We start from the raw sequence: 1,153,433 nt of genomic DNA on the forward strand, positions 1-1,153,433 counted from the left end.
AATCTTGCTCAGAGCCACCGGCACGAGACAAAATCAGGCAAGTGAATTAAACCCGTCCTTTTAAGTAGTATTTAAAAAGTTAAATCCGGAATGACTTGGGTTTAAATTAGTATGAAATTAGGGAAATAAATATTTAGGACAAAGTTTGACTTTCGTGACTACAAATAACCCCGGTTTTACCTGTACGGAGGTTCACGTTTCTCTTACAAAACCTAAAGGCCAATATATTTACAACAGTGGTTGATAAGAACGACAAAGTGTTTATCAAAAGCCAAGAGGAGAAAATTACAAGTAATAATTTGACCATTTGTGCATTCTTAAAATCCCACCGCTGCCACCAAAATAATACTGGTGGCAGCGGTGGGATTTAAATAATAATAACCCTACGGGATATAGATATATAAAATCACCGGCGTGCCGTGCAGGCTAACTGACATCTGGGGGCGGGGCTTAGCTTGGAGTTATTGACGACTTCTGTCCAGGCCGAATCATCCAATCGCACGGCAGGTATAGTTCTATGTTTACTACGCTTCACATGTGGAGGCCCGCCTGCCACTATACAAGTGGAAATGGGCAGTTTTTGTGCATTCATTGGAAATTCTTTTAACCCGTCTTATACAGGTGCTCGCGTTTACAAGGCATTCGATATATAATACACATACATTTACATCTTACCGATTTATACACAGTGTAATTGAAACAGTGGATAAATATATTATATATACACATTCTGAATATTCTGATGGATTTTTACGTGAATGAAATGCAGTAATTAGCATCTGCTAACCGTGAGGTTACGCTTATAAATAAAACATCAACTGCCAGGAAAACTCAACATCGCTATTTGGGATTTATTTCAACACGTGCTGCCGTATTATTTCAGAAGCAACCACAGAACATGTGTCGGGGAGATGAAAACTTTCACTCTGGTGATTTTTCATTACCCTCAAGATGACGAATCTGAAATCCATTTTCATATCTGAAATATTACGGTGAAACCATTTGAAACGTAAAGTGGTAGGTGCTGCTTAAGAAATTATTAATTTTTGTACGGGTAAAAGTAAAAATATTTCGCGAACTTGGCTGGATTAATGAGCTGAAAGTCATGTTTCGTACAATCAGGTTGACTGTGTGGCTAGCCGTTCTCGCGTGTGTTGTGCTATCCAGAGAGGCTTCGGTGGGACCTCAGAACGTCCTTTTGAATGAATCCATCAAAACATTACTTGGGTTCAAAGATGAGCTCCCTAGGGGTCATCATTCATCCCCTTATGGAGTAGGCCAGGAGGCCCCAAAGTACATGTTGGACCTTTATGAAAGGTTTAGGAACTCCCAGATATCTAAAGGTCATCTCTCAGGAAATACCGTCCGGAGCATCCACGCCGAAATAGGTAACGTATATAAAACATATTTTGGATTTTGCTTGATAAGTTAAAAGGCCAACAACCATCTTTCAGAAAAAGTTTGTAATTCTTGAAAATGGAATGTAAAACGAGATTGGTAATTCCGTGGGGTCGCAAAAGTTTACTGAAACGCACGTGCATGAGATAGCAATCAAAACAAACGCACACAAATATGTTATTACATATTCTATCAAATCCAGTCGAATTAGTGGGTTTTTGATGAGCACAGTGTTAGTGCAGAATTTATATACATTAAAACATTTTACACGTTCCAGTAGTGGGTGCACTCCGTTACATCGAAGTGTCTTGGATGATGCACGCGCGATTTCCCGTGGCGATAAACAGTGTAAGGCCAACCTTCTAATGTCATTAACTTAGTTTTAATGACTAACACCGCTTTGATAAGTCCCGTCAATAATCGATGATTTTACTATCTAGATGATTGATAGCACAAGTTGTATCCTTGGGAAAGGGACCTACGTTTATAAACGTTAGTCAGCAAATAACAGGGGATAATTAAAAACCCTTCATGCTTATAAAATCTCGAAAATGAATTATTTAGCTGAGATGGGGTTTAGAATTTTAAGTCCATAAAAACCTTAAAAGATATTTATTGTTTTCGTGTAAGTGTATTTTTGATAACCATAGACTTGTTTATTGTATATCAAATGTGTTAATCTGTCTAAGGTATCACAAGGTAGATTAAAAGAAAGAAGATGAGGAAAATTAATGATGAAATTAAGAAGAATGAACGTTAAATGATTCTGTTTAACGAGTGTGTTCAAACTCGTTTAAATTTCTTCATAATAAGTGAAATACTATATCAGCAGGGAATGTACAATTATATAAAAAAGACCTAGGTAATTGTATATGAACGTGGCTCGTAATTAAAACGAGTGTCAGGTGTTTAACGAAGTGGTATAAAAATATTTTATAGATTTTATAAAGTTATAAATATCATGTTTTCTATTGCTTTGATTTAGCACAAATCCAGATGTGTTCAGGTTACATACCAGAGTAAATCTTAATCCATATAAAATGCTTTCAAAAATAGGATATCGTTTCACATGTTGAGATCTTTAACGACATCTTTATTCTATAAGCACATTCAGAAACAGGTATGCATGTTATTCAAATCAACAGCTGCATAAAAGTGAAATAAATCTGCCAAAATTTGTCTAAGTAGACGCGGGAGATGATCTATAGTAGAAAGGGTATTGGGGTCTGGGAGTGACACCAGCTTGTTTACGTCCAAATTCCGGCCACAGATAATGATGACCCGCCAGACTGACCACTCCTGACCAAGGGTGGCCAGCCTGACTACTGGTCAAAGAGTTAATTAAGGGCACGTTCTGTTTAATGAATAAACAAAAGAGATATTGTATATATTATTAATTTCCATATCAGCAGCGTTTTGTGCTCTAATGAGCTCTCACACACAGCGAAGAAACTAGCTATTGCATACGTACTCATTCATAAAAACTGTTGTAATTATACATAGAATGATATGGCACGTTTTTATAGCAGATAAGTCCATTTTGAGAAATCGGCTCCCTCAGACAAGGTTCACTATAATTCTCCAAGATATGAGGGGTGTGGGATGACAGCATATCTTTGATTTTCACGCAAACATGCTTGTGTTAAATACGTGTTCAGCCCGATGGCCAACTTCATTATGAAGTTGTCACTTGTCAACGAGAACGGGAAATTAGCTGCTCACGAGTTTATTTAAATATTATTTTCTGAATTACTGAATACAACACAAAAGACTATTGTCGCATACAAAAAATCTTGTCGATGACAGATTTTAAAAGATAGATTGGCCCCAATTATTTGGAAACGGATGAAAAATTCGGAATGTCTCATGCGCAGTGAAAGTTTCTACTAGTTTTTCACCTAAGTGACAACGCTCGAAATACAAAACAATAATGTGTGAAGAATTTGTATAAGGATAATTTTTCAAAATTGATTTAAGCGAAGCAACTCTTAAATGAACATTTAAAAGCCCTCTATTATTTCTGCTATTGTGTGACATCTAAATTATATTTTATTGATCTTAATGCATATGATATCTCACTAAAGAGTAAAATCATTAAATTATTTACACTGGTATGATAAAGTGTTATATTTCAATATCATATTTACTCGAGAAGTTTTGTCAAATGTCAAAATATTTTAAGGTATTACTTCAGATTGATGAGCTGTGCAATTAAGCAAATTAACAAATAAAACATGACCCTATTGAATAGCTGTTATGCACTGAGCTTTTATTAATATCGAGATATTTACTTTAAATCACTGACAAGACAACTGGGCTAGTTTTACACGTGTCAGCTAATCCACACAAATCTTAAACGTTAGAAGACACCGGTCTGTCATAAAATGGCGCTGTTTGCTGTTGACGTCCGTACTTTATAGGCTATGTTGACACTATTATAATTGTAATGGCTCCATTGATATCAAAACACAATAGCTATTATTTTAAAGGTTACAATCATTTGTGTCTTTTCAGAGTTAAACCTGGAACAAATCCGTATAAGAACTCTTGAGTTTTTGTGTGCCTTACTGTATATATAATATATACCCGGCGACGGGCTGGAGACCTTACCGGTCCGTTAAGCTAAAGGTTGTGTTGTTCGTACGATGGGGGAGGCTCCTCGCATTGCTTGTGTTGTAGTCGCGACACTACTTAGAACTAACACGTTATCTTATCTTACAAATCGTAAAAACATTTAAACTGGAATTAGTTAGAGCTGATCCTATATACTCGCCAGTACAGCTAAGATCATGCCAGTTTGATGGATAAGCACATTTTGATATAGAACGAATAAAGCGTACCCGGCTTAATGTATATTTCGGTCGCAACATATCCGTCGAAAAGTCTTCAGAGCTACAAAATTGCAAATTATTTTGATATAGAACGAATGAAATGTCCCAATCTACTTTATCTTTCTACCGACAACAATATCCGTCGAAAAGTCTATAAAGTTACAAAATTACAGCTGATTTTGATATTTTTGTTCGAATCTTATTACATGCTAAGTACGAATGACCCCCATTGAAATTGAAAGTGAACGCGATATGCAAAATCTGTAAAACGATCATCAAATCGAAATAAACAACAAGCAAGTCAACAAACAAATAAATAGGACTAAAATTTGAATATCGTTTCAAATGGAGTAAAACGAACGTGAGATCTATTGGTTGAATTTGGTATAACAGTGCTCCCGACATTTTCTCTATTCGATAAACACGATTTGTTTCACCTTTTAAATAAATCTTTTAAATCGACTGAATGCCATGACATGATGCTATTTAATACTCCCATCCACTATGATAAAATTACTATATTTGTGACACATGGCTTCAAGAAGTAAATGAGAAGCGCCGAAGATGTAATCCTTGGGCGGCGCCTTGTCAAAAGTAGCCTCTTACCGAAATTCCATTTTGCCAAACTATCTGGCGCCGAATCCTCACTACGCTTGTTTTCTATGTAAAGTTTATACGTTTTATTAGACGATACAAGACAGAGAAGGGAAGCTTTGAGTGTCAGCAACCGTAGGGTGAGGATTTGGGAAAGAGTAGTTCTAAATTACATGACGATTTATTGCTTTTTTTCTAACACACAGAACCTTTAGAGAATGTACGATTTAGTATTTTCGCATTGATGTTGGTTTGTTTAATAGCTATGGTAGTCGTTCCTTTAGCAGAGACCATTGGCATGGTTCGTTCGGGGTCGCTCGGTGCAATTTGAATTGTTTTGTTGTTAAAAGGCAAATGCGTTTAAAATGAAAACCAACTGAAGCGTTATAAAGAAACCCCGTAGATTTTTTGAGGACTCATTTTAAAGTATTTCACAGATATGAGTTTTTTCCTACTCACTGAGTTTGAGGACGAAATGGAGGTGATAAATATTAGATTTCTACTTTGTTTAAAAACTGTGAAGTTCATATGGCCGATGGTACAGTATGCCAGGCTTTGCAATATAGATTAGCTGTACAACAAAACCGAATGTTCCGTATAACAAAAACTCACATAATATTGATGGCGACAAATTGGCATTGATCGAGCCATGCTGTGCCCTTTCAACACATTTGTCCAGCTGAGTGCTAGAAAGGGATCTTGACAATAGTCTATTCCGCCAACAAAAGACTCCGCCATATTGTGTCACATCGTTTGACAAGCTGGCAATAGCAAGGTGAGAATTGCTTAAACAATTACTGGCCAGTTAGTACATTATTAACGACTGCTGTCCAACGTCATGTAATCAATAATTAACTAACATACTGACCATTACCTCCAGGTATGATGTCACAGCTGCTACAGTTCAAAATACCTATATATATATTAATTGAATTAGGGTTGTCATCGACTCGGCCCTAAATCATAAGACGTTAGATACCCCTCGGCGTTGTAGTACCAACACTAGACCTTCTGACTGCATTTCGGAGAACCTCGGGACGTTAAATAATAAACGCCTGAATCCCTACAGAGTTTGACTAGACACTCTGTCCAAAATCTGTCCCCTTTGGCGAGGAATCAGAAACACCGTCCATTAAGTTCCGTTTCTTCAGGCTGTTTATTTTGCTTAAATAATTTTATTATGCTACATGTATAACGAAAAAATATGAAACTCCAATGGCATTTATCGTCTGCTAATGGGGAAATTGCTAACGGCAGCGGCGGTCATTTCCTGGTCGGAACCACAAGTGGGGGAAAATTGTAAACAGAATCTCGTCATTTCTGGTCAATTAGGGCTAATCTAATTTAATCCATATCTTTATAAAGATCTCTATAATGAGAGAAACAGCGTACCACCCATTGTGATTCGACATTTACGGACCCCCGTGTCGGTAACATTCAATTAAGGATACCTTATTCAATTTTTTATTTATATAAATTAATAATATGCTAGGACATATTAAAGTATATAAATTGTCAAAAGTTAGTTATCTAAGAGCTGTTAGCCTGATGTAATTAGAGATATACATGTAAGTACAGAAAATGGTTTAAGTTATAGGGTAAAAATAGATGTTTTGCTTGTCGTATATGTGTCCTAATCTATACATCTAAGTTGTAACGAACATTTTCATTACAAGAATTTTTGTTATTATCTCATACATTATGACATCGCATCTCATTAATCGATACAACGACTTGGTGATATCTAGAGCAAATGGTCCATCAAGAAGTTACAAAAATCCCGGATTATATTGAATTATAGGTATATTGATATTTTGGAGATACAGCACACTTTTGAGTAAACTCTGAATTTGTTTTTTTCATATTTATCTTAATAACATTAAAACCTGTTCAAGTTAACCCTCAAATTATATACTATGCTTCCACCCGACTAATGCAGCCGTCCCTTTTAAATTGCGCACCATAATATTCCCGATTTCATATCGGGTCAATTTGAGCTGATCTAGCAATTTTAACATTGAAGGAACTTTATCAATCAAAGTTCACTCGGTAACACCGTTATACATCAACACGTGGTTTCTGTAGTCAATAATGACATTGTCACGTGACTGCGATGATATATAACTCTTTCAGTTGTTATCAAACGTGTCAGATTCGAGCTTTTAAGACGAGTTATTAGAAGACAATATTATATATTTTCTATTGTACAGCAAATAACCTTTGTTTCCGAATGCTATATGCAACAGTTATTTTACAGGAAGCATATAGCTTGTCTTCCGGAAATGTAAATTAGATTGGGCCTCCGGAAACTGCACATTACACAGTAATAGCTCTGTGAAATTTCTTTATTGAACTGAGTACTCGAGACTGAACAAAATGTCTGCCCTGTTGAAAAAGTTGTGAAGATCACAGTAAAGGAAAGAGGAAATATTGAAGAAGAGTTTCTTTAAATTCAACATCAATGCATTGTAAATTCAACAGGAATTTTATAAATACAACATTAATGTTTTAAAAGGACAATAATGGCGATGTGTGGGTCCAAGATTCGAGTCGACAAAGCTGTAGTTTGATCCCAATACAAGTCATCAGTGAAACATATGGCGTCACGTCCTTATCTAGCCGTGAAAGTGATAGCGGCACTCTGAGCAGACGACACATCTCCGTAACTCATTCCCCCCATCAATGACAATCATCAACATTGAATATCCGCCACGGTATGAAGGCGACCCTATATAAATACACTGTATATATTAAGCTCTGACTAGATATCGAAGTACTGTTAACTGGTAATACGATAATACTGATTTTAAAAATTGGAGAAAATTCAATAAATAAGATAACGATTTGAAGATTCTATACCCTTAACAATAAATGGAATAACTATGCTTTAATTGTCACTCAAATGGATAAGTATTTAAGGGATCATATTATGTGTACGATTGATGAAAGCTGACAAAGCAGAATTTCGCGGGCTCCGAGCAGACGACATGATTACACTCAAGTCTGGTCCATATATTAAGCATAGTTTGTCTTCCTTTGTATCTAACTTCTTCAGGAGAATTATGCTAGTTTGGTAGGAGACAGTCAGTCTTCGCTAACCACACTACGAACGGCACACTGATTTTTGATGTACAATACTACAAGCTAAATCGGCAATTGAAAAATCAAAGACTACTTGCGTTTCCTAAACATTGCATTCGGTACTCATCAGTACACTTCTCAATTCTTAGCTATCGGGGATCTGCCCCATTCTTCCCGGGGATATATCATCAGGAATATAATTACTGCAGATGGATAATTTCACAATCTGTAATAACTTATATAATTAAGACAAACGGACTTTAAAAGAAGGGGATTTGCGTATGTTAATGGTCTGAAAATATATTTATTGGCATATGAAAAGAGAAGTATTAAGTATCCTCAAATAAAGGTTCTCGCTAGCCTAGCCCCCGAGATCTTTAACCAGGGTGAACCAAAACCCTGTTTTCAGTTGTTCGAGATATTTATTTCAGCTGATATTTGCATGTGAATTTACCAATGAAAGAGAAGAAGACACCTTCATAGCTATTGGGGTTATCTGTAACATTTATCACATACATTCTATGCGCATTATTGACAATGCACTAGTCTCTAATACTTGGAATAACCCCCACATACAACTATCGAGAGTTCATAAATCTTCCATTCAACAAAATTAAACGTCAGCACTCATCGTAAAAAACTTTTCGTAAGAAAGAAAACAAAGAAGTTGGACACATATTTCACAGATCTTTCTTATTATAAACTCACCGGTTTAAAGTTTTATAAAATTTAGCAAAATTTGAATAATTCAACCAAATTATGCTATTGTGTTTTGCTTAACTGAAAATTATATACTAGAAACTTTCGAAGGATTTTCATTGAGACCTATGTCATTTAAGTGTCCTTGAATGAAGAGAAATGTTAGATGATCAGTGACAAGTCTTGGCGGTTTCCCGTTCTTCTCTGTACTGCATTCCAAGCGCCGCTTTGCTCTGTCGAGGAAGGCAGGAGAAACTCCGCCATGTGATAAGATGGCGTTGCTGTAATCCTTGGCAATAGGAGTATGGAGTAACGATCTCGCGTGACGTATGTGGCGCCCCCTCACGGCAGTTTAACCCGCCGCTATCTATCTTAATTTGTATCACTATTTTAGTCCATCGGGAATGCTTTCAGATTTTAAAGTAGATTCGGTTTGATGTTACAAGTTTCACACCAATTTGGCCATTTATACGGGTTTGCTGATGGACCGTACAATCAAAGTACATTTCGAAATGCTTCTACACTCGCAGAAAACATTCATTAACTACGGCCCTAAATGTATCGTCAGATAGATTAATTACTTTTCATTTTGCCTTATGTTTAAGTAACGTGTAAATAAAAGCTGCTGAATATGATAACACAAACGTTTTGTTTCAATCAATGTTATATTATCGATAATAGTTTTGCATTAAATATCATTATAAAAGCAAAATATTGATAAAAAAATAATGTTTGAAAAAAAAATTACTAAGCAAGAGGAAAAAGGTCGCTTGCATATGGTTTCATTTAATTTTTATTCATCTTAAACTCTTTCTCTTGTGCCATGGTAAAGAGTGCATAATAGTCTTGGAATGAAGGCGATGTGAGTGACCTAATTTGATAATTAAAGCCGAGCTTTAGATAGATGTTTGTACGTATAGACCTTGCTATCAACTCAAATGACTAATATTTCGATTCATTACCGAACATCAGTAGCGCTATTTCTAGAGCAGCCAATGTTCGACATGACTACGAAATAACTTTTACCATGATTAGCTAAATCAGCAACATTAACCACACTGTTGGGGTTAGTCTACTCAGTTTTTTCGTCACTGGGCAATATATTTGGTTCTGATTTAAACAATTAAAGAGCAAAATGCTTGATATTTTTGATAGTACTTGCAGCTACAACTTTTTCTTTTCCACCAAATCCTTGTATTTGATGAAAAACACATGAATTTTATTGCGAAAAAGCATAAAGTTGGTACTGAGTTAAATAATTAAAGAGCAAAATGGTTGATATTTTAGATAGTACACGTACTTGCAGCTACATCTCTTTTGCCCCAAAAGCATTGTCTTTGATGAACAAGTGAATTCCATAAAGATATATTTCCGTCGATGTTTTAATGATTTAAAGGACCTCGGCGGACGCGATGTTGGAATGCCTGACTTACGTAGTTGCTGGGTTATCGCATATATGACTCCATCTATTGATGTTCTATTGCACTAGACCCACATGGGACAATATCCATTGACTTGCTGTGGGTACGTGTTCTAACTGTGAATTTCGTTTCCTCATTTACTTTAAACACAAAGATCTTTAAAAGAAAAACGAGATTTAGTGCAAGGATGTAGAATCAAATATATCAAGCCTTGAAAATCAGCATCTCACCACTGTTTACAATCAGTTTTAGAAGTAGACTGGAAAGATGTAATTATTTGACAAAAGATTACTTATACCCAAATAGAAGTAATACTGATAAATTACTACCAGTCTTTAAATGAAAATACACAAAAAAACCTTGAAAATTCATATGAAACGCACACTCGGGAACAAAAACCATATCTTGCTTCCAAGGGCGAGTCTTTTATTAGAAAATGATTGCTGAAATAGACCATGGATGTTGATAGCATGTGTTTATGTAATGATATAGACTAGTTATCGAATGGTTTATGTAACACGGTAGAGCTCGATGTCAGGGTACATCTAGCAGGTGCTACCTTCTCACGCTCAAGACTAGTTAGCTTAACGCAATATTTTGCTTCACATTATTTCATCATTATTTCGTTATTCATGAAATAGACCATTTCCATTCATAAGCTTTTATATCTCCTGCATTTCGAAAAAAAAACCTCGTAGATATTATCTTTAATTTATTTATATACTTTACAGAATACACTTTGTTGTGAGTATCAACTTAAATATTAAGTTGATGAAGCTCTGTTGATTATGGGCACGTGTTATACTGCAAGGGGGAGATAACCTGACTTGGGCGTGGTGTAATGTCCAAGATTGTCTGTCTGCTTACACTCAATAATTGTAATCTTAATCAAAGAGCCTGCCGAGGATTTATGGAGCACACATCAATTTATCTCTACCTTAATGTGAATCGTGAGTTCGAAGTCGATACTCGAAAAGTATTTGAATATACACTTGAATGAAAAGGCACTCGACCTGTTTTGTCATAGACCAAGCTCTAAGTGGGTAGGTCGCCATTCTATCAGTTTAAATATGTTGACAATGATGCTATAGAGCCTCAGTAACAGACTTATTTTATATAACAAGTACATTCTTAAAGATTCGTTCCTTCAGTAAGCTGGAAACAGTCGCCCTCGCAGTACGAAAAGCGAATCTGTCTGTTTCCATTCAAATGGAAAGCCCTTTTTCCGTTTAAGTCCTGATGTTATCGTCTGACATGGTCAGAAAGATTGGTTTACCAGATTTAAAGTAATCATACGTTAACATGTAATAGGCGGTCGTTCATTTGTTTACTGGCGATTTAGCTAATCTCGGCTCCTGATCCGTATCTGGGTAATACATTCTGATATAGCGACCAAGTTACTACACAACCCCAGGACGGACAGCTATCTTCGTCCACATAATCACCCATAGATATCCCTTTTAGAAAGTATCCTAACAGTTTTATACTTAAGTACTTAATCACTGAGAACGGTGGTCAAGCCATGTCACTCTCGGCGCCAGTGACGTTCGGCCACTGACCACTCTGCTCTGTTGTCAATATCGTCAAGTGGGACTAAAGGACATTTGAAAACCGATTTATGTTTATAAATCATTGCCTATGTGTGGTTAACTTAAAATCCAATAATACTGACCGATTTAGATGTAAACACTATGTTTTTAAATCAAGACAAAATAAAAAAAAGAATAAATAAAAATGAAATAATAATAAAGAAATGAATAAAAATTAGAAAATAAAAGCACAAGGAAAATCACCAAGATATTTTTATCTTTAAAGTTGTAGATGTCAATAGCACTTTTTGTGAATGGAACTCATAAGAGTTCCTGAATGGCGTTATATATTGAAAATTAAAAAAAAATGGGCACGAACTCATTGTAGTAAATTCTAAAACTATTTAAAGTGTACCAAATTTTATTCAAAACAAAAACAACAATGGACTTCTTCTAGATAAGAAACCTTTTGGATTTTAGCTACTTCATTATACCCATATAATGACATGACTGGCTAAAACCCATTTACAACATTGGCGAATTATATTAGGTAAACATTTGGGCTCGTAAATTTATTGTAAAGGAAGTGGTCGAGGAGTGTAGATAAAGACGGCCTAGGCTCCATATCAATGGCAACACTGGTGCCCTGATGTCCGGGCCTTGGTGGCAGTGGTGTGAGCTCCATTGAGCCTTCACCGTGCAACATAGAGGCGTTATTACCGTACAGGCCATGTTCGTTTACCTACCAATAAACTGGCGGTAATTACTAACTCTCCTGTACTACAAAGTCGAAACCAGGTACACACAGGGATAATTGTCCACGGGTTTTGTCGGGGATTAGAGATCGATTTCCGGGAGAGCAGGTTAAGACTGGAGGGCTATCAACACTAGAATAAATTTATTTAAAATTGACATTTATGTTCTAGCCATTTTTATTGAAAGACTGTTTCGAATTTTCAAATCCAAAGTTTTTAACTTTTGTATTTTCATTTTTGTTCTAGTTATTATTATTGTAAACTAGCTCTTACTTTCCAAATCAAAAGCTTTCAGCTTTTTTATTTCCATTTTTGTTCTTTGCGTTATTAATGAAAACTGGTCCGAACTTTCAAATTTAAAGCTTTCAGTTTGTGTATTTTCATTTTTGTTCTAGCCATTATTAACGAAAAAACTGTGCCTTACTTTCCAAATCCAAAGCTTTCAAATTTTATGCTTTATAAGTATTTCATCTTTTGTATTTTCAAACTTCAAGGTCAGCACAGAATCAACCAATTTCTTACTATACTACTGTATATACTAACGCCGTGTTTATATGTTGAAAATACACAAGTAGCTGTCTTCCAAGGTTGTTTTCAGCCCTGATACCACCTCTACTCTCTCAAAGGCAGACGACAGATCCTTAATACTATTATACAGGTATATCGCTTTTATCCTGATGACATGCATATCTTAATTTAGGGTCTTGATGTCTTTCTCGTGTTAAATCGAAGTTAAAGGTCAAATTGAGGTACCCGTAAAATGACGTGTAACACGCCCAGCGCTTACCTCTGGCGGCTAGCCTGGAGCACTGGAAAGTAATAGGAAGTTTGCGTGCGGGAAGTAACATTGAGGCTAGGATGAACACAAGCGAGTTCTGAGGTGCACCTATGGGTCTCTCTTTACAGGGGCAGTGAACCCATAACGGGTAGCTACCAATATGGTACCCGAACACTGTTATTATAGGGTACTTAAATGACTTTCAACATGACATCGGCACCCTGATAGGGTAACCAGGGCGGGATGAAATGAGAATAGAGCTAGTACAGTAATTTTTTTGTGAAACAGAAACCTTTAAGGCATGGTGGTCCTGATCGAAGACACTATTGTTTTCAGTGAGTATGGAATGAATTTTATCATGACGTCATTTTCCCGACACTTAATTGCACTTCTCATCAAAATGAAATCTGATATCTGTACTATTGACAAATGGGGGGTACTATTGAAGATATAGGCCAGAGTTTTTTGGCGAGTATATGACAAGGCGTTTCTCTAAAGTGCAGTGGAGAGATCTTTTCCTGACGGAAAAATCACTCTACATTTTGTGCCTCTAGGGCCAAAAAAATAATATGTCTGTTTAGGGTTACCCGACAGACCCTTATTTCTTACCCCCGACCCTATATTTTTTCTACTTGTCTAGGAAATTAAAAAAAGAGTCGGGATTTCCATTTCAGACTCCGGTTCCGCCCATTATTTTTAGAGTGAAAGACACTTAAACAAAACAAATCATCCCGACCTACCGACCCTATTTGTTTTGCCAATGAAACCCTAAATAGACATATTTTTTATTTGATCTAATACAATAAATGTTCGGTAGAAAAACAAAGAAAAAAAATGTGGACACTCACTCGTGTCGTCTGACCATACAGACAGAGATAATGATATCAGTATGAATAATTATTATCAATTGCTTAATTATTAAGAAATTAAACGATAAGGCTAATGAATAACCACTAGTTGTCTTTTGCAAATTAATCGTTTTCTGTCTTGCTCCTTTAAATAGTCAGAGTATAACAAATGATAAACTATAAACGGATATATTATCATATGAATATAACAACATGTAATATGTCTGCGGTTTTGATTGAGACATCATCTTCCGAAGGATAAAGATGACTTAGTGGAAAGTTTAAAGAATCTTAATCGTTGTTGATGAGAAACAAGCCAGGTGTTCTAAGGGTGTATACGTAAATGAACTAGGTATATTCACGTTGACAATACACAAATGTAAAATGCCGCTTAGTTTATTACCGAAACACCTGCTAACTGGAAAGAGGATATAATCAAATAGCGCGACTGTGGGTCACACTACACTGGGTTTCTATCAAAAGTATCCGATATTATAATAAATGGAAGTTTTTCAGTCCCCTTTACACACAACACATTATCATTATTTAGGGCAGTTTAGCCATACCGGGATTCGGTGATGCTTTACTGACTCAAGTCATTGTAACCGTACGTAAATATATAATAAATGCGTGCGACCTAAAACGTGTTTTAATATATGAATTCGCTTTTGATTGTAAGTGTATATGGGCGCTTTGTGAGTGAATTGTTACACTATACTACCGTCAATTAAGATTGGGATATTTTTTTAACCCTTAGTCGATATCCCCGTACCATAAATTGACCTCAGTTATAAATGTTTATCTGTCAACGACGATGTTGGCTTATATATACATTACACTAAATAATGCAGTTATCAGATAGACAATGGGATGCTACCCTTTTGCATCTAAAAGAAAAGTGCATAACAAAAGACATGAGGGCCGCCCGCCCAACGCAAGATAGGATCTATATTTATGAACCCCTATGTATTTATTTCAATATTTTATAGTTTTATGATACTTCAAATAAAAGATATCTTCCCTCTTTGTCATCCACATAATGAATTGTTGCACATCAATTCCATCCTGTGCCGTAACATAGATAACAGAGATATTCAGGTACATGGTACATCTCTCATCGTAAAAATCACAGTCATACTTATTTACGAAATACGTATTTTAAAGCATATATATGTAATAATTCATTTGCGATTTTAGACTTTATTCGGACATAAACTACACACAAATACGTCCATTTACATCAGAAAAATCAAATATCAATAAAAAAGAAAACCATTTATATAGATCTGTAAATTTAAATGTTACACATTATCTGATATTGGAAAAACAAACTTTCTTCGTTTCAACTGAGTGATCAAAAGTATACTGATCAAGTGAACTTGATACCATTGCCACGGAGCTAAAAATAGATTATTCATTCTATATAAATCTCATGTTATCTGTGTGTATGTAACTATATATAATCTAGGTTGATTTAAAGAATTATATATTATGTACATGAATGTAATTACTTTTATTTCTTGTCTTTGACAGCCGAGGTAAATGGTGAAGAGATGTTTGTGTTTAATCTGACATCCATAATACCATCGGAGAGATTACTCAGTGCAGAAATTCACCTTTACAAGAAGAAGATGAAGAAGTCCAGAAGACGTCGGCGAGATTTGGAATTACTTATGTATGAAATTGCACCACATTACATGACGGAAAACGGAAAAATTACAATGAGAGCAGAAAGTTTTGGTTGGCAATGGTATGACGTCACGGACGCTGCACTCAGTTGCCTAGCAGCGCGTAGGGATATACCGCATCTGTTTGCATTGAAATTTCAATTTGAAAAGCATAACGGTAAAGTCAAAGATGTGGCCCTCAAAAAATTTATTCGTCATCATTCCCTGCCATTTCTTATTATTTATTCAAATGATACTCAAAATAACGAATTGGATTCACTGGAAACATTAACGGAAAAAGTGCATAAAGAAAAGGATGAAGAAGAAGATAGTGACTTTGTTAGTAGTGATCCTGACAAATTTGTAGAATATTCACTCAGTTTTGCAAATGGCAAATTTAAAAGTGAACCTGATTCTAACGATCATTCACAAGATCAAACAGCAAACAGTGCACAGAGACGTCAAAAACGCTCAATATACGATAATGAAATTCCAGAGAACCCTCAAGAATATGAAAACTTTCACAGGAAGTTCAATATTCCACAAACACATCCGAACATTTTACAATCAAGACGAGAAAGTCGGCACAAAATTTCAGACTCTCGTTTGATTCCTTATCCCGACGACCAAAAGCGAAAAAATAGAAAGAATAGTAGGAAAAACAGGAAAAATAGACGGAAAAACAGGCGACGGAAGAATAAGAATGCAAATCTTTTATTTCCAAAAGAGTGGGATAGATTCCGTGGAACCGGAACCGAAACTGAAGAGCAGCAAAATAGTAACCAATGTAGCAAGAAAAAACTTATTCTAGACTTCGCAGATATTGGCTGGGAGGACAAGATTATAGCACCAAAGTCATTTGAAGCTCACTACTGCTCAGGACAATGTTCATTCCCACTTACAAAGGTAAATATATTTTAATATTTTACTCTTTGCCATTTTTGTGGTGTGACACTACAATGAAAGTATTAATATGAAAAAAAATTATGTTTCAAATTCGCGAATTATTTCTCTTTCACAGTAAGTCTACTTGATCATGCGAATAACTCTCTTTGTCTTTTCGTCTGGTAGCTTATTGAATCCCCGTCAGATTTCATAACATTCTCTTGAAAGAATATTCGCAAATTGACGAAGAGTGAATCTATTTTGAAGTTAAGGGTTGGTCGTGTTGAGTGAAGAAGGTTAGATAGGCAAATGTCAGGCTTGATGGGGTCGTACAGATGGCTAACGGAATTGATATCATCACCCCTTCCCCTCTCTCTGTTCTATCGGGCCCACTTTCTCGTCCGTAACACCGCAATAACTACTGTCCAACATTCCTCAGCATGTGTTGTCTTGACAAACAAGCACCAGGCACGTGTCGGAAAAGTTCACTAACGAAGGTATGCGTTGATTAACTCGTTCACCCTCGACACCACATTTGGACTCTTCCAGTTCAAGGACTGGAGCAGTCCAAGATAAAATGTAAGGGGTGAATGGATTAACTTTCCGCCCTCGTGTGACATGTAATCTCCTTAGACTCCGTGTCAGATGTACATGCATTTGATGCCCCCAATCGCTCCCCTATTGTTCCACGAGTGACTTCCACACTTGTTGTCAGGTCACTATGTAGCATGCCCTTGTAACATTGCAGATGTGGTTGAACATGCTATAGAGTTGTTACAGATATCGTTGCACATTTACTTTATAATAAATCTCTGCTAGATAAGAACGTCGATACATTTTGTACATGTTTCGGATAACAGAGACGTGCAACGCACGCGTATCAGAGAGCACGTATGGTCTAGGCGATATATCTGACATATTGTAACGTCAAACTTTTGATTGAAATCCAGAGTTCCCACTCCACTTTGCCAATCACCTTCATTTTTGTATGCAAAATCTATATAATCTAATACAACAACACATTAATAAACTAAACCATACTTTCTTTTACGAATCGCAGTGCGTTAGAACGACTACTTGTGTAGTCATCATTAAATAGATGTCATGCATGCAGATCCACGAGTATTTAGTCCAGTTTACGCATAAACAAGTGTATAAAGAATTAAGTGATGTGCGATTTGAATGAAAGTTCATAATATTAAACTATATATAGAAATTTTAATGAGCTAAGGTGATATATGCAAAAGATTAAACATTGGTTGTATTTTGGATGACTCATTTTTAAAGAAATGAACTTTCCAAATCTTCCAAACTTTCGCTTTCATTAAAACCCCGCGAATATATTAAAGCGCGAACACGAACATATTAACTACTGCAAATTTTGACTATAGATTCAAAGCGTTAAAAATATGACATTGCTAGCAATTTCAAAGTCTGATTTAGCTAAACGAAATCCGTACGCGAAAACAACCCCCAAATCAAGTTACGGTTACTCGAATCACCTGTGCATGATATATGCTTAAGCCTGAGTACTGTTTGATTATCTCTTCGTTATCGAGTAGGGTATCAGAGATCTATGACATATATGCTCAGATCTTATCTACAGAAAATGGATATGTATATGATAGTTATATATCTGTAATTAGAAATACATACACGGTAGTTATTTCTTACGGCGTCACGTTGGACGATTAATTTTTTGCTTAATATCCATTCAAGAAGATTCATGCTATGTTCCAACTTCGTTCGGCGTTAGGTTTATACAAAGCAAATGTCATTGATAATTGGCTAGTCCTATCTCACAAGTGATTGTTTGACCAATTCGATAATCTGACAGGTTGGAAATGTCGCCATATCATTGCTGCTTCGATGGAAAATTAATCGGTGGCTCTTGTGTGTGTTTGTACTATCCAGTTTCGCGCCCTTTAGAACCGCTGACAGCACGTTCTAGACAAGATGACGTATGACACACACTGCCTATTACCGTCAGAATTGGAACAGTGATCGGAATCAGGATTTCAGAAGCTCTGAAATAACTATACAATTATTACAGACAATTTTAGCCATGTACTGACACACTATATCATAATTGATGAAATAGAAACGCGTCCTGTCTTTCATAAATGTCTACTTTGTTATGTAAGTGTCGTCTGCCATTGCACGCTCAAATCGCAAGAAAATTAATACTTATGTGTACCCTCACATATCTGTTAAACGAACGTATCAAAAGTCGAATTCATCAATATTTTAAAAGGGATTTTATATTTTATTCAATAGAAGTAAAAAAATAAAATGTTCCATCATTTTATTTAATTACCATGTTCGTGAATTTGAATGGGCTACTGAGGGGTGATTTTCTTTATGATCTGGGCATAATTGAAATACGGGCCTATTACATTAATCATTTACATCTCCATGAATTAATTTTCATTTGATATGTCACGCCTACATGCTGCCGTTATTGGACTTGAAATAGAAAAATCCGTTCCGAATGATTTTTTTTTCAGTTGCAATTTTATAGTGGCGATAGATTTACAAAACTCCGTTCCAAAATCGACAGCTATAAAATGCAATTCGTCACACACAAGACTGAGGTATACACGAGAAAAGTTTGTAGTTGAATAATGAAGTTCCTAGACGTCTGAGAAGGCTGTTTAAGTTCGACGGTGTCTATCTCACAGCTTAATGACTTTGTAGATAAGTTAGGAGATGTCTATTTCATTGTGCATTTGCTTATAATTTTGGTGATGCCTATTTCACAACACAATGACTATATCGATGAGATTGGTGATGTATGTTTCATTATGCAATGTGTAGTAAATGATTTTGGCGATCTTTGTTTCATGGTGTATTGTCTATGTAGATAAGTTTGGCAATATCTATTTCATAGTGCAATGCCTATGAAGATAAGTTTGGCAATATCTATTTCATAGTGCAATGCCTATGCAGATAAGTTTGGCAATATCTATTTCATAGTGTAATGCCTATGAAGATAAGTTTGCAATGCCTATGTAGATAAGTTTGGCAATATCTATTTCATAGTGCAATGCCTATGAAGATAAGTTTGGCAATATCTATTTCATAGTGCAATGCCTATGAAGATAAGTTTGGCAATATCTATTTCATAGAGCAATGCCTATGCAGATAAGTTTGGCAATATCTATTTCATAGTGCAATGTCTATGTAAATGGGTAAGACGCTGTCTATTTCATAGTGCCATGCCTTTGTAGAAGAGTTCGGTGATGTCAATTTCACTGTGCAATGACTCCATCGTTGAATTTGGATATATGAATTTCATAATGCAATGTCTATGTAAATGAGTTTGATGGTGTCAATTTCATAGTGTAATATCTATATAGATGAGTTATGCAATGTCTGTTGCATTGAAAATGACTATGTAGGTGAATTTTGAGATGTTTATTTCCCGGTGTAATGTCTAAAGATATATATCAGATGAGACTTATTTCGTAGTGCAATGTTTTAGGTAGAATTGTGCTAAATTTGTTGTGTCTATGTTATTGGTAGAGCCTGCGATTCTCATCAATTTATATCGCTTTCAATTATCTGTGTTATTGATGTTCCAAGACGGATATTTCCAATCTACATCTTGTCAGTCGGATGATAACAACAATATATCTACCAGACCATTATGAGATTTTTCTCATTCGCCGAATGCCACTATATATCGTGAATGACCTACAAAGCATTCTTGCAAATCAACTCCGAACTCATTTGGTCAGTGTAGTTTATGGTCAGTGGTCAGTGGTAACGTTTCCAGCCTGGCTATATTGATAAGATGTATTTGTTTAACACGATATTGCATTAAAGCCTTTAATCAAGCAACGGAATGAAAGCTTGTTTCCTTTTGTATGGTAATAGTTTAATTTGGCCCATAAACACAACACCAGTCTGACAATAAGTCCATACCTCGGGTCACCTGATCACATTCGTTTTACTTAGTAAGAAATTTATCTTATAAACATATTAAATCTTCTGTATGATGCATCTATGGAATGAAATATCCTTTGACAATGTTCTTTTTGAAGTAAGTGTTTCTTTAAATCGCATTCAATCTTAACATTTCTTGAGCGGTACAAAGGTACTAATCGATGCTATTTTAAAACGAAGACAAATGTTTAATCTATAAAGTAAAAGTTTCTGAAATATCCATTTGTTTATTTGACAATGTTCTTTTTAAACTAAATGATTCTTTAAATCGCATTCAATCTTACAATTTCTTGAGCATGAAAAAAGTATATTTCTTTAAAGCGAAGACAAAATTTTTATCAATAAGATTAAAGTTTATGAAATATTCATTTGTTTTGTTTATTTGACAATATTCCTTTCAATCAGTTCTTTCTGTAAATCACTAAATCATCAGAAATCATAAGAGGTGCATGCTTTGCATCAAAGCGAAGACAACATTTAAGTTTATTAAAGTTAAGTTAAGTTAAACTTGTCTAGACAAGAAGACAATATAAACACATGTGTAAAGACATTCGGAGATGCATACGTTAAAGAAGAGTTAGCGTCACTGCTAAATGAACAATGTATTATAATCATTGGAAAAAAAAGTCTAAGGACGAAGTGCCGCCTCCCATCGTCGGAGACCTACGGTTGATTGCACTCTTATGTCCAGCGATTAACTGACCTCAGTTTCATCAATATATTTCTTATCTTTAGAAAATTCCTTGTCTTTAATCACTTCTTTAATAAAACATAAAAGAAGTTAAAGAACACATTTTAATACTTAGCAATGGAGAACTGCAGAGAAAAGCAGGAATCCCATCTACTTATGGGATATTAATGAAGCTGGACATCTGTCCTTCAATATCTTAATGTATGCCCTCTTGACCGTTGTTGACTACTATGTCCATAACGGGCTGACCGGTGGAACCTTGACGGACTTGACCAGCCGAACCATGACTGGCTGCTGTCATACTACAATAAACACCTGCCCAAAGGTGTAGGCGCGGGTCTGTATGATTGCAAATCTGACAGGTATTGTTTATATGGTAGATATAAATAATAGACTACTTAAATTTGACGTTTTGACTCCCTCGCATTAATTAAGCTAATTTCTTATTGTTTAAGGCACATTTACTATAGAAGTTTTGGTCAAAATGACCTTAACGTGAGATATGAAATAAATATTAAAATCGGCCTTAATGACACTTTTTTAATATGGTAAATGCTTTTCTTTTACACAGGTGCAAAATTATTATAATACATTCCTCTACTAGTAATGTAAGCAATTTATTTTTCTATGAACTTATACAGCGTTGTTGACGTCTACATTATATAAAAGACTAAATCTGTTCCAGACAATGACGTATTTTAATTTCAAGGAATACTTAAAGAACTACATTTGAATTGCTTTCATTGGTATACTTCTATCAAGGTGAATGGTTCATCTATTTTTTTTTTCATTTTCATATACGACTATGCGTCAAAAAATACAATCTTGAATATCTTCCCATGACAACTATAGACTTGAATGAAAATATATATTCCTAGCACATTTTACATCTTACATGTATTCCTCAACACACAGTTTGAATTTTTGAATCAGACGCTACCTAAATACAAACAGGTTCCAAAGCATAGCCTCTCTATGCAATTTTCTGCCCCTAAAAGGGGTTTCCACTTATCTATTTTTGGCTTAGCATTGCGATCCCGACCACTGTGGCATCTTGGGAGGGAGGGTTGGATCTCAAAGACTTATGAATCACGGATATGGATGTATTTAATAACACTGGATTTAAGTTTGTTAATCTATCTAAAGTATTCGCTTCCTCGCGGATATTCTAATACGCCAAGGGTATTTTTTTCACTTCTTGACGCGGTGATATCTACGTATGGATTTTGACTTTAATCCACAATATACTGAATTTTAACTAATTGATTAAGTCGTTACTTACATACTAGTTTCATTATACGAATTGGGATTTTATTTATTGAAATTCATACAAATTCGTTTAATCCTACCCTGAAGAGTCAGGCGTTTTGGTATTAAGTGGAGTCAGGATATTTAATCCTACAGCCGTTCGTCCGGTGAATAAACAAATCACAGTGTGCTATCCTTGTTGTGTATCCGAGACGCAAAACTTGTGTCTAGTTCATTGAAGTCCATATTCCTATAGTCGTCATATTTCTAGTTCTAGATCTTTGATCAGCTATCAATGATGACCGATTTGTGTTTTAACGATACAACGAAACATAAGTACATTTCTAAACCGCAAATTAATTTGTACAAACTCTAATCATCTCCTCATATGTCTAATTAAGCTGTGATAAGGATTGGTTAATGACTTCACATACTTATAACAATCACTAACTAATTTCCTTTCTGACACAACATTGGCACGTTACAATGACCTGCGTACCAAAAACACACCTTCAACCTTCAAGGCCCACGCCCAAACGATTAACGATCATCCGTATTAATCATATATACAATTAACATCTATCAGATATTAATTAATCAAACGGAATCGAGGTTGGGTAGATATGAATGTTAGGACAAATGACGATTGGAATGACAGGTTATTTTGTTACGCTAGAGTCTAAATGTCTGTGGTACTGTACTAATACCGTGAACGTAACATTACTCCGTGATATCAGGTTCACGGCATTGTTGTGGGGAGTCCGTGTTCTAGACATACATACACGTCTCTCTACTGTCTATAAGGGTAGATACCTTAAGCACTGAGCGGAAAATGACTGAACTCATTCAACATAACTTACAGAAATTATTTTACTACAGATACCGTAAGTACTGAACGGAAAATGACTGAACTCATTTCACATAACATACAGAAATTATCTTCAATACATTGAAAAAGTGAGATTTTTTTATTTGAAAATTAAACAAATTCTAAAAACACGTTTTTTTTCTTTTACGAATGCAGATCAAAATGTACAGTTATGTTGTACTTGGATCATTTAATGTTCACTATTGCAACGATGCTCTAGTTGTTAAATCTTTTGAATTTCAAAATAACAAAATATTAAAAAAAATGACGAATATGGGTCAAGATACATCGGGAATTCTATGTACCAAGGTATTATTAAAAAGTCAAGACAAATCAGTATGGTATAGCAATCTGGTGCAGTAGCGTAACGCCATCTTGGATTGGTGTCAGTTGTCAGAAAGGAAGAAATTACTGAATGAATCAAGTGATTTATGTAAGCCCTGTAACTTTACGACTACCAGAGCCGTAACCGTTAAACGCGAGCAAGATCAGAGGTCGGATAAATATTCTAAATCAACGCAAATTTGTTTGCTATCAGAAAACTACAAAAACACTCGAATTCTCTGTGATAGTAATCTAAAATGTGTACAAAGGCTTTCATTAACTAACATGAGTAAACATCGGGGTGGGTTGACGTGGGGGAAGCCGCTTGAGCTATCACCTGGCATCGGCCTGTCGCCAGTAAATTAGCAAGGTCAACCTGCTTTGTTTGATGTCGTGGGCCTAGCACACGGACACAGAAATCCATATCAGAAATGGACCAGATCGAACATTATTACAAACCTTAAGTTCATGTACCCTAAATTGCTTCAGGTTTAGAGAATAGGTAAACATTCCGCAATCATCACTTTCTTTAGTGCATGAAAAGGTTTGGTTACTGTAATATTGTGTATATAAATTGGATATTCGCTTGCCCACCTTTATACATAAAGTGTAAGGTTTCCGGACGGGTATTTTCAGAACAGGTTATTAGAAAGCATTGTATGTTTCCTTTATCATATTGACCACGGAAAGATATGTTTTAAGTGCCTTTCATCAAGGAAATATCAACGTTATGCTTGGTTGATCTTCCACTTCACGGTGGTGAATTCGAATAGCATAAACTTTACACTAGAGTGGAAGCACCATACAAACCAATAGGTCATAACAATGCGAGAGGGTCAGTGTTGACGAAGAACTTGTAGGACTCTCACTGGTGTAGTCGCCTTCATACTTCAGTTCAATGGAAGCCTGGGGTTCGGACCCTATGACACTCGTTCTAACATAAATACATCTTGAAAATTCGACAAGGAAGTGAGCTAGATATATCATCTGGGTTTCACCACGCTGTCCTTTGCGTAAAAAGTCAAACATTTATGAATAATGATATGAATATTTCTTAATATTTATGATATTCAAGAACGTAACTAATATGCATTATAATGTTCCCCTAGATAAAACCAAAGGTATTTTAATTAGGATGCATGCAATGACCTACGGAATGCTTATAGTAGTACATGGAGCCACTGAAGATTGAGTTATATTTCACATTTTATTCTCAAGGCTTCTCTTACTTAAAAATTACCCATTAGGATTTGGAGATTGTAATCTGTTTTCACTGTGTAATATCATATCAAAATTACAATACATTTACTGTTTTGCGTTCTATCTTAACCTCTTTATATTATTTACACAGACTGAAAAACACTAGGGGGAATGGTTTCCATTCTGAAAGATCTTTAAAAGATAAATATAAATTGATAATAATTACTATTGACTTTTTGAAATCAGATATCATTATACGGGGTAAAGTAGCATAGCTATTTATATATTTGAAAAGCGACATGATCGAAAGCTCTGCTGTATGTTTGAAGCGGAGACAAAGCCCTATCGTGATGGTAAATAAATACTTAGGTATTAATGTTCTATATTCAAACTTATACTGTATTTCACAATAAGCTCACTCATTTCATTCCCTTCTACAATAAGATATCATATACACAGGTTATAATTACCCCCATCGCATGTTTTTGTGTGCTTTACTTTCTTCAGATAAAAACTTTAATAATATATAGAGATTACATTCAAAAGGTCCCATTTCCCAGACTATTTTTCAAATTTTAAGTCCATTTGTCTGCCTGCCTTAGACTATTCAACGCATGGATTTTTTGAAAACGTCTTTACGAAAATTGTCGCACATTTAGTTATTATAATCGACGAATCGACAGCTTTGCTAACTATGCATTTAACCAAAGTTGTATTTTCACTAGTCTGTATTCTCACTGGAAGTACAATTATAGTATTAAAGGGTTTTCAGGGTGGTATTGGGTTTGGCGTCTCAGCCCTCCTATAGTGACCGGTTTGGGTGATTGTTCTTTCTGTCGCCAGCTCGTAAGAATAGGAGTGGATGGGCCACACGTTCTCAAATAATAAGCAAGTACATAAGGAATGGGGATGTACAACACAGAACGGCACTTAAGTAAAGAATTAGAAATGTTAGTCTAAATCTCATACGGAGCTTTTGTGTTGACATGTTGGTCTATCAATGACATGAATTTTAAAGCACCGAACCTGACTTTACATTGTACTGAATCGTATTGTGTATTGAAAGCACAAATGTCGTTTAGGATTTAAACGGTACATAATATTGTTGAGAAGTTTGCTCTACTCAAAACCAGTATTTCACTTAAATACCCCGTACGTGTGAAACAATTGGCATTTCGTTGGCTGGTCAACATTTGATAAAGTGATGGTCTCCAGGGTTCAATCGAGTTCAGAGGGAGATAATTCCTCTCCATGTGCCATTCTAACACGATACCTAATCACTCGAACTTCCTGCCGACCCTGTCTCTCTTGCCTTCCCTCTAACTCTGTATCACACTCAAACGCATGCATGCACCTGATTAAACTATAAACAAACTTGTTATAATGTATTTAGAAGTAAAAATCTGATTTTATGAATATGAAAAGTTTATTGTGAGTCAGATGGATTACGGGAATCCCTTTAATGTTCACGCAGTAATTGGTATCACCAAAACGCCTTTCTGATGCGCGCACTGCAATTATTTCTAACTCAAAACATATTGCTCGGGGTTGACCTAGTCTCTAGGTTTAACGAGGTTTTGATGGTCTGAAACAGTGCACGTGTCGAGTATATTGGATGAAAAGACAAAGAAATCATGCATGAGTTTTCTTAATGTGTATTGCGTGACACATACATAATATAATTTGTTTTATTTGTTTTATTCTCGAAAGAAATATGTCTGTTTTCGGTCTTCTTGTGATAAGTAAAGATATGATAACTTTTATGTAATCTAGTTTAAGAGATATTACTGCAAATATTGTAATTAAGTTCTCTTCACGTAAATATTAACATACCTTTGAGTATACTGCATACCATCTGGTTTTCGTTTGCGATTTTATTTCGCGGTTTTTCGCAAATGATCAAAAACCGCGAAAATTTATCTCCGCAAAATACTTTGAGCATATATATATATATAATAGACGCTTATGATTCAAAATCTTGAAATCGTATAGCTATGAAAAGGTCATTTTAAGCATTTGATCGAAGCGCGAAATTAAGTAACGTCGGAAATAAATTAGTCTGCAGTATGTTGAAGGCGAACACGCATAAAAAGTGTATTGTCTTCTTTGTCGATTTACTACGGATTGAGATTCTCATTGTTTTATTGTTTCTATTGTTACAGAAATTAAGGCCATCCAATCACGCAACTATCCAAAGCATGGTGCATGCGATTGGGATACACACAGACGTGCCAGCGCCATGTTGTGTCCCCGAGTCGCTCTCCTCCATCACTCTCCTTTTCTTCGACAGTAACAGGAACGTCGTGCTCAAGAATTACCCAAGCATGTCAGTCAAGTCATGTGGCTGCAGATAAACAAAAAAAGTAGGATGCAGTACTTGTTTTGTACCGCAGTACTCAGGACTAGCGGCTGATAGAACGAACGTTTTGACTTGTGTGACGAATCCTTCATCAATTTAGGTATAATGCAAACAAGTTCTGAGGACTCGGGGAAATAGAACTAGAGTGACGAATCGTTCAAAAATCAAAGACTATAGCGGACATACGGCACTGTATTCCAAGAAGTTGCACTCCCAGGGACGTTCCAGGGAAGCATGGATGGAGAGTTTGTACTTATGAATAAGTTACAAGTGCTCCTTCGAAAGGAATGAAACGTATCCATTGCCAAATGTGATAACGTCTCGAATTCAAGTTTGCGTTGTTTTAAGTAGATTCAACGCAAAGTATTGCCGTTTCTGCTTAAGATGTTGACACGCAATTATATTGAACACGAAATCAGGACAAACCATATGCAAAAGCAGTGTTGTTTTGGAACTGATTGAAAGTAATGGCACTTAGCAAACTAAGGAAGTGTGTGCCAAGATCGACGACTGGGAAAAATGACAGTAAAACGACGTAGTATGATTTGCTTCAGGCAGTTTGGAAAAGATTGCCATTTCTAAATGTCGTCAATATTGTGAACTTGTAAGATAATAACTAAAACGACAGCGGCCAATATTTGCGCCTTGACTCCAACACTTCACATTTCCTTTAACAACTAAAATATTGTGACATCTACCTCATTAAAGCGTCGCTGTGTTGTGTTAGTGATGACGTCATTGACACATGATGACGTCATTGTTGCCATGTCAACTGTACGAGGACAGCTGTAGTTTATTCAATTAAAGAGACATTGATTGTAAATAGAAGAAAATATTTACAAGAAAAAATGATCAGTGTCAATCGCAAATGCATGAAACTCATCGTCAATCATTGAATATTTAAGAATGACATACATATAAGATAACATTCAAATTGTATTTATATTCCCCCTTCCCTTGAAAACTAATGTTTACATGAATACTAAATCATACAGTTGACCTCCATAATCCGGACGCCAATAGTCCTGAAAATTCATAGTCCGGACGAAAATGTCAGGCAACGGATAACGTTAATCTTAAATATTGACAGTTACATCAGACCACATAATTCGGCAGTCCGGAAAATTCGTGATCCGGATGGTTTAAGCTTGGATCGTACGAAGGTGTCCGGATTACCGAGGCTTCACTGTACATCAATGTAACGGCACTGACAGTCATAGTCTTATCCAATTTATAATTACTTATATTATTGGTGAAATTTCTTCATTCTTTTATCTTATGTTTTTGATGGTGAACAGAAATTATGCATTAATTAAACATTTAAAAATGGTCATTGTAAACGCAATCAACATTAAGTGTAATGTTGTCATTGTGAAATACTTCTAAAATAATATTTAAAAACCACATTTCGCTTAGTTGATCTTATCATTTAAAACACTAAAACACGGAATTCTGAATAGCCGTAATCCAATGAAACATCCAACAGCTCAATGTAATATGTAACTGTTAACTTCAAATTGTTAGGTAAGTTTTTATTGTAACCCTTTGTGTAGCAAAACATTTTCTCCCATTATTTCAAAATGCTTGTGTACGGGCGTTGTTATTAATACATTCATTCTGTCTAGTACTTGATATTTCATTCATGAAGATCTCCATTTCTCGGGTATTTATCTATATGTTCTTATGTGTGCATGATCGAGTGTGTATGGCTATGCATGCGCGTGTGCATATGTGTGAGTTTGATGTTAGATCCTATTGAGCTGTGGTCGACAGTGCTATTATTTAATTGTGTGAGACCTCCAATCCTTATTACGAGATCTTTGTGTCCAAATCATTGTCTTTATTCTATTGTAAAAATCCATGTCATAAAACTATTTGATCAGACCAGTGTTATGCTGCACTATGTGTAGAAACACTGTTGTAAATTCCTTGTACAAAACATTATCGTGAAGTTTTTGTGTACAAATCCTTGTGGTCAGTTCCTTGTACAAATTATTGTTGTACAAGTTCATCCTACTTTATTTATTGTACATAGACCTACTCATTATAATGTAGAGATCGATATCTTAATTAGCGTTGTCATTAAACTCCCCTTCGTCTCATTGTTCATTTGAGATTCGTTGTCATTTAAATATCGGAATAATTTTGTAAAATAAATTGCTAAAAAACTTATTACTTGCTTTTTTGTTGTTGTTTTTTTTATTTAAAAAACTAATATTGAAAATTGTCTTTATTCAAAACAGGAATCGATGGAAGTCTGGAAAAAATGGTTTAAACATTATAATAAAGTGCCGAATCAAGAACAGGTTGTCCTACGTTATTCACCAATAATTACAGAATTGCAGGATTTGATTTTATACAGACAAATAAATCACAAAATGAAGTTTGGAAGTACTGCTATAGAGAGCAGTTTACGTCTACAGTACATTGAAATGAGTACATACGGTCAGACCATGAATCCAAGTTGTGGTCCACCATTTCATTTGACATTTTAACAGTGATATCAGTAATTATAAAGTGACTTTTGCAAATATGTTTTTATCTAAACATGCATAAAGCATTAAACGAAACATTTACAGTGTAAAGTGTTGTAACTAATGTTAATAAGGCATCATACAATTTAATCTGTGCCTTGGAATGATTTTCACAACTTTATTCGTCAAACCCTATGGTTTTCAATAGAGTATTGAAGAAAAAATAGCATGATAAATTGTTTGCCAAGTTATGTCACTAATAATGTTTATTATTTAGTCAACAAACTTCATAATTAAATCTCATATACTAATGTTGACTACACATGAAACCGGAAGTTCTTTCTCTGACATTGTAAACATTTTAATTACTTTTGTAATCAATAGTTAGTCGTCGAGCACAACAACTGCTTCCTAAAATACCCATGTTAATGGCCTCGGTTGGATTTCAATGTAAACATCGACATATTGTACTGTTTAGAGATAAAGCAGAAAGCTGTCACCGTCAGCTCGATATGTTTTCAGTTGATTACAAGTTAGCCGAAGGTATATAATTGGTTGTCTCATGTTGATTACGATTTCACCGAATATATTTGATTGGTTGTCTCCTGTTGATTACGATTTCACCGAATATATTTGATTGGTTGTCTCCTGTTGATTTACGATTTCACCGAATGTATTTGATTGGTTGTCTCCTGTTGATTACGATTTCGCCGAATGTATTTGATTGGTTGTCTCTGTTGATTACGATTTCACCGAATGATTATTGGCTGTCTCCTGTTGATTACGATTTCACGTTGTATTGATGTTCTCCGATTACGATTTCACTGTATTGATTTGATTGGTGTCTCCTGTTGATTACGATTTCACCGATTGTATTTGACTGGCTGTCTCCTGTTGATTACGATTTCACCGAATGTATTTGATTGGCTGTCTCCTGTTGATTACGATTTCACCGAATGTATTTGATTGGTTGTCTCCTGTTGATTACGATTTCACCGTTTGTATTTGATTGGTTGTCTCCTGTTGATTACGATTTCGCCGAATGTATTTGATTGGCTGTCTCCTGTTGATTACGATTTCACCGAATGTATTTGATTGGTTGTCTCCTGTTGATTACGATTTCACCGAATGTATTTGATTGGCTGTCTCCTGTTGATTACGATTTCACCGTTTGTATTTGATTGGTTGTCTCCTGTTGATTACGATTTCACCGATTGTATTTGATTGGCTGTCTCCTGTTGATTACGATTTCACCGATTGTATTTGATTGGTTGTCTCTTGTTGATTACGATTTCATCAACTGTAATAATTGATTGTCTTCTGTTGATGCAATGTTAGACGATTAAAAGATTATTCTTTAATGCATTTAATAGGTTGGCTCCTGTTCTATGTAGGTTGGCCGATCGTAATTACTTGCTTGCTGGTTGTTTCCTGTTGATTTCAAACTGACCAATTGTATTTTTAGGTTGGCTCCTATCAAATACAGTTTGGTAAATTGTGTTTAAATGGTTGTCTCCTATTACAGATTACCTTATTGTAAAACTGGTTGTGTTCTATTAATTACAACTTGGTCGATAACATTCATGTGGTTGTCCTCTGTTGATTACAGGTTTGCCGATCAACAACTTCACATGGATGGCTCTTCTTATTTGTTCATACTCTAATAATCTGGACTACCCACTTTAATCGCTTGCAAGATTCAAATTAAACATACTCAACATATTTATCAAATGAAATCCACATCTTTGTTATCACGAGAATGATATAAAATAATATTACAAATATGAATTTGTGTCTTTGGTAGTTTGCTTTAGTGAGATTGCACTTTAGAATCGGAAAAGTGAGGTCCGATGGACTCATCTTAAGCAACTCATTGTATACAGGGGTTTAGTTTTGTCTAAATTAGTTTAACATACTATTATCAGCCAGGATAATTTAAGGCCGTGCCAGGTTTGTTGTTGGAGGAAGTTAGAAGTAACTTTAGAAAAAAATGATCTGGCAACTGCATATAGGGACTGTTATTTTCCTCAACGACAAACTAACCAAACATTGTGCCGCGAAGTGACGAACATATCATCACCGTCAAAACTACCGGCTATACAGTAATATTGCTAAACTGCTTGGCAATTCAATTAAAACGAACAGATGGTTCTGATGATATTACAGAGAATAATTATCACAGAATGAAGAAAGGATGTTAAGTAATGTATTAGTTGTTTCATGCAATTAAGTTTTATATAAGAATAAATAGAAAGAGGTAAGTTATGAAAAGTATTTTACTCAAAAAACTTTTGGAACATTTAAAGATTTTCTCTATAAGAAACAAGAGCATATGATTTAGCATTTTTAGTCAGTTACAAAAGCTACTTACTTTACACCATTATCATCATAGAAAAAAATGAGCTTCTAACTTCAAGATAAAAATATTATAAATATTTAATTGCATCCCGAAAAAAATCCGTGGCACTACGTCCTATATGGAATGCAGTACTGATTGCGCATGCACCGAAAGCAAAATTTTAGCAGAAACGCAAAAAAAGTTAATTTTGATTTACTAGCGCGGATATTAATTACAATTACATTGTTTGATACCGGAAATACTCTTTGACAAATTTAAGCGCTGTACTTAAATAAACAATTCATTGACATTGTAAAAATTGCAAAAATTAACTACCGCTAAAATAAGCACATTTACAGTAGTTCAATACATAAAAAAACAATAAAAACATATTCCGAATATCGTGATATACAATTCAACATGATGTTATATTGAAGAATGCCTCGTGATAGGTTTGATGTAGGATTTCTTAATTCATCGAATAATTGATGTGACCGAAAGTGAACCCGTCATCTCAAGTTCTGATTAATCTAACTATACCAACCAGCCAGTAAAATAGTCAATAAAATGGCGAGGAAATATAATACTCAGTATCATATTATCGTGTTGTTTATTGCACTTTTCGACCTTGCCAGATGTTGGTGTTTATTCAACCTCCTCCTGGACTCCCTGGGTTATAGGAAACACACTAGTACAAATATTAGATTACCAATAGCAAGCGACGTCAACAGAATCCAGAGACATCCGTAATGTCTTGCATTGTAATAATTGATTACAAACTAACGAGCTTATATTACATGCGACCAATCGTTAACAAGGAGAGAGGTCATGTATCTGCTTGTTGAAATGACAATCACCTTTCAGAAGATGACAGTAAGCAAAAGAAGATTGATACATATTCTTTCGTTTAATGTTTATTCTTTGATATTAAAATGCAATCATAAATGGAAAATGTTTTTTTACGAGAATGATATAAGCGGCGCACAGCTATTACGTAAATAATAATATTTTGATCGCAATCCGGAAAAGTGACATGTCACTCTGTTCCGATGATTGATGAGTTTTCATTATTAAAACATTATTGTCTATGTTAATTGGAAGTGTCCAGATGGCCGTTATCTGACAGTTACGACTGTTTTATATCGTTAGACTGAATAATGTCACCAGGAAGTGAAACACTGGTAAATGTTTAAGATGAATTCTGAATAACTCACACTAACACGGCAAATTGGTAACATTTCTGCTATAAATACCTGAACAACATACTGTATATCCAGCGCTTCTCGCGAGAAGAAAATATCCGCGATTCTGAGGGACATTGTTCTAGTCATATTTAGTCCATGAAAAAAAAGTTTTATAAAGTTTTAACATTTTATATGGAAAATGCAGCACGCGAAATAATACTTTTCATGGGAAAATCGCGAATTTTTTCATCCACGAAAATAGATTATTAAACTCGCAATGACCTAATAAGCGCCCAGGGCGTTCAAAAACACGAAGAAAATAAAAAGGTGCTTAATAAGACGAAATTTTCGCCAACCTGTATAGTTTTGATAATTTTGGTCTTATGCTTGGGCAATTGAAATGAGGCCTCATATAGGGGAGGGGCGCTTATAGGGACATGAGCGCTTATTGGGTCGAATACTTTTTTTGTTTGTTTGATTAATTAACGTCCTATTAACAGCTATGGTCATGTAAGGACGGCCTCCCATGTATGCGTTGTGTTGCGTGTATGTTGTGTGAGGTGCGTTTTTAGGAGACTGCGGTATATTCATGTAGTGTCTTCTTGTATAGTGGAACTATTGCCCTTTTTATAGTGCTATATCACTGAAGCATGCCACCGAAGACACCAAACAACACACCCCACCCGGTCACATTATACTGACAACGGGCGAACCAGTCGTCCCACTCCCTGCATGCTGAGCGCCAAGCAGGAGCAGAAACTACCACTTTTATAGACTTCGGTGTGTCTCGGCCAGGGGACAGAACCCAGAGCCTTCCTCACAGGGGCGAACGCTCAACTCAAGGCCAAAAGTGAGGCGGTGCCAAGGGAGGCATTAGGAAAGATAAAGTGAGTTAGGAAGAAGAGAAAAGATAAGATCCTAAATTTAGTCGCCTTTTACGATCATGCAATAGGGGCAGCAGGTACAATTCTAACGCCCTACCTGCGGGTCGAATACGGTATTAAGTTATGTGATATAGGGTCTGTATCAACTGTTGTAGAATTTATATTAGAACTTATTCAATATTGAAATGCTGCACTATATCTGTATTTTTTCTTTGCACAAATCTTAGATATTATGTCCTGCTTTGTTTAAGATAATGATAACTTCGGTAGATAAACAAGGTCACACAAAAATTGTCCATAAATTTGACTCAAATATAAAAAAGAATTAGGACCGTCTGTATTGTGAATAAGGTAGTAACGTTTTGGCTTCACGTTTAAATTATCTACACTTAATCAATATCTTAAAAAGATGGATGGCATACGATTAAGTGTTTAATGTTTAAGATAGCAGGTGGATAAGATGGCGATCAGTGACGTGCTATTTTTAATTAAATACGAAGAACTTAACCCCACATAATCATAGGTCCATGTCAGTGTTGCTTACGACCACAAAGTTCCAATTTATTTTCAAAATAAATTTAATCTACATTTTAAATCTTAACTAACCGAAATTGCCAAAAGGTGAGTAACAGATATAATGTTTTCACTTAAGAAGACTTACGGATATATGTTCAAGGTTTAGTTTTGTGTGGAGTGAATTATAGACATATTTACGAAGAATTATGTTTCAAGGTTTGACATATAGTAGCGAGGGATTACCCTTGCCCGGGAGGTGGAACAAGTACTTGCTGCTGTAACAGTTCACGGAGTTAATTATATACATAAACGACTTACAGAAGAATTCAAAGAATGATGGATAAAAAAGAATCTAAAATTAAACAAACTTGAGACTCTAGCTCTCTTAATTCTCTTTTGACATATTAACAAATGTTTAAAACTCAACAATGCTTATAGGATAATGCAAAAGTTAAAACAAAAACCAGAATGATACATAGATGTGTATTACTGGTTCTAAAAAGATCCAAAAGTATTCAAGGAATTGTCGAAAAAGTACTTTGTTTTGTTGGAAACTAACAAAACAAACAATTGATGCTTTGTAGCCTTAGTGATGACAATCTGAACGTCCGTGACAGAAAGCCATAAATTGACGAGAAATTGTGCAACGAACAATAACTTAGATAAGTGAGGAAAAAGACTGGAATTTAATGAGAGTGTGAAATTGTATGCCTAATAGCCTAAATGGTTCCTAATAGCTTACGTCTTTGCTAAACATTCCACACATATATAAGAAAGAAAAAAGAAGAAAAGAAAACGAAAAAAAACCCAACCAAACAACAAAACATCTCTCCTTTATTTAGAAAAGACAAGCATTTCTAAAGTATTTGAAAAATGGTTATTAAAAAACGAAAGATTGAAAACAAAAACAAAAACAAACATCATCTCTGTTTTATGTAGAAAAAACAAGTATGTCTAAACCATGTGAAAAATGGATATTTTACGATGTGTACTTTGAAACTAAGTGCAATATGTTTTATAGATTTTGAAACAATGGAGTCTTAAGAATGCACTCTGATGATATGATAACTGGAATTATAGTACACAGCGCACTAATAACGAGATGACAAAGCATTCCCGGAGGGGAATCTTTGACTTTTGAGTTATAATATCGCCGGACGGTGAAGCTATTTTTTACCATGTCGATATTGTAATCATGATGTCACACTATCTAAAATGGCTACCATTTCCTTGAATACAGTAGACCCATTGGATCTCTTGGATCAGCAAAGTATGAAATCAGTGACCCAAATACTCTTTTATACCAAAAATATCGTTACAATTGGTCATTTTAACCACATATATGCATTTTAATGGCAGCCATAATGTAATTCAAAATTGCGGCCGACTCATTTGTCAAATCGCTTGGATAAGGCAATTTTTTATCAGTGACTTTTACCAAGTTTTGTTTAATACAGATATTTCTACCACACTGATATTACAAACATTTTTTGGTTAAAAGATGCTCCGCCGCCGACAAGAATTGAAGAATGGTTGGTGTTTAATCGTGTTTATATGTTTAATTAACACAAATAATAATACAAATATGATTTATTTTGCTTATGGTGCATGCGCTATAAGTACTTCATTCTATATAGGACATAGTGCTTTGGGGTTTTTTTCGGGACGATTATTTTTGATAGTTTTATCTTGAAGTAAAATTATAAGCGCAAACTTTTCAATGGTGGTAATGGTGTAAAGTAAGTAACTATTTTAACTGAAGAAAAAGACGAATTCGTCTGCTTCTGTTTTGTGAAAAATACCACCGTGTCAGCGGTGTCGCATCTTTAATGAAGGACGCGCTCACGATATAAACTTCACCATAAAGCAAGAATGTAAGCCCATTGTACGTTACAGTTGCTTTGTCACCATCGATTAATCAAGCGAGGTAGCGATTGAAGATGCCGAAAATGACAGAGAGCACAAAATGATAAAATAGTGATTCGAACGTGTCAATGAGTGTAATTCGAGAGAAGTGATGGTGCCCCCCTCAAAAGTATATTGTCTTATTTTGAATTTAAATGAACATAAGATCATCCTCGACATTTCAACAGTAACTATCACAGTCGTATTTATCCAAAAACTGAAGGTTCTGTATGCGACAACAAATAAACAGAAATATAAGGTCCATTGATGTATAAGAAAAGACCCGAATAACGGTATATTGTATTGCTTTGAAGTCCACTCTCTTTAAATCTTCAAAAGTAGTCTCTGCAGGCCTGTGATTGGTCTTATTTCTCCTGAATTGTCTGCAGTTTTACTATGTCATAATCCAGGGTTGGATATAGACAGTGATAGTAACCCATGGAGTATCGAGAATGATATGTGTTTTGTCGTACGTGATGGTAGCTCGTGCCTTTTGTGCGTGCAGTGTAGAAAATATGTAACCCATTCTTGTGTTTGACACGAGTTTGAACTTAAATCTATTCTAAAGGGGAAGTAAAGAAGAGCCTGTAATTTTTATCACTCCAATCTCTAAACAATTTGTTTTATATATCTTCAACATCGACACTAAAGGTTTTTTCTATATTGGCACACGTCGCCATATATTTAAATGCAAAGACCCCACGCTGCGAACGAGAAACACGACAATGTTGATAAGATGGAAAGATAAACAGTCAAGAAACGTCAACAACTTTTGTCTTCGAATGAAGGTCGTGTCGATCGAGGTGCAGATAACAATAGTAAAACGTTATCATCTTTTGTGTTGAAGGCGATTTAGTGATCAAAAGATACGTTAGGATATTTTTTCCTCTTTAAAAGAATTTACGTATAATTGTTATCTTTTCTTTGACGAAATAGCAAAGGTAAGTTGTTTATTTATCGCGGTGTTAAATATAATTGGTCATACTGATATTTTGCAGAGTCATGAATGACGAGACAAAACTGTGTCTTTCGTTGCTACTGTTTAATCTCGATTAAGTCAATGGTTATTCAATATTATCAAGTTCTCAAAGTTAAAATAACATACTGTTATTTCTTTGGCAGTCCCGCCCTTTTCAATCTTATCTCATTATTACTTTTTATAAAGCATATTTTCGAATATTTACATTTCTGCTTGTTTACCTGGAATATTTAAAAACATTTTTAGGTTAGCAAATTCTGTATATCGGTCATTTTTATAGAATACCTTAAAGGGACAATTCGGTCTAAGAGTACATTAAAACTTGCACATAATTTGGAAAAAAACCCAGTTCGTATGGAAATTAGATTATTTGGTTAAACTGTGATATGTTGGAAAAGCCCACTGTAGTCAAATGTATGTGAAATGTTCAATCGCCATTACACATAGCCTTGTATGCCGAACCCCGACCCTTGCCTGTGTAGTAAAGAATTTTTTGTCTAGAACTACGCAAAACGCTCTTACAGTTGTGTTAACATAATTAGATGCATGTTCTTGTCTAAAAATGATTTCATCAACTCCTCAGTGGTTATATATTGCATTTGTTTAACGTTCATGACTTTGACTCGAGTAAGGGTACAGCGTACATGTTGTACCTGCTTAATCGTATTGATCAACTATTTGGAATTTCAATGGTATTAATAAAAATACTTAACAATGTTGTGAAATTTGTCAATATTTCTTGTCATATGTTTCATAAGGAATGTAGAACAATACATTTATGTCATATTTTGTTTTGCTGTTATGTAACGAATTAGCCTCAATGAATTGTCCCTTTAACTACTGTTTAACGATTCAAAAAGCCTTTTGAAGCAAATATCAAAAAAGAAAAAGAAAAAAAATAATGGAGGTTAAAATAAAGATTATACACTTATGTTTTTTTATTTTTATAAAAGTGAAGTACACAATATTATTAAGGAATCCAATAAATTCTAAAGTTAATATTGGAACCGGACATTCTGGATAAATAACATGCTAATTCAATGACTATTTTATATCGGTCAAAGATAAGGATATTCAATCCCGAAAGTAATATTTCTGTAGAATATTCGATTACTTTTGACAAGATCACGGGAACAGAATCTACTAAAGATTGACTCAAATTGTTTTAAACTGATTATCAGGAAATCGATTATATTGGTTTCATTAAGTAAATGCAAATTAAGAGTTATTCATAAGGGCAAAATAAGCAGTGATGGCAATTATTTCAAAGATGAATATTCTGAAAAATATGTTTTATTGGTATAAAGGGGTTCAATTCATTTGTAAAGGACTGAATGGTATGTTGTGAATCTAATATGATGTAAGGGGTCTAGATTTACTATCGATTTGAATTTGGCTTACTTTTTTATGATGTCAGTATAGGTAATTTTACGATATACTGGAATGTACATACAACATGCAACACCAAATAAAACGATTTACGACCAAAGAAGACAGCAATTTGTGTGGGACATAGTTATTTGAAGTGCCATAAACCTTCTATTGGTAGAGACGTGTTACTCAAAACAATATTCAATTCAACGGTTGTAGAACTTACGGAACCTTGATTGATTTCTGTGCGCAGCAAGACCAAGCATGGTTAGATTTACTTTGTCATGAAAACGCCAATGTCACAATCACATTTTCCTCGATTTTGATAAAACGCATTTTTAAATTGGTTTTATGAAATAATTTTCTGTGGAGCATCATGGTATGATTGTAGATTTCATGTGAAATAAATTGAAATATTTAAGTTTCAGGGTTATATTGAGCCCAGATCAGATGAGATGTCGCCCGGTGTCTTCCTCCCCAAGGGATTGTTTGATATGTCGAGGACGGCGACCAAAGTCACATGCAATGAAATCACAAGCTGTTGTGTTGATGGACGGCAATCGAATTATCAGTCGTATTTAATTCTACGGTAATAGCTTTTAACGCCTTACCCGTCTCGGCCTGTCCGAGTACACCCAGATGGCTACTGACAGGCGACAAATTCCACAGCGGTACCATATCAATGTAAAATAAAAAAGTTACCATCAACTTCCACGGCAGCGGAACGATCATATCTCAAGTCAGCCATATGGCGGAGTTTTGTCTCATGAGTAGACGGACCAGTGTCAATCCCGGTGTCTCAGTACATGTCACTCTTGTCACAAGACCATGAAAGAGATACAATTTTAGAAGAACAAGCGAACTCTTTCCTGTCGAGTGCCGCAACCAGTAATCAAACCTAAGTCTTTCGTTTGAAAAAACTACGGCTCTACCGACTGAGTCAAAGAAACATGCTCCGCCAGCTGAGTGACAAAGACCCTATTTAACATTATATACAAGCCACACCGACCCGTTTCTTTTTCAAGTTATGGAAAGCCGATATCTACACATTTTAGTTTTAAAAACAATATATACTGATTTCATCTGTGCTGATTCTAAACGTTTTTACTCAAAAGAACAAAACGTTATTCAATACTTTTTCTAGCTTGGTAATAATAAGCATTGGACACTCTGGATCATCTTATGTTACCTATTTAATGACACATTATCAATGTTGTCATCAACTATTTCATGTCTGGATTTTAGCTAATGGTAAGCTACTGTATGCGAAAGACTGATTCTCATCTGAAATATTTTCTTTAAAATATCATTTGCTTCTCTTGCTAAACGCTCCATATTTATTGGTAATAGTTATTGTGGGGTTGTTCATTTCCATCACACGTATGATGATTAAGGTTATATAATTAAGATAGCGTTTTGCTTAAAAATGGGATAACAGATTAATCATATCTCATGTAAATAAAACACAATAGCCTGCCATAGATTTGAAACGAATAAAAAAAATAGCCAAAAGATTTTGGGCGACTAATTGTTAATTTCCCTCAATCACTTATTGGAACTAAAAATACAAAAGCCAAGGATCGACTCAATACTCGAACAAAATCTAATAGTATATTTAAGACTGCTAATTCAACATTTCATAACCAATAGAATAAGCATATATGTTTGGTATAAAGTCATAAAAAGCTCTAAAAATACTTCTAAATGTTTCAATGACACAGGAACGATAATTTTAGAGATGACGAAATTCGTGATAGGTCATCATAGTTTTTTACATCGATACATTAATGAAAGGGTTTTTATTTAACTTTCTTATCTTCAACCTGTTTCTACTAAGCGTTGCTCTCGAAGCAAACCAAAAAAATCGTAAACCATAGTAACATATAGTTATTTAATGTATTCCGGTTTTATAGCTTTGGACTCAATTTTCCGCCTGAACATAATTTTCGGATATGCTATTATTTGTTATGTTATTTACATTATCATGAAATATCGTACTCGTAAGAGAAACACGTATATCTGACAGGCTACTTTGTTTTATTAGCATTGTTTTTAATGTTGTTTTTCTTATTCGACGGAGGCCGAGGGCAGTAGACCTTGATGATCCTTCTGGGTGCCCTTCACAGGCAATGAAATAAAACACAGGGATAAAAACACCACTAATATTGCGTGCAATCAACATAAAATCTTAAGATATTGCTCGCCGGCATTCTTACGGGATGTTTTGGGGAATGAAACCGATGTACATTTGAGTGTTACCCTGGACATAAATGAACGGAGAGCGTGCGGCATGAGTGTTTGTTTATTAGCTGAGGTGAAAGCCTGTATAAGTCATATAGAACATGTTGTCTTAACATTTTTGTCTTTTCAGTGGAAACAGAGTTTGAACTTGTTTGTCATATAACTTCACTATCGTAATACTTCTTGTAACACACCATCGTCGGTTACTCAAATAATCAGCCTGCACTACACATTGCGCGTTGTAGAGTTAAGTCACTGGGGTTCGAAGGTGGCGATACACTGTCAAAACTCAATTTGTTGTACTCAAATTTTCGAAATTAAACTTAGTACGCTATAAAGCACTTGTTGAAAGGAAAATTTTATTTAGTTTAATTGAGTTAGAAGATCTACATTTAGGATGCTTTCTAAGTTATATATTATTCAATGATGAATTCTTGGCTCGTTCCAATCCAACTTTTGGGCATGGTTTCGTATTTGTTTCGTGAACTATGTCATAGTAAAACTGAAGGCAGCTCTGAAACCAGAAAAAAACCTGACCAATCACAGGTTTGCATATACTTCCTATGCAGATTTAGAGAGATCGACCATCAACTTCAAAGCAATGTAATGTACTATTATTCGATTGTTTTGATCAAATGACCAAACTATCTGCTCATCCGTTATCGCACGTACACAGAACATGTAGTTTTGCTATAACATATTTCAGTGGTGGATATACGACCATGATAGTAACCCCTGGAATATCGAGGATGTCCCTTTACGTATAGGTATTATGCTGACTTAAAGACATACGTTATCGGAAAGTGAGCATTTATTAATAAGTAGTGAATTAATCAACGACAAATATTAACAATAAAAAACCCATTAAAGACTGAGTAAATCTTTTTGAAAAAAACGCCATAAACTATAGTGGCCACCAACCAATGTCATACGATATCGCTGAAGATCGAAGTCATTTACATTTAAACCAATATTTGTGATATATTTCTCAATATCTTTATTTTAGTTTTGTAAAACGTTTTTTTTTAAATCCCTGTTATTTTTTTTATAAAACTTAGCAAAAACTCTACACAAAATATCCTTAACATGAATCCCACAACATTTACCCATATTGCGTCTGTCGCGGTCAAGGTCGAATGTAGTTGTTTTCTATGTTCTTGTAATCAGCATTTCAGGATCGAAAGTCAACCAATGAGGTGCTTTGTTGCTTGAAAACATTCCATTTCGTCGTCTAATAGAAATTCGACTGTTAAAGGGCCCTAGTTAGTACACGTGGAAAATTTATATTTTTGTGGCGATGAAAACGACGATGATATATGCGATAACGTCACTTTGACAGCCATTATAATTAGATTTTACGATATTGGTGTGACAGGGCGATCATTCAACCGCTCTGTTGCGTTATTTTATCATCGTTCTCGTCGTCTGTGGAATGACTTTTATAACGTGTTAAGATGTTTTGGTAGAGTTGACCGACCAATTATGAGGAATTTATCAAGCGACATAGTATCTTTAATCATAAAACATCCAATGTCCCGAAAGAATCCCATTAACTTAACTAGTACCGTGATACTCAAAGGTTTACTACCACTCTCGCTATGTCAGTGAACTTTCTGGCAGTGGTAGTAACCTCTGGAAACTATGGATACATCTTAGGTATATATTTTCAATTAAATTGTCAACATTGCAAAAAAGGCATGCTGATTTGGCATTAGACAAAGCTTACTCCATCTATCTCCAAACAAATTCGGTATGGTACCGTTTATCAACTCATTCACCCCTAAGGACACATTTAGGCTGATCTGAAACACAGATTGGACTAGTCCATTATGACATTTGAGGGGTGGATGTGTAAACTGATATTCCTTAAAACATCTAAGAACAGTGACCAATTTATCTTATATTGTACCCAGTGATAAGTCATTCGCCACCGAAAGTTCATTATGGACTGGTCTAGTCATTGATTTAGAAGAGTCTAAATGTGTCATCAGGGATGAATGAGGTAACAAAACTTATAAAGATCAGTTTTTTTTTAAATGAATTACAGTAGACTCTAATGAATATCGTATTTTCTGTCATCGGTCAGGGGAGTTAGTTAGATTAATGCTCCATTTGAAACACATAAAAATAAAGTAAAAAATGGAGAGATAAATGCAAAATATTCATAGGTTTGCAGTAAAGTAATATTTTTATATAATTGTACATTTTTTTTAATAGGATTCAGGCAATGAAGGCTTCAGGAAAGTTGACGACTTGCCTACTTCGAACTATTTTATCTCGTTGTTTGAAAAATGTTGGAAGTGTACTAAATGACATCTATCAACGAAGCATGTATGAATCGAATATAACCTGTTTGTAGGCCAAACACACAACGATGCCATATTTAAATAAATATATCCTAATATATACTTAAACTTGCCGGCTTTCAGCGTAGAGAACTTTTAATCGAAATCGCCATTAGCTTAACCAAATGTAAATATTGAGTTATTTAATTCACACTTCGTTGTAATGAAGTTAATGTATGGGGTTTCTTATATTAGCTACATGCATTTGGCTGACAATAAAATGTAAAACTTTGTGGTTGAATTAGCTATTTATTCGCCGTCATATGTTGCATGCTCGATACAATTATACAGAACGTGAATAAAAGGTCTTCTCAGAAATATATTTCGCCTCTGTTGGATCCTTGCAAATAAAGTGAGCCGTTCTGTGATCATGGACGTTATGTAAATTAATGATGTGGTAGCTAACGCAACACTTTATTCCATGTTTATTTTTCGTTTACACGAAAGTGCTGATACCTTCTAATAAGTACATTTTTTGTAGGTTAAGTTTAAACCTATACACCCATCTAAACATCAAAGCTTCCCGCATTCTACCCGCTGGGTCTCTTACCACAATGACAAAATCACATATGTCGCCTAGCACAATGAAAAAATCTGATGATATTTCGCGAGTACAGTTCATACATTAGCACTTGATGTCTAGGTATGTTAGCAATTGTTGACAGCAAGGAGCCTCCTTAGACCAACACTGTCCAACATAAGTCACTGAATCCTCTATCATTCACACCTCGTATTTATGTTCATAATTTTAAATATAAAAGTCAATTTATTCAAAGAGTGGCTTTACACGTTAGTTTCGTTTTGGTCTACAAAGATATTCCGGCTTGGATTTCTTCATGTGTCGAGTTATTGTTAATGTTTCGTCGGATTTCAGGACTAGCAAACTTAACCACTCTTAGTTATGTTGTCAGGATGAAATTTGATTTCTGCAAAAGCGTTTTTAGAGAGATCAAACACAAGATATATAAACCCCCCTGCAAAAAAAAAAAAAAAAACAACAACAACAAAAAAAACAACAAAAAAACAAAAAAAATATAACAACAACAACTAAACAGGAAATAAAATAAAATTAAAAGAAAAACGTTATTATGGATGTAAGTAAAGAAAAAAAAAGAGTTGTTATTATCTATTATTTAAAGATGCTCCACCGCTGACAAATGGTGTTTTTCACTTTCAAAAACAGGAACAGACGATTTGATACAAAAGTTACTTACTTTACACCAATACCACCATTGAAAAGTTTGAAGTTCTAATTATACTTCAAGTTAAAAATATAAAAAATAATCATTTGCATCCCGAAAAAATTCCGTGGCACTATATCCTATATGGAATGAAGTATTGATTGCGCATGCACCAAAGGCAAAAGAAATTATTTTATATTATTTTTTGTGTTAATTAGACATATATATACATGATTAAACACCAATTATTGTTCAAATAAAGAATACCATTTATGCTCCGTCGGCAGTGGAGCATCTTTAATCAATGTCTACGAGAATACATCTACAACCTTAAGAGCACTATTAAAGTAAAAATATCGACATAATATATAACATCTCAATATACAAAAATGTACATTGTATCACAGAATGTGAATTTACCTGTGTTTCCTTCATTTCAAGTTTAGTTTCTTCGAAGTTGTCTATTTGTGTTAACAACTGTAATAATGTCAGGGTCATGGGGTAAACACTTTTTAATAACGTTGTAAAGGCGTTGCCATGTTCTCGTAGACAGTAATTAAATGTTAGCTAATTTACTTAATTACAAATATTTTTCATTTCGTACAAATATTATTATGTTTGTCTACAATCTTTTGTTATTTTATTATTGTAAGCTGTCTCTAACAGCGATTTCACAGATATCTAATTTCAATATGACAATATGGCTACTTGTGAGTTGTCTTAATAACTTATTTACAACTATTTGTTTTATTTTTATTATCATGCTTTTCTTCCTGGTACCATGTGGTTACTATACATATGTATAATCTGTCTCAAACAGGGATTTCACTATCGCAGTTATCCAATTTCAATATGAAACATGACTACGTGCGAAGTCTTTAGTACTTAATTACTTTTTATTTCGTACACACGTCATGATTTTCGTATGTTTGTTTAAGCTGTCCCAAACAGCGTTTTTGCAGATATTCAATTTCAATATGACAATATGATTACGTGCGATTTTTCTGATCTGTAATTAGAACTTTTTTCCAATTTGTAAACACATTTTTATGTTTTTTTCACCTATTTTATTATTTAAGTGCTTATTATCAGCTGCCGAAAACAAAGCCTTCGTTAAAGCAATTATTCAATATCACTATGAAAACATGACCACGTGCGAGACACATGAAGAAAATCATGGCGAAAATTTTCTCTGTGGTGAAATATCCGATTATATTTCCATTGACCTCGGATTGACACTATATAAACTTACCAAAAAATACATTTAAACAAACATGAGGTATAATATCAATAATATTGTAACGATTCATAAAAAACTTTTGTAAACATATATATTGCTTAATTAGGGGGGAAATGTATATATACCCCCTCCCTCACCCCCCAAAAAAGTAGAAAACCCCCAAAGTAAACTGATGTGACAAATTTTATGACTATACATGCCATGTTCTAGTCCTCATGATGTGCAATGCCAGCAGTCGTAAGTTGCGTCGAAACATGCAACCAACACCTGCAACTAATATCCGTAAAAATAAAAAATATAATACAAATTGACATATATTTTAATTTGAAATTGGTGCTTGCGGGTAAATGAGGCACATTTCATACATCATGTAGGTGGCAGTTCCATATTTGTCTTCAGATATGGGTGAGAACACGATTTGAAAATTCTTATTGGAACTAAATGGTGTGCCAATTCATGATTAATGTAATTAAATCGTTAATTCTATATTAATCCAATCGGAACCATTTGACTATAACGTAAGATTATGTTATGTGTGTGGGCTTGACATAAATACTGTTAAATAGTTTTGAAATGTAATTTTGTGTGATAATTTGTTTTAGTCTCCGTGATATTCTTCAAAATCAATTAATTGTACATAGTGTTAAGCACGGATGCTTTCTTCTTTTTAGTTTTCTAATAAACAATCTATTAATATCTCTTATAAGACGACCTCCTCGCTTCTAAAAAAAATCGTTACTTACACATCTCCTATATATCTTCTTTAAATATCATATTTAGTACAAATAGGAAGATGCACGATCAAACTTTCCTGACCGAATGAACCGTATTTTACTTCAAATTTCCTCTCACTTCAATGTCAACACTAAAAGAAAGAAGACAAGAAGACGTTTACGTATTCGTCAAAAAATTATTTTGAAATAATGCGTCACAAAGTAGACAAAAAATGCACAGAATGTGCTTTTTCTTCATTTCCCCATTTACAAATTTCCATACTAAATTGCGTTGCTTTATCCTGCCAACACGATGCCACCCAATTGTATAATGGGTCCATATAAGGTATATATTAGGGGCCGTAATACAATTGCACACACAAATATAAAGTTAACACATTCGTCAGTTAGATAGAATTACGTGTTTATTGCTTTGACACCGTGTTGCCAGTAGCTGGTTGTAATAAAATATTTGTCATTGTCATTTTATTGTGAAATTGGAATAACAGTTCAACAAAGGGCACAAAGGATGGTTACGCCTCGAACAAATTAAACATAGACAGGCCTTCATAACCTGATTCATTTGTCTAGGCCTCCTCTCAAGTGAGGCTAATAACTTTAGACTGGTTCTCTTTCCTTAGTTCTCTACTCTCCACCAGGCTGCGCCCCGCTCACTAAGTACCTTTCGCAAGGGAGGTAATTGTGGCAAGAACTTCTAAAAGCTTAATATTCTAAAACTTCAATGGTACGATCAAGGACTTTGAAAAATAGCTACGTTGGTGAAGTGGCTGAATATCAAACAGTCTACAACTAACCTTTTTCTTGTCTGTAAGGTGTTTTAAGTGTATTGCATTCTACCACCAATCCTCCACCTCTAGGTATAGAAGCAATTTGGTAGTTAAGAATTCCAATATTCTACCACCAACCTCTACCTCTAGGTTAAGCAAGCGATTTGGTAGTTAAAAATTCAAATTTTCTACCACAAACCCTCTATCTCTAGGCATAACTGTGAGACAGGGTAGTTAAGAATTTCAATATTCTACCACAAACCCTCTATCTCTAGGCATAACTGTGAGACAGGGTAGTTAAGAATTTCAATATTCTACCACAAACCCTCTATCTCTAGGCATAACTGTGAGACAGGGTAGTTAAGAATTTCAATATTCTACCACAAACCCTCTATCTCTAGGCATAACTGTGAGACAGGGTAGTTAAGGATTATGTTATTCTACCACAAACCCTCTATCTCTAGGCATAACTGTGAGACAGGGTAGTTAAGAATTTCAATATTCTACCACAAACCCTCTATCTCTAGGCATAACTGTGAGACAGGGTAGTTAAGAATTATGTTATTCTACCACAAACCCTCTATCTCTAGGCATAACTGTGAGACAGGGTAGTTAAGAATTATGTTATTCTACCACAAACCCTCTACCTCTAGGCATAACTGTGAGACAGGGTAGTTAAGAATTTCAATATTCTACCACAAACCCTCTATCTCTAGGCATAACTGTGAGACAGGGTAGTTAAGAATTTCAATATTCTACCACAAACCCTCTATCTCTAGGCATAACTGTGAGACAGGGTAGTTAAGAATTTCAATTACCACAAACCCTCTATCTCTAGGCATAACTGTGAGACAGGGTAGTTAAGAATTTCAATATTCTACCACAAACCCTCTACCTCTAGCAGGCATAACTGTGAGACAGGGTAGTTAAGATTTTATTCTACCACAAACCCTCTATCTCTAGGCATAACTGTGAGACAGGGTAGTTAAGATTTATATTCTACCACAAACTCCCTCTATTTCATATTCTACCACAAACCCTCTACTCTAGGCATAACTGTGAGACAGGGTAGTTAAGAATTTCAATATTCTACCACAAACCCTCTATCTCTAGGCATAACTGTGAGACAGGGTAGTTAAGAATTTCAATATTCTACCACAAACCCTCTATCTCTAGGCATAACTGTGAGACAGGGTAGTTAAGAATTTCAATATTCTACCACAAACCCTCTATCTCTAGGCATAACTGTGAGACAGGGTAGTTAAGAATTTCAATATTCTACCACAAAACTCTAGGCATAACTGTGAGACTCTACACAAACCTCACTCTAGGCATAACTGTGAGACAGGGTAGTTAAGAATTTTGTTATTCTACCACAAACCCTCTACCTCTAGGCATAACTGTGAGACAGGGTAGTTAAGAATTTCAATATTCTACCACAAACCCTCTATCTCTAGGCATAACTGTGAGACAGGGTAGTTAAGAATTTCAATATTCTACCACAAACCCTCTACCTCTAGGCATAACTGTGAGACAGGGTAGTTAAGAATTTCAATATTCTACCACAAACCCTCTATCTCTAGGCATAACTGTGAGACAGGGTAGTTAAGAATTTCAATATTCTACCACAAACCCTCTATCTCTAGGCATAACTGTGAGACAGGGTAGTTAAGAATTTCAATATTCTACCACAAACCCTCTATCTCTAGGCATAACAGTGAGACAGGGTAGTTAAGAATTATGTTATTCTACCACAAACCCTCTATCTCTAGGCATAACTGTGAGACAGGGTAGTTAAGAATTATGTTATTCTACCACAAACCCTCTACCTCTAGGCATAACTGTGAGACAGGGTAGTTAAGAATTTCAATATTCTACCACAAACCCTCTATCTCTAGGCATAACTGTGAGACAGGGTAGTTAAGAATTTCAATATTCTACCACAAACCCTCTATCTCTAGGCATAACTGTGAGACAGGGTAGTTAAGAATTATGTTATTCTACCACAAACCCTCTATCTCTAGGCATAACTGTGAGACAGGGTAGTTAAGAATTTCAATATTCTACCACAAACCCTCTACCTCTAGGCATAACTGTGAGACAGGGTAGTTAAGAATTTCAATATTCTACCACAAACCCTCTATCTCTAGGCATAACTGTGAGACAGGGTAGTTAAGAATTATGTTATTCTACCACAAACCCTCTATCTCTAGGCATAACTGTGAGACAGGGTAGTTAAGAATTTCAATATTCTACCACAAACCCTCTATCTCTAGGCATAACTGTGAGACAGGGTAGTTAAGAATTTCATTATTCTACCACAAACCCTCTATCTCTAGGCATAACTGTGAGACAGGGTAGTTAAGAATTTCAATATTCTACCACAAACCCTCTACCTCTAGGCATAACTGTGAGACAGGGTAGTTAAGAATTTCAATATTCTACCACAAACCCTCTATCTCTAGGCATAACTGTGAGACAGGGTAGTTAAGATTATATTCTACACAAACCCTCTACTCTAGGCATACTGTGAGACAGGGTAGTTAAGAATTTCAATATTCTACCACAAACCCTCTATCTCTAGGCATAACTGTGAGACAGGGTAGTTAAGAATTTCAATATTCTACCACAAACCCTCTATCTCTAGGCATAACTGTGAGACGGTAGTTAAGAATTCATATTCTACCACAAACCTCTACTCTAGGCATAACAGTGAGACAGGGTAGTTAAGAATTATGTTATTCTACCACAAACCCTCTATCTCTAGGCATAACTGTGAGACAGGGTAGTTAAGAATTTCAATATTCTACCACAAACCCTCTATCTCTAGGCATAACTGTGAGACAGGGTAGTTAAGAATTTCAATATTCTACCACAAACCCTCTATCTCTAGGCATAACTGTGAGACAGGGTAGTTAAGAATTTCAATATTCTACCACAAACCCTCTATCTCTAGGCATAACTGTGAGACAGGGTAGTTAAGAATTTCAATATTCTACCACAAACCCTCTATCTCTAGGCATAACTGTGAGACAGGGTAGTTAAGAATTTCAATATTCTACCACAAACCCTCTATCTCTAGGCATAACTGTGAGACAGGGTAGTTAAGAATTTCAATATTCTACCACAAACCCTCTACCTCTGGGCATAACAGTGAGATATCGGTGACAAGACAGCCCAGCTTCTTAAATATAGATAACTGATAATATATTACTCTACTGCAAACATCTCACATTTGAGAAATATTTGAGAGAAATGTTCACTGCCCAATAATGGCGGTTTAACTGTGATATTTATCCTTGTTTCTTTGACCTCCATATTACGCCGTAAGATCCATTGAAAGAAAGACTCTTTCTTCTTAAGTTGTATTCAAATGATTTTGATGTTTTCTGTCAATTACTATCCTTTTCTATACATTTGTTTCTTTAATATCATTATTTTATTGCGTATGAATTTGGTTTTATAAAACGTTAAATGATAGTAATTTGGCCGTATAATGCTTACATAGAGTTTAGTCTTAAACTTTTAACTAAATATCGCACTTCCTTTCAGACTAAAAATTAACAACACTTTTTAACACTACGCTAAGTATTGCTGTGAAAATATGTATTTTAGCGTGTAATTTTGTAAGTTTAACCTTTGACCTTGTTATCTGACCAATCATACACCGGCTGTAATGTACACCAAAATCTACGCCCCAATCTGAAGTCGGGGACAAAGACGCAAATTAGCTTGTTTAGACATCAGGCCAGCGGTTTTTGGTGTTCAATTTCGGTTATGAAGTCGTAACGTCAGAAAGTCTAAACGAACAAAACGAAGGAATGCAGTATACGTATTTGTGGAGGAATGACAAAAAATGTCAGTTTTTTTTCTCCAAAATATGTTTTTTGTGGTTTACAATACACTTAAATACCCTTTACAAGTATATACATCTAATAACATGATCACAATCGATACGGTTTTTAATGATTTGACACACTTTAATTGTCAACAGTTATCTCATGATCTGGTTTTTCACTTTGTCATCAATACTCTTTTATTTTGTTTGAGTTAAGCAAGACCACAAAATTTTAAATAAGTTATTGAGCATTTAACCTGGGGATTAGATATATTGAGTAACTGTCTCGAGACGGATAAATATCATGTATGAGCCTATTCAATGACATGATTAGTATAATGTTAGTATTTAACCACAGAACTGTGTAACATGACCTAAACCAGAACATTTAAGTATCAGGTAGCTTCTTCGTGAAACAAACATCAATTTTCGTAGCGAAAGGCGTAGTCTGAAAATTGTTGATTCAAATTGAAGCCTTTTTTATAGTCTTTCCGTTCAACTGCAAAACCACAAATATGTTAAGATTTTCTAAGGTTTGAAAGATATCTTCGGTTGCCAGAAAAATATAAATAAAAATATATCTAGATTCTTAACTAGACCGATTCACTCTGATGTTACATAGGTCTGGTGATAGCCAAATAAGTATGCTTTAAATTATGCGGTTTTACGAATTTCGAACGACGCCATATCTGGAAGAAAAAAAATACAATAAAATAAAATACGACAAACCACATAATAAGAATTTGAAGAAATTTCATAAGGTTACGTACACATACAAAAATAACTAAATTCTTAGCATATTATACAATAAAGAAATGTCTGGACATACTACAAATGTCCTTACGTTAGAGTACATGTACTAATATACTTTTCCGTAAAACTGCCGTAAAATTTCTAAGCAAATTTGAAAATAGAAATGAAATAATCAGTATACCAAAGATTAGAGATACATATGTATTTATTTATTTTGATATCATCAATTAACATTTTAAAACTTTTTTTTCTTAAATTATAGACTAGAGTTTGTAATGTCCGTATATATTACCAAATGCCCTCCTCGTCTAAGTTCAGATCCGAGCTGGAGCAGTTGCCAGACACTGAACGCTATTTTTACTCATGGTACTACGGTTTTTTCAACAAACCTGGTACGTACATAAATGGCCCTGACTGTTAATAGGACAATAAACTAATAAACCATATCCATTAATTATAATTGCTCTGAAATATTACTTTTTTACTTTACGATCTTGCCCCGATTTCTCGAAACAAAAGTGCAAACTTAAGTCAAAACTCAAGTTTTTTCTCCTTATGTAACTTACATGAAAACTTAAGACTTAAGTCAGTTTGGGACTTAAGTTTGTTTCGAGAAATCGGGGCCTTTTCATATATCAAGACTTTTTTTAGATATATCTTTTGTTATTTTACTTGGTTTATCCTCAATCCTATTTACAAAACGCTTGCGATTCATATATCATACACAAAATACAAATTTAAACAGAGGCAAAGCGTTACATCCAATAACATGCTTATATCCGTATCACCCAGCTGCTTACAACAAGAAAAGCATATTTCAATACCCTGCACCTGATCGAGGACAAAAAATTGTCGTTGGCCAGTAAAGCGGAAAGATGTGTACAATTTCTGGTGAAAACACTTACTATCCGAGAAAACATGTGTCAAACTTATCATTAAACAAATATAAAAGATCCAATATGGGCATGTTGGTAGCTTCATTACAACGTGACCTCCACTAAAATACAACTTAAAATATTTCATTCAAATTATAAACAGGGCAAGTCGAACATGCACAATGGTTTTTGGTAATGCTTTCTAGACATGTTATAACGGGTGTGTAGCCACACATCTAGTAACAGGTAGTCTCCACTCTGGGGATGTGAGCTATCACCGTTGTGTCTGTACTTATGTTAGGGATCGTGAGGAAGTAAAGGTGCACTACCTTTCCGAAACGTTTGAGACGTTTTTTTAAAGGAGGCAATATAAAACGAATTTCAAATTAATAATTTTGTAGAGTCGCAAAAATGATTAGTTTACGTTAATTTTATACTTACATGAACATGTATCATCATCTTCTGAACATTTTTAATTGAAATAAATTAAATGTTAATTTTCATAACACGGGTCGTCTTTTGTTTCATGCTTTCTTCCTCATTTTCTCGAGTTAGTAGACTATACGTGCGGCAAAAAAGCGAAGTGAATCTTCATTGTTAACATATATTACCCAGAAGAATTTACATCTGTTTGGTGCTGTAACCGCAGAGTAAGCCATCATTTTTTATGTTATCTTTTTTTAAACTTTGTTAAACAAGAACCTATTCATTGGTTACATTAACTAACAAAAAAACACCATAAGTATCCCCGTTAAAATACAATAACAAAATGATGGCTTCGTGGAACATAGAAGCACGTGGGGGCTACCTGGAAACAAGTTATGTCTTTAAGCTATATAAATAATAGCATGCATACTAACAAATTATGCATTATGGCTTCAAGAAAAAATCCTATGATAATTACTATCAGAAAAACGTATTATAGTAAATGTTGATATTTTCGTGAGTGCTTACTTTCGCGATTTGCATGCAGAAAATTTTGTGGTATTGTTAATTTCGCCATAAAAACCCTTTCAGATTTTAACAACAATTTTTATACATGGACTATTTATTACGCGCGGAGGAAATTTTCGCGATCAAACGGTTTTCGTGTAATTAGCGGAAATTCCCACTCGCGTAAATTTCTACGTTTCAATCTATCGCTGAAGTCCTTATATTTCTTAAATTAAGTTGGGATGTAGTGGAAACCAAGTTGTATGATATGATTTAATATATAATATCTTTTGTATCTTTAGTACAATCCCCCGTTGGTTACATTGTAACTGAACATAGATGATGGTGTTTGTTAGTCATATGCATAGTGCAGTAATCCATCTTTTTGACAAATACCATACCGACAATCCCGTGAAAACTATATAGATAGGCATAGCCTAATCCAGGACTTATTTCGTACCACATCTTGCATCACTCATATCCTGGTTATAAATACCATCATGTGTTACGGAATATAACCCTGACTTAGCCTATTTCAGAATTAACGAAAGGTTAAGCTGAAAGATGGTCGGTTTGATGTTACGTTATGACATGCATCAAAAACGTTTAATTCACACCTAAGATGTAGAAGATTGAGCTGACTTATTGCACGTGCCATATGTTAGTCCCGAGGTTATGGGTGTTACGGATAATATAGACATAAAAATAAATCTAGATCAGAATCAACGTCAAGGTTTTAGTAGAAATGATGCAAAGGAATTAGCCAATTTCTGTACAGGACGTTCGCAAAATCCGCCAGATTAACATCTGTTTATATATTTAACTGAAAAACCCCGTCTAGCCGTATTTATGGGCTTCAGAATGGCGTGATAGTGAACATCCAGTGGAGGTTTTATCTTTAGGAAATTTGTCTTCGAATCGGCGGATGGATATTTATGAGTCGTGGATACGTTTGGAAGATCTATATGAACAATTATCCGCGATAGCAAGTAGTTACACTGCCCAGCGGTAGAATCGATAAATTTTCCTATACTTTATTTGGATCCTTTTTAGAGGGGTAATGGGTACAGGTTAAAGAATACGGTGATTTTCGGCAAGGTGAATCTAGTATGGCCTGCTGTTATTTATTTCCTTAAAACGCCAACCCGTACCTATTTTCACTGTTTTGAAATTCTGTATTTTTAGGAATTCGTTTTATCGATGTTCGAATCATAGATGTTTGACTGTAATTTGCAAAGAGATAATATAATAAATTATGGAAAACAGCAACATTGAAGTTTTCTGATGAAGCAAGGAGGGAAAAATAATTCGGATATCCTAAATGCTGCAAAATTGTACACTGAAAAGAGCCCGATGGGAAATATCATATATCTGTAGAACTAGATCTAAAACTGAAACTTCTCTCATTTTAAATTTGCATCACAAAAGTTAAAAATATTTCAAAATAATTTTAAACCGAAATGTATATTTAATCTTTAAGCTTGAGTTCCAATCCTTTTTGATATAGAAAACATGTAATATTGATTAACGAGACAATGATGCTGGGATGCAATTAATAACCCAGTAATTAATTACATGTAAATGGGTCATGGGAAGACTAGAAGCATCAAAATGAGGAGTATCACTATGGACTGTTTAACGGACAATCAGTGTTAAACAAAACATTTTGCATGAAGATACATTAGGGTCAGCTACATATCGTCTGCTATTCAGAATATCATTATCAAAGGGTTAAAAGTTTAAGTGTTAACTTATTACATATGTGAGTAGAAATGATTTTTTTTGCAGTTTTGCTTGTAAATCATGAATTTGTGAACTTCAGATAAGAAAACATATATAAACTTGAAGAATTAGGTCACAGTGATCTAGATAATCATTGGTTTTCTGATTTTGCTGAAAACTTTCATTTAACAACATTTTGTCAGCTTGAGATTGATGTTTAGTGTAACATGTGAATATTGACACGATCAACTTACGATGATTACAGCGATTTAGACATAGAAAAACCAGATGATGCGTAGTTGACAGACGATATCATTAATTAAATATGACCTAATAGCCCGTCACCCAGCACATGTTCCCCAAGAATGCAATCATCATAAGAAGCACGTGCAAAGGTCAAGGTCCAAATGAAGGTCTAAACATCAATCTCAAATCTTAAGTAAAAATATATGTGTTCTTTTCTCTATATTTTTCTTTACTGGGTCTATAAAATTATTTCAGTGATATATATTCTCGACATGAAATAATTTGTAAATCATCAAAGTCATACGTTGAAGATGATATTAGCATTTTTTTATTATTTCGACACGCATGTTGTACTTGGCTGTCCGAGGTCGACTGTTTTAAGAACTTCCAAGTATTGGCACAGCCGTATTTAACACTGATGGTCTCTTCGATAAAGAATTGCAAATCATGCCTGTGTTGGAAGAGAACCATATTGGATGAAATATCTGACGGGAACATAGTGCATATTTCAAACGACCGTCGTCAAAAGGGCAGACTAAATGTTCTGTGGACCTCTACCAATATACCTAATACATTAGATTGTCTTATTACAGAGATCAAGAGCCTGATAAGCGTATCTTGTTTCTCTTTCATGTCCAAATCTCTTTATTATATTTTTTGCGATAAATAAATCATTAAATTGTCAGTATATTAGGGATATCAAACTCTTTAGCACCGTCAACGACTGATATTTTTCTTTCAAGAGATGAGAAATAAATCTATTTTACAAAAAAAAATGTATTATGATATTTCTATATTTGACAGTGAACAAACGTAGTTGACAGATCTTTGTCAGTCATAAAGATGTTTCTAATTACATTTTTTCAGAACAAGTGAAAATAAGATGATATTCTGTTTTGCTTTGAAAAAACGTGCATAACTATAAGGACTCTTTCATAACTTAAACATTTGGCTGATTTATGTTACTTTTACGTCTTAGCCTTAGATAAGGTAATTAAAGGACGTCGTCTTTAGTATTTAGCAATGTTAGATCCAGGCCTATAATACCTTTACCTTTAACAGTAAAGTATTTTGAAAAGTTTAATTACAGAACGATTTGAAGAAAGTTTGTAAAACGTCGTCGTCGTCGTCATCATCATCATCATCACCATCATCATCATCATCATTATCATCATCATCATCACCATCATCATCATCATCAATCAATCATCATCATCATCATCATCATCATCACCATCATCACCATCATCATCATCATCAATCAATCATCATCATCATCATCATCATCATCATCATCATCATCATCATCATCATCATCATCATCATCATCATCATCATCATCATCATCATCATCATCATCATCATCATCATCATCATCATCATCATCATCATCATCATCATCATCATCATCATCATCATCATCATCATCATCATCATCATCATCATCACCATCATCACCATCATCATCATCATCATCATCATCATCATCATCATCATCATCACCATCATCACCATCATCATCATCATCAATCAACCATCATCATCATCATCATCATCACCTTCATTAGCATCTTCATCATCATCAACAACAACTCACGAACATATGATATTGATTTATTGTGTACATTTGTATTTGTCAAAACGGCAACATTCCAAGAAATACCATTCTTTTGTGAAAATATCTTTTAGTGAAGCACATGGACAGATTGTTTTTTCTTTCATTTTCGTCTTCGGTATGAAGTATCATTTGCAAAAATATTGAGAAAAGGGATTCCATACAATCAAATTTTGATTTCTCAGAAGTGTACATTCTCTGAGAAAAAATAATTATTATTAAATTCGGAGCCTCTAGACTTCATATCGGAATCTTTCACAGTGTATGTAATTAATTTTATGATATGTGTACATTATATGTTCTTGTGCATTATCATCATAAATTATTTTGTTGTTTTTTTCTCACTTTTTCCTCTATTTAATGTCCTGCTTACTGTTTTAAGCTTGTAATAGATACCTTCCATCACCTAAATCTGAGCCCGGTTGTTCAAAGCATGATTAGCTTAATCACATGATCAGTGAAATTTTCATTTCCCATTTACTGTAACATTTGTGATCATATCTTCACTAAATTCAGCAAGTAAGAAAAGAATGAAGTGCTTAAGATTCTTATAAAATTTTGTAAAATTATTAATCACCAGAAATCATTTTATCTAAATTTGAAAATTGTCATTAAACTGTGATTAGCTGAATCACCTGAACAACTTGGCTATGGTGTTCTATTTCAACGACAATTGATGTAAGTAAGACGTATTACAATGAATCCAAACCTATGTCTTCTTGGATACTCTATATAGGGATTACTTTCACTGCCGTTTTATCCTGTGGATAGTGAAAGTAATCCCTGGAGTATCGAAGGTGAACCTATCTACTTATATTTTGGCAAGAGATATAACCCATAATGTTCATTTCCGCGGCACCCTGCTATTGTTTTCAACAATAACAATGAATGAATCGGATCGGATATATATGCTAACTGCAATAATTACCTTTAAACTGTTTGTATGCGATCTACTTATATGGTCCGAACAAATAGGTGCGGTACATGTTTAAATAAATCTCAAGTGTAATTTCAATTGCCTGAAATCGACACACTTTGGGTATACTTCAACATTTACAAAAATGTTGACCTTTTATAAGTTAAGTTTAAGTTGACAGTGTCAATAGACTTTATTCAAAGACTTTTATTGTAGAAGCACGGTTACGGGTACTTGTGCCCAAGATCCCAGATTTTCTCAATGAATAGTACTACTCACATGACATCGGATTTTGACCGTTTTGTCAATTAGACAGACATTTGTCTGTTTTAAAGTATAGGAATCCATTGTCAGAAGTACTGGTGCACAGGTTCACATGTGTTTGCTTCAAATCGTCTTGGAATTAGCCTATTTGCAGTTTGGTTCCATGTCATAAATTTACATCGGGGTTATATTTCTCAAGTACGATATCAGAATTTACTCAGATGAATAAGAACGTGTCTTGATATTAATCTTATATGAACAAATTGTCGAGTCTGTAAACAGTTCTAGATCTGACAATACGAAATGGTTACAAATAGGCACTGTCCCCCCTGATAAATATTGAATTTAAGTCTGTGTGTTTTGTCATTATGGTTGTTTGCAGAGAAGGGTACCTAATTTAAACTTAACACAGGGAAGTGTCTGTTTGTTTTCTGCAACATATCGTTTATGTAAATATTTAGAGATTATTTACACCGTATCGCCGGATGGCACTGTCTGCGTGACATCAGATAGCACAAATTACAGAGGTGTGCTTTTGTTATTACGGATTCCAATCCTGTTCATACCATTTTATTGTCACTCGACCACATGTCTTCCTTTCTGCATGAGAGGAAACTCTACTTATCTTTGTCAAGGGATGGGTGAATCCAATCAGTATCTCCACACGAAATACCGTTTAAACGTTAGTAATACACAACAAATGACATTTTTCAGAAACCGCAAGCGACGCCATTGTTGGTTAGGTAATGACGACAGTATTTCGTTACATAAACCAACATTACTTTGTATAACTATCATGCTCGTTAGCCACCATTCAAACGGCTATGTGGAAAACATGGTTAAGATACGTAATTTAATTTCAATTAAAAACAAATGCAATTCTAGTGAAGTATACGGGGACGCATCTTCAATGCTGTTTAACTGTTAATACTCACTGGGGTTTTAATTTCGCAAATTTCGCGGATTCACCCTCAAAAGCTTACTTTCACTGTCGTTATATCCACCATTGGACTATCTCATAAAACATGTAAAACTCAGAAGGCAGCTTACAAGAAAAAAATATTGAGCAAACACAGGGCTGCAGAGACTTTCTTCCAAGATTACAGGGTGAGTGACACTAAAATTAAAAAGCCACAGTCAACCACAGTGTATCGTGATTCGATTCCTTTGATGTATATCAATGGACCAAACTACTTGACCATTTGTTGTAAAAAAGAGCTCTCAGTTTTGCTATGACATAGCCCAGGTGGTGTATAAAACAACAGTGATAGTAACCCATGGAGTGTCGAGGATGACGGGGCCGGGGTATGGGCCAAGTTTTACATTATGCCGTTTATAGTCAATCAAACAACTATCATAGGTGTATGCAATATGTTTAACCATTACAACTACATTTCATCGCGGTTTTAAATTTCATTTTTTTTGTCTGGACCTCCCCTAAGGTTCGGATAGAGTGTTACTTTATATTTTAAAATTACATTACTCATGAGTAATCTCCAATCTCAATAGAGTTTCACGACCTTTTTGTAAAACTACATTTGCTGTATAAGATAACAGTTGATGACGTTTGATGAATGAGTATCAAATGAAAGGAAAAGCGGGAACGGAAAATTTATCAGTTGCAAATTGCAGGGGAATTCAGGTCAGGTATGCACAGGTATTATCTGCTCAGAGGAAATAAGTGCATTTCAAAACACTAACTTTAGGTCTACTATCAATATCTATCAATGTTCAATGTTTTTTCCCCTTTGCCTCAGTTCTCTGGTCTAGATATAATTTTCTACCTCATCGGACAGAGATAACTGCACTTCCACTGAGGGTAAGATTTTTCTGTCATACTCAGGGCAAGACAGCCTGCACGCATAGAACATACTCGCATGATAAACCGGAAGTTTTAAATGTAAACAAGCATTAACATGTGGATTCCAATTGGACCTTCTATATCACCTTTGACCTCGAACACGTGCTCCACACGCGTGCTGAACTTTTTCCTAATGATATTCGCAGTCGGACGTCAACCTGCAATCAGAAAATTCGTTCAATGTTTACCCGATGAAAATACCGTGTCGAAATGGTTTTTATACATTATTTGTACTAATTTGATAAACAATGTCGTTAATTATGTCTCGCATTTTAATTCACGCGCGCATTTCTAGTTTTTGACGTTACATTGGGAAATTATAGAGGAAGATAAAGAATCATTGTCTAACTACCTGGAACAGCCGTAAGCCATGTCATACACATCTATAGAGAAGTCGGTATTTTTTGTCGTTAGATGGACACCAAAATAATCGAATAACGGTACAGTGTATTGCTTTGAAGTTGAGCGTCGTTCTCTGAAATCTTCAAAGGAAATCTCTGCAGGCTTGTGATTGGTCAGCTTGTTTCTCCTGAAGTGGTTTCAGTTTTGCTATGACAAAGTTCAGGGATGGATATACGACAGTGATAGTAACTCCTTTAATATTGAAATGACAGTACGACATGACATATTTACTTAGCCCTTGGATGGTTTTTCTAACTCTCTTAAGATGGATAGAATATGCTTTCCCCTCCGGATTGCTTGATTCTCATCTCTGTATGTCTCAAGTCAATGTATAATCCTTCTCGATACGCAAGGGGTTACTATCACTTCACTGTCGTAATATCCAGAACGTTAGTGGTAGTAACCCTAAAATATCAAGGATGTGTACAATATGTCATCCTCGATACTCCAGGGGTTCGATCACTTACGATTTCTACACCTCAGGACTATCTCATAGTAAAACTGAAGGCACTTCAAACGAAAAAATCTGAACCAATCACAGGCCAGCAAAAATTTTCTTTGAAGACTACAGAGAGAGAGAGAGAGAGAGAGAGAGAGAGAGAGAGAGAGAGAGAGAGAGAGAGAGAGAGAGAGAGAGAGAGAGAGAGAGAGAGAGAGAGAGAGAGAGAGAGAGAGAGAGAGAGAGAGAGATACCCTACTTTAAAGCCACACAGTCAACCACAGTGTACCGTTACACAACTCTTTTGATGTACATCAAACGACTACATTACCTGTTCTGTTCTGCTGCCTCCAGTTTTACCTTGAAATATTCAAGAGGTGTAGTGATCGTAAGTGATCGGAACCCCTGGGGTATCGAGAATGACAATATGTACAATACGACTGTGTCGTGTTTATCACTTTCGATTTTTATCAAGATTTTAAATAATGTATGTATTCGTTCCGCTCTAAAGTTAAACGTTGTAAGTTCAGGCAATGTAGGATTATTTTGGGGAAGGTTATTATTATCCAAAATTTGGTGGTGTAAATTTAAATGGAAAAAATATTGATTTAGAATAACTTTTCAATGCATAAAACATATCTTACGTATGCATGCGTGTGTAAGTCACGTGTACTTATACACTATGCACAAAATAAATAATTTTATAAAAGTCGTTAACCAAGATAGTGTACATTAAGCTATGGTATTCGTACACCTACAATATAATAAACATCTTTAAAAATAGCCCTCTATAACAATAGCCAAATAATTAAAATTGTAATAATAAAGTAGTTTGTGAATACACTTTGTTTTATCACTTTACGATACTGATTGCGGGGTAGGATAAGTCACGTGACGTTTTGTACCTACACAATGTGTATTTACGACACCTGTATTTGATGAGATATTTAACAAAGGTGTGTTAGATTCGCTACGTCATGGTTTTAGGTGTGACGTCATATCAGCGATATTAATCCGAAGCTTTACTAATGTAAATGCGTGGGAACGAATGATAAAGGTGATAACGCTATTGAAGTTGGCATTTATAAATTTTAATGACTTTTAAAAAACAATGATTCAGATATCATTAAAACTTATCTTTATTAGTAAGGTGTTTTAAAATATCTTAGCATTTAACTTTGAGTCTACACTACTTACAATGTCTGCTATCATGACGTCACGACTATATAATTAATAGACAAAATTAGTTACTCTAAACATTTTCATTGAAAAAAACCACCTTTTTATTTCTGAAGATTTCAAAAGTTTTAACATATATATCGTATTGTAATCAAATGAGAAAGACGAAGACCCCTGAGCTGCTCAGTGCTTGGCACCTGCTCCTCGTATAAACTCACAATCAAGATATTGACGGCTAAACAGGTTAATGGATGGTTCTTGAAACTTTAACATATTTGTTCTTATTCAGCCTAATTAATAGATCACGTAAAGTTTTAGCAAACTATGGAAAACTAACTATTTTAAAATAAGTTCATAAAACATTTTACAGATATACTTTTGATCATTTTTTTGCGACGAAAACTAGTTTAAAGAAGACAACACAAGGAGCTCTGGGACAGTGAGCGTTATATATGTTTGTCGTATAATCTTTGTCGAACATATGCAATATTGCACTTTCAAAGGAGAACCCAGCGGCTCAAAAGAACAAGAAAATGCAACACAAATTAAAAGCATTTGAAAAATCCATACAATATCTGTTGAGATCAGAGAACTTTCTTACAATCTTCATCAATCTGTGTGTGTGGATATGTGTGATGTTTCTACTCTGTATACAATTAGTTATCTTTTAAGATATGGGCCGCCTTTGCTGCAAGTGTCGTCATTACGTGACCCTGGCTGTTAATAGGACGTTAAATAATCAAACAAACAAACTGTTGCTAGAATAAGAGCTTTCTTTTCAAAAGGGCGAAAAGTTCAGCCTGCTTATTGCATTTAGGAACCACATTATATGTATTTCGAAAAAGCGTGTGACTAGACCTACATTATATATATAATGTCATTATAATCTTATATTATCTTGATCTTTGTCTTAATGTCATACCAACGGGAACAAACTGCTCTCCTCCGTTCTTGTCGACATTCTTGTATCCCTTGACATTGTCTCACGTTTGGCCGGGAGATGAGCCCTCGTCCCTAAGAGGAAGGTTTTGGCGTCCTTTCGCTGACCGAGATACACATTCGTTTATGCAAGTAGAAAAGTTTTTGCTCCTGCTGAGCGTTCAACATAAGGGGAGTCCATTGTACGGATAAGGTGATTGGGAAGGGTATGCGCTTAGTGTTTTGGTAGTAAGCTTCAAATACCATGTTTATAAAATAAAAAAAAAACACCGCTATCACGGGGAGACACAACAGGAATGTATCGCAGCCTACCAATACATACCATACAATATTACAAATTGCACACAGGGATGCAGTGTAACGCGCCAATTTGTAACAAAGTCCAATCTGTCCCAACATTATTTTATGTCACAAAATGGGTTATCTGAAAGTCCCGAGTCTGTTTATTGGTAATACGACGATTTTATTACATTTTCATTCAATATTCAACAGAAAAAATCAAATTCAGTTTTGGACTTTGTTACAAATAGGCCCAGGTAAACAACAAGTAAACAACACTTTCGTCAAATGTGTGTTGGGAACACCATAGATATAATTCTATGTTTAATGAATAATCCTGTGATGAGTATTTAGCAAAGACTACTACATATACAGACCCTGACAACACGTTAGATTGATGTGTATACAGTGGATTATCCGTTGTTATTTTCATTTGTGAAACAGTAATTTCCTGTGTCCTTACTATATATGGTGTAGTTATCAGTAATTTATTACAAAGCAATTATTTATAAGGGTGACGAGTGATATTTGTATAAACGTCATATCAAATGAATAGTCACACAAGGACGTCACAGTGTATGTAATTCTGTTGTTTTTCATTTTATTGCGTATGCACTGAAACATACGACAATGCGCACATCCCTTCACAGTCACTATTATACCTCTCTTTCTAATCCCTCACATTATATCTTTCCTTTTTAGTCACATGTATACCTCTCCTTGTCTCCATCAGTCACAATACACCTTTCTTGTCCATCCAGTCAAAATACACCATACCTTTGTCCATCCAGTACAATTCCACCTTTCCTTTCTCCATCCAGTCACATTACACATTTCCTTTGTCCATCCCGGTCACAATACACCTTTCCTTTGTATCAAGTAACATAATGACCGTTCCTTCTCATCCACTCACATGTATACCTTTCCTTTGTCCATCCAGTCAAAAGTAACTTTCCTTGGGCCATACCAGTCACATTAGACCTTTCCTTTCTCCTCAGTCACATTATAACCTGACCTTTTTTATCCAGTCACATTTACATTTCCTTTGATCCAACAGTCACATTACATCTTTCCTTTGGTCCATCCAGTCACATTATACCTTTCCTTTTCTCCATCCAGTCACATTATACCTTTCCTTTCTCCATCCAGTCACATTACACCTTTCCTTTCTCCAATCAGGTCACATTACACCTTTCCTTTCTCCATCCAGTCACTTATACCTTTCCTTTCTCCATCCATGTCACATTACACCTTTCCTTCTCCATCCAGTCACATTATACCTTTCCTTTCTCCATCCAGTCACATTACACCTTTCCTTTCTCCATCCAGTCACATTACACCTTTCCTTTCTCCATCCAGTCACATTATACTCTTTCCTTTCTCCATCCAGTCACATTATACCTTTCCTTTCTCCATCCAGTCACATTATACCTTTCCTTTCTCCATCCAGTCACATTTACACCTTTCCTTTCTCCATCCAGTCACATTATACCTTTCCTTTGTCCATCCAGTCACATTACACCTTTCCTTTGTCCATCCAGTCACATTACACCTTTCCTTTGTCCATCCAGTCACATTATACCTTTCCTTTCTCCATCCAGTCACATTACACCTTTCCTTTGTCCATCCAGTCACATTACACCTTTCCTTTGTCCATCCAGTCACATTATACCTTTCCTTTCTCCATCCAGTCACATTATACCTTTCCTTTCTCCATCCAGTCACATTATACCTTTCCCCTTTCCTCCATCCAGTCACATTACATCTTTCCTTTGTCCATCCGTCACATTATACCTTTCCTTTTCCCTCACATTACCCTTTACTTTTCCATCCAGTCACATTACACCTTTCCTTTCTCCATCCAGTCACATTATACCTTTCCTTTCTCCATCCAGTCACATTACACCTTTCCTTTCTCCATCCAGTCACATTATACCTTTCCTTTCTCCATCCAGTCACATTACACCTTTCCTTTCTCCATCCAGTCACATTATACCTTTCCTTTCTCCATCCAGTCACATTATACCTTTCCTTTCTCCATCCAGTCACATTACACCTTTCCTTTCTCCATCCAGTCACATTATACCTTTTCCTTTCTCCCATTGTCCATTCACATTTCCTTTCTACATTCACCTTTTACCCTTTCTCCATCCAGTCACATTATACCTTTCCTTTCTCCATTCCAGTCACATTACACCTTTCCTTTCTCCATCCAGTCACATTATACCCTTTCCTTTTCCATCCAGTCACATTATACCTTTCCTTTCTCCATCCAGTCACATTACAACCTTTCCTTTTCATCCAGTCACATTTATACCTTTCTTTCTTCCATTCAGTCACATTTTACCTTTCTTTCTCCATCCAGTCACATTATCCCTTTCCTTTCTCCATCCAGTCACATTATACCTTTCCTTTCTCCATCCAGTCACATTATACCTTTCCTTTCTCCATCCAGTCACATTATACCTTTCCTTTCTCCATCCAGTCACATTACACCTTTCCTTTCTCCATCCAGTCACATTATACCTTTCCTTTCTCCATCCAGTCCACATTTACATTTCACATTTTTTCCTTTCCTTTCTCCATCCAGTTCACATTATACCTTTCCTTTCTCCATCCAGTCACATTACCACCTTTCCTTTTCTCCATCCAGTCACATTACACCTTTCCTTTTCTCCATCCAGTCACATTACATACCTTTCCTTTCTCCCATCCAGTCACATTACAACCTTTCCTTTCTCTCCATCCAGTCACATTAATAGGACCTTTCCTTTCTCCATCCAGTCACACATTACACCTTTGCCTTTGTCCATCCCAGTTCCTTTTATACCTTTCCTTTCTCTCATCCAGTCACAATTAATCTTTCCTTTCCTTTCTCCATCCAGTCACATTACTTTCCTTTCCTTTCTCCATCCAGTCACATTACCACCTTTCCTTTCAAGTCTCCATCCAGTCACATTATATCTTTCCCCTTTTCTCCATCCAGTCACAATTTACCTTTCCTTTCTCCATGCCAGTCACATTATACCTTTCCATTTCTCCATCCAGTCACATTACACCTTTCCTTTCTCCATCCAGTCACATTACACCTTTCCTTTCTCCATCCAGTCACATTACACCTTTCCTTTCTCCATCCAGTCACATTACACCTTTCCTTTCTCCATCCAGTCACATTATACCTTTCCTTTCTCCATCCAGTCACATTATACCTTTCCTTTCTCCATCCAGTCACATTATACCTTTCCTTTCTCCATCCAGTCACATTACACCTTTCCTTTCTCCATCCAGTCACATTACACCTTTCCTTTGTCCATCCAGTCACATTATACCTTTCCTTTCTCCATCCAGTCACATTATACCTTTCCTTTCTCCATCCAGTCACATTATACCTTTCCTTTCTCCATCCAGTCACATTATACCTTTCCTTTCTCCATCCAGTCACATTACACCTTTCCTTTCTCCATCCAGTCACATTATACCTTTCCTTTCTCCATCCAGTCACATTATACCTTTCCTTTCTCCATCCAGTCACATTATACCTTTCCTTTCTCCATCCAGTCACATTACACCTTTCCTTTCTCCATCCAGTCACATTATACCTTTCCTTTCTCCATCCAGTCACATTATACCTTTCCTTTGTCCATCCAGTCACATTATACCTTTCCTTTCTCCATCCAGTCACATTATACCTCACAAAACCTTTCCTTTCTCCATCCAGTCACATTACACCTTTCCTTTCTCCATCCAGTCACATTACACCTTCCTTTCTCCATCCAGTCACATTACACCTTTCCTTTCTCCATCCAGTCACATTATACCTTTCCTTTCTCCATCCAGTCACATTATACACCTTTCCTTTCTCCATCCAGTCACATTATATCCTTTCCTTTCTCCATCCAGTCACATTATCTTTTCCTTTCTCCATCCAGTCACATTACATCTTTCCTTTCTCCATCCAGTCACAAAAATACCTTTCCTTTCTCCATCCAGTCACATCATTATACCTTTCCTTTCTCCATCCAGTCCACATTATATCTTTCCATTTCTTTCTCCATCCAGTCACATTACACCTTTCCTTTCTCCATCCAGTCACATACACCTTTCCCTTTCTCCATCCCAGTCACATTATACCTTTCCTTTGTCCATCCAGTCACATTACACCTTTCCTTTCTCCATCCCACAGTCACATTATACCTTTCCTTTCATCCATCCATCACATTACACCTTTCCTTTCTCCATCCAGTCACATTACACCTTTCCTTTGTCCATCCAGTCACATTACACCTTTCCTTTCTCCATCCATCACATTATACCTTTCCTTTCTCCATCCAGTCACATTACAACCTTTCTTTCTCCATCCAGTCACATTATACCTTTCCTTTCTCCATCCAGTCACATTACACCTTCCTTTCATTTAACCTTTCCTCTCCATCCAGTCACATTATACCTTTCCTTTCTCCATCCAGTCACAATACCATATTCCTTTCTCCATCCAGTCACATTATACCTTTCCTTTCTCCATCCAGTCACATTATATCTTCCTTTCCTTTCTCCATCCAGTCACATTATACCTTTCCCTTTCTCCATCCAGTCACATTATACCTTTCCTTTCTCCATCCAGTCACATTATTCTTACCTTTCCATTTTGTCCATCCAGTTCACATTAAACCTTTCCTTTTCTCCATCCAGTCACATTATACCTTTCTCCTTTCTTCTCCATCCACTCACATATATACCTTTCCTTTCTCCATCCAGTCACATTACACCTTTCCTTTTCTCCATCCAGTCACATTACACCTTTCCTTTCTCCATCCAGTCACATTATACCTTTCCCTTTCTATCCAGTCACATTACACCCTTTCCTTTCTCCATCCAGTCACATTATACCTTTCCTTTCTCCATCCAGTGACATTACACCTTTCCTTTCTCCATCCAGTCACATCACATTTACCTTTCCTTTCTCCATCCAGTCACATTATATCTTTCCTTTCCTTTCTCCATCCAGTCACATTATACCTTTCCTTTGTCCATCCAGTCACATTATACCTTTCCTTTCTCCATCCAGTCACATTACATCCTTTCCTTTCTCCATCCAGTCACATTATACCTTTCCTTTCTTTTGGGTGGTAAGCAGGATTAGAATCCATTTGTATATATCGCCCAGGGGATAGAACCCAGAGCCTTCATCTCAGGGTCAAAAACCTAATTGAGGTCAAAAATTGAGGCAGGGAACAAATTATGAGATAACTTTATTTTCTCTTTTTGAAAATACACACAAATATACGAAAATACACAGGAATCCATCTTGAAGAATAAAATACAGCCCTATTGAAATCGTAACCGCGTAGCGATCAAGACGATTATTCAAGAATCATCGTCGATTTTTCCCCGATGCAATTCAAAGAACCAAAATATTTGCTCCAATATTTTCGCACAATAATTCCTTGGTGGGTTATACGACAGTGATAGTAACGCCTGAAATATTGACTTCATTGTACGAAGGGAGGGAACTCGTTCTAAATGCGGATCTAGCGGGTATTAGACATTTCCACCAACTGAGCGAATGTGAGAATGAGCTGTGAATATGAACTCTGACGGGGTTTCGTCTCAAAAGTTAATCGTGTGATATAAAGTTTGATATTTGTCTGTATGTGTCCTATCCCAACCTCATTTCAATTGTTAAAACTAATACGTTTTACATGTATTTACAAATCATCAAATGTAAATTTATACGTTATAGTGTAATAATATAATAGGGCCACGTTAGTTTATTTGTTCGTTTACTTACACAATTTATGAATCAATCTACGGCAGTCAGTAGATGAAATACAAATTAAATTTAAGAAAAAACATTATACACCCACATTTACACGGATACGTAACTAACGTAACAAACCAAAAATCAATCATACTTCAACTTTTATTTTACTTCTGTGTCAATAAATTAAGAGAGGTTGTCGCCGTACAGTAGGAGCGGCGCATATCTCAACAATGGAGGATATCTCAATTAGGCATAAATTCCGTGAATTTACTTACTTTTACTGTAAAACAAATTGAGATGTGGCGCAGTAATATCTTATCCAGTAATTCAATTTGGCTAATGACTGCCGCTTTTAAAATTCCCCGCGAAACCATTTTGTATACTTCACGTCATAATTGGCATACAGTTCTCTCGGTTTAAGGAAAAATAACCTCAAAAATCTAAGCAATAGAAATGAGCGTAACAAATGAAATTAAATTATTCAAGGATATTCTATGGTTGCTAAAGGAAAGATTAATAAAACCTTAGCCCTCGAAAGAAGCTACACCGCTTACAGAGCATAATTGGTGTTTAAACTGTGTACATATATATCTAATTAAACACAAAAAATAATACAAACTTGTATATACGACAGCAGGGGCGTAGGAACGGGGGGGCAAGAGAGGGGGGCAACTGCCCCCCGTTCCCCAGGACGAGGGGGCAAAACATGTCTTTTTGCCCCCCCCCCCCCCCATTTTCGCCGACTGAAATTTTCTAAAAAAGCTTATTTGAAAGAAAAAAGGGTCCTGCCCTGCACATTTTTGGTACTTCATTCTAGAAAATTTTCCGCTGCGCGGCGCATTTCCTAAAAGGTTCAAGCACATAATTGTCAAACCTTAAATTGTAAAAATTCAATACACACAAACTAGACTAAAAATGTCCATCAAGGGATTCCCACTATGTACTATTTAAAAAAATGTGACCTCTTAAAAGAATCAATTTGTTTATATGTCTTAGCGAGACAATTAATTCATTTTTTTTTCTGTTACACAACAATGTGCCGATGGTGTGAAGCCGGTATATTCAGATCGAATAGGGTTCCATAATGTTATGACGACACAATTATCATTTCTAAATGCAGGTAGCTTTAAATCGAAAAATTACCATGTTAAGAACGATTTATAATCATTAAACTTTATCGTAAAACTCATCTCAGCCATCTAAATCGTAAATTTTTTCCCGGGGGAGACCCCCGGATCCCTCTAACACCAAATTCTCGCGCCTTTGGGCGCTCGCAAATTCATCAAAATGCATCGTAAAACTCATCTAAGCCATTCTAAATTGTAATTTTTTTTCCCGGGGGAGACCCCCGGACCCCCCAAACACCAAATTCTCGCGCCTTTGGGCGCTCGACAGCTTTTAATAACGCTTAATACAAGGATTAAATTTAGTGATATATGAAAAATGTACCTAAAGCTAATATATTATATGGTTTGGGAGTTGAATTAATCTCCTCCTGTAGGTGTGGCGGGGGGTTTAACAAAATATTGAGGAGGCTTTGCCCCCCATGACGTTTCATCTTCCTACGCCAATGGACAGCTTTTAATAACGCTTAATGCAGGGGGGGGGGGCAAGAGCGGAGCACGAGTTCGTTCAAAATCAAATGCGTGAGTTGCCCCCCTTCTCACGATAAAATATTGTTGTTTGCTTCTCAGTTTCCAGATGGTACCCCAGGGGTTACTCTCTCTATCGTACATTCACCACTGGAGATACTAAACCGTAAGCACTGTGTGCGACAACAGATGGTCTGTTGATGTACATTGAACGTATAGCTTTATTTGAAGTTGAGCGTCGCTCGAGATCTATATAAATCTTCAAAGGAATTTCTGCGTGCCTGTTAATGGTCACATATTTCCACCTGAAATGCCTTCAGTTTCATTATAACATTTTCTAAGGGGGGGGGGGGTGGTGGGGGGTATACAACCGTGATGGCAACCCAAGAAATATCGAAATATCGAGGATGATACCTCATTTCCTTCAAATTAATTAGGTGAAACGACCCATCCAACAATGATGCTACAATGAAGCAGTTTTGAAATATCATCTTGAACGCTACACGGTTACGACGTCAATGATTATTGGTGGCATTGGTGGTATACTTCGGTGAGATAGCACTATAAAATGACAATAGTTTCACAAGGAGATGCAACATGAACACAGATCACATACATTGTAGATCGTCCTGGAGCGAACTTTGGATGTGATAGGACGTTATACACAATCAGTCGTCTAACCCTGATAAATCCTGTATGTGAGAAGTTCTGATAACTTCACAATATACATGAAAGTAATACGGATATTACTGTCCAGAAATGGAAAAACCACTGATTATATACATGTACACTGTAACATCATCAAACTTGTTGCAGGGTCTGCAGTGTTTCTGCTTAAATTCTGTCTTCAAGATTTATTCCATCAAAAGAGTAATTTTTCTGTGTTGCCATACACACCTATGACAAAAATATTTAAAAAAAAATTACGAGGCGTTGCTGTCATTACTGATGTTGTTGTCGTAAGTGCAGCAACGAGAGGCTAACTTGTTGGTTTAGGACGGCCTCACTGTATGCAATGCATTGTATGTTTGGAAGGCTGCGGTATATATATATATATATTCGTATTGTGTTTTCCTGTAATACCGGGTTTTTCATGTAAGCATGTTATTTGATACAAATTGCCAAAACCCCTATAACATACCCTTCATTTTTGTCACATTATCTTTATAGGCCGTGGGCTAGGAGGGTCCATAATGCACCACCCCCCAAACCTAAGAACCAATATTTTTCTGAACCCTTATGACTCACTGATCACAAATCAAAATGTTAACATTGCATAAGGTGGGATGAATTTCCGGTTATAACGTCATCAAGATGGCCGCAATCTCGAATTTCACTGAAAAATGAAAAATAGTCAAAACATTGACATTTTTCTACCGAAGTAGACAAATGAGGTATCAAAATGACCAAAATAGAACAGTAAATACATATCAGGACTTAATAATCAAATATATGTAGTGATTTCTACGCAGGAAATGAAAATGAAAAAAAAATGGATTTTTAGCTCAATAATGGTGATTTTTTAGCAAACTTTTCATTTTGGCTTTTCGCAGAAAAAAATGTTTCTAAACATCAAACTATTATTTCTTATCAATAATTTGACCTCTTGTTAATCAGTAAAAACAACAACAACAAAAAACCAATGTTAACATTGTATAAGTTCCGGTTATGACGTCATCAAAATGGCCGTCATCTCGAATTTCACTGAAAAGTGAAAATAGTCATAACATTGACATTTTTCAACCGAAGTAGACAAATGAAGTATCAAAATGACCACAATAGAACAGTAAATACATATCAGGAATAAATAATCTCATATGCAGTGATTTATACGCAGGAAATGAAAAAATAAGATTTTATTTTACAAATATTTCATATTTGTCTCGACGAAGCAAAAATGTTTCCTAACAACAAACTATTATTCGTAATCAGTTATTTGACCTCTTATCAATCGGTAAAAACAACAACAACAACAACAACAAAAACATATAAAAATGCTAAAGATAATTATTGTTATACCATCATTTGGTTTACAAAACATCACCGGGTGCATATACAGGGCATATGATTGCTATGTTTTCCTAACCGCTGACACTACAGTTTCCTGGTGTATTATGATTTCCTTATATAGAACATTGACAATTAACAATTTATAAGGAGAAAACATGACAGAATATCTAGGTGGGACAAGTCATAGTTTCTTAATTTCAAAATTTCCTAATATAACCCATTTTCATGTTTATTTCCTATGCATCGCATTATCAAAATGTCAGATGGTTACTACAGTGTCACATATATTTTCCCTGGTTCTCAATGATAACCATTATCATTGTTCGTGCCTCACTGTTCTATCCGCTGAAGTGACTTGGCTATTCAGGTATATGGTACATGCAGTCCAAATCAGAGTAATCGAGATATCAGTATCCAATTCATTACTAGTGCTGTTATAGGCTGTCATCTTTCATGACCCATCCATGGCCATATCAGGAACAACAGGTTCAGGGATGTGGGATCTCCCTCAGATTATAACATATCGTATATGCTGTTTCAGACCTCTCCGTCATAATGGAAATTACACCAGATCCACATTATTCGAATGGTGAAATTGGTTCTCCTTAGCATATAGCTCCATAATTCGTATGAAGCACCATTCATCAACCTTGTGGACCCTTGTGCGGCTATAGATTGCCACAGGTGATATCCTCGAGGTCATTAATGAGGTCATAAATGTTTTTTTTTCATTGGTCTGAATTTTCCCACTCCCTTGAAGGTGCTGGCTTTGTCACAGCTAGTGTATGAGTGGATACACCATTGAAGTCTCTCCAGAAAAAAAGTTCTCTACAGTGTTTTCCAGACTTGGCAAAGAGTGGAATTTCACTGCATACCTCATTTATGAATTCACCTGTGCCTTCTAAGGTCACCGAGGGTTCACAAGAATGAGAAATTGTGCTTCACACAAATTAAGGGGAACCAACTCAACCCTTCGCAGAATGTGGATCTGGTGTTTTTTCCATCATGCCGGGAAAGTCTGGAACATCATATACGGATTCACTAGGTTAGAAACAGGAAGAGCTCCCACATTCCTGAACCCGATGTTCCTGATGTTAATACTGGCCATGGACAGTTGACAAGTTAGAACCACGATGGTAAACCGGTAATGTAATGTCACATCAGCTCATCGACATCGAAGACGACACTCTGGCGGGAAAGCACGAATAATGGTAATGATTATCATTAAGAACTAGTGAAAGAAATATGTGACAATGTAGTAACAATATGACAATTCCTTACGTTATTCACAGGGAACAAACAGTGGATATGCTCATTCTTAAAGACGCTAAACGTTTCGAAAAGTGCCATGGTACAAGTGTATTAACGGGAACAAAGGCTTACCTCAGTTTTAATTTGATACCCTATTAGTTGGCGTTGTGCTGAAATAATTCATTTTGAGACGCTACTAGTCTACAAAATTTCGAACATGAAAATGGATTTTGTTAAGAATTTTTTAAGTTCCACTAAGATATCCAACCAACTTTAAATTAAAATTTGCTAAGATACAAATCGTCAATAGCCAATGTTTATTCAGGAAATTCTAAGACACCAGGAAACTGTAGTGTCAGCGGTTTGGAAAACATAGCAATCATCCCTGTATACGCACCCGGTGATGTTTGTAAACCATATGATGGTATAACAAGAATTCTCTTTTGCATTTCTATATATTTTTGCTGATTTTTGTTAAGAAGTCAAATAACTGATTACGAATAATTGTTTGTTGTTAGGAAACATTTAACTTCGTCAAGCCAAATAATATATAATTGCTCAAAAATGGTAATTTTTGAGCTTAAAATCTTATTTTTTCATTTCCTGCGTACAAATCACTACATATATTGGATTATTTGGTTCTGATACGTATTTGTTGCCCTTTTGTGGTCATTTTGATATTGACTTTGTCTATATTGACATTTTTCTTTGTCTATATTGACATTTTTCACTTTTCAGTGAAATTCGAGATGGCGGTCATTTTAATGACGTCATAACTTATACAATTTTAACATTATTTTTGTTGTTGTTTTTTTTACTGATTAAACTGAGGTCAAATTACTGATTAGAAATAAAAGTTTGATGTTTAGAAACATTTTTGCTACGTAAAGCCAAAAATTAAAAATTTGCTAAAAAATCACCATTTTTTGAGCTAAAAATCCTATTTTTTCATTTCCTGCGTAGAAATCACTACATATATTGGATTATTTGGTCCTGATATGGATTTTCTGTTCTATTGTGGTTATTTTGATAGCAGGAGTAGAAATTTTTCCAATTGTTTAATTAAACTATTGTTAATCTCAATCAGCGAGCGGACCCTGGAGCCTTTCTCACAGGTGCGAGTGCTTAATGTGAGGCCGAAACGTAAGGCATGAAGGGATACTTAAAAAAATCCGCAAATGATGGTGACATCAGTTTGTTCCAGTCGGTATGACATATAGACAAAGTTCAGGAAAAAGGTAAGATTTTAAAATGATATTAATAGGGTATGTCAACATAGTTCCTATATCAATTTTTGAGCAGGCTCCACTGCTAGCTTTTTTGACACGAAACTCTTGCAAACTAAGGTGGTTCATATTTTTAAAATAAAACTGAATGTTTGAAGAGTAGAAAAATCACACATATCTTCTTGTTTCTTTGAAAGTGGAATTTGGCTCATGAATTTGTACAATAGATAGAGTTGAAGCAGCAGAGAACGCTCACTGTTCCAGAGTTCATGGTTCTATCGTCTTTAAATTTGTTTTCGTGCTACGTACGCCCTCTGTCATCATTTATTCAATCCGTTTTATATAACAATCGATTTACCTTAACTAATGTCCATAACTGATAAGTAGACTCAAATTAAATATAGAAGACTTGGCATTTAAAAAAATAAGATAAAGTTTAACACTAAAATATATATGGAATAGCTTAGAAAACGATCTGATTAAAATACAGATCCTTATAACCACTCCGTTTAATAAAGGATCTGACAACAGTCTATAAAAGGTCATGTTCAGATGACCTTTTTACCACGTGTACTTCAGATCACATACATTTTCTACACATTGCTACGTCAATTGATAACGCCATGTCGTCCGAGTATATGTATACATTTAGCTTATTTTTGCTCTTTGGGCGAGATGACTACGTACACGAGAATAATTCAGACAGCTTTTTCAAACTATTTCGTCCCCAGTCAAGATTTTGGCAGTGCAAATTTGATTGGCCATTTCCAAAGGTCATCTGGACGTGACCCCTAATGGGATGTTGTCAGATCCTCTTATCAAACGTAGTGATAAAAAGGATCTGTATTTTAATCGGATTGCTTAGAAAATCGAATATTTTTATATTCTCTGAAGAAATGACAATAAAAGTCATCTATCAGAAAAGAAGAAATTCAAATTTACAAAAGATTTATTGCTATATGTACTGATGACACAATATTAATCCTTTACATTAGTAAGAAAATGTAAGCTGCATGTCCGATAAATGAAATTTATATATCGCGAAAAATCCATCTGCGTAGTGAAGTTTGTTTAAACATGGTTTTTTTTTTGTTTACATGTAAATACAATATGTCTATTTGAATTGATAAAGACCCATATCTTCTCGACAGATAGGAGGAACGCATCATAAAGTGGATTCGCAATTTAAAGATAAGATGAAGTTTTAGAAATAAGTTTTATTTCAATCACTAGATTTTGAGACAAATATCGACAGCAGATAGAAAATAATAAGTTGTCATGATTGACAATTTGGTGACATCACGATCTCATTTGGAAAGGCTTTATCCACATTTGCAATATATATGTTAGCTTATCTGGCTATGTGCTTTTCGACATATCACATTATTGTTATATATATGTGTGTGCTTTGTTTCATCACCAGGTTCGTACTAGCTTTTTATTTGATTTTCTTCTCTTATAGCGAGCTTTGTTATCATGTTTATGTAAATTCTCTGTCGTCATAAATATTCCATTGTCATTAAATTATCTTTCTTTGTAGTTTTTACATTGCCATTAAAGACCAATTACCTTTCTGAAACGGCTTTTAATTTTAAAAATGGGAATACAAACCGAGACCTGTACTTTTGTAGAGTCGCAAAAGTTATTAACTTACCGTTAATACTACACTTATCATCATCTTCTGAACAATTTAAAAAAAAATGTTTATTTTCATAACGCGAGTCGTCTTATGTTTCCCGCCCGATAGTTGATTATCACTAGCCAGACGGCAAAACATCGAAATGAATCTCCACAGTAATCATATATTACGCAGGAAATCTTGCATATAATTGGTGTAGTTACTTCATTCTGGCCATCGATATGTATTTTCTTATGAAATTAATGTTTTTAAGAAACCTTTAAATTTTGCTCCGGAAAGATAGTGCGCCTTTGAAATATCTTTTGTAGGTTTTACACTGTCATTTAATTTCCTATTTGGGTTAGGATAACGTTGTCATACGAACAGGCTTACAACAAATTCATGGTTATAACTTGGTGGTTTTCATTCCTCTTCGAGTACCTATAATATGTCTGTAATGTGTGTATATGCTATGCTCTACTTGCTAATAACGAATTGATTTCGTTGGTGCCAAAAAGATTCGTGATAATCGCGTTGTATAGTAAATTTTCAAGTGGACACATCTGTGGCTGAAAACTTATTTGCTTAAGTGCAACGTTGCCTTTAAAATAGTTTTTTTTTCGAACACTTTGATTTAACAGGTACATGCATGGGACGCATGTTTCTCGGCTCATAGCCTATATAAAGAGATTATAAAACGATTGAATAATTCAGACTAGGGACTCATAAAGTTCATCGGCTCATAGCCTATATAAAGAGATTATAAAACGATAGAATAATTCAGACTAGGGACTCATCAAGTTCATCGGCTCATAGCCTATATAAAGAGATTATAAAACGATAGAATAATTCAGACTACGGACTTATCAAGTTCATCGGCTCATAGCCTATATAAAGAGATTATAAAACGATAGAATAATTCAGACTAGGGACTCATCAAGTTCCTCGGGTCATAGCCTATATAAAGAGATTATAAAACGATAGAATAATTCAGACTAAGGACTCATCAAGTTCCTCGGGTCATAGCCTATATAAAGAGATTATAAAACGATAGAATAATTCAGACTAGGGACTCATCAAGTTCATCGGCTCATAGCCTATATAAAGAGATTATAAAACGATAGAATAATTCAGACTAGGGACTCATCAAGTTCATCGGCTCATAGCCTATATAAAGAGATTATAAAACGATAGAATAATTCAGACTAGGGACTCATCAAGTTCATCGGCTCATAGCCTATATAAAGATATTGTAAAACGATAGAATAATTCAGACAAGGGACTCATCAAGTTCCTCGGGTCATAGCCTATATAAAGAGATTATAAAACGATAGAATAATTCAGAACAGGGACTCATCAAGTTCATCGGCTCATAGCATATAAAGAGATTATAAAACGAAGAATAATTCAGACTACGGACTCATCAAGTTCCTCTGGTCATAGCCTATATAAAGAGATTATAAAACGATAGAATAATTCAGACTAGGGACTCATCAAGTTCCTCGGTTCATAGCCTATATAAAGAGATTATAAAACGATAGAATAATTCAGACAAGGGACTCATCAAGTTCATCGGGTCATAGCCTATATAAAGAGATTATAAAACGATAGAATAATTCAGACTAGGGACTCATCAAGTTCATCGGGTCATAGCCTATATAAAGAGATTATAAAACGATAGAATAATTCAGACTAGGGACTCATCAAGTTCATCGGGTCATAGCCTATATATAGAGAGATTATAAAACGATAGAATAATTCAGACTACGGACTCATCAAGTTCCTCGGGTCATAGCCTATATAAAGAGATTATAAAACGATAGAATAATTCAGACAAGGGACTCATCAAGTTCCTCGGTCATAGCCTATATAAAGAGATTATAAAACGATAGAATAATTCAGACAAGGGACTCATCAAGTTCATCGGTTCATAAGCCTATATAAAGAGATTATAAAACGATAGAATAATTCAGACTAGGGACTCATCAAGTTCATCGGTCATATGCCTATATAAAGAGATTATAAAACGATAGAATAATTCAGACTACGGACTCATCAAGTTCCCCGGGTCATATGCTATATAAAGAGATTATAAAACGATAGAATAATTCAGACAAGGGACTCATCAAGTTCATCGGTTCATAGCCTATATAAAGAGATTATAAAACGATAGAATAATTCAGACAAGGGACTCATCAAGTTCCTCGGGTCATAGCCTATATATTAAGAGATTATAAAACGATAGAATAATTCAGACTACGGACTCATCAAGTTCCTCGGGTCATAGCCTATATAAAGAGATTATAAAACGATTTTAAAAAGTTAATCAGCGTTAAAAAACAACACAAACAAAATGTGTCTGCGAGTTACACATTTTAATTAAGTACATGACTTCAGCACAATGTACATATAAGTATTGTTATAACACATATATATATATAATTATATATCATACACAATCAACATTGAATCATCTTAGCTCATTAAATGATCACCAATATTAAATTATAACAACAAATTTAAGGCCACCGCACTCCCAACATTTTCTCTTGTACGTTCGAGTTAAGACGGCCATACACTCTAAACACATATTCCTACAGGAATCCTCGGAATAATGATATCGAAATAATAAAGTTGATGCTGTTGACTATTTTTTACCAGATCAGATGGACATACGAATAAATAGTTGAACCTCGATAACTCGCACTGAAATACCTCAAAGAATGATACTTAAAACCCAGCTAGTAAAGTTTCCTTTGTTGTATATGACCATTATATTACATAATGGACACCTAGGAGTCCATTATGTAACTCACTGTCCATTATTATAGGGCCCCTGTCCATTATTCCCCAAAATAATGGACAGTCTATTTTGAACAAAGGAAAAAAAAAACGCTGCTGTATGGAAAACTAAACATGTTTATTTGACTATCCAAAATTTTACATTTAAGTTCACTCCTCCATCGAAATTATTACTTCCCCTTCCTAGCTGTTACTGTTCTGAAAATAAAAAAAAAAACATAATTAGATTCTTGTATTATTATTTGTTACATCTTTTTAAAACTTGTAATTGACGAGGAATAGGAACTCTAGATTCTTGACTGAGGTGGGATAATATGCAGTCTTTTAGATCAGATATCTCACAACCCTTATAACATATAATCTGATGATTATGGTTAAACATAATATACTTAAGAGCGAAACCTGTCTAATCTGACACCTGCTTTCCCTATCCTATCTGTAAACTGTTCCGTATTCAACAATAGCAACAATAGTATACAACAGTATCTGACTTTCCTACACCCTGAATAATCTGACCAAACACCCACGTGGTGTCGGATTAGACAGGTTTCATTGTATTCCAGTGCAATGCTATCATAGCAATCAGATATGGGTTTTTTTTTATCATATCTATAACATGCGTATGGTAGATTTTTTTAGGAAAAACAGTTATGTTTAAATTGTAGCGAAAACTCACCTTGCTTGTATGTATTTGATGTAAAGTTAGACAATGCACCTGTCCTTGTGCGAATAAATAGGTCACTTCAAACAGGCAAACAATCTGAATCACAGCTGCGTACATCCCTACATGTAAATGATGGCCGAGTAAGGAAAATATCACTATCCGACATGTTCAAAAACACTGTTGTACCTCCAAAGGTGTAAAACTAAATGACTGTGCATGCATCTCAACATTGTTAGTCCATTATTTGTCACAGGTGAGTGAACACCTGTGCAATTCCTGAAATGGGATGTCCCATTTCTCAAACAGGGTACGCAAGGTAGTGAGTAGTGGTATGATGGGTTTTAAGTAGGATAAATTCCTCAAACTGTCCATTATTAGAGAGAATGGATTGTACCTCGCCCTGCGGGCTCGGTACTATCCATTCTCTCTAATAATGGACAGGTTTTCGGAAATTATCCATTACTTATCATTCATTTTCATCAGATCATATCACCGTACGAATAAATAGTCGAAACTCGTTGACCCGCACTGGGATATCTCGAAGACTGATAATTCGAGGTGTTTAGTTTGTTTTGACCATTTCACTATTTATTCATGTAAACGGAACTACAATACTCGGAAAACTCGAAATGTCACCGGTTTCCCGTCGAGTTAACGAGGCTATTTTGTATTTATGATTTATAGTTGTTGATGTTGACAAGAGTAATAAATTATAATTATAATATTTAAAAACTATACCGGTTGAACAACCTACGTACCACATGCAGGTATATATTTACATAATAACTTGTCCCTTTAAGTGCTTTACAAACAACCATATTTGCATATTAAATGATAAAAAGATAAATTTCAGAAAGTAGTCAACATTTTGATATAATTTTCGTGTTTTCACTTCACCATACAAGTAAACCTACATTCATTCGCGCGCGATTTACTTTCGCAAATTTCGCAAATGTTTATCTTCGCGGATTATCATCTATAACGTATTTATTGATTGGATTTTTCCATTCAATTTTTCGATTTGCGAATTTTAATCTTCGCGAACTTCTTTTAAAATGAAAATCGTGAAATGTACAGTCTCGCGACAGAAGATGTGAATATATATTTTATCAACCTTCATATAAACATAAATGATCAATATTTTTTTCTATTATGTGTCACATTTATTGGATTGAATCAAATCATATTAAATGAAAGTTTCTCCAAAACCAACATAGAAATAAACAAATCTACGTGACAAATGTAACAGGTATTATGCTTTCTTTTACCATGTATCATTGTTAACTTATGTACTAATACATATATAGGATATTGTCAAAATGGCCAGAAATGGTTTCTAAGAACATTTGAGAATATATCTGTTACTGCAATAATCTAACTTAGAGCATCAATTCGATCTATCAGAGTTACTTCCCTTCGTTTATAATCGAGGCTGAGTTTAAACGAAGGGAAATAACCATGATAGATCAAAATGTAAGAGCATATCAATGTTCCTTTCACTGGTGCGTTAGTATTATTCCTATTCAAAAATAGCTTTATGTATAATGGATAATTAGTTGTTAGTTTTACATTATTATACCCCTATGAAATAGTTTTTATATAAACTCTATTGACAAAAATGCCAATAAATGAACTGTTCCGTCGAGCGGTCCAAAATGTTAAAATAGACTGTTAAAATGTGCTGTTGGACCGGAGTTACGTCATAATGGGGTAAAACAAAACAGATATCGACTGATGGGTTTTCGATCAACAGATGATTTGTTGGACCCTCACACAAACTGTTGCCCTCCGACTTCAGCCCCGGGCAACAGTTTGTCTTCGGGTCCGCCAAATCATCTGTTGCCCTCAACCCCAGTCAACAACTGTATAGCAATAAACGTATACCTCGGACATGCAATATATTAAATGATTCACTCCAACGTGAAAACATTATAATAACGACAAGTTAATGGGATTATTAAATAAAATCTGAAGGAACACATCTGATTTTGACAGTTACATTTCCAAGGCAATTATTGTCAATTCGGACAAAACATAACATACACGTGAAGTTTTTACGTTCACTGTATTTACACGTTAAAACACATAATCGTCCAATTTACTAATTTTGGCATCCTATCACCCTTCCTCCTAACCCAATAACTCGGAATAAAAATCCGAAGTACTTTTGGGCGATACTAAATATGACAGTCGTTTGATGATGGCTTTGTTTTGCAACAGAAATCAATTTACATAAAAAAATTACACCTCTAGATTACAAAAATGACAAAAAATGTCATCATGGAATTTTGATTTCAACATTAATGAAAATTATAAAAATTGCACATGGGCTATTTTTTGTTTTGGCATATCTATATATGGAACCGTACAAACACATTTATGTTCCAACGAACAGACCAAGATGTTGATAAAAACTTGTTTTTTTTTTTAAACAATGTACACTATCAATAATCTAATAAGCATATCAAAATAACAAAAAGTAATTTCCGCCGATAAAACTTGCGTGTTTTTTGTTTTTTGTTTTTATTAAATCTTAAGTTTCAATTCGGCGATTGCTTTCCAGAGTACAAAGGATTAATCTATAGCTTATTGTTATTCTGTGGATGTTTTCGTGAACAAATTCATTGTCTTGAAAAATCGCGAAATAACGTCCTCCCGAAAAATGTCTCATTAGTTATGGTGATGAAATATATACAGATATTAAAACATAATAAATGTACAATAACATCTATGACATGCCAAGTTTAAAATATGGTTTTGTTCCTAAATGACCTTTTTGTTGTCTAAGGTAGCTTGTAACATTAAGCAAAGCAAAAATACTTTAAAAATAGTGACAAACGAAAAATTTCTTTCTCTCTTTCACCAATAGGTGATACCACTAAATCTAACTGCAATGCCGATAAAATAAAGCATTAAAAGAACAGATGATAAGTGTCCATGTGGAAGGTAAAGTTCTTGATGATATAGCTGGGTCAGATCAACAAATTTCAATAACAAAGGTGTCGGAAGTTTGCATTGAAATGATTTTGAGTTTTTCCTAACGCATAGATAGTTCATGTTAAGGCATAACACAATAAAGTACAAACCATATCCGACCTAATCATACTTGGTCAGGAGAATTTCTGTTGTTAGTACTGGTAGACTTAATAGAATAAATGTAGTAGAATAATAAATTAATTGTTAATATCGTATTCGCCCTAATAAGCGTTCTTTCTCCTATAAAACGGTTGAAGTTAAATAAACGCCCCATCCCACTAAACAATGTTTTACAGCTGTCTGATACTTCAAACATCGGAATTGTATCTCACATTACATGAAATTCATATGATGACAATTGTCTATAAACTTACGAGTCTTTCACGTGTGAATCACGACGCAATTTTACGTCTCGTCGTAAAGAAAACATTCAATGTTTACTTCGACAGATTTAAGTGTCATGAGTGCAGAAAGAGTTAAAATATAGCTGACTTTTTTTTATCCACAGCCTTTACATTTTGCCTCCTTAATAAGCGCCGTTTTGTCACATTTTTAAACGCCATGGATGTGAATGCGGTATGGAGAATTAAAACAGAATGCAGATTATTACATTAGGTATATCACGGAGGTAATCAACACAATTATGTTCTATTACAAAACGTACGCATAGGAGATTCTATTTCTCACATATCTAATTGTTGCATCCATGATTTCAGTCCTGTTAGAACACTGTCAATTTAAATCTTTGGTCCCACTAAATGTTAAACACATAATGACATCATTAGAGTCTACAACGACGTCGAATATTCCACACATGCAGGAACCCGACGTTTTTTTCTTCAAAATGTTTGCTGAGCGGCTTTTCATACCAGCGCATGCCACTGTGATATTTGGTCCTTTTGATTGGCTACCATCTCATTCCAATGATCGAGTTCCTTACCCCTTGCAAACATAAAGGATCCCAGAATCACACGACCCAAAACTTTGTCTGAAAAATAAGAAATTTATATAGTAAAATCTTCTATAAAGAGCATGCCTCTATATAGAGACAACCTGTCTATAAAAGACATTTATAAAAATATGAAAATATATACAGTAATAATTCAAATTTGCTTGTTACGAGCATTTTCATTGGCTTAAAAATTTACTTTATCAGCCCATAAAGGAAAAAATGGCGTCGCCGTTTTTAACGTTGCTTCTGATTGGCTGTGATGACGGCGTAATGATTACATAGACAAAAGAGTCCCAAAATGAATTTTGAATATTGAAGAGATTTTCTTTAGTAAATTGAATTATAAGGATTAATTTGAATAGATTTTTTTATGTTATGGAGCAACATTATTTCGCGATCACGTCGATAACTCGCGAAATCACGAAAATATCTTTATCGTGAAAATAACCGACGAGTACTGCATAATTCACCTTTGCATAAAGGGCACCTTCTATAAGGAACACCTGTCTATAAAAAACATTTTTCTGTCCTTTTGGTGTCCTTTAAAGACAGGTTTGATTGTAAATGATTGAGAGTTTGGTATTCAACAACAACAGAAAGAAAATCACATGACCTTTAACCTTGTATAGACAAAAAGAAATTCTAACTTTGGTGTTAAAACATCAACGATCCTAGAATTGTAAGAACAGTCAGAACATTGTAATATGTATGTGTTTGTGTGGTGAGTATGACCACAAGTATATGGTTAGTACATTTGTACGCGTGTTAAGTGTGTGTGTGTATGTGTGTTCGGTGATACCGTAATGTATTTGTGCTGAGTGTCACTGTTATGATGTGGATTCATTTTTTATAGTGTGATCCCACCGAAATTTCTTTCGCAAAAAGTCGATAAATATTACATTCAGACAAGGAAGGGATGGAAACGTAAGCAATGGTAGATAATATCATTTCACAAGTCTGTCATAAGAGAATAATGGCAACCTTTACATAACTGTGATATTGGTACATGGGATTCGAACTCGCAACCCAGATTTGGAGGGCTTGTGGTAATATGTTAGAATATCTAACTACTCGGTTATCGCGGTCTTTGCTGAAATTAACTATTGATATTTGATATATACATCAAAGAAAACTCGAGAAAGATGTTTTTAAAAAAGAAAAAAAACTAAACGAAAATCTGATACGGTAGGATGTTTTCTGCTTTTTCTGCCTCATGACCATTTTAATGTAAAATAAAATCTAACAAAACTATGGACATGGTTCATATTGGATTCAGCGTTATTACATTTGTATTGCGACGAACCACTTTACAGTAAGATCATTTGTTTGAGTTATGTCAAATCAGAGGAGATTTCCATCAGCTATTTAAATTTCATGCCATGATAAACGGTATAGTCAGATACATATGTATGTAACAGGCTTGCTATCGGTGAACGTTTGACTTTTATTAGATTTGTTGTATCACGATGTTTTTACTCTGACGAATTATCAATACATGACAATATCAGGACTATAGCAATATTGAATTCAATACTTGTTTACTTCATATGAAATCAAGGTCAGCATTATGATTTGTTTTGATATCATCGAATGCTTTCTCATCATTATCCATGATAAATTATATTTTATTAGATATTGAGTAAAGAATAGGTGTTCCATATCTTCGGATACTATTAAGTAATACACCCGATTTTCGCAGAAATGTTTGAAAACATTAAAATTATAAGCGCAGTTGCTCTTTTATCTAGGATACTGTTAATCATGTTTCACAAATATTTAAGGATTGGTCGTCATTTCGATTGCGTATACGATTATGCGAATGCAACTAATATATTCTATATATCTCGATAACGCTCCATAAATGAATATGTTCGTTGCCAACTGCACTCATATTACCATATTTACATCGCTGATTTGGTTTTAGATAGAAAGAATAAATCTTGTAGCTACGATCGCCATGGTTACTAGGCTATATACTTTTTATACACACTATTGTATACGTAATAAGTTTGTATAAAAATGTTAATATATATATATATACTGAAACTATTTATCAAACACCGCATTTGAAATGAAAGATGCAACTGACCAAAACAACTAATTGTAAATTGTCTGACTAAATATCATTATTGTAAATACACTATCACTATCACTATCACTAATCGGCAGAGATAATATATATATACAAAAGATTATAAATGCCTATAACATAAATGAAATATTCTAAAATGTCTTTAATCTCAATGTATTAGCGCATCTAGCTTAGCAGTTTTAACATTTGCCCTTTTGCAGTTTAATAGAGGTTTGTAAGAAATATCAAAGGTGAACAAATAGCTCTCATTATCAACGAAGCTTTAGTCACAACGTCGACTTTACGGAAAGATGTACCTTTTGGGAATCGGCTGGAGTCACTTGTTCGCCTAATACCTACTTTTCGATAGCAATAAAAGAATGCCGACGACATCTGAGCGAAGACTGAATTTAAAACGAAATCGATAAATGGACAAAAAAGAACAAAAGAAATTCCCACCATGACGTTTGCTTCATCATCGACAAATGACATATACGGTATATCTATTTTATTTCGGTGAATACAAATTCTAACCTAAAAAGTGATTTTGAACTGTTATCGCAATACTAATCGGCAGCCAAGCCCCGTGCTAGCAAACACACGTGTGCCTTTTCAATGTTGTAGCAAATATTGCAGCGTACAATTACAAAATGCAGTCAAGCGCGATACTCGGACGGTTCGATTGACAGTTATCAATCTCCCGGTGTATTGATATTTTGTGTTTTTGTTTCTCTGTAAAGATCAAGAAATATTAACACAACGGATAGTATTGAATATTGCATGTTATTGTTTCGCCTTACAATATATCTGATGTATGATAGCAAAACCATGAGGACAAGTCACGCGAGCGTTTCCTGTTACATAACTTTTATCACATAATCCGACTGAAATCCAGTGACGTCCCTGGTGTAATATCTTTGCATACATCACTTAAATAATATGACCTGGAGTTCTTAACACTAGTTTGGAATTCATTGTGACGGCGAGGATGCCGAGACAAAATAGCAGCCTCCACTGGAACTTTGGAATTTTGCAATATGACGTTGAGATTCTTAGAAATGTTAGTTGCTGTAGTTACATGTATGTGAATAACCTAACTTCAAAAACCTACATTTCGAAGAATCTCGATTATTACTCAAATATGCTACACCGCTGCCGAATAGTATTTTTCGCTATTAAAAGGGAGCAGACGAATAAGTATTTTTCTTCAGTTCCTAAAAGTAACTTATTTACAACATTACCACAATTGAAAAGTTTGAGCTTCTCATTTTACTTTCAGTTAAAAATATCAAAAAAATAATGAATTACGTCCCGAAAAAATGAATGGCACAATGACCTATCAAGTATTAATTGCGCATGCACCAAGAGCAAAATAAATTATTTTATATGTACATTTGTGTTGATTGGACACATACAACACTTTATAAAACTAACAACAAATGTCAGTGAGTCAGTTGAGTGTCACATTATGGTGTTTTTTCATTTCATTCTGTACATTTTACTCTTTTTTAATATCATAATTTAACACTTTACAAATCGAACTGAAAATTTTACACTAATATGATATTTTTGCTCACCTGACGCGAAGGCATTCTTGGGGGAAGATAACCAATTAAGCATAAACCATGGCTATATAGTTACTTATTACAATCCCATTACTTATATGACGTACCAACTAGTTAGGAAATACCGATTAAAATTGGTAGTTAAAATACGGATGCAAAACTGGTAGATACAATACGGCCTTGAGATACCTATTACAATGAGACAGTTAGTTATTCATACAACGATGAGGCTAACAGTGATTTAAGCCACATGTACAGTCCCTTCTCATTACAGCCGATTCTTGATTTTTTCAGACTCTACAATCAATGAAACACTATTCGTAATTCCCCTAAAATCATATCCTCCGCTTTGTTCTTTATACGGATCATTTAGCAATTCCATTGCAAATGGCTACGACAACATTGTTCCGAAAGGCAAACAACTTCCAGACAATCATTTTCTCTGTACAACTTAAATATTGTCCTCTGGCTTTTAGAGAAAATAACATATAATTATACCGAGCTAAACATTAAATAATGATAATTATCTGTAATGCATGCCTGGTTAAGATTGTAAATCTATTACCTTGGTGATTGTAGACTGGAAGTTATTGATCACGGTCAAATGCGATGGTGGGTAGACTACAGGATCACCATTGTAGGGTTGCTATTGATCAAAATTAATTGCTTTATTTAGTAAAAGGGACAGAAATGGAGCTGGACTGTATACGATGCCGTTATAATATTAGTTACACTGTTTGCTAGTGACCTAATACGGGGAAGTGTTGGGTCTAAAAGAATCTAGTATCAGGTGAGGCGATGCCGATATTAGTTACATAGTTTGTTGGTGACCTAATACGGGGAAATATTGGGTGTAAAAGAAACTTGTATCTGAGACGATGCCGATATAGAATTGACTGTACACATTGCCATTATAATATTAGTTACATAGATTGTGAGTGTCAACCTAAAACGGGGAAATATTGGGCCTAAAGAAACTTGTATCAGGTTAGACGATGACTGTATACAACTAACTATATACATTGCCGTTATTATATTAGTTACACAACTTATTAGTGACCTAATACGGGAAAATATTAGGTCAAAAAGAAACTTCTATAGTCGAGACGATACCGATGTAAATCTGACTGTATACATTGCCGTTATATAAACCTAACAAATAAAACTTACAAAAAAATTGTATACTGTGCATCGCTATATTTTGACGAGATAGTTGTTTTCGTGTAATTTCAGGAGAGAATTCAAATGTGAATTTGAATGATTTGCAAATAACGGTAGAAAACATAATTACAAATTGTAAAATAGACACTATATCTGAGTTGCGAATTATTGTTAATTTTTCGCGGGCGGTTAATTTCGCGATTTCCTTAGGTAAATTATACGCTTGGAGGTTATTTTCGCGATCTAATGTCCTCCGCGTAAATTTTATAAAACAATTAGAGTTGCCTCCCTTGATCCCTTCTTAACCGAGATCATCTGAATACATATAATTTTCTTTCACAAAATATCGCATTTGTTCATTATACATATGAAGTTGCTAGAGTGCAAATGTCGTCCTATAAAAGATGTTTGGTTTGGCTTGATGCGATTTGTCATCTACATATTCTAGGGTCTACATTTACAGTCCTGCACTTTGCACTGATTGAAGATATTTATCTGTCTCCCCGCCATGATGATGAATTAGTCTACTATTACTATTCCTCCAGCAGAACAATCCACAAAAAAGTGCTGGCTATTTCACAGATCGCGAATTTCTTCTGTGCTGAAGGGTATAGACAGGAAGCAATTGCTTCAAAGGTAATATATACACCCCAACACGTTGTTGACAAGTAGATTGTACTCGTCTGTCTAGGGAAGACAATACTCAGACTTTCAGACTGAAGAAGTACTCTCTCTACCACAATACGTCATGTTATACCACGACCGAGTCATTAAATAAATATGCTGTTGAATAAATATATTGCTGACATTCTGAATTTTTGAATGGTCGAGTTTTTTTTAGTGTTTCGCGTCACAGATTGTTAAAACAGTTTATTAGGCTAATCATTTAAAGATGCTCCACCGCGGACAGGGCATATATGATATTCATCATTCGAACAATAACTGGTGTTTAATCTTGTATATATATGCCTAATTAACACAAAAAATAACATAAAATAATTTATTTCGCCTTGGGTGCAATCATTACTTCATTCCATATAAGATATAGTACCACGGATTTTTTTCGGGATGCAATTAATTCTTTTTCATATTTTTAACTTGAAGTAAAATTAGAAGCTCAAACTTTTCAATGGTGGTAATGGTGTAAAGTAAGTAACTTTTGTAACTGTAGAAAAATACTAAATCGTCTGCTCTTATTTTTGATAGTGAAAAATTACCATTTGTCAGCGGTGGAGCATCTTTAACGCTAAAGTTCGTGATTTAAAACTTCAAAAAATAACTGACGAGTGTGAAACAAAATCACATTTAATAGCTACTCCTTTAACCTATATTTTATTAGTGACTTATTTAGCACTTTTGTGATAAACAACATACTAGTTATTTTTCATCAAACGTACTGTAGATCGTGATAAGTAGGTTTAATAATGAAGAAAATGAAGAAAAAACTAATTTACACTAGGCACCATAAACATTTATCACCGTCGAGACGCCCACATGACCTACAGATCTTGGATAAATCAATTTAAGATTAAAACTATTTATTAGATAAATTTATTACAAACAAAACATTAAAACTTTTGCAGTCAAAGTGCCCGATGAGAAAGGCAATATTGTTTAGAACAAAATAATGTATCATATTATATCAAATTTTTTCTGATGAAATAGATCCAAATGGATGAAATCAACACCGGCGGAGGCCATATTGACCACTGTCGTCAATTGCTTTACGATATATATTTGATCTTTATTTATATAAAACGTTTTAATTAATAGACGAACAGTAAAACTATAAGACCGTCTTGAGATTAAAAAGTCAGAATGGGAGAGAGACACAAAGGAAATGTTAGAGATGATCGCAATATGATAAACCAACAACTAAAGGTTCTAACCATGGATAAAAGGCCTATCCTATCTTATAACGTTCGGAATGTCATTGGCCCGGATCTACTCTAAGGATACTTGATCGTCCTAAGTCAATTTTGGAGCTCGGAATAGCGATCGTATGCAAATAGCAATACAACGAGGTAAATTGCTTTCCCATTGGAAAAAATGGCGTGGCGTATGTATTGAGGAATAGTCTCCGAAAGCTCCAATACAAGCTATAAACTTTCCTGCTCGATTCATTTAGAATATTTCCAAATGATATAATTTCTATGTTGTGTACCACTCCACCATGTACTCAAACGATCATCATACTAGCAATCATTATCCTACTCACTTAGCCGCGGTGTATTGGTCCCCAGGAATATTACTTTGTCATTTGTGATATTGAAAATACAATGTAATTATTGTGTTTCATTCGTTTGATTTACTCTGCTCAACTTTAATGTGTAATTTTGCAAATTTGTTTTCGCATCAAAAAGTTAAAGTTTAATGAAAAGCAATAGCTAACGGCAGAATATGTTACAGCACCAAACAATTGCAAGATTCTCTCGTGTAGATTTTAAACAACGAATATTCATTTTATCAAAACGACACTGAAAAATATGAATGTATGTATGTCGACCCAAGTTATCAATTTTACAATTTGATTAGTCTATCTAAAGTTAAGTCCTCTGTTGCACGTCAATAGCATCGTATAGCTTTGAAGTTGGACGTCGGTCTCTCTATGGTCTTCAAGGTCTCTGAACTGCCTTCAGCTTTACTATGAGATAGTCCAGGGGGTGATATAACGTCAGTGATAGAAACCCATGGAGTACCGAGGATGACAAAATGATCTTTATAACTCATGAAAATATGTCTTATTACAATTTATGACAAATCAAACATCATATATTTTGATACCAACCTTTATGACCACTTATATGTTGCACGGCCGTGATATTGAGACTGGCTGCATCCAAATTGGCCACGGGCAATTTGAAAGTAAACGATTCACTAAAATTCGGAGAGTCTGACTTTTTGATAACTTCCGTTTTCTTCGATTTCACCACACGGTTCTGCACATGTAAGCACACTTTGACGAAGAAATCTGAAATAAATTATGGATTTTATTAAAAAGCAGGCCTTCGTTATTTGTGTTAATTACTGTAGTAGTGGGATACCATTATTATATGTACAATCAATATGTATAGTTTGCTTAGTTTTATCAAGGTTTCTCCATTTAAAATTCTCCATCGGCAGAGTTCTCAACTTACAGATCTTTCCCTGAGTTACTGTTATACTTTTCCTATGAATAATTTCAACTGAGGAAGAAGATAGGACATTGTCTTCTGCCGAATTAGCTTACTATCGTGCAGAAAAGAGTGACAACACCAACAATCAGCCAACTCGCTGTCGCGCCGGATTACCATGGCTAGTGACCGTTGTATTATGTTCTAAATCAAGATATATAGGGTCTGTTTGGGATATACGAACCCATTTAATCTAAACTTTCTTAATAGACTGATCTACTCTTTGATTTAAAAGAGTGTAAATGTCTATTTAGAGGTAAATGAGTCAAATGAGGTAGGCTAATATCAATTATGTCTTACAATGCGACAAAGTCAACTTTCATATTAACACGGATATATTTGTTGTAAGTATGCATGCACATTTGTTTTTCGTGAATTTCAAATATCATTATACTTTTTCAGCGTATCTGTGTTATAATATGGGGGTTTCGAGATACCAAAACGACGTGGGTAAAGCATTATTCACCGTCGATTAGTCCCACCTTTCGGCTATTGTTACATAACAAAAATGACGTCAGAATATGACATCACAATCACCGAAGGTGGGATTAATCGATAATAAATTGTACTTCACTCCCTTTGGTATCTCAAAACGAACGTATTCCGCAAAGAACACACTGTTTTGATTAATTCGTCGAAGCTATACCTCAACATTTGTAAAACCCTCTTTTTGGGTAGTGCGGAAAAAACTTATGAGTTTTATTGATGTTTTATTATATTGTTGTAATTGTATTACATTGTATTGGCGGGATTACCTTCTTGGAAATAATTTACCAGTTACGTTTCAACACTAATATTCTCAAATTTACGTGATAAGAATTATTGTTGTGATGCGTTGGCGTTTGGGAAAGCCGCAATGATTTGTAGATCTAGCGAAGTCATAATTGAATTGTCTGTTAATGATAAACTGCTTTTAAGAAATGTGCAGAAGAATCTTATTTGTATTGTCTACGATAGAACATTAACAATAGCAGTTTTCAATGATATAATTTCTTCGGGTTTTGTTGTATTTTTACGAATGTCTGGTTAAAATCGATTTTAAAAAAGTCTGGCCGAACTTGATTGTAATCATTCTCACTTTGTATTAAGATATTTTTTCACTATAAAAACAATCAGCAATACTAAAGAATTTGGGATAGGTTAACGGTCGATATCATGATTTTACTGGGGAAAAGCTTAATTTTCATTCAAATTTACAGACTATTCTCCTTTGCACTATTATGTCTGTAAACTTTGAAGCTACGCTATATGGTTGCTCCGTTGCACAATTCAATTCCTCTTTTAATCTTTTAATTCGTATTTTAACCAAGAATTTGTCCCTTATTTAAAGATTGACGTGAAAGAATACGCTTACTTTTCTGTAACACATGGTTCAAATATCATTTTTCCCTAAAAACTGATATTTTGTTTCTATCTTAATTTTTGCTTTGATAGTGCTTTCTTTCCAATATTATCAATTTGAATTATTAATTTATGCTTTAGATATTCATTCAAACCTTTATTCTATCTTTTGAAAATTCGCTATGCATTGTGGGTTTTTATGTTTCAATTCGCTGTAATTAACGTAATTTTTTTTAATCATGATTAATGCGTCAACATTAAAAAAAAACCAGCACCGGATTTTCGGTAATGTCGCATTTTCAGTAATCTTTTATGAATTATTAGCCAAAAGTGCAACGTAATGCTGAATTAATAGTTTATTTCAGCAAACATTGGGTCACATATTTTCAGAGTCTGACGTTCATTCCTCATTGACAACCAGTTGTTATATGATTACACTAGCAGTAACTCTGTGAGGATTTTTTCTTGTGCATAAAATTTCACTAGAATGGGGTCATAAAATCAATCTCGGGTTTCGTTAAAATGCAAAGTTATGTAAACACGATGAAATCACGAGAACATCACGCGAGATCTGATTTAATGGACTAGAAGCAATGGTATATTGCTGCTGAATTTTACGGTCACTGCATTAGGATTTTCTTTATTTGATGGGATGTAGTTCGGCTAGTAGTTTCGAGAATCTGTCAACAGTTATAGAGTTTCAATTTTGTTTACGTTATCGACACTTTTACACAATTACTTCCTCTGAAAATATCATACATGTACAGTTATAGCCTTTTGATGTGGTCGATGCATGTTTTATTGACCAAACAAAAAATATCGACCGAGAATGTTTTATTTGAACTTTGTTATATAGATGATCACAGAAAACCCAAGAAAATACTAATAGTATATGTTCTGAAAGACATTTTAAAGACACGTCAATTCAAAATGAAATATTTCACAAAATCCGGAAAAAAACAGAAAAAGACAATATGAGAACATTGCAAATTGGGTTATATCTACTTTTACTTTCTCTATCATAACGTAAATACGAGTCTGGACATGCAGATTAAAAATGAAATTGTTTTGAAAAGTCTGGTTAGTTGCATCACAATATGATAATCCAACAAGACATGTATAAAGTAGAAATTAAGCGAGAGGGAAAATTTCCGCTAATGAAAGGAAGGGGATTTGATCGCGAAAAATTCCTCCCGCCCGTAATATTGTGTATGCCGAAACTGTGTAGTATATCTGCATTTGTATAGCGGGAAAAATCACCCATCCTAACAGATTTTATTTGCAAATCACGAAATCAAGCACTCACGAAAAGACCTTTTTCAACAGTATATGATAAATGAAGAGAGTAATAAAGATTAAAACATTTGATATCAAAATCTGTTTGATGAAATATTTGTTAAGCAACTGAACAGTAACACGCTACTTTATAGCTCACGATTAAAACCTAACTATGCTCCGATTAACCAAGCCACCAGCCTAACCCTACCTGGACCAATTGCGTGGTCAATGGGTCTCATTGCGTGGGCAACCGGAGCCAGCCAGCGAGATAACCGCCAACAATGCCAATGGAAAGACGGATTTATAATCACCGGCGCCACTTCCTGCGTATAGGATATCCCCACCGGCTAATCATACATATACATTAGAAGAATCTTCAGATTTTTCAGTCTGCGGTCTTCGATGGCATATAGTATAGTTGGGTAAATCTAATTGTCGTTCTACTGTGCTATTTATCAAATGTATTGACTTGTATGTTGCAATTTGTATTTAATACGTATCTCGATAATCGTTTCCTGATCGTATATCAAATTACTACTTATTCTGAATCATATTCGTATTGACGTATACTCCAATCCCCAAGTGTTGTGACATATATACCGCGGCCATTTTCACGGGAATGATGTTTTCGAGACATTGCTATGATCGCGATTTTTTCGCAAAATATTATGAAATGGTTTGAATGATACCATGCATATATTCTTAAATCAATATCGTGAAATTTTAAACCGTTACAAATTGTTTTAAGATTAAACCGCGATTGACCAACGAAAATTACCGCCTAAACCTTATTATCTCAAAGTCAAGGGTATTGAAATAAGAATTCGAGTTAACAGAAGTAAACGTGTTCTACAGGTCTTCGAAACATACAAGCTCGAGATAACGAAGTTTGACTTAAGTTATGGTATTACCATGAGCTCCTTCCGATTTCAGAGCACGCCCCTCGAACACGCCCACCGTTAGCCTCTCCAGATGATTGTTATATGACAGCGACACGAGAAGTTCGCCCTTGTTTGTCACCGTCTGAAACAAAACCAAATCATTTTATGATAAAAAGACAAGATATAAAGCTGAAATGACATGATGCTTGTGGCGATTGAGTTTTCTTATTATAACGCATCTTGTATTTATCAATACGTCCTTTGCTTTGGATGACACTATTCTTTTATAACAAAAAACTTGAGAGAACTTTAAAAAGCTTAACCCCCCTCTCCCCCCCTCCCCCGCAAAGAAAAAAAGAGCGATTTTAATGGAAAAAGTGCAAATGTCGAAAATCGCAAAATAATGGCACTGCGAAAATAAAGTTGGGCACAGGATCAAAGTTATTGAGCTCCGTATCATTATACCTCCGTCACTTCTCGTTCTAAGTCTCGCCATATCACAAGCCTCTCGTTACTTTCACCGTCGTGTTCCTTCAGGGCGTATAGCGCATGCCCAATGACATTATGTCGTTTATGACGATCTACGTCGTAAACTGTAAATTTTAATACTCTGTCCTGTAGCGACCTTGTGGAAACCTGTAAAACAAAAGTTATATTTGACAAGAAAACAATATAACATGTGGATGAGGTTGATTTAGTGACAATTATTCCAGATGCCTCAATTATTACAATTGAGCTATTATCGGAAACCATAACCGCAATGATATTTAAAAATTAGGAGAACTTGCAGGAATTGGTATGGCATTGTAACATTAATTATGCATCTTAGTCCTGTCACGAAAAACTATAAGAAGGAATTGAATGAACATGGTCACCATGTTTAAATATATGGTGACTTTTTATGAAATATTATACAACAAATCTATAAATTTCAACATATATATTGCATTGTTATTGCATAACGAACCCTGTATAACCTATAAAGAAATCAAAGCCTATATCCGAAAATGATGATTATACAAAACAAAACCAAAAGTATGTGTGGCATTAAATAACATTATTTATATACGATAGTGAGTGTTATGCAAAATATTATAATTGTTGATTTATCATTATATGAACTTCCATGTTTATTTCTGCTCAATGTTAATGAATTGAACCATGTTAAAGTCCGGTCACACTTATAAGTATACTCTAGCGTATTAAAATTGAGAAGGCAGAAGAACACTATGATAGGTTGTGTCTTTTGTGTGGCAGAACGTACCACAGCCTACCTTTTTGTATTATGACCGAGCCTTCTGCACTACGCTAATATACATTAATGTATTATAAGATACGTTGACACGCACTAGCCAGAGGTAGGTAGTGGTGCGATGCCATTCCGCCTAAAAATACATCCAATGGCAGGGAATTTGTATTCTCTCATTTACAATATAGGGAACAGCCAACTAAATACAAAAAGACCTTTGAAATGGCCCCAGTGCATACAAGATTGAGCCCAGGATACCGGCCGCTGATTGGCTGGCTAATTATGAATTTCAAAGGAAAAAAAATTCGACAGGTAATAATTTCTAGATAACCATGATATGAATTTGGAAACTCATATAGAGATTTAGTTTCAAAATATCAATTTTGATAACGAAAAGGAAGATAATTCGAATTTCAGGATTTTTGAGTTCAAAATGCGCATGATTTCAAAATGGCTACCCTGGTTGGAGTTTGAGGTGATGACCTAAACTTCTTTTTCTATCCAGTGTTATATGAGAACCTATACTTGAATTATAGAACACAACAGCTAACTTATATTCAGCTGCTTTAATAATACATTACAAAACTTAAACAAACTTTAACAGTGTGATCTATGTAAAATTATTTAGTTAGTTGCTCTCTATAGTAGGCTATTAGTGCATGTGTTTGTTCAGGCCTTGACAATTTTATGACATATATTTCTAGTCGTATTGACTTACTTGAAACACATAACTCTCCTCAAACTTCGGATTACAAGTCTTCTTTTTGAATTTCGACTGGAGGTAGCGTCTCTCGTCTGGCATCAGATAAATTCTGAAAAAAAAGAAAATCTGATTAGCAAAGCACAACAAATATATCAGATTTCAGATGAATTTTACGTTCAAACCGGATTAATCAAGTATCCATATTATAAAGGCTGTTTTAGCACGCGCACGCAAGCAACTATGAAACTTAATTGGCTTTGCTGTCCATATTTTACCGTTAATTCACACCAAGGAGATGAAATATCTTTTTTTTCCGTAGAAATTTATTACCTTCTGAGTTATATCCCTTTGATGACAGTTAATTTCCTTTAAGAGTGCATTCATTATACAATTTTGCCTAATACAGAAAATTTTGATTAGAACCTAAGGCAGATTATAACACATATTTCCTGAAGAAACCATCCAATGTTTCGATTTTAGCCTAAAGGACACATTTTCCAATCAGCCAATCTGTTAAGAATTGACATAAAACTCTGGTATGAAAAGTATACAGATGAATATTTCATTGTCTATGTATTTCCCTTAGAACTGCAGAAAACTAATATAGAGTTGAACCTTATGACTTCATGTCAAAGGTTCCATTGGCAAGATGATATTTCGAATTAACCAAACCTTGTCGAATGATTCATGCCGGGTTTTGGTGCAGCCATTATGCTAACTCGAATTAAATATGATTCTTGAGTTAAACAAACTCGAATGACTGAGGTTTAGCTTTATAGTTTAGTGAAATATTCTATCCTCTTTGTTTTTATTTATCTGATCATTTTTGTGACAAACGATACCATTGATACTTTGTAATTTAAATAAATGATTCTATTTTGCGTTATTTATTTTACGAGTTGGTCTGACGATAGACCTAATTTTGTGCTTAGCCCATCAAAAATGACGTAACATTTTGCAACTTTATCTGTAGTAGAGTAATTCTGTTTTAATTTTGTAAACCGACTAATTGTCGCGGCGACCAAATGTCGCATTTTCATGCTTTAAAATTTTCACGACGAGAAAATTTTTGTGATTTACAATTTCGATGCTCTATTTTTTTGTTTTCGCGTTATCATGCCTAATATGTTTTTTCAAGACGATTTTTTTTTCGTGATCTACAGTTTAAATGCTCTATTAAACTTGTAGTTGGAATGTTTTTGCGGATATTTGTTTTCGCATTTTAAAACCTTACGATTTTTCACGATATATTTTCATGATTTACAGTTTAAAGGCCCACTACCTTTCCTTAACGGCCCATTATTTTTTTTTGATTTTTAAAATGGGAATGTAAAACGAGATTAATAATTTTGTAGAGTGAGAAAAGTTATCAATTTAACGTAAATAATACACTTATTATCACCTCCTAAACAATTTAATTAAAATAAATAAAATATTAATTTTCATAACGCGGGTCGTCTTTTGTTTTCCCCCGTCGCCCTAAATACCGCGCGGTAGTTGGCTATCACTGCGGCAGACGGTAAAACAGCGAAATGACTCTCCATTGTTATCATATATTACGCAGGAAATCTTGCATATGTTTGGTGTTGTAACCTCATCTTAGGCCATCGGTACAATGTATATATTTTCTGAGGTAATTAATGTTTTCAAGAAATCTTTATATTTTGTTCCGGAAAGGTAGTGGGCCTTTAAATGCTCTATTATACTTGTAATGGGATCGTTTTCGCAGAGATTTATTTTCGCGTTTTATACTCGTCTGCGAGCTACGCAAAAGTTAATAGCACGCAAAAAACAGTTGGCTTACAGTGTATAACATTTTAACGTAAGTAGAAAAACTGGATGAATATCAATGCGAATCGTTTGAGATTTCTGTTTTTGTAATTGCTGAATAAAGCGGAGGGTTTTTCAACACTGCCGTCATCCGGATTTAGCCGTGGTGGCCGAGAATATGTTTCACAATTGCCAGATAGCAACAATACGATTCTTAAACGCTTAGCCGTGTTGTACGACGAGCACTCACGCTAGGATTGTCCCCTGGGTAATTCTTCTCTTCTTACATGGAAGCTTTAAGCTAGCGACCGCCAGATATCAACTTGACCGATAATAGGGCAAGACTAATTCGTGCCACGAACCACGCATATATCTAAATCTCGTCCGACAAATAGCTCATTACCTACAAATGAAGATGTATCGCCGGAATTTATCGAACAAAAATTGGTCCCCTCTTCAGTACGTTTTGTCCGACATGTCGGCACCAGTGTGTAGAGTCCACTAATCAGACTACCAGACATACTGTAGGTTTCGGGACATAAAAAGGTACCGCTGACACAAATAGGGTAATAGAAATGGATAGTATGACGTTTACCGTTTTAGCTTTAGCCCGTGCGGTAGCCGTGACCGGTCACAGCGAACAATGGCGAAGGCAATTTGTTTCTAGTCTATCGTGACATAGGGAACGCTCCCCAATGTTTAACATTGGTGTCCTAACGTTTAGAACTTTCATACTTGCATCAACTCTATTTGTGTAGTTACTATCAACAAACATTTTAGCGTGCGAATTAATTTGCAAATTTCGCAATCAAAGAATATTCGCATCTATATATGCGTCTATAATCTATATTTATATGGCTTATATTGGTTGAAATTTCAATTCTATTTTAAAATCCGATAAGGTTTATTTTCGCGAACATTTTTTAAAAAGAAAATCGCGATATTAAGTTATTGGTTTTTAACAGAAAAAATGAGTTGTGGAAAAGACACACAAAACGTCAAGCAACTTCAAAACATGAACAAAAAGGTTAAACGGTTTAAGCAAACCTCTGGAGACCAACAAAATCCTTCGTTGTAAGCATAGTTCGTTATACACATATTGTAGATATCTTTTAGGAACCTTGAGGAGGAATGGAACATATAACGTTATAACTATGAGTTTTTTTAAGCGCAACATTATAAACGTGATTTTCTATACTAGGCCTATAAAAGTCTTTGAGTGTTTTAAAAGCTCATCCATAGAACAACAATGGTTGTGTTATAATAGACCTGCGTACAATAGATGTAAACAAACATGTAGACGAACACGTTGTATTAGTGTTATTTCGGACTGAAGAAGGCCCTATAGTGGGTAAATATAATTTTCCATAGAAATTATTTTTGAATTTACTTTGAATTTATTTCGGCCTTTTATTTCGGATTACATAATATACAAGCTTTATATCTTTTTTACCTAACGCTTCTGTACAAGTGTTGATAAAAAAGAGCGAAAAAAAATGAATTTAAATAAATGATCCAAAAAATGATTTTCCTTTCCATTTTTTTTTTAACGAGCATTGCCATTAATACAAAAATTATGTTATCATCTTTTATCGAATAAAATGACGTCATAAGAAAATTTTAAACATCACTAGAATAGATTGAATTATAAGGTTAAATTTTCTTGTGATTTTATTTAAGGATAAACTTAAACAGATTTTTTATATTATAAAGGTAAAACACAAAAAATCTTCGTAAATTCTCACCATAAATAGCTTCGGAGTTTATTTAGAGTAAATTCTGGTTTGTGTCTTATGAAAAAAAACATAAAAAATTCAAGTTAACACTGGAAAAAAATCATAAAAACACAAATTAAAATGTTTAAAAGTTTGGAAAAGGAACAGAATGTTTATGGATATATATATTTAAATTGCCATTTCATTTATGTGATACCCTAACATTTATGGGCAATTATGGAAATACATTTCGACCGCATTATATCGCATATAAATTCAAATAATGATCAAGAACTTCTGAGTCCAGCCCCATGTAGTGTATTCATTTCATTTAACATCCATTTATTGATGTACTTATCTGTTTTATCTGAAGAGTACTACATACATGCTATTGTAATGTATAATTTGATATACAGTGTCTACTTGAAATACTCAATGCGATGCCAGATGTACATGAATCTGCACTTAACTTCGGGAGTAATAGTTTATATCTATCAGACTGTTTGGCCATCGCTCCTTTAATGACGCGGATAAAATCGGTCCCGACAATGTAATAGCGGAATTGTTCCAAAACATTTAGATTTAACATCAATATTTGCATTTTTCTGAAATGATGTGTTAAGATTGTCAAATAAATCACGTGTGTAACTGGTGAAAAACATAAAGTTCCGTGCACGTGCTCTCTCCCAAGGGTGTGTTTTCTTTTCAAAGTGGATAGAAATGTATTTGCACAACTTTCAAAATGTCAGTAGTCCCAAGAGACAGTCCAGACTTCTTACACATAAACCGATAGATAGGACGACATTCCCGCCCGTCAACAGTCGCCACATATATGCATATTAATACATGTATATGTATGTATGCACAGAAGCATTCCCTGGAGTGTTGCATCGGACCAGATCGATTAAGCCATCACACCGATTCGTTAAGAATATCATTAAATAGCGTGTGTAGATCTCTTTTTCCTGTTCTGTATTCCAAATCGCTCACGACATCGAGTTATTTTCTCTGGGAATTTGCTAATTACCTCAAAAGATGCTAGATTTTACACATTGGATCATCATTAGAGTGGTCTTTCCTCGAGTCGACAGCAATATAAATCCATAACTTAGGTGGCGCTTTAGACTTGACTTCCGGTCTCAGAATAGATACAATCTTGATATGCATACTGCGGTCAATATATGGAAACATGGACATTTCCTGGCAAACGTGATGGTCACCGGATATATATTTCCGGGAAATGGGTTTTTGTGTATTGTAAACATTTGCAATTCAATAGAAATGTTGGCCTCGTTTTCTCTCTCTTATTTTGCAGAAGAAAAGGCAATGTCTTAGCTTTTAGATTGTGCCAGACGGTTAACAACGCCGCGCTGGCATATCAAAGGCCAATCATTTCCGCCACAGTAAAAGTCTATTAAACACAAAGCAAGCAAAGATAAATCAGTCGGTATTACATCCACGTGAAATGTTCTTCAGGATACGGAATCGTTTCGTACATTACCAGAATGTATTCACCGATCTGCACTGAAAGAATACAGTTAATAAATAATCCTATTTGATGAAGAATCACTATAGATTTGTTTCTAGATTCTGCATTTCAGTTGATTTTTAAGGCACCGCACAGTTCTAATCCTTATTCAAGTCAAGATTACTTTTCTCCCGCATACCAGAGTCATGTAATGAAAACAAAATCCTATTACACTTCAAGATTATGTATCTAGTCTAAATCAACAAGGTCTTCAGATGCATGTTGTATTTAGAGAATTATTGACGATGTTCAGTTTCATGAAGTTTAAAAGTAGATCAATATTGAAAGCAACATACGTTTCCTTCCCCGTACACCACAGTCTGTCCGCCATTGTCTTGTCGAAGCGCAACTTTATAATGACGTCATGTAACAGTAACGTCCCTATACATTCACGTTAATTAAATCTCTCACCAATTCATTAGTGCCCGCTTCCCCGAGTACTATTGCAAATAGTACCCTTCTGCATAACCAATCAGAATCCAGTATTATGTCATGTGCTTTACTATTACTACATTTTAACTACTAATAAAAATTGGACATCACTATATAAAAACAAATCATATCAAAACTAGTTAGATTGCAAGCTCCAAATATGCATATAATTACAAGGTGTTATACGGTAGAAGCATATCTTTTAGCTGTTACTTGTTTCTAGCAATTTTCTCGCCAGAATAACCTACATCGCAAATATAATGGTATTTAACTTTCAACATTGATGAAAACAAACAGAAAGAAATGTGTCCTTTCAGAATCAACAATATTTGTTTGTTTATCTTTAACGGCCCATCGACAGACAGGGTCATTTAAGGCCAACGAATATCGAGAGCTACCAATAAATCCTAATTATGATGGCTACAATATAGAATTAACCATTAATTGTTAACGACCAATACTCTTCGACGTAAACTGGGAATAAAACAAGACCCATCCTCTACCGTATTTGTAAGTAACCTGATTTATCCCATAACTATGCACGTTTAACAATGGAAAAACCATGTGATAAATTCCATAGCAGTTGGTTATCATTTATGTTTACACACTCCAGTGTGTAAACACCTACAGCGACTCTGATTGGTCAATGCCAAGATCTCTTAATTCCGATTGGCTTTCAACTTCAGGCTACTTTTCATATTTCTTTAAAATAGCATTGTATTTACTGTATAACAGGTAGATGCTTATTCAAAGTATTAAACAATAGAATATTAGTTCACTATTAAGGCACTATATTTTATGGCGGAAAGATATCATTACACATTGTATGGTGGTAAGTTTCCCTGAATGAAGACGAGAAAATGGTCACCACGGTATAAATAGAGTTCAAGTTATGGGATAAATAAATTCCCCAACGCGTGACTGTTTGTTATCATGTTTATCTAAACTCTCGTTAGTTAATTTTTCAAATTTTCAAAAGACACGAGCTTTAGCGAGTGTCTTTCCAAAATTTGAAAATTAACTAACTCGAATTCGATAAGCATGATAAACGACAGTCACTTGTTGGGGAACCTTTCTGTAATGCTGGTTAAACTAGAGATAACCTTATTATATTTTTCATTAAGCAAGACTTATTACAAAATGAAATGTTTCGAAATTGAAATTAACATAGCAATCTTAAAAACCAAATACGCTTTGAACTTAAATTAGATACATTTTTAGTAAAAAAAAATATTAAGATTATAAAAAATATATTTACAAAAAACGTTTTAAAACCAGAAACATAAAGCTAGAAGCAACATTTCTAAATTTAAAGGATAAACAACCTTAACACAACATACCGTCGCAGTATAGACAGATAAAATCGAAGAGACATATTTCCCCGATGAAAAGCAAACTATCGATATATGGAAAATACAAATTAAATGATAAAAAATCACCTTTCAAAAAGTATTCCAACGTTATCGTAAAAAATCAGTTTAATACTTTAGAAATATATCTGATCCTATACAATTCGTTATTTTGTCTGAAATTATCTAGAACAATGTCAGTATATTCTTGAAAAAAGTTTGTAGAGCTATATGGATACTTTAACACCGGGCCGTGTAGAACGCTTATCCTTGGTCAGGGTAGATATGTACATGACATTTAGGGGTATATTGGGAGTTCGTATGTTTATATCGATCCCAGGTGAGCTGTATACTTTGAAAGTAAATCCATATCTCATGGCTTATTGTTATGCCAATGAGAATGTAAGTATGTAGGAACGGACATGAGAAAACGTCTAAGTCATACAACGCTTAAAACCAATGGCGTTTAGAAAGAATTTTACTAGACACATAAAAAAGATCGAAAAAATTATATTATTTGAAAATATATTTAACTCATTATAAGAATCTTTAATATTTAAATAAGGGATTGAAGATATAAGGCCTTCAGATATTTTACTACATCACGTTTTATTTCTCATTACAAATGTACCGAACAACTATTGACAATTTGATGCCATGTCTATCGAATCGATGATATTTTGTAAAATAAAAAAATCAAACTTTGACAGCAAATATCTTTATTGGGAAATGATAATGTAAATTCAAAATATACATAAAAGATAATTCGTATTTTTCAATTTTATGTTTTCAATCTCATTTACATGCGTTTAACATGTTTGCGATAAAGACTCACTAATTTTCTGAAACGGCTTTTGATTTTTTAAATTGGAATGTAAAAGAAGATTGATAATTTTATAGAGTCTTAAAAGTAATTATTTATTCTAAATTTACATGTATCATCACATTTTAATTTTATTCAAAAAAAAAAATAATAATAATAAAAAAAACCATTAAATTTCATAACGTTGGTCGTATTTGTTTGCCATCGTCGTCCTAATTACCGCGCGTTAGTTGACTATCACTGCGCCAGACGGCAAAACAGCGAAATGAACCATCAGTTAACTTAGAAATCGAAAAAACCCTTTATATGTTATATTGTTTTTAAGAAACTTTTTATTTTTGTTTCAGAAGGTTCATGGGCTTTCAAAGATCCCAATACAAAATTGTATTTTACATGTTTTCTTACCTTACAAAAGGATCACAGCTGCTGTTGTTGCCATATTGGCGTGTGGGAAGGTTCTTAGATTTGATCAATGTCACTAACAGTTTTTCTGTCTCCCTCTCATACTCGACAGCAAACCACACCCTTCCTATGTGTTCTGGGGGGATTTCGTAATCGTCGTCTTCATCCACAATTTTATACAGACTTGGGTCTATACTACCAAGAGCGTAGGCACCTGCAAATACAACGAAAAACATTAATTGGTTTGGTTAAAATAAATGTGATAGTGTGTTTTGGGAGGCTTTGGCATATGAGTGTTGTGTCTCCTTGTGATAGTGTTGTTTGGGAGGCTGTGATATGTAAGTGTTGTGTCTTCTTGTAATAGTGTGTTTTGGGAGGCTGTAGTATGTAAGTGTTGTGTCTCCTTGTGATAGCGTGTTCTGGGAGACTGAGGTATGTAAGTGTTGTGTCTCCTTGTGATTGTATGTTTTGGGAGGCTGTGGTATGTTAGTGTTGTGTCTCCTTGTGATAGTGTTTTTTGGGAGGCTGTGATATGTTAGTGTTGTGTCTTCTTGTAATAGTGTGTTTTGTGAGGCTGTAGTATGTTAGTGTTGTGTCTCCTTGTGATAGTGTTTTTTGGGAGGCTGTGATATGTTAGTGTTGTGTCTTCTTGTAATAGTGTGTTTTGGGAGGCTGTGGTATGTTAGTGTTGTGTCTCCTTGTGATAGTGTTTTTGGGAGGCTGTGATATGTTCGTGTTGTGTCTCCTTGTGATAGCGTGTTCTGGGAGACTGAGGTATGTAATTGTTCTGTCTCCTTATTATAGTGTATTTTTGGAAGCTGTTGTACATGTATATTCGTGTTGTGTCTCCTTATGATAGTGTTTTGGGAGGTTGTGCTATGTTAGTGTTGTGTCTTCTTGTGATAGTATGTTTTGGGAGACTGTGGTATGTCAGTGTTGTGTCTTTTTGTGATAGTGTGTTTCGCCCATTTTATAGTACTTTATCATTGGAAGCATCAATTAATGAACAAATACGTCACTAAACACGATGATTTAGTTCGGTTTATTTTTCTCAATATTAACAAACGTGGTCATTAATGACGTTTTAGAGTTTGGAGATGACTGTCTTAAGAAAAAAGTTGTAATTTTCATTCAATTTCGTAAAATAGAAGAAGGAGTTAAAGTCTGGAGCATGGCAATACAATTCTGAATAATTTATGCACTTCTTTGCGAGGTTTTGGATGTAATATGGGCCCGGTCTTGTTGCTGTTTTCGAAATATTAATTATTTAACTGTGTACAGCAAAAAACCGCGATTTTTCTTAACATGAGATCATGCTAGTCACATGACAGCTGAATGTCGGTGAATGTCATGACTAAGTAAAACGAGATCTTCAATATGAGTATCCCGATACAGCGTTCAGAATCCAGATGTTGGTATTTCATGTAGGAGGAAAGATAAGAAATAAATCAGGATTTCAGATAAATTGTTTAGGACACTAACAATGCGTCGCTATGGTTACAGGTGTATAGTTTTATTGCATCCATATTTGATTTGATTTAAGGCTCTGGGATTAACAGTGAAGTCGAACTCGGGTCTTACGGTATACTTAAACTAAAATCTTGCAAAGGATTAATGGAAAATCGATACTAATTTCAAAAAGTGAGTTACATTATTATGTAATTATCGTCGAGTTGACTTGATTATAACCTTCGAGTAGAAGCAACAGGATAAAAACGGAACAAACAAGCGTCTCCTAAATATATAATACACACAATCCATTTAAGTATGGCCGTTGAAAATGGCAAAGGTAGGTAGATAGCAATCATGTCTTTTCAATTGGAAGTCAAATTCTAATTGTAATTTCATTACATAACACTATCAAAGTAGCCTTGAAGAAAAAAAAAACTGCATCACATAAAAAGGTTCTATGTGAAGCCAAGAATTTTATTATCGGCAAACCACGAATAATTCTATCCACGAACATTCTAACAAAGTTCCAAACCCCAAACCCCGCGAATATTTCATATTGAACAATATTTGAATGCAATAAATGGAAAACATATATAACAATGATCATAAAATTAACACCATGACATTGAATGTTTCATTTCTTCCAAACCATTCTCTCATAAAACTCATGCATACAACTTGCTGTCGTGGTATATCTTACATCTATGTAGTTCCTGGCTTTTATTGATCCACAGAATAGATTCATCTTGATAAGTGACTGGCATTGAAGTTTTAATAGCCAAGACTATCATCTCCATGAGTATATGACTCAATACCAACGTGACCGCTTTATTTATACGCCTGTATGTGTTGTAAGGCATGGAAGCACTACGGCACCTACATCATCAAGTAAAGTAGATTCTACTGTTTCCACTAACGACTGTCATACGATAAATCACGGCAACATCATAGTGTTAACCAAAATAAATCAGTAACGATGCTAGCCGTGTAAAATATAGGATTTTTAAGTAAATCAATACAGATTTTTTGTTTTTTTTGTTTGTTTTTAATTAGTTTAACGCTAATATTAAGTCTATTAACAGTCAGAGGGTAATATGATGACGTGCCAGGTTTGCTAGTGGAGAAAAGCCAGAGTACCCGGAGGAAAACCACTGCCGCTCAGTACCTGGAAACTGCAAAACATGGGATTCAAACTCGCAAGCCAGAGGCGGAGGGTTCGTTGTAATATGTCGGGACATATGTGTTTGTACAGTAAATCAGTAACGGTGTTATTCATGTAAAGGTCACATGAGAACTGATGTTAAAACGGAGAAAACGGATATAAATTATCAAATTTTCTGGTTATTATATGGTTATTATTGCGATTTGGACTGTCAAACGTTTAAAATAATCTAGTTTTCATTGAAAATATTGATAAAACACGATGGGGTATTAACTAAGTGAATTTTGATGAATGTGACCTTATCGAAAATTTCAATTTAGGAGAAACAGAGTTATAAAGAGATACCAATGACAGTTAATATAGATGCTACGGTGGTAATGGTGGTAAATTTTCGCTAGCATGACATCTTGGAAGTGAGACAATAGATGTATTATCACGAGAATAGCAAATCACTGTATATGTCGTTTGTCATGCTGATATGCTTGGTTTTCGTGACACGGTGTCAGAATGTAACTAAGCACATCAGAACATGTTATGCGCCTCGTGTTTGGGTGCTAAAAGGTTTTCAGAAGAGAGTATGTAGCTTCCCACACCGGCAGATTTCAGCTCATGGTCGACATAGAGCAGAAACTCTTTATAAAAAAAAATAGAAATGGTCTCAACAGAATAAATGATCTCTTATTTTTCTTTCCTTCTGGTAATTGTCTGTTCAGAGATATACGTAGTCCTCTCTTAAGGATACATTTCCATGAAAATAGCTGAGAAATGAAACTTGACACAATGACACATATCAGCTCATCCTCGACATAGCAGAAACTGTAAAAAGAATTTAGAAATTGTCTCAACGGAATACATTATTTCTTTTCTTTCTTTCCTCCATATCGTTGCCTGTTAATAGAATTTCTTGATACATTTCAACAAAAATATCTGTGAACAGGTGTACGTACACATCCACATGTTCTACAATACGACTTAACTTGTTATATTATGCCCTCTTGCCATTCGTGCAATTTTGATTTGTCGCGATAAAAAATGTCACATTTCCAAGAAGAATATGCAAATATCTAAGGCGTAGATTTTTTAAGATGAAAACAATTTAAAATCGCTTATCGTGATAACGTCACTGGCTCAGTTGCTATACGTCATAGAAAACATGATTGATTACGAGTCAACAGTAACATCTGTGTAGCAGATATTTCGTCTTTGCATATGATAACGTACCGAGGCCGGGGCCAAAACCGGTCGGCCAGACTCGACATTGCATAAATATGATGCAGAAGATACCGACACTTACAACAACATGCGTAAGTTATTATATAAAAGTTACAAAACACATTCGTTTAAGTTCGTGTCTTTTTGAAACTTTAAAACGATAACTCACGAGTGTGAAATAAATTCTATATCGAACAATCACTCGTTGTGTAACCTATATTTAACAACTTTATAAACAAAATCCCGTAACTACGAAATTAACAGCTGGTAATAGGATTGCTTTCTCTAAAGAAATTTATTTTTTGTGGCGATTTAATTTCATGTTTGAGTTCATCGTGTTTTGTTTTCGCTTCTTACATTTATAAATCCACATCGTTGCTACATGGTATATAAAATTGATTATGAATCCGGTTCGATTCATTTTGCGTATTCAATATACAAAATAATGAATATACAAACTACAATCGCATACAAAAATTATTTTACATGGGAGGAACCAATTTCACAAGCATCCTGGAATCCGTTTCCTCCTCAAGAAAGATAAGTTATAAGTAGGTCAAAAATGTGATTATTTTTTGAAATGTTGAAAAAAATTCACAAGTTACAATATGCTCAATAAAAAAAATGACATGCGCTCGTTGTTACTATAATCCAACTTAGTTTAGCGGTGTTTTTGTTTCACGCTTTTATACCTAACGCCTTAAGGCGATAAAATTTCGCTATTTTTTAGTCATATATTCCTATTGAATCTGTGCTGAAAACATTTTCTTGTCGATAGATTCTCGAGGTTTCTGATCATTCGCGAAATTAAATCTCATACAAAAATAAATTGATTTACAATATAACTCACAGTATTTCAATAAGATAATATAATTTAACACTAATTAAGATAATTTACTGGAGCCTTTCCTGTGAACCTGCAGGAAGAGGATAGGCACGATGGTGTGATCACGTTTTGTCTATGTTAAAATCTACTTTAACCCGATAATCAAGTTCTCACTATTCCATATATAGCTATAGGCGTACAGGTCAAACACCACAAGTATAAAAACAACAATTTTGTCTTATAGTTGATTATCACTACTTCTTCGTCTTCTTGTCATGGTCTTTTCAGAAAGGACAAAAACATCTTTAAAGAAAGGACTAGGGTCCACGGTGGCCGAGTGGTTAAGATGTCCCGACATATTAACATAGGCCCTAAACCTCTGATTCGCGAGTTTGGATCCCATGCGGGGCAGTTGCCAAGTACTGATCGCTGATGATTTTCCTCCGGGTAATCGGGTTTAACATTGCCATCAATTCTGGCCTGTACTTACACGACCCTGGCTGTTAATATGACGTAAAATTAAACAAACTTTAGGAAGGACGTACTCGAGAGCACATGTAGACCGGCCACCAAACCCTCAAATGTTGATAAGACTTTCTCAGCAGAGTTCTTTACTAGCTTACCTCCCCTAGTCCACCTAGTTGGAGAATCAGACATGTTGTAGAGACAAAAATAGTCAAGCAACAATCTCAGTGATTTTGTTTTCAATATTCTAGAGACTGGTGGCTAGTCTAGGACACATGGTATGGCTCGTAACCCTTATTTAGATGTAAAGGATTTACACAAATGAAAACGCAGGCATTTGTATCTGTTTAAACTCCCCCTTTAATTACAGTTAAACTGTTCTTATTCTCCCATTAATTACTCTTACAATGTAAACTGTTCTCATGTAATCGCACGGGAGGTCTGAGGTAAACCGCCATGTTGTTATTAAAACCAATCAACTCCACCATGTGGCCAATTTCACAAGGTTAGCACATTTCACAAGGTACAGTTAAGTTCATGAATCAATATTATACATATTATTTCTAATTACTAGCGTGATAATTATTGAGTTTCGATGGATTTAGCAATATTGTCGTCAAAACATATGAGTTATTTTCACTCTTGTTGATGTTGAATATAACAAATTTATAGATTTATTTCATTTTTGCTCGGAATAATAAACTAATTATATTCCAATGTGCCAGAACACTTCTAGAATGTTCTCCTTGGAAAGTTTTATTTTCTCATGGGCTGTTTTCTTTTCGCCATCGAGAAAAATATATCTTTCAAAGGGATAATTTTAATTGTTTATGAGGACAATAACTGTAATCAAATGAGTTACGTAGATACATAATGGATTCACTATATAATAAAGACTGGCCCATTGTACGTTAAACCCTTAATTTGTCTCTGACGCAACATCCACCAAATGTATGTGCAATAAGATCTAGTAACTCATTGTCATTTTATTGTATACGTAGTTTAATCTTCGTATTTAAATCCTGTTCCTCAGTAATTGTATTTCCTTTGTTATTTCGATTTAAAATATTGTCTCCTGTGAATGCCTAATGGAATTACCTAATGCCCCTACCCTGAACTATACTGAAATCATTAACCGATAACAAACCAAAAGTTTGAGGAAATTGAAACTGATTACATTTTGTAACAAATTTGCTTTTCAATTTAACAAGGCAGCGGATGTTGGTACGAAAAGCAACAAAACGAAATGTGATTGTTGGTTTATTAGCAAGTACATTATGATCAAACTACGTATATAGCTGACATGCTCCAAGAACTCTAAGACCATGCAATTCACTTTTTGGTTGGTTGGCAGTTTCATTTACGCTCTATGTACAGCCAAGGTAAATTAATGTACAGCCAAGGTAAATTAATGACGGCCTCTCATGTTTGTATATTTAAGGAGACTGTAGTGTGTTCGTGTTTTGTCTCATTGCAATAGTGGATTTTTAAATTTTCTATCTCACTGAAACACTGAACAGCATTCTCCATCCACCCAGGTGATATTGACAATGGGCAAACCAGTCGTCCCTACTTTAGTCGTCCCTACTTTATGCGAAATGCTAAGCAGAAGCAGAAACTCACTACCATTTGTATAGACTATGATGTGTCACGGCAAGAATACAGAACACTAGTGGTATGCTGTGACGATATTCACAGCTGTTAATGAGAAATTGATTTGGTATGCATTCGTGTTCATGACATTTTCTCTAAGACCTGGTACTTCTTTCTTTTAGAATAAAACATGTAAAAGGGGCCACTAAGTTTTATAATCGGGACCATTTCATCCCAGTGTTGATTTTGTCTGATATGTTTCCCTAAGGGTGTGAAGGAAACAGAGAGGTCGCATTTATCTGGCAAATTTATACCTCTCTTTGGGGCCCCACAACCCTTATGTCTGCCAAGTGACGTCAATCTGACTTGCTCTGTCTGGTTAACTCTATCTGGAATTGGCAGGTTTCTGCGGGTTCCAGTAACATGAAGACAGAAGAACTTGGATGCTCAGCAATAACCAATGTTGATGACAGAATAAGTAATGAAGTAACTTGTATTTCAATTTCCTCGCGCTGAAATGGCGTCCTATATGTATCCATTGAGCAGACACAATTGGTTGGTGTCTCATTCCATTGTTGTTATAAAATATGACCAAATTTCCCGATTGACACGTGTTAAAAAAGCGTCCTTAAGTGTCGTTTCATCAGAAACCACAATTTACAATTGGTTTGATTAAAGACTTGAGTACACCGTATATAACTTACTTCAGTCAACGTGGCAGCTTAGAAATAGCAATGAATTGCTGGCATACAAAAGTACATTAGCAAATAATCAACAGGAGTGACAAATTGCACGGTATGTAAAGATATGCAGCGTAATTTTGCTATTCATCACAAAGCATGTTTCTATAACAAGGAATAGACATCTCCAATTCGGCGGTGTTGAGAGTTGAGAATGGTGATTAATTAACTGTGTACCGGTATCTGATAAAAGCCTGGACGTAAGGAAACAGGTTCAACCGTTCAATGACACATAGCCTGTACTTTAGTATGGCATTTCGTAGTTAGATTAATTGTTTATTTTTTTCTAATTTTAATAAAACATACAATATATCTCAAAGGTGACGTTTTAACATGAAAAGAAAATAATCTTTTTTATCCAAATAACATTGGTATTTTTTTCGGATAAATATTCCATATCACTTTCTATTATTTACAATTGCGATGAAGTACGCCAATTGCATTATAAAATAAGCAATCGTGGTGCGGTGCTCGGTGTCTTTGCGTTTTTGCTTCATAAAGATAGTACTATAATGATTATGTGGGATGCTTCAAAGATCATGTCCAGACTTCAGATTATTATCCTTTCTTTATAAAAAATTATGAAATCAATTAAGTTTATGTATAACAAATTAGACGCAAATGTAAAACTGCACATAAAGATACATAGCAATCAAACTATATGGAAATCCATGTTTGACTGATCAATATATGTTTGTCCCTTTTGGAATTTCGTTTTATCAAAAAACATTATAATGTTATGTTTTCGGAAATTCCTTGCACCCCCCGATATGATAGAAAGACATACAATGTAGTAAGAATATAGGGCAGTATAGCATACACTCGTTATGAACATGCGTATATAGGGGGTTTGGGAGAATGTGGGGTGTCATTTTCTAATGACCTAAGTTTTAGATATAGCATGGAAAAAACCATCAATCATTTATAATCAATATATAATGTACATTTTGAATCCAAAATGCGATCTGGTTCATCAGTAGAATACTTTCAAATAGTATATCATGTATTCATAAAAGATGATCTCCCGTAATAGGAGCAAAGTAATGCATTTTATCGCGTAAAAATGATAAAACGATACGTTGTCATCATTAACAAGGCGCAATGATTAAAGTCTGGTTTAGAGAAAATATATCAAAACAAATGTTTTTTTTCTGTTTTATTATGAACCTGTCTACGTACCGACATTGTTCCGGAGCAGACGAATGAGGGGAAATCGGGTATTCATCTTTCCTTGTCCGCAGTATCACAACTCCCATAAGTATTTAAGCTGTGACTTATAAATATCATCAAAGCTTTTATCTCTGATGTAAAAATTGATAAATTGTCACGCGGAACATATACTGATCCCATATACATGTATATATATACGTATTTTTTGCTGAAGACATACATTGCGAACTTCTGCAAAAGTATATCATTAACGAAAATATCGTTTGCGTTAAAACTTCAATGATATGATTTCACCAACTTTAGCCGTTATGTAAGAGTCCAAATAAACTTTATTACACTTATTTGTATGTTTGCTACATATCTTATTGAAGAATAGGCATGAGAGACAAACCTCATATTCAACTCAAAGGCGAGGATCTTTACACACTCGATTATTATGTAATTCATACCCGATTTCCTTTTAACATTTTCAGAAAAAAAAAAAAAAAAAAAAAAAAACAATCAACACAACACAAACACAAACATATGAAAAGGTAAATTATATAACCATTATTTTGATGGGTTTAGCGGAACAAAATTGATAGTGCATATGACTACGCCTCGAAATGATATAAATTCTTGGTCCGAAGATCATGAATCCGTCTGAAGTCTAAAACAGCCTTAAGTTTAGACTTAACCAATCACAGATGACGTTACAGAAAGTTAAGTCATTGTTGATTGGCTTAGCAAAAACTTAAGTCCTGATCTCTGCATAAGATATTATTTCGTATTAATATGATGGATGAGTGTTTTATTAGGAAGTCGGAGAAAACTGTTATCAAACTGCGAGAGTTATATGACCGTAAAAGATAAAATCATAAGACGTAATTTGGTTTCGTCAATATGACCCATTCACAACAAAATTTGTAATTCAAATTACGAACAGAAGATGTGACAGGATATAGAAGACGTTTATTTCATACCAAAACCATTCGAAGTGGTATTTAAACAATCTTGTGAGCGCGTTATGCAACTCATCGTGGTCTGAAGGCCGAGCGTTTCCACGCCTCATTAGGCAAATCGATATAAAAATTAATCCGAATGAAGATGGTTTAATATAACCTAATATGTTATCTACTTTGGAATTGATAGACCACCGAGGCGGCAAAACGCCTGGGATATCGGGAGGGAAAGAAAGGGGAGGAGGCGTGTAATGACGGAGAGCGCTCATTGATCAGTTTATTGATCGAACCTCGGAGAAGACCTGACAACGCCAGCGTTTAACTTACATCATAAAGATTGCCGATCGGGACCGAACACATGATCAGATTTATGAATAAAAAATGAATACAAGATAAATATCGGCGCTAGTCAGCAGCGGCAGCAACAACTGGCGAGACAGTGCCGGAAATATAACGATGCGCACGCGTAAACACCAATACAAAACAATCATTTAATTGCACATTCTTCGCTGGCTGGGTTTCTGAAGTTAGCAGAGAAAAGTAATGATTACAACTCGTGTGCGCATGTGCATTTAAAATAGATGTCTTTATAAGATAGCGATCAGCGTACATTTAAGGATTTTATTCTGAATGTTTCATTGCAGATATAACGGGGAGAATGAAGTTTAATAAATACTCTTAAAGATTTTTAGGCAATGATGGTTGTTATAAAAATCATAAAAAGTTATTGCAAAACTAACGAACCAGTAAATGATAATGAAACTAAACAACAGCAGCAGTATCAGTATATAAAACTAAACTGACTATCCATAATAAGTTTGACAAAGCAACTTAAATCATTTCATAAACAAACGGGTTACCAATTTAAAGTTGTACAATAAGCTTTCCACAATCTTTCATGGAAGACAAAATGAAACGGTTGTCCTCTGGGATCTAAAAAATCATATCTTGAAGATTTCAGTCACAAACTCATTCCTCCCTGCATAAAAGCATTCTGGTTTAATAACCTTACGCAAACATTAAGTAAACTTTTTAGAAACCTATTTTTAATTCAGACGTTTTGGGAGCAAACTAAAAATACGACTGAATTTGGAGCGAAGAATGGCGAACGAGGTTAATATGACAGCATGATGGTTCACATCGAACCTAAATTGACAATATCGAGCAAATAATTATTAATTGTTTGCATGTTCGCAAATAAGGTAATATATTTTATGTTCGATAGCATCTTCAATAAAATCGACTGCAGTTTATAATTCAATTCAAGGAAGATTTTTTTTGTCTCATTCTTCACAGGGATATCCCGTGGTTACTAGGGAAAAGATAACTCTATCTTACAAACGGGGTGTAAGACAGTTCACACTCGCTAGACAATAACGCGACGTCATCAATACATGCGGCGTCGCCGCGTCGTGCATTGTCGATCACGTCATCAATTTTAACGCATAACGACGTTCCTGTGACAATGGCGGGATGAAACGCCTGGAAAGTATGGGAGAAAAAGATTCAAAAATGGGCCTGCCACGTGGACAGGGATATCTCGACCCTCGTGAAAGATTTTGACGTCAACCCTCGGGAAGCCTCGGGTTGACAGCTAAAATCTTTCACTCAGGTTGAGATATTCCTGTCTATTTTACAGACGCATGTAAGATTCTATTATTCTATCTGATTTCACTCAATCGACCTACTAAACCGGGGCATCATGCCATTATCAAATACAATTTGTATACCTGATCAATGCATAAAATTGGATGATCAAAAAGATGAAGAAAAACTAAAAAAAATAAAAACGAAATAGTATTGCTTATAAAATTGCATTTTCTTAGACATTCTTGAAGGTCTGGTACGGAGATAGTTGTCAATCGATAAAATAAACCATTTAAATGTTTGATCCATATCGCTTTTAATTTTCAATTAAACATTGATGTCACTATTTTTTTTAATTTCATTGAGGTATGGAAGAACTTTCGGTTGCAAACTTTTTGAATCCGCGTAGCTTATTCTCACAAAAGTTCATAATCAAAATTTCTTTCATAACCCGGTAAATTTTGAAAAAATAGTGATGTCAATGCGTATACTTAATTTCCCAGACTATTTGATAAAATAAAATACGTTTACATGTACGATTCTATTAATTTTTCAACGGAGTATTTTTTCAAAATTAAACGCATCGTCAATGTTTCTGTTGTGTCTTTACGATAAAGTCGGGTTTCAGCGGCATTCTCGGATTTTCCTCGATAATGGTACCCAAGAATTGAATAGATCAATCAGAAAGCCAGATTTAGTAAGAAAACAAAGAAGAATTATTTACAATCTGATGAAATTCAGGGACTTGTTTTACTGTTAACATACAAGGTTAACCAATAATGCTTACTTGTTTGGTACCTAGACACAAACCACAACACAAATGACATTGATTGGTACGAACGGAAACCGTATTACGGCGATTTCTGATATAGTAGAATAGTCTGTGCGGTCAAATCATTCGGAACAGGCTCGGGGCAGGCAATCTACACAGCAAGACCAATTTGATGGAATCATTGATACTGTAAAAAGCGCTGCAGACAGGAGGCTAAAGTTTTCTGTAACCCTCTACCCATCTTAGAATAAAGTTCAACCTTAGTTTTTATCAAACGTATAAACATCGATGTACTAAACTCACAAAACGACAATCTCGTAACATATGATGAGGAACACTCGTATCATATAATGTACACTTATAATAATAAATTGCATAACTGACTTTCCATAGTTTCGTTGTCAATAAGTACAAGAATACTTGAATCAGCAATTACTGGATCGCCGGTTATTTCCCGGCGATGATATTTTTGCGATTTCGCGGGTTATTGCTATGATCGCGGAAAAAAAGATCTGCGAAATATTGAGAAATGGTTTAATAATATTTACCATTAAACCCGAAAAATATTATTTTCCAGTTTTAGACAAAATCGCGAGAATTTTGACCCGCAATAATATATGGCTATGCAGCATTATGAGTACGGCACTAGAATGTTACTTGCAAGAGACCTAACGGTCGTTGTCACTTAATGCGTAAACTGTTATCTCCTACATAACAGAATCATATATTCTCAAGCTGTTAAATAACGCTATCACGGCACACTATGAACTCTTACTGAACCCACAAAACAATCTCCAAAATAGGAGAGTTCCCTACAATAATATGTCTGTCCACATATTCTAACGTGAAGTGGCTGGTCATTATATCAATTGCCCACCGGCACTGTTTTCTCTACAGTTAATTCACACCGGTGGGCTAAAACCCTAAATGTTCAACAAAAGCATAAAGATGGTTGGTCAAGATAGGAAAATATATAAATATACATCGATTTGCCCTAAGCAGCACATATGGACGCAAGAATCGATTTCGCCACGACTTTACGGCGATGGTCACTATACAGCTAAAAGAGTGTTACATCAGACGCAATGGCGGACGTATGAGCGGTATTCACTCCACTCCAAATCACAATTTCGATTTATTTTACCATCCCTTTCGGCGGTTTTTGGGGGATTTGTTACCGACGATCGATTTCAATGTTTAACAATCGAAACTTCAATATTTGAGGGAAATCGACCCCGAATTCAAACTAAAATTATTCACATCCTGATTTTTTTCATCAAAATGCACTCGTAATTATTGGGAATCACGTGATGTCAGGGGATCTGTCATTACAAGAAAAAGCAAATCTATATTTATGATGTATACGTTTTGACCGGTCATTTTCTATTTTACTGTTCTAAGCCCAGTGGCATGATTATACAGCGGGACGAACGCGATTTTATGGGTATTCAATTTATGTGTATGAATCTCCATCAAAACCGTTCTACATCAGCCATTTAATGAATAATGTATCTTTATTTAACAATGAAGGAAATAATGAATATACTTCTGATTCTGTTTGTTAAATAGAAGGACATTCAGTGAAGTGAATTAACCAAGATGAGGCCATCTTCCCAAATCATTAATGATTATATCTCTTCTAGAGTCTGGTATTGAGTAGAACTCAATCTCTAGCGTAGAAAACGAACGTTATCAACAAATGGTGGATTGTGTGTATTTGTATACTGTTGTATTGACTCTAAACGAATCATATAATGATCTCTTACAGACAAAGTTCCAGATTTTTTAGGATCGACTATTCCGGCCAATTTTTGATGTGACGAATAGTATTTTATGGACCTCGCGATGACTTCCATTCAAAAATGGAGGAATTTTTTTCTGTGTGACTCTTAATATTAAGTTTTGATCAATTACTATTGAAAATGTAACCGACATTTTTATTCATGTTTTCTATTATATGCTTAAACGTGTATATATTTAGATAATGATTAAAAGCTTATCAGGTTTGAAATAAAAACAAAAAACAAACAAAAAACAAAAAAAAAACATATTTACTCCTTCTTGACTATTTTGTTTTGTTTTTCTGTTTAAGACGATGAATGGGAAATCAATTTCACATTTCATAGCTCTGAAAGTAAGTACTTAGATTTGAGTAATTGTTAAATATGTTTTACTATATATTATTTGCAATTACAATTTTCACAAAAAGGTAGAACGCTTACCTGGAATTTCCACAGAAGGCCGTTTACCCCCGGGGGAAGAAGGTTCTGACATACGTCCCCCTGATGAAAGTGCTTCTTCCGATGACCCTCGGTCCATTCGGCGGGGGGACGTCCCATGCGGAGGCACCGTGAAGGGAATTTGCTTCATACTGCAAGGGAGAAGTATAAGAGAATGGTAACGTCTTAGCATAGTCATGATTATATTCCTGGAACTCCGGAATGAATAAAACTAAATCCACTGCAACTGTGAAGGCAATTTGTGCACATGGACACTATAGATTCATCTCACTCGCGCACAGTGAAAATCCACAAATAACTTATTTTCCTTTTGATACATGGGTTCTGAAAATATGAATTTAACTCCGTGTGGTTTCTTTGTCCACAAATGTCAGGTTTAAGCAAACATAAAATATAAGAGATAAGCTACATGTTTGAATGATGTTAATGTCTCAGTCAAAGGGTTTGTGTTAAGAAGAATGACAGATCACAAGTTTATCGCACCGAAGAAAAAGTCAAACTACTGGAAAGTTTAAATAATCCGATAAGTGTTAAAGACCGTTGACGTCAGAAAAATCTTTCAGGATATCTATACGCAGTCCATCAATGAATAACACAAGCCAGATGTAACTAGGTCTAATTCTAACATTGTAAGTAAACGTTGGATAGTTTACACTACAGTCGCACAGATACTGTCACAGCGCGCCCGGGCCGGGTCCAAAGTATCCACAGAAAATCTAACTAAATTAAACAAATGCAAACAGAATCCGGCAGATAAATAAACATCACGGCCAGGAAGGAAACATATTGATGTCACTACAAGGGACTAAATAGTCAGAGAGTGCCCACAAAACGTGCTGGTCATACTTTAAGTCAATGGAGTTCTGTCATTGATTTCAAGCACAGGCGAGAAACAGATCACGCAGGATTAACGCCAGAGTTATATCCACTTTCAGCAGATGGTATTGTCAGTTCTTTCAAGAACTTTTGAAATCTTTTAAGTCCATTGGTTTCAACACGACAGAGTGCCTTTGATACTTCGCTGGGATTGTATAAGACATGGAATAAAACTGCCTCTTAGGAAGGATCCACATTTGGGAATAAAGCTATTAAGTTGTATTTTGTCAAACATTGGCAAACACCGAATAGGATTAATCCATATGACCCAACCCGCCACTGCTCGCCTATACGGTGCGGAAAATCTGCTTTGTAGAAGTAATTAGGAAGATAACTTGATAAAAGAAAAGCATCATGTCTCGACGAAAAGTCAGATTACAGGGTTCAGTCAATGAATGAAACAGGCGGTATGTATAAGACACTTATGAATAACATACGCTGCTTATATTGAAACAATCGATGGCGGCAAAAAACACTGTTAAAATTCCGGAAATCCTCAGTAATGATCCGACATGATTGCACTTGAGATAGGTCGATGAGATCGATGGTTTTGAGACCAAGGGATGTTGACACTGCACATAGCGACTACATGCCTTACTCAATAATGCAATAATTAAAGTAAAATAAAACTGACCAAGGCGAGTCGTGTTGGCGTGATCGATCGATACTTAACATTGCTTTCTGAGTGTTAATCTAGAATTTACACACAGCCGACCTTTGCGTCAAACAGCATTTATTCGCAGGCGTGATGAACATCATATTTCTTGTGTAATGTTGGGTAGTCACGACTTGGTTTTTCGACATGTTGTATCTCATTGATGGAAAATTAGGGTTGAATATAGACTCCTCTTCAGCTACACAGTTCCTAAGATTGCTTTTAACAAGTTTTTATCAGAATCTATGGGATTTTGCACAAATTACAAATTACACAAACTTACTTTAAGTCTACCCCAAAGAAAATTGCCATTACATGAATGTTGTTATATTATATCAAATTAAGCAGAGACGATATGATTCCATGTATATTGAAAATACAAAAAAAAAATAGGAATTGATTTTAATGGGAACCATTACAGATATCCTTCAAACAACCAACATACGTAAACTTGTGTTCGATATCCTTCATAAACAATATGTGCCAATTATCGCCATTTTTTTCAAGTAAAATCTTAACTTCCAACAATCAGAGGTTTCTATTACATTGCCATGATAATGGATCATAGAAAAAATACCTTTATCTTCGGTATCCCTCATAACATTTACGAAATAGTTTTCAAATTTCCTCGTTTTAAACGATATCTTAATTTTAACCAATCAGAAGCCTCCATATTGTTACCATAACAACCAATTAAGTATGATGTCCGGCAACCCTTTAAACCCCTATAACAATGTACTATATGATAATGTACGATCTTTCATTAAAATCAGAGACCAAAATCTGAAAACAGGAAGCACAACATGGAATTCTCGAAAACAGAACATAACATATACAAATGTACTCAACACATATATGAAGAATGTCTTTAAAATTGTGAAATTCAAGTAGTGTGTGTAAAGGTTTAGCCAATCAAAAGACTATTTCGTGACCATAATGACGAAAGTGGTACTACCTTATTTGCCATATGTTGAAACCCCTATGTACGTAGCTTTCACAGAAAGTGAATAATATCTGATTTTTTTTACGAATCAAAAGTCAATGATCGGCAGTCATGTTGGTTTACAATTCGACAAACTAATGATTTATAATTGTACAAAATGTCATTGTCAGATATTTGCAATAGTTTTCTAGAAATGTTTCGGACAACATTTTGAAGAAGATGAATAGACAATAAGTCCCAAACTTCGTTTGTGTAACTTAATAAGGAACGGAGCAAGACCAATACCATATTAAATTGAAGATTTTTTTTCTTTACTTTCTGTTGATAACATTTGTTTTTCAATGTAAAACATAAGTCTATTTTCAGGACGACAACTTGCTTTCACGAAATGAAATAGCAAGCAAAGATACATGTACGTTCATTTGCAGTACGAACTCATTGGTCAACATTAATGGATCATTTACATGTATAACAGGATTTATAATAAATTCAATACCTGCCTCTGCCAGGGATCGAACTCGGGACCTCTAGATTACTAGCATGAAGCTCAAATCATCGAGATAAAGAGAAGTTCTCTCTAGACGAGCGATATATTGCGGCTAGAATTAACCAGGGTTACACGTGTGATAACATCAAATTCCTTCTGCAACATATTTCATTTCTACTTATAGATTTATTTTCTAAATACATAACCCTTAATAAAACATGTCCTTCCCAGCATTTAAAAGTTCAGATTGAACAAAAACTACTTATTAGATTCTATTATACATTCAATGACTTCTCCGAGTGTTTACATTATATCCATGATGGCAGCTTTTGTTGAGTAAAAACCATTTACAATCTAAAATAAATCGGGAAAAAAGTATTCTTTTTGTTGGAGTAGATTAATCTTGAAACTTTGTAGGCAATCTGAACGCTGCTTGAGTCACATTTGTCTTCGCCTCTCTTTGTGTCAAGAGCTTTAGATACATTGTAGCCTGTAGCGCGACATTTCTTTATTAGATTTACGGCACTATCTTTAGGCACGAGATGAACTTTCATTGTACATGTAATATCCCGGGATTCCATTTTCTAGAAGAGTATTTGTCACGATTTGATCATAGCCTCGCACGTGTTACATCATCCGCCGTCTCGCACGCTACAAACATGCTTACTCCTCCACTTGTTATATCGTTATCATGATGTTTCACGTCTCACATATTTAACTTTGATCTTCAACCATTGAGGGATATTCAAACCCGATATTCAAGTGACCATAGCGCGTACGTTAATATAGTATTTATTGAAAGGTCATTAAATTATCGAGAAAAAATCAGAAGAGAAATATGATTGTACAAATATCTTAAGAAATTTAGCTTCATCGCAGGTGTTTCATTTCAGGATCCATAAATCGGATTAAACGATCCGAAAATCACGTGTTAATTACACATAAGTACACAATAATTATGACGTCATGGTTTTTGTTTAAGATTTTTTGAATAAAGAAAACAAATAATAGATTATTAAATCCTTACAACGTGACAGAAATGAAACACTTTATTCACCACACCCCCGTATTCAATATCACTTTCCCATATATCTGATGTTAAGTTATTTTAAAAACAGCCACTCCTCTATTAGTCTCCCATACGCAACATTTAGCCGACAGAACAGGTCATCCTTAGATTTTCTTATCTATTGGTATCGACATTATTTGATGTGTATTTTCAAAATATTTCATTGAATCTAATTTTAATTGCGTTTCGGTTTAATGTAGCAAGCAAAGTCTACACAAGTCCTTCTTTCATTAATATAGTACTTTCTCACACGGTTCAATGAATTAGAAAGAGAACTCGTAACCTGAGTGAAACAATGAAGCTTGTAAGCACGAGGCTTTTAGGTCGCTTACCAACCAAAATCTCATAAGTGTAATACTTATTTATCTCTTGCAATACACTGATGCCACATGATGCTTATTAAATGGCTACGTATGCAGTGCATCGCCGTGACGCCACTGCGTCAACAAAATTACTATCTTATCGATGAATTTCAACGTTAAATTTTCCCTATGGAGTATGGTTGGATTGGGCAGTAACCTTCTCTTTGTTATTTTGTCTTTGTACATGTATGAACCCCCCCCCCCCCCCCTGTACAATGACCCTAGTGATTTGTCAGGGTAATGAGTAATCATTGTTTCCGATAATTCTACTGCACTTTGCTTCCCGGACTTACTAAAGCACACGTTGTCTATCATTTCTCTTTCAATTACCATACATACTACATCACAGCCCACAGTTCACCGACAATCAGCCCTCCGCCCAGCATATAAGGCATTAACCAACATATAAAACATGAACGATAGGGCCTATTTTGTAAATAACAGTGATGGAATACGTACATGTACGATGTAGACGTTTACCAAACCTAGCGATCGATTCGCTAAACAAGTGATGAACAACGTACCTCGCGTATTGTCTATATCTCTCTAGCAATGGCCTTGCGATTAATTGTTCGATAGCGTTTTACTTCTAATTATTTCCTATGGCTATTAAAGGATGTACTGAGGTTAGAGATTATGCTCAACGTCTCATCAATAGTTGAGGTGTTTTAAGGTCGGACTCCTCTCAGACAACTCTTAGGAATCTACGAAGTAAGTAGGCGATAAATCAGTAACTGACTAACTAACTAACCCTTATGTGTTGCTTTCGTATTTAGGGGAGACTGCGGTATGTAGAAACCATTATGCTCGTCATGTTTCTTTCTGTATCAGTTAAGGTTCTGAAATGATATTCACAGTAATGGTAAAGAAAAACCACAAAGTTCCCCGAGAAAACCCAGCAACCAGTGTCCAGTGCATGAAAGCTGTTTAGAGTCGTTTTAGAACTTGTAATAATTACATAAATGTTTAAATAGTTGTCAATCCCGCTTTATCAACTGGTCATTTTCTTTTTTTTATTTCCTAACCCACATGTGTCGTGACTGGTGTATTATCCGTTGCTGTGTTTTATACCATTTATTTCCAAATAGTTTCTGGGTCGTTTTACTTTATAGTATAAAACAATTGGCTTCTAACGAAAAAGAAACTTTCAAGCAGAGATCATTGACATTAGGGAAATAGGAACTGATACATTGTTCATGAATAAAAACCTGGTTTTTATTTCATATTTCATATGTGGATATGAAGAATAGGAATATCTACCCAAATGTCATAAACATGTAGAAACACCCTAGGCTTGTTAGGGATTTAATGATTCCGAGGGCGCAATATTCTTATCCTTATATATCTACATATGAAGAGTCTTTTCTCTAATGCCATGATAATTTTATTACAGTTTGAGATCACGCCATTTTGAAATAAGCTGACGAAAATCACGATTGCAAATTAATGGGACTTCTTCACGTATCATGTGATACCTGATAACGTTTGTGTGGGACTATTGTTTCTATTGGTGATGGAATAACGTCAAAAGATCCCACGCTAACATCATTTCAGCAGGAAGATTACCAATAGTTACGTACCATCACCACTGGAGATTCTAGTTCCGCACACAAGTTTTCGAGTATCACGTGGTACGCGAATTAGTCTCATTCTCCAGATTTTAAAATCATGTGGTATGTAACGCTAATCCCATTCTTTGCGTTTTTTAGAGTAAGTTTGCATAGTACCTGAAAATTACGTTAATTTTTTTTAACAAAGAGTAATTTTGCTGTCGCAGTGACGTTATGATGTTGTATGACATAGGTAGCAATGGTAAACCAGTACTGCGCCCAAAGGTATTAGAGAAATACATATTTTATGAAGTGTTAAGGCTTTAAAACAAATATTTAAGTATCTTCATACTTTTTTGTTTTAAATGCTTGGAACCAAGATTTCCCAATAGTACGGGAGTTATGTAATAATCAATGATCGTTAAAATTTGTACTAACGATAGTATGCTATTTGGAAATGGATGTGGGCGAATCATTAATCGTTAAGGGTTGTCAAATCGGTCAGAGTTCACTAACCGGTTATTCGAAAAATCTTCCGACGGAGTAATCGGTTAATGGTTGAACTTAACATTACCATGTAAATAATAGCAGCTTAAGAACCTGTTACAGATATATACATAATAATTATTAAAAAACAAAAACTAAAACAGGTCCGCGATCTGTAGCGTTTTCGCAGCTTCGCGCTTTGCTGCTCATCACGAGATCATCTCCCGATGAGCAGCGAAGCTGCAAAAGCGCTAGAGATCGCAGACCTGTTTTAATTTTTGTTTTTAAATATTTGAATCCATTACAAGAATATTCGGTGTTTATTTATTCCTCATATTAATTATATATAAATAAATAAATAAACCATGAAAACATTAAGATCAGTCAGAATATTCGCGTTTTTAAACATTATTGAATTTTGTTTTAAATTGGTATTTCCAGAATGCATAACAACATATTTTTAGGGAAAATCTGGGAATAATTGATTTTCAAAAGAGATATCATGATGTAACATTCGTCATGTTATGTATATATCACTTATTATTATTCTTCTGGATTTTTTGTCTCTTCTCATTAGTCAAAAACACGCCACTTGATCACCGATAAAAAAACTATATTGCAAGATTTTTCCGGACGTAGTTTATATAAAAAGTATATTGCACGTTTATTTATAGATAACGTTATCGTCTATGTTACCGTCTATGTTTCTGGTGCTTTGAAACAAACGCTTTGATGACCTGAGCGTAACCACAAAATGTGACAGACGACGTTGATTGTTTCGGTTTCTATCAAAGATGATGATGACTTCCAGCTGATTACAACAGTTTAAACTTTGAAATTTTCAACATAAACTCGGTAGGAGAGAAGGAAATAATCGAATAACATTCATTAAGCATCTGGAGCCATTGAACAGTGAATACGTTTGAAGTTTATTTTTAAAATTCCACCTAAGCTAGTTACAACATTTGGCCTAGGCTAATCCTACTGTATGTATACGATTTTTATTTTACGGAATGGAGTACTAAGCATAAGAGAACATTTCTTAATGTCAATCTGAATCTGTTAATATATATTTGACGTCGAAGTGGATTAGTTCAACGGAGAACAAACTACACATTTAATTGACTGTGTCCTTAAGACATGGAGCAACAGGTGTAATGAAGTACCTGTACATGTATGCAATTTACAAACACGCATGCACAGGGTGCTTGTAATAAAAGCGTGAAGTGCATCAATTGATACTGTTTTCATATGTTGTTTTTAAATTAAACTTGTTACAAAATCATAAGATTGAAACTGTCATCACGAAGCAGAATTTACAATGCGATGCTTATTTAGTTTCACACGAATTTTAAAATGTTGAAAACCCAGAAAAATAATAAAGCAATTATAGCATTTTGATTTCGGTCAATACATGGTTATATCGATCACAGAAAAAATATCGACCTCGGACTACGTCCTCGGTCAATATATTTCTTTGGTCAATATAACCATGTATCGACCTCATCAAAATGCTAAATTTGTATATGATCAACCAAGTAACTTCATGATAAATATGCAATGCGTATATATATATACGTAGACTTAAGCTTAATATGATGGAAAATCGCCGCCCTTTCAAAAAACGCATATTTTATCAATCTTGATTCCATTGCCTTACACGGTTGCTAATGTTTTCAAATATGTCTGCTACTTGAGTTAAGTTAGAAAGGTTCACTGATCAAGGTGTCTTCACTTATATAAAGTAAAATAATTCGTTGCCTGGGGTAGCTAAACGACCTATATACACATTTGTGTATTGTCGTATTTTATCTATTATGTTGAATATAGGACAAAGATAGAGAGTACATTTACAAACTCTATGCCTTTAGGTTAGTTACCTGCCTTTTGTTTAACACAGACACTCTAGAATTGTGAACACAATGACTTGGAAATAATAGGAATTAAAACCAAACAAAATAAAACACCCCTAGGGCTGATGACGTTTGACAAGTTTGTTGTGACGTCATCAAATTGTGCGAATGAGTAAGCAGTTTTTCAGAAGGTGAAAGTCCGTCAGTTTCTTTCATCGTTTTATATATCAAGCTTTACATTAAAAAAGACAAAATCCAGAGAAAAAGGAGAGGACAAGCGAATTTATTAATGCATGCAGTTCATTTATGTATTTACGTAAGTAACTTAAGAAAGTAAGTTAGTTCTTAATTAGAATATATCTAATTTTGTCTTTTTTTTGGGGGATATACGGATATCATTATTAGCACGGAATTTGTTTCTCACATTGATTTAATGCATGACTTGTAGTTTGGCCCCAAATGACCATAGTTGTCGATGGGCGTTAAAACTCAAACAAACAAACAAACAAACAAACAAAATTGCCACAAAATACAAAAAAAGTCCACACCTGTTACACGTAAGAAGTGAAAGAGACAATCACCTTTAGAACTTTGACCCTACCGAAGAACATTTCAGCTTCTTGAGTTAGTATCACAGCCCTAGGATACCGACGCTTACAATATCAAAATCCACATTAATGAAAGAAAAAAAACCCAGAAACTACTATGAATATGAAATACATTTTGAAAAACCAAGGCTTAGCATCGCATCTCTTTTATACTAAAAATGTACCTTAAGCAATGGACAGTTTTCTAGGGAGGGTGGAATCAAACCAAAAATAGATTATTGAAAAAACGAGGAAGCTAACTCTGTAACATGCAATGACTGAATCTGAGTTCAGTTCGGAAAGTTTAATTACAATAACGATATTGGCATTGGTAACTATGGTGGTAAAAGTCCCCCCAGGGTATAGTACAAAAACGTATTGTGTCTTATCGTATTGAATTATACACAGACTGAAAGTGCGACGATGTCTTCAGGGATGTTTTCATTTCGTTTGACACAAACATTTTAGAATTGTATCATATCGGACACAATCTATTGCCTGTATTCATATGAAAACACGATTACCTGGATGGGCTACGTAGTAGACGTGAAATATAGGCCAACAAAACAACTGAAATTACTTATCATTTTCACTGGACACAACAAATTCGCTCATTTTGCGCTTGTCGAGATTTCAGACTAGCGAATTATTTTTAAAAAAAAATACATGAAGACCCTACCAAAATTTTGTGATTTTATAGTTATACTAGCCATATCAATGCATTTTCAACATTACATTCCGACGGTAAAACAACATTCATTCATATTTTTCATTCTCATTATGGTAGATATATAATTTCGCGGAGATAAGCTTTCGCGAACTTATGTGAACTGCATATTTCGCGCAAGTAATGAAGGCTTACAGTAGTTTCAACCTCTCCCTATACCGATCTGTTGTATTTCCACATACAAACGACTATAATATGTGTGACAATATTTGGCTGCGGTAGCCGCAGGGTCATGTTGTTAAGCATTAATATGACTTGTGAATATCTCAGCAAGTGTAATTGTGTGACACTATACAAAGTTAACTACCTTTTAATACAAAAACTGGAGAAAAACACTATCAGAGATGTAAAGGTAATATCTTGAACAATGATTCTTTGGCAATCCAACATGGATTCCAACAGCGACCGACTTTAAGGGAGTTTGGGATATTAGCGACGTATTTCCTATTGATACAACGTTAACACGAAGGAGAATTTGTGAAAGAAAAAAAATGAAATAAAACTCAAAACCATGTATGGATACAAACGGTCATATTTACAACGGATAATATAGTAGTAATAATCATTATATACTTTATAGTCATAATATTCAATAGTATTAACACCACTTCGCAAACTCTATGACCACATTTAACATATTGTAGTAGGGATCCCACAGTATTACGCATACGTTATCAGTAACGAAAGAATAAGATTTCATAGAATTACACCATATGGCATTCATAGTCAAACCTGCCTTAGCGACCATCTCTGTTTTAAGACCACCAAATTAACATGACCACTTTTTTATGGTCCCCAAAATGGTCAATTTCAACACAATGTGTCACGTGTATTATAGACCACCTGGCTTTAGTGAAACTTTTGTTTAGGTTCCTTGGGTGGTCTTGATTGACAGTTTTAATTTACATCCATATATGAGATCAAAAAATGTCAAAATTGGTGGATTAAGAGTGAGTTTTAAATGTCCAGGATCATTGTTCGTTTCATGTTATACATGTATATCAAAAACCAAAATGGCGCATATGATATTTTCCTTCGCACCTGGCTTGAAATATCCCGAGCAGCTAGTCTGTTTAATCTTGGATGTTAGGACCTCATAAGGGGATATGATTCGCAGCATAAGAATCAGCTATGCATATAGTTGCTGCATATCTAAAACAATTTCAAAGGGTGTTAGGTCTATTGGGACGTTGTATTCATACTAATTTTTTTTCAGACGATGTTTACGTTTCCGGTAGTTTATGTAATAAAGGAGTTTAAATATTGAACAATTAAATTGTTGTGACAATTGTTGTTTGTCATGGAAACATTATGCCTTGCTTCCTTGCAACTGTGATTGCGAACGTGACACGATAGCGTAATGAATGTAATTCAAGTGAATCGCACTCATATCAACAATGGATCTATTCATCATTGATTAACACACCGGAAGTGAGCAGTGTCATTCAAACCAGACATAATTCTCGAGAACCTTCTCATCTAGTGACGTGAACGAAATAGAAAACACCGGAAGTGAGCAGATCGGGAAATACAATTCATGCCAAAACCGGAAGTGGATACAAAACGGTTAATACATAACTACTGTGGCATGCTTTTAAACGTAATTTGAAGTCGGAACTTAGCCATTGAGCTGCTCTAAGCCAACACCACCGAGGAACGAAGAGTAACATAGAGACAGGATTCAATAGTTTCGGTTATAGGGACGTACGATCAATGGAAATCATTTGCTATACACTTCAGCGGATATCGGTACATACAGAACGCTGATTGGTCGGTGGATGATAATTTTATGCTATTAATTCTTCAAGTCATGTAAGGACGGTTTCAACGATATACACTAAAACCTGCCTTAGCGACCAACGCTGTATAAAGACAACCTCTTTAATAAGACCACTTTCTAATGGTACCCAATGACCCTTTGGGTGAATATACAATCAAATCTACCTTATCGACTACTCTTGTATAACGACCATCAGCTTAATAAGATTACTTCCTAAGGGTTCCAAATGTTCATTTATAACACAATTTGACCTGTGTATAAAGACCACTTGGGTATAGAAACCTCTATTTCCTTGGTTATTCTTTTTAGACAAGTTTGACCGTAAATGCAACTTTTGATGGGGACTACAGTATGTTCGTGTTGTGTTTCACCGTTTGTGAAGAACATTGTCGAATTTAGGGCCAAATTTGAAATAAAGTGTCGACAGAGAATCAGTGTATACACATCTTAGACTTTCGAAATAAGGAATCCATTTAAACATGCGACAAACTCATCATTAACAACATGTTTAATTAGAAAACAATTACTTTCTAAAGAATATTTCACAAGGATGTTAGTGTACATGAAATATTGGTATATATATTAACAATATATTGTTATGAACTTCAGCCATTTTATTCTTATCATTTACTAAGAGTCGTTTCTCTAAAAAAAAATAAAAGAAAAAAAAAGAAAAAAAAAATAAAGAAAAAAAATATAACTTTTTCAATGCCATGACAGAATTTTTTTTATTCAAAACTAATTTCTTTCTCAATGGCTTGTCCCATGGGTTTCGGTTTTAATTGCTAGGTTTTATTTCGGCTCGGAATCGAGTTTAAAAAAAGACAAAGCGATAAAATGGGTAATTGCATTCAGCTTGAAAAATGTCTTTATAATAAAACATTTTTTCAGTTCAAAAGGGTTCTTGATATTGTTTTCTATGCAGTGTGTAGTGTGTTAATTTAGTTAAAGCTATACGAAAAATGTATCGATTTGAAAACTAATGAAATCTTCACATAGGAGTTTTTTTACTTAATGTAAAGCTGTATCTCTCGCTGGGAAAATTATCTGGTATTATCACATTTTATCCGAATGTAGTAAACACATACACTTTAAAGGTATATGTGCCGTAACTGGGCGATTTTGTTTTTTTCGTTAATCTATTGAAAACCACAAGGGTTGTTGAATTAAGCCGTGGGATTCATTCAAATGGCTTCAGATGCAATACAAACGTTAGTTACAACACAGAAATTACTACTGTAAAATTGTTGTCTTTTATGCCTTACGTATATTTAGATGAAACCATATCAACAATTACTAATAACACTGTAACAAGAGATCCCAGAGGGATCTTGGCGCCCACCAAAGAATGATCTATATCTGACAAAGGAAAGATGGATCTTTTCTCTACTTTTTAAACTTTTTCAAACATACTACATATAAAATTTGAGACAGATCGCTTCAGTACCTTTTGAGAAATAGCGGTAACAAACTTCAACTATCAAAATCCAAGATGACTCCTTGGCGGCCATCTTGTTGATCAATCTGACCCAAATCACAATATGCACAACTAGGGCCCTGGGGGAACCTACATGTGAAATTTGAGAAAGATCCATTTAACACTTTCTGAGAAATAACGATAACAAACTTTGAATATCAAAATCCAAGATAGCTGCCTGGCAGCAATCTTGTTGACCGATCGGTCCCAAATCACAATATGCACAACTAGGGCCCTAGGGGAACCTACATATGAATTTTAAGACAGATCCCTTCAGTACTTTCTGAGAAATAGCGATAACACACTTTGAATAACAAAATCCAAGATGGCTACCTGGCGCCCATCTTGTTGACCGATCGGTCCGAAAATGCAATATGCACAACTAGGTCCCTAGGGGAACCTACATATGAAATTTGAGACAGATCCCTTCAGTACTATCTGAGAAATAGCGATAACAAACTTTAACTATCAAAATCCAAGATGGCGGCCTGGCGGCCATCTTGTTCACCGATTGGTCCAAAAATGCAATATGCACAACTGGGGCCCTAAAGGAACCTACACTTTAAATTTAGAGAAAGATCCCTTCAGCACTTTTTGAGAAATAGGGATAGCAAACCTTAACTATCAAAATCCAAGATGGCCACCTGGCGGCCATCTTGTTTTTCCTGTCAGCCTCAAAATCTGTATGGCACAACTAGGGACCAAGGGTAACCTCCATGTGAAGTTTGAACAAAATCCCTTCAGGAGTTATCAAGAAATATCGATAACAAACTTCAACTTCCAAAATCAAAGATGGCTGCCTTGCGGCCATCTTGTTTTTTTCGATCAGCCACAAAATCTGTATGGCACAAATATGGACCAAGGGGACCCTCCATGTGAAGTTTGAACAAAATCCCTGCAGTACTTTTTAAGAAATAGTGATAACAAGCATTGTTTACGGACGGACGACGGACGACGGACCACGAACGACGGACCACGGACCATGGACGCAGGGCGATTTGAATAGATGGTGGGCTAAAAATGTGAGATGAATTGCAGACCACAATTTGGCTTCATGGTCTGACCGTAGGTACTCATTTCACTTTACTTTACAGTATATGCAAATACAATGTATAATGATTTTTGGCAGTACTACCAAAAATCATTTCAGCTCTTATTTGTTCATGTAAAATTAAAACATATGCATTGAAAGTACTGTAATTCTAAAAATGTTAGTAACTTTTGGTAATGAATAACATAATAAAAGCTTATCTTATAGATGCGTGAGTATAAAAAATACGGCACATATAACTTTAAATCTACTTTAATTCTGAAAAATTAGAAAATGGATTTAGTACTAAAATGCACATTTTTTACATTCTGATGAACAGTAACATCGATTATTTCTTCTTTACGCCAAAAAAAACCAACCACTTAGTCTATGTTGAATATTAAAACCCTAAAACGAAAATAAGCAATCTAGATTAAATTAATCATTTAAGAATAGTGTAACTTTAGTAGATACTAGCAGCAATATACTACATTGAGAACTTCTCATTAGCTCGATCGGTTGAGCGTAAGACTAGATACCCAAAGGTCCCGAGTTCGATCCCTAGCAGAGGCAGTGCTTACATGTATCATAAAATCATGTGTGCTGTTTTATTTCTGCCCATGTAGGGACTCGGAAAATACTGAGCCATTTCCCACAAGTATCGCTGTTAACCCCTGGGAACTCGAAGACGAGCTCTTCCTTGGAAGGGAAGTATGAAACATTGGCTGATATTTGCAGCAAATTACCGCTCGGCTCGAGAGAACTTCTCTTTAGCTCGATCGGCCATGTATCAGACTAGTAACCCGGAGTTCTCGAGTTCGATCCCTAACAGAGGCAGTGAGTAAATTAGTCATAAAATCTTGTACTCTGCTACAAAAGTTTATTTCATAAAGTATATGTCATTAAAAAGTGACAAAGTCTTCTTTGGCGGATACGGCAGAACGATTCAGTATGACAGCACTATAAAACATGCAAATACAAAAATATCACAAATACCTAAGTACCAGTATATACGTGGGATAAAAGGTGGAATGTGGGGATGAGGGTTTCCTGAAAGTGACTGAGCCAATATTAAGACAAAACCAATAGATATTCCACATTGGTTGGATATTGCTTCCAGGGAGGTAAGTCCAACGACCGTAGTGTTCTCTCAGATCAATCTGAAGGAAGACACGTGGTCAAATGAATCTGTCATCGATCAATATTGTGTTGAGATTACGATGCATACAACAGAATTAGGCATATGTGGTAATACCGCGGTATAGCATGATACTTCTCAGACAACCATCACAAATGATTTTTCCGTCTAGAGCATGTGAAGATGGCCTCAACAAAATAAGAAATGCTTTAGCTTCACGGACAAGGGTGCTTAGAATGTGATGATAAGTGTAGTATTAACGGTAAGCTAAAAGACAAATATGCTTTTTTTTAAATATGCTACATGCATGTAATCATGTACAGAGGGCGTATATACATGTAGGCTTTGCCTGTTGCCTGATCCAAATTGAATGGAAAAAAAAACCAAGCAAACAAACAAACAAACATAATAATAACATTTTACACAATTTCGTTTTACAATCCCATTTTAGAAACAAAGACCCGTTTCCAAAAAGTAGAGGCCTTTAAACACTATTGTCTATGATAAAGAACGTCTAAATGACCGACATTCAAAATATAGAATCCCGAACAACCACTCCTTGCCACGTTTGTTATGACTTATAAACATAACTTTGCCCCCAAGAGGACCACTCTAATGTGTATTCATCTTCAGATAAAACACAACAAGTCCAACACATGAAAGACACCTTGTTTGGTCTGTTTGCTGCCAATATTTACACTATTTCCTATATTACCATTACGGAATTATTTGTTATTGACTGTTCAACATTGTCCTTTTACATTCCCGCTCGGGGAATTGTGTTGTTTAATATCGGAAACGGATGACGGTGAATTGAATTTATGCGATCACGACCCGGATAAGAAAACAAAGCTAGCGTTCAGTAATACAAACCTTGTCTACACTAATAAAACAAAATGTCAATTAAAAGGTCTGATTCCTCAAAGGAATATGTCAATGGCAGACTAAACTAAATATTGAGCTCGAATATCCAATCAGTTAAGATACCTTGAAACCACATTCAATGAAAATTAACATGAATGCTGAATTATAGAACAAAGAACGAGAATATTATATCATACCTACATGTAGATTGCAACTATTTGTTAACAGCAGAAATTACATTTAAATCAACGCGTTTTGTATTTCAACTTTTTTTTCGCGGTTAAATAATTTCACAATTTTTATTTAAAAATAAGTTGGGAAGATTAAAATTCGCGGATTGATAAAATGAGCAATAGATATGATGTAGATATGATAATTTGCGTAGATAAACTTTATACAAGTAAATCACACGGGAAATAGTTTGGTTTAAATGATTTGGTTTTGATGTCTAATGCGGTCTCCCTATATATTAAACAAGAGGCCCAAAGGGCCTTAACGGTCATCTGACTACATGTACCTTGGCAATAGTAAAATTATTTTCATATGGTGTCACTTTGTCAGGATAATGTCAGGGTCATCTCATGCAAAATTTAGTCAAATCACATTGGCAGAACTTGAGAAGAAGTTCAAAATGTGTTTTCAAGATGGCGGCTGTGACGGCCATCTTGGATTTCGGATCGACCCGAAAAAAACCAATACTTTGTCGGGACAATGTCAGGATTATTTCATGCAAGTTTCAGCCAAATCGCTCCGGTAGACCTGGAGAAGAAGTTCAAAATGTGTTTTCAAGATGGCGGCTGTGATGGCCATCTTGGATTTCGGATCGACCCGAAAAATAACAAAACTATGTCGGGACCATGTCAGGATCATTTTATGCAAGTTTCAGCCAAATCGCACCGTTAGAACTTGAGAAGAAGTTCAAAATGTGTTTTCAAGATGGCGGCTGTGGCGACCATCTTGGATTTCGGATCGACCCGAAAAATAACAACTCTTTTGTCGGGACCATGTCAGAATCATTTCATGCAAGTTTCAGACAAATCGCACTGGTAGACCTGGAGACATTATTTGAGAAAAAAAAACTTGGTATTTTGCGCATGCGCTGTTGTCTAAAACGTTTGTCATGAAACAAAACAAACAAAAAACTGAAGGATATTGCCTAAAATAGAATATGGTTGTGATAATATCAAGAGTATTTCTTGTTTTGATTAGAGATATTGGCCTTTAATATCATTACTGACAACAAACCCGAAGTAGTTAGCATCATGCCGTTGAAAAAAAAAGCCATATTGGTACCGAAAGATCGCAAACTATGAAATCAGTCAAGAGCTTAACACAAGTACCAATAACAATAGCAGAATTTGAAACTCACAATTTCTATTAAAAAACCCAAAACTATAACTGATTTGATCATGTTAATTGTCAAAAAGCAATAACAGTTTCATGACGTGCTTTTGTAATTGATTATAATTTTTTGTAAACGTTTTGCACATTTCAACGGATAGAAAGATAGATCAAGCTACAAAAATGAAAACAAAAACAACAAACAAAAAACACACAAAAAAGTCCGTAAATTCTCAAGTAGGACAGCGAAAGTAGAAGTCAGTTGTTCTCTCCTTACACAAACATTATAAGAATTTAAATCTTTTATTATTGGAGGCAATAAAATATTAATATCTAAATATGCAAAAAAGTATTAATGGAAAGAAGCATATACGAAAACATGATTCAATATTTATTCAATGTGCTGACGTGTAGCCTTCATGTGATAATGAAGACGTACAACTATATGGATACGAACTCAAGATAAACTTTTCGTTTGAAATAGCGTAAAAAAATATTCTTACAACAAAATACGCGTGATTGTAGTATATTAAGGTGGAGGGATATGGGACGACGAAGTATTTCTAACAGTGTGGACAAAATATTGTCGAATTTTCGAGGCGATCTATCAGTCACGTGGTCAAGACACACAAAAAGACAAATGAAAGCATACATAAGGATGCCACAAATGTTCACAAAAGCACACACAATAAACACCAAACAAAATTGATGAAAAACAGCCAATACAAGGTTTACATAAGGTGTAGGAATATGTACTTGGTAAATCTGTTGTTTGGGAGCACGTCTACTGTAAACAAGGGGGAAGGGATAGTCCCTATAGTGTGTTGGTAAGGCTGTTATTTAAGCTTTCGGGGGCCATTGTGCGGAGTAATGACTATTTACATGGCTATGGTAACTCATTTCAGTATGAAATCAGACAAAATAATAGGCTGTAATCGTAGCGTCATGGATATACTTCTGTGACGTGATCGGATGGAACCAGACACGCATCTTGCTGATCTTTTCATTTCAACTCTCAAAGGACGATGGCCATGGATTCACGCTATTCCTGCATTGCAATACTCCTGCTGTTAGTTTTACATTGGATCAGACAAAGTATCACTAACAAACAAGACAGTACTGCATTTTATTGATCACGGACTATTGAATTGGCCATAACAACGATGAAGATCCAAAACATATGCGGATCATTCATATTCAGTAGAGTTCATAAAAGTGACCTTTACCTGCAGGTGTACCGGGAGCGGCCCGTTGCCTTGAATGATGACTACACATGTAACATCGCGTAGTTATACTGCCAACTAGTAAATTTCAGCGGCTCTATAACTGAATTAGATATCAAAATTACTGCCTATTATAGGGTGATCGGGTGGTGTATCGGTTAAGTCACTCGCCTTTCACCTAGTCGGCCGGGGTTCGATCACCGGCACGGACGTGAAAAGGTTAGGGGTCACCTACCCGATCACGTTGGTTTCTTCGGGGCACTCCGGTTTCCTATCACACTAAGTACTGTCAACGTGTAAATTTTAGCGGCTCTATTACTCAACCAGATAGTAAAAATACGGGCAACGTGTTAATTTAAGCAGCTATGTCACTGAGCGAAATGGCATAAATACTGGCAAAAAGTAAATGTTAGCGGGTATATTAATGGATGAGATAACAAACATACTGGCAATGTGTACATTTTAGCGGATATATTATTTTTAGCGATTCTAATTAACGTCAACAGAAGCATGCTTTAGCTGATTAATATTTCTTTGAATGTTTCAAAATCGATAACGAGTCTCGATCTCGACAAACACGGTGATATAGCTTGTAACGAGAATTTGTATTGGCTTGAAAAAAATACTTTATAAGTCCATAAAGGAAACCAAATGACGTCGCCTTTTTTAACGTCAGTGTTCATTGGCTGCGATAACAGGGTAACGATTTCGTAGACAAAAGTCCCAAAATTATTCTGGAATGTTGCAGATATCAGCTGTAGTAAACTGGATTATATGGATTAACTTGAATCGATTTCTTTATGTTATAGAGATTAAAAAAAATAAGAGTGTATTCTAAATAAATCGCTAAGTTCATTCTTATATATCAAAATTAGCATATCGACAGTGTAACTTTTTCATTATTTAAGACGTTACTCGACGTCTGACATGGATTGCAAAATAGGAATTCACAACAAAATGCAACTGACAGCATCTGAGGTATGCCGATATATATCAGGTTCAATGCAATTTCCGAGAAAACAGATCCCACGCACACGACGAACTGCCCCACAGACACTAGGTCGGGAATCAGAGCCTTATGCTAAAACAATTGCATTTAGTCGTTCGCAAAGGGAAATGACTATTTTGACCAGTGCGAGTAAGGAAAATGATCGCCCGATAAACCATGATAAATTAGATTGTTCCAATGTCCGACTGTCCCTTGTATGTCGTATTCGATGCTTAAATAGATCGATATGCTAAACTGTCACCACAACACGTGATTGTACAAGGGTTTTTACGATCCGTGTTGGTCGAATGTTCATCCTCATTGCTGCAAATGACAGGTCATATGTGCCGCATAAAAAAAACAAATTTAGCATGCAATATGCAGTGTCATATAATCGAACAAAATTGAATCGTATTCATCTGATATTTTTGACAGGTTTTTGTTCTTTCTAAGCTTTGTTACGAGAATTAAAATTCGCAACGAAACCGACGTATCACTTCTATGGAACTCACATCCAACAAGATAATATAAGTTAAATGTATCTTTCTGTAAAACACATGTCATGTATAATGATAAACCATTCATAAATTGATAAATTGTTTAAATAGAGACAATCGTAGTAAACAAACATTTTTTTCATTAGCAGCACTAATAACGTTGATAGAAAATTTTGGTCATGGTATACAGTGAAAATGGTGGTAGGGTGATTAATGAATTTGAAGTACAAATTAGATAATGTGTCTAAAATAAGAACACACAGTCTTGAATTAAGCAAACCAAACAATTGATTTGATTTGTAGTTGCTTTGCTGAAGATGGTGATACGAACATACTGGGAATTGAGTGTGCCTTGAACATTTGTATAAGCATGTGAAAAGAGCTTATTAATTTGCTAATTTGTTTTAACGTTATTTTTATCAAGTTTGCTTGTGTTTATGACCATGAAAAGCTCTATACGAGCAATGGATCTGTTAATGTTGTACAATGGATCCTGATAATCCGGACGCCGATAATCCAGAAAGCTCGCAGTCCGAACGTAAATATTAGGGAACGGATAACCGTAGCGTTACATTTTGTTACATAAATTCGTAACACGGAAGGTTTAGGCTGGGACCGAATGTGCTTGGATTATCGAGAGCTCAATGGATTGATATGGTTACGCTTTCGTAATAGTGAAATTATCCTCTGCATATCTCTAAAACAATGTATGTATTCGTTATGGAATGAAAAATATGTATTTTACGATTATTATGCTCATATAAATGGTTTACAGCTTTCCTACAAGGAAATACCGGAGTTGTCATACAGAGTATGACATATTACATAAACATATCAAACATGATAATGAATACTAGCTATATAGCAAGGATGATCCTTTATTTTCAGAACACAATGTTTCAACTAAAGATTGGTCAATGCGTATATCTTTCTATTGAAATATTTCTGTTGAAGTGATGTTTCATGATCGATATTATTGAAGAAATTAGAACCAATGTCACAACAGAATCCTCACTAATTAGCTACACATCTTCTAAGAACAGATAAGGAATAACAATAAAGAAATTGCACAAACAAACGTAATGATTTCAATTTCCCGTTAATTTCAATTTCCTGTTAATTTCCCTTTTCTATACATTTCTGTATTCCTAATCCTTTGTGTAACAGAGAATATTCGTGCTTTTCGATTTCATGATTTCGTAACGCGTTTGGTTGTCTGTGACTGAAACATATTATATCTTAATGATACACACAATAGCCTCATTGTCAGATAAACTAGCAATATCATCAGCTTAAAGCAGCAACAAATGCGTAGTAAAGCTCTTGCTCAACAAACTGGTAAGATAGAATTTATGCTGCAAAAAATGTCTGTTTAGTATAGTGGCCATTAATAAACAATTACGGGCCTGTGTGGAGTGACATCTAGAACTTTCTTTCGCCCTCTAAAGATAACTCTTTCCAGGGAGAAAATTCTAGATGTATCCTGACAAATAGGGACATAATCATTTAATTATACCAAACAAAATTAAAAGAAATCCATTTTCTATTCAAAATCAACAAGCTTGCGTTACCGATGTATAAATATCTTTTAATAGTAACCCAGCAGCATATTTTCTAACAACGCTACTAACAAAATCATGCCCCGACTCCATGATAATAGTCATTCAGGATTGTAATTTAAAGATGTTTTTGTTGTTTACAACATCTTTGTCGTAAAAACATTAATTACGTCGTTGCCATTTTTGGTAAAAGTTGCAGACGACATCTACTTCCGGTCACGTACGGAGCATCCAAGGGTTTATTTTCCTGGGATTATTTTCCCCAGGCGTTATTTCCCCACCTTCCAATTCCGGCGACATATCTAACTTATTCAATGCCTTGTGATCAAGTTTAATTCAATCAGAACAGTCTAAATGAATGTGATGTATAATAATAGGGTTGGGTTCCTCTTTGATCATATCATAGCTCCAATATCATGTTATGGAACAAATATACGAGATTATAAACAAGTGGAAGCTATTGACTTGGTTTGTCAACCTCAGCATAAATACGCAAAGTGCGCAATATGGTGAACTAGGTAGATATTTCGCTTTTGTGAAATACTGGCAGTAAATATTGCTAATGACAGCACATAGATATCGAAGAGACTGTTATTATATGGTGTATTACTTAGATTCATCAAGTTACCTGAGCTTCAATGATGAAACGTTTACTCTGCAACTTGGATTTTTTTGTGAATCCTGATTGAACCTGCATGTTTAAGATGTTGGCAGTTTCTTTATCATGTGAAGAGTAGATTTATCAATGTATGTTTATAGTCTTGAAACAATGATCGGTTTCAAAAGAACATATTGCGTAGACATCGAATAATCTTAACCAACTTCCCCTTGGTTACGACACATCTCGAGCCAACTTCCGGTTTTGTTTTTCGTCATAACATTTGATCCTTATCCTTGAGACATTTTTTATCTGAGATATTGCCTCTATCGAATATCATACAAAGCTCAATATATAGTACGTAAAAAGCATGTGTCATGTGTTCGTTGCCTGGTAACCAACCTACACAAAACATATTCTAATCAATATGATTATGGTACTATCTTATCAACAGCGTCTGAACCTAGAACATTCACACTTCTACATTGATAAGCTTTACCATCAGGAACAACATCAAATAAGAAAATATATCCATGTTAACATCAATTTGTTTGCTATTTCTGGGCGACTGTTGGACTCGTTAATTATGGAATATATATCATATAGTAGTATTAGTTGTTGGATTTAGGATATGACAGTGATGGTACTCATTAATAATAATAAGATATCACCCATAGAAAAAAGTGGATATCATTAAATCAAAGGTCAGATTTGTGATATCGTCTATTTGTTAGTGGTTCGGTATTGTCTGTGTTGGTTTAAGGTTCGGTATTCAGGGATAGCGTCTATAATTCCCGAGTCTGCCAAATAAGTTATATTTCGTTAATGGTCAGTATTTGCATCAAATCAAAAACGTTTCGCATCGCGTTTTACGACTTAACAAAAACACGAAAAAGTAATGAATTACAGAAAAAATGAAAGGTTCTTTATTTTCAGAATTAAAATCATTTATAACCTTACTTCAGTAATTTATCAGTGTAATTTCAGTTGTGCAGTGATAAATGAATGCTAGTAATGCTTCTGAAGTAAAGATTTCACAAAATTACTTTGTTGACGGTGAATGGCTTCAGTCACCAAAAGCACCTCCAACCTCCCACTCTCCAACCCCCAATCAACATTAGTTAAACGTACATGTCGTAATAACACGTCTTAACCAATCGGCTTTAACGACCCAGAGATGGAGGTACACGTACCTTTGTAGCTTATGATTATCTTTATGACAGCTTATATGATTTATCTTGACTCAATAGGATTATCCACTGGTACTAGCAATTATATCGGCAAAGGAACACTATATGCACGACTAGTGTGCCTATTATACACACCAATGCTGTGCACTTTAGTACATTGTAATAGCAATAGTACGGAACAATAATTAGTCATATTTAGGGCACGACTGCATGCATTATCAGCAGATGTCACAGAGGCACTATTCAGTTAAGATACCCGGTCAATACTACTGTAGTAAACCACCTGTCTTTCGCGGCTAATAAACCTCGCGATTTTCATTCAAAATAAGTTTGCGAAGAATAACATTTGCGGATAAAAAATGACTATGAATGGAAATTCCTATCAACAAAGTTGATGTAGATGATAAACTACGGAGTCAATCTGTCGCGATTTTTTCCCTTTTTTTCTTGTTTATTTATTTAATCATTTATTTATTTATTTATTTATATTTGTGTCTTTTTAGTTTGATTTTTTGCACTTTTTTCTGTATTCAGAATTAACAATTTAGTCAGATCTCAAAATTCGCGAAAGTAAATCGCACGCGAAAGGGATTTGTATTACAGTATAGTTTCGCCTCCATCATTCTACAGCCCGCATACACTTGACAGTAATGAATAAATCTATAGGGAATCTTCAGATTTGTCTCTAAAGCAAATGAGAAAAAAAACCCTCATAAATTGCATATTGGATAGCAGTGATTGCATTACGCATTAACACCAATTAAATGCAGTCGTCATTTCATGCCATATCATAAGGTATACATATGTATACCAGTAGTGTTTGCCATTTATCATGATTCGGGAAAGACATCAAAATATGTACACTGTGGGTAGTCGCCACACGGCAATTTTGAAAAATGAAAGATTCAAACAGACATCAATTTTAAAACATGTAAAAAAAAACATGATTCAAAAGAAAATAAACATCATTTTCCTTATTCAATTTGAGGATGTGTGGATTTGATGCATAGTACGTACACATGTGACCTATTGTAAAATAGAAAAATAAACAATCCTGATTTCAACGTAATCATTGATTAAAACAAGCCCAATAAAACAAATATTTACCAAATTAAATGACATTTGCAAAATTTCCCAACTCAAATAGCCTTCAAAGTATGGAAAATTAAAAGCTCTATACAAATATACGCAATAAAGTACTTGAGAGAAAGACAGCGTGTTAAGTATCAAAGACCGAATGCATTCGTGAATTATTGACTTTAAAACCTCCATTAATGCTTATCGTATATACATACCCCTCCATGCTTTGTAGTAGTCCTTTTAAGGTGTCCATTGGTGTATCTGATGAGGTATATTTCGGTCCGTGTTTTATCTATTTATGCTCTATATATAATAATGTATTGTTCCTTTCACACGTGTGTTCCTGTCTATGACGGCAGGAATCATGTAAAGCAGATTCTAGACACGAGGAAACGTAACACCGAGAAAGATAGTCAGCACTAGTAATGTTCCCCACACGTTGGCAGGCTTTGCTAACTGAGACACGACAAGGCAATTGTGACGGTTATGAGACTGCCACCCAACACACAACACCGTCAATGAAAAAGTTGTCAGTCAATAATCCTCCAATTGTACAACACTACTACACTACAGTTGCTGCAAGTTTGACAATGAATGATGGACAAACAAGCATGCTCCGTGGGTGATGTCCCCTTTACAGTTTGGTGAATGTCAAACGTGTCGTCACTGGTGTAATGTACACCTTTTTTGTTTGATATCTTGATATCAAGTATTGTTTAAAAAATGATGGATTTCCCACATTAAAACATGTTATTGTGCCTTAATCAATTATTTCAATTAACATCTGTTGCATTTGTGAAGATCTTCGTTATTGATAAAGTTTATATTGTAGTTTTTTATTGAGATTTTGAGTCAACTGAACGTTTATAAATGGAAACGTAGCAGTTTTGTTTCCTCGAAATCTTCATAAAGCTCCTAATGTACGTGTCACGTCAAACCTGAAAGATTTTATAACGATGTTCCCTCGTCGAATGCGTGTTTGTTGACGGCTCTATACCCAGTGATCGCAATGTCATTAGTCTCTAGAAGAGTACATGGGATCCAGTCGATGGTGACATATGTCTGTTTTGACGTGATATGGTTTCACAGACAGCGTACACGTGTAAATATCCCTAGCCTATCACACTAGCCCGCGCCCCCGGCCCGGCCCGGAAACTGCACATTCTTGGAGTGGATATCATAACCATGAGACAGATGGCCACTTCAGTGAAACGGGGAGGTAGCTAATGCAATAATCAAATCGCATTGGAAGGCAATTGATTGGGGTCCTGGCACTTATTCCTCTCCTCCAACTCCCAGCCGATTCCTTCTTATCTACATACACGTAGACGAGTCCGTCTACATTAAGTGTCCACTGAATCATTTGGCGCTGTAACGCGAGCAGGACCCTTATTTATAACCACCGAAGACCATTGCTGAATGGTATTGCATAAAAACATGAGATAAATACTTTGAACTTTCAAGTTCCAGCGGCGGAGACATTGTAACAACATACCCGTGCGCTTCGGCACGTTATAAATGCAGATTACCGTCCGTGTTGGAAGTCCTGGTTAAGCTTTCGGCCGGAAGCACTGGGAATAATGGATTTCTGGTATGGTTTATAGGCTTGAAAACCGTTGTAATTCAATGCCACCGATTCTGGAACAGTTGTAATATAGGACATGAAATGAATGCTGCCAGGCTTTCGAATATGGGTGTTGAATGCCACACAACATTAGGATAAATTACCGTTTGGCTTTTCAATGGGATGGCAGAATAATGCTGACTATTAATACATTTAAAAGCATTGTCGTCTTGAATCCTTAATCACGAAACAAAATTCTGATTCTGTTTAAGATATGTCACCATTTACTACATCTCTGGTGCTAATAGAAAGATGTTGTCACATTGAAAGATCAATGGGCGTAGAGAATGAGATGTCGTCACTAAATGGAAATATGACCTTGAAAATGACGATCAAAGACAAAGACAAATGTTAAACCTAGTATAGATATGACCTTGTCAAAGACAATGCTAAAATATATATATATATATATATATATTATATATTATCAGTCGTTATTGTTTTTATTTCTTATAGATTTCGTCCGTAAGGATTTTTCTTTAAATTTATCATATATATATATGTATATATATATGCCTTGTCAGAGTCAATGCTAAACTCAATATAGATATGACCTTATCAAAGACAATGCTAAACTCAATATGTATATGACCTTGTCAAAGACAATGTTAAACTCAATATATGTATATATAGTAGTTATGGCCTTGTCAAAGACAATGTTAAACTCAATATATGTATATGTAGTAGTTATGAACTTGTCAAAGACAATGTTAAACTCAATATATGTATATATAGTAGTTATGACCTTGTCAAAGACAATGCTAAACTCAATATAGATATGACCTTGTCAAAGACAATGCTAAACTCCATATAGATATGACCTTGTCAAAGATATTGCTAAACTCAATATAGATATGACCTTGTCAAAGACAAAGTTAAACTCAATCTAGACATGACCTTGTCAATGACAATGTTAAACTCTATATAGTTATGACCTTGTCAAAGTCAATGATAAATTCAATATAGCTACAGTATGACCGTGTCCAGGACTATGCTAAACTCAACATAGATATGACTTTGTCAATGACGCCACGTTATTCAATATACGTACATGTAGATAGGACGGTAGACCTTGTCGGAGATCGAGGACATAGGTAGACATAGGTAGACATAGGTAACTCAACATAGATACGATCTTGTTTAAAAGTCAATGTGTCGCAATATAGTCATGGCTTTGTTGATGAGATAATGTCAAAAATCAATATGCTATATAGCAAAGCAAATGTTTTTCTAATGAGAAATTGAATCAAACTGACATACAAAAACTTAATGATGATATGATTACGGAGTTTTATTTAACCAAGAAAAAGAAATAATTAATAATATGATAATCAAATTAAAAATTTTCTTGAATATCAACACCTTATTTTACATTTTTTTTAAAGACAGGAGTCTATCAAAGCGAAGATTGTCGATTTGCATTTGACTTTTAAAGTAAATATGTGTATGGTAAAACATATTTAGTACCATGATAATACAAGTACACCAAGTTGATTCATATATATAATCCGACTACTCTTAGAAAATCATATTGATTGAACTCCACAACACTATATCATAATGTTACCATCAATTTCAATTTATCTCATTATTGTTGAAAGACATGCAGGTGATTGCGATTGAACTTTAACTCCGACTTGAACAGAAACGTAGAGTTGAAACCTCTACTGTAATGTGTTTACGGTGTGTAGATGTCTGTATATTTTGGGAGGCTGCGGTAAATGACCCTGACTGTTAATATGATATTAATAAAATGACCAAAACCATGTCCAACCAAGCCTTTACTTCTAGTCACTACCTGGCTATCAATTTCTTTACTTAATTAACCAGTTGGATTTCTTTTGATTCATAAACTCTCACTTTTTCTTCATTTGTATCTTTGTCTCAATGTTTTAATTATTTCTTGCTACATTGACCCATGGGGTCAGGTTAGTTGTATTATGTGTCCACTAGTGTGCATTATTGACCCCACGATGGTTTTGGTCAGTATCTATTTATTTATATATTTATCTTTTATGTATGTATTTATTTATTTATTTATTTATTTACTTATGTATAACCACATTGAACCTCAATCAATGTAAATTGTTTAGCATTATTTACACAAATAAACGTATGCTCATCAAAGACCAGTCATCATTTAAATTCAACCAAGCACGTAGATATGCCAACAACTTAGAAGCTTCATAGAAATACAGTTAAACCTGTCTACAAAGACCGCGAAAATATGGCCTTTATGGTAAGGTGATATTTATTTGTAGTTTAAATTGTTGAGATTGGTCAATTGGGACTCAGGAAAAGTGGTCTTATTAAAAAGGTGATCTTTATACAGAGGTAGTCGCTAAGACAGGTTTTACTGTATCTGAGACTTGGCGACCAACCTTCTGGTGTGTTCAGTATGAAGTTTGCCAAACCAGTCAAATAAACCTTAGTATGTATATTAAACACATTTAACCACAATAAACAAATTGTTTATAATTAACACAAATAAACTTCGTCAAAGACCAGACAATAAAATCAAACCAAACACGTACATGTAGGTTTGTGAACTTTGACCCTAAGACTTTTTTTATAGAATAAGCTTCTTACACAGCATTGTTGATTGACAAACGACAGATGATAATGTTATAGGTTCATGTGATACAAGGTAGCTGACCAATTAATATTCCGATGAACTATGTTTGTTTACCATTTTTTCAAAGAAATACCTTAATCAATTATATACCATATTCTGATGGACTTTGTTTACCTTTATGTCAAAGTAATATCTTAATTAATTACATGTCTTCAAGATTACCATATCACCTTCAAACAAAACGCCCCCATTTGGTTATATTAGGGTCATCTAGAGTTCTAGAGCTTCAAATTTCAATTTTAATAACAATGCGACGCATTTCAGGGTTCTATCTATGTACATTCGTTTACGAAATCAATGTGAGCGATATATTATCTTGGTACAACCTTGGCTATCTGGCGTTTAGGTATGTTTCCTTCAGTACAAGTAGCTACTAGGGGATAATTAAGGAAGAATCGTCATGATGCTGAAAGACAACCGCATGAACAACTGTAAATGCCATGACCTTTCGCCACCTAGACTGACTCCGCCACTTTAACCAACATTACTGTTTTCACTACGTAGGTGTCCCTATGAAACTCTGTCCTACCAAAATAAAATCAAAATCGATAAATCAAATGTTGACGAAATAATTTGTAAGTCAATAATACTACTGCTTCATATCTTGTATGTTGAAGACAAACCATTCGTTGCTTTCTTCGAAAGCTACAAACGGTTTGACTCATTCAACCTTATATACGCATTTAAACTCTTCTACATCTATAGCTGGAACAGTTCATTGTAATGTTTCAGGGGTCAATGAGCTAAATGTTGTAAATGATCCTAAGGACAACGCTTCATCACAACACATCTACGTTGTCGTTTCAAGCGTCGTCGATGAAGAAAAGATCACAACAGTGATGAGCGATCGCGACTGACCACCGATAACTTAATTCGAATTTTATATACCTTAAGCAATGATGAAACACAGAGATTGGGATTATCAAGTGCTTTCAACAAAAATGCTGTTATTGAAGAGTTGATAGTCCTGATACCTGAGGTGAAGCAAGATTAGTATCTGTTAACTGTTAAGGTAGGTGTAAACAAAAGACAGCAAGCTAGCGCAAGAGCATGACAAAATTTCAAGAACATTCCTTAACTTCAACTTCTCCACAGGAAAACATAACAGATTATCTGGAAGGTTATCTTACTTATGTTACTTTCCTTAATTTTTATTTTCATTTATAAACATATATAATATTTATACCTATTATACCTCAAGTGAGAATGCAGCATTCTGATTGATCGAGAGATATTTGTTATTTCAATCTATCACACGGCAGTTAGCATTAAAACAATAGAAGACAATAGACACATTCAAAGCAAACCCCTTAGCAACCGGTGAAAGTGTATGTTTGACAGTGCAAAATATTAACCGCCGAAAAAGATGCACATTCGTTTCTTTTTACGACGCCATCTTTGTTTATGACACGACGTTTTAAAAAATTATCTGAAGCTATTTAGTAATAGTTTTGCAAAATTAGTGTCTTTTTTTCAAATTAAGTACGAGCTTTCCGTTTACCCCTTTTCGCTTACCGTCCAAGTGCTATTTATGTATTTTTAATCCCGCAGGTAATTAGGTGAACGGAAGTCATGCGATTACAAGCGTCTTCGAGACGTTGCTATTGTAGTAAACAGACGACATGATGAAACCAAAATGCACTGAGATTTACGAAAACGTTAAGATATAAACAAACGCGGGAGACAAGACAACAAGAATATTTCACTGAATGCTTATTGTGAGTAGACTTATTCTTTTTACAATGCAATGACAATAAGCGCTACTGAGTACTTTATCGAAGCTGATAAGTTATTTTACTGCCGACGGTGAGTTTTCGACTTTTGCTAAAATGTTTCAATAGATTGCTAATACTTGAAAACTAGTTTTGTTTCTAGACTTTTAATATAATAAAATAAATACTACCTGCATTAGAGGGTGACACTAGGGTCTAGATAGTGCAAGATAAAATAACAATTTTGAGCTGCATGACAAAATTTAAAATTTAATACTAGACGATCGGAATTCGAACCCATGAACGGGTGGGAAAAGCTCAATGCTTAACTACTTACGACATTTTCCTAAATATTTCTGAAGGCGATGAATTTGACACATATACAGATTAACGTTATAATGAGCAGTAAAATATCAGTTGTGGGTAATAGAATTGATATTTATCTGACAAAAATGCTTCTGCATATTTACGATAAGCTGCGTCAAAAGATATGGATCGGTCGTGAATAGATAATGTCAAAAAAAAATAGTTTCCAGAAAAGTCGAGAACACAGTGAATACACAAACTTAATATGCTTGTATCGGTGTGGAATATAGAGTAATCGGATTTGAACATATTGAATACACAAACTTGAGATACATGTGTCGGTCTTGAATACAATGAATAATCACATTTTAACACATTGAATACACAAACTTGAGATGCATATGTCGGACTTGTATATATTGAATACATAAGCTTGAGAAGCATGTGCTTGATTTAAATACATTGATTACAAAAACTTGAGATACGTGTATCGGATTGAAATAAATTAAATATACACACTTTAGTTGCATATGTTGGATTTGAATATATTCAATACACACATCCGAGATGCATGTGTCGGGTTTGAATGAATTGAATACACACACACACTTCAGTTGCAGGTGTTGAATTTGACTACATTGAATACAAAAACCCAAGATACATGTGTCAGGCTTGAATAAATTGAATAAATATATTTCAGTTGCATATGTTGAATTCGTATATAATGAATACACAAACCCCAGATGCATGTGTCAGGTTTGAATAAAGTGAATACATTTGTACACACACTTCAGTTGCATGTTTTGGATTTGAATAATTATATATACACACCCAAGAAACATGTGTCGGGCCCGAATAAAAAATCTTGAGGTATACGTGTATGTGTCGAATTTGAACACATTGAATACATAAACTTGAGTTCATTTATCGGCAATAAGACATTATTTTTTGACTTGTACAAAATGAGCTAACCTCATGGTAAATATTATAATATTGTAATAAAAGTTTACTAGGTTCAAAAGATGAATAATAATTACACTTTTTACGATGTATATATATACTGTATGTGAACATATGGCAACACATTACAATATAGTTCAACTACATCATCGATAACAATGAACATATGCAAACAAAGAAAATATCTTTATTACCTGAAGTCGTCCTTCTTTGATCTTTTTATCCAAGAAAAGTCCAAGAAATCCATATTTTCTATAAACTGTATCATCCTCACGGGAGCTATGTGATAATGTACTCTGCGCGATAATCAACAGGTTTAATGTATATACAATGTATATATATATATACCTAGGCACCAAGTGAACTGTGACCGCGTAAACAGGTGTGCAATAACAGGTACAGGTTGTGATCTTCTATTAACGACCTTTTCATATACGCTATATATAATTTATAGGTGTTGGATAATTAGCAAAAGTGTTGGGTCATATAGTAGTCCATATTAATCAAATTATAGGTGATTTATAAGAATTGGGAAACCGATGAGTGATTGAATCAGGCGTGTTATCTGTTGAACGAGGTATTGACAAGGTACTCGATGAAGAACAGACCAAAGGTTTTAAACAAGAAAGATATTATATGATTTCGTGACCACTCGATAACTCATAAGTCTGGATATCTTTATGATTAGTGGATGCTGTGAACAATGCACACTATTGTAAGATAATTATGCAATGTTATCTTGAATAAAAGAGGTAGAAATCCTTAAAATCCGTGAAAAATTTCGAAGGATCATTTACATATGGCAATTTCTTAACATTAAACTTCGGTATGAATGTATTCCGCCGTGATATTACTACACTATACGATTTCTATGGGTATTACCCACGGTTGTGAATAGTCACCTTCTCGTGATCTATGAATAATTTAGAAGCTTGTCTTTGAAATCCTCCTAAGATTTCGTCATGATATCACTATTCGTGAACACTATATGCTGCTATTGTATGATTCATGAAGAACACTTCCCAAATTCTTGGTAAATCTTTGTCACTGAACCGATTTATCCAAGCAATGGGCAAGCTAGGTAAAATACGTAAACTTTTCTTGAACACGTTCCAAATTCTTAGTTAATATTTGTCTCAGAACTGATTTATCCGGACAATGAGCAAGGTAGGTTATATACGTAAACTCCGGTTGTCAGTAGTCTAAAACAATACTCATCACCGCCAGGTAACCTGTAGACGTTGATGTGGTGGCGTGGACAGATCTAACGCTGGTGACTAGTGTGTTGTTTGAACAGGTAGTGGGAAGGCTTGAAAGCAAATACGCGAGAATAAATATGAGTTATAGAACAAATATTTCAGATTGTTTCGTGACAAACGCCAGAACACAAACCATCTGATTTAATTATTCGTCTCTGATTGTCTGCATAACTGCATCATCAGGTCCTATAAAACAATATCTGATATAATCATTTTTTGTGTGAAGCGTAAATATGCAATATTTGATTAGTTTTACCAACAATGAATCATCTTCGTCATTTTGACGGATGTAAATTGTTATTGTTTTATTGGAATAGTTTTTTTATCAACAGAAAATATTAAATGGCGTCGATGTAAGGGATAGCACATCCTATTTACTGTAGTAATCAAATCAATATAATATTGGTACAATACCAATTTTCAAAACGCTTTTATACCGTTCAAGGGTTTTCAATGCGTTACCATTTGTAAAAGAAAATGTATTGCACTATGATATGTTCGACTTTGCAAAAGGGTGTCTATTCTTTGATCGCTTATCTGATTTTTCTTTCTTTCGCTAAAACATTTCTACAAAGGCGCAATTATTTCTTAGATGAGGAGCAATGTATTAAAGTACATTCACAAGATACGTCTATGAAGAAAACTTTATTATGTGAATATACATTCCAATAAGATTATTTTTGTATCATTAATTCTGTTTAAAATATAATTGCTTAAAAATGAAGATATGATATATATTGCAAAAAGGATAGAGAACTATAAAAGAAAATTGAAAGAAATCCCTTTAGTTCTTTCTGAGAAACAGCAATAACACACATGAATAGTCAAAAGCAAAGACGGATGACTATCGGTCATCTTGTGATTCGATCAGTCCAAAAAGTGATAAGCATGAATAGGCACCAATGGAAACCTACATTTGAAATTTGAAAGAAATCGTTTCAGTACTGTCGAAGAAATGGTGATAACAATCTTCAATTGTCAAAGTCTAAAATGCCTGTTTGTCGACCATCTGATTTTCGTTCACTTCCAACAATCCATATGAACAACTAGTCCTCACGTAGAGCCTATTTAAGAATTTTAAAGAGATCCCTTCAGTACCTTCTGACGCTTGCGTTCGCGTTTGGAACGCCGTATCTGATTGGCTGAATCCATGGCGCAATGATGTCGTTGAAAAAGAGTCATTAAAGATTTTTTTTTTAATTTCACGTTTTCGATTGAATTGCAAGAATTAACTTGAATATAGATTTTAAAGCTTTGGAACTAATTCATGGTTTCTGTATATCATATTTTGATTTCTGTCTTATGACAATATAATATATCTATTAAAGTAAATCCGTAAGTAAAATGTCCCTTCAATAAGCGATATAGGATATAGCTGGTTCGTTCGAAGGTCTATAAACAGATTTGTTTATCTTAAGGAATGGACACTTTTACATAAAGTGTTTAAATGTTGTAAAATCATGTATCAACAATGCGTTACTGTTCCGAAGATTATAACACAGTCGATATAGGCTCTTCGTATGACAATAGAATTGTAATTATTTATTCCCAAGCGTTGATCGGTTTACGATAATGCAAAGAAGCTTCTCCCATGCATTAAGTCCCAGTTAAATAAACCAGATTTATATAGTGAAACAAACGAGAAAATGATTGGAAAATAATTCCCCTACTTTGAAAAAAATGTTTGATAAACTGCACGGCTATCCCTATTCCAATCATTATATATTATCCTCGTAGATACGTGTATAGACCGCTATAATACATAAACCTTTAGCTGCATAAAGACGCATAAAAAGCTTCATCGATTATCAGTAATGTTTTGTACGAAAACACTAAACACAACATTAATCATGTTGGTGAGACACTTCACATTTAAGCTTGTCTAAAACACCCGTCTTACACACAGTATTATTTGTTATAAACAAATGGCTTCTTATTGATATATCTTGTTTCAAAACTGTTCATAGCATCAACAACAAATTGTTGTATTGCACTTTTATATGTTTATTCACTAGAAATTCCATTTGTGGGACGGACGTGAAAAGGTCAAAGTTCACTTGCTCCATCACGTGGGTTTAATCCGGGCATTTATGTTACCTCTCACTCTAATACCTCTCTCGCCGTCACATCTGGGTCATCGAAAGTGATTTTTTTATAAACTCCAATTGATAAGGTTTTTCTGATGTATAAAATTTAAACCGACCCTGTTGTCAATGGTTTTTTGAAGGCATGCAACATTTATCTCTAACGGCTTTGAACTACTACACAAGCCGATTATTGTAGCAACTGAAGCATGTAAGGAAGCAAACGAAATTGTTAAAGCTAAATGCTAGTAATGCGTTGCTCCCTTCAGTTCGCATGTTTCATCAACTACTTTAGATTTATTTCTAGTCCTGGTGCTACTTTTCTTACACCATTGGGATTGTATGAACACAAGTTATGGATTGTGTCTTGGTCAAGATACCTCAGTAAATTGATCCTTGAATAGTCTTTTCCTTTTTCTTTTTTCTTTTTGCTTCCGAAACAACTAATGTTTATTTCATACCCTTGCGCTCGTTCATCATTGTGAATACAAACAAAATAGATTAAACATAAACAGTTAGTTAGTTTTGAAGTACATTTGGTGCTCCGAGTGTATATAGTTGACATACATTGTACTTGTAACATAAACAACATTGTTTATTTGTTCCGACAAACCTATATCCTCGGGAACCCAGGTGATATATACAGAAACGTTAATAAACATTAGTATAAACATCTCATTGGTTACCAAGGATGCGAAATACCGTGAAAGCATACCTTCCCGCGGATTTGACGTTATAACCTTCAGAATAACCTGAGAATATACAAGAGATTAAGTGCCCAAGAACTTGCTCAAAAAACTGTCGGTGTCTTGTTCATTTCAAGTAAAACATTACATCAAAGCTTGACATGTCTTCTTAACATGAATAATTCATCAGATGGTTTTACAAAAAGGGAGGTTTCAGAAAGGTGAGAAGATTCACAGTATGGTATAGCTTAATCATAATGAAATGAACTTCTAGCTACAAAGATTCCTACATGTAGTACCCACGAGGTGGTAGTTGTAGTCAACAGAAGCCGTCGGTCGTAAGACTTGTAAAAAATAAATGCTTCAATATTCTACATAATTGAGAACAGATAAATATAGTTTTGAGTCAACTTCTTCAATTAATCTTCAGTGCATTTGATGTATGGTTTGACGTCAATCTTTAAAGAACTTTAAAAGTTATCAAGATCGTACTTTTCTTTTAGCGACTTTATAAACCTGATTTAAATTGTATTGTTCTGGAAGTGTCTCATATCGGCGAGGTGCTTAAAATATCGTGACCGATTCAAACGTTTATATGATAAGCCGCTTGAAGATTAGACTCATAATGAGTACGTTTACTAACATTGTTCAATTTGAAAGTTGTTTATACACATGTGTAAAGTAGAATATGCTTCTTAATCTTAGAAGACAGGTTGATTGAAAAAATACACACCTTTCCCTCCCTATACCTCCATTCTCCCATTGTTCTCTGTATTGATTTACCTGTACATATCATGCTTGTAAGCACTTTTCGGTACTAGGGGTTCTTTGCTCAATGTTAATACATCAGTTTATCATTATCCATCGTAAGGAGCACAAGGAGTTTTGCCATGACTGTATAGAGATAAAAAATTGATTCTGCGAAATGCTGCATTATGTTTTTAGGGGATATGTACAGTATGAAACAATTGGATTATTATCAAGCTCTGTTCAGCGATTGCAAGAAAAATAAGTAAATGAAAAAAGAAATGTCGGAAATTTTAAATGTAAGTTAATTTTATTTAAAGTTGTATGGTCTATCACTTTCACTCTTTTTGTCATATTGAAAACCGTTTAGGTGTTATACATATTTTTCTCCGTTTGCTTGAGTTTTAAACTTTCTAATTTTACCACTTTTTGTAAAGTTGCAGCACTTGAAGTATTTTTAATTATAAAAGTAAAACATCTTCTTAACGTGTAGACGTGAAAAATAGGCTCGAAAGGTGCCGAATCATTCCTAAATCTTCCGAACATCGTCGCGACAATCTCAAAGTAACACGAGAGCTGTGAAACAAAGAGAAAATGTCAACAATTTTTAATAAACAAAACATGTGGCCGACCTATGTAGACTTGATCAAAAAAGAAAATAATGCTCGCACATTACAATATTTGATACACACAATATTTTACGACAATGCCTAAATTGAATGTTTCAAATACTCAATCTGTGCGCATATCCCAGCATGGTTTGCTCATATTAGACAGAAGAAAAAAAGGTAATCAAACGCATGTGCGCTTATGCTAGTTACCTGGCTCATCACGTACAGGTTGTGTTGAACGTCAGTCACGTGATACGATTTGGAATCCGATAAAACTCGAAGGTACTTAACATGCCGGTGATTGAAGTCGCTTTATTCAAAACCAGGCATACGTGATCCCTAGATTTCGGCTCTCTTAAAGGGCGACATATGCTTTTGGGGAACTAAATCATCAAGTTACATGTCAATGTTTAAATATCAAATGTCTAAGTGACATATCGTTACAGTGAAACTGGCATGCAATATAACTTTAAAATTAATTCCGTCTGTGCTTTCAATTGATAAAATGCATATATATTAATTCCAAGGCATCATCATCTGTTTACTGTTCCTTACAATACGCAGTTGCTTTCATATAATGAATTAATTAAAATGATAATTAATGAAGCTTTTTTATGTAAATTTTTTATAAACGTGATTTTCTCATTGCATTGTATTTTTAAATATATTGTCAGCATTGGTTAGTTGGTCTAATCACTAAAATACGGTGAGTAATGATTATCTCCCCTCTCTTACAGCATTTGTCACCATGGTTGTCTGCATACATGTCCAGCTCCTTTCATGGTCAAGTAATCAAGATTGGTCATGAAAGGGGATTATTGTGGAGTCGACTATAATAGCAAGACATTTATTGGCCACACTTTTCCTTTGTGAGAGGTTGGAAGTATGCGGAAATACTCTTCATGCATCTTTCATAATTCGTGTTCCAAAGGTTTGTGTCACCTATGACCAAAAAAAGTGCTAGCAATTTTAAAGGGACAAGAGATTAACTTCCGATATCTCATGTGCAGTTAAAATTTTATTATAGCGGAAGTACACATACTGTGGGATTAACACCGAAGACAAAAATAACAGTGCGGGTACTTAGTGCGCTCGCACTAAACTCTGAATATTACTTAATTGATAATCTTGATTCACTTTGTGAGACATGATACATTTAATATGTCTCGAAAAATGCAACAGAAATAAAAATAAACAAAAAATAATAAATGAAAAAATAAATAAATAAAAAACATCCATAAACGACCTTCTACATCCTAACGACGGTCAAGTTCTGCTAACGTTGTCCAGTTTTGACCACTGAAATTATGGAAAAGCCCCGTGTAAATTTAGCTCTAAAAATAAATTCTGAAAGCGAGGCTACGTGGGAATGCCGCCACGGGCATTGCCAGCCAGGAGGACGTTTTAGGATTTCTATAATACAAATTAATTTCTTCGCATGCAGAGCGATTTTGATAGGAAGTTTTTTTTTCTATTTCATAAGACACTATACTGGATATCAACACCATTTTTACCGACTTTAGCCTTCCATTGCCCAACTGTTCACTTCATGTATAGTGACAATTGAACTTAATAATTATTTGAAAAGACATTACAAGATGTACTCCATGTATATGTAAGTTACAAAATACAGAGGTAGATAAAGCAAACGTCTAAATAGATTCTTTAACGACTATGTGTATTGCAATGTTCCAAGATCTTTATTTGTACAGTCAGCATTAGTTTATTATGAATACTAACCAGCTCATGCTTATCGTATTCCGAAACGATACACAATATACAGTTTTGCCTAAACTTCGTACAATAAAACCACTGTTGATATCTTCGTGTCCATGTTAGCTTTTTCTGAACATACATTTAGGCTCTTCTAAATCAAAGACTAGACTAGTCCATTATGACATTCTAGGGGTGTATCAGTTGCATGACGCCTCAGTTCTTTGGTGGTATACTGTCCAGTATGGAAAGTAATCGTAATTTCATGTCCTATCCCCAGTGGCTAATTACCATGTATATTGTCTTTGAACCATTTGGCATTGCGGCTACAGATATGCTAAAATTTTCAATTTAATAACACCAATTGTCATGCTGGACACGTCTGCGCATAGCAGTTGTTACAGTGTTCGTCCTGAAAGGCCTACTACCCTATCGAAACAAAAATCAGAAATTTCTTATAAACAATACCAACATCAGAATATATATAAAGATGGCCTAAGATGAGGTTACAGCACCAAATATTTCAGGCGTAATCTATGTCGACAGTGAATATTCGTTTCTCTGTTTTGGTGTCTGGTGCAGCGATAGTCAGCTAATGCGCGGTAATTAGGAAGACAATGGGAAAGATAATACGATCTGCGTTATAAAATTAAACAGTATAAACATTAAACTAATAATTTTTGCGACTCTGTAAAGTTATCTCATTTTACATTCACATTTCAAAAATTGAAAACCCTGTCGGAATGGAAGTTGACCTTATAAACTACTATTGCCATTAAAATCAATGAAATATGACACAAATAAACTAAACTAGACCGAATACTCTTTAAGGTAAGTAAATGTTACTAAAATGATTTACGAAATAAATACATTTAAACAACCACTAACTTCAAAAAATAACTTTCTTAACATATTTCATACCAAACGAAGTAATGATTTTCTTTGTAAGTCGAAAGCTTAAAGATGCCCAGCCGCTGATGAATGGTATTTTTGTCCGCTATCAAAGACAGCAGCAGACGAGAAAGTATTTTCTTCAGTTATAAAAGTAAGTTACTTTACACTGATACCATCACTGATTAGTTTGAGCTTCTAATTTTACTCAAAAATAAAAACAGTAAAAATTATTAATTTGGTTCCGAAAACAATCCGTGGCACTATAATTGCGTATGCACCAAAAAGCAAAATAAAATGCTTCATATAATTTTTGTGTTAATTACACATATATACACAGACGATTAAACACCAATTATTGTTCAAATGATGAGTATCGTTTATGTCTGTTGGCGGTGGAGCATCTGTGAGTTGTTTTAGTTTTTATATTGGGTAACATTGTAACCACTCTTCCTTGACTAAAATGAAAAGGTGTCGTTGTTTTGTTCAAACTGTTTAAACATAATAACAGTCGGAATCGTCTAGGAACAAGAAATGTTTAGTGGGGTTTAGAAAAGTAGGAGAGTCAGGAGGAAAATCTCCGACATACAGACAACATTTACATATGGCAACTGCCAGAAGTGTGTTACGAGCTCGTAAACTGAAATTGGGCGTTCATGGTAAGATGTCCACGAACCGTAATCCATCGTTCCCTTCCACCTCATTTATTTATATGTTACTACAACGAACAATTCCGTTGGGTGACCTACTGTACATTTAACATATCACACAATATAAATTCTTAAAGGTATAACATAAAGCTTTGGAGGTCAGAAGTTATGCAAACTTGTTTGACCTCTAAATAACCTTCAACACTTTCAAATAGACACCTTTGCGCGTGTTCAGATGGTTAAGCTCTTGTTATGGTAATTACTGAAGTACACAATTTAGTTATATAGTCATGGCTATCTCGCAACACTTACTAAGAGCACGCTAGGGATTACTTAGTAGCCTAAGTGAATAACAGTAATTCATACAGGAAAGTAAGTCAGAAGAGTAACGATGTTTAAACTGAGTTAGAATGTTAATGATGGAACAATGATTGTTCCGCCCTATCTCAATCACTCGTACTAATTGTTAATTTCACAGAAGCCAAATCCATTGACAATACCTGTCTTTTTGTAGAAGGCTTTAAACCTTAAACTTAAAACACAGTTGCAATGTCATCAAATGTTTTGATCGTACAATATTCAACAGAAATCACAGATCCCACCTGTCACTGCCCACTATTTTACATTTGACAGTATATTATTTACCTGCAACTGTCCAAAATAAATTTGAACTTTTTAAAAGATGCTCCATCGCCGACAGACCATAAATAATATTCATCACTTGAACAATAATTGGCGTTTAATCGTGTATATTTTTGTCTAATTATCACAAAAAATAATGTAAAATAAATCATTTTGCCTTTGGTGCATGCGCAATCAGTACTTCATTTCATATAGGATATAGTGCCACGGAAATTTTTCGGGATGCAATTAATAATTTTTTTGTAATTTAAATTTAAAGTAAAATTAGAACCTCTAACTTTTCAATGGAAGTAATGGTGTAAAGTGAGTAACTTTTGTAACTGAAGAAAAATACTAAATCCTGTTTTTGATCGTGAAAAAATAATATTTGTCAGCGGTGGAGCATCTTTAAATTTATATATATAAACGACGAGTAATGAAAACAGCAAATCAACATCTATGTTTTTGTAAAAAAAAATATGCCGATGCGCTTCAGACAGTTTAATGTTTCACTTAAAAACAGTTTTCGGCTCTCTTATTCCTTGCCAGATGTCGTTTACAAGACAATGTAGCACAATGGATTTATTTCTTGAACTCTGCAATTAATCCACAAAGAAAAACACAGATATCGACCAAAACAAGAAATACCCCCTGAACTTAAACAGGAAATGTGTCTCTTTGAGCATGATTTTTTCTAAGCTGGGAAGAATGTCTCTTTTAATGAATAAATGAAGAGAACATGTCGTCTTCCAAAGCCAAAACAATTGTCGTCTTTTTTCACCAGGAGATTGCAGTCTTCCTCAGAATGAAATTTACAACATACCAATACATGTATGTACATGTACACAAAATGTCCAACTACATGTACTGTGATGTGTAAACAATTTATTTCAGCATCCAAAATAGTTCAGGTACAAATTGTGGACTCATAAAACTAAAGGTATAACATAATAAATACCTCAGAACTGTATTAGATATCACATTTGGCATAACGCAGAGAAAAATTTACGGCATACTTCGACTTCGCACAGTTTTCTTCAATTCCGAATGTGATACTTAGATAATGAATGTCATTTAACCATATATGAAAACAGATGTTTTGAAGTTGATTTATAGCTATATGTTATACATAGATTAAGCTATATAGCTCAGGTGATCTTCAGTTGATTCAAACTTGTACAAGAGACACAATGCTTTGATAGAATGTGCTTTTGTTGGGGTGAAACTTTTAAAGGAGAACTAAAATGGTTCGCTTCTACAGCAGCGCCCTCTAGGGGATGACTCTGGCACACTACATAAAACCTGACATCGTTTACACTGCAATAACGTTCAATTACTCGGCTCTATAAGAGTGATAGAACCGGGAGAAACGGATGGAGGCAGCTTCCAAACTCGACACCAATACTGGTGAGGCAAGATCGCACAAAATCTTGGGTGTCGGTAAACAAGATAGCATCTATGAGATCAAACGATGGAAAGGCCGATCCTAATTTTGCTGCTGGCAGCCTTTGCCTGGCATCCATTGTCTTTGAAAAAGGTGCTATCCTTATATCTTTATTCTAATTTCATCATATTTACAGCGCCATGCCAAACTGAGAAATTGGAAGGGTTCTGTAAACTTTTAACATAGAAGGCGATGCACCTAGACGAGTACAAATAGGTTTAAAGAAAAAAGAAACTTTTGAAATTCTAATTTTATCTCTGCCTGGTTCTCTAGTTTAGATTTTTGTTGAAAAGGACAACGTATGAATATTTTCTAGAATTGGTCAATGCATTACAAGTGTAGTGAAGGAGGTGACAAAAAGCATAATCCGTGTACAATATATGTCATTGGAGATAATCAAAAGCCATTTAGCCCATGATCAACATTTCGCAATAATATTTCAGAGAATAGTCTGCTTTAAAGATGCTTCAGCGCTGACAAATGACTTTTTTCGCTATAAAAAGTAGGAGCAAACGATTTTGTATTTTCCTTCTACCTACTTAACACCAGTTAAGAAAAGTTTGAGCTTCTATTTTTAGTTCAAGACAAAGTATAAAAAATAATTAATTGCATCTCGAAAAAAATCCGTGGTACTAAGTCCTATATGGAATGAAGTATTGATTGCGCATACAACAAAAGCAAAATAAATTATTTTATAATATCTTTTTGTTAATTAGACAGATATATATACACAATTAAACAATTAATATCGTTTATGCTCTGTCGGCGATGAAGCACCTTTAAAGATGCTTCACCGACATACAGCATAAACAATAATCGTAGTTTTGACAGCATTTGAATCAGATGTTTAATCATGTATATATGTCTTGTTAACGCAAGAATACATATAAAATAATTTGTTTTACTTTTTTGCGTAATCGGTACCTCATTCTATAATAAGTATAGTGTCGTGGATTTTTCGGGATGAAATTAATCATTTCAAATACTTTTATTCTGAAATAAAATAAGAAGCTAAAATCATTGAACTTTTGTTACTAAGGAAATATTAATTCGTCTCCTCTGCTGTTTTTAATGCATTATAAAAAATTACCATTTTGTCGGCGGTGTTTCACCTTCAAGTTTAATGTAGGTAATATTTTACTATCAATTCCTATAATTTTCGACAAATAGGATATTGCGTGTTGTCATATGATTTGAAACAGTGCTATTACCGTATGTGTTTCGTAGCTATTTGATGACGACATAATGTCATGAAAGAAAGTAATGATAAGATATAAAAAGATATAAATTTGTTTTTATCTAAAGACTTGTTTGCATGATGAATTCGGCATAAAGAGAAGTTACTACATTGGTACCAACAGGGATAATGAATTGTGATGCAAAATGTTTTATCATTTCTGTCAATAAGATTTATCTTCAGAAAAAAAAACAATATTTTGTGGATGAGATCATTCCTCAGTATTACAGAGTATATCCAATACAAACTATATATATATAGTAATATAATTCAGTAAATATATATCAAAATAGAAAGATGTGAAAATTCGGGAGAAAATGTTCAATGTGCCTATATCTACCGAACTGCTCATATAAATGCGTTCAAATTAAGCTGTATCATTTATTATTGTACAAGTGAATGGTATGAATTAATCATCAACAGGAGGTCAAAATGGACTGTATCGCATAGTTTACTAAGTAATACTCGTGTAAACTCTTACAATAGGAAATATCAAACTGACCCCTTTTGACCCCGCCCCACCATTTGTACAATTTTGAATCCCTACCCTATAACGATGCTACCATTGCAATATGAGTGCTATTGAATGCTTAGTTTTAGAGAAGAAGTCGTTTAAATGGAAATAGTCAGATTGGCGTTAGCGTCTATGAATTTACTATGGAATACATAATTTAGCCAGCGGTCTTTTTTTCTCTCCAATAAATGAATAGATTATATGAAAGTATGAAATAGCCATTAATGTGGTATATAAGAAATTAAAAAAAAATAACGACTGACTAGTGAGCTCTTTCGCCCCATTCAAGGGAGCTCTTCAGACTGTTTATAATAATAATTACTCATGGTTTTGTCATGATAATTATCTATTCTGTAAATAGGACAAGATTGTATCAATAATAATGAGAAATCTTGAAATAATAATCAGCTGAAACACTCAAACGTCATTTTAATATACCCTTTGAGGTCAACTACAACCAAATAATCTTCGGAAGGAAGCAACATGCAAATATATAGGCGACATTTAACAACGCTTATCCTTAAAGGGTTTGATTGATTGTTTTAAAAGCTAATGTCATTTCAGGATATGCTAGGATAATGTGGTGGAGAAAACCCGGAGTACTGAGAGAAAAACACCTTTGCAGATCAATAATACGAAAAACGTTCAGTTTAAATAGCATTTGTTGAAAGTGGCAACAGCAAACAAATGTTGGTGAGCAAGCAAGAGTCAGACAACGAACAAACAGACAAACATTTTTTGGACTGAAAAAGTCATACAACCTTCGTATGATAGTCGGCGAATATTTAACGCTTAAAAGAAAAGTCAGATTGATGAACCTTTAGAGGAAACAGTCGAATTTCGGATGATTAGGGATAGTGAAATATAAAAGAAATGCTTCGATACCTCTTTAACAGTACAACTACTGACCTTTCTGCGCTTTGAAGTAAACAAGTTTTATAGATATCCTCCACCGAATGACTGTAGTAATTGAACATAAAAATATCCCTAGACTACGTTCAGAGAAGGAGTGTGTCAGTACTTAAACTACTCCCAGTAAGACATTGTGCACTTTGCCAAGCTTAAAAATTTTTAAAAAGAAAAGAAAATGGCGTCATAACCAGCACGTGAACGAGCTTCTCGGATAAGACTAGACGAATGATTAAATTTGCTACACTATGGCACCACATATTGATCTTAATGACATAAGGGGTGTGATATGACCCGGCGTAGGGGCGTATGGGTATGCGGAGGGACCGGCAGGGGAGGGGCCAAAGATGGTAAGTTAACCTTGTCAACGAAATCTGATTGGACAGGCTCAATTAGCGTTGAGCAAAGATGGCTGAAGAAGGCAGATATACCACTCTCAGGGGAGGTAACCGCAGGACCCAAGACCGAACGGTCTATACATTATTCAATTTCTTTCGACAGCAGGCATAAATCTTCATGGAGTTTCGCTATCCCATGAGCATTATAAAAACGTCGTATGGTTGCTCAGGGTTTTAAGCACAAGTCGTATTACTGGACAGACGGCATTAACAAACGCCGTCCGCACTGACAGTTCAGTTCGTGCGGAAAAGATTGGTAGTGCGATTGTACCGACAAAGTTTGTCTAAACTTATTACTAGATAAACTGGTAACTACAAAGTTGATCAGAACGGATACTGAATTATCGCCGATATCAAAATAGAATTGTTCTGTGTGACCCGATTTACTGACGTCTTTAATGATTAGTTGTTGTTTTGCCCATTCTCCCATTAAATAAGTTTGTTCTTGACTATATGATTAAGCATTGGTATCAATGTTTTCTAAAATAAAGAAAAATGAATGGGAATAATTCACGTACCACGTGATAAACGAAAACTTTTGTGCGGGACTAATGTATCTATTGGTGATGGGATGCCGTTGTACAATGACGTCCCGCGCTAACGTCGCTTCAGCGGAAAGATAACAAAGAGTGACGTTCCGTCACTATTGGAGATACTAGTACCGCAGAAACGTTATTTGGTATCACGTGGAACGTGAATAATTTCCATTATTAAAGAAATAAAATATAAGATAAATTGAACAGTCACTTTAATTAATTACTATCCGACAACAATTTACTTTAAATACGTTTTTTATATAAAAAAAAGACATTCATTTTGCTGTAAACAGCACGTTTTCCTTTAAATAGTTTGTCAGTACAGATAATATTGATTCCGGGCGACATTTATGTTCTTTTTATTCTTCCCTTCATTTATTGCCCGAACCTTCCCTCGATTCTTGGCATCCGTCAAGCATATGCTTGTTGAAATTTGACCTATATGGAAGCTATGCTTGGTCCCATGGGTTGCACAAATGACCCTTTGTGAGCGATAGGAATGGTCACCCAAAATCTGCATTTCTGTCAGACTTAATAACGAGGGTAATGCGGTAAGCAATACTCCCCTGACAGAGATATGGACTGATCAGTGTAACTAATTAGGTAATTTGTAGTCATCATTGCGACAAATAACTTGTTCGGAGACTTGCACCACGTGGTTGATTTGGAATGTAGTAAAACGTTTAGCCGACTCGATGTCTAGTACCACGCGGTGGTCAATAATTGGCCCAGAGACTTGAACCTCGTGGTGCCCTTAGAATGTTAAAGCTGGCTGACATAATGTCTGGTACCAAGTAGTGAAATGGAGAAATGGTCAAACAGGTTAGTGTATTGCGATGTTATACAACGGGTATACTAGACTATCGGTTTTGGTGGAGTACTATTAGATTCTTTCATATGTGGATATGAAGGGTAAGAATATTCTATCCGAAGGTCACAAAATATAGCATACTCGAGGCTTACTGAGGATTTTGGGACATTTTGTAATATTCAAGGTAGAATATTCCCATCCTACATACCTAGATATGAAAAGAGTGATTTTCGCTCTTACCTCGAAGATTTGATAGCAATTTCACAATTATAACACCTGCCATTTTGAGAAATAAGTTCGAGCCATTTTGAGAAATAAGTTCGAAGGAAACTGCGACTTTAAATCTTCTGTCCATACATGAAAATCGCGTAATATTTCAAATGCAAATCCCGTTCTTTTTCTTTTTTATAGTAAAACTAAGCTAGTTTCTGAAAATGGTGTTAAAATTCACTGAGAAAATAAAATTGTTTATGTAGTGAGGTCTCGATGTTGTATTACATGGGTAGCCATGTAATACAACTTCAGGCATCTTTCTGTTCTAATCAAGATTGACTTCATTTTGTCTTCACATTCCATCATTTACAGAGCAGACATAATGAATCAGGACAGATTACAACCAGGTGCATCGGAACAGTAAGCGTTCTCTTCCTAATATCTTGTTAATCTAGTTCAAAAAAAGAGTTTCATTGCCAAATGCACATCAAAAGCCATACAATGTAAATGAAGAATAGATCTGATAAATGGATGTATAGCTATGAAGGATTCATAATATAAATTTTCTAAAACCCGGTACACAGGCAATATTTTCCACATGAATTTCACTGATGTACTCTTGTTTATCTACGTTAAACCTCTTCTAGTGATTGGTGATTTATGCAACACCCAAGTACTCTTCGCTCCGTTAAGTCTTGGACATAATTCGAGCGGTTTGTAACCGGACTCCAAAGTAAGCGATTTGTATTTACACACCAACTTCCGGTGATGGCTCTAGAGTACCCGGATTGACTTAAATTGGAGCACTAGACACATAAAACGATACGTACCTGACAGAAGATCCGGGGACGGCGCTGCCGTTCTCTACGAGGATGTTTGATGACTGGTGCTCAGAGACGATTTGCTCGTACGAGGAGGATTTCCGGCGCTTTCTGTAACAGCGTCTCCACGTAATGTACATGATAAGGGAGAGGACGAAGGCACTGCACACGGCCCCAACAATCACGACTGTCAGCGGCACTGAAAGGATAAAATAAGGATGATAATACAACTGTAATAATAAACTTTCTTTCATACCTACACATGTAATACTGGCTGGTCTAGGGCAATATACTCGTGTCGCCTGAGGCTGTATTGCATGGCTACCCATGCAATAAAGCCTCGTGACGTCACGGCGTCAACAAAATATCTATTTCCTCGGTAAAATTTGATCAATTTTTTCACAAATATGACTGGTTTTACTATAAAAGATGGAACCAACGGAATTTGTGTTGAAAATATCACGTGATTTTTTATGTATGGAAAATTGACTTCCAGTCTTGGATTTCTTCGAATTTATTTCAAAATGTCGGGGTATTATAGCTCTAAAAATGCAATAAAACATCAAGGTATGAAAGAAAAATACTCTTTCATATGTGGATATGAAGGATAGGGATATTCTATCCTCGGGATCACAAAATGTTGAAAAACACTCGGCAAGCCTCGGGTTTTACTGCATTTTGTGACCTTCGGGTAGAATATCCCTATCCTTCATATCCACATATGAAAGAGTCTTTATTATCATTTTATTATTATCCGAGGATATAGATCTGTTCAGCAAAGCTAACCTTCCACAGGGTCCTCTGTAAGTAAAAGATGATTGGTAAAAGTTGGTGTAGCTACTGTTCAGAAATCTATTTACTGTCCATACCTTATTAGCTTGAATCAATATCACCAAAAGTACATGTACATAACATGATAAGCACTGTTTTAGCTATTAAGACAAAATTCTTACAATTATATATAGTTGTTGATATAACACAACAACTGATATTTACAATAACAATACATAGTTGTTCTAATACAACAATTCATATCAAAGATAAGATAATATAATTGGTCGTTCAGTACAATTACAATAAAATTATCACAGGAGCAACAATATATAAACATGTCTAACCCAATTCGTTTTTCAGTAAGAGACTAACAGTCTAACAGTCTAATTTACATAAATGCTAATAAAGCAAAAAAAATGCAATAGGCTGAAACACTTTCACACAAGCAAAGAAAATTTCACATACTGCATAACATGACTTATTGGATGTGTAGAAATGTGCGTTGTTTTGTGGTTGCTATGGAAAGGACGAATATCAAATCACCGAAATGCGCTTTAGACATCAACTGAGAAAAGCTGTTATAGAGTAAAGAGATCTTCCAATTCACTTATAGCATTAACGGGAAAAGATGATATTGCAAATTCAACTTTTTTTTATATTAATACAACAAATTATCAACTAACAATTCATATGAGTAATGTTATACCAGATATGATTTTATAAACAATAAAAGTACTTACTTTGTAGATTCCGGTTGCATAGGTTAAAACACATTGTGTTTATAACATTATTTTGTCTTTTTCCTTTGATTTATAACTGATACCATCAAAATTTAGTGTATTCAAGACCAACGGACATGGGGACAGAAAGAAACGTAATTAAGTAACTGATAATTAGTTTTAACACCGTTAGCCATCCGCCACACCATGTAACTGGGTCATGCTAATTAATAATGTTACACAATACGGTTAGTGCTATAAGGTTGGAGAAGGAATGAGGGTTAATTTTCCAGAGGGAGATTGTTTCAATACACCAGCTTCATTTGTTTCAAATTAATTTAAGAATCACTTAATGTTGAAATGTTTTAACCTAAATGTTACCATAAAATTGATATAAATGAACACATAATTAGCCATGACATCATTTTGAATAAGGTGTAAGCTGTTCATCGTGAAATCATGTGAGACTTTGTGCAAATACAATTTTAAGGTTTTAAAATGAGATACTACGGTGGAAAATATTAGATCTGTAAATATTCATTGTGTGAGTGTAGTGTTAATAGAAAAGAATAAACAAATCCACATAACCAGAGCCGAACTCTAAAATATCAGGAATAACGAAATCAAGGAAATGGCATTAACATGCATATAAGAAATGATTTGAATTAATCAAAGGAGACCAAGAGATAGAGGCGTCTTAATGATAACAGACCGAAACCAGGTCGACAAGGTAGGTAGAGAATGCTTTTAAATTTAAAACGTTTTTAAAAGTTAAAAAAAAACATTAAGAAAACTGATTAAGCACACGATATATGCACTTCAACTCTAAACCTCCTTTAAACATTGTATGATTATGATATAATCCTCAATCTTATTTAGTATCATGGCTGTTTTACCCAAAAATATTAAGTCCATATGAAGAAGTAGTTGGTTGACTGATTGGGTATACAGTACTATTATAAGATAATGTCTTACAAAGACGACATTCACTTGTATGCGTAGTTCAGAGCTATATTGCACGATACAACTTTGGAGCTTGCGATACCATCAAAAAAGCAATTAACCAATCCGAATTTCTCGTATGAAACATTGACTTCGGATGTGACACAAAATCATCCATTTTGAAAATTATTTTCATAACAAGCGGTTTTCACAGAGGACCCCTCAAAAAGAGTCAGTTATTCGATGCTATGTGTTTCCGTCTGGAAGGTGTAAAGGTTTCATTCAATTTCTTGAAATACGAAGTTCAACATATTTTTTCTATTTTTTTATGCGCACTTAAGGCGTAATTAGGTTTTCCGTCGCAGAAAATGTTTTTTTTCTTACATATTTACACCTATTACATTCGAGATCCCGTTATACATCTGAGGAGTTCCGAGCAATTAACAACACGGTATATATAGATATAAACTGATACACGTTCGCATTATAAACATCTTTATTTTTATGATCAAATCGTAACCACGGCATCACGACTTTCATAGTTGTTTGCTATATATTGCGCACATCCTCTTTTGCTGGTGTAACCAATTTGATCAGAATTGAGACCAATGACAAGACAAGCGTGATAGAAAAATTAGCTAGAATATTATTTATCATACTTTTTGCATCCCTACGCCATAACAGGTGTTATTCTATTTTAAACGTGAGAAAGTTTCAAATATAGGCACATGACTGAAGTTGATTCCAATTGTTTTAAATCCGTGCACTCGATTAACATTCTGAGTCTTCTCAGCCGGAGTCAGAAAAATTAAATGTCAGAGAACCAGAGAAGATTTTCCCCCATACCCGACAGGGTTATTCTGCGGCTGCTAGACAAAAGATAACTCTGTCTTTTCACACGCGCTTGACAAAGACGTCATCGACTCATGCGGAGATCAACACTTTAAAAATAATTCCCGACCTGATTTTTTAGATATGGGGGTAAAATAATCTTACATGGGTGGATAGGGATATCTCGAACCTCCTGAAGCAAGCCTTGGGTTGACCAGCCAAAATCTTTTACTCGGGTTGAGATATCCCTGTTCACTTGTCATTAATTGCAAACAATATTTATTGAAACAATAGCAAATCGCATTTATTTAGTCAGAATTAACACAGTATATGACAAAATGCCAAACTTAATTGTCAACTACAAAACGTATATACATTAGCTTGGCATTTTATGAACATAAATTTCACAATAGCACTAATGTTTTGGGGAAAATACAATATGTATATCAATATTTTATTCGGGAGATAAATAGTTTTATAGGTATTTTAGTTTTTAAATATTGTTTCGATCTGGTTTAGTATTTCCTTTCCCTTTAAAAACCAATGCTTCCCTATCATATCAAGACTATTTCGATTTTGTCATTCAACTCTGATTTTTTTCTTTTTGTTTAAATGAAAAGAAACAATCTGTTGACATAGACGTTCAGACGATTCAAATATTTGACATCGTCTCCTCATATTGTCTCACGACGGGCCAATAACAGTAAGTGCCAATTACAATGAACCTGCTATGCAGGTTAAAGAGCTGTTGCACTTACCTAATCAAGAGAAGCCTCAAATTCCATATAAAAATAGATTAGGATAATGTACTTCGTTAAAAAAAACCATTATAGGTTCAGAGAAATGTTCTTCATCCAATGTGCATTTTTGAGTTTATAGACATTTGGTGTGAGATGTCATTCATTTCACCACGGAATGCGTTAATATTGTTGCACGTAGAGCGACAAACCTCACGCCGCCTCGTCATCGCCGTTGTCACGACATTCTAATCACTGCATTCTGTAAACGTTGGAATTTACGAGAGATGGAAAAATAACAGAAAGACTTTTTACCGTAAAAATTGTCCATACGAGTAGAATTGTGTGATTATATGAAGCTACGTTGCAGGTGTATATATTTACATTCTGAGTGTTTCGTCACTATATGAATCAAATAACTGAAGAAAATATACATTTGCCTATGAAAACACTATGAATACAACGAATCTCGTGCATCGATCAGCTGATTTCAAACAATACGCCAGTTTCATATCAATAAAAATAGTTCCCCGCAATATCTTAATGGATAATCTGTAATGTGTTGTTTCTTGATGTAGAATCAACGAAGGTTTACTGTAATAAGTCAATCAAATCTTATCTTCAGTATATTTTTTGTTTATCGTTTGTCATTTGCAAAAATAGGTCGACCGGAAGGCGGAAGCTTGAAAACACGACGTTGTGGAGCGACTTTGTCATCCAGCTGTTTCAATAATCTCGTTTCTGGTCGTAAGAGTGTCATAATTTCAAATATAATTCAATAACCTTTCAATAATTTTTATTTTAATAAATTATTCTAATGTAAATACAGGGATTGAATTATTTTTCTAATTTTCATAGCGGCTATGAATAGCAGAAGCTATCTACATATCCCGTGGAGCGCGTTAAGAACCTGCCTCACAGGGCCTTCAGAAACCTCGGTCAAAGGACAGAAACAAGAGGTAACCTCACAGGGCCTTCAGAAATCTCGAACAATGAGCCTGCCTCACATGCCGTTCATAAATCTCGGACAATGAGCCTGCTTCACATGACGTTCAAAAACCTCGAACAATGGATAGAATCAAGAGTCTGCCTCACATGACCTTCAGAAACCTCGGACAATGAACAGAACAAAAAGCCTGCGTCGCATGACCTTCAGAAACCCCGATCAATGGATAGAATCAAGAGGCTACATCACATGACCTTCAGAAACCTCGGAAAATGGACAGAACCAAGAGCCTGCCTCATATGACCTTCATAAACTCGGACACTGGACAGAACCAAGAGCCTGCCTCACATGACCTTCAGAAACCTCGGACAATGAATAGAATCAAGAAGCTGTCTCAACTGACCTTCAGAAACCTCGGACAATGAATGGAATCAAGAGTCTGTCTCACATGACCTTCAGAAACCTCGAACAATGAATAGAATCAAGAGGCTGTCTCACGTGACCTTCAGAAACCTCGGATAATGAGCCTGCCTCACATGACCTTCAGAAACCTCGGACAATAAGCTTGCCTCACATGACCTTCAGAAACCTCGGACAATGGATAGAATCAACAGCCTGCCTTACATGACCTTCAGAAACATCGGACAATGGACAAAACAAGGATCTGCCTCATAGGGACGAACTTTAAATTCCGGCAGAACAAAAAGGAGATGTTAATTAAAGGAAATGAAAAGAAAATGTAAGATTCCAAATTTAGTCGTTTTTACTTGTGGGGCAGCGAGTACCATTTGACGGCCCTACTTGTACATGAAGTTTTGTCCATGGAAGCAGCCTTTCTTTGGCATGACGCTCAAGAAGCGAAATGGAAATAATTTATCTTAATTTTCATATTCAAGGCCCATTTAAACATGATAATACATTTCTAGTTGTCAGAAGCAGTGTCAGAGGGCTGACATCACCGCACTAACATATCACATTATAACAAGATTTCATCTAACGTTGCCGTTTAACAGCATCAGTTTCCCAAACAACATCTGAAACAGGGACTATCAAATTGACCATTTTTGAATTAAAAGCCATTTTTCATTTTGTCAGAAATAACTAAATTAAACAGTCCACCATAGAAGAGTGCCAGAAAGAATGTATCACAAAACAGCTAAGACAATTAAATAAAGTGATGGAATCGTTTTGTGATTTTCTAGGTGGTGGAAATCGACAAGAGAATGGGACTAGTAATGAACTGCTTCAGATTACATTTCCCATTAGAGATTGTTAGTGCCATCATTGCGAACGGTTGTTTGTTCCTGGGGCAGCAGTGTACACAACACAACAATGCTTGCAGCTATGGACGGACTCTTGTTCTCGTCTTCTCATTACAGCGCGCGTCACCATCAGGGTCAAGTTACATGTCAACGCTGGGAATGTCCGGATCATTTCCGTGGTAAGGGTAAGGTGATTAAAACCGAGGTGAGTCGGTATAGAATGGGAAAGAAGGTTAATGTATAATAGTTCAATTTAATAACAAGAGGCCCAGAGGGCATGTACAGTGTATCGCTCATCTGGATTATTAAATAATTGTCGTAAAATAGATCCATTTTGCCCCGTCGTTCATTGTATAGGAAGGTCAGCCCCACATTTTGTATTATTTAGAATGTCCCACTGAATAAGGATGCTACCAATGCAATATGAGTGCTATTCAATACTTAGTTTCGGAGAAGTCTTTATATGGAAATAGTCAAATTGACCCTGCCCCTCAGGCCTCATTTATACTATATTTACTCCATATTCGATATGGATGCCCTCAACTCAATATGAGTGATATCAAATGCTTAACTGATTATAAGAGATGTGGTTTATCTATCCATTTACGCTTTTTATAGTTTTGTAATTTCTATCCACTACGAGTCTCCTTGTGCGAAATGAGTGAGAATTAGAAATTTACCTCCAGAAGTACAGTTCAACTTCGCTAGCCAAGGGTATTAGGACCGATTCTCTTCCTACTACCCATGGCATATCTCACTTCAGAACGGGTGGTCCCGCACTGCGCCACCTGCCGGATCACCGCGGTTGCGCCTCTTCCATTTACGTAATAAAAAACCAATCAAAAAGCTCGTATCATTGTTGTATGGTTGAAAAAATGGCAGCACCCTATGAAACACGTGTGTTGTTTGCGACAGAATCAAAATACCAAAGATGAACATGTGTGTGAGTCATTTGTTTATTAGTAAGTTCGGACACCAGTTTTTGTGTTTCATGCAGAAGTTCTGCAATGTCCAATTTTGTAATGAGATAACAGTATATCTTTTAATTATTTAATTTGTGAAACATAAACCACACACAGTACTTTCTAATCTGTTTGGAGAGCAACGTCTCCAAGACGTTCATTTAGCTGGTATAAAACATCTAATTGATTAAATATATAGTAATATAACTTCGCTAGGAGTTGATGTTGACAGGCATGACATGCCTGATGCCTCATTATACAAATGTAGGTCACTATACTATCGCTTCAGGTCAGTTTTGTTGACATATCAAAGCTGCGTTTTCATTGGTCGCCTGAACCTAGCCGCATCCAATCAGAATTTGAAAGCAAAAACACCTGCTCTGAAGTGAGATATGCCAAGGGTAGTAGAAAGAGAATCGGTCCTAATACCCGTGGCTAGCGAAGTTGAGTACAGTTATGCTAGAAGTATTCTGATTATAATTAGCAATACACTCAGTCTATAACGTAGACTCGAGCCCACCTTAATTAGAGTGATTTTGGATATATATACCCATATTGATATTTCCTGATAATGGTAAAGCTAATTTGCGTACAGCAACTTAAAGTTTTATTTTTATATTCAATTTACGAAAAAAAGTAATCTTTATGGGCCTATCCAATAACATTCTATATCACCAAAATATTGTGAGATATATCAATTCATTTTTGCAAACTAATCCATCGCGATATTCAAAATTAATAAAACAAATTACAGCACATGTACTTTCGTGCGTTTGCCAAAGTTTCCCAAGGGAGGTAACGCGAATGGAAATTATCACTCATAGATATTATATATATGTGTATCTAATATCTGACGTAATTGGTAGATTATGCGTTTGTCAGTTAATCAACCTATATAGCTAGTATTATGTATTTGCATTTTTTTTATTTGAAATTATTCTTACCAAGGACGTAGTCTTTGCGGGCCTGGGTGTTAGATATAGTGTATAGACCCGCCAGAGGGTCCATAAACCGTTTTTAGAAGAATAAAAAATTGGTTAAAATCATATTCTACATGGTATATGAATAACAAGAAGGAAGAAAAGCTCCTGGAGACAAAAAAAGATCTAACCCACAGAGCTTTAGCGATTAAAACTCGTTTCTACTTGGTGAAAAGAGCGATAATTATTCTTTCAAAATAATTCTGTACAATTATGCAAAGTACCATTAAGACGATGAAGGCCCCGTTGCAACAAAAATGTCCTCAGTCGGATTTTGGAAATCGATGGATTCGCTTGTCTGTTTTCAAGAGTTGTCTCTCTTGTATCGCCTTTCAGACAATCATGTACCTGCAATGTAGCTACTTTCCATCAATTTCAGAGCAAATCATTGAAACGAAGGCGTCTCAAAAGAATGAAAAATAAAAGCACATGCACAAATGTAATATTTAAGTAATGGTCTTACAACAGTTTCTTTTTGCTTGTATGTTTGATTAGTTTGGGTTAATGTTATTTTGAATACACACTTGGGGTTAGAAAAGGCGGAATGGATCTCCCCAGACTGTGTGGGACGACGAAGTAGTCATTTCTACAGTTCACAACCTTGCCTATCATGTTTGTCTGACAATTCAAAGACGTGACATCAAACATCTTATTTTATAAACAAAACAATAACATAATATATCAAAACATTCAGAGGTTTTAATCATTCCGCGTCATTGATTGCTAATTAAGTAAACAATGACTTTATATGGTCTCATATAAACAATGATAATCAAATAAACAATGGCTTTATGACACTCTATGTAAACAATAGCTGATACAATATATAGCATGTACCCATTGTCTCTCGGTGGTATATAAACATGGATATTTTATGACTTTATTGTTATTTATCAAGCAAACTTGAACATGTCACCATTATACAGAGTAAACATTTCCGCTGCTTCATGTAGCCGACGACGTTAGATAATTGACAATAATCGGCCTTGAGAACAACACACCTGTTATATCGATATTAACCGACTTCTGAAATTTCAGTGAGAGAGAGGTCTGGCCTAGCCTTGTCATAAAAAGCAATTATGTCATCCAAATTAATCAAAATAATTAAGTTCGTAAATGTCGACAAAATAGATCTTCTCAAATTAGGATAATTACCTGTTTTTATCTAAAACTTTTAATTTGCTTCAATACAACTAAAAGAGAATTTTAATCGCAAATGAAGGCCACATATCTACGAGAATAGATTTATAAATAGGTCGTATTGATCCTTGGGTGATCATTTCAAGGCTAAAATATAAGTCTATCAGTTGTTTGGCTCCAATGGGTCGGACAACATATGCCTGTAGCCTTTGTGACATTTTTGGTTTTGTCGAAAATTGCTATTTTGTAGGTGAAGAACCATTCAAAACCCGAAGAAAAACAATTTTAATTCGGTCTCACTTTTGTACCCAAGATCTGGTTATATTAATTGCTCTACATTTGTTCATGTTTTATTTTGTAGATCTAAAAATAGACTTCGCGGAAGTGATTGAACGATAACCTGCTGTTGCTCCATGTAATGATTTATTACGTCATGCAAATTTCAGTCAATTAGATTTGAAGATTATATCAACACATTTTCGGAAGAAAATGAATTAAAGGATACCATAAAATGCCAGTTTTTTTTTTTTTTTTTACATTTTTCAAATCCTTACTGTTAGTTTCTGCTCTAGCCTAGCGCTCAGTATTTAAGGAAGTGGAACGACTGGTTTGATAGCTGTTATTATATAATATGAGACAGGGTGTCGTGTGTTGCTTTGTATCTTTGGCGACATGGTTCAGTAATATAACACTATAAATAGGACAAGAGTTCCACTATACAAGAAGACACAACATGGAATATACCACAGTATCCCAAAACACGCACCACGCACTACATACACGCAACACATGGGAGGCCGTCCTTACATGACCCTGGCTGTTGATAGGACGTCAATTTAATCAAACAAACAAACAAATGATCATTGAAGATACTCCAATGCTATCTCCGTCTCTAGTCATATGTCACTACACAGGCCTATAGAGACTTTAAAGTGACATAGTCAACCATAATGTGCCATTTTCTCAATTCTTTTGATGTACATCATACGACCAAACTACCTGATCATTTGTGGTCGCACACAGAGCCTTCAGTTTTGCTATGAAATATTCCAGGGGTGGATATAACGAGAGTGATAGTAACCTCTGGAATACCGAGGATGTTCAGAAACCAAGCTTTTTAATTTCTTGTCCACCCATTTTTACATTTCAACGCTGAGGTATTAGGTCAAACTCACACGGTTGACACATTATTTGTGACTAAAAAGGTTGTTCGGAGACTGAAACGATTTTTTATTTAACATTCTAAACGGCTGGATACAAAGATGACTAAAAGAGACCGCGTCACCTGCCGCAACTCCTCCCCAAACCCTACACGTCTGAATCGGAAACGCCCGTCGTTTATTTTCAACATGTTATCGTTTCTAAGAAGGAAACCAGTCACCGGTCGGTGCCAATCGGATCTCCTCGTCATTTACTACGAAACTTCGCAGTGGGCGAGGTGTTCAATTGCGGTCGGTGTGTAAATGTTATGGAAACGCGCAGTGTATATAAATATCAGTATGTGATGTTACTACATACAATGATATCGCAAGTGAAATAGCAAGTTTAATCCTTCATCTTAAAATGACATTTGTTCAAGCCCCATAATCTCTTATCGAACGTCTGACTTTACAGTAGGCGTTAGCGAAGGCTTAATGGATTAGTGTAAGTAAGAAAAATGTGTCCGTTTTATAGATGTTCTGTTCGTTTGATAGTCAAGGTTTTGTTGTAAATGCTGGTATAAGCATGGGTAGGTACTTTTGGGTTTGAGAATCAGATTCACTTTAATATATACACACAAATTTTAAGCTTTTTATATAAAAAAAAAACCATATCATTGTCATAAAGATATATATTATGTTTTGCGAACATTTACTTTGCGTACGTAAATATACTTGTAATGCTTCGGTAAACATATACTTTGAAGTTTTTTATCACCTTCCTTCTCTCCAACGGCTTCTCACTCCCCCTCAGGTGTCCCCTCACTTCTCCAAACCATCACCATTTTTCTCTCAAATTTCCAATTTTCTCACTCTCCAACACCTCTCCCTCTCCAATCTCCCTCTTCTCTCACTCATCAATCTCCCTCTTCTCTCACTCACCAATCTTCCTCTTCTCTCACTCACTAACCTCCCTCTTCTCTCACTTACCAATCTCCCACTTCTCCCACTCACTAATGTCCCTCTTCTCTCACTCACAAATTTCCCTCTTCTCTCACTCACAAATCTCCCACTCACCAATCTCCCTCTTCTCTCACTCACCAATCTTCCTCTTCTCTCACTCACTAACCTCCCTCTTCTCTCACTTACCAATCTCCCACTTCTCCCACTCACTAATGTCCCTCTTCTCTCACTCACAAATTTCCCTCTTCTCTCACTCACCAATTTCCCTCTTCTCTCACTCACAAATCTCCCTTTTCTCTCACTCACCAATCTCCCTCTTCTTTCACTCACCAATCTCCCTCTTCTCTCACTCACAAATTCTCTCACTCATCAATCTCCCTCTTCTCTCACTCACAAATTTCCCTCTTCTCTCACTCACCAATTTCCCTCTTCTCTCACTCACCAATCTCGCTCTTCTCTCACTCACCAATCTCGCTCTTCTCTCACTCACAAATCTCCCTCTTCTCTCACTCACAAATCTCCCTCTTCTCTCATTCATCAATCTCCCTCTTCTCTCACTCACAAATCTCCCTCTTCTATCACTCACAAATCTACCTCTTCTATCACTCACAAATCTACCTCTTCTCTCACTCACAAATCTCCCTCTTCTATCACTCACCAATTTCCCTCTTCTCTCACTCACCAATCTCATTTTTCTCTCACTCACCAATCTCCCTCTTCTCTCACTCACCAATCTCCCTCTTCTCTCACTCACAAATTCTCTCACTCACAAATTCTCTCACTCATCAATCTCCCTCTTCTCTCACTCACAAATCTCCCTCTTCTCTCACTCACAAATCTCCCTCTTCTCTCACTCACAAACCTCCCTCTTCTCTCACTCACCAATCTCCCTCTTCTCTCACTCACCAATCTCCCTCTTCTCTCACTCACAAATTCTCTCACTCATCAATCTCCCTCTTCTCTCACTCACAAATCTCCCTCTTCTCTCACTCACAAATCTCCCTCTTCTCTCACTAACAGACCTCCCTCTTCTCTCACTCACCAATCTCCCTCTTCTCTCACTCACCAATCTCCCTCTTCTATCACTCACAAATCTCCCACTCACCAATCTCCCTCTTCTCTCACTCACCAAACATCCTCTTCTCTCACTCACTAATCTTCCTCTTCTCTCCCTCACTAACCTCCCTCTTCTCTCACTTACCAATCTCCCTCTTCTCCCACTCACCAATCTCGCTCTTCTCTCACTCACCAAACTCCCTCTTCTCTCACTCACTAATCTCCCTCTTCTCTCACTTACCAATCTCCCTCTTCTCTCACTCACCAATCTCGCTCTTCTCTCACTCACCAAACTCCCTCTTCTCTCACTCACTAACCTCCCTCTTCTCTCACTCACCAATTTCCCTCTTCTCTCACTCACCAATCTCGCTCTTCTCTCACTCACCAATCTCGCTCTTCTCTCACTCACAAATCTCCCTCTTCTATCACTCACCAATCTCCCTCTTCTCTCACTCATCAATCTCCCTCTTCTCTCACTCACAAATCTCCCTCTTCTATCACTCACAAATCTACCTCTTCTATTACTCACAAATCTACCTCTTCTCTCACTCACAAATCTCCCTCTTCTATCACTCACCAATTTCCCTTTCTCTCACTCACCAATCTCATTTTTCTCTCACTCACCAATCTCCCTCTTCTCTCACTCACCAATCTCCCTCTTCTCTCACTCACAAATTCTCTCACTCATCAATCTCCCTCTTCTCTCACTCACAAATCTCCCTCTTCTCTCACTCACAAATCTCCCTCTTCTCTCACTCACAAACCTCCCTCTTCTCTCACTCACCAATCTCCCTCTTCTCTCACTCACCAATCTCCCTCTTCTATCACTCACAAATCTCCCACTCACCAATCTCCCTCTTCTCTCACTCACCAAACATCCTCTTCTCTCACTCACTAATCTTCCTCTTCTCTCCCTCACTAACCTCCCTCTTCTCTCACTTACCAATCTCCCTCTTCTCCCACTCACCAATCTCGCTCTTCTCTCACTCACCAAACTCCCTCTTCTCTCCCTCACTAACCTCCCTCTTCTCTCACTTACCAATCTCCCTCTTCTCTCACTCACCAATCTCGCTCTTCTCTCACTCACCAAACTCCCTCTTCTCTCACTCACTAATCTCGCTCTTCTCTCACTCACCAATCTCGCTCTTCTCTCACTCACCAAACTCCCTCTTCTCTCCCTCACTAACCTCCCTCTTCTCTCACTTACCAATCTCGCTCTTCTCTCACTCACCAATCTCCCTCTTCTCTCACTCACCAATCTCCCTCTTCTCCCACTCACTAATGTCCCTCTTCTCTCACTCACCAAACTCCCTCTTCTCTCACTCACTAATCTCGCTCTTCTCTCACCCACCAATCTCGCTCTTCTCTCACTCACCAAACTCCCTCTTCTCTCCCTCACTAACCTCCCTCTTCTCTCACTTACCAATCTCGCTCTTCTCTCACTCACCAATCTCCTTCTTCTCTCACTCACCAATCTCCCTCTTCTCTCACTCACCAAACTCCCTCTTCTCTTACTCACTAATCTCGCTCTTCTCTCACTCACCAATCTCGCTCTTATATCACTCACTAATCTCATTTTTCTCTCACACACCAATCTCCCTCTTCTCCCTTCTGTGTGCTTGTCATCATATTCTCCTATATAAACCATATTTAACACGGGGAATTGTGGAAACTTGTTCCCTACAACTATTGCACACTGAGAAATCACTGAAATATTTTGATGTGCCTTCGCTACAAGTATAAAGCATACCTGTCACAGGGGATTGTATTTCTACATCATAACGTACAGTTATATGATCCCCAAAGCATACCTGTCACAGGGGATTGTATTTCTACATCATAACGTACAGTTATATGATCCCCAAAGCATACCTGTCACAGGGGATTGTATTTCTACATCATAACGTACAGTTATATGATCCCCAAAGCATACCTGTCACAGGGGATTGTATTTCTACATCATAACGTACAGTTATATGATCCCCAAAGCATACCTGTCACAGGGGATTGTATTTCTACATCATAACGTACAGTTATATGATCCCCAAAGCATACCTGTCACAGGGGATTGTATTTCTACATCATAACGTACAGTTATATGATCCCATGTTAATACCACTTCTGTAAAATCGAGCAGTCACGTAAAAACATTATCGCATTAACATTTAAATCTAAGACAATTACATGAAAGTGATTAATTTAAAAACACTTGCGATTTATACAGCATTTCTCAAGAGGTCCTGGTGGCCGAGTAATTAAAGGCCCACTACCTTTCCGAAACAAAGTTTCTTAAAAACAATTATAACATAAGAAAGTATATATCAATGCCCTAAGATGATGTTGCAACACCAAACAAATACAAGATTCCCAGCGTAAATTATATAAACAGTGAAGATTCATTTCGCTGTTTTCCCATCTGACACACAATGATAGTCAACTAACGTGTGGTAATTCGGACGACGGCGGGAAACATAAAACGACCCTCGTTATAAAAAGTAACGTTTGATTTATTTTAAACAAATAGCTCAGAAGATGATTAGTGTAGTAGTAACGGTAAGTTAATGACTTTTACGTCTCTATAAAATTAACAATCTAGTTTCACATTCCAATGTTAAAAAATAAAAGCGGTTTCAGAAACGAATTGAGCATTTAAATCCAATTATACAATTAGGGTTCAGTTCCATAAATGTTCATATCGCCGCACTAGTATCCTGGTAATTAATATTTCTTACAACCACCAATGTCCTGATCATATTTATTATGATTTAAAACACGAACAGGATACACTCTACGTGTGTATCAATATCGATTTACAACCAGCCTTCTTCAAGACGTTTTAAAGGTCAATCTTATGATTATTTCCATGCTGTCTGATCCAGTCCGCATTAACTTCAAGGCCCTAGCTCTATAAATACTTTTGAAAATGTGTACAGGTGTTTTTGCAAATTGTTACAACAACGACATGTGCGTTATTTAGTAACATAATGCTTGTTTAAATCGGAAAGATGTAGTAGAGAAAGAGTCATTATTGCGTCTTCTACACTGACCATATCCCCATCTCAAAGTGGTAAGGTAAAATAAACCCGGTAATTTTTCGCCGAGTACTCCGGCTTCACTCGACCCGTTAATTGAGTTATTAATCTCATATGTTGTTGGTAATTGTATTCCGGCCAGACAATTCATTACTGGCCAGTATCAAATGATTGTTTGTAATATCAATTTTCTCGACAATTGATGCCGTTCACAAATTAAATATAAGCTCATATATCATTTCTAGACTACCTAATCAAACGCGCCCGGCAGCATAGCTGCCTAAACTGAAATACATTTTCCGCTCCAACAGTAGCTAGAATGAATCTCGTTTATATCAATTGTCAAATCAACACAGTTATAATTAGTTATTTTTAACCATACAGTAATAAATTGAGTCAGAAATGAAGACATTAAAATGGACTTACCTGTCATTTCGTTAACACGGATATAATCCACACGACTATTAGTAAAATGTTTGTACATGTATCGATTTGTTGTGTAAAGACCCGTGTCCCTAAAGACCCGTGTCCCTACAATTAACCTGTCATGTCTCAAGATAACGATTACACGCAACACATAAAGTCATTTACAGGTTTTGTCCATATCAGGAATGGAGACGCTATTTTAATATGTCTCACCACTTCTCACACGACAATTTAATTGAAAAGTTCGATGTGAAGATTATCATTCGAGTTGCCTCCCTTTAACTGGAGATGTAGTAAGAGGTTTTTTCAAGCAAAAGTGTCGGAACACGTTTACCTCTTACTTATATATGTACGTCTGCTTAAAACACAACATACAAAGCTTAATGATGCTTTTCTTGTGGTAGGATGCCTATTATCTAATCTGACTGTATATCATATAGATCTAAGAATATATACACGTACATGTTCTGTTCATGTATCATAATAATAATATCAGACTGATACATATCTAATTATCATTAATTAAGATTTTACATATCTAGTACAGTATATGTCCGTTGCATGCATTTGTCGAGATACAGATTTCTATTCTCATTATAATAAATATAAAGTATTAATTAGATATATATCGATTTTGGCGATCAAGCAGATGTTCCCTAATTATATAAATGTATTTTATTAGATTAATACATTTATATCATCCCTATATATTACACATTTATATTTTCTACACGTGTCTTGTATGAGTGAATATTTGTTTACACATATGTCAGCTTACATGTTTCTGACAATTAAGTCACAACTCAAATTGATATTATTGTACGATTATTTTACACTGTTGTTGTCCCGAAAGAGACATATACGTGTACGTAGAGATAACAATTATTGGTAAGATGTTCAGTGAATATACAAACCTAAAGATACTTTATTATTTCTTATGTATTCAGATTAATTTCCAAGATTTCAATGCTTCTTTCTTCTTTGGGTGTTAGTACAGTTGCAGATGAAACTCATTTCCTTGAATGGTAAAATTCATAACGTGTGTGATTTAATGTTCCCTTTTTAGTTCAAAATAAATGAAAATTGCTTTTTGTTACTGGTAAATACAGTGTTCAAGGATCTCTTTGACAAAGTTTTCACATTGCTGGAATACGGACAGTGCAAAAAATAATCCAACAACTGCCTCGCACTGATAATTGACAAGGCCCATTTTCACTAATATTTAAGGTTAAGGAATTCCTTGTCTTAAAATTCTCCTTTGAAAAGCATTACAGATTTTAAGGAAAGCTCCTGAATTTAAGATTTTTCCTTAACTTTTATAATGCTTTTCTATGGAGAATTTAAGTTATGGTATTCCTCAAAGTTAAGGAAGGATCGTGAAACTGGGCCAAGTTTGGCAAGTAGGTCACGTGACGGACGCCAACCCAGTTGACTTTAATTAGGCGACTAAACATATCTAAATAACATGTTACAAACTATAGACGACCGTATGTCAGAATTTTTTATCTTTCATTAAACGTATCAGAGTAATTGCCAACACTGATATCAACCTGGTCTAATCCGTGTAAACATCGTCAAATTCCGTCAATTTCCCAAACTGCGAGCACCCCGTGTCCAAAATCTCATTGGCATATACATATGTATATGCAATGATATGCGGTTGCGGGGTTAATATTTCACGAGTGCAGTATCTGAAATATTGGTCTCTTCTTTTTTACACTATAAAGGAAAGGTACACCAAACGTTTTAGGTTCTTAGAATTCTGGACTTCGTCTATTATTTTAATGAGACGATAATCACTAACGAGTTCCCATTTGTTCACTGTCTGATGTTTAAACTGTTGTTGGGTATATTAAGCTTGCTAACCTAGTTAACTTAGAACCAGGAAGTTTTTACGGAAATTTTTCAAGCTTGACTTGATAAATGTTGATAATATCTTACTTTTTAAATTTCCAAGCGTGGGTGATCCGGATATAATATACCAAATATACATACATGATTGCCGTAACGAATTTGTTGATTTCCATCGAGAAAGTGTGTTTTTAAAGTGTATGTTATATTTTTTTGTAAACGAGAATATTTTTTGTTTAACTTTGTAATCATTTTCATTAATTTCATTATCAGGTATGTATTGCTAGGTGCGTGTCCTGGGAGACTGCGGTATATTTGTGTTGTGTTTCTTCTTGTATAGTGGAACACTTGCTCTTTTTATAGTGCTATAACACTGAAGCATGCCGTCTAAGATACCAAGCAACGCACCCCACCCGGTCACATTATACTGACAACGGGCGAACCAGTCGTCCCACTCCCTGTATGCTGAGCGCAAAACAGGGGGTATTGAAAAACATCAAGAGGTAAAATATGGTGGCTGCTTTTTGCCATTTTACTAAAAGAGCAAAAAAGGAGGGAGGGGGGAGAAGGGGGGGCTACGTGAAAATGGCAGAAATCAGCTATCATACTACATGTAAACAGATGAATACAGCTGGCCACAAAGCCTTGAAGCGTTCGTTTAAAACGGCGACCCAAATCTCACCCGAGTAGAGCTAATATATTGAATATTGATTTTACATGGTATGTACACAATGCATTCTCTACATGTAATCATAAGTAATATCATTACAAACTTGTTATTTTTCTATAGAACCTGGGACCAATTGCCAATTAGCTCAAGTAATTTCCAATCTTATACAAGCAATATGTAACTATGTTTGTATTATAAATTCCATTTGGGTAATTTTGTATGTAACAAGATTACAAAAGTACATGTACATACAATTATAATTTGTCACTCAAACAGTGGCTAATCAAAATAACCGAGGGATCACCACTGCGTTTGATTACTAGCGACAGGAAGGCGGAATTGCAATATTTCCCATGGTGCTTTGCAGTCTTCGCATGAAATGAATGTTGGGACCGCAATGAACCCCGGGAGAGATTTGTTGAATTGGTCGACTACCGAAAACGCTTCTGGGCTTCTTGCAAATCGAAAGTGCAATAGCTGGAATTATTAAGGTGTTTTCAGTCAAATGAAATGCTGTACGCAGATAATTGCTCCGACTTTTTTCTTCCCCAGTCAAATCTTAAATAAAGTTCACGTGACCTTCCACATTTTTTCAGTTGTAGATAAACAATTAAATAATCTAACACGATACGTGACAGTGTTCGCTTCCAGTATTAATTTAATTGTAACAATCGGTAACCTTCGGTATTTTCCGTACACGAAAAAATATTGCAGGTTCCCGATTGACAAAGGTAACTGGAATTTAACCTTGTATTGTTGTTCATATGTATATTGTTATTTTCCTTCAATTGCCATTTTGTGAACCGATTAAAAAATGTGTCGAAAAGGTACAAATATGCATATTAGTTTGAAATAATGTCATTTCATTTTCTTGCCATCTGCAATGACATGATTAACTAATCCAGGTCTGTAATATGACTCTTTAAGATCAAACTTTCTGAGCGGAAGAAAGTTGTTAAGTCAACTGAATAGCAAACTAATCAATACACATTGACAACAAATTAAATCTACATAAAAATGATCGATATATATATCTGTACAGAATGAATGGTAGGATGGATGTAAAGATAGCCATTTAAATGCTGATATTTGTGATTGTTTTAAAGAAGAATATTCACACGTAACCATAGTAACAGTTACATCATGAAGAAATCGTTACTTTCAGGCTCCGGAAGTTGACAGATGATACATAATACAAGTACCGGAAGTAAACACCTCGATAAATCATTCAGGCAATCGCAGAAGTGCTGGAAGTTCTCATGGTTTCGCCCAAAGCTGTATTGTGTCATAAAAACATTTTGCAGCTATTATATTTAGCTCTTGGCAATGTGACGTACATATTTATTGCAAATAATACCGTTAAGCCGAATATGAATCAAAGTAAATGGTTGGAGCAAACGAACGAAGTCTAAAGTCGGTAAAAAATGGTGTTGATATCTCAGTATAATTTCTTATGAATTATTGGATAAAAATTCTCTTCAAAATCGCCCTGCATGCGAAGAAATTTATTTATATTATAGGAATCATAAAACGTCCTGCAGGCCAGCTATGTCCGTGTTGACATTTCTTCACAGCCTCACTTTTCAAAGAGTTAGGCGAATTTTTCTTTACAAATGTGCTAAAACACGGGTCTTTTCTATAATTCTAATGGTCAAAACTGGGCAACGTAAGCAGACCTTAACCGTCGTTTTGATATGTATGGACTTTTGGAAGACCAATAATCACTTTAATCAAAATGTGAACCATTCGTCTATAAATACCCTGATTATTTAATGTCGTTAGTATTCGAATTGTTATGAAAAGGTGTTTCACACAAAGTGCTTTGAACAAATACTTTTTAACCAAAGAATTAATCCAAGTAGTAGATTTTGTTTGATTTCATCTGTGCTTGTATTACTTCATTATATTTTAGAGAAAACTGAAGACAATACCAAACAACCATTTGTTTCAAGTTTACTTCAAATCCGCATTCAAAATTTCTAGAAATGTTAATTACCGAGTCAGTTATCCGACACAGCAAAAGTCTTTGTATACTGTTTTTACTAGGCCTATTACTTTTTCATCTGTTTTCATTGACGATAATATATCGAAGGAGCACGTAAAAAAGCTAATTTAATTCATCTTCCGAAAAGAGATTTAGAAAAAGTTATCCAATTTCCCGTTCGAGTGAGTGCAGGCAGATCCGATTAACAAATGCAATGGCTTCTCTTTATTGACCGTCGTTTCTGAAGCGAACTGAAAACTAAGTATTGGCTGCCAATCCCTCTGCACAATCCATTCACTTGGTGTATGATGTTGTGAGCACTTTATGGATACAAAAACAAAAAATGCTAAAGCTTTACGTAAAATCTTCTTTCACAACAGGAGTCGATCGCGCCGGAGGTTGTGGAGACAAGATGTCCTTGAAGCCATCCTAAATACATCTAGCAATGATGCACTTGAAAATGATTACCATCGCTCCGATCTTTTTCTTCAGAGTTCGAAGATAAAATTTAAAAAATAAGATCCGCAGCTGTATTGACAAACAGACATATTTTTATGGCCAAAAGACGAAAATCAGGCAAAATGCAATTGAAGTTAACATGGTGTCATAAAGAACTCGATACGAGCAGGTGAATTGGAAATGAATGGTGTCTGTTGCAACGGATTCGATTGTTTATTCCTGAGGGCGATTCGTTTATTAGGACCATTTAAGGGCGGCCTCCAGTGCATGCGCCGTGTGTTGCTTATGTGAAGTGCGTGCTTGCTTTGGGAGCCTGCAGTATGTTTGTGTTATGACTCTTTGAAATGGAGGAATTGTTGCTCTTTTACAGAGCTATATGACTGACACATGCCAAGAGAAGTACAGAACAGCACACCCGCCCGGTCACATTATAGAGACCAACCAGTCGCCCTGCTCACTTTATACATATATACCAAGCGCCCACGGCCGAGACGTCATGCATAGTCTATAAAAGTGTTATATACTCCCTCTGCTTCATCTGATGTTAGTATAATGTGACCCGGTAGAATGTTTTGCTTGGTATCTTTGTCGGCATGCTTCAGTGACATAGCACTATAAAAACGACAAGAGTTCCTCCATAAAAGAAGACATATCATCAATGCACCATCGTCTCTCAAAACACGCACCTTGCACTTCACACATACAAGACACCACATCCACGGGAGGCCGCTTTCAAATTACCCTGGCTCTTAATAGGACATATACATACCAAATCAAATCGGAATATCACTATCGTCTACGCGAAGGTTTTTTTTTTTTTTTTTTTTGTCGGCGTCGTTTAAAAACTAGGTTTTTACTAATGTCGTTAGGGGCTAAAACGGCGGTTAAAGATTTGTTTTGACCTCATTGACCTTAATATAACATGTAACAAACTTGGTAGTCCTTTATCCCAGCATTCTAAATGCATTTTTTCTATTTTTTTGCCTCTTGCTTATTAACAAGCAGCCTTTTAAAGAGTTTAGCCTATCCGACCCCTCTGGCCTTTAATGGCGTCTTGTCAATAATTACAAATAGACACTAATATCTAGGTTTTGGCCTTTAGCATTCTTCTGGAGAGGGCCACATTTTATATGCACCTTTTGTGTGCATGTTTAAGATAGCAAGACTTCTACGCAATACATACTTTCTAGTACATTACCAATACGACGGTGATGCCATTGTCAAACTTTATGCCAGAATTAGCTAGACATCATTTACATATTGATATAAATCAGAAATTGCTAACAATGTGTCAGTATGCTGCATCAACCTTATATACATGCAGTTTTCCCGTTGGCGGAATCATCATTGATTGTGGCCACCAGAAGGAAGGTCTTTTATTGACAACTAAATGACTTTCTCGAAGTCTGGCTTCAAATGGAGCCGTGCAATGGCGTTATAATTGCACAGATATTCTCCGCTTTTATAACCCCCGAGGTCATTTTTCAGTTCATTATAACCTTCGCAGAACTCATAAAAGGGACAAAATTAGGCCTTATATCAATCGAAAATACATGCACACATTTATTAAGGTCGGGCCTATCAATCGTCAAAGAGATGCGTCCGTCGTCGTTTTATTTTCATTCAAACGACTTCTTGGCCATCTTCTCAAAATACTGAATGGCCATTGGTACTGATACATGTAGTGGTTTACCGCGAGAAAACCTTGATATACAATGTCACAAGGTCACAGGCGTAAAAAAGAACTAAACTCTTTAAACGATTTGTTGTCAATAACTATGAGGCCTAGAAATCTGATATTATGTCTGGGACGAAAGTGCTATCAAGATTGTTCAAATGAATGACAGAGGATGGCACACAACGACGAACGAATCACGATGACCGTTGGTCATCCTAACCTGAATTTTGTGCACGCGTACTTCCGATTGGCTTGTGACCTAATTTTGTCCTTCCCACATATTCAACGAAGGTTATACGGTTATGAACTGAAATAGTGACCTCATGGATAATAAAAGCTGAAAACATCCTTGCAATTATTACGCCATTGCTCTGCTGCATATAAAACCAGAGTTCGGGAAAGTAATTTACTCAATAAACGACCTGATTCCTTATGGTGACAATAATCGATGATGGTTCTGCCCATGCGAGAACTACAAGTAGCATGTACATACGGTGGATTGTTACGCTAGACTTAAACGCAAATGCAGAAGATTGACACATTCGTAGCAATTACTGATTCGACGATTTGTATGGATTGGTGCCTGGCAAATTCTGATTTATGTTCTACATATAGCTCCATAATATAAAAATATCCAAGTTAAGTGTTACTCTATAGTTAAATTTAATTTCATGAAATTTAAAAATCCTTGGGGGATTTTTTTTTCTTTGAAATCATAGCGCCGTTGGGTTTCTGCCAATCAGAGACGACGTTGCAAACGGCGACATCATTTTGTTACTTTATGAGATGATGACATAACTTTAAAGCCAGTGAAAATGTCCGTTACAAGGAAGTTTGAATTATTGTACTAGAAAGTATTTTTTAATCCTGTTTACAAACATTGCAATCTTGTTTGGAAAGATGCAAACTTCGTTTGTTAAGCATATAAATGTGTCTTTCTTTACGCATAATGCTATTAGAGCATAAAACCTTACTTTATAAATCACATATAAAATATAAAACAGTAAAGTTAAAGTACGGACTTTTCTTTGTGATATAAAATGCTCTGGTGAGCTGATATTTAAATTGAAAATTAATGTTCATATGTACATCATGCAGTTCAATGCTCTGGAAGTTTTGTCGACTTCCGTTTTCTGTTGCTTTATAAGCAATTTTATCAAACAATGCAGGCTGGATTTGACAATTTAACATCATACTGTATATATTTGCAATAGCATGTATGTAATCGTGTTCGTAATGTATGTCTTGATAAAGGGGCAGATCGCCTCGGAAATTTGAAAATGTTTTTGTCCACACACTTGTCCCATATTTGCAATAGTATATATTCCTGCAACAAGTATTAGATGAATCGATCGCTCGGGAAAATGGTTCTAAAGGATTTTTTTGACACTCTAATGAAATATTGCTGGGAACATTCCCGATACGTCACTCAAAATTAAGTTTTACTTATTGCACTATTGCACGGAACAGTCCCGAAATGTCACTTTTTTATTAATATCTTATTGTTTTTATTTTTTCACCATCGACGTACACCGTTAATACTATATAATCTAGTTTAGCTGACAAAGCTATGGCATTTATGTTGCACTGTTAATGGACGTAATACAACTATATACAAGGCTCTCAGACATATGAAACAGACATGGAACCTAAGTGGAAAATTATGTGAACATAGTCTGCCACATACAAAATTGTATATTATACTCATAACGCAAGCATTTGACTGACTAACGACAACATGAAAGTCGGTAAATTACCATTAGGCTTGGTAAATGTCTGCGTATATTATAAACTACCAAGTAATGATGTACGACAAGAGATCACAGAGGTGGCGCCCATCATTGAATGATCAATGTTTCTTAACGGAAAGGCCTTTTCTCTGCTTCTCGTTAAATAGTTTCTGAGAAATAGTGATACTAAATTTCAATTATCAAAATGTAGGATGGCTAGTAATCGTAAATCCAAAATGCTATATGCATAACTAGTCACAAAGTAAAGCATACAGATGAAATTTGAGAGAAATCGCTTCAGTACTTTCTGAGAAATAGCGATAACAAGAATTGTTTACGTGTGCATGGACTTGTAAAGAACCACGGGCACGATACAACAATGCAATTGAATTATTCTTTTATAAGGTAGCCTTACAAAATATCAAATATAACCATCACCATAAAATACAATAAATCCAGCCTGCATTGTCCGGTTCTCGCATGATCCTATTGAAGTTGGTTTGCAATTTCGCTTTATTTGCTTTATATAAGTTTTCAGATTAATTTTTCCTCTCTTCGATGATACCGTGTCTTTGGTACCATTGACGAAGTCTAGAAGTACAGACGAACTAACTGGCCTCATAGTTTTAAAACCTTTGCTCTAATCTATTTTCATGTTTGTGATTTGTTTTATTCATAAAAAACATGTTTTCGTATTTGAACGATATTGCGGTCTTGCCATTCATAATAATATCTACAACAGCATCTGAGGTGCCAAGGAGCCTATCAAAGCATTCATTAGAATTGCCTAATGTAATGTTACAATATGAATGGTTGTCACTATGGAAGAATCGTTCATTGCGTAACATGTTGTAGATACTGGTACTCGATTTAATAAAGTTACAAAAAAGTTGAAAAACTCACAATAGAGGCTTTATATTCGCCTGGATATTTTGTCTCCCTGTAGAAATGATAACATTATCTTTTCCTCATTAGGGACGTTCTGACAGTAGTATGAATGAAACTGTTGACGTATCACACATTGTTGTAACCACAAACCAGATCTTTTCACCAAAATTAAAATTAAAACATGTAATACAAATGTTAAAAATAAAGCTCTATCGCTAACAAATAGTATTTTTTATCAAAAAAGACGAATGAGTATGGTCCTGCAGTTAAGAAAGTTACCTATTTTGAACCATAACCAACATTGAAAAAATTGAGCTTCTATTATTACTTCAATATTAAACTATTGAAAATAATTAATTGCGGCCCGACTAAATTCATGGCACTATATCCTATAAGGAATGAAGAACTTTTTTGCATGAACCAAAAGAAAATAAATAATTTTATGTTATTTGTTTTTATATATTGACTTTTACGTTTTAACACAAATTATTGTTGAAATGATGAGTATCGTTTATGCTGTGTTGGCGGTGAGTTATCTTTAAAATACATAATTTAAAAAAACTTCATTTTTTACCATTTTTTTTCGTTCGATGTCCGTATGGTTACAATACCTTTTTTATATACAATGTGTTATGTGTTGAATGTACATGGAAGCACTTTCCTCATTGTATAATCCTTGCTAATTAATTTGCGTTACGAACATAGGTGTCCGTTTATCAAAGATAACAAATGATAAAGTGATTATTCTTGTACATGTTATTGATGAGTTTAAAAACCTGCATTGATGGTGAACTAACACAAAGTTCTGACTGCCGTACTTGGCATCAATTTACCTTAATTAAAGGTAAACTGGCACAGCTTCTTACCTGTTGCTGATCTTATGAATCGATGAATAATACTAAACCTAATATTATCAGATTACCTGTCACGAACTTCGCGCGCGCAGATCTAATCACGCGGTAATGAGGAAAAGAAACCTGGTCGGCTAGTTGTAAAGCACGTGTTTCGTTGCATCCTTGTTACAGAACAACCATATACTTTTGAGGATTGGTCAAAAGATCACCTTTAGATATTACCTTGTTTCTATCCTCCCAGGACTTGGCGATGATATTCAACAATCTAAAAACGCCATCGAATTCAAGCTTTATGATACGAAGATATACAAGATTTCAGGAATTTAGGATCAAGCTGATTTGATCATGCATATTGTAAACAATTAGCGTTTTATTTATATATGTTTTCTATGTAATTGTTTTTGTTTTTCATCATCTTTATAATGTACAGTATTGTTCAATATGTTTAACGTATTTTTTCAATATTTTGAGATTTTTTAATTACAGATACAATACACACAGACAATGTCGATATCATTATTAAAGATGGTGTTAGCACTGAAATCAAGAAAAAAAATTCTCATAACTTGGTATTATGTTGAGCATTGCATGTCAAAGGTTTGGTTGTCCATTTATGCCTTTATAGAAACTCCTTTTGTTTCAGTTTCAATGTGGCCGAACACAAAACATCAAAATATCAAAAGGTGTTTGAGCAATAAAAGGATAACATCGTTATCAGATTGTCTAGACGTCGTGACGTAATGATAAAAAGAGTGGATCTGAAGTCAGTAAGCATATACACACAAATGGCTACTTAATTTTAACCCCCTCTCGGCTTGATTGAAAGGCACTTTAATCATGTATTAAAAGACTTCAATCGTGTACTGTTCGCCATAAGTCGTCAAGTTGGCGCTTTTTAGCGTTTCTTTTGCATTTTACTGAAAGCCAAAAAGCGGATATGCGTCTAGCGTTCTAGAATACTTCAAAACGTTATTGTTATTTCATAGTTTTTTTAAAGGTACGTAATGATGTATGGAATTCTCCTCTTTATATTCGTAGCACAGAATATTTTGGTACGCTGAACACAGTCTTCGCGTGGGAGTATTGTCATTAAATGGGTCATATGAAAGATCAATAGTCCTTTTTGTGCCTTGATGGAGGAGAATACTTAGCGAATGATTTTTTTTTATTCTACTGTAACGTCAAACAGCCTGGCTTTTACACTCTGAACCGTTTTATTTTAAATTTCTCGCAGACACTCTTCACAGTATGGCGTCTCAGTTCTCACGACTATGACTCTGAAGAATTCTGGAACAGTCTGTTGGTTTTTCTATTTCCGGTTCCGGTTAAACAGTTATTTGCAGTCTACCACGTTTTGTCTGGTTTAGTACATTTACGTCCTATTAACAGTCAGGGCCATTAGTACTACTGCTATTAACAGTCAGGGTCATTAGTACTACTGCTATTAACAGTCAGGGTCATTAGTACTACTGCTATTAACAGTCAGGGTCATTAGTACTGCTGCTATTAACAGTCAGGGTCATTAGTACTACTGCTATTAACAGTCAGGGTCATTAGTGCTACTGCTATTAACAGTCAGGGTCATTAGTACTACTGCTATTAACAGTCAGGGTCATTAGTGCTACTGCTATTAACAGTCAGGGTCATTAGTACTACTGCTATTAACAGTCAGGGTCATTAGTACTACTGCTATTTCTAATTCTCTTTACAATTCGAATCTCCGTTTTAAGTATTGGAATTTTGTCACCTCGTATAAATCTACATCTTTACATTTTACTTTTGAGTCAAAGAACACTTTAACAATCGCATAGTGCTTTGACATTTTGAAGATATTTTTTTTAATTATTTTCATCTATGTGGCAGGTGCTGCAAACGTTAAAGGGATGTTTAATCGACGTAGATTTTATTTTTTGTTTCAATTTGAGAGCAGGAAACAGCAGTACAGAGAAGTCAAAGGATTTAAATGGAATCTTGAAAATAGTTGATTGATTTATTCTGAGTGAATCAATGGACCCCGGTTTTCGCAGATCAGCCGTCCCTTGAGGTGGCAATTTGTGACGAATCAATCGAATGTTCACCGCGGCTCTTACGATGACTATGACATTGGGTCAAGTTTAATTTGCAATGAATGCGTCTATGAAGGGAATATGCAAGTCTCGAGAATATTTTTGAATTAAACCATTAAAAAATCGATGACCTTTTAGGATTTGTTTTAAATAAAGTCATTAAGGACGGAGAACGTAAAACAACATTCGATCAGCTGTGAAAACAACAACTGGTCATTGTTTTTGTTGAGGTCATTGTCGTATTGACAGTTCGTCTCACAAAAAAAATTAGAATTCATTTCTCATCATGGTAGATAGGCCGAATCTAGGAAATTCGTAGTAAATTTCAAAATAATTTGTGGTATACATATTCATATGTGCTAATATTTATAATTGAATTATGATTCTAATTTCTAATACTGATTGCCATAAAGATATAATGATATTGATTTTATTGATTTTATTCAAAATAATGCATGATATTGTCATTGATATCAATATCAATTCCCGGTTAAAAGTGACATACGAGTGATTAATACAACGATTTCCCTTTCGAACTCAGCATCCTTAGGAGAAATGTAACCAACAAAGAACGCTTAATGCATCACATCCAGGACGTGATGAGAAATATGGAGAAAATTTAACAATTAATCGAAATCTGGCTTTTATCTCCAGTAGTACTAGAAGGTCAGCCCGTCGGAACAGTAAAGATAATTACTGGAAGGCCATTCGTGTATTTGATATTATGTCTGTGGTGAGTGTGCTTGTTTTGGGGAATACTGTGATGATGTTGTCTCTCCTTGTGATAGTGTGAAAACTATCAAAAACTTTATGACCTAAATGTAAGCCAAACATTATTTGTAGAGACAGCACTTAACCACTAAGCCACTACGTCCAATAAAAAGACGACGACAAGAATTTCACCTCGTTTTCTCCTAAAGTATGAGATAACGCTCGCAAACGCATGACGTCATACACAATACCTAACCACAAGGGCAGATAACTCTGTAATATGCAAATACAGAATATGGCGTTAATTAACCTTCCAACAGACTATCTCCACAAATCGGTCACTATGATCAATAATCGAAGAGCTATAGTTGTGGGACTCTATAACAAATCCATTTATCTTGACTACTCTTCATACTTGATGAGCAACAAATAATATTAGTATATTATTGAAGCCGTATATCCTACATATATACTCAAATTTGAGCAACAATTCCTGGCCATTATAACACAAGGTCGAACCAATTATCTATAAGTAGGTCGGTAGTGTCGTCAAACTATCGTTCAAAGATATATAAATTTATGTTATGACTCAGGCGAGACCATCTTGATAGACGCTTTCGCTGATCAAAATTCCATAATTATGTCTGAAAACCTAAATTACGAGCAGGATCTACGTGGGTGTTTATGTGTTTAGTTCTGTGTTATTAAACACAATATTGTACAATGTCTAGTCGAAAAAGCGTGTCATGAAATTGACTTTTTGTCACATTTTAAGAGGCTTCATCGTTATTCTAAGGTTTTTGTTCGATCCTTTTTCCATTAAATATAACGGCGGCATCTTCAGCATATTGTGACAATTTATATTTACGGTCAAATCTGCAGAGGTCAAGAGGGGCAGATGAAAATGGTCTTTATATACAAGTTGACTGGTGTTGAAATTAGTCATTTGGCACTTTAAGAAAATGGTCTTTATAAAGAGTTGGTCGCTAAGGCAGGTTTTACTATAGTATATTTGGCTTAAGAAATTTAAAATGGTTTAGATAAAAGTGAGTCGATGAAAATAAGACGATCGCTATATTATCTTTTTAGAGGTGATTTAAGCGACCTTTTTGCTACGCTTTTGTGTCTTTCGCACGTGTATTGATACATTATCGTGTTCATTCCATATGACATGTTATAAAACTAGTGTTAAAACTATAAATATGATATGTTGAGTCCACAAAAAACGTGAAAGTGTTCCTTTTATGGTTGGTTTGTTTGATTAAATCAATGTCCTTTTAACAGCCAGTGTCATTTAAGGAGCCATGTATGCGATATATTGCGTGTGTGAAGCATGTTTTGGGAGACTGCGGTATATTCGTGTTGGCAACAGGCAAATCAGTCGTCTAACTCCCGTTATGCTGAACGCTAAGTAAGAACAAAAACTGCCACTATTTTAGACTATGGTGTGTCTCAATAAGGGAACAGAACCCAGAGCCTACCTTGCATGGATAACTTCATTCTGAAAGTGTTCCTACCCTAATGAACGTATATATATCTAATGTCTTTGTTCATGCGTTTGAACTAGGGTAGTTAGTTACTTAATTAAGCTTTACTTTTTATTAACAGCTAATGGTCTTGATGGGCGGATTCCCAATGTGCTGCATGCGTGAAACGTCTGTTTGATTTGGAGGATGCGTTATATTCACTTTGTGACTCCATGGAAAATAAAATAAATCTTGACCTTTTTGCTTTTAAGTGCTGTATCACTGAAGCATGCCACCAAAGATATCAAGCAGCATACCCCACTTCCCTTTTATGCAATGCAGTTAAACAGTGTATTTGATAGACCCCGTCCTTCTTTCTTTTTTAGAATAACTACTTTTTTATTGTTAGCTGTACTGTGCACATCAAACAGCTATTTCTTTGGATGTCTATATACCGGCAATGCGAGAGGATGTTGTCTGCATTTAAGAATGTGTTTCACAGAAAAACCTGACATGGATTCTTCAGGCACACTATTAGGTTTATTTTCTCTCTTCAAGACGCGTACAAACATAGACACAATCCTAATCAAGGATATACTAAGAACCGAAACGAATGCAAATTGATATCCGGATGCCATTGGACGGTCCCCCTCAGTACGTAGAAATGTGACTTTGTAACACTTTCTCTATGAGCTGATACACATATCCCTTTGTAATATGTTATATCAATTGGGTTTGCCTGTGACTGACACTCTTGATGTAGCGACCATCGATCAAAAGTGATCAGTCAACTCCTCAGTCATTACCAATGATAGGGCCAACTTCGGACACCGTCTCCGTTTCATTTCCCGTGATATATTCCATTATCAACGCTGAATGCACTGTTCTGGAATATCGACTATGGGGACTTTAGAATGGCATCCCCTACGGGATGGGATCATCGCTCAAAATGGAAGTGTAACCATGCTTGGTAATTGAGCATGCATTTCCCCCCTAGAATAGATTCAATGGTTTAGATTGTAATTCCGTTTGTCTCTGGGAATTAAAAAAAAACTAACAATCGTATTTGGTTTTTAATGACGAAGTTATGTCGATCGCTCTGTAACTGGAAATGCAAGTAATGTGTAATCGACGGATAGACCAAGTTGTTTATCTGTTCAATGGCAAACATACGAAACACAGATAGGTTTAAAGTCCGACCTTGAGCAGAAGTATTTATTTATCCAGACGTTCTCAGTCTTTTCAATGGTGACGTGTTTATCACAATCAACGAGACAGAATAGCCACAAATTTGTACATAGAAGTCCAAGGATAGCATCGATATCAGACGGAAGTTCCCTGCTTTCAGGCGAATGGGAATAGATATCAACAATATATCTATAAAAATGCAACTTTACAACCCTACAATCGTAATGCCTTACCTCCAAGACAGATTCGGGGATGGGGAAGGGATGGTGGATATGGTAGGAAATTGGACCACCTGCCCGATCACGTAGTGGAAGGATGCCGGATTGGCCAGCAAAACCTGGTGACCCCTGACCTTTTCAGGTCCGTACCAAGGATCAAATGAAAGGCGAACCACACGAAATGAACAACTACAACACCCGATCAGAGAAATTATCTGTTATAGAACGTTGAAGGCACACTACCTTTGCGGAGCAAAATATAAAGGAGAAAAGATATATCGAAAGCCTAAGATGAGGTTACAACACAAAATATATGAAAGATTTCCTGCATCATATATATGCTAACAGTAGAGAGTCATTTCGCTGTTTTGCCGTCTGGCGCAATGATAGTCAACTACCGCGCGGTATTTAGAATGACGGCGGGAAACATAAGACGACCCGCGTTATGAAAATTACCATTTTATTTATTTTAATTAAATTGTATAGGAAGTGATAATAACTGTAGTATTAACGTTAAGTTAATAACTTTTGGCACTTTACAAAATTATTAATCTCGTTTTACTTTCCCATTTTAAAAATCAAAAACCGTTTCGGAAAGGTAGTGGGCCTTTAAAATTAACAAGTTTTTTATTTTTATCAAATGGTTCAGAAGGTGATGATAAACGTGTAGTATTAACCGTATGTTAATAACTTTTGCAACTCTACGAAATTACCGTTCTCATTTTATATTCCCATTTTAAAAATTAAAAGTCGTTTCAGAAAGGTAGTGAGCCTTTAACTAATGTGTAGCGACACAAATCATAATCAATATGACCTATCACAAAAGCCTACCCTTAAAAAATGATAAGAGGTGTAAAATAGGAAATTTGAAGTTGACGGAAGCAATTTTATTACATTTTATATACAAATTAATACTTCATTCCCAATTCTTTTACGATAGCTTGGACTAAGTGGCATTTGTGCGGTTCACACATGAATCATAATCGGAGCAAATACTTTATTCATAGCATAAAATCGTAATTTACTATTGTTTACACATAGATGAACAAGTAAGAAATGCCTGGCTTAACGGACAATTTACAAACTGTAAACCTGACCAAATGGTAATGCATGAATCGTATGCCTGATGTCATAGCAGCATTGTCTAGTGACTATAAGTTGGTGCTGGTGTAGCTAAACACTTGTACAATGTTATACAATAAAACTTTCTACTTCTCAGAACCCTTGATTTTTACAAATGTGGCAATTGGAATCTCAAGAGCAATACAAACATATGCAAGCATGATTTTAGGAATGTAAGTTATTCCTATTTCGTGTTAATGGCTTTCGTATCACTGTAACTGCATGTTATGTGGAGTACCATAATTGTTTTTGGACGGAGTAGGCTGGCAAGTTTGTATAAAATTATGGCCACAAGATATTCTGCTTGAATGACACTTCAAATAATGTTAATGCGTGTGATTTACAGTGCAGATAGACACATCCACATGTCTGTTTTTACAGAATGTTGTGTGTTGGAATGTCAATGTGTTAATGAGGCTTCGGTACTTGTCCTTCTATACTGCTATGTCACTGAAACATGCCGCCGCCAAATACATCGAAAACCCACCGGGCCACATTTAAGCATCAAAAGTCAGAAGATTGACAAACATTGAATATGATTGAAAAATGAAAGTTTTTGACCAAAATATTTAAGGAGTTTACGGTGGAAACAGAGGAAATGCTTAACTAGGTCACTGTGACCTACTTCTTCATTTTTGTCAGCTGTTTTTTTTAAATAAAATTACATCCCTGATTTGAGACAAAACCATAAAATGTATCATTTCTACTCTTAAATTTAATTGTTAGGACTTATAACAATGAAATAAAATCAATTTTCACCCTTTGACCTTTGATAACTGAGCCAACAACTGCAATATGCAGCTGACCCTAATGTATCTTCATGTAAAATATTTTTCTGATCACCGAGTGGCCATGAAACGGCAAATTGATATCCCTCCTGTATTGAAACTATCATTTTTCTTGCAAGTTGTTTCAAGTGTGTTTAGAACTGATGGGATTAGGTTGGATAGTTGATTGGGCTTTACGTTCCAGTAATAGCTAAGGTCACTTAAGAACGGCCTTCCATGTATTCATTATGTGCTGATAGGACTTCATTTGGTCACAATGCCAGCATCAAGAGAAGATAGAAGAGACTTGTACCCTATAGGTGTTTTCTTACCAATTTGGTGATGGACAGCGAGGTGAAAACCGGAAAATACGTCTGATTTTACTGTCTAATTATAGAGTGCACTTTCTCGTATTTTGGAATTGTTTTATAGCCCCAGGAATGTCTATCAGAAGTGACCCCAACTCCCACGTGCAATTGGTGGGGCAGACATTGGCCATTTGAATGGATTACTTTGGTGTCAACTCGACGAGTAATGTTCATCGATCCCGAACGTTCTCTTTCTCGGTGGGTAAGGACGGTCGTGTTTGTCATGTATATAACAACAGTATAATACCATTGCTAAAGTAATACAAAACTATCATATATTGAGAATAATCATTTGTGACTACACATTTACACCATTTATCATTCCTTTCTCCCAGATGAATGCATCTCCTTCGTGGATGTTTTCGAAGTACAATATCACTTACACCGCCCTCGCAATGTAATAATGTCGTTGATATGTTTCTGATATAACTACAGAAATAGACGTTAGGCAAATAGTCGTGTATTTCTATTTGCTTATTACAGAGTTATCTGCCCTTGCGGGTAGGTATTGACTGTGACGTCATTTGCTTCCGACTATAACGTCAAACTTTTCGGAGAAAACGACGTAAATTGCGCACACAAAACAATGGCGTAACAATCGATATCTATCGTTTCTAGCATGTTTTTTTTTGTGTTTTAGTTTTATTTTATTTTTTTCAATTTTATTTTTTTAAAGGTTCGTTTGCCTGGCTTTCAGATTAATAACTTGTGCAGTAAATATGTAAACATAGTTTATAAAACGCAAAATGAATCCAATGGAAATGGAATCCACCAAATTCGACGTGTGGACAGAGAAATATTCAAATACAAAACGAAAAAATAATAAGTTCAATACAAAACGTTGAAATCCAGTACTCAAAGATGTAAAGTATGTACATATCATTTTTTATGGCCACGTCCTTCTGATATTTTAATTTTACGATAACTTTAATATTTGGAAAATTATAGATTAAGATAGCTTAATTTTGAAATATTTGTAGTGTTATTTGTCCGCTTATTATTATACAAATTCAATGTGAAACGACTTTGATTGGATTATGTGTTTGTTCTTGAAGTCTATTTTAGGAATGCAAACTTATCAAATTATAATCCAAATCAATTTTCAGTGAGACATAGAGGTACCTCAACGCGTGACTATTGTTTATTTTGAAAAGACACGAGCTTAATGAAAATTAACTAACGAGAGTTTAGATAAACATGATAAACAAAAGTCACGCGTTGAGGAACTTATTTATCCCATCACTTTAACTTCTCGCTATAAAATATAGTGCATAAATAGAGAGCCAATATTCTATTGTTTGATACTTTGAATAAGCAACTACCTGTTAAACAGTAAATACAATGATATTTAAAAGAAAATGTGCTGTGAAAAGTAGCCCGAAGTTGGGAGCCAATCGGAATCAAGGGATTTTGGAGTTGACCAATCGGAAGCGCCGTAGATGTTTACACACTGGAGTGTGTAAACAAAAACGATAACCAACTGCTATGGAATTGTATATGGGTTTTCCTTTGTGAAACATGCATAGTTCTTGGATAAGTTAAAGTTACGTAATGCTACTACTGCTATGTTTTCCTAATGATACGATTTAGGGAACTGCTTAATATCCCTTCATATTAGTCTCCCGAGCCCTTCAAGAACGAACTGAAATACCTTTACAGAACCAACGAGGATTATAAGTATTTGTCTTTATTAATGATTTTAGATTCTACTCGGAGATTTATTGACTTTAATGTACATAGCCACCCACATGAGTCAATTTCTTCTTTAGCGTCAAGAAGTTTATTATTGTAGCTGTTGCTAGGATACGATACTTGAAGAAGTCATTAATGAACTAAATATAATAAGAATCACAAAAAGACCGTATATATCCACATGACTTTCATATATGGTCGCGTATGAGGACAATGATTACGAAATTATGTCTCTAAAGGAAAGTTGAAGACATCTAACAGAAATATACATGCATAATGTTACTATTAACAAACTTTCTTTTGCGTACGATTTGCTTTCGCAAATTTCGCAATTACAGTAAATTCCGATTTATTCTAGCAATTGTATCTAAAATGAATATCGCTTATATATAGATATAGTTTTATTTACTTTATAAAATCGCGAAATTTAATTTTCGCGAACATGTTTTTAAAATGAAATCGCAAAATTAATTAGCAGAGAAAAAAATAGTTTTCAGTATTTGAATGGATAGTTATTTTTATCATTAGCCTGAATAGATAACAAAACTAAGGTTGACTATTTTCATTGCTTGATTCTTGGTTTATGGACAGATTTCATCCCCGCTTACTTACATATACCTAACAGTCAAATGAATCAAAAGTGTTTTCTGATCAAATTAAAGAATATAGGTAATGAGATGTAGCCATTGTGACATTGTTTTCGTGCACTCTATGTATTATGTTTTGTTGACAGTACCCTAGCTTAGACGAAACTGAACACAAAACACCCAAAATATGTTTGCGAAAATGCTTTTGAAAAAATGTTCACGAAACGGAGAATGTATATTAACTGAAAAAATTATTAGGATATTTTATGATGTCAAGCCTCCGAAACGTAGAACAGATATTACCTAAGGTGCATGTATGGGATTTGGTGACATTTGTATATGTTGTTGAAGTGTCAAGTTGACATTCTCTTATGCAAATATCAATTGCGCATAATAAACCTATTACATTGATAATATCAACAAAAAACATTTATTATAATAAACAATAGCGCATTAATGATTAAATAGTAGATAATTAGAATAAACATGTTTACGTTATCAACCAATTTTCTACATTAGAAAAGAAAATTAACAACGATGATGTTGGGTTTTTTTTGGGGGGGGGATTTATCCATTTTTATTTTATTTTCTATCAATAGTAGATTTAATGCATGGTAACAAAATTAGGTGATTCATTAGATGATAATGGTAGTGATTATTCTACACGTAGGTTTTACAACTTTAGTTGTGATGTATACTTGGAACGATGATGTTATTGTTGTATCTGGTTCAGACTTTATTTGACATGATTTTTGATGATAATATATTCCGTCTTTGCATAGTATAGAGTTAGCTCCCTTGCGGGTAGCCATCGATTGTTACATCATTAGTATGTGCTCGCGATTCACGTCGTTTGCTCCAAAAAAGTATGACGTTACGCTCGCAAACACATGATGTCACAATCAATATTTATCCGCAAGGACAGATAACTCTGTTATATGCAAATACAGAATTGTAAATATATTAAAAGAAACCAAACCAATTATGTAGATATATCCCATAATTTTATGTTATGGAGTGCTGAAGCTAAATTTAGGACAAGGGAGCTACCTGACATACACCAAAAACACATTCGCAAACTTTATTTATCATAAGCACGACGTTGAAATTAACGAGTTTAAATTATGTTATTCAATTCAATACATAAATAACAATATTACGTATTTGCATATTACAGCGTTACCCGACCTTTGGCTTATATATTGATTGTGACGTCATGTGTTTGCGAGTGATACGTCATACTATTCTGAGGAAACAATGTTTCACTAACAATATAACAACTTCACAATGGATACCCTTTTTACAAAGGGAGGTAAATCTGTAACATGCAAAGACGGAAGTTTGCTATGCAAGGATTCAGATAAAAGTATTCAATATTTACATGAACCTGTCTCCTTGATACGTACACGCCGGCAACAGCAATAAATAGAGCATTATGAACTAGCCAGGTTTAACAAAACAAATAAGTTGTATGTGTTTGCAATTTGAGGATACGGGGATGGGAGAGGAAGGAATAAAGGAAAGACAAAAGAAGAAGGAGTTTGTGTGTGGAATATAGAAAAAAAATCTTAAGTAAAGGATACCTAATATAACATTTCATGGACATGAATGGTAAACTTAAACTGGATTTAGAATAAAAGAAACATCTGCAAATGAAAATACAATGTTGATCCATAGTACTTTCTGGCAAATACATGTGGCAGTTGCATGCTTAAATGTCTTCCTGTCGCCCATCTCGATTTCTGATTGATCCTGAAATATGATATGCATAACTGAAGCCTTAGTGGAGCCAGCATTTAAAATTTGCGACACATACCTTCAGTACTTTCCGGGAAAATAACATAAACAAAAGACGGACGGAAGAACGACACGCATTGATTTGAATAGCGCATCAAACATTTGCTGATGGTGGGTTAAAAAGTCGTCGCTCAAGATCAGATTAATTCAATAAAAATATATTGGCATCTTATCCACTTGAGTAGATAACGACTGCAACGATGAAACATTCGACGTTTTTAGAGTAACTGCTCATTTCAATAACTTTGGATGTGACAGTAATCCTCACATTTTCCTGCTTTTGTGAATAAAATGTAACCGATAACCGCATTATCTGAGTAATTATGACGATAATTGATAACTTTAGAGAATTTCTAACATGATACTGCGTCTTTGACGGACGCTAAGTAAAGATGTATTGCTTTCATGTTATAAATCCATCCTGAAGGGGACGTTTTTTCACTTCGCAATTGTAAGATTTACAAACAAGGCGATATTTTTCTACTTTTATTTATAGAGTAGTCCCAAGGAGTGGTTTAATGTTTTCTCAAGAAACATATTTATTTCAGATGGAAAGAAATATTTATTTATATTTAAGTAGCATATAAAAACATACTGAAAACTTGACATTTTGTAAGCAAATAAATGCAACAGCGAAAATAAGAAAACCGTGATAAACAATGCCAATAGCCCTCAATGAAGGCGTCTGATTGGGCTAGAATAAAAATGTGTACACTTCGACAAATTGACAGAATGTTGTTGGAAATTCTGGATATCTATGATAATAAAGCTATCTTAGAGATAGGAGTGTTACGATTTATGTCCATGTATAGGTATATATAGAGAGCACGGAATGGGATAAAAAACGGAAAAATCTCATATGACACTTCCTTTTCCGTCCCTCTGTGGCTATTGATCAAACAGTCGTGAAGCAGGAAGTCGGAAAGACACTTCCGTACAAATGTATGAAGTATTGCTAAAAAATCGACCAAATTATTGGTAGGATTGAAAATGAGATGAAAATAAAATTGATTCATCTTAATATAGATGCTAGATACCAAAATGCTGATGAGACCGAATCCAGAATCATATATGATATATCAAACCATCGATAGACATGGATGGACAAAATTGTAATAATTTGAAAAAAAAAATTAAAACAAATTGCTGTAACTTTGGTATCTTATGCATAAATTACAGGTCAAAGGTCATTTAAAGCCGAAATAAAATTTCTGTTAGTCTATGATATTGATTTGATTTTTTAGTGTTCCTTAATTACTAATTCATTGTTTTTGAGATTTTGCTTTATGTTCTAGCAATTTCAAAAGATGGACCCAAAAAATAGGTTGTACAATTTAGCGATAATTGCGTATGTTAGACTGCGGTATATTTGTGTTTATGTAATTTTATTTTTTTTTTCTTCTTATCTTTTATAATTGCGTTTCCTAGTGGTACTACAACATATCATCGAGTACCGAGCTTATAAAAATAAATAACTTCATCCTTTACAATATCAAGTAAGTTATTCGTGTTTAAGTAAGTTGATGCATAAAACTCACAAGAAGCACTACAGTAATTACATACATAATGGCCAAATAATTGTACAGATACATTTGAAAAACGCAAAAGAAAAAGACTTTGGCATTGTGGAAGACACCTAAGCCGTATAAATCAAATTATATCAAGAAATAATTCGTCTCAACTGAGAATTTTTATGCGGTCAATGTATCCACGAGGCAAGTAAGACTGAATTTCGCAAGGAAAACTGCTGAACATTGTAGAATAGAATAACAACTATATTTTTATTGTTTCAGTTTTTCTATACATAATTTTATGACACTCAATAACCCCAAAACACAAATCAATGTATAAAGAGAAATGCGATATTGATTTTAGTTGGTATGCAAGCAGCAGTTACATACACTACTTGTGTAACGCGATGAAATATTCATTGTAATCCAAGCTTGGGTTCTGTATATATAATGACAGAAGTGAATAAAAAGAAGAATTGCAGGGGATTCCCATAAACAGTTTTATCTCAAAGAATTTTTTCTAGTTTTGTTTTACTGTATAAATTTATTTAAAAATGCAATCGGAGTTAGATTTCTGGTTATCGACATCCGAAGTAATTTCTTGTCACTTGTTTTGTTTTCCGTATTGCGCTCTCCCTAATATCTCTCTTGATACATTGTCGTGATATGCAAACGAATTGCATGATAAGCTGAAGATCTGCACATCACAATAAGATAGGTACGAGATTATCCCAAAATGAGCGCATCATTTCACGCACTGTTTTAATTGGTAGAGTGATTAATGAAAACTTCAACACGACACTTTATGTTTAAAATTGTAATTGGTCACGATTTCCTCTACATATCAAATGATGGCATTTAGCGCACGTTGACACAATAAATCTCTAGGTAATTCCTGACGACCATCCTTCAATGGTCGTTAACATATTCACGTGTTGTAGTTTGATGTCGCAACTAGGAGTGGAGTAGTTGAAGAGATTAATTATCAACCTGAAAGAAGCATTAACGGATGAAGCGCGCTGTACTTCTTCCGCGGAAAAGTGCACGCATCATTACAATAGAGTACGTTATTGGGTTTCCCGTTTGACTGGTTAGCAATAGGCTTTATATAAGTAGCGGAGTTTAGACAGACAAGTACTTATTGTTTGCACTGACATGATCGCAATAATGATATTTAGGAAAATATTATTCTCACCATATAATGATACTGTAACACGTGGGGATATTCTATTATTATGGGACAGTCACTTTTGCGGTTGGTACAGTGACGTGACGTAAATACTAGAGAGTAACGAGATGACGTGACGGTCGTAGTGGTGGGGGACAATTGGCGACAATAAACTGTGTCTCACTGCATCGGAACACCTTAACCTCGAACACTCGTAACCTCTCGGATGTATTACACGAATGTGGATGTAGTGAGTGTAGGAATATTTTCTTCGCCGGCAAACCTAGTTAAACCCTAACTGCGCGTTAGAAAATGAATGAATAGAACGAACTACTCTAGCCTTATTTTATGAAATTTATTCTTCAAGACGCACAACACACAGCAGATACTTTGATTTCCGAGGGGTAGTGCCCTCGGTGACAACCATGATATTTATATAATAGTATCTTATTTTCAAAATGGATTTTCTCTTCTCACATCCGATTTCAATGTACGAGAATAATGTCAAAGAAGTTCCGATTGCAACCTCGATTGGACGAACTGTTGACTCGTAGAAAAACTGCATACTGGATGAAGACAACTCTTGATTAATGAATTCATGCTGGATGCTGCAAGTTTGTTTACTTGAATGGCCTTAACAGTTCTAAAGAGTTCATTATATGGGATATAAGAAAGAAGAAAGAAAACTCGACACATGCTTGAGCGCTTTCGCCCTTCGCCGTGTCTAGACGGAACTTCAGAGTGTTTATTTGAAACACGATTTTTTAATTAGTCTTGGATGTATCCGGGTTATTTTTTAAAGGCGGTTTTGTAATAAAGTAAATGAGTAAGACTCTAAATAGTTATTTCTTATATGAATCGCATTTCTGTAGAACAGGTATTTACGATCGGCTCATATGGGTATGACAGCTAAATATAAAAAATACTGTCTCTTTGGTTTATTGAATATGTCTGACGACATAAAAGTAATATGTAACTGGAATCGCTGTCTGGAAATATATAATTACCCAAGAGATATTTCAGACATTTCTCATTATCATCGGATTCTTGTTATTAAAGCTGCGAAGTCCATTTCTAGCTGCGGGTCGTATATGGTTTAATATAGAAGTGAAGAAGAGGTAGAAGAAAATGTCATGTCTTGGTTGAATAAGTTCTATGTTCTCTCAAGAGCTGTATTGATGTAACTGCGCACTACCTTCCCGAAAATGGACCGCGGTGACCGAGTGGTTAAGATGTACCGACATATAACCACATGCCCTCCACCTCTGAGTCGCGAGTTCGAATCCCATGTGGTGCAGTTGCTAGGTACTGACCACTGGTCGGTGGTTTTTCTCCGGGTACTCCTCCACCAACAGACCTGGCACGTCCTTAAATGACCCTGGCTGGTAATAGGACGTTAAACTAATTAAACCAAACCAAACCTTCCCGAAACAAATAACTACAGTTTTTTAAAATAATAAAAACACAAGAAAATGTATATCGATGGCCTAAGATGATTAAACAACACCAAAAATATAAGTTTTCAAGTGTAACCTATGTTAACAGTAAAGATCCATTCGCTGTTTTGCCGTCTGGCGCAGTGATAGGCGACTAACGCGCAGAAATTAGGACAACGGCGGGAAACATTTTTAATCAAACTGAAAGTTGAAATAGAGGAAGATTTACCATAAAGAAATCTACAATATTAGACATTTTATTTTGAGCAGTATTCGTGAGAACAACCGAAGCGAAATCTTGATTAATGAATGAAACCGCCCACATTCTATAATTACCCGTCCTTAATTAATCTAATTTACTCCACAGATGTAATCTGTAACCGTTCAGTGTCCAAATACGGCACATGTAGCTCAAGCCGTTGGTAACGAAGACCAATTAAGGCCGACTGTAGTTAACGTTCTCATTTCAATGAGATCGTAGCTCACCTAGTTCGCTAGCCCTCTTTTTAGTTTTCAACGGTAGGACCCAATCTTGTTCTATTCCTCAACCTGTGTGCCACAAATCTCGTGTAAGGTTGTTGGCAGAGTCTGTTTGTAGACTGACGTTTTTTCCATAAGAACTCAGGTTTCCAGTATCATGAAAAATAATTAAGATCATCAAATGGTCCTAGCTGATTGCGTTTACAACATATCTGAACCCCTTTATAACAATTGCGAACAAAAATGTTAGAATGAATAAGAGATTGCTTTCGTGATGTCATTCGGAGCTGGCGTTACCGTATCGGAGAAAAAACTTGACGTTGCATTGTTTTTATGGCACGTCAGGCCTTTCGTACATTGTATTTTTCGCCTCTACTTTGTCCTTAATCCAATTGTGTGTTGTCAGTTCTTTTTTTGATGTCGTTGAAAACAAATAGTGAGATATCCAAAGATGATAACAGTCTATGATTTGAATGGAGTTTACCACGCACGAGAATTGAAGTTCCTGTTATTTACAGACAGTGGTTAACTTATACCTATAAGTTTGGATATTTCAAAGTGAGAATCACATGGATCTTTATGTCTTAGCTGTTATGTCATTAGCTTAAAAGTTATTATATCAGTCAAATTTGTAACGTAGCTTCTGAATGGCTGATATAACGACATAACGATTTCACAGAAAAAATAGTCCAAAATGATTTTGGGGATTTTGAAGAGATTTTCTCTAATAAATCTAATCATAAACAATATTTGTAGAATTTATAGAAGTAATTGAAACAAATATACGATTTATTTTTCTCATAGCCGGTAATATACAGTGACGTTTAAACCTACAATTTTTGTAAAGAAATGATTGCAATACCCGTGTATTCAAGTTATTTTATTCTTTAACAGATCCCATGTATTCACAAATACATTTGATATCCGTCTTCGCCATAGATTGATCACGTATGTGCAAGGATATTATGCAAACGAGTAAAATCAATCTGATTTGTACTATGAAGTTTTTAACATCATACACTAGATACTAAAGTTTGGAAGGCTGAAGTTGCTTGCGAGTTAAACGGAACACGGAACTCGCAACCAACTTCAGCACTCCTTATTGTTTCATATTTACAAAATGCATGATATTTGCTTCATCAGAAGGAACTGATTTTATTTTATGTTCATTGGTGCATTGGCTGGAATTCCCGCCAAAATTTAGTGGCTGATCCGAAAGCCTGTCGGTGCCAAAGAAAATAAATCAATTTCAATCTTAAAAATATAATAAAAGACTGAAAAGCTGTAAAAAAAAATGGTAATTAAAATTATATTCTTCGATAGAACCACAATTATTATACTTAAATTTGCCATGATTTTTGTAAATACGTCATCTATTATCATTAACTTGGAAAAACCGAATGTAAAATTATAATCGGTGCACATCACAACAAATAACAAATACGCCATAGGATCAATAGCAAATAGCTTAATCACTGCCTTTGTTATAGAAATAAATGTATTTTGCTGCATCATCCGCTGGTAAAATATTTAGTGGTTTAATGTTTCAATTAAATAATCAGTATAAGTTTCAGAAACTAAACCGTTATATTATTTTTTTAAATCCCCCATGTCGTTAAACTTTAATTGTTATATATCTGAATAGTCAATAGAAATCAATTACATTTTAAGAAGAAGAAAGAAATCATCTGGAGTTATCAAACGAAATCGTGACATGTCGTCATAGTGAAAGCATTCAAAAAGATGGAAGCATATTCAAAGAGTAATATAAACAAATAGGAATAATTTGTCAATAAATAATCATAAAAGGCGACTAAATTTGGAATTTAAGTATTTTTCTCTTCTTCCAATGACGGGACACATAGTTTATAAAAGTGATGGTGTCTTCTTCTGCTTATCACTCGGCATAAAGAGAGTGAGACGACTGGTTTTTCCGTTGACTATAAATTGTGGGTGTGTATTATGTTGTGGCTTTATCGACATGCGCCCATCCCCTCCCACAAAAACACCAGACGCACAAAACATGCCTTTAGACATTCACACACACAACTCATTATATACAGGGGCCTAAAATGACCTAAGTTGTCAACAAGATGTTACTCCAATTAGTATATACGTCAAATCATGGTGTCTCGTGTAATGTACATACGAACCAATTAGTATGTACGTCGAATCATGGTGTCTCGTGTAATGTACATACGAACCAATTAGTATATACATCAAGTCATGGTGTCTCGTGTTATGTACATACAAACCAATTAGTATATACGTCAAGTCATGGTGTCTCGTGTCATGTACACACGAACCAATTAGTATATACGTCAAGTCATGGTGTCTCGTGTAATGTACATACGAACCAATTAGTATATACGTCAAGTCATGGTGTCTCGTGTAATGTACATACGAACCAATTAGTATATACGTCAAATCATGGTGTCTCGTGTTATGTACATACGATTAGTATATACGTCAAGTCATGGTGTCTCGTGCAATGTACATACGAACCAATTAGTATATACGTCAAATCATGGTGTCTCGTGTAATGTACATACGATTAGTATATACGTCAAGTCATGGTGTCTCGTGTAATGTACATACAAACAAATAAGTATATACATCAAATCATGGTGTCTCGTGTAATGTACATACAAACCAATTAGTATATACGTCAAGTCATGGTGTCTCGTGTAATGTACATACAAACCAATTAGTATATACGTCAAGTCATGGTGTCTCGTGTAATGTACATACAAACCAATTAGTATATACGTCAAGTCATGGTGTCTCGTGTAATGTACATACGAACCAATTAGTATATACGTCAAGTCATGGTGTCTCGTGTAATGTACATACAAACCAATTAGTATATACGTCAAATCATGGTGTCTCGTGTAATGTACATACGAACCAATTAGTATATACGTCAAATCATGGTGTCTCGTGTAATGTACATACGAACCAATTAGTTTATACGTCAAGTCATGGTGTCTCGTGTAATGTACATACAAACCAATTAGTATATACGTCAAATCATGGTGTCTCGTGTAATGTACATACGAACCAATTAGTATATATTTCAAGTCATGGTGTCTCGTGTAATGTACATACGAACCAATTAGTATATACGTCAAGTCATGGTGTCTCGTGTTATGTACATACAAACCAATTAGTATATACGTCAAATCATGGTGTCTCGTGTAATGTACATACGATTAGTATATACGTCAAGTTATGGTGTCTCGTGTAATGTACATACGAACCAATAAGTATATACGTCAAGTCATGGTGTCTCGTGTAATGTACATACGAACCAATTAGTATATACGTCAAGTCATGGTGTCTCGTGTAATGTACATACGAACCAATTAGTATATACGTCAAATCATGGTGTCTCGTGTAATGTACATACGAACCAATTAGTATATACGTCAAATCATGGTGTCTCGTGTAATGTACATACGAACCAATTAGTATATACGTCAAATCATGGTGTCTCGTGTAATGTACATACGAACCAATTAGTATATACGTCAAGTCATGGTGTCTCGTGCAATGTACATACGAACCAATTAGTATATACGTCAAATCATGGTGTCTCGTGTAATGTACATACGATTAGTATATACGTCAAGTCATGGTGTCTCGTGTAATGTACATACAAACAAATAAGTATATACATCAAATCATGGTGTCTCGTGTAATGTACATACAAACCAATTAGTATATACGTCAAGTCATGGTGTCTCGTGTAATGTACATACAAACCAATTAGTATATACGTCAAGTCATGGTGTCTCGTGTAATGTACATACAAACCAATTAGTATATACGTCAAGTCATGGTGTCTCGTGTAATGTACATACGAACCAATTAGTATATACGTCAAATCATGGTGTCTCGTGTAATGTACATACGAACCAATTAGTATATACGTCAAATCATGGTGTCTCGTGTAATGTACATACGATTAGTATATACGTCAAGTCATGGTGTCTCGTGTAATGTACATACGAACCAATTAGTATATACGTCAAATCATGGTGTCTCGTGTAATGTACATATTGTTTAAATGAAACTTGGTAAAAAATAATGGTTTACACATCTATGTTTGATTGTGAGGCATAAACGATTGCAAGACGTTTGTTCATATGGTAGATTTATATAATATAGGTAAGTCATTCTCGATATTCCAGGGGTTAACATCACTGACGTAAAATCCACCCCTGGACTATGTCATAGAAAACTGAGGGCAGTTCATAAGGAATACACTGACTAATCTCAGACCTGCAAAGACTTTTGAAGGGACAATGACTACCGACTATAAAGCATCGCAGTCAACTACAATGTACCGTTATTCAATTATTTCAATGTACATCAAAAGATCAAACTATCTGTTCATTTGGTGTCATCAAATGCCATCAGCATTATGTAGAACTCGACCATCCACATCTGGATTAGGTCGTTTAAACGACAACTCTGGCGGCCATACCCAGTTAACATTATCGCAGATATAATATGACAAATTCACGTATGGAAAGAAGTAAACAAATGCCTGGACACCATCAGACGAGATAATATAATGGATTTTAATACATTACATGTATATTTACAACCTCGTGAAGTTGCGCATACGTGAAAAACAAAGCAAACGCTCACTAATGGGAATAATATCCTTTCATGAAAGCACTAGTAAGTTAGAAGTTTGCACAGGGAAATTAAGTGCATAGCGTTTATAAATCAAAGCAGCATTAACATCATAAAGTAACGGAACCACCTTTGTCGTAGAGAGCAATTAAAAACTATATAAAACATAAAATCCATAGTCTAGACAGGAAGGTGACTAACATAGTGAGGGGAAGAGATGATACTGATGTGTTCCACATCTAGAGCAATGGCCTACTATATAAAGCTCTTAATATGGATATCAATGTGAGTGAAGGTAATGGGTTCTGTCCCCTGGTAGAGACACACCTTAGTAAATAAAAGTGATAGATTCCTCTCCTCGTTAGTATTCGGCATAAAGGGAGTGGGACGACTGGTTCGCTCGTTGTCAGTTATAGGTGTCTGGGTGAAGTGTGCTTGTTTGGCGTCATCGGCAGCATACTTCAGAAGGATAGCACTATGAAATGGACATGGGTAATTCTATTACAAGAACTTTCTGACATTTACATACCACAACACAGTACAAACACGACAAAAAACTACCATATTATAACTGGCAGCGGGAAAACCAATCGACGCACTCCCTATAGCGCACCTCTCACAATCAGCAAGCTGAAACACTGGCTATTAAAAGAACGCTAATATGATAAACCAACCATCGCGTTCTCATATATGACTTAGTGAAAAGAAAAAAATACATTCTAACAATAGAGATTAATCAAGTAACATTATCAACCTACAGGTAAATGTAGCTTTATTATAGTCTTTAAAGTTCTCAAATTGAGAATTTCCAATCAGGCTTAACTAAAAAAAGATCACCAAGCAATGAAGGTTTCTGACTTGCGATAATGAAATGTAGATTTTTTACTATTACGACGTCGGCTTAAAACACCTACGGTCTGAAATGATGAGATTTTTGTAGCTTTACGTGGGGATATTAAGTAATGTTATACTATGATAGCCATTAATGACCTATCAGCTTCAATTCTACTGATATTTTTCTCAGTGTATACATGATGACATTCTGTCTGTTGTTGGGCTCTCGCGTAATTGTTATCACTGAAGTTTGGCTTGCAAGCTGATACGATATGTAATCAGTCTGTTCACGGCAAGGCTAGCGTTGATGTAGGGATATTTGTTTAACGTAACCTGCACAACAGACTGTGTAATATAACCCGTCTCAGTGGCAAGTCCCCAGACGTTTGACAGACAACCTGGACTGAAAAATGAGTGTAGATATTCCTTAAACGTAATTACGGGTCCGCTGTATATTGCTGACCCACATTGTCTGATGATCAAACTGACAATTGGCTCTCGGTGTAGCTGAGGGTTTATGGCAATATATCGCATAAACAAACGTATTTTGCGAACACTTCTCAGCAAAACATAGAGCAATTAGTGTCAATTAGATAACAATGCAGTCAGTACAAATAAGCTACGTATAAGTATACATCATAATATGTGCATAAAAATAAATGACGTAGCAACATGAATTGCTACGTCATCATTCTACTTTTGTGCTTTGACCGCTATAACAGAAGCTCCAGAAACTTTGAGGGGGATCCAAATAGATGGGATGAAGTTTCAGAAGCCACCCGTGGTTTATCTATGGATAATAAATCTATTAATGATAGACTGCAAAGTTTAGAGAGTATTGGTCAAGGAAAAAGATGTCAGAGTGACACATAATTTTCACGATCCCTCGAGAAGGCCATTCCACCGAAACGTTTGGAGTGTTTCTTGTGATAATAGACCACTACTACTAGACTACACGGGTATAAATGGGTATCAATAATATCACAACGGTAGCGGTTTGCGGTAACATTTTAGCAATAGTGGCGTCTGTCGTCCGTCTGTCCGTCAACATTTCGTTTAACTCGCCATTAGGCATACAGTTTTGCATGAATTGTAAATAAATTTGGCCAAAATTCTTTTGGGGATGGGAAACACAATTATATAAGTCCTACAGGTAGCTCTACAACCAAATACCCCCTCCCAACCATCTCCAATAGGGTTTACACTGGTAAATCCTTTACATCGTTTCTTATACTTATCAAACAGTTACGCATGGATACAGTTATACATGGACTATAAACCAATTTGACCAGAAACATCCTTGGAGGATTGGAAACAGATTTTGTATAAATCTAAGCTATAATATGACACCTCTGGGGCATTAGGAGCAGGGCGCCGAATATAGGTAAACAGTGGTAAATTGCTATAAATGTTAAATTCGTGTTGGACATAGATACATTGCATGATTGGCCATTATGCATGGGTTGTTGCTTAATTTGGCGGGATACATCCCTAGGGAAAGGGGAACAGAGAACAGTATAAAACTTTAAGACGTCGAATAATTGGCCAAATTTATGTGTATATATAAAATATTAAATCACTCTTCTATGAGTCGGTATGCGATTTCTGGAGTGTCCGAAAATCGACTTTTAGAAACCGAGCTCTTGATCCTAACTGCATACAAAATACAACACACGGAATAGAATGCATAACTGGTGCAATGGATGACATCTTTCATGTATAAATCTATTAGTCTATATTCGGACAGGTGAAATAATGAACCCATCTTATTTCTGAGACGTAAGTAACATATAGCTGGAAGGACTTGTTTGTGAATTAACATCAATGAAGTGTTTATTATAAACATAATTATATGAAACGGTTGTTTTTAGATTACGTAATACCACAACACAAAAAATAACGTTACGAAAGTTTTGCAAATGAATTACTGATTGGAATATTAATTTAATGTTCACTAAGTAGCACCATTGTCATATGATAGAAGCCTACAACTGATTCAGTAAGAGGATGGTACGACTTGCCTGACAAACTTTCCTGTTGTGCTCCTATCATAAACATCATAAAATATAGTTTGAACTGTGCCTACAGTTAGATTTTAGGCTCTACTTAACATACCCTATCTGCAAGCATATACTTATAATTAACTAATATTGATGCATGAAATATAGTTTATTTTACAAGCTCAAGTTATTATGACGACATAATATGTCACTTCTTTTCATTTAAAAAAACCCACAAATACACAAGTCAGTGACAAAAATACCTGATATTATTATAATCATATCATTGATAAGTTTGCTATATTAACAGCCATCTCTATTTAGGAGAAAACGCTCACGGAACCCAGACTAATATATGGAGCCTTGTATTTCCGTGTCTAATATACTGCTGTCTGATTTAATAGATGACCTTGTGCACATAACAAAACCGGGGTTATGTTGTTATAAACTCACGTGGTGATATCAGCAGAATGTTACATTTGCTTTGTAATGAAACCTTTTCTTACACATTCAATTATTTCCATTTGTCAATTACGCGACACCGCTATCTCAAACACTTTTTTGGTGCATCAGTTTGTGCATTGTTTCTTCCACAGACCCGAAATCAAATATTGGCGATTCGATTGTTGTGAAAAAGTAATTTACAGCAAGGTTGTAGTTGACTATGGGTTCTTATTGCTAGCTCTGTGGATATAGCTGATTCCATTTCATTTCTTAAGAAAATGCCAGAACGTTGCCGTTTTTTTTCGGAAAAGCATTAGAGAGATGCATTCCTTGAAACCAGAAGGTACATGTTCCCATTTTATCAGACTATTATACTGTGTATATATACATATAGAAACGGATTCGGATGTACAATATGTGGGGTTGTTTTCTATCCAAACTTTGAGCTTAAACGATAATACAGTGTCTGCAATAAGACATTTGCAAACAAAGACCAATCAAAGGTCTGTTATATTAGGACAAATAATATTTCAGGAAATGCCTAAGCATGCGCACGACTCGGGGAATGAATAGAATATTTGTTTGCAAAAAAAACTTAATAATGTGATTTTGACAGTGGCGTATGCACCAACTATCTTAGATTTTTTTTCCAGAACTATATCAGGGCATTTCCAGACGACATGTTTCAGCTAAATTACATTAGTAGAACTTGAGAAGCGCACGGCAGACTGTAAAGAAGCATGATGGTCATTTACTGTTGGGCATCCTGACAATTCAGGTCAGATTACAGACAATGCTGGACCACCACGACACAGAGCTGAGAATAACAGTCCATGTAATTCCTTTGTGTATGTGTCCCTTTTCAGGTCAGAACGATGATAAGGATAGTAAAACGTCAAGGTGAACCATACATTGACTCTAACTTTCAGCTTCATGTCCTGATTCGGAGTGGTATCACACTTTGGACTGTTTTACGGCCGCTCAGTGATAAGCGAGTTATTTTGCATGAAGATACTTTAGGGTCAGTTAAATATTCAGAACAACCTCTTTTTCTGGGTCCATGGTAATTTCAGACGTTAAAGGGAGCAAATTGATGCTTTTACTGTTTAAGTCTTTTTTGCTTCCAAATTATGGGTTCTTAAAGTTCAAGTTAGAAAATAATATGAACAATAAAAAAGGTCACAGTTACCTAGTTAAACATTTGACCTATATTTTAGCATTAAAAACCTAATGATTTTGCTGAGAACTCTTTACAGCGATTGGTATTGCATGTGGTCACATGAGTTGGATGCTAAGCATAAATTTGGTCATATTCAATGAATAGTATCATAAGTAAATTAAGCATTTGCTGATTTTCCTTGTTTAAAACTGGTTTTAAAGTGATTTTAGCTTGTTTTACGAGACTATATCGTGTCAAACCTACAAGAAAATATTAGAATTGTACCTAATGCACCACTGCATTACCTTAAACGGCGACTAAATCAGGGATATTAATATAGTGGCTACTTGGATCAAAATACTTCAACCAGTTGATAGCTTGAAATTGATATTTAGTAATTTACGAAGATCTTGACCTGAAAAGATTATTATTACATTCTAGAGTCACACGGGTTGGGTGACGGAGAAAAGAAGGTCATATTCATTAATGATATCGTATGGAAACTATAAAACATCTAATATCTCAAGGAGAGCAATCTAATACAAAAAGATTTTTATGACCGACTTGATTAAAAGGAAAATGTTCTCCAGGCAAAATATTTCTTTGTCGCGAGTGTATCAGCGTCAAATTTAAGGTTGATTTCGTCGTTAATCAATCGACATTGATTGTATTGAATACTACAATAAGATTGTTAATATGCGACTTGTGTCTTGACGTTAAACACTAAATCATGTATTACAAATAGATTACATAATTGTGCTTAGTTCTCATTTTTCACTTTACAAGAGTTCTAGATATCGTAAAGAGATATAACACGAACATAACACAGCCTACGAAAATATACAGACATTCACCAAAACACATTTCATCCATGGCAGTCCTTACATGATTCTAGATGTTGATTTGACGTTAGTAAAATAACCAATAAATTTGCTACTTGATATTTGGTAATACGATAGTTTAAGGTATACGTTCATGTCATTTCAAATTAATAATGCTTGATTTTATAAAGTGGCATCTGCACTCCCTAATACCAGAAGTTAGTCTGAAGATTCCATTTGTACCGTTAAATGAGCAAAACAAATGCATATATCAATGATTATGATTCACAAATAATTTACAGATATAAATATCTTATTTTTTTCACAATACGAGTATTTGCCTTCTCCTCTATAGAAAATCAAAATGTTTTCTATTTTACTGGAAAAAAACATGTACTTGAACACAACACTATTGATATCTAAAGTTTTTGTCAGCAATATTGATTACGTGAAACCAGAACTACGTTTGCTCCAACCAATATTCGATAAATTAATTAAGCGATAATGGTAGTGGGCATAAAATGTAAACAAACGTGTGTGTTCGAGTTGCGTAAAGCGAGAGGATTGCTTTTTAGATTAAAATATTTGCATCGATCTGAAATACATGAGCATGCATATAGTTCTCATAGTAAACGAGTGGATTTAATCTGTTAATATTATGCTGCTTCGGAATCCGCAGTTTTTCTTTACCTGTAATTAATTTTTAAAGCGTAAAACTGAACGATTTTTTTTTTAATTTCTTAGTGTTCACTTAACATAAACAAATTCTATGATTAAACGAACCTTCCCAAGAAATTGGTCTAAAACCTTTTTTATCTTCGATATTCCTTACACACAAAAAATAAACAAATAAGAAACCAAAACCATGACTTCAAATTATATTTTCCTCGCGCAATAAAATTAGAGTAAATAGACCTTAGACAGAATACCTTCAGAAATGAATCACCAATCAAAGATGACGTTACAATAACGTCAATTTGGTTTAGGGAAGTCTTAACTTAAGTCTAAGGTTCTTTCACGATTCTGCATGTCCATGCCTATATAAACGCTACTTGGAAGGTCGTCCTTACATGACCCTGGATGTTAATAGGACGTAAATTTATGAAATTTAATAAAACTTTAAAGCATTTTAAATGTGTTCCTAGAATTTTAAAATCATATAAAAAAATATTTATAATCTCTTTCTGCGAACAGCTTTGCCATTAATGATAGACGAAAGGCGTTTACATAATCAACAGTTGCTAAGAAATCTAGTCAAACCTTTCCGTCCCATACACAGCTAGGGTTATATAACTACAAGCTATCTTGTATGCGATCATTTTGTGTGTGGCGAGTGCCTATTGTATTTTTATGTGACATTTTAATAATAAACTATGCCATATATTGTTGGAGTTGTAATATTATGCAGCGACATAAAATATGTATGTAAGTGTGTAGACCTTTACAATCAAGCAATGTCCCTAAAAGTATGACGGGAATCGAACACTGTGATTCAATATATTTATTGTACAGTGTCTCTGGCGGCATAGCTAGTGCATTATGAAAAGTCTTAAGAGTTCTACACAAAACATCCAGATATTAACACAGACAACACATTGCATTTGGCAGAGGCCATTAATAATTGTCTTAGACGTTAAGGAAAAAAATATGCATACGTATTTTATACCTAATTAAAAACCTTAATTATACCCGATGTTTATCGTATGACAAACATACACTAGGGCTGTAATGGGTAGCTAAAAAAACTACATGTTAACACTTCAGCTTCATTAGGTCTCAGTGAAATAGCAGTATAAAAAAGCAAAAGTTCCACTATCACAACGAGACACAACACGAATATACCACATCCTCCAAAAACACGCTATCACAAGGAGATACAACAATAAAATACCACAACCTCCCAAAACATACTATCACAAGGACACACATTATGAATATTCCACAACCTTCCAAAACACACTATCACAAGGAGACACAACACTTACGTAACACAACCTCTCAAAAGACATTATCACAAGGAGACACAACACCGACATACCACATCCTCCCAAAACATACAGTCACCCACACACCGCATAACATTGCACACATAAGAGGCTGTCGTTAAATGACGCTGACTGTTAATAGGACGTAAATCTCAAATACCAAACTTAATAAACCGTATTGAGCATACTATGAACGTTTTCTGAAGCTTTGGTATAATTCCTATGTGATTTCCAATTGCTCAAGGCGACTGTATATCATTGTGTATCCCAAAATAACTTTTGACGCATGACTAATATCATTTTGATAGATTACACTTCTGTATATTTCTGTTCTAATCAACCTTAATGTCTTCGTCATATACACAAAACAGACTGTCCTCTAGCGATCCAGAGCCTGTTTCTTGACAAATGCACTTGCGAGAAACACTAAAATGTCAATTATGGAAAACTTTTCCTTTCATTTTATGTTTGTTTTGAATGATGAGTATCAGAGGGGATATTCGAATCGATACATAAATAGATAATATTTCAATCTTACCCGTTGACTACATGCGAGCATAACATCATACTTGTCGGGAAAATGACGTGAATTGCGCTCTCAAAATTATGACGTAACAATTGATACCTACCCACAAGGGAGCTAACTCTGCAATGTGCAAAGACGGAATAACCACTAAAGAGACCTTGTCTAGGTGGTTATGATCATCCAATTAGCTTAAAAGTAGATTTAGGTCAACTCAAAATATTCCGTTTTTTGCATATTACAGATTTACCTCTCTTGCAGGGTAGTATAAATTGTGACGTCATTGATTTTTGAGAGATGTTTACGTCAATATTCTCAGAAAAGTATGACGTTACTCTCACAAACTGATGACGTCAAAATTATTTCCTACCCGCAAGATTAGATAATAACTCTATGATATGAAAATACAGAATATATCGGTAATCAACTCGAATCCAAAAGTTATTGATATACCTATATCTAACCAACTGCTTTGTGTCTCCCTAAATGTAAATAATATGTTTTTTAATATTACCAGTCACACCCTGCTAACAAGTTTAAATTGAAATTGATGTTGACATATTTTTTTCACTGAAAAGGATCAAAATCAAATTATGATAACAGAAACGCATTCAGACATCTCTGTCGTGTTTTGACAGGTTATGATATTTTGTTCGAAGTTTCAAAATTGCATCATATTTACCAGTGACAGATTGGAATTTAAACGATAAACGCTTATCTTTCAGAGACGTAAAACATGTTTATCATGACATTTTGTCAGGAGTTTCAAAGACTTTGACAAAAAGAAGGCGTAGAAAATATATCGAACACTATTTGTGCAAAAAATACTACAGAAATATTAAAATTTTAAACCGCTGTTGATTGTTTTTCCTGAGATACAAATCTTTTTTTAACCGATGATATGGGAAATCATTTTGAGACACCAGTTTAGTAGGAAATAATTGGCAAAAATTGCTGATGTAATGAAATATTATGGAGAGCAATAAAAAGACCCGATTTGGAACAAGCATTGATAAATATGAGCGATAGAACAAACATTTCGAGTTGATATTCTCCTATGATCAGTAATTGTCATATATCTGAGTAAGTTTTTGTGTTCCATTCAAAATGATTGAGATCTGTATCATTAGGGGAAGCCATTTATCAGTATAAATGCATGAAAATAAATATAGCACAGCTAGACACCTCAATCATAACTATCGGAAAATGGACGGCGGAGTTTTCTGAAAATAACCTGTATTATATCATCATGACGAGTAACAAGCATTAAAACCTACTGCCTACTTTTTCTAAGATGATTTACGCATTAGACACATTATAAAAGCTCAAAAACATAAAAGAAAACATAACGTGTTTAATCGTTAGTAAACAGAGCACTGTAATATAAATTCGTGCCGCCATGTTATGTTCTGTTAGTGCGTAGCCTGTTTCTATCTCACTAAAGCAAACCAAGGGCTCTCCTGTCTGTCATATTAAACTGGCAATAGACAACAGTCATACCATTTATGTTGAATACGTGTCTTGGTTCTGCCCCCTGGTCGAGAAACATTGTGGTCTATATAAAATTTAGTTTCTGCTTCTGCTTAGTGATCAACATAAAAAGAGTGGGACGACTGGTTTGCCCGTTGTCATTATAGTGTTGATCGAGTAAGATGTGCTTGTTCGATGTCTTCGGTGGCATGCTTCAGTGAGATAGCGCTATAAAAAGCGCAAAGGTTCTGCTATTGCAACTAATGAAAACACTAATATACCCCAGCCTCACAAAGACACACAGACATTCACACGCCGCAATAGGCCCTCCTTAATTTAAACTGGCAGTTCATAGAACGTTAATATGATAAGCCACACCAGACCAGCCTTATTCGAGATGTTAATGTCATTTTTATAGGAAAAGATATGTCAGACTGAACGAATAGCCAGAACATACTAAAAAGTGGAGACATGATTTAGTATCAAGATGATCTTGAATAAGAGTTGAAAGACCTAGAACTAAGTGATACATTTGCATAAAACGTGTTAATTCAGTACCATACAAGCTGATTCAAACTGTTCTATAACCCCGACAACTCCGTGGTATAGAAGTACTGATGGCTGATGTATCGGGTATAAGAACTATGCTGTGTCTCGAAACTCCAATTCCAAATAAACATGCATGTTACAGCGTGCTCGAATCCAGAAAATTAAAAGCTTTGAATGAAAGTTAGTTTTACATTCCCTGTTGGTATGGTTTGTATAAACTGTGTTATTGCAAGGCGATTGAGTAGCATTGATTGAACCTAGCATAATCAGGTTTACATATCGCATGAAGGATGGTCTCCACACACCAATTTAAAACGTTAAATTTTATTACAGGAAAGACAGATAGCCGATCCCATTGTGAACTATCGGCACTGCGGAGGCTTTACATGGCACACTTTTTTATTTAGCTTCAGTAAAATACTGATGGATTTTAAATCCGACAGGCGTCAATTCGCGTTTTCCTGAAATACAATTCTTGCATGTTTGGTTTCTACGAATGCTTCGCTGTCGAATAAGTGTTTTGATACTGTCCAAATCCAAAATCAAAAGAGGCATGTTCTTAACTTGTAACTTTGAGTGACATACATAATTATTGATCGTGCTGCATCAGCAATTACTGCTTGAAATATATTTATATTTATATCACTTTTCTATTTGTCGTTTTCACCTTACTTTAGATTACTTGATATCATTTTGAAATATGCTATCACCAGATCCCAGCATTTTGTATAAAAAAAAACCATTTAGCTTAATAAACAAAAATGGCGTTAACGCAGTATATCATCTATTAGCGTCCTCCAAATTTTACAATACAAGGAACAAGGAAAAATACCTACGTACAATCATTATCAGGTATCATATAGAGCATAAATTAGGTTCCTTCAATCTGGGTGTGACTACATCGCCACTATTTCCAGCTTGCACCATCCGATTTTAATCAACTTGTCGTTATCTATCGTTCTATGGCGCTCTAATGCATATTCATATCAATCAATCACAGAATAAATTGTCTTAATCATCATTAAAAACTGTTTTAATGGAAATAAAGGAACTAAATATCAATCGAAATGAGGATTAATTAGATTCGAGAATCTGACCGTTAACAGGTATTAATGATCTACGAAAATCAAAGTTTGGTTTTAGTGTTTAAAAAAGTATTAAAAAGCCTGTTTACAATAAGAAACAGAAGGCAAGAGATACTATACAAATACAAAAACCTCTGAGATTGATTGAGCTCGAGGTGCGTATCATGATTTAATTTAATAATAATAATTGATTTAAAAATGTTGAAAAAGGTCTGTTATATATGGAGTATATTGTATGTGATTTGGAAACTAGATAGCACTAGACAATACCCACAGTTTTCACTATCACAACGAGACACAATACGACCAGTACAGCCTTCCAATACACAATCGAACCTACAAAAGACAGCATATCACATAAGAAAAAAAATCATCCTTGATTACCTCAGTTATAATACAATGTACATGTAGGCAAGAGTTTCAATAATCGCAAAGAGACATAACTCGAACATACCGCAGCCTCACAAAATATATAGACATTCACATATACACATCGCATACAACGGAGGTGGTCGTCCCTGGAATTAATATGACGTAAATACTAGTCCACCTCGGTTTGTATAAAACAAAACCGAAAAGGCAACATTTTGTTCTGAAAGGTTTAGCATGCCATCATTTTGCAATGGTTAACTAAATACGGCAGGCGTGATTTTACAAATGTCAGCATTTTACAATAACACAACAGTGTTGTTTAAAAATAAAAGCACTTTTGCAAAGATCTTTTAAAGGTTTATTCAGGAAAAATGATTAAAACATTTTAAACAACAAAACACCTTATTTCATCCAACGTTTAAAATCATCAATACAAATTGTTCTATGACAATGGTTTTTTTATGAACGAATCTCAGTGATGTAGTTCTCGATGCAAATGTATGGTGATTGTTTGCCTTTTGTGAACTATTGAGTCCGTGTCGTACAATGTTCTTTTCACGACGTGTCATACCATACTATCAACTGGAACAAAAATAACAATTATCAAATCGGAAATTACTTTTTACCCCAGTTACTTCTGAGCGGCTGTGATGAGACCGGGGCTTGGCACTTGTCAGTCGCACACTAGCCTACAAAGTTGGAATCAGGTTATCTCTCAACTGTTTAAGTACATGTCCTATACTAAATGAGTTTTGGGTCAGATACAACGCTTTAGTTCCGCCAACCGTTTGTTATCAGTAGAGGGGCCGCAGCGGCCGAGTAGTTAAGATGTCACGACATATTGCCACAAGTCCTTCAACTCTGGGTTGCAAGTTTAAATCCCACACGGGGCAAATCCATGGCCAGGTACATGAATTAAATCCTGGTCAATGGTTTTTCATTTGAGTACTCCGGCTTTCCTCTACGAACAAACCTCTACGCCCTTAAATAACCCTGGCTGTAGTTTGGAATAGCATCACAAGGTCGTTAATGTTGATGGAATAGTGATATTTGCTGTAACTGATCTGTCAATATCTAGTATATGTACTATCTTGCTAAAGAAGAACCTTTTGTAAGAATTAATGTCTACGAGTAAAATATTGGCATAAATTACATGTAGCGAGGTATTCAACTTCAAGACATCATAATCTCACTGATTTGATCTATTTTCTTTTGTTAATAAGCGTTGAAGCTGTAAAATTCCATGTTTTATAGATACATAAATTGTTTTACATTCATCTTCATAACGGTGATAATATGCCACAAACATGACCTTGATCACAACAAGGCTGTTTCTTCAACAAGATTTTTCGCTTCGACGATCGCTATTTCCGGAAATCATACAGCGAGGTTCGATCACTGTGAATATATATATTCCTGTTAAATGTTATGCCTCCCATTTTCGTCTGACTCTTTGTAGCTATTGCGTCTATACTGCAAGTGACGTAGAACTGACATACAGTACCTATTAGTATAGTGATAATGAGCTAAGTATTGCTATCTGTTTGTGTCATTCTTACTAGCGCGGTAATTCTAGCCTCTCTTAGCCTCGGTGTAGGTGTGAAGACGTCATAGTATAATGCCCCTTGTGACCCAGTATGTCAACACGCACACTGGCAGAGATAGGACGATGCGTATCAATCCGGTAGAGATCCGGAGCTGAGAAGGAATTTTCCGCTTCGAAAGTCATGACGTTTTTATTTCACGGGCTACAGATAGGTGGCCACAGTGGTCCTGCTAATGAAGTGATCTTGCTGTTATTGATTACAAACTACCGGGTGTATAGAGCTTACCCAGTGTGATGGACTTATTACCGTAGCCCACAAATGAAATATATAGATAGGGTCTTAAATGAGTGTCCATCTCATATTTTGCAGGCCTGGGCGACAAATATGAGATACTTTTTCTCACATATCTACAAAAATACATTTTGAAGAATGTGCTGCAATCTTATCCCGACGGCCTCGATTTACTAATGTCAACTCAGAAAATGACAGTGAATTTCCAATCAAAAATGAACGTCAGGTTATATTAAACTAGTGACGTATGAAAATGTAGTACCCGGGCGAAGTCACCAGATACCAGGTGAATCTTGTAATGAATACATACATGTGACCAATATCGTAATTTTCGTAATCCAAGAATTTATAAATACATCCGGTGTTGAAGATAGTGTAAGCTAAGCATTATGGATATCAGATGGTCTTTTTATGCAACTGAATCTTTGTAGATAGCAATTTTGTAGCAACGTTATAAGTTTGTAAATGACCAGATACGGAAATAAAATATTGGGTCTAAAAAGAAACTTGCTTCTGAGGAGGTAAACGAACTTTGTAACGAATTTATCCCCAGTAAGGCCATTTTAAACAAACAATGGTAAAACACATATATAATAACTACAAAAATAAAATCAAAATGGTTCAGATCACATTTTACAAACTAACCTCATCGAATGACTCCAATATGTAATTAGGGTCATTTTCTATTAAATATTCTATGAAATGATTTCCCATTGTTTTTGATAGTGTTATGACCTTGACCTTTAACTGTCGTCTGCGCGAAGCGTTTCATGGCCGCCATCTTGTTTGTAATGACATCAGGGGGAAACAACAACTCTGTCGCATAAACATATGACTAAATCTTGGATACCACATGACGTCATTTCAAGGTGATTTTTATGGTTAGCACATCGAGTCTACAGGAACATAGTTTCCTAGCAAGACAATTACATTTAATATTCCATGCAACCTATTGAAGTTACATAATGTAATAATGAATACAAAACTCTAAGTAAACTATTTTATAACCCTTTGGTTAGATAACTTTAATTTTGTTTGTGATTTTGCGTGCCATATATAGGTTTGACTAGATAACAACCACTTCCCGAGACCGGCTATAAATTTGGAAGACCTAACTGCGCTTGGCTGCTCAATAAGGTTACCATCTCGAGAACGCTAATTATGCAATGCGGCCCACTAATTACATAGAATTTCTATTCTTGTATAAATGAAGTTTCCTTCAAGTAATTTATTTTGATTGGACGACATGTGTTCCGCATCAATACTAATCAAATAACGCTTTTAAAACACACATTTTCAACCAAATATAGGAAAATTTACATCTTGTTCTACTCATATAATCGACAATAGCTACTTCAGAAAATGTCCAAACTCAATTATAATATTCAAAACTGTACCCTTTTGTCCGCAATTTTGAAATTCTATAAACTTGCATAATTACGCAATAACTTAAGCTTACATCATGCATTGCGCTTAAAACTGTTATGGTGAAGCCATTTTCCACAGCTCTTACACTACGTAAATAAAAAATTCGAGAAATTTTCAGTTATCTGACATTTGCAGTCATTAAACTCCAGAATGATTCTCACTACTGCTATATAAATATTACATTTGAACAAAACTCACTTTGTCATTCTTGACTTCAACTCTCAATCATTAAACGTTATGTGCCTGCTAGGAAGACAAGGTAGGACCGCAACAAATTGAATATGTAGTTTTCATTGGATGCCAGTCGAAACGTTTAATTTCTCAGTGTGAAAGCCAAAAGCCCAATACCCAAATCATTTTGCATCATCACCTTGGAAACAGCAAAAATGAAAGGGTTGTTCTGTTTGTCTTTCAAATTCAGCAACAAGAAGCCGATCTAATTAGTATTCGACTAATTAAATAGATTTGTTGAGGAAGGTATATGACTAATGATCTCTGATCACAACCGTCTCCAAATAGTCAGCAAATGATAATAGAGTAGAAAATTACAAATTCTTCATTCATATCACCAGCGTATGTTTTCAAGCTTAATATGGAGGGGAAGGTATCTGTGATATTAGGTTTATCGAAGAATAAGCCCTTCCCTCTAAGTCAATCTAGACTCATCTCCAGTTAAGGTACAGCCCTTCCCTCTACGTCAATCTAGACTCATCTCCAGTTAAGGTACAGCCCTTCCCTCTACGTCAATCTAGACTCATCTCCAGTTAAGGTACAGCCCTTCCCTCTACGTCAATCTAGACTCATCTCCAGTTAAGGTACAGCCCTTCCCTCTACGTCAATCTAGACTCATCTCCAGTTAAGGTACAGCCCTTCCCTCTACGTCAATCTAGACTCATCTCCAGTTAAGGTACAGCCCTTCCCTCTACGTCAATCTAGACTCATCTCCAGTTAAGGTACAGCCCTTCCCGCTACGTCAATCTAGACTCATCTCCAGTTAAGTACAGCCCTTCCCTCTACGTCAATCTAGTATCTCCAGTTAAGGTACAGCCCTTCCCTCTACGTCAATCTAGACTCATCTCCAGTTAAGGTACAGCCCTTCCCTCTACGTCAATCTAGACTCATCTCCAGTTAAGGTACAGCCCTTCCCTCTACGTCAATCTAGACTCATCTCCAGTTACAAGCATCTAGAATCTCCAGTTAAGGTACAGCCCTTCCCTCTACGTCAATCTAGACTCATCTCCAGTTAAGGTACAGCCCTTCCCGCTACGTCAATCTAGACTCATCTCCAGTTAAGGTACAGCCCTTCCCTCTACGTCAATCTAGACTCATCTCCAGTTAAGGTACAGCCCTTCCCTCTACGTCAATCTAGACTCATCTCCAGTTAAGGTACAGCCCTTCCCGCTACGTCAATCTAGACTCATCTCCAGTTAAGGTACAGCCCTTCCCGCTACGTCAATCTAGACTCATCTCCAGTTAAGGTACAGCCCTTCCCTCTACGTCAATCTAGACTCATCTCCAGTTAAGGTACAGCCCTTACCTCTACGTCAATCTAGACTCATCTCCAGTTAAGGTACAGCCCTTACCTCTACGTCAATCTAGACTCATCTCCAGTTAAGGTACAGCCCTTCCCGCTACGTCAATCTAGACTCATCTCCGCTTAAGGTACAGCCCTTCCCTCTACGTCAATCTAGACTCATCTCCACTTAAGGTACAGCCTTTCCCTCTACGTCAATCTAGACTCGTCTCCAGTTAAGGTACAGCCTTTCCCTCTACGTCAATCTATACTCATCTCCACTTAAGGTACAGCCCTTCCCTCTACGTCAATCTAGACTCATCTCCAGTTAAGGTACAGCCCTTCCATCTACGTCAATCTAGACTCATCTCCAGTTAAGGTACAGCCCTTCCCGCTACGTCAATCTAGACTCATCTCCAGTTAAGGTACAGCCCTTCCCGCTACGTCAATCTAGACTCATCTCCAGTTAAGGTACAGCCCTTCCCTCTACGTCAATCTAGACTCATCTCCAGTTAAGGTACAGCCCTTCCCTCTACGTCAATCTAGACTCATCTCCAGTTAAGGTACAGCCCTTACCTCTACGTCAATCTAGACTCATCTCCAGTTAAGGTACAGCCCTTCCCTCTACGTCAATCTAGACTCATCTCCAGTTAAGGTACAGCCCTTCCCTCTACGTCAATCTAGACTCATCTCCAGTTAAGGTACAGCCCTTCCCTCTACGTCAATCTAGACTCATCTCCAGTTAAGGTACAGCCCTTCCCTCTACGTCAATCTAGACTCATCTCCAGTTAAGGTACAGTCAACTAGACTCATCTCTCTACGTCAATCTAGACTCATCTCCAGTTAAGGTACAGCCCTCCCCCGTCAATCTAGACTCATCTCCGTTAAGGTACAGCCTTCCTCTACGTCAATCTAGACTCATCTCCAGTTAAGGTACAGCCCTTCTACGTCAATCTAGCCTACGTCAATCTAGACTCAGTTAAGGTACAGCCTTCCAGTCAATCTAGACTCATCTCCAGTTAGGTACAGCCCTTCCCGCTACGTCAATCTAGACTCATCTCCAGTTAAGGTACAGCCCTTCCCTCTACGTCAATCTAGACTCATCTCCAGTTAAGGTACAGCCCTTCCCTCTACGTCAATCTAGACTCATCTCTAGTTAAGGTACAGCCCTTCCTTCTACGTCAATCTAGACTCATCTCTAGTTAAGGTACAGCCCTTCCCTCTACGTCAATCTAGACTCATCTCCAGTTAAGGTACAGCCCTTCCCTCTACGTCAATCTAGACTCATCTCCAGTTAAGGTACACCCCTTCCCGCTACGTCAATCTAGACTCATCTCCATTTAAGGTACAGCCCTTCCCTCTACGTCAATCTAGACTCATCTCCAGTTAAGGTACAGCCCTTCCCTCTACGTCAATCTAGACTCATCTCCAGTTAAGGTTTAGCCCTTCCCTCTACGTCAATCTAGACTCACCTCCATTTAAGGTACAGCCCTTCCCTCTACGTCAATCTAGACTCATCTCCAGTTAAGGTACAGCCTTTCCCTCTACGTCAATCTAGACTCATCTCCAGTTAAGGTACAGCCCTTCCCGCTACGTCAATCTAGACTCATCTCCAGTTAAGGTACAGCCCTTCCCGCTACGTCAATCTAGACTCATCTCCAGTTAAGGTACAGCCCTTCCCTCTACGTCAATCTAGACTCATCTCCAGATAAGGTACAGCCCTTCCCTCTACGTCAATCTAGACTCATCTCCAGTTAAGGTACAGCCCTTCCCTCTACGTCAATCTAGACTCATCTCCAGTTAAGGTACAGCCCTTCCCTCTACGTCAATCTAGACTCATCTCCAGTTTAGGTACAGCCCTTCCCTCTACGTCAATCTAGACTCATCTCCAGTTAAGGTACAGCCCTTCCCTCTACGTCAATCTAGACTCATCTCCAGTTAAGGTACAGCCCTTCCCTCTACGTCAATCTAGACTCATCTCCAGTTAAGGTACAGCCCTTCCCTCTACGTCAATCTAGACTCATCTCCAGTTAAGGTACAGCCCTTCCCCTACGTCAATCTAGACTCATCTCCAGTTAAGGTACAGCCCTTCCCTCTACGTCAATCTAGACTCATCTCCAGTTAAGGTACAGCCCTTCCCTCTACGTCAATCTAGACTCATCTCCAGTTAAGGTACAGCCCTTCCCTCTACGTCAATCTAGACTCATCTCAAGTTAAGGTACAGCCCTTCCCGCTACGTCAATCTAGACTCATCTCCAGTTAAGGTACAGCCCTTCCCGCTACGTCAATCTAGACTCATCTCCAGTTAAGGTACAGTCCTTCCCTCTACGTCAATCTAGACTCATCTCCAGTTAAGGTACAGCCCTTCCCTCTACGTCAATCTAGACTCATCTCCAGTTAAGGTACAGCCCTTCCCTCTACGTCAATCTAGACTCATCTCCAGTTAAGGTACAGCCCTTCCCTCTACGTCAATCTAGACTCATCTCCAGTTAAGGTACAGCCCTTCCCTCTACGTCAATCTAGACTCATCTCCAGTTAAGGTACAGCCCTTCCCTCTACGTCAATCTAGACTCATCTCCAGTTAAGGTACAGCCCTTCCCTCTACGTCAATCTAGACTCATCTCCAGTTAAGGTACAGCCCTTCCCTCTACGTCAATCTAGACTCATCTCCAGTTAAGGTACAGCCCTTCCCTCTACGTCAATCTAGACTCATCTCCAGTTAAGGTACAGCCCTTCCCTCTACGTCAATCTAGACTCATCTCCAGTTAAGGTACAGCCCTTCCCTCTACGTCAATCTAGACTCAGCTCCAGTTAAGGTACAATTTCAAAATCAAATCGGGTTAAGGTCTGAATTATCAGAACACACACCCTGCATTATGTTGAAGGAAAATACGAAATCCATGGTAATGATAATCTACAATATCTAATTGATTTATCCCCGTAAGCAAATTCAAGATTTTTTTCTGAAAATAAAATGGCTCATGAAAGAAACCATATACAACATCAAAAGTTTCGTTTTTGGCCGGATTTTATCGACAACATAATTGATGTCTTACTATTGAAAACCTTTTCTGCTAATATGATTATGTAAACGTTTGGTTGGCGTGATCATAATATATTTTTTTAATATACAAGGTCTTTCTAGTACGGCCTCCAATGTTTTTGGGTATTGCGTGTATGAAGTGTGTGCGTATTTTGGGGGACTGCAGTATGTTCATGTTGTGACTCATTGTAACATTGGAACTCTTGGCATTTTATAGAGTTATCTGTCTGAAGCATGAAGCCAGAGACACAGAACAATCACATTCCACCCGGTCATATCATACTGAAATGGCAGCAAGGTGTTCAATTATTGGGAAGAGAGACAATACTAAAATCACGTGATATATCGTCATGTCATACAAAAATACATCGTATACTGTCACGTGATATATCGTCATGTCATACAAAAATACATCGTATACTGTCACGTGATATATCGTCATGTCATACAAAAATACATCGTATAATGTCACGTGATACCTACAAAAACATACCTCGAGATGAGATCTTAGCTTTCGCAAAGGCTTGTACACAGCCAGTATGCATAGTCACATGATTAAATTGCAAAAGTGGCATGTCTCGACATTGCCGAAAGCAATTAAAATGAAATATAGTAATGAACATGTGATTTCATCCTAAGAGCTGTATAATGAGCACCAGTAGTAAATCAAAGCATGTGAGAGCGAAAAAGAGGTTTTATCGATGTAGTTTTAATGTGATAATCTAGGTTGATTAAACAACAATTTTCTAGGCTGATAAGGTAATTCACACCTTCGTAAAAACCATAGGGATGGAAAGTTTCAGCGATAAGCGTATTTTGTTATTTCATTTCTTGAAATTATTAAAACTTTATTAATGTTGAAAACCTAACGCATACCAATTGCTTTCGACAAATTTCACAGATTTTCAAGTGAATGTTAATGCATGCGAGAAGTCAACTGTATACTGATTATTTATTGATTTAATAATTATTTCACATTCTCTTTCGTTTCGTGTCTTGTGTGCATTTGTAAGATTAAATGCCATTTAGCCAAGATTGATTCAAAACGCTATAAGAGCTATGTACTTCAGGGAATCACACCGCTAATCCTAACAAGGATATTCAGAAAGTGGGATGCACCGACGGTCACATCAGTCATTTGAAGCGCAAATGGTTTCGTATTATCATTTTCATAATAATGTCTTTTTGTTAATTGTTTTAAAAGCATTTTCATATAAATATAGAATAATTAAATGCTAAATTGAATATTAATGAGTTACTCGACAATGTACAAAAATATACTTTAAGCAAATATGAATTCGCATCCAATTAAATTGCGCGGTCGATAAAATTTGCGAAAAATTGTGCGCCAAATAAAGTTTCAACGGCAGGTAAAATTGAACATTATCAATCTAAATCGCGAAATGAAATCGTAGAATTTTGACATAGAAACTTTAAAACCTAAAATCGAATCTCCGCCAAAATAAGATGGTTTACAGCAAAACGTATCAATTATATTGCGGGAAATTTAATTATCCGAAAACACTGAAGATATCTTACATTTTCTAGGCATTTTTTAGCAAATGTTTGACTTCTGGCAGGTCTTCCTTGAAATAATGTCTGTGTACTATATGGTCTTAAGAAAAGATCACGATAGATTTGAGTTCACGATTAGTTGCCTCGATGTCTCTTTAAGGGTTATGCCGAGAGAAATATTTACCGACACACCGGAAGCAAGTCATTGGTAAGTAATTTGAAATTCATTCATACAGTAATCGTTAATTGCGACAAGTGTCGTTATTATCGAAACCGCGTAAGTATACTGTATTGTAACATGGCAGTGCGAGATGACTTTTTAAGACTTTTACATAATTGTGTGGATGTGAAGTGTATGGATATTCTACACGAGGGTCACAAAATGTAGTAAAACCCGTGACTTGCCGTGGGGTTTTACAATATTTTGTTATCCCGATTCCCAGAAAATCCCGACTGTGATTTAATTCCCATTACTGAAAAAATGACATTTCAAAGCAAATCCCGTTTTTTTCCAGATCTTATAGTAAAAACAATTTAAAATCTGAAAAGATCTTACCAAGAAAATAGTAATTTTGTTGACATAGTGACATCAAGGAGCTGTATTGCATTGATAGAATGTAATACAGACTTAGACAACTCTATAGTTTTGTATGTGGTAAACTCGCCACACATGTATAGTTATTGGTATGAGAAAAATGTTGGTATTTTTTCTTTCTATGAGTTCTTACCTTTTGCAGTGGTTGTATTCATCCCATCGCGTTGAGGACTTTGGTATTTTGTCTTCAAATCATGTTCACCAATCCGCTTCCATGCTCTTTTGGGAGTTCTCAAACTTTTAAAATTTCCATTCTCGTCGAGAGATTTGTGATGGAACATGTTCACGTCAAATCCCTTGCTACCGGCCATGGCACTCTGACTTTTATGACGTTAAGTTGTTAAATACGGAAGCATAAACCTGGCATTAACACCATGTAGTTTTTACCACATCAAGATAAGCGTTTTAAATGGTGGAAATACGATCTGCTGTTCTCAGCAGAATGTTTCAAAACCAAAACAACATAGACTGTTGTTCAGTTCAATATTCTGCAGTGATCTATACTATACCAGTAACCCTTGATCAATAGCTAGCTATAGATGTCTCTATGCGCCGTACATCACCAACTGAGTAGTCCCCGCATCTAGATCGCCCTTTCTCCGCTTCATACCAATACATCAATACATCTCATCATTGACACTTAAGTCTTGGCTAATGATTGTGAGCAGCATAATGTAATGAGTAAATACAGGGACATTTTTCTTTAAACGTCATACGCAGCGTCCGAAATTTATTCACTTCTTGTTCACTGTCATTTGTTATTCGATTTTGAAATTGTATATAAATGAGAAACATTATAACATATAGATGTTATTTTCCGATATGGCTGTCAGAAATTCAAAAGGCGCATTCAATTATATCAGACAGCGTGATTTGCCGCAAATGTCCCTGATAACATCTGCTATGCGTCCCTCTACGTGAAAAACTAGCCGCTGAACAGTCTATTGCTAAAATGTCGGAACTTGTTTAAATTCTCAGCAAGTTTCCGATACTCCCATAACAATGTTTTCTTCTTCTTATGCTGACTACTAATTAGGATAAGCTTTCCTTTAAAGACAACTCATTAGTTTCGTTTGGTCTGCTTTATTAGGTTCAGCGCCCTAATAACAGGACCATTCAAGGATGGTCTCCCAAGCGTGCACTGTGTTGCGGTATGTGAATGTATTTTGAAAAGCTGCCGTATATTTGTTTTGTGTCTCCATGTGAGAGTGGACTTATTGCCTTTTTATAGTGTTATCTCACTGAAGTATACCAGCCACAGAGACACCAAACAAGCACGTCCCACCCTATAACAATATGCTGGCAACGGGCGCAAACCAGTCATTTCACTTCCTTTTAGCTGAGCGCTAAGCTATCTATCACTTATATAGACTAATGTGAGTTTCGGCTAAGGGGGAAAACCTCACACAAGCAATCGCTTATAATTAATTGAAGACCAAAATTGAGACGTTGTTAAGGAAACTGTAAGGAATTAAGACAATCGGTGAAGACGAAGATAAAAGATAATATCATAAGTTTAGTCGCCTAGGTACATTGATTTGGTCTTAGTAGCCAGGGTCATTTAAGGACAGTCTTGTGGTGTCGTGCGTGTGTGAAGTGCTAGGTGCGTGTTTTGGGAGACTGTGGTTTATCCGTGCTGTGTCTTCTTATATTAAGCTTTCCTTTTGATAGTGCTACAGTATATTACTGAAGCATGTCGTCGAAGACTTTAAACAACACACACCAACCGGTCACATTATATTGACAAGGGGCGAATAAGCCGCCCAATCCCGTCATGCTAAGCAGGAGCAGAAAATACATGTACCACTATGGTGTGTCTTGGCCAGGGGACAGAGCCTACCTCACAGGAGTAACGCTCAAACGAACGCCAAAAGAGAGGCAGTGTCAAGAGAGACAATTCTAAGGCATTAAAGTTGGAAGGCGTGTCAGAAATTTCTGTTTTGTAATTTACGAACCTTTTCAAATATAAATGAAATTTGACACAACTTTCTAGTAGTACTTTTAAATTATATTTCATCTACTATTTAAAAGGATTTTGACAGCTAATAACTCAATATGAAGCAGCAATTTAGTTGCGCCATTGTCAATTTACTACAACAATGCATCGTTTCAGCTTAAAGATGCTCCACCGTGGACAAATGGTATTTTTTCACTATCAAAAACAGGAGCAGACTATTTAGTATTTTTCTTAAGTTACAAAAGTTACTTACTTTACACCATTACCACCATTGGAAAGTTTGAGCCTCTAATTTTACTTCAAGTTCAAATTACAAAAAAAAAAAAAAAAATTAATTGCATCCCGAAAAAATTCTGTGGCACTATATCCTATATGGAATGAAGTACTGATTGCGCATGCACCAAAGGCAAAATAAACTATTTTATGTGATTTTTTGTGTTAATCAGACATATATATACACGATTTAACACCAATTATTGTTCAAGTGATGAATATCATTTATGCTCTGTCGGCGATGTAGCATCTTTAAGAGGTCACATAGCATCCAATAGAACAAACCCAGCTTCTGTATTACACAAGTGATTCATCCATAAATGTGATAGAGGTTAAGTCAGGGAATGACATTATACGTTTAGTTCTCTTTATCCTCGATAGATCTGCATGACCCCATTTGTCACTTGTGTTCATTGGGTAGGTTTAAAGACGCGCTGACAGCTAGTGATATCCAGACGGCCTCCTCTGCCTCCTCTCCTCTGTCTGTATGGGTTGTTAGGCTGCGGTATATTAGCGTTAAGTCGCCCGCTAAAAGTGGAACTCAATGCCCTTTTTTATAGTGCTATCTCACGGAAGCATTCCGCCGAATACAACAAGCAGTAAACCCGACCACCCGATCACTTTTTACTGACAACGGCTAAAACAGGAGTAAAAACACATGCAATGTAAAATGTAATCTAGACAATAAATATTTCTTTGAAAAGCTTCTTTTTTTCTTATTTTTTCTTTTTCTTTTTTTTTTAAATTATTTTTTTTGTCTTTTTAAAGTTTGTTATTAATATTTTAAAATACAAGATTGGCACACTAAGGCGGTTAATGCTTTAAGGTACGTCTATAACAGTAGCTTAGCCGATAGAAAAGAATACTCTGTTCATTTTTTTTTTAAATCAATTTTTATTTGCATTTTCGAGATATCTCATCGTAAAGAGACAGATTAACAAAGACATCACTTTCTCACTTTCTCACTCACCCCTTTCTCACTTCTGAAAGAAGTTCTAGTCTCTTCCGGTCAATGTAGTGTTTTGAGCTGAGATTTCAATTTTATGTTTTTTCAGTTGCCGTTCATCATTTTTTCTATTTTTCGATTCTATTATAATTTTATTTCATTTTTTTATTCATTTTTTGTAGTTATTTTTCTTTTATTTTTTTTATATTGTTTTTTTTTTTTTTTTTTTCATGAATCATAAAATCTCTTATATTCTGGCGTCCAAAGTTGAATAAAGTCTACTGTATTTCTGTAAAGATGTATATGTTTTAAGTATATAAAGAAGCATGTTACAAAATTACACTTATGGTAGGCGAACCAAGTTACTATTTTGATAAAAAGAGATCAATCATTTGGACAGAGATGTATATTATCTAGCATAACCTTTAGCTGCTGTAAGCAAGCTAACAGCATGGCAACATTTCCGATATCATAAATATTTCACGAAAAACCCTACGTTTTTAAAAGTCAGTTGAATATGCGATCCATATTGTATGTTATATAATAGTTATACTATACCCTTCTTCTATGAAAAATGCATGTCTAACAGTTGCAGACGTTATCACCATGATGCTTGGAATATTAGCACATCGTTTATAACGACAAAGCTGTTACATAGCGAGATCATTCATCATGTCAAAACGTGATACGAAAAAACAAAAGCGATTTGCTATTTTGTCGTAAGGCCTAAATTATACAAATTGTTGAAAATTATACATCGCTAAAAATGGTATTTTTCTTTATCAAGAACATGAGAAGACGAATATGTATTTTTCTTCATTTCCTCACAGTTAATATCAAATAAGTGCATGTATTTTGATATTATTTTCTTCTCGACTATTATAATGTTCTTTTCGCATTTGTTAATATTTTTCATCGTTTTCCATGTCGAATCTAGAGTCTTATATACTATTTATCTAATTTACAACCTTCTATCGAAAAACGTAATAAATCTTTGCCTCATTTTCGATTTTGTTAATCGTTGCTTTTCAAGTACTGTTCGTATATCTACACTTCAGTTTCTTTATCGGGGTTATTGCATATATATCTTCAGGCAATTGATTCAGGAACATCATTTTAGAAGTCCATATAGGAAGATATTTTATATCTATCAAGGAAGTTGTTATTCAATCATTGCCTGACATCATTTTGGAATCGTGATCTTTACGTCATTCCTGCTTCATGGTATTGAATATATAATATACTCGGAATATTCTTTAAACACACACTCTACACTCCACACACTGTACACTCCACACACTCTACACTCCACACACTCTACACTCCACACACTCTACACTCCACATACTCTACACTCCACATACTCTACACTCCACACACTCTACACACTCCACACACTCTACACTCCACACACTCTACACTCCACACACTCTACACTCCACACACTCTACACTCCACACACTCTACACTCCCACACACTCTACACTCCACACATTTTACACACTCACACATACTCTACACTCCACACACTCTACACTCCACACACTCTACACTCCACACACTCTACACTCCACACACTCTACACTCCACACACTCTACACTCCACACACACACTCTACACTCCACACACTCTACTCCACACACTCTACACTCCACACACTCTACACTCCACACACTCTACACCTCACACTCTACACTCCACACACTCTACACTCCACACACTCTACACTCCACACACTCTACATCACACTCCTACACTCCACACACTCTACACTCCACACACTCTACACTCCACACACTCTACACTCCACACACTCTACACTCCACAACTCTACACTCACACACTCCACACACTCCACACACTCTACATCCACACACTCTACATCCACACACTCTACCCACACCTACATCCACACACTCCACACTCCACACACTCACACACACTCACACTCCACACACTCTACACTCCACACACTCTACACTCCACACACTCTACACTCCACACACTCTACACTCCTACACACCACACCCACACACTCTACACTCCACACACTCTACACTCCACACACTCTACACTCCACACACTCTACACTCCACACACTCACACTCCACACACTCTACACTCCACACACTCTACACTCCACACACTCTACACTCCACACACTCTACACTCCACACACTCTACACTCCACACTCTCTACACTCCACACTCTACACTCCACACACTCTACACTCCACACACTCTACACTCCACACACTCTACACTCCACACACTCTACACTCCACACACTCTACACTCCACACACTCTACACTCCACACACTCTACACTCCACACTCTCACACTCCACACACCTACACTCCACACACTCACACTACACCACCACACTCTCTACACTCCACACACTCTACACCACACACTCTAACACACACACTCTACACTCCACACACTCTACACTCCACACACTCTACACTCCACACACTCTACACTCCACACACTCTACACTCCCACACTCTACACTCCACACACTCTACACTCCACACACTCTACACTCCACACACTCTACACTCCACACACTCTACACTCCCCACACACACACCTCCACACACTCACACACTCTACACTCCACACACTCTACACTCCACACACTCTACACACTCCACACACTCTACACTCCACACACTCTACACTCCACACACTCTACACTCCACACACTCTACACTCCACACCTCTACACTCCACACTCTACACTCCACACACTCTACACTCCACACACTCTACACTCCACACACTCTACACTCCACACACACTCTACACTCCACACACTCTACACTCCACACTACACCACACTCTACACACACACTCTACACTCACACACTCTCTCCCACACACTCTACACTCCACACACTCTACACTCCACACACTCTACACCCCACACACTCTACACTCCACACTCTACACTCCACACACTCTACACTCCACACACACACACCTACACACTCCACACTCCACACTCTACACTCCCACACTACACTCACACCCCACACACTCTACACTCCACACACTCTCACCCCACACTCTACACTCCACCACACATCCACAACTACACTCCACACACTCTACACTCCACACTCTACACTCCACACACTCTACACTCCACACACTCTACACTCCACACACTCTACACTCCACACACTCTACCACACCCACACACTCTACACTCCACACACTCTACACTCCACACACTCTACACTCCACACACTCTACACTCCACATCCCTACACTCCCACACTCTACACTCCACACACTCTACACTCCACACACTCTACACTCCACACACTCTACACTCCCACACACTCTACACCCACACTCTACACTCCACACACTCTACACTCCACACACTCTACACTCCACACACTCTACACTCCACACACTCTACACTCCACACACTCTACACTCCACACACCACACACTCCACACACTCTACACTCCACACACTCTACACTCCACACACTCTACACTCCACACACTCTACACTCCACACACTCTACACTCCCACACACTCTACACACCCACACACTCTACACTCCACACACTCTACACTCCACACACATCTACACTCCACACACTCTACACTCCACACACTCTACATCCACACACACTCTACACTCCACACACTCTACACTCCCACACACTCTACACTCCACACACTCTACACTACACTCCACACACTCTACACTCCACACACTCTACACTCCACACACTCTACACTCCACACACTCTACACTCCACACACTCTACACTCCACACACTCTACACTCCACACTCTCTACACTCCACCCTCACACTCCACACACTCTACACTCCACACACTCTACACCCACACACTCTACACTCCACACACTCTACACTCCCACACACTCTACACTCCACACACTCTACACTCACACACTCTACACTCCACACTCTACACTCCACACACTCTACACTCCACACACTCTACACTCCACACCTCTCACTCACACTCCACACACTCTACACTCCACACACTCTACACTCCACACTCTACACTCCAACACTCTACACTCCACACACTCTACACTCCACACACTCTACACCCCACACTCTACACTCCACACACTCTACACCCCACACTCCTACACACCACACACTCTACACTCCACACACTCTACACTCCACACACTCTACACTCCACACACTCACACTCCACACTCACACACACTCTACACTCCACACACTCTACATCCACACACTCTACACTCCACACCTCTACACTCCACACACTCTACACTCCACACACTCCACACACTCTACACTCCACACACTCTACACTCCACACACTCTACACTCCACACACTCTACACCACACACTCTACACTCCACACACTCTACACCCACACTCTACACTCCACACACTCACACACACTCTACACTCCACACACTCTACACTCCACACACTCTACACTCCACACACTCTAACACTCTACACTCCACACACACTCTACACTCCACACACTCTACACCACACTCTCTACACTCCACACACTCCACACACTCTACACTCCACACTCTACACTCCACACACTCTACACTCCACACACTACACTCCACACCCACCACTCCACACACCACACACCACACACACTCCACACACTCTCTACACCACACACTCTACACTCCACACACTCCACACACCTACACTCCACACTCTACACTCCACACACTCTCACCCCACACTCACACCCACACACTCTACACTCCACACACTCTACACTCACACCCACACACTCCACACTCTCCACACACTCACACTCTACCACTCACACACTCTACACTCCACACACTCTACACTCCACACACTCTACACTCCACACACTCTACACTCACACACTCCACACACTCTACACTCACACCACACACTCTACACCCACACTCCACACTCCACACACTCTACACTCCACACACTCTACACTCCACACACACTCACACTCCACACACTCCACATCCACACACTCTACACTCCACACTCTACACTCCACACACTCTACACTCCACACTCTACACTCCACACACTCTACACTCCACACACTCTACACTCCACACACTCTACACTCCACACACTACTACACTCACACCCACTACACTACACACACATACACCACTCCACACACATCTACACTCCACACACTCTACACTCCACACTCACACACCACACACTCTACACTCACACCCACACTCCACACACTCTACACTCCACACACTCTACACTCCACACACTCTACACTCCACACTCTACACTCCACACACCACACACTCACACTCCACACACTCTACACTCCACACACTCTACACTCCACACTACTACTCCACACACTCTACACCCACACACTCTACACTCCACACACTCTCACTACACACCACACACTCTACACTCCACACACTCTACACTCCACACACTCTACACTCACACCACACTCTACATACACACACTCTCTACACTCCACACACTCTACACTCCACACTCTACACACTCCACACACTCTACATCCACACACTCACCACACACCACTACACTCCACACACTCTACACTCCACACACTCTACACACACACTCTACACACACTCTACACTCCACACACTCTACACTCCACACACTCTACACACCACACACTACACTCCACACACTCTACACTCCACACACTCCACACTCCACACACACACTCTACACTCCACACATCTCTACACTCCACACACTCTACACTCCACACACTCTACACTCCACACACTCTACACTCCACACACTCTACACTCCACACACTCTACACTCCACACACTCCACACTCCACACACTACACCACTCACACACTCTACATCCACACCACACTACACTCTACACCCACACACTCTACACTCCACACACTCTACACTCCACACACTCTACACTCCACACACTCTACACTCCACACACTCTACACTCCACACACTCTACACTCCACACACTCTACACTCCACACACTCTACACTCCACACACTCCACACACTCCTACACACCACACACTCTACACTCCACACACTCTACACTCCACACACACTCCACACACCTAACACTCCACACACCACACCACACACTCACACTCCACACACACACTCCACAACCCACACCACACACTCTACACTCCCACACACTACACTCCACACACTCACACTCCACACACTCTACACTCCACACACACTCTACACTCCACACACTCCACTCCACACACTCACACTCCACACTACTCTACACTCCACACACTCTACACTCCACACACTCTACACTCCACACACTTACACTCCACACACTCTACACTCACACACTCTACACTCACACACACTCTACACTCCACACACTCTACACTCACACACTCACTCCACACACTCTACACACACACTCTACACTCCACACACTCTACACTCCACACACTCTACACTCCACACACTCTACACTCCACACACTCTACACTCACACACCTCCACACACTCTACACTCCACACACTCTACACTCCACACACTCCCACACTCCACACACACTCCACACACTCTACACACACACACTCTACACTCCACACACTCTACACACTCCACACACTCTACACCCTACACTCCACACACTCACACTCACTCACACTCCACACACTCTACACTCCACACACTCTACACTCCACACACTCTACACTCCACACACTCTACACTCCACACACTCTACACTCCACACACTCTACACTCCACACACTCTACACTCCACACACTCTACACACTCCACACTCTACACACACTCTACACTCACACACTCACACTCCACACACTCTACACTCACACACACTCACACACTCCACACACTCCACACTCCACACACCTACACTCCACACACTCTACACTCCACACACTCTACACACACTACACTCACACACCACTCTACACTCCACACACTCTACACTCCACACACTCTACACTCCACACACTCTACACTCCACACACTCTACACTCCACACACTCCACACACTCTACACTCCACACACTCTACACTCCACACACTCTACACTCCACACACTCTACACTCCACACACTCTACACTCCACACACTCTACACTCCACACACTCTACACTCCACACACTCTACACTCCACACACTCTACACTCCACACACTCTACACTCCACACACTCTACACTCCACACACTCTACACTCCACACACTCTACACTCCACACACTCTACACTCCACACACTCTACACTCCACACACTCTACACACTCCACACACTCCCACACCCACACTCTCTACACTCCACACACACTCCACACACTCTACACTCCACACACTCCACACACTCTACACTCCACACACTCTACACTCCACACACTCTACACTCCACACACTCTACACTCCACACACTCTACACTCCACACACTCTACACTCCACACACTCTACACTCCCACACACTCTACACTCCACACACTCTACACTCCACACACTCCACGCACTCTACACTCCACACACTCTACACTCCACACACTCTACACTCCACACACTCCACGCACTCTACACTCCACACACTCTACACTCCACACACTTTACACTCCACATACTCTACACTCCACTCACACTACACACCACACTCTCTACACCCCACACTCTCTACACTCCATACACTCTACACTCTACGCGTTTGTAAATGGAGCGTGCTCTGTTTGTGTTCCTGACGCGTTTGTAAATGGAGCGTGCTCAGTTTGTGTTCCTGACGCGTTTGTAAATGGAGCGTGCTCAGTTTGTGTTCCTGACGCGTTTGTAAATGGAGCGTGCTCAGTTTGTGTTCCTGACGCGTTTTTAAATGGAGCGTGCTCAGTTTGTGTTCCTGACGCTTTTGTAAATGGAGCGTGCTCAGTTTGTGTTCCTGATGCGTTTGTAAATGTAGCGTGCTCAGTTTGTGTTTCTGACGCTTTTGTAAATGGAGCGTGCTCAGTTTGTGTTCCTGACGCGTTTGTAAATGGAGCGTGCTCAGTTTGTGTTCCTGACGCTTTTGTAAATGTAGCGTGCTCAGTTTGTGTTCCTGACGCGTTTGTAAATGGAGCGTGCTCAGTTTGTGTTCCTGACGCGTTTGTAAATAGAGCATGCTCAGTTTGTGTTCCTGACGCGTTTGTAAATGGAGCGTGCTCAGTTTGTGTTCCTGACGCGTTTGTAAATAGAGCGTGCTCAGTTTGGCATATCGTTATCTTTTCCGTTTTTAAACATTGGAAAATGTCAACGATTTCCCAAGACCTATAATTAGCAATACACAAGCATCCGGAACTCTGTGCTTAAGTTGCAGTTTAATTACGACTTTGTATTTGAGGCTTCAACTGGCCTTGGCTCTAGGCGTTAGATTTATCTTGTAAAGCTATATTTGGTGTGAACTCCGATGTTCCTGGCTTATTTCATTACTGACATTTCAATTAAGCAAATAACCTGCTTTATTTTAAGTCACGCAATGGATGTGAAATGAAACAAAATTATCATGTCAAACAACCAAGAAATTCTAACATAAAAGTTCTAGGCAAAAAAATGCTATTCTTCTATCTTGCCATCGGGCATATGTCCAAAGATATTACCGCAAGCCTCCACCTCTGTGATGCGAGTTTGAATCCTATGTAGGACAGTTGCCAGGTATTGACCGCTGGTCGGTGGTATTTTTTCCGGTACTTTGGCTTTCCTCCAACAATAGTTATGGCACGTCCTTAAATGACCTTGGCTGTGAATAAGATATTGAAATAACAAGACCGAACATGAACCTCATTATATTATATATCGTTAGGACAGAAACGTATTTGATACCGTAAAACAGGCTTGGTTTTGTACAAAAGAAATCCTGAGATTCTGAATAAAATGTTTTAAACATAATGAAAATGTTTTTGATCGCTATATTTGAAAAGTCGTGGTGATTTAATGCTAGGTTTACACTATGTTCCCGGCGGCCACGGCAGCCCCGTTTCGGGCCACCGTGGACAAAACGTGGTGACCGCGAGACAACTTGAGACAACGCAAAAGGACGTGATAGACAAACGTGAGCGGTCGTGATTACCGTGGATGCCGTGCCAGATTTTTAAACTGTCAAAAAATTTGCCACGGCAGTCACGTTACAGATGGTAAACGCCACAGGACGTCATAAAACGGGATTGACGTAACAAAACGTAACAATGCGTGCGAGGCCGTAACAAAACTTCCAGACGGTCCGTGGTGGAACGGGCAGCAAGCACGTTTCCCGGAATCTAACAGTGATTTCAAGTTTTGTGACGTTCTGTTGCGTTTTTTCCACGTTTTATCACGGTTGATGCAGATTGGCTGCACGTTTTGTGCCGTTTTGTCAAGGTTTGTCAAGGTTTTGACGGCAAGCTAAGGTGGATGATAACCGTTTCGATACGTTCTGTCAAGGCACATCACGGCTTGTAGCGGTTGAAAGCCCGACGTGATACGGCGTGTTACGTCTTATTACGGTCTTACGTTGCAACCAATATCTGATGAAGTATCATTGCCTGGCCTGGTACATATTTGCTACTTCATGGATTATTTGTATTATTAAACAGAAATAGTCATTATCAAACACATTAAAACCATCAAATTATACAAAAGCTATTATTGCAAAAGACAGATTAAGTGATTAACCATTACAGAAAAAAATGGCGTAAAAAACACTTGGCTGTAATATTTATATATTCATACCAAATATAATTTGTAATTAAAACGTGTTTGAAATGACATTTTCGGCAATAGATATTGTTTCATTTGCTTCAAAAAAATCCCGGTGTCAGACTTTCATCCCTACTAAGGCTTGGCGGACCGTGAAAAACGTATCGGAGCTTGATCAAAATGTGTAAAACGTAGCAGACCTCATCAGATCGTAACAGGCCTAGTGAGAACGTAGTGGTATCCTTGATAGACCGTGCTAAAGCCGTAGTGTACCTTTAACCTCCCGGAACAGCACTTTCCCGTATATCTACAGTCCATGACGTAATCCGTAACTTCACAAGACCTAGCTCAACTTGAATACAGAGACAAAAATAGCCAAAATTCCACGGCGCACCACGTTTCGGGCAAACGGGGCTACCGTGATCGCCGGGAACATAGTGTAAACCTAGCATAAGGTCGACTTCCTATGTATGCGGGTCTGAGATTGGCGAAAACAGCATCCTTAAGAACATTGACATTTATGACTTTTCGAAGGTTCGTGTAAAGTGACTAAGAAAGTGAAACAGATATCGGACATACGAGTTTTTTTTTTTTTTTTTTTTATTTGTAGGGCTAAATTGTTTAATATTTTGTGCCCTGACAAAGATTGGGATTTCATAGAGAGGTGAATGTTTCGGAGCCTGTTGATTGGGTATTCAGGGCGCATCAGTTTCAAATGTTTAATGTGTGAGTTGGGCAATACATGTAGATGTAAAATATGTAAAGAAACTTGAAAATTCTGTGAAGTCTGTTTCTCACATGGGGAGGTAATCAATATTTGGAATTTCATGGTGCGGAATTCAACATAAGATGGCACCCCACATAAAAATTTAGTAAGATGGTAGACCTTAAAATCCTTTTATTCACAAGTATGCGAGATGCCATTCTTCAAAAATTAGTGACAGGTGACCAGACTTGAAAACTTAACCTGGACAGTGGCAAACGTTAACATTATATATTGTCTTCTAGGGGAAATCATTTGGTTTTGAGGCCTCTTTAGAATTCTTTAACAAAAATTAAGCTATCACTAGGAATTGAAATACTTCTGATGCAGGTGTTTAAATAACAATATAAAATAGCCCTTGGTTCTCTTTTTATAGCGCTCCAACTTCCAAATATCGTTTAAGTACTAAAACCCCAGACAGTTACACAGTAAACTATATAAGGGTTGATAAAAAATATAACAAACGAATACAATATGTATGCATAGTCGTAACTTTTTTTCCATTTGAGATACTAGTATTTGACAAGACATTATTCTGCAAACAACTGAAAATTATAATGAGGAAAAACGGTATAAAGCTAGTATATTAATAATCCGAAATAAAAGGCCAAAATAAATTCAAAGTAAAATCAAAATCATTTCTATGGAATATATATTCAGCCACTATAGGGCCTTCTTCAGTCCGAAATAACACTAACACAACGTGTTCGTCTACATGTTTGTTTACATCTATTGTGTGCAGGTACGAAATGTCTCGGCCCGTTTGATGTATACGGCGGGTTATTTCGACCCAACATGCTATGTGCACTAAATCAACCCCAGTGTTTAAACAATGGTTATAACCACAAGATACTTTATCAGATAGACTCGTGTAGCCATAAACATAGCACTGACGTATCAAAAGGGGATATTATATGCAATCACATGCACGGTCGAAATGTCAGACATACCAGCTTTTCGAGGTGGCAATCGAAAGAAAAGTTTGACAATCGACTAAGGGTATGTTATTGTTTTGAGACAACTCGTACCTCACACTATTCTGTAGACATAGTGCCTATTACATCAAATCTAATAAAATAAAACACAGAATCCTATTATCATTACGTTTGAAAAAAAAGGATCAGAGAAAATCCCACTAGGGGCCACGTCCACGTGATCCTTGATAAAGACCAGTCAAATTGCTGCCCCCAAAACTTTCACACTTAAGGTCATCTCGCCCCAAGAGCACAACATAGCTTACCGTATATGTATACTGGGACGAAATGTCGTATACACTTGATGCGGCAAGGTGCAGAACCTACACGTGGTCGTGAGTACACGTGGTATAAAGATCCCCTGAACATGACATGACCCCCCATGGGACGCTGTCAGATCCTCTAATCACCGGAGTGGTCATAAGGATCTGTATTTTAATCAGATTTCCTATCACATATTGCTGTTCACAGTCGTGGTTCCCTAGTGACCACCAATCTCTCTACGGCAGGTTGCTCCCATTCTGACTTAGAATTGAGGAGCTTGTCAGCAACTGATCCGTGTATAGCGACCGCCTCTGAAACTTGTCGTTCGAGTGGCTTAGAGAAGGTCTTGAGGACTTCACACTTGAAGTTTCTAATGTCACCTTCGTCTCCTGGGTGTTCTTCGAGCAAGTGCTTAGCCAGAGCATTAGAGAGATTACCACTCTCTACTTGGCGCCTGTGTTCCTGGAACCGGGTATATGCATTACGGCCGGTTTCACCAATGTACTCAGCCACTGTGTTGTGCTTGGCACAGATTTTGCATGTGGCTTTGTACAGCGCACCGGACCGGAAATGCAATGACCCACCACCAGAACCAGGGTTGCTCTGACACAGCACACACTCTCCTCGTTGACACTCATCACCAGATTTAGTGTCGGTACGAACAAGTTGCTGCTTGATCGTCTGCCCACCAGTTTCAACCACCCTGATATTCACGTCAAGTCTGGGCCCCTGTACCGCTGTCACCCCTCGCACACGTCTGGCAAGTTCTGCACCAGGAGTTGATGGTACGAAAATAGATCGGTGTCAGCTGGTCGAAACCACGAAGCCTTTTTCACGTTCTTCCTAGACCTGCGCTCATTCTCCTTCCAAGATCTATGCCGATATAGTGGCGTATCACCACGCTCGCTCGCGCATACCTGATTGGCATAGCCTCTGAGGGCAGCAATGATTACATTGGCCCTAAAAGACTCTGGATATCCTGAGATCAGCATCATCTCTGCAAGATCCTCCATAAGCTCTTGGCGCAGTTCTGGTACCAAAGATGGTCTGGTGTTACGCAATCGGCGTATGCCGTCCTGAATTAGGGATTGGCGTTTCACGGACACACGGAGTGCACTGCGATTTAGGATGAATTGTGAGCTGGAAACCTCTTTCTTGTAGAACTTCCAGTCCACAGACCCATCCGCGTCGCGAATTTGGACCTGAATGTCCAGCAACGGCATCCATCCAGAATCATGGGCCGATGGATAGTCAACCTCCATTCTTGTATAGGGGCATACTGAGTTGGCAACCTCTTTAATTATCTGCGCCGTCCTCTCATCTGCTGGTCTTATTCTATCACTCTCCGCCAATTCATCCACAATCACGATCTTGCTCTCAACAAACCTACTACCTGGTGGTAACGCCTCCACAACAAGGTTCTGGTCATCCACATAAACTTTGTGTACGTATACCTGGTGGTTAAGGAAGGTTGACACCGTGGCTGCTGCCATTTTCTGCCTGAACTGTCGGCACCAGAAAATCATATGGATCTTGGCTAACGCTCCAGATAATTTAAGACCAATGGGACCTCCTTTCTGTTGGTGGTATAAGTCTCCCTGAAAGTAATGGTAAGTATGGTGGTTCATTACTATTTTGATCCCCTCTTCCAAGGCCAACGCGAACATGAGACGTGTCTCATCTGACCTAGGTACACTTTCACGTTCTCTAAATAGACTCTTGTCGGAGCCTGGTGGTCTTTCTCCCCTCCTCCTAGCTGAAGTAACTTCATCCGTTGTGATTTTGATGTCTTTGCCACGACTCCTGCGTTTGGGTATCTTATCATCAAGGCCAAGCACGTCTAGGTCCTTGCGTTTATTCTGATAAATGATCGCAAGATAAAGACCAAGTTCAACAGAATCCACAACTACCTCCAGGTCAGATCGAAGGAACTCCTCTCTCACTTCCTTCGCAACGGCGAAGGCATTGAGGCTCGGATACATGGCGGCAACATCCATTGATAGAGCTACCATGAGCTGTGTTGTTATTGTACGATGTCACCGCTTCAAGTACATCCTCTGTGGATCGACTGATGACTCCGATGTCGTCAGCAACGTCTCCCAACGTTGAGATTATCTCAGAGAGAGTGTCTGAAAGAGGACCATTGATGCTCTCGTTAGCTCCGCATACCGGTCTTAGGCGATGACCACGTTCACTGGCGGTTTTATGGTCTTTCGGTAAACCATACAAGGGCGGTGCAATGCAATTTGTAGTGCGAAGTGCCTGTTTTACCCTGTCCCAATGTCGGTGTTGAATACCATCTGGGTCATCCCACCTTTCCCCCATTGTGAGGAACCTCCCCCATTGCAAAGCGTGAGCTCCAATCTCCTTCTCGAGTTTGTCGTGTTCCTCATGGCTGATAGTAGGATCATCGAGATGGGGCTGCATGAGTTCAATGAAATTGCTCATACTGTTCATGGTCATACGCCCACTTTTGTCTGACGGCATAACTACCACCTCCTTACTTTTGACACGATCCTTCAGTGATTTTGTCCCAGACTGCTCCTCTTGTGTCAGATTCGAGCTCCTAGGTCTACCATTTTTATCACATCTTTTGTTAATGTAATCCTGCGTGGTATTCCTTAGCTCGATCTTCAAGTTGTTGAGTACAACTGCCTTTTGCTGAGGTAAGGGTCTGGGAGGAACAATCCGACGACATGTGGGCATGTCTGTAACACGCCTGTTCGAGAAAGACATGGTGACTGTATCGGAACTGTACACCTCTCTTTTTCTCTGTTGTTCCTGTTCCCATTCTACGGTCCATGCCCCGTCTTTGCCCCCTAAATGATTCGTTCTTCGTTCATCTCGTGACCTGAGCTCCCACTTTATCTTTGTACCCATAAGTTCGGCTGCGGTCTCCATATCATCTACCTTGATAGGTTTATATGTAGCGAACTTAGGAGGAAGTGCAAGTGCAGCTCTCTCCCCCTTAGACGAAGAAAGATGAAAAGATGAAAAAAATGAAAATTAATGCTACTATGACATGCATATGTCAACTGATATTCCTAAGAGTTTTTCACATCTTAGATTTGCAATGCTTACATTATTGATTACACCATATAATATAATTCATCTTTTAGTTTAGATTTTCTTTGTAAGGGGGAACAAGAATTGCTCTGGGTTTTCCACCGTTGATCCATGTACACATTGTTGATATCGCAACATAGAGATACTGCCTCAAAATCCTCCTATCTCACCCAAAAGGGTAATCCAATAACATTACACCTCGATATTGAGAAACTTCCGATGGGCAATATCGAGATCTAATGCCCGACCCCTATATGAGTCTTCGCAAGTTCCGCCCTCGAACTAGGGCGTAAGTTTGACGCTTAATTAAGTGAAAACTTACCAGAACGTCAAAAAATTTATACCGTGAATCTATAGTAATCCATGAACATATCCTGGTATACGAATAGGTATGACAAAATATAAATCTACGGAATAATCACACATTTTGTGGGTGGCCTATAGCAATCATGTCCAGCGATGTACAATCTAGGTAAAATCATATTCCAATTTTCATCATTTCCGGTTTATCAAAATATAACACGGTGTATAGAGTGAAAAGATGATATTAACAGTGGTAACCAAGGTTGTTTAAATGCATGGAAACAACTATTTTTAACAGTGTTGATGAATCCTGGAAACGCTTTAATACAATAATACATTTTAGTGGAAAACTGCAAGAATTTTGTAGACAATGTTATTTTTACTTTCCGTCACCATTCGTAATTTGTAAGTACAGAGTAAAAATGGCGAGTGGTGGGGGTTAAGAAATGTCTAGATTCAGTATAAAAGTGCAAAAGTGACGTTTTGTATTTTGGATTTAACATGATTTTGGATAATTCTTTCAGGATGTGAAAGTTTAGTGTAAACACAACTTGAAATTTTGAATTTATATCGAGTCCATGTCTGCGCCGTGCAAATCCTGCCTCGATTGTTAGAGGTTAGACACGACGCAATGATCAAACGTGTCTCGTCGTGCTATACCTCTAGCATATTCGTCTGTCCGTAGAAAAAAAAACGTCCGGACAACTCTCCCTTACGTTGGCCACTTTCGCACATCACATGCTTCAATATCTGTTACCATGGAAACGTAATAAAGGAAATTTCTCACCCGTGCGTTCCATTTGCGGATTCGTACCAGTTGCACTAAAGTGATACGGCACCACCAAATGGAACGCGTTTGGATTTTCCATGATGGTGGCACCCATATGAAAGATACGCTTCGAATATAAAAGCTAAGTATTTTCGGTGATAACAATAAAATGGATACAAAAATAATACCTTAAAGTTGTATGGTCTATAACTTTCGCTCTTTTGGTCATAGTGAAAACTGTTTAAGTGTTATACATATTTTTCTCCGTCTGCCTGAGGTTTAAACATTCTAATTTTACCACTTTTTATGAAGTTGCAGCACTGGAAGTATCTTTAATTATAAAAGCAAAAGATCTTTTTAACGTGTACACGTGAAAAATAGGCTCGAAAGATGCCGAATCATTCCGAACTCTTCCGAACATCGTCGCGACAATCTCGAAGTAAAACGAGAGTTGTGAAACCAAGAGAAAATATCAACAATTTTTCATAAACAAAATATGTGGTCGACCTCATCAGACTCTATCTACAAAGAAAATAATGCTCGCACATTACAATATTTGATACACACAACATTTTACGGTAATGTGTAAATTGGATGTTTCAAATACTCAATCTGTGGACATATACTAGCATGATTTGCTCATATAGGCCAGAAGGAAAACGTAAACAAACACATGTGTGCTTACGCTAGTTACCTGGCTCACCACGTGCAGGTCGTGTCGAACGTCAGTCACGTGATACGATTATGAATCCGACAAAACCCGAAGTCACTGAACATGGCGGTGATTGAAGGCGCTTTATTCAAAACCAGGAATATATGATTCCTAGATTTCGGCTCTCTTATAGGCCGACATATGCTTTTGGGGAGCTAAATCATCAAGTTACATGTCAATGTTTAAATATCAAATGTTTAAGTTACATATCGATACAGTAAAATTAGCAGCAATACAACTTTAATAGTTTCGGCATACATTCAAATAAACAATCCATATAATTTTATCGGATATAAATACGCTCTGCCTTGTTTTCAACAAAGAAAACATTCAGGTGACAAATGAAAAATCTCGGGTCCGCCATCTTGGATACCAATGGTACGCTTCTAAACACGAACCACTTGTACCGGTAAAGTTCTGTTGGTACGGCGCGTTCCATTTGAGATACAGCGTATTCGTATCGATACAACTGGTACGAATCTGCAAATGGAACGCACGGATAGTCTCACACACAGGTTGCAAGAGTATATGTGATGTTTTAACATTTAGCTATTTCCACTTAATGTTAACAAAACTGTCAAATGAAAGTATTTCATGACGAAACATATCTTTTTATTTGTTTAGATCCACGTGTACATCAAAGACATTAACAAAAGACAGATTGGAACACAGACATTAATATACCAAATGTATTGACAAATTTGATTGGTCGATCGTGTAGCGTGATCGATGTCGTAATCGAAGGGGACACGTCATCGTTTTCGTTCTGATACATGGAAAAGGTCTTAAGCGACGTAATGATGTTTTAGCAAATGAGAAGCGAGCAAAATGGCGGAATACGTTCGCACCAGTCCTACATTGGTTTACAAGAACATTTTCAAGGCATTATAGATATGAAACGAATTTGCCAAAATGTTAAACACGAGGCTGAAATCATTTAACGTTGATAAGAGTCCCGGAAAGCAGAAGATATCTCTATTAATATGTATTGCAGTTTACTGAATGAAAGATGAAGAATTGTTCTTACACAAAAACATCATCATATTTTCCTCGCTTTTGGCCCTCGGGAAATATGATTTGCTGCGGCAAACAAATCCCTATATAATCCATATAAAGTACAAAGGTTTTTGAGATAAAATATATGAAGTATTCCTTGCTAGTGTGTTATCATGGAAGGTCCCTTATGTAATAATTTGCCAAAAATTACATTACATGAGATATATTGTCGTATTTAAAATACGTGGGTGTACCTTTTTTATTGCAATCTTAACGGCATTTGACAGGACGTTTTTTAAACTTCAGTACATCAACGCTGGTTGATTAACGTCAAATTATCAACCAGGGTCATTGGGAGACTGCATTTATGATACTGTAGTGGTTACTATCACTACAAAACTGAAGGAACTGCGTGCAGTAACAGATGAGACATCTTGCATCAAAAGCATCGAATCTTTGTTATACTAACCAATGGAATATCGAGGGTTGAGATCTTTGTTATACTGGAAACGTTATTCGTTTTGGCTATTTTGTGTTTTCAGCGACATGCTTCACAGATAGCACTTTTTTGCAAGACACAACACGAATATACCGCAGCCTCCCAAAATAAACACCACGCACTTCACACTCGCAGCACAGCACATATATGAGATCTAACGCCTTATCCAAAAGGCGGTCAAACGCCAAAGTAAAGTACTCTGTATGATACACACCAAATATGAACATTGCATTAAGAAAAAAAACTACTCGATCCATAATGCCACAGAATTCACTTGTGGTATTGATTCGGTTACAAAGCTGGCGATGTTTGGTGAACATCAATGTCAACATTTGACCAGAGATTTTGAGCTGTCTAAATAATCACTATCTGTGAATGAATCATGTCGGGATAAAACTGCGGCGGAAAAATATTGCATTGTACATCAGAAATGACTGGATGAATCGCCTCGGGTATACGGGGTTAAAAATGAATGTTAGAATTACGAGACGTTAATATGATTATATATCGTACCATAGGCGGCTTGTTCGATATATAAGTCGCATCTTATAAGTTACTTATATACGTTATTGCAGCAGTATCATCCACTATTTCCCTGACCATGGCCACCATAAATCCATTCATGGAAAAGCCAGGAAGCCATTCGCCAAAGGGCAGGTAACTGAAATACCTATTCCGGACCATCTGTCTGAGTTAGACATATTTTGATTTGTTTCAGGTTTTTGACTGACGTCACTGTATATTTTTTTTATTTTGAAAAATTAACCGATATTCATATTAAGTAACGATATATCTAACACAAGATTGCCATCGACCTCATTGTTGTTAGGGAATGAAATTTCCTATTATATTTGAATTTATCCATTTTATAGCATTAATTATTGAATTTAATAAATGCATATATCCCCCCTTCCCCCTCCCATATCATTTATGACAGAAAAAATATCAGATTTATTTTTGGGAGGGTGGGGGTGGGGGTTGACTGTTGAGTTTTGCATGGTTTGAGTTGAGATATTGTCGTAATAGAATGAAGAGATGGTATCACTTCCTTCCATAAGAGGTGTCTAAATGTTCATTTTGCATATAAACATATCTAATAAATCAATATTTACCCATTTGTTGCTTGGGTATGGTTCTCCAGAGTGCTTCATCTGATATTTCTTTATCCAGCTTATTCATATGATGAGCGATATGTGATCTCAAATCGATAACTTACAGTTCATCCATATTTGCATCCCCGTATCATAGCTTTTCGATTTTTAATTTTCTCTCTAGTTTTAGTTTAGTTTAATTTTAGTTTTTCTATCAGGCAGTGAATTATTATATGTGGGAGAGTGTAAATTACAGAGATAAAGTATGTGAGCTTTGGTACAAGCAGTTACTTATAAAAAAAACTTTTTGTATTCTTCCAATAATGAATCATTAACTCGGTAGGAGTTATCTCATAACATTTCAAGGTGTCGTCATAGCCGAGTGACGTTAGTTACCACAAGTCCTTCACCTCTGGGTCACTAGTTCAAATCCCCTGTGGGGCAGTTGCTAAGTACTATTTGTTGCTCGATGGTTTTCCTCTGGGCAGTGGGTACTCTGGTTACCATCCACCTATCAAAACTTGCATGTCCTTAAAGATGCTCCACCGCCGGCAGAGCATAAATGATATTCATCATTTGAACAATAATTGGTGTTTAATCGTGTACACATATGCCTAATTAACACAAAAAATAATATGAAATAATTTATTTCGCCTTTGATGCATGCGCAATCAGTACTTCATTCCATATAGGATATTGTGCCACTGAATTTTTTCGGGATGCAATTAATCATTTTTCATATTTTTAACTTGAAGTAAAATTAGAAGCTCGAACTTTTAAATGGTGGTAATGGTGTAAAGTAAGTAACTTTTGTCACTGGAGAAAAATACTAAATCGTCTGCTCCTGTTTTTGATAGAGAAATTATACCATTTGTCAGCGGTGGAGTATCTTTAAATGACCCTGTCTGTTATAATAGCACGTAAATCTACACAAACAAACCAAGGTTTCCATTCTTTTCAATCATGGTTCACTTCTTTAATTGTGAAACGACTGTAAGAAGAGTTACCTTTCTTCGTATTTATTTAAGTTTTGTAACCTGAGACTAAGGCTTGCAGATTGATAGACTTGGTAGGTACAACCTTTTTCCTTAATGAGTTCCCAAAATTATTTGAAGTCATTTCTACTTCATTGGTGAATTCCTTCTACTACTGATATATTAATAGTCATTTTGTATTTCCGTAACTTGTTCAGATTTTTCACGTTTGAGTTTTACAAATATTACTCTTCTCTCTGAATTGCTTTGAATTCCATTGGGTTTTTCAACGAAATTCCTTACCTCATTTCGGATTTGCTTCAAATGATTACACATCTGCGAATAATCTGTCTCTCGTTTAATTTTGTTTCATCTGAAGCTAGCTGTATGCATTATTACATTATATTATAGTTATTGATGTCGTCACAATCACCTACAGCATAGCTTTAAAAACTTCACATTGAGCAAAAAAAATAATTTGAACCTTTTCTCATTTGTGATGTTTTCACCAGGGTCTGCCTGGTCGGACTTGCGTTGCAGGAGTTGACGGTTGATTACAAAACGTTCTGAATATAAAGTAATCTGTCGTCCTGTCAGACTCTGCCAGATGAGAAAACTTCCCCGCAGCTGTAATTTCCGCTGATCTCACTCGATTGCTATGCCGTGCGGTTTCCCCACCTTGCTAGTTGATGACCCATTTGTATGTTTATTTTGAGTCCATTTTCTGTGTAAATAATTCTGATGGATTTCTGTTCCTCAGAACCGAAACAAATCAAAGCTGCTTCGTTTAAATTCACATTTATTAGGAATTTTCACCTTCGGTTTTTTGAAATAAAAGTATTATATTAAAATGGTTAATTAATGAAATTTCTTTTATTCAATGTTACAGTGCGGTATATTTGCTTTTATTTGCGTGCTTCTCATTTTCGCTTAATTCGTGGATTCATCAAAATTCGCGGAAATTTATTCTCGCAAATCTATCAATATGATGGTTTTATATATCAGAACGTGTAAATGATGATTTCAATTGCTATAAATATGATTGGCGAATAAAATTCTCAGCGAGAGCTCCAAACATTAAATCGCGAATTGTTACACTCGCGAACTATAACTTTATACATGATATGAAGATTTTTCTGTAGCATCGCGCTGATGACCTGCCGGGTCATTTTTGTCGTTGTGATAACTCATTTAGCAAAACATGTTTCAACGACTGAGTTGTTGGCAATTCTGACATATTGAAGCAGACGAACTGGATAATGATATTGGAATAACGCCTCACTGCGCCAAAGCCTTGGTATACGTAGGTATGCGTTGACCAACACACTGAAATAATGAGTTTTCGGCACCAATCGGTGATTTGCTTCCGTCTGTCACAGTTAAGCTTACAAATGGCGGTGTTGAGAATTCTGTTTTTGTGTGACGTTACTCGCCAGGGGGTGAGATGGACTTCAACATTGGTTTGAATGACCGTGGTGACCTAATAGTACGGATTCGTCCCTTCAAATGAATATATGATATTTTGAAATCTGTTTAGGTCACATGAGACGATATATCGGCGTGTAGCTACTGTTGTAGCGGAAAAGATATCACCTTCAGTATATATCACAGAAGGTGATATATTTTCCGCTACAACAGTAGCTACCCACCGTGCATCGTGTATCAGTAAACAATTTACATTTTCGACTCCAAAGTCAGAGAAATCAAATTTCAGTAAAAGCCTTCACAAATCTGCTAATTTAAGGTCCCCACTATAATCCAGGGAGCTGTGAGAGCGGCCAAGAGGATAAGACTGACTAAAACTGTCTCACCTCACAGATGCCTGGGGAGGGGATCAAGTTTACTAAAGTTAATAGGTAAACCACATTTTGAGCGTTATATGATCATTGTTTACAGGAAATGAGTCAAATTTTGTTAGAACTATCAATATGAAACAGCATCTCAAAATTACATTTGTACAGCCAGATTCGGCCTGAATGATCCCCAGGGGCCAAAAGGGTTCAAAATGAGGGAAAAAAATATACGAAAATCTGCTTCTTAACTCACATATGTGATAGAATATAAGTGTTCTTTAGATATTGAAAGGTCTTAACAAAAATGTACACAATATCATAAAATTGGTCTGGTTCTGATTCGATGGTGATGTAGCTTACAGAATGTATTCGGTAAAGCAGTGTTTTGAAGTCTGGGTTCGAGTTCCGATTTGACGTTTACATTTTCTTTTCTCCTGTTTTATAATTTACAGGGAAAACACAATGTTGAGCGATATTTGTTCCAATATCCTTAGGAAATGAGACAAACTCGGTTAGAGCTATTAATATTATACAAATATCTACCTATTTTCAGGTTGATACGGTGATTTATCAACTCGAGGAAGTGATATTACCCGAGGCCGAAGACCGAGGGTTATATCACTTTCGAGAGTTGATAATTCACCGTATCCACTCGAAAACAGGTAGATATCTGTTTCATTATATGACATTTACATAATGTAAACCATTTGACTACATGTATATATATACATGTATTTCCTATTCTTGATATTTAGCAACCCCTCTCCCCGATACTCAATAGTCCTGTTGAATAATTTCGAAGAGGAAAATGAAGATTGATAATATCAATAAAATAGAGAAATCACCACATTATACGTTTTACTTATTATTTGAAAAATCCGACAAAAATGTACAAACAAATATTGGCAGGGTCACATTGATTCCAGTAAACCGCCTGCGGCTCCCCGACACATCTCGCTGAATGATGACGTCATAATATATATTTTTGAATTTGAACCTTATTTCCAGCCAGAAGGTTACGTTTTATCGAAAAAATTTACATTAGAAATTTGCTCCATTTTTTATTCTGCATAACGTATGCAAAACAGAAAGACATTCGTCAAACCATTAACGTGATATTGACATAAGTTTAAAACCGGAAGTGAGGTTATACCGGCCATATTGGATTTTTGACCAACTGCTGTCACCTTCAACTCCTGCCCTACAATATGGTGACATTATTCATTTTCATGTCTCTTACATATCGGAGATATTTTGTATACGACTTTCTGTGTAGAAGAATATTAATAACGAAACAGAACAAAAATAATAGGTCATTTTATTTATAGGTGAAAGCTCTAATAGATTATTTATTCCAAACTATCTCCAAGTTCTTTGATATCTTCTATTTCTCCTAGTAGGCCTAATTGGAAGAAACTTGTCAAGTGTCGCTCCTGTCTTCAAAAGTGGTCATCCTTCCTTTAACCACTACTAACATTTATCATCGGTAACATTATGGGAAATGTCTACAAATCCATTGTTGAAAACCCCCTTCTCAATCAAAATTCAGGGTTGATGACACAACTACCGACCAACTTTTCTCTATCACTCATGAAATATTTTTCAGCACTTGTTAAAGTTTAAGAAATAAGACTTGTCTTTTGGATATCATTATGATTTAGACAGCTAGGGCATGGTTATAAAGCTATTAAGTAATAGAAGGCATAAGAGCTGTTATCAATATTAAGTCTGGAAGTCCTCAGGGATGATGATGATGATGATGATGATGATGATAATGATGATGATGTAATATCACATTATTATATAAACATGTCTTTTTAAACAAGAGGCCCATGGGCCTTAACGGTCATCTGACTATTAACACAATACAACGTAGTCGCTTAAAGATTTTAGCATATTTGACCTCTGTGACCTTGAATGAAGATCAAGGTCATTCATTTGAACAAACTTGGTAGCTCTTCATCCAAGCATGTCACAGGCCCAATATCAGGTCTCTAGGCCTCCTAGTTATTCTCAAGAAGTCGTTTAAAGATTTTAACCTATTTGACCCCTGTTACCATGAATTTAGGTCAAGGTCATTCATTTGAACATACTTGGTAGCCCTTCATCACAGCATGATACATGCCCAAAATGAGTATCCTGGGCCTATTGGTTCTTGAGAAGAAGTCGTTTAAAAATGTAAGCCTTTTTGACCCCTGTGACCTTCAATGAAGATCAAGGCCATTCATTAAAACAAATTTGATAGCCCTTTATCCAAGCATGTCACCGGCCCAATATCAGGCCTCTAGGCCTCTTATTTATTCACAAGAAGTTGTTTAAAGGATTTTTAGCCTATTTGACCCCTGTGACCTGGAATGAAGATCAAGGTCATTTATTTGAACATACTTGGTAGCCCTTCATCCCAACATACTGCATCCCCAACATCAGTACCCTAGGCCTTCTGGTTCTTGGGAAGAAAATGATTAAAGATTTTAGCCTTTTTGACACTTGTGACCTTGAAAGAAGATCAAGGTCATTCATTTGAAAAAACTTGATGGCCCTTCATCCAAGCATGTTACGGGCCCTATATCAGGTCTCTAGGCCTCATAGTTATTCACAAGAAACTGTTTAAAGGATTTTTAGCCTATTTGACCCCTGTGACCTTGAATGTAGGTCAATGTCGTTCATTTGAACAAACTTGGTAGCCCTTCATCCCAGCATGCTACAGGCCAATTATCAGTACCTTGGCCTTCTGGGTCTTGAGAAGAAGTTGTTTGAATGAAAAGTTTACGCACGGCGCACGGCACATGACGACGGACGGTGCATGATGAGAATAGGTCATCCTGATCCTTCAGGTCAAATGACCTAAAAATTAAAAAGTTACAAAAAAAGAATTGCTATAAATATTAAGTCTGTAATTCCTTAGGGATCAATGTTGGGTCCTTCGTTGTTTTGAATTTATATTATCATTATTGACGATAGTATTAACGCTATAATTAAGCTTTTTGCCGATGACATTTCGCTTTATACTATCAATGATATTCCATCTGCATGTGTAGATTTGATAAAAAACCGAAGGAAAGTACTATTGCATAGACAAAGTTTGTCTTGAAAAGAAAATCCTTTGATTAGTACATACTCCAATACTATCCGTCACAGGGACCTGGCATGAGCTTTTTACAGTATCATGTATATATTATAGTATCCATACTGTTGGTAAAAAATCGTGCCAGGTCCCTGTGTTATCCATGAACTACGTTCCTGTCAAGAAGGTCAAAACACAAAAAACATGAAATTTGGCCAGAACAAGTAGATTATGATTGCATGTAAAAGAAACCCATCCTTAATTGTATATTCTTAGAATTTCAAAGTTTTAATTCAATGTTGAAAGAAAATAGCTCCAAACACTTCATTTTATCTTTTATAAGTACTCTATTGGAATATGCAGAAATTGTTAGGAATAATTTTAACCATTCATCAGGATCAATTACTAGAAAGTATCCAACTTAAAGCTGCAAGAATAATTAACGGGAGTACTAGACTTACTAGCATGACAATCTTTACATGAAACCTGGGTGGATAGCTTAAAATATTTAGACGCAACAATATTATACAGTTACACATAATGATCTTTGGTCTTTTCCCTTTTTATCTATCAATTATTTATCGTCCCCACAGGATTGAGTCGCATCAATACAATAAACGTGACCCTGATCACAGAGTTTCATGTAAATCTAATTTCTTAAAAAAATCTTTTCTCTTATTGATCTATGGATCACAGGGGCCTGACCCGAATTACTGACCACTAGACGTTACATATATATTATAGTAAAAATATTTATAACTACTGTTGGTAAGAAATTCGTGTCAGGTCCCTGTTACTGAAACCTCTAACTTCAGATGTCAAAAAATAACCCATCCTTAAGCAGTCTGAAAAACATACCCATGCAGAAACTTGAGAACAGTAATTCATTACGAAAATCGTCTGGATTAACTCTATCATGGTAGCTATAAAGGCTTGAAATAAATTGTACATATGACTTTAAAGTATCATTTATTTAACCGTAATCTCGTAGAAGGTCGCCTCTGCTCCTGTGGTTGGGCAAATGAGACCACTGAACACTTTCAGACACACTAATGTCAAATTGTCTAATCTACCACCTGGTTATGAACGCATGGACACCTACATGTCGATTTTCTTTTTGTCAATTTTCAATTTTCTTGATTTTCCAATAAAATTCAATATGTGTGTCTGTAACATACAAGTGAAAGCCTTTCAGAAACAGGCAGTTTTGGGGGTAATTTGTAACTCAACTTTAGCATTACACATGTAAGCATTGATAACTTCAATTTTAGTTGAACCATATTTTTGCATTTTTTAAAGCATATCTTTTTTTCTTTGACATAAAATTGAAATGAACTGTGGTCTAACGCCATCGTGAAAGTTCCCTGCAGCAAATTCTGAAAAATTGTGGTCATAAATTTTAACTATGAAAACCTAAGAAGGCTGTTTTCAGCCATTTTGTTTAATAATCGGTCCTAAAATGCAATAATCATACACAATTGGGGGCCTAGGGGAACCTATCAAAAATTGAGAAAGATCCCTTCTTGACTTTCTGAGAAATACCGATCAAAATATTGTTAAGGACATACTGCCTGAAGCAGGATCAGGACGAAAGGCTTCTAAGTCACATAATGGGAAAAGGTTTCTTTTAGGTGTTAGGTAATTGACTCCAGCCTAGTTTTACTTGAAATGGATATCAATGTTATTCACAGGAACAAACTCATGACAATAATAAGACTGCAAATGGCACTTCATGGCATAAGAAACTGGATATCATAAAAAAGCATACATTTTAATGTACAATACATTTTATTGCAAACAACAAAAAATAGATAATATGCTCACACAATTATTCAAGAGGCTAATGTGGTAAATCAGTAAAAAACTCATTTTATAAAATTATAAACACTTTGAATTGTCTGGCTAGCAGTTTGACACAAAAGTATCATGTATTTCAACAAGAGATTAACAAGAAACTGTCCATCTAATTAAAGATATCAAAGCAAAAGAAGAACCCCAACTTAACACTCTATATCTATAAATTACCTCTTTTCTGAAATTTATGAATAAATATTGGTCATAGTTTGTAGGAATATCTATCAATAAGGCCCCACAAAAGAGGAGTGTTGGTCAGTTCAATCATTGGTACCATTTGGAATCTCCAATCCATCAAGATGCTACAAAGAAAATACATGTACAAGTATAACCAAATTCCATTCGTAACTTTCAGAGAAGAAGTTGTTCATAGCAATATAATTAAATTGACCCCTTTTGGTCTCACCCCAATGTGCCAAAAGGATGCTAGCAGCTTTGATCAAATTCCAACCAGTGGTGTTATAGAAGAAGTCAATTTTGTGAATTGTTTGAAAGATATGAATGCAGGACAGCATGGTATGGCTTTCTACAAAGTGAGCTAATATTAATTAAGTTAAACAATTTGATATACATCTACTGTAACAGTCTAACTTTACATATACATTATCACAATCAGTATAGATCAGTATAAAAATAGAAAAAAAATAAAATAGGGTTTTACAAACAGATCTGATATAATCACACATGGCAACAATGTATCCATACGCACTGGAATAAATTTTCAAACAAAATTTTGATTTGTAAAACTAGAGACATTTGAATTGTTTGAATTGTACATAATTAGAATGAAGTTTCATGTTACTAAATAGGTCAATGAAAGCTATGTACATGTATAAGTATTTGAAATATTGCATTATCATCTAAAATTAAAGTACCTGCTATGAATTACAGAGTAATCTCCCCTTGGGAGCGCATACTGATAGCTACCAGTTATATGAATTTGTACAGAAAAATTCCGAAGGCCGATTTACCTTCATGGTCACCTAATTATAAGTAAGTCCATAATTTAGTCAAATTTGATTTTTAAAGTCATCAATTTCTCTGTAAATGAATGTCAAAATAGTCTGATTTTCAAACTTATCTGAGATCTTACTGATGTACATGTAAAAGGATACATACAAAGTATATATTAAGCTCAGTTAATATTTATTCAAGTTATCATGTTCATTCAAAGATAATGTTAATGGATGACTGACAAAAGACTATGGACGACTGACAAAAGACTATCGCCATAGGTCATCATGACCTTTATTCAGGTGACCTAACAAAAATTTACAAACAAATGGCATCAATTTTTTCCTTACCAATGGAAGATAACTCTCAATACCTGAATGAAAATACCAACTTCTGTTTTAAATAAAGGGAAGTTACTCTGACAGGCCTATCCTTATACAAGCAGCGAGATTCAAATTCCTTTTATGGCATGTTTCTAAAATAAAATATTATAACAACATTAACAAGTTTTCATCATAAAAATTTCATGAGTTAAAAATTATCACAAGAAGTGTACAAATTGCTCAAAAAATATTCTCCAAAGAATCCATTATGTGATTTCTATATAATTAATTCCACAGTAATAAATAAGGACACTTGTTAAGGAAAGTAAATCTATAAATCAAGCATGTAATATTTCAGGATTTCTTCATTTATGGCATAGGCTTTTGGACGGTATCAATTAATTTTACCAACACAAAGTAAAATTGTGTAAAAAGCATATGCAGAGAAATGGAATGTATACAAAGAATCTGAATTCCCATCAATAATTCTGAATCCTCATCTTATAGGGATGTTATCAATACAATATAAGCATTAAATTCAATGCGTAGTTTCAGAGACACTGTTTTTGGTTTTTGGTTGTCCTCCATATGCATATTACACATAGTAAACTGTATTAGAAATGGAATGTAGCGCGCGACATAAGAAATATACATTTACAGGGGGTCAGTCCAATCATTGGTATAATTTTGAATCCCTGGCCCATCCCATAGGAATGTTATTATTACAAAATGAGCATTGTATCAAATACTTAGTTTCTGAGAAGTTGTATATAACATATAAATAAGACACTCCACATAATATTTGCACCCCTTCATAATCATAAACTTTTATATTCTTTACTTTTAGTGGGTTTTTTTAAAAATGTGCCAGTGAAAATATTATGCTTTACTTTTACATGCATTGCATGAAATAAGAGAAAAATATTTGATTATTTTTGTGCAACATTCATAAACTTGTTGAATAACATAACAATAGATATCTGTATATATAATTTAATTTATATAATATTCATGATGACGAGGGTATATATTGTGCCTTAAAAAGATTATTTTGTATATTATAAAACAAATAAATACAGTCATTCAAATCTACAACAACAGTGATAATCATTGCTGGATGGTGAATACAAACTCCATCTTTAGAGCTCATCTCTAAGTCCGGACTCGCTTGTCGGTCTCATCACCTTGACCTTTTTCCCAAAATGGATATCAAAGTTGTCTGTATCCTCATTGAAGACAATCTTTCCATCCTGTGATAGAATCACAAATGTATCAATAATCAGCACTTTGCATATCTACTGGGTAAACATCCTACGAATAACATTATATAGCTTAAAGCTATCATATGACCAAAACCAATGCCCATATAGTTCAGAATTCCATCTTTGCATATTACAGAGTTAGCTCCCTTGCTGGTAGGTATCAATTGTTAAGTCATTATTTTGTGGGTGAAATTCACTCTTATCGCCTAAATGTATGACGTTATGCTCCTAAACACATGACGCCACAATCAATACCTACCCGCAAGTGCAGATAATTCTGTAATATGCAAATTCGTAAAAGCTTTGAACAGAAAAAGTATCTTGTATATATATTAGATATATCTTGGATATATGATATTTTGGATATATGATATCGTTACTGAATCAGCATTTGTGAACACAAACTTTTCAAGTGTTGGTTATTGTGGAAAGTTAAAAACTTGTGTAGAGATGGAAAAATATGTAGAACCCATTAAATGCTTTTTCTATAACAACAAGAGAGCGAGCCATAGAGCATGAAACTTTAAAGATCATAAAACTTGTATACTAACACCATTGTCCTCCTCGTGCTCATGATCATCCTCACTCCCACAGGCAAAGGTCTCCTTGTTGCAGGCAATGTGAGCGATGTGTAAGTAAGAATGTCCCTTACGACTCTTCTTTGTAAAGTACTCTTCTAACAGAGGGACCAGGTCTTCTTGATGGTTGTCTGCAAAAATCGGTTAAGAAATATCTTAAAAACATTGTAAGCATTTCCAGTTTATTCATTCATTCCTTAATCAAAACAAAAAATCAATCACTAAAAAAAATTCTACACATTTCAAAAGTTTACTCAATAACATTCATTTTGTTAATTAATATAAAAATCAATAAAACACTTTCTATAGCACAAAAATTTACTAATTCATCCTTTTATCAATCCGGTCTTTGCAATTCATATAAGAGTTATATACCCCTTTGCTGGTAAGAATCCATTGTGATATCATTATTTTGTGAGCAAAACTAACATCTTTTTTTGGTAAGTATGATGTTACGCTCACAAACACATGACGGCACAATCTATAACTCCCCACAGGGGAGATAATTCTGCAATATATACAGAATAACAACCCGGTTAGCCTTAATGTGTCAGCATTTGGCGGTCTCTATATTCAAATGTGCAGTTAAATTTTATTCTTATGTTATCAAATTGTTGTGATAGCTAGAATACAGATTTATAACAAAATGTTTTTATCTTAGATAAAACAATACACTAAATATATTTATTAAATCAAATTTTTATCTGTTTCTGACCATATGTTTTCATTATCAGGTCACAATATGATTATGATTTTGATTAGGAATCTTGAAGAAGTTATATCCATAGTTAAAAGAAATGTTTCCATGACCATACAATGTCATATACTTGAATACCATAACCTGATTATTCAAATGGGTCAAAATTTTCGTTATTTTGAAGATGCTCCACCGCCGACAGAGTATAAATGATATTCATCATTTGAACAATAATTGGTATTTAATCATGTATATGTATGCCTAATTTACACAAAAAATAACATAAAATAATTTATTTTGCCTTTGGTGCATGTGCAATCATTACTGCATTCCATAGAGAATATAGTGCAAAGGAATTTTTTCGGGATACAATTAATTATTTTTCATATTCTTAAATTGAAGTAAAATTAGAAGCTCAAACTTTTCAACAGTGGTAATGGTGTAAATTAAGTAACTTTTGTAACCGAAGAAAAAACTAAATCGTCTGCTCCTGTTTTTGATAGTGAAAAAATACCATTTGTCAGCGGTGGAGCATCTTTAAGTAAAAAATAAGAAAATTAAATTTGAGCAGTCTGGAATTTTCGCAATTTGACCTTCGGGGAATATATCATTGAAGTATTTCTAAATATTTCATAGATCAAATTTTTGCAAACACAGCAATGTCCAGCAAAATCACGAAAATTTATTCTTCTTCAAACATTTTGGTACTTACTCATTAGATGTTTACATGCTTTAACGAGCTTTTTTGGATTGTACTCATATTTTTGGAAATAATCCTCATGACAGACTTTTTGCAATCCATCTCTAACTCTCTTTTCCATTTTTTCTGAGGTATGGTACTGTAACACTCTCTGGAGCTCTGAAATTATGCCAAAGTGTCATTTTGTATGTCATGCCTACTTCTGAATAAGTTTTTTTATTTGTTGAATGCATTATTTAAACTCATAAATACCAATAATTGCTAATATATATATATTCAAACAACAATGATGGAAATCTCAGAATGAGACTTCACCCACTTTATATACTTTAAAACTTTCTTCATGAAATATTTTTTTGCTATTATAATTTCAGAAAATTGTTTATATCTTTTCCTGATAAAAGATTATAATTACAAGGTAATCTGATGAGACACTTTTGAATCACTATGCTGTCTTGTCATGCTCTCAGAAGTTTCTCAATGTCATGCATCATTGGAGAAATAGACCAAGTGATAAATATTCCACTTTACCATTCATTGTAGCTTTGCATCCAATGCAGTACATTTCTGAAATATAAAAAAAAAAATATTTACAAAACCAAATTTATTTTGAAATTGACAAATAATAAAGTATACAATATACAGTACTAGTTAATTGTAAAACACCCTCTTCTTTCTTCATCCAAAGTCCTTTTTGACAAAGATTACCTGGAGTGCATGGGAAACACCTGAATACATTAAATGCACTTGGCCACTACCTTTAAAGGCCCACTATCTTTCCAAAACTTTCGGAAACAGCCTTTGACATGTAAAGGGAATGTGTGTAGTAAGATTGATGTATAGTCACTAAAGTTATTAGTTTACCGTTAATACTACACTTATCATCACATTTTAAACAGTTTGATTTAAATCAAAGTACTGAAAGTACTGAACTTAAGCCTAAAAAAAGTTACAAATCAAGAATTCTGATTTGCATTGATTACATAAATCATAAATGTCAATGCACAATAGAATGGCCATCAATTGCTATAATATGTCTATTTAATTTTATATCATTAGTTTCCATTTTATATCTAGAATATATTACGTTTTCAAAAGTAAATATTTTATGGGTAGATTGTGTTAAATATATATATCATTTACATGAAATACAAGCATTTTCACCAGTCAAAAACAACTTTGAATTGCAGTAAATACCAGTCCTATTGTGCTTTTGAGACACTTCTTATTTGATAATAAGCTATCAGTAAATATACAACCATATACTTGGTAATGCATAGATTTAAAAAATTTGATGCATATCAATCAGTTATCTATCGATACTCTTGCAATTTATCTTTCATTAAAATTTATACACTTGTATATATTATTTTTCTCGCTATTTTAAGTTCTAAAAGTAGTGTATGTAAAAATAGCTTAATTACGTATTCTTTATTAAAAACTTAGTGTCTATAAAAGATCATACAGAATTAAATCCACTTCAAACTATGTGACGTCTTCCACTTATTGTAGGCTAGTCTACCTAAGTAAATACAGCTTGTTTTTATTCTTAATTACCAGTAAACACATTATATTTATGATCCCAACCCCACAAGTCATCTTGACTGTATATTGCGTCATGGTACAATAATCATAACTTGTCATACATACATTTTATATACCTCAAGGTGACCATCGATAGATGGCAAGAGGGCAGAATTGTTGCCTTCTGTGTTTGCACGGCTTAATGAGAATGGGGGCGGAATCTTTGTACATGTAATTTTAGAATTTTATAATTTAAAACCCAGAAATGATTACGTGATGGTACGTTAAACTCTTCAATTAGAATTGTTTCATTGGAAATTTGTTGAGACAAACTTTACAGTTTAAAAATCATATAGGTACATGTATATGATTTTGAAACACATAAATACCATTCTTATTAGATACATGTACATGCATGTTGGAGAGTCTGTGTAAACATGTACCATATTCTGGGGGGTAAACTGGAATGAGGTAAAAACTAGCTGGCGAAACATAGTAACTGATGCTGAATACACCTCAATTATTGTCATGACAGGCAGCCATGAAGTGGAGCTGACGGTAGCTGTACAATGCGTAAATCATGCATGTCTGTCACAATTAACCATGCATTTACCAATAATACATATATATATACATATATAAATGATCAAAATTAATTTATAAACGGTACTCATTCAACATTATAATATGGTATTTTATAACCATAGTCAAAATTATATCAGGTTTCTGATATATGTACATGCATAAAGACAGTGTCAAACAAAATATAAGATTAACAAATCCAATAATCTATAAATAAATGTTTTTGTTAATTATACACCTGGTATTTTGATTATTTTGTAATTTTAGTATACAGTGTATAAAGCTTCATTATCAAATTAATTAAAATGCAACAACCAGTTAAAATAATATCCCTATAGACTAGCATTGTTGTATAACTGTATGCATTTGTGTGATAAGTACAATGTATATATGTAGAAAGGATATGCTACCTAAGCACAGCATGCTATAAATGGACCTCCTCGGGATGGGATAAGATACGTATACAGGTGTTGTTAACTGTGATACATCTGACTGAACATACTGAAGGGTGCCCAATGAAGGCCCCATGCAGGCCCCAGTGTGGCCAATGTTAAAACAGTTTTTAAAAGAAGGTGAGAATCGAATTTTTTCAAATTATCAGTTTCTAAAATGAAGATAATTGTGACAAATACAGAATCTAATCAACAAGTATGTATATACAGTTTAAATTGGCAGAAGTTGGATTTATTTTGACTCTGTCTGTTTAATTCATTATCAGGCATGTGATCTACATTTTAGCGATCGGTCCTTTGATCAGTGTTGATGCTCGAGAGCAGCCACATGCCCGATACTAAATTACTAAGCCAGTGCTTTCAGGTTCACAATAAACACAATAAAATTTTAATTTCTAATACCGACTTTCAACGTCTATGGACAATTTCTTATATTTTCAATGCTATGCAACACGTCAGGTTCTATGTAGCAAAAGCATATATAGGTAAACATTTGACAGGGCTAAAAACTTTTCCGTGCACCTTTCCTTGTTGAAAACTATATTCCATACACACATAATTAAACATTTTATGATGGACTTAATCTGTTTATGTTTATATGTTCTTGCAATTATTATGCCAATCAATATATCCCTTTTAATCAAAATATTTTGCTGATCAAAATATCTCTTGGGCGACGTTTTGCCAACACTGAATATCTTACTTCACATAAGTTCATCAATTTATGTGTTTGAACAAGAACTTCATCTACATCCTTGGTTCGAACTATCCAAAGTAAGATCTATTTGATAAAAGGTCAATGTTTAAACTATATATGGACACTTGCTAAGAAAAATAACTTGAACTATCCATTGATGAGGTTTACTGTAACAACCTGTATGCAGTTAATTTGTTTCTATAACTTCTACTAAACATCTTCATTTATAAACTAAATTGTATTATATGTTTTGATACATTTTACTTTATATGTATGATTTCCAGTTATTAACGGCAATTTTATGTTGCAATAAATATTATGTTTCTGATCGTAATAAATATTTCTATATGTCAAAGTCCATATAGATTGCATAATAAAAATATCTTTTCTCGTATCTCTGTAACACATCATCTAGTCTGTCTGTTGTCTGAATGTAGTGGACATATTACCTGGACACGATGTTCACCTATAGTGGACAGCGTGTTCACACGTAGTGCACTCGGTGTCTATCTGTAGTCTAAATCTTGTGACTCTATGTCTACCTGTAGTCTAAACCTCGTGCACTCCGTGTCCACTCGTAGTTCACACTGTGTACACAAAATTTGCTGCATAATCTACAGGTATGTTTTTAGTAGTAAATAATCATTTCAATAATTTGCAGTCTGACACAGTGATAGTCAACTTACGTGTGGTATTAAAGTAGGAACATAAGATGGCCTGCATTATTTATTTTAATTTAATCGTTCAGAAGATGATGAAAGGTGTAGTATTTACGATAATTAAAATATGATAACTTCTAACTTTTGCATCTCAACAAAAATATCCAACTCATACATAGATTTATTCTGACAACATACATGTTAACATGTACAGGATTTTTCATAATCCTATAATAGTCAGCTCTTAGAAATTTACGGATTTATTTTTTCAGTGTATAGATACTTTTGTGGCTGATTTTTCCAATGTGAATCGAGTTCATATTCAAATTGCTTAACTGTCTTAGAGTGAATAACATTTGATGGGAGACTGTTCCAAGTATTCACGACTCTCTGGGTAAACGAGTGTTTTCTCACGCACAGCCTTGAATGTTCTTTGTACACTTTCAAATCATGTCCGCGGGTACTTGATCCCTGGTTGATTGAAAACAAATCTGCGACTTCTTTATCGTATTTTCCAGAGAGTATTTTGTACATTTCAATAATATCCCCACGTGACCGCCTGTATGCTAACGCTGGAATTTCGAGTTTACGCAAACGTTCTGTATATGACAAAGTTGAGAGACCTGGCACTTGCTTTGTTGCTCGACGTTGAACATTTTCTATTGTTGTTACATGCTTTTCCAAATACGGACACCAGGCTTGAACAGTATATTCAATTTGAGGCCTAACTAATGCCGTGTATAAAAGTTTAAAACTGTGGCTGGTCCATATATTCCATTGTCCTCTGCAATACTCCCATGATTGAATTTGCTTTGATGACCTTTTCACATATATGTTTGTCAAAGGTAAGTTTATCATCTATAAAACTCATTTTACACTCCCTTGTTTAAAATTAGTGGTTTTTAATTCTAAGGTTAATTTGTCAGATTTTTTTTTGCTGCCTTCTCTACTGGCAGGCGACCAGTTCTCGCCGAGTACCAGTTCTCGCCATCGCATCTGTATCTATACGATTTCCATGCAAATGTAGTCAATAAAGCCTTCTTCTGATAGAAGACACTTTCAAGCTGATTTCCACAAAAAAATTGTCTCAAATTCGTCTGTGATCATCAGCTGATCATACAAATCACAGGCGTCTTCTTCTGGTTTGATAAAAATATAATATCCTATCTCTACTATATGAACAATTTGTTCATATAGTAGGGATAGGATATTATATTTTTTATCAAACCAGAGGCAGACGCCTTAATCCCTATTGAGATTCCTCCTCTAGACTGAACTGGTCGCTTGCCAGTAGGCCTAATGTTGATGTGTTTGTCCCATCTAAAGTTATTTTGTAATGCAATCTATACTGCATACAAATTTTTTTTGTAGATATACAGTACATGTATTTCGCCTCAACAGAGGGCAGTCAGCTGACAAAATTTGAAAATAGCCTACCTTTCAGTAAATCTTCTGGTAATGGTTCGTGGGCCATCACGGCTAATACGGTTGTGAGTGCAAGGAGCAGATACATCATTTTCTTTCTCGGTTGTGTTGTCAAGACTATATGCGGGCAGTTTCGCTCGAAATTAAGACACTTCTATTATATTTTGTAGCCAGTCTGGAAGAGACACGTAGCGTCAAGTTACCGGAAGTGTTGTTACGCTTGTTTGTTTTGATCGTCCGTGTCAGCAAAACGTTTTATTGTTCGAGGTCATGATCTGTCAGACGTTTCATCAGACTCGGATGGCTACAGTAGATTTGTGAAAATAAGGCCTTAGAAATCTTAGATAACAAACAGGGCATTTTTAAACGAACCTTAAACTCAGGATTTCTAATATGAATTTAAGGCAAAGCCTCAGAAGAGCGCAGCTATGTGTAAAAATGTGAATATATTTAGGATGATAACCTCAGAACGAGAGTAAATCCTTAAAATAGTATATTCATTATCGATCCTTTTGTATATCATACCGAGATTTAATAGCATGATATATGAAAATTTATCGTATAATCCAAAGAGTAACTGTTCAAATGAAAAATGAAATTATTTGTATACAGGCATTATAAATAGAGAAAATATCTTGTACCTTTTCAAAAATATACTTAGTGATATTTAAATAAGTATATTTAGTGTGGTAATGCTGTAACCCTTCTTGTATGACTTAGTCCGCTAAACCTGCCTATATTATTAGGCTTTGCTTAATTTTTTTTTTGCCTAATATATAGTAGGCAAAAAAAAATAAAAATAAAAAAGCCTAATAATATAGGCAGGTTTAGCGGACTAGTATGACTATACATGATTATATTCGAAACGGTGAAAACACATGCTTAGAATTTTTACTAATACCTTAGAAATTACGGGAGATTGCTATATGCCCCGATTCCGTAATTACAGTACTAGACTGGAAAAAATTTTAAGGTTTAATCTTTACAATGATTTATAAGTGATTCATATACGTCCTTAATCTTTAGTTGAAATATTTCTTAGAACCATTTTTGTTTCTGAATAAGTCAACTTCCATTATTGTTTTACCTGTGTACGACATATATGTAATATATATTCCTAGGTATGATCAAGGATATTTTATTTCCATTTGCTTTTACATCTTCATTTTAAAAATGGAGGTGACAATAAAAAAAACCTAGAGCATAGATGCACGGGGTTTCCATAATTCAAATCACAATCCAATTAACGGATGTCCTAACCTGATTGACAGTAAGACAATAGCAAATACCCGATATATTACGTATTAAACGTTCTTGATCGCATCAGTGTTCCGAGAAATAACGAAAATGCCATCCCCGCTAAATAATCGATCGGTTTTAGGTATCTCGGTCTTTCGACGACCTTTCCATGGGACAACAGTTGTGCTCCCTGTTTCACCCACCCTATATACTGTAAACATGTATATTTTTGCGAGCGCTTAATTTCGTGATATGTAGCTATGAAGGATAGGGATATTCTACCCGAGGGTCACAAAATGTTGTAAAACCCAAGGCTTGCCGAGGGTTTTATAGCATTTTGTGTTCCCGTGGATAGAATATCCCTATCCTTCATATCAACGTATGAAAGATTATTTTTCTCTCATACCTCGACGTTTTATTGCAATTTTAATACTAGAATTTTTCGTCATTTTAAAATAAATTCGAAAAAAATGCGATTGCAAGTCAATTCTCCTTGTATAAAACTATACGTGATATTTTTAATGCAAATCCCGTTATTTGTATCTTTTAAAGTAAATCCAACCTACTTTCTGAAAATAATTTTAAAATTGCCCAGAGAAAAATGTAAATCTGTTGACGCTGTAACGTCACGAGGCTTATTGCATGGGTAGCCACGCAATACAGCTTCATGCGACATGAGTGTATTACCCTGGACCAGCCAGAATTACACGTGTAGGTATGAGAGAATAAACAATTCGCTTCGGTATTAATTTCGCGATATATATTTTTGCGAAGAAAAAACCTTTGTGTACTTAGCGAAAATTCCCCCTTCGTGTAAACTACAGTTACAGTACTGTCATGATAATTATATATAAAGAAAGGAAAATAATACCGTAACGACACTCTTTATTGATAAAACATTTTTATAACTCAAATATACAATAATAAGATTTTTTATGTTACATGTATAATTGTTTAACTTCGTCAATTAAACTTCTTGTCAGAAGACGTAACAGTCTCCGTCGTTTGGGGTTTATGGCTTTGTAAATGCAATTGTCGACGGAAGTTCCTAACTGCGTCTGTGTAAAAACATGGAAGTAAGTATCCAGTTGTAATATCCGGACACTTTGGTGTAAACTCCGGGTTGTTTCTTTTCCGAACAGCCTTTGTAGTCTAAGCCTTCCCAGCTAGTGATTCCTGGAAAAAACGAGTCGGAAAACAGAAAATAAATTTTAATCCAGAAACTAAAAATTTGTTTTATAAGAAAATGAATATTTTTAAATCTTGAAATGTTTTGACCTCCATAAACGACCATTATATTTCGGCATCCAAAATATGAATTTACCCCCTCTTTCTAACTTTACATATTCTCAAGATATCCGGTATATATCAAAACACGAAAAGATAAGCGTAACTCAACCCGAATATTGATGGCCAATGCTTAACCGTTCTGTACAAATATGTTTTAAAAGTTCATGAAGAAATATGAGATTACCTAATATGGCCCATCGCCCATCTTGTGTGGCCTTTGATCCAGGTAAATTGATAAATGGCGTTTAAGGAGACAAAGTGATGGACACAGGCTTGTTAATACTTTACAGAAATGGTTCTAAAAAGTTCATGAAGAAATATGAGATTACCTAATATGGCCCATCGCCCATCTTGTGTGGCCTTTGATCCAGGTAAATTGATAAATGGCATTTAAGGAGACATAGTGATGGACACAGGCTTAATGATACTTTAAAAATGGGTTTTAAAAGTTCACGAAGAAATATGAGATTACCTAATATGGCCCATCGCCCATCTTGTGTGGCCTGACATAGTAGAGGTCCTCCGCTATCTCCCTGTCGATAGAAAAGCAAAAACAATGATCTCAAGTACTGTATTGTTGTTAAGTTTCGCGGGTGTAAAATTTCGGGATTTCCTGTTCAGAACTTTTTCGCGGGAGCTTGTTTTCGCTGATTATATCTATATCCTTTGATCGCTCTGATATGTAAAACCATGATTTTGATAAATTCAGCGAAATATTAATTTTCGCGAATTTGGATGAATCTGCGAATTTAGCGAAATTACAAACCCCGCAAATATTACAATATGCAGTATATCGCAAATATGTTGTTCAATAATCTTATGGTTCATCGCAAGAGCTTTGTACTGTACCGTGAACTCGCGATTATATGAACAATGACAGTCCGGAATAACCTGCAATCCGGATATGGAAAAGTTGGTAAACGAATTTAATTATTGAAAACGTATTAATCCAGAAGAAAAATCAATATTCATTTTAGGATTTCCGACAGTGCACTGTATAACGAAAATGGTTTCCATTAACAAAATTGAGCATTCAATATTAATTTTTGTGTGTGTGTATACGATGTCTTTCATAGAAAGTGGTCAGCATCCAAGACAGTCGACGAAGCGGAGAGCCGGTTGCGACACAAAGATGTTGTGGGATCAACCGCAGTAGGAAGGCAGGGCCTAGGAAAATCAAAACACACTCTCTGGAAGAAAGTTGATGTCACAGAGAGGTAATCAGAAGCTACAGAAGGAGAAAAGAAGTAGGGAAGATGAAAGAAGATAGACCAAAGCAGTGGAACTGGGTGTTCAGGGGGCCTGGACAAGGTGGGACACAGAACTACGTGTTCTATCCTGGACAGAAATCTGAAAGTACCTGCAAATCTAACTGCAGCTTCTCCTCCGATCTGTGTATGATGTGCTAACAACCAGCTAATCTCCATAGACGGAACCTTGTAGAAACACCAAAGTGACCTCTGTGTGGACAGAGAGGAACTCTCCAAACATACACCTCCTGTCATGTGGTCTTATCACAGGGGAGATGTACGTGGTGCCACAACAAAGTCCTTAGGGAGCTGACTGATGTTTTGGAGAAAGAGCGTCGGAAGAGCGTCAGGTCCAGTTAACCAAGGTCTATGCTTACGTACACTAGGTTTGTGAGGGAAGGTGAAACAAGGACATCTAGATCTGAGAAATCAATCGGAATTATCAGCAAGGGAGGGGAATGAAGGATTGAGGTACATCTCAACCAGAGATTAACTTTTCCGGATATTGTTCCCACCAATTTCAGACCGGATATGGTTCTATGGTCACCAGGAACAAAGAAAATCATCATTATCGAACCAACTGTCCCACGGGAGGAAAGGTGCAGTGAAGCACAAGAAAGGAAGAGGACGAAGTATGATGCATTGCTGAAGGAATGCAGGAAGCAGGGCTGGCATACATGGAACTACCCTTTTGAGGTTGGATACAGCCTGTGTGGAGAATGCTATCTGCATTAAGTTTATCAGGCAGGATCAGAAGGACAGCAGTGCAGAGGATGCCTAAGGCAGCGATCATCATACTGGGTGTGGATGAAGAAGGACACCAGTAGCTGGACACCCACCAACGAAGCGCAGTGACCCATCATCACTCATATGGGCCCCCATCCTGAGAGTGTACCGAGTTAGGGGTCGAAACACGCAATGAGGGAAGGCCTCGGCTGAGGACGTCGGCGGGGCTGCAGCATACCACCACAGCTGCATTTAGGTATTTTTTTTTCGCTTACTTTAATATACATGTACTTTAGCTGCATTGTCAATTTTAAGCATGTAAATAAATAAATCTTTTAACCCACTTTAAAAAAAAAATCAAAGTGCGTCGAGGTTCAATTATGATTTTTATACATGGCTTAAACCGTTTACGAAACACATATTTCGATAACATGAATGATTCACAAAAATATGGAAAATACATTCTGTGGGAAATCGAGTACGTACTGAAAACATCAGGCAGCTGGCTATACAAATGGATTACGGTTCGAACCAAGTGCTTTTCTAGGAACGGATGCTGACGACGATTTTGTGATGAGTTTAAATGTGCTCCTTTGATTATATGTATTGCAAAAGTGGAAAAAAAGCATTAAACAATAAATTCATTAATACATTTAAGAAAAAAGCTAAGGTAGGGATATAGCAGATTCGGGAAAAAAGATCAACTGTCGAGACCTACCTTACATGCATCCACGCTACCGTCGAGATATCCAGCACAGATCATGTGACTGGTCAGTTTGTCTCTGTAAAGATTACTGCAATCTGTGTGGTTAATGACTGGTAACATGGCCTGTTTTAGGACATTTGGCCAGGCTGACGGATCAAATTTAGGTATACTTTCTGGCTCTGAAATAAATCAGTATAAATGTTTGGTATAACAGCTATGTCAGTAGAACGAATATACGTACCCGGCCTACTATACCCTTGGGAAAGACGACACCATTATCTGTCAAAATGTCTTTTGAGTTACAATATTGCAGCTAAGGATGACCTAGCTCAATATGGACTCAGAGAAGAAAATGGACAAATTTTTATTGCGCGCTACTTTTTCTGCCAACTGGGCTACCGTGGTCGCCGGTAACATAGCGAAAACCTAATATAAGGCCTATATGAACTTGATTCTCTCGAACACGTTTCTTTTTCAGTGTCGAACTGTTTTACATCAGTTGTTTCTCATGGTCTGGCATTGAGTTTTATAACAATACTACGAAAGTAAGCAAGAGAGCAAGTTGACCTTAATCACCCACCTGTTTCATGAAGTAAATGTGAAAAACCAACTTGTATTTCATATATCATATTCTTTCCTGGGTTAAAATCCCACTCAATAATTTTATGGTTTAAAATGATGTTTTCAATTATCAAAAACTGTCTCTCATTAATCTTCATTCATATGAGAGATATCAATTTGTAATTTAAAAGAAACCCTTTTGGCTTCAACACTACAATTTTGAATCTTCAACCCATACGGATGTTACCTGAACATACCAACTTTGAGCGATATCCATTTTATTCACCTCTTTTAGCCCGCCCCTAAGGCTCCCAGTAGTCAGCTTAACTATTTGTAATGTATTTTGAATCCATAAGACATAGGTATGCTACATAAACAATATGAACGATATATATACATAACTTACAGAAAGGTCATTTCATAGGATTGCGACAAAACCAATCCTTGGGGTTAGCCCAACCTTTGTTCATTTTCAATCCCTATCCCATAGTAGTGCTACAAGCTATCCAACGACTAGTGCAAGAAAGGAAATACATAATATGGAATATAGCTGAATTGATATCTTTGGCCACAGACCCTCAGGACCAGAGGTCATCAACAATTTGTACAATTTTGAATCCGATCACATATAGATACTACTAATGATTGCTATCCAATACTTCGTGTTAGAAAATTAAGCGTTACATTGGCAAAAAATAGGGTCGGTAGGTCGGTTTTTTTAGTGTCTTTCACTCTAAAATAATGGCTGGAACCGGAGTCTGAGACCGAAATCCCGACTTTTATTTTTTTTCGTAGAAAAGTGGGGGAAAATTAGGATCGGGGGTAAAAAATTAGGTTCGGTCGTTTAACTCTAAATAGACGATTTGTTTTTGACCTTATATGGAAATATGTCAATTTTTTTATGTCAGCGGTTATGAACAAGTTGATTGAAGACAGACGGACGACGGCAAAAAAGATAGATAACATTAACAAATCGAACTATTCAAAACGAAAATAAAAGACGCATAAAACAGTTCATTATAGTGATGAAAGCGAACAGGTCGTCAAAAAGTATTCAAATTAATTTTTCTTAATAACACTAATTTTAGATACATTTTCGTTATAAAACTTTTGTTTGATTTGTAATATTTACTCCTCTGTTTTGATGTTCGACATTGTGACCTTTGTAGAGAGAGTATTGAGCCCTATACAGTATTTTGACCCGGCAACCGGTTCACTGGATAATTATGCATTTTAAAAGTAAAAATGATTTCTGGCAGGTTATTATTCCTACGTAAAAATGATATGAATTTGGAAATCCAGATTGAAACTTGATAAAGAATAGGTAAAAACATAATAATTTCAGAATTTTACATTGTAAAATGCGCCTTATTTCAAAATGACTACCCTGGTTAGAGTTTAACTGAAGAACTCCATCTTTTTCTCTCTGGTATTATGGGAGAACCTTGACTTTAGTTATAAAAGACAATAACTAAATACTATTCGATAGTTTTAATCATACATGAATAACTTAAACGTTTTGGCTTGTAGTTGGTTGTTCTTTTAAAGATGCTACACAGCCGACGAATGATATTGTTTTCCTCTATCAAACGAATTTGTTTCTTCAGTTACAACAGTTTACACCATTAACACCATTGAAAAAAAATCACTTCAAGATAAAGAAGTCCATGGCACTATGCCCTATATGGAATGAAAAACTGATTATGCATTCACCAAAAGCAAAACAAGTTACTTCATGTTATTGTGTGTGTCGATTAGACAAAGTTTACGTGGGTAATCGCCAGTTATTGTTCGCGTGATGAGTATCGTTTTCAAACTTACGTGTTTGTCTGCCCCATCCAGTGATGACGCAGTTATCAGTTCCTTGAGCGTCACGCCCGATCAGACACACATGCTTTACGTGCTCATTAAACCTCACGGGTTGGTTAAGTCGCACTAGAGCTATGTCATTATCCAGGGTGTCGAGGTCAAACGATGGATGCACGAGAATATGGTCTGCATGCTTGATCTGCAGATATTTGTCCGCAGTATTTGCTGTGTTGTTATGCAATCCCACGCGCACCTCAATATCATCCGTTATGTCAGGAATGTCGTGTAGAATTAACCTATAAAGACAATTATTCGTTATGGTTTGATAAGTTTAGCCTTCTATTAACAACCAATGTCAGTTATGCAAGGTTTACGCTATGTTCCTGGCGACCATGGTAGCCCCGTTTGCCCGAAACGTAGTACGTCGTGGAATTTTGACTATTTTTTCTTTGTATTTAAGTTGAGCTCGGTCTTGCGAAGATTTGCCACGGTCTTTTACGGATTACGTTGTGGACCGTGATATAGGGGAAGAGCTGTTCCCGGAGGTTATATGTACACTACGGCTTTAGTACGGTCTACCAAGGATACCACTACGTTCTCTCTATATTTTACACGTTTTGGTAAAGCAATGATACGTTTTTCACGGTCCGCCAAGGCTAACTATGGATGATAGTCTGATGCCGGGCTCTTTTTGGAGCAAAGGAAAAATATTTATTGCCGAAAATTTCATGTAAAACACATTTTAATTACAAAATGTGTTAAAAGAGAATCTAAACTATATTTGGTGTAATATATAATCATTATGTATTTAATGTATTGTATAGTTTCACAGGAGGTAGATATCCAACTGCTCAACACTTACTATTCCAGAACTCCACAATAGAATTGCCGATGTCTTCCTACTGCTCTAGGCTTCTTCAAAACGATCATTGAAATACATGTAGTTACTTTAGATATCGAGATATCATGAAACATAGAACTATTCGTCCTGCTTTTTGTAATTATAGATTTCAAATCGGTATAATTTGATGGTTAAAATGTGTTTGACAATGACTATTTCTATTTATTACTGCAAATAATTCCAAGAAGTATCAAATATGTACAAGGCCAGACAATGATATTCCATCATATATTGCTTACAACGAAAGGCCGTAATATGACGCAACACGCCGTATCACGTCGGGCTTTCAACTGTTACAAGCCGTGATGTTCCTTGACAGAACGCAGTGGAACGGCTATCATCCACCTTGGCTTGCCGTGAAAACCGTGATAAACCTGGACAAAACGTGCAGCCAATCTGTATCAACCGTGATAAAACGTGGAAAAAACGCAACAGGACGTTAAAAACTCACCGTGAGATTCCGGGGAACTTGCTTACTGCCCGTTCCACCACGGACCATCTGCATGTTCTGTTTCGGCCTCGTACATGATACTATATCTCTGAACGCCGACATTTTGGATTTACCTGAAGGGTAGATTGTTTTGGCAGTGGTTATAGTCTTTTTCCTAACAGGTAAATTTACCTGTAAAAGCTACCTGTTGATACTTATCTACATGTATATTGATTATTATACATTTTTATTCCGATTAATGTTTAGAATTAATACAAGAAACATATACACATAATACATGTTTCTATGAAAAAATATTACATAGAATGTATGAATGAAATCCAATAAGTTGATATATGGAGTTGAAATATCTTGCAAAATTATATTTACATGTATGCCTTTAATGCACAGTAAAATGAATATGGTTAAGACTCCAAGTAACAGTCTACAAATTCAATATCATTTCATTTAGTATTTTTACAGAATTAAATAACTTCCAAAAATATTTGATATCTAAAATTCACATAGAGCATTAAAAAGCAATGATATTTTAAATGTATCATTATCAATTAAAATATATATATATATATAAATGTTTGTTTGTGCCGGTTTCAGTAAATTACTAATTTAAACTATAATCAACGGGTCAAACTTTTACACAAATCAACTTTTTATAAACCTTTCTTTCTCCTCCCACCTTCTTACAAAATATTTAAAGGTGTATGTATGCGAAATCAACTGTGCATGGTCACAAGAAATGAAAATTGGCTAAAAATGTAGCCCTGGAAAACTCCTATGTCAGAACAGATTCCTGTTACATTAAAAGATAAACCGTTAAAAAATTCTGATAAAATTGAAATATGACTTTGGGTTTTTTTTTCATCTGGAACCCAAAATGCATAATCCCCATATAGCTTTTTATTAGTTCTTAGCATTTACAATGTATATAATAATGTATGTGAAAGCACTGATTATCTTTAATTACTAATCTACATTATATTGTAAGCAGTGTCAAAAAAGTTTTCCAAAAACCATCGATGTGACCTATGATACTGATTGAAATACACAACAGGTGAAAATAAAGACAACTTATATGAAACAGTATATCCTGAAACAACGCCTACCTATTATTGTTGATAAATATGTTGGCGTTCAGAGAAGATCTAGGAGACCCACCCGTATGCGCTGTTGCGTTTTGTTGCGTCAAACCCGTTTTATTAATTCCTGTGACGTTCACTATCTGTACCGTAACTGCCGTACGAGCCGGCGAGCTTTTTGACAGTTTAAAAATTTGGCACGGCATCTACGGTAATCACGCACGGCCGCTCACGTTTGTCTATCACGCCCTTCTGTGTTGTCTCACGCTGTCTCGAGGTCACCACGTTTAGTCCACGGTGGTTTAAAACGGGGCTGACGTGGCCGCCGGGAACATAATGTAAATCTTAGCATTAGGATGACCTTCCCTGTGTGAAACGTGTTGCGTGTGTTAATGTCTATATAGCGACTAAACAGTGTTTTGATTGCGTTAAAGGTGCTATGAACGCAATGAGATACATTTTTGTGTGTACAGACATATTCTACATGCAGCGCTAGCCCGCTATACATGTACATGTATGTAGGATATATATGTATCCCATTGCGTTCATACCACCTTTAACGCATTCAAACACTGTTCTATTTATATCTTTACATAAGTATGTCTATTTTTACATGTTCGTGACCATATTTAAAACGACGTTGGTTCCTAAGCTAGGTAACTATGGTAGTCAGGATGGCCGTAGATACAGTATAGTTCTGGTTGTTGAATGTAGCGACATATAACAATGACAGCTTTCAATTATTTTTAAAAGATGTTTTTTTTTCCTTTTCAATTTGATCATATATCAATATTGTCCATTTCAAATAAAAATTGAGATAACCGAAGCGGAACGACTACCGGTTTGTATCGTTGTTAGGTCAATGATGCGGTCCGAAGTGGAGCTAGCCGCCATATTTAAACGAGGAAAGTTACTTTGATATAGCCTTTTGATAGCATGACCGTTGAGCTGCTGAATATATGTGTCGGTCTACGAACGCGATATAATCTAAATTCTTCATAGTCATTACTTTTATTTTATAGTGCGGAGGATAGACAAGTGCTTGCATTGTGGGTAGGCCTATTTTAAATATGAAGACCACAGGGACCTGGCACGAAAATTTTTAACCAATAGTATACTGCAGTACATATATATATATTATAGTATCAAGGGGATGAACTCGGCGGTCGAAAAAAACGGACCTATTTTTTTAAAACCGTGATTATTTTAATAAATTGGTTCTATACAACATTGACGGATATCTTACCTTAAAGAGAAATAATTTATCTTTCCATTGAGTGCTTGATGAACAAAATTGGCCAAGTATTGACGAAGTTATGGCTTGATGAATCAGGAAATTTACGTCAAATATGCTAGGTAGACATTTCCCTGTCCGGTCGAAATGTCGTCTCGGCTCTAATGGGTACCTCAAAAACCAAGCCAAAATCACAAAATCTACGCTTGTGGTTGTAAACAGTACCCATAACTGTGTTCATCCACAATCTCCTTTGGAGGTGTCGTGACCCGTACTTTGTAGAAACTCCATTTAAACATCGTGTAGCTCACTTACTTTAACCGTCACCGCCATGTTCATTTTTCTCTCGGAACGCTCCTCGACTTTACATATCGTGACTACATTATGCAAATTATGTAGTGTTGTGCTTGTGGGTAAACTCGAGAAGCGTTCCGAAAAACAAATGAACATGGCGGTCACGGTTAAAGTAAGTAAGCTACACGATGTTTAAATGGGGTTTCAACGGGTCATGACACCTCCAAAGGAGATTGTGGATGAATACAGTTATGGGTACTGTTTACCACCACAAGCGTAGATTTTGTGATTTTGGCTTGGTTTTTGAGGTACCCATTAGAGCCGAGACGACATTTCGACCGGACAGGGAAATGTCTACCTAGCAATTTTTTCGTAAATTTACCGATTCATCAAGCCATAACTTCGTCAATACTTGGCCAATTTTATTCATCAAGCACTCAATGGAAACATAAATTATTTCTCTTTAAGGTAAGATATCCGTCAATGTTGTATAGAACCCATTTATTAAAATAATCACGGTTTTAAATAAATAGGTCAGTTTTTCTAGACCGCCGAGTTCATACCCTTGATACTATAATATATATATATGTATACTGTTAGTTTAACAAAAAAAATCGTGCCAGGTCCCTGTGGTAAAGACGGGGGTAAAGCTGATTATACTGTTTCGAATAGGTTACCTGTAATGTTGGGTTTTTTTCTGGAAACCTGTTCATGACCTGTATACCTGTTGTTCGCTAAGACGCTCCCAGAATTTGACCGTACACACATACTGATGTAACTATGATGACCCGAACATTCCTATAGGAAAGCCCCCACCCCTCATTCCAAGGCTGTACCCCGACCAGCGATTCGTTTTGTTGTTAATTACCTTTACAATGCTTGAACACATCTTTTGTTTTGATGTTAAATACATATTGAATTGGATCCAATAAAACTCTTTATTGTTATTTTGCAATCCTTCAACTTAAGGTAGGTCCATACTTTTGAAAATCGCGCCAATTCATATGACGCTATACCGGAAGTTGCGGAGGTTGTTTTGAATTCCAGAATGGTTCCGATACGCCACGACACCCCACTTGGATATTTTTTCAACAGGTGAAAATTGTCTACATATAATATTGAGTGTTTAAAATCATTAAATAAATCAAATAAAAGCAGTTGAAAATTATATGCTGTCTCTGAGATTTTTGCGATCCCTGTCGTAAATGGGAATGGATTTTAAAAACCGGAAGTTCCGTTCGTCGCTATAAATCATAAGAGGGGACCCGGCCATACCGAAATTCCGGAATTCTCTAAAAATCGCATACGGATTTCCTTTAAACGCAAAATTTGGAGAAAATCATAAAAACAAACAGACATAAACCTGGTATAACATCACAAAAACGTATGAACTGATGTGGAATGTTTTTTTTGCGGCATGATTTTTAAAAATAGTCAAATATAACCCATCTTAGCACTGGATGAAATGGGGGTAGGGTTGCGAGTTACAAACTTCAAGCTTACAAAATTGTAAAATTTTGATCGAGGACCCAATGTTTTTATATGATATTTGAAAAATATATTACCTTGGGCATATCATATACAAATATTGTGAAATTGACATGGGTTTTCATTTCCTTTTTGGCCTACTCATTGATTTTTTTACGCGCGAAAATATGGCAAAACATGATAATTACGTATAGAAACGGTCCTGGGAAATAACAAAAATTAGTTAGCATTTGTAAAAATACAAGAGTTTTGTATATTGTTCTATCGTTAGAAATTTAGGACAAAAAATCAAGAGGATCGAGACTACATTTACCCTAATATTACAGAAAACATAATTTTATGAATTTTTCTATTTTTGGCCAGCAAATTTGCATGGATGGTATACTTCAAGCTCAAATATCTCAAAAAGTAGTTCGAGAACACCCATTTATCTTTACAGATTTGAAATCTACATGAAAAATGCAAGAAAATAAGACCTGTTAGAAAAAAATGACATGGGTTTTCCCAAAAGTATGGAGCTACCTTAACACGCAAAATCTTATCAAAGCGAGAACCTGCACTGCGTTTGTGTTCATACGTCATTGCGATTACGATAATTTGAGCACAACTCTCCTCCCATTGACTATATAGGGGCATATGCTAATATATACTTTTGGAGGTTGTGGTATATTTGTGTATAGTGGAACTCTTGGCCTTTTTATAGTGGGTTTTTTTTCACTGAACAATGCCGCTGAAGACAGCTTGCTTTAAATGCGCAACAAAGTGATAATGAAAACTACACTATGAAAGTTTTGGGTTAACTAGACAAGAAAAACAAAACCTAGCTCACTTTTTGTCCTGTAGTTAACTATTGCCCCTGTGAGAAAGGATCTTGGTTCTGCCCTGCCGTGACATATTTATTTATAAATTCTATAAAAGTGATAGTCTGCTCCTGTTCAGTATAAGTGAATGGAACGACTGGTTTGCTCGTTCTCAGTATAATCTGTTCAGTAATATGGTGGTGGGAGGGGAGGGGATGTGGAGGTGTGAGATTGCAGGGATGGGCGTGTTTCGTGTCGTTAGGGATATGAGTCTTATTATTTCAAGGAAAATAGATATCTAGTTTTCAAACAATGAATACTGCGATTCTGTGTTTTCATTATTAAATAATTAATTTTCTCTTTGTTACAGGCTTTCTGATTGGTCTATTCATTTTTTTCATTCCACGATGAAAAAAAATCCGAGAATGGCGCGGAATTCCCGACGTTATCATGACGTCACAATAGAAACATTGACGTTGCGTATTGATTTGGAAAAAATAATCCCTTGGAAAAAATCAATGGAATCGTACGTGTAAATGTATTTCATTTTATAAAGTAGCCTGGGAAATTAATTATAAGTATTGAAGTCACTATTTTTTAATTTCATCGGGGTATGAAATAAATTGTGTTTGCAAACTTTTGTGAGAATCCGCTACGCGGCTTCAATGCTTAAATATAATTATATATATATACAGTACTTTTGAAGATGTTACTGTTTTTGTGACAAATCAAAAATTCGATCTTTAATACGCGAAGTTTCAAACACTGAATAATACGTTTCTGCTCTATATACAGTACGTTTGAAGGTGTTTTTTTGACAAATAAAAATTCGGCCTTTAGTTCACGAAGTTTCAAACTCCGAATAATACGTTTCTGCTATGTATACAGTACTTTTGAATGTACTCTAAATTTTGTGACAAATATTCGATGTTTAGTACGCGAAGATGATCATGCTAACTTACTGCCATTCCACAAAACAATGTGCTGCGGACACTATCCAATGGTTATCAATGATACTCCCAGCGCAAAGATGCTGTCTCAATGTTTTGGAGAAGAATGAGACCTGTAACATAAACACATTCAGGCTCAAGTAAGAATTGAATATCCCGTCTTTGCATATCACAGACTTAGCTCCTTTGCGGGTAGGTATCGATTGTTACGTCATTATTTTGTGAGCACAATTCACGTCGTTTTCTCCGAAATGTATGACGATACGATCGCAAACACATGACGTCACAACCCACCCTACCCGCAAGTGCAGATAACTCTTTAATACGCAAATACAGAATTTTTTTTTTCATAATTACATTTTTTTCATTTTTAGTCTTATCAAACTTATCTTATTGCATTGCACTTCATAACCTTTAATTACAGTGACCGAATAACGATGCGCTGAAGTTTAATTTTATGTGATGCCCTGAAACGTACAGGAAGATATGCTTTGATATTTTCTAAAATATAACTACTTCCTATTTCAATATATACACAAAACTTGAAAAACTACATAGTCCTTAAAACATTTTTCCTATGCAGATCTAGTTTAATAAAGGCTTCAGATGTGCACAAAGAAATCCACAAAAGCTGATTCGAGATTAATAGATGGAAATTTTGTAGCAGCAGAAATAGGTTTCATAAACAACCATGACGAGATTTCGCTATCGAGACAGTGATGATTTGTTTTAAACCATATTCATGAAAAATTTTCAACATTTCTATTAGTTACCAAGGTTTTCACACACAAAAATTAAAAAAAAAAATAATCCGACCTATTCAGATTTGAACACCGTATTGTGTTGTGTAGATTAAAAATTATATTATACGTGTAAAACATTTTTCTAGAAAATAATTAATATCAAACCGATGACATTGTGTCAATCTGACCTTAAAGCATGTGCCTTATTTTCTACAAATTTTTACAAATCTACTGTACACTGTTACCATACCATCCATGGCCAGCTTCCATCAACAGCCTGATCTCCTCCAATAATTCTATGGATAGGAAAAAACGGTTTTATGGGCTGATCACCACAAGAAGATAGATGATTCAGTATCCAATGATTTTTCCATCGGTCAAAACGCTGTGTATCAGCAATCCCCAATGCAGTCGCTGATTGGTCAGTTCCAACTTCCGGTGCTTGCGTGTTGGGAGTTTCCGGTTTCGTCGTAGTGGCTGTGATATTAAGATGTGGATGTGTGCCACCCTGTGTTGAGTGACTGCCTGATTGATGAGAACTGTGACCAAAATGGTTGAGAAAATACTGCCACAACTGGCTGGTTAAATGTGTGTTGTAAGTCGAATGTCCATGTAACCCTTGGTGAAAAATATTTCCTGAAAATATATTATTTCTTAAAATTATATTGAAAAATGTACAAATGAATTCTTTCAATATCTCATATCTATTCGTCATTTTAGTTTATTTTAAAGATGTTCCACCGCTGGCAAATGGTATTTTTTCACTATCAAAAACAACAGCAGACGATTTAGTGTTTTTCTTCAGTTACAAAAGTTACTTATTTTACACCATTACCATCATTGAAAATTATAGTGTACTATTTTACTTTAATAAAAAAATATTTAGAATTATTAAGTGCAACCCGAAAAAATCCATGATATCATGCCCTATATGAATTAAGGTACTGATTGCGTAGATAACCAAACATGTTATTTTATATATACACTGCCCTTCAAAAGTTCTATTACACATTCAGTTTTACAAATATACATAAAATACAGAAATGTGTAAACCTTTTTTTAATACAGACATCAGTATATATTATCTATCAACTTATTTATCTTCTCTTACTCATTTATAGTTTTTTTTAGAGAATTTCATATGTTACAAAACTTTAGGAGGGCAAGTGTATGTATTTTTTCTAATTTTCATAACGGCTTTGAATAGCAGAAGCTATCTACATATCCCGTTGAGCACGTTAGCGCTCCTCTGAGAATATGTAGATAGCTACTGCTATTCATAGCCGCTATGAAAATTAGAAAAATACATTCAATTCATACATTTACATTTGAATAATTTATGAATATAAAAATTATTGAAAGGTTTTTATATTATATTTAAAACTATGACACCCATAAATGACGAGAAACGAAATTAATGGAACAGCTGGATGACGAAGTCGTTCTACAACGTCGTGTTTTCAAGCTTCCGCCTTCCGGTCGACCTTTTTTTGCAAATGACAAACGATAAACAAGAAATATTATAGTTAAAATAAGATTTGATTGACTTATTACAGTAAACCTTAAGTTGATTCTATACCAAGAAGCAACACATCAGATATTATACATTAAAATATTGTGGGGGACTATTTTTTATTGATATGAAACTGGCGCATAGTTTGAAATCAGCTGATCGATGCACGAGGATCGTTGTATTCATATTGTATTCATAATGTTTTCATAGGCAAATGTTTGTTTTCTTCAGTTGGTTGATTCATATAGTGACGAAACACTCAGAATATAAATATTAGACATATAAAATAATACATATACGATTTAACACCAAATATCATCCATGTGCTATCTTATTTAAACTCTATCAGCTTTGGAGCATATTTAGATGAGAATCCATACAGTTATACACAGATACATCGATTTAACTGACTGTAGAAAGTCAATGAATTTCCTTTGTTTTGAGTTGCACTATAACTACTTACTTGAATTGATTAAAAATACTAGTACAATGTTAAGTTTCCCGAGTTACGTTTTGAAACTTATTCCCGAGGGATTATCTTCGAGAATCATATATTTAGCCATCAAATGCACCATTCACACGACAGGTTTCGAAAGGTAAAACCATGATTTTGATAAATTTCCGCGAGGTTTCAAAATTTGCTAATATCAATGAATCCGCGATTATTAGTAACCATGCAGTATTTAAAGTCTATTAAGTTAATATACAAGGGGCAAAATCTTCTAATAGCGGTCTAGTCTTTGGACGACATTATATATCAACGGTTCGATAAATGAATCGGTTTGGATATTCTGACACTGTCTTTGTTTATTGTTTTTGTTCCTGTTGGACGCTGTGGATCATATTTCCTTGTCATTATTTTGTAGAGCTTATTCTGCACTTGTGGGTAGGTATTGATTGTGACGTCGTGTAGTTGCGAGCGTAACGTCATACTTTTCGAAGAAAACGACGTGAATTGCTCTCACAAAGCAATGGCCTAACAATCGATACATACCCGCAATGGAGCTAACTCTGTAATATTCAAAGACGGAATGATAGACTTCAACAATCAATACTTCATTCATATTTCTTCATTTTAGAAAGAAATAAACATATTTATGGCAAGGAATATTCCCTACTCTCGTTTTCCTCTTTTGAAGTATACTAAATATTTCATTGTGAAAAGCAATTTGTTAATCTATGTATTAAATTGAATTAAATTCAAACTTTATTGACATCACCATTACATCATATGCTGCCATCTACCAAAATACATGAAGATGATTAAGCATTATATAGTTATCCCTCTCCATTGTGTATAGTAAAAACCTGCACGCATCATACAAACATATATATATGTTAATTTCTTCTAAAGTTCGACACAATTAAACTACTTTAAAAATGTTTTTTATTTGCCTATGAACTTGTCTAGATTAATATCGGTCTTCGCGCAAGAAAATATTCTAGACCTACTTTAGATAAACTGGGGTGAAATTGTTTTTAAGCGCAAATATCACATAAAGATTTCTACAATTTGAACATCGCTAAAAAGAGAGATATTATTTATAGTTGGCATATCATATTAGTAGTACATACGCATTTACCAAATTTTGACGTTTTTGCATAGTATCAAAAAACTTTATTTTTGAAATAATATTTGCCTTGCTGAGCACAATCCCTCCTTATCTTTACACATTACATATGGTAAACTAAGTGATTAATGTTTCTTCATTCATTCATCAAATTCATTCATTCATTCATTCATTTAATTCATTCAATTCATTCATTCATTCATTCATTCATTCATTCATTCTGAACTTTCCGTTTTGATTCTTCGCCTTCTGATTCGTGATTGGTTGATATCATGCAATCACATCATTAATCATGCTATCAGCAGATTATCGTCAGTATGTTCTTTCAATAGCGCTTCTTTCAATATATTAGTTGTCGACAGAATTTCATCCAAGAGGAAAACAAATAAATATAAATACATATAAAATATATTAAATACTTCAACCAGTTAAGCAAAGATATCAAACCTGTATATATATGTGGTATATGGAATGACCGTCCGGACGCAGTTTGTAAGCAAATGAGTAGTGTATATCCAGTAAAAATAATCATCTTCGGGAGACACGGGGATTCGATTCGGCGATTTTTTCAATTATGGCAATTCGGTATCATTGCTATTTAGCTATACCGCATTAGCATTATTTAGGCGTGCTTCCAGTAATGTCACTCTTACTGACAGACTTATCGGGGTACCGCTGAGAGGTAAACACTCCTCGAATACCGTTATGATAAAATGATCAACAGCTTAATCCCGAGCTTGTGTGATCAGGGAAACACTACGATAAAAAGCCATATTTAGACATGTAACCGTTCACAAATCTAGAAGGTTAATACACAAGGAAACATACAGCCTGACAAATTAGTCGGTCCAAGTCCTAATGGGCAGGGCGCTGGTAGCATCGGCAATCATAATGGACAGTAAATACATGTAAATGTCTATCTACATAGATACAAACCCAGTTACGATCTTAATCCCAATGACGTCATGACTACAAATTAGATTAAATTAAGATTAAACTAAGATTAGGCCCACCCGAATATTATTGTAATCTTTCATAACTTAATTGTTTATTCAAATTGAGACAAAAAACTGTGGGGAAAGGAATGTTTTGATTTAAACAAGTCCGTGTTGAGAAAGGAGGAGGGAGTCCTTTTTTAAGTTTATGGCATAAATCTTTACTATAAACAACCACACCGACCACATCAAACAATATCCTAGGATTAATTACATCCTCTCTAAAATATACCATAACTTTACAAAATAAAAGATCTTAAACGAGTTTTCATTTTATTTGAGATTTTATGAAAAAAGATTTACAAATTTATATTTTGGTGCGCCTTGATGAATTTCATAAAAAAGAATCTCTTATGAAATTAACACGAATGAAAGAAACTACATTTGTATTTATCGCATACCTACAACAACCTGACGTCACCTTATTGTTTATGTCATGACGTCACAATTGATTTCCTGTCTCAATGAGGCTACATTACAAATATGTGACATAGGAAAACATATCAATCGGGCGAAATCACTGTATATCTGGCTGATTAAGTGATATAAAAATCTGATAAAATACAGATCGTTATAACCACTCCATTCAATAGAGGATCTGACAACATTCCATTACTGGTAATGTTTGGATGACCTTTATCCAACCTGTACTACAGATCAAATGCATTTTCTTCACCTAGCTACAGTGTGCCATTTCATAATATAATCATAATTTAAGGGACAATTCGGTCTAAGGACTATTTAAAACTTGCACATATTTCGGAAACAAATCAGTTCTAATGGAAATTAGATTAGTTGGTTTAACTGTGAAATGTCAGAAAAGCCCACTGTAATCAAATGTATGTGAAATGTTCAATCGCCATTACACATAGCCTTGTATGCCGAACCCTGACCCTTGCCTGTGTAATAAAAATTTTTTTTGTCTAGAACTACTCAAAACGCTGTTACAGTTGTGTTAACATTATTAGATGCATGTTCTTGTCTAAAAATATTTTCATCAACTCCTCAGTGTTTATGTATTGCATTTGTTTACGTTATTTTGTTTGACTCGGTTAAGGGTACTGCGTACATGTGGTACCTGCTTAATCGTATTGATCAACGAATTGGAATTTCAATAGTATTAATAAAAATAATTAATAATGTTGTGGAATTGTCACTATTTCATGTATAATGTTTCATAAGGAATGTGGAACAATACATTTATTTCATATTTTGCTTCGTGGTTATGTAACGAATTAGCCTCTCTGAATTGTCCCTTTAAGCTTTGTTGCGCTCGTTTGACAAGAAGACTATATACACAAAATATACTTCTGACAGCTTTTTCATACTATGTTATATTTGTCGCCAGAACGTGACCTATTATGGAAATCGTCAGATCGTCTTATCAAAGGTAGTGGTGATAAGGATCTGTCTTTTAATCATATTGGTGGTAAATATATATTACATAAACAGTACTTGTGGTTGTTGGATATGGAATTTATTTCTCACAAGTGATTTTTCTTAAGTTATAAATACAAGAGCTTAGGTGTCTTTTGTAACTACTTGTCTTTTGTAAGTAACTCAAACATAATGCGTGCTATATCCACACGATGGCAGAAGTATGTCAGAACAAGAGAGATAAACCACTGTTCGTGAACTTAGTGGCATGTCAGTCTTCTTATCATATAGGTCGTGATATTATGACGTCATGTTTTTTATCTTTTTTATGGACTGCCACAATCTTGAGTGAATGCAATGTTGTTTAAGAATTCTCGACAAAAAATGATGTCATCTACAATATGGCTGCGCCTAGCTATGGCTGCTAATGGAGCAAAATAATGATTATGTAAACCATAATTAAAAGATGCTTCAACACTGGCATCAACGACACTTATCATTTGAACAATAACTAATGTTTAATCGTGTAAAAATGTGTCTAATTAACACACGATTATATGTTCAATAATTTAGCTTTTTGTACATGAGTAATCAGGACTTTTTTAACTTATTATTTTTATTGCTTTTTTCTTGAAGTAAAATCAGAAGCTAAAGCAATGTGGTAATGGCGTAAAGTAACTTTTTTTTGTAATTGAAAAAAACTATATATTTACCTGCCCTGTTTTTGATAGAGAAAAATACTTTTCGTCAGCAATTAAGCCTCTTCGCTTTTTCTAGTTATACGTGTCGCCAGGTAGACGACTAATTCCCCCGCTGCACATATTTAGTAATAACTCCATAAATAGGGGACATAGCAGAACCCTTTATAGTTTACTCAACTTCCCTTTATGTCAGCTTTCTGTGTACCAAATTAAGTAAAATCTCTCCTGATTTAGGAGGAGTTCCGGCCCTGGACAATGCTGTGTCTACAGACAGACTTACAGACGGACAATCCGATTCTAATAGGACAAGGCTGTGTCTACAGACAGACTGACGGACGGACAACCCGATTCTAGTTTATCTACCTGCTTATCATGTACAAAGTGACGTTCATTAAAAAGGGCCCCGCTGAGGTGATTGTAGTACAGTGTTTTCTTTAAACTATGAATATGAAAGACCGTTCTAAAAAAAATATGCATGCAAAATTAGACCCGGGGTCAAAAGATCGAAATCGAGGCTAAGCGAGGTTGTCTAAGTCAACAAATATGGCGGCGCATGGTGCTCTAATGGCTGAGAAGACGGAGCCCAGGCGAAGCGATTATTGTTGTGTTCCACACTGAAATGGTAATGCGAAGTTGCATAAAGACCTTTCTTTCATTCCACCGTTTTCCATCGGAGAAGAAAGAGGATTTACGGAAACTCTGGATAATAGCTATTCGCCGTTAAAAGAGGCCGGACGGCTTCAAGGTATGAAATGGTCGTCGTACTCACAGACTTACATTACTGTACCTCAGAACAACAGTGAACAATATACTTGGAAGGATATATCTGAAACGCTCGACAAATTCGGAGTATCGAGGTGTACTTACGGTAGCCATGTTTGTTTACCTTGTTAGCCTCGTTTTCGATATCTCATTACTATTCACGAACATCTCATTAATAACCGTCTATATCTGTGTCCCCCAGAACTGCAATTTCAAAATAACATGCCTTTTGGTGTGTGTGAAAATCCATGTAAATCAATTGTGAACAGACAAATAAACAAATGATTACTATAAAGCTTCTATTTATCACATTTTAGGTGAACATAACGTTGTCACTTAAAGTGCCTTTGCATCCGTCCTAATGTTAGATATTGCTGTTTACTTGATTGTTGAGTTGTTTATAAATTTTGGCAAAATATTTCTGTCACCAAATAGTTATAGTACGTAGTAGGAACCTTTATTCAAACACATCGAGTTCTTTCGACCTTGTCAGGGAAACGGCGGCTGTAGATTATTACATGCAAATATGGCATATATTGGACGTCCCAATTGATGCAAATGTGCTTATTCAATGTTACTATGTCGTCTGAACATAATGGGAGTTTAATTCAAGAGTTTAAGTGCATTTCCACAAATCTGCATGCCCAAATACGGCAGTTAAACTTTTTTTTTCTCAAAAGTAGTCTTCGTTGCATGTTCAGTTGTCCGAAAAGTATATAATAGACGTATTTGAGATGATTGAAATGCCTTCCTATACGCTATATTTAAATCATATAATCTACAACTGCCATTTTCCTGCCAAGATCAAAAAGGAATTTGTAAAGTCGAATTCGGTCAAACCAATTCAGTACTACATGCTATAAACACTAGTAAACATAATGACATGGTTATTTGCTGACAGAAACATGTACTGAAGTCACTTATCATCAATCATACTTGAATATTTACATTTCACTTCGCCCCGCCTCATTGAATCTAGTAAACTCCGATCACTTCATTGCCCATGGACGCATGGTCACGCTTGCTGACCTCTGACCTCCATGAGATTACATTTTACATTGTTTACAATGTGTCCTACATTTGTAGTTTTACGCCGCTTCAGTTTTGAATGAACTTTCTGCGATGTGGCTTATAATAATATCGTCGCACCCTCCCCCTAATTCCATGGTATCCCTAATTCCGCGGCATTCCCGGTATCGCTGAAATCTCTTATTTTTATACTATTTTTTTAATTTAGTTTAAAATAACAACAAAACATATTTTTTCCATAAAGAAAACAATATGATTAATGTGATATCAGACGCTAACAAATGAAAAACGAGCCGGAATCATAACTCTATCATAACTTTATTTGAGATCGATTTTATCATGTTTGCCACTTTTCGACCATTCTCGTCTGGCGTAATATTCCAACAAAATACAGATATCCAATAGCATCAACTAAGTTGTCATTTCGTGAGCGAACTTTCTAACGACAAAATGAGTTGAAAAGTGATCCGGAAACCCATTAAAATGGTGCTATTTTTCGCGGACTTTTTTCATGAAGGATCCCGTTTTCAATCTAACAATTTTTCTAGCCACGTTACGATAAAAATAGATTCAAAATTAAATACATAGTAGTATATTCCTTTATTGATTTTAAAATGTAAATAAAACCCGTCCCCAATCCATTGTTGACCTTATAATTTAACCGGATATGACGTATCACGGAATTGGGGGTGTGCATTTCCGGTGTTAATCTGTCAATCAAGAATATAATTGACCGTTTGCTATCACAACAAAAATACTGGAGCTATATATTTGTATTTCTGCAGTTTTAACACATGAAGGATGACAATTATTTGACGTCAGTTAAATACTTAAAACGTGGTTGCTAATTAATATTTTTCTTATAAAATGCTTACTACCACGGAATACGGGGGTGCGACAGGTATAGTTGTTCATTTACAAACACAGACTAAGATGCTTGATAAAGTGATATTACAAACGTATGATATATCTATGTGATCATGTATCAACAAATAAAAAATAAGAAACTTAAATATATACATTTTACATAACATAAATAGTTTTATTTTCTGTGAAATAGTCACTAAGGCATTCCTCTGAAATTAGTGCCAAAAATAATCTCGATATAATGTGCATTTAATGCTACATAATCACGATTTATATGATAAGAATTCATGACCGCGAGCTTATCTACTCTATAAAGTCAGACCGTGTCAGTACGCGGCTATTATTTGGACAGTCGTTTATTCCCAGGAAACATGTTTGCCCCAATATTTTTCGCCTGCATAGCGGCGGTGTTTGGTATGTATGTTTAAGGTGGCATTTTCTATAATCACTAAATTCTGAAATTGATATGATGATTTTATGTGAGCATGTACAGGAAAAATATTCTTCACTCTATCTCAAAAATGGTTTTCGGCTTACGTTAACAAAAATATTTTTATTCTACATAAATATGATATTGTCTTTGTCACCTCTGTGCTGACGTAGGTGCAAAAGCAATCAACCAATTTTCCCGTCTCTGTTTTTCTATAATTTTCCAATGTTTTGCATACATTTTATCTTTTTATTATTCCTTCTCGTTACAATGCATCATTTCGGAGCTGCATAATTTTAATTACAAAGAAAATATTATTTCGTGATCAAAGAAAGATTACATTTCCGAAATAAACACAAAAATAAAGGCCCACTATCTTTTCGAAACGGCTTTTAATTTTTAAAACGGGAATATAAAAGGAGATCGATAATTTTGTAGAGTCGCAAAAGTTATAAATGTAGGCCATAATTGTGGTTTTTGTGTCTGTTTCGCGTCATTTTGATTTTCTTAAACCTACCAGCTAGCAGGACGAAAACACACACACAAAAATATGAACACACACAAGAAAATAAACACAATGTTTTTCGGGGGTTCAAATTGATAATGGTTTTGTACATTTTTCTACAAAAATAAGTTATTTCATTTCAACTGATCAAATTTAGAAAAGATCTTTCTTTTTATATATTTTATATCTTTGGAAATGTAGGAAATATTACATACCCTGTTACACACTTCTATTACCCACTTCGTGTTTGTTTTTTTCACTTAAGAGACTAAAAACCTACTAGCACGCGGACGTAAAACAGAAAAAAAAACACAACTGTAGCCTTACCGTGAATACTACACTCATCATCATCTTCTGAATCTTATGAAAATAAGCAAAATGTTAATTTACATTATGTGGGTGTCTTATGTTTCCCGCGATCGTCCTGAATACCACGCGGTAGTTGAATATTACTGAGCCAGACGGCAAAACAGCGAAACGTATCTCCACAGTCATGCTATTATTTCCTTTATTTCCTCCAATATTGAAGAGTTTACAGAAAATAATACATAAATAAAGAAAGAAACATTCTAACATACACAAGTTACACACACATATACATATCTATCAATACAAGAAAATACCATTAGATATTCGACTACATTTCGCCATTATCTAATAGCGGAGAATGCTTATAATAATTAGCTACAAACATATGTAGACGAGACAAATGATACATACAGTTTGTACCTTATCTTAGGCCATCGATATGTATTTTTTATGTTTTAATGTTTTCAAGAAACCTTGAAATTTCGCTTCGGAAAGGTAGTGGGTCTTATTCTAATAACAATACGACATATGATATCAATACATCTATTTAACGGCCTAAGATAAGTTACAACTTCATAAAATACAAGATTCCTGAGTAAATATAGGTAAAGTAATCTTTTAGCTTGTTTTCCAATCCTAGCTTTGTATTTGTATAAATGTATTTATATCATTCTTGTCAATAAAATATTCTTTAAATGCCCCCTACCTTTACGAAACAAAAAATAAAAGATTCTTTAATCCAATTATAATATACGTAAATGCATATTAATGGTCTTAGAGGATGGTATAACACCAAACAAATGCAGTATTCCCTGCGTAAACTATGTTAACCGTAAAGATTCGTGTCACTGTTTTGCCGTCTGGCGCAGTGACAATCAGCCGACGAGCGGTAATTAGGACGACGGCGAGAAACATAAAAACGACCCGGGTTATGAAAATTAGCATTTAAATTAAATTGTTAAGAAGGTGATGGTAAGTGTAGTATTAACGGAAAGTGACTCTTTAAAATTATCAGTTTCATCTTACATTCCCATTTTAAACATTGAAAGCCATTTCGGAAAGGAAGTGGCCTTTAAACGAAATATATGTTTTGCCACGTGGCGAAGTGACAGTCAACTACTGCGCGGTAATTAGGGCGACTCGCTTTGTGGCAATATTTAATTCGTCTATCTAAAATTGTTTGGGAAGCTATGATAAGTGTAGTATTAACGGTAAGCTGATAACTTATAGAGTATGATTTTTAATGTTTTTTATCTAGAGCTCTAAAACGTCTAAGGATGGTCTTAGGACACTCTGGTGGGTCCATGATTAGAATATCTGTAACTAATTCTCAGATTCCTGTACACACAAAGAGTACAGCGAACAATATAGGTTGTCAGGTATCGAGCTTGACCAGAAATATACTCTTCTAAAATTAGATCAAAACCAGGACAAACCTCGTATCAGATACGGCTTCTGTGTCTTCTTTTGCTGCATGCGACATCTTAATTTTATGTCATAGTGATATCTGACGCTGCTGCCGACGTGCTGCCGATTCCATTCTCATACCATGAGAGGGATTATGTGTGACTACGAACGGTATATTGTGGCTCTCTGGGGTGGACTTGACTTTCCGCAATTTATTAATGGCTATGACGTTAGCCCGGTCAATTCTGTTGTTTATCAATTCCATAGGATAATTTTGTTTTCTCCAGAAATATTTGGAGTTCATTTAATCTTTTTTTTTTCTCGTTTGCTATTGTCGATTACTATTGCTCATATACGTCTGGCGAGAAAGAATGTATGTTACGCTTTGTGTACACATTATATATATAAGTAAATGGTTCTTCTTTTCGGAATTAAATCAATGGTGATAATTTTAATTAAGAGAAGTTTGATTTCTGAAACGCTAGATGACCTTTATCGGTCCTTTGTGTTTTTGAGGCCCATAACCTTTCCGAAATGGACTTTGACTTTTAAAATGATCATGTAAAATGAGGTTGGTAATTTTGTAGAGACGCAAAAGTTATTAACTTACCGTTAATGCAACAATAAACATCAACTTCTTAACAATTTAATCAAAATAAATATTAATTTCATAACGCGAAGAGGCGGTTATTCCCGCCAATTTATTAATGAACCTACAAATAAAATGAGTTCCGTCTGATGAAGCATTGGAGTAGCATTTGGTTGAACTCGAACGAGGGTTGAACGAGGTTTATACTACCATTGACTGTAAATATTGTAGAATATGCATGAGTACCTAATTTTACAAAACGCAATGTTTTCATCTTTTTTAGAAATAGTCATATCAAAAGATAATTCCTCTAAAATAGTGCCAACAATCTCGACATGATGTATATTTAATACTATTTTATCACGATTTATATGATAGTTCAAGACAACGGGCTTATCTGTCCTATAAAGTTTGAACGTGTCACTACGTGGTTATTATTTGGGCAGTCGTTCATTCCCAGGAAACATGTTTGCCCCCATATTCTTCGCCTGCATAGCGGTGGTGTTTGGTATGTATGTTATAAGACAGGGCATAAACGATACTCATTATTTTAACAAATGTTTAATCTTGTATACATTTGTTTAATTAACCCAAAGTGCATGTAGAATATTTTATTTCGCTTTAGATGCATGCGCAATCAATACTTCTTTTCATATAGGGCATAGTGCAATTCACTTTTTCTGAACACAATTAACTATTATTTTATCTTTATTAAAATAAGCAGCTTAGACTTTTCAATGAGGTAATGGTATGAAAATTTATAACTGAAGAAAAATACTAATTCGTCTGTTAGTTTGTGATAGCGAAAAAATACCATTCGTCAGAGGTGTTGCATTTAAATGGCGAAATTTAAAATAATCGCTAATTTCCCATATTGCATCGATGATTTTACTTGAGGACGTAAAAGAACAATAGAATTTTTCGTCTAACATTAATACAAATATGTTTCATCTCGCTTTAATGAAAATATTGTTCACTTTACATAAATAAGATATTTTGTGACCTCTGTGAGGTTTTCGAAAGTAGGAATTACATACGAGTTAACAATACTAGTATTAAGTTCATCGATTCAAAATCTATGAGTTTTTGCAGATGTTTATAATGAAAGAAAGAAAATTATATAGAGGTAAATGCAAAAGTAACGTTTTCCATCATTCATATTTCCCTTCACTATTTTTTGTATAATTATGTAATTTTTGCATACACTTTATTTTGATAAGAAAATATATTCCGCTATTAAAGTAGATCTACATTTCCGAAACAAAAAAATACAATAACACGTAAAATCTCAAAATATCTATATATCGGCCTAAGATGAAATTACTTCAAAAAATGCAAGATTCATATATAAAAATATGTAACATAACCGTTTAGCTTTTTTTCCAACCTTAGCTGTATGTATTTGTATGTGTATATAAATCAGAGCTTACTTGTCAGAGAGTCATTTAAATTGACCTCTTTGGCTTCGTTTATTTTGGTACGGTCCAGGGTTGTAATGTAGGGGCACTGGTGCTGTTGGTTCACGGGGCAATCCATTTGAAGGACACGTGTTCTGGTTGGGCATATAATTTGCTGAATGAGATTGAAAAGTAAATACACATTCTTTATTGTTCAGCTTTAATCTTGAAATTTCTTTGCCGAGGTTGGCGTTCCGTTGGATAAGCCTGCTGTTTTCTAGACTAATAGTGTGAAATTCATCTTTTTGGATAGAAAGTGATGCCTACAAGTCCTCGATGAAGATATCTCTGGAGTGCAATTTCCTTATTGTGTTCTGATGTTCAATCTCAAGGGCAATACACTGTTTTCCCATGCTGATGCTATGTTGTCTTGGGAGTTCTGTAGATCGGAGACACAGTCCCTAAGAGTTATGATTTCAGATTGAAAATTATTACATTCTCGTTGTAGAATCTCGACTGTAGACTCTAGTCTTTTGTTCTTTTTTGTGAGGCATTTTAAATTGTCCTGTTTCAGATCAGTTTTCGAAATGGCTGTCAGCTCAATGTTAGAAAGTTCATAAAAAGGAAATGATTTCTGTACCTTTTTGATCTCTCGGTAATTCTTGAGTCGTTCGGAATCTCTCCGCCGTTTAGATGTGGACTTGGTCTTTTTCCTTGGCGATGTCGGGCGATCAGACTCTCTGTCCGAAGAATTTTTCGGAGCAAAAACGGGACTTGCATAAGAATGGGGATACTGTGTTGTCCAGGCAGACGATCCTGTAGTAATGATATTTTCAGAACGATGCCCGGTCCGACGGAAACACATCCGAGAAAAATGTCCAATATTTCCACACCGGAAACAGTAACATCCATTCGCATGACACCACAATACATGATTGGGGACGAATTTATCACCGCATCTGTAACATCCTGACAGTTACTGTCATACACAAACGTTACTCTTGTTAGATCCAAAGTATGACGAACACAGCCTTGGTAGAGTCCCAGTCCGTGTGATTCCGAATAGAGTTGGTCCTTCTAGATCTTTGTGTCGCTCGTAGGGAATACTTCGCTTAGCAGTTGAGGTAACGGGAAAGTATACCCAGCTTAAAAGTGGGTACTGTCCGGATTAACTCCACCAAATAACATACGGAATCTTCTGCACGTTTTGTCAAGAAGTAAAGATGACGTAAGAGAATGTTGAATTTTAACGTTAGAATTTAATAACGATACGTTGGACTTGACGGAGGGCTATTCCGAAATGTCCAGAATGTACCCAATGTGTTCCGTACAAAGTCCGGGACCTAACTGACATAATATGAAACATAGCTGAGTTGTTATACCTATACGACAAAGAATTGATCAATGTTGACATGTACATTAAAGCTGGACTTCCGGACTCTAATTATATACATCGATAATATCAACAAAAGGAATTCTAGCTATTGTGATGTCTTAGACACATATTTAACAAAGAGTCTGTTGAGTAAACGTATATTCAGTTCAAAGCAATTTTAGCACTACGCGTTTTATCACAAAATGTCCTTGTGACATTTGTATTATTTGAAATCTTCATTCACATGACAGGCTGTAACATGTATCATCACAATTTCGATAAATTTTGAGATATATTGAATTTCTAACATTTAAAAATTTAGAATCCGTCAGTTTAGAGAAATTAAAAAACCCGCGTATATTAGAAAATATACCATACCTTTGTCGCCGTTACAGGTAGGCATCACCCAGGTATTGCCAGCCATGGACATCATCACCAGGCTAATAGCCAGCACACGGATTCTATATCGCCACTGATTGTCGGAGGAAATGACACTTCTGCAACTACTTGGCCATGGCAGGTAGGCGTATATTTATCGCATAAAAAACTTCTAATTATAACGTAATATTTCGATTTTCACTGACGTTGGACTCAATGAAACTACTTAAAAGATCATCTTTCATTTGCTCGTGAACTTATATTCTAGACCTACTTTTGCCTAAGTAGGCGAAGCTTCCTACTATGTTAGGATCAGTTAAGGCATGTTCATGAAACTGGACTCTGAGATATAAATAGTATCAATGGTTGTTTTAAAAAAGCGGAAATATCACGTTGAGATTCCTACCATTCTCGCAATATTTTAATAAACTATCATTTTACAGATTAATTTTGTGCACGTCAGTAACGGCGGAATGTGACATAGTAGTGGTACTGTAGGCTTAATCATCCTACACACTACATTTATAAAGTTTAGTTATGCTTTGATTAGGAATATCGGATCAATTTATGTCCTTTAATCGTTTTACTGACCCGTGTTTATTGTTCAAGTCGAGCAACATTTAGATACCGAAGAAGAATAAAATATGCCATGTCCCTGTGCGACTTTTGTCGCAACTACGTCGAAATGGCTCCTTTACAAGCAAATGATAAGGCCGAAGCCACACTAAGAAATAATATATTTTGCCTTTAATAATTTGGTTAACTTGTATCAAGGCTACGCAAACCACCAGATCAATGCCGGTCCCATTACGTTACGGTGACTCCATATGTTGAATCGAAGCGGGAGACATGTAGACATTATCCTTCCGAAGCAACTATTTTTACAATCAATTCTAAATATATTGAACATGTTTTATGTTTCATGATCTTTCATATGTATAACACTGATAAGTGAATTGCTTCTAACTGAATGTATAAGAAATTGTAATATTTGAAATATTTTGAATAAGTTGTATTCTAATGACGGACTTTTATCTAACGTCTCTCGTTGTAGACTTGCACAATCCCAGGTCAAGATTGACTCGCACAACATTTTAATAAAAAATACAAGAGTTGAATATGACTTTGGTCTATTTCATGAAATGATGCATAAATTGAGTTGCTCTTGAAACAAAATCAATATCGCAGTTCATTCATTATTTTTCAAAAGCAACTGAATTCACCACCCCATGAAAACGACAAAAGCAAGATTCTATCCGTAAATAATTCAATTTTGCTTGTAGCGCATTTATTGGCTTGAAAATTTACTTGGAGGAAAATGACGTCGCCATTTGTAACGTCGTTTGTGATTGGCTAACATAAAGGCGTAAGATTTCATACATTAAAAAATCCCAAAATAAACTTTGAATATAGATATCCTTTGGAGAAATGACACAACAATGTAAGTGTCCTCTAAATAAATGGCTACGAGGGAGCACACTCAAATTTTTGTGTTACATAATATGTATATACATGTATCCCTAACATTAAAACTATGTGTAAGTTACAATGTAATAAACATAGATATCAAGATGATCTCGTATGTTGTTAACATTGCAGGCAAACTTAAATACAGGAACCGGGTTCATGTTCTGTGGCGGTTCCATCATCCAACCTAATGAAAACGGCCCGTACTTTGTGTTGACTGCTGCACATTGTGTGGAGTAAGTACTGATCATTTTAATATACACTGATTTCACAGTTTAACCTGCCCTCGTCCCTAGGAAGACTATACAATTGAGTGTAAGCTATCTTTTACACCTAGTGCACTAGTGCATTACAGGTAAACTAGTAGTGCACTACACCCAGATGGGTGATTGACACCAAAACCTATGACCAGTTCTCGGAAGAGTCCGGACAGACGCCACGTAGTTACGATAGTCACATGGTGTTTTCGGCAACGACTTTACAATGTCGGCAAACTTCAGCTTGTTTGGAAAGTGGGACCAACTTATATAGCAATGTTCAATATTTATTTGAATTTTTACCAAAATTTTCCGAATTCTTCATTCTTCATTCTGCCCATCATAACTTCGAATGAGTCCTATCTCTTTTTTTCTTCAAAATTCTTCTAAATAATGAAAAAAAAACATACTTTAAGGTGGTTCGATACAGTTAGGCTTTTCCCCTCGTTTAATTTTCTTTAAAATTTGCTCACTGAAAGATTGGTTGATAAACTGTTTATTAAGGCTTTTATTTGAAATTTGACCGTGCGGTTTTGAAAATATTGTACTCTCAATAACCCTTCTTTACCGTCTGATTTTCTCAAAATTCAATTTTACACACATATTTTCAAAGTTTGGTAATTGACTGAAATATTACAAACAACAACATTTTTTATCTTTAATATGTAAGTTTTTATGGCTATCAATGACTTCAATGTCGTTTCCACTCTTAAAAATACATTAATTGTGATTGTTTTACGCGAATGATGATATATGAGGCCTAAAAAGGGCATTTTTTGCAGTTCAATTTCAACTTAAAACCTAAAAAAATCATGTCGTTTAATAATCTTTATTTTTATCCACGTAGTTAGACAGTTGTTTGAATTGCGATGAAAGAGAATAAAAAAAATTGACCGCGGACGTTTAGAGTAATTAACCTTTCTATACCCCTACTCCCTAAAAAAGGACTTTTTTCAGAATAATACAATTAGACCGAAATCGAGCGGTAATATTTTTATAAAGTACATCTGATATATTCAACATTATAAAGTGTAATAGTCTGATAATATAACTTGTTATGACCGTTAATTTTATGACACGATGCCACCGATTTGATGCTATACAAAGCTAAGAAATGGCACAAATAAGCCATTATATTCCCTGGATATAACATCTGCAAAATTATTTTGGAAAATTACGTGTTAACATTCCACTTCAATTACCCTTTAAACATTCCATGATTTTATATTGTTTTAGCGGAAAAAATATCTAATCAAAATCTATCTTTCCATCGTCAAGATATCTTAGCTTCAAAAGTCGTTTGAGGCAGATATTCAAGCATAAATTTGAATTTGGCGCCAAAATTGTAGCCATGAAAAGCGTCTTCGTGACAACGATGGAAGTTGATAACTTCAACTTGATCACAAAAATGTCGGTAAAATCGATGTCATCATACACAACTGTATGCCTTGGTGTGTTTTTGGGGAGATATCTACATATCTAATACATGTAGATATTTATTTAATATCCGAAGTAAACTAAAACAGATTTTTTGAATCCTCAAGATTGCCTGTACTGTAAGATTAAGAAAAAAATATCTTATTCTGAATCCTCGATCTACGTTCAGCTGATTACTGTAGATAGGAAAATAGTTAGTCTATGTCTACATGTACATGTTTAGTTTCTATATCACAGATATAATATTGTTGTTGACACTAGCTTACATGTGTTTTTTTCGTAAGATAGTATTTGATCAATTGAATCAGAGTACTTCCATACATTTTCATGTATCATCTAAATACAGTAGTTACATGCATGTCTTGTACATGTACACAATAAATAAAGTCTTGTTTCCCGAACGAGTTAGTGCTTATTGAAGATCAAATTAAAGCCATGAAACATGTAGACATCTACATACGCAATATCCATGAAATATACTGGCTACACAAATTGAACCAAAAGCAGGGGTGGGGTGATGAAGATGAAAATATTTCTATATTTCTAGTTTTATACTAGAGGACTACTCGGCAAAATTGGAATATCTTGATTTAATTATGCATATTCCTTAAAGCACATACATGTATATTAAGTGTTAAATATGTCGGAGATGAATAGAAAATCAGGGGCGTAGGAAGCGGGGGGGCAAGGGGGGGCAACTGCCCCCGTTCCCCAGGAACATGTTTTTTTGCCCCCCCCCCCCCCCCCCCCATTTTCGCCGACTGAAATTTTCTAAAAAAAAGCTTATTTGAAAGAAAAAAGGGTCCACCTGCACATTTTTCGTACTTCATTCTAGAAAATTTTCCGCTGCGCGACGCATTTCCTAAAACGTTCAAGCACATAATGTCAAACCTTAAATAGTAAAAATTCAATACACACAAACTAGACTAAAAATGTCCATCAAGGGATGTACTATTTAAAAAATGTCTCTTAAAAGATCAATTTGTTTATATGTCTTAGCGAGACAATTAATTCATTTTTTTATGTTACACAACAATGTGCCGATGGTATGAAGCCGGTATATTCAGATCGAGTAGGGTTGCATAATGTTATGACGACACAATTATCATTTCTAAATGCAGGTAGCTTTAAATCGAAAACTTACCATGTTAAGAACACTTTATAATCACTTAACTTTATCGTAAAACTCATCTCAGCCATTCTAAATCGTATTTTTTTTTACCGGGGGAGACCCCCGGACCCCCTAACACCAAATTCTCGCGCCTTTGGGCGCTCGCAAATTCATCAAATTGCATCGTAAAACTCATCTAAGCCATTCTAAATCGTTATTTTTTCCCGGGGGAGATTCCCGGACCCCCTTAACACCAAAATCTCGTGCTTTCGGGCGATCGCAAAATCATCAAAACACATAAAACTCATCCCGGGGGTCACCCTCAGACCCCTAATAAAACACCAAAATCTCGCGCCTTCGACGCTCACACGCTAATTTGGCCAATTTGCGTATTCGTTAATTTCCTTTTAGCGACCCCACTGTCTATAAATGTGTACAAGGATTAAATTTAGTGATATATGAAAAATGTACATAGAGCATATATTATATGGTTGGGAGTTGAATTTATCTCCTCCTGTAGGTATGGCGGGGGGGGGGAGAGGGGGGTTTACAAAATATTGAGGACCTTTGCCCCCCCATGACGTTTCATCTTCCTACGCCACTGAAAATGTTTTAGTCACTTGATTGTTATGAAATCTCATTTTATTCAGTACAAGACTCATATATCAGTCCGTTTGTATGAAACCTATCAAAGTACAATATCGACAAATACGCCTTTTTATCGACTATACTATCCTGATTTTAACGTTTAAAGGTAAGATATCGTTAGACGGATAACATATAGATAGCTATTCTTCATAATCTTATGCCGTTTTCGTTAATTCGGAACAACCGGTCCGACCGTTGGTTAAAGCCATTATTTCAAGTAATATGAATTTAAGGCAAAGCCTCAGAAGAGCGCAGCTACATGTAAAAGATTATAACATCATAACTTTATATTGTCTATATTTTTCTATGAGACTAACAATAGAATATTTCACTGACATGCAAATACTATCGATAGTTAGAAAGAATTCAAAACAATCCAAATGGAATAGTTCAATATACACGTACTTCAATCTTGTTTTTATCAGATGCAGAGAAAACTTGGCAACATGCCATGCTATCAAAAATACGCGCGAATCTGTGCCGTCATCTTTGGCGACAGGTTTTGTGACGTCACTGCTGACGGTGCCGTGCGCTTGAGAACATACACAGTACATATTGGACAACTACATTTATTGTGTTGTTCTTGTACATGTGTAAATTAAAACTACTTACAGTAATTTTAAAGCGTATACTGATAACACATTTAGTCTAGTACAGAAATTTCAAATCTCGTCGTGCTGATAACGAGAATTAAAACATGGCTGCCTACATGGAGGCGCGAGACTTTTCCCGCGGGACACAATTTTAAAGTCCAAGGGGTACTGGAGTGTATTGGAATCTATATGCTCACACACGTGTTATGGTTAGTAGAGCTTCGCTCTACGCGGCCTTCGGCCGCGCAGAGAGCTGCGCTCTTATAAATCCTGGCGGACCTGCAGTTTTTTATACAGACCTGTGAGGGCTTTGTCAAGGCTCGTCTGAAAACAATATAAAATCATCAGGTCCGTCTTTAATGAATAAACGAACAACTAGGTCCAACCAGTCAAACCGTATAATCGAAAACGGCCGCAGTCACAGAGTTTTCATGTGCAGTTCCGAAAGCACTCATTGACTCGAGGAGATCCGAGCGTACGGCGCATTCGATCACTTATGACTTTGAACATTGCACTATTTTGTGCGCCATCTCTGTTTTCGTTTTTCTTCTGTTTTGATGTATGTACTGTACATCATTTTAGAAATTAACAGTTAAATCCTAAAACACGTTGAAATGGGATATATAGAATTGTGGATGACTTTTTTAAGCAACTATGATTATTTCAATATTTTCTCTAAATTGTAGGGGAAAAGAAAACCAGTCTAAGTGCGTTCGTTGATCTACCAAAATTCCTTACATAACAAAACGACGGTCAAGTTCTGCTTACGTTGTCCAGTTTTGACCTTTGAAATTATGCAAAATCCCAGTGTATTTATAGCACTGTTCAAAAAATAATTTTGCCTAAGCGAGGCCGCGTGGAAATATCAAGACAAATATAGGCAGCCAGGGGGACGTTTTAAGATTCCTGTAATATTATTGATTCCTTGGCATCTACAGCGACTTTGACGAAAAATGTTATTTTTCGATTTCATAAGAAATTAAACTCATATAATAGCACCATTTTTACCGACTTTAACCTTCTTTGCCCGACTATTCACTTTAAAGAAATGGATACAATTCCCGTCGCCATCTAAGATTTCTGAAGGAACAATTGAACTTTTCAATAATCGGTGGTCATCATGGATATTTCAAAATGTCAAAGAGTGTGAAGTCCACACCTTCCATAACCTCATTATATACATACCAACTGGCAATATTCGGCAGAGCAAAGCACCATATGAGAATTTTTTGGGGCTTGAGCAAAAATCGTTAATTGGGTCTCGGACTACCGGTGGAATTGGCGTTTGACAATAAGTTTGTTAGTATGATAAAAATATTGAATGTAAAGATTTGAGTAAGAACCCGGAATACTCCAATCGTATACTTCGTGACACATTCATCATATAACCTATCTATAATTTAAAACATAATAAAAAATTAAATAATGAGTATGGCTTATGGAAGACATTTAGTAACGTCTATTATGCTTACCTTACAGGAACGACAATCCGTCTCAGGTATTTGTGAATTTCGGACAAAGCTATTATAATGATAAAGAATTCAGGCAAAGAGTTGGTGTGAGCAAAATCATTGTACACTCTCAGTACAACAGTCGAACCTTCGAGAACGATGTCGCGCTACTCGTACTGTCTACCCAGCCAGAAGTAAGCCGTATTGATATCGGCCCAGTGACACTCGCTTCCGCAAATGATCAACTGAATGGTGGCGATATAATGTGGGCAACTGGCTTTGGCACTATCGCAAGTGGTAAGAAGTCTTATCCGAAATACATATATGACATTCTAATGTATAAAGAATGGTTTCTATGTAACCGTTTAGGGAATGATATTGAATTGATTATTTATAATGTTGAGGACGGTTTTGACAACACTGGCTGGCAATATTGTTTAGGCCGTTGTCACATCAGGAAAACTTAGATGCAGATTTTCAATTTAAAAAAAAAACCATTAGATAGCATCCGTGAACAAACTTTATTTTCCTACCAGAGATGTAACTGAAGTATCCACATATTCTGAGCATTCTGAATATTAAGCTTGTTTACGGTTGTGCGCTATTGTTTCCTCGACAAAAACTATAAAAAGATAGGCTCAAAATTATAAAATTTCAAAATTCGCTTAATTCATGCATGTTTACCATGGCAACTAAAACACCAATGTAAAAAAAATCAATTATAATTTATTCAAGGATGTTATAATACTTCAAATACAACAACTTGATTTTCTAACACCTTTAAAAAATCTACAATGTATGTATTTTAATGTTGTATTTCCTGTAATTTTCACACTAACAAATTGTAAAACATACAATGTGTGAATATATGATGCTTCTGATCATTTAAGCACTTACATACCATCTATATAGAGGGAAGGAATGTCATGCATTTTAAAAACGGATACAGATCAACGTCATGTTTAAAAACTTTCGGGTAAATATCGGAAACCGAACTGCACCACGTGACTGACGTCGACGATACCCGTATAGATCGGAACCTCCCGAGTCGTATCATGTGATCAACATCAGCAATATCCATAAATATCGGAGTACATCAGAAAAGCTATTTCAATTGTGTACACGAGGACAATCAATATCTAAATTTGATTACTTTATAACATTGCGAATACTTACTTTACAAATGACGGTAGATATGGAAAGTTTAAAACTGGAGAAAAATATGTACAGCACTTTAAAAAGGGCCCAAACTAACCTACTTGTTTGTTCATTATTGATCTTGGAGTAACAGGTTATACTAATCGTGGTTTGTATTTTCTCAATAGGAGGAAGTACTCCAGATGTATTACAGCAGGTGTTTAAACCTTATGTTACTGATGATGATTGTGCAAGGAGCTATGGAAGAGACTTTGTACGGGACAAAATGATCTGTTCTGGAGCAAATGGAAAAGATGCTTGTCAGGTGAGTATGCCTTCTTATAAATAATTTTTCAACGTTTCAGTAAACCGATTTTGATCAATTTATAGAGACCTAAAAATCATAAAGCTAAACCTTTCTGAACAAGAGATCCCAGAGCGATCTTGATGTCCACCATAAAATAATCTTTGTCAGCCGAATCGATGGAAAGAAGGTCTTTTCTCTGCTCTTCCCATTTCCCCTCTTTATTTCAAAACAACAAAAGTCATCATAAAGTATGCAGACACTTCAATTGTCAAATTCAATATGGCAACTGTCCGCCATGTTATGCATGGATTAGTACCAAAATGGTTATTCCGAACAAAAAACCAAGCTTTAAAACGTTCATTCTTCCTTAATTTAAAGCTGACAATGCAAGTTAATCGTTTATGAGACAACCCCTTATCGAATTCAGTCATTTTTGTTTTTCGCTCTGTCTGTATCCGGTGCTCTCACCGACCCCTATATAAAGCGCGTGAATCGACACACGTGCGCTCAGTCTATACACGTACATGTACACACTTGGCAGTTGTTCACTGTATATCAGCTACTATCACGTTAACAAAAAACTTACCTATAAATGTATAATGGGCTTGTTTGGCAACAAAATACATCAAATCCTCTTAGCTGTCATTTACATGTTTGTCAAAACAAAATTTCCACACAAATGAATAGAAATCCAAATGATTAACCGTCCACATATCCCACCGTATATTATCGTAACCAATCTACTCGGTCGCCATGTGCACGTAACTACCTGTCCCGAAGAAGCGACAACTACGGTACCAAGGACACACACGTATCGGTGTACGTGTAAAACCTAGTGTATAGTGAAGTGTTTCATTAGCTCGTTTTGGATATTACTTGGGATTTAGCTGACAACACATTAATGTATTATTTCAATGAAACCTTGTCAGGTGAGTGCAGTGTTTATTTTCAGTTTGACATTTATTTGCAATATCGGGGCATGTGTATACGAGAAAGTTATGTTTAAAATGACGCACGTTTGTCTAGTCCCGTGCTTTATATAGGGGGTTGGCCAGTGAAGGTAACTAAGCAGAGCAAAAATAAAAATGGCTACCACTTCCTTGGATACGACACTGTCATAACTGGGGAATGTCTTAGAAACAATTTTCCATTTCAAATACATGCTTTTTAACTTGCATTGCCAGCTTAATACTCCTAGTCCCCATACACGGCCTTATTTTTTTATTTGTCCTTTCTTTTTTAATCTGTTTTTCTTTTTTTATTTTGTGACTATGGCTTTTGAATTTTTCATTATTTTGTTTTACGGATAATTTTTTAACTTTCTTTATTCCTATATAGGGTGATTCTGGTGGTCCTCTCGTTCATAAAAAAGAAGGCGAAAACACGTTCAAATTATACGGTATGTGTTAAATTGTAATTGATATTTAATTGTCATTGTAATTGTAATTGTAATTATTCTAAGCATGCTCCTACGGAAGTACTACCACATAAAAACGCCATTTTTCATTTACAGCTTTCTTTAAACACTATCTGGGCCCGGTTGTTCAAAGCATGATGAGCTTAATCACATGATTAGTGAAATTTTCATTTCTCATTTATTGCAAAAGGAGGGGTATCACTTTAGACCGTTTTACGGCCACTCGGTGATAAGCAAACTATTTTGCATAAAGATACCTTAAGGTCAGGCGCATGTTGTATGCTATTCAGAATATCCGATTTTATCTGCGCTCATGGTAAAAGCAGAAGTCAAAGGGTGAAAATCCACATTTTTATTGTTTAAGTCCTAAATAATTAAAAACAAGGACATAGTCATTCAGATCCCCCGCCAATGGAGATATCAAAGCTGAAGTAAGTTTGATTGTGGAGACTTATGTGTATGGGAAAAAAACAGGAAAAAGGAAGTTGAGCTAAAGAAAGATGGAGTATAATTCAAGTAGAGCGGGGCTGCAATTGTTGAATCAGGTATACAGCCTTGACATTTATATGAGACTATATACACAAAGATGGGTGGAGTTTTGCAAAGTAAAATGCAATTTACCATGATATTTTAAGCAATATTTCCATGGTAACAGAAAAAGTGCAAAAGATGAAAACCTAAAAATAGCAAAAGGTACTACTAGACCATAAAAAGAACGTGTCTATGAAGTTTCGTGGAAATATCTCTGCTGGTTTGAGAGTTATGCTCCGGAAATGAACCTGCTACAAAAATATGATATTTTTTCAGCAATGTTTCTATGGTTACAGAAAAAAAGCACAAAAAGTGAAAACCTAAAAATAGCAAAAGGCACTACTAGACCATAAGAACAATGTGTCTATGAAGTTTCATGGACATACCTCTGCTGGTTTTAGAGTTGTGCTCCGGAAACGATTCTTACACAAAAATCCGCCATTTTCAGCAATCTTTCCATGGTTACAAAAAAAAGTACAAAAAGTGAAAACCTTAAAATAGCAAAAGGCACTACTAGACCATAAGACTAATGTGCCCATGGAGTTCCGTGCATATATCTCAACCGGTTTTTCAGTTATGCTGCGGAAACGAACCTGGTACAAAAATATGATATTTTCAGCAATGTTTCCATGGTTACGGAAAAAGTACACAAAATGGAAACCTAAAAATAAGAAAAGGCACTACTAGACCATAAGAACAATGTGTCTATGAAGTTTCGTGGAAATATCTCTACTGGTTTTAGAGTTATGCACCGGAAACCATTCGTACGGACGGAAGGACGGACGGACGGACGGAACCCATTTGTATATCCCCCGCCAACTTCGTTGGGCGGGGGATAATTAGAATAGAGATGACATTTTTTTTGCGAATTCAGCCTGTAAATATTGGGTTTATGAAGTTCAGTACATAAAACTGATGAAAAGTTCAAGAAGTAGGTCACAGTGACCTAGTTAAGTATTTATTCTGTTTAAGCATTAAAATTTTTAATATTTTTGCTGAAAACTAAAATTTTCACTGATTTAATATCTTAAAATTATTGTTTAGTACTTGAGGATCTTGACATAACGTGCTTCAGGTGATTTCACAAAGACGCGTCGACAGCATTTTCAATGTTTCACTCCGACCAACATGGTTACATTAAAGTTAGATAGTCTTTAAGTAATGAAAATCAATAATCTTAAAATTATTTCAGAAGAGCATATTTATTATATTTATATGTCGATATATATCATCTTACAGGGGTTGTAAGCTGGGGCATTGGTTGTGGACATCCCGATTATCCTGGCGTCTACGCTAACGTCAGAAACTACTTACAATGGATCGAGCGAAATACCTCTAATTAGGTGTTTCTAACCCAAAGAAGGAAAAAACATATTTATTTTTGTTGTAAAGTAAAGATATAGAAAAAATATTTCAAGAGTTTTTTGCTTTTGTTGGTTACCTTGAACGTCTTAATAACACCTGATGCAGTGATTGCGTATGTTTTGATATCGCGAGAAGCGGGTCTTTACAGATCACTGTCTCAAAATATAATCTGCATCATAAAGAAAAATCATAATCTGCATCATATTGAACAAACATCATCGGCATCATATAGATGAAAACCAGTTTTCACCAGATTTAATAATCCTAGCAATAGCCTGGCCACGATAACTCGAAATTATCTTAATTAAAAAAAATACGTCAATCAAAACTTTTCACATATACTACATAAGGAGAAATATGTTTTGCCTTCAGTTTGCACTTTTGTTTCAAGAAATCTGAGAAATCTCCCTGTTGCTCCTGTTTCCAGTATACAGAACTGTACAATTCGTATCAACTTCCAGTCACTGGTCATATGAATTATGGTGACATTTGTAAATAAAAGGATTTTTTTGTCTATACTTCATAAATTCAGAAGATATTGAGAATAATGCTTATAATTTAATTTAGCTAACACAGTGGAGTACTAATTAGGAATAACAATACAATGCATATGTTTTAATTTTACAGAGACAAATCAGGACTCAAAATCAACTTTGACATCACTGCGAAAAATCTTAATATTTACCTCTACAGTGCAGTGAAATAAGTACATATCGTCGGATCATGAACCCAATTTGTGATCTACAATTACACGGCACATTTTACAGTGTTATTAGTAATTGTCAAATGACTTCTGCTGATACGTTTAATTCATGGTTTTTAGTAGATTACTGAAGAAAAAAATGGCATATTTCCACCCAGTTACGGCACATATAACTTTAAAGACGGTCTCACATGTGTGCAACGTGTTGCGATGTGTGGTTGTCTGTATGTTTTGTGAGGCTGTGCTAAGTCGGTGTCTCCTTGTGATAGTGTGCTTTGGGAGACTGCTATATATTTGTGTTGGGTCTCCTGGTGATATTGTGGTTTGGAAGGTTGTGGTATATTAGTGATGTATTTCCTTGTTATGTTGAGTTTTGGGAGGCTGTGGTATGTTAGTGCTGTATCTCCTTGTGATAGTGTGTTTTGGGAGGCTGTCGTGTGTTGATGTTGTGTCTCCTTGTGATAATGCGTTTTGGGACGCTGAGGTATATTACTATTCCAAATTCAAATCTGAACCTCACAAAGTGTATATTTGTAATTAAAATATCTCGGAAGGAAAATAGTGACGAAGCTACAGAATTTTTCCAGTCATTTATTGGAGCTTGGTTTTATCACTGTACCATTATACTTAATGAACTTATGCATGAAACTCATTGCCCAATACACTGGGTAGTTCTAGAACAATTTATGTATCTCTTACAGATTTAAAAAGCGAAATGTGCAACGTTTACTCGAAATTAAGTCATATCTTGTATTTTAAATAAGGCAACAATGTGCTCCAAAATATATGTTGTCACAGTCTGTAAGCCCTCGAAATTTCAGGGTTATTATCACTGTCGTTATGTCCATCCCTGAAATATTTCATAGCGACCCTGAAGGCTCTGTGCAGTTTAGTCTTTACGTGTACATCAGAAGAATCAGATAATGGTTCGTTGCTTGGCTTTGTAACTGGTGTCGCTCTTTCTGTCATCTATGAGAAATAGAAAGTCTATGCATGCTTTTTTAGGTTTTTTTTTCTCTCCTGAACTTTCTTCAGTTTTCCTTTGAGATATATGGAATGTAATAAAACTACAGTGAAAGTAACCTCTTGAGTATCGAGGATGATCCAGATGTGGATATAACGACAGTGATAGTAATCCCTTGAGTATCGAGAATGGTTCAGGGGTGGCCATTATGACAGTTAGGGTAAGCCCTGGGGTATCGTGGATGGCTAGAGAGAAGTCTGATGCCACATTATGTACAAGAGGAGCTATATGACGTTCCTCCTATGTATATGAATATCCGTAATGGTAACTATTGCACAAGGCGATCATGAATCACCCTTTTTATCATCAGTTTCATAACTCTGTATCGCTGTATGAAAGAAAAGTGTTTTGACGACTCGTAATTCTGATCAAGTTGGTTGATAACATCACGGATCACTGAACATTCTCTGCGCATGTCTTTTACTTGAATCCGAAGACTTTCATTTTCCTGCGCAATGTCCTGTTTCGACATATCTGAAAATAGAAGCAAATGCAATAGATCCATCACAGATCATTTTCACCAATACGTATATAAACGGTAGAATGGCTTTACTAGCTTAAAGATGCTCCACCGCTGACAAATGCTATTTTTTCACTATCAAAATCAGAAGCAGACGATTTAGTATTTTTCATCAGTTACAAAAGTTACTTACTTTACACCATTACCACCATTGAAAAGTTTGTTTGAGCTTCTAATTTTACTTAAAGGCCCACTACTTTTCCGATACATAAAATTAAAGTTTCTTAAAAACAACAATAGCATAAGAACATGTAAATTAATGGCTTAAGATGAGGTTACAACAACAAAAACATGCAAGATTCCCTCTGAAGTCTATGTTAACAGTGACGATTCATTTCTCTGTTTTGCTGTCTGGCGTAGTGTATTTAGGACGACGTCGGGAAACATAAGACGACGCCGCGTTATGAAAATTAAAGGGACACTTCAGTCTATGAGAACATTAAAGTTTGTACATATATCGGAAAAAAACCCAGTTCTAATGGAAATAAGTTCAGTCGGTTTTAATGTGATATGCCAGAAAAGCCCATGGTGGTGAAATGCGTGTGAAATGTTATAACTCGCTCGCTGTCCGCCATTACACATTGTGGTCGAACATATTGTATGCCGAACCCTGGCCCTTGCTCGTAGAGTAATGCAACTTTTGTCTAGAACTGCTCAAATCTCTCTGACAGTAGTGTGCTTACCTTAAATGGTGAATTGTCTTGCCTAAAAAATCATTTTAACACCTCCTCAGTGGTTATGTAGTTCATTTGTTTAACGTGCGTGACTTTGGCTCGGGTATAGGTACAGCGTACATATTGTACCTGCTTAATCGTGTTGATCAACGGTTTGTAATTACAACGGTTTCAATTAAAATACTAAACAATGACGTGGAATTTGTCGTTATTTTATGTTATATGTTTCATAAGAAGTGTAGAACAACACATTTATGCCAAATTTTGCTTCTCGGTTATTTAAAAGAATTAGCCTGAGTGAATTGTCCCTAAAAAAAATATATATTACATCACAGATACAATTAGTGTGATAGTTATATATCATTGCAGTTGTAGGTGTCATGGTAACCATCTGAAATATGCATACATTTAACCTCATGTGATAATTTGGTAATGTTTCAGCTATTTTAAGTTGGTTTTTTTATCTAAGAAACATACAGCGCATCCTTGAACAAACTTTATATTTCTCCTTAAGATGTATCTTAAAGAGACAATTCACTCAGGCTAATTCTTTTACATAACCAAGAAGCAAAATATGGCATAAATGTATTGTTCTACACTTCTTATGAAACATATAACGTAAAACATTGACAAATTCTACGACATTGTTAAGTATTTTAATTAATATCGTTGAAATATCAAATCGTTGATCAATACGATTAAGCAGGTACAATATGGACGCTGTACCAATACCCGAGCCAAAGTTTCGCATGTTAAACAAATAAACTACATAACCACTGAGAAAGTAATAAAATGGTTTTTAGGCAAGACAATTCACCTGATAAGATAAAAACACTTCTGTCAAACCGATTTGAGCAACGAGCAAGGGACAGGGTTCGGCATACAAGAAGTTCGACCACAAAGTGTAATGGCGGACAGCGAGTGAGTTTGAACATCTACACACATGTCACAACCATGGGCTTTTCAGGCATATCACAGTAAAACCGACTGATCTAATTTCCATTAGAACTGTGGTTTTTTCGATATATAATGTTCTCTTAGACTGAATTGTCCCTTTAACAATTTTATCACTGAAAAACGGGTTTGAAAGTTGACGGATTTGGAAGGCCAAAAAGAGTCTTAATGTATACGTATTTATCTTAATTTGTTATTATTTTATGTGATTGTTTGTTGGGAGAGAATTTTTATAAGTTGTAATAACTTGTGCCCAATTCTGATATAACCTTGTTACACTAAAGACTTTTCAATTCAAATTGTTTCACGCCTAAGCATTCTTCCTGAATATATATTTTAAAACTAAATGTAAATATATTTTCTTCCTTTATAATATGTGTATTACAAAACGTCACGTATAAAATAAACGAATCATTAGCACTTTACATGTATAATGTATAATCATCCAAATGTTATGATGTATAGTCCGAACTTCTTTTAGCGGAGTCCGATTATGATAAACTAAACGTGACATTTCGAGCGGCTACTCTTGACAATCGAACAAAGGTATCTTTGCCGTTTTCAACTGATACATGCCAAAGTTCGTGTAGGGATCATTCTCTGACAGTAATATCATGTAGGACTTGAAAACTTTTATGGGAGAACATGGTAGAATAATCAATAAGTAATCTCTACACCAACTTACAGGCGAAGTTAAAAAGACAAAGAGTACCATACTCCCTCGACTCATTAATTGTGTCAAGTATATATGATATATTGTATGGATGGAAGATAAAGTTTCATTGCATTTCATTTTATTACATTTCAAAGATGCTCCATCGCCGACAGAGCATAAACGATTTTCATCATTTGAACCAACCATAGTGTTAAATTGTGTGTATATATATATATGTCTGATTAACACAAAAACAATATGAAATATTTTATTTTTTCGTGACGCAATTAACCAATTTTAATAGTTTTATGTTTTAAGTAAAATGAGAAGCTCAAACTTTTCAATGGTAATAATGGTGTAAGGTAAGTAACGTTTTCTCCTTTTTTTGATAATGAAAAAATAGCATTTGTCAGCGACGGAGCATCTTTCACAAACAAGTAAAAAGGTAGACATTTTAGTTTGCGAAAAGACTAGTGTGGTATGTGCCATTTTGTGCCCCATATCCTTTAAAGTTAGATGTGTCATCACTGGGCGAAAATTGTAATCTTACATGTAACTCATAAACATAAGGGAGGGCTGAAGTTGGTTGCGAGTTCCTAGTTCCTAGTTCCGTTTAATAAACGGAACTAGGAACCAGACCCGAGTTCCGTTTAACTTAAAACGGAACTAGGAACCAGACCCGAGTTCCGTTTAAGCTTATACGGAACTAGGAACCAGACCCGAGTTCCGTTTAACAAACCTACTGGCCAACGAGCGGAGTTCCGTTTATTAGGATTCCTATCTCTAACTGCATTTTCAATTACCTATTATATACAGGAATCGAACTTAGAGCTTCCATGAATAATACAGCACAGAATAAACTCATTAACACAAATTCCCTGAAACGGATCTGACACCTAGACTCCAGTTCCGTTTAACTTAAACGGAACTAGGAACCAGACCCGAGTTCCGTTTAAGCTTATACGGAACTAGGAACCAGACCCGAGTTCCGTTTAACAAAAATACTGGTCAACGAGCCGAGTTCCGTTTATTAGGATTTCTACCTCTAATTGCATGTTCAATTACATATCATATACGGGAATCGAACTTAAAGCTTACATTCATAATACAGAACAGAATTAATATCTATAACACAGATTTCCTTAAACGGTTCTGATACCTAGACCTCAGTTCCGTTTAACTTAAACGGAACTAGGAACCAGACAGACCCGAGTTCCGTTTAACAAAAATACTGGTCAACGAGCCGAGTTCCGATTATTAGGATTTCTACCTCTAATTGCATGTTCAATTACATATCATATACGGGAATTGAACTTAAAGCTTACATTCATGATACAGAACAGAATTAATATCTATAACACAGATTTCCTTAAACGGATCTGATACCTAGACCTCAGTTCCGTTTAACTTAAACGGAACTAGGAACCAGACCCGAGTTCCGTTTAACTTAACGTAGAAATCCTAATAAACGGAACTCGGCTCGTTGACCAGTATTTTTGTTAAACGGAACTCGGGTCTGGTTCCTAGTTCTGTATAAGCTTAAACGGAACTCGGGTCTGGTTCCTAGTTCCGTTTAAGTTAAACGGAACTGAGGTCTAGGTATCAGATCCGTTTAAGGAAATCTGTGTTATAGATATTAATTCTGTTCTGTATTATGAATGTAAGCTTTAAGTTCGATTCCCGTATATGATATGTAATTGAACATGCAATTAGAGGTAGAAATCCTAATAAACGGAACTCGGCTCGTTGACCAGTATTTTTGTTAAACGGAACTCGGGTCTGGTTCCTAGTTCCGTATAAGCTTAAACGGAACTCGGGTCTGGTTCCTAGTTCCGTTTAAGTTAAACGGAACTGGAGTCTAGGTGTCAGATCCGTTTAAGGGAATTTGTGTTAATGAGATTAATTCTGTGCTGTATTATTCATGGAAGCTCTAAGTTCGATTCCTGTATATAATAGGTAATTGAACATGCAGTTAGAGATAGGAATCCTAATAAACGGAACTCCGCTCGTTGGCCAGTAGGTTTGTTAAACGGAACTCGGGTCTGGTTCCTAGTTCCGTATAAGCTTAAACGGAACTCGGGTCTGGTTCCTAGTTCCGTTTAAGTTAAACGGAACTGAGGTCTAGGTATCAGAACCGTTTTTAGGAAATCTGTGTTATAGATATTAATTCTGTTCTGTATTATGAATGATATAATTTCATTCGTTTGAATGTAATGAATTAGACTGAAATTGTTTTCTCCTATAGCGTAGAGAACCGCCACGTGGCAAGCACGGTCGGTTACGGAAAGTGACGAGTTTTACCGAGTGGCGTGTAGGTACGCGTGTAGGTGACTAGTGCGAGGCACGTGCTTTTTCATTCAGCGAGACCACGTTGACCGGCTCACACGCTAGTTTACAGGAATTTTTTTTATTATTTTTTTTATATACAAGTTTTTGGCAATTATTCATGTGTATTTAGGATGGTATGGATTTGTGTATTGTGAAAGGTGATTTAGTTTTGGTTAATTAAATCAGCTTCGGCGTGGTCGAGCCCTTGTGCCTCGGCGTGGTCGAGCCCTTGCATTTTATTTGTGAGTTATGTTGTTATTATTAGCGGTAAGCGCAGTGTTTTTTGGAGAATAAGCTTTAAGTTCGATTCCCGTATATGATATGTAATTGAACATGCAATTAGAGGTAGAAATCCTAATAAACGGAACTCGGCTCGTTGACCAGTATTTTTGTTAAACGGAACTCGGGTCTGGTTCCTAGTTCTGTATAAGCTTAAACGGAACTCGGGTCTGGTTCCTAGTTCCGTTTAAGTTAAACGGAACTGGAGTCTAGGTGTCAGATCCGTTTAAGGGAATTTGTGTTAATGAGATTAATTCTGTGCTGTATTATTCATGGAAGCTCTAAGTTCGATTCCTGTATATAATAGGTAATTGAACATGCAGTTAGAGATAGGAATCCTAATAAACGGAACTCCGCTCGTTGGCCAGTAGGTTTGTTAAACGGAACTCGGGTCTGGTTCCTAGTTCCGTATAAGCTTAAACGGAACTCGGGTCTGGTTCCTAGTTCCGTTTAAGTTAAACGGAACTGGAGTCTAGGTGTCAGATCCGTTTAAGGGAATTTGTGTTAATGAGATTAATTCTGTGCTGTATTATTCATGGAAGCTCTAAGTTCGATTCCTGTATATAATAGGTAATTGAACATGCAGTTAGAGATAGGAATCCTAATAAACGGAACTCCGCTCGTTGGCCAGTAGGTTTGTTAAACGGAACTCGGGTCTGGTTCCTAGTTCTGTATAAGCTTAAACGGAACTCGGGTCTGGTTCCTGGTTCCGTTTAACTTAAACGGAACTCGGGTCTGGTTCCAGTTCCGTTTATTAAACGGAACTAGGAACTAGGAACTCGCAATCTTACATGTAACTCATAAACATAAGTTACAACACAGATTTTTTGCTCCGATCACGGTTATTTATGGTTTATGAAGTTTTAGATGAAAAATATCTGTAAAAGTCACTTAACAATTACTACTAGGTCTGTAAAAGTGTGCAATGAGATTGTAGACCACAAATCTAGGTCATGATTTGGCCATATGCTTTCATTTCATTGCACTGTAGACGAAAATATCATGTTTTTTTGCAGTGCTGTTCAAATTCATTTTGAGATTTTTTTATGTCGGTGTAAAATTAAAACCTATACGTTTTAAGCGTTGTATTTCTCCAAATGTTGTTAACTTTTATTGATGAAAAAACATATTTTTAATTCTTTTTGATTGGTGAGTATGAAAATTACGGCACATATAACTTTAAAATATGTTATTAGTAGTTAATGTCTGAATTCCAAATGTTTAATGTCCCTGATACAATTGGTAGGAAAGTTTTTATTTTTATTCAATTTTTTAATGTCTCTTTTTTTATTATCATTTTTTATTTCTATAATGATTAACAATTTTTTGACAACTTTCATCTCGAAAACATAGACCGCATCCTTGAACAAACTGTATCACTGTATGGTAACGGAATCCGGCCCCGGTTGTTTGGTAAAATCGTACCTAAACAAATGAGAGGGTGCGTGCTAAATCGCTTTAAAAACTCGATAGTATTTCTTTTGTTTATTGAAACCTATCAAAAATTAGAACAGTGAAAGCTTAAAATTTTAATATGTCCAACTATTGTACGTGAAAATGAGGTTAAAGTCTCTCAGTTTGTATTCAAACATGTAACCTGGATGGTATTTTCGTGCAAAACTGAGAAAAATGCGTGAAAATATGAACATATCTCAAGATATCGGATGCATTTCTTTAAGATTAGATGTTGAATGAAGAATTAGGATAGAACAAAAACTATCTACCACTTCAATTTTATCGTAAATACATCATTTTTGCCATTATCGATGATGTTTTGTGAGCATGTTATGACTATAGTGTACGTGTTTGGTACGTACAAAATTCCGGTTAGGTATATCCATTAGTGTACGGTTTGGTATAACAACCTAGTTAGATTTGATTCACAAACAGGGAGCCGCAAATAAAGCGTGACATAATCCCCGCGCTTCACAGTTGGTATAAAAACCGAGATATCAAGCTCAAACTAAGAGTTATCAATGCGTGTTTTGTAAAAGTGAAAAAAACCAGCTTGTGACAAAAATAAACAGTAGTTTGGTATTTTGACTAGTTTCCAAGACTACAAAAAAATACCAAAAATGGAAGGTTTTGAAATAGCAAAAGGCACAACTAGGGCACTTGTCTGATATTTACCCAGAAAACGCGTTTCGCAGGGGATAATAAAATCCGATTTACTGAAGGAACGAAAAAACGTTCAAAGTAACGAACAAGCAAAAAAGGACGCACGAAAGAAAAACACTTAATGATTTTATAATTTTGAATATTTTAGCATTATCAGCAGATAAATATACATTTCTGGTATATCGTTCATGAATATTACGGACAGCAGTGGGCCCTGCACGGATCCTTGAGGGATTCCTGATGATACGTCTTTCCAAGAATTTCATATACGTCCTTGTTCTTTTCAATTTGAATGCTGTTTAAATAGATGTAGGGCAGTCGAACAACTGAAATGACACCACAGCCAGTAAATTATGGAGAATTTGATATAAGCTGTTTCATAAAAATGAACACTTGAATAAGCGTCGTTCGTTTCGCCCTGTACAATGTTGATAACATCACGGGAGAGATTATCATGTTAATAAAATGATTTAAAAATATAAGGACATCAATATTAATTTTATATGTAATAAAATGCGTATCTGTAAATAGAACACAAATGTAATGCGTCTCCTTCCCTGGGGGTGAATAAAATAACATAGTAACCAAAAAATATAATGAGTAAACATTATGCATGAGTATGGAAGTATAAAAGTGTCTAAGACTTGATTTGTATTTACAATGCTTAAAGTGTACACGGAATGGAAAATGATATTTAGATATGTTATTCTGTTTGATCTCCTGACAAGAATGTTGAAAACCGCATCAAAATCGGCCGCTTCAGGACCGAGATACCGCCCTCTGAAGTGCTCGATTTTTACCTGTATATCAACTGCTAATCAGGGAATCGGCCGCTCACGCTGATTTGGGGAATAACCGGACGTGACGTCACGAGGACAACGGCAGTGAGGTGTTTGGTAGTGGGGTTATAGCACAAAGGTGGACATATGTATTCCTAAAATGGGGTTACGAGAATATTACAGATATATATACAGTATACAGTTATGGTGAAAATTTAATCATATATAAAATAGGAAATATTGCAACTGAAATCATGCCAAATACATAAGCAGATTAGCGGAAATTATAAGTTATTTATGTTTCTGGTATAAGCCAGGTGTACCTTGTGTAAAAACTTTTAAGTAGAGATCTTATCTCTGTTTTAACAGCTTACTAAATTTTCAAACCTGGGGAATATTCAATTTTCATAATGTCATATAAAAAGAGACGAATTAGAAAAATGATGGTCATATAATTATCCATTTGAATATGTTTCTGTATAAATAAAAATTCACTTGGCCTATGGATTTCAAGAATCAGCATAACGAAAAGAAAAGGTGTTAAATGTATTTCATAGTTCAATACACGTAAATATCATAGACATAAATTGGGAGGGGGGTAAAAAAATAAACCACTTGAGAAATTGAATTTAAAATACATAATTCATTTATAGCTGTAACGAGTCTATCTTCCTTTTATAGCTACATGTACAAGTACATGTATGAGAACATGTGTTATTTTAACAATATTCAACAGTACATTTATTGGTCATATAGATTATCATTATTAGTATTATATAATGATCGATATTGACCAAAATTCACAAAGAATTGGATATCCAAAATCTAGCAACTACCAGAAATATCAAAATTCTGACATTGTGCATCATATTTGCATTGTTCTTTCTCGACATGCCATTTGTAAATAATTTTGTAGTTTCTGTTATAAGAATACATATACATAACTAGAAATATATATACGAGACAAAAGTATACATTGGTCATTCTGAAATATACAATTATGTATACATCTAGTGATTTATACTCTTGTTATATGTTATGTTCGAACGGTATATTTTACTGTAAACCAAGGATCTATAAGTGTAAACAAATATGACATTATACAACAATTAAATGATGGTCTATCGCTAACTTACCTGTGATCTTACTTTTGACACCTGACGTGAGCTAATCAACGAAGCGTGACAGGTCACTAAACACCTTTCTTACGTAATCTGGTTATTAGCCCCCTCATTAGTCTCGGTTGACCACGCGTTTTAGTTACTGCAGTATACAGGTAAAGAGATAAACGCAGCACGACATTGGCTTTTCGGAAGTACAGTTCTGATTTTGTTCTGTACTTGATATCTGCAACTTGGATTATACATAGACATCTTCAGTCTTTTTTTTGTCTGACTCGTGCATGATTTATTTTTTCAATTGAAGACACTAATAAATGAATTTGAGCGAAATATCAACAAGTCGTCGGATGTATTGTATTATATGAAAGCTGAATGTATAAATTCGTCAAAAAAAAAAATGGATCGATTTCAGATATAACGCAATTAGTAGATGCATTTACATATATGCAAAAAATTCTGTTTAGAATCATAACTTAATTCGTATGGGTAGGTTATATGAAAAAGTCAGAAATTTGTAAAGCGGGTTTGACCAGTACAACGACCCGAGTCGGGTTTTGGATAACATAGTCAAGAATCCTTTACATAATATTCATGTATATGTGATTCCAAATACCGTAGATTTACAACGTACGTGGATTATTATACACATTATGTTGTATAATATTGTGCAGAAATCGCGCAGAAATGTTCATTTATCTACGACAGGTACATCAATATATGCATGGTATAAATCCCTATTTTCAAGCGTATTCCAAACTCATATCTGTGATTGAGGATAATATTAAATAGGTATCGGACATGTACACAGGTACTTGTGTCTGTAAAAATCGATATTTACAAACAGATTGTTTATATTAGATGGCAGACACAGAAAATCGCCACTCTATCTTATGCGAGTAGAGTAGGTCCCGTTGTCCTCGTGACGTCACAGGTCAGGGGTCCCGAATCGGGGTCAATGGCTTTGGGCTTCAGGTGTGTTCTAGAGAAAAGTCGCATTATCTCTAATACCGTATTCGCTATGAAACTCGTACTTTCTCCATTCTAAATTTTATACAATGACACATTTATTTAGCCTTATATACCAAACCATTCCGTGTACACTTTAATAATTAATCGTTGCATACTTGTTATAGCGTGTGGTGTTGTTTTCGGCTTTCTCCGATATATCCACAGGGACTTGTAACGTAGGTTGTGAGAAAGTCTGCTGTGTATACATGTGTACTATATACTATATAAAAGATATAGTATATAGTACACATGTATACACAGCAGACTTTCTCACAACCTACGTTACAAGTCCCTGTGGATATATACTTTGATATGACGAAGCTACATACTTTATATATATATATATAACAGCTACCAAACCAGGATTACAAACTTACATGTATATAAATTTAACTTTTTTCTATGATGGTAATTATGATGTAACCAGGTTATAATACCAAACCTACACTAATGAATACCAAACCGGAATTTTGGACGTACCAAACACGTACACTATAGTCTAAATATGCTCACTAAACATCATCGATTATGGCACACAGGATGTATTTATGATAAATTTGAAGTGATAGATAGTTTTTGTTCTATCCTAATTCTTCGTTCAACATCTTACCTTAAAGAAATGCAACCGACATCTTGAGATATGTTCATATTCTCACGCATTTTTCTCAGTTTTGCATGGAAATACCATCCAGGTTACATGTTTGAATACAAACTGAGAGACTTTATTCTCATTTTCACATACAATGGTTAAATATATTAAAATGTTAAGCTTTCACTGATCTAATTTTTGATAGGTTTCAATAAACAAATGAAATACTATCGAGTTTTTAAAGCGATTCAGCACGTACCCCTCTCATTTGTTTGTGTACGATATTTCCGGAAGTAGATGCCAAACAACCGGGGCCGGATCCCGTTACCATACAGTGTGTATGTTTTCCTAAATTACCATGTTGGTAAGTGTCTAAATATTCTTAGTAAATCTTACATCTGTTTAAGATGGCGCTCTATTGTTTGTTAGATAAATACTATAAAAACTGACAAAACGTTTTCAGATAGTTTAGAAAGGGTTACTATGGCAACTAAGGCTGAAAAATAGAAACTAACTTTTTGCGACTAAATCGTCTTAGATGAAAATGATGCCATTTCATCAGTTGAAGGTGTTCATTGTAATACAAGTTTTTAAGAACTCTTATGCTTCTTTTTATATCGCCTTTCACAAATTAAAAGATATATACCTGATAGAAATACAAGTAATAACCTGTACAAAATATATCTATTCAAAATTTAGATATCAGGCAATGTTAACTGAATCCTCCAAGCAAATAACATACGAAAATTATTTACGTTAATCTTTTATAATTCAATCTAAACCAGTGCAATTTCAATTTTCTTCAGGGCCTTTTTTCCATGAAATCATCGCGCCGTTGTTTCAACCAATCAGAGACGGCGTTACAAACTGCGACGGCAATGTCTACGATATGATGTGATACCAATAGATCTATGTTAGTTTCAAACAAGATTGAATTATTTAAGCATAGTTTGACTAAAATATAAAATGATCTTACTTGACGATTGGTGTTGTTCCCGGCGTTTCCCGGCTTCCACCTGATGTGCGTAATCCCTACAACTCTGTATAAGTCCACTGATTCCACAACTCGATCCTTTGTCATCTTGATTCAAACGAAGATGTAGTATCGTCCTTTTTATCATTCCTTTCAGCTTTTCATACCGACGCAACGGGTCGAAGTATTTACTTTCCTCATAATCTCTCGACAGTTGCTCTACCACTTGCTTCAGCTTCTTATGTTCCCTTTGAAGTGAGTCTAGTTCTGTCCACAACAGTTCATTATCTTTCCGCACATCGTCCTTCGTATTGGATCTCTCATTCGAGGCTAAAATGAAAGAAGATAAACTCATAATCTCTCTCCTCTGATCTAATTATTACGAGGCGATCACAGATATCATTTAAACGACGGATTCCGTGGATCAATCTACTTTTTATTCCATTATATTTCCAAGTTCGTATCCAAAAGTTCTAATCTAGTATTTTAGTCATGTACACATTCTAGAATTAGTTACGTGAGCTAGGCGATCACAATGTGGATACTTATGCATTACCATGGTGACTGGCGCGTTCGAATAGGTCGATCTGTTTCCGTTCATTTATTTCCGTCTTATTTGACAGAGTGTTCTTCCTGTAGACTTGCTCTTCACAACACAGGCATCTAATTTGCATAGCAATAATATTACATCCCTATCCTAACTCCAATCTTGCCCATGGATCAGCGCTAGACAACGTTATAGCTAAACGAACGCACTGGCAAAGTTGAGTTTTTTAGAATTTTGTTTTCATACGCCATTTAGAGTAATTACCCTAAAGCACGCTAAAGTCGAAAATAAAGAACTACGAAAGTTCGGCTGCTGAAATGATTATAGGAGATCAAGAGTAACAAAACATGAAATCTAACACCCTTTACAAACTTGGATATGGTAAAATACACACCTCCAGAAACTTAAAAATACAATATTATCTTCATAAACAGCATTGCAATACACAAAGGGATTGTCTGTATTTCTATGAATCAATAATGAAATTGAAATTGACACATGTACAGGAAAGAGTAGGGATAGCGTCTTAGTATCGATTTGAATTAAGAAAGATATTGTTCTACAGAGCTATGTACAGTTTCCATTGTCATTGCATATATGGCTTCTTTTTAGTGAAAAATACATCGATTGGCTTTTGTATTACTTTTGATATGGAATACATTTCTATTGATATTACACATACTGTAAACAAACTTTTTTTCGCGCACTTTTAAATTTTGCGTTTTTTCGTGGACGATATGAAATCGCGAAAATAAATCACCGAAAGTGTACATGTGAGTTTTGTGACATTCGGCAAACCTCGGCCGATTCCGGTACGGTACCGGAATCGGCCTAGGTTTGCCGAATGATCTCGTGAGTCAAACTTGCGAATCAAAATCGCCGCAAAAAAGTCGTTTTATGCATGTGAGATTCGGTTGCCACGAAAATAATTTTTTGACATTATATATATATATAGACAATTGCTGATAGAAGTATAGTTACGCATAAATTTTAGGTTAATTTGCTTTTGTAAAAAGCATTTCCTTTGGCTTAAAAGTTACTTTATCAACACATGATAACAGCTGAAATACCAGGGAAAAGTCAAGTGACTCAAGTCTAATTTGAGGAGGTCAAGAGGTATTGTTGTCTATATAGACCAAAAATAAAAAAAGGGGGAAAATGACGTCGCCTTTCGTAGCGTCACTTTTCATTTGTTGATTTAACGGCGTAATGATTTTTTTATGAAAAAAGTTCCAAATGAATTGACAATTACTAAGAAACTGTCTATATTAGATAAAAATGTAAGGATTAATTTGAGTATACTTTTATGTTATAGAGATAAAACAAACAAAAAATGAGTATGCTCTCATCTTAAACTGCATCAAGTTAATCAAGGAAATACAAATTTTACTTCAGTAGATATCGATTGTGACGTCATTACCTTGTGAGCACAAAAAACGTCGTTTTCTTTGTAAAAAAATATGACGTTACGCTCATACAATCAATACCATGAAAGCCGCAAGGGCAGATAACTCTGTAATATGCAAATGCAGAAAAGTTGCAATCTGATTCAAATGCTGATTAATATTCTTACTGGCAACTGGATCATCAACAAGTAACACAAGAAGTTAAATGTCTACGGGAAGGTCTTTATTTACGCATCACTAGGATGGCATGTGAAATGGACATGAATATCCTGCTTTTAGCTGAGCTAAAATTTACAATTCATGGATGCTAACACCTTTATGTAACACCTCACAACGCAAATGTATTTGCATCCTTCCCCAAAGTACAAAGGCTGCAAAACAAAGGCATGCATCCCTATTGTTATTGATCTGGGTTTTTTTTCTTAGTTCCGCAAACTTTATTACCCCTCGAATAAAACGAGCGACATCGTTCAAGTTATGTACGTTTATGAGTCCAGGAAACGTGCGTTAGATTTTTTTTCGATTGCGTTCAATGTCAAGGTCAAAAACGTAAATAAAAACATTTTACGATCAAACTGTTAAGACTAACTACTTTCCCGAAAAGGCTTTTGAAATTCTAATATACAAATGTAAAATAACGGTACACTGTGGCTGACTGTATGCCTTTGAAGTTTGGCGTTGCTCACTGCGTAATCCTTAGTCAAAGGAAGTTTGTGCAGGATTATGATTGGTCAGGGTTTTTTTTCCTGGCATGCCTTTAGTTTTACAATGATATTACTATAACGACTGTGCTAGTAACTGCTGGAGTATCGAGAATGGACAAGTCCAAAATCGTTTTTGTTCATAAAAAATCCACCAATTGCTTGGTAAATCAGACACAGCTACCATGCAGATTTTTATACAGCTATCTGTAATATTTCAGATATATTATCTAATTTCTCGATAGTCTCAGTTGGTGACTTGTAACACATCAACTTCTTTTAAGAGGATACTATCACTGTCGTTATATCCATCTCTGAACTATAGCATAGTAAAACTAAGGCAGTTCACGGGGGGGAGAGACCAATCATAGGCCTGGAGATGAACAGTTGATTCGATCCTTTGTCGTACACGGAAAAAATCGAATAACGGTACCAATGTTGCTTTAAAGTTGGGAGTCTCTCTGCAATCTTCAAAGGAAGTTTCTACAGGCCTGTGATTGGTCTGTTTTAACTCATGAACTGCCTTCAGTTTTACTATGAGATGGTAGAGAGGTACATATAACAACAGAGAAAGTAACCCCTGGAGAATTGAGGGTGATGATATAGACATTAATAAGGCTGTTTTTGCCTAAATGCTTATGACGGACTATAAATACATATGCCATTGTAAAAATACGACTATATCTTGGATATCACGTGACGTCCTTTTTTGCACGTCAATCTCCTACGCTAGGTGCAATATTCTATAGACATTACGCTGGGTACATTTTAATCGTCCCACCCTCGAGTCTATAACACTGTAATATATTGGTCAAGAGATGAGGTAATTTAATATACTTTACGTGACATGCATTTTGTAATTTGGAACATTACTGAAAGAGGCTAACAAACTCTATATCCCTTTGCTCTGTTATGATTCGTACACATCGTGATGTCAAGATTTTATCAGCGAACATGTCCTAGTGATAGCCCGGTGAAAGCGCTTTGATGTGAAACTATTTTCAAAAACATCATATCAAGCGGATTCTCAGTGAGTTCACAAAGATATTTTTATTTGGACGAAGAAATAAGATATTCCTCACATGATATCACTATGTAGTTCCAACCCACAGTCAGACGAATGTTTAAATGCAGATATCTCAGTACCCTAGACATTTCTGTCTCATGTGGTGTCACCCACAGAACCCTCAGTTTTGCATTGGAATTTTCTAAGGCACCTTCGCCTGTAACGAGTGTAATGGATTATCTTGCATTGACATGTGAAGATGATTCTAGGGTGGATATCATGAAAGTAAACTCTTGAATATCGAGGTTGCTGTGGATTATATGTAGGCTGTATTTGTTTTCCTTTGCAGGAGCGCATAGTTTCTCATTAACGAAATGCGCCGGAGGTTCCCGATTGGTGGTTACCGTATTTTCTATTTTTTTTTTATTTTTTTTTTCATGTAAGCTCGAAACGATAAAAGATAGGGATAACTGATTTTCTCGTTACATTACATAACAATTTCGGCTAAGAATTTTGGTGTCTTTCGTTTAAATGTTCCTAAGAAACAGCAATATAGAATGGTCATGTGTCCCAATTGTTTGAAGGAGACACAACACAAAAAACTGCATTCTTCCAAGACGTAGATTTCCCCCATGCAAAATGCGTGGAATATAGAATATATGAAAGACAGTTATCCAATGCCCTTTGATGCCGATAGGTTAGTACGAACTATTCGGTTTGGTGTGTTACAGAGTTACTGCTCTTGCAGATAGGTATCGATCGTGACGTCATTATTTTGTTTCATTGTTTCATTTCATTTCCAAAACCCGATAAAAAATGTGACATTTTTTCCATACAACTTGATAAAATATAATCTGATTACACATACGATTCCATTGACTTTCAGTGGGATTATTTTTTCCAAATCAATACGCATCTTTAATGTTTCTATTGTGACGTCACGATAAAGTCGGGTTTTCGCGCCATTCTCGGATATATATATATATAAATATTTATCTCACCTCGGACAGAAATGCCCTAAAATGATTTGCGCATAGCCGTCACGTGGTGACCCCCTAACACTTTATATGGGGTCAGAAAATTTTATCATGGTGCAATATGGCGGCTGTCGCCATCGCTTCAAAATTTTAACACATTCTCTTCAACAAAATATGCTATTTCATTAGCGCAAAAATATATTTTACTTTTTATTTTTTATACAAAATTAATTTAAAATCGTTTTAATACTTGAAATTAAATGAAATGCATTTTTAATACGCTTCCCTTACGCCAGTTTGAAAGTTGATTACGCGGTGAAAAACAAACGTAAGAATTTAAGCGTTTTCTTGACTGCGATGATAAACAAATGGAGGGATTCGTATCTATGTAGATCTATCAACCCTCACTCCTTTTTCTGTATCTGGATTAATTAAAGTAATAATCTCAGCAAGGATGGAGAGATGATCATGGAGTCTACGCTAATATGACTGAAGGCTAAAGGGCGCAGCCAGATGTTTTAATATGAATCATGCACGGCAGGGGAAAAGCGAAGCTCTACTTGTTTATTGTATTTTATATTTCATGTAGAAGACATAATTTATAAATAAAAGAACGCACTTTAAACTATAGAAGTATGTGATGTAATAATTGTCTAGCATAAACTCAAAGAAATGAACTCAAAGATTCGGATTTCTCTGTTTCCATTCAAGGCCTGGAGTGCCGCGTATGCGAATCCTATGATTTCGCGCCATTTGTTGACGTTATATGACGTCATGATTCCTTGTGCTCATCTTCGCCTTGGTGGATATTTTGACTGCATTCCATAGCTTTTAATTTTCAAAGTGTTATTATTATTATTTAAAAAATAATAAAAAAAATGTTTAATTACTCCTGTTATTCATTTGAATTAGTTAAATATATATTTACTGGGGAGAGCAGTACCGGAGCAACGCACAACCTCCCGATATGTATGAAAAAATGGCGGCCGCAAACTGAAGCTGTCAGTGTGTAGGATTGAATTTTGAAGGTTGTGTTGTTTCTTATATTTTAGTGTATCTGTTACCTTAGAAGTGCTCGGCTGCGCCCTTATAAATGTTGGATGGATATTTGTGTCACTTTTGTTTGTGATGCTTTCAATATAAAACCAGTCTGATGTCGCATTGAGCACAGGAGTTTGACGTTCTGTCAATAATATATAGTACACATATATAAAAAATACCCCTTTATACTATATAAAAACACCAGGAATGAAATGCATCGCTGGCCAATATTTTCACCACCTTCGGTAAAACTTCTGTAATATTTGTTCTGAGGATTGTCTGCATGTGTCACCGCGCCTATAATACAATAAGATGTTATTCTTCACATATATCAACACTAACCTGTTTTTGTTTTTATAGCTTATTGGGTGCGCTGAATAACTGTACTGCTAGAAACCATTTATAGAATTATTAATCAAATAATACTTCCTGGAATAATAGCTTTGCTGAATTACTGGCATTGAGTTTATAACAAGAAAAACAATAATCACGCGAGAGTGTGACTTTAGATACTGTCTTGCGCGATGCTGGATCCGCCTATAATACAATAAGATGTTATTCTTCACATATATCAACACTAACCTGTTCACAACCCCATCACAATAAGTTTAATCCCAAGTCATTTTGAAAGTTTGCAGATTTTCGCGGCCACTTTGTTTTGTTCCCGAATTCATGCGCTGACCCTGGAGACCAGGGTCTCCACCTAAACAAATGGGATACAATACGAGGTGATTTATGACAAGATAGAGAGTTAGGATGATATGTTATACATCGATACCATTCCTGGTGCTTTTATATAGTATATTGGGGTATTTTTTATATATGTATACTATATATTATTGACAGAACGTCAAACTCCTGTGCATTGAGGTAGGCCTTCTGTGCACTAGGAATGTTGAATAATTGTTGATTTATGAATTATTCAGTATTGTTCTTCAGGTTCTTTATACAGTTATTTGCAGATTCCGGAAATAAATAAATACATGAAAAATATGTAGGCCTACTGTAGGCCAAATATTTTAAAAGCGGCGATTGTTTGTATACTTCGTCAACTTGATTCAGGTTTGATTTCAGATTCTTGAGAAAACAAATAGGAAACAAAGATCTAATGAAACAAAGAGATGGTCCTCGATGCGGTAAATTCGTTATATAGTCAGTTACTGACCCCCTATAAAAGCATAGAGGGTCAGTAAGAGGTATAGGGGGCGAGGGCGTGACTATATAACGAATAATATATATATATTTATCACATACATGTTGAATCTGGTTATAGTAATACAAGCAAATTTCAGACAATGAAATACAATGTTTTGTATTGCACATGTACAATACGGAATTTTGTATTTACCTACTAGCCGGAACTATTTTTTAGGGGAATTCCCTTGTATTGCATTGGTTTATTTTTGAAAAAAAGGTTTGCTACTGTAGTTAATAAATAGTAGCTTTCAGTTTAACTTCCACAGTATCACGCAGGCCTATGATAAAAATCTTGCGACGGGAATGTTTTCTGGTGCAAATATCAGTGGTGGAACTTTCAATATCTCATTCCAAATATCATCCCAGTCAAAAAATACAACATCTCATAACACTTCACCTCCTCGTAAGTACAAACGTATAGCTCAGCTACCGGACTCCGATTCTGACTGAAGTTAAGCCGTGGGAAATTTTGAGTGAGTGACGTGTCGGTGTGTCGGTGACGTCACGATCAGACCATGATATCGCGAGTTGGGAGAATTTGCTATGTTATTGTGTTTTTTATCTTATTTTACAAGTAATTGTTGTAAATCTTAACGAGAAATTATTGTCATATATAAAAATCACCGCGCACTCATGAATATATTCGTCCGCGCAATAAACTCGTGCTTTCTGATTCGTTAGAAAAACACAAGTGTGTGGTCTTGCATATATATATATATTTAGTGGTATGGAAAAAAATCGGTCAGACAGAAAGCCAGATTTAGTATGAAAACAAAGAAAATATAATTAAAAAAAAAACCGCCGTTTTCTCTGAAAGAAATGACAGGGCAGGCCCCGATTTCTAGATATAAACTTAAGTCTAGAGTTTATATAAGTAACATAAGGAGAAAAATTTAAGTTTTGACTTAATTCTGCACTTTTGTTTAGAGAAATCGGAGCCTAATAACATTACAATATGCAAATACAGATTAAATGCAGCAACCCAAAGTCATCGAAGTGCGTGCAAAACATATCTATTACTCACTTGACGGTCACTATCACACTAATCTCCTTTCAATTATCGTCCCCTATGGTATAAGTCTGATGTCGCCTGTAGAAAGCCGTAGATCCTTTTAATAAGTCTCGAATGAATTCCAAGTCTGACTAATGTCTCTCTAGTATTGGAACATGGCGGTATATATCAAAAGTAATCTTACTAATTAACTGTCATAGACGAGGCAAACAAGATAAATCTGAATAAAAAGGAAAGTATAATTGAATCGAAACTAGAAGGCACCAGACTCCGTACATCAATATGCAGTAATCTGTCTGATGCGTATACTGTATATGCTGCTATTCTATTTACGCTGACTTTCATTCGATAGACAAATTACGTATTGTCGCCTACTTTTGTATCGCTTCAAAGACGTCTACAGTTGCATATCATTAGATATTTTGCTTTTATGATATGAAGTAAGTCTCTTTAATCCTGTTATATGATGCGATGTCTCAAATGCATAGATTTCTGGAATAGCAATTAAGGAAATTCATATCAAAGTTTCTTAACATGACATTATGAAGCCCGACGTTCTTCATAACAAGAAACTAGGTCCTATGGGTTATGTATTATGCAAAGGCTTTATGCGTGGTGCTTGAAATTCTCTAATGGCGTGGAGTCTGATGAATAGTTCACAGGAAAAGTGATGAGATAATCAAACACAGGTGCTTAACTTCTTATTTGCAACCACATTAAGCTTCAATCAAAACACAAGTCAATTTCACTCTTGTACAAGAAAATGGAAATGAAAATTGAATTGAATATCATAGAACGGAATGAACAAATAATGAAAGCTTTCTGGAGATTGCATTTTCACCATCCATTTTTAACTTTTGTCATTGATTATATTGGTTTTATTATATAGAAAATGAGATTCAGAACATTGATTGAAATATCGTCCTAAAATAGTTTTGAAAGTCTTTCAATATTATCAGATATGCCATTTATTTAAGGATTTACTTAATCCTTATAATGCAATTTACTAAAGATAATCTCTTCAATACTCAAAATTCATTTTAGGACTCTTTTGTCTATGAAATCATTACGCCGTCATCTCAGCCAATCAGAAGCAACGTCACAAACGGCGACACCATTTTTTCCTTAATGGGCTGATAATAAGTATTTTGTAGAAACTCCATTTAAACATCGAGTAGCTCACTTACTTTAACCGTCACCGCCATGTTAATTTTCCCTCGGACCGCTTCTAGACTTTACATATCGTGACTATATTATGCAAATTATGTGATGTTGTGCTTGTGTGTAAACTCGAGAAGCGTTCCGAGGAACAAATGAACATGGCGGTGACGGTTAAAAAAGTGAGCTAAACGATGTTTAAATGGAGTTCCTACTAAGTACGGGTCATGACACCTCCAAAGGAGATTGGATGAACACAGTTATGGGTACTGTTTACCACCACAAGCGTAGATTTTGTGATTTTGGCTTGGTTTTTGAGGTGCCCATTAGAGCCGAGCCGACATTTCGACCGGACAGGGAAATGTCTACCTAGCATATTTTTCGTAAATTTCCCGATTCATCAAGCCATAATTCAATACTTGGCCAATTTTGTTCTTCAAGCACTCAATGGAAAGATAAATTATTTCTCTTTAAGGTAAGATATCCGTCAATGTTGTATAGAACCCATTTATTAAAATAAACACAGTTTAAAAAAAATAGGTCCGTTTTTCTCGACCGCCGAGTTCATACCCTTGATACTATAATACATATATATATGTATACTCTTAGTTTAAAAAAAAATCGTGCCAGGTCCCTGTGGTACCACTACGTACATACCGGACACTTTTCCTACCTTGTATTCGGGTGGTCGCTTAAAGCCACTGGGAAAAGATCTTCGTTCGCTTACCAACTCCAGAAAATCGTGGATTCATTTTTGGAACAAACTCGTATGTCAACTACATAACGTGTATTAATTCGTCTCTATAATGTACATTTCTTCATTTTCCATCCATTGTTGACTCCTGTGTCGGTTATTATAAATCAGAATTGTCGTGCAGAAGACACTCGATACTAGTGTGAATCCTCGCCCTTGGTGAGCTTTCGCCAACAGAACAACAGTCCACAACGATTCCACTAAATAAGCACACCGCTTCCAATTTTGTTTTAAAAAGATAACGATGCTTAACTAAATAAAATCTTACAAAGCCTTACTTAACCAACTTCCTGACAAATAAATCACTTCTTGCTTTTCAGACTTTTCATACTCTTTTCTGTAAAATAAAGCATTTGATTGGCGGCTTGTCCAGGTACCAGGACAACAACACTGTTATTTGTGTGAATTCCGTCAGATGTAATGGTCCATAGACTGACAACTCTGCAGTACATACCAATAAGGACATTCCATAAAAGTCAATAATCGACCGGTCGCATCTCGGCGTTATGACGGTGCGACGGTGCTAACTAGGCTCCCGATATCGACGAGGCAGCTTTAATGCCTACCGCTGTTCCGCTCACAAGATTGACACAAGCTGATTAGCTCACACTAAACTGTCTCTCTCACTCACGGAAAGGAATAATCCATGTAGTAATCACTATGGAATCCTGTTGATATTTAGTGCACGACCCAATCCTTATATATGTATACATCACGTGTAAATTGTTGATTTACATGACATACAGTATTAGTTTTATTCTTGTTGCTATGGCTACTAAAGTATCAAGCATTTTATCCATTTTACCAATAGGTAGATTGCAGTACTTGGCGTAGTGTAGTTGTACATTTTTTTTATATCTCCAGATACTCAAATTTTAAACGTTTAAAGATGCTCCACCGCCGACAGACCAAAAATGATATTCATCATTTGAACAATAATTGGTGTTTAATCATGTATATAATAGTCTAGTTAACACAAAAAATAATATAAAATAATTTATTTTGCCTTTGGTACATGCGCATTCAGTAGTTCATTTCATATAGGATATAGTGGTACGGATTTTTTTCGGGATGCAATTAATTATTTTTCATATTTTTAACTTAAAGTAAAATTAGGAGCTCAAACTTTTCAATGGTGGTAATGGTGTAAAGTAAGTAACTTTTGTAACTGAAGAAAAATCTAAATCGTCTGCTCCTGTTTTTAATAGTGAAAAATACCATTTGTCAGCGGTGGAGCATCTTTAATTAAAGTATGTTTAGGTTTGAATTTCAGCTAAATATGTTTAACCAGCTTCACATTAAACAGCAATAATCCAATATGATAAACTAATGTGCGGTCAAAGTATACAAGAAAACCTCTTCGGAACATTACCAAAGGATTAAAAAAAATCTCACCTTTTCTAAAAATTAAGACATTGTGCACATGGAACTCTTCAGTAGAACTTCTTAGTTTCTGATATATTTGTTCTCTGTGATTATGTTATGATCTTGAAAGTAAGTAAATGTAACTCATTTGGACTAACTTGGTAACTCTCCATCTGAGTATGCTACAGGGCAAATATCGATCAATCAATTTTAAATAGATTTTAATTAAATTGTTTAACAAATTTGCGAATACGAATTTCACAAATGTCGATAATAATAAACATTTTAAAACTTAGAGAGGCGGAGAAATATATGTAGAACACGTGACTCTTTGTAATACTATAGTGAACCTTTTGCCGTTTTTATATTCCTATCTCACTGAAGCATGCTGCCAACATGCACACCCTACCCGTTCTCATTATACTGACAAGGGTCACATAAATTTTTAATAATTCCTTTATGCGGGACACTAAGCAAGAAAAGATTTTACCACTTTTTGGACCACCGTGTATATCTCAGGCAGGGGACAGAAGCGAGAGCCTTCCTCAAAAAGGCGAACAGCTCAACTTATGGCCTAAAGTGAGACGTTGTCAAGTGGTCAAGGGATCCCGAGACGTGCAACATGTCCCCAATCGGGGATCATGGTATATTTTTGGAATACAACAGAGTCCACATTCGTCACAATTCTTCTCCGGACCCCGTTTCCTATAAGGCTACAATTAAGCCTGTATCACGACATTATTAAATTGTAAAATTTGTGAAGATTAGGCATAGGACAGGGTAAATATCTTTTTTAAGACCTTTTGCATTTGACAAATGCAATATATATTTACATGACTAAGAGGTATATAATATGTTGAAATTGCTATGCCGCACAGTAGTAATTCGATTGAAAATGGAGAATATTATATATTAAAGGCCCACAACCTATCCGAAACGGCTTTAATTCCTAGAATGGAACTATAATACCAAAACAAGATTTATAATTGTGTACAATCGCAACAGTTATTAGTTTACCGCTAAGACTACACTTATCATCACCATCTGAACAATTCGATTAAAATAAATCAAATGTTAATTTTCATATATGTATATTCCTTTGTTCGCCGCAGTCGTCCTAATTACTACGAGTTAGTTAACTAAGATTCCGTCAAACAGCAAAACATCGAAATGCATCTTCAGTTCAATTACGCACGAAATTAATTCTTGCATTTGTTTGGTACTGTAATCTCATTTTAAGCTACCGGTATATATTGTCTAATTTTACTATTGACTTGAAGAAACTTATAATAGTTGTTTTTTTTAAACGTAGAGTTCCTTTAGTAATTTACATACTCTAATGGTATAATTACATTTCAAAATTTAACTACGATTTCAAAAACGTTCATGACAACAAAATGTCCAAAAATATGACATTTTGACGATTAAGTATAGCTTTATGATATTTGTTTAAAGCTTTTGGATCTAAATATTATTATTTCGTAACTGTAAACAGTGTTCGCATAATTATTCGAATTACGTTTAATGCTTGTTTTAGACCAGTAACTTGTTAAAATGGGGACAATCATTATTATTTATTCTTCTCTTAGCAGTTTATTGTTTTATTTTATTGTCAATCCCTGTCTAAGCCAATCAAATACGTTCCATGCGTTATCGTAAAATAACATCAATTTTCTGCTGTTAACGTGTAAAGATTTTGTTCGATGGGTTGTGTGTGAAAGTGACAACATAGTATGCTTATTCCTCCACGTGATATCGATTTACTACACATCAACAGGCCGTTAGAATGTGGCGATGTCGTATGAATCGATTATACTGTATTTGTATCTCAAGAAGTATGGAACAATGTGAAATGATGTTTGGTAAGTCAGTAAGCAAATGGTTTTGTGATCAAACTATCATATAAATAATAATGAAGTTTAAGGACCTCATATTTTGCATTCTCGATATTCCGGCGGTTGCTTTGTCCACTGAATATGTCATGGCAAAACTGAAGGCAAAAGAAGCACAGGTAATATGGTCCCTTGATGTATATCACAGGCTTTTGACTCTATAGATATATATTGTTGGATTATTTTAATGTACATCACAGGCTTTTGGCTTTATAGATATATTCGGACACCTCTATAAGTATGTAATACTGTGTCTATAAAGTATTACACATATATAGATGTGTTCGTCCATATACATACTGGAGCCAAAAGCCTATGATATACATCAAAAGAATCAAATAATGGTACACCCTGGTTGACTTTGTGACTTATAAGTTAGACATCGTTTTCTGTAATCTTCAAGAAAAGTCTCTGCAGGCCTGTGATTGGTCAGATTTTGTCTCCTGAACTGCCTCCAGTTTCATTTTGAGATAGTCCAGAGGTGGATACATCGAATTTAATTAGTGTATATATCTCTACAGGATTCAACAGTGATCCAATCCATCTGGGAATTAAAATCAAATCGGTATAAATACCCTAAATAAAGCATGTGTCTTTCTCAGAGAAAAAACTATCAATGCCGGAGTCCACCAGGGTTCCGATTTGTTCTACAAATGCCAAAATACGAAATAAAAAAATCATCATGTGTTATGGGTTTAAAGTCATCGTTGACTCATGGAATATAAATATATTATATATTGTCGTTTGACTGAGAGGTTGAAAAACAAACCATTTTCATTCTTTCCACAACTTTTTATTCACCTCCTTTTTGGAGAGTTCCGTACAAAGGGAGCGAACACATAACACACGGTGAGACTACACGTCATGATACAAAGGCCTATACCGGTACACACATAGATGACTATAGAAATATATATATCATATATATAACATTCCTCCACAAAACAAAATTGGTCCCCAATTTTCAAAATAAACATCCAGGTGTGTACTTCATAGCATAATCTAAATACTAGATATTATGCAAAATAACATGATCTGGCCATTTCTTACAGTACAAGCACAACAATTATTATATTATCTGAATGTACACATGTTACGCCGTGGCTTGATAAATTTTATGTTATCAGAAGTACATGTTCACTTAACTAGAATCTTGAACATGACCTCATAAATCAAAATAATATATTATATATAATGCCTCACATATAATATTAGAAAAGGTACATCTCTTCATTAGCAACCTAAGGTTATCAACAATGCAGGATTCTACGGTATCTACTTTCTAAACATCAATGTGTTATACATTTGTCATGAAGTTAAATTAATACAAGTGGTAGAATATTTTTGGATTAATGTATAATGTTCATATATCTTTCTCTTTTCAAAATTACTGACTGAATTGAAAAACAAGTAGATTGTCTAAAACTGTTTGAAAAACCTTGAGATGAATTTCAATATACCACGGGTATGTTATGATCTAATCCTGGATGAAAGAAAAGCGAGCAAGTCCTTGCCATCTATTACCTATTAGCAATGGGATTAGAATCCCGACCAAATTCATCATCAACAGCAATTGGTGATTTTTTCTTAACACCTGACCCTGGCCTAGAACATGTACATGTACTTGTATTGGGGTAGCACAAGCTACAGTTGGAATACACCTCAAATTACATGTAGTGTGTTCATTGTTCCTTACAATAGAACTTCCAGACATGGTATGCACCGTCCTAGATGTACAAGTATTGTCTCTTGTCGGTTTAACATGAACAGACCTGTTACTCATATTACTAGGTACTGAAGATTTCTGACATATCTCAACAGAAATGCACACTGAGTTTGCTGGTGATACTTTCAAAATTGTGAATATTGAAAGGTTGACATCTGTCACTTCACCACGAGACTCAATTTTGGAATCAGCACGTGCACGTGCTCTTTGACATTTCTTACGTTCCTGCTGGAGTTGTCTCCACTTTTGTCTACGTTGTCTCTCATGTCTAATCTGGCTGGGAGATTTATGTTTACGCCTATAAAGTTTACCATCAGCAGGTACAATACCTTTTTCATTATCACAACCATTTGTCCCTTGATCCCTGAAAACATTTTCAGATTTTTCACAGTGGTTTTAAGCTTAGTCCACCGTATACAGAGGGACAGCGTAACGCCGTCCTCTCTTTTGTAGCGGGATTGGACTGGGTCGATAATCGGTGACCAGGTAGCTCAGTCGGTAGAGCACTCGGCTAGTGTTCAGAGGGTCCCGGGTTCAAATTCAAAACATTGACGGATATCTAATTACCTTAAAGAGAAATAATTTATCTTTCCATTGATTGCTTGATGAACAAAATTGTCCAAGTACTGACGAATAATCGGGAAATTTACGAAAAATATGCTAGGTAGACATTTCCCTGTCCGGTCGAAATGGAGTTTCTAAAAAGTACGGGTCATGCATGACACCTCCAAAGAAGATTGTGGATGAACACAGTTATGGGCAGTGTTTACCGCCACAAGCGTAGATTTTGTGATTTTGACTTGGTTTTTGAGGTACACATTAGAGCCGAGACGACATTTCGACCGGACAGGGAAATGTCTTCCTAGCATATTTTTCGTATATTTCCCGATTCATCAAGCCATAACTTCGTCAATACTCGGCCAATTTTGTTCATCAAGCACTCAATGGAAAGATAAATTATTTCTCTTTAAGGTAAGATATCCGTCAATGTTGTATAGAACCCATTTATTAAAATAATTAGGGTTTTTCTCGACCGCCGAGTTCATACCCTTGATACTATAATATATGTATGTATACCATTGGTTAAAAATTTTCGTGCCAGGTCCATGTGATATATAACTCATGCACAGGATCATAAAACAGTTTGAGAATTAAGTTTGTGCTCAGCCAATCAAAAATGACGTAACCTTTTGTAACATTGGCTTAGTCTAAACGTAAGACTGTTTCATGACCCTCGGATCTGAACTATTCAACAAACAGAGAATGTGAATGTATTCCTTTATTATTGAAGACATAAATGAATGTAGACAGTTACTTTGTATGTGTTATACTTTTGTTGCAAATGACTGCGGCATTGGAAGGGGTAAAGTAGAACTGGAAAATGTCCACGCCTTATCTGAAGCTGTCGTGGACAAGACAGTTGAAGACACTGAATCAAATAGCTACTATCAAGCAGGCCATGCCCAGTGTGAATGGTCAACGTTGTAGGTGTAATGTGTTGTTGGCAATGATAGGAATCAATCACAGGGATTTGGCTCTATAGACATTTTCTCTCTCTATAAATATATGTAACACAGTATTATTGCTACTATCCCAGGATGGTAGCTATATAATCGGTTGCTTTGCCAGCCATGTTGTTTGGATTTCACATGGTTATAATTATATAAATAGTCTGTTCACTTTGATTGGATGGCCAAAACGATTTACGTATGTTGATTGGTTACTTTTTGTTGAAGATTTCATGTGTGTAAGGGATACCAGTCGGGAAATTATTGCAAACAAATTATCATTTGATGAACCCAGAGAAGTCCGATTTTTTTTCTGGTTGTCGGAAATTATTCTCAGAAATCACACAAGGCGGCGCTACACGTACTGAATAGAACATAAGTTCGCAATCGAATCCCCTCGGAGAAATTGACGGAAATAGTTCGGTGATTTGCCGAGTTTTGTTTACATTGTCGGGAGCGCGTGGGGCATCTATATGTAGCCTAACTAGTACTGTTAGCTAGGTGATCATGACCTACTCACAGGGATCTGAGAATTAGTTACAGATTATATAATCATGGACCCACCAGAGTGCCCTAAGATCATTTTAGACGGTTTATCTAGAGCTCTAAAACATCTAAAAATGATCTTAGGGCACTCTGGTGGGTCCATGATTATATAATCTGTAACTAATTCTCAGATCCCTGTGGACCTATACTACTTGTAAAAGCTGTCCGTATATGGAAGATGCTGAAACAAAGTTAAGCTTTACTCAGGGGATATTTGTGGAACTGTTTGCACTAAAGAAAATTAGAGTTTTAACCTAAATGTTATGCTTGTTTCTATGCGTATGATATGCATTACACCTACTTGTCCAAGTACATGTACAAACATATCAGTACAGTACTGTTAAACGGAAAACTTGTTAGCATTAGGAAAAGGCACTGCACCTTCTGAACAACTTTATTAAAATAAACAAAACGTTCATTTTCATAACACAGGTCGTATTATGTTTCCCGACGTCGTCATAATTACAACGCGTTAGTTAACTATTTCTGCGCCAGACGGCAAAACTTCAACTTGTTTGGTGTTGTAACCTCATCTTTGGCCATATTATTTTACAATTGTTTCGGAAAGCCTAGTGGCCTTTTCATGAATATCATGAAGTTGATTGTCTTTTACATTGAATGCGAAATCATTTGCATTATCATTCTTCAAAAATGAATTGTCATAAGAACTACGGCAGCTAACTGTGAACAGAACAATGCGCTAAGCTTTCCTATCATTGCTTCCTAATAAATAATGCTGTATGGTAGCCTTCTTAGCTTTTTGGGAAGCTAATACTTGTTATATTATACATTAATGTTTATAGAGCCAAACTTACGCCTGTGAATCAATCAACCAGGAATACAATTGTCAAGTAATCCAGAAACGGTGTTTGCCAAATCAGCGGAGTCTTTTATAAAGAAACTAAGGTCATTTGCCAAATCTCCTCCGCACGCAATGCCTGATGAACTAATATAATAAAAACCGGGATAAGAGCAACGAATTGTTGACATAATACTTGACCAATAACTTCATAGGCTAGATAACATTATACACAATATAAACGATTTTCACAATCAAGTTTACCCGACAGGAACAAAAGCCTGTGGTATCTTGTTGATGCAAGGTCATCCTTGGCAATCCATACCCTATTAAACGCTTTCAACAATAGCAATTGTTACCGGTAAGTGCAAGATTCTCAATACATTTGGAAAATTTTGAAAATTGCAAATGATATTTACATTTATTCAGTTTCACAACGCTTATTCTTAGTTTGTCGAGTTTTTCTAACTTTAAAACATTTAACTATCAGTTAATGTTTATGTTACTAATTATGAGAGAAGAGGACCAAGAACAGAACCTTGAGGTACTCCGGCGTTGGTATATTTAACAGTTTTCTGTTTTCTTTTTGACACATATATCACGTAACTATGAAGTTTCTGTCCCACTCCCTTCCAAGAAGTCGGTCAAATGCTTTGAAAATATCTTAAAGATAGATAAGACAGGTTTGAAGAGTCGAATGACCTGGTTAAACACCTGACTGATATTTGTATACAAGACAAATACAATATAGTTGTATAAATGTTTAGCTGTAAAAAATGAAGATTTGAATGATTTTGTGATCACTTTTTTGATATTTGAAAACTCTTGCATTCTTCCATTGTGTGGGGAAACATTCAGTCTCCAAATAAGCTCTGAAAATTATAGACAGAGGATAAGTTACTGAATTACCAGTATTTATTTTATTATAATACACGTGCATATTATCAGTAAAATATATCTTATCAACATGCCGGCAGATATGAATCACATTGAGGCTTGAACTTCTTAGTTTGCAAGGTCGCAACTAAGGAGGACAGTTCAAGAGAGAGAAGCTGACCAATCACATACATGCAGAGACTTTCTTTGAAGATTACAGAGAGAGCGACGCCTTATTTCAGAGCAATTCACAAAATCAACCAGTGTACCGTTTTATATATGTATACATATTTTTCATATTCTATTCCATTATAAGGACATACTACATTTCTTTACGCGATTCTTTTATATATATCAAAGAATCAAATTACATATGTCTTCTGTAGCTTTCAGTTATTCTACGAAATAATTCATGGATGCATAGGCCTATAACGTCAGTGATAGTAACCCCTGGAGTATTGAGGGCGATGTTACTGTTGTTCGCGAAAACCAAGACTTAGTCAAAAAAAAAAAAAAAAAAAAAAAAAAAAAAGGTGGAGGAGGGGGGCACAGAAAATCTACTAGATCTAGTAATCCTTTGATATGCAAATTCCCACCGAACGGATGTGCAAACATGATTGTGACGTCATCATATTATTACGTCAGTATTCTCGCTGACTCTCGTGAACAATTACGCCTAGTTACGACATTGCTACTACTCTACAAGAATCTTTGCCCGCCTTCCGAGATGGAAAAAGTCTATATCCCTGATGCCGATGCCATGAGTCGACTTATCGACGAGTATGTATTAATGTTAAGAGTAATTTTCTTATTGTTTTTCTTAGTATTGTCCTTGTCGTTCGTCTAAATACTTATTCGTGACCGACGATTAGTTGACTACGGCGTTTTGGGGAATTGCATCCTCGATACTCCAGAGGTTTCTATTACTGACGTTATATCCACCCCATCCTCGGTAATACAGGGGTTCCGATCACTTACGATCTCTACACCCCATGGGTTATCTCATAGTAAAACTGAAGGCAATAAATCTGAACCAATCTCTGGCCTGCAAGGATTTCCTAGATTTGAAAACTACAGGGAGAGCGAGACGCCCAACTTCAAAGCTACAGTCACCCACAGTGTACCATTATACGGCTCTAGCTCTTTTGATGTACATCAAAGGACTAAATTACCCGCCCTGTTCTCTCCAGACTTACTATGAATTAGTCCAGGCGCAGCTTATAATAAATATAAGCTGATGGAGCTTCTTCGGCCCATACATCTGTAGAACCATTTATCACACCGTAAACCAGAGTTCGATTCCTTGTTGAAGACATCCTCAATACTACAGGGGTTACTATCATTGACGTTATATCCACCGTTGGACTATCTCATAGTAAAACTGGAGACAATTTAGGAGAAAAAAACCTGAACCACTCATTCCCTGATCTGATTTTAAAACGTCAAAAAATCGTATGATGTTAAAAACAGACGAAAAGGTAGAGAAACAAAACGAAACAAAAAAACCGGATGATAATACCTATATTTTTATTTCCCTAGACTTGATGGATACCTGTCATATTGTGACATACTATCACAATACATGGACAATCTTACAAAAGACGACCCTAGGTCGACCTTGGTTATCAACAAAATGCCGGTCCCATTGCACGTCCTCAGAGAGCTCTCCTACAAACAAAACACCATTGTCAACTTTGGTAAGTATTAACAGATTAACTGAATTCCAAGCGATATGAAGCCAAAACGTCTCCCGCTTTCCTACTTAAACAAATAGTGATAAAAATTACATACCTACTAAAATGTTGTAGCTGGAAACCAAAGGCGGTTTAAAGCTAATACAAGGAATTGCTTCTAACCATTTATTTTAATCGTTCATATCTTGATATATTTTCTTTCGCAGGTAGTACAGAAATGAAGAAGCTGACCTCGCTAGTGGCTGATGTAGCCTGTTTATACGGAATGTGGCCTCGTTCTGATGTGGTCAAACCGATGTCGCCACCGTCACCAGTCAAATCGTTAGTTCTACTTTGTTATTTTTGCAAAACAGTATTAAAACACGTTGATTTCAAAGATTCATGACGCGAAAAAAAAGAAAGAGAAGAATAAAAAATGATCAAGTTGAAGAATGACCTTCTTTACATTTCTTTTGTTCATATTTTGTTTTGATCTTAGATGGTGTTGAAGGGTTTAACACTGGGTCCTCGTTTGTTTCTCATTAATAATGGCCACTATTTCAGATGGTTTCATGTAAATGCCTTTATATTGTAAAATGTATTTCACTTTTCAATTTTTTGATGTACTATAAAATTATTAATCGTTTAGGAAGAACGGAGATGCGCAAAAGAACTAACAATATGCTATTCCGTTTTGATTTGCTAAAATCCTAGCAAAAATTTATAAAGCGAGTCATTATTTTTCCCTCTAGTTTTAATAAGGAGAAAAGACAAGCATTGCAAATTTCAACCGACGAGCTCCTCAAGGCCATAGATAGACACAGAAACAATACAGTAGAACTACGACAGCAGCAGAAGGTTAGCTTATTTTTATTTAATGAATTAATTTCTAATAATAGCTACATATGTATGTAATTAAAACATAATTGGACCCGGTTTTAATGTCATAAACATAATTAACTACCACATATGCTTTAAAGGTTAATGTATGTATTTATATCTCTGTGAAAAATAGTTTCATATGTAAGATGTATTTACATGCTAATGTCTATTAAAGGTGACACAATTGAGCTATTATTTACATGTATTTTGACGTCATAAAGATCATTATTGTTCGAATTTAAACGTGTGCATGATCTCGCTTTGCTTTCTCCACACTTGTTGCACAATTATTTCAAAATCCTTTTTCGTCTTCTCAGAAATGTTGGGATTTGAGTGCGAAATTATCGGAAAAGCGCAGTCGTATGGAGGCTTTTAAGAAGAAGTATGATAGGAAACGGGACCTTAGTAACCATAGCAACACGTCACGGAAACTAAGAGCAAAGCTACAGAAGCTGTCTGATGCTATTCGGGATGTTCAGGATGACGTCACAACGAACCAGATCACGTTCTGCGAGATGGTGGAACTGGAAAACGAGGTCAAAGATGAAATGTTTCAGGTACGGACTTGTCCAAATATGGTAAATAATTTCCAATCAAATGAAATATTATATTTGAATTTAAATAATAAGAATCCTTTAAGGCTTGTTTATATTGTCTCCGGAAGTGTCGGCATGTTGTGTTAGGACTTCATGCCATTTGTTTCATTGCTTACGTCACTTCGAATTGATGACGTCATGTGACATTTTAAATCCCAAATCTTATGCATGTTATGTGAAAAACACACACACGTGAAAGTATGGATAAAAGTGGTCGTTTTCACCATAGCGTTTAACAATGTTCTCAAATAGTCATCGAATAATAAGTATCATAGATTTGATCCGAAAGTTATAAAATCTTTATTGGACATTCATAAAATCCTCATTTATTATTTCCGCTTTAGATCCGGGACCGTATCCACCAACATATACAGGGTGTCGTAGCGAGACGTATGGCAGACTGTGTATGGAATGTCCACGCCTTCTTACAGACCGCACATAGATCCAAGGAGGCACAGTACGTAAAAATCTGTATTTTTAGAATTATTCATTCTTCTCTCTAACTTCCCAGTAGCATTCCTTTCTTCCTATCCAGTTATGTTGACGGTCTCCACGAAGAGCTTTAAAATATACCCACAAGGCAGACCGAGGTCGCTAAAATACCAACAATACAGTTTGTTTAAAAAAGATATAATAAACAACATGTATACGTTTGTGTGTACAGAGCTACTTCATCAAAACGATAGAATTCTAGCAATAGTCATGTAGGCGACAAAGCAGTACCATACATTTCAAATCACAAATTGTTTATCCATATAGTGTGCTCGACAACAGACATCTACCGGTAATACAGACAATGTGTCGGATGAGAACAGGGGCTGTGGTGGACGAACTGATACAACAAGCATCCGGGACCTACAGCTTCCCTGATACAAAGGTCAGTCAAAGGTCAAACGTTTAAGAAAACACTAAATAACAAAAAGACATGTAATATGGAATGACACGTATTCATCGTCATATCAGTAATGTCAATAGAGGCTCGGCTAGGCTAAAATTGGACAGAGTGAGCTTAACGCTTGCTCGATATAGTAGCTATATCCGGTTTCGTTCCTAAACGGTAAACGTTGTTTTAATAAAAATATGGTCTAATATTACGACAGACAATTTTAATGTTACTTTTATGTGGTTCCAGGAATATCCAGTTTACATGAAAGAAACGCCAAGACTTCCGGTGGCTACACTTGACAAACAAATCGGAAGTTGTATGAAGAAACATTCGAAGACAGGTAAGTCAATCTACATGTACGAAATGGTTTATATTGATTAAAATGTATATACTAACTTCAATGAATCTGAGTATTCACTATGGTTACATCATGTTTAGAACTGTGGAATTTCAAAGATACTCAGTTATTAAAATACCAAAAATAAAAATCCAATTTTGGTCAACCAGATATGTTCTATGTTATGTATGTGTTTCACTGGTATCGGGTTTTTTTTATACAACAAATTATCTGTGGTTTTCTTTCTAGTTGTTGGCAGCCTATGCCTATCCAAGAATTTGAATGGCTACCATCTTAAGATATCCGGACAACCTGGTGCCAGTCTGGCCAATCCTGGATACTTCCCAGTAAATAAAAGTAATGTCTTGTGTAATATTATAAGACTCTTTCATATGTGGATATGAAGGATAGGGATAGTCTACCCGAGGGTTACAAAATGTAGTAAAACCCGAGGCTTGCCGCTTATGAAAGAGCATTTTTCTTTCATGCCTCGACGTTTTATTGCAATTTTGCTACTGATATATCCCGCGATTTTGAAATAAATTCGAAGAAATCCACGACTGGAAATCAATTTTCCATACATGAAAAATTATATGATATTTTCAACACAAATTTCATTGTGTGCATATTTTATAGAAAAACCAGTCATATTTGTGTAAATTTTTCCGAAGAAATAGAGATTTTGTTGACGCCGTGACGTCACGAGGCTTTATTGCATGGGCAGACATGCAATACAGCCTCAGACGACATGATTGTATTGCCCTGGACCAGCCAGTATTACACCTGTAGGTATGAAAGAAAACATAATCTTAAACATTAAGGTTAAAGTCTTAATTAAAATCAAGTTCCTTAGCACCATAAACCGATTTTTCCCGACGCACTTAATTCCGCCTCCAAATAGGATCACCTCAGAAAATTTTCTGAAATGTGATATATTTCTGAAGATTGTCGGAAATTACTCAAAAATGTCGCGATTGTTGCATTGCGCCTCCGTAAAACCTTACGGCAAAAAGTCGCTCTGTCATGTCAACTTTGCGCTTTCTTTACCAAACCATAAACTATATATGCGTAAATAGTTCATAATTATAATAAACATAAAATTATGTAGAAGAAAAAACAACTTCACGAGCAAATAACACATTTGTGATAATTATTTATAAGCACTGTTCAGTGTTGATAAAGTTGTAGTTGTCTATTTGAAATGCGTGTATATTTTCATCCTAAATATTCAAGGGGTTACTATCACTGTCGTTATGTCCACCCCTGGCTTATCTCACATAAATATTTTGAGTATTGTGCATTTTGTCCAATTCTACAGGGTGCAATTAGTTTTGTCTGTTCGTTCCAGATCTGCACGTGAAGTGTAAACTAGGAATGTTACATGGAGATGTCGGATTCGGTTGGACCCGGAAATCCCGTTATAACCCGACAAAGACTTGGGGATTCTTTATCCGACCACCATCTCTTACGGATATAACAGAGAGGTCCCAGTCTCGGGCAGCAAATCCAGCAGGATCAGAAGTCTCGGACATCTCAGAGAAAACACGTGATGCAAACTCATCATTATAGATTTGACTTGGACATATAGCGAGGTCACAAAGTATTGTTCCATAAAATGTCCACATTTATTCCTGGACATTTTTGTGGGGGTATACAAATATATATATATAGATATAATGACATCGGTTTCACATGCATCTTCAAAAAGCTAAATGAATGTATTGAGCAATTATTGAAGGACTGATGTTTTAATCTAATTACTTCTTAGATAATGTTATTTTAACAAATAAATTTAACATCTCACGCAAGCAAATCAGCTTTCACTTTATTTCATCATTAATTTGGGTTGTAATGACATGTGTCTTAATGAATATTACAACTCCCGTGTAATTTTCACAGTCAATGTACTCAAATATTCTCTCGATTGGCAGGCCCTGCTACGGAAATCTGATAACCGAACTGCTCCCATCCTCTAAGGGTTACTATCATTGACGTTATATCCACCCCTGTACTATTTCATAGTAATACTAGATGCAGTCCAGAAAAAAAATCTGACCTACCACAGGCCTGCAAAAACTTCCTTTGAAGACTACAGAGAGAGCGACGCCCAACTTCAAAGGACAAAATTACCAATGTCTTCTGCTGCTTTCTGTTTTAGTATAATATACGTCAGTGATAGTAACCCCTAGAGTATCGAGGATAAACAGCTACCAGCTGCCTCTGGAAGAATCGGCCATTTGTCCGCCTCTATCACAAAAATCACTTTGCTAAATTTGCTTCACTATAATAGATTGGATATTGTTCTTGACAAAGTCTAATGAGTCGTTTTGTGCAATTTAGGAAATATAAGTTGCGTTACGAGCACATGTATAGATCTAAGCGAGATTCTAGTTATTGGTCCCCGGCATCTAGCCTTTCGGTTAATCAAGCCTTCCAGTTGCCCAGGCTAGAAACTTGTAACATTACCATCGTCTCTATTTCCCTGAAGGGCCATTCCTTGGTGACCGTATATCTCGTGTGACCGTATATCTCGAGGTATTGACTGACTGACTTAGTGCAGTCTGCTCTTTGCGACTGTCTTCTGAGGCCCACCAGAATCTGGTTTTAAATGAACAAGCTTGGATGCGGCATAGTGGAAATCATTCATCCGTTAATGCTTTGAAGTGGTATTGGACACAGGGATATGAGAATTAGTTACAAATTATATAATTACGGACCCACCTAAGGTGTTATATGGCGTCTAAATCAAACTCTATGTAGCACTTTTGTTTGTTTGTTTGATTGATTAATTAACGTCCTATTAACAGCTATGGTCATGTAAGGACGGCTTCCTATGTATGCGGTGTGTTGCGTGTATATTCCATGTTGTTTCTTCTTGTATAGAGGAACTGTTGCTCTTTTTATAGTGCTACATCACTGAAGTATGCCGCCGAAGACACCAAGCAACACACCTCACCCGGTCACATTATACTGACAACGGGCGAGCCAGTCGTCCCACTCCCTGTAAGCTGAGCGCTAAGCAGGAGCAAAAACCACCACTTTTATAGACTTTGGTGTCTCGGCCAGGGGACAGAACCCAGAGCCTTCCTCACAGGGGCGAACGCTCAACTCAAGGCCAAAAGTGAGGCGATACCAAGGGAGCCAAGGGAGGCATTAGGAAAGATTAAGGCAGTTAGGAAGAAGAGAAAAGATAAGATCCTAAATTTAGTCGCCTTTTACGATCATGCAATAGGGGCAGCAGGTACAATTCTAACGCCCTACCTGCAGGGCCACTATGAAGTACTATGAAGAGTAAGATTTTTACCGATTTTTATCTACTTAGACCCCTAAAACGCATAAAAATGGTCTTAGGACACTCTGGTGGGTCCATAATTATATAATCTGTAACTAATTCTCAGATCCCTGTGGTGTTGGATAAAAGAACGACGCTTTAAACTCGTTTTCACATCGCTCCAATTTCTATAAAATTTCGTTATCAAGTTTGCGGCACATTGTCTACCATCCTCGATATTCCTGTGGTACCACTATCACTGTCGTTATATCCAACGCTGGTATATTTCTCCTCGATATTCCTGTGGTACCACTATCACTGTCGTTATATCCAACGCTGGAATATTTCTCCTCGATATTCCTGTGGTACCACTATCACTGTCGTTATATCCAACGCTGGAATATTTCTCCTCGATATTCCTGTGGTACCACTATCACTGTCGTTATATCAAACGCTGGAATATTTCTCCTCGATATTCCTGTGGTACCACTATCACTGTCGTTATATCAAACGCTGGAATATTTCTCCTCGATATTCCTGTGGTACCACTATCACTGTCGTTATATCCAACGCTGGAATATTTCTCCTCGATATTCCTGTGGTACCACTATCACTGTCGTTATATCCAACGCTGGTATATTTCTCCTCGATATTCCTGTGGTACCACTATCACTGTCGTTATATCCAACGCTAGAATATTTCTCCTCGATATTCCTGTGGTACCACTATCACTGTCGTTATATCCAACGCTGGTATATTTCTCCTCGATATTCCTGTGGTACCACTATCACTGTCGTTATATCCAACGCTGGTATATTTCTCCTCGATATTCCTGTGGTACCACTATCACTGTCGTTATATCCAACGCTAGAATATTTCTCCTCGATATTCCTGTGGTATCACTATCACTGTCGTTATACCAACGCTGGAATATTTCTCCTCGATATTCCTGTGGTACCACTATCACTGTCGTTATATCCAACGCTGGAATATTTCTCCTCGATATTCCTGTGGTACCACTATCACTGTCGTTATATCCAACGCTGGAATATTTCTCCTCGATATTCCTGTGGTACCACTATCACTGTCGTTATATCCAACGCTGGAATATTTCATGGCAAACGTGAAGGTTCTTTGTGTGACCACAGATGAGCAGATAGTTTGTCCCTTTGTTATCTATCAAAAGAATCAAATAACGATACAGTTAGACGTCGTTGCATCTGTAGTCTTTAAAGGAAGTCTCTACATGCCTGTGATCAGTCAGTTTTTTCTTCTGAACAGCTTTCAGTTTTGCTATGGAATATTCCAGAGAAAGTTATAACGGCATTGATACCACTGGAGTATCGAGGATGGCCCTTGAGTAGTGACACTGTTTGATGTCCCCTTTTCGCTGGAATCCTTAAAAATTTCTGGAGGAAAAATGTGATGACGCAGTCCTGACAATGGACGTCAGAGATTGTAACCCCTGGAATATAGAAGATGCTGTTTCGTATGTGTTATCAGATGTGTTAGATATATTTATCCTGCTATAATCTGAAAATTTCTGCTGAAATCTTTTAATCCGATTTACATTTGAAATTATATAGTACTAATTTTCATGAATTTTAAAATTACCTCCATATTTCCAACAGCGATATCCAAATAACACGCGTACACTAGTATTTGTCTATAAACTTTTAGCTACTGAATTTGTGATCAATTTACTATATCATAGTATACACGTATTTATAATTGGCAAACTGATTAACAAACGAAGTGAGGCTAGGCATCTGTATAATTTCAATCAGATTGTATAATTGGCATATTGAATTACTAGGAAGCTTCCCAACACAAGATAACTAACCTATCTGTTCTTGAAGTGGTATATGCGTCTGGATTGCCATCAATGGAATTGACATTACTAAATCTCATCATTTCCGTAATACTGTCACTATTAATAGGCGGAAATTAATAACACGGAGCTGGTAGCATATTGCATGTCTAAACAGAACATCTGCGTCATTCAATGTGTGAATACGGAATCAGATTACAAAACTTTTCTGTTATAAATAGTACACTTGCACTGAAAGCAGTCCTATCATCCTCAATATTCCAGGGGTTACTATCACTGTTTTTACATCCACCCCTGGACTATCTCAGTAAAACTGAAGGCAATTCAGTAGAAAACTGAACACACATACAGTCAACCGTATTGTAACGTTATCTTTGTGTAAAAGGGCTAAAGTACCTGCCTCATCTGTTGTCGTCCATAGAGCCTTCAATTTTGCTTTGAAATATTCCGGGAATGGTTTAACGACATGTAGAGGGTACAATCCAATACAATGTTTCATGTTTCTATTTATCCCTAACCAGGTTCATTCATGGTAATTTACAACAAATTTAGAATTAGTGGTTGAAGTATCAGACATTGTACCCCTAGAAAACTAATTTGATGCTACAGTTACAGTGTGCCTGTGTTAAAGTAAGCCATTATAATCGTATTTGTATATGATGTCCTCATGGCATAATCCAACAGGCGACAAAATTAAAGAGACAATTCAGTGAGGCTCTTTCTGTTACATAACCACGAAGCAAAATATGATATAAATGTATTGTTTTACATTCCTGAAAATTGTTAAGTATTTTGATTGATACCGTTGCAATTCCAAATCTTTGATCAATACTGTAACGTCGCTGTCTATTATTCAAATAGTCGCTAACGTCTATTGAGTTCGTCTGGTCTCGGCTTTTGGCACTTATTGGTTATATTTGTTTCGACGCTTGGAAACTTGCTTTGGTAGACATAAATAACTCAAAGTCATAAATAAATTACAATTTGTTATATTTAATGGTACAACACATTCATAAACTTCAACATTCACATTAATATCTTACAACATAGTCGTATATAAAAATTCTCTCAAAAATCACCTTCGCCACAACAACAGATTCCAGCCGGAAACTATTGGAGATATTGGCGAATGTTGGCGATTATCGGCGATTATTGACAATTTAGCCTAATACTGATAATATCAAAGAAATTGTGTTAAAACTTATTTAAAACTACACGAGAGCACCAATAACTAGGTTTATCATTGATAAATGTTCATTATTACTCTATTATAAAAAAAAACTTAATTATGGCGAATATTGGCGACGATTGGAGACGGGAGATAGATATATATATGTACTATATAATATAGTATGAGTTATGGGTGATTTTCCTTTACAAAAAAAGCCCAAGTATTTATATTATTAGTTCTTTACCTCTTCAGCTGAATTTATAATACTTTAGGGAAAGTACGTCTCGTCAGATGAGTAAAATTGCTCTCCTTGAATATTCGCGGGTGCCAACTAGGCCTATTTATACTATTGATTGACCAATCAAAAGGCGCGATACAAATAAAATTACCCGGATGTGTAATTCTCTATGCGATATGCTTACGCTTACTTTAGAAAATAAAGTCAGAGAGTTCCGAATGTTAAAACAAAGATGGTGATCTACAAACTAGCAGACGCTGACTGATAATGTACAACAATAAATTACTATTATATGGAAACTTCTATTTATAAAAGGTATGTCACATTTACTTTAGACAACATAACTAATTCTGATGAATATGCTACAAAAGATCCTAATATGTTATCCTAGAAAAACGAAGTAAGGATGGACATCGTACGTACATAACTACATTGATACATTGTAGCTACGGTAATAAACCTAAGTTTCTGTATAAACATCGCAAGGATTAGCTACAATTAATCAAATATTTACCTAATACATGGCCACCATATTGAATGAACATTTAGCTATATATTTTCCGAATAGAGATGCCGTAAGATGCAGCTTCTGTAACAAAACACTACAAGTTAAACACTAGATCTAGATGAGATTTACAAAATGAACGGCATTACAGTACGATTAAAGGTAGGTTTCGCCCAACCAAATAAATATTTTTTGGTGAAATGCGATAAGCGGAAGAAAAGATGAAAAAAACATGTTAAAATATCTCAATTTAATTTCTTTATGTGTTTGAGATTGAACAAATGCGTCTTGAATACAAACTTGAAGGAAATCCTTGATTTATTACGGTGTCCGTCAGACAAAATAATATGCAAATGAAGCTGCGATGGATTGTGTTGTTGAAGTTTGGCGCATGCGCATTGTCACGCACTAAAAGTAAACAAAATGGCTGAACGAAAGTGTGTGCGATGAAAAAAATATATCTGAATCGGCAACAAAGTGGAGGAAATTATAATGGATTCGGTAGCACCTTAGGATATATATAGGGAATTAAATTCAGAGATGGCATGTAGCAATAGAAGAAACAGAAGCCACATCTCAAGTGGAACTTGCCGGGATCTGTTGGGACTCGTGTAACGGCATTGCACGTGGCGAGTTAAATTTCAACACATATGCCAGCGCACAAACAGCCGCAGACTAACTACATGTATATTTGGTGTACAAAATTAGCGAGCGTGTGTAAGTAACATGAAGTGTTTTAGATTATATGATATGTATAAACAGTCCCTCGCACTTCGATTTGTTGTTGTTGTTTTTTAACTAAACATGCCGCGGCAAGACTGTCACTTCTATCTGACATTTTGTTGCACGCTTCCGTTTGTTGCTGCGGCCTCGTTTTGGAAAAAACACGTCATGTTCTCTGTAAAGCTTGACTTCGATCTATTTTTAGAGGAGTATTTTCCTGGTCAAGCTAGGCAACTGACCACCCATATTGTTCGCTGTATGCATTGAAAATGATCTGAAGATTATATCTATGTATAGGATAAATTTCAATTTCGTAGTCTTTATATTTCATTGGGCGAAACCTACCTTTAAGCGGGTACAACATGTACGCTGTACCCATACCAAAGTCAAAGTCACGCATGTTAAACGAATGCATTTCATAACCACTGAGGAGTTGATGAAATTATTTTTAGAAATAACATGCATCTAATAAGGTGAACACACCACTGAAAGAACGATTTCAGCACTTCTTGACAAAAAAAATCTTTACTACGCTGGCAAGGTCCAGGGTTCGGCAGACAAGACATCCGACAGCTATGTAACGTTATACATATGTAATACAATGTAGTGGACAGTAAGCGAGTTTCATTTCACATTAGTGGGCTTTTCTGGCATATCACAGTAAAACCAACTAATTTAATTGCTATATAAACTAATATGTTTCAGATATATGCACAAATTTTAATGTACTTTTAGACTGAATTGTCCGTTTAAATCTTATCCTTTCTCTTCTTCCTAATGTTCACCTTTTCACAGCTTCACCTTAATAGTAAGTTCCGACAATCTTCGGAAACTGTAATTTTTTGCGGAAATTGTCGGAAATTTCTGCGTTCTCCGCGGTGATCCGATTGCGCTGGCCCCTGGATCTGAAGTGTCCCCTAGCCGACACATTATTGTCTTTAACGTGGAAGTACATTGCATCCGTTTAGTGCTGAGAGCATCGTCGGTGTCCAACGGTTCATTGCACTACACAACTCTACATGTGAAAAGTGTAGCGTAGTGGAATCAACCCTGGGTCACCGTCGATGTCCTCAGAGTGGAATGACTAGTTTGCCCTTTTTTCAGTAACACTATGCAGTGACTTGATGTGGTGTTATTTTCGGTGTTTTTACGGCATGCTCCAATATGACAGCACTATAAATCGTCAGCATTCCACGTATGAATATCAATATCAGCATCCCAAAACTTACTTGCAAATACATTGAACGTCGTTCGTATATGCTTTTAAAGGACATTAAGCACAAAATACCATCCAACCAGTTACCTGTTATAGGTCGAAGGAAAAGACAATGGAAAGTTTCACTCCTAACGCCATTAGCAAGATTGACTAACTGTCACCATGGTGACCGGTAGTGCTAAATGTGTGATATCTAAGACCAGCTACCGACATATATGTTTTAGACCTAGAAGGAACACGAGGAATTCGACAATTTGCCAATGTATTTTGATTGACCGACATTTTAGTCAATAGCAAGCACATGAATCCCTAGTTCGTTTGTCATGTTGGGGAAAAAGTAATTTCATGTCAGAATAACATTAACGTTACGTGTCTCCTCCAACATTGCGAGGTGATAAATTGGTTCATGTTCTATAAGAACACTATTCTTTTCGCGTGTAGAGACAGTACTGTCAGGCTTGCGTGTCGATAAATTGGTACAACGAGATATTATCTCACAACATTGCTTATCCATATCAATACTACCGGCCGTCACAATCAATAGCAATACATGTTGAGTATATAGGTATACGTAAAAATAGCCAACTGTATGCAACCCAAATCGACGTGCGCGTTAATTTGTAGACACACCATGGTAATTTTGGCATGTCTATATAGCATACTCACCAATCAAGAAGAGGTTTTAATATGTCACTCACCTCCGACAACGGTCAAAATTCTGAGAACTACAGTATACTTACAATGTATAGTTTTTAATTCTAATAAAGTCAATAAGAGTTCAAAATGATTTTTGTATTACTGCCAGAAATCAGGATATTGACGTCTTATATAGCCCAATAGAATAAGTGCAAACTGTCAAACCAAGGAGCTAAGTTATGGCCCTCATTTCATTTCACATTTTAACAGTCATATCAATAATTAAAAAGTGACTTTTTTCAAATATGTTTTTATCTATACATACATAAAGCATGAAATCGAGAACTATTACAGTGCATTTGCCACTTTCTCGGGTCCGATCACTTACGATCTCTACACACCTGGATTGACGCCTGCAAAATTTTCTTTGAAGACTACAGAGAGTAACGCCCTACTTCAAAGTTGTATGGTCTATAACTTTCGCTCTTTTTGTCATATTGAAAACTGTTTAAGTGTTATACATATTTTTCTCCGTCTGCCTGAGTTTTAAACTTTCTAATTTTACCACTTTTTATAAAGTTGCAGCACTGGAAGTATCTTTAATTATAAAAGTAAAAAATCTTTTTAACGTGTACACGTAAAAAATAGGCTCGAAAGATGCCGAATCATTCCGAACTCTTCCGAACATCGTCGCGACAATCTCGAAGTAAACCGAGAGTTGTGAAACCAAGAGAAAATATCAACAATTTATGTCGTCGACCTCATCAGACTCTGTCTACAAAGAAAATAATGCTCGCACATTACAATATTTGATACACACATTATTTTTTTTACTTCTCTGCGTGTTCAACCCTAACATCTCTACATAATTAAATGACAGCAAGCTCTGTTTACTCAGAGAAAATGACACAACAAGGGATTGGCGGAAAATGGCTCGTCCTCATCTTTGGATGGCCGAATATTTATTAAAAGTTTTTTTTAAGGTTATTTAACACTTTTAACTTGTATTTTCTGTGAGTAAAGGTGCGACCTATAAATTAAGCGCCCACCTATGAACAACCTTACAAGCATACAAATAAAATGTCCATATGACGAACGTACATCAATATACACATGAAAATAGTGTAAAATAGCGTCCTTTCAACATTAAAACACACATATAGACATCCAAAGTTTATATATATAGACATCAAAATTTTATATTATATGGCAAACAAAATTAAATATCAACAGTTTGCATAATCCACATCTCAGGAAATCAGTTGCATGAAATTACAGTATGTTGAGGTGGGAGGGTTGAAAATGTTTTCTGTGATCTATATGTAGAAGTTTCCTGGAACGGCTGGAGGAATCAAAGATGGCGGTCAGATGAAAATTTGATCTGGTCCCTATGGGGTTTACACTCGAAAAAAGGGGTCATCGATCACGTGATGTCGCTTAGCCAATGAAATCGCATTCTGATAAATAAAGCCGGGAAATTTAAATCCAGTATCTGCGCTTGTGAAAAAAGACTTTTTATTTTTTCACTTCTCTGCGTGTTCAACCCTAACATCTCTACATAATTAAATGACAGCAAGCTCTGTTTACTCAGAGAAAATGACACAGCAAGGGATTGGCGGAAAATGGCTCATCCTCATCTTTGGATGGCCGAATATTTATTAAAAGTTATTTTAAGGTTATTTAACACTTTTAACTTGTATTTTCTGTGAGTAAAGGTGCGGCCTATAAATTAAGCGCCACAAGACATCATAAAAGAGAAACGTTATGATGACGCCGCCACCCTTATTATTTTACGGTAATGTGTAAATTGGATGTTTCAAATAGTCTTTCTGTGGACACATACCAGCATGATTTGCTAATATACATGTAAGTCAGAAGGAAAACGTAAACAAACACATGTGCGCTTACGCTAGTTATCTGGCTCACCACGTGCAGGTCGTGTCGAACGTCAGTCACGTGATACGATTCGGAATCCGAAGTCACTGAACATGGCGGTGATTGAAGGCGCTTTATTCAAAACCAGGAATATATGATTCCTAGATTTCGGCTCTCTTATAGGCCGACATGTGCTTTTGGGGAGCTAAATCATCAAGTTGCATGTCAATGTTTAAATATCAAATGTCTAAGTTACATATCGTTACAGTGAAATTAGCAGCAATACAACTTTCCAAGCCCCACAGTCAACCACAGTGTACCGTTATACAGCTCTTTCGATGTACATCAAAGGACTAGATTACCTGGTCTGTTTTGTTGTCTCCAGTTTTACAATGAGATAGTTCATGGGTATAGAAATCGTATGTGATCGGAACCCCTGGAGCATCGAGAATGACTTTACCAAAGCCTATTATTTTCAATAGTTTACTGAAGGCTAATAGCATGTCAAAATTTTCGAGCAGTTATCTCATATACAATATATAGCCTTAAAGAAATAATTCAGTCATTTTTATGGCAAAGGTATACTGAAGTGACAGAGAAAACAAAATGCCATACACTAAACGTATTCACCCCTGAAGACAGATTTGAACTCTTCTAATTCAAAGGATGGATCGATTCACTTTAAACTTGAGGGAGTTTGGAACGATTCACTTTAAACTTGAGGGAGTTTGGAACGGTTCACTTTAAACTTGAGGGAGTTTGGAACGGTTCACTTTAAACTTGAGGGAGTTTGGAACGTTTCACTTTAAACTTGAGGGAGTTTGGAATGGTTCACTTTAAACTTGAGGGAGTTTGGAAAGGTTCACTTTAAACTTGAGGGAGTTTGGAACGGTTCACTTTAAACTTGAGGGAGTTTGGAATGGTTCACTTTAAACTTGAGGGAGTTTGGAACGGTTCACTTTAAACTTGAGGGAGTTTGGAACGGTTCACTTTAAACTTGGGGGAGTTTGGAACGGTTCACTTTAAACTTGAGAGAGTTTGGAACGGTTCACTTTAAACTTTAGGGAGTTTGGAATGGTTCACTTTAAACTTGAGGGAGTTTGCAACGGTTCACTTTAAACTTGAGGGAGTTTGGAACGGTTCACTTTAAACTTGAGGGAGTTTGGAACGGGTCATTTTAAACTTGAGGGAGTTTGGAACGGTTCACTTTAAACTTGAGGGAGTTTGGAACGGTTCACTTTAAACTTGAGGGAGTTTGGAACGGTTCACTTTAAACTTGAGAGAGTTTGGAACGGTTCACTTTAAACTTTAGGGAGTTTGGAATGGTTCACTTTAAACTTGAGGGAGTTTGGAACGGTTTACTTGATACTTGAGGGAGTTTGGAACGGTTCACTTTAAAATTTTAGGAAGAATCGAGTTAATTAATTCTGTAACTTTGTCCTTCTTTAGCTCGACCTCGCGAATCAAAGACATATATAAAGCAGAGCAAGTAGTGGAAGCACAGACACATTGACCATTTTGGTATCGAGGAGCTGAAATATCCGAAAAAATCCGGAGGAGATTAGAGAAACGAAGATAAATAACGGTGGTGACAAGATCATTGACCAAGTGTCTGTGCCCAATTAGGTGTTCTATCGGCGTTGGAGGCGGTGATTAAAGAACAAGTGTTAGTGAAGGCCGTCCATCTTTGTCTAATTACGTGACTACAGATCTTGGTATATATATAAGTCCTTCAGCTATACATCTCTATTTCTGTAGATATATCCTAGGAATTTTATTCACATCGCTGGCATTTTCCTGCTCAAATGAATCCGATCATTGATTCAATTTGCTTGCACTGTATCTGCCAGGTGTTTTGCATCTAAGCTCAGGATTCATATTACGTTGGCTTTGGGTGTAATTCGTTTAGATCACAAGACAAAATGGTTGATATTATGATGGCAGGTTTTCATAGAAAGAAATAAAATGTTGACACAGATTCTGTAGGTATAATGTTATATGTTGTCCCATTCCATTAAAGCGATTTAAGATGGAGTGTCAATGTGGACTATCTATGAGCAATGCAATGACATGACCTCTCATTCAGGTCAGAGACCATTTCTAGTTATGAGGAGCTAAAATCGGCACGAGATGAACGTAATGAACAAAATGGTATTTTTAATTATTTTCAACAATTCAATGAGGCCAATTCTGTTACATAACCACGAAGCAAAATATGACATAAATATATTATTCTACATTCCTTATGAAACATATAACAAGAAATATTGAGACATTGTTAAGTATTTTGATTAATACCGTTGAAATTCCAAATCGTTGATCAACACGATTAAGCACGTATAACATGTATGCTGTACCCATACCTGAGCCAAATTCACGTACGTTAATCTAATACAATAAGGAACCACTGAGGAGTGAGTGAAATTATATTTAGACAAGAACATACACATAATTACGTAAACACACTACTGTAAGAGCGATATGAGTAATTCTAGACAAAAAAAAATCTTTACTACACTGGCAACGGCCAGGGTTCAGCATACAAGACGTCCGACCACAATGCGTAATGACGGACAGCAAGCGAGTTTGAACATTTCACATACATTTCACTAAAGTGAGCTTTAAGGGCATATCAAAGTAAAAGCAACTAATCTAATTTCCTTCCATAAGAATTGGTTTGTTTCCGACATATATGCTAATTTTAATATACTCTTAGACTGAATTGTCCATTTTATCAGTTAAAACAACACACATGTACTGCTTCAGCCACGGTTTGGTATCGGTTTGGAATGTTAATTGACGTTGCTTTCGATGTCACAAGTCAGAAAGCGCCGGTAATTTTGGATTAAAATATTGCGTTTGACTATATAGACATCGTTTATATGCTTTTGTATGGTTTGTGTGTGATTATGGATTATCGGAGGACTGATGCGTGATTATGACTCTAATCGAGGTGGGGGTAAAAATCCAATATGGCGACTGTCGTCCCTTTCTCTGTTTTATAGTAAATATCCCGATTTTTTTTATAATTTTTCAAATCTCGTATTTTTTGAAAAAAATTCACATGACTGTCATATATACTCATCAGTCCATCCTCCAAACACAAACAAAAAATGTATGACAACATCCATTTTCATTGAGTTGGCCCCCTGTGATTGGCCGGCTATAAAAAGTCTCTCTTCTAGGGACGCTGTACACCTGGCCGGCTATAAAAAGTCTCTCTTCTAGGGACGCTGTACACCTATATATGGATTCGCCGTTACTATTCAAATGATATATACCTGTGGAGTTTAAATTTATAGCCGGCTAATTTTAATTAGATGATTTTTAAGTCTTTCGAGTTTTCGAGTCTTTTAGCTTAAATGAACCTTTTCCTCCATGGTACCATGTAGAGTATGATTTTTATCGTTTTTTTATCTAGACCTCTAGAACGTCTAAAAATACTCTTAGGGCACTCGGTGGCTCCATAATTATATAATCTGTAACTAATTCTCAGATCCCTTTTGGACGTGACAGGATGACAAATCAATTGATCGAATTAGAAGCAGCTGCCAGAAAAACAAAATCACGTTTGAAGTGGCAAGTGCCTTTCACTATAACAGTTGCCATGACAACTACCAGCAATATTTGTTTGTTTGATTGATTAAATTAACGTCCTACATTTATTAACAGCTACTAGGATCACGTAAAGACGGCCTCTCGTGTATGTGGTGTGTTGCGTGTATGTTGCGGGAGGTGCGTGTTTTGGGAGACTGCGGTATATTAATGTTGTGTCTTCTGTTATAGTGGAACTGTTGCTCTTATTATAGTGCTATATCACTGAAGCATGCCGCTGAAGACAACGAGCAACACACCTCATCTGGTCACGTTATACTGACAACGGGAGAACCAGTCGTCCCACTCCCTGTATGCTGAGCGATAAGCAGGAGCAGAAACTACCACTTTTATAGACTACGGTGTGTCTTGGTCAGGGGACAGAACCCAAAGCCTTCCTCACAATGCCGAGCGCTCAATCGAAGGCCAAAAGTGAGGCGGTGCCATGGGAGGCATTAGGAATGATAAAGTCAGTTAGGAAGAAAGAAAAGATAAGATCCTAAATTTAGTCGCCTTTTACTATCATGCATCAGGGGCAACAGGTCCAATTCTAACGCTCTACCTGCAGGGTGTCCGGCAATATACCATATGTATAACTGTAATTTACTAAAGCAGCATTGGGACCATCGTACCTCGCATTGTTTACATTTCTATTTCACAAGCATTGACATCCCCGATACTCCATGGGTTACGTTTACTAGTTGTTATATCCACCCATGGACTATCTTATAGTAAAACCGAATGCACTTCAGGAGAAAAATTGACCAATCATAGGCCTGCATAGACTTCCTACGAAGGAGAGTAATGCCAAACTTCAAAGCCACTGTCAACCATATATATAATGCTTTTAATATACATCAAAGGACCAATCTACCTCCTCATTTTCCGTCCAACACATGACATAGTCAGGGGTAGATACAACGACAATGATAGAAACCCCTGGAATATCGAGGATGTATCAACAGTAAAAGTAACTAATGGAATATCGAGTATGTAACGACAGTGATAGTAAGCCCCGGAATATAGTGGATGCAACGACAGTGATAGTAACCCATTGAGTATAGAGGATGTAACGACAGTGATAGTGACTCATGCAATATTGAGGATGTAACAACAGTGATAGTAATCCCCGGAATATCGAGGATGTAAAGTATTGGTTTTGGTTTTATTAGTTTAACGTCCTATTAACAGCCACTGTCATGTAAGGACGTGCCAGGTTTGTTGGTGGAGGAAAGCCGGAGTACCCGGAGAAAAACCACCGGCCAGCGGTCAGTACCTTGCAACTGTCCCACATGAGATTTGAACCCGCATCCCACAGGTAGAGAGCTTGTGGTAATATGTCCGGACATCTTAACCACTCGGCCAACGCGTCTCCTAGGATGTATAGTGATAGTAATGCCTGGAATATCGAGGATGTAACGACAGTGAAGGTAATCCCTGGAATATCGAGGATGTAACGACAGTGAAGGTTATCCCTGGAATATCGAGGATGTAACGACAGTGAAGGTTATCCCTGGAATATCGAGGATGTAACGACAGTGAAGGTTACCCCTGGAATATCGAGGATGTAACGACAGTGAAGGTTACCCCTGGAATATCGAGGATGTAACGACAGTGAAGGTTATCCCTGGAATATCGAGGATGTAACGACAGTGAAGGTTATCCCTGGAATATCGAGGATGTAACGACAGTGAAGGTTACCCCTGGAATATAGAGGATGTAACGACAGTGAAGGTTACCCCTGGAAATAGAGGATGTAACGACAGTGAAGGTTACCCCTGGAATATCGAGGATGTAACGACAGTGAAGGTTACCCCTGGAATATCGAGGATGTAACGACAGTGAAGGTTACCCCTGGAATATCGAGGATGTAACGACAGTGAAGGTTACCCCTGGAATATCGAGGATGTAACGACAGTGAAGGTTACCCCTGGAATATCGAGGATGTAACGACAGTGAAGGTTACCCCTGGAATATCGAGGATATAAAGGTTAAGGTAAAAGTGAAGGTAACCCCTGGAATATCGAGGATGTAACGACAGTGATAGTAACCACTGGAATATCGAGGATGCGACGACAGTGATAGTAACCACTGGAATATCGAGGATGTAACGACAGTGATAGTAACCACTGGAATATCGAGGATGTAACGACAGTGATAGTTACCACTGGAATATCGAGGATGTAACGACAGTGATAGTAACCACTGGAATATCGAGGATGCGACGACAGTGATAGTAACCACTGGAATATCGAGGATGCGACGACAGTGATAGTTACCACTGGAATATCGAGGATGCGACGACAGTGATAGTTACCACTGGAATATCGAGGATGTAACGACAGTGATAGTAACCACTGGAATATCGAGGATGTAACGACAGTGATAGTAACCACTGGAATATCGAGAATGCGACGGCAGTGATAGTAACCACTGGAATATCGAGGATGTAACGACAGTGATAGTAACCACTGGAATATCGAGGATGTAACGACAGTGATAGTAACCACTGGAATATCGAGGATGTAACGACAGTGATAGTAACCACTGGAATATCGAGGATGTAACGACAGTGAGAGTAATCTGTGAAATATAGAGGATGCGACGACAGTGATAGTAACCCATGAAGTATCGATGAGGTAACGACAGTGATAGTAACCACTGGAATATAGAGGTTGTAACGACAGTGATAGTTATCTGTGGAATATAGAGAATGCTACGGCAGTGATAGTAACTCCTGGATAATCGAGGATATAACGGCAGAGATAGTAATCCCTGGAATATCGAGGATGAAGCATTGGATGACGGTACGTAGCTAAATGGGACAACAGACACTGTCCTGACACACTATATTATATATATCTCCTCAGAGTTGTTGACAGACAGACGGCGTGATTGATTCTCCTTAACTATACACTTAAAGAAGCAAAGCCAGATAACGCCGCCAGACAGGCTATGGGATATGTATTGGTCACGCTGTGTCTTGGTGGTCTCGATCCTGGTAATTACACTAACGAGCAATATTGATCCTACATTTATATAAGAGATCGTAAAAGGCGACTAAATTTAGGATCTTATCTTTCCTCTTCTTCCTAATGGACTTTATCTTTCCTAATGCCTCCCATGGCACCGCCTCACTTTTGGCCTTGAGTTGAGCGTTCGCCCCTGTGAGGAAGGCTCTGGGTTCTGTCCCCTGGCCGAGACACACCAATGTCTATAAAAGTGGTAGTTTCTGCTCCTTACATGACCCTTGCTGTTAATAGGACGTTAAAATAATCAAAAAAGCAAATAAAAAGATATATCAAGAATTCCTGAAGCTGTTTGTTTTAATGTGACAGCAAATTTCAGAAACCATGTTTGTTTTATTGTAAAAGACACAAACAGTGAGATTTGCGTTAGAAATATAATGTAATTGTCATGTTTAGAAAATCTATTTTCAGTAAATGATTTCTAAGAATGTACCAAAAGTGCTAGATACCTGTGATGGTAACATTGGCAAGCTTCGGACATTACTCGAATAGCCTTCCTATCAACACCACCTTCCATAATCTGCTCTCCTGCACGGATAAAATTTTAAATTTTTCATACCACCTTTGTCATTCTTCCTGTTCTTCTCTATTGCAACTGCAAGAACAGATAACATCTTGTTTTTGTATATCATACATCCGCCAACGCAACTGGGCACGAAGACAAAATGTGCTCTACATTTGATGGTTTGCCAAAGAGTTTGCAATTAGGTTCCCGTGATATTCCCCATGTTACCAAGTATGTTGTTGAGAACAAGACGTCATATACTGACTTCAGCTGGAGCTGCAGTCTCGACCAGATATCGCTCCATGTCAACTTCTTTGGGCGGGCACCTTTCCATTTTAACCAACTGTCCTGCTTCTTCATGCTAGTTGCCCAGACCGTTCTTGTATATTCATCCTTCTGGCGAACTTCCTTTTTTACAAGCTACATGTATCTCCCTCCTAATACGTAGCTGTTTCCCATCTTGCTCTAGGTGTTACACCGAGTCCTTGCCTTCTCATTGCTCCCACGATGTCACCATGCCTCAGACGTGACTCCGCTTCATTTATTGTCTTCTTTATAGACCAGTTTCGTCAAGATCACTCATGTTTTTAATGTCAATCAATGAATCGTTGTAATATTTGCAAAGGCACTTCACTGGCTTCTCGAACACGATTGATATTGTGTCTTCCCTTCCTACTCAAATGCATGATCGACAATCTTCCCTTTATTCATTACTAAGCTCCTTGATTTTGTGGGTTTGACCTCATTCAAGCCCAGCCGATGATGTTCTCAATCTCCCTTAGAGTCCACCTGGCTTCGACAGCCATCTTTGTGCTTACTGTCAAGTCGTCCATGAAAGCCCTGACTGGAGGATGTCCTGTACCTGCTTTCATCCAAGGCCATCTACTCATCTTGTCTATAGATTTAACCATCAGATTCATGGCCTTAGAAAATAAGATCGCTGACACATTGCTTCTGGGATTCATTCTCACTTAGCCAACATTCTGAAATTTACCTGTATTACCTGGCCAACATGTCAAGTTTTACACCTGAGTGAGTTTCAGCTATAGTCTGTTCTTACTTTCTATGATATGAATTATCAAATTATCAATAACGGAACCTTCATTTCAAGATGGTAACTCACTACTTTGTTTTACAAAATGATCCATTTAGAAAAGAAAACAAATAAAATGTATGATTTCCAATTTTAATTCTAAAAATAGCGTCTTCTGATAATTATAACAATGCTTGATAGCCTTTCTGTAGAACTGGTACATATAATTAGATGGTATTTGCATTAATTACTATAATGCTGTTTTATCATCGTTAATTAGGCTGTTTGAGCAATAATGGTACATATTTTCCTAATATATGAGATACATGTAAGTGTTGTTATAATTAATTAATCGAAATAGTGAATTCTTACGTTAGCAGTGTTTTGAATTATGGATGTGAAATATGGGGATTTCATAAAGTTCCTGACATTGAAAATGCACAAAGCAGTTTCTTTAAAAGAGTACTTGATGTGAAGAAAAACATTACTAATGCTATGGTAAATATTTAACTTAGAAGAGTTTCTTCATCTATTATCAAGGAAATTAGAAATCGAAGAAAATAATCATAGCTGGATTTTTTAGTCTAGATTGGAATTAAACAATTGTGGTTTGGGCTATATATATATACATATACATGTATATGATTTGGAATCGTTTCTTAAATCTGATTCTAATCGATTTAAACTCAAATTAGAAGATCTTTTTAGACAGGAATGTATACGTTTGATAAATGATTCATCTAAAGGAAATTCATACAAACATATTATTTTTGTCAACCTTATTCAAATAATTTTCTAGACATTAAAGTTAAGAGAAACATATCTAAATGTTGGTTATCTGTCCATGATAACCGACATATAGAGAGGGGAAGATACAGGAATATACCTAGGAATCAGAGAATATGTTCATTTTGTAATGATGATATTGAAAATGAATTCCATTTCGTTATAAAAAGTAAGGTGTATGAAGTTTAAATTTTTATAAAACCATATTATGTCAGAAATCCTAGCTTGTTAAAGTAAATTCAATTATTAAATACACAAAATGTAAAGGAATTAAATAATTTGGGTAAATATATTTCTTTTGCTTTAAAAGAAGAAAATTGCTGTCAGGTTAAGACCAACAATTGTTACTGTCTCTCTCTCTATTCTACAAAAGATGTAGAATTTAATGTTTTGTTTTTTTATTTTATTTTATCTCATTTACTACATTTGTAGTAAAGAACTGTACATGTATTAAAATATGCACTGTGAAAAATGTGATGAAAAACATTTCTAGTGCTGCTTGCTGATGAACTTAGGTGGAAATAATTTTAAAATAGTAGCTATATTCTCACTATATAGTTACTTGTAATATCCATCTGGTTTATATTTATTTGTGAATTAAATAACTAAAAAAATAGTAGCTATGTTCAAAATGTCATTACTTTTTTGTCCATTCTGATATATATTTATTAAAAATGAAATTTATTTAACTAATGTATTTAAAAGTAGTAGTAGCTATGTTCAAAATAAAATTACTTTTTGTGTCCATTCTAATATATATTCATTAAAAATGAATACTTAAATATCCAGCGTTTTTTTCTCTCAACATTACATACAAACCCGTAAAAGTTGGAAGTTTTATGAAACAGTCTATAACCTTACCTGTAATTATCTGCTATTGTTCTATCTTTCACACCTAGTCTCACCTGGCCAACAAAATACCTTACCTGTATACCTCAAAATTCAGATTGTTGGCTAAGTGAGAAGACACCGCTTCTGGTAACTATTCCAACTTCTAGACACTGTCAGGTGGTAGTGTAGTCCTGCACTGTAACCCTCATTTGAAGTAATCCCTTAGCAGATGGCGTATCTTCTTCGGCGTGATTTGGACAATCTTATGTGGCATAGAACCATACACATTTGCGAGGTCTAACCAAATAACAGCTAAATCTCCTTTCCTTCGCCTCCTTGCTAATTTGTGTTACAGCACTTCTGTGTTCTATGAGTTTTTCATATCATTAACGACAAATTTCAATTACTGCTACAAAGACATTCAACAAAGTCAACCAGTCAGTCAATCGCTGCAATTGCATTGAATGAAAGGCTTGTTTTCGTTTGAAGACTTAGATGTATACGAAATACATTAGTTTCTGAAATTGCTATCAGTTGTAACTGGACGGGTTATAAGTGTTTAGCGTTTGTTATCTAAATATTCCTTTTTGTTTGTTTTAAATGATTTTGAACTGTGGTCATGCATGAAGTTTAATAACTGTATTTATTAATATCGTCGCAACGCTTACAGCTTGTGAAGGCCGGGTATGATATTGTATAACTATCCGTCAACCGTTTCAGATAACAAAAACCAAACCTACTTATATGTACCATATATGAGCGAAACTTTGACATCCTACTTCTGTTTTAGAAATCTATTGAAAACCACAAGTTTTGATGAATTCAGATGTGAAAAATTGAAAATCACTCAAAGACCACTTAAGAATTACTAACAAAACTGCAAAATGTTAAATGAAACCGTAGAACACTAAGTATGACGCTACCACTGCACTGTAGACGTAAATAAAATTATTTGGCAGTATAAACTGTCAATATTCATAATAAGGCCTTTTTGTATTTGTAAAATAAAAAGCTATGGATGGCATTGTAATTCTCAAAATGTTAGGTGGTGAATAGCATATTAAAAGGTGGTTTTTTTATTCGCGAGTATGAAAAGTAGGGCACAAATAACTTTAGGCTCTTATTTGTAAAATTAAAACCAATTGGTTGTAAATATTGTAATTCTCAAAATGTTGATAACTTTTTGGTGGTGATAAACATATCTAGAACTAATCTTGATTCGTCAGTATGAAAATCAGGCACATGTAACGATAAGCTCTCTGTTATGTGTTGCTGTTTGGTAGAATCCAAGCATTCGTTGATGGAAAGCTGATTGGATCGGGTGTTATCCAATAACATAACGGAAAATCGACCTTAGAACCTTGACCAATACCATAAAACATCGACGGTTATTGCAGTACCAATAACCTGTTAGGGCCAGTGGTCAACTAGAATGTCCTCTCGCTGACCCTTCTAAACATGTACGCTAACGGTTAGTTCCAATCTCAACAAATATTTCATTGATTGTGTACGGAAACCCGTGAAGGGTAGGATACAGGTGTCGGTGTAGTTTTGGGATAATGTTTAATTACATCAGGGTATCTGTTTCACACGAATCAGTATATTTGTTTATTAACCAAATAATCCCAAACAGTGGTTTTCGGAATATGACATTTGATAGTCAATATTTTGATCTTATTTAATTAAACCACAAATTTAGCGGAAAAGCGAAATCTGTCAATAATTATTTATTAGCGCACAGGCGTCTGATTCTGGTTTAGGAAAAATATATAATAGCCTATACCTACTTAATAAACAGAGAAGGGACATCCTATAATGTTTTCCCGATCCCCAGAAGCAGACGCCTGTGATTTGTGTGGAATTCTGTGGTTCAATGCCGAAAATATCATTTTACAAAATTAGCGCTGTACATGAATTACCGCTTCAAAGATAATAAAACAACCACTAAAATAATAATATAATGGCTATCTCTAAACTGGAAATAGATATAGTAGGATATTAACGACTCTTTATTGTTGTTTTATTTAACGAACCATATGTCTGAATGGTTTTGTTCCAGGTGGGTCAACAGAAAAACCACTAAACATTTTGTCTAGTTAAACAGAGCTCGCTATAAATCTCCATCGGTACTTCACGGGATCAGACGGATCAGCTCGCGGAGACCAACAATTAATTTATTGCTTAACGAGGATAGACGCAATTAATCTACTCGACCTTTCGTTTAATGCACATAGCAATCAGTAAATTGCAACAGGTAAATCGATAATAGTCAATAGGTAAATCAACTCAACGGTTTGTGGATTAGATGACATTGCGTTATTAAACGATAGTTCAATATTCTCAACAGTCAGTGTAGGGGTCATTTAACATTGTAGACAATGCCAGCCTTGGGTTAATGGTCCAATTTATTAATACAGTCGTTCAATAAAACTGAACTGCTTTTTATTCGTCAGTACACAGAATTCTACATTTATTACATATCGTAGACCGAGACGAGTACCGGCCAATCGGATCCCCTTTGGAGAACTTTCCGGTAATCTTCGGAAATATATTTCCGAAGATTGATGGAAATTACTGTGATATATCGCAATTGGAGTACCGGCCGGCGCCATATTGGTCTTATCACCCTTAATATGCAATCGGGAACCACTTTCCGTGTATTCTTTTTGAAAACCCGTGTAGAGGTGAAATTTTGGCTGGATCAGAAACATATATTCTATATTCGCCTTTTAAAACGTAAATCTGCGAATTCTAAACACCTGAGAGTGCAATATACAGAAACCCATTGACGTATATCATAACATTAGTATAATATATAATTGTAATTCACAAATTATATGAACCGCGAAATTTAACCTCCGTGAAATGGTCCCACATAGAGAAACCGCGAAATGATGACTCGCGAATTTTAATCATTATACTGTACTAACTTCTCATAATCCCTACACATATTGGATTCCATGATAACGAATAATATTGGCGGTGAATCAGAATGGTTTTAGTTTGTTAGACAATATTTTTGCAATAATATTATTATTGGACCCTCTGAACACAATATTTTACTTGAGTAACTATAAATGTATTCACTAACCCATCTTAACAGTATTTTTTGATGAGCTTTAATCGGGAAGTTTACCTATATACAGCTGTGGTGGTATGTTGCGTCCTCAGTACACCCCTACGATGTACCATAGTGGTGATCGGTTACTGCGCGTCGGTGATGGGTATCCAGCTACCGGTGTGTCCTTCTTCATCCACACCCAGCATGAAGATCATTCTGCTGCCTTGTCCATCTTCTGGATTGCTGTCCTTCTGATCTTGCCCGACAACCCAATTACAGATAGCATTTTCCACACATACTATGCAGGGACTTCTCTGCATCAACCTTAAATGGATAGCTCCACGTCTGCCAGCCCCGCTCCTTTCAATCCATCAACAATGTCTCATACTTTGTCCTCATCCTTTCATCACTGCGCTTTTTCTCTCACGAGACTGTCAGCTCGATGATGACAATTTTCTTTGTTCCTGGGGATCAAATAACTATATCCGGTCTGAAGTTGGTGGTAACAATATCTGGAAAAGTTCGTCTCTGGTTGAGATCTAAATGGTTTCTAGCCCTAGTACTCTGGCCCCGACACCAGACTTAGACATTATGACAGATAGATGTCTGGTTTAGGGCCAGAGCGCAATGCTATATCAAAACGTGTATTAAGCCGACACCATTTGGTATCGAGCCAGGTCATCTCCGATTCAGACTGACCACCGAGAAGCACCACTAACCTTAGTCTATTCAAGACAACAAATGAATATTATATCTACCAAAATATAGCAATCTGTCGAGATTAAAGGTGATTTGCATACTACATACTATGTACGAGAAAATGGCGACGACAACGAGGGAAATTTAAAGTTGTGGAAAAGAAACTACTGTGTTTACACAATAGAAAGTGTGTGCGTGATAAAATGGATAGCTACATATATGAGTAGATAAATTATTTATTTGTTGAAAAGAACGAGGTAAGTGGCGATTCTCGGTGGTAATATTTTGTAAGTAATCAGAATCGGAGATGACCTGGCCCGATACCAAACGGTGTCGGCTTATTCCACGTTTTGATATATATATAGCATTGCGCTCTGGTCCTAAACCAGACATCTACATGTATCTATCATAATGTCTAAGTCTGGTGGGGCCGCGGCGTATGATTTCGGTGACTGGCCCTGATGATCCAAAGCATGTGCCAGCTCCCTTAGGACTTGGTTGTAGCGTCATATTTATCTCTTCACTACTTCCTGTCTCATTTTGTGCCAACGTTCGCATATCTTAACATTAGTTTCTTCCAGTTTAGAAACTCCTAGGCCCCGCCTGTCTCCACAATATCTTTTTATTGCAACCGCTCTCTGCTTCATTGACTACCTTGAATGCTGACCACTTTCTGCTTAACAGTACCTCTACGCCTGTTAGCCGCAACTTGTCATCCTTGGACGCCTTTAATGTCATGATGAGCCTTGCACGTCTGGAATTATGTAAATAATGAAGAGAGGACGTTGGAGTATGTGTTGCCGTCCTTCTGTTTGTTGGATGTCTTTGGGCCTCCTGTCTCCCTTTCTCCAGCTCGGATGATCATATCCATACCAGAAACATATATACATAGAGATTGGCAACTCCTCCATTTTTACGATCGGCAGATGTACATGTACCTCTGTATGCGCGTAGGTTTTTTTTAGATAAACTCTTAAATAGTTGAATAAAGAAGAATAACTTTGATATGTCGTAAAAGATCAGTAATTTTCAGATGGTTTGAGTAGAAAGTGGTTTTGGATAGAAAAAATAATATTTAACTCATATATTAATAAAACAAAACGCACTTCCGGTTTTGAATGCCTTATTTTCGAAAAAACAGGTAAAATTGCTATTTTCATGCTTACAAAAATCATATTAAATATCATCAAACCAGAAAACTGATCTCATCAAACCAAGATATAATGTTTAAACTTTGTATTGATGCAAAAATGACATGTTAGTTAGCCAAGGCAATATGCCTATAAACCGGAGGTCCCTCTGCCTGTCAACAAAGACAAAGAAGGAGTTTCCAATCTCTATGTATATATGTTTCTGTCCATACCCATTTCGAAGAGGATAACTCCGGTGGTACAACCTGTCACAATGCCATTCTGCAACTCCTGCCAAGATGTTGTAAATGTCTTGGTTGTAAATCGAATATGCATACATCTGAAGTAGCTTTGGATTAGTCTTCTAAAGTGGTCTGGATTATGGTCATTTGCCATAGTCTCCGGTATAAGCATACATGTATGTGGGACAGTTCCATATACATTTCCAAGAATTAACCATATCACTGAGGTCATTCCTGTTAAATACCTGAGTAAATACAAATGAGTTCAAATGTCTACACTGATCCAGCTTAATATGCAACAAGGTTTGTAGCCTAACAATTCTTGGAAATTTTCAGACAGTAAATTAAAAAATTAAACAGAGTTATTGCCCTTTATAATATTTTCCTTGGACGTTGTGAACACAATTACTTCATCAAATGCGCTTTACGTTGGACTTTGCTCATTAAGGCACGTTCTATGGGCCTCTTGTTATGGCAATGTTGCTCTATAGAAGACTAAAATGGCTTCGATCTCCAATATTTAGCTCTGACCTTGCCAAAAGGGCTGGTAAAGGAATGTAAAAATTTACGATCTCGCTACTGAGCTGTAATCTTGTTATTTGCAAATGAAAGCCTGGGCAGTCATATATCTACAAGATTACAACTCTTTACCGTTGTTTGGTTGCGAAGCCATATAACTATTGTATTTATCATTTTTCAATGTTTTCATGCTATTTTTGGTCTATATTATGTATATGTTAGTTATCTATCTATATACTATGCTTTTAATGGTGTTTGAATGAAAATAAAATCCCTAGCAGTCAATATGGATTCCCAAGGCTGTACCCGGCTTTACCGGCTGTGCAGGGTGGTACCAAACAATACCAGGCGGTACCGCACAGTACCAGTCGGTACTGGCTGTAATTAGAATCACCACTGGTGAGCTTATGTTATGGCTCAGTGTCTGTCTGTCCATCACAGATAACGGAGTGGAATCTTACCAAATTTTGCCTGAAGCATAATTGAGGAAATGTAAACCAATTTTGTATAAACTATAGTAATAGTCCATCTGCACTGAAGGGAATGCATGGAATGTGTTCACATAGTGTTCACAATGAACACAATGTGTTCACATTTGGGCTGCAGCATCCTTGATTAGAACAGAATCAATTTTGATGGAAGATAGCCACAAAGGTAGTATAAGCTCACTGGCCCTTTGGGCCAGATGAGATAACAAAATTTGTTATTCCCTAATCCCTTCTCATGTTATTGTCTGGACAGACAGACAGACACAAGCACTATACGATGTATATATATATATATAGTCATCATGAGTCAGTCATCTCCAGATTCACCAGCAGAGACTAAAGAAAAGAAAAATGTAACGAAGATGAAAGGTCTTTTGTAATGTATTTCATCTGCCAATGAACTGACATATATCAGTTAATGCCATAAATGTGACAGTCCTAGTTAGAGTGATTGTCCAGTACAGGTATCTAGTAAAGCAATTTGTCCAGTACAGGTATTTATTAAAGTAATTTGTCCAGTACAGGTATCTAGTAAAGTAATTTGTCCAGTACAGGTATCTAGTAAAGCAATTTGTCCAGTACAGGTATCTAGTAAAGTAATTTGTCCAGTACAGGTATCTAGTAAAGCAATTTGTCCAGTACAGGTATTTATTAAAGTAATTTGTCCAGTACAGGTATCTAGTAAAGTAATTTGTCCAGTACAGGTATCTAGTAAAGTAATTTGTCCAGTACAGGTATCTAGTAGAGTAATTTGTCCAGTACAGGTATCTAGTAAAGTAATTTGTCCAGTACAGGTATCTAGTAAAGTAATTTGTCCAGTACAGGTATCTAGTAAAGTAAGTAATTTGTCCAGTACAGGTATCTAGTAAAGTAATTTGTCCAGTACAGGTATTTATTAAAGTAATTTGTCCAGTACAGGTATCTAGTAAAGTAATTTGTCCAGTACAGGTATCTAGTAAAGTAATTTGTCCAGTACAGGTATTTAGTAAAGTAATTTGTCCAGTACAGGTATCTAGTAAAGTAATTTGTCCAGTACAGGTATTAGTAAAGTAATTTGTCCAGTACAGGTATCTAGTAAAGTAATTTGTCCAGTACAGGTATCTAGTAAAGTAATTTGTCCAGTACAGGTATCTAGTAAAGTAATTTGTCTAGTACAGGTATCTAGTAAAGTAATTTGTCCAGTACAGGTATCTAGTAAAGTAATTTGTCCAGTACAGGTATTTATTAAAGTAATTTGTCCAGTACAGGTATCTAGTAAAGTAATTTGTCCAGTACAGGTATTTATTAAAGTAATTTGTCCAGTACAGGTATCTAGTAAAGTAATTTGTCCAGTACAGGTATTAGTAAAGTAATTTGTCCAGTACAGGTATCTATAAAAAGTAATTTGTCCAGTACAGGTATCTAGTAAAGTAATTTGTCCAGTACAGGTATCTAGTAAAGTAATTTGTCCAGTACAGGTATCTAGTAAAGTAATTTGTCCAGTACAGGTAACTAGTAAAGTAATTTGTCCAGTACAGGTATCTAGTAAAGTAATTTGTCCAGTACAGGTATCTAGTAGTAAGTAATTTGTCCAGTACAGGTATCTAGTAAAGTAATTTGTCCAGTACAGGTATCTAGTAAAGTAATTTGTCCAGTACAGGTATCTAGTAAAGTAATTTGTCCAGTACAGGTATCTAGTAAAGTAATTTGTCCAGTACAGGTAACTAGTAAAGTAATTTGTCCAGTACAGGTAACTAGTAAAGTAATTTGTCCAATTTGTCCAGTACAGGTATCTAGTAAAGTAATTTGTCCAGTACAGGTAACTAGTAAAGTAATTTGTCCAGTACAGGTATCTAGTAAAGTAATTTGTCCAGTACAGGTATTTATTAAAGTAATTTGTCCAGTACAGGTAACTAGTAAAGTAATTTGTCCAGTACAGGTATCTAGTAAAGTAATTTGTCCAGTACAGGTAACTAGTAAAGTAATTTGTCCAGTACAGGTAACTAGTAAAGTAATTTGTCCAGTACAGGTAACTAGTAAAGTAATTTGTCCAGTACAGGTATCTAGTAAAGTAATTTGTCCAGTACAGGTATCTAGTAAAGTAATTTGTCCAGTACAGGTAACTAGTAAAGTAATTTGTCCAGTACAGGTAACTAGTAAAGTAATTTGTCCAGTACAGGTATCTAGTAAAGTAATTTGTCCAGTACAGGTATCTAGTAAAGTAATTTGTCCAGTACAGGTAACTAGTAAAGTAAATTTGTCCAGTACAGGTATCTAGTAAAGTAATTTGTCCAGTACAGGTAACAAGTAAAGTAATTTGTCCAGTACAGGTAACTAGTAAAGTAATTTGTCCAGTACAGGTATCTAGTAAAGTTAATTTGTCCAGTACAGGTATCTAGTAAAGTAATTTGTCCAGTACAGGTATTTAGTAAAGTAATTTGTCCAGTACAGGTATCTAGTAAAGTAATTTGTCCAGTACAGGTATCTAGTAAAGTAATTTGTCCAGTACAGGTATCTAGTAAAGTAATTTGTCCAGTACAGGTATCTATTAAAGTAATTTTGTCCAGTACAGTACAGGTAATTCCTAGTAAAGTAATTTGTCCAGTACAGGTATCTAGTAAAGTAATTTGTCCAGTACAGGTATTTATTAAAGTAATTTGTCCAGTACAGGTATCTAGTAAAGTAATTTGTCCAGTACAGGTATCTAGTAAAGTAATTTGTCCAGTACAGGTATCTAGTAAAGTAATTTTGTCCAGTACAGGTATCTAGTAAAGTAATTTGTCCAGTACAGGTATCTAGTAAAGTAATTTGTCCAGTACAGGTATCTAGTAAAGTAATTTGTCCAGTACAGGTATCTAGTAAAGTAATTTGTCCAGTACAGGATCTAGTAAATATTTGTAGTAGGTAATAAAGTAATTTGTCCAGTACAGGTATCTAGTAAAGTAATTTGTCCAGTACAGGTATCTAGTAAAGTAATTTGTCCAGTACAGGTAACTAGTAAAGTAATTTGTCCAGTACAGGTATCTAGTAAAGTAATTTGTCCAGTACAGGTAATCTAGTAAAGTAATTTGTCCAGTACAGGTAACTAGTAAAGTAATTTGTCTAGTACAGGTATCTAGTAAAGTAATTTGTCCAGTACAGGTATCTAGTAAAGTAATTTGTTCCAGTACAGGTATCTAGTAAAGTAATTTGTCCAGTACAGGTATCTAGTAAAGTAATTTGTCCAGTACAGGTATTTAGTAAAGTAATTTGTCCAGTACAGGTAACTAGTAAAGTAATTTGTCCAGTACAGGTAACTAGTAAAGTAATTTGTCCAGTACAGGTATCTAGTAAAGTAATTTGTCCAGTACAGGTAACTAGTAAAGTAATTTGTCCAGTACAGGTATCTAGTTAAGTAATTTGTCCAGTTACAGGTATCTAGTAAAGTAATTTGTCCAGTACAGGTAACTAGTAAAGTAATTTGTCCAGTACAGGTAACTAGTAAAGTAATTTGTCCAGTACAGGTTAACTAGTAAAGTAATTTGTCCAGTACAGGTAACTAGTAAAGTCCAATTTGTCCAGTACAGGTAACTAGTAAAGTAATTTGTCCAGTACAGGTAACTGGTAAAGTAATTTGTCCAGTACATGTATCTAGTAAAGTAATTTGTCCAGTACAGTAAGGTAAACTTGTAAAGTAATTTGTCCAGTACAGGTATCTAGTAAAGTAATTTGTCCAGTACAGGTAACAAGTAAAGTAATTTGTCCAGTATAGGTAACTAGTAAAATATTTGTCCAGTACAGGTAACTAGTAAAGTAATTGGTCCAGTACATGTATCTAGTAAAGTAATTTGTTCAGTACAGGTATCTAGTAAAGTAATTTGTCCAGTACAGGGATCTAGTAAAGTAATTTGTCCAGTACAGGTATTTATTAAAGTAATTTGTCCAGTACAGGTAACTAGTAAAGTAATTTGTCCAGTACAGGTATCTAGTTAAGTAATTTGTCCAGTTCAGGTATCTAGTAAAGTAATTTGTCCAGTACAGGTAACAAGTAAAGTAATTTGTCCAGTACAGGTAACTAGTAAAGTAATTTGTCCAGTACAGGTAACTAGTAAAGTAATTTGTCCAATTTGTCCAGTACAGGTATCTAGTAAAGCAATTTGTCCAGTAAAGGTAACTAGTAAAGTAATTTGTCCAGTACAGGTATCTGGTAAAGTAATTTGTCCAGTACAGGTAATAGTAAAGTAATTGGTCCAGTACAGATAACTAGTAAAGTAATTTGTTCAGTACAGGTATCTGGTAAAGTAATTTGTCCATTACAGGTAACTAGTAAAGTAATTTGTCCAGTACAGGTATCTAGTAAAGTAATTTGTCCAGTACAGATAACAAGTAAAGTAATTTGTCCAGTACAGGTATCTAGTAAAGTAATTTGTCCAGTACAGGTAACTAGTAAAGTAATTTGTCCAGTACAGGTATCTAGTAAAGTCAAGTTACGTCAGTATCATCGATCCTAAAAGTAATGTTGAGTGTTTCAGATATACAAGTAACTATTACTATTATTTGATTTTTCATGGCCATTATCTCACAGATTAAATTATGTGCTTCAATTTAAAAAATATTTGCATTGTAAGGATGTTTAAGTAAAATATTTATTTCAAGAAGTGAGATGTCTTGTCTTAATTGTTTTGCTTGCTAGATCACATCATAACACTGCCGATGATAAGCCTGCTGCAAACAAAGCAATGGACTTGTCCGTCAGCTTATACTGCATGGTTTTCTTCGTTGGCCTCTTGTGTAGAGAAGCATCACGCACAATTTTCAGCTGAAATGAAAGATTATTATGATTATGAAATTATCATAGCTATGTCAACAGTGTGAATATCAGTCTTATTACATTCTCCTAATATATTGATGGATTAGTAATGATTACTTGACAAATTTTAACAACATATTCTCTTTCTTTCTGTTCCTTACAACCTGTGTTTTCTCATGTATATATATATGTCTAATTAACACACAAAAAATATAAAATAATTCATTCTGCTTTTGGTGCATGCACAAACAGTACTTCATTCCATATAGGACATATATAGTGCCATGGAATTTTTTTCGGGAAGCTGAAGCATTAAATTATTCTTAATATTTTAATCTTGAAGTAAAATTAGAAGCTCAAACTTTTCAATGGTGGGTAATGGTGTATCAATGGTGGGTAATAGTGTAAAGTAAGAAAGTAACTTTTATAACTGAAGAAAAATACTAATCGTCTGTCCCTGTTTTTGATGGAAAATACAAACTATTTATTAGCAGTGAAGCATCTTTAAAATGCATATCTTCCCTATACCGCTAAATAATGTTCACAATGTAGAATATATTTAAGAACTGATTTCAATCCATCACTCAGATAAAAAAAAAATGGTACTGTATGTTTATCAAAAATCAACCAAGGTTAATTGTATTATATAATATTACCTCTCCATGAACATCTTTACAATAGCCGCTGTTTAATCCACAAACTTCTATCTGAATAGGAAATAGATGACACATGTGTTTCCACACTAGCACAGCATCTTCATCACAGGACTTCTTGCCTTTGTTAATATGTAAAATCAATGTTCCATTTTGTTCGTTCAGAAGACTCAGCATGTATTGCATAAATGCAACAGTATCTTTCACTGTGTAACCGATGCTCAAAAGAACACTTATGTCATCAATAACTAAAACTGGTGGTTTATTTCCATCATTTTTTAACCCGTTGCATATATTTTCAACAAAACGGTACACTGCTGACAAGGAATTGCTAAATTTCCCACTTTTTAAAAAGGGGTTGTCTCCCTTAGATACATTTTCACTTTCTCTTACGTCCATTATAAACGATTCCCCCAACAGTTTAAGACCCTCAATGAACGCAAGCTGTCCATTATTTCGCTTAGCTGTCAAATCAAGTCCAAACTTCTTGCTAACTGTGTTAAAATGGTTGAACGACTGGGCTAGCGACACAAAACAGACAGGATGATCACTTCTTAGGAAAAATGACAGGAAGTGATGGATTAAAAAACTCCCATCGACATCCGATTCAGAAATACATGCAGATTTTCCTGCGACACTTTCACTTTTTTTGATGTCCAATACGCTGTTTAATTCCGGAAACATCCTGATACAATTATTTGTCAGAAGATTGTCGGCATGGCACTCTCCACGCAATGTATAAAGTGAAAGTAAGCACCGGTTTATATATTTTACCCAGTTGTAAAAACAAAGAACAAAAAGCAATATAATTTTTAAAATATTCTATCATATGTCTATATATATTTCATCAAAACATCATTTTTAGCGTATACAAAATTACCCAATGAAAAAATTTGTCAACTAAGATATCAAATCAATATGAATATATTCCCCAACACTTTCGTTAGTCTTAGTTCGTAATATTTATAAACCGGAAGAAGCAAAGATCTTGCCGCGCCATTCGAATTTTGTTACGTCGCAAGTGTAAGAATCAAAACTTTATTTGTTGATATTTTCCAATATATTCAACACATACATGTCCTGTGATATCTGGTCACAACGAAAATGTCTTACAATCATATATTGGGTGGGAAAGTAGGGCATCTTTGGTAGTTTCGTTGTCGGATCATGATGTGTATTTTGTTGATGTTGTCATTGCTGCTGTCAATTGACATGTCCAAGTGCGCATGGTAAAAATATATAAATGTTTAAAAGATGATAAGATATGTGATTTTATGCCAGCGACGTGGGTAACCTAGATGTAAAGATCACTACCTTTTTATCAGTTTAATACCTTTGTAAAAGGAGAGGAGAAAATGTAGCTGCCAGACCTGGATTCGAACCCGGGACGCTGCGAACACTAGCCGAGTGCTCTACCGACTGAGCTACCTGGTCACCGATGATCGACCCAGTCCAATCCCCCTACAGATACTTTTAATTAACAGGAGCATGGAATTAGTTTTAGGATAAACTAATATAATTTTAGACGAAGCCTATTCGAGAGCACAACATTTTCTTTAAACCAATAAACTGTTACAAAATTACTTTAAACATGTAGCAGGGAGCAAAAAAAATGTGATGTGTCATGCAGAAGAAGGTAAATACAGTAGATATTCTGTCATACTGTATGATCGGTCTAACAAGTCCATGACTTACAACGGCTGGAAAACAGTGTGTGTGTGTGTGATTGTACATGAGTATCTGTAACAGCCCTGCATTTGACTAATTATATAATCATTTAATTACCAGCAATTTATGTAGGATTTTTTAAGACGAGTCCAGAATACTAATTTTCAAATTTTATGAGTTCCAGAACAAAGTAATATAGAGGGTTCTCAAATTTTGGTGAATCCCACAGGAAAATCATGAGTCCAGGACTCGTCTGGGCGAGTCTAGTAATTGTATAAATCACTGGTTACTCATGTACAGGATTCTGCGAAATGAAAACTAAAAATAATTTTTGTATTGCATGTTTATTTTTTTATCTTCAGTGTTGTATAGTGTTATCTTATTTTTCAGATTATTGATTGCGACACCTGTACACCACAGTCAACATGAGTTACGACTTTCCATTAATGCCATGGGAAAGTTGTTTGTCATTTCTCAAGGAGGATTACCAAATGCAAGTTGAGGAGATGGACTTCAGGAAACCAGATGTATGGATTAAATTTTAGCAGTATCAAATTAATTCTCATAATTTGTGTTCCCATATGCTTAATTGTTATAGAAAGCTTGTCGCAATCTGCCGCTTGTGTATGTTGTCACTTATATCATTTCAAATATCAAGTGTCTAAATGAATTGAAGAGCGCATAAAAGTAAACGCTCAATGGAATATGATTTTATTCGTGAAAACATACGCGATCTGAGAACATTGCATAACGTAAGCCTGTAGAAGAAAGTTTTTACGATAAGACTTGTTCATACAACAAAAAAATACAATAAATTTTTAACTATCATTGATTGGTTACACAAAATTGATGATTGATCATAAAAGTTTAACGGATTCCCAACATAGAAAGGACCATTTAAAATTTCTGGAAAGATAATTCATAATGGTTGTAATACAGATTAATCTTAACTCTGGTTTACAACTATTTATTGGTAGTTCCCCTCAAGGAATGAATTAATCTTCTATTGCCTAAAATGGAGCTTCCTTACTTTGCTGGTCCCCAGATCATTTATACTAAAGATTATCACTGCCAAAGGTGAAGTCTTATAACAGAATTAATGCTATAAATTACGCTTACATATAAGCAATACATGTAACTTTTTAAATTCTAGAAAATTTATACCTACGGTCTGTTACACATTGTTTTTTACATAAAAAAAATCAATGCGAATTTATATGTTTCAGGCAAACCGATGGCAGAATATCTACTGCCAGTTGTTAGAAATGATGGCGGAAGTTCCCGCTGAAAGTATCATACAGGTATGTCATCTAGCAATTAACAATACAATGGAAGCTAATTACGGGGAATGTCATGTTGGTTAATGTTATATTCCTCTTATATTTTGTCTGACAAATGGAACATAACATTTAATAAGATGGTTCTACTGTAATACAAATGAAAATAATTAAATAGTAACATATATATACATATGTGATTTTCATTTGGCTGTTTCAGGTTGATAAATATATATTTTTTTTCGTATATTATTCACCTTTTCTTCAATTCATATAATTTGTTTTCAGCTGTATATCATATCACATCTTTTTATGAATTGATTGATTTTTGCAGAAAGGCCTTCTTCAATTCTCTCAGTCGTTTGAGCAGCCTGAACTGTACGAGGAGACAGTACCATTCATGATTGTTACCCTGGCTTTGTATGTATCTGTTTTTGTTGACTTACAGGTAAGAGTATTTGTTACACAAATAGTGAATGTTTCTTTTGTGATGTTTTGAGAACTAGTATGTTGTGTACAGAGAAATGTCTGTATGAAATGAATATAACAGTGAATACATATACACTGTGCTAATCTTTCAACATAACATGAGAAACATTCATCGGTTGTGCAACAAATATCCTTTTATAAACCATACTTCTGACCCAAATTAAGTTTTTAGAAATGTTTGGCTCCCACTGTGAAACAGGCAATACTCTTGTTACACGATTCTAAAACCTCTGTACTGTTGGTTGATTGATTTACGATGTAACAAATTATATAAGGCAGTCCTCAATTTAATCTAAAAGTACATTAAAATTTGCACATATATTGGAAACAAACTAGTTCTAATAGAAATTAGATTTGTTTTACCGTGATATGCCAGAAAAGCCCACTTTAGTGAAATGTAAGTGAAATGTTCAAACTCGAACTACTCAAATCACTCTTACAGTAATGTATTTACCTTATTAGATGCATGTTCAGTGTTCTTGTCTAAAAATAATTTCATCAACCCCGCAGTGGCCATGGTTATGTAATGCATTTGTTTAACGGGCATGATTTTGGCTAAGGTATGGGTAGATGTTGTACCTGCTTAATCGCATTGATCAAGGATTTGAAATTTCAACGGATTAAATCAAAATACTTCACAATGTCATATAATTTGTCAATATTTGTTGTTATATGTTTCATAAGAACTGTAGAACAATACATTTATGTCATATTTTGCTTTGTGGTTAGAAATACGGTTACCCTCACTGAATTGTCCCTTTAAAGGGACATGAACCTAAATAAACCATGTAAATTTGAGTAAAATACATATTTAACACGTGTCAGATACCTTACTAAGTAATATATATCAGTTATTGTGCAAATGTGTCAAATAAAATAATTATAATGGAAATTCCATCTTTCTGTATTTTGAACCGGCCCGGTCGAATATAATAGTGTTGAACTTTAGTGACCTCCCACAATGCACTGCACATATGTAAACAAAATGGTGGGTCAAAAACGTGGGTGAAGCGAACACAAACGAATTCTGATAGAAAACAGTGTACATAAAGAGTCAGTAACGTGCGCGATTGGGAAAGTAGGTAAATAGTCCTCCCTTCGCGGTGCCCTGTCGAATGAAAAGTCTCTTTTGACTTTTTGACTTATCATTCCTACGCTATAAATACAAATAATTTTATAACATGTGGCTTAAATTTCATTTTTCAACCATCGTAAATTAGAAAATAATCTTAAAATGTGGAAAACTAATATTCCTTGTCATGTCAGCAAGTTTGTTGTTCAGTATGACCTCGCTTTCGACCAGCTTTCGTTTTGTGTTCCAAATATAGAATATGACGATCTATTTTTATCATTTTTGAGGTAGGTATTCCCCACGTTTTTCTGTCGTTTTAGATAACCAATCATTGTAATAAAATATTCAATAAACATCTGAAAACCATATCTAAGCATACAGAACAAATCATTTAAGGTTCATGTCCCTTTAAGTTTTCTTATCATATTTTAATGTTTGGTGATAACACCTGAATCACTGTAGGGTTATTATTTTCTGACAGATGTATTATTGGCACATTAAACTTATATTTCCAGTCATACACATTAAACAGAAGATTGTTGTATCCTCATTAAAGCCACACTATACGTAACTCAGTAAAAAAATCAAGTTAAATTTGACTCCGATATTGTTAGTATTTGTAGATGAAGTTGAAATTAAGATATATTAAAGAATATTTATAATTCTTTTTAATAACTTTGGTACAGCACATAAATTTTGGCTCTGACCCCCTGGGGGCAGGAGGGGCAGGGCCCAATAGGTGGGTAAAATAAAGGTAAATCCTATAAATCGCTACTAGTCATAGAATTCTGCATGGATTGTAACCAAATTTAGCCACAAACATTCTTTGGAGAAGGGGAACAGAACTTGTAAAAAATTTTGGCTCTGACCCCCCAGGGGCAGGAGGGGGCGGGGCCCAATAGGGAAATAAAGGTAAATCCTATAAAACGCTACTTGTCCTAGAGTTCTGCATGGATTGTGACCAAATTTGGCCACAAACATCCTTGGGAGAAGGGGAACAGAACTTGTATAAATTTTGGCTCTGACCTGGGGGCAGGCGGGCCAAAATGGAAATTATATAAACATGCTTTCATTTTAAACTGATCGCCATAGAAGTTACGTATACGATTATTGCCGAACAGAAGTCGGAAAGTTCATGACCCCTTTTCGGAAGAGTTCAGACAGACATTACATAGTTATGGTAGTCACATGACGTTCTTGGCAACGATGCTACAATGTCGGCTAACTTCGGCTTGTTTGACTAAGTGGGACCCACCTAGCGATGTTTCATATTTATTTGATTTTTGTCAAAATATTCCGAATCATAATCGCTCATCTTGACTTCGATTTAGTCCCTCAGTCTCTGCATGATTTACAACAGGATTTTTTTTTCAAAATTCTCATAAATCATGAAAAAAATAAGAAAGATGCAAATATAGGGCCTTTAAAAAGAAGTTTAATGCTAATGCAATATTTATTATCATTGTTCTACAGGCAGCGCTTCCTAACAACCTGTGGCATAATGGATTTTAGCATTAGAGACCTTCAAAATCCAAGTAAGTATTGGCAGTGGAAAGATATTGTTATATCCTCCCAACTACATTTTAAAATCCAGAAACTACAGTCATATATTTATATGCATATTACAGAGTTATCTGCCCTTATGGGTAGGTTTTGTTTGTGACTCTGAGTTTTCTCTTGTAACAATTAACATATACTTTTTAGAGAAAATCATGTGAATTTCTTACAGAATAAATGCGTCACAATTAATACTTTTCTGCAAGGAAGGTAACTCTGTAATACGCGAAGACGTAGGAGTGTCACGCTTAACAGAAAATACAGTTAACAGAAATATTCAACCGTACGGTTCGGTTTGGTACAGTGATTCTTATTTTTGGTTTGGATCATTAGAAAATTAAATGTCCTATATTACCTGTAATTTACGTGTATAAACTGTACTGCGAAATAGTTTGTCAGAATTTGTACAGCTGTAGACCAACATATATGTGTATCTAAATGATATATTTTACTTATTGTTTCATATATTGTAATTGTTGATGTTTTTATTATAATTTTTTTATAACAATCCCGCAGAATATCGGCAGCTAAATCAGGCCGCCATTGTGTTGCGATTGTAAACAATCCCTTTTCTGTCGGCCAATATTTCGTGAATTAAACCATTTTACGATTGAACATGCATCTGGTACGTAGTAATGTTCATCTTATTATTATTCCAATGCATATTACTTCTTTTAAACACTTTTTCCGAGATTATACCGGTGTATTGATTTGTGGTAAAACTTACATTTTAATCATGATGTAATAATGCATCATGAAGGATACAGTATGTGAAAATGTTTTAGTGATGGAATAATGTATCATGAAGGATATGAGGACATATGTCTCTGTGACTGATTAATGCGTCACGAGTACTGAAAGAGTTATAAAGACAGTAAATGTTCAATTATGTTTGTTTAAAGATGTTACACTGCCGACAGATCATAAACGATACTCAACATTTGAACAAAAATTGGTATTTAATTGTGTTATACGTCTAATTAACACACACATACAAAAAAATAATATAAAGTGATTTTTTTTGCCGTTGCATGCACAATCAGTACTTCATTCCATATAGGATATAGTGCCATGGGTTTTTTTAAAGGACGCAATTAATTATTTTTAACGTTTTTGATTTGAAGTAAAAATTTGATAGAGAAAAAACCACTTGTTTGATTGAATTATGTACCATCTTTTTAAATCTAAAGCAAAACTTGTTTTTGATAGTAAATAGACTTAAATAGTGTTAAAGTAAGATTTGTCTGAACCGAACTGAAAAAATCAAAAACCGATTAGAAGAAATTGAAACCGAACCGAGCTGAAAAAACATGAACTGTGACACCCTACAAAACAGAGTAGCCACTTCACTGAACACTGGGCTGACTTGGAGTGATTCGCCATTTGTTAATCTATGTGTGCAAAAATTTTTTCCAAACATTTTCAGTTTCAACAGTTTCAGTTGTAGCGTTCAGTTGAAGATGATGACGAACCTTGCAAGAATCCAAAATATGACCACATCCAAAATATCCCAATTTACAGTAACAAATTACAAAATGGAATATGTTACCTATCAGTAGTTAACTCAGTGACCCCTGAAAATTCATATCAAACTCTTCCAGCCTTTGAATATTGGAAGAGTTCAAATGCACAATCAGGGGTGAATTAGTTAAAAAGGTAAAGCTAATGAAAATACAACAAAATACATCTGATAGTGACAATGTGTGAAAGCAAAAAAAACATCCAAAAAATTTAAAATTAAAGGCCAAGCTGTTTTCAGTATTCAATAATTGTCAATTGCACTTATTCTGTAACCTAGGAATTTACATGAGAAAGAAATGTATGCTTTTTGGAAAGGCATAGAACTCGGTACGGTAATTGGTAAAAGATTGGAATTATGCTAAATAAATGTAGTTATTTTTTTTTTGTATTTGTTCTTTCAATTTTAGCACCTGGAAGAGTCACAAAGGTTTGCAGTGCAGTGATTAACTTCATGTTATTCAAAAACAAACAAATGGAAGTTTTTCAAAATTTGAAAGAAAAAAATGTAAGTTTGTAGTCAGAGAAAATGAAGTTACAGGTAAATGTTACTGAGCTATAATGTTTTTGGATATCTTGCCATCTCTATCCTGAGTTTATCTTTAAAGATAAATATTTGCTTCTAGTATCATGTAATCAAGTGTGAAATTTTTTTTTGAATTTTCTCAGAATGAAAAAAGTTTTGAGTCTAAAAATTATCTACATTTCAAATCATTTTCACAGAGATAATTATAAAGCTTCTTAGATTTAAAATTGAATTGAAACACCTTTGAATTTAATTGTACACATACATGAATTCTAGAAGAGATCAATTTCCAGAGATTAACTTTGGCAAGTTTAACTTGACCACGAAATACACGAAAGTTGATTTTCTATATGCTTATAAAGAGTTTCAGGTTCATGAAATCCAAGATGGCCACCATGACTCTTAAAAGGGGAAGTTAGATTCTCTAAAGTATTTGTACTATTTTTTATACAGAAGATGTGTGGGGTTTCTCATTCATACATATGTATTTGTAATATTTATGTACAGGAGAAATTTCGCGAACAGCACGAAGGTCTCTTACAAGCTAATGATAGTCTGAAGAGGAAGATCAACACTATCAAAGCTGAGAAAGTGAAGCAGGAGCCTGCTATGCAAGCTGTGAGTCATGTTCTGGATGCTTTATGATTTTCTGTCCTAACTTGTTGTCTTTTTAAGGCCTAAACTGAAACAATTACTGTGTAATTACTGGTTTTTCAGTAGAAAAATAAAAAAAAAAAATTATTTTGTTCACCAAAGATGAAATCTAATGTGACCTATTCCATGGCCATTTGTTCGTTGTCATGTGGCGTCTGACGTGTGTTTGTATACAGTTTACTTTTTCAACCTCTGCAAAACCACTGAAGCAAATTAACCAAAATTTTGCAAAATCTTCAATGGCCTTTGGATCTCTTGTTTAAATAGCCTAATTTGTATTCGTAAATAACCTTTCATTTTGATTCAATATATAGTTTTGTGTTTGCTTTTTATTCTATCAGGTTCAAGAGGAATGTGAACAACTCAAGAATGACCTTCAAGCCAAGATGAAGGTCAAAACTCAGCAACAGCAGAGAATAAATGAGCTGAAGATCCTTTTTGCTGAAAAGAAATCTCAGTTGGTTCGTAGAATTAGATAGAAATAAGCTGAAAATCCTTATCGTAGAAAAGAAATCTCAGTTGTCAGTAGAATTAGATAGAAATAAGCTGAAAATCCTTATTATAGAAAATAAATCTCAGTTGCCAGTAGAATTAGAATAAAAATAAGCTGAAAATCCTTATTGTAAAAAGAAATATCTGTTGGTCAATAGAATTAGATAGAAATAAGCTGAAAATCCTTATTGTAGAAAAGAAATCTCAGTTGTCAGTAGAATTAGATAGAAATAAGCTGAAAATCCTTATTGTAGAAAAGAAATCTCAGTTGTCAGTAGAATTAGATAGAAATAATCTGAAAATCCTTATTGTAGAAAAGAAATCTCAGTTGTCAGTAGAATAAGATAAAAATAAGCTGAAAATCCTTATTGTAGAAAAGAAATCTCAGTTGTCAGTAGAATTAGATAGAAATAAGTTGAAAATCCTTATTGTAGAAAAGAAATCTCAGTTGTCAGTAAAATTAGATAGAAATAAGCTGAAAATCCTTATTGTAGAAAATAAATCTCAGTTGTCAGTAGAATTAGATAAAAATAAGCTGAAAATCCTTATTGTAAAAAAGAAATCTCAGTTGCACAATAGAATTAGATAGAAATAAGCTGGAATTCCTTATTGTAGAAAAGAAATCTCAGTCAGTCTGACAGTAGAATTAGATAGAAATCAGCTGAAAATCCTTATTCTAGAAAAGAAATCTCAGTTGGTCAGTGGAGTTAAATAGAAATAAGCTGAACATTCTTTATGTGGAGATCGGTAGAAATGAATTAAATATCTTTATTGAAGAAAAGTAACTTGAGCAGGTTAATAAAAAAAGTAATAAATAATAAAATGAACTGAACATCATGATTGTAGAGTCTAGATAGAAATCTGCTAAACATCCTTATGTAGTATTGTAGAGAAATGACCTGAAAACGCCTATTGGCATGAAGAAATCTGAGTCAATAGTGTTAATAGAAATGAGCTGGAGATCTGATAATCTGAAAATACTGATTGACAAGAAAAAAATTTCATGGATCAATTTTTTATTTTAACTTATTGTATCCAACCCAATTAGCATCAAGGGCGAATAAAAATTGAAAAAGTAAGGGAGCACTTAAAAGGACTAAATTTCATAAAATCATTGCACAATGTCAGCCATACACGGTTTTTATATTGTCAGTCTACAGTTGATTTTAGGTAAGTGATACTGAGACCTCAATAAGAGGGAGTGGTGTTTATTGGGTCAAATACAGTATTAATTTGGAGTGGTGTTTATTGGGTCAAATACAGTATTAATTTGGAGTGGTGTTTATTGGGTCAAATACAGTATTAATTTGGAGTGGTGTTTATTGGGTCAAATACAGTATTAATTTGGAGTGGTGTTTATTGGGTCAAATACAGTATTAATTTGGAGTGGTGTTTATTGGGTCAAATACAGTATTAATTTGGAGTGGTGTTTATTGGGTCAAATACAGTATTAATTTGGAGTGGTGTTTATTGGGTCAAATACAGTATTAATCTGATTTTGTAGATAAACTGAAATATTTTACTGTAGGATCAAGTACGAATGGTGGCAGCCCAAGCCAAAGAAGACGGAGAACTTGTTTCTAAGAAAATCATCCAGTCACCAGAACGAGTGATGGCGGAGGGGGATAAAGCGCGAGAGGGTCTAGCTGTTCGTAAAGTGACGCTGGAGCGTAAGATGGGGCGTCTGATGGAACTACAGCAACAGATCGATACTGTCCGCGTGTCCGATAATAATGTGGGAAAAGCCTTCAAAATGCTTCAGGATGTGCAAGTAGATATTGAGAAGGAAAAGTAAGAATATTTAAATATCGAAAAGAAAAGTATAAATATTCAAATATCAAAATAGGAATAATATTTTTAAAGTACTGAAAAGGAAAAGTAAGAATATTCAAGTACTGAAAAGGAAAAGTAAAAGTATTTTAATGCCGAAAAGGAAAAGTCAGAAAATTTAAATACCGAAAAGCAAAAGTCAGAAAATTCAAATATCCAAAAGCAAGAGTAAGAAAATTTAAAAACCGAAAAGCAAAAGTAAGAATATTTATATACAGGAAAAAAAAGCATGAATGTTTAAATATGGAAAAGGAAAAGTAAGTATATCTAAATACTGAAAAAGAAAAGAAAGAAAATTTGAATATTGAAAAGCAAATGTAAGAATATTCAAAGATGCTCAACCGCCGACAGACCATAAATGATACTCATCATTTGAACAACAATTGGTGATAATCGTGTATATATATGTCTAATTAACATAAAAAAATAATATTCATTTTGCTTTTGGTGCATGTGCAGTCATAACTTCATTCTATATAGAACATAGTACCACGGGATGCAATTAAATATTTTAATTATTTTCATCTTGAAGTAAAATTAGAAGCTCAAATTTTCCAATGGTGGTACCATTTGTCAGTGGTTGAGCAACTTTGAATACTGAAAAAGAAAGAATAGTTTTGTGGGTGTAAAATTTCCCAATTTATTGTTGGCGGTTTATTATCGAGAGTAGCCTTTGAAAGTGTCATTCACATGATATGATGTGATACATAACATCAAGATTTTTGAACGATTTCGCAAGGCTTTAAATTTTGTGAGTTAATCCGCAAATTTAGTGAGATTAAAATGTACACAAATATTTACAACTATACTGTAACTTGATGGATTCTTGTTTCTCTGTAATATCCCAATATTTTCCTTCTCAGTGAGATCTGTAAGGAAATCCAAAACATCAGTGATAAAATACAGGAGGAGAAAAACCACTTGGGTGTCTTCTCATCCAAAATAGACCAACTGAACCACATTGGGACGACTCGACAGGAGAAAATTTCCAAAGTAAACATCCAGCATCAGCAAAAGATGAAGGCAGCACAGGAAAGCATTCAACAGCTCAAAGAGTAAGTATCTATAATCAGATCCCAAGATCATGTAACAGTCTTAAGTTTAGACTTAGCCAAGCGCAGATGACGTTCCGAAAAGTTACATACGGTATGTATGTCATTAACGATTGGCTCAAAAAAGACTCAAGTCCAAGATTCTTCCCGTTATTAACAAATAATGATAGACTGATGTCAGGTTATAGAAAAAAAACTTAGTGAAATCAATTTTTGTTAAAGATATATAAGATGTCGTTTTGAAACACTTAACAAGTTAGTTAGTACAAACTTTTAAAGGACAAAATCCAGGGTAAAATTATTATTTCAGGTCATCAATTTATACATAATTTTCTTTTTTTTTCTTTTGAATCACAGCATTGTAACATATAGTGAAAGTTGCATTTTAAATGTGATCTCCTAAAAGTGTAAAACCTATTACTTCATTTTCAGATCTGCAAATGCTGTTGCGTTTTAGATCACAAAATACTGTAAGATTTGTTAATACCTTGTTTTCCTGACTATTTTCAATTATACAGTTTGACTGCTTGGACCTAGTCAATCATCTACCCACGTGGTGATTTAATACAGTTGTGGATGAGTCTTGATAATAATAGGGGTTAACCTTAAAAAATCCTATAAATTCATTTTGCTTTTGGTGCATTGTGCAAGTAACCATTCAACTACTTAGGAAAGGGTACCACGGGATTTGCATAAATATTTTAATTATTTTCATCTGAAGTAAAATTAGAATCAAATTTAAATCTATGGTGGTAAATTTTGTCATCAGAGTTTGATGGATTGCAAATTTTGGCTGAAAAAGAAGTAAATATTTTTGTGATTTTATAAATTTCCCTGAATTTAATGTTGGCAGTTTAATTGTGCCAATATTTAATAGAGGTAAATTGAAAATCACTACATGATATGAGTGATACATAACATCAAATTTTTTGAACGATTTCCTTAAAGGGGATCAAATTTTGAATTTAATGGTGAAAAACCCCCCTTGAAGGCCAAAATGTACACAATAATTACAACTAAATACCTAACTTAATGGCTTTTCCTAGAGTTTTGCTTAATTGGAACAAAATTTGGTCAGAAACTTCCTTAAAGATCTGAAGGAAATTTTGCAAAAATGTGACATGAAAAATGGGGATAAGAAAAATAGGGGTACTAGAGAGTAAACCCTATAAATGGGTGTTGTCCTAGAGTTCTGAATGGATTGTAACCAGATTTGAACCACAAACGACTCGACAGGGGAAAATTTCCAAATCAATTTTGAATAAGTAAATGTGACCCTGATGAAGGCAGCACAGGAAGGGGGGCGGGGCAACAATAGGGGTAAAGTATCTATAAAATCCTTTAAATCCCAAATTGTAACACTCTTTCTGGATGGATTAGTAACGCAAATTTGGCCAGAAACATCCGAAATGGGGGAAGGGGTAACAGAACTGTATAAATTTTGGCAAAAATCAAAAAAGTTCCAATTAACAAATAATGATAGACTGATGTCAGGTTATAGAAAAAAAAACTTAGTGAAATCAATTTTTGTTAAAGATATATAAGATGTCGTTTTGAAACACTTAACAAGTTAGTTAGTACAAACTTTTAAAGGACAAAATCCAGGGTAAAATTATATTATTTCAGGTCATCAATTTATACATAATTTTCTTTTTTTTTTTCTTTTTTGAATCACAGCATTGTAACATATAGTGAAAGTTGCATTTTAAATGTGATTTCCTAAAAGTGTAAAACCTATTACTTCATTTTCAGATCTGCAAATGCTGTTGCGTTTTAGATCACAAAATACTGTAAGATTTGTTAATACCTTGTTTTCCTGACTATTTTCAATTATACAGTTTGACTGCTTGGACCTAGTCAATCATCTACCCACGTGGTGATTTTATACAGTTGTGTTTTCAGATGAGTCTTGATAAAGGCTCATCGGCCCGTATAAAAATCTGCAGGTCCGTCAGGATTTATATTTGAAATAGTTACTTTTACACACGGTCCAACCAGTGTCACTGTATAAATGAACCTAATCTTTAATATCTATTCTATTATTTCTTAAATAGTGAAAAAGAACTACTGGAGAAAAAGAACCTTGACGAAGAGAAGAAAAAGTCTTTGGTAGCACAGGAAAAACATAGATTACAACTGGAGTTAAGAAAGGAGAGACAGGTACTTGAAGAGAAAATTGAAACCGCCAGAATATCCTACCAAGAGATGATACAGAAAGTGAGTTAAACAATTAATTACCTTATAACCGGTTATCAGGCCATCAAGAGTGATACAAATTGTTTTGTAATTGATGTAAAATAATTTATAAATAAAGTTTTTATTTTATATATTTTTAGCCATCACCTCAATCACAACATTTTAATCTGTGAAATATTAAGAATCAATTGAATTATGTATACAAAGTATACTTCAAACAAAATCATGAAATTTTGATTTGCTGAAATTTAATTGTCTAATTTTAAGTCCAAAAATCGTGAAAATTTAGGCTCGCAAAAATAATGGCTTTACATTATGTCTTGCTTGCCACTGGAACAAAAGATTGTAGTAGCAATGGCTCCTTATGTAACGTGTATCTTTAAAATATGTATCGTCAAACCTTTAGTCAATGTGCAGTACACAGCCTTCAGTGACCTTGACCCTAGTTCAGGACAGTGCTGTAAAGATTTCTTTATTTCCAAACTTTTAGATCGTGGTTTTAGATAGCGTGTATAGTGATGAAGTATAATACATGTCAAACTTAGATGTATTCGATGTGGGTAAAAGTTCATGTGACCGCCAGAAAAACTTCGAAACATCCCGAGACTTCGAATTTATTTCAGGTGGTTGACATTAGACCGATGTTTTTTTTTACCATGACCAACTGTGGTAGTTGTACGTTAATGTCGTCTCCGTTCCATAAACTTTATAATCATTGTATTTACCACAAGCAAAACAAAATAAAAATGAAGTATGCAAGTAATCACATGTATTGCTATCGTTAGCAATACATACGATATATTATAACAACAAGACTTTACATGTACCAGGACTAACCCATGTACAAGTGTTCGTTTTGTGACTATTTTAAGCGATGGTTAATATTACGGAATGATATAATATCTTAAGAAAAAAAAAAAAAACACATTGTAAAAACGAAACTAAAAAGGATGGAACCGAAAGCGCTACAACACCTACAAAATACTTAAATTTAGAATGATCGATTTGCTCACAGTATTTATGCCAAAGTTGTACAATGTAACAAGTTTTGGAGTATGAGTTACTTATAAATGTGGCTCGCTATTATACCGTTCCGTTAATTCTACTACAACCGCTACCATGGCGGCGACGAATATCAAAAACGACTAACCGTTGCATCTTTGCCAGTACGAATGATTAATAATAACGCAGCTTGTAAAAAACAAAGCACCGGGTATCGGTCTGATTAGTTGATATTAATTATCTTGATGAGATCAAGCTAGCAACACAAGCTGTCATAATCCCTATTGTCCGGGCGAAGGGCCGTCCCGCGAGACAAGCTCAGGTGTGACAGCATGCCGCGGGGTATCGGCGAACACCTGATCTGTACAGGTAAATTTTTATTCGCTATCATCGAGTGTCAGTTACCTATGATTCTATAAACAAATGGTCCATGAAAAAAAACAGTTCGATACATCGAGAACTTCGATTCATAAAACTTCGATTCATACATGGGGTTAGTTAGTAATGTTATATAGTGAAGAAATTTTGGGACCAGACAAAAAACTTCAGATACAGCGAGAAATTCGATTCATCGGAGTTCCAATCATCGTGGTTTGGACTGTACATACAATACAATGGTTTTTGAGCTCACAAAACGATGTGGGTAAAGTATGATTTACCGCCGTTTTTAGTCCTACCTCCCGGTGATTGTGGACATCATATTTTGACCTGATTTTTGTGATGTCTTAAATCACTATCACCACAGGCAGGACTAATCGACAGTAAAAAAAAAAACTTAACCAATATCGTTTTGTGCTCTGAAAGCCCAAATATTTAATAATAAGCTCTGTAGAGAGTATAATGTAATGAGATATTATGACTTGACCCCAAGGCCAGTTTCCAGTGATTTCCTTTTCCAACATCAGAGGCATAGTACAAAGTGTTGACAATCAGTTCCCCACTTTTACAAATTCAATGGTATACATCTATACTAAATCACCTATTAATTTCTGGTTGACTTTAGAGCAAAATGACATTTCTATCCAGAATGAAAAAGTTGTTATCTTAATATTAAATGAGATCCCCCTGCACTAACATTGCACTAATATTGCACTAACATTGCATTAACATTGCACTAACATTGCACTAACATTGCATTAACATTGCACTTAACATTGCACTAGCATTGCATTAACATTGCACTAACATTGTACTAACATTGCATTAACACATGCACTAACATTGCTACTGTACATTGCACTAACATTGCATTAACATTGCACTAACATTGCACTAATATTGCATTAACATTGCACTAACATTGCACTAACATTGCACTAACATGCATCAACTAAATTATACCTTTAATAAGGTTTCCCTTTATCTTTGAACAGCTTGATGACTACCTTGCCTCTATAGGCGAAGGCTGGGAATCTGTCAAACAGGAAATGATTGGCTGCTAATTCTGTAGAGGGCTGTACAAGAAAATGAAGTGGCGGCTAAATCTAGAGGACTTTACAGGAAATGGAGTGGCTGCTAATCCATAGAGGACTTCTACAGGAAAATGAGTGGCTGCTAAAATTGTAAAGGACTTTACAGGAAATGAGTGGCTGCTAATTTGTAGAGGACTTTACAGGAAATGAGTGGCTGCTAAATTGTAAAGGACTTTACAGGAAATGAGTGCTGCTAAAATTTTAGAGGACTTTACAGGAAATGAGTGGCTGCTAAATTGCTAAAGGACTTTACAGGAAATGAGTGGTCGGCATATTCTGTAGAGGACTTTACAGGAATTGAGTGAACTGCTAATTCGGTAGGGGGGCTTTACAGGAAATGAGTGGCCTGCTGATTCGTAGAGGTAAATTACAAGAATATGAGTGGCCTGTTAAATTGTAGAAATGAGTGGCTGCTAAATTGTAAAGGACTTTACAGGAAATGAGTGGCGGCTAAATTGTAGAGAACTTTACAGGAAATGAGTGGCTGCTAAATTGTAAAGGACTTTACAGGAAATGAGTGGCGGCTAATTTGTAGAGGACTTTACAGGAAATGAGTGACTGCTAATTCGTAGAGGGCTTTACAGGAAATGAGTGGCTGCTGATTCGTAGAGAGGTAATTACTTTAAGAAATGAGTGGCTGTTAAATTGTAGAAAATGAGTGGCTGCTAAATTGTAAAGGACTTTACAGGAAATGAGTGGCCACTAATTTGTAGAGGACTTTACAGGAAATGAGTGGCTGCTAAATTGTAAAGGACTTTACAGGAAATGAGTGGCTGCTAATTTGTAGAGGACTTTACAGGAAATGAGTGGCCACTAATTCGTAAAGGACACTTTACAGGATAGAAAGTGGCTGCTAATTCACAGAGAAGGATTTACACACTTGTCAAGTCAAACTGCTTTTACTTGAACTGTCAAATCATGGGATGACTGTTTATTCTACGCTTTCCTTTATCTCATTGACATTTTTGTCATTTTTGTCGCAAATACACACAGCAAACTTTTATATACATCATATTAAACTACTCTATCTGTATTTATTACATAGAAATAAATCTTTTCTAAAATAATTTTGTGTAGGTATAATTTTTAGCCCAATATCTGCTTGTTGTCTGTGGTCCTTCCGTCCATAAACAGTTATTGCTATTTTTAAAGTACTGAAGAGATATCACTTTCATTTGTAGAGCCCCCTTAGGCCCTAGTTATGTATACCCCGGTATTTATTTTTGGGATTGATCCATATCTGCAGTATGGCTGACAGGCAGCCGTCATAGATTTGATAGTCCCATGCATCTATTTCTCAGAAAGTACAAATTTCAGACATAGGTAGTTTCCCCAAGAACCCAGGTTATTTATATTGCATTTAAGTACTGATCAGTCAACAAGATGGCAGATAGGCAGCTAGCTATCATTGATTTTGAAAGTTGAAGTTTGTAACCACTATTTCTCAAAAAGTGCTTGTGCTGCTATGATGCATATATACGGTATACTACTAGCTTGGACCAAGTTACGCATATTTTAGGACTGATAGGTAAAAAAAGATGGCTGGACAGCTGCAAGGTAGTCAATTTGGAATTTTGGAAGTTTTGATTGTTGAGAAGTTTGTTATCGCTCCAGTTTTTTCTATAGAAATTTGAATGTCTCAAATTTCAGGCTCCCACTTATGCATGGACCCTAGTGGTCATGTGCGCATTATGGGACTGATCTGTCAACAGTTTGGCCGACAGGCTGCCGCCTAACCCTAAATTTTGAATAATTGAAGTTTCTCAAAAAAAGTACTTAATGGAGCTTTCTGAAATTGATAGGTAGATCTACATTATTTTGATTCCTAAAATTTTGCCAATTGTATTTTATGAATATGCAGAAAACGACATGGCTGATAAAGGATCCGGAACCATCTTGAATTTAGACACTTTAACAGAAAGTTTTAAAAAGGTCTTCCTCAAACTTAACTTTGTATCTAGTTTTCCTACTTTGTGTACTCAAAGGAAGAGACAAGATCTGTCTAATGACTAACAATGAAAATTCAGTGTAAGGTGCTAAGTTCCCTGTGGGATCCCTTGTCTAAGAAAACAAGAGCTTCTCGTAATGATTTTTTTGCGGAAGGACTGGTTGGACCGTTTCTAAAAGTGATTACTGTATTTCAACTAAGCATTCTGACAGACCTGTAGATTTTGATACAGGCCTATGACGGCTTTGCCAAGACTCATCTGAAAAAAATAACCAGTTTTCTTACTTAATTCAAAATAAAATTTTTAACGACTAACTCTAATGTTCTGATAAAATATAAGAGGCCCAGAGGGCCTTATCGCTCACCTTGTTATTGTAATGCCAAGTAATGTTCTGATTACAGGATCATTCATTTCTGAAGGAATTTAAAGATTGACCTCTTTTTTCCCTTTTGGGACCCATTCTTTCTGCTCGTGATGGGTCAGAGCCAAAATTTATACAAACAATGTTCTCTTCCCTCAACAGTATTGCCAACCTCTGATGAGGTCAAATCGGGTGATCACCCTTGAAAAAACGTGTGAAAGGGTCAAAACAAGGGTAATGTGCGGAACCACATTTGAGTGTAATTTTAAACACTTTTTTAAAGCCTAAAAAATGCATATATATATTTATGATCTTCATATTGTTATTTAATAATATTTATGAATATTTTTGTTACAGGAGGCCCAGAGGGCCTGTATCGCTCACCTGGTTTTTTTTAGCAATTATCACAAAGACTCTTACAATTAGAAATCTTTGCAAAATTGACTCTAAAAGTTTAATTTTGAATCACAACCATATAATGATGCTATTGATACCATACAAATATGCTATCAAATACATTGGTTCAGAGAGGAAGTAATTTATATGAAAATAGTAGCCTAACAGGGCAAGAAATATCCCAGGTCCGATGGGCTGAGACCAGTAAAACATGCTCCCGGGCAAGTGTAAATTCATGTAAACTTGCCCGGTTTTAATGTTAATTACCCTGTTTTGAGTAAAATAAGACTGAAATCTTTTTAAATTCGGGCAAGTGGTTTTCAAAGTAAGTTTCTTGCCCTGTCTAATTGACCTTTTTGGCCCCGCGTCTATTGCCGTCAAAGTCCCTGGGGGATCGGCCCTATCATTTGTACAATTTCAAATCCCAACCCCATAAGGATGCTACCATTGCATTATGAGTGCTCTTCCATGCTTAGTTGCAGAGAAGAAGTTGTAATATATGGAAATAGCTAAATTGACCCCTTTTGACCCCACCCTTCAGGCCCCTGGGATGTCGGCCCCATTATTTCAGGCCCCCTGGGGGTCAGCCCTATCATGTACACAAATTTGAATGCCCACCACCCTATAAGGATGCTACCATTGCATTATGGGTGCTATCCCATGCTTAGTTGCAGAGAAGTCATTTATAATGGAAATAGCCAAAATGACCCCCTTTGACCCCGCCCTTCAGGCCCCCGGGGGTAAGCCCCATCATTTGTACAATTTCAAATCCCCACCCTATAAGGATGCTACCATTGCATTATGGGTGCTATCCCATGCTTGGTTTCAGAGAAGAGGCCGTTTATATGGAAACAGCCAAATTGACCCCTTTTGGCCCCGCCCCTCAGGCCCCTGGAGGGTCAGCCCCATCATTTGTACAATTTTCAGTTAGTAGCCCATAAGGATGCTACCAGTCAAATTTTGTTGAAATCTGACCAGCGGTTATGGAGAAGAAGTCGATTGTTGACGGAAGCCGGACGCCGCGGTATCCCATAAGCTCATCTCCTTCGGACCAGGTGAGCTAATAATGTAATTTATATCTGATAATTAATTTTAAAAAAATGTGTTAAAAATCTTTTAGATATTTATTAAATAAATCAGGATTTTTGTCTGGTTTCATATTTGACTAAACAAAATGGCGGCCATTATGATTGGCTTGCCTGCCTGCTGCAACAGGACACCGTTCACGTTGACTGTTTTATTCCTGTGAGTAAATCTTTGTCTAAAATCATATACCGGGAGTAAGTGTTTGAAGAATTTTGAAGAGATTATTTCTGATTATTGAAACAGAATTGATTGGCCATGTCTAGTTTTGGCTAGCTGGCTCTGTCCTATAATCATGGTTTCTATAAGTGTTTGTACTTTTGAAGAATGAAGAGATTATTTCTGATTTTGAACAGTATCAATTGGCCATGTCTAGTTTTGCTAGCTCTGGGCTCTGGCTAAAAAACGATCATGGATATCGTGTGATGCATGACTGAATAGAGGCTACCTGCATTTTACAAGGACACGGTAAGATTTGAATATGAGTACAAAGTGGTTTTTAAATATCCTTTGATTTTTTCCTAGCAAAAAGTCTGGAAAATGCCCAATATTGGCGTTTTTATGAGACCTGTAGATTTCAAATTTGCGCATGTTTATGGCTTTATGAGCCTGACGTAATTTTTTTAACAAAGATAGCACAATTGTGAGTCTCTATTTGACACAAAGATTTTTGTTTGGTACAAGTGCTGAAAATCAGGGGCATAAGTTTATTTTTTTTTTTTTTTTTTTTTTTTCTTTTAAAATTATGGCTACGTAAAGTTGATGACCCGCACATCACAGGTTTTCAATCAGGGGTCATGACATTCTAAGTCGGTTTTGCCACTCCGGACTTCCGGTGACAAAGCGTTTTAAAAATGAACAATGTAGTGGGTCGGATTCCATGTGGAAGTATTCAGGGAAATGCCTGCGAACAGGATGCATTTTACAACTCAACTTTGACCGTTGGCAATACTGCCTCAAGCTACTTTTAAAGGATTTTACAACCTCTATTTCCCCTATTGGGCCCCATACTCCTGCCACGGCAGGGGTCAGAGCCAATCTTTTAGATATTTTCTTGGCCAAGTTTGATTACATTCCATGCTGAACTCTGTGACTAGTAGCGACTTTTAAAGGATTTACCTCTATTTCACCCTAATGTGCCCCGCCCCCCTCCTGTCCCAGGGGTCGTTAGAGCCATAAAAATTTATACAAACCCTGTCCCTTTTTCCCATGGATTGATAGTAACAGCCGGTCAATTGATGGAATCCTGGAACAGCTGGCTCCAATTTGGTTGGAAATGTTGCCAAGTACACAAAAAATAGTTCCACAGCAACACTATCTTTTTCATTCCATTGATGCAATATTTATCAAATATTTAATTTTCTGAAGATATTCATTACCCCGTACATTCAAATATCAAATTGAAGAATATAAAAACTACAGAAAACAATGATAGGCCAGAATCTAATGCACATTAACATTACTTGTACTTGCAGAAGTCAGTGTCCCGATGAATGTGTATGCTTGCGCCACAACAGACTGTGTTTAACGATTTTTCCCAGTTGGTAAGGTTTTCATAGCAAAGAAAAACGGAAATGTAAATAAAGACTTGTAATTTGAACATCTAATTCTCCTCAAATTCAATCAAGACACACAAATGGCTGCAGAGTGTTTATATGTTATATTACCACAACCTCGGCCTACACCTCTGGGTTGTGAGTTTGAATCCCACGTGGGACAGTTGCCAGGTACTGACTGACAGTTGGTGTTTTTTCTCGGGGTCTTCAGACTTTCCTCCACCTGCTAAACCTGGCTTGTACTTAAGGCTTAGGCTGACCACTAGCTTTCCGAAAGCTGTTAAATTTTAAAAATATGTACAACGACATAAATGTTGTAGACCAGTCCGCAGAAGTTTATTAACTAAACTTTTACTAACACACTTAACATCACCTTCAAACGTTAAATTAGAATAAATCTAATGTATATTTTTCATAACGCGGGTCGTTTTTTGCGCCGTCGTCTCTAAATGCCGCGCGAAATGATTGGATATCACTGCGCCAGACGGCAAACAGCGGAAATGTAATCTCCAATTGTATAAAAGACAGGAAATTCTTTATCGTTTGGTGTTGTAACCTCATTCTTATGCCATCGAAATATATTTTGTTTTGTTATTAATCTTTAAAGAAACTTTAATTTTTGCTCTGGAAAGGAGAGTGGGCCTTTAAAAGGGACCGTACCAATAATTAAACACAAACAAATAGATAAATAAATATTTGCAATCATATTATCAGTATGCACACATTTCAGTATATTAAAATGTGTCTTTGCCATTGTGACGTCATATATCAGCACACACATTTGTTCCATACCAACATTTACCATTGTGTAGCCTTTGGTACATTCTGTTCTAGATGCTGGGTCTACCCATAAATATTGACCAATGTAGTCTAGACATTGTATTATAAACTGTAAGCAAATTTTCTTTCGCAGCTACTACATTTCGCAATTTACATTTCATACCCAGTTCACGAGGATTAACATTCATGTGTTGAAAGATGAATGAAAAGTCACATCGATCTATATGATGGAGATATTGATTAAGGGAGATAAACTTTCTTGGATCGTTAAAGTAAATCACACATGAAAGAAAGTTGGTTTATACATCGTTTCAGATGCAGATTCTCCCTATTAGCTTCCCTTAGAAGTATATGTAGTCATTACGTAAAGCTGACTACCCTGAACTACACTAATTTTATTTGGAGTATATATGTTCAGTCCTTTACAGCAGTCTGTCTCTATATTTAATGTCATCGTACTCCTTTCTCGTTGTAGTTGCGGATTTTCGGTTTCCGTAAATGTTTCACAGCACCTTTCTTTCCGGCAGCCTTTTCTGATAGTCTAGAGTCTAATTTACTTCGTATTTCCATGTTAGGTTTTTTCCCTTTCAGAACAAGCTCCCCGGAATCATCCAAACTTGATCTGTTAATATTACTGGTTGGATATTCACCTGTAAAGATAAAAAGCATTCTAATGAGTATTAAAGTTGACTTTCATGCATTCTGGATATTCCAGGGGTTACTATCTTTGACATTATATCCACCCCAGGACTATAGCTATCTCATAGTAAAACTGGAGACAACAGAAGACACAGCCTACAGGTTTTTGAGCCTTTGATGTACATACATCAAAAAAATTATATAACAGTACACTGGTTGACTGTGTTGCTTTTAAGTTGGGTGTCGTTCTGTGCAGACCTGTAATCGGTCATTTTTTTCTTCTGAACTGTCTTCATATCTAATATGGATAGTCCAGGGGTGGATATAACAACAGTGATAGTAACCCATGGAGTATCGAGGATGACTTTTATGTTGGTACAGACCGTAATCAATTCGGCAGGACCAAGATAACATTGGTAGTAAACACGATTTCCATTTAAGTATGAATATACATTCAAACCTGTCTATACAGACCAAGAAAAAATGGTCCCTATAGAAAGGTGGTCTTTATATACAGGTGAAATTGCGTCGAAACTGACCATTTGGGACCTTCTGTGAAAGTGCTCGTATCATTCAACAAGAGGGCCCATGGGCCTTAACGGTCACCTGAGTTAGAATATATAATGAAACAAATAATGAAACAAATTAAAGACATATAAACACTATATGCTGGGCCTTGAAGTTGGTCAGTGATTTATAAATTTGACTCTTTAGACTATGAAGAGTATTTGCTTCCATCAAACCTGTGAACTTAGAGGTATTTTTTGAAATTTTCATCATTTTGACCCTTTTTTGGTCCTGCCCCTCTGGTCCCCCAAGGGGTCATCGAGAACAGATATGAATGTTAAAATGCTATATCTTCGGCTAATAATTCTTATCAAGTTTGACTAATTTCCTACAAAGATTGGGCAAATAATGTTCACAAATATGTTTTTCCTATATAAACTAAAGTAAACTTGACCCCTCCCCAGGGGGTAATGTGAGACCCAAAGCTCATATAATTCACAATTTTTATAAACACACCTTAAGACCTTTCCATCTATAATTATTTGATTCTACTGTATCCAGAATTTTAGAAGATTTTTGAAGTTTTAGCCTATTTGACCCTTTTTTTTGCCCCGCCCTCTGCCCCCAGGGGGTCGGCCAGGACCCATGTGGATATGATATTAAAATGCTATCTCAGGCTAATAATTCTAACCAAGTTTGACACATTTCCTATGAAAATTGAGCAAATAATGCTCATTAATGTGTTTTTCCTATATAAACTATAGTAAACTTGACCCCCTCCCCAAGGGGAAACAGGAGACCCCAGGGTCATGTAATTTACAATTTTTTATAAACAAACTTTAAGACCTTTTCATCTATAAAGTGTATTTGATTATACCATTTCCAGAATTTTAGAAGAAGATTTTTGAAGTTTTAGCCTATATGACCTTTTTTGGCCCCGCCCCTCTGCTCCGAGGGGGTCGGCCTGGACCAATATGGATATGATATTAAAATGCTATCTCAGACTTTTAATTCTAACCAAGTTTGACTCGTTTCCAATGAAAATTGAGCAACAAATGCTCATAAATGTGTTTTCCCTATATAAACTATGGTAAACTTGACCCCCTCCCCAGGGGGAAACGTGAGACCCCAGGGTCATATAATTCACAACTTTTGTAAAGGACCTTAAGACCTTTCCATTTATGAAAAGTATTTGTTTCTACCATTTCCAGAATTTCAGAAGAAGATTTTTGAAGTTTTAGCCTATTTGACCCTTTTTTAGCCCCACCCCTCTGCCCCGAGGGGGTCGGCCAGTACCAATGTGGATATGTAAAAGTAATACATGAGATAGCAGACTATTTTGCCTTATCCATAGTTGAGACTACGGCCTCCAATATAAGGTGAGCAACTAAAGCGCATTAATGTGTTTCCCAATATATATCGATAGTTAACTTGAACCCCCTCACCCTGACGGAAACGTGAGAACACCCAGGGTCATATAATTTAAGGGAATTTTTGGTTTGGACCATAAGACCTATTCTAAGGAGTATAGAGTAGGTTTGATACTACCAGGACAAGAAGTTTCAGGAAGAAGATTTGTATGAAGGTGTAGCCTATGTGGTCCCCCTTCAGCCCCGCCCCTTAAAAGGCCCTGGTGGGGTAGGGGTCAGTCAATAGAAAATTTTTTAACTAGGATTAAATGACCCATTCTACATACTGATACATTTCGGACAACATGGGACTCATTTCCTATCACAAATGACCAAATAATAAGCAAAAATGTGTTTTCCCAATATAAACTATAGTAAACTTAACCCCCTCCCCAGGGGGAAACTAGAGACCCAAGGGTCATATTATTCACAATTTTTTTTAAAGGACCTTAAGACCTTTTTATCTATGAAGAGTATTTGATTCTACCACATCTGTGAGTAGAGAAGAAGATTTTTGAAATTTTACTCAATTTTATCCCTTTTGGCCCCTCCCGCAGCCCCCTGGGGGTGGGACCATATAATTCACAATTTTGATTGGCCTTATGCCTTAGAATGTTTGTGCAAAATTTCATTGAAATTGCTTCAGCAGTTTTAGAGAAGAAGACGAAAATGTAAATTGTTTACGGACATACGACGCACGACGGACGACGCACGACGATGGACAAAAGGCGATTAGAATAGGTCACTTGAGACTTCGTCTCAGGTGACCTAAAAAACAGAACCCTCAGTATATCCTATAAATACTGATATGAAGTTGCAGAAAAAAAACCTTCAGCACTTTCTGATAAAAAGCAATAACAAATTAGTCAAAACTTAAGTTGTCTTGGAGCCTACCGTTTTTATCGAGGTACCGAGGTGTAAATGGACTAAGGCCTGGTCTCTCCTCCACCATTTTCCAGATTTCTTGAAGAGATTCGCCTCCGACCGAGGACATGCTCATCAGGAACTGTTCCTTGGACTGAGACGTGTTGCCTTTATAGGACGGCGCCCTGGACGAGTCTCCTGACCGGCCTGAGTACGCTGTTTCGAAACTTGCTCGTGTGTCTATGATATCGTCAGTCTCGGCAAAATCTGTAGGTCAGAGTGATCAATATTCAGTTGAAGATAAACAAAGAATTTAACAGTTACAAATTGGTACAGTTTACCTGTTGTCATTATTTAGTATATATTTGCAAAGCTTAAGAATTAAATGATTAATATTGATTTCTTTATAGAAAATGACTATTTTATGCTCTCTTCCTTCTCTGTCTGGGTATTCTGTATCACAAAGTTATCTGTCTTTAGGTATTGATTGTAATTTTATGTGTTTAAGAGTGTAACGTCACTTTTCAGAGAAACCCTTGTGAGTTTCGTTCACAAAATAATGTCGCACAACAGATACCTCCTCGCAAGGGAGCTAACTTGTTAATATACAATGATGGAATTAAAACTTAAAAGCTTTTCATTTTCACAACCCTAAATTCTAATACCGTATTCGATCCAATAAACACACAGGGCGTTTAAAAAATTGAAAAAAATGAAAAGGTGCTTTATATAGCGAAATTATTGCAAAGTAAAGTGCAAACCTATAGAGTTGTGTTAGTTTTAGTCTTTATGCTCGGACAATTGAAATTGAGGCCTCAAACAAACTGATATTCTTATATATAACTGGGAGGTGAAAGGCTAAAATGTTGGAATGACCCCTCAAGACTTCCATCGTAATGGCCTGTGTATAAATAAACCAGGTTACTGATCATGAGTGTGTACCTATGGACTTCTTGAGTATAGATGGAGGTCGTTCATCTACTTCAGAATCAATATAATCTCTCTCCTCAGGTTTTGGTGTTGGAAACTTTTGGGCGTACTGTAGTTGCTGAAAAAATTAATACACCATGAATATCCAAGGCAATACACTCGTGTCGTCTGAGGCTGTATTACATGGCTACCCATGCAATACATCCTCGTGATGTCACTGTTTCAACAAAAAGGCTGATTTCTCAATAAAATTTTAAGTAAACGTCAATTTCAAAAACTAGGCTGGTATTATCGCACTGGTAGAATATCCCCATCCTTCTTATCCACTTAGTTTTACAAGAGTTTTGGTGACAAAAAAGCTTTACACATGAGTAGAAATTTTTTTTTTTTAACAAATAAGTTCTCATATAAATAATAATGTGATTTGGTATAAAAGCTAGAGATAATTCATATTCAGATTTACAAATTATGATAAAACCCATGGCAACCCTCGAGTTTGATCACATTTTGAGACCTTTGGTATCCCCATCACTCATTCCCACATACTATAAACAATGTGGTGGTATCCCCATCATCACTCATTCCCACATACTATAAACAATGTGGTGGTATCCCCATCACTCATTCCCACATACTATAAACAATGTGGTGGTATCCCCATCACTCATTCCCACATACTATAAACAATGTGGTGGTATCCCCATCACTCATTCCCACATACTATAAACAATGTGGTGGTATCCCCATCACTCATTCCCACATACTATAAACAATGTGGTGGTATCCCCATCACTCATTCCCACATACTATAAACAATGTGGTGGTATCCCCATCACTCATCCCACATACTATAAACAATCCCATCACTCATCCACATACTATAAACATGTGGTGGTATCCCCATCACTCATTCCCACATACTATAAACAATGTGGTGGTATCCCCATCACTCATTCCCACATACTATAAACAATGTGGTGGTATCCCCATCACTCATTCCCACATACTATAAACAATGTGGTGGTATCCCCATCACTCATTCCACATACCACATACATCACTTTCCCACATATAAACAATGTGGTGGTATCCCCATCACTCATTCCCACATACTATAAACAATGTGGTTGGTATCCCCATCACTCATTCCCACATACTATAAACAATGTGGTTGGTATCCCCATCACTCATTCCCACATACTATAAACAATGTGGTGGTATCCCCATCACTCATTCCCACATACTATAAACAATGTGGTGGTATCCCCATCACTCATTCCCACATACTATAAACAATGTGGTGGTATCCCCATCACTCATTCCCACATACTATAAACAATGTGGTGGTATCCCATCCCATTCCCACATACTATAAACATTCCCCATCACTCATTCCCACATACTATAAACAATGTGGTGGTATCCCCATCACTCATTCCCACATACTATAAACAATGTGGTTGGTATCCCCATCACTCATTCCCACATACTATAAACAATGTGGTGGTATCCCATCACTCATTCCCACATACTATAAACAATGTGGTTGGTATCCCCATCACTCATTCCCACATACTATAAACAATGTGGTTGGTATCCCCATCACTCATTCCCACATACTATAAACAATGTGGTTGGTAAATTTTGCATGTAAAATTGCAAGATTTGTTGCTTTAATCTAATTCATGTGATTCGTTTTTCACGAAACATCCTGTAGCCTTTGAAAGTGTAATTTATGTGACAGGGTGTGATATATATATATATGTAATAAAATCCATAACTTTTGAAAAATTCCACGAGGTATGAATCAGGGAATTTAACGAAATTAAAACCCTGCAAATATTAACAACTATACAGTACAAAATAGCCTGATCAGCCTATCCAACATACTTGTCTTGTTAGTTGATACTGTAACCTCTCCAACTGTCCAAGTCTACTGAGCATCTCCTGAGACATAACTCCCTGGTGACTGGCCAGAGAGGCAGACTTAGGGGGGCCATGGGACGGGTTCATACCTGTCAATCAAACAAATATAACATTCAAAGTCATAACCTGATGTGATGGAAACTTGTAGTATGAGTTATACTTTTATTTTAATTTTTTGAAATACTGAGAAAAAGACCATTGATTTCCCATATGGATGTTATCGGCCAAATTTGATCATATTCTGGCAAGTAGTTTTTAAGAAGTCAATTTTGTGAATTGTTGATAGATGCCAGATACGGTATTGCATCAGTTCACCTTGGTCCTTCGGACTAGGTGAGCTAAATATGAAATGTTTGTGAAGAATAGCTTTAATTCATGACCAATATTTATTGTCTTATAATTACCTGCTTTTTTTAGGTCAGCTCTCAGTCGATTTCCCATTTCAATGAGTTGTTGTTTCTCTTTAGCTAACTGAGCTATGTGTTTTGCTGCTATCTTGAGCTTATTGTGTAGATCTGCTGCGGAGCCCTTGCTGTGACCTTTCTGGCTAAGGTTAACAGATCCCTCGGGTTCTGGGGCCTGCTGTCGCAACCGTGAAAGCTCGTCTTCCAGCTGTTGTATCATTAACTCCTATAAGGAAAGTCAGGGTCGAGATCATTACATTTACTGACAGATTATTTACAAAGAAAATTTTTATGTCTTTGTATTATAATCCAATACGTATACCATGTGAAATACTTTAGTACATATCATTTCATGATGGAAATACCTATTACATATATTCCGTAATTGTGGGAAGGTATTGATTATGATGTCATGTGTTAATTTGCGAGTGTAACATCAATGTCATACTTTTCGGAGAAAATAACTTGAATTTTGCTCACAAAATTAGTAATGACATCAAAATCAATACTGTACGTATTCGAAAGGGAGGTAACTCGGTAATGTGTTAAGAAGGAATATTGGTTTTTGACTTTTTTATGATGCAGAATTGATGGCTATTAGGCCATATGAAATGGCTAAATAGGTCAGTTATGTAATAAATTGTAAATTTATACAGTATGTTATTGAATATTTTTGAGTTGATGGTTATTCATATGATTGTTTTTTCATCAAAGAAATGACTTTCAGTAAAGAATATTATACCAAATTCAAATTATGTTAGTAAACTTAAAGTACATAAAAGCTATTTCATAGGGAAAAAGGTTGTAAATGATACACCACAAAATTTGGATTTAAGATGGCAGTATATATACATCATTGACAATGTATGTACCTGAGCACCAAAGTTTACAGTGGGTCTCTTGTCAGCCATCTCCAGTTTCAGCGCAGAAATCTGAAAATTAGAGCATTATAATATCACATTATAAATTAATATCATATATCTTAGGTAGTTTCTAAATGGCATTGTTATGCTATCAACTGCATGTATGCTGTTTGTTGGTGGAGGAAAGCACGAGTACCCGGAGAAAAAAATGGAGTCTCAAACACAATGTAATAAATACAATGAACTGTAAATTTTCTTTGGTGTGGAATTTATTTTCCCAATCTTTGCAATTTAGATTTAAATTAAAATTCACGGGAATTAATATCTCACAAATTTATCAAAACCATAGTTTACCATATCAGAGCCTGTCATGTGAATGATGATTTCAAAGGCTGTAGATATGATTTGTGAAAATAAGCCCCCACCAAAAAAATATCCTATCAGTAAATCGCAAAATGTATCAACTTTACAGTACCTCTTGTCGTAGTCCCGTGACTTCCATATTCCGCTCTAAGTTACACCTGTAATACTCGTCACTCTCCTTTCTAGCCTCGGCCAGCTGCATCTCCAGGTCAGATACTCTCTGTCTCATGCTGGCTATCTCTGCCTGATTCCGCCTCTCGCGGGCACTCAGGTCGTATCTCAGCTGGTCCACCTCAACCTGCTTCTGACGAGGCTGTGGGGAGCAATATTGTCAAATCAGATACCAGTCACTTAGAAAACACAGAATACTGTAATTCAACAATACTAATGGTCTAAGCACTACACAGTTGTAAAACATTGTTTAAAGATGCTCCACCGCCGACAGAGCATAAACGATCCTCGTCATTTGAACAATAGTTGATGTTTAATTGTGTATATAAATGTCTAATTAAGAGGGCCTGTATCGCTCACCTGGTTTGTAATGCCAAGTAATGTTCTGAAAACAGGTTCATTGTTTCTTTTCTTAAGGAATTCAAATATTTACCTCTAATTCCCCTATTGGGCCCCGCCCCTTCTGCCCCAGGGGGTCAGAGCCAAAATTTAAACAGGTTCTGTTCCCCTTCCCCCAATGATGTTTGTGGCCAAATCTGGTTACAATCCATGCAGAACTCTAGGACAAGTAGCGATTTATAGGATTTACCTCTAATTCCCCTACTGGGCCCCGCCCCTCCTGCCTAGGCTGTCAAGAGCCAAAATTTATACAAGTTCTGTTCCCCTTCCCCCCAGGATGTTTGTAGTAAAATTTGGTTACAATCCATGCAGAATTCTAGGATAAGTAGCGATTTATAGGATTTACCTCTATTTCCCCTATTGGGCCCCACCCCTCCTGCCCCAGGGGGTCAGAGCCAAAATTTAAACAGGTTCTGTTCCCCTTCCCCCAAGGATGTTTGTGGCCAAATCTGGTTACAATCCATCCAGAACTCTTCGGGCCAGGTGAGCTAAAAATAATATAAAATAATTTATTTTGCTCTTGGTGCATGCGCAATCAGTACTTTATTCCATATAGGAGATAGTGCCACAGAATTTTTTCGGGATGCAAGTAATTATTTCTAATATTTTTATCTTGAACTAAAATTAGAAGCTCAAACTTTTAAATGTTGGTAATGGTGTAAAGTGAGTAAATTTTGTGACCGAAGAAAACTTCTTAATTGTCTGCTCCTGTTTTTGATAGAGAAAAAATACTGTTTGTCAGTGATGGAGCATCTTTAAGCACTACATAGTAGTAAAACATTGTTTAATCTATGGGATGGGGGTGTTTGTATAACTTCAACTTCTTTTTTAGAGGAGGGGCACTTATAGGGGGAGAGGAACTAATATGGTGAATACAGTATCAAACAACCTCTTTTGACAGCTGTTCCACAGACCGCTCCAGGTGTTGTATCCTGGCCTGTTGTTTTTTCACTTGGGCTAATAGCTCTACCTTTTCTGATCGTAACGCGCCTGTAAACATACAAAACAGATTGAATAACTGATACACAAATTAGACAGGAAAGCCAGAGTTCCCGGGGGAAGGACACCTGGACCAAGTTTCACAAACATTCCTTAACTTTAAGGAATCCCTTAACTTAAATTTTTCCATAGGAAAGTATTACAGAAGTTAAGGAAATGATCTGAAGTTTAGAAGCCTTCCTTAAAATCTGAAATGATTTCCTATGGAGAATTTTAAGTTAAGTGAATTCCTTAAATTTAAGGAATTTTTGTGAAATTTGGTCCAGGATCACTGGACCATAACTGCTGCTAAGAGGTACAACTTCCCAATGTTTTTGTTCAGAGACCTGATGTGATGTCAGTACAACTTACCAATGTTTTTGTTCAGAGACCTGATGTGATGTCAGTACAACTTCCCAATGTTTTTGTTCAGAGAGCTGATGTAATGTTGGTACAACTTACCAATGTTTTTGTTCAGAGACCTGATGTAATGTCGGTACAATTTACCAATGTTTTTGTTCAGACACCTGATGTGACGTCGTTACAACTTACCAATGTTTTCGTTAAGAGAGCTGATGTGTTGCCGAAGACTCGGGTTACCCTTGACCTCTGACATCAACTCCTCTTCTGTGGCTGTGGGCAACGGTACATGTATCTTGCCATATCGCTTTCCTTCCTCCACAAGATTCTCAAGATCTCTAGTTTTCTTTCTCAAAGAGCGAACTTCTTTTTGGAGATTTTCAACATAATCTGAAGTAAATAACAAGACCCAATGGGATAAAGGTTTGTTAAAATCAATGATAGGCTAAATTCTTGAAACAACTTCTTTTCAATATCTAAGAGGCCTTGAGATCTGATATTGAATCTGTAACATCCGGGGATAAAGTGATACCAAGTTTGTTCAAATAAATATTACATGACATTCATTCAAGGTCACAGGGGTCAATAGGCTAAAATCTTTGAAGAAATTCTGGTCAGTAACTAAAAGAGGCCTAGACCCCTAGCATTGGGAACTTGATCTTTATTCACAGTAAAAGGGATCCAATAAACCAAAATATTTAGAGGACTTCTTGGCAATAACTAAGGCCTATAGAGACTTGATACTGGGCCTGTAGCATTTTGCAATGAAGTGTTACCTAGTTTATTTACAGCGCCGTTACAATAAGTTTTCGTGTTTGCATTCATTCGCTCGATAGACAGGTTGGCTGGTAGCTGATCTAGTGGGCTGGTAACTGATGCAGTAGATTAAATTTTACTTGGCATGTAACGAAGGCACTGATTGGCTGAAGCATCGGCAGCCCGACTGATTGTCCCCCGACTGACAAAATTGCCGACAACATTGAGAAGTAGGCGGATCTTTGATGTTCAAACCCGACTCTGTTGTACAATGTGTTTGCTCACGTTGTGTACTATTTAGTTGTTTACAATGTATACATTCAATCACTGTATAAAGTTATTTTGTTTCACTTATTAAGTGAATGTTTTGAGGATAATTTGTTCATAGATTATTGGCCATTTCTCTCGACTTCGGGGAATATTCATACAGTAGCTTATCTACCAACATTCCAATGGATCAAATTTTTCATCGTGTTTGTTAATGTGTTGGGTTTAGATCTAATATATCCATTGTAATGTTACATGTAATGTCACAGCCGAATCTAGCTACTGTTGTACCTTCTGACTGACTTTTCCGCTGCAAGGTCTGTTTGAATGGAAAACAAATCAGGTAACTGTTACGGCTGACAATAGATTATGTGCGGCAGTAGTTTACAAAATATCGTTGATTTTAGCCAAGAAATTATCAACACTAGATTCAAATGCATCTATCTGATTAAATACTGGTGACGCCTACAGCTGGAATAGCATCCTCTACTCACATCCAGGTATGTGTAAAAGCCGTGTTTTATCGGAATATATTTTGACATGACACGATGGTTGGTCGTACATTGTACCTGATTTGGTTTCCCACACCTTGCGGTAAAGTTATAATTAGTCAGAAGCAGGTGATTTCTTTTCCGTACAATCTCTGACTGACTTTTCCACTACAACAGTAGCCTTTCTATAAGTACTTCACTGATTAGCGCTGATTCAGAGTCTATAAATGAAGTAATTAAAATGCATTTGTGTAACCTTTTTACATTATGAAGCTTACGATGCCGATCATTTTATGTATACTTGGTAATCACCGACAGACATTTCTGACTGTTTAGCTTCCCCCATACATTGAAGCAACAGCCAATGACAGCCACGCTTACACAGCTTATTGAATGTGGTTAGCAAACTGACTAGCTACCATGCAACCTGACTAGCTACCAATCAACCGAACCACTTACTAGACTGGCTGTCACACGTACGCTTATTGTAACGCCACTGTAAATTTACCTGGATCAAAAATAGAAAAATCTATTGGCTCTCTATTACATTTGTATGCACCATTATAACATGGTAGCAGGTGAGTCTACTATATCAGGAACTTGAAAAGATTTTTAATGTTTTTTTTGTGAATTTAAAACCTTTTGTCTCGCTGCGGGGCCCTTGGGGGTTAGAACCATATAATGAACAGTTTTAGTTCACCTTTGGCTCTGGAGGATGTAATAAATTTTGATCAGAAGTAAAAAATGTGAATTGTTTAGGACAGCCAATGGACAAAGGCAATCACAATATGTTATCTGAGACTTAATCTGATGTGACCTTAAACTACTTTTGTCTTCGTTCTAACCTTTATCCTTGGTTTCAATGTGTACTGGTGAGTCCGAGGTTGGAGCTGGAAGTTCCTGGCCTAAATTTTCCATCTGCATCCTCATTTCCTTAATTACAGATTTCAGGCTATCGTTTTGTTTCTGGAGAAGTTCAACTTCTTCTGCATTTGCTGTTAAAAATACCTTCTCCATGTCCACCTGAAAATTTTTTACAACGCACAATTTTCATATACAGATGAAAGTACACCTAGTTCGTTGTTTTTTTTAACTTTTACTCTACAGTCAAAATTGTTTTAAGAGACCTTCCAAAGGAGATTGAAAAATAGGTCACATATGACAGTTGGTCTCTTAATTGAATCGCCCCTTTCGAAACAATTAAATACATGTATCAATGTATATTGTGGAACATGTTTTGTTGTACTAAAAACAGTCAAAATAATAGGAAATTATTAAATATATAATATATCACATAATCTAATACATCTTTTAATTATGTATTATATTTTAGGCACTTTTATTTTTCAATTATGTATTTATTTTTTATTTACCTTTCTGTTTTTATTCATGAATAAGATTAAAAATTTCTAAAACAAATATTTGTTTAGGCCTACCACTTATATATCATAATTAGCTACAAAATTACAATGTATTTAAAAGCAGAAAAAAAAAAAAATAGTTTTTAATGTTTTTTTTTATTATTTTCTTTTATCATTTTATTCATTTATTTTATAGATAAAAAAATGGAGAAAAAAAAATAGTGTGAAAAAAACAATTAAAAAAAATCCGGAAATCAGCTATTTCCGACTCCTCTGTTACTATCTCCCAAAATGGCTGCCATCATGCTTAGCTAGACCGATACATTTTCAGTACCATATTTCTACATTCATGTCGTTCTTATGTGAGTAAATCATTGTTCATCATTATTTTAGTTGGTTTTGGAAGTGATTATTCTTGATTTTTATCACAAACATCGTGAATAAATAGCACATTTTCCTTGCAATATCCAGCTCGGACATGCAGACGGCTTCGGCCATCGGTACCGAAGCCGAGAGACTTCATGCATGAATAAGTGCTAATTTATGTCAAAGTGAACACCTCGTGTATATAACCAAGCCATATGGATAGCTCTTTTGTCTTGCCTTAATGGGGCTGGGTTGGAAGCCCTACAGGATAGTTAACTGGCTTGGCTTTATATATGAATAGAAGACAAATGCATGTGTGATTGGTGTGTTCTTGTTTCTCCCACTTTTTTATAATAACATAAGGGCAGTTATGTTGTGACAGCAGTTATAGTCTGCTTCACATATCCCTTACCTGGATTTTACCTGTGATCTCCCACATTACCTGGATTATACCTGTGTTCTTCCACATTACCTGGTTTTTACACAATGTTTAAAGTTATCTAATTTCATCATTATTTATACAATATATACATATCATATACCATTTTCATCATCTAAGTCTATAGAAGACTGTGCAGTTATAATATATATGAGGAGATGTCTTATAGTTTTGATTTTTTTGAGTGAAGAATCAGTAATTAAATAATTAGCATACAGTATATGTAGGTCTTTGTAAATGGTCACATAAGCTGACTTTTTTAATTATCAAGGCATAAAATGGATGAAAAGTGAATACATCTAAGATTTTGATAATAAGATTAGGAGTGTTCAGACCAGCATCCAAGCTGTATGTTATAAGTATATCAGGACATCAGAGAGGTTTGACTATCACAGTTCCCCATCAACCAACAACATGGCAAACGCACAGATTCAGGTGAAATTTCTTAGAAATAAATTTGGAAGACAGAACATTGCTTATAATGGCTAAATCTACTGTGTGAAGAACAACAGAGGAGAACACACCTACTGAAGATGCACCATACCCGACTGCCCCCCCCCCCCCCACATTGAGTACCCGCAACAACATCCCTACAGGAAATGGCCACCACCCCCACAACCATCCTCAGGACCACGCCAAGATCACGGCCCTGGAGATTATGGAGAACATCTGTACCCGCTGCATGGAGGAGGTGAATCCCATACCCAGGATTTTACGAAGAAGAGGTTACCAAACTGCGAACTCACGACTGTAATAACGATACACTCTCCACTGTCCAACACCTACCAACATTTCAATCTAGCAAGACATTACTCTACAACGCCAGACGCACCCAGACTCCTCAACTACCAAAGACCATCCAGGACATCAATCTCTAGGGAAAGTGAACACAGACGACTGCTGGAGAGGAATTCCTTCTACTTGACGATGGTGACCATTCCCTCATCATAGCCTTTGCGACATCCAGCAACCTCATAGACCTATGTAACACCGAGGATGGCACAAAAAACTCCAGAAGAAGGTTGAACTCTCCCACCCAAATATCTATAGCATCATCCGTGTGCTCCAAACACGCAGCTGGAGGACAAACCAGACCCAGAGCCAAACGGTACCAAAACATCGACAGCCGTCTTACCCAACCTTACCTTACTTTACGGAAATGAAAACTTGGCTTTTGAAGTAAATTGTCATGTATTTGAACTTGTGCAATCATTCGTAAAGTCCAGCAGAAGATTTTGAACATTACATAATTTTATGATATATAGTATATCTTGTTATTATATACTTTGATGAATTCAATTATTATTTATATCTATTGTATCAATGTCATCATCTGTAAATATTTCATAAGATTGGAGAAGGCTTCTTAAGTTGTATAACTTGTGCCTAATCCATTTGTCCTTTTATGACAATAAAATATGTTTAAAGTCAAAAATATATGTTTTGATTTTAATTAGTAATCTCTTATTAATGTTTAACTGTAGTGCTTAAAGTATAAGTAATGTGTTGTATATATATAAATGTTTTACTTTTAAGTAATTATATCTTATTAATTAATGTTTTATTACATTTAACATTTTAAGATAGTGTGATAAAATATGAAAACATTTAAAATGGGAATAAAATGCAGGTATAGGTATGCTAACAATTAAATAGAATTGTGACTATTTGTAAAATTACAGGTAAAAAAATACATGTATACCTGTATTAAAGTCACTACTTTATCAGAACTGACTATAATTGGTGTGCCTTTGTTCTCCAGTGTTTGTATAATTCCTTTGATCTCGAAAAAGTGTGATTTGGGTCGTTAAATACAGAACATCGAGTTTCGTTGGATCCTAAAAGTATGGTCGCTTGTCGCATAAGACAGACGGTCGTTTAATACAGATAGATTATTTAGTAATTTTCTCTGGGAGGAATAATTTAGGTCGTTTAAGACAGAAGGTCGCTGAATTCAGAAGGTCGCTAAGGCAATTTTGACTGTATAGAACTTTTTATGCATGCAATACATCTTTTTTTTGTTGCATTAAACTTGGTATTGATGTGATTAGACATATCGCATCAATGTAAAACAAATAAGAAGGGAAATATTAAGTAGAAGAAACATTACCTCATTTGTCCCTGAAATTTCAAAATGGACTAGTCTAGTGTTTGATTAAGAAAAGTCTAAATATGTCTTCAGGGGGGAATGATTTAAACAAAACATATACATGTATCTAGTGGTCCATTACTTCAATTTGGCCATAATCAAATCTTTATAAAAACGAAACTAAAAGTGTTAAAGCATATAAGAAACACAATATTTAGATTTTGTTGACACTGGAAAGTAGGAAGAATATAAAACTACTATTTACATTAACATTTTTTTCCACAGCTATGCCATGTTTCCTTAGTGTGGCTAGAGCCTGTTCTCTGTCATGGTACAGCGTTCTGATCAACGTCTCGCGGTGCTGAAGTTCTCTCTCCTTCTCTTTAACTGTGGCCAGAGCCTAAAATAAACAGTGAAAAAAATCAATTAATCAATATGTCAACTATTTAACTTGAAATTCTCCATAGGAAAACAATTACACAAGTTAAGGCACAAATCTCTGAAATAATTGTTCTTTGAAAAACAATGAAATACAGTCGAAACTCGTTATCTCGAAATTCAACGGACCAACGAAAATAATTCGACTCATCCGGAATTCGACTCAAACGTAATGCCATTAGGTTTGGTCAGAAAGTGGTTTTTAACGGTCCTTATATCTTATGACAGCCGGGTACATGCCTATTACCGTGATCAGCATATTATCGTGATTTTCCAACTTATAAGGTTTGTATTAAATCTTTTTAGTTATATGTTTTCAGATGTTATGGGTTTTTTTTTAAATACATTTTTAAATAAAAAAATTGAATTACGATAATATGATCGTCATATTTTGCACTATCAACATTCCAAACAAACCTTAGAAAACGCTTTCGTTTCTAATGATTCCTAAACAAACACGCTTCCGGTCATGATCAGCCACGCTGCTAGCTGTGTAAACACGCGTCGTGTTTATGTACAGGTAAGTCACAATTGTAAAGTGACACTAATTAGGAAGCCAGACTTGAGAGCATTATTAAACAATTATTAATTACTAGTCATTGTTGTAGTATGTTCCCATAGGCCTGAATCTGCATATACCGATCGCGATATGTGCAGGTAAACCAATCACGTGTTACGACAAACCACAGGTGAATTTCAATTGTTTGTATCCATGTTATATTTACGTAATTGTTGGGGTTTTTTTTATTTAAAATTTTGACTAAAATTAAATTCGAGATAGCGACTATTTTTTTCGTTGAATATCCGTTCTAGGGACCAGGAATTGACTTTGACACAACCGGAGTTTCGAGTCATCGAAATTCGAGTCATCCGATCTTAAAATACATACACAAAGAAGGACAAAAAACGGGACTTGAAAATTAATTCGACTCAACCGGAATTTCGACTCAAGCGATTTTGAGATAACGAGTTTCGACTGTAGGCTCTCATTAGCAGCACCGTAACTTCAAAGTTAAAAAAAACTTAAAACTGGCCCCAGGTCACTCTGAAGACCAGAGGCTAAGCTCCATTTTTGGCAGAATCTTGTACTTTGTGACATAAACATGAGTATGTTATTATGACCTTATACAAGCTATTTGAGAACTGGACCCCAACCAGATCTTGCTAGAGGTCTATTGATGAGGATAGACTCATTATGCTTGATAAAGATTATTCTCTCAACAAACACTTACATTATCCCTGCCCCGAGTCAGTTTCTTCACAAAGTCCTCAGATTTTTCATATTGCTGCCTCTCCACGTCCTCAAAGCGTCTCTGCCAGTCAAGTTCCAACTGAGCTTTACTTCTCTCTAAACTGTTCTCTCGTTCAACAGCCAGACTCATCTCCTTCTTGTACCTGTTTCCCATCAAATAAGATTTTATGTGTTTTCTGTGGCCGTTAAAGCTGATATCTTTTCTTATACTGTTAAGGTGATTATTTTTATAGGGATGATATTTCTGCTATTTCAGAACACCATATTATCAGCCAAGATAACCATACAATTCTGTTTTTATTTCTGATTACAAATTTCTCTCTATATTAACACACCTCTCAATATCCTCTTTCCTCTGTATAAGATCAGACTTCAGTTTGGCCTCATTTTCCCGGAGTGCTTCCAGCTCAAGGTCTTTATTTACTTGACCCCGTGACGCATTTGTCAGCTGTTTCTCCCATTTGTCTTTCATAGCACACAGCTCATCTTGTAACCTGTAAAGAAGGTGATAGTTCATCCTTAACAGTAACATATAAAATAATTTCATTGGTTATGCATGTAACAAAGGACTATAGTCAAGTTTTCAAAACTGTTATTTAGTATTTTGGATGGTTACTATGGCAACTACAGCTACAAAATTAGAAAAAAAATTCATTATAATTGAATCAGAGATGACGTACTGCATGTAACAAATCACTAAATAACAGTTCAGAAAAGTCACTATCTCAAATTTAATTTCAGTCAAAATTTCAAATTAAAAAAAACCCCAATTACATCAAAATACTATGTATACAAACAATTGAAATTCACATGTGGTTTGTACCAACACATTATTGGCTTACCTGCACATATCGCTTTTGGTATACGCAGGCCTATGGGAACATACTACAACAATGACTGCTAATTATTTTAAAAACCACATGCTGATCAAACCTAATAACATTACGTTATATTCCGGATGAGTCGAATTATTTTCGTTGGTCCATTGAATTTCGAGATCATGAGTTTTGACTGTAGTTAGATATGAACATGAAAAAAAGTATATTCTAGTCTACTGATCGATCAGTTGGAATAACCTAAGTTTAAAATTATCTCTGAATTAATTAGGTTAATAACACATGGTGTTCTAATTTAATTAAAAATAAGATCCCATTTTATCTAATTTAACAAAATCCTCCATTTTGTTTCTTGACCCCAGTAACCTACTTCTCTGCCTGTACATCCTTCTCCTTCTCTAGGTCTTGTCTGGCCCACTCAAGTTTACGTATCTCCACTTGTTTGTCCTCCAGAGCTGACTGTAGCTCCCTGATTGTTGTAGATAATGACTGCTCCCTTTCCGCGTAGCCGTCCTTCACTTTTGCTAAAGCTGCTTCTTTCTCACGGCCGTATCGGTCCATCTCACCGTGTCTAAATGATAAATAATTCTTTTTTACCACTAAAAACTAACTTATTTAGTTTTTTTATGGTGTTGATTACTTAAGTAACTAATAAAATTTCTTATTTGCTGAATCTATTTATAGAAAGATTCAGCAATGTACTTGATGTACTTGAATATATAGGGGTTATCTATGGCATTTGAACAGTCCACAGGCCTTTAGCAAGCTCTGCAAGTTTTGGCCATCTCCTTCAGTTATATTGAGAATTTCTTCATGAAATTTATATCAACATGTTCGTAAGTCACCCATCTACGAAGATGCCAGTAAGATTTTGACCTAAATTCTGAAATATTGGAGTTATTTCTACAAGAAACTTTGTAATAATATAGTGAGGTCTATGATGTGAGATCTGCTCACCTGGACAAAGGATTTACCTGGTTGAGACTTACCTGTGCCTATACATATCATAAACTATACACCAGTACTGGACTTTATATTTACAACTGATATGGCAACTAATACAAGGAAAAGCAATGGTGGGAGACAGATGAGGCTTACAGCAGAAAAAGAAGAACCTGATAATCTCTCTAGAGAACTTTGTAAACTAAGAGAAGACATAAATGACATCAAGGTGTCCATGGACAAACTTAGTAAAAAATCAGACATTCAGGAAATTGTTGACAAAGCCATAGGAGATGCCTTAGAAAAGTCATGTAGGAAGCTGAAGGAAGAAATAAAGAAAGATGTAATGGAAAAAGCTGAACAACTTGTGAAGTTACAAAATGAGGAGATTCAAGACCGAGTGGCTGGCATTGAGATAGACATTGAGAATCTTCAGAGTGATGTTAAGAAAAGGACTTGAAGATTGCAGAAATGCAAGATCTTCTGGTGTACCAACAAAGAAAGATAAAGGAAGCCACAGCAACAGCCCAGAGAAATGAACAGTACTCCAGAAAGTACAATGTTAGAATAAACGGTATACCAGAAACCAGAAATGAGAACTTAAGGGAGATAATTCCAGAGAGAATTCACCAACTCACGGGAGTAAAGCTGGATGGATATTATGACATGGTAGCAGTTCATAGATTACCAAGCAAATCATCGCCAAGACCTGTGATTGTGAAATTCTTTAACAATGATATCAAAGCCATGGTGATGAGACACAAAAAGGAATTAAAACGTGCAGGATTTTCAATTTCACATGATATCACAAAGGCTAATAAGGAACTGATGGATCAAGTTAGTGAAAATGAACTGATTGACTATAGTTGGTTCTATAACGGAAATGTTTTCGGACTTTGTAAGGAAACGAAGAAAAGGGTCAGATTCAATCTTGGGGACAATATTAGAGAAGTGATTGAGAATCATAAAGTAATTACTGTGGAAAGTAGTACAAACACTGGACATGGACAAAAACATTGAGTGTTAAACTTTCTGTGATTTAGTGAAGCTGTTTTGGGTTTAATCCTCGTGACAGTCTTAATAAACCCAACAGCATTTTTCTATTTCATGGATTACAAATTTTGATATGGATTGATATTCATAACAAAACAGTAAGTAATATTTTATTTCAGTTGGCATTCAATAAATAAGATCTGAATAATTAATTCCACTCACTAACTTTTCGAATTTACAATCATACTTAATATACTCTTATTGTGTATGATACAACCCCCAATAAAGGGAGACAACTTTTTGTCTGTTGACACCAGTTGATAATTATCATATATCTTCTTCAACTAAGTCTTTTAATCGGGGACTTTCTGAGAGTGCTTAATTACTAGAGATTATATATACTCATTTATATACTCATTAAAATGATTTTACTCTTTATTAATATTATGACAACACCCAACACCTGGTAATTGGTTCATAGTGAAGTATATCATCTCTACTTTTTAGTATGCTCATGGGGTACAGATTATAGTTATTTATTATTTCCATAGTAAAGTTAATCAATGTTGATCATAATTATCACAAGTGTCTGAAGTCCATCCTTTGAATAAGGGGAGACAATCCCATGAGAACTGAAATCATTTAAAGTGAATAGTCGGGCATAGAAAACCAGTCTAAATGCGTTCATTGGCCTTCCAAAAGTTCTCACATATTAATACGATGGCCAAGTTCTGCTTAGTTTCCCAGTTCTGACCATTAAAATAAAGGAAAGTTGAAAGCATTGAAAGCGAGGCTGCGTGGAAATGTAACCACGGACATAGTCAGTCGGGAGGACGTTTTAGGATTCCTATACTTTAAATTAATTTCTTCGTACGCAGACAGATTTTGGCGAGAGATTTTATTTTTCTATTTCATAAGAAATTATACTGGATACATTCACACCATTTTTACCGACTTCAGCCATCCTGCCCGACTGTTCACTATAAAAGTTGAAGAAAAATAAATATTTTCATTGTCAAGTTTTTTGCTTCTGTATATTGTATGGAAGAGGTATTTGAGGTATATATATTGAGGTTATCTCTGCACATTTTACACAATCAAATTTATCACAGAATACATATATATATGTATATGAATTTCTATTGAAACTTAAGTGATCTTCTCTTTGTGCTTTTTTGTGTATAGTATATATCCAATTTCTATATAAGATATTTTTCTTCTGGTATTCTAAACAATAATACATTAAGAAATCAGAATAAATATATATACAAGAAATAATTGAACTTCTTAATCTTCAGAATTTTTTTTTTTTTATTAAATTATTTTACAGATTCCTACCATCTCTGTACGTACTGATTATGTATACTTAAAGGATATAAATCATTACTTGTCAATTTTAAATGTTATATTCAAACAAGAGAATAATGTTATGGTGGAAGTCTATTATGTACATCATTTGAATAAGGGGAGACAACTACTACCTACATAAATTTTGGTGATTATTGGTGATCTTAGAACAGATAGAGTAATAATTTAATGGTGTTTTTATAGCCAAGCTCTATCTCACTTGTATATATGTTAAGAATGATTTTTTTTCTCCTTAATGTATGTATACTCAGGGAGTGTGTTTATTTTACCATACACTATATTAATTACTTCAACTAGGAATAAAACGTTTTAATATGTTATAATATACATGAATTACGTTATGTGTATTTACAATGTAAATGTAAAATACTTCTTTGTAAATAGATACTGATAAAACAATATTGATTTACATACATTTACTTACTATAGATTGCATCCTTCTATCATTTTTATTGAAATCTAATGGCTCTGATTCCAGTGTTTAAATTATTTTCATTTCTGGTAATTTCAATATAATAATGAAGTTTATGCTAAATATAAAGTCACAGACATCAGACTTAATCTTGGAGAAATTGGTGCCATTAATTTCCAGTATCTATCTATATAGCTAGTAATCCATTTTACAAAAATGATAATTTTCATATTTAAAAGATAACCACACAGTGTAATAAATTTTGACTCTTATTTGTACATGTATATCTATAATACTGGTACTGCAAAAGGGAGATAACTGGTGTGCTATTCTTCTTCAGTTCCATTATCTTCTGCTACACATTCAGAAAACTTACTTTACACGCGTACAAAGTTAGTATGTTTACGTATAAGTTTATGATGTGAGAAAAAATCAAATTGCTGTAAATTAAGTAAAAGTTGTTCTTGTGCATGAGGTAAATTTATGAATTACAAAAAACATATATTTCTTCAATATATTTGTTTAAGGAGATGGCCAGACTTGTAATGGAATGTTCATACAGGCTATTTCTATGCAAAAAAGTATTGTTTTAAATCTCTGTGTTTTTTTGTGTTTGTTTGAGTCTCATATTCATGTCCTTACAGTTCTTTATTCAATAAATTCAATATTAATGTGGTCAGCTATTACTAAATGCTATATAACCGTACTATGGAAGCTGTCAAGGGTTAGGGGATAAAAACAAAAGAAAAGGTGTTTTTGCATTTTTAAAAAGTAAACAGTACAATATATGCTGTCTCCAAGACACACATTTTACTACAGACATTGAAAATACTATTAGATCAGAATGGGGCTTTGAATGTTGTTTTAGCTTGTATAAGTCAAATTCTAGAGGGGTTGTTATTCTGTTCAATAATAATTTTGATTTTAAAATTTTGAGAGAGAAAAAAGATATGACTGGTAATTTTCTTTGTTTAGAGCTAGAAATAGAGGGCACAAAAATAACTTTGCTGACACTTTATGGTCCAAACACAGATTCACCAGGTTTTTATAGCAATATATCAGACACGTTGAATGAATTCCATGAAAATTATATAATTTGTGGGGATTTTAATTTAATACTTGATTCGGACCTAGACTATGATGATAGCTACAAACAGGTAAATAATCCAAGGGCTAGGGAGAGGGTTAAAGAATTGATGGAGGAGCTTAACTTAGTAGATATTCATAGAGACAGTCATCCACATACTCGTAGATATACATGGAGAAAAAGGAACCCTAGAAAGCAGGCACGTTTGGATTTCTTCCTGGTCTCTGAAAGTTTATTACCTAGTATTAATCACTCAGATATCGAGCCTGGGTACAGATCAGATCATTCTAGTCCAGTTATATCATTCAAGTTTAATGATTTTACAAAAGGAAAGGGATTATGGAAATTTAACGATCTACTTCTTCATGACTTAGAATATCTTAAAACAATAGAGAAACTTATTTTAGACATAAAAAAACAATATGCTGTCCCAATATATAATTTAGATAAACTTGACTAAATTCCTGATGACCATATACAATTTCAAATTAATGATCGGCTATTTTTAGAAACTCTATTACTTGAAATAAGAGGCAAAACTATTTCTTATTCGTCATTGAAGAAAAAACAACAGGATAAAAAAGAAAAACTATAATATGATGAAATTAAGCTTTTGGAAGACCAAGATAATATAGATTTTATGCGAATGGATGGAAAAAAAGAAGAAATGAAAAAAATAAGAGAAAAGAAAATCAAGGGGAGTATTATAAGATCAAAAGCAAAATGGCTAGATGAGGGGGAAAAACCAACAAGTTACTTTTTGAATTTGGAAAATAGAAATTTTACATCTAAAATCATTCCAAAAATAGAGAAAGATAATGGGACAATAGTTACAAAACAGGATGAAATACTTAATGAAGTTAGATCTTTTTTTGAAGAAATTTATTCATTTGGTAATAATACAGATATTGAATAAAAAAGCATAGATGATTTCTTATTTCAGTGTGAAGTACCCAGGTTAGATAACTCTGAATCTAATAAATTAGAAGGTCCTATTACATACAGTGAAGCAGCAAAAACTTTAAAAAACATGAAAAATAAGAAAAGTCCTGGTTCGGATGGCTTCACTGTTGAATTTTTTAAATGTTTTTGGAAATTCTTAGGTCATTTTATTGTTAGATCACTAAATTTTGGATATAGTAATGGAAAATTATCGGTAACTCAGAGACAAGGAATAATAACTTGCATACCTAAGGGAGATAAGCCCAAGCAATTTCTCAGAAACTGGAGGCCTATCTCTCTTCTAAATGTTATATACAAAATTGGGTCTGGTTCAATAGCAAATAGAGTAAAACTTGCTTTAGATAAGTTGATTAATAAAGATCAAACGGGTTTTATATCGGGCCGATATATCGGTGAAAATTCTAGATTAATTTATGATTTGATGCAATTTGCAGACGAAAATGATTTATCGGGTATGTTACTTATCATTGACTTTGAAAAAGCATTTGATTCAGTTGATTGGATATTTATGGACAATGTATTGAAATTTTCTAAGTTTGGAGATAGTATGAGAAAATGGGTAAATATTTTAAACAATAGTGCAATTTCAGCAGTCAATCAAGGGGGCTATCTCTCACCTTTCTTTGAAATCAAACGTGGTTGCCGCCAGGGAGATCCTATTTCTCCATATATATTTATTCTCTGTGTAGAAATCTTAGCCATCAGAATTCGGAATAATAATAACATAAAGGCATCAGTGTAGAAAATCAGCCAATTTTAATATCTCAATATGCAGACGACACCTCTCTTATTTTAGATGGATCGAAATTGTCTCTTAAAGAAGCAATGAAAGAATTAAAAGAATATGCTAATTATATATATAACTTATCTGGCTTGAAAATAAATTCTAGCAAAACTCAAATAATTTGGATTGGCAATAAAAAATATAGTGATGAAATTTTTTTATCCTGAGTGGAATTTAAAATGGGGAAATACTAAGTTTACCCTCCTTGGCATAGAATTCCATGTTGACCTTCATCGTATACCAAAACTAAATTTTGATAAAAAACTTGTTAAATTAAAATCTCTTATTCAGTCTTGGAAAAGAAGAATCCTTACACCCATAGGTAAAATACATGTTATAAAATCTCTATTAATATCTCAATTCAATCACCTGTTCATCTCTTTACCTAATCCTAGTGATGATTTCATTAAACAAGAGATCCCAGAGGGATCTTGGCGCCCACCAAAGAATGATCTATATCTGACAAAGGAAAAATGGATCTTTTCTCTACTTTTTAAACTTTTTCAAACATACTACATATAAAATTTGAGACAGATCGCTTCAGTACCTTTTGAGAAATAGCGGTAACAAACTTCAACTATCAAAATAAGAGATGACTCCTTGGCGGCCATCTTGTTGATCAATCGGTCCCAAATCACAATATGCACAACTAGGGCCCTAGGAGAACCTACATATGAATTTTGAGACAGATCCCTTCAGTACTTTCTGAGAAATAGCGATAACAAACTTTGAATAACAAAATCCAAGATGGCTGCCTGGCGGCCATCTTGTTAACCGATCGGTCCCAAAATGCAATATGCACAACTAGGTCCCTAGGGGAACCTACATATGAAATTTGAGACAGATCCCTTCAGTACTATCTGAGAAATAGCCATAACAAACTTTAACTATCAAAATCCAAGATGGCGGCCTGGCGGCCATCTTGTTCACCGATTGGTCCAAAAATGCAATATGCACAACAAGGGCCCTAGGGGAACCTACATAATAAATTTGAGAAAGATCCCTTCAGCACTTTTTGAGAAATGGGGATATCAAACCTTAAAGGATTTGTGCAGCCAAAATTTTTTTTTGATAATACGTCAGGATATTGCTTTGGATGAATGAAAAATGAAGTCCCACCCAACGAATCGACTAGCTTTTAGCACTATCGGTCGGTTTTGGTCGTGATTTACAGGTAGTGTCGACTACGGTTCAGAGATAATGAGCTAGGTGGTCACGTGGTCTTGTGATGTCAGAATAGTCCGCGGCTACACAAGGTAAGCCTAGTACTATACATGTACACAGCATATATACGTATACGTGAGATCTACAATTTGAGTTTTTCGAGTAAATGGTTATTCTAGCTTTATAATGTAGTTTTTTTCAGTTTCAAAACATTCCATTTACACCATTTCAAAAATTCAAACAAGCACATATCTAACTTTAGATTAGATAATCAGTCCAATTTGATAGCGATATCAAAATGATGTTCGGATCAGTCTGGACTGAGATTTAGATAGCATATGATATAAATTTCTGTGTAATAAAAAAATAGTATAATGTAACACTATCTTTTTACGAGTAAAATTTAGCATGAATATATCTAGAATCCGTGTTTTTATTTCAAACTTCTGCTATAACGATGCAAACACGGCACAGTTTTTGAGTAAAAATAAAATGTGGACGGTTATCAGTTATGTGATATTGGAGTAACAGTACCGAACTTATACCGAAAATAATATGTATATCTATATATATTGTTGCTTTTGAAACTTTATCCATAACGTTTACTAAAAAGCAGAAATACATCAATGATATTTCTGATATATATTCCTAAATTACAGTTTAAGTGTAGATTTAAATTCATTATTTCAAAATTATACAAAATCCTTAAAAAAGTATATTCATCATCGACCGTTTTGTATATCATACCAAGATTTAATAGTTTGATATATGAACATTTATCGTATAATCCAAAAAGTAAAAACATAAAGTGTTCAAATGAAAATTGAAATTACTTGCATACAGGCATTATAAATAGACATAATATCAGATAATATCTTGTACCTTTTTAAAAATATACTAAGTGATATTTAAATAAGTATATTTACTGTGATAATGTTGTAACCCTTCTTGTATGACTATAAATGTACATTTAGATTCGAAACGGTGAAAATACATGCTTAGAATTTTTAGTAATACCTTAATTAGAAATTACGGAAGATTGCTATATGCCTTCATAAAATCTTCATTTTAAAAATGGAGGTGACAATAAAAAACCCAGAGCATAGATGTACCGGGTTTCCATAATCAAATCACAATCCAATTAACGGATGTCTTAACCTGATTGACAGTAAGACAATAGCAAATACCCGATAAAGTCCACCGAATAGCAAATTGCCCGCGGCCAGGTAATTACAGGTGAGTTCGATGAATGGCGTTGTGAATAGGTAAACAACATCCTGGTCAAGGTATTACATAACCATCAAACCAAAGGCATGGCTAATTATATATCTATAATGTCGGTGTATCTACTAGTATATCGATTAAAAATTGAAAGCGACCGCACGGTCTGAAAAAAATTGTTTGTTTTGCTTAATATCTCAATTATTTGATCTTTTATAATATCAAAAATAAATTCTTTCTATCACATGTTGAAACGTTTTACGGTATTGTAATAAATGTATCTCGATTTATTCGGTTAGCAACACACAACACAATGTTTGTAATGATCAATCATCGGCGTGTACGTATGTCAAGCATCATATCCTTGATGCTTTAATCAAGGATTTCTTAAATTGTTGCGTAAAATTTCATTTTACAGTCACAAACTTTGCAATTCACTTTGTATCAAAGTTACAGACTACAGGAAAATATTATCTGATTAAAGCTTACATGTATTCGTTGTTGAACTCCTCGACAAAAAATCTGAAACTTTTATTTCTGTGTGGATTTTCTTTCATAATTACACGAAGATACCTGCCATTAGAGCATAAATTAGAGTATTTGAAACATTGAATTTCACTCTTTTAGTTATTTATATTCGAGCCAAAGTTATTGTACGATTAACTTCACTCAAAAGTAATCATAAAAAATATTTGATCGGCTTTTCCTGTGACCGTCGATGTAAGTGATAGCACATCAGTTATAGTACAGCTATAGCTATAAGCCACGGACTATTATGACGTCACACGGTTTAGAGCTAGAAAATATGCATAATCGGGTGGTCAGAAAATTTGACCTCGATATCGGCGGCTTACAGGTTATTCCGGTCGCGCGCGGCACGGAGAGGTTTCTACACGTGCTAATAAAGCCATTTCCAGCATAAACTGAAATTATCATTTTTGACTGCACAAATCCTTTAACTATCAAAATCCTTGTTTTTCCTATCAGACTCAAAATCTGTATGGCACAAATAGGGACCAAGGGTAACCTCCATGTGAAATTTGAAAAAAATTCCTTCAGTAGTTCTCAAGAAATATCGATAACAAACTTCAACTGCCAAAATCAAAGATGGCTGCCTGGTGGCCATCTTGTTTTTCCAATCAGCCGCAAAATCTGAATGGCACAACTAGGGACCAAGGGTAACCTTCATTTGAAGTTTGAACAAAATCCCTTCAGTAGTTCTCAAGAAATATCGATAACAAACTTCAACTGCCAAAATCAAAGACGGCTGCCTGGCGGCCATCTTGTTTTTCCGATCAGCCTCGAAATCTGTATGGCACAAATATGGACCAAGGGGACCCTCCATGTGAAGTTTGAACAAAGTCCCTGCAGCAGTTTTTAAGAAATAGTGATAACAAGCATTGTTTACGGACGGACCACGGACCACGGACCACGGACGCAGGGCGATTTGAATAGCCCACCATCTGATGATGGTGGGCTAAAAACTAAATTCAGAACTTTTCAACTTCCTTTGGAATGGTAAAACTGACAAAATCAAAAGAGATGTGGTAATTAAGAAATATTATGAAGGGGGTCTTAATATGGTGCATGTTAAAGATGCTCCCCCGCTGACAAATGGTATTTTTTCACTATTAAAAACAGGAACAGACGATTAAATATTTTTCTTCAGTTACAAAAGTTACTTACTTTACACCATTACCACCATTGAAAAGTTTGAGCCTCTAATTTTACTTCAAGTTAAAGATATGAAAAACAATTAATTGCATCCCGAAAAAATTCCGTATCACTATATCCTATATTGAAGGAAGTACTGATTGCGCATGCATCAAAGGCAAAATAAAGCATTTTATATGATTTTTTGTGTTAATTAGACATACATATACATGATCAAACACCAATTATTGTTCAACTAATGAATATCATTTATGCTTTGTCGGCGGTGGAGCATCTTTAATTCTTTCAATGCTTCTCTAAAACTAACATGGATAAGGAGACTTCTCACTGGAGATAGTAAATATAAGACCACTGTTAACACATTTATTGATTTGAATAAATTAGCATATTGTGGTAATGAATATATTTTTTATTGTGAAAAAAAAAATGTAAAAATCTTTTTTGGAAAGATGTTTTAAAAGCTTGGTATATGTTAGAACAAAAAAATACATCACTGGAAAAAGGTGTTGAATCACTATTAAAAACACCCATTTGGCACAACAATTTATTCAAAATTGAAAACAAAAGTATTTTTTATCACGATTGGTACAGAAAAGGGATTTCTGTAGTTAATGATTTTATCAAAAAAAGATAATATTTTATATACTTTCAATGAATTTTGTCAACGGTATGATTTAAACATCAATTTTCTCCAGTTTGAAGGCATTGCTAGTAGTGTTAGAAGATATATTGCCAATCATGATCTGACAAATGTAACTCTAGATTTCCCTTACATGCCAATATATCTTAGATTATTTTTAAGAGTAAAAAAGGTGCAAAAGATTTTTACAATATACTCAGTTCAAATGATACTATTGCAACAGGACGGAAAAACTGGAGAGACTTTTTTAACTTTGACAATGATAAATGGAAAATGTTTTAAAGAACCCCTTTTCTTGTTTCTCAAAATACAAAATTGCAGTGGCTACAGTATAGAATAAACCATCATATACTTACAACAAATGTTCATCTTTTTAGATTAGGTATTACAGAAAGCCCTTTTTGTTCGCTATGTAATGATGAAATAAAAACTATTGAGCATGCGTTTTGGAACTGTTACAAAATTCAAGAGTTTTACAACACTTTGGAATATTTTATTGATGCTCTGCTAATTCCCTTTAGATTTAATAAAGAAACATTGCTTTTCTGATTTCATAATAGAGTAATAAATAGCGAAATTGATAATGAAATAGTTCTTATGATTAAATGGTATATATATAAGTCCAGATTTCTTAATACACCATTATCCATCACAGCTTTCATCAATCATATTAAAGATCAGTACACTATTCAGAAATTTAATATACAAATTAGTGATAGTATACTGAAAGTTAAATTTGAAAGGAAATGGGTAAAATGGCAAAGGTTACTAGAATTATCATGATTATTAAAAAAAAAAATTGTCGCCATACCTTTCTCTCTTAATGATTTACCAGGTATATTTTTCCGAGTAGTTGACCACCATAGTCTTTTCTTTTAAAGTTATATAATTTAATCTAAATGCTTTTCTACTGTATACTGTTATGTTTTGTAAAATGTAGTTTTAGTGTTGTCTTTTGTGCAGCGTTTTGTTTATATGACTATATGTGTGAGGAGTATGAGTGTCTTTGCGTGTGTGTTTTTTTTTTTCTGTTTGTTTGTGGAAGTATGATTGATATAATGTTGTGTATTATACATGTACGTTAAATTGGAAAAATAAAAGAAATATAAAAAAAAGATTGTACTTGATGACATTTATGACTTCTAGCCATCTATAACAAGAAGTTATTAAAAGAATTTATCCAGTAGTACACTGTGACCTTGATTTATGATCAAGGTCATTCATTTGAACAAACTTAGTATATATATAGTCCTTCATCAAAGAATGCTCCAGGCCCAATATTACGTATTTGTTGCCTGATTTGAACTACACTTTTGAACAAACTTAAAATTTCTTCACACCAACATTTACATCTTCGTTTTTAAGAACAAGTCCTTTAAAAGAAAAAGTTGAAGAGTAGACAGACGGACATCAGACACTGTACCAGGCCATAAGTGAACTTGCCTTACAAGCCGTTGAGCTAATAAAACCATGAAATAAATTGAAATGGTTTACACATAGAGCAAGGGTTTCAAACACAATGGACTTACTTTCTCTGGAAGTCTTCCTTCATTCTATTCTGTATCACCTCAGATTGTTCTAATTGCTTCTCAAGGTCAGATATCCTGAAATCATCAAAATCTCATGATGATCACTGCATCCTCAAGTTCATGTTAAAAAGTTTTCATTCTTAACTCACTCACCCCTGAATTTTCATAATGGACTGATCTAGTCATTGATTAAGAAGAGCCTAAATATGTCTTCAGGGGTGAATGAGTAAACCTTCAGCAGAGACCACAATTTCTGAACACTGATTATTGATATTATTCAATCTTTATGGACAAATGAAGTCAATCTACATCATATCCTGAAATATTTCTAAGAGAAAAAACACTAATTTTTCCTTTTATTGACATCAAATAACCTAATTAAGAAGTTTTTAAAGGAGAAGGTAAAGGTACAGAACAACGTATTTTGCCATATAACAGTTGAATACATTTGCTAACACATTACATCCCGAACATATCCCGCATGTGCCAATTATGTTCACTATGACGTCATCAACATGCAGTTTCTCGCCATTTTTCACAAAAATCCTTGAAAAATCATACTGTTTGAGTGGATTTCTCTAAAAATGAATGTGGCCGCCTTCATGGAGCAAAAAGAGATTTTCACACGTTGTGTATTTTGTATTTACGCATATCCATGCAAAGTATTAAGTTGCTCCAAGGTGGCGGCCAAATCCAATTCAAGCCTTTTCTAACCTAAAGATGATGAATTTCTAGTAAAATTTTGCGAGAAGAGGAAAATCATCAATTTGATGACGTCATAGGTGGAGCATATCGTGTACATGGTTATAAAAAGTTATGTTTTGATGAATGGCAAGTATGGGAGTATTTATTGATGTGAAATTGATGTGGATCAGAGTTAATATTTTTTGGCCTGAAAAATTAAGGCCAAATACTGGTCCTATCATATCTACTCCTTTGTACATTTACATCATGATGAACAAACTTTTAATAACATATTAATTTATACAGACATTGGAATTTTTGCCAGCATTTGTCAACAAGAGCTAGGGTTGAGAAAACTTTGTTTATGTGTTTAGGTGGGGATGAATGTGTTTGTGATGATTGAGAGCCCTCTTGTGTGGGGACATTTGTTTATCAGGAGACTAACCCCAGGGTCCCAACCCTGACAGTTCCCATAGTATAGTCTAGGCATTAAAATGTTCTTTTTTCCACCTATAAAAAAAAGATTAAAAAAATTCCAATGCTGATGCTGATTCCGACATTGACATTAACACCAGGGTGTCCCCCCCCCCACCACCTCTCTTCGGGATGTTAGCTGAAAAAATAGCATATGGTCTGACATTTTTTTATGGTTTTTGCTTAAATAAATCTGGTCCAACCAGTTTTTCTATGAAGTACTCGGTATGTGAAGAGATGTTAACTGTTCTCACTCAATGGTAAACATACCTCGCGTCCTTCATGGCTGACATGTCCGCCAGCTGCCAGTCTTTCTCCTTTAGAGCTTTCTCTAACTGTCGGTGGTTCATCTCGACCTGTGTGTATTCCAGGGTATTTCTTTCCTGAGCCTCCTTCACCATCTCCAGTTCCTTGCCCAGTAACTTGGCCTTCAAATACAAACAATTTCTCACTCAAGACAAATCTCTTTCTTTTATTCAGTAAATTTGTCTGAAAATAAAACAATTTTGTCAAAGTTACTTGATTGCTGAACGTTGGTTTAAAGTAACCTCCTCTAAAGTTGCAGGAGACATTCTTATAATGGTTTCTAGGAAGAATTTGAAGTTATGGAGTTTCTCAAAGTTCAGAAATATTTCTGAAACTGAGCTGATGCACATAATTTCATGACTATCCAAATTCAATATCAAACAAAAGACAGACATGACACTGTTAACTACAGTGAACTTTTCAGTCTTCTAACTTGTTAACTACCGTACCTTAAGTTCATACTCCAAAACTTTGGTACTCATTTCATCAGTTTGTAGACGAAACTCATGTTCCCTTTTCTTCAAAGCATCTTCAAATTCTGGAAGGAAATAGCAAAATACTAATTTTAATTTCAATTTGATTATACAATGACACACAATATCATTATAACCCTAACCCGTATAAACATGTATAAGAAGAATTATGGCAGTAAGTTTCACCCTAGCTGTTATTGAAGACATTTTCATAAGCAGAGGACATAGAGTGTACCCCAGTATATTATAACTAAGATGTAAGAATTGAATGTGCTCAAGATTTTATAAGTAAAGTTTTTGATTTTTGACTGAGTATTCCACAACTATAATTATGTACAGATTATGGATTTAGGTCAAGAAGCATTTTGCTTAATATAGACCAAAATCGAGTATATATCGGGTATATATCAGATATATATTAATTAATTAAAGTTTTGCACATAAACCTATTGTTGATTTACCTGTACTAAGTTCTCTTCGCTGGGTATCAAGTTCTTCTTCCACTTCTGTTAGTTTCCTCTGAAGATTCCTTTTGAAAGTTTCAAATTCTTTTCGTTCTTGTTGTAGTTCGGAGTCTTTTGAACTGTAAAAATTATCAGGACATATACACTGTACATACACAATTATAATTAAATAAGTCAAAAATCACTGTCATCTTTTTCTAAAGTCTTCCAAGATATTATCGTTTGTCATGCACCAGGGGTTACTTTCACTGTTGTTATATCCACTCCTGGACTATCTAGTAGTAAAACTGAAAACAGTTCAGTAGAAAACACTGACCAATCAAAGGACTGCAGAGATTTCCTTTGAAGATTACAGAGAGGACACACAACTTCAGAGTAACACAGTCAACCACAGTGTACTGTTATTGATTATTTTGGTGTACATACAGTCAACCACAGTGTATTGTTATTGATTATTTTGGTGTACATACAGTCAACCACAGTGTACTGTTATTGATTATTTTGGTGTACATACAGTCAACCACAGTGTACTGTTATTGATTATTTTGGTGTACATACAGTCAACCACAGTGTACTGTTATTGATTATTTTGGTGTACATACAGTCAACCACAGTGTACTGTTATTGATTATTTTGGTGTACATACAGTCAACCACAGTGTACTGTTATTGATTATTTTGGTGTACATACAGTCAACCACAGTGTACTGTTATTGATTATTTTTGTGTACACACAGTCAACCACAGTGTACTGTTATTGATTATTTTGGTGTACACACAGTCAACCACAGTGTACTGTTATTGATTATTTTGGTGTACATACAGTCAACCACAGTGTACTGTTATTGATTATTTTGGTGTACATACAGTCAACCACAGTGTACTGTTATTGATTATTTTGGTGTACATACAGTCAACCACAGTGTACTGTTATTGATTATTTTGGTGTACATACAGTCAACCACAGTGTACTGTTATTGATTATTTTGGTGTACACACAGTCAACCACAGTGTACTGTTATTGATTATTTTGGTGTACATCACAGTCAACCACAGTGTACTGTTATTGATTATTTTGGTGTACATACAGTCAACCACAGTGTACTGTTATTGATTATTTTGGTGTACATATAGTCAACCACAGTGTACTGTTATTGATTATTTTGGTGTACATACAGTCAACCACAGTGTACTGTTATTGATTATTTTGGTGTACATACAGTCAACCACAGTGTACTGTTATTGATTATTTTGGTGTACATACAGTCAACCACAGTGTACTGTTATTGATTATTTTGGTGTACATACAGTCAACCACAGTGTACTGTTATTGATTATTTTGGTGTACATACAGTCAACCACAGTGTACTGTTATTGATTATTTTGGTGTACAACAGTCAACCACAGTGTACTGTTATTGATTATTTGGTGTACATACAGTCAACCACAGTGTACTGTTATTGATTATTATTTTGGTGTACACACAGTCAACCACAGTGTACTGTTATTGATTATTTTGGGTACATACAGTCAACCACAGTGTACTGTTATTGATTATTTTGGTGTACATACAGTCAACCACAGTGTACTGTTATTGATTATTTTGGTGTACATACAGTCAACCACAGTGTACTGTTATTGATTATTTTGGTGTACATACAGTCAACCACAGTGTACTGTTATTGATTATTTTGGTGTACATACAGTCAACCACAGTGTACTGTTATTGATTATTTTGGTGTACATACAGTCAACCACAGTGTACTGTTATTGATTATTTTGGTGTACATACAGTCAACCACAGTGTACTGTTATTGATTATTTTGGTGTACATACAGTCAACCACAGTGTACTGTTATTGATTATTTTGGTGTACATACAGTCAACCACAGTGTACTGTTATTGATTATTTTGGTGTACATACAGTCAACCACAGTGTACTGTTATTGATTATTTTGGTGTACATACAGTCAACCACAGTGTACTGTTATTGATTATTTTGGTGTACATACAGTCAACCACAGTGTACTGTTATTGATTATTTTGGTGTACACACAGTCAACCACAGTGTACTGTTATTGATTATTTTGGTGTACATACAGTCAACCACAGTGTACTGTTATTGATTATTTTGGTGTACATACAGTCAACCACAGTGTACTGTTATTGATTATTTTGGTGTACATACAGTCAACCACAGTGTACTGTTATTGATTATATTTTGGTGTACATACAGTCAACCACAGTGTACTGTTATTGATTATTTTGGTGTAAACATGTCAACCACAGTGTACTGTTATTGATTATTTGGTGTACATACAGTCAACCACAGTGTACTGTTATTGATTTTTTGGTGTACATACAGTCAACCACAGTGTACTGTTATTGATTATTTTGGTGTACATACAGTCAACCACAGTGTACTGTTATTGATTATTTTGGTGTACATACAGTCAACCACAGTGTACTGTTATTGATTATTTTGGTGTACACACAGTCAACCACAGTGTACTGTTATTGATTATTTTGGTGTACATCAAAGGAAATTCCTGTCCTTCAGCTTTTGTTACCACCGATAGGAGTCGATTTCCGCCTGTTTTTCCTTCAGCTTTTGTTGACACAGAACTTACCACCGATAGGAGTCAATTTCCGCCTGTTTTTCCTTCAGCTTTTGTTGACACAGAACTTACCACCGATAGGAGTCGATTTCCGCCTGTTTTTCCTTCAGCTTTTGTTGACACAGAACTTACCACCGATAGGAGTCAATTTCCGCCTGTTTTTCCTTCAGCTTTTGTTGACACAGAACTTACCACCGATAGGAGTCAATTCCGCCTGTTTTTCCTTCAGCTTTTGTTGACACAGAACTTACCACCGATAGGAGTCAATTTCCGCCTGTTTTTCCTTCAGCTTTTGTTGACACAGTACCACCGATAGGAGTCAATTCCGCCTGTTTTTCCTTCAGCTTTTGTTGACACAGAACTTACCACCGATAGGAGTCAATTTCCGCCTGTTTTTCCTTCAGCTTTTGTTGACACAGAACTTACCACCGATAGGAGTCGATTTCCGCCTGTTTTTCCTTCAGCTTTTGTTGACACAGAACTTACCACCGATAGGAGTCAATTTCCGCCTGTTTTTCCTTCAGCTTTTGTTGACACAGAACTTACCACCGATAGGAGTCAATTTCCGCCTGTTTTTTTCCTTCAGCTTTTGTTGACACAGAACTTACCACCGATAGGAGTCAATTTCCGCCTGTTTTTCCTTCAGCTTTTGTTGACACAGAACTTACCACCGATAGGAGTCAATTTCCGCCTGTTTTTCCTTCAGCTTTTGTTGACACAGAACTTACCACCGATAGGAGTCAATTTCCGCCTGTTTTTCCTTCAGCTTTTGTTGACACAGAACTTACCACCGATAGGAGTCAATTTCCGCCTGTTTTTCCTTCAGCTTTTGTTGACACAGAACTTACCACCGATAGATTCCCGTTTTCTTCGCTTTTTTGACACAGAACTTACCACCGATAGAGTCATTTCCGCCTGTTTTTCCTTCAGCTTTTGTTGACACAGAACTTACCACCGATAGGAGTCAATTTCCGCCTGTTTTTCCTTCAGCTTTTGTTGACACAGAACTTACCACCGATAGGAGTCAATCTCCGCCTGTTTTTCCTTCAGCTTTTGTTGACACAGAACTTACCACCGATAGGAGTCAATCTCCGCCTGTTTTTCCTTCAGCTTTTGTTGACACAGAACTTACCACCGATAGGAGTCAATTTCCGCCTGTTTTTCCTTCAGCTTTTGTTGACACAGAACTTACCACCGATAGGAGTCAATTTCCGCCTTTTTTCCTTCAGCTTTGTTGACACAGAACTTACCACCGATAGGAGTCATTTCGCCTGTTTTCCTTCAGCTTTTGTTGACACGAACTACACGATAGGAGTCATTTCCTGTTTTCTTCAGCTTTTGTTGACACAGAACTTACCACCGATAGGAGTCATTGCTTTCCTTCACTTTGTGAACAAACTACACCATTCCCCTGTTTATTCGCGTTTTCCTTCAGCTTTTGTTGACACAGAACTTACCACCGATAGGAGTCAATTTCCGCCTGTTTTTCCTTCAGCTTTTGTTGACACAGAACTTACCACCGATAGGAGTCAATCTCCGCCTGTTTTTCCTTCAGCTTTTGTTGACACAGAACTTACCACCGATAGGAGTCAATCTCCGCCTGTTTTTCCTTCAGCTTTTGTTGACACAGAACTTACCACCGATAGGAGTCGATTTCCGCCTGTTTTTCCTTCAGCTTTTGTTGACACAGAACTTACCACCCGATAGGAGTCATTTCCGCCTGTTTTTCCTTCAGCTTTTGTTGACACAGAACTTACCACCGATAGGAGTATTTCCGCTGAGCTTTTGTTGACACGAATTCCACCGATAGAGTCTTTCCGCGTTTTTCCTTCAGCTTTTGTTGACACAGAACTTACCACCGAAGATCATTTCCGCTGTTTCTCAGTTTTGTTACCGACTTCGTCAATTCGCTGTTTTCCTTCAGCTTTTGTTGACACAGAACTTACCACCGATAGGAGTCAATTTCGCCTGTTTTTCCTTCAGCTTTTGTTGACACAGAACTTACCACCGATAGGAGTCAATTTCCGCCTGTTTTTCCTTCAGCTTTTGTTGACACAGAACTTACCACCGATAGGAGTCAATTTCCGCCTGTTTTTCCTTCAGCTTTTGTTGAAACAGAACTTACCACCGATAGGAGTCAATTTCCGCCTGTTTTTCCTTCAGTCTTTGCTGATAATGTAGCTGCAGTTCTTCTCGAGCCTGATTCTCTCTGTCACTCCATGTTTTCATGTCGTCCAGCTTAATCTTCATTTCACTGATTTCTCCATTTTTAACATTTAAACTGGACTTCAGTTCTGGTCATAAAAATAGGGGAATTAAATTAAAACATAAATGTATATCACAGACAACCAGAAACCGTTTATATTTGTGATGACAGTACATTATTTAAAGAGAATTTTTTCTAGTTCCTGTACGGTATAGAATGTAGCTACTGTTAGATCTTTATGTTTCATGAGGGTTTATCTTTTTTTTGCTTTTGTTCTTTGACCAAAATCAATTAATTTATATCCCCACGAAACTTAAAAGTCATGTCAATCAAGACCAAAATATTTTTTACTGTAAGGTCTTTCTTCTCCAATTTAAGTGCTAATGAAATTGCAAAATTTTATTGCAGCAACCTTCACTTTTGACCTTCCGACATGATATACAATTCTATTCATTAGCGACCTTGATCTTCTGGTCTTTAGCAAGCTCTTTTAGTAAATATAATTTGCAGTACCTTTGGTTTTGATTTGCCAAAAAAGAGCATGCAGGAGTGATGCCATTGCCATGATCATCTCTGCATCACCAATGTCATGATACCAATTTGTTGTTTGATTTTTGCAGACAATACACAAATTAATACATTGGTCTTAAGGGACAATTCACTCACGCTAATTCTTTTATATAACCAAGAAGCAAAATATAGCATAAATGTATTATAATAATTGTTCTATGTTTCTTATGAAACATATAACATAAACTATTGACAAATTCCACGACATTGTTTGGTATTTTAATTGATACCGTTGAAATTACAAATTGTTGATCAATACGATTAAGCAGGTACAATATGTACGCTGTACCCATACCCGAGTCAAAGTCACACACGTTAAACAAATGAACTACATAACCACTGAGAAGGTGATAAAATGATAAGGTAAACACACTACTGTCTAAGATATTTGAGAAATTCTAGATAAAAGTTGCATTACTCTACAAGCAAGGGACAGAGTTCGGCATACAAGAAGTTCGACCACAATGTGTAATTTCCATTAGAACTGGGGTTTTTCCTATATATGTACAAATTTTAATATCTCGAAGACTGAATTGTCCCTTTAATAGTGCTTTGGTTTAATTAGTTTAACGTCCTATTAACAGCCAGGGTCATTTAAGGACGAGCCAGGTTTGTTGGTGGAGGAGTACCCGGAGAAAAACCATCGACCAGCAGCCAGTACCTGGCAACTGCCCCACATGGGATTCGAACTGGCGACCTAGAGGTGGAGGGCTTGTGGTAATATGTCGGTACATCTTAACCACTCGGCCACCGCGGCCCAATTTTTAATAGTGCATATAAATGTTTACACATTAGTTTTGATAAAATACAAAAGGTAAATCAGAGATATAAATGAATGGCCTACCTTTAAATGTTAAATCATAGGTTTCTAGTTCCTTGTCTCTCTCCTCAAGAACTTTCAAATTGTATTTGAAATCTTCTTTGAGCTTAGTAAACTTGGCCTTCTCTTCTTGGAGTTGTCTGTCCTTGTCTTTGTAGGCTGCTTCCAGCGTTTGTATCCTGTGTAGGACATAAGATGATCAGTATATCTGATACACTTCTAAGGCCAAAAAAATAATATGTCTGTTTAGGGTTACATTGGCAAAAAAAGTAGGGTCGCGATCAGAAGGTCAGGATTTTTTTCTTTTTTTTTTCTTTTTTCTTTTTGTGTATTTCACTCTTAAATAATGGCCGGAACCAGGGTCTGAGATCGAAATCCTGACTTTTAATTTTCTTTTTCGTAGAAAAGTGGGGAAAAAAATAGGTTCAGGGGTAAAAAATTAGGGTCAATTGGGTAACCCTAAACACTAAACACACATTTTTTTTATATTTTGGCCCAATCATCAGCTATACCCGTAGCAATCCAATGAATTAATTAGGAGGTACACTATTAATACCATATTTTTCAGATATTAAGTTGCACCTGTGTTTAAGTTGCATAGGTCTTTTATACAATTTTTTTCAGTTTTTGTACACCTATAAATCGCACTGGTTAATAAGTGGCACCTAAAAGTTAGGCCCATGTACCGACATATACCCTACGCTATATGAATGTGAGGCCATTTTAAAGGGACAATTCAGTGAGGCTAATTCGTTACATAACCACGAAGCAAAATATGACATAAATGTATTGTTCCACATTCCCTATGAAACATAATACATGAAATAGTGACAAATTCCACAACATTATTAATTATTTTGATTAATACTATTAAAATTCCAATTTGTTGATCAATACGATTAAGTAGGTACCACATGTACGCAGTACCCTTACCCGAGTCAAACAAATAAACGTTAAACAAATGCAATACATAAACACTGAGGAGTTGATGAAAATATTTTTAGACAAGAACATGCATCTAATAATGTTAACACAACTGTAACAGCGTTTTGAGTAGTTCTAGACAAAAAATTCTTTATTACACAGGCAAGGGTAAGGGTTCGGCATACAAGGCTATGTGTAATGGTGATTGAACATTTCACATACATTTGATTACAGTGGGCTTTTCTGACATATCACAGTTAAACCAACTAATCTAATTTCCATTAGAACTGATTTGTTTCCGAAATATGTGCAAGTTTTAATGTGTTCTTAGACCGAATTGTCCCTTTAAGGCCTAAAATAAATAACTCCCCTTAATTACCTATCTAAATGTTCTCACCCAAAACATGTCCTAGCTACCAAACATATTTTATTGACCTACATCAAATACATTATGGTTTATTTTATTAGTTAACAACTAAATATTACTCCTTTTATTGTATTATATTCTTTCATTTGCCTTGGTCAATATCACTTTTCCTGTTCATATCACTTCATATCTTCTAGCACAGAAGTCAATATTGTATAATGTTATATATGATGATCTGTTGTTTGTATACCTTTGATTTGTGACCTCCTTCCATTCTCTCTCCTTCTGGGCAGCTAGTTCTTTCCAATTTTCATCTGGATCTGCCATTTTTTTATCATGAACCACTGGTACCACAATCAACTATAAAGGCTGTAATTGGAAACATTAAGAAACAGGATTCCATTATTATAAGAACGCAAATATTTGCATGAATAAAGAGTAATTACTTAATTTACATATGTATTTGCATGATTTAAATATGCATTAGGTAAGATCCACTGTATAATCAAGTACTAATGATAATTATATACTCCAAGTATCAGTCTTGATACTAGACCATTGCAGCCACAACTGTATAAATATCGTTTTCATGTTCTTATCCTTCAAAGATAGGTCCTGTTTCAAACCAAGCTGGAGTTAAATAAATAAGTAATTTATATAAATGTAAAATGAGATGAAATCCTTAATGGATGATGAGGAGATACAATGTGACTATAATAGATTTAAATAAGAGACCGCAATAATAAAACTTTTCAAAATTAAATGCAATGGAATGCAGTCAAAATATCCACCAAACATAGATGAGCCCAAGGAATCTGGCACGAAATATTAGGATTCATGCACATACACGCGATACCCTAGCCCTGTGGCACTGCATGGACACAGAAAATCAATGTCCAAATCGGAATCCTTAAGTTCTGTTTAAATTAAAAGTCGATTATGCTAGTCAATATTATCAGCTCAATGCATGTAATTATTGTTCGTCAGTCAGACTCAATGACGAATTATAATTTTATTTATAGAAATTGAAAAACAGATTATCTTATCATTTTCAAGTATACGTGCAATGTAGGTCTCCTTTAAAGTACCTCCTTTTGTTTTTAAACTATCTCTTAATTCTTCATGAAATAAAAAAGAAAATAAACAAGAGCTTTCTCTTCCTTATCCCATTAACATGGTCTTCAGCATTTTATCAATAGCCTTTCGAGCAACTTAAGTCTTATCCTACCTCAACTTTACAATTTGTACAGTAAATTCTAAAGTTGAACTTACCGGTGAAGTGATCTTTTTTTTCAAACAAAAATTCATCCACTATGATGTATCCTGATTACATATATGTATACAACAGAAACATATATACATTTCTATTATATTTTTATTATATATATTTCTGCTATACAAATAGAATTTCTGATTATGAATAAAATAAATGTTTACTAAATAAAATGGTCCTGACACTTTATATGAATATGAAGATATGCGTCGTGTTAGAGAATAAACCCTGCAGACAGCCAGACTGCCCAGAGTTATTTTGCATGGACAAGTTGGAGCATGCAATCAACCATTCGGATTTACCAATACTTTGGCTACATCACGATACTGAATAAATATTTTTAGTTCTACAGTCATCACAGATAAAGCTTGAACTAAATAAATGCTTCTGCGATCTTACAATTCCAGAGTCTTGTCCACTTGACGTCTCATAACTGCACTCACATGCATGAAATCAAAACAAGCGCCTGTCGCTCTACCGAAAATGGGTTACGATTTTCGACGCTTGATGTAAATAAAAAAAAAGTCCAGTCAATATTATATTGCATTTCCTCTATTCTGTGACTATTAAAGTACTACTTTTAAACAGAAAATTGCTATTACAATATAGAATATATACTTATTATGTTGGATTTGACCAATAAAATTGTTTACGACAATAGCCTTCTCACTTTCGGCAAGACCGCGCGACTGTAAACTTCCGGTCGGAGTGGTGTTTCTTTCGTGCAAGCTTTATCCCTAGTAAGTTTACGTGTAGCTGTACATTTGATGTATCAAATGTGGTTCAAATTATAGATGTTTTATTTTAATGTGTCGAAAAATAGAAAATTGCACTTCCATCTTATATCTAATTTGCGCTGTCAACTCTGTTGCACAATCCAAACCAAGTCGTTCCTGCAGCTTCTTCCAGCTGTTTTGAATGCAATGTGATGAGCATATCACTTTTTCATTTTATCAGCAGTTGAATTAATTCACAAAGGGCTCCCTTCTTTTATTCGTAAGCAGGAAACAATTCATGTTTTAAAGCGTGAGAAAAAATTGCTAAAATTAAAAAAAAAAAAAACAACCGAAAAACACCCCAATATATTCCATTAATTCTAAAACAGTGCGCCAAAGAACTACCACCGGCCGTCTCGCACATCTTAAAACTTACTCTAACATCCGGGAAATTACTATCTGACTGGAGAAGTACCTATATAACTCCACTATTCAAAAAGGGGAACAAACACGACGCGGCCAACTATCGCCCCATCTCGCTTACCTCTATGTGCTGTAAAATTTTGGAACATATTATTGTGCACCATATCATGAACCACCTCGAAGAACATCATACTTATCGCCACTACAGCATGGATTTTGATCAGGACACAGCTGCGAATCCCAACTCATTACAACAACATATGATTTTGTGAAAAACTTTGATGCAAAAATTCAAACCGATATCACAATTCTGGACTTTAGTAAAGCCTTCGATACGGTACCACACATGAGACTACTCCACAAACTTGACCACTACGGCATAACCGGCCCCATCCATGCTTGGATCAAAACATTCCTTATGGACAGATCACAGCAAGCCGTCATTGAGGGAGATCACTCGTCAACAGCTAGAGTAGAATCTGGCGTCCCTCAAGGGACTGTACTAGGCCCCCTCAAGTTTTTGTGTTTCATCAATGGCTTGCCAGCATCAGTATCATCGTTGGTTCGTCTTTTCCCAGACGACTGTCTACTTTACAGGCAGATAAAAAGTATTGAAGATCAAACCATGCTTCAACATGACCTGACAGCATTGGGAAAGTGGGTGTCTACATGGGGCATGCGTTTTAACGCAAAAAGTGTTATGTGATGAGGATAAGTAGATCAAAAAGTCCACTACAACATTTCTACAGCCTGGACAATGAGATCCTCCAACAAGTATCAGACAGCCCATACTTAGGCCTGACCATCAGTGAAAATTTAAAATTTGAAGAACATATCAACAAAACCACCAAAAAGGCGATCTCTGCATTAGGCTTCATTAGGCGCAACATAAAATTTTCCCCACAGAGCTTAAAACATCCGCTTATACAGCCCTATTGAGATCTATACTCGAATATAGCGATACTGTGTGGGACCCTTCTGTACAAAAGGATGTGGACAAAATCGAAGCAGTCCAACGGCGTGCAACTCGATTCATCTTCAACGACTATAGCAGAAAATCAAGCGTAACTGTCATGATGGAGAAACTACATCTCGCTCCACTGGCAGAGAGACGACGAGAAAATCGTCTCATTATGTTGTACAAAGTTATCAATGGCCTAGTAGTGATCTCCCCCTGAGAATTTCATCACTCCTAATAACTAGAGAAAACAAGACAAAAACATTCAAAAACTTATAAAACGATCACCACCAACAGCAAAGTGTTTAAAAACAGCTTTTTCCCTTGCACAATTAGAGACTGTAACAATTTAAGCAATATCTGTGTAACATCTACAGATGTGGAGGACTTTTGCCAAAACTAAACCTCCAAAAACATTACTAAATCCGCCACCACCATCCATGAGCATAATCTTCAGTATTGAAGGAAGCTCATTATTATACAGATACAAAATAGAATACTGTACGTTACCTCGTCGTTAGTACCATATGGTATCGACCATGCATGTTGGACACAAGCTAGCATATTGATAACAGTCCTGGATTTATATATAAGTTTCTTCTTTGATTAATCAATAAGTTTACCAAATAAAGGATTCACTAAAACATACATTGTACATTATTACTTAAAAGGGAACTAATTAACTTTTCAAGTCTCAATAAAGAAAAAAATCACAAACTAAATCACTTCCATTGCTTACTGTGGAGCTAAAACTAAAACACAGGAAACTGCGAAAACTCAATTAACCTTGACACTTGAACAGAATGTCCCGGATGGCTATACACTAGTCAAATGGAGAGCACAGATAGTGATTGAGGCAATAGAAATAAATATTTCTTGTGTTAATGTTTCAGAGTGCATCATTGGATATAGACATAATCACTGCCTCTGTTAGGTTCAAACTCAGGACCTCTGGGTTACTGCTATGATATGGTCAACCATTTGAGCTAAAGAGAAACTCTCTATAGCAGAGATGTATATTACCAGGGTTAATTAATCCCCCAGGTCCACGAAAAAACTTGTCTGCAAGTTTCCAGGGGTTAACAGCGACACTTCTGGGACATGGCTGAGTATCTTTCGCCATGTCCTTACATGTAAGCCAATGTAGCAGAGCGCCAGCTGCCCTGATTTGATATAAACATTATCACTCTCAAAGTATTTCTGCCAGGGATCTAACTCTGGACTTAAAGATGCTCCACCGCCGACAGAGCATAAATGATATTCAGTATTTGAACAATAATTTGTGAATAATCATGTATATAAAGGTATAATTAACACAAAAAAATAACATAAAATAATTTATTTTGACTTTGGTGCATGCGCAATCAATACTTCATTCCATATAGAATATAGTGCCACAGATTTTTTTCGGGATGCAATTAACTATTTTTCATATTTTTAACTTGAAGTAAAATTAGAAGCTTAAACTTTTCAATGGTGGTAATTGTGTAAAGTAAGTAAGTTTAGTAACTGAAGGAAAATACTACATCGTCCACTCCTGCTTTTGATAGTGAAAAAATACCATTTTTCAGCGATGGAGCATCTTTAAGGATTCCAATCGAGCTATAGAGAAGTTCTCTGTAGCAAAGATTTAAATTGGGGCTAGTATTTTCCGGTAATTCCAGTGTTACACAAATTATATCTTATTAAAATCAGTTAAAAGGCAATCTGAAAATCGTGATGCCCTCTTTTCATACAATCTTTTAAGCAACATATTGTGTTTTATTTTTTTCCACAGAATCCTGCATTTGTGTAACTAAATGATTTAGTTGCAACAGTTTTCCAGAGAAGCTAATGTTGTACTGGATGTTTAAGATTCTTCTCAAATTTTCTACCTCTGTCAATTTACAGCCTAGCTGGTGCAGGAATAATATTATTTTTCTTAATTTTGCATGTTCTCAATCTTTTTTTACCTGCTTCCATATACAATTATTAGGTTTGTAATTTGCAGCTTTGGTCATACAAAGTTTTTTTTACCTGTGTTGTCTATTTCTTATATACTCAAGTTAGCTACTATTACATGTTAATAAGAAACATATGTTTAAACAGAAATTAATTATTAGATTCAGATATCACTGGAATGACAGTACAAGTAAATTAGACTCATCAACGCGGTCCGTTTATGGAATGATTTCGCAAATTTGATTGACCGATCGTCCCAATCGCACAGCTGTGCGGTACAGACCGCATAGCTGAGCGGTGTGCGATCCGGACTGCACAGCTGTGCGCAAGATGTACGCACGATGTGCGAATGCAGTATTTGGTACGATGTGCGGTCACACAACTGTAACAGTTTTTATATAGTTTCAGTCTATTTTAGTCAACATATCGTATTCGACCCAATAAGCGCCCAGGGTGTTTATAAAATTTGATAAAATTAAAATTTAAAATTAAAATTAAGACAAAATTATTGCAAATCTATTAAGTTTTGTGTATTTGTTTATATATGTATATTTATTTGTTTTTATTGTATTTATATTTGTAGCTTTATTTATGCCTGGCCAATTGAAATCGAAGCTTCAAAAAGGGTGAGGGGCGCATATAGGGACATTGGCTCTTATTGAGTCGAATACGGTATGTGAAATTGAGACATCAGAAAAGGAGAGGAGCATTTATTGGGTTGAATATGGTATTAAAACATTCTTGTCCATTGTTACAATGTCCAAATATTTTTAATGTATTAATTTGATAACAATATGAATAATTTTTTTCAGGGTTTTGATTACTCGATGGATGATGCCAGCTTCAGGTGAAACAGAACACATGGAGATTATGTCTTCAGATGTAGATACAGGTCAAACAGAAATTGACCTATCTTCTCGTGATCTCCAGAGTTTGCCTGAGGACATTCTTACCAGCTCATCGTCGGTGGTAAAACAACTTCTTCTTGATTACAACAATCTCAACTCCCTGCCCGAACATTTCTCAAAATACTTCACCAGTTTAGAGTTGCTGTCTTTGACAGGAAACGAAATAACTCGCCTACCAGTGTTGTCTGGATGTGTCAGGTGTTTACAAGAATTACACCTAAATGAAAATCTTATTACAGAATTATGTGATTCTGTTTGTTGTTTGACAAACCTTCAAGTGCTGAAAGTAACTGGAAATGATCTTAAAACTTTACCGGATAATATTGGTGAATTGAGAAACCTCCGAACATTATGCTTGGATGATAACAAGCTGGAGAGTCTACCCAGTACACTAGGTCTGCTGGAAAACCTAGAAATTCTGGAACTCGAGGACAATAAAGTTGATCATATAACAGACGGCATTGGTCAGATGAAATGTTTACGCATTCTCAATTTGTGTAGCAACAAGCTGAAAGCAATTCCAGAAACATTAGGTGACTTGAAAAATCTAGAAGCAGTAGACTTGTCAGGAAATTTCATCAAATCTTTACCATCTCATTTCAATTCTGCATGTAAGTTGAAGAAATTCTATGCTGACAGAAACCAGTTAGCAGAAATGCCGGATTGGATAGCGGACTTGTATGAAGCTGTTGAGCTATCACTTAAGGACAATAAATTCCACAATGAACCGTTTCCTGAACGATTTGGAGGAAACTGCCAAAATCTGAAACTTCTCGACTTCGGGGGAAACTTCATGACAAAACTGCCAGACTCCATTGGAGAACTTGTGAACTTGGAGAAATTTTATCTTGGAAGTGTGATAGATGAACTGGAAAGATGGGCATTTCAAAATGGTAACTGGCTGAGCTATTTACCAAACAGCATAGGAAATTTAGTGAAACTCAAAGAAATTCATTTGAATGAAAATTTATTTCAAGCACTTCCGAAAGAGTTTGGAAACTTAGTGTGTCTAGAATTTCTAGATCTGGGTAAGTTGAGTCCAACAATGTATTGATACATGTGGGATAATGTTTTTAAAAATTATGTTTGTAATGTTAACTATTAAGATTTAGATGGAAATACGGTAAGAAAAACCAAAATTATAATTATATCTACCGTAGTCAAAATCGTCCTAATAAAAAAATACTTTCATGTAACATATTTCAGTTAAAAATTAGAAAATTTATCATGACATTCTCATTTCTATGACAATGGCAACATTTTCCTATGAATAGATCATTGCAAAATAACTCATAATAATTGATAAACCATATTTAATGGGAAATATTCAAATAGCTGAAGGTTCAAATTTCTTTCTTAATATGGTAATAATGACAAATTTATTGAAGAACATGTATGCACCATTGTTTTTTTTTTTATTATTATTTATGTTGGTTGCTATGGTAACATATTTATATATAAATATTGTTTCTTCAGGTCAGAACTTGTTGAGTGATTTACCAGAGTCATTTGGAAATTTGAAATCCCTAAAATTTTGTCAACTGTCTAAAAACAAACTACAACTTCTTCCAAGCTCATTTGGCAATCTGACTGCACTAGAGGACCTACGATTGGACAATAATCTGGTAAGATTCTGATTGGACAATAATCTGGTGAGATTGTGATTAGACGATAATCTGGTAAGATTCTGATTGGAAAATAATCTGGTAAGATTCTGATTGGACAATAATCTGATGAGATTATGATTGGACAATAATCTGGTAAGATTATGATTGGACAATGTTTTGGTAAGATTCTGATTGGACAATAATCTGGTAAGATATGATTGAGCAATAATCAATAAGATTCTGATTGGACAAACTGTGGACAATAAAATTGGCAAGATTCTGATTGGACAATAATCTAGCAAATTCTGATGACAATAATCTGTGCATTATGATAACGATAATCTGTAAAATTTGATTGGACAATAATCTGGTAAGATTCTGATTGGACAATAATCTGGTATTATTGACAATCTGGTGAGATTATGATTGAACAATAATCTGGTGAGATTATGATTAGACGATAATCTGGTAAGATTCTGATTGGACAATAATCTGGTGAGATTATGATTAGACGATAATGTGGTAAGATTCTGATTGGACAATAATCTGGTAAGATTATGATTGAATAATAATCAGATAAGATTCTGATTGGACAATAATCTGGTAAGATTCTGATTGGACAATAATATAATTTGGCAAGATTCTGATTGGACAATAATCTAGCAAGATTCTGATTGGACAATAATCTGGTAATATACTGATTGGAAAATTAAATAAAGATTTTAATGAGATTAAATACTCACTGTTGTGCATTTAGTCGTACAGTAAACAGGTAAAATGAGGTCTTTTATAATGAGATTGCTTTTTGATCAGAAGGAAATAAAATCCTGGCAAAAGGGTTTCTTTATCATTGCTCTTTGGGTGAATTATTTAAAAAGAGAATTGGCTATATAATGAAGAAAATATGTTAGTGTTCTTGATCTCATTATGTGGTACCTTTGAACAGAATATCAGACATAAGAAATGTTAACTTCGTGCACCTTGTCATTTTACAGTTGGCTGAGCTGCCGGAATCCTTTTCTGGACTGGTTAATCTGAGTAGCCTGGACTTGTTCAACAATAAACTGACAGAAATCCCTACAGCATTAGATTCCTTCAGGAAACTTGTACGGTTGGATCTCAATGAGGTTTGTATATAACCAGGCACTAACCATGTAAAAATTCTTCAGGAAACGTGTCAGATTTACTGAATTCATTGGCTACCTCAGGTCTTTAACTATGTAAGTTATAAAGTAATACATATAGTATGTATGCATATGTCTGCAACTTGATTGTGTTATGACCCAGAATAACAGAAATGAGAAACCAGCAGCTAAATTCAAAACACAATTTAATTATATACACAATATTATACAGAGATGGTTTACAATATCTAAAGTAATTGGTGGTGGTACAAGAGTAATACGATGATTTAAAGTGTTACTTATCTGTATGGGAATGTCCTGGTATAATCCTTGATCCTTCCAGGTTTCAAATTAACAATAATCACTAATCCACGAGGAAAATGAATATCCACAGATGATTTGTAAAGTTCCAGGCAGTATGAATAAATCCACACAAAGTGTTGTAATAATCCACAGATAAAGTCACAATAGCTCTCCCAATAGAATCTAATATGGCACTGTACAATTCTTGATATGTCTCATTACAGGTCTCATTACAGTTCTCATTACAGTTCTGATTAGCTTTGGACAGTTGGAGTATATGTAGCTAAACCCTAATTCAAGAATATTGGAGAACCTTCTACTTCTAGAAATATCTAACTAAAAACAGTAAACAAATAAACACACAGAACTTTCTGGAAATAGATCATTCTAGATCTCTTCTTATAATCAACATGTTTACAAACATATTTGTTTATACATGATAATATTCTAGAAAGTTCTATAACCTAAATCAATGATATGACCTTCATAGGATGTATTGATAATAAAGCTATAGGAGTTATCTCCCTTATCTAATAACAATATGTATTTAGTGTCATACATAACAGTTGTACCATATTTGGCTTCCCTGCTTGGGTCATCGTTGGAGACCCATAGTTGATCGCACTCCACTTATCATAAGTGTTGTGTATGTAGTGCGATTAACTATGGGTCTCCAACAATGTTCTTGACTAAGTAATATTAGATTTAAGATAGGACAAAATCTGTATGATAATATTTTCACCAACAAATTAAGGACATAACACTTAATACAGTGGAACTTGGTTGATACGAACTCGGATAATTCGACAACCTTGCTTAATACGAAGTACTTTGACGGTCCCGACCGAATTCCCTCTTAATCTTTGTTTGAAGAACTGGGATAATTCGAATTCGGAAAACTCGAAGAACTCGGATAATACAAAGTAAATTTTGGGTCCGAATGACAAAAATCATACATAAAATGCGCTAAAAACTCAAAATGAGTTTTTTTGGACAACGAGATCGCCGAAAATGCTGATTTATTTTTCTTAACTCTGCCGTAGAACAGTATTTCAAAATATATATCTAGGTTTTCTTGTTATAATTTTGCAATAACTATCGGCGATTTTGACATATCATTTTTTCAGATCGTTTTACGACATGGAACTGGTCTATAAATACCAAGTAAAGAGATAGTCAATAGACATGAGAACTCGCTTAATTCAAACACTCGGATAACCTGAAATTTTATCCTGGTCCCTTCAAGTTCAAATTAACCGAGTTCTACTGTATGTGTTCACAATGATAGAATCCTCTGAAAAATAACGATGAAAGCACTTAATAAATTGTGTTTTATTTTCAACTTCACAGAACAAGTTACCCATACCATGGCAGAAGGTTCCCTCTCTAAGAAGGACAACCATGTATGCTAAACGCGATCCCAACCTGAGTAACAATTGGCGTGGCCGGCCTCGACAGGATCTCGTTGTACTGACGAAAGAGGAAGTTCAAGCCAATAAGGTATGGACATTAAATAGATTTCTGAACAGCAGCTACACCGTGTTATCATCAGCTTTCTTTTTGAGTTTTTTTTTATCTTAAGCTAAAAATTACAATTATGCTCAACGGATTCAGGATTTGGAAATTCAGATCTTACTTATATGTATAATGGGGGTTTTGGTCAATTGACTTCCTTTTGAAGGTTGAGGTTGAGAAAGAGATTTAGTTTTGTAAAAAACATGTTTTAAAAAAGAGTCATGCATGCTGAAGTGTGCAAGGTGTAAGGGGAAAAAAAACACAAAGAGAAAAGAAATGGTCTGGCATGACTAGCCCATTATTTGGGGAGAGCGGATATTTAGATGTGAAGCTGCTATCTAGTACTGTTTTTATATATAATAGACTTATTGTTCTTGAATACCGGGGTAGGTTACAATTTAATGGAAAAAGCAGTTAGCACAGTATGAATATGAACGCAGCAGACGATTAGAGTAACCTTGATAATGTGTAATAATTATCAGTAGATTTTGTTCTACAGCAGCATTAACATTGAATGCTGGTCATCAAATTCTCAGTATTTTATATCACATTTCGTTATACTATTAATAATAGGCAATAACTAATTACTATTACTAATGAATCACATTCTTATTAACTACTAAAGACTGATGAGTAGTTTAGGTGTCCCCCCACCCTGGGTCGTTCAAATCCCAGTTACTGACTGTCGGTCGGTGATTTTCTCCAGGTACTTCAGTTTTCCGCCACCATCACACCTAATCCTTAAATGACCCTGCAGTGATTTTCTTACTCACTTATTTCAGGGCCTGTATCCTTGTATTGGGATAATACTACATTTCATCTTTCTTGAAACATGTATATTTTAGAGAGTTTTTGTGTCGCCTGCAACGCAAGGGCGACACTTAGGTATCACTATGTCATTGTCAGCATTGGTGTCGATGTTGGCGTCCCGGAAACGGTTTCCGTGTGATTTCTTAATAATTTATTGTCCGATTTCAACCAAATTTGGTATATTGCTTAATATCAATGAGATCCTGGATGAGTTGATAAATGGCCAAAAACCGTCAATATTTGCAAGAGCTATGGGACTTTAAATTCGTCAAAACAGATAAATCCATGGTTTTCTCTCCATAACTTAAAGATGCTTCACCGCTGACAAATGTTACTTTTTCACTATCAAAAACAGGAGCAGACGATTTAGTATTTTTATTCAGTTACAAAAGTTAATTACTTTACACCATTACCACCATTGGAAAGTTTAAGCTTCTAATTTTACTTAAGTTCAAATTACAAAAAAATAATTAATTGCATCCCGAAAAAAATCTGTGGCACTATATCCTATATGAAATGAAGTACTGATTGCGCATGCACCAAAGGCAAAATAAATTATTTTATGTAATTTTTTGTGTTGATTAGAAATATATATACACGATTAAACATCAATTATTGTTCAAGTAATTATTATCATTTATGCTCTGTCGGCGGTGGAGCATCTTTAAATATTTATGTTCCAATTTCAACCATATTTTAGAAATTGCTTTATATCAATGAGATCTGGAATGAGTTCAATAATGGTCAAAATCCATCAATATTTGCATGAGTTACAAGACTTCAAAATCGTCAAAATAGATAAATCAATGGTTTCTGCTCTATAACTTTATTATTTATTGTCCAATATCAACTAAATTTGTTGTTTTGCTTTATATCAATGAGAACTCAGATGGGTTTAGTTCTGGTCAAAATCTGTCAATATTTGCAAGAGTTACAGGACTTTAAAATTGTCAAAGCATGGTTCCCACTCGATGACTTTAGTATTTATTGTAGATTTCAACCAAATTTGATATATTGCTTTAATCAATGAAATCTTATATGGGTTTGATACTGGTCAAAATCCATCAACATTTGCAAGAGTTACGGGACTTGATACTTCACCTAATTATTAAAGATGCTCCACCGCCGACAAAAAGTATTTTTTCACTATCAAAAACAGGAGCAGATGATTTAGTATTTTTCTTCAGTTACAAAAATTATTTACTTTACACCATTACCACCATTGAAAAGTTTGAGCTTCTAATTCTACGTCAATTAAAAATATGAAAAATAATTAATTGCATCCCGGAAAAAATTCAACGCACTATATCCTATATGGAATGAAGTACTGATTGCGCATGCACCAAAGGCAAAATGAAAATATATATATTATTTTTGTGTTAATTAGACATACATAAACACGATTGAACACCAATAATTATTCAAATATTCAATATATCATTTATGCTCTGTTGGCGGTGGAGCATCTTTAACAATATTTTCAACTGTAAATGACGATTCTTTATGATGCTGTGCAGGTGACACATCCACTTCCGTGGAATTCTTGTTCTTTATTTGGGATAATATTTACATAAAATTGGGAAAATTCAGCAAAATTTCAGTAGGGGAAGGGGCCTTTATTCAGCCCCAAATGTGGCTTTTTATAGAACGTAAAGCTAAACTTAACTATAACCTGTGGTAGAACAGAGAGTGTATCAAATCTAACTGAAATTTTGCTTTCTGTGGTAGATGTCTGAAAAGGTTGCTGAAGAAGAGAGTGATGAAGACGATGAAGAGGAAGAGGAAGAGGAAAAAAGGACTACCTATGGCTTCTCTCACGATCTGTACAGACGAGCAGCAGAGCTTAACTTGTCGTCCTCATTTTGGCGTAGTCATACAGGTCCGAATAAACGAGAAAAATATGTTCACCACCACGATCAGCGTGGCAGACATTACAGCACGGACACCTCAGAGAAGAGTGCCAGCAGTGAGAGTGAAGAGGACGCAGACGAAAATTATGAGCCACCACTTTTCTTTCCTAAAACCAGAAAGAGAGGTACAGTTGTATGATTTCATAGTTGTAAACCGAGAAAGAGAGGTAACGAATGTTGATCAAAGATGTATTCAATGATGAACGAGTGATGATCCAGTATGTATTCAATGGTGAACGAGTGGTGATCCAATATGTATTCAATGGTGAACGAGTGGTGGTCCAATATGTATTCGATGGTGAACGAGTGGTGATCCAATATGTATTCGATGGTGAACGAGTGGTGGTTCAATATGTATTCAATGGTGAATGAGTGATGATCCAATATGTATTCAATGGTGAACGAGTGGTGATCCAATATGTATTCAATGGTGAACGAGTGGTGGTCCAATATGTATTCGATGGTGAACGAGTGGTGGTCCAATATGTATTCAATGGTGAACGAGTGGTGATCCAATATGTATTCGATGGTGAACGAGTGGTGGTCCAATATGTATTCAATGGTGAACGAGTAGTGATCCAATATGTATTCGATGGTGAACGAGTGGTGGTCCAATATGTATTCAATGGTGAACGAGTGGTGATCCAATATGTATTCGATGGTGAACGAGTGGTGGTCCAATATGTATTCAATGGTGAACGAGTGGTGATCCAATATGTATTCAATGGTGAACGAGTGGTGGTCCAATATGTATTCAATGGTGAACGAGTGGTGATCCAATATGTATTCAATGGTGAACGAGTGGTGGTCCAATATGTATTCAGGGGTGAACAAGTGGTGATCCAATATGTATTCAATGGTGAACGAGTGGTGGTCCAATATGTATTCAATGGTGAACGAGTGGTGGTCCAATATGTATTCAATGGTGAACGAGTGGTGATCCAATATGTATTCAATGGTGAACGAGTGGTGGTTCAATATGTATTCAATGGTGAACGAGTGGTGATCCAATATGTATTCAATGGTGAATGAGTGGTGGTCCAATATGTATTCAATGGTGAACGAGTGGTGGTCCAATATGTATTCGATGGTGAACGAGTGGTGGTCCAATATGTATTCAATGGTGAACGAGTGGTGATCCAATATGTATTCGATGGTGAACGAGTGGTGGTCCAATATGTATTCAATGGTGAACGAGTGGTGATCCAATATGTATTCGATGGTGAACGAGTGGTGGTCCAATATGTATTCAATGGTGAACGAGTGGTGATCCAATATGTATTCGATGGTGAACGAGTGGTGGTCCAATATGTATTCAATGGTGAACGAGTGGTGGTTCAATATGTATTCGATGGTGAACGAGTGGTGGTCCAATATGTATTCAATGGTGAACGAGTGGTGATCCAATATGTATTCGATGGTGAACGAGTGGTGGTTCAATATGTATTCGATGGTGAACGAGTGGTGGTCCAATATGTATTCGATGGTGAACGAGTGGTGGTCCAATATGTATTCAATGGTGAACGAGTGGTGATCCAATATGTATTCGATGGTGAACGAGTGGTGGTCCAATATGTATTCAGGGGTGAACGAGTGGTGGTCCAATATGTATTTAATGGTGAACGAGTGGTGATCCAATATGTATTCAATGGTGAACGAGTGGTGGTCCAATATGTATTCAATGGTGAACGAGTGGTGGTCCAATATGTATTCAATGGTGAACGAGTGGTGGTCCAATATGTATTCAATGGTGAACGAGTGGTGTCCATATGTATTCAATGGTGAACGAGTGTTCCAATATGTATTCATGGTGAACGAGTGGTGGTCCAATATGTATTCAATGGTGAACGAGTGGTGATCCAATATGTATTCAATGGTGAACGAGTGGTGGTCCAATATGTATTCAATGGTGAACGAGTGGTGGTCCAATATGTATTCAATGGTGAACGAGTGGTGGTCCAATATGTATTCAATGGTGAACGAGTGGTGATCCAATATGTATTCAATGGTGAACGAGTGGTGGTCCAATATGTATTCAATGGTGAATGAGTGGTGGTCCAATATGTATTCAATGGTGAACGAGTGGTGATCCAATATGTATTCGATGGTGAACGAGTGGTGGTCCAATATGTATTCAATGGTAAACGAGTGGTGGTTCAATATGTATTCAATGGTGAACCAGTGGTGATCCAATATGTATTCAGGGGTGAACGAGTGGTGGTCCAATATGTATTCAATGGTGAACGAGTGGTGGTCCAATATGTATTCAATGGTGAACGAGTGGTGGTTCAATATGTATTTGATGGTGAACGAGTGGTGGTCCAATATGTATTCAATGGTGAACGAGTGGTGGTCCAATATGTATTCAATGGTGAACGAGTGGTGATCCAATATGTATTCAATGGTGAACGAGTGGTGGTCCAATATGTATTCAATGGTGAACGAGTGGTGATCCAATATGTATTCAATGGTGAACGAGTGGTGATCCAATATGTATTCAGGGGTGAAAGAGTTATGATCAATTATGTATTCAGGTTGAATGAATTGTGATCACCAAAGTCTATAATAATGGTAGTTTCTGCTCCTGCTTAGCGCTCAGCATACAGGGAGTCGGACGACTGGTTCACCCGTTGTCAGTATAATGTGACTGGGTGGGGTGTATTGCTTGGTGTCTTCGGCGGCATGCTTCAGTTATATTGCACTATAAAAAGGCCAACAGTTCCACTATACAAGAAAATACAACATGAATATAACGCAGTCTCCCAAAACACGCACCTCACACAAGATACACGCAACACACCGCATACATCGGAGGCCGTCCTTACATGACCATAGCTGTTAATAGGACGTTAATGAATCAAACAAACAAACAAACAAAGAATTGTGATCAAACATGTACTCAGGGATGAACAAATTATGATCAAATATGTATTCAGAGGTGAATGAACTGTGATCAAATATGTATTTAGGGATGAACGAATCGTGATCAAATATGTAATCAAGGGTGAATGAATTGTGATCAAATATGTCTTCCGGGGTGAACAAGTGGGGATCAAAGACTTCATTGCTATTAAATAGAAATAATTATATTTTATTCTTACATTAACTTTTACAGGAAATAAGGAGGATACCGTGCCCAGGGCACCAGAACCGACCCCAGCAGACGACACACAAGTGCCAACTGAACCAGTCGAGGACTGGGATGCTGAAATTGAGGAATTGGAAACAGAAAATCCATATGGTGAGAAATTCAGTCACTCTTCAGAATTTATCCTAAGGGGATGTAATCCTTTAATACTAATTTGATAAACAAAATGATTTGTTGATAGGTTGGTTCATATAATATGTCCTCTTTTGAGTATCTGAAGGTACTTTTATATGATCACATTCAGATGAACTCAAACACTGTGTACAATCATTGGATGTTATAATACCTGATCTTCAGTCTATAAATAAGCCATTGGCTTCTAGATCACCTTGCAATATTGACTTCAGGCTTCTACCAAATTTTTTTTTTTTAATTTCTCTAAAATCTTGTTTCTGATACATGTAGTTGGATCCTGAACCAATGAGTATTGGTCTCTTATAACACCATTTAAGGTTCACTATTGAAATAGCCTAACTTAGATTTTAAAGTCTGCTCTTAAAGTCCTTCGTTATGTTTTAAATCCCTATAACCTTTGTATCTTTTTAGACGACTTCAACAATATATACCAGCATCCACACCCGAAAACCTTAGCAGAAGCTGGCTATGAAGTAGACGAACATTTGTTTTTACCCTACGATATACACACCAATCCAATCGTCAAATTCCAAGTGGCTTTCACAACGGAAACGGGCCAGTTTGATGATGTTGATGATGACTAGGACTAATTGTTAATTTTAAAGGAGGGAGATATTTTAAACATACCTGTCACCAAATACAATGTCATATGGTAAATCAACTTTCTTTCGTGACTACTTAAAGGTCCACGACCTTTTCAAAACAAAAAAATAAAAATTTCTTAAAAATACTTATGATATAAGAAAATCAATACTGATGGCTTAAGATATTACAACACAAACAAATGCAAGTTTCTCTGCATTATCTATGTTAATAGTGAAAATTCATTTTGCTGTTTTGTAGTCTTTTTCAGTAACAGTCAGCTAATGTGTGTTAATGAGAACAACAGCAGGTGACATAATAAACCTGCGATATGACAATTAACATTTAATTAATTTGATTTAAGGTTGATGTATTAACGATAGGCTACTAACTTTTGCTACTCTGCAAAATTGTCAATTTCGCTTTACTGTCCCATTATAAAAATCAAAAGCCATTTCAAAGAAATATTGGGCCTTTAATTTTGTGATTTCCATTTCAAAAGATATTTGTGAAGATAAATCTGATTTAATATTTAACGGAAATGCCTTTGAAAATAATTGTGGGAGATATCAATTCTCTTCAGAAATAAACTTGAGATAAACTTATGTGGACTAAATTTGATCATGAAACTTACGAAAATAATTCACATACGAAAGAAATTTGGTTTACTGGAATAGACTTAGAAAAATTGAATGCAAAAAGTTGATTTTGTTAAATAATGGATTGAAATTTTCTTTTTCTGGCAGTGAGACATTAATTGATTATTGTGGATATGATATGCTTAGTCAGCTTATTTTAAATAAACAAACAGCAGTCAATTTTCAGTGTGCTGCATTTATATGGTCGCAAAAATTTGATCCTTGAAGAACTGATAAACAATAAATTATATATATACTGATACAGTCAAATCACAAAATTTCAAAAACTGCTATAATTTGATTTTCTCGTTTTAGTATAAATTATGAAAAATTTGACGCACGAAAATAGGCAATGACTAAATGCTAGTAGATATCCCTACACCAAATGTGTTCTTTGGAATCATAATTTTTCTGCAGGACAAAGGACACATATTATATATTTTAATAAGTGCACATGCAGATTGTGTCTCATGTGAGTTTAATTTGAGATTTTTTTGTTTTGACAATTACATTATGCCTCAGTAACAAAAGAAAGAAAATGATTTTATACTATAATGTCCCATTGCCAAGGGACTAATGCAATATATGTTTTATATTTTTGTGCCAAAGAGTAGAACTATTTTACACATATGATGAGGACATCAAATCTGTCTACTGTTGTGCATTATAAAATGCTACAAAATTTTATTGAAGAAGAATATTGTTATAATTGTTTCTTTTACATCCTATAAAAAGCAAGGGTCAGTTAAATGGACATGAACCCTTATAGCTGTTCTGTATGACTAGTAATGATTTTTAGATGTCTACCTGGTATTTGTGATTTCATTTCAATAATCGCTTATTGAAAACGTCAGGAAAACATTGGGAATACTCATCTCAAATATTGGGGATGAAAATTGACATCATATCTATGTAGTAGTAAATACATGTAACAGTTTGGAGGGGTTCACATCTACCTCTGCCCTTTATATTTCAGGTGTAAGCTCTCCGCAGTCATCGAGACTACTTGTAGACTGTTGATTGTTTCTCTCAGAGCTGTCCCATATCACCAAACCAAAACCTAGTATGTCCTTAATTAAGTTTTCATTATTGATTAATTGGCATTACACCATGTAATAATAAAAAGAAATTGTACATATTAAGATGATAGAATCATCTTTCTACTTTTGGTGCCTTTGATAACTACATGTAACAGTTTGGAGGGGTTCACATCTACCTCTGCCCTTTATATTTCAGGTGTAAGCTCTCCGCAGTCATCGAGACTACTTGTAGACTGTTGATTGTTTCTCTCAGAGCTGTCCCATATCACCAAACCAAAACCTAGTATGTCCTTAATTAAGTTTTCATTATTGATTAATTGGCATTACACCATGTAATAATAATAAAAAGAAATTGTACATATTAAGATGATAGAATCATCTTTCTACTTTTGGTACTTTTGGTGCCTTTGATAACTTATATTGTTTTTACATCTATTACCTGTAATTAGCCAGGAATTGTTAATATACACAGAAAATGAGTCACTTGCAGTTGTAGCTGGGTGGGAGCAAGGGGGAATAACTCTTTCAACCCAAATGACATCAATTTATTAGCTCACCTGGTCCGAAGGACCGAGGTGAGCTTATGGGATACCGTATCGTCCGTCGTCTCTTGTCCGGCATCAGTGTCTGTCGTCTGTGGTCTGGCGTCCAGCGTCTGTCATCCGTCAACAATCGACTTCTTCTCCATAACTGCTGGTCGGATTTCAACAAAATTTGACTGGTAGCATCCTTATGGGCTACTTACTGAAAATTGTACAAATGATGGGGCTGACCCCCCCAGGGGGCTGAGGGGCGGGGCCAAAAGGGGTCAATTTGGCTATTTCCATATAAACGACTTCTTCTCTGAAACCAAGCATGGGATAGCACCCATAATGCAATGGTAGTATCGTTATAGGGTGGTTATTCAAAATTGTACAAATGATAGGGCTGACCCCCGGGGGGCCTGAGGGGCGGGGTCAAAAGGGGTCAATTTGGCTATTTCCATATAAACAACTTTTTCTCTGAAACTAAGCATGAGATAGCACTCATAATGCAATGGTAGTATCGTTATAGGGTGGTTATTCAAAATTGTACAAATGATAGGGCTGACCCCCGGGGGGCCTGAGGGGCGGGGTCAAAAGGGGTCAATTTGGCTATTTCCATATAAACGACTCCTTCTCTGAAACCAAGTATGAGACAGCTCTCATAATGCAATGGTAGCATCGTTATAGGGTGGGGATTCAAAATTGTACAAAAGATGGGGCTGACCCCCCGGGGGCCTGAGGGGCGGGGTCAAAAGGTGTCAATTTGGCTATTTTCATTTAAACGACTTCTTCTCTGAAACCAAGCATGGGAAAGCACCCATAATGCAATGATAGCATCCTTATAGGGTGGGGATTCAAAATTGTACAAATGATGGGGCTGACCCCCCAGGGGCCTGAAGGGTGGGGTCAAAAGGGGTCAATTTGGCTATTTCCATATAAATGACTTCTTCTTTGCAATTAAGCATGGGATAGCACCCATAATGCAATGGTAGCATCCTTATAGGGTGGGGATTCCAAATTGTGCAAATGATAGGACTGACCCCCCAGGGGACCTGAGGGGCGTGGTCAAAAGTGGTCAATTTCCATATAAATGACTTTTTCTCTGCAACTTAACATGGGATTACGCTCATAATGCAATGGTTACATCCTTATAGGGTTTGGATTCAAAATTTTGCAAATGATGGGGCTGACCCAGGGGCCTTAGACGGCAATAGATGGGGGGTCAAAAAGGTCAATTAGGCTACTGTTTTCATATAAATTACTTTGTCTCTGAACCTATGTATTGGATAGCATATTTGTATGGTATCAATAGCATCATTGTATGGTTGTGATTCAAAATTATACTTTGGGAGTCAATTTTGCTAATTTTTCTAATTGTCAGAGTCGTTGTGATAATTACTGAAAAACCAGGTTAGCGATACAGGCCCTCTGGGCCTCTTGTTCATGTGTAAAAGACTTAATGAGTATAAAAATTATCAGCAGCATTAAGTAGAAAGGTAGAAAAGTATAATGTAACAAAAATATGGTGCATTTAATTTTGCTTTTTTAAATCCTCTCATTTTTAGTTGTGAAAAGCTTTACTAAATGGTGCTTTTATCAAGTTTGTATTCAGTTTTAAATTCACATAGATAACAGATGTTTTACATCTATATCCGGCATATGTATCCATAACTATGTAGTTGCACTTCTTAAAGGGACAATTCAGTCTACGAGAACATTAAAATTTGTACATATATTGGAAAAACCGAGTTCTAATAGAAATTAGATCAGTCGGTTTTGCTCTGATATGCCAGAAAAGCCCATGGTGGTGAAATGCGTGTGAAATGTTCAAACCCGCTCGCTGTCCGCCATTACACATTGTGGTCGAACATCTTGTATGTCGAACCCTGTCCCTTGCTCGTAAAGTAATGAAACTTTTGTCTAGAACTGCTCAAATCGCTCTGACAGCAGTGTGTTTACTTTATTAGGTGAATTGTCTTGCCAAAAAATCATTTATCACCTCCTCAGTGGTAATGTAGTTCATTTGTTTAACGTGCGTGACTATGGCTAGTATATGGGTACAGCGTACATATTGTACCCGCTTAATCGTATTGATCAACGATTTGTAATTACAACGGTATCAATTAAAATACTAAACAATGACGTGGAAATTGTCAATATTTTATGTTGTATGTTTCATAAGAAATATAGAACAATACATTTATGTCATATTTTACTTTTTGGTTATGTAAAAGAATAAGCCTGAGTGAATTGTCCCTTTAAAGATATTTTCCACATTAAAGAGTACAAACTACCCTGTTAGGTGTTATCAAAATGGAAATAATTCTGAAACAGAGAAATATTAATTGCTCTGAAAGTTGAAATCAATATTATTTTGGGTGTTTTTGATGGAAATTGATTTTGAAAAGTGTCTGCATTTTAGTTAACTTTTTTTGACCAGACATCACCTAAATTTGCCATATCTCTTTCCTTCTTCTGCGAAGATGGTATTATATCTGTCTTTACATAGAATGGCCAGTTGGGCCATACTTTATGTTAAAACAGAAAAAAGTTATAAAAATGTAATGAAGATTAAGCTCATGAAATGAGAAGTGTGATCATAATAAAAGTGTTGATTATATATAATAAAAAGTGAACTTATTCAAAGACTTTATTGACTTTTTGATTGCAGCAATGTTTGGTGTGTGACTCTCAGCTGTTAATTGTGCCTTCATTATAATGTGACATCACAATGGAACTGATTCGTGTACCACATGTTATACCCCATAATGCAGGACTGGTATCTCCAGTGGTAATGGAAACTAAATCTTTGTAATCTTCCTGCTGAAAGGACGTTAGCGTGTGATATCATCACCAATAGAAACAATACAGTACTGTAAACATGAATAATTCCGTGATTTCAGTGGTATTATTTTCATTAAAGATACACTTTCATAGTTTTAGCAACAAGCTTATTCATGGAATTTCCATCCCCCGCTTTCAGGACATATTGTAGGTAAACATTATTGAGGTTAGGTTTAACCTTGGTTGAAACATGAAAAAATAAACTTATTTGGAACTAAGACATTTAACTTTGTTACCAAGTTTGAAGAAAATCAATTAGTATTTATTACTGTTATTGTACGGAAGTGGCAGCAAATGACTTTTTTTTTTATTAAATCAAAGGGCCATAACTCTGCTTATTAAGATCTGCCAAAAGTGGCAATCGAACTTGGCTAATCCTGGCATTTATTTAACTTTGTTACCAAATTTTAACAATATTAGTTTTAACATTTATTAGTTATTACACAGAAACTGCAGAAAAATGACATTTGTTGTAAATTAAAGGGCCATAACTCTGATAAATAACATCCACTGAAAGAGTTGATCGAACCTGGCCAGGCACTTAAGACGTTCAACCTTGTTACCAAGTTTGAAGAAAATTGGTTAATATTTATTAGTTATTGTATGGAAGGTGCAGAAACTGACTTTTGAAATTTAAGCAAAGGGCCATAACTCCGCCAAAAAAGGTTCATCGACAGTTTCGATTGAACTTGGCCTAACCTGTAGGCATTTAACCTTGTCACCAAGTTTGAAGAAAATCTGTTTACATTTGTTACAGTTATTGCATGGAAATGGCAGAAAATGACATTTTTAGTAATTCAAAGGGCCATTATTCCACTAAATAAGGTCTATCAACAGTCGCGTTTGAACTTTGCCAAGCCCTGAAGGCATTTAACCTTGTCATCAAGTTTGAAGAAAATCAGTTTACATTTTTTATAGTTATTGCATGGAAAACGAAGTGTTACAGACAGGCAAACCCAAATTAATATCCCCCGTTTCGGAGAAAGCAGGGGATAATAAAGTTTATACATGTACATGTACATAATATTATGTGCAGGGGAAATTTCGCAATCAAGCGGCCTTGGTGAAATAGCATGAATTACCCCACATTCACAATAACCAAATATTCTGTATTTGCATATTATAGTTATCTGCCCTTGCGGTTAGATATTGATTGTGGTGTTAAGTATTTGCGAGCGTTATCATACTTTCAGAGAACACAATGGAAGTTTTGCTCACAAAATTATGACGTCATAGTGGATACCTACCCGCAAGGGAGGTTACTCTGTAATATCCAACATATTTCACTTACAATAAATCAAGATCAACGACATGGTTTTTTTCATAATATTTATTAGGATATATAAACCCACAGTTTCTTGTTTGGAGAAAATGTAGTCATAACTTTATTATTTTTCTAGCATATACAAATATATAGTGATATAACAATGTTTTATATTTCACAAATGAATCATACAGTCACATGATTAGAAACAATCCATTTACTAGGTATTGTTTATACTTCTCCAATTCAATCATTTTGTGTAAATTATTGATTCATTTCATATTTCTATTGCAACGAAATAATGTAAACCTAAAATTTAGATAATTACCTTTAATCATTTCAATTAAAACAAAATAATTAATAACCTTAAAATTAAATAATTTTTTATCTTTAATAAAAACAAAATATTTATTCTATGATAATAATAGCTTTTGTTATATGAAATGAAGGTGTCAAAAATCAGATCTACCTACAGTATATGACATGTTTACCCCTGAAATTTCATAATGGACTGGTCTAGTCTATGATCTATAAGAGTCAATGTGTGTTTTCCACGGTGAATAAGTTAATATATATTACACTTGCGTAGGTCTGTGCACATTACTCCCACACATTTTACCCTCTTGGCATAATTTTAGCATTGACAAATTGTACATAATTATTATCTTCTCATTTTACTCGAACACACATCAGAGTTACTTAACTCTGGTAAACATACTGGGGATAAACGTCCTATGAACAGCCAGGGTCACTTAAGGTTGGCCAGGTTTGTTAATAGAGGAAAACTGGAGTACCCGGAGAAAAAACCACTGACCAGCAGTCAGTACCAGGTACAAAGGACAAGTCCTGTGATACTGACAAGTAAAGGACACAACAGAGTTACTTCCCTTACAAGGACTGGTTGTCTGAACACCAAGAAGAATCTCTGTCTATCAGAAATACAGTAAATGTACTTATTGTGGTGCAAACAAATGTAACAGAAGGATGTTACATAATAATACTCCTGGAATGGAATTTCATAGAGTTATTGATTTCAGAGTAGTCAAACTTTTATTAATGATTTCTCACCTGATATGAATACTAGATTAGCTCCCCCTGAATCATCATAGGCTTTTGACTCCATATATATATATATATATATATATATGAACACCTCTATAAATGTGTAATACTATTAAGAAGTGTCTGTACGATAATTATGTGTGAAGCAGACTCTTAAAGGGGAGATAATGTTTTCATATGCGAGTATTGTGTGAATCAGACTGTAAGGGGAGATAATTTGTGTGCAAGTTATGTGTAAGGGGAGATAACTCAACATAAAAGTTATGTAGCCATGTATGAATCAAAGTGTACAGTAAGGGAAGGTAATTAATTTGTGACTTATTTGTGATTCAGACTGTAAGGGGAGATAACTCATCGTAAGAGAATTATGTGTGAATCAGACTAGTATAAGGGGAGGTAATTCATATCAGAGTGACTGTAGGGGAGTTAATTCATACAATTTTTATTAATCATGGTACTTTATAAATATCACATACTTGGTAAAGCAAAGAAAAATATGGGGATAAAACATTATTTACATAATATATATATACAAATAGGGTACAATGTATTTGGATTGACTGAATACAGTAGTCGTTAAAATAGGATAATCACAATGTTCAATATAAACAATGACAGCAATACCAATGTTACACCAGTAATAATATAAAATATCAACAATGACATATAACAGCAATACCAATGTGACACCAGTAATAATATATCAACAAATCAAATATTCCTATGTACAACTAGAAAACAATATAAATAAATGGCTTCTGACCTTGTGATCTTTGAGAGTTATCTCCCATTATTTTCTCATTTCATTTACTGACAACATTGAGATATAAGTACATGCCATTTTTTTTACATAACTTTCTGCCATCTGTATTGACAGAGTAATTGACAGAAGAAGCCAGAAGGTACACCTCAAAGATCAGAGTGCCAGGCTTCTGACTAAACTTTCTATTTGGCATTAATGCTGAAGAATTTCTTACAAAAATATCTTTAGCTTGGGAGAAATAAAGCTTTATTTTATCAACGAACATTTATCTATCCACATGAGGGACAAAGTATCAATATTATGTTTAAAAAACAATTAAGAAAGATTCTACCCAAGAAATGACTAGAAAATTCTATAAAAAAAAAGTAAGTAATGTACGTTGTTTCCTTGTGTACAGATATGCTTGTACTACTTGATATAAATTCAATACATTTTGAATACTTTATATTTCAACAAGCCTAAGCATAAGTTCATATTACTATGGTAATAGCTGTCAAGTTAACTCTTACACCCTTATAGACTCATGTGAGCTCTTCTAATCCAAAGACTGGAAAAGCCCATTATAAATTCACAGGGGTAAATGAGTTAATAATCAAATATGAGCACAGAATTTCAGAATCAAGGCAAGTGAGAGTATAAACAATAGAAAATATCTGTTACACAATAAGTGGCAGGTATGGCACAGATTAAGATGACTAGCTAATTCTGTATATTATCAGGTTAAATTCATCAAACACCATAAATCACAGGGACCTGGCACAGATTCCCAACTACTGGTATAATGCATATATATGTGTGTGTATATATACCATTGGTTGTAAATTTGTGCCAAGTCCCTGTTCCAATATCAATTGTACATAGTACAAAAACTTGATCAGTTTTCATTTCACTATCTTTATACAAACTTACATACAATTGAATATAATTGGACATTTATTTACTAATACTTGTAAAGCTGAAAGAACCTATCACACTATATGTTATACCAACTAACATTTACATCTGTCTAGGGGAGATAACTCCTAAACAATTCTAGTGTACAGAACCACAAGCTAAATAAGCTGCACATCATTAAAAATTTACCCTTTATCTAATAAAATAATAATTATGTTTACTATATACTAGGTCTTATATACTAGAAATGTGACCATATTTTATTAAAAGAGTTATTACAAATACTGTGTACAACCCAAATAAACTTAGATATACCTTTCACACAATCATTGCACATAGTAATTTTAGCAACAAATCAATTTGCAAAGGAAACAATACAGTATTTCTATTTTCAGTCAACATTTAATGAATATTTTAATTTAAGTTCAATGTTCTTGAGGCTTAATTCCAGAACTGGGCTAAATACAGAAAAGGACTAAATTATGTCAATTGAGTACCTTAGCCATAGCAGAAAAAACTGCAAAACCTAAGAGTAAATACAAATACTTTTCTTTCTCCCATATCTTCATAAATCAAGTTTTCCATACTGTAAATATGGATATTTTCATGAGTGGATTTATTCGCTAAGCAAGCTTTAAAACTGTTTACAATGTGATCCTTTTTTGGTACTGTACATGTACATCTATGGTGAAATTATTCACATGTAAACATTTACTTTAATATGAAGATATTTTCAAGTATATGAAATGAAAGCGAACGAAGAGAAAATATCTACCTAGCCAATAATTCCACTTGTAATTGAACATGAATGGATGTTGAACAATTATTCACTCTAAATAACCGAAATGACCAGGGTACATTAGCCTCCAACACAAGTCACTTTGGGTTTTTTCAGCACCCAAATAATGTTACCGTTACTCATTCACCCCTAAAGACACTTTTGAGTTCTTCTAATCCAAAGACTGGAACAGTCCATTGTAAATTTTCAGGGGTGAAGGAGTTAAAGCCATTTGTATGTATCCACATAAAAGAGATTTTTTGTGTGAAAGCTTTTGCTTTGTAGTAGTATCGATCATTAAAGTAAATAAATACGTATACAAACTGTTGATAGGAATGTAACTAAGAAATATTTGGTCATGTTAATATCTGGAATGTTGGGGTTTTACTAATACTGTCTGTTGTTATTAATGCTATATCATAGCACATCATATCCCAGGTTTGGATTTGTCAGTTTGGATCTGTTGTTTAACACAGTACATCATATTCTAGGTTTCGATCTGTCGTTTGTTACAGTCTTCTTCAGGTTCACAGCGGCAAACTTAGGATTTCTTTTGAAGCTGCAAAAATAAAGACAGATCTTAGTTAATCTGTTCAGCTGATACAAAGGTACATATAAATGTAATCTACTAAAACATTAATTAAAATACTAATATATACAGATACATTATTTTATTAATATAATAAAGTATACACTTTTCATAATAAGACTAATCTGGACTACTGCATATACCGGTAATTGACTTCTTAGAATCTAAGCAATGAATATCATCCATATTTGATTGGTAGTATGTGTATCGAGTGGGGAAACCAAATTGCACATTGTACAAAATGGTTTCAGATGCCTGGATGTTTGCTATCCACTCAGTTGCTTTTGAATGAAATCGGGATTAGTGCATCTAGTTTTAGAATGAAGGAAGTTATTTACTTTTATCTACAGGTGATCTGCGTCACTCACACAAATTGTTGAGTCCATACCTGATATATATGTGGAACAGATCACCAATTAACCACAAATGGTTCACTAACGTTAGTATTAACCATTGAAAGATCACTAGTTAGAATATCAACATATGCAATACCTGGGATAGCAAGAAATGTAGATATCAGTTTTGTATAAATCAAACAATATTAGTGTATGTTAAAGATTATCTTGCAAGAAATCTTTGATTGCATCCTCATTTTGACACGTCATGGAAAGCTAGTTCCTGTGTTCTAAACACGAACCTTTCTAAATAAACAATCATTTTGAAATTTGTTTAAAGTAAAATAACTCATTCTCAAAAATATTTGCCTTCAATGGATCACTAATAAATCATTCTGTTAAGGCTAAAGTGCAATTCTGATCACTAACAAACCATTGTGTGATACTTATCATATAGACAATAAACATCTGTTAAGGCTAAGTGCAATTCTGATCACTAACAAACCATTGTGTGATACTTATCATATAGACAATAAACCATTCTCAAACCATGGTTTGTTTGTTCCAACAGATCATCCTGGCTGCTGTATGTAAATTAGTGGTTTGTTACTGGTCTATTAAATGGATCAGTAACAGACCACTCAACAAACCATGGATTCATGGTTTCAAAGTTATTTTATAGTGATTTTAATATAATCAATTTCAGGGTTTTTTTGGGTTTTTTTTTTATGGGATTTCCTTCTATTTTTTTTTCAAAAGTTCAATTAAGATAAAGAAATAACTAAAAAAATTTAATATATATAGAGAGAAAACCTCTAAAACCAAAGCCATGAAGATATACATTCACTAAAGACTTGTATAACTAAAGTTCATAATACAAATGTAGTTGTTATACTAGCAAAAATACGAAAGACCCATATCCAAAACTACTGATAATAGACATTCTTTGAGTCCCTTTTCCTGTTGAAGTACAGAGAATGGTGTATATAATTAACAGAAAACACACATATATTTTCATCATGCAGTTGAGAAAAGGTGAGTACATGGTTTATTGTTTCAAACAGCTTATATTGGTCACTTATCATAGCATTTCTGTCAAGTTATCTCCCTTTGTCAATATTACCTCCCTTTGTTAATATTATCTCCTCTTGTCTATCTTTTAAATCAGGTTTTCTTCCTTTGTGAACGATATGACATCTCTTTATCGATGTTTCAATGGTTTCCATAAGAATTACATTTAATTTTGTGTATTAGTTTGAGTTGAATAGCCATCACACTAGCCTGTCCTGTTGACCCACGGTTTAAAATTTATGTGTTTTGTGAATGTGATAAATCATTAATTCTGATATGTTTTGTGAACATGACAAATTGCTAAATTTTATATGTTTATTTTGAACGTGATAAATCATTAATTCTGATATTTTTTTCTGAATATGGTAATGTATTGTAGGTAGAGCCATTAAAATGTGACTGATGGTAACTGATACCACTGTGATGTTCTGGATTTTTGTGTTACTTAAAATATCTGTGAGTCGAAATACAATGACCTAGTCAACATGACAGTGCTTGATATGGTAATAGAGGGAGATAACTCTGTAGCAGACTGTGACCTTGATGTGACCTTGACTCACCCTCTGTACCATCCTATAGACACTGACTGAACTAGACCTGATCAACCACAAATAAAACACAATCACTCAACTGTGAAAGTCACTCATCCACCCCATAATGGACTTTCGAAATTATCAAGTGTGGATGAGTTAAAGTAACACTGAGAGAGATTTGATATACTGCATAGCTGGTTATTTTCGTGGGTTGAAATTTTCGCAATTTGGACTAAAAACAGCAAAATTAAATTTTAGCAGTTATTGAAGTTTGACTGTATATTACAGTATATCTAATTAATTAGATTAGTATTTAATTCTGGGGTGGATCAAATTTTTGCGATCATAGCAATATATCGACTGAAACCGTGAAAATATCAACCTCTCAAAAATAACCAGCTATGCAGTTTATATAACCATGAAAGAAAATTATAAAATAATGAAGACTTAAATTTTGAAATGCTAAAATAATAAAACATCTAAACAGTTTGCAGACAATCAATTCATATTATGAAATTTGTTTATGAAATTCTGTTATCCAATTCCAGACAAAAAAACATTGATTTATGAACTTAAATTTTTACCTGAGTGAAATCACAATAAGTGTTATTACCTGTGACATGTCTTACAATATTTATGACATGGCGGTATGATATGATGATAAAAGAAGACATTTTTTGTCTATTGATATCTTGTACCCATACAAAGGTTTACATTTATACTGTACGTTATATATATATATTGTATCTTCTAAAGAAAACGGGTAAAGCGGATGATTGATTAACATTATATGCATTTAACATTAAACAGTTTCAGAATATGGTTATAAATAGATCCATGCTTTCTATGTGAGCTATATTGCTATGTCACAACTATACAATTATAACATTTAATCAACTCAGGTTCTCGGTATATTTGTTTATCATGATATATCACAAGTGATTCCAGGGCGATTTTGGCACCCACCTGATTGATGATCTATGTCTATCAAAGGAAATAGGGATAAAAAGAACTAAGTTTATCAGAAGAAAATTTTTTATGAAGTTTGAGAACAATGCCTTCAGTACTTTCTGAGGAATAGTGATAACAAATTTAAATCGTCAAAATCTAAGATGGTTGCCTGTTGACCATCTTGTTTCTGGATATATATGTCCTAAAATGCAATATGCATAATTCAAGGCACATAGAAAATATACATATAAAATTTGAGATAGATTTCTTCAATACTTTCTGAGAATTAATGATAACAAACTTAAATTGTCAAAATCTAGAATTGCTGCTTGTCAAACTATTTTTTTTATACATAATGAAACCTTCCATCTAAAATTTGAGAAAAATACCTTTACTACTTTCTGAGAATTAGTGATAACAAGAATCGTTCACGAAGAGAGAGACAGACCACGGTCAAAAGACAATTTGAATAGCCCATCATCTCATGATAACTGACTAAGAATCAATATACCAGCTAGCTAGATGTTAGAAATTACACAAAGCTATGTCATATTTTGTACATGCTGAATATATCTGATTCTGTTTAATCATGCGGATCAGTACAAACCACATACATGCAATTTACTTTCACTCGAAAGCCTGCAACAGAAATCGAACACACCAGATATGTGGAAACCAGAAATTTCAAAACCAGATGTTACACATTTAGTTGATCACTGAGCAAAATATGAAAATATAGTTCTTTCATCCATTTTCACAGAATTGATATTTTTGTTATTCTTATATCAGTTCTTTTAATAGTACATTATATATTGTTTAAAGTGTACACGGAATGGTTTGGCATATATGGCTTGATAAATGCGTTATTGGATAAAATTTAGAATGGAGAAAGTGCGAGCTTCGTAGCGGTTACGGTATTGGAGATAATGCGACTATTCTCTAGAACACACCTGAAGCTCCAAGCCATTGACCCCGATTCGGGACCCCTGACCTGTGACGTCACGAGAACAATGGGCCCTACTCTACTCGCATAAGATAGAGTGGATATTTTCGGTGTCTGCCATCTAATAAAAACTATCTGTTGGTAAATATCGATTTTAAATACACAAATACCAGTGTACATGTCCGATACCTAATTAATATTATCCTCAATCACAGATATGAGTTTAGAATACGCTTGAAAATAGGGATTTAAACCATGCATATATTGATGTACCTCTCGTAGATAAATGAACATCTCTGCGCGATTACTGCATAATTATAAACAGTACAAGAGGCCCATGGGCCTTAACGGTCATCTGACTCATGGCACAAAACAACAAAGTCACAGTGTAAAGTATTGGCCAACGATTAATATAAACAATACAAGGAACTCCTTAGTTGAATATGTAAGTTTCTGAAAAAGGTAAATGTCATTTGTTGAACAAACTTGGTAGCCCTTCATCCAAATATGGTCGAAACCCATTCAAGGATTATATAAGGAGGAGTCAGATTTTAAAGCCAAATTTCAGCAAAGCTCCCATTTTGGACCTCGGTCATACTATCCCCATGGGTCTTACCTTGGTCCTTTATAAAATATGATTGTCCTTACCTAAAGTTCCCCCTTCTGAATCAATTAAAACCACTATAGACCAATTTTCATTGAGATCGAAGACTGAAACCTTAAAACAGGAAGTGGGCCAGCGGCCATCTTGGAATACCAAAATCTTTACGAAAATGTTTGCATGTTGTTCGGCATCAATTAAAACCCCTATAGACCAATTTTCATTGATATCGGAGACTGAAACCTTAAAACAGGAAGTGGGCCAGCGGCCATCTTGGAATACCAAAATCTTTAAGAAAATGTTTGCATGTTATTCGGCATCAATTAAAACCCCTATAGACCAATTTTCATTGCAATTGGAGATTGAAAACTTAAAACAGGAAGTGGGCCAGCGGCCATCTTGTAATACCAAAATCTTTACGAAAATGTTTGCATGTTGTTAGGCATCAATTGAAACCCCTTTAGACCAATTTTCATTGAGATCGGAGACTGAAACCTTAAAACAGGAAGTGGGCAGGGCGACCATCTTGGAATATCAAAATCTTTACGAAAATGTTTGCATGTTGTTCGGCATCAATTAAAACCCCTATAGACCAATTTTCATTGAGATCGAAGACTGAAACCTAAAAACAGGAAGTGGGCCAGCGGCCATCTTGGAATACCAAAATCTTTACGAAAATGTTTGCATGTTGTTCGGCATCAATTAAAACCCCTATAGACCAATTTTCATTGAGATCGGAGACTGAAACCTTAAAACAGGAAGTGGGCCAGCTAAAATTAAGAAAATTTGCCCTTTTGGGGCCCCACCCCTCAGTTCCTAGGGTTCGGACCTGACTCATTTATATAAAATATAATTGTGTTTCCCCAATGATGTTTCACACCAAATATAGATAAAATTTATCCAAGGATGGAGGAGGAGTAGGATTTTAAAGCTAAAATTAAGAAAATTTCCCCATTTGGGGCCCCATCCCTCAGCCCCTAGGGGTCGGACCAGGCTCATTTATAATATGATTGTCCGTCCCCAATGATGTTTCACGTCAAATATGGATGAAATCAATCCAAGGATGAAGAGGGAGTAGGATTTTAAAGCTACAATTAAGAAAATTTTCCCATTTGGGGCCCCACCCCTCAGCCCCTAGGGGTTGGACCACGCTCATTTACATAAAATATGATTATCCTTCCCCAATAATGTTTTACACCATATATAGATGAAATCCATCCAAGGATGAAGGAGGAGTAGGATTTTAAAGCTAAAATTAAGAAAATTTGCCTTTTTGGGGCCCCACCTCTCAGCCCCTAGGGGTCGGACTAGGCTCATTTATATAAAATATGATTGTCCTTCCCTAATGTTGTTTCACACCAAATATGGATGAAATCAATCCAAGGATGAAGGAGGAGTAGGATCTTAAAGCTTAAAATAAGAAAATTCGCACTTTTGGGGCCCCACCCCTCAGCCCCTAGGGGTCGGATCAAGCTTATTTATATAAAATATGCTTGTCCTTCCCCAATAATGGTTGGCGTCGGCGGACAAATCATGATGACTATAGGTCATCCTGACCCTTCGGGTCAGATGACCTAACAAGAGGCCCAAAGGGCCTTAACGGTCATCTGACTACCTTGACAATAGTAAAATTAATTATATATAGTGTCACTTTGTCAGGATCATGTCAGGATAATTTTCAATTTCTTACAACAAATTTTATTTCAAACAAAAGGCCCAAGGGCCTTAACATATAGGAAATTACTTAGATATAGTGTCATGGTAGTCATCTTCGATTTGGGATCAACCAGAGATGTAACAATACTTTGTCGGGACCATGTCAGGATCATTTCATGTAAGTTTCAGCCAAATCCCACCGGTAGAACTTGAGAAGAAGTTCAAAATGTGTTTTCAAGATGGCGGTTGTGGCGGCCATCTTGGATTTAGGATCGACCCGAAAAATAACAACACTTTTTCGGGACCGTGTCAGGATAATTTCATGCAAGTTTCAGCCAAATCGCACCGGTAGAACTTGAGAAGAAGTTCAAAATGTGTTTTCAAGATGGCGGCTGTGGCGGCCATCTTGGATTTCGGATTGACCCGAAAAATAACAACACTTTGTCGGGACCATGTCAGGATCATTTCATGCAAGTTTCAGCCAAATCGCACTGGTAGAACTTGAGAAGAAGTTCAAAATGTGTTTTCAAGATGGCGGCTGTGGCGGCCATCTTGGATTTCGGATCGACCCGAAAAATAACAACACTTTGTCGGGACCATGTCAGGATCATTTCGTGCAAGTTTCAGTCAAATCGCACCGGTAGAACTTGAGAAGAAGTTCAAAATGTGTTTTCAAGATGGTGGCTGTGGCCGCCATCTTGGATTTCAGATCGACCCGAAAAATAACAACACTTTGTCGGGACCATGTCAGGATCATTTCATGCAAGTTTCAGCCAAATCGCATTGGCAGAACTTTAGAAGTAGTTCAAAATCTGTTTTCAAGATGGCGGTTGTGGCTGCCATCTTGGATTTCAGATCGACCAGAAAAATAACAACACTTTGTCGGGACCATGTCAGGATCATTTCATGCAAGTTTCAGCCAAATCCCACTGGTAGAACTTGAGAAGAAGTTCAAAATGTGTTTTCAAGATGGCGGCTGTGGCGGCCATCTTGGATTTCGGATTGACCCGAAAAATAACAACACTTTGTCAGGACCATGTCAGGATCATTTCATGCAAGTTTCAGCCAAATCCCCAAAGGTAGAACTTGAGAAGAAGTTCAAAATGTGTTTTCAAGATGGCGGCTGTGGCGGCCATCTTGGATTTTGGATCGACCCGAAAAATAACAACACTTTGTCGGGACCGTGTCAGGATCATTTCATGCAAGTTTCAGCCAAATCCCACCGGTAGAACTTGAGAAGTTCAAAATGTGTTTTCAAGATAGCGGCTGTGGCGGCCATCTTGGATTTCAGATCGACCCAAAAAATAACAACACTTTGTCGGAACCGTGTCAGGATCATTTCATGCAAGTTTCAGCCAAATCCCACTGGTAGAACTTGAGAAGAAGTTCAAAATGTGTTTTCAAGATGGCGGCTGTGGCGGCCATCTTGGATTTCGGATCGACCCGAAAAATAACAACACTTTGTCGGGACCATGTCAGGATCATTTCATGCAAGTTTCAGCCAAATCCCACTGGTAGAACTTGAGAAGAAGTTCAAAATGTGTTTTCAAGATGACGGCTCGGGCGGCCATCTTGGATTTCGGATTGACCCGAAAAATAACAACACTTTGTTGGGACCGTGTCAGGATCATTTCATGCAAGTTTCAGCCAAATCCCACCGGTAGAACTTGATAAGAAGTTCAAAATGTGTTTTCAAGATAGCGGCTGTGGCGGCCATCTTGGATTTCAGATCGACCCAAAAAATAACAACACTTTGTCGGAACCGTGTCAGGATCATTTCATGCAAGTTTAAGCCAAATCCCACTGGTAGAACTTGAGAAGAAGTTCAAAATGTGTTTTCAAGATGGCGGCTGTGGCGGCCATCTTGGATTTCGGATCGACCCGAAAAATAACAACACTTTGTCGGGACCATGTCATGCAAGTTTCAGCCAAATCCCACTGGTAGAACTTGAGAAGAAGTTCAAAATGTGTTTTCAAGATGGCGGCTGTGGCGGCCATCTTGGATTTCGGATCGACCCGAAAAATAACAACACTTTGTCGGGACCGTGTCAGGAACATTTCATGCAAGTTTCAGCCAAATCCCACTGGTAGAACTTGAGAAGAAGTTCAAAATGTGAAAAGTTAACGCACGGCGGACGGCGCACGGCGGACGACGACGGACGAAACATGATGACTATAGGTCATCCTGACCCTTCGGGTCAGATGACCTAACAAGAGGCCCAAAGGGCCTTAACGGTCATCTGACTACCTTGACAATAGTAAAATTAATTATATATAGTGTCACTTTGTCAGGATCATGTCAGGATAATTTTCAATTTCTTACAACAAATTTTATTTCAAACAAGAGGCCCAAGGGCCTTAACATATAGGAAATTACTTAGATATAGTGTCATGGTAGTCATCTTCGATTTGGGATCAACCAGAGATGTAACAATACTTTGTCGGGACCATGTCAGGATCATTTCATGTAAGTTTCAGCCAAATCCCACCGGTAGAACTTGAGAAGAAGTTCAAAATGTGTTTTCAAGATGGCGGTTGTGGCGGCCATCTTGGATTTAGGATCGACCCGAAAAATAACAACACTTTTTCGGGACCGTGTCAGGATAATTTCATGCAAGTTTCAGCCAAATCCCAAAGGTAGAACTTGAGAAGAAGTTCAAAATGTGTTTTCAAGATGGCGGCTGTGGCGGCCATCTTGGATTTCGGATTGACCCGAAAAATAACAACACTTTGTCGGGACCATGTCAGGATCATTTCATGCAAGTTTCAGCCAAATCCCAAAGGTAGAACTTGAGAAGAAGTTCAAAATGTGTTTTCAAGATGGCGGCTGTGGCGGCCATCTTGGATTTCGGATCGACCCGAAAAATACCAACACTTTGTCGGGACCATGTCAGGATCATTTCATGCAAGTTTCAGTCAAATCGCACCGGTAGAACTTGAGTAGAAGTTCAAAATGTGTTTTCAAGATGGTGGCTGTGGCCGCCATCTTGGATTTCAGATCGACCCGAAAAATAACAACACTTTGTCGGGACCATGTAAGGATCATTTCATGCAAGTTTCAGCCAAATCCCACTGGTAGAACTTGAGAAGAAGTTCAAAATGTGTTTTCAAGATGGCGGTTGTGGCGGCCATGTTGGATTTCAGATCGACCCGAAAAATAACAACACTTTGCCGGGACCGTGTCAGGATCATTTCATGCAAGTTTCAGCCAAATCCCACTGGTAGAACTTGAGAAGAAGTTCAAAATGTGTTTTCAAGATGGCGGCTGTGGCGGCCATCTTGGATTTCGGATTGACCCGAAAAATAACAACACTTTGTCAGGACCATGTCAGGATCATTTCATGCAAGTTTCAGCCAAATCCCAAAGGTAGAACTTGAGAAGAAGTTCAAAATGTGTTTTCAAGATGGCGGCTGTGGCGGCCATCTTGGATTTCGGATCAACCCGAAAAATAACAACACTTTGTCGGGACCGTGTCAGGATCATTTCATGCAAGTTTCAGCCAAATCCCACCTGTAGAACTTGAGAAGAAGTTCAAAATGTGTTTTCAAGATAGCGGCTGTGGCGGCCATCTTGGATTTCAGATCGACCCAAAAAATAACAACACTTTGTCGGAACCGTGTCAGGATCATTTCATGCAAGTTTAAGCCAAATCCCACTGGTAGAACTTGAGAAGAAGTTCAAAATGTGTTTTCAAGATGGCGGCTGTGGCGGCCATCTTGGATTTCGGATCGACCCGAAAAATAACAACACTTTGTCGGGACCATGTCAGGATCATTTCATGCAAGTTTCAGCCAAATCCCACTGGTAGAACTTGAGAAGAAGTTCAAAATGTGTTTTCAAGATGGCGGTTGTGGCGGCCATGTTGGATTTCAGATCGACCCGAAAAATAACAACACTTTGTCGGGACCGTGTCTGGATCATTTCATGCAAGTTTCAGCCAAATCCCACTGGTATAACTTGAGAAGAAGTTCAAAATGTGTTTTCAAGATGGCGGCTGTGGCGGCCATCTTGGATTTCGGATCGACCCGAAAAATAACAACACTTTGTCGGGACCATGTCAGGATCATTTCATGCAAGTTTCAGCCAAATCCCACTGGTAGAACTTGAGAAGAAGTTCAAAATGTGTTTTCAAGATGGCGGCTGTGGCGGCCATCTTGGATTTCGGATCGACCCGAAAAATAACAACACTTTGTCGGGACCATGTCAGGATCATTTCATGCAAGTTTCAGCCAAATCCCACTGGTAGAACTTGAGAAGAAGTTCAAAATGTGTTTTCAAGATGGCGGCTGTGGCGGCCATGTTGGATTTCGGATCGACCCGAAAAATAACAACACTTTGTCGGGACCGTGTCAGGATCATTTCATGCAAGTTTCAGCCAAATCCCACTGGTAGAACTTGAGAAGAAGTTCAAAATGTGAAAAGTTAACGCACGGCGGACGGCGGACGGCGGACGGCGCACGGCGGACGGCGGATGACGACGGACGAAACATGATGACTATAGGTCATCCTGACCCTTCGGGTCAGATGACCTAAAAATGTACATAATAATCCACGTACGTTGTAGAAACCACATATACATCATTATTATACCAAGGATTATCCAAAACCCGTCTCGTGTCGTTGAATGTCTACTTGTCAAACTCGCTTTATAAATTTCTGACTTTTTCATATAACCTAGGCCTGTCAATACGAATTATGATGGTATGATTCTAAACAGATTTTTTTTGCATATATGTAAATGCATCTTTTAACTGCATTATAACTGAAATCGATCCATATTTTTTTTTTACGAAATACATTCAGCTTTCATATAATACAGCATATCCGACTACTTGTTGATATTTTGCTCAAGTTCAATCATTAGTGTCTTTTAAGGGACAATTCACTCAGGATAATTCTTTTACATAACCAAGAAGCAAAATATAGCATAAATGTATTGTTCTACATTTCTTTTGAAACATATAACGTGAAATATTGACAAATTCCACGACATTGTTAAGTATTTTAATTAATATCGTTGAAATATCAAATCGTTGATCAATACGATTAAGCAGGTACAATATGGACGTTGTACCCATACCCGAGCCAAAGTCACGCAAGTTAAACAAATCAACTACATAACCACTGAGAAAGTAATAAAATGGTTTTTAGGCAAGACAATGTACCTAATAAGGTAAACACACTACTGTCAAAGCGATTTGAGCAGTTCTAGACAAAAGTAGCATTACTCTATGAGCAAGGGACAGGGTTCGGCATACAAGAAGTTCGACCACAATGTGTATAATGGCGGACAGCGAGCAAGTTTGAACATCTATACACATGTCACAACCATGGGCTTTTCAGGCATATCACAGTAAAACCGACTGATCTAATTTCCATTAGAACTGTTTTTTTCCGATATATGTGCAAATTTTAATGTTCTCTTAGACTGAATTGTCCCTTTAATTGAAAAATAAATCATGCACGGGTCAGACGAAAAAAATGTGATTGAAGATGTCTATGTCTAATCTGAATATCTAGTATCAAAATCAAAATACTTCCGAATTGCCAATGTCGTGCTGCGTAAATCTCTATACCTGTATACTGCAGTAACTAAAACGCGTGGTTAACCGAGACTAATGAGGGGGCTAACCAGATTACGTAAGAAAGGTGTTTAGTGACCTGTCATGCGGTGTTGATTAGCTCTCGTCAGGTGTCAAAAGTAAGATCACAGGTAAGTTAGCGATGGACCATCACGTAATTGTTGTATAATGTCATATTTGTTTACACTGTATCAATCACTAGATGTATATATTTCAGAAAGACTCATGCATATACATTTGTCTAATATATATATATATGTTTCTGGTTACATGTATATGTATTTTAATAACAGAAACTACAAAATTATTTACAAATGGCATGTCGGGAAAGAACACTGCAAATATAATGCATAATGTCAGAATTTTGATATTTCTGATAGTTGCTAGATTTCGGATATGCAATTCTTAGTGAATTTTGGTCAATATCGATCATTATTGAATACCAATAATGATAATCTATATGACCAAAAAATGTACCGTTGAAGATTGTTAAAATAACACATGTCGGTATACAGGTACTTGTAGCTTTAAAAGGAAGAGAGACTTGTTACAGCTATATATGAATTATATATCATAAATTCAATCTCTCAAGTGATTTCCTTTTTTTTTAAAATTTTTTTAACCCCCCCCCCCCCCCCAATTTATGTCTATGATATTTACGTGTATTGAACTATGAAATACATTTCACACATTTTCTTTTCATCATGCTGATTCTTGAAATCCATAGGCATGGTGAATTTTTATTTATACAGAAACATATTCAAATGGATAATTATATGGCCATCATTTTTCGAATTAGCTGATTAGCAGTCGATATACAGGTAACAATCGAGCACTTCGGAGGGCGGTATCTCGGTACTGAAATGGCCGATTTTGATGCGGTTTTCAACATTCTTGTCAGGAGATCAAAGAGAATAACATATCTAAATATTATTTTCCGTTCCGTGTACACTTTAAGTAGAAGTTTCTTTATAAAAGGTAAAGCTTGAATATATTACATATACCAAGGTATATACTGTGATGTATAAATTAAAAATGAAATCAAATCCTCATATTCAAATATTTTTAAATGATAAACTAATCTTGTAACCTGAATTAAAGTATGTAAAAGTTTATGTTGAATATTTTGTAATTTAAGATTATACAATACAGTACTAAAATAATAGATTTTTTCTGATTATAACTTTGAACATGAAATAAAAACATGGAAATGACCATCCATTTACACAAGCTTTCCCTTCCTGACTACTGTAAACCTGACTTCTTTCCCTGCTATTAAATTTCATGACTTTCACTTAAAAACAAGTTTGCCAAGAATTAAATTTGCAAATTGAACAAGACCAAGGCCCATGGGCCTAACGGTCATCTGACTCATGGCACAAAACAACAAAGTCACAGTATAAAGTAGTGGTTAACAATTAACATAAGTAATTCAAAGAACATCTTAGTTTAATATGTAAGATTTTGAAATAGGTAAAGTTCATTTGTTGAGCCCCATCCCTTTGTCCCTAAGAGTCAACCTGAATCTTTTATATAAAATATGATTGTCTTCCCCCATTGATGTTTCACACCAATTATGGTTGTTATTCACTCAAGTGTTAAAGAGAAGTATGATTTTAAATCCAAATTTCAGTCAAATTATCCCTTCCGAGCCCCGCCCCTCTGTCCCAAGTCATCAGACATAACTCGTTTATATAAAATATCATTGCCCTTTCCCCAACGATGTTTTGCACCAAATATGGATGTAATCCACTCAAGGGTTAAGGAGGAGTAGGATTTTAAAACCAAATTTTATTAAATTCCCCCTTCTGAGCCCCGCCACTCTGTCCCCAGTCATCAGACATAACTCGTTTACATGAAATATGATTACCTTTCCCCAATGATATTTTACACCAAATATGGATGTAATCCACTCAAGAATTAAGGAGGAGTAGGATTTTAAAGCCAAATTTCATCCTCAAAGTTCCCCCTTCTGAGCCCCGCCCCTCTGTCCCCAGGGGTCAGACCTAACTCGTTTATATAGAATATGATTGTCCTTCCCCAAAGATGCTTCACACCAAATAAGGATGAAATCCACTCAAGAATTAAGGAGGAGTAGTATTTTAAAGCAAACTTAAGAAAATTTCACCTTTTGGGGCCCCATCCCCCAGCCCCTAGGGGACGGACCTTACTCATTTATATAAAATATCAATGTCCTTCCCCAATGATTTTTCACACCAAATATGGATGTAATCCACTGAAGGGTTAAGGAAGAGTAGGCTTTTGTATAAATAGTCTTACGCACGGCGCACGGTCAGATGACCTCAAAATTGAAGAGAAATTATTATTAATTAATATGACGTAGATGGTAATTCGCATAATTTGAGGCAAGAAATTTACTTGGATTGCAAAATTTGCTAAATTAAATCACATGCAAAAGAAAGGTGGTTTAAAGAAGAGTAAACTTATCCAGTAAGTCATTTGTTCCTTCTGTGATATTTGTCTAGGTTAACCGGTATGTTGTAAAACTTGGGGATCTAACTTTGATCATATTATTACATTTTGGCATTAATTAGCCTTAAATCTATATAAAAGTTCAAATCATCCCAAGCCCTTTCACTTTTGAGAATTTTCTTACCATCAGCATACTTCACCCTTGTGACTTTACAGTAAATGATAATGTAAGGTAAAGACCGTTTCCATGTGACCTAATATTACAATGTAAGGTCAAGGCCGTTTCCTTTAGACCTAATAATACAATGTAAGGTCAAGGCCGTTTCCATGTGACCTCATATTACAATGTAAGGTCAAGGCCATTTCTTTTCGACCTAATAATATAATGTAAGGTCAAGGCCATTTCCATGTGACCTAATATTACAATGTAAGGTCAAGGCCATTCCCATGTGACCTAATATTACAATGTAAAGTCAAAGCCGTTTCCATGTAACCTAATATTACAATGTAAGGTCAAAGCCGTTTCCATGTGACCTAATATTACAATGTAAGGTCAAGGTCATTTCCCTGTTAACATATATTACAATGCAAAGTTAAGGTTATGGCCGTTCAGTGATTATCTATTGAGCACTTCCTATAACTATTTGATTTCCACCAATATCTTTGAAGATTATACGGTAGTTTCAAATATAGTGGCAGGTTTGACAGTCAATAAAGATCAGGGATATTAATTTGAGCAAAAGTTAAATTTCACAGCCCTTAAGACTTGTATGCAACAGGTATAATATTAGGTATTAGAACTTGGCCCAGTTATTAATATATGTTTATTTGACACATGTTGCCTTAAATGAAGGTCAAGGTCATTCATTCAGAAATCACTGAACCTCAAAATTACCAAGGGAATATGTTATAGAGGGTTGATGTGGGACATTATGAAATAATTATTCAGTGTGTTTCTTATTCTGATTTTAATGTCTTTATAATAATGCCAAACAAAAGTCCTCCACCTGTGCTATTTACTGACTGGCAGACAAAACAAACCAAGCATGATTGTCAGTCAGATTGGCTGTATCCAGCTACACCACAACTAATTGGCACACATTGCTTGAAAAAAACAACAAGAAAAGACAGGATGAAAAATCAGAGACAGAAGACAAGTATAAACATTGTCACATTGAACGCAGCGGAACAAAAGTTTTCTTACCTCTTCTCTGGATTTACTATTTTGAAAATAAATGTCTATGTGTCTTACAAGCAGGTGACAATTAAAGAAGAGAAAAAGTGAAAGATTGAAGAAATTCCAAAACAGAAAACAATAAGCAGAGAGGATTTGGAACATGATAACAGGGATCAGCGAAATCACATCTAGGAAGCCGCAACAAATAAATCATGTTTACTTTGTGTCTTCTTCATCTGTTTCGTAGTCCTCCGTCGGATGTAGGCCGCTGTTGGACGTCTTTGGAGGTGGAGGGGGCATAGTGGTTGGTGGTCCCGGCCGGCCTTCCTCGCGGAACGATACAGGTGGAGGAGGAGGTGGAGGATTATTCAATGATTGGCGGTTTCCGTAACCAGAGGATGTCGCCTCATTCTGAGAGAGAACAGATGAATTTGAGGATGGTACAGGAGGAACAGGTGGGGGAGGGGGTGGAGCAGGGATGGAGTCAGCAGACTTGTTGTTCAGGCGTCTAAGGCTGGCAGCACGGCTCAAAGCAGGGGGCAATAAAGAACTACTGCCGGCTAAAACAAAAGGGTCGCATGAGGTTGTGGAGAGTGTGGGTGCAGGTGACGAGGTTACAGCAGGCGTGGCTATGGGGGGTGGGGGAGGAGGAAGCGGGGGGGAGGGGAGGGAGGAGGAGTAGGGGACTTGTCCATGATTATGATAGGCACTGGCGGTCACTACAGGAACTGTGGGCCGCAGCTATAAACAGAAAACACATCCATCTGGAAAAAACTTTCCTGAGAGTCTGTCTAAAACTCAGCAATAAGACAATCATATACATCTTATGTATGGCAGATCAAGTGCTACCATTATATCATACCAATTCCATTATTTTCAAGTAAAACATGTACAACGCATGCTTTCATACTTCAGAAGATTGTGTACCTGATAGTCATTATGTATCATAAAGTCATGTTGATAGAAATTTAATTTTTTTGAAAAGATGAGATATTTTAGATTTGCTTTATAATGAATATTTCAACCATCTATCAATAGGATTAAATGAAGTTTTAACCCAATTACAACAAGAGCTGTTGGAGAACAGCAAAGCTCGCCTATTCAGAAGAAGTTGATGTTCAAGTATTTACTATTTAAACATGGAAATATGACAAATTAACAGACTCAAAAACCCCCTAAAAGGCCCCAAATTGGTTGTATTATCACGTTCAGCATCAATACACATTAGGAAAATAAAATCATAAACATTTATGATGACTTATGCTTAAACAATCGACAAATTAGAAACTTGCTCAAAAACTTTAACATGGAAATATGACAAATTAACAGACTGAAAAAACCCCTAAAGGGACCCAAATTGGTTGTATTATCACGTTCAGCATCCATACACATTAGGAAAATAAAATCATAAACATTTATGATGACTTAAGCTTAAACAATTGACGAAACAGAAACTTGCTCAAAAACTTTAACATGAAATGGGACGCCAACGCTGACGCCGACGCCAGGGTGACAACATTAGCTCCCCCTATTCTTCGAATAGGCGAGCTAATAAAAATTCAGCTTGTACATTAACTCACACAAGAATTTACCACAGGGAAATTACAAACAACATTTGAATCCAGATGGGGTAAAAATTTTCAACCACATCCTAAAATCCATCATAAGCACACTAAATATAAAATGTCCACAACAATCAGCAGTGTGTTCTAAATCAGCTAATATAATACATCGGTCTTACTACGATCTATGATGTTATCACTAATGAAGATTCTAGTATTACGTCATATACCGTCCCACCAAAAAATAAGCACTGCCAATATCTCAATTTAAATCCCAATAATGGGCAAAATGGGTTTTTTGGTTGGATTAAACAAAATTGTTACAACTGTCTTTTTATCTTATGTTATTAGGTAAGTAGGTATTTATTAATTATTATATATAAAACAATAAATGTTAATAAAATTATTAAAAATATCAAAACATGCAAAAGGTGATTTTTTTAGTAAAATATCTAGATTTGTCCCCAGAATAAGTTTTTTAGTTTTAATTATAAGTGCACAAATCTTAAACGACCATCAATTTAACTCATGCAGCATTCTGTGGGGTTGTTTAGATACGTTTTTAGTCCAAATAAAATGTGCACAGATTTTATACTACCAACAACTCATGCAGCATTCCGTGGGGTTGTTTTGGATACACACATGCTCGGTACAAAGGGAGACAACTTTAAACTACCTGTGCATCATGATGTAAGAAATCATATGAGTTTTCGTTATCGGGAAAGAACCTGCGCTCGTGTGCAGAGGCGTGACGCGGGAGAGAGTAGGAGCCTAGCATGTTGGTAGTATTACTGCTGTTCCAATCACCAGCAGCGTATGAAGCATACGAACGGGACTGAAAAATTAAAATTTGTTAATAAGGCTGCTGTGAAACAATTTGTGTTTTTCCTTGTAAGATTCCTGACCAATTCACTTTAGAAGAGAAGTAGACTTACCTACACAATTTATTATACATATAGGTGTAAGTGAACCAGTAAGGTAAATCTCTGAATACTATATGCTGATATAATTTAATAATTTGATGCTAGATTTGTCCAGCTTTAGCATCCTAAGAATTCCTCTTTCGTTTAGGAATGAAGGATTTTAAAATTGAAACTCCTTTTTTATTTAGGAAGAGATACAAGAGATGCTTGTTGATAACTGTGAAGTTACAAACAAGGGGAGATAACTTGGAATTACAGAATCTGTGTGTAAATGAAAGGGCCTGGTAAAAGTCATAAGAAAAAAAAATGCATGCTGTTCATCTATTAATTAAAGAGATTTTTTCCAGATTGCTTTCTCTCTTTTTTTTAAATAAGAGAGTTATATAAATACATCATTAGAACAAACATTTCTATCATATCTAGATGCTGGAGTATTCTGTATTTGCATACTACAGAGTTATCTGCCCTTGCAGGTAGGTATTGATTATGTGTTTGCGAGCAAAACGTCATTCTCTTCAGAGAAAATAACATGAATTTGAATTTTGCACACCATATAATAACATCACAATGAATACTTTTATGCAAGGGAGGTAACTCTATAATATACAAAGATGGAATAGTAAAGTTAGGTGTTTGGTGACAGGAAGGAGACAGTGAGGAGGTGGGTATATACCTACATAAAACAATGAAACTAATGATGTGATATCTCTTCTAAAAATAGCTGAAATCAACGTGAATGTAAATAAACAAATAGATCATTAATCTACATCAAGAAGAATGATAAATCAGACGAATAAGCAGCAAAATGCAAAATTAACACAATCTATTATACATCTACAGCGTTTAAAGAAAAATGAGCAAGCTTTATTTGAAATTGCCCGACCTCAATTTTGAGAAGTTATCATTATTAGATTTAACATAACTACAGCAAAACACAGATATAACATTCCTTTGGGGACCAATAACATTATTTTGTTCAAAGCATATTCCGTTATACCGTATTCGACCCAATAAGCGCCCAGGGCGCTTAAAAAATTGATAAAAATGTAAAGGTGCTAATAAGTCAAAATTATTGCAAATTTATACCGTTTTATGTAGTTTTGGTCCTGGGCAATTGAAATTGAGGCCTCAAAAAGGGGGAGGGGCGCTTATAGGGGCATGGGCGCTTATTGGGTCGAATACGGTACATGGATAAATATTAAAAACATATGACAGGATTGTTAATAAAAACCATGAATTTTGTTATAAACATGTTTCATTGTACATAATTTAGTGTTTTGATAGTTCTTACATAAAATCAAAATTGTTTATCATGTTGTTACGTCAATATGCATTTGGACATGATCAATTTACTTTCTTGACCAAGAACTAAATCTTATTTAGTAAACCCTTTTTAGAAGTTTCACGCACCCTGGACAGTAATTATAGCAAAAATGATATGTCAAGGACATAAGTTACAACACAAAAAAGGAAACACCTTGGTACTTGTACAAGTAAGAATTCATTGGTCTGTGCACAATAATCTACACAAATTTTGTTTTACAAAAGTCTTTAACTCATTCACCCCTGAATTCACATTTAGACTCATCCAAATCAAGGGTTAGAACAGTCCAATGTGAAATTTCAGGTGTGAATGAGTAAAATTATCTAAAATTGTAAGTTACTGAACAAAGACAACCATTGAATAAAACTATTTTACCTTGATGAAAGTTATTTTCATTTGGGAAAAATATTTCAATCACCATATAGAAATCAGAATTTAAAGACTCTAATATCTAGCAGCATTGAATTAAAAATAAAAACAAGCGTATTATACATATATAAAGTGCAACCTCTGCCCCAAAATGGGTTCAAAACCCACACCAATGATAAAATGTTAAAACTCCAAATAAGGAAATGTCAATAAGCATTAAAGTTGTTATGTGAAGAGGGTGACATTATTGACAAACTTGAAATTCCCAAAAAATCAAAACCCCAAATAAGGAACTGAAATGTCTATAAAAGCATTGAAGTTATGTTAAATGGGTCAGAAAGTTAACAAGGGTAAATTCCCAAAAAATATTGAAATACCAAACAAGGAAATATAATATAAATAAGTAATTGTAATAAGTGTTAAATATTACCTGGGTCGGATTGTTGACAAGTCTCAGTCCCGATCCCTCATATACAGACTTGGGTCGTCTCGTGGCTCCTGGGATGTCGCCATCGACCAGAAAACTGCCACCATCCGAAAGTGATCTGGTGTCCAAGTCACCCATACTCTTAACACGATGGCCCATCCTTAGAGAAGAAAGTGCCATATGATATATAATTAAAGTTAAGCAGAAAATAATATTCTCTAAATGAGTATTCTTAGATGTTATACAAATCTATAATCTTAAAACTTAAAGAGTAAAATCAAAATAGAGACATCATGATGAATCACCTGATGGAACATTACAATGTCAGTAAAGATCAAAGGTCAAAATGTAGGTGATAATGGCCATTTTTTTAGTACAATGTCACATGGCATTACCTAGGACAGTTGAGATTTTATACATTGAGTTGAGATACTGTGGGAGGTAAGACCCTGGTACACCAAATACACAGAAGGATAGGAGAAGTGTTTGTAAATAGAGAATAAAAAGTCTATGCAATAGACTACTTTTTTCATAATTCGTATTTCCCGCTTTAGGTTTTAGGTTTTTGTTCTTTGATTGGTCAGTTTATATCACATGATCGTCATATACGCAACGGACATGCGCATATGTCATTCTTTGCTGACAGAAAAAATTGTAAGACGCAATTTTGTAAGACAAGAAATTTTGGAATTTCGTTCGTTTATATCAGCGTTGAAGACGTTATACCACTACCAGTAACTAGATTCATATCACTGATTGGTCAATTACAAATTGGGTAAATTTTTGTGTTATTTTACGGTTCAGTTATCACACAAATTTGGGTCACTATGTCAGACCCTGCTCGAGTTTTGGTTAACGGCCACAGTTTCATTGCGCATCTCGCTTCATATATTCAATGACTCCCCATCGCGGGCTAATTTTCGTTTATCTCATGATCTTGTGGATTTGGTGGGTATCCCAGGGGCTAATATGCAACGTATCGCTTCTCGTTTTGAGCTTCTCGGTTCGACATCTTTTTACGATGTCATTTGTTTACAATGCGGCGGAAATGACCTAAGAAGGCCACGAGGTTTGCCTGAGCGTGTGGTTGACGCTATTATGTCTTTCGCCGAGGAACTCTTGTCCAGGGGTACCAGGCATGTCGTTGTTTGTCAGTTGTTTCGGCGAGAGCGAACACGTCGTCATAAAGATGATGTTGCGATTTCAATATATAATTCGCGTGTGGCCGAAACCAATGAGCTATTGCTTCATAGACTTAATAATTTCCAAGATGTTACCTTCTGGCGTCATACCAGGGAGATCTTGGATGAACATGACTTGTTAGGATCAGATGGTGTGCACTTTCATTGCTTAAAACCTTATTATCGCTCAGTAAAAGGTGGTATTATCTATGCTCTTGCCCAATAAATTTTTTACAAATTTCCCTGTTTCGGTAGAAGTTACCTCCCTTTGACAATTTCCTGTGGTCAGAGATTTATTTCGGGGTTACTTCCCTTTACACGGAATGAGATCTATTATCACTAAGCCTACATATAGTTTACAACTAAATATATATTGCAGCCCAAAACACCTGTAGTTAAAAAAAAAAAAAATAAATAAAAAAAAAAAAAAATACTTAAAATCAATAACATCATTTAAAAAATGTTAACAAAAAAAAAAAAAAAAAAAGTGTTATGTACACAGCCAATCGGGGCTTTACTGGTATTATGCCAGTATATATGCCATATCTGTTTCGGCAGCGGTGTAAACTCTGAGAGGCTTATTTGTGTACCCACTATGAACTCAGTAATCTTGTCAGGCAGAGATGTGTGTATCTTTGCAATTTTTTTTTCCCCACAGATTTTTCAGTATTGGGTCAATTTTATGAATAGTATTGTGGTTGTAAAGGTTTACTCTTTAACATTATGTATGGTATCAGGTAGGTCATAAGTCGCGGTACGCCCTGGTCCTGGCTGGTTCCTTATACATGTTAATTTTACAATGTTATTTGTTCCACACAGGCTATAGTGACGGTACGTCCAGGTCATTGTGGTATAAAATTCATTGTGGCGGCAGTTCCATAGGTAATACATAAGTAATTTTTTGGCGCCCTTTAGGCCGCACCTTCACTCAAAATTCTTTTTGATAAATAATTTGGGTTAAGTCAAAATAAATATTTTCGGCCGCCTTCATAAAAGGTGAGCCAGTTTTCTGCCAAAAATCCTTGTTCCGTTGTTTATTCTTGATTATTCATTTTGAGTAAACAGAGCTTGCTGCTTTATACAGTGGAACCTCCCAAAACCGAACCTTCTCAAAACCGATCACCTCTAGAAACCGAACATGGATGTTATGTACGGAATTAATTCCTCTTTATTAATAGTGTATAAAACTTCCCAAAACCGATCCCTCCCAATTCCGAATACCGGACCGATTTTAAGATCGGAATAGTCAAATGTAACTAAAATACACTTCTGAAAACCGGCCTTACCTGAGCGACACCGATAGATTGCATTGAGGTCTGATCAACCGACCGTGAAATACACACGTACCTGTACCATAGTTGTCGCATGCCATGTCCTTGGGCATGTATACAGATGTGAAGGCTATAGGTACACGGTAATTATACCCGAGATGGTGGTGTAATTATTTAATCATGTCTATTGTTTAGATATCTAACGAAGGTCTACCACGTGCACGCGGTTTGTTTACTGTAGGAAAACAAGCAGAGCTAGTAATAAAGAGAAAGTTTCGTATTCAAATCACACAGGTTTTTTATTTACATATGTAGTTGTCGGATAACGTAAATTATCTGTATGAAGAAGCCGAAGCCATGTATTGTTTTAGAAAATGGCTATGTCATATAATGACCGGCATCGACTGATCAACGTGTAATTAGACCATATAATTTGATTCTTGACGTAACCGGAAGCGATCGGTCGTATGTAGGTTGCAGACGAGAACATCCCCAAGAACATTCATGCAACTAACTAACTAAACTACGTTTATAAGCGGTAACAAAGTCAAGATTGCTGTAATCCATTCCTTTTAAATGTATGATTCTCTCTTTTGTGATAACATTCACATTAACAATCAATATCGGTCGGTTTTAACAAACACTAGGCATACATGCGGTACACTAGTGTAAAAAACGACTTCCGATCGATTAAATCCGGATCGTGATGATCGGTATTCGGTGCACTTCTCCAAACCGAACCCTCTCTAAACCGGCCGAAATTATATGCACCGACCATGATCGGTTTCGGGAGGTTCCACTGTAATAGAGCATACAGAATTGAGGGATCCAAAGAAGTGGTCTTTCGATTACGAATAAGGGGAAAAAGGATGAATTATCATATTTATACTTACGGTTGTGGGTCTCTGTTATCCATTGGTTCAGTAAAGGACAAGGGGAACCAGCCATATCTAAAATCAAAGTCATTGGTTTAGTAACGAACAAGGGAAATGCACAGAAATTTTGCACAAAGAATATGAATTATCTCCCCTCTACACAGTTGATAGCTTTTCAGATGATATTTTGTTTTAACACATAATTTACTTGATATTCAGTGTTTTTGTCCTAATAATATTTTTACATATATGTCACTAAAATGTGATATAACCTGGAATGATTTTCATTTGCTGTGCCGAGCAGGACAGCCATTGTGACGCTATCACAGAAACAAAGTGACATCAGGAAAAACTAGAACTGATGCCAGTGTGGATGACTAAAACTCCCTGGCGGTCTAATGCCTTAACATCTGGATTCTGAGGCCAGCGGGATAAAATGGCTGGAATTTTGTAGTAAATTTTGAAGTTCTTTGAAATGTAGTTTGTTATAGTAATATCATGAAAAGTATCCTAAATTTGTGTCAAGGCATGCAAAAATAAAACTTCTAAGACTTGATTCATAAAATCTAATATGAAATTTAGAATAGAAATATAAAATATCTGAAAGCTTTATTCACTTGACTTTCATTTCATATTGTAAATTACTGATTATCCTGACCTGCCACTTCTGTTATTGAGTCCGTAGTGCCATCCATCAGATGGCTCCCCGATCAGGTTAATTACGTCTCCCTCTGAAAAGCTTAGCTTGCTGTCTACCTCGGCAGCATGGGTGTAGATGGCCCGCACCTGGGACAGCCCCGGGGGTGGGGGAGGAGGCACACTGATTCCCCGGGATGGGGGCATAGTTCTAGATGCTGTTGAGATAAATGGTTAATGAAACCAAACTCTTTTTCCCAGTTATCAAATTTTGCGATTTTCATTTCAAAATAAGTTCGCTATGATTAAAATTCGTAAATTTAAAAATTGAATGAAAATTCCTGTCAATATAAAAGATGTAGATATACATTCACTAAACTTTCATGAATTTACTTGGGTCATGAAATTAGCAAAAGTGAATTGTATACAAAACATAAAACAGTATGTCATGTTAGAGGAAAACTTCCCTAAAACACATAGATCCTGAAAAAGTTTTTAGTAATGATTTCTTGACTAATTCTAATAGAAGATAACCCTGACTTGAAACCTAGAAGTAAAATTATAAAACAATTGATAGTTGTAATATTTTAGAGACTGGTGACTAAGGTGATTTAGGTAGTGTACCATATGAGAAGTCTCCATTACTGTAGTCAATGGGGTTACGAGGACCGTCGTGGTAACTCCGTGACCTTCTGTATGGCGTGCCTACTGACCGGGTCTCGTCTGGTAAGTAACCATTACTGACTCGGTATATAGAACCATTCGCATGCTCAAAATCATCGTCCTGGAAAGAAGAAATCACAACTGTGAGCTTAAACTCTCATAATTTAATAATTTTCAAAAATTCATAAAAAATTTGAGGCATAATGTGCATTGCTTTCATTGACCTTTGCTAAAAAGTTTCAGGAAATTTTGATTAATATTCCTTTATTTGATATGTAAAGATCAACCTTATTTAAAAATAAAAGACATCCACTCTAAATTAGGGGTATGCCAGGAAATAACAGTCACCCTATGCTAGTGTATACTTCTTGAAAATGTGAGCAAACAGAGCTTGAGGGATTAACCATGAAGGGACTTCTGGATTAAGTCCGACAAACTTGACACCCCCTACCCCAAGGATGCTTCAGTTCAATCTTCGTTATAATCCCCTCAGTCATTTATGACTAGTAGTAATGATTTATAGGAAATGCTGATGGACAATGGACGGACAGACAGACTAGCTAGGCTAAGCTAATAAAATCATGTACCTGAAACTTTTTTCTTAGGAAAAGAATGGAAATGTTTTGCATTCTTAACTGAAGAAACCAGACTCAAGTCTAAGTCAGTTTGCCATCTTCTACTTCTAGAACACAACTTCTGATCACTTGATCTACATCTCCTGCTTCTGGAAGCTCTTCAATCTATGAGGTACAAAATCTTTTAAGAAGACTTTTCTTCTAAGAAAAGCAAACTACGCCAAATCAGCATTAACTCCATCACCCCTGAAGGCACACTTAGACTCTTCTAAATCAAAGACTAGACCAGTCCATTATGAAATTTGAGGGGTGAATGAGTTAACTCATTTCAGGCAAAGTGACCAAAAAATACTCCACCTACAACTCTGTCAAGTATATGTTTGGTGAACCGGAGCACCTGTGTACGATACCTGTGTGACCTTTGACCTGGAGCACCTGTGTACGATACCTGTGTGACCTTTGACCCGGAGCACCTGTATGATACTGGAGTGACCTACCTTGTGTATCATGAGTAAGCGGTCAGCCTCTGGGGGTAGAATATGTGGCTTGGCTGACAAGTGTCGCCAACTGGGCAGTCCCATGGACAGCATCTCAGCTCCCTACAACATATATCACACCATAGTACATCAAACATTTCATCTCAACTTTCTTGTCCAACGTTGTATTTTACATCTTTGTTTTCATAATCAAATTCTTGTAGCAGAGAAAGAAGTTATGCATTATGTAATTAGCCAAAGGTATTACACTTAAAATTTAACACCAACAGATTTCATCTGGAGGATATAGGTATACATGTATATATTTTCTTAAAAAGTAATAGAAAATTTGTCTGCCAGAAAGAGCTGCAGTGAAGTTACTTGATCATATGCCATAGTGATTTCAAAACCTCTTCAAAGCTAATGGCAATCCCAAAGAACTCTTGTATAACATTTTTATTAATATTAGATGATTTTTAATTCTGACCCCTTAAGAATCCACATCAGCCATCTTGAATTTCTAAGGAAAACTTCCAATCCATTACATATACTACTTATCTGATCTCTGACCTACATGTCTCACCTCTGACCTACTTGTATCACATCTGACCTACTTATCTCACTTGTCTAACCTCTGACCTATATGTATACCTCTGACCCACTTGTCTAACCTCTAACCTACTTGTATCACCCCTTACCTACTTATCTAACCTCTGACCTACTTGTATGACCTCTGACCTTTCTTGTCTGACCTATGACCTACCTGTCTGTGATGTGCTGCATTCATGCTTGCAATAGCTGATAGTCTTTCTAACAAGAAACAGTGGCATTTTCTCTCCTCAAGTAAAGCCTGAAGATCAAATATAAAGAATATAAGTCCCTAGGTTTACATTTATAGCTTGCAATACAGATAAAATTAAGAGATCATTTCATATACCGTAAAGCAACAGGAAATTGATAAAATCAATCTACCACTAAATAAATTGATAAGTTTATGCTACATTATTCAAACACAATCTGACTGGAATATTTCTCTCAATACATTATAGTGATATAAAAACATAAATTAGTATAATAATTGCTACCATCTATATAACCAATACAATACTTACTAGTTTCAGTCCCTGGACCCGGAATTCATCCAGTTTTTCCTGGCATTTACTCAATGTTTTTACATACTGAAACCGAGAATACAGGTTTTGAACTCATTATTACTTAAACTTTAGATTCTTCTCGGGGCAGTATAACACCGTATGGACCAAATCAAAGATCTTTGATTTTTGTATTAGATACCTGGTATAAAGATTTTTGGCAAATGCCAAAAAGATTTTCTGATGTGCATGCTAATTACAAGAACAAGAGGCCCAGAGGGCCTGTATCGCTCACCTGGTTTGTAATGCCAAGTAATGTTCTGAATACAGGTTCATTGTTTCTTTTCTGAAGGAATTTTAATATTAACCTCTAAATCCCCTATTGGACCCCACCCCTCCCGCCCCCAGGGGGGTCAGAGCCAAAATTTATACAAGTTCTGTTCCCCTTCCCCAAAGGATGTCTGTGGCCAAATTTGGTTACATTCCATTCAGAACTCTATGACAAGTAGCGATTTAAAGGATTTACCTCTATTACCCCTATTGGGCCCCTCCCCTCCTGCCCCCGGGGGACCAGAGCCAAAATTTATACAAGTTCTGTTCCCCTTCCCCAAATGATGTTTGTGGCCAAATTTGGTTACATTCCATTCAGAACTCTATGACAAGTAGTGATTTAAAGGATTTACCTCTATTTCCCCTATTGGGCCCTGCCCCTCCTGCCCCTGGGGGACCACAGCCAAAATTTATACAAGTTCTGTTCCCCCTCCCCCAAGGATGTTTGTGGTCAAATTTGGTTACAATTCATGCAGAACTCTAGGACAAGTAGTGATTTATAGGATTTACCTCTATTTCCCCTATTGGGCCCCACCCCTCCTGTCCCCAGGGGGTCAGAGCCAAAATTTATACAAGGTCTGTTCCCCCTCCCCAAGGATGTTTGTGGCCAAATTTGGTTACATTCCATGCAGAACTCTATGACTAGTAGCGATTTAAAGGAAATGTTGATGGACGGACGGACGGACGACGGACGACGGACGACGCACCATGACGTAAGCTCACCGGCCCTTTGGGCCAGGTGAGCTAAAAACAATGGCCATAGGACAGTACCTTGAAGAACTTAATGATTGAGCAATGAAGTTCACAAGTGCAATATCGACTCGGCTGTGACATCACAAAAGGAATATTGACTCGATGTTTTTAAAAATGGAAACACCACGTCAATATGCTATATACCAAACCCCATGTGATCATATATTAGCCAATGAGAATAGTGAAAAATCAGGGCAAATCTAATATTATAAAATATGCTCTATATCACTGAAATTCTCTGGATACTAGCAGGTATACTTATCTATGTTAGAAATTTGATATGAAAGTACAGTGGGCCCTCAGTACCCTGTACACTTGTGTTCCCATCCCAAACCATTCAGATAGTGAATTAGCTTAGCCAATAATCAAATTTATTTTCTGATAATTGTGTTGCAATAGTGATTGTTTAAAAAGGTGGGTGAGTGGGTCCTGTTGCAGCTGTCTGGATACTCAAAGGTAAGCAGGGGAATTAGTCCGTCTTTGCATATTACAGAGTTAGCTCCCTCGAGGGTAGGTATCCATTATGACATCATTATTTTGTGGGCGAAATTCATGTTGTTTTCTCAGAAAAGAATGATGTTTCGCTTGCAAACACTTGACGTCACAATCAATACCTACCTGGTAGGGCAGATAATTCTATAATGTGCAAAAACAGAATAATTCAAGGAAAACAATCTAATTCTTCATAAACATTTAAAGTAGATATACCACAATGCTAAATAACTAATAAAACGATCCCTACGTGTTACTTGACATTATTTTTCACCTGTAGATATACCACAATACTAAATAACTAATAAAACGATCCCTTCGTGTTACTTGACATTATTTTTCACCTGTAGATATACCACAATGCTAAATAACTAATAAAACAATCCCTACGTGTTACTTGACATTATTATTCACCTGTAGATATACCACAATGCTAAATAACTAATAAAACGATCCCTACGTGTTACTTGACATTATTTTTCACCTGTAGATACACCACAATGCTAAATAACTAATAAAACGATCCCTACGTGTTACTTGACATTATTTTTCACCTGTAGATATACCACAATGCTAAATAACTAATAAAATGATCCCTAAGTGTTACTTGACATTATTTTTCACCTGTAGATATACCACAATGCTAAATAACTAATAAAACGATCCCTACGTGTTACTTGACATTATATTTCATCTGTAGATATACCACAATGCTAAATAACTAATAAAACGATCCCTACGTGTTACTTGACATTATTTTTCACCTGTAGATATACCACAATGCTAAATAACTAATAAAACGATCCCTAAGTGTAACTTGACATTATTTTTCACCTGTAGATACACCACAATGCTAAATAACTAATAAAACGATCCCTACGTGTTACTTGACATTATTTTTCCACCTGTAGATATACCACAATGCTAAATAACTAATAAATCGATTGTGATCCCTACGTGTTACTTGACATTATTTTTCACCTGTAGATATACCACAATACTAAATAACTAATAAAACGATCCCTACGTGTTACTTGACATTATTTTTCACCTGTAGATACACCACAATGCTAAATAACTAATAAAACGATCCCTAAGTGTAACTTGACATTATTTTTCACCTGTAGATACACCACAATGCTAAATAACTAATAAAACGATCCCTACGTGTTACTTGACATTATTTTTCACCTGTAGATACACCACAATGCTAAATAACTAATAAAACGATCCCTACGTGTTACTTGACATTATTTTTCACCTGTAGATATACCACAATGCTAAATAACTAATAAATCGATTGTGATCCCTACGTGTTACTTGACATTATTTTTCACCTGTAGATATACTACAATACTAAATAACTAATAAAACGATCCCTACGTGTTACTTGACATTATTTTTCACCTGTAGATATACCACAATGCTAAATAACTAATAAAACGATTGTGATCCCTACGTGTTACTTGACATTATTTTTCATCTGTAGATATACTACAATACTAAATAACTAATAAAACGATCCCTAAGTGTTACTTGACATTATTTTTCACCTGTAGATATACCACAATGCTAAATAACTAATAAAACGATCCCTTCGTGTTACTTGACATTATTTTTCACCTGTAGATATACCACAATGCTAAATAACTAATAAAACGATCCCTTCGTGTTACTTGACATTATTTTTCACCTGTAGATATACCACAATGCTAAATAACTAATAAAACGATCCCTACGTGTTACTTGACATTATTTTTCACCTGTAGATATACCACAATGCTAAATAACTAATAAAACGATCCCTAAGTGTTACTTGACATTATTTTTCACCTGTAGATATACCACAATGCTAAATAACTAATAAAACGATCCCTTCGTGTTACTTGACATTATTTTTCACCTGTAGATACACCACAATGCTAAATAACTAATAAAACGATCCCTACGTGTTACTTGACATTATTTTTCACCTGTAGATACACCACAATGCTAAATAACTAATAAAACGATCCCTACGTGTTACTTGACATTATATTTCATCTGTAGATATACCACAATGCTAAATAACTAATAAAACGATCCCTACGTGTTACTTGACATTATTTTTCACCTGTAGATACACCACAATGCTAAATAACTAATAAAACGATCCCTACGTGTTACTTGACATTATTTTTCACCTGTAGATACACCACAATGCTAAATAACTAATAAAACGATCCCTACGTGTTACTTGACATTATTTTTCACCTGTAGATATACCACAATGCTAAATAACTAATAAAACGATCCCTACGTGTTACTTGACATTATTTTTCACCTGTAGATATACTACAATGCTAAATAACTAATAAAACGATCCCAAAGTGTTACTTGACATTATTTTTCACCTGTAGATATACCACAATGCTAAATAACTAATAAAACGATCCCTACGTGTTACTTGACATTATTTTTCACCTGTAGATATACCACAATGCTAAATAACTAATAAAACAATCCCTAAGTGTTACTTGACATTATTTTTCACCTGTAGATATACCACAATACTAAATAACTAATAAAACAATCCCTAAGTGTTACTTGACATTATTTTTCACCTGTATATATACCACAATGCTAAATAACTAATAAAACGATTGTGATCCCTACGTGTTACTTGACATTATTTTTCACCTGTAGATATACTACAATACTAAATAACTAATAAAACGATCCCTTCGTGTTACTTGACATTATTTTTCACCTGTAGATACACCACAATGCTAAATAACTAATAAAACGATCCCTACGTGTTACTTGACATTATTTTTCACCTGTAGATACACCACAATGCTAAATAACTAATAAAACGATCCCTACGTGTTACTTGACATTATTTTTCACCTGTAGATATACCACAATGCTAAATAACTAATAAAACGATCCCTACGTGTTACTTGACATTATTTTTCACCTGTAGATATACTACAATGCTAAATAACTAATAAAACGATCCCTAAGTGTTACTTGACATTATTTTTCACCTGTAGATATACCACAATGCTAAATAACTAATAAAACGATCCCTAAGTGTAACTTGACATTATTTTTCACCTGTGTGCCCTTACCTGTGATTCCTTCTGTTCATCGTACACAAGTTTATTCTTGGTTTTCTTCCTGAACTTCCGTAAGGAGTCGTGAGCTTTGGCGTAAGGCACCAGAACGGTTTTGTGGCCGTTGTTGTACTTTTTATGTTGTATCTGTAAAACAATATCAGATGTAATAAAATGACCATATTCACCGTAATTTGCACCCTGTGTCAGATGTAACAAAATGATCGTATTTGCTGTAATTAGCGTCCAGTGTCAGATGTAACAGATGATGTTACAATCAAACCTGGCTATAGAGCCACTTAAAGGACAAATATAAAAGTTCTTTATAGCAAGTGGTCTTTATACACAGGTTGAATTGTGTTGAATTTGGTTATTGGGACCCTGAAAAATGTGTCTTATGCAAGTGGTCTTTATACAGAAGGGGTCACTGACAGGTTTTAAACAGTCTTTATAGCCAAATGTTCTATATACAAAGATTGAATTCTGTTAAAATTAGTCATTTTGGATTCTATAAAAGTGGTCTCCTTATGCAGGTTGACTGAGAGATGGCAGGTTGTACTGAATACACCCCTTTTTAATGACTGCCTCACCTCAACTGATCTCAAGGTTCTCTCAAGTCGAGAGGCATATCAACCAACGGATATTAATGACTTATATTTTCTTACTTTATTTTCATAAACCATTCACTATAGTTTTATTAGTTTGATACCAATTTCAGCCAGGTGAGAATTCCTTTGTTATCAGAATAGCTTGAGAGATTGCACTTTTTTTTCAATCAGAATCAAGTATGTCATGTGCAAACTAATACTGTGTTGCCATTAAAAGCCCACTACCTTTCCAAAATGGCTTTTGATGTTTTTTAAATGGGAATGTAGAATGAGATTAATAATTTTGTAGAGTTGTAAAGTTATAAGGTTAACATTATTACTACACTTATCAATTTAATCAAAACAAAATCAATGTTTGTTTTCATACTGCTGGTCATGTTATGTTTCCTGCTGTTATCCTAATTACTGCACACTAGTTGACTAGGACTTTATCTTCACTGTAAACACAGATTACCCAGGAAATCTTATTTATTTGGTGTTGTAACCTCATTTTAAGTCATCAATGTATATTTTCTTACATTATTATTGTTTTTAATAAACTTTTATTATTTGTTTCAGAAAGTTAGTGGGCCTTTAAGACAGTAGAATAAAATTAACTGGGTTTGATGAGTCTAAACTTCTTGTGTTTGTGACATCATACAGTAACACCAAAAAATTATTTGAAAATAACTCTTTATAAATCTTTATTTTTGTCAAGTTCGAAATACAAATCCTGTAGATTGATAGACACATATTGGTGGATTACCTAACCTGTCAATCAAATCATCAGGGTATTGCACATGCATTTTGTATTGTGTATCTTATGACATTTTCAATGACATTGAATAGGTAAATATGCGTTTGCAAGCACAAGGCATGGGTATATAATGCCTGGCATTGCATTACATTACTACAAAAAAACAGGAAAATCTATAGAATTTCATAAACTATTTGAATGAGATACTAATAGTGATATCAATATTCAACTGATAGGTAGTCTGGCCAATTATTGCTTGAACTAATTAAGGGTCATAATTCTATATATTGTATTTTGATCAGTACTAACATTTGTTTATCATATGCTCAAAACAAACAGGAATAGTCAATTTGACATGAATGCATGTAAGTGAAATGGCTTAATTCTGTATAACAAAATCAGAAGCAGAGATCCAACAACAATAACTAACTATTCTGTATAAATTTATGATCTAGGCAAGCATAACAACAGTTGAGGAATTCGACAAATGATTAAAAATCAATCAATAAAAAGTTAGTAAAACATCCATAGACTCCCCTGACACACAAACACAGAACACATTGTTACCTGAAACTCTATTCATCGTGATATATTGTTATAAAACACTAATATTCTGTACCCTCGACAAATCAAATCCAATCTAAAAGGTATTGGATGTTCAACACAAAAGATACTGAGGCCAGGAGGAGGAATATGTGATGATTTGTGTCAATAACATTAACTTATTGAGGTTATCAAACACTGAAGCATTCAGCAAATCAAACAAAACAAGGTAAAGTTATCAAGTGATGAAGTTCCATGGTGGTCTTATGGCATATAATGTTGTATTCCCCAGTTTGATTAGACAGCAACAGAACACTGACTCAGTCAGTGAGACAATAGGTAGAGTCATGTAGGCGATAAGTTCTATCATTTCCTGGGAAGAAATGTTTTGCGCTCTCCGTTTTGATATTATTAGCAGGGATACAATTTTGCAAATCATGTAAAACCAGTATGCGTTGCAGGATTAAAAAAAGTTCCAATTATATGATAAGTGACGACAAAAGCCACATAGTTGCACAGCACAGGTTTATGATGTTTGTTATAAGCTCCCCGCCCCCTAACCTGAATTGTCAAGGTATGCTGGGTGTTCATTCTAATAAATATGGTATATAATACGGTATCTCAATTCTCAATAGACAATGTGTAAATGATCAGGGGGAAATACATAGGATTCCTGCCTAGACTGCCCTGACCAGGAACCCAACTGGGGTATCCGATGTGGAAAAAAACTGATCCATAGAAGCATGCTCCATCAGCTGAATGACAGAGACCGTATTTAACACAATTTACAAACCACACCGACCAGCTCTTTTTCTACACCAGGCAACATCCTTAAATATCAGGAGATAAAAGTACACATAACAATACATACAAACGTGGGCCACACATAACAATATATAGGGATGTGGGGGACCGTCTGGTTTAGAAGTTTTATTGGGTATTAAGGGTAATTATAGCCAGGTAAATTACAGTCAAGTGTCCTTATACAGGTACATGTCAATATTACACCTGGAGAGCAAGGAAGACTTAGCTCAGTAAACAATGATATCATATATAGGTCACACATCCTTGATACTCCAGGAGTTACTATCACTGACATTATATCATAGCAAAATAATTGAAGGGAACAGAAAACACTGACAATTTTGTCCTTTAGTGTACATCAAAAGAATCTAATAACGGTAAACTGTGGTTGACTGTGTGGCTTTAAAGTTGGGCGTCATTGATTTGTAATCATAAGATGAAGTCTCTGCAGGCCTGTGATTGGTCAGTCTTTTTCTCCTAAACTGTCTCCAGTTTTACTTGAGATATAGTCAAGAGGTGGATATAACATCAGTGATAGTAACTCCTGTAGTATCGAGGATGAGGTCAGCATGACTATACACACACAGTAACACCTGCCTTAGTGACCACCCCTGTATATAGACCACCTACTTAACAAGATCATTTTCTCAGGATCCCCAAACGACTAATTTCAACACAATTCAAGTAGCTATTAAATCATTACTACAGTATTAATAAGATGGGATGTGGAAACCTAATTAGTTCTGGCGGTCCAACAATCTTACATGTTTTGATTGACCAGGGGTCACTTTCATCCTCTGTCAGCTATTGGCTTTGTGCACTCATGCTTTGTATGCCAGACTAGGGGCAATGGGTCCTTTGGGCCCCCTTTGCTTGCCAATGTGTCACCTTGCTTCCTCTGACAGCTGCTGGCTACATGACTTAGTACAGCACGTGGGGTTAGGGCCTGAGACCCTTATGGGATCCCTATGCTGGGGAGGTTTGGTGACGAGCCAATCACATTCTAGTTCTGGCACATTCTAGCCAATGACAGAGGTTGAAGGGCTATAGGTTACTGTGCTAGGACTTGTACAGTACAGTCTCCTGAGCACTGTGATGGTGTCTAGTCATCACCAGGTTCCAACACCTGTTCAATTTCTATACAGTTGGTGTTTCCTCATGGAACAAAATCCCATCCCACCCATCCCATATAATTTAGCTATGCTTTGTACATGTTTCTTTTTATAGTGATTAGTTGTTTATGTTGTAGTTTCTAGTTTGTTATTGTCTATTAGCAGAGGACCAATATTTCATATTTAGGGACTATCGTTTCCAAAGATATATATTGTGTACTATTACATAATATTACATAATATTAAATATTGGTTACTTTTGGCCCCAACCTGTCTTTGTGTTTTTATTTACCACGGTATATCTGATTAATCTTGTGTATATAGACCACCTGACTATAAAGGCCAATTTTCCTGTGTCCCATAAGAGGTCTTTATTGACAGGTTTGACACACTGTATACAACATTTTAACCTCATCATCATGGTTTTAAAATCAAATCATATGCTAATTTCTCGATGACAAGTTACAAAGTGATGCAGGTACAAAATGTTTATTGCCTAATTACTTGTACATAACAGTAAATCGTACTTACAGATGATCTCCGAAATTCATTTTCTAGTTTCTGCTCCAGGGGTAAAATAAGCTCAGAGAAGAGTGCCTTTGTCTGAAACAAAAACAAAATGAATTTATCATTACTGAACAGAACTATAACAGTTTTTAGATGGCATATTCCTGAAATGTGAATACTACAGTAAATTATACATTTCACAAATGCAGTTCGGTTTAGTGGACATTTTTTGTTAAGTTTTCAGTTGGATAAGGCACGAGGAAATATAAATACTATATCTGTTCAAACATACATGCATATATAAGAGCACATAATTATGAAATCAAAATTTAAAATCTTAGATAATGCAGCCACCATGTGGTTCAGCCAATGAAATGATCAATCAGATTTGATATTTCTAGGACAAGGTCAAAGGAAGTCATTTAGTGTCACATATTGGTTCTATCGGGTTTCACATCATAAACCACAAACAGGTTTTATTAGAATCACACAGCTGTTCAAATTATTTACATGTACAAAAGGTCCATGAGGCCTGTATTGTTCACCTGGATATTGCAGTTATTATAGCAAAATACTAAATGAAGAATTTCAATTTTGGGTTATTTCTCCTAAAATGACACTATTCATCTAGGTTATGGTGCCAAAATAATGTCAGACCAAAATTTGAGATACTACGTATACTGATTGGACCCATTATTTGCACCTCTATAAATCCCCTATCCAGCCCCACCCCTCCAGCGCAAGGGGTCAGACTGATCACCATTTATACAAAATCTATTCCCCTTCCTACAACAATGTTTTTGAACTTTGATTTAAATACATTGGGCCAAGTGAACTAATAAAAACAGCTTTAATAAAAGAAGCTCCACCGCCGACAGAGCATAAATGGTATTCATCATTTGAGCAATAATAATTGGTGTTTAATCGTGTATATATATGCCTAATTAACACAAAAAAATAACATAAGATATCTTTTTTTTTGCCTTCGGTGCATGCGCAATTATTACTTCATTCCATATAGAATACAGTGCCACGGAATTTTTTCAGGATGCAATTAATTATTTTTCATATTTTTTAACTTGAAGTAAAATTAGAAGTTCAAATTTTTCAATAGTGGTAATGATGTAAAGTTAGTAACTTTTATAACTGAAGAAAAATACTAAATCGTCTGCTCCTGTTTTTTGATAGTGAAAAAAACCATTTGTCAGCGGTGGAGCATCTTTAAATGCATAATTAAGAGAGTCATTTCCGTTGGGGATATATGTTTGTTGGCGATCGAAATTCAGAAAAAAACTTTTTTAGAAACAAACTAATGATGACTGCGGTAATGTTTACAAACAAGAAAGGCAGTATGGGATGGGAAGTGTTTACATCACCTGGGAGTATCCCTGAACCCACCCTATACATCTGCTTACCTTACAATATACACTTTATAGGGTCATTAGTTGCTAGGTGACAGTAAATAGTTCCTTGTCCATTTCATATCAAAATATACAAGACGTTATGTAGCCTAGTGATAGGATTATCTGTTTCTCTCGTCAATCCCGTTTTTTCTAATTTAAATATCTTTACGTCATCGTAAAGCAAATATATATAGTGTATATAGTTACCTATAACTGTTTGATTTATAAACAACTTACTCAAGAAAAAACTTCCTTACATATATAAAACCTTCCTATATAAAATATATTTATTCATTGAGATGGAAAGAGAGACAGACAAACAAACAGACAGACCAAGAAAATACTTCCTTTTATAAAACCTTCCTACATAAAAATTATTTGCTGATGGTTGGAGAGACAAACTGACAGAGATAGATAAAAAATACTTCCTTATTTAAAACCTTCGTATATTAAACCTTCGTATATACTTCTTCCTCTTCAGTCATCTAAACAGACAGACAAAGAGACAGATACGTGGACGGACAGAGCACAAACTGACATGCCATGTAAATGTTTTTCGTAGGAAATAATAGATGTACCCAAATCTGCCGATCATTCCTAATCATTTGGTCAGGTATCAACACAGCAACTAAGTTTTGAACTATGAACGTATCCTTTCTTACTGAACTTAACTACAAAACTACTAGGAAGTGAGTTTGAAGTAAAGGTATGTTTGATATTCATGTTTGAAGTATAATACTACGGTATATATCATCATCCGTAAATGAATAGGTTTTGGACTCTATATCTAATTCCTTAATGTATCCTTTTACAACTACAGAACCATTACAAAGTAGATAATGGTAAATATCATTATCACTAAGTGGATCTTTCTTCTTTTGTGTGTTAAGTACAGTACATTGTGTTCATGTAAAAATCCATTCTGATGAATAGAAAACTTATTTGCTTCAATTCCGTGTAATAGATTTACGTGAACTTTACTGCATTAAAAGTATATTTACATAGTAAGTAATCTGTTGAACATATAATAAATCGAGACTCGCCTCCATTACATAGATCTACCAGGTAAATACAGATACTCAAGAGCGATATAGCATCGGTCACCACAATACATTAAACATTTCCATTAAACTATTGGCCTGTTCAAAGTTGTAACTTTCCTGTCTAATTGTTCTGGCTTTCTGCCAGCTAATGGTCTTTAAGGACAGCTTTATCTCAATTTACAGAAACATTCTCGTAATTAATCATTATAGTCAAAGTAAAACTTAATTAAACATTAAATTTTGTAAAGCTTTACTTTGATTGCGACTTTATATTTATACATAATAAATATATAACGCAGTATGTTACATGTTTGATCTAGTCTGCGTAATTTGTTATTTTGTGTCCATGCATGAACAGCTACAGTTATCAAATTGTAAGTTTTCGCTTTGGTTTTGATTTTAGTTTAACGTCAACAGTCATTTAAGGATGTGACAGGATTATTTGTGGAGGAAAGCTGGAGTACCCAGAGAAAAACCACCGACTAGCATTCATTACCTTACAGCTGCCCTACATGATAACTTGCAACCTAGAGGTGAAAGGCTTGTGGTAATATTGTCAGGACTCCTTTACCACTCAGCCGTGACCAATCTTTTACAACGGAGGAGGCATTCCTTAATTTTGGTAACACTATTGTATGGAGAATTTTATGTTAAGAAATTTCAATAGGCTAAAGAATGTTCATTAAAATAGGCCCTGGCATATAATCTAAAATTCTGATGTGAAACTTTCAATAAAACAGAAACCTACAAACACAGGATATGATGTACCAGAGGAAGGTCAGGAATAGACAGTGAATGGTAAACAATGAATGTTGACCGTTAGGTGGCATATGATGACAGATTTACACTCACTATAAGGTCTAGACATGACTAATATCATAATAAATATCAACGCCAGGCGACACATTCACTCATCAGGAGGCGAAATGATACACTAGCTTGGTTTACGCCACATTTTCATATGTCATATGGAGATTCTATCAGTTTATTCTCATTTCCTTATAATCTTATTTATTTTTCAGGAATAATTTTTTCGGGTAATAACATCTTGTGTTGAATAATGTAAGTCATCCAGACAGTTACAACCATTACTGTATATATAACTGGTATATAGAGATGTCTTACTGTCATCCAGATTCAGAAATAGACAAACAATTATATATATCTCATTTATATTTTGGTTACCTACACACCGCGAGAAGCGGTCCTTATTTGAACCTGGTTAAAAACTAACCAGTATACTGCAATTCAATTGGCAATTATGATTGTATGATTGCCAACTGGACATCAGCAAATTCAATGAAAGCCACTGGCGCAGCGCTATTTACCAATTGGCATTCATACTCCCATAATTACCAACTGACCTAGTTCATACTCCCATAATTACCAACTGACCTTGTTCATACTCCCATAATTACCAACTGACCTTGAGGCCTTCAGAAGGCTGAAGTGAATCTGTTCTTCCACTATCCCCTAATCTCTGACTTACTAAATTGATGCCTGAGTGGGCCAATTGAAAGGGTTGAGTGTTGATCTATTCTGGCTTGTGACCTTCACAGAGGCCTACAGAAGGTCAAGTCTTGGGTAAAGGTACATTTTGTATTTATATTCTACCACTAATTTGACCTTGGGTAAAGGTACATTTTGTATTTATATTCTACCACTAATTTGACCTTGGGTAAAGGTACATTTTGTATTTATATTCTACCACTAATTTGACCTTGGGTAAAGGTACATTTTGTATTTATATTCCATCACTAATTTGACCTTGGGTAAAGGTACATTTTGTATTTATATTCTACCACTAATTTGACCTTGGGTAAAGGTACATTTTGTATTTATATTCTACCACTAATTTGACCTTGGGTAAAGGTACATTTTGTATTTATATTCTACCACTAATTTGACCTTGGGTAAAGGTACATTTTGTATTTATATTCTACCACTAATTTGACCTTGGGTAAAGGTACATTTTGTATTTATATTCTACCACTAATTTGACCTTGGGTAAAGGTACATTTTGTATTTATATTCTACCACTAATTTGACCTTGGGTAAAGGTACATTTTGTATTTATATTCTACCACTATCTCCCATCTCTGACTCACTTATTTGATGACTAAATAAAAGTGTGGAGACTACTTACACTTTCCTCTATTCTCGCCTGTATGTCTCTCTGTGCTTCTGCTATCTGGAATATAGCTTCACCTGCAAAAAGAAATCTCAATCATAATCTCAAAGAATTGAAGTGCTGGATTGTACTTGTATCATTAAAATTAACCAGACTGAATTTGCTGATTTACTAAGTCATGTGAATGTTCTTTATCAGAAAATTTAGCTCTTTAACTCCTTCACGCTTTCAAATTCATAATGAACTGTAATTTGTCTTCAGGGAGTGAACGAGCTACAAGTTAAGTGGCATGTTATTCCATTGGTTGCCATGGATACTGGTGCCCTCCATCCTCGAGGGGTTCCAATCACTTATGATTTCTACACTCCTGGACTATATCATAGTAAAATTGAAGGAAGCTCAGCGAAAAACATTTGACCAATCATAGGCCAGCAAAGATTTTCTTTGAAGACTACAGAGGGAGCAACGCCTAACATCAAAGTCACACAGTCAACCACAGTGTATCGTTACACGGCTCTTTTCATGTACATTAAATGACTAAATTACCTATTCTGTTCTGTTGCCCCAGTTTTACTATAAGATATTCCAGGAGTGTAGAGATCCTAGGTGATCGGAACCCCTGGAGTATGGAGGATGGATGTCCTCATGGTCACTAGTTGGAAATCATGGCACAGGTGTTGACTGAGCTAAAATCTTTATTTGTTTGAGAATGAGGGCAGTACAACTGATATTTACATAATTTTCTCTTTATATCTTTGAGTTGACAAAGCTGTACCTAACTGTTCATTTGCATAATGATTTGATGTAAGTGTACATATACTTCCTGGAATTTTGATCAATTTTCATTCTTCCAGAGCACCATCTAACTTCCCCTTTCTTTAATATTTTCAATTTACTTTACATGGACTGTATTGTTGTTCCTATTACCATGGAAACTTGTCATGAAGAGGCTAAAGGAGCACTTGGCCAAGGCTATCGATACCTCTACACAGTGGGGGGAAGCCACATGATCAAAATGTATTGTACACAACAAATTTCAGGTTTCACTTCAGACAGTTATTCACTTTACTGCACCGACAATGTTTTGCAGTTTGGTGTACACACATTAACATTACGTTAATATATTTTTACAGTTGTGAAGTTTATCATCCATTAACCTTCAATGATGCTGTGGTTCCATCATATCAACCACGAAAACAACAAAAATTCCTACATGAAAAGTTAAAGGGACATGAACCTTATATTATTTGTTCTGTATGCGTAGATATGGTTTTCAGATGTTTATTGAATATTTTATTACAATGATTGGTTATCTTAAACGACAGGAAAACGTGGGGAATACCTACCTCAAAAATGATAAAAATAGCCCGTCATATTCTATATTTGGAACACAAAACAAAAGCTGGCCGAAAGCGAGGTTATAATGAACAAAAAACTTGCTGACATGACAAGGAATATCAGTTTTCCACATTTTAAGATTATTTTCTAATTTAAGATGGTTGACAAATGAAGTTTAAGCCATATTTGTTATAAAACAATCTGTATTTAGCGTAAGAATGATAAGTCAAAAGTCAAACAAGACTTTTCATTCGACAGGGCACCGCGAAGGGAGGTTCCTGACTTATTGCACATACATTGTATGTACATCACGCAAGTATAAAGTGGGGAGTTGCTCCTGTCCCTTGCATTTCAGTGATCCATTTTATATTTACTTAGTAAGGTATCTGACACATCTTAAATATGTATTTTACTCAAATTTACATGGTTTATTTAGGTTCATGTCCCTTTAATATTACACAGTATGTGGGTCAACTTAAGGGCTGCACAGATATGGAAAAGCCTAGAACCTCAAAAGGGATTAAACTGGATCTAGCTGACTTCCTGGTTCTATAGGGCACCAAACAAGACAGATTGGAATGTTCTAATGGAGGCCCAGCCATGAGCTATATTGTCTTAGCTTTATATGCAATCCAAGATCAACTCATGATCATCTCCCTATAGAACTGAATAGTCTGTATCAAAACTACCTTCAGTATCAGACTGTTAGTTGTTTAAGCTCCAGCACAAGATTACAACAGGAAGAACAAAGAATACCGGCGTCTCTATCTATATTCTTTGATATAACTTAATTTCAAACTACATCTACAAATACTAGATCAGGGTCAAATCTAACTTGACTTTTTGTTGATAGTTACATATAGTGTGACTCAGAAATAGTTTGTAACATGTACAGTCCCACACCCTTCCTCATAATATCATTTACTGTATAACAATTCTGGTAATTTGTCTTTTAAAATCACCACACTAGACATCTGAATAGAATTTTTATGAAATTTATCTCTTATTAACAAACGTTTAAGATATGACAGGTATTGTATGCAAACAGGTGACAGTACAAATTAGCGAGAAAGTGGCCGGACACACCCTGTCGATCCTCCCCCACAACCGTTTATCTTGACGTGGTTATTGGTGACTTGTCTGTGGATATAGTCACGAAGATATGTGTATGTCAATATCATCCTTATATAAATCCCCGTCAAACACACGATACTCCAATGATACTCAGACAAACATCATTATTAGACGATGATGGCCGTCACTATCACAGAGGTCAATATACAGGCTGTATTTATTTCCTGTAAAATCTTCACTGTCATAGATCATACAGGTCTGATAAAATTCAAGCTTGCTTGTTAGAACAAGCATTTTTTATTGGCATAAAAAATTCTTATCAGCCCATAATGGGATTTTTTTTTAAATGTGTCGTGTGACGTCATACAATGGTGTAATAAATAAATTTAGGAGTTTGAAGAAATAATCCATATAGGGATTGGATTTCGTTTTTTATGTTAACCATGCTTGTATGGAGCAATTCCTCTAAGAATATATTCTATGGGGCGCGTTAGCGCCCCATATTGAATATATTCTTAGAGGAATTGCTCCATACAAGCATGGTTAACATAAAAACGAAATCCAATCCCTATATTTACACTCACACGACTTTTTATTTATATTTTATGCAATAAAATTGTCATTTGAAAGTGACGTAATTATATTCAATAAAAGTCGGTCAAAAGTGGGAGGAGCTTACTCAATTGAACAGCGAATGATGACGCTTCACGTAAGGTAGAATTATTCATCCGCGACGACAAAAAAGTTCAATATTTTAGTGTAAAATAAACATGACAAACAAAGTAAATTTCAGAGATAATTTTATTTAATCAGGTCAGAAATTTAAATAGGTATTCAATTTTGCTTAAAGTTATATATAGCGTAATAACATAAAGTATTTGTTCACGGCCACATGTGTGAACTCGGTGACCGTTATTGTGCAGCGAGGCGAGGCTGACGCACGCTTACACACTGGAGTTTTCCGAAGTTGTCAAAACACCAGTGTTCAAGTAGCTAAATTTGTTTGAGATTGTCGTCTGACTTGACGATATTACATCCTTCGGAGCCATGTGATTATATAATCTACGCTTAGATCCATCGCCATCTATGGAACAACTTCACTTATATGTATTTGTGGTGACGCGTGTACAGTAACTGTCAACACGTGGATTACTAGCGGTTGCATGTTTTATAATACACATGATTAAATTCTCAAAGAACAAAGACAAGAGGATATGTTTATAACTGGACCTCAGCTCTATCAGAGGGTCTCACGCCCGATATTCCACCCCAAAAGACTCGATCGTAGGTACAGAACATAGGCACATAGGTATAATGTTTACATTTGACACCCATCATTTTTAACAAAAATTAAAGCACGTCGGCCCGGTCGGGATATTTTTCCGTTTCTTTATACAATTGTTAATTTAAAAATTGTTTGAATCATATATAAATATAAAACATGTATATATTGTTTAGATTTTTCCAAAATTCTATGAAAAACAACAATATACACGTAATGTTGCGTCAAAATGTAAACAAAGCCATGTGTTTCTTTTTTAAAAAAAAAAGTAGTCCTTTTACGTTGCACAGAACATTTTCATACGCAAGTTCAAAGTTCAATTTTAGGAGTTTGAAGAAATAATCCATATTAGATTGAATTGTAAAGATAAAGTGTGGTAACTTACAATACTAGAAAATAGCTGATATCTGTAAGGTCCACCCATGCTAAGTTAGGCCCTTAGCTACGGTACTAGGCCTAGTCACACCCTGTGTACCAATTTTCACTGAAATCAGGTGACTTTATATTTTGACCCCTTTAGGGGCCACTGTGACTATTTTGGATTTCCAGATCTCTTTAAAAATATGATCATGAGCTAACCAATAAATAATGTATCACTATAGAGTCCTCATCGTGAGATAACAGTATATGTGTACATGTATGCAACAGCCACAAATAACTGCCATCAATTATCACATCTGATTAGAGTCTATGATTGGAATCTTCCTGTTATCTATGTTACATGTCGTTATAATCTAAACACTATTTTATACCTATAGTCTGAATTATTTTGTTGTTATATAGGCGTTATAATCTAAACACTATTTTATACCTATAGTCTGAATTATTTTGTTGTTATATAGGCCTTGATCTGATGACCGTCGGTACTACGCCCCTTTAATGCACTCTAAAGAAAGCGGTTAGCACCATGTACCCTATTGTACCAAATCAAGTTTGAAATCTTTAACATGCACTTTGTGTATCTATTATACATTTGATAGCATCACATTAATTTCTTTCCTATTTTCACAATTTAAGGGTCAATTGCTTTCAAAGTATAACTTGAAATCGCTTACAATCTGCCACTTTATTTTTGCCATATAGAATTAATTCATGACAGTTCTTGAGATATGCACCAGCTGAAAGCCATGTACAGTCAAACCTGTCTATAAAAACCACCCAAAGAACCAGTGAAAAGTGGTCGCTATAGCCAAGTGGTCTTTATTACAAAGGTCAAATTGTTTTATAAATGACCATTTTGGATCCTAAAAAAGTGGTCTTAATAAACAGGTTGTCTTTATATAGAGGTTGTCACTAAGACATTCACTGTAGTTCAAAAGGTTATCTGAATCAAAATAAAGACTTTTCTATTTATTGCTTCAGAATAGCTAGGGTCATATAGGCCACTGAATCATCAACTTGATGAGCATTAACTGGTATGAACTGTCATGCCAATTTCTCAGATGGTAAAAAGGAATATATTACGGCTAATGATAACACAACCAGATATCTGTTTTTATGTCTAGATTAAGATGTTTTGAACCTATATATTCACACAATTTGTACATTTAATATTAATTAAATTGTTTTCTTCACAGTAGGTAAAATGATAGTAGACTTTGAAATATATCCTAACCTTTGCCTCCACAATGTTATAGGGTCAAATGCATGGACTCAAGCCTTCATTAATATTCTGAAGGAAGTCTTTAAGACATTTAAATAATTTGATCACATTAGTGAACATAGCTCCAAGCAAAATTGATTCACTGATCAGCTAAATGTATACAAACTCACTTGGCCTTCATGAGCTCCGACGAAGGTCAAGGTAATACATTTGATATAATAAGCTTTTCAATCCAACATTAAGCTTAATACACTCATAAGTCAAGGCCATGTCATTAGTTAAAAGAGAACCTATCTAGATTTCACCACAGGAACATTAAGAGTTAATGAAGCTATTAAATTTCAGCATATAGACATTTATCATAAAGTGTCATAACTCGTGGTCTTGAGGTCCAGATTGTTGGTAAAAAACATAGACAGTTTGAGTCGGACAGATGGATGGTGGCCAATGGTATGTCAGGTAAATGGTGAGGTTATTTAGTACTATACCTAGTGTATATATATGAGATAAAGTCACCAGGACTTCAGGTCACTCATTCAATCTTCACTCTACTGATATGTACTACAATATACACACGTTAATGTAACAGTACATGTACTACAAAATAAGAAATTATACACATAGGTTTGTGATTTTAATGTTCAGTTATAAAGCAATAATAAACCATACCAATGTTTAGGCAATAAAACACATCTTTTGTACATACGAATTGTATGAGTATCAGATTTTGTTATTGCAAATGAACAGAATATATCAAAGAATTTGAGAATATAAAAGTTGGTGTTGGGGTATATACTGTTCATTAATACCAAAAACCTGAAGATTTACCTGTATTTTAAATGAGGTGACAAACTATCTTTCTGATGGAATAAAATCAATGGATCTTGATGGAACGTTTCCATGGATTTCATGGAACTACCATGGATAAAACTAGTTACATTACTCCATGGAAAAAATCAATGGAGTATTGGAATTAGTTTTCCATAAAATCTATGAAAATTTACACAATGTCCATGGAAAAGTTCCATGTAATTGATGGAAAAGTTCCATGAAATCCATGGAAAAGTTCCATGGAAAATCTATAGCTGGCATAATTGTGTGCAAGACATATATATGACTTTATGTCTACATTTATAGGGAATCAGGAGCAGGATAATTGGTTGGTTATTTTGTTTTATGTTGTTTAAGCAGCCAGGGACATTTAAAGACCCACTACCTTTCTGAAGCAAAACAAAAAGGTTTACTTAAAACATTAATAACATCAGAAAATATAAAGATGGCCTTAGATGAGGTTACAACACCAAACATATGCAAGATTTCCTACGTAATATATTATAACAGTGGAGTAATATTTTATAACAGTGGAGTAATATTTTATAACAGTGGAGTAATATTTTATAACAGTGGAGTAATATTTTATAACAGTGGAGTAATATTTTATAACAGTGGAGTAATATTTTATAACAGTGGAGTAATATTTTATAACAGTGGAGTAATATTTTATAACAGTGGAGTAATATTTTATAACAGTGGAGTAATATTTTATAACAGTGGAGTAATATTTTATAACAGTGGAGTAATATTTTATAACAGTGGAGTAATATTTTATAACAGTGGAGTAATATTTTATAACAGTGGAGAGTCATTTTGCTGTTTTGCCGTCTGACGCAGTGATAGTCAACTACTGCACGGTATTTAGGACGACGGCGGGAAACATAAGACGACCCGCGTTAGGCAAATAAACATTTTAATCAAATTGTTTAGAAGGTGATGATACGTATAGTATTAAGAGTAAGTTAATAACTTTTGTTTAGAAGGGTGATGATACAATGTAGTCAATAAGAGTAAGTTAATTAACTACCACTTTGATGATGATAGTAAGTGAATAATACGTGTAGTATTAAGAGTAAGTTAATAACTTTTGTTTAGAAGGTGATGATACGTGTAGTATTAAGAGTAAGTTAATAACTTTTGTTTAGAAGGTGATGATACGTGTAGTATTAAGAGTAAGTTAATAACTTTTGTTTAGAAGGTGATGATACGTGTAGTATTAAGAGTAAGTTAATAACTTTTGTTTAGAAGGTGATGATACGTGTAGTATTAAGAGTAAAGTTAATAACTTTTGTTTAGAAGGTGATGATACCGTGTAGTATTAAGAGTAAGTTAATACTTTTGTTTAGAAGGTGATGATACGTGTAGTATTAAGAGTAAGTTAATAACTTTTGTTTAGAAGGTGATGATACGTGTAGTATTAAGAGTAAGTTAATAGCTTTTGTTTAGAAGGTGATGATACGTGTAGTATTAAGAGTAAGTTAATAACTTTTGTTTAGAAGGTGATGATACGTGTAGTATTAAGAGTAAGTTAATAACTTTTGTTTAGAAGGTGATGATACGTGTAGTATTAAGAGTAAGTTAATAACTTTTGTTTAGAAGGTGATGATACGTGTAGTATTAAGAGTAAGTTAATAACTTTTGTTTAGAAGGTGATGATACGTGTAGTATTAAGAGTAAGTTAATAACTTTTGTTTAGAAGGTGATGATACGTGTAGTATTAAGAGTAAGTTAATAACTTTTGTTTAGAAGGTGATGATACTGTAGTATATAAGAGTAAGTTAATAACTTTTGTTTAGAAGGTATACGTGTAGTATTAAGAGTAAGTTAATAGCTTTTGTTTAGAAGGTGATGATACGTGTAGTATTAAGAGTAAGTTAATAACTTTTGTTTAGAAGGTGATGATACGTGTAGTATTAAGAGTAAGTTTAATAACTTTTGTTTAGAAGGTGATGATACGTGTAGTATTAAGAGTAAGTTAATAACTTTTGTTTAGAAGGTGATGATACGTGTAGTATTAAGAGTAAGTTAATAACTTTTGTTTAGAAGGTGATGATACATGTAGTATTAAGATTAAGTTAATAACTTTTGTTTAGAAGGTGATGATACGTGTAGTATTAAGAGTAAGTTAATAACTTTTGTTTAGAAGGTGATGATACGTGTAGTATTAAGAGTAAGTTAATAACTTTTGTTTAGAAGGTGATGATACGTGTAGTATTAAGAGTAAGTTAATAACTTTTGTTTAGAAGGTGATGATACGTGTAGTATTAAGAGTAAGTTAATAACTTTTGTTTAGAAGGTGATGATACGTGTAGTATTAAGAGTAAGTTAATAACTTTTGTTTAGAAGGTGATGATACGTGTAGTATTAAGAGTAAGTTAATAACTTTTGCAACTCTACAAAATTATCAGTCTGGTGTTACATTCACATTTTAAAAATTAAAAACAGTTTTTGAACGGTAGTGGGCCTTTAAGGAAGTCTGCCTAAGTCTGCCAAGTTTGCAATGTGTGAATGTCTTTATATTATGTTCATGTTGTATTTCTTTACAATAGTGGAAACTCTGACCAATTTCATAGTGCTATCTCACTGAAACAAACTGTCAGAGACACCAAACGAGCACACTCCACCCATTCACATTATACTGAAAAAGGGCAAACTAGTCGTCCCATTCCCTTGTATGCAAAATATGAATGATAAACAAAATCTGGCACACAAGCATTAACATAAGCTTAATCATTTCAGCTCTAAAATGTACTAACTTCAAGCCTATATTTTTGCAATATGTTTTGGAAAAATCCATCATTCACAAGACCATTTGGATAAGCTGGTGTTTCAAACCCATCCTCACTTCTCAAATCTGGTACTAAAGCTTAACTGTTGCACAAACATATCCTGTTATAATTCCCTACCTCACTGACAATACTAAAGTAATGGAAATGTCATATATTCTTAATCTTCTCATGACATCCTCATCCATTTCTGTAAATCCCTGCCCACATATATTGTCCATCTGTTCTTTATTCCTACACACACCAAATCATCCTCAGTAAACAACTGTCACGGGCCGCGGTGGTCGTGTGGTTAAGAATGCCGCGACATATTACCACAAGCTCTCCACCTCTGGGCTGCGGTGGCCAAGTAGTTAAGAATGCCGCGACATATTACCACAAGCTCTCCACCTCTGGGCTGCGGTGGCCAAGTAGTTAAGAATGCCGCGACATATTACCACAAGCTCTCCACCTCTGGGCTGCGGTGGCCAAGTAGTTAAGAATGCCGCGACATATTACCACAAGCTCTCCACCTCTGGGCTGCGGTGGCCATGTAGTTAAGAATGCCGCGACATATTACCACAAGCTCTCCACCTCTGGGCTGCGGTGGCCTAGTAGTTAAGAATGCCGCGACATATTACCACAAGCTCTCCACTTCTGGGTTGTGAGTTTGAATCCCATGTGGGCAGTTGTCAGGTACTGATTGCTGGTTAGTGTTTTTTCTCTGGGTACTCCAGTTTTTTCTTCATAAACAAGTAAAATCGATCATTGTTTCCACATCAACAATATACAGCTGTGGTAAAACCTCAATTTTCTACAGTTTAAACATGTTTTTTTGTAAAAAAAGGCCTGGAGCTATAGCCCATGTTAACCTGTGTATTAAAGGCCTGAGCTTTATAGCCCATGTTGACCTGTGTATTAAAGGCCTGGAGTTATAGCCCATGTTGACCTGTGTATTAAAGGCCTGGAGTGTATAAAGCCCATGTTGACCTGTGTATTAAAGGCCTGGAGTTATAGCCCATGTTGACCTGTGTATTAAAGGCCTGGAGTTATAGCCCATGTTGACCTGTGTATTAAAGGCCTGGAGTGATAGCCCATGTTGACCTGTGTATTAAAGGCCTGGAGTGATAGCCTATGTTGACCTGTGTATTAAAGGCCTGGAGTTATAGCCCATGTTGACCTGTGTATTAAAGGCCTGGAGTTATAGCCCATGTTGACTTGTGTTTTAAAGGCCTGGAGTGATAGCCCATGTTGACCTGTGTATTAAAGGCCTGGAGTTATAGCCCATGTTGACCTGTGTATTAAAGGCCTGGAGCTATAGCCCATGTTGACCTGTGTATTAAAGGCCTGGAGTTATAGCCCATGTTGACCTGTGTATTAAAGGCCTGGAGTGATAGCCCATGTTGACCTGTGTATTAAAGGCCTGGAGTGATAGCCCATGTTGACCTGTGTATTAAAGGCCTGGAGTGATAGCCCATGTTGACCTGTGTATTAAAGGCCTGGAGTTATAGCCCATGTTGACCTGTGTATTAAAGGCCTGGAGTGATAGCCCATGTTGACCTGTGTATTAAAGGCCTGGAGTGATAGCCCATGTTGACCTGTGTATTAAAGGCCTGGAGTGATAGCCCATGTTGACCTGTGTATTAAAGGCCTGGAGTGATAGCCCATGTTTGACTTGTGTATTAAAGGCCTGGAGTGATAGCCCATGTTGACCTGTGTATTAAAGGCCTGGAGTTATAGCCCATGTTGACCTGTGTATTAAAGGCCTGAGTTATAGCCCATGTTGACCTGTGTATTAAAGGCCTGGAGTTATAGCCCATGTTGACCTGTGTATTAAAGGCCTGGAGTTATAGCCCATGTTGACCTGTGTATTAAAGGCCTGGAGTTATAGCCCATGTTGACCTGTGTATTAAAGGCCTGGAGTTATAGCCCATGTTGACCTGTGTATTAAAGGCCTGGAGTTATAGCCCATGTTGACCTGTGTATTAAAGGCCTGGAGTTATAGCCCATGTTAACCTGTGTATTAAAGGCCTGGAGTGATAGCCCATGTTGACCTGTGTATTAAAGGCCTGGAGTGATAGCCCATGTTGACCTGTGTATTAAAGGCCTGGAGTGATAGCCCATGTTAACCTGTGTATTAAAGGCCTGGAGTGATAGCCCATGTTAAACTGTGTATTAAAGGCCTGGAGTGATAGCCCATGTTGACCTGTGTATTAAAGGCCTGGAGTTATAGCCCATGTTGACCTGTGTATTAAAGGCCTGGAGTGATAGCCCATGTTGACCTGTGTATTAAAGGCCTGGAGTGATAGCCCATGTTGACCTGTGTATTAAAGGCCTGGAGTGATAGCCCATGTTAACCTGTGTATTAAAGGCCTGGAGTTATAGCCCATGTTGACCTGTGTATTAAAGGCCTGGAGTTATAGCCCATGTTGACCTGTGTATTAAAGGCCTGGAGTGATAGCCCATGTTGACCTGTGTATTAAAGGCCTGGAGTATAGCCCATGTTGACCTGTGTATTAAAGGCCTGGAGTTATAGCCCATGTTGACCTGTGTATTAAAGGCCTGGAGTTATAGCCCATGTTGACCTGTGTATTAAAGGCCTGGAGTGATAGCCCATGTTGACCTGTGTATTAAAGGCCTGGAGTGATAGCCCATGTTGACCTGTGTATTAAAGGCCTGGAGTTATAGCCCATGTTGACCTGTGTATTAAAGGCCTGGAGTGATAGCCCATGTTGAACTGTGTATTAAAGGCCTGGAGTGATAGCCCATGTTGACCTGTGTATTAAAGGCCTGGAGTTATAGCCCATGTTGACCTGTGTATTAAAGGCCTGGAGTTATAGCCCATGTTGACCCTGTGTATTAAAGGCCTGGAGTGATAGCCCATGTTGACCTGTGTATTAAAGGCCTGGAGTTATAGCCCATGTTGACCTGTGTATTAAAGGCCTGGAGTTATAGCCCATGTTGACCTGTGTATTAAAGGCCTGGAGTTATAGCCCATGTTGACCTGTGTATTAAAGGCCTGGAGCTATAGCCCATGTTGACCTGTGTATTAAAGGCCTGGAGTGATAGCCCATGTTGACCTGTGTATTAAAGGCCTGGAGCTATAGCCCATGTTAACCTGTGTATTAAAGGCCTGGAGTTATAGCCCATGTTGACCTGTGTATTAAAGGCCTGGAGTTATAGCCCATGTTGACTTGTGTATTAAAGGCCTGGAGCTATAGCCCATGTTAACCTGTGTATTAAAGGCCTGGAGTTATAGCCCATGTTGACCTGTGTATTAAAGGCCTGAGTTATAGCCCATGTTGACCTGTGTATTAAAGGCCTGGAGTTATAGCCCATGTTGACCTGTGTATTAAAGGCCTGGAGTGATAGCCCATGTTGACCTGTGTATTAAAGGCCTGGAGTTATAGCCCATGTTGACCTGTGTATTAAAGGCCTGGAGTTATAGCCCATGTTGACCTGTGTATTAAAGGCCTGGAGTGATAGCCCATGTTGACCTGTGTATTAAAGGCCTGGAGTGATAGCCATGTTGACCTGTGTATTAAAGGCCTGGAGTTATAGCCCATGTTGACCTGTGTATTAAAGGCCTGGAGTTATAGCCCATGTTGACCTGTGTATTAAAGGCCTGGAGTTATAGCCCATGTTGACCTGTGTATTAAAGGCCTGGAGTTATAGCCCATGTTGACCTGTGTATTAAAGGCCTGGAGTTGATAGCCCATGTTGAACCTGTGTATTAAAGGCCTGGAGTTATAGCCCATGTTGACCTGTGTATTAAAGGCCTGGAGTTATAGCCCATGTTACCTGTGTATTAAAGGCCTGGAGTGATAGCCCATGTTGAAATTGTGTATTAAAGGCCTGGAGTAGCCCCCATGTTAACCTGTGTATTAAAGGCCTGGAGTTATAGCCCATGTTGACCTGTGTATTAAAGGCCTGGAGTGATAGCCCATGTTGACCTGTGTATTAAAGGCCTGGAGTGATAGCCCATGTTGACCTGTGTATTAAAGGCCTGGAGTTATAGCCCATGTTGACCTGTGTATTAAAGGCCTGGAGTGATAGCCCATGTTGACCTGTGTATTAAAGGCCTGGAGTGATAGCCCATGTTGACCTGTGTATTAAAGGCCTGGAGTGATAGCCCATGTTGACCTGTGTATTAAAGGCCTGGAGTGATAGCCCATGTTGACCTGTGTATTAAAGGCCTGAGTTATAGCCCATGTTGACCTGTGTATTAAAGGCCTGGAGTGATAGCCCATGTTAACCTGTGTATTAAAGGCCTGGAGTGATATAGCCCATGTTGACCTGTGTATTAAAGGCCTGGAGTTATAGCCCATGTTGACCTGTGTATTAAAGGCCTGGAGTTATAGCCCATGTTGACCTGTGTATTAAAGGCCTGGAGTGATAGCCCATGTTGACCTGTGTATTAAAGGCCTGGAGTGATAGCCCATGTTAACCTGTGTATTAAATGCCCATGTTGACCTGTGTATTAAAGGCCTGGAGTTATAGCCCATGTTAACCTGTGTATTAAAGGCCTGGAGTTATAGCCCATGTTGACCTGTGTATTAAAGGCCTGGAGTTATAGCCCATGTTGACCTGTGTATTAAAGGCCTGGAGCTATAGCCCATGTTGACCTGTGTATTAAAGGCCTGGAGCTATAGCCCATGTTGACCTGTGTATTAAAGGCCTGGAGTTGATAGCCCATGTTGACCTGTGTATTAAAGGCCTGGAGTTATAGCCCATGTTGACCTGTGTATTAAAGGCCTGGAGTTATAGCCCATGTTGAAACCTGTGTATTAAATGGCCTGGAGTGATAGCCCATGTTGACCTGTGTATTAAAGGCCTGGAGTGATAGCCCATGTTGACCTGTGTATTAAAGGCCTATAGCCCATGTTGACCTGGAGTTAAAGTGTATTAAAGGCCTGGAGTTATAGCCTATGTTGACCTGTGTATTAAAGGCCTGGAGCTATAGCCTATGTTGACCTGTGTATTAAAGGCCTGGAGCTATAGCCCATGTTGACCTGTGTATTAAAGGCCTGGAGTTATAGCCCATGTTGACCTGTGTATTAAAGGCCTGGAGTGATAGCCCATGTTGAACTGTGTATTAAAGGCCTGGAGTGATATCCTATGTTGACCTGTGTATTAAAGGCCTGGAGCTATAGCCCATGTTGACCTGTGTATTAAAGGCCTGGAGTTATAGCCCATGTTGACCTGTGTATTAAAGGCCTGGAGTTATAGCCCATGTTGACCTGTGTATTAAAGGCCTGGAGTTATAGCCCATGTTGACCTGTGTATTAAAGGCCTGGAGTTATAGCCCATGTTGACCTGTGTATTAAAGGCCTGGAGTTATAGCCCATGTTGACCTGTGTATTAAAGGCCTGGAGTTATAGCCCATGTTGACCTGTGTATTAAAGGCCTGGAGTTATAGCCTATGTTGACCTGTGTATTAAAGGCCTGGAGTGATATCCTATGTTGACCTGTGTATTAAAGGCCTGGAGTGATAGCCTATGTTGACCTGTGTATTAAAGGCCTGGAGTTATAGCCCATGTTGACCTGTGTATTAAAGGCCTGGAGCTATAGCCCATGTTGACCTGTGTATTAAAGGCCTGGAGTGATAGCCCATGTTGACCTGTGCTCTAACGGTCTGACGTGGCTATAATGACCATGAATGTTTCTTTGTCTTTTGTCTATTTTTTGTCCCTTGACTTGTCTTTTGATGGACAAATTAAATGTTAACCTTCTTCCAAATATATAAATATGAAAGCATATCTACAAAATACCATGTAAAATTTGTTAGAAACTATAGAAACCATGAATATCAATGATTTTACATCCCATCACAGAAGACTTGAAGATATACATGTATATCTCAGAAGTATCTATCATTCTCTATCTGTGATAGATCTCGCCATTTATCACACTGGGGTCAGTACTTATGAAACTCTAGTGTTTGCTTTCTTCAACGTAAACCTACAGTAGAAATGTGCTTCAGGTCAAGGATCTCATAACAATCTTATAACTTTGAAAATCAATATACAGTATAACCTCTCTTAATCGAACTAGCTTCCATTCGTCGAACTGATTGCATAGTCCCGACCATGCCCTTATATAATCTATGTACCTCGGATAGCTCTAACTGCTATTCATTAAATACCCCCCATTCCTCGAACAGAAATATATTCCCTTCCAGTCAAATGCATAGTAAAGAAACCATCTATTCGTCGCACATATGTTTGGCCCTTGAATTGTTTCACCTGTATCACTCACAACTGCACTGACCAAGGATATAGATCACGTTCCGTGTTTATACAGGTGTAGTGTCAAGCCCTTGGATAATTACAGGATTAACAGTAACAGGGACGTGGTGGCCGAGTGGATAAGTTGTTCCGACATCCTCCACATGCCCTCCACCTCTGGTTCGCGAGTTCGAATCCCATGTGGGGCATGCAGTTGCCAGATACTGACTGCTGGTCAGTGGTTTTTCTCCGGGTGCTCCGGCTTTCCTTCACTAACAAACCTGGCATGTCCTTAAATGACCCTGGCTGTTAATAGAATGTTAAACTAATCAAACCAACAAACCAAGCAACACCTATATGTAACATAACAACAACACCTATCTGTAACATAACAACAACACCTGTCTGCAACATAACAACAACACCTATCTGTAACATAACAACAACACCTATCTGTAACATAACAACAACACCTATCTGCAACATAACAACAACACCTATCTGTAACATAACAACAACACCTATCTGTAACATAACAACAACACCTATCTGTAACATAACAACAACACCTATCTGCAACATAACAACAACACCTATCTGCAACATAACAACAACACCTATCTGCAACATAACAACAACACCTATCTGTAACATAACAACAACACCTATCTGCAACATAACAACAACACCTATCTGCAACATAACAACAACACCTATCTGCAACATAACAACAACACCTATCTGCAACATAACAACAACACCTGTCTGTAACATAACAACAACACCTATCTGTAACATAACAACAACACCTATCTGCAACATAACAACAACACCTGTCTGCAACATAACAACAACACCTATCTGCAACATAACAACAACACCTATCTGCAACATAACAACAACACCTATCTGCAACATAACAACAACACCTATCTGCAACATAACAACAACACCTATCTGTAACATAACAACAACACCTATCTGCAACATAACAACAACACCTATCTGCAACATAACAACAACACCTATCTGCAACATAACAACAACACCTATCTGCAACATAACAACAACACCTATCTGTAACATAACAACAACACCTATCTGCAACATAACAACAACACCTATCTGCAACATAACAACAACACCTATCTGCAACATAACAACAACACCTATCTGCAACATAACAACAACACCTGTCTGTAACATAACAACAACACCTATCTGCAACATAACAACAACACCTATCTGCAACATAACAACAACACCTATCTGCAACATAACAACAACACCTATCTGCAACATAACAACAACACCTATCTGCAACATAACAACAACACCTATCTGTAACATAACACAACACCTGTCTGTAACAACATAACAACAACACCTATCTGTAACATAACAACAACACCTATATGTAAACATAACAACAACACCTGTCTGTAACAACAACAACTATCTGTAACATAACAACAACACCTATATGTAACATAACAACAACACCTATGTCTGTAACATAACAACAACACCTATCTGTAACATAACAACAACACCTATATGTAACATAACAACAACACCTATCTGCAACATAACAACAACACCTATCTGCAACATAACAACAACACCTATCTGTAACATAACAACAACACCTATCTGTAACATAACAACAACACCTATATGTAACATAACAACAACACCTATCTGCAACATAACAACAACACCTATCTGTAACATAACAACAACACCTATCTGTAACATAACAACAACACCTATCTGCAACATAACAACAACACCTATCTGCAACATAACAACAACACCTATCTGCAACATAACAACAACACATGTCTGCAACATAACAACAACACCTGTCTGTAACATAACAACAACACCTATATCTGTAACATAACAACAACACCTATCTGTAACATTAACAACAACACCTGTCTGTAACATAACAACAACACCTATCTGCAACATAACAACAACACCTATCTGCAACATAACAACAACACCTATCTGCAACATAACAACAACACCTATCTGTAACATAACAACAACACCTATCTGTAACATAACAACAACACCTATCTGTAACATAACAACAACACCTATCTGTAACATAACAACAACACCTGTCTGTAACATAACAACAACACCTATCTGCAACATAACAACAACACCTATCTGTAACATAACAACAACACCTATCTGTAACATAACAACAACACCTATCTGCAACGTAACAACAACACCTATCTGCAACATAACAACAACACCTATCTGCAACATAACAACAACACCTATCTGTAACATAACAACAACACCTATCTGAACATAACAACAACACCTATCTGCAACATAACAACAACACCTATCTGTAACATAACAACAACACCTATCTGCAACATAACAACAACACCTATCTGCAACATAACAACAACACCTGTCTGCAACATAACAACAACACCTATCTGTAACATAACAACAACACCTATCTGTAACATAACAACAACACCTATCTGCAACATAACAACAACACCTATCTGCAACATAACAACAACACCTATCTGCAACATAACAACAACACCTATCTGAACATAACATAACAACAACACCTATCTGCAACATAACAACAACACCTATCTGCAACATAACAACAACACCTATCTGCAACATAACAACAACACCTATCTGCAACATAACAACAACACACCTATCTGCAACATAACAACAACACCTATCTGTAACATAACAACAACACCTATCTGCAACATAACAACAACACCTATCTGCAACATAACAACAACACCTGTCTGCAACATAACAACAACACCTGTCTGAACATAACACAACATAACAACAACACCTATCTGTGCAACATAACAACAACACCTGTCTGCAACATAACAACAACACCTATCTGCAACATAACAACAACACCTGTCTGCAACATAACAACAACACCTATCTGCAACATAACAACAACACCTATCTGCAACATAACAACAACACCTATCTGCAACATAACAACAACACCTATCTAACATAACAACAACACCTGTCTGCAACGTAACAGCAACACCTGTCTGCAACATAACAACAACACCTGTCTGCAACATAACAACAACACCTATCTGCAACATAACAACAACACCTATCTGCAACATAACAACAACACCTATCTGCAACATAACAACAACACCTATCTGCAACATAACAACAACACCTATCTGCAACATAACAACAACACCTATATGTAACATAACAACAACACCTATATGTAACGTAACAACACCTATCTGTAACATAACAACAACACCTATCTGCAACATAACAACAACACCTATCTGTAACATAACAACAACACCTATCTGCAACATAACAACAACACCTATCTGCAACATAACAACAACACCTATCTGCAACATAACAACAACACCTATCTGTAACATAACAACAACACCTGTCTGCAACATAACAACAACACCTATCTGCAACGTAACAGCAACACCTATCTGCAACATAACAACAACACCTATCTGCAACATAACAACAACACCTATCTGCAACATAACAACAACACCTGTCTGCAACGTAACAGCAACACCTATCTGCAACATAACAACAACACCTGTCTGCAACATAACAACAACACCTATCTGCAACATAACAACAACACCTATCTGCAACATAACAACAACACCTATCTGCAACATAACAACAACACCTATCTGCAACATATAACAACAACACCTATCTGCAACATAACAACAACACCTATCTGTAACATAACAACAACACCTATCTGCAACATAACAACAACACCTATCTGCAACATAACAACAACACCTATATGTAACATAACAACAACACCTATATGTAACGTACACAACACCTATCTGTAACATAACAACAACACCTATCTGCAACATAACAACAACACCTATCTGCAACATAACAACAACACCTATCTGCAACATAACAACAACACCTATCTGCAACATAACAACAACACCTATCTGCAACATAACAACAACACCTATCTGCAACATAACAACAACACCTATCTGCAACATAACAACAACACCTATCTGCAACATAACAACAACACCTGTCTGCAACATAACAACAACACCTATCTGCAACATAACAACAACACCTATCTGCAACATAACAACAACACCTGTCTGCAACATAACAACAACACCTATCTGCAACATAACAACAACACCTGTCTGCGTAACTGCAACACCTGTCTAACTAACAACAACACCTGTCTGCAACATAACAACAACACCTATCTGCAACATAACAACAACACCTGTCTGCAACATAACAACAACACCTATCTGTAACATAACAACAACACCTGTCTGCAACGTAACAACAACACCTATCTGCAACATAACAACAACACCTGTCTGCAACATAACAACAACACCTATCTGCAACATAACAACAACACCTGTCTGCAACATAACAACAACACCTATCTGCAACATAACAACAACACCTGTCTGTAACATAACAACAACACCTATCTGCAACATAACAACAACACCTATCTGTAACATAACAACAACACCTATCTTAACATAACAACAACACCTATCTGTAACATAACAACAACACCTATTGTAACATAACAACAAACACCTATCTTAACATAACAACAACACCTATCTGCAACATAACAACAACACCTATCTGTAACATAACAACAACACCTATCTGCAGTTGTCGTTAATTTGTTGTTAGGCAACACCAAATTAATTTATAGTTCGTCGGGAGCAGCGCACGTAATTTTTCGGGTTCGAGAAAAAAATATTAAAAAAATGCGACTGCACGTCAAAAAATATCCGGATTTATTTTTCTGTCAGTCGACTTATTTAGTGCTTTAACAGCGCTTGTAGACGCTTGAATTACATGGCAGAAAGGGAGACAGTAAAGGTTTTGTTTGTCTGACATAGATGAATTAACTGCAAAAAATGGCAGGTAAGGAGAAAAAACTGAGGGAACGAATGTATTTACCAACATGTTTTTGAACTTTTAATGTTTAATTTTTGGACGATGAATGATGAGTGATGAACGTCCGAAGTGATCCAGCATACTTGATGCTATTTGATCGTGATCGTGGCTGAAAAATAAAACGTTTGTGGACCTTTTCGTTTTGTTGACATTCATCTATTCACTCTCGTAATCTTCACTCTCAGCACTTTGTTTTCGATTATGGGTGTCTTGATTGTTACCGTTCGGCGAGGCCCAACATGTCTGATGTCAAACACGGCTATCGAGGCCGAAAATGATGAAACTTTTGTTGATCGTTTTAGTCGTCTTGTTGACATTAATTTGAGTAAAATCACTAATGCTGCATCGGACATGAGATTAGATGACATTCAAGCGATCAAGATATCCACAAACCAGTCAAAACAGGACTCGATTGAAATTTCACAAAATAGAAACAACATAAATATTCATTATTAACTGTCGGTGATGACATTGAGACTGTTTTGTTAGAAATTTACATGTTTGTCACAGACTGTGGCCTGATTCTGAGTATCGATGGCCAACCTTGGAATAGTCGAATACCCTATATTCCTCGAACTATGGACCTGGTCCCCTGCAGTTCGAGTTAAAGGGGTTTTACTGTACTTCATTTAAGTATTAAGTGAAAGGTTTTAATATTTCTAAGTCTGATTATAATTTCGCTTCTGTTTTTTTTTAAATATTTTTTAATGAAATCATTAAAGTTCATTATTATGCAAATTTACATTAATTAAGTACAGATCAAATGGCAATTGATTTGAAACCAATTTGATATATCTAGGTCCAATATATGGCAAGATATTGGATCACAAAAGTTAGGTATATTACTTGTGTAAAATATGACCAGCCTCCAATTTCTTGAAACAAAAGTTTAGACTTATTTTAAAAGTTTTTGGCTCTCCTTTATATACAACTTATTTGAAAAAAAAAAGACTTAAGTCAGTTTTTGACTTATTTTGTTTCGAGAAATCGTATCTAGGTTGCATATCTTAAAACAATGTTACAGCAAAATGCTCCGACTACCAGAGTACAAGCAATTGACTTAAAATGTTAAGGATTAAAAGATATACTTTAAGATGAACCTGGTTTGCAAAGTTCACCCTGGGGTAGGGGCGGCTGGGGGATGGGGGAAACATTAAGCATGTTTTCGGCTCATGAATTACAAGGACCTGTATAGACCTACGTAAGTTGCGTAAGTTGCGGACCAGCTGGTGGCTTTAAAGGATATAGATTTCAATGCAGCTAGGCTTGTCAACTACAAAAGATACACACATCTGGCATGTTGTATACCTCAGGGGAAGAACGATCTCTGCATTGTCAATGTTTACAGGAAATTTTACGAATCTTTTACGACAGAGGCACAAACACAATATAATATATCGTTCTTACAGAGACAGTAAAGTCTGGTATTTATATTTTTTTATCAATTACGTTGCATGTCTGCCTGCAAGTGTAAGTCTACTTCGTCTTGTGGTTTTTCAGATTTTTTTTTATGATGGTGAAGCAATGTGTTTCACAAGCCATCAATTGATTATAATACTACATCCTTCAGTATACTGTTTGTAGATAACATTCTGCAAACAAACATTACCTGAATCGTGACTTAAGACAAATTAGTGGTGAGCTGACTGGTATCCCAATATTTATAGGAGTTGTTGAGGAATTGGACCTAGTCAATTATTGGTGACCAGGTAGCTCAGTCAGTAGAGCATTCGGCTAGTGTTTGGAAGTCACAGGTTCAAATCCTAGTCTGCCCACACAATTTCTCCTCTCTTGTTACACAGTCATTCCGGTGTGATAACCCTATAAACATGTATCTATAGCAACCAAAGTAATATTTCAATATACCTTGTATAAGTTTTATTTTATTAGTTTAACATCATACTAACTGCCAGGGTCATGTATGGACAAGCCAATATTGTTGATAAAGGAAAGCCGGAGTACTTATAGAAAAACCACTGACCAGGGGTCAGTACCTGGCAACTGCTCCATATGAGATTCAAACTTGCAACAAGGTGGAGGGCTTGTGGTAATGTGCAACCGTGCCACAAATATCTCAATTACCTGGTATATCAGTGCAAACATTGTGACTATATGGTAGTTCCAGTAATAGATAAGCCTTTTTCATTAAAGTTATGTCATTTCTCTAATTGGTCTAAAATATTTCATTATGGCCACCATCTTTCAAATATATGAATTTGTTGTCGCAAAATGATATTCAACAAAAGACAACCAATTAGATTCTGAATCACACACTATAAATATAGACAAGAAGTACATTCCATGTGATCATTACATGTAGGTGACATATCACAGTGGTACTAAGATAGCACATGCAGACAGCAAATCATTCTGATACCAATAGAATAATAAAAACTTAATAGAAAACCTGAAGCTGCATACTAGATGTTTTAAATATTCACACAAGAGGTAAAGGATTAGATTTATTACCCCCAGGTAACGGTGCATTTTTATCAATGCTGACCTGAATTATATACTAATGTCATAGCTGCATATATAAAGGTATCAAGTACATTCCTTAACATTTTTTTACAGCTAAATAGTATGGTACATGCTTGCAGTAAGCTTCAAATCTTTTAAAATATTTTTACAAATTTTCAATTTTTTTTTTCAATCAATCATCTATGAGTCATTACAATATAAATTCATTAAGGGTGTACACGCCTATATAGAACAACTTTAGGAGGTAGAATTGGATGAAAATGCACACATGGTTTGTGTACATAGAGGGCCGCATTTAATGACAAGTGTAAATATTAGGTATCATGGCTAAACGTAAACGTAAATTGTAGTACACTCAACATTCATCTTATGGAATATAATGACATCAAATAGACTCAAAAATTTTTTGGTAAAAAATATGAATTGATAAAGCTTGGGGCGAATAATCAAGCTTTTTCAGTGTGAATGAAACACACTATGTTTCAAGATAAAAGGCGTGTGAAATGTAGGTTGTGCAGCTCATTTAATGGTAGGTCGTTTAATAGAGTTAAAATTTACAGTGAAATCACTGGAAAAGACTGAAATGGTCATTTAGAACAGAGGGTCGCTTAATAGAGGTCGTTCAGTATAGATTTGACAGTATAAAGTTTTGCGTGATGGTTCCAACTCTGGTCGGGACTGTCGATCTGTATACATGAACAAAACTACTATAGTATTACAAGAATTTGGAAGATGGCTCTCACTGGTCTGAAAATTTTGTAAATATCTTAGTAATATATATAGAATTCACTGTTGAGTAGTACAGTAATTAATGTAATGGCTATAATATTACAGTGGCGAATCCAGTAAACAATTATGTACATTATATAGATAATCTAGAAAAAATCTCAAAAAAAAAAAAAAAAAAAAAAAATTGAATGTGTCAAGTATTAATTTCAAGTTAATTGATGATTTGTACTTGTATATGGAAAGATTTAGAGCTTCAAGTTCAAGTTAAAAATCTTTATTTAAAATTGGTACATTTGGGCACAACATTTTACAACTGACTACCTATAAAAGCCACATTATAATTTATACAAATACCAAAAGCTACATGTACCCTAACAATGATACAAAATAGATGAAGTTGAATTGGACTTTGGTTGCTGTCGTGACTTTTAAGAGGATCAACCCCTTTGTATAAAGTCATATAAGGGAGTTTCAACTGTACAATGAATATTGTGAAAAACAAGTAAGCACCTGCACATTTTTGTCCAGCAGGCGCGTTACTTATACCATACACCTATGTCAGCTGAACCTACTCCCAGCCCTTTAGGCCTTCACTCACCTGGTATAGGTGTGTGACTGCAATTTTCTGTTGTCACGGTCAGTTGTAATATGTTGACAGATGATAAGTTCTGACCACCAAGTGGACATTCAAAGCTTTAAGGTATACATATCAGAAAGTATTTAGTCTGGCCAGTGGTCAAGAAATTATATACATTGTATATAGTACATTAATGTTAAATGGATATTGGTAGAAATATGTGAAGTCAGTAATGTCTAGAAATGATAACAAACTCAGTTTGATAATAATTGTTACAGTGAAACTATTTAAAGTTGCATATTGTCTTATTATATAAGGCAGTCTTTAAAGAGACACATGTGCCATAACAATTGGAATTGACAGTAACTTTTTCAGAAGCTTTCAAAAATAAGGATAAGTTTGTATATTTGGTTTAATCACAATTATATCTTACAGTTCAGGAATATTAACAACAAGCAGCAATGTGTATATTCATGTTCATTACAGTATATTTACTTACACATTATCAGTTTGATACATTAAATCCATTAAAAGTCTTAGAATGACCCCCATGTCATGTCATCATATATATATATATGCATATAACTATATTTCACTACATTCAAACTGAACATTACTGAGTTTAAACTAGAATTACAGTTAACTATATGTATACATACTTGATCTTATATAAAGTTTGTCTAAGAGATGTTTGACCATGTAAATTAATCACTCTATAGCCCTGTAAATCAATTTTTGACTTTGGCTCTACTGAACTATGACCATGTTAATTTGGCCTTGAAGATTGTAAAGTGCCCTGACCGTGCAAATTTGTGACCTTGTAAATTTGACCCTGACCCTGCAGATTTGTGACGGTGTAAATTTGACCCTGACCCTGCAGATTTGTGACCTTGTAAATTTGGCCCTGGTCCTATACTTATTTGTAACCTTGTAAATTTGACCCTGGTCCTATTCTTATTTGTGACCATGTAAATTTGACCCTGGTCCTATACTTATTTGTGACCTTGTAAATTTGGCCCTGACCCTGCAGATTTGTGACCTTGTAAATTTAGCCCTGACTCTGCAGGTTTGTGACCTTGTCAATTTAGCCATGACCTTGCATATTTGTGACCTTGTCAATTTGGCCCTGGCCTGCAGATTTGTGAGTTTGTACATTTGGCCTTGGCTTGGCAAATTTGTGAATTTGTAAATATTCCCCCACATTGTAAAGTTGGCCTGTTTCATCCTTGTATTTTCTTCCAACATATTTTCGTTGTTTTTCTTTCTTCTTGATTTGTGACTTTGAAGACCATATTTCATTCACAACTAAAACAGGTTTAATGATCTGTTCTAATCTTTGAATTAGAAGAGTTTTTAAAAAAAAATGTGTCTGCATAGGTGAATGAGTTACTTTTGAGATTTCCTTTTGATTTGTGGCTTTGAAGAACAATGGAATCATAATGAACTGTTCCAACCTTTGAATTGGAACAGTCCATTATGAATGTTAAGGTGTGAATGAGTTAATTGTAAGGTGTATAATAAGTGGTACTGACCTATATCCTCTGTACCTCCCCTACATGTAGATCTTGATACACCACCAATCTTAAGTAGCGACTCCGAATAAGCCCTGGCTGATGCTGTTAATCCTGTAACAAAAAACATAGTAAAATATTGATCAAGTTGACCTAAAGATAGGCCAACAGCATCAAAACTCATTCACCCCTGAATTCACATTTAGACTCTTCCAAATCAAGGATTAGAACAGTCCAATGTGAAATTTTAGGGGTGAATGAGTTTAAGTTCTAGCATTACTCTTGTAATGGGAAACTTTATTGTTGGGTCTTCTTTCAGGTTTAATCAATTGCACCAAAGTTTATATGATGTTTAATACCATAAAATAAAAAAATAACTGGAATAACTTTATTAAATAATTTTTTTTTTGTTCATATATCCACGAAACTCTCAAATTGACAACAACAAAAATCATCAAAACTAGACATATTAATTATTTTTCCATTAAAATTCTACCTCATAAAAAAACATGATTGATATACAAAAAAATACATCATATGACTTAATATTTCTTCAACCTTTGAACTTATGCTTGCAATAAAAAGGGAGATATAATTAACATAACTCCTGAATTTCTTTGATGAAGTCAGTACGATACACAAGACAACTAGATCATCAACATCTCAACTTCACCATTAGGTATACTAAATCAGGCTCCACATGTGTGACTCTAGGCCTTTTTTGGCACCTAGCTTCTTTTCCTATGGTTGTAATGTAGGGCTGAAGCTATATGTCAAATGTGATTGGTTAGATAGAGGTCAAGGCAGGTCATGCGTGACAAAGAGTATCCAAGCTTCTGAGAATGACAGCTAGCTAGTTACCTTGGAGGGCTTTGTGGTAGGCTTTCCCACATAACAGGACCTGTTTTATCCCTGGGTTAAAGTTCTCTGTGAGGCCCTGAAATATAGCATGAATATTAGGGTAACAGCTGTAGGGTTCATGTAATATATGTGTGAGAGATGTAGGCGTTGATAAGTTGAAATAACTTGTGCTTAATCCTTTGTTATCTGTTAACTCAACTATAGACATGTTTAAATCATTATATATGTAACATATTTGATGTCATACAAATGTGGTAGACATCAACACAAAAATGTGGTAGACTTCATACAAATGTGGTAGACTTCATACAAATGTGGTAGACTTCATACAAATGTGGTAGACTTCATACAAATGTGGTAGACATCATACAAATGTGGTAGACATCATACAAATGTGGTTGACTTCAAACAAATGTGGTAGACATCATACAAATGTGGTAGACTTCATACAAATGTGGTAGACATCATATAAATGTGGCAGACTTCATACAAATGTGGTAGACATTATACAAATGTGGTAGACATCACATAAATGTGGTAGACTTCATACAAATGTGGTAGACATCATACAAATGTGGTAGACTTCATACAAATGTGGTAGACTTCATACAAATGTGGTAGACTTCATACAAATGTGGTAGACATACAAAATGGGTAGACTTCATACAAATGTGGTAGACTTCATACAAATGTGGTTGACTTCAACAAATGTGGTTGACATCATACAAATGTGGTAGACTTCATACAAATGTGGTAGACATCATACAAATGTGGTAGACATCATACAAATGTGGTAGATCATCATACAAATGTGGTAGACATCATATACAAATGTGGTAGACATCATACAAATGTGTGGTCAGACATCATACATACATATGGTATACATCATACAAATGTGGTAGACATCATACAAATGTGGTAGACTTCATACAAATGTGTTAGACTTCATACAAATGTGGTCATACGAATATGGTAGACTTCATACAAATGTGGTAGACATCATACAAATGTGGTAGACATCATACAAATGTGGTAGACATCATACAAATGTGGTACAAATGTGGTAGACTTCATACAAATGTGGTAGACATCATACAAATGTGGTAGACATTATACAAATGTGGTAGACATCATATAAATGTGGTAGACATCATACAAATGTGGTAGACATTCATACAAATATGGTAGACTTCATACAAATATGGTAGACATCATACAAATGTGGTAGACATCATACAAATGTGGTAGACTTCATACAAATGTGGTAGACTTCATACAAATGTGGTAGACTTCATACAAATGTGGTAGACTTCATACAAATGTGGTAGACATCATACAAATGTGGTAGACTTCATACAAATGTGGTAGACTTCAATACAAATTTTCTTCCGACATATTTTTGTTGTTTTTCTTTCTTCTTGATTTGTGACTTTGAAGACCATATTTCATTCACAACTAAAACAGGTTTAATGATCTGTTCTAATCTTTGAATTAGAAGAGTTTTTAAAAAAAAATGTGTCTGCATAGGTGAATGAGTTACTTTTGAGATTTCCTTTTGATTTGTGGCTTTGAAGAACAATGGAATCATAATGAACTGTTCCAACCTTTGAATTGGAACAGTCCATTATGAATGTTAAGGTGTGAATGAGTTAATTGTAAGGTGTATAATAAGTGGTACTGACCTATATCCTCTGTACCTCCCCTACATGTAGATCTTGATACACCACCAATCTTAAGTAGCGACTCCGAATAAGCCCTGGCTGATGCTGTTAATCCTGTAACAAAAAACATAGTAAAATATTGATCAAGTTGACCTAAAGATAGGCCAACAGCATCAAAACTCATTCACCCCTGAATTCACATTTAGACTCTTCCGAATCAAGGATTAGAACAGTCCAATGTGAAATTTTAGGGGTGAATGAGTTTAAGTTCTAGCATTACTCTTGTAATGGGAAACTTTATTGTTGGGTCTTCTTTCAGGTTTAATCAATTGCACCAAAGTTTATATGATGTTTAATACCATAAAATAAAAAAATAACTGGAATAACTTTATTAAATAATTTTTTTTTTGTTCATATATCCACGAAACTCTCAAATTGACAACAACAAAAATCATCAAAACTAGACATATTAATTATTTTTCCATTAAAATTCTACCTCATAAAAAAACATGATTGATATACAAAAAAATACATCATATGACTTAATATTTCTTCAACCTTTGAACTTATGCTTGCAATAAAAAGGAGAGATATAATTAACATAACTCCTGAATTTCTTTGATGAAGTCAGTACGATACACAAGACAACTAGATCATCAACATCTCAACTTCACCATTAGGTATACTAAATCAGGCTCCACATGTGTGACTCTAGGCCTTTTTTGGCACCTAGCTTCTTTTCCTATGGTTGTAATGTAGGGCTGAAGCTATATGTCAAATGTGATTGGTTAGATAGAGGTCAAGGCAGGTCATGCGTGACAAAGAGTATCCAAGCTTCTGAGAATGACAGCTAGCTAGTTACCTTGGAGGGCTTTGTGGTAGGCTTTCCCACATAACAGGACCTGTTTTATCCCTGGGTTAAAGTTCTCTGTGAGGCCCTGAAATATAGCATGAATATTAGGGTAACAGCTGTAGGGTTCATGTAATATATGTGTGAGAGATGTAGGCGTTGATAAGTTGAAATAACTTGTGCTTAATCCTTTGTTATCTGTTAACTCAACTATAGACATGTTTAAATCATTATTATGAACATATGTCAACAAATGTGGCAGACTTCATACAATGTCATACATAAATGTGGTAGACTTCATACAAATGTGGTAGACATCATACAAATGTGGTAGACATCATACAAATGTGGTAGACTTCATACAAATGTGGTAGACTTCATACAAATGTGGTAGACTTCATACAAATGTGGTAGACTTCATACAAATGTGGTAGACTTCATACAAATGTGGTAGACTTCATACAAATGTAGACTACATGTGGTAGACTTCATACAAATGTGGTAGACTTCATACAAATGTGGTAGACTTCATACAAATGTGGTAGACATCATACAAATGTGGTAGACTTCATACAAATGTGGTAGACTTCATACAAATGTGGTAGACTCATACAAATGTGGTAGACTTCATACAAATGTGGTAGACATTCATGACATACAAATGTGGATCATACAATGTGGTAGACATCATACAAATGTGTGGTAGACTTCAACAAATGTGGTAGACATCATACAAATGTGGTAGACATCATACAAATGTGGTAGACTTCATACAAATGTGGTAGACATCATACAAATGTGGTAGACTTCATACAAATGTGGTAGACATCATATAAATGTGGTAGACTTCATACAAATGTGGTAGACATCATACAAATGTGGTAGACTTCATACAAATGTGGTAGACTTCATACAAATGTGGTAGACTTCATACAAATGTGGTAGGACTTCATACAAATGTGGTAGACATCATACAAATGTGGTAGACTTCATACAAATGTGGTAGACTTCATACAAATGTGGTAGACTTCATACAAATGTGGTAGACTTCATACAAATGTGGTAGACATCATACAAATGTGGTAGACTTCATACAAATGTGGTAGACTTCATACAAATGTGGTAGACATCATACAAATGTGGTAGACTTCATACAAATGTGGTAGACATCATACAAATGTGGTAGACATCAAGTGGTAGACTTCATACAAATGTGGTAGACATCATACAAATGTGGTAGACATCATACAAATGTGGTAGACATCATACATATGTGGTAGACATCATACATATGTGGTAGACATTCATACAAATGTGGTAGATATCATACAAATGTGGTAGACATCATACAAATGTGGTAGACATCATACAAATGTGGTAGAGACATCATACAAATGTGGTAGACTTCATACAAATGTGGTAGACTTCATACAAATGTGTTAGATCATACAAATGTGGTAGACATCATACAAATGTGGTAGACTTCATACAAATGTGGTAGACTTCATACAAATGTGGTAGACATCATACAAATATGGTAGACTTCATACAAATGTGGTAGACATCATACAAATGTGGTAGACATCATACAAATGTGGTAGACATCATACAAATGTGGTAGACTTCATACAAATATGGTAGACTTCATACAAATGTGGTAGACATCATACAAATGTGGTAGACATTATACAAATGTGGTAGATATCATATAAATGTGGTAGACTTCATACAAATGTGGTAGACATCATACAAATGTGGTAGACTTCATACAAATGTGGTAGACTTCATACAAATGTGGTAGACTTCATACAAATGTAGTTGAATTTATACAAATGAGGTAGACTTTATACAAATGAGGTAGACTTCATACAAATGTGGTAGACATCATACAAATGTGGTAAACATAAAAATTCATATTTTCAAGTATTTAAGTAAAAAAAAAATGGACATTTTCAGAAATTGGTAAAACTAGACTCTATCCCAGATCTACATGTAATACTGTATGTATCCTGAATGTATTTACAAAATTATTCATGAATGCAAACAGCCTGCTTAGGTCACAAGGGTTTTTCTTTTTTTTTAAATCTAAGTAATAGACATACAGTCATAGTTATTACTCTAACCTAAATAATAAATAAAACTGCAGATTTGATTTTTTTTTTAATTTTTAGCCATATATAATTAAGGAGCAAAGACAACGCCCTGCTTAACATTGAATGCTTGAAAAAAAAATTGATATCTACATACACCATGACAACCACTGAGGAACTCAGACAAATATTTATATCCATACAGGTGTATTTACCACGTACACCGATGATTAATTCTCGTTCACAGTCAGGGGGGCATTTTAAAAACGTAACTCTATTAAAATGTCAAAAATACTTAGTTCTTTCGATTATGCAATTCGGTATAGTGGAGAGGTTGTAATTTCTAAAGGTCTCATTCTATCACTATCTCAAGGTCTCTGAATCCTTTTCTGGATCTATATGAAGCAATATTTGACTTTCCATGTTACTGGCAGTAGTTCGTACCAGTACACCCTTATTAAAATACTCATGAAACTCAAAAATTCCGCTCCCACCAACAACACAGATTATAATCCTTACAATGTTTAAAATGAGGTTTTCATCATGAACGCTCTCCAGGGAAGCGAATGATTTGAATTAATGTCTAACTATTAAACCTATGTTTGAACAACAATGATGTCTATTGAGTTCACTTGATTTTTCCCAAGTATGTGTTATTATCATAAGAATACCTGTACAAATTGTTTTTGTTATTGTTACCGTGGACAATATGGATGATGTCCCCTGAACTACTATGTATAGCTTTATGACAAGCAATGCCAGACTCCAATATGTCACAAGCTAATAAAAAGAATACGCCCTCCTCATAATACTACAGGCAGTTGTTTACAGGGCAATAAACCCGGAGACGATAAACAGAACCTCATTATCATATATTGTTCATATCCACTTGTCAACGTGGATAGTATTCTGTCATTCGCTTCTTCTCAAAATATGATAACATCCTAAAGATACAGTCAATCTATAACATTTCATGACTTTTCACTTTCTCTCTCTCACTCTCTTTTTCCCTCTTTCTCTCTCTATTTCTGGAAACTGTCCTTATAATAGGCATCTAGCTGTTCTCTGTTTTGAAGGTTGCATTTGACGTTTCGTTTTGCATGTGCCTTTAAGAAGTGATCAGATCACAGGGTTTTGACTCAAAAGATATATGGACACCTCATTACAGTATTTCACATCATATATAATATATAGAAATGTTTATACAGAGAGTCAAAAGCCTGTGGTCAGATCCTTTACAAAAAGACCTTATATTAATTGAGTTTTGCACCAATGGTCATTGAAGAATATGTCTAGGGATGGGTCAGGGGTAAAACCAGAGATCCATGTGACAAACCATCAACCTATGGCTAGATATCAAAGTTTGTGTTTTAGTTGTAAACCTTAGTCAATCTTAACATACTAAAGGTAGTCAGAATCAGAGTAAATAACAGCAGTATTTAGAGAGTTCACTCAGCTTCTTCTCTGTGTAAGATTCATTAGAAATATTTTCCACACAGGTATTTTTCTAACACAAAGAAGAAGCCTCCGGGTATTCCTTCAGATTACAGCTGATGTATCATTTATTTTATCTTTCTAAGCTTAAGCATAATATACTAGTATTAGCCCAAGGTTCATATTACCCTGGTGCCAGACTTAGACATTGTGACAAAGAGATTGATATTATAATGCTTCTGCACAATTACTAGTATTAACCCAAGTTTCCTATAACCTTGACACTTTACTTAGACATTCTGAAAAAGAGTGATATTATAATACCTAAGGGCACATATATACTAGTATTAATCCAAGTTTCCTATGACCCTAACACCAGACCAAGACATTCTGAAAATGAGATAGACGATATAATACTAGGGCACATATTAGTATTTAACCCAAGTTTCCTATGACCTTGACACCTTACTTAGATACTCTGATAAAGAGGTAGATACTATAAGACCACAATAAATACTAGTATGAAGATTCGTATGACCCTGACATTTGACTCAGACATTCTGACGGAGAAATGTCTAGTGTCATAAAAACAGAGCTCAATTTTTACCCTGCATACTACAGCAACTATAATGCAGGGATGGTGGAGAATCTTGGGCTTTATTACATGGATTTCAGTTGCAGAATTTGTTTTGTAAACATTGTATTCTTCTTCTTAATAAATCTCTAAGATAGAGAGAACTAGATTTATGCAGTTGTATAGTGACAAGTTTTGCTGTGAGTTTCCACAGAATATTTTCTCAAGGCTAATACATCTAGGTTGTCCCTAGTTTGTACAGGTAAATGTATATATTCATGGCATGGTAAGGTCATCTTTACTCATGAGAGCAGAATTACTCTTATTCACATCATACAGAATATTATTATCCAAATGGATTTAACCGTTTGTTGGTATTTCATATATCAACAAAGGCTAGATATTCTTCACTAATTTCTAAAAGGTAATTTAATTAATTCATAAAAGGTGGAATTCCTTCTGAAAAGACAGGTACATTAGTAATACATGTTCAGGATATGAATATATCTCATATCTCAATAAATTGTATGTATGTAATCTGTTTATTGAAAATGTTGAGTCAATTACTTTCAAAAAGAAAAAAATTTGAATACATCTTACAACAAAATTGATTCACATGACAATAAATAGCGTAAAATACATGGGAGATGAGATAATGTCGTGGCGTGATTTCAGCTACAACTCATGATCATAGCTAGCTAAATAGGGATTTATTGTGACACATTAGAAACTATCATATATCTGACGGTTGAACAGCATCAGCTGAGAGATACAGCTTCTGGACGGACGACCTTCACCTTAGAAAATGACCGACCTAATTTGTAATTATAAGGTGTGTAAAAAGACGGTATTTTTCATGATCAGCTGTGCTTTATATATGTTTGTGCTGATAAAGTCTATTCAGAATACACAGGTACACAACTTTTAGCCATTAAGTATGTATATACTGGCGATCGATCGATACTGTGCGTTATATGAACACCAAGCTCAACAGGTGTGGCTAAAACCAATCTCTGCAATCATACGCCGGTCTTAACATATTCAAATTCCAAGGTTTTAAAGAAACGGTAAATTAACTTCAAAATTCGTTCTTACCCTATAAATGGCTTCAGTGTGTTGGTGTACTTCCTCAGAACTTTTCATATTTTATCCGAAATAAAATCCACAGGTATGAACGTTTCATCCCCAGCGCATACACAACAACTAATACCTGCAGCAGACGTACGCTTGTGTATATTGTTACCGTTATATGTCGGAGGTCAAAGGTAATCTGTGATGTTATCTGAAGCAGACGACACCTGGCGCGATAAATACTGATACACATATATGTCCGTGTTGTATTTCTCTCGGGGAAAGTGTTTTCATTTTATTGTTACAATTATTTTGCTTTATTTTTCTCAGTACCGATATACACAAACGTTTGTTCAAACAAAAAATACAGGTTTGGATAAATTTCGCGCGCTTCGAAAGTTTTATTCCATTTTCATGGGTCAAAATATCGTTGGCTATCTTTATTTGTTACGAGGAAAAATGATTTTAACAAGTTCGGATTAAAGTCATATTACAAAATATAATAAATGACCTATTTAAAATTCATTATTTCGCGAGTTTAATTTTTGCGACCATGTCATTGTCCCGTGGAATACTGGTTGACTTTCACTGTCTCTATACCTGTACAAAGTTATCATTTATACAATATCTTCATATTATAAAAGTAGGGAAAGGCATACCTACCATCAAGTAATATATATTTCTAGCAAACTACGTAATACGATGGCCGACAACTCTTTAATATATTATGTGGGTTGAAAATGTCGTTATATTGTGCGGTTTTGTCTTTATGTGATGTGGTTTTATTTTAATATTATGTGCATACACCAATATATGATGTTTTTGTTTTTATATGATGTGGTTTTGTCTTTATATTATGTGCATACACGAATATATTATGTGGTCATTTCTTTATATATAAACACCAATATATCAAACGTTTTAATGATTCATTTCTGGGGTCGTTGTTTGAAAAACACACATCTGAACGTCTTCTTGAGAAATGTTTTCTTAGTGGAAGCTGAATGATTTTGCTGTTTCAAATTGAAATATTTGTAAGTATGAGTGCAGAAATAAAAATAAAGTGGGAAATATATGTACAACACTATCTTCACAAACAGTGAATGGTATTATTTGCACACAAATGCTACAGAAAATCTCGAGTTAGCCGATAGTTATTAGGTATAAAACACTCAAATTTCATTTATTAAATCGAACCGAAGTGACACTATTTACTGTAATGGGAATAGGGTGAAAATTGAATATCGATTAATCAGAATAACCGATCGATTTTCAATTTAAAAAAATATGGATATTTTGTATAGATCTAATAACTTTATTATTTAAATAGCATTCAACAGTCTTTTTCTAAATCACTCTGTCACATGGTAAAACACTGCTAATTGTTTTGGTCAAATCAAAATTTAGCTTAGCTGTTGGAACGTCCTTAAAGTTAATAAGTCCGAAGAAGGGATAACTTGAATTAGGCCTATAGATTTCATTCCCAGGATGGTCATAGGTTATACCGTTTCCAACCCGCTGTCCCAGGGCCTCTCTGAAACGCACCCTGCCTTCGATTGTCTATAACCAGAGGGTTGTTAGCGCATTGTCAGATACACTCCGACATAGATTTACATCGAATTTGTTCGCTTAGAAGTTAGGATGTAGAGCTGTGAGTCGCTTCTGGTTGAGAAAATGGTGTAATGATTTCATAAACAGTCTCAAAATAAATTTGGAATTAAACATAGATCGTTTTCTAATTATAAGGATTAATTTGATTTTTTTTTTATTTTATGGAGATATAACACAAATATATCTGAGTGTATTCTAATCATAAGCCGCTTCGCGGTTTATTTAGAGTACACTTAGATGTTTGTGTTATATCTCTATAACATAGACAAGTTAATCTTTCAATGTGTTATAGGCCATGGGCTAGGAGGGTCCCACATGCACCCCCCCAAACCTCCGAACCAATATTTTTCTGAACCCTTATGACCCACTGATCACAAATCCAAATGTTAACATTGCATAAGTTGGGATGAACTTCCGGTTATGACGTCATCAAGATGGCCGCCATCTCGAATTTCACTAAAAATTGAAAAATAGTCATAACATTAACATTTTTCAACCGAAGTAGACAAATGAGGTATCAAAATGACCACGATAGAACAACAAATACATATCAGGACAAAAAAAAAAAAACAATATATGTAGTGATTTCTACGCAGGAAATTAAAAAATCGGATTTAAAGCTCAAAAATGGTGATTTTTCAGCAAATTTTTCATATTTTGTTTGACGCAGCAAAAATGTTTCCCAACAGCAATCTATTATTTCTAATAGGTTTTTTGACCACTTATCAATCGGTGTAAGCAACGAAAACAACCAAAACCAATGTTAACATCGTGTAAGTTCCGGTTATGACGTCATCAAGATGGCCACCATCTCGAATTTCACTGAAAAATGAATAATAGTCAAAACATTGACATTTTTCAACTGAAGTAGACAAATGAGGCATCAAAAGGACCACAATAGAACAACAAATACATATCAGGACCAAATAATCCAATATATGTTGTGATTTGAACGCAGGAAATGAAAAAAATATTTTCAGCTCAAAAATAGTAATTTTCAGCATTTTTTCATATTTGGCTTGACGCAGCAAAATTGTTTCCCAACAACAAATTATTATTCACAATCAGTTATTTGACCTCTTATCAATCGGTTAAAACAACAACAACAAAAATATATAGAAATGCAAAAGAAAATTTTTATACCATCATTTGGTTTAGAAAACATCACCGGATGCGGCATATGATTATTTTTTCCAAACCGCTAACACTACATTTTCCTGGTGTCTTGGAATTTCCTGAATATAACATTGGCTATTGACGATTTATATCTTAACAAATTTGAATTTAAAGTTGGCTGAATATCTAAGTGGGACTTCAAAATAATCCATTTTCATATTCGAAATTTTGTAGACTAGTAGCCTCTCAAACTGAATTATTATAGCAAAACGCTAACTAATAGCTATAGGGTATCAAATTAAAGTTCCGTAAATACCATGACACTTTTCTAAACATATTGTGTCTTTTAGAATGAGCACATCCATTGTTTATTTCCTGTGTATAACGCAAGGAAATATAAGATGGTTACTGCAGTGTCACATATTTCTTAATGGTAATCATTTTCGTTGTGCGTGCTTTCTCGCCAGAGTGTCGTCTTCGACCTCGGTGACCTGATGTGACATTACATTACCGGGTTACCATCGTGGTTCTAACTTATCAACTATCCATGGTCAGAGTTAAGATCAGAAACATCGGCTTCAGGGATGTGGGAGCTCTTCCTTTTTCCAACGTAGTTTCACCTAGATTCACATATCGTATATGATGTTCCAGACTTCCCTGGCATAATGGAAAAGACACCAGATCAACATTCTGCGGAGGATTAAGTTGGTTCTCCTTAATTCGTATGAAGCACAATTCCTCATTCTTGTGAACCTCAGTGACCATAAGTGGCACAGGTGGATTCTTTGAGGTCATAAATGAGGTCTGCAGTGAAGTTTCACTCTTTGCCAAGTCTGGAAAGCACTTTGGAGAACTCTCTACTGGAGAGTCTTCAAAGGTCTCTTTGCGCATACACCAGATGTGACACAACCAGCACCTTCAAGGGAGTGGGAGAAGTCAGACCAATGAAAAACATTTAACATTTATGCCCTCATTAATGACCTCGATGATATCACCTGTGTCATTTATGGTTGCACGAGGGTCCACAAGATTCTTCATACGAATTATGGAGTTATGTGCTAAGGAGAACCAATCCACCATTGGAAGAATGTGCATCTGGTGTAATTTCCATTATGCCGGAGAAGTCTGAAACAGCATATACGTACGATATGTTAGAATCTGAAAGAGATCCCACATCCCTGAACCTGTTGTTCCTGATATGAACTCTGGCCGTGGATGGGTCATAAAAGGCTAGAAAAAACACTGGTAATGCAGTGTCACATGAGCTCATCGACATCGAAGACGTCGATCTGGCTTTCGACGAATTGGATACTGATATCTCGAGTACTCTGATTCGGACTGCATGTACCAGCTACCAGATATGCCGTGTCTCTTCAATGGATAGGTCAGTGAGGCGAGAAAGCACGCACAATGATAATGGTTATCATTGAGAACCAGTGAAAGACATATTAGTGACATTGTAGTAACCATCTGACATTTTGCTTATGCTATGCATAGGAAATAAACATTGAATGTGCTCATTTTCGAAGACACAAACGCTTTGGGAACCGTTAATGATATTAACGGAAACACAGGCTTAGCTTAGGTTACATTTGTCAGTAGGTGTTGTGTTATTTTTGAGACGCTGCTAATCTACAAAATTGAGGGTATAACAATAATTCTTTTTTTTTGCATTTCTATATATTGTTGTTTTTGTTTTTACTGATTGATAGGAGTTTAAATAACTGAATACGAGTAATAATTTGTTGTTGGGAAACATTTCTGCTGCGTCAAGCCAAGTATGAAAAATTTGCTGAAAAATCACCATTTTTGAGCTTAAAAGCTTATTTTTTTATTTTTTCCGTACAAATCACTACACATATTGGATTATTTGGTCCTGATATGTATTTGTCGTTCTATTGTGGTCATTTTGATACCACATTTGTCTACTTTAGTTGAAAAATATCAGTGTTATGACTATTCTTCATTTTAAGTGAAATTCGAGATGGTGGCCATCTTGATGACGTCATAACCGGAACCTATACAATGTTAACATTGGTTTTTGTTGTTGTTGTTGTTTAAACTGATTGATAAGTGGTCAAAAAACTTTTTTGAAATAATAGATTGTTGTTGGGAAACATTTTTGCTGCGTCAAACAAAATATGAAAAATTTGCTGAAAAATCACCATTTTTGAGCTTTAAATCCGATTTTTTCATTTCCTGCGTAGAAATCACTACATATATTGGATTTTTTGGTCCTGATATGTATTTGTTGTTCTATTGTGGTCATTTTGATACCTCATTTGTCTACTTCGGTTGAAAAATGTTAATGTTATGACTATTTTTCAATTTTTAGTGAAATTCGAGATGGCGGCCATCTTGATGACGTCATAACCGGAAGTTCATCCCAACTTATGCAATGTTAACATTTGGATTTGTGATCAGTGGGTCATAAGGGTTCAGAAAAATATTGGTTCGGAGGTTTGGGGGGGGGGGGGGGGGGTGCATGTGGGACCCTCCTAGCCCATGGCCTATTAGTATGTCGGAAGCTCAGGTTCAGAATGAGCCATATAGATCAACACTTTTATTTCAAAAGCTTATCTTTCACTCACACACACACATTTAGGAAAAATATATTACAAACGCAGCGTAGGCCTTCGGAGGTTATGGTATATGATTTGTCACGGTACACATTTTTCATGTACACATTTTCTAATTTGCGTGTACGAGGTGACATGGTACACATTTTTCAGGCACACATTTTTCTAATATCCGTGTACGAGGTGACGACCGTTGTCGGCCATTGTAACGTAAATTTAAGACGAAAATTAAATATGTTGATTTTGTCTTTTCGCCCCGAAAAGACGAAAATTAACCAATTTAAATTTCGTCTTTACGCCGCGAAAAGACGAAAAGTCAAACACGAAAAGACGAAAGTGATGCACGTTAATTAACGCCTTTAATTTTCGTCTTTTCGCCTTCGGGGCGAAAAGAAGAAAATTAACAAACCTTAAATTTCGTATTTTTGGGTCGAAAAAAACCGACAATTAACATACTTTAAATTTCGTCTTTTCGGACGAAAAGACGAAAATTAACAAATTTAAATTTCGTCTTTTCGCCGCGAAACGGTTTCGATTCCAATTGATGCTTACTTCCAATTCTCTTTTCTACTATGTTGGAACAATTACGTTCTTTCTGAATTTTTCTCCACAGCCGTGATACAGGAAGACCTTGTCAATTTACGAAGTTTATGCAAAATTGATCACTGGTTAAATAATCATCAATCAATACTTGCACCTTGATTGAATTCTTTGTTACTGGTTGTAGCGATCTCCGCCGTCTTACAGAAGTAGGAACGACCGACCTTCCAGTAGTCTACAGAAGCAGGAACGAACGACCTCCGGACGTCTTACAGAAGCAGGAACGACCGACCTTCCGGTCGTCTTACAGAAGCAGGAACGATTGACCTTCCGGACGTCTAACAGAAGCAGGAATGACCGGCCTTTCAGTGGTCCTACAGAAGCAGGAACGACCGACCTTCTGTCGTCTTACAGAAGCAGGAATGACCGACCTTCTGTCGTCTTACAGAAGCAGGAACGACCGACCTTCCGGTTGTCTTTCAGAAGCAGGAACGAACGACCTTCCGGTCGTCTAACAGAAGCAGGAACGACCAACCTTCCAGTGGTCTTACAGAAGCAACGACCGACCTTTCCGTCTTCTTACAGAAGCAGGAACGACCGACCTTCAAGTCGTCTTACAGAAGCAGGAACGACCGACCTTCCGTCGTCTTACAGAAGCAGGAACGACCGACCTTTCGGTTGTCTAACAGAAGCAGGAACGACCGACCTTCCAGTCGTCTTACAGAAGCAGGAACGACCGACCTTCCGGTCGTCTTACAGAAGCAGGAACGACCGACCTTCCAGTCGTCTTACAGAAGCAGGAACGACCGACCTTCCGGTCGTCTTACAGAAGCAGGAACGACCGACCTTCCGGTCGTCTTACAGAAGCAGGAACGACCGACCTTCCGGTCGTCTTACAGAAGCAGGAACGACAGGAACGACCTTCCAGACATCTTACAGAAGCAGTAACGACCGACCTTCCGGATGTCTTATAGAAGCAGGAATGACGACCGACCTTCCAGTCGTCTTACAGAAGCAGGAACGACCGACCTTCCCGTTGTCTTACAGAAACAGGAATGACCGACCTACAGGGGCAGGAACGACCGAACTTCCAGACGTCTTACAGAAGCAGGAACGAACGACCTGCCGGTCGTCTAACAGAAGCAGGAACGACCGACCTTCCAGACGTCTTACAGAAGCAGGAACGACCGACCTTCCGGTCGTCTTACAGAAGCAGGAACGACCGACCTTCCAGTCGTCTTACAGAAGCAGGAACGACCGACCTTCCGGTCGTCTTACAGAAGCAGGAACGACCGACCTTCCAGTCGTCTTACAGAAGCAGGAACGACCGACCTTCCGGTCGTCTTACAGAAGCAGGAACGACCGACCTTCCGGTCGTCTTACAGAAGCAGGAACGACCGACCTTCCAGACGTCTTACAGAAGCAGGAACGACCGACCTTCCGGTCGTCTTACAGAAGCAGGAACGACCGACCTTCCGGTCGTCTTACAGAAGCAGGAACGACCGACCTTCCAGTCGTCTTACAGAAGCAGGAACGACCGACCTTCCGGTCGTCTTACAGAAGCAGGAACGACCGACCTTCCAGTCGTCTTACAGAAGCAGGAACGACCGACCTTCCGGTCGTCTTACAGAAGCAGGAACGACCGACCTTCCAGACGTCTTACAGAAGCAGGAACGACCGACCTTCCAGTCGTCTTACAGAAGCAGGAACGACCGACCTTCCAGTCGTCTTACAGAAGCAGGAACGACCGAACTTCCAGACGTCTTACAGAAGCAGGAACGAACGACCTGCCGGTCGTCTAACAGAAGCAGGAACGACCGACCTTCCAGTGGTCTTACAGAAGCAGGAATGACCGACCTTCCGGTCGTCTTACAGAAGCAGGAACGACCGACCTTCCCGTCGTCTTACAGAAGCAGGAACGACCGACCTTCCAGTCGTCTTACAGAAGCAGGAACGACCGACCTTTCGGTCGTCTTACAGAAGCAGGAACGACCGACCTTCGGTCGTCTTACAGAAGCAGGAACGACCGACCTTCCAGTGGTCTTACAGAAGCAGGAACGACCGACCTTCCCGTCGTCTTACAGAAGCAGGAACGACCGACCTTCCAGTCGTCTTACAGAAGCAGGAACGACCGACCTTCCGGTCGTCTTACAGAAGCAGGAACGACCGACCTTCCGTCGTCTTACAGAGCAGGAACGACCGACTCTCTAACAGAACGACCGACCTTCCAGTGTCTTACAGAAGCAGGAACGACCGACCTTCCAGTCGTCTTACAGAAGCAGGAACGACCGACCTTCCCGTCGTCTTACAGAAGCAGGAATGACCGCTCAGCCTTACAGAAGCAGGAACGACCGACCTTCCGTCGTCTTACAGAAGCAGGAACGACCGACCTTCCAGGCGTCTTACAGAAGCAGGAACGACGACTTCCAGTCGTCTTACAGAAGCAGGAACGACCGACCTTCCGGTCGTCTTACAGAAGCAGGAACGACCGACTTCGTTAAGAACACCGACCTTCGTCGTCTTACAGAAGCAGGAACGACCGACCTTCCGGTCGTCTTACAGAAGCAGGAACGACCGAACTTCCAGACGTCTTACAGAAGCAGGAACGACCGACCTTCGACCTTCCGGACTTCCGGTCGTCTTACAGAAGCAGGAACGACCAAACTTCCAGACGTCTTACAGAAGCAGGAACGACCAACCTTCCGGTCGTCTTACAGAAGCAGGAACGACCGACCTTCCGGTCGCCTTACAGAAGCAGGAACGAAGCAGGAACAACCAACCTTCCAGTCGTCATAGTGGTATGGTGTCTTTAGTTTTCATCCAACCCGGGTTATCAGATTGGTCAGTTCCTGTTTACTGATTAAATCCGCGTAATGTATACCAGAACCATATGTGGAGCTCGTTGCCATCCGTCAATGGTTACTTGCAACAGTCCTTTTGTTGTTTCAAACCTTTGTTGTAAATGACTTACTTTGCATTTCAATACAACAATCCTCAAGTAGCATCACTGGTATATATAGTCCATATCGTACGATCTTTTCCACATCAGAAAAAAAAAATGTTGTCAACAATGATTCTGATGTTTACTTTCTGTTGAATTTGTCGTATAGAATGGCAGGGTAAGGGAGGAAACTCCAGCCTGTATACATTACAGACAAGCTGCAACAATGTAGCTCAGAAGACTTTTAGACAGATAATGATGTTGTCTTTATAGCTACAATTGGTGCCTATTACTGCTAAGCGAGTAAAGTAATGATTATGCAAACCATTACATTTGTATTAAAACGTTTGTATGCATTTTATCTAACTTCTTTCAAATATAAATATATGATGGTCTTTTCAAAAAAAATTATACGCCAAGTCTACAGATTATGAATTTGACGTCTTAGGATTGGTAAAGTAGATATTAATTATACGCCAAGTCTACAGATTATGAATTTGACGTCTTAGGATTGGTAAAGTAGATATTAAGAATAGTCTCACTATTACAAGAATACACCACACGAATATACCACAGCATCACATAACATAACAGCATTCACAATGCAACATATTGCATGCAGGAGATTCCTTGAATGGCCCTAGACCGCTGGACCTATTACAACGCCGTTACAATAAGCGTACGTGTGACGGCCAGTCTAGTGGGTGGTTCAGTTGATTGGTAGCTAGTCAGGTTGCATGGTAGCTAGTCAGTTTGCCAACGACATTCAATAAGCTGTGTATGCGCGGCTCTCATTGGCTGTCGCTTCAATGTAGGGGCGAAGCTAAACAGTCGGAAATGTCTGTCGGCGATTACCAAGATCAGAAGCATGTGTTGTACCAGTAGGCAGTACATAACATAAAATGCTGGGCTCACACTACCTTCCAGTTTGCTTAGCAAAAGTTGCGAAAATAGATTTTTTCTCTTTAGCAAATAAGAATTTCATTTAGCAAATTGTGCATTCACAGCATTCATAATGAAAAACATTAAATTACTTAGAAGCATCAAATAATGTATTTTATGCATCAATTGAAAAGTACACGCATACAAAAGCTCCCGATCATATATTAAACCATACTCCCTTGTGCATATTGTTACTTTACATCCCTTCAACATTAAAATATATATGGTACGGTAACTGATTAATTTATCAACTGTTTAAGACTTGCTATGAAAGTAAAAAAAAGCGATGTTTGAAGCTTGTGTCCGCCCACAGGTTAAAGACGTGAAGAAAAAAAAAGAAAAAAAAAAAGACTTAAAATATTTTACAAATGGATTGCCTGAGCTTTGAAATGATCAGCATCCTAAGCTTCATAATGAAAAAAGATCACACAAATACATTTTAATTACCTCATGTATAGACTCTGAATCAGCGCTAATCAGTGAAGTACTTATGGAAAGAGCTACTGTTGTAGCGGAAAAGTCAGTCAGAAATTGTACGGAAAAGAAATCACCTGCTTCTGACTAATTATAACTTTACCGCAAGGTGTGGGAAACCAAATTGGGTACAATGTATGACCGACCATCGTGTCTTGTCAAAATATATTCCGATAAAACACAGCTATGACACATACCGGGGGGCAATCAGTGGGGCTGCTGATGCTTCAGTCAATCCATGCCTTCGTTACATGCCAAGTAAAATCTAATCTACTGCATCAGTTACCAGCCTACTAGATCAGCTACCAGCCAACGTGTCTATCGAGTGAATGAATGTAAACAGGAACACTTATTGTAACGGCGCTGTAAAGATTTCAGCTTATATGATAAACGGCCTTAAAGGTCAAGAGTTATTAACTGAAACAATCTGCTAGACCTTTATCCTCACATATTCTATATCAGGTCCTAAAACACTTCTTTGATGCCAGAACGTTAAGAATTTAGCCTATATGACCTTGAATTAAGGTCAAGGTCATTTATTTGAACAACCTGGTAGCCCTTCATACTAGCACTCAATATAAGGTCCTAAAACCCTTTCTTAACCCATTCACCCCTGAAATTTCATAATGGACTGACCTAGTCAGTAATTACGAAAAGCCTAAATTTGTGTTTCAGGGCTGATTGAGTTACTAGTAATGACAGGAATTTAAGATTTTAGCCTATATGACCCAAGCAACATTGAATGAGATTCAAGACCATTCAACAAAACATGCTACCAACATCAAGTTGATGTTTTAAACGTAGCATTTGTGACAGGCCATGAATGACACAAAATTGCATATAAGGCGACTACAATAGGTTATCTAAGACTTTGGTGATCTAAAAAGTTTCAGAAAGGCTGCGGTGGCCGAGTGGTTAAGATGTCTCGACATATTACCACAAGCCCCTCCACCTCTGGGATGCGGGTTCAAATCCCATGTGGGGCAGTTGCCAGGTACTGACCGCTGGCCGGTGGTTTTTCTCCGGGTACTCCGGCTTTCCTCCAACAAACCTGGCACGTCCTTACATGACCCTGGCTGTTAAAAGGACGTAAAACTAAACAAACCAGAAATGCAGCTCATAAACAAGAGGTCCATGGGGATCTCAGGAATCTCAACCCAGACCTTTAAAATTTCAAACACCAGTCATCCTTTTTCTACTTTCCCCTATGAAATCTATAAATATGAACAAAAATCCATTACCTTCAAATTCTAATCAAACAAAAAGCTGAAAAGTCGACTCATTTATACAAATCTATGAAATTAAAATTGCAAACCAAAGGTCAGAATTGAGGATTCTTCCTTTAGTACTTTCTGAGAAAAAATATGGCTGGTCCAATCAGGTTCAAAATTCAATACTATGCAAAGACTCTTGGGAAGTCAACACTTTCACTTTGAGGCGTTCGAGAATAAAATAGCAATAAAAATTGTTAAGGACAGACTGACTTAAAGACAGATGAAAGAACGGACAGATCATGGACAACAGGCGATTTGAATAGTCCACCATCAACATCAAAACAGAATTAATAATAATAAAAAATCTTTTGAGAATTTATTTACAATATATTAAAATGATAACACAAAAGCATTCAAACCAATTCAATATGACTGCCTTCCAATAAAACATTTATCCATACAAATGAGGGCCCTATTGGGCCTGTTGACCTGAACAGTACAGGGACAATACACATATAAAACTGTCCAAGTAAGTGATCTATTGTACAGGTACCATACTATTAAGCTAAAATATATTTGTCTGATACTAACAACCCAGAAGTTTAAGAGGACCAGGTGGCCTGTATCACTTACCTGGATATTGCTATATTATTATGACAAATACAACATTTCTAAGAGAAATCAGGATTTCAAATTATTTTCATTTCTCCTATATTGGTAGCTAATGGCAGCAAAATAATTCTAGACTACACTCAAGTTGTCTCCCTTTATTCGAGGACTTATCTGTATTTTGTCTATTGTGTCCATCTTTCCTGTCTAAGAATATCTGTCACAATTTAAATAAAATATTTTTCCAAAGTTGCCAGAATCATTGAAAGAGCTTGATGAGTATTTGAGTTTCCTTAGAATATATAGTGAAAATTTATAGGTATCGAACGAGTGTTGACTGTATTTGGTTATAACTTTTGACACGTTGTTTATAAAGATCTGACAAAACGGACTGCTTGTCTTGGTTCAAGAGGATAACAATTTCTTTCTATTCAGGTCAAGTTTGCCCTTAGCTATACATGCATGTAAAATTGAGGAAGTTTACAGAAACACTTTTTTTACAGAAACTTTTTGAAGTTTTTTTTTCCTTATAAAAGGTATATTTTTCACCTGAAGACAAAAATTGATCATTCAGTCTCTATGACACACTTTTAACTAACCACATTCCTTGCTTCCATTTTCAAATGACTTGTGTAATATTCCTAAAATGAGACTCTCACCAGTGAAATGTTACACCAATTCCATTGTCTGATCACAGTGTTTAACACACACAACATTCATCACATTCGTCCCTAATAAATCATTCACAATGTCAATCATCTTGATGAGCTTGAACTTGATCGGCTGTAACGGCGCCTGCGAACTGGTGACCTTGACCTTCGACGGGGTGGAGGAGATCTCCGTCTCTGCGGGGGTGACCTGAAAATGTAAGTGGCAAGGCATTTCAAATCTATGAATACAATGTGTTACTTTCCATACCAATTTTCAAAGCTTGAATCTATGATTTAAGAAACCCTATTCTGTCTATGACATTAAAGAGTTAGCTTCCTTGCAGTTAAGTTTCCATTGTGATGTCATTACTTTGTGACCGTTTTCTCGTAAAAGTATGACAATATGCTCACAAACACAAGATGTCACAATCGATACCTACCACAAAGGCAGATAACTCTGTAATATGCAAAGACAGAATACACCATGCTATCTCGATCTCTTGTTAGTTGTGCTAACTTCGATGTTAATTTTTTCCCTATGCGTCATGTGAATTTTTTGAAAAAATTAAAATTAAAGGTTTTATTTCTAACTGATAGAAATACCATGAGAACTATAACCAATCAAAGTATAGACAGGAATTATTACTCATGTTAAACAAAGTTCATTAAATTAAACTCATTTACCCCTGAAATTTCATAATGGACTGGTCTAACCTTTTGATTTAGAAGAGTCTAAGTGTGTCTTCAGGGGTGAATGAGTTAAATTGGCAAGAGATCCTAAACCCAGATGTATCTTGACAAAGAATGATCATTGTCGTTTTATTGAAAGTTTTTTTCTCTATTTTTCACTCTTCATTTGAACATATTTAGAAACTAGTGTAAACTTCACGTTACAGTCTTATTGTTGCCTGATTGGTCCAAAACTAAGGACTTAGGGTAAGCCATATTTATAATTTTAGACATATTCCTTCAGTACTTTCTGAGAAATAGCATTAACAAGAATTTTTAACAGACAGACAATGGACCGAGACGATGCTGTAGTTACAATGTTCTCATCTATATAGCTGCAATATTGTAGCTCAAAAGACTTTTAAACAGACAAGAGGCCCAGAGGGCCTGTATCGCTCACCTGGTTTTTTGTTAGTAATTATCACAAGACTCTGACAATTAGAAAAATAAGCAAAATTGACTCCCAAAGTTTAATTTTGAATCACAACCATACAATGATGCTATTGATACCATACAAATATGCTATCCAATACATAGGTTCAGAGACAAAGTAATTTATATGAAAGTAGTAGCCTAATTGACCTTTTTGACCTCGCATCTATTGCCGTCTAAGGCCCCGGGGGTCAGCCCTATCATTTGTACAATTTCAAATCCCAACCCTATAAGGATGCTACCATTGCATTATAAGTGCTCTTCCATTCTTAGTTGCAAAGAAGAAGTCGTTTTTATGGAAATAGCTAAATTAACCCCTTTTGACCCCACCCCTCAAGCCCCCGGGGGGTCAGCCCCATCGTTTGCAAAATTTTGAATCCAAACCCTATAAGGATGTAACCATTGCATTATGAGCGTAATCCCATGTTAAGTTGCAGAGAAAAAGTCATTTATATGGAAATTGACCACTTTTGACCCCACCCCTCAGGCCCCCGGGGGGTCAGCCCTATCATTTGCACAATTTGGAATCCCCACCCTATAAGGATGCTACCATTGTATTTTGGGTGCTATACCACGCTTAGTTGCAGAGAAGAAGTCATTTATATGGAAAAAGCCAAATTGACCCCTCTTGACCCCGCCCCTCAAGCCCCCGGGGGGGTCAGCCCTATCATTTGCACAATTTTGAATCCCCACACTATAAGGATGCTACCATTGCATTATGGGTGCTATCCCATGCTTGATTTCAAAGAAGAAGTCGTTTATATGGAAATAGCCAAATTGACCTCTTTTGGCCCCGCCCCTCAGGCCCCCGGGGGGTCAGCCCCATCATTTGTACAATTTTCAGTTAGTAGCCCATAAGGATGCTACCAGTCAAAATTTGTTGAAATCCGACCAGCGGTTATGGAGAAGAAGTCGATAGTTGACGGACGACGGAGGCCGGACACCGGACGCTGCGGTATCCCATAGGCTCACCTCGGTCCTTCGGACCAGGTGAGCTAAAAATGATGTCGTCTTTAGAGCTACAATTGGTGCCTATTACTACTAATGGAGCAAAGTAATGAATATGCAAACCATTATAAAAACGTCTGTTTGCATTATATCGTACTTGTTTGATATCGCTTACCTACTCGGCAATAAAACTGAACCACATAAAATATCAAATTCTCATCGAGGCATTATTTTTTTTACATAATACATATGAAGGTCTTTCTGAAGGGAATTTATACGGCAAGTCCACAAATTGTGAATTTGACGTCTTGTGAGCGGTACGGTAGATATAAAGAATGGTAGTTATGTTTGTTTTGGACAAAAATAATATGTAAATGCATGCATACGCATAAAATAATCGGAAACCTACAACAAGAGGCCCAGAGGGCCTGTATCGCTCACCTGGTTTTTTGTTAGTAATTATCACAGTACTCCGACAATTAGAAAAATAAGCAAAATTGACTCCTAAAGTTTAATTTTGAATCACAACCATACAATGATGCTATTGATACCGTACATATATGCTATCCAATACATAGGTTCAGAGACAAAGTAATTTATATGAAAATAGTAGCCTAATTGACCTTTTTGACCTCGCATCTATTGCCGTTTAAGGCCCCCGGGGGTCAACCCTATCATTTGTACAATTTCAAATCCCAACCCTATTAGGATGCTACCATTGCATTATAAGTGCTCTTCCATTCGTAGTTGCAGAGAAGAAGTCGTTTATATGGAAATAGCCAAATTGACCCCTTTTGACCCCACCCTTCAGGCCCCCAGGGGTCAGCCCCATCATTTGCAAAATTTTGAATCCAAACCCTATAAGGATGTAACCATTGCATTATGAGCGCAATCCCATGTTAAGTTGCAGAGAAAAAGTCATTTATATGGAAACTGACCACTTTTGACCCCGCCCCTCAGGCCCCCGGGGGGTCAGCCCTATCATTTGCACAATTTTGAATCCCCACACCATAAGGATGTTACCATTGCATTATGGGTGTTATAACATGCTTAGTTGCAGAGAAGAAGTCGTTTATATGGAAATAGCCAAAATGACCCTTTTGAACCCGCCCCTCAGGCCCCCGGGGGGTCAGCCCTATCATTTGCTCAATTTGGAATCCCCAGCCTACAAGGATGCTACCATTGCATTAAGGGTGCTATACCATGCTTAGTTGCAGAGAAAAAGTCGTTTATATGGAAATAGCCAAATTGACCCCTTTTGACCCTGCCCCTCAGAGCCCCCCGGGGGGTCAGCCCCATCATTTGCACAATTTGGAATCCCCACCCTATAAGGATGCTACCATTGCATAATGGGTGCTATACCATGCTTAAATGCAGAGAAGAAGTCATTTATATGAAAATAGCCAAATTAACCCCTTTTGACCCCGCCCCTCAGGCCCCCGGGGGGTCAGCCCCATTATTTGTATAATTTTGAATCCCCACCCTATAAGGATGCTACCATTGCATTATGGGTGCTATCCCATGCTTGGTTTCAGAGAAGAAGTCGTTTATATGGAAATAGCCAAATTGACCCTTTTGACCCCGCCCCTCAGGCCCCCCGGGGGTCAGCCCCATCATTTGTACAATTTTGAATCCCCACCCTATAACGATACTACTACAATTGCATTATGAGTGCTATCTCAAGCTTAGTTTCAGAGAAGAAGTCGTTTATATGGAAATAGCCAAATTGACCCCATTTGACCCCGCCCCTCAGGCCCCCGGGGGGTCAGCCCCATCATTTGTACAATTTTGAATCCCCACCCTATAAGGATGCTACCATTGCATTATGGGTGCTATCCCATGCTTGATTTCAAAGAAGAAGTCGTTTATATGGAAATAGCCAAATTGACCTCTTTTGGCCCCGCCCCTCAGGCCCCCGGGGGGTCAGCCCCATCATTTGTACAATTTTCAGTTAGTAGCCCATAAGGATGCTACCAGTCAAAATTTGTTGAAATCCGACCAGCGGTTATGGCGAAGAAGTCGATTGTTGACGGACGCCGGACGCCGGACGCTGCGGTATCCCATAAGCTCACCTCGGTCCTTTGGACCAGGTGAGCTAAAAATAGAAAACTGTGCCCAAGTGATTTTCGGAGGCAGTGCTCCACTACGACACATAGGGACAAATTCGTACCCGGCCGAAAGGTATAGTAGGCCGGGTACGTATATTCGTTCTATCATCTATACTGTAACCAATTTTCTTATACTTTTACTAAATTTCGCGATTTCCATTTTGGAAACACGCTTGAAAAGATTAACATTCGTAGTTTTTGAAATTGAATATAAACCCTATCACAGTAGTGATGTAGATATTAATTCGCAGAGAAAAACTTTCGCAAATTTACGTAAATAGCAAAATTCACAAAAGTACAACACACTCAAAAGAAAGTTGCTACAGTAATTAATCCCATTTAACAGATATTTGTTGACTGTTGGCCCAAACGTTACCTACCTTCTCCTATCTCTGTACCGTGGAGGTGATTGTCTGTTCCATCGTATCGGAGCTCTTCGTGGAGGAGACCTTCTATTAACTCTCATTGGTCGCGGGGCTAACACTGCAGCAGCTGATATCTCCTGTCCGTCTATCTGACCTAATCAACAAGCAAAGCTCAGTAATTCATCATCTTTGTAATAAAACATCTTTCAGACCTAAATTCAAGCAATAATCAATGCACGTTTTACAACTGTCCTATACATATTTTCTCCACACTTTCTCACATCATACCATTTAGATCAAAATCAAGGTTTTGCTGTACATTAAGTTGAGGTTCATGGAAGTAGAAGAGTGAATCATCTGGAATTGTACAAGTTACTTCCCCAAAAATTGTCCCACAGCATGTGTAATGATTTTGAAGAACATAGTTCGCCACTTCAAAATATGCCAAAATTTACAAATAACACAATAATATACGAGTCAACAGTAATATCTATTAAAAGGTAGCATAGACACTTTATATCAAATAAGTTATGTTCAAGTACACCTAAGTGATATACAGGCATACAAAAAACTCACTAATTCAAAATCTTAAATCTTAATCAGATGACTGTCTATATTTAAACTGTAATGAATATCATACAATGACACATACATATGTTGCGGAAAAAGATAGTGTGTTATTTGGAATTTGGTACAAAATATTTGGTTCCATTCTGAACCTGACAGGATAAGAAACAGAGATGACTTTCAAGATTTAGAGTTCTAACTGAGAAGATCTGCCAAAGAAGTCAATGACGTCTATGTGGCTGAGCCAAGAATTTAGTTAGGTCAAATGATAAATATTAAATATATCACATCAAGTACCTCCATTCATATATTTGATAGCTTTTTCTGCTTCAGCTGTATTATCGTATTCCACATATGCAAATCCCTTGGAGAAACTGGCATGGACTCTGTCAATGGGCATTTCAATATGTTTCACTTGTCCATATACACTAAAAATCTCCATGATGTGGTCTTTGGATACATTGCGTGTTAATCGACCAACATGTACTTTAGTTGGTTTGATAGGAGATGGACTCCGCTTCTTCCTTTTTGGAGATCTGAAATAGAGAAAACATACTATAATCACCACAAGCTTATGATAATTACAAGACATGACCACTATGATAGGCAAGGTCGACTGAGCACTTTCAAAATGACTAATACTGGTTTTACTTTTAGTCAGCTTAAATTAAGGTTACCAGAATTTTGAAGTGTAAAATAATCAGTGATAGGGAAGGCCACGCGACCTGCGCCCTACGGGCATTTGTTGAATAAATGACGCATCAAAAAAACATACTTTGCGCCCTTTTGGTGCATAGAAGGGCACATAGACATTTGACTGATTATCGGTAAGTTACAAATTAATGGTTTTTGAGACGGATCCTGGATTCTAAACACGCTGATGAAAGGTCGTTTCTGATTAATTACTCGCCTGCTAATTTGTCCAATGTATACAGAGGTTACATGACGCATACTACAAACCACTAATGCAATGAAATATATCAAGTTTTGTTTATCGTTGTAATTAGTAAATGTAACAATATATCGTGTACTGCCTTCGAGTGTAAGCGATTTTCATCTAAATAAGCGACTTGTCACGTGACAATCAGCAATGGTATAAGCGGTCCGATGTAAACAAAGATGTCATCACGCAAAATTCTTATACTGTTTGGGGAGTTCCCTGCGTTAGAACTTAGATGTAAATCTCACACTGTATTTGCGGGTCGAAATAATCTACGAGAGATAATTTCCAATTTCGAATTAAACTACATGTATTTTGTGATGTGGTCGATCACATTCACATAACTTTATCTGAAGAACACCTGAACACTGCATGTGACAGGTCAACCACATGCAATGCGGTAGTAATCTACAACATTCCTTCCATATTTGGAGACAGAAACCGCAAAACTTGTAAAAGTTAATTTCGTTTTGCTTCTAAAGTAAATATATTACTGCTGGTCTTTGGGTCGGTATGAACTACATACTACTTATGTTTTTGATTCTGTATTTGACAAACAATGACACGTGAAGTGAACTTACATGTCTGTGTATTTCTGCTAACATACGTATAATCAATGTTTTGTTTATTGAAACAAGTACAAAAAAGTTTAATATTTTAAATTATCAGTTAACAAATTCAGACATGTTAACCCTACCGATTCTGGCGGAAGTCTACCGCTTTTGAGACTGATATTCCGCCTACCGCTTTAATATCCAAATATTCCGATTTCTGCAAAACATCGTCTTCATTTTTTTTCTTCCGATTTCTGTATTTTTCATAGTCGGTTGGGGCTGCCATGGTGGCTTCAAAATGCATACCAGACTGAGTAGGGGACTGGCTTCATAATTAAGTAAACAAAGGAGGTGTGAACACTCCCTGACCAACACCCACTGGTGCTAATTAGCAGCCTGGGGCTAGTTCCACCTTGGCTTGGTGGTGTCACTTGCTTAGCCTATTTCCCGTGTCCGAGTGTAACGATGTGTATTACGTAGGCCTACCGTAAGGAAACAATCATCTGGCCTTTCAATAAATTTTGTGCTTAAAACTAGTAAGCATCATTTCAAAAACAAACACTACTTATAATTGAAATGATTTACTCACGTTTTCAATGTAAAATAGGCATACAGTGTCTGCTGAAAATCATAAACTTTGCAATCGTAATGGCCGCCATTTTGGAATGGGGTGATTCTAATAAAGGATTTTGGATTCAATAAGGAGCCGGATTTTGGTATATTTTTTCAGGATATCACAATTTTTTTTTTCTTTTTTCAGGGTGATTATTTCTCTAGAATATTGGTGTAAATTTTAGAAACAAATATTTGTATTTTTTCTTGCATAAATCAAAAGAAAAAGAGTCCAGTATATATTAAAAAAGAAAAAAAAAAGTGAAAAAAAACCCAAAACAAATAGACAAAATGTATAATTGAAAAAGGTGATAAATAGCATTGAAATAAAAGTATACAATGTATTTATTGGCATTTTTCATCTTCTAAATTTAATGTAAGCCTTAATTAACATTTCAAAAATACAAAATGAGCCACCAATGCAAGGCCAATGGTCATAATTAAAGTTAAATCATATAATTTGTTAACAAAATATGTTTTTGTAATTATTTTGCATATTATTGATATTTATATATATCTCTGACGCGTCGCGAAAAATGCCGCATGTAATGCTACCGCTTTTGAGTCAAAAATCTACCTCTTTTTGCTCACCAAAGGTTAACATGTCTGACAAATTTATCTGCTAGCATTATCTTCTTATTTGCTGAATCAACAGTACACTGACTAACGAGTGACTAATAAAACATTGATGACACATGCTGTTTTTGTTTTGCCTGGATGTCCTTAGAAAATGTTGTTTTGGCACATTGTCTGATCACATGTCTCTTCGTTATTTTATATCAAGGGGACTTAGTCACATAGTAACGAATCACAAAATAAATGCATTATAAATTATTATTTATTTTGTTGTAGAATCAATGTGTATTTCATTGTCTACCTAGATAGACATTGGGTGTTGTTCTAGATCAGAGCTTAAAAGTTTCCATGGAAACCGAAAAAACATTGAAAATGGATGGAATTCAGTAGCAAAAGTCACAACTGGTGTCTAGACACTAGACTAATACATTCAAAAGTTTTAAGGAGCTAAGTTAGTTATAGCCTGGAAAAGCATCTTAGATGAATGGACACATGCCCAGAGTCCATTTCAATATCCTCCACCAATGCATGACATGGGGATAGTAATGATGTTATTTTTCTAATATAGCATCAAGATTTAGAAATTCAATAATGCATCCAAACACGGACGAACTGAGATTTAAGGATATCTTTCACGGATGAACTGAGATTTAAGGATATCTTTCAACAATGATAAATATCACATGAACAGTTTTTTGAGAAATGATACATTATCCCTCTGACACACATCAAATTCAAATGTTTTGATATTATGATTTCTGACTCCTACAACAGACTTATCTTGCGTTTGTACAAAGTTTACAAAGTTACTAACTCTGAAGCCTTGCGCTTGGGTCTTCTCCGGGGACTGCTATCACTAGAAGATGACCGACTTGAGCTGGAACTTCCGGACTGTGACGAACTGCTGCGTGAACTGCCACTACTGCTTGAACTGCTGTCACTCGACGATGAACGGGACCGCCTTCTGGAACCTGATGAGCTGCCAAAAAATGGTTATTATACGTTACACAAATGATAATAGACATATTCAAAACAATTCAAAACTGGCTTTAAGAGCCTAATCAGCCATCAGAGTACATTGAACATAGGGCTTTCTTTTTCTCTTCTTGTCCCTTCTTCACCCTAACCTCTTCCTTTAAATACTGAATACACAAAGGAAAACTTAACATATATTCACTATTCAACAGAGCAACAACATATTCATGTTATTCATGATCAATATATCTTGATAGCTATGTTGAAAACCATGTTAAAGCATAGTTGTGATGTCATCTGTAACTGTCCTATATGTTACCTTTTACTGTCTTATATGTGACTTTAATAGAAGACAGTCACTTTATAAGACAGTAAAAGGTAACTCATGGGAGAGTTACACACTACGGGTGAGTATGTCTCCGGGCATAATCCCATTTAAATTATGTTGAACACACAACACACAACCTACCTGAATATTCCATTATTTTTTAATCCAAATTACGAAAAAATCCCACACAATGAATACGAAGAGAATTAATCCTCCATTGATGCAGAATTAAACACATCCATAGAATTTCTGAATTTATCCCAGATCAAGTTTTTCCTCCTTATTATGAATTCACCATTTATCACCTAAATCCCATTGGCATGTTGAATGAAACGGGAAACGGGCCTCGATACAGTTCTCTCTCCCACATATTGTAGTTTTCGGCTTATCTCCATAATTTAAGCAATATCAATATTTCAAGATTTAGAATTTTAAATAATATAAAGATTGGAAAAGTAACAGACCTAGACTACACATTATTATAATCAAATAACAGACCTAGACTACACATTATTATAATCAAAAGTGCCCTTTCTTTTACCACTCATTAGTAAATTACAGTGATCCCTGATAGGCTTAATTACCTGCTACTGTCAGAATCACTGTCACTACTAGACGAGGAGTCCTTCCTGTGCTTGTCTCGACCCCTTTCACCTCCACTTTTCTTTCGCTCCCGGCTTTTACTTTGACTTCGTACCCTAGAAAGAGATTTTATTTGATTAAGTACCACACCAAACTAATAAGATTGCAGCCTCAGCCAGCTCTTCACAACCAAAGGCAGTGTAGAACTTCTCAACTACACATAATGTATGATCAATACCATCCAGTACTCCTTACACTTTGAAATAATCATTGTGTAAAGAAAGCCCGACTTATATATGTGTATTATGCCTTTTAACCTTTGAGACACATTATTATGGAGGCATGCATCCAAAACATTTGTTATTAAAATCTATGGGGCCTTTTATAAGTTTAATGTCCTATTCAGCCAGGGTCATATAAGGATGAGCCAGGTTTGTTGGTGGAGGAAAGCCAGAGTACTCGGAGAGAAAAACCACCAACAGCAGTCATTACCTCGCAACTGCCCCACATGGGATTCAAACTCGCGGCCTAGAAGCTTCTGTTTATATGTTGATACATGTTAACCACTCGCCCACCATGACCCCTTAATTCGATGGAATGGGGTTGTTTATACAACTTCTATTCAACTCCTATTCAAAAAAAACCATGGGAGGAGCTTATAGGGGGGAGGGGCACTATTTACAGTGAATACAGAAGGCAACTATGTTTTAATTCTCATTTCTGATCCATGGTAATGGTGAAATTCAGTTTTCCGTCTTAGACTGAAATCAAAATGAACATTTCAAATTGAATTATTGCCTTATTTTGTATCTGACTGGCCAACGAGTAACATTCCAGTTGATGAATTGGATATAGTGATATTATTGCTGGACACAAAAACATTTATCGTCAGAATTTGAACAAAAATTATACCAATAGACTACAGAAATATACGTATGTGACAGAAAATACTGTGCATCAGTGTAACATGATCAATATATAAATCCATATCTGGCAATGTAAAGCTAATTGAATAAATTATTCTCTGAAAAATTATTGTATCATACGATATATATAAATGTGGTAAGAATTCTATATTTATGTGTAGCTCTGCTCATACAAAGCCTTGTCTCATATTACTTTTAGGAAGAAAAAAAAGAGTGAAAATGACAACCTTTAATCAGCCAAATTGCTCACATTAGTCAGAAACCTATATATGTATATGTGTTTCTGCATTAGTTACGACACATAGGGTCGTCATTTCAAGTGTACATGTCTACGTGAGATCGCCAATTTGTACAGAATATATTACAAAGGACTTTGTATATTATTATAACAGAGTGAAACTTGTCAAACTCCTATTATTGACAGAACGTCCACGTAACGTTCCATCGATTTTTAACAATAATGTTTTTATAAATTAGAAACGTTGAAATCGACAGATTTTTAATCCGATAAAACACATTTTTTGCATATTTAATTGTCAATTTATACGCTGACGAGCATAAAGCCTTATAAACCCTTAAGCAGCGGATACAAAATGTAAACATAAGACATTCTAAACCGCAGCTATAAAAAGGGGACGCCGGCAGATCAGTTTCTTGTAAAACTTAATTGTGAATCTAATCAAATATGTTTCTGTCTTAACTCCAATCACATTATATGATAATCTTAAACTGGTTAAGTATATGAAGAAAATAAGATTAAAGAGTATTTCGATGGATTGAACTTACATATTTTCCTGTTTTGCTTTCTTAGCAAAGGCGTCTATCCAAAACAAAATAGAAGCGGATGTTAAATCAACCTTGATTGGACGATAATTTAGCCGTCTGTCCGATAACCAATCAAAAGTGAGCTTACAAAAGAAACAATAAAGATGGCCGCCTCCATGAACACAGCCGGAGAAGAAAATATTTTAAGAGATATTAAAAACCAGTTTTTCGAAATGGTACCAATAAGGCGGATGAAATGGAAGGTATGATACGAATCAAACAACGCAATTAACGAACGCGAGCTCATCCTAAACATCTTGTTCTGTTAAGTCTTTTTGTCCGCAGTAACACAGTGCTGAACAGCTGATCAAAAAATGTCAAAAAAAGTAAAAGACGGATCTTTGTAAAAAGATAAAGCAAAACATCAGAAGAGCGTAGCTAATTACCGGACTATAAACACTATGCGAATGTTTTGAGTAATGCAAATTGTTAAAATAGATGTAGACTATTATAATCTGCTGTCTTAGTCATTTCTGTTAAATGTGTGGTATTTAATTTATGGTGAAACGGATAGTAACAGGTCATTTCGACCTCAATTCTGTATGCCCGGAGTTGTTTCTTCCTAAATCTGGATTTTTAGGATGGAACATTAGTGTTTATATTTATTACATTTCAGTTTTAATACAAACTGTCCCAATTTTTCCTGGAAATTCCTGACATCACATCACATCATCAATCTTGCAGTTCATCTAAATATGTACGCAGGTAAAGAAACCTGTGTCTCCAGTCTGAATTTTAATCCCAAAAAACAACATTTTTTTTAGCTTTCTATTGATGTCCGTTGTCCATGCACTGAGGCCTCATGGGCCTTTTGTTTCTCTGCTGTAAGCTGTTATGTTATCCTTTACAGACAACACATTCTGATGAAGATGTGTCCCCAGATATGCAACGAGCCGTTCTAAAAGCCACAGTGCAACACGCCACATGTAAACAGTACCCCCCATCTCTCAACTATCAACGGGCGTTTGTTAAAAGCATCTTACATAAGGTAAATGTCAACAGCTACAGTCAAACCTGTTTACAAGGAGCACAAATGGGACAGAGGAAAATGGTCTTATAGCCAGGTGGTCTTTATATGCAGGTTGAATTGTGTTCGAACTGGTCATTTGGGACCTAAAGAAAAACACAATATACCGTACATATATCATCACCTACATTTATAACAAGAGAACAGCAAATCTCTCCTATAGAATTTTGTTGATTTAATTCAGGCTCCTTGTAATTTACCAGTATTATAAAATATAACCATGTCATTACATATTGAACTTTTCAACACATAGGCCTCTTAAAATTCTCAAAATCCAGCATTTCCCCATTTTAAATGATTGTTCATACCCATCACAACACTTATTTTCAAAATGATTGTAGAAATCAATGTCAGTTGTGACGGATAATTGTATTACATGCAATGCTTGCACAACCTCCTGGCTGTTTCAGCCCATTGGGCTTCTTGAAATTCTCATAATCCAGCATTTCCCTCCTTAATGATTGTTCATACCCATCACAACACTTGTAATACTAAATTAACGAAGAAATCAATAAATGTCAGTTGTGACAGATAACAGTATTTCAGCACTTGCACCAAAGCCTTATCGTGGCCATTTTGGCCAATTGGCCTCTTGAAATTCTCAAAATCCAGTATTTTCTTCCCAAAATTGATAGTTCATACCCATCACAATACTTGAAATTTAATGAAGAAATCCATGACAGTTGCTGCACATAGCACTTACACCAAAACCTTAACCTAGAATTTCCAACGCAGAGAGAGAGGGGAGCTAAAAAGAAAATCTAGTTGTTAAACCCTTTTTCATTATTCAGCTTGAAGATATTGATGCAGACATTTGTGACGAGATCTATGAGACTTACTCAGATCTTCTGCAACAGAAGGAAGAAGAAGATGATACATTATGTTATAAAACCTACACATTGGTTTGTATTTTAAAATTTGATTCTGTTAGCAGCATATTCTGATTTCATGAAGAACACACAATATTAATCATAAAGACTATAGTACATGCATAAAACTTATATTTGTTTTGTATTTAATTATTATTTAATATACTTATATATGATGAGTCTTGTAATTTGATTTGATTGACAAAAAAGTAACTTCAATTCTTTAATCATTTGAGTACCTTGACAAGTGGTTGAAGTAAAAGCTTTTAACGATTTTATAATAACATTATCCACATACATGTATGTCATTATGTTGATCATTTGATTAATTATCCCAATAGTGAAGACAAGATCATGTTCTGATCACTTGTCACAGGAGTTATGACATCCTCAATGCTCCAAGGGTTACTATCACTGTTATGATATGCACCACTGAACTATCACTTAATATAACTGAAGACATTTAAAGAGAAAAAAACAGATCAACCACAGGCTTGGTCAGCAAATAACGACTATACATACCTAGCTTACTTAAACCTTTCGGCAGACAAGACAACAACAGCAATATTGGTTGAAAAGACTTTAGAGCCATGATATTCCAGCTATGAGTACAACACACCTACATATTTGATTAAGTTTGTGTTATTTTTCAGCCATGCGGAAACACCATCAGTCTTCAGGAATCTGTTCATTTGATCTCCCAGGGAACTACAGGCTTAAGTACTTGGCAGGTATTGTCTTTTTAGTTACAACCTATTATGCAATCTTAACATTACGCTGAAGTCTATAACTGGATTTATCAACACAAGGAAATTGTATTAACTGAGGACATAGGGCGATGTCAATATTGTTTTCTTGGGGTGATAAATCCAAGTGTTGACCAAAGCTGAATTTTTATCATGTGATCCAATATCTAAAGTGGTAAAGGATTCTGTTTCTACTTTCAGTATACTTTTCGTTGTTGTAGTGATTCTTTGCATTTATACCTTCTTCTTGGATAAATTTAACTGTAGCTACTTTGACACTTTCCAAGTAGATTTTTGGTTTTGTTAATTTTTTAGGTCATCTGACTCGAAGGGTCAGGGACCTATTTTTATCATGCATCGTCCTTCGTCGTGCGCCGTGTGCCCTTGTGTAAACTTTTCATATAAACAACTTCTCAATAACCGAAAAGCCCTGGGTACTGATATTTGGCCTGTAGTATGCTGGGATGAAGGGTTACCAAGTTTGTTCAAATAAATGACCTTAACCTTCATTCAAGGTCACAGTGGTCAATTAGGCTTAAATCTTTATAAACAACTTCTTGTGAGTAACTAAGAGGTCTAGAGGCCTGATATTGGGCTTGTGGCATGCTGGGATGAAAGGCTACCAAGTTTGTTCAAATGAATGACCTTGATTTTCATTTAAAGTCACAGGGGTCAAATAGGCGAAAATCTTCAAATGACTTCTTGTTAATAACCAAGAGGCCTAGAGAACTGGTATTGGGTCTGTGACATACTGGGATAAAGGGCTTCCAAGTTTGTTCAAATGAATGACATTGATATTCATTTAAAGTCGCAAGGGTCAAATAGGCAAACAAATTTCAAACGACTTCTTCTCAAGAATCAAAAGGCCCAAGGTACTCATATTGAGCCTGCAGCATGCTGGGATGAAGGGCTACCAATTTGGTTAAATTAAAGGACATTGACCTTCATTCAAGGTCACAGGGGTCAAATAGGCTAAAATATTTTAACGACTTCTTCTAACTAACCGAAAGGTCCAGGGTACTCATATTTGGCCTGTGGTATGCTGGGATTAAGGGCTATCAAGTTTTGTTCAAATGAATGACCCTGATTTTCATTCAAGGTCACAGGGGTCAAAATGGCTAATATCTTTAAATGACTTTTTGTGAATAACTTATAGGTATAGAAACCTGATATTGGGCCATTGGCATGCTGGTATGAAGGGCTACCAAGTTTGTTCAAATGAATGTCCTTGATTTTCATTCGAGGTCACAGGGGTCAAAATGGCTAATATCTTTAAATGACTTCTTGTGAATAACTTATAGGTCTAGAAACCTGATATTGGGCCATTGGCATGCTGGTATGAAGGGCTACCAAGTTTGTTCAAATGAATGTCCTTGATCTTCATTCAAGGTCACTGGTGTCAAATAGGCTAAAATCTTTGAACGACAATGTTGTATTATGCAATAGTCAGATGACTGTTAAGGCCAATAGGCCTCTTTTTTTGTTGTTTTGTGTATAACTCACCATTATAATGCAAATATCTGATAATTATGGTGAGCAATCTAATTAAGATTAGGCTGGTAATTCCATGCAAGTACTATACTCTATGTTAGGATCCAATACAAAATCTAACAAATCTCACCTCAGCATGATCCCTGTGGCTAGCCGACCAGTGTCTCGCCTACAGAATTTTCGGTGGTTTAAACCGCCAGCAGTACGCCCCAAGATGTTCTGATTCTTGACCATGAGTTATGCTGAGGTGACCTCAAACGGGCAGTTGTTAGATCTTCTATTGGGTCGTAACGTAGAGCATCGTAGTGGAGCCGAATTACATATCTAATTTAAATTAGATTGGATTGTGATCTGTTCAAATCATTTGTCTGTGGTCTTTAAGTAAATCTTTATATACATTTTCCAAGAAAATGATGAATTTTCTTCTTGCTATTTCTATAACGGTTTCCCATAGTGCAATGCTCATCTTCTGAGACTCACGGTTGGTTACACTTATTACCATGGCTTACTGTGATGGAACCAATCACATGGAATCTGTCTAAATTTCATCTGAACTGACCCCATAGCGTAGTGCCATCAAACATTGCTGTGCCTGTTCAGCTAGCTGATAGAGAAACAGTTGCTGGTTAGCCATCTTTAACTCCCTGCAGACACATTTGAACTCTCCTACAGCTATAGCTGGAATAATTCATTATAAAATTTCAGGGGTGAATGAGTCAATATATTTCTTTGTTTCACTTCTAAGATTTAGATTTGCTATCAATGTTTCTCATGTACTGAAGTGATGCTAGGGTTTGTGCTAAGATTCCTACCCTCTGGGCAATTCTTTTTCATTTTAAAACAGGCTGCCTTAAATTTAGCTGAATGGTGTATGGAAAATAGTACATTTTTAAAGAACAAGTAAGTATTATTATACTCAAAAAGTTATCTGTTATTCACATATGTTAGCTATGATAAGGGTTAGAAATCAAGTAAGTATATAATTATACCCAGTCAAAAAGGTGTTGTATATTAATCTTTTTTGTGCATAGTGGTATCTATTTTATAGATATATATATATCCTGCATATTGTGGGACAAAGGAGTAATTCCAACCGTGTGGACAAAAAAAATTGTCAATTTTTTGAAGCCATCTGCCCCTTTATCAAGACACAAAAAACAATGATGCGGTAAAAAAAAGATGCGCTTTTGTGTGTCTTGATAAAGAGGCAGATGGCCTTGAAAATTTGACAAATTTATTTGTCCACAGGGGTGGAATTACTTCTTTGTCCCATATTTACCATTTAAAGTAATTCATATCCTACAGATTTTCATCTGATGGGATCCCGTGTCATCTGGAAAATCCTATTATTACTTCTTTGACCCTTATCCTCCATATTGTTCATAACAACCACTACATATTTATTTGTAGTGGTAAAATGATGTAAACTTTAGGGGCTGCAGTGGCCAAGGGGTTAAAATATTCCAATACATTATCACAAGCCCTCCACCTCTGGGTTGCGAGTTTTAATCTCATGTGAGGCAGTTGCTAGGTACTGACTGCTGGTTACTGGTTTTTCTTGAGGTACTCCAGCTTTCCTCCACCAAGAAACCAGGCATGCCCTTAAATGACCCTGCAAGCTGTAATTAGGACGTTAAACTAATGATATAAACTTCTTTTTATGATTAGAATTTTGACATGCTTTAAATACATGTAATATAAATACCTGTATTGTTTATGATGTAGGCGTGTTATGGAACTGGGCAGTGGACTTGGACTCACTGGAATTACTGTCTGTAAGAACAACCAGATGAAGTCGTACACGTTCAGTGACTGTCACCCACAGGTGATGTACTTACTAATGAGAAACATTGAAACCAATCTTGCCGAGCAGTCCTCACAGACGGTATTCACACCCCCTGATGTATTCCCCTCGTCGTCAAAACAGTGCCCGGAAAAAAAAGATGGACGCATGATTAAGTCGATTAGACGTCAGTTAAGTACAAACACAGAGGCATCTAATCCTTGTAGTGTTAGCATGTGTTCAGACATTATGGAAATTAGCTACACATCCACAGCCTCCTCTTCGTATGACGATACCGAGGACATGTTTTCAGATTCCGCCGATTTTCAAATAGAGTCCCAGAACTGGGTGATGGATGATTGCCTGCCGGGCATGTACTGCTTCTGTCAGGATGAGAGAATTCGGTTGATGAAATACGACTGGGAAACATCAGATGATAGGGTTCTCTGGGATATAGCTCCAGACGTCATCCTTGCTGCAGGTAATTATATCACACATTAACTTCTACATGATACTTTCTCATGAACATACCAAAAGCTGATTTAACTCTAGATTTACATTCACATGGCACAAGATCACAATCTATCTTTAAACAATTTGTGTGTGGTCCTTGTGAACTGATTATTGTTAATTTTTTCCTGTCTTTACCACAGATGTTGTATACGATAAATCTATCATGTTCTATCTTTACCACAGATGTTGTATACGATATATCTATCATGTTCTGTCTTTACCACAGATGTTGTATATGATATATCTATAATGTTCTGTCTTTACCACAGATGTTGTATACGATATATTTATCATGTTCTGTCTTTACCACAGATGTTGTATACAATATATCTATCATGTTCTGTCTTTACCACAGATGTTGTATACGATATATCTATCATGTTCTGTCTTTACCACAGATGTTGTATACGATATATCTATCATGTTCTATCTTTACCACAGATGTTGTATACAATATATCTATCATGTTCTGTCTTTACCACAGATGTTGTATACGATATATCTATAATGTTCTGTCTTTACCACAGATGTTGTATATGATATATCTGTCATGTTCTGTCTTTACCACAGATGTTGTATACGATATATCTATCATATTGTCTTTACCACAGATGTTGTATATGATATATCTGTCATGTTCTGTCTTTACCACAGATGTTGTATACGATATATCTATCATGTTCTGTCTTTACCACAGATGTTGTATACGATATATCTATCATGTTCTATCTTTACCACAGATGTTGTATATGATATATCTATAATGTTCTGTCTTTACCACAGATGTTGTATACGATATATTTATCATGTTCTGTCTTTACCACAGATGTTGTATACAATATATTTATCATGTTCTGTCTTTACCAAAGACGTTGTATACGATATATCTATCATGTTCTGTCTTTACCACAGATGTTGTGTATGATATATCTATCATGTTCTGTCTTTACCACAGATGTTGTATACGATATATCTATCATGTTCTGTCTTTACCACAGATGTTGTATACGATATATCTATCATGTTCTATCTCTTTACCACAGATGTTGTATATGATATATCTATCATGTTCTGTCTTTACCACAGATGTTGTATACGATATATCTATCATGTTCTGTCTTTACCACAGATGTTGTATACGATATATCTATCATGTTCTGTCTTTACCACAGATGTTGTATACGATATATCTATAATGTTCTGTCTTTACCACAGATGTTGTATACAATATATTTATCATGTTCTGTCTTTACCACAGATGTTGTATACGATATATTTATCATGTTCTGTCTTTACCACAGATGTTGTATACGATATATCTATCATGTTCTGTCTTTACCACAGATGTTGTATACGATATATCTATCATGTTCTGTCTTTACCACAGATGTTGTATATGATATCATGTCTGTCTATACCACAGATGTTGTATCGATATATCTTCATGTTCTGTCTTTACCACAGATGTTGTATACGATATATCTATCATGTTCTGTCTTTACCACAGATGTTGTATACGATATATCTATCATGTTCTGTCTTTACCACAGATGTTGTATACGATATATCTATCATGTTCTGTCTTTACCACAGATGTTGTACACGATATATCTATCATGTTCTATCTTTACCACAGATGTTGTATACATATATTATTGTTCTTCTAGATTCTATCTTTACCACAGATGTTGTATACGATATATCTATCATGTTCTGTCTTTACCACAGATGTTGTATACGATATATCTATCATGTTCTGTCTTTACCACAGATGTTGTATACGATATATCTATAATGTTCTGTCTTTACCACAGATGTTGTATACGATATATCTATCATGTTCTGTCTTTACCACAGATGTTGTATACGATATATCTATCATGTTCTGTCTTTACCACAGATGTTGTATACGATATATCTATCATGTTCTGTCTTTACCACAGATGTTGTATACGATATATCTATCATGTTCTGTCTTTACCACAGATGTTGTTGTATACAATATATCTATCATGTTCTGTCTTTACCACAGATGTTGTATACGATATATCTATCATGTTCTGTCTTTACCACAGATGTTGTATACGATATATCTATCATGTTCTGTCTTTACCACAGATGTTGTATATGATATATCTATCATGTTCTGTCTTTACCACAGATGTTGTATACGATATATCTATCATGTTCTGTCTTTACCACAGATGTTGTATACGATATATCTATCATGTTCTGTCTTTACCACAGATGTTGTATACGATATATCTATAATGTTCTGTCTTTACCACAGATGTGATATATCTATCATGTTCTGTCTTTACCACAGATGTTGTATACGATATATCTATCATGTTCTGTCTTTACCACAGATGTTGTATACGATATATCTATCATGTTCTGTCTTTACCACAGATGTTGTATACGATATATCTATCATGTTCTGTCTTTACCACAGATGTTGTATACGATATATCTATCATGTTCTGTCTTTACCACAGATGTTGTATACGATATATCTATCATGTTCTGTCTTTACCACAGATGTTGTATATGATATATCTATCATGTTCTGTCTTTACCACAGATGTTGTATACGATATATCTATCATGTTCTGTCTTTACCACAGATGTTGTATACGATATATCTATCATGTTCTGTCTTTACCACAGATGTTGTATACGATATATCTATCATGTTCTGTCTTTACCACAGATGTTGTATACGATATATCTATCATGTTCTGTCTTTACCACAGATGTTGTATACGATATATCTATCATGTTCTGTCTTTACCACAGATGTTGTATACGATATATCTATCATGTTCTGTCTTTACCACAGATGTTGTATACATGTTTATCATATATTTCTGTCTTTACCACAGATGTTGTATACGATATATCTATCATGTTCTGTCTTTACCACAGATGTTGTATACAATATATCTATCATGTTCTGTCTTTACCACAGATGTTGTATACGATATATCTATCATGTTCTGTCTTTACCACAGATGTTGTATATGATATATCTATCATGTTCTGTCTTTACCACAGATGTTGTATACGATATATCTATCATGTTCTGTCTTTACCACAGATGTTGTATACGATATATCTATCATGTTCTGTCTTTACCACAGATGTTGTATACGATATATCTATCATGTTCTGTCTTTACCACATGTTGTATGTATCTATATGTTCTTCTTACCACAGATGTGTATACATATATCTATCATGTTCTGTCTTTACCACAGATGTTGTATATACGATATATCTATCATGTTCTGTCTTTACCACAGATGTTGTATACGATATATCTATCATGTTCTGTCTTTACCACAGATGTTGTATACGATATATCTCTATCATGTTCTGTCTTTACCACAGATGTTGTATACGATATATCTATCATGTTCTGTCTTTACCACAGATGTTGTTATACGATATATCTATCATGTTCTGTCTTTACCACAGATGTTGTATACGATATATCTATCATGTTCTGTCTTTACCACAGATGTTGTATACGATATATTCTATCATGTTCTGTCTTTACCACAGATGTTGTATACGATATATCTATCATGTTCTGTCTTTACCACAGATGTTGTATACGAATATATATCTATCATGTTCTGTCTTTACCACAGATGTTGTATACGATATATCTATCATGTTCTGTCTTTACCACAGATGTTGTATACGATATATCTATCATGTTCTGTCTTTACCACAGATGTTGTATACGATATATCTATCATGTTCTGTCTTTACCACAGATGTTGTATACGATATATCTATCATGTTCTGTCTTTACCACAGATGTTGTATACGATATATCTATCATGTTCTGTCTTTACCACAGATGTTGTATACGATATATCTATCATGTTCTGTCTTTACCACAGATGTTGTATACGAAAGAGTCTTATAATCTATCATGTTCTGTCTTTACCACAGATGTTGTATACGATATATCTATCATGTTCTGTCTTTACCACAGATGTTGTTATACGATATATCTATCATGTTCTGTCTTTACCACAGATGTTGTATACGATATATCTATCATGTTCTGTCTTTACCACAGATGTTGTATATGATATATCTATCATGTTCTGTCTTTACCACAGATGTTGTATACGATATATCTATCATGTTCTGTCTTTACCCACAGATGTTGTATACGATATATCTATCATGTTCTGTCTTTACCACAGATGTTGTATACGATATATCTATCATGTTCTGTCTTTACCACAGATGTTGTATACGATATATCTATCATGTTCTGTCTTTACCACAGATGTTGTATACGATATATCTATCATGTTCTGTCTTTACCACAGATGTTGTATACGATATATCTATCATGTTCTGTCTTTACCACAGATGTTGTATATGATATATCTATCATGTTCTGTCTTTACCACAGATGTTGTATAGATATATCTATCATGTTCTGTCTTTACCACAGATGTTGTATACGATATATCTATCATGTTCTGTCTTTACCACAGATGTTGTATACGATATATCTATCATGTTCTGTCTTTACCACAGATGTTGTATACGATATATCTATCATGTTCTGTCTTTACCACAGATGTTGTATACGATATATCTATCATGTTCTGTCTTTACCACAGATGTTGTATACGATATATCTATCATGTTCTGTCTTTACCACAGATGTTGTATACGATATATCTATTATCATGTTCTGTCTTTACCACAGATGTTGTATACGATATATCTATCATGTTCTGTCTTTACCACAGATGTTGTATACGATATATCTATCATGTTCTGTCTTTACCACAGATGTTGTGTATGATATATCTATCATGTTCTGTCTTTACCACAGATGTTGTATACGATATATCTATCATGTTCTGTCTTTACCACAGATGTTGTATACGATATATCTATAATGTTCTGTCTTTACCACAGATGTTGTATACGATATATCTATCATGTTCTGTCTTTACCACAGATGTTGTATACGATATTATCTCATGTTCTGTCTTTACCACAGATGTTGTATACGATATATATCTATCATGTTCTGTCTTTACCACAGATGTTGTATAGATATATCTATAATGTTCTGTCTTTACCACAGATGTTGTTGATATATCTATCATGTTCTGTCTTTACCACAGATGTTGTATACGATATATCTATCATGTTCTGTCTTTACCACAGATGTTGTATACGATATATCTATCATGTTCTGTCTTTACCACAGATGTTGTATACGATATATCTATCATGTTCTGTCTTTACCACAGATGTTGTATACGATATATCTATCATGTTCTGTCTTTACCACAGATGTTGTATACGATATATCTATAATGTTCTGTCTTTACCACAGATGTTGTATACGATATATCTATCATGTTCTGTCTTTACCACAGATGTTGTATACGATATATCTATCATGTTCTGTCTTTACCACAGATGTTGTATACGATATATCTATCATGTTCTGTCTTTACCACAGATGTTGTGTATACGATATATCTATCATGTTCTGTCTTTACCACAGATGTTGTATACGATATATCTATCATGTTCTGTCTTTACCACAGATGTTGTATACGATATATCTATCATGTTCTGTCTTTACCACAGATGTTGTATACGATATATCTATCATGTTCTGTCTTTACCACAGATGTTGTATACGATATATCTATCATGTTCTATCTTTACCACAGATGTTGTATACGATATATCTATCATGTTCTGTCTTTACCACAGATGTTGTATACGATATATCTATCATGTTCTGTCTTTACCACAGATGTTGTATACGATATATCTATCATGTTCTGTCTTTACCACAGATGTTGTATACGATATATCTATCATGTTCTGTCTTTACCACAGATGTTGTATACGATATATCTATCATGTTCTGTCTTTACCACAGATGTTGTATACGATATATCTATCATGTTCTGTCTTTACCACAGATGTTGTATACGATATATCTATCATGTTCTGTCTTTACCACAGATGTTGTATACGATATATCTATAATGTTCTGTCTTTACCACAGATGTTGTATACGATATATCTATCATGTTCTGTCTTTACCACAGATGTTGTATACGATATATCTATCATGTTCTGTCTTTACCACAGATGTTGTATACGATATATTTATCATGTTCTGTCTTTACCACAGATGTTGTATACGATATATCTATAATGTTCTGTCTTTACCACAGATGTTGTATATGATATATCTATCATGTTCTGTCTTTACCACAGATGTTGTATACGATATATCTATCATGTTCTGTCTTTACCACAGATGTTGTATACGATATATCTATCATGTTCTGTCTTTACCACAGATGTTGTATACGATATATCTATCATGTTCTGTCTTTACCACAGATGTTGTATATGATATCTATCATGTTCTGTCTTTACCACAGATGTTGTATACGATATATCTATCATGTTCTGTCTTTACCACAGATGTTGTATACGATATATCTATCATGTTCTGTCTTTACCACAGATGTTGTATACTATATATATCTATCATGTTCTGTCTTTACCACAGATGTTGTATACGATATATCTATCATGTTCTGTCTTTACCACAGATGTTGTATAGATATATCTATCATGTTCTGTCTTTACCACAGATGTTGTATACGATATATCTATCATGTTCTGTCTTTACCACAGATGTTGTATACGATATATCTATCATGTTCTGTCTTTACCACAGATGTTGTATACGCTATATATCTATCATGTTCTGTCTTTACCACAGATGTTGTATACGATATATCTATCATGTTCTGTCTTTACCACAGATGTTGTATACGATATATCTATCATGTTCTGTCTTTACCACAGATGTTGTATACGATATATCTATCATGTTCTGTCTTTACCACAGATGTTGTATACGATATATCTATCATGTTCTGTCTTTACCACAGATGTTGTATACGATATATCTATCATGTTCTGTCTTTACCACAGATGTTGTATACGATATATCTATCATGTTCTGTCTTTACCACAGATGTTGTATACGATATATCTATCATGTTCTGTCTTTACCACAGATGTTGTATACGATATATCTATCATGTTCTGTCTTTACCACAGATGTTGTATATACGATATATCTATAATGTTCTGTCTTTACCACAGATGTTGTATACGATATATTATCATGTTCTGTCTTTACCACAGATGTTGTATATGATATATCTATCATGTTCTATCTTTACCACAGATGTTGTATATGATATATCTATCATGTTCTGTCTTTACCACAGATGTTGTATATGATATATCTATCATGTTCTGTCTTTACCACAGATGTTGTATACGATATATCTATCATGTTCTGTCTTTACCACAGATGTTGTATATGATATATCTATCATGTTCTGTCTTTACCACAGATGTTGTATACGATATATCTATCATGTTCTGTCTTTACCACAGATGTTGTATACGATATATTTATAATGTTCTGTCTTTACCACAGATGTTGTATACGATATATCTATCATGTTCTGTCTTTACCACAGATGTTGTATATGATATATCTATCATGTTCTATCTTTACCACAGATGTTGTATATGATATATCTATAATGTTGTGTCTTTACCACAGATGTTGTATACGATATATCTATAATGTTCTGTCTTTACCACAGATGTTGTATACGATAATCTATAATGTTCTGTCTTTACCACAGATGTTGTATACAATATATCTATAATGTTCTATCTTTACCACAGATGTTGTATACGATATATTTATAATGTTCTGTCTTTACCACAGATGTTGTATATGATATGTCTATCATGTTCTGTCTTTTCCACAGATGTTGTATATGACGTATCTATCATGCCTGCCCTGGTGTCTGTACTGCGGAAGCTGCTGTCCCTTGAGATGGAGTGTGGCCAGAGGGCAACCGCAGTCATCGCTTCCACAATCAGAAATGAGGACACACGTGACCACTTCCTCATTGTGCTGGGTAAGAAAAGAAAAAATTTTATCATCCACTGTAAGCCAACTGATTTTCATATGCAGTTAAATTTTGCTACGGAAAAGATATTGCGAAAATTAATTGCAGTTAAAATGTAAAACCCAATGTCTATAAATTGCGAGATTAACTCATATTAGATTTGAAAATGCAAAATTAAGTCACCATTAAAATAATGCTTTCAACTTGTTAAGTAACCTATGGATTATGTGGATGGATAGATAGTAACACATGCAGATTGAGGATGATATGATTTAATTTTAATTGCCAAAATCCTGTTTTATTGAATAGGTATCAGATGAATCCATTGTATTAACATGTTATTGTCATATTTTTAGTTCATCTGACCCGAAGGGTCAGAATGACCTATAGTCATCATGCACCTTCCGTCGGCGTCTGTCGTGCTTAAACTTTTCATTCAAATGACATCTTCTCAATAACTGTAAGGCCCAAAGTACTCATATTTGGCTTGAAGAGCTATGAAAGTTGTGAAAATTAAGGACCTTGACCTATTTTCAAGGTCACAGGGGTCAAAAGGCTAAAATCTTTGAACAACTTCTTCTCAATAACCATAAGGCCCAGAGTACTCATATTTGGCATGTAACATGCTGGGATGAAGGGCTACCAAAGTTGTGAAAATGAATGACCTTGACATACTTTCAAGCTCACAGGGGTCAAATAGGCTAAAATCTTTGAATGACTTCTTCTCAATAACCATAAGGCCCAGAGTACACATATTTAGCCTGTAGCATGCTGGGACGAAGAGCTACCAAAGTTGTGAAAATGAATGACCTTGACCTACTTTCATGGTCACAGGGGTCAAATAGGCTAAAATTATTGAACGACTTCTTCTCGATAGCCATAAGGCCCAGGTTACTCATATTTAGTTTGTAGCATGCTGGGATGAAGAGCTACGAAAGTTGTGAAAATGAATGAACTTGACCTACATTCAAGGTCACAGGGGTCAAAAAGGCTAAAATCTTTGAATGACATCTTCTCAATAACTGTAAGGCCCAGAGTACTCATATTTGGCCTGTAGCATGCTGGGATAAGGAGCTACTAGAGTTGTGAAAATGAATGACCTTGATCTGCTGTCAAAGTCACAAGGGTCAAAAAGGCTAAAATCTTTGAACGACTTCTTCTCAATAACCATGAGGCACAGAGTACTCATATTAAATATAACATGCTGGGATGAAGGGCTACCACAGTTGTTAAAGTAAATGACCTTGAATCTACTTTCAAAGGTCACAGGGGTCAAATAAGCTAAAATCTTTGAAGGTTTTCTTTAACTAAAAGGTCCAGGGTGCTTATATTTGGCATGTAGTATGCTGTGATAAAGGGCGGCCAAAGTTGTGAAAATGAATGACCTTGACCTAATTTCAAGGTCACAGGGGTCAAATAGGCTAAAATCTTTGAACAACTTCTTCTCAATAACCGTAAGGCCCAGAGTACTCATATTCACCTGTTGCATGCTGGGATGAAGGCCTACTAAAGGTGTGAAAATGGATTGCCTTGACCTATTTTCTAGGGCACAGGGGTCAAATAGGCTAAAAAAATTTAATACTACTTCTAACCAAAAGGTCCAGGGTACTCATATTTGGCCTGTTGCATGCTGGGATGAAGGGTTACCAAATTTGTTGAAATAAATGACCTTGACCTTCTTTCAAGGTCAGGGGTCAATTAGGCTAATATCTCTTAAATACTTCTTTAAACTAGCCGAAAGGCCCAGGTTATTCATCTTTAGCCAGTAGCATGCTGAGATAAAGGGCTGCCAAATTTGTGAACATGAATGACCTTGACCAATTATCAAGGTAACGGGGGTCAAATATTCTAAAATATTGAATTTTGAACTTCTTCTCAAATTCTGCCAGTGTGATTTAGCTGATACTTGCATGAAATGATCCTTGTCATGGTCCTGACCAAGTGTTATGTTGATTTGAAATCTAAGATGGCCACTACTTCCACATTCTTGAAAATATCTTTTGAACTTATTCAAAATTTCTACCAGTGAGATTTTGCTGGAACTTGTCTGAATAATTTTAAGGATACTGACATTGTTCTAACAAAGTGTTGTTATTTGTCGGGTTGACCCGAAAACCAAGATGGCCACCAAAGCCACCATCTTGAAAACACATTTTGAACTTCTTTTAAAGTTCTACCCATGCAGTTTGACTGAAACTTGCATGAAGTTATTCTTACATGGTCATGACCAATTGTTTTTATTTTTTAACCATGACACCATATCTAATTAATTTCCTATGCAGCTATTGCCAAGGTTGTCAGATGACCGTTAAGGCCCTTGGGCCTCTTGTTATATAAATGAGGCTAGTCCAATGCCTCTAGACTAAGGGGTCGAAACTCCAAAAGGGAAATTTTGCAGATAAATTCCTACATCATCCTTAACACTCACATAGGTTACAACCAAATGTGAGAAACATCATTTAGCACCGACAACAATATGCTATATAATAGAGATTGGTCTGAAGAATTTACCTATGATATCTATCATTGTTTTTACAGCTAATGAAGGACTTACCTATGAAATTGTGGATTCTCCGACTAAGAGGATATTCCATTATGAAGATACTATTCCTATAGAGATCCTCAAAATCCGATGTCCTGCAGCGAGCTAATGATCGTGATAATTCCATTGGACTTTACATTATTAGTATACTAACTTATTGTCTGTGCCATGTGTTCTACTGAATAAATAAACTTAATGGACATGTATAGTACATACATCTTATGTATTCATGATATTCATATATTTTGCTAATCATACAATCTAATTTAAATTAGACGTGTAAACAATGCTCTACGTTACTCTCCAATACAAGATCGAACAACTCCCTGATAAAAGTCACCTCGTGATCAGCATGACAAACCTGGTTAGCCAATCAGCATCTCGCCTTCAAAATCTTCGGTGTGGTTGATTCTCTCCGAAGTACGACTAACAGTTTATCCCGAAATGTTCCAATGCTATGCCAGGGGTCATGCTGAGGTGATCTGGAATAGAGCGTTGTTAGATCTTGTATTGGAGCGTAACGTAGAGCATTATAGTGGAGCGGAATTACAAGTCTAATTTTAATTAAATTGGCTGATCATCTGATCCAAATGTTATTTCCTAGTTTGTTCCGTAAACATTTCTGGTTATCACTTTTTGACTTTGGTCATATAGTGCTATCCATTTTTGATGACCGCAATATTCTGTCTTTGTATTTTACAAAGTCAACTCCCTTGCAGGTTGGTAATCATTATTTCCCTTTATTGCTTTGTGAGCGAAATTCACATTGTTTTCTCTGAAAAGTATGACATTATGCTCGCAGACACATGACGTCACAATCAATACCTACTCGCAAGGGCAGATAACCCTGTAATATGTAAATGCATAATATATTACATTACGATCACCAGTGTGTACATGCACAATGATAATGTGAAATATATTATTGACTTAAACTCTGGAGGTCTATGCTAAGCCCTGATAATGTGTATATTGCACCTAATGGCTACAAAGTTTTTAGTCTGAAAAAGATGCATGCATTATATCCATATTCTCTGAACTCTGTTTGATAGAGGATCTGACCACATTTTATGTTCTAGCTAACTTTATACTCCATGTACTTCTGTTTAACAAAGTAATCACCATCTGGCTTAAAAATTGTCAGTTTTCAGTAGCACTTATTAATTAACTAAAACTTATGCAATTGGGACACAATGAATACATGCATCAAACTAAATCCCCCAAGTATTCTGTCCATCAGAACATTACTTAGCTCTTATGCAACAGCAGATCTTCTATGAAATGGAGTAAGAATAAGTTTTAATCAGATTGCCAAATCTAGTCAAACGAAATACTTTGATTGAACTTCACCAAATATCTGCTTCATCAATCTTGGATCCAACATATCAACTTAAACATATATGATATGATAATATATAGCTTCTTCGTTTATCTGTCCTGCAGATAGTGCATTAGAATGGTGCCTGCTGCCCCATTGCAAAAATTATGAAAGCTGACTAAATTTGGGATCTTACCTTTTCTCTTCCTGATTTTGTACTTCCAAAACATCTCCCCTGAAAATGCCTCAATTAAGTCTTTGTGTTGAGTGCCCATTTGAGGGATGCTTTTGGTTGTGTCCTGACCGACACACCATTTGTCTATGAAACTGGTCATTCCTGCTCTTGTTTATCGTTCAGCATCAACAAGTCATCCTCAATAGCCCTGGGATTACTGACCAATCACAAGCCTGTATAGATGTCATTAGAAGTTTTAAAGAGAAGGATGTTAAACTGTAAGGCCATACAGTGTTTGGTTATTTCTTTTGTTGTACATCAACGGACCAAACTACCTGTTCATCCATTGTCACACAATGAGCCTAAAGTTTTGCTATAGCATATTTCAGAGGTAGATATTACGGCAGTGGTAGTAACCTCTGGAATATTGAGGATGAACAGGATTGGGATGACTGGTTTGCCAGTCAGTATAATGTGACCAGGTAAGGTGTGATGGCCAGTTGCTCTGGTGGTATGCATCAGGAAGACCACTATAAAATGGACAAGAGTTCCCAGAATTACAAGGAGACACCACACAAATACAGGACAGGTTCAACGTTACACAAGCCCAAAAATATGGTAATAATAGTCTTTCTATAATACATCGTGATTATTTGTAGATACAGAGGCTTGTACCTTTGAGTCATCTCCATGTTTCCCCCCTCCCACAACATCCACTAACTTTTAAACAAGATATAACATTTTCAAGAAAGATTTGTAAAAATTGCATTTATTGTACATTTATTTCACAATTCATCATTTTAATATTTGTATGATACACATGATTAATTTAAAGACAGACCTCTGTCATATGTACAAACACACATCAAATATGATGCTTTCATTTATCTGTCGTCGTTTAATAATAAAAAGGTGACTGTTTGTTTCACTATTTATCCGTCACTCATCTCAATAAATAAAAAGATGACTGCTTTCATTATTTATACACCTCTCATTTCAATAAATAAAAAGGTATTCATGGTAATATGTAACATAGATTTCCAGAGACCCAGGGGCTGTGTACTGTATCCATGGGGACATGTAACATAGATTTCCAAAGACCCAAGGGCTGTGTACTGTATCCATGGGGACATGTAACATATATTTCCAAAGACCCAGGGGCTGTGTACTGTATCCATGGGGCCATGTAACACAGATTTCCAGAGACCCAGGGGCTGTGTACTGTATCCATGGGGACATGTAACAGATTTCCAAAGACCCAAGGGCTGTGTACTGTATCCATGGGGACATGTTACTTATATTTCCAAAGACCCAGGGGCTGTGTAATGTATCCATGGGGCCATGTAACACAGATTTCCAGAGACCTAGGGGCTGTGTACTGTATCCATGGGGCCATGTAACATAGATTTCCAGAGACCCAGGGGCTGTGTACTGTATCCATGGGGCCATGTAACACAGATTTCCAGAGACCCTGCAGGGGCTGTGTACTGTATCCATGGGGCCATGTTACATAGATTTCCAAAGACCCAAGTGCTGTGTACTGTATCCATGGGGCCATGCATGTAACATTGATTTCCAAAAATTCCTGCTAATAGTTCCAAAATCCAAAAAGTTTGACTCATTGAAATTGAACAAATAGTGCTCAAAAATGTGTCTTTCCTATATAAACTATAGTAAACTTGAACTCCCTCCCCTAGAGAAAATATGAGATCTCCAGGTTACGAAATTCACTCGTAAATATTTAAGACCCTTTTATCTATAAAGAGTATTTGTTTCCACCACCATCTCTGAGTTGAGAATTTTACCACAAATGATATGGTGAAGAACCCCCAGGGGGCTGTGGGACGTAATTCTTACAGCCCCCAGGCCTCCCATAACCCCCTAGGGATCAGACACCATATAATTCACAATTTTGTTTGGCATTAAGGTCAGACATTTTAATCAATTTGCCTCAGTAGTTTTCGAGAAGAATTGTTAACAGATACATAGTGCACAAAGAAAAATTAAATACTATATTCACGCTTTAATATTTAGTATTACTTTTTTTACCCATGAGTGTTGTGTCACCGCCCCCTGTCCATAGTACCAGACACTCAGTCTAACCTATGTTACATGGCCCTGAGTGTTGTGTCAATGCCCCCTGTACATAGTACCAGACACTCAGTCTAATCTATGTTACATGGCTCTGAGTGTTGTTTAATCGCCTCCTGCCTGTAGTATCAGACACTCAGTCTAACCTATGTTACATGGCCCTGAGTGTTGTGTCACCGCCCCCTGTCCATAGTACCAGACACTCAGTCTAACCTATGTTACATGGCCCTGAGTGTTGTGTCACTGCCCCCTGTACATAGTACCAGACACTCAGCCTAATCTATGTTACATGGCCCTGAGTGTTGTGTCACCGCCCCTGTCCATAGTACCAGACACTCAGTCTAACCTATGTTACATGGCCCTGAGTGTTGTGTCACTGGCCCCTGTACATAGTACCAGACACTCAGTCTAATCTATGTTACATGGCCCTGAGTGTTATGTCACCGCCCCCTGCCTGTAGTACCAGACACATAGAAGTGATACATTGTTTATCAATGAAATGTCAATGAGGTGACCTATCTGGCCGGCACATAAATAAAAACATGGAAAATAAATAATCTGAAAATACAGGTCATAATCTCTTGAGCACTTTTTTCTTCTCTTTTTTCTTTTTATCTACAAGTTTTTTGTCACCGGCATGTTTTTTTGCCATGGGTCCTTCTATATTTCCTTTCAATGGCGATGATAACCCTGAATCTGTTGATGCTCTGTAAATGAAAAAAAAGTATGATAAATGTCAGAACTCACTGTTACAGATAAGGGTAGTCACTCTGTAAATGAAAAAAAAAGTATGATAAATGTCAGAACTCACTGTTACAGATAAGGGTAGTCAGGAGGAACAACTCTTATGGTATTATAAGCTAGGTGGCACCATCGCCATCTAGCATCAGTTCATTACACAACTTACACCAAAACCTTATAGGGACAATTCAGTCTAAGAGTATATTAAAATTTGCATATATATTGCAAAACAAACTAGTTCTAATGAAAATTAGAATTTTTTCTCACTCTTTTGGGAATGGGGCCCGTTGCTTTGAATTTGGGAAAATGTGTGACAAATCCAAGATTTGGGAAAAAATTCATGAAATATGAAATAAAGCATAACAAATAAGACTTTTTATTTTCAGTGTAATTTATGTACTTTTATGAAGCCAATTCACAAATATTTATAGCCTTAGCCATTTAAGTACATGCAATGTTTTTGGATAGTCTTCAATAATCTTTGATTTGGGGAAATTTAAGTCTTGAATTGGGAAAAATTAAGAGGATTTCCATGGGGAATGGGGCCAAAATTCCATCCTAAATCAGGCTGGAAAAAAGCCCTGATTTTAATGTGATATGCCAGAAAAGCCCACTGTAGTGAAATGTATATGAAATGTTTAAACTTGCTTGATGCCCGCCATTACACATTGTGGTCAGACGTCTTGTATGCCGAACCCTGGCCCTTGCCAGAGTAGTGAAGAAATTTATGTCTAGAACTACTCAAATCACTCTTACAGTAGTGTGTTTACGTTATTAGGTGCATGTTCTTGCTTAAATGTAATTTCAGCAACTCCTCAGTGGTTATGTATTGCATTTGATTAACGTACGTGACTTTGGCTCGGGTATTGGTACAGCATACATGTTATACCTGCTTAATCATATTGATAAACAATTTGGAATTTTGATGGTATCAGTCAAAATATCTAACGTCATGGAATTTGTCAATATGTCTACTCTTGTTCTGTGATTCATAAAGAATATAGAACAATACATTTATGTCATATTTTGCTTCTCAGTTATGTAACAGAATTAGCCTCATTGAATTGTCCCTTTAACCTGATAATTTCTGCCCATTGGCCTCTTGAAATAATCAATCTCCCACATTTTCTTTCTAAAATGAATGTATATACACAACACTTACAATCCTATTTTAATACAAAAATCAATGTTAGAACTGTTAGAGATAACAGTGTTTCAATACTTGCAGTAAAACCTTAACCAATGCTCCCCCCACCCCTCTCTCACTTCAAGAGGTGAGCTCAAGATATTTGATCGGATTGTTCTATTTTTAATAAGTAGCTTCCATAGCAACAGACCCTTGATCATCATGATCAACTGATTTTTTTTTAAAATCTCAAGTCAAGCTCCATTGTTCTGGAGTTCATAGAATCAATACTTAGTCTATCAAATTAAACTACAACTAAGATGGTTTTTTATTTACCATTTTATCCGTGCATTAACGATTAACAATATTCTGACACTTACTTTGGAGGTTTTGCGTGTATGTCTGTATATAATTTAGCTCTCATTGAATAATCTTCATACTGTTCCAGTAAAAGTTTCCCCGCCTCCTCATTTAAAGCAGATTCTGGGTTGGGGACTATCAATAGGCATTTAACAGTCTGAAAATGAAAATTGATAGAAATTAATACACATTTCCTATAAAGCATCGGGTGACGTTAAAGGTGCCCAAAAGTATGGCAATATCGCCCCTGTCTACCTGTACTTCTAGCTAATAAGGCATGGCAATAATACCTCTGCCTAATTATATAATATTGAGTTCCCAATATTCTGGCACCTGAATCATAAAACAATCTATTAGTTGACTTCTGTTTTTGTTTAGCCAATCAAAAATGATGTAATGTTTTGTAACTTCAGATAATTTTGAAATTGTTTTATGACCTTAGAACTAAGTCTCTAATTTTTCTATATTAATGAGAGGTTGTAAAGGTATAGGTGTTTCTGTCTAAATGACTCCTGAACAATATCTTGAATTAAAGTCATTATCACGCTTCAGGAAGGGCAATTTGAATTATCATACTTTCTGGTAATGGTGGGTTAAAAAAACACTGTGTTCCTATTGGGTAAAATGACATTACATGATATACAATACAGTGGAACCTCCCAAAACCGAACCTTCTCAAAACCGATCACCTCTAGAAACCGAACATGGATGTCATGTACGGAATGAATTCCTCTTTATTAATAGTATATAAAACTTCCCAAAACCGATCCCTCCCAATTCCGAATACCGGACCGATTTTGAGATCGGAATAGTCAAATGTAACTAAAATACACTTCTGAAAACCGGCCTTACCTGAGCGACACCGATAGATTGCATTGAGGTCTGATCAACCGACCGTGAAATACACACATACCTGTACCATAGTTAATGCATGTCATGTCCTTGGGCATGTATACCGATTGGAAGGCTATAGTACACAGTAATTATACCCGAGATGGTGGTGTAATTATTTAATCATGCCTATTGTTTAGATATCTAACGAAGGTCTACCATGTGCACGCGGTTTGTTTACTGTAGGAAAACAAGCAGAGCTAGTAATAAAGAGAAAGTTTCGTATTCAAATCACACGTTTTTTTTTTATTTACATATGTAGTTGTCGGATAACGTAAATTATCTGTATGAAGAAGCCGAAGCCATGTATTGTTTTAGAAAATGACTATGTCATATAATGATCGTGTAATTAGACCATATAATTTGATTCTTGACGTAACCGGAAGCGATCGGTCGTATGTAGGTTGCAGACGAGAACATCCCCAAGAACATTCACGCAACTAACTAACTAAACTACGTTTATAAGCGGTAACAAAGTCAAGATTGCTGTAATCCATTCCTTTTAAACGTATGATTCTCTCTTTTGTGATAACATTCACATTAACAATCAATATCGGTCGGTTTTAACGAACACTAGGCATACATGCGGTGCACTAATGTAAAAAACGACTTCCGATCGATTAAATCCGGATCGTGATGATCGGTATTCGGTTCACTTCTCCAAACCGAACCCTCTCTAAACCGGCCGAAATTATATGCACCGACCATGATCGGTTTCGGGAGGTTCCACTGTATATATGACGTAAGACTCTTTCATATGAGGATATGAAGGATAGGGATATTCTACCCGAGGGTCACAAAATGTAGTAAAACCCAAGGATTGCCGAGGGTTTTGCAACATTTTGTGATCCCGAGGGTAGAATATCCCTATCCTTCATATCCACTTATGAAAGAGTATTTTCTTTTATACCCCTTAGTTTTATTGCAAATTTACAACTATAACATCCTGCCATTTTGAAATAAATTGGAAGAAATCCACAACTGGAAGTCAATTTCTATACAAGAAAAATTACATGATATTTTCAACACAAATTATGTTGCTTGCATCTTTTATAGTAAAACCAGTCAATTTTGTGAAAATATGTTAAAATTTTACTGAGGAAATAGAGATTTTTTGACGCCATGACGTCACAAGGCTTTATTGCATGGGTAGCCATGCAATATAGCCTCAGGCGACATGAGTATATTGCCCTAGACCAGCCACTATTACATGTGTAGGTATGAAAGAAATTGTCTTATTAGGTTTATTAGTAGGAATGAGAATATCTTATTAGGTTTTGAAGAGAGCTCGAGTTATTGTTCTTTGCCCCTAATGTCATCAGACAAATGCATGACAGAGAATAAAAGTTTAACACCATATAATGCAATTTAGATAATGTGATTCATTTGCTGAATTTTTTATCCCAAGTTTTTGCTAATATTGTGTAAGCACTTACTAGAAGTATATGTTTGATACCAAGCTCTGGTTTCCAGTCTTTCTTTAATGTATTAACACAGATCTCGCCATTGCTAGCAACATTTGGATGAAATATCCTCGTGACAAAGAAACCTTTAGGCGGTTCTGAAGGGAAGTTTTTTCCTAACACAAGTTTCATTCTAAAAAGTCCACCAGCATACGGAGTTCCAGCTGTAACAAAGAATAGATGTATAATTAGTTACTGTATGTCAGAAGACTTGCATATGCATCATCTTAAATACTCCAGGAGTTACTGTAACTAACGCTATATATCCACCCCTGGCCCTGATTTCTCAAAACAAACTTAAGTCCAAAACTGACTTAAGTCTTAAGTTTTCATATAAGTTTCATAAGGAGCAAAACTGAAGTTTTGATTTAAGTCTGCACTTATGTTTAATGTTTTTGAGAAATCAGAGTCTGGACTATCGCATAGTAAAACTGAAGGCAGCTCAGCAGTAAAATAGGCCTTGCAAACATTTCCTTTGAAGCTTCCAAGCCACACAATCAGGGCATCCAGTTGACTCTTGACTTTTAGCAGTTTCCGAAGTCAAAGCCCCATTTCTCAGAAATCTGAAGAATCAGAACATATGACAAATGGACATGTGATTCAAGTCAGATGTCAAAAACATACTCTAGGCCCACTACTAGGGTCTAATGGATGCTCTACACAGTGAACCACAGTGTACCATTATACGGCTCATTTGATGTACATAAAAGGACTACATTACCTATTCAGTTCTGTTGCCTCCAATTTTACTATGATATAGTCCAGGGGGCGGATATAAAGTCAGTTAAGATTCAGTCTAATTTTACCCAAAACAGAGTAATTAACATTAAAACCAGGCAAGTTTACGCCAATTTTGACTTGCCTAGGAGCATATTTTACTGGTCATGGGCCATTGGAACTGGGATATTTCTTGCCCGGCTGTATGGTAGCTGGTTAGTGCCAATCCCCACATTGCAGTTTTGCTTTTTCGATTTAAGGGTTGACAATACAAGATTACGACAACTCAATAATACAATGGTGTCAGTCTGACAGAGTAATAGTACTGTTGTACCATCGCCATTATGTAGTCACTCTAGATCTATTGAGCTTTGCATAAAAAATTTCATGAAGCCAAAGTATGAAAATGCATCATTTTTTTAATGTCTTATATTGAAAGATAATTTAAAATGCAAGAGATCGTAGAGGAGTCTTGGCGCTCAACACTGAATGATCTCTATGGGGTCAAATGAATGTGACCCATATATACCTTCAGATATTCATATATTGTGTAGTACTTAAACAAATTGAAACCTGGACACTTAAGATCACTTTTACCTGGTCCCTCAATCTGTGCTCGAATATCTGTAATATCCTCATCACTTGTAAAGACTTTAATTCCTTCAGGTGGATCACTACAAAGTTCACCAAGTTCTCGAGCTACCTGCCGAATGACTTGGGGTGATAGGTTTTCCACATTCGAGCACTGAAACAGATACATCAATACATGTATATAAAATTATAAATCATCACACAATTTTAGCACCAGATTCCACTTTAATAAAGATTTTCTTCAAATGGGACATATTCCTGTACATGTACCATATGATACCTGATAACATCTGTCATTTGAGTAGTACTAGTATCTCCAGCCGTGATGGAATGCAACTGACCAGCAATCTATGTACGATTTTTTAAGGCGAGTCCAGATATACTTATTTCAAAATTTTGATGAGTCCAAGTACAAAGAAATATAGAGGGCTTTTAAAATTTTGATGTGTCCCACGGGAAAATCATGAACCCAGGACTCATCTAGCAAGTCACGTAAATCATGGAACTGTTTTTAATTTTCCTGCTGATGTCATATTTAGAGCAGGATATCATCAATTCACCGATAGAAACATTAGTCCTGCACAAACCAGTGTTTTTCCTGCCTATATATTTGGGGCCGAAATTCGGCCTCATTCCCAATTGTATTCCTTGTTATTTTTTCCCAAATCTATGTCTAAATTTCCCAAAACAGTGAGTTGAAGCGTATTTTATGTGACGAAACAAAAAAATCTGGAAATTCCAAGTTTGAACATTGTATTTTAGTATACATTCTTACTATGACTTTTAGAGAAGGATAATTGTTTATTTCTACCTTTTCCAAAATTTCCATAAACACCGTTAAAATTTTTCCCAATTTCCTACTTTTATCGCACAAAAATTCCCAATTTTCACCATGTGGCAATTTCCCAAAATACCCAGGAAAAACACTGCAAACCTTATCAGGAATCAGATGGCAAGTGATTATGAATTAGTCCCATTGAGATTTCCTTCACCATGTGCACTTCTCAAAGTCTTTGCCCCAAAGAAAGAATAACTCATGAGTTCATATATCCCATGCTAAGGCGTACTCCTAATGCTTAAAACAGGGGTTGGCAATGCAAGTTCCCCTATTTTGTAACAAGACAGGAGCATCAAGAAAATGTAGCAGCCAGACTGGGATTCAAACCAATACCTCCAAACACTTGCCGGATGTCTTACTGATTGAGCTTTATTACCTGGTCACCGATGATATTGATTGATCCAGTCAAATTCAGCTACATGTACATCACTGCAGCCCCCAACTAAGTAACCTTTCCAAGCACTTGTACAGTTGGCATTTATCAGTCTAGATCTATCAACTGCCATACATCTGCTTATTACGACATCATCATCATTGTGATGACGCAATTGTCATGCAAGTGATCATGAATGGCTGTTAAAATGATATATAACTGGGTTTTTTCTTTCACCATAATATTGTCATTCTAACATTGTTATGTAAATATAACCATTGAATGGGAATCATTTACTTACCATCTGATACCCGATAACGTTTGTGCAGGACTATTGTTTCTATTGGCGATGAAATGACGTCAGAAGACGATATCCCACCCTAACGTCATTTCAGCGGGAAGATTACAAATAGTTACATTCCATCACCACTAGAGATACAAGTCCTGCACAAACGTTATCGGGTATCACATAGTACCGGAATGGGACAAATTCTCGTATCACGTGATACCCGATAACGTTTTTGCGGGACTAGTATCTCCAGTGGTAATGGAACTTAACTCTTTGTTATCTTCCCACTGAAATGATGTTATCCTGCTATTACGTCATTTGAGGTCATTCCATCACCAATAGAAACAATTAATAGTTCCACACAAACGTTCATCACCTGGTACGTAAATGAGTCCCATTAATCCCATTATGGGACTGAGTGTGAATGCCAATGCAACTTGACAGTGGCAAATTCAACATGAAGCGACAGCATCCATCATTAATGATTTGGCAGCATTCATTTCCATGGCCAGTTGCAATTGCATACTCCCATAATTGCTATATGAATGCAGATCAATGCTTAAATATGTACTCTTTACCGAATATTATAACCATCACGTTTAGACAATGCTAGTTCTTCTAGAAAATTGTTTCTTTAAATATTGAAAGCAATAGTATCCAAAATGTTAACTTAAGATGTACACAAATTTATGGTCTCAATAATATTCACACATATATATAATAAATTCTTTTCAATTATTTATACTATAGATATCCTGATTATCATTGATAGATAAAATGTTATGCTTTCATTTCCTAAGACGTATTTCTTCATCAACAACCATCCCACTAAATGTTTACTTCCCGATTCCGTAGTTACGAAAACATATCGTCGTTATATTTGTAATTGAAAGGTACAGTGTTAAAATTATGGGTCTATTCGGTGAAATGGGAAAGTTTCTATCCATATGATCGTACAAGAATTGACATGACAGCTCATAAGACCTATTCAGATTGCAATATTCAAATCCTCATATTGTCTTTATGGTCGATATATGAATGAAAATATATAAACGATGCAGTAGTAATTGTGTAAATATATATATATACTTACACTTGACATTTCTTTGATTGGTTCAGCTCAAAATGTAAGAAATATCACAGCAAGATTTGAATGTGAGCCAAGGCTCGGAAAGTCGTTTTTTTCCGTGACCCCAATGTAAAAATGATTTCGAATTTTACAAATAATGAAATCTCGTTGGACGAGACTTGGTCATTTTTTTTATAATCTCTTCGGAGAGAACGAAACCAAAACCTCATATAAGACACATTATAATAAAAAAAATAATGATTCAAATAACTTTGAAAATGAGAAAATATAACATACTCATGAAATCATTCGAAATAAATAATATTTACGAGCGACGCGTACCGGAGATATGTTCATACTAAGGTAGATAATCCATGCGGTGTAGGACCATGGTTTGTAAAATTGAACGGAGTGGTTATAAGGATATGTATTTCAATCATATTAATGTATGAATAAATGTGAATGGATTTTTTATGCTATCAATTGATTGCAATTTGATTTAAAGCAGGAAAAGTGTTTGCTGTTGTTTTTTTTACAAAAATTCTCTTATGATAAATTCAAGTTGCTGTTAAATACGCTCGGCTTTATATATATTTTTATATTTGACTGCTGTACAATAGCCCTAACATTATATATATCATCGGAGACAGTGGCTTCAGATAATGTAACATCCTTGGGGGTCATCGTCGATACTCCATGGGTTCCGATCACTTACGATCTCTATCTCTCTTATGAAGAGATCGTAAGTGATCGGAACCCATGGAGTATCGACGATGGCCCCCAAGGATGTTACATTATCTGAAGCCACTGTCTCCGATGATATATATAATGTTAGGGCTATTGTACAGCAGTATATTGAGTGTCGTCAAATGTTGCTAAACTGTAGTGGTGATATTCTTATTATATTCTTGTAGATATCGATTTTCCAAACTTTGGATAAGAGTGTGATGATAAAAAATTTGGCAATAACTTAAGCACTCAAACTACAGGCATCCCCCAGATCAAGGATTTATAAGTGAGAAGGATTCGTGTCTGTCTCTTTACACTACTAAACACCACGCGAGACGCTTATGAACCGGGAATAAAAACCGTTTTTCTCAACAAATACTTGTCTCATCGAGTCAAACGAAACACCAATGTAAAGTAAATTAAATTTCACAACGTTTATAACTTGCTTTAAAGATGGAAGATTTAGAAGAAATGTCTTAAACTATCGTTAAAAAAATACGACCGCTCATGAAATGGCAGCACGCTTCAGAAAGTAAGACGGTAACCCTCGCACCCCCCATGCTACATCAAAGGCTGCGGCGGCGGATATCAAAGGAAATCAGTCGTCGCCCAACGTCACGGTCAGTGCACAAACACAAAAGCGCCTGCGCTGTCTTTGCCCAAAACCCAGTGTGACTTTAAGCACTCAAACTACAGGCATCCCCCTGATTAAAATCCTACCAATGCATAATTTACGTACATCCGGAAATACGTTTACTTTTGACTACAAACCACTTAACTACACACATACGCATATTTTAAATTGGCAACTCCTGTAAAACGATTGTAGTTTACAAATGTATCTGAAGACCAGCTGCATACCGTTCCTACATACAAGCAAATGTCTGTTCATCAATAACATTCGTGAAGGAAGATATGGTTTTCATCTCTTTGTCTTGATTATATAACAGGAAAAAAAACCACAACTGTTATATCTTAGGAGAAACTTACAAAAGAATAATCCATTTCAAAAGTTTTTAAAGCAAGGAAATAGTTATAATCTTTATGGTTATTGACGTCAATATCCTCCTTGCCTGCCATCCGCAAAGTATGTATCCATCCGCAACGCACATTATCCACCACACATCATTTTCCGACGGCCGCCAAGCATTTTATCCACCCGAAACACACTTTATCCATCAGCTGTCACTTTACACCTGGTATCCTCGTAGATCATATTGCACCAAAATTGTCATCTATATATAATCTAAAATTCATCTGTCATCTTAGGCAATAACTTACATATGCAATGATGACATGCCATGGAATAAAAGAGATGTAATATTCGAAAGAAATGTGCCTATATACGGTAATCATAATTAATTTTGATCATTGGTTAAACGCCACTGTAAATCGACAACTGTCTACACTGTACAAAGTGCTCTTTTTGACACTTTCATTAGACAACAGGCGTTTGGCTCTAGACATTTTCTCTATATATACATATATGTGTGTATGTAGAGAGAAAAAGGTCAATAGAGCCAAACGCATGTGGTTAGACTACAATACGTCCTTCTTGTACTGATATTTAATGACTAATTGTATACTTTACACAAGTTACAACAAGCCAAAAACTTATCCTAATAGCTAGGTATCGTGCCACATCTATTTTGCCATTAATTCTAACAATCGTTTAATTTTTTTTTTGCTTATAACAAGTTTGAAGAAACAACTCCGTTTTTTACCAAACCTTCTACAGAATGGCGTTAAAAAGCACGTCAGCAGTACTATTGATGACGTTGTTTCTGGTCAATTAATCAGTTACACTTGCAAAAGAAAATAACAAAACGCCGTTTTTTGCCAAAGCATTTGATTGTGTTTGTTTGACACCACAGTTTTTTCTTCAACCTTCACAATTTAGGTATTAATTCAAAATATAATATTAGAAATGCTTGATTTTCAATTATTTTCATTCACGTGACGTTCAATAGTACACAGCATATTGAATCATTGTTTCCATTTTTAGAAACATCGAGTCAATATTTCTTTGTGGACTTCATTGCACAAACGCTGCATTTTACAGGGGGCCGTTCTTTGACCAAGACTTTTCTTATGATCAATGTGCGCATTAAGATTGTTTCTGTCATAGAAACGACATATCTAACATAAAAATCAAGGACCTTCGTTTCTTTCGTTCCATATGGTGTTATATTACCCTTGTAGAATTTAAAATAATGATGTTGGGCTACGCCTTCGGTTATTATTCATTCTACTCGGGTGATGTAACACCATATCATTATGTACCTCAACAAATTAACATATTTGGTATTTATAATATATTTGTCTCTTTATTAAAAAATGTATACAGGCGCGTAGCTGAAGGATGTCGGATGTGTAAGCATTTTTTTTAAAGTGAGTGCCGCAGGCGCAAGAAGGTTGGAAGGGGGTTTGGGTCAGTCTCCACCGAGAAAAAAAAATGAAAATCTGATTTCAAATGGCGCTTTTGGCAGTTTTTGCGTGATCTACCATTATGCAAAATAGTTAAAACCAAATGGGTCATACTGATAAATCTGTATGGTATATCAAATAGTTTTTAGTCTCGTGATGACATAAGTTAAGAAATGAATTCATTTTGAAATGTGGACTCGTCATTTCCAGGCAGGTACGTTATCTTTGATGCTTAGTGTTCAATGAATGTGTACTTATACTGACTTGAAAGATATGAAATTTATTCCATCTGTTAGCTAGAAGATCTGTGCATTATTTAGAAGATCATCCCCGAATATATTGGTAATATCTTTATTTCTTTCTTTCATATTGTCATGCTATGATTTCATCTTTCTTTTCCACCAGAGAAACTTGTTTACGAAACGTATGTGAGTACAAAATAAGACTGAATCAAAATGAGCGTATCTATAACGACAACAAAAAGAAAAGGAGCTCATTTTAAAGATGCTCCACCACCGACAGAGCATAAATGATATTAATCATTGGAACAATAATTGGTGTTTAATCGTGTATATGCATGTATGTCTACTTAACACAAAAAAATAATATGAAATAATTTATTTTGACTTTGGTGCATGCGCAATCAGTACTTCATTCCATATAGGATATAGTGCCACAGATTTTTTTCGGAATGCAATTAATTAGTTTTTATATCTTTAACTTGAGGTAGAATTAGAAGCTCAAACTTTTCAATGGCGGTAATGTTGTAAAGTATGTAACTTTTGTAACTGAAGAAAAATACTAAATCGTCTGCTCCTGTTTTTGATAGTGAAAAAATACCATTTGTCAGCGGTGGAGCATCTTTAAGAGACAGACGATTCGATCTAATCCACATACAGAGTGAGCATCGCCACATCGAAACTCAAACATTCGTGTTCTCCATACAATTATCTCTAATCCACGACTTCCAAACCTGAAAAGCCTAGAATCAAACCCATTAATACAAAATTAACTGACAGTCTATCATGAGGGACCTAATTAATTTCACCAAAGCAGCTTGGCTAGTCGGGAATATTATAAGGTAAAACGATATACAGTGTTTTATCTATGTATATATTAATTATCAATACTTTTACATTGTATGGACTACCACTCTCACTCGTGATATAATTATTCTAATACAAGTTTCTCAAAAACATACACATAAATCTCCCAAGTTATTGACCAGTCCATTCCAAAACGTCATTCGATTATCAAAATTCTTTGATTTTAATACACATACTTAGGAAAATGATGTGCATGCTAGGGCTTACTAGTGTGCTTATACGGCAGCTTCGCAGCTACACACTTAGTATAGCGTTTACAATTATAAATTGGTTCAAGATGCGCCAAGGCACACGTCAGGAGGGTATTATTACTCCATGTCTGTTCACTATTTTTCTTAGTGACTTATAAATACTCATTTAATTTTGTCACTCACAGTACTTTTTCATCAAAAAAGAACTTGCCCATGCACATGGGTGTTGTCTCAGAATATAGATACCAAGCATCTGTACATGTTTCGAGAAAAATATCTATAGAGCTAAACGCCTATGCTTGGCTATAAGCATTCCACTTTATTGCGAACTGTCTTGTGTCCAACGTAATGATTATGTATATGATGCTGTGGCGCATTCCTTGCTTTTCTCCACGATATATATTTTTGCGAAGATAGTAAATGGCTATAATCAGTACCCTTCGATCCACACCATTTTTACCAGCTCTTCAAGGGAAGTTGAGATTTCAATGATCCTTGGCGGGCATTCCACCTGCCACATTGAAAGACATTTTATTGATTTTATGGAAAGACTGTATGTACATCAAAAAAATCGCATAACGTACACTGTGGTTGACTGTATGTACATCAAAAGAATCGCATAACGTACACTGTGGTTGACTGTATGTACATCAAAAGAATCGCATAACGTACACTGTGGTTGACTGTATGGAAATTAATTGTCTTCAAATGTGTCTTTGCAGGCCTGTGATTGGTCAGATTTTTTCTCTTGAATTGCCTACAGTTTTACTATGAGATAGTCCAGGGGTGGATATAATGCAGTAATAGTAACCCCCTTCCCTGCACAAAGCCGAAGTTGCATTTTTTTAAGGATTTTTTTTTACAGTAATAATTGTTCCTCCGTCTCCATCCTACCTAGACTCTTTCAACTTTTTTTTCATATTCCTTTTTCTTTCTGTATAACTCTATCACTTTTTCTTTTTCTTCTAATCCTGTCTTTGATTCCTTAATATTCAGTGCAATATAATTGGTTTTTCTCCTCACCTCCCTCCTATGATTATGTACTAGAAATTTAACCTTCGTATTTGTATGTATGTGTATGTATATGCATGTGTTAAATATATGGGTGTATGCTTTTTTAAGTATGTGTGTGTGTATTTGAGAGTCTATTGAGTGTATTTGAATATTGTACTGAATGAAAATCATGAATAAAAAGATAATTATAAAAAAAATAGTAATCCATAGAGTATCGAGGATGCTCCTCACCACGCTCACATGATGTATATGTAGGCTTTAAACTCTTTTGTACTTTCTTGTCATAGATTATAATTATACATGTACTTCACTTCGATTTTACTTGGATTGCTATGTCAGTCATCTTGTATCAGGATGATGCCAATCAGTCCCAAAACTTCAAGTGAAAATTTAGAGAAATAGATAATAAACTTGTTATCAGACGGAGCGGCGGCGAATGACAGAAGAAAGGCAATTTGAATAGATAAAACAATACACATGAAACAAACAACAATATTTTGGTTTTGTAAAGTTTAATTGCATCAACAATCAAAACATAATATTGTGTATTCATTCAAACACAAATATAATGGTAAAACTTAATATTACGAATCTCAGGTCTGAAAACTTTAAATGATCACAATGACCTGGCACGATTTTCCAACCAACGATATATATACACATATACCACTGGTTTGAAAATCATGCCAGGTCCCTGTGTATGTTATGATATGATATTTAAATGAGAAGTCTTTCAAACTATTCTATTCATAATATTGTTTTATAGATTTATGATTCATAATTATAAATAACTGGTCAATGTATTTGTACCAATTACCACCTACACCCCCAACATGCAAAGGTCAATTTGGAGAGAGGCAACATGAGCTGTGGTAAGGTAGTTCTGTACTACTCAGGGATATTTTTGACAGATGGTCATGGTCAGAACCTGACTTGAACAGAGTGAAGACAGGGTATGATTATTCGTTCTATGTCACAGGGATTTGGGAATTAGATACTGTTTATATCCTAAAAATGGTCTAAGGGCACTCTGGTGGGTCCAAATTGATATAAACTGCAACAAATTCTCAAATCCCTGTGTTCTAGAGAAGCGGTGGGGAAATGGTTAATGTGATCCAACATGAAAACAAATGGTTTCAAGTACAAATCCTACATAAGGCAGTCGAAATGGGTTGAGTGCAGGTTGGTGGTTTTACTTAGGCTTTACTCAGTCTCTTTAGAACAGTATTCAGTGGAGCTAACTCTTAATAGGATCTATATACCAGGGTCTAGCTTTGGAACCATCGTGTTCTTGGATCCTTTTCTGGAACATCATTGATCTAGAAACTAGGAGGGTTTGTATTGTGTCCACTCTGTCTGTCTGTCCATTCGACCTTGTCTGAACTCAAGAAATAATGTTGAGATTACAAATATGAAGTTCAAAGAGTTGCTAAAACAGGACACCTGTATTTTGTTAAGCTTTTGAATTCTAGGCTTTACTCTAATACATTTCCTACATAAGAACATTTTGAATGAATACTGCAGATCATTAAAAACAATATATATATACATGAAGCAGAACATATGAAGACAAGGGGTTACAATAAAGATTGCACAATAATAGTTTGTACATTAATCAAGTCACAATATAATTAATGGTATATAATTACAAACACATAATTATGAACATTAATTACAAATCTTGATAATGCAGTTTTATAATACATTACAGACACCGAGACAATAACAAACTAGAATTATATATGAGACGCCGAGACCATTCAATAACAAACTAGAATCATATATGAGACAATGGCTAAATTACACCATTGCTAAACCCTTCATTTGAGATCATGGCAACCAAATAAAATGTGATTTTGGAAAATAAGACCATTGTAATTGTTGGTTATCCCTCAAAGAGTTGTTGCTCAACAATATCACATGCATTAATTTCCTTTAATGTTCATTATCTTTCATTTGGTAACCATTTTGATTTCAACAACTTTTAGGAAGGAATTGGCAAAATCAGTTCAGAGGCTTAAAGAAGAGCAAACAAGATTTTCAGACTCGTAGCCTACTTCCATCCTTCCTACAACTTGGTTGCAGGGATATAAATAGTAAATAAGTTACAACACTTAATAAGGCAAAGTTCTACCAAAACAATGGGCCCAGAGGGCCTGTATCGCCAACCTGATTTGTAATGCCAAGTAATGTTCTGAATACAGGTTCATTGTTTCTTTTCTAAAGGAATTCAAATATTTACCTCTAGTTCCCCTATTGGGCCCTGCCCCTTCTGTCCCCAAGGGGGTCAGAGCCAAAATTTATACAGGTTCTGTTTCCCTTCCCCCAAGGGTGTTTGTGGCCAAATTTGGTTACAATCCATGCAGAACTCTAGGACAAGTAGCGATTTATAGAATTTACCTCTAATTCCCTTATTGGGGCCCTGCCCCTCCTGCCCCTGGGGGGTCAGAGCCAAAATTTATACAAGTTCTGTTTCCTTTCCCCCAAGGATGTTAGTGGCAAATTTGGTTACAATCCATGCAGAACTCTATTACTAGTAGTGATTTAAAGGAAATGTTGACAGACGGATGGACGGACGACAGACGCCGTGCCATGACATAAGCTCACCAGCCCTTCGGGCCATGAGGTTGAGATAAAAGACAAAATCATAAAAACAATGTATGAGAGCTGGCGATAAAAAGTCATTTTAAGAAGATTGATGCACACCAAACATGGTAAGTGGAGTTATCTGATAATCTGTCAGTGTTACTTCCTTTCATTTCACTCTGTCAGTACTCGCAAGGCTACTCCAACAATGTAAGAGGTATAGCATGACAGGACACATTTGATCATTATGTTGTGCCCATCAGAAGTTTCTCAATACCAACGTCTAATATTATTGAATTACCACAAGGCGAACTCGATTTGCCCTCATTTCTAGAATACAACTTCCGGATAGATCTACTCAATTTGCAGCTCTTTTGCTTCTGGAAGCTCTTCCATCTCTGAAGTTGAAGATCTTCTGAGGAAACTTTAAAGAGCAACAAGAGGCCCAGAGGGCCTGTATCACCCACCTGGTTTATAATGCAAAGTAATGTTCTGAATACAGGTTCATTGTTTCTTTTCTGAAGGAATTTGAATATTTACCTCTAATTCCCCTATTGGGCCCCGCCCTTTCTGCCCCAAGGGGGTCAGAGCCAAAATTTATACAGGTTCTGTTTCCCTTCCCCTTAGGATGTTTGTGGCCAAATTTGGTTACAATCCATGCACAACTCTAGGACAAGTAGCAATTTATAGGATTTACCTGTATTTCCCCTATTGGGCCCCGCCCTTTCTGTCCCCAGGCGGTCAGAGCCAAAATTTATTCAAGTTTTGTTCCCCTTCTTCCAAGGATGTTTGTGGTCAAATTTGGTAACAATCAATGCAGAACTCTAAGACAAGTTGCGATTTATAGGATTTACCTCAAATTCTCCTATTGGGCCCTGCCCCTCCTGCCCCTGGGGTGTCAGAGCCAAAATTTATACAAGTTCTGGTGTACTTCCCCCAAGGATGTTTGTGGCCAAATTTAATTACAATCCATGCAGAACTCTATAACTAGTAGCGATTTAAAGGAAATGTTGACGGATGGACGGACAGACTGAACAGACTGACAGACGACGGACCTCGGACGCCGCGCCATGACATAAGCTCACCGGCTCTTTAGGCCGGGTGAGCTAAAAATCGAGTTGGGGTATAGAGTGATAAAGGGAAATAACTCTAATAGATCATAACGTATATAGGGTATACCAGCACTTTATAATGACATTCAATAAAGTTAGAGCTAGTCAATATACAGATACATATGTCAGTACCATACACTACACCATACACTACACATACAAATACCATACACTATTGGCATATAAATATATCACTCAACACCAAACATGATCTTTTAAAGAGAGTCTACAAAACATTCAAATTTTCACACTTGTCATAAGATAGCTAATTATACAAAAGTCAATATATCATATGTCAGAAGTTTTCCATTCCATATAAAAAAATTATATGCAAGGCTTTGGTTTTTTAAAGATCTACAAATATATCAATTGAAGTAATATTTTTCAGACAAAATTCAGGCTTGTAATTTTTAAACCGACAAGCACACTCAACCAATATTAATGCTGATACAATAGCTAAATATGCATTATGAACTTATGCATATGGATTTTAATACAATGAACCATGTCAAGTCCCTCTGGTAATATGAATTACTTGAATACATATCTACTGGAAATTTATAAAACGTTACGGTCCACTGATCTCCAACTCTACATGCACGGTGTACCAGACAGCTCTGAGGTTGAACCTTCTCCTATACAGTGTTACTGAGACTCCAAGCTAAGTCGTCTGTACACTGAATCTGCCAGTATTAATTGCTTTACAACGGTGGTCAATTTAACTGGACTTGAACCGCTTACTAGATTTTCCTCTGATCAGTGACGTAACGACAGCAAACGCCCGAGAGAAGTACATTTGCAGGATGCCATGGCGTCTTATACCGGGAACCAGCATAATTAAGGTTACTGAAACATATCAATACATTGTATATGAACAAAACTTCTATGCTTCATGGATGATAGAAATCTATAATGTGCTAGCTAAAATCATATTTTAGTATGGTTTTCATTTTTGATATGAAGATCTATTAATATAACCATTTCGAACAAACTTGCCAGTTATGAACTTTCTTATGACTTTTCTAAAATACATTGTAGATACATTACAATGAAAATCATATTTTCACACCTCAAGATGGATTGAAAAATTATACAGTCAAACCTGTCAATATATATCACCCAAAGAATTAAGAAGAAGAGGTCATAATTAGCCAAGTGGTCTTTATACATAGGTCAAATTGTGTTAAAATCAACCATTTGGACCCAGAGAAAGTGGTCTTATTAAGCAGGTGGTCTTTCTACACAGGTTGCATTATGTTGAAATTGGTCATTTGGAACCCTGAGAAAGTGGTCTTATTAAGAAGTTGGTCTTAATATAGAGGTGGTTGTTAATGACAGGTTTAACTGTAATCCAAAAATGATATCTTACTTAGGAAATAGGTCAGGAGGAGATTGTCCATCTTACTGCCCATCCAGGACAAAGTCACTAGGGTTCCCATCACAATCAGAAAATACTGAAAGAAACAAAATATCAATATATTATCCATTAGCCCCCAAACATTAATCTTCACTCGTTCACCCATAAAGACACACAAAAACTCTTCCAAATCAAGCATCATAATAGTCCACTGTGGAATTTCAGGGGTAAATGATTTTATTGATCTCTTTTAAAACATTTTTGTTGCATTTTACAGTTTCTTTACTACGATATAAATATTCTAACCTGCCTATTCCGTCTTTGCAAATGACAGAGTTAGCTCCCTTGAGGGTTGGTATCCATTGTGACATCATTATCTTGTGAGAGAAATGTCATGTGACGTCACAATCAATACCTATCAGCAATGGCAGATAACTGCAATATGCAAACACAAAATACTTCCAGTTTCTGGACCAAGATATTAACTCATTCACCCCTAAAATTTCATAATGGACTGGTCTAGTCTTTGATTTAGAAGAGCCTAATGTGTTTTCAGGGGTGAATGAGTTAATACTATATTAACCCTGTCTACTCACTGTCTTTGGTCTTTCTGACTTCAAAGATACCATGGATTCCATCAGATTCCTAGAATGGTATTTGAAGTGCATGATCCGGCGACAGATTTCCTCATACTGCTGTTCCTGGCGACCCGTCCTATATGATGAAAAATAAATATTTGGTCAGTTTCAAAAGGGGAATTATGAAAAAGGTTTGGAATGAAGGAAGCTTACAGACAAACAATGTCAACTGAGGAAGCATGTGTCGGCCTATCAAAAGTAATGTAGGGTTACACATGACGGCTATAGGACATCCTGACCCAAAATTCTAGGGGATTTGGGGAGGTATATTGGTGCCCATCATAGAATGATCTGTGTTTATCAAAGGAAACTTTCTCTGAAACATTTGATACACACAGACATAATACATATCGCTTTAAGTTTACATAACAGCAAAAAAAATTCAATTATCACAAAAGATCCCAGGGGGATCTACTGGTATATCTGTCAATGGAAAGACAGAGATTTCCTCTGATTTTCTCTTTCTTTCCCTCTTACTTTGAATTTCAAATGTCAAATTTCTACATGGCCATCTCTGCCATACATTGTGCAATATTGTGTTTGGATTTGTTCCAAAATAGATGTGCATAAATAAGGACCAAGCAAACGGATAATTTGATATTGAAAACATGCTATGATGAATGTGTGAGTCAAGATGATGTTTGGATAAGAAATGTAAAAAACGAGTTAGCAGTCCTAGGACTTAATTATATGCTTGAATCTTCATAATCTTTTCATGTTGCATTTAAAATATTAGAACAGAGACTAATTGATACTTCAAAACAAAACATATTATCAAATGTAACCACGTCCCCTAAAGGATTTTTATACCAACACCTTATAGATAGTCATTGTATACAATTTTATTTGTGCAAACCTATCGAAAATAAATACAAACAAATGTTAACCAAGCTTAGGATATCTGCCCATAAATTAAATATAGAAATAGAGAAGCATCAAAATGTGGTAAGAAGAAACAGAATCTGTAACAAATGTAATTTATGGGATATAGAAGATGAGTTTCACTTTATTTTGATTTGTCCTTTTTATATTGATCTCAGGCGCCGATTAATTAAACAATATTATTACAGGAAACCATCGATATTTAAACTGATACAATTGCTTAGTATAGAAAATGTCAGGGAGTTATCAAATTTAGGGAAATACTTGTATCTAGCTTTTAAGAGACGATGATCGAAAATATATGTAAAGTTGATATTACGTTTACATTTTATTGTGTAGCGAATTTTGTATGTGATCTCATTCTCCACTGTCTAACTACATTGTCGATATATCTACAAATGTAATTATACATATGTATACATGTTTTGTACCTATAAGTCTAAGGGCTTTTGGTTAATAAAAGATTGATTGATTAGACTCCACACGTTAAGAAAGCTAGATTTTTCTACAGCAAGATGTGTTGCGAAAAGACAGGTGTAGCTACCATGTTTGATTTACGATTAACCCCAAATTAACAACTTTTGGTGGGGACCATGTCAGGACCATTTCAGGCAAAAACAGAGCACCTTGGTTTTCAGATTTGAACCATTTCAGGTGACCTGAAAGCTGACATCAAATATTTTGATAGACACTTCAAATGTTGTGATGTCATTGTAAATGCGTTGTTAGGTTGGTTGTATTTCTGGAATATTTTAGCTTTTGCTTACACTCATTACAAAAGTTTTATTTATTTCCCATGTTCTGTTACTAGATTTAATAGACAGAAACTTATAATAAGACCAGCAAGCGGCCTTATAGGCTACATGCGCTGACACAAGTTTAATGTTTTGCTCCTTGTGGGATTCCGCCATTTTGTAAGTAAGAACGTTCGGCTGTCATTGACCAAGGGAGATAATCCAATGTTAAATTTTTATTTTTTAATATCACGATACTAATAAATTGCACACGATGCATCAATGCACCACCAAGCGATGCAATACATCGATGCATTGGTGAATCGTTACACCTCTACTCATAGTCACATGACCAGTTCTTGAAGGATCTCTCACCGAAACACTTACCATTTGGATGCTAAGATGTTTGGACCGATCATTGGTACAAGGAAATCCACGAGGCTAACAGCCAATCCTAGCAAGGCAAAGGTGGTTAGGAGTGAAGGCTCAAATGTCCAAATCAACCTGTTATAAAGAGAAAGATTTATATTGAATCTACCATATTCATCCCAATATGCGTCCCCCGTCTGTAGCATGCTAAAAGCCCAATATGAGTCAGGGGTTTCAATATCAGGCTGTACCCGGTGCTTTTTGCCTGTTGATCCTGGCTGTGGTACCGCCTAATTTGGGCTAAATTACATTAGATAGCATACATGGTATAAGTACCCCCTGAAATCGCAATTGTACCGCCTCTCCTGAAAGATAATGAAACCCCGGATGAGTATCCTGGGCCTTCTGGTTATTGTGAAGTAGTCATTTGAAACAAAAGTTTGTGCACAACAACCGACGAAGCACGATGACTATATGTCATCTGACCCAAACGGTGAGATGACCTATATAATAAAATAAAAACGTTTGTCTTCAAGACTACAATTATGTCTGTGTCTCTCACCCTATTCAGGTCTAGTGAACTACGTGTATATAAGTAAAGGTGTGAGAAACATTAGAGATGTTTGGGGACCTAGAAGTCAATGTCATTTCCTTGACCTTTGGCAGGTTGACTCCTTGGTAAAACTGGGACGGCAGGAATATTTGTAATCCAATAACATTAGACATTGATATTGAGAAACTTCTGATGGGCAATACTGAGAAGGTTAGACACGACATAATGATCAAAAGTGTCTTGTTGTGCTTTACGTCTAACATTGTTGGAGTAGGATATTTGGGGACTTCTGTATTGGTTTAGTGGAACAGCATACAGGGAAGTTTGACAGTTCGGAGGACTTCTGTATTGGTTTAGTGGGACAGCATACAGGGAAGTTTGACGGTTCGGGGGACTTCTGTATTGGTTTAGTGGGACAGGGACATTTGAAGAGGGACTTCTGTATTGGTTTGATGGGGGACTTCTGTATTGGTTTAGTGGGACAGCATACAGGGACATTTGACGGTTCGGGGGACTTCAGTATTGGTTTAGTGGGACAGCATACAGGGAAGTTTGACGGTTCGGGGGACTTCAGTATTGGTTTAGTGGGACAGCATACAGGGAAGTTTGACGGTTCGGGGGACTTCTGTATTGGTTTAGGACAGTGGAACTATTTGAGGGGACTTCTGTATTGGTTTAGTGGGACAGCATACAGGGAAGTTTGAGGTTGGGGGACTTCTGTATTGGTTTAGTGGGACAGCATACAGGGACAGTTTGAGCGGGGACTTCTGTATTGGTTTAGTGGGCATACAGGGAATTTTGAGGGGGACTTCTGTATTGGTGTTTGATGGGGACTTTGTATGGTTTAGTGGGACAGCATACAGGAATGTTTGATGGGGACTTCTGTATAGGGGTTTGATGGGGACTTCTGTATGGTTTAGTTGGTTTGATGGGGGACTTCTGTATTGGTTTAGTGGGACAGCATACAGGAATGTTTGATGGGGGACTTCTGTATAGGTTTAGTAGGACAGCATACAGGAATGTTTGATGGGGGACTTCTGTATAGGTTTAGTAGGACAGCATACAGGAATGTTTGATGGGGGACTTCTGTATAGGTTTAGTGGGACAGGGACATTTGACTGAGGACTTATGTATTGGTTTAGTGGGACAGGAATGTTTGATGGAGGACTTCTGTATTGGTTTAGTAGGACAGCATACAGGAATGTTTGATGGAGGACTTCTGTATTGGTTTAGTGGGACAGGGACATTTGACTGAGGACTTATGTATTGGTTTAGTGGGACAGCATACAGGAATGTTTGATGGAGGACTTCTGTATAGGTTTAGTAGGACAGCATACAGGAATGTTTGATGGGGGACTTCTGTATAGGTTTAGTAGGACAGCATACAGGAATGTTTGATGGGGGACTTCTGTATAGGTTTAGTAGGACAGCATACAGGAATGTTTGATGGGGGACTTCTGTATAGGTTTAGTAGGACAGCATACAGGAATGTTTGATGGGGGACTTCTGTATTGGTTTAGTAGGACAGCATACAGGAATGTTTGATGGAGGACTTCTGTATTGGTTTAGTAGGACAGCATACAGGAATGTTTGATGGGGGACTTCTGTATAGGTTTAGTAGGACAGCATACAGGAATGTTTGATGGGGGACTTCTGTATAGGTTTAGTAGGACAGCATACAGGAATGTTTGATGGAGGACTTCTGTATTGGTTTAGTAGGACAGCATACAGGAATGTTTGATGGAGGACTTCTGTATAGGTTTAGTAGGACAGCATACAGGAATGTTTGATGGGGGACTTCTGTATAGGTTTAGTAGGACAGCATACAGGAATGTTTGACGGAGGACTTCTGTATAGGTTTAGTAGGACAGCATACAGGAATGTTTGATGGAGGACTTCTGTATTGGTTTAGTGGGACAGCATACAGGAATGTTTGATGGGGGACTTATGTATTGGTTTAGTGGGACAGCATACAGGAATGTTTGATGGGGGACTTCTGTATAGGTTTAGTAGGACAGCATACAGGAATGTTTGATGGAGGACTTCTGTATAGGTTTAGTAGGACAGCATACAGGAATGTTTGATGGAGGACTTATGTATTGGTTTAGTGGGACAGCATACAGGAACTTTGACGGGGGACTTCTGTAAATGGTTTATATTACATTAGTAGGTCTCCATTATAATAAGTCCTCATTACCATTGACACTTACAAAAAGATGAATGTGTTCAATCCAATGATGATTGCTGGATGATAGCTCTTCTCCCAGTTTAACAGACCATTTAATGGAAGAAGGACTTCTCTCCATCCTTCCAGACTTCTCTTTAACTCGCTCAGCTCGTCCTGCTGTAAACAAAGGATGTATTCAATTATGCTACATTCAATGATCTAGTCACAAGTATACATTCTCATTCCTACTTGTCTTTGGCCCGGAGACACAACTACACACTATTTTGCATATATCCCAGCTAATGCTATACAAGTAAATGTAACCACTATGCTTGAAACACGAGTTGACAAGCTCTCCAATTTCATCACTTAAGATCTAGAGAAGAAAATTTAGTGGCCAGATTGGGGTTTGAGCCATGGTCCTCCAAACACTATTCCATCTTTGCATATTAGAGTTATCTCCCTTGCCGGTAGGTATCTATTGTGACATGACGTCACAAATCAATCAATCACTGCATCGAATAATCACCAATAATCAACCCAAACCACATTCTGCTACATTTCTTTCTTCACATCAGCTCATGTACAAGTTGACATCATCCCTGTCTTCACATCAGCTCACGTACAAGTTGACATCATCCCTTTCTTCACATCAGCTCACGTACAAGTTGACATCATCCCTTTCTTCACATCAGCTCACGTACAAGTTGACATCATCCCTTTCTTCACATCAGCTCACGTACAAGTTGACATCATCCCTTTCGGTATCAAAAAAGTCTCGTCAGAAATACACGACAGAAAAGTTACTATTGGCTGTTGAAGCTGTTCGGCAGAAAAAGCTTTCATTAAGAAAAAGATATGGAATATCGATGAAACCAGTGTCCCTTTAACACATAAACCAGCCAAGGTCATAGCGGAACTGCGGTCAGAAATCTCCCAGGACACGTTGGTAACTCTAGAGATAATGTAAGTGTTATGGCATGTATCAACGCCGCGGGCAATGAAAGATCACAAAGGAAAACGTACAAAGTCTGTATGCTTACAATACAAAGGAGGGCGTCCCTAATACCATGTACACGTTCCAGCAACGTGCCTGGATGGAAGATGCTTTAGGAGAACTTTGGTTTAAACAACATTTTCTGAGGCACTGTGGTCCTGAACGCCCACAAATGATTATCCTTGATTCGCATTCGTCCCACGAAACCCTAGGTTTGATAGAGGCTGCAAGAGAAAATGATATCACTCTCCTAGCCTTCCCGACACACTCTACGCAATACCTTTGTCTGCTCGACAAAACCGTATTTTGTCCTCTAATAAGAACTTACAGTCGCGTGTGTTCTGAGTTCATGGCCAATAACCCAAATAATACCATAACAAAGTGGGAGTGGCCAAAGCTTTTTCGAGTGGCACATGACGAGGCTTTCACGCCTGAAAACATCAAAAGTGGGTTCCGGAAGTGTGGTATATATCCTGTCGATCAGTCCGCAGTCACAGAACAAGCATTTGCACCATCCGTCCCATTCAATACTGAACCATCTGCTGTCGTAGGACCGTCCGGTGACACTTCCGCTCACACGGATAACTTGAGTATGAACGACACACTTCCCCATGTTGACGATCCATGTGTAAATGTAAACGGTTCCCCCTCTTCATCTGGTGATACCATTGCTCTTACCAGCACCAATGTTCCAATAAATGCCAATCCTAGTGCCAATTTACGCAGTTTACTCCCTGTTGATGTGAGTGCAAATATGATTGACTCTAGGCCCGTCTCTGTTAGTTCTTCTTTTAGTGTTCCCTCGCCTGTTAGCCAAACTAATGCTGTATCTACAGAGATTGAAGTAAGCACCACAAGCCAAGAGAACGATGATTGTATAGGCACAGTATTGTCAGAGTCAGATATTATAGAGTCTGTTCTTAACGAGGAAATCCATGGTACTGTAGACAACTCTGGTAATTTTAATATTTCTGTTCCTGTAATAGTCGAAGCTGCAAATTCGTGCAAATCTTTGCCCTCGTGGACAGATCAGGTCGATGAAATGTTTAACTTTCAGTATTCAGCACCAAAAGTAAAAGAAAGCACAAAGAAAGTAACCGTACACAGGCTCCTTACAAGCGACGCAATATATGAACAAAAGACAAAGGAAATGGAGAGTAAACAAAACCTAATAGAAGTAAAACAGAAGAGAAAAGAGCAAAGAGAATTGAAGAAAGCAATGCAAGGAAAGGGCAAAGGTGTTAAAGTTCAGGGTCAGAATTAGAAATATAAATGTAAGAACTCAACCAAAAACTGTCCAATTTGTAGACGCAGTACTACACATGAAAAATGCCCAACATCAATTGTCCTTGAATGTGTCAATTGCGTAAAAAGTTACCACCAAGAATGCTGTCCAGTTTCAATGCTAGACCATGTTACAGCAGTTCTAAATAACGCAGAACTGTTTGTGTGCCATATGTGCCAGTAAGCATTCTAGGCTGGCTAAGTAGATGTACATGACTGTATGTATAAACATAATGACATACAATAAAGTATATTTGTATATGAATCGGGATATTGTACACCACCATAGTGTGCGTACATGTACATTTTAATATCTGTGCTTAAATTATAACTTATTTATATAAGCTGTAAATTATATAATATATATTATTTTTATTTTTTGTTAATAATGATATATTGTTCATAAAGAGTTACATATCATATGAATTTCATACATTCTGTAGCTTCAAAGCTAGAAACTTGTTTTATATAAAGCTATATTCACGATGATTCGTTTCATACAGTTTCGAAAAAATAAATAAACCGGTTGAACATATAAATTCTAATGGACATGTTTTTTTATATATATATATAAGGTACACCGCTTGCTTATATATATACACACAATATAACTTGTCAAAACCAGATGTTAACAAGCTCATTTTATTTGTCTGGTTTATACAGGTGTCCTATTTATACAGGATAAACCGGTATATATCAATCAGTGCTGCTATCGTGCCTAAAGGTCGGCAATATATGTACATACCGGTATATATAATACTATAGTACTGTATGATGTCACAATATTTTAAGTCTTTATAATCATTGAAAGCAACATCCCAGGCGCGTATACGTAGCTACCATAGACTCCGGTACTCTCGTACACCCACATCATTTTGATGTTCAATTTAGAATTAATACTGATAATGTTTATACACAACATGTATTAGAAGCAAATTTTCTCTTTACTTGTATCACAAGACATACTATCATTAAAATAACTCCCATGAGTATATATTTACTCCCAATCAGATTAACTAATGTACAATCAATTTTATGTATACGTTACTGTTACTATAGTGACATTCTATTGTTGGAAATCCAAATGTATGGTTAGTAATCAGCTTTACGGAAACGTATTAGGCTCACATAGGAAAAACATTTTAAGGATTACGAAAATGTTTATTTTCTCATTGCTACAAAAATGTGTGCTAACCATGGTACGTATAATATATATTCAGAGTTCAATTTGATTTTTCAAAAAATGTTGGTGTCTTCATTTGGAATGATCTTATTTTATTAATTTAAATATATTATCAAAACAAAAGGAAGTAATTTCAATCTAAGCATACAAGTGAATCTCTACAGAGAGGATTCATCACTTGTTTTGGGAGGTGCTTTTGGTAATGGTATCATTGTGGGTACCTTTGAGAGGGGGTGTCCATATTAGTCAGAGAAAAATCTATGTCACTGCATCCACATTGTTTTAACCCTGGCTACGCCCCTGCATCCATTAACAAGAGGCCCAGAGGGCCTGTATCGCTCACCTGGTTTGTAATGCCGAGTAATGTTCTGAATACAGGTTCATTGTTTCTTTTCTGAAGGAATTTGAATATTTACCTCAAAATCCCTTATTGGGCACTACCTCTCCTGCCCCCAGGGGGTCAGAGCCAAAATTTATACAAGTTCTGTTCCCCTTCCTCCAAGGATGTTTCTGGCCAAATTTGGTCACGATCCATGCAGAACTCCAGGACAAGTAGCGATTTATAGGATTTAGCTCTAGTTCCCCTATTGGGCCCCACCTGTCATGCCCCCAGGTGGTCAGAGCCAAAATTTATACAAGTTCTGTTCCCCTTCCCCTAAGGAGGTTTCTGGCCAAATTTGGTTACAATCCATGCAGAACAGAACTCTAGGACAAGTAGCGATTTATCGGATTTAACTTTATTTCCCTTATTGGGCCCCGCCCCTCCTGCCCCCGGGGGGTCAGAGCAAAAATTTATACAAGTTCTGTTCCCCTTCCCCTAAGGATGTTTCTGGCCAAATTTGGTTACAATCCATGCAGAACAGAACTCTAGGACAAGTAGCGATTTATCGGATTTAACTTTATTTCCCTTATTGGGCCCCGCCCCTCCTGCCCCCGGGGGGTCAGAGCAAAAATTTATACAAGTTCTGTTCCCCTTCCCCCAAGGATGTTTGTGGCCAAATTTGGTTACAATCCATGCAGAACTCTAGGACAAGTAGCGATTTATAGGATTTACCTCTATTTCCCTATTGGGCCCCGCCCCTCCTGCCCCAGGGGGTCAGAGCCAAAATTTATACAAGTTCTGTAACCCTTCCCCAAGGATGTTTGTGGCCAAATTTGGTTACAATCCATGCAGAACTCTAGGACAAGTAGCGATTTATAGGATTTACCTCTATTTCCCCTATTGGGCCCCGCCCCTCCTGCCCCCAGGGGGTCAGAGTCAAAATTTATACAAGTTCTTTCCCCCTTCCCCCAAGGATGTTTGTGGCCAAATTTGGTTACAATCCATGCAGAACTCTAGGACAAGTAGCGATTTATAGGATTTACCTCTATTTCCCCTATTGGGCCCCGCCCCTCCTGCCCCCGGGGGGTCAGAGCCAAAATTTATACAAGTTCTGTTCCCCTTCCCCCAAGGATGTTTGAGGCCAAATTTCGTTACAATCCATGCAGAACTCTAGGACTAGTAGCGATTTAAAGGAAATGTTGACGGACGGACGGATGACGGACGACGGACGCTGCGCCAGGACATAAGCTCACCGGCCTTTTGGCCCAGGTGAGCTAAAAAATGTTTCGGTTGATTATAGCGCTAATTGATGTCGATCAATCGAATTATAAATTAGTTCAAATTATCATGATTATCACATTTGGAAATGTTTCTATTGCAATGTACGTTCAGATCCCCATACCAAGTCCGTTTGCTAAATACATAAAGCATGTGTACGGATTTACAGGAATAGGTGTACGGACTTACAATCTTACTGTACGGATTTAGCCATCTTCAATATTCGTAACTTGTCGGGCTGTATCGTTATAAACGGTTATGTTTCCTGTAAAATCATAGCTTAATCATGCTTCCGAATATAGTCTCTCCGTTTGATAATATACAGACACCCCTGTAGCTTAAGCTTAAGATTATCTTATGTCTGACTCTTATATTCGGTGATTGTTATAACATGCTGTATACACAACTTCAATACACAATGCATCGAAATCGATACAAAAACACACCACATGAATAAAATTGTTAATAAATGCAATAATTAACCTGATCTTCTTGAGTGGAATGGTTGTTCATTTCCGCCATTCTGCTTGAGATTTTGTTTATAATAATTTTACATTAGCGAAATGAAAATACACGAAACCTTCTGAACAAAAACAGTGTCATTCGGAACCCCTTTTACTTCTTGGTAATGTCCAAGTTCTGTTACCTTTTCTTACATTCTTAGCCCCCATCGTGAAATGAAGGGAAGTAACTCTGATGGATGAGAATGCTTTTCTAAGTAAAGATGTGCATGTGTGTCTTGGAGAACTTGAGAAAAACACCGATTAGGCTAGGCCTAATACCAATTGTTTTCCCATAATTACCCAATACCAAATTATATCTTGAAATATGATCACGAAGTATCATATAGTTGCATATGTATACATATGTAGTTGCATATATATATACAGCTGTATATCAGAAATGTATATATGTACACGTATCTAACCTTACATTTTATACCGGCCGATATCATGCGCATTTGCAGACTAAAAATATTATCTGATAGCATGTCTTGGTAGTATACTTAGACATATGTAGTGAAATCTTTATTGAAACAAAAAATGCGTGCTCCTGTGGCCGATCTCAGTGGTCTCAGTGGATGTTACAGGGAGGAAATATATATTATATATTCAAAATCCTTAAAATCCGGAATATTAAGTCATTAGTACATATCTTTAAGCAACCTTGGAAGAAAAATTAACCCGGCGACATATGATTTTTATGCGGTTTTTCTGATCAGGGTATACCTAAAATCAAAATATCAAAAAATGAACGAAATCCTTGAGAGAAAACCAGAAGGGAATTGTAAAGCTAAATAATAAGGTAAGGCCTTCCAATACAAACCACTTATTACTTAATTATACTAATTAATAACCGATACAGAATATTAACAATAGCATTTATTCACACATATTTAAAGTTATCCTCATAATATAAATGTTTCGAAAATCATTTTATACTCAAGGATTTTTGATAATACGTCAGGATATTGCTTTGGATGAATGAAATCGCCTAGCTTTTAGCACTATCGGTTGGTTTTGGTCGTGATTTACAGGTAGTGTCGACTACGTTCAGAGATAATAAGCTAGGCGGTCACGTGGTCTTGTTATGTCACAGTAGTCCGCGGCTACACAAGGTAAGCCTAGTCGTGTACGTTAGATCTACAATTTGAGTTTTTCGAGTAAATGGTTATTCTAGCTTTATGATGTAGATATTTTCAGTTTCAAAAACATTCTATTTACACCATTTCAAACATTCAAACAAGCATATATCTAACTTTAGACTAGATAATCAGTCCAATTTGATAGCGATATCAAAATGATGTTCGGATCAGTCTGGACTGAGATTTAGATAGCATATTATGTAAATTTCTGTGTAATAAAAACAGTATAATGTAACACTATCTTTTTACGAGTAAAATCACAAAAATAAGCATGAATGTATCTAGAATGCGTGTTTTTATTTCAAACTTCTGCCATAACGATGCAAACATGGCACAGTTTTTGAGTAAAAATAAAATGTGAACGGTTATCAGTTATGTTATATTGGAGTAACAGTACCGATCTTTTACCGAAAATAATATGTATATCTATATTGTTGCATTTAAAACTTTATCCATAACGCTAACTAAAAAGCAAAAATACATCAATGATATTTCTGATATATGTTTTTAAATTACAGTATAAGTGAAGATTTAAATTCATTATTTCAAAATTATACCAGAGATTTAAATTTAAAATTCTGATATTATGATCAAAATTAATTTATATACAGTAAGGTACTTATTCAACATCATAATATGGTATTTTATATACATAGTCAGAATAATCAGGTTTCTGATATATGTATAAAGCCAGTGTCAAAAAATAAAATAAATAAAAAGCAATTGGATGAAATAAGTACGGTGGCTGGGAGCGAACATAACATAAATAAAATTATTGCGTGGGAACGAAATATTACTGCGTGGGAACGAAATATTACTGCGTCCGAACAAAATATTATTGCGTTCGAATGAAATAATTATTGCGTGCGAACGTAATAATTATTGCGTTCGAACGAAATATCAAAGGTTCACCTTTGGCTATTTCAAATGTGGCAGTCTGCAATTTCATATCAATATTATTTGTAATCGGTCATTTAAAGTGGTTTCGTACGGTGGCTGGGAGCGGACATGAAATAAATAAAATTATTGTGTGGGAACGAAATATTATTGCGTGAGAACGAAATATTATTGCGTGGGAACGAAATATTGTTGCTTTCAAACGAAATATTATTGCGTTCTAACGAAATATTATTAGTAAGGTTCATCACTTTATGTGTTCTTATAAGAATTTCATCTACATCCTTGGTTCGAACTATCCAAAGTAAGATTTATTAGATAACAAGTCAATGTTAAAACTATATATCACTAGGTAAGAAAAAGTTTTTACTGGGAAAATGCGGACTTGAACTATCCATTGATGAGACATAACTAGTATGCGGTTTGCCGTAATAACCTGTTGCGCAGTTAATTTGCTTTTATAACTTATACTAAACGTTACATTTATGATAATGTTATGTACTGATACATTTTACTTTATATGTATCAATTCAAATAAATATTACAGTGTGAATGGTTTCTAGTAATCAAGGGCAGTTTTATGCTGCAATAAATACTATGTTTCTGATCGCAATAAATATAACTATCTGGCAAAGTCCATATATACTGCAGAATAAATAGATCTTTTCTCATATCTCTGTAACACATCCTCTAGTCTGTCTGTGGTCTGAGTGTAGTGGACATATTACCTGGACACGATGTCCACCTGTAGTGGACACCGTGTTCACACGTAATGCACTCCTTGTCTACCTGTAGTCTAAATCTTGTGCACTTCGTGTCTACCTGTAGTCTAAATCTTGTGCACTCCGTGTCTACCTGTAGTCTAAATCTTGTGCACTCCGTGTCTACCTGTAGTCTAAACCTCGTGCACTCCGTGTCTACCTGTAGTCTAAATCTTGTGAACTCCGTGTCTACCTGTAGTCTAAACCTCGTGCACTCCGTGTCTACTTGTAGTCTAAATCTTGTGCACTCCGTGTCTACCTGTAGTCTAAACCTCGTGCACTCCGTGTCTACCTGTAGTCTAAACCTCGTGCACTCCGTGTCTACCTGTAGTCTAAATCTTGTGAACTCCGTGTCTACCTGTAGTCTAAACCTCGTGCACTCCGTGTCTACTTGTAGTCTAAATCTTGTGCACTCCGTGTCTACCTGTAGTCTAAACCTCGTGCACTCCGTGTCTACCTGTAGTCTAAACCTCGTGCACTCCGTGTCTACCTGTAGTCTAAATCTTGTGAACTCCGTGTCTACTTGTAGTCTAAATCTTGTGAACTCCGTGTCTACTTGTAGTCTAAATCTTGTGAACTCCGTGTCTACCTGTAGTCTAAATCTTGTGAACTCCGTGTCTACTTGTAGTCTAAACCTCGTGCACTCTGTGGGCACAATGTATAACCTTTAGTCTACTACCAACTGTACCTTAGCTATAAAATTATAGTTTTGAAGGTTCAATGTATTTACAAATAATTATTAGTTTCATTAGGGTAAAATATTCCTTATGATACATATACTCGATATCATCTTCTCAAGATGATCATGAACTTGATACAATATTGAATCGAAATTATTTTATCTCAATAGTCCCTTTCGCATTAACTGCGGTCCTGAAATTGTGACATGCGCAAAAGTACTTCCGCGAGGACGACGTTGTTGCCAACGTAAACAATAGTCTATCAAAATGGTGCGATCTTGTGTCGTTTACAAGTGTTTTAACAAAGCCGACGACCGGGGGAAAGAGAACTGTACCAGTTTTTTTAGATTCCCAAAGAACAAACGGAAGCGACAAGCATGGATTAAGGCGGTCAATAGAGAAAATTGGAACCCAACAGACGCGAGTTATATTTGCTCTGAACATTTTGATGGAGGCTGGCACAGTGATGACCCAGAGGATGTTAACTACAGGCCGACATTGTTTTCATATAAACAAAGTACCGCTAGTGATTTGGAACAGGCTCGAGCTTCGAGACTATTGCGGAGGAGAAAGGAACAGGTAATTCAGTGATTCATGCGTTATTTTTATCACACCAACCATCTTGTATCTATACGACTGACTTGGTCAGCTGATGGTAGGCTAAAAAATACACATCATTATGATTTTCAATTGGTCATGGGTCGTTTCGCCCTTAAACCTGTAGAAGACAACTAAAAACACTGCGATGAGTTATGTGTACACAAGCACTTATGTCATTTGTATTACAGTCAAATATAATTTTTTACCAAAAATATAAATGTGTAACAGAAGCAAGACGGGCCCAGTTTGTAGCGACAAACTACACCCGGCTCCCTACCTGTGTGTTTCAACCCAGGTTTGTAGGGTTTATGCTTGACTTTTGTCGGTGAAGGAAAACTAGACAAATACTTGTAACACATAACAATATTGATTTATAAGGACATATGATATTACATATTAAACGATGTATTACACAAGACGTAAGGCCCAACAACAACGAGACTAACACATATATTTACAAAATGTCCCCCGTCAACCCCTCGATCATACCCCGCCAATCAACCAATAAAAAGACGGAACACAACACAGGCGCTCGATACAATGACATATTATACACGACAGCTACACGTGTACAAGATACACACACACTCTTACAGCTAGCACAGGACCATGACACCATATATATTCCCATAAAACACAAACTATTTACAAGCCCTGCTACAAATGAAATCAAATAAGGTGAACAACCAGATCAATAGAAACATTCATCTTCAGTGTCTTCGAAACAAAAGTGCAGAGTTAGGTTACAACTTGAAGTTTTTCTCCTTATGTAACTTATATGGCAATTTATGACTTAAGTCAGTTTTTGCCTTAAGTTTATTTTGAGAAATTGGGGCCAGGTAAAAATCACAATGGCCAAAATGGCCGAGTGGTGAAGATGTCCCAACATATTACCACAAACCCTCCACCTCTTGATCGCAAGTTCGAATCCCATGTGGGACAGTTGCCAGGTACTGAGCGCTGGACGGTGGTTTTCCTCCACCACTATTTTATAGTTACTTTTCAATTAAGTGATAAATCTATATGATTTACGTATACGTCGATCTACTGCAGACATTTAAAATAATAATTTTGTGATAGTAAGTGTAAAGTTATAATTATGAATTAATTATGTAGTTTGACAAGTTATATTGATTGAAACCCCAGTGAAAAAAAGAAGAAAACTATACAAGGTATGAATTACTAAAATCTTTGACGGTGGTTTTCCTCCACCACTAAACCTCGGGCTGAATGCAGGATGTAAAACTAAGCAGCACAAACACACTGATTTCTGTTCTTAATAACTATTTCTCGGAGAAATCGGGACATTTAATATAAGAAAAGAGGTCACATTAAATGTAACAGAAAATAAATACCAATGTTTCACCTTAAAAATTCAGATTTAGGGAAAACAACTCGTGGCGAACAGGATTAATGGCGAAATGACCTTGTGACCACTCCTCTTCTGTGCACATTATTATGTACAAAATATACATACATATTTTGTATGTGTAGGAAATACTTCTGTACTATGGTTTTGATTGTTAGTATGATTCAAGCATTTAAACCAGCAATGATCACTTCAGTTACTTAACCACCAGTATCATATTATTTTGTTTTAAGAAATTGAAATTCATTTTAATTTTATTTTTATTTTTTGCACGATTTCAGTTCAGAATTGTGTCTATTTTGAATTTTGAAAAGTCTTCTTTCAAAATTATGATTTTGTTTACAATGTATTTCATGAATAGGTCCCAATATTTGATTATGTGTTTTTGATTTGATTCTTTTGTTTGTTTCAGTTAAGTTTCAGTTATATCTTCAGTTTTTAATGTCCGTATCATAATGAAATTGTACATTCCCAACTATACAACTTGCTGCTATGATATATAAGTCAAGGTAAGACTTTCTGTTAACTTTTTTATTTTATTCACTGTCATATTGTGCTGATATTTTTTAATTTGTCTTTACCATAGGACATATTTATTCCTCTCAATTTTAATTTCATATTTGTTAATAATTCAAAAGTAAAAAGTGAATTGATTGATCAATGTACCATATATTTTATTGTGAGCTATCAAATATTTTTGGACCAGGATCATGAAACAGACTAAGTCCAAAACTAGCTTAATTTTAGACTCGGCCAATCAAAGATGATGTTACAAAAAAATACATCATTTATGATTGGCTAAATCAAAATTTACTCTAAGATTCTTTCATAATCATGGAGTCTGGTCATTTATAATAAACATTTATTATTATTTTTTATGTTTATTACATGCATTGTGTCACTATGTAGGAAATATTGGAGGCAGAGAAGGCAAACAAAGACTTGCTTCAGCGAAGACACAGATTCTCCGTCATGTCCAATGACTACAGTTTACCACCTGAAGCTGCTGTAGAGGATATTGATGTTGTTGAAACAGACATGGAGATAGACGGAGAAGGGAGAGATGACACAAATGTGAAATCAGTCAAAGAGGCAGGTACGAATAAACATACACACAGATAATATTTTTAGAATGGCCTTGTATCTTATATATATACCAAACCTGGAAAAGAGCATTCTCGATTCTCCAGGGGTTCCGATCACTTATTATCTCTACACCCCTGGACTATCTCATAGTAAAACTGAAAGCAGCTCAGGGGGAAACATCTGAACCAATCACGGACCTGCATAGCTTTTCTTTGAAGACTACAGAGAGAGCGACGCCCAACTTCAAAGCCACATAATCAACCACAGTGTACCGTTATACGGCTTTTTATATGTACATCAAAGGGCTAAATTACCTGTTCTGTTCGGTTGCCTCCAGTTTTACTATGAGATAGTCCAGGGGTGTAGAGAAATCGTAAGTGATCGGAACCCCAGGAATATAGAAGATGGGAAAAGATATGCAATGACAGAGTGGTTGTAATATTTCAAGGGTGATAATATCAGTAGTGTTCAATTTGAAAAAAAAAATAGTTTTCAAATTCTATAATGAGTACATGTACTTAGTAGTGATTGTTATGTGTTTGAAAAATGTTTGTCATGAGCTAGAACAAAATAATACAGCTAATAACAAAACTAATCAATTAGCACACATTTTCTTAATATTGATTCCTTCATATATTTTAAGAGAGATTTATTGTAACAGGAATGCAGACAGATGTAGACCCTGTATTTTCTGAAAGGGAGAAGCTAGGAGAGGAGCTAAAGAAGACCAAAGAAGAGTTGAGAAAGACCAGGTGGAATGCAGACAAGATTAGAAATGATGATGCCAAGACCAAATTTTATACTGGACTTCCAACATATGCCATTTTCATTTGGCTGTTTAAGTAAGTTTAACAATAATGAAGTACATTCTGTGTGATCAAAAGATTATATAAATACCCTAATTCAGAGGTTTACAACATGCATATTTAAAGTTATATGTACTGTATTTTTCATATTCACAAATCAAAATAGGCTTTTAATATTTTATGCATTACCTAAAGTTACTAACATTTTGAAAATTACAGTACTTTCAATGCATTGGTTTTAATTTTACAAATACAAATAAGAGTAGAAAATGATTTTTAGCAGTACTGCCAAAAATCATTATACCCGGTATGTACATCTTAGTGAAGCGAAATGAGTACCTACAACAGTCAGACCATGAAGCCATATTGTGGTCTACAATTTTATATCACATTTTTACAGTGTTATTAGTAATTGCAAAGTGATTTATGCAGGAGAGCTTACACACACATATATATATATAAACATACATAAGGCATAAAAAAAACAATTTTGCAGTACATAATTTCTGTGTTGTAACTAACGTGTATAAGGCATCTGAAGCCATTTGAATGATTTTTACGGCTTAATTAATTCATCAAATATTATGGTTTTCAATAGATTAATCAAGAAAAATTAATTAACATGCCAAAATTTTCGCAGTTACGGCACATATAACTTAAATATTCTTTTTGTCCAACTGAGTTTGTCAGGGCTTCTCTATCTCCTATGCTATAAGGTATTGGAACTTCTTACTTGGTCTGTACATACCTGTACATATGGTGTGTCACATACTAAAATTAGGTAACTAACCTCTATTTTGATCTTTGGTCTCAATTATGAATAATGTGTATAGAAATTTTGTGGGTTTTTTTTTGTAGTTTCCTGAAACGCAAGGCAGAACGCATGACATTTTGGACGGGACCTGCGAAGACTGCCAATCTGGAGAGAACAAGACAGCGAACAGGATCATTAGAGTTGATTGATCAGTTTTTTGTAGTATTAACTAGGTTAAGGCTGGGCCTTTTTACCCAAGATGTTGCTGATAGAGCTGGGATCTCTATTGGTACATTCTCAAAATATTTCACAACATGGATTTGTTTATTGCATGAAGAATTGAAATTACTTAACCCCTTTCCTAGTAGAGAAATAGTAAATCGCACTATGCCAGAAGCTTTTAAAATAAAATATCCATCTGTAAGAGTAATAATTGATTGTACAGAAATTTTTATACAGCGATCAAGTAACTTGGTTAATCAAAATGTAACTTTTTCTAATTATAAACACCATAATACTTTTAAGTTTCTTGTTGGCATCACTCCTTCAGGTGTTATATCTTTTGTATCTGAAGGATGGGGTGGCCGTGTATCTGATCGACAAATTACCATTCATAGTGGGATATTAAACTTATTACAGGAGAACGACAGTGTCATGGCTGATAAAGGGTTCACTATAAGAGATTTATTAGAAGAGAAAAAATGTCATTTAAATATTCCACCCTTCAGAGGTACTGCTGCGCAGTTTTCTACTGAAGAAGTGTTTGAAACACAGGAAATAGCAGAACTTCGTATCCATGTGGAACGAAGTATAGGAAGAGTTAAAAACTTCCATATATTAGATGGAGTTCTCCCACTTTCTTTAGCACCTTTAGCATCCAAAATATTTAGAGTAGCATGTTGGTTGTCAAATTTTGATGTGGCACTTGTAACTAAGTAAATATATATATCTATACATATAGTGTATTATACTGTTCACTGTGTAGTGTCAGTTATTATTAGAGAGACCTTGTTATAGTCAGTTACTTCTGGATCACTGGATTGTAGTATAGTTTTTACTGTAATGTAATTAAGTACAATATATTAAAAGTCAGTATTTTTAGCTCCCCTCTCGAAGAGAGAAGGCCTTATGGAACCAGTCTCTGGCATCAGTGTCAGTGATTTCAGGTTAAGATTTTGTTGCAATTGTGTTCCAAACCCATACCATATCTAATTAATTTTTGTGTAAAAATCATGTAAACGCTGCACGGTCATAACTATGATAAAAAATCAATAAGATTGTCGTTTTTAAATCACACTTTAATAATGTTTTGTGGATTGAGATTACTGAATACCCTTATCTTGAATTATCCCCCTTAGACCAATCCATCAAAGATATATAATGTGATATATAGAATATATATGACTCAATACAAATGTTCCATTTAAAGTCTCATTTTTTCAAAGTCTTTGTAAGTATATCACAAAGATAGGAAATGTATTCAATTAATAAATGAAGAAGTAGGAGAATAAATCAATCATTTGAATTACTAAATGTTTCAGTGTGCTCAATATCTGGCTTTAAGGCCATTTCACAGATGAAGTTTTGGAACTATTTTTTCAACATAAAAAGCCACAAGTTTGGGCATCATAGTAGTTGTGAATTCTACATCAAATTGAACTCTTTCTACAAATATATTATTACATTCAGCACCAGTCCAGACAACAAAGTCACACCATGGTAGACCAATAATGCCCATTTCACCTTGAACTTGTGCATAATACTCATGGTCTTTCCTTAGTTCTGGTCCATTACTACCTTGTGTAAGACAGAAAGAGGGATCATTCAGGTTGACTATATCTTGGACTTCCATCAGATTGATTGGCTGACCTTTCAATGAATAGGGGCACTTAATTTCCAAAATCCCCTCATCCCCTTGCTCAAGAATCATGCCGTCACTGGAGGCTCCTAAGAATGAATGTGTTTTGCAGAGTGTCAGCCCAGTATCCCTTACGTCCACTTCATCTCCCAGGATAGACCTCAATGTGACATACTCTCTCCTAGCTGATGACTCGTGGTCCTGGCCCCATTTTACTGCAGCAGGTGGTGAATGGTACCTATCAGGATCATGTTTATGATTAAATACAAATTTGGATAGTTCTAGTTTATCACTTATATGTAAAAGAATATACCATATTTTTCATAAGGATTTCTCAATTGGCCCATTCAGATCGGGTGGGGTCTGTGTTTAATATTGTATGGTTATTGTTTAAACTGTCATTATGCGGATAGCAAGGGTCATTTCAGTATAACCCTGATACATGCTTGGTAAATAAGCTAGAAAGAGGTTGGCAGCCCCATTTGACAAAATAATGGGGATATGTTACATTTTTATGTACATTATTCATGTTGAAATTAACTTGACAAACTCATATATCAAGGGTATGGTCTAACTTTAATTTCATTATCAATATTACTGATATTTTACAATATGTACTCACTTGCTGAGGTCTGATCCTTCGATAATCTGTTTGATAAGGCTGTTTGGATTATTCCCGGCTTTCAGCACTTTTCCAAAGATAGAACTGGTAATCCTACCTTTGTGTAAGTCAATCCACATCTGACAACTCCTCTGTCCTCTGGTGGATTGCTCTATAAACTTTACCACTTCATCATCAATGGTCAGGGAGAAAACTGAAATAGTTAATATAGTTACAGTTTGTAAGTGAGTTACATTATGTACATAGGTAAACAGCTAAATTCCATAAGCAAACACATGAATTGTAAACATACTGGTACATGTATATACTTACTTGTGAAACTTACTTAGGTATATGAATTTTATAAAAAATTGTTTTCATGCCAGGTGTATTTTTTCTCTATGTATGTTGATTGACCTTGTGCTGATTAAAATTGACATATATAAACACAATTTACACACTTTGTTGTATTTCCCAATTTAGATTACAATATGTTGTATTCTTGAATACATGTACATTACAACTTGTCTAAACTGAATAACATCAGTATAGCCAGGTTTCTGGATTATACAGGTTTAATTACTATAAATTAAGAAGCAAAAAAGCTATACAATTAAGCCAGAATAGACAGGTTACATATTGGACTGGTTTTGACAAGTTACATTGTACATGTATGTAATTAATACGTCGATGAACATTTTATAGAAAATTCTTACAGATTATCATCATGCAGAGTATGAAGTTTAAAAGCTCTCTTATAATGTGTGCATTACCTGTTCCTGGTGTAATCACAAGGGATTCCATTTCCTTTTGACAAGGATCAGCTTCGCAACTGATGCTGACCTCTTCAGTAAACTCTGGTACATCATCAGGGATGTTCCATAAGTGGGTTAGTCCTAGAATTTCATCAAAATAAATTTTATGAATATAGTTTCCCTAATTTACATATATGTACATGCAAGATGACGTCACTTAGTTCTCTGAGAATCTATATACCCAGGACATTAGATTTCAAATGGTTGACTTGGAGGGCTATAACATAGCAGTCCAAACTTACATGTAGCACAAAATACAGATTGAACATAGGACATACCAGTACTGGGAAATATTTTCCTTAGTTCTTGGAGCTGATTGGAAATATATTGCCCATCAATGTCTCGGTCCCCTGGATGACGAGGGTCAAACTTCAGTGATGTTGCCCGTTCTGATGATTCTTTATCATGTTGGGGGCGTGAAAAAGTCATATCACTCACAGGTCTAGGATCTTGATTAATTTTCCTCGGAACTACCCATTTACAGAGTTTTGAGGTACAGCTGCCTTCCTGAGTCAGTCTGTGTTTACCATTTAGGGCGAACAGGAGGCCCCCAATATGGCTGCAAGACTGGGCTAATCTATAAAATGAAAAACATTATTCTATGGAAGTATATAGATAATTAATGTATATTGAAATATATTGAATAATTTATATTTTCTTCATCTTAATAAAATATATTTGAATGTATATAAAATATTCCAATCATCTTATAACATTGATTAGTATTATTTTTCTTCGACAAAAGTGACAAAGATCTCAACATACTTATATTGAATAAGAAATTCGTGTATTATTAACATGAATTTCTTAAAAGAGTAGAAATTCTTACCCAATAGGACACTGGCAAAAGGCATACTGCAAAACAGGACCTTCATTAGGGCTGGTGGTAAGACATAAATATACGGTGTACTTGTCCTTCTTCATGGAGGCCAAACACGAACCTTTGATGTACATTATGTCATCACTGATCTGAGAAAAAACATGAATCTATGATTTTATATACATACTTTTTGTTATTTTGAACTGTGATTTAAAAGCTCACCACTGTTGTCTTTCTTAATCCCCACCAAAATACAACTTATATTTTAAGACAATAACCACCATTCTCTATATATAACATCTATATGCAGGTTTGTCTAATAGGCCTATAGGCCTACATTTGTGTGATATAGTCTGACTACAGTAAGATTACAGGCCACATGTATATTAGAAGTTGACAGGTGTAGACATACAAATGTACACCAACCTGTAACTTGTAAGATGCAATCCAAAATTAATGTACAGATGACAAAGCATGTATGTCAGTGAATTGAATGATCTATAAAACCAGATATACCGGTGTCCCCGGGCCCATTTGTACAGCAGATCAACGTTACCTTAGAAACTTGGATGTCTTGTACATCGCCGGCTTCAAAATGCCTGACGGCTTTGTCCATCCCTTTAAAATTCTGTACCCCTCTATCAGGACAGGAAGCACGGGATCTTGATATCATAAATGTGTATATTGCCTCAAAACTAGGGCTGGGCAGTTCCAGATATGGCATCGAATGGTATGCACACCTATGGAAAGGAGGCAAAGTTGGTCGTCCGTCCAGTCTCGGATGGAGTCCAGTCAAGCTGGTGTTTTGGTCGACAACTGGAGTGATATTCTTCTCGGACACACCACTCGTAAACAAGAAGTCTACCAGAGCATCTTTGGTTTTCTTCTTAAAGTCAAACCCTTTACTTGAACACATTTGCTGAAGAGTTGTTTTGTTGATCTTCTTTAAATATTCCCGGGAAGCCATCTTGTTGTTAATGACGCTTCGAGGAGTTTCCTCGCGGAAGTACTTATGCGCATGCGCCGGAAATAACACGAAAGGGACTAAGGGCTGCGCCCTTATAAGCCATTATTAGTTTTATCGTTATATAGCACTATTACTCTTATATATGATAGGCCAGTGATAGGTTATCACATTTAATGATAGTGATTTTTAACTAGTGGAATTATAAGGGCGAAGGGCACGAAGTGCAAAGCACTTCTAAGGTAACACTACATGAAAATATAAGAAAAAAACTCGATATTCAATCCTACACACTGACAACTTCGGTTTGCGGCCGCCATTATTTAGCATGTAAAAAATCCTACCAGCGTGAATGTGATGCTTTGAAGAGAGCTCATTATATGATCAATCGGTTCAAACGCTTCCATGATCCGAAAAACGTAATCTTCATCCGTCAGAAGCTCAGTGCTATTGCTTTTTAGTTGTAAGCGTTCAAGTGATAGACCATCTTCAAATATAATTAGTTGACCAAAAACGGAATATCTGTTACGGAAATAATTTTTTGCCTTTCCTTATGAGGATTTCCTTCTCAAATGAGGGTTTCGGGATAGAGTGTGAATATATGAATAAAAAATAAGCAGAAAATTCGACTCCGTTATTTCCATAAATTGAACTTTTTAACAGTGCATAATTAATGGTTACTGAAACATATGGCTGTGCCGTTTAAGGCCTTGACTTGTTTAAGGCCTTGACTTCAGGCCGCGGTGGCCGAGTGGTTTAAAAGATGTCCCGTCATATTACCACAAGCCCTCCACCTCTGGGATGCGGGTTCGAATCCCATGTGGGGCAGTTGCCAGGTACTGACCGCTGACCGGTGGTTTTTCTCCGGGTACTCCGGCTTTCCTCCACCAACAAACCTGGCACGTCCTTACATGACCCTGGCTGTTAATAGGACGTAAAACTTAACAAACCAAACCAAACCTTGACTTCAGCAGTCATATTAGTTTTAGCTATTTGTCAAAGATCAATTACTTACATTACTATCAGCCCCTGGTGAGAGTTCCTATGCTTTCTGTTAATTCATATTTATTGTGAATTTATCTGTGGATGGATTGAGGCTCGTACTTTAATATTAGTTGCGGGTTAAAGTTGTTCTTTGAACTTCACCTATTCTAGTATACGATTTCGTGAGGTTGTTATTCTATTGCATATTGTAAGCTACAAATGTAACTCGGATGATTTCTTAATAATAATATTTATACTTAAAATCTGGCCTTTGTTATTCATTGGATATTACAATAATGACTGCTACTTAGACTATAATCTAACTGAGAAATACATCGTCCAGAAGACAGCTGAACTCCGGAGACGCCAGGATAAGATATTTGTATGTGACATTCCAGGTACTCTGCGACTAGCCTACCACATTCGTTATGCTGACGAAAGGACCCTACAAGAGGACCGGAGGCGGAAATCTACAATATCAAGAGTCAAGAGTCATGAAGTTTTCTTTAGAGTCGCATACATGAGGAACATAATAACATTATCACTGTAGTGTTATTCTTGTGACAAACATATGTAAAAAAATATCACAGTACAAACAGATGATATATATATATATATATATATATATATATATATATATATATATATATATATATAGACAGACAACAATTAGTTATAACAAGCATGCAATAGATACATGATATTTAGTTGGAAACAGCTATCACACTTTAGCAGAAATAAGAAAATTTAATTTAAAGGTAATAACTTAATAACTACACTTGTATGTCACACAAATGTTACACAAAATAGGTGAAGACACTGAAGTGTAATGTACATAAATGCTAATATAGCAAAGTGTCAAAATTTACAGGATATACACTAACATAGTTAGATATTGAAGTCATATGTAGAAAACAATAAGCTAAAATAAGGTTTATAAAAGCATTGATCTTTGAAAAGGTTTGAAATATCACAGGTTGTATGGTATAATTTCAAACAATATGATTTCGGCTCTCTTATATGCCAACATATGCTTTTGGGGAGCTAAATCATCAAGTTACATGCCAATGTTTAAATATCAAATGTTTAAGTTACATATCATTACAGTGAAATTATCAGCATTATAACTTTAAAGTGAATAGTCGGGCAAAGAAAACCAGTCTAAATGCGTTCATTGGCCTTCCAAAAGTTCTCACATATTAATACGACGGTCAAGTTCTGCTTAGTTTCCCAGTTCTGACCATTAAAGTAAAGAAAAGTTGAAAGCATTGAAAGCGAGCTCGAGGCTGCGTGGGAATGTAACCACGGACATATAATAGTGAGCCGGGAGGACGTTTTAGAATTTCCATACCTAAATTAATTTCTTCGTACGCAGACAGATTTTGACGAGAGATTTTATTTTTCCATTCCATAAGAAGTTATACTGGATACATTCACACCATTTTTACCGACTTTAGCCATCCTTGCCAGACTGTTCACTTTAAACCATTTTTACATAATGTGCAAGAAAAATCTACTTTCGGTTTGACAGGAACCGGAAGTTTGTGTCTACATTGTACGGTTCAAGTCGGTGTTGATAATATATTGCCGACCAAGTTTGTTAGCCACTGCATTAGTTATGGCTCACTTCGTAAAGACATGTATACGTGGTTTTTCCACATCTGCAGTTCGTGAACAGGCTATAAAATGTGTGACTGTCATAGGAGGTGGACAGATGGGTGCTGGTATCGCACAGGTAAGTTAACTGGAAAATAAGGTTTCTGACCATGAGCACCTCATTGTAGGTTGGCCGCAGGTTACCTGAGAATGACCTTTGACCAGGACAAGTTTTTATATTATGTTTGTCTACGGCAATTTTAACTCTAAAAATATTTGCATTTACATTTTTCAATAAGTTGCAAATATAGTTATCATGTGATTTATTTTTATTGAACTTTTATTTTGAATATTATAATATTAGTAATGGAAAGTTAAGTAAGTATACTCAGTACTATACAGTACTGATAACAGATTTAACTCGCCTAAATATACATACCATATTTGCCATAATTATTGTGCTTAAAAATTGTAACAAATGAAGCCGTTTTTTCACTGGGAACCAAAATGTAAGATGTGGATGAAAAAACTCTAAAATAGTCAGCTATATCTTTTCTCGAGTCCTTCTCACTCAATCTGGTAAATCCTTTAAATCGCTACTTATAATAAGTCATAGAGTTCTACATGGAATGAAACCAAATTTGGATTAAATTGTATAAATTTTGGCTCTGACCTCCAGGGATCTTTTGTTCAGTGATTGGAGACATTCTCGATGAATTTTCTCACATGTAAAGCGATCCCACATGGGATACTTAAACATATATGATTATTCGGTCATCTGAAGGGTGATGATGATGTACAGTCATATATTGTTTGCTGGTCCTACTGTTCCATTCATCATTGTGCATTGTCTGATGTGTATCATATGCGCTGTGTGGAAAGTTTTCATACAAAAGACTTCTTTCTCAAAGGGAAAGCGCATAATAGCCTGTAGAATGCAGGAAAGAATGACTAGATATGGTCTAAAGAAACATGGTGTTTGTCTTGTAACATGCTGGAATACTATATATCAATGGCTACTAAGTTTGTCCAAATAAATGACCTTGACCTTCATTCATAGATACCAAATAAACTAGGTACTATAACTGTTACTTGAGAGTTTATACAATGTCATCATTGTATGGGGGAAGAAAAGTTTCACATTGTCATTCTATTTGAGCTTTTTAATTTTATCAAAAGAGGACTTGAATAACTACAGCTCTTATTATTATATGGATTATATAGAAAATATTGATCAATATCAGATACAGAAGTAAATAACAAACCGAAGGAAAAACCTCATTTTTACAAAATCTTAATTTCAATAGACATAGATGACATGCTGGGTTGGAAAATTGATCATGTTTATTGTCTTAATTGATGCTTCATCTACTTTATATGTTGATCAGTAACTTTGATTGAAATCAAATCATGAAATCCTAAATTTCTTATAATTTTTAATTTTCAAACATTAAAAAAATCTTGCTTTGTTTTACAGGTTGCAGCTACTACAGGGCATCAGGTTGTGATTGTGGACCAATCTGAAGATATTCTCAACAAGTCTAAGGCCTCCATTCACAAAAGTCTGCAGAGGGTAGCAAAAAAAAAGTTTGCTGACGATGCCAAAGTTTGTATTAGTTCATTAGTTTTATCTTTTGACCCACACAGCTGTTTGGGATCACTTAGCTAAAATGTACTGTGTAACATTTTAAGTTCTGCTTATGAATTATAATGAACTACATGTATTTGATGAATATAAGCTGAGTTTATATAAACACAGGCAATATTTTCTGCACATGAATTTTCATGTGAAATTCATGTGAAAAAAATTCTTTTCGTGTGAAATTTACTTTTTTGCCTCGCTTCACAAAAATTTCACATGAAAAAATATTGCCTGTGTAGGAATTGTTCTGCATTAATATTTACATGTTTTGTCTGAATCAAATACAGGGGGCAAAAAGGCAAAAATCTTTAAACGACTTCTTCTCAAGAACCGAAAGGTCCAGGGTACTCATATTGAACCTGTGGCATGCTGCGATAAAGGCTACCAAGTTGGTTCAAATGAATGACCTTGACCTACATTCAAGGTCACAGGGGTCAATGAGGCTAAAATCTTTAAATGACTTGTGAATTACTAAGAGGCCTAGAGACCTGATATTGGGTCACCAACATGCTTGGATGAAGGGCTATCAAGTTTTGTTCAAATCAATGACCTTGACATTCATTTAAGATCAAAGTGGTAAAAATGGATTACATCTTTAAACAAACTTCTTGTTAATAACCAAGAATCCTTAGAGACCTGATACTGGGCCTGTGACAAGCTGGGAAGAAGGGCTACCAAGTTTGTTCAAATAAATCAAGGTCATTGGGGTCAAACAGGCTAAAATCTTTTAATGGCTTCTTTTGAATAACGAAGAGGCATAGAGATCTGATATTGGGCCTGTGACATGCTGTGATGGAGAGCTAAAAAGTTTGTTCAAGTTAATGACCTTGTCCTTCATTCAAGGTCACAGGGGTTAAATTGGCTAAAATCTTTAGAGAACTTCTTATGTATAGCTAAGAGTCCTAGAGACCTGATAATGTACTTGCAGATATATGTTTGCATGAAGGGCTACCATGTGTGTTAAATTTAATGACCTTGACCTTCATTCAAGGTCAAATTCATCAAATCCACTACCATATATTTTGAGGTGTTGTATTGCACCAATAGTCAGATGACCATTAAGGCCCACAGGCCTATTGTTAATTATTGTTTTCCAGCATTAAGCATATTAACGAGGGGAATTTTCAATCCTAGTGTTAAAATTGTAACTTGTGTTGTAAAATTGATCAAAATATCATTAAAAGATACTAATAAAAGACAGAACAAATGTTTACGTTGCCTATAAACTGGGAAAGAGAAATGACCTAATTCGTTTAAAAAGTACAGAACGCATTGATTAAAAATAACATTGATTTGCTACACATGAATGAGCTCTGCCCTTTCAACCTTAACTGAAACTAAAACATGAGAAAGAGAAGTGTTGAAATTGAACACTGATAACATAATAAAGTAAATACAGTTAATTAAGACAGTCAGCGTTCTCTATTTATGCAAATCAACAACTTTCACATCTGTGCGATAGAAAAATATATTCTAATGCATTTTTGGAAATACCAGTATAGCAATAAAATGTCTGCTGTTGTGCTGTCGTATACACATGGACCATCATCTATATCCTCAGTCGGTGCAGTCGGGTAAAACAATACAAAGTTCGCACGTATGTTTGACAAATAGATATGACCTGGCCCGATATCAAACAGTGTTAGCGAATTCCACCTTTTCATGTAGTAGTGCGCTCTGGCCCTAAACTGGATATCTATCTGTCATCATGTCTAAGTCTGGTGTCAGGGCCAGAGTATCTCGAGCTAGTTATACAGGGGCATGGGCAGGACTACATGATCAGTTCGACTAATGGGGAAGCATTAGAGAAATGCGAGTTCGAGTTATAAGGGGTTATATTGTACATTGAATGAGTCTATGATGTTTTGATAGGTCACAGTTTTTTCTCCAATAATCTTTACCAAAATTTAACACGTATGAATGAAAGAATATTCCCATGACAATATCCCATGCAGCAAATATGTTTTGTATGAATGAGATTGTTTGTATTGAAGGGTGGAGAAGCATTTATATCGGAGGCTATTGATCGAGTAAGTATCCAGACAGATGCTACCAATGCTGTGGGTAATGCAGATCTCGTTATAGAGGCCATCGTAGAAAATCTGGATGTGAAGAAACAACTATTTACAGTACTGGATAAGGCAGCACCGCAGTAAGTATCCTCTAACTGGTCTATCTACCAGTAAGTATCCTCTAACTGGTCTATCTACCAGTAAGTATCCTCTAACTGGTCTATCTACCAGTAAGTATCCTCTAACTGGTCTATCTACCAGTAAGTATCCTCTAACTTGTCTATCTACCAGTAAGTATCCTCTAACTGGTCTATCTACCAGTAAGTATCCTCTAACTGGTCTATCTACCAGTAAGTATCCTCTGACTGGTCTATCTACCAGTAAGTATCCTCTAACTGGTCTATCTACCAGTAAGTATCCTCTAACTGGTCTATCTACCAGTAAGTATCCTCTGACTGGTCTATCTACCAGTAAGTATCCTCTAACTGGTCTATCTACCAGTAAGTATCCTCTAACTGGTCTATCTACCAGTAAGTATCGTATAACTGGTCTATCTACCAGCAAGTATCCTCTAACTGGTCTATCTACCAGTAAGTATCCTCTAACTGGTCTTTCTACCAGTAAGTATCCTCTAACTTGTCTATCTACCAGTAAGTATCGTATAACTGGTCTATCTACCAGTTAGTATCCTCTAACTGGTCTATCTACCAGCAAGTATCCTCTAATTGGTCTATCTACCAGTAAGTATCCTCTAACTGGTCTTTCTACCAGTAAGTATCCTCTAACTTGTCTATCTACCAGTAAGTATCCTCTAACTGGTCTATCTACCAGTAAGTATCCTCTAACTGGTCTATCTACCAGTAAGTATCCTCTAACTGGTCTATCTACCAGTAAGTATCCTCTAACTGGTCTATCTACCAGTAAGTATCCTCTAACTGGTCTATCTACCAGCAAGTATCCTCTAACTGGTCTATCTACCAGTAAGTATCCTCTAACTGGTCTTTCTACAAGTAAGTATCCTCTAACTTGTCTATCTACCAGTAAGTATCGTATAACTGGTCTATCTACCAGTTAGTATCCTCTAACTGGTCTATCTACCAGCAAGTATCCTCTAACTGGTCTATCTACCAGTAAGTATCCTCTAACTGGTCTTTCTACCAGTAAGTATCCTCTAACTGGTCTATCTACCAGTAAGTATCCTCTAACTGGTCTATCTACCAGTAAGTATCCTCTAACTGGTCTATCTACCAGTAAGTATCCTCTAACTGGTCTTTCTACCAGTAAGTATCCTCTAACTTGTCTATCTACCAGTAAGTATCGTATAACTGGTCTATCTACCAGTAAGTATCCTCTAACTGGTCTATCTACCAGTAAGTATCCTCTAACTGGTCTATCTACCAGTAAGTATCCTCTAACTGGTCTATCTACCAGTAAGTATCCTCTGACTGGTCTATCTTACCGGTGTGTTATTGGAGTATTATCATCATTGAAAAAGGATTTATACATAAGTTAAAATTTTTAGTAACGTGTTTATTATTCATGGTTTGTAAGTTTACTTTCAGGCAAAAACTTTCAAATACTTATTATGCATTATATTATGTGTTCTTTATTAGAATTACATGTGATTTACTTGATGGTTTACAGACACACCATATATATCAGTAACACAAGTATAAGCTATGTGTCTAGTTGATGTTTTCAGACACACCATATTTACCAGTTGTGTCTAGTTGATGTTTTCAGACACACCATATTTAGCCCTAACACAAGTATAAGCTATGTGTCTAGTTGATGTTTTCAGACACACCATATTTAGCCCTAACACAAGTATAAGCTATGTTTATAGTTGTTGTTTTCAGACACATCATATTTACCCCTAACACAAGTATAAGCTATGTGTCTAGTTGATGTTTTCAGACACACCATATTTACCCCTAACACAAGTATAAGCTATGTGTCTAGTTTACTTGATGTTTTCAGACACACCATATTTACCAGTTGTGTCTAGTTGATGTTTTCAGACACACCATATTTACCCCTAACACAAGTATAAGCTATGTGTCTAGTTGATGTTTTCAGACACACCATATTTACCCCTAACACAAGTATAAGCTATGTGTCTAGTTGATGTTTTCAGACACACCATATTTACCCCTAACACAAGTATAAGCTATGTGTCTAGTTTACTTGACTGTTTTCAGACACACCATATTTACCCCTAACACAAGTATAAGCTATGTGTCTAGTTGATGTTTTCAGACACACCATATTTACCCCTAACACAAGTATAAGCTATGTGTCTAGTTTACTTGACTGTTTTCAGACACACCATATTTACCCCTAACACAAGTATAAGCTATGTTTATAGTTGTTGTTTTCAGACACACCATATTTACCCCTAACACAAGTATAAGCTATGTGTCTAGTTGATGTTTTCAGACACACCATATTTACCCCTAACACAAGTATAAGCTATGTGTCTAGTTGATGTTTTCAGACACACCATATTTACCAGTTGTGTCTAGTTGATGTTTTCAGACACACCATATTTACCCCTAACACAAGTATAAGCTATGTGTCTAGTTGATGTTTTCAGACACACCATATTTACCCCTAACACAAGTATAAGCTATGTGTCTAGTTGATGTTTTCAGACACACCATATTTACCAGTTGTGTCTAGTTGATGTTTTCAGACAAGTATAAGCTATGTGTCTAGTTGATGTTTTCAGACACACCATATTTACCAGTAACACAAGTATAAGCTATGTGTCTAGTTTACTTGACTGTTTTCAGACACACCATATTTAGCCCTAACACAAGTATAAGCTATGTTTATAGTTGTTGTTTTCAGACACATCATATTTACCCCTAACACAAGTATAAGCTATGTGTCTAGTTGATGTTTTCAGACACACCATATTTACCCCTAACACAAGTATAAGCTATGTGTCTAGTTGATGTTTTCAGACACACCATATTTACCAGTTGTGTCTAGTTGATGTTTTCAGACACACCATATTTACCCCTAACACAAGTATAAGCTATGTGTCTAGTTGATGTTTTCAGACACACCATATTTACCCCTAACACAAGTATAAGCTATGTGTCTAGTTGATGTTTTCAGACACACCATATTTACCAGTAACACAAGTATAAGCTATGTGTCTAGTTTACTTGACTGTTTTCAGACACACCATATTTACCCCTAACACAAGTATAAGCTATGTGTCTAGTTGATGTTTTCAGACACACCATATTTACCCCTAACACAAGTATAAGCTATGTTTCTAGTTTACTGGATGGTTATCAGACACACCATATTTACCAGTAACACAAGTACAGTCAAACCTGTGTATAACGACCACTGAAGGGGAGACAGAAAAACGGTCACTATAGACAGGTTGCCTTTATAGACAGGTTGGGGCTTTCGTGCCAACCAACAAGCCAGTAAATAAAATAGAATTATATTAATACAAAACAGACCTGCTACTGGATATTTATATATTTATTGCCATGCATTATTTAAGAAATAATTGTGTCAATATATTTCCGTGATTTGTGCTCGTTTTATTTTAATGCAATCGGAAATTTCGAGCAAAACAAAATCAACTCGTTTTGATACATAGTAGATTTTTTCAGCTATGAACATAATCATTACCTAATTACTGACTTCACATGGCCTGGAATTATCTGTGAACGATTATTTTCAGACAATGTATGCGTGTAATATTTTTTATACAACACATTTTTGCCAGCAAGTCGTATGTAATGTTGCCGTGTAACCAGTTTTGACGGATTATACTCGGAACATGAAAGATCGATTTGGAGGCGTTTTCTCACAATATGCAGTCTAAAAACTATTAAAATCACACTGCAGGTACACATATTAACTTTCAGTAACATTTCTACCAAGAAATGGGACCGTATTTTATTAGGTCATCTGACCTATAGGCGTCATGTTTCGTCCGTCGTCATCCGCCAAGCGCTGTGCGCCGTGTGTTAACTTTTCACATTTTGAACTTCTTCTCAAGTTCTACGAGTGCGATTTAGCTGAAACTTACATGAAATGATCCTGACATAGTCCCGACAAAGTGTTGTTATTTTTCGGGTTGATCCGAAATCCAAGATGGCTGGCATAGCGGCCATCTTGAAAACACATTTTGAACTTCTTCTCAAGTTCTACCAGTGTGATTTGGCTGAAACTTGCATGAAATGATCCTGACATGGTCCTGACAAAGTATTGTTATTTTTCGGGTCGATCTGTAATCCAAGATGGCTGCCACAGCTGCAATCTTGAAAACACATTTTGAACTTCTTCTTAAGTTCTACCAATGCGATTTGGCTAAAACTTGCATGAAATGATCCTGACATGGTCCCGACAAAGTGTTGTTATTTTTCGGGTCGATCTGAAATCCAAGATGGCCGCCACAGCCGCCATCTTTAAAACACATTTTGAAATTCTTCTCAAGTTCTACCGGTGGGATTTGGCTGAAACTTGCATGAAATGATCCTGACATGGTCCCGACAAAGTGTTGTTATTTTTCGGGTCAATCCGAAATCCAAGATGGCTGCCACAGCGGCCATCTTGAAAACACATTTTGAACTTCTTCTCAAGTTCTACCAATGCGATTTGGCAGATTCTTGCACGACATGGTCCTGACATGGTCCCGACAAAGTGTTGTTATTTTTCGGGTCGATCTGAAATCCAAGATGGCCGCCACAGCCGCCATCTTTAAAACACATTTTGAAATTCTTCTCAAGTTCTACCGGTGGGATTTGTCTGAAACTTGCATGAAATGATCCTAACATGGTCCCGACAAAGTGTTGTTATTTTTCGGGTTGATCCGAAATCCAAGATGGCCGCCACAGCGGCCATCTTGAAAACACATTTTGAACTTCTTCTCAAGTTCTACCAGTGAGATTTGGCTGAAACTTGCATGAAATGATCCTGACATGGTCCTGACAAAGTGTTGTTATTTTTCGGGTCGATCCAAAATCCAAGATGGCCGCCATAGCCGCCATCTTGAAAACACATTTTGAACTTCTTCTCAAGTTCTACCAGTGAGATTTGGCTGAAACTTGCATGAAATGATCTTGACATGGTCCCTACAAAGTGTTGTTATTTTTCAGGTCGATCTGAAATCCAAGATGGCCGCCACAGCAGCCATCTTGAAAACACATTTTGAACTTCTTCTCAAGTTCTACCAGTGGGATTTGGCTGAAACTTGCATGAAATGCTCCTTACATGGTCCGGACAAAGTGTTGTTATTTTTTGGGTCGATCCAAAATCCAAGATGGCCGCCACAGCAGCCATCTTGAAAACACATTATGAACTTCTTCTCAAGTTCTACCGGTGCGACTTGGCTGAAACTTGCATGAAATGATCCTGACATGGTTCCGACAAAGTGTTGTTTTTTTTCGGGTCGATCCGAAATCCAAGATGGCCGCCACAGCCGTCATCTTGAAAACACATTTTGAACTTCTTCTCAAGTTCTACCAGTGGGATTTGGTTGATACTTACATGAAATGATCTTGACATGGTCCCGACAAAGTGTTGTTATTTTTCGGGTCGCGATCCAAAATCCAAGATGGCCGCCACAGCCGCCATCTTGAAAACACATTTTGAATCTTAGATGGTACCGACAAAGTGTTGTTATTTTTCGGGTCGATCTGAAATCCAAGATTGAAATCTTGAAAACACATTTGAACTTCTCAAGTTCTACCGGTGCGACTTGGCTGAAACTTGCATGAAAATCCTGACATGGTCCCGACAAAGTATTGTTAATTACATCTCTGGTTGATCCCAAATCAAGAGATGACTACCATGACACTATATCTAATTAATTTCCTATATGTTAAGGCCCTTTGGCCTCTTGTTTGAAATAAAATTTGTTGAAAAAAATTGAAAATGATCCTGAAATGATCATGACAAAGTGACACCATATATCCTAATTTTACTATTGTCAAGGTAGTCAGATGACCGTTAAGGCCCTTTGGGCCTCTTGTTAGTAATCAATGCCAATATCGACAATGGAATGGAAAAACACCATAAATCGGCATGTTTTATTTTGCCTACCGTATCCGAGTTTGTACCTTCAAAATCAACGTTACGAGTGATCTTTTCTGCGCTAGACCAAACATAATTTCAGTCTTTATAGGATAAACCGTTAAAACTTCCATCCTTAAGTTGGCAACATATTTGTACCTCAAATGTTACGACCGCTAGGGTTATAAACCAAACAGTACTGTATAAACAATTTATAGCTTGGGCTTCAGTAATGGCCGCCATTTGCTTACCAAGGGAGTTAATTACCGGAGGTAGGTCAAAGGGACGCTACTACACACACACTGTACTCGGTACTCGAAAAGTCGATCTCGGCGACAGGTCGTTATACACTTTTGACGGGGCTAAAATGACCGGTCGTTAGCCACATTACACAGGTGGTCGTTATGCAGAGTGCCATTATATAGTAAAAATGCACGAGGAGTCTAAAAACTGGTCGTTATAGACAGGCGGTCTTTATATACAGGCGGTCGTTTGTTTCTAGTTTACTTGACTGTTTTCAGACACACCATATTTACCAGCAACACAAGTATAAGCTAAGTGTATAGTTGATGGTTTTCAGACACACCATATTTACCAGCAACACAAGTATGAACTATGTTTCTAGTTGATGGTTTTCAGACACACCATATTTACCAGCAACACAAGTATGAGCTATGTTTCTAGTTTACTTGATGGTTTTCAGACACACCATATTTACCACTAACACAAGTATAAGCTATGTTTCTAATTTACTTGACTGTTTACTAGTTGATTGTTTTCAGACACACCATATTTACCCCTAACACAAGTATAAGCTATGTGTCTAGTTTACTTGACTGTTTACAGACACACCATATTTACCAGTAACACAAGTATAAGCTATGTGTCTAGTTTACTTGACTGTTTACAGACACACCATATTTACCCCTAACACAAGTATAAGCTATTTGTCTAGTTGATGGTTTTCAGACACACCATATTTACCCCTAACACAAGTATAAGCTATGTGTCTAGTTTATGACTGTTTACAGACACACCATATTTACCAGTTGTGTTCTAGTTGATGTTTTCAGACACACCATATTTACCCCTAACACAAGTATAAGCTATGTTTCTAGTTTACTTGATGGTTTTCAGACACACCATATTTACCCCTAACCAAGTATAAGCTATGTGTCTAGTTTACCTGTTTTGACCATATTGTTTTCAGACACACCATATTTACCCCTAACACAAGTATAAGCTATGTTTCTAGTTGACTTGATGGTTTTCAGACACACCATATTTACCCCTAACACAAGTATAAGCTATGTGTCTAGTTTACTTGACTGTTTCAGACACACCATTATTTACCCCTAACACAGTAGTATAAGCTATGTGTCTAGTTTACTTGATGTTTTCAGACACACCATATTTACCCCTAACACAAGTATAAGCTATGTGTCTAGTTTACTTGACTGTTTACAGACACACCATATTTACCCCTAACACAAGTATAAGCTATGTGTCTAGTTTACTTGACTGTTTACAGACACACCATATTTACCCCTAACACAAGTATAAGCTATGTGTCTAGTTTACTTGATGTTTTCAGACACACCATATTTACCCCTAACACAAGTATAAGCTATGTGTCTAGTTTACTTGACTGTTTTACAGACACACCATATTTACCCCTAACACAAGTTAAGCTATGTGTTCTAGTTGATGTTTTCAGACACACCATATTTACCCCTAACACAAGTATAAGCTATGTGTCTAGTTACTTGATGTTTTCAGACACACCATATTTACCCCTAACACAAGTATAAGCTATGTGTCTAGTTGACTTGATGTTTTCAGACACACCATATTTACCCCTAACACAAGTATAAGCTATGTTTCTAGTTGACTTGATGGTTTTCAGACACACCATATTTACCCCTAACACAAGTATAAGCTATGTGTCTAGTTGATGTTTTCAGACACACCATATTTACCCCTAACACAAGTATAAGCTATGTGTCTAGTTTACTTGATGGTTTTCAGACACACCATATTTACCCCTAACACAAGTATAAGCTATGTTTCTAGTTGACTTGATGGTTTTCAGACACACCATTATTTACCCCTAACACAAGTATAAGCTATGTGTCTAGTTTACTTGATGGTTTTCAGACACACCATATTTACCCCTAACACAAGTATAAGCTATGTGTCTAGTTTACTTGACTGTTTACAGACACACCATATTTACCCCTAACACAAGTATAAGCTATGTGTCTAGTTGACTTGATGGTTTTCAGACACACCATATTTACCCCTAACACAAGTATAAGCTATGTGTCTAGTTTGATGTTTTCAGACACACCATATTTACCCCTAACACAAGTATAAGCTATGTGTCTAGTTTACTTGACTGTTTGTATTTACATTTTTCAGACACACCATATTTACCCCTAACACAAGTATAAGCTATGTTTCTAGTTTACTTGATGTTTTCAGACACACCATATTTACCCCTAACACAAGTATAGCTAGTCTAGTTGATGTTTTCAGACACACCATATTTACCCCTAACACAAGTATAAGCTATGTGTCTAGTTTACTTGATGTTTTCAGACACACCATATTTACCCCTAACACAAGTATAAGCTATGTGTCTAGACTTGATGTTTTCAGACACACCATATTTACCCCTAACACAAGTATAAGCTATGTGTCTAGTTTACTTGATGGTTTTCAGACACACCATATTTACCCCTAACACAAGTATAAGCTATGTGTCTAGTTTATTGACTGTTTACAGACACACCATATTTGTTGTGTCTAGTTGATGTTTTCAGACACACCATATTTACCCTAACACAAGTATAAGCTATGTTTATAGTTGATGTTTCAGACACACACCATATTTACCCCTAACACAAGTATAAGCTATGTTTCTAGTTTACTTGATGTTTTCAGACACACCATATTTACCCCTAACACAAGTATAAGCTATGTGTCTAGTTTACTTGATGTTTTCAGACACACCATATTTACCCCTAACACAAGTATAAGCTATGTGTCTAGTTGATGTTTTCAGACACACCATATTTACCCCTAAACACAAGTATAAGCTATGTTTATAGTTGACTTGATGGTTTTCAGACACACCATTATTTACCCCTAACACAAGTATAAGCTATGTGTCTAGTTTACTTGATGGTTTTCAGACACACCATATTTACCCCTAACACAAGTATAAGCTATGTGTCTAGTTTACTTGACTGTTTTACAGACACACCATATTTACCCCTAACACAAGTATAAGCTATGTGTCTACTGTTTACAGACACACCATATTAACCGTATTGTTTGTCTAGTTGATGTTTTCAGACACACCATATTTACCCCTAACACAAGTATAAGCTATGTGTCTAGTTTACTTGATGGTTTTCAGACACACCATATTTACCCCTAACACAAGTATAAGCTATGTGTCTAGTTTACTTGATGGTTTTCAGACACACCATATTTACCCCTAACACAAGTATAAGCTATGTGTCTAGTTTACTTGATGTTTTCAGACACACCATATTTACCCCTAACACAAGTATAAGTATGTGTCTAGTTGATGTTTTCAGACACACCATATTTACCCCTAACACAAGTATAAGCTATGTGTCTAGTTTACTTGACTGTTTACAGACACACCATATAAGTATGTGTCTAGTTGATGTTTTCAGACACACCATATTTACCCCTAACACAAGTATAAGCTATGTGTCTAGTTGACTTGATGGTTTTCAGACACACCATATTTACCCCTAACACAAGTATAAGCTATGTGTCTAGTTTACTTGACTGTTTTCAGACACACCATATTTACCCCTAACACAAGTATAAGCTATGTTTCTAGTTGATGTTTTCAGACACACCATATTTACCCCTAACACAAGTATAAGCTATGTGTCTAGTTGACTTGATGGTTTTCAGACACACCATATTTACCCCTAACACAAGTATAAGCTATGTGTCTAGTTGATGTTTTCAGACACACCATATTTACCCCTAACACAAGTATAAGCTATGTTTCTAGTTGACTTGATGGTTTTCAGACACACCATATTTACCCCTAACACAAGTATAAGCTATGTGTCTAGTTTACTTGACTGTTTACAGACACACCATATTTACCCCTAACACAAGTATAAGCTATGTGTCTAGTTGATGTTTTCAGACACACCATATTTACCCCTAACACAAGTATAAGCTATGTTTCTAGTTGACTTGATGGTTTTCAGACACACCATATTTACCCCTAACACAAGTATAAGCTATGTTTCTAGTTTACTTGATGTTTTCAGACACACCATATTTACCCCTAACACAAGTATAAGCTATGTGTCTAGTTACTTGATGTTTTCAGACACACCATATTTACCCCTAACACAAGTATAAGCTATGTGTCTAGTTTACTTGATGGTTTTCAGACACACCATATTTACCCCTAACACAAGTATAAGCTATGTGTCTAGTTTACTTGATGTTTTCAGACACACCATATTTACCCCTAACACAAGTATAAGCTATGTGTCTAGTTGACTTGATGGTTTTCAGACACACCATATTTACCCCTAACACAAGTATAAGCTATGTGTCTAGTTTACTTGATGGTTTTCAGACACACCATATTTACCCCTAACAGAATGGTACATGCTATTTGGTGGTCTACATTTATTCAAATCCCGTTCCTGTGATGAAGTTACTTGAGGTACGTCACTATATAGCTGGTGATTTCACAAGGGGGCAATTTTTTCGGTTGGTTTGTGGGAAATGAGGATGGATTCGTGAATAATGGTGATTTTTAGGTCATATCTGACCCGAAGGTTTAATTGGGTTTCCTTCATTTGTGGAAGGTAAATGGTGGTTACTTGGGTATCCTTTATTTGTGGAAGCTAAATGGTGGTTACTTGGGTTTCCTTTATTTGTGGAAGGTAAATGGCAGTTAATTGGGTTTCCTTTATTTGTGGAAGCTAAATGGTGGTTACTTGGGTTTCCTTTATTTGTGGAAGGTAAATTGGCGGTTACTTGGGTTTTCCCTTTGAAATTTGTGGGAATGTAACATGTTGGTTACTTGGGTATCCTTAATTGTGGAAGTAAATGGTGGTTACTTGGGTATCCTTTATTTGTGGAAGGTAAATTGGTGGTTACTTGGGTTTCCTTTATTTGTGGAAGGTAAATAGTGGTTGTTACTTGGTTTCCTTTATTTGTGGAAGGTAATTGGTGGTTACTTGGGTTTCCTTTATTTGTGGAAGGTAAATGGTGGTTACTTGGGTATCCTTTATTTGTGGAAGCTAAATGGTGGTTACTTGGGTTTCCTTTATTTGTGGAAGGTAAATGGCAGTTACTTGGGTTTCCTTTATTTGTGGAAGGTAAATGGTGGTTACTTGGGTTTCCTTTTTATTTGTGGAAGGTAAATGGTGGTTACTTGGGTTTCCTTTATTTGTGGAAGGTAAATGGTGGTTACTTGGGTTTCCTTTATTTGTGGAAGGTAAATGGTGGTGGTTACTTGGGTTTCCTTTATTTGTGGACGGTAAATGGTGGTTACTTGGGTAATCCTTTGTTTCATAATTTGTGGAAGGTAAATGGTGGTTACTTGGGTTTCCTTTATTTGTGGAAGGTAAATGGTGGTTACTTGGGTTTCCTTTATTTGTGGAAGGTAAATGGTGGTTACTTGGGTTTCCTTTATTTGTGGAAGGTAAATGGTGGTTACTTGGGTTTCCTTTATTTGTGGAAGGTAAATGGTGGTTACTTGGGTTTCCTTTATTTGTGGAAGGTAAATGGTGGTTACTTGGGTTTCCTTTATTTGTGGAAGGTAAATGGTGGTTACTTGGGTTTCCTTTATTTGTGGAAAGGTAAATGGTGGTTACTTGGGTTTCCTTTATTTGTGGAAGCTAAATGGTGGTTACTTGGGTTTCCTTTATTTGTGGAAGGTAAATGGTGGTTACTTGGGTTTCCTTTATTTGTGGAAGGTAAATGGTGGTTACTTGGGTTTCCTTTATTTGTGGAAGCTAAATGGTGGTTACTTGGGTTTCCTTTATTTGTGGAAGGTAAATGGTGGTTACTTGGGTTTCCTTTATTTGTGGAAGGTAAATGGTGGTTACTTGGGTTTCCTTTATTTGTGGAAGGTAAATGGTGGTTACTTGGGTTTCCTTTATTTGTGGAAGGTAAATGGTGGTTACTTGGGTATCCTTTATTTGTGGACGGTAAATGGTGGTTACTTGGGTTTCCTTTATTTGTGGAAGGTAAATGGTGGTTTACTTGGGTTTCCTTTATTTGTGGAAGCTAAATGGTGGTTACTTGGGTTTCCTTTATTTGTGGAAGGTAAATGGTGGTTACTTGGGTTTCCTTTATTTGTGGAAGGTAAATGGTGGTTACTTGGGTTTCCTTTATTTGTGGAAGGTAAATGGTGGTTACTTGGGTTTCCTATATATTTGGAAGGTAAATGGTGGTTACTTGGGTTTCCTATATTTGTGGAAGGTAAATGGTAGTTACTTGGGTTTCCTATATTTGTGGAAGGTAAATGGTGGTTACTTGGGTTTCCTTTATTTATGGAAGGTAAATGGTGGTTACTTGGGTTTCCTATATTTTTGGAAGGTAAATGGTGGTTACTTGGGTTTCCTTTATTTGTGGAAGGTAAATGGTGGTTACTTGGGTTTCCTTTATTTGTGGAAGGTAAATGGTGGTTACTTGGGTTTCCTTTATTTTGTGGAAGGTAAATGGTGGTTACTTGGGTTTCCTTTATTTATGGAAGGTAAATGGTGGTTACTTGGGTTTCCTTTATTTATGGAAGGTAAATTGTGGTTACTTGGGTTTCCTTTATTTGTGGAAGGTAAATGGTGGTTACTTGGTTTTCTTTTATTTGTGGAAGGTAAATGGTGGTTACTTGGGTTTCCTATATTTGTGGAAGGTAAATGGTGGTTACTTGGGTTTCCTTTATTTATGGAAGGTAAATGGTGGTTACTTGGGTTTCCTTTATTTATGGAAGGTAAATGGTGGTTACTTGGGTTTCCTTTATTTGTGGAAGGTAAATGGTGGTTACTTGGGTTTCCTATATTTTTGGAAGGTAAATGGTGGTTACTTGGGTTTCCTATATATTTGGAAGATAAATGGTGGTTACTTAGGTTTCCTTTATTTATGGAAGATAAATGGTGGTTACTTGGGTTTCCTTTATTTATGGAAGGTAAATGGTGGTTACTTGGGTTTTATTTATTTGTGGAAGGTGAATGGTGGTTACTTGGGTTTCCTTTATTTGTGGAAGGTAAATTGTATTTACTTGGGTTTCCTTTATTTGTGGAAGCTAAATGGTGGTTACTTGGGTTTCCTATATATTTGGAAGATAAATGGTGGTTACTTGGGTTTCCTATATTTATGGAAGGTAAATGGTTGTTACTTGGGTTTCCTATATTTATGGAAGGTAAATGGTGGTTACTTGGGTTTCCTTTATTTGTGGAAGCTAAATGGTGGTTACTTTGGTTTCATATATATTTGGAAGATAAATGGTGGTTACTTGGGTTTCCTATATTTATGGAAGGTAAATGGTTGTTACTTGGGTTTCCTATATTTATGGAAGGTAAATGGTGGTTACTTGGGTTTCCTTTATTTATGGAAGGTAAATGGTGGTTACTTGGGTTTCCTATATTTTTGGAAGGTAAATTGTATTTACTTGGGTTTCCTATATTTTGTGTTTGGTTAATGGTGGTTACTTAGGTTTCCTATATATTTGTGGAAGGTAAATTGTAGTTACTTGGGTTTCCTATATTTGTGGAAGGTAAATGGTGGTAACTTGGGTTTCCTTTATTTGTGGAAGCTAAATGGTGGTTACTTGGGTTTCCTATATATTTGGAAGATAAATGGTGGTTACTTGGGTTTCCTATATTTGTGGAAGGTAAATGGTGGTTACTTGGGTTTCCTTTATTTGTGGAAGCTAAATGGTGGTTACTTGGGTTTCCTATATATTTGGAAGATAAATGGTGGTTACTTAGGTTTCCTTTATTTATGGAAGATAAATGGTGGTTACTTGGGTTTCCTATATTTTTGGAAGGTAAATGGTGGTTACTTGGGTTTCCTTTATTTATGGAAGGTAAATGGTGGTTACTTGGGTTTCCTATATTTATGGAAGGTAAATTGTAGTTACTTGGGTTTCCTTTATTTGTGGAAGGTAAATGGTGGTTACTTAGGTTTCCTTTATTTATGGAAGGTAAATTGTATTTACTTGGGTTTCCTTTATTTGTGGAAGGTGAATGGTGGTTACTTGGGTTTCCTTTATTTATGGAAGGTAAATGGTGATTACTTGGTGTTTCATAAATTTGTCGAAGGTAAATGGTGGTTATGTAGGTTTCCTTTATTTATTGAAGGTAAATGGTGGTTACTTGGGTTTTATATTTTGTGGAAGGTAAATGGTGGTTACTTGGGTTTCCTTTATTTGTGGAAGGTAAATGGTGGTTACTTGGGTTACCTTTATTTGTGGAAGGTGAATGGTGATTACTTGGGTTTCCTATATTTGTGTTTGGTTAATGGTGGTTACTTAGGTTTCCTATATATTTGTGGAAGGTAAATTGTAGTTACTTGGGTTTCCTATATTTGTGGACGGTAAATGGTGGTTACTTGGGTTTCCTTTATTTGTGGAAGGTAAATGGTGGTTACTTGGGTATCCTTTATTTGTGGAAGGTAAATGGTGGTTACTTGGGTTTCCTTTTTTTGTGGAAGGTAAATTGTGGTTACTTGGGTTTCCTTTATTCCTATATTAGTGTGGATAAATTCACAGTGGTCTCCTGTAAGGTGCATATTAGTGGGTAAATTCACAGTGGTTTCCTGTAAGGTGTATATTATTGTGTGTAAATTTACAGTGGTTTCCTGTAAGGCGTATATTAGTTTGGGTAAATTAACAGTTTGGGTAAATTAACAGCGGTTTTCTGTTACGTGAATATTAGTGTTGGTAAATTTACAGCGGTTTTCAGTAACGTGAATATTAGTGTTGGTAAATTTACAGCGGTTTCATGTAACTTGAATATTAGTGTGGGTAAATTTACAGTGGTTTCCTGTAAGGTGTATATTAGTTTGGGTAAATTTACAGCGGTTTTCTGTAACGTGAATATTAGTGTTGGTAAATTTACAGCGGTTTTCTGTAACGTGAATATTAGTGTTGGTAAATTTACAGCGATTTCCTGTAAGGTTGTATTAAGTAGGTGTTCTTTATACACAATCTGGGACAGAAAAGAACATGGTATGGATTTCGATAAATGAAGTATTTAGCTGCTTTGTAGTTTTTCTGTGTGTAGCAAATGTTTCAAAGGAAGAGAAAAAGAAGGAAAAAACCGAGAGAAGATCCCCCTTTCCTTTGACCAACATCATTAATGGTGGGCACCCCCTCTTGGATCTCTTGTTTTAAAACATCTAGCAATAGAACCTAGAGGTCAGGTAATATCAGAGGTGAAAGGTCAGCGAAGGTTAATAACAAAACTGTCAAAAACTGGTCAACTTTGTTTATCATTTTCATCCTTTTTGCAGTGTAATTGTCAATATTAGGCATCACTAGATAGGTATAAATATAAGGCACATTTAAAACTCAAGACTCGTTTTAAGGTGTTAAGACCCTTGGGCCTCTTGTAAATCGGATGACCATTAAGGCCCTTGGGCCTTATGTAAAACTGTTACATAAGGCCCTTGGGCCTCTTGTAAATCTGATGACCATTAAGGCCCTTGGGCCTTATGTAAAACTGATGACCATTAAGGCCCTTGGGCCTCTTGTAAAACTGATGACCATTAAGGCCCTTGGGCCTCTTGTAAAACTGATGACCATTAAGGCCCTTGGACCTCTTGTAAAACTGATGACCATTAAGGCCCTTGGGCCTCTTGTAAAACGGATGACCATTAAGGCCCTTGGACCTCTTGTAAAACTGATGACCATTAAGGCCCTTGGACCTCTTGTAAAACTGATGACCATTAAGGCCCTTGGGCCTCTTGTAAAACTGATGACCATTAAGGCCCTTGGACCTCTTGTAAAACTGATGACCATTAAGGCCCTTGGGCCTCTTGTAAACTGATGACCATTAAGGCCCTTGGACCTCTTGTAAAACTGATGACCATTAAGGCCCTTAGACCCTCTTGTAAAACTGATGACCATTAAGGCCCTTGGACCTCTTGTAAAACTGATGACCATTAAGGCCCTTGGACCTCTTGTAAAACTGATGACCATTAAGGCCCTTGGACCTCTTGTAAAACTGATGACCATTAAGGCCCTTGGACCTCTTGTAAAACTGATGACCATTAAGGCCCCTTGGACCTCTTGTAACACTGATGACCATTAAGGCCCTTGGGCCTTTGTAAAACTGATGACCATTAAGGCCCTTGGGCCTCTTGTAAAACTGATGACCATTAAGGCCCTTGGACCTCTTGTAAATCTGATGACCATTAAGCCCCTTGGACCTCTTTTAAAACTGATGAACATTAAGGCCCTTGAGCCTCTTGTAAAACTTATGACCATTAAGGCCCTTGGGCCCTTTATTAAAACTTGGATGACCATTAAGGCCCTTGGCCTCCTGTTGTGACATTAAGGCCTTGGCCTTTGTAAATGATGACCATTAAGGCCCTTGGGCCTCTTGTAAAACTATGCCATTAAGGCCCTTGGGCCTCTTGTAAAACTGATGACCATTAAGGCCCTTGGGCCTCTTGTAAAACTGATGACCATTAAGGCCCTTGGACCTCTTGTAAAACTGATGAACATTAAGGCCCTTGGACCTCTTGTAAAACTGATGACCATTAAGCCTCTCGGACCTCTTGTAAAACTGATGACCATTAAGCCTCTTGGACCTCTTGTAAAACTGATGACCATTAAGGCCCTTGGACCTCTTGTAAAACTGATGACCATTAAGGCCCTTGGACCTCTTGTAAAACAGATGACCATTAAGGCCCTTGGGCCTCTTGCAGAACTTATGACTGTTAAGGCCCTTGGACCTCTTGTAAAACTGATGACCATTAAGGCCCTTGGACCTCTTGTTAAACTGATGACCATTAAGCCCCTTGGACCTCTTGTAAAACTGATGACCATTAAGGCCCCTTGGACCTCTTGTTAAACTGATGACCATTAAGGCCCTTGGACCTCTTGTAAAACTGATGACCATTAAGGCCCTTGGACCTCTTGTAAAACTGATGACCATTAAGGCCCTTGGGCCTCTTGTAAAACTGATGACCATTAAGGCCCTTGGGCCTCTTGTAAAACTGATGACCATTAAGGCCCTTGGGCCTCTTGTAAAACTGATGACCATTAAGGCCCTTGGGCCTCTTGTAAAACTGATGACCATTAAGGCCCTTGGACCTCTTGTAAAACTGATGACCATTAAGGCCCCTTGGACCTCTTGTAAAACTGATGACCATTAAGGCCCTTAGACCTCTTGTAAATCTGATGACCATTAAGGCCCTTGGGCCTTGTGTAAAACTTATGACCATTAAGGCCCTTGGGCCTTGTGTAAAACTTATGACCATTAAGGCCCTTGGACCTCTTGTAATACTGATGACCATTAAGGCCCTTGGACCTCTTGTAAAACTGATGACCATTAAGGCCCTTGGACCTCTTGTAAAACTGATGACCATTAAGGCCCCTTGGCCTCTTGTTAAACTGATGACCATTAAGGCCCTTGGACCTCTTGTAAAACTGATGACCATTAAGGCCCTTGGACCTCTTGTAAAACTGATGACCATTAAGGCCCTTGGGCCTCTTGTAAAACTGATGACCATTAAGGCCCTTGGGCCTCTTGTAAAACTTACGACCATTAAGGCCCTTGGACCTCTTGTAAAACTGATGACCATTAAGGCCTTAGACCTCTTGTAAAACTGATGACCATTAAGGCCCTTAGACCTCTTGTAAATCTGATGACCATTAAGGCCCTTGGGCCTTGTGTAAAACTTATGACCATTAAGGCCCTTGGGCCTCTTGTAAAACTTATGACCATTAAGGCCCTTGGGCCTCTTGTAAATCTGATGACCATTAAGGCCCTTGGACCTCTTGTAAAACTGATGACCATTAAGGCCCTTGGACCTCTTGTAAAACTGATGACCATTAAGGCCCTTGGACCTCTTGTAAAACTGATGACCATTAAGGCCCTTGGGCCTTGTGTAAAACTTATGACCATTAAGGCCCTTGGGCCTTTTGTTAAACTGATGACCATTAAGGCCCTTGGGCCTCTTGTTAAACTGATGACCATTAAGGCCCTTAGGCCTCTTGTAAATCTGATGACCATTAAGGCCTTTGGACCTCTTGTAAAACTGATGACCATTAAGGCCCTTGGACCTCTTGTAAAACTGATGACCATTAAGGCCCTTGGACCTCTAGTAAAACTGATGACCATTAAGGCCCTTGGGCCTCTTGTAAAACTGATGACCATTAAGGCCCTTGGGCCTCTTGTAAAACTGATGACCATTAAGGCCCTTGGACCTCTAGTAAAACTTATGACCATTAAGGCCCTTGGGCCTCTTGTTAAACTGATGACCATTAAGGCCCTTGGGCCTCTTGTAAAACTGATGACCATTAAGGCCCTTGGACCTCTAGTAAAACTGATGACCATTAAGGCCCTTGGACCTCTTTTAAAACTCATTAACCCACACAAAGAATGATTATAGATGGTTTAGTATGTACAAATATATGTAGAAACGGGAGCATAATTTACTGTTCGCGGAATGAGAAGTATTAGGACAGACAAATGGAAAGTATTTCAGACTTGGATTTTTGTTTGCAGGTTATCAGAATCCCTCAAACTAGTGATGACACTTTTGATAAACTACTGGCCTTTGGAAAATCAATGCAAAAAACAACTGTGAATTGCAAGGTATGTATGGTGACTGTGTGCTATTGGTGGAGATATGAAAATTATATTAGCATCAAGAACATTATTGTTGTTTCTAGATAAATGCAAAGCAGACATAACATGAAGATGTTTATGATGACGTTACTTAACCTTGGTTTATTTTATAGGACACACCAGGATTCATTGTGAACAGACTACTGGTACCTTACATGGTAGAAGCTGTTCGTCTTGTAGAGAGAGGTAAGATTTACTTTTAATTACTTCACTTTTCTGAAATATATATAAATCACCAACCATGATGCAGATTTCATTAAGGAAATAACATAACGCTCATTAATTGACTGTAGCAGGATAACTCATCAGAAAGTGTGAAATTATAGTAATATTTCCACTGAACCTGCATGATACTTTATCTTACAAGGTGACGCCAGTACTAGAGATGTGGACACTGCCATGAAGTTAGGTGCTGGATATCCCATGGGGCCATTTGAACTTTGTGACTATGTGGGGTTAGACACTATGAAGTTTATCATGGACGGTGAGTGATTTGGTAGAACTTTGTGACTATGTGGGGTTAGACACTATGAAGTTTATCATGGACGGTGAGTGGTTTGGTAGAACTTTGTGACTATGTGGGGTTAGACACTATGAAGTTTATCATGGACGGTGAGTGATTTGGTAGAACTTTGTGACTATGTGGGGTTAGACACTATGAAGTTTATCATGGACGGTGAGTGATTTGGTAGAACTTTGTGTCTATGTGGGGTTAGACACTATGAAGTTTATCATGGACGGTGAGTGATTTGGTAGAACTTTGTGTCTATGTGGGGTTAGACACTATGAAGTTTATCATGGATGGTGAGTGATTTGGTAGAACTTTGTGTCTATGTGGGGTTAGACACTATGAAGTTTATCATGGACGGAGAGTAATTTGGTAGAACTTTGTGACTATGGTGGGGTTAGACACTATGAAGTTTATCATGGACAGTGAGTGATTTGATAGAACTCTATGACTATGTGGGGTTAGACACTATGAAGTTTATCATGGACAGTGAGTGATTTGATAGAACTCTATGACTATGTGGGGTTAGACACTATGAAGTTTATCATGGATGGTGAGTGATTTGGTAGAACTTTGTGACTATGTGGGGTTAGACACTATGAAGTTTATCATGGACGGAGAGTGATTTGGTAGAACTTTGTGACTATGTGGGGTTAGACACTATGAAGTTTATCATGGACAGTGAGTGATTTGATAGAACTCTATGACTATGTGGGGTTAGACACCATGAAGTTTATCATGGACGGTGAGTGATTTGGTAGAACTCTGTGTCTATGTGGGGTTAGACACTATGAAGTTTATCATGGACGGTGAGTGATTTGATAGAACTTTGTGACTATGTGGGGTTAGACACTATGAAGTTTATCATGGACGGTGAGTGATTTGGTAGAACTTTGTGTCTATGTGGGGTTAGACACTATAAAGTTTATCATGGACGGTGAGTGGTTTGGTAGAACTTTGTGACTATGTGGGGTTAGACACTATGAAGTTTATCATTGACGGTGAGTGGTTTGGTAGAACTTTGTGACTATGTGGGGTTAGACACTGTGAAGTTTATCATGGACGGAGAGTGATTTGGTAGAACTTTGTGACTATGTGGGGTTAGACACTATGAAGTTTATCATGGACGGTGAGTGATTTGGTAGAACTTTGTGACTATGTGGGGTTAGACACTATGAAGTTTATCATGGACGGTGAGTGGTTTGGTAGAACTTTGTGACTATGTGGGGTTAGACACTATGAAGTTTATCATGGACGGTGAGTGATTTGGTAGAACTTTGTGACTATGTGGGGTTAGACACTATGAAGTTTATCATGGACAGTGAGTGATTTGGTAGAACTTGACTATGTGGGGTTAGACACTATGAAGTTTATCATGGACGGTGAGTGATTTGGTAGAACTTTGTGACTATGTGGGGTTAGACACTATGAAGTTTATCATGGACGGTGAGTGATTTGGTAGAACTTTGTGACTATGTGGGGTTAGACACTATGAAGTTTATCATGGATGGTGAGTGATTTGGTAGAACTTTGTGACTATGTGGGGTTAGACACTATGAAGTTTATCATGGACGGTGAGTGATTTGGTACAACTTTGTGACTATGTGGGGTTAGACACTATGAAGTTTATCATGGGTGGTGAGTGATTTGGTAGAACTTTGTGTCTGTGTGGGGTTAGACACTATGAAGTTTATCATGGACGGCGAGTGATTTGGTAGAATTTTGTGTCTATGTGGGGTTAGACATTATGAAGTTTATCATGGACAGTGAGTGATTTGGTAGAACTTTGTGTCTATGTGGGGTTAGACACTATGAAGTTTATCATTGACGGTGAGTGTTTTGGTAGAACTTTGTGACTATGTGGGGTTAGACACTATGAAGTTTATCATGGACGGTGAGTGATTTGGTAGAACTTTGTGACTATGTGGGGTTAGACACTATGAAGTTTATCATGGACGGTGAGTGATTTGGTAGAACTTTGTGACTATGTGGGGTTAGACACTATGAAGTTTATCATGGACGGTGAGTGATTTGGTAGAACTTTGTGACTATGTGGGGTTAGACACTATGAAGTTTATCATGGACGGTGAGTGATTTGGTAGAACTTTGTGTCTATGTGGGGTTAGACACTATGAAGTTTATCATGGACGGTGAGTGATTTGGTAGAACTTTGTGTCTATGTGGGGTTAGACACTATGAAGTTTATCATGGATGGTGAGTGATTTGGTAGAACTTTGTGTCTATGTGGGGTTAGACACTATGAAGTTTATCATGGACGGTGAGTGATTTGGTAGAACTTTGTGTCTATGTGGGGTTAGACACTATGAAGTTTATCATGGACGGTGAGTGATTTGGTAGAACTTTGTGACTATGTGGGGTTAGACACTATGAAGTTTATCATGGACGGTGAGTGATTTGGTAGAACTTTGTGACTATGTGGGGTTAGACACTATGAAGTTTATCATGAACGGTTATTTGGTAGAACTTTGTGTCTATGGTGGGGTTAGACACTATGAAGTTTATCATGGATGGTGAGTGATTTGGTAGAACTTTGTGACTATGTGGGGTTAGACACTATGAAGTTTATCATGGACGGTGAGTGATTTGGTAGAATTTTGTGTGTATGTGGGGACGGTGAGTGATTTGGTAGAACTTTGTGTCTATATGGGGACGGTGAGTGATTTGGTAGGAATCTTCATAGTATTATTTTTGTTGATAAAAATCTTGTATTGTTTTAAATATTGAAACATTAACCATGACTTCATAGTTTTAAAAGATCTAGAAACTAGATATTTCAATACATAATGTGTTAGCATATAATGTAATACATTTAATTTGATACCATAAAATCATGAGTGTTTTGGAGAGTTATTGATATTTTTAATGATATTTGAATATTGATAAATATTCAAGTTTAGGTTTTGACTGTGTATAATTACCAGGTTGGTGTGAGAAATACCCAGACAACCCTCTCTTCCAACCAAGTGCCATGCTTAACAAACTGGTCGAGGAGGGAAAGGTCGGAGTGAAAGCAGGAGAGGGATTTTACTCCTACAAGAAGAAGTGATCACCAGAAGTGTGACAGACTTGGGATGTGTTTAATGATTGCCTGATGTGAATGCAGTGAATGCTAATTTTTTATATATAATAATTCTGTGAGAATTAAGGTACACTTTATAAGGCCAAAAAATATTATGTCTGTTTAGACATTTTGTAGGTACCAGTAGTAGTGATGATTTTCTACTGTTTTGTTAATGTTACCTTGGAGAACTTTCAATAAATTTTATTCATTTATTGGACACTATGATCCCTTAATGTTTATGGATTTGTATGGAGTTCGGTATAATTCAGTTAATAAATTCTATGTTGATTTATTATCGTAGTATTCTATATTTCTGCACTATTTTCCTCCATACCATAACAGTGAACACTGGCAGAGTGCTGAAGATTTCCAAACATATTACCACAAACACTTTCAGTTTGAATACCACATAGGGCAGTTGCCAGGTACTGACTGCTGGTTGGTGGTTATTCTCTGGGTACTGTGGTCAGTTGCCAGGTACTGACTGCTGCTCGGTGGTTATTCTCTGGGTACTGTGGTCAGTTGCCAGGTACTGACCGCTGCTCGGTGGTTATTCTCTGGGTACTGTGGTCAGTTGCCAGGTACTGACCGCTGCTCGGTGGTTATTCTCTGGGTACTGTGGTCAGTTGCCAGGTACTGACTGCTGCTCGGTGGTTATTCTCTGGGTATTGTGGTCAGTTGCCAGGTATTGACCGCTGCTCGGTGGTTATTCTCTTGGGTACTGTGGTCAGTTGCCAGGTACTGACCGCTGCTCGGTGGTTATTCTCTGGGTACTGTGGTCAGTTGCCAGGTACTGACCGCTGCTCGGTGGTTATTCTCTGGGTACTGTGGTCAGTTGCCAGGTACTGACCGCTGCTCGGTGGTTATTCTCTGGGTACTGTGGTCAGTTGCCAGTCTCACTGACCGCTGCTCGGTGGTTATTCTCTGGGTACTGTGGTCAGTTGCCAGGTACTGACCGCTGCTCGGTGGTTATTCTCTGGGTACTGTGGTTAGTTGCCAGGTACTAATACATCTTTCTTTCGCATGCGATTTACTTTAGTTCATCTCGGAAAATTAGCATCTACATAAATTTTATTGATAATGATTTCCATTCAAATTTTAAATTCATGAATGTTAATCTTCCCAAACTTGTTTTGAAATTCAAATGGTATTTAGTATATAGCTGCAAAAGGATGTTAGTTTAAAGTAGTCTGACTTTCCTTCACCCTGGCATGTCATTAAATGGCCCATGCTGTGAATCGGACATTGAACCAATCAAACTATACAATTAGTGAATTACCTCAGGCTCTTACATGATAATGCGCCAGCATACAAGGCGCGCATTGTAACGGAGTTTTTGAAGGCAGAAATGGTCACTGTCCTCCCCCACCCTGCATATTCACCAGACTTAGTCCCCTGTGACTTTTTCTTGTTCCCCAAACTAAAATTTCACCTGTCTGGAACAAAATGTAAATCAAGAAATGCCCTTGGCTCTGCCATTTACCAGTATCTTATGAGTATACCAATTCATATGTTCGAAAACTGTTTCCAAAAGTGGAATAATGCATAAATACAGAGGGGGAGTACTTCGAGGGACAGGGCAAAGTAAAATGATCAGAATTACTTCTATTAAAGAGAAATCACCAAAGTAACAATAATTTTGGAACAACCCTCGTATGAAGTTTCATCAAACATTATCAATCTCTCCTCTCGCCTGGAAACCAACATCTAGAAAGACAGACCAGAGTAGGGACAAACACTACCTCTGGATTTACTTCTGGTCAAAAAGCATACGTAATACTGTTGAAGCAGTAAATGTTCCCTGCTGACCCACACGTTTATAGCTCAAGTGATTTAACAAGAAGCCCAGAGAGTCTGTATCGCGACATTGGACAACAGAAACCAGACGCCCATCCTCAGACCCAGGTGTTTGTCACACTATCGCTTACTAACCCCTGGGACCATAGATCGCATTTGCCGTGGAATAATTCATTACCTATATTCTAATCATTTGAATGGTTCTACTTAAATCCAAGTGGATGCAATCAAATTTCATGTCTCAAAACATACTTTTGTATAATTTTTACACTTTATACAAAATATTACATTCTTGATATTTTGTAATATTTAAAATTAAATGGCAACTTCTACAGAACTTTAAATGTGTGATTACTTTTAATTTTCTTAATTATGTCCATTGCTCAAGTTTGTTTATTATACATGTTTGATATACTAAACTTGTTTCTCGGCTCGAAATAGTTGTCTGCTACAGCACTGTCCTGTCTCTATGCACGTGAAGGCCGACTAATTACCTGTCATGCTTGTGTGCATATCCAGATCAATATTGTAATGTTTCTCATTTTGTTTTTAGTTTTTGTTTCACTTACACAAGGGTGCCGATAACTTGAACACGCTTGTTCATTGGTGAGCAGTTTTATGAATATTCATTAGAACCACAGCAAATGTGGCTTATGGTCCCTAGGATAGTAAGCGATAGTGCGATGGAACACCTAGGACCGAGGATGCCAGACGCCATGGTATAACTTGACCATGGTCCTTTGTACCAGGTGAGCTGGTACCCTTGGCCTTTATATATAATGACCCTGAAACTCAATCTACTTAAACCTATTTGGATTTACTATACATATGTGCACTTTAGTGATTATGTATGAAGAAATAGAAGATATTCTAAAATAGTCAAAATATTAGCTTCACGCCAAGTCTGTGGTAAAGAAATTAGATGAGTGTGGGTGTATAACAAGAGATCCCAGGGGAATCTTGGTGCCTACCAAAGTCAGACAATGGAGATAGGATCTTTTCTTTTCTTTTTAGTAGGATGACATATAGTCATCATGCTTCGTCCGTCGTTGTGTGCCGTCCTCAAACTTTTCATTCAAACGACTTCTTCTCAATAACCCAAAGGCCTAGGATACTGATATTTGGCCTGTAGCATGCTGGATGAAACGCCTGATTTTACATATATACAGTACCTGGGTCATTCATAGAAATTCTTTATGACTCTCTTATTTATGTACCATTATTACCAGATAGCAGGTGAGCGATTCAGGCCCTCTGGGCCTCTTGTTACCAGATAGCAGGTGAGCGATTCAGGCCAATTGGGCCCTTTTGCGATGTTGTATTGTGCCAATAGTCAGATGGTCTTTTGTTTAACTTTAGCTATCAAAATCAAGGATGGCGGCCTGTTGGCAATCCTGTCGACCGATCAGTCCTAAAATATACTAAAACAAAACTACAACTGATCAGGACCATGAATATGAAATTTAAGACAGATCCCTTCAGTACTTTCTGAGAAATGGCAGTAACAATTTAAACTATCAAAATCCAAGATGGCTGCTGGTTGGCTATCTTGTTGACCAATCAGTCCCAAAATATAACATGCAAAACTATTCCCAATCCGGACCCTACATACAGTAAATTGGGATATTTTGGATGTGGTCATATTTTGGCTTATTTGGCATTTGACAAGAAAGCGCTAAAATTAAATTCACCAAAATTGTCTGTATCAAACGTTGAAATCTCACAATCTTACACAATATTTAGGTAGTGTATTTCTATCTCCTTATTTAGTGTATACATATAATGCACTATGTACATTCTGGTTTGTATTTTTAGGTCATCTGACCCGAAGGATGACCTATAGTCGTCATGTTTCGTCCGTCGTCATCTGCCATGCGCCGTCCGCCGTGCGTTAACTTTTCACATTTTGAACTTCTTCTCAAGTTATACCAGTGCGATTTGGCTGAAACTTACATGAAATGATCCTGATATGATCCCGACAAAGTGTTGTTATTTTTCGGGTTGATCCAAAATCCAAGATGGCCGCCACAGCCGCCATCTTGAAAACACATCTTGAACTTCTTCACAAGTTCTATCGGTGCGATTTGGCTGAAACTTGCATGAAATGATCCTGACATGGTCCTGACAAAGTGTTGTTATTTTTTCGGGTTGATCCAAAATTGAAGATGGCCGCCACAGCCGCAATCTTGAAAACACATCTTGAACTTCTTCACAAGTTCTATCGGTGCGATTTGGCTGAAACTTGCATGAAATGATCCTGACATGGTCCTGACAAAGTGTTGTTATTTTTTCGGGTTGATCCAAAATTCTTGTTTGAAATGAAATTTGTTGAAAGAAATTGAAAATGATCCTGACATGGTCCTGACAAAGTGACACCATATATAATTAATTTTACTATTGCCAAGTTAGTCAGATGACCATTAAGGCCCTTTGGGCCTCTTGTATTATAAAGATATATGAAACTAAATACATTTGTAATTATGTACATATAATATAGATACACGCTATTTGATTACTATTGTTCAATTTTTTGTATTCAATGAAATGTTTGAAAACATGTTTATAGTACATGTACATTAAGTTACGAATTTGCCTTTAAACACCAAAATTTGACCACTTCATTCCGGTACAAAAGCGCCGAAATATCCCAATTCATTGAATCAAATTTGAGACAGATTCCTTCAGTACTTTCTGAGATATTGTTAATGGATGGACGGACCATGGAAAAAAGGTGATTTTAATCAGACGGTGGGCTAAAAATGTAACTGCTTTCTAATAACTTCAAAAACATTTGGTGTAGGATGTTGGGCAAAATTAGCTCATTCAAGCTACTTGTAACTAGTGAGCTTAACATGACGAAAAATCAAAATATACATAAAGTTTTACATACATTTTATTACATAATCAAAAAGCTGTCAAAACATATTTCAAAATGTTACCATCCACTTGCTCATTAAATGGTACTTGAGAAAATTCAATCATGAAACCGGTCCCTTTCAAATTCAATTAATCTGCCCGATGTTCTATCGTGCCCGTGGACAATGTAGATTAATTCTTAAACCTGTTTTTCTTTTTCTCTATCTGTCCTAGTGCTTTGTATATTTCTCGTTTGGTTTCTCTCTGCTTCTGCTGCTTCTTCGTGTCAATCATTCCTTGTTTTTTCTTGTGATTTGTTACCCGTTCCCGCATTGCTGACCGGTCCATTTTCTTTTTGTGGTCATGCAAGGTCTTCATCATATTCATTAACTTAGCCACCTGTAGAACAAAAACAATCTACATATCACAAAGATTTTCAATGCTTAAATGTAATAAAAGTTTGAAGAAAATTGATTTTCAACCAATTTGAATGAAATTCAACTCTTCAAGATATGCATGCCATTTTGGCATGTTAGTAGAAATGGTTCAGTAATATGTAGCTTGTATGTGGACAAAACTCAACACATGCATAGCACTAAAATCAGAAAATATTTCTTACCTAAACTCTTAGTATTAATTATAATGTTTGCCAATAGCCACAGAATACATAAGATTGTTACACTTCTACAAGGCTTTCCTTTGTCACACTTCCGAGCTTTTGCGAGATCAGAGATTTTTGCACACTTGACACTTTGGTTATATTGTAGCATCAATACTGATTTACCTGTGTGACAACAATGACTGACACGACAATGTACTCTCAGTACTTGTATCAGTAGCTGTAGGGGTTTGTAGTCTTACATCATTCTCAAATGACTGACACGACAATGTACTCTCAGTACTTGGATCAGTAGCTGTAGGGGTTTGTATTCTTACATCATTCTCAAATGACTGACACGACAATGTACTCTCAGTACTTGGATCAGTAGCTGTAGGGGTTTGTAGTCTTACATCATTCTCAAATGACTGACACGACAATGTACTCTCAGTACTTTGGATCAGTAGCTGTAGGGTTTGTAGTCTTACATCATTCTCAATGACTGCACGACATGTACTCTCAGTATTGGATCAGTAGCTGTAGGGTTTGTAGTCTTACATCTCTCAAATGACTGACACGACAATGTACTCTCAGTACTTGGATCAGTAGCTGTAGGGGTTTGTAGTCTTACATCATTCTCAAATGACTGACACGACAATGTACTCTCAGTACTTGGATCAGTAGCTGTAGGGGTTTGTAGTCTTACATCATTCTCAAATGACTGACACGACAATGTACTCTCAGTACTTGGATCAGTAGCTGTAGGGGTTTGTAGTCTTACATCATTCTCAAATGACTGACACGACAATGTACTCTCAGTACTTGGATCAGTAGCTGTAGGGGTTTGTAGTCTTACATCATTCTCAAATGACTGACACGACAATGTACTCTCAGTACTTGGATCAGTAGCTGTAGGGGTTTGTAGTCTTACATCATTCTCAAATGACTGACACGACAATGTACTCTCAGTACTTGGATCAGTAGCTGTAGGGGTTTGTAGTCTTACATCATTCTCAAATGACTGACACGACAATGTACTCTCAGTACTTGGATCAGTAGCTGTAGGGGTTTGTAGTCTTACATCATTCTCAAATGACTGACACGACAATGTACTCTCAGTACTTGGATCAGTAGCTGTAGGGGTTTGTAGTCTTACATCATTCTCAAATGACTGACACGACAATGTACTCTCAGTACTTGGATCAGTAGCTGTAGGGGTTTGTAGTCTTACATCATTCTCAAATGACTGACACGACAATGTACTCTCAGTACTTGGATCAGTAGCTGTAGGGGTTTGTAGTCTTACATCATTCTCAAATGACTGACACGACAATGTACTCTCAGTACTTGGATCAGTAGCTGTAGGGGTTTGTAGTCTTACATCATTCTCAAATGACTGACACGACAATGTACTCTCAGTACTTGGATCAGTAGCTGTAGGGGTTTGTAGTCTTACATCATTCTCAAATGACTGACACGACAATGTACTCTCAGTACTTGGATCAGTAGCTGTAGGGGTTTGTATTCTTACATCATTCTCAAATGACTGACACGACAATGTACTCTCAGTACTTGGATCAGTAGCTGTAGGGGTTTGTAGTCTTACATCATTCTCAAATGACTGACACGACAATGTACTCTCAGTACTTGGATCAGTCGCTGAGCTGTAGGGGTTTGTAGTCTTACATCATTCTCAAATGACTGACACACGACAATGTACTCTCAGTACTTGGATCAGTCGCTGTAGGGGTTTGTAGTCTTACATCATTCTCAAATGACTGACACGACAATGTACTCTCAGTACTTGGATCAGTAGCTGTAGGGGTTTGTAGTCTTACATCATTCTCAAATGACTGACACGACAATGTACTCTCAGTACTTGGATCAGTAGCTGTAGGGGTTTGTAGTCTTACATCATTCTCAAATGACTGACAGGACAATGTACTCTCAGTACTTGGATCAGTAGCTGTAGGGGTTTGTAGTCTTACATCATTCTCAAATGACTGACACGACAATGTACTCTCAGTACTTGGATCAGTAGCTGTAGGGGTTTGTAGTCTTACATCATTCTCAAATGACTGGCACGACAAATGTACTCTCAGTACTTGGATCAGTAGCTGTAGGGGTTTGTAGTCTTACATCATTCTCAAATGACTGACACGACAATGTACTCTCAGTACTTGGATCAGTAGCTGTAGGGGTTTGTAGTCTTACATCATTCTCAAATGACTGACATGACAATGTACTCTCAGTACTTGGATCAGTAGCTGTAGGGGTTTGTAGTCTTACATCATTCTCAAATGACTGACACGACAATGTACTCTCAGTACTTGGATCAGTCGCTGAGCTGTAGGGGTTTGTAGTCTTACATCATTCTCAAATGACTGACAGGACAATGTACTCTCAGTACTTGGATCAGTCGCCGAGCTGTAGGAGTTTATATATACTTATATCAGATGGGATAGCTTGGCAGTATAAACTTTAACACTAACCTTGGCTTCTTTGGGCTCCCTGATCACGACCACCCGTTTGATGGGATCTTTCTTGGCCTGTAGTATTTTTGGTGTGTCCTTGAAAGGCAAGTTCTTCTGAAGGTCCCTGGGAATGGTGAGCTGTTTGTGGTGGTATGTCTTTCTCTCCACGGGCTGAAACAACAAATAAATGACAATTTTATAGAAATATTACATCTTAAAGATGCTCCATCGCCGACAGAACAGAAATAATATTCATCAACTTAACAATAATTGGTGCTTAATTGTGTATAAATATGTCTAATTAACATAAACAAATATATGAAATAATTTATTTTGCTTTTGGTGCATGCGCAATCAATGCTTCATTCCATATATAACATAGTGCCATGGATTTTTTTCGGGATTAACTATTTTCAATATTTTTGTCTTGAAATAAAATTAGAAGCTCAAAAATTTTAATGGTGGTAATGGTGTAAAGTAAGTAACTTTTGTAACTGAAGAAAATTACAAATTCATCTACTTCTGTTTTTGATAGCGAAGAAAATGCCATTTGTCAGCAATGGAGCATCTTTAAGGATATTACCAGTATGATATGATCGGTGGAGTGTGATGTTTGGTGTGAAATAGCACTAGAAAAGTTCCATATTTGGTTTTTGGTTTGATTAGTTTAACGTCCAATTAACAGCCAGGGTCATGTAAGGACGTGCCAGGTTTGTTGGTGGAGGAAAGCCGGAGTACCCAGAGAAAAATCACCGACCAGTACCTGGCAACTGCCCCACATGGGATTTGTAATATGTCGGTACATCTTAACCACTCGGCCACCGCGCCCCCCCCCCCCTTCCCCCCCCAAAAAAAAGGGTTCATATAGCACAGTTTCCCAAAATATTAGGACAATATACCATAGTCATTGTAATTAGCGCCCAGGGTGCTAAAATATGATAACAAATGGGAGCGCCTATTAGGTAACAACTAGGGCCCAATAGGGCCAAATCACTCGTCTGCTGCTGGTTATCTTGGTGCATCATTAAAACATAAGAGAATCAATAAGAATTTCTATGTAAGACCCCGGTAATATCAGGTGTCTAGGACTCTTGGTTCATGAATAAGAAGTTGTTAAAACATTTTAGCCTATTTAACCCTCTGTAACCTAGAATGAAAGTCTTGGTCATTCATTTGAACAAACTTGGTAGCCCTTGTCAGGACTCTCTCTAGGTCTCCTACTTGTGGAAAAGTTGCTTAAAGGGAAAAGCCGGACACTGCACCACTGCATAAGCTCACTTGACCTTTGGACAAGTTAGCTAAATATATAAGTTGTGGATGAAAAACCTCTAAAAAGTCAGTCATATCTTAGCTACTTCTGTGCTCATGGCACATTAATCTGTCACAGTGAGCATGCATATGCCTTTTATCATTTGATACACGTCATTATGTCATGAATCACATGTGAAAGACTCACAAGTTACATGTAATATGGGATACAATGCCCATGTTATAAGCATCACACAGTCATTAGACATTGTTAACTCCATGGAATGGGACGGGGTGTTTATAAAACTCCTCCAGAGGAGGGATGGGGTGCTAATTACAGCAAATACTGTATGATTTTCAACTTAAGAATTAAACATTAAGAGGTAAACAAATACTAAACTCGAACTTTGTTTTAACATTTTGAGTACGTACCTTGTACAGAGAGTCCTTGTTCTGAGTTAGAGTTATCCCCCTTTCAAATCGTAACTGGCCAACTGTTTTCATGCCTGTCCAGGTCATCTTTTGTTCCTTGGGAAGCAGAAGGGATGTGATGGGATTGTAAAACTGCGGTACATCTACCGGATACCATGTCCTCAGGAACACTATGTCTATAGCGAAATTAACAAAAATGTATATCACAGACACATCTACCAGATACCACATCCTCAGGAACACTATGTCTACAGAGACATTAACTATGTATATCACAGACACATCTACCAGATACCTTGTCCTCAGGAACACTATGTCTACAGAGACATTAACTATGTATATCACAGACACATCTACCAGATACCACGTCCTCAGGAACACTATGTCTACAGAGACGTTAACTATGTATATCACAGACACATCTACCAGATACCATGTCCTCAGGAACACAATGTCTACAGAGACATTAACTATGTATATCACAGACACATCTACCAGATACCACATCCTCAGGAACACTATGTCTACAGAGACATTAACTATGTATATCACAGACACATCTACCAGATACCACATCCTCAGGAACACTATGTCTACAGAGACATTAACTATGTATATCACAGACACATCTACCAGATACCACGTCCTCAGGAACACTATGTCTACAGAGACATTAACTATGTATATCACAGACACATCTACCAGATACCACGTCCTCAGGAACACTATGTCTACAGAGACATTAACTATGTATATCACAGACACATCTACCAGATACCTTGTCCTCAGGAACACTATGTCTACAGAGACATTAACTATGTATATCACAGACACATCTACCAGATACCATGTCCTCAGGAACACTATGTCTACAGAGACATTAACTATGTATATCACAGACACATCTACCAGATACCATGTCCTCAGGAACACTATGTCTACAGAGACATTAACTATGTATATCACAGACACATCTACCAGATACCATGTCCTCAGGAACACTATGTCTACAGAGACATTAACTATGTATATCACAGACACATCTACCAGATACCATGTCCTCAGGAACACTATGTCTACAGAGACATTAACTATGTATATCACAGACACATCTACCAGATACCATGTCCTCAGGAACACTATGTCTACAGAGACATTAACTATGTATATCACAGACACATCTACCAGATACCATGTCCTCAGGAACACTATGTCTACAGAGACATTAACTATGTATATCACAGACACATCTACCAGATACCAGTCCTCAGGAACACTATGTCTACAGAGACATTAACTATGTATATCACAGACACATCTACCAGATACACATCCTCAGGAACACTATGTCTACAGAGACATTAACTATGTATATCACAGACACATCTACCAGATACCACGTCCTCAGGAACACTATGTCTACAGAGACATTAACTATGTATATCACAGACACATCTACCAGATACCATGTCCTCAGGAACACTATGTCTACAGAGACATTAACTATGTATATCACAGACACATCTACCAGATACCATGTCCTCAGGAACACTATGTCTACAGAGACATTAACTATGTATATCACAGACACATCTACCAGATACCATGTCCTCAGGAACACTATGTCTACAGAGACATTAACTATGTATATCACAGACACATCTACCAGATACCATGTCCTCAGGAACACTATGTCTACAGAGACATTAACTATGTATATCACAGACACATCTACCAGATACCATGTCCTCAGGAACACTATGTCTACAGAGACATTAACTATGTATATCACAGACACATCTACCAGATACCATGTCCTCAGGAACACTATGTCTACAGAGACATTAACTATGTATATCACAGACACATCTACCAGATACCATCCTCAGGAACACTATGTCTACAGAGACATTAACTATGTATATCACAGACACATCTACCAGATACCATGTCCTCAGGAACACTATGTCTACAGAGACATTAACTATGTATATCACAGACACATCTACCAGATACCATGTCCTCAGGAACACTATGTCTACAGAGACATTAACTATGTATATCACAGACACATCTACCAGATACCTGTCCTCAGGAACACTATGTCTACAGAGACATTAACTATGTATATCACAGACACATCTACCAGATACCTTGTCCTCAGGAACACTATGTCTACAGAGACATTAACTATGTATATCACAGACACATCTACCAGATACCATGTCCTCAGGAACACTATGTCTACAGAGACATTAACTATGTATATCACAGACACATCTACCAGATACCATGTCCTCAGGAACACTAACTACAGAGACATTAACATGAGACATTTACATGCTATATACAGACATTAACTATGTATATCACAGACACATCTACATACCACGTCCTCAGGAACACTATGTCTACAGAGACATTAACTATGTATATCACAGACACATCTACTAGATACCTCGTCCTCAGGAACACTATGTCTACAGAGACATTAACTATGTATATCACAGACACATCTACCAGATACCATGTCCTCAGGAACACTATGTCTACAGAGACATTAACTATGTATATCACAGACACATCTACCAGATACCATGTCCTCAGGAACACTATGTCTACAGAGACATTAACTATGTATATCACAGACACATCTACCAGATACCACGTCCTCAGGAACACTATGTCTACAGAGACATTAACTATGTATATCACAGACACATCTACCAGATACCATGTCCTCAGGAACACTATGTCTACAGAGACATTAACTATGTATATCACAGACACATCTACTAGATACCATGTCCTCAGGAACACTATGTCTACAGAGACATTAACTATGTATATCACAGACACATCTACCAGATACAACATCCTCAGGAACACTATGTCTACAGAGACATTAACTATGTATATCACAGACACATCTACCAGATACCACATCCTCAGGAACACTATGTCTACAGAGACATTAACTATGTATATCACAGACACATCTACCAGATACCATGTCCTCAGGAACACTATGTCTACAGAGACATTAACTATGTATATCACAGACACATCTACCAGATACCACGTCCTCAGGAACACTATGTCTACAGAGACATTAACTATGTATATCACAGACACATCTACCAGATACCATGTCCTCAGGAACACTATGTCTACAGAGACATTAACTATGTATATCACAGACACATCTACCAGATACCACTCCTCAGGAACACTATGTCTACAGAGACATTAACTATGTATATCACAGACACATCTACCAGATACCACGTCCTCAGGAACACTATGTCTACAGAGACATTAACTATGTATATCACAGACACATCTACCAGATACCACGTCCTCAGGAACACTATGTCTACAGAGACATTAACTATGTATATCACAGACACATCTACCAGATACCACTGTCCTCAGGAACACTATGTCTACAGAGACATTAACTATGTATATCACAGACACATCTACCAGATACCACGTCCTCAGGAACACTATGTCTACAGAGACATTAACTATGTATATCACAGACACATCTACCAGATACCCATCCTCAGGAACACTATGTCTACAGAGACATTAACTATGTATATCACAGACACATCTACCAGATACCATGTCCTCAGGAACACTATGTCTACAGAGACATTAACTATGTATATCACAGACACATCTACCAGATACCACGTCCTCAGGAACACTATGTCTACAGAGACATTAACTATGTATATCACAGACACATCTACCAGATACCACGTCCTCAGGAACACTATGTCTACAGAGACATTAACTATGTATATCACAGACACATCTACCAGATACCATGTCCTCAGGAACACTATGTCTACAGAGACATTAACTATGTATATCACAGACACATCTACCAGATACCATGTCCTCAGGAACACTATGTCTACAGAGACATTAACTATGTATATCACAGACACATCTACCAGATACCATGTCCTCAGGAACACTATGTCTACAGAGACATTAACTATGTATATCACAGACACATCTACCAGATACCAGTCCTCAGGAACACTATGTCTACAGAGACATTAACTATGTATATCACAGACACATCTACCAGATACCATGTCCTCAGGAACACTATGTCTACAGAGACATTAACTATGTATATCACAGACACATCTACCAGATACCATGTCCTCAGGAACACTATGTCTACAGAGACATTAACTATGTATATCACAGACACATCTACCAGATACCACGTCCTCAGGAACACTATGTCTACAAGACATTAACTATGTATATCACAGACACATCTAATCATCCTCAGGAACACTATGTCTACAGAGACATTAACTATGTATATCACAGACACACATCTACCAGATACCCATGTCCTCAGGAACACTATGTCTACAGAGACATTAACTATGTATATCACAGACACATCTACCAGATACCATGTCCTCAGGAACACTATGTCTACAGAGACATTAACTATGTATATCACAGACACATCTACCAGATACCACGTCCTCAGGAACACTATGTCTACAGAGACATTAACTATGTATATCACAGACACATCTACCAGATACCATGTCCTCAGGAACACTATGTCTACAGAGACATTAACTATGTATATCACAGACACATCTACCAGATACCATGTCCTCAGGAACACTATGTCTACAGAGACATTAACTATGTATATCACAGACACATCTACCAGATACCATGTCCTCAGGAACACTATGTCTACAGTGACATTAACTATGTATATCACAGACACATCTACCAGATACCATGTCCTCAGGAACACAATGTCTACAGAGACATTAACTATGTATATCACAGACACATCTACCAGATACCATGTCCTCAGGAACACTATGTCTACAGAGACATTAACTATGTATATCACAGACACATCTACCAGATACCATGTCCTCAGGAACACTATGTCTACAGAGACATTAACTATGTATATCACAGACACATCTACCAGATACCTCGTCCTCAGGAACACTATGTCTACAGAGACATTAACTATGTATATCACAGACACATCTACCAGATACCACGTCCTCAGGAACACTATGTCTACAGTGACATTAACTATGTATATCACAGACACATCTACCAGATACCATGTCCTCAGGAACACTATGTCTACAGTGACATTAACTATGTATATCACAGACACATCTACCAGATACCATGTCCTCAGGAACACTATGTCTACAGAGACATTAACTATGTATATCACAGACACATCTACCAGATACCACGTCCTCAGGAACACTATGTCTACAGAGACATTAACTATGTATATCACAGACACATCTACCAGATACCACAGTCCTCAGGAACACACTATGTCTACAGAGACATTAACTATGTATATCACAGACACATCTACCAGATACCACGTCCTCAGGAACACTATGTCTACAGAGACATTAACTATGTATATCACAGACACATCTACCAGATACCATGTCCTCAGGAACACTATGTCTACAGAGACATTAACTATGTATATCACAGACACATCTACCAGATACCATGTCCTCAGGAACACTATGTCTACAGAGACATTAACTATGTATATCACAGACACATCTACCAGATACCATGTCCTCAGGAACACTATGTCTACAGAGACATTAACTATGTATATCACAGACACATCTACCAGATACCATGTCCTCAGGAACACTATGTCTACAGAGACATTAACTATGTATATCACAGACACATCTACCAGATACCTGTCCTCAGGAACACTATGTCTACAGAGACATTAACTATGTATATCACAGACACATCTACCAGATACCATGTCCTCAGGAACACTATGTCTACAGAGACATTAACTATGTATATCACAGACACATCTACCAGATACCATGTCCTCAGGAACACTATGTCTACAGAGACATTAACTATGTATATCACAGACACATCTACCAGATACCATGTCCTCAGGAACACTATGTCTACAGTGACATTAACTATGTATATCACAGACACATCTACCAGATACCACGTCCTCAGGAACACTATGTCTACAGAGACATTAACTATGTATATCACAGACACATCTACCAGATACCATGTCCTCAGGAACACTATGTCTACAGAGACATTAACTATGTATATCACAGACACATCTACCAGATACCACATCCTCAGGAACACTATGTCTACAGAGACATTAACTATGTATATCACAGACACATCTACCAGATACCATGTCCTCAGGAACACTATGTCTACAGAGACATTAACTATGTATATCACGAGAGACACATCTGGATACATGTGTCTGTGGAATACTATGTCTACAGAGACATTAACTATAGACACATGTCCTGTAGACATAGTGTTCTCTGGAACATGTGTCTGTGATATACATAGTTAATGTCTCTGTAGACATAGTGTTCCTGAGGACGTGGTATCTGGTAGATGTGTCTGTGATATACATAGTTCTGGTAGATGTGTCTGTGATATACATAGTTAATGTCTCTGTAGACATAGTGTTCCTGAGGACGTGGTATCTGGTAGATGTGTCTGTGATATACATAGTTAATGTCTCTGTAGACATAGTGTTCCTGAGGACATGGTATCTGGTAGATGTGTCTGTGATATACATAGTTAATGTCTCTGTAGACATAGTGTTCCTGAGGACACGTGGTATCTGGTAGATGTGTCTGTGATATACATAGTTAATGTCTCTGTAGACATAGTGTTCCCGAGGACGAGGTATCTGGTAGATGTGTCTGTGATATACATAGTTAATGTCTCCGTAGACATAGTGTTCCTGAGGACATGGTATCTGGTAGATGTGTCTGTGATATACATAGTTAATGTCTCTGTAGACATAGTGTTCCTGAGGACATGGTATCTGGTAGATGTGTCTGTGATATACATAGTTAATGTCTCTGTAGACATAGTGTTCCTGAGGACGAGGTATCTGGTAGATGTGTCTGTGATATACATAGTTAATGTCTCTGTAGACATAGTGTTCCTGAGGACTGAGGTATCTGGTAGATGTGTCTGTGATATACATAGTTAATGTCTCTGTAGACATTGTGTTCCTGAGGACGTGGTATCTGGTAGATGTGTCTGTGATATACATAGTTAATGTCTCTGTAGACATAGTGTTCCTGAGGACATGGTATCTGGTAGATGTGTCTGTGATATACATAGTTAATGTCTCTGTAGACATAGTGTTCCTGAGGACGTGGTATCTGGTAGATGTGTCTGTGATATACATAGTTAATGTCTCTGTAGACATAGTGTTCCCGAGGACGTGGTATCTGGTAGATGTGTCTGTGATATACATAGTTAATGTCTCTGTAGACATAGTGTTCCTGAGGACATGGTATCTGGTAGATGTGTCTGTGATATACATAGTTAATGTCTCTGTAGACATAGTGTTCCTGAGGACATGGTATCTGGTAGATGTGTCTGTGATATACATAGTTAATGTCTCTGTAGACATAGTGTTCCTGAGGACGTGGTATCTGGTAGATGTGTCTGTGATATACATAGTTAATGTCTCTGTAGACATAGTGTTCCTGAGGACATGGTATCTGGTAGATGTGTCTGTGATATACATAGTTAATGTCTCTGTAGACATAGTGTTCCTGAGGATGTGGTATCTGGTAGATGTGTCTGTGATATACATAGTTAATGTCACTGTAGACATAGTGTTCCTGAGGACGTGGTATCTGGTAGATGTGTCTGTGATATACATAGTTAATGTCTCTGTAGACATAGTGTTCCTGAGGACAAGGTATCTGGTAGATGTGTGTCTGTGATATACATAGTTAATGTCTCTGTAGACATAGTGTTCCTGAGGACGAGGTATCTGGTAGATGTGTCTGTGATATACATAGTTAATGTCTCTGTAGACATAGTGTTCCTGAGGACGTGGTATCTGGTAGATGTGTCTGTGATATACATAGTTAATGTCTCTGTAGACATAGTGTTCCTGAGGACGTGGTATCTGGTAGATGTGTCTGTGATATACATAGTTAATGTCTCTGTAGACATAGTGTTCCTGAGGACAAGGTATCTGGTAGATGTGTCTGTGATATACATAGTTAATGTCTCTGTAGACATAGTGTTCCTGAGGACGTGGTATCTGGTAGATGTGTCTGTGATATACATAGTTAATGTCTCTGTAGACATAGTGTTCCTGAGGACATGGTATCTGGTAGATGTGTCTGTGATATACATAGTTAATGTCTCTGTAGACATTGTGTTCCTGAGGACATGGTATCTGGTAGATGTGTCTGTGATATACATAGTTAATGTCTCTGTAGACATAGTGTTCCTGAGGATGTGGTATCTGGTAGATGTGTCTGTGATATACATAGTTAATGTCTCTGTAGACATAGTGTTCTGAGGACATGGTATCTAGTAGATGTGTCTGTGATATACATAGTTAATGTCTCTGTAGACATAGTGTTCCTGAGGGTTCCTGAGGTGTGGTATCTGGTAGATGTGTCTGTGATATACATAGTTAATGTCTCTGTAGACATAGTGTTCCTGAGGTGTGGTATCTGGTAGATGTGTCTGTGATATACATAGTTAATGTCTCTGTAGACATAGTGTTCCTGAGGACATGGTATCTGGTAGATGTGTCTGTGATATACATAGTTAATGTCTCTGTAGACATAGTGTTCCTGAGGACGTGGTATCTGGTAGATGTGTCTGTGATATACATAGTTAATGTCTCTGTAGACATAGTGTTCCTGAGGATGTGGTATCTGGTAGATGTGTCTGTGATATACATAGTTAATGTCTCTGTAGACATAGTGTTCCTGAGGACGATGGTATCTGGTAGATGTGTCTGTGATATACATAGTTAATGTCTCTGTAGACATAGTGTTCCTGAGGACGTGGTATCTGGTAGATGTGTCTGTGATATACATAGTTAATGTCTCTGTAGACATAGTGTTCCTGAGGACGAGGTATCTGGTAGATGTGTCTGTGATATACATAGTTAATGTCTCTGTAGACATAGTGTTCCTGAGGATGTGGTATCTGGTAGATGTGTCTGTGATATACATAGTTAATGTCTCTTGTAGACATAGTGTTCCTGAGGACATGGTATCTAGTAGATGTGTCTGTGATATACATAGTTAATGTCTCTGTAGACATAGTGTTCCTGAGGACATGGGTATCTGGTAGATGTGTCTGTGATATACATAGTTAATGTCTCTGTAGACATGTGTTCCTGAGGATGTGGTACTGTAGATGTGTCTGTGATATACTTAGTTAATGTCTCTGTAGACATAGTGTTCCTGAGGACATGGTATCTATGGTAGATGTGTCTGTGATATACATAGTTAATGTCATGTAGACATAGTGTTCCTGAGGATGTGGTATCTGGTAGATGTGTCTGTGATATACATAGTTAATGTCTCTGTAGACATAGTGTTCCTGAGGATGTGGTATCTGGTAGATTGTGTCTGTGATATACATAGTTAATGTCTCTGTAGACATAGTGTTCCTGAGGACGTGGTATCTGGTAGATGTGTCTGTGATATACATAGTTAATGTCTCTGTAGACATAGTGTTCCTGAGGACGTGGTATCTGGTAGATGTGTCTGTGATATACATAGTTAATGTCTCTGTAGACATAGTGTTCCTGAGGACGTGGTATCTGGTAGATGTGTCTGTGATATACATAGTTAATGTCTCTGTAGACATAGTGTTCCTGAGGACGTGGTATCTGGTAGATGTGTCTGTGATATACATAGTTAATGTCTCTGTAGACATAGTGTTCCTGAGGATGTGGTATCTGGTAGATGTGTCTGTGATATACATAGTTAATGTCTCTGTAGACATAGTGTTCCTGAGGACATGGTATCTAGTAGATGTGTCTGTGATATACATAGTTATGTCTCTGTACTAACAAAACACACACCACCATACATATTACAATGATATACATCTCTAATAACAAAACACACACCAAACCCATACATTTACAATGATATATATCCTAATAACAAAACACACACCACCATACATTTACAATGATATATATCCTAAACAAAACTAAACAAAACACACATCCACCATACATTTACAATGATATATATCCTAATAACAAAACACACATCACCCACCATACATTTACAATGATATAGCTACTCTCTAATAACAAAACACACACCACCATACATTTACAATGATATATATCCTAATAACAAAACACACACCACCATACATTTACAATGATATATATCCTAGTAACAAAACACACACCACCATACATTTACAATGATATATATCCTAATAACAAAACACACACCACCATACATTTACAATGATATATCTCTAATAACAAAACACACACCACCATACATTTACAGTGATATATATCTCTAATAACAAAACACACACCACCATACATTTACAATGATATATATCCTAATAACAAAACACACACACCACCATACATTTACAATGATATATATCCTAATAACAAAACACACACACCACCATACATTTACAATGATATATATCCTAATAACAAAACACACACCACCATACATTTACAATGATATATATCCTAATAACAAAAACACACACCACCATACATTTACAATGATATATATCCTAATAACAAAACACACACACCACCATACATTTACAATGATATATATCCTAATAACAAAACACACACCACCATAAATTTAACACACACCACCATACATTTACAATGATATATATCCTAATAACAAAACACACACCACCATACATTTACAATGATATATATCCTAATAACAAAACACACACCACCATACATTTACAATGATATATATCTCTAGTTACAAAACACACACCACCATACATTTACAATGATACATATCCTAATAACAAAACACACATCACCATACATTTACAATGATATATATCCTAATAACAAAACACACATCACCATACATTTACAATGATATATACTCTAGTTACAAAACACACACCACCATACATTTACAATGATACATATCCTAATAACAAAACACACACCACCATACATTTACAATGATATATATCCTAATAACAAAACACACATCACCATACATTTACAATGATATATACTCTAGTTACAAAACACACACCACCATACATTTACAATGATATATATCCTAATAACAAAACACACACCACCATACATTTACAATGATATATATCCTAATAACAAAACACACACCACCATACATTTACAATGATATATATCCTAATAACAAAACACACACCACCATACATTTACAATGATATATATCCTAATAACAAAACACACACCACCATACATTTACAATGATATATATCCTAATAACAAAACACACACCACCATACATTTACAATGATATATACTCTAATAACAAAACACACACCACCATACATTTACAATGATATATATCCTAATAACAAAACACACACCACCATACATTTACAATGATATATATCCTAATAACAAAACACACACCACCATACATTTACAATGATATATATCCTAATAACAAAACACACACCACCATACATTTACAATGATATATATCCTAATAACAAAACACACACCACCATACATTTACAATGATATATATCCTAATAACAAAACACACACCACCATACATTTACAATGATATATATCCTAATAACAAAACACACACCACCATACATTTACAATGATATATATCCTAATAACAAAACACACACCACCATACATTTACAATGATATATATCCTAATAACAAAACACACACCACCATACATTTACAATGATATATATCCTAATAACAAAACACACACCACCATACATTTACAATGATGATATATATCCTAATAACAAAACACACACCACCATACATTTACAATGATATATATCCTAATAACAAAACACACACCACCATACATTTACAATGATATATATCCTAATAACAAAACACACACCACCATACATTTACAATGATATATACTCTAGTTACAAAACACACACCACCATACATTTACAATGATATATATCCTAATAACAAAACACACATCACCATACATTTACAATGATATATACTCTAGTTACAAAACACACACCACCATACATTTACAATGATATATATCCTAATAACAAAACACACACCACCATACATTTACAATGATATATATCCTAATAAAAAAACACACACCACATACATTTACAATGATATATATCCTAATAACAAAACACACACCACCATACATTTACAATGATATATATCCTAATAACAAAACACACACCACCATACATTTACAATGATATATATCCTAATAACAAAACACACACCACCATACATTTACAATGATATATATATCCTAATAACAAAACACACACCACCATACATTTACAATGATATATATCCTAATAACAAAACACACACCACCATACATTTACAATGATATATTCTCTAGTTACAAAACACACACACTACACCATACATTTACATGATAATATATCCTAATAACAAAACACACACCACCATACATTTACAATGATATATATCCTAATAACAAAACACACACCACCATACATTTACAATGATATATATCCTAATAACAAAACACACACCACCATACATTTACAATGATATATATCCTAATAACAAAACACACACCACCATACATTTACAATGATATATATCCTAATAACAAAACACACACCACCATACATTTACAATGATATATACTCTAGTTACAAAACACACACCACCATACATTTACAATGATATATATCCTAATAACAAAACACACACCACCATACATTTACAATGATATATATCCTAATAACAAAACACACACCACCATACATTTACAATGATATATATCCTAATAACAAAACACACACCACCATACATTTACAATGATATATATCCTAATAACAAAACACACACCACCATACATTTACAATGATATATATCCTAATAACAAAACACACACACACACCACCATACAAACACCACACATTTACAATGATATATATCCTAATAACAAAACACACACCACCATACATTTACAATGATATATATCCTAATAACAAAACACACACCACCATACATTTACAATGATATATATCCTAATAACAAAACACACACCACCATACATTTACAATGATATATATCCTAATAACAAAACACACACCACCATACATTTACAATGATATATATCCTAATAACAAAACACACACCACCATACATTTACAATGATATATATCCTAATAACAAAACACACACCACCATACATTTACAATGATATATACTCTAGTTACAAAACACACACCACCATACATTTACAGTGATATATATCCTAATAACAAAACACACACCACCATACATTTACAATGATATATATCCTAATAACAAAACACACACCACCATACATTTACAATGATATATATCCTAATAACAAAACACACACACCACCATACATTTACAATGATATATATCCTAATAACAAAACACACACCACCATACATTTACATGATATATATACCTAATAACAAAAACACACACCACCATACATTTACAATGATATATATCCTAATAACAAAACACACACCACCATACATTTACAATGATATATATCCTAATAACAAAACACACACCACCATACATTTACAGTGATATATACCTAATAACAAAACACACACCACCATACATTTACAGTGATATATATCCTAATAACAAAACACACACCACCATACATTTACAATGATATATATCCTAATAACAAAACACACACACCACCATACATTTACATGATATATACTCTAGTTACAAAAACACACACCACCATACATTTACAGTGATATATATCCTAATAACAAAACACACACCACCATACATTTACAATGATATATATCCTAATAACAAAACACACACCACCATACATTTACAATGATATATACTCTAGTTACAAAACACACACCACCATACATTTACAATGATATATATCCTAATAACAAAACACACACCACCATACATTTACAATGATATATATCCTAATAACAAAACACACACCACCATACATTTACAATGATATATATCCTAATAACAAAACACACACCACCATACATTTACAATGATATATATCCTAATAACAAAACACACACCACCATACATTTACAATGATATATATCCTAATAACAAAACACACACCACCATACATTTACAATGATATATATCCTAATAACAAAACACACACCACCATACATTTACAATGATATATATCCTAATAACAAAACACACACCACCATACATTTACAATGATATATATCCTAATAACAAAACACACATCACCATACATTTACAATGATATATATCCTAATAACAAAACACACACCACCATACATTTACAATGATATATATCCTAATAACAAAACACACACCACCATACATTTACAATGATATATATCCTAATAACAAAACACACACCACCATACATTTACAATGATATATATATCCTAATAACAAAACACACACCACCATACATTTACAATGATATATATCCTAATAACAAAACACACACCACCATACATTTACAATGATATATACTCTAGTTACAAAACACACACCACCATACATTTACAATGATATATATCCTAATAACAAAACACACATCACCATACATTTACAATGATATATATCCTAATAACAAAACACACACCACCATACATTTACAATGATATATATCCTAATAACAAAACACACACCACCATACATTTACAATGATATATATCCTAATAACAAAACACACATCACCATACATTTACCATACATTTACAATGATATATATCCTAATAACAAAACACACACCACCATACATTTACAATGATATATACCTAATAAACAAAACACACACCACCATACATTTACAGTGATATATATCCTAATAACAAAAACACACACCACCATACATTTACAATGATATATATCCTAATAACAAAAACACACACCACCATACATTTACAATGATATATATATCCTAATAACAAAACACACACCACCATACATTTACAATGATATATATCCTAATAACAAAACACACACCACCATACATTTACAATGATATATATCCTAATAACAAAACACACACCACCATACATTTACAATGATATATATCCTAATAACAAAACACACACACCACCATACATTTACAATGATATATATCCTAATACAAAAACAACATAAACACAACACACCACCATACATTTACAATGATATATATCCTAATAACAAAACACACACCACCATACATTTACAATGATATATATCCTAATAACAAAACACACACCACCACCATACATTTACAATGATATATATCCTAATAACAAAACACACACCACCATACATTTACAATGATATATATCCTAATAACAAAAACACACACCACCATACATTTACAATGATATATATCCTAATAACAAAACACACACACCACCATACATTTACAATGATATATATCCTAATAACAAAACACACACCACCATACATTTACAATGATATATATCCTAATAACAAAACACACACCACCATACATTTACAATGATATATATCCTAATAACAAAACACACACCACCATACATTTACAATGATATATATCCTAATAACAAAACACACACCACCATACATTTACAATGATATATATCCTAATAACAAAACACACACCACCATACATTTACAATGATACATATCCTAATAACAAAACACACACCACCATACATTTACAATGATATATATCCTAATAACAAAACACACACCACCATACATTTACAATGATATTATCAATATATCCTAATAACAAAACACACACCACCATACATTTACAATGATATATATCCTAATAACAAAACACACACCACCATACATTTACAATGATACATATCCTAATAACAAAACACACACCACCATACATTTACAATGATATATATCCTAATAACAAAAACACACACCACCATACATTTACAATGATATATATCCTAATAACAAAACACACACCACCATACATTTACAATGATATATATCCTAATAACAAAACACACACCACCATACATTTACAATGATATATATCCTAATAACAAAACACACACCACCATACATTTACAATGATATATATCCTAATAACAAAACACACACCACCATACATTTACAATGATATATATCCTAATAACAAAACACACACCACCATACATTTACAATGATATATATCCTAATAACAAAAAACATAACACCACCATACATTTACAATGATACATATCCTAATAACAAAACACACACCACCATACATTTACAATGATACATATCCTAATAACAAAACACACACCACCATACATTTAAACAAAACACACACCACCATACATTTACAATGATACATATCCTAATAACAAAACACACACCACCATACATTTACAATGATATATACTCTAGTTACAAAACACACACCACCATACATTTACAATGATACATATCCTAATAACAAAACACACATCACCATACATTTACAATGATACAAAGGGCCCTAGGGGAACCTACATGTGAAATTTGAGAAGATCCCTTCAGTACTTTCTTAGAACTAGGGGTAACAAACTTTAACTATCAAAATCCAAGACGGCTGCCTGGCAGCCATCTTGTTGACCGATCTGTCCCAAAATGCAATATGCACAACTAGGGCGCTAGGGGAACCTACATATGAAATTTGAGAAAGATCCCTTCAGTACTTTCTGAGAAATAGCGGTAACAAGAAATGTTTGAATAGCCCACCATCTGATGATGGTGGGCTAAAAAGTATTTACGAATTAGAATAAACTTTAAAGTTGAACCTTCGTATAAGAATTTTTATTTTTTGTTTTTCATTTTGATAGTTAGCGAATTATGTTACCAAACCTTATGCTTAAAATTCCAATTTGCTTTGCCAACGTTAAATAACAAAACCAAACTAGAAGTCAGTCAGTGTCAGTGATTTTATAAACTTCACTTTTTAATCTATGAAGATTATTTAGTTCCATCAAACCTGTGAATTCAGAAGAAGATTTTTGAAATTCTAGCCATTTTGATCCATTTTGGCCCCGCCCCTCTGGTCCCTGGGGGTCAGCCAGGACCAATATGGATATGGTGTTAAAATGCTACTTTAGGCTAATGATTCTAACCCAGTTTGACTAATTTCCTATGAAAACAAAGCAAATAATGTTCATAAATTGGTATTTCCTAAATAAACTATAGTAAATTTGACCCCCTCCCCAGGAGAAAATCTGATATCCCAGGGCCATAAAGTTAACAATTTTTGTAAAGGGCCATAATACCTTCCAATCTATAAAGAGTATCTGGTCCCATCAAATCTGTGAATTCAGAAGAAGATTTTTGAAGTTTTAGCTTATATTTGACACTTTTTGGCCCCACCCCTAAGACCCCTGGGGTCCGTCAGGACCAATATGGATATGACGATAAAATGCTATCTCAGGCTTAAAATTCTAACCCAGTTTGACTAATTTCCTATGAAAAACAAGAGGCCCAAAGGGCCTTAACGGTCATCTGACTACCTTGGCAATAGTAAAATTAATTATATATGGTGTCACTTTGTCAGGACCATGTCAGGATCATTTTCAATTTCTATCAACAAATTTTATTTCAAACAAGAGGCCCAAGGGCCTTAACATATAGGAAATTAATTAGATATAGTGTCATGGTAGCCATCTTCGATTTGGGATCAACCAAAGATGTAACAATATTTCGTAGGGACCATGTCAGGATCATTTCATGCAAGTTTCAGCCAAATCGCACCGGTAGAACTTGAGAAGAAGCTCAAAATGTGTTTTCAAGATGGCGGCTGTGGCGGCCATCTTGGATTTCGGATCGACCCGCAAAATAACAACACTTTGTCGGGACCATGTCAGGATCATTTCGTGCAAGAATCTGCCAAATCGCATTGGTAGAACTTGAGAAGAAGTTCAAAATGTGTTTTCAAGATGGCGGCTGTGGTGGCCATCTTGGATTTCTGATCGACTCGAAAAATAACAACACTTTGTCGGGACCATGTCAGGATTATTTCATGCAAGTTTCAGCCAAATCGCACCGGTAGAACTTGAGAAGAAGTTCAAAATGTGTTTTCAAGATGGCGGCTGTGGCGGCCATCTTGGATTTCGGATCGACCCGAAAAATAACAACACTTTGTCAGGACCATGTCAGGATCATTTCGTGTAAGTTTCAGCTAAATCGCACTGGTAGAACTTGAGAAGAAGTTCAAAATGTGAAAAGTTAACGCACGGTGCATGGCGCACGACTACGGACGAAACATGACGACTATAGGTCATCCTGACCCTTTGGGTCAGATGACCTAATAAGCAAAAAACGTTCATAAATGTGTTTTTCCTATATAAACTATAGTAAACTTGACCTCCTCCCCTGGGAGAAAAATGAAACCCCAGGGTCATATAATTCACAATTTTTGTAAACGACCTTAAGACCTTTATATATATGAAGAGTATTTGATTCTACCAGTTCCAAAATTTCAGAAGAAGATTTTTGAAGTTTTAGCCTATTTGACCCCTTTTGGCCCCGCCCCTAAGGCCCCTGGGGTCAGTCATGGAAAATGTGTTAATAGGATTCCATGGCCATCTTTGTCTCAGGTGACCTAATAAAAGCCATTTTAACACAGTATAGGTTCTTGAATCATCCTTATACCTTTCACGATACGAGATCATTTCACAGTGTACCACTTACCGATATGTCCGACACACTTTCCACAGCCAGAAAACCTGTTCCTTGTGGGGTCAACGGACCTATACAAAAAGAAATACTTTATTGAAATGTATCTTGTATGGGTTTGGTTGGTCACCAGTGAATCCCCATAGAATGCAATACACACAATTACCCATCAAATACCCAACCCAGAATACCATACACATACCAAATACCCACCCCAAAATACCATACACATAGGTAACCACCCCAAAATACCATACACATAGGTAACCACCCCAAAATAACATACACATAGGTAACCACCCCAGAATACCATACACATAGGTAACCACCCCAAAATACCATACACATAGGTAACCACCCCAGAATACCATACACATACCCCAAAATACCATACACATAGGTAACCACCCCAAAATACCATACACATAGGTAACCACCCCAGAATACCATACACATAGGTAACCACCCCAAAATACCATACACATAGGTAACCACCCCAGAATACCATACACATAGGTAACCACCCCAAAATACCATACACATAGGTAACCACCCCAAAATACCATACACATAGGTAACCACCCCAGAATACCATACACATAGGTAACCACCCCAAAATACCATACACATAGGTAACCACCCCAAAATACCATACACATAGGTAACCACCCCAGAATACCATACACATAGGTAACCACCCCAGAATACCATACACATAGGTAACCACCCAAAACCATAACATAGGTAACCACCCAAATACCATACCCATAGGTAATTACCCCGAATACCATACACATAGGTAATTACCCCAGACCATACCTAGGTATAACCATACATACACATAGGTAACCACCCAAAATACCATACACATAGGTAACCACCCCAGAATACCATACACATACCAAGTACCCACCCCAAAATACCATACACATAGGTAACCACCCCAAAATACCATACACATAGGTAACCACCCCAAAATACCATACACATAGGTAACCACCCCAAAATACCATACACATAGGTAACCACCCCAAAATACCATACACATAGGTAACCACCCCAAAATACCATACACAGTAACACCATACCATAATAAGATCACCCCAAAATACCATACACATAGGTAACCACCCCATAATACCATACACTTAAGTATACATCCCCAGAATACCATACAAATAAGTTACCAACCCAAAATACCATACATATAGGTAACCACCCCAAAATACCATACACATAGGTAACCACCCCAAAATACCATACACATAGGTAACCACCCCAAAATACCATACACATAGGTAACCACCCCAAAATACCATACACATAGGTAACCACCCCAGAATACCATACACATAGGTAACCACCCCAGAATACCATACACATATATTTACACTTGCTAGGCTTGGTCACTATACGCTAATACTAGCCGATTTTGTTTACCATAACTGCATGGTAACATTGAACTTTGAACTTGCGTAAGGAAATGTTCTGTGCAACGTAAAAGGACTACTTTTTTTAAAAAAGAAACACATGGCTTTGTTTACATTTTGACGCAACATTACGTGTATATTGTTGTTTTTCATAGAATTTTGGAAAAATGTAAACAATATATACATGTTTTATATTTATATATGATTCAAACAATTTTTAAATTAACAATTGTATAAAGAAACGGAAAAATATCCCGACCGGGGCGACGTGCTTTCATTTTTGTTAAAAATGATGGGTGTCAAATGTAAACAATACCTCTGTGCCTATGTTCGTCCTACGATCGAGCCTTTGGGGTGGACGGGTGTGAGACCCTCTGATAGAGGTCAGTTATAAACATATCCTCTTGTCTTTGTTCTTTGAGTATTTAATCATGTGTATTATGAAACATGCACCGCTAATAATCCACGTGTTGACAGTTCCGCGTCATCACAAATACATTGTATCCATCGAACACAAGTGAATTTGTTTCATCTATCGATGGCGATATGGATCTAAGCGTAGATTATATAATCACATGGCTCCCAAGGATGTAATATCGTCAAATCAGACGACATCTCAAACACATTGAGCTACTTGAAAATCGGTGTTTTGACAACTTGGGCAAACTAAAATGTGTAAGCGTGCGTCAGCTTCGCCTCGCTGCACAATAACGGTCACCGAGTTCACACATGTGTCTGTGTACAAATTCTTTATGTTATTACGCTATATATTAACTTTCAGCAAAATTGAATATATATTTAAAGTTCTGATCTGATTAAATAAAATTATCTCTGAAATTTACTTTGTTTGTCATGTTTATTTTACACTAAAATATTGAACTTTTTTGTCGTCGCGGATGAATAATTCTACCTTACGTGAAGCGTCATCATTCGCTGTTCAATTGAGTAAGCTCCTCCCACTTTTGACCGACTTTTATTGAATAATTACGTCACTTTCAAATGACGATTTTATTGCATAAAATATAAATAAAAAGTCGTGTGAGTGTAAATATAGGGATTGGATTTCGTTTTTATGTTAACCATGCTTGTATGGAGCAATTCCTCTAAGAATATATTCAATATGGGGCGCTAACGCGCCCCATAGAATATATTCTTAGAGGAATTGCTCCATACAAGCATGGTTAACATAAAAACGAAATCCAATCCCTATAAGTATACATCCCCAGAATACCATACACATAGGTAACCACCCCAGAATACCATACACATAGGTAACCACCCCAGAATACCATACACATAAGTACCCACCCCAGAATACCATACATATAAGTACCCACCCCAGAATACCATACATATAAGTACCCACCCCAGAATACCATACATATAAGTACCCACCCCAGAATACCATACATATAAGTACCCACCCCAGAATACCATACATATAAGTACCCACCCCAGAACACAGAGTGACAGTGCAGATGTTCTGGTGTGTATTTCAACAGGCGGTTCCTGTAGTTGTGGTCCTGTATGGCATACAAGGGTAATGTCTGGAATCTACGCCATCCAAGGGAGACAATCAGTGGGTTCTTTGTCTTCAGTATCTTTTTATGCCACCTGTGTTTCTTCACACGAGTCTGTATACATAAACCAGATATAACGTAGGTTAACTTATATTGGAAATGAAAAATAAAATCGCCAATAAAATGTTGTAGAATCCTAAGAGTCTAAATTGGAAAATAAAACGTCTGTATCTTTAGGTAAAATGGACCCGAATCGCTCCCCTGCTACCTGTTGATCCTGCAATGATGCATGGTATAGGTCCATGATAGTAAAGTTGAGATTTGATTAAGGTTGGCAGCCCTTCATTTCAACATCTCATACACCTAATATCAGGTCTCTGGGCCTAATTATTTACAAAAAGTCATTTTAAGATTGTAGACTATATGACCCTGAAGACCTTCAATGAAGGTCAAAGTAACTTATTGAACAAACATGGTAGCCCTTCATCTCAGCATGCTGTAGGCTCAATATCATGTCTCTAGGCTTCTTGGCTTTTGACAAGAAGTTATTTTAAGAGAAAATTTGACAGACAACTAGACTATACACATTACAGAGCTACATATATGAAAACTTACAAAACATTAAGTATTAATACTTAAAAGACATAACTTCTTACCTGGAGATAGCCAACATTACTCTCAACATTGAGAAGTCCACCTAAAATAACAGGGTAACTGGCATCAAAGTTTGTGACAAATTCACAAGGCATGTTGTTCACTTCAACACGAACATACATCCCTGGTCGGAACCCCTCGTATCCCACACGTACATCGTCATCCATATTTTCAAACTCAGCCCGATTCAGCTGTAAAGAAAAAAGGAACATTTTCTTTGTCTCAGGTGACCTAAAAATGTGTGTTAAAATATAAAAGGCCCAAAGGACCTCAACACTTATCTGAATATCAATACAACAAACAGTTGTACACAGTAATACACAGTAATACAAAACAAATTAGATAAGAGGCCTAAGGGAGTACACAGTAATACACAGTAATACAAAACAAATTAGATAAGAGGCCTAAGGGAGTACACAGTAATACACAGTAATACAAAACAAATTAGATAAGAGGCCTAAGGGAGTACACAGTAATACACAGTAATACAAAACAAATTAGATAAGAGGCCTAAGGGAGTACACAGTAATACACAGTAATACAAAACAAATTAGATAAGAGGCCTAAGGGAGTACACAGTAATACACAGTAATACAAAACAAATTAGATAAGAGGCCTAAGGGAGTACACAGTAATACACAGTAATACAAAACAAATTAGATAAGAGGCCTAAGGGAGTACACAGTAATACACAGTAATACAAAACAAATTAGATAAGAGGCCTAAGGGAGTACACAGTAATACACAGTAATACAAAACAAATTAGATAAGAGGCCTAAGGGAGTACACAGTAATACACAGTAATACAAAACAAATTAGATAAGAGGCCTAAGGGAGTACACAGTAATACACAGTAATACAAAACAAATTAGATAAGAGGCCTAAGGGAGTACACAGTAATACACAGTAATACAAAACAAATTAGATAAGAGGCCTAAGGGAGTACACAGTAATACACAGTAATACAAAACAAATTAGATAAGAGGCCTAAGGCCCTGAATGGTCATCTGACAACCTTGGCATAATTTGAATTGGAAAAGATTTCAATATGTTTTCAAGATGGTGACTTAGGTGCCGAGATCTAACTTCCATACTCGAGATCTAACTTCCATACCCAAGATCAAACTTCCATATCCGAGATCAAACTTCCATACTCAAGACCTAATTTTCATGTCTGAGATCTAACTTCCCCACCCGAGATCTCCATACCTGAGCCTGTAACTCATTCTCCTGTTTCCAGGAATCGTAGAACTCAGAGTCATCTTTCATGTCGTACTGCTTGTCAAACACTTCCTTCAGTTTTTTCTTTTTAGCTATCCGCTTCTCATGAGCTGACATCTCTGCTTTAGTTTTTTTCCTCTCTTCATCACCTTCATTTTCTGTATAAATTGAAAAGTAAGAATACATTTCATCATAAGTTGAAAAATTTATTGGTTAACAAGTTTAATGCCTGGGGTAGCACTCAATATGTATCCACTATCAATATCTCTACAATATTGGGCAGTCATTTAGTTGAATCGTTTAAAGGGACAAAATTTAGTCTATAGAATACATTAAAATTTGTATATATATCGGAAACAAACCAGTTCTAATGGAAATTAGATAAGTTGGTTTTACTGTGATATGCCAGAAAAGCTCACTGTAGTGAAATGTTTGTGAAATGTTCAAACTCGCTTGCCGTCTGCCATTACACATTGTGGTCGGACGTCTTGTATGCCGAACCCTGGCCCTTGCCAGTGTAGTAAAGAAGATTTTGTCTAGAATTACTCAAATCGCTCTTACAGTAGTGTGTTTATGTTATTAGGTGCATGTTCTTGTCTAAATATAAATTCACCAACTCCTCAGTGGTTATGCATTGCATTTATTTAACTTAAGTGACTTTGGCTCGGGTATCAGTACAGCATACGTGTTATACCTGCTTAATCGTATTGATCAACCATTTGGAATTTCAACGGTATCAATTAAAATACTTAACAATGTCATAGAATTTGTCAATATTTTTTGTTATAAGTTTCACAAGGAATGTAGAACCATACATTAATATCATATTTTGCTTCGTAAATATGTTACAGAATTAGCCTCATTGAAGTGTCCCTTTAATGATTCAATTTCTTGATATAATGATATAAACAGAAACAAGACAATTAGCATGATCACCATATTCACAACAAACAGAAACAAGACAATAAGTACGATCACCATATTCACTACAAACAGAAACAATACAATTAGTATGATCACCATATTCACTACAAACAGAAACAACACAATTAGTATGATCACCATATTCACTACAAACAAACAATAAACAATACAATTAGTATGATCACCATATTCACTACAAACAGAAACAACACAATTAGTATGATCACCATATTCACTACAAACAGAAACAACACAATTAGTATGATCACCATATTCACAACAAACAGAAACAACACAATTAGTATGATCACCATATTCACTACAAACAGAAACAACACAATTAGTATGATCACCATATTCACTACAAACAGAAACAACACAATTAGTATGATCACCATATTCACTACAAACAGAAACAACACAATTAGTATGATCACCATATTCACTACAAACAGAAACAACACAATTAGTATGATCACCATATTACACTACAAACAGAAACAACACAATTAGTATGATCACCATATTCACTACAAACAGAAACAACACAATTAGTATGATCACCATATTCACTACAAACAGAAACAACACAATTAGTATGATCACCATATTCACTACAAACAGAAACAACACAATTAGCATGATCACCATATTCACTACAAACAGAAACAACACAATTAGATGATCACCATATTCACTACAAACAGAAAAACAACACAATTATTAGTATGATAACATCACCATATTCACTACAAACAGAAACAAACAATTAGTATGATCACCATATTCACTACAAACAGAAACAAGACAATTAGCATGATCACCATATTCACTACAAACAGAAACAACACAATTAGTATGATCACCATATTCACTACAAACAGAAACAACACAATTAGTATGATCACCATATTCACAACAAACAGAAACAGACAATTAGTATGATCACCATATTCACTACAAACAGAAAAAACAATGAACAAAACAACACACAATTAGCATGATCACCATATTCACTACAAACAGAAACAACACAATTAGCATGATCACCATATTCACAACAAACAGAAACAAGACAATTAGTATGATCACCATATTCACAACAAACAGAAACAACACAATTAGTATGATCACCATATTCACTACAAACAGAAACAAGACAATTAGTATGATCACCATATTCACTACAAAACAGAAACAATACAATTAGTATGATCACCATATTCACTACAAACAGAAACAACACAATTAGTATGATCACCATATTCACTACAAACAGAAACAACACAATTAGTATGATCACCATATTCACAACAAACAGAAACAACACAATTAGTATGATCACCATATTCACTACAAACAGAAACAAGACAATTAGTATGATCACCATATTCACAACAAACAGAAACAACACAATTAGTATGATCACCATATTCACAACAAACAGAAACAAGACAATTAGTATGATCACCATATTCACTACAAACAGAAACAAGACAATTAGTATGATCACCATATTCATATAATCACATAACACAAACAGAAACAACACAATTAGTATGATCACCATATTCACTACAAACAGAAACAAGACAATTAGTATGATCACCATATTCACAACAAACAGAAACAAAGACAATTAGTATGATCACCATATTCACTACAAACAGAAACAAAGACAATTAGTATGATCACCATATTCACTACAAACAGAAACAACACAATTAGTATGATCACCATATTCACTACAAACAGAAACAACACAATTAGTATGATCACCATATTCACTACAAACAAAACAACACAATTAGATGATCACCATATTCACACAAACAGAAACAAGACAATTAGTATGATCACCATATTCACTACAAACAGAAACAAGACAATTAGTATGATCACCATATTCACTACAAACAGAAACAAGACAATTAGTATGATCACCATATTCACAACAAACAGAAACAAGACAATTAGTATGATCACCATATTCACTACAAACAGAAACAAGACAATTAGTATGTGATCACCATATTCACTACAAACAGAAACAACACAATTAGTATGATCACCATATTCACTACAAACAGAAACAACACAATTAGTATGATCACCATATTCACTACAAACAGAAACAACACAATTAGCATGATCACCATATTCACAACAAACAGAAACAAACAATTAGTATGATCACCATATTCACTACAAACAGAAACAACACAATTAGTATGATCACCATATTCACTACAAACAGAAACAACACAATTAGTATGATCACCATATTCACTACAAACAGAAACAAGACAATTAGTATGATCACCATATTCACTACAAACAGAAACAACACAATTAGTATGATCACCATATTCACAACAAACAGAAACAACACAATTAGTATGATCACCATATTCACTACAAACAGAAACAACACAATTAGTATGATCACCATATTCACTACAAACAGAAACAACACAATTAGTATGATCACCATATTCACTACAAACAGAAACAACACAATTAGTATGATCACCATATTCACTACAAACAGAAACAACACAATTAGTATGATCACCATATTCACTACAAACAGAAACAACACAATTAGTATGATCACCATATTCACTACAAACAGAAACAACACAATTAGTATGATCACCATATTCACTACAAACAGAAACAACACAATTAGTATGATCACCATATTCACTACAAACAGAAACAAGACAATTAGTATGATCACCATATTCACTACAAACAGAAACAAGACAATTAGTATGATCACCATATTCACTACAAACAGAAACAACACAATTAGTATGATCACCATATTCACTACAAACAGAAACAAGACAATTAGTATGATCACCATATTCACTACAAACAGAAACAAGACAATTAGTATGATCACCATATTCACAACAAACAGAAACAAGACAATTAGTATGATCACCATATTCACTACAAACAGAAACAACACAATTAGTATGATCACCATATTCACTACAAACAGAAACAAGACAATTAGTATGATCACCATATTCACTACAAACAGAAACAAGACAATTAGTATGATCACCATATTCACTACAAACAGAAACAACACAATTAGTATGATCACCATATTCACTACAAACAGAAACAAGACAATTAGTATGATCACCATATTCACTACAAACAGAAACAACACAATTAGTATGATCACCATATTCACAACAAACAGAAACAACACAATTAGTATGATCACCATATTCACTACAAACAGAAACAACACAATTAGTATGATCACCATATTCACTACAAACAGAAACAACACAATTAGTATGATCACCATATTCACTACAAACAGAAACAACACAATTAGTATGATCACCATATTCACTACAAACAGAAACAACACAATTAGTATGATCACCATATTCACTACAAACAGAAACAACACAATTAGTATGATCACCATATTCACTACAAACAGAAACAAAACAAACAGAAACACAATTAGTATGATCACCATATTCACAACAAACAGAAACAACACAATTAGTATGATCACCATATTCACTACAAACAGAAACAACACAATTAGCATGATCACCATATTCACTACAAACAGAAACAATCACAATTAGTATGATCACCATATTCACTACAAACAGAAACAAGACAATTAGTATGATCACCATATTCACTACAAACAGAAACAACACAATTAGCATGATCACCATATTCACTACAAACAGAAACAACACAATTAGCATGATCACCATATTCACTACAAACAGAAACAACACAATTAGCATGATCACCATATTCACTACAAACAGAAACAACACAATTAGTATGATCACCATATTCACTACAAACAGAAACAAGACAATTAGTATGATCACCATATTCACTACAAACAGAAACAACACAATTAGTATGATCACCATATTCACTACAAACAGAAACAACACAATTAGTATGATCACCATATTCACTACAAACAGAAACAAGACAATTAGTATGATCACCATATTCACTACAAACAGAAACAACACAATTAGTATGATCACCATATTCACTACAAACAGAAACAACACAATTAGTATGATCACCATATTTACTACAAACAGAAACAAGACAATTAGTATGATCACCATATTCACTACAAACAGAAACAACACAATTAGTATGATCACCATATTCACTACAAACAGAAACAACACAATTAGTATGATCACCATATTCACTACAAACAGAAACAACACAATTAGTATGATCACCATATTCACTACAAACAGAAACAACACAATTAGTATGATCACCATATTCACTACAAACAGAAACAACACAATTAGTATGATCACCATATTCACTACAAACAGAAACAAAACAAACAGAAACACAATTAGTATGATCACCATATTCACTACAAACAGAAACAAGACAATTAGTATGATCACCATATTCACTACAAACAGAAACAAGACAATTAGCATGATCACCATATTCACTACAAACAGAAACAATACAATTAGTATGATCACCATATTCACTACAAACAGAAACAACACAATTAGTATGATCACCATATTCACAACAAACAGAAACAAGACAATTAGTATGATCACCATATTCACTACAAACAGAAACAAGACAATTAGTATGATCACCATATTCACTACAAACAGAAACAAGACAATTAGTATGATCACCATATTCACTACAAACAGAAACAAGACAATTAGTATGATCACCATATTCACTACAAACAGAAACAAGACAATTAGTATGATCACCATATTCACAACAAACAGAAACAAGACAATTAGTATGATCACCATATTCACTACAAACAGAAACAATACAATTAGTATGATCACCATATTCACTACAAACAGAAACAACACAATTAGTCATGATCACCATATTCACTACAAACAGAAACAATACAATTAGCATGATCACCATATTCACTACAAACAGAAACAAGACAATTAGTATGATCACCATATTCACAACAAACAGAAACAGACAATTAGTGTGATCACCATATTCACAACAAACAGAAACAAGACAATTAGTATATCACCATATTCACTACAAACAGAATCAATACAATTAGTATGATAACCATATTCACTACAAACAGAAACAACACAATTAGTATGATCACCATATTCACTACAAACAGAAACAACACAATTAGTATGATCACCATATTCACAACAAACAGAAACAAGACAATTAGTATGATCACCATATTCACTACAAACAGAATCAATACAATTAGTATGATAACCATATTCACTACAAACAGAAACAACACAATTAGTATGATCACCATATTCACTACAAACAGAAAACAATTAGTATGATCACCATATTCACAACAAACAGAAACAATACAATTAGTATGATCACCATATTCACTACAAACAGAAACAATACAATTAGTATGATCACCATATTCACAACAAATAGAAACAATACAATTATAATCATACATAGATCTCACCTTCAGCATCTGAATCTTGGTCGTCAACTTGTCCTCCAAGGTTATCCTGTCCATGTACTTCACCAGTCTCCAGATCTTCAAAGTCTCCATATACAACTCATCTACAATGCCATGGTAACCAAAATATCAGTCACCACGGTTACAAAAATATCAGTCACCACAGTAACAAAAATATCAGTCACCACAGTAACAAAAAATATCAGTCAACACAGTAACAAAAATATCAGTCACCACGGTTACAAAAATATCAGTCACCACAGTAACAAAAATATCAGTCAACACAGTAACAAAAATATCAGTCACCACGGTTACAATAATATCAGTCACCACAGTAACAAAAATATCAGTCAACACAGTAACAAAAATATCAGTCACCATGGTTACAAAAATATCAGTCACCATGGTAACAAAAATATCAGTCACCAGTAACAAAAATATCAGTCACCACGGTAACAAAAATATCAGTCACCACGGTAACAAAAATATCAGTCACCACTGTAACAAAAATATTAGCTGCAATATTGTAGCTCAAAATACTTTTAGACAGAAAATGGTATCGTCTGTAGAGCTGTAATTGGTGCCTATTACTGCTAATGGAGAAAAGTCATGATTATCCAAACCATTATAAAACGTTTGTTTGCACTTTATCTTACTTGTTTGCTATCGCTTTCCTACTAGGCAATACAACTGAACCACATAAAATATCAAATTCTCATCGAGGCATTGTTTTTTTACATAATACATATGAAGGTCTTTCTGAAAGGAATTTATACGGCAAGTCTATAAATTGTGTATTTGACGTCTTGTGAGCGGTATGGTAGATATTAAGAATGGTAGTTATGTTTGTTTTGGACAAAAATATTATGTAAATGCAGGTATACGCATAAAACAATTTGAAAACTACAGAAAAGTATTGAAAACTGTGCCAGAGTGATTTTTGGAGGTATAGTAGGCCGGGTACGTATATTCGTTCTACAAAAATATCAGTCACTGGTATCAAAGATTTTAATTGCATATTGAATGAATATTCATTTGGTACAGTTTAGATTGAAGTAGTGCATTCTAATAAACCACAAAACAAAATATGAATGTCACCTTGTCAATAAACTCCAATATCTCTCCAAAATGTCATGAAATACTCATTTAGAGACGATGTATCAAATTTGAACTTGTGACTTTGACCTCTGGTGCATGAATTCATTATTAAGGTCCTATCAACTTTGAGTGATAAGTCGTAATCAAATACTCATTTGTAAAACAAAACCTTTGACCTTTACAATTGACCCAGTAACCTTGATTCTAACCAGAATTAATGAACCATCACATTGAAAAATTTGTCCAGGGATCAGACCACAGCCGGGCTAAGCATTCAATATTGGTAAAAGGTAATGCGAGCAATTATCAAGTTTCATCAACAAATCTTCAAAAGTTTATCATGAAGTCGTTCAATTGGCATTCATAGCCCAAATGAATACCAACTGGACAGAGGCAAATTCCATGAAGCGCGCGAGTGCTTCATGTTGAATTTGCCTTTGTTTATATATAGTTGGCATTCATGTGGGCAATGAATGTCAAATGAAAAGACGTTTGTTAAATACATTTACATTTGGTTAAAAATTTATGATAAAATCCCCAGGGATTTTGCATCTAGCGGTTTGTTGAATTTATGGAATGATAAAATAGCTAGACACATAATTACATTCCAAACTTCGGCATAAATACTGGAGCAAATAAATCATTCTAAATCAAAGTATTTCTGTTGACGCTGTAGTGATTTCAGTTCCTCTTGTTTAGTTTCATTTTTACAGCGTGTTGTCTTTTTGAAATTCAATCCGTAATATTAACCATTGCTTGTGATTGATTTGATACTTTGTCTTTATTTTGTTTTGTTTGTGGTAAATACAATGATTATAAAGTTTATGGGACAGAGACAACATGTACACAACTACCACAGTTGTTCATGGTAAAAAAACGTGTCTTATTACAACCATAAATAATTCAAAGTCTCGATGTTTCGTAGTTTTTCTGTCAGTCCCTTAAACTTCGATGCTTCTAGGTTTGACTGTAGTTTGATAAGCCTTTAGGCAAATTGCATATCGTATCCTTAAAAAAGTTAAATAATGCCTTGTGGCATATCAAATTGTTTGCTGACTTTAATAAAGTTCCTATAATATCGTTCTCGTGTGTCATGGCACTCTCTCACTCACCATCCTGCTCTAGCCGTGCAGCAGCATCCTCACTCTTGTCCCACTTCCCGGTCACAAAGCAGTCTTTGATCAGCTCTCTCACCTATAAAACAACCTCGTCATATACTTACTCTACAACATACAAATCTGTTAGGACGTAGTTATACACAGACAATTGATGGGACGTAGTTATACACAGACAATTGATGGGACGTAGTTATACACAGACAATTGATGGGACGTAGTTATACACAGACAATTGATGGGACGTAGTTATACACAGACAATTGATGGGACGTAGTTATACACAGACAATTGATGGGACATAGTTATACACAGACAATTGATGGGACGTAGTTATACACAACAGACAATTGATGGGACGTAGTTATACACAGACAATTGATGGGACATAGTTATACACAGACAATTGATGGGACGTAGTTATACACAGACAATTGATGGGACATAGTTATACACAGACAATTGATGGGACGTAGTTATACACAGACAATTGATGGGACGTAGTTATACACAGACAATTGATGGGACTTAGTTATAGACCGACAATTGATGGGACTTAGTTATAGACTGACAATTGATGGGACATAGTTATACACAGACAATTGATGGGACATAGTTATACACAGACAATTGATGGGACGTAGTTATACACAGACAATTGATGGGACATAGTTATACACAGACAATTGATGGGACTTAGTTATAGACCGACAATTGATGGGACTTAGTTATAGACAGACAATTGATGGGATGTAGTTATAGACCGACAATTGATGGGACATAGTTATACATAGACAATTGATGGGATGTAGTTATAGACAGACAATTGATGGGACATAGTTATACACAGACAATTGATGGGACATAGTTATACACAGACAATTGATGGGACGTAGTTATAGACTGACAATTGATGGGACGTAGTTATACACAGACAATCGATGGGACATAGTTATACACAGACAATTGATGGGACATAGTTATACACAGACAATTGATGGGACGTAGTTATAGACAGACAATTGATGGGACGTAGTTATACACAGACAATTGATGGGACGTAGTTATACACAGACAATTGATGGGACGTAGTTATACACAGACAATTGATGGGACGTAGTTATACACAGACAATTGATGGGACGTAGTTATACACAGACAATTGATGGGACGTAGTTATACACAGACAATTGATGGGACGTAGTTATACACAGACAATTGATGGGACATAGTTATACACAGACAATTGATGGGACGTAGTTATACACAGACAATTGATGGGACATAGTTATAGACTGACAATTGATGGTACTTAGTTATAGACAGACAATTGATGGGACATAGTTATAGACAGACAATTGATGGGACTTAGTTATACACAGACAATTGATGGGACGTAGTTATACACAGACAATTGATGGGACTTAGTTATACACAGACAATTGATGGGACTTAGTTATACACAGACAATTGATGGGACGTAGTTATACACAGACAATTGATGGGACTTAGTTATAGACCGACAATTGATGGGACTTAGTTATAGACAGACAATTGATGGGACGTAGTTATACACAGACAATTGATGGGACGTAGTTATACACAGACAATTGATGGGAGGTAGTTATACACAGACAATTGATGGGATGTAGTTATACACAGACAATTGATGGGACGTAGTTATACACAGACAATTGATGGGACTTAGTTATAGACGACAATTGATGGGACGTATTTATACACAGACAATTGATGGGACGTAGTTATACACAGACAATTGATGGGACTTAATTTATACACAGACAATTGATGGGACGTAGTTATACACAGACAATTGATGGGACGTAGTTATACACAGACAATTGATGGGACTTAGTTATACACAGACAATTGATGGGACATAGTTATAGACAGACAATTGATGGGACTTAGTTATAGACCGACAATTGATGGGACATAGTTATACACAGACAATTGATGGGACTTAGTTATACACAGACAATTGATGGGACATAGTTATAGACCGACAATTGATGGGACGTAGTTATACACAGACAATTGATGGGACGTAGTTATACACAGACAATTGATGGGACTTAGTTATAGACAGACAACTGATGGGACATAGTTATACACAGACAATTGATGGGACTTAGTTATAGACCGACAATTGATGGGACATAGTTATACACAGACAATTGATGGGACGTAGTTATAGACAGACAATTGATGGGACGTAGTTATACACAGACAATTGATGGGACTTAGTTATACACAGACAATTGATGGGACGTAGTTATACACAGACAATTGATGGGACTTAGTTATACACAGACAATTGATGGGACGTAGTTATACACAGACAATTGATGGGACGTAGTTATACACAGACAATTGATGGGACTTAGTTATACACAGACAATTGATGGGACTTAGTTATACACAGACAATTGATGGGACGTAGTTATACACAGACAATTGATGGGAGGTAGTTATACACAGGCAATTGATGGGACGTAGTTATACACAGACAATTGATGGGACGTAGATACAAACCTCCTCTAGATCCCAATCCTGTACACACGGTATGAAAAGACGGGAGCAATCTGTTTTATTGATAGACAACCGTTCATCTGTCTTCTTTTCTTGTTTCTTCTTCAGCACCTTAAAAAGCCCTCCCAGTTCATCGTCTTCAGCTTCATTGACCTCATCTTCATATACTCCTTCTCCAGCATCTACAATGAAATCATACTCTGGTTTAACATCTCACAAAGTAACAGGTTTAACATCTCACAATGTAACAGGTTTCACATCTCACAATGTAACAGGTACCACATCTCACAATGTAACAGGTACCACATCTCACAATGTAACAGGTACCACATCTCACAATGTAACAGGTACCACATCTCACAAAGTAACAGGTTTCACATCTCACAATGTAACAGGTTCCACATCTCACAATGTAACAGGTTTAACATCTCACAATGTAACAGGTACCACATCTCACAATGTAACAGGTACCACATCTCACAATGTAACAGGTACCACATCTCACAATGTAACAGGTACCACATCTCACAATGTAACAGGTACCACATCTCACAATGTAACAGGTTTAACATCTCACAATGTAACAGGTTCCACATCTCACAATGTAACAGGTACCACATCTCACAATGTAACAGGTACCACATCTCACAATGTAACAGGTACCACATCTCACAATGTAACAGGTACCACATCTCACAATGTAACAGGTTTCACATCTCACAATGTAACAGGTACCACATGTCACAATGTAACAGGTTTCACATCTCACAATGTAACAGGTACCACATCTCACAATGTAACAGGTACCACATCTCACAATGTAACAGGTTTCACATCTCACAATGTAACAGGTACCACATCTCACAATGTAACAGGTACCACATCTCACAATGTAACAGGTTTAACATCTCACAATGTAACAGGTTTCACATCTCACAATGTAACAGGTACCACATCTCACAATGTAACAGGTTTAACATCTCACAATGTAACAGGTTTCACATCTCACAATGTAACAGGTACCACATCTCACAATGTAACAGGTACCACATCTCACAATGTAACAGGTTTCACATCTCACAATGTAACAGGTTCCACATCTCACAATGTAACAGGTTTAACATCTCACAATGTAACAGGTACCACATCTCACAATGTAACAGGTTTAACATCTCACAATGTAACAGGTTTAACATCTCACAATGTAACAGGTTTCACATCTCACAATGTAACAGGTTTCACATCTCACAATGTAACAGGTTTAACATCTCACAATGTAACAGGTTTAACATCTCACAATGTAACAGGTTTCACATCTCACAATGTAACAGGTTTAACATCTCACAATGAAACAGGTTTAACATCTCACAATGTAACAGGTACCACATCTCACAATGTAACAGGTTTAACATCTCACAATGTAACAGGTTTAACATCTCACAATGTAACAGGTACCACATCTCACAATGTAACAGGTACCACATCTCACAATGTAACAGGTTTCACATCTCACAATGTAACAGGTACCACATCTCACAATGTAACAGGTACCACATCTCACAATGTAACAGGTACCACATCTCACAATGTAACAGGTTTCACATCTCACAATGTAACAGGTTTCACATCTCACAAAGTAACAGGTTTAACATCTCACAATGTAACAGGTTTAACATCTCACAATGTAACAGGTTTAACATCTCACAATGTAACAGGTTTAACATCTCACTGTATATCACTCGTATATAGTGTATCTGTACAAACCTTGTCTGTATATTATGTCACAGGTTTAACATCTCACAATGTAACAGGTTTAACATCTCACAATGTAACAGGTTTAACATCTCACTGTATATCACTCGTATATAGTGTATCTGTACACACCTTGTTTGTATATTGTATTTATTATATAATGTATCTGTACAAACCTTGTCTGTATATTATATTTATTATATAGTGTATCTGTTCACACCTTGTCTGTATATCGTATTTATTATATAGTGTATCTGTACACACCTTGTCTGTATATTGTATTTATTATATAGTGTATCTGTACACACCTTGTCTGTATATTGTATTTATTATATAGTGTATCTGTTCACACCTTGTCTGTATATCACTCGTATTTATTATATAGTGTATCTGTACACACCTTGTCTGTATATTATATTTATTATATAGTGTATCTGTACACACCTTGTCTGTATATTCGTATTTATTATATAGTGTATCTGTTCACACCTTGTCTGTATATTATATTTATTATATAGTGTATCTGTACACACCTTGTCTGTATATCACTCGTATTTATTATATAGTGTATCTGTTCACACCTTGTCTGTATATCACTTGTATTTATTATATAGTGTATCTGTTCACACCTTGTCTGTATATCACTCGTATCTATTATATAGTGTATCTGTACACACCTTGTCTGTATATCGTATTTATTATATAGTGTATCTGTTCACACCTTGTCTGTATATCACTTGTATTTATTATATAGTGTATCTGTTCACACCTTGTCTGTATATCACTCGTATCTATTATATAGTGTATCTGTTCACACCTTGTCTGTATATCACTTGTATTTATTATATAGTGTATCTGTACACACCTTGTCTGTATATCACTCGTATTTATTATATAGTGTATCTGTTCACACCTTGTCTGTATATCACTTGTATTTATTATATAGTGTATCTGTACACACCTTGTCTGTATATCACTCGTATTTATTATATAGTGTATCTGTACACACCTTGTCTGTATATCACTTGTATTTATTATATAGTGTATCTGTACACACCTTGTCTGTATCACTCGTATTTATTATATAGTGTATCTGTTCACACCTTGTCTGTATATCACTCGTATTTATTATATAGTGTATCTGTTCACACCTTGTCTGTATATCACTCGTATCTATTATATAGTGTATCTGTTCACACCTTGTCTGTATATCACTCGTATTTATTATATAGTGTATCTGTACACACCTTGTCTGTATATCGTATTTATTATATAGTGTATCTGTACACACCTTGTCTGTATATCGTATTTATTATATAGTGTATCTGTACACACCTTGTCTGTATATCGTATTTATTATATAGTGTATCTGTACACACCTTGTCTGTATATCGTATTTATTATATAGTGTATCTGTACACACCTTGTCTGTATATCACTTGTATTATTTATTATATAGTGCATCTGTTCACACCTTGTCTGTATATCACTTGTATTTATTATATAGTGTATCTGTTCAAGCCTTGTCTGTAAATCGTATTTATTATATTGTGTATCTGTTACACACCTTGTCTGTATATCACTTGTATTTTATTATATAGTGTATCTGTACACACCTTGTCTGTATATCACTCGTATTTATTATATAGTGTATCTGTACAAACCTTGTCTGTATATCGTATTTATTATATAGTGTATCTGTTCACACCTTGTCTGTATATCACTTGTATTTATTATATAGTGTATCTGTTCACACCTTGTCTGTATATTATATTTATTATATAGTGTATCTGTTCACACCTTGTCTATATATCACTTGTATTTATTATATAGTGTATCTGTACACACCTTGTCTATATATCACTTGTATTTATTATATAGTGTATCTGTTCACACCTTGTCTGTATATTATATTTATTATATAGTGTATCTGTTCACACCTTGTCTATATATCACTTGTATTTATTATATAGTGTATCTGTACACACCTTGTCTGTATATCGTATTTATTATATAGTGTATCTGTTCACACCTTGTCTATATATCACTTGTATTTATTATATAGTGTATCTGTACACACCTTGTCTGTATATCACTCGTATCTATTATATAGTGTATCTGTACACACCTTGTCTGTATATCACTCGTATTTATTATATAGTGTATCTGTACACACCTTGTCTGTATATCACTCGTATTTATTATATAGTGTATCTGTACACACCTTGTCTGTATATCGTATCTATTATATAGTGTATTTATATAGTGTATCTGTACAAACCTTGTCTGTATATTCGTATTTATTATATAGTGTATCTGTTCACACCTTGTCTGTATATCACTCGTATTTATTATATAGTGTATCTGTTCACACCTTGTCTGTATATCACTCGTATTTATTATATAGTGTATCTGTTCACACCTTGTCTGTATATCACTCGTATTTATTATATAGTGTATCTGTACACACCTTGTCTGTATATCACTCGTATTTATTATATAGTGTATCTGTACACACCTTGTCTGTATATCACTTGTATTTATTATATAGTGTATCTGTACACACCTTGTCTGTATATCGTATTTATTATATAGTGTATCTGTACACACCTTGTCTGTATATCACTCGTATTTATTATATAGTGTATCTGTACACACCTTGTCTGTATATTATATTTATTATATAGTGTATCTGTACAAACCTTGTCTGTATATCGTATTTATTATATAGTGTATCTGTACACACCTTGTCTGTATATCGTATTTATTATATAGTGTATCTGTACACACCTTGTCTGTATATCACTTGTATTTATTATATAGTGTATCTGTACACACCTTGTCTGTATATCACTTGTATTTATTATATAGTGTATCTGTACACACCTTGTCTGTATATTGTATTTATTATATAGTGTATCTGTACACACCTTGTCTGTATATCACTCGTATTTATTATATAGTGTATCTGTACACACCTTGTCTGTATATCGTATTTATTATATAGTGTATCTGTTCACACCTTGTCTGTATATCACTCGTATTTATTATATAGTGTATCTGTACACACCTTGTCTGTATATCACTTGTATTTATTATATAGTGTATCTGTACACACCTTGTCTGTATATCACTTGTATTTATTATATAGTGTATCTGTACACACCTTGTCTGTATATCACTTGTATTTATTATATAGTGTATCTGTACACACCTTGTCTGTATATTGTATTTATTATATAGTGTATCTGTACACACCTTGTCTGTATATCACTCGTATTTATTATATAGTGTATCTGTACACACCTTGTCTGTATATCACTTGTATTTATTATATAGTGTATCTGTTCACACCTTGTCTGTATATCACTCGTATTTATTATATAGTGTATCTGTACACACCTTGTCTGTATATCGTATTTATTATATAGTGTATCTGTACACACCTTGTCTGTATATCGTATTTATTATATAGTGTATCTGTTCACACCTTGTCTGTATATCACTCGTATTTATTATATAGTGTATCTGTTCACACCTTGTCTGTATATCACTTGTATTTATTATATAGTGTATCTGTACACACCTTGTCTGTATATCACGTATGTATTTATTATATAGTGTATCTGTACACACCTTGTCTGTATATCACTTGTATTTATTATATAGTGTATCTGTACACACCTTGTCTGTATATCACTTGTATTTATTATATAGTGTATCTGTACAAACCTTGTCTGTATATTGTATTTATTATATAGTGTATCTGTACACACCTTGTCTGTATATCGTATTTATTATATATAGTGTATCTGTTCACACCTTGTCTGTATATTGTATTTATTATATAGTGTATCTGTACACACCTTGTCTGTATATCGTATTTATTATATAGTGTATATGTACACACCTTGTCTGTATATCACTCGTATCTATTATATAGTGTATTTATGTAGTGTATCTGTACAAACCATGTCTGCATATCACTCGTATTTATTATATAGTGTATCTGTACAGACCTTGTCTGTATATCACTTGTATTTATTATATAGTGTATCTGTTCACACCTTGTCTGTATATCGTATTTATTATATAGTGTATCTGTTCACACCTTGTCTGTATATCACTTGTATTTATTATATAGTGTATCTGTTCACACCTTGTTTGTATATTGTATTTATTATATAGTGTATCTGTTCACACCTTGTCTGTATATCACTCGTATTTATTATATAGTGTATCTGTACACACCTTGTCTGTATATCACTCGTATTTATTATATAGTGTATCTGTACAAACCTTGTCTGTATATCGTATTTATTATATAGTGTATCTGTACACACCTTGTCTGTATATCGTATTTATTATATAGTGTATCTGTTCACACCTTGTCTGTATATCGTATTTATTATATAGTGTATCTGTTCACACCTTGTCTGTATATCACTTGTATTTATTATATAGTGTATCTGTACACACCTTGTCTGTATATTGTATTTATTATATAGTGTATCTGTACAAACCTTGTCTGTATATTATATTTATTATATAGTGTATCTGTTCACACCTTGTCTGTATATCACTCGTATCTATTATATAGTGTATCTGTACACACCTTGTCTGTATATCACTCGTATTTATTATATAGTGTATCTGTACACACCTTGTCTGTATATCACTCGTATTTATTATATAGTGTATATGTACACACCTTGTCTGTATATCACTCGTATCTATTATATAGTGTATTTATGTAGTGTATCTGTACAAACCTTGTCTGTATATTATATTTTTTTAGTGTATCTGTACAAACCTTGTCTGTATATTATATTTATTATATAGTGTATCTGTACACACCTTGTCTGTATATCGTATTTATTATATAGTGTATCTGTTCACACCTTGTCTGTATATCACTCGTATTTATTATATAGTGTATCTGTACACACCTTGTCTGTATATTGTATTTATTATATAGTGTATCTGTACACACCTTGTCTGTATATTGTATTTATTATATAGTGTATCTGTACACACCTTGTCTGTATATCACTCGTATTTATTATATAGTGTATCTGTACACACCTTGTCTGTATATCACTTGTATTTATTATATAGTGTATCTGTACACACCTTGTCTGTATATCACTTGTATTTATTATATAGTGTATCTGTACAAACCTTGTCTGTATAATGTATTTATTATGTAGTATATCTGTACCCACCTTGCCCGTAGATCAATTTCCTGTAGTTGATTCTCTCTGTTTGCCTTTTTCTAAAAGATTCTGCAGCCATCTCTGCCAAGTTACTCTTCCATTTCAAGTGTCCTTCTGAATAATAAAAGATATTTAAGTGATTCCATCTCAGGTGAACAATTTACAACAACTCCTGTTTTGTCACATCATTTTTAATTTTTCCATATATTTATACCAATTGCAAAATCTTGCTTTTTTATAACAAGTTGTAAACAAGTATTCTGAGAGTATATAGATTAAGTATCCTGTATCGGTCCACACAAGTCTTTAGTGACTTTTACCTCATTTTAGAAACGGCGATCTTTGCAGTTGACTGTTTGACCCCAAATTCAATCCCAAGCTGTGTTAATTTCACCAAAATCTATCATTCATTTTTTCCAAATAAATGTTTAGTTACTGTGAAATTTGTAGTACTATATATATAGCCAATCATCTGGTGACATGGTGATAGTGGGCTATCAGTGATAGTGATATTTTGTTATATTTTTGCAACCACCATCGGTGGTTTTGACATCTCTCTTGTTCACATCCTTTTACGACATGGAACTAGTCAATACATACCAAGTAAAGATATCGTCAGTAGACACGGGAACTCGCTTAATTCGAACATTCGGTTAACTCGAAGTTTTATCTCGGTCCCTTCAAGTTCGTATTCTACTGTATAGCCCATCATCTGGCGATAGTGGGTTCTATATATAGCCCATCATCTGGTGATAGTGGGTTCGATATATATACCCCATCATCTGGTGATCGTGAGTTCTATATATACCCCATCATCTGGTGATCGTGAGTTCTATATATACCCCATCATCTGGCGATAGTGAGTTCTATATATACCCCATCATCTGGTGATAGAGGATTCTATACCTAGCCCATCATCTGGTGATAGTGGGCTCTATATATAGCCCATCATCTGGCGATAGTGAGTTCTAAATATAGCCCATCATCTGGTGATAGAGGATTCTATACCTAGCCCATCATCTGGTGATCGTGAGATCTATATATAGCCCATCATCTGGTGATAGTGGGCTCTATATATAGCCCATCATCTGGTGATAGTGGGCTCTATATATAGCCCATCATCTGGTGATAGTGGGCTCTATATATAGCCCATCATCTGGTGATAGAGGATTCTATATATAGCCCATCATATGGTGATAGTGGGCTCTATATATAGCCCATCTTCTGGTGATATGGTGATAGTGGGCTCTATATATAGCCCATCATCTGGTGATAGTGGGCTCTATATATAGCCCATCATCTGGTGATAGTGGGCTCTATATATACCCCATCATCTGGTGATAGTGGGCTCTATATATACCCCATCATCTGGTGATAGTGGGCTCTATATATAGCCCATCATCTGGTGATAGTGAGTTCTATATATAGCCCATCATCTGGTGATAGTGGGCTCTATATATAGCCCATCATCTGGTGATAGAGGATTCTATATATAGCCCATCATATGGTGATAGTGGGCTCTATATATAGCCCATCTTCTGGTGATATGGTGATAGTGGGCTCTATATATAGCCCATCATCTGGTGATAGTGGGCTCTATATATAGCCCATCATCTGGTGATAGTGGGCTCTATATATACCCCATCATCTGGTGATAGTGGGCTCTATATATACCCCATCATCTGGTGATAGTGGGCTCTATATATAGCCCATCATCTGGTGATAGTGAGTTCTATATATAGCCCATCATCTGGTGATAGAGGATTCTATATATAGCCCATCATCTGGTGATAGTGGGTTCTATATATAGCCCATCATCTGGTGATAGTGGGTTCTATATATAGCCTATCAGCTGGTGATAGTGAGATCTATATATACCCCATCATCTGGTGATAGTGAGTTCTATATATAGCCCATCATCTGGTGATAGTGAGATCTATATATACCCCATCATCTGCTTATAGAGGATTCTATATATAGCCCATCATCTGGTGATAGTGAGATCTATATATAGCCCATCATCTGGTGATAGTGAGTTCTATATATAGCCCATCATCTGGTGATAGTGAGTTCTATATATACCCCATCATCTGGTGATAGTGAGTTCTATATATAGCCCATCATCTGGTGATAGTGAGTTCTATATATAGCCCATCATCTGGTGATAGTGAGTTCTATATATAGCCCATCATCTGGTGATAGTGAGTTCTATATATACCCCATCATCTGGTGATAGTGAGTTCTATATATACCCCATCATCTGGGTTCTATTCTGTGTATGTGTACCCAACCATGATAAATTCACCAAGTTTATACCTTCCTCTTCAGAATATCTGTCCTGCCCCATTTCCTTTACATCCTCATCACTTTCTCTATCCTCTGCTTCATCACCTATACCCTCGTCAAGCTCAACATCACTTTCATTGTCATCGTTTTTTATAGGTTCGGTCACATTTTTAGGTTCACATGACTGGCTTTTAAATTTGGATACAGGAAATGTATTACTACTGGTTGTCCTCTTTAATACAGGATTGCTTGTATCAGTGTCCATGTTCTCCTCAGAATCAGAATCATTTTCATCATCACTTTCATCACTACTGTCTGAAATGTCCTCCTCCTCATCATCATTCTCATCATCATCATCATCATCATCATCATCATCCTCACCATCATCATCACCATCATCATTAGAAATGTCACCATCCTCCTCTAAAGTTTCATCTTGGCTGAACAAATTTGACTGGTGAGCTTTTTTGTTTGCAAATAAAACAATTTCATCTCCAGAATCATCATCACTATCCATTCCCAGTTTGGTTTTAGAATTACCATCATTTTGACTGAGTTTAGATGAAAATTGGATTTCATCTGTTTTGGAGTCTGAATCATTTTCACTTTCCTCACTTTTTACATCACTATCTTCATCAGCCGTAACTCTTTCTGATAATGTATTTTTTTTAGATAATGAAAAACCTGATTTTAACAATTGATTTTTTTCATCCAATCCATCATCTTCTTCATCATCACTGTCATCAAACACGAGTGTTTCTTCGGGATCCATCTGTAATACAAATGTTATAACTTATCAGTAAATCATAGTATGAATCTCCACGAAATGTCAACTAAATATTGCAGTAAGAAATCACAAAAACCAACACTACAATAAGTAATACACATTCTCTAGACAATGGTATAGCCAACATCAGCCCACACCAAATCTTACCTTTGCTCGCTTTGTCTTCGGTCCTTCATAGGATTCTTCTTTATCCTGCTCAAAGAAAGAATATTCTTTGTCAAAATCTTTCGTACATTTACACATTTATAGCTAATTTATTATTCTTAGACTAGAAAATTCCATTAAACTTCATTCAATCCCTGATCATCTACCTGTGAAATGTATCAAAAGTGTTTCTAGGGAGCCCCCCCCCCCCATTTTCGCTGAGTGAAATGTTTTTAAAAAATGCACATTTGAAAGAAAAAATGGTCCTCCTGCACATTTTTGAACTTCATTTTAGAAAAATTTTCGGCGCGTTTCCTAAAAGCACGTAATGTTCAAACCTTTAAAAATGAAAATTCAATACACTCGAACTAGACTAAAAATGTCCATCAAGGGATAATACTCTTTCAAAAATGCTTCTTAAAAGATTACTTTGTTTATATGTCTTAGCAAGACAATAAGTTAATTATTATTTTGAGTTACACAACAATGAGCCAATGGTGGGAATCCGGTATGTTCATATCGAGCTGGGTTGCATAATGGTAAGACGACACTCACAATTATCTTTTCTAAATGCCGGTAACTTTAAATCGAAAAATTACCATGTTAAGAACGCTTAAAAATCATCAAAATACAAAATTGTAATATTTTTTCTCATGGGGAGACCCCCGGACCCCCCAAAAAGAAAATCTCACGCCTACGACAAATTCAACAAAATGTATGGTAAAACTCATCTCAGCCATTCTAAATAGTAAAAATTTTTCCCGGGGGAGATCCCCGAACCCCCAATACACCAAAATCTAGCACCTACGGCACTCTCAAATTCAACAAAATACATCGTAAAACTTATCCCATCCATTCTAAATCGTAATTTTTTTTCCCGGCGGAAACCCTCAGACCCCCCAAACACGAAAATCTGGCGCTTAAGGCGCTCGCAAATTCAACAAAATGCATCGTAAAACTCATCTCAGCCATTCTAAATTGTAAAAAATTTTCCCGGGGAGACCCCCGGACCCCCGGACCGGAATATTGAGGACCTTTGCCCCCCCATTACGTTTCATCTTCCTACGCCACTGATCAACGGTCATCTGACTGAAAATGAAATGAAATAAAAAGTAAGTTGTTAAAGAATGTAGTATTTTTGACCACTTTGACTTTAAACCTTGAATGAAGGTCAAGGTCATTTACTTGAATAAACTTGGTAGCCCTTCATCCAAGCAGATTACTAGCCCAACATTTAAGTGTAATCGTCTATTTAGATGGACAATGGAATATAAACTAATATGTATATTGATCTGTAGTGTTATAAGACTATAGTATAGAGATGGAAAATTAGTGTTTTATATGGAGATGTTTTATTAGTTTAGACCTTTTTGTGATATTATGTATTTCATTATGTATAGGGTCCTGGGTCAAAAGAAATTAATGTTATATAAACTTTAAAGATCAAAGCCTGAAGTCGGCCCATAGCCAGGTGTGTATTTATGTATTAATGTATATGTCCTTACATTTGTATTAGGATATATGATCGTAGTAAAATGTATTTATGGTGTTATATGTTGTATAGTGTCTAAGTGGGTAGCTTATCTCCCCTTAGACTAGAGATTAATATGACATAAGTGTTTAGGGGTGGATAATCTCCCCTTAATATATTATGGTATAGAGGAGACAGATTGTCTCCCCTTAGATTAGATTTAGAGGAGACAGATTGTCTCCCCTTAGATTAGATTTAGAGGAGACAGATTGTCTCCCCTTAGCTTAGATTTAGAGGAGACAGATTGTCTCCCCTTAGATTAGATTTAGAGGAGACAGATTGTCTCCCCTTAGATTAGATATAGAGGGAACAGATTGTCTCCCCTTGTATATTATATTGTAAATAGTAGAAGCTATATCTATTATTTTATCTAATAGTTGTTCTAAAGTTTATAAATGGAATAGATCTTTATTTGGTGTGTTACATACATCTATTTCACATCTGATGCTGATTTACAATATAATATATATATGTACTGGATATATGGTCAATATGCATGTTTACTCACATCTAGTGCGTCTGTATATATATATAGAGAATACATGGTTACAATACAAGGTTTATTTTGGTGGGAGACTTAGCAAAGCCGAGATGACGAGGCTTTACCAAGTCATCTCAGCTTTCTGTGTCGAGCACCAAAATAAAACTTGTATTGTAAGATATTAACCGTGTATTTAGTTTATCCTGCAACCATTATGACATTCAAAATGAAAGTAAATTGCCAGTTATTTACTTGGGTTCGCTTGAAGCAAGACGTTTCTTTCATGCAGAGGAAAAGATTCATTCACTAAACCGAATGAGAGTGTACTCCTTTTTACTTCCGTGGGAAATATATAAGCGCATTTGCAAACAGTACCAGGAATTCTATTTAGTGGGAAATATCACTGAAATGATATTAAAATACCAAAAAAACATCAAAGAATTAATTTACAATACATACCTTTGCTATGAGCCAAGAAAAAGACGCCACCGCGATACGAGATCTTCGATATCGTAAAAATGACGTCATTGCGGTGATTGTGACATCATTTTTTAGCGGGATTGATTGGCGTTTCATTCGCCGGAAGGTTCAAGTTCTGGGTCAAGTTAGAAAATGTTCCGTCAGATATGGAACAAATTCACGTAATCGTATTGACTGGATAAAGCCTTTGTATTGACGGATAAAGCACAGGTTTATCCGATAGTATTTATCGGTCAGTATGTGGGGCAGTTGCAGGATAAATATATATACTGGATCATGATCAATGATGCGTGTCTACTCACATCTAGTGTGTCTGTATAGATATATATATACTGGATCATGATCAATGATGCGTGTCTACTCACATCTAGTGTGTCTGTATATATATATATATACTGGATCATGATCAATGATGCGTGTCTACTCACATCTAGTGTGTCTGTATAGATATATACATACTGGATCATGGTCAATGATGCGTGTCTACTCACATCTTGTGTGTCTGTATATATATATATACACATACTGGATCATGGTCAATGATGCGTGTCTACTCACATCTTGTGTGTCTGTATATATATATACATACTGGATCATGATCAATGATGCGTGTCTACTCACATCTAGTGTGTCTGTATATATATATATATATACTGGATCATGATCAATGATGCGTGTCTACTCACATCTAGTGTGTCTGTAAAGTCCGCCTTTCTCCTCACTCTATCTCCCCTCTGTACCGTCGGCTCCTCACAGGACTCAATAGCACTGTAATAATATACACATATCATCTTAGGCTTCATCAATATCACATAACCAGCCATGTCATAAGTATTCTAAGACACATGTATAATAACACTATTATGACGTCACATATAGTTTTATGACGTCACATGATTGTCTCCGAAGCCCAAATCGCCACATCCAAGCTGGATTTCTACTGTTTTATATAAAGACGAAATTTAAAGTTTTTATTATATTTCTATTAATAGTAGTTATATGATGAATAGAATCTTACACTCATGACTATGTGATATGAAATTTAATAATCAAACTTGTCAAAGGCTCGTGTAATATTCAATTATTGAACTCGTTTGATGAATATCATATCACAGAGCCACGTCTTGTAAGATCCTTTATTTACTTTAAAGTTCATCAGGAGTACATATAATTTTGAATAACTAAATCTATTTCAGGACATGTCGGGTTTTAATGGTTGTAGAAAAATCACTAACTTATACTTAATTTCAAAATGTGTCTCAGATTATTGACAGAAAATTTATTTCTTTGTGGAAGGAAGCTGTGGTACAGAAAGACTTACAGGTCAGAGATTGGTGGAAGGAAGCTGTGGTACAGAAAGACTTACAGCTCAGAGATTGGTGGAAGGACGCTGGGTACAGAGAGATGTACAGGTCAGAGATTGGTGGAAGGAAGCTGTGGTACAGAAAGACTTACAGGTCAGAGATTGGTGGAAGGACGCTGGGTACAGAAAGATGTACAGGTCAGAGATTGGTGGAAGGAAGCTGTGGTACAGAAAGACTTACAGGTCAGAGATTGGTGGAAGGAAGCTGTGATACACAAAGACTTACAGGTCAGAGATTGGTGGAAGGACGCTGGGTACAGAGAGATGTACAGGTCAGAGATTGGTGGAAGGAAGCTGTGGTACAGAAAGACTTACAGGTCAGAGATTGGTGGAAGGAAGCTATGGTACAGAAAGACTTACAGGTCAGAGATTGGTGGAAGGACGCTGGGTACAGAGAGATGTACAGGTCAGAGATTGGTGGAAGGAAGCTGTGGTACAGAAAGACTTACAGGTCAGAGATTGGTGGAAGGAAGCTGTGATACAGAAAGACTTACAGGTCAGAGATTGGTGGAAGGACGCTGGGTACAGAGAGATGTACAGGTCAGAGATTGGTGGAAGGAAGCTATGGTACAGAAAGACTTACAGGTCAGAGATTGGTGGAAGGAAGCTATGGTACAGAAAGACTTACAGGTCAGAGATTGGTAGAAGGAAGCTGTGGTACAGAAAGATGTACAGGTCAGAGATTGGTGGAAGGAAGCTATGGTACAGAAAGACTTACAGGTCAGAGATTGGTAGAAGGAAGCTATGGTACAGAAAGACTTACAGGTCAGAGATTGGTGGAAGGAAGCTATGGTACAGAAAGACTTACAGGTCAGAGATTGGTGGAGGGAAGCTGTGATACAGAAAGACTTACCGGTCAGAGATTGGTAGAAGGAAGCTGTGATACAGAAAAACTTACAGGTCAGAGATTGGTGGAAGGAAGCTATGATACACAAAAACTTACAGGTCAGAGATTGGTGGAAGGAAGCTATGATACACAAAGACTAACAGGTCAGAGATTGGTGGAAAGAAGCTGTGATACACAAAGACTTACAGGTCAGAGATTGGTGGGAGGAAGCTATGGTACAGAAAGACTTACAGGTCAGAGATTGGTGGAAGGAAGCTGTGATACATAAAGACTTACAGGTCAGAGATTGGTGGAAGGAAGCTGTGATACAGAAAGACTTACAGGTCAGAGATTGGTGGAAGGAAGCTGTGGTACAGAAAGACTTACAGGTCAGAGATTGGTGGAAGGAAGCTGTGATACAGAAAGACTTACAGGTCAGAGATTGGTGGAAGGAAGCTATGATACAGAAAGACTTACAGGTCAGAGATTGGTGGAAGGAAGCTGTGATACACAAAGACTTACAGGTCAGAGATTGGTGGAAGGAAGCTGTGATACAGAAAGACTTACAGGTCAGAGATTGGTGGAAGGAAGCTGTGGTACAGAAAGACTTACAGGTCAGAGATTGGTGGAAGGAAGCTGTGATACAGAAAGACTTACAGGTCAGAGATTGGTGGAAGGACGCTGTGGTACAGAAAGACTTACAGGTCAGAGATTGGTGGAAGGAAGCTGTGATACAGAAAGACTTACAGGTCAGAGATTGGTGGAAGGAAGCTGTGATACACAAAGACTTACAGGTCAGAGATTGGTGGAAGGAAGCTATGATACACAGACTTACAGGTCAGAGATTGGTGGAAGGAAGCTGTGATACAAAAGACTTACAGGTCAGGATTGGTGGAAGGAAGCTGGTACAGAAAGATGTACAGGTCAGAGATTGGTGGAAGGAAGCTGTGATACACAAAGACTTACAGGTCTGAGATTGGTAGAAAGAAGCTGTGATACAGAAAGACTTACAGGTCAGAGATTGGTGGAAGGAAGCTATGATACAGAAAGACTTACAGGTGAGAGATTGGTGGAAGGACGCTGGGTACAGAGAGATGTACAGGTCAGAGATTGGTGGAAGGAAGCTGTGATACAGAAAGACTTACAGGTCAGAGATTGGTGGAAGGACGCTGGGTACAGAGAGATGTACAGGTCAGAGATTGGTGGAAGGAAGCTGTGATAAACCAAGACTTTCAGGTCAGAGATTGGTGGAAGGAAGCTATGATACACAAAGACTTACAGGTCAGAGATTGGTGGAAGGAAGCTATGATACACAGACTTACAGGTCAGAGATTGGTGGAAGGAAGCTGTGGTACAGAAAGACTTACAGGTCAGAGATTGGTGGAAGGACGCTGGGTACAGAGAGATGTACAGGTCAGAGATTGGTGGAAGGAAGCTGTGATAAACAAAGACTTACAGGTCAGAGATTGGTGGAAGGAAGCTATGATACACAAAGACTTACAGGTCAGAGATTGGTGGAAGGAAGCTGTGATACAGAAAGACTTACAGGTCAGAGATTGGTGGAAGGACGCTGGGTACAGAGAGATGTACAGGTCAGAGATTGGTGGAAGGAAGCTGTGATACACAAAGACTTACAGGTCAGAGATTGGTGGAAGGAAGCTATGATACACAAAGACTTACAGGTCAGAGATTGGTGGAAGGAAGCTATGATACACAAAGACTTACAGGTCAGAGATTGGTGGAAGGAAGCTGTGATACACAAAGACTTACAGGTCAGAGATTGGTGGAAGGAAGCTGTGATACACAAAGACTTACAGGTCAGAGATTGGTGGAAGGAAGCTATGATACACAGACTTACAGGTCAGAGATTGGTGGAAGGAAGCTGTGGTACAGAAAGACTTACAGGTCAGAGATTGGTGGAAGGACGCTGGGTACAGAGAGATGTACAGGTCAGAGATTGGTGGAAGGAAGCTGTGGTACAGAAAGACTTACAGGTCAGAGATTGGTGGAAGGAAGCTGTGATACAGAAAGACTTACAGGTCAGAGATTGGTGGAAGGACGCTGGGTACAGAGAGATGTACAGGTCAGAGATTGGTGGAAGGAAGCTATGATACACAAAGACTTACAGGTCAGAGATTGGTGGAAGGAAGCTATGATACAGAAAGACTTACAGGTCAGAGATTGGTGGAAGGAAGCTATGATACAGAAAGACTTACAGGTCAAAGATTGGTGGAAGGAAGCTATGATACAGAAAGACTTACAGGTCAGAGATTGGTGGAAGGAAGCTGTGATACAGAAAGACTTACAGATCAGAGATTGGTGGAAGGAAGCTGTGATACAGAAAAACTTACAGGTCAGAGATTGGTGGAAGGAAGCTATGATACACAAAGACTTACAGGTCAGAGATTGGTGGAAGGAAGCTATGATACAGAAAGACTTACAGGTCAGAGATTGGTGGAAGGAAGCTATGATACACAAAGACTTACAGGTCAGAGATTGGTGGAAGGAAGCTATGATACACAAAGACTTACAGGTCAGAGATTGGTGGAAGGACGCTGGGTACAGAAAGACTTACAGGTCAGAGATTGGTGGAAGGAAGCTATGATACACAAAGACTTACAGGTCAGAGATTGGTGGAAGGACGCTGGGTACAGAAAGACTTACAGGTCAGAGATTGGTGGAAGGAAGCTATGATACAGAAAGACTTACAGGTCAGAGATTGGTGGAAGGAAGCTATGATACACAAAGACTTACAGGTCAGAGATTGGTGGAAGGACGCTGTGGTACAGAAAGACTTACAGGTCAGAGATTGGTGGAAGGAAGCTATGATACAGAAAGACTTACAGGTCAGAGATTGGTGGAAGGAAGCTGTGATACAGAAAGACTTACAGGTCAGAGATTGGTGGAAGGAAGCTATGATACACAGACTTACAGGTCAGAGATTGGTGGAAGGAAGCTGTGATACAGAAAGACTTACAGGTCAGAGATTGGTGGAAGGAAGCTATGATACAGAAAGACTTACAGGTCAGAGATTGGTGGAAGGAAGCTATGATACACAAAGACTTACAGGTCAGAGATTGGTGGAAGGAAGCTGTGATACACAAAGACTTACAGGTCAGAGATTGGTGGAAGGACGCTGGGTACAGAAAGACTTACAGGTCAGAGATTGGTGGAAGGAAGCTGTGATACACAAAGACTTACAGGTCAGAGATTGGTGGAAGGAAGCTGTGGTACAGAAAGACTTACAGGTCAGAGATTGGTGGAAAGAAGCTGTGACACATAAAGACTTACAGGTCAGAGATTGGTGGAAGGAAGCTATGATACACAAAGACTTACATGTCAGAGATTGGTGGAAGGAAGCTGTGGTACAGAAAGACTTACAGGTCAGAGATTGGTGGAAGGAAGCTGTGGTACAGAAAGACTTACAGGTCAGAGATTGGTGGAAGGAAGCTGTGGTACAGAAAGACTTACAGGTCAGAGATTGGTGGAAGGAAGCTATGATACACAAAGACTTACAGGTCAGAGATTGGTGCTGTGTTGGAGAAGACTGTCATCTGACTCGAGTTGATCTTCTCGTCCAGAGGATTAAACGTAGACATAAGAGTGGAGACAAGGTCATTTGCTGGCTGGGATTCTGCCTGTAGTACAAGAAAGATATTAAAGCACCTAAACATTAAATGTTTATTGATAACAATTATAAGTTATAAGACCAAACAAATGTGTAAATTGATGTCAATAATGATGATTAATTTCACTGTTTTGCCATTTGGCATAATGATAATAAACTACAGCGTGGTAATTAGGATGATGCTGGGAAACATAAGATGATCCACGTTATGAAAATTATCATTTCATTTATCTATTAAAGTATAGAGTACTGCTAACCTGGTCGTGTTGGTTGTGTGAGTGACTGCCACCCAGGTCTATGTAGACAGCGTCCTTATCGTACACAATACCCCCTACTCCAGACATGGGCGCGTAGATGATCCGTTCACGCTGGTTCAGGGACCTTCGCTTTTCCTGATCTGGTGTAGGGCAGGGATCCGGCAGGATCTGCATGTCATGTATGGAAAAATCACCACAACCTGAAAGAGTTTGTTAAAAGTTATATTTCCTGCAAATTTCACTGTAACAATATGTCACTTAAACATTTGATATTTGAACATTGACATGTAACTTGATGACTTAGCTCCCCAAAAAGCATATGTCGGCCTATAAGAGAGCCAAAATCTAGGGATCATATATTCCTGGTTTTGAATAAAGCGCCTTCAATCACCGCCATGTTCAGTACCTTCGTGTTTTGTCTGTATTGCGAATGGTATCATTTGACTGATGTCGACACGGCCTGCACGTGGTGAGCCAGGTAACATATTGCGTGTATTAAATATTGTAATATGCGAGCATTATTTTCTTTGTAGATCCAGTCTGCTGAGATGGACGACATGTTTTGTTTATGAAAAATTGTTTACATTTTCTCTTGGTTTCACAACTTTCGTGTTACTTCGAGATTGTCGCGACGATGTTCTAAAGAGTTTGGAATGAGTACAAGTGAAAAAGATGTTTTTACTTTTATGAATAAAAATTCTTTCAGTGCTGCAACTTTATAAAAAGTGGTAAAATTAGAAAGTTTAAACCTCCAACAAAAAGAGTGAAAGTTACACATCATTATTTGTCAAATTACATACTACAAACAAAGACTAAACAGCTTTCCTTGTAAAACTCACAAGGTATTAACCCTCGAGGTAAGATTCTTTAAAAGCTGTTAGATACTTAGCTTGGCAAGTATGATGTTTGACAGTTTCAGAATCTTATGCCAGTTTTAAGACCTTCTGTCTCAACCCAAATGTGGCGAGAGAATTATCTTTCACTCTCTCTGTTGTGTCCTTGTTGTTACATCACAGCTGACTGGTGTCCAGATAATGTTCACACTGTACAAAGATGTTGTGTAGTTCATTTTAACCCTGAAGTGAGATAAAAAAAACTGTGACATTGTCACTATACCTGTCTAATGTATCTAGTGATGACTTACCAGGGATATGGATGTTGCTCCCATTCTTCATGTGTGTCCCTCTCACATAACCATACAGAGATACATTTCTGTCACATTTCCCGTTCCTGCGGACAGTCTCAGGGTCGGATATATCCTCGGTTCTGTACACAAATATTTCTAGGCTGATCAATTAATAAACAATTCATATCAGGCTATCAAAAAACACCAGCTCAGGGCTTTTTCATAAGTCTTTTAGCAAAAGGTTCCAAATAAATCATTTCTATATCTATAATACAACTTCCTTACATGTAAAGTCATTAGTGAAGTCCGACTTAACACATCACTTCCTAAATAATTATTACTGAACACATGATCTTCATGAAGTACTATCTAAATGAAATGGACTGGCTTATGAAATGACTGCTTTGCCTTGGGTATTTTACACTGTTACCTGTCAACAAGAATATACGGATGAGTGCTTCTCCACTGCAGAGGTCGGAACTTCATCACAGATATAAAGCGACATAGGTTGTGTACCTCAGTCTTCTGGTATTCCTCGTTAACCATTCCTGATAGGTAGAACAGCTTCGCTCCCTAGTCAACATTCACAAAACTCATGTGCGTTAGAAACAGCCAGAAAGCAGCTTCGCTCCCTAGTCAACATTCACAAAACTCATGTGTGTTAGAAACAGCCAGAAAGCAGCTTCACTCCCTAGTCAACATTCACAAAACTCATGTGTGTTAGAAACAGTCAAAAAGCAGCTTCACTCCCTAGTCAACATTCACAAAACTCATGTGTGTTAGAAACAGCCAAAAAGCAGCTTCACTCCCTAGTCAACATTCACAAAACTCATGTGTGTTAGAAACAGTCAAAAAGCAGCTTCACTCCCTAGTCAACATTCACAAAACTCATGTGTGTTAGAAACAGCCAGAAAGCAGCTTCACTCCCTAGTCAACATTCACAAAACTCATGTGTGTTAGAAACAGCCAGAAAGCAGCTTCACTCCCTAGTCAACATTCACAAAACTCATGTGTGTTAGAAACAGCCAGAAAGCAGCTTCACTCCCTAGTCAACATTCCACAAAACTCATGTGTGTTAGAAACAGTCAAAAAGCAGCTTCACTCCCTAGTCAACATTCACAAAACTCATGTGTGTTAGAAACAGTCAAAAAGCAGCTTCACTCCCTAGTCAACATTCACAAAACTCATGTGTGTTAGAAACAGCCAGAAAGCAGCTTCACTCCCTAGTCAACATTCACAAAACTCATGTGTGTTAGAAACAGCCAGAAAGCAGCTTCACTCCCTAGTCAACATTCACAAAACTCATGTGTGTTAGAAACAGCCAGAAAGCAGCTTCACTCCCTAGTCAACATTCACAAAACTCATGTGTGTTAGAAACAGCCAGAAAGCAGCTTCACTCCCTAGTCAACATTCACAAAACTCATGTGTGTTAGAAACAGCCAGAAAGCAGCTTCGCTCCCTAGTCAACATTCACAAAACTCATGTGCGTTAGAAACAGCCAGAAAGCAGCTTCACTCCCTAGTCAACATTCACAAAACTCATGTGTGTTAGAAACAGCCAGAAAGCAGCTTCGCTCCCTAGTCAACATTCACAAAACTCATGTGTGTTAGAAACAGCCAGAAAGCAGCTTCGCTCCCTAGTCAACATTCACAAAACTCATGTGTGTTAGAAACAGCCAGAAAGCAGCTTCGCTCCCTAGTCAACATTACACAAAACTCATGTGCGTTAGAAACAGCCAGAAAGCAGCTTCGCTCCCTAGTCAACATTCACAAAACTCATGTGTGTTAGAAACAGCCAGAAAGCAGCTTCGCTCCCTAGTCAACATTCACAAAACTCATGTGTGTTAGAAACAGCCAGAAAGCAGCTTCACTCCCTAGTCAACATTCACAAAACTCATGTGTGTTAGAAACAGCCAGAAAGCAGCTTCACTCCCTAGTCAACATTCACAAAACTCATGTGTGTTAGAAACAGCCAGAAAGCAGCTTCACTCCCTAGTCAACATTCACAAAACTCATGTGTGTTAGAAACAGCCAGAGAGCAGCATACTTGTTCTGGGTCTTTATTTTAATTTTTCAAATAGCCAGGCCACATAGGTTTTAAAAATCAGTATTCTTCAATACCCAACAAACCAATTAACTTTCACTAAAATTGAAAAATCAGATAATTTTGAAATGTTGTCATCCTTTATTGTGCCACAACAGCTATTTGTAGTTCTACCTGATTTCAGTGGCCCATAGCAGCTATTTGTAGTTCTACCTGATTCAGTGGCCCACAACAGCTATTTGTAGTTCTACCTGATTCAGTGGCCCATAGCAGCTATTTGTAGTTCTACCTGATTCAGTTGCCCATAGCAGCTATTTGTAGTTCTACCTGATTCAGTGGCCCATAGCAGCTATTTGTAGTTCTACCTGATTCAGTGGCCCATAGCAGCTATTTGTAGTTCTACCTGATTCAGTGGCCCATAGCAGCTATTTGTAGTTCTATCTGATTCAGTGGCCCATAGCAGCTATTTGTAGTTCTACCTGATTCAGTGGCCCATAGCAGCTATTTGTAGTTCTACCTGATTCAGTGGCCCATAGCAGCTATTTGTAGTTCTACCTGATTCAGTGGCCCACAAAAGCTATTTGTAGTTCTACCTGATTCAGTGGCCCATAGCAGCTATTTGTAGTTCTACCTGATTCAGTGGCCCATAGCAGCTATTTGTAGTTCTACCTGATTCAGTGGCCCATAGCAGCTATTTGTAGTTCTACCTGATTCAGTGGCCCATAGCAGCTATTTGTAGTTCTACCTGATTCAGTGGCCCACAAAAGCTATTTGTAGTTCTACCTGATTCAGTGGCCCATAGCAGGTATTTGTAGTTCTACCTGATTGAGTGGCCCACAACAGCTATTTGTAGTTCTATCTGATTCAGTGGCCCATAGCAGCTATTTGTAGTTCTACCTGATTCAGTGGCCCATAGCAGCTATTTGTAGTTCTACCTGATTCAGTGGCCCATAGCAGCTATTTGTAGTTCTACCTGATTCAGTGGCCCATAGCAGCTATTTGTAGTTCTACCTGATTCAGTGGCCCATAGCAGCTATTTGTAGTTCTACCTGATTCAGTGGCCCATAGCAGCTATTTGTAGTTCTATCTGATTCAGTGGCCCATAGCAGCTATTTGTAGTTCTACCTGATTCAGTGGCCCACAACAGCTATTTGTAGTTCTATCTGATTCAGTGGCCCATAGCAGCTATTTGTAGTTCTATCTGATTCAGTGGCCCATAGCAGCTATTTGTAGTTCTACCTGATTCAGTGGCCCACAACAGCTATTTGTAGTTCTATCTGATTCAGTGGCCCATAGCAGCTATTTGTAGTTCTACCTGATTCAGTGGCCCATAGCAGCTATTTGTAGTTCTATCTGATTCAGTGGCCCACAACAGCTATTTGTAGTTCTACCTGATTCAGTGGCCCACAACAGCTATTTGTAGTTCTACCTGATTCAGTGGCCCATAGCAGCTATTTGTAGTTCTACCTGATTCAGTGGCCCATAGCAGCTATTTGTAGTTCTATCTGATTCAGTGGCCCATAGCAGCTATTTGTAGTTCTATCTGATTCAGTGGCCCATAGCAGCTATTTGTAGTTCTATCTGATTCAGTGGCCCATAGCAGCTATTTGTAGTTCTATCTGATTCAGTGGCCCATAGCAGCTATTTGTAGTTCTATCTGATTCAGTGGCCCATAGCAGCTATTTGTAGTTCTATCTGATTCAGTGGCCCATAGCAGCTATTTGTAGTTCTATCTGATTCAGTGGCCCATAGCAGCTATTTGTAGTTCTATCTGATTCAGTGGCCCATAGCAGCTATTTGTAGTTCTATCTGATTCAGTGGCCCATAGCAGCTATTTGTAGTTCTACCTGATTCAGTGGCCCATAGCAGCTATTTGTAGTTCTACCTGATTCAGTGGCCCATAGCAGCTATTTGTAGTTCTATCTGATTCAGTGGCCCACAACAGCTATTTGTAGTTCTATCTGATTCAGTGGCCCATAGCAGCTATTTGTAGTTCTACCTGATTCAGTGGCCCATAGCAGCTATTTGTAGTTCTACCTGATTCAGTGGCCCATAGCAGCTATTTGTAGTTCTACCTGATTCAGTGGCCCATAGCAGCTATTTGTAGTTCTATCTGATTCAGTGGCCCATAGCAGCTATTTGTAGTTCTATCTGATTCAGTGGCCCATAGCAGCTATTTGTAGTTCTATCTGATTCAGTGGCCCATAGCAGCTATTTGTAGTTCTATCTGATTCAGTGGCCCATAGCAGCTATTTGTAGTTCTATCTGATTCAGTGGCCCATAGAAGCTATTTGTAGTTCTATCTGATTCAGTGGCCCATAGAGCAGCTATTTGTAGTTCTACCTGATTCAGTGGCCCATAGCAGCTATTTGTAGTTCTATCTGATTCAGTGGCCCACAACAGCTATTTGTAGTTCTATCTGATTCAGTGGCCCACAGCAAGCTATTTGTAGTTCTACCTGATTCAGTGGCCCATAGCAGCTATTTGTAGTTCTACCTGATTCAGTGGCCCATAGCAGCTATTTGTAGTTCTACCTGATTCAGTGGCCCATAGCAGCTATTTGTAGTTCTACCTGATTCAGTGGCCCACAACAGCTATTTGTAGTTCTATCTGATTCAGTGGCCCATAGCAGCTATTTGTAGTTCTACCTGATTCAGTGGCCCATAGCAGCTATTTGTAGTTCTATCTGATTCAGTGGCCCACAACAGCTATTTGTAGTTCTACTGATTCAGTGGCCCACAACAGCTATTTGTAGTTCTACCTGATTCAGTGGCCCATAGCAGCTATTTGTAGTTCTACCTGATTCAGTGGCCCATAGCAGCTATTTGTAGTTCTATCTGATTCAGTGGCCCATAGCAGCTATTTGTAGTTCTACCTGATTCAGTGGCCCATAGCAGCTATTTGTAGTTCTACCTGATTCAGTGGCCCATAGCAGCTATTTGTAGTTCTACCTGATTCAGTGGCCCATAACAGCTATTTGTAGTTCTACCTGATTCAGTGGCCCATAGCAGCTATTTGTAGTTCTACCTGATTCAGTGGCCATAGCAGCTATTTGTAGTTCTACCTGATTCAGTGGCCCATAGCAGCTATTTGTAGTTCTACCTGATTCAGTGGCCCATAGCAGCTATTTGTAGTTCTACCTGATTCAGTGGCCCACAACAGCTATTTGTAGTTCACAGTGGCCACCAGTGGCCCATAGCAGCTATTTGTAGTTCTACCTGATCAGTCAGTGGCCCATAGCAGCTATTTGTAAAGCACTTACCTATTGACTTACCAGTGGCCCATCAACAGCTATTTGTAGTTCTACCTGATTCAGTCAGCCCCATAGCAGCTATTGTCTAGTTCTACCTGATTCAGTGGCCCATAGCAGCTATTTTAGTTAGTTCTACCTGATTCAGTGGCCCTTAGCAGCAGATCAGCCACCTTGGCTAGTCTAACTTCTAGTTTAACTTAACACTATTTGTAGTTACCAGATCCCACCTTGGCTATCCTGAAACTTACAATTTGAAACTTACCAGACAATTGGTCTCAAACTTACTATGACTTACAGATCGCCACCTTGGCTATGTCTAAACTTACTATAGACTTACCAGAATCAGCCAGCTATGTCTAAACTTACTATAGACTTACCAGATCAGCCACCTTGGCTATGTCTAAACTTACTATAGATTTTACCAGATCAGCGCTACCTTGGCTAAGTCTAATCCTCATTATAGAATAGCCAGATCAGCCACTTGGCTGTGTCTATATTCTCTATTAGTACAGATCAGCCACCTTTAAGTCTATAACCCTCACTAGAATTACCAGATCAGAGCCACCTTGGCTATGTCTACGGGACTTACTATAGACTTAGCCAGATCAGCATCTTGGCTATGTCTAACTTACTATTATGACTTACCAGATCAGCCACCTTGGCTATGTATAAACTTACTATAGACCTTACCAGATCTCAGCCACCTTGGCTATGTCTAGACTGACTATTAGACTTACCAGATCAGCCACCTTGGCTATGGTCTAAACTTACAATAGAGGAACTTACCTATGATCAGCCACCTTGGCTTGTCTAAACTTAACTATAGTACTTACCAGCACCTTGGCTATGCCACCTTGGCATATGTCTAGACGACTTACTATAGACTTACCAGATCAGCCACCTTGGCTATAGACTTACTGCATCATAGCCACCTTGGCTATGTCTTACTTATAGCCACCTTGGGCTATGTCTAAACCTCCTATAGAATATTATCCAGATCAGCCACCTTGGCTATGTCTAAACTTACTATAGACTTACCAGATCAGCCACCTTGGCTATGTCTAGACTTACTATAGACTTACCAGATCAGCCACCTTGGCTATGTCTAAACTTACTATAGACTTACCAGATCAGACACCTTGGCTATGTCTAGACTTACTATAGACTTACCAGATCAGCCACCTTGGCTATGTCTAAACTTACTATAGACTTACCAGATCAGCCACCTTGGCTATGTCTAAACTTACTATAGACTTACCAGATCAGCCACCTTGGCTATGTCTAAACTTACTATAGACTTACCAGATCAGCCACCTTGGCTATGTCTAGACTTACTATAGACTTACCAGATCAGGCCACCTTGGCTATGTCTAAACTTACTATAGACTTACCAGATCAGCCACCTTGGCTATGTCTAAACTTACTATAGACTTACCAGATCAGCCACCTTGGCTATGTCTATAACTTACTATAGACTTACCAGATCAGCACCTTGGCTATGTCTAAACTTACTATAGACTTACCAGATCAGCCACCTTGGCTATGTCTAGACTTACTATAGACTTACCAGATCAGCCACCTTGGCTATGTCTAGACTTACTATAGACTTACCAGATCAGCCACCTTGGCTATGTCTAAACTTACTATAGACTTACCAGATCAGCCACCTTGGCATGTCTAGACTTACTATATAGACTTACCAGATCAGCCACCTTGGCTATGTCTAGAACTTACAATAGACTTACCAGATTAGCCCACCTTGGCTATGTCTAAACTTACTATAGACTTACAGATCAGCCACCTTGGCTATGTCTAGATTACTATAGACTTACCAGATCAGCCACCTTGGCTATGTCTAAACTTACTATAGACTTACCAGATCAGCTCCACCTTGGCTATGTCTAGACTTACTATAGACTTACCAGAATCAGCCACCTTGGCTATGTCTAGAACTTACTATAGACTTACAGATCAGTCACCTTGGCTATGTCTAGACTTACTATAGACTTACCAGATCAGCCACCTTGGCTATGTCTAAACTTACAATAGACTTACCAGCTACATCAGACCAGAACACCACTTGGCTATGTCTAGACTTACTATAGACTTACCAGATCAGCCACCTTGGCTATGTCTAGACTTACTATAGACTTACCAGATCAGCCACCTTGGCTATGTCTAGACTTACTATAGACTTACCAGATCAGCCACCTTGGCTATGTCTAAACTTACTATAGACTTACCAGATCAGCCACCTTGGCTATGTCTAGACTTACTATAGACTTACCAGATCAGCCACCTTGGCTATGTCTAGACTTACTATAGACTTACCAGATCAGCCACCTTGGCTATGTCTAGACTTACTATAGACTTACCAGATCAGCCACCTTGGCTATGTCTTACCAGATCAACCACCTTGGCCTATGTCTAAAATACTTACTATAGACTTACCAGATCAGCCACCCTTGGCTATGTCTAAACTTACTATACCTCAATATAGACTTACCAGATCAGCCACCTTGGCTATGTCTAAACTTACTATAGACTTACCTGATCAGCCATCTAGACTTACTATAGACTACCATGATCTAGCCCATTGGCTATGTTAGACTTACTATGACTTACCAGATCAGCCACCTGTGGCTATGTCTAGACTTTACTATAGGATTACTTACTAGGATCAGCCAGTAGATTCTATAATAGCACACTTGGCTCCTTGGCATGTCTAAACTTACACTATATCTATTACTCTGATTACCAGATCAGCACCTTGGCTTGGCTATGTTCACTCTTAACTTACATAGACTTTATCCCAGTTAGCCACCTTTCTATGTTGACAATGTGAAAAGATAGGGTCAACTGTACTGTCATAAACTTACACTAATCTTATTGTTAGATCCAGTGCAGGAAATGTTGCTATGTCCTACATTCTATATGACTTACAGATCAGCCACCTTATCACTAACTCCTTCAGTACCGTTTACCACCTTTCATTAGACTTACCCTACCTCATTTACCACCTTGGCTATTATGATCTGTACTTCACTACTGATTTACATACCAGATCTTCCACCTTGGCTATGTCTATCACTTACTATGTACTGCAGTTACCCCCACCTGGTACATTTTACCTACAGACTAAAACTATTCTGTAGACTCACCACCCAGCCCACCTTACTGATATTAACCTACACTAACTATTCTGAGTTCAGTACCCTCACCTGTACATTAACCTACACTATACTATTCTGTAGTTCCAGTTCCCTCACCTTGGTACATTAACCTACACTAACTATTCAGTAGTTTCGAGAAACCCTGTGCAGTAACCTCACCTGTACTAATTAACCTCCACCAGATCTTACACTAACTCTGGTATGTTCTAGTACCCTCACTATAGTACCATTAACCTACACTAACTATTCTGTAGTTCAGTGGTCCCTCACCTAGTTCATTTAACCTACACTATGTTCTAAACTATTCTGATAGTTCAGATCCCTCACCTGTACATTAACCTACACTAACTATTCTGTAGTTCAGTACCAGCCACCTGGTTACATTTAACCTACACTAACTATTCTGTAGTTCAGTACTCCCTCACTTGGGCTATGTACACTTTAATCCTATCACTAACTAGTTCAGCCACCTACCCTCACCTGTCATTTAACCTACACTATAGATTCTGTAGTTCAGTTACCCTCACCTGTACATTAACCTACACTAAAGCCATTCTGTAGTTTCTGTACCCCCTCACTTGGTGTACATTAAACTACACTACTATTCTGTAGTTCTGTACCCTCACCTGTACATTAACCTACACTAAACTATTCTGTAGTTCAGTATCCCTCACCTGTACATTGGCGCCACTACACTATAACTATTCTGTAGTTCAGTACTCCTGCACCTGTACATTAACCTACACTAACTATTTTGTAGTTTCTGTACCCTCTCACCCTGTTGGCCACCTACCACTAATCTATTCTGTAGTTCAGCATACCCTCACCTGTACTAGTTCAGTTTAACCTCACAGTTCAGTATTCTGTAGTTCCCCCACCTGTACATTAACCTACCTAACTACTAACTTGTTTACATTTCCCACATTAACTATTCTGTAGTTCAGTACCCTCAGTACCCCCACCTGTACATTAACCTACACTAACTATTCTGTAGTTCTGTTCACCTGTACATTAACCTACACACTCACTATTTCTGCTGTACATTAACCTACTATTCCGTTACTAACTGTACATTACCTACACTCCGTAGTTCTGTACCCCTACCCTGTAACATTGTACCTAACCTACACTAACTATTCTGTAGTTCAGTACCCTCACCTGTACATTAACCTACACTAACTATTCTGTAGTTTCAGTACCCCCACCTGTACATTAACCTACACTAACTATTCTGTAGTTCAGTTCCCCCACCTGTCCATTAACCTACACTAACTATTCCGTAGTTCAGTACCCTCACCTGTACATTAACTTACACTAACTTTTCGGTAGTTCAGTACCCTCACCTGTACATTAACCTACACTAACTTTTCCGTAGTTCAGTACCCTCACCTGTCCATTAACCTACACTAACTTTTCGGTAGTTCAGTACCCTCACCATGTACATTAACCTACACTAACTATTCTGTAGTTCAGTACCCTCACCAGTACATTAACCTACACTAACTATTCTGTAGTTCAGTACCCTCACCTGTACATTAACCTACACTAACTATTCTGTAGTTCAGTACCCTCACCTGTCCATTAACCTACATGTACATTAACCTACATTAACCTAACTATTCGGTAGTTCAGTACCCTCACCTGTACATTAACCTACACTTATAACTATTCTGTAGTTCAGTACCCTCACCTGTCCATTAACCTACACTAACTATTCTGTAGTTCAGTACCCTCACCTGTACATTAACCTACACTAACTATTCTGTAGTTCAGTACCCTCACCTGTACATTAACCTACACTAACTATTTGGTAGTTCAGTACCCTCACCTGTACATTAACCTACACTAACTATTCTGTAGTTCAGTACCCTCACCTGTACATTAACCTACACTAACTATTCGGTAGTTCAGTACCCTCACCTGTACATTAACCTAACACGAACTATTCTGTAGTTCAGTACCCATCACCTGTACATTAACCTACACTAACTATTTGGTAGTTCAGTACCCTCACCAGTACATTAACCTACACTAACTATTCTGTAGTTCAGTACCCCCACCTGTACATTAACCTGCACTAACTATTCAGTAGTTCAGTACCCTCACCAGTACATTAACCTACACTAACTATTCTGTAGTTCAGTACCCTCACCTGTACATTAACCTACACTAACTATTCTGTAGTTCAGTACCCTCACCAGTACATTAACCTACACTAACTATTCTGTAGTTCAGTACCCTCACCTGTACATTAACCTACACTAACTATTCTGTAGTTCAGTACCCTCACCTGTACATTAACCTACACTAACTATTCTGTAGTTCAGTACCCTCACCAGTACATTAACCTACACTAACTATTCTGTAGTTCAGTACCCTCACCTGTACATTAACCTACACTAACTATTCTGTAGTTCAGTACCCTCACCAGTACATTAACCTACACTAACTATTCTGTAGTTCAGTTCCCCCACCTGTACATTAACCTACACTAACTATTCTGTAGTTCAGTACCCTCACCTGTACATTAACCTACACTAACTATTCTGTAGTTCAGTACCCTCACCAGTACATTAACCTACACTAACTATTCTGTAGTTCAGTACCCTCACCAGTACATTAACCTACACTAACTATTCTGTAGTTCAGTACCCTCACCTGTACATTAACCTACACTAACTATTCTGTAGTTCAGTACCCTCACCTCCACTAACCTACACTAACTATTCTGTAGTTCAGTTCCCTCACCTGTACATTAACCTACACTAACTATTCTGTAGTTCAGTACCCTCACCTGTACATTAACCTACACTAACTATTCTGTAGTTCAGTACCCTCACCTGTACATTAACCTACACTAACTATTCTGTAGTTCAGTACCCTCACCTGTACATTAACCTACACTAACTATTCTGTAGTTCAGTACCCTCACCTGTACATTAACCTACACTAACTATTCTGTAGTTCAGTACCCTCACCTGTACATTAACCTACACTAACTATTCTGTAGTTCTGTACCCTCACCTGTACATTAACCTACACTAACTATTCTGTAGTTCAGTACCCTCACCTGTACATAAACCTGTCCATTTACCTACACTAACTATTCTGTAGTTCAGTATCCTCACCAGTACATTAACCTACACTAACTATTCTGTAGTTCAGTACCCTCACCAGTACATTAACCTACACTAACTATTCTGTAGTTCAGTACCCTCACCTGTACATTAACCTACTATAACTATTCCGTAGTTCAGTACCCCCACCTGTACATTAACCTACACAAACTATTCTGTAGTTCAGTACCCCCACCTATACATAAACCTACACTAACTATTCCGTAGTTCAGTACCCTCACCTGCAACAACTGTTACTGGGCCTTCAACGTTGTTTAGACGTTGTTTTGCGTAGTTTTTTAACAAGACGTTGTTTTGCGTAGTTTTTAACAAGACATTGAAGAAGAGTTGTCTTCCCTACTTTTGGCGGTCCGACAATGCCCACTATGATAGGAGGAGGTTCAATCGGTGTGCGATCCACCAATGGGATGTGGGTCTTCTTTGTTTTGATGTCCTGTGATCTGGTAACACATTAACACTCAATTCAATGCAATACAAGATCTAGAAACATCAATATGTTAATTGAAAGCATAGATATAATATTTACATAAGGTCAAATAAAATTATATAGATTTATTTTTCCTGCAACTTTCTTTAAAAAAGAAGTGTCAGTAGGTAATATACAAGTTTTTTCTTCATCACTTTCCTGCAGGCGTTGAAATTTTAAATGAAAAGTGAATCTGATCGGATTTAAAAGATAAATAAATTGTTATTAATTTCATATGGAATAACTTCTATTTTGTTTATAATCAAAACCTGAACAACATAAAAAATTGTTGCTTATGTAATTATTTTCAACTGTTAATATGGATAATGATTTTTCCTTGCTATATTTGTCTTCCTTGAAGATCTTGCCTGTATCCAAACATTGTTATTAGTGGATAGAAATACATTGATTTTTTCTTGTAAATGTTTCACCCACCTCTGAACAAGTCTACTTGTTTTAACAGCATGCTGTATAGAGAAAGCTTTGGGATTTCTTTGTTGTGCTGTAAGTTCTTGAACATGTTTATTTTTGGCTTTCTTTTTCTCAGCACTTGGTCCTGATCTTGGCTGGCGATGTTTCTTCACTGTCTGCTCATCCATTGTTGTTTATTTCAGGCTTCAAACATGCAATCTATAACATTTGAATAGAATGAAAGCCTTTTCAATTAACATATGATGTGACAAAACAAAACTATATTACTGTCATATATAACATATACCCATTGTAATTAGTAACCACCATGTTACCAAACATTCAAAATAACTTAACACTATAACCAAAGCCATAAAACTAGGTTTGGATACCGCTACTCCATACCGATAGAATTTTGTTACTCGTTTTAAAAAATACTGGTACATATACCCAAGTACCCATTTAAAAAGTACCAACACTCTTATCAAAAAGTACTGATACTCTTATCAAAAAGTACCGATACTCTTATCAAAAAGTACCGATACTCTTATCAAAAAGTACTGATACTCTTATCAAAAGTACCGATACTCTTATCAAAAAGTACGATACTCTTATCAAAAAGTACCGATACTCTTATCAAAAAGTACCGATACTCTTATCAAAAAGTACCGATACTCTTATCAAAAAGTACTGATACTCTTATCAAAAAGTACCGATACTTATCAAAAATACTGATACTCTATCAAAAAGTACCGATACTCTATCAAAAAACCCGCTATCAAAAAGTACCGATACTCTTATCAAAAAACCGATACTCTTATCAAAATACGATTATCTTATCAAAAAGTACCGATACTCTTATCAAAAAGTACCGATACTCTTATCAAAAAGTACCGATACTCTTATCAAAAAGTACCGATACTCTTATCAAAAAGTACCATACTCTTATCAAAAGTACCAATACTCTTATCAAAAAGTACCAATACTCTTATCAAAAAGTACTGATAATCTTATCAAAAAGTACCGATACTCTTATCAAAAAGTACCAATACTCATATCAAAAAGTACCGAGATACTCTTATCAAAAAGTACTGATACGTCAGCATTACGATGATGGCGGGACAAAATGGCGGTCTCTGCTAGATTTAAAAAAATATAAAAATATCGAAATATATTTTGACGTGAAATTCTTTGTTATATAGGTATTTGTATTTATGTGATAAAAAGTATCTTAAATTTGTGTTCATTTCATATGAGATTTAATGAAACTCGCCTTGAAGTTTTGATTTTTGCTCGCCAAGGCTCTTAAAAATAAAACTTCTGAGACTCATTTCATAAAACCTCATATGAAATGAGCACTCATGTAAGATCCTATATATATATATAGACTTGTCTAACCATATTGTTTGTGGTGATTCCATGTAGGTTGTGCATTTTTCTAACAAAACGCTACATTTTAATTTGACGAGAAAGTCAGGTGTATTTATTGCCAATCGATGTTGATAACACGCTATAGATCTATATATATGGTCAAGTGCCCTAAATTCGTCAGGGACCTGTTTTCTTCATGTTTACAATTTTGCTTATATTTCATGAACTATCGCGTGATTTCAAAACGAGTTTCGTCTGCCAAAGCATATTTGACCAAGGAAGATTTGTCATGCTTAAAAAAGAAAAGATTGTGTGCTATAACCAAGTGATTTTATAAAAATGATGTAGCAATATACCCCAAAATGAAGGTATTTTCTTAAGTCCATTTTAAATGAAACTTTAAAACCCTAAAGTCAGCGTTTGACTGTCCATGTGCACTGATCAGCAGTATGTCAACAAAGTACCGTCTGATCATGTGATTCATAGCCCAGATTTTGGGTTATTACAAATTATTTTGGCGATTCAACTTACCCGAAATTTTTGGTGCGGTATTGTTGAAAACATAATGTTATTCTATGTAAACAGAGGTGTTCGCCACTTTCCATGACCAAGAGGTTAAAAGACTTAAAATCGATGTAACAACAAGAAATTTTCAACTTAAACACGATCTCACAAGCGCCTGCTGCTCAACATTTATTTGGAATTACCTCAATTTTCGTAATTAGCCAAACAGCCCCCTGACGAAAATAGGTCCCTATCGTGTCGGCCATCACCCAGCGACCGGCGGGTAGAAATCTTCCGTATCGCGATAGATAAATAACGAATTGATATACAACTTGTGTACAAGTAAGACAAAATATTATATATTTGTGCTGATAAAATTGGTACATTTTATTTCTCTCTGGTTTGTTGATATACGGAAGATTTGATTACCCTGACGAATATTGGTCCTTCAAGGGTACCAATTGTAAATAAACATTTTATTCAAGTCTGTAAACAGTCATATACACTGTTGAAGGTACGTGTAGGAAAACTGTATGTTACTTAAAATAGACTAATGTTGTAATTTATTCACTAACTGCATGGGCTACGCTCTGACAAGGTCTTGCCTAATTTATTTTAAATGAATATGTGCCCGACCTGGTAAACTGATGAAGAAGGAAACAAATCCATAAGCCTCTAAATTTTACAAAAGCTGAAGTGGGCGATTCGAACCAAAACCAAATCTAAAAGAACCGTTAAGTCAAAATTGAAATAAAAAGGTAAAACAAATAAGTAAAAGCATCACTTACAACAAGTCATTCTTCTTCGTTGAAAGTATAAACATACGACCACGTTTTCTATGGAAGCAGCCATCTTGGGTAAAACTAACTGTTGAATTTGGTGTTACTAAAGTTCCGGAATTAGCATTCGCGACGAAGAAGAGAGATAAATACGGTGGCACCACAGGGACCTGGCACGAAAATTTTTAACTAACAGTATACATATATATATGTTATAGTATCAAGGGTATGAACTCGGCGGTCGAGAAAAACGACTTTATACTAGTATATGTATACTGTTAGTTTAAAAAAATCGTGCCAGGTTCCTGTGGGTGGCACAGAGCTCGACGTTACCGGCACAGATATGTGACACAAAAAAATATGTTGAGCAATCTTTTTTTATACATATTTCTTTTATTACCAAAGACAATACGCCCATCCATACAGTAATTAGTGACGTCACATGCAATGGCGGGTAATTAGCTCCGCCCACTGGTGGTCTTAGTCCGCTAAACCTGCCTATATTATTAGGGGTTTTTTTTAATTTTTTTTTTGCCTATATAGTAGGCAAAAAAAAAAATTAATAAAAAAGCCTAATAATATAGGCAAGTTTAGCGGACTATGGTGGTCTAACTTTTAATTTAGTCCACTAAACCTTCCTATATAATTAGGTTTTTTTTTTTTTTTTTTAATTGCCTATATATTAGGCAAAAAATTTTTTTTAAAGCCTAATAATATAGGCAGGTTTAGCGGACTAACTTTACTTTGGTGGTTTGTATGGTGGCATATTTCTGCCATCGAGTTGCCGACTTACATGTATTGCTTGCCATTTCTTCGGAAAAATGATTTATTTGAAAATATTTAGACTCCAAAATGTTATTAATATTGCATGCATATCATTTTGACTTGCACATATATACTATTTTACTATAAATAATGAACTGAAATAAGCTATAAAACTGCCATTTCCACGTTTTGTAAATAAATGATATAATGCGAATTGACCAATTTAATAGGTATAAGTGTCTAATCTAGGATCAGCGAAGATCGGCTACTCCCGGCTAAATTCGTAGAATTCTAAATTTGGGTGTATTTACCTGTAAGGTAGTTTGTTGTGACAGTGGTTATAATCTTTTTCCTAAAAGCAGCCCCAATGACAACAGGTAAATTTACCTGTAAAAGTTACCTGTGTTGATACTTATCTAAATGTATATTGATTAATTTTTATTTCAATAAGTGTTCAGATTTAATATCAGATACATATATACATAATATATGTTTCTGTAAATATCTATGAAAATATAACAATAGAATCTATGAATGAAATTATATTAAATTCCCAATGATTTTATTTCAAGAATTTTACAAATTTCCTTGATATATCTGAAATATCTGGTATAAATCTCATTAGATTTTCAATAGATTGATACTAAAATCAAGCAAAATTCTTTATAACCTATTTCACATGGAAGTAAACTTTCCCATTCAGTAATATCAACGAAAAAAATCCAAAAAGAAATTATCTTATTTCAACTTAGTGTAACATAATTCGATTAAAAGTTTGAAATAATATAATGCCTTTTGCCTGTTGAAACGTGATATTTTTCAACAAGGTCTTCCATATATGTCTATTAAGTGACCTTATATACATATATAGTACATGTAACATCTGCATTAATTACCTACAGAGTAAGTGAATTTATGTCAAATATGATTTCCAAACTTTAAAAATTTATTACTTGCACTTGACTGACCTTTTTACGTTAACAGAACATATACTATATTTTGAAAGCTGCATTAGGATGCATCATTCATCACAATTATGTAATTTTCTTGCTTTCTTATCCTAAGATGGTATTCTAGATCAGGGTGATGTTACATATAAGGTAAATGTATGTCATTATAGCAAAAGAGCACCCAATAGTTAAACTGTTGTCGGTTAACAGTGCAGTAAAATTATATATTTTTGTGCATGTTAGAAATAACATAAAAATTTCTCTCCTATGGTTGATTTTCGGTCAAACATTGCTATTAGATACAAATCGGTATATGCACTATAATCTTTAAACAGAAAAAAAAGACGAAAACTGTTAATTTGGTATTCTGAGCACTAAAAGTTTGCAACATTTTGAGAATTACAAAACCTACAACATATGGACTTGAAATAATTTTGCCAGTATTGCAACATTATATTAACATCTATAATGTGTATTAAAATGAATATACATGGTTAAGACCCAAAGTAACAGTCTTCCATCTCATTTCAAATAGTATTTTTTCATTATTAAGTGACGTCTATAAATATTTTGTATCTAAATATATAGAGCATTTAAAACCAATGATATAGTATAACCAATGTTTATAGAACGTCATATATGTGTGGGTACAACCTACCACCAGCTACGAACAGATATACAGAGCAACACCCCCAGAGTCTTCCGAGAAGGGGGGGGGATGAAAGACTCGAGAGGACATGCAACACGGCAACGACTAGGCTCGTCCAACGGACTTTGACTGGAAAGGAAGTAGAGATAAAGTGCCACTGTGGGAAAGTCTGCAAAAATCTTCGAGGCTTGCGAATCCACCGGGCGAAAGCGAAGTGCCAAACTGAGGAGAAACGGCAGCAGCGAAGAAGAGAGCTGCATTTGTAGGAAACCCCCACAAATTCTCATCGGCACTTCTCGGGGGAGAGAGATCAGGGAAGCTAGAGGCCAATAGACATGAGATTGAAGAACACCTGCAGGAGACGCACGCTGATGCAAATAGGAACTCACCACTGGGAGAGTGGAGGAAAGGCAAGATACCGGATAGTTGGCAAAAAGCCGAGGGAACATTTGTACCGAAGGAGAAGGATTCTAAGAACATCACAAAATTCAGGACGATTTCTTTACGAAGTGTGGAGGGGAAGATCTTCTTTGCCATACTCGCCAGACGGATGACAACATACATGACGGCAAATGAATACATTGATTCATCTGTACAGAAAGGAGGGATCCCAGGATTCCCGGGGTGTGTTAAACACACGAGTGCCATCACTCAGCTCATCAGGGAAGCTAAGATCAAGCACGGAGACCTCACTGTCATCTAGCTGGACCTCGCCAATGCTTATGGATCAATACCACATCAGTTGATCCATGATGCGTTGCAGCATTACCACATCCCGGACCACGTCAAGAGGATAATCAGGAACTATTTCAGCAACATCAAGCTCCGATTCACAGTGGGAGATATGACCACAGCATGGCAGGCATTGGAGAAGGGGATCGTCACTGGCTGCACCATTTCGGTGATCCTGTTCGTGATGGGAATGAACCTGATAATCAAGGCAGCCGACAGAGAAAGTAGAGGCCCGAAGACGTCATCGGAGATTCGACTACCACCCAACAGAGGCTTAATGGATGATCTGACAGTGACTACAACAACACATGTCCAGGCCCGGTGGATACTAACTGCACTGGAGGAGACTGTGGAATGGACAAGAATGAAATTCAAACCCAGGAAGTCACGGAGCTTAATCATCAAGAGAGGCAGGGTCACGGAGAAGTTATCGATGCGTATTCATGGCGAAGAGATTCCCTCAATCGTCAACAACCCAATCAAGTGCCTGGGAAAGTGGTTCGATGCTAGCCTAAATGACTCTGACAACATCAGGAGGCTGCAAGGACAGGTGAAAGAAGGACTATGAGCAATTGACAAGACCGGACTTCCAGGGAAATTCAAGGCGTGGCTCTTCCATTACGGACTTCTACCTCGTCTGACGTGGCCGCTCACATTGTATGAGGTAACCACAACGACAGTAGAGGCACTGGAAAGAACCATCAGCAAGTTCCTGCGAAGATGGCTCGGAGTACCCCCAAGCTTCACGAGCGTTGGCCTGTACAGCTCGTCAGCCAAACTACAGCTCCCAATTTCATCACTGGTTGAGGAGTTCAAGGTGGCTAAGGCAAGACAGGTGATGACTGTGAGGGACTCTAAAGACGATAAGATCAGACTCGCGGGCATAGAGACGAGAACGGAGGATGGTCTGAAATGGTCTGCAAGCAACGCAGTAGAAGCAGCTGAGAGCCGCCTGAGACACCAAGACATCGTTGGTACAACGTGCGTAGGACGCCAGGGACTGGGTACAAGTCATGTGCAGCGCTGGGGGACATCAGATAAAGCCGGCGAGAGGAAGATGGTACAGGATAACATCAGGAAAATGGAGGAGGAAATCAGGAAGTCCAAAGTGGTAGAGATGGGAGCCCAGGGAGCATGGACGAGGTGGGGAACTACAGACAGAAGACTGTCTTGGTTGGACTTCTGGCGCATGGAACCTTGCCGAATCCAGTTCCTGCTGAGGTCAGTTTACGACCTGCTTCCCTCGCCTACCAACCTCCATAGATGGGGCTTAACTGAGACTCCAGACTGTCCATTGTGCAACCGACCAGGGAACCTTGCGCTTGTACTATCAGTATACAATGTCGCCCTTACGCAAGGACGCTACAGATGGCGCCATGACAAGGTGCTAAAGGAACTGTCTGACATCCTGGAGAGGGAGAGGATTAAGAAGCGGAAGCCCGCTAAGGGTTGTACATTTATCAACTTTGTACGAGGCGGGGAGAGAGGACACATTTCTCCAACTGTTCACCAGGGGGGGTATCCTTGACGGCGCACAGAACTGGGAGATGAGGGTTGATCTAGACAGGAGACTGGTATTCCCCGACATCATCCAGACCAATCTGCGTCCAGATATCCTCTTATGGTCAACGCAGGGAAAGGAGATGGTCATGGTGGAATTGACAGTTCCATGGGAAGAAAGATGTGAGGAGGCATTCGAGCGAAAGAATGGGAAGTATGGAGAATTGGCAGGAGACATCAGGGCCCTAGGGTGGAGTGTTTGGGTCTTCCCAGTGGAGATCGGATGTAGAGGATTTCCTGCACATTCAACATGGAGAATGTTTGCAGCACTGGGTGTGAAGGGCAGAGACAGGAGAGCAGCAGTGGACCGACTGTCAAGAACAGCAGAGAAGTCGTCCAGCTGGCTGTGGTGGAGACGACAAGACATGAGCTGGAAGCTATCCACAGACGGGCAGTGATTTGGCCAATCACTGTCGACTCGCCATCTTGAGGACGTTTGAGGTTAGGAGTCGAAACGTTCAGGGAGAGATGGACCTGGCTGATGACGTCTGTGGAGCTGCAATCCAGGGATTGTATTTAGGTAATGTGTTTGTGTCGGCTTCAATAGATAACCAACTTAAACTATAATCAACAGGTCAAAATTTCCGACAAAATCAATTTAAACTTTTATGATACTGTTTTTCTCCACTCATTTTCTAACCAAATTAAATACTTAACGGTGTACGTCTATGCCAAAACAGAAATCAACTATGCACGGTCACAAGAAATGAAAGTTGGCTAAGAATGTAGCCCTGGAGAACTCCTATGTCAATACAGAATACAGTTACATTAGAATATACATTGATTGAGAAACCTTTTTTTCTGATAAAATTGAGATATGATCTGTAAAAAATGCATTGTTCTTAATATAAATCTGCATGTAGCTCCTTATTAATTCTTAGCATTTTAAAGCACCGATTATCTTTAATTAATAATTTACATTGTATATTGTAAGATATATATTGAAGGAATTATTTTCAAAAACCCACCAATTTTACCTATGATACTGATTGAAATACAGGTAAATCTCAGGTGACTATACAGGTGAAAATACAAGAGGCCCAGAGGGCCTGTATCGCTCACCTGGTTTTTTGTTAGTAATTATCACAAGACTCTGACAATTAGAAAAATAAGCAAATTTGACTCCCAAAGTTTAATTTTGAATCACAACCATACAATGATGCTATTGATACCATACAAATATGCTATCCAATACATAGGTTCAGAGACAAAGTAATTTACATGAAAGTAGTAGCCTAATTGACCTTTTTGACCTCGCATCTATTGCCGTCTAAGGCCCCGGGGGTCAGCCCTATCATTTGTACAATTTCAAATTCCAACCCTATATGGATGCTACCATTGCATCATAAGTGCTCTTCCATTCTTAGTTGCAGAGAAGAAGTCATTTATATGGAAATAGCTAAATTAACCCCTTTTGACTCCACCTTTCAGGCCCGCGGGGGGTCAGCACCATCATTTGCAAAATTTTGAATCCAAACCCTATAAGGATGTAACCATTGCAATGTGAGCGTAATCCCATGTTAAGTTGCAGAGAAAAAGTCATTTATATGAAAATTGACCATTTTTGACCCCGTCCCTCAGGCCCCCGGGGGTCAGCCCTATCATTTGCACAATTTTGAATCCCCACCTTATAAGGATGCTACCATTGCATTATGGGTGCTATACCATGCTCAGTTTCAGAGAAGAAGTCGTTTATATGGAAATAGCCAAATTGGCCCCTTTTGACCCCGCACCTCAGGCCCCCGGGAGGTCAGCCCCATCATTTGTACAATTTTGAATCCCCACCCTATAAGGATGCTACCATTGCATTATGAGTGCTATCTCTTGCTTAGTTTCAGAGAAGAAGTCGTTTTTATGGAAATAGCCAAATTGACCCCATTTGACCCCGCCCCTCAGGTCCCCGGGGGGTCAGCCCCATCATTTGTACAATTTTGAATCCCCACCCTATAAGGATGCTACCATTGCATTATGGGTGCTATCCCAAGCTTGGTTTCAGAGAAGAAGTCGTTTATATGGAAATAGCCAAATTGACCCCATTTGACCCCGCCCCTCAGGTCCCCCGGGGGTCAGCCCCATCATTTGTACAATTTGGAATCCCCACCCTATAATGATACTACCATTGCATTATGAGTGCTATCTCTTGCTTAGTTTCAGAGAAGAAGTCGTTTTTATGGAAATAGCCAAATTGACCCCATTTGACCCCGCCCCTCACAGGCCCCCGGGGGGTCAGCCCCATCATTTGTACAATTTTGAATCCCCACCCTATAAGGATGCTACCATTGCATTATGGGTGCTTTCCCATGCTTGGTTTCAGAGAAGAAGTCGTTTATATGGAAATAGCCAAATTGACCCCTTTTGGCCCCGCCCCTCAGGCCCCCGGGGGATCAGCCCCATCATTTGTACAATTTTCAGTTTGTAGCCCATAAGGATGCTACCAGTCAAATTTCGTTGAAATCCGACCAGCGGTTATGGAGAAGAAGTCGATTGTTGACGGACGGGTGTATCTCTGAACGCCAACATTTTGGATTTACCTGTGGGGTAGTTTGTTGTGACAGTGGTTATAGTCTTTTTCCTAAAAGCAGTCCCAATGCCAACAGGTAAATTTACCTGTAAAAGTTACCTGTGTTGATACTTATCTAAATGTATATTGATTAATTTTTACTTCAATAAGTGTTCAGATTTAATATCAGATACATATATACATAATATATGTTTCTGGTAATATCTATGAAAATATAACAATAGAATCTATGAATGAATTTGAATTAAATTCGCAATGATTTTATTTCAAGAATTTTAAAGATTTCCTTGATATATCTAAAATCTCTGGTATCAATCTCATTAGATTTTCAATAGATTGATACTAAAATCAAGCAAAATTCATTGAAACTTATTTCACATGGAAGTAACTTTCCCATTCAGTAATATCAAAGAAAAAAATCCAAAAAGGAATTATCCTATTTCAACTTAGTTTTACACCAATTCGATTAAAAGTTTGAAATAATATAAGCCTTTTGCTAGTTGAAACGTGATATTTTTCAACAAGGTCTTCCATATATGTCTGTTAAGTGACCTTATATAATATAAAGTACATGTAACATCTGCGTTAACTACCTACCAAAGAGTAAGGGAATTTATGTCAAATATGATTTCAAAACTTTAAAAATGTATTACTTGTACTTGACTGACCTTTTTAAGTTAACAGAACATACAATATATTTTGAAAGTTGCATTAGGATGAATAATTTATCATAATTATATAATTTTCCTGCTTTCTTATCCTAAGATGGTATGTCTAGATCAGCGTGATGTTACATTATAATGTAAATGTATGTCATTATAGCATAAGAGCACCCAATAATTAAACTGTTGTCGGTTAACAGTGAAGTAATATTATATATTTTTGTGCATGTTAGAAATAACATATAAATTTCTTTCCTATGGTTGATTTTCGGTCAAACATTGTTGCTAGATACAAATTGGTATATGTACTGTAATCTTTAAACAGAAAAAATTAGAAAACTGTTAATTTGGTATTCTGAGCACTAAAAGTTTGCAACATTTTGAGAATTACAAGACCTTCAACATATGGACTTGAAATAATTTTGCCAGTATTGCAACATTATATTAACATCAATAATGTGTATTAAAATGAATATGGTTGAGACCCTAAGTAACAGTCTTCAATTTCATTTCATTTGGTATTTTTATTAAGTTACTTCTAAAAATATTTTGTATCTGAAATACATATAGCAATGATATATTATTACCAATGTTTATAAAACATCATATATGTGTGTTTGTGTCGGCTTTAATAGATTACCAACTGAAACTATAATAAACAGGTCAAAATTTCCAACAAAATTAATTTAAACTTTTATGATATTGTTTTTCTCCACTCATTTTCAAACCAAATACTTAAAGGTGTATGTCTCTGCGATAAAAGAAATCAACTATGCACGGTCACAAGAAATGAAAGTTGGCTAAGAATGTAGCCCTGGAGAGCTCCTATGTCAATACAGAATACTATTACATTAGAATATACATTGATCAAGAAACCTGTTTTTCTGATAAAATTGAGATATGGTTTTTGTAAAAAAATATTTCACCTGGAACTTAAAATGCATTGTTCTTAATAATCCGCATGTAGCTCCTTATTAATTCTTAGCATTTGCAATGTTTATGATTTTATGTATATTAAAGCACCGATTATCTTTAATTAATAGTTTACATTGTATATTGTACAGAATATATTGAAGGAATTATTTTCCAAAATCCACAAATGTTACCTATAATACTGATTGAAATACAGGTAAATCTCAGGTGACTTTACAGGTGAAAACAAAGACAGCTTATATGAAACAGTATATAATGGCCTTCCTTTTGTTTCCTAAAACAACACCTACCTATTGTTGATAAATATGTTGGCGTTCAGAGAATTACCCCTGACGGAGAACACCCCTGACGGACGACAGACGACGGACGCCGGACGCTGCGGTATCCCATAAGCTCACCTCGGTCCTTCGGACGCGGTGAGCTTATAAAGACAGCTTACATGAAACAGTATATAATTGCCTTCCTATTGTTTCCTAAAACAACACCTACCTATTGTTGAGAAGTATGTTGGCGTTCACCCCTAAATTTATATTGATATATATTATTACCTGCTTTAGGTTTCATAACAGATACATATAACACAGAGAAAATGAGATCTTCGTCAAAAGCCCAGATTATATATACTAAATACCAGGTCAGAGAAATCACACTATTTGGAAGTAAACACACACTCGTGTGATCACTAGTTACCCATAATACAATTCCATATTTATTTCGGCCAATGGCATGAATGAGGTATAAGCACGTGACTTGTTTTAATACGTTTGGCTACAACGAACGCGTGTTTTGTACCATTATTGGGAAAATCCCCCGAGGATCGTGGTTTCATTTCCACCATTTGAAATTGCTAAGCAATACTATCATATCATAGTTTAATTTCAAAATTCTTTTCCAAACAAATGGCTAAGCTTAAGCGTAGCCCAATTACATGTAGCTTTTTGGGAATCTGTACACATACTTAGGAAAATGATGTGATGATGGAGTAGCCGATATTCGCCTATCATAGATAAGACGGTTAGACCGATTGAATTTGTCAATACGCATTAAATAATTTATAGATAAAACGTGGAAATGGCAGTTTTATAACTCATTTCAGTATATTATTTATAGTAAACAGTAAATACAGGTGCAAGTCAAAATGATACGCATGCAATATTAATGATATTTTGGAGTCTAAATATTTTCAAATAAATATTTTTTTCCGAAAAACGGCAAGCAAGCTATCCATATGATCAGTAGTTACCAATAATAAAATCCTAAATTTCGGCCAATGGCATGAATGATGTTTAAGCACGTGTCTTGTTTTTCTACGTTTTTACTAAAAAAAAAAGAAAAAAAAAGATACAAATACAGTAAAACACCGATAAGCCGAAGTCAGCGGGACCAGGCAAAATATTCGACTTATCCGATGGTTCGACTCATCCGTGTTTTACTGTTAATGAAGACATTGACGTCTAATTATGCATGGTCTATGATAAATAACTGTCATGTTTAATCTGATGCATTGTATTTTTATGTAATGGAGTTAGAGACGTTAATAAAATCATATGAAAAAATGTTACGAATATAATTTATCTCCAGGGGGTCCGTTTACAATGATAGCTATGTATATGTATAATCTAACAAGTAGAATAAAGCCTACGTATCAGGCTTCCCCATGTGGTTGTGTTTCAAACAAAACAAAACAAAAATCATAATTGTAATTAAATCTTCTTATGTTATAAAAACATATTTTACTATGGAAATCACTGTGCATGCGAAATTGTTGGTTTTTAATTTTCCTTCCAATATCTGTGTCTGTGATCGCATTGGAAAAAGTAAACCACTACCACCGGCCATTTTCTCGCTTCGCGCATCCTCCAATGCTGCCTCATCAGCGCCCCTAAGTCTGAGGTACGCACCTCCTACGCACCCCGATTCCGTAAACCTTCACTTCACAACCAAACAATAAAATTGGTTTAACAATGATATCAAACAGGTCATATATACAATGGACTGATAATTTGTGTCGTCTACCTTTCTTGAAAACATCGTACATGGCTATGTATGGCTATTTTAATGTTGTATTTTTTTGCTTCACTAAAGGAACCAATGCGACTGAAAATTTGCATGCATGTGCCTAAATAAGTAAAATTATCCACATACTCTATCTCCTCATTATTTCATAAAAATCAGTTCTATTATTTCTACATCCTTTACTAAACACCACACATTTAGTTTTTTCTTTGTTAATTTTCAATTTTCAATGTTTACAATATTCATTCAAAATATTCAATTGCAATTGCAGATTATCTGGACAGTCTGAGAGTATCAAGATATCCTCAGCATAAAACAAAATAAATAATTTTGATTAATATTCAAATCAGTTTGTAATTTGGTGCTAATATTATCTAGACCATTAACATTATTTTGGGACATTAAAAGATATGTTTGATTTAATGCCTTGATCCACGTTAAAACTATTTTGATTTTTTCCCATTCCCACTCATTAACATTTTACTCCAAACATCATTTCGCCATACTCTATCGAAGGCTTTTTCAAAATCAACAAATATACAATACAATTTATATTGCATTACTTGTGATAGATTAACAGTGTGTGAAGAACAAAAATATGATCAACTGTAGAATAATTTTAACAAAACCCCGACTGGTTTTCATATATTAAGCTTATGTCTTCTGATTATTTCGTTAGTTTTTCACTCAAATTACTAGTAAACAACTCCCCCATACAGCTGACTATTATGATAGTTTTTAGGTTCCTTATAGGTGAATCTTTATTTTTTAAAACTGGGATAATACTACCTTTAAGACATTTACTAGTAAACTTGCCACTAATGAAAATAATGTCAAAAATTTTTACATGTAAGTCTGACATTTTCGAAGCCGAGAGTTTAATATATTCATTATTTAAGGATTAACTTGAATAGATTTTTTATGTTATGGAGATATAACACAAAAATCTGAGTGTACTCTATCATAAACCGCGAAAATCTAATCAAATTAATCATTATAATTCAGATTACTAAAGATGATCTCTTCAATACTCAAAATTCATTCTGGGACTCTTTTGTCTATGAAATCATTACGCCGTCATCTCAGCCAATCAGTAGCAACGTCACAAACGGCGACGCCATTTTTTCCTTTATGGGCTGATAAAGTAAATTTTAAACCAATGAAAATGCTCGTAACAAGCAAAATTGAATTATATTAGTTATATTGTCATCTGAGCATGCTTTGGTATATTTCAAAGATCACTTTATTTGAATTTGTGAGAAAGGAAAAGCCGACTCATTAGACCATGAGTTTGGTTCTATATTTTCCCATGAAAACGTTATTTCATTTCCATGTAGTGTTTTCGAGTAATACATAAAAACACAATAATATATACATTGTATGTACCTCTTTTTATGCTACATTTATTTGAAATATTAACAGCTCATGACGAAGTCAACTTTTTAGAATAAGAAATAAACTGGATTTCTTTTCAAAATTTTCTCTATACTACGGTGGCTAATTTGTTTCATTTCGTCCTTTCGTTTTTTCACCCCGAAAAGACGAAAATTAACAAACATTAAATTTCGTCTTTTCGGGGCGAAAAGACGAAAAAAACCAAAACGAAATGGCACAAATCAGCCAGCGTAGTATATAGTGGAGCGGCTAAGGTAGATTTTTCGGCAAAATCGTTCAAATTTTCAAGAAAGCATGAAACTTTGCACATGGCTTCTTTAGGACATCAGGTTTCAGGAAAAAAATAGACCCCAAAAATTCACGGTCCCTGGCGGCCGCCATATTGATTTTCAAAATGGCCGCCAAAACACCTTCTGCGACCCATATCTCACGTTCTATACCAGCTGGACCCACACTTAAAACATCTTATTGAGTAAGCTGACTTAAAGCAAATAAACACCTGTAAATATAGTGAGAGTATTGATACTTTTGTAGTGTTTGATACATAAATAATTTGATTCTTATTTCAATTTCAAAATGACTGCCATTTTGAATTCCAAGATGTCGTTTAATTCAATTTTTCTGTATTTCACTCTGTAAGTGATCGAGCAAAAAATCAAGTTATCACTTTTACCACGTTGATACATATGAGATGCCTTGAATGATATTGGAATAAACCCCCGAATTGGAACTCTACATGCGTTATCAGAGGATCACCTTTCATGGGCTTTATCGACTTTCAACTGGAACATCTTCAATGTCACAAGTCAAGAGCGATTGTCCAAATCACTGCCCATCTGCAGATAACACCAAGCCCAAACATTGTCACTTCTACTGCGATCAATAGGGCGCATTCTCGTCTGTTTTTTGACAGTAGATCCACAGCTGATTTCTTGTCACTCTCCATTACTTCCAATGTTGGATATAGCTTTTACGTTGAACATGCAGGAAACAGGAACACCCATTCCTACATTCTAGGATATTGATATCTCTCACCAAACCTTCGTCTTCCTCGCCTTAAATCCTTCTTCACAGTGTTATTCCTATAGAACTGTCAAGTCATCCATAACCGCATCTAGACAAACACATTTCACCTTAAGTGTTCGAGAACACATTCCACCTAATTTCTTCACAGCTGTATGGATGAATTCCTTCTTCAGAGCATCTGTCATCGCTCTTTACCTTCAACAAAGTTGATGAAAGTATTATCTTTTAGTTACTTCGACTTCTTTGGGTTTTAGATTTACTTAGCACCTTCTCAGGGCGAAAGCTATACTTTCTTTAATGAGATGGGGTTGTAGAACGCACAAGAGTTCCTGGTGGCACAATCATTAGCCTGCAGGTATCGCTCCCACCTTTTATCATATATAGACGTCAACCAGAACTAAAAACCAAGGTTCCAGATGACCAATATCTGACTGAGTTAGTTTTCTGTCTATATGTGGTTTCCAGTCTTGTGAATCATTTGCACAATTTGCTCTTAGTTTTAATGACCATATATACTTTCTCTTTGAAGGCTTATTGTTCTTTATACCAGCTTATCTCCTAAGTCAGTAATGAGATTGTTAGTTTTAACTAGGAGGCTCAGCTTATATTTGTAAAGCTTTGACATAGCGGTCATCATGACTATCTCCGGGATTTACTTGTGGTTTATTCTGGTGCCACTACTGGCAATTTGATAGACGTACCACAAGGGGTCATGTCAGACGAGGTAAATATCTATGCTTTGGCGACAAAACCTTGCTATGAAGTCCTTCCTTAAGTAGAGTCTCCTGATGTTGTTGGAGTCGTTCAGAATTGCATCGAAACAATTTCTCTGACATGTTATCTGATATTAACAATAGAGGGAATGTCTTCCCCTGAATCCACACTTTCCAGAGACGCGGTTGACGGCCGGGCATGAACATTGTTATGCAAAATTAGTGCGGCCATCTCATCCATGAAGCCTCCTTTGGAAGACGAAACCCAAATTATATCCTTGCATTTAGCGCTTCTTTTTGCATGTCTGATATTAAGGTAAATCTCCATCACACAAAGTATTTCGGATGCCTGTCAAAGTGATTTCGTTTAGATATTTTCTGATACTCCCTTGCTGTGGTGAGAGATAGTGATGTGGTATCATCCACTTGCATTAAATAGTTACAGTCATAATAAACCATTTGAAGCCTGCTCTGCCTTCTTGCTTTATCCAAAATATATTCGTTAGCCGTCATGAAGATTCCCATTCATCTGGCAAATACGATCTTCTATTCCACATACAAAAAGGAGATGATCCTCAATTGTTATTGTTGTGTTTTGTATCTTTCGGAAACACCTCCTCTGCTCTCTTCAGTTTATCCGATATCCTATCTCTTTTCCAAATGACATTAATGAGTTTTCATAGTATCTTTTAAAATGTTGGGGTACATTTTGCATTTGTAGACAGTGTAAGGTATACCAATAGGACATTGTGCTGATGTAGTGAAGATCATCATCGGGATAGGCTATTTCCAAATTCATGATATAGCTCTTGTATGAGTGTTCTTTCCAGAATGAATAATATTGCTATCGTGTGAAATTTGATTCTAGAACTATAATTATCTTTTTGCCATGAAAAAGGGTGTGAGGCATGTTTTCCAAGCTGCTGCCGTAGTGAAAGTTAATCACGGTGTGTTTATAAGGATGACGTCGTGGATCATAAGCGACCCCCGTTAACGTTTGCATTTAACTTATCTATTCAAATTGGTTCAGATAATAGAATAAAAGTATGTCTCATATTTGAAGAAGTTAATATGTTTTACGTAATGTTTCCGAAATTATCAGCTAATTTGGTTAATTTATGTAGAATGTACCTTTAATTTAATACTGCCGGACATCTTGAATTTCAGATTGAAGGCCATTTTGAAATTCAAATAAGAATCGAATTATTTTGTATCAAACGCTACAAAATATAAATACTCACTGATATAGGTAAATGTAGTAAATTGGCGGCCATCTTAGAATACAAAATGGCGTCTTTTTACATGAAGTTTAACACTACCAGAACGATCCTAAGTAATAATAATAATAAGTATCGATATTATAGGTGTAGACGTTTAAGAGTGTTAACTTGATTTTTACAGATAAATAGGGTAACAACTTGAATTTATACAGCGATGTTGGATTTCAAAATGGCGGTCATTTTGAAATTAAAATAATAATCAAATTATTTATGTATTAAACACTATAAAAGTATGGATACTCTCACTTTATGTGCAAGTGTTTATTTGCTTAAAGTAAGCTTAGACAATTAGATGTATTTTATACAGATATAGCTCGCAAGGTTGGCGGCCATCTTGAAATTCAAAATGGCGGTCCTTCTCCATGAGGTTTAACGATACTAGAATGTTCCTAAGCATCCATAATATGGGTGTACACGTTTTAAGATTGGGTCGCAGAAGGTGGTTTTTAGCGGCCATTTTGAAAACCAATATGGCGGCCGCCAGGGGCCGGGATTATTTGGGGTCCATTTTTTTCCGAAACCTTATGTCCTAAGGAGGTCATATGCAAAGTTTCATGCTTTCTTCAAAATTTGAACGATTTTCATGCCTAGCCGCTCCATTAATATTGATATTTTGATGGTGTTTGTATCTAATGTAGGCAATCTTTATACATGTCACTCAATGCAGTATGTTATTTTGTACTTTACAGTATATACGACAGACTTATCTATATCTAGAATTGACTGAATGATAAGTCTCGGCGTGATACGATATCAATCTGAAGATGACGTCATTTACTATCGATGTCATTATTCCAAAATGTCTCTGAACTTAAAACGTCATTTTTTACCTATAATAATGACACGATTGCAAGATGAAAGAAATACGGAATCTGCTCCATTTTTTCATGAAAAATACACTGATTGGGTACATTCTTTTCTGATATTTTGCCACAATTGATATGATGACTAACAAAGTAATGACACATGTAATTCTGCTCACCAAATATTTTTAATTGTTTATAGGCATGTGTAAAAGGAGCGAGTCGTTGTGGCATGTAAATGGCTAAACATTAAATATGGTCTCTGTCACCCATGATCAGCTAACGGAGCAAGCTGGCTTCTTTGGCAGACCGAATCTTAGGTACGAACACCCGGATATATATAGACTACTAGGTGAGGGAATTGACAGGAGTGTGTATGTTTTCATGTTTTTCAACATGTGCAAAATATCACCAAATTTTATAACAAAGCCATGTGCCATCTTTCATAGTCTCTTAAGATGCCTCTATAGCGTGGGTATATTCGTTTTTTGTAGCCTTTCGAAGGCTCATACTTCACTTAGAACAGAGCCTGGGTATATTCGTTTTCTATAGCCTTTCGAAGGCCCATACTTCACTTAGAACATAGCATGGGTATATTCGTTTTCTGTAGCATTTAGAAGGTTTATGCTTCACTTCCCCAGCTACTTCCCATCATCCACAACTACTGTTCATCATCCCCAGCAACTTCTCATCACCCCAGCTATTTCTCATCACCCACAGCTACTTCCCATCATTCCCAGCAAATTCCCATCACCCCCAGCTACTTCCCATCATCCCCAGCTACCTCTCATCATCCCAGCTACTTCCCATCATCCCCAGCTACTTCCCATCATCCCCAGCTACTTCCCAGCATCCCCAGCTACTTCCCATAATCCCCAGATACTTCCCATCATTCCCAGCAAATTCCCATAATCCCCAGCTACTTCCCATCATCCCCAGAAAATTCCCATCATCCCCAGCTACTTCCCATCATCCCCAGCTACCTCTCATCATCCCAGCTACTTCCCATCATCCCCAGCTACTTCCCATCATCCCCAGCTACTTCCCAGCATCCCCAGCTACTTCCCATAATCCCCAGATACTTCCCATCATCCCCAGCTACTTCCCATGATCCCCAGCCACCTCCCATGATCCCCAGCTACTTCTCATCATCCCCAGCTACTTCCCATCATCCCCAGCCACCTCCCATCATCCCCAGCTACTTCCCATCACCTCCAGCTACTTCCCATCATCCCAAGCCAAATCCCATTATCCCCAGATACTTCCCATCATCCCCAGCCACCTCCCATCATCCCCAAGTACTTCCCATCATCCCAAGCCACCTCCCATTATCCCCAGATACTTCCCATCATCCCCAGCTACTTCCCATCACCTCCAGCTACTTCCCATCATCCCCAGCCAACCCCCATCATCCCCAGCTATTTTTCATCATCCCCAGCTACTTCTCATCATCCCCAGCTATATCTCATCATCCCCAGCCACCTCCCATGACCCCCAGCTTCTTCCCATCATCCCCAGCTACTTCTCATTATCCCCAGCTACTTCTCATCATAACCAGCTACTTCTCATCATCCCCAGCTACTTCTCATCATTCCAGCTACTTCTTGTCATCCCCAGCTACCTCCCATGATCCCCAGCTACTTCTCATCATCCCCAGCTACTTCCCATCATCACCAGCTACTTCTTGTCATCCCCAGCTACCTCCCATGATCCCCAGCTACCTCTCATCATCCCCAGCTACTTCCCATCATCACCAGCTACTTCCCATCATCCCCAGCTACCTCCCATGATCCCCAGCTACTTCTCATCATCCCAAGCTACTTCTCATCATCCCAAGCTACTTCTCATCATATTCAGCTACTTCTCATCATCCCCAGCTACTTCTCATCATCCCAGCTATTTCTCATCATCCCCAGCTACTTCTCATCATATTCAGCTACTTCTCATCATCCCCAGCTACTTCTCATCATCCCAGCTATATCTCATCATCCCCAGCTACTTCCCATCACCTCCAGCTATTTCTCATCATCCCCAGCTACTTCTCATCATCCCAAGCTACTTCTCATCATTCCAGCTACCTCCCATGATCCCCAGCTACTTCTCATCATCCCCAGCTACTTCTCATCATCCCAAGCTACTTCTCATCATTCCAGCTACCTCCCATGATCCCCAGCTATTTCTCATCATCCCCAGCTACTTCTCATCATCCCAAGCTACATGTACTTCTCATCATCCCAAGCTACTTCTCATCATCCCCAGCTACTTCTCATCATCCCAGCTACTTCTCATCATCCCCAGCTACTTCTCATCACCTCCAGCTACTTCTCATCATCCCCAGCTACTTCTCATCATCCCAGCTATATCTCATCATCCCCAGCTACTTCCCATCACCTCCAGCTACTTCCCATCATCCCCAGCTACTTCCCATCACCTCCAGCTACTTCCCATCATCCCAAGCCACCTCCCATTATCCCCAGATACTTCCCATCATCCCCAGCCACCTCCCATCATCCCCAGCTACTTCCCATCATCCCAAGCCACCTCCCATTATCCCCAGATACTTCCCATCATCCCCAGCCACCTCCCATCATCCCCAGCTACTTCCCATCACCTCCAGCTACTTCCCATCATCCCCAGCCAACCCCCATCATCCCCAGCTATTTTTCATCATCCCCAGCTACTTCTCATCATCCCCAGCTATATCTCATCATCCCCAGCCACCTCCCATGACCCCCAGCTTCTTCCCATCATCCCCAGCTACTTCTCATTATCCCCAGCTACTTCTCATCATAACCAGCTACTTCTCATCATCCCCAGCTACTTCTCATCATTCCAGCTACTTCTTGTCATCCCCAGCTACCTCCCATGATCCCCAGCTACTTCTCATCATCCCGAGCTACTTCTCATCATCCCAAGCTACTTCTCATCATCCCCAGCTACTTCTCATCATCCCCAGCTACTTCTCATCATCCCCAGCTACTTCTCATCATCCCAGCTATATCTCATCATCCCCAGCTACTTCCCATCACCTCCAGCTATTTCTCATCATCCCCAGCTACTTCTCATCATCCCAAGCTACTTCTCATCATCCCAAGCTACTTCTCATCGTCCCCAGCTACTTCTCATCATCCCAGCTATATCTCATCATCCCCAGCTACTTCCCATCACCTCCAGCTACTTCCCATCATCCCCAGCCAACCCCCATCATCCCCAGCTTCTTCCCATCATCCCCAGCTACTTCTCATTATCCCCAGCTACTTCTCATCATAACCAGCTACTTCTCATCATCCCCAGCTACTTCTCATCATTCCAGCTACTTCTTGTCATCCCCAGCTACCTCCCATGATCCCCAGCTACTTCTCATCATCCCGAGCTACTTCTCATCATCCCCAGGTACTTCTCATCATATTCAGCTACTTCTCATCATCCCCAGCTACTTCTCATCATCCCCAGCTACTTCTCATCATCCCCAGCTACTTCTCATCATCCCCAGCTACTTCTCATCATCCCCAGCTACTTCTCATCACCTCCAGCTACTTCTCATCATCACCAGCTACTTCCCATCATCCCCAGCTACTTTCATCATCATCCCACAGCTACTTCTCATCATCCCCAGCTACTTCTCATCATATCCAGCTACTTCCCATCATCACCAGCTACTTCCCATCATCCCCAGCTACTGCTCATCATCCCCAGTCACCTTCCATGATCCCTAGCGACTTCCCATCATACCCAGCTACTTCTCATCATCCCCAGATACTTCCCATCATCCCAAGCTACTTTCCATCATCCCCAACTATCTCCCATCATCCCCAACTACTTCCCTTCATCCCTTGCACAACTATGGTCCTAGGGAAACTGCACATGAAATTTGAGACAGATCCCTTCAGTACTTTCTGAGAAATACCTATAACAAACTTCAATTATCAAAATCCAAGATGGCGTCCTGTCGGCCATCTTGTTCATGATCGGTCCGAAAATGCAATATGCACAACTAGGACCCTAGAGGAACCTGCATGTGATATTTGAGACGGATCCCTACAGTACTTTCTGAGAAATAGTGGTAACAAGAATTGCTAATGGATGGAAGGACAGACGGATGACGGACCATAGATGAATAGCCCACCATCTGATAATGGTGGGCTAAAAATAACTCATCTGATTATTTATACAATATACAAGAGGCACAATGGGCCTTAAAGGTCATCTGACTGTTAATACAATATGTAGTAGAAATGAAATACACAGGAAGTTGTATGTTTAACAATTGTAACATATTTTACCCTTTGTGACCTTGAATAAAGGTCAAGGTCATTCATTTGAACAAACTTGATAGCCCTTTATCCAAGCATGCTACAACAGCCGACTAGTACCCAGGGTCTTAGTTATATACAAGAAGTTGTTTAACGATTTTGGCCTATTTAAATCCCTATGACCTTGAATGGAGATCAAGGTAAATAGTGGTAACAAGAATTGCTAATGGATGGAAGGACAGACGGATGACGGACCATAGATGAATAGCCCACCATCTGATAATGGTGGGCTAAAAATAACTCATCTGATTATTTATACAATATACAAGAGGCACAATGGGCCTTAAAGGTCATCTGACTGTTAATACAATATGTAGTAGAAATGAAATACACAGGAAGTTGTATGTTTAACAATTGTAACATATTTTACCCTTTGTGACCTTGAATAAAGGTCAAGGTCATTCATTTGAACAAACTTGATAGCCCTTTATCCAAGCATGCTACAACAGCCGACTAGTACCCAGGGTCTTAGTTATATACAAGAAGTTGTTTAACGATTTTGGCCTATTTAAATCCCTATGACCTTGAATGGAGATCAAGGTCATTCATACGAACAAACATTGTAGTCCTTCATCCCAGCATGTCACAGGCCCAATATCAGGTCTCTAGGCCTCTTAGTTATTCTCAATAATGAAATGAATGAATGAAAAGTTTAAGCACGTTGCACGGCAAACCGTTCAACAGCCCCCGATGATGGACGGTGCATGATGACCTAATATCAGAACTGAAACACACAGTAAGTCATATAAAGATTGTAGCTTATTTGATCCCTGTGACCTTGAATGAAGGTCAAAGTAATTCATTTGAACATGCTTAGTGGCCTTTATCCCAGCATGCTTACACGCCCAATATCAAGTCTCTAGGCTTCTTAGTTATTAAGAGGAAGTTGTAGGCTATAGAATGTTTTAGCTTATTTTACCCCTGTGACTTTGAATGAAGGTCAATGTCATTCATTTAAATAATGTTGATAGGTCTGAATCCCTGAATGCCACAGGTAAAATGTCGGGTCTCTAGGACTCTTGGTTATAAAAAGGAAGTTGTTTGAGATTTTAGCCTATTCAACCCCTGTGACCTTAAATGAATTTCAAGGTAATTATATACAAGAGGCCCAGAGGGCCTGTATCGCTCACCTGGTTTTTTGTTAGTAATTATCACAAGACTCTGACAATTAGAAAAATAAGCAAAATTGACCTCCAAAGTTTAATTTTGAATCCCAACCATACAATGATGCTATTGATACCATACAAATATACTATCCAATACATAGGTTCAGAGACAAAGTAATTTATATGAAAGTAGTAGCCTAATTGACCTTTTTGACCTCGCATCTATTGTCGTCTAAGGCACCAGGGGTCAGCCCTATCATTTGTACAATTTCAAATCCCAACCCTATAAGGATGCTATCATTGCATAACAAGTGCTCTTCCATTCTTAGTTGCAGAGAAGAAGTCGTTTATATGGAAATAGCTAAGTTAACCCCTTTTGACCCCACCCTTCAGGCCCCCGGGGGGTCAGCCCCATCATTTGCAAAATTTTGAATCCAAACCCTATAAGGATGCAACCATTGCATTATGAGCGTAATCCCATGTTAAGTTGCAGAGAAAAAGTCATTTATATGGAAATTGACCACTTTTGTCCCCGCCCCTCAGGCCCCCGGGGGTCAGCCCTAACATTTGCACAATTTGGAATCCCCACCCTCTAAGGATGCTACCATTGCATTATGGGTGCTATACCATGCTTAGTTGCAGAGAAGAAGTCGTTTATATGGAAATAGCCAAATTGACCCCTTTTGACCCCGCCCCTCAGGCCCCCCGGGGGTCAGCCCCATCATTTGTACAATTTTGAATCCCCACCCTATAACGATACTACCATTGCATTATGAGTGCTATCTCTTGCTTAGTTTCAGAGAAGAAGTCGTTTTATGGAAATAGCCAAATTGACCCCATTTGACCCCGCCCCTCAGGCCCCCGGGGGGTCAGCCCCATCATTTGTACAATTTTATATCCCCACCCTATAAGGATGCTACCATTGCATTATGGGTGCTATCCCATGCTTGGTTTCAGAGAAGAAGTCGTTTATATGGAAATAGCCAAATTGACCCCTTTTGGCCCCGCCCCTCAGGCCCCCGGGGATCAGCCCCATCATTTGTACAATTTTCAGTTAGTAGCCCATAAGGATGCTACCAGTCAAATTTTGTTGAAATCCAACCAGCGATTATGGAGAAGAAGTCGATTGTTGACGGACGACGGACGCTGCGGTATCCCATAAGCTCACCTCGGTCCTTCGGACCAGGTGAGCTAATAATATTGGGAGCCCTCTAGGCTTAAAATCAGGTTTCTAGGCCTAAGTTCATGGCAAGAAGTTGTTGAAAGAGTTTAGCCTATTGAACCTTGATGACCTTGAATGGATGTCAAGGTGAATGACTTGAACTATTCTGGTAGCCCTTCATTCCAGCATGTCACAGGCCCAATGTCAGGTCTCTAGGCTGTAAGCTATTGGACAAGAAATTATTTTCTGATTTTAGCATTTTTGACACCCGTAATTCTGAATGAAGGTCAAGGTCATTCACTTGAACAACCTTGGTAGTCCTCCATGCAAGCATTATGCAGGCCCAATATGAGTACCCTGAATATTTTTGTTATTGATAAGAAGTTGTTTGAAAGAAAAGTTTATGTAGAGCAGACGGCACATGAGCACGATAATAGTGCCCCCTGATCCTTTGGAAATAAGATTATTATATATACTGTAAATGTACATATTTCAGCGGTAGTATATTTTAGCACTTTTCACACTGTACTTGAGTTTGCAGGTTATTTGCGGTATTGAATTTGGCAAATTTATATCCACGTTAATAAACCATAATTCAGTTTTTTGAAGTTGTGCTAAAACTTGACTTTACTAAAATAAGTATATATATTCATGTATGGGCTGACAGATTATTTAAAAAAAAAATAAAAAATTAAGACTGTGATAAAAGTATTGGTAAAAAGAATTTCACCTCTATATACTAACAATGGTCTTAAGGTGTTTTAAATTACAATTTGTGTTCCCTGGAGGAAGTAGGAAAAAAAACCCAACCAAAATTACTGTATAAGCATAATCTTTTATTTTTGAGTAAACTAAATGATTTGGGCATGACCACTTAGCGCACAATATAACAGTTAATACATGTAGCATTGATTGACCCCAAGGGAAAATATCGTCGTACATCATCCTTACAATGAAAATGAAGATTAAAATTGTAAAATGGTGAAAAACAATGGTTGATTATTGTACAAATCATAATTGACTGGCTTAAATATTGCAAATAAATATGATTACATTTTAAACACATGATTATCATTATATGTATATGAATAACAATATTATGTACAAAATTTGGCATTTACTTTTCACCCAACATAAAAAGCAGGGAGTACTAGTGTTGATTGAAATCAGACATAAAAACCTCCAATATATACTGTTACGATTTCATAGACATGGTGAGGAGACAATCGATTGACCAGGTAGATACAGGTAAGTAATTATATAGGGCCTCATGACCCAATTAATGCTTCACAAAGGCAGGTAAAACTAAGCCAGGTGGAGAGATGTTAATCTAGTAACAGAGATTGTAAATGTTAACTAATTAATCCTGCAAGTGGGGACAGAGGGACAGAGTGGGGGCAGGGACATAGATTGATAGTGTCAACTAATTAATCCTGCAAGTGGGAACAGAGGGACAGAGTGGGGGCAGGGACATAGATTGTTAGTGTCAACTAATTAATCCTGCAAGTGGGGACAGAGGGACAGAGTGGGGGCAGGGACATAGATTGTTAGTGTCAACTAATTAATCCTGCAAGTGGGGACAGAGGGACAGAGTGGGGGCAGGGACATAGATTGTTAGTGTCAACTAATTAATCCTGCAAGTGGGGACAGAGGGACAGAGTGGGGGCAGGGACATAGATTGTTAGTGTCAACTAATTAATCCTGCAAGTGGGGACAGAGGGACAGAGTGGGGGCAGGGACATAGATTGTTAGTGTCAACTAATTAATCCTGCAAGTGGGGACAGAGGGACAGAGTGGGGGCAGGGACATAGATTGTTAGTGTCAACTAATTAATCCTGTAAGTGGGGACAGAGGGACAGAGTCGGGGCAGGGACATAGATTGTTAGTGTCAACTAATTAATCCTGCAAGTGGGGACAGAGGGACAGAGTGGGGGCAGGGACATAGATTGTTAGTGTCAACTAATTAATCCTGTAAGTGGGGACAGAGGGACAGAGTCGGGGCAGGGACATAGATTGTTAGTGTCAACTAATTAATCCTGTAAGTGGGGACAGAGGGACAGAGTCGGGGCAGGGACATAGATTGTTAGTATCAACTAATTAATCCTGCAAGTGGGGACAGAGGGACAGAGTCGGGGCAGGGACATAGATTGTTAGTGTCAACTAATTAATCCTGCAAGTGGGGACAGAGGGACAGAGTGGGGGCAGGGACATAGATTGATAGTGTTAACTAATTAATCCTGCAAGTGGGGACAGAGGGACAGAGTGGGGGCAGGGACATAGATTGTTAATGTTTACTAATTAATCCTGCAAATGGGGACATAGGGACAGAGTGGGGGCAGGGACATAGATTGTTTAACTACTCTAACACTACACTTTACAGTGCTTACTCCCTAGAGAAGGAGATACTGATTGGTGTGGAAGCCATATGTGTTATTGTATCAGGAAAACTTGAACTATATCCTGGACATGCAGGAATATCAGTCAGTCCAACGATATGGTAATGTCAGTCCTATGATACGGTAATGTCAGTCCTACGATATGGTAATGTCAGTCCTACGATATGGTAATGTCAGTCCTACGATATGGTAATGTCAGTCCTACGATACGGTAATGTCAGTCCTACGATACGGTAATGTCAGTCCTACGATACGGTAATGTCAGTCAATCCTACGATATGGTAATGTCAGTCAATCCTACAATATAGTAAAGTCAGTCCTACGATACGGTAATGTCAGTCAATCCTACGATATGGTAATGTCAGTCAATCCTACGATATGGTAATGTCAGTCAGTCCTACGATATGGTAATGTCAGTCAGTCCTACGATACGGTAATGTCAGTCAATCCTACGATATGGTAATGTCAGTCAATCCTACGATATGGTAATGTCAGTCAGTCCTACGATATGGTAATGTCAGTCAGTCCTACGATATGGTAATGTCAGTCAGTCCTACGATATGGTAATGTCAGTCAGTCCTACGATATGGTAATGTCAGTCCGTCCTATGATATGGTAATGTCAGTCAGTCATGCGATATGGTAATGTCAGTCAGTCCTACAATATGGTAATATCAGTCGGTCCTACGATATGGTAAAGTCAGTCAGTCCTATGATATGGTAATGTCAGTCAGTCCTACGATATGTTGATGTCAGTCCTACATATGGTAATTTCAGTCAGTCCTATGATATGGTAATTTCAGTCCTACGATATTGTGATGTCAGTCCTACTATATGGTAACGTCAGTCCTACAATATGGTGATGTCAGTCCTACAATATGATGATGTCAGTCCTACAATATGGTAATGTCAGTCCTACAATATGGTAATGTCAGTCCTATGATATGGTGATGTCAATCCTACGATATTGTGATGTCAGTCCTACGATATGGTAATGTCAGTCAGTCCTACGATATGGTTATGTCAGTCAGTCCTATGATATGGTAATGTCAGTCAGTCCTACAATATGATGTCAGTCAGTCCTACAATATGGTAATGTCAGTCAGTCCTACGATATGATGTCAGTCATCAGTCCTACAATATGGTAATGTCAGTCAGTCCTACGATATGGTAATTCAGTCAATCCTACGATAATGTCAGTCAGTCCTACAATATGTTATGTCAGTCAGTCCTACGATATGGTAATGTTCAGTCAATCCTACGATATGGTAATGTCAGTCAGTCCTACAATATGGTTATGTCAGTCAGTCAATCCTACAATATGGTGTCAGTCAGTCCTACGATATGGTTATGTCAGTCAGTCCTACGATATGGTAATGTCAGTCAGTCCTACGATATGGTAATGTCAGTCAGTCCTACAATATGGTAATGTCAGTCAGTCCTACGATATGGTAATGTCAGTCAGTCCTATGATATGGTAATGTCAGTCCTACGATATGGTAATGTCAGTCAGTCCTATGATATGGTAATGTCAGTCAATCCTACGATATGGTTATGTCAGTCAGTCCTACGATATGGTAATGTCAGTCAGTCCTATGATATGGTAATGTCAGTCAGTCCTATGATATGGTAATGTCAGTCAGTCCTACGATATGGTAATGTCAGTCAGTCCTACGATATGGTAATGTCAGTCAGTCCTACGATATGGTAATGTCAGTCAGTCCTATGATATGGTAATGTCAGTCAGTCCTACGATATGGTTATGTCAGTCAGTCCTATGATATGGTAATGTCAGTCAGTCCTATGATATGGTAATGTCAGTCAGTCCTATGATATGGTAATGTCAGTCCTACGATATGGTAATGTCAGTCAGTCCTATGATATGGTAATGTCAGTCAGTCCTACGATATGGTAATGTCAGTCAGTCCTACGATATGGTAATTTCAGTCAATCCTACGATATGGTAATGTCAGTCAATCCTATGATATGGTAATGTCAGTCAGTCCTATGATATGGTAATGTCAGTCCTACGATATGGTAATGTCAGTCAGTCCTATGATATGGTAATTTCAGTCAATCCTACACTATGGTAATGTCAGTCAGTCCTACGATATGGTAATTTCAGTCAATCCTACGATATGGTAATGTCAGTCAGTCCTACGATATGGTAATTTCAGTCAGTCCTACGATATGGTAATGTCAGTCAGTCCTATGATATGGTAATGTCAGTCAGTCATGGGATATGGTAATGTCAGTCAGTCCTACAATATGGTAATATCAGTCAGTCCTACGATATGTTGATGTCAGTCCTAGATATGGTAATTTCAGTCCTACGATATTGTGATGTCAGTCCTACTATATGGTAATGTAAGTCCTACAATATGGTGATGTCAGTCCTACAATATGGTGATGTCAGTCCTACGATATGGTAATGTCAGTCCTACGATATGGTAATGTCAGTCAGTCCTATGATATGGTGATGTCAATCCTACGATATTGTGATGTCAGTCCTACGATATGGTGATGTCAGTCCTACTATATGGTAACGTCAGTCCTACAATATGGTGATGTCAGTCCTACGATATGGTGATTTCAGTCCTACTATATGGTAATGTCAGTCCTACGATATGGTGATGTCAGTCCTACGATATGGTGATATCAGTCCTACGATATGGTGATGTCAGTCCTACGATATTGTGATGTCAGTCAGTCCTACGATATGGTACTGTCAGTCAGTCCTACAATATGGTAATGTCAGTCCTACGATATGGTGATGTCAGTCCTACGATATGGTGATGTCAGTCCTACGATATGGTAATACCATATTTATAATCAGGTGTACAGCCGGACTCGAAGTCTACTATATATCATCCCAATACCATGTGGATTACCTTTATAAACCTTATCAATATTTAACAGCAGTTTGGAGCGTGTAACACTGGATAAAAATAGGATTTACTGGTCTAACACACCAGTGTAATTGAACCACTACATTATGATCCATCGGTACTTCCTTTTATTCACCAGAACTAAGGGAAGTAACTCTTGACTAAGGGAAGTGACTCTTGACAAAGGGAAGTAACTCTTGACAAAGGGAGGTAACTCTGGTAGAATGTATTGACTATTGACATTTCAGTGGAAGTTTCAGGTTTGATGAAAAAAACCCCAATGCATAGCTAGAAATATAAGAGACTGATCATAATTGCATCTGTTTTTCCAAAGTATTATATAATTAGGAACTGCCTATTATCTCAGCATGATGAAAATGATTAAATTTAAGCTTTCACAGCACCAATAGAAAATGAATACTGATTCAAGGGCCATAACTCTACAAATAATACCTTTATATATCTATATCAATGATAAATCGTCGTTGGAATTCAATATAATTATTGTGAATTACTGTCACCTTCATTTACTAGATAAGGCTTTGTCATAAAGGGCGAATATACATCAGTTTATAACAATCAACTGCAACAAGCTCATTTTAGTAGCTATTTTGGAAGCAACTAAAGAAAATTTTCTTTAGAGAAATAGAAATTCTTGCAGGCCCCTACGAAAGCTGATATGTAAAAGCAGTGACAGTTTCACTACTATAGTCTGGGTAAGAGAAATTGATACTGCTCTGTGTTTTAGAACTCACATATAGTCATCAAATCGGAGCTGTTTGCTGGCAAAACACACAGAGTCTATTTATAGACCTCTTCCAAACTGCACTTTGTATGAATGTTATAACTCTTATCAAATATTTTCTAAATGACATACTTAAGTATATATGTAGAGCATACTCTGTAAAGGATAGATTGTATTCTTTTTACCCTTAGTTGTTGGCAATTAAATTTATAGATATGATGGACAAATTGTATGTACCGTATTCGACCCAATAAGCGTCCACATCCCTATAAGTCCCCCCTCCCCTTTTTTAGGCTTCGAATTCACTTACTTTAAATTAAGTGCAGACTGAAAATATGAAAACTTTTCTTACCAATTTCTTTTGCAAATTGATTTATGGCTTACTTTGTAGAATACTTGTATGAAAGCCTAGTCCAAATTGGTTTCTATTAAGCGCCCCCTGAGTTGCTTCAAATTTTGAAACGCCCTGGGTGCTTATTGGGTTGAATACGGTATTTAAGTATGTAGTTCTACATATAGTATATGATTGTGTAATTGCTATGAGTATCCTAGCTGAAGTTCTTCAAAACATGGGCTAATGAAGGTGCTGCAAAGGGCAAAAAACCTGGTGCTTGATATCAGCATCAGAAAAATAACATACAAAGCCACAAATGACTGAGGATTTCACAGGGAAAACAAATCTTCAAATGAAATGACTATCATTAACAAAAAGGCTTAATACCGTAATTGACACAATAAGCGCCCAGGGCATTTAAAAATTGAAAAAAAGAAAAGGTGCTAATAAGACGAAATATTTGCGAATCTATACAGTTTTGTGTAGTTTTGGTTTTTATTTATGCCTGGGCAATTGAAATCGAAGCCTCATAAAGTGGAAGGGCGCTTATAGGGACATGGGCGCTTATTGGGTCGAATACAGTATCATCCTAATACAAGAGAAGTAGATAAGATGTAGAAGTGTTGCTGTAATATGGTGCTAAAACTCAAGGCTGCTAAGTGTCAGTAAACATAACAATATTTTGTAGCACTGTATGCAGTGGGAACCTGTGTCTGGTATGTAACATAGTGTCTGGTATGTAACAGCTTTATAAGAAATATCTTAATTGAGTAAATAGTAGATAAAACTGGCCATACATAACTAGATCTCTGACACATCTGTATGTTAGAGGCAGCATGCCAGACAAACAATAGGTATAAATACATTTTTCTATAAATATCATTGATTCATATATAAATCATGTACCATATATGACCAAATCAGACCCCCTCCCAATTTCTAAGATCTTAATTTCACCTACCTCAAATCACATGCAGACTAAACCAGTCCTATGAAAACTGTAGGTTTCTTTTGCAAATTGATTTATGGCTTACTTTGTGTAATATTTTTTTTAAAGGTTGTTTCAAAATTTGATCCTATTAAGCACCCTTTCAATTTTTTAAGCGCCCTGAGGTGCACATTGGGACAAATACAGTATAATAAGAGAGGCCCAAGGACATTAATGGTGATCCTAGATCTGTTAAAAAATTGCATTAATGTAAGTCTTTTTGTTCAATGGACCCACTGGTATCTTGATGTCTAAGTCAAGTCTTTTTGTTCAATGGACCCACTGGTATCTTGATGTCTAAGTCAAGTCTTTTTGTTCAATGGACCCACTGGTATCTTGATGTCTAAGTCAAGTCTTTTTGTTCAATGGACCCACTGGTATCTTGATGTCTAAGTCAAGTCTTTTTGTTCAATGGACCCACTGGTATCTTGATGTCTAAGTCAAGTCTTTTTGTTCAATGGACCCACTGGTATCTTGATGTCTAACACAATTCTAGACCAAGTTGGTTTCATTCCTTATAGGAATCATATACAACAATGCTAAACAAGATGTCCATGGGCCTCAATGGTCACCCGAGTTCAGATACAGAATGAAACAAAGACATATGAACACTAGATATTGACCCATCAGGCTCTTGAAGTCAGTCAGTGATTTTATAAATTTGACCTTTTTATCTGTGAAGAGTATTTGATTCCATTATAAGGAAGTCTTTTTTTTTTTTTTTTTTTTTTAAATTTTAGCTATTTTGACCCCTTTAGGCCCCTTTCGGCTCAACCCCTCTGGCCCCTGGGGTCAGCCAGGACCAATATGGATATGATGTTTAAATGCTATCTCAGGCTAATAATTCTTATCAAGTTTGACTTATTTCCTATGGAAATTGAGTAAATAATGTTCAAATATGTTTTTCATATATAAACTACCCGGACCCCCTCCCCAGGGGAAAATCCAAGAAAATCCCACGGTCATAAAATTCTAAATTTTTATAAAGGCCCTGAAGACCTTTCAATTTATGAAGACTATAGGACCATAGGTCCACAATTCACAATTTTGATTGGTCTTTATGCCTCTAAGGATTGTGCAAAATTTCATTGAATTTGCTTCAACAGTTTTGGAGAAGAAATTGTTTATGGATCACAACACATGACAGACAAAAGGCAATTAGAATAGGTCACTCGAGACTTCGTCTTGGGTGACCTAAATATACATTTTCCCCATATACAATTTTTCACACCAGGATAGATTTCTCTCTCTCTAAATATTAGCTATATTAAAGTTTAAGATATATTCGGCAATTTATCAGTTTTTAACAAAAACATTTCATGTAAACCCTTCATGATCTATCCATGTTCTTTTAATTTAGAAAGTGGATGTTTACACTATTCTAGGATTTGTTTCAATACTTGAAAGTTGAATGTGTGCACACTTTCTAAAGCAATAATGAACTAATTGAGGAATACAAACTAAGCACTAATTGAAATGAATTAAGTATATAATATTTTTGTAACAATCTTATTGATTACCATTAATTGTCAGTTTGTCTAATATACAGTGCTACCAATTACTACTGGTTAGAATAGAACTATACAAATAGTATTTTGAATGCTAACAAAACAAGAATAAAACATTTCAATGACTAGTTTTTACCATGACTAGGTGTTATTTCTCAGTTACTATAGCAACCACACCCATCTTATACACGATTATTCTTCACTTGGTTCAGTTTTTATGCAGTGTTAATTACGATTGCATCATTTTCTATGCACTACACGTAATCATCTGCTAAGTGTGATCAAACATCATCACATGATCATGGTCCATAATAATTTTCTAGGAATGTGTGATTCTAACAAGGCCATACTTAAATAAATGGCTTTTTATGCGTCACTAACGGATTGGTGAATTTAGTGCCCTACAAGTGGCCACAGTGATATAGCTGAAAATAATGAGATGATATTAGCAAATCATGACCTCCATGACAACAATTAACAATCAGCACCTCACGAATTTGATTAATAAATATATATCTCCAACACTCCATCTTTAACTGTAGCAAGGTTACACATCAACGCTCTTAATAACATTGTACAACACATACAAGATTACATCAACAAAGCACATTTCAGTAATACTGAAAACTGCATCATCATGCAATAACAATAATATATATACAAGATAACACTATCATATAAACTTTTCTACTGCACACTATCATATGTATGATTTCAGCACTACATTTTTTTTGTATATTGGAACTATTTCAGTATACTTTCAGCACTACTTCAGTATACTTTCAGCACTACTTCAGTATACTTTCAGCACTACTTCAGTATAGTACACTTTGCTACAATTTCATTGTTACCACAAGCCCCCTGTACCTCTGGATTGAGAATTGGAATCCCAATATTATATGGAGCAGTTGCCAGGTACTGGATGATCACTGGCCAGTAGTTTTTCTTTAGGTATTCCAATTTTCCTCTGTCAACTAATCCTGGCATCAATGGCTCTAAAATATTACCTATATTTTACTTAATGTTACAATGTTAGTACTATACAAAAGCAATAGTCCAGCATAACTGAATACTCAATCTTCAGAATCGATTGTATTAGTAACTATATAGATTCAGGCACGTACCAGTGGAAATATAGAATCCTATTACCTGTATATACATTAATAAAGTATACATACAAAAGTCACTCAATGCAAAATTCATCTTTTAAAGAATGCAAAAATCTACCTGTAATGTAAGATTTTATCTTTAATCTAGCCTATCAAATATTAAACATGCATACACACCGATGAAAGTGCTACATAAGTAAGAGATTTTATGTGTCCATGACTTGACCAATATATTAACATGGACCGTGGACACTTATACTGTCACAATCTAGTATCCAGTATTAGATGTTCTTTTATATCTGTTGCTGGAATGCTAATGAAGGTCTCTTTGAACATCAGCCTGAAAACACCAGTATTGTACAATTTATATAAAATATCTTCTACAATATACAGCCAAATAAAATGTGTTCTCATTCATTTTCAATAGTATGATTGATATATATATATATATCTATTTTTGTATCTTTGTATATATATATAGTGTATTCAACCCAATAAGAGCTCATGTCCCTATAATCGCCCCTCCCCCTTTCGGAGGCCTCAATTCAATTGCCCAGGCACAAATAAAGACCAAAATTACACAAAATTGTATAGACTTGCAATGATTTCGTCTTATTAGCACCTTTCCTTTTTTTTCAATTTTTTAAACGCTCTGGGCACTTATTGGGTCGAATACGGTATATTTTTTTTATTCCTAGATCTTAACAGATAATTCCAATACATTTGTACATATCAAATTTAACAGATAATTCCAATACATTTGTATATTACATTCATGATTAATTTGTATCTGTTTTGAAACTATCACAATTGTTCTTCTGACTGCATGTTTGGTAGTGTTCAGTGCTGCAGGTCTTACATTATATAGTCAACTACCATTGATACTAATTAAACTCAAACTAGAATCAATGATTATCAAAAATAGATTACCAACATTAAAAGAACCTTTATTTAGATGAATACACATCCCATAGAGTTATTATCTCTTATTGAGATGTTATCAATGTTGTTTAGCAATTTTGGCAGAATATTTGATACTGATAAATTAAGCTATTTATAAAGTGTCACTAATTATAACATTAAAATTTTGTGACTAATAAAAGTACTTCAATGCCACAATGACTCAATTAATTAATTAATATATTGTTGTCTATAGTTGGAATTTGTTTGAAAGACGAACAAGGGCAAACACTTGTAATTGTCATTATCTAATATTGTTTTGCTTCACATTAGAAAGATCTAGTTCTGTCTGGACACTAAGAGTACACTTGGGTAAACTATCACTACAAGCACCAAGCTCACCTGTATACAGGTGAGCTTACAATCAGATACTCCCATAACATGAGAGTCGACTGTCGACTCTCATTTCCGAAGGCCTATTTCTTTGATGCAGCTGATTTCAGATGAAGGCGGAAGGAAAAGTGCAATAATATCATTATTTCTTGCTCTAACAGTGATAACATTGATGTGTACTTACAGTTTAGGTATCAATTATCCCATTTATCTAGGAAACCCATAACTTGGGGCCTCATAAAATAGTATTTTAGCGGATTAGATATGATGAATCCCTTCCGTAACATTTTGACCTAGTTTTAAATATGGCAGCTGGTTATTACAAAAAACGGAACGTGAATTCAAGCGGGCAGAATGCAAGTAAAAGTAAAGGCAGATCAAGCGTTTTGGGGACTTTGCAATTCGTTTTTTCTATTTACCGCGGGCGGATCGCTTTCATCATGAAGTTTTGTCTGGGTCATGAAAGTTTACGTTAGGAGATGTAAATATTTGTTTTAGATGGATTTTACGGCTGATTTTGTCAAAAAAATTGTTGATTCATGAAAAAGAGGTAGGTATTTGACATTGATGACGATTTAAATATGATTTAAACGTTTTATATTGTCACAATCCAAACTTTGAAAATGTTACCCTCAGCATTGGGTAAATGGCCTATCGGAAGTTAGAGGTTAGACAAGACGTAATGTTCCAAAAGTGTCTCGTCGTGCTATACCTCTAACATTGTTGGAGTAACAATCAGAGGGAACCTGTTATACACATGACTGACTAGATTGTACTGATTGGTACAAATCCTACACTTATTTGCTGTAAGTAGCGACCAGGGCACTTAAAAATTATAACAACGGGATGGGGTGATGTTGCTTATTAGGTAACATGGCATAAATTGTGGAAGAAAAAAAAAATCAGCTATTTTTAACTCTTTTGGGGTATTTGTGGTACATTAATCTGTAGAAGTAAACATGTATATGCCTTCTTTCCTTTGAGACGCATTATTACGTTGTGATTCACTTATGAAAGACTCACAAGGATACAATGTGGGATACAATGTCGATGTTAAAAACTTCACACAGTTGTAAAACAGTAGCACTAGCATTTATCAGCTAGTGCTATTTACCTATCAATATATGAAACAGTAATTCTTTGGTTGTATGTCAAAATAAATGTTAGAAATTAACTTTTTTTTCACTAATAATGCCATAAAGAGAATTGTATCAAACATTTCATAATAAACATGTTTGATCAACCTCACTCCTCAACACAGTAGGTACAGTTTTACCGGCACTGTACCTGCTTTGTTTTCGTGAGCACAACAATTGTGATTGGAGTACAAACAAGTGAATAAAATTTGTGATTATTTTTTTGTATGATCTGATTGTTGTATATATATGTGACTTATCAATTCACAAATTATTTTTTTTGTATGATCTGATGGTTGTATATATGTGACTTATCAATTTACAAATCATTTTTTTAAATTGTTTTTCCTATTAACACCAGAAATTGTGTGTATTATGGTAGTTTTGATATTCAGTTCTCTAATAGGTCTGCATGGAGTCCTACAGGAATGATTGTTACTTGTCATATATTGACTGTAATTATCAAAGACACTGTAAAGATTGACAACTGGTATTATATCAGCATAATACTGAATCATGTTAGATATGATACAAGTGTAATATGTTAGCATTATGTAATATTAAATCTTGTTAGATATGATACAAGTGTAATATGTTAGCATTATGTAATATTAAATCATGTTAGATATGATACAAGTGTAATATGTTAGCATAGTGTAATACTATATCATGTTAGATATGATACAAGTGTAATATGTTAGCATTATGTAATACTATATCATGTTAGATATGATACAAGTGTAATATGTTAGCATTATGTAATATTAAATCATGTTAGATATGATACAAGTATAATATGTTAGCATTATGTAATATTAAATCATGTTAGATATGATACAAGTGTAATATGTTAGCATTATGTAATATTAAATCATGTTAGATATGATACAAGTGTAATATGTTAGCATTATGTAATATTAAATCATTTTATACAAGATTAACTGTTCTGTCATACTTTCAGAGTTTTAATATTTTCTTGACTTTTGATCCATAATCAATGTCTGCCATATGTCTCCATGGACACAATAAAGATATCTGTTTTTAATTGGTTGAAACAGACTTCTACCTGTATTATATAACCATCACATATTTTGATTGATAGTGTGATATGACAACATATTTAGGCCTAAGGAAAATATTTTGACCAATGTGTAGGGAAAATAACATTCATAGAATATTATGTAACATACTAAAATATAATGTATATAGACACGTGTAGGACTAACAAAGCCTACTGATATATACATGTAGATAAGTGTATGGGTAGCAGCAGTTTACTTTGTAGACACTGAACTGTCCTTACTTAGAAGTGTAGGAATCCGGTGTACCAGCTAGCTGTGGACTCTCACACGGACATGAGACTTCCCTGTCTTTATCCTTACTGTAACAAGTTAACATCTCCAAAACTATCATCACACAAATCCACTTCTCCAACGTCTAGTTTACCAGTATTTCTCTAGATTACACAAGGAATGGCCCCGAGGTATGACCACTATGTATTCCATTAGAATCACATGTAGGGCAAGCATAGCTTAGTGTGATTTAATAGTTAAAGTTTACTCTATATAAATGTATAGCTTCCATTTATGCAAATTCTGGTTGAAACTGGAGATACTGTACAAGCCGTGCGGGAAGGGGCAGCTTAGGTAGGAACTCTGGAGCAAACGTCTGCAGGATACGAATTCGACTGCGATTTTGCAAGCTGCCAGCCGTGGGGAGTTTGTAGATTTGTAGGTGGTCGACAGGTGTGTCCATGTCATTGAGAACAATGGCCATTCGACTGCCACAGTTGGAGAACAGTGGCATAAAGTTAGTTGGGCATGAATGTTGGCCACACGTATAGCGGTTGTACTGTACACAATGCAGAGTTTGCGCCGTATCAGCATTAAAGATATAGATACTAATTTCGATGGGAAGATGTCGGCGAAGCTTCTTCTCCCTGCAGTGACAGCCAGCAGTAACCATGACAGCAAAAATGAGATAACCATCCTTTGAGTAAAAGAGGTCTTTAAGTGTAGGATGTAGAGTTGGTCGCATGTCGTCGACCCGCGTGTTGGTACTGATCACCTCCCAAGATTCTGTTTGAATTATACTCAGACTGTTGTCTTCCCCTGGCACGAAACTTGTAGCTGCGATACGACTAGAGGTGAATCGGGGATCAAAGGCAAATAGACTATGATGAAAGGGTATGGCAAGCTCTCGTACTAGCTCTCTTGTCTTGAGGCAGTAAAGCTGGAAGACAAAGGCACTGTTATTGTCACTTAGCTTGGGTATCTTGATGAGGCAAAGAGAGCCGTCGGGACTGATCTGGCCCCTAACAGCCTCATTCACAAACTCAGCAGTCTTTTTACCGAATATACCGAGGAATTTATTGATACCTAGATCTATGACTCCGAACTGGGTCATCATGTTGCGTACCAGGTGAAGCACGACTGTCGTGTCATGGTAACAGACCACACTCTTCACATGAAAATTCTGAATGGATGACAGATGTGCTGGGATATGATTGTATTCAAAGTGCTCCGCCATCTTGGTGAACTTGTTTTTCCGTCGAAAGCTGAAGACAGAACTGGTTTTGTTGATGTTGATGATGCCTTGCCGACTTATACAAAATGTTGGGCTACAGTCTTTGAACATCACCCCATTGCATGTCATAGTTGTTTCAGTGAAGCCTGCTGCCTCTGTAAAGACAATAGAAACACCATATGTATTACAGAAGACGTTTACTCTCTAACACTACAGTATCCATATCTTAAAACATAGTTGTGATATCATCTATTGTTGTTTCTGTACTCCCAGACAATGGGACCATTACCTGTAACTGTCCTATATGTTACCTTTTACTGTGTTATATGTGACTCTAATATAAGACAGTCACTTATATTAGACAGTAAAAGGTAACTCATGGGAGAGTTACACAATACGGGTGAGTTGGTCTCCGGACATAATCCCATAAATATGCTAACACACGTACAACACCCAACCAGGAATATTCCATTACTTTTTAACCAAAAATATGAAAAAATCCCAAACAATGAATCTGAAGAGAATTTTAAAATCCTCTATTGATGCAGAATTAAATACATCCACAGAATTTTCTCCTTTTTATGAATTCACCATTTAACACATATCTATAGCATTAACTCCAATTTCTGTTTTCTGAAACTTTTCTGTTTTTGTACAACACTTTTGACTTCAAAATTTCCAAATCACCTAATTTTACTCTTATTTTGATATTGTTTCATAATTGGTTTCCAGAGCTTTTGCCTAAATCCTATTGATTTGTTGAATGAAATTGCATATGGTATGAAGATATGTGTATATGCATAAATATAATTCATTTTCAGATAAATTCAAGATGGTGACTATATGGTCTCTATAAAGGTTGAAATTTGTAAATCCTCCAATTCAATGAAAGTTTGGGGGGGGGGGGGGGGACCAACTATTTTGAACTGGTCTACGATCACTTTAGCACTTTCTAACAAATGCCTGAATTGGTCTAGTTTCATATGTTGAGTTGGGACCATGTCAGGATCATTTCAGGCAAGTTTTAGCTAAATTGCACATGTAGAACTGGAGAAAAGTTCAAAATGTGAAAAGTTTACGCACACGTCGCACGATGACGGATAAAACATGATGACTATAGGTCATCTTGACCCTTCGGGTCAGATGGCCTAAAAATAAAATAGTTTTGTGAATGAAAATTGATTGCAAATAAGTAGTAAACCATCTTTGAATTGTAGGAATCTCTGTATATATATTCTATAGACCTTGGGCCATTTGATGTGTAGGAATCTCTGTTTATATATTCTATAGACCTTGGACCATTTGATGTGTAGGAATCTCTGTTTATATATTCTATAGACCTTGGGCCATTTGATGTGTAGGAATCTCTGTATATATATTCTATAGACCTTGGGCCATCTTTGAAGTGTAGGAATCTCTGTTTATATATTCTATAGACTTTGGCCCATTTGATGGAAAAAACAAGATATTTTCTATTGAATTCAAACTGAGTAAATAGTTTGTTCTGGGATTTCCTGCCCAGTCCTACAGACAATCTTTGTGAACTCCTGTGTACATCAATCTCTATAGAGGATCCGTGAAGCAGCCTTATCGCAGAGCTATTTTTGAACCTAGTACAGCAATTAACTGCACGGAATATCTCAATCTGTTTACATCAATGGGACTAGCTAGCCAGTTTCTGGGTACAATCTGTGTGCCACAAAGCTCCAGACAATCACAGACTGTAATGGCCAAATATGGTTCTCTTTACATCACTGACATCAGGATTCTGTCACAAAATAGCTCTTTATATGTCCAACTACAGAACCCCTAACAGTGTCTGAAAATAGCTTTACACAAATATGTTGCTGCTATCCTCACTAAGCTGTTGTATACTGACTATCATTAATACCTGTGTCTCAGTCTACTTTATATAATTTATAAATTTTTCGTGAAATTTTGCGAGAGAACTAAAATGTTTCGCAAATTAATATATGAAATGTTACATGAACGCACAATTGTTACTAAGAGTTGTTGATCATGAATTTATGTATTTGCCAATTAGTTGAAAATGATGTAGACCTGAAATATTGTAGTATTCGCCTTTTTGACCCCAGTGACCTTGAATGAAGGTCAATGTCATTTGTTTGAACAAACTTGGTAGCCCTTTATTCTTGTATGCTGCAGACCCAATATTACTTATTGACAAGAAATTGTTTATATATTTTAGCCTATTTGACCCTGTCATCTTGAATGGTGGTCAAAGTCATTCATTTAAACAAAATTGGAAGCACTTTATCCAAGCATATCACAGGCCCATTATTAGGTCTCTACTAGCAAGCATTTAGTTTAAGACTTTAGCTTATTTGACACCTGTGACCTTGAATGAAGGTCAAAGTCATTCATTTAATAAAAACTTTGAAACCCTTCATTCCAGCATGCTAAAGGCTTAATATCAGGTCTCTAGGCCCCCTAGCTATTGAAAATAAGTTTGTTTAAATATTTTAGTGCAATTGATCCCTGTAACCTTGAATGGCAGTGAAGGTCATTAATTTGCACAAACTTGATTCTAATGTTCAGGTAAAGCAGAGTAGCTATGAACAGTGGCGAATTGTTCAGGTAAAGCAGAGTAGCTATGAACAGTGGCGACTTGTTCAGGTAAAGCAGGGTAGCTATGAACAATGGCAACTTGTTCAGGTAAAGCAGAGTAACTATGAACAGTGGCAACTTGTTCAGGTGAAGCAGAGTAGCTATGAACAGTGGCAACTTGTTCAGGTAAAGCAGGGTAGCTATGAACAGTGGCAACTTGTTCAGGTAAAGCAGGGTAGCTATGAACAGTGGCAACTTGTTCAGGTAAAGCAGAGTAGCTATGAACAGTGGCAACTTGTTCAGGTAAAGCAGGGTAGCTATGAACAGTGGCAACTTGTTCAGGTAAAGCAGGGTAGCTATGAACAGTGGCAACTTGTTCAGGTAAAGCAGGGTAGCTATGAACAGTGGCAACTTGTTCAGGTAAAGCAGGGTAGCTATGAACAGTGGCAACATGTTCAGGCAAAGCAGGGTAGCTATGAACAGTGGCGACTTGTTCAGGTAAAGCAGGGTAGCTATGAAGAGTGGCGACTTGTTCAGGTAAAGCTGAGTAGCTATGAACAGTGGCAACATGTTCAGGTAAAGCAGGGTTGCTATGAACAGTGGCAACTTGTTCAGGTAAAGCAGGGTAGCTATGAACAATGGCGACTTGTTCAGGTAAAGCTGAGTAGCTACTATGAATAGTGGCAACTTGTTCAGGTAAAGCAGGGTAGCTATGAACATTGGTGACTGTATGTTCAGGTAAAGCAGGGTAGCTATGAACAGTGGCAACTTGTTCAGGTAAAGCTGTTAGTAAGTAGCTGAGTAGATATGAACAGTGGCAAATTGTTCAGGTAAAGCAGGGTAGCTATGAACAGTGGCGACTTGTTCAGGTAAAGTAGAGTTGCTATGAACAGTGGCGACTTGTTCAGGTAAAGCAGGGTTGCTATGAACAGTGGCGACTTGTTCAGGTAAAGCAGGGTAGCTATGAACAGTGGCAACTTGTTCAGGTAAAGTAGAGTTGCTATGAACATTGGCGACTTGTTCAGGTAAAGCAGGGTTGCTATGAACATTGGCGACTTGTTCAGGTAAAGCAGGGTTGCTATGAACATTAACGACTTGTTCAGGTAAAGTAGAGTTGCTATGAACATTGGCGACTTGTTCAGGTAAAGCAGGGTTGCTATGAACATTGGCGACTTGTTCAGGTAAAGTAGAGTTGCTATGAACAGTGGCGACTTGTTCAGGTAAAGTAGAGTTGCTATGAACAGTGGCGACTTGTTCAGGTAAAGCAGGGTTGCTATGAACAGTGGCGACTTGTTCAGGTAAAGCAGGGTTGCTATGAACAGTTGCGACTTGTTCAGGTAAAGCAGGGTACGTAGCTATGAACAGTGGCAACTTGTTCAGGTAAAGCAGAGTAGCTATGAACAGTGGCGACTTGTTCAGGTAAAGCTGAGTAGCTATGGACAGGTTCTGTTTTCTTTTTTATCAGACCGATATTTCCATCAGCTCAACTATTTCTATGCTGGTGTAGGTATGTATTTTATTATAAATCACCATTCATCAGTTACTAATATACTGACACTCAGGATAGTGATGTCTACAAATTCAACATCATGTCTTCACTAAAGGTCGATCAGCACAGAAACTACTGATAAGATAGCAACTATCTGTTTATTGAGTGCCAGAATGAAGTCTCTGGAATCATTGTGGAATGCAGTTAGACATAATTTAGTCTGGACTCTGTTTTCATGTGTCAATTTCATGCAGGGAGTCCATTACAGGGCAGACAGACATTCAGTACTAGCTGACAAGTTGTGGATTCTTTTTCCATCGTTAATGCAATATTTGTTTATTCCTTGAATCATTTTGCTCTTAAGATTGCATGTTTTAACACCTGGGTTGGCTTTCCAGCTATACCAAAGTCCCAAGAGCATTCTGTGTGATAGAAAACAACTTTTTATCTGTTAGGCTGTAAAAGGGAAAAAACAATAAGGACAAATTCTAACAATCACCTAACCACTTAACAATGAGGACAACTTCTAACAATTACCTCACCACTTAACAATGAGGACAACTTCTAACAATTACCTAACCACTTAACAATGAGGACAACTTCCAACAATTACCTCACCACTTAACAATGAGGACAACTTCTAACAATTACCTCACCACTTAACAATGAGGACAACTTCTAACAATTACCTCACCACTTAACAATGAGGACAACTTCTAACAATTACCTCACCACTTAACAATGAGGACAACTTCTAACAATTACCTCACCACTTAACAATGAGGACAACTTCTAACAATCACCTCACCACTTAACAATGAGGACAACTTCTAACAATTACCTAACCACTTAACAATGAGGACAACTTCCAACAATTACCTCACCACTTAACAATGAGGACAACTTCTAACAATTACCTCACCACTTAACAATGAGGACAACTTCCAACAATTACCTAACCACTTAACAATGAGGACAACTTCTAACAATTACCTAACCACTTAACAATGAGGACAACTTCTAACAATTACCTAACCACTTAACAATGAGGACAACTTCTAACAATTACCTAACCACTTAACAATGAGGACAACTTCTAACAATTACCTAACCACTTAACAATGAGGACAACTTCTAACAATTACCTAACCACTTAACAATGAGGACAACTTCTAACAATTACCTAACCACTTAACAATGAGGACAACTTCTAACAATTACCTAACCACTTAACAATGAGGACAACTTCTAACAATTACCTAACCACTTAACAATGAGGACAACTTCCAACAATACCTAACCACTTAACAATGAGGACAACTTCTAACAATTACCTACCACTTAACAAAGAGGACAACTTCCAACAATTACCTCACCACTTAACAATGAGGCAACTTCAACAATTACCTCACCACTTAACAATGAGGACAATTACAATTACTCACACTAACACACCCACCACTTAACAATGAGGACAACTTCCAACAATTACCTCACCACTTAACAATGAGGACAACTTCCAACAATTACACATTAACAATGAGGACAACTTCACCACTTAACAATGAGGAAATCAACAAACTACCACTTAACAATGAGGACAACTTCAACAATCACCTCACCACTTAACAATGAGGACAACTTCTAACAATTACCTCACCACTTAACAATGAGGACAACTTCTAACAATCACCTAACCACTTAACAATGAGGACAACTTCAACAATTACCTAACCACTTAACAATGAGGACAACTTCTAACAATTACCTCACCACTTAACAATGAGGACAACTTCTAACAATTACCTCACCACTTAACAATGAGGACAACTTCTAACAATTACTTCACCACTTAACAATGAGGACAACTTCTAACAATTACCTAACCACTTAACAATGAGGACAACTTCCAACAATTACCTAACCACTTAACAATGAGGACAACTTCCAACAATTACCTCACCACTTAACAATGAGGAAAACTTCCAACAATTACCTCACCACTTAACAATGAGGACCAATTACCTCACCACTTAACAATGAGGACAACTTCTAACAATTACCTCACCACTTAACAATGAGGACAACTTCCAACAATTACCTCACCACTTAACAATGAGGACAACTTCTAACAATTACCTCACCACTTAACAATGAGGACAACTTCTAACAATTACCTAACCACTTAACAATGAGGACAACTTCCAACAATCACCTAACCACTTAACAATGAGGACAACTTCCAACAATTACCTCACCACTTAACAATGAGGAAAACTTCCAACAATTACCTCACCACTTAACAATGAGGACAACTTCTAACAATTACCTAACCACTTAACAATGAGGACAACTTCCAACAATTACCTCACCACTTAACAATGAGGACAACTTCCAACAATTACCTCACCACTTAACAATGAGGACAACTTCTAACAATTACCTTATACTTTTTTGCAATCTAGTGTTTTTCCCCCAAAATGTTTGGACATATCAATAACAACATATCATGCAATCCTAAGCCCCTATCTGAAAGCAGAAACCAATTTCAGATGTAGAGGAAAAGCAAAGTACAAATTGTCGAATTTAGCCCCTTAGGCATCTTAAAATCTTCAAAATTCTAATTTTTCATCCTTAAAATTTGTGTCCATGGTCCATACCAAAAACAAAACTGTCAATCCAGTATCTATGCAGAGATCCAAGTCAGTTGTTAGATACATGTAACAGCATTTCACAACATGCACCAAAACCTTAACCAGGTCCATTTTGCCTCTTGAAATTCTTAAAACCAGCATTTTTCTTCCTTAAAATGATTAACAATACACATGACAACTCTTATAATTGTATATTACTACAGAAATCAATGTATATTGTAAATGTGACGTTTGAGTACAAAGACTGATATGATTTAAATGTGCACCCATTTACCTTTCAACAACAAGCCTTACATAGCATGCCTAAACGGCTGCTAAGATTTCAAAAAATCAATACCTCACTTGCAGTGACTGTTTATTCCAACATAACTTTTAAAACATTCCGTTGCTGGCTATAAATTCTCACTAATTTTGTTTCCAAGCAAGAACCTCTTAATTTCAAGGAATATCCTTGACAAATTTTGAAAAATTGTCAGCAGATTTCTTTTCTACCAGAGGTTGTTTGTGCAAGTTTTATAAGACAGATGTGTTTTGCAGCAGAGGTAATTGGCTTGCTTGTGTGTTTTTGTGTGGGTATTCCAGTACACAGGAATAATGCTCAATGACTATGCAGGCAAAATTAGACACCTGTTAAATATAACAGAAAACTCCTGAAGGGCTGGCATGAGATCTATTAAATACGGGCCTATATCGCTCACCTGGTTTGTAATGCCAAGTAATGTTCTGGATACAGGTTCATTGTTTCTTTTCTGAAGGAATTTCAATATTTACCTCAAAATCCCTTACTGGGCCTCACCTCTCCTGCCCCAGGGGGTCAGAGCCAAAGTTAATACAAGTTCTGTTCCCCTTCCCCAAAGGTTGCTTGTGGCCAAATTTGGTCACAATCCATTCAGAACTCTAGGACAAGAAGCGATTTATAGGATTTACCTCTATTTGCCCTATTGGGCCCGCCCCTCCTTCCCATGGGGGGTCAGAGCCAAAATTTATACAAGGTCTGTTCTTCTTCACCCAAGGATGTGTGTAACCAAATTTGGTCACAATCCATTCAGAACTCTGAGGACAAGTAGCGTTTTATAGGATTGACCTCTACTTCCCCTCTTGGGCCCCGTCCCTCCTGCCCCCAGGAGGTCAGAGCAAAAATTTATAAAAGTGTTCCCCTTTCCCCAAGGATGTTTGTGGCCAAATTTGGTTACAATCCATGCAGAACTCTAGGACAAGTAGCGATTTATAGGATTTACCTCTATTTCCCCTATTGGACCCCGCCCCTCCTGCCCCCGGGGGGTCAGAGCCAAAATTTATACAAGTTCTGTTCCCCTTTCCCCAAGGATGTTTGTGGCCAAATTTGGTTACAATCCATGCAGAACTCTAGGACAAGTAGCGATTTATAGGATTTACCTCTATTTCCCCTATTGGGCCCCGCCCCTCCTGCCCCCGGGGGGTCAGAGCCAAAATTTATACAAGTTCTGTTCCCCTTTCCCCAAGGATGTTTGTGGCCAAATTTGGTTACAATCCATGCAGAACTCTAGGACAAGTAGCGATTTATAGGATTTACCTCTATTTCCCCTATTGGGCCCCGCCCCTCCTGCCCCTGGGGGGTCAAAGCCAAAATTTATACAAGTTCTGTTCCCCTCCCCCAAATTTGGCCACAATCCATGTGGAAGTCTATGACAAGTAGCGATTTAAATTTATGACATAAGCTCAGCAGCCCTTCAGGCCAGGTGAGCTAAAAATTAGCAAAATTGACTCCAAAATTTGTTGTTGAATCACAACCATATAATGATGCTATTGATACCATACAAATATGCTATCCAATACAAAGTTCAAAGAGGAAGTAATTTATATGAAAATAGTAGCCAAATTGACCTTTTTGGCCGTGTGTCTAAAGCCCCGGGGGGTCAGCCCTATCATCTGTACAATTTCAAATCCCCACCCTATAAGAATGCTACCATTGCATTATGAGTGCTCTCCTATGCTTATTTGCAGAGAAGAAGTCGTGTATTTGGAAATAGTCAAATTGACCCCTTTTGACCTTGCCCTCAGGCCCCCGGTAGATCAGCCCTATCATTTGCACAATTTTGAACCCCCACCCTATAAGATGCTACCATTGCATTATGGGTGCTATCCCATACTTAGTTTCAGAGAAGAAGTCATTTATATGGAAATAGCCAAATTGACCCCTTTTGACCCCACCCCTCAGGCCCCTGGGGGTAAGACCCATCATTTGCTCTGTTTTGAATCCCCACCCTATAAGGATGCACCCATTGCATTATGGGTGCTATCCAATGCTAAGTTTCAGAGATGACGTCGTTTATATGGATATAGCCAAATTGACCCTTTTCACCCTGCCCCTCAGGCCCCCGGGGGGTCAGCCCTATCATTTGTACAATTTTGAATCCCCACCCTATAAGGATGCTACCATGTACAATTTTGAATCCCCACCCTATAAGGATGCTACCATTGCATTATTGGTGCTATCCCATGCTTAGTTTCAGAGAAGAAGCCATTTATATGGAAACAGCCAAATTGACCCCTTTTGGCCCCGCCCCTCAGGCCCTTGGGGGGATGTCTGCCCCATCATTTGTACAATTTTCAGTTAGTAGCCCGTAAGGATGCTACCAGTCAAATCCGACCAGCGGTTATGGAGAAGAAACCAATTGCTGACGAACGGACGGACGCCGGACGCTAAGGTATGGCATAAGCTCACCTTAGGCCTTCGGATCAGGTGAGCTAATAACTGGAAACTCCTGAAGGACTTGCATGAGATCTGTTAAATAAAACTGGAAACTCATGTAGGGCTGGCATGAGATCTATTAAAATAACTGGAAACTTCTAATGGGTTGGCATGAGATCTATTAAAATAACTGGAAACTCATGAAGGGCTGGCATGAGATCTGATAAATATAACTGGAAACTTCTGAAGGGCTGGCATGAGATCTGTTAAATATAACTGGAAACCTCTGAAGGTCTGGCATGAGATCTATTAAATATAACTGAAAACTCTTGAAGGTCTGGCATGAAATCTGTTAAATATAACTGGAAACTCATGAAGGTCTGGCATGAGATCTATTAAATATAACTGGAAACTCATGAACGGTTGGCATGAGATCTGTTAAATATAACTGGAAACTCATGAAAGGCTGGCATGAGATCTGTTAAATATAACTGGAAACTCTTGAAGGTCTGGCATGAGATCTGTTAAATATAACTGGAAACTCATGAACGGTTGGCATGAGATCTGTTAAATATAACTGGAAACTCATGAAAGGCTGGCATGAGATCTGTTAAATACAAGAGGCCCAGAGGGCCTGTATCGCTCACCTGGTTTTTTGTCAGTAATTATCACAAGACTCTGACAATTAGAAAAATGAGCAAAATTGACTCCCAAAGTTTAATTTTGAATCACAACCATACAATGACGCTATTGATACCATACAAATATACTATCCAATACAAAGGTTCAGAGACAAAGTAATTTATATGAAAGTAGTAGCCTAACTGACCTTTTTGACCTCGCATCTATTGCCGTCTAAGGCCCCGGGGGCCAGCCCTATCATTTGTACAATTTCAAATCCCAGCCCTATAAGGATGCTACCATTGCATTATAAGTGCTCTTTCATTCTTAGTTGCAGAGAAGTCGTTTATATGGAAATACATGTAGCTAAATTAGCCCCTTTTGACCCCATCCTTCAGGCCCCCGGGGGGTCAGCCCAATCATTTGCAAAATTTTGAATCCAAACCCTATAAGGATGTAACCATTGCATTATGAGCATAATCCCATGTTAAGCTGTAGAGAAAAAGTCACTTATATGGAAATTGACCACTTTTGACCCCACACCTCATGCCCCCAGGGGTCAGCCCTATCATTTGCACAATTTTGAATCCCCACACTATAAGGATGCTACCATTGTATTATGGGTGCTATACCATGCTTAGTTTCAGAGAAGAAGTCGTTTATATGAAAATAGCCAAATTGGCCCGTTTTGACCCCGCCCTTCAGGCCCCCGGGGGGTCAGCCCCATCATTTGCACAATTTGGAATCCCCACCCTATAAGGATGCTACCATTGCATTATGGGTGCTATACCACATTTGGTTGCAGAGAGGAAGTCATTTATATGGAAAAAGCCAAATTGACCCCTTTTGACCCCGCCCCTCAAGCCTCCGGAGGGGTCAGCCCTATCATTTGCACAATTTTGAATACCCAACCTATAAGGATGCTACCATTGCATTATGGGTGCTATACCATGCTTAATTTCAGAGAAGAAGTCGTTTATATGGAAATAGCCAAATTGGCCCCTTTTGACCCTGCCCCTCAGGCCCCCAGGAGGTCAGCCCTATCATTTGTACAATTTTGAATCCCCACCCTATAAGGATGCTACCATTGCATTATGGGTGCTATCCCATGCTTGGTTTTAGAGAAGAAGTCGTTTATATGGAAATAGCCAAATTGACCCCTTTTGACCCCGCCCCTCAGGCCCCCGGGGGTCAGCCCCATCATTTGTACAATTTTGAATCCCCATCCTATAACGATACTGTCATTGCATTATGAGTGCTATCTCTTGCTTAGTTCCAGAGGAGAAGTCGTTTTTACGGAAATAGCCAAATTGACCCCATTTGACCCTGCCCCTCAGGCCCCCAGGGGGTCAGCCCCATCGTTTGTACAATTTTGAATCCCCACCCTATAAGGATGCTACCATTGCATTATGGGTGCTATCCCATGCTTGGTTTCAGAGAAGAAGTCGTTTATATGGAAATAGCCAAATTGACCCCTTTAGGCCCCGCCCCTCACGCCCCCTGGGGGATCAGCCCCATCATTTGTACAATTTTCAGTTAGTAGCCCATAAGGAAGCTACCAGTCAAATTTTGTTGAAATCCGACCAGCAGTTATGGAGAAGAAGTCGATTGTTGACGGACGCCGGACGCTGGACGCTGCGGTATCCAATAAGCTCACCTCGGTCCTTCGGACCAGGTGAGCTAATAACTGGAAACCTCTCAAGGGCTAGCATGAGATCTGTTAAATATAACTGGAAACTCATGAAGGTCTGGCATGAGATCTGTTAAATATAACTGGAAACTCATGAAGGGCTGGTATGAGATCTGTTAAATATAACTGGAAACTCATGACGGTCTGCCATGAGATCTGTTAAATATAACTGGAAACTCACGAAGGGCTGGCATGAGATCTGTTAAATATAACTGGAAACTCACGAAGGGCTGGCATGAGATCAATTAAATATAACTGGAAATGTCTGAAGGGCTGGCATGAGATCTGTTAAATATAACTGGAAACTCATGAAGGGCTGGCATGAGATCTATTAAATATAACTGGAAACTCATGAAAGGCTGGCATGAGATCTGTTAAATATAACTGGAAACTCATGAAGGGCTGGCATAAGATCTGTTAAATATAACTGGAAACTCATGAAGGGCTGGCATGAGATCTGTTAAATATAACTGGAAACTCATGAAAGGCTGGCATGAGATCTGTTAAATATAACTGGAAATGTCTGAAGGTCTGGCATGAGATCTGTTAAATATAACTGGAAACTCATGAAGGTCTGGTATGAGATCTGTTAAATATAACTGGAAACTCATGAAGGGCTGGCATGAGATCTGTTAAATATAACTGGAATCTCATGAAAGGCTGGCATGAGATCTGTTAAATATAACATGAAACTTGTGAAGGGCTGGCATGAGATCTGTTAAATATAACTGGAAACTCATGAAAGGCTGGCATGAGATCTGTTAAATATAACTGGAAACCTCTCAAGGGCTGGCATGAGATCTGTTAAATATAACTGGAAACTCATGAAGGTCTGGCATGAGATCTGTTAAATATAACTGGAAACTCATGAAAGGCTGGCATGAGATCTGTTAAATATAACTGGAAACCTCTCAAGGGCTGGCATGAGATCTGTTAAATATAACTGGAAACTCATGAAGGTCTGGCATGAGATCTGTTAAATATAACTGGAAACTCATGAAAGGCTGGCACGAGATCTGTTAAATATAACTGGAAACCTCTGAAGGGCTGGCATGAGATCTGTTAAATATAACTGGAAACTCATGAAAGGCTGGCATGAGATCTGTTAAATATAACTGGAAACTCATGAAGGGCTGGCATGAGATCTGTTAAATATAACTGGAAACTCATGAAGGGCTGGCATGAGATCTGTTAAATATAACTGGAAACTCATGAAGGGCTGGCATGAGATCAATTAAATATAACTGGAAATGTCTGAAGGGCTGGCATGAGATCAATTAAATATAACTGGAAATGTGTGAAGGGCTGGCATGAGATCAATTAAATATAACTGGAAACTCATGAAGGTCTGGCATGAGATCTGTTAAATATAACTGGAAACTCATAAAGAGCTGGCATGAGATCTGTTAAATATAACTGGAAACTCATGAAGGGCTGGCATGAGATCTGTTAAATATAACTGGAAACTCATGAAGAGCTGGCATGAGATCTGTTAAATATAACTGGAAACTCATGAAGGTCTGGCATGAGATCTGTTTAATATAACTGGAAACCTCTGAAGGGCTGGCATGAGATCTGTTAAATATAACTGGAAACTCATGAAGGTCTGTCATGAAATCTGTTAAATATAACTGGAAACCTCTGAAGGGCTGGCATGAGATCTGTTAAATATAACTGGAAACCTCTGAAGGGCTGGCATGAGATCTGTTAAATATAACTGGAATCTCATGAAGGGCTGGCATAAGATCTGTTAAATACAAGAGGCCCAGAGGGCCTGTATTGCTCACCTGGTTTTTTGTTAGTAATTATCACAAGACTCTGACAATTAGAAAAATAAGCAAAATTGACTCCCAAAGTTTAATTTTGAATCACAACCATACAATGATGCTATTGATACCATACAAATATGCTATCCAATACATAGGTTCAGAGACAAAGTAATTTATATGAAAGTAGTAGCCTAATTGACCTTTTTGACCTTGCATCTATTGCCGTCTAAGGCCCCGGGGGTCAGCCCTATCATTTGTACAATTTCAAATCCCAACCCTATAAGGATGCTACCAATGCATCATAAGTGCTCTTCCATTCTTAGTTGCAGAAAAGAAGTTGTTTATATGGAAATAGCTAAATTAACCCCTTTTGACCCCACCCTTCAGGCCCCCGGGGGGTCAGCCCCATCATTTGCAAAATTTTGAATCCAAACCCTATAAGGATGTAACCATTGCATTATGAGCGAAATCCCATGTTAAGTTGCAGAGAAAAAGTCATTTATATGGAAATTGACCACTTTTGACCCTGCCCCTCAGGCCCCCGGGGGTCAGCACTATCATTTGCACAATATGGAATCCCCACCCTATAAGGATGCTACCATTGCATTATGAGTGCTATCTCTTGCTAAGTTTCAGAGAAGAAGTCGTTTTTATGGAAATAGCCAAATTGACCCCATTTGACCCCGCCCCTCAGGCCCCCGGGGGGGGGGGGGGGGGGGGGGGGGCCCCCGGGGGGGGGGGGGTCAGCCCCATCATTTGTACAATTTTGAATCCCCACCCTATAAGGATGCTACCATTGCATTATGGGTGCTATCCCATGCTTGGTTTCAGAGAAGAAGTCGTTTATATGGAAATAGCCAAATTGACCCCTTTTGGCCCCGCCCCTCATGCCCCCAGGGGATCAGCCCCATCATTTGTACAATTTTTAGTTAGTAGCCCATAAGGATGCTACCAGCCAAATTTTGTTGAAATCCGACCAGCGGTTATGGAGAAGTCGATTGTTTACGGATGACGGATGCCGGACGCCGGACGCTGCGGTATCCCATAAGCTCACCTGGGTCCTTTGGACCAGGTGAGCTAAAAATGCTAAGGATATTACAAGAGGCCCAGAGGGCCTGAATTGTTCACCTGGTTTTTAATGCCAAGAAATGTTCTGGATACAGGTTCATTGATTCTTTTCTAAAGGAATTAAAAAAATATTTACCTCTAATTTCCCTATTGGGTCCCACTCATACTGCTCCAGGGGGGTCAGGACCCAAATTTATACAAATACTAGAGGATGCTCCTGGCCAAATTTAAAAATTTACCTCTATTTTCCCTATGGGGCCCTGCTCTTCCCACCCCTGGGGGCCAGAGGACGTCGCATCATGACATATGCTTACCGACCCTTTGGGTCAGGTGAGCTAAAAATTCTGAACATGGAAGGTCTACAATAGCAAAATGCACAACTAGGGCACTTGTCTGATGTAGGTAAGTTTCAAGGAGCTACGTTGTACGATTTTTAAGTTATAGCCCGGAAAAGAACCTTGGACTGACGTAGCCCAATCTAATATCCCCTGCAAGTGCGTTTTGCAGGGGAAAAAAATTAGCATGTGCTAATATTTGGATGATACATAACTTAATTGCTGTTAATTAGTTAATAAGAGATCCCAGAGGGATCTTGGCGCCCACCAAAGAATGATCTATGTCTGACAATGGAAAGATGGATCTTTTCTCTACTTTTTAAACTTTTTCAAACATACTACACATAAAATTTGAGACAGATCGCTTCAGTACCTTTTGAGAAATAGCAGTAACAAACTTCAACTATCAAAATCCAAGATGACTCCTTGGCGGCCATCTTGTTGATCAATCGGTCCCAAATCGCAATTTGCACAACTAGGGCCCTAGGGGAACCTATCTGTGAAATTTGAGAAAGACCCCTTCAGTACTTTCTGAGAAATAGAGATAACAAACTTTGAATATCAAAATCCAAGATGGCTGCCTGGCGGCAATCTTGTTGACCGATCGGTCCCAAAATACAATATGCACAACTAGGTCCCTAGGGGAACCTACATATGAATTTTGAGAAAGATCCCTTCAGTACTTTCTGAGAAACAGCAGTAACAAACTTTGAATATCAAAATCCAAGATGGCTGCCTGGCGGCCATCTTGTTGACCGATCGGTCCAAAATGCAATATGCACAACTAGGTCCCTAGGGGAACCTACATATGAAATTTGAGACAGATCCCTTCAGTACTATCTGAGAAATAGCGATAACAAACTTTAACTATCAAAATCCAAGATGGCGGCCATCTTGTTCTGCACAACTAGAGCCCTAGGGGAACCTACATATTAAATTTGAGAAAGATCCTTTCAGCACTTTCTGAGAAATAGTGATAACAAACCTTAACTATCAAAATCCAAGATGGCCGCCTGGTGGCCATCTTGTTTTTCCGATCAGCCTAAAAATCTATATGGCACAACTAGGGACCAATGGAATCCTCCATGTGAGGTTTGAACAAAATCCCTTCTACAGTTTTCAAGAAATAGCGATAACAAACTTCAACTGCTCAAATCCAGGCAGCCATCTTGTTTTTCCTATCAGCCTCAAAATCTGTATGGCACAACTAGGGACCACGTTACCCTCCAGGTGTAGTTTGAACAAAATCCCTTCAGTAGTTCACAAGAAATATCGATAACAAACTTTAACTGCCAAGATCAAAGATGGCTGTCTGGCGGCTATCTTGTTTTTCCGATCAGCCACAAATCCTGTATGGCAAACTATGGACCAAGGGGACCCTCCATGTGAAATTTAAACAAAATCCCTGCAGTAGTTTTTAAGAAATAGTGATAACAAGCATTGTTTACGGACAGACGGACCACGGAAGCAGGGCGATTTGAATAGCCCAGCATCTGATGATGGTGGGCTAAAAATAAAATACATGTACCTGCATGTCCAGATTTCCACTGGTCAAGTGAACACATGTGGAGTAATGACCAAGGCCGAGCAGCCAATGCCTGGCGATTCATGTTGGCTACCACTGCACTTGGTCCCATCAGACCATAGTTACCTCCCTTACTCTCCTCTGCTCCCATGGCAACAGACACGATGCTCACATCACATGACCTTCACAACCTGTAAAGTCAAACAAATATCTATAACATTCATGAGTTGTATGGTTATAGAATTAAAGAGGCCAATGGGGACGGTCATCTGACAAAACTAAGTTTATAAATGATGAAAAGACACTTTTCTACAAATTGTCTTTTTTATGTATATATGCCTTGATAGGCTTTTGTTTAGCTGTTGAACGTCAGAATTCGGGCCTGTAAACTGCCAGAAATGATATCATAGATTGGCATTTAAACCATATGTTTATAACATCAAAGCTTCAATTTTATACACATAATTGATTTGCAGAGAAAGGGTTGTTAATGAATAAAACAGTGGTTATAACAGATAAGTATCACTTCTCAAAAGCAAAGATTTAGATCTATACTATCAAAATCTCTGGTACCATAGACGTATAGACCTGCACAGATAGATGTATGTAAATATACACAATCTAAAATCATGTGTGCAAATTATCTAGATGTAATCAGATTGATGTACAATGTACATGCTTGTTACAAATATAGCCGCACAAAGTTCAAAAGAAAATGCTCCGCTTGCACTTTCCGGAGAAGTTTTAGGTACCGTATTCGACCCAATTATCGCCCATGTCCCTATAAACGCCCATCCCGCTTTTTGAGGCCTCAAATTCAATTGCCCACGCATAAATAAAGACCAAAACTACACAAAACTGTCTAGATTTGCAATAATTATGTCTTATTAGCACCTTTTCATTTTTTCCCTGGGCGCTTATTGGGTCGATTACGGTAAGCCTATCGGACTAAATTAATATATTGATTTTATTCAAAATTCCCGTCTGTTAAGATATGACCCCAAATGAAAGTCCGTTAGCATGCCAAAAATAGATATAGTATTTCCTAGATATACATATGACAATTTACAATTAAGATTATAATTTTACAACTTCATATTTTGAATTTTGGAAGTATTACGAAAGTATCATTTGGCTAGCGCCATGTAAACCACATCGTACATGTGTCGAGTGCATATATAGATCATTTTCAGACTAAAATATTTTACTGATCGAATTCTAATCTAGAAAAGTATCCTGACTAGGTCTTAATGTGTTTGACAGCTATTATTTCTTAGAGTTTGTTTTGTTTTTCGTACTCTTTTCAGTTGTTTGGTTAGGGGCCCCGAGTGTAACACTGGAACCGATTTACCTGTGTCATGTGTGTGTCGACCATGCCCATAAATAGCATGACTAGTACTCTCATACAGTACTTTGATGTAAATAAGTCAATCACTGAGCGGTAGGGGTATATATACTTGCATCCCTCACAGTTTGGTGAGCACAAGTGTTACTTGTTATGCTTCACACTGTAGAATTTGAAATTTTTATTTTAACAGTTACTTTATTTACACTTACAGTGCATAACTGTACGCAATAAATAATGAAAGTTACAAGGTCTTTTACAAAGTCTGTTACAAGGTGTTGGTGTGCTACAAGGTGTGGGTATGTTACAAGGTGTGGGTCTGTTACAAGGTGTGGGTATGTTACAAGGTGTGGGTCTGTTACAAGGTGTGGGTATGTTACAAGGCGTGGGTCTGTTACAAGGTGTGGGTATGTTACAAGGTGTGGGTCTGTTACAAGGTGTGGGTCTGTTACAAGGTGTGGGTATGTTACAAGGTGTGGGTATGTTACAATTAAGGTGTGGGTATGTTACAAGGTGTGGGTCTGTTACAAGGTGTGGGTCTGTTACAAGGTGTGGGTCTGTTACAAGGTGTGGGTATATGTTACAAGGTGTGGGTATATGTTACAAGGTGTGGGTATGTTACAAGGTGTGGGTCTGTTACAAGGTGTGGGTATGTTACAAGGTGTGGGTATGTTACAAGGTGTGGGTATGTTACAAGGTGTGGGTCTGTTACAAGGTGTGGGTATGTTACAAGGTGTGGGTATGTTACAAGGTGTGGGTATGTTACAAGGTGTGGGTCTGTTACAAGGTGTGGGTATGTTACAAGGTGTGGGTATGTTACAAGGTGTGGGTCTGTTACAAGGTGTGGGTCTGTTACAAGGTGTGGGTATGTTACAAGGTGTGGGTATGTTACAAGGTGTGGGTATGTTACAAGGTGTGGGTCTGTTACAAGGTGTGGGTGTTACAAGGTGTGGGTATGTTACAAGGTGTGGGTATGTTACAAGGTGTGGGTCTGTTACAAGGTGTGGGTATGTTACAAGGTGTGGGTATGTTACTAGGTGTGGGTATGTTACAAGGTGTGGGTATGTTACAAGGTGTGGGTATGTTACAAGGTGTGGGTCTGTTACAAGGTGTGGGTCTGTTACAAGGTGTGGGTCTGTTACAAGGTGTGGGTATGTTACAAGGTGTGGGTATGTTACAAGGTGTGGATCTGTTACAAGGTGTGGGTCTGTTACAAGGTGTGGGTATGTTACAAGGTGTGGGTCTGTTACAAGGTGTGGGTATGTTACAAGGTGTGGGTCTGTTACAAGGTGTGGGTCTGTTACAAGGTGTGGGTATGTTACAAGGTGTGGGTCTGTTACAAGGTGTGGGTATGTTACAAGGTGTGGGTCTGTTACAAGGTGTGGGTATGTTACAAGGTGTGGGTATGTTACAAGGTGTGGGTATGTTACAAGGTGTGGGTCTGTTACAAGGTGTGGGTATGTTACAAGGTGTGGGTATGTTGCAAGGTGTGGGTATGTTACAAGGTGTGGGTCTGTTACAAGGTGTGGGTATGTTACAAGGTGTGGGTCTGTTACAAGGTTTGGGTATCTGTGTCTTGAGATTGTTGTCATATCAGGTATTAGTTACTAACCAATGACATATTGGTCAATAGTTTCTCATGTTAACTTTACAGAAACCTGCAGTCGTACATTCTGATGGATACATGTTATGGTGCATCACATTGTTGCCAACACTAGGTTCTATATGCCTGTCAGATTAGCCTTAATCATCCTATACACACACCCAGGACACTGTACACTAGGCCAGCTAATTGTCAAACCAATATTTATCTAACAGCCAGCCATAAAGGCCATCTGTTGGGGGCTATCTGAGTGAGTCTGTTACTCTCAAAGAATACCATAGATCAATGGAGGTTAAAGATGCTCCATTGCCCACAGAGCATAAACCATATTCATCATTTTAACAATTGGTGTTTACTCATGTATATATGTGTCTAATTAACACAAAAATAATGTAAAATAATTTATTTTGCTTTTGGTGCATGTGCAATCAGTACTGCATTCCATATAGGACGTAGTGCCACAGAATATATCGGGTTGCAATTAATTGTTTTTAATATTTCTATCTTGAAGTAGAAGCTCAAACTTTTCAATGGTGGTAATGGTGTAAAGTAAGTAACTTTTGTAACTGCATAAAAATGCCAAATTGTCTACTCCTGTTTTTGATAGAGAAAAAATACCATTTGTCAGCGGTGGAGCATCTTTAAAGGAAGACAATGATTTTACAAATATCATTTACCCAAAGATTGTGGTTTTACAGATTTCATTTACCAAAGATCCATGATTTTACAGATGTAATTACCCAAAGATTGATTTTACAGATGTCATTTACCAAACATTGAATTTACAGATGTCATTTACCAAACATTGATTTTACAGATGTCATTTACCAAAGATTAATGAGCTCAGTTAAGGCTACTTGACTTTAAAATTATAGTGTTTCATAAAATAAGTGGAAAAAAACGTAGTAAGGGTGTCCCCTTGGTCAATTATCAGCGTCCTGCATCCTTATTTGATCAAATATGGTAATTTTGGTAGTAGTACATTCCATATAAACCACAAAATTGTAAGTCTAAGTCATTTATAGAACAACAATTTCACTATTATATGAGTTTGTAAACATTTAAATGTCTCCCTAAACATCATTAACCACTGAAGTGTGAAACTGACCACTGACCACCTGAGGGAGACATCAATGGCTACACTTGACCTAGCTTTGTATGTATACATTCGAACATGAACATTTGTCAGGACAAAAATAAGTTAAGAGAGTGCATACATTTATATTGATCTGTAGACTGTCACAAGTGAACTGTAGACTGTCACAAAGAACCATATCTTTTGTAGTTTTGTTTGTTACAGACCGTATATCTTTATATATGCAGAATGCATGTATGTGCATCTTTGTGAATTGCATGGATAGAAGGAGATTGAACTAGATCAACATCCATTATGATATCAAATCAACACTGTATAACAGACAACTCCATCCAGTCCTTGCATCAAATTATTTTACAAGTTATTTCTACAAAAATTAATTTTACAAAATGGATTGCAATCATTATATAAAGTGTACCTTAGGTTAGACTGAGTGAATGCCATTCATAAAGAATTCATTAGCTACAGGAAATGAAGGAGTTTATAATTGTGTTTTAGTGCATCTAGACTTGCAGCCCAAAATTAAGGAATACCTTTCACATAATTGTAAAGTCTTACAAAGTCAGCAAACATAATTAGAAAATTTCACCCAGAAAACAAGAGTACTGGTCACCTGGCAGTGTCAATGTCACTCAGAAAACATTGTACTGGTCACCTGGCAGTGTCAATGTCACTCGGAAAACATTGTACTGTTCACCTGTCAGTGTCTATGTCACCCAGAAAACAATAGTACTGTCACCTGGCAGTGTCAATGTCACCTAGAAAAACATTGTACTGGTCACCTGGCAGTGTCAATGTCACCCAGAAAACAATAGTACTGGTCACCTGGCAGTGTCAATGTCACCCAGAAAACATTGTACTGGTCACCTGGCAGTGTCAATGTCACCCAGAAAACATTGTACTGGTCACCTGGCAGTGTTGATGTCAACCAGAAAACAATAGTACTGGTCACCTTGCAATGTCACTAGAAAACAATAGTACTGGTCACCTGGCAGTGTTGATGTCACCTAGAAAACATTGTACTGGTCACCTGGCAGTGTCAATGTCACCCAGAAAACAATAGTACTGGTCACCTGGCAGTGTCTATGTCAACCAGAAAACAATTGTACTGGTCACCTGGCAGTGTTGATGTCACCTAGAAAACATTGTACTGGTCACCTGGCAGTGTCAATGTCACCTAGAAAACAATAGTACTGGTCACCTGGCAGTGTCGATGTCACCTAGAAAACAATAGTACTGGTCACCTGGCAGTGTCGATGTCACCTAGAAAACAAGAGTACTGGTCACCTGGCAGTGTCGATGTCACACAGAAAACAATAGTACTGGTCACATGGCAGTGTCTATGTCACCTAGAAAACAAGAGTACTGGTCACCTGGCAGTGTCAATGTCACCTAGAAAACAAGAGTACTGGTCACCTGGCAGTGTCTATGTCACCCAGAAAACAAGAGTACTGGTCACCTGGCAGTGTCGATGTCACACAGAAAACAATAGTACTGGTCACCTGGCAGTGTCAATGTCACCCAGAAAACATTGTACTGGTCACCTGGCAGTGTCTATGTCACCCAGAAAACAAGAGTACTGGTCACCTGGCAGTGTCTATGTCACCTAGAAAACAAGAGTACTGGTCACCTGGCAGTGTCTATGTCACCTAGAAAACAAGAGTACTGGTCACCTGGCAGTGTCTATGTCACCCAGAAAACAAGAGTACTGGTCACCTGGCAGTGTCAATATCACCTAGAAAACAATAGTACTGGTCACCTGGCAGTGTCAATATCACCTAGAAAACAAGAGTACTGGTCACCTGGCAGTGTCTATGTCACCCAGAAAACAAGAGTACTGGTCACCTGGCAGTGTCTATGTCACCTAGAAAACAAGAGTACTGGTCACCTGGCAGTGTCTATGTCACTAGAAAACAAAGTATGGTCACCTGGCAGTGTCTATGTCACTAGAAAACAAGAGTACTGGTCACCTGGCAGTGTCTATAGAAAACAAGAGTACTGGTCACCTGGCAGTGTCTATGTCACATAGAAAACAAGAGTACTGGTCACCTGGCAGTGTCATTCCAAACCTGGTCACCTGCAGTGTCTATGTCACCAGAAAACAAGAGTACTGGTCACTGCTGGCAGTGTCTATGTCACATAGAAAACAAGAGTACTGGTCACCTGGCAGTGTCTATGTCACATAGAAAACAAGAGTACTGGTCACCTGGCAGTGTCAATGTCACACAGAAAACAAGAGTACTGGTCACCTGGCAGTGTCAATGTCACCTAGAAAACATTGCACCTGGCAGTGTCAATGTCACTCAGAAAACAATAGTATTGGTCACCTGGCAGTGTCAATGTCACATAGAAAACAAGAGTACTGGTCACCTGGCAGTGTCAATGTCACTCAGAAAACAAGAGTACTGGTCACCTGGCAGTGTCAATGTCACTCAGAAAACAATAGTACTGGTCACCTGGCGGCAGTGTCTATGTCACCTAGAAAACAAGAGTACTGGTCACCTGGCAGTGTCTATGTCACCCAGAAAACAAGAGTACTGGTCACCTGGCAGTGTCTATGTCACCCAGAAAACAAGAGTACTGGTCACCTGGCAGTGTCTATGTCACCCAGAAAACAAGAGTACTGGTCACCTGGCAGTGTCAATGTCACCTAGAAAACAAGAGTACTGGTCACCTGGCAGTGTCAATGTCACTCAGAAAACAATAGTACTGGTCACCTGGCAGTGTCAATGTCACACAGAAAACAAGAGTACTGGTCACCTGGCAGTGTCAATGTCACACAGAAAACATTGTACTGGTCACCTGGCAGTGTCAATGTCACACAGAAAACAATAGTACTGGTCACCTGGCAGTGTCAATGTCAACCAGAAAACAATAGTACTGGTCACCTGGCAGTGTCAATGTCACTCAGAAAACAAGAGTACTGGTCACCTGGCAGTGTCAATGTCACTCAGAAAACAAGAGTACTGGTCACCTGGCAGTGTCTATGTCACTCAGAAAACAAGAGTACTGGTCACCTGGCAGTGTCAATGTCACTCAGAAAACAATAGTACTGGTCACCTGGCAGTGTCAATGTCACCTAGAAAACAAGAGTACTGGTCACCTGGCAGTGTCTATGTCACACAGAAAACAAGAGTACTGGTCACCTGGCAGTGTCTATGTCACACAGAAAACAAGAGTACTGGTCACCTGGCAGTGTCAATGTCACACAGAAAACAATAGTACTGGTCACATGGCAGTGTCAATGTCACCTAGAAAACAAGAGTACTGGTCACCTGGCAGTGTCGATGTCACCTAGAAAACAAGAGTACTGGTCACCTGGCAGTGTCGATGTCACACAGAAAACAATAGTACTGGTCACCTGGCAGTGTCTATGTCACCTAGAAAACAAGAGTACTGGTCACCTGGCAGTGTCTATGTCACCTAGAAAACAAGAGTACTGGTCACCTGGCAGTGTCTATGTCACCCAGAAAACAATAGTACTGGTCACCTGGCAGTGTCAATGTCACCCAGAAAACAAGAGTACTGGTCACCTGGCAGTGTCAATGTCACCCAGAAAACAATAGTACTGGTCACCTGGCAGTGTCTATGTCACCAGAAAACAAGAGTAGTACTGGTCACCTGGCAGTGTCTATGTCACCTAGAAAACAATAGTACTGGTCACCTGGCAGTGTCTATGTCACCCAGAAAACAAGAGTACTGGTCACCTGGCAGTGTCTATGTCACCCAGAAAACAATAGTACTGGTCACCTGGCAGTGTCTATGTCACCCAGAAAACAATAGTACTGGTCACCTGGCAGTGTCTATGTCACCCAGAAAACAAGAGTACTGGTCACCTGGCAGTGTCTATGTCACCTAGAAAACAATAGTACTGGTCACCTGGCAGTGTCAATGTCACCTAGAAAACAATAGTACTGGTCACCTGGCAGTGTCAATGTCACCTAGAAAACAAGAGTACTGGTCACCTGGCAGTGTCAATGTCACCCAGAAAACAATAGTACTGGTCACCTGGCAGTGTCAATGTCACCCAGAAAACAAGAGTACTGGTCACCTGGCAGTGTCTATGTCACCCAGAAAACAAGAGTACTGGTCACCTGGCAGTGTCTATGTCACACAGAAAACAATAGTACTGGTCACCTGGCAGTGTCTATGTCACCTAGAAAACAAGAGTACTGGTCACCTGGCAGTGTCGATGTCACACAGAAAACAATAGTACTGGTCACCTGGCAGTGTCGATGTCACACAGAAAACAATAGTACTGGTCACCTGGCAGTGTCGATGTCAACCAGAAAACAATAGTACTGGTCACCTGGCAGTGTCGATGTCACCCAGAAAACAAGAGTACTGGTCACCTGGCAGTGTCTATGTCACCCAGAAAACAATAGTACTGGTCACCTGGCAGTGTCTATGTCACACAGAAAACATTAGTACTGGTCACCTGGCAGTGTCGATGTCACCTAGAAAACAAGAGTACTGGTCACCTGGCAGTGTCTATGTCACACAGAAAACAATAGTACTGGTCACCTGGCAGTGTCTATGTCACACAGAAAACAAGAGTACTGGTCACCTGGCAGTGTCTATGTCACCCAGAAAACAATAGTACTGGTCACCTGGCAGTGTCTATGTCACCCAGAAAACAATAGTACTGGTCACCTGGCAGTGTCTATGTCACCCAGAAAACAATAGTACTGGTCACCTGGCAGTGTCTTATGTCACCAGAAAACAGTACTGGTCACCTGGCAGTGTCTATGTCACCAGAAAACATAGTACTGGTCACCTGGCAGTGTCTATGTCACCAGAAAACAATAGTACTGGTCACCTGGCAGTGTCAATGTCACCTAGAAAACAAAGTACTGGTCACCTGGCAGTGTCAATGTCACCCAGAAAACAATAGTACTGGTCACCTGGCAGTGTCAATGTCAACCAGAAAACAATAGTACTGGTCACCTGGCAGTGTCAATGTCAACCAGAAAACAATAGTACTGGTCACCTGGCAGTGTCAATGTCACCCAGAAAACAATAGTACTGGTCACCTGGCAGTGTCATGTCACATAAACATGTCACTGTCAGAAAACAATAGTACTGGTCACCTGGCAGTGTCAATGTCACTCAGAAAACAATAGTACTGGTCACCTGGCAGTGTCAATGTCAACCAGAAAACAAGAGTACTGGTCACCTGGCAGTGTCTATGTCAACCAGAAAACAATAGTACTGGTCACCTGGCAGTGTCAATGTCACACAGAAAACATTGTACTGGTCACCTGGCAGTGTCTATGTCAACCAGAAAACATTGTACTGGTCACCTGGCAGTGTCTATGTCAACCAGAAAACAATAGTACTGGTCACCTGGCAGTGTCTATGTCACCCAGAAAACAATAGTACTGGTCACCTGGCAGTGTCTATGTCACACAGAAAACAAGAGTACTGGTCACCTGGCAGTGTCTATGTCACCCAGAAAACAAGAGTACTGGTCACCTGGCAGTGTCAATGTCAACCAGAAAACAATAGTACTGGTCACCTGGCAGTGTCTATGTCAACCAGAAAACAATAGTACTGGTCACCTGGCAGTGTCTATGTCACCCAGAAAACAATAGTACTGGTCACCTGGCAGTGTCTATGTCACACAGAAAACAATAGTACTGGTCACCTGGCAGTGTCGATGTCACACAGAAAACAATAGTACTGGTCACCTGGCAGTGTCATGTCACACAGAAAACAAGAGTACTGGTCACCTGGCAGTGTCAATGTCACCAGAAAACAATAGTACTGGTCACCTGGCAGTGTCAATGTCACCCAGAAAACAATAGTACTGGTCACCTGGCAGTGTCGATGTCACACAGAAAACAATAGTACTGGTCACATGGCAGTGTCGATGTCACACAGAAAACAAGAGTACTGGTCACCTGGCAGTGTCGATGTCACACAGAAAACAATAGTACTGGTCACCTGGCAGTGTCGATGTCACCTGGTCACCTGGCAGTGTCAATGTCACACAGAAAACAATAGTACTGGTCACCTGGCAGTGTCAATGTCAACCAGAAAACAATAGTACTGGTCACCTGGCAGTGTCAATGTCAACCAGAAAACAATAGTACTGGTCACCTGGCAGTGTCTATGTCACCTAGAAAACATAGTACTGGTCACCTGGCAGTGTCAATGTCACACAGAAAACAAGAGTACTGGTCACCTGGCAGTGTCAATGTCACCTAGAAAACAAGAGTACTGGTCACCTGGCAGTGTCGATGTCACACAGAAAACAATAGTACTGGTCACCTGGCAGTGTCAATGTCACTCAGAAAACAATAGTACTGGTCACCTGGCAGTGTCAATGTCACCCAGAAAACAATAGTACTGGTCACCTGGCAGTGTCGATGTCAACCAGAAAACAATAGTACTGGTCACCTGGCAGTGTTGATGTCACCCAGAAAACATTGTACTGGTCACCTGGCAGTGTCGATGTCACCCAGAAAACAATAGTACTGGTCACCTGGCAGTGTCGATGTCACCTAGAAAACAATAGTACTGGTCACCTGGCAGTGTCGATGTCACCCAGAAAACATTGTACTGGTCACCTGGCAGTGTCAATGTCAACCAGAAAACAATAGTACTGGTCACCTGGCAGTGTCTATGTCACCCAGAAAACAATAGTACTGGTCACCTGGCAGTGTCTATGTCACCCAGAAAACAAGAGTACTGGTCACCTGGCAGTGTCAATGTCACACAGAAAACAATAGTACTGGTCACCTGGCAGTGTCAATGTCACCCAGAAAACAATAGTACTGGTCACCTGGCAGTGTCTATGTCAACCAGAAAACAATAGTACTGGTCACCTGGCAGTGTCTATGTCAACCAGAAAACAATAGTACTGGTCACCTGGCAGTGTCGATGTCACCCAGAAAACAATAGTACTGGTCACCTGGCAGTGTCTATGTCAACCAGAAAACATTAGTACTGGTCACCTGGCAGTGTCGATGTCACCCAGAAAACAATAGTACTGGTCACCTGGCAGTGTCGATGTCACCAGAAAACAATAGTACTGGTCACCTGGCAGTGTCTATGTCACCCAGAAAACAAGAGTACTGGTCACCTGGCAGTGTCTATGTCACCAGAAAACAATAGTACTGGTCACCTGGCAGTGTCGATGTCAAACAGAAAACATTGTACTGGTCACCTGGCAGTGTCTATGTCAACCAGAAAACAATAGTACTGGTCACCTGGCAGTGTCGATGTCAAACAGAAAACATTGTACTGGTCACCTGGCAGTGTCTATGTCAACCAGAAAACATAGTACTGGTCACCTGGCAGTGTACTGGTCACCTGGCAGTGTCTATGTCACCCAGAAAACAATAGTACTGGTCACCTGGCAGTGTCTATGTCACCCAGAAAACAATAGTACTGGTCACCTGGCAGTGTCTATGTCACCCAGAAAACAATAGTACTGGTCACCTGGCAGTGTCAATGTCACCCAGAAAACAAGAGTACTGGTCACCTGGCAGTGTCAATGTCACCCAGAAAACAAGAGTACTGGTCACCTGGCAGTGTCAATGTCACTCAGAAAACAAGAGTACTGGTCACCTGGCAGTGTCTATGTCACACAGAAAACAAGAGTACTGGTCACCTGGCAGTGTCAATGTCACACAGAAAACATAGTACTGGTCACCTGGCAGTGTCTATGTCAACCAGAAAACAAGAGTACTGGTCACCTGGCAGTGTCTATGTCAACCAGAAAACAATAGTACTGGTCACCTGGCAGTGTCTATGTCAACCAGAAAACAATAGTACTGGTCACCTGGCAGTGTCTATGTCACCCAGAAAACAATAGTACTGGTCACCTGGCAGTGTCGATGTCACACAGAAAACAAGAGTACTGGTCACCTGGCAGTGTCTATGTCACCCAGAAAACAAGAGTACTGGTCACCTGGCAGTGTCAATGTCACACAGAAAACAATAGTACTGGTCACCTGGCAGTGTCAATGTCACCTAGAAAACAAGAGTACTGGTCACCTGGCAGTGTCAATGTCACTCAGAAAACAAGAGTACTGGTCACCTGGCAGTGTCTATGTCACTCAGAAAACAATAGTACTGGTCACCTGGCAGTGTCTATGTCACCAGAAAACAATAGTACTGGTCACCTGGCATTTGTCGATGTCACACAGAAAACAAGAGTACTGGTCACCTGGCAGTGTCGATGTCACCCAGAAAACAAGAGTACTGGTCACCTGGCAGTGTCAATGTCACCTAGAAAACAATAGTACTGGTCACCTGGCAGTGTCGATGTCACCAGAAAACAATAGTACTGGTCACCCTGGCAGTGTCAATGTCACCTAGAAAACAAGAGTACTGGTCACCTGGCAGTGTCGATGTCACACAGAAAACAATAGTACTGGTCACATGGCAGTGTCTATGTCACCAGAAAACAATAGTACTGGTCACCTGGCAGTGAAAACAAAGATGTCACCTAGAAAACAAAGTACTGGTCACCTGGCAGTGTCGATGTCACCAGAAAACAATAGTACTGGTCACCTGGCAGTGTCGATGTCACCAGAAAACAAGAGTACTGGTCACCTGGCAGTGTCGATGTCACACAGAAAACAATAGTACTGGTCACCTGGCAGTGTCGATGTCACCTAGAAAACAATAGTACTGGTCACCTGGCAGTGTCAATGTCACCTAGAAAACAATAGTACTGGTCACCTGGCAGTGTCAATGTCACCCAGAAAACAATAGTACTGGTCACCTGGCTGTCTATGTCACCAGAAAACAATAGTAACTGGTCACCTGGCAGTGTCTATGTCAACCCAGAAAACAATAGTACTGGTCACCTGGCAGTGTGATGTCACCAGAAAACATAGTACTGGTCACCTGGCAGTGTCGATGTCACACCAGAAAACAATAGTACTGGTCACCTGGCAGTGTCTATGTCAACCAGAAAACAATAGTACTGGTCACCTGGCAGTGTCGATGTCACCCAGAAAACATAGTACTGGTCACCTGGCAGTGTCAATGTCACCCAGAAAACAATAGTACTGCTACAGTTACCAATCTCTTTATGTACTGTCAGCTTTAACAGTCAAAGGACCTGTTACACCTACCATTGAATTTTGCCCACCTATCAATCTAACTAAACCCAAATACATTTTGTAGTACTATTACAGAGAACCTGTAAGATACAATTAGAAAATTCAAAATGCCCCAAGGGCCTGTGCTAGGAATTCCGAATCCGGAACTCCATTTTGGGGAAGGAATGCAATTTTTGTTAATAAATACCCGCAATAATCCGGACAATTTGTTGTCGCCATGTGCCGAGAAAAACCAAGGCCAGCTACAGTAATGTCTAAAATACACACTGCCAAATGACACTCGTGTGTGTTGTCATAATGACAGCTGCCAGGTCATAGCCACGGGCGTTTACCTGAACACCTTTCACATGGGTACATGCAGTCATGTAACAGTTCATTGCTTTCTATAGGAGATCAAACTTCAGTGTTGTAATTGTGATACACAATATTTTTTTAGCCACACGCTTTTATACATGCAGTTTGTGAGTTTGGGTACGGGTATGTATGCTGTCGATACTTTACTGGTTTCGCATGTAGAATATATCGTTCTGAGTTTCGGATACAATAACGTGAGATAATATACTCACAAAATTAATAAGTATTTTAAATGTATGTGAATCTATTCGAATTTATCGTCTATGGTATAAGATATAAAGGCTACTGTACATGCCATTTACATGCGTGTGACATTGTGCACGAAGTTAGATGTGAACGGGCGCGTAGTTGTTACACACGTCTGTAAGTCAGAAAGCAAAGACTTGTGGAAATGGTCAAAAAAATACACAATACACAAAATGACAATTATATTAGTTCTTAAAATGTTCACAACTATTTGTTATCACAGTTTTTTTTATGCCAAGATGAAGAACGTAGATGATATTGATCCTTGGTTAGGCATTTTGATTTAATGAAACATAATTTGCCGTACGACAGATCAAGAGTGGGATACAATGTACGTGGCTATATGCATACATAGTACAATTAACATGGCTTTCAGTTTTGTATTTTGAAAAAGAAATACGTTTATTTACTATTGTTAACGTAAAAATATAAAAAAAACACCTATAAAACATAACAAAAGAAGTATTTATTATGATACACGTATATTACATAAAAGCCTATCATTGATTGCAAAGTGAAGGGGAGCAACTCTTACGTGACAATTTAATTGACTAAGAACATGATTTTCGGCAGTCCAGAAAACTCGTAATCCGGACGGTTTAGGCTGGGAACGAAGGTGTCCGGATTATCGAGGGTCCACTGTAGATGGAACAGGTCCTTTGCTGAACTAAATATAAACATCAGATTATTTTGAGTTTTCAAAGGAATAAATCAAAGCATAAATGAATATAACAAAATATGATTTATAAAAATAGTAAGGTAACCAAACTTGACAGCTTTAATTGTGATCCTCCTTTATCCAAAAGGCCAAATTATGACAGAGTGTCAACAGTGTCTCATTGACAAAAATTATTTGATGGACACATCAACAGAAAATCAGTGTCAAAGTCTCTCAGACTAAACAGACAAAACATGAGTGTCAATGTCTCACAGACTTACAGACAAAACATGAGTGTCAAAGTCTCACAGACTTACAGACAAAACATGAGTGTCAAAGTCTCACAGACTTACAGACAAAACATGAGTGTCAAAGTCTCACAGACTTACAGACAAAACATGAGTGTCAAAGTCTCATAGACTTACGGACAAAACATGAGTGTCAAAGTCTCACAGACTTACAGACAAAACATGAGTGTCAAAGTCTCACAGACTTACAGACAAAACATGAGTGTCAAAGTCTTACAGACTTACAGACAAAACATGAGTGTCAAAGTCTCACAGACTTACAGACAAAACATGCGTGTCAAAGTCTTTCAGACAAAACATCAGTTTCAAAGTCTCACAGACTTACAGACAAAACACGAGTGTCAAAGTCTCACAGACTTACAGACAAAACATGAGTGTCAAAGTCTCACAGACAAAACATGAGTGTCAAAGTCTCACAGACTTACAGACAAAACATGAGTGTCAAAGTCTCACAGACTTACAGACAAAACATGAGTGTCAAAGTCTCACAGACTTACAGACAAAACATGAGTGTCAAAGTCTCACAGACTTACAGACAAAACATGAGTGTCAAAGTCTCACAGACTTACAGACAAAACAAGAGTGTCAAAGTCTCACAGACATACAGACAAAACATGAGTGTCAAAGTCTCACAGACTTACAGACAAAACATGAGTGTCAAAGTCTCACAGACTTACAGACAAAACATGAGTGTCAAAGTCTCACAGACAAAACATGAGTGTCAAAGTCTCACAGACTTACAGACAAAACATGAGTGTCAAAGTCTCACAGACTTACAGACAAAACATGAGTGTCAAAGTCTCACAGACTTACAGACAAAACATGAGTGTCAAAGTCTCACAGACTTACAGACAAAACATGAGTGTCAAAGTCTCACAGACTTACAGACAAAACAAGAGTGTCAAAGTCTCACAGACATACAGACAAAACATGAGTGTCAAAGTCTCACAGACTTACAGACAAAACATGAGTGTCAAAGTCTCACAGACAAAACATGAGTGTCAAAGTCTCACAGACTTACAGACAAAACATGAGTGTCAAAGTCTCACAGACTTACAGACAAAACATGAGTGTCAAAGTCTCACAGACTTACAGACAAAACATGAGTGTCAAAGTCTCACAGACTTACAGACAAAACATGAGTGTCAAAGTCTCACAGACTTACAGACAAAACAAGAGTGTCAAAGTCTCATAGACTTACGGACAAAACATGAGTGTCAAAGTCTCACAGACTTACAGACAAAACATGAGTGTCAAAGTCTCACAGACTTACAGACAAAACATGAGTGTCAAAGTCTCACAGACTTACAGACAAAACATGAGTGTCAAAGTCTCACAGACTTACAGACAAAACATGAGTGTCAAAGTCTCACAGACTTACAGACAAAACATGAGTGTCAAAGTCTCACAGACTTACAGACAAAACAGCTATCCCATGCTTAGTTTCAGAGAAGAAGTCGTTTATATGGAAATAGCCAAATTGACCCCTTTTGACCCCGCCCCTCAGGCTCCCAGGGGGTCAGCCCCATCATTTGTACAATTTTGAATCCCCACCCCATAAGGATGCTACCATTGCACTTTGGGTGCTATCCTATGCTTAGTTTCAGAGAAGAAGTCGTTTAAATGGAAATAGCCAAATTGACCCCTTTTGGCCCGCCCCTCAGGCCCCTTGGGGGTCAGCCCAATCATTTGTACAATTTTCAGTTAGTAGCCCATAAGGATGCTACCAGTCAAATTTTGTTGAAATCCGACCAGCGGTTACGGAGAAGAAGTCGATTGTTGACGGACGGACGCCGGACGCCGGACGCCACGGTACGGCATAAGCTCACCTTGGTCCTTCGGACCAGGTGAGCTAAAAACCAACCAAACTTGCATGCACATCCACACATGTCCCCAACATTGCTGGCAAGCTTAAGCTTCATTAAAATTAATCCAGTAGTTTAGAAGGAGCTGTCCAGACTTTTAATAACATCTTAACTAGATCCTTTATAAAATTTACTGTGTATTATCTCTGTAGCTTCTTCTTTAGTTAAGTTTGTAGTAGTTAATCAATTACATCTATGTAATTCATATTATGGTTTCAAAACATTTTACTCCAGGAAGTGTGACGATAATAACTACTTGTAGGTGACCACAACATGTATTCTGCTAACATATTTACATTGTTATATATACCTATAGAGAGACAGCAGCATGGCATTCATAGTACACTTGATCTGCACTGATGGTATCTGTAATAGGAAAAAGATATTTATAATCCAAGTTATTTTTCTGGACTAAATCACATCTAACATACAGTTAGTATAAGCCAGTTAAATGATGTTATATTCATGGTCAAGAGCGGTGACTCTTGGGTTTCCAACGATGGGTCATGTCTGTAAACTTTAATACCAGCGAATCTAACGGAAAGTATGGTGAGAAAGATAAGTTGACGGTGCACATGCAGACATTATTAGTGTTGTCAGCAAGAAACTAATAGACAGACAGCAAAACAAATAATCCACATTACTATGACAGATAGCATTAGGTTAAATTAGACACAGTAATTATATCTATACATATAGATAAGAGAGTTAGACTGTCCACTGTGTAGTGTCAGGATAGAGGGACCATGCTGAGTCAGTAACCCTGGCTGAAGGGAAGGGTTGACCCCCGTGGTGACCACATGATAGCAGGTCTCAGTAAGAGCTAAAATAAATGTGTTTGTTTTATATTTAAAACAAGTAATAAGTAAAGAATTATAATAGTGAATAATGTAATTTACTAAGCATTGGATACAGCAAGATGTGTATTATTGATATACTGAGTTACAATTCTATAGGCAGTATAGTTTGGAAGCTGTATAGCTTTTACAGTAATGTTTAGTGTGTGAAAGTCAGTATTTCTAATGTAACATTTGTAATTAATAATAGTTCTATATATTTTCTACATCATAAGAAAGAAGATAAAGTTATCTTTAATTTGCAACCTTTATATTGGTTGTGTACTGTATGGTTTCATTAATATATTAGGATAAAGATGTATCAGAAACACAGACTAGGCCTGTCAGGCAAAACCTAGAGATCCTTAGGGAGTCTGATTAGGGTGTCTTCTACCAGGTGTTGCAGGGACTTGTATAGTAAGGTCTTAGAGCCCAAAATACAGTTCCAGAGAGACTAGTAGTTTAGAAGTTCTAGAAGTGACAAAAGGTTATAGTAAGACCATTGGAATATATATATATAAACATGGAGTGCAATTGGTGAATGTGAGATGCTGATGATGTAAAATTGTGGAACCCTAAGTAATAAATATGAGGAACTGGCAGTACGGATTGGACATTATATTTTTAGTGTAAACTAAGCATAATCATTATGTATGATTATGCAAGTGCTATGACCAGCCACGAGGGCCGGTCATACAGTGGTGGAGAATTCCGGGGCAGCATGTAACACCTGCAGCTGCATAATAAAAAGGATCCACAGGAAAATGGTGTGTAGTGCTAGAATATTGAAAGGAGAAAAATGTTGATATCTTCAAATTCACTTAATTAACTTCCCCTGATGGATATGGCAGAGGACAGAATCCTTCGGTGTGATCATAACCCCTTCCTTGTGGAGAACACTACAGTCTATACATTCTGTATGGTGAAGTACAAGTTTATTGGTTTCCTGGATGGGATGGAAAGAGCCTCCGTTTGCAAAGATGGAGCCATCCTCACAGATGCACCAAACCCATGTGGCATTGTTTTCTATGACATCATTCTTGAACAGTTTCGTACCATTTACCTGAACATAATGGATCTCAAACGACATTCCAGTACATTCAAATTCATCTATGGGTCAGACATAAAGGCAATTCGATGTGGAAGCTACAAGATCCAGACTCGGTTCACAAGGAAGAAAACCATGGAACCTGTTATACCAAGGGACAGTAACAAGCTGTCAGGAGTTGGTATCATCATGTGGATAGTCGCCTGTGTCTTATATATGACCACAAGGAAACTGGTTGTGGTGTTTAGCTTGGGGAATAAGCACTCATCACAAGAGACAGTGGATCGTTCAAAAAGAACAAGGACCATCTGTAGGGTACCCCAGCATCACCGGCAAGGGAAAGCACAATGTTACAAGGCACCAGATCAAATAGAGACACTGTCAGGTACACTCCATAAAAAGAAGTTGTAGTGTATATATAGAGTAGTTAAAAAAAAAAATTAGAAAAATGCCATTCCTCTAGTATTGTATGATTATTATTTTTGTTTTGATGTAGCGTATAATTGACACACAACCATGTAAGATAGTGGTATAAAGAAGAGTATGTAGGTATAAAATATATGCATATAGGTATATATGGGCACCAGAAAGTACTAAATAGACTTTATATCCTTTTCTCATACTGATAGATCTTGAGCTTTAGCAACTTGAGTTCTAGGATTTCTAGCAGTTTCAGAATTATTTACGAAATTTGTGCACAAAATATTCGGAAACTTTGGGGTAACATTTGTTTTTTTTAACTGTTAGGATTTTAGTATTTTGAGCCCTGCTTTAGTTATAGGTTTATTTTGTTGAGAATACGATAGTAAAATCCCTTTGAATATTACATATCAAATGTATTGTATAATTGTGCTGATATAAATACTCAAACCGTTCAGGGACATATCCAGGTACAGGTGTGTCTGAGGGTACAGAGAGTATCCAATAACTTAGGTACAGAAGGGTACTGGAAGGGTTAATACTTAAAGATAAAACTACCGGTAGAAATAAGTAATAGAACAAAGTTTGAGTAATCACCTCAGTTATGTTCATGGGATATAATAAGTCTTGGAGATATAAGTAGTACACAGGAATATGTGGTACTGAGGCATGTAGGATACATGTATACAATGTATATAGCTATAGAGAATAGTTATAAGAACACCAGTTAGTATTGTTCTGGAAAGCCAAACAGCTTTGGGAAGAATTCAGTATAAATAGCTGTATTGTAACGTTTTATTCAATAGATAGATGAACACTTACTCTCAGTGCTGAGATGATTTAGGACTTGTCCTATCTTTTTGTTCTATCACTCAAAATCTATTTTGTTTAAGAACGTTGCATGGAACCTACAATTTGTGTGCAATTTGTTGTTACTCAATGATATGAAACATGAACAGTTTCAAATGTGAGCTTAAACGCTATATTTTCAATCGTGGAATTGAAGTGGTTGTAAATATGTCAATGTATGGACAAAAGTGAATATATATAGTGCTAAAAAAAACACGGACAGTTTCAGTAATACAGCACTAGAATATATATTAAATTGAGCATTTTTATCGAACGTTCTACAGCTCATGGAAAACGAACTGTCACCAAGCAAAATGAGTTAATTTTTGCATGTCTATACAATATACTTATGAAATTATTATACATGATTATATATTATGTTGAGAATTGGAATGCAAGAGTGAGAAACAGATAAAATAGAAATGATATTTTACAAATATTATGTACATATAAAGCAAATTTGTGGAACAAATTTAAATGGTGTAAGGGCGTATATGACAGATAGCATTAGGTTAAATTAGACACAGTAATTATATCTATACATATAGATAAGAGAGTTAGACTGTCCACTGTGTAGTGTCAGGATAGAGGGACCATGCTGAGTCAGTAACCCTGGCTGAAGGGAAGGGTTGACCCCCGTGGTGACCACATGATAGCAGGTCTCAGTAAGAGCTAAAATAAATGTGTTTGTTTTATATTTAAAACAAGTAATAAGTAAAGAATTATAATAGTGAATAATGTAATTTACTAAGCATTGGATACAGCAAGATGTGTATTATTGATATACTGAGTTACAATTCTATAGGCAGTATAGTTTGGAAGCTGTATAGCTTTTACAGTAATGTTTAGTGTGTGAAAGTCAGTATTTCTAATGTAACATTTGTAATTAATAATAGTTCTATATATTTTCTACATCATAAGAAAGAAGATAAAGTTATCTTTAATTTGCAACCTTTATATTGGTTGTGTACTGTATGGTTTCATTAATATATTAGGATAAAGATGTATCAGAAACACAGACTAGGCCTGTCAGGCAAAACCTAGAGATCCTTAGGGAGTCTGATTAGGGTGTCTTCTACCAGGTGTTGCAGGGACTTGTATAGTAAGGTCTTAGAGCCCAAAATACAGTTCCAGAGAGACTAGTAGTTTGAGAAGTTCTAGAAGTGACAAAAGGTTATAGTAAGACCATTGGAATATATATATATAAACATGGAGTGCAATTGGTGAATGTGAGATGCTGATGATGTAAAATTTGTGGAACCCTAAGTAATAAATATGAGGAACTGGCAGTACGGATTGGACATTATATTTTTAGTGTAAACTAAGCATAATCATTATGTATGATTATGCAAGTGCTATGACCAGCCACGAGGGCCGGTCATATTACCATCTAACTTTGTCTAGGGGCAGCCATATGTGAGTGTCGGACATCAAATATTCCACATTACCATCTAACTTTGTCTAGGGGTAGCCATATGTGAGTGTCAGATATCAAATAATCCACTTTACCATCTTACTTTGTCTAGGGGCAGCCATATGTGAGTGTCCGATATCAAATAATCCACATAACCATCAAACTTTGTCTAAGAGCAGCCATAAGTGAGTGTCAGACATCAAATAATCCACTTTACCATCTACTTTGTCTAGGGGCAGCCATATGTGAGTGTCCGATATCAAATAATCCACATAACCATCAAACTTTGTCTAAGAGCAGCCATAAGTGAGTGTCAGATATCAAATAATCCACTTTACCATCTTACTTTGTCTAGGGGCAGCCATAAGTGAGTGTCAGACATCAAATAATCCACATTACCATCTAACTTTGTCTAGGGGCAGCCATATGTGAGTGTCAGATATCAAATAATCCACATAACCATCAAACTTTGTCTAAGAGCAGCCATAAGTGAGTGTCAGACATCAAATAATCCACTTTACCATCTAACTTTGTCTAGGGGCAGCCATATGTGAGTGTCAGATATCAAATAATCCACTTTACCATCTTACTTTGTCTAGGGGCAGCCATATGTGAGTGTCCGATATCAAATAATCCACATAACCATCAAACTTTGTCTAAGAGCAGCCATAAGTGAGTGTCAGACATCAAATAATCCACTTTACCATCTTACTTTGTCTAGGGGCAGCCATAAGTGAGTGTCAGACATCAAATAATCCACTTTACCATCTAACTTTGTCTAGGGGCAGCCATATGTGAGTGTCAGATATCAAATAATCCACATAACCATCAAACTTTGTCTAAGAGCAGCCATAAGTGAGTGTCAGACATCAAATAATCCACTTTACCATCTAACTTTGTCTAGGGGCAGCCATATGTGAGTGTCAGATATCAAATAATCCACATTACCATCAAACTTTGTCTAGGGGCAGCCATATGTGAGTGTCAGATATCAAATAATCCACATTACCATCTAACTTTGTCTAGTGGCAGCCATAAGTGAGTGTCAGACATCAAATAATCCACTTTACCATCTTACTTTGTCTAGGGGCAGCCATATGTGAGTGTCAGACATCAAATAATCCACTTTACCATCTAACTTTGTATAGGGGCAGCCATATGTGAGTGTCAGATATCAAATAATCCACATAACCATAACTTTGTCTAGGGCAGCCATAGTGAGTGTCAGAATCAAATAATCCACTTTACCATCTAACTTTGTCTAGGGGCATTGAGCCATATAGGGGAGTGTCAGAATCAAATAATCCACATACCATCAACTTTGTCTAGGCAGCCATATGTGAGTGTCAGATATCAAATAATCCACATAACCATCAAACTTTGTCTAAGAGCAGCCATATGTGAGTGTCAGACATCAAATAATCCACTTTACCATCTAACTTTGTCTAGTGGCAGCCATAAGTGAGTGTCAGACATCAAATAATCCACTTTACCATCTTACTTTGTCTAGGGGCAGCCATATGTGAGTGTCAGACATCAAATAATCCACATTACCATCTAACTTTGTATAGGGGCAGCCATATGTGAGTGTCAGATATCAAATAATCCACATTACCATCTAACTTTGTCCCTCCAACATGATGGTAGCAAAAATGTTCAAGTAAAATAAAACAAGCAATGTAAACCGACTGATTTGTCTTGGTCTGATTATTTAGTAGACTCTACACCCAGTTTATTGTTATCTAGGTATTGATTTATTACACCATGTGATATCTCGTCTATGCTTTCTCCTCACAGTATCTAATGAACAATAGCCACGATAAATATCTGATTAACATATCAAGCTTATGCAGGCGGATTAAAAGGTTATTGATTTGTTCACTTTCAAACCCGCTAATGATGATGAGAGTCATGTCACAACATTTTGTCAGACGACCTGTAGGCCATGTACACACCAACCATTACCAATTAATTAAGTGAATCAGTCTTAATTACAATTATTTTATTATATTTGTCCGACACAAGACAACAAAGACATGTAAACATAAGCACACAAATTTCATATCTTTATTGATTTTTAAAAATTTTTTGGAACCTAACCATCTCTCAAGCTTAAACATGTCTATTTTTACATATTCTATATATTTTACATGTAATTATCAGCTATTTTACATATTCTATATATTTTACATGTAATTATCAGCTATTTTTACATATTCTAAATATTTATATTTTACATGTAATTATCAGCTATTTTTACATAATATAAATATTTTACATGTAATTATCAGCTATTTTTACATATTCTATATATCTTTCATGTAATTATCAGCTATTTTTACATATTCTATATATGTTACATGTAATTATCAGCTATTTTTACATATTCTATGTATTTTACATGTAATTATCAGCTATTTTTACATATTCTAAATATTTTACATGTAATTATCAGCTATTTTTGCATATTCTAAATATTTTTTATGTAATTATCAGCTACTTTTACATATTCTATATATTTTACATGTAATTATCAGCTATTTTTACATATTCTATATATTTTACATGTAATTATCAGCTATTTTTATATATTCTATATATTTTACATGTAATTATCAGCTATTTTTACATATTCTATATATTTTACATGTAATTATCAGCTATTTTTACATATTCTATATATTTTACATGTAATTATCAGCTATTTTTACATATTCTATATATTTTACATGTAATTATCAGCTATTTTTACATATTCTATATATTTTACATGTAATTATCAGCTATTTTTACATATTCTATATATATTACATACACGTCTTATCATTTTAAATATTTCTAAACAACAACACAGGGTTCATCCCTAGCTCTCATAAAATACTTCCATTTTTTTTTAAATAAAAAAATGATACTTGGTTGACCCTTTAAATTTTAAAACGTTTTGTTGGAAATTATAAAATTGTATAAATTTCAGATACCAAATTTCATCCATTACATTATACTTGCCATACTTTTCAAAATTTGTTTTCCTTTTTGCAGCAAGAATTATGCAAATTCAGGGTTTCTTTATAAAACAAATATCTATTTACAATAACAGTAAAAAAAAATCATCCGCTAGGTATCCACAGCATACAAATGTTCATTAACAGTATATCGAGGACAATCAATCAGACAAGGGACACTGAGGGTAAGGTAAAAATAATATATCACACAAAAGTATTTCAATGATAATTAGACTATGAAATGTCTGTCAAGTCCCCATAAAACTTGAACGGCAGACAAGGAATGTCAATGATTTGGCGACTTATCTATGACCTAACAGCTACTGATACCATTGAGCCACCAGGTAAAATATCGTTAAGTACTTGTGGTGATAAGGTATGTCACTACAGCTCGAAGCCAATCACAAACCTCACCCACACAGCCTTCATATATTACAATTTTTTTTACCTGTGTACCGTATTTACATTAAGAAGAAATAGATTCCTAAAATGAAGTTGTAAATAAAGTTTCATTTTTCTATATGCTATATTGGGTGAATTTGCCTACTAGAAATCAATCCTACCTGTAATAAATGATCTTAGTGGCTAACATTGAGATGATTTCAACAGCAGAAACTGTATATAATGACCGCCTGTATAAAATGGCTGCCTGTATATATAATTACCGCCTGTATAATGACTATCTGTTTATAATGACAACCTGTTTATAATGACCACCTGTATATAATGGCCATCTGTTTATAATGACAGCCTGTATAAAATGACCGCCTGCTATAATGACAGCCTGTGTATAATGGCCGTCTGTCTATAATGACAGCCTGTATAAAATGACCACCTGTTTATAATGACAGCCTGTACATAATGACCATCTGTTTATAATGAACACCTTTATATAATGGCCGCCTGTTTATAATGACAGCCTGTATATAATGACAGCCTGTATATAATGACTGTCTGTTTATGACAGCCTGTATATAATGGCCGTCTGTTTATAATGACAGCCTGTATAAAATGACTGCCTGTTTATAATGACCTCCTGTATATAATGACCATCTGTTTATAATGACCACCTGTATATAATGGCCGCCTTTTTATAATGACAGCCTGTTAATAATGACAGCCTGTATAAAATTACTGGCTGTTTATAATGACAGCCTGTATATATAATGGCCACCTGTATATAATGACTGTATAAATTGACTGTCTGTATATAATGACTGTATATAATGACTGTCTGTATATCATGACCACTTGTATATAATGACCACCTGTATATAATGTCCGTCTATATATAATGACCACATGTATATAATGACCACCTGTATATAATGACCACCTGTATATAATGACCACTTGTATGTAATGACCACTGTATAAAATGACTATCTGTATATAATGACCACCTGTTTATAATGACCACTTGTATATAATGACCACCTGTATATAATGTCCTTCTATATATAATGACCACTTGTATATAATGACCACCTGTATATAATGACCACTTGTATATAATGACCACCTGTAAATAATGACTGCCTGTATATAATGACCACTTGTATATAATGACTGTCTGTATATAATGACCACTTGTATATAATGACTGTCTGTATATAATGACCGCCTGTATATAATGACCACTTGTATATAATGACCACTTGTATATAATGACTGTGTATATAATGACCACCTGTATATAATGACTGTATATAATGACCACTTGTATATAATGACCACTTGTATATAATGACCACCTGTATATAATGACCACTTGTATATATTGACTGTCTGTATATAATGTCTGTCTGTATATAATGACCACTTGTATATAATGACCACCTGTATATGATGTCTGTCTATATAATGACCACTTGTATATAATGACCACCTGTATATAATGACCACCTGTATATAATGACCACTTGTATATAATGACCACTTGTATATAATGACCATCTGTATATAATGACCACTTGTATATGATGACCACCTGTATATAATGTCTGTCTGTATATAATGACTGTCTGTATATAATGACTGTCTGTATATAATGACTGTCTGTATATAATGACCACTTGTATATAATGACCACCTGTATATAATGACCACTTGTATATAATGACCACCTGTATATAATGACCACCTGTATATAATGACCACTTGTATATAATGACTGCCTGTATGTAATGACCACTTGTATATAATGACCACTTGTATATAATGACCACTTGTATATAATGACCATCTGTATATAATGACCGTCTGTATATAATGACTGTCTGTATATAATGACCACCTGTATATAATGACCACCTGTATATAATGACCACTTGTATATAATGACCACTTGTATATAATGACCACTTGTATATAATGACCACTTGTATAAAATGACCACTTGTATATAATGACTGTCTGTATATAATGACCACCTGTATATAATGACCGCCTGTATATAATGACCACTTGTATATAATGACCACTTGTATATAATGACTGTGTATATAATGACCACCTGTATATAATGACTGTATATAATGACCACTTGTATATAATGACCACTTGTATATAATGACCACCTGTATATAATGACCACTTGTATATATTGACTGTCTGTATATAATGTCTGTCTGTATATAATGACCACTTGTATATAATGACCACCTGTATATGATGTCTGTCTATATAATGACCACTTGTATATAATGACCACCTGTATATAATGACCACCTGTATATAATGACCACTTGTATATAATGACCACTTGTATATAATGACCATCTGTATATAATGACCACTTGTATATGATGACCACCTGTATATAATGTCTGTCTGTATATAATGACTGTCTGTATATAATGACTGTCTGTATATAATGACTGTCTGTATATAATGACCACTTGTATATAATGACCACCTGTATATAATGACCACTTGTATATAATGACCACCTGTATATAATGACCACCTGTATATAATGACCACTTGTATATAATGACTGCCTGTATATAATGACCACTTGTATATAATGACCACTTGTATATAATGACCACTTGTATATAATGACCACTTGTATATAATGACCATCTGTATATAATGACCGTCTGTATATAATGACTGTCTGTATATAATGACCACCTGTATATAATGACCACCTGTATATAATGACCACTTGTATATAATGACCACTTGTATATAATGACCACTTGTATATAATGACCACTTGTATATAATGACCACTTGTATATAATGACCACTTGTATATAATGACTGTCTGTATATAATGACCACCTGTATATAATGACCACCTGTATATAATGACCACCTGTATATAATGACCACCTGTATATAATGTCTGTCTGTATATAATGACCACTTGTATATAATGACCACCTGTTTATAATGACCACTTGTATATAATGACCACCTGTATATAATGTCCGTCTATATATAATGACCATCTATTTATAATGACCACTTGTATATAAAGATCACCTGTAAATAATGACCGCCTGTATATAATAACTGTCTATTTATATAATGACCATCTGTTTATAATGACCACTTGTATATAAAGATCACCTGTATATAATGACCACCTGTATATAATGACCGTCTGTATATCATGACCACTTGTATATAATGACCACCTGTATATAATGTCTGTCTATATATAATGACCACTTGTATATAATGACCACCTGTATATAATGACCACTTGTATATAATGACCACCTGTTTATAATGACCACCTGTATATAATGACCACTTGTATATAATGACCACCTGTTTATAATGACCACTTGTATATAATGACCACCTGTTTATAATGACCACCTGTATATAATGACCACCTGTAAATAATGACCGCCTGTATATAATGACCACTTGTATATAATGACCACTTGTTATAATGACTGTCTGTATATAATGACCACCTGTATATAATGACCACTTGTATATAATGGCTGTCTGTATATCATGACCACTTGTATATAATGACCACTTGTATATGACTGTCTGTATATAATGACCACCTGTATATAATGACTGTCTGTATATAATGACCACCTGTATAAAATGTCTGTCTATATAATGACCACTTGTATATAATGACCACTTGTATATAATGACTGTCTGTATATAATGACCACCTGTATATAATGTCTGTCTATATAATGACCACTTGTATATAATGACCACTTGTATATAATGACCACTTGTATATAATGACCACTTGTATATAATGACCACCTGTATATAATGACTGTCTATTTATATAATGACCATCTGTTTATAATGACCACTTGTATATTAAGATCACCTGTAAATAATGACCGCCTGTATATAATGACTGTCTATTTATATAATGACCACCTGTATATAATGTCTGTCTGTATATCATGACCACTTGTATATAATGACCACCTGTATATAATGACCATCTGTTTATAATGACCACTTGTATATAAAGATCACCTGTATATAATGACCACCTGTATATAATGTCTGTCTATATAATGACCACTTGTATATAATGACCACTTGTATATAATGACCACTTGTATATAATGACCACTTGTATATAATTACTGTCTGTATATAATGACTGTCTGTATATAATGACCATCTACTGATAATGACCACTTGTATATAAAGATCACCTGTAAATAATGACCGCCTGTATATAATGACTGTCTATTTACATAATGACCATCTGTTTATAATGACCACTTGTATATAAAGATCATCTGTATATAATGACCACCTGTATATAATGTCTGTCTATATAATGACCACTTGTATATAATGACCACTTGTATATAATGACCACTTGTATATAATGACTGTCTGTATATAATGACTGTCTGTATATAATGACCATCTGTTTATAATGACCACCTGTATATAATGACCGCCTGTATATAATGACCGCCTGTATATAATGACCGTCTGTATATAATGACCATCTTTATATAATGACCACCTGTATATAATGAATGTCTGTATATAATGACCACTTGTATATAATGACCTTTTTTATATAATGACCACATGTATATAATGACTGTCTATATAATGACAACCTGTTTATAATGACCACCTGTATATAATTACAATCTGTATATAATGACCACCTGTTTATAACGACCACCTGTATATAATACAGGCCTCAAAGTAGCACTTGGGAATGACTGGCCAAGTGGCGAGTGACCTCTAAATTTTACTCGCCAAATGCTGTCAAGAGAAATTTGTAAGTTTCATATAGTGATTTGATGTGTTAAGAGCTTTATTGAGACACCTTACACTATTGAGCAAGCAGATACACATGTACAATATGTACAAGTATTAAAAACATGAAAAACATAATTTTGTGTTGGTAAAACCTCTTTTTATTCAACAGCTGCAATGTCCTACTAAACAGCCTCTGTACTTCAGCTTCTTTTTTGTTTTAAACCATTTTTCAATCTGTTTACATTTCTATATACGGTAATATAAGTAATTTATATATAAGTGTATAGTAATTATCAATATATCTCAAATTTATTCAGTTACTAACTCATATCGCGCCGATTTAGGTTATTATATTTGATTTTAAATTGAATAAATTGGGCCTAATACCTCAGGCAGTCATGTACAAGCTTCCAAGAGTCTGTTTTTCGTTGCATATGTCCACCAGCGGCTTGGAATTTAGTTGTGGCTTGGCGATTCTATACATGTATGCATTGACAAACTTTATGTGCATATCTTGCAATGTTTTTGCATCACATTGTTTGCGTTGTTTGAAAGTTGTGTCCAACTGTACTTTCGTTTGAACTTGAAGCGATAACAATATCATGAATGTCTTACTGTCTTTCTGTGTTACACAAGCTGCATCTGTCTTTCTGTGTCACACAAGCGTCTGTCCCTTTCGTAACAATCAGTAGTTGGACACAAAGTCTGTTTTGCCGGCCATTGATCAATTAATAATCTGTTCACACATCTTTCAAAACATCGTACCTTCGTCATGTCTTAGCCACAACATTCATTCAGACATGTCGAAGCGTTTGCATCCTGTTGATGTATTGGCTTCAGTCCCTTTTTTCACATGAATCCCGAGTCAAATCCACCATTGTTCTCTGTTTGTTTTGACTTTTTAAAGCCAAAACAAGTCAGGGGGATTTGCCACGGCCTTTTTGCCTCCATATTGCTACTGATACACAGGGTAGGGTCATCAAGACGCTTTACAGCAGGCAGTGATTACGTTTTTAAGCGCTTTTCTGACACAGATTCAGACATGTTAACCCTACCGATTCTGGCGGAAGTCTACCGCTTTTGAGACTGATATTCCGCCTACCGCTTTAATATCCAAATATTCCGATTTCTGCAAAAACATCGTCTTTCTTCCGATATCTGAATTTTTCATAGTCGGTTGGGGCTGCCATGGTGGCTTCAAAATGCATACCAGACTGAGTAGAGGGACTGGCTTCATAATTAAGTAAACAAAGGAGGTGTGAACACTCCCTGACCAACACCCACTGGTGCTAATTAGCAGCCTTGGGCTAGTTCCACCTTGGCTTGGTGGTGTCACTTGCTAAGCCTATTTCACGTGTCTGAGTGTAACGATATGTGTATTACCGTAAGGAAACAATCATCTGGCCTTTCAATAAATTTTGTGCTTAAAACTAGTCAGCATCATTTCAAAAACAAACACTACTTATAATTGAAATGATTTACTCACGTTTTTAATGTGAAATAAGCATACAGTGTCTGCTGAAAATCATGAACTTTGCAATCGTAATGGCCGCCATTTTGGAATGAGGTGATTCTAATAAAGGAGCCGGATTTTGGTATATTTTTTCAGGATATCACTAAAAAAAAATTTTTCAGGGTGATTATTTCTCTAGAATATTGGTGTAAATTTTAGAAACAAATATTTGTATTTTTTCTTGCATAAATCAAAAGAAAATGAGTCCAGTATGTATTAAAAAAAAAAAAGCGAAAAAAAACAAAACAAAACAAATAGACAAAATGTATAATTAAAAAAGGTGATAAATAGCATTGAAATAAAATTATACAATGCATTTTTTGGCATTTTTCATCTTCTAAATTTAATATAAGCCTTAATTAACATTTAAAAGATACAAAATGAGCCACCAATGCATGGCCTATGGTGATAATTAAAGTTAAATCATAATTTGTTAACAAAATATGTTTTGTAGCTATTTTGCATATTATTGATATTTATATCTCTGACGCGTCGTGAAAAATGCCGCATGTAATGCTACCGCTTTTGAGTAAAAAATCTACCTCTTTTTGCTCACCAAAGGTTAACATGTCTGCAGATTAAATATGTGTTACTACTAAAAGAACCGTACACATAAAATAAATCCGGAAATATTAAGGAATTTTTTACTCGCCGTTTGGCGATATATTGTTAATTTTAACTCGCCTTTAGGAATATTAACTCGCATATGCAAGTAAATTTCTCTCAACTTTGAGGCCTGTAATACCGATCTGTTTATAATGACCACCTGTTGATAATGACCACCTGTATACAATGACCACCTGTATATAACAATCACATGTATATAACAACCACATGTATATAACGACAGCATTCTGTAAAAAGTTTCCGATATATTTGATGACTTTTACCTTAAAGTGTACACGGAATGGTTTGGTATATGAGGCTAAATAAATGTGTCATTGTATAAAATTTAGAATGGAGAAAGTACGAGTTTCATAGCGAATACGGTATTAGAGATAATGCGACTTTTCTCTAGAACACACCTGAAGCCCAAAGCCATTGACCCAGATTCGGGACCTCTGACCTGTGACGTCACGAGGACAACGGGACCTACTCTACTCGCATAAGATAGAGTGGCGATTTTCTGTGTCTGCCATCTAATATAAACAATCTGTTTGTAAATATCGATTTTTACAGACACAAGTACCTGTGTACATGTCCGATACCTATTTAATATTATCCTCAATCACAGATATGAGTTTGGAATACGCTTGAAAATAGGGATTTATACCATGCATATATTGATGTACCTGTCGTAGATAAATGAACATTTCTTCGCGATTTCTGCACAATATTATACAACATAATGTGTATAATAATCCACGTACGTTGTAAATCTACGGTATTAGGAACCACATATACATGAATATTATGTAAAGGATTCTTGACTATGTTATCCAAAACCCGACTCGGGTCGTTGTACTGGTCAAACCCGCTTTACAAATTTCTGACTTTTTCATATAACCTACCCATACGAATTAAGTTATGATTCTAAACAGAATTTTTTGCATATATGTAAATGCATCTACTAATTGCGTTATATCTGAAATCGATTTTTTTTTGACGAAATACATTCAGCTTTCATATAATACAATACATCCGACGACTTGTTGATAATTCGCTCAAGTTCATTTATTAGTGTCTTTAATTGAAAAAATAAATCATGCACGAGTCAGACAAAAAAAAGACTGAAGATGTCTGTCTAATCCAAGTTGCAGATATCAAGTACAGAACAAAATCAGAACTGTACTTCCGAATAGCCAATGTCGTGCTGCGTTTATCTCTTTACCTGTATACTGCAGTAACTAAAACGCATGGTCAACTGAGACTAATGAGGGGGCTAATAACCAGATTACGTAAGAAAGGTGTTTAGTGACCTGTCACGCTTCGTTGATTAGCTCACGTCAGGTGTCAAAAGTAAGATCACAGGTAAGTTAGCGATGGACCATCATTTAATTGTTGTATAATGTCATATTTGTTTACACTTATAAATCCTTGGTTTACAGTAAAATATACCGTTCGAACATAACATATAACAAGTGTATAAATCACTAGATGTATACATAATTGTATATTTCAGAATGACCAATGTACACATTTGTCTCGTATATATATTTCTAGTTATATGTATATGTATTCTTACAACAGAAACTACAAAATGATTTACAAATGGCATGTCGAGAAAGAACAATGCAAATATGATGCACAATGTCAGAATTTTGATATTTCTGGTAGTTGCTAGATTTTGGATATCCAATTCTTTGTGAATTTTGGTCAATATCGATCATTATATAATACTAATAATGATAATCTATATGACCAATAAATGTACTGTTGAATATTGTTAAAATAACACATGTTCTCATACATGTACTCGTACATGTAGCTATAAAAGGAAGATAGACTCGTTACAGCTATAAATGAATTATGTATTTTAAATTCAATTTCTCAAGTGGTTTATTTTTTTACCCCCCCCCCCTCCCAATTTATGTCTATGATATTTACGTGTATTGAACTATGAAATACATTTAACACCTTTTCTTTTCATTATGCTGATTCTTGAAATCAATAGGCCAAGTGAATTTTTATTTATTCAGAAACATATTCAAATGGATAATTATATGACCATCATTTTTCAAATTTGTCTCTTTTTATATGACATTATGAAAATTGAATATTCCCCAGGTTTGATAATTTAGTAAGCTGTTAAAACAGAGATAAGATCTCTACTTAAAAGTTTTTACACAAGGTACACCTGGCTTATACCAGAAACATAAATAACTTAAAATTTCCGCTAATCTACTTATGTATTTAGCATGATTTCAGTCGCAATATTTCCTATTTTATATATAATTAAATCTTCACCATAACTGTATACTGTATATATATCTGTAAAATTCTCGTAACCCCATTTTAGGAATACATATGTCCACCTTTGTGCTATAACCCCACTACCAAACACCTCACTGCCGTTGTCCTCGTGACGTCACATCCGGTTATTCCCCAAATCAGCGTGAGCGGCCGATTCCCTGATTAGCAGTTTATATACAGGTAAAAATCGAGCACTTCAGAGGGCGGTATCTCCGTACTGAAGCGGCCGATTTTGATGCGGTTTTCAACATTCTTGTCAGGAGATCAAACAGAATAACATATCTAGATATCATTTTCCATTCGGTGTACACTTTAAAAGTAGGTCAAGGACATTCATATGAACAAACTTGGTAACCCTTCATCCCAGCGTGTCAAGCCCAATATCAGGCCTTTATGCCTTTTAGTTAATCACAAGAAGTTATTTAAAGATTTAAGCCTATTTGATCCCTGTGACCTTCAATGGCATTTAAGGTCATTCATTTTAACACACTTGGTAGCCCTGTATCTAAGCTTCTTATATAATTAATTATTCACAAGTCATTTAAAGATTTTAGCCTTTTTGACTCCTGTGACCTTAAATGAAGGTTAAGGTCATTTAACAAACTCTATAGTGTTTCATAACAGCATTTTAGAGGCCAAATATCAATAACCTAGCTAGGCCTTTTGGTTATTGAGAAGAAGTTGTTAGAATGAAAAGTTCATGCATGGCTGACAGCGCACATCGTACGACGATGGACGAAACATAATGACTATAAACCTCACTGTGTCAATAATATTTCTGATCATAATTGTAAGGAAATGAGGGACTTATGATTTATGCAAAATTGGGTCCTCTTTCCTAAACATGCAGTGTGCCGTACATCATAATCTTTGGCCAATAGCTATAACTACCTTATACCAGTGTGCTTTTTAAAGTGAGTTTCAGGTATACTTAGTATAAAAGTTACTATCAGTGTATATATTTTTGCACTCACCTGCAAGTCCGAAGTCTCAATCCAAAAATGAGATATTTCAAAGTTCCTTTACACACAAACGGTATATATAATCACGCTCTACACAAGTTTCCCACTGTGCTTTAGGTTGTAATTCAGACAGGAAGTCTCCCAACAAATTAATTTATCTATCTATAAATGTGGTGTACCTTTGAATATTTTACCGTTTTTACACATCATGGTAATGTTCCCCAGACGAGGTACAATCTAAGCCAGTTCCAGATCTTTTAGATCTTTAACACATGTTCGATAATTTAATTACTACAGTCTTTAGTCTTAACACATACAAAATGCATTACATCGTGAAATTCTTTGGAGATATGTTTACATGTTTATCAGATTCTCTGTAAATAATCTTCAAACAAAAAACTTGGAAATAAAAATTTGTTCTTAGAGCAAGTCTCACAGCATATCATAAATATCAGAAATATAATCAAGAAACACTAGAGGCTTAAACATATCAAATCCTGGAGTCTTCATATGTATAATACTAGACTTCTAGTTATAGTGCTAAACAAACCAAATCCTGGAGTCTACATATGTATAATACTAGACTTCTAGTTATAGTACTATACAAACCAAATCCTGGAGTCTACATATGTATAATACTAGACTACTAGTCATAGTGCTAAACAAACCAAATCCTGGAGTCTACATATGTATAATACTAGACTTCTAGTTATAGTACTATATAAACCAAATCCTGGAGTCTACGTATGTATAATACTAGACTACTAGTCATAGTGCTAAACAAACCAAATCCTGGAGCCTACATATGTATAATACTAGACTATAGTCATAGTGCTAAACAAACCAAATCCTGGAGTCTACATATGTATACTACTAGACTTCTAGTTATAGTACTATACAAACCAAATCCTGGAGTCTACATATGTATAATACTAGACTTCTAGTTATAGTGCTAAACAAACCAAATCCTGGAGTCTACATATGTATAATACTAGACTTCTAGTTATAGTACTATATAAACCAAATCCTGGAGTCTACGTATGTATAATACTAGACTATAGTCATAGTGCTAAACAAACCAAATCCTGGAGTCTACATATGTATAAAACTAGACTACTAGTCATAGTGCTAAACAAACCAAATCCTGGAGTCTACATATGTATAATACTAGACTACTAGTCATAGTACTAAACAAACAAAATCCTTGAGTCTACATATGTATAATACTAGACTACCAGGGGAATATGTGGTTATCCAGGTTACAAACTTCACAATTGACCTTAATGTAACAAAATATAATAAGTACAATCTCCCTCAATATAACATATGGGAATTTAATAAAAGATTATTAAATATTAAGTCATAACTACTTGTATCCCATTTGGCCCAGTCCCTCATGCAGGGGTTGGGGGGAAACTCTAGTATGGAAGAAGACAAACAAATGACAATTAGAGTGAAAGTCACTGCCTCACATGAGACTATGTTTTGGGTGACCTAATAAAAGTCTGTCTTAGGTGATATAATAAAAGTCTGTCTTAGATGACCTAATAAAAGTCTGTATTAGGTGATTGAATAAAAGTCTGTCTTAGGTGATAAAATAAAAGTCTGTCTTAGATGACCTAATAAAAGTCTATCTTAGGTGATAAAGTAAATGTCTGTCTTAGATGACCTAATAAGAGTCTGTCTCAGGTGATCGAATAAAAGTCTGTCTTAGGTGATAAAACAAAAGTCTGTCTAAGGTAACCTAATAAAAATCTGTCATAGGTGACCTAATAAAAGTCTGTCTAAAATAACCTAATAAAAGTCTGTCTAAGGTGACCTAATAAAAGTCTGTCTTCGGTGACCTAATAAATGTCTGTCTTAGGTGACCTAATAAAAGCCTGTCTTAGATGACCTTATACAAGTCTGTCTTAGGTGAACTTTTAATAGTCTGTCTTAGGTGACCTAATAAAAGTCTGTCTCAGGTGACCTAATAAAAGTCTGTCTTCGGTGACCTAATAAAAGTCTGTCTTAGATGACCTTATACAAGTCTGTCTTAGGTAAACTTATAATAGTCTGTCTTAGATGACCTTATACAAGTCTGCCTCAGGTGACCTAATTAAAGTCTGTCTTAATTGACCTAATAAAAGTCTGTCTTAGATGACCTAATAAAAGTTTGTCTTAGGTGACCTAATAAAAGTTTGTCTTAGGTGACCTATAAATAAAAGTCTGTCGTAGGTGACCTAATACAAGTCTGCCTTAGGTGATCAAATAAAAGTCTGTCTTAGGTGACCTAATAAAAGTCTGTCTTAGGTAACCTAATAAAAGTCTATCTTAGGTGACCTAATAAAAGTCTGTCTTAGGTCACCTAATAAAAGTTTGTCTTAGATGACCTAATAAAAGTTTGTCTTAGGTGACCTAATAAAAGTCTGTCGTAGGTGACCTAATACAAGTCTGCCTTAGGTGACCTAATACAAGTCTGCCTTAGGTCACCTAATAAAAGTCTGTCTTAGGTGATCAAATAAAAGTCTGTCTTAGGTGACCTAATTAAAGTCTGTCTTAGGTAACCTAATAAAAGTCTATCTTAGGTGACCTAATAAAAGTCTGTCTTAGGTCACCTAATAAAAGTTTGTCTTAGATGACCTAATAAAAGTTTCTCTTAGGTGACCTAATAAAAGTCTGTCGTAGGTGACTTAATAAAAGTCTGTCTTGGATGAACTAATAAAAGTCTGTCTTAGGTGATCTAATAAAGTCTGTCTTAGGTCACCTAATAAAAGTCTGTCTTAGGTGACCTAATACAAGTCTGTCTTAGGTCATCTAATAAAAGTCTGTCTTAGGTGATCAAATAAAAGTCTGTCTTAGGTGACCTAATAAAAGTCTGTCTTAGGTAACCTAATAAAAGTTTGTCTTAGGTGACCTTATAAAGATCTGTCTTAGATGACCTAATAGAAGTCTGTCTTAGGTGACCTAATACAAGTTTGTCTTAGGTGACCTAATAAAAGTCTGTCTTAGGTGACCTAATAAAAGACTGTCTTAGGTGACCTAATAAAAGTCTGTCTTAGGTGACCTTATAAAAGTCTGTCTTAGATGACCTTATACAAGTCTGTCTAAGGTGACCTAATAAAAGTCTGTCTTAGGGGACCTAATAAAAGTCTGTCTTAGATGACCTGATAAAAGTCTGTTTTAGGTGACCTAATAAAAGTCTGTCTTAGGTGACCTAAAAAGTCTGCCCTAGGTGACCTAAAAAAAGTCTGTCTTAGGTGACTTAATAAAAGTCTGTCTTAGATGACCTTATACAAGTCTGTCTAAGGTGACCTAATAAAAGTCTGTCTTAGGTGACCTAATAAAAGTCTGTCTTAGATGACCTAATAAAAGTTTGTCTTAGGTGACCTAATAAAAGTCTGTCTTAGGTGACCTAATAAAAGTTTGTCTTAGGTGACCTAATAAAAGTCTGTCTTAGGTGACCTAATAAAAGTCTGTCTTAGGTGACCTAATATAAGTTTAATCACTTGAGACTTTTCTTAGGTCTTAACCAAATCAAAAATAGAAACTAAGGCCAAAAAAAAACCACATGTCTGTTTAGGTAACATTGGCAAATAAATAGGGTCGGGAGGAATTTTTTTTTGTGTCTTTCACTCGTAAAAATAATGGCCGGATCCGGAGTCTGAGATCGAAATCCAGACTTCTGATTTTTTTTTCATAGAAAAGTGGGAAAAAAATTAGGGTCAGGGGTAAAAAATTAGGGTCGGTCAGGTAACCCTAAACAGACACTTTTTTATGCCTTATTAATATGCAGCTATTTGAAAACTCAAAGAAATATTTTACATAACATATCGCCGGCACTTCGGACCAGATGAGCTAATAAAGTGTATAGTAGTGGACTGGGTCAATCATCGTACTACTGATAGAGACATTGTCCGGCTATAGTGTTTGGAGGTCCTGGGTTTGAACCCCGGTCTGGCCCCTACATTTCTCTCCTACATGACTCATGATGACTGTAGTGGTTACAAAATTGGCATTTCACTAAAAATGTCCACCTAACTAGATTAATGAGACTGTGGTGCAGTGGTATATTTAAAGTTCAACAATTAACGTAGGTCATAACAGGTTAATGCCTTAATTATCAGCTGGGCATCGTGGCAATAAACTATTACTTTGCTACGTCGTTTGTTATAAAAATGAAGTGACAAAGTATGCAATTATACATGTATATTCCGGACAGAAATTAAAATAACAGTTCGATGCCACAAATACAAGTGGATGTAGTGATAATGTAATCGCAGGTGTGGATTGCAACACATGTACAGGTTCACTGAAAACTAAATCCCATTACATGTAAATAAATGACGATATTATAAATATTGTATACATGTAGTATGTTAGTTGGTAATCTTTTTGATATTTCACGGAATGTTCAGCCATTTCAGCCATTTCAGCCAACATTAAATGATGACACTCAGACAGTAAGTGATTCTGAATAAAGCCTGTGCGATTAGACAATCGCCATTCATAAACTGAATAATTCCCATCTTATTATCATATTGAGCGCTAGGATAGTTTCTCATCGTTAATATGAACTTATGAAGGAATGCATACAGGACACAACACGATTCAATAATAACAATAAACATCCACTTACCATCATATCTGTTTCTTATTCCCATTGACAGCTTAATGCTTTCAGTGGCGATGATACGTCCAGCGAACAGCTGAGAACGGTTAGAGCACTTCGTTCACTCCTAAATCTGATGTATGGAATACACAATCACCTGTTTTGACTGGGTCACTGATTGGATTGGAGAGCTGTCATTGGTTGAAAATGATTATTCATATCTTTGTCGGGTCTAAATAATTTTGCTGTTTTCTCATAATTTACAACTAATTATTTTATCATTCTGGTATCATTATAAAATTTGTCACTTGTTGTTTTCTTTTAATTATGAACAGGCGGAAGTTTACATTTTTATTCACTCCCTAGTCCCGTGTACAGCTTCCGGTCCAAGAGCAGACGAAATCATCTCTTGCATTTGCACGAAGCAGCGCTAAGCCTTCCTATCTTTCACGCTTTTTAGAAAAGTGATGGGGCATCAATTTACTGACATGTAATGCGTGAGTCATAATGTGTATGTGAAATAAACTTAGACATACAGCAAACCATTTCGTAACAATGCAAAATCCTTACGTAAGAGAGTTGTGACCTCAAACATTTTTAACTGTTATGTATTTATATGTACTACACTGTAGGATCTCAAGATCCATGTGGTATACGTGACAATCATCATGTTTTCATAGATATCCTCATCACATCCATTTCATCAATAATCAATAATATCCTTGTCCCAAAACACCCATTTGAGAAGGAAATCCACATAAGAATGGAAGATTTTTTTTATTTCAGTAACAGATATTTCGTTTTTGGTCAGCTGATTATATTGGAAGGGTGTCTATCACTCGAACGCTTGCAAATAAAAAACAATAGCTCTAAGCTTTTGTTGGATGAAGATTACGTTCGTCGGATCATAAAAGCGTTTGAACTGGGCCCGCTTGATTATATAATGAGCTGACTTCAAAGCATAACATTCAGCCTGATGGGATTTTTTTCAGTGGGTAAAAAAAATTGGCAGCCGCAAACTGAAGCTGAGTTTTTTCTTATATTTTCATGTATGTGTTACCTTAGAAGTGCTTCGCAATTCGTTGGGCACGAAGGGCTGCGCCCTTTTAAGAAGACACAATTTCAAAATAAAAGGACGTACTTTAAGGTAGACCTATAGTAATATGTGACATAATGATTGTCAAGCATAATAAAACTTTTAATTTAAACAGAAATCAAAGATTCGGATTTGGACATTGTTTTTCTATGCCCATGCAATGTCACAGCCCTGGGGTACTGCGTATGCGAATTCTATGATTTCGCGCCATTTGTTGAAGTGATGTGATGTCATGATCCCTTGTGCTCATCTTTCGCTTGATGGATATTTTGATTGTATTCCATAGCTTTTAATTTTCAAAAGTATTATTATTAATATTTAAAAAGAATTCAAAAAATGTTTATTACTCCTGTTAATGCATTTGCATTAGTTAACTATGTTTACTGTGGAGAGCAGTACCGGAGCAACGCACAACTGGAACAGGTTAAACGGGAAGTACGAAAAATTTTAGCCATTCATGCATGTAGGTCATTGATCTCATGATCAGTATGTACTTTTGCTTACGTACATGTTACTGGAACAGAGCTTCGAAAGAGCTTTGTTCTTATTAAAAAAATACCAGGGATTAAACTGATTTGCACATGACCTTATGTAATGTACATATACTTGATACATGTACTTACAAATGTACACTGTACATGTATTAAAAAAAAATGCAGTATATGCATATAATTTAATTTCATATGTTACACTCATTTCTATTGGTTAGATCTTTGAGGTTATTTTTTTTCATAGACAGAAAGAATTGTTCGTCGAGTATTATGAAGTCATTTATACAGAATGTTTTCACAGAAAAAAATAAAAAGCGACACAGTCCCTGGTCAAACCAGAAACATATATGTTTCTGGTCAAACTGAACTTTTGGAAAAGATATTGATGCGCCACAACTGAATTTGTTTTATTGTAAAAGTAAGTGAAAGCACAGAAATCAATGCATAATTAGTACCTCATTAAAGGGATTGTGACACAAAAAGTGATAAGTTGTTTATAGATTGGGCCCCCTTTAAATTCACCGAAATAGCCCACTCCATGGGGATGGCAAATACACACACTGAGATACCAGGCTATACATAGGGCCATCTGGGCAGCTGACCGATATGCAAAAATTTATTGCGATAACGATAACGAGGCTGTCAGCCAGCACACGTCACTGGTTCACCGACTGGCTCACTGCTGCTGATGAGACAGACACGAATAGAGCTATACACCTAAACTTACAGTTATATCTTATCCTGTGTTTCACATGAAATAATTACAGGCTGTCATTATAAATTCAGTGTGGTGCAATGTGCTGCTTATGGCTGCTATAACAATCACAGAAATTAAATAAGTTAAAATAAAATAAGTTTTTTAAAACAAGTTCTTTCGCTTTCTAAAAAAGAAGGGTATTCAAAATACATGTTTGCATTACATAAGTGTCAAGTTTGAGCTGACAGAAAATCATCATTTGTGTGAATGGGGTTTTATATGGAGGCATTAAATTACTTCAGGGTCAATTTAATCATGTTTGAAAAGGTGACCTATTATCTCTGACCTGATAATGGTATTTATTGTACATTTATGTTAAAATTACTCAGCCCTGTTTGTTAGTAAATATTATACATGGAATGTGCGTGTTTCAAATGTGTGTTTGCTTGTAGCAACTGAAGGACAATTCATCATCACCATTGCCTGCTACTTAATTACTCATACGAATGCTACAGTACACATTATTAAATAGATAATTGCATAATACAGTGGAACCTCCCGAAACCGATCATGGTCGGTGCATATAATTTCGGCCGGTTTAGAGAGGGTTCGGTTTGGAGAAGTGAACCGAATACCGATCATCACGATCCGGATTTAATCGATCGGAAGTCGTTTTTTACATTAGTGCACCGCATGTATGCCTAGTGTTCGTTAAAACCGACCGATATTGATTGTTAATGTGAATGTTATCACAAAAGAGAGAATCATACGTTTAAAAGGAATGGATTACAGCAAACTTGACTTTGTTACCGCTTATAAACGTAGTTTAGTTAGTTAGTTGCGTGAATGTTCTTGGGGATGTTCTCGTCTGCAACCTACATATGACCGATCGCTTCCGGTTACGTCAAGAATCAAATTATATGGTCTAACAAGGACGTATATGAGAAGGATAAGTCACACTGAGTTTTAGGCAAAGACAGCGCAGGCGCTTTTGTGTTTGTGCACTGACCATGACGTTGGGCGACGACTGATTTCCTTTGATATCCGCCGCCGCAGTCTTTGATGTAGCATGGGGGTGCGAGGGTTACCGTCTTACTTTCTGAAGCGTGCTGCCATTTCGTGAGCGGTCGTATTTTTTTAACGATAGTTTAAGACATTTTTTCTAAATCTTCCGTCTTTAAAGCAAGTTATAACCGTTGTGAAATTTAATTTACTTTACATTGGTGTTTCGTTTGACTCGATAAGACAAGTATTTATTGAGAAAAACGGTTTTTATTCCCGGTTCGTAAGCGTCTCGCGTGGTGTTTAGTAATGTAAAGAGACAGACACGAATCCTTCTCACTTATAAATCCTTGGGTCTAATTACACGATGATCAGTCGATGCCGGTCATTATATGACATAGTCATTTTCTAAAACAATACAAGGCTTCGGCTTCTTCATACAGATAATTTACGTTATCCGACAACTACATATGTAAATAAAAAAAACCCGTGTGATTTGAATACGAAACTTTCTCTTTGTTACTAGCTCTGCTTGTTTTCCTACAGTAAACAAACCGTGTGCACATGGTAGACCTTCGTTAGATATCTAAACAATAGGCATGATTAAATAATTACACCACCATCTCGGGTATAATTACCGTGTACCTATAGCCTTCACATCTGTATACACGCCCCAGGACATGGCATGCAACAACTATGGTACAGGTACGTGTGTATTTCACGGTCGGTTGATCAGACCTCAATGCCATCTATCGGTGGCGCTCAGATAAGGCCGGTTTTCAGAAGTGTATTTTAGTTATATTTGACTATTCCGATCTCAAAATCGGTCCGGTATTCGGAATTGGGAGGGATCGGTTTTGGGAAGTTTTATTTACTATTAATAAAGAGGAATTCATTCCGTACATGACATCCATGTTCGGTTTCTAGAGGTGATCGGTTTTGAGAAGGTTCGGTTTTGGGAGGTTCCACTGTATTAGTAATAGTATCTGGCTGTATAGTCGTATAAATACATTATATCGAGATGTAATGTATATAAATATTGCAACAAAAGTAACATTTCTTTAATAATGAATATATCAATAGGTAAAATTAATAACATTATAAACAATTTACAAAGATGTTTTTTATTGAAAACTATAGAATCGATATCATTTATCTCACGACAGCAGAACGTAGATTCCGAGTCCGTAACCATTGGATCACAGAAACCTCATGAACACCTGTTGAAAATAAAAAAATACCGGTATAACTAAATATGTATCCACAACATAAAATGGAAAAATTGACTTTTGGTAATTGAACCATGTAATTAGCTTTGTCTCACAGTAGTAACCAATGTCATTATCCATTCATCTGTTGTTAAGAATACAATCCTCATTTACTGAATTCTTCAATTGTTTAATGACATAGTAATAAAGTGTATTACACATTGTTGTCATTGATGTTAATTTAAAAAAAAAGAGATTTTATTGAGATACATGTATATTTGTAATATGTAGGTATGTAAAATTAGTGTAATAATTATATAAGTCGCAAGTCACTGATATAAATCATACAAATGCATTTAGGTTAATGCATTTATAATGTAATAAAAGGAGAAATTAATTGTTCTCAATGGATGATTTTAATGTAAAAAAATTAATTATGTGAGATATATTACAGATTATATTCACTTATTAAAAAGAAATTATCCGATGAATACCCATGACGGCATCCACATCTATATTTAATGCCAATAAGTTGAAATAATAATAGGTATTGGTTTTTCAACCGATCCTCTTGATTACCTTCTTGGTTTTTAGCTCACCCCCCAGGGGCAGGAGGGGCGGGGCCCAATAGGGGAAATAGAGGTAAATCCTTTAAATCGCTACTTGTCCTAGAGTTTGGCATGGATTGTAACCAAAATCAGCCACAAACATCCTTGGGGGAAGGGGAACAGAACTTGTATAAATTTTGGCTCTGATCCCCCAGGGGCAGGAGAGGGGGGCCCAATAGGGGAAATAGAGGTAAATCCTTTAAATCGCTACTAGTCATAGAGTTCTGCATGGATTGGAACCAAATTTGGCCACAAACATCCTTGGGGGAGGGGGAACAGAACTTGTATAAATTTTGGCTCTGACCCCCCAGGGGCAGGAGGGGCGGGGCCCAATAGGGGATAGAGAGGTAAATCCTTTAAATTGCTACTAGTCCTAGAGTTTGGCATGGATTGTAACCAAAATCAGCCACAAACATCCTTGGGGGAAGGGGAACAGAACTTGTATAAATTTTGGCTCTGATCCCCCAGGGGCAGGAGGGGCGGGGCCCAATAGGGGAAATAAAGGTAAATCCTTTAAATCGCTACTAGTCATAGAGTCCTGCATGGATTGTAACCAAATTTGGCCACAAACATCCTTGGGGGAAGGGGAACAGAACTTGTATAAATTTTGGGCTCTGCCCCCCGGGGGCAGGAGGGGCGGGGCCCAATAGGGGAAATAGAGGTAAATCCTTTAAATCGCTACTTGTCGTAGAGTTCTGAATGAAATGTAACCAAATTTGGCCACAAACATCCTTGGGGGAAGGGGAACAGAACTTGTATAAATTTTGGCTCTGATCCCCCAGGGGCAGGAGGGGCGGGGCCCAATAGGGGAAATAGAGGTAAATCCTTTAAATCGCTACTTGTCCTAGAGTTTGGCATGGAATGTAACCAAAATCAGCCACAAACATCCTTGGGGGAAGGGGAACAGAACTTGTATAAATTTTGGCTCTGACCCCCCGGGGGCAGAGGGGCGGGGCCCAATAGGGAAATAGAGGTAAATCCTTTAAATCGCTACTTGTCGTAGAGTTGTGAATGGAATGTACCCAAATTTGGCCACAAACATCCTTGGGGGAAGGGGAACAGAACTTGTATAAATTTTGGCTCTGGCCCCCCGGGGGCAGGAGGGGCGGGGCCCAATAGGGGAAATAGAGGTAAATCCTTTAAATCGCTACTTGTCCTAGAGTTTGGCATGGAATGTAACCAAAATCAGCCACAAACATCCTTGGGGGAAGGGGAACAGAACTTGTATAAATTTTGGCTCTGGCCCCCCGGGGCAGGAGGGGCGGGGCCCAATAGGGGAAATAGAGGTAAATCCTTTAAAATCGCTACTAGTCATAGAGTTGTGAATGGAATGTACCCAAATATGGGCCACAAACATCCTTGGGGGAAGGGGAACAGAACTTGTATAAATTTTGGCACTGACCCTCCGGGGGCAGGAGGGGCGAGGCCCAATAGGGGAAATAGAGGTAAATCCTTTAAATCGCTACTAGTCATAGAGTTCTGCAGGGATTGGAACCAAATTTGGCCACAAACATCCTTGGGGAAGGGGAACAGAACTTGTATAAATTTTGGCTCTGGCCCCCCGGGGCTGGAGGGGCGGAGCCTAATAGGGGAAATAGAGGTAAATCCTTTAAATCGCTACTAGTCACAGAGTTCCGCATGGAATGTAACCAAATTTGGCCAGAGATATCCTTGGGAGAATAAGAATTGAGTATGTATAAATTTTGGCTCTGGTCCCGGGGGGCAGGAGGGGCGGGGCCCAATAGGGGAAATAGAGGTAAATTCTTTAAATCGCCACTTGTCATAGAGTTCTGTATGGATTGTAACCAAATTTGGCCACAAACATCCTTCAGAGAAGGGGAACAGAACTTGTATAAGTTTTTGGCTCTGGCCCCCCAGGGGCAGGACGGGTGGGGCCCAATAGGGGAAATAGAGGTAAATCCTATAAATTGCTACTTGTCCTAGAGTTTTGCTTGGATTGTGACCAAATTTGGCCACAAATATCCTTGGAGGAAGGGGAACAGAACTTGTATAAATTTTGGCTCTGAACCCCTGGGGGCAGGAGGGGTGGGGCCTAATAGGGGATTTAGAGGTTAATATTAAAATTCCTTCAGAAAAGAAACAATGAACCTGTATTCAGAACATTACTTGGCATTACAAACCAGGTGAGCGATACAGGGCCCTCTGGGCCTCTTGTTCTTGATCAGCATCTGAAACATCTGGCGATGTTATTCCCTTTCTCCGTAGAGAGATAATTATCAGTGTTCATCAAAGGGTCAAACTGGTATGGGATAATGTCCGGAACAAATCCCAAAGCAGGGATATCACTGTCATTGTTTTCCACTGCAGATATTTAAAAAAAATACTAGAAGACTCTGTAGTTTTTCTCTTTAGATATATAGTATCTACAGCAGACAGCAGAGCATGGTGAAACGGATGAAGCGTTGGTACCACGTACGTGACTGGCTAGCTCATTAAAGTTTTCTCAGCCGCAGCAATTTACCCTTACAGCCCTTAAAGTAGATAAACAGCTTTGCGGAGTGCTGTGAAACGTGTGTCAGCCAACATTGATGGGGTCAAACTATCAGAAAATTTATAAAAAGGTTTTTGTGTCACAAACCCTTTAAGTTATCAAATTAAATTATAAGCATTATACTCACTATCTTTTTGGTTTATGAAGTCATAGAGAATAATGCTTAAATGAATGATACTTATCCTTATATGAACCCCCATATTTAAACACAGATGTGGGGCAACTTCTGTATCTTATATGAAAATCATCTGGTTTTCAGCCTTTCTCAGTACACTGTACAAATTGGGAACTTGAGGTGAATTTGGATTAAAAGTGATGGTACTTGCAAACAAACAAAAAATCACTTTTGTTGAGAATATTTTATTTCAATAATATTATCACTGCATGTTGTTAATGTTGTGTCCATAGGTAACCAATATATATGTAATAAATGTGTATAGATATATATACATGTAGGAATTATATTTTGTTTAAAGGGTAGAAAAAGTGTTCTAATAATATTTCACTGGTCTATACTAGTCTTTTTCATGATTCTAGTTAGTTAGTTATAAATTGTCATTAATATTGTTTAATTTTTAGCCCACCATCATCAGATGGTGGGCTATTCAAATTAATTTTCGTCCGTGGTCCGTCCATCCGTTCGTCCTTCCGCCCTTTAACAATTCTTGTTACCGCTATTTCTCAGAAAGTACTGAAGGGATCTTTCTCAAATTTTATAGGTAGGTTCCCCTAGGGCCCTAGTTGTGCATATTGCATTTTGGGACCAATTGGGCAACAAAATGGCCGACAGGCAGCCATCTTAGATTTTGATAGTTAAAGTTTGTTACTGCTATTTCTCAGAAAGTACTGAAGGGATCTCTCTCAAATTTTACATGTAGGTTCCCCTAGGGGTCTAGTTGTGCATATTGCATTTTGGGACCAATTGATCAACAAGTTGGCCGACATCTTGGAATTTGACAATTGAAGTTTATATAATTACTACTATTTCTCAAAAAGTACTGATGGGAGCTGTCTCAAATTTCATGTGCATGGTCCCCTAGGTCCCTGGTTATGCATATTACATTTTGGTACCAATCAGTGAACAAGATGGCAGACCGGCATCCATCTTGGATTTTGATAATTGAAGTTTGGTTATCGGAAAGTACTCAAAGGATCTTTCTCAAATTTCATATGAAGTAATATATAGGAAAAGTTTGAAAAGCAGAGAAAAGATCCCTCTTTAGTTTGTCAGACATAGATCATTCTTTGGTGGGCACCAAGATCCCTCTGGGATCTCTTGTTAGATAATAAATATGATTTTAAATTTTCGAATGAAATGAAAAAAACCTGTAAAGAGCAGTATTTTTCCCTTACTTTAAGTGTGCTGTGTGCTAATTAGCACACTAAAAGTAAGGGAAGAGGACTTAATACATAATAGACAAGAAATCAAAACAAACGAGGATAGAAAGAGGAAGAAACAGGAAAAAATGATTAAACAAATGAAAAAATAAGGTCAAATAAAAAAAAAATCTTGTTTCTGGTAACAACCTTTAAAAATGAAGGGTCGGTAGGTAGGATTTTTTTTTCATTTTTTCCTCTTCATCCCAGTTTCTTACAGTGAAAAACTTTTTGTGTCCCAGGGTATTATTGATGTTTTAAGTTTACAGAATCATCAGAATGTGTGAAAAAGAAAATCTGATTTTGTGCAAAACTGCCAATGATAAGGTTGTTATTTGTTTGCTCCAAGGCAAAATTGCAAAAAGATTTTTTGAGTAGGCACTGATTTTATAAGGTCGGTCAGGTGACCGGAAACACAAATATTTTTTGTATGGCCTAATCATAGCTAGTTATACATGGAATATTTTAAATTATACAAAGAGATGCATATATATAGAGATTGATATAAGTAGAAAAAGAAAGATAATTAGAAAAGAGATATAAGAAAAATTAACAGAAATTATCAATACTAAGTACTCAAAATATATACATTTAATCAGGATCAATATGTCTATTACTCTCTCTCTCACTCTCTTTCACTCACTCTCACTCGCTCTCACTCTCTCTCACTCACTCTCACTCACTCTCACTCACTCTCACTCTCTTTCACTCACTCTCACTCACTCTCACTCACTCTCACTCACTCTCACTCTCTTTCACTCACTCTCACTCACTCTCACTCTCTCTCACTCTCTCTCACTCACTCTCACTCTCTCTCTCTCACTCTCTCTCTCTCTCTCACTCGCTCTCACTCTCTCTCACTCTCTCTCTCTCTCACTCGCTCTCACTCTCTCTCACGCACTCAGGTGAGTGATACAGGCCCAGAGGGCCTCTTGTTTGGTAATCTTCTGTTGTCATGTTGAAACTGTTGCTGACAAATATCTATCCATTAAGAGTTTTGAAGTATGATCCTTTTAACAAGTATTTATTCCGTATCATATCTTGTCCATAGGGCCAGTATATTTGGTAAAAAGAACTATCCATATTTAGAATGGCATGATAAAAAGATACAATTGGACATCATATGTAGATTTGAATTGACAGACTTTCTTTATGCACACTTCTTAGCTATTTGCAATGATTTTTCTGTAGAATTAATGCTTAAATATTTATCAGGTCTCAGTTACAATACAAGTTTCTTTACACTCATGTTGTAGTCTTCATTATTGATTTGTTTTCTTCTTTGCAGAATTTGATGTGATATCTTAATAGTGTACAGTCATGTCATTACCACTGCTGTGTCGTGTTGGTGCCCGTGGAATCAGTACCCAGGCCAAATCTGCACGAACCCGGGCATTGGTGGACAAAATAATCAGAATTGACCACGCTGGAGAGCTTGGAGCAGATCGGATTTATGCTGGCCAGCATGCTGTTCTGGGTAACACTGCCACAGGACCAGTCATCAAGGTAGATCTCAGCAAGAATTGTGTCTTCATTTTAGTACAATAGAACCTCATCATTATAAAGTAGTATGTTTATAGAAAAATGATAAAAAAATGTCACGTCTTATCAATATAGTACCAAAATAAGAAAAAATTAACATTGACCTATATCTATGGCTCAAATATTATAAAATATCTTGGGAAAAAATATTTAATAAAAATATATTTTGAGATATAGTGATAAAGTCATTCAATAATAGCCAAAAAAGAAAACATTATCTTTACATAGTTAGTCAGAACATAGGGAATTCTAATATTACACATCGCCAGAAAATATCTCTGTCTAGAAATATCTCAGCTTCCAAAACTTTGATCTATTTAGAAAATGTGGGATGAAGAAAAGGAACACCTGGAGACTTTTGAGAAATTAATTGTACAGCACCGAGCCAGACCAACAGTGATGTTACCTATCTGGGATGTAGCTGGCTTTGTACTGGGTCTGTATTATGTTTGATCTGGTATAATGGTGGGGGATCATGACTTTGTACTGGGTCTGTATTATGTTTGATCTGGTATAATGGTGAGGGATCATGACTTTGTACTGGATCTGTATTATGTTTGATCTGGTATAATGGTGGGAGATCATGACTTTGTACTGGGTCTGTATTATGTTTGATCTGGTATAATGGTGAGGGATCATGACTTTGTACTGGGTCTGTATTATGTTTGATCTGGTATAATGGTGGGGGATCATGACTTTGTACTGGGTCTGTATTATGTTTGATCTGGTATAATGGTGGGGGATCATGACTTTGTACTGGGTCTGTATTATGTTTGATCTGGTATCATGGTGAGGGATCATGACTTTGTACTGGGTCTGTATTATGTTTGATCTGGTATAATGGTGGGGGATCATGACTTTGTACTGGGTCTGTATTATGTTTGATCTGGTATAATGGTGGGGGATCATGACTTTGTACTGGGTTTGTATTATGTTTGATCTGGTATAATGGTGGGGGATCATGACTTTGTACTGGGTCTGTATTATGTTTGATCTGGTATAATGGTGAGGGATCATGACTTTGTACTGGGTCTGTATTATGTTTGATCTGGTATAATGTTGAGGGATCATGACTTTGTACTGGGTCTGTATTATGTTTGATCTGGTGTAATGGTGGGGATCATGACTTTGTACTGGGTCCGTATTATGTTTGATCTGGTATAATGATGAGGGATCATGACTTTGTTCTGGGTCTGTATTATGTTTGATCTGGTATAATGGGGGGGGGGGGGATCATGACTTTGTACTAGGTCTGTATTATGTTTGATCTGGTATAATGGTGGGGATCATGACTTTGTACTGGGTCTGTATTATGTTTGATCTGGTATAATGGTGAGGGATCATGACTTTGTACTGGGTCTGTATTATGTTTGATCTGGTGTAATGGTGGGGATCATTACTTTGTACTGGGTCCGTATTATGTTTGATCTGGTATAATGATGAGGGATCATGACATTGTTCTGGGTCTGTATTATGTTTGATCTGGTATAATGGTGGGGGATCATGACTTTGTACTGGGTCTGTATTATGTTTGATCTGATATAATGGTGGGGGATCATGACTTTGTACTGGGTCTGTATTATGTTTGATCTGGTATAATGGTGGGGGATCATGACTTTGTACTGGGTCTGTATTATGTTTGATCTGGTATAATGGTGGGGGATCATGACTTTGTACTGGGTCTGTATTATGTTTGATCTGGTATAATGGTGGGGGATCATGACTTTGTACTGGGTCTGTATTATGTTTGATCTGGTATAATGGTGGGGGATCATGACTTTTTACTGGGTCTGTATTATGTTTGATCTGGTATAATGGTGGGGGATCATGACTTTGTACTGGGTCTGTATTATGTTTGATCTGGTATAATGGTGGGGGATCATGACTTTGTACTGGGTCTGTATTATGTTTGATCTGGTATAATGATGAGGGATCATGACTTTGTACTGGGTCTGTATTATGTTTGATCTGGTATAATGGTGGGGGATGATGACTTTGTACTGGGTCTGTATTATGTTTGATCTGGTATAATGGTGGGGGATCATGACTTTGTACTGGGTATGTATTATGTTTGATCTGGTATAATGGTGGGGGATCATGACTTTGTACTGGGTCTGTATTATGTTTGATCTGGTATAATGGTGGGGGATCATGACTTTGTACTGGGTCTGTATTATGTTTGATCTGGTATAATGGTGGGGGATCATGACTTTGTACTGGGTCTGTATTATGTTTGATCTGGTATAATGATGAGGGATCATGACTTTGTACTGGGTCTGTATTATGTTTGATCTGGTATAATGATGAGGGATCATGACTTTGTACTGGGTCTGTATTATGTTTGATCTGGTGTAATGGTGGGGATCATGACTTTGTACTGGGTCCGTATTATGTTTGATCTGGTATAATGATGAGGGATCATGACTTTGTTCTGGGTCTGTATTATGTTTGATCTGGTATAATGGTGGGGGATCATGACTTTGTACTGGGTCTGTATTATGTTTGATCTGGTATAATGGTGGGGATCATGACTTTGTACTGGGTCTGTATTATGTTTGATCTGGTATAATGGTGGGGGATCATGACTTTGTACTGGGTATGTATTATGTTTGATCTGGTATAATGGTGGGGGATGATGACTTTGTACTGGGTCTGTATTATGTTTGATCTGGTATAATGGTGGGGGATCATGACTTTGTACTGGGTATGTATTATGTTTGATCTGGTATAATGGTGGGGGATGATGACTTTGTACTGGGTCTGTATTATGTTTGATCTGGTATAATGGTGGGGGATCATGACTTTGTACTGGGTCTGTATTATGTTTGATCTGGTATAATGGTGGGGGATCATGACTTTGTACTGGGTCTGTATTATGTTTGATCTGGTATAATGATGAGGGATCATGACTTTGTACTGGGTCTGTATTATGTTTGATCTGGTATAATGATGAGGGATCATGACTTTGTACTGGGTCTGTATTATGTTTGATCTGGTGTAATGGTGGGGATCATGACTTTGTACTGGGTCCGTATTATGTTTGATCTGGTATAATGATGAGGGATCATGACTTTGTTCTGGGTCTGTATTATGTTTGATCTGGTATAATGGTGGGGGATCATGACTTTGTACTGGGTCTGTATTATGTTTGATCTGGTATAATGGTGGGGATCATGACTTTGTACTGGGTCTGTATTATGTTTGATCTGGTATAATGGTGGGGGATCATGACTTTGTACTGGGTCTGTATTATGTTTGATCTGGTATCATGGTGAGGGATCATGACTTTGTACTGGGTCTGTATTATGTTTGATCTGGTATCATGGTGAGGCATCATGACTTTGTACTGGGTCTGTATTATGTTTGATCTGGTATAATGGTGGGGGATCATGACTTTGTACTGGGTCTGTATTATGTTTGATCTGGTATAATGGTGAGGGATCATGACTTTGTACTGGGTCTATATTATGTTTGATCTGGTATAATGGTGGGGATCATGACTTTGTACTGGGTCTGTATTATGTTTGATCTGGTATAATGATGGGGGATCATGACTTTGTACTGGGTCTGTATTATGTTTGATCTGGTATAATGGTGAGGGTTCATGACTTTTTACTGGGTTTGCCTTATGATATTTGTTTTCTCACTGATGATTGGTTCTTGAAAATTAAGTGACCAATCAATGCCAAGAAAACAATTGTACTACACACATACTAACATGGCGGCTAGAGACACAAAGTTTTCGATCAGAAATTTCAAAGGACTGTATTGAGAAAATGGATTGTATAAAGATATAAACTAACATACTGGTATATATTTATAAGTGTGTTTAATCATTTGAAGCTGAAGTGTTGAGATGAAGGGTCAGGATGAGCTATTGTCATCATGCATCGTCCGTCGTCGTGCGCCGTCGTGCGTCGTGCGCCGTGCGCCGTCCGCCATGCGCCGTGCGTAAACTTTTCATTTAAACGACTTCTTCTCAATAACCGAAAGGCCCAGGGCACTGATATTTGGTCTGTTGCATGCTGGGACAAAGGGCTACCAAGTTTGTTCAAATGAATGACCTTTACCTTCATTCAAGGTCACAGGGGTCAAAAAGGCTAAGATCTTTAAATGACTTCTTCTCAAGACCCAGAAGGCCCAGGGTACTGATATTTGGCCCGTAGCAGGCTGGGATTAAGGGCTACCAAGTTTGTTAAAATAAATGACCTTTACCTTCATTCAAGGTCACGGGTCAAATAGGCTATAAATCCTTAAAACAACTTCTTGTGAATAACTAGGAGGCCTAGAGACCTGATATTGGGCCTGTAACATATCTGGATGAAGGGCTATCAGGTTTGTTCAAATGAATGACCTTGAATGATCTTCATTCAAGGTCACAGGTCAAAAAGGCTAAAATCTTTAAACAACTTCTTCTCAAGAACCAGTAGGCCCAGGGTACTGATATTTGGCCTGCAGCATGCTGGGATGAAGGGCTACCAAGTTTGTTCTAATGAATGGCCTTGATCTTCATTCAAGGTCACAGGGGTCAAAAAGGCTAAAATCTTTAAACAACTTCTTCTCAAGAACCAGTAGGCCCAGGGTACTGATATTGGGCATGTAGTTTGCTGGGATGAAGGGCTACCAAGTTTGTTCAAATGAATGACCTTGATCTTCATTCAAGGTCACAGGGGTCAAACAGGCTAACATCTTTAAACAACTTCTCAAGAACAGAAAGGCCCAGGATATACATATTTGGCCTGCAGCATGCTGGGATGAAGTGCTACCAAGTTTGTTAAAATAAATGACCTTGACCTTCATTCAAGGTCACAGGGTCAAATAGGCTAAAAATCCTTTAAACAACTTCTTGTGAATAACTAAGAGGCCTAGAGACCTGATATTGGGCCTGTGACATTCTGGGATGATTCATTTTTTCAATGAATGACCTTGACCTTCATTCAAGGTCACAGGGATCAAATAGGCTGAAATCTTTAAACGACTTCTTCTCAAGAACCGAAAGGCCCAGGATACTCATATTGCGCATGTAGCATGCTGGGATGAAGGGCTACCAAGTTTTTTCAAAGGAATGACCTTTACTTTCATTCGAGGTCACAGAGGTCAAATAGGCTTAAATCTTTAAACGACTTCTTCTCAAGAACCAAAAGGCCCAGGATACTCATATTGGCTTGCAGCATGCTTGGATGAAGGGCTACCAAGTTTGATAAAATGAATGACCTTTACCTTCATTCAAGGTCACAGGGGTCAAATTGGCTAAAATATTTTAAACGACTTCTTTAGAATAAGTAGGAAGTCTAGAGACCTGATATTGGGCCTTTGACATGCTGGGATGAAGGGCTATCAATTTTGTTCAAATGAATGACCTTGATCTTTATTGAAGGTCACATGGGTCAAATAGGATTAAATCTTTAAACAACTTCTTCTCAAGAACCAAAAAGCCCAGGATACTCATATTGGGCCTGCAGCAGGCTTGGATGAAGGGCTACCAAGTTTGTTCAAATGAATGATCTTGATCTTCATTCAAGGTCACAAGGGTCAAAAAGGTTAAAGTCTTTAAACGACTTCTTGAGAACAACTAGGAGGCCTAGAGACCTAATATTGGGCCTGTACATGCTGGGATGAAGGACTATCAAGTTTGTTCAAATGAATGACCTTGATCTTCATTCAAGGTCACAGAGGTCAAATATGCTAAAATCTTTAAACGACTACATTGTGTTGTGCTAATAGTCAGATGACTGTTAATTTAATAATCTTTTTTTCTGAAATTGGGTATTGTTATCTGGCCAGCCGAGTTATAGACCTTGACACAGTTTTATACATATATATATATATACAGAGAAAAATATCTATAGAGCCAAACGTCTGTGGCAGTGTAATATTTTTATGCGAGAATCAATGAGACAATGCTTCAGCAATACTCAGAATGTTTATTGTTTAAGTATTCTGGCTTTCCTTCACCTTCTATTATGTTTTAGAACTATTCTAGCAGTTCAAAAATCAGCAAACAATTTAAAAATGACAAGTAAATAAATAGTTTGGTAATCGCAATAGAAACTGTAAAATAGAATTTACTGGGTAATGAAAGTTATCCAATTGTGATTTCAGGGGCAGGAACAGCATTACTTGGAAAGGAAGGGGCTATGGCATGTACAGTTGCTGTGGAAACTGTGATAGGGGAACACTACAACAGGTGTGTATATATAGGGGAACACTACAATAGGTGTGTATATATAGGGCAATACTACAATAGGTGGGTATATAGAGGGGAACACTACAACAGGTGGGTATATAGAAGGGAACACTACAATAAGTGTGTATATAGGGGAACACTACAATAGGTGTGTATATATAGGGCAATACTACAATAGGTGGGTATATAGAGGGGAACACTACAATAGGTGTGTATATAGGGGAACACTACATAGTGTATATAGGGGAACACTACAATAGGTGTGTATATAGAGGGGAACACTACAATAGGTGGGTATATATATATAGGGGAACACTACAATAGGTGGGTATATATAGGGGAACACTACAATAGGTGTGTATATAGGGGAACACTACAATAGGTGTGTATATAGAGGGGAACACTACAATAGGTGGGTATATAGAGGGGAACACTACAATAGGTGTGTATATATAGGGGAACACTTCAATAGGTGTGTATATAGGGGAACACTACAATAGGTGTGTATATAGAGGGGAACACTACAATAGGTGGGTATATAGAGGGGAACACTACAATAGGTGGGTATATAGAGGGGAACACTACAATAGGTGGGTATATAGAGGGGAACACTACAATAGGTGTGTATATAGAGGGGAACACTACAATAGGTGGGTATATAGAGGGGAACACTACAATAGGTGGGTATATAGAGGGGAACACTACAATAGGTGGGTATATAGAGGGGAACACTACAATAGGTGGGTATATAGAGGGGAACACTACAATAGGTGTGTATATATAGGGGAACACTACAATAGGTGGGTATATATAGGGGGAACACTACAATAGGTGTGTATATATAGGGGCAACACTACAATAGGTGTGTATATATAGGGGAACACTACAATAGGTGTGTATATATATAGGGGAACACTACAATAGGTGGGTATATAGAGGGGAACACTACAATAGGTGTGTATATATAGGGGAACACTACAATAGGTGGGTATATAGAGGGGAACACTACAATAGGTGGGTATATAGAGGGGAACACTACAATAGGTGGGTATATAGAGGGGAACACTACAATAGGTGGGTATATAGAGGGGAACACTACAATAGGTGGGTATATAGAGGGGAACACTACAATAGGTGGGTATATAGAGGGGAACACTACAGTAGGTGTGTATATATATAGGGCAATACTACAATAGGTGGGTATATAGAGGGGAACACTACAATAGGTGTGTATATATAGGGGAACACTACAATAGGTGTGTATATATAGGGGAACACTACAATAGGTGTGTATATAGGGGAACACTACAATAAGTGGGTATATATATAGGGGAACACTACAGTAGGTGTGTATATATATAGGGCAATACTACAATAGGTGGGTATATAGAGGGGAACACTACAATAGGTGTGTATATAGGGGAACACTACAATAGGTGTGTGTATAAAGGGGAACACTACAATAGGTGTGTATATAGGGGAACACTACAACAGGTGGGTATATAGAGGGGACACTACAATAGGTGTATATATAGGGGAACACTACAATAGGTGTGTATATATATAGGGCAATACTACAATAGGTGGGTATATAGAGGGGAACACTACAATAGGTGTGTATATAGGGGAACACTACAATAGGTGTGTATATATAGGGCAATACTACTACAATAGTGGGTATGTGTATATAAGGGGAACACTACAATAGGTGTGTATATATAAGGGAACACTACAATAGGTGTGTATATATAGGGCAATACTACAATAGGTGTGTATATATAGGGCAATACTACAATAGGTGGGTATATAGAGGGAACACTACAATAGGTGGGTATATAGAGGGGAACACTACAATAGGGTGTGTATATATAGGGGAACACTACAATAGGTGGGTATATAGAGGGGAACACTACAATAGGTGTGTATATATAGGGGAACACTACAATAGGTGTGGTATATATAGGGGAACACTACAATAGGTGTGTATATATAGGGGAACACTACAATAGGTGTGTATATATAGGGCAATACTACAATAGGTGGGTATATAGAGGGGAACACACTACAATAGGTGGGTATATAGAGGGGAACACTACAATAGGTGGGTATATAGAGGGGAAACACTATAGAGGGGAAAATAGGTGGGTATATAGAGGGGAACACTACAACAGGTGGGCAGGGGAACACTACAACAGTATATAGAGGGGAACAAATATATGGCCTATATTAAACTACCTAGCTATGAACAAGCTATAGAAACCTAACAAAATGGCCTTGTTTTGATTAGTTATATATATTAACACTTAATCTATGAAGGTCTATAAAACCTAACAACCATGGCCTTGTTAGTTATGGAGTATATATTATTATCACTTCGGTATGATGCACTATTAATCCTTACGAACATGGCCTTGTTATGATATAGTATATTATATTATTACACTTAGCTATGATGACTATTTAACACACTTTACAACAGGCCGTGTTTGATATAGATACATATATTAACACTTTGCTATGTAGGCCTATATAAACCTTACAAAAACATGGGCCTTGTTAGATTTGTTATATATATTATCATTTCGGTATGATGGCCTATTTAATCTTGCAAACTTGGCCTGTTAGATATAGTTTTTATATTATACACTTAGCTATTCAAGGCCTATAATGGCTTGTAATATTTGGCAGTGTTAGATATAATTTTTTTTTAAAAACCTTTACTTATGGAAGGCCTATAAAAACCATATCCAATACATTAAGCCTGTTAGATATAGACTTTATTTTATAAACCACTTAGTTTTGATAGTACGTATATAAACCTAACAAAATCAAGGCCTTGTTAGACATTGATTTATTATTGATCACTTAGCTATGTAGGCATATAAAACCTAACAAACATGGCCTTGTTAGGATATTAGATTTATATATTAACAACTTAGCTTATGAAGGCCTATTTAAAACCTAACAAACTTGTGCCTTGTTAGATATAGATTATATATTAACACTTAGCTATGAAGGCCTATAAAACCTAACACAAACATGGCCTTGTTAGATATAGATATATATTATAAACACTCTAGTTATGAAGTCCTATAAAACCTAACTAAACATGGCCTTGTTAGATATAGATATATACTTATATAATATTAACACTTCAAAGCATATGTTAGGCCTTATCTAAGAGACCTAACAAACAATGGCCTTGTTAGATATAGATATATATATTATAACACTAGACCTATGAAGGCTATAAAACACTAACAAACATGGCCTTGTTAGATATAGATATAATATTAACACTTAGTTATGAAGGCCTAATAAAACCTAAGCATACATGAGCCTTGTTAGATATAGATAAAAATATTATCAACTTTGCTATGTAGGACTAATAGCAAACTAATCAAACATGGCCCTTGTTTAGATATAGATATATATTAACACTTAGCTATGATAGGCCTATAAAACCTAACAAACATGGCATTGTTAGATATTGATACATATATTAACACTTAGCTATGAAGGCCTATAAAACCTAACAAACATGGCCGTGTTAGATATAGATACTTATAATATTAACACTTAGCTATTAAGGCCTATTAAAACCTAACAAACATGGCCTTGTTGTATAGATATATATTTATAACAACTTAGCGTATGAAGGCGTTTAAAACCCTAACATACATTGTGCCTTGTTAGATATAGATATATATTAACACTTATTTATAGGTCTTAAAAACATAACAAAAAATGGCATTGGTACTTAGATATATTATATTATACTCTATGAGCTATTTGAAGGCTATAAAATCCTAACAAACATGGCCTTGTTAGATATAGCATGATATATTGTTAGATACACGCGCTTAGCATTGAAGCGCCTATTAGAATACCTAACAAACATGGCCTGGTTAGATATAGTATATATATATTAGAACACTTAGATTTGTGAATGGCCTATTAAAACCTAACACAAACATGCGCATTGTTAGATATTGTATATATACTTATCAACACTTAGTTAGGAACGGCCTATAACAACTAACAAAACATGGCCTTATGTAGATATAGAATACATATATTATCAAAGCTATGAACGCCTATTAAAAACCTAACAAACATGGCCTTGTTAGATATATGATATATATTATTAACACTTAGCTATGAAGGCCTATAAAACCTAACAAAACATGGCCTTGTTAGATATAGATATATACTATTTAACACTTAGCTATGAATGGCCTATAAAACCTAACAAACATGGGCCTTGTTAGATAGATTATATATATTAAAACACTTAGTTATGAAGGCCTATAAAACCTAACAAACATGGCCTTGTTAGATATAGAAATATTATATATATATTAACACTTAGCTATGGAAGGCCTATATAAACCTAACAACATGGCCTTGTTTTGATATTATATATATTACACGTAGCAGTATTATAACAAACATTGCCTTTGTTTTAGATATGATATTAACACTTAGCTATTAAGGCCTATAAAACTAACAAAAACATGGCCTTGTTAGATATAGATAATATATTATAACACTTAGCTATGAAGGCCTATAAAACCTAACAAACATGGCCTTGTTAGATATAGATATATATTATTAACACTTAGCTATGAAGGCCTATAAAACCTAACAAACATGGCCTTGTAGTTGATATAGATATATATTAACACTTAGCTATGAAGGCCTATAAAACCTAACAAACATGGCCTTGTTAGATATAGATATATATTAACACTTAGCTATGAAGGCCTATAAAACCTAACAAACATGGCCTTGTTAGATATAGATATATATTATTAACACTTAGCTATTAAGGCCTATAAAACCTAACAAACATGGCCTTGTTAGATATAGATATATATTATAACACTTAGCTATGAAGGCCTATAAAACCTAACAAACATGGCCTTGTTAGATATAGATATATATTATAACACTTAGTTATGAAGGCCTATAAAACCTAACAAACATGGCCTTGTTAGATATAGATATATATATTAACACTTAGTTATGAAGGCCTATAAAACCTAACAAACATGGCCTTGTTAGATATAGATATATATATTAACACTTAGCTATGAAGGCCTATAAAACCTAACAAACATGGCCTTGTTAGATATAGATATATATTAACACTTAGCTATGAAGGCCTACTTAAAACCTAACAAAACACAAACATTGGCCTTAGTTAACAGATTGATAGATATATATATTAACACTTAGCTATGAAGGCCTATAAAACCTAACAAACATGGCCTTGTTAGATATAGATATATATATTAACACTTAGCTATGAAGGCCTATAAAAACCTAACAAACATGGCCTTGTTAGATATAGATTTATATATATTAACACTTAGCTATGAAGGCCTATAAAACCTAACAAACATGGCCTTGTTAGATATAGATATATATATTAACACTTAGAGTATGAAGGCCTATAAAACCTAACAAACATGGCCTTGTTAGATATAGATATATATATTAACACTTAGCTATGAAGGCCTATAAAACCTAACAAACATGGCCTTGTTAGATATAGATATATATATTAACACTTAGCTATGAAGGCCTATAAAACCTAACAAACATGGCCTTGTTAGATATAGATATATATATTATAACACTTAGCTAGTTAATGAAAGGCCTAATAAAACCTAACAAACATGGCCTTGTTAGATATAGATCATATAAATTAACACTTAGCTATGAAGGCCTATAAAACCTAACAAACATGGCCTTGTTAGATATAGATATATATATTAACACTTAGCTATGAAGGCCTATAAAACCTAACAAACATGGCCTTGTTAGATATAGATATATATATTAACACTTAGCTATGAAGGCCTATAAAACCTAACAAACATGGCCTTGTTAGATATAGATATATATTATTAACACTTAGCTATGAAGGCCTATAAAACCTAACAAACATGGCCTTGTTAGATATAGATATATATATTAACACTTAGCTATGAAGGCCTATAAAACCTAACAAACATGGCCTTGTTAGATATAGATATATATATTAACACTTAGCTATGAAGGCCTATAAAACCTAACAAACATGGCCTTGTTAGATATAGATATATATTATTAACACTTAGCTATGAAGGCCTATAAAACCTAACAAACATGGCCTTGTTAGATATAGATATATATATTAACACTTAGCTAATGAAGGCCTATAAAACCTAACAAACATGGCCTTGTTAGATATAGATAATATATTAACACTTAGCTATGAAGGCCTATAAAACCTAACAAACATGGCCTTGTTAGATATAGATGATATATATTAACACTTAGCTATGAAGGCCTATAAAACCTAACAAACATGGCCTTGTTAGATATAGATATATATATTAACACTTAGCTATGAAGGCCTATAAAACCTAACAAACATGGCCTTGTTAGATATAGATATATATATTAACACTTAGCTATGAAGGCCTATAAAACCTAACAAACATGGCCTTGTTAGATATAGATATATATATTAACACTTAGCTATGAAGGCCTATAAAACCTAACAAACATGGCCTTGTTAGATATAGATATATATATTAACACTTAGCTATGAAGGCCTATAAAACCTAACAAACATGGCCTTGTTAGATATAGATATATATTAACACTTAGCTATGAAGGCCTATAAAACCTAACAAACATGGCCTTGTTAGATATAGATATATATATTAACACTTAGCTATGAAGGCCTATAAAACCTAACAAACATGGCCTTGTTAGATATAGATATATATATTATAACACTTAGCTATGAAGGCCTATAAAACCTAACAAACATGGCCTTGTTAGATATAGATATATATATTAACACTTAGCTATGAAGGCCTATAAAACCTAACAAACATGGCCTTGTTAGATATAGATATATATATTAACACTTAGCTATGAAGGCCTATAAAACCTAACAAACATGGCCTTGTTAGATATAGATATATATTATAACACTTAGCTATGAAGGCCTATAAAACCTAACAAACATGGCCTTGTTAGATATAGATATATATATTAACACTTAGCTATGAAGGCCTATAAAACCTAACAAACATGGCCTTGTTAGATATAGATATATATATTAACACTTAGCTATGAAGGCCTATAAAACCTAACAAACATGGCCTTAGATATAGATATATAGATATTAACACTTAGCTATGAAGGCCTATAAAACCTAACATGGCCTGTTAGATATAGATATAGATATAAACACTTAGTATGAAGGCCTATAAAACCTAACAAACATGGCCTTGTTAGATATAGATATATATATATTAACACTTAGCTATGAAGGCCTATAAAACCTAACAAACATGGCCTTGTTAGATATAGATATATATATTAACACTTAGCTATGAAGGCCTATAAAAACCTAACAAACATGGCCTTGTTAGATAGATATAGATATATATATTAACACTTAGCTATGAAGGCCTATAAAACCTAACAAACATGGCCTTGTTAGATATAGATATATATATTAACACTTAGCTATGAAGGCCTATAAAACCTAACAAACATGGCCTTGTTAGATATAGATATATATTATAACACTTAGTTATGAAGGCCTATAAAACCTAACAAACATGGCCTTGTTAGATATAGATATATATATAACACTTAGCTATGAAGGCCTATAAAACCTAACAAACATGGCCTTGTTAGATATAGATATATATATATAACACTTAGCTATGAAGGCCTATAAAACCTAACAAACATGGCCTTGTTAGATATAGATATATATTAACACTTAGCTATGAAGGCCTATAAAACCTAACAAACATGGCCTTGTTAGATATAGATATATATTAACACTTAGCTATGAAGGCCTATAAAACCTAACAAACATGGCCTTGTTAGATATAGATATATATATTAACACTTAGCTATGAAGGCCTATAAAACCTAACAAACATGGCCTTGTTAGATATAGATATATATATTAACACTTAGCTATGAAGGCCTATAAAACCTAACAAACATGGCCTTGTTAGATATAGATATATATATTAACACTTAGCTATGAAGGCCTATAAAACCTAACAAACATGGCCTTGTTAGATATAGATATATATTAACACTTAGCTTATGAAGGCCTATAAAACCTAACAAACTTGTTAGATATGGCCTTGTTATGAAGGCCTATAAAACCAACAAACATGGCCTTGTTAGATATATATATATTTAACACTTAGCTATGAAGGCCTATAAAACCTAACAAACATGGCCTTGTTAGATATAGATATATATATTAACACTTAGCTATGAAGGCCTATAAAACCTAACAAACATGGCCTTGTTAGATATAGATATATATATTATAACACTTAGCTATGAAGGCCTATAAAACCTAACAAACATGGCCTTGTTAGATATAGATATATATTATAACACTTAGCTATGAAGGCCTATAAAACCTAACAAACATGGCCTTGTTAGATATAGATATATATATTAACACTTAGCTATGAAGGCCTATAAAACCTAACAAACATGGCCTTGTTAGATATAGATATATATATTAACACTTAGCTATGAAGGCCTATAAAACCTAACAAACATGGCCTTGTTAGATATAGATATATATATTAACACTTAGCTATGAAGGCCTATAAAACCTAACAAACATGGCCTTGTTAGATATAGATATATATATTATAACACTTAGCTATGAAGGCCTATAAAACCTAACAAACATGGCCTTGTTAGATATAGATATATATTATAACACTTAGCTATGAAGGCCTATAAAACCTAACAAACATGGCCTTGTTAGATATAGATATATATATTAACACTTAGCTATGAAGGCCTATAAAACCTAACAAACATGGCCTTGTTAGATATAGATATATATTATTAACACTTAGCTATGAAGGCCTATAAAACCTAACAAACATGGCCTTGTTAGATATAGATATATATTAACACTTAGCTATGAAGGCCTATAAAACCTAACAAACATGGCCTTGTTAGATATAGATATATATATTAACACTTAGCTATGAAGGCCTTATAAAACCTAACAAACATGGCCTTGTTAGATATAGATATATATATTAACACTTAGCTATGAAGGCCTATAAAACCTAACAAACATGGCCTTGTTAGATATAGATATATATTAACACTTAGCTATGAAGGCCTATAAAACCTAACAAACATGGCCTTGTTAGATATAGATATATATATTAACACTTAGCTATGAAGGCCTATAAAACCTAACAAACATGGCCTTGTTAGATATAGATATATATATATATAACACTTAGCTATGAAGGCCTATAAAACCTAACAAACATGGCCTTGTTAGATATAGATATATATATTTAACACTTAGCTATGAAGGCCTATAAAACCTAACAAACATGGCCTTGTTAGATATAGATATATATATATTAACACTTAGCTATGAAGGCCTATAAAACCTAACAAACATGGCCTTGTTAGATATAGATATATATATTAAACACTTAGCTATGAAGGCCTATAAAACCTAACAAACATGGCCTTGTTAGATATAGATATATATTATAACACTTAGCTATGAAGGCCTATAAAACCTAACAAACATGGCCTTGTTAGATATAGATATATATATTAACACACTTAGCTATGAAGGCCTATAAAACCTAACAAACATGGCCTTGTTAGATATAGATATATATATTATAACACTTAGCTATGAAGGCCTATAAAACCTAACAAACATGGCCTTGTTAGATATAGATATATATTAACACTTACTATTATGAAGGCCTATAAAACCTAACAAACATGGCCTTGTTAGATATAGATATATATATTAACACTTAGCTATGAAGGCCTATAAAACCTAACAAACATGGCCTTGTTAGATATAGATATATATATTAACACTTAGCTATGAAGGCCTATAAAACCTAACAAACATGGCCTTGTTAGATATAGATATATATTATAACACTTAGCTATGAAGGCCTATAAAACCTAACAAACATGGCCTTGTTAGATATAGATATATATTTAACACTTAGCTATGAAGGCCTATAAAACCTAACAAACATGGCCTTGTTAGATATAGATATATATATTAACACTTAGCTATGAAGGCCTATAAAACCTAACAAACATGGCCTTGTTAGATATAGATATATATATTAACACTTAGCTATGAAGGCCTATAAAACCTAACAAACATGGCCTTGTTAGATATAGATATATATATTAACACTTAGCTATTGAAGGCCTATAAAACCTAACAAACATGGCCTTGTTAGATATAGATATATATTATTAACACTTAGCTATGAAGGCCTATAAAACCTAACAAACATGGCCTTGTGTTAGATATAGATATATATTATTAACACTTAGCTATGAAGGCCTATAAAACCTAACAAACATGGCCTTGTTAGATATAGATATATATATATTAACACTTAGCTATGAAGGCCTATAAAACCTAACAAACATGGCCTTGTTAGATATAGATATATATTATAACACTTAGCTATGAAGGCCTATAAAACCTAACAAACATGGCCTTGTTAGATATAGATATATATTATAACACTTAGCTTATGAAGGCCTATAAAACCTAACAAACATGGCCTTGTTAGATATAGATATATATATATTAACACTTAGCTATGAAGGCCTATAAAACCTAACAAACATGGCCTTGTTAGATATAGATATATATTATTAACACTTAGCTATGAAGGCCTATAAAACCTAACAAACATGGCCTTGTTAGATATAGATATATATATATTAACACTTAGTTATGAAGGCCTATAAAACCTAACAAACATGGCCTTGTTAGATATAGATATATATTATAACACTTAGCTATGAAGGCCTATAAAACCTAACAAACATGGCCTTGTTAGATATAGATATATATATTAACACTTAGCTATGAAGGCCTATTAAAACCTAACAAACATGGCCTTGTTAGATATAGATATATATATTAACACTTAGCTATGAAGGCCTATAAAACCTAACAAACATGGCCTTGTTAGATATAGATATATATATATTAACACTTAGCTATGAAGGCCTATAAAACCTAACAAACATGGCCTTGTTAGATATAGATATATATATTAACACTTAGCTATGAAGGCCTATAAAACCTAACAAACATGGCCTTGTTAGATATAGATATATATATTAACACTTAGCTATGAAGGCCTATAAAACCTAACAAACATGGCCTTGTTAGATATAGATATATATATTAACACTTAGCTATGAAGGCCTATAAAACCTAACAAACATGGCCTTGTTAGATATAGATATATATATTAACACTTAGCTATGAAGGCCTATAAAACCTAACAAACATGGCCTTGTTAGATATAGATATATATATTAACACTTAGCTATGAAGGCCTATAAAACCTAACAAACATGGCCTTGTTAGATATAGATATATATATTAACACTTAGCTATGAAGGCCTATAAAACCTAACAAACATGGCCTTGTTAGATATAGATATATATATTAACACTTAGCTATGAAGGCCTATAAAACCTAACAAACATGGCCTTGTTAGATATAGATACATATATTAACACTTAGTAGCTATGAAGGCCTATAAAACCTAACAAACATGGCCTTGTTAGATATAGATATATATATTAACACTTAGCTATGAAGGCCTATAAAACCTAACAAACATGGCCTTGTTAGATATAGATATATATATTAACACTTAGCTATGAAGGCCTATAAAACCTAACAAACATGGCCTTGTTAGATATAGATATATATTATAACACTTAGCTATGAAGGCCTATAAAACCTAACAAACATGGCCTTGTTAGATATAGATATATATTAACACTTAGCTATGAAGGCCTATAAAACCTAACAAACATGGCCTTGTTAGATATAGATATATATTATAACACTTAGCTATGAAGGCCTATAAAACCTAACAAACATGGCCTTGTTAGATATAGATATATATTAACACTTAGCTATGAAGGCCTATAAAACCTAACAAACATGGCCTTGTTAGATATAGATATATATTAACACTTAGCTATGAAGGCCTATAAAACCTAACAAACATGGCCTTGTTAGATATAGATATATATATTAACACTTAGCTATGAAGGCCTATAAAACCTAACAAACATGGCCTTGTTAGATATAGATATATATATTAACACTTAGTTATGAAGGCCTATAAAACCTAACAAACATGGCCTTGTTAGATATAGATATATATATTAACACTTAGCTATGAAGGCCTATAAAACCTAACAAACATGGCCTTGTTAGATATAGATATATATATTAACACTTAGCTATGAAGGCCTATAAAACCTAACAAACATGGCCTTGTTAGATATAGATATATATATTATCACTTAGCTATGAAGGCCTATAAAACCTAACAAACATGGCCTTGTTAGATATAGATATATATATTAACACTTAGCTATGAAGGCCTATAAAACCTAACAAACATGGCCTTGTTAGATATAGATATATATTAACACTTAGCTATGAAGGCCTATAAAACCTAACAAACATGGCCTTGTTAGATATAGATATATATATTAACACTTAGCTATGAAGGCCTATAAAACCTAACAAACATGGCCTTGTTAGATATAGATATATATATTAACACTTAGCTATGAAGGCCTATAAAACCTAACAAACATGGCCTTGTTAGATATAGATATATATATTAACACTTAGCTATGAAGGCCTATAAAACCTAACAAACATGGCCTTGTTAGATATAGATATATATATTAACACTTAGCTATGAAGGCCTATAAAACCTAACAAACATGGCCTTGTTAGATATAGATATATATTATAACACTTAGTTATGAAGGCCTATAAAACCTAACAAACATGGCCTTGTTAGATATAGATATATATATTAACACTTAGCTATGAAGGCCTATAAAACCTAACAAACATGGCCTTGTTAGATATAGATATATATATTAACACTTAGCTATGAAGGCCTATAAAACCTAACAAACATGGCCTTGTTAGATATAGATATATATATTAACACTTAGCTATGAAGGCCTATAAAACCTAACAAACATGGCCTTGTTAGATATAGATATATATATTAACACTTAGCTATGAAGGCCTATAAAACCTAACAAACATGGCCTTGTTAGATATAGATATATATATTAACACTTAGCTATGAAGGCCTATAAAACCTAACAAACATGGCCTTGTTAGATATAGATATATATATTAACACTTAGCTATGAAGGCCTATAAAACCTAACAAACATGGCCTTGTTAGATATAGATATATATATTAACACTTAGCTATGAAGGCCTATAAAACCTAACAAACATGGCCTTGTTAGATATAGATATATATTATAACACTTAGTTATGAAGGCCTATAAAACCTAACAAACATGGCCTTGTTAGATATAGATATATATTAACACTTAGCTATGAAGGCCTATAAAACCTAACAAACATGGCCTTGTTAGATATAGATATATATTAACATTTATCCTTAAATAATCTCAAAATAATGGATAATTCCAATAGATATAATAAATTATATTCTGAATTTGAAAACCGATTATAATCGATCAATTTTGACATTCTGATTATTGATTTTGAAAACGAAACCGATTTCTATCACTAACCAGTCTCACAACCTCGCAGCCTTGTCTTGTAATCCTCAGAGACAGTAATTTGCACAAATTGACAAATAAGCGTAATCGATAGAGTTAGAACTGATAATTGATACTTTTCTCTATTTAACTTCTATTTAATTATAGTTCTAAGAATTAATACTTGTTATTGTTAAATTTCTGCATTGTATTGGATAGTGAATTATACAAATAAAAACTTGTTTTAATGTCATTTATGCAGAGATGAACAATCATATTGGTTTTATTTTGTTATCGGAAGGCTATAATAGTTATCAGCTGATCAATAGGATGCTTATTTGTCAATACGCATGTACAAATTACTCCTTGAACGAGGTTGCGAGGCTGGCAATCTTGTGATCTCGCCCTGCAATCTGGTGATCTCGCCTTGCAATTTCGTGATCTCGCCTTGCAATCTCGTGATCTCGCCTTGCAAACTGGTGATTTCGCCTTGCAATTTCGTGATCTCGCCTTGTAATCTCGTGATCTCGCCTTGCAATCTTGTGATCTCGCATTGCAAACTCGTGATCTCGCCTTGCAATCTCGTGATCTCGCCTTGCAATCTCGTGATCTCGCCTTGCAATCTCGTGATCTCGCCTTGCAGTCTCGTGATCTCGCCTTGCAATCTCGTGATCTCGCCTTGCAATCTCTTGATCTCGCCTTGCAATCTCGTGATCTTGCCTTGCAAACTCATGATCTTGCCTTGCAACCTTGTGATCTCCCCTTGCAAATTCATGATCTCGCCTTGCAATCTCGTGATCTCGCCTTGCAATCTCGTGATCTCGCCTTGCAATCTCCTGATCTTGCTCTGCAATCTCATGATCTTGCCTTGCAATCTCGTGATCTCGCCTTGCAATCTCGAGATCTCGCTCTGCAATCTCATGATCTTGCCTTGCAATCTCATGATCTTGCCTTGCAATATCATGATCTCGCCTTGCAAACTTGCGGCCTTGCTGCCTCACCTTGTGATCTTACAACCTTGCCTTGGAAGTGGAGGTTGCGAGGTTGCGAATGTTGGTAATAATGATACGACATCAGGCTTTGAGGATGGCGTAACCAAATGGCTGTCTCCATTAAAATTTAGACAATCCTGTAGAATCTAGGTTCTTGTGTGATAAATGGTATCTTAATTAATTTTGTGTTCATTTCTCAAGATGTCTCTTATGGATGTCTCAAAATTTTGATTACTGATTGCCAAGACTGACAAATATAAAATTTCTAAAACTTGTATCATAAAGTCTAATATGAAATAAACACTCATTTAAGATCCTATCATAAAGTATTATCCTTGTGTATCCAGATCATCAAGAAATTTCGAGACGATGAGCTTCACCACCATGACACTGGCTTGGCACACGATGCAGAAAAGGTAATTCTATTGCTTCTCTGGAACTTTGGAATTGCTTCTTTGTAGTTCAAGGTGACTCGCATTTAAACGCAAGTACGACTATTACTAATAATCATCAACAATCTGATTAAAATACAGATCCTTATTATCACTATGTTTGATAAGAGGATCTGACAACATCCCATAAGGGGTCATGTCTAGGTGACCCTTGGAAATGGCCAATCAAATTGCTACCTGCAAAATCTTGACAGCGAATTTTAGGGGAGGAAATAGTTTGAAAAGACTGTCAGAATTATTTTCGTGTGCATAGCCATCTTGCCCAAAGAGCACAACAACGTTAATTGTATATGTCTGTATACTGGGACGAAATAGATTTTTCGATTGATGTAGCAAGGTGTAGAAAATGCATTTGATTCCACGTGGTATAAAGGTCATCTGGACGTGACCCCCTTGGATATTGTCAGATCCTCTGTTTACTAGAGTAGTTATAAGGATTGTTTACCAGAGTAGTTATAAGGATTGTTTACCAGAGTAGTTATAAGGATTGTTTACCAGAGTAGTTATAAGGATTGTTTACCAGAGTGGTTATAAGGATTGTTTACCAGAGTAGTTATAAGGATTGTTTACCAGAGTGGTTATAAGGATTGTTTACCAGAGTGGTTATAAGGATTGTTTACCAGAGTAGTTATAAGGATTGTTTACCAGAGTAGTTATAAGGATTGTTTACCAGAGTAGTTATAAGGATTGTTTACCAGAGTAGTTATAAGGATTGTTTACCAGAGTGGTTATAAGGATTGTTTAACCAGAGTGGTTATAAGGATTGTTTACCAGAGTAGTTTATAAGGATTGTTTACCAGAGTGGTTATAAGGATTGTTTACCAGAGTAGTTATAAGGATTGTTTACCAGAGTGGTTATAAGGATTGTTTACCAGAGTAGTTATAAGGATTGTTTACCAGAGTGGTTATAAGGATTGTTTGTAGGATTGTTTACCAGAGTGGTTATAAGGATTGTTTACCAGAGTGGTTATAAGGATTGTTTACCAGGTAGTTATAAGAGTAGTGGTTATAAGGATTGTTTACCAGAGTGGTTATAAGGATTGTTTACCAGAGTAGTTATAAGGATTGTTTACCAGAGGATTGTTTACCAGAGTGTTATAAGGATTGTTTACCAGAGTAGTTATAAGATTGTTTATCAGAGTGTATAGTTTAATCTGATTTAATCAGATTGAGATCATCAAAATAAATGGTGTGATTCTGTGAATGTAATTGAGTGATTTACATTTTGCAGGCACCCTTTTATGATGCTATGTCGGCGGTGATAAAAGTTGGATGTAAAGGTGCCATCTGGCTGTCGGAGCGCGTGTAAGCATGGTGACGTTACAATACTTTGTTACCAGGCAGAAAGAAGAATTATGGTATGAAGCTCGGACTTCCTCAGAATGTTTATATAGGTTTTGTTTAGATCTGGTGATTTTGTTACAATTATACATACACTCGATGTATTTAAGCCTAAATATCTTCTGTTAGTAAGATTTGAGAAAATCTTCATTTCCACTCTATTCTAGCGACTTATACACATTTATCTATTAAAAAATTAGAACAATGAAAGTCTGTGTTCATGATTTGTATATGTTTACAAAATTAAATTTCAAAGTTCGTCATTAGCCCCTGGTCGGAAGCCCCAAAGTGAGCTTACGCCATATTGTGTATCAACAATTTGATTGATCAAATCATGATCAGGCTGACAACTCCCCAACCCCAAACCCCCACCCCTTCTGGGAGCCTGACAATTTGGATTTGTATGCAGAACTCAGGGACAAAGATGATCTCCAAGTTTAATTGGAATAAGCTAGACCTATCAGTATTTTAATTCTGAGAAAGAGACAAAATGGCTACTTATCAGTCATATCACAATTGGCAGAACTGTAGGGACCTATATATGAAATTTGAGAAAGATCCCTTCAGACATTTCAGAGATATAGTGGTAACAAACTTCAACTATCAAAATACAAGATGGCTGCCTGTTGGCCATCTTGTTTGATTGATTGGTCTCAAAATGTAATATTCACAACGTAAACGAGGGTCCAGGAATGTAGGAAAGACGGATGAACAATGGACGTAAGGCAATCTGAATTGGCGGCCGCCATCTGATGATGATGGTGGATTAAACAATGATAACAAAAATAAGAAAACATAATGACATCATGTTTTATTCGTACGCTCCTGAATAACTTACATGCACCCCTTGATATAAGTTTGAATGAGAAACATAGTTTTAAAACAACAAAAAACATCTAAATACTCAAAAGGAAAGCCATTACGTGTTTATAACTAAATTTCATAGGTTACACTCAATTTTATTGGATAGAAGTTTGAGGTTATTTTTGTATTACCTGAAGAAATTGTATGTAGGATGTTATGACGTAGTACAAGAAGAATTATTTCGTTGGAAATTTTAAAAGCGCAGTCATTAGTCAAACAAAACTATTACCCAAGATATCAATGGGCCACACCATCAATGGGCCACACCATCATGAAAATTATGAAAATTAACGCCGTATTAGTATCTCACTGAGTTATTAAAATTAAATTATAAGCCAAAGCATCTATAAAAACAATGTCCATTTTTTGTCTATGACTTTAAAAACCAAAAAGATACTTAGAATACCAATGCTTAAATGTAAATAACGTTGAGTGTATCTATTCCATATAAAGTATACATAGTATACAAACTTTTGTTTACTTAATATCCAAGTTTTTGATCGATCTTAGCCTTACTATTTTAAACATCACTCTACAGTGGTTCAAGATTATAGGTAAGACAATACATTGTGACTTTGTAATATAGAACTATACTTTGTTCAAACTTTGACTTATATTATGAAGTACATGTACAAGAAAATATTTTATTCAAACAGATATATATGATCATGACTTACAACATCGAATAAAGTTGTGATTACATAGAGTTACCTCCTCTTTGTAGGATATCGTAACATTTACTGGTTCTCTCAGCCTGACTTACTGATGTCACTCTCAATGACCTGAAAATGAAGGCATCATTCTCACTAGGACAAAATCACAGGAAAAGAAGCTAGGATCCAAATAAATAATTATATATAGTTATTTATATATCTCACAAAGTTCACAACATTGAACAAAACTCAAATACAATTAAGATTTGTAAAAAAAATCTCTGTAAACGCTAGACTTTACAAGAAAAAACAGATAGAAAATATAATTGATACAATAGTAAATATAAACCTGACAGTAAGTGTGTTGTGTTTCCAACTTGTTGTTCCATTAGAGAGTAATTCATAGACCAGGTAACTACACAGTTATACAGTATTTATATAATGGTTATAAATTACCTTCAACAAGAATTGCACAACTGCATATTTTACAAGATTTACACATTACTACATTGTATCTGCATTCTGTGTTATCTTTCTGTTATTTCATTCTTTATATTGATTATTATTACATTAAATATCGATTATTATTACAATCTACTTAGGACAAGTAAGGCCACAAAAAATTATTTCATTCTTTATATTGATTATTATTACATTAAATATCGATTATTATTACAATCTACTTAGGACAAGTAAGGCCACAAAAAAAAAACTGTTTAGGGTTACATTGGCAAATTTAATAGGGTCGGTAGGTCGGGAGGATTTTTTTCTCCCATTCTGTCACTCTAAAATAATGGCAAGAACCGGAGTCCGAGATCGAAATCCTGACTTTTCATTTTTTTTTTATTGCAAACATGTAACAGTCGACCGGATCCGTAAAGTGTCGTAGATAAATTTTAATGTATATTTATTAAACAATTTTTTTTTAACAATTTAATATCTTGTAAGTATAAAGGTTATGTACATGTAGAGATAATGATAACCAGAAGTGCATTTTGTTTTATAAGAAATATAGTTAAAAAAAAATTCTTCTATATAAAACGATATGCGGTTAATGTATCGTATAAATGAAACAAAATACCATAAAAGTAAACGAACAACAAATCCACAATAATTTGTGACAAATAAATTTTGTTATGTATTTTGTATATTTCTTCAACATTTGTTTATAGAGTTTGTTTATAGTTAAAATGAAAGGTCTGATAACGTACTGATTGTTTGGTTTGCATTAGCTGTAATATAAAACAGTAGATTTAAATCATTATTGTTAAAAAACGCTGAATTTCCCAAAATCGGCGAGTGGTGCAAATGTTTATATTTTATTAATCCACACGATGGATTTCATTGAAAAATTAAATCATCAAAATTGTAGTTCGCAGCCAAAGACAGTGTCCCCTGAAAATACTACGCGTTGCTATGCATAGTTAACGAATCCCATTCATAAATTACGTGCATGTTACAAGGGGAATAACTCTCACAGGAATTTTCTCTGTTCCATATACGGTATGGTAATTCATTCGACCTGAGGTTAGATTTCACGTGTCCTTCATTTTCAATATATTCCTGTTTTCACAGAAATCCATGCATTCTAAACACCAGTAAAATATTCAGAAACCTATTGACATATACCTTAGAATGATAGGTTAAAGAATTGTAGGAATGAGTGAAATGCAAAAATTAATCTCCACGAATAGGAAATATTGACCCTGCAAATTTGAAGGGGTGTACAGAAGACGAATATTGTATGACAAATGGATCTTAATGTATAACTTAAGTATGATTCAGCAGCTTTATCTGTTCCTCTGAATCCTAGAATGAAATCCTACTACAGGGTGTGTTGAAAGAGAAATATTTCTTATTTTTTGAAAATACATTTGTATGATCAGTCAAGTTTAAAGTATTCCTGTTGCCTGTAGGAATATACAGTTATATGTGAACAATAAGTCCTATTTGACATCCTTGGACATAAAACAGTATTAACAAAGGATGGTAAATATTCTGCAGAATATTTTTGCCATTTCTTAATAGTATTTTTCATTTGGAGTTTCACTAATTGATGTACAGAGATACAATTAGCTGTTAAAATCACGTATGTAAATAATGTAAAAATTTCTCATGCGTTTGACAGTAACATATTGACATATAGGGATTTACAATGAAAATTTATAATGATGAACCAATATAGCTGCCCCAAGCAGACTGGTTTTGATATTTTCCCACTGAGGTGAAGCCATTTGAGCCCTTTGGGAAAGTCCTCCAGAGAAACCTCTGTAGCTCACATCCTCAAGGCCAAGACAACGGCTAATGTCATGGGCTTTACTTTATTTGCCAGCGTTATTTTTTGTCAGCGCCTCCATGATAAGTAGTTCCTTCTCAGACTTTTTCTTGTTCCTTAGTTGATACTGGAGCCTGAAATAACAAGTTAGTTTAGACCATCAGCTAAATATTTCAGATTTTTTTAAAATTTTATTCTGAAACAAACATCTCACCATTTTGCATAAACAGCCCACTTTGCAGTTTATTTAGAGAAAAATCTGGTTGTTATGTTATATCTCCATAAACAAGGAGATGCCAGAGGGATCTTGGTGCCCACCAATGAATCATCTATATCTAGCAATTGAAAGAGGGATCTTTTCTCTGATTTTCTCTTTTTTTTTTTTCCTTCTTCCTTAAAAATAATTGATACATAAAACTTAATACATAATACAGGGAAACTTCACATTAAGTCTGTTTAGCGAAATAACATTTCATTGTCAAATTAAATATGGCCACTGTCTACCATGCTGTACTTGAATTTATTCTATAATAGATAGGTAGAACTCAGGACCAAAAGAAGACCACACAAATTTAATTTGAGGAAACTAGACCTCTTGAATAGTTTCTGAGAAGTGTTGAGAAAATGACAAAATCCAAGATGGTTGCATATCAGTCATGTTGTTTTCTTTCATTTACAAAATGCGATCGAAAATCTTCAGGAAAAAAGAAAAGAACATACATATGAAATTTCAGAGAGATCCCTTTAGTATTTTAGGGTCACCTGACCATAGGTCACCATCTATTGCGATAGTCTTTTGTCCGTCATCGTCCGTCGTGCGTTAACATTTCCTTGTGAATGCGATAACTTGAGTAAATATAAACCGAGTTTCATGAAACTTTGTATGTAGACTTATATTGGAAATATCTCGGACGAGTTCGAAAATCAGCTTGATTCAACAGTAATTTACAGAGTTATTGCCCTTTGCACTAATAATCATTATTGGACCTTGTGAACGCGGTTAAGTAAATATAAACCAATCATAATGAAACTTTGTATGTAGACCTATTAGATCTATGTTCCTATTTCATGAACTAAAGACATCTGTTTGCTAGTAAATGACATAACTAATTTGTATCAAATATCAGGTGAGAAAAAGCAGTAACAAATTTCCATTATCCAAATCCAAGATGGCAGTCTGTCTCCTATTTTGTTGTCTAATCGGTCCTAATATGCTCCACTAAAGGGAATTACATACGAAGACAGATCTCATCAGTACTTTCTCAGAAATTATAGAGGTAACAAACTTCAACAAGTGAAATTCAAGATGGCTGCCTGTCGGCCATCTTGTTGACCAATCAGTCCCAAAACACAATATGCACATCTAAGGCACATGGGGAGCCTACATATGAAATCAAGAATTGTTAACGGATGGAAGGATGGACGGACAGATGGACAGAGGACAAAATAAAGATGAATAGCTCACCATCATCAAAAATCTGTTCACGTGAATTCTTAAATAAACTGCATAGCACAATCATAACAAAGTTTGAGTACAAATTCTGAAAATTAATTAGTATAGTGGGTCTGCATGATGTAAGAACAGTTTTTATATCTTCATTTAACTTCCTTGCCCTTGCCAGCATTTCGAAAGATGATTTGAAATCAAATGCACATCACTTTATGACAGAATTTGATGAGAACATAAAGGCAGAGTAAAGTTCATTGAGAGAAGAATGAATGTATTAATGATCAGTCTGATGAAATGCCAACAACATTAAACATGATACTATTATTGAATATCATGAATGATGAAATAAGAAAGAACTACAAAGAACTTCACCAATACAATGGAAACGTTTCTAAAGCAGTTGTTTAGAAATCATATGAATGATATGTTTCCACACCTAGAACAGAGCCTCCAAAATCTTCAACTCTTTTTCTGACTTTTTCTTGTTCCTTATCTGGTACTCTAGTCTGTAATGAGAAAACAGCAAGGAACTAGTAGTCTATGTCAAACTAACACGCACAAATCCATGCAGACATGACAGAGGAGGAGAGGCATTCACAAACATGCATGTAGTAGTCCAACATCGACAACCTGGTTCTACCATCACCAACATCAAGCCAACATCAAGTCAACATGCTCAGCAACAGTACACAGCATTTACATACTTAAAATAACGACAAGAAACAATGGTGACAACCATAGATTGGTTCAATGGTGATAACTATAGATTGATTCAATGGTGACAACCATAGATTTGTTCAATGGTGACAGCCATAGATTGGTTCAATGGTGACAACCATAGATTGATTCTACGATGACAACCATAGATTGGTTCAATGGTGACAACCATAGATTGATTCTACGATGACAACCATAGATTGGTTCAATGGTGACAACCATAGATTGATTCAATGGTGACAACCATAGATTGGTTCAATGGTGACAACCATAGATTGGTTCAATGGTGACAACCATAGATTGGTTCAATGGTGACAACCATAGATTGATTCAATTGTGACAACCATAGATTGGTTCAATGGTGACAACCATAGATTTATTCAATGGTGACAACCATAGATTGGTTCAATGGTGACAACCATAGATTGATTCAATGGTGACAACCATAGATTGATTCAATGGTGACAACCATAGATTAGTTCAATGATGACAACCATAGATTGGTTCAATGATGACAACTATAGATTGGTTTAATGGTGACAACCATAGATTGGTTCAATGGTGACAACCATAGATTGGTTCAATGATGACAACCATAGATTGGTTCAATGATGACAACCATAGATTGGTTCAATTGTGACAACCATAGATTGGTTCAATGATGACAACCATACATTGGTTCAATGATGACAACTATAGATTGGTTTAATGGTGACAACTATAGATTGATTCATTGGTGACAACCATAGATTGGTTCAATGATGACAACTATAGATCGATTCTATGATGGCAACCACATTATTTGTTTTTTGAATGTTGTAAATATGTTTCTCTACACATTATTTTTGTAAAGAGACTAATAATAAAGTTTGAAAGCTCAATGGTGATAACCTTATTATTTTGTTGAATTGTGACAAATATACATTTGTTATATGGTGACAACTATAGATTGGTTCAATGGTGATCAATCTTATTAAAATTAGACTTGTAATTCTGCTCCACTACGATACTCTACACTATGCTCCAATACAAGATCTAACAATGCCCCGTTCAGGGTCACCTCAGCATGATCCCTATGGTTAGCAAATCAGCGTATTGCCTACAGAATCTTCGGTGTGGACGATTCTTTCAGAAGTGTAAACGGCTAAGAGTATGTCCCGAGGTGTTCCGATTCTAGGCCAGAAGTCATGCTGAGGTGACCCCAAACAGGGCATTGTTAGATCTTGTATTGGAATTTAACATAGAGTATCGTAGTGGAGCAGAATTACACGTCTAATTTTACTAATTTTAATTAGATTGAATGGTGACAAATATACATTTGTTATATGGTGACAATCATATATATGTGGTAGCCATGGCTTCACACGATGGCCTAAACCAATGAAAGTAACTGGTTGTATGTAGGTAAAACAACCATTTTTTCCCGAAAAGTCCAGCTTTAAAAGCAAAATTTAAATACAACATTACATGCTTCAAAGACAAATCCATGCAACTAAAATCCAAATCTGATTAAAACACAGATCCTTATAACCACTCCGTTCAATAGAGGATCTGACAATATCCCATAAGGGGTCACGTCCAGATGACCATTATACCACGTGTACTTCAGAGCAAATGCAGTTTCTACACCTTACAACATCAATTGAAAACGTCTTTTCGCCCCAGTATACATATACAATTAGCTTTGTTGTGCACTTCGGGCGAGATGACTACATACACGAAAATAATTTGGACAGCTTTTTCAAACTATTTCGTCCCCAGTCAAGATTCTGGCAGTGCCAATTTGATTGGCCATTTCTAAAGGTCATCTTGACGTGACCCCTAATGGGATGTTCTCAGATCCTCTTATCTAACGTAGTGATAATAAGGATCTGTATTTTAATCAGATTGCTAAAATCCAAAGTTCATTCATGTTCCATAAAGAAAAGTTTTATTTGCAAAGCATACAAGGCATTAACATTCAATGAATTTAAATTCAAAACATGCAAACGAAGCACTTGGTGAGCACAATGGACTTTTCACCATATCACACAATCTTTTGTTTTAGACATTTTTCTGGTGACATATTTTTATTGACATTGTTCATTGAATGGTGAAAACCAAGTTAGTACAGTAGTGACTGTTTGTTTGTGACTAAAGCTCCAGGAAAGCATGCAGATTCTCTACAGTGTACTGGTCTGAACTTTGTAAATCACAGGTAAATATCTTAAAACTATATGAATGATCAGCTTCCATTTCATTCTCATGGAATATTGTTCTCTGTATATGATCAAGATGACAAAAAGTTTCAAACAGTACAGTAATGATTTTATGATGAAAGATACAAAATATCAGATAATTGGAAAAGCCACAAAGAGAAAGCCGAATAAGCTGGCACTTACCTGTGGGCAATTATCCGCTCAATAATATTTCTGGTAGTCAACTCATTGTAACTATTCAGGGTCTTAAATTTTCCAAGCTTCTGGGGAATCTAATAACAGATAAGACAAAAGTATGATATTTAATATTGTACACTAGTTAGTAACCTAATGCGGAAAATTATCCCATCTCTGACAAAATACATGTTGTGAGAATTTGATTGGTTGAGAAGTATAAGATGTGTAGTATGGTGTATCTACCCACCTTCAGCTTTGATATCAAGTTGGCACACCGAGCAGCTGAAGGGGACGTCACTTTCATCAGATGTAATAAACCATGTAGAATCTACTAACCTTATATAAATATATCCTTGATATCATGTGATATCATTTCAACCAATTGGAATACAAACATCGAGTTGGGATAAACTGAAGCCTATTTCAACAGTCTGATTTAAGGCCTTCAGTATTTGTTTTATGTGATTTTAGGCGTTCACTATTTGTTTTAGGTGATTTTAGGCCTTCAGTATTTGTTTTATTTTTATTATTAGTATTTGCTGGAGATGTCCTTACACTGTAGGGATTTGTGCATTTGTTGGAGATGTATTACACTGTATAGATCGGTGTATTTGTTGGAGATGTACTTACACTGTATAGATATGTGTATTTGTTGAGAGATGTATTACACTGTATAGATCTGTGAATTTCTTGGAGATGAACTTAGACTGTATAGATCTGTGTATTTGTTGGAGATGTACTTAGACTGTATAGATCTGTGTATTTGTTGGACATGTACTTACACTGTATAGATCTGTGTATTTGTTGGAGATGTACTTACACTGTAGAGATCTGTGTATTTGTTGGAGATGTACTTAGACTGTATAGATATGTGTATTTGTTGGAGATGTACTTACACTGTATAGATCTGTGTATTTGTTGGAGATGTACTTACACTGTATAGATCTGTGTATTTGTTGGACATGTACTTACACTGTAGGGATCTGTGTATTTGTTGGACATGTACTTACACTGTATAGATCTGTGTATTTGTTGGAGATGTACTTACACTGTATAGATCTGTGTATTTGTTGGAGATGTACTTACACTGTATAGATCTGTGTATTTGTTGGAGATGTACTTACACTGTATAGATCTGTGTATTTGTTGGAGATGTACTTTCACTGTAGGGATCTGTGTATTTGTTGGAGAGGTACTTACACTGTATAGATATGTGTATTTGTTGGAGATGTACTTATACTGTATAGATATGTGTATTTGTTGGAGATGTACTTACACTGTATAGATCTGTGTATTTGTTGAAGATGTACTTACACTATAAAGATCGGTGTATTTGTTGAAGATGTACTTACACTGTATAGATCTGTGTATTTGTTGAAGATGTACTTACACTATATAGATATGTGTATTTGTTGGAGATGTACTTACACTGTATAGATCTGTGTATTTGTTGGAGATGTACTTACACTGTAGGGATCTGTGTATTTGTTGGAGATGTACTTACACTGTATAGATCTGTGTATTTGTTGGAGATGTACTTACACTGTATAGATCTGTGTATTTGTTGGAGATGTACTCACACTGTATAGATCTGTGTATTTGTTGGAGATGTACTTACACTGTATAGATATGTGTATTTGTTGGAGATGTACTTACACTGTATAGATATGTGTATTTGTTGGAGATATACTTACACTGTATAGATCTGTGTATTTGTTGGAGATGTACTTACACTGTATAGATCTGTGTATTTGTTAGAGATGTACTTACACTGTTATAGATATGTGTATTTGTTGGAGATGTACTTACACTGTATAGATCTGTGTATTTGTTGGAGATGTACTTACACTGTATAGATCTGTGTATTTGTTGGACATGTACTTACACTGTAGGGATCTGTGTATTTGTTGGAGATGTACTTACACTGTATAGATATGTGTATTTGTTGGAGATGTACTTACACTGTAGAGATCTGTGTATTTGTTGGAGATGTACTTACACTGTATAGATCTGTGTATTTGTTGGACATGTACTTACACTGTAGGGATCTGTGTATTTGTTGGAGATGTACTTACACTGTATAGATCTGTGTATTTGTTGGACATGTACTTACACTGTAAGGATCTGTGTATTTGTTGGAGATGTACTTACACTGTATAGATCTGTGTATTTGTTGGAGATGTACTTACACTGTATAGATCTGTGTATTTGTTGAGAGATGTACTTGCACTATATAGATATGTGTATTTGTTGGAGATGTACTTACACTGTATAGATATGTGTATTTGTTGGAGATGTACTTACACTGTATAGATCTGTGTCAGACATGTTAACCCTACCGATTCTGGCGGAAGTCTACCGCTTTTGAGACTGATATTCCGCCTACCGCTTTAATATCCAAATATTCCGATTTCTGCAAAAACATCGTCTTCATTTTTTTCTTCTTCCGATTTCTGAATTTTTCATAGTCGGTTGGGGCTGCCATGGTGGCTTCAAAATGCATACCAGACTGAGTAGGGGGACTGGCTTCATAATTAAGTAAACAAAGGAGGTGTGAACACTCCCTGTCCAACACCCACTGGTGCTAATTAGCAGCCTTGGGCTAGTTCCACCTTGGCTTGGTGGTGTCACTTATTTCATGTGTCTGTGTAACGATGTGTATTACGTAGGCCTACTGTAAGGAAACAATCATCTGGCCTTTCAATAAATTTTGTGTTTAAAACTAGTCAGCATCATTTCAAAAACAAACACTACTTATAATTGAAATGATTTACTCACGTTTTTAATGTGAAATAGGCATACAGTGTCTGCTGAAAATCATAAACTTTGCAATCGTAATGGCCGCCATTTTGGAATGAGGTGATTCTAATAAAGGAGCCGGATTTTGGTATATTTTTTCAGGATATCACTAAAAAATTTTTTTTTTTTTCAGGGTGATTATTTCTCTAGAATATTGGTGTAAATTTTAGAAACAAATATTTGTATTTTTTCTTGCATAAATCAAAAGAAAATGAGTCCAGTATGTATTACAAAAAAAAAAAAAAAAGTGAAAAAAACCCAAAACAAATAGACAAAATGTATAATTAAAAAAGGTGATAAATAGCATTGAAATAAAATTATACAATGTATTTATTGGCATTTTTCATCTTCTAAATTTAATATAAGCCTTAATTAACATTTAAAAAATACAAAATGAGCCACCAATGCATGGCCTCTGGTGATAATTAAAGTTAAATTATAATTTGTTAACAAAATATGTTTTTGTAATTATTTTGCATATTATTGATATTTATATCTCTGACGCGTCGCGAAAAATGCCGCGTGTAATGCTACCGCTTTTGAGTCAAAAATCTACCTCTTTTTGCTCACCAAAGGTTAACATGTCTGTCTGTGTATTTGTTGGAGATGTACTTACACTGTATAGATCTGTGTATTTGTTAGAGATGTACTTACACTGTATAGATATGTGTATTTGTTGGAGATGTACTTACACTGTATAGATCTGTGTATTTGTTGGAGATGTACTTACACTGTATAGATCTGTGTATTTGTTGGAGATGTACTTACACTGTAGGGATCTGTGTATTTGTTGGAGATGTACTTACACTGTATAGATCTGTGTATTTGTTGGAGATGTACTTACACTGTATAGATCTGTGTAATTGTTGGAGATGTACTTACACTGTAGGGATCTGTGTATTTGTTGGAGATGTACTTACACTGTAGGGATCTGTGCCGTCCTCAGCAGGCATCACTGGGGTCATACCATGACAAACAATGTCCACCTTAAACACATTGTTTACTTAGAATAATCAAAACTCAAAATACAAGAGGCCCAGAGGGCCTGTATCGCTCACCTGGTTTGTAATGCCATGTAATGTTCTTAATATAAGTTCATTGTTTCTTTTCTGAAGGAATTTGAATATTTACCTCTAATTCCCCTATTGGGCCACATTCTTCTGCTCCAGGGGGTTAAAGCCAATATTTATAAGAATTCTGTGAAGCTCAAGGATGTTTCTGGCCAAATTTGGTTACAATCCATGCAGAACTCTAGGACAAGCAGCGATTTTAAGGATTTACCTCTATTTCCCCTATTGGGCGCCGCCCCTCCTGTCCCAGGGGGGTCAGAGCTAAAATTTATACAAGTTTTGTTTCCCTTCTCCAAAGGATGTTTGTGGCCAAATTTGGTTACAATCAATGCAGAACTCTTAGACAAGTAGCGATTTATAGGATTTACCTCTATTTCCCCTATTGGCCCCGCCCCTCCTACCCCCGGGGGGTCAGAGCCAAAATTTATACAAGTTCTGTTCCCCTTCCCTCAAGGATGTTTCTGGCCAAATTTGGTTACAATCCATCCAGAACTCTAGGACAAGTAGCGATTTATAGGATTTACTTCTATTACCCCTATTGGGCCTCGCCCCTCCTGCCCCTGGGGGGTCAGAGCCAAAGTTTATACAAGTTCTGTTCCCCTTCCCCCAAGGATGTTTCTGGTCACATTTGGTTACAATCCATCCAGAACTCTAGGACAAGTAGCGATTTATAGGATTTACCTTTATTTCCCCTATTAGGCCCCGCCCCTCCTGCCCCCAGGGAGGTCAGATTCAAAATTTATACAAGTTCTGATCCCCTTCCCCTAAGGAAGTTTCTGGCCAAATTTGGTTGCAATCCATGCAGAACTCTAGGACAAGTAGCGATTTATAGGATTTACCTCTATTACCACTATTGGGCCCAGCCCCTCCTGCCCCAGGGGGGTCAGGGTCACCATTATGCAAAATCTGATCCCCTTCCCCTAAGGAAGTTTCTGGCCAAATTTGGTTGCAATCCATGCAGAACTCTAGGACAAGTAGCGATTTATAGGATTTACCTCTATTACCCCTATTGGGCCCCAACCCTCCTGCCTCCTGGGGGTCAGGGTCACCATTTATGCAAAATCTGATCCCCTTCCCTTAAGGAAGTTTCTGGCCAAATTTGGTTGCAATCCATGCAGAACTCTAGGACAAGTAGCGATTTATAGGATTTACCTCTATTTCCCCTATTTGGCCCCGCCCCTCCTGCCCCAGAGGGGTCAAAGCTAAAATTTATACAGGTTTTGTTTCCCTTCTCTAAAGGATGTTTGTGGCCAAATTTGGTTACAATCAATGCAGAACTCTTAGACAAGTAGCGATTTATAGGATTTACCTCTATTTCCCCTATTGGCCCCGCCCCTCCTACCCCCGGGGGGTCAGAGCCAAAATTTATACAAGTTCTGTTCCCCTTCCCTCAAGGATGTTTCTGGCCAAATTTGGTTACAATCCATCCAGAACTCTAGGACAAGTAGCGATTTATAGGATTTACTTCTATTACCCCTATTGGGCCTCGTCCCTCCTGCCCCTGGGGGGTCAGAGCCAAAGTTTATACAAGTTCTGTTCCCCTTCCCCCAAGGATGTTTCTGGCCACATATGGTTACAATCCATCCAGAACTCTAGGACAAGTAGCGATTTATAGGATTTACCTTTATTTCCCCTTTTAGGCCCTGCCCCTCCTGCCCCCAGGGAGGTCAGATTCAAAATTTATACAAGTTCTGATCCCCTTCCCCTAAGGAAGTTTCTGGCCAAATTTGGTTGCAATCCATGCAGAACTCTAGGACAACTAGCGATTTATAGGATTTACCTCTATTACCACTATTGGGCCCAGCCCCTCCTGCCCCAGGGGGGTCAGGGTCACCATTATGCAAAATCTGATCCCCTTCCCCTAAGGAAGTTTCTGGCCAAATTTGGTTGCAATCCATGCAGAACTCTAGGACAAGTAGCGATTTATAGGATTTACCTCTATTACCCCTATTGGGCCCCGCCCCTCCTGCCCCAGGGGGGTCAGGGTCACCATTTATGCAAAATCTGATCCCCTTCCCCTAAGGAAGTTTCTGGCCAAATTTGGTTGCAATCCATGCAGAACTCTAGGACATGTAGCGATTTATAGGATTTACCTCTATTACCACTATTGGGCCCAGCCCCTCCTGCCCCAGGGGGGTCAGGGTCACCATTTATGCAAAATCTGATCCCCTTCCCCTAAGGAAGTTTCTGGCCAAATTTGGTTGCAATCCATGCAGAACTCTAGGACAAGTAGCGATTTATAGGATTTACCTCTATTACCCCTATTGGGCCCCGCCCCTCCTGCCCCAGGGGGGTCAGGGTCACCATTTATGCAAAATCTGATCCCCTTCCCCTAAGGAAGTTTCTGGCCAAATTTGGTTGCAATCCATGCAGAACTCTAGGACAAGTAGCGATTTATAGGATTTACCTCTATTTCCCCTATTTGGCCCCGCCCCTCCTGCCCCAGAGGGGTCAAAGCTAAAATTTATACAGGTTTTGTTTCTCTTCTCCAAAGGATGTTTGTGGCCAAATTTGGTTACAATCAATGCAGAACTCTAGGACAAGTAGCGATTTATAGAATTTACCTCTATTACCACTATTGGGCCCAGCCCCTCCTGCCCCAGGGGGGTCAGGGTCACCATTATGCAAATCTGATCCCCTTCCCCTAAGGAAGTTTCTGGCCAAATTTGGTTGCAATCCATGCAGAACTCTTAGACAAGTAGCGATTTATAGGATTTACCTCTATTTCCCCTATTGGCCCCGCCCCTCCTACCCCCGGGGGGTCAGAGCCAAAATTTATACAAGTTCTGTTCCCCTTCCCTCAAGGATGTTTCTGGCCAAATTTGGTTACAATCCATCCAGAACTCTAGGACAAGTAGCGATTTATAGGATTTACTTCTATTACCCCTATTGGGCCTCGCCCCTCCTGCCCCTGGGGGGTCAGAGCCATAGTTTATACAAGTTCTGTTCCCCTTCCCCCAAGGATGTTTCTGGCCACATATGGTTACAATCCATCCAGAACTCTAGGACAAGTAGCGATTTATAGGATTTACCTTTATTTCCCCTTTTAGGCCCTGCCCCTCCTGCCCCCGGGGAGGTCAGATTCAAAATTTATACAAGTTCTGATCCCCTTCCCCTAAGGAAGTTTCTGGCCAAATTTGGTTGCAATCCATGCAGAACTCTAGGACAAGTAGCGATTTATAGGATTTACCTCTATTACCCCTATTGGGCCCCGCCCCTCCTGCCCCAGGGGGGTCAGGGTCACCATTATGCAAAATCTGATCCCCTTTTCCTAAGGAAGTTTCTGGCCAAATTTGGTAGCAATCCATGCAGAACTCTAGGACAAGTAGCGATTTATAGGATTTACCTCTATTACCCCTATTGGGCCCCGCCCCTCCTGCCCCAGGGGGTTCAGGGTCACCATTTATGCAAAATCTGATCCCCTTCCCCTAAGGAAGTTTCTGGCCAAATTTGGTTGCAATCCATGCAGAACTCTAGGACAAGTAGTGATTTATAGGATTTACCTCTATTACCCCTATTGGGCCCCGCCCCTCCTGCCCCAGGGGGGTCAGGGTCACCATTTATGCAAAATCTGATCCCCTTCCCCTAAGGAAGTTTCTGACCAAATTTTGTTAAAATCCATGCAGTACTTTATGACAAGTAGCGAGTTAAATGAAATGTTGACGGACGGACGGACGACGGACGGACGACGGACGCCGCGCCATGGCATTAGCTCACCGGCCCTTTGGGCCAGGTGAGCTAATAACCATGTCTTTCAAATGATGTTGTTAGTTAAAACAAATGTCAAAATACATCAAAATTGTCTATATTTAAAGAAAAGATCCCAGTGGGATCTGGCATTGCAATGTAATAATATATGTTGGTCAAAGGAAAAAGGGATCTTTTCTCTGCTTCCCCTCTTTTCCTCAAGATGGATACTAGGCTCCAAGGGGAATGTAAGTATGAAACTTTAGAAAGATTGCAGTATTTTCTGATAACAAACCCAAATATTCAAATTACAAGATAGATGTCTGCTGGCCATCTTGTTTTTCTATTGGTCCTTATATGCAGTGTGCATAACTAAGCATGTAGGGGAAGATAAGAGTTAAAATTCAGAGAGATCCTTTCAAAATCCAAAATGGCCGTCAGTCTATTATTTTGAATATGGATTGGTCCCAAAATCCATAATGCATTACTAGGCACTAAAGGAAACCTATATATGAAATTTGAGAGATCCTTTCACTGCTTTCTGAGAAATAGCATTAACAAAAGTTAGTTATGGAGGGACAGACAGAGGAACAGAAGGACAGAGGGACAGAAGGATGAGGGACAGAAGGACAGAGAGACAGACAGACAGAGGAACAGAAGGACGGAGGGACAGACAGACAGAGGAACAGGACAGAGGGACAGACAGAGGAACAGAAGGACAGAGGGACAGAAGGACAGAGAGACAGACAGAGGAACAGAAGGACAGAGGGACAGACAGACAGAGGAACAGGAGGAGGGACAGACAGAGGAACGGACAGAGAGACAGACAGAGGAACAGAAGGACAGAGGGACAGAAGGACAGAGAGACAGACAGAGGAACAGAAGGACAGAGGGACAGAAGGACGGAGGGACAGAAGGACGGAGGGACAGACAGACAGAGGAACAGGACAGAGGGACAGACAGAGGAACAGAAGGACAGAGGGACAGACAGACAGAGGAACAGAAGGACGGAGGGACAGACAGACAGAGGAGACAGAGGACAAGGACAGAGGAACAGACAGAGAAGGAAGAAGACAGACAGAGGAACAGACAGACAGAGGGAGACAGACAGAGGAAGACAGACAGAGGAACAGAAGGACAGAGGACAGACAGACAGAGGAACAGACAGAGGGACAGACAGAGGAACAGAAGGACAGAGGACAGAAGGACAGAGGACAGACAGACAGAGGAACAGAAAGGACGAGACAGACAGACAGACAAGGACAGAGGACAGGACAGACAGAGGAACAGGACAGAGGACAGACAGAAGAACAGAAGACAGAGGGCAGACGACAGGACAGAACAGAGGAAGGAGGACAGACAGAGACAGAGGACAGACAGACAGAGGAACAGACAGACAGAAGGACAGACAGACAGAGGGACAGACAAACAGGAACAGAAGGACAGAGGACAAACAGACAGGAACAGAAGGACAGATAAACAGGAATAGAAGGACGGAGGGACAGACAGACAGGAACAGAAGGACAGAGGGACAGACAGACAGAAGGACAGACAGAGGGACAGACAGACAGAGGAACAGAAGGACGGAGGGACAAACTGAGAAACAGAAGGATGGAGGGACAGAAGAACAGAAGGGCAAAATGAAAGACATACAAGAGGGACAGACAGACGAACAGAAGGACGGAGGGACAGACAAACAGGGGAACAGAAGGATGGAAGGACAGACAGACAGAGGGATAGACTACAGACCATGGATGAAAGGCAAATTGAATACAAAAAGTTAAAGAAAATTTTCTTTAAAAAGAAATGGTGAACTGCAAAACTATGGTATCTTGCATAAGTAAAAGAAGTAATACTGACTTTTGTATTCCAGCTAACACAAGATTTTCAAAAAACATACAGCACACAAAAACTACTAAAAATTTACTTTGGACAACTATACTCTCAAGTGAAATAAGTTACTGGGTAAATAGTTTAATCTAATTGTGTCTTGGACAAAGCAGAGAGGAATGTACACAGTGGCATTGGACTGGATCGAGGTTCCGGGTTTGACCCCTTTTTTTTGTTTCCCTTTACCTTGAAATGGTCCATCAGATCCTGAGTGACATCATATGGAGCTCCAATCACAACCTCCGATACATACTGAAATACAGAATCAATCAATCACAACCTCCGATACATACTGAAATACAGAATCAATCAATCACAACCTCCGATACATACTGAAATACAGAATAAACCAATCACAGCTAAATACTTCAAAGATAAAGTATGTCAATTGGGGAGCTCAAATCAAAACCTACATAATAAGAATCAGCCAATCACAGAAACTGACACAAGAACAAGCGAATTTTCACAGTGAAATCAGTAATCATACTGGTGCTAGACTGTAGTTTAAGTTTGTTACAGTACTGAATTTTTGAGGCAGGAAAAGCTGGAGTACTGAGAAAAAAACCATTAACCAGTAGTAAGTACCTGACAGCAAGCTGCTCCTCCTGGGCTTCATAGTGTAGGTGTATAGCTTGTGGTGTAATGTTTGGTCACCCAGAGGTGGATAGCTTGTGGTGTAATGTTTGGTCACCCAGAGGTGGATAGCTTGTGGTGTAATAATTGGTCACCCAGAGGTGGATAGCTTGTGGTGTAATGTTTGGTCACCCAGAGGTGGATAGCTTGTGGTGTAATGTTTGGTCACCCAGAGGTGGATAACTTGTGGTATAATGTTTGGTCACCCAGAGGTAGATAGCTTGTGGTGTAATGTTTGGTCACCCAGAGGTGGATAGCTTGTGGTATAATGTTTGGTCACCCAGAGGTGGATAGCTTGTGGTGTAATGTTTGGTCACCCAGAGGTGGATAGCTTGTGATATAATGTTTTGTCACCCAGAGGTGGATAGCTTGTGGTGTAATGTTTGGTCACCCAGAGGTGGATAGCTTGTGGTGTAATGTTTGGTCACCCAGAGGTGGATAGCTTGTGGTGTAATAATTGGTCACCCAGAGGTGGATAGCTTGTGGTGTAATGTTTGGTCACCCAGAGGTGGATAGCTTGTGGTGTAATGTTTGGTCACCCAGAGGTGGATAGCTTGTGGTATAATGTTTGGTCACCCAGAGGTGGATAGCTTGTGGTGTAATGTTTGGTCACCCAGAGGTGGATAGCTTGTGATATAATGTTTTGTCACCCAGAGGTGGATAGCTTGTGGTGTAATGTTTGGTCACCCAGAGGTGGATAGCTTGTGGTGTAATGTTTGGTCACCCAGAGGTGGATAGCTTGTGGTGTAATGTTTGGTCACCCAGAGGTGGATAGCTTGTGGTATAATGTTTGAACAGCTTAATCAATGAGGCGCTGTATTTTTGTTTTACTACATCAACTTAATATTACAACAGTGGATATCAAAGTGCTGAAGGTATCAGCAACCTTAAATAGGTCACACACTATATACAGTCTACCAACAGGATGACCAACCAACCAGGTGACCTATATATACAGTAAAACCCCTCTAACTCGAACCCGGATTCCTCGAATACCCTCTATTCGTCGACCTGGCCCTACGGTCCCGACTGACTCTCTATATAATCTATGTAACAAAACCCCGGATAGCTTGAACAGCTAATCGTCATATACCCCTTATTCCTCGAACAGAAATATGTCCCCGTTTCATCAAATACATAGTATTTACCCATGTATTCGTCGAACAGGTGTTCGGCCCTTGAGATTTTTTTACCTGTGTCACACCTGACTACACTGACCGACATGGATAATTGATCATGATCTTGTGTTTATACAGTTGGCGCGTCAAACCTTTCGGTAATTAAGGGATTAACGGTGTCATTATTACCTACCTACACGATCGCAAGTCGTTGTTTGATGCTAACTTTAATTAAATATTTCAGAAAAGGCATGAAGTTATTGATGTTTCTCTCGTAATAATCTTCGCTGTAAATACGAAAATACGGAAGTTGTTGATCCGTGTTAATAGAAAGTACGCATTGTGAAATGACAAAAGAGGCGGAAGATATTGCTGACGTCCGCCTAATTATAAAAGTTTATTTTTTAAAAGTTCTTTGTTTCATTCGACAGGCTTACACAATGTTATTTGCTGAAAGATGTAAGACGATTTTTCAACTTGATAATGCTATCAATAAAACACTTAAATAAAGAAATCCAAAATGCTGAAAGATAGGGTAATTAAAATGTCATTGCCGTGCATTGTTTGTCATAGTTTAAAACCGGACATTTTGATTGTCGATCGTGACCAACCTCGGATGAGTCGAATACGCCGTATTCCTCGAACTATTGACCTGGTCCCCTGCTGTTCGAGTTATAGGGGTTTTACTGTATATACAGTCTACCAACAGGATGACCAACCAACCAGGTGACCTATATATATATAGTCTACTGACAGGATGACCAACCAACCAGGTGACCTGTATATATATAAAGTCTACCAACAGGATGACCAACCAACCAGGCGACCTATATATATAAAGTCTACCAACAGGATGACCAACCAACCAGGTGACCTATATATATATACAGTCTACCAACAGGATGACCAACCAACCAGGAGACCTATATATATAGTCTACTGACAGGATGACCAACCAACTAGGTGACCTATATATATATATATAAAGTCTACCAACAGGATGACCAACCAACCAGGTGACCTATATATATAAAGTCTACCAACAGGATGACCAACCAACCAGGTGACCTTTATATATTAAGTCTACCAATAGGATGACCAACCAACCAGGTGACCGATATATATAAAGTCTACCAACAGGATGACCAACCAACCAGGTGACCTATATATTTGAAGTCTACCAACAGGATGACCAACCAACCAGGTGACCTATATATATACAGCCTACATACAGGATGACCAACCAACCAGGAGACCTATATATATAGTCTACTGACAGGATGACCAACCAACTAGGTGACCTATATATATATATATAAAGTCTACCAACAGGATGACCAACCAACCAGGTGACCTATATATATAAAGTCTACCAACAGGATGACCAACCAACCAGGTGACCTTTATATATTAAGTCTACCAATAGGATGACCAACCAACCAGGTGACCGATATATATAAAGTCTACCAACAGGATGACCAACCAACCAGGTGACCTATATATATATACATACAGTCTACCAACAGGATAACCAACCAACCAGGTGACCTATATATATACAGCCTACATACAGGATGACCAACCATCCAGGTGACCTAAATATATATAGTCTACTGACAGGATGACCAACCAACCAGGTGACCTATATATATAAAGTCTACTGACAGGATGACCAACCAACCAGGTGACCTATATATATATAAAGTCTACCAACAGGATGACCAACCAACCAGGTGACCTATATATATAAAGTCTACAAACAGGATAACCAACCAACCAGGTGACCTATATATATAGTCTACCAACAGGATGACCAACCAACCAGGTGATCTATATATATAAAGTCTACTGACAGGATGACCAACCAACCAGGTGACCTATATATATATAAAGTCTACTGACAGGATGACCAACCAACCAGGTGACCTATATATATATAAAGTCTACAAACAGGATGACCAACCAACCAGGTGACCTATATATATAAACAGTCTACCAACAGGATGACCAACCAACCAGGTGACCTATATATATAAACAGTCTACCAACAGGATGCCCAACCAACCAATCAGGTGACCTATATATATAAAGTCTACCAACAGGATGACCAACCAACCAGGTGATCTATATATTTGAAGTCTACCAACAGGATGACCAACCAACCAGGTGACCTATATATTTGAAGTCTACCAACAGGATGACCAACCAACCAGGTGACCTATATATATAAAGTCTACCAACAGGATGACCAACCAACCAGGTGATCTATATATTTGAAGTCTACCAACAGGATGACCAACCAACCAGGTGACCTATATATATAAACAGTCTACCAACAGGATGACCAACCAACCAGGTGACCTATATATATAAACAGTCTACCAACAGGATGCCCAACCAACCAATCAGGTGACCTATATATATAAAGTCTACCAACAGGATGACCAACCAACCAGGTGACCTATATCTATAGTCTACCAACAGGATGACCAACCAACCAGGTGACCTATATCTATAGTCTACCAACAGGATGACCAACCAACCAGGTGACCTATATATATATACAGTCTACTGACAGGATGACCAACCAACCAGGTGACTATAAGGTTAATGAATAAAGGCTATATTAATGTCCATGGTGTAAAATAGGTTCAACTCAAGTAAATGTACAATTTTCATTTCAAAACAACATTTTGTGAAATGAGATGAGATATATGTGCACTTACCTTACATGCCAGGACACTGAGCACTCTCTCATTCAGGTTCATTATAGGATAATTAGCTCCCTTGTATCTATTAACCACCTAAAATATATATAAAATAGTTACCTCCCTTGTATCTGTATCGATAAACCACCTCAAACATTCATCACCATAGGTACCTCTCTTGTATCAATTACCAACCTAAACCAGATATCACCATAGTTACCTCCCTTGTATCAATTAACCACCTCAAACATATATCACCATAGTTACCTCCCTTGTATCGATTTACCACCTCAAACATATATTACCTCCCCTGTACTGTATCTATTTACCACCTCAAACATATATCAACTCCCTTGTATCTATTTACCACCTCAAACATATATCATCTCCCTTGTATCTATTTACCACCTCAAACATATATCACCTCCACTGTATCTATTTACCACCTCAAACATATATCACCTCCCCTGTATCTATTTACCACCTCAAACATATATCACCTCCCTGTATCTATTTACCACCTCAAACATATATCACCTCCCTTGTATCTATTTACCACCTCAAACATATATCACCATAGTTACCTCCCTTGTATCGATTTACCACCTCAAAACATATATTACCTCCCCTGTATCTATTTATTACCTCCCTTGTATCATTTACCACCTCAAACATATATCACCTCCCCTGTATCATTTCCACCTCAAACATATATTTACTCACCTCATTACACAAACATATATCACCTCTCCCCTGTATCTATTTACCACCTCAAACATATATCACCTCCCCTGTATCTATTTACCACCTCAAACATATATCACCTCCCCTGTATCTATTTACCACCTCAAACATATATCACCTCCCTTGTATCTATTTACCACCTCAAACATATATCACCTCCCTTGTATCTATTTACCACCTCAAACATATATACCTCCCTTGTATCTATTTACCACCTCAAACATATATTACCTCCCTTGTATCTATTTACCACCTCAAACATATATCACCTCCCTTGTATCTATTTACCACCTCAAACATATATCACCTCCCTTGTATCTATTTACCACCTCAAACATATATATTACCTCCCTTGTATCTATTTACCACCTCAAACATATAATCCATATATTACCTCCCTTGTATCTATTTACCACCTCAAACATATATCACCTCCCTTGTATCTATTTACCACCTCAAACATATATCACCTCCCTTGTATCTATTTACCACCTCAAACATATATCACCATAGTTACCTCCCTTGTATCGATTTACCACCTCAAACATATATCACCTCCCCTGTATCTATTTACCACCTCAAACATATATCACCTCCCCTGTATCTATTTACCACCTCAAACTCACAAACATATATCACCTCCCTTGTATCTATTTACCACCTCAAACATATATCACCATATTTACCTCCCTTGTATCGATTTACCACCTCAAACATATATTACCTCCCTTGTATCTATTTACCACCTCAAACATATATCACCTCCCTTGTATCTATTTACCACCTCAAACATATATCACCATAGTTACCTCCCTTGTATCGATTTACCACCTCAAACATATATCACCTCCCCTGTATCTATTTACCACCTCAAACATATATACCTCCCCTGTATCTATTTACCACCTCAAACATATATCACCTCCCTTGTATCTATTTACCACCTCAAACATATATACCACCTCCCTTGTATCTATTTACCACCTCAAACATATATTACCTCCCCTGTATCTATTTACCACCTCAAACATATATTACCTCCCTTGTATCTATTTACCACCTCAAACATATATCACCTCCCTTGTATCTATTTACCACCTCAAACATATATCACCTCCCTTGTATCTATTTACCACCTCAAACATATATCACCTCCCTTGTATCTATTTACCACCTCAAACATATATCACCTCCCCTGTATCTATTTACCACCTCAAACATATATCACCTCTCCCTTGTATCTATTTACCACCTCAAACATATATTACCTCCCTTGTATCGATTTACCACCTCAAACATATATCACCTCCCTTGTATCTATTTACCACCTCAAACATATATCACCATAGTTACCTCCCTTGTATCTATTTACCACCTCAAACATATATCACCTCCCTTGTATCTATTTACCACCTCAAACATATATCACCTCCCTTGTATCTATTTACCACCTCAAACATATATCACCATAGTTACCTCCCTTGTATCTATTTACCACCTCAAACATATATCACCTCCCCTGTATCTATTTACCACCTCAAACATATATCACCATAGTTACCTCCCTTGTATCGATTTACCACCTCAAACATATATTACCTCCCCTGTATCTATTTACCACCTCAAACATATATCACCTCCCTTGTATCTATTTACCACCTCAAACATATATCACCACCTCCCTTGTATCTATTTACCACCTCAAACATATATTACCTCCCCTGTATCTATTTACCACCTCAAACATATATCACCTCCCCTGTATCTATTTACCACCTCAAACATATATCACCTCCCCTGTATCTATTTACCACCTCAAACATATATCACCTCCCTTGTATCTATTTACCACCTCAAACATATATCACCTCCCTTGTATCTATTTACCACCTCAAACATATATCACCTCCCCTGTATCTATTTACCACCTCAAACATATATCACCTCCCTTGTATCTATTTACCACCTCAAACATATATCACCTCCCTTGTATCTATTTACCACCTCAAACATATATCACCTCCCTTGTATCTATTTACCACCTCAAACATATATCACCTCCCCTGTATCTATTTACCACCTCAAACATATATCACCTCCCTTGTATCTATTTACCACCTCAAACATATATCACCTCCCCTGTATCTATTTACCACCTCAAACATATATCACCTCCCTTGTATCTATTTACCACCTCAAACATATATCACCATAGTTACCTCCCTTGTATCGATTTACCACCTCAAACATATATCACCTCCCCTGTATCTATTTACCACCTCAAACATATATCACCTCCCTTGTATCTATTTACCACCTCAAACATATATCACCTCCCTTGTATCTATTTACCACCTCAAACATATATCACCTGTATATTTACCTACCCTGTATCTATTTACCACCTCAAACATATATACCTCCCCTGTATCTATTTACCACCTCAAACATATATCACCTCCCTTGTATCTATTTACCACCTCAAACATATATCACCTCCCTTGTATCGATTTACCACCTCAAACATATATCACCATAGTTACCTCCCTTGTATCTATTTACCACCTCAAACATATATCACCTCCCCTGTATCTATTTACCACCTCAAACATATATCACCTCCCTTGTATCTATTTACCACCTCAAACATATATCACCATAGTTACCTCCCTTGTATCGATTTACCACCTCAAACATATATCACCTCCCTTGTATCTATTTACCACCTCAAACATATATCACCTCCCTTGTATCTATTTACCACCTCAAACATATATCACCTCCCTTGTATCTATTTACCACCTCAAACATATATCACCATAGTTACCTCCCTTGTATCGATTTACCACCTCAAACATATATCACCATAGTTACCTCCCTTATATCGATTTACCACCTCAAACATATATCACCTCCCTTGTATCTATTTACCACCTCAAACATATATCACCTCCCTTGTATCTATTTACCACCTCAAACATATATCACATATTACCTCCCTGTATCTATTTACCACCTCAACATATATCACTCCCTTGTATCTATTTACCACCTCAAACATATATCACCTCCCTTGTATCTATTTACCACCTCAAACATATATCACCTCCCCTGTATCTATTTACCACCTCAAACATATATCACCTCCCTTGTATCTATTTACCACCTCAAACATATATCACCTCCCCTGTATCTATTTACCACCTCAAACATATATCACCTCCCCTGTATCTATTTACCACCTCAAACATATATCACCTCCCTTGTATCTATTTACCACCTCAAACATATATCACCTCCCTTGTATCTATTTACCACCTCAAACATATATCACCTCCCCTGTATCTATTTACCACCTCAAACATATATCACCTCCCTTGTATCTATTTACCACCTCAAACATATATCACCTCCCTTGTATCTATTTACCACCTCAAACATATATCACCTCCCTTGTATCTATTTACCACCTCAAACATATATCACCATAGTTACCTCCCTTGTATCGATTTACCACCTCAAACATATATCACCTCCCCTGTATCTATTTACCACCTCAAACATATATCACCTCCCCTGTATCTATTTACCACCTCAAACATATATCACCTCCCTTGTATCTATTTACCACCTCAAACATATATCACCTCCCTTGTATCTATTTACCACCTCAAACATATATCACCTGTTTACCTCCCTTGTATCTATTTACCACCTCAAACATATATTACCTCCCTTGTATCTATTTACCACCTCAAACATATATCACCTCCCTTGTATCTATTTACCACCTCAAACATATATCACCTCCCTTGTATCTATTTACCACCTCAAACATATATCACCATAGTTACCTCCCTTGTATCTATTTACCACCTCAAACATATATCACCTCCCTTGTATCTATTTACCACCTCAAACATATATCACCTCCCTTGTATCTATTTACCACCTCAAACATATATCACATATATCACCTCCCTTGTATCGATTTACCACCTCAAACATATATCACCTCCCTTGTATCTATTTACCACCTCAAACATATATCACCTCCCTTGTATCTATTTACCACCTCAAACATATATCACCTCCCTTGTATCTATTTACCACCTCAAACATATATCACCTCCCTTGTATCTATTTACCACCTCAAACATATATCACCTCCCCTGTATCTATTTACCACCTCAAACATATATCACCTCCCCTGTATCTATTTACCACCTCAAACATATATCACCTCCCTTGTATCTATTTACCACCTCAAACATATATCACCTCCCTTGTATCTATTTACCACCTCAAACATATATCACCTCCCTTGTATCTATTTACCACCTCAAACATATATCACCTCCCCTGTATCTATTTACCACCTCAAACATATATCACCTCCCCTGTATCTATTTACCACCTCAAACATATATCACCTCCCTTGTATCTATTTACCACCTCAAACATATATCACCTCCCCTGTATCTATTTACCACCTCAAACATATATCACCTCCCCTGTATCTATTTACCACCTCAAACATATATCACCTCCCTTGTATCTATTTACCACCTCAAACATATATCACCATAGTTACCTCCCTTGTATCGATTTACCACCTCAAACATATATTACCTCCCCTGTATCTATTTACCACCTCAAACATATATCACCTCCCTTGTATCTATTTACCACCTCAAACATATATCACCTCCCCTGTATCTATTTACCACCTCAAACATATATCACCTCCCCTGTATCTATTTACCACCTCAAACATATATCACCTCCCCTGTATCTATTTACCACCTCAAACATATATCACCTCCCCTGTATCTATTTACCACCTCAAACATATATCACCTCCCCTGTATCTATTTACCACCTCAAACATATATATCACCTCCCTTGTATCTATTTACCACCTCAAACATATATCACCTCCCTTGTATCTATTTACCACCTCAAACATATATCACCTCCCCTGTATCTATTTACCACCTCAAACATATATCACCTCCCTTGTATCTATTTACCACCTCAAACATATATCACCTCCCCTGTATATATTTATCACCTCAAACATATATCACCTCCCCTGTATCTATTTACCACCTCAAACATATATCACCTCCCTTGTATCTATTTACCACCTCAAACATATATCACCTCCCTTGTATCTATTTACCACCTCAAACATATACACCTCCTGTATCTATTTACCACCTCAAACATATATCACCTCCCTGTATCTATTTACCACCTCAAACATATATCACCTCCCTTGTATCTATTTACCACCTCAAACATATATCACCTCCCTTGTATCTATTTACCACCTCAAACATATATCACCCCCCTTGTATCTATTTACCACCTCAAAATATATATCACCTCCCCTGTATCTATTTACCACCTCAAACATATATCACCTCCCTTGTATCTATTTACCACCTCAAACATATATCACCACAGTTACCTCCCTTGTATCGATTTACCACCTCAAACATATATTACCTCCCCTGTATCTATTTACCACCTCAAACATATATCACCTCCCTTGTATCTATTTACCACCTCAAACATATATCACCTCCCTTGTATCTATTTACCACCTCAAACATATATCACCACAGTTACCTCCCTTGTATCCATTAACAATTATTACATGAGAAACCTTTCCTAGAAGTAGAATAAATCTGTACCGTATGAATAGTCATCATTTTATAGCTAAACGTGTATGATAAATCTACTAAATGTTGGCTATAACAACACTCACCGGATCAGTGTGGAGACCGACAATGACAAAGTCACCTTCTTTAGAGGCTTTCTCAAGGAAATCAAGGTGGCCAACATCTAGGTCCAGTTAAGAACAAAATTTTAATTCAGTATGAGCACAAAATCAAAAACAAACTAAAACCCCACATTCACCTCAAAATTAGAAAAAATATTCTTAATGCCCACCCCACCCAAATGAAGTATAATCTGAATAATAGCTGTTTGTAAAGAAAAGCTACAGAATCTCTTCTAAAGAGTTCATATTTCTATATATATCTAAAGAGTTCATATTTCTATATCTAAAGAGTTCATATTTCTATATATATCTAAAGAGTTCATATTTCTATATCTAAAGAGTTCATATTTCTATATCTTTCAGATTTCTATATCTAAAGAGTTCAGATTTCTATATCTAAAGAGTTCAGATTTCTATATCTAAAGAGTTCAGATTTCAATATATATCTAAAGAGTTCAGATTTCTATAAAGAGTTCAAATTTCTATATCTAAAGAGTTCAAATTTCTATATATATCTAAAGAGTTCAGATTTCTATATCTAAAGAGTTCAGATTTCTATATCTAAAGAGTTCAGATTTCTATATATATCTAAAGAGTTCAGATTTCTATATATATCTAAAGAGTTCAGATTTCTATATATATCTAAAGAGTTCAGATTTCTATATCTAAAGAGTTCAGATTTCTATATATATCTAAAGAGTTCAGATTTCTATATCTAAAGAGTTCAGATTTCTATATCTAAAGAGTTCAGATTTCTATATCTAAAGAGTTCAGATTTCTATATATATCTAAAGAGTTCAGATTTCTAAAGAGTTCAGATTTCTATATCTAAAGAGTTCAGATTTCTATATCTAAAGAGCTCAGATTTCTATAGCCAAGGTTTTATTCTTCCTCAGTTTAGCTATGTAGACAACAGAGCAAGGATACTAAAGAGATCAAACGCTCCTGCGACGTAGACAATGCGGTCATTTGGTTTGGGCTCCTTTCCCTCAGAAAACTGGATGATTTTGTTGGAGGTCTGTAGGAATTGGGAAACTCCCGTGTATGGACTGTGACCAGTGCTGGACTATAAAAAACAATTTAAAACTAAGTCAATATAAAAGCAAATATCTACCATTCTTACTGAAGGTTTCTTAATCTTTGGTATAATCATCACTGTTACTATACTATGTCTAGCTGCAATGTGGGTGTACAAATGTATCTGACTTGGCCAGTTCATTCCATATCTGTGTTTGGTCTATATATGATTACATGCATTTGGATTCCTTGAGGGGGAATTCCGTTCATAGAAAATGCCTGATTTTGCTTCGGGCGGGCTATACCCTGGTGCAGGTAATATGCAATATACAGTAAATATTTGTCAAGAGACTTAAATCAAATGGTATATGTTACTTTTATTACCATATACAAGCTATAAGGCACTCCCTAGATAACTGGGACCAATCAGAGCTATAAGGCACTCCCTAGATAACTGGGACCAATCAGAGCTATAAGGCACTCCCTAGATAACTGGGACCAATCAGAGCTATAAGGCACTCCCTAGACAAGAGGCCCAGAGGGCCTGTATCGCTCACCTGGTTTGTAATGCCAAGTAATGTTCTCAATACAAGTTCATTGTTTCTTTTCTGAAGGAATTTGAATATTGACCTCTAATTCCCCTATTGGGCTCCACTTTTTCTGCTCCAGGGGGTCAAAGCCAAAAATTATACAAATTCTGTTAACCCCAAGGATGTTTCTGGGCAAATTTGGGCAGTACAATCCATGCAGAACTCTAGGATAGGTAACTGTGGTAGCGATTTATAGGATTTACCTCTATTTCCCTTATTGTGCCCCGCCCCTCCTGCCCCCAGGGGGTCAGAGCCAAAATTTATAAAGTTCTGTTCCCCTTCCCTCAAGGATGTTTCTGGCCAAATTTGGTTACAATCTATGCAGAACTCTAGGACAAGTAGCGATTTATAGGATTTACCTCTATTTTCCCTATTGGGCCCCGCCCCTCCTGGCCCCGAGGGGTCAGAGCCAAAATTTATACAAGTTCTGTTCCCCTTCCCCCAAGGATGTTTCTGGCCAAATTTGGTTACAGTCCATGCAGAACTCTAGAACAAGTAGCGATTTATAGGATTTACCTCTATTTCCCCTATTGGGCCCCGCCCCTCCTGGCCCCGAGGGGTCAGAGCCAAAATTTATACAAGTTCTGTTCCCCTTCCCCCAAGGATGTTTCTGGCCAAATTTGGTTACAATCCATCCAGAACTCTATGACTAGTAGCGATTTAAAGGAAATGTTGACGGACGGACGGACGACGGACGCCGCGCCATGACATAAGCTGACCGACCCTACGGGCCAGGTGAGCTAAAAACTGGTACCAATCAGAGCTATAAGGCAATCCCTAGAAAACTGGTACCAATCAGAGCTATAAGGCACTCCCTAGAAAACTGGGACCAATCAGAGCTATAAGGCACTCCCTAGATAACTGGGACCAATCAGAGCTATAAGGCACTCCCTAGATAACTGGGACCAATCAGAGCTATAAGGCACTCCCTAGAAAACTTGGACCAATCAGAGCTATAAGGCACTCCCTAAGTTTTACAAGAGGTCTAAGGGCCTTAATGGTCATCAGTTTTACAAGAGGTCCAAGGGCCTTAATGGTCATCAGATTTACAAGAGGTCCAAGGGCCTTAATGGTCATCAGTTTTACAAGAGGCCTAAGGGCCTTAATGGTCATCAGTTTTACAAAATGCCCAAGGGCCTTAATGGTCATCAGTTTTACAAGAGGTCCAATGGGCTTAATGGTCATCAGATTTACAAGAGGTCCAAGAGGCTTAATGGTCATCAGTTTTACAAGAGGTCCAAGGGCCTTAATGTTCTGGGACCAACTAGAGCTATAAGGCACTCCCTAGATAACTGGGACCAATCAGAGCTATAAGGCACTCCCTAGATAACTGGGACCAATCAGAGCTATAAGGCACTCCCTAGATAACTGGGACCAATCAGAGCTATAAGGCACTCCCTAGATAACTGGGACCAATTAGAGCTATAAGGCACTCCCTAGATAACTGGGACCAATCAGAGCTATAAGGCACTCCCTAGATCAGAGCTGTAAGGCACTCCCTAGATAACAGGGACCAATTAGAGCTGTAAGGCATTCCCTAGATCAGAGCTATAAGGCACTCCCTAGATAACTGGGACCAATTAGAGCTATAAGGCACGCCCTAGATAACTGGGACCAATCAGAGCTATAAGGCACTCCCTAGATAATAGGGACTAATTAGAGCTATAAGGCACTCCCTAGATAGCTGCTATAATTTTAGTCCAGATAGGTTTATTCTTGATCAATTAAAATACATGATGAAATAATTGATGTTGAAATGTTCCTGAGCAAAGAATGTCCAGAGATTTGTGCAATATTACATGTAATATACCATTTATAGTGCAATACAATGTACAATGTGCTTGGCATAAGGGTTTGTGAGGTTTTTTGCACAGTATGCGCATTTGTTACGTAACCACCATATTTGACTCAATAAGCATCCCGTGCCTATTAAGCGCCCTGATCCAATAAGCCGCTCCTGGCCCTCTAAGCGCTCCTTCCCTTTTTGAGGCCTCAATGACTTTAAGTCCCAGGCCAGTTTAAATTTCCAGTTACAAAAAGTTGTGGCTTTTACACCAGTCTCTTTATTTGATTTCTTTCGCAAATTGATTGATGGCTTACTTTTGTGAGAGGTTTTGATCCTATTTAGTACCCCCTCATTTTTAGTCATTTTTTATTAGGTCAAATATGGTATTACATTGTAATTACTTGAACTGGAGATTAAGAGAATCTCTCCTTATACTAAGTGCTGTGTAGCTAGACAGATGGGAATTTCTCCCATACTTCACAGGGTTATCACGCGGTTGCTAGGGAAAAGATACCAGGGTAGGGAAAAGACAGCTCACATGCCCTAGACAGTAACGTCATCAATACATGTGGCGACCATTTTTACGCAGAGTGATGTTCATGTCGAATTTTCACCATTTCTCGTTAAAGTATGGAAGAAAAAGAATCAAACATTGGCCTGTCAGGTGGACTGGGATATTTCAACCCTCGTGAAAGATGTTGACCATAAACTCTCGGCAAGCCTCGGGTTGACCAGCCAAAATCTTTCACTCGGGTTAGGATATCCCTGTCCACTTGACAGACCCATGTAAGATTCTATTAATCTTTACATCAAACATACAACTTAATTATTGTGATTGCTCATAATGTCTTTATAATACACAAGTTCTGAGTACTGATATTAGAGATATTGTGAACTAACCAAACAACACTGGAGGCAATGATTTTTGGAAGATTTTACAAGAGGAGACAAACTCTGAACTTGCGTATTGACTTCCTTTGAAAACAATGAAAAACATTAATAGTACAATTATATAAAACTTCAATTGAATTATAAAATAAGAAAACCAACAATTAAAAAAACGAGGCTAAACAGGCCTTAATGATCATCTAACTATCTAAATGTACAATACAACATACAGATGTAAACAATTATAGAAAACTTGGCCTTCTAGTTATTGACAAGAAGATTTTAACCTATTTGACCATTGTGACCTTGAATGAAGGTCAAATCAATTCATTTGAACATTTGGACAAAATTATAAGTCCTTCACCCAAATATTCTACAGGCCAAACATCAAGACTCTAGACCCCTTAGTTATTCACAAGAAGTTGTTTAAAGATTTTAGTCTATTGACCCTTGTGATCTTGAATGAAGGTCAAAGTCATTAATTTGAATAAACTTTGCTGTCCTTCATCATAGCATGCTACAGACCAAATATCAGATATCTAGGCCTCTGAGTTATTGACAAGAAGTTGTTTAATGATTTAAACCCATTTGACCCCTGTGATCTTGAATTACCTTCAAAGTCATTCATTTCATTCAAACTTGGTAGCCCTTCATCACCCAGCATGCTATATTAGTCCTAACATAAGGACACACCACAGCATAAGCTCAGTCATGCCCTTCCACTCGATATCAGTCAGAAAGGGCCTCATCCCTGCTAAGTTGACATTTAGCTGCAGTAAATGACTAATCCCAAACACCCACTAAATATCAGCTGTCATTGATTCTGACGATTTCTAAATCTTGATCCCTTTAGGGACCACTGCAACCATTGTGCATTTTCAAATCTCTTCAAACTATTACCATGATATTCAGTATCCCCAAAGACCCTTGTATGCCATTCATATATACTATCAGCTTATACCATATGTATAGTTTTAAAACTTTCCGGAAAACCAATTGTGGACAGACAAATGAATAGACAGACAGACAGACAGACAGATATGATGATTACTATAAGGCTTGGGGGCCTAAAATGTTGTATTATTAAATATCAATATTACTGTACAAATTTGGTACTTTATACCAAGTATTATACAGCTTGATGGCCTAAAATGTTGTATTATTAAATATCAATATTACTGTACAAATTTGGTACTTTATACCAAGTATTATACAGCTTGATGGCCTAAAATGTTGTATTATTAAATATCAATATTACTGTACAAATTTGGTACTTTATACCAAGTATTATACAGCTTGGGGGCCTAAAATGTTGTATTATTAAATATCAATATTACTGTACAAATTTGGTACTTTATACCAAGTATAATACAGCTTGGGGGCCTAAAATGTTGTATTATTAAACATCAATATTACTTTACAAATCTGATACATTATACCCAGACAACTAGGACAAGTGCATAAGTTAAGTGCATCCTGCTAACTAACGATGCTGACGAGATATAACTGCATGAGAGTCCAATAGGATAGACTATAATGAGAACCAGAACTCTGCATACATGTGTGAAAATACTTTACCATGGACATACTCTGAAATAAACAAATTTGGCTGCTGTGACTAGGTTCACTCTCACAGTACGGAGTTCATTACTCTTACATTCTGTGAACAACTCATGGAAATTTCAAGATTCTTGAAAATGTATTTGGATAAAATCCTTTCCTAAAAGCTATATCAACATTGCATTTTTCAGTTTTAGTTAAGAAAATTAAGTAAAAGAAGCTTGATGTTATAAATCTGACTAAAATGTGATGTATGAGGGAAAATCATACCAAAAATCTAAGCAAATCATGTTTTTTTTTTTTGTTTTTTTTTTTAATAATTGAAATTATGATAAAACAGAAAACAATCATATATGTATCCTTACATTGATTTTTTTAAGAGTATTGAAATTACTTGTAGGGCTTTTTGATATTGAGACAATTCAGTCTTCACACATTGCGATGTAACTAAAGCTTCAATACATTTGTATAATATGGACCCATTTTAATTAAACATTGATATCACTATTTTTTTAAATTTCATCAGGGTATGAAAAAAAGTTTGTTTGCAAACTGTGTGAATCCGCGTGGCGGATTCTCATAAAAGTTCGCAAACAAAATTTTTTCCATAACCCGATGAAATAAAAAAATAATGACATCAATGCTTATAATTGATTTTGTAATCTATTCGATAAAATGAAGTATGTTTAAATGTACCATTCTAGTGATTTTTCAAGGGATTTTTTTCCCGAATCAATACACAAAGTCAATGTCTCTATTGTGACGTCACAATAACGTCAGGGTTTTGCGCTATTCTCAGAAAGCTAAATTTAGAATGAAAAGAAAGAATAATTAATAATTTCTAAATGAAAAACCCTCCTATGTTTTAGTTCAATTCACAAATCAACTAAAGAGTACGGATACTTACAAATATACATTTTTGTATGCGAGGTGGAAGTGGGGGTGTCTGCGATTCTCAGGCGACCAAACAAGCATCATTAAAGTGATTCTTTTTAATATTACAAAGATTTTAACCTTTTATAAGTGAAAAAAAGTACATTTTCAGTGACCACAAAGTGCAGTGGCTGTAAACCTCATTCAAGTGAACATTGTTTAGTGGCCAAGGCTCTGACCTCATTCCTGTCACCTCTGATACAATTTCTTTGACCTTACCTCTCCGATTTCTGAGACTTCCGATTTTTCTACACTTTCTTCATCAGGTTTGTGATGGTTTTTGGTGACCAACAACATTCTGTTAACAAAAACAGCCAATCAGCATCTTCTTATGTTTAGGATCCATCTTAATACAGTACAAGAAATGTAAAAATGGCAGCACCAATTGTACAATTTACAAGGAGCAAAGGAAGACACTAGCAAAATGGTTAAGTAACCTGTGATTCACTTTATAGAATGTTAAGGATCTGTTCTGGTGAGTTTCAGTGTCGTTGAAGTCTCGTTTCAACATCAATTAAAGAGTTTTATGATTTTAAAAAACAATTTGTCTCAATTTGTAGCAAGTTGCCATATGGAAAATATGTCAAATATTAGACTTCTATTGCTTGTAGAATTTTATATACACAAATTTTAAGAAATTACTAATTTGGCGGCCATTTTGAAAAGGTGCATTTTTCACACTTTGTAGAGAGGTGAAATTTCACGCTTTTTATTACTTCAATATTTTTACTTAACTCGCCGGTGCTACAACATTTTTAGCTAATTCAAGTTAATTTTTTATACACCCTTAACTATCAGGTATTACAATCCATTAAAGTTTTAACAAGAGATCTCACAGGAATCTTGGTGCTCACCAAAGAATGATCTATGTCTGACAATGGAAAGAGGGATCTTTTCTCTCCTTTTTAAACTTTTATCTATCTTCAACTACCAAAATCCAAGATGGCTGCCTGACGACCATATTGTTGACAGATAGTCCTAAATTGAAATATGCACAACTAGGGCCCTAGGGGAACTTACATGTGAAATTTGAGAAATACTCCTTCAGAACTTTCTGAGAAATAGCGATAACAATCTTCAGCTATCAAAATCCAAAATGGTTGCCTGTCTGTCATCTTTTTAACCGATCGGTCCCAAAATGCAACATACACAACTATAGGGCCCTAGGGGGAACCTACATATGAAATTTGACAAAGACCCCTTCAGTACTTTCTGAGAAATACCGATTACAAGAATTGTTAACAACGGAAGGAAGAACAGACCATGTACCACGGACGAAAGGCAATATGAATAGTCCACCATCATCACTGATGATGGTGGAAACGTTCAGAAACAATTGTATCGGCCGGTAAAATCTATGATCATTCAAAAAGTCACTTACCTGCCTACAAGGTCTGTCGTGGACACACCTGCTGTTCTTTTACACTCCCTTAAAAAATCAAAACAAGTAAAATGTATTATTACCTGTAAAGTACATAATTACCCTCTAGCCAGTAAAATGTATTATTACCTGTAAAGTACATAATTACCCTCTAGCCAGTAAAATGTATTATTACCAGTAAAGTACATAATTACCCTCTAGCCAGTAAAATGTATTATTACCAGTAAAGTACATAATTACCGTCTAGCCAGTAAAATGTATTATTACCAGTAAAGTACATAATTACCGTCTAGCCAGTAAAATGTATTATTACCAGTAAAGTACATAATTACCGTCTAGCCAGTAAAATGTATTATTACCAGTAAAGTACATAATATCTGTGAAAAATGCTGCGAAATTGTGAAAATATCATACTCGCGAAAATAATATCATACCCGCAAAAATATCTTGTAATCTAGTTTTTAAAATATATATGATTAAACTATTTCTATCATTTTTCCATGTGTCAAATTTCTGTGATCATAACAATGTGCTGCGAAATCATAACAAGAGATCCCAGGGGGATCTTGGCGCCCACCAAAGAATGATCTATGTCTGACAACAGAAAGAGGGATCTTTTCCCTGCTTTTCAAACTTTTACTACATACTATATATTAAACTTGAGAAAGATCCTTTCAGTACTTTCTGACATATATAGCAGAAACAAACTTCAATTATCAAAATCCAAGATGGCTACCTGTCGATCATCTTGCTGACCGATAAGTCCGAAAATGCACTAGACCCCTTCAGGAACCTGCACATGAAATTTGAGAAAAAAACCTTCATTACTTTCTGAGAAATAGCGGTAACAAACTTTAACTATCAACATCCAAGATGGCCGCCCTTCGGCCATCTTGTTGACCGATCTGTCCCAAAATGCAATATGCACAACTAGGGTCCTAGGGGAACCTACATATGAAATTTGAGAAAAATTCCTTCAGTACTTTCTGGGAAATAGCGTTAACAAACTTTAACTATCAAAATCCAAGATGGCCGCCGGTGGACTATCTTGTTGACAGATTGGTCCCAAAATGCAATATGCACAACTAGGGCCCTAGGAGAACCTACATATGAAATTTGAGAAAGATCCCTTCACAACTTTCTGAGAAATAGCGGTAACAAACTTAAACTATCAAAATCCAAGATGGCCGCCAGTCGGCCATCTTGTTGACAGATTGGTCCCAAAATGCAATATGCACAACTAGGGCCCTAGGAGAACCTACATATGAAATTTGAGAAAGATCCCTTCACAACTTTCTGAGAAATAGCGGTAACAAACTTAAACTATCAAAATCCAAGATGGCCGCCAGTCGGCCATCTTGTTGACCGATTGGTCCCAAAATGCAATATGCACAACTAGGGCCCTAGGGGAACCTACATGTGAAATTTGAGAAAGATCCCTTCAGTACTTTCTGGGAAATAGCGGTAACAAACTTTAACTATCAAAATCCAAGATGGCCGCCAGTCGGCCATCTTGTTGGCCGAATGGTCCCAAAATGCAATATGCACAACTAAGGCCCTAGGGGAACCTACATGTGAAATTTGAGAAAGATCCCTTCACAGCTTTCTGAAAAATAGCGGTAACAAACTTTAACTATCAAAATCCAAGATGGCCGCCAGTCGGCCATCTTGTTGACCGATTGGTCCCAAAATGCAATATGCACAACTAGGGCCCTAGGGGAACCTACATGTGAAATTTGAGAAAGATCCCTTCACAACTTTCTGAAAAATAGCGGTAACAAACTTTAACTATCAAAATCCAAGATGGCCGCCAGTCGGCCATCTTGTGGACCGATTGGTCCCAAAATGCAATATGCACAACTAGGGCCCTAGGGAAACCTACATGTGAAATTTGAGAAAGATCCCTTCACAACTTTCTGAGAAATAGCGGTAACAAACTTAAACTATCAAAATCCAAGATGGCCGCCAGTCGGCCATCTTGTTGACAGATTGGTCCCAAAATGCAATATGCACAACTAGGGCCCTAGGGGAACCTACATGTGAAATTTGAGAAAGATCCCTTCACAACTTTCTGAGAAATAGCGGTAACAAACTTTAACTATCAAAATCCAAGATGGCCGCCAGTCGGCCATCTTGTTGACCGATTGGTCCCAAAATGCAATATGCACAACTAGGGCCCTAGGGGAACCTACATGTGAAATTTGAGAAAGATTCCTTCACAACTTTCTGAAAAATAGCGGTAACAAACTTTAACTATCAAAATCCAAGATGGCCGCCAGTCGGCCATCTTGTTGACAGATTGGTCCCAAAATGCAATATGCACAACTAGGGCCCTAGGGGAACCTACATGTGAAATTTGAGAAAGATCCCTTCACAACTTTCTGAGAAATAGCGGTAACAAACTTTAACTATCAAAATCCAAGATGGCCGCCAGTCGGCCATCTTGTTGACCGATTGGTCCCAAAATGCAATATGCACAACTAGGGCCCTAGGGGAACCTACATGTGAAATTTGAGAAAGATTCCTTCAGTACTTTGTGAGAAATAGCGGTAACAAGAATTGTTAACGGACGGACGGACGGACGGACGGAAGGACGGACGGACGGAAGGACGGACGGACGGACGACGGACCACGGACGAAAGGCGATTTGAATAGCCCACCATCTGATGATGGTGGGCTAAAAATATCATACCTGCGAAAATATCATACCCGCAAAAATATCATAATGAGGAAAAACGGTATAAAGCTAGTATATTAATAATCCGAAATAAAAGGCCAAAATAAATTCAAAGTAAAATCAAAATCATTTCTATGGATTTTCTGACCACGTTCTGTGTACCTCGGATTCCTGGACATTCACCAGTTGGTGCATGACCTCGCGATGTTTACCCCAATGTCTCCATACGTACACCTTATGACGTTCAAACATAGACCGTGTGTATCGCTCTACACGCTCAGCTGAGCGGATCTTACTGCGCATAAGGTCCAACACTACTTCCTTTCTTCGCGTCTCCTTCCCACCACCTCTTCTACCACCTTCACTTATCGCATATCTCTCAACATCGTTGGTACCTATTGTCTTACTTTTCAACTTTTTGAACAGCAATACACAACTAAATGCTCGTGTTAGCTTAAGTTTTAGTTCTACTTGTTTCTTGAATAATTTAATCCACACATCCCTCTCTGTATGAGTTAGGGGAACCGATGCTATCAGGGTTTTGATCATGTGGCTAGCTTGAGGAATCATAATGAGGAAAAACGGTATAAAGCTAGTATATTAATAATCCGAAATAAAAGGCCAAAATAAATTCAAAGTAAAATCAAAATCATTTCTATGGCAAAAATATCATACCTGGGAAAATATCATACCCGTGAAAATATCATACCTGGGAAAATATAATACCCACGAAAATATCATACCTGGGAAATGTCTTACCTGTGAAAATATCATACCTGTGAAAATATCATACCTGGGAAAATATCATTCCCATGAAAATATCATACATTGTACCTGCGAAAATATCATACCCGCAAAAATATCATACCTGGGAAAATATCATGCCCGCAAAAATATCATACCTGGGAAAATATCATACCTGGGAAAATATCATACCTGTGAAAATATCATACCTGGGAAAATATCATACCTGGGAAAATATCATTCTCATGAAAACATCATACCTGTGAAAATATTCCTGTGAAAATATCATACCTGTGAAAATATCATACCCGCGAAAATAGTCAGCTATACAGTATAATTATCACCAGTTTGAGGAATACTATTTACCTAGTGAAGTTTGATATGAAAACAAAGATATTTGTACTGTTAATCTTACTTGTATCGGCCAGCAGCCTTGACTATATGATAGGAGTCGGTACCGTCAGCAGTTGTGGTAATATCATCTGTTTAATCAGAGTAAAAACAGTATAACAACAGTACCACATCAGTACCACATCAGTCTAACATCAGTACAACATCAGTACAACATCAGTATAACATTAGTACAACATCAGTATAACAATACAACATCAGTTCAACATCAGTACAACATCAGTACAACATCAGTTCAACATTGGTACAACATCAGTTCAACATCAGTAAAACATCAGTATAACATCAGTACAACATCAGTACAACAACAGTATAACAGTACAACATCAGTATAATATCAGTACAACATCAGTATAACAGTACAACATCAGTACAACATCAGTATAACAGTACAACATCAGTATAATATCAGTACAACATCAGTTCAACATCAGTTGACATCAGTTCAACATCAGTATAACATCAGAACAACATCAGTATAACATCAGTATAACATCAGTACAACACATCAGTATATCAGTACAACATCAGTATAATCAGTACAATCAGCATAACATCAGTATAACATCAGTACAACATCAGTTCAACATCAATATAACATCAGTACAACACCAGTATAACATCAGTATAACATCAATACAACATCAGTACAACATCTTATAACATCAGTACAAATCATACAACATATAAATCAGTACAACATCAGTACAACATCAGTATAACAGTACAACATCAGTATAACATCAGTCAACATCAGTACAACATCTATAACATCAACAGTCAACATCAATATCAGTACAACATCAGACATCAGTAAAATCAGTAACACAGTACAACATCAGTATAATATCAGTACAACATCAGTTCAACATCAGTATAACATCAGAACAACATCAGTACAACATCAGTATAAATCAGTACAACATCAGTTCAACATCAGTATAACATCAGTATAACATCAGTATAACATCAGTACAACATCAGTTACAACATCAGTATAACATCAGTACAACACAGTATAACATCAGTACAACATCAGTATAACAGTACAACATCAGTATAACATCAGTACAACATCAGTACAACATCTATATAACATCAGTGCAACATCAGTATAACAGTACAACATCAGAATAACAGTACAACATCAGTATAATATCAGTACAACATCAGTTCAACATCAGTATAACATCAGAACAACATCAGTACAACATCAGTATAATATCAGTACAACATCAGTTCAACATCAGTATAACATCAGAACAACATCAGTATAACATCAGTATAACATCAGTACAACATCAGTACAACATCAATATAACATCAGTACAACATCAGTACAACAACATCAGTATAAATCAGTACAACATCAGTACAACATCAGTATAAACATCAGTACAAAGCATAACATCAGTATAACATCAGTACAACATCAGTTCAACATCAATATAACATCAGTACAACACCAGTATAACATCAGTATAACATCAATACAACATCAGTACAACATCTGTATAACATCAGTACAATATCAGTACAACACCAGTATAAAATCAGTACAACATCAGTACAACATCAGTATAACAGTACAACATCAGTATAATATCAGTACAACATCAGTTCAACATCAGTATAACATCAGAACAACATCAGTACAACATCAGTATAATATCAGTACAACATCAGTTCAACATCAGTATAACATCAGAACAACATCAGTATAACATCAGTATAACATCAGTACAACATCAGTATCAACAACATCAGTAAACATAACATCAGTATAACATCAGTACAACATCAGTTAACATCAGTATAACATCAGTACAACATCAGTACAACATCATACAACATCAGTATAACATCAGTACAACACTCTAAACAAACAGTACAACATCTCTATAACATCAGTACAATATCAGTACAACACCAGTATAACATCAGTACAACATCAGTTCAACATCAGTATAACATCAGTACAACATCAGTATAACATCAGTATAACATCAGTACAACATCAGTACAACATCTATATAACATCAGTACAACATCAGTATAACAGTACAACATCAGTATAACAGTACAACATCAGTACAACATCAGTACAACATCAGTTCAACATGTACAACATCAGTTCAACATCAGTATAACAGTACAACATCAGTACAACATCAGTATAACAGTACAACATCAGTATAACATCAGTACAACATCAGTATACATCAGTTAACATCAGTATAACATCAGTATAACATCAGTACAAACATCAGTAACATCAGTACAACATCAGTATAACATCACACACATCAGTATAACATCAGTACAACATCAGTACAACATCAGTCAACATCAGTATAACATCAGTATAAACATCAGTATAACATCAGTATAACATCAGTACAACATCAGTATAACATCAGTACAACATCAGTATAACATCAGTATCAACATCAGTACAACATCAGTACAACATCAGTACAAACATCAGTATAACACAGTACAACATCATATAACATCAGTACAACATCAAACAAATCAGTATAACAGTACAACATCAGTATAACATCAGTACAACATCAGTATAACATCAGTTACACTCGTATAACATCAGTACACATCATCAGTACAACATCAGTATAACAGTACAACATCAGTCAACATCAGTACAACATCAGTTCAACATCAGTACACACAGTATCAACATCAGTATAACAACAGTACAACATCAGTAAATCATACAACATCAGTATATCAGTACAACATCAGTTCAACATCAGTACAACATCAGTATAATATCAGTATAACATCAGTACAACATCAGTACAACATCATACAACATCAGTATAACATCAGTTCAACATCAGTATAACAGTACAACATCAGTATTACATCAGTACAACATCAGTATAACATCAGTACAGTACAACATCAGTATAACATCAGTATAACATCAGTTCAACATCAGTATAACAGTACAACATCAGTATTACATCAGTACAACATCAGTATAACATCAGTTCAACATCAGTATAACATCAGTACAACATCAGTACATAACATCAGTATAACATCAGTATAACATCAGTATAACATCAGTACAACATCATATAACATCAGTATAACATCAGTATAACATCAGTATAATCAGTACAACATCAGTACAACATCAGTATAACATCAGTACAACATCAGTATCAACATCAGTATAACATCAGTAAACACAGTATAACATCAGTACAACATCAGTATAACATCAGTTCAACATCAGTATAACATCAGTATAACAGTACAACATCAGTATATCATCAATACAACATCAGTTCAACATCAGTTCAACATCAGTACAACATCAGTATAACATCAGTATAACATCAGTACAACATCAGTACAACATCAATATAACATCAGCACAACATCAGAACAACATCAGTATAACAGTACAACATCAGTATAACATCAGTACACAACACATAAACATCAGTACAACATCAGTATAACATCAGTTCAACATCAGTATAACATCAGTACAACATCAGTATAACAGTACAACATCAGTATATCATCAGTAACATCAGTTCAACATCAGTACAACATCAGTTCAACATCAGTATAACACAGTAAACATCAGTATATATACACAGTACAACATCAGTATAAACATCAGTACAACATCAGTTCAACATCAGTACATCAGTATAATCAGTATAACATCAGTATAACATCAGTATACATCAATATAACATCAGTATAACATCAGTATAACATCAGTACAACATCAGTATAACATCAACAACATCAGTACAACATCAGTATAACAGTACAACATCAGTATAACATCAGTACAACATCAGTTCAACATCAGTACAACATCAGTACAACATCAGTATAACATCAGTATAACATCAGTACAACATCAGTACAACATCAGTATAACATCAGTACAACATCAGTACAACATCAGTATAACATCAGTACAACATCAGTATAACATCAGTACAACATCAGTATAACATCAGTATAACATCAGTACAACATCAGTACAACATCAGTACAACATCAGTATAACATCAGTATAACATCAGTACAACATCAGTATAACAGTACAACATCAGTATAACATCAGTACAACATCAGTATAACATCAGTTCAACATCAGTATAACATCAGTATAACATCAGTATAACATCATAAACATCAGTATAACATCAGTATCAACATCAGTATAACATCAGTAAACATCAGTACAACATCAGTATACATCAGTACAACATCAGTTAACATCAGTCAACATCAGTACAACATCAGTATAACATCAGTATAACATCAGTACAACATCAGTACAACATCAGTATAACATCAGTACAACATCAGTACAACATCAGTATAACATCAGTACAACATCAGTATAACATCAGTAAACATCAGTAAACATCAGTACAACATCAGTACAACATCAGTATAACATCAGTATAACATCAGTATAACATCAGTATAACAGTATTACATCAGTACAACATCAGTATAACATCAGTTCAACATCAGTATAACATCAGTACAACATCAGTATAACATCAGTACAACATCAGTATAACATCAGTATACAACATCAGTATAACATCAGTACAACATCAGTATAACAGACAAAAACATCAGTATAAATCAGTATCAACATCAGTACAACATCAGTAAACATCAGTATAACATCAGTATAACATCAGTATCAACATCAGTATAACATCAGTACAACATCAGTACAACATCAGTACAACATCAGTATAACATCAGTACAACATCAGTATAACATCAGTACAACATCAGTATAACATCAGTACAACATCAGTATAACATCAGTATAACATCAGTATAACATCAGTATAACATCAGTTCAACATCAGTTCAACATCAGTACAACATCAGTATAACATCAGTATAACATCAGTACAACATCAGTACAACATCAATATAACATCAGTATAACATCAGTATAACATCAATATAACATCAGTATAACATCAGTATAACATCAGTAGAACAGTATAACATCAATTCTGATAAATCAGTACAACATCAGTATAACATCAGTAAACATCAGTTCAACATCAGTAAACATCAGTAAACATCAGTTCACATCAGTAACATACACATCAGTATACATCAGTACAACATCAGTAACATCAGTACAACATCAGTATAACATCAGTATAACATCAGTATAACAGTACAACATCAGTACAACATCAGTAACATCAGTATAACATCAGTTCAACATCATATAACAGTACAACATCAGTATTACATCAGTACAACATCAGTATAACATCAGTTCAACATCAGTATAACATCAGTATAACATCAGTATAAACATCAGTATAACAGTACAACATCAGTACAACATCAGTAACATCAGTATAACATCAGTTCAACATCAGTACAACATCAGTATAACATACAGTATAACATCAGTACAACATCAGTACAACATCAATATAACATCAGTATAACATCAGTATAACATCAATATAACATCAGTATAACATCAGTATAACATCAGTAGAACAGTATAACATCAATTCTGATGTTTAAGATCATGTTACATTTGCTGAGAAAATTAAAGGAAATCAAGGGGAAGGAACAACCTAAAGTCTGATCAATCAGGAGGTACAGTGGACCCTCGATAATCCGAACACCTCCATTCCCAGCCTAAACCGTCCGGATTACGAGTTTTCCGGACTGCCAAATTCCGTGTTCTTAGTCAATCAAATTGTCACGTACGAGTTACTCCCCTTGACCTTGTAATCGGTGACAGGCTTTTATGTAATATACGTGTAGTACAATTAATACTTTGTTTGTTATGTTTTATAGTATTTTTATATCATTACGTTAAGACTATTACGTTAAGACTATTATAAAACGTTTTCTTTTTCTATGAAACCTAAAGCCATAGTTATTTGTCGGTATGCATATATAGTAAGTATCCCATTCTTGATCTGTCGGACGGCAAATTGCCTTACCAAGGATCAATATCATCTACGTTCTTTGCATAAAAAACTATGATAACAAATAGTTGTGAACATTTTAGGAACTCATATAATTGTTATTTTGTATAATGGTTGTTTTTAATGACAATTTCTACAAGTCTTTGCTTTCTGACTTACAGACGTGTGTAACAACCACGCGCCTGTTCACGTCTAACTTCGTGCACAATGTCACACACATGTAAATGGCATGTGCTGTAGCCTTTATATAATCTTATACCACAGACGATGAATTCGAATAGATTCTCATACATTTAAAGTTCTTATCAATTTTGTGAGTATATTATCTCACTTAATTGTATCCGATACTCATAGCGATATATTCTGCATGCGAAACCAGTAAGGTATCTTCAGCATACGTATCCGTACCCAAGCTCTAACTGCATGTTTAAAAGCGTGTGGCTAAAAACATATTGCGTATCTCAATTACAACACTGAAGTTTGATCTCCTATAGAAAACTAATGAACCGTTACATGACTGCATGTACCCGTGTGAAAGGTGTTCAGGTAAACGCCCGTGGCTATGACCTGGCAGCCGTCGTTATGACAACACACTCAGTGTCGAGTGATAGTGTGTATTGTACACATGATTGTAGCTGGCCTTGGATTTTCTCGGCATGTGGCGACAACAAATTGTCCGGATTATTGTGGGAATTTATTAACGAAAATTAAATTCCGTTCCCAAAATGGAGTTCCGGATTCGGACTACGAATTTCCGAACTAGTGAGTATAAATAACGTTACGGATATCCGTTTCCTTCCTGACATTTCCGTCCGGATTGTGAGTTTTCCGGACTATCGGCATCCGGATTATCGCGGGTCCACTGTATAATTATGAAGTCCAGTTTTGGCTGAATATTTCGTGCAAGAACATTGAAAATGCTATTTGACTGTGATCATTTTTTTACATGTTTAAGTTGTCCTCATTATTTCAGTAATTTGTCAAAATATTGGTGGAAGAAGGGTATTTCTACCACAATAGGCGGCGTTATTCAATTTTCAGTGTATCAAATAAACGATGCAGCTGTTGATTAACAATTTGTTTATACCACAGGTGATATAAACTCTGTATGTATTCTGATTGGATGATACCGTGAACTTTGACCGCACTACTTATTTCTAAGTGCCAAATCATAATTTGCCAACGTCATCTATAATCAAGTGACGTCATGCTATGTTGTGATCACCGCTTGATGTCAAAACTGTGGCGTTTTTATATGTAGAATAACAATCTGTGTAACGGTCTTGTCAATATTTTAAAAGTTTATTATGATACTCAGAAATATATAGCTTACAGCCAAGGAGAAAGAGCAAAAATTAAATTTGAGAAAGACTGGAAAAAATGGGAAAAAATAGCTAAACTTTAATCTTTTATTCGTACACCTCACCTTGAAATATTTGCAATATGATAATCATAGATGTATACAATTTTTTTTTTTTTTTTTTTTTTTTTTTTTATATATTTAGATTTTTTTTGTTCCTTGTTTTTAATTATTTATTTTTTTCATTATTATCATTTTTTTGTTTTTGCCGATATAACTTTTTATTTCTTCGATCTTCACTTACTGTACGTGCCACTCTAAATACCATCTCTCTGTCTATCCCTCCCCTTTATCTATCTTTTTTTCTCTATCTCTCTATCTTTCTTTCCTTTCTCTTTGTTTTTCTTTTCTGTTGTTTTTTTGTTTTTCGTCTCTCTGTGTGTATATTTGATAGTATAAGGTGTATGTGTGTGTATGTGAAGAATGAAAGTGTCCTCGTTTGTCATGTCAAATGTGTTACAAAATTTGAAAAAATAAAAAATTACAAAAAAAAAAAACAATTTGTGTAACTAGTTTTCACGGAAAAGGATCTTACTGGTAAGTTTGGTAGATTAAACGTGTCTGAAACGGACTTTAACTTGATTACAATTGCTTGACGTTTATTTGGCGGGAATTAAACGACATGGCTCTGCCGTGCGCACGCATTTATAGTACGACAATGAGTATTACATCATTGAAGTAACTTTAATATTTAATTTAATAATACCTTAAATGAGAAATATTTCATCCTAAAGTTGTTCTTAATAAGAAGATTTTAATAGGAATGGATTCTTCATCGAAACAGGACTTTTGAATTTTAATCAGTGCCTTATTGCTGATGAAAATATCACTACATCTTATTTGAATTCCTCAGTAAACACATGTTACCTTATCCTTGTCGTATTTCTACCGGCTATAAGTAGATATAATTGTGGTAGATACAGGTCACACGACTTGTGGTTTTCGGATATAGAATTTATTCCATACTCATAGATTATTTTTCAAAAGTTCCAAAAAGACACTCACTAAAGCTCATGTCTTTTGTAACTTTTAAAAAATAACTCAATCGTGTGGAATAAATTCTATATCCAAAAACCACTCATTGTGTAACCTCTATTTAGATGTGTTCCTGCAGATTATGGGCAGTAATAAACAGCCTATTATCCAAGTTCAAAAATATTGCATCATGTCTAAAAAATGAAAATATCTAGCATTATATTTTGAGATTAATTTGATAAAAGAGAATGATTATTTGTTTATATTACCAACCTCCATGCACACAGAAATCACAGTTGTATTTGTCTAATGTCTCCAGTGTTGTAACATAGGGCGCAGCTTCCACCACCTAAAATAAACACATACATGATGAGCCAAATGAAGTAGCATCATTAAGGCCTACATCTTTAACTCTTTCCGTAGATGTCCCTGTATCTAATAACTCCTATGGATCAATCCCACTTTAAATCTAGCTTTCTATGCAAAGACACATTTCAAACTTTATTCCATTTTTATGGATATAAAACAAGAGATCCCAGAGGGATCTTGGCGTCCACCAAAGAATAATCTGTGTCTGACAATGGAAAGAGGGATCTTTTCTCTGCTTCTCAAACTTCCACTATCAAATCTAAGACAGCTGCCTGTTGGATATCTTGTTGACAAATCGGTCCCAAAATGCCATGGGCACAACTAGGGCCTATGTGGATCCTCTCAATAGGAAATTTGAGAATGATCCCTTTAGTACTTTCTGAGATATAGCAGTAACAAACTTCAATTATCAAAATCAAAGATGGCTGCCTGTTGGCCATCTAGTTGACCGATCGGTCCCAAATTGCAATATGCATAACAAGGGCCCTTGGGGAACAGAACCTGCACATGAAACTTGAGACAGATCCCTTCAGGACTTTCTGAGAAATAGCAATAACAAGAATTGTTAACAGACGGATGGAAGAGGCTAGGACGAACGACAGATGGACGGACGGACAAAAGGATGACTGACTGTGGACGAAAAGCAATTTGATGATGGTGGGCTCAAAAGTATATTGTTCTTGACCTCATCAGCCTTAAATGTTTTTAGACTTAGAAAATATTTAAGTTACCTCATCCACCCATTTAATGGCCCTGACCATCTTGTAGCGCTCGTCTTGTTTGTATACTGGAGGTCCTTTGTGCTTGGCTATTTCCTCTGTAGTAAACAAAGATATTTACAACATCAAACAAGAGAGGGGGATCATAGCTCCTACCCAACAATCATCTATGTCCTACAATGGAAATTAAAGAGGAATTATTTCTTCGCTTATTTTCATCTCTTTTTCTCTTTTGTTCATTCCAAAATTAGAATATGACAGTATATTTTTAAAATGTTTGAGGATTGTATTTCCTGCAGTTTTAGATAATCAATCATTGTAATGAAATAATTGATATATCTGAAAATCATACCAAAACATACAGAATAACTTATCTCGGGTTCATGTCCCTTTAAAGCTAGATATAGAAGACTGATTATGGTTTATTGTATTTTGTTTCAGTTTCAATCTCATGCTGACAAATATTATATAGTAGACTCGGGTTAAGATTTTGTAACATCCCAACTGAGGCTATGGCCTCCGTAGGGATTATGTTACAAAATTTAAGCCCGAGACTGAGATAACCCGATCTCGATCACTTACAGGTAACAGATTTTATTAATATAAATACCATACTGACATACCATCTGAATGTACTCCAACCACCAGGTAGTCACCCATCTTCTTTGCCTGTAAACAGAACATTGCAGGTTAACATAAAATATTTACATTGCCACTGCACAGTACCTATGTGTAGCTACTAAGCCCAATGTATGATATTTTCCAGTACATGTATTCACATTGGCAGTTCGGTTCTGGTATACTAATACAACAATCAAAGTTCAAAAAGTCAAGAAAAGTTTGGTTTAACGTCAGTATGAGAATTCACTGGAGAATATAACATACTATGAAAATTGATCAATAGGAAAATATATTCTTACAAAAATATTTGAAATGGATAGAAATGTTGTACATCCCGTTTTATCGATGGGACTCTTTCATCTACTGTTATTGTTTAGTTGGTTGTCAATGGAAACAAGCCAGAAGTTGCTAATACTCAACTCTTTCCTGCCAAATCAATGGCTGTCCATCAAATGATATTTTTCAATATACAAATCAAGGACGTATATGAGAAGGATAAGTCACACTGAGTTTTGGGCAAAGACAGCGCAGGCGCTTTTGTGTTTGTGCACTGACCGTGACGTTGGGGACGACTGATTTCCTTTGATATCCGCCGCCGCAGCCTTTGATGTAGCATGGGGGTGCGAGGGTTACGTCTTACTTTCTGAAGCGTGCTGCCATTTCATGAGCGGTCGTATTTTTTTAACGATAGTTTAAGACATTTCTTCTAAATCTTCCGTCTTTAAAGCAAGTTATAAACGTTGTGAAATTTAATTTACTTTACATTGGCGTTTCGTTGACTCGATAAGACAAGTATTTGTTGAAAACGGTATTTATTCCGGTTCATATACAAATGTATAAGCTTTATTTAAATACTTTATTTTTCATCATTTTTCTCTTTATAACCAGAATTACTAAATATATGTAAATATAAGCATTGTTTGTCATATTTTTGACATGCATAGGACATACATTGGGTGTTCTAGAATATCTATCATGGTGTGCTTACCGGCATCATTGGCTATGCTAGACCACCCAATGTATATTACATCACATGTGCACTTTCTGTCATGGTTGCAGCTTTAATCTTTTCATGGTTTGCCAAACAAGGGTGATAATAACAATATGATAAATGAAATAGGTTGCATATTAACTTCAAATTACACTTACCATATTCAACCCTATAAGCACCCATGTCCCTATAAGCGCCCCTCCCCCTTTTTTCGGATGAAAATACACAGAACAATGCATGTACTTACCTTACACACAATCAAGATTTTTTTATAGTTGTTTAATGAGGAGATATTCACCAGAAAAGCGTAAGTAACAGTTTATTTCTAGACTGCAAGATATTACTTTATTACCTGCTTTACATTATGAATTTATGGCGTTTGGTTTACTGGTTACTGTATTCGACCCAATAAGCGCCCATGTCCCTATATTTACACTTGCTAGGCTTGTTCACTATACGCAAGTACTAGCCGATTTTGTTTACCATAACTGCATGGTAACATTGAACTTTGAACTTGCGTATGAAAATGTTCCATGCAACGTAAAGGGGCTACTTTTTTTTTAAAGAAACACATGGCTTTGTTTACATTTTGACGCAACATTACGTGTATATTGTTGTTTTTCATAGAAATTTGGAAAAATATGAACAATACATATATGTTTTATATTTATACATGATACAAACATTTTTTAAAATTAACAATTGTATAAAGAAACGGGAAAAATATCCCGACCGGGGCGACGTGCAGTGCTTTCACTTTTGTTAAAAATGATGGATGTCAAATGTAAACATTACCTCTGTGTCTGTGTTCGTCCTACGATCAAGTCTTTGGGGTGGACGGGCGTGGGACCCTTTGACAGAGGTCAGTTATAAACATATCCTCTTGTCTCTGTTCTTTGAGAATTTAATCGTGTGTATTATAAAACATGCACCGCTAGTAATCCACGTGTTGACAGTTACGCGTCAACACAGCTACATTGTATCCATCGAACACAAGTGAAGTTATTCAATCTATCGATGGCGATGGATCTAAGCGTAGATTATATAATCACATGGCTCCCAAGGATGTAATATCGTCAAGTCAGACGACAATCTCAAACACATTGAGCTACTTGAAAACCGGTTTTTGTCAACTTCTGCAAACTCCAGTGTGTAAGCGTGCGTCAGCTGCGCCTCGCTGCACAACGGTCACCGACTTCACACATGTGGCCGAGTACAAATACTTTATGTTATTACGCTATATATTAACTTTTAGCAAAATTGAATATATATTTAAAAATCTGATCTGATTAAATAAAATTATCTCATAAATTTACTTTGTTTGTCATGTTTATTTAACACTAAAATATTGAACTTTTTTGTCGTCGCGGATGAATAATTCTATCTTACGTGAAGCGTCATAATTCGCTGTTCAATTGAGTAAGCTCCTCCCACTTTTGACCGACTTTTATTGAATAATTACGTCACTTTCAAATGACAATTTTATTGCGTAAAGTATAAATAACAAGAGGCCCATGGGCCTTAACGGTCATCTGACTATTAGTACAATACAACATAGTTGTTTAAAGATTTTAGCCTATTTGACCTCTGTGACCTTGATTGAAGGTCAAGGTAATTCATTTGAACAAACTTGGTAGCCCTTCATCCAAGCATGCTACATGCCCAATATCAGTACCCTTGGCCTTCTAGTTCTTGAGAAGAAGTCATTTAAAGATTTTAGCCTATTTGACCCCTGTGACCTTAAATGAAGGTCAAGGTCACTTATTTGAACAAACTTGGTAGCCCTTCATCCCAGCATGCTACATGCCCAATATCAGTACCCTGGGCCTTCTGGTTCTTAAGAAGAAGTCATTTAAAGATTTTAGCCTATTTGACCCCTGTGACCTTGAATGAAGATCAAGGTCATTCATTTGAACAAACTTGGTAGCCCTTTATCCCAGCATGCCACAGGCCTAATATCAGGTCTCTAGGCCTCTTAGTTATTCACAAGAATTTGTTTAAATGATTTTAGCCTATTTGACCCCTGTGACCTTGAATGAAGGTCAAGGTCATTTATTTGAACAAACTTAGTAGCCCTTCATCCCAGCATCCTTCAGGCAAAATATCAGTACCCTGGGCCTTCTGGTTCTTGAGAAGAAGTCGTTTAAATATTTTAGCCTATTTGACCCCTGTGACCTTGAATGAAGGTTAAGGTCATTCATTTGAACAAACTTGGTAGCCCTTCATCCAAGCATGTCACAGGCCCAATATCAGTACCATGGGCCTTCTGGTTCTTGAGAGGAAGTCGTTTAAAGATTTTAGCCTATTTGACCCCTGTGACCTTGAATGAAGATCAAGGTCATTTATTTGAACAAACTTGGTAGCCCTTCATCCCAGCATGCCACAGGCCTAATATCAGTTCTCTAGGCCTCTTAGTTATTCACAAGAAGTTGTTTAAATGATTTTAGTCTATTTGACCCCTGTGACCTTGAATGAAGGTCAAGGTCATTTATTTGAACAAACTTGGTAGCCCTTCATCCCAGCATCCTACAGGGCAAATATCAGTACCCTGGGCCTTCTGGTTCTTGAGAAGAAGTTGTTTAAAGATTTTAGCCTTTTTGACCCCTGTGACCTTAAATGAAGGTCAAGGTCATTCAACTGAACAAACTTGGTAGCCCTCCATCCCAGCAACCTACAGGCCAAATATGAGTACCCTGGGCCTTCCGGTTATTGAGAAGAAGTCGTTTGAATAAAAAGTTTACGCACGGCGCACGACGACGGACGGTGCATGATGACAATAGGTCATCCTGACCTTTTGGGTCAGATGACCTAAAAAGTCGTGTGAGTGTAAATATAGGGATTGGATTGCGCTTTTATGTTAACCATGCTTGTATGGAGCAATTCCTCTAAGAATATATTCAATATGGGGCGCTAATGCGCCCCATAGAATATATTCCTAGAGGAATTGCTCCATACAAGCATGGTTAACATAAAAGCGCAATCCAATCCCTATATAAGCGCCCTTCCCCCTTTTTGAGGCCCCGATTTCAATTGTCCACGCATAAATAAAGACCAAAACTACACAAAACAGTCTAGATTAGCACCTTTTCATTTTTTCTATTTTTCAAACACCCTGGGCGCTTATTGGGTCAAATACGGTATTTGACATCAATATGCCCCAATAACCGCCCTCCTTTTCCACATTTTTTTAGTGCCCTAGGCGCATATTGGGTTGAATACAGTATGTTGGAATGACATGTAAGTTGTCCATAATTGATAATGATAAAAGTTAACATTTTACTATAAGTTTGATATAAGTTTTATTTTGATAAAAGCAAGAAAAAACCATTGAACTTACCTGTCGAATGGCATTGGCATGGCCAAAATGTACCATGTCAAAGCTGAAAAGAAAGATAAGAAGTTAATTAGGATTACTATAAACAATCTTATTGTTCTTCACTACATTATTAACATGGGTCCTCATTCACTTTTTTGACAAATAAAAATTTGATATACTAATACATTTCAGGAAGATATTTCCAGGAGTATTTTCTGAAAAATATATAACAAGAATTTGAAACCAATGAAACACAACGGACAATTGGATTGCCTTCCACATGATCTGATGATGATGATGATGATGATGAGCTAATTAATATTTCGTCATAACAGTACAAACAAATGATGCCACAATCAATGCTTTAAGAGTAGTTAACATTAAGGCAAAGAACATGTACAATAGGGTCAAATAACACAGCTAGGTTTAAGCTTTCCAGTCGCTTATCTAATGTTTTATATACATCACAAAAAATGACATGACAATGTATATGGCAAAAAAAAAATATGTCTGTTTAGGGTTAAATTTGCAAAAAAAATAGGGTCCGTAGGTCGGAAGGATTTTTTTTAGTGTCTTTCACTCTAAAATAATACCCGGAACCGGAGTCTGAGATTGAAATCTCAGGTGTCCAATGGAACTGCCCTTTACCTGTATAGCTGTAGAGGTTTTAGTGGTCAAACATGACTGGACATAGTCACAGTAGTGCACTACTAGTTCATACCCTAATCTACGTTGCATTTACTTTAAATGTTGTGCACTATGGTGTAAAGGTTAGCTTATACTCAATTACAGAATTTAACAAAAACTACAAACACTAAAACATTACTTCAGTAACAGTTAGGCTACAGTACAGCACATAACACACAACTCAATGTACTATTGATTGACACGCCTACTTGGCCTTAAGGACAGTTCAGGACATGTTTTGACATATAAGCTTATATATCACAAATTACAAATCAATTGAGTATTGCAATTATCAATATAAATAGTATCAAAATACACATGTACACAAGGGAAGAAACGTTTTGTGTGCTTTTCTGCAATGCAAGCCAAAAGATAATGATCTCAATAATTAAGAAAATAGTAACTTAAAGTAAGCATTTTCACGTTAGGCTACCTCTATTTTGTTTTTCCAAAGTACAAATATGACCGGTTCTAAGGTAAAGGGACAAAATGCCAATGAAATTTGGAGAAATTATCCATGTAATAATCGTATTACATCCCATGTAAGATAAACTTAGTGACAACGTGTCATCGATTGTGACAGTTGTCAGCATCACCAGCATTTTAAACTGTCACTTCAGACATTTCTCTGTTGGAATGTTGCTACGGTGACGACATGGACACAACCAAAACACATTTCGTGCACGATATTGATAAGTGTGCATTTATATTACCCTTACCAGCCATCGACCCACACTCGCACTTGCTTCTTCTTCTTCTCTGAAGCCATTTCTACTGGTACATCCGTATCACCTGACCTTTTCAACGCCATGGTTCGATGTTGACCCCGACTTAGAGTGGTCTCCCTTGGCTCATGTCGCTTGAACATGCGATCTCGTCATGAGTCAGTGCTTTTGTCGCGATAGGCCTAGTCTGCTTTGATATGGTGACTGTAGTCTAGTTGATGAATTGAGTTTTGAATAAAATGGGGAAAAATAACACAAGAAAATTCGACTTGAATCAAATTCATAAACATAAGCTTGAATTTTAGGACGGAAAATAATAACCTGAATAATTCGTTTCATATCGTAATCAGAAATCTTTGAATGAACAGCGTAAAACCTTCTGGGTTAAAAACCTCAACATGGGGGACCGGTTGAAGCAGTTGAAGGAGCGATCCTTGAAAAGAAAACAAGTTTTGGCGCAAGCTGTAAGAATATTGTTTTGTCATAATGTAAACTTAAGAAATGAAATAATAGAAATCATGTCATATGGGTGTTATTCAATAATGTATGAATCGAGCGATGTACATAATAACGTTACAGTATCCAATATTCTGATATCAAGCTTGATTCAAACAAGTAGGCCTATTAGCTTCCCAAAAAGCTAAAAAGGCTACCATACAGCATTATTTATTAGGAAGCAATGGTAGGAAAGCTTGACGAATTGCTCTGTTCACAGTTAGCTGGCATATCATGAGTTCTTATGACAATTCATTTTGAAAGAATGACAATTTTAATGCTTTCACATTAATGTAAAAGATAATCAACTTCATGATATTCATGAAAGGGCCACTAGGCTACCTTTCCGAAATAAAAAAGTTTCTTTAAAACAATTGCAACATAATATAATTGATAACAATGGCCAAAGATGAGGTTACAACAACAACAAATTCAAATCTACATTGTACTATATATTACCAGTGAAGATTCATGTCTCTGTTTTGCCGTCTGACGCAACTGACGTGTGGTAATTAGGACAACATCGGAAAACATAATACGACCTGTGTTATGAAAATCAACGTTTTGAATGTTTTAATAAAGTTGTTTAGAAGGTGTAGTGGATCTTAATTTTTCCTAATGCTAACAAGTTTTTCGTCTAATATACAAAGTACGCATATATTTGGACAAGTTGGGATACACATAAACAAGCGTAATATTTTGGTTAAAACTGCACTTTATTTTAGCACAGTAAAGCCTAACATTTTTTTTGAGCATCTCCCATGTACTGACAGTTACTACATGTAGGGCATGAACAGCTAGCTAACAGGCTAAGGCCATAGTTGTGTTTTTTAGCTCACCTGGCCCGAAGGGCCGGTGAGCTTATGTCATGGCGCGGCGTCCGTCGTCCGTCGTCCGTCGTCCGTCGTCCGTCCGTCCGTCAACATTTCCTTTAAATCGCTACTAGTCATAGAGTTCTGCATGGATTGTAACCAAATTTGGCCACAAACATCCTTGGGGGAAGGGGAACAGAACTTGTATAAATTTTGGCTCTGACCCCCCAGGGGCAGGAGGGGCGGGGCCCAATAGGGAAAATAAAGGTAAATCCTATAAAACGCTACTTGTCCTAGAGTTCTGCATGGATTGTAACCAAATTTGGCCACAAACATCCTTGGGGGAAGGGGAACAGAACTTGTATAAATTTTGGCTCTGACCCCCCGGGGGCAGGAGGGGCGGGGCCCAATAGCAGAAATAGAGGTAAATCCTATAAAACGCTACTTGTCCTAGAGTTTTGCATGGATTGTAACCAAATTTGGCCACAAACATCCTTGGGGGAAGGGGAACAGAACTTGTATAAATTTTGGCTCTGACCCCCCGGGGGCAGGAAGGGCGGGGCCCAATAGGGGAAATACAGGTAAATCCTATAAATCGCTACTTGTCCTAGAGTTCTGCATGGATTGTAACCAAATTTGGCCACAAACATCCTTGGGGGAAGGGGGAAAGAACTTGTATAAATTTTGGCTCTGACCCCCCGGGGGCAGGAGGGTGGGGCCCAATAGGGGAAATAGAGGTAAATCCTATAAATCGCTACTTGTCCTAGAGTTCTGCATGGATTGTAACCAAATTTGGCCACAAACATCCTTGGGGGAAGGGGAACAGAACTTGTATAAATTTTGGCTCTGACCCCCCAGGGGCAGGAGGGGTGGGGCCCAATAGGGAAAATAAAGGTAAATCCTATAAAACGCTACTTGTCCTAGAGTTCTGCATGGATTGTAACCAAATTTGGCCACAAACATCCTTGGGGGAAGGGGAACAGAACTTGTATAACTTTTGGCTCTGACCCCCTGGGGGCAGGAGGGGCGGGGCCCAATAGGGGAAATAGAGGTATATCCTATAAAACGCTACTTGTCCTAGAGTTCTGCATGGATTGTAACCAAATTTGGCCACAAACATCCTTGGGGGAAGGGGGAATGAACTTGTATAAATTTTGGCTCTGACCCCCTGGGGGCAGGAGGGGCGGGGCCCAATAGGGGAAATAGAGGTAAATCCTATAAATCGCTACTTGTCCTAGAGTTCTGCATGGACTGTAACCAAATTTGGCCACAAACATCCTTGGGGGAAGGGGGAAAGAACTTGTACAAATTTTAGCTCTGACCCCCCGGGGGCAGGAGGGGCGGGGCCCAATAGGGGAAATAGAGGTAAATCCTATAAATCGCTACTTGTCCTAGAGTTCTGCATGGATTGTAACCAAATTTGGCCACAAACATCCTTGGGGGAAGGGGAACAGAACTTGTATAAATTTTGGCTCTGACCCCCCAGGGGCAGGAGGGTGGGGCCCAATAGGGGAAATAGAGGTAAATCCTATAAATCGCTACTTGTCCTAGAGTTCTGCATGGATTGTAACCAAATTTGGCCACAAACATCCTTGGGGAAGGGGAACAGAACTTGTATAAATTTTGGCTCTGACCCCCCGGGGGCAGGAGGGGCGGGGCCCAATAGGGAAATAAGAGGTAAATATTCAAATTCCTTCAGAAAAGAAACAATGAACCTGTATTCAGAACATGACTTGACATTACAAACCAGGTGAGCGATACAGGCCCTCTGGGCCTTTTGTTTCTGTTTTGCATCCGCGTGCGGGTAGGTTTTGTACTGTTGTGAGGCAAAAACAAACACCAGATTTCGTAAAAAGACGTCCAAAAATTTTAAAAAATCCGGAAAAATGCCCGTTTCTGGTTTCAATTTTAGTCAATTGTGGCAAGCATCACCTCAACGCTTGACTCACATCGAATACACTGATCTCGCAATCGCTCAAGCGCCGCAAGGACCACGAAAAGGCATCTAGCAATCGAGATTTGATGCAGGATGTTTTCGATCTTTTTCTCTGAAATATGACGGGGTGAGGACGGCTGAAAAGTTGTCATATTCAGTCGTATACATTTTGGCCATTTAGAATAATGAAACGATAACATATTGATATGCATTCCAAGTATGAGAACAAAACTTATTCGCAGTTTCTTTTTTGGCCAGTGCCCGAGCTCGAGATACAATTTGTTTACAAGATTTTAAAGAACAACATCTGTTTTGGATAAAACTCTGACTCGCCTCTTGAGGTAACCTTAAGAATAAATTGTTAGAGGGGTTTGGTATGTTTGGTGCGTTCTTTGAGTTAAAACTTCAAGATTATAAAAAGATGAAAAGTTTCAAAAGTTAATGCCTTTGGCATCATGATTTCGACGAGTAAAATTGTAATACTAGAATATCCCAATCCAAGTAAGTGTGCCGGAGGCTAAGTTCATTTCAGGTTATATTATTAAAAATCTGCTGATGTACTTTTGATATTAAATATATTAAATCATTTTTATAGATATACTATTAAAATCCATAGCAATTCTTTTGACTGAACAAAGAGACATCGCTGATTGGACACACGTACATGTATTTATGCACACTGTTTCTTAGTCAAATAGTGTAACAGACTTTTTTTCTTTGGTTTAATTAAACTTCCAAATATTAAAAATCATATTGTAGTTTTATTCTAACATACTGTATGTCGATTATGTAGTTGTCGTAGAAGATGAAGTACATTTTGTTCTTCTCTGTCCGGCATATTCTGAATTAAGAGAAAAATACATTAACAGATATTTTTATCATAGACCAAGAGTGCATAAGTTTATAGAATTATTCTCTAGTAAAGATGTTAAAATTTTGAATATGTTGGGTAACTTTTTGTTTCGTGCAACAGAGAAAAGAAAAACTCTGCTCACAATTAATTAAATGATAAAATTGCTTTTTATTTGCCGTCAGCATCAACGTGGGTTCTGTTGTGACCACGTCTTTTATACATATGTAGCTTATTAGTATATTGAAATACTGAAATATTGTCCTCCGCCATCTTATACTTGTATACATTGTATGTCATATTATAATGATAATAATTGTACTGTTCCCTATATGCTTGTTATGCATTTGGATGAAATAAAAAACTTGAAACTTGAGAACAGTTATGACAGCTTGGGTTAATGAAAGTATGAATCCCCATGGTCAGTGCTGACTTGCAGAGAATGACAAAGCAGAATTATGATGGATGTACTGTTGTCAGGGTGTTGTATATGTATGTATAAAATACAGAAAACAAGTTCCAATTCAATGCATATATAGGCTATTATTAAATGTTCTTTTTTATAAAGGCTATATTATATGGAGCAACAGCATTAAATAGATTAATTTACAACAGACACCGTGAAAAACACTATTTTCTCATGCTTCAATCTAACAATTCTTTTAATAATTTTTAATGTTGAAATATGTTTGTTGCATTCAATTTTGCGCTCCATACCAATGAATCATTCACAAGGAGATTATTTATGAAATATTGTCTATTCTGCCACTTGCAAGAACAAAACTGGTTAAAGTGGAAGCATCCCAAACAAAGCGTGGGCTCCGTGTTTTTTTATTCGTGTTTGTTTTTTTCCCTTGCTAGCTGGTAGGTTTTTGAGAATCTAAAGGACGCAAAACAGAAAAAAACACAACTATGGCCTAACAGTTAAGCTATATAAAGATGAACAAAACTCGCCATATCACAGAACATTTGAAACCTCTCTAGACTTACCCATATATTCTATTCAGTACATGTTGGGCATCCTTGTGTGATTTCTGAGAATAATGCCCGACAACCAGAAAAAGCATTCAGACTTCTCTGGGTTTTATCTAATGATAATTTGTTTGCAATAAGTTCCCAACTGGTATCCCTTACAAACATGACATATTCAACAACAAGAAACCAATCAACACACATAACTAGTTTTAGCCAACAAATCAAAGTGAACAGATTAGTTATAACCATGTGAAATCCCAACAACATGGCAGGCAGAGACCGATTATAATAGCTATCATCCTGGGATAGAAGCAATTATAAGTGTTTCGTTGTGCTATAGGGTAAAATGGTCTAATTTCGACCACCTTTGGATCCATCGCTCAGCCTGCAATTCTGGTTATCTTTCCTGATCTTGTTGTCGATCATGTAAGAGTAACTATGCAACATACCTTTCCTGTACATGCACAATCACTTTTTAAGCTGATAGCCTCACAAATAAACGCCAGTTAATATAGTGTATCTTTTTAAAAAAAAAAAAGGAATGGATCGCCTATTAGGTGGAATGTCGACCACCATATCCGGATAACTAGGACCACACATGGATAATTTCGACCACTGTACGAAATTTTGTTTGTGTTGTGTTTCTTCCTTTGCTTTCATTTTCTCTTCTTTTAATTTTTTTTGCTTTTTGTTTTTCTTGTATAACCTTGTTACTTGTTCATAAACAATGGCTTGTAACAGATTTTTTCGCGACAGCTTTTTTCATCGGCGTTGGAAACCTGAAAAGGTTCTCAATGTCATCATACACTGTATCTCCAAAGCTTAAGTTTGCGCGTCACAAACCTGTTCTTTGTTCCTATTTTGTGAAAAAAAGACATATCAGTTGGCTAGTAAATGACATAAATAATTTGTATCAAATATCTGGTGACGGTTAAGGCCCATGGGCCTCTTGTTATCATATTGACATTAAAACAAATACTGTGCTCATTTCTTCTCGAGGGTTCCTCATTCAAGTCTATTGTAGGAAAATAGGTTACTCTCCATATGGTTTTTATTATTTCAGTGTTTGTACCATAATTGCTGTGGTTCATTTATTTTTACCATGTTTTCAATGCGTCACCAGTAGGACAGGGATTTATAGGGCCATTCAGGCTGACATCACAATGATCAGAACAATAGATAGGCCACGCCCTCCGATGGTCTAAATTGGCTTGGGTTTAGTAGAGACATATACATGTAGTCAGAAAAATATAGGTCAGTTTACAACGATCGATACATAAATGTCAGCGAAAATTGGAAGACCTTGTTTGAAAAGGAATAATCCCATCTCCATTTTGGTGTATGACATTTAAGGATCGGCCGGAAAATAAGGAAAAAATCGTTAATTAAAATTTTACACTGTACAGTAATACAAAGCCAAACCGACAAAGTTAGACCACCAGTGGGCAGAGCTTAACTGACCATTGTGACATCACTACTGTATGAATGAGCGTATACTACGGTTATGTATTAGCTAGCTGTATCCTTGTACAGTCAAGGTTATGTATTAGCTAGCTGTATATCCTTGTACAGTCTAGGTTATGTATTAGCTAGCTGTATCCTTGTACAGTCTAGGTTAACTTTGGTGTTTACTCACTCCAGACGACAGGATATTGGTGAGTTGCTGGAAGAGGACATTTGTGTAGGGTGTTAGGTGATTTAGGGAGTAGGGCTGTGGTGGAGTTAGCTAGGACATTTGTGTAGGGTGTTAGGTGATTTAGGGAGTAGGGCTGTGGTGGAAATAGCTAGGACATTTGTGTAGGGTGTTTAGGTAATTTAGGGAGTAGGGCTGTGGTGGAAATAGCTAGGACATTTGTGTAGGGTGTTAGGTAATTTAGGGAGTAGGGCTGTGGTGGAGTTAGCTAGGACATTTGTGTAGGGTGTTAGGTATGTGTAGGGTGTTAGGTAATTTAGGGAGTGGGGCTGTGGTGGAGTTAGCTAGGACATTTGTGTAGGGTGCTAGGTAATTTAGGGAGTAGGGCTGTGGTGGAAATAGCTAGGACATTTGTGTAGGGTGTTAGGTAATTTAGGGAGTAGGGCTGTGGTGGAGTTAGCTAGGACATTTGTGTAGGGTGTTAGGTAATTTAGGGAGTGGGGCTGTGGTGGAGTTAGCTAGGACATTTGTGTAGGGTGTTAGGTAATTTAGGGAGTGGGGCTGTGGTGGAGTTAGCTAGGACATTTGTGTAGGGTGTTAGGTGATTTAGGGAGTGGGGCTGTGGTGGAGTTAGCTAGGACATTTTTGTAGGGTGTTAGGTAATTTAGGGAGTAGGGCTGTGGTGGAAATAGCTAGGACATTTGTATAGGGTGTTAGGTAATTTAGGGAGTAGGGCTGTGGTGGAGTTAGCTAGGACATTTGTGTAGGGTGTTAGGTAATTTAGGGAGTAGAGCTGTGGTGGAGTTAGCTAGGACATTTAGGTGATTTAGGGAGTGGGGCTGTCGTGGAGTTAGCTAGGACATTTAGGTAATTTAGGGAGTAAGGCTGTATTGAAGATAGCTAGGACATTTGTGTAGGGTGTTAGGTAATTTAAAGAGTAGGGCTGTGGTGGAGTTAGCTAGGACATTTAGGTAATTTAGGGAGTGGGGCTGTGGTGGAGTTAGCTAGGACATTTGTGTAGGGTGTTAGGTGATTTAGGGAGTAGGGCTGTGGTGGAGTTAGCTAGGACATTTGTGTAGGGTGTTAGGTAATTTAGGGAGTGGGTCTGTGGTGGAGTTAGCTAGGACATTTAGGTAATTTAGGGAGTAGGGCTGTGGTGGAGTTAGCTAGGACATTTGTGTAGGGTGTTAGGTAATTTAGGGAGTAGGGCTGTGGTGGAGTTAGCTAGGACATTTAGGTAATTTAGGGAGTAAGGCTGTGGTGGAGATAGCTAGGACATTTGTGTAGGGTGTTAGGTAAATTTAGGGAGTAGGGCTGTGGTGGAGTTAGCTAGGACATTTGTGTAGGGTGTTAGGTAATTTAGGGAGTAGAGCTGTGGTGGAGTTAGCTAGGACTTTTAGGTAATTTAGGGAGTAGGGCTGTGGTGGAGTTAGCTAGGGCATTTGTGTAGGGTGTTAGGTAATTTAGGGAGTAGGGCTGTGGTGGAGTTAGCTAGGACATTTAGGTAATTTAGGGAGTGGGGCTGTGGTGGAGTTAGCTAGGACATTTGTGTAGGGTGTTAGGTGATTTAGGGAGTAGGGCTGTGGTGGAGTTAGCTAGGACATTTGTGTAGGGTGTTAGGTAATTTAGGGAGTGGGTCTGTGGTGGAGTTAGCTAGGACATTTAGGTAATTTAGGGAGTAGGGCTGTGGTGGAGTTAGCTAGGACATTTGTGTAGGGTGTTAGGTAATTTAGGGAGTAGGGCTGTGGTGGAGTTAGCTAGGACATTTGTGTAGGGTGTTAGGTAATTTAGGGAGTGGGGCTGTGGTGGAGTTAGCTAGGACATTTAGGTAATTTAGGGAGTAGGGCTGTGGTGGAGTTAGCTAGGACATTTAGGTAATTTAGGGAGTAAGGCTGTGGTGGAAATAGCTAGGACATTTGTGTAGGGTGTTAGGTAATTTAGGGAGTGGGGCTGTTGTGGAGTTAGCTAGGACATTTGTGTAGGGTGTTAGGTAATTTAGGGAGTGGGGCTGTGGTGGAGTTAGCTAGGACATTTGTGTAGGGTGTTAGGTAATTTAGGAAGTGGGGCTGTGGTGGAAATAGCTAGGACATTTGTGTAGGGTGTTAGGTAATTTAGGAAGCGGGGCTGTGGTGGAGTTAGCTAGGACATTTAGGTAATTTAGGGAGTAGGGCTGTGGTGGAGTTAGCTAGGACATTTGTGTAGGGTGTTAGGTAATTTAGGGAGTGGGGCTGTGGTGGAGTTAGCTAGGACATTTTTGTAGGGTGTTAGGTAATTTAGGGAGTAGGGCTGTGGTGGAGTTAGCTAGGACATTTGTGTAGGGTGTTAGGTAATTTAGGGAGTAGGGCTGTGGTGGAGTTAGCTAGGACATTTGTGTAGGGTGTTAGGTAATTTAGGGAGTAGGGCTGTGGTGGAGTTAGCTAGGACATTTGTGTAGGGTGTTAGGTAATTTAGGGAGTGGGGCTGTGGTGGAGTTAGCTAGGACATTTGTGTAGGGTGTTAGGTAATTTAGGAAGTGGGGCTGTGGTGGAAATAGCTAGGACATTTGTGTAGGGTGTTAGGTAATTTAGGAAGCGGGGCTGTGGTGGAGTTAGCTAGGACATTTAGGTAATTTAGGGAGTAGGGCTGTGGTGGAGTTAGCTAGGACATTTGTGTAGGGTGTTAGGTAATTTAGGGAGTGGGGCTGTGGTGGAGTTAGCTAGGACATTTTTGTAGGGTGTTAGGTAATTTAGGGAGTAGGGCCGTGGTGGAGTTAGCTAGGACATTTGTGTAGGGTGTTAGGTAATTTAGGGAGTAGGGCTGTGGTGGAGTTAGCTAGGACATTTGTGTAGGGTGTTAGGTAATTTAGGGAGTAGGGCTGTGGTGGAGTTAGCTAGGACATTTGTGTAGGGTGTTAGGTAATTTAGGGAGTAGGGCTGTGGTGGAGTTAGCTAGGACTGACATTTGTGCAGGGTGTTAGGTAATTTAGGAAGTGGGGCTATGGTGGAGTTAGCTAGGACATTTAGGTAATTTAGGGAGTAGGGCTTTAGTGGAGTTAGCTAAGACATTTGTGTAGGGTGTTATGTAATTTAGGGAGTAGGGCTGTGGTGGAGTTAGCTAGGATATTTAGGTAATTTAGGGAGTAGGGCTGTGGTGGAGTTAGCTAGGACATTTGTGTAGGGTGTTAGGTAATTTAGGTTGTAGGGCTGTGGTGGAAATAGCTAGGACATTTTTGTAGGGTGTTAGGTAATTTAGGAAGTGGGGCTGTGGTGGAGTTAGCTAGGACATTTAGGTAATTTAGGGAGTACGGCTGTGGTAGAGTTAGCTAGGACATTTGTGTGGAGGTCATTAGGCTCTCAGCAGGAACACGTTGGGGCTAGTGTTCTCGGTGTGTACTCTGTGTCTCTTTACTTACTTTATTATTTTTAGCTCGCCTATTCGAAGAATAGGGGGAGCTAATGTTGTCACCCCGGCGTCGGCGTCGACGTCAGCGTTGGCGTCTTATTTCACGTTAAAGTTTTTGAGCAAGTTTCTGTTTCGTCAATTGTTTAAGCTTAAGTCATCATAAATATTTATGATTTTATTTTCCTAATGTGTATGGATGCTGAACGTGATAATACAACCAATTTGGGGCCCTTTAGGGTGTTTTTGAGTCTGTTAATTTGTCATATTTCCATGTTAAAGTTTTTGAGCAAGTTTCTATTTTGTCAATTGTTTAAGCATAAGTCATCATAAATGTTTATGATTTTATTTTCCTAATGTGTATGGATGCTGAACGTGATAATACAACCAATTTGGGGCCCTTTAGGGGTTTTTTGAGTCTGTTAATTTGTCATTTTTCCATGTTTAAATAGTAAATACTTGAACATCAACTTCTTCTGAATAGGCGAGCTTTGCTGTTCTCCAACAGCTCTTGTTTATATTGCCTAGTCTGTATTCTAATAAAACTACTGGTAAATCCCTGGGGCCATCTTTTTCAGTTTGGAGTTGGAAGTCCAGATGGTTTGAAAACAGTTTTAAAAAGCAAGGAAGACATTGAAGATGAAAAGAAAGCTGCAGTTTCAAGGTAATACAATCAACACACTAACCTGAAAAACGTAAGCAAACATTAAATAAATTAGAGATGTTTCCACTGCTGGTACGGTATTTTTTCTCTCTATCAAAAACAGTATCAGACGAATTAGTGTTTTTCTTCAGTTACAAAATTTGCTTACGTTACACCATTACCTCCATTGAGAAGTTTGTGCTTGTAATTTTAATTCATAATAATTACTTGTGTCCCGAAAAAATTCAGTGCCACCGTGTCCTATATAGAATAAAGGACTAATTGCACATGCACCAAAACTAAAACAGATTATTTTATATTATTTTTTGTTGTTATAAAACAGATTATTTTATATTACTTTTTGTTGTTATAAAACAGATTATTTTATATTATTTTTGGTGTTATAAAACAGATTATTTTATATTATTTTTGGTGTTAATTACACTTTTGGATTAATCAGATAATGACTTAATTACTTTGAATTTGACCTCTTACTTCTTCAAAGTGAAACTGAAAAAAGTGCAGAGAACCAGAAAATAATGAAGCTATCAGAAGAACAGCCACAGACAGACGAGCAAACAGATAAATCTAAGGTAGGTAATCAGCAGACAGACAAATCTGGGGGAGGTAATCAGCAGACAGACAAATCTGAAGTAGGTAAGCAGTAGACAGACAAATCTGAGGTAGGTAATCAGTAGACAGACAAATCTAAGGGAGGTAATCAGTAGACAGACAAATCTGAGGGAGGTAATCAGTAGACAGACAAATCTAAGATAGGTAATCAGTAGACAGACAAATCTGAGGGAGGTAATCAACAGACAGACAAATCAAAGGTAGGTAATGAGTAGAAAGACAAATCTAAGATAGGTAATGGGTAGACAGACAAATCTGAGGGAGGTAATCCGTAGACAGACAAATCTAAGATAGGTAATCAGTAGACAGACAAATCTAAGGTAGGTAATCAGTAGACAGACAAATCTGAGGGAGGTAATCAGCAGACAGACAAATATGAGGGAGGTAATCAGTAGACAGACAAATATAAGGGAGGTAATCAGAAGACAGACAAATCTAAGATAGGTAATCAGTAGACAGACAAATCTGAGGGAGGTAATCAGCAGACAGACAAATCTGAGGGAGGTAATCCGCAGACAGACACATATGAGGGAGGTAATCAGTAGACAGACAAATCTAAGGAAGGTAATCAGAAGACAGACAAATCTAAGGTAGGTAATCAGTAGACAGACAAATATAAGGGAGGTAATCAGCAGACAGACAAATCTGAGGTAGGTAATCAGTAGACAGACAAATCTAAGGTAGGTAATCAGTAGACAGACAAATCTGAGGGAGGTAATCAGCAGACAGACAAATATGTTGGAGGTAATCAGTAGACAGACAAATCTAAGGTAGGTAATCAGTAGACAGACAAATATAAGGTAGGTAATCAGTAGACAGACAAATATAAGGGAGGTAATCAGCAGACAGACAAATCTGAGGTAGGTAATCAGTAGACAGACAAATTTGAGGGAGGTAATCAGTAGACAGACACATCTAAGGGAGGTAATCAGTAGACAGACAAATCTGAGGGAGGTAATCAGTAGACAGACAAATCTGAGGGAGGTAATCAGCAGACAGACAAATCTGAGGGAGGTAATCAGCAGACAGACAAATCTAAGGGAGGTAATCAGCAGACAGACAAATCTGAGGGAGGTAATCGGTAGACAGACAAATCTAAGTGAGGTTATCAGAAGACAGACAAATCTGAGGTAGGTAATCAGTAGACAGACAAATCTGAGGGAGGTAATCAGTAGACAGACAAATCTGAGGGAGGTAATCAGCAGAGAGACAAATCTGAGGGAGGTAATCAGCAGAGAGACAAATCTAAGGGAGGTAATCAGTAGACAGACAAATCTATGGGAGGTAATCAGAAGACAGACAAATCTAAGGTAGGTAATCAGCAGACAGATAAATCTAAGGGAGGTATTCAGAAGACAGACAAATCTAAGGGAGGTAATCAGCAGACAGACAAATCTAAGGGAGGTAATCAGAAGACAGACAAATCTTAGGTAGGTAATCAGCAGACAGACAAATCTAAGGGAGGTAATCAGAAGACAGACAAATTTAAGGGAGGTAATTAGAAGACAGACAAATCTTAGGGAGGTAATCAGAAGACAGACAAATCTGAGGAAGGTAACAAGTAGACAGACAAATCTGAGGGTTGTAATCAGTAGACAGACAAATCTGAGGGAGGTAATCAGTAGACAGACAAATCTGAGGGAGGTAATCAGCAGACAGACAAATCTAAGGGAGGTAATCAGCAGACAGACAAATCTGAGGGAGGTAATCGGTAGACAGACAAATCTAAGTGAGGTAATCAGAAGACAGACAAATCTGAGGTAGGTAATCAGTAGACAGACAAATCTGAGGGAGGTTATCAGTAGACAGACAAATCTGAGGGAGGTAATCAGCAGAGAGACAAATCTGAGGGAGGTAATCAGTAGACAGACAAATCTAAGGGAGGTAATCAGAAGACAGACAAATCTAAGATAGGTAATCAGCAGACAGACAAATCTAAGGGAGGTAATCAGAAGACAGACAAATCTAAGGGAGGTAATCAGCAGACAGACAAATCTAAGGGAGGTCATCAGAAGACAGACAAATTTAAGGGAGGTAATTAGAAGACAGACAAATCTAAGGGAGGTAATCAGAAGACAGACAAATCTGAGGAAGGTAATAAGTAGACAGACAAATCTGAGGGCTGTAATCAGTAGACAGACTAATCTGAGGGAGGTAATCAGTAGACAGACAAATCTGAGGTAGGTAATCAGTAGACAGACAAATCTGAAGTAGGTAAGCAGTAGACAGACAAATCTGAGGTAGGTAATCAGTAGACAGACAAATCTGAGGGAGGTAATCAGCAGACAGACAAATCTAAGGGAGGTAATCAGCAGACAGACAAATCTGAGGGAGGTAACCGGTAGACAGACAAATCTAAGTGAGGTAATCAGAAAACAGACAAATCTGAGGTAGGTAATCAGTAGACAGACAAATCTGAGGGAGGTTATCAGTAGACAGACAAATCTGAGGGAGGTAATCAGTAGACAGACAAATCTGAGGGAGGTAATCAGCAGACAGACAAATCTGAGGGAGGTAATCAGTAGACAGACAAATCTAAGGAAGGTAATCAGAAGACAGACAAATCTAAGGGAGGTAATCAGCAGACAGACAAATCTAAGGGAGATAATCAGAAGACAGACAAATCTAAGGGAGGTAAGCAGCAGACAGACAAATCTAAGGGAGGTAATCAAGAAGACAGACAAATCTAAGGTAGGTAATCAGCAGACAGACAAATCTAAGGGAGGTAATCAGAAGACAGACAAATCTAAGGGAGGTAATCAGAAGACAGACAAATTTAAGGGAGGTAATCAGAAGACAGACAAATTTAAGGGAGGTAATCAGAAGACAGACAAATTTGAGGAAGGTAATAAGTAGACAGACAAATCTGAGGGTTGTAATCAGTAGACAGACAAATCTGAGGGAGGTAATCAGCAGAGAGACAAATCTAAGGGAGGTAATCAGAAGACAGACAAATCTAAGGGAGGTACTCAGAAGACAGACAAATCTGAGGTAAGTAATTAGTAGACAGACAAATCTAAGGGAGGTAATCAGTAGACAGACAAATCTAAGGGAGGTAATCAGAAGACAGACAAATCTAAGGGAGGTAATCAGTAGACAGACAAATATAAGGGAGGTAATCAGCAGACAGACATATATAAGGGAGGTAATCAGTAGACAGACATGGGAGGCCGTCCTTACATTGGAGGCCGTCCTTACATGGGAAACCGTCCTTACATTGGAGGCCGTCCTTACATTGGAGGCCGTCCTTACATTGGAGGCTGTCCTTACATGACACACCACACACCACATATATGGGAGGCAGTCCTTACATGGGAGGTCATCCTTACATGGGAGACCGTCCTTACATTGGAGGCCGTCCTTACATGACACACCACACACCACATACATGGGAGACCGTCCTTACATGACACACCACACACCACATACATGGGAGAACATCTTTACATGGGAGGCCGTCCTTACATGACACACCACATACATGGGAGATCGTCCTTACATGACACACCACACACCACATACATGGGAGACCATCCTTACATGGGAGACCGTCCTTACATGACACACCACATACATGGGAGACCGTCCTTACATGGGAGGCCGTCCTTACATGGGAGACAGTCCTTACATGGGAGACCGTCCTTAATTGAGAGACCGTCCTTACATGGGAGGCCGTCCTTACATGGGAGACCATCCTTACATGAGAGACTGTCCGTAATTGGGAGACCGTCCTTACATGGGAGTTTTTCATTACATGGGAGCCTGTCCTTACATGGGAGGCTGTCCTTACATGGGAGACCGTCCTTACATGGGAGGCCGTCCTTACATCACACACCACATACATTGGAGACTGTCCTTACATGGGAGGCCGTCCTTACATGGAAGACGGTCCTTACATGGGAGACCGTCCTTATATGGGAGGCTGTCCTTACATGGGAGACCATCCTTACATGGGAGGCCGTCCTTACATGACACACCACACACCACATACATTGGAGACTGTCCTTACATGGGAGACCTTCCTTACATGGGAGACCATCCTTACATGGGAGACCATTCTTACATGGGAGACTGTCCTGACATGGGAGGCCGTCCTTACATGGGAGGCCGTCCTTACATGGGAGACCATCCTTACATGGGAGACCGTCCTTACATGGGAAACCGTCCTTACATGTGAGGCCGTCCTTACATGGGAGGCCGTCCTTACATGACCCTGGCTGTTAATAAAACATTTATCAAACAAACAAACTTTAAAACCATCAATATTTTTCAGATTGATGTTGAGCCTGATGAGGAAGACGAGTTTTATACTGACTCCAGTACATTCCTAAAGGTATTACTATCATTTCATTCAATTTGAAAAAGTTAATCTGATAAAAGCATGAACAATAATACTTTTGCTGACTATATATCAAACACTTATAATCACTATTAATATAAGGCTTGCATTGATTTGATATTTTGACTAAATCATGAGCCATAATATTGATAACTACCTAAGATCAAGGAATTGTTTGAAGGAATTTCCATTATTTGGTTTGAAGGGTACCCAGAGCGCTAACCCACACAATGACTATTGCCAGCACTTTGTAGACACAGGAGAACGACCTCAGAATAAAATAAGAGAGATGTCGGTAAGTCAGAAATTCAGCAATTTGTATATTGAGGTCATCTGACCTGAGCTTTGTCCATCATTGTCTGCTGAGCACCGCATGCCATGCATGAACTTTTCACTTTTTAAACTTGTCAAGGCCACCAGTGAGATTGAGCTGAAACTTGCTTGATCCTGACATCACCGTGGAGAAGGTTAACGGAATCGGGGTGCGCAGGAGGTGCGTACCTCTGACTTAGGGGGCGCTGAGGTGGCATTGGGGGGGGGGGGGGGGGGGGGGGGGAGCACGAAGTGAGAGAATGGCCGACGGTAGTTGTTTACTTTTTTTCGATGCGATAATAGACACAGATATTGAGAGAAAAATTAAAAACCAACAATTTTTGCATGTTCAGTCGAGACTGTCTTATGTGACTTTCCAAGGGACCATTACAAAAAGGTCACATAAGACAGGGAGTCACTTAAGACAGTCCAAGTTCATCCGCAACATCACTGTACAAAAATATGTATTCAATTGTCTGTAAATTTATTCTTCATTATAAATATATCAATTACCTGATTTTTTGAAAAATTGAAAAATTATCGTATTTTTTTTAATTAAAAAACATTTAGGTCTAGTAATAAATTACAAGCAGACATACATTGATGTTTAGTTTTAAACTTTGTTCAAGAAAAAAATTCTATCTGGAGGGGGTGTGATTTTGGGTTAAAAATCTCATTTTTTTTTTTTTTTTATTTGCAATTAAAAAAAAATATTTGTGTGTCATGGTTTTCAGGCTTAAAAAAAATTACAAAAATCAGACTTGTCAGAAAACAGCCATTGCAAAACAATTGCAGATGTTGTGTAAATTAATAAAAACATTACTACTGTACAGTAGAGGTAACATTTTAAAACCTGGGCTTTATTTTGCTGAATTTTACAAATCTACTGTACACTGCTACCAAATGGCGGCCATTACAGAAGCCCAAGTCGTGTGCATTTGTTTTTTACAAGAATTTTTTGTGTTATGAGAAATTTTTGAAGAAAATATAGGGTTTCTGACTTTGGGATGGCAGTTATAATGATTGTTTACTCATATCAAAGAACGAAATTATGTTTGGTCGTAAATGCCATGTACAAAACAAGAAGAGAGTCACCCACGCCAAGCTGTAGGATGATACGGTAGGCAAAATAAAACATGCCGATTTCTTTAACGTGTTTTGTTATTAATTGTCTATGTTTACCAATTGTTTAGTATGGAGAAATATTTGAATGATATCTAGCCTATTTAAAGTGTACACGGAATGGTTTGGTATATAAAGCTTGAGAAATGCGTCTTTGGATAAAATTTAGAATGGAGAAAGTACGAGTTTCATAGCGATTACAGTATTAGAGATAATGCGACTTTTCTCTAGAACATACCTGAAGCCCCAAGCCACTGACCCCGATTCGGGACCCCTGACCTGTGACGTCACGAGGACAACGGGACCTATTCTACTCGCATCAGATAGAGAGGCGATTTTTGGTGTCTGCCATCTAATATAAACTATCTGTTTGTAAATATCGATTTTTACAGACACAAGTACCTGTGTGTACATGTCCGATACCTATTTAATATTATCCTTAATCACAGATATGAGTTTGAAAAACGCTTGAAAACAGGGATTTATACCATGCATACATGTATATTGATGTACCTGTCTTAGATAAATGAACATCTCTACGCAATTACTGCACAATTATACATAATAAAATGTTCATAATAATTTACGTACGTTGTATATCTGCGGTGGTTGGAACCACATATATGTGTATCAAATGATTATATCAAGGATTCTTGATTATGTCAATCCAAAGCCCGACTCGGGTCTTTGAATGTCTACTGGTCAAACCCGCTTAGCAAATTTTCTGACTTTTTTTATCTGGTCCCCCAGGGGCAGGAGGGGCGGGGCCCCATAGGGGAAAATAGAGGTAAATTCCTATAAATCGCTACTTGTCCTAGAGGTTCTGCATGGATTGTAACCAAATTTGACCACAAACATCCTTGGGGGAGGGGAAACAGAAACTTGTATGAAAATTTTGGCTCTGGTCCCCGACAGGGGCAGGAGGGGCGGGGCCCAATAGGGGGTAATAGAGGTAAATCCTTTAAAGCGCTATTGATAGAGCTCTGAATTGAATGTAACCAAATTTGGCCACAAACATCCTTTGGGGGAAGCGGGCACAGAACTTGTATAAATTTTGGCTCTGGTCCCGGGGGCAATAGGAGGGGCGGGGCCCAATGGGGAAATAGAGGTAAATCACACAAAAATTTGTATATATGTAAATGCATCTACTAATTGACCGTGTTATATCTGAAAGTATTTGTTTTTGACGAAATACATTCAGGTACACTGACGACCCATTCCGGGAAAATAAAGCCAGATCCATTGACTGAAGTGGGGGGTCTATGTGACAAGTCTTATCCAAGTAGCAGATATCAAATTACAAAAACAAAAACAGAACTGTCATTCCGATAGCCAACGTTAATCTATACCTGTATACTGCAGTAACTAAACCGCGTGGTCAACCGAGACTAATGAGGGGGCTAACCAGATTACGTAAGAAAGGTCATACGAATTTAGTGACCTGTCACACTTCAGTTGATTAGCTCGCGTCAGGTGTCAAAAGTAAGATCACGGGTTAGTTAGCGATGGACCATCATGTAATTGTTGTATAATGTAATATTTGTTTACGCTTAAAAATCCCTGGTTTACAGTAAAAATATACCGTTCTAACATAACATATAACAAGTGTATCAATTACTAGATGTACAGTATATATTTCAGAAAGACTCATTATACATTTGTCTTGTTTATATGTTCTGGTTACACGTAAATGTATTTTTATAACAAAAACTATTATCTACAAATTATTTGTCGAGAAAGAACAATGCAAATATAATGCTTAATGTCAGAATTTTGATATTTCTGATAGTTGCTAGATTTCGGATATCCATTTTTGGCTTTTACTCCCCTCCTAATCATTTTATGTCTATGATATCTACGTGTATTGAACTATGAAATACATTTAAAACATTTTCTTTTCGTTATGTTGGTTCTTGAAATAAGAAAACATCGTATACATATATATTTCTGTTGAAATCCATAGGCCTAGAGAGAATTTTTTATTTATACAGAAACATATTCAAATGAATAATTATATAACCAGCAGGCAGACAGACAAATCTGGGGGAGGTAATCAGCAGACAGACAAATCTGAAGTAGGTAAGCAGTAGACAGACAAATCTGAGGTAGGTAATCAGTAGACAGACAAATCTAAGGGAGGTAATCAGTAGACAGACAAATGCTGAGGGAGGTAATCAGTAGACAGACAAATCTAAGATAGGTAATCAGTAGACAGACAAATCTGAGGGAGGTAATCAACAGACAGACAAATCAAAGGTAGGTAATGAGTAGAAAGACAAATCTAAGATAGGTAATGGGTAGACAGACAAATCTGAGGGAGGTAATCAGTAGACAGACAAATCTAAGATAGGTAATCAGTAGACAGACAAATCTAAGGTAGGTAATCAGTAGACAGACAAATCTGAGGGAGGTAATCAGCAGACAGACAAATATGAGGGAGGTAATCAGTAGACAGACAAATATAAGGGAGGTAATCAGAAGACAGACAAATCTAAGATAGGTAATCAGTAGACAGACAAATCTGAGGGAGGTAATCAGCAGACAGACAAATCTGAGGGAGGTAATCCGCAGACAGACACATATGAGGGAGGTAATCAGTAGACAGACAAATCTAAGGAAGGTAATCAGAAGACAGACAAATCTAAGGTAGGTAATCAGTAGACAGACAAAATATAAGGGAGGTAATCAGCAGACAGACAAATCTGAGGTAGGTAATCAGTAGACAGACAAATCTAAGGTAGGTAATCAGTAGACAGACAAATCTGAGGGAGGTAATCAGCAGACAGACAAATATGTTGGAGGTAATCAGTAGACAGACAAATCTAAGGTAGGTAATCAGTAGACAGACAAATATAAGGTAGGTAATCAGTAGACAGACAAATATAAGGGAGGTAATCAGCAGACAGACAAATCTGAGGTAGGTAATCAGTAGACAGACAAATTTGAGGGAGGTAATCAGTAGACAGACACATCTAAGGGAGGTAATCAGTAGACAGACAAATCTGAGGGAGGTAATCAGTAGACAGACAAATCTGAGGGAGGTAATCAGCAGACAGACAAATCTGAGGGAGGTAATCAGCAGACAGACAAATCTAAGGGAGGTAATCAGCAGACAGACAAATCTGAGGGAGGTAATCGGTAGACAGACAAATCTAAGTGAGGTTATCAGAAGACAGACAAATCTGAGGTAGGTAATCAGTAGACAGACAAATCTGAGGGAGGTAATCAGTAGACAGACAAATCTGAGGGAGGTAATCAGCAGAGAGACAAATCTGAGGGAGGTAATCAGCAGAGAGACAAATCTAAGGGAGGTAATCAGTAGACAGACAAATCTATGGGAGGTAATCAGAAGACAGACAAATCTAAGGTAGGTAATCAGCAGACAGATAAATCTAAGGGAGGTATTCAGAAGACAGACAAATCTAAGGGAGGTAATCAGCAGACAGACAAATCTAAGGGAGGTAATCAGAAGACAGACAAATCTTAGGTAGGTAATCAGCAGACAGACAAATCTAAGGGAGGTAATCAGAAGACAGACAAATTTAAGGGAGGTAATTAGAAGACAGACAAATCTTAGGGAGGTAATCAGAAGACAGACAAATCTGAGGAAGGTAACAAGTAGACAGACAAATCTGAGGGTTGTAATCAGTAGACAGACAAATCTGAGGGAGGTAATCAGTAGACAGACAAATCTGAGGGAGGTAATCAGCAGACAGACAAATCTAAGGGAGGTAATCAGCAGACAGACAAATCTGAGGGAGGTAATCGGTAGACAGACAAATCTAAGTGAGGTAATCAGAAGACAGACAAATCTGAGGTAGGTAATCAGTAGACAGACAAATCTGAGGGAGGTAATCAGTAGACAGACAAATCTGAGGGAGGTAATCAGCAGAGAGACAAATCTGAGGGAGGTAATCAGTAGACAGACAAATCTAAAGGAGGTAATCAGAAGACAGACAAATCTAAGATAGGTAATCAGCAGACAGACAAATCTAAGGGAGGTAATCAGAAGACAGACAAATCTAAGGGAGGTAATCAGCAGACAGACAAATCTAAGGGAGGTCATCAGAAGACAGACAAATTTAAGGGAGGTAATTAGAAGACAGACAAATCTAAGGGAGGTAATCAGAAGACAGACAAATCTGAGGAAGGTAATAAGTAGACAGACAAATCTGAGGGCTGTAATCAGTAGACAGACTAATCTGAGGGAGGTAATCAGTAGACAGACAAATCTGAGGTAGGTAATCAGTAGACAGACAAATCTGAAGTAGGTAAGCAGTAGACAGACAAATCTGAGGTAGGTAATCAGTAGACAGACAAATCTGAGGGAGGTAATCAGCAGACAGACAAATCTAAGGGAGGTAATCAGCAGACAGACAAATCTGAGGGAGGTAACCGGTAGACAGACAAATCTAAGTGAGGTAATCAGAAAACAGACAAATCTGAGGTAGGTAATCAGTAGACAGACAAATCTGAGGGAGGTTATCAGTAGACAGACAAATCTGAGGGAGGTTATCAGTAGACAGACAAATCTGAGGGAGGTAATCAGCAGAGAGACAAATCTGAGGGAGGTAATCAGCAGAGAGACAAATCTGAGGGAGGTAATCAGTAGACAGACAAATCTAAGGAAGGTAATCAGAAGACAGACAAATCTAAGGGAGGTAATCAGCAGACAGACAAATCTAAGGGAGATAATCAGAAGACAGACAAATCTAAGGGAGGTAAGCAGCAGACAGACAAATCTAAGGGAGGTAATCAGAAGACAGACAAATCTAAGGTAGGTAATCAGCAGACAGACAAATCTAAGGGAGGTAATCAGAAGACAGACAAATTTAAGGGAGGTAATCAGAAGACAGACAAATTTAAGGGAGGTAATCAGAAGACAGACAAATTTGAGGAAGGTAATAAGTAGACAGACAAATCTGAGGGTTGTAATCAGTAGACAGACAAATCTGAGGGAGGTAATCAGCAGAGAGACAAATCTAAGGGAGGTAATCAGAAGACAGACAAATCTAAGGGAGGTACTCAGAAGACAGACAAATCTGAGGTAAGTAATTAGTAGACAGACAAATCTAAGGGAGGTAATCAGTAGACAGACAAATCTAAGGGAGGTAATCAGAAGACAGACAAATCTAAGGGAGGTAATCAGTAGACAGACAAATATAAGGGAGGTAATCAGCAGACAGACATATATAAGGGAGGTAATCAGTAGACAGACATGGGAGGCCGTCCTTACATTGGAGGCCGTCCTTACATGGGAAACCGTCCTTACATTGGAGGCCGTCCTTACATTGGAGGCCGTCCTTACATTGGAGGCCGTCCTTACATGACACACCACACACCACATATATGGGAGGCAGTCCTTACATGGGAGGTCATCCTTACATGGGAGACCGTCCTTACATTGGAGGCCGTCCTTACATGACACACCACACACCACATACATGGGAGACCGTCCTTACATGACACACCACACACCACATACATGGGAGAACATCTTTACATGGGAGGCCGTCCTTACATGACACACCACATACATGGGAGATCGTCCTTACATGACACACCACACACCACATACATGGGAGACCATCCTTACATGGGAGACCGTCCTTACATGACACACCACATACATGGGAGACCGTCCTTACATGGGAGGCCGTCCTTACATGGGAGACAGTCCTTACATGGGAGACCGTCCTTAATTGAGAGACCGTCCTTACATGGGAGGCCGTCCTTACATGGGAGACCATCCTTACATGAGAGACTGTCCGTAATTGGGAGACCGTCCTTACATGGGAGTTTTTCATTACATGGGAGCCTGTCCTTACATGGGAGGCTGTCCTTACATGGGAGACCGTCCTTACATGGGAGGCCGTCCTTACATCACACACCACATACATTGGAGACTGTCCTTACATGGGAGGCCGTCCTTACATGGAAGACGGTCCTTACATGGGAGACCGTCCTTATATGGGAGGCTGTCCTTACATGGGAGACCATCCTTACATGGGAGGCCGTCCTTACATGACACACCACACACCACATACATTGGAGACTGTCCTTACATGGGAGACCTTCCTTACATGGGAGACCATCCTTACATGGGAGACCATTCTTACATGGGAGACCGTCCTGACATGGGAGGCCGTCCTTACATGGGAGGCCGTCCTTACATGGGAGACCATCCTTACATGGGAGACCGTCCTTACATGGGAAACCGTCCTTACATGTGAGGCCGTCCTTACATGGGAGGCCGTCCTTACATGACCCTGGCTGTTAATAAAACATTTATCAAACAAACAAACTTTAAAACCATCAATATTTTTCAGATTGATGTTGAGCCTGATGAGGAAGACGAGTTTTATACTGACTCCAGTACATTCCTAAAGGTATTACTATCATTTCATTCAATTTGAAAAAGTTAATCTGATAAAAGCATGAACAATAATACTTTTGCTGACTATATATCAAACACTTATAATCACTATTAATATAAGGCTTGCATTGATTTGATATTTTGACTAAATCATGAGCCATAATATTGATAACTACCTAAGATCAAGGAATTGTTTGAAGGAATTTCCATTATTTGGTTTGAAGGGTACCCAGAGCGCTAACCCACACAATGACTATTGCCAGCACTTTGTAGACACAGGAGAACGACCTCAGAATAAAATAAGAGATGTCGGTAAGTCAGAAATTCAGCAATTTGTATATTGAGGTCATCTGACCTGAGCTTTGTCCATCATTGTCTGCTGAGCACCGCATGCCATGCATGAACTTTTCACTTTTTAAACTTGTCAAGGCCACCAGTGAGATTGAGCTGAAACTTGCTTGATCCTGACATCACCGTGGAGAAGGTTAACGGAATCGGGGTGCGCAGGAGGTGCGTACCTCTGACTTAGGGGGCGCTGAGGTGGCATGGGGGGGGGGGGGGGGGGGAGCACGAAGTGAGAGAATGGCCGACGGTAGTTGTTTACTTTTTTTCGATGCGATAATAGACACAGATATTGAGAGAAAAATTAAAAACCAACAATTTTTGCATGTTCAGTCGAGACTGTCTTATGTGACTTTCCAAGGGACCATTACAAAAAGGTCACATAAGACAGGGAGTCACTTAAGACAGTCCAAGTTCATCCGCAACATCACTGTACAAAAATATGTATTCAATTGTCTGTAACTGTTTATTCTTTCATTATAAACTTATATCAAATTACCTGATGTATTTTTTGTAAATTTAATTCTTCATTCTAAATAAAAAATTTTTTGATTGAAAAATTATCGTATTTTTTTTAATTAAAAAACATTTAGGTCTAGTAATAAATTACAAGCAGACATACATTGATGTTTAGTTTTAAACTTTGTTCAAGAAAAAAATTCTATCTGGAGGGGGTGTGATTTTGGGTTAAAAATCTCATTTTTTTTTTTTTTTTATTTGCAATTAAAAAAAAATATTTGTGTGTCATGGTTTTCAGGCTTAAAAAAAATTACAAAAATCAGACTTGTCAGAAAACAGCCATTGCAAAACAATTGCAGATGTTGTGTAAATTAATAAAAACATTACTACTGTACAGTAGAGGTAACATTTTAAAACCTGGGCTTTATTTTGCTGAATTTTACAAATCTACTGTACACTGCTACCAAATGGCGGCCATTACAGAAGCCCAAGTCGTGTGCATTTGTTTTTACAAGAATTTTTTGTGTTATGAGAAATTTTTGAAGAAAATATAGGGTTTCTGACTTTGGGATGGCAGTTATAATGATTGTTTACTCATATCAAAGAACGAAATTATGTTTGGTCGTAAATGCCATGTACAAAACAAGAAGAGAGTCACCCACGCCAAGCTGTAGGATGATACGGTAGGCAAAATAAAACATGCCGATTTCTTTAACGTGTTTTGTTATTAATTGTCTATGTTTACCATTGTTTAGTATGGAGAAATATTTGAATGATATCTAGCCTATTTAAAGTGTACACGGAATGGTTTGGTATATAAAGCTTGAGAAATGCGTCTTTGGATAAAATTTAGAATGGAGAAAGTACGAGTTTCATAGCGATTACAGTATTAGAGATAATGCGACTTTTCTCTAGAACATACCTGAAGCCCCAAGCCACTGACCCCGATTCGGGACCCCTGACCTGTGACGTCACGAGGACAACGGGACCTATTCTACTCGCATCAGATAGAGAGGCGATTTTTGGTGTCTGCCATCTAATATAAACTATCTGTTTGTAAATATCGATTTTTACAGACACAAGTACCTGTGTACATGTCCGATACCTATTTAATATTATCCTTAATCACAGATATGAGTTTGAAAAACGCTTGAAAACAGGGATTTATACCATGCATACATGTATATTGATGTACCTGTCTTAGATAAATGAACATCTCTACGCAATTACTGCACAATTATACATAATAAAATGTTCATAATAATTTACGTACGTTGTATATCTGCGGTGGTTGGAACCACATATATGTGAATATTATATCAAGGATTCTTGATTATGTTATCCAAAGCCCGACTCGGGTCTTTGAATGTCTACTGGTCAAACCCGCTTAGCAAATTTCTGACTTTTTTTTAGCTCACCTGGCCCGAAGGGCCGGTGAGCTTATGTCATGGCGCGGCGTCCGTCGTCCGTCCGCCCGTCCGTCCGTCGTCCGTCCGTCCGTCCTTCCGTCAACATTTCCTTTAAATCGCTACTAGTCATAGAGTTCTGCATGGATTGTAACCAAATTTGGCCACAAACATCCTTGGGGGAGGGGGAACAGAACTTGTATAAATTTTGGCTCTGGTCCCCCAGGGGCAGGAGGGGCGGGGCCCCATAGGGGGAAATAGAGGTAAATCCTATAAATCGCTACTTGTCCTAGAGTTCTGCATGGATTGTAACCAAATTTGACCACAAACATCCTTGGGGGAGGGGAAACAGAACTTGTATAAATTTTGGCTCTGGTCCCCCAGGGGCAGGAGGGGCGGGGCCCAATAGGGGTAATAGAGGTAAATCCTTTAAATCGCTACTTGTCATAGAGCTCTGAATTGAATGTAACCAAATTTGGCCACAAACATCCTTTGGGGAAGGGGCACAGAACTTGTATAAATTTTGGCTCTGGTCCCCCGGGGGCAGGAGGGGCGGGGCCCAATAGGGGAAATAGAGGTAAATCCTTTAAATCGCTACTAGTCATAGAGTTCTACATGAATTGTAACCAAATTTGGCCACAAACATCCTTTGGGGAAGGGGCACAGAACTTGTATAAATTTTGACTCTGGTCCCCTGGGGGCAGGAGGGGCGGGGCCCAATAGGGGTAATAGAGGTAAATCCTTTAAATCACTACTAGTCATAGAGTTCTGAATGGAATGTAACCAAAATTGGCCACAAACATCCTTGGGGTAAGGGGAACAGAACTTGTATAAATTTTGGCTCTGGTCCCCCGGGGGCAGGAGGGGCGGGGCCCAATAGGGGAAATAGAGGTAAATCCTTTAAATCGCTACTAGTCATAGAGTTCTGAATTGAATGTAACTAAATTTGGCCACAAACATCCTTGGGGGAAGGGGAACAGAACTTGTATAAATTTTGGCTCTGATCCCCCGGGTCAGGAGGGGCGGGGCCCAATAGGGGAAATAGAGGTAAATCCTTTAAATCGCTACTTGTCGTAGAGTTCTGAATGGAATGTAACTAAATTTGGCCACAAACATCCTTGGGGGAAGGGGAACAGAACTTGTATAAATTTTGGCTCTGATCCCCCGGGTCAGGAGGGGCGGGGCCCAATAGGGGTAATAGAGGTAAATCCTTTAAATCACTCCTTGTCGTAGAGTTCTGAATGGAATGTAACCAAATTTGGCCACAAACATCCTTGGGGTAAGGGGAACAGAACTTGTATAAATTTTGGCTCTGGTCCCCCGGGGGCAGGAGGGGCGGGGCCCAATAGGGGAAATAGAGGTAAATCCTTTAAATCGCTACTAGTCATAGAGTTCTGAATGGAATGTAACTAAATTTGGCCACAAACATCCTTGGGGGAAGGGGAACAGAACTTGTATAAATTTTGGCTCTGATCCCCCGGGTCAGGAGGGGCGGGGCCCAATAGGGGAAATAGAGGTAAATCCTTTAAATCGCTACTTGTCGTAGAGTTCTGAATGGAATGTAACTAAATTTGGCCACAAACATCCTTGGGGGAAGGGGAACAGAACTTGTATAAATTTTGGCTCTGATCCCCCGGGTCAGGAGGGGCGGGGCCCAATAGGGGTAATAGAGGTAAATCCTTTAAATCACTCCTTGTCGTAGAGTTCTGAATGGAATGTAACCAAATTTGGCCACAAACATCCTTGGGGTAAGGGGAACAGAACTTGTATAAATTTTGGCTCTGGTCCCCCGGGGGCAGGAGGGGCGGGGCCCAATAGGGGAAATAGAGGTAAATCCTTTAAATCGCTACTAGTCATAGAATTCTGAATGGAATGTAACTAAATTTGGCCACAAACATCCTTGGGGTAAGGGGAACAGAACTTGTATAAATTTTGGCTCTGATCCCCCGGGTCAGGAGGGGCGGGGCCCAATAGGTGAAATAGAGGTAAATCCTTTAAATCGCTACTTGTCGTAGAGTTCTGAATGGAATGTAACTAAATTTGGCCACAAACATCTTTGGGGGAAGGGGAACAGAACTTGTATAAATTTTGGCTCTGACCCCCCGGGGGCAGGAGGGGCGGGGCCCAATAGGGGTAATAGAGGTAAATCCTTTAAATCGCTACTTGTCGTAGAGTTGTGAATGGAATGTAACCAAATTCGGCCACAAACATCCTTTGGGGGAGGGGATTAGAATTTGTTTAAATTTTGGCTCTGGTCCCCCGGGGGCAGGAGGGGCTGGGCCCAATAGGGGAAATAGAGGTGAATCCTTTATATCGCTACTTGTAATAGAGTTCTACATGAATTGTAACCAAATTCGGCCACAAAGATCCTTGGGGGAAGGGGAACAGAACTTGTGTAAATTTTGACTCTAGTCCCCCGGGGGCAGGAGAGGCAGGGCCGAATAGGGGAAATAGAGGTAAATCCTTTAAATCGCTACTAGTCATAGAGTTCTGAATGGAATGTAACCAAATTTGGCCACAAGCATCCTTTGGGGAAGGGGAACAGAACTTGTATAAATTTTGACTCTGGCCCCCCGAGGGCAGGACGGGTGGGGCCCAATAGGGGTAATAGAGGTAAATCCTATAAATCACTTCTTGTCCCAGAGTTTTGCTTGGATTGTGACCAAATTTGGCCATAAACATCCTTGGGGGAAGGGGAACAGAACTTGTATAGATTTTGGCTCTGACCCCCTGGGGGCGGGAGGGGTGGGGCCCAATAGGGGATTTAGAGGTTAATATTGAAATTCTTTCAGAAAAGAAACAATGAACCTGTATTCAGAACATTACTTGGCATTACAAACCAGGTGAGCGATACAGGCCCTCAGGGCCTCTTGTTTTATAAAACCTTCCCATACGATTAAGTTATGATTCCAAACAGAATTTTTTGTATATATGTAAATGCATCTACTAATTGCGTTATATCTGAAATCGATCTACATATGTATTTGTTTTTTGACGAAATACATTCAGCTTACATATAATACAGTACACTCGACGACTTGTTGATATTTCGCTCAAGTTCCTTCATTAGAGTCTTTAATTGAAAAATAAATCATTTACGGGTCAGACGAAAACAATGAGACTGAAGATGTCTATGTGACAAGTCTAATCCAAGTAGCAGATATCAAGTACAAAACAAAAACAGAACTGTCATTCCGAATAGCCAATGTCGTGCTGCGTTAATCTCTATACCTGTATACTGCAGTAACTAAACCGCGTGGTCAACCGAGACTAATGAGGGGGCTAACCAGATTACGTAAGAAAGGTGTTTATTGACCTGTCACACTTTGTTGATTAGCTCGCGTCAGGTGTCAAAAGTAAGATCACGGGTTAGTTAGCGATGGACCATCATGTAATTGTTGTATAATGTAATATTTGTTTACGCTTAAAAATCCCTGGTTTACAGTAAAATATACCGTTCTAACATAACATATAACAAGTGTATCAATTACTAGATGTACATGCAGTATATATTTCAGAAAGACTCATTATACATTTGTCTTGTTTATATGTTCTGGTTACACATATTTATACGTAAATGTATTTTTATAACAAAAATTACAAAATTATTTGTCGAGAAAGAACAATGCAAATATAATGCTTAATGTCAGAATTTTGATATTTCTGATAGTTGCTAGATTTTGGATATCCATTTTTTACTCCCCTCCTAATCATTTTATGTCTATGATATCTACTGTATTGAACTATGAAATACATTTAAAACATTTTCTTTTCGTTATGTTGGTTCTTGAAATAAGAAACATCTATACATATATATTTCTGTTGAAATCCATAGGCCTAGAGAGAATTTTTATTTATACAGAAACATATTCAAATGAATAATTATATAACCATCATTTTTCTAATTTGTCTCTTTTTAGATCACATTATGAAAATGGAATATTCCCGAGGTTTGATAATTTAGAAAGTTTTAAAACAGAGATAAGATCTCTAGTTAAATGTACCAGAAACATAAATAACGTATACATGTTTCCGCTAATCTACATATGTATTTAGCCTAATTTCAGTAGTAATATTTCCTATTATATATATAATTAAATCGTCAACATAACTGTATATATATTTGTAAAATTCTCGTAACCCCATTTCAGGAATACATATATGTCCCCCTTTGTGCTATAACCCCACTACCAAACACCTCACTGCCGTTGTCCTCGTGATGTCACATCCGGTTATTCCCCAAATCAGCGTGAGCGGCCGATTCCCTGATTAGCAGTCGATATACAGGTAAAAATCGAGCACTTCGGAGGGCTGTATCTCGGTACTGAAGCGGCCGATTTTGATGCGGTTTTCAACATTCTTGTCAGGAGATCAAACAGAATAACATATCTAAAAATTATTTTCCGTTCCGTGTACACTTTAATAGTTTAAGGCCAAATTTTGTGGGGAAAAACGATCTTTCATTACCTGTGGTTACACAGTAATGTACTCTTATCGTAGTCAACAGTCAATGTTTAGTTCGATGTTCACACCTCTTTCTCGGTCATAATTATGGCCCCAGGCGAATGAAAAGTCGTTCAAGACAGACTTTTAATGATGTGTGAGTTGTAAAAACATGGAGCTTGTCACGTAAGACAGGAAGTCGGTGAAAACAGACCCATTATATAGCAAAATACGTTTGGGGGGGGGGGGGCTCTAGTAAGGTCACATAAGACAGGGAGTTGCTACATACAGGGGGTCGCTCAGACAGTCTCGACTGTAGAATGATTTCCATTCTACCGATGAGATGTGTTGATTGAAGCCAAGAATACGCGATTCGTTCAAGCTAAGCCACATAAGTCATGCGAGTAGGGGCGTGGAGTGATTTGTATACATTGCACGCTGTCAAAATACGGAGCATGAGGTGATTTTACGTAGTTTACAATAGCAGAACCAGACGAATTAAGATTTTCATTAACATTGAAAGGTGCTATTAGAAGTAAAATTTCTCCATGGCTTGTAAAATGGTTGAAATTTGGCAAAATTTACCCTACGTTAGCGAGGGACGGTGGGCCCTGTGTGGTTACGTTACGTACAGTATATATGTGTTAGGCCTACATTAATCTGCAGAATGATCTCCTCACTTAAAATTAATTTAGATGAGTCTAATTTCCATATACATGATTTATAAGTCATCTACGTCCCTGTTTTGCGATATTTAAACCAGAGAAATACTTTATTTCTTTCAAGCATATAGTTCTACATTGATATTGTAGGCAAATAATATTCAATCATAAGCTTTGAAATAAAGTTTAATTCACATATTTCATTTATTGATTTTGTTAGTTTGTTGATATCATTTCGGATGGAATACCTATCGACATTATATCTACATTGAAAACACGCTAAAGTTGCAGATAATGTGTCATATTTCATGCTGTCAGAAACATTTTAATTGTCAATATGTTTTAGTGCTTTTACACACAGAATATTAAATTACTGGTTTTTTGATGCTGTGAAACAGCATTCTTAGGTACGCTCGGCGAGCCTGTGCACATCAAAACAATGAAACCACTCCGCGATAAGAATGAAAAGTTGTTCTGTTCATTTCACATAATACTTGATGGTATGAAAAATAAAACCCCAATATTCAAAACCACAGACATTGAATTTGTACATACATTTACACCATGGATGGAGTGTTTTAAGTGTTCAGTTGGGACTCTATGATATTGGTATTACTCCGAGATAGTAGTCTCCCGAAAATCACGAACAACGCCTTCTTCGCTGTCTTTCTCCGCGGCAGACTTTCGGTGGATTTTGGATTGTGTATGTTTATTTAAATTTTACGTAATGCATGCTACTGATCGATAATTGTAATCAAATGTTACTACAAAAGAAAGTTCTTGTAACGCTTATAAAGTTTTTTGTGTCGGTTGCATTGACGAACTATATCCGATGGTATTATTGCGCAGTAAAAGTTAATAGTTTTGAGTATGCGTTTCCTCTCTTGATCTGTCACTGGGAGTTGTGTCTTTTGATTATCGACAACTGCGTTATATTGAAAGGGGAAAGGTACAAAATTTATCAACGTAAACTTACAAAATAAAATGATGATATAGATCTATATGTACGAGCATTTTAAAGTGACAAAGATACTTATATTGCCGTGTAATGTACGGTAGCCTTATGAAGACTTGCTTAAGTATTGCTAATGTATTGCATGTAGTTTTCTTGATGTAATTAGCGTTCTTATGAATTCAAAAGGAGTGTTATAAGTAACCAAATAATGTACCTTTTATTCGGCAAAAGTATCTGGCCATGATTTATTAGTCAAAGTCGTCAAAGCAACTCATGTAAGTTTTCTAAAAAGGAAACCAAAACATGTAAGGAAATGGTAATATTTCTAATGTTATATTTTTCCGAAAATATTCTTCAATGTTAATTATAAGTGGATGATAAGATACGGATATGTTTACTTATCATTTTTTTCTTTGAAGAGACATTGATGAAACTGATAATTTAGTAATTAAAAAAGAATTATAAAAAATGATACTCAGATTCTGAACGGTTTCATTGGTGTCAAAATTGTTATTTCAGAAATAATTTAGATATAAAATTTATTACAATTATTTCAGGAAAATGAGTTATTCAACTTATTGTTCTTGACAAACTTTAAATATCATAAAATAAATACGGTATACCGTAAATATATTTTGTTAAACTCAGAAATTCAACACTGCACACTTTAAGGTATATTAAATTCAATATTTAAATGAAAAACCAATTTCTTTATTATTTGGTTTGGATCCTTCAATCACAGCATCTGTGAGTGGCCTTGGCACTTTGATATTTTAATCCAGTATATTTATATTTTACACTTCTGGATCGTATCATTACTTAATTATGTATATACCCAATGCATAGACATATTAACATACAGACACAGTTGGGGATACAGGTAAATAGTTGTGTAATAATTATCCCCCGCCCAACGAAGTTGGCAGGGGATATACAAATGGGTTCCATCCATCCGTCCGTCTGTCCTTCCGTACGAATGGTTTCCGGAGCATAACTCTAAAACCAGTAGAGATATTTCCACGAAACTACTCCTCCTTTACCCTTGAGTGACATTCTTCCATATTTGGTGTAAAACATCATTAGGGAAGGTCAATCATATTTTATATAAAAAATTTGGTATTCCAAAATGGCCACTGGCCCACTTTCTGTTTTCAGGTTTCGGACTCCGATCTCGATGAAAATTGATCCATAGGTGTTTTAATGGATGACGAACAACATTCAAACATTTTTGTAAAGATTTTGGTATTCCAAGATGGCTGCTGGCCCATTTCCTCTTTTCATGTTTCGGACTCTGATCTCTATAAAAATTAGTCTATAGGTGTTTTAATGGATGACAAACAACATACAAACATTCTTTTAAAGATTTTGGTATTCCAAGGTGGCTGCTGGCCCACTTCCTGTTTTCAGGTTTGGGTCTCTAATCTCCATGAAAATTGGTCTTTAGGGGTTTTAATGGATGACGAACAACATGCAAACATTTTCGTAAAGATTTTGGTATTCCAAGATGGCCGCTGGGCCAACTTCCTGTTCTTTTAATTCGGTCTTTGATTTCAATGAAACTTAGTATAAAGGGGTATTAAAGGATGCTGATCAATGATAAAAATTTTGGAAGATTGTCGCTGGACCAACCTCCTGTTTTTCAAATTTTCGTCGGCAATTCATTGAATATGAAAGTACCTCAAAAATTTGTTAAAGATGTTCATACACTGAGCAACTGCATTCTTGATTTGTTGCAGGTGGGGATGGGGAGGAGGAGGTGGGAGAGGGTTGTTTGGGGATTATGTATTGGTGTCCGTTATAATGAGTACTTGTTTTAGCTTAAAAATCCTACTCCTCCTTAACCCTTGAGTGGATTTCATGCATATTTTGTGTAAAACATCATAAGGGAAGGACTGTCATATTTTATTTAAAGATGTTAGATCCGACCCCAGGGGACAGAGGGGCGGGGCTCAGAAGGAGGAATTTTGATGAAATTGGCTTTAAAAGCCTACTCCTCCTCAACCCTTGAGCGGATTAATGCATCCATATTTTGTGTGAAACATCACTGGGGAAGGACAGTCATATTTTGATATAAACGAGTTAGGTCAGACCCTTGGGGACAGAGGGGCGGGGCTCAGAAGGGGGAACTTTAGATGAGGACAATCATATTTTATAAATTAGCGAGGTAAGACCCATGGGGATAGAATGGCGGGGTCCAAAATGGGAGCTTTGCTGAAATTTGGCTTTAAAATCTGACTCCTCCTTAATCCTTGAATGGGTTACAACCATATATGGATGAAGGGCTACCAAGTTTGTTCAACAAATGACCTTTACCTATTTCAGAAACTTACATATTCAACAAAGGAGTTCCTTGTATTGCTTATATTAATTGTTAACCACTACTTTATACTGTAATTTTGTTGTTTTGTGCCATGAGTCAGATGACCGTTAAGGCCCATTGGCCTCTTGTCAACGTTACCCCTATTCGACTCATTCCCTGGAGCAATTCCCTTCCCAAATACCAAATGTAACACCTTACCTGATATGATGATCATGCAGTCAAGCGTCATAGCTAGCATGTATAGATTCATTCTCACTTAGTCAACATTCTGAAATTTACCTTTATTACCTGGCCAACATGTCAAGTTTTACACCTGAGTGAGTTTCAGCTATAGTCTGTTCTTACTTTCTATGATAGGAAATATTTATAAAATAGACAAGTTGAAGATTAAAATGGATTTGTATAGAAAAGTTTTAGTTTTCAAGTAAAAAATAGATATATATTAATAATTCTATTATCATTTTGTAATGATAATATTGAAGATGAATTCCATTTCGTTATAAAATGTAAGGTGTATGAAGATTAAAATTTATAAAACCATATTATGTCCTAGCTTGTTATCCCCCGCCCAACGAAGTTGGCGGGATATACAAATGGATTCTGTCCGCCCGTCCGTCTGTCCGTCCGTCCGTCTGTACGAATGGTTTCCGGAGCATAACTCTAAAACCTGTAGAGATATTTCCACGAAACTTCATACACACATTGGTCTTATGGTCTAGTAGTGCCTTTTGCTATTTTAAGGTTTTCACTTTTTGTACTTTTTTCTGTAACCATGGAAACATTGCTGAAAATGGCAGATTTTTGTGTAAGAATCATTTCCGGAGCACAACTCTAAAACCAGCAGAGATATTTCCATGAAACTTCATAGACACATTGTTCTTATGGTCTAGTAGTGCCTTTTGCTATTTTTAGGTTTTCATTTTTTGCACTTTTTCCGTAACCATGGAATCATTGCTGAAAATATCATATTTTTGTACCAGGTTCGTTTCTGCACCATAACTGGAAAACCAGTTGAGATATATGCACAGAACTCCATAGGCACATTAGTCTTATGGTCTAGTTGTGCCTTTTGCTATTTTAAGGTTTTCACTTTTTGTACTTTTTTCTGTGACCATGGAAACATTGCTGAAAATGGCAGATTTTTGTGTAAGAATCGTTTCCGGAGCACAACTCTAAAACTAGCAGAGATATTTCCATGAAACTTCATAGACACATTGTTCTTATGGTCTAGTAGTGCTTTTTGCTATTTTTAGCTCACCTGGCCCGAAGGGCCGGTGAGCTTATGTCATGGCGCGGCGTCCGTCGTCCGTCGTCCGTCCGTCGTCCGTCCGTCGTCCGTCCGTCGTCCGTCCGTCCGTCCGTCCGTCAACATTTCCTATAAATCGCTACTTGTCCTAGAGTTCTGCATGGATTGTAACCAAATTTGGCCACAAACATCCTTGGGGGAGGGGGAACAGAACTTGTATAAATTTTGGCTCTGACCCCCCGGGGGCAGGAGGGGCGAGGCCCAATAGGGGAAATAGAGGTAAATCCTTTAAATCGCTACTAGTCATAGAGTTCTGCATGGATTGGAACCAAATTTGGCCACAAACATCCTTGGGGGAAGGGGAACAGAACTTGTATAAATTTTGGCTCTGGCCCCCCGGGGGCAGGAGGGGCGGGGCCCAATAGGGGAAATAGAGGTAAATCCTTTAAATCGCTACTAGTCATAGAGTTCTGAATGAAATGTAACCAAATTTGGCCACAAACATCCTTGGGGGAAGGGGAACAGAACTTGTATAAATTTTGGCTCTGACCCCCCGGGGGCAGGAGGGGCGGGGTCCAATAGGGGAAATAGAGGTAAATCCTTTAAATCGCTACTAGTCATAGAGTTCTGCATGGATTGGAACCAAATTTGGCCACAAACATCCTTGGGGGAAGGGGAACAGAACTTGTATAAATTTTGGCTCTGACCCCCCGGGGGCAGGAGGGGCGGGACCCAATAGGGGAAATAGAGGTAAATCCTATAAATCGCTACTTATCCTAGAGTTCTGCATGGATTGTAACCAAATTTGGCCACAAGCATCCTTGGGGGAAGGGGAACAGAACTTGTATAAATTTTGGCTCTGACCCCCCGGGGCCAGGAGGGGCGGGGTCCAATAGGGGAAATAGAGGTAAATCCTTTAAATCGCTACTAGTCATAGAGTTCTGCATGGATTGGAACCAAATTTGGCCACAAACATCCTTGGGGGAAGGGGAACAGAACTTGTATAAATTTTGGCTCTGATCGTATAAATTTTGGCTCTGATCCCCCGGGGGCAGGAGGTGCGGGGCCCAATAGGGGAAATAGAGGTAAATCCTTTAAATCGCTACTTGTCCTAGAGTTTGGCATGGAATGTAACCAAAATCAACCACAAACATCCTTGGGGGAAGGGGAACAGAACTTGTATTAATTTTGGCTCTGGCCCCCCGGGGGCTGGAGAGGCGGGGCCCAATAGGGGAAATAGAGGTAAATCCTTTAAATCGCTACTAGTCACAGAGTTCCGCATGGAATGTAACCAAATTTGGCCAGAAACATCCTTGGGAGAATAAGAACTGAGTTTGTATAAATTTTGGCTCTGGTCCCGGGGGGCAGGAGGGGCGAGGCCCAATAGGGGAAATAGAAGGTAAATTCTTTAAATCGCTACTAGTCATAGAGTTCTGTATGGATTGTAACCAAATTTGGCCACAAACATCCTTGGGGGAAGGGGAACAGAACTTGTATAAGTTTTGGCTCTGGCCCCCCAGGGGCAGGACGGGTGGGGCCCAATAGGGGAAATAGAGGTAAATCCTATAAATCGCTACTTGTCCTAGAGTTTTGCTTGGATTGTGACCAAATTTGGCCACAAACATCCTTGGGGGAAGGGGAACAGAACTTGTATAAATTTTGGCTCTGACCCCCTGGGGGCAGGAGGGGTGGGGCCTTATAGGGGATTTAGAGGTTAATATTAAAATTCCTTCAGAAAAGAAACAATGAACCTGTATTCAGAACATTACTTGGCATTACAAACCAGGTGAGCGATACAGGCCCTCACGGCCTCTTGTTAGGTTTTCACTTTTTGTGCTTTTTTCTGTAACCATAGAAACATTGCTGAAAATATCATATTTTTGTAGGGGGTTCATTTCCGGAGCATAACTCTAAAACCAGCAGAGATATTTCCATAAAACTTCATAGACACATTCTTTTTATGGTCTAGTAGTACCTTTTGCTATTTTTAGGTTTTCATTTTTTGCACTTTTTCCGTTACCATGGAAACATTGCTGAAAATATCATGGTAAATGGTAAATGTTACTTTGCAAAACTTCACCCATCTTTGTGTATATAGTCTAATATAAATGTCAAGGCTTGAATTATACTCCATCTTTCTTTAGCTCATCTTCCTTTTTCCTGTTTTTTTTCATACACATAAGTCTCCACAATCAAACTTACTTCAGCTTTGATATCTCCATTGGCGGGGGATCTGAATGACTATGTCCTTGTTAAAGTAAGTTCAATTATTAAATACACAAAATGTAAAAGAATTAAATAATTTGGATAAAAATATTTCTTTTGCTTTAGGAGGGAAGAAAACTGTTGTTGTCAGGTTAAGACCAAAAATTGTAATCCAAAAATTGTCTGTCTCTCTCTCTCTATACTACAAAAGATGTAGAATTTAATGGGTTTTTTTTTATTTTGTCTCATTTACTACATTTGCAGTAAAGAACTGTACATGTATTAAAAATATGCACTGAAAAATGTGAAGAAAAACATTTCTAGTGCTGCTTGCTGATGAACTTAGGTGAAAATAATTTTTAAATAGTAGCTATATTCTCACTATATAGTTACTTGTAATATCCATGCTGGTTTATATTTATTTGTAAATTAAATAACTAAAAAAATAGTAGCTATGTTCAAAATGTCATTACTTTTTTGTCCATTCTGATATATATTTATTAAAAATGAAATTTATTTAACTAATGTATTTAAAAGTAGTAGTAGCTATGTTCAAAATGTAATTACTTTTTGTGTCCATTCTGATATATATTCATAAAAAATGAAATTATTTGAAAGTAATAGCTATGTTCAAAATCTACTACTGGATGTATGAATTCTGATATACAATGTGTATTTATAAATTAATATTAATATACATGTAATACTTAAATATCCTGCGTTTTTTTCTCTTAACATAAAGTACAGACCCGTAAAGGTTAAGTTTTATGAAATAGTCTATAACCTTACCTGTGATTATCTGCTATTGTTCTATCTTTCACACCTAGTCTCACCTGGCCAACAAAATACCTTACTTGTATACCTCAAAATTCAGAATGTTGGCTAAGTGAGAAGACACCCATGTATAGGTATACCTCATTGTTACCTAATTAATCTATCTCCAGGGGGTCCGTTTATAACGACAGCCTATAGCTACATCTGTATGTACCTATATAATTTTAACTAGTAAAATAAAGTCTACGTTCTAGACTTCCCCATGTGGTTGTGTTCCAAACAAAACAAAATGAAATAATACTTTTAATTAAACCTAGATTATCTACTTATCTTTTGAAAATCTACTTTATTTCATTTGAAAATTTATGCAAGTATTTTTATTGTATTTTTTATTCAAGTACTGATGTACATGTAGTTTGTGTTCAATCAAGACAATACCCCCTGAGCTAACTAACACCCTGGCTCAGGTATGTACATGTTCTTGTCCACAGTTGCAACATATTTACATAGTATTGTAATTAATTACCTGAATGAAAGAAGGATATAAACATAAAACATACACGTATCGCTCACAGGATTCCATGTGTAGTTGGAATATCGAGTAATTGTAATTTCTTAATGAGATTACATGACACTAGTTTATAATTTATAGGCTAACAAATTACAATTGTACAAATTATAACTCTTGTTTCCTCATTATGAAATTCATGGACGTGCTCACCCAGGCCGCCGTCACCGCCTTTCGGCCTCCTCACCCATACCTCCGTCCCCAGTATATTCACAATTTCATCAAATCACCACTGAAATTTCGTTACAAATTAATCTACAAACTTCTAACATCAATTATGTATCTTTACACACAGTTTTAAATACGTAAAACCTCTGTGTCTATGATCGCATCAAAAAAATGTAAACAATTACCATTGGCCATTTTCTCGCTTCGTGCTCCCCCATATGCCATTTAAGCACCTCCTGCGCACCCCGATTCTGTTAACCTTCTCCACGGTGGACATAGTCCAAACCAAGTCATACTTGCCAACTTTTCAAAATTTTCATGGGGGAGAAAATAGGTGAACAGCATTTTCCAGCAGAAATACGTACCCGATATAAATTCAGTGTTACTGTCAACGCAATAATAGTATGAACGGTTTCGGTTGATCACTACATCAACATTCTGTGGCTATTGCCTGGCAGGCTGTCACTATACTCTCGATAACTTGGTCACAGTGTTTGGGATGTTATCTCGACGGTTGATACATCTGTTGTTGTTGTGCTGTTACGTCACATACACGTGTTGCGAGAAACACGCTTGTCAGTAGCTGAGCTACTGTCAAAATGGACGACTTTGTTGAGCGTGTTAACCCGGTACTGTCGTTAGATACAATGAGAAGTTAGCCGTTGTTGTGTCCACTTATCTATATTTACGACCTGATACCAATACAACAATTTGATTTGATTGTTTTTGTCATATTTATTTGATTAATCAAGAGATTGAGGCAACACATTAGGACCTAGCTACAGTAGAATAATAAGCATCTTGCCTTCATAACACGAACTGTACAATGCGTCCTTGCTTAAGATAACTTTGAAAATACGTTATCATTATCTGATAAGAGTGCTAACATTGAGTAGTTTGATATTTGAGATTTTGATATCATACGAGTATTCTTTTCCGTAATAAAGACGCAGTTCCAGTATCCAAGTTAACAGTAATATAACGCTGTAGACAAGTCACAGAAATTTAAGAAAGAGGTTTAAAACAGATACTAACATCAAGATCATTACTTGTATTGCATATTATGTCTAAATCAGCAACACTTAAGCACCGACATTGACTGCATTGTCATCTGAATATTGTTGGTTCGGATAATTTTTGTTACAGCTGGAGGTCACCTAAAGTTGTCTGCAGCACGATCTAGTTAATGTTACACGTGTTTCATCTCGGAAGTGTGATATGGAAGCACAATGTGTTGCAAACAATACAGACAGTCCTACTTTGACAATACAGTATGTAGACCAACTCCTGTAGATTAATATTAAATGAGCATGGTTTTCACGAAAAAAAAACCAAAAAATTCCTACCATCCAAATATTTTTGGCATCCTTTTGAGATTAAATAATATTTTATTTGTTTAAAAAAACACCGAGTAAAGTACCTTTAGCTTCTGTACGTGTAGTCTGGTTTCCTTATTCATACGTTTAGTATTTTTGTGTTACATTTCAGTCTTCGATTTCTCCATGATAACGTTTCAACGCTTGCCAAAAACTAATCCACACTGATGTCCGATTTGACTATGGTAATTACTGTACATACTGAATGTAATCTTCCAATATGTAAACTACTTCAGTAACATTGCTTGGAATCTTGTAATGTGCCGTACGTTTCGTTAAAAAACACTAATCGTTGTAGCTTGTCGCTGCAGCTATAATGAAATATCTGTGTAGGCTTACACATGTGTGTATGACGTAACAGCGCCACCTGCCGGCACCGTTGAGATAACATAACCAAAACTGTGACCAAGGTATCGAGAGTGTAGCGACAGCCTGCCAGGCAATAGCCATAGAATGTTGATGTAGTGATCAACCGAAACCGTTCATACTGTTATTGCGTCGACAGTAAATCAAAGGGAGATAATATTAATCAAATTAAAGAAAAAGTTTTTGTTTCTTTTTTTAATCTTTTGCTGTGTATGTGCAAATATATTTAAAAAAGAATAGTCTGCCAAATGTAAAGTTATAATTTACAGCAAGTAAAAAAATGATAATGAAAAATAAGACCAAATAAAAAATGTAATTTCTTGAATAAAATTGTTTCATTTTATTGAAGGATCAGTTGCAGTGATGGTCCATGGTCCAATTTATTTTATATTAGGCTCTGTCCCCTGGCTGTTAATAGGACGTTAAATGAATCAAACAAACAAACTTTTGTGGTTCTTTTGTATTATCAGGGTTGATGTCTTTGTGGATGGACTCGTTGGATCTGGTTAATTGTATCCTAAGTGTTCTTCTGAGAATCAGAGATCAACATTTATAATTGAAGACCTATGTCACTTTATCATAAAGTGTATGTATTCAATATTGAGATTTAACATCAAGAGAATTATGTCGCTCTTTCAGGACTTGCGAACAGATTTGAAGAGTATCCAAAACTAAGGGAACTGATTCGTCTGAAGGATCAATTGATTTCTTCAACCAATACACCGCCCATGTAAGTCTGCCATCCCATAATATGTAATTACAAACTTCAACCAAGACACCGCCCATGTAAGTCTGCCATCCCATAATATGTAATTACAAACTTCAACCAATACACCGGCCATGTAAGTCTGCCATCCCATAATATGTAATGACAAACTTCAACCAATACACCGCCCATGTAAGTCCGCCATCCCATAATATGTAATTACAAACTTCAACCAATACACTGCCAATGTAAGTCTGCCATCCCATAATATGTAATTACAAACTTCAACCAATACACCGCCTATGTAAGTCAGCCATCCCATAATATGTAATTACAAACTTCAACCAATACACTGCCCATGTAAGTCAGCCATCCCATAATAGGTAATTACAAACTTTGGAACCATAATTTACAATTATATCATTTTTGAACAAAAATGTGACTTAATTAATAAATGGTGGCTTTAACAAAAACATATAAAATTGTCTGAAGATGTAACAATTTTGGTAACTTCTTTCTTCCTTAGGTACCTACAGTGTGACCTTGATAACTTTGACCTTTCTCCCTTAGGTACTTACAGTATGACCTTGATAACTATGACCTTTCTCCTTTAGGTACCTACAGTGTGACCTTGATAACTTTGACCTTTTTAGTTTACCTGGTCCAAAGGACCGAGGTGAGCTTATGGGATACCGCAGCGTCTGGCGTCCGTCGTCCGGCGTCCGTCAACAATCGACTTCTTCTCCATAACCACTGGTCGGATTTCAACAAAATTTGGCTGGTAGCATCCTTATGGGCTACTAACTGAAAATTGTACAAATGATGGGGCTGACCCAACAGGGGCCTGAGGGGCGGGGCCAAAAGGGCCTATTAACAGCCAGGGTCATGTAAGGACGTGCCAGGTTTGTTGGTGGAGGAAAGCCGGAGTACCCGGAGAAAAACCACCGACCAGCGGTCAGTACCTGGCAACTGCCCCACATGGGATTCGAACCCGCATCCCAGAGGTGGAGGGCTTGTGGTAATATGTCGAGACATCTTAACCACTCGGCCATCACGGCCCAAAACCAAGCATGGGATAGCACCCATAATGCAATAGTAGCATCCTTATAGGGTGGGGATTCAAAATTGTACAAATGATGGGGCTGACCCCCCGGGGGCTTGAGGGGTGGGGTCAAAAGGGGCCAATTTGGCTATTTCCATATCAACGACTTCTTCTCTGAAACTAAGCATGGTATAGCACCCATAATGCAACGTTAGCATCCTTATAGGGTGGGGATTCAAAATTGTGCAAATGATAGGGCTGACCCCCCGGGGGCCTGAGGGGCAGGGTCAAAAGGGGTCAATTTGGCTATTTCCATATAAACGACTTCTTCTCTGAAACAAAGCATGGGATAGCACCCATAATGCAATGGTAGCATCCTTATAGGGTGGGGATTCAAAATTGTGCAAATGATAGGGCTGACCCCCCGGGGGCCTGAGGGGCGGGGTCAAAAGGGGTCAATTTGGCTATTTCCATATAAACGACTTCTTCTCTGAAACAAAGCATGGGATAGCACCCATAATGCAATGGTAGCATCCTTATAGGGTGGGGATTCAAAATTGTACAAATGATGGGGCTGACCCCCCGGGGGCCTGAGGGGCAGGGTCAAATGGGGTCAATTTGGCTATTTCCATATAAACGACTTCTTCTCTGAAACTAAGCATGAGATAGCACTCATAATGCAATTGTAGTATCGTTATAGGGTGGGGATTCAAAATTGTACAAATGATGGGGCTGACCCCCGGGGGGCCTGAGGGGCGGGGTCAAAAGGGGTCAATTTGGCTATTTCCATATAAACGACTTCTTCTCTGAAACCAAGCATGGTATAGCACCCATAATGCAATGGTAGCATCCTTATAGGGTGGGGATTCAAAATTGTACAAATAATGGGGCTGACCACCCGGGGGCTTGAGGGGTGGGGTCAAAAGGGGCCAATTTGGCTATTTCCATATCAACGACTTCTTCTCTGAAACTAAGCATGGTATAGCACCCATAATGCAACGTTAGCATCCTTATAGGGTGGGGATTCAAAATTGTGCAAATGATAGGGCTGACCCCCCGGGGGCCTGAGGGGCGGGGTCAATAGGGGTCAATTTGGCTATTTTCATATAAACGACTTCTTTTCTGAAACTAAGCATGGTATAGCACCCATAATGCAATGTTAGCATCCTTATAGGGTGGGGATTCAAAATTGTGCAAATGATAGGGCTGACCCCCCGGGGGCCTGAGGGGCGGGGTCAATAGGGGTCAATTTGGCTATTTTCATATAAACGACTTCTTCTCTGAAACCAAGCATGGTATAGCACCCATAATGCAATGGTAGCATCCTTATAGGGTGGGGATTCAAAATTGTGCAAATGATAGGGCTGACCCCCCGGGGGCCTGAGGGGCAGGGTCAAAAGGGGTCAATTTGGCTATTTCCATATAAACGACTTCTTCTCTGAAACAAAGCATGGGATAGCACCCATAATGCAATGGTAGCATCCTTATAGGGTGGCGATTCAAAATTGTACAAATGATGGGGCTGACCCCCCGGGGGCCTGAGGGGCAGGGTCAAATGGGGTCAATTTGGCTATTTCCATATAAACGACTTCTTCTCTGAAACTAAGCATGAGATACCACTCATAATGCAATTGTAGTATCGTTATAGGGTGGGGATTCAAAATTGTACAAATGATGGGGCTGACCCCCGGGGGGCCTGAGGGGCGGGGTCAAAAGGGGTCAATTTGGCTATTTCCATATAAACGACTTCTTCTCTGAAACCAAGCATGGTATAGCACCCATAATGCAATGGTAGCATCCTTATAGGGTGGGGATTCAAAATTGTACAAATAATGGGGCTGACCACCCGGGGGCCTGAGGGGCGGGGTCAAAAGGGGCCAATTTGGCTATTTCCATATAAACGACTTCTTCTCTGAAACTAAGCATGGTATAGCACCCATAATGCAATGGTAGCATCCTTATAGGGTGGGGATTCAAAATTGTGCAAATGATAGGGCTGAACCCCAAGGGGCCTGAGGGGCGGGGTCAAAAGGGGTCAATTTGGCTATTTCCATATAAATGACTTCTTCTCTGCAACTAAGTATGGTATAGCACCCATTATGCAACGGTAGCATCCTTATAGGGTGGGGATTCCAAATTGTGCAAATGATGGGGCTGACCCTCCGGGGGCCTGAGGGGCATGGTCAAAAGGGGTCAATTTGGCTATTTTCATATAAAGGACTTCTTCTCTTAAACTAAGCATGGTATAGCACCCATAATGCAATGGTAGCATCCTTATATTGTGGGGATTCAAAATTGTGCAAATGATAGGGCTGACCCCTGGGGGCCTGAGGGGCGGGGTCAAAAGTGGTCAATTTGGCTATTTCCATATATATGACTTCTTCTCTGCAACTAAGCATGGTATAGCACCCATAATGCAATGGTAGCATCCTTGTAGGCTGGGGATTCCAAATTGAGCAAATGATAGGGCTGACCCCCGGGGGCCTGAGGGGCGGGGTCAAAAGTGGTCAATTTCCATATAAATGACTTTTTCTCTGCAACTTAACATGGGATTGCGCTCATAATGCAATGGTTACATCCTTATAGGGTTTGGATTCAAAATTTTGCAAATGATAGGGCTGACCCCCCGGGGGCCTGCAGGGTGGGGTCAAAAGGGGTCAATTTAGCTATTTCCATATAAACAACTTCTTCTCTGCAACTAAGAATGGAAGAGCACATATATGCAATGTTAGCATCCTTATAGGGTTGGGATTTGAAATTGTACAAATGATAGGGCTGACCCCTGGGGCCTTAAACGGCAATAGATGCGAGGTCAAAAAGGTCAATTAGGCTACTATTTTCATAGAAATAACTTTGTCTCTGAACCTATGTGTTGGATAGCATATTTGTATGGTATCAATAGTATCGTATGGTTGTGATTCAAAATTAAACTTTGGGAGTCAATTTTGCTTATTTTTCTAATTGTCAGAGTCTTGTGATAATCACTAACAAAAAACCAAGTGAGCGGTACAGGCCCTCTGGGCCTCTTGTTCCTTTAGGTACCTACAATGTTACCTTGATTACTTTGACCTTTCTTCTTTAGGTACCTACAGTGTGACCTTGACAATTTTGACCTTTCTCCCTTAGGTACCCACAGTGTGACCTTGATAACTTTGACCTTTTTCCTTTAGGTACCTACAGTGTAACCTTGATAACTTTGACCTTTCTCCTTTAGGTACCTACAGTGTGACCTTGATAACTTTAACCTTTCTCCCTTAGTTACTTACAGTGTGACTTTAATAACTTTGACCTTTCTCCTTTAGGTACCTAAAGTGTGACCTTGATAACTTTGACCTTTCTCCCTTGGGTACTTACAGTGTGACCTTGATAACTTTGACCTTTCTCCTTTAGGTACCTACAATGTTACCTTGATAACTTTAACCTTTCTGCCTTAGGTACTTACAGTGTGACCTTGATAACTTTGACCTTTTTCCTTTAGGTACCTACAGTGTGACCTTGACAATTTTGACCTTTCTCCTTTAGGTACCTACAATGTTACCTTGATAACTTTAACCTTTCTGCCTTAGGTACTTACAGTTTGACCTTGATAACTTTGACCTTTCTCCTTTAGGTACCTACAGTGTGACCTTGATAACTTTGACCTTTCTCCCTTAGGTACTTACAGTGTGACCTTGATAACTTTGACCTTTCTCCTTTAGGTACCTACAGTGTGACCTTGATAACTTTGACCTTTCTCCTTTAGGTACCTACAGTGTGACCTTGATAACTTTGACCTTTCTCCCTTAGGTACCTACAGTGTGACCTTGATAACTGTGACTTTTCTCCTTTAGGTACCTACAGTGTGACCTTGATAACTTTAACCTTTCTGCCTTAGGTACTTACAGTATGACCTTGATAACTTTGACCTTTTTCCTTTAGGTACCTACAGTGTGACCTTGACAATTTTGACCTTTCTCCTTTAAGTATCTACAGTGTGACCTTGATAACTTTGACCTTTCTCCCTTAGGTACCTACAGTGTGACGTTGACAACTTTGACCCTTCTCCTTTAGGTACCTACAGTGTTACCTTGATAACTTTGACCTTTCTCCTTTAGGTACCTACAGTGTGACCTTGATAACTTTGACCTTTCTCCTTTAGGTACCTACAGTGTGACCTTGATAACTTTGACCTTTCTCCTTTGGTACCTACAGTGTAACCTTGATAACTTTGACCTTTCTCTTTTAGGTACCTACAGTGTGACCTTGATAACTTTAACCTTTCTCCCTTAGTTACTTACAGTGTGACCTTGATAACTTTGACCTTTCTCCTTAGGTACCTAAAGTGTGACCTTGATAACTTTGACCTTGGGTGCTTACAGTGTGACCTTGATAACTTTGACCTTTCTCCTTTAGGTACCTACAATGTTCCCTTGATAACTTTAACCTTTCTGCCTTAGGTACTTACAGTGTGACCTTGATAACTTTGACCTTTTTCCTTTAGGTACCTACAGTGTGACCTTGACAATTTTGACCTTTCTCCTTTAGGTACCTACAATGTTACCTTGATAACTTTAACCTTTTTGCCTTAGGTACTTACAGTTTGACCTTGATAACTTTGACCTTTTTCCTTTAGGTACCTACAGTGTGACCTTGACAATTTTGACCTTTCTCCCTTGGGTACTTACAGTGTGACCTTGATAACTTTGACCTTTCTCCTTTAGGTACCTACAATGTTACCTTGATAACTTTGACCTTTCTCCCTTGGGTACCTACAGTGTGACCTTGATAACTTTGACCTTTTTCCTTTAGGTACCTACAGTGTGACCTTGACAATTTTGACCTTTCTCCCAGGGGGTCGCGGTGGCCGACGTGGTTAAGATGTCCCGACATATTACCACAAGCCCTCCACCTCTGGGATGCGGGTTCGAATCCCATGTGGGGCAGTTGCCAGGTACTGACGCGCTGACCGGTGGTTTTTCTCCGGGTACTCCGGCTTTCCTCCACCAACGAACCTGGCACGTCCTTATATGACCCTGGCTGTTAATAGGACGTAAAACTAAAACAAACCAAATTCTCCTTTAGGTACCTACAGTGTGACCTTGATAACTTTAACCTTTCTCCCTTAGGTACTTACAGTATGACCTTGATAACTTTGACCTTTCTCCTTTGGTACCTACAGTGTGACATTGACAACTTTGAACCTTTTCCCTTTAGGTACTACAGTGTGGCCTTGATAACTTTGACCTTTCTCCTATAGGGTACCTACAGTGTGACCTTGACAACTTTGACCTTTCTCCTTTAGGTACCTACAGTGTGACCTTGACAACTTTGGTGTACTCAGCAGTCTTGGTTGTAAGTTTGATGTGATACTGATAGAGCCACCCTTGAAGAGTACCAGAGATCTAATGGGGCAGTCTATGACAGGTTCTGGAGTTGGGACGAGGTATGTAACATTGGTGTACACAGGTTCTGGAGTTGGGACGAGGTATGTAACATTGGTGTACACAGGTTCTGGAGTTGGGACGAGGTATGTAACATTGGTGTACACAGGTTCTGGGACGAGGTATGTAACATTGGTGTACACAGGTTCTGGGACGAGGTATGTAACATTGGTGTACACAGGTTCTGGAGTTGGGACGAGGTATGTAACATTTGTGTACACAGGTTCTGGAGTTGGGACGAGGTATGTAACATTGGTGTACACAGGTTCTGGAGTTGGGACGAGGTATGTAACATTGGTGTACACAGGTTCTGGAGTTGGGACGAGGTATGTAACATTGGTGTACACAGGTTCTGGAGTTGGGACGAGGTATGTAACATTGGTGTACACAGGTTCTGGAGTTGGGACGAGGTATGTAACATTGGTGTACACAGGTTCTGGAGTTGGGACGAGGTATGTAACATTGGTGTACACAGGTTCTGGAGTTGGGACGAGGTATGTAACATTGGTGTACACAGGTTCTGGGACGAGGTATGTAACATTGGTGTACACAGGTTCTGGAGTTGGGACGAGGTATGTAACATTGGTGTACACAGGTTCTGGGACGAGGTATGTAACATTGGTGTACACAGGTTCTGGAGTTGGGACGAGGTATGTAACATTGGTGTACACAGGTTCTGGGACGAGGTATGTAACATTGGTGTACACAGGTTCTGGAGTTGGGACGAGGTATGTAACATTGGTGTACACAGGTTCTGGGACGAGGTATGTAACATTGGTGTACACAGGTTCTGGGACGAGGTATGTAACATTGGTGTACACAGGTTCTGGAGTTGGGACGAGGTATGTAACATTGGTGTACACAGGTTCTGGGACGAGGTATGTAACATTGGTGTACACAGGTTCTGGAGTTGGGACGAGGTATGTAACATTGGTGTACACAGGTTCTGGAGTTGGGACGAGGTATGTAACATTGGTGTACACAGGTTCTGGGACGAGGTATGTAACATTGGTGTACACAGGTTCTGGAGTTGGGACGAGGTATGTAACATTGGTGTACACAGGTTCTGGAGTTGGGACGAGGTATGTAACATTGGTGTACACAGGTTCTGGAGTTGGGACGAGGTATGTAACATTGGTGTACACAGGTTCTGGAGTTGGGACGAGGTATGTAACATTGGTGTACACAGGTTCTGGAGTTGGGACGAGGTATGTAACATTGGTGTACACAGGTTCTGGAGTTGGGTCTGAGACGAGGTATGTAACATTGGTGTACACAGGTTCTGGAGTTGGGACGAGGTATGTAACATTGGTGTACACAGGTTCTGGAGTTGGGACGAGGTATGTAACATTGGTGTACACAGGTTCTGGAGTTGGGACGAGGTATGTAACATTGGTGTACACAGGTTTGGTGTACACAGGTTTGGGGACGAGGTATGTAACATTGGTGTACACAGGTTCTGGAGTTGGGACGAGGTATGTAACATTGGTGTACACAGGTTCTGGAGTTGGGACGAGGTATGTAACATTGGTGTACACAGGTTCTGGAGTTGGGACGAGGTATGTAACATTGGTGTACACAGGTTCTGGAGTTGGGACGAGGTATGTAACATTGGTGTACACAGGTTCTGGAGTTGGGACGAGGTATGTAACATTGGTGTACACAGGTTCTGGAGTTGGGACGAGGTATGTAACATTGGTGTACACAGGTTCTGGAGTTGGGACGAGGTATGTAACATTGGTGTACACAGGTTCTGGAGTTGGGACGAGGTATGTAACATTGGTGTACACAGGTTCTGGAGTTGGGACGAGGTATGTAACATTGGTGTACACAGGTTCTGGGATGAGGTATGTAACATTGGTGTACACAGGTTCTGGAGTTGGGACGAGGTATGTAACATTGGTGTACACAGGTTCTGGAGTTGGGACGAGGTATGTAACATTGGTGTACACAGGTTCTGGGACGAGGTATGTAACATTGGTGTACACAGGTTCTGGAGTTGGGACGAGGTATGTAACATTGGTGTACACAGGTTCTGGAGTTGGGACGAGGTATGTAACATTGGTGTACACAGGTTCTGGAGTTGGGACGAGGTATGTAACATTGGTGTACACAGGTTCTGGAGTTGGGACGAGGTATGTAACATTGGTGTACACAGGTTCTGGAGTTGGGACGAGGTATGTAACATTGTGTACACAGGTTCTGGAGTTGGGACGAGGTATGTAACATTGGTGTACACAGGTTCTGGAGTTGGGACGAGGTATGTAACATTGGTGTACACAGGTTCTGGAGTTGGGACGAGGTATGTAACATTGGTGTACACAGGTTCTGGAGTTGGGACGAGGTATGTAACATTGGTGTACACAGGTTCTGGGACGAGGTATGTAACATTGGTGTACACAGGTTCTGGAGTTGGGACGAGGTATGTAACATTGGTGTACACAGGTTCTGGAGTTGGGACGAGGTATGTAACATTGGTGTACACAGGTTCTGGAGTTGGGACGAGGTATGTAACATTGGTGTACACAGGTTCTGGAGTTGGGACGAGGTATGTAACATTGGTGTACACAGGTTCTGGAGTTGGGACGAGGTATGTAACATTGGTGTACACAGGTTCTGGAGTTGGGACGAGGTATGTAACATTGGTGTACACAGGTTCTGGAGTTGGGACGAGGTATGTAACATTGGTGTACACAGGTTCTGGAGTTGGGACGAGGTATGTAACATTGGTGTACACAGGTTCTGGAGTTGGGACGAGGTATGTAACATTGGTGTACACAGGTTCTGGAGTTGGGACGAGGTATGTAACATTGGTGTACACAGGTTCTGGGTTGGACGAGGTATGTAACATTGGTGTACACAGGTTCTGGGACGAGGTATGTAACATTGGTGTACACAGGTTCTGGAGTTGGGACGAGGTATGTAACATTGGTGTACACAGGTTCTGGGACGAGGTATGTAACATTGGTGTACACAGGTTCTGGAGTTGGGACGAGGTATGTAACATTGGTGTACACAGGTTCTGGAGTTGGGACGAGGTATGTAACATTGGTGTACACAGGTTCTGGAGTTGGGACGAGGTATGTAACATTGGTGTGTACACAGGTTCTGGAGTTGGGACGAGGTATGTAACATTGGTGTACACAGGTTCTGGAGTTGGGACGAGGTATGTAACATTGGTGTACACAGGTTCTGGAGTTGGGACGAGGTATGTAACATTGGTGTACACAGGTTCTGGAGTTGGGACGAGGTATGTAACATTGGTGTACACAGGTTCTGGGACGAGGTATGTAACATTGGTGTACACAGGTTCTGGAGTTGGGACGAGGTATGTAACATTGGTGTACACAGGTTCTGGAGTTGGGACGAGGTATGTAACATTGGTGTACACAGGTTCTGGAGTTGGGACGAGGTATGTAACATTGGTGTACACAGGTTCTGGAGTTGGACGAGGTATGTAACATTGGTGTACACAGGTTCTGGAGTTGGGACGAGGTATGTAACATTGGTGTACACAGGTTCTGGAGTTGGGACGAGGTATGTAACATTGGTGTACACAGGTTCTGGAGTTGGGACGAGGTATGTAACATTGGTGTACACAGGTTTGGAGTTGGGACGAGGTATGTAACATTGGTGTACACAGGTTCTGGAGTTGGGACGAGGTATGTAACATTGGTGTACACAGGTTCTGGAGTTGGGACGAGGTATGTAACATTGGTGTACACAGGTTCTGGAGTTGGGACGAGGTATGTAACATTGGTGTACACAGGTTCTGGAGTTGGACGAGGTATGTAACATTGGTGTACACAGGTTCTGGAGTTGGGACGAGGTATGTAACATTGGTGTACACAGGTTCTGGGACGAGGTATGTAACATTGGTGTACACAGGTTCTGGAGTTGGGACGAGGTATGTAACATTGGTGTACACAGGTTCTGGAGTTGGGACGAGGTATGTAACATTGGTGTACACAGGTTCTGGAGTTGGGACGAGGTATGTAACATTGGTGTACACAGGTTCTGGAGTTGGGACGAGGTATGTAACATTGGTGTACACAGGTTCTGGAGTTGGGACGAGGTATGTAACATTGGTGTACACAGGTTCTGGAGTTGGGACGAGGTATGTAACATTGGTGTACACAGGTTCTGATGGGACGAGGTATGTAACATTGGTGTACACAGGTTCTGGAGTTGGGACGAGGTATGTAACATTGGTGTACACAGGTTCTGGAGTTGGGACGAGGTATGTAACATTGGTGTACACAGGTTCTGGAGTTGGGACGAGGTATGTAACATTGGTGTACACAGGTTCTGGAGTTGGGACGAGGTATGTAACATTGGTGTACACAGGTTCTGGAGTTGGGACGAGGTATGTAACATTGGTGTACACAGGTTCTGGAGTTGGGACGAGGTATGTAACATTGGTGTACACAGGTTCTGGGACGAGGTATGTAACATTGGTGTACACAGGTTCTGGAGTTGGGACGAGGTATGTAACATTGGTGTACACAGGTTCTGGAGTTGGGACGAGGTATGTAACATTGGTGTACACAGGTTCTGGAGTTGGGACGAGGTATGTAACATTGGTGTACACAGGTTCTGGAGTTGGGACGAGGTATGTAACATTGGTGTACACAGGTTCTGGGACGAGGTATGTAACATTGGTGTACACAGGTTCTGGAGTTGGGACGAGGTATGTAACATTGGTGTACACAGGTTCTGGAGTTGGGACGAGGTATGTAACATTGGTGTACACAGGTTCTGGAGTTGGGACGAGGTATGTAACATTGGTGTACACAGGTTCTGGAGTTGGACGAGGTATGTAACATTGGTGTACACAGGTTCTGGAGTTGGGACGAGGTATGTAACATTGGTGTACACAGGTTCTGGAGTTGGGACGAGGTATGTAACATTGGTGTACACAGGTTCTGGAGTTGGGACGAGGTATGTAACATTGGTGTACACAGGTTCTGGGACGAGGTATGTAACATTGGTGTACACAGGTTCTGGAGTTGGGACGAGGTATGTAACATTGGTGTACACAGGTTCTGGAGTTGGGACGAGGTATGTAACATTGGTGTACACAGGTTCTGGGACGAGGTATGTAACATTGGTGTACACAGGTTCTGGAGTTGGGACGAGGTATGTAACATTGGTGTACACAGGTTCTGGAGTTGGGACGAGGTATGTAACATTGGTGTACACAGGTTCTGGAGTTGGGACGAGGTATGTAACATTGGTGTACACAGGTTCTGGAGTTGGGACGAGGTATGTAACATTGGTGTACACAGGTTCTGGAGTTGGGACGAGGTATGTAACATTGGTGTACACAGGTTCTGGAGTTGGGACGAGGTATGTAACATTGGTGTACACAGGTTCTGGAGTTGGGACGAGGTATGTAACATTGGTGTACACAGGTTCTGGAGTTGGGACGAGGTATGTAACATTGGTGTACACAGGTTCTGGAGTTGGGACGAGGTATGTAACATTGGTGTACACAGGTTCTGAGTTGGAGGTATGTAACATTGGTGGTACACGAGGTTCTGGAGTTGGGACGAGGTATGTAACATTGGTGTACACAGGTTCTGGAGTTGGGACGAGGTATGTAACATTGGTGTACACAGGTTCTGGAGTTGGGACGAGGTATGTAACATTGGTGTACACAGGTTCTGGAGTTGGGACGAGGTATGTAACATTGGTGTACACAGGTTCGGAGTTGGGACGAGGTATGTAACATTGGTGTACACAGGTTCTGGAGTTGGGACGAGGTATGTAACATTGGTGTACACAGGTTTGGAGTTGGGACGAGGTATGTAACATTGGTGTACACAGGTTCTGGAGTTGGGACGAGGTATGTAACATTGGTGTACACAGGTTCTGGGACGAGGTATGTAACATTGGTGTACACAGGTTCTGGAGTTGGGACGAGGTATGTAACATTGGTGTACACAGGTTCTGGAGTTGGAACGAGGTATGTAACATTGGTGTACACAGGTTCTGGAGTTGGGACGAGGTATGTAACATTGGTGTACACAGGTTCTGGAGTTGGGACGAGGTATGTAACATTGGTGTACACAGGTTCTGGAGTTGGGACGAGGTATGTAACATTGGTGTACACAGGTTCTGGAGTTGGGACGAGGTATGTAACATTGGTGTACACAGGTTCTGGAGTTGGGACGAGGTATGTAACATTGGTGTACACAGGTTCTGGAGTTGGGACGAGGTATGTAACATTGGTGTACACAGGTTCTGGAGTTGGGACGAGGTATGTAACATTGGTGTACACAGGTTCTGGAGTTGGAACGAGGTATGTAACATTGGTGTACACAGGTTCTGGAGTTGGGACGAGGTATGTAACATTGGTGTACACAGGTTCTGGAGTTGGGACGAGGTATGTAACATTGGTGTACACAGGTTCTGGAGTTGGGACGAGGTATGTAACATTGGTGTACACAGGTTCTGGTTGACGAGGTATGTAAATTGGTGTACACAGGTTCTGGACGAGGTATGTAACATTGGTGTACACAGGTTCTGGAGTTGGGACGAGGTATGTAACATTGGTGTACACAGGTTCTGGAGTTGGGACGAGGTATGTAACATTGGTGTACACAGGTTCTGGAGTTGGGACGAGGTATGTAACATTGGTGTACACAGGTTCTGGAGTTGGGACGAGGTATGTAACATTGGTGTACACAGGTTCTGGAGTTGGGACGAGGTATGTAACATTGGTGTACACAGGTTCTGGAGTTGGGACGAGGTATGTAACATTGGTGTACACAGGTTCTGGAGTTGGGACGAGGTATGTAACATTGGTGTACACAGGTTCTGGAGTTGGGACGAGGTATGTAACATTGGTGTACACAGGTTCTGGAGTTGGGACGAGGTATGTAACATTGGTGTACACAGGTTCTGGAGTTGGGACGAGGTATGTAACATTGGTGTACACAGGTTCTGGAGTTGGGACGAGGTATGTAACATTGGTGTACACAGGTTCTGGAGTTGGGACGAGGTATGTAACATTGGTGTACACAGGTTCTGGAGTTGGACGAGGTATGTAACATTGGTGTACACAGGTTCTGGAGTTGGGACGAGGTATGTAACATTGGTGTACACAGGTTCTGGAGTTGGGACGAGGTATGTAACATTGGTGTACACAGGTTCTGGAGTTGGGACGAGGTATGTAACATTGGTGTACACAGGTTCTGGAGTTGGGACGAGGTATGTAACATTGGTGTGTACACAGGTTCTGGAGTTGGGACGAGGTATGTAACATTGGTGTACACAGGTTCTGGAGTTGGGACTAGGTATGTAACATTGTTCACTGGTGAACACAGGTTCTGGAGTTGGGACTAGGTATGTAACATTGGTGTACACAGGTTCTGGAGTTGGGACGAGGTATGTAACATTGGTGTACACAGGTTCTGGAGTTGGGACGAGGTATGTAACATTGGTGTACACAGGTTCTGGAGTTGGGACGAGGTATGTAACATTGGTGTACACAGGTTCTGGAGTTGGGACGAGGTATGTAACATTGGTGTACACAGGTTCTGGAGTTGGGACGAGGTATGTAACATTGGTGTACACAGGTTCTGGAGTTGGGACGAGGTATGTAACATTGGTGTACACAGGTTCTGGAGTTGGGACGAGGTATGTAACATTGGTGTACACAGGTTCTGGAGTTGGGACGAGGTATGTAACATTGGTGTACACAGGTTCTGGAGTTGGGACGAGGTATGTAACATTGGTGTACACAGGTTCTGGAGTTGGGACGAGGTATGTAACATTGGTGTACACAGGTTCTGGAGTTGGGACGAGGTATGTAACATTGGTGTACACAGGTTCTGGAGTTGGGACGAGGTATGTAACATTGGTGTACACAGGTTCTGGGACAAGGTATGTAACATTGGTGTACACAGGTTCTGGAGTTGGGACGAGGTATGTAACATTGGTGTACACAGGTTCTGGAGTTGGGACGAGGTATGTAACATTGGTGTACACAGGTTCTGGAGTTGGGACGAGGTATGTAACATTGGTGTACACAGGTTCTGGGACGAGGGTATGTAACATTGGTGTATACAAGTTCTTGGAAGGTATGTAACATGGTGTGCGTTTTTTTATTTGACCGGAAGGGGATATATTTCAGGGCAACCAATGAAGGGTATTCGAGGAGTGTGAGTTTGAGTTATTGAGGGTTTAATCTGTGTATATATTGTGTGAGAAAAGAAAACCCCAAAAATATCTTGTAGGTATTGCAAAATTAATGCATACCTAAACATGTTTGATAATCTGAGAGTACATCTTATAACATAGTTGTGATGGCATCTATTGTTATTTCTGTACTCCCAGACAATGGGACCATTACCTCTAACTGTCCTATATGTTATCTTTTACTGTGTTATATGTGAATCTAATTTATTAAGACAGTAAAAGTCAAGATAACACAAAATAGGCAAGATTATAAGACTCTTTCATATGTAGATATGAAGGATAGAGGGTCACAAAATGTTGTGAAACCCAAGGCTTGCGGAGAGTATTTTTCTCTCATACCTAAACGTTTTATTGCAATTTTACTGCCTACTATGATTTTCCGCCATTTTGAAATGAATTTTTAAAAAATGTGACTGCAAGTCAATTCTCCATACATGATACATTGCCCTATATTTTCAACGTAAATTCTATTGTTTGTATCTTTTAAAGTAAATAAAGCATAATTTCTGAAAATAAAATGTTAAAAATTTATAGAGAAATTAAAGTAGTCATTTTGTTGACGCTGTGACGTCACGGGGCTTTATTGCATGGGTAACCATTTTCAGGCGACATGAGTGTATTGCCCTAGACCAACCAGTATTACATGTGTAGGTATGACAGAAATACCTGTGTAACAAATTAAGTTTTATTCAACTATCCAACAGTTGGATAGCTGGAATTGTTAACTCACCTGGCCCGAAGGGCTGGTGAGCTTATGTCATGGCGCAGCGTCCGTTGTCCTTTCGTCCGTCCATTAACATTTCCTTTTAATCGCTAATAGTCATAGAGTTCTACATGGATTAAATTTGGCCAGGAATATCTTATGGGGAAGGGGAACAGATTTGTATAAATTTTAGCTCTGACCCCCTGGGGGCAGAAGGAATGGGGGAAATAGAGGTAAATTCTTTAAATCACTACTACTCATAAAATTCTGCATGGAATGTAACCAATTTTGACCAGGAACATCCTTGGGAGAAGGGAAACAGAATTTGTATAAATTTTGCTCTGACCCGCTGGAGCAGAAAGAGTGGGGCCCAATAGGAAAATTAGAGTTGAAACTTTAAATTTCTTCAAAAAAGAAACAATGATCCTGTATTCAGAACATTACTTGGCATTACAAACCAGGTGAGCGATAAAGGCCCTCTAGGCCTCTTGTTTCAATACACAGTGTATGATGGGGCTCAAAATGGGATAGAAATTTTGTAAGTTGGATTGTCAGTGTAGAATAGGCCAAAGAAAACAGCCATCCACCTCTCATTAAGTGTGATTTCTCAGGCTATTCTACACTGACTTGTGGAAGTCTAGGGGATTATTGTAAAACAAGGATTATAGAGAGGGATCAATACTTTGAGGTATACAAATTCTAGTTTATTACTTCATCAGTAATCCATCTCCTGTTTCTTTGATATTACAGATCGAGAGACTGGATGTGCCTGCAGTAGCATCACAGAGGTCGTTTGTTTGGATATGGTGTGGGAACGCAGACGGACTAGAACGAGGCAGACTGGTAGGCTACATTTTTAGCTCACCTGGCCCAAAAGTGGTAAACAGCGGTAATTTCTTTATATCGCTGCAAGTCATAGAGTTCTACATGCATGGATTGTAACCAGATTTGACCAGAAACATCCTTGGGGGAATGATAAAAGAATCTTGGCTCGGACCCCCTGGGGCAGGAGAGCATGATTATTAGAAATAAATTCTAACCCTGTATTGGCCCTGACCTTGTTTTTGACCCTGCCCCTGTATTGGCCCTGACCCTGTATTGGCCCTGACCGTGTATTGGCCCTGACCCTGTATTGACCCTGACCCTGTATTGGCCCTGACCCTCTATTGACCCTGACTCTGTATTGGCCCTGACCCTGTATTGGCCCTGACCCTGTATTGACCCTGACCCTGTATTGGCCCTGACCCTGTATTTATTCATTAATATAGCCTGTGATTTGTATGAATTTCCTAACTCATTTACCATTGATTTTTAGTGTCTGAAAAGATGGGGATACCGACGTTGTGAAGATATCTGTTGGATAAAAACAAACATCAAAAACCCTTCAAAGAGTAAAAGCCTGGAACCAAACTCAATTCTCCAGAGAACAAAGGTAATCTAATGATTAAGATCTGGTAACACACCATATTTAGTAGGTAAGGTCTGGTAACACATCATATCTAGTAGGTAAGGTCTGGTAACACATCATATCTAGTAGGTAAGATCTGGTAACACACCATATTTAGTAGGTAAGGTCTGGTAACACATCATATCTAGTAGGTAAGGTCTGGTAACACACCATATCTAGTAGGTAAGGTCTGGTAACACACCATATCTAGTAGGTAAGGTCTGGTAACACCATATCTAGTAGGTAAGGTCTGGTAACACATCATATCTAGTAGGTAAGGTCTGGTAACACCATATCTAGTAGGTAAGGTCTGGTAACACCATATCTAGTAGTTAAGGTCTGGTAACACACCATATCTAGTAGGTAAGGTCTGGTAACACACCATATCTAGTAGGTAAGGTCTGGTAATACCATATCTAGTAGGTAAGGTCTAGTAACATCATATCTAGTAGGTAAGGTCTGGTAACACCATATCTAGTAGTTAAGGTCTGGTAACACACCATATCTAGTAGGTAAGGTCTGGTAACACATCATATTTAGTAGGTTAGGTCTGGTAACACACCATATCTAGTAGGTAAGGTCTGGTAACACCATATCTAGTAGGTAAGGTCTGATAACACACCATATCTAGTAGGTAAGGTCTGGTAACGAACCATATCTAGTAGGTAAGGTCTGGTAACACACCATATCTAGAAGGTAAGGTCAGGTAACACATCATATCTAGTAGGTAAGGTCTGGTAACACACCATATCTAGTAGGTAAGGTCTGGTAACACACCATATCTAGTAGGTAAGGTCTGGTAACACCATATCTAGTAGTTAAGGTCTGGTAACACACCATATCTAGTAGGTAAGGTCTGGTAACACCATATCTAGTAGGTAAGGTCTGGTAACACACCATATCTAGTAGGTAAGGTCTGGTAACACACCATATCTAGTAGGTAGGTAGGTCTGGTACACACCATATCTAGTAGGTAAGGTCTGGTAACACCATATCTAGAAGGTAAGGTCTGGTAACACACCATATCTAGTAGGTAAGGTCTGGTAACACACCATATCTAGTAGGTAAGGTCTAGTAACACACCATATCTAGTAAGTAAGGTCTGGTAACACCATATCTAGTAAGTAAGGTCTGGTAACACACCTTATCTAGTAGGTAAGGTCTGGTAACACACCATATCTAGTAGGTAAGGTCTGGTAACACACCATATCTAGTAGGTAAGGTCTGATAACACACCATATCTAGTAGGTAAGGTCTGGTAACACACCGTATCTAGTAAGTAAGGTCTGGTAACACACCATATCTAGTAGGTAAGGTCTGGTTACACACCATATTTAGTAGGTAAGGTCTGGTAACACACCATATCTAGTAGGTAAGGTCTGGTAACACACCATATCTAGTAGGTAAGGTCTGGTAACACACCATATCTAGTAGGTAAGGTCTGGTAACACACCATATCTAGTAGGTAAGGTCTGGTAACGAACCATATCTAGTAGGTAAGGTCTGGTAACACACCATATCTAGTAGGTAAGGTCTAGTAACACATCATATCTAGTAGGTAAGGTCTGGTTACACACCATATCTAGTAGGTAAGGTCTGGTTACACACCATATCTAGTAGGTAAGGTCTGATAACACATCATATCTAGTAGGTAAGGTCTGGTAACACACCATATCTAGTAGGTAAAGTCTGGTAACACACCATATCTAGTAGGTAACGTCTGGTAACACACCATATCTAGTAGGTAAGGTCTGGTAACACACCATATCTAGTAGGTAAGGTCTGGTAACACACCATATCTAGTAGGTAAGGTCTGGTAACGAACCATATCTAGTAGGTTAAGTCTGGTAACGAACCATATCTAGTAGGTAAGGTCTGGTAACACATCATATCTAGTAGGTAAGGTCTGGTAACACACCATATCTAGTAGGTAAGGTCTGGTAACACACCATATCTAGTAGATAAGGTCTGGTAACGAACCATATCTAGTAGTTAAGGTCTGGTAACACACCATATCTAGTAGGTAAGGTCTGGTAACACCATATCTAGTAGGTAAGGTCTGGTAACACATCATATCTAGTAGGTAGGTCTGGTAACGGACCATATCTAGTAGGTAAGGTCTGGTAACACACCACCATATCTAGTAGGTAAGGTCTGGTAACGAACCATATCTAGTAGGTTAAGTCTGGTAACGAACCATATCTAGTAGATAAGGTCTGGTAACGAACCATATCTAGTAGTTAAGGTCTGGTAACACACCATATCTAGTAGGTAAGGTCTGGTAACACCATATCTAGTAGGTAAGGTCTGGTAACACATCATATCTAGTAGGTAGGTCTGGTAACGGACCATATCTAGTAGGTAAGGTCTGGTAACACACCACCATATCTAGTAGGTAAGGTCTGGTAACACATCATATCTAGTAGGTAAAGTCTGGTAGCGAACCATATCTAGTAGGTAAGGTCTGGTAACACACCATATCTAGTAGTTAAGGTCTGGTAACACACCATATCTAGTAGGTAAGGTCTGGTAACACCATATCTAGTAGGTAAGGTCTAGTAACACACCATATCTAGTAGGTAAGGTCTGATAACACACCATATCTAGTAGGTAAGGTCTGGTAATGAACCATATCTAGTAGGTAAGGTCTGGTAACACACCATATCTAGTAGGTAAGGTCTGGTAATACACCATATCTAGTAGTTAAGGTCTGGTAACACATCATATCTAGTAGGTAAGGTCTGGTAATACACCATATCTAGTAGGTAAGGTCTGGTAACACATCATATCTAGTAGGTAAGGTCTGGTAACACACCATATCTAGTAGGTAAGGTCTGGTAAAACATCATATCTAGTAGGTAAGGTCTGGTAACACACCATATCTAGTAGGTAAGGTCTAGTAACACACCATATCTAGTAGGTAAGGTCTGGTAACACACCATATCTAGTAGGTAAGGTCTGGTAACACATCATATCTAGTAGGTAAGGTCTGGTAACACACCATATCTAGTAGGTAAGGTCTGGTAACACACCATATCTAGTAGGTAAGGTCTGGTAACACACCATATCTAGTAGGTAAGGTCTGGTAACACACCATATCTAGTAGGTAAGGTCTGGTAACACACCATATCTAGTAGGTAAGGTCTGGTAACACACCATATCTAGTAGGTAAGGTCTGGTAACACACCATATCTAGTAGGTAAGGTCTGGTAACACACCATATCTAGTAGTTAAGGTCTGGTAACACACCATATCTAGTAGGTAAGGTCTGGTAACACACCATATCTTCTAAGTAAGGTCTGGTAACACACCATATCTAGTAGGTAAGGTCTGGTAACACACCATATCTAGTAGGTAAGGTCTGGTAACACATCATATCTAGTAGTTAAGGTCTGGTAACACACCATATCTTCTAGGTAAGGTCTAGTAACACACCATATCTAGTAGGTAAGGTCTGGTAACACATCATATCTAGTAGGTAAGGTCTGGTAACACACCATATCTAGTAGTTAAGGTCTGGTAACACACCATATCTTCTAGGTAAGGTCTGGTAACACACCATATCTAGTGGGTAAGGTCTGGTAACACATCATATCTAGTAGGTAAGGTCTGGTAACACACCATATCTAGTAGGTAAGGTCTGGTAACACACCATATCTTCTAGGTAAGGTCTAGTAACACACCATATCTAGTAGGTAAGGTCTGGTAACACATCATATCTAGTAGGTAAGGTCTGGTAACACACCATATCTAGTAGTTAAGGTCTGGTAACACACCATATCTTCTAGGTAAGGTCTGGTAACACACCATATCTAGTGGGTAAGGTCTGGTAACACATCATATCTAGTAGGTAAGGTCTGGTAACACACCATATCTAGTAGGTAAGGTCTGGTAACACACCATATCTAGTAGTTAAGGTCTGGTAACACACCATATCTAGTAGGTAAGGTCTGGTAACACACCATATCTAGTTGGTAAGGTCTGGTAACACACCATATCTAGTAGGTAAGGTCTGGTAACACACCATATCTAGTAGGTAAGGTCTGGTAACACACCATATCTAGTAGGTAAGGTCTGGTAACACACCATATCTAGTAGGTAAGGTCTGGTAACACACCATATCTAGTAGGTAAGGTCTGGTAACACATCATATCTAGTAGGTAAGGTCTGGTAACACACCATATCTAGTAGTTAAGGTCTGGTAACACACCATATCTAGTAGGTAAGGTCTGGTAACACACCATATCTAGTAGGTAAGGTCTGGTAACACACCATATCTAGTAGGTAAGGTCTGGTAACACACCATATCTAGTAGGTAAGGTCTGGTAACACACCATATCTAGTAGGTTAGGTCTGGTAACACACCATATCTAGTAGGTAAGGTCTGGTAACACATCATATCTAGTAGGTAAGGTCTGGTTACACACCATATCTAGTAGTTAAGGTCTGGTAACACCATATCTAGTAGGTAAGGTCTGGTAACACACCATATCTAGTAGGTAAGGTCTGGTAACACACCATATCTAGTAGGTAATGTCTGGTTACACACCATATCTAGTAGGTAAGGTCTGGTAACACATCATATCTAGTAGGTAAGGTCTGGTTACACACCATATCTAGTAGTTAAGGTCTGGTAACACCATATCTAGTAGGTAAGGTCTGGTAACACACCATATCTAGTAGGTAAGGTCTGGTAACACACCATATCTAGTAGGTAAGGTCTGGTAACACACCATATCTAGTAGGTAAGGTCTGGTAACACCATATCTAGTAGGTAAGGTCTGGTAACACATCATATCTAGTAGGTAAGGTCTGGTAACACATCATATCTAGTAGGTAAGGTCTGGTAACACACCATATCTAGTAGTTAAGGTCTGGTAACACACCATATCTTCTAGGTAAGGTCTGGTAACACACCATATCTAGTAGGTAAGGTCTGGTAACACATCATATCTAGTAGGTAAGGTCTGGTAACACACCATATCTAGTAGGTAAGGTCTGGTAACACACCAAATCTAGTAGGTAAGGTCTGGTAACACACCATATCTTGTAGGTAAGGTCTGGTAACACCATATCTAGTAGGTAAGGTCTGGTAACACATCATATCTAGTAGGTAAGGTCTGGTAACACCATATCTAGTAGGTAAGGTCTGGTAACACACCATATCTAGTAGGTTAGGTCTGGTAACACACCATATCTAGTAGGTACTGGTATCAATATGAGCAGCCTCCTGAAGGATGACTGAAACAATTAGCCTGTAAATAAAACAAACTAGAAAGCTTAGGTATCAATGAAAATTTGTTAATCACAGATTCTGGTGAAGTGAAGCTATATTAGTAACTACTTTTTGAACCATGTGTTTTGTATTGTTAGGAGCACTGTCTGATGGGCATTAAGGGAACAGTCAAACGGAGCACGGATGGTGACTTTATACATGCCAATGTGGACATAGACTTGATCATAGATGAAGAACAGGAATACGGCAGCAAAGAGAAATCAGTAGAAATATTCCACATTATTGAGCATTTCTGTCTGGGACGACGCAGACTGCACCTTTTTGGTCGCGACAGTACCATCAGACCCGGATGGCTCTCATTAGGTTCAGAAATAACCAGCAGTAATTTCGACCCCGAAGTCTACTCAAATTTTTTCGAACAGGAACCAAACGGACATGTAATGAAGTGTACAGAGGAAATTGAGAGACTAAGGCCAAAATCACCAACACCCAAAAATAAGCAACAATTTTCGGACCGAGGTGGTCGTGGAGGATACCAAAGAGGTGCACAAGGTCGAGGAGGACAAGGAGGTCGGGGTTCTAATCTTGGGGCAAAGGGGGGACCAATGGGGCGTGGCTCAGGTGCTGGAAGGCAGTTTTCCAGGTCTGGATTCGGGGGGAGAGGCCGTTCAAGGGGTTTTAAACCAAGAGGTCCTAGATAAGTACCAACATTGAGGGAATTGGCATTTGATTGGATGTTGAGTGTCTTGTGTAAATATTAAATTCTGATGAATCGTGTATTAATCATATTTTTCAAGTTGTCATTTTAATAAACATGTGTCGAATACTGAAATAGATGTTTGTTCATTGTTCTGCGATTAGATAAAAAAAAAAATGAGTATGTAATGGAGATATTGTTTGATATATGAGAGACATGTAATGGAGATATTGTTTGATATGTGAGAGACATGTAATGGAGATATTGTTTGATATGTGAGAGACATGTTATGGAGATATTGTTTGATATGTGAGAGACATGTAATGGAGATATTGTTTGATATGTGAGAGACATGTAATGGAGATATTGTTTGATATGTGAGAGACATGTAATGGAGATATTGTTTGATATGTGAGAGACATGTAATGGAGATATTGTTTGATATGTGAGAGACATGTAATGGATATATTGTTTGATATGTGAGAGACATGTAATGGAGATATTGTTTGATATGTGAGAGACATGTAATGGATATATTGTTTGATATGTGAGAGACATGTAATGGAGATATTGTTTGATATGTGAGAGACATGTAATGGAGATATTGTTTGATATGTGAGAGACATGTAATGGAGATATTGTTTGATATGTGAGAGACATGTAATGAGGATATTGTTTGATATGTGAGAGACATGTAATGGAGATATTGTTTGATATGTGAGAGACATGTAATGGAGATATTGTTTGATATGTGAGAGACATGTAATGGAGATATTGTTTGATATGTGAGAGACATGTAATGGATATATTGTTTGATATGTGAGAGACATGTAATGGAGATATTGTTTGATATGTGAGAGACATGTAATGGAGATATTGTTTGATATGTGAGAGACATGTAATGGATATATTGTTTGATATGTGAGAGACATGTAATGGAGATATTGTTTGATATGTGAGAGACATGTAATGGAGATATTGTTTGATATGTGAGAGACATGTAATGGATATATTGTTTGATATGTGAGAGACATGTAATGGATATATTGTTTGATATGTGAGAGACATGTAATGGATATATTGTTTGATATGTGAGAAACATGTTATGGAGATATTGTTTGATATGTGAGAGACATGTTATGGAGATATTGTTTGATATGTGAGAGACATGTAATGGAGATATTGTTTGATATGTGAGAGACATGTAATGGATATATTGTTTGATATGTGAGAGAAATGTAATGGATATATTGTTTGATATGTGAGTGACATGTAATGGATATATTGTTTGATATGTGAGAGACATCACTAGCATCCTCCCATTAAAATATACTGTACCACAAAAAAGTGATATTAAACAGGTAAGCAAGGAGCACAGTGATAAATTTGCACATAGAACCTGGTAATCGCTATAGACAAACAACATACTGTACTAAAAATCCAATTATGTAATGGAGATATAGAAATGTCTGGATTGAAAACTATTAAAATGTGATTACCGCTAAAAATGTTATAACCATTAAAATGTGATTATCATTAAAATACGAGTACCATTAAAATATGATTACCATTAAAATGTGATTACCTTTAAAATGTGATTACCTCTAGAATATTATTACCAATGTGATTGCCATAAAGATGTTTTATCGGCTAATACTAATCGGAAAAAGGGATTAATTAATAAACAAAATTTATGACTTGAGAGTTAAAAAAACCCAGCAAAATTTGGGAATTTGATTCATGCTTGGTATCGATACATTTGAATACCAGAATGATATAAAGATAATTATTGCACATATACTTTCTATAATTTGAACACAACCTCATATATGCAGTTCAGTTCAGTTCTTTATTACTTTGAATCATTTGAACACAGTATGCTTGTAATTTGGACTTGTCATTGGAGTATTTTTTCTGTTTCCATCTTGTCGTGTTCATAATTTGGTTCTTCTTCGCATTATCTTGTCCTGGCTTTATCTCTAAAGTGACAATAAGGAATGTCATACTTGGTTTATCTCCACGGTGACAATAAGGAATGTCATACTTGGTTTATCTCTACGGTGACAATAAGGAATGTCATACTTGGTTTATCTCTACGATGACAATAAGGAATGCTCTCTAAAGTGACAAAAAGGAATGTCATACTTGGTTTATCTCTACGGTGACAATAAGGAATGTCATACTTGGTTTATCTCTACGATGACAATAAGGAATGCTCTCTAAAGTGACAAAAAGGAATGTCATACTTGGTTTATCTCTACGATGACAATAAGGAATGCTCTCTAAAGTGACAAAAAGGAATGTCATACTTGGTTTATCTCTACGATGACAATAAGGAATGCTCTCTAAAGTGACAATAAGGAATGTCATACTTGGTTTATCTCTGTGACAATAAGGAATGCTCTCTAAAGTGACAATAAGGAATGTCATACTTGGTTTATCTCTACGGTGACAATAAGGAATGTCATACTTGGTTTATCTCTAGTGACAATAAGGAATGTCATACTTGGTTTATCTCTAAAGTGACAATAAGGAATGTCATACTTGGTTTATCTCTACGGTGACAATAAGGAATGTCATACTTGGTTTATCTCTAGTGACAATAAGGAATGTCATACTTGGTTTATCTCTAAAGTGACAATAAGGAATGTCATACTTGGTTTATCTCTACGGTGACAATAAGGAATGTCATACTTGGTTTATCTCTAGTGACAATAAGGAATGTCATACTTGGTTTATCTCTAAAGTGACAATAAGGAATGTCATACTTGGTTTATCTCTAGTGACAATAAGGAATGTCATACTTGGTTTATCTCTACGGTGACAATAAGGAATGTCATACTTGGTTTATCTCTACGGTGACAATAAGGAATGTCATACTTGGTTTATCTCTACGGTGACAATAAGGAATGTCATACTTGGTTTATCTCTACGGTGACAATAAGGAATGTCATACTTGTTTTATCTCTACGGTGACAATAAGGAATGTCATACTTGGTTTATCTCTACGATGACAATAAGGAATGCTCTCTAAAGTGACAATAAGGAATGTCATACTTGGTTTATCTCTGTGACAATAAGGAATGTCATACTTGGTTTATCTCTACGGTGACAATAAGGAATGTCATACTTGGTTTATCTCTACGGTGACAATAAGGAATGTCATACTTGGTTTATCTCTACGGTGACAATAAGGAATGTCATACTTGGTTTATCTCCACGGTGACAATAAGGAATGTCATACTTGGTTTATCTCTACGATGACAATAAGGAATGCTCTCTAAAGTGACAATAAGGAATGTCATACTTGGTTTATCTCTGTGACAATAAGGAATGTCATACTTGGTTTATCTCTACGGTGACAATAAGGAATGTCATACTTGGTTTATCTCTAAAGTGACAATAAGGAATGTCATACTTGGTTTATCTCTAGTGACAATAAGGAATGTCATACTTGGTTTATCTCTAGTGACAATAAGGAATGTCATACTTGGTTTATCTCTACGGTGACAATAAGGAATGTCATACTTGGTTTATCTCTAGTGACAATAAGGAATGTCATACTTGGTTTATCTCTAGTGACAATATGGAATGTCATACTTGTTTTATCTCTGTGACAATAAGGAATGCTCTCTAAAGTGACAATAAGGAATGTCATACTTGGTTTATCTCTAGTGACAATAAGGAATGTCATACTTGGTTTATCTCTGTGACAATAAGGAATGCTCTCTAAAGAGACAATAAGGAATGTCATACTTGGTTTATCTCTAGTGACAATAAGGAATGTCATACTTGGTTTATCTCTGTGACAATAAGGAATTCTCTCTAAAGTGACAATAAGGAATGTCATACTTGGTTTATCTCTGTGACAATAAGAAATGTCATACTTGGTTTATCTCTACGGTGACATTAAGGAATGTCATACTTGGTTTATCTCTACGGTGACAATAAGGAATGTCATACTTGGTTTATCTCTATGATGACAATAAGGAATGCTCTCTTAAGTGACAATAAGGAATGTCATACTTGGTTTATCTCTGTGACAATAAGGAAGGTCATACTTGGTTTATCTCTGTGACAATAAGGAATGCTCTCTAAAGTGACAATAAGGAATGTCATACTTGGTTTATCTCTAGTGACAATAAGGAATGTCATACTTGGTTTATCTCTGTGACAATAAGGAATGCTCTCTAAAGTGACAAGAAGGAATGTCATACTTGGTTTATCTCTGTGACAATAAGGAATGTCATACTTGGTTTATCTCCACGGTGACAATAAGGAATGTCATACTTGGTTTATCTCTACGGTGACAATAAGGAATGTCATACTTGGTTTATCTCTACGATGACAATAAGGAATGCTCTCTAAAGTGACAATAAGGAATGTCATACTTGGTTTATCTCTGTGACAATAAGGAATGTCATACTTGGTTTATCTCTGTGACAATAAGGAATGTCATACTTGGTTTATCTCTGTGACAATAAGGAATGTCATACTTGGTTTATCTCTATGGTGGTGACAATAAGGAATGTCATACTTGGTTTATCTCTACGTGACAATAAGGAATGTCATACTTGGTTTATCTCTAGTGACAATAAGGAATGCCATACTTACTTTATCTCTACGGTGACAAAAAGGAATGTCATACTTGATTTATAGGGCCACCTAGGTAATATTCTCTCATATGTGGATATGAAGGATAAGGATATTCTACCCGAAGGTCAAAAAATATAGTTAAACCTGAGGCTTACAGAACATTGTGATCCCGAGGGTAGAATATCCTATCCTTCATATCCACATATGAAAGAGTATTTTTCTCTCATACCTCTACGCTTTGTTACAATTTTACAATTGTGATAGTCCACCATTTTGAGTTCAAGGAAAACCACAACTGCAAATCAAAAGTAGGCAGCGTTCAAAATTAATGCCTGTCCTTCTGCCCGTGACCGGCAACTTTATAGTCGGGCAGACAATTTTTACCATGCAACTGGTCCTTTGACCGGCAACTTTTTGGTCCAGTTCTGATAGAGTACTAAAGATAAACAAAACACAAATAGCAGTAGCATTGTATAAAGGTTGAAGATCGAATTGTTCAAAATAGATTTTCGTACTATTCTAGTTTTCAGTCAACTTTGTTGAGAGCGCTCAATACTAAAACAGATATATGGATATTTTTGTTAGTCAAACTATTACTTTGCAAGTATATAAACTACAAGTATAAATTGAAACTTTATAAGGACCAGTAACTTTTAGTCAGGACCGGTAACTTTTAAGGTCAGCCGGTCCTTAGGAACAGCTGGAAAATGTCCTTAAGGGAGAACACTGAAAGTAGGAGACCTCAAGTCCTGAAATTTGGCTTAAAATTTGTTCAAATGAATGACCTTGACCTTCATTCAAGGCCACAGAAGTCAAATTGGCTAAAATCTTAGAACGACTTCTCATCTTTAACCAAGAGGTCAAAAGATAGGATATTACCTGGTCATTCATAGAAATTCTTATTACTGTCTTACATCTAAAGTATGCATCATTATTACCAGATAGCAGGTGAGCGATTCGGGCCCATTAGGCCCTTGTTCATGATAGTGATTTTAGCGGCCACCTTGGATATGAGAAAAACAGCTACAGCCGCCAATTTGGAATTTCGATTGACCTGAAAAATAACAACACTTGACCATATCAGGATTAATTTTGGCAATCTTCGACTAAATCACACTGGTAGAACTTGAGAAGTTCAAAATTTGTTTTCAAGGTGGCAGTCATAGCAGCCATCTTGGATTTTGGGTCGACCTGAAAAATAACAACACTTGATCTAGACCATGTAAGGATAGTCGGGCAAGATTCAGCTAAATTGCACTGGTAGAACTTGAAGGAAGTTCAAAATTAGTTTTAAAGATAACCTCAAAATTATAGTAACTTTGATGACATGGTGAGGTGGCCATGTTGTTTTACATAAGTAGCCATGTAATACGGCCTCAGGCGACATGAGTATATTGCATGGGATAATTAACCTATGTAGTATTACACCCGTAATATTTTATTTCCAAATTTCATATACATGTATACCATATTCGACCCAAAAAGCACTGGTCCCCCACTACAACAGTGTTGAAGTTTAAAGATGCTCCACCGCCGACAGAGCATAAATGATATTCATCATTTGAACAATAATTGGTGTTTAATCATGAGTAAATATGTCTAATTAAAATAGAAAATAATATAAAATAACTTATTTTGCCTTTGATGCATGCGCAATCAGTACTTCATTCCATATAGGATATAGTGCCACGTATTTTTTACGGGATGCAATTAATTATTTTTCATATTTCTAACTTGAAGTAAAATTAGAAGCTCAAACTTTTCAATGGTGGTAATGGTGTAAAGTAAGTAACTTTTATAACTAAAGAAAAATACTAAATCGTCTGCTCCTGTTTTTGATAGTGAAAAAATATCATTTGTCAGCGGTGGAGCATCTTTAACCTAACTTATTTAAAATTTAATACATGGGATAACAAGAAATTGATATTCTGTCTTTACTGTTTTAAGACATACATGCAATTGCAAATTTTTGAAGACGCAAAAAATAAAGAGCTACCCGTATACTGTATAGTGATGAATTATGTATCAGGTATTTAATATAGAAATAAACTTCATTTTGATATTGAATACCATGAAATTAAATTTAAATAAGACCAAACAATGGCATGTAATAAATACACTTTTATTTTTAGACAACAACTTTCATAAATGTCCATTCAAACACTATTTTCACTTCACTTCGTGTATGGATATGCTACCAATCCTTGTAACATAACCTAGTCCCAACAATAGCTCTTTGTTCTTATCGAACTCAAACAATGCACGCTAAGGAATTTGAAGAACACGCTTTACATCAGATCTACCAAGCGTGGCATCCAGGAAAGATTTCCTCTGCTAACCAGGGTTGGCTTCCCATTGATGATCTTCTTGGCAACCTAGAAAGTGAGAGAAATACATATATAACACTGAAGCTAATGGCTGTATAATAATCTTACATCGTGGCTATGTGACTTACTCCATAAAGGGCATGGTGCCATGGAATCTTTTAGCTCATGTTTTTAATAGATAATAAAAATTACCATTTGACAGCAGTGAGTGTAGCCCCTTTATTATCAAACATACATTTATATCCTCTATGTCAACCACTAACTGTGATACTTATGTTAGAAACATCTGTCAGATTGTCTATATCAACCACTAATTGTGATGCTTACTTAAGAAACATCTGTCAGATTGTCTATATCAACCACTAATTGTGATGCTTACTTAAGAAACATATGTCAGATTGTCTATATCAACCACTAATTGTGATGCTTACTTAAGAAACATATGTCAGATTGTCTATATCAACCACTAATTGTGATGCTTACTTAAGAAACATATGTCAGATTGTCTATATCAACCACTAATTGTGATTCTTACGTTAGAAACATCTGCTGTTGATACACCATCTACGGCCTGTAATAAAGCGGATGCATCAGATACTTTCTTGGTAATCAGACATTCTGCTGCCATACTGTTAAATGTACTTCCTGTGTCCTCACAATTTATCATAATGGCTGCTTTAAGTTGATTTCTGTAAAAAATATCATAAAAATCAAAATACTGCATGTTATTTTTACCAAGCTTGATAAAGAATCCATGACAAGCTATTAACAACCCAAAGACAATCTACAAATTGATTTTCAGCTGTCACTTCTAACGTAAGTTGGGCCATATCATAACAGATATTTTACAAACACTTCTTTTTCAAGATTTACCTGAAAATTCTTTTGATGGTTAAAATTGTTCAGGTTTTAGAATCTTTTTAGATATGGTAAATAGTTAATACTGGGTGTATATGTTGTAAAAGCAAATTAAGCCTCAACATAAGACTAAAAGTAGTGTAAAAATCTAATTACCTCTCTGGTGTACTGAATTCACAAATTTCAGTAAAACCAAGACTATAGCAGAAATCAACCCTTTACCTTCTATATAGTAGCCAGATTGTGTCGGCTTTTATGAGCAATGTGGCAACAGGTACAATTCTAATGCAATTTCTGCATAGAATAAGTTCTCAGGATTCTTTAAGCATATCTAAGAATAAGTTAGCTATTGCAAGCATTGGAGAATATTTCAGTCTTACTTTGCGTTGGTTACGGCCTCGTCTGAAATGGCACCACTTTTTGTTACTGCTGTGAATTCTCCAACTGCTGCTTTCATAATCTAAAAATAACCACAATTATTTTTATTTTCATCATTTTTATGTTAATGACTATACCATCAATATAGGATCTTTCGAGTGTTCATTTCATAGGATATTTTATAAAACGAGTCTAAGAAGTTTTTTTTGCGAGGTTTGGCGAGACGAGTTTCATAAAATCTCATTTAAAATGAACATGAATTTAAGTTACTTTTTTCACTTTACTACAACAACCTACATTTCGAAGAATATCATGTCAAAAGGTATTGCGAAAATCCAATGAAGACCGCCATTTTGTCTGGCCCCGACATCATTTTACTGATCCTGTCATATGACGTCACAATGAATTTCCAGCCAATGAAAATCACTCCAGGTTTTACTACACATAGTGACATATGTAAAAATATTACTCAGGCAAAAATGCTGGATATCAAGCAGATTGCATGATAAATTGAAGTATACATTCATTTGTCACTATTACTGTATAAACTAACCAAAGTGAAGTCTATCAGTTATAACTTATTTTGGTATATGGATTATGTGGTATCAAGAATACATCTGTCACCAGACCTGATTTGATATACGTTATCTACTGTAAAATATTTGTAACTACTGGTCAGCAATCAATACGCGACATCCCATGTATTACACACCTGCATGGTAGCATCTTGCATCAGATGATGACTTTGTCAATAAAAGTGTGTGTGTTATCAACATGATACTTACAGGTCCCATATCTTGGGCATATCCAGTCACTGTGAATCCAAACAGACCAGTATCAGAATAGGACAGGTTCATACCCGAGATCTACAACAGATCAACCATTAACACAGTAAATCAATCACACAACTTTCTAACATTTGAATTCATGACAATTACATTGCTTCATGTGGCTACAATTTTCTTTATCAAGACACATTGATATAGTAAGAATCAGGAAATTAATTTTCATCAAATTAAGATAATTATGGTTTCCTATAAAATGTTCTACTGATATAACCTTTGACCTTTGTAGTCAGAAACATCAGAAGGTATTGGTATCATCTGTAGGGATTGGTGAAAACTCACTGCGAAATCTTCACTTCCCAGTGCAGAATATACAGCTTTGCCGAGTCGACTGACGATCCCTGGGCTGTATTTCACTGAGGGACCGGCGCCCATCACATACTGTAACACAGCAGCAGCTGCTGCATCTTTGCTGCCCATGCTATCCAAACAAGTCATCAGTTAATTATCCACATGAGTTATTCTTAAGTCAACAAGGTCTCAAAAGTATGACATGTTACTATCGGAACTTTTCACTTTTAACAGACACTTCCGGAAAGAATTATTAATCTTTAGTTTCTTCAGGGAAAAAAAAAAAAAAATTAGTTTCTTCAGGAAATAACAAATAATCTTTAGGAATTTGTTATTAACTAACTATGTATTTTACCTGGGTCCTTCCGACGCAAGACAGGCATATGTCAGATTTCCAGCTGATGATGTTCTGCTTTCGCCTACAAGTAGAGCACTCCAAATTAGATGTAATATAAGCTTGGTTAGCTAGCCTGCCTTTGTGAAAAGTCTCTGTCAACAGGATAAGTTAGTACTCACATTTTAATTGGGACACAGTGACCATAAATCTAATTGGTTTTCTTTAATATTGATTTATAATTATGTCCTTCATCCAATTTTCGTCAACATTCATCTTTCTTCACAGAATATTTTCACCTTCACATCAATTCTCCTATTAAATCCCATTATATTGAACTTAATACTCTGATGGCATCTGAACTAAGTGATCTTAGCGAATAACCTTCACATGGATATAAATTTACAAAGGTTACAATATATGATTTCAAACTAACCGCCCACATATTTGGAGGGAAGCTCTTCTGGTAAGTCAACTAAATCTAGACTTGTAGGAAGCTGTGCGGCTTTTTCTGTGATGAAGTCTGAGTTAACACCAAGCCCTACGAATGCCATCCTTGGTTCCCTGAAGAGGGACAGTCTGTAGGCATGCATCTGTAACAGTGAACACAGCAGACTATAAAATCACAGTTCAAATCTCCTAAAATTTCATCATCAGTCATCAGTTCTGATTTTTTATTCTTCATTTCTATGACTATATATATATATATACTGTTGCATTAGTATCTCTTCTTTTTCCCTAAAATCATATATATAGAAAAACCGAAAAATGGAACAAACTTCCGTGCCTTGAAAATCATGCCAAGTGTACATAATCACCATTGAAAAAATGTTAACACACAAAGTGTTATTGTCTCATAGATAGTGTATCTGACAGCTGACATTATTGTCTCACTGATAGTGTATCTGACAGCTGACGTTATTGTCTCACTGATAGTGTATCGGACAGCTGACATTATTGTCTCACTGATAGTGTATCTGACAGCTGACGTTATTGTCTCACTGATAGTGTATCTGACAGCTGACATTATTGTCTCACTGATAGTGTATCTGACAGCTGACGTTATTGTCTCACTGATAGTGTATCTGACAGCTGACATTATTGTCTCACTATTAGTGTATCTGACAGCTGACATTATTGTCTCACTGATAGTGTATCTGACAGCTGACATTATTGTCTCATAGATAGTGTATCTGACAGCTGACATTATTGTCTCACTGATAGTGTATCTGACAGCTGACATTATTGTCTCACTGATAGTGTATCTGACAGCTGACATATTGTCTCACTGATAGTGTATCTGACAGCTGACATTATTGTCTCACTGATAGTGTATCTGACAGCTGACATTATTGTCTCATAGATAGTGTATCTGACAGCTGACATTATTGTCTCATAGATAGTGTATCTGACAGCTGACATTATTGTCTCATAGATAGTGTATCGGACAGCTGACATTATTGTCTCACTGATAGTGTATCTGACAGCTGACATTATTGTCTCACTGATAGTGTATCTGACAGCTGACATTATTGTCTCATAGATAGTGTATCGGACAGCTGACATTATTGTCTCATAGTTAGTGTATCTGACAGCTGACATTATTGTCTCACTGATAGTGTATCTGACAGCTGACATTATTGTCTCATAGATAGTGTATCTGACAGCTGACATTATTGTCTCAAGATAGTGTATCTGACAGCTGACATTATTGTCTCACTGATAGTGTATCTGACAGCTGACATATTGTCTCACTGATAGTGTATCTGACAGCTGACATTATTGTCTCACTACTGAATAGTGTATCTGACAGCTGACATTATTGTCTCACTGATAGTGTATCTGACAGCTGAATGTATTGTCTCACTGATAGTGTATCTGAAGCTGACATTATTGTCTCACTGATAGTGTATCTGACAGCTGACATTATTGTCTCACTGATAGTGTATCTGACAGCTGACATTATTGTCTCACTATTAGTGTATCTGACAGCTGACATTATTGTCTCACTATTAGTGTATCTGACAGCTGACATTATTGTCTCACTGATAGTGTATCTGACAGCTGACGTTATTGTCTCACTGATAGTGTATCTGACAGCTGACATTATTGTCTCACTGATAGTGTATCTGACAGCTGACATTATTGTCTCACTGATAGTGTATCTGACAGCTGACATTATTGTCTCACTGATAGTGTATCTGACAGCTGACATTATTGTCTCACTGATAGTGTATCTGACAGCTGACTTATTGTCTACTGATAGTGTATCTGACATCTGACATTATTGTCTCACTGATAGTGTATCTGACAGCTGACATTATTGTCTCACTGATAGTGTATCTGACAGCTGACATTATTGTCTCACTGATAGTGTATCTGACAGCTGACATTATTGTCTCACTGATAGTGTATCTGACAGCTGACATTATTGTCTCACTGATAGTGTATCTGACAGCTGACATTATTGTCTCACTGATAGTGTATCTGACAGCTGACATTATTGTCTCACTATTAGTGTATCTGACAGCTGACATTATTGTCTCACTGATAGTGTATCTGACAGCTGACATTATTGTCTCACTGATAGTGTATCTGACAGCTGACATTATTGTCTCACTGATAGTGTACGTGTATCTGACAGCTGACATTATTGTCTCACTGATAGTGTATCTGACAGCTGACATTATTGTCTCACTGATAGTGTATCTGACAGCTGACATTATTGTCTCACTGATAGTGTATCTGACAGCTGACATTATTGTCTCACTGATAGTGTATCTGACAGCTGACGTTATTGTCTCACTGATAGTGTATCTGACAGCTGACATTATTGTCTCACTGATAGTGTATCTGACAGCTGACGTTATTGTCTCACTGATAGTGTATCTGACAGCTGACATTATTGTCTCACTGATAGTGTATCTGACAGCTGACATTATTGTCTCACTGATAGTGTATCTGACAGCTGACATTATTGTCTCACTGATAGTGTATCTGACACTGACTGTCTCACATTATTGTCTCACTGATAGTGTATCTGACAGCTGACTTATTGTCTCACTGATAGTGTATCTGACAGCTGACATTATTGTCTCACTGATAGTGTATCTGACAGCTGACATTATTGTCTCACTGATAGTGTATCTGACAGCTGACATTATTGTCTCACTGATAGTGTATCTGACAGCTGACATTATTGTCTCACTGATAGTGTATCTGACAGCTGACATTATTGTCTCACTGATAGTGTATCTGACAGCTGACATTATTGTCTCACTGATAGTGTATCTGACAGCTGACATTATTGTCTCACTGATAGTGTATCTGACAGCTGACATTATTGTCTCACTGATAGTGTATCTGACAGCTGACATTATTGTCTCACTGATAGTGTATCTGACAGCTGACATTATTGTCTCACTGATAGTGTATCTGACAGCTGACATTATTGTCTCACTGTTAGTGTATCTGACAGCTGACATTATTGTCTCACTGATAGTGTATCTGACAGCTGACATTATTGTCTCACTGATAGTGTATCTGACAGCTGACATTATTGTCTCACTGATAGTGTATCTGACAGCTGACATTATTGTCTCACTGATAGTGTATCTGACAGCTGACATTGACGTTATTGTCTCACTGATAGTGTATCTGACAGCTGACATTATTGTCTCACTGATAGTGTATCTGACAGCTGACATTATTGTCTCACTGATAGTGTATCTGACAGCTGACATTATTGTCTCACTGATAGTGTATCTGACAGCTGACATTATTGTCTCACTGATAGTGTATCTGACAGCTGACGTTATTGTCTCACTGATAGTGTATCTGACAGCTGACATTATTGTCTCACTGATAGTGTATCTGACAGCTGACATTATTGTCTCACTGATAGTGTATCTGACAGCTGACGTTATTGTCTCACTGATAGTGTATCTGACAGCTGACATTATTGTCTCACTGATAGTGTATCTGACAGCTGACATTATTGTCTCACTGATAGTGTATCTGACAGCTGACATTATTGTCTCACTGATAGTGTATCTGACAGCTGACATTATTGTCTCACTGATAGTGTATCGGACAGCTGACGATATTGTCTCACTGATAGTGTATCTGACAGCTGACATTATTGTCTCACTGATAGTGTATCTGACAGCTGACATTATTGTCTCACTGATAGTGTATCTGACACTGACATTATTGTCTCACTGATAGTGTATCTGACAGCTGACATTATTGTCTCACTGATAGTGTATCTGACAGCTGACATTATTGTCTCACTGATAGTGTATCTGACAGCTGACATTATTGTCTCACTGATAGTGTATCTGACAGCTGACATTATTGTCTCACTGATAGTGTATCTGACAGCTGACATTATTGTCTCACTGATAGTGTATCTGACAGCTGACATTATTGTCTCACTGATAGTGTATCTGACAGCTGACATTATTGTCTCACTGATAGTGTATCTGACAGCTGACATTATTGTCTCACTGATAGTGTACCTGACATTATTGTCTCACTGTTAGTGTATCGGACAGCTGACGTTATTGTCTCACTGATAGTGTATCTGACAGCTGACATTATTGTCTCACTGATAGTGTATCTGACAGCTGACATTATTGTCTCACTGATAGTGTATCTGACAGCTGACATTATTGTCTCACTGATAGTGTATCTGACAGCTGACATTATTGTCTCACTGATAGTGTATCTGACAGCTGACTTATTGTCTCACTGTAGTATCTGACAGCTGACATTATTGTCTCAGTAGTGTATCTGACAGCTGACATTATTGTCTCACTGATAGTGTATCTGACAGCTGACATTATTGTCTCACTGATAGTGTATCTGACAGCTGACATTATTGTCTCACTGATAGTGTATCTGACAGCTGACATTATTGTCTCACTGATAGTGTATCTGACAGCTGACATTATTGTCTCACTGATAGTGTATCTGACAGCTGACATTATTGTCTCACTGATAGTGTATCTGACAGCTGACATTATTGTCTCACTGATAGTGTATCTGACAGCTGACATTATTGTCTCACTGATAGTGTATCTGACAGCTGACATTATTGTCTCACTGATAGTGTATCTGACAGCTGACATTATTGTCTCACTGATAGTGTATCTGACAGCTGACTTATTGTCTCACTGATAGTGTATCTGACAGCTGACATTATTGTCTCACTGATAGTGTATCTGACAGCTGACATTATTGTCTCACTGATAGTGTATCTGACAGCTGACATTATTGTCTCACTGATAGTGTATCTGACAGCTGACATTATTGTCTCACTGATAGTGTATCTGACAGCTGACATTATTGTCTCACTGATAGTGTATCTGACAGCTGACATTATTGTCTCACTGATAGTGTATCTGACAGCTGACATTATTGTCTCACTGATAGTGTATCTGACAGCTGACATTATTGTCTCACTGATAGTGTATCTGACAGCTGACATTATTGTCTCACTGATAGTGTATCTGACAGCTGACATTATTGTCTCACTGATAGTGTATCTGACAGCTGACATTATTGTCTCACTGATAGTGTATCTGACAGCTGACATTATTGTCTCACTGATAGTGTATCTGACAGCTGACATTATTGTCTCACTGATAGTGTATCTGACAGCTGACATTATTGTCTCACTGATAGTGTATCTGACAGCTGACATTATTGTCTCACTGATAGTGTATCTGACAGCTGACATTATTGTCTCACTGATAGTGTATCTGACAGCTGACATTATTGTCTCACTGATAGTGTATCTGACAGCTGACGTTATTGTCTCACTGATAGTGTATCTGACAGCTGACATTATTGTCTCACTGTAGTGTATCTGACAGCTGACATTATTGTCTCACTGATAGTGTATCTGACAGCTGACATTATTGTCTCACTGATAGTGTATCTGACAGCTGACATTATTGTCTCACTGATAGTGTATCTGACAGCTGACATTATTGTCTCACTGATAGTGTATCTGACAGCTGACATTATTGTCTCACTGATAGTGTATCTGACAGCTGACATTATTGTCTCACTGATAGTGTATCTGACAGCTGACATTATTGTCTCACTGATAGTGTATCTGACAGCTGACATTATTGTCTCACTGATAGTGTATCTGACAGCTGACATTATTGTCTCACTGATAGTGTTATCTGACAGCTGACATTATTGTCTCACTGATAGTGTATCTGACAGCTGACATTATTGTCTCACTGATAGTGTATCTGACAGCTGACATTATTGTCTCACTGATAGTGTATCTGACAGCTGACATTATTGTCTCACTGATAGTGTATCTGACAGCTGACATTATTGTCTCACTGATAGTGTATCTGACAGCTGACATTATTGTCTCACTGATAGTGTATCTGACAGCTGACATTATTGTCTCACTGTTAGTGTATCTGACAGCTGACATTATTGTCTCACTGATAGTGTATCTGACAGCTGACATTATTGTCTCACTGATAGTGTATCTGACAGCTGACATTATTGTCTCACTGATAGTGTATCTGACAGCTGACATTATTGTCTCACTGATAGTGTATCTGACAGCTGACATTATTGTCTCACTGATAGTGTATCTGACAGCTGACATTATTGTCTCACTGATAGTGTATCTGACAGCTGACGTTATTGTCTCACTGATAGTGTATCTGACAGCTGACGTTATTGTCTCACTGATAGTGTATCTGACAGCTGACATTATTGTCTCACTGATAGTGTATCTGACAGCTGACATTATTGTCTCACTGATAGTGTATCTGACAGCTGACATTATTGTCTCACTGATAGTGTATCTGACAGCTGACATTATTGTCTCACTGATAGTGTATCTGACAGCTGACATTATTGTCTCACTGATAGTGTATCTGACAGCTGACATTATTGTCTCACTGATAGTGTATCTGACAGCTGACATTATTGTCTCACTGTTAGTGTATCTGACAGCTGACGTTATTGTCTCACTGATAGTGTATCTGACAGCTGACATTATTGTCTCACTGATAGTGTATCTGACAGCTGACATTATTGTCTCACTGATAGTGTATCTGACAGCTGACATTATTGTCTCACTGATAGTGTATCTGACAGCTGACATTATTGTCTCACTGATAGTGTATCTGACATTATTGTCTCACTGTTAGTGTATCTGACAGCTGACATTATTGTCTCACTGATAGTGTATCTGACAGCTGACATTATTGTCTCACTGATAGTGTATCTGACAGCTGACATTATTGTCTCACTGATAGTGTATCTGACAGCTGACATTATTGTCTCACTGATAGTGTATCTGACAGCTGACATTATTGTCTCACTGTTAGTGTATCTGACAGCTGACGTTATTGTCTCACTGATAGTGTATCTGACAGCTGACATTATTGTCTCACTGTTAGTGTATCTGACAGCTGACATTACATTATAGTGTATCTGACAGCTGACATTATTGTCTCACTGATAGTGTATCTGACAGCTGACATTATTGTCTCACTGATAGTGTATCTGACAGCTGACATTATTGTCTCACTATTAGTGTATCTGACAGCTGACATTATTGTCTCACTGATAGTGTATCTGACAGCTGACATTATTGTCTCACTGATAGTGTATCTGACAGCTGACATTATTGTCTCACTGATAGTGTATCTGACAGCTGACATTATTGTCTCACTGATAGTGTATCTGACAGCTGACATTATTGTCTCACTGATAGTGTATCTGACAGCTGACGTTATTGTCTCACTGATAGTGTATCTGACAGCTGACATTATTGTCTCACTGATAGTGTATCTGACAGCTGACATTATTGTCTCACTATTGTCTCACTGTAGTGTATCTGACAGCTGACATTATTGTCTCACTGATAGTGTATCTGACACTGACTTATTGTCTCACTTAGTGTATCTGACAGCTGACGTTATTGTCTCACTGATAGTGTATCTGACAGCTGACATTATTGTCTCACTGATAGTGTATCTGACAGCTGACATTATTGTCTCACTGATAGTGTATCTGACAGCTGACATTATTGTCTCACTGATAGTGTATCTGACAGCTGACATTATTGTCTCACTGATAGTGTATCTGACAGCTGACATTATTGTCTCACTGATAGTGTATCTGACAGCTGACATTATTGTCTCACTGATAGTGTATCTGACAGCTGACATTATTGTCTCACTGATAGTGTATCTGACAGCTGACATTATTGTCTCACTGATAGTGTGTATCTGACTATTGTCTCACTGATAGTGTATTGCTGACATTATTGTCTCACTGATAGTGTATCTGACAGCTGACATTATTGTCTCACTGATAGTGTATCTGACAGCTGACATTATTGTCTCACTGATAGTGTATCTGACAGCTGACGTTATTGTCTCACTGATAGTGTATCTGACAGCTGACATTATTGTCTCACTGATAGTGTATCTGACAGCTGACATTATTGTCTCACTGATAGTGTATCTGACAGCTGACATTATTGTCTCACTGATAGTGTATCTGACAGCTGACATTATTGTCTCACTGATAGTGTATCTGACAGCTGACATTATTGTCTCACTGATAGTGTATCTGACAGCTGACATTATTGTCTCACTGATAGTGTATCTGACAGCTGACATTATTGTCTCACTGATAGTGTATCTGACAGCTGACATTATTGTCTCACTGATAGTGTATCTGACACTGACATTATTGTCTCACTGTTAGTGTATGTGATCGACAGCTGACATTATTGTCTCACTGATAGTGTATCTGACAGCTGACATTATTGTCTCACTGATAGTGTATCTGACAGCTGACATTATTGTCTCACTGATAGTGTATCTGACAGCTGACATTATTGTCTCACTGATAGTGTATCTGACAGCTGACATTATTGTCTCACTGATAGTGTATCTGACAGCTGACATTATTGTCTCACTGATAGTGTATCTGACAGCTGACATTATTGTCTCACTGATAGTGTATCTGACAGCTGACATTATTGTCTCATAGATAGTGTATCTGACAGCTGACATTATTGTCTCACTGATAGTGTATCTGACAGCTGACGTTATTGTCTCACTGATAGTGTATCTGACAGCTGACATTATTGTCTCACTGATAGTGTATCTGACAGCTGACATTATTGTCTCACTGATAGTGTATCTGACAGCTGACATTATTGTCTCACTATTAGTGTATCTGACAGCTGACGTTATTGTCTCACTGATAGTGTATCTGACAGCTGACGTTATTGTCTCACTGATAGTGTATCGGACAGCTGACATTATTGTCTCACTGATAGTGTATCTGACAGCTGACATTATTGTCTCACTGATAGTGTATCTGACAGCTGACATTATTGTCTCACTGATAGTGTATCTGACAGCTGACATTATTGTCTCACTGATAGTGTATCTGACAGCTGACGTTATTGTCTCACTGATAGTGTATCTGACAGCTGACATTATTGTCTCACTGATAGTGTATCTGACAGCTGACATTTTGTTCACTGATAGTGTATTGACAGCTGACATTATTGTCTCACTGATAGTGTATCTGACAGCTGACATTATTGTCTCACTGATAGTGTATCTGACAGCTGATGTTATTGTCTCACTGATAGTGTATCGACAGCTGACTTATTGTCTCACTGATAGTGTATCTGACAGCTGACATTATTGTCTCACTATAGTGTATCTGACAGCTGACATTATTGTCTCACTGATAGTGTATCTGACAGCTGACATTATTGTCTCACTGATAGTGTATCTGACAGCTGACATTGTCTCACTGATAGTGTACCTGACAGCTGACATTATTGTCTCACTGAACGTGTATCTGACAGCTGACATTATTGTCTCACTGATAGTGTATCTGACAGCTGACATTATTGTCTCACTGATAGTGTATCTGACAGCTGACATTATTGTCTCACTGATAGTGTATCTGACAGCTGACATTATTGTCTCACTGATAGTGTATCTGACAGCTGACATTATTGTCTCACTATTAGTGTATCTGACAGCTGACGTTATTGTCTCACTGATAGTGTATCTGACAGCTGACGTTATTGTCTCACTGATAGTGTATCTGACAGCTGACATTATTGTCTCGACAGCTGACTTTGTCTTGATAGTGTATCTGACAGCTGACATTATTGTCTCACTGTATAGTGTATCTGACGCTGACATTATTGTCTCACTGATAGTGTATCTGACAGCTGACATTATTGTCTCACTGATAGTGTATCTGACAGCTGACATTATTGTCTCACTGATTAGTGTATCTGACAGCTGACATTATTGTCTCACTGATAGTGTATCTGACAGCTGACATTATTGTCTCACTGATAGTGTATCTGACAGCTGACATTATTGTCTCACTGATAGTGTATCTGACAGCTGACATTATTGTCTCACTGATAGTGTATCTGACAGCTGACGTTATTGTCTCACTGATAGTGTATCTGACAGCTGACATTATTGTCTCACTGATAGTGTATCTGACAGCTGACGTTATTGTCTCACTGATAGTGTATCAGTGACAGCTGACATTATTGTCTCACTATTAGTGTATCTGACAGCTGACGTTATTGTCTCACTGATAATGTATCTGACGTTATTGTCTCACCGATAGTGTATCTGACAGCTGACGTTATTGTCTCACCGATAGTGTATCTGACAGCTGACATTATTGTCTCACTGATAGTGTATCTGACAGCTGACGTTATTGTCTCACTATTAGTGTATCTGACAGCTGACGTTATTGTCTCACTGATAATGTATCTGACAGCTGACGTTATTGTCTCACCGATAGTGTATCTGACAGCTGACATTATTGTCTCACTGATAGTGTATCTGACAGCTGACATTATTGTCTCACTGATAGTGTATCGGACAGCTGACATTATTGTCTCACTGATAGTGTATCTGACAGCTGACATTATTGTCTCACTGATAGTGTATCTGACCGTTGACATTATTCTCACTGTTAGTGTATTTGACAGATGACATTTACCATTTCTGTTGTGATCTGTTTGATCTGGTATGATGGACAATAGAGAGAATTTGACATTCCACCCTTGAACGCTGCTGCATGTAAGTCTTCCATTAGTACTGAAATAAAAGATCATTGTTTAACAATCCTATTAAAATTGATATTTGACTATTAAATTTTGTTTCATAAGAAATCAACACAAAAAATCGATTTTGTTCAAATAAGGTTTTATAGCCTATGATTTATAAAAAAAACATAAATATAAAATTGTATATATAAAATAGAATATCAAATATTCGCTAAAATCAATATCTATAAACTGTTGAATATATAGAGACCAATATCTATAAACTGTTCAACAGATGGAGACCAATATAAACATATATACTGTTCAACAGATGGAGACCAATATATACAAGGAGCTGCAAAGCTTGGCATTATCCCCCGCGCCCAGTTGTGTATGAAAGCTCAAACATAAAATAAATGAAGCTCATTGTAACTAAGAGTTTAAATCTTGATATTGTCATCCATGTAGGTTTAACTATTTGAACAGAGCTTAGTATTGTCCTTGAATAAATTCATACAACAATATATCCGCTCTCCAGTAACATGACATTTAAAAGAATAAAAGAACACAGAATTGATGTAACAGGTTTAAGTAGAAGGAAACTTTAATAATATGGTATTTTTAAATAAGTTTCCATGGTAACAGAAAAAGTATTGAAAATGAAAGATTCCCATTAGCAAAAGGCACAACTAGAGCACTAGCCTAACATGTACAGAAAGTTTCATGTAGCCAAGTTGAACGGTTTTTGAGTTATAGCCTGAAATAGAAAGGAAACTTTAATAATATGGTATTTTTAAATAAGTTTCCATAGTAACAGAAAAAGTATCGAAAATGAAAGGTTCCCATTAGCAAAAGGCACAACTAGAGCACTAGCCTAACATGTACAGAAAGTTTCTTGTAGCCAAGTTGAATGGTTTTCGATTATAGCCCGGAATAGAAAGGAAACTTTAATAATATGGTATTTTTTAATAAATTTTCCATGGTAACAGAAAAAGTATTGAAAATGGAAGGTTCCCATTAGAAAAAGGCACAACTAGAGCACTAGCCTAACATGTACAGAAAGTTTCGTGTAGCCAAATTGAACAGTTTTCGAGTTATAGCCCGGAATAGAAAGGAAACTTTAATAATATATGGTATTTTTGAATAAGTTTCCATGGTAACAGAAAAAGTATTGAAAATGAAAGGTTCCCATTAGCAAAAGGCACAACTAGAGCACTAGCCTAACATGTACAGAAAGTTTCCTGTAGCCAAGTTGAACGGTTTTCAAGTTATAGCCCGGAATAGAAAGGAAACTTTAATAATATGGTATTTTTTAATAAGTTTCCATGGTAACAGAAAAAGTATTGAAAATGGAAGGTTCCCATTAGAAAAAGGCACAACTAGAGCACTAGCCTAACATGTACAGAAAGTTTCGTGTAGCCAAGTTGAACGGTTTTCGAGTTATAGCCCGGAATAGAAAGGAAACTTTAATAATATGGTATTTTTTAATAAGTTTCCATGGTAACAGAAAAAGTATCGAAAATGAAAGGTTCCCATTAGCAAAAGGCACAACTAGAGCACTAGCCTAACATGTACAGAAAGTTTCGTGTAGCCAAATTGAACGGTTTTCGAGTTATAGCCCGGAATAGAAAGGAAACTTTAATAATATGGTATTTTTGAATAAGTTTCCATGGTAACAGAAAAAGTATTGAAAATGAAAGGTTCCCATTAGCAAAAGGCACAACTAGAGCACTAGCCTAACATGTACAGAAAGTTTCGTGTAGCCAAGTTGAACGGTTTTCGAGTTATAGCCCGGAATAGAAAGGAAACTTTAATAATATGGTATTTTTTAATAAGTTTCCATGGTAACAGAAAAAGTATTGAAAATGGAAAGTTCCTATTAGAAAAAGGCACAACTAGAGCACTAGCCTAACATGTACAGAAAGTTTCGTGTAGCCAAGTTGAACGGTTTTCGAGTTATAGCCCGGAATAGAAAGGAAACTTTAATAATATGGTATTTTTTAATAAGTTTCCATGGTAACAGAAAAAGTATCGAAAATGAAAGGTTCCCATTAGCAAAAGGCACAACTAGAGCACTAGCCTAACATGTACAGAAAGTTTCGTGTAGCCAAGTTGAACGGTTTAGGAGTTATAGCCCGGAAACGATACTCGGACGGACGGACGGACGGACGGACGGACGGACGGACGCACGGACGGACAGAGCCCAAATCAATATCCCCCGCAAACGCGTTTCGCGGGGGATAATAAACTGTTCAACAGATGGAGACCAATTCTTATATATATACTGTTCAACAGATGGAGACCAATATCGATATATATACTGTTCAACAGATGGAGACCAATATCTATAAACTGTTCAACAGATGGAGACCAATATCTATAAACTGTTCAACAGATGGAGACCAATATATATAAACTGTTCAACAGATGGAGACCAATATCTATATATATACTGTTTAACAGATGGAGACCAATATCTATAAACTGTTCAACAGATGGAGACCAATATCGATATATATACTGTTCAACAGATGGAGACCAATATCTATAAACTGTTCAACAGATGGAGACCAATATCTTTAAACTGTTCAACAGATGGAGACCAATATCTATAAACTGTTCAATAGATGGAGACCAATATCGATATATATACTGTTCAACAGATGGAGACCAATATCTATAAACTGTTCAACAGATGGAGACCAATATCTATAAACTGTTCAACAGATGGAGACCAATATCTATATATATACTGTTCAACAGATGGAGACCAATATCTATAAACTGTTCAACAGATGGAGACCAATATCTATAAACTGTTCAACAGATGGAGACCAATATCTATATATATACTGTTCAACAGATGGAGACCAATATCTATATATATACTGTTCAACAGATAGAGACCAATATCTATAAACTGTGGAACAGATCGGGGCAGTTCTATAACAAATACTCTACAGTTTATGATGATTTTTATTTCAGTTATTTCATTGATGATTGTGTGGTATTAAGCTTGCTACTTACAGGCTTCAGGTTGTAAGCTTTGATTATCGAGAGCCACAAGATCTGCAACATCTTGAATTTCATGTTTGTAGTAAAGTGGCTCGCTTATAATAGTTGACATGACATCGATACCAGCTTCTCTAGCAAAAAAAAAAAATTTTTGAACACATAATGACATGTTTCAATTTGAAAACATTTCATACCTATATCTTAGTCCTATAGATTAGAAAAGGGTCATGGATGTTTGAAAACATCAATATAGGATTTAGGGCTGAAACGATTAGTCGAATAATCGGAGGCGATTAGATTAATGAAGCTAATTGCTGATAATCGATTAAAGATTTTATTAATCGTTAATCGTAACATGCATAGCCAGTGCATTGTAAGCTGACTAAACACGTTGACAGATCATGGATTTCTGAGTAAGCCATTCCGACTGGAGTTTCATCTCTTTATGTACATGTTTTGAACTCAACAAAGCATATATGATGTGAGAAATACTTGTTAAATTACGTCTCTGTGGAAGTTAAAGTCATTAATCAATGAAAAAGTGGATGTCATGAGAAAGCTTGCAACACGCTGTTCGCCAATTTTCACTAGCGATCGACTCCATGTTGTTACGTCACGGAGGCCTAATCGCCGCCGGGACGCTCGGGAGCGGAAGGAGCAGTAATCTTGAACATTTAGATTTTACTATTGCATGTGTTTATCATATAAAAAGAATGTTTTTGTTCATATTCTAATTGAATATAAGAGTTGTTGATTTATTTTGTTTTTTTTTGATCACGGAAATAAAAAAGTTCATTGACGAAAATTTGGTCATGTTGCTCCGTGGCGATCCAGATTTGGTTGATTAGTCGTACGTGTGAAGGTCACGTCAAAACAGCGGGTTAGCAGACTTGATTTAAACGATGTTACGGAAGACAATACAGGAACGGAATTCAGAGCTTATTTGGGATAAAATACGTTTGTTTTGTCAATAAATCTATTCTTATTTGTTGGTAGGCTTATATTATATAAGGCATGTCCTCTGTCATATTATACGGTAGGTGTTATTATTAGTTGATAACAAAACATGGCGGACGTTTTCAGTAGTCAGTAGTGAAACAATATAGTTGCCTTCAATTCAAACGATTAATCGATTAGTAATCGATTACATGTGACCGAATAATCGAATACAAAAATTACTAACCGTTTCAGCCCTAATAGGATTTTTGTCAAATCATACCATATAGACTGGTTAACTGTCGTTTGTCGTCGCCTCCTCTTATCTGTCGGTCAATATGTCTGGGATAGGATGAGTAAATCAGATACTGTTTTTGATAAGATCATTTCATTGCAGACTATATCTCAATCAGCTGAACCCATGTAGTTATTTAGTAAAACAAAAGTTTGCAGGTGGACATGTCAATATTCTAAGTTATAAAAACTTTCCTTGGTTGTATAATAGTTCATTCTTTATATCACCTACACTTTCCTACCTGAAACAAATGTTTGATGCTACTCATTGATAATTATTCTTGCATACCGTCTCCAAGGACTGCAATGGCCAAGCAGTTAAGTAGTGATCCAACGTTCTACCACTCCATGTCAGACACAATGCCAGGTAATGACTGTAGGTCTGTGGCTTTTCACCACCTACTCAAACTTTCCTTCACTCCATTTCAGACACAATGCCAGGTAATGATCGTAGGTCTATGATTTTTCACCAGCTACTCTGACTTCACTCCTTAAACCTGACTCATCCCTTATTGTTTTACTTTTTCATTAGTTTGTCCTTTAACAGCCAGTGTTATTTAAGGATGTGCCAGGTTTAGATTGTGAAGGAAAAGTCACTGATCAGTGGTCAGTATCTGTTAGCTATATATAGGTTGTTAATAACCCTGCATGGGATTCAAACTCACAGCCTAGAGGTGAAGGACGTTACTGTAGGCGATATGTCAGGATATCTTAACCACTGGGCCACTGTGTCACTAAATGACCGTATCAACAGGACGTAAGGTAATATGTACTAGGACGTAAGGTAATATGTCAGGACATCTTAACCACTGGGCCACTGTGTCACTAAATGACCGTATCAACATGCAGGACGTAAGGTAATATGTCAGGACATCTTAACCACTGGGCCACTGTGTCACTAAATGACCGTATCAACAGGACGTAAGGTAATATGTCAGGATATCTTAACCACTGGGCCACTGTGTCACTAAATGACCGTATCAATAGGACGTAAGGTAATATGTCAGGACATCTTAACCACTGGGCCACTGTGTCACTAAATGACCGTATCAACATGCAGGACGTAAGGTAATATGTCAGGACATCTTAACCACTGGGTCACTGTGTCACTAAATGACCGTATCAACAGGACGTAAGGTAATATGTCAGGACATTTTAACCACTGGGCCACTGTGTCACTAAATGACCGTATCAACAGGACGTAAGGTAATATGTCAGGACATCTTAACCACTGGGCCACTGTGTCACTAAATGACCGTATCAACAGGACGTAAGGTAATATGTCAGGACATTTTAACCACTGGGCCACTGTGTCACTAAATGACCGTATCAACAGGACGTAAGGTAATATGTCAGGACATCTTAACCACTGGGCCACTGTGTCACTAAATGACCGTATCAACATGCAGGACGTAAGGTAATATGTCAGGACATCTTAACCACTGGGCCACTGTGTCACTAAATGACCGTATCAACAGGACGTAAGGTAATATGTCAGGACATCTTAACCACTGGGCCACTGTGTCACTAAATGACCGTATCAACAGGACATAAGGTAATATGTACTAGGACGTAAGGTAATATGTCAGGACATCTTAACCACTGGGCCACTGTGTCACTAAATGACCGTATCAACAGGACGTAAGGTAATATGTCAGGACATCTTAACCACTGGGCCACTGTGTCACTAAATGACCGTATCAACAGGACGTAAGGTAATATGTCAGGACATCTTAACCACTGGGTCACTGTGTCACTAAATGACCGTATCAATAGGACGTAAGGTAATATGTCAGGACATCTTAACCACTGGGCCACTGTGTCACTAAATGACCGTATCAACAGGACGTAAGGTAATATGTCAGGACATCTTAACCACTGGGCCACTGTGTCACTAAATGACCGTATCAACAGGACGTAAGGTCATATGTCAGGACATCTTAACCACTGGGTCACTGTGTCACTAAATGACCGTATCAATAGGACGTAAGGTAATATGTCAGGACATTTTAACCACTGGGCCACTGTGTCACTAAATGACCGTATCAACGGAACGTCAGGTAATATGTCAGGATATCTTAACCACTGGGCCACTGTGTCACTAAATGACCGTATCAACGGAACGTAAGGTAATATGTCAGGACATCTTTCACCACTGGGCCACTGTGTCACTAAATGACCGTATCAATAGGACGTAAGGTAATATGTCAGGACATCTTAAGCACTGGGCCACTGTGTCACTAAATGACCGTATCAACAGGACGTAAGGTAATATGTACTAGGACGTAAGGTAATATGTCAGGACATCTTAACCACTGGGCCACTGTGTCACTAAATGACCGTATCAACAGGACGTAAGGTAATATGTCAGGACATCTTAACCACTGGGTCACTGTGTCACTAAATGACCGTATCAATAGGACGTAAGGTAATATGTCAGGACATCTTAACCACTGGGCCACTGTGTCACTAAATGACCGTATCAACAGGACGTAAGGTAATATGTCAGGACATCTTAACCACTGGGCCACTGTGTCACTAAATGACCGTATCAACAGGACGTAAGGTAATATGTCAGGACATCTTAACCACTGGGTCACTGTGTCACTAAATGACCGTATCAATAGGACGTAAGGTAATATGTCAGGACATTTTAACCACTGGGCCACTGTGTCACTAAATGACCGTATCAACGGAACGTCAGGTAATATGTCAGGATATCTTAACCACTGGGCCACTGTGTCACTAAATGACCGTATCAACGGAACGTAAGGTAATATGTCAGGACATCTTTCACCACTGGGCCACTGTGTCACTAAATGACCGTATCAATAGGACGTAAGGTAATATGTCAGGACATCTTAAGCACTGGGCCACTGTGTCACTAAATGACCGTATCAACAGGATCAACAGGACGTAAGGTAATATGTCAGGACATCTTAACCACTGGGCCACTGTGTCACTAAATGACCGTATCAACAGGACGTAAGGTAATATGTCAGGACATCTTAACCACTGGGCCACTGTCACTAAATGACCGTACACAGCAGGACGTAAGGTAATATGTCAGGACATCTTAACCACTGGGTCACTGTGTCACTAAATGACCGTATCAACAGGACGTAAGGTAATATGTCAGGACATCTTAACCACTGGGCCACTGTGTCACTAAATGACCGTATCAACAGGACGTAAGGTAATATGTCAGGACATCTTAACCACTGGGCCACTGTGTCACTAAATGACCGTATCAACAGGACGTAAGGTAATATGTCAGGACATCTTAACCACTGGGCCACTGTGTCACTAAATGACCGTATCAACAGGACGTAAGGTAATATGTCAGGACATCTTAACCACTGGGCCACTGTGTCACTAAATGACCGTATCAACAGGACGTAAGGTAATATGTCAGGACATCTTAACCACTGGGCCACTGTGTCACTAAATGACCGTATCAACAGGACGTAAGGTAATATGTCAGGACATCTTAACCACTGGGCCACTGTGTCACTAAATGACCGTATCAACAGGACGTAAGGTAATATGTCAGGATATCTTAACCACTGGGCCAATGTGTCACTAAATGACCGTATCAACGGAACGTAAGGTAATATGTCAGGACATCTTAACCACTGGGCCACTGTGTCACTAAATGACCGTATCAACAGGAACGTAAGGTAATATGTCAGGACATCTTAACCACTGGGCCACTGTGTCACTAAATGACCGTATCAACAACGTAAGGAATAGTAAGGTAATATGTCAGGACATCTTAACCACTGGGCCACTGTGTCACTAAATGACCGTATCAACAGGACGTAAGGTAATATGTCAGGACATCTTAACCACTGGGCCACTGTGTCACTAAATGACCGTATCAACAGGACGTAAGGTAATATGTCAGGACGTAAGGTAATATGTCAGGACATCTTAACCACTGGGCCACTGTGTCACTAAATGACCGTATCAACAGGACGTAAGGTAATATGTCAGGACATCTTAACCACTGGGCCACTGTGTCACTAAATGACCGTATCAACAGGACGTAAGGTAATATGTCAGGACATCTTAACCACTGGGCCACTGTGTCACTAAATGACCGTATCAACAGGACGTAAGGTAATATGTCAGGACATCTTAACCACTGGGCCACTGTGTCACTAAATGACCGTATCAACAGGACGTAAGGTAATATGTCAGGACATCTTAACCACTGGGCCACTGTGTCACTAAATGACCGTATCAACAGGACGTAAGGTAATATGTACTAGGACGTAAGGTAATATGTCAGGACATCTTAACCACTGGGCCACTGTGTCACTAAATGACCGTATCAACATGCAGGACGTAAGGTAATATGTCAGGACATCTTAACCACTGGGCCACTGTGTCACTAAATGACCGTATCAACAGGACGTAAGGTAATATGTCAGGATATCTTAACCACTGGGCCACTGTGTCACTAAATGACCGTATCAACAGGACGTAAGGTAATATGTCAGGACATCTTAACCACTGGGCCACTGTCACTGTGTCACTAAATGACCGTATCAACAGGACGTAAGGTAATATGTACTAGGACGTAAGGTAATATGTCAGGACATCTTAACCACTGGGCCACTGTGTCACTAAATGACCATATCAACAGGACGTAAGGTAATATGTCAGGACATCTTAACCACTGGGCCACTGTGTCACTAAATGACCGTATCAACGGGACGTAAGGTAATATGTCAGGATATCTTAACCACTGGGTCACTGTGTCACTAAATGACCGTATCAACAGGACGTAAGGTAATATGTCAGGACATCTTAACCACTGGGCTACTGTGTCACTAAATGACCATATCAACAGGACGTAAGGTAATATGTCAGGACAACTAACCACTGGGCCACTGTGTCACTAAATGACCGTATCAACAGGACGTAAGGTAATATGTCAGGACAACTAACCACTGGGCCACTGTGTCACTAAATGACCGTATCAACAGGACGTAAGGTAATATGTCAGGACATCTTAACCACTGGGCCACTGTGTCACTAAATGACCGTATCAACAGGACGTAAGGTAATATGTACTAGGACGTAAGGTAATATGTCAGGACATCTTAACCACTGGGCCACTGTGTCACTAAATGACCGTATCAACAACAGGACGTAAGGTAATATGTCAGACTTAACACTGGGCCACTGGACGTAAGGTAATATGTCAGGACATCTTAACCACTGGGCCACTGTGTCACTAAATGACCGTATCAACATGACAGGACGTAAGGTAATATGTCAGGACATCTTAACCACTGGGCCACTGTGTCACTAAATGACCGTATCAACAGGACGTAAGGTAATATGTCAGGACATCTTAACCACTGGGCCACTGTGTCACTAAATGACCGTATCAACAGGACGTAAGGTAATATGTCAGGACATCTTAACCACTGGGCCACTGTGTCACTAAATGACCGTATCAACATGCAGGACGTAAGGTAATATGTCAGGACATCTTAACCACTGGGCCACTGTGTCACTAAATGACCGTATCAACAGGACGTAAGGTAATATGTCAGGACATCTTAACCACTGGGCCACTGTGTCACTAAATGACCGTATCAACAGGACGTAAGGTAATATGTCAGGACATCTTAACCACTGGGCCACTGTGTCACTAAATGACCGTATCAACAGGACGTAAGGTAATATGTCAGGACATCTTAACCACTGGGCCACTGTGTCACTAAATGACCGTATCAACAGGACGTAAGGTAATATGTCAGGACATCTTAACCACTGGGCCACTGTGTCACTAAATGACCGTATCAACAGGACGTAAGGTAATATGTCAGGACATCTTAACCACTGGGTCACTGTGTCACTAAATGACCGTATCAACAGGACGTAAGGTAATATGTCAGGACATCTTAACCACTGGGCCACTGTGTCACTAAATGACCGTATCAACAGGACGTAAGGTAATATGTCAGGACATCTTAACCACTGGGCCACTGTGTCACTAAATGACCGTATCAACAGGACGTAAGGTAATATGTCAGGACATCTTAACCACTGGGCCACTGTGTCACTAAATGACCGTATCAACAGGACGTAAGGTAATATGTCAGGACATCTTAACCACTGGGCCACTGTGTCACTAAATGACCGTATCAACAGGACGTAAGGTAATATGTCAGGACATCTTAACCACTGGGCCACTGTGTCACTAAATGACCGTATCAACAGGACGTAAGGTAATATGTACTAGGACGTAAGGTAATATGTCAGGACATCTTAACCACTGGGCCACTGTGTCACTAAATGACCGTATCAACAGGACGTAAGGTAATATGTCAGGACATCTTAACCACTGGGCCACTGTGTCACTAAATGACCGTATCAACAGGACGTAAGGTAATATGTCAGGACATCTTAACCACTGGGCCACTGTGTCACTAAATGACCGTATCAACAGGACGTAAGGTAATATGTCAGGACATCTTAACCACTGGGTCACTGTGTCACTAAATGACCGTATCAACAGGACGTAAGGTAATATGTCAGGACATCTTAACCACTGGGCCACTGTGTCACTAAATGACCGTATCAACAGGACGTAAGGTAATATGTCAGGACATCTTAACCACTGGGCCACTGTGTCACTAAATGACCGTATCAACGGGACGTAAGGTAATATGTCAGGATATCTTAACCACTGGGTCACTGTGTCACTAAATGACCGTATCAACAGGACGTAAGGTAATATGTCAGGACATCTTAACCACTGGGCCACTGTGTCACTAAATGACCGTATCAACAGGACGTAAGGTAATATGTCAGGACATCTTAACCACTGGGCCACTGTGTCACTAAATGACTGTATCAACAGGACGTAAGGTAATATGTCAGGACATCTTAACCACTGGGCCACTGTGTCACTAAATGACCGTATCAACGGGACGTAAGGTAATATGTCAGGATATCTTAACCACTGGGTCACTGTGTCACTAAATGACCGTATCAACAGGACGTAAGGTAATATGTCAGGACATCTTAACCACTGGGCCACTGTGTCACTAAATGACCGTATCAACAGGACGTAAGGTAATATGTCAGGACATCTTAACCACTGGGCCACTGTGTCACTAAATGACCGTATCAATGGGACGTAAAATAAACATTCCGGTCAAACTTGATATGAGAGCTGGTCATACTTACATGTTGTCTCTCGTGCCTTCTACCTGATACAGTAGGTATTCTCTATTTGAAGTACAGCTGAAATGAAGAAAATGACATTGAAAATTTACAGTTTCTCAAATATTTATTACATGAAAATTGTTACACAATTGAAACACATTAAGGTAGCTCCATTCTTTTGGAAAAACCCATGTCATTTTTTTCTAACAGGTCTTATTTTCTTGCATTTTTCATGTAGATTTCAAATTTGTAAAGATAAATGGGTGTTCTCGAACTACTTTTTAAGATATTTGAGCTTGAAATATACCATCCATGCAAATTTGCTGACCGAAATAGAAAAGTTCATAAAATTATGTTTTCTGTAATATTAGGGTGAATGTAGTCTCGATCCTGTTGATTTTTTGTCCTAAATTTCTTACGATAGAACAATATACAAAACTATTTTATTTTTACAAATGCTAACTAATTTTTGTTATTTCCCAGGACCGTTTCTATACGTAATTACCATGTTTTGCCATATTTTCGCCCGTAAAAAATCAATGAATAGGCCAAAAAGGAAATGAAAACCCATGTCAATTTCACAATATTTGTATATGATATGCCCAAGGTAATATGTTTTTCAAATATCATATAAAAACACGGGGTCCTCGATCAAAATTTCACAATTTTGTAAGCTTGAAGTTTGTAACTCGCAACCCTACCCCCATTTCATCCAGTGCTAAGATGGGTTATATTTGACTATTTTTTGAAAATCATGCCGCAAAAAAACATTCCACATCAGTTCATACGTTTTTGTGATATTATATCTGGTTTATGTCTGTTTGTTTTTATGATATTCTCCAAATTGTGTGTTTAAAGGAAATCCGTAAGCAATCTTTTTATAATTCCGGAATTTCGGTCCGGCCGGGTCCCGTCTTATGATTTATAGCGACGAACGGCACTTCCGGTGTTTAAAAATCCATTCCCATTTACGACAGGGACCGCAAAAACCTCAGAGATAGCATATAATTTTCACGTCACTGCTTTTATTTGATTTATTAAATGATTTTAAACATTCAATATTATATGTAGACAATTTTCACCTATTGAAAAAATATCCAAGTGTGATGTCGTGGCGTATCGGAAACCATTCTGGAATTCAAAACAACCTCCGCAACTTCCGGTATAGCGTCATATGAATTGGCGCGATTTTCAAAAGTATGGACCTACCTTAACTAGTACTCCAACTTATTTAATTTAAAATACTTTCCAGTCTTTCCTAATTCAATTTAATTTAATTTGTTGGTCCTGATTGAACATTAAAGTATATTTGATTTTAGATCCCTGAGTCAGGCATGATTTTAGATCCCTGAGTCAGGCAGATCAGAGAAAACCTAACATCTGAATGAAAATATGTGAGTTATGCAATCATAAAAAGTTAAGGAATACCAATTGAAGTTTGCTTTCAACCAGTTGACCCTTGACATTCAGCAAATTCAGGAGTTAAATCACAATTTCTCAGAAATTTGAAGAGTCAAAATATATGACAAATAGACACATGCTTTAAACTCAAGATTCAAATCTGATTTTTAGGATTCAAAAACATACTCTTAGTGGTCTACTGGATGCCCTGAACAAGATATCATTTTGGCCATAACACTTAGTAAAATATATATGATATGTAACATGTTCACATTCATTTCAAAGTCTTAGAGAGATTAAAATTCATTATACTACTTTCTACATGTAATATGCTCTATGCACGTTTACTGTACCTCAAGTTGCAGCCATATTTCTGGAGTTCTCGGACGATGGATATACTGTGTATTGACGCAGTTGTCTACAAACATGTAAAACACATTCACCTGTCTGTTTATAAAGTGATTAGTATTTATTGCAAACTTTAGATATGTGTCTTTACCTTAACACCTCCTTGTTCCCATGTATTTTAATAAAATTAGAAATTTCTTATATATTTAAATTTCCATATTTTCTCTGCATACCGGGGGTAGATGCATCATGAAATAGGATATCATTTAAATCTCATTAGTACAAATGTACTAATGAAAATGGGAAGGTTTTTGTAAACCTTTAATTTTTTGTTTCAATTTCACTCGATGTCAACAACACATAATTAAGACTTGTCATTTAAGCATTTTTATGTGATGCTTTTACGGTATGATCTGAAATTATTCTGGTAGCATAAAATTAAAAGATCAATAATATTAATTGTATGACCTTTTTAGTTTAAAAAGTGTTCTTGTTTCATAATGTTTGAACACCTGCTAATCCAAACCTAGAAAAGATTATTTCCAAAAGAAAACAATATTTACCATAGCAGTAGCATTTCTTAGAAAGTGAGACAAGCCGTAATAGCCTGAAGTTTCAAACCGGGCTCCTGCTTGGACAGCCACCCCCACTCTTGATATCGGGGAGCCATTCTCAGCTGATGCAACAGTTAGGCCATTTTCTCTTGTAGTCACCTTCAATGAGAAATAACTCAAATAAGAACAGTAAAAAAGAATCACAATAAAATTAAATCATAATGATATCTACGCCACAAACTATTAAAATCCACTGCAATACTCTATGATACATGAGAACATTTCTGGATGTACTAGTGGCCATTTATATTTCTGAGATTCAACCACACCCAAGATTTCATAGGCGATACACTTATTGGCTCACCATAGAGGTCATGCTGACCCCGAACAGGGAGTTATTAGATCTTGTAGAGGGTGTCGTACAGCATCGCAGTGGACTCATGGAACATTACAAGTTAAATTTCAATTAGATTGATGTAGGCCATTTAATGAATTTATTTGCATTTCAATTCCTGTCTTCATCATCACATGTTGTCAAAACATCAGCCCAAAGTTTTTTTTCATAACAGTTTAAAACACAAAACGTAAAACTAGTAAGGCTGAATTTATTTACTTAAAAGGGCATATATATATTACTGATCAAGGTCAATCTTGAGACCCTCAGCTTCTATAACTATAAATAAATTACTGGTTAAGGTCAATATAAATATTGAAAAATTATGCAAGAAAACATATACAATTAGCTTAATTCTTTTAATGAAATTAAATTTACATCTAATAATACAGTGCACTCTCGATAATACCATCAAGATTTGAAAATTTTCAAGACTGCTGGATTTCATTCACATATTCAAATCTGTTCCATGATATTTCTGTCATAATTGTAAATTTTCTTGATGATCGGAGTCTGCATAATCACAGATCCACAGTATTAAATCATAATTCCTTGAACATTGATACATTGTTGACCTTACATACTGTATATAAAAACAGCTTACCTTTGGTGGTTCCTTTGTCAATTGGGGTATATTAAATTGTGGTATTTCAGCAGGCTGCACAGCACTATAATAACGTCCCTGTCCCTGTTGGTTTAGAAAGTGGTAATTCATAAAAATGCAAGACATGTACACCTATTAATATTTTGATACAAAGGTAAAAATACAATGATCACCAGTCCAACTAGCCTACAATCAGAGTAGGCCTACTGTTATAGGATATAAATAGTATTAAATTAAGTTACATGTAATTTGAACTGTAATAAAGAAATTTAATCTAAAATGTATTGATTTGAGTTATAAGTAGGTCCTATAAATTAGCATTAATTGATGTACATTAGGGATCATAAACAAGTAACTCCAATATTTTTATACTTGTAGAACTACTATATACATGTACCATCATATGGGTCGCAGGTTGATTCGCCCTACATCTTGTTTTGCTAAAGAAGATTCGCAAAGTTTGTTCATTGAATTGCTAAACTAATTAAATAAATTTGTAGCAGGTTTTAATATTGTATATAGTGTATATGGTGATATGGTTGCCTTTTAGCTTCGTGCTAGCTAGGGGAGAATTTCCCTTTAGCTCAGTCTGTAGAGCATTTGGGCCATAGACCACTCCAAGTGCACGGGCGTAGCTTAATTGATTTATAAAAACAGCCTGGGCTTGCATATAAAAAATCGGAGTATGATAATCCATGGTTGTAGAATGACAATAAATATAAAATCAATGTATAGACTAATTATAATGTATGATATTGAAATATGCAATTACCCACCGTTTTTTTTATATTCATTCACTTTTTTACATAAGCATAAATCTATTTTTATATAAGTAAAATTTTCTGTAGCATAAGGAAGTTCCGATCAATCTATATCATGAAATCCTCTAAGAGTCACTCAAGATACATGTAGGCCTTAGCATAAGATTTTGTAATCCCTATTGAGATTCCTCCTCTAGACTCTTTTATATTCGGACGTCTGATAGATGTCTCTCGTCGGAATCCCTACTCGAGCCTTCTAAACTTTATTCTGGAAAATCAAGTCAGGTTGACCTACCTCTTGTAAGGGTCTATTACAGAAATAATCCAACTGGAGTGGTTCCCACACTGGCACACATCGATAGTGGAGATATTTTTCTCTCAAAACACACATTTAATATGAAGTGACATGTATTGAAAACAAAGAACCATCTCATTTTGCAAACGATGTCTTGTTCTATCGCTACTTTGAGCAGCCATTTTGAAAGTCCCTCGCTGTCACATGACCACTATAGTGCGTTCCAGATAACGCCTATAACACTGAATGGAATAAGGTTATACAGGTAATGAATTTTATTGAAACAGACTATAGCGGTCACATGACAGAGAGGGACTTTCAAAATGGCTGCTCAAAGTAGCGATGGAACATAACATTGTTTACAATATGGGATGGTTCTTTGTTTTTAATATGTGTCACTAAATAATATATGTGCGTATGGAGAGAAAAATATCTCCACTAGCGATGTGTGCTAGTATGGGAACCACTGCAGTTGGATTATTTCTGTAATGGACCCTTACAAGAGGTAGGTCAACCTGACTTGATTTTCCAGAATAAAGTTTAGAAGGCTCGAGTAGGGATTCCGACGAGAGACATCTATCAGACGTCCGAATATAAAAGAGTCTAGAGGAGGAATCTCAATAGGGATTAAAGATTTTGACACTTGGAAGGGAATAGAAACGAGTAAAACATTAAAGAATAATTATCAAGTTCACATATTCAGGTAGGAAACAGACCTTTTAATTTGATTTTAATAACTCAAATTAAGAAATATCAAGTATTACCAAAAATAATTTTCAGGGGCTAAACCATTCCTTTAATTAATAAAACCAATTTTCGTTGGGGTTCGGGTGCAAATTTTTCGACCCAGGAATGACTAAAACCCAATCCGTAATGGGTTACCTGGATACTCGTTACAGCCCTAGTATTTTTCATATCATGATTATTCTAATTTAAAAGTCAGAACTTCAAGTACCTGTGGATAAAGCTATGTTTTTAATTTAAAACTATGGGACGATTTCAGATGATTTGTTCAAAACCATGGGTCCTTCTATGTAAAATTTAAATAATTCTGTAATTTCTATGGGATGATTTGGAATGCTATGAGTCTATGGCCCGGGACTCGCACGTATATTTATCACTGCCGTATAGCTGTACAATGTTGAAACTTGTAAAATACACATTGTAACTGTTCGCTGTTTTACAAGGTCAAAAGGGAATATCGAGATCATACATATCAATCAAGCAAATATGCCTAAAATTGAATATGGAAATTTTAAGCCACTCATACTTTGTGTCAGCTTAACAAGATACTTACTTTCAGACAACTAGCAAGGTTTCTAGCAGCCCTCGTTGACAACATTGCTGCCGGTGCACTTGTCTGCTCCACAAGATGGCCGAAGGAAGATCACGTGACCAATGGATGAATTATCTCCCTTGTACCTCCAGTTGCAAAGCAAAACTGTTGTCTGTTACTGTAGGCCTATACGACAGACAATATTTATCTACATATTATAAAATGTTATATCTACCATATATAATGAACAAGTCATTTTGTAGCTAAGCATTGACAGCATAGAGTAGTAAACTATGAGCCAACGACAAAGTCTACAGCAAGTAAAAAAAAAGTCCGTTCGGAACACTGTTGACGTTAACAAGGAAGAATCTGGAAGAGTTCCATATGTACGAAAACGAAACCAGCATGGAGGGATATTTTGATGATGCCTTGATGGAAAGAATAGCTGCCGTATTGATTAAATTAGTGCATAATCAAAGTAAAAATAGGGACGACACCTGTTTCCAAAAGTTTTCTGACCTTCTACGTTCTAGACGTGAGTCATTCCTCTAACCATTATGTTCCCCATCCTCGATATTCCAGGGGTTCCGATCACTTACGATCTCTACACCCCTGGACTATTTCATAGTAAAACTGGAGGCAACAGAATAGAACAGGTAATTTAGTCATTTGATGTACATCAAAAGAGCCGTATAACGGTACACTGTGGTTGACTGTGTGGCTTTGATGTTAGGTGTCGCTCTCTCTGTAGTCTTCAAAGGAAGTCTTTGCTAGCCTGTGATTGGTCAAATGTTTTCCGCTGAGCTGCCTTCAATTTCACTATGAGATAGTCCAGGGGTGTAGAGATCGTAAGTAATCGGAACCCCTGGAGTATCGAGGATGTATGTTCCCATGTACATATGTAACTTACAGTAGGCCTACTGACTTGGAAATGTGCAGTAGGCCCCTATTCAGTACAGCTACAATTGAAGATGTCTAATTAACACAAAAATAATATAAGATTATTAATTTTGCTTTCGTGTATGAGCAATTAGTACTTCATTCCATATACATGAAGGACATACAGGTTGTAGTAGACTAAAGGTTACACATTGTGCACACGGTGTGAACTACGAGTGGACACTGAGTGCACGAAGTTTAGACTACAGGTAGACATGGAGTGCACGAGGTTTAGACTACAGGTAGACACGGTGTGCACAAGATTTAGACTACAGATGTACATATACATTTGCTACATGGAACCTAATTGGCGCGTTGCAAAGCATTGGAAAAATGAGAAATCGTCCATTGACGTTAAAAATCGGCATTAGAAATTACATTTTATTGTGTCAACCGATTGCAGAACCTGTAAGCACTGGCTTAAGAAAGCAAAAATTTAGTATCGGGCATGTGGCTGCTTGTGAGCATCAACACTGATTAAAGGACCGATCGCTAAAATGTAGGACACATGCCTGATAACAAATCAAACAGACAGAATCAAAATAAATCCAACTTCTACCCCTTTAAACTGTAGATTCATAGTTGTTGATTCTGAATTTGTCACAATTACTTTAATTCTAGAAACCTTGATAATAAAATATCCTATTCTGACCTTCTTTTACAAACCGCGAATGTAGTATATTGCAACACTTAAAATTTGCCTGCTCGAAAGGTAGACCCCTAGGCTAGGACTGCAGTTGCCATGGTCACTTGGACTTCATACTGTTCCATGAACCACACGGGTATGATATAATCTAAATTACCTAACATTGGTCAGAGTGGGGCCAGGGGCCTGGGGCCTTCAATATGTTCAGTCAAGTGTATCACAGACTAACAACACCTGTATACATGTAGTACCTTATCCCAACCCCAGGAGGTCCATTTATAGCATGCTGTACTTATATAATTAGGTTGCAGCCTCTCTATATACATACAATGTACTCATCACACAAATACGTACAGTTATACAACAATGCTAGTCAATAGGGATATGTGTTTTAACTGGTAGTGCATTTTAATTTATTTGATAATGAAGCTTTATATATTAAAATTAAAAAATACCAAGTGTATAATTAACTACAACATTTATTTCAAGATTATTGGAATATCATATTTCATCCAATATCTTTTCATTAATTTATTTTTTTTACACTGGCATTTACATATATCAGAAACCTGATTATCATGACTATGTATATAATAAAATACCATATTACAATTTTGAATAAGTACCTAATCTAAATTAATTTTGATTATAATATATACATGTATTATTGGTAAATTCAAGGTTGTGACAGACATGCTTGATTTAGCATTGTACAGCTCCCGTCAGCTCCATTTCACGGCTGCCTATCATAACAATAATTGAGGTGTATTCAGCATCAATTACTATATGTTTTGCCAGCTAGTTTTTACCTCATCCCAATCTAACCCCCCCCCCCCCCCCCCCCCCCCCCGTGAAATGGAAATGTACATGTTTACCCAGGCTCTACAACAAGCATGTACATGTATCTAATAAGAATGGTACTTATGTGTTTCAAACTCATGATCATGAACCTATATGATTTTTAAACGGTAAAGTATATTTGTTTTTTGTTTGTCTTAACAAACTTCCATAGAAACAAATCTAAAATCACATATTATATAAAGATACTGCCCCCATTCTCATAAAGCCGTGCAAACACAGAAGGCAACGATTTTGCCCTCTTGCCATCTATCGATGGGCACCTTGAGGCACCTGCATAGCTGGATACTGTGGCTTACCTGTATGCTTGACAAGTTATAATTATTGGACCATGACGCAATATACGGTCAAGATATATAACTTGCGGGGATGGGATCATAAACATATTGTGTGTACCGGTAATTCTGAGCATGATCTTTTAAAGACGTTCAGTTTTAATAAAGAATATATAACAAGCTATTTTTTCGTACAATACTTTTAGAACTTAAAATAGCAAGAAAAATATTATAAAAGTGTAAATATTTTAATGAAAGACAATCTACAAGGGTATCGCTACACAACTGATTGATAGCAGAAACATATATACATAGAGATTGGAAACTCCTTCTTTGTCTTTGTTGACAGGCAGCGGGACCTCCGGTTTATAGATATTTTCCCTTGGCTAACTACTTTCTAGTGTATTCTTTTAAACATGATATTTTTGCATCAATACAAAGTTTAAACATTATAGCATGGTTTGATGTGACCAGTTTGTCCAATTGATGTTATTTAATATGTTTTTTGAAAGCATGAAAATCGGCAATTTTACCTGGTTTTTCGAAAATCAGACATTCAAAACCGGAAGTGCATTTTGTTTTATTAATATATAAGTTAAAATATTATTTTTCTTTCCAAAATCGTCCTCAAACCATCTGAAAATTACTGAACTTTTATAATATTTCAAAGTTATTCTGCTGTATTTTACTATTTAAAAGTTTATCTAAAAACCCCTAAGCACATACAGAGGTACATCTGCCGATCGTAAAAATGGCGGAGTTGCCAATCTCTATGTATATATGTTTCTGTTGATAGGCACCAAATCTTTTTATCTAAAAGCTATGTATTACCCGGTATATGATTGTATTACTGATAGCTTATTATAAAAGAAAAAGTGTCTCAGAAGCACATTAGGACTGGTTTTTGCTGCAATTCAAAGTTGTTTTTGACTTGTGAAAATGCTTGTATTTACTATTTCATGTAAATGATATATATATATATATTTAATGCAATAAAATATTTACTTTTGAAAACGTAATATAGACAATTTAAGATATGAAATGGAAACTGCTGATATAAAATTAAATAGACATATACTTAATAATATATATTAATCTTTATTACTTTTGCAATATAAATTAATCTTTATTTCTTTTGCAGTGAAAAGGTTTTATTCACGTATACTAAAAAAATATTGTATTATATAGTTATATATACTGTACATTAAATTGTAACAGTTAGATGTTGTAATTAAAAAAAAAAAACACTTAAAAATTATAATTATGCATTATTTCAAATTGAAGAACTTATTCTTCCCCGATCCCTAACTGTAACACATCACCTTGTCTGTCTAGGTCTCAATGTACCTGGACACGATGTCCGCCTGTAGTGGACACTGTGTTCACAAGTAGTGCACTCCGTGTCTACCTGTAGTCTAAACGTAGTGCACTCCGTGTGCACAAGGGTGTAACCTTTAGTCTACTACCAACTGTATAACGTTATAGTGACACAAATTTTTTAATATTAATTCCAGAAACATATTTCTGATTAATTATGATATTTTGATCTTGAAGTAAAATTAGAAGCTCAAACTTTTCAATTGTGGTAATGGTGTACGTAAAGTAAGTAACTTTCAGAACTGAAGAAAAATATTTGTCTGCTGCTGTTTTTGATAGAGAAAAAATACCATTTGTCAGCAGTGGAACATCTTTAAAAGCTGTTTTAAGCTTACACCCTAAACTTAGTGCACTAGAAGTGCACTACGTCCAGTTATGTGTGACCACTAAAACCCCTATACAGGTAATGAACAGTGCCATTTGACGCCTGTACCTGTAATTTTTACCCATGAGTATTGATATACATAATGTACCTTATCTCTCCTATGGTAAAAGTTGATTTTCAGTCTTATTCTATCAAATTTGTCTGATTTTATTTTCATACATTATTAGGATTTAGTGTAATATTTATATCTAGAAGTGTTAGTTCAGTTATTAATCTATATTTCAATAGTGTAATTGAATTCTCTGTTGTAAATTATTTTGATAAAATGAAATGATTTAGTTATAAGCATTTATTTCTATAATATGAACAATCTTATAAGATTTAAAAATAAATGTTGATGAGAATTTATAAGGTAAACCAATTTTCTTTAACCCCATGGGTCTATTATAGCATTCAATTCAGCTGATAGCATGCTGTGACAGCTAGCCTCTGTACCTGTATAACCTAATTAGTACAGTAAAGACAACCAGTCTACTTGACTCCATGTGGTTTTGTTGCAAATAATAACAATAAACCTACTGTATTTTATCAAAATGCGCTTATTCTTTCAATTGAAAATTATTGTTATGATATTGATTTTTAGGTCATCTGACCGAAGGTCAGGATGACCTATTGTCATCGTGTTTTGTCCGTCGTCGTGCGCCGTCCGCTGTCCGCCGTCCGCCGTGCGTCGTACGTAAGACTATTTATACAAAAGCCTACTCCTCCTTAACCCTTGAGCGGATTACATCCATATTTGGTGTGAAACATCATTGGGGAAGTAAAATCATATTTTATATAAATGAGCCTGGTCCGACCCCTAGGGGCTGAGGGGTGGGGCCCCAAAAGGGCAAATTTTCTTAATTTAAGCTTTTAAATCCTACTCCTCCTTCATCCTTGAACAGATTACATCCATGTTTTGCGTGAAACATCATTGGGGAAGGACAATCATATTTTATATAAATGAGCCTGGTCCGACCCCTAGGGGTTAAGGGGTGGGGCCCCAAAAGGGCAAATTTTCTTAATTTAAGCTTTAAAATCCTACTCCTCTTTCATCCTTGGATGGATTTCATCTATATTTGGTGTAAAATATTATTTGGGAAGGACAATCATATTTTATATAAATGAGCCTGGTCCGACCCCTAGGGGCTGAGGGGTGGGGCCCCAAATGGGGAAATTTTCTTAATTTTAGCTTTAAAATCCTACTCCTCCTTCATCCTTGAATGGATTTCATCCATATTTGGTGTGAAACATCATTGGGGATGGACAATCATATTTTATTTAAATGAGATAGGTCTGACCCCTAGAGGCAGAGGGGCGGGGCCCCAAAAGGGAAAATTTTCTTAATTTAAGCTTTTAAATCCTACTCCTCCTTCATCCTTGGATGAATTTCATCCATATTTGGTGTGAAACATCATTGGGGAAGGACAATCATATTTTATATAAATGAGCCTGGTCCGACCCCTAGGGGCTGAGGGGTGGGGCCCCAAAAGGGCAAATTTTCTTAATTTTAGCTGGCCCACTTCCTGTTTTCAGGTTTCGGTCTCTGTTCTCAATGAAAATTAGTCTATAGGGGTTTAAATTGATGCCGAACAACATGCAAACATTTTCGTAAAGATTTTGGTATTCCAAGATGGCCGCTGACCCACTTCCTGTTTTCAGGTTTCAGTCTCCGATCTCAAGGAAAATTGGTCTATAGGGGTTTTAATTGATTCAGAATGGGGAACTTCAGGTGAGGACAATCATATTTTATAAAGAACCGAGCTAAGACCCATGGGGATAGTACGGCGGATGTCCAAAATGGAAGCTTTGCTGAAATTTGGCTTTAAAATCTGACTCCTCCTTATATTAACCCATGAATGGGTTACAACCATATATGGATGAAGGGCTACCAAGTTTGTTCAACAAATGACATTTACCTATTTCAGAAACTTACATATTCAACTAAGGAGTTCCTCGTATTGTTTATATTAATCTTTAACCAATACTTTATACTGTGACTTTGTTGTTTTGTGCAATGAGTCAGATGACCATTAAGGCCCATGGGCCTCTTGTTTTCTTTAAGATGAATATTATGTATAACACTCTTATGTATCAACACTTACTGGTGTTAAATTATTTGTCCTAAGAAATAGTAGTTCTAGATTCTAAACTACATGTAGCTACCAGACACCACAGGTAGCCTTGGGTACGGCCCATTACCGGTTTTGGGGTTTTGGTGTCAATCACCAATTTGGGTGTAGTGCACTACTAGTTTAACTATAGATTAAATGTAGTGCACTAGTAGTGCACTAGATGTAAAGGTTAGCTTACACTCAACTAGCCATTTACAGCTATACAAAACTGATGAAAAACAACAGTTTTAAAGATAAAAATGCTTTTGCTCAAAACCATCTCATTAAACTTGCAGTAGTTGTTTATTATAACAATGATTTAAATATATTGAAAGCAGTTTTTGATCAGGTATAATTAAACTAATTAAGTTAATTATTGCTCTATTGTTTTGAATGAAAAGTGGTTGCATAGTGTTCAAATGATCCTTATAAACACAACCTGTAAGTTTCAGGTGTCGGTTTTGCCTGCAAGCATTTTTATTTCCAAAAAAGTTATTTTTCGTCAGTTTTGTAAAGCTATAAATAGCCATTATAGCTATTGTATATATCGCTTTAATAGCGATAAATAAAGAAATGTCCAACCTGAATACCGCTTCTTGGGTTTGACCATTTTTCCGAAATCGGACAACACTGATGATCAAAATAAAAAATCACACATCATTAACATAAATGGCACCGTTTGCTGGTAATCATATGGCGTCAGTTTCCAAAAAGAAATGTTTAGGGGGTGGCAAGGCAGTGAAGACCAATGCAACCAACATGATGTCCGGGTGATGACTGGCCTATTTCACCAGAGTACGAATATTGCCAGAGTAAAACAGACAATACTTAGACCAGGCCGGCACGAATGTCAGCAATTGTCAGGCATTGTGGTGGCCTGCCAGATATTGAATGATACTAAACGATGTGTGATGAATAATGGCTGATTAAAAATCTGCAGGACGGTACACCGGAGGAATTGAAAAGTCTTCAAGCACCTCCCTGATGCTGCTGCACGAGATCGCTGGCCGCCGCGGCCTGTTATATTGCCACCCGTTTTACCGCCAAACCCGCTTATCGCCATGAAATTATTCAGAACGGATTTCCCTCCATACAAATACACCGGTTATACCGCCAAACCCGCCAACCACCATCCGCCATCACATTCGCAGAACAAATGATTAAAATAACACTATAATTACCTTGTAATATCGCCAAATTCTGTTCATAGGGACACATGTTTTCGTAAGGTGCTCGACTGCCGACTGACAGGTTATCAGCTACACACACTCTGGCCGCGTGTACGACAGTGTGTACACAGGGAAATCAATTAACATTATAGGTACACCTTTGTTATTGTTTTACATATAGGTGTCGCAAGTTGTGGTGTACACATGTGTTTTATGTACTTTTGACATTAGTTGTTTATTGACAAAAAGGAACCCACAAGTCTGTTTCTTGATATCGCCGTTTGTTTATATTTGACCATTAAATGCTATCGAAATTTACTTTTATTTTGGAACTATTCATATTACAAATTACAAAGTGGCCGTACAATACACAGACTGACTAGATAATATGTGTCATATTACGGCACCGGAGGACTTACTATATTTAGGACTAATTAAGATTTCAATGACAAATCCGATATACCGCCAAACTCCACATATCACCAAAATCTAGGAAAACAGTAGGTGGCGATATAACGGGGTTTACTGTACATCCGAACGCTAATCGAGATTTTTAACACAGCATGAGCTTATATATTCCTTAAAATCTGGTTTTATGTCATTCTTTCGCTCCTGTCTCGCTTCTCTGTAGAGGAAATAGACTGTCTCACTTCTCTGTAGAGGAAATAGACTGGCTCCTGTCTCACTTCTCTGTAGAGGAAATAGACTGGCTCCTGTCTCACTTCTCTGTAGAGGAAATAGACTGTCTCACTTCTCTGTAGAGGAAATAGACTGGCTCCTGTCTCGCTTCTCTGCAGAGGAAATAGACTGTCTCACTTCTCTGTAGAGGAAATAGACTGGCTCCTGTCTCACTTCTCTGTAGAGGAAATAGACTGTCTCACTTCTCTGTAGAGGAAATTGACTGTCTCCTGTCTCACTTCTCTGTAGAGGAAATAGACTGGCTCCTGTCTCACTTCTTTGTAGAGGAAATAGACTGTCTCACTTCTCTGTAGAGGAAATAGACTGGGTCACTTCTCTGTAGAGGAAAAAGACTGTCTCACTTCTCTGTAGAGGAAGATGACTGGCTCCTGTCTCACTTCTCTGTAGAGGAAATAGACTGTCTCACTTCTCTTTAGAGGAAACAGAATGGGTCACTTCTCTGTAGAGGGAATAGACTGGGTCCTGTCTCACTTCTCTGTAGAGGAAATAAACTGGGTTACTTCTCTGTAGAGGAAATAGACAGGGTCACTTCTCTGTAGAGGAAATAGACTGGCTCCTGTCTCACTTCTCTGTAGAGGAAATAGACTGAGTCACTTCTCTGTTGAGGAAATAGACTGGAACATTGACGACCAGCTACCTATTTCCTAGGTCTAGTGGTCGGATGTCCTGCGTCTGCCTGGTCTCGGTATGGGGCGGGATTCAAAATTGTATAAATGGTTGGAATGATGTGGTGATGTGCTGACCCTCACTGAGGGGTGGGACCAAAAGGGGGCAATTTGGCTTTTCCATATAAAAAACTTCTCTGAAACTTTTAAGCATGGGATAAAACTATTGGACGGGTACCATCTTTATGTGGTGGGACAATTGTAAGAGGTTTTGTCATAACTACTAAATACACATTTTAGGTAAGCAATACAGCCGCGGGTCCTCTGGGCCTCTTGTTTATACATACTTCAATATCTATGTTTCAGTGAGATCTTCAAAGCAAGTGGACCAGTGTGGTATAGTGCCATTCCTAACCTCCATTATAGATCAAACTGATGTAGAAACACCCATGTTGGTCTTCTCAATCCATCTTGTTGGTATTCTTCGGCAGATTCCTGATCTTAACAAACAGCAAGAAGAACTGATTGAAACATTCTTGGACTTGGTGTTGAAGGAGAATGAATTGACGGAGCCCTCTGTAGGAACTGAGTACTTTAACACTCTGAGGAAATGGCTAACATTTCGGTCTCCAGCTGCAAAGTGTCTGTATGTATGGAAGAATGAAAAAGGTATTATAAACCTTAATGAAGGTTTCACTGTCTGAAATAAAATGAAATTCCCATAGGGATATATCCAGATATTTATTGTTATATATTTTGAACCCATATATGGTCAGTTGTCAAGCTTTACGAGGGATGTTCCAAAATTATTGTTACTTTGGTGATTTCTCTTTGATAGAAGTAATTCTGATCATTTTACTTTGCCCTGTCCCTCGAAGTACTCCCCCTCTGCATTTATGCATCGTTTCAACCGATCGATCCACTTTTGGAAACAGTTTTCGTACTCTTGAATTGGTATACTCATAAGATACTGGTAAATGGCAGAGCCAAGGGCATTTCTTGATTTATATTTTGTTCCAGACAGGTGAAATTTTAGTTTGGGGAACAAGAAAAAGTCACAGGGGGCCAAGTCTGGTGAATATGCAGGGTGGGGGAGGACAGTGACCTTTTCTGCCTTCAAAAACTCCGTTACAATGCGCGCCTTGTGTGCTGGCGCATTATCATGTAAGAGCCTGAGGTACTTCAAACCTGTCTGTGGGCGGCGGCGTTTGTAGACTTTCTTAAGTTTTCGAAGTACAACGTCTCTATAATACTTCACTGTGACAGTTTTGCCTTTTGGAACAGGGATTTGAATGATTTGACCCTTGTTATCAAAGAATATGACATACAAAACCTTCCTCACGGTGCGTATTCTTTTAGCAATGCTAGGGCGCCTGGAGTTTTTGCTTGCCCAGATTCGATTAGAGCATTTTCTTTTGGGTTCGAAAAAATACACCCATGTTTCATCACCTGTGACCAAATTATCAAAAGCCTTTTTGCTGTATTTTGGGTATTTCTTCAATAAGGATTTGGCCTTGTCAACCCGGGACCTCTTTTGGTTGTATCCACCTGGCATTGATCTTGCCCAGCTTAAGATGTTTCTTTGAAATGCAATGAATACGTGCTAAAGACAAGCCTGTGGTTTTAGCTAACTGCCGGACAGTGTACCTTGCATCTTTTTCAAGGATTTGCCGAATTAGTTCAATGTTATGCTTTGTTGTTGTTGTTGCAGGGCGACCTGTGTGGGCAGCATCTTTAAGCTGCTGGTGTCCCGACTTAAATCGAGCAACCCACCTACAAATAGTCATATATGACATATGACCCTTCCCATATATATCACACACCTCACGATGAATATCCACCGGCTTTAAGCCAAGTAGAGACCTACCTTTGATATAGGCCCTAATTTCAATTACGTTTTCAACTCTCTTGCCAACCATATTTGTATAGAGTGTAACGAGTGCGCTACAAAACAATGTACACAGCACCAAGGTCAGTGTAATTGTGAGCGAGATATTTACCTATATCACGCTTCAGATATCACGCTATCGCCACGAGGTAGTTTTAAGCCCATTTAGCACAATTTCCACGAGATATTGCGCAAGTAACATTAATTTCGGAACATCCCTTGTACATGGTCCGGCTTTCCTCTACCAATAAACCTTGCATGTCCTTAAATTACCTTGGCTGTTAAAGTTATATGTGCCATATTTTTTCATACTCAGGAATCAAGATGAGCTTTTAATATGTTATTCATCACCAAACGTTACCAACATTTTGAGAATTACTGTACTTTCATTGTATGGGTTTTAATTTTACAGGTACAAATAAGAGCTGAAAGTACTGCCAAAAATCATTATATTTACATCCTTAGTGAAGTGAAATGAGTACCTACGGTCAAACCATGAAACCAATGGTGGTCTACAATTTCATTTAACATTTCAACTTTTTACTTATAATGAAGATTTCTGCAGATATATTTTCAACTAAACATACATAAGGCATAGAAACCAACTGTTTCACAGTACAAAATTTTTGTGTTGTTACTAACGTTTATAAGGCATCTGAAGCCATTTGAATGATTTTCACAGCATTCATCAAAACTTATGGTTTTCAGTAGATTAATGAGCAAAAAATAGCATGTGAATTTTTTCGCCCAGTTACGGCACATTTAACTTTAATAGAATGTTAAACTACAAAAAAAAAAAAAAAAAATCACAAAGTACAGATGTGATAGCTGTCATCAAAGCAAGGCCTACATTTAATGAAGCCAGGCCCCGCCGAATGTCCAGCGATTGTCGGGCGCGGTGTGATGGTCGTCCAGATATCAGACGATACTTAAAGGATGGTTGATGGATAATGGCTGATTTTGAAAATCTATAAAAGTCAGAAAGCAGAGAAATTGTCACATTTTTAGCTCGCCTCTCGAAGATAAGGGGGCCCCAGGTTAAGGTTTTGGTGTAAGTGTTGAAAAATTGTTATCTGAAGCAAGTAACTTTGATTTCTACAATGTTTTTTTTATAACTGTTGCTATGGGTGTGGACATTCATTTAAAAGTGCCAAATGCTGGATTTTGAGAATTTCAAGAGGCCCAATGGCCCGAAATAGCCAGATTAAAGTTTTGGTGTAAGTGTTGTAATACTGTTATCTGTCACAACCGATGTTGATTTCTACAATGATTTTGAATTATATTTGTTGTGATGGGTGTGGACAATTAGTTAAAAAGGGATAATGCTGAATTTTGGGAATTTCAAGAGGCTAATGGGCTAAAAAGTTAAGCTATGTAATGACATTGCTATATTTTATAGTACTGGTAAATTACAAGGAACCTGAGTTGAATAAACAAAATTCCAGAGGTGAGCATTGCTGTTCTCAAACAGCTGTAGTATGTTGTTAGGATATGACTTAATGTCACATTTTATGATGGTAGGACTTAACGGCTAGTAAGTTAGAATCCTTTTTATAGTGTGAAGGTTCTCTTTCCAGAGCTGGTGCTGAGATGTTGGAGGTTGCTTACCCAGGAGAGAAGTTTGTTTCTCACAAATGCTGTACTTGGATTTCTCAAGGATTACCTTGGTCTCAGTGAAGATGATGTTACAGAGAGCTATACAGTAATCCTCCAAAACACTGTAAACCATGTATGTTACTTTAACGACGGGGACGCCTCCATTCTGCCGGCTGTTTTACAGCTGCTTACAGACATACCTCCTCTGTTGATAAAGACCTTAGATCAAAGTGTACTACAAAAGCTAGCAGAGTGTCTAGCATATGCTGTTTCTATCGTGGACAAAGAGACTTCCTTTTGTGCTATCGAGGCATTGTTATCATTACAAGTGTAAGTTTGTCTTTTTTTTTTTAAGTATTAAATAGTGAACATAGTTTTGTGATTAATTCATTTTTAGGTCACCTGAGACGAAGTCTCAAGTGACCGTCACCTATTCTAATCGCCTTTTGTCCGTCGTATGTCCGTAAACAGTTACATTTTTGACTTCTTCTCCAAAACTGCTGAAACAATTTCAATGAAATTTTGAACAAACCTTCTAAGGCGTTAGTCCAACCAAAATTGTGAATTATATGGTCCCCATCCCCAGGGGGCTGTGGGAGTGGCCAAAAGGGTAAAATTGACTAAAATTTCTAAAATCTTCTTCTCCACTCACAGATGTGGTAGAATCAAATACTCTTCATAGATGGAAAAGTCTTAAGGTCCTTTACAAAAACTGTTAATTATATGACCCTGGGGTCTCACGTTACCCCTGGGTAGGGGGTTATGTTGCCCCCCTGGGGAGGGGGTTAAGTTTACCAAGTTTATACATGTATAGTGAAAACACATTTTTGAGCATTATTTGGTCATTTGTAATAGGAAATTTAGTCAAATGTTGTCAGAATTATCAGTATGAGATGAACATTGAATATATTAACAAATTTTCCATGACTGACCCCAGGGCTTTAGGGGTGGGGCCAAAAGGGGTCAAATAGGCTAAAACTTCAAAAATCTTCTTCTGAAATTTTGGAAATTGTAGAATCAAATACTCTTGATAGATGAAAAGGTCTTAAGGTCCTTAAGACAAAAATTGTGAATTATATGACCCTGGGGTCTCGCGTTTCCCCCACGGAAGGGGATCCAGTTTACTATAGTTTTATAGGGAAAACACATGAGTATTATTTGCTCAATTTTTCATAGGAAATGAGTCAAACTTGGTTAGAATTATTAGTCTGAGATAGCATTTTAACATCACATCCATAGTCGTCCTGGCCAACCCCCAGGGGCCAAAGGGGTGGGGCCAAAAGGGTCAAAATGGCTAAAATTTCTAAAGTCTTCTTCTGAAATTCTGGAAATGGTAGAATCAAATACTTTTCATTGGTGGAAAGGTCTTTAGTTCCTTTACAAAAATTATGAATTATATGACCCTGGGGTCTCAGGTTTCCTCATGGGTAGGGGGTCAAATTTACTATAGTTTATATAGGAAAAACACATTTATGAGCATTATTTGCTCAAGTTTCATAGAAAGTGAGTTAAACTTGGTTAGAATTATTAGCCATTTTAACATTATATCTATAAGGGTCTTGGCCAACCTAATAGTGGCAGAGGGGCTGGGCCAATTGGGGTCAAAATGCCTGATGGGCCAATATATATAGTGTTTATATTGATGGTTCACTTTCATGTAATATTATCCCCCTCTTAACTTTCCAGCAAGATGGTTCAATTTCATGTAAGATTATCTCCCCTTAACATTCCAGCAAGATGGGGTTCAATTTCATGTAAGATTATCTCCCCCTTAATATTCCAGCAAGATGGTTCAATTTCATGTAAGATTATCTCCCCTTAACTTTCCAGCTATATGGTTAAATTCCATGTATGATTATCTCCCCTTAACATACCAGCAAGATGGTTAAATGATCTTTCCCCCACTTACTAACAATACACGGACAGGTGATAGAGAGTTACATTGTATACAGTTCTATTTCACTTATATATGAGTTTAATAAAGTAGCCTGGAGAAGTAAGGCCCAAAAAAAAAATGTCTGTTTAGGGTTACATTGGTAAAAAAACATTTGGGTCGGTAGGTCGGGAGGATTTTTTTTTTTTTTTTTTTAGTGTCTTTCACTCTAAAATAATGGCCGGAACTGGAGTCTGAGATCGAAATTCCAACTTTTATTTTTTTTTTCATAGAAAAGTGGGGGGGAAAAATTAGGGTTGGGGGCAAAAAATTAGGGTCGGTCGGGACCCTAAATTTTTTTGGCCTAATACATATATAGATAATACATGGTTAGTACAATACAAGGTTTATTTTGGAAATTTAGGAAAGCAGAGATGACCAAAAATAAACTTTATATTGTACTAAACATGTATTCTGTGCAACCATATCACTATAGATGATTTTCAAAATGAAAGCAAAAACAAGTTTAGTCTGATGTAGAACAAGTTCACATTTCCAGACAAATAAAGAATTTTGTAGTGACAGATAAGTTTATCCAACAGTTGCTATCAGTGAGTATATGAGGAAAAAACTATATCTATTTTTTTTTTTTTTTTCTTGGCCATCATTTTGCTTAACATTTTTGTAAATGTACTTTCAAATTAACACGAAATTAAAATTCAGTATCTATACAGATACTTAAGAAAGAATACAGAAATATGGTATGATATCAAACATTTAAGTGATTAATACCTGTTTTTCTGATTTTCAGTAAGCTTGGGGTTGGAGGGGAGATGGACAGTATAGTGAGACAGTTACCACAGCAGTTAATGGACACGGACATTATGAGGAGTCAGAAAGTTTGCATCAAAATGTTAGAAAAAGGGTAAGTATGGCATTCTGTGGGCTAGAGAAAAAGGATAAGTATGGCATTCTGTGGGCTAGAGAAAAAGGGTAAGTATGGCATTCTGTGGGCTAGAGAAAAAGGGTAAGTATGGCATTCTGTGGGCTAGAGAAAAAGGGTAAGTATGGCATTCTGTGGGCTAGAGAAAAAGGGTAAGTATGGCATTCTGTGGGCTAGAGAAAAAGGATAAGTATGGCATTCTGTGGGCTAGAGAAAAAGGGTAAGTATGGCATTCTGTGGGCTAGAGAAAAAGGGTAAGTATGGCATTCTGTGGGCTAGAGAAAAAGGGTAAGTATGGCATTCTGTGGGCTAGAGAAAAAGGGTAAGTATGGCATTCTGTGGGCTAGAGAAAAAGGGTAAGTATGGCATTCTGTGGGCTAGAGAAAAAGGGTAAGTATGGCATTCTGTGGGCTAGAGAAAAAGGGTAAGTATGGCATTCTGTGGGCTAGAGAAAAAGGGTAAGTATGGCATTCCATGGGCTAGAGAAAAAGAGTAAGTATGGCATTCTGTGGGCTAGAGAAAAAGGGTAAGTATGGCATTCTGTGGGCTAGAGAAAAAGGGTAAGTATGGCATTCTGTGGGCTAGAGAAAAAGGGTAAGTATGGCATTCTGTGGGCTAGAGAAAAAGGGTAAGTATGGCATTCTGTGGGCTAGAGAAAAAGGGTAAGTATGGCATTCTGTGGGCTAGAGAAAAAGGGTAAGTATGGCATTCTGTGGGCTAGAGAAAAAGGATAAGTATGGCATTCTGTGGGCTAGAGAAAAAGGGTAAGTATGGCATTCTGTGGGCTAGAGAAAAAGGGTAAGTATGGCATTCTGTGGGCTAGAGAAAAAGGGTAAGTATGGCATTCTGTGGGCTAGAGAAAAAGGGTAAGTATGGCATTCTGTGGGCTAGAGAAAAAGGATAAGTATGGCATTCTGTGGGCTAGAGAAAAAGGGTAAGTATGGCATTCTGTGGGCTAGAGAAAAAGGGTAAGTATGGCATTCTGTGGGCTAGAGAAAAAGGGTAAGTATATGGCATTCTGTGGGCTAGAGAAAAAGGGTAAGTAATGGCATTCTGTGGGCTAGAGAAAAAGGGTAAGTATGGCATTCTGTGGGCTAGAGAAAAAGGGTAAGTATGGCATTCTGTGGGCTAGAGAAAAAGGGTAAGTATGGCATTCTGTGGGCTAGAGAAAAAGGGTAAGTATGGCATTCTGTGGGCTAGAGAAAAAGGGTAAGTATGGCATTCTGTGGGCTAGAGAAAAAGGGTAAGTATGGCATTCTGTGGGCTAGAGAAAAAGGGTAAGTATGGCATTCTGTGGGCTAGAGAAAAAGGGTAAGTATGGCATTCTGTGGGCTAGAGAAAAAGGGTAAGTATGGCATTCTGTGGGCTAGAGAAAAAGGGTAAGTATGGCATTCTGTGGGCTAGAGAAAAAGGGTAAGTATGGCATTCTGTGGGCTGTGGCATTCTGTGGGCTAGAGAAAAAGGGTAAGTATGGCATTCTGTGGGCTAGAGAAAAAGGGTAAGTATGGCATTCTGTGGGCTAGAGAAAAAGGGTAAGTATGGCATTCTGTGGGCTAGAGAAAAAGGGTAAGTATGGCATTCTGTGGGCTAGAGAAAAAGGGTAAGTATGGCATTCTGTGGGCTAGAGAAAAATTAAGTATGGCATTCTGTGGGCTAGAGAAAAAGGGTAAGTATGGCATTCTGTGGGCTAGAGAAAAAGGGTAAGTATGGCATTCTGTGGGCTAGAGAAAAAGGGTAAGTATGGCATTCTGTGGGCTAGAGAAAAAGGGTAAGTATGGCATCTGTGGGCTAGAGAAAAAGGGTAAGTATGGCATTCTGTGGGCTAGAGAAAAAGGGTAAGTATGGCATTCTGTGGGCTAGAGAAAAAGGGTAAGTATGGCATTCTGTGGGCTAGAGAAAAAGGGTAAGTATGGCATTCTGTGGGCTAGAGAAAAAGGGTAAGTATGGCATGTGGGCTAGAGAAAAAGGGTAAGTATGGCATTCTGTGGGCTAGAGAAAAAGGGTAAGTATGGCATTCTGTGGGCTAGAGAAAAAGGGTAAGTATGGCATTCTGTGGGCTAGAGAAAAAGGGTAAGTATGGCATTCTGTGGGCTAGAGAAAAAGGGTAAGTATGGCATTCTGTGGGCTAGAGAAAAAGGGTAAGTATGGCATTCTGTGGGCTAGAGAAAAAGGGTAAGTATGGCATTCTGTGGGCTAGAGAAAAAGGGTAAGTATGGCATTCTGTGGGCTAGAGAAAAAGGGTAAGTATGGCATTCTGTGGGCTAGAGAAAAAGGGTAAGTATGGCATTCTGTGGGCTAGAGAAAAAGGGTAAGTATGGCATTCTGTGGGCTAGAGAAAAAGGGTAAGTATGGCATTCTGTGGGCTAGAGAAAAAGGGTAAGTATGGCATTCTGTGGGCTAGAGAAAAAGGGTAAGTATGGCATTCTGTGGGCTAGAGAAAAAGGGTAAGTACGGCATTCTGTGGGCTAGAGAAAAAGGGTAAGTATGGCATTCTGTGGGCTAGAGAAAAAGGTAAGTATGGCATTCTGTGGGCTAGAGAAAAAGGGTAAGTATGGCATTCTGTGGGCTAGAGAAAAAGGTAAGTATGGCATTCTGTGGGCTAGAGAAAAAGGTAAGTATGGCATTCTGTGGGCTAGAGAAAAAGGGTAAGTATGGCATTCTGTGGGCTAGAGAAAAAGGGTAAGTATGGCATTCTGTGGGCTAGAGAAAAAGGATAAGTATGGCATTCTGTGGGCTAGAGAAAAAGGGTAAGTATGGCATTCTGTGGGCTAGAGAAAAAGGGTAAGTATGGCATTCTGTGGGCTAGAGAAAAAGGGTAAGTATGGCATTCTGTGGGCTAGAGAAAAAGGTAAGTATGGCATTCTGTGGGCTAGAGAAAAAGGGTAAGTATGGCATTCTGTGGGCTAGAGAAAAAGGGTAAGTATGGCATTCTGTGGGCTAGAGAAAAAGGGTAAGTATGGCATTCTGTGGGCTAGAGAAAAAGGGTAAGTATGGCATTCTGTGGGCTAGAGAAAAAGGGTAAGTATGGCATTCTGTGGGCTAGAGAAAAAGGGTAAGTATGGCATTCTGTGGGCTAGAGAAAAAGGGTAAGTATGGCATTCTGTGGGCTAGAGAAAAAGGGTAAGTATGGCATTCTGTGGGCTAGAGTAAGTAAAAGAAAAAGGGTAAGTATGGCATTCTGTGGGCTAGAGAAAAAGGGTAAGTATGGCATTCTGTGGGCTAGAGAAAAAGGGTAAGTATGGCATTCTGTGGGCTAGAGAAAAAGGGTAAGTATGGCATTCTGTGGGCTAGAGAAAAAGGGTAAGTATGGCATTCTGTGGGCTAGAGAAAAAGGGTAAGTATGGCATTCTGTGGGCTAGAGAAAAAGGGTAAATTTGGCATTCTGTGGGCTAGAGAAAAAGGATAAGTATGGCATTCTGTGGGCTAGAGAAAAAGGGTAAGTATGGCATTCTGTGGGCTAGAGAAAAAGGGTAAGTATGGCATTCTGTGGGCTAGAGAAAAAGGGTAAGTATGGCATTCTGTGGGCTAGAGAAAAAGGGTAAGTATGGCATTCTGTGGGCTAGAGAAAAAGGGGTAAGTATGGCATTCTGTGGGCTAGAGAAAAAGGATAAGTATGGCATTCTGTGGGCTAGAGAAAAAGGGTAAGTATGGCATTCTGTGGGCTAGAGAAAAAGGGTAAGTACGGCATTCTGTGGGCTAGAGAAAAAGGGTAAGTATGGCATTCTGTGGGCTAGAGAAAAAGGGTAAGTATGGCATTCTGTGGGCTAGAGAAAAAGGGTAAGTATGGCATTCTGTGGGCTAGAGAAAAAGGATAAGTATGGCATTCTGTGGGCTAGAGAAAAAGAGTAAGTATGGCATTCTGTGGGCTAGAGAAAAAGGGTAAGTATGGCATTCTGTGGGCTAGAGAAAAAGGATAAGTATGGCATTCTGTGGGCTAGAGAAAAAGGATAAGTATGGCATTCTGTGGGCTAGAGAAAAAGGGTAAGTATGGCATTCTGTGGGCTAGAGAAAAAGGTAAGTATGGCATTCTGTGGGCTAGAGAAAAAGGGTAAGTATGGCATTCTGTGGGCTAGAGAAAAAGGGTAAGTATGGCATTCTGTGGGCTAGAGAAAAAGGGTAAGTACGGCATTCTGTGGGATAGAGAAAAAGAGTAAGTATGGCATTCTGTGGGCTAGAGAAAAAGAGTAAGTATGGCATTCTGTGGGCTAGAGAAAAAGGGGTAAGTATGGCATTCTGTGGGCTAGAGAAAAAGGGTAAGTATGGCATTCTGTGGGCTAGAGAAAAAGGGTAAGTATGGCATTCTGTGGGCTAGAGAAAAAGGGTAAGTATGGCATTCTGTGGGCTAGAGAAAAAGGGTAAGTATGGCATTCTGTGGGCTAGAGAAAAAGGGTAAGTATGGCATTCTGTGGACTAGAGAAAAAGGGTAAGTATGGCATTCTGTGGGCTAGGTGTTTTACAGGAGTGATATGGAAATGTGTTGTGTCCATGAAATAAAAAAATCATCAGATCGGTCAGCGGCTTCGCTAGCTGTTAAGAATGTTCACGCATTGAAGTTCCAGTGCTGTAGACACGAAAAAAACAATTTGGGGGGGGGGGGGGGGGGGGGGTCCAAATTTCATATGTAGGCTCTCCATGGGCACAAGTTATACATATTTCAATTAAGGATGATGGACAACAAAATGGTTGACAGTTTGCCATCTCTCATTTTGATATTTCTCAAGAAATTTCATTTGTAGGTTCTTCTTTGTTCTTATAGATTGTCATTTGATAAGCAGCCATCTTGGATTTTGTCATTTTGTCAAGATGCATGTATTGAAGAGGTCTAGCTTCCTCAAATTAAACCATATATAGCCAAATTGAATTTGACAATTTTCTGCTAAACAGACTTAATGTGAAGAATTCAAAGAAGGAAGGGGAAAAAAGGATAGGAAAGATCCCTCTTTCCATTTTCTGACATAGTTCACCAAGATCCCCCTGGAATATCTTGTTTACCTATTTAGCTGATAGCCAAACAATGTTTTTTAGGTCAGGATGACCTATTGTCATCGTGTTTTGTCCGTCATCGTGCGCCGTCCGCCGTCCGCCGTGCATCGTGCGTAAGACTATTTATACAAAAGCCTACTCCTCCTTAACCCTTGAGCAGATTACATCCATATTTGGTGTGAAACATCATTGGGGAAGGACAATCATATTATATATAAATGAGCCTGGTCCGACCCCTAGGGGCTGAGGGGTGGGGCCCCAAAAGGGCAAATTTTCTTAATTTTAGCTTTAAAATCCTACTCCTCTTTCATCCTTGGATCGATTTCATCCATATTTGGTGTGAAACATTATTGGGGAAGGACAATCATATCTTATATAAATGAGCCTGGTCCGACCCCTAGGGGCTGAGGGAAGGGGCCCAAAAAAAGGGCAAATTTTTTTAATTTTAGCTTTAAAATCCTACTCCTCCTTCATCCTTGAATGGATTTCATCTATATTTGGTGTAAAATATCATTGGGGAAGGACAATCATATTTTTGGCTATTCAAATCGCTTTTCGTCCATGGTCCTTCGTCCGTCCTTCCCTCAGTCCTTCCGTCCGTTAACAATTCTTGTTATCACTATTTCTCAGAAAGTGCTGAAGGGATCTTTCTCAAATTTCATATGTAGGTTCCCCTAGGGCCCTAGTTGTGCATATTGTATTTTGGGACCAATCAGTCAACAAAATGGCCGCCAGGCAGCCATCTTGGATTTTGATAGTTAAAGTTTGTTACCGCTATTTCTCAGAAAGTACTGAAGGGATCTCTCTCAAATTTCACATGTAGGTTCCCCTAGGGGTCTAGTTGTGCATATTGCATTTTGGGACCAATCAGTCAACAAGATGGCCGACAGGCCGCCATCTTGGATTTTGATAGATGAAGTTTGTTACCGCTATTTCTCAGAAAGTACTGAAGGGATTCTTCTCAAATTTCATATGTAGGTTCCCCTGGGGGTCTAGTTGTGCATATTGCATTTTGGGACCAATCAGTCAACAAGATGGCCGACAGGCCGCCATCTTGGATTTTGATAGATGAAGTTTGTTACCGCTATTTCTCAGAAAGTACGGAAGGGATTGTTCTCAAATTTCACATGTAGGTTCCCCTAGGGTTGTAGTTGTGCATATTGCATTTTGGGACCAATAGGTCAACAAGATGGCCGAAAGGCCGCCATCTTGGATTTTGATAGATACAGTTTGTTACCGCTATTTCTCAGAAAGCACTGAAGGGATTGTTCTCAAATTTCACATGTAGATTTCCCTAGGGGTTTAGTTGTGCATATTGCATTTTGGGACCAATCGGTCAATAAGATGCCGACAGCCCGCCATCTTGGATTTTGTTTGATAAAGTTTGTTACCGCTATTTCTCAGAAAGTATCAAAGGGATTGTTCTCAAATTTCACATGTAGGTTTCCCTAGGGCCCTAGTTGTGCATATTGCATTTTGGGACCGATCGATGAACAAGATGGCCGACAGGCCGCCATCTTGGATTTAGACAATTGAAGTTTGTTACCACTTTTTCTCAGAAAGCACTGAAGGTAGCTGTATCAAATTTCATGTGCATGGTCCCCTAGTTCCCTGGTTATGCATTATGCATTTTTGGACCGATCGATGAACAAGATGGCCGACAGGACGCCATCTTGGATTTTGACAATTGATGTTTGTTACCGCTTTATCTCAGAAAGTACTGTAGGGATCTGTGTCAAATTGCATGTGCAGGTTCCCCTTGGGGTCTAGCTGTGCATATCACATTTTCGGACCGATCGGTGAACAAGATGGATGACAGGCCGCCATCTTGGATTTAGACAATTGAAGTTTGTTACCACTTTTTCTCAGAAAGCACTGAAGGTAGCTGTATCAAATTTCATGTGCATGGTCCCCTAGTTCCCTGGTTATGCATTATGCATTTTTGGACCGATCGATGAACAAGATGGCCGACAGGACGCCATCTTGGATTTTGACAATTGATGTTTGTTACCGCTTTATCTCAGAAAGTACTGTAGGGATCTGTGTCAAATTGCATGTGCAGGTTCCCCTTGGGGTCTAGCTGTGCATATCACATTTTCGGACCGATCGGTGAACAAGATGGATGACAGGCCGCCATCTTGGATTTAGACAATTAAAGTTTGTTACCACTATTTCTCAGAAAGTACTGATGGGATCTGTCTCAAATTGCATGTCCATTATCCCCTAGGGGTCTAGTTGTGCATATTGCATTTTGAGACCGATTGATGAACAAGATGGCCGACAGGCCTCCATCTTGGATTTTGTTAGTTGAAGCTTGTTACCACTATTTCTCAAAAGTACTGAAGGGATCTGTCTCCAATTTGTCTTGAATTTTAGGACCAATCGGTCAACAAGATGGCCGACAGGCCACCATCTTGGAATTTGAAAATTGATATTTGTTACCGTTATATATCTCAGATAGTTCTCAAAGGATCTTTCTCAAATTTCATATGTAGTAATATGTAGTAAAAGTTTGAAAAGCAGAGAAAAGATCCCTCTTTCGTTTGTCAGACATAGATCATTCTTTGGTGGGCGCCAAGATCCCTCTGGGATCTCCTGTATATAAATGAGCCTGGTCCGAACCCTAGGGGCTGAGGGATAGGGCCCCAAAAGGGCAAATTTTCTTAATTTTAGCTTTAAAATCCTACTCCTCCTTCATCCTTGAATGGATTTCATCTATATTTGGTGTAAAATATCATTGGGGAAGGACAATCATATTTTATATAAATGAGCCTGGTCCGACCCCTAGGGGCTGAGGGATGGGGCCCAAAAAAGGGCAAATTTTCTAAATTTTAGCTTTAATATCCTACTCCTCCTTCATCCTTGAATGGATTTCATCTATATTTGGTGTTAAGTATCATTGGGGAAGGACAATCATATTTTATATAAATGAGCCTGGTCCGAACTCTAGGGGCTGAGGGATGGGTCCCCAAAAGTCAAATTTTCTTAATTAGCTCACCTGGCCCGAAGGGCCGGTGAGCTTATGTCATGGCGCGGCGTCCGTCGTCCGTCCGTCTGTCCGTCTGTCCTTCAACATTTCCTTTAAATTGCTACTAGTCATAGAGTTCTGCATGGATTGTAACCAAATTTGGCCACAAACATCCTTGGGGGAAGGGGAACAGAACTTGTATAAATTTTGGCTCTGACCCCCCGGGGGCAGGAGGGGCGGGGCCCAATAGGGGAAATAGAGGTAAATCCTTTAAATCGCTACTTGTCATAGAGTTCTGAATGGAATGTAACAAAATTTGGCCACAAACATCCTTGGGGGAAGGGGAACAGAACTTGTATAAATTTTGGCTCTGACCCCCCGGGGGCAGGAGGGGCGGGGTCCAATAGGGGAAATAGAGGTAAATCCTTTAAATCGCTACTTGTCATAGAGTTCTACATGGATTGTAACCAAATTTGGCCACAAACATCCGTTGGGGAAGGGGAACAGAACTTGTATAAATTTTGGCTCTGACCCCCCGGGGGCAGGAGGGGCGGGGCCCAATAGGGGAAATAGAGGTAAATCCTATAAATTGCTACTAGTCGTAGAGTTCTGCATGGATTGTAACCAAATTTGGCCAGAAACATCCTTGGGGGAAGGGGAACAGAACTTGTATAAATTTTGGCTCTGACCCCCCGGGGGCAGGAGGGGCGGGGCCCAATAGGGGAAATAGAGGTAAATCCTATAAATTGCTACTAGTCGTAGAGTTCTGCATGGATTGTAACCAAATTTGGCCAGAAACATCCTTGGGGGAAGAGGAACAGAACTTGTATAAATTTTGGCTCTGGCCCCCCGGGGGCTGGAGGGGTGGGGCCCAATAGGGGAAATAGAGGTAAATCCTTTAATTCGCTACTTGTCATAGAGTTCTGCATGGATTGTAACCAAATTTGGCCAGAAATATCCTTGGGAGAATAAGAACTGAGTTTGTATAAATTTTGGCTCTTGTCCCGGGGCAGGAGGGGCGGGGCCCAATAGGGGAATTATAGGTAAATTCTATAAATTGCTACTTAATCGTCCAAGAGTTTTGTATGGATTGTAACTAAATTTGGCCACAAACATCCTTGGGGGTAGGAGAACAGAACTTGTATAAATTTTGGCTCTGACCCCCAGGGGGCAGGAGGGGCAGGGCCCAATAGGGGAAATAGAGGTAAATTCTATCAATCGCTACTTGTCCTAGAGTTCTACATGGATTGTAACCAAATTTGGCCACAAACATCCGTGGGGGAAGGGGAACAGAACTTGTATAAATTTTGGCTCTGACCCCCCGGGGGCAGGAGGGGCTGGGCCCAATAGGGGAAATAGAGGTAAATCCTATAAATTGCTACTAGTCGTAGAGTTCTGCATGGATTGTAACCAAATTTGGCCACAAACATCCTTGGGGGAAGAGGAACAGAACTTGTATAAATTTTGGCTCTGATCCCCTGGGGGTATTGTATAAATTTTGGCTCTGATCCCCTGGGGGTAGGAGGGGCGGGGCCCAATAGGGGAAATAGAGGTAAATCCTTTAAATCACTTCTTCTCATAGAGTTCTGCATGGATTGTAACCAAATTTGGCCACAAACATCCTTGGGGGAAGGGGAACAGAACTTGTATAAATTTTGGCTCTGATCCCCCGGGGGTAGGAGAGGTGGGGCCCAATAGGGGAAATAGAGGTAAATTCTTTAAATCGCTACTAGTCATAGAGTTCTGCATGGAATGTAACCAAATTTGGCCAGAAACATCCTTTGTGGAAGGGGAACAGAACTTGTATAAATTTTGGCTCTGACCCCAAGGGGGCAGGAGGGGTGGGGCCCAATAGGTGATTTAGAGGTTAATATTAAAATTCCTTCAGAAAAGAAACAATGAACCTGTATTCAGAAAATTATTTGGCATTACAAACCAGGTGAGCGATACAGGCCCTCTGGGCCTCTTGTTTTAGCTTTAAAATCCTACTCCTCCTTCATCCTTAGATGGATTTCATCCATATTTAGTACAAAATACCATTGGGGAAGGACAATCATATTTTATATAAATGAGATAGGTCCAACCCCTTGGGGCAGAGGGGCCAAAAAGGGGAAATTTTCTTAATTTAAGCTTTTAAATCCTACTCCTCCTTCATACTTGGATGAATTTCATCCATATTTGGTGTTAAACATCATTGGGGAAGGACAATTGTATTTTATATAAATGAGTCTGGTCCGACCCCTAGGGGCTGAGATGTGGGGCCCCAAAAGGGCAAATTTTCTTAATTTAAGCTGGCCCACTTCCTGTTTTCAGATTTCTGTCTCCGATCTCAATGAAAATTTGTGTATAGGGGTTTAAATTGATGCCGAACAACATGCAAACATTTTCATAAAGATTTTGGTATTCCAAGATGGCCGCTGGACCATTTCCTGTTTTCAGGTTTCAGTCTCCGATTTCAAGGAAAATTGGTCTATAGGGGTTTTAATTGATTCAGAAGGGGGAACTTTAGGTGAGGACAATCATATTTTATAAAGAACCGAGCTAAGACCCATGGGGATAGTATGGCGGATGTCCAAAATGGCAGCTTTACTGAAATTTGGCTTTAAAATCCGACTCCTCCTTATATTAACCCATGAATGGGTTACAACCATATATGGATGAAGGGCTACCAAGTTTGTTCAACAAATGACATTTACCTATTTCAGAAACTTACATATTCAACTAAGGAGTTCCTTGTATTGTTTATATTAGTTGTTAACCAATACTTTATACTGTGACTTTGTTGTTTTGTGCAATGAGTCAGATGACCGTTAAGGCCCATGGGCCTCTTGTTTCAGTTCAATTTTATACAAAAACATGAGTCTGAGAGCTCTTTGTTTAACTCAGAATTGTGCAGTGATTTGGAATACTTGAAAGTGACATTCTAATTTTTCAATCAAATACTATAAGTACAGATTTACTAACAAAATTGTTCCTTAGCAAAGCACAAATTATTTCTCACCTGGATATTTTCACAATTTCGCGGAACATTGTTATGATCGTAATAATTTAATCTGCGAAATACTGTGGTATTAAGAAATGGGATGAATCACATTTACCTTGAAAGTCAGAGTGAAATTTTTTTTATTATCATTTCCTGACCAAGTTCAGACCAAGTGTTGATATTTTTGGAATTGCTCAGTTTCACTGGCAGGAAGAACACCCTAAGAAGTGTTATTTTAGTCCCTCCCAAAAACATTGACGGACGGACACCAAAATCACCATCTAGAAAAACCATATTTATTTCTTTTATATGCAACTCGTGCTAAGGTTGTCAGATGACTATTAAGACCCTTGGACCTCTTGTTTATTCTTACAGGCTCCATGAAGGAATGATAAAAGATTTACTTTTAAGTCTTTTGTCTTTTACAGGCTTCACAAAGAAATGGTGAAGGATTTACTTTTAAGTCCTTTGTATATAGTGACAGGCCAGACAGACCTTGTACAGAACACAGTGTGGAAAACAAAGCAGATCAACATCAATTCCAAATCTACCTGTATCCAGATCATTCTGAATTCATTGGAGACTTTCAGCTGTACTGACAATATCGTAAGTATACAAATAGGATGTGTTGGAATATTTATCAGTAACAAACACTAAACGGTCTTTTAAAAAAACGTCTGAGGTTCATCCTATGTCCCCCGACGTCTATCAACATTAAAATTTGGGCTGTTACGAGTACCCGGTTACGGGTCGGGTTTGGGATGTACCCGGGTCCGAAAATGTGTACCTGGGCATCTCAAAGTAGGAAACACTCATTTGTTCTGTTTTCCTCACAAATGATGACACTTAATCTGCTTATAACATGTTCACAAGCAACATTGTTGCTATTTTTATTTCCCATTACCATAATTCGATCAGAGATCTGACCATGAATGGCGCACATGTTTACTTTCACTATCCGTAAATTGTTTATATAAGATAACACTACAGGCTGTCCAAATGAAGACTTCTCTTTTGTATTTCCTGTTGCCCATGTTCGTGAGAACAACATCTGCAACAGACCTGCTGGGCTCTGTCAGCTTGTTCCATTACGATTGTCCGATGTTAGTTACCAAATTACCAATCAACATTTTAAAATTGGATACAACAGTCTTGTTTATAATATTGAAGAATACTTCTCTCGCATATATTATAATTCCATTGAATTTTGCTCCATCTGAAGATCGCCCCAAACAACATTGGTATATGTACCACAAATTTATGAAGTTTATACGTTCAAGTATGAATACATGTTGAGTACCCAGGTACAGGTCGGGTACTAAAATTCAGGTACTTGGGTACAAAATTTAGTACCTGTAACAGCCCTTATTTAAAATGCTATTTCTCATTAACTATTGAATCTATTTTTAGCTCGCCTATTCGAAGAATAGGGGGAGCTAATGTTGTCACCCTGGTGTCGGCGTCAGCGTTGGCGTCCCATTTCACATTAAAGTTTTTGAGCAAGTTTCTGTTTCATCAATTGTTTAAGCTTAAGTCATCATAAATGTTTATGATTTTATTTTCCTAATATGTATGGATGCTGAACGTGATAATACAACCAATTTGGGGCCCTTTAGGGTTTTTTTTGAGTCTGTTAATTTGTCATATTTCCATGTTACAGTTTTTGAGCAAGTTTCTATTTTGTCTATTGTTTAAGCTTAAGTCATCAAATTTGGTCTGGTGATTCCTTGTAAGAAGTGAAAAAGGTTTTGTATCAAAGCAGTCTTGATAGTTGGTTTTTGAAGTGTCCATTCCAAGGAAGTGATTTATGTCTTTAAACAGATGTTACCTCCTTTGAGATCAGGTGTGATAACAATAAAGTAAGCCCCATTCCTCCTTTGAGATCAGGTGTGATAACAATAAAGTAAGCCCCATTGAATTGTACCTGATTATAAATCAACATGAACAAAAACTTTTAAAATGTTGTCACTTTTCCTAACATATTCTGTTTTCATCAGACTCAGTGTGGGGAAGCCCACTTCAGCTTAGAAAATGTGCTGTAACTATGAATTGTACATGATTATAAATGAACATGAAAAAAACTTTTAAAATGTTGTCACTTTTCCTAACATATTCTGTTTTCATAAGACTCAGTGTGGGGAAGCCCACTTCAGCTTAGAAAATGTGCTGTAACTAAAGTTCTACTGAACCAATTGTTTTGTGGTTCAATTTTGCAGCACATTAATTACATGTACAACAAAATTTTAGGTGTAAGCATACTTAAAATAGTACAGTAATGCTCTGATTTTACCTATAACCGGTATGGTACCTTTTAATCAAGTGGCTTCCCTCAATGTGACTGACTTGTCAAAACCCTCTTGTTTTTAGCCCACCATCATCAGATGGTGGGCTATTCAAATCGTCCTGCGTCCGTGGTCTGTCCGTAAACAATGCTTGTTATCACTATTTCTCCAGGGATTTTGTTCAAATTTCACATGGAGGGTCCCCTTGGTCCATATTTGTGCCATACAGATTTTGTGGCTGATCGGAAAAACAAGATGGCCGCCAGGCAGCCATCTTTGATTTTGGCAGTTGAAGTTTGTTATTGATATATCTTGAGAACTACCGAAGGGATTTTGTTCAAACTTCACATGGAGGTTACCCTTGGTCCCTAGTTGTGCCATACAGATTTTGAGGCTGATCGGAAAAACAAGATGGCCACCAGGCAGCCATCTTTGATTTTGGTAGTTGAAATTTGTTATCGATATTTCTTGAGAACTACTGAAGGGATTTTGTTCAAACTTCACATGGAGGTTACCCTTGGTCCCTAGTTGTGCCATACAGATTTTGAAGCTGATAGGAAAAACAAGATGGCCGCCAGGCAGCCATCTTTGATTTTGGCAGTTGAAATTTGTTATCGATATTTCTTGAGAACTACCAAAGGGATTTTGTTCAAACTTCACATGGAGGTTACCCTTGGTCCCTAGTTGTGCCATACAGATTTTGATCTTGGATTTTGATAGTTAAGGTTTGATATCCATATTTCTCAAAAAGTGCTGAAGGTTTGATATCCATATTTCTCAAAAAGTGCTGAAGGGATCTTTCTCAAATTTAATATGTAGGTTCCCTTAGGGCCCTAGTTGTGCATATTGCATTTTTGGACCAATCGGTGAACAAGATGGCCGCCAGGCCGCCATCTTGGATTTTGATAGTTAAAGTTTGTTATCGCTATTTCTCAGATAGTAATGAAGGGATCTGTCTCAAATTTCATATGTAGGTTTCCTTAGGGACCTAGTTTGCATATTGTATTTTGGGACCGATCGGTCAACAAGATTGCTGCCAGGCAGCCATCTTGGATTTTGATATTCAAAGTTTGTTATCGCTATTTCTCAGAAAGTGTTGAATGGATCTTTCTCAAATTTCACATGTAGGTTCCCATAGGGCCCTAGTTGTGCATATTGCGAATTGGGACCGATTGATCGACAAGATGGCCGCCAAGGAGTCATCTTGGATTTTGATAGTTGAAGTTTGTTACCGCTATTTCTCAAAAGGTACTGAAGCGATCTGTCTCAAATTTTATATGTAGTATGTTTGAAAAAGTTTAAAAAGTAGAGAAAAGATCCATCTTTCCTTTGTCAGATATATATCATTCTTTGGTGGGCGCCAAGATCCCTCTGGGATCTCTTGTTCTTTTTCCTAACTATCTCAGCCACAAGATGCAATGGAAGCCACAGAGAAACTGTTTGGTCTGACGCATGAAGACAGTTCTGAACAGAGCCTGCTGGCTCCTTATATCTTCCACTCTAACAAAGTGCAACAAAGATGTTTAGACTTATTCCTGAAAAGTAAGTTGTTTCTTTAATGATTTTAGCCAATGAAATATTTAAGTGTAGCTCACCTGGTCCAAAGGACCAAGGTGAGCTTATACGATACTACGGTGTCCGTCGTATGCCCATCAACAATCGACTTCTTCATAACCGCTGGTTTAATTAAACAAAATTTGACTGGTAGCATCCTTATGGAATATGACTGAAAATTGTACAAATGGTTGGGCTGACCCCCAAGAGTCCTGAGGGATGGGGCCAAAACAGTCAATTTTGCTATTTCCATATAAACGACTTCTTCTCTGAAATTAAACGTTGGATAGCACTCATATTGCATTGGTAACATCCTTATGGGGTGGGAATTCAAAATTGAACAAACGGAAGTTTCTGCTTTCAAATTTTGATTGGATGCGGCTAGGTTCAGGTGACCAATGAAAATGCGGTCTTTATGTAAACAAAACTGAACTGAAGTAATAGTAGTGACCTACATTTGTGTTATTGAGGTGTGCCTTATATGTCAACAACAACTCCTAACGAAGTCACATTACTGACTATTAAATGTTTAGACCAGCTAAATTAAGAACTTGGAAACCTATGGGAGTGTGACAACAAAATTACATCATTCGAGTGAATTCATGGATATCCAACTTATCCCTTGGGTTGTGGTTTCATTGTTCACAGGGAATGATTGTATTAGTCATTTGTATGTGTTGATATAAAGACTGTCACAGGGAATGATTGTATTAGTCATTTGTATGTGTTGATATAAAGACTGTCACAGGGAATGATTGTATTAGTCATTTGTATGTGTTGATATAAAGACTGTCACAGGGAATGATTGTATTAGTCATTTGTATGTGTTGATATAAAGACTGTCACAGGGAATGATTGTATTAGTCATTTGTATGTGTTGATATAAAGACTGTCACAGGGAATGATTGTATTAGTCATTTGTATGTGTTGATATAAAGACTGTCACAGGGAATGATTGTATTAGTCATTTGTATGTGTTGATATAAAGACTGTCACAGGGAATGATTGTATTAGTCATTTGTATGTGTTGATATAAAGACTGTCACAGGGAATGATTGTATTAGTCATTTGTATGTGTTGATATAAAGACTGTCACAGGGAATGATTGTATTAGTCATTTGTATGTGTTGATATAAAGACTGTCACAGGGAATGATTGTATTAGTCATTTGTATGTGTTGATATAAAGACTGTCACAGGGAATGATTGTATTAGTCATTTGTATGTGTTGATATAAAGACTGTCACAGGGAATGATTGTATTAGTCATTTGTATGTGTTGATATAAAGACTGTCACAGGGAATGATTGTATTAGTCATTTGTATGTGTTGATATAAAGACTGTCACAGGGAATGATTGTATTAGTCATTTGTATGTGTTGATATAAAGACTGTCACAGGGAATGATTGTATTAGTCATTTGTATGTGTTGATATAAAGACTGTCACAGGGAATGATTGTATTAGTCATTTGTATGTGTTGATATAAAGACTGTCACAGGGAATGATTGTATTAGTCATTTGTATGTGTTGATATAAAGACTGTCACAGGGAATGATTGTATTAGTCATTTGTATGTGTTGATATAAAGACTGTCACAGGGAATGATTGTATTAGTCATTTGTATGTGTTGATATAAAGACTGTCACAGGGAATGATTGTATTAGTCATTTGTATGTGTTGATATAAAGACTGTCACAGGGAATGATTGTATTAGTCATTTTGTATGTGTTGATGATATAAAGACTGTCACAGGGAATGATTGTATTAGTCATTTGTATGTGTTGATATAAAGACTGTCACAGGGAATGATTGTATTAGTCATTTGTATGTGTTGATATAAAGACTGTCACAGGGAATGATTGTATTAGTCATTTGTATGTGTTGATATAAAGACTGTCACAGGGAATGATTGTATTAGTCATTTGTATGTGTTGATATAAAGACTGTCACAGGGAATGATTGTATTAGTCATTTGTATGTGTTGATATAAAGACTGTCACAGGGAATGATTGTATTAGTCATTTGTATGTGTTGATATAAAGACTGTCACAGGGAATGATTGTATATACTGTCCATTGTATTGTATTTGTGTTGATATAAAGACTGTCACAGGGAATGATTGTATTAGTCATTTGTATGTGTTGATATAAAGACTGTCACAGGGAATGATTGTATTAGTCATTTGTATGTGTTGATATAAAGACTGTCACAGGGAATGATTGTATTAGTCATTTGTATGTGTTGATATAAAGACTGTCACAGGGAATGATTGTATTAGTCATTTGTATGTGTTGATATAAAGACTGTCACAGGGAATGATTGTATTAGTCATTTGTATGTGTTGATATAAAGACTGTCACAGGGAATGATTGTATTAGTCATTTGTATGTGTTGATATAAAGACTGTCACAGGGAATGATTGTATTAGTCATTTGTATGTGTTGATATAAAGACTGTCACAGGGAATGATTGTATTAGTCATTTGTATGTGTTGATATAAAGACTGTCACAGGGAATGATTGTATTAGTCATTTGTATGTGTTGATATAAAGACTGTCACAGGGAATGATTGTATTAGTCATTTGTATGTGTTGATATAAAGACTGTCACAGGGAATGATTGTATTAGTCATTTGTATGTGTTGATATAAAGACTGTCACAGGGAATGATTGTATTAGTCATTTGTATGTGTTGATATAAAGACTGTCACAGGGAATGATTGTATTAGTCATTTGTATGTGTTGATATAAAGACTGTCACAGGGAATGATTGTATTAGTCATTTGTATGTGTTGATATAAAGACTGTCACAGGGAATGATTGTATTAGTCATTTGTATGTGTTGATATAAAGACTGTCACAGGGAATGATTGTATTAGTCATTTGTATGTGTTGATATAAAGACTGTCACAGGGAATGATTGTATTAGTCATTTGTATGTGTTGATATAAAGACTGTCACAGGGAATGATTGTATTAGTCATTTGTATGTGTTGATATAAAGACTGTCACAGGGAATGATTGTATTAGTCATTTGTATGTGTTGATATAAAGACTGTCACAGGGAATGATTGTATTAGTCATTTGTATGTGTTGATATAAAGACTGTCACAGGGAATGATTGTATTAGTCATTTGTATGTGTTGATATAAAGACTGTCACAGGGAATGATTGTATTAGTCATTTGTATGTGTTGATATAAAGACTGTCACAGGGAATGATTGTATTAGTCATTTGTATGTGTTGATATAAAGACTGTCACAGGGAATGATTGTATTAGTCATTTGTATGTGTTGATATAAAGACTGTCACAGGGAATGATTGTATTAGTCATTTGTATGTGTTGATATAAAGACTGTCACAGGGAATGATTGTATTAGTCATTTGTATGTGTTGATATAAAGACTGTCACAGGGAATGATTGTATTAGTCATTTGTATGTGTTGATATAAAGACTGTCACAGGGAATGATTGTATTAGTCATTTGTATGTGTTGATATAAAGACTGTCACAGGGAATGATTGTATTAGTCATTTGTATGTGTTGATATAAAGACTGTCACAGGGAATGATTGTATTAGTCATTTGTATGTGTTGATATAAAGACTGTCACAGGGAATGATTGTATTAGTCATTTGTATGTGTTGATATAAAGACTGTCACAGGGAATGATTGTATTAGTCATTTGTATGTGTTGATATAAAGACTGTCACAGGGAATGATTGTATTAGTCATTTGTATGTGTTGATATAAAGACTGTCACAGGGAATGATTGTATTAGTCATTTGTATGTGTTGATATAAAGACTGTCACAGGGAATGATTGTATTAGTCATTTGTATGTGTTGATATAAAGACTGTCACAGGGAATGATTGTATTAGTCATTTGTATGTGTTGATATAAAGACTGTCACAGGGAATGATTGTATTAGTCATTTGTATGTGTTGATATAAAGACTGTCACAGGGAATGATTGTATTAGTCATTTGTATGTGTTGATATAAAGACTGTCACAGGGAATGATTGTATTAGTCATTTGTATGTGTTGATATAAGACTGTCACAGGGAATGATTGTATTAGTCATTTGTATGTGTTGATATAAAGACTGTCACAGGGAATGATTGTATTAGTCATTTGTATGTGTTGATATAAAGACTGTCACAGGGAATGATTGTATTAGTCATTTGTATGTGTTGATATAAAGACTGTCACAGGGAATGATTGTATTAGTCATTTGTATGTGTTGATATAAAAAGACTGTCACAGGGAATGATTGTATTAGTCATTTGTATGTGTTGATATAAAGACTGTCACAGGGAATGATTGTATTAGTCATTTGTATGTGTTGATATAAAGACTGTCACAGGAATGATTGTATTAGTCATTTGTATGTGTTGATATAAAGACTGTCACAGGGAATGATTGTATTAGTCATTTGTATGTGTTGATATAAAGACTGTCACAGGGAATGATTGTATTAGTCATTTGTATGTGTTGATATAAAGACTGTCACAGGGAATGATGTGTATATAAAGACTGTCACATTGTTTGTCATTTGTATGTGTTGATATAAAGACTGTCACAGGGAATGATTGTATTAGTCATTGTTTGTATGTGTTGATATAAAGACTGTCACAGGGAATGATTGTATTAGTCATTTGTATGTGTTGATATAAAGACTGTCACAGGGAATGATTGTATTAGTCATTTGTATGTGTTGATATAAAGACTGTCACAGGGAATGATTGTATTAGTCATTTGTATGTGTTGATATAAAGACTGTCACAGGGAATGATTGTATTAGTCATTTGTATGTGTTGATATAAAGACTGTCACAGGGAATGATTGTATTAGTCATTTGTATGTGTTGATATAAAGACTGTCACAGGGAATGATTGTATTAGTCATTTGTATGTGTTGATATAAAGACTGTCACAGGGAATGATTGTATTAGTCATTTGTATGTGTTGATATAAAGACTGTCACAGGGAATGATTGTATTAGTCATTTGTATGTGTTGATATAAAGACTGTCACAGGGAATGATTGTATTAGTCATTTGTATGTGTTGATATAAAGACTGTCACAGGGAATGATTGTATTAGTCATTTGTATGTGTTGATATAAAGACTGTCACAGGGAATGATTGTATTAGTCATTTGTATGTGTTGATATAAAGACTGTCACAGGGAATGATTGTATTAGTCATTTGTATGTGTTGATATAAAGACTGTCACAGGGAATGATTGTATTAGTCATTTGTATGTGTTGATATAAAGACTGTCACAGGGAATGATTGTATTAGTCATTTGTATGTGTTGATATAAAGACTGTCACAGGGAATGATTGTATTAGTCATTTGTATGTGTTGATATAAAGACTGTCACAGGGAATGATTGTATTAGTCATTTGTATGTGTTGATATAAAGACTGTCACAGGGAATGATTGTATTAGTCATTTGTATGTGTTGATATAAAGACTGTCACAGGGAATGATTGTATTAGTCATTTGTATGTGTTGATATAAAGACTGTCACAGGGAATGATTGTATTAGTCATTTGTATGTGTTGATATAAAGACTGTCACAGGGAATGATTATTAGTCATTTGTATTGTTTGATATAAAGACTGTCACAGGGAATGATTGTATTAGTCATTTGTATGTGTTGATATAAAGACTGTCACAGGGAATGATTGTATTAGTCATTTGTATGTGTTGATATAAAGACTGTCACAGGGAATGATTGTATTAGTCATTTGTATGTGTTGATATAAAGACTGTCACAGGGAATGATTGTATTAGTCATTTGTATGTGTTGATATAAAGACTGTCACAGGGAATGATTGTATTAGTCATTTGTATGTGTTGATATAAAGACTGTCACAGGGAATGATTGTATTAGTCATTTGTATGTGTTGATATAAAGACTGTCACAGGGAATGATTGTATTAGTCATTTGTATGTGTTGATATAAAGACTGTCACAGGGAATGATTGTATAGTCATTTGTATTGTGATTAAAGACTGTCACGGATGATTGTATTAGTCATTTGTATGTGTTGATATAAAGACTGTCACAGGGAATGATTGTATTAGTCATTTGTATGTGTTGATATAAAGACTGTCACAGGGAATGATTGTATTAGTCATTTGTGTATGTGTTGATATAAAGACTGTCACAGGGAATGATTGTATTAGTCATTTGTATGTGTTGATATAAAGACTGTCACAGGGAATGATTGTATTAGTCATTTGTATGTTGATATAAAGACTGTCACAGGGAATGATTGTATTAGTCATTTGTATGTGTTGATATAAAGACTGTCACAGGGAATGATTGTATTAGTCATTTGTATGTGTTGATATAAAGACTGTCACAGGGAATGATTGTATTAGTCATTTGTATGTGTTGATATAAAGACTGTCACAGGGAATGATGTATTAGATTTGTATTGTCACAGGGAATGATTGTATTAGTCATTTGTATGTGTTGATATAAAGACTGTCACAGGGAATGATTGTATTAGTCATTTGTATGTGTTGATATAAAGACTGTCACAGGGAATGATTGTATTAGTCATTTGTATGTGTTGATATAAAGACTGTCACAGGGAATGATTGTATTAGTCATTTGTATGTGTTGATATAAAGACTGTCACAGGGAATGATTGTATTAGTCATTTGTATGTGTTGATATAAAGACTGTCACAGGGAATGATTGTATTAGTCATTTGTATGTGTTGATATAAAGACTGTCACAGGGAATGATTGTATTAGTCATTTGTATGTGTTGATATAAAGACTGTCACAGGGAATGATTGTATTAGTCATTTGTATGTGTTGATATAAAGACTGTCACAGGGAATGATTGTATTAGTCATTTGTATGTGTTGATATAAAGACTGTCACAGGGAATGATTGTATTAGTCATTTGTATGTGTTGATATAAAGACTGTCACAGGGAATGATTGTATTAGTCATTTGTATGTGTTGATATAAAGACTGTCACAGGGAATGATTGTATTAGTCATTTGTATGTGTTGATATAAAGACTGTCACAGGGAATGATTGTATTAGTCATTTGTATGTGTTGATATAAAGACTGTCACAGGGAATGATTGTATTAGTCATTTGTATGTGTTGATGATATAAAGACTGTCACAGGGAATGATTGTATTAGTCATTTGTATGTGTTGATATAAAGACTGTCACAGGGAATGATTGTATTAGTCATTTGTATGTGTTGATATAAAGACTGTCACAGGGAATGATTGTATTAGTCATTTGTATGTGTTGATATAAAGACTGTCACAGGGAATGATTGTATTAGTCATTTGTATGTGTTGATATAAAGACTGTCACAGGGAATGATTGTATTAGTCATTTGTATGTGTTGATATAAAGACTGTCACAGGGAATGATTGTATTAGTCATTTGTATGTGTTGATATAAAGACTGTCACAGGGAATGATTGTATTAGTCATTTGTATGTGTTGATATAAAGACTGACTGTCACAGGGAATGATTGTATTAGTCATTTGTATGTGTTGATATAAAGACTGTCACAGGGAATGATTGTATTAGTCATTTGTATGTGTTGATATAAAGACTGTCACAGGGAATGATTGTATTAGTCATTTGTATGTGTTGATATAAAGACTGTCACAGGGAATGATTGTATTAGTCATTTGTATGTGTTGATATAAAGACTGTCACAGGGAATGATTGTATTAGTCATTTGTATGTGTTGATATAAAGACTGTCACAGGGAATGATTGTATTAGTCATTTGTATGTGTTGATATAAAGACTGTCACAGGGAATGATTGTATTAGTCATTTGTATGTGTTGATATAAAGACTGTCACAGGGAATGATTGTATTAGTCATTTGTATGTGTTGATATAAAGACTGTCACAGGGAATGATTGTATTAGTCATTTGTATGTGTTGATATAAAGACTGTCACAGGGAATGATTGTATTAGTCATTTGTATGTGTTGATATAAAGACTGTCACAGGGAATGATTGTATTAGTCATTTGTATGTGTTGATATAAAGACTGTCACAGGGAATGATTGTATTAGTCATTTGTATGTGTTGATATAAAGACTGTCACAGGGAATGATTGTATTAGTCATTTGTATGTGTTGATATAAAGACTGTCACAGGGGGAATGATTGTATTAGTCATTTGTATGTGTTGATATAAAGACTGTCACAGGGAATGATTGTATTAGTCATTTGTATGTGTTGATATAAAGACTGTCACAGGGAATATTTGTTGTGTATTAGTCACAGGATTTGTATATCATTTGTATGTGTTGATATAAAGACTGTCACAGGGAATGATTGTATTAGTCATTTGTATGTGTTGATATAAAGACTGTCACAGGGAATGATTGTATTAGTCATTTGTATGTGTTGATATAAAGACTGTCACAGGGAATGATTGTATTAGTCATTTGTATGTGTTGATATAAAGACTGTCACAGGGAATGATTGTATTAGTCATTTGTATGTGTTGATATAAAGACTGTCACAGGGAATGATTGTATTAGTCATTTGTATGTGTTGATATAAAGACTGTCACAGGGAATGATTGTATTAGTCATTTGTATGTGTTGATATAAAGACTGTCACAGGGAATGATTGTATTAGTCATTTGTATGTGTTGATATAAAGACTGTCACAGGGAATGATTGTATTAGTCATTTGTATGTGTTGATATAAAGACTGTCACAGGGAATGATTGTATTAGTCATTTGTATGTGTTGATATAAAGACTGTCACAGGGAATGATTGTATTAGTCATTTGTATGTGTTGATGTATATAAAAGACTGTCACAGGGAATGATTGTATTAGTCATTTGTATGTGTTGATATAAAGACTGTCACAGGGAATGATTGTATTAGTCATTTGTATGTGTTGATATAAAGACTGTCACAGGGAATGATTGTATTAGTCATTTGTATGTGTTGATATAAAGACTGTCACAGGGAATGATTGTATTAGTCATTTGTATGTGTTGATATAAAGACTGTCACAGGGAATGATTGTATTAGTCATTTGTATGTGTTGATATAAAGACTGTCACAGGGAATGATTGTATTAGTCATTTGTATGTGTTGATATAAAGACTGTCACAGGGAATGATTGTATTAGTCATTTGTATGTGTTGATATAAAGACTGTCACAGGGAATGATTGTATTAGTCATTTGTATGTGTTGATATAAAGACTGTCACAGGGAATGATTGTATTAGTCATTTGTATGTGTTGATATAAAGACTGTCACAGGGAATGATTGTATTAGTCATTTGTATGTGTTGATATAAAGACTGTCACAGGGAATGATTGTATTAGTCATTTGTATGTGTTGATATAAAGACTGTCACAGGGAATGATTGTATTAGTCATTTGTATGTGTTGATATAAAGACTGTCACAGGGAATGATTGTATTAGTCATTTGTATGTGTTGATATAAAGACTGTCACAGGGAATGATTGTATTAGTCATTTGTATGTGTTGATATAAAGACTGTCACAGGGAATGATTGTATAGCATTTGTATGTGTTGATATAAAGACTGTCACAGGGAATGATTGTATTAGTCATTTGTATGTGTTGATATAAAGACTGTCACAGGGAATGATTGTATTAGTCATTTGTATGTGTTGATATAAAGACTGTCACAGGGAATGATTGTATTAGTCATTTGTATGTGTTGATATAAAGACTGTCACAGGGAATGATTGTATTAGTCATTTGTATGTGTTGATATAAAGACTGTCACAGGGAATGATTGTATTAGTCATTTGTATGTGTTGATATAAAGACTGTCACAGGGAATGATTGTATTAGTCATTTGTATGTGTTGATATAAAGACTGTCACAGGGAATGATTGTATTAGTCATTTGTATGTGTTGATATAAAGACTGTCACAGGGAATGATTGTATTAGTCATTTGTATGTGTTGATATAAAGACTGTCACAGGGAATGATTGTATTAGTCATTTGTATGTGTTGATATAAAGACTGTCACAGGGAATGATTGTATTAGTCATTTGTATGTGTTGATATAAAGACTGTCACAGGGAATGATTGTATTAGTCATTTGTATGTGTTGATATAAAGACTGTCACAGGGAATGATTGTATTAGTCATTTGTATGTGTTGATATAAAGACTGTCACAGGGAATGATTGTATTAGTCATTTGTATGTGTTGATATAAAGACTGTCACAGGGAATGATTGTATTAGTCATTTGTATGTGTTGATATAAAGACTGTCACAGGGAATGATTGTATTAGTCATTTGTATGTGTTGATATAAAGACTGTCACAGGGAATGATTGTATTAGTCATTTGTATGTGTTGATATAAAGACTGTCACAGGGAATGATTGTATTAGTCATTTGTATGTGTTGATATAAAGACTGTCACAGGGAATGATTGTATTAGTCATTTGTATGTGTTGATATAAAGACTGTCACAGGGAATGATTGTATTAGTCATTTGTATGTGTTGATATAAAGACTGTCACAGGGAATGATTGTATTAGTCATTTGTATGTGTTGATATAAAGACTGTCACAGGGAATGATTGTATTAGTCATTTGTATGTGTTGATATAAAGACTGTCACAGGGAATGATTGTATTAGTCATTTGTATGTGTTGATATAAAGACTGTCACAGGGAATGATTGTATTAGTCATTTGTATGTGTTGATATAAAGACTGTCACAGGGAATGATTGTATTAGTCATTTGTATGTGTTGATATAAAGACTGTCACAGGGAATGATTGTATTAGTCATTTGTATGTGTTGATATAAAGACTGTCACAGGGAATGATTGTATTAGTCATTTGTATGTGTTGATATAAAGACTGTCACAGGGAATGATTGTATTAGTCATTTGTATGTGTTGATATAAAGACTGTCACAGGGAATGATTGTATTAGTCATTTGTATGTGTTGATATAAAGACTGTCACAGGAATGATTGTATTAGTCATTTGTATGTGTTGATATAAAGACTGTCACAGGGAATGATTGTATTAGTCATTTGTATGTGTTGATATAAAGACTGTCACAGGGAATGATTGTATTAGTCATTTGTATGTGTTGATATAAAGACTGTCACAGGGAATGATTGTATTAGTCATTTGTATGTGTTGATATAAAGACTGTCACAGGGAATGATTGTATTAGTCATTTGTATGTGTTGATATAAAGACTGTCACAGGGAATGATTGTATTAGTCATTTGTATGTGTTGATATAAAGACTGTCACAGGGAATGATTGTATTAGTCATTTGTATGTGTTGATATAAAGACTGTCACATGTGTTGATATAAAGGACTGTCACACAGGGAATGTCATTTGTATAACAGGGAATGATGTAGTTTTTGTTATATAAAGACTGTCACAGGGAATGATTGTCATTTGTATGTGTTGATATAAAGACTGTCACAGGGAATGATTGTAATTAGTCATTTGTATGTGTGTGATATAAAGACTGTCACATGGGAATTTGTATGTGTCACAGGGAATGATTGTATTGTCATTTGGTATGTAGATAGATATAGAAGACTGTCACAGAATGATTGTATTAGTACATTTGTAATGTGTTGATATAAAGACTGTCACAGGGAATGTTTCCATTGTATTAGTCATTTGTATGTTGTTGATATAAAGACTGTCACTGTCACTAAGTCAATGATGTGTGATTAGTCATTTGATTTGTATGTGTTGTATAAAGACCTGTCATTTTGATGATATAAACTGTTGATTATCAGACTGGTCACAGGGAATGATTGCATATTAGTAGATTTGTATGTGTGATATAAAAAATAAAGACTGTCACAGGGAATGATTTGTATTAAAGTCATTTGTCACAGTGTGATGTGTCCTGATATAAAGACTGAGTCACAGGATTCATGATTGTAGTAGACTCATCATTTGTATGTGTTGATATAAAGACTGAGTCACAGGGAATGATTGACTGTCACAGTGAATGTTGTAAGTATTCAGCCAATCCTGATTTAAAAATATAAGTGAATGAGAGACAGAAGTGAGTGAATAGTCAGCAATCTGATTATAAATAATGAATGTGATGATGAGGACAGTACGTGAGTGTATCATTAGTGCAGAATAAGATGAACCAATTGAGTGGATTAGAAAACATGGTGAGTGACGTAAGACTGTTCAGCAATCTGATTGTAAAATATGAGTGAGATCGAGAGTCACAGTATAGAGTGTATTAGTCAGCAATGTGATTAAAATACGTCAGAGTGATGTAGATTAGACATTTGTATGTGAGTGGAATATCAGACCTGATGTCAAATGTGAGTGATTATAATCTGTATTGATCCAATAGTCTGATTGATATAAAAAAAATATGAGTGACAGAGAGACTAGATAGTGAGTTGTATGTATTGGTTCAAGTCAATCTGTCATAAAAATGAGTGTATGAGTGATATTGAGTGTGTTAGTATCAATCTGATTTAAAATATGATGTGTGATGAAGACAGTAGTATGTGTTGATGTAATGAGTCACAGCAATCTGATTAAAAATATGTTTGAGTGATGAGAGACAGTACAGTGAGTGATTATTAGTCAGTCAATCTGTATGGGTTACTAAATATGAGTATAGATATGAGAGGACAGTAGCTCTCAGTGTTAGGTCCAGCAATCTGGATGAAAATATGAGTGATGATGAGAGACTGTAGTGAGTGGTGTATTAGTCAGCAATCTGTGATTTAAAATATGAGTGATTTCTGTGATTTGAGACTATAGTGAGTGTGACTGATAGTCAGCAATCTGATGGTAAATGATGAGTGATTAGTACAGCAATCTGATTAAAAATACTGAGTGATGAGAGACAGAGTATCTCTGTTAGAGTGATTAAATCGATGAGTGTATAGTCAGCAATCTGATTAAAAATATGAGTGATGAGGAGACAGTAGTGAGTGACTTGTTAGTCAGCAATCTGATTTAGGTGTTAAAAATATGAGATGATGAGAGACAGTAGTGAGTTATTAGTCACGTAATGTGTGTGAAATGATGAGTGATGAGAGACAGTAGTCATGATTAAAATAGTCACTATCTGATTAGAGTATAGTGAGTGTTAGTCAGCAATCTGATTAAAAATATGGAGTGATGAGAGCAATCTGATTAAAATATGAGTGTAGTCACGTCAGCAAACTGATTAAAATTATGAGTGATAAGTCAGCAATCTGATTAAAATATGACGTGATGAGAGACAGTAGTGAGTGAATAGTCACTGTCAGGGCAATCTGATTAAAATATGAGTGATAAGTCAGCAATCTGATTAAAATATGATCTGAGAGGCCAGTACTCTGAGTGTCGTATAGTCCGCAATCTGATTGTAAAAATATGAGTGATGTTGAGTCAGCAATCTGATTAAAATATGAGTGAGTCAACAATGAGAGACATATAGTGAGTGAGTGATCATAGTCAGCAATCTGATTAAAATATGTAAGTGATGAGAGACAGGTAGTGAGTGATTACTTGATGTGCTCAGCAATCTGATTAAAAATCTGAATGAGAAGTCTAAAGTATGTGACTGCGTACGGCAATAGTCAGCAATTGATTAAAATATGAGTGATAAGTCAGCAATCTGATTAAAATATGAGTGATGAGAGACAGTAAGTAGTAGTGAGTGATGATAGTCAGCAATCTGAATTAAAATATGAGTGATGAGAGTCAGTAAGTTGAGTGATATAGTCAGCAATCTGATTAAAATATGAGTGATGAGAAACAGTAGTGAGTGGTTAGTCAGCAATCTGATGAAAATATGGAGTGATGAGAGACAGAGTGATTGTCCAGACAGTCTTAGTAAAAATATGAGTTAGTAGTGAGTCAGCAATCTGATTAAAATATGAGTGATGAGAGACAGTAGTGAGTGAATAGTCAGCAATCTGATTAAAAATATGAGTGGTTATGTCAGCAATCTGATTAAAATATGAGTGATAAGTCAGCAATCTGATTAAAATATGAGTGATGAGAGACAGTAGTGAGTGAATAGTCAGCAATCTGATTAAAATATGAGTGATGAGAGACAGTAGTGAGTGAGTTAGTCAGCAATCTGATTAAAATATGAGTGATCGCGAGAGACCAGTAGTGAGTGGATTAGTCAGCAATCTGATTAAAATATGAGTGATGAGAGACATAGTGAGAGATCAGATTAAAAGTGAGTGAATAGTCACAATCTGATTATATGATTGAGAGACAGTAGTGAGTGGTTAGTCAGCAATCTGATTAAAATATGAGTGATGAAGTCACAGCAATCTGATCGTAAATAATATCTGTGGAGAGAGAGACATGTGTCGTGAATAGTCAGCAATCTGATTAAAAATATGAGTGATGAGAGACAGTAGTGAGTGATTATAGTCAGCAATCTGATTGAAAATATGCATGTGATGATGACCGTAATTTACAATCTGATTATACATGAGTGATAAGAGACAGCCAGTGAGTGATTAGTCAAATCTGGATTTAAAATATGAGTGATGAGAGACAGTAGTGAGTGATATAGTCAGCACCAATCTGATTAAAATATGAGTGATGAGAGACAGTAGTGAGTGATTATAGTCAGCAATCTGATTAAAAATGAGTGAATGAGTCATGAATCTGAGACAAATAGTGAGTGATTAGTCAGCAATCTGATTAAAATATGAGTGATAAGTCAGCAATCTGATTAAAATATGAGTGATGAGAGAGTACAGTAGTGAGTGGTTAGTCATGCACAAACTGATGAAAAATATGAGTGATGAGAGACATGTAGTGAGTTAATAGTCAGCAATCTGATTAAAAATTGAGTGATGATTAGAAGACAGTAGTGAGTTATTAGTCAGCAATCTGATTAAAATATGAGTGATTTAGTCACAATCTGATTAAATATATGAGTGAGTCAGTCAATCAGCAAAAACTGAGTGATTAGTCAGCAATCTGATTAAAATATGAGTGATGAGAGACAGTAGTGAGTGATTTAGTCAGCAATCTGATTAAAATATGAGTGATTAAATCAGCAATCTGATTAAAATATGAGTGATGAGAGACAGTAGTGAGTGATTAGTCAGCAATCTGATTAAAATATGAGTGATGAGAGACAGTAGTGAGTGATTAGTCAGCAATCTGATTAAAATATGAGTGATAAGTCAGCAATCTGATTAAAATATGAGTGATGAGAGACAGTAGTGAGTGGTTAGTCAGCAATCTGATTAAAATATGAGTGATGAGAGACAGTAGTGAGTGATTAGTCAGCAATCTGATTAAAATATGAGTGATAAGTCAGCAATCTGATTAAAATATGAGTGATGAGAGACAGTAGTGAGTGAATAGTCAGCAATCTGATTAAAATATGAGTGATGAGAGACAGTAGTGAGTGATTATAGTCAGCAATCTGATTAAAATATGAGTGATGAGAGACAGTAGTGAGTAAAAGTCAGCAATCTGATGAAAATATGGAGTGATTAGTCAGCAATCAGTTAGTGTAGTGAGGTGATAAGTCAAGCAATCTGATGAATAATAATGAGTGATAGAGAGCAATCTGAGTAAAATAGAGTGATTAGTTTAGCATTGAGTCTGATTAAAATTGATGAAAATATGAGTGATGAGAGCAATAGTGATTAATTTGGATAGTCAGCAATCTGAGAAAAATCTGTTGAGTGGTCTTAGTCAGCAATAGTGATTAAAATATATGAGTGATGATCTGATTTAATATGGAGTGCAGTAGTGAATATCGAGTGCATGAGAGGACAGTAGTGATGATTAGTCAGCAATCTGATTAAAATATGAGTGAGTGATCTGAGTGACACATAGCAACGTGAGTAGAGGAAATATGTGTGAATGAGAGTCAGCAATCTGATTATAAAATTAAAATATAGTGAGTGGTAGTCAGCAATCTGATTAAAATATGAGTGATGAGAGACAGTAGTGAGTGATTAGTCAGCAATCTGATTAAAATATATGATGAGTGATCGGAGTAAGTGATGTGGTGCTATCTGATTAAAAATATGAGTGAATGAGAGACAGTAGTGAGTGAATAGTCAGCAATCTGATTAAAATATGAGTGATGAGAGACAGTAGTGAGTGATTAGTCAGCAATCTGATTAAAATATGAGTGATAAGTCAGCAATCTGATTAAAATATGAGTGATGAGAGACAGTAGTGAGTGATTAGTCAGCAATCTGATTAAAATATGAGTGATGAGAGACAGTAGTGAGTGATTATAGTCAGCAATCTGATTAAAATATGAGTGATGAGAGACAGTAGTGAGTGGTTAGTCAGCAATCTGATGAAAATATGAGTGATGAGAGACAGTAGTGAGTTATTAGTCAGCAATCTGATTAAAATATGAGTGATGAGAGACAGTAGTGAGTAAATAGTCAGCTATCTGATTAAATATGAGTGGTTAGTCAGCAATCTGATTAAAATATGAGTGATAAGTCAGCAATCTGATTAAAATATGAGTGATTTGTCAGCAATCTGATTAAAATATGAGTGATGAGAGACAGTAGTGAGTGATTAGTCAGCAATCTGATTAAAATATGAGTGATGAGAGACAGTAGTGAGTGATTATTAGTCAGCAATCTGAGAAAATATGATAGACAGAGTGATGAATAGTCAGCAATCAGTTAAAGTATGAGTGATGAGAAGATAGTATATAGTCAGCAATCTGATTAAAATATGTGAGTGATTAGTCAGCAATCTGATTAAAAATATGAGTGATCTGAGCGTCACAATCTGATTAAAATATGAGTGATTAGTCAGCAATCTGATTAAAATATGAGTGATGAGAGACAGTAGTGAGTGAATAGTCAGCAAGATTCAGCAATATGAGTGATAAGTCTGCAATCTGATTAAAAATATGAGTGATGAGAGTCAGTCGTAGTGAGTGAATAGTCAGCAATCTGATTTTAAATATGAGGTGATGATGAGAGACAGTAGTGAGTGATATAGTCAGCAATCTGATAAAAATATGAGTGATGAGTCAGTCACAATCCTGATTAAAATATGAGAGTGAGTATGAGAGCAATCTGAGACAGTAGTGAGTGTCCACGCCATAGTCAGCAATCTGATTAAAATATGAGTGATGAGAGACAGTAGTGAGTGATTATAGTCAGCAATCTGATTAAAATATATGAGTGATAAGTCAGCAATCTGATTAAATATATGAGTGATGAGAGACAGTAGTGAGAGTGATTAGTCAGCAATCTGATTAAAATATGAGTGTGAGAGAGAGACAGTATACTAGATAGTGATTATAGTCAGCAATCTGATTAAAATATGAGTGATAATGAGAGGACAGTAGTGAGTGGTTAGTCAGCAATCCTGATTAAAATATGAGTGATGAGAGACAGTAGTGATAAAATTAGTTAGTCAGCAATCTGATTAAAATATGAGTGATGAGAGTGTTAGTGAGTTAGTCAGCAATCTGATTAAAATATGAGTGATAATTCAGCAGAGACAGTAGTGAGTTATCAGTCAATCTGATTAAAATATGAGTGGATAAGTCACAGCAATCTGATTAAAATGAGTGATGAGAGACAGTAGTGAGTAAATAGTCAGCAATCTGATTAAAATATGAGTGATAAGTCAGCAATCTGATTAAAATATGAGTAGTGATAAGTCACGCAACAAGTGAGTAAAGTATGAGCAATTTGATTAAAATATGAGTGATGATGAGAGACAGTAGTGAGTGTGATTAGTCAGCAATCTGATTAAAATATGAGTGATGAGAGACAGTAGTGAGTGAATAGTCAGCAATCTGATAAAAAAATTGATATGAGAGACAGTAGTGATTTAGTCAGCAATCTGATTAAAATATGAGTGATGACGTTAGTGAGTACAATAGTCCAGATCTGATTAAAAATGAGTGAGTGTGTCAGAGATTAAAAGTAGTGATGAGTGATTAGTCAGCAATCTGATTAAAATATGAGTGATGATGAGTGACAAACAGTAGTGAGTCAGCAATCTGATTAAAATATGAGTGAAGAGACTGAGTGAATAGTCAGCAATCAAAATTAAAATATGAGTGATGAGAGACAGTAGTGAGTGATTAGTCAGCAATCTGATTAAAATATGAGTGATAAGTCAGCAATCTGATTAAAATATGAGTGATGAGAGACAGTAGTGAGTGATAAGTCAGCAATCTGATTAAAATATGAGTGATGAGAGACAGTAGTGAGTGATTATAGTCAGCAATCTGATTAAAATATGAGTGATGAGAGACAGTAGTGAGTGGTTAGTCAGCAATCTGATGAAAATATGAGTGATGAGAGACAGTAGTGAGTTATTAGTCAGCAATGTGATTAAAATATGAGTGATGAGAGACAGTAGTGAGTAAATAGTCAGCTATCTGATTAAATATGAGTGGTTAGTCAGCAATCTGATTAAAATATGAGTGATAAGTCAGCAATCTGATTAAAATATGAGTGATAAGTCAGCAATCTGATTAAAATATGAGTGATGAGAGACAGTAGTGAGTGATTAGTCAGCAATCTGATTAAAATATGAGTGATGAGAGACAGTAGTGAGTGATTAGTCAGCAATCTGATTAAAATATGAGTGATGAGAGACAGTAGTGAGTAAATAGTCAGCTATCTGATTAAAATATGATGCACAGTAGTGAGTTAGTCAGCAATCTGATTAAAATATGAGTGATGAGAGAGAGTGAGTGAGTAATTTTAGTCAGCAATCTGATTTATGAGTTAATATGAGTATTTAGTCAGCAATCTGATTAAAAAAATAGTGAGTAGTGATAAGTCAGCAATCTGATTAAAATATGAGTGATGAGAGACAGTAGTGAGTGAATTAGTCAGCAATCTGATTAAAATATGAGTGATAAGTCAGCAAATCTGATTAAAATATGAGTGATGAGAGACAGTGATTAAAATATGAATTAGTCAGCAATCTAGATTAAAATATGAGTGATGAGAGACAGTATGAGTGGATAGTCAGCAATCTGATAAAATATGAGTGATAAGTCAGCAATCTGATTAAAATATGAGTGATGAGAGACAGTAGTGAGTGATTAGTCAGCAATCTGATTAAAATATGAGTGATGAGAGACAGTAGTGAGTGATTATAGTCAGCAATCTGATTAAAATATGAGTGATGAGAGACAGTAGTGAGTGGTTAGTCAGCAATCTGATTAAAATATGAGTGATGAGAGACAGTAGTGAGTGATTAGTCAGCAATCTGATTAAAATATGAGTGATGAGAGACAGTAGTGAGTAAATAGTCAGCAATCTGATTAAATATGAGTGATTAGTCAGCAATCTGATTAAAATATGAGTGATGAGAGACAGTAGTGAGTGAATAGTCAGCAATCTGATTAAAATATGAGTGATAAGTCAGCAATCTGATTAAAATATGAGTGATGAGAGACAGTAGTGAGTGAATAGTCAGCAATCTGATTAAAATATGAGTGATGAGAGACAGTAGTGAGTGAATAGTCAGCAATCTGATTAAAATATGAGTGATGAGAGACAGCAATCTGATTGAAAAATCAGGAATATCTGATTAAGACAGTATGAGTGATTAGTCAGCAATCTGATTAAAATATGAGTGAGTGATGAGAGAGTAGTGAGTGGATTTAGTCAGCAATCTGATTAAAAATGAGATTAGTGGTTAGTCAGCAATCTGATTAAAATATGAGTGATGAGAGACAGTAGTGAGTGAATAGTCAGCAATCTGATTAAAATATTATATCCCAAAGATGATGAGAGACCCAGTAGTGAGTGAAATAGTCCACAATCTGATTAAAATAAGAGAGTGATAAGTCAGCAATCTGATTAAAAATATGAGTGATGAGAGACAGTAGTGAGTGATTAGTCAGCAATCTGATTAAAATATGAGTGATGAGAGACAGTAGTGAGTGATTAGTCAGCAATCTGATTAAAATATGAGTGATGAGAGACAGTAGTGAGTGAATAGTCAGCAATCTGATTAAAATATGAGTGATGAGAGACAGTAGTGAGTGATTTAGTCAGCAATCTGATTAAAATATGAGTGATAAGTCAGCAATCTGATTAAAATATGAGTGATGAGAGACAGTAGTGAGTGATTAGTCAGCAATCTGATTAAAATATGAGTGATGAGAGACAGTAGTGAGTGATTATAGTCAGCAATCTGATTAAAATATGATGATGAGAGACAGTGAGTGGATTAGTCAGCAATCTGATTGAAAATATGAGTGATGAGGAGACAGTAGTGAGTTATTAGTCAGCAATCTGATTAAAATATGAGTGATGAGAGACAGTAGTGAGTAAATAGTCAGCAATCTGATTAAAATATGAGTGGTAAGTCAGCAATCTGATTAAAATATGAGTGATAAGTCAGCAATCTGATTAAAATATGAGTGATGAGAGACAGCAATCTGATTAAGTCAGCAATCTGATTAGTGAAGATATAGTGATGATTATAGTCAGCAATCTGAGTTAAATATGAGTGTGAGACAGTAGTCAGCAATCTGATGAAAAATATGAGTGATGAGAGACAGTAGTGAGTTATTAAGTCAGCAATCTGATTAAAATATGAGTGATGAGAGACAGTAGTGAGTAAATAGTCAGCTATCTGATTAAATATGAGTGGTTAGTCAGCAATCTGATTAAAATATGAGTGATAAGTCAGCAATCTGATAAAATAGTGAGTGATTAGTCAGCAATCTGATTAAATATGATGAGAGAGTGAGTTATAGTCAGCAATCTGATTAAAATATGAGTGATGAGAGACAGTAGTGAGTGAATAGTCAGCAATCTGATTAAAATATGAGTGATAAGTCAGCAATCTGATTAAAATATGAGAGACAGTAGTGAGTGAATAGTCAGCAATCTGATTAAAATATGAGTGATAAGTCAGCAATCTGATTAAAATATGAGTGATGAGAGACAGTAGTGAGTGAATAGTCAGCAATCTGATTAAAATATGAGTGATGAGAGACAGTAGTGAGTGATATAGTCAGCAATCTGAATAAAAATATGAGTCAGCAATAAGTTAAAATATGAGTAATGAATGAGAGACAGTAGTGAGTGATTAGTCAGCAATCTGATTAAAATATGAGTGATGAGAGACAGTAGTGAGTGATTATAGTCAGCAATCTGATTAAAATATGAGTGATGAGAGACAGTAGTGAGTGATTAGTCAGCAATCTGATTAAAATATGAGTGATGAGAGACAGTAGTGAGTGGTTAGTCAGCAATCTGATTAAAATATGAGTGATGAGATACAGTAGTGAGTGGTTAGTCAGCAATCTGATTAAAATATGAGTGATGAGAGACAGTAGTGAGTGAATAGACAGCAATCTGTTAAAATATGAAGTGATGCAATCTGATTTAAAATATGAGTGATTGAGTCAGCAATCTGATTAAAAATATGATAGTCAGCAAATCTGATTTAAAATATGAGTGTGATAAGTCAGCAATCTGATTAAAATATGAGTGATGAGAGACAGTAGTGAGTGAATAGTCAGCAATCTGATTAAAATATGAGTGATGAGAGACAGTAGTGAGTGAATAGTCAGCAATCTGATTAAAATATGAGTGATGAGAGACAGTAGTGAGTGATTAGTCAGCAATCTGATTAAAATATGAGTGATGAGAGACAGTAGTGAGTGAATAGTCAGCAATCTGATTAAAATATGAGTGATGAGAGACAGTAGTGAGTGAATAGTCAGCAATCTGATTAAAATATGAGTGATGAGAAACAGTAGTGAGTGAATAGTCACCAATCTGATTAAAATATGAGTGATTTGTCAGCAATCTGATTAAAATATGAGTGATGAGAGACAGTAGTGAGTGATTAGTCAGCAATCTGATTAAAATATGAGTGATGAGAGACAGTAGTGAGTGAATAGTCAGCAATCTGATTAAAATATGAGTGATGAGAGACAGTAGTGAGTGAATAGTCAGCAATCTGATTAAAATATGAGTGATGAGAGTCAGCAAGTGAGATAATAGAGGATCTTAAAATATGAGTGTGATGAGAATAAAGTAGTGAGTGATGATAGTCAGCAATGTGATTAAAATATGAGTGATGAGAGACAGTAGTGAGTAAATAGTCAGCAATCTGATTAAAAATATGAGTGGTAAGTCAGCAATCTGATTAAAATATGAGTGATAAGTCAGCAATCTGATTAAAATATGAGTGATTTAGTCAGCAATCTGATTAAAATATGAGTGATGAGAGACAGTAGTGAGTGATTAGTCAGCAATCTGATTAAAATATGAGTGATGAGAGACAGTAGTGAGTGATAGTCAGCAATCTGATTGAAAATATGAGTGATGAGTCTTAGCAATCTATTAATTATGAGAGTGATTAGTGAGAGAGTGCACAGTAGTGAGTTATAGTCAGCAATCTGATTAAAAATATGAGTGATGAGAGACAGTAGTGAGTAAATAGTCAGCAATCTGATTAAAATATGAGTGATAAGTCAGCAATCTGATTAAAATATGAGTGATGAGAGACAGTAGTGAGTGAATAGTCAGCAATCTGATTAAAATATGAGTGATGAGAGACAGTAGTGAGTGAATAGTCAGCAATTTGATTAAAATATGAGTGATGAGAGACAGTAGTGAGTGATAGTTATAGTCAGCAAATCTGATGATGATGAAGACAAGTAGTGAGTGATTAGTCAGCAATCTGATTAAAATATGAGTGATGAGAGTCAGTTTAGTGAGTTATTAGTCAGCAAATTGATTAAAATATGAGTGATGAGAGACAGTAGGTGAGTGAATATAGTCAGCAATCTGATTAAATATTTGAGTGTGAGAGAGATCTGAGTAAAAGTGTAGTGATTTATCAGCAATCTGATTAAAATATGAGTGATAAGTCAGCAATCTGATTAAAATATGAGTGATGAGAGACAGTAGTGAGTGATTAGTCAGCAATCTGATTAAAATATGAGTGATGAGAGACAGTAGTGTGTAATTAGTAGTGATCTGATATTCAAATATGGAGTGGTAGTCAGCAATCTATGATTTAAAATATGATGAGAGACAGTAGTGAGTGAATAGTCAGCGAGCAATCTGATTAAAATATATGAGTGATAAATAGTCAAGCAATCTGATTAAAATATGAGTGATGAGAGACAGTAGTGAGTGAATAGTCAGCAATTTGATTAAAATATGAGTGATGAGAGACAGTAGTGAGTGATAAGTCAGCAATCTGATTAAATATGAGTGATGAGAGAGACAGTAGTGAAGGGTTAGTCAGTCAATCTGATTAAAATATGAGGAGATGAGAAACAGTAGTGAGTGATTTAGTCAGCAATCTGATTAAAATATGAGTGATGAGAGACAGTAGTGAGTGATTATAGTCAGCAATCTGATTAAAATATGAGTGATGAGAGACAGTAGTGAGTGATTATAGTCAGCAATCTGATTAAAATATGAGTGATGAGAGACAGTAGTGAGTGATTAGTCAGCAATCTGATTAAAATATGAGTGATGAGAGACAGTAGTGAGTGATTAAATAGTCAGCAAATCTGATAAAATATGAGTGTTGAGGAGTTTACTGTAGTGAGTGGATATTAGTCAGCAATCTGATTAAAATATGAGTGATGAGAGACAGTAGTGAGAGATTATTAGTCAGCATTCTGATTAAAATATGAGTGATGAGAGACAGTAGTGAGTAAATAGTCAGTTAGTCATAATAATAGGTGTTAGTCAGCATCTGATTAAAATATGAGTGATGAGAGAAAGTAGTGAGTGATTAGTCAGCAATCTGATTAAAAATATGAGTGATGAGAGGACAGTAGTGAGTGAGTAATTAGTCAGCTATCTGATTTGAAATATGGAGTGATGTGAGGTACGTAGTGAAATAGTCAGCAATCTGATTAAAATATGAGTGATGTGAGACAGTATGTGAGTTAGTCTGATTAAAATATGAGTGATTTGTCAGCAATCTGATTAAAATATGAGTGATAAGTCAGCAATCTGATTTAAAATATGAGTGGATGAGAGACAGTAGTGAGTGATTAGTCAGCAATCTGATTAAAATATTAGTGATAAGTCAGCAATCTGATTAAATATGAGTGAGAGACAGTAGTAATGATGAGTGAATAGTCAGCAATCTGATTAAAAATTGCAGTGATGAGAGACAGTAGTGATAAATTAGTCAGCAATCTGATTAAAATATGAGTGATGAGAGGACAGTAGTGATGAGTGAATAGTCAGCCAATCTTATTAAAATATGAGTGATGAGTGAGACAGTAGTGAGTGATATAGTCAGCAATCTGATTAAAATATGAGTGATGAGAGACAGTAGTGAGAGATCTAGTCAGCAATCTGATTAAAAATATGAGTGATGAGAGACAGTGGTTAGTGAGTGACTAGTCAGCAATCTGATTAAAATATGAGTGATGAGAGACAGTAGTGAGTGATTAGTCAGCAATCTGATTAAAATATGAGTGATGAGAGGACAGTAGTGAGTATTATAGTCAGCAATCTGATTAAAAATATGAGTGATGTGAGACAGTAGTGAGTGATTAGTCAGCTATCATGATGAGATGAGAGACAGTAGTGAGTGAATAGTCAGCAATCTGATTAAAATAAATAGAGCAGTAGTGATAGTCCAGCAATTGATTAAAAAAATATGAGTGATTAGTCAGCAATCTGATTAAAATAATATGAGTGAGTGTGTGGAGTCAGCAATCTGATTAAAATATGAGTGATGAGAGAACAGATAGTGAGTGAATTAGTCAGCAATCTGATTAAAATATGAGTGATAAGTCAGCAATCTGATTAAAATATGAGAGTCAGATAGTGAGTGATTAGTCAGCAATCTGATTAAAATATGAGTGATAAGTCAGCAATCTGATTAAAATATGAGTGATGAGAGACAGTAGTGAGTGAATAGTCAGCAATCTGATTAAAATATGAGTGATGAGAGACAGTAGTGAGTGAATAGTCAGCAATCTGATTAAAATATGAGTGATAAGTCAGCAATCTGATTAAAATATGAGTGATGAGAGACAGTAGTGAGTGATTAGTCAGCAATCTGATTAAAATATGAGTGATGAGAGACAGTAGTGAGTGATTATAGTCAGCAATCTGATTAAAATATGAGTGATGAGAGACAGTAGTGAGTGGTTAGTCAGCAATCTGATGAAAATATGAGTGATGAGAGACAGTAGTGAGTTATTAGTCAGCAATCTGATTAAAATATGAGTGATGAGAGACAGTAGTGAGTAAATAGTCAGCTATCTGATTAAATATGAGTGATGAGAGACAGTAGTGAGTGAATCTGATTAAAATATGAGTGATTAGTCAGCAATCTGATTAAAATATGAGTGATTAGTCAGCAATCTGATTAAAATATGAGTGATGAGAGACAGTAGTGAGTGAATAGTCAGCAATCTGATTAAAATATGAGTGATGAGACAGTAGTGAGTGAATAGTCAGCAATCTGATTAAAAATATGAGATGAGAGTCAGTAGTGAGTGATTAGTTAGCAATCTGATTAAAATATGAGTGATAAGTCAGCAATCTGATTAAAATATGAGTGATGAGAGACAGTAGTGAATGGTTAGTCAGCAATCTGATTAAAATATGAGTGATGAGAACAGTAGTATGAGTGAGTGATTTAGGTTAGTCACAATCTGATTAAAATATGGGTGATATAGTCAGCAATCTGATTAAAATATGAGTGATTGAGAGACAGTAGTGAGTAATTAGTCAGCAATCTGATTAAAAATATGAGTGATGAGAGACAGTAGTGAGTGAATAGTCAGCAATCTGATTAAAATATGAGTGATGAGAGACAGTAGTGAGTGATAAGTCAGCAATCTGATTAAAATATGAGTGATGAGAGACAGTAGTGAGTGAATAGTCAGCAATCTGATTAAAATATGAGTGATGAGAGACAGTAGTGAGTGAATAGTCAGCAATCTGATTAAAATATGAGTGATGAGAGACAGTAGTGAGTGGTTTAGTCAGCAATCTGATGAAAAATATGAGTGATGAGAGACAGTAGTGAGTGAGTTATAGTCAGCAATCTGATTAAAATATGAGTGATGAGAGACAGTAGTGAGTAAATAGTCAGCTATCTGATTAAAATATGAGTGGTTAGTCAGCAATCTGATTAAAATATGAGTGATAAGTCAGCAATCAGTAAAATATGAGTGATTTGTCAGCAATCTGATTAAAAATATGAGTGATAAGTCAGCAATCTGATTGAAAATATGAGAAATATGGTGATGAGAGACAGTAGTGAGTGAATAGTCAGCAATCTGATTAAAATATAGTGATAAGTCAGATCTGATTAAAATATAGTGAGTGAGTGATAGTCAGTATCTGATTAAATATATGAGTGATAGTCAGCAATCTGATTAAAATATGAGTGATGAGAGACAGTAGTGAGTGAATAGTCAGCAATCTGATTAAAATATGAGTGATGAGAGACAGTAGTGAGTGAATAGTCAGCAATCTGATTAAAATATGAGTGATAAGTCAGCAATCTGATTAAAATATGAGTGATGAGAGACAGTAGTGAGTGATTATAGTCAGCAATCTGATTAAAATATGAGTGATGAGAGACAGTAGTGAGTGGTTAGTCAGCAATCTGATTAAAATATGAGTGATGAGAGACAGTAGTGAGTTATTAGTCAGCAATCTGATTAAAATATGAGTGATGAGAGACAGTAGTGAGTAAATAGTCAGCAATCTGATTAAATATGAGTGGTTAGTCAGCAATCTGATTAAAATAATATGAGTGATAAGTCAGCAATCTGATTAAAATATGAGTGATTAGTCAGCAATCTGATTAAAATATGAGTGATAAGTCAGCAATCTGATTAAAATATGAGTGATTTGTCAGCAATCTGATTAAAATATGAGTGATAAGTCAGCAATCTGATTAAAATATGAGTGATGAGAGACAGTAGTGAGTGAATAGTCAGCAATCTGATTAAAATATTAGTGATAAGTCAGCAATCTGATTAAAATATGAGAGACAGTAGTGAGTGAATAGTCAGCAATCTGATTAAAATATGAGTGATAAGTCAGCAATCTGATTAAAATATGAGTGATGAGAGACAGTAGTGAGTGAATAGTCAGCAATCTGATTAAAATATGAGTGATGAGAGACAGTAGTGAGTGATTATAGTCAGCAATCTGAATAAAATATGAGTGATAAGTCAGCAATCTGATTAAAATATGAGTGATGAGAGACAGTAGTGAGTGATTAGTCAGCAATCTGATTAAAATATGAGTGATGAGAGACAGTAGTGAGTGATTATAGTCAGCAATCTGATTAAAATATGAGTGATGAGAGACAGTAGTGAGTGGTTAGTCAGCAATCTGATGAAAATATGAGTGATGAGAGACAGTAGTGAGTTATTAGTCAGCAATCTGATTAAAATATGAGTGATGAGAGACAGTAGTGAGTAAATAGTCAGCTATCTGATTAAATATGAGTGGTTAGTCAGCAATCTGATTAAAATATGAGTGATAAGTCAGCAATCTGATTAAAATATGAGTGATTTGTCAGCAATCTGATTAAAATATGAGTGATGAGAGACAGTAGTGAGTGATTAGTCAGCAATCTGATTAAAATATGAGTGATGAGAGACAGTAGTGAGTGAATAGTCAGCAATCTGATTAAAATATGAGTGATGAGAGACAGTAGTGAGTGATTAGTCAGCAATCTGATTAAAATATGAGTGATAAGTCAGCAATCTGATTAAAATATGAGTGATGAGAGACAGTAGTGAGTGGTTAGTCAGCAATCTGATTAAAATATGAGTGATGAGAAACAGTAGTGAGTGGTTAGTCAGTTTATAGTCAGCAATCTGATGAAAATATGAGTGATGATGAGTCAGCAATAGTGAGTGGTTAGTCAGCAATCTGATGAAAATATGAGTGATGAGAGACAGTAGTGAGTTATTAGTCAGCAATGTGATTAAAATATGAGTGATGAGGACAGTAGTGAGTGAATAGTCAGCAATCTGATTAAAATATGAGTGATAAGTCAGCAATCTGATTAAAATATGAGTGATGAGAGACAGTAGTGAGTGATTATAGTCAGCAATCTGATTAAAATATGAGTGATGAGAGACAGTAGTGAGTGATTATAGTCAGCAATCTGATTAAAATATGAGTGATGAGAGACAGTAGTGAGTGGTTAGTCAGCAATCTGATGAAAATATGAGTGATGAGAGACAGTAGTGAGTTATTAGTCAGCAATCTGATTAAAATATGAGTGATGAGAGACAGTAGTGAGTAAATAGTCAGCTATCTGATTAAATATGAGTGGTTAGTCAGCAATCTGATTAAAATATGAGTGATAAGTCAGCAATCTGATTAAAATATGAGTGATTTGTCAGCAATCTGATTAAAATATGAGTGATAAGTCAGCAATCTGATTAAAATATGAGTGATGAGAGACAGTAGTGAGTGAATAGTCAGCAATCTGATTAAAATATTAGTGATAAGTCAGCAATCTGATTAAAATATGAGTGATGAGAGACAGTAGTGAGTGAATAGTCAGCAATCTGATTAAAATATGAGTGATAAGTCAGCAATCTGATTAAAATATGAGTGATGAGAGACAGTAGTGAGTGAATAGTCAGCAATCTGATTAAAATATGAGTGATGAGAGACAGTAGTGAGTGATTATAGTCAGCAATCTGATTAAAATATGAGTGATAAGTCAGCAATCTGATTAAAATATGAGTGATGAGAGACAGTAGTGAGTGATTAGTCAGCAATCTGATTAAAATATGAGTGATGAGAGACAGTAGTGAGTGAATAGTCAGCAATCTGATTAAAATATGAGTGATGAGAGACAGTAGTGAGTGATTATAGTCAGCAATCTGATTAAAATATGAGTGATGAGAGACAGTAGTGAGTTATTAGTCAGCAATCTGATTAAAATATGAGTGATGAGAGACAGTAGTGAGTGAATAGTCAGCAATCTGATTAAAATATGAGTGGTAAGTCAGCAATCTGATTAAAATATGAGTGATAAGTCAGCAATCTGATTAAAATATGAGTGATTTGTCAGCAATCTGATTAAAATATGAGTGATGAGAGACAGTAGTGAGTGATTAGTCAGCAATCTGATTAAAATATGAGTGATGAGAGACAGTAGTGAGTGAATAGTCAGCAATCTGATTAAAATATGAGTGATAAGTCAGCAATCTGATTAAAATATGAGTGATGAGAGACAGTAGTGAGTGATTAGTTAGCAATCTGATTAAAATATGAGTGATAAGTCAGCAATCTGATTAAAATATGAGTGATGAGAGACAGTAGTGAGTGGTTAGTCAGCAATCTGATTAAAATATGAGTGATGAGAAACAGTAGTGAGTGGTTAGTCAGCAATCTGATTAAAATATGAGTGATAAGTCAGCAATCTGATTAAAATATGAGTGATGAGAGACAGTAGTGAGTGAATAGTCAGCAATCTGATTAAAATATGAGTGATGAGAGACAGTAGTGAGTGGTTAGTCAGCAATCTGATTAAAATATGAGTGATGAGAGACAGTAGTGAGTGGTTAGTCAGCAATCTGATGAAAATATGAGTGATGAGAGACAGTAGTGAGTTATTAGTCAGCAATCTGATTAAAATATGAGTGATGAGAGACAGTAGTGAGTAAATAGTCAGCTATCTGATTAAATATGAGTGGTTAGTCAGCAATCTGATTAAAATATGAGTGATAAGTCAGCAATCTGATTAAAATATGAGTGATTTGTCAGCAATCTGATTAAAATATGAGTGATGAGAGACAGTAGTGAGTGATTAGTCAGCAATCTGATTAAAATATGAGTGATGAGAGACAGTAGTGAGTGAATAGTCAGCAATCTGATTAAAATATGAGTGATGAGAGACAGTAGTGAGTGAATAGTCAGCAATCTGATTAAAATATGAGTGATAAGTCAGCAATCTGATTAAAATATGAGTGATGAGAGACAGTAGTGAGTGATTAGTCAGCAATCTGATTAAAATATGAGTGATGAGAGACAGTAGTGAGTGAATAGTCAGCAATCTGATTAAAATATGAGTGATAAGTCAGCAATCTGATTAAAATATGAGTGATGAGAGACAGTAGTGAGTGAATAGTCAGCAATCTGATTAAAATATGAGTGATGAGAGACAGTAGTGAGTGAATAGTCAGCAATCTGATTAAAATATGAGTGATAAGTCAGCAATCTGATTAAAATATGAGTGATGAGAGACAGTAGTGAGTGATTAGTCAGCAATCTGATTAAAATATGAGTGATGAGAGACAGTAGTGAGTGATTATAGTCAGCAATCTGATTAAAATATGAGTGATGAGAGACAGTAGTGAGTGGTTAGTCAGCAATCTGATGAAAATATGAGTGATGAGAGACAGTAGTGAGTTATTAGTCAGCAATCTGATTAAAATATGAGTGATGAGAGACAGTAGTGAGTAATAGTCAGCAATCTGATTTAAATATGAGTGAATGAATAGTCAGCAATCTGATTAAAAAATATGAGAGACAGTAGTGAGTGAAAGTCAGCAATCTGATTAAAATATGAGTGATGAGAGTCAAAAACAGTAGTGAGTGACAGCTAGTAAAGTGATTAAAATATGAGTGATAAGTCAGCAATCTGATTAAAATATGAGTGATGAGAGACAGTAGTGAGTGAATAGTCAGCAATCTGATTAAAATATTAGTGATAAGTCAGCAATCTGATTAAAATATGAGAGACAGTAGTGAGTGAATAGTCAGCAATCTGATTAAAATATGAGTGATAAGTCAGCAATCTGATTAAAATATGAGTGATGAGAGACAGTAGTGAGTGGTTAGTCAGCAATCTGATTAAAATATGAGTGATGAGAAACAGTAGTGAGTGGTTAGTCAGCATGAGTCTGATTAAAATATGAGTGATGAGAGACAATAGTGAGTGATTATAGTCAGCAATCTGATTAAAATATGAGTGATGAGAGACAGTAGTGAGTGATTAGTCAGCAATCTGATTAAAATATGAGTGATGAGAGACAGTAGTGAGTGAATAGTCAGCAATCTGATTAAAATATGAGTGATAAGTCAGCAATCTGATTAAAATATGAGTGATGAGAGACAGTAGTGAGTGAATAGTCAGCAATCTGATTAAAATATGAGTGATAAGTCAGCAATCTGATTAAAATATGAGTGATGAGAGACAGTAGTGAGTGAATAGTCAGCAATCTGATTAAAATATGAGTGATGAGAGACAGTAGTGAGTGAATAGTCAGCAATCTGATTAAAATATGAGTGATAAGTCAGCAATCTGATTAAAATATGAGTGATGAGAGACAGTAGTGAGTGATTAGTCAGCAATCTGATTAAAATATGAGTGATGAGAGACAGTAGTGAGTGATTATAGTCAGCAATCTGATTAAAATATGAGTGATGAGAGACAGTAGTGAGTGGTTAGTCAGCAATCTGATTAAAATATGAGTGATGAGAGACAGTAGTGAGTGGTTAGTCAGCAATCTGATTAAAATATGAGTGATGAGAGACAGTAGTGAGTGAATAGTCAGCAATCTGATTAAAATATGAGTGATAAGTCAGCAATCTGATTAAAATATGAGTGATAAGTCAGCAATCTGATTAAAATATGAGTGATAAGTCAGCAATCTGATTAAAATATGAGTGATGAGAGACAGTAGTGAGTGGTTAGTCAGCAATCTGATTAAAATATGAGTGATGAGAAACAGTAGTGAGTGGTTAGTCAGCAATCTGATTAAAATATGAGTGATGAGAGACAGTAGTGAGTGATTAAAATATCTGATTGAGAGACATATGAGTGAATAGTCAGCAATCTGATTAAAATATGAGTGATGAGAGTCAGCAATCTGATTCAACAATCTGATTAAAATATGAGTGATGAGAGACAATAGTGAGTAAAATTTAGTCAGCAATCTGATTAAAATATGAGTGATAAGTCAGCAATCTGATTAAAATATGAGTGATGAGAGACAGTAGTGAGTGATTAGTCAGCAATCTGATTAAAATATGAGTGATGAGAGACAGTAGTGAGTGAATAGTCAGCAATCTGATTAAAATATGAGTGATAAGTCAGCAATCTGATTAAAATATGAGTGATGAGAGACAGTAGTGAGTGAATAGTCAGCAATCTGATTAAAATATGAGTGATGAGAGACAGTAATGAGTGAATAGTCAGCAATCTGTTTAAAAAATGAGTGATGAGAAATACAGTAGTGAGTGGTTAGTCAGCAATCTGATTAAAATATGAGTGATGAGAAACAGTAGTGAGTGATTAGTCAGCAATCTGATTAAAATATGAGTGATAAGTCAGCAATCTGATTAAAATATGAGTGATGAGAGACAGTAGTGAGTGAATAGTCAGCAATCTGATTAAAATATGAGTGATGAGAGACAGTAGTGAGTGATTAGTTAGCAATCTGATTAAAATATGAGTGATGAGAGACAGTAGTGAGTGAATAGTCAGCAATCTGATTAAAATATGAGTGATAAGTCAGCAATCTGATTAAAATATGAGTGAATGAGAGACAGTAGTGAGTGAATAGTCAGCAATCTGATTAAAATATGAGTGATGAGAGACAGTAGTGAGTGATTAGTCAGCAATCTGATTAAAATATGAGTGATAAGTCAGCAATCTGATTAAAATATGAGTGATGAGAGACAGTAGTGAGTGAATAGTCAGCAATCTGATTAAAATATGAGTGATAAGTCAGCAATCTGATTAAAATATGAGTGATGAGAGACAGTAGTGAGTGAATAGTCAGCAATCTGATTAAAATATGAGTGATGAGAGACAGTAGTGAGTGAATAGTCAGCAATCTGATTAAAATATGAGTGATAAGTCAGCAATCTGATTAAAATATGAGTGATGAGAGACAGTAGTGAGTGAATAGTCAGCAATCTGATTAAAATATGAGTGATGAGAGACAGTAGTGAGTGAATAGTCAGCAATCTGATTAAAATATGAGTGATGAGAGCACAAGATTATATTGAGTGAGTGGTTAGTCAGCAATCTGATTAAAATATGAGTGATGAGAGACAGTAGTGAGTGAGTGTTAGTCAGCAATCTGATTAAAAATATGAGTGATAAGTCAGCAATCTGATTAAAATATGAGTGATGAGAGACAGTAGTGAGTGAATAGTCAGCAATCTGATTAAAATATGAGTGATGAGAGACAGTAGTGAGTGATTAGTCAGCAATCTGATTAAAATATGAGTGATGAGAGACAGTAGTGAGTGAATAGTCAGCAATCTGATTAAAATATGAGTGATGAGAGACAGTAGTGAGTGATTAGTTAGCAATCCGATTAAAATATGAGTAGTGATAAGTCAGCAATCTGATTAAAAATATGAGTGATGAGAGACAGTAGTGAGTGAATAGTCAGCAATCTGATTAAAATATTAGTGATAAGTCAGCAATCTGATTAAAATATGAGTGATGAGAGACAGTAGTGAGTTATTAGTCAGCAATCTGATTAAAATATATGAGTGATGAGAGACAGTAGTGAGTGATTATAGTCAGCAATCTGAATTATAAAATATGAGTGTAGTGAGTATTAGTCAGCAATCTGATTAAAATATGAGTGATGAGAGACAGTAGTGAGTGAATAGTCAGCAATCTGATTAAAATATGAGTGATGAGAGACAGTAGTGAGTGAATAGTCAGCAATCTGATTAAAATATGAGTGATGAGAGACAGTAGTGAGTGATTAGTCAGCAATCTGATTAAAATATGAGTGATAAGTCAGCAATCTGATTAAAATATGAGTGATAAGTCAGCAATCTGATTAAATATGAGTGATGAGAAACATTAGTGAGTGGTTAGTCAGCATTCTGATTTAAGAATGAGTGATGAGAAACAGTAGTGAGTGGTTAGTCAGCAATCTGATTAAAATATGAGTGATAAGTCAGCAATCTGATTAAAATATGAGTGATTTTGTCAGCAATCTGATTAAAATATGAGTGATGAAAGACAGTAGTGAGTGATTAGTCAGCAATCTGATTAAAATATGAGTGATGAGAGACAGTAGTGAGTGAATAGTCAGCAATCTGATTAAAATATGAGTGATGAGAGACAGTAGTGAGTGATTAGTTAGCAATCTGATTAAAATATGAGTGATAAGTCAGCAATCTGATTAAAATATGAGTGATGAGAAACAGTAGTGAGTGGTTAGTCAGCAATCTGATTAAAATATGGGTGATAAGTCAGCAATCTGATTAAAATATGAGTGATGAGAGACAGTAGTGAGTGAATAGTCAGCAATCTGATTAAAATATGAGTGATAAGTCAGCAATCTGATTAAAATTATGAGTGATGAGAGACAGTAGTGAGTGATTAGTCAGCAATCTGATTAAAATATGAGTGATGAGAGACAGTAGTGAGTGAATAGTCAGCAATTTGATTTAAATAAGAGTGATAAGTCAGCAATCTGATTAAAATATGAGTGATAAGTCAGCAATCTGATTAAAATATGAGTGATGAGAAACAGTAGTGAGTGGTTTAGTCAACAATCTGATTAAAATGGTTTAAAAACATGTAGATGGTTAGCAGATGAGATTGATGTCATGTTACGGAGAATGTGAATTGGTAAATATTTCCCCTTTGCAGACCTTGAAGAAATGTTATGACGTGCTGTGTAGGATTGCACCAGAAGTACTGACTGACTCGGAAGTGAGAGATGGACAGACCTTTGGTCAGTGTCTCATGGACACAGTGCAGTACACAAACTATGCTGTATTGATTGGGAACAAAGGGACACAACTCTAGAGTTATTGACTAAACTTGTATCAAGTTGTCAGGTAAAACATGACAGTATGGTCAACTTAATCAGCTGATAAATGCCACGTTAAATTTAGTTGAGTACAGGATTCTGAAACATGATACACCAAACATCAGATTTCATCTTAAGAAATACAGACTATCTTCATGTAGGTTGAAAAACTGTTTGCTTTCAGAATTATGAACAGAATTTTCAGAATTTAGGAAGTGTGAATGATTTTAAATGTCTCTACTTTTACCTGTAAAATAGGTAAATATAAAAAAAATTAGGACAAAAATTACAGCCATTTAAGCACTCTTTTGCATTCTGTTGAAAATTATGGGAATATGAATGCCAACTGGACAGCAGCAACTCTAATAAAGCACAATGTTGAATTTGCCACTGTCTAATTTTCATTCATACTCCCTTAACTGGCCACTGAATGCAGTTCAATGGTTATATTTACATTTTTATTCGTTATCTTCAAAGATGGAACAGCCATTTGAACAGTCATTTTACGTAATTGCTTGCACAACAATTATGACGTCACAATGATAATGACATCATAAAAAGCGGATGGCAGTTCATAGACTTATGAATACCAAATGCGCTTGGTAAGGTTAAATTAAAATACTATATGTTACAGAGCACAGTGGGGTGACTATGTGGATGTTGTCTGGACATCTCTGTCGCTATGTTTACCAAGCTCTGGAGGATTCCAACAGTTACACAAGAGCTTCAGCACTGACCTGTTTACAGAAATTACTCAACTCATGCGAACTGACAGCAGGTCTCCTACAACAATGTCATATTACAATGGTAACTAAACCCTTCACATCATCAATTACAATGGTAGCTACACCTTTCACATCATCAATTACAATGGTAACTACACCCTTCACATCATCAATTACAATGGTAACTACACCCTTCACATCATCAATTTCAATGGTAACTACACCCTTCACATCATCAATTACAATGGTAACTACACCCTTCACATCATCAATTACAATGGTAACTACACCCTTCACATCATCAATTTCAATGGTAACTACACCCTTCACATCATCAATTACAATGGTAATTAAACCCTTCACATCATCGGTAATTAAACACTTCACATCATCAATTACAATGGTAACTACATCCTTCACATCATCAATTACAATGTTAGCTACACCCTTGACATCATCAATTACAATAGTAACTACAACCTTCACATCATCAATTACAATGGTAACTACACCCTTCACATCGTCAATTACAACGGTAACTACGCCCTTCACATCATCAATTACAATGGTAACTACACCCTTCATATCATCAATTACAATGGTATCTACACCCTTCACATCATCAATTACAATGGTAATTAAACCCTTCATATCATCAATTACAATGGTATCTACACCCTTCACATCATCAATTACAATAGTAGCTAAACCCTTCACACCATCAATTACAATGGTAATTAAACCCTTCACATCATCAATTACAATGGTAACTACACCCTTCACATCAATTACAATGGTAATTAAACCCTTCACATCATCAATTACAATGTTAGCTACACCCTTGACATCATCAATTACAATAGTAACTACAACCTTCACATCATCAATTACAATGGTAACTACATCCTTCACATCATCAACTACAATGGTAACTACATCCTTCACATCATCAATTACAATGGTAATTACATCCTTCACATCATCAATTACAATGGTAACTACACCCTTCACATCATCAATTACAATGTTAGCTACACCCTTGACATCATCAATTACAATAGTAACTACAACCTTCACATCATCAATTACAATGGTAACTACATCCTTCACATCATCAATTACAATGGTAATTAAACCCTTCACATCATCAATTACAATAGTAATTACACCCTTCACATCATCAATTACAATGGTAATTAAACCCTTCACATCATCAATTACAATGGTAGCTAAACCCTTCACATCATCAATTACAATCATGGTAGCTACACCCTTCACATCATCAATTACAATGGTAGCTAAACCCTTCACATCATCAATTACAATCATGGTAGCTACACCCTTCACATCATCAATTACAGTGGTAATTAAACCCTTCACATCAATTACAATGGTAGCTACACCCTTCACAGCATCAATTACAATGGTAACTACACCCTTCACATCATCAATAACAATGGTAATTAAACCCTTCACATCATCAATTACAATGTTAGCTACACCCTTGACATCATCAATTACAATAGTAACTACAACCTTCACATCATCAATTACAATGGTAACCACATCCTGCACATCATCAATTTCAATGGTAACTACAACCTTCACATCATCAATTACAATGGTAATTAAACCCTTCACAGCATCAATTACAATGGTAACTACACCCTTCACATCATCAATTACAATGGTAGCTACACCCTTCACATCATCAATTACAATGGTAGTTAAACCCTTCACATCATCAGTTACAATGGTAATTAAACCCTTCACATCATCAATTACAATGGTAACTACACCCTTCACATCATCAATTACAATGGTAGCTAAACCCTTCACATCATCAATTACAATGGTAACTACACCCTTCACATCATCAATTACAATGGTAACTACACCCTTCACATCATCAATTACAATGGTAATTAAACCCTTCAAATCATCAATTACAATGGTACTTACACCCTTCACATCATCAATTACAATTGTAACTACACCCTTCACATCATCAATTACAATGGTAGCTAAACCCTTCACATCATCAGTTACAATGGTAATTAAACCCTTCACATCATCAATTACAATGGTAACTACATCCTTCACATCATCAATTACAATAGTAATTAAACCATTCACATCATCAATTACAATGGTAATTAAACACTTCACATCATCAATTACAATGGTAATTAAATTCTTCACATCATCAATTACAATGGTAACTACACCCTTCACATCATCAATTACAATGGTAGCTACACCCTTCACATCATCAATTACAATGGTAACTAAACCCTTCACATCATCAATTACAATGGTAATTAAACCCTTCACATCATCAATTACAATGGTAACTACACCCTTCACATCATCAATTACAATGGTAATTAAACCCTTCACATCATCAATTACAATGTTAGCTACACCCTTGACATCATCAATTACAATAGTAACTACAACCTTCACATCATCAATTACAATGGTAACCACATCCTGCACATCATCAATTTCAATGGTAACTACACCCTTCACATCATCAATTACAATGGTAGCTACACCCTTCACATCATCAATTACAATGGTAGCTAAACCCTTCACATCATCAGTTACAATGTTAATTAAACCCTTCACATCATCAATTACAATGGTAACTACACCCTTCACATCATCAATTACAATGGTAGCTAAACCCTTCACATCATCAATTACAATGGTAACTACACCCTTCACATCATCAATTACAATGGTAACTACACCCTTCACATCATCAATTACAATGGTAATTAAACCCTTCAAATCATCAATTACAATGGTACTTACACCCTTCACATCATCAATTACAATTGTAACTACACCCTTCACATCATCAATTACAATGGTAGCTAAACCCTTCACATCATCAGTTACAATGGTAATTAAACCCTTCACATCATCAATTACAATGGTAACTACATCCTTCACATCATCAATTACAATAGTAATTAAACCATTCACATCATCAATTACAATGGTAATTAAACACTTCACATCATCAATTACAATGGTAATTAAATTCTTCACATCATCAATTACAATGGTAACTACACCCTTCACATCATCAATTACAATGGTAATTACACCCTTCACATCATCAATTACAATGGTAATTAAACCCTTCACATCATCAATTACAATGATAACTACACCCTTCACATCATCAATTACAATGGTAACTACATCCTTCACATCATCAATTACAATGGTAATTAAACCCTTCACATCATCAATTACAATGGTATCTACACCCTTCACATCATCAATTACAATGGTAATTACACCCTTCACATCATCAATTACAATGGTAATTAAACCCTTCACATCATCAATTACAATGGTAACTACACCCTTCACATCATCAATTACAATGGTAATAACACCCTTCACATCATCAATTACAATGGTAATTAAACCATTCACATCATCAATTACAATGGTAACTACATCCTTCACATCATCAATTACAATGGTATTTACACCCTTCACAGCATCAATTACAATGGTAACTACACCCTTCACATCATCAATTACAATGGTAGCTACACCCTTCACATCATCAATTACAATGGTAGCTAAACCCTTCACATCATCAGTTACAATGGTAATTACACCCTTCATATCATCAATTACAATGGTAACTACACCCTTCACATCATCAATTACAATGGTAGCTAAACCTTCACATCATCAGTTACAATGGTAATTAAACCCTTCACATCATCAATTACAATGGTAATTAAACCCTTCACATCATCAATTACAATGGTAACTACATCCTTCACATCATCAATTACAATGGTAATTAAACCCTTCAAATCATCAATTACAATGGTACTTACACCCTTCACATCATCAATTACAATTGTAACTACACCCTTCACATCATCAATTACAATGGTAGCTAAACCCTTCACATCATCGGTAATTAAACCCTTCACATCATCAATTACAATGGTAACTACATCCTTCACATCATCAATTACAATGGTAATTAAACCATTCACATCATCAATTACAATGGTAATTAAACACTTCACATCATCAATTACAATGGTAATTAAATTCTTCACATCATCAATTACAATGGTAATTACACCCTTCACATCATCAATTACAATGGTAATTACACCCTTCACATCATCAATTACAATGGTAATTAAACCCTTCACATCATCAATTACAATGGTAATTACACCCTTCACATCATCAATTACAATGGTAACTACATCCTTCACATCATCAATTACAATAGTAATTAAACCATTCACATCATCAATTACAATGGTAATTAAACACTTCACATCATCAATTACAATGGTAATTAAATTCTTCACATCATCAATTACAATGGTAACTACACCCTTCACATCATCAATTACAATGGTAATTACACCCTTCACATCATCAATTACAATGGTAATTAAACCCTTCACATCATCAATTACAATGGTAATTACACCCTTCACATCATCAATTACAATGGTAATTAAACCCTTCACATCATCAATTACAATGATAACTACATCCTTCACATCATCAATTACAATGGTAATTAAACCCTTCACATCATCAATTACAATGGTATCTACACCCTTCACATCATCAATTACAATGGTAATTACACCATTCACATCATCAATTACAATGGTAATTAAACCCTTCACATCATCAATTACAATGGTAACTACACCCTTCACATCATCAATTACAATGGTAATTAAACCATTCACATCATCAATTACAATGGTAATTAAATTCTTCATATCATCAATTACAATGGTAACTACATCCTTCACATCATCAATTACAATGGTAGCTAAACCCTTCACATCATCAATTACAATGGTAATTATACCCTTCACATCATCAATTACAATGGTAGCTAAACCCTTCACATCATCAGTTTACAATGGTAATTATACCCTTTACAGCATCAATTACAATGATAATTATACCCTTCACATCATCAATTACAATGGAAACTACAACCTTCACATCATCAATTACAATGGTAATTAAACCCTTCACATCAATTACAATGGTAGCTACACCCTTCACATCATCAATTACAATGGTAACTACACCCTTCACATCATCAATTACAATGGTAATTAAACCCTTCACATCATCAATTACAATGGTAATTATACCCTTCACATCATCAATTACAATGGTAACTACATCCTTCACATCATCAATTACAATGGTAGCTAAACCCTTCACATCATCAGTTACAATGGTAATTACACCCTTCACATCATCAATTACAATGGTAACTACACCCTTCACATCATCAATTACAATGGTAGCTAAACCCTTCACATCATCAGTTACAATGGTAATTATACCCTTCACATCATCAATTACAATGGTAATTACATCCTTCACATCACCAATCATAATGGTAACTACACCCTTCACATCATCAATTACAATGGTATCTACACCCTTCACATCATCAATTACACTGGTAGCTACACCCTTCACATCATCAATTACAATGGTAACTACACCCTTCACACCATCAATTACAAATGTAACTACACCCTTCACATCATCACTTACAATGGTAACTACACCTTTCACATCATCAATTACAATGGTAATTAAACACTTCACATCAATTACAATGGTAGCTACACCCTTCACATCATCAATTACAATGGTTATTAAACCCTTCACATCATCAATTACAATGGTAATTAAACCCTTCACATCATTACAATGGTAATTACATCCTTAACATCATCAATTACAATGGTAATTAAACCCTTCACATCATCAATTACAATGGTAATTAAACCCTTCACATCATCAATTACAATGGTAATTAAACCCTTCACATCATTACAATGGTAATTACATCCTTCACATCATCAATTACAATGGTAACTACACCCTTCACATCATCAATTACAATGGTAGCTAAACCCTTCACATCATCAATTACAATGGTAACTACACCCTTCACATCATCAATTACAATGGTAATTAAACCCTTCACATCATCGGTAATTAAACACTTCACATCATCAATTACAATGGTAACTACATCCTTCACATCATCAATTACAATGTTAGCTACACCCTTGACATCATCAATTACAATAGTAACTACAACCTTCACATCATCAATTACAATGGTAACTACACCCTTCACATCGTCAATTACAACGGTAACTACGCCCTTCACATCATCAATTACAATGGTAACTACACCCTTCATATCATCAATTACAATGGTATCTACACCCTTCACATCATCAATTACAATGGTAATTAAACCCTTCATATCATCAATTACAATGGTATCTACACCCTTCACATCATCAATTACAATAGTAGCTAAACCCTTCACACCATCAATTACAATGGTAATTAAACCCTTCACATCATCAATTACAATGGTAACTACACCCTTCACATCAATTACAATGGTAATTAAACCCTTCACATCATCAATTACAATGTTAGCTACACCCTTGACATCATCAATTACAATAGTAACTACAACCTTCACATCATCAATTACAATGGTAACTACATCTCTTCACATCATCAACTACAATGGTAACTACATCCTTCACATCATCAATTACAATGGTAATTACATCCTTCACATCATCAATTACAATGGTAACTACACCCTTCACATCATCAATTACAATGTTAGCTACACCCTTGACATCATCAATTACAATAGTAACTACAACCTTCACATCATCAATTACAATGGTAACTACATCCTTCACATCATCAATTACAATGGTAATTAAACCCTTCACATCATCAATTACAATGGTAATTACACCCTTCACATCATCAATTACAATGGTAATTAAACCCTTCACATCATCAATTACAATCATGGTAGCTACACCCTTCACATCATCAATTACAATGGTAGCTAAACCCTTCACATCATCAATTACAATGGTAGCTAAACCCTTCACATCATCAATTACAATCATGGTAGCTACACCCTTCACATCATCAATTACAGTGGTAATTAAACCCTTCACATCAATTACAATGGTAGCTACACCCTTCACAGCATCAATTACAATGGTAACTACACCCTTCACATCATCAATAACAATGGTAATTAAACCCTTCACATCATCAATTACAATGTTAGCTACACCCTTGACATCATCAATTACAATAGTAACTACAACCTTCACATCATCAATTACAATGGTAACCACATCCTGCACATCATCAATTTCAATGGTAACTACAACCTTCACATCATCAATTACAATGGTAATTAAACCCTTCACAGCATCAATTACAATGGTAACTACACCCTTCACATCATCAATTACAATGGTAGCTACACCCTTCACATCATCAATTACAATGGTAGTTAAACCCTTCACATCATCAGTTACAATGGTAATTAAACCCTTCACATCATCAATTACAATGGTAACTACACCCTTCACATCATCAATTACAATGGTAGCTAAACCCTTCACATCATCAATTACAATGGTAACTACACCCTTCACATCATCAATTACAATGGTAACTACACCCTTCACATCATCAATTACAATGATAATTAAACCCTTCAAATCATCAATTACAATGGTACTTACACCCTTCACATCATCAATTACAATTGTAACTACACCCTTCACATCATCAATTACAATGGTAGCTAAACCCTTCACATCATCAGTTACAATGGTAATTAAACCCTTCACATCATCAATTACAATGGTAACTACATCCTTCACATCATCAATTACAATAGTAATTAAACCATTCACATCATCAATTACAATGGTAATTAAACACTTCACATCATCAATTACAATGGTAATTAAATTCTTCACATCATCAATTACAATGGTAACTACACCCTTCACATCATCAATTACAATGGTAGCTACACCCTTCACATCATCAGTTACAATGGTAATTAAACCCTTCACATCATCAATTACAATGGTAATTAAACCCTTCACATCATCAATTACAATGGTAACTACACCCTTCACATCATCAATTACAATGGTAATTAAACCCTTCACATCATCAATTACAATGTTAGCTACACCCTTGACATCATCAATTACAATAGTAACTACAACCTTCACATCATCAATTACAATGGTAACCACATCCTGCACATCATCAATTTCAATGGTAACTACAACCTTCACATCATCAATTACAATGGTAATTAAACCCTTCACAGCATCAATTACAATGGTAACTACACCCTTCACATCATCAATTACAATGGTAGCTACACCCTTCACATCATCAATTACAATGGTAGCTAAACCCTTCACATCATCAGTTACAATGTTAATTAAACCCTTCACATCATCAATTACAATGGTAACTACACCCTTCACATCATCAATTACAATGGTAGCTAAACCCTTCACATCATCAATTACAATGGTAACTACACCCTTCACATCATCAATTACAATGGTAATTACACCCTTCACATCATCAATTACAATGGTAATTAAACCCTTCAAATCATCAATTACAATGGTACTTACACCCTTCACATCATCAATTACAATTGTAACTACACCCTTCACATCATCAATTACAATGGTAGCTAAACCCTTCACATCATCAGTTACAATGGTAATTAAACCCTTCACATCATCAATTACAATGGTAACTACATCCTTCACATCATCAATTACAATAGTAATTAAACCATTCACATCATCAATTACAATGGTAATTAAACACTTCACATCATCAATTACAATGGTAATTAAATTCTTCACATCATCAATTACAATGGTAACTACACCCTTCACATCATCAATTACAATGGTAATTACACCCTTCACATCATCAATTACAATGGTAATTAAACCCTTCACATCATCAATTACAATGATAACTACACCCTTCACATCATCAATTACAATGGTAACTACATCCTTCACATCATCAATTACAATGGTAATTAAACCCTTCACATCATCAATTACAATGGTATCTACACCCTTCACATCATCAATTACAATGGTAATTACACCCTTCACATCATCAATTACAATGGTAATTAAACCCTTCACATCATCAATTACAATGGTAACTACACCCTTCACATCATCAATTACAATGGTAATAACACCCTTCACATCATCAATTACAATGGTAATTAAACCATTCACATCATCAATTACAATGGTAACTACATCCTTCACATCATCAATTACAATGGTATTTACACCCTTCACAGCATCAATTACAATGGTAACTACACCCTTCACATCATCAATTACAATGGTAGCTACACCCTTCACATCATCAATTACAATGGTAGCTAAACCCTTCACATCATCAGTTACAATGGTAATTACACCCTTCACATCATCAATTACAATGGTAACTACACCCTTCACATCATCAATTACAATGGTAGCTAAACCCTTCACATCATCAATTACAATGGTAACTACACCCTTCACATCATCAATTACAATGGTAACTACACCCTTCACATCATCAATTACAATGGTAGCTAAACCCTTCACATCATCAGTTACAATGGTAATTAAACCCTTCACATCATCAATTACAATGGTAATTAAACCCTTCACATCATCAATTACAATGGTAACTACATCCTTCACATCATCAATTACAATGGTAATTAAACCCTTCAAATCATCAATTACAATGGTACTTACACCCTTCACATCATCAATTACAATTGTAACTACACCCTTCACATCATCAATTACAATGGTAGCTAAACCCTTCACATCATCGGTAATTAAACCCTTCACATCATCAATTACAATGGTAACTACATTCTTCACATCATCAATTACAATGGTAATTAAACCATTCACATCATCAATTACAATGGTAATTAAACACTTCACATCATCAATTACAATGGTAATTAAATTCTTCACATCATCAATTACAATGGTAATTACACCCTTCACATCATCAATTACAATGGTAATTACACCCTTCACATCATCAATTACAATGGTAATTAAACCCTTCACATCATCAATTACAATGGTAATTACACCCTTCACATCATCAATTACAATGGTAACTACATCCTTCACATCATCAATTACAATAGTAATTAAACCATTCACATCATCAATTACAATGGTAATTAAACACTTCACATCATCAATTACAATGGTAATTAAATTCTTCACATCATCAATTACAATGGTAACTACACCCTTCACATCATCAATTACAATGGTAATTACACCCTTCACATCATCAATTACAATGGTAATTAAACCCTTCACATCATCAATTACAATGGTAATTACACCCTTCACATCATCAATTACAATGGTAATTAAACCCTTCACATCATCAATTACAATGATAACTACATCCTTCACATCATCAATTACAATGGTAATTAAACCCTTCACATCATCAATTACAATGGTATCTACACCCTTCACATCATCAATTACAATGGTAATTACACCATTCACATCATCAATTACAATGGTAATTAAACCCTTCACATCATCAATTACAATGGTAACTACACCCTTCACATCATCAATTACAATGGTAATTAAACCATTCACATCATCAATTACAATGGTAATTAAATTCTTCATATCATCAATTACAATGGTAACTACATCCTTCACATCATCAATTACAATGGTAGCTAAACCCTTCACATCATCAATTACAATGGTAATTATACCCTTCACATCATCAATTACAATGGTAGCTAAACCCTTCACATCATCAGTTACAATGGTAATTATACCCTTTACAGCATCAATTACAATGATAATTATACCCTTCACATCATCAATTACAATGGAAACTACAACCTTCACATCATCAATTACAATGGTAATTAAACCCTTCACATCAATTACAATGGTAGCTACACCCTTCACATCATCAATTACAACGGTAACTACACCCTTCACATCATCAATTACAATGGTAATTAAACCCTTCACATCATCAATTACAATGGTAATTATACCCTTCACATCATCAATTACAATGGTAACTACATCCTTCACATCATCAATTACAATGGTAGCTAAACCCTTCACATCATCAGTTACAATGGTAATTACACCCTTCACATCATCAATTCCAATGGTAACTACATCCTTCACATCATCAATTACAATGGTAGCTAAACCCTTCACATCATCAGTTACAATGGTAATTATACCCTTCACATCATCAATTACAATGGTAATTACATCCTTCACATCACCAATCATAATGGTAACTACACCCTTCACATCATCAATTACAATGGTATCTACACCCTTCACATCATCAATTACACTGGTAGCTACACCCTTCACATCATCAATTACAATGGTAACTACACCCTTCACACCATCAATTACAAATGTAACTACACCCTTCACATCATCACTTACAATGGTAACTACACCTTTCACATCATCAATTACAATGGTAATTAAACACTTCACATCAATTACAATGGTAGCTACACCCTTCACATCATCAATTACAATGGTTATTAAACCCTTCACATCATCAATTACAATGGTAATTAAACCCTTCACATCATTACAATGGTAATTACATCCTTAACATCATCAATTACAATGGTAATTAAACCCTTCACATCATCAATTACAATGGTAATTAAACCCTTCACATCATCAATTACAATGGTAATTAAACCCTTCACATCATTACAATGGTAATTACATCCTTCACATCATCAATTACAATGGTAACTAAACCCTTCACATCATCAATTACAATGGTAACTACACCCTTTACATCATCAATTACAATGGTAATTACACCCTTCACATCATCAATTACAATGGAAACTACAACCTTCACATCATCAATTACAGTGGTAATTAAACCCTTCACATCAATTACAATGGTAGGTACACCCTTCACAGCATCAATTACAATGGTAACTACACTCTTCACATCATCAATTACAATGGTAGCTAAACCCTTCACATCATCAATTACGATGGTAATTAAACCCTTCACATCATCAATTACAATGGAAACTACACCCTTCACATCATCAATTACAATGGTAGCTAAACCCTTCACATTATCAGTTACAATGGTAATTATACCCTTTACAGCATCAATTACAATGATAATTACATCCTTCACCTCATCAATTACAATGGTAATTACACCCTTCACATCATCAATTACAATGGTATCTATACCCTTCACATCATCAATTAAAATGGTAGCTAAACCCTTCACATCATCAATTACAATGGTAATTAAACCCTTCACATCATCAATTACAATGGTAGCTACACCCTTCACATCATCAATTGCAATGGTAGCTACACCCTTCACAACATCAAATACAATGGTAGCTAAACCCTTCACATCATCAATTACAATGGTAATTACATCCTTCACATCATCAATTACAATGGTAACTACACCCTTCACATCATCAATTACAATTATAGCTACACATTACATTCAAATATCCAATATTTCGACTGTAAAGTTGCATGCCTGCCAAGGATATTTCATGCAGAGCTTCAGAACTTCCTACTTTATGATTGCCTGAGCAAATGTTAACATACATGTATATAGTTCCTGCATGTTTGGTTACAGATTTCAGTTTGCAAACCGCATTTTAAACTGAATTCAAATCTAGGCAATATGTAGGCAGAGGGAAGAGAGAACACAATTAGCAAATCATTCATTTTTCTGGTATTGTGCATTTATATGTATAGGTACAAATAAGGTCATTGTACAATCTATTAAATTGATTAAAAAAAATTGCGACTAACAGTGGCCCCACCTTCTTTTCAAACTATTAGGGGGTCAATCATAGTGTTACACTCACGCCAATACTGTTTCCTGATTGGTTGACCAATCTGAAAAGTTTAGCAAACTGATCGTCGCCGAGCTGTGTAGGAGATCAAAGGGATACAAACTATTTATCGTTACAGCTTTTGCTAAATAATAAGTGGTATCGCTGTACTTTACACCATTACCACCATTGAAAGGTTTGAGCTTCTATTTTTACTTCAAGATATAAAAAATATTAAAAATAATTAATTGCATTCCAAAAAAATTCCCTGGCACTATGTCCTATATGGAATGAAGTATTGATTGCGCATGCACCAAAAGCAAATTAAATTATTATATATTATTTTTTGTGTTAATTAGATATATACACACACAATTAAACACCAATTATTGTTAAAATGATGAGTATCGTTTATGCTCTTGCGGCGGTAGGAGTGTCACGGTTAACAGAAAATACAGTTAACTGAAATAATTAACCGTACGGTTCGGTTCGGTTCGGAACGATGATTGTTAGTTTCGGTTCGGTTCATAAGACAATTAAATGTCCAATATTACCTGTACTTTACGTCTATAAACTGCATTGCTGATTATTACATTGAAAATACAGTGAGATTGTTGTCTGAATCCCGAGAAATACACCTGTTGACCGACATATATGGGTAACACGTGTGCAATTCAGTCATTCAGAAGATTGTTTTTGGCTGTCTGGGGAATTTATTGAACATACATAATATCTAAATGATATATTCCACTTATTGCTTGATATATTATAATTAGCTCACCTGGCCCGCTACTTGTCACAGAGTTCTGCATGGATTGTAACCAAAATTAGCCACAAACATCCTTGGGGGAGGGGGAACAGAACTTGTATAAATTTTGGCTCTGACCCCCGGGGGCAGGAGGGGCGGGGCCCAATAGGGGAAATCGAGGTAAATCCTTTAAATCGCTACTAGTCATAGAGTTCTGAATGGAATGTAACCATATTTGGCCACAAACATCCTTGGGGGAAGGGGAACAGAACTTGTATAAAGTTTGGCTCTGGTCCCCTGGGGGCAGGAGGGGCGGGGCCCAATAGGGGAAATAGAGGTAAACATTTAAATCGCTACTAGTCATAGAGTTCTGAATGGAATGTAACCAAATTTGGCCACAAACATCCTTGGGGGAAGGGGAACAGTACTTGTATAAATTTTGGCTCTGGTCCTTCGGGGGCAGAAGGGGCAGGGCCCAATAGGGAAAATAGAGGTAAATCCTTTAAATCGCTACTAGTCATAGAGTTCTACATGAATTGTAACCAAATTTGGCCACAAACATCCTTGGGGGTGGGGGAACAGAACATGTATAAAAATTTTCTCTGACCCCCCGGGGGCAGGAGGGGCGGGGCCCAATAGGGGAAATAGAGGTAAATCCTTTAAATCGCTACTAGTCATAGAGTTCTGCATGGAATGTAACCAAATTTGGCCAGAAATATCCTTGGGAGAATAAGAACTGAGTTTGTATAAATTTTGGCTCTGGTCCCGGGGGGCAGGAGGGGCGGGGCCCAATAGGGGAATTATAGGTAAATCCTATAAATCGGTACTTTTCCTAGAGTTCTGCATGGGTTGTAACCAAATTTGGCCATAAACATCCTTGGGGGAAGGGGAACAGAACTTGTATAAATTTTGGCTATGGCCCCCCGGGGGCAGGAGAGGTGGGGCCCAATAGAGGAAATCGAGGTAAATCCTATAAATCGCTGCTTGTCCTTGAGTTTTGCTTGGATTGTGACCAAATTTGGCCATAAACATCCTTGGGGGAAGGGGAACAGAACTTGTATAAAGTTTGGCTCTGGTCCCCTGGGGGCAGGAGGGGTGGGGCCCAATAGGGGATTTAGAGGTTAATATTAAAATTCCTTCAGAAAAGAAACAATGAACCTGTATTCAGAACATTACTTGGCATTACAAACCAGGTGAGCGATACAGGCCCTCTGGGCCTCTTGTTGTTGATGTTTATTATATTTTTTTCAATAACAATCCCGCAGAATATCGGCAGCTAAATCAGGCCGCCATTGTGTTGCGATTTTAAAACTCCCATTTCCGTCAGCCAATATTCCGTGAATTAAACAATTTTACGATTGAACATGCACCTGGTTTGTAATAATGTTCATATTTATTATAATTCCAATGCATATTACTTCTTTTAAACACTTTTTCCGAGATAATACCGATGTATTGATTTGCGGTAAAACTAACGATTTTCACATGTCAATCATGATGTAATAATGCGTCATGAAGGATACAGTGCATGAAAATGTTTTATTGACGGAGTAAGGTATCATAAAGGATATGAGGACATATTTCTCTGTGACTGATTATTGCGTCACTAGTACTGAAAGAGTTAAAAAGATAAGTAAATGTTCAATTATGTTTGTTTAAAGATGTTCCACCGCCGACAGATCATAAATGATACTCAACATTTGAACAAAAATTGGTATTTAATCGTGTTATACGTCTAATTAACACACACATACAAAAAAAATAATATAAAATGATTTTTTTTTTGTTGCATGCACAATCAGTACTTTATTCCATATAGGATATAGTGCCATGGGGTTTTTAGCCCACCATCATCAGATGGTGGGCTATTCAAATCGCCTTTCGTCCGTGGTCCGTCGTCCGTCCGTCCGTCCTTCCGTCCGTCCGTCCTTCCGTCCGTCCGTCCGTCCGTTAACAATTCTTGTTACGGCTATTTCTCAGAAAGTACAGAAGGGATCTTTCTCAAATTTCACATGTAGGTTCCCCAAGGGCCCTAGTTGTGCATATTGCATTTTGGGACCAATCGGTCAACAAGATGGCCGACTGGCGGCCATCTTGGATTTTGATAGTTAAAGTTTGTTACCGCTATTTCTCAGAAAGTTTTAAAGGGATCTTTCTCAAATTTCACATGTAGGTTCCCCTAGGGCCCTAGTTGTGCATATTGCATTTTGGGACCAATCGGTCAACAAGATGGCCGACTGGCGGCCATCTTGGATTTTGATAGTTAAAGTTTGTTACCGCTATTTCTCAGAAAGTTTTGAAGGGATCTTTCTCAAATTTCATATGTTGGTTCTCCTAGGGCCCTAGTTGTGCATATTGCATTTTGGGACCAATCGGTCAACAAGATGGCCGACTGGCGGCCATCTTGGATTTTGATAGTTAAAGTTTGTTACCGCTATTTCTCAGAAAGTTTTGAAGGGATCTTTCTCAAATTTCATATGTTGGTTCTCCTAGGGCCCTAGTTGTGCATATTGCATTTTGGGACCAATCGGTCAACAAGATGGCCGACTGGCGGCCATCTTGGATTTTGATAGTTAAAGTTTGTTACCGCTATTTCTCAGAAAGTTTTAAAGGGATCTTTCTCAAATTTCACATGTAGGTTCCCCAAGGGCCCTAGTTGTGCATATTGCATTTTGGGACCAATCGGTCAACAAGATGGCCGACTGGCGGCCATCTTGGATTTTGATAGTTAAAGTTTGTTACCGCTATTTCTCAGAAAGTACTTAAGGGATCTTTCTCAAATTTCACATGTAGGTTCCCCTAGGGCCCTAGTTGTGCATATTGCATTTTGGGACCAATCGGTCAACAAGATGGCCGACTGGCTGCCATCTTGGATTTTGATAGTTAAAGTTTGTTACCGCTATTTCTCAGAAAGTTTTGAAGGGATCTTTCTCAAATTTCATATGTTGGTTCTCCTAGGGCCCTAGTTGTGCATATTGCATTTTGGGACCAATCGGTCAACAAGATGGCCGACTGGCGGCCATCTTGGATTTTGATAGTTAAAGTTTGTTACCGCTATTTCTCAGAAAGTACTTAAGGGATCTTTCTCAAATATAATATGTTTGTTCTCCTAGGGCCCTAGTTGTGCATATTGCATTTTAGGACCAATCGGTCAACAATGATGGCCGACCGGCGGCCATCTTGGATTTTGATAGTTAAAGTTTGTTACCGCTATTTCCCAGAAAGTACTTAAGGGATCTTTCTCAAATTTCATATGTAGGTTCCCCTAGGGCCCTAGTTGTGCATATTGCATTTTGGGACCAATCAGTCAACAAGATGGCCGACGGGACTGACGGCCATCTTGGATTTTGATAGTTAAAGTTTGTTACCGCTATTTCTCAGAAAGTACTGAAGGGATCTCTCTCAAATTTCATATGCATGTTCCCCTTGAACCCTAGTTGTGCATATTGCATTTTGGGAGTGATTGGTCAACAAGATAGCCGACCGGCGGCCATCTTGGATTTTGATAGTTAAAGTTTGTTAACACTATTTCCCAGAAAGTACTGAAGGAATCTTTCTCAAATTTCATATGTAGGTTCCCCTACGACCCTAGTTGTGCATATTGCATTTTGGGACAGATCGGTCAGCAAGATGATCGACAGGTAGCCATCTTGAATTGTGATAATTGAAGTTTGTTACTGCTACATATCTCAGAAAGTACTGAAAGGATCTTTCTCAAAGTTCATATATAGTATGTAGTAAAAGTTTGAAAAGCAGGGAAAAGATCCCTCTTTCTGTTGTCAGACATAGATCATTCTTTGGTGGGCGCCAAGATCCCTCTGGGATCTCTTGTTTAAAGGACGCAATTACTTATTTTAAATGTTTTTAATTTGAAGTAAAAATTTGATACAGAAAAAAAACACTTGTTTGATTGAATTATGTACCATCTTTTTAAATCTAAAGCAAAATTTGTTTTTGATAGTAAATAGACTTAAATAGTGTTTAAGCAAGATTTGTTTAAACCGAACCGAAAAATTCGAAAACCGATAAAAACAAAAATTGAAACCTAACCGAGCTTAAAAAACATGAATCGTGACATCCCTAGTCGGCGGTGGATCATCTTTAATTATTTTCTGATATATTATTATATGGTCTATGTTTTTGTCCTCAGGACGACGTGTATAGGAAAGTACTGAGGATTCTACAGGAGGACACGGAAGCCTTCCCTAGGAGGGAATGTGTTAGTTTTATAACTAAGACATGGCACTGTGTACATAGTGGCTTCAAAGATCAGATATATGAAATCCTGGCTGAAGGTACAAGCAACGATTTTGATTGGGAGGTGAAGATGAAGCTGGTAGAGTTTTGGGAGATGTTGATAAACCAGGAATTATTGATGACAGATGTCAAGTTACCATCATATGCTGTTCAATCTAGTGAAAAAGAGCAAGCCATAGGAACAATACAAAACATTCAGGAATTAGTCAAGACAAAATGTTTTGATTGTTTATTGCGACTTTTAGATGACTATGACCAGAGTGTGTGTGAGAAAGCCTGTTTACTGATGATCAGGCTGAAGGACTATCTCGCAGATGTATTACAGGATTCTCTCACATCCAATTCCCTGGCCAAAAAGAGGAAAACTGATGATTCACCTACAGACATGGAGAGTATTTACGAGAAGCTGAAGGCCTTAGATCTGACGTGTCGCCTATTACAGGTGTCGAGGACTTGTGACGAATATGATAAGAATCCCATGTCACTGTTAGAGGACATGTTGTCCTACCAGACAGACCGTCCACACGACCTCACCAGTCCACACCACGACACCAATGCTGTAGACTGTTATTAAACATTAGAGGACATGTTGTACTACCAGACAGACCGTCCACACGACCACACCAGTCCACACCACGACACCAATGCTGTAGACTGTTATTAAACATTAGACATGTTGTCCTACCAGACAGACCGTCCACACGACCACACCAGTCCACACCTCGACACCAATGCTGTAGACTGTTATTAAACATTAGAGGACATGTTGTCCTACCAGACAGACCGTCCACAGGACCTCATCAGTCCACACCTCGACACCAATGCTGTAGACTTTTATTAAACATTACAGGACATGTTGTACTACCAGACAGACCGTCCACACGACCACACCGGTCCACATCTCAACACCAATGCTGTAGACTGTTATTAAACATTAGAGGACATGTTGTACTACCAGACAGACCGTCCACACGACCACACCAGTCCACACCACGACACCAATGCTGTAGACTGTTATTAAACATTAGAGGACATATTGTCCTACCAGACAGACCGTCCACACGACCACACCAGTCCACACCACGACACCAATGCTGTAGACTGTTATTAAACATTAGAGGACATGTTGTACTACCAGACAGACCGTCCATTAGAGGACATGTTGTCCTACCAGACAGACCGTCCACAGGACCACACCAGTCCACATCTCGACACCAATGCTGTAGATTGTTATTAAACATTAGAGGACATGTTGTCCTACCAGACAGACCGTCCACACGACCACACCAGTCCACACCACGACACCAATGCTGTAGACTGTTATTAAACATTAGAGGACATGTTGTGTCCTACCAGACAGACCGTCCACAGGACCACACCAGTCCACACCTCGACACCAATGCTGTAGACTGTTATTAAACATTAGAGGACATGTTGTCCTACCAGACAGACCGTCCACAGGACCACACCAGTCCACACCACGACACCAATGCTGTAGACTGTTATTAAACATTAGAGGACATGTTGTCCTACCAGACAGACCGTCCACACGACCACACCAGTCCACACCTCGACACCAATGCTGTAGACTGTTATTAAACATTAGAGGACATGTTGTCCTACCAGACAGACCGTCCACAGGACCACACCAGTCCACACCTCGACACCAATGCTGTAGACTGTTATTAAACATTAGAGGACATGTTGTCCTACCAGACAGACCGTCCACACGACCACACCAGTCCACACCACGACACCAATGCTGTAGACTGTTATTAAACATTAGAGGACATGTTGTCCTACCAGACAGACCGTCCACAGGACCACACCAGTCCACCCCACGACACCAATGCTGTAGACTGTTATTAAACATTAGACATGTTGTCCTACCAGACAGACCGTCCACACGACCACACCAGTCCACACCACGACACCAATGCTGTAGACTGTTATTAAACATTAGAGGACATGTTGTCCTACCAGACAGACCGTCCACACGACCTCATCAGTTCACACCACGACACCAATGCTGTAGACTGTTATTAAACATTAGAGGACATGTTGTCCTACCAGACAGACCGTCCACAGGACCACACCAGTCCACCCCACGACACCAATGCTGTAGACTGTTATTAAACATTAGACATGTTGTCCTACCAGACAGACCGTCCACACGACCACACCAGTCCACACCACGACACCAATGCTGTAGACTGTTATTAAACATTAGAGGACATGTTGTCCTACCAGACAGACCGTCCACACGACCTCATCAGTTCACACCACGACACCAATGCAGTAGAATGTTATTAAACATTAGAGGACATGTTGTACTACCAGCCAGACCGTCCACACGACCACACCAGTCCACACCACGACACCAATGCAGTAGACTGTTATTAAACATTAGAGGACATGTTGTACTACCAGCCAGACCGTCCACACGACCACACCAGTCCACACCACGACACCAATGCTGTAGACTGTTATTAAACATTAGAGGACATGTTGTCCTACCAGACAGACCGTCCACACAACCTCATCAGTTCACACCACGACACCAATGCAGTAGACTGTTATTAAACATTAGAGGACATGTTGTACTACCAGACAGACCGTCCACACGACCACACCAGTCCACACCACGACACCAATGCTGTAGACTGTTATTAAACATTAGAGGACATGTTGTCCTACCAGACAGACCGTCCACACGACCTCATCAGTTCACACCACGACACCAATGCTGTAGACTGTTATTAAACATTAGAGGACATGTTGTACTACCAGACAGACCGTCCACACGACCACACCAGTCCACACCACGACACCAATGCTGTAGACTGTTATTAAACATTAGAGGACATGTCCTACCAGACAGACCGTCCACACGACCACACCAGTCCACACCACGACACCAATGCTGTAGACTGTTATTAAACATTAGAGGACATGTTGTCCTACCAGACAGACCGTCCACAGGACCTCATCAGTCCACACCTCGACACCAATGCTGTAGACTGTTATTAAACATTAGAGGACATGTTGTCCTACCAGACAGACCGTCCACAGGACCACATTAGTCCACACCACGACACCAATGCTGTAGACTGTTATTAAACATTAGAGGACATGTTGTACTACCAGACAGACCGTCCACACGACCACACCAGTCCACACCTCGACACCAATGCTGTAGACTGTTATTAAACATTAGAGGACATGTTGTCCTACCAGACAGACCATCCATTAGAGGACATGTTGTCCTACCAGACAGACCGTCCATTAGATGACATGTTGTCCTACCAGACAGACCGTCCACAGGACCACATCAGTCCACACCACGACACCAATGCTGTAGACTGTTATTAAACATTAGACATGTTGTCCTACCAGACAGACCGTCCACACGACCACACCAGTCCACACCACGACACCAATGCAGTAGACTGTTATTAAACATTAGAGGACATGTTGTACTACCAGACAGACCGTCCACAGGACCACACCAGTCCACACCACGACACCAATGCTGTAGACTGTTATTAAACATTAGAGGACATGTTGTCCTACCAGACAGACCGTCCACAGGACCTCATCAGTCCACACCTCGACACCAATGCTGTAGACTGTTATTAAACATTAGAGGACATGTTGTACTACCAGACAGACCGTCCACACGACCTCATCAGTTCACACCACGACACCAATGCTGTAGACTGTTGTTAAACATTAGAGGACATGTTGTACTACCAGACAGACCGTCCACAGGACCACACCAGTCCACACCTCGACACCAATGCTGTAGACTGTTATTAAACATTAGACATGTTGTCCTACCAGACAGACCGTCCACACGACCGCAGCAGTCGATACCACGACACCAATACTGTAGACTGTTATATCGAATAAACAGGTTGAATAGAATGTCACAATATCTTACCCCCTACCAATAGGCTGTTGTGTTTTAAATGAAAGTTTACTAACAAAAAACAACTTTAATAGTGACATTAAAATACAACATTTTCCAATCACTTTTCAAATCTTAACATATGTCCCAATATCATCAACGGAATAGGAGTTGCGTTCACATAGAAATTGAACAGTGTTTTGATTATCTCTATCTCTATCTTTGTGGACATAAATAAAAATTCCTTGGCCTTTTTACTGTGTGTTTTATATTACTTTGGCGACCAAAAAGTGGTTAACACATACCAAAACTGTTTTCTACACTGGAACACATCATGGTTGGCACTTTAAACATTCCAAAAAGCCATATCTGTGTAATTTGGAATTTTTGACTAAGTTTCCATCGTAACAGAAGAAAATCCCAAAATGGAAGGTCCGCAATAGCAAAAGGTACAACAAGGGCACTTGTCTGATGAATACGGAAAGTTTCAGGGAGCTGCGTTGAACGGTTTTCAGCTCACCTGGCCCGAAATGTATAAATTTTGGCTCTGGTCCCCCAGGGGCAGGAGGGGCGGGGCCCAATAGGGGAAATAGAGGTAAATCCTTTAAATCGCTACTCGTCCTAGAGTTCTGCATGGATTGTAACCAAAATTAGCCACAAACATCCTTGGGGGAAGGGGAACAGAACTTGTATAAATTTTGACTCTGGCCCCCCGAGGGCAGGACGGGTGGGGCCCAATAGGGGGAATAGAGGTAAATCCTATAAATCACTTCTTGTCCTAGAGTTTTGTTTGGATTGTGACCAAATTTGGCCATAAACATCCTTGGAAGAAGGGGAACAGAACTTGTATAAATTTTGGCTCTGACCCCCTGGGGGCGGGAGGGGTGGGGCCCAATAGGGGATTTAGAGGTTAATATTAAAATTCCTTCAGAAAAGAAACAATGAACCTGTATTCAGAACATTACTTGGCATTACAAACCAGGTGAGCGATACAGGTCCTCTGGGCCTCTTGTTTAGTTATAGCCTGGAAAAGGATCTCGGACGGACGGAGCCCAAAACAATATCCCAGCATTTCGCGGGGGATAGCAAGTGTATCCGAAACAATACTAACACAGTGCATTCTTTTGGTGTTACTTGTACTAACACAGAGCGTTCTTGTGGTGTTACATGTACTAACACAGAGCATTCTTGTGGTGTTACATGTACTAAAACAGAGCGTTCTTTTGGTGTTACATGTACTAAAACAGAGCGTTCTTGTGGTGTTACATGTACTAAAACAGAGCGTTCTTGTCGTGTTACATGTACTAACACAGAGCGTTCTTGTCGTGTTACATGTACTAACACAGAGCGTTCTTGTCGTGTTACATGTACTAACACAGAGCGTTCTTGTCGTGTTACATGTACTAACACAGAGCGTTCTTGTCATGTTACATGTACTAACACAGAGCGTTCTTGTGGTGTTACATGTACTAACACAGAGCGTTCTTGTCGTGTTACATGTACTAACACTGAGCGTTCTTGTCGTTTTACATGTACTAACACAGAGCGTTCTTGTCGTTTTACATGTACTAACACAGAGCGTTCTTGTCGTTTTACATGTACTAACACAGAGCGTTCTTGTCGTTTTACATGTACTAACACAGAGCGTTCTTGTGGTTTTACATGTACTAACACAGAGCGTTCTTGTGGTTTTACATGAACTAACACAGAGCGTTCTTGTGGTGTTACATGTACTAAAACAGAGCGTTCTTGTCGTGTTACATGTACTAACACAGAGCGTTCTTGTGGTGTTACATGTACTAACACAGAGCATTCTTGTGGTGTTACATGTACTAAAACAGAGCGTTCTTTTGGTGTTACATGTACTAAAACAGAGCGTTCTTGTGGTGTTACATGTACTAAAACAGAGCGTTCTTGTCGTGTTACATGTACTAACACAGAGCGTTCTTGTCGTGTTACATGTACTAACACAGAGCGTTCTTGTGGTGTTACATGTACTAACACAGAGCGTTCTTGTGGTGTTACATGTACTAACACAGAGCGTTCTTGTGGTGTTACATGTACTAACACAGAGCGTTCTTGTCATGTTACATGTACTAACACAGAGCGTTCTTGTCGTGTTACATGTACTAACACAGAGCGTTCTTGTCGTGTTACATGTACTAACACTGAGCGTTCTTGTCGTTTTACATGTACTAACACAGAGCGTTCTTGTCGTTTTACATGAACTAACACAGAGCGTTCTTGTCGTTTTACATGTACTAACACAGAGCGTTCTTGTCGTTTTACATGTACTAACACAGAGCGTTCTTGTCGTTTTACATGTACTAACACAGAGCGTTCTTGTGGTTTTACATGTACTAACACAGAGCGTTCTTGTGGTTTTACATGTACTAACACAGAGCGTTCTTTTGTTTTTACATGAACTAACACAGAGCGTTCTTGTGGTTTTACATGAAGTAACACAGAGCGTTCTTGTGGTTTTACATGTACTAACACAGAGCGTTCTTGTGGTTTTACATGAACTAACAGAGAGCGTTCCTGTGGTTTTACATTGTATACATCGACGGAAACCCACGAGTCACCGCTCTATGTTTGTCACAAACGTACGTAGAGCGGTGACACGCGGGTTTCCGAAGATGCATTATATACGACGATACGCCAAAAGATGTGTCCCTCGAGGAAGCACTCCTGGCCCCGGCGTCTACTTTCCAAGTTAACGGATATTTTGCTGTTTTAACTTCTTTCATATCTTCCTGTTTGCTATTTTTCGCGGAAGATAAGTCCGTTCTGTCATTTTCACCAATGTCTGTTCCTAATCCACATTTTACGTGCGGACTATGACTTTGGTTATTCTCTGTATTAGGCTTTCCCAAATCTCGGCCTGGTGCACTGTATGATGCAGTTCTTGCTTTCTCTATGATCTCTCGTCACGATTACAGTTTGAAAATTATTCAAATGTTTTAAACGTACTCACTGTTTATTAGATTTACTCTTCTATACATGTCCTGTTAATCCTGGATAAAAATCCTTAAATATTCGTTGAACTAAATCCCAATTAGCTAATGTATTCACCAAACTTCTCTGTTGAACATATTGAACATGAGAACAAGGAATCAGTAAGTCACTCGTTCCTCAGCTCTGGGTAACTCCTCCGTTAAATTCACAACTTTATTCCCCTGACCATAATCCAAATAGTGGGTCTTTGCGTAATTTTCAATTACGCGAGAGAAAACTGTCAAACAATTAAGATCTCGCATTATAATTCCTTTATGAAAAACACAGTGAAATGATGTGGTAGCGGAAATATAAAATCCACACACTCGAGGAAAAAGTTGCTTCGCAGGTAAAATTCCAAATCAGTCTCTTTTGTAAATTATGAGCAGTTGTAAAATACGGCAGTCCGTCTCAAAATCCTTAGAGTCACGACGAGTTTCAGCGTACGGAAGATCTCACAGTTCCATGACCCACAGTGCAAGTTAAAGTTCATCACAATCACATATTAAACTAATCCCACCATTGCCACCAGTTGTAACGCCGTCACATATATATCCCACATTCGCTGCCACCAATTGTAACGTCATAACAATTGTTTCCGTATCAGCGGTGACGCCGAGACGTATATGAATTCTTTTTGGGATGAAATGTGTTGCGATAAACGACTTGACAAAATGGATACAGTTCCGAACTTTATCAATCCACAGTGAATCCGAAGTACATACCGTTAACAACACAGTATAAATTCACATCGTACTTTCACACAATGTCCACACAAGTCTATTTACAAGTACATCCTCACAAAGTAACGGCACTTCCATCAACTTCAAAAACTACAGAATCTCTAATATGTAAAGCGCGCACCTCTCAATCTACGTTTAATAAGAGGATCTGACAACATCCCATTAGGGGTCATGTCCAGTTGACCTTTTGAGATGGCCAATCAAATTGCTGCCTCCAAAATCTTGAAGGTGAATTTCAGGGGACGAAATTGTTTTAAAAAAGCTGTCAGTTTTATTTTCGTGTACGTAGTCATCTCGCCCAATGAGCACATTAAAGCTAACTGTATATGTATGTTGGGGCGAAATGGCGTTGTGGTAATGTACAGAAAATGCATTTGATCTGAAGTACATGTACACGTGGTATAAAGGTTTGTTTGTTTGTTTGAGTTTTACGGCCCATCGAAAACTATGGTAATTTAGGACCAAACAACAAGTCAGGCATTAATATAATGATATAATCAAAGTACTGTAAGTACTGAAGGAGGTGTTATTCAAATCATGAAAAAGACATGTAATTTTCACAATTTCAAAACTATATGGTATTTTGTTAATTAAGATAAAGCATAGAACAGCTTCCTCAAAGTCCATGCACATACCGGTATTCTCCAATGATCTTATCCCAAAGGAAGTGTTCAATGCTGCAAATTATGGCAAACATTGCATCAGGTTTCTTAAGTTAACTGTCATGCTTTATATTTTCTAGACGTAATCTTTGAAATAAATTCCATGACAACAGTTGGCCTTTTACTAATACTGAACTAGGCTTTCCCGTCGGTTGTTTTATACTTGAAATACTTCACCAGTCATATAGACCGACCTTTTCTACCATCTGTTTTCATAACCATGCCCTTTTAAGTCTTTCGTTAAAATCCTTGGATGTTTCTATACCTTTGTTATTTTTATGTATACATTACAAAGATTCATTGTGATTGAAAGAAAATACAATGGTTCAATAGAACGCATTGGTCACTTGCTACCTGGTATTTTCGATCTATTAATGCTATCATCTAAGTATAAGATCCAAAGGACAATGGTCAATATACTGTATAAAAAGTCATCAATATAAAAATACATGTACTAGTTTGTTTTTTTTTTAAATTCATACAAGGTCACATATAAGGACAAATTTGGATTCACTTAAAGAGACATGAACCTAAATAAATTGTAAAACTGAGTAAAATATATATTTAAGACGCGTCAGATACCTTACTAAGTAAAATATATCAGCTATTGTGCAAATGTGTCAAATAAAATAATTATAATGGAAATTCCATCTTTCTGTATTTTGAACCGGCCCGGTCGAATTTTGCAGACTGCAGTGTGATAAAAAAGTAGTGTTGAACTTTAGTGACCTCCCAAATGCACTGCATAAACTAAATGAACGTAAACAAAATGGTGGGTCGAAAACGTGGGTGAAGCTAACGCAAACGAATTTCGATAGAAAACAGAGTATATCAAGAGTCAGTAACGTGCGCGATTGGGAAAGTAGGTAAATATAAATGGATCGCTGTAATGCAAGAGACAGAAGCAACTTTCCACTTAATACTTTCGTGATGTACATATATGTGCAATTAAGTCAAGAACCTCCCCGTCATATGAAAAGTCTCGTTTGAATTCTGACTTATCATTGAAGTACGCTAAATACAAATTGTTTTATTACTAATATTAACAAATATGGCTTCTACTTCATATGTCAACGATCGTAAATTAGAAAATCATCTTAAAATGTGGAAAACTAATATTCCTTGTCGTGTCAGCAAGTTTGTTGTTCATTATAATCTCGCTTTCGACCAGCTTTCGTTTTTGTGTTCCCAAAATAGAATATGACGGTCTATTTTTATAATTTTTGGGGTAGGTATTCCCCACATTTTCCTGTCGTTTTAGATAACCAATCATTGTAATAAAATATTCAAGAAACATCTGAAAACCATATCTGAGCATACAGAACAACTTATTTTAGGTTCATGTCCCTTTAATACCAGTCCTCTTAGCTATAATATTGACAGGAAGTTGTTACAAATAGCTTATTTGAACCCCGTGACTTTGACCCCGTGACCTTGAATAAAGGTCAATGCATTTGATTCAATTTTTGGACATACTTTAAAGCCCCATTCTTTGTATTAAATTTTACAGTTCTAATAATGTATAAGATCATCTGCACTAATGACAAGAAGTCAGTTCAAAGTATTTGGCTATTTGATTCATGTGATCTTTAGGTAAAGTTTATTCATTATTGTTAAATATCAAAATCAACACAAAGTCATATAATTGGTAAATATATATGTAATAATGATAATAATAATCACTGTATTAGTATCCACATGCAAGGTATATCTTTCTCTTCATGATTTTTTTAAATGGCTGTTAAATAGTTGCACTTCTCCAGTAATATTTTGAAAAATATTAAACAATGACTTAATATATCAATCTTAATATTGAATCATGATTCCTCAGATGTAAACGGAATAAATTAATAAAATAAACTACCTTTTTTCATTTCATTTTAAGAAACTATTATTTACATTTTACTGACTATCGTTAAAATACAAATCATAAATATCTTTCATCTAGTTGAATTGATGGAAAAAATAATATTATTTCATGTAAGCCAACATTGTGTTTTATATTTCATTTTATTCCATATTTTCTTCTATTTTTTTATGTCCAAGAGATAAATACATATACGCTCGTATCTACTGTATTTAACTTTTTTATTGGCCATTTGTATTTTAAAGTTACCTCCCTTACAATACTGCATGCGTTTCACGGTGATGTTTTTCTTGCTTTCTTGCAGAGCGCTCGATTTTTCTTGATAAGAAATATAAATCACTGATTAAGCGTAAGTTGACCATTTCTGTATTATTATCATTCATTGTAATGAAAATTTTTATCAATAAAACATGTATCTGCTTGACCAAGAACGTAGTTACAAATCCTTGGCTTGACTCGGTACACTGTCAAAAGATCGTGACCATTTCCTCTCGAAATTCGTTCTAGAAGGCCTATGGAAGCTATGATATCTATTTACAATAAGCTAGGTGACTATAGTGTATCACATTAAATCATATAAATGATTTGGTTTTGTAATCGCACTTAGGATACATACTGCGGAAGATAGGATTGTGTTTACTTCATCTCGCACTTCAGCTGAAGAAATATAAACAACCTGATAGAACAGTTACCGTAATGTAAGCTACCGTGATGTAAACGTTGACTATAGCTGTTACAACATAACTGTAGATATTTAATTTTGGAAAAAATATTGCAGTTTTTCCTCAGTCATGGTTGCAGAAACTGTCGCCGCGCATGCGTCAAGTAGAATGAATACCGGCGATATAAAAACACATTTAGGGTACTGATGAAGTGAATCGGATTGCTTTTGCTAATAATCAAGTTTATTATTTACAATCAGATTCAAATTTTATAAGCAAATAGACTACAATACTAGATCTAGCACTACGCTTGTACTAGACACTGGCCGGTTCACTGTTATAAGTCAGAAGTCAAATATTTATATAATACCGTATTTCCCAGAGAATAAGTTGCGACTTTCCCCCCTTAAATTCGGGATCGCTACCTATACACCAGTGAGACTTATCTGTGGACGAAAACCAAAATCTGACGATATTTTTGAATTATTACTACGTCATGATCCACACGTGAAAAAAGTTTTACTCGCCGCTTTAGTAAAGTTATACATCATAAAAAATCGCCGTAAAAGTGTTTAAAAGATATAATATGTAATGAAAATATAATAAAGATGACAATAATTACGTACCAGATGCATGTTCAATCGTACAATTGTTTAATTCACGGAAAATCGGCCAACTGAAGCGTGGTTGTTTACTATCACAACACAATGGCGGACTGAACTCGCTATCGATTTTCTGCGGGTTTGTTATCGAGATAATAATATTTAAACGTCAAAAATGATCAAATATCAAATTAAAAGTTTAATATATTATCTAAATATTATGTTTGGACAAGAAATGTTCGCAGACACCAAGAAAATGGTCTTCTGAATGACTGCTAACTTGCACACATGTTACACAGTTATCTGTCAACAGGTGTATTTCCCGGAATCCTGTCGTCGTGATTTCAATGAAATAATCAGCAATCAAGTTATACATGTAAATAACATGTAATATAGAACATAATATCAATTTTATAAACATCCCACTGTCGTAAAAAACATCTTTTAATCGATCTCTGTAGCGTCAAACCCCACGAGGTCATATCCGGAAGTTTACAAAAATAAAAGCTTGGGTATTGCATTATGGATCAGCCTACACTCTAAACAAAGTCGATAATACAGTAACTCTTTACACAAAGACATATTTTATACACATGATATATATATATCAAAATAAAGATATAATACACTTCTATGCCAAATGAAGACAGTATCTTAACCGGCGTATTGAAATGTTAGTGAGAGTAAGCATGAAATGTGTCTTTCCCGGAATCCTGTCCCGTGATTTTAATGAAATACTCCAATCAACTTTATAAACGGAAATAACGTGTAATATTAAATATAATATCGACAATATAGACATCACACAGTCGTATAAAACATCATTTAATCGATCTCTGCAGTGACAAACACCACGAGGTCATATCCCGAAGTTTGCAAAAATAAGGCTACGGTAATGCATAATGCGATAGGCCTACGCCTTCACTCTAAACGAAGTCAAATTTAGGTTACGATGCTAATCTTGATAATACATTAAACTATTACACAACCATATGTTTGATACACAAACTATATCAAAATAGTGATACAATACAATCCTATTCATAATGAAGACTGTATTTTAACCGGCTTACTGACATACGAACGAGAGTAAGCGTGGATTCGTACGGCCGCCATGTTTGTTTACACACAAGTAGGCTTACGTAATGGCAGAGTAAACAACAAACAGCAACATGACCAAATCCATTTTTACTCAAGATATTCACATCATTGTGAGTGTTATTTGTTATTTATTTCTATTAAGTTTACAGACAGTTTTAGTTAGTCTAATCAATCGATAATCATTACCGTATACGTACTTCATCAGAGATCCGTCAGAGATCGATCATACAAATGTATGTACTCAAACGTGGGTAACATGAATATTGGGGGAAAATAAATTGATGATCCTGTTGATACATAAAACTAGATAAACCAAATAAAAAAAATATGTGTAGCAAATGTGAAGCATGCGAGAACAGGAAATCCCTGACAGTTCTTGACCTCTGTGCAATACACAACGTTACAATACACAGTGTAAAAGTTATCTCCGGTTCCGGTTATATTGAGAAACCTGAGTGATTTTATAATGGAAGGTGTATACACACCTCCACAAAAAATGATTGCATAAAGGTCATCCGAACATGACCCCTTATGGGATATTGTCAGATCCTCTATTGAACGGAGTGGTTATAAGGATCTGTATTTCAATCAGATTGCGCAGCTCTATTTATACGGCTTCAGTAATAATCAATATTCATTAACTCCCAAATTGTTCTATTGGTCAATCCTGACCTTTTACCTTATGCAAGTGCTCAACATGTGCCTAATATGGACCAAGGTGATGTCCGCAATGCGACACTGACCAAAATCGTGTATACATCGATATCTCTACCTACATGTAGATGACCATTGCTTGTACACTATAGCGTTTTAATGACAAGGTGCTGTCTACGAACTAAAGCGAGATGCGTAAACCTATACCAGTTTACTATTACAGCCTGTACAGTACTTAAAGGCCTCCGTACCTGAATGGAGCAGATTGACATGACTATAACTATGTTCTCTATATACACTAAATAGCATATCAACATTTTAATAAAACAATCTATATTCTCAAAATCACTACATATATATAAAACAAGGTAATTGGTTATCTTCCTTCTGTACATGAACCAGCTGCATTCATCAGTTAATACTGCTTATGATATATTTTAACTTACTCAATATCACATAGATATTTAAATACTAACATGTTTCGAGCACGTGCGCTAGTTAGTATCTTGTTATCAATCTGCGTCCGTGCATAGCTCTAATGGTATAATACATGACTAGGACCACAGGGGCTTTTTACATCGGCGGACTGGGGCCTGGATCACAGGGACACATAGAAACAGGGGTTCCATGTTACGCTGTTGATAAACCTCATGGGTATATTACAATCACACAACCATATCAATTAACTCATTCTAAAATATAAGGATGTCGTCCATTGCCAGAGATTCATACTGAAATCGGTACTATGACTAAGAGTGATATTCCTGGCCAGTCCACAGGCGTTTGGCTCTATAGAGATTTTTTTCTACTGTGCCACAGTATTACACACATATATATATATATATAGAAAAATGTCTATAGAGCCAAACGCCTGTGGCCAGTCTAGGTTGTCACTCGAACAGTTATTATCCCATTCCACAGCCTAATTACCTTTGCGATATCTAGTACCATATATACGTGTATAGTACTGTGTAGAATATGAGTTTTATCGAATTTCGATCTTGATCCTCAATAGTACTCTAAAATGATATATGGGCACTCTGGTAGGTCCATATTGATACAAATTACTAATTCTCAGATCCCTGTGTCCGTGTACTAATTCTCAGATCCCTGTGTCCGTGTACTAATTCTCAGATCCCTGTGTCCGTGTACTAATTCTCAGATCCCTGTGTCCGTGTACTAATTCTCAGATCCCTGTGTCCGTGTACTAATTCTCAGATCCCTGTGTCCGTGTACTAATTCTCAGATCCCTGTGTCCGCATGCAAATAGTGGGGGAGTATGTAACACAAACATTAAGTGTACTCTTTTCATGACAATTTTGCGTTATTTCTCCATATTAACATAAAAATATATTCAAATTAATCGTTAAAGAGAAGAAGGATACCTGTGTCCCTGTTGTTGGATACAGCGGTGGTATAGATATATTCGGGTGTATATTTTACATGTATATTTGGAAGTGCTTGTCACTCCTGTGCCTTCCTTCCGTACCGACAAAACCCAGGAGTGACTGAAGTTAGTTCTGAATCAGGTCAACAAGATAACAGTTCATTTTCACAGGATTTCAAGCAGAGGCGATAAGTGCAGGTATGAACAACTTTTTAATGCTGTTATACAATATTCGGAGTAAATTTCGAAATCTTATACTAGATCGTCAGAAAAAATAATACAGGGGCGTAGGAAGCGGAGGGGGGGGCAATTCTAACAAGTAACCAGGACGGAGGGGGGGGGGGGGGGGGCAAACATGTCTTTTTGCCCCCCCATTTTCGCCGACTGAAAGTTCTAAAAATGCACATATGAAAGAAAAAGGGGTCCTCCTGCACATTTTTCGTACTTATTTTAGAAAATTTTCCGCTGCGCGGCGCATTTCCTAAAACGTTCAAGCACGCCTTTGATAAAAAGTCAATACACTTGAACTTGACTAAAAATGTTCATCAAGGGATTCTACTATTTCAAAAAATGTCTCTTAAAAGATTAATTTGTTCATATGTATTAGCAAGACAATAAATTCATTATTATTTTGAGTTACAGAACAATATGCCGATGGTGTGAAGCCGGTATGTTCAGATCGAGCAGGGTTGCATATGACGACATTCACAATTATCATGTCTAAGTGCAGGTAACTTTAAAATTACCATGTTAAGAACGCTTTAAAATCATCAAAATACATAGTAAAACTCATCTCAGCCATTCTAAATTGTAATACTTTTTTCCCGCGGAGACCTCCGGACCCCCAAACAACAAAAATATCGCGCCTTCGGCGCTCACAAATTTATCAAAATAATTCGTAAATCACATCTCAGTCATTCTAGATCGTAATTTTTTTCCTGGGGGAGACCCCCGAAACCCCCAAACTCAGCAATTTCTCGCCCCTACGGCGCTCTCATAATCATTAAAATACATCGTAAAACTCTTCTCAGCCGTTCTAAATCGTAATGTTTTTCCCGGGGAAGCCTCCAGACCCCTAAACACCAAAAATGTCGAGCCTTCGGCGCTCGCACGCCAATTTGGCTAATTTCCGTATTTATTAATTTCCTGTTAGTGACGCCACTGTCTATAGATGTATACAAGGATTATATGTAATGTTATATGAAAAAATATATATATTAAGTATATTTGGGTTGTGTGTTGAATTAATCTCCTCTTGTGGGCGTTGGGCGCCGGAGGGGGGGGAGTTACAAAATATTGAGGACCTTTACCCCCCCCCCCCCCCCATTAGGTTTCAACTTCCTACGCCACTGTAATATCAATTACATGTATATAAACTGGTTTTTTATAATTCACACTTTATTTATTCGTTAACTTACCATACACACAGTTGATCATTATAATCAAAGACTCTGCTTGCTATTGACACTTTCTTACTTGTTAGATAGATATCAGACATTTAGATACCATTCGATTTGTATTTCTACATTTTTTATTCATCCTTTCCTAGATAACTGTTGTATTTACTTTTAATCCGTGCACTTGATATAAACTTGATATCATTGAGACGTTTATATCAATACATCATGTATTACAATTTTAATTGATTGAAAAAGATTCGAGCACGTAAGTGTTAAATCTGTCTACAGTAGTGAAACATATAGTTTGGCTGTGTGATACATGACGATATTTATAATCAGTATAAATTGAAAGAAAATATATGTAAATAATGCAGGAGTGGAAATTAAGGGTCGGTGGGGAGAAGGGAGAAAGGTGATGGGTACGGGTCGGTAGGGAGAAGGGAGCGGTGATGGGTAAGGGCCGGTGATAGGTAAGGGTCGGTGATGGGTAAGGGTCGGTGATTGGTAAGGGTCGGTGATAGGTAAGGGTCGGTGATAGGTAAGGGTAAGGGTCGGTGATGGGTAAGGGTCGGTGGGGAGAAGGGAGAGATGTAGAAAAGATGATGGATAAGGGTTGGTGGGGAGAAGGGAGAGATGTAGAAAAGGTGATGGGTAAGGGTCGGTGGGGAGAAGGGAGAAAGGTGATGGGTAAGGCTCGGTGATGGGTAAGGGTCTGTGATAGGTAAGGGTCGGTGGGGAGAAGGGAGAGATGTAGAAAAGGTGATGGGTAAGGGTCTGTGGGGAGAAAGGAGAGATGTAGAAAAGGTGATAGGTAAGGGTCGGTGATGGGTAAGGGTCGGTGATAGGTATAGGCCATGGGCTAGGAGCGTCCCACATGCACCCCCCCCAAACCTCCGAACCAATATTTTTCTGAACCCTTATGACCCACTGATCACAAATCCAAATGTTAACATTGCATAAGTTGGGATGAACTTCCGGTTATGACGTCATCAAGATGGCCGCCATTTCGAATTTCACTAAAAATTGAAAAATAGTCATAACATTAACATTTTTCAACCGAAGTAGACAAATGAGTTATCAAAATGACCACAATAGAACAACAAATACATATCAGGACCAAAAAATCCAATATATGTAGTGATTTCTACGCAGGAAATGAAAACATCGGATTTAAAGCTCAAAAATGGTGATTTTTCAGCAAATTTTTCATATTTTGTTTGACGCAGCAAAAATGTTTCCCAACAACAATCTATTATTTCTAATAAGTTTTTTGACCTTTTATAATCAGTTTAAACAACAACAACAAAAACTATTGTTAACATGGTATAGGTTCCGGTTATGACGTCATCAAGATGGCCACCATCTCGAATTTCACTAAAAAATGAAGAATAGTCATAACACTAATATTTTTCAACTAAAGTAGACAAATGTGGTATCAAAATGACCACAATAGAACGACAAATACATATCAGGACCAAATAATCCAATATGTGTAGTGATTTGTACGGAAGAAATAAAAAAAATAAGCTTTTAAGCTCAAAAATGATGATTTTTCAGCAATTTTTTCATACTTCGCTTGACGCAGCAGAAATGTTTCCCAACAACAAATTATTACTCGTAATCAGTTATTTAAACTCCTATCAATCAGTAAAAACAAAAACAACAACAAAAATATATAGAAATGCAAAAAAAGAATTATTGTTATACCCTCAATTTTGTAGATTAGCAGCGTCTCAAAAATAACACAACACCTACTGATAGCGTAACAAATGTAACCTAAGCTAAGCCTGTGTTTCCGTTAATATCATTAACAGTTCCCAAAGCGTTTGTGTCTTTGAAAATGAGCACATTCATTGTTTATTTCCTATGCATAGCATAAGCAAAATGTCATATGGTTACTACAATGTCCACTAATATGTCTTTCACTGGTTCTCAATGATAACCATTATCATTGTGCGTGCTTTCTCGCCTCACTGACCTATCCACTGAAGAGACTCGGCATATCTGGTAGCTGGTACATGCAGTCCGAATCAGAGTACTCGAGATATCGGTATCCAATTCGTCGAAAGCCGGATCGACGTCTTCGATGTCGATGAGCTCATGTGACACTGCATTACCAGTGTTTTTTCTAGCCTTTTATGACCCATCCATCACCAGAGTTCATATCAGGAACATCAGGTTCAGGGATATGGGATCTCTTTCAGATTCTAACATATCGTACGTATATGCTGTTTCAGACTTCTCCGGCATAATGGAAATTACACCAGATGCACATTCTTCCAATGGTGGAATTGGTTCTCTTTAGCACATAACTCCATAATTCGTATGAAGTACTATTCATCAATCTTGTGGACCATCGTGCAACCATAAATGGCACAGGTGATATCATCGAGGTCATTAATGAGGGCATAAATGTTAAATGTTTTTCATTGGTCTGACTTTTCCCACTCCCTTGAAGGTGCTGGTTGTGTGTCACATCTGGTGTATGCGCAAAGAGACCATTGAAGACTCTCCAGTAAAAAGTTCTCTAAAGTGCTTTCCAGACTTGGCAAAGAGTGAAACTTCATTGCAGACCTCATTTATGACCTAAAAGAATCCACCTGTGCCACCTATGGTCACTGAGGTTCACAAGAATGAGGAATTGTGCTTCATACGAATTAAGGAGAACCAACTCAACCCTCCGCAGAATGTTGATCTGGTGTCTTTTCCATCTATGCCGGGGAAGTCTGGAACTTCATATACGATATGTGAATCTAGGTGAAACTAGGTTGGAAACAGGAAGAGCTCCCACATCCCTGAAGCCGATGTTTCTGATCTTAACTCTGACCATGGACAGTTGACAAGTTAGAACCACGATGGTAACCCGGTAATGTAATGTCACATCAGGTCACCGAGGTCGAAGACGACACTCTGGCGAGAAAGCACGCACAACGAAAATGATTAGCATTAAGAACTAGTGAAAGAAATATGTGACACTGTAGTAACCATCTTATATTTCCTTGCGTTATACACAGGAAATAAACAATGGATGTGCTCATTCTAAAAGACACAATATGTTTCGAAAAGTGTCATGGTATTTACGGAACTTTAATTTGATACCTTAGATGCTGTCGGTGCTGTAATAATTTCAGGTTGATGGAGGCTACTAGTCTATCGCCAAATATTTCGAACATGCCATTAAAAATGGTCGGTGATAAGAGGGTCGGTGATAAGGGTCGGTGTTTGAAGGGTCGGTGATAGGTAAGGGTCGGTTGATGGTAAGGGTCGGTGCTGGGTTAAGCCAAATATAAGGTAATGGTCGAGTGATGGGTAAAGGGTCGGTGATAGGTAAAATATGATCTTTTTATCAAGGGTCGGTGATAGGTAAGGGTCGGTGATAGGTAAGGGTCGGTGATAAGGGTCGGTGATAGGTAAGGGTCGGTGATGGGTAAGGGTCGTTGATAGGTAAGGGTCGGTGATAGGTAAGGGTCGGTGATGGTCTAAGGGTCGGTGATGAAAAAAAGGTCGGTGATAGGTAAGGGTCGGTGATAGGTAAGGGTCGGTGATGGTAAGGGTCGGTGATAGGTAAGGGTCGGTGATAGGTAGGGTCGGTGATGGGTAAGGGTCGGTGATAGGTAAGGGGTCGGTGATGGGTAGGGGTCAAGGTGATAGGTAAGGGTCGGTGATGGGTAAGGGTCGGTGATGGGTAAGGGTCGGTGATAGGTAAGGGGTCGGTGATAGGTAAGGGTCGGTGAAGGGTAAGGGTCGGTGATAGGGTAAGGGTCGGTGATGGGTAAGGGTCGGTGATAGGTAAGGGTCGGTGATGGGGTAGGGTCGGTGATAGGTAAGGGTCGGTGATGGGTAAGGGTCGGTGGGTGGGGTAAGGGTCGGTGATAGGTAAGGGTCGGTGATGGGTAAGGGTCGGTGATGAGAAGGGTTCGGTGATGGGTAAGGGTCGGTGATGGGGTAAGGGTCGGTGATGGGTAAGGGTCGGTGATCGGGATATTTGGATGTGGTCAAGGTGATAAGGTAAGGGTCGGTGATTCGGTAAGGGTCGGTGGAGGGAAGGGTCGGTGATGGGTAAAAAGGTGATGGGTAAGGGTCGGTGATAGGTAAGGGTCGGTGATGGGTAAGGGTCGGTGATAGGTAAGGGTCGGTGATAGGTAAGGGTCGGTGATGGGTAAGGGTCGGTGATGGGTAAGGGTCGGTGATGGGTAAGGGTCGGTGATAGGGTAAGTGGTCGGTGAAGGTCGGTGGGGAGGGTTCGGTGATGGGTAAGGGTCGGTGATGGTATCGGTGATAGGTAAAGGTCGGTGGGGGTAAAGGGTCGGTGATGGGTAAGGGTCGGTGATAGGTAAGGGTCGGTGATGGGTAAGGGTCGGTGATGGGTAAGGGTCGGTGATGGGTAAGGGTCGGTGATGGGTAAGGGTCGGTGATGGGTAAGGGTCGGTGATGGGTAAGGGTCGGTGATGGGTAAGGGTCGGTGGGGAGAAGGGAGAGATGTAGAAAAGGTGATAGGTAAGGGTCGGTGATGGGTAAGGGTCGGTGATGGGTAAGGGTCGGTGATAGGTAAGGGTCGGTGATGGGTAAGGATCGGTGATGGTAAGGGTCGGTGATAGGTAAGGGTCGGTGATGGGTAAGGGTCGGTGATAGGTAAGGGTCGGTGATAGGTAAGGGTCGGTGATAGGTAAGGGTCGGTGATGGGTAAGGGTCGGTGATGGGTAAGGGTCGGTGATAGGTAAGGGTCGGTGATGGGTAAGGGTCGGTGATGGGTAAGGGTCGGTGATAGGTAAGGGTCGGTGATAGGTAAGGGTCGGTGATGGGTAAGGGTCGGTGATAGGTAAGGGTCGGTGATGGGTAAGGGTAAGGGAAAAGGTGATGGGTAAGGGTCGGTGATGGGTAAGGGTCGGTGATAGGTAAGGGTCGGTGATGGGTAAGGGTCGGTGATGGGTAAGGGTCGGTGATAAGGGTCGGTGATGGGTAAGGGTCGGTGATAGGTAAGGGTCGGTGATGGGTAAGGGTCGGTGAAGGGGTCGGTGATAGGTTAAGGGTGTGATAGGTAAGGGTCGTGATAGGTGATAGTCGGTAATAGGTAAGGGTCGGTGATAGGGTAAGGGTCGGTGATGGGTAAGGGTCGGTGATAGGGTAAGGGTCGGTCGGGATGGATAGGATGTAGGGTCGGTGATGGGTAAGGGTCGGTGAGGGGTAAGGGTCGGTGATGTAGAGGGTCGGTGATAGGTAAGGGTCGGTGATAGGTAAGGGTCGGTGATAGGTAAGGGTCGGTGATGGGTAAGGGTCGGTGATGGGTAAGGGTCGGTGATAGGTAAGGGTCGGTGATAGGTAAGGGTCGGTGATGGGTAAGGGTCGGTGATGGGTAAGGGTCGGTGATAGGTAAGGGTCGGTGATAGGTAAGGGTCGGTGATAGGTAAGGGTCGGTGATAGGTAAGGGTCGGTGATGGTAAGGGTCGGTGATCGTAAGGGTCGGTGATAGGTAGTAAGGGGTCGGTGATAGGTAAGGGTCGGTGATAGGTAAGTCGGGTCGGTAAGGGTCGGTAATGGGTAAGGGTGTGATGGGTAAGGGTCGGTGATGGGTAAGGGTCGGTGATGGGTAAGGGTCGGTGATAGGTAAGGGTCGGTGATGGGTAAGGGTCGGTGATAGGTAAGGGTCGGTGATGGGTAAGGGTCGGTGATAGGTAAGGGTCGGTGATGGGTAAGGGTCGGTGATGGGTAAGGGTCGGTGTGGAAAAGGTGATGGGTAAGGGTCGGTGATGGGGTAAGGGTCGGTGGTAGGATAAGGTGATGGTAAGGGTCGGTGATGGGTAAGGGTCGGTGATAGGTAAGGGTCGGTGATAGGTAAGGGTCGGTGATAGGTAAGGGTCGGTGATGGGTAAGGGTCGGTGATAGGTAAGGGTCGGTGATGGGTAAGGGTCGGTGATGGGTAAGGGTCGGTGATAGGTAAGGGTCGGTGATGGATAAGGGTCGGTGATGGGTAAGGGTCGGTGATAGGTAAGGGTCGGTGATAGGTAAGGGTCGGTGATAGGTAAGGGTCGGTGATAGGTAAGGGTCGGTGATGGGTAAGGGTCGGTGATGGGTAAGGGTCGGTGGATGGGGAAGGGTCGGTGATGGGTATGGGTCGGTGATAGGTAAGGGTCGGTGCATGGGTAAGGGTCGGTGATGGGTAAGGGTCGGTGATGTAGGTAAGGGTCGGTGATAGGTAAGGGTCGGTGATGGGTAAGGGTCGGTGTGATGGTAAGGGATCGGTGATAGGTAAGGGGGGGGTCGGTGATGGGTAAGGGTCGGTGGATGTAGGTAAGGGTCGGTGATAGGTAAGGGTCGGTGATGGGGTAAGGGTCGGTGATGGAGTAAGGATCGGTGATGGTAAGGGTCGGTGATAGGTAAGGGTCGGTGATGGGTAAGGGTCGGTGATAGGGGAAGGGAGAGATGTAAGGGTCGGTGATGGGTAAGGGTCGGTGATGGGTAAGGGTCGGTGATAGGTAAGGGTCGGTGATGGGTAAGGGTCGGTGATAGGTAAGGGTCGGTGATGGGTAAGGGTCGGTGATGGGTAAGGGTCGGTGATAGGTAAGGGTCGGTGATGGGTAAGGGTCGGTGATAGGTAAGGGTCGGTGATGGGTAAGGGTCGGTGATAGGTAAGGGAGAGAAAATGGGTCGGTGATGGGTAAGGGTCGGTGATGGGTAAGGGTCGGTGATGGGTAAGGGGTCGGTGATAGGTAAGGGTCGGTGATGGGTAAGGGTCGGTCGATAGGTAAGGGTCGGTGATGATGTAAGGGTCGGTGATGGGTAAGGGTCGGTGATGAGTAAGGATCGGTGATGGGTAAGGGTCGGTGTTAGGTAAGGGTCGGTGATGATGGGTAAGGGTCGGTGATAGGTAAGGGTCGGTGATGAGTAAGGGTCGGTGATAGGTAAGGGTCGGTGATAGGTAAGGGTCGGTGATGGGTAAGGGTCGGTGATGGGTAAGGGTCGGTGATGGGTAAGGGTCGGTGGGGGGAAGGGAGAGATGTAGAAAAGGTGATGGGTAAGGGTCGGTGATGGGTAAGGGTCGGTGATAGGTAAGGGTCGGTGATGGGTAAGGGTCGGTGATGGGTAAGGGTCGGTGATGGGTAAGGGTCGGTGATAGGTAAGGGTCGGTGATAGGTAAGGGTCGGTGATGGGTAAGGATCGGTGATGGGTAAGGGTCGGTGATAGGTAAGGGTCGGTGATGGGTAAGGGTCGGTGATGGGTAAGGGTCGGTGATAGGGTAGGGGTCGGTGATAAGGGTGTAAGGGTCGGTGATGGGTAAGGGTCGGTGATGGTAAGGGTCGGTGATAGGTAAGGGTCGGTGATGGGTAAGGGTCGGTGATAGGTAAGGGTCGGTGATGGGTAAGGGTCGGTGATAGGTAAGGGTCGGTGATGGGTAAGGGTCGGTGATGGGTAAGGGTCGGTGATAGGTAAGGGTCGGTGATGGGTAAGGGTCGGTGATGGGTAAGGGTCGGTGATGGGTAAGGGTCGGTGATGGGTAAGGGTCGGTGATGGGTAAGGGTCGGTGATAGGTAAGGGTCGGTGATGGGTAAGGGTCGGTGATGGGTAAGGGTCGGTGATGGGTAAGGGTCACGGTGATAGGTAAGGGTCGGTGATGGGTAAGGGTCGGTGATGGGTAAGGGTCGGTGGTGATAGGTAAGGGTCGGTGATAGGTAAGGGTCGGTGATTGGTAAGGGTCGGTGATAGGTAAGGGTCGAGATGGTAGAAAAAGTTGATGGGATAGGTAAGGGTCGGTGATGGGTAAGGGTCGGTGATAGGTAAGGGTCGGTGATGGGTAAGGGTCGGTGATAGGTAAGGGTCGGTGATGGGTAAGGGTCGGTGATAGGTAAGGGTCGGTGATGGGTAAGGGTCGGTGATGGGTAAGGGTCGGTGATAGGTAAGGGTCGGTGATGGGTAAGGGTCGGTGATGGGTAAGGGTAGGGTGAAGGGATAAAGGTCGGGATGGGTTAAGGGTCGGTGATGGGTAAGGGTCTGTGATAAGGATAAGGGTCGGTGATATGTAAGGGTCGGTGATAGGTAAGGGTCGGTGATGGGTAAGGGTCGGTGATAGGTAAGGGTCGGTGATAGGTAAGGGTCGGTGATAGGTAAGGGTCGGTGATAGGTAAGGGTCGGTGATGGGTAAGGGTCGGTGATGGGTAAGGGTCGGTGATAGGTAAGGGTCGGTGATTATGTATGGGTCAGGTGATGGGTAAGGGTCGGTGATGGGTAAGGGTCGGTGATAGGTAAGGGTCGGTGATAGGTAATGGGTCGGTGATGGGTAAGGGTCGGTGATCGGTGGGTAAGGGTCGGTGATAGGTAAGGGTCGGTGATAGGTAAGGGGTCGGTGATGGGTAAGGGTCGGTGATAGGTAAGGGTCGGTGATAGGTAAGGGTCGGTGATGGGTAAGGGTCGGTGATGGGTAAGGGTCGGTGATAGGTAAGGGTCGGTGATAGGTAAGGGTCGGTGATGGGTAAGGGTCGGTGATGGGTAAGGGTCGGTGATAGGGTAAGGGTCGGATGTAGAAAAGGTGATGGGTAAGGGTCGGTGATAGGTAAGGGTCGGTGATGAGTAAGGATCGGTGATGGTAAGGGTCGGTGATAGGTAAGGGTCGGTGATGGGTAAGGGTCGGTGATAGGTAAGGGTCGGTGATAGGTAAGGGTCGGTGATAGGTAAGGGTCGGTGATAGGTAAGGGTCGGTGATTGGTAAGGGTCGGTGATAGGTAAGGGTCGGTTGAAGGGGGTGAAAGTAAGGATGTCGGTGATATGGTAAGGGTCGGTGAGGAGTCGGTGGGTAAGGGTCGGTGATGGGTAAGGGTCGGTGATAGGTAAGGGTCGGTGATGGGTAAGGGTCGGTGATAGGTAAGGGTCGGTGATGGCGTAAGGGTCGGTGATAGGTAAGGGTCGGTGATGGGTAAGGATACGGTGGATGGGGTAAGGGTCGGTGATGGGTAAGGGTCGGTGTAGGGTAAGGGTCGGTGATGGGTAAGGGTCGGTGATAGGTAAGGGTCGGTGATAGGTAAGGGTACGGTGATGGGTAAGGGTCGGTGATGGTAAGGGTCGGTGTGTATGGGTCGGTGATGGGTAAGGGATCGGTGATAGGTAAGGGTCGGTGATGGGTAAGGGTCGGTGATAGGTAAGGGTCGGTGATGGGTAAGGGTCGGTGATAGGTAAGGGTCGGTGATGGGTAAGGGTCGGTGATGGGTAAGGGTCGGTGATAGGGGAAGGGAGAGATGTAGAAAAGGTGATGGGTAAGGGTCGGTGATGGGTAAGGGTCGGTGATGGGTAAGGGTCGGTGATGGGTAAGGGTCGGTGATAGGTAAGGGTCGGTGATGGGTAAGGGTCGGTGATAGGTAAGGGTCGGTGATGGGTAAGGGTCGGTGATAGGTAAGGGTCGGTGATGGGTAAGGGTCGGTGATAGGTAAGGGTCGGTGATAGGTAAGGGTCGGTGATGGGTAAGGGTCGGTGATGGGTAAGGGTCGGTGATAGGTAAGGGTCGGTGATGGGTAAGGGTCGGTGATGGGTAAGGGTCGGTGATGGGTAAGGGTCGGTGATGGGTAAGGGTCGGTGATGGGTAAGGGTCGGTGATGGGTAAGGGTCGGTGATGGGTAAGGGTCGGTGATGGGTAAGGGTCGGTGATAGGTAAGGGTCGGTGATGGGTAAGGGTCGGTGATGGGTAAGGGTCGGTGATAGGTAAGGGTCGGTGATAGGTAGGGTCGGTGATGGGTAAGGGTCGGTGATAAGGTAAGGGTCGGTGATAGGTAAGGGTCGGTGGTGATCGGTAGGGTAAGGGTCGTGTGATGGGTAAGGGTCGGTGATAGGTAAGGGTCGGTGATGGGTAAAGGGCGATCGGTGAATGGGTAAGGGTCGGGTGATGGGTAAGGGTCGGTGATAGGGTAAGGGTCGGTGATGGGTAAGGGTCGGTGATAGGGTAAGGGTCGGTGATGGGTAAGGGTCGGTAGATAGGTAAGGGTCGGTGATAAGGTCGGTGATGGGTAAGGGTCGGTGATAGGTAAGGGTCGGTGATGGGTAAGGGTCGGTGAGGTAGGTGATAGTAAGGGTCGGTGATAAGGTAATGGGTAAGGGTCGGGTGATGGGTAAGGGTCGGTGATAGGTAAGGGTCGGTGATGGGTAAGGGTCGGTGATGGGTAAGGGTCGGTGATAGGTAAGGGTCGGTGAGGTAAGGGTCGGTGGGTAAGGGTCGGTGATAGGTAAGGGTCGGTGATAGGTAAGGGTCGGTGATAGGTAAGGGTCGGTGATGGGTAAGGGTCGGTGATGGGTAAGGGTCGGTGATGGGTAAGGGTACGGACTGATAGGTAAGGGTCGGTTGATGGGTAAGGGTACGGTGATGGGTAAGGGTCGGTGGTTGGGGTAAGGGTCGTTGATGTAGGTAAGGATCGGTGATAGGGTAAGGGTCGGTGATGGGTAAGGGTCGGTGATGGGTAAGGGTCGGTGATGGGTAAGGCGTCGGTGATGGGTAAGGGTCGGTGATAGGTAAGGGTCGGTGATGGGATGGGTAAGGGTCGGTGATAGGTAAGGGTCGGTGATAGGTAAGGGTCGAGTGATGGGTAAGGGTCGGTGATAGGTAAGGGTCGGTGATGGGAAAGGGTCGGTGATAGGTAAGGGTCGGTGATAGGTAAGGGTCGGTGATGGGTAAGGGTCGGTGATGGGTAAGGGTCGGTGATAGGTAAGGGTCGGTGATGGGTAAGGGTCGGTGATGGGTAAGGATCGGTGATGGTAAGGGTCGGTGATAGGTAAGGGTCGGTGATGGGTAAGGGTCGGTGATAGGTAAGGGTCGGTGATGGGTAAGGGTCGGTGATGGGTAAGGGTCGGTGATGGGTAAGGGTCGGTGATGGGTAAGGGTCGGTGATGGGTAAGGATTGGTGATGGTAAGGGTCGGTGATAGGTAAGGGTCGGTGATGGGTAAGGGTCGGTGATAGGTAAGGGTCGGTGATGGGTAAGGGTCGGTGATAGGTAAGGGTCGGTGATGGGTAAGGGTCGGTGATGGGTAAGGGTCGGTGATAGGTAAGGGTCGGTGATGGGGAAGGGTCGGTAAGGGTCGGTGATGGGTAAGGGTCGGTGATGGGTAAGGGTCGGTGATGGGTAAGGGTCGGTGATAGGGTAAGGGTCGGTGATGGGTAAGGGTCGGTGATATGGGTAATGGGGGGTCGGTGATGGGTAAGGGTCGGTGATGGGTAAGGGTCGGTGATAGGTAAGGGTCGGTGATGAGTAAGGATCGGTGATGGTAAGGGTCGGTGATAGGTAAGGGTCGGTGATGGGTAAGGGTCGGTGATGGGTAAGGGTCGGTGATAGGTAAGGGTCGGTGATGGGTAAGGGTCGGTGATGGGTAAGGGTCGGTGATGGTAAGGGTCGGTGATAGGTAAGGGTCGGTGATAGGTAAGGGTCGGTGATAGGTAAGGGTCGGTGATAGGTAAGGGTCGGTGATAGGTAAGGGTCGGTGATAGGTAAGGGTCGGTGATGAGTAAGGATCGGTGATGGTAAGGGTCGGTGATAGGTAAGGGTCGGTGATGGGTAAGGGTCGGTGATAGGTAAGGGTCGGTGATGGGTAAGGGTCGGTGATAGGTAAGGGTCGGTGATGGGTAAGGGTCGGTGATGGGTAAGGGTCGGTGATAGGTAAGGGTCGGTGATGGGTAAGGGTCGGTGATAGGGGTCGAAGATGGGTAAGGATCGGTGATGGGTAAGGGTCGGTGATAGGGTAAGTCGGTCGGTGATGGGTAAGGGTCGGTGATAGGTAAGGGTCGGTGATAGGTAAGGGTCGGTGATGGGTAAGGGTCGGTCGATGGGTAAGGGTCGGTGATAGGTAAGGGTCGGTGATGGGTAAGGGTCGGTGATAGGTAAGGGTCGGTGATGGGTAAGGGTCGGTGATAGGTAAGGGTCGGTGATGGGTAAGGGTCGGTGATGGGTAAGGGTCGGTGATGGGTAAGGGTCGGTGATAGGGGAAGGGAGAGTTGTAGTCGGTGATGGGTAAGGGTCGGTGATGGGTAAGGGTCGGTGATGGGTAAGGGTCGGTGATAGGTAAGGGTCGGTGATAGGTAAGGGTCGGTGATAGGTAAGGGTCGGTGATGGGGAAGGGTCGGTGATGGGTAAGGGTCGGTGATAGGTAAGGGTCGGTGATGGGTAAGGGTCGGTGATGGGTAAGGGTCGGTGATAGGGGAAGGGAGAGATGTAGAAAAGGTGATGGGTAAGGGTCGGTGATGGGTAAGGGTCGGTGATAGGTAAGGGTCGGTGATGGATAAGGGTCGGTGATAGGTAAGGGTCGGTGATGGGTAAGGGTCGGTGATGCGGTAAGGGTCGGTGATAGGTAAGGGTCGGTGATAGGTAAGGGTCGGTGATGGGTAAGGGTCGGTGATGGGTAAGGGTCGGTGATGGGTAAGGGTCGGTGATGGGTATAGGGTCGGTGATAAGGTAAGGGTCGGTGATGGGTAAGGGTCGGTGATAGGTAAGGGTCGGTGATGGGTAAGGGTCGGTGATAGGTAAGGGTCGGTGATGAGTAAGGATCGGTGACGGTAAGGGTCGGTGATAGGTAAGGGTCGGTGATGGGTAAGGGGTCGGGTGATGGGTAAGGGTCGGTGATGGGTAAGGGTCGGTGATAGGGTAAGGGTCGGTGATGGGTAAGGGTCGGTGATGGGTAAGGGTCGGTGATGGGGTAAGGGTCGGTGATGGGTAAGTGTCGGTGATAGGTAAGGGTCGGTGATGGGTAAGGGTCGGTGATTAGGGTAAGGGTCGGTGATGGGTAATGCGGGGTCGGTGATAGGGTAAGGGTCGGTGATGTAAGGGTCGGTGATGGGGTAAGGGTCGGTGATGGGTAATGGGGGTCGGTGATAGGTAAGGGTCGGTGATAGGGTAAGGGTCGGTGATAGGTAAGGTCGGTGATGGGTAAGGGTCGGTGATAGGTAAGGGTCGGTGATGGGTTAAGGGTCGGTGGATAGGTAAGGGTCGGTGATAGGTAAGGGTCGGTGATGGGTAAGGGTCGGTGATGGGTAAGGGTCGGTGATAGGGGGGTATGGGTCGGTGATGGGTAAGGGTCGGTGATGGGTAAGGGTCGGTGATAGGTAAGGGTCGGTGATTAGGTAAGGGTCGGTGATAGGTAAGGGTACGGTGATGGGTAAGGGTCGGTGATAGGTAAGGGTCGGTGATGGGTAAGGGTCGGTGATGGGTAAGGGTCGGTGATAGGTAAGGGTCGGTGATGGGTAAGGGTCGGTGATAGGTAAGGGTCGGTGATAGGTAAGGGTCGGTGATAGGTAAGGGTCGGTGATGGGTAAGGGTCGGTGATGGGTAAGGGTCGGTGATAGGTAAGGGTCGGTGATGGGTAAGGGTCGGTGATGGGTAAGGGTCGGTGATGGGTAAGGGTCGGTGATAGGTAAGGGTCGGTGATGGGTAAGGGTCGGTGATAGGTAAGGGTCGGTGATGAGTAAGGATCGGTGATGGTAAGGGTCGGTGATAGGTAAGGGTCGGTGATGGTAAGGGTCGGTGATAGGTAAGGGTCGGTGATGGGTAAGGGTCGGTGATAGGTAAGGGTCGGTGATGGGTAAGGGTCGGTGATGGGTAAGGGTCGGTGATAGGTAAGGGTCGGTGATGGGTAAGGGTCGGTGATGGGTAAGGGTCGGTGATAGGTAAGGGTCGGTGGGGTCGGTGGGTAAGGGTCGGTGATGGGTAAGGGTCGGTGATGGGTAAGGGTCGGTGATAGGTAAGGGTCGGTGATGGGTAAGGGTCGGTGATGGGTAAGGGTCGGTGATAGGTAAGGGTCGGTGATGGGTAAGGGTCGGTGATAGGTAAGGGTCGGTGATGGGTAAGGGTCGGTGATAGGTAAGGGTCGGTGATAGGTAAGGGTCGGTGATGGGTAAGGGTCGGTGATGGGTAAGGGTCGGTGATGGGTAAGGGTCGGTGATGGGTAAGGGTCGGTGATGGGTAAGGGTCGGTGATGGGTAAGGGTCGGTGATATGTAAGGGTCGGTGATGGGTAAGGGGTCGGTGATAGGTAAGGGTCGGTGATAGGTAAGGGTCGGTGATGGGTAAGGGTCGGTGATGGGTAAGGGTCGGTGATAGGTAAGGGTCGGTGATGGGTAAGGGGAAGGGGTCAGGGTGATGGGTAAGGGTCGGTGATAGGTAAGGGTCGGTGATGGGTAAGGGTCGGTGATGATAGGTAAGGGTCGGTGATGGGTAAGGGTTGGTGAGGTGATAGGTAAGGGTCGGTGATGGGTAAGGGTCGGTGATGGGGTAAGGGTCGGTGACCTGGGTAAGGGTCGGTGATGGGTAAGGGTCGGTGTGATAAGGGGTGGTAAGGGTCGGTGCTATGGTAAGGGTCGGTGATAGGTAAGGGTCGGTGATAGGTAAGGGTCGGTGATAGGTAAGGGTCGGTGATAGGTAAGGGTCGGTGATGGGAAAGGGTCGGTGATGGGTAAGGGTCGGTGATATGGTAAGGGTCGGTGATAGGGAAGGGTAAGGGTGATGGCTGTAAGGATTGCTGTGGTAAAGGGTCGGGTGATAGGTAAGGGTCGGTGATATGGGTCGGTGATGGGTAAGGGTCGGTGATAGGTAAGGGTCGGTGATAGGTAAGGGTCGGTGATAGGTAAGGGTCGGTGATAGGGTAAGGGTCGGTGATGGGGTAAGGGTCGGTGATGATGGGTAAGGGTCGGTGATAGGTAAGGGTCGGTGCATGGGTATGGGTCGGTGATGGGTAAGGGTCCGGGGTCGGTGATAGGGTAAGGGTCGGTGATAGGTAAGGGTCGGTGATGGGTAAGGGTCGGTGATAGGGTAAGGTCGGTGATAGGTAAGGGTCGGTGATAGGTAAGGGTCGGTGATGGGTAAGGGTCGGTGATGGGTAAGGGTCGGTGATGGGTAAGGGTCGGTGATAGGTAAGGGTCGGTGATGGGTAAGGGTCGGTGATGGGTAAGGGTCGGTGATAGGTAAGGGTCGGTGATAGGTAAGGGTCGGTGATGGGTAAGGGTCGGTGATGGGTAAGGGTCGGTGATATGTAAGGGTCGGTGATAGGATAAGGAGTCGGTGATGGGTAAGGGTCGGTGACTGGGTAAGGGTCGGATGATAGGTAAGGGTCGGTGATAGGTAAGGGTCGGTGATGGGGTAAGGGTCGGTGATAGGGTAAGGGTCGAGGTGATGGGTAAGGGTCGGTGATAGGTAAGGGTCGGTGATCGGGTAAGGGTCGGTGATGGGTAAGGGTCGGTGATGGTAAGGGTCGGTGATAGGTAAGGGTCGGTGATAGGGGTATGGGTCGGTGATAGGTAAGGTCGGTGATAGGTAAGGGTCGGTGATAGGTAAGGGGTCGGTGATGGGTAAGGGTCGGTGATTGGGGGGAAGGGTCGGTGATAGGTAAGGGTCGGTGATAGGTAAGGGTCGGTGATAGGTAAGGGTCGGTGATAGGGGATAAGGGTCGGTGATAGGGGTAAGGGTCGGTGATGGGTAAGGAAGATGGGAGAAGGGTCGGTGATAGGTAAGGGTCGGTGGTAAAGGATCGGTAAGGGTCGGTGATAGGTAAGGGTCGGTGATGGGTAAGGGTCGGTGATAGGTAAGGGTCGGTGATGGGTAAGGGTCGGTGATGGGTAAGGGTCGGTGATAGGTAAGGGTCGGTGATAGGTAAGGGTCGGTGATGGGTAAGGGTCGGTGATGGGTAAGGGTCGGTGATGGGTAAGGGTCGGTGATGGGTAAGGGTCGGTGATGGGTAAGGGTCGGTGGGGTGATCGTGTGTAAGGGTCGGTGATGGGTAAGGGTCGGTGATGGGTAAGGGTCGGTGATGGGTAAGGGTCGGTGATAGGTAAGGGTCGGTGATGGGTAAGGGTCGGTGATGGGTAAGGGTCGGTGATGGGTAAGGGTCGGTGATGGGTAAGGGTCGGTGATAGGTAAGGGTCGGTGATGGGTAAGGGTCGGTGATGGGTAAGGGTCGGTGATGGGTAAGGGTCGGTGTTAATCGGGTAAGGGTCGGTGATGGGGGTAAGGGTCGGTGGTAGGTAAGGGTCAAGGTGATGGGTAAGGGTCGGTGATAGGTAAGGGTCGGTGATGGGTAATGGGTCGGTGATAGGTAAGGGTCGGTGATGGGTAAGGGTCGGTGATGGGTAAGGGTCGGTGATAGGTAAGGGTCAGGTGCATGGGTAAGGGTCGGTGATGGGTAAGGAGTCGGTGATCGGTTAGGGTAAGGGTCGGTGATTAGGTAAGTGTCGGTGTTGGGTAAGGGGGTCGGTGATGGGTAAGGGTCGGTGATAGGTAAGGGTCGGTGATGGGTAAGGGTCGGTGATAGGTAAGGGTCGGTGATGGGTAAGGGTCGGTGATGGGTAAGGGTCGGTGATGGGTAAGGGTCGGTGATGGGTAAGGGTCGGTGATGGGTAAGGGTCGGTGATGGGTAAGGGTCGGTGATAGGTAAGGGTCGGTGATGGGTAATGGTAAGGGTCGGTGATAGGTAAGGGTCGGTGATGGGTAAGGGTCGGTGATGGGTAAGGGTCGGTGATGGGGAAGGGTCGGTGATGGGTAAGGGTCGGTGATAGGTAAGGGTCGGTGATGGGTAAGGGTCGGTGATAGGTAAGGGTCGGTGATGGGTAAGGGTCGGTGATGGGTAAGGGTCGGTGATAGGGGAAGGGAGAGATGTAGAAAAGGTGATGGGTAAGGGTCGGTGATGGGTAAGGGTCGGTGATGGGTAAGGGTCGGTGATAGGTAAGGGTCGGTGATGGGTAAGGGTCGGTGATGGGTAAGGGTCGGTGATAGGTAAGGGTCGGTGATGGGTAAGGGTCGGTGATGGGTAAGGGTCGGTGATGGGTAAGGGTCGCGTGATGGGTAAGGGTCGGTGATAGGGTAAGGGTCGGTGATATGTAAGGGTCGGTCGAGTGGGTAAGGGTCGGTGATTAGGTAAGGGTCGGTGATGGGTAAGGGGTCGGTGATGGGGTAAGGGTCGGTGATGAGTAAGGGTCGGTGATGGGCTAAGGATTGGTGTATGGGTAAGGGTCGGTGAGGGTAAGGGTCGGTGATGGGTAAGGGTCGGTGATAAGGTAAGGGTCGGTGATGGAATAAGGGGTCGGTGATGGGGGAAGGGTCGGAGATGGTAAGAAAAGGTGATGGGTACAGGGGTCGGTGATAGTAAGGGTCGGTGATGGGTAAGGGTCGGTGATAGTCGTCACAGGGTCGGTGATGGGTAAGGGTCGGTGATGGGTAAGGGTCGGTGATAGGTAAGGGTCGGTGATGGGTAAGGGTCGGTGATAGGTAAGGGTCGGTGATGGGTAAGGATCGGTGATGGTAAGGGTCGGTGATAGGTAAGGGTCGGTGATGGGTAAGGGTCGGTGATAGGTAAGGGTCGGTGATAGGTAAGGGTCGGTGATGGGTAAGGGTCGGTGATAGGGTAAGGGTCGGTGATAGGTAAGGGTGGTGATAGGGTAGGGTCGGTGATAGGTAAGGGTCGGTGATGGGTAAGGGTCGGTGATAGGTAAGGGTCGGTGATGGGTAAGGGTCGGTGGTGATGGGTAAGGGTCGGTGTGATGGGTAAGGGTCGGTGATGGGTAAGGGTCGGTGATAGGGGGTAAGGGTAAGGGTCGGTGATGGGTAAGGGTCGGTGATGGGTAAGGGTCGGTGATGGGTAAGGGTCGGTGATGGGTAAGGGTCGGTGATGGGGTAAGGGTCGGTGATAGGTAAAGGATCGGTGATAGTAAGGGGTGATGGGTAAGGGTCGGTGATAGGTAAGGGTCGGTGATGGGTAAGGGTCGGTGATAGGTAAGGGTCGGTGATAGGTAAGGGTCGGTGATAGGGTAAGGGTCGGTGATGGGTAAGGTAAGGGTCGGTGGTGATGGGTAAGGGTCGGGTGATGGGTAAGGGTCGGTGATGGTGATAGGGTAATGGGTCGGTGATGGGTAAGGGTCGGTGATGGGTAAGGGTCGGTGATGGGTAAGGGTCGGTGATGGGTAAGGGTCGGTGATGGGTAAGGGTCGGTGATGGGTAAGGGTCGGTGATAGGTAAGGGTCGGTGATGGGTAAGGGTCGGTGATGGGTAAAGGGTCGGTGATAGGGTAAGGGTCGGTGATAGGTAAGGGTCGGTGATGGGTAAGGGTCGGTGATAAGGGTCGGTGATAGGGGTCGTGATGGGGTAAGGGTCGGTGATGGGTAAGGGTCGGTGATAGGTAAGGGTCGGTGATGGGTAAAGGGTGATGGGTAAGGGTGATGGGTAAGGGTCGGTGATAGGTAAGGGTCGGTGATGGGTAAGGGTCGGTGATGGGTAAGAATGGGTCGTGATGATGGGTAAGGGTCGGTGATGGGTAAGGGGGTCGGTGAGATGGTAAGGGTCGGTGATAGGTAAGGGTCGGTGATGGGTAAGGGTCGGTGATGGGTAAGGGTCGGTGATAGGTAAGGGTCGGTGATGGGGAAGGGTCGGTGATGGGTAAGGGTCGGTGATAGGTAAGGGTCGGTGATGGGTAAGGGTCGGTGATAGGTAAGGGTCGGTGATAGGGTAAGGGTCGGTGATGGGTAAGGGTCGGTGATAGGTAAGGGTCGGTGCATGGGTAAGGGTCGGTGATGGGTGAAGGGAAACGATGATAGAAAAAGGTCGATGATGGTAAGGGTCGGAGAAGGAGAAAGGGTCGGAGATGCAGCAAGGGGTGATGGGTAAGGGGTGATGATAGGTAAGGGTCGGTGATGGGTAAGGGTCGGTGATGGGTAAGGGTCGGTGATGGGTAAGGGTCGGTGATAGGTAAGGGTCGGTGATGGGTAAGGGTCGGTGATGGGTAAGGGTCGGTGATGGGTAAGGGTCGGTGATGGGTAAGGGGTCGGTGATAGGTAAGGGTCGGTGATAGGTAAGGGTCGGGTGATAGGTAAGGGTCGGTGTTAGGTAAGGGTCGGGATCGGTGATGGTAGGTAAGGGTCGGCCTGATAGGTAAGGTGTCGGTGATGGGTAAGGGTCGGTGAGTGGGTAAAGGGTCGGTGATAGGTAAGGGTCGGTGATGGGTAAGGGTCGGTGATAGGTAAGGGTCGGTGATAGGTAAGGGTCGGTGATAGGTAAGGGTCGGCCAATTCAATAGGTCTAACCGTCTAATCTAAGATCAGCGAAGATCGGCTACTCCCGGCTTAAGTTCGTAGATTTCTAAATTTATATTTATATATATAATTACCTGCTATAGGTTCAGATATAACGCAGAGAAATAAGACCTTCGTCAAAAGGCCAAATTATATATACTAAATACCAGGTCAGAGAAATCACTATATTTGGAAGTAAACACAAATCATGTGATCACTAGTTACCCATAATACAATTCCATATTTATTTCGGCCAATGGCATGAATGAGTTATAAGCACGTGATTTGTTTCACTACGTTTGACTACAAAGAATGCGTGTTTTGTACCATTATGGGGGAAATCCCCCGCGGATCATGGTTTCATTTCCACCATTTGAAATTGCTAAGCAATACTATCATATCATTGTTTTATTTCCCAATTATTTCCAAACAATTGGTTAAGCTTCTGCGTAGCCCACTTAGCTTTTTGGGAATTTAATACACGTACTTGTACACATACTGAGGAAAACGAGATGTGCATGCACGGGCTTATGCGCTAAATTGGGACCTACATATATATAGATATATAGGACCTAACTCATTATGTATATATATATTCCATAGACATTATTTTGATTTTACTTTGAATTTATTTTGGCCTTATATTTCGGATTATTAATATAACTAGCTTTATACCGTTTTTACCTCATTATAACTCATTATGCTTCGGTAGTTTCCGTACGAAAATTCGTAGAAGATACTACTGGTTATTAGT

The 1,153,433-nt window shown here is 36.8% G+C and overlaps 28 protein-coding genes, 1 long non-coding RNA gene and 2 pseudogenes across 45 annotated transcripts; 14 read left to right on the top strand and 17 right to left on the bottom strand.

Moving 5' to 3' along the window:
• Nucleotides 1-483: 483 nt before the first annotated feature.
• LOC138324102 (bone morphogenetic protein 3-like) lies at nt 484-29,296 on the top strand. Its single transcript, XM_069269171.1, has 3 exons — nt 484-1,388; nt 15,468-16,507; nt 26,928-29,296. The coding sequence occupies exons 1-3, from the start codon at nt 1,106-1,108 to the stop codon at nt 27,117-27,119; spliced, it is 1,515 nt and encodes a 504-aa protein (XP_069125272.1). The 5' UTR covers nt 484-1,105; the 3' UTR covers nt 27,120-29,296.
• A 51,638-nt stretch (nt 29,297-80,934) lies between these two features.
• On the bottom strand, nt 80,935-236,519 carry LOC138324110 (synaptotagmin-15-like). Of its 3 annotated transcripts, none has more exons than XM_069269180.1 (9): nt 236,291-236,519; nt 167,749-167,938; nt 119,980-120,128; nt 105,841-106,051; nt 97,834-97,927; nt 96,332-96,502; nt 95,897-96,008; nt 91,982-92,164; nt 80,935-84,432 (listed from the first exon to the last, which is right to left on the bottom strand). In XM_069269180.1, exons 1-9 carry the CDS (start codon nt 236,466-236,468, stop codon nt 84,308-84,310), a joined length of 1,413 nt encoding a protein of 470 aa, XP_069125281.1. In that variant the 5' UTR covers nt 236,469-236,519; the 3' UTR covers nt 80,935-84,307. The 3 variants fall into 3 exon arrangements, with proteins under 3 accessions (XP_069125281.1, XP_069125282.1, XP_069125283.1); XM_069269181.1 differs by lacking the exon at nt 236,291-236,519 and adding an exon at nt 183,649-183,734; XM_069269182.1 differs by lacking the exons at nt 167,749-167,938; nt 236,291-236,519 and adding an exon at nt 151,789-151,898.
• LOC138324112 (kinetochore protein Nuf2-B-like) lies at nt 168,030-405,297 on the top strand. Of its 4 annotated transcripts, none has more exons than XM_069269184.1 (13): nt 388,850-388,911; nt 389,947-390,083; nt 390,783-390,857; nt 391,168-391,253; nt 393,868-393,929; nt 395,880-395,977; nt 396,503-396,613; nt 396,991-397,110; nt 398,670-398,932; nt 399,835-400,026; nt 402,078-402,240; nt 404,595-404,656; nt 405,252-405,297. In XM_069269184.1, the coding sequence occupies exons 2-13, from the start codon at nt 389,982-389,984 to the stop codon at nt 405,256-405,258; spliced, it is 1,341 nt and encodes a 446-aa protein (XP_069125285.1). In that variant the 5' UTR covers nt 388,850-388,911; nt 389,947-389,981; the 3' UTR covers nt 405,259-405,297. The 4 variants fall into 4 exon arrangements, with proteins under 4 accessions (XP_069125286.1, XP_069125285.1, XP_069125287.1 ...); XM_069269186.1 differs by lacking the exon at nt 405,252-405,297 and adding an exon at nt 404,808-404,883 and having other exon boundaries at nt 404,595-404,653; XM_069269185.1 differs by lacking the exons at nt 388,850-388,911; nt 405,252-405,297 and adding an exon at nt 168,030-168,118 and having other exon boundaries at nt 404,595-404,683.
• LOC138324470 (involucrin-like) lies at nt 247,047-247,505 on the bottom strand. The gene has a single exon (XM_069269534.1). It carries the CDS (start codon nt 247,503-247,505, stop codon nt 247,047-247,049), a length of 459 nt encoding a protein of 152 aa, XP_069125635.1.
• On the bottom strand, nt 267,307-276,265 carry LOC138324104 (uncharacterized). The gene is made up of 5 exons (XM_069269173.1): nt 276,043-276,265; nt 271,223-271,258; nt 270,704-270,850; nt 269,268-269,425; nt 267,307-268,704 (listed from the first exon to the last, which is right to left on the bottom strand). Exons 1-5 carry the CDS (start codon nt 276,119-276,121, stop codon nt 268,594-268,596), a joined length of 531 nt encoding a protein of 176 aa, XP_069125274.1. The 5' UTR covers nt 276,122-276,265; the 3' UTR covers nt 267,307-268,593.
• Nucleotides 278,138-295,212, bottom strand: LOC138324105 (trypsin-like). Its single transcript, XM_069269174.1, has 7 exons — nt 295,080-295,212; nt 291,799-292,184; nt 290,818-290,918; nt 283,624-283,907; nt 281,254-281,420; nt 279,032-279,092; nt 278,138-278,445 (listed from the first exon to the last, which is right to left on the bottom strand). Exons 1-7 carry the CDS (start codon nt 295,162-295,164, stop codon nt 278,318-278,320), a joined length of 1,212 nt encoding a protein of 403 aa, XP_069125275.1. The 5' UTR covers nt 295,165-295,212; the 3' UTR covers nt 278,138-278,317.
• On the top strand, nt 300,665-318,520 carry LOC138324106 (trypsin-1-like). 2 transcript variants are annotated; one of them, XM_069269176.1, is made up of 7 exons: nt 300,665-300,777; nt 306,771-306,895; nt 308,353-308,456; nt 313,746-314,014; nt 315,043-315,179; nt 316,500-316,560; nt 318,349-318,520. In XM_069269176.1, the coding sequence occupies exons 1-7, from the start codon at nt 300,735-300,737 to the stop codon at nt 318,450-318,452; spliced, it is 843 nt and encodes a 280-aa protein (XP_069125277.1). In that variant the 5' UTR covers nt 300,665-300,734; the 3' UTR covers nt 318,453-318,520. The 2 variants fall into 2 exon arrangements, with proteins under 2 accessions (XP_069125277.1, XP_069125278.1); XM_069269177.1 differs by lacking the exon at nt 300,665-300,777 and adding an exon at nt 304,054-304,111.
• Nucleotides 319,753-342,493, bottom strand: LOC138324107 (uncharacterized; annotated as a pseudogene).
• On the top strand, nt 350,849-356,888 carry LOC138324108 (uncharacterized). Its single transcript, XM_069269178.1, has 10 exons — nt 350,849-351,490; nt 352,250-352,407; nt 352,611-352,725; nt 353,136-353,241; nt 353,583-353,822; nt 354,206-354,318; nt 354,621-354,738; nt 354,994-355,087; nt 355,334-355,441; nt 356,433-356,888. The coding sequence occupies exons 1-10, from the start codon at nt 351,324-351,326 to the stop codon at nt 356,651-356,653; spliced, it is 1,440 nt and encodes a 479-aa protein (XP_069125279.1). The 5' UTR covers nt 350,849-351,323; the 3' UTR covers nt 356,654-356,888.
• On the bottom strand, nt 386,667-388,648 carry LOC138324109 (elongator complex protein 6-like). Its single transcript, XM_069269179.1, has 2 exons — nt 387,892-388,648; nt 386,667-387,244 (listed from the first exon to the last, which is right to left on the bottom strand). The coding sequence occupies exons 1-2, from the start codon at nt 388,570-388,572 to the stop codon at nt 387,125-387,127; spliced, it is 801 nt and encodes a 266-aa protein (XP_069125280.1). The 5' UTR covers nt 388,573-388,648; the 3' UTR covers nt 386,667-387,124.
• Nucleotides 405,298-410,800: 5,503 nt separating the features above from the next.
• On the bottom strand, nt 410,801-453,369 carry LOC138324113 (coiled-coil domain-containing protein 57-like). Of its 2 annotated transcripts, XM_069269188.1 has the most exons (22): nt 453,281-453,369; nt 451,859-451,977; nt 450,342-450,496; nt 448,847-449,015; nt 444,102-444,223; nt 443,617-443,705; nt 443,132-443,289; nt 441,704-441,778; nt 429,297-429,497; nt 428,426-428,584; nt 428,071-428,233; nt 426,666-426,800; nt 422,991-423,168; nt 420,824-421,021; nt 420,183-420,283; nt 418,836-419,036; nt 418,370-418,429; nt 417,498-417,723; nt 417,058-417,182; nt 415,180-415,285; nt 414,268-414,504; nt 410,801-411,468 (listed from the first exon to the last, which is right to left on the bottom strand). In XM_069269188.1, the coding sequence occupies exons 2-22, from the start codon at nt 451,933-451,935 to the stop codon at nt 411,269-411,271; spliced, it is 3,135 nt and encodes a 1,044-aa protein (XP_069125289.1). In that variant the 5' UTR covers nt 451,936-451,977; nt 453,281-453,369; the 3' UTR covers nt 410,801-411,268. The 2 variants fall into 2 exon arrangements, with proteins under 2 accessions (XP_069125289.1, XP_069125290.1); XM_069269189.1 differs by lacking the exon at nt 418,370-418,429.
• Nucleotides 453,370-453,558: 189 nt separating this feature from the next.
• LOC138324114 (leucine-rich repeat protein lrrA-like) lies at nt 453,559-469,053 on the top strand. 2 transcript variants are annotated; one of them, XM_069269190.1, is made up of 8 exons: nt 453,559-453,621; nt 457,732-458,855; nt 459,304-459,452; nt 460,430-460,561; nt 462,212-462,361; nt 464,915-465,221; nt 468,212-468,337; nt 468,791-469,053. In XM_069269190.1, exons 2-8 carry the CDS (start codon nt 457,751-457,753, stop codon nt 468,961-468,963), a joined length of 2,142 nt encoding a protein of 713 aa, XP_069125291.1. In that variant the 5' UTR covers nt 453,559-453,621; nt 457,732-457,750; the 3' UTR covers nt 468,964-469,053. The 2 variants fall into 2 exon arrangements, with proteins under 2 accessions (XP_069125291.1, XP_069125292.1); XM_069269191.1 differs by lacking the exon at nt 453,559-453,621 and adding an exon at nt 457,574-457,591.
• A 9,203-nt stretch (nt 469,054-478,256) lies between these two features.
• LOC138324471 (BAR/IMD domain-containing adapter protein 2-like) lies at nt 478,257-546,091 on the bottom strand. The gene is made up of 16 exons (XM_069269535.1): nt 545,884-546,091; nt 545,044-545,136; nt 519,589-519,650; nt 515,021-515,092; nt 510,702-510,833; nt 506,035-506,100; nt 505,686-505,772; nt 504,944-505,045; nt 503,833-503,992; nt 503,231-503,426; nt 502,591-502,647; nt 499,249-499,405; nt 496,879-497,037; nt 494,861-495,051; nt 482,862-482,886; nt 478,257-479,327 (listed from the first exon to the last, which is right to left on the bottom strand). Exons 1-16 carry the CDS (start codon nt 546,089-546,091, stop codon nt 479,310-479,312), a joined length of 1,785 nt encoding a protein of 594 aa, XP_069125636.1. The 3' UTR covers nt 478,257-479,309.
• Nucleotides 546,092-547,566: 1,475 nt separating this feature from the next.
• LOC138324115 (uncharacterized) lies at nt 547,567-553,746 on the bottom strand. Its single transcript, XR_011208619.1, has 3 exons — nt 553,591-553,746; nt 548,410-548,485; nt 547,567-547,661 (listed from the first exon to the last, which is right to left on the bottom strand). It is a non-coding gene; the product is annotated as an uncharacterized lncRNA (long non-coding RNA).
• An 11,599-nt stretch (nt 553,747-565,345) lies between these two features.
• On the bottom strand, nt 565,346-577,709 carry LOC138324118 (RNA-binding protein with serine-rich domain 1-B-like). The gene is made up of 6 exons (XM_069269194.1): nt 577,671-577,709; nt 575,961-576,074; nt 574,888-575,052; nt 571,689-571,927; nt 570,840-570,978; nt 565,346-566,450 (listed from the first exon to the last, which is right to left on the bottom strand). Coding segments are annotated over exons 1-6 (762 nt in total). The 5' UTR covers nt 577,673-577,709; the 3' UTR covers nt 565,346-566,347.
• Nucleotides 577,710-577,778: 69 nt separating this feature from the next.
• On the top strand, nt 577,779-594,918 carry LOC138324116 (protein-lysine N-methyltransferase EEF2KMT-like). The gene is made up of 8 exons (XM_069269192.1): nt 577,779-577,912; nt 578,560-578,697; nt 579,528-579,638; nt 580,259-580,336; nt 582,687-582,742; nt 583,568-584,106; nt 592,022-592,174; nt 594,704-594,918. The coding sequence occupies exons 1-8, from the start codon at nt 577,814-577,816 to the stop codon at nt 594,814-594,816; spliced, it is 1,287 nt and encodes a 428-aa protein (XP_069125293.1). The 5' UTR covers nt 577,779-577,813; the 3' UTR covers nt 594,817-594,918.
• Nucleotides 594,919-596,953: 2,035 nt separating this feature from the next.
• On the bottom strand, nt 596,954-606,934 carry LOC138324117 (ubiquitin-conjugating enzyme E2 S-like). 2 transcript variants are annotated; one of them, XR_011208620.1, is made up of 6 exons: nt 606,774-606,934; nt 604,187-604,334; nt 602,846-603,036; nt 600,539-600,675; nt 598,638-598,998; nt 596,954-598,571 (listed from the first exon to the last, which is right to left on the bottom strand). XR_011208620.1 is itself a non-coding variant. In XM_069269193.1 (5 exons), exons 1-5 carry the CDS (start codon nt 606,780-606,782, stop codon nt 598,863-598,865), a joined length of 621 nt encoding a protein of 206 aa, XP_069125294.1. In that variant the 5' UTR covers nt 606,783-606,934; the 3' UTR covers nt 596,954-598,862. The 2 variants fall into 2 exon arrangements, 1 of the variants encoding a protein (XP_069125294.1); XM_069269193.1 differs by having other exon boundaries at nt 596,954-598,998.
• A 5,777-nt stretch (nt 606,935-612,711) lies between these two features.
• Nucleotides 612,712-628,288, bottom strand: LOC138324126 (ADP-ribosylation factor-like protein 6-interacting protein 1). The gene is made up of 6 exons (XM_069269204.1): nt 628,162-628,288; nt 622,658-622,791; nt 619,913-620,029; nt 617,868-617,985; nt 617,284-617,368; nt 612,712-616,760 (listed from the first exon to the last, which is right to left on the bottom strand). Exons 1-6 carry the CDS (start codon nt 628,198-628,200, stop codon nt 616,633-616,635), a joined length of 621 nt encoding a protein of 206 aa, XP_069125305.1. The 5' UTR covers nt 628,201-628,288; the 3' UTR covers nt 612,712-616,632.
• Nucleotides 628,289-631,825: 3,537 nt separating this feature from the next.
• LOC138324123 (uncharacterized) lies at nt 631,826-639,187 on the top strand. 2 transcript variants are annotated; one of them, XM_069269196.1, is made up of 4 exons: nt 631,826-632,240; nt 634,540-634,726; nt 635,360-635,558; nt 636,381-639,187. In XM_069269196.1, the coding sequence occupies exons 1-4, from the start codon at nt 631,929-631,931 to the stop codon at nt 637,213-637,215; spliced, it is 1,533 nt and encodes a 510-aa protein (XP_069125297.1). In that variant the 5' UTR covers nt 631,826-631,928; the 3' UTR covers nt 637,216-639,187. The 2 variants fall into 2 exon arrangements, with proteins under 2 accessions (XP_069125297.1, XP_069125298.1); XM_069269197.1 differs by having other exon boundaries at nt 635,378-635,558.
• On the bottom strand, nt 637,424-641,412 carry LOC138324122 (uncharacterized). The gene is made up of 6 exons (XM_069269195.1): nt 640,927-641,412; nt 640,380-640,519; nt 639,829-640,127; nt 639,509-639,631; nt 638,757-638,949; nt 637,424-638,372 (listed from the first exon to the last, which is right to left on the bottom strand). Exons 1-6 carry the CDS (start codon nt 641,335-641,337, stop codon nt 637,847-637,849), a joined length of 1,692 nt encoding a protein of 563 aa, XP_069125296.1. The 5' UTR covers nt 641,338-641,412; the 3' UTR covers nt 637,424-637,846.
• A 2,439-nt stretch (nt 641,413-643,851) lies between these two features.
• Nucleotides 643,852-670,383, top strand: LOC138324124 (hydroxyacyl-coenzyme A dehydrogenase, mitochondrial-like). The gene is given in 10 exon segments (XM_069269199.1): nt 643,852-644,053; nt 645,392-645,520; nt 647,551-647,708; nt 654,256-654,308; nt 658,280-658,323; nt 658,325-658,354; nt 666,378-666,467; nt 666,614-666,686; nt 666,868-666,984; nt 669,951-670,383. Coding segments are annotated over 10 exon segments (936 nt in total). The 5' UTR covers nt 643,852-643,936; the 3' UTR covers nt 670,076-670,383.
• Nucleotides 670,384-674,762: 4,379 nt separating this feature from the next.
• LOC138324176 (ribosome biogenesis protein BMS1 homolog) lies at nt 674,763-749,432 on the bottom strand. The gene is given in 22 exon segments (XM_069269256.1): nt 674,763-675,142; nt 677,834-677,986; nt 679,496-680,413; nt 697,853-697,869; nt 698,249-698,314; nt 701,124-701,304; nt 701,847-702,035; nt 703,054-703,223; nt 709,493-709,593; nt 711,696-711,781; nt 714,259-714,437; nt 721,233-721,337; nt 723,540-724,281; nt 724,444-724,488; nt 727,619-727,700; nt 732,638-732,759; nt 733,007-733,206; nt 734,151-734,272; nt 734,563-734,705; nt 746,022-746,178; nt 746,640-746,834; nt 749,279-749,432. Coding segments are annotated over 21 exon segments (4,149 nt in total). The 5' UTR covers nt 746,804-746,834; nt 749,279-749,432; the 3' UTR covers nt 674,763-674,935.
• A 33,321-nt stretch (nt 749,433-782,753) lies between these two features.
• LOC138324125 (uncharacterized) lies at nt 782,754-842,879 on the bottom strand. Of its 4 annotated transcripts, XM_069269201.1 has the most exons (5): nt 842,533-842,879; nt 820,033-820,088; nt 817,427-817,558; nt 803,171-803,358; nt 782,754-786,932 (listed from the first exon to the last, which is right to left on the bottom strand). In XM_069269201.1, the coding sequence occupies exons 4-5, from the start codon at nt 803,316-803,318 to the stop codon at nt 785,836-785,838; spliced, it is 1,245 nt and encodes a 414-aa protein (XP_069125302.1). In that variant the 5' UTR covers nt 803,319-803,358; nt 817,427-817,558; nt 820,033-820,088; nt 842,533-842,879; the 3' UTR covers nt 782,754-785,835. The 4 variants fall into 4 exon arrangements, with proteins under 4 accessions (XP_069125302.1, XP_069125301.1, XP_069125303.1 ...); XM_069269200.1 differs by lacking the exon at nt 817,427-817,558; XM_069269202.1 differs by lacking the exon at nt 817,427-817,558 and having other exon boundaries at nt 820,019-820,088.
• Nucleotides 818,228-818,575, top strand: LOC138324472 (uro-adherence factor A-like). Its single transcript, XM_069269536.1, has one exon. It carries the CDS (start codon nt 818,228-818,230, stop codon nt 818,573-818,575), a length of 348 nt encoding a protein of 115 aa, XP_069125637.1.
• Nucleotides 842,870-875,880, top strand: LOC138324127 (5-demethoxyubiquinone hydroxylase, mitochondrial-like). Of its 3 annotated transcripts, none has more exons than XM_069269205.1 (6): nt 842,870-843,002; nt 852,785-853,002; nt 853,360-853,474; nt 859,141-859,225; nt 874,225-874,293; nt 875,561-875,880. In XM_069269205.1, exons 2-6 carry the CDS (start codon nt 852,817-852,819, stop codon nt 875,589-875,591), a joined length of 486 nt encoding a protein of 161 aa, XP_069125306.1. In that variant the 5' UTR covers nt 842,870-843,002; nt 852,785-852,816; the 3' UTR covers nt 875,592-875,880. The 3 variants fall into 3 exon arrangements, with proteins under 3 accessions (XP_069125306.1, XP_069125308.1, XP_069125307.1); XM_069269207.1 differs by having other exon boundaries at nt 842,873-842,995; XM_069269206.1 differs by having other exon boundaries at nt 842,882-843,016.
• A 1,935-nt stretch (nt 875,881-877,815) lies between these two features.
• On the bottom strand, nt 877,816-932,321 carry LOC138324129 (ethanolamine-phosphate cytidylyltransferase-like). 2 transcript variants are annotated; one of them, XM_069269209.1, is made up of 16 exons: nt 932,185-932,321; nt 930,800-930,842; nt 926,474-926,519; nt 925,863-925,948; nt 925,036-925,111; nt 916,436-916,502; nt 912,600-912,647; nt 911,438-911,516; nt 905,372-905,510; nt 904,430-904,506; nt 897,928-898,005; nt 893,637-893,702; nt 887,724-887,789; nt 884,011-884,099; nt 881,349-881,418; nt 877,816-879,596 (listed from the first exon to the last, which is right to left on the bottom strand). In XM_069269209.1, the coding sequence occupies exons 1-15, from the start codon at nt 932,274-932,276 to the stop codon at nt 881,349-881,351; spliced, it is 1,122 nt and encodes a 373-aa protein (XP_069125310.1). In that variant the 5' UTR covers nt 932,277-932,321; the 3' UTR covers nt 877,816-879,596. The 2 variants fall into 2 exon arrangements, with proteins under 2 accessions (XP_069125310.1, XP_069125309.1); XM_069269208.1 differs by lacking the exon at nt 881,349-881,418 and having other exon boundaries at nt 932,185-932,319.
• A 205-nt stretch (nt 932,322-932,526) lies between these two features.
• LOC138324130 (N6-adenosine-methyltransferase non-catalytic subunit-like) lies at nt 932,527-996,575 on the top strand. Its single transcript, XM_069269210.1, is given in 11 exon segments — nt 932,527-932,654; nt 942,848-942,933; nt 943,418-943,505; nt 947,819-947,878; nt 955,919-956,006; nt 973,624-973,714; nt 980,014-980,093; nt 980,096-980,154; nt 989,811-989,903; nt 990,376-990,492; nt 995,881-996,575. Coding segments are annotated over 11 exon segments (1,392 nt in total). The 5' UTR covers nt 932,527-932,588; the 3' UTR covers nt 996,445-996,575.
• LOC138324177 (rhoptry surface protein CERLI2-like) lies at nt 944,823-945,587 on the top strand (annotated as a pseudogene).
• A 6,567-nt stretch (nt 996,576-1,003,142) lies between the features above and the next one.
• LOC138324131 (cytochrome b-c1 complex subunit 2, mitochondrial-like) lies at nt 1,003,143-1,034,422 on the bottom strand. The gene is made up of 14 exons (XM_069269212.1): nt 1,034,264-1,034,422; nt 1,031,911-1,031,994; nt 1,030,922-1,031,071; nt 1,030,364-1,030,428; nt 1,028,631-1,028,687; nt 1,020,201-1,020,319; nt 1,017,128-1,017,225; nt 1,006,506-1,006,662; nt 1,006,091-1,006,154; nt 1,005,727-1,005,865; nt 1,005,385-1,005,465; nt 1,004,602-1,004,681; nt 1,003,899-1,004,052; nt 1,003,143-1,003,411 (listed from the first exon to the last, which is right to left on the bottom strand). Exons 1-14 carry the CDS (start codon nt 1,034,306-1,034,308, stop codon nt 1,003,325-1,003,327), a joined length of 1,380 nt encoding a protein of 459 aa, XP_069125313.1. The 5' UTR covers nt 1,034,309-1,034,422; the 3' UTR covers nt 1,003,143-1,003,324.
• On the top strand, nt 1,034,410-1,099,086 carry LOC138324132 (uncharacterized). The gene is made up of 7 exons (XM_069269213.1): nt 1,034,410-1,034,777; nt 1,043,655-1,043,957; nt 1,046,754-1,047,102; nt 1,049,457-1,049,570; nt 1,060,951-1,061,128; nt 1,064,211-1,064,346; nt 1,098,946-1,099,086. Exons 1-7 carry the CDS (start codon nt 1,034,627-1,034,629, stop codon nt 1,098,963-1,098,965), a joined length of 1,251 nt encoding a protein of 416 aa, XP_069125314.1. The 5' UTR covers nt 1,034,410-1,034,626; the 3' UTR covers nt 1,098,966-1,099,086.
• On the top strand, nt 1,099,003-1,121,852 carry LOC138324133 (BRCA1-associated ATM activator 1-like). The gene is made up of 3 exons (XM_069269214.1): nt 1,099,003-1,099,135; nt 1,099,741-1,099,915; nt 1,117,579-1,121,852. Exons 2-3 carry the CDS (start codon nt 1,099,760-1,099,762, stop codon nt 1,118,257-1,118,259), a joined length of 837 nt encoding a protein of 278 aa, XP_069125315.1. The 5' UTR covers nt 1,099,003-1,099,135; nt 1,099,741-1,099,759; the 3' UTR covers nt 1,118,260-1,121,852.
• The last annotated feature ends 31,581 nt before the right edge of the window (nt 1,121,853-1,153,433 follow it).

This window comes from Argopecten irradians, chromosome 5 (assembly GCF_041381155.1).
Source record: "Argopecten irradians isolate NY chromosome 5, Ai_NY, whole genome shotgun sequence".
NCBI lineage: Eukaryota > Metazoa > Mollusca > Bivalvia > Pectinida > Pectinidae > Argopecten > Argopecten irradians.

What these genes read in the sequence shown, in the direction of transcription:
- LOC138324109 (XM_069269179.1), bottom strand. Translation starts at nt 388,572, where the DNA reads ATGTTTCCGGAATTAAACAGCGTATTGGACATCAAAAAAAGTGAAAGT. An exon ending in GTAAAGATGTTCATGGAGAG is followed by an intron (nt 387,245 to 387,891) that starts GTAATATTATAT and finishes CTTTCATTTCAG; the next exon opens with CTGAAAATTGTGCGTGATGC.
- LOC138324110 (XM_069269180.1), bottom strand. Translation starts at nt 236,468, where the DNA reads ATGGCCGGTAGCAAGGGATTTGACGTGAACATGTTCCATCACAAATCT. An exon ending in GAATACAACCACTGCAAAAG is followed by an intron (nt 167,939 to 236,290) that starts GTAAGAACTCAT and finishes TTATCCTTTCAG; the next exon opens with TGCCGCTGACAGTCGTGATT. An exon ending in ACATATAAGTGGTCATAAAG is followed by an intron (nt 84,433 to 91,981) that starts GTTGGTATCAAA and finishes CTTATTTTTCAG; the next exon opens with ACAAAGTTTTGGGTCGTGTG.
- LOC138324104 (XM_069269173.1), bottom strand. Translation starts at nt 276,121, where the DNA reads ATGATGTATCTGCTCCTTGCACTCACAACCGTATTAGCCGTGATGGCC. An exon ending in ATGCAAAGCTACAATGAATG is followed by an intron (nt 270,851 to 271,222) that starts GTAAAGTGGAAT and finishes GCATAATTTCAG; the next exon opens with AGCTCCAGAGAGTGTTACAG. An exon ending in AGCACGAGGAGGACAATGGT is followed by an intron (nt 268,705 to 269,267) that starts GTTAGTATACAA and finishes ATTCTATCACAG; the next exon opens with GATGGAAAGATTGTCTTCAA.
- LOC138324472 (XM_069269536.1), top strand. Translation starts at nt 818,228, where the DNA reads ATGAGTGTCAAAGTCTCACAGACAAAACATGAGTGTCAAAGTCTCACA.
- LOC138324471 (XM_069269535.1), bottom strand. Translation starts at nt 546,091, where the DNA reads ATGTCTATAGTTGAGTTAACAGATAACAAAGGATTAAGCACAAGTTAT. An exon ending in GCTTACTCATGATACACAAG is followed by an intron (nt 503,993 to 504,943) that starts GTAGGTCACTCC and finishes TCTTCTTTCCAG; the next exon opens with GACGATGATTTTGAGCATGC. An exon ending in ACAGATGAAGAAGACACAAA is followed by an intron (nt 482,887 to 494,860) that starts GTAAACATGATT and finishes TTTCTGTTGCAG; the next exon opens with GCTTTCGAGTGAAAGTAAAT.
- LOC138324133 (XM_069269214.1), top strand. Translation starts at nt 1,099,760, where the DNA reads ATGTGGATGTTGTCTGGACATCTCTGTCGCTATGTTTACCAAGCTCTG. An exon ending in AACAATGTCATATTACAATG is followed by an intron (nt 1,099,916 to 1,117,578) that starts GTAACTAAACCC and finishes TTTTGTCCTCAG; the next exon opens with GACGACGTGTATAGGAAAGT.
- LOC138324122 (XM_069269195.1), bottom strand. Translation starts at nt 641,337, where the DNA reads ATGGCTTCCCGGGAATATTTAAAGAAGATCAACAAAACAACTCTTCAG. An exon ending in GAAAATATTTCCCAGTACTG is followed by an intron (nt 639,632 to 639,828) that starts GTATGTCCTATG and finishes ATGAAATTCTAG; the next exon opens with GACTAACCCACTTATGGAAC. An exon ending in TGTGATTACACCAGGAACAG is followed by an intron (nt 638,950 to 639,508) that starts GTAATGCACACA and finishes TAACTATTTCAG; the next exon opens with TTTTCTCCCTGACCATTGAT.
- LOC138324116 (XM_069269192.1), top strand. Translation starts at nt 577,814, where the DNA reads ATGGCCGCCTCCATGAACACAGCCGGAGAAGAAAATATTTTAAGAGAT. An exon ending in TTAAAAGCATCTTACATAAG is followed by an intron (nt 578,698 to 579,527) that starts GTAAATGTCAAC and finishes TTCATTATTCAG; the next exon opens with CTTGAAGATATTGATGCAGA. An exon ending in CCACTTCCTCATTGTGCTGG is followed by an intron (nt 592,175 to 594,703) that starts GTAAGAAAAGAA and finishes TTGTTTTTACAG; the next exon opens with CTAATGAAGGACTTACCTAT.
- LOC138324112 (XM_069269185.1), top strand. Translation starts at nt 389,982, where the DNA reads ATGAGTTACGACTTTCCATTAATGCCATGGGAAAGTTGTTTGTCATTT. An exon ending in AAAATTTGAAAGAAAAAAAT is followed by an intron (nt 395,978 to 396,502) that starts GTAAGTTTGTAG and finishes ATTTATGTACAG; the next exon opens with GAGAAATTTCGCGAACAGCA. An exon ending in GTAGATATTGAGAAGGAAAA is followed by an intron (nt 398,933 to 399,834) that starts GTAAGAATATTT and finishes TTTCCTTCTCAG; the next exon opens with TGAGATCTGTAAGGAAATCC.
- LOC138324127 (XM_069269205.1), top strand. Translation starts at nt 852,817, where the DNA reads ATGTCATTACCACTGCTGTGTCGTGTTGGTGCCCGTGGAATCAGTACC. An exon ending in TGTAGCTGGCTTTGTACTGG is followed by an intron (nt 853,475 to 859,140) that starts GTCTGTATTATG and finishes TTGTGATTTCAG; the next exon opens with GGGCAGGAACAGCATTACTT. An exon ending in TGGCACACGATGCAGAAAAG is followed by an intron (nt 874,294 to 875,560) that starts GTAATTCTATTG and finishes TACATTTTGCAG; the next exon opens with GCACCCTTTTATGATGCTAT.
- LOC138324118 (XM_069269194.1), bottom strand. An exon ending in AGTGATTCTGACAGTAGCAG is followed by an intron (nt 575,053 to 575,960) that starts GTAATTAAGCCT and finishes ATTTTTTGGCAG; the next exon opens with CTCATCAGGTTCCAGAAGGC. An exon ending in TATCAAATATATGAATGGAG is followed by an intron (nt 570,979 to 571,688) that starts GTACTTGATGTG and finishes CTTGTTGATTAG; the next exon opens with GTCAGATAGACGGACAGGAG.
- LOC138324129 (XM_069269208.1), bottom strand. Translation starts at nt 932,276, where the DNA reads ATGGCGTTGAAAAGGTCAGGTGATACGGATGTACCAGTAGAAATGGCT. An exon ending in CGAGTGTGGGTCGATGGCTG is followed by an intron (nt 930,843 to 932,184) that starts GTAAGGGTAATA and finishes CTTTCTTTTCAG; the next exon opens with CTTTGACATGGTACATTTTG. An exon ending in ATCTGATGGACCATTTCAAG is followed by an intron (nt 887,790 to 893,636) that starts GTAAAGGGAAAC and finishes AATGTGTTTAAG; the next exon opens with GTGGACATTGTTTGTCATGG.
- LOC138324132 (XM_069269213.1), top strand. Translation starts at nt 1,034,627, where the DNA reads ATGTACGAAAACGAAACCAGCATGGAGGGATATTTTGATGATGCCTTG. An exon ending in TGTATGGAAGAATGAAAAAG is followed by an intron (nt 1,043,958 to 1,046,753) that starts GTATTATAAACC and finishes TTCTCTTTCCAG; the next exon opens with AGCTGGTGCTGAGATGTTGG. An exon ending in ATCAAAATGTTAGAAAAAGG is followed by an intron (nt 1,049,571 to 1,060,950) that starts GTAAGTATGGCA and finishes TGTCTTTTACAG; the next exon opens with GCTTCACAAAGAAATGGTGA.
- LOC138324106 (XM_069269176.1), top strand. Translation starts at nt 300,735, where the DNA reads ATGTTTGCCCCAATATTTTTCGCCTGCATAGCGGCGGTGTTTG. An exon ending in CTTTGGCACTATCGCAAGTG is followed by an intron (nt 314,015 to 315,042) that starts GTAAGAAGTCTT and finishes TTTTCTCAATAG; the next exon opens with GAGGAAGTACTCCAGATGTA. An exon ending in AAACACGTTCAAATTATACG is followed by an intron (nt 316,561 to 318,348) that starts GTATGTGTTAAA and finishes ATCATCTTACAG; the next exon opens with GGGTTGTAAGCTGGGGCATT.
- LOC138324125 (XM_069269203.1), bottom strand. Translation starts at nt 803,318, where the DNA reads ATGGGAGCAGAGGAGAGTAAGGGAGGTAACTATGGTCTGATGGGACCA. An exon ending in GTGGAAATCTGGACATGCAG is followed by an intron (nt 786,933 to 803,170) that starts GTACATGTATTT and finishes TTGTCTTTACAG; the next exon opens with AGGCAGCAGGCTTCACTGAA.
- LOC138324131 (XM_069269212.1), bottom strand. Translation starts at nt 1,034,308, where the DNA reads ATGTTGTCAACGAGGGCTGCTAGAAACCTTGCTAGTTGTCTGAAA. An exon ending in ACCTTGCTAGTTGTCTGAAA is followed by an intron (nt 1,031,995 to 1,034,263) that starts GTAAGTATCTTG and finishes CTAAACCAACAG; the next exon opens with GGACAGGGACGTTATTATAG. An exon ending in CAACAGCAGATGTTTCTAAC is followed by an intron (nt 1,003,412 to 1,003,898) that starts GTAAGAATCACA and finishes CTCACTTTCTAG; the next exon opens with GTTGCCAAGAAGATCATCAA.
- LOC138324126 (XM_069269204.1), bottom strand. Translation starts at nt 628,200, where the DNA reads ATGGCGGAAATGAACAACCATTCCACTCAAGAAGATCAG. An exon ending in AGTCAGAAAGACCAAAGACA is followed by an intron (nt 617,369 to 617,867) that starts GTGAGTAGACAG and finishes TGTTTCTTTCAG; the next exon opens with TATTTTCTGATTGTGATGGG. An exon ending in CCTCCTGACCTATTTCCTAA is followed by an intron (nt 616,761 to 617,283) that starts GTAAGATATCAT and finishes GATATGTTTCAG; the next exon opens with TAACCTTAATTATGCTGGTT.
- LOC138324114 (XM_069269190.1), top strand. Translation starts at nt 457,751, where the DNA reads ATGATGCCAGCTTCAGGTGAAACAGAACACATGGAGATTATGTCTTCA. An exon ending in TCCTAAAACCAGAAAGAGAG is followed by an intron (nt 465,222 to 468,211) that starts GTACAGTTGTAT and finishes TAACTTTTACAG; the next exon opens with GAAATAAGGAGGATACCGTG. An exon ending in GGAAACAGAAAATCCATATG is followed by an intron (nt 468,338 to 468,790) that starts GTGAGAAATTCA and finishes GTATCTTTTTAG; the next exon opens with ACGACTTCAACAATATATAC.
- LOC138324113 (XM_069269188.1), bottom strand. Translation starts at nt 451,935, where the DNA reads ATGGCAGATCCAGATGAAAATTGGAAAGAACTAGCTGCCCAGAAGGAG. An exon ending in AAGGAGGTCACAAATCAAAG is followed by an intron (nt 450,497 to 451,858) that starts GTATACAAACAA and finishes TGTCCTACACAG; the next exon opens with GATACAAACGCTGGAAGCAG. An exon ending in AAGGAAGACTTCCAGAGAAA is followed by an intron (nt 429,498 to 441,703) that starts GTAAGTCCATTG and finishes TTTATCATTTAG; the next exon opens with ACACGGTGAGATGGACCGAT.
- LOC138324470 (XM_069269534.1), bottom strand. Translation starts at nt 247,505, where the DNA reads ATGCTCTATTTACAAACGCGTCAGGAACACAAACTGAGCACGCTCCAT.
- LOC138324117 (XM_069269193.1), bottom strand. An exon ending in GTATCAAACATATACTTCTA is followed by an intron (nt 600,676 to 602,845) that starts GTAAGTGCTTAC and finishes TTTCATTTTCAG; the next exon opens with ACTGTTAAATGCCTATTGAT. An exon ending in ATACACGCAAAACCTCCAAA is followed by an intron (nt 598,999 to 600,538) that starts GTAAGTGTCAGA and finishes TTTCATTTACAG; the next exon opens with AGCATCAACAGATTCAGGGT.
- LOC138324108 (XM_069269178.1), top strand. Translation starts at nt 351,324, where the DNA reads ATGATTGTGACGTCATCATATTATTACGTCAGTATTCTCGCTGACTCT. An exon ending in AACTACGACAGCAGCAGAAG is followed by an intron (nt 353,242 to 353,582) that starts GTTAGCTTATTT and finishes TCGTCTTCTCAG; the next exon opens with AAATGTTGGGATTTGAGTGC. An exon ending in ACAGCTTCCCTGATACAAAG is followed by an intron (nt 354,739 to 354,993) that starts GTCAGTCAAAGG and finishes ATGTGGTTCCAG; the next exon opens with GAATATCCAGTTTACATGAA.
- LOC138324123 (XM_069269196.1), top strand. Translation starts at nt 631,929, where the DNA reads ATGGTGCGATCTTGTGTCGTTTACAAGTGTTTTAACAAAGCCGACGAC. An exon ending in TGCGGAGGAGAAAGGAACAG is followed by an intron (nt 632,241 to 634,539) that starts GTAATTCAGTGA and finishes GTCACTATGTAG; the next exon opens with GAAATATTGGAGGCAGAGAA. An exon ending in ATTTTCATTTGGCTGTTTAA is followed by an intron (nt 635,559 to 636,380) that starts GTAAGTTTAACA and finishes TTTTTTTTGTAG; the next exon opens with TTTCCTGAAACGCAAGGCAG.
- LOC138324105 (XM_069269174.1), bottom strand. Translation starts at nt 295,164, where the DNA reads ATGATTATTTTTACTGGATATACACTACTCATTTGCTTACAAACTGCG. An exon ending in GTAGCGTGGATGCATGTAAG is followed by an intron (nt 279,093 to 281,253) that starts GTAGGTCTCGAC and finishes TTCTATCGACAG; the next exon opens with GGAGATAGCGGAGGACCTCT. An exon ending in TGGGCGATGGGCCATATTAG is followed by an intron (nt 278,446 to 279,031) that starts GTAATCTCATAT and finishes CGTTTTTTCCAG; the next exon opens with GAATCACTAGCTGGGAAGGC.
- LOC138324102 (XM_069269171.1), top strand. Translation starts at nt 1,106, where the DNA reads ATGTTTCGTACAATCAGGTTGACTGTGTGGCTAGCCGTTCTCGCGTGT. An exon ending in GAGCATCCACGCCGAAATAG is followed by an intron (nt 1,389 to 15,467) that starts GTAACGTATATA and finishes TGTCTTTGACAG; the next exon opens with CCGAGGTAAATGGTGAAGAG. An exon ending in GTTCATTCCCACTTACAAAG is followed by an intron (nt 16,508 to 26,927) that starts GTAAATATATTT and finishes CTATTGTTACAG; the next exon opens with AAATTAAGGCCATCCAATCA.